Raw genomic sequence first — 1,153,433 nt, forward strand, 5'->3', positions numbered from 1 at the left:
AGTGCATCTGGCTCCTAGAGCTACACCTCTCAAATAGTTGAGAACTACCTGCAAAATTTGTAAAGCATGGTAAACAGGAAAAGGTCAACTGATTTCCTGTTTATTTAGATTCTTCATGTGAAACCTTCTAGAAAAGTGAGAACCAGGGATGAAGAAACAGTTCTTTAGCAATAGGGAGTGGGAGTGAAGTGTTCATTGCCTCTGGTTACAGGAAGTATTAGGAGACATGATGAGAGAGGTGACAGGGTGTCTTTAACTTTTGTTTAATTTGTTTTTTATTTGTATCAGTTTTTATGCTCCACCTTCCATATAATTTTCTACAAGTTCTTGAAGGCAGGGCTCAGAGAAGTATGCAATACAAGGTATAAACGTGTTGGAACAACACAGAATCCCTGCCAGAAGTCTCAGAATTTCTGAGCAGACAGGAGGAGATATTTTGATCAGTGAGCGAAGTAGCCACCAAGATGCTCCAGTTCTGGTGTCTGCTTGGGAAGCAATGCATTGTCTTTCTTCTCTTGTTATGCACCTGCACTGCCAGGTAAGGGAATTAACAAATCAAGATGCTGTTAAATTCCTTCTTTGCTCCTTGTTCAGTTGTAATATGGTGCTTCTCTCTAGTGGATGTAGTCTAATAATTATGGGGATATAGCCTGAGTGGAACTGAGGGTGCATTATACTAAGGGGTCCTTTTACTAAGGTGCGCTGAGAAATGGCCTGTGGTATCGTAGATGCCTGTTTTGGGCAGAAGCAGAATCATTTTTCAGCGCACCTGCAAACAATGCCTTTTTAAACATTTTTGCCAAAAATGGACGTGCGGCAGAATGAAAATTGCCATGCGTCCATTTTGGGTCTGACACCTTACCGCCAGCCATTGACCTAGCGGTAAAGTCTCACATAGTAACCGGGCAGTAACCTACGCGTGTCAAATGCCACTTGGTGTGCATCTGGACGCACGCCAAAAATGAAATTACCACAAGAGCCACGTGGTAGCCGGGCTGTAACTCCATTTTGGCGCACGTTGGGCGCGCATAGACACTTATGCAGCTTAGTGAGAGGGCCCCTAAGTTATTTAGGGGCATGATTATCAATGTGGGCTACTGTTAACACATGTTATTTTACCACAAACTTGTGCTATTTTAATACAATTTTATGCAGTGAGACCTAGTTACTAATAACTGGAGTTAACAGTAAAATAACATCTTAACAGCAACTCACATTGATAACTTTGCCCCTTTGTTACACATGATATTGAATTTGGCTCTATGTTGATTTACTTCTTTAAATATGCTTTTATTTTAATTAATATGCTACTGGTATATTTATTTTGTAATCTCTTATGGTTGTAATGTAAGGTGGAATAGTAAATTGAATAAATTTATTATATACTGTTTTCTCTTGTACAGAAGACAACACCAATTTCAGATGGAGTCTAACTCTTCTAGGCAGAATGGTAGATTAGCTTTTACAAATAGTGGATTGAGTACCTTATAAAAAATAACAAAATTATAACAAAAGATGTGTTTCCCAATGAAGAAAAACATGCTAGGCTTTACATTTTTGCCTTCTTGTGAGAGATGTTTTCAATATTTATGCCAACAAAATGTTCATTTAAGAAGGAATGGTCACAGTGCAGCTCACAGTGGTGTAGCCACAGGTGGGCCTGGGTGGGCTGGGCCCACCCACTTAGGGCTCAGGCCCATCCAACAGTAGCACATGGTAATGAAAATGCTGCTGTCCACAATACTGGCACCTTCGCATGCTCAGTTTTCAGCGCATGCCTGCTGCAGACTACCAAGGTGGAGACTGGAGAGAAGCATTTTCCCACCGAGATATTTTTTTGATGTGGGGGTGGGGGAGAGAACATTTGGTGTCTACCCACTTCTTGCCTAGGCCCACCCAAAATCTGCTGTCTGGCTATGCCCCTGGCAGCTCATATCAAATATATACTTTCAAATATTTAAAAACAATTTTTTGTTTGCTATTAGTACATTTTTCTTTCCTGCTTAATAATTCATACTTTTTGATCTGTCATAATTTTTGATAAACTAATCTTAACATATTCTGGGACTTGCCAACCTGATTTCCTTATTGATACAGATGTCTAAACAATAGAATGATTTGGGAATCGGAGGCATCAAGCTGAACTCCAGCTTGCATAATAGTGGCCCTTGAATCAGCTCTAAAGCGACTGACTGGCTCAGAAACAGGTTGAGTGGGAGGTGACAAAGGGTAGTGGTAAACGAAGTTCACTCTGAGGATAGGGGCGTTGGGAGTGGTGTGCCACAAGGAGTGGTCTTTGATTTGGCTCTTTTCAACACTTTTGTAAGTGATATTGCCAAAGGGTTGTCAGAAAACATTTGCCTCTCTGCAACAGGTTAGACATCCCGGAAGGTGTAGAGAACATCAGGAGGGATGTAGCAAAGATTGAGGAATGGTGTAGAGCAGGGCTCGACAAGCCCCAGATGCTAGGTTGGTTCTAATTTTGCACTCAGCACTGGGTGTCAGAAAAGAATATGGCTGATTGACATCCAGCTGCTCTCCTTTCCTTCTGCTTGTCTCTGTGGTGGGTCGGCTGAGGTGGGGAGACCTCAGAGCACTGGGTTTCTTTAGGAGAATGGAGCTGCTTGCTTGCTTGCCCCGGGGGAGGGGAGGTTGGATTTATTTTTATTTTATTTTTATTACATTTGTACCCCGCGCTTTCCCACTCATGGCAGGCTCAATGCGGCATACATATTGTATACAGGTACTTATTTGTACCTGGGGCAACTTGCTATAGAGGAGGGGGAGGATGTGAGAGCTGTGTGACTGTGACTGTGTTGCTGAGGAAGGGGAGGGAGTGAGAGCTGGGTGACTGTGTTACACTAGGGGAGGGGAGGAGGGAGTGAGAGTTTGATGCGTGTGTTGCCGAGAAGAAGAGGGAGTGAGAGTTGAATACCTGTGTTGCTGTAGTGGAGGGAAGAGGGAGTGAGAGCTAGGTGCCTCAGTTGCTGGGTGGTGGGGGGGGGGGGGATATACTGAGAGTTGGGTGCCTGTGTTGCTGAAGAGGAGGGAGAGGGATTGAGAGCTGGGTGCCTTTGTTCCTATAGGGGAGGAGGGAGAAATAGTGAGAGCTGGGTGCCTGTGTTGCTGAGGGGGAGGAACGAGGAGTGAGAGCTGGGTGCCTCAGTTGGCGGGGGAGGGGGAAGAGAATGAAAGTTGGGTGCCTGTGTTGCTACAAGGGAGGGGGAGGGGGAAGAGGAGTTCAGAGTGGCTACTGCTGGAGGCGAGGATGTGACAAGGCTACTGCTAGAGTGGCTGGGTAGATGCTGGAGAGTGGCTTTTGACTGTGGTTGCTGTTAATGGGTGGACTAGGGGTTAAAACTGCAGCTGCTGGGGTCAGGTGGGCAATGGAGAAAGGCTAAAGCTGCGGCTTCTGGGAGTAGATGGGTGAATGCACCACCGTACCCACCTAACTTTAGCATCTGTAGCTATTCCCTTATTGCCCCAGCAACCACAGCCTAAAGGCTCTCTCCGTTGTCAGGTATGCTGTAGGTGGGTAGGCAATGGGGAGAGCAATAGCCTCTTATCCACTTCTTTCCTTCCACTTTTCTCCTGGGGGAATTCTGCACAAAAAAATTTAAAATTCTGTGCACAATATTTTAAAAATTCTGCAAATTTCTGTACACTTTATTTGTAAATTTCTTGGGTCATTTGTGCAGATTTAAATAAAGACCTTGTTCAGGAAGACATCCATTGTGAGAGGACTTTTATTGGATCCACTGTTTGTTCGCTTGTGCAGATTTCCCCCATTTTAAGGTCTGGCTCCTGCCCCCAGGAATGAAATACCCCTCCCCCCACCACAACATTTTCTCTCCTCAGGTTCCACCTTCTCCATTTCTCTCTTAGCTTGTATCTCTTTCCCTTTTAAGTTCTATCCCTGGCTATCTCTGCCCCTTCTCCAAGATGAACACCTCCAATTTCTTTCCTCCTCCACCCCATTTTGTTCACCTGTTCTCTACCCTCTAGTAGCACTCTACCTTCTAGAGTTCATTCCTCCATTCCTTAGCCATCACTGTCCTCCCTATGCTCTCTCTCTAACTCTCAGCAAGAACCCTGTTCTGTCCACTCCCAAGGTATCTTCCCCCTTTCCCAGGCAAACACCCACCTTACTATTCTCTGCCCTAATCCCCATCCCCCCCACACACATATCCATCATTTTCCAGTCCCCCCACCCATGACACAGACACACCATCCACTTTTCTCGAGCCCCCCTTCCCCAGGCACAGACTACTCCATCTACCTTGCTGCAGTCCTCCCCCACTTCCATAGCACACAGAACCTCATCCACCTTGTTGCAACTACCCTCCCCCTCACAGCACACACAACTCCATCCACCTTGTTTCCAGGCACCCCTCCTCCTCCTGCATATACACCACTGCAGCACAAGGAGAAGCTACCCAGCTGCACATCAGACTGCTTCCTGTTCCTCTGCTGCCCCAGGTCTGACTGTTCTTTTGAGCTGTACAGTCCTCTGTACACTGCGTGGCTTAAAGGAATCTCCAGGGTTCAAGGTGGCAGAGAAGGCAGAAGCAGCCCATTGTGTGGTTGGGTAGCTCCTCCTCTTGTCATGCTGAAGTGGTGCATGTGCAGACAGGGAGGGAGGTTGACAGCCGGAAATGAAGTTTCTGTGCCACACTGCATTGCAACAGCAGACCGTACAGTCTGTGGAGGTGGTGAATTCTGGGCAAATTCTGCATTGCGCAGTAGCACAGAATTCTCCCAGGAGTACCATTTTACATGGAGGGGCATAATCGAAAGGGGCGCCCAAGTTTTCCTGAGGACATCCTCACTGGACATCTCGATGAAGGGGCTGGGAGACCCGTATTATCAAAACAAGATGGGCATCCATCTTTCGTTTCGATAATACGGTCGGGGACGCCCAAATCGGGAAACTTAGGTCGACCTTAGAGATGGTCGTCCCCGATTTTCGGCGTTAATGGAAACTGAGGATGCCCATCTTCGAAATTACCAAATCCAAGCCCTTTGGTTGTGGGAGGAGCCAGCATTCGTAGTGCACTGGTCCCCCTGACATGCCAAGACACCAACCGGGCACCCCAGGGGGCACTACAGTGTACTTCATAAATTGCTCCCAGGTGCATAGCTTCCTTACCTTGTGTGCTGAGCCCCCCCAAACCCCCCAAAAACCCACCACCCACAACTGTACACCACTACCATAGCCCATATGGGTGAAGGAGAGCACCTAGATGTGGGTACAGTGGGTTTGTGGTGGGTTTTAGAGGGCTCACATGTACTGCTATGGATTTACAGCCTGTCTCACTGACACAGACTACTCAATAATTACCATGGATTCTTTTAGATTCGTATTAGGTAAATGAGACCTTTATTAGAGGTTCTAAAATCTACAATGATTAAGATATTTATTACATGTGTATATGCAATGATTAAATCATCTAACTATAAGAAAGCTATAAGACAGATATATACATATTATACATACAACATCACTGGTCAGGAATTTCAAGCCCTTATCTCATCAGCTGGGAGGCCCGTTGCAGCGAAAGCCCGAAGTCTCCTTATGACCAGGAACAAGTCTTTTCTGCACAATGTGTCCACCCACAGATGAGCCTCAAAGCTCTGCTGCAACAAGACCCCCTTTTATTAAGCTAAAGCTTATTTTCAGAGCCAAGGAAAATTACAGAATGCTTGAGAATAGGTAAACAAGTCATACTGTGGGAATGTGGTCACATGTTTCCAAGTCCAGGTGGCCAGTCTGAACTTCGAAAACAAGCGCCATCCTCCTCTTCACATACCAAATTAATTAGAGCTGTGTCTTCTGCAATCCAACTTATTTTCACACAATCAAAGTTAAACAATCATTTTTAAACAGAATTACTTCTAATCAACAATACAGACCCTGAGTGCACTTGTTAGTCAAGGCAGATGAGGGTGGGAGGGGGCTAGTGACCACTGGGGTAGTAAAGGGAGATCATCCCCAATTCCCTCCGGTGGTCATATGGTCATTTAGGGTACATTTTTGTGGCTTGGTTGTAAGGAAAAAAAGGACCAGGTAAAGTCATCCAAGTGTTCGTCAGGGATGCCCTTCTTTTTTCCATTATGGGTCAAAGATGCCCATGTGTTAGGCATGCCCCAGTCCTGCCTTTGCTATGCCTCAGACACGCCCCCGTGAACTTTGGTCGTCCCCGTGACAGAAAGCAGTTGGGGATGCCCAAAATCGGCTTTCAATTATGCCGATTTGGCAACCCTGTGAGAAGGACGCCCATCTTGCGATTTGTGTTGAAAGATGGGCGTCCTTCTCTTTCGAAAATAAGCCTGATAGTAACACAGTAGATGATGGCAGATAAAGACCTGTATGGCCCATCCAGTCTGCCCAAACATATGCATACTTAATCTTGACCTGTCCTTGCCATTTCCAGATTGTAGAAGTCTGCCCAGCACAGGCTTAATTTTCAACTGCTGGACTTATGGCCAAAGCCTGCTCTATCCCAATCAAGTCTATCTACCCATAATTGAGATACAGACTGTAGAAGTCTGCCTGGCACTTGCCTTACTTCCCAACTACTGGGAAATAACTTGCTGTGCATCACCCTGAGCATATTATCAATGTAAGATTTATAAATGTGCATAAATACAAATTCCAGTCATTCCAAGTCTGGTTCCTAGAAATTTGGGCTAGCTTCTAGATCCTAAAAAACTTTGTTAAGTCTTGGTCTAGAGCACTGATGGCGAACCTTTCAGAGACCGAGTGCCCAAACAGCAACCCAAAATCTAATTATTTATCGCAAAGTGCCAACAGGGCAATTTAACCTGAATAACAGCAACGTGGGTTTTAAACTGGTTCTAGCCAGTTTAGAACGCAAGTAGTAAACCAGGGACATGCACTAAAGGGCATTTTCCTGTCACAGTAGCAGCCAATGAAAATGGTATGCAAATGAGCAAATTAGTATTAAAATACTAATCCGATACGATGCATTACCGTTTTCCGAGGAAGTCATTGTGGAAAACCTAATGGGAGGTCTGCACCTCCCATTAGGTTTTTCTCATTGGGGCTGCTGCCCTCCCGCCCGCACTCCAAGCACCAGGCCTCCCTCCCTCCCAGCACCAGGCCTCCCTCCCAGCATCAGGCCGGCCTCCCTCCCTCCCTCCCAGAACCAGGCCTCCCTCCCTCCCAGCACCAGGCATCCCTCCCAGCACCAGGCATTCCACCAGGCATCCGTCCCAGCACCAGGCATCCCACCCTCCGAGCACCAGGCAGGCCCTCCGAGCACCAGGCAGGCCGTCCGCCCTCCCTCCGAGCACAAGGCTGCCTGCCTGCCTGCCTGCCCGCCCTCCGAGCACAAGGCCGCCTGCCCGCCCTCCCTCCGAGCACCAGGGCCCCCCTCCGAAATTTAAAAGTCATACCTGGTCGGGGGTTAAGGCGGCGTCGGCAGTGGCAGTAAAAAGCGTGCTGGCTCGACGCGCTTTCAGCCTTCCCTTCTGTCTCTCAAGCTCTGGTCCTGCACTTGCGGAAACAGGAAATGAGGGCGGGACCAGAGCTTGAGAGACAGAAGGGAAGGCTGAAGGCACGCCGAGCCAGTTCTTTTCACTGCTGCTGCCGATGCCGCCTTAACCCCGAGCAGGTATGACTTTTATTCGGAGGGGGGCTGGAACTGGCTGAGGCGATGGCGCGTGTGCCAACAGAGAGGGCTCTGCGTGCCCTCTCTGGCACGCGTGCCATAGGTTCACCATCACTGGTCTAGAGTGTGGTATGTAAGACATAATGCTAAAATGGCAGGGCCATGCATTTGAGCTGCAAAAACCTAAACAGCAGTACAGTATAGGGCAGTGTTCTTCAATGCAAGGCCCATGAGCGGAGGGCAGCCTCTGTCGACGGTTTTTTTTTTTTGAATGGTGGATTTATTTTTATTTTAATTTTTTTAGTAGCAAGGCTCCACAAATCCCTCCTAGACGCTTCTCTAATCTCCCCAAACATCCTCCCAACAATCCACTGAAGCTCCAACCCCCCCCCCCCCCACATACACAGAAAGGCACAAAGGTCATTGTTTCTTCAAAATTTTCTCACCAAGTTTCCACTCAGATCATGAAAGTTTGGAAGGAGGTTGCCATGATTCCTCAATTACAAGGAAGCTACATCTGTTTAAAATTAAGAATCCTTATTTTTTCCTGGGCTTGCCTTATTTATTCACACTTTTTTTCTCATTTGAATGACCCAAATAGTTCAGTTCAAGAGTCTGATATAAAAATCATGAATTCTAGGACGAAGTTGAAAGCATTTCTGCGCAGTTTGTCCCTTTTGAAAAAGTGTTTGAAGTATGTTTATGTTTATTTCAAACTTGATATATCGCCTTTTCTTAACAGAAGGTCAAAGCGGTTTACAATATAAAATTCACATAATAGTAAAAGTATAAATGGAATGCCATTAAACATAGAAAAGAATACACCCAGACATAGTCATAGGAAAAGGGTAGAGAAAAGAGGGAAGGGGGAGAAAATGAAGGTTAGTGCAGGGTGTAGTGTGTAAATTCTCAACCACAGGATTGATATTTAATTGGAAACAGTCCCAAAGGCCTTCTTAAAGTAATAGGTTTTTAATTTTATCTTAAATTTGACCAGTGAGGATTACAATATAATATCTGAAGGCAGGCTATTCCAAAGACTGGGTGAAAACGAAAAAAAGCAGAATTTCTAGTGTATTCGTAGAAAGCTTGTTTGGGGGAGAGCAGTACCAGCCAATTAAAATCAATAGATCAAAATGTGCGAGCTGGAGTATAGGGAATAACCAAAGCAGCAATACAAGCAGCATCTGAATGAAGTGTCTTGTGGGTAAGAAGAACCTTGAACCAAATGCGATACAGGATACAGTTTAGCAAACAATGGGATTACCGAGTCATAGCGTGTAGCTTTGAAGAGCATGCGGATTGCTGCATTTTATAGGGTTTGAAGACAACATAGTTGGAACTGTGGGAGACCAGCATACATAGTATTGCAATAATCCAGACTTGATGTAATGAAAGTATGTATTAGATTATGCAGTGAGGGAAAATCTAGATATTGTCTAATGGAACATAAACTGCGTAATCAGAAGAATTCTTTCTTTACTACCTAGGAAATCTGTTTGTCAAAGTAGAGATTATAATCAATGATAATACCAAGCTTTCGGAAAGAGACTACAGGGTATATCAAAGAGAGTAAGCGGTGAAGTTGGCATATTCAATGATTGGTGAGAAGGGGGATGTGGGATAAATATCATCAGCATAAATGAAAAAAGGAATACTGTGAGCCTGCAAAATTGAACAGCAATGGGGAGAGTACTGATCCTTGAGGTACTCCACTACAGAGGGGCATCTCAGAGGATAGGCCCTTAGAAGTGGAAACAGATAAAACTCGATCAGCAAGGAATGTTCTAAACCAAACAAGTGTATGCTTTGATAAGCCGATGCACTGAAGACGAGAGATTAAAAGAGTGTGATCCACAAGATCCAAGCGGCTGACAGGTCAAGAGAGACAAGGAGGACAATGCTTATTTTTTCTAAAGTGGAATGTAAATAGCTAAGCAATGCGGTAAGAGTTGTGTCTGTGCTGTGGTTAGATCTAAATTCAATTTGCCTTGGTTGTAATATCCTAGCTTGTTCAACATGGACGAGGAGCTGATTGAAGACTATTTTTTTTAGTTATTTTTGAAACTGTACAAAGATTTGAGATCGGTCGATAATTCTTGGGGCCGGAAGGATCTGAACTGGGATTTTTGAGGACTGGCTTAAACACAGGATAACGCCTCTAATGATGACAACATAAAACTGAGCTTCATCTGAACAATGAGGAATGACTATAGATTAATGCTATACCCCCTCCCTTCCTTATTTCCCAGGGTTGGTGAATCATCTTTGGACACAGGTCATTGATAACAGGATCATTAAAAAGTTGAAGCCAGGTTTCTGTAATGACCACCAGGCCTGGTTGGACAATTATGCAAATTTCTCAAGGGAGAAAAGTTTCTGGTATGTAGAAAAGCTGAAGAAATTGTGCTAAATCACATCATGGATAAAACGGTGACTCCTGTGAAACCCCTGAAAATTTCATTTCAAAATTATTTTGATTTTTAAGAGCGTAATACCTGGATTCATAATCTTTTCCTCACTGACTAGGACAGTGCTGATGATGTTTATATGGCAAAGGATGATTTCAAGAACTTACAAAGCAAGGCAATGGTGAAAAAAGTTCCAGCAAGACACTGGTGTTTAATTATGGAGGGGACATCCTGTTCTCAGCAAGCAAACTGGGTAATCTTTAATTGAATTTGCTACAACTTTCCTGTGTGAAGTAGAGTTTTCATAATTATTGGCCATCAAAACCAGGGGTGTAGCCAGACACCCAATTTTGGGTGGGCCTGTACCCAAGATGGGCAGGCAGAAGAACCCCACCCCGTCCCACAGGTGATTTGGTTTCTCCTTCTCTCACCTGCAGGCCATATGGAGGCTTATTTTCAAAGCACTTAGCCTCCCAAAGTTCCATAGAAACATATGGAACTTAGCCTCCCAAAGTGCTTTGAAAATATGCCTGATGGTCTCCCAAACATCCCCCATCTCCCGCATACCTTTTAAATGGCAGATTTTCACCTGCAGCGAGCAGCAACTGATACATACTGCTTGCACTGGCCCCACAGCCTTCCCTCTGACGTATTCCTGCCTATGCGGAAACAGGAAGTTGCATCAGTGGGAAGGCTGTGGGCCTAACATTAGCAGGCAAAGATCTGCTATTTACAAGGTATGCAGGAGGGACAGTTGTTGAGAGTTTTCAGCTGGTGGGGCTTGGGAATCCCTGCCAGCCACATCATAGGAATGTTGCTACTAGGTGGGCCTGATCCCAAAGTGGGTGGGCCTGGGTCCACCCGGGTCCACTCTTGGCTACGCCACTGATCAAAACCAAGCCCTGAAACTTTTCGGATTAAGTAGATCGTTTGTAGGACTTCTATTCTTAGGTGTTTATAAATTGTAAATTTAGGTGTTTATTTTCTGGCTAATTTCAAGTTTTATAAGAGTGTTTTCCAGTGTTTATCCAGTAAATACATATTTTACATTCATTGCTCTGGGAGGTCCTAATTATATGTGTGTTGCTGTATCAACAATAGCCCCTCAGTTTCATATGCTATTGTTTTATTTATTTATAAATATTTATACCACCTCCCTGAACAAGGTTCATTCAAGATTGTTTTTTTTTTTTTTAATTTTTAATATTTATTCATTTATCCATTTTATTACAAGAAACATCTTGCTTAGGAAAGTATGCAAAAATAAGGCAGTTATATAACTACTAAGGAAAATTAAGAAAATATATATAAAAAAACAATATACATTTTCAAGGTAACCCATACTCAAGTCCATAAATTCGAAATCCAAGATTAGGAAGTCTAAGGGAGTATAACAAAAGGAAATATATGACTGATAGTGCAAACCTTGCTAAGTGGAGTTATCTTACAATTTAATGCTTATCCACTTTTACCGAGGCAATAAGTGCCGACACGTGAGCTGGTTCTGTGAAAACATATTTCTTCTCCCTAAGCCTTATTATGCACTTGCAGGGGTACCTTAAAAAAAAGGTTCCCCCCAAGTGCAAAACTTCAGGCCTAAGGAGCAAGAATTGTTTCCTCCGTCTTCTAGTCTCTTTAGAGACATCAGGAAATAATAATATTTTAAAGCCCAAAAAATGCTTATCTTTATTTCGGAAAAATAAACGAAAGATCCAATTCTTATCCGGTAATAATGCAACTGTCGCCACTAACGTGGCGGCAGTTGCTAATTCAGAGTCAGAAGTCTGAAGCAAAAGAGAGACATCAATCGGATTATCAAGTTGGTTCAAATCTTTACCAGGAATATAATATGCCATAGTTAATGGTGGTAAATTCGACTCAGGTATCATCAAAATTTCACGCATATAGCGTTTCAGCATCTCAAGGGGAGCAACATTCTGTAGTCTAGGAAAATTAACAAATCTCAGATTATAACTTTTAGTATAATTGTCAAAAATTTCAGTTTTCAGTCTGAGGTTTGTCAAATCTTTCGTCATAGTAGGTTGTATTGTTTCAATCTTCACAATTCTTTGATCCATTTTATCCACTTTATCATTTAACTCTTTAAGCTGCTCATCTTTTTTTTGTAAATCAATTTCCAAGGATTTTACTCTTGGCAATACTTCATTAGTCTGTTTTAGGAAGGTTTGTCCCAAATTAGAAACTAAGTCCCATAATGCATCTAATGTCACTTCTTTCGGTTTAGTTACTAACTCTTTAGGTAATTCAAACCTTTCAGAAAACCGCTCACAAGTCTCACCAAGTCCCTCAGGTCCTCCTCCCTCGATCCTCGGCGATTCCATGGGCAAACTGCCCTCCGTTTCAACCTGAGATGTAAATGAAGCTTCCAATCGGCGTTCCTCTGGGCCCCTACCACCTTCCGGAGTGGACCCCGTCGATTCAATAAGGAAAGAACTTGCGCCGATCGGCTGGGGAGGAGGGGTGGGCGCAGCGGGGCTCAAGGTGACTTCATAGCCAGGAGAAGCCGAAATCTCCAAATTGCCGGCGTTCCCTACTGGCTGCATTCCGCCTTCTGAAGTAGCTCCCTGTGGCCTCAAAAAACGATCGATCGGACCAGGTAAGGAGGAGGGTAACGGGGAAGCTCTGCTCGTTGTTCTCCCTCTTCGTTTAGGCATTTTAGTAGAGCACGGAAACGAAGCTCACAGCAACTTAGCTAGGTGCAGCCATCTTGGATTCCCATTCAAGATTGTTTTTATTGATTCTGTAAACTATCAAAGAATAGAATCAATAAGAATATACAAGAATCAGGAAATTATAAAACATCATCATCAAAAGATGAGAAACTTAAATCGATCTAATACCTTGCATAGATCCAGTACTAAATCTGTCTTAACTCGTGGGGGGGGGGGGGGGGATTATTCTAATTAAGGTGCCGAACTGTAGTGCGTGCCCTTTTCCTCCACTTTTTCTTTTTAAACACAGTAATCTAACACATTTCTCTCAGAAGACATCATGTTTCTATTAGGAATATAATGCATAAGTACATAAGTATTGCCATACTGGGACAGACCGAAGGTCCATCAAGCCTAGCATCCTATTTCCAACAGTGGCCAATCCAGGTCACAAGTACCTGGCAAGATCCAAAAAAAGTACAATACACTTTATGCTTCTTATTCTAGAAATAAACAGTGGATTTTCCCCAAGTTCATTTTATTTATTTATTTATTTGTAGCATTTGTATCCCACATTTCCCCACATATTTGTAGGCTCAATGTGGCTTACATTTTCCACAATGGTGATCACCAATTCCGGAAGAGAAATACATATTTAAGGTGAAGGAGACAGAGAGGATTAGGTATACAGTTACAGAAAGTGCATTTTCATAATCAGAAATAAAGGTGTTGGATTAACTTCAATCATGAATAGATTAACTTGGACAATCAGGAATATTAAACTTCAATCTTATTGATTAGTATGGACAATCGGGAAGTACAGAATTATGTTTAGTGAAGATTCGGTGTAAAATTTTGATTAACTGGTATTTATTTTATTTTATTTATTGCATTTGTATCCCACATTTTCCCACCTATTTGCAGGCTCAATGTGGCTTACAGAGTGTGGTTATGACATAGTCTACAGGATATCAGATACAGTTTGTAATGTGCAAAGATTAAATCAGATACAATTGATACTGTGCCAAAGTTAAGTAAGGGAAGAGAGAGGGGAGGTGATAGGCTGGGTGATATAGGCGGTGGATTTTAATAACTGGATGGGTTGGTAAGGTAGTTTTATAAAGTTAAGGGTTGTCTTTGTAGGCCTTGTTAAAAAGATGTGTCTTCAGAGATTTGTGAAAGTTGGTTATTTCTTCAATAGTTTTCAGGGCTATAGGTAATGCATTCCATAACTGTGTGCTCATGTAAGAGAAGGTGGAGGTCTGGAATGTCTATCCTCACTGTGAATAGGGTAAAGTTTGGTCAGTGCTTTGGCCACACAGCACAGAGAGTGCGGCAAAGTCCAATCCACAAGAATCATGTCTCTAAGGTCCTAATTCTTGGGACAACACCTAGACAGCTTCTCAATGCCCTTAACCAAGGGATTTACTGTTTTACTGCCAGCAGCTTGGGGGATTTCATCTTCCCCAAAACTAAGAACATAACTCAAGATAAATCATCTCTGTGAAAATTTCTCACAACTGAGGGGTCCTCCCCTGCCTCGGGATGAGTAATGTCCTCACCCCTCCAAATCCACTGCCCTGTCTAAAATAGATTTTTTTTTTTTTGCTGCAGAAGGAATTTGAGAGGTCAGGGACTTTTCTCCCTCTCAAAGAATCCCCTGATTTCTAGGCTCAAAACAAAGCTCACCCAAACTCTGTGGTGAAAACCATACTCCCTCCCCCCCCCCCCCCCCCACACATCTGATGGACCAGCTGAAGAAGGTGGTCTTGGAAGAATATTATCAGGCAATAATTGCAGAGGAGCCTCCGGGATATGACCCAAATCATTAATGGTGGTGGTTCCTGCCAAAATCAACCCTTCCACCAGAGAAGTATCTTCCTGAGAAAGCAGAGACAAAGAATCACCCCCAGCTTGCTGGCTAGAGAAGTGGACCGCTTAGGCTCACTGCAAAATTCACAAGGGCTTCCCAGGAGTTCCATCCCCCTTTTGCCATAAGCCTTGCAGAGCTCATGACAAGCGAGAGAAAAACCTTTCAGCACGACCTCGGCAAAGAGCCCGCCAAACACCAAGAGTGAATTTCAGTAGACTGCAATACAACCAAACAACCAGGTATCTGAGCTGTATAACTGTAAATAAGCTTCCAAATGAGGTGTACAGTCTTTTAATTCTAAAGTGCTACAGACTGCATATACAGTAGGATGGATTATTGTAGTATGCTTTGTTGAAAAGGTTGGTTTTCAATAATTTACGGAAATTATTTATGTCGTGTGTTGTTTTTATTGATTTAGGTAGTTCGTTCCATATTTGTGTACCTATATGGGAGAAACTAGAAGCATATGTTATATTTTAATAATGGTCTATGGACTTTTCCTTTAGGAAGCCATCCAACCCTTTTTTAAACACTGCTAAGCTAACTGCTTTTACTACATTCTCTGGCAACGAATTCCTGATCCTATTGCTTAAATGAAAGGCTTCCTCCCATGAGTTATCTTAAGCAGAACATCCAAAAGTTTAAATAAGTACCACTGTTTAATTGGTAGCGTGTGGACTTCGATCAACCACATATGAGCATTCTCCCACTGCTTACCTCCCAACAAAACTCTAGCTGTGGTATTTTGAATCATTTGTAATTGATGTGTACATTTTGATAATAAGCCTGAGTAACCACCAATAGAGCTTCTAGGTCTAGAAAGGGTTTTAGGTTGCTAATCATCTTCAGTTTAAAAAAGGCAAGTTTTCTAATATTTGCTAGTGTTCATGTCCTATACCTTCCTGACTATTCATAACTCCCAATGATCTGACCGAATCTACCCAGGAAGCATCAACGGAGAATTCCTAGTCATTGATCCTAATCCCAAGCAGATAGTTTTAGATGAATTTTGGACTAGACCAGTAGACTAACCAAAGCAGCAGCAAATGTCTTATTAAGCTGGCATCTATATTTTATAAAAGTTCTTTACTGGACTGAATTTTACTTTCTTCCTATAGTGGACCAGAATAACATTTAAAAAAAATAACTATCCTGAGTATTAATTTTTTTCTTCACTTTTTTCTAAAGTCTTATGAAAATATATAAGTGAGGTGGATGTCCATGGGTAATATTTGAGGAATGAGGGAGGTCTATAAGTATAAAAACATTAGGAACGTTTGGTCTAGAAAGAGTGATGGGTCAATAATCAAATTCTCTGGTTGATGTTTCATTTAAATGCAAGCTGCAGCATTTGAAGATGTTCCCAGATATTCAGTACGGATTGCTATCCAGTCAGTGGCACTTTATATCCAAGGAGAATAGGCAGCACGGGTAGTGATGATATTCAAACCAGTACCCAAATAACTATCTGGATAAAGTTATGACAGGCTTGGTATTTAATGTAAAAATCCATCATTGTTCACATTGTGCTAGAAGTCTTTTGCCATCTGTACCTCTTCGATCAGAGAGATGTGCTCTAGAACAATACATTCAAGGGTATCAAAATGGTGGTGTAATTTCAGGGGCATTGCATTTTTAAGAGCATTTCAATGTTCAGAATGACTCACCACTTTGCCCATGCACAAGAGATTACAAGGGCATTTAAAATGGAGATGTTTGCAGAATCACACATAAAGGAGAGGATACTTACATTTAAGCATGAGTTGCATGCATAAATGTACACAACATTGATGCACACATATACACATAAATGTCAATACTCTGACTAAGCACTCCTGCAATGGCACACCTAACTTACATAGCAGGTAAATGAAAAGAGGAGTATGTAGGGCAGAGCACTGTCAGTTACATGGGTAGCTTCTGCATTTAGGTGCCTCTCAATGGCTGGTGTAAATGCAGCTGCCTAAATGTGAGGCATTCTGATAGGTTATGCCAGCATTCCATGATAGAACCTAGACTCCCAGCTTCCATTACAGAACAGACTCCCACTGTGCAGCCTCAGGGAGCCTAAATGGAGGTTCCCAGTTGTAGAACTGCCTCCGTAATGGATGATTGTAATACATAACTTCTATTTTGTGGTTTGTTATGTGTCATTATAAAATAGGTGCCTTCTTGCCCTCTCAGTTTAGGTGACCTGTTATAAAACTACGGGCAATTCTATAAATAAGATGCTAACATATATACATAGTAACGTAGTAAGTGACAGCAGATAAAGACCTGAACTGTCCATCCAGTCTGCCCAATTGTCACATTCATTATCAATTCATGATTAAATCAACAATGAATGTGATGTAAAATACTTGCTCAAATATGCATGACTATGCATGTAAATGACTAGAATGTTGGCATATATGCACATGAATGCTGAAAATCTGCCTGCCCACTATTCTGTAAATACATGTATAGAATAGGTACCATATTGGTGCCCTCCAGCCCCATGAATATAATGCACTGTTATAGAATTGCCCACATAGGGGCCTTTTTACTAGGGTTACCATATGTCCGGATTTACCCGGACATGTCCTCTTTTTGAGGACATGTCCGGGCAACCGGGTGGGTTTTGCCAATCTGCTCGTTTGTCCAGAAATCCGGTCAAACAGGCAGATTGCTAGCCTCCCCTCCCCTTACTTACTACTGCCCTGGTGGTCTAGTGACCTCTTCCGCCTTCAGGGCAGGAAAGAGCCCCCTCTTTCCTGCCTGGAGCGTTGCCTGCATGCTTCCTTCCTGTTCCTGATCTCGACGCCGATTCAAAATAGCTGCCGAGAGTTGAAGTGAACTCGTGAGACTTCAACTCTTGGCGGCCATTTTAAATCGGCGCCGAGATCAGCAACAGGAAGGATGCATGCAGGGCAGCACTCCGGGCAGGAAAGAGGGGGCTCTTTCCTGCCCGGAAGAGGTCACTAGACTGCCAGGGCAGTAGTAAGGTAAGGGGAGGGGGGTGACGGGGAGCGGGAGTGACGGGGTGTGTGATGGGGGAGGGGAAAATGTGACATGGGCGGAGTGAGGGCAGGGCGGGGTGTGAAAGGGGGCATGGCGGTGTGTGGTGGGGGGCAGGGCATGTGTCCTTTTTGGGGGACAAAATATGGTAACCCAACCTTTTACTAAGATGCGGGAGGGCTAATGCAAAGGAAGCGCAAGCCAAATTGGTACTACTTCTGGGGTAGCACGTGCACCCAGTGGTAATTCTGATTTTGGTGTGTGCCAAATCCCGTGGTAGAAAATTTTCTACCGTGGGGGCATTCCCAGTGGTAACTGGCAGTGCACTCTCGTTGGCATATGCTGCATGGTTACCACATGCGTAGCGCGTGAGCCCTTACCGCTAAGTCAATGAATGGCGATGAGGGCTCAGGCCATAAATAGGCAAGTGCTAGTTTTAATATTAGTGCAGGCCCATTTCCCAGCCCATTAAAAATTTGCCTTTTTCCCAGCAACAGTAAAAAGTGGCCCAGTGTATGCCCACACTACCACAAGCCACTTTTTACCATGGCTTTGTAAAAGGACCCCATAGTGATTAGTACAGCTATGTTGGTTATGTGAAAGACCTAGAAATTAATAGATGATATCTATTTTGGATTTTTCAGATCCTCATATTACATTATAGCCCCAAGTCTTCTTCGCCCAGGCATAAATTCATCTCTTGCTATCCACTGGTTTGGTGCCAATCATTCAGAAATCAATGTGACAGCTACTGTTTTCAGTGGAATGAAATCCTTGGTACAAGCTCAAGGAACCTTCAGGAATGGTGAGTTACATTGCTATCATAAAATATAAGGTTGTGAAAAGGGTACACTGCTTCCCAGCAAGGTGGAGCCGCCCACCAACTGAACTTCTAGAGCTCACCACAATTGCAGACAGTGGCTAGGTCAAAAGCTTTTATTATCAGGCCAATAACAGCTGTCTCAAACTTCAGTACACAGGTTATCTCCAAACAAACAAGTTCCAACAAAAACAGGTTTCCCACCAATCAGGGTTTTTCCAGACCAAGGCAGGTTTTCAAAGTCAGGCTTTCTATAAATCAGGCTTCCAGTAAAGCAGGTAAATAAAGCAGGCTTCCAAATAAATCAGGCTTCCAGTGAAGCAAATTACTCTCACCTCTTAACACCACTTCCAAACCCTCAAGAGCTGGCCATCCCTGCCTTGGAACTCTCCCACTCCATAGAGGCTTCTCCTCCCTCCTGGGATTCCTCCCCTATCTGATCCACCCCCCTTCCATATAATCCATCCAAGCATCTTCTTCCCTGTCCATGGGCCCCTCTCTATTCCGGCTGGGCCTCATGGTATATTGATTGCATATCCAGGGGAACTGGGCTTCTTCCCTCCGCTTCCCCCTAGTGGGTGACGAAATTATAGGCTCAGCCTGGCTACCCCCCTGGCTCCCTCTGCTGGAGCTGGGAGTCCATTCCCTTGTCTCCAGATTACTCTCTGCCTCCCTCCTTGCAATGGCTTCTGGTACTTGTATTTCAGGGTCTAACTGCTTCATCCTAGCCACCCTGGCGGTAGCCTTGTCACAAGGTATAACATCCTGTTTGCACATGAGAATGCAGGTTCTGTTTGTGAGTCAGAAGGAAGTCAATAAGAGCAAGTTTCAAAAGTCTGCAGATAGATGCAGAGTCCATCGGAAGTTTTGCCCATATACTTTACTCATTCTCAAAGAAGTATTCTTGTACTTTTCCACTAAAAATTGCATGAGAAAAAGAACCAAAGAGATTTGTCTCTCCTTTTTTTTTTTTGTGGGTACTTTTTCCCTGCAAAACAATACATTTATTGTTTTCACCTCCCATTGACTTAACCTGATCTCTGAGATCACCTATTATTCCTGCCTGTAGAAGTATGTCCATTTTTAATCACTGCACATATTTTTACCCAGGGAAAAGGTTGGCAGTTTTCAGACAGCCAATTCAGCCGGATAAATGACTTTTGAAAATTGCCTTCCCTTTCTGGATTTTAGTGATCTTACTCCATTTAGAAAAGCTTTATTACACTTACCCTCAATTGCTTGAAGAACAATTTAGATTGTGAGCTCATTTGACCAAATAGCTCATGAACCTGAGTGCATCCAGTGAATCCTGCGTAAAGGTCTTATCGGCAAGTATGATTCTCACCTTAGCCAAGTACTGCATGGTAAAGTTGTATACAATAAGGTGAAGGTAATTGCTGTTGTTCAGTCACTTAAGCTAAATTGCAGTAAAAGCGGGCCTGTGCTAGCATCAGTGCGTGTTTTTGATGCGCGCTGAGGTCCCCTTTTACCGCAGTGGGTAAAAGGCGTATCTTTTTCTGAGAGCAAGAAATGGCCGTGCAGTAAGTGAACCACTTGCCGCATGGCCATTTCAGGGGGAAGCACTTAACGCCACCCATTCAGGTGGCAGTATAGGCTCCTGTGCTAACCTAGTGGTGGAAATGGCGTTTGCTGGGGGTAGGAACTACCTCCGGGCTCCTGCAGTAGCCCAGTGGTAGTTTGGGATTGGCACTCGGCAAGCCTGTTGCTGCATGCCATCCCTTTAATAAAAGGGCCCCTAAGAGTCTTGTGAGTGTTTACTTCTATGGTTGCTTCACTTTCCTTTTATAGCCGTAGATGGGGCGCTGACAGATGACCTCACTTCCTGGCTAAGGATATATAAGGAAGTGCTCTACACTCCTCTAGTGCTTCGCCAACAGGCTTCCAGAGTTGTCCTACTCCATTGTTTGTTGCTTGGTCAGTTCCTGCTTCCAGCTCTGCTTGTTCCTGTCTCCAACCTTGCTGTTCCACCTACTCCCTGGCCTTGACTCCGTCAGACCAGCCCCCAAGGGCTCTTTTCAGAGCCATTCTCTAGACCGCTCTGGTCTTGTTCATCCAGTCTGCTAGGCTCTGCCTAGTCCTACGCCTCAGGCAGTCCGAGTCAGGCCCTGCTTTCTCCAGCTTTCGGACTCTGCCAGGAAGTCCTGCCAGCAGTTGTCAACGAGGGCCTGCACAGTGTGTACGCCACACAGGTACAGTCAATCTCGTCACAGCCCAAGGGCTCACCTGCCCCAACTGTGACATCAGGCAATGACTCAGTTCTTCTTAGCTTAGTTTAAGATGTGGGCTGGGGCCTGCAACCATCCTTCCTGAAGGACCCTGACCTGATGAACATGTTGTGCTTTCATGGGCACCTCTTCTTGTTCCAGGCCCAGTTCCAAAGGGAGCTACGTCTCTACCATCTCCCATAGGTTATTTTTCTTTCACCGATTGTAGCAGACCAATGATATGAATACTACTATGCCTTGCCTCCCCTTATTTATCTGGTTTTCAACTCGATCTGTCAGTTCTTTGCAGTGTGTTTCTAGCTCCTGTGCCTTTCTGTCCAGTTCTGCTGCATGTTCTTGGCACAAGATTCTGTCTTTGGCCTGCTGCAGCTGAGCCACTTGAGATGCCAAGCTACCCTTAATGTCATCATTGCAGCATGAAGTTTAGATAGCTTTTCATCCAAAATATCAGACAGATTATTCATAATCTCCTTAATCACTGCATCTTGCAACATTACCACAAGGGGAGCCACATGTTCCACTGCTGGGCCATGGCATCATAGTGTGGCAATATCCAAATCTGGGAATACCCCCTCACTCCATGCTCTCTTAATAGTGTGTAAAATGCTGTAAGCCTCTAGGGCCGGCACAGCTCAATTTACTGAGCAGTTTTCAGTTATTTGGGGTTGGGAGAGGAGAGTAGATGCCAGGTTGATGCTACACATGACCTCTGATATGTACACTTTTATGTACACACATATATGCTATTATTCTAATCATTTATAGGCATAAATATGACCATATAATTTATAAAATTACCCCCCTTGCCCATTGTGCTGGGGCACAGCGAGACTGTTTTGCCCAACTGTATGTTTAATGGTGATTTTCAGCCACTATCCATATAGCTAAGCAGATTAAATTAGGACAGAAAATACCTACTGTACCTGAATGTAAGTAGCCTTGAGATACGAATGAGCAGGTAAGAGCTAAATCCATAGAAATAAATAAATAAGTAATGTGTTCTTATTTTTGCAGATACAATTGGAATTCTCACACTTCCAACAGTGAGTACAATTTGAAATTATTCTCCTTTATAATAATATCCCTGAAATGTGCTGTGCAGGATGTTAATTGGACTCTCTCTAATGGATGTCTTCTACTCTTTTCATATAACTGTACTACAAATCCCTTATTTATGCATATGATAAGGGATTTGTAGTACAGTTATAGGAGATGTGGAGAGGCATAATCGAACGCGAACGCCCATCTCCATGGGCGTCTGTCTCTGAGAACGGGTACATGAAGGGGTGGAACAGACCGTATTTTCAAAAAAAATGGGCGTCCATCTTTTTTTTCGATAATACGGTTTGTGCCGGGCAAATGTATCGGATTTGGGCGGATTTGAGCTGGGCGGTTTCGTTTTTCAGCGATAATGGAAACCGAAGGCGCCCAGCTCAAAAATGAACAAATCCAAGGCATTTGGTCGTGGGAGGGGCCAGGATTCATAGTGCTCTGGTCCCCCTCACATGCCAGGACACCAACAGGGCACCCTAGGGGGCACTTATAACAAGTAAAAAAAGAGTTAAATACCTTCCAAGTCCATAGCTCCCTTCCCTTGGGTGCTGAGCCCCCAAAATCCCCCCCAAAACCCACTGCCCACAACTCTACACCATTACCATAGCACTTATGTCTGAAGGGGGGGCACCTAGATGTGGGTACAGTGGGTTTTGGGGGCGGTTTGGAGCGCTCCCATTTACCACCACATGTGTAACAGGTAGGGGGGGGCATGGGCCTGGGCCCACCTGACTGAAGTCCACTGCACTCACTAACAACTGCTCCAGGGACCTGCATACTGCTGTGATGGAGCTGGGTATGGCATTTGAGGCTGGCATACAGGCTGGAAAAAAAAGTTGTTAAAGTTGTTTTTTTTTTTACGGGAGGGGGTTAGTGACCACTGGGGGAGTCAGGGGTGGTGATCCCCGATTCCCTCTGGTGGTCATCTGGTCATTTAGGGCACTTTTTTGGGACTTGTTCGTGAAAAAAAAGGGTCCAAAAAAAGTGACCCAAATTCGCGGTAAAAACGCCTTTCTTTTTTCGATTATCGGCTGAGGGCGCCCATCTCTCCTCGGCCAATAAACACGCCCCAGTCCCGCCTTCGCCACACCTCCGACATGCCCCCATCAACTTCGTTTGTTCCCGCGATGGAGTGCAGTTAAAGACACCGCTTTCGATTATACCAATTTGGGCGCCTTTGCGAGATGGGCGCCCATCTCCCGATTTGGGTCAAAATGCGGGCGCCCATCACTTACGAAAATAAGGCCGACAGTGATCCTAACAGGCGCTCAAACAGAGGAAGTAGGTGTTTCTACTCTTTTCATGCCATAGTACCCTATGGAAGGTGTAAGGGTTTCCCACTTAAAAGTTCTAACAGTTCAAGACCAATAGAGTAAACTAGTGTGGTAGAAAAGAGACCCATAAAACCTTAATGCAAGTTTATATCCCAATCCCATTTCTACCCCCTACCCTCTGATTCTCAGCAAATCACTTAGGGATGTATACACTAATTTAGCGGTGAACTCTATAAATGGAGACTAAAAGGTTGGGACTGAAAAAAATGCTTAAGCATCTCTATATATAAAAGGCACCTCCAACGTTCCAATGAAGGCTCAAGCCAGAAACTTGAGGCGCCAGAGATATCCGGTTTGGCTGGCCTTCAGTGTAGCTCCGCCCTCGCGTGAAAACGCCATGACGTCGAGGGCGGGCCGGGGAAGGCACAAGGCACGAGTTCAACAAAAACGCGAGCCACGCAGGGGCAGGAGTAAAGACATACGCCCGCCGTTCCGCCGCCCTCGAGGAAAACCTTGCTACCTCCCGTTTCACACGCTCCCCTTCGCATCAGGTACGCGGACGGCAGCTGAAACTCGCAACGAAGTGAGGGAGAGAGGGACAGGTGGGTGTGGAACTCGGAAGAGAGGGACGGAGGGGGGGTCTGGAACTCGGGAGGAAGGGAGGGAGGGTGGTGTGTGTGTGTGTGTGTGTGTGGGGAGGGGGGGGGGGTAATATCTTGCTAGTGCCCGCTTCATTTGTTTCTGAAACAGGCATTTCTTACTAGTTATTCTATAAGCTGCACCTAAAGTTAGGCATGAGGTTTTGCAGCCCAAATGCATGACCCTGCATTTTTTGCATTAAATCTAAGCTGCCAAATTCTAGACAATTTCTGTAGCTTTTCTAAGTCCTTCCTGATGTTATCCACACTATCAGTGGTGTCTGCCCTACTGCACATTTTGATATCATCCCACAAAGAAGCAAACCTTGCCAGACAGCTCTTCAGCAATATCGCTTACAAAATTATTAAAAAGAATTGGCCCAAGAGCTGAACCTTGCAGCACACCACTAGTAACTTCCCCTTCCTCAGAATGAGCTCCATTTACCACTACCTTCTGTTGCCTTTTACTCAACCAATTCCTAACCCAGTCAGCCAGAGCATTCAGTTTATTTATTAGTCGTCTATGCGGAACCATGTCATAGGCTTTGCTAAAATCTAAATACAAACATCCAGCGCTCTCCCTTGATCCAATTCTCTGGTCATCTGGTCAAATAAATTAATCAGATATGTCTGACAAGATCTGCTTTGGGCCCTGTAATCCATTAGATTCCAAAATCTTTACTATTCTGTTTTAAAAGCATTTTTATTTACTTATCAGCCTGTAGTTCCCAACCTCTTCCTTACATCCACTTTTGTGCAGAGGGACCATTAATAAACTGATAGACTGACCTTCACCCTTAACTGCCTCCCTCCCTCAGGGCATGTGGTTAACATATGTAGCAGGCTGTCAAAATATACTTTCCTGTGCAGCTTCAAGAAGAACATTCTGGGCTCCTGCTCTACATAAGTACATAAGTATTGTCATACTTGGACAGACCAAAGGTCCATCGAGCCCAGCATCCTATTTCCAACAGTGGCCAATCCAGGTCACAAACACCTGGCAAGATCCCGAAAAAGTACAACACATTTTATACTGCTTATCCCAGAAATAGCGGATTTCCCCCCCCCCCCCCCCCCGAGCCCAATTTAATAATGGTCTATGGACTTTTCCTTTAGGAAGCCGTCCAAACCTTTTTAAAACTCTGCTAAGCTAACTGCCGTCACAACATTCTCCGGCAACGAATTCCAGAGTTTAATTACACGTTGAGTGAAGAAAAATTTTCTCTAATTCGTTTTAAATTTACAACATTGTAGCTTCATCGCATGCCCCCTAGTCCTAGTATTTTTGGAAAGCATAAACAGACACTTCACATCTACCCGTTCAACTCCACTCATTATTTTATAGACCTCTATCATATCTCCCCTTAGCCGTCTTTTCTCCAAGCTGAAGAGCCCTAGCTGCTTTAGCCTTTCGTCATAGGGAAGTCGTCCCATCCCCGCTATCATTTTTGTCGCATTTCTCTGCACCTTTTCTAATTCCACTATATCTTTTTTTGAGATACGGTGACCAGAATTGAACACAATATTCGAGGTGCAGTCACACCATGGAGTGATACAAAGGCATTATAACATCCTCATTTTTGTTTTCCATTCCTTTCCTAATAATACCTAACATTCTATTTGCTTTCTTAGCTGCACCAGCACACTGAGCAGAAGGTGTCAACGTATCATCAACGACGACACCTAGATCCCTTTCTTGGTCTGTGACTCCTAATGTGGAACCTTGCATGACGTAGCTATAATTCGGATTCCTCTTTCACACATGCATCACTTTGCACTTGCTGACATTAAACATAATCTGCCATTTAGACGCCCAGTCTCCCAGTCTCGTAAGATCCTCTTGTAATTTTTCACAATCCTCCCGCAATTTAATGACTTTGAATAACTTTGTGTCATCAGCAAATTTAATTTCCTCAATAGTTACTCCCATCTCTAGGTCATTTATAAATATGTTAAAAAGCAGCGGTCCCAGCACAGACCCCTGGGGAATCTCACTAACTACCCTTCTCCATTAAGAATACTGACCATTTAACCCTACTCTCTGTTTTCTATCTTTTAACCAGTTTTTAATGCACAATAGAACACTACCTCCTATCCCTTGACTCTCCAATTTCCTCTGGAGTCTTTCATGAGGTACTTTGTCAAACGCCTTCTGAAAATCCAGATACACAATATCAACTGGCTCACCTTTATCCATATGTTTGTTCACCCCTTCAAAGAAATGTAGTAAATTGGTGAGGCAAGATTTCCCTTCACTAAATCCATGTTGACTTTGTCTCATTAATCCATGCTTTTGAATATGTTCAAAAATGTGTTCTTTATAATAGTCTCTTCCATTTTGCACCAACGTCAGACTCACCGGTCTATAATTTCCCGGATCTCTTCTGGAAACATTTTTGGAAAAATCGGCGTTACATTGGCCACCCTCCAATCTTCCGGTACCACACTCGATTTTAAGGATAAATTACATATTACTAACAATAGCTCCGCAAGCTCATTTTTCAGTTCTATCAGTACCCTGGGATAAATACCATCCAGTCCAGGCGATTTTCTACTCTTCAGTTTGTAGAACTGCCCCATTACATCCTGTAGGTTTATAGAGAATTCATTCAGTTTCTCCGACTCGTCAGCTTCGAATACCATTTCTGGCACCGGTATCTCACCCAAATCTTCCTTGGTGAAGACCGAAGCAAAGAATTCATTTAATCTATCCACTACAGTTTTGTCGTCCCTGATCGCCCCTTTTACTTCTCGGTCATCTATCGGTACAACCGATGCTTTTGCCGGCTTCCTGCTTTCAATATAACTAAAAAAATTTTTAGTATATGTTTTTGCCTTTTTTTCGAAGTCCCTCTTATCCTTCCTTATCAGCGCTTTACATTTGACTTGACATTCCTTATTCTGTTTCTTATTATTTTCAGTTGGTTCCTTCTTCCATTTTCTGAAGGATTTTCTTTTAGCTCTAATAGCTTCCTTCACCTCACTTTTTAACCATGCCGGCTGTCGTTTGGTCTTCCTTCCTCCTTTTTTAATATGCGGAATATATTTGGCCTGGGCTTCCTTTTGAACAGCATCCATGCCTGATGTAAATTTTTGATCCTCGCAGCCGCTCCTCTAAGTTTTTTTTTCCACCGTTCTTCTCATTTTATCATAGTCTCCTTTTTTAAAATTAAATGCTAACGTATTTGTTTTCTTATGTATACTTACTTCAAAGCTAATATCAAATTCGATCATATTATGATCACTGTTAGCAAGCGGCCCCAGCACCATTACCTCCCACACCAGATCATGCGCTCCACTAAAGACTAGGTCTAGAATTTTTCCTTCTCGTGTCGGCTCCTGTACCAGCTGCTCCATAAAGCTGTCCTCAATTTCGTCAAGGAATTTTACCTCCCTAGTGTGCCCTGATGTTACATTTACCCAGTCAATATCAGGGTAATTGAAATCACCCATTATTATTGTGTTTCCCAGTTTGTTTGCATTCCTAATTTCCTTTAACATCTCTGCATCTGTTTGTTCATCCTAGCCAGGCGGACGGTAGTACACTCCTATCACTATCCTTTTCCCCTTTACACATGGAATTTCAATCCATAGGGATTCCAAGAAGTGTTTTGTTTCCTGCAGAATTTTCAATCTATTTGATTCAAGGCTCTCGTTAATATACAATGCTACCCCTCCACCAATTTGATCCACCCTATCACTACGATATAATTTGTACCCCGGTATGACAGTGTCTCACTGGTTATCCTCCTTCCACCATGTTTCAGAGATTCCTATTATATCTAATTTTTCATTTAGTGTACTATATTTTAACTCTCCCATCTTATTTCTTAGGCTCCAGGCATTCGCATATAGACATTTCAAACTATGTTTGTTGTTCCTGTTTACATCATGCAATCTTTTGTCTGATTTTTATGTTTAGAAAGGTGTCAATTGAATCTGAATAGTGAGAATTCTGTTCTGAAAAAGTAGTCCAATAACATTGACGCTTAAGCTTTTGAAGGGAAGTATAAAGCACCTGAGCTCAAGGAGGAGCCTTGTCTTTCCAAGAAGGGGGTCCAACAAGGAGATATAAAGCTGTATTGAGTGGGTACCCCACTCTGGGGTCCACAGTAGCTTTGGCTCCCTGTTCAAGAGGCTAAACAAGAAGGAGAAAAGCAAGGATGTTGCCAGTCTAGTCCACAGCTGTCTCCTGGTGCATACTATAAGAAGAAAGGCCTGTTTCCAAAATGAGTGAACTAATCAAGGGTTGTGACTTGTGAATCTGATTCACAGCTGTCTGCTGAAGTAGAGAGTGCCATAAAAGAGGAGGGATAGGATCATCAAGGAAAGCTGAACCTGAACCTCTGAAAGAGAGAGTAATAGAGTGAAGCTGCTGCCAAAAGACAAATCCTTACAGGGAAGGAATCTGGATGCTGGGAGCAGTAGAGCTGATGACTGCTGATACCTTAAAGAGGCAGGAAATAGAACATAACCAGCGTTATATCAACCTGCCTGTCCAAATAGAAAAGAACACTGGGGAACACAGAGCCACAAAGGAGTGAGAGAGTGGATACAGGTGTGAGTGGACACAGAGAAACAGAGGAGTGAAATACTGGGTTCAACCACTGCCCAAAAAGACCATTGTAACTGGTAAAGGGGGTTTTGTTACATTTGTACCCCGTGCTTTCCCACTCATGGCAGGCTCAATGTGGCTTATATGGGGCAATGGAGGGTAAAGTGACTTGCCCAGAGTCACAAGGAGCTGCCTGTGCCTGAAGTGGGAATTGAACTCAGTTCCTCAGGACCAGAGTCCACCACCCTAAGCAGTGGGCCATTCCTCCACTAGCAACATTCCATGTAGAAGCTTGCCTTTGCAGCCGCGCAGGCTTCTGTTTCTGTGAGTCTGACGTCCTGCACGTACGTGCAGGACGTCAGACTCACAGAAACAGAAGCCTGCGCAGCTGCAAGGGCAGGCTTCTACATGGAATGTTGCTAGTGGAATAGCAACATTAACATTCCATGTAGAATCTGAAATAGTACCAACATTCCATCTAGAATCTCCAATAGTAGCAACATTCCATGTAGAATCTCCAATAGTATCTATTTTATTTTTGTTACATTTGTACCCTGCGCTTTCCCACTCATGGCAGGCTCAATGTGGCTTATATGGGGCAATGCAGGGTTAAGTGACTTGCCCAGAGTCACAAGGAGCTGCCTGTGCCTGAAGTGGGAATCAAACTCAGTTCCTCAGGACCAAAGTCCACCACCCTAACCACTAGGCCACTGCTAGTTACTGACTAATATCAAGGAGGATAAAGGCACTGCACAGGAGAGCAAGAATTCGTATAACCATTGAGCTTACAAGGAGGTGTGCAAGATGCATGAGTTTGATGTACCAAGTACTGCTCAGAGGAGACTGATCCATTGGTTACCGCCGGGTTACCATGGCTGCCCATACTGCCTCCTAAATAGGAAGCACTAAAGGCTCTCTCAGGAAATGGCCGTGTAAGTGTTGCACTTACGGCATGGCTATTTCCATTCCTGGCCTGGAAACATCTTTTACTTGGCCGTGGTAAATGGAGGCCTCAGCGCCTGAGTTTGCCACACACTGACGCCACTGCAGGGCCCCCTTTTACCACTGATTGGTAAAAGGGACCCTATGTGCTATAATTTGAATATTTTTACTGCTGTAATTATCTGTTGCTTAGGTTCGACTTATTCTTTCCTTAAAAAGGTGGTAAATAAAATTTGCATATACTTGTTCTTTACTGGAGAGCCCAATAAGAGAGAGTTTTATTCTAATTAAAAAAAAAGTCTCCCAGTTACCTTCTTGCCTTTAAATTTAAAACATTTTCTCCAATTTAAACTGTTAACCTCCAATTCACATCCAAAACAACATTGAAAGGCTAAACAATTATATAAAAATGTAGAATGTCTTCAGTACAAATAATTTGTATTATATCTGTGTTTAAAAGAGAATGAACTTTAATATGACTTCACTTAAAAGCTTACCCCCCTGTTTACTAAGCCATAGTAGCGGCTGCCATTTGCTAATTCTGACACAGCCCTTTCACTTTGAATGAGCTGTGTTGGCATTGCCGTGTGGCAGCCACTAGCGCAGCTTAGTAAGTGGGGGAGTTTGATCTTCAGGCTCAATTGGCACCATATCATCATCAACAGTCCATATCAGTGGCATAGCTACATGGGGCCACGGGGGCCTGGGCCCCCATAGATTTGGTCCTGAACCCCCTGCCGATGACCCTCTCGACCCCCCCTCCCCCGCTGTCGCCGTCGGCTACCTTTGCTGGTGGAGGAGCCCAACCCCCACCAGCCAAGGGTCAGACTCACAGAAACAAAACGAAGCCTTGCACCGGAAGAAGAGGCCCTTGACTGGTGGGGGTTGGGGTCCCCCGCCAGCAAAGGTAGCCGATGGCGGAGGCGGGGGAGGGTTGGCGGCGGGAGGGGGGTCGAGAGGGTCATCGTTGGTAGGGGGGGTCCAAAGTTGGTGGTGGTGGCAGCGGCGGGGGGGGGGGGTCAGTGGCGCTAGGAGGGGGGCTAAAATATGCCCCTTACCTCGGGCTCTGGACCCCCCTCCCACCGAAGGCTGCCTATGCCCCTGGTCCATATACGTGTTTAAGTGCTCTGTGTGTCATATAGTTGTAACTCTTCTTCTCTATATCTTTCAAATTAAATTCAAATCTTTATAACTTCAAAGTAATTTTCAGATGAATTCGAAACTTATGAAGAATTCTCACTGCCTCATTTCCATGTGAGTATCAATCTTTGTTCTGAAACTACAGAGTGAGGCAAAAAAAAAAAAAGTAAACCCCTAGAGTTTCTTGCTGTTTTCTCAGCAATGGCTTGGAATTTCAATGTGAAATTTTAAAGCTTTATTTGTTACTAGTAAAAAAGGCCCGTTTCTGACACAAATGAAACGGGCGCTAGCAAGGTTTTCCTCGGAGTGTGTATGTTTGGGAGAGTGTATGTGAGAGTGACTGTTTGAGAGTCAGAGTGAAAGTGTGAGTGTGTGTGCGTGAGAGAGAGAGAGTGAGTCTGGGTGTGAGTGTGTTTGTGAGAGTGTGTGTGTGAGCCGTGCCCTCCCAATCCTGCCCCCTCCATTCATCTTTTTCCAGCAATTCCCCTCTTTCCCTGAGCCCTGCCCTCCCAATCCATGGCCATCCATGCTCCTCTGTCACCTGTCCCCTCCATTCATCCCTATCCAGCAATTCCCCTTTCTCCCTGCCCTGCAATCCATATCCATCCATGCCCATCTGTCCCCTCCGTTCATCCCTATCCAGCAATTCCCCTCTCTCCCTGAGCCCTGCCCTCCCAATCCATGCCCATCCATGCTCCTCTGTCACCTGCCCCCTCTATTCATCCCTATCCAGCAATTCCCCTCTCTCCCTGAGCCCTGCCCTGCAATCCATATCCATCCATGCTCCTCTGTCACCTGCCCCCTCCATTCATCCCTATCCAGCATTTCCCCTCTCTCCCTGAGCCCTGCCCTGCAATCCATATCCATCCATGCCCATCTGTCCCCTCCATTCATCCCTATCCAGCAATTCCCCTCTCCCCTCTCCCTGCCCTCCCAATACATGGCCATCCATGCTCCTCTGTCACTTGCCCCCTCCATTCATCCCTATCCAGCAATTCCCCTCTCTCCCTGAGCCCTGCTGTGCAATCCATATCCATCCATGCCCATCTGTCCCCTCCATTCATCCCTATCCAGCAATTCCCCTCTTCCTGAGCCCTGCCCTCCCAATCCATGCCCTTCCATGCTCCTCTGTCACCTGCCCCCTCCATTCATCCCTTTTCAGCAATTCCCCTCTCTCCCTGAGGCCTGCCCTCCCAATCCATGTCCATCCATGCTCCTCTGTCCCCTGTCACCTCCATTCATCCTTTTCCTGCAAGTCCCCTCTCTCCCTTCCATGACCCCCCCTCGCATCCATGCTCCTCTCTCTCCCATGTCCCAGCCTGGCCCGCCCTCTTCTCCCCCCCCTTCGCATCCTTGCCCTCCCCCTTCGCATCCATGCTGTCGTTTCTCCCCTGCCCTCCCGCTCCCATTGTTCTTCTTTACTGCCCATCCTCTTCTCTTTCCCTTTTTTTTTTTTTCTTCTTCTTTTTAAATTTACCTCTGTGGCGGTTCCGGCAGCGCAGCGTCAGGGAAGGAGGCGGCGTTCCCGACGTCTAGCCTTTCCTTCGCTGTGTTCCGCCTTCTTCTGACATCATCTTTGACGTCAGAAGAAGGCGGATCTCAGCGAAGGGAAGGCTGGAAACGTCGGGAGCGCCGCCCCCTTCCCTGACGCTGCGCTGCCGGATTTGTTTGTTCTTGTTTCCGCTCCGTCCTCGACGTCATGACGTTTGACGCGAGGGCGGGGCAGAGACGGCTGGGTGGCTTCACACCACGAACGCCACGAACCCTTCAGGGAGTGTTTTAGTGACTTCAGAACGTTGTCCTCATTAGAACGTTCACGGTGCGTTTTATTATATTAGATTGCTATCCACATTTATGTGCCGAGTGGAATGAGATTATCTTTCAACATGATGAAGTTGCAGACTTTTTAGCGTGACCACCCAGCGATTTTTGCACATTCAAAAATGTTTGCACTGAAACTACTATTATTATGGAAAAAAATGGGGTACCAGCTTACTGTTAATGATGTCACAGTGACATACACTTTTGCAAACCATAATTTTAATTTCTTTAAAAGCGTTTTGGAACAAAACAGTGAACTCAAGGAAGCACTGCAGATGAGCTGGGACAGTCTGCCACAGGGACCGGTGTACAAGGTGTTAAGAACTTCCCAAAATGACTGAAGGCCTGGGCTAAAGCTGGGGGAGGACACTTTGAACTTTGAACATTCACAGTGACTACAAAATTCGACGCCTTCGTGGCCACACCTCTCCTACTCTCCTCCGCTCTCTTTTACTCCTTCTCTTACTCTCAGCTGGTGACATCAATCCCAATCCTGGCCCTCCTCACCAACTATTATCCAAACTCTACAGATCTCACCGTGACCTCTCTAACCTCATCTCTATTCCTCTACTCCCCTCCTCTTCTCTGCCCTTCTCTTGCGCCCTATGGAATGCCCGCTCTATCTGTAACAAACTCCCCTATATCCAGGACCTCTTTATCTCGCGTCACCTCCATCTGCTCGCCATAACAGAAACCTGGCTCTGCCCTGATGACTCTGCTTCAGTCGCAGCCCTGTGCCATGGCGGTTATCTATTTTCACATACTCCTCGCTCTGCTGGCCGTGGGGGCGGTGTTGGACTACTTCTCTCTCCCTCCTCCACATTTCAACCCCTTCTTCCACCTCAATCTCACTGTTTTTCCTCCTTTGAAGTCCACTCTATCTGCCTTTTCTCTCCTCTGCCTCTTCGAATAGCGGTCATTTATCGTCCCCCTGATAAGTCCCTTTCATCCTTTCTCAGTGACTTTGATGCCTGGCTTGCCTTCTTCCATGATCCTTCCTCCCCCTCTCTCATCCTTGGTGACTTTAATATTCCTGCTAATGATCCTTCCAACTCTTATATTTCCAAGTTACTCGCTTTAACGTCGTCCTTTAATCTCCAACTATGCTCCACCTCCCCCACTCATCAAAATGGTCACTGTCTTGATCTCATCTTCTCCTCCAACTGTTCACCCTCTAGTTTCCTTGCCTCCGATCTTCCCCTCTCTGATCACCATCTTATAACTTTCACACTTAAATCTCCTCCCTCCCAGTCCCGTCCTATCCTATCTAATTTATCTAGGAATCTTCACGACATTGACCCTTCATCTCTATCCTCCCATGTTTCAAACCTCCTCTCTACTGTGGCACCATCCACGTCTGTCAACGAGGCTGTTTCTTCTTACAACAATACTCTATCCTCTGCCTTAGACACTCTTGCACCTTTGATGACCCGCCCTGTAAGGCGTACAAAACCCCAACCTTGGCTGACTTCTAATATCCGCTACCTACGTTCCTGTACCCGCTCCGCCGAACGCCTCTGGCGGAAATCTCGGGCCCTTGCTGATTTCTTACACTTTAAGTTCATGCTGACCTCCTTCCAATCTGCTCTTTTACGTGCCAAACAGGATTATTATATCCAACTGACCAACTCTCTTGGCTCTAATCCTCGACTTCTCTTCACCACATTGAACTCTCTCCTCAAGGTGCCCCCTCCCCCAACTCCCCCTTCATTATCTCCTCAGACCCTTGCTGAATTCTTTCACAACAAGGTTCAAAAGATAAACCTTGCTTTCTCTACCTCACCAGCTCTCCCTCCACTAGTCCGTTCCCCTCTCTCTCCTTCCCCTCATTCCCTTTCCTCCTTTCCTGAAGTTACTATTGAGGAAACTACACTTCTCCTTTCTTCCTCAAAATGTACCACCTGTTCCTCTGATCCCATTCCCACCCACCTTCTTAATGCCATCTCTCCTACTCTTATTCCTTTTATCTGTCACATTCTCAACCTCTCACTTTCCACTGCGACTGTCCCTGCTTCCTTTAAACATGCTGTGGTCACACCTCTCCTTAAGAAGCCTTCACTTGACCCTACTTGTCCCTCTAATTACCGACCCATCTCCCTCCTTCCTTTTCTCTCCAAATTACTTGAGCGTGCTGTTCACCGCCGCTGCCTTGATTTTCTCTCCTCACATGCTATTCTTGACCCATTACAATCTGGTTTTCGCCCTCTCCACTCAACTGAAACTGCGCTTACTAAAGTCTCCAATGACCTATTACTGGCTAAATCCAGAGGTCAATATTCCATCCTTATTCTTCTTGATCTTTCCGCTGCTTTTGACACTGTCGATCACAGCATACTTCTCGATACCCTGTCCTCACTTGGATTCCAGGGCTCTGTCCTTTCCTGGTTCTCTTCCTACCTCTCCCTCCGCACCTTTAGTGTTCACTCTGGTGGATCCTCTTCTACTTCTATCCCTCTGCCTGTCGGTGTACCTCAGGGTTCTGTTCTTGGTCCCCTCCTCTTTTCTATCTACACTTCTTCCCTTGGTTCATTAATCTCATCCCATGGCTTTTCCTACCACCTCTATGCTGATGACTCCCAAATCTACCTTTCTACCCCTGATATCTCACCTTGCATCCAAACCAAAGTTTCAGCGTGCTTGTCTGACATTGCTGCCTGGATGTCTCAACGCCACCTGAAATTAAATATGACCAAAACCGAGCTTCTCATTTTCCCCCCCAAACCCACCTCCCCGCTCCCCCCGTTTTCTATTTCTGTTGATGGCTCTCTCATTCTCCCTGTCTCCTCAGCTCGAAACCTTGGGGTCATCTTTGACTCTTCTCTCTCCTTCTCTGCTCATATCCAGCAGACCGCCAAGACCTGTCGTTTCTTTCTTTACAACATCCGTAAAATCCACCCCTTTCTTTCCGAGCACTCTACCAAAACCCTCATCCACACCCTTGTCACCTCTCGTTTAGACTACTGCAATCTGCTTCTTGCTGGCCTCCCACTTAGTCACCTCTCCCCTCTCCAGTCGGTTCAAAACTCTGCTGCCCGTCTCATCTTCCGCCAGGGTCGCTTTACTCATACTACCCCTCTCCTCAAGACCCTTCACTGGCTCCCTATCCGTTTTCGCATCCTGTTCAAACTTCTTCTACTAACCTATAAATGTATTCACTCTGCTGCTCCCCAGTATCTCTCCACACTCGTCCTTCCCTACACCCCTTCCCGTGCACTCCGCTCCATGGATAAATCCTTCTTATCTGTTCCCTTCTCCACTACTGCCAACTCCAGACTTCGCGCCTTCTATCTCGCTGCACCCTACGCCTGGAATAAACTTCCTGAGCCCCTACGTCTTGCCCCATCCTTGGCCACCTTTAAATCTAGACTGAAAACCCACCTCTTTAACATTGCTTTTGACTCGTAACCACTTGTAACCACTCGCCTCCACCTACCCTCCTCTCTTCCTTCCCGTTCACATTAATTGATTTGATTTGCTTACTTTATTTATTTTTTGTCTATTAGATTGTAAGCTCTTTGAGCAGGGACTGTCTTTCTTCTATGTTTGTACAGCGCTGCGTATGCCTTGTAGCGCTATAGAAATGCTAAATAGTAGTAGTAGTAGTAGTAGACATTGTTCATTATATAGTTTGAATGATGTTATTGTGTTTTAGCTCGAACATTTTTAATGCAAAAAAAATTGCTAAGTAGTAATGTTAAAATGTCAGTAACGTCAATTTAGCTTAAGATAATTAAATGTTGTTTAATAGTGACACATAAGTATGATGACTAAATAAGTAAGCCCAATTTCTCATTGAAATTCAAAGCAGTTGCTGAGAACTGCAAAAAACTGTAGGGGGTTACTTTTTAATAGCACTAAATGAAACTATATGGTACTGCTGAATATCCCCTCTAACCGCTTAAGCTGATACCAGATATATTGTGGGCAGTCTGGGAGAGGAGTCGCCACTTGTGTGGCTAAATGCCAGTTTCAGTACTTAACCGCATATGTAACCGGACAAATCAGACCGAGAAAACATAGTCCTATCTGCCTAATATCACTTATTCAGTTAACCCTGGATCTATATAGTGCGACTTGAGTTGCACATGCAAATCTGATCGTATTCTGGATTTGCATGAGCAACTTAATTAGCTTAAGAAACCAAGCAGCACCGATAGTTGAACTTAAATAGCAATTATTGACACTAATTGGCATTAATTAGAATTCACACACACAAATGTCTAAGCGTATTCTATAAAGTGATGGACATAAATTCAAAAATGCGGATCTGAAAAGGGGGCGTGACCATGGGAAGGGCATAGACGGGTCATGGGTATTCCTAGAATTTACACCCACTGTTATAGAATATGCCCATTCTGCGCGTAATTTAAGCATCGGTATTTACACCAGGTTTTCATTGGCGTAAATGGTCGCGACTATATATAGTTGCTAAAAACGGGTGTTGGGCGTATTCTATAAACTACTCCTAGATTTAGGCGTGTTCTATAAACCGCGCTTAAATATAGCTGCAGTTTATAGAATATGCCTAGGCATATTTTTTTCAGTGCCAATTTATTTAGGCATGATATATAGACTCTAGTCCCATATACCACTGTTATTTTGGTTTTGATATAACATCACCTCAGAGAAACTGAAAAGTCTCCTAATGACAAGGAGTGTGGATTCTGAGCTCAAAGATTCTGGGTCAAAAAAAAAGGGTTAAATAAAAACCTTCATGTTTTCCTTGGCCCTAAAATCATCTTTGAGCCCTGTTCCACCTAGAACAAATCCAACAGCAGCAATTCCTTACTAGTCCAACCTTCCACCGCAGGAAGTTGTGCACACACTCATGGGGATGAAGTTTGTTTAGTGACTACAACGTTTATTTCTAGTGATGTGCATTTGTTTGAAATGACATAGGAAATGTCGCTGAAGTATCCCATGGCGTTCCACGCCATTGTCAACTGAAAACAAACAGGTGTGAAATTTTGTAGGGTTTATTCGTCATTAGTAGTGTGCTCTTTCAATAGAGTGTACACTTTTTGCAAAGAGACTGCATTCTTCCCAAAGACTCGTGCGAACTATCACTTTTAGAAAATAATGCACAACCCTATTTATTACAGGAGCACCATAGCCAGGGCCGTGCCAAGGGTCTGTGGTGCCCCCCTGCAGGAGATCAGTTGGCGCCCCCTCCCCCCCTTGAAAATGATCGCTGCCCTCCTGCTCCCATGTCCCAACTGTCCGCCCTCTTCTCCCCCCCAAGATCCCTTTTAAATTTACCTTTGTCCGGCAGCGAAGGCGCGCCACAGCGTCAGTGAAAGAGGCGGCGCTCCCGACGTCTCTACTAGTCTTCCCTTCGCTCAATGTCCCGCCTTCTTCTGACATCATTTCCTTGACGTCAGAAGAAGGCGGAACACTGAGCGAAGGGAAGACTAGTAGAGACGTCGGGAGCACCACCTCCTTCACTGACGCTGCGCATTCGCTGCCGGATGGAGGTAAATTTCAAAGGGATCTTGTTGGGGGGAGAAGAGGACGGGCAGTTGGGACGTGGGAGGGCGAGGTAAGCATGGCGCGGCGGGGCGCCCCCAGAGGACGGTGCCCTTCTGCCATGCTTACCTCGCTTACTGTGTTGGCACGGCCCTGACCATAGCCCCCATGTGCTGTGAGTTCAGGTTCAGGTTGGTTCAGCAGAGATTCTGTGAAATTTTCTTGAGTCAAAGTTTGAGTTGTTGAAAGCTTAGTTACAAATGTATTAAAGTTAGTTCAGTGTTTCTCAACTCTTTCCTGGAGGCAGACCTAACATTTTTAGAACATCCTCAGTGAATATGCATGAGATATATTTGTATGCATTAAAGACTCATTGCATTCAGATCTGTTTCATGCAGCTGTCTTGGAAACCCAGCTGATTAGCTCCACTTTTAGGACAGAGTCGAGATCCAGTGAGTTAGTCCAATAAAAAGGTATCAACAACAGCTTGCATTCTGAGTTTGAGGTTTACAACTTAAAATCCATAAATTCTGGATCAGAACTGAAGAATTTCCCAGGTACAATCACAATGTCATATGTTTCCTTGGACAATTGTTCCAGCTTATTTTCTAGTTCTCTCTACTCCTCAACCTGGGCTCTTGTAATGTGATTTATGATAGAGATTGAAGTGTTACATTGACAGTGGTGTGCAGAATTCATTTCATTAAACACATTGCCAATGTGTCTAACACTGCCAGCATGGAGAAGGATCCCAAGATGGCTCCTACAAATGTATTTCCCCTTTCTAACTGTGCTGGGACAACAGTGCAACTGTGCTGACTTGAGGTAGTGAAATGTTGATGTCAACATACTTAGACAGAAGAATAATATTCACCAAAATTCTTTTTAATATTCTATTCATAGCTCCCCAAGGATTCTAGCCCCTTCATATATAGTTTGAATGTGACTGGATCTGCAAAGAATGAATTACTTTTCAACAACAATGCCCAGGGGAGCCATTTAGAGGACAGCATGTCGATGTTCATCCAAACAGACAAATCAGTCTACAGGCCTGGACAAGATGTCAAAATACGAGTAATCTGCATTTATCAGGATCTTAGACCTTTTCATGGTCAAATAGACATCTATATTCGAGTAAGTACATTTGATTATTATTTTTCAAGGCATAAGTGTTTTGTTTATTAAAGCCTTGAATGCTAAAGTGATATATTTTTTTTATTCTGGCTCTTGCTAATCATTTTACCAGTTTTTTTATGCTTTTCCAATGAAATTTTACAAAAAAATTATGTTAAAGGGATTTCTGTCCATCTCTCCATCAGTCTGTAGGCACCCAAACATCCCACCTCCATGCCACACCCCAACTTTCAAACATCCCAAATTCCCTATAAGCACCCCCATACAACCCTACCTACATCCCTACTCAGTCCCCACATCCTTCACACACATACCTCCATATATCACACACTCTTCATATCTACACGTATTACCCAATTATCCACACACCAGCCCACTTTCATATGCTATTCCTTCCTAGGTAGAATGCAAGAGTAGCACCTGTAGAGATTGCCATAAGAATCAGAGCTATTTTATACCTGAATTGAGTTGACCTTGTTGGGCATGAGTCCACTGGATTCTTCTAGCCCCAGCACACAGCATCACAGGCCCCTGTCCAGCATAATTTTCATGGCCCTAACTGCCAGATTTGCGCTGAAGAGGTGATGTGATAATGACAAATTGGAATCAACAAACTGTGCTAACGAATAATTTAAAAGCGACACGCTCACTTTTTCAAATTCTTAGGGCTCCTTTTCAAGTGGTGCTATCAATTTAGCAGCATGATGAATGTGATGAAGCCCATTCAATTCCCATGGGCTTCTTCACATTCAGCTCATGCTAATCGGAAGCACTATTTTGTAAAAGGAGTCCTTAAGGGCCCTTTTACTAAAGTGCAGCAAGCCCACTGAGGGTTTGCGCAGCAAACCAGAACTAGTTCCGGCCCAAAGTGCCTGCCGGAGGTAGTTCCTCCCCCAGTGTATGGAATTTCTGGCACTGCTTGAATTTTTGTGAAATTAATACCACAGGGGATTACTGCCGGGTTAATGCTGGAGTCCTTATCGACACTTCAATGGGTGGCAGTAAGTGCTCCCCTCAAAATGGCTGCGCGGCAAGCGCGAACGTACCGCACGGCCATTTTTTTTTGGCTTTTTTACCCACTGCAGTAAAAGGGGCTCTGGTACACAACAGAAACGGCCGCCACTGCAGTTTAGTAAAAGGGCCCCTTAATTAGGTCATTTATTGAAAAAAGAAAGTATTCCTTCTCCTGTGTCTATTCAACTAATTTCCACCATTGATAGAAGCAATATTACAGGTATCACTTCTTTAGGACATAATGGGGAAATTGTTTTGAACATTTATCAAATATTTCTTTCAGGACACTTCAAACAATCTTATTCAGCAGTGGTTGAATGTGATGACCATCAAGGGCGTTGTTTCCAAAGTGTTTCGCTTATCTGACAACACACCCCTGGGAGAATGGGAGATAACTGCGAATACAGAAAAACAGGTAAGGAGAACAGCTTGTAAATACAGACCGATTCCCATTGTGTTTTGGAAAATATAAAAACCTAGGAGAGTAAGAAATTACAGAAAGGAACTTCTTAAACTATTTTTTTCTAATTATTGCATGAATTAGTTTGTGTTCCTGTCCCATCCCTTAATTATGTGTGCTTAAAATAAACGGAATACGTCAAATAATAACTTCATGTGATTAATTTGGCAATTTGAACTAAAGAATTAAAGTCTCAAAAGCAAAAACAAATCATAGTACACAGAGGAGATAAAAAATATGAATCTGCACACAGGGCTTTTCAGAGAATCACAGAATCCTGGGCCACTGCAAAATTAGTAGGCCTTAGGGTACTGGAACTCATAATTTAGAGCTATTTTTTGTAAAGATATTTTAGCTGTAAAAGTAATAAGACACAAAATTTATTTAAATTCTTAGTTTAATGGGTTTTTACTATTTTAGAAGGACTTTCACACACAAAAAGCAAAGCAGAGGCCCCTTTTCTGTGTGAGGCTTGGATCAAATGGCCTGCTCTTCCCCCTAATAAACCATGGGGCCCGTTTATTAAGCTGCACTAAAAGGTGGCCTGTGCTATGACTGGCACGTGTAAAATGGCCGCATTTCCATTTTGACCATTAATGGCCAGGTGCTAATTTCAAAATTACCAACGTTTGTTAATATTTTGGAAGGTTTAGTTTGTACTCAATTAAATGATTACTTATGGTGCCAAAACATTTTACATCAGTCACAATCAGTTTTTGTGCAGGTTATAGCACAGAAACAGTGTTAGGTTCATTACTAAACAAGGTGAGATTCTTGCTTTGAAGTAATCATAGAGCCTTATTTTTACAGTTTGATCTCTTTGAGCGCTTTTGATTTGGTGGATTATGAGCGTATGTTGTTGGAGCTGGAGAAAATAGGTTTAAGTGACAGAGTTCTTAGTTAGTTCAGAGGATTTCTTCTCTCTAGATCTTATAGGGTTAAGCTAAAATCAGAATTGTCTGACTCTTGGAATGGCCCCTGTGGTGTTCCACAGGGGTCTCCTTTATCGCCAGCATTGTTTAATGTTTTCTTGCATACTCTAGGTTCATTATTAGAATCTCATGGTTTTGTATGTTATATTTACGCTGACGACATTAGTTATGATCCCAGTTTATCAGGCTGTCAATCAGATTACTTAGGTAGTTGAGAATTATAGGTAGGTCAGCGAGGGGCATGCCGAGCAGCCGCACATAACATGGCGGCTGCTGCCCGGCAGCTCCTGAGTCAGAGTGACCCTTCCTTTCCGGCTTCCCCTGTTGGATTATTTGTAGTAAATAATTAGCAGATTTTAGTACACACAGCTTCAGCTTTAGAAATGTTAATTTCTTTCTTCATCTCTCTCTCATTCACCCCTGAATAATTCACTGCTGAGTCACTTTAAAGTTGAAGTAACAAAACATCTGTTTACTCACAGTTTGCAGTTAGATTATAAATCAGACAGGCTTATATATACATATTACTATACATTTGTATTATCAGCTCCTTCCATGTGCTTAGATGGTAATGGATGCTCACACCACCATAGATCCTCTCAGGTTAGGAGAGAACATGAGCTCCATGTGCTCCATGTGCTGCATGTGCTGCATCTAAACCCCCACAGGAAGTTGCATAGCAGTGTGACCTCTCTAAGTAATTCACATCAGAGGTCACAGAGTAATCACAGAGAAATAATAGGTGACAGGCAATGCATGTAAAATACAATAAATTCCAACAAACCCCTTCTCATGCATAACTGTCATGCAATTATTTATTCATACAAAGTCCAAGCTTTATACGCAGATTCACAAAATGTTCTCTGGGTAACGGTTTGGTCATGATGTCAGCTGTCATCTCACTGGTGTGACAATAGTGTAGACTGATGACCCCTTCTTTCGCCAACTCTCGCACGTTGTGGTATTTCGTTGCGATGTGCTTGGTGCGTGACTGAACCTTGTCATTCTGTGACAGTCGGATGCAGCTCTGATTATCTTCAATTATCTGGATTGGTCTCTGTTCAGCTATTCCGAAATCCAGCAAAAGTTTTTCAATCCACATCAGTTCTCTGCACGCTTCCGATACGGCCACGTATTCAGCTTCTGTAGAAGACAAACTCACAATACTTTGTTTATGACTGGCCCATGAAATTTGTACATTTCCATACATAAACACATATCCACTTGTGGATTTATAATTAGAATGATCCCCTGCCCAATCTGAATCACAGTAACATATTAGTTTTGGATTACTATTGGCTGAAATCTTTAATTTACAATCAATGGTACCCTTTAAATACCTTACCATCCTTTTAACTGCAGTCCAATCTGATTTGGTAGGTGAGCTGACCCTTCTGCTCAAAATTCCTACTGCATTTGCTATATCAGCCCTGTATGTGGTAGCTAGATATAAAAGCTTACCTATGGCTGATCTATATTGGATGTTATCTGGTAAAGGTTCTCTTACTGTTTCATCCTTCAGAAAATCAGTGATCATGGGAGTGCTTACAACTTGGGCATCTTGCATACCTAAACTTTCAATAAGCTCATTTATTTTCTGCTTCTGGCTTAGAAGATAAGAACCATCATTTTGTTTCTCAATTTCTATACCAAGATAGTATGACACATTACCAAGTTCTTTTATCTCAACATTGTGGTTTAAACACTTTACAATGTCCTTGTACTCTTGCTCACTTTTGCTTGCAATGAGCAGATCATCAACAAAAGCTAAAATGTATGCATATTGTCCATTTCTGCACCTAGTGTACAAACATTTATCTGCTTCACCTTGCTTAAATCCTAAATTTGTCAATATTTCATGCAATTTATCATTCCAACATTTTGCACTTTGCTTTAATCCATAAAGACCTTTGTTTAATTTACACACTAGCTGTCTTTGTTTTGTATTTATGAAACCTGTTGGCTGTTCCATGTACAAGTCTTCAGTTATATCTCCGTGAAGAAACGCTGTTTTCACATCAATGTGGTTGACTTGCATGCCTTTTGAGACTGCAATGCTCAGAAGTGTTCTGATTGTCGTGTGTTTCACTACAGGTGCAAACACTTCATCAAAATCTTCTCCATATTTTTGAAGATATCCCTTTGCGACTAATCTGGCTTTATACCTTTCCACTTTTCCTTGTGCATTCCTTTTTAACTTGAATACCCATTTGCATCCTATAGCTTTCTTGCCAGGAGGTAATTTTGTAAGAATCCAAGTATTATTTTTATCCAATGCATCAATTTCTTCTTGTGCAGCTTTACGCCATTCAGCAGCTTCTTCTGCTGGCATTTTCTCAATCTCATCCCATGTTAAGGGCTCTTGAGCTTCTGCTGACTTTGTTAGGTAAGACAGTCTTGGGGGTGGAACACCTTTGTTTTCCCTGGATGAGCGTCTGACAACAGGTTGGTCTGACCTTTCCGCATCCTCTAAATCTGAGAGTTCTTCTCCAATTGATTCCCCTTCTCCAACTGTACTGTCTTCTTCAATGATCCTTTCTGTGTCTGCTTCCTCTGCCTGTTCCTCGTTAGATACAGATGAGTTGCTTTCAGACATCTGCCTTGGTATGGCATTTATATACACTGGCATGTCTATTATGGTTCTAGTTTCATATTCTGGATGATAAGGCTCATCTGGGATAATCCAGCCTTTATCAACCCTTTTGTTTTCATCAAAATATGTAACATGTCTTATGCCAACAATGCCAGTTTTCAGATTCAAAATTCTATATCCTTTGTGTCCTGGAGCATAGCCAACTAAAATGCCCCTTTCTGTTGTGGAATCCAGCTTATGCCTTCTTTGCTTTGGTACATGAGCATATGCTGTACTTCCAAATGTTCTTATGTGTGACAGGTTTGGCTTCCTATCATGCCATGTCTCATGTGGTGTGCGCTCAGCGCCTTTAGTTGGCATTCTGTTTTGTAGGTACACTGCTGTGAGAATGGCTTCCCCCCATAGTCTTTTAGGGAGATTGCTATCTGACAGCATACATCTGGTCATTTCCACAAGTGACCTAAATTTTCTCTCTGCAACAGAATTTTGTTCTGGTGTATAAGCTACTGTTGTGATATGCTGAATGCCTTCTTGTTCTAGAAATGTGCGCATGCTTTGTGAAGTGAACTCACCACCATTGTCGGTCTGAAGAACCTTTGGTTTTCTTTCAAATTTATTGCTCACCATGGCTACGTATTTCTTCAGCATGTCTGTGACTTGACTTTTTTCTTTCAGCAAATAGGCCACACAATATCTAGAGAAATCATCCAAGAATATTAGCACAAATCTGTTATTTCCCAATGATGGGATATTAAACGGTCCACATAAGTCACTGTGTATTAAGTCCAGCACTTTATTACTCCTATTTCCTGTGTATGCAGGAAATGAGGGTCTCACACCTTTTTGAGTAACACAGTCTATGCATTTCTCCATTTTACCAGCATCTGCACTTATCTGAATGCCGGTGGCCAGTTGCTTACTGTAAAGATCCTGGATCACCTTAGAATCACGATGTCCCAGGCGGCTGTGCCAGATTTCCAGACTACATTTACCATCATTCTTCCTTACTTGCGCCATATGTGAGGCTTCACCTGAAATGTTCAGCTTATAAACATCATTATGCATAAAAGCTTCAGCATACACTTCATCATTTTTAGAGATTGTGCACTTACTGTTTTCAAAATGAATCACAAATCCCTTCTTATCTAATGTAGATACACTAAGCATATTGCAAACTGCTTGGGGAATATACAAGACATCACTTACAGGAATTTCTTTAACTTCATTAGACACTTTGCATTTTAAGAATCCAATACCTTTTGCTTGGATCTTAGCAGTCCCTGCGTTTGCAGTTTTAAGAATACCTTCCTCTGGACACATTTCCTGAAAGAAATCCTTAGAATTGGTTAAATGGCATGTGCTCCCCGAATCCAAAATCCAAGTACTTTCATTTGAATTATTATTTACCATAGTCAAAGATTTTTCTGCCATTAGAAAGCCCTTGTGTTTATCTTTGTCCTTCATACATTTCCTGGTTTGAAAATTCTTTAGTTCCATTGGCTTAGGTGAGCTAGAGGGAGTGTTTTGTGTTTCCTTACACCATTTAGATACATGTCCCTCCTTTCCACATGAGTAGCAAATCAGCTTGCCCTTGGGTGGAGTTTTCCCATAGCTCCGCCTTCCTCTGTTCTTTGCCAAGAAATTTGTTTCATTTCTCTCTGACTTGCTTTGAGAACACATCTCCTCAGAATCATTTATTATGCATTCCTGCCTTAGTTTTGATGTTGCCTGTTCAAAAGATTGCCCTTCAATGGCCTCATTTACAGACCTAAAAACATCAAACTTCTTTGATAGTGAGGTAAAGAGAAATGCTCTTTTCAATGCATCACACATGGGAATTCCAGAAAGTTCTAGCTTTTGAAATGAAGACATAAGATACATAATGTGATCATTACATTTACTTTTATCCCTTAATTTGGTTTCATTCAACTCTGCCAGCTAAATTGGTTGCTGTTTTGCATATGTAGTTGCATACATAGTTCTCAGTTTATATAAAATGTCCTTTGGTGTATCTTTTCCCTCCACTAATATGGCTTGTTTCTCTGAGAGAGCTTCCAAAAGCATGCACTTCACATAATAGTTTGCATTGTCCCATTCAGCCATATTTTCATCTGTTCTGTCTTGATCTAAGCATATATTTAATCTTTTTGCTCGAAGGAGACATATGAATCTTAATTCCCACTGCCGATAATTAAACTCAGTTAATTTAGGCACCTTGAGAGAATAGAACAATGGTGAATTTCTTCCCTCAGCCATTTTCTTAGCCTTCTGTCTGCTGTGTGGGGGGAGAGAGAGACAGACTGAATCTTTCCTTTAAAACTTAAGAGAAAAATGTGGCCTTTTTTTCTGCCTGGTAATATTTCTCTTCTTTTTCAATTCCTGGCCCCTGGGCCCATAACCCTTTTGTTGGATTATTTGTAGTAAATAATTAGCAGATTTTAGTACACACAGCTTCAGCTTTAGAAATGTTAATTTCTTTCTTCATCTCTCTCTCATTCACCCCTGAATAATTCACTGCTGAGTCACTTTAAAGTTGAAGTAACAAAACATCTGTTTACTCACAGTTTGCAGTTAGATTATAAATCAGACAGGCTTATATATACATATTACTATACATTTGTATTATCAGCTCCTTCCATGTGCTTAGATGGTAATGGATGCTCACACCACCATAGATCCTCTCAGGTTAGGAGAGAACATGAGCTCCATGTGCTCCATGTGCTGCATGTGCTGCATCTAAACCCCCACAGGAAGTTGCATAGCAGTGTGACCTCTCTAAGTAATTCACATCAGAGGTCACAGAGTAATCACAGAGAAATAATAGGTGACAGGCAATGCATGTAAAATACAATAAATTCCAACATCCCCATCGGCGATCGAGATGATGCGGCAGGAGATCCGCTTGCCATTGGTTGGGAAGCCGGAAGGGGCAGGGCTACAGGGGAATGCATAAAAGCTGCCAATGAGGGCTAGGGAGCCTCTTGTTGGCAGTGAGCGGCGCGGGAGTCTGACTCTTGGAATGATCCCTGTGGTGTTCCACAGGGGTCTCCATTATCGCCAGCATTGTTTAATGTTTTCTTGCATACTCTAGGTTCACTATTAGAATCTCATGGTTTTGTATGTTATATTTACGCTGATGATATTAGTTATGATCCCAGTTTATCAGGCCGTCAATCAGATTACTTGGGTAGTTGAGAATGATTTAGATCTGATCTGTTCCTGGATGAAGACCTATAAACTTAAGTTAAATCCAGAGAAGAGTAAATGTTTGCAGCTGTCCAACAACCCCCAAGCCTTTAGAGGATCATATTCAGATCAATCAAAATAAATATCTGTTATCAAAATTCTTGGGGTTTATGTGGATGACACTTTGGGCCACGTTTACCAAGCCGCGCTAGAGACGCGTTAGTGCTTTTAGCGTGTGCTAACTGTGTAGGCACCCACAATATTCCTATGGGCGCCTACACAGTTAGTGTGTGCTAATTTTGTACACACATAAAAACGCTAGCGCACCTTAGTAAACATGGCCCTTTGTCTCTTGACGCACACATTAATTCTCTAGTTAAAGGTTTGTTCTTTCTATTGAGAAAATCGAGACATGTGAGAGGCTTCTTTGAAACTGATAAATTTAGATTGTCTTTTACTAAGGCGTGCTCATGTTTTTAGCATGCCCATAGGAATGCATCGGCGTCTCTAACGTTTAGCGCGGCTACAATTTTAGTGCGCGCCAAAAACGTGAGCGCACATTAGTAAAAGACCCCCTTAGACTCCTAATCCAATCTTTGATATTATCGAAGTTAGATTATTGTAATCTGATTTTTCTGGGAAGTGCTAAGTATAAGTTAAGAAAGTTACAGTCATTACAGAACAGAGTAGTGAGTCTGATCTTCTCCTTAAAAAAAAATCTGATAGAATTTTGGAGTATTTTATTAAGTTACATTGGTTACCAATAGAGGCCAGGGTTTTGTTTAATTGTGCTTTTTTTTATTTAAAATTTTGGATGGCGCAGTTCCAGATTATATATTGGACAATGTGCAGTTTTCATCTGTAGCTCAGTCTCGGAGAACTAGCAATAGCTCTCCTTTTAATTTTCCTTCTGCTAAAGGTGTCAAGAGGCTGAAAATTCATAAATTTTTGCTGGCATATCAGGCTCCTAAACTCTGGCAAGAACTTTCTTCTTGCTTTTCTCAACTTGATTAAGCATTATTTAGGAGGAATCTTAAGACCTTCCTTTTTCTAGAAGTTTGTTCTGTATAAATAATTTAGATTTGTTGTTTATTATTTAATTTACATTGCATTTCCAGGGAAATTGTCCTGGTTTCTTAACGATTTGTGAACTTTGTGGTTATTTATTTATTCATACTTGTATCCCAGAATTAGCCAAAAACAAGTTTTGGTTCAATGTGGCTTACATTTAACAGTTGTTAGAGATTACATTGATTCAATTATATTTACAAGGTTGTATGATGCTGTATACAAATACCTATGTTAAGTTATGTTGCCGCCTTAAGTGAATTCCTCCAAAAAGGCGGTATAAATCCTAATAAATAAATAATAAATGTTATGATATTTGTAGGCAGAAAGGGCTCATGCACTAAGCATGCGTTAATCGTTTGGGGCATGTCAATTTAGCTGGGCTATCTGAAGTGCTGGGCACTTCTACTCTGCACCCCCAGTGTACACAGATGCCAGCACTACCGCAGGACGCCGGAGCATGCCCCACGTTAGTGCATTTTGGTGCGTGGGAAGCACATGCTAGTCTTACCGCCGCTTAGTAAAAGGACCCCCCTGTTTGCACATATGCAAATTATGGACCAGAGTAGATATATTCAGAGCAATTTAAACAGCTAGGATATTCTGCAGCACTTAAGCAGGCAGTGCCACTGAATATCCCCTCTAACTGTCCCTGCTGAAACTGGTTAGTTTGTGGGCAGTCCGGGGGTGGGGGGATTAGGGCAGAGCAGAAGCTTAACTGGTCAGTCTGCTAATCAGCTGAGCAACCACATCAAGTTAGGAAATGAAAAAGGCTGTCCAGGGAGCAGTGGCGATCCTTGGTCGGCTGCTACCCGGGGCGGATCGCTGCTGCTGTGCACCCCTCCCCACTGGGTACAGCGGCATCCATGTTCCCCCCCTCCCCGGCGCATCGACACCCCCCCCCGGGTGCATTCTTACCTGCTGGGAGCAGCCGCGTGGCTATCAGCTCCGCTGGTTCCCTGCTCCCTCTGCCCCGGAACAGGAAGTAACCTGTTCTGGGGCAGAGGGAGCAGGGAACCAGTGGAGCCGACAGCCACACGGCTGCTTTCTGCACCCAGGGCGGCCCGCCCCCACCGCCCCGCCCTCGGTACGCCACTGCCAGAGAATTAACTACTACTCCTACTACTAATCATTTATATAGCACTACTAGATATACGCAGCACTGTACACATCATATGCAGGTACTTTCTCTGTCCCTAGAGGGCTCACAATCTAAGTTTTTGTACCTGGGGCATTGCAGAGTTAAGTGACTTGCCCAAGATCACAAGGAGCTGCAGTGGGAATTGAACCCAGATTGTCAGGGTCAAAGGCTACTCCTAATGGTTAGTGCAACAGTCCATTAGGTTCAGTGGTCTGAATATCAAATGCTAGAGGCTGCAACAGCCATTTTAAGGAGCCAGCCACCACAGGTAGGCATTGCTCCTACCCCTTGGACCCCACTGGACCACCAGGACATCTCCATGTAGGCCCATGGGGCCAATGGAGATAGGAGGAGTAGGGGATAGGCTCAGGAATTAGGGGAGTAGAAGGCGCCTGCATTTTGTATGTGGGTCCTGTGCCGATATTATTCAGCCATGGCCTGCACAAGCGTCTTATGCAGGTCCTGGCTCAATATCAGCCGGGACCTGGATAAATTCTAGCAGCTAGCACCTAAGGAATTAGCCATAGATATTAAATTCCGGTGCCTGGACATGGCCTAGCATTGAATATCTGGGGCTAATTTAGCCGACAACTGTTAGCATTTAGAAAAACACTGACCACAGGCAGATGTTCTAAAGGGATTATTCTATTTTGGACCTGATTCAGTAAAACAATTTTTTATAATTTTAGGTCTATGGGAAGCAAGTTTAGGGGCCCTTTTTACTAATATGCATTAAGGTCTTAATGTGCAGTTTACTAATCGGTAACTGTTAGTGCACAACTGCCATAACAGTTTTGTGGTATTGTTCTTACATTGTACCCTGCGCTTTCCCAGTCATGGCAGGCTCAATGCGGCTTACATATTGTATACAGGTACTTATTTGTACCTGGGGCAATGGAGGGTTAAGTGACTTGCTCAGAGTCACAAGGAGCTGCCTGTGCCTGAAGTGGGAATTGCACTCAGTTCCTCAGGACCAAAGTCCACCACCCTAACCACTAGGCCACTCCTCCACTATTCTAGCAGTTACCACATAGTAAACTGCAGGTTAAATGCTTTTGGTGCTGGGGGCGGGGCATGGGCAGAGAATGGCATGGAGGTGTTAACCAGGAAGCATGCTGCACTTACCACTTTGCTAACTGGTTATTGCACAGTTAATAGAGGACCTGCTAAATAGGAGGTGCTAAGTACTTCGCGTTAATTGCTGGCAGGCACCGCACACTAATGAGGACATTAATGCAAGGACCTGATATTGGAAAATGCTAGCTGTGGCCCACTCTAGGTGACATATAAAATTTGCAGGTATTGCACAGTAAAGTCCTTCATTAAACTGCAGTAATTGGTAATTTTACTGTGGTTTAGTAAAAAGGTTCCTTAATAAATTTGACCCTATAGGCTGCAGATTTCTAAGGCAACTGAATTAAACATATTTTGATAACGGTTCCCCAAGGAGTTCATTTTAACAATCTGAATTTTTATTTTCAGCCTTGGCCAACTATAAAGCCTTTCACAGTGACCAAATATGGTAAGTGAATCTATATGCTTTCTGCTCCTTCTTATTTGTTCATTAGTTTGAAAACATCTTCTTCCAGGTGTCCTGCAGCTGTTGCTGGTCTAGGGAGCTAACTATAAAATAAAAAATTAGGTACTAACAAAACATGCACAGGAGATCACAGCAGGGGCGTAGCCAGACTTCGGTGGGAGGGGGGTCCAGAGCCCGAGGTGAGGGGGCACATTTTAGCCCCCCTCCCCTGGTGTCGCCGACCCCCCCGCCATTGCCGACCCCCCCCCCTACTGCCGCCACCACCACCACCAACAACTTTGACAACCCCTGCCGATGACCCTCTCGACCCCCCTCCTGCCGCCAACCCTCCCCTGCCACCATGGGTTACCTTTGCTGGCGGGGGACCCCAATACCCGCCAGCAAAGGTCCTCTTCTTCCCGCAAAGGCTTCGTTCTGTTTCTGATGTTCTGCACGTTGTACGTGCAGGACGTCAGACTCACAGAAACAGAGCTCGGCTAAACGCGCTGTGATTGGCTCAGGGACTTCCAAGTCTCAGCTGAGTGAAGCACTGCCAAAAAAGATGTTTATATTATTGCGGGGGGGGGGGGGGTGATGAGCAGGGAAACCTCTTCTTCTTCAGGGTTCAGCAGCAGGGTTAAAGACTGGGAGGGGGGGGGGGAATGACGTTTTTTTTAAGCGGAGGGTTTTTTTGTTCCCCGATTTTTTGTTTTTTTTTCCTTTGGGCCAAGTTTTATCCCGCGCAGCCCCAACGAGAGGTACAGACTTCTCGTTAGATTTTCCAACGTAAAGGCAATCGGAAAAGGTTAGTGCATCTCATTACAATAGGGTTTCTGCACAATTTGCTCATCTGCATTCCGTTTTCATTAGCTGCTACCGTCGTCGGAGAAAAGTCTTTAGTGCATGCCAGGGTTTACTACTTGCTTGTTAAGTTTAGTGCATCTGGCCCAGAATCACTTAGGGCCCCTTTTACCATTGTGTGGATTTGTTATGTTTAGCCATGTTGCACAGTGGCAATTAATTTATTTTATTTGCATTTTGCTCACCTTTTTCAGTAGTAGCTCAAGGTGAGCAACATGCAGGTACACTGGATATTTCTCTGTCCCAGGAGGGCTCACAATCTAAGTTTGTGCCTGAGGCAATGGTGAGTTGAGTGGCTTGCCGAAGATCACAAGGAGCAGCAGTGGGATTTGAACCAGCCACCTCTGGATTGCAAGACCAGTGCTCTAATCACTAGGCCACTCCTCCATTCCACTTAAAACTCCACTTAAAACTTCTTACACTGTCTGAGGACCTTTTCCCCCCATAGTGACAAGTGGATCTGTGTGTTTCTCTCTTTGTCTTAGTTTTGAACTTTTCAGGTTGAGAGAACTTTTTGTTGTTGCCATTTTTTGCTATTGAAATGGTTCTGCAAAGCCATATACTCACCATCCTTTACCTTTATACCCCACTAGTGGTGTCAGCATTTGAAGTGACAGTAGCATCTCCATTCGTCTATGTTGCACCAAAACAGGGAAATCTAACCGGTACAGTCACTGCTAAGTAAGTGGAACCAAACTTTATTGTATTCCTTAAACTTAGCTTGCATTTCTACTGGAAGTGGATGAACCACTATAAAAGTGAACACGCCCAAAAAATATAAATAGTGGATAAATCACATTACAAAAGTACTCCAGAATGTAAAACATGTAATATAAATACACAGTTCATAGTATTTCTTGAAGATCCTTCAAGAAATACTATGAACTGTGTATTTATATACACAGATCCTTGTGTCTGATATTGTTATATTTATTTTTAATTAGAATTTTTTATGTTTTCTTTAATTGTCAAAAAAGGAGGATAAAGACCTCAGTTGGCTGTGACTATCTTATCTGACTAAAACAGCAAATAAACATGCAGTCAGATAGACATCTTGTAATGTATAAACAGCTCACAGTTCTCAATCATTGGTCTTTAAAAAAAAACCCTCCAAAAACATTTTTTAATTCCAGATATAAGTGAAAAGCTTATTGGATCTTCTGAACAGTCAAGGGTATATAATTGTGTGTATAAAATAGCGCTGGAAAAGCGTGGGGCTATACTGCCCCAATGATCAGAGATAATAGTATGCAAATTTAAGCACGCTATTATCTCTGAACATGAGATAAAAGTGCAGGAGGATTGTGCCTTAGCATACACTCATGCACAGTCCTCCTGCACTTGTTTGACAGGTCCAGGCTGTCAAAAGACTGGACCTGTCAAACACAAAGGCTCCCTCCAATCTGCAAGGCCCTGGTGGCCTAGTGGGCCGCAAGCCCAACCCCTCCCCCCACCTGGTGGTCTAGTGGCCCCCTCTACCACCCACCTCGCACCTTTGCGGTGGAGGAGGGAGTAGTAAATTCCCTCCTCTACAGCGTCGTCTTCAAATGGCGGTGCCCAGCCCTGTCCAGTGCTTCCTGGGATGCGCTGGGTGGGGCTTCCCAACCATATAAGGTCACTGGCTTGGGGTGGGGGGTGGGGTTGGGCTCCTGCAGAGGGGGGGGGGTTCGGGTTCTGGTCCTGTTGGGGAAGATGGGGGAGCCTGCTAGCATGCAAATGCATGCTGGACTGGGCTCCCCATTCCTCCTCAATGCTCCGCAAACCCTAACACCAGCTCTGAGCTGTCATAGGGTTTGCTGCAGGAGCTGCGCCAATGTTTGGCATACTGCCTGCTGAGCATTGGGGAAGAATAGGTAATGTGCTGTTCAACATGCATTTGCATGCTTATTGCGTTCAGAGCTGGTGAGAGCGTTGTTGCACACGCTTGCTAGCTCTGATCATCGGGCGGATGCAAATACGGGTGCTAGAACGGTTCTGTTGGCCTCTAGAGCCCGCGTTTGCTTCTGATCATCGGCTCATAAGTTTGAAGAGTGTGGCATCAATGATTCTCCTGCTCTTCCTCTGTCGCTGAAAGATCAGCAGGTCCTGAGAGGTAATTGTGTAAGTGTCATGAGGGTCACTCAGTTCAGACAGCTTAAAGACAGAAGAGAGTCAGTAATATTTTCTACTGGGACAACATAAGTGTTCTAATATATATATAAGAAGAATTTGAAAAAGATTTGTTTTGAGAATGAGTTTGAAATGAACCTATTTGAATGAATGATTGATTTATATATATATAAGTATAAAAGGACTGATGAGGATTTAAAGTGTGGTGTACGAGTGTTCTGCCTCACATTTGCTATATTGGTTGCAGCCGCTATTTTGATGGTCCACAAAAATATTTAAGTATAGTTTATAGATAACCTTTTTTTGGATATAATTGTGTGAAGTTGCTTACTCTGGGGTCCTTTTACTAAGACACGGGAAGCTCTACGCATATGCAGCGTGCGCCCAAATGAGACTACTGCCAGGCCAGTGCGCCCTCCTGGCAGTAATTTTAGATTTGGTGCGCAGCCATAATGCGTGGATGAATTATTTATTTATTTCCTCCTACGCATGCCGGTTCCAGTGATAATCGACACGTGGCGCAGGCCAACCTGTCACCACGTGTGTAGCTCGTGAGCCTTTACCGCTAGATCAATGGGTGACATTAAGGGCTCAGGCCAGTTTTGGGTGCCCCCTGCTTTCATTTTTACTGCAGGCCCTTTTCCCGTTCCATTAAAAAAAAAGCCATTTTTTTGTAGATGCAGTATAAACTGGCCTTGCGTGTGCCCAATACACATGCTGACACTACCACAGGCCACTTTTTTCTGTGACTTGTACAAGGATCCCTCTATATATAGCTTTAAGACCATGTATTAGGGTTCAATAATTGTTCAATATAGTAGGGACTACTGTGTTTTTTTTAATGCTACTATGTACGTGGTTAGCCAGCTATAGAGCTAATTTAAGCATTCATGCCTAAATGCCAGAGATATGCAGATAACTAATAGTATTCTTTAAGCTGTATGCATAAGTGTGAATCCCGCCCAGATCCTGCCTACGTGTGTGCTTTTCTGTCAAATATGCGCTAAGCAAGATCTGTGTATTTACAGAATAGCTCTTAGGCAGAATTTTGTTATTTACATATGTATGTACATAATGCTATTTATATATGCAATCAGTGCACATCCACTTTACAAAATAATCCCCTAAAGCCAATATGGTCTCGGTCTTCCTGATTCTGGAGGGCTGCCCAATGCATCAGGTTTTCAGGATACCTCTCATGAATATGCATGAAAGAGATTTGCATGTATACTACCTTCATTCTATGCAAATCTCTCTTATTCATATTCACTAAGACTATCCTGAAAACCTGACCTATTGGTGACCCTCAAAACAGGGAATGAATACCATTATACTATAGACTACTGTAATGAAGCACCCCATCAGGAGCTCTGGCTCTGGCATGCAACAGGAGCAATAATATGTGCATTATAAAATATTGTTAGAATCTTTTTTTCTTTATATTCATCATTTTACAGATACATTTCTGGGAAAAAGGTGAAAGGAAATGTTACAATTACTTTGAAATCATCCAATGCATACTATGCTGAAGAAGCTATTATTCTCAACAAAACATACGAGGTATGTCATTCGTAGATAAATTTAGGAGCATCAATCACTCGAGTGATGCTAAGAAGTCAATCGCGTGCATAAGCTGCTGGCAATGGATGATCTTTTTGCAACCTGAAAAAACCTTATGGTGAAACTAGTTTATTTATTGGGATTTATTAACCATCTTTATGAAGAGATTCACCCAACGTGGTATACAGTAGGTACAGTTTAATATCACTTACAATTTTGCTAACAGCATGTACTACTACTACTTATCATTTCTATAGCGCTACTAGATGTACGCAGCGCTGTACACTTGAACATGAAGACAGTCCCTGCTTGACAGAGCTTATAGTCTAATTAGGACAGACAAACAGGACAAATAAGAGAGAAGGGAATATTAAAGTGAGGATGATAAAATAAGGGTTCTGAACAAGTGAATAAGGGTTAGGAGTTAAAAGCAGCATCAAAAAGGTGGGCTCTTAGCTTAGATTTGAAGACGGCCAGAGATGGAGCTTGATGTACCAGCTCAGGAAGTCTATTCCAGGCATATGGTGCAGCAAGATAAAAGGAACAGAGTCTGGAGTTAGCAGTGGAGGTGAAGGGTGCAGATAAGAGAGATTTACCCAGTGAACGGAGTTCCCAGGGAGGAATGTAGGGAGAGATGAGAGTGGAGAGGTACTGAGGAGCTGCAGAGTGAATGCACATATAGGTCAATAAGAGGAGTTTGAACTGTATGCTGAAATGGATAGGAAGCCAGTGAAGTGACTTGAGAGAGCTAATATGAGCATAACGACACTTGTGGAATATTAGTCGTGCAGCAGAATTTTGAACAGATTGAAGAGGAGAGAGATGGCTAAGTGGGAGACCTGCGAGAAGCAAGTTGCAATAGTCTAAGTGAGAGGTGATAAGAGTGTGGATGAGGGTTCTGGTAGTGTGCTCAGAAAGGAAAGGGTGAATTTTGGTGATATTATAGAGAAAGAAACGACAGGTTTTAGCAGTCTGCTGAATATATGCAGAGAAGGAGAGGGAGGAGTCGAAGATGACCCCAAGGTTACGAGCTGATGAGACAGGAAGGATGAGAGTGTTATCCACAGAAATAAATGGGGGAGGAGGAGAGGTTGGTTTAGGGGGAAAGATAAGAAGTTCAGTCTTGGTCATGTTAGTTTCAGATGGCGATGAGACATCCAGGCAGCAATGTCAGACAGGTAGGCTGATACTTTGGCCTGGATTCCTGCTAAGATTTCTGGTGTGGAGAGTAGATCTGGGAGTCATCAGCATAAAGATGATATTGAAAACCATGGGATGAGATCAGAGTACCAAGTGAAGAAGTATAGATGGAGAAAAGAAGAGGTCCAGGACAGATCCCTGAGGTACACCAACTGACAGTGGGATGGAAGTAGAGGAGGATCCACCAGAGTATACACTAAAAGTATGCTGGGAGAGATAAGAAGAAAACCAGGAAAGAACAGAGCCCTGAAATCCAAGTGAGGACAGTGTATCAAGGAGTAGGCTGTGATCAACAGTGTCAAAAGCAGCATATAGATCGAGAAGGATGAGGATAGAATAGAGCCCTTTGGATCTGGCCAGGAACAGGTCATTGGAGACTTTAGCAAGTGCTGTTTCGGTTGAATGAAGGGGGCGAAAGCCAGATTCAAGTGGGTCAAGTGGATCAAAATGTACAAGTATAAACATAACTACAATGAAACAGGAAAACCTGAAAGCAGCAAACTGAAACCTAACAATAAGACTGCCATGAAACAGGATCAAAAATATACACATTTAACAGCACTGAAATTCAAATAACAGAGATATAATACGATGTAAGCATAATAGTGATGGAATATCTAATAAGCACACAATTAAAATATTCAAATAACAGTGCTATGATACTAATGTTTTTTTACAATACAGCTGGTTGATGGGACTCTGTTGCTTTGAATACGCTTTTATAAGATAAGTCACTGTTTATGGATACCAGTATTGAAGCATTGCATAGAGCTTTGAACAGTTGGATGGGAGTTTTTTCTGCCTGTGAGGTCACTACCCATCAAATCCTATAATACAAATTGTATAGGTGGGATTCTGAGGTTTTTTCCACCCATTTTTACTGTTTTACTGTCTTTTTCTATGCAATTGGCCGATAACCAATTATCATCACTAATTGGCAATAATTGGAATTTACTTGCACTTCTTTTTAGGTGTATTCTAATAGAGGTGCATGTAAATTCCAACATGCATAGCTGAAAAGGAGGCGCAGCCACAGGAGGAGTGTGGGTGCGTCAAATGCCAATCAATTTTACACACATTATTATAGAATTCAAAGGAACGCATGTACATTTAGGCGCGGGTATTTACACCAGGTTATTGAAAGGAACGCATGTACATTTAGGCGCGGGTATTTACACCAGGTTATCAGTGGCGTAAATGGCCGCACTTAAGTTTACATGCGTTCCCTCGGCCTAGAATTCTATAAACCGTGTCTTACTGTAGACACAGCTTATAGAATTGCACTATTGTGCATTATTCCAATGTGCCTACATTTTAGACATTTACAGAATCTGGTCCTTAGTGTGAACCATGAAACTTATGAGTATGCTGTAGGGGTGTGCATAGACAAAAAAAAAAAAGTTTGTCTCATGCTTATTTTAAACATATTTTTCCTGATCTTTGGGGATTTTTCATGTTTGTTTGAACTATTCAATCTTTTATGTACACACTGTGGGCTAGATTCTATATATGGCGCCTGAAAAATTCACACAGAAAAAATTACGCCTAGGCGTATTCTCTAAAGTACACCTAAATTTTATAGAATAGACTTAAATTTCCCTGCGGTATATAGAATACGCCGAGTGGCTCACCACATGACCAAATTTGGTCACGGCCATTTAGGCCACGTTTTACTTGGTGTAAATCCCAATGCCTAAATTAGGCGCAGATCAGGTGTATTCTATAATAATTCGCATAGATTTTAGAAACTTCCATACCCTGCCCATGGCCAAGCCCCCTTTTCAATTATGTGACTTAGAATTTAGGCGCAGCATGTTATAGAATACACTTAGCGAGTTGTGTACGTAAATCTCAATGCCAAGTAGTGCTGATTGGAGTGGAGGAGTGGTCTAGTGGTTAGGGTGGTGGACTTTGGTCCTGAGGAACTGAGTTTGGTTCCCACTTCAGGCACAGGCAGCTCCTTGTGACTCTGGGCAAGTCACTTAACCCTCCATTGCCCCATGTAAGCCACATTGAGCCTGCCATGAGTGGGAAAGCGTGGGGTACAAATGTAACAAAAAAAATAATTGCCTCTTAACATCCAATTAACAGCACTGATTAGCTAGTTAACCAATTAAGTAATGCACATTGTTATAGAATACATTTTGGTTTCTGCATGGATTTTCAGGTGCCATATATAGAATCCCAGAGTGTATGTATGCAAGACCTTAAAATTTACTGCACAAGGGTTTAATAGCCCTATGGATGTTAGAAATCAAGATGCGCCTAGGTTTTTTTTTTTTTCATACTGTTTTCCTTGTATGCACTTTTGCCAGTGTTTTCTGTATTGAATCCTTTGCTCTTCAACTTGGAAAAGAGACGGATGAGGGGAGATATGATTGAGGTCTACAAAATCTTGAGTGGTGTAGAGCGAGTAGAAGTAAATCGATTTTTTTACTCATGTCAAAAGTTCAAAGACTACGGGACACTCAAGAAAGTTACATGGAAATACTTTTAATCAAATAGGAGGAAATATTTTTTCACTCAACAAATAGTTAAGCTCTGGAACTCTTTGCCGGAGGATGTAGTAACAGTGGTTAGCGTATCTGGGTTTAAAAAAGGTTCAGACAAGTTCCTTGAGGAAAAGTCCATAGTCTGCTATTGAGATAGATATGGGGAAGCTACTGCTTGCCCTGGGATTGGTAAAATGGAGTGTTGCCACGATTTGGGTTTCTGCCAGGTACTTGTAACCTGGCTTGGCCACTGTTGGAAGCAGAAGACTGGGCTAGATGGACCATTGGTCTGACCCAGTATGGCTACTCTTACGTTCTTATGTAATTGTTTTGTGATTTATTATTGTATTTTTTCTTCGGATCATCATCAAGTTATACTTCATGTGAAGAGATAACTGTATAATAAAAAATGTACACAGTTGATTGTACATGCATAGATTCATAGGTATGTGTGGACAATGTGATTTGTGGACACTTTCAACTTTTACGCACCCAACAAACCAAATCTGTGCTCATGAATGTGCACTGCTTGTATGCAGTTATACAGTAAAATTGGTTTTATGTAAAGAAATGGTTAATAACAAAGCACCTTCCCCCCAGGCTGGGAAACTCAAACAAGAAGCTCACAAATTAAACAAAATCACAGTAACCCACAGCCTGATGTAAAGTTATATTGTGTTTCGATGTTGCAGATTTCTGGAGCCGTAAATTTCAGTTTTAGCTATGAAGAAATGAAAGCTATAGTCCAGCGGTATTTTGCCATCAATATGACAGAAATCAGATTGACTAAGGTGAACATAACGGCTACAGTAACTGATGCTCTCACAGGTATTATATTTTTGTTTTACTGGCTATGAAACAAAGGAAAAAAAGAGGTGATAGTGCCCTTGGATAAGTCTCTGGTGAGACCTTATTTAGAATACTGTTAGGCATATTTTCAAAGCACTTAGCCTTCCAAAGTTCCATAGGTTTCTATGGAACTTTGGAAGGCTAAGTGCGTGCACTTGTGGAGACCACATCTACAAAAAAATATAAACAGGATGGAGTCGGTCAATGGTCTCTTTCATAAAGTGTATGGGGACAGACTTAAGGCTCTCAATATGTATACTTTGGAAGAAAGGCGGGAGAGAGGGGATATGATAGAGACATTTAAATACCTCTGTAGCGTTATTGTACAGGAGGTGAGTCTCTTTCAAATGAAGGAAAACTCTGGAATGAGAGGGCATAGGATAAAGTTTATGAGGTTATAGGCTCAGGAGTAATCTATGGAAATACTTTTTCACAGAAAGGGTGGTGGATGGGTGGAATCGCCTTCGACGAGGACTGTATGTTTCTGAATTTAAGAAAGTGTGGGACAGGCACTTGGGATCTCTTAGGGAAAGGAGGAGATAGTGGTTGCTGTGGATGTGCAGACTGGATGGGCCATTTGGCTCTTGTCTGCCGTCATAAGTACATAAGTAGTGCCATACTGGGAAAGACCAAAGGTCCATCTAGCCCAGCATCCTGTCACCGACAGTGGCCAATCCAGGTCAAGGGCACCTGGCACGCTCCCCAAACGTAAAAACATTCCAGACAAGTTATACCTAAAAATGAGGAATTTTTCCAGTCCATTTAATAGCGGTCTATGGACTTGTCCTTTAGGAATCTATCTAACCCCTTTTTAAACTCCGTCAAGCTAACCGCCCGTACCACGTTCTCCGGCAATGAATTCCAGAGTCTAATTACACGTTGGGTGAAGAAAAATTTTCTCCGATTCGTTTTAAATTTACCACACTGTAGCTTCAACTCATGCCCTCTAGTCCTAGTATTTTTGGATAGCGTGAACAGTCGCTTCACATCCACCCGATCTATTCCACTCATTATTTTATACACTTCTATCATATCTCCCCTCAGCCGTCTCTTCTCCAAGCTGAAAAGCCCTAGCCTTCTCAGCCTCTCTTCATAGGAAAGTCGTCCCATCCCCACTATCATTTTCGTCGCCCTTCGCTGTACCTTTTCCAATTCTACTATATCTTTTTTGAGATACGGAGACCAGTACTGAACACAATACTCCAGGTGCGGTCGCACCATGGAGCGATACAACGGCATTATAACATCCGCACACCTGGACTCCATACCCTTCTTAATAACACCCAACATTCTATTCGCTTTCCTAGCCGCAGCAGCACACTGAGCAGAAGGTTTCAGCGTATCATCGACGACGACACCCAGATCCCTTTCTTGATCCGTAACTCCTAACGCGGAACCTTGCAAGACGTAGCTATAATTCGGGTTCCTCTTACCCACATGCATCACTTTGCACTTGTCAACATTGAACTTCTCAAGTTTCTAGATTTCTAGATTTCTCGGTTTACTTGCCAGGAAAAGCTGTTACAAAAATAAACAGTATCTGGTGTTTCATATTCAGAGCAGTCTGTGATTTGTGTATTCCATTGAATAAAATATGGAACTGGAGCTGACTAGGGGTGTACTTTTACCATCTTAAGAGGTCCTTTTACTAAACTGAGGTAAGCAGTAGTGTGTGCTTACTGCAGCTTAAAAGGGCTTACCGCAGATGCGCTGAGGCATCCCACAGTAATTTTGCAATCTACATGTGCAAACCATGCACTAAAAAATAGCCCTAGCGTGCAGGAAAGACATAAGGACACACTAAGGTCACTTTTTAGCACAGCTTAGTGGAGAAGTGGCCTAGTGGTTAGGGCACCAGTTTTGAAATCCAGAGGTGGCCAGTTCAAATCCCATCACCATGCCTTGTGATCTTGGGCAAGTCACTTAACCCTCCATTGCCTCAGGTACAAACTTAGATTGTGAGTCCTCCTGGGACAGAGAAATATCCAGGGGACAGAGAAATATCCAGTGTACTTGAATGTAACTCACCTTGAGCTACTACTGAAAAAGGTGTGAGCAAAATGTAAATAAATAAAATAAATGCTCTGTGCTTTCAAAACAAGGATATCATGTTAGTGCACACTCAGGGGCCCTTGCACTAAAATTTGCAGTTACCATGGCTTAATGTGGGATTTTAACACATGGTAACTTCAAATTTTACATGGTAACTTTTCTGGGGTGTTCCCACTATTTTTATTGCAGGTTGTGTATTATTGTTCCTATTAGCACCTGGTAAATGCTGAGAGTTAATGCGGGACCATGTACTGCCTCCTATTTAGGAGGCAGGAGCATAGCTACAATTGAGCAAGACCAGCAAAATGCCTAGGGCTGCCCAATGGTAGGGTCCTCTTGAAGTTGCACCTTCCCACGTTGTTCCCCACATCCGGGTCCAGCATTGCTCGAGCTCCCCACCCCCTGCCACTCCTCCACATGTGACAGACAGAGAAATGAAACTTGCCTCTCTAGCCAGTGGAGCACTTCCTATGCATGTCCCACCTCTCTGATGCATTTCTCTGTGAGCAGGACATGGCAGAAGAGAGACCCCACCAGCCAGAGAGACAGAATTCAGTGCTGTGTGTGGAGGATTGGCAGGGAGGAGCTGGACCGGGGGTGGGGGGAGCAGGAGTAATGCCAGATCCATGTGGCTGGAGGGGGACAAGAATGGAGATATACCAGACCCAGACACTGGGGGCGGGCGATGGAGAGATGCCAAACTGGCCAGCGGGGGTAGGGAGGGAGAAAAGATGCTGGATTTGGGAGAAACAGAGGGAAAATTGAGAGACCTGAAGCAAAAGGGAAGGGGAAGAGAGAAGAGCGATGGTGGAGTGGAGGGGGGAAGAGAGATGGAGGAAAGGGGAGGGAAAAGAGAGAAGGCGATGCTGGGTGAGGGGGGGGGGGGGCTAAGAAAGAGATTGAACCACAGGAGAGAGGTGGACACATGCTGGACCAACAGTGGAAGGGAGAGAGAGAGAGAGAGAGACCATATGAGGGGGAGGGTGCAGGACGAAGAGAAGAGAGTAGCTGGACATGGGGAGGAACAGGGACACAGAAGATGTGCTGGCCCTGGAGGGAACATAGGGGACTCAGAGGGGCAATACTGGACACAATGGGAGAGCACAAGAAGAAGGATAGGGACATAGAGGGGTATGCTGGACAGGACAGAGAGAAGAGATACTGAATGTGGGTGGAGGATAGTGATGGACACAGAGGGGAGATGCTGGACAGAATGAATAGGGACAAACAGAAAAGATGAATGCTGGACATAGAGAGAGAAGAAATGTCCAAAGGATAGGAGACCCTGGAGAAAGTTAAGAAAAACAGAGAAAAGCAGAAGAGAGACACTAGGACGAAAGCATTGCTTAGACAACAAAGGGAGAAGAAAAGTATTTTTTTCTGAGTTTCCTGTTATATGTCAGCTGTGGGAAAGGCATCCTCCTCCTCCCCCTCTCCACCAGTCCCCACTACCTTGAGAGCAATGGTGTTATACAGGGCTCATCTCAGTTTTCTGCCCAGGTCCCATTCAGTCCTAGCTACACCACTGTTAGGAGGCAGTAAGTGGTCCCATGTTAACTCTGTACTTTTCAACATTTACACAATTTACAAGACCTCCTGCCCTTTACCCATCCTAGAGGCCGGTAATAACCCAAGGCTGCTCCTTATACCTCTGATCACAGTTCTTATCCCTTCAGGCACAGACCCTTTAGGTTGTACTTCTTTTTAGAATGGAGGAGTAGCCTAGTGGTTAGTGCAGTGGACTTTGATCCTGGGGAGCTGAGTTCAGTTCCCACTGCAGCTCCTTGTGTCACTTAACCCTCCATTGCCCCAGGTACAAATATAAGTACCTGTATATAATATGTAAGCCGCATTGAGCCTGCCATGAGTGAGAAAGCGCAGGGTACAAATGTAACAAAAAAAATATCAAGTCCCATTTCCCTTTCCCCTTTTAGCGATACACTTCTTGAACTGCACACTGGCCTTGAACAGGCTTCCCCTGTCCTAGTTCCTCCTTTCAGGCTGGGCTCCCCTTACCCACCCTATGCTCTCACACCTTCACAGTTGCCACTGTGAAGGGCAGCAACTACTCCTTAACTCAGCCTGATCTTATTTAGCCACTTTGGGATCCCCCCTCTTCACCAAAGGTCCCAGCAGGGGTAGAGGCCACCAAAGACCACTTTCCCCCACAAATCAGAGCCTGTATCACCTCCAGCCCCACCTCCCTTAACAACTAACAAACCTACTTTTTTTCTGCAGTTTATTCGAACACCATACACCTTGGGCTGGGCTTCCCTCCCACCCAAGGACATCCCACTCTCTTCTCCCAATGACTCCAGGGAAAGCTGCCATCACTCAGTAATCCCCATATAATGGGAGATTACTCTTAGGATAGGTATTTTTCTGCTCAGACTTAACCAAACGCTGAATATTGGTGTTTTCTGGTTATCTTTAAGCCATGCCCCTGGAATGTCTTCAATTCTTCTCATACTACACGAGTTGCCTAATTAAAATGTAACAGCCAGAGGTTCCAGATTTTAACATTTAAAGATTTATCCAGTTAACTGTCAAAGTTAATTGGATAATTCTTCTGAACATTGACTGTATGTTTCTAGTGAAGAGAAAGTAAAACACGAATTACTCAAATTTGGTAGTAGTACACATAGCAAAGACTAACCTTGTAGAGTTTTCTTAAAATGTTTTTGTCCATCCTTCCCCCCACCCCCAGCAAAAAAAAAGAATAATAATAACATAAGCAGGCTCTCAGAATCTTTTGTGTCTTGTTGCAGGTATCACCATAAATCAAACAAGCTACTTCAGCATTGAGGACTCTGTATATGCCATAACTTTCTATGAGACCTCTCCCATTAGACCTTCTTTCAACTACACAGGAAAGGTAAACATAATGGGGAGATAATCTCAGGGTACTGGAGGGCATCAGATCTTCATGGACAGGTCAAACAAGTGAAATTTTATAACTTTCACCACCCCATGTTCTACATCTGTTGTTCTAATTGTGCAAATCACTGAAAACAATGGAATGGAAATTGTAATATTACTGGTTTTACCTATCCTTGACACAAAATCATCATTTTTGATGATCGCAGGAGCACGGCGGCAGTTCCCACCCCCAGCGTGCACCATTTCTGGCACTACAAAAAAATTCTATTTTTGTAGCTCCAGTGCTTACCTGGTGGTAATTGGTCAGCGCCCCGTGTTCCCCCTGAAATGGCCGCACAGCAAGTGGGTCACTTACCGCATGGCCATTTCATTTTGTGAAAAAAAGAGACAGCCTAGCCTTTTACCCGTTGCTGTAAAAGGGGGACTCGGTGCATGTCAAAAACATATGTTGATGCTAGCCCACGCCCCCTTTTACCACAGCTTAGTAAAAGGATCCCTGTATTAAAACAATATCTTGGTATAAAACGAAAGGGGTGAGAGTGTGTTCAGTATCAAGCATAAGAGTTAGGTTCCTAAATTAGTTTCTTTGAAAATTGACTAGAGTGGTGTGTCTAAATTAGGGACCCTTTTACTAATGTAACCCTATGGGTTAAAGTTTAAAAAAATTACCTGGCTCCTTCTGGATCTGATGTGGAGACAGTGAGCAGTGCAAAGGCTTGTGCTGGGCTTGTGCTATGTATGACATAGACAGAGTTCCAAATGTTACTGTTAGGCAGTTGGGAGGTAAGGATAGAGCAGAGCAGACATATGTTAGCTGTCTGTCTCTAGCTTTAGTGAAAATCTGTAAAAAAAAACAGATTTGAGAGGGTTGGGAAGGTAATGGTTGAATGTGAAGTGAGTGCCTGTTAGTATTAACTTAATTTTAAAAAGCCAGACGCGGATAAAGGGCTTTAGTGAGAGACTGGGTTACCTGACAGTTTGAGAAAACAAAATATGAGTTGTATCTAAATCCTGTTAGTGTAATAATGTTAGTTATAAACTGACAAAGCAGGATTTTAGTTTGATAAAGTGCTTATTTCATATATTAACATAAGTGCTGATAGGATTAAAGTACCAATGCTTTATCAAGTCTGTTTAATTTGATAAGGAGTATTTAAGGTGAGAAGTTTCATTAGAATTGTGGAACACAATTCTTTGAAGAAAAAGGTATTTGTACACTATATTGAGGGGACAGAGGTATAGAAAAATTGGAAGCAATTTTACTTTTAAAGAAGTCTATGCTTCCAGTGATTCAAGGTAGAGCTTCACATTCACTTAATGGTTTTTTTAAAGTAATGGTGGGAGGGACAGAATAGGGAAACTCAATTATATGTTTTTTTTGAAAGGGACAGCTAGTTAGGAAAGTGTTTAAAGTTTGATGAAAATGGGTTATTGCCTATCAGTCAGGGATTAGGGTTTTCTATTATTGATTTAATTAAAAGCTTAGGATAGTAGGTACAGTCCCTGGCCAGGGATCAACGTGACAACTCATCAAATGGTACCCACCGTCCACGGAGAAAGAAAAGAAAGAAAGCTGACACAGTCAAACTTAGAAAAAGTATCCTTTTGAGTATCACAAAAGTAAGAGAGAATGAAGAGGACAGAATTGTAGAATATATACTTACCTGAGATCCGTCTGAAGAGGAACCTGGAAAGAAAAATAAACAAAGGATCAATTCTTGACAGTACACCATTACTAAGCTAATTTAATTGCATGCATGTTTGGTTTAGGAGTTAATTGAAGAGATACTTATCTGATATTGATATTTTTCTGGACAAAGAAACCTGGGGAGGGAATAGAAAACAAACGTTAGAATTTTCTGTTGTTAAACCTTGTGAATGTTTTTTTATTAGGTAATTGAAAATAGGGGGTATTAGGAAATTTAAACACAGAATTTTAGGTGTTAGAATGTTTCTGTGAATAGAGTCATTAGTGAATTCTTATTATTTGAGCTGAAGTTTTTTTGTTTAAATAAAAATTCTCTTAAAAAAAAAACATTTCCATCTTGATCTGATATTTTTTTTTTTGTGTTGCTCCCTCTGTTCCTGAGAAATTTCCTGAGTGCCTGGCTCGACTACATTAAAGAGGCACTCAGACTTCCTTGTTCGGAGGTTAAATTTTCAGGAGGGGGGCGGGGCTTACACTAAGCCTCAGTAAGTTTTGCACTTATCGCATGATTAACCCAAAAACTAATGGGCAGGTAAGTACTAAACCTGTGTGGCAAATGCATGGTCTGTGTCCTGAATTTGCTCTGCATTTACCACACATGATAGTTAGGTAACACAACATAGGCACCATGTTACATGCAGTGCCAGATAGCGTGTGTGCTTCTGCATTATCATGCACTATATATAACGTAGTGGGGACCCACAGAAAATAAAGGAATGCCATGGGGCACACCAACCCCCCCCCCAAACATGCTCCTGAGCCCAGCCCATATTTCTGGCCCCCCCAAATGATCTAGTCACCCCCACTGCCTGATCACCTCCCCAACACCCTCTGCATACACCGATGTCAACCTTGACAGTCTCCCCAACACCTGTCATGTCTCCAACACTACCTGCATACCCTGATGCCAACCCCAATAGTCCACCCCCCCAATCATCTCCTCAATACTCCCTACAAAACCTGATGTCATCCCCAACAGTTCCCATGTACCCTGATGACAATTTGGTCCCCTCTCCACATAAAATCCCTGCTCCCGATTCAAAACCCCACCTCCTCCACATATCAAGTCCCCCAGACCCCTTCCTTCCCCCACCCCCAACCTATCCCTGGGGACCCACCTAGGGTCTTCAGTGCTACTTCAGAGGGATTAGATTGTAAGCTCTTTGAGCAGGGACTGTCTTTCTTCTATGTTTGTGCAGCGCTGTGTATGCCTTGTAGCGCTATAGAAATGCTAAATAGTAGTAGTAGTAGTAGTAGGATGGGCAGCAATGATTGTTTTTGCTGCCACCAGAGCTTGTGCCATCATCCAATATATTCCACATAATTAAACCAACTACCAACCGCAACACCGCGGTGCTAACAGAACACGAATCAATGACAGATCTAATTTCTAACGGCTATTGTAACATGTGTACCTGAAGTAACTTGTAACCCACATTATACCGACCACCTAATTGGAAAATGTGGGGTACAAATGCATGCATGCATAAATAAATAAATATATGGGACGTCTGCTCCTTAGCAATAGGTTGACAGAGGTGACCAGGGGGTGAGGAGAGTGCCAGAGCAGTGATTGGGGTATGCAGGAAGGGATTTGGACCTGGGAGAGTTAAAGAAGGGACCTGACCTCAGGAGAGGGGTTCAGAAGGCCAGGGGTTTAAGCAATGGCATTTCTAAGATGTCTGCAGCTGCACTGGATGCCTCTTCTCAAGGCGGCAGTAAGTTTGGTTGTGCTATTAGCATTCCTGACAGCAAGTGTAGGGTAACGGCCCACGCACTAGTTGTCACAGCCAGCCACTCCTCTTGCCATCCATGTCCTACCCAGATTCCTTCCTCTCCCACGTTGAGTAGCTAATGTGAGGATTTTACTGCAGCCACTGCATTTTTAATGCAGAACACAGTAGTGCAGTTCTGTGTTAAGGTCTACCACATAGCAAATCCCGTAATAGCAGCTGAATGCAGCTTAGTATAAGGACTCCTTAATACTCAAAATTTTAGTAAATTTCTACATATAATGGCCTAAAAAGTAGATGGCAACAGGGGCAGATTTAGGAAAAAAAAGTTAGCACTAGAAGGGCAGTTCTATAACTGGGTGCCTGGTAGGATTCTATTCTATACAGGAAAGAAGGCATAAATATTAGCCCCCATTTTATAGACTTGCCCCTTAGGCACCTAAATTAGGCTCCTAAATCTAGGCAAATGAATAGAAAGCAGAAATTTTCGAGCATAACTAAGCTTCTGAATTATACCGAATCTTCAGCTGAAAAAACTTAGACTCCTATGTTTGGTTGAAAATAGGCCACAGTGGTGCATTTGCGTTTGACAGAAGCATGTAAATCATGTTAGTGCTTTTACCATTTCCCTGTTGCTCCGCACAACCTATAGGTGTCTTTGTTGTTTGAAGCAAGATTGTATCCATTCATTGATTTGACTGACATAATACTGGCATTTGTTACTGCACCAGACACCTGACGCAGGCAGTTTTCGCCAAAACACAGACCGTGTCGGGTCTATTCAATAAATTTGACAACCCCCCTATTCTTGATGGCGCCTTTTAGGCCTCTGGTCCTGTTTGGGTGTGCTTTGAAGAATTCCCTCTCAGATATCCACTGGTTTAAAATAGGGGACACTTAAAGGCACCGACAATGAGCAGTGACAGAGGTGGAAACAAAATCTGGGCCAGGCAATACTTTTCTGAAGACCCAGAAATGCTGTGTGCATGCATAAAACAAATCAAAGAAAATATTTCTTCACTCAACATGTAATTAAACTCTGGAATTCATTGCTGAGAATGCGGTAAAAGTAGTTAGCTTACCAGGGTTTAAAAATTGTTTGGATAATTTCCTAAAAGAAAAGTCCATAAACAATTATTAAGATGGACTTGGGAAAATCTATCGCTTATTTCTAGGATAAGCAGCATAAAACCAGTTTTTCTACTGGGATCTCGCCAGGTACTTGTGACCTCGATTTGCCACTGTGTGAAACAGGATACTGGGCTTGATGGACCTTATACATAGTAACATAGTAACATAGTAGATGACGGCAGAAAAAGACCTGCACGGTCCATCTAGTCTGCCCACGATAAACTCATATGTGTATACCTTACCCTGATTTGTACCTGTCTTTTCCAGGGCACAGCCGTATAAATCTGTGCAGCAGTATTTCCCATCTCCCAACCACCAGTCCCTCCTCCCATCACCGGCTCCGGCACAGACCCCGTATAAAAAGTCTGCCCTCCCCCATCCTAGCCTCTCAACCACCAACCCCTCTTCCCCCTGCCTCCCAATTTCAGTTAAGCTTCTGTGGATCCATTCCTTCTGCACAGGATTCCTTTATGCCTGTCCCACGCATGCTTGAATTCCGTTACCGTTTTCATCTCCACCACCTCCCGCGGGAGGGCATTCCAAGCGTTCACCACCCTCTCCGTGAAGAAATACTTCCTGACATCTTTCCTGAGTCTGCCCCCCTTCAATCTCATTTCATGTCCTCTCGTTCTACCGCCTTCCCATCTCCGGAAAAGATTCGTTTGCGGATTAATACCTTTCAAATATTTGAACGTCTGTATCATATCACCCCTGTTCCTCCTTTCCTCCAGAGTATACATGTTCAGGTCAGCAAGCCTCTCTTCATACGTCTTGGAACGCAACTCCCATACCATCCTCGTAGCTTTTCTTTGCACCGCTTCCATTTTTTTAACATCCTTCGCAAGGTACGGCCTCCAAAACTGAACACAATACTCCAGGTGGGGCCTCACCAACGTCTTATACAGGGGCATTAAAACCTCCTTTTTTCTGCTGGTCACACCTCTCTCTATACAGCCTAGCAACCTTCTCGCTACGGCCACCGCCTTGTCGCACTGTTTCATCGCCTTCAGGTCCTCAGATACTATCACCCCAAGATCCCTCTCCCCGTCCGTGTCTATCAGGCTCTCCCCACCTAACACATACGCCTCCCTTGGATTTCTACTCCCTAAGTGCATCACTTTGCATTTCTTCGCATTGAATTTTAATTGCCAAACGTTAGACCATTTTTCCAGCTTCTTCAGATCTTTTTTCATGTTTTCCACTCCCTCCGGGGTGTCCACTCTGTTGCAAATCTTGGTGTCATCCGCAAAAAGGCAAACTTTACCTTGTAACTCTTCGGCAATGTCACTCACAAATATATTGAACAGAATGGGCCCCAGCACCGATCCCTGAGGCACTCCACTACTCACCTTTCCCTCCTCCGAGCGAACTCCATTTACCACCACCCTCTGGCGTCTGCCTGTCAACCAGTTCCTAATCCAGTTTACCACTTCGGGTCCTATCTTCAGCCCTTCTAGTTTATTCAAGAGCCTCCTGTGGGGAACCGTGTCAAAAGCCTTGCTGAAATCTAAGTAGATGACGTCCATAGCCCGTCCTTGATTTAATTCTCCCGTCACCCAGTCAAAGAATTCAATGAGATTCGTTTGGCACGACTTCCCTTTGGTGAAACCATGTTGTCTGGGATCTTGCAACTTATTGGCTTCCAGGAAATTCACTATCCTTTCCTTCAGCATGGCTTCCATTACTTTTCCAATAACCGAAGTGAGGCTTACCGGCCTGTAGTTTCCAGCTTCTTCCCTATCCCCACTTTTGTGAAGAGGGACCACCTCCGCCGTTCTCCAATCCCTCGGAACCTCTCCCGTCTCCAAGGATTTATTAAACAAATCTTTAAGAGGACCCGCCAGAACCTCTCTGAGTTCCCTCAGTATTCTGGGGTGGATCCCGTCCGGCCCCATGGCTTTGTCCACATTTAGCTTTCCAAGTTGTTCATATACACTCTCTTCCGTGAACGGTGCTTTATCCAGTTCATTTTCAGGTGTACTTTTGCCAGTCCCTCTCGGTCCTTCCCCAGGATTTTCTTCAGTAAAAACAGAACAAAAGTATCTATTTAGCAAATTGGCTTTTTCTTCATCATTTTCTACATAGCGTTTTGCTGTATCTTTTAGTCTTACAATCCCCTTTTTAGTCTTTCTCCTTTCACTAATATACCTGTTGTTAATTATGTTGTTATGGCACCTAGTATGGCACTTATGATCTTATGACAGCATGTAGGAGGCTTGTGCCGTCTCATGATCCAAAGATGTTGCGTTACCTAGTTCTAGGCTGGAACAGTGTGGATTTGTAGTGCCTGATCTTGTCCATTGAAATCAGAGCTACAAGTTCCATAGTGCACCAGGATTAGGTGGTCCCAATGAACAAAAATGGAAAATATGGTGATACCTTTTTACTGAACTAACTTAATACATTTTTGACTAACATTTGGAGGCTAAAACCTTCTTTAGGTTAGGGTAGTACGCTTCTGTTATGTATTCTTAGTCCAACAGAAAGGTTTCACCTTATTTTCTGATTTTTTCCTTTTTTATTTAATAACCTGTAAAGTGGACTAACACAGCCATCATAATACTTTAATCCTAAATTTAAAATAATTTTTTTTTTTACCTTTGTTGTCTGACTATTTAATTTTTCTAATTATGTTGGTCTGTCTCTGGTTTCTGCTTTCTTCTATCTTTTCTCAACTCTTTCCAAGGATCTCCTGTCCATCTGTCATTTTTTTTTACTCTCCTTCTGTCTTCTTCATCTCCTCCACTACATCTAGTTCCAACAATGATTTGTTCATAAGTACATAAGTACATAAGTAGTGCCATACTGGGAAAGACCAAAGGTCCATCTAGCCCAGCATCCTGTCACCGACAGTGGCCAATCCAGGTCAAGGGCACCTGGCACGCTCCCCAAACGTAAAAACATTCCAGACAAGTTATACCTAAAAATGCGGAATTTTTCCAAGTCCATTTAATAGCGGTCTATGGACTTGTCCTTTAGGAATCTATCTAACCCCTTTTTAAACTCCGTCAAGCTAACCGCCCGTACCACGTTCTCCGGCAACGAATTCCAGAGTCTAATTACACGTTGGGTGAAGAAAAATTTTCTCCGATTCGTTTTAAATTTACCACACTGTAGCTTCAACTCATGCCCTCTAGTCCTAGTATTTTTGGATAGCGTGAACAGTCGCTTCACATCCACCCGATCCATTCCACTCATTATTTTATACACTTCTATCATATCTCCCCTCAGCCGTCTCTTCTCCAAGCTGAAAAGCCCTAGCCTTCTCAGCCTCTCTTCATAGGAAAGTCGTCCCATCCCCACTATCATTTTCGTCGCCCTTCGCTGTACCTTTTCCAATTCTACTATATCTTTTTTGAGATACGGAGACCAGTACTGAACACAATACTCCAGGTGCGGTCGCACCATGGAGCGATACAACGGCATTATAACATCCGCACACCTGGACTCCATACCCTTCCTAATAACACCCAACATTCTATTCGCTTTCCTAGCCGCAGCAGCACACTGAGCAGAAGGTTTCAGCGTATCATCGACGACGACACCCAGATCCCTTTCTTGATCCGTAACTCCTAACGCGGAACCTTGCAAGACGTAGCTATAATTCGGGTTCCTCTTACCCACATGCATCACTTTGCACTTGTCAACATTGAACTTCATCTGCCACTTGCACGCCCATTCTCCCAGTCTCGCAAGGTCCTCCTGTAATCGTTCACATTCCTCCTGCGACTTGACGACCCTGAATAATTTTGTGTCATCGGCGAATTTAATTACCTCACTAGTTATTCCCATCTCTAGGTCATTTATAAATACATTAAAAAGCAACGGACCCAGCACAGACCCCTGCGGGACCCCACTAACTACCCTCCTCCACTGAGAATACTGGCCACGCAATCCTACTCTCTGCTTCCTATCTTTCAACCAGTTCTTAATCCATAATAATACCCTACCTCCGATTCCATGACTCTGCAATTTCTTCAGGAGTCTTTCGTGCGGCACTTTGTCAAACGCCTTCTGAAAATCCAGATATACAATATCAACCGGCTCCCCATTGTCCACATGTTTGCTTACCCCCTCAAAAAAATGCATTAGATTGGTGAGGCAAGACTTCCCTTCACTAAATCCGTGCTGACTTTGTCTCATCAGTCCATGTTTTTGTATATGCTCTGCAATTTTATTCCTTTCAGCTTTCTTCCATTTTTTTCTACCACTTTATCTACTTAAATTTCATTAATTCTTATTATTCAGTCTTCACGCTCTCTCTTACCACAGTTTTTCATCTTTTCCCTTCACCCCCCCCCCATTCCCCTTCTTATTTCCCAGTTTTTCACCAACTCTTTCTTCTCCCTCCCTGCCAACTAGGCTCTCTTTACCTCCCACCCCCTGATATCCAGGCTCTTTCCACCTTCCTGCCTCACCATTCAGCATTTTCTCTCTCTACCCCTGCCATCCAGCATTGCCTCTGTCTGTCTGTCTGTCTCTGTCCCTGGCATGCAGCATTACTCATCTCTTCCTCCACATCAGCATTACTGCTGTCTAACTCTCTCCCCTTCCTATGCATTATTGCGTCCCCTCTCTCCATCCCACCCAGCTTTGCCTTTCCCTCTCTCCACTCCCCTCTCCTCCCATCCAGTATTTCCCCAATTTTTTCTGTCTTTTCCACCATCTAGTATTGCCCCATTTCTCTCCCTCTACTCTCCTGTGCAGTATTGCACCTATCTCTCTGTCTCTTCCCACCAGTCCTGCATTTTCTTCAATAGTTTTGTTAACTTGTAAGCAGTATAAATAAATAAATATATAAATAAAAATGTAAAATTAATAAATAAGAAACATTTGGATGTGTTCTCCTGTGACTCCATTGTTACATGAATTATTTTTGTACCCTTCTAGCCTGGTAAATAAAATGTGAATATTATGTATGCAGGGGGTGAGGATTGAAACTGAGTGATAATATTGGGCTCAATATTCAAAGGCTTCTATCTGGTTAAACGCCACTGAGCTTCCTCTAACTGGCCATTCCCTAACCGGCTGGGTTAGGGACAGTCTGAGGGAGGAGTTTGAGCGGAACTGCAACTTAGCTGGTTAGCGGTGATATTTAATCTACTAACCATAAGTATGCGGATAAGGTCAGGACAATGAAAAAGCTATCCTAACTTTATCCACTGAGTTAACCAGGCCCCAGTCTGAATGCATTTATATTTATTAAAACCTTGCTATACCGCTTGTATCAAACCAATGGATCTAAGCGGTGTACGAATCTAAATCAATAGAAAAGAATGCCATTGGGTATAGGAAAAAATGGTGAACCAATGTCACAAACAGAAACACACAGAACAGTCAGATAGAAAGAGAGAATATTCAATCATCAAGCATAAAAGCCAGAAGACATTTCACAGGTCAGCATCCCCCAGCCAACTCTAGAGAATAATGATAAAAGCCTGCACAAAATAATGAGTTTTAAGAAGGGGTTTAAAACATGGAAAAGATTTCTTGGAATGCATATGGGGAGGCAGAGAGGTCCATAATGATGGAACAAAAAAATAGAAGGTTGTATGCTTAGAGGATTCTAATTTGGCCACTCTAAGGCCAGGAAGGAGCATACGATTAGTGTCCATGGCTGGTACCTGGATAACGTCCGTGTGACTGCAGATATCTGGATATTCAATGCTGGAAGCCAGACGCCTGGGCATTAATATCCAGGATTATTTTAGCTTGCAGCTGTGAGCTGCTTACCAAGCCATTTACTGCTACAGGCTGAATATTGAGCCCATTGCAGTTAAACCATTCAAAAAAGTGCACTAATGCTGTAGTACCTAATGGTCCGTTTTGTTGTTACAGGTGAAAATATTTAGGCACGATTTCGGACCACTGACACAAGAAGACAGAAGTAAAAAACTGACTATCCAAATAGTTCAATTTAATGAGTCACATGAAGTTCCTTCAAGGTCACTTGCAAACTCATCTGCTTATGGGTCAGGAACTACGGAATTACAGGAATACTTTCTTCCAGAGAATGGGGTTGTTGACATCCAGATCCCAGTGCAGGAAACTACAAGAAGGATATCATTGCAGGTAAATACAGAATGCCTGTGTGAAAGGCTCAGTCATTGTGGAGAAATGGCTGGTTACTTATAATTAGGGATGTGTTGAAACATAGAAGCAGAATATATGATGAGTAGTAATGACCCTAAAGCCCACCTGGTCTGTCAACTTTCCTTTCTGAGTCATTAATACAACTCCTTATTACATTTCTAGGTAATTAAAATGTATAACTTAATACGTTTTGGCAAAAAAATTTGATTGTGATTACTATTTCAGAAAGACATAGCACCTAATATTTAAAACCATTTAAACGGCTAGGAGAGGCTCCTGTCTGTTTAAATGGCTTCCCCAGGAGTATCTGGGGATATTCAGTGGCACATAATCAGTTAGTACCACTGAATATTCCTTCTAACTGGTCATCCCCTAACTGGCTAGGTTAGGGGCAGGCCGAGGGAGGGGCATAGGTGGCGCATAAACTTAACTGGTTAGTAGCGATTTTCAGCTCACTAACTAGCTAAGAAAGTGCATAAAGTTAGGACAGCAAAAGAGCTAAGCCGTGCTAAGCTACCTAAGCTGTGCTAGCATTTTTAGCTCGTGCTAAAAATCAGCTGGCGCTAAATGCTGACATGCCCATAATAGGCATCTCAGCATTTAGAACCAGCTGATTTGTAGCAGGAGCTAAAAACATAGCACTGCCTTGTAAAAGACCACCTTTATGCAGTCAACTTTAACTGGGCACCAGTCTGAATATTGGCCGGCACCCGGTTAACTTCCGAGAGCTGCACATGCCCTGGCATTGAATATTTGGGGTTACTTCAGCCTGCAGCTGTGAGTGGGTCAGATACTGCTTACTGCCACAGGCTGAATATCGGGCAGATAGAATTTACTGTCATCTGCTCTTCACATGGTAGTTTAATTGCACGTCACAGTGGATAGACTATGGACAACCTTTCGCTCACCAACATTTGATACAGTAAACAAAGCTATCAAAAACTTCACCACTGCACACTGTAAACCTGCCCAAGCTATCTACTCAAAACCGTACCAGCGATTTTCACTAAACAAAGCACACTCCATCTAAGATCTATGCTATCACAAGGCCTATTCCCCCTGGCAAAGGCAACATAATGCTTACACCCATACCCACAAACAAAAATCTAAGCACCAGCATAATCACTAACTACAGACCAGTAGCCTCCATACCCTTCATAACCAAAATGATGGAGAGCATTGTTGTCAAGCAACTAATTGACTACTTAAACGACTTCTCAATTCTCCATGAATCACAATCAGGATTTAGACCAGCATACAGTACAGAAACAGTACTCATCACATTAATGGCTAACTTCAGACAAGAGATCAGCAGAAGCAATAAAATCCTCCTACTTCAATTTGACATGTCGAGGGCTTTCGACATGGTCACCATATCTCAAAAAAGATATAGCAGCATTAGAAAAGGTTCAAAGAAGAGGAACCAAAATGATAAAGGGGATGGAACTCCTCTTGTATGAGGAAAGGCTAAAGACTTGGGAAAAATCCACAATTCCAGGAATACCATGTATAGAATGTTTGTACGTTTGGGAAGCTTGCCAGGTGCCCTTGGCCTGGATTGGCCGCTGTCGTGGACAGGATACTGGGCTCGATGGACCCTTGGTCTTTTCCCAGTGTGGCATTACTTATGTACTTATGAGATTAGGGCTCTTCAGCTTGGAATAGAGACGGATGAGGGGAGATATGATTGAGGTCTACAAAATCCTGAGTGGTATAGAGCGAGTAGAAATAAATCGATTTTTTACTCGTTCCAAAAGTACAAATACTAATGGACATTCAAGGAAGTTACATAAAAATATTTTTAAAACAAATAGGAGGAAATATTTTTTCACTCAACGAATAGTCTCTGGAACTCATTGCCAGAGGATGTGGTAACAGCGGTTAGCGTATCTGGGTTTAAAAAAGGTTTGGACAAATTCCTGGAGGAGAAGTCCATAGTCTGCTATTGAGACAGACATGGGGTAGCAATTGCTTGCCCTGGGATTGGTAGCATGGAATGTTGCTGCTACTCAGCGTGTAGTTGGACTCCGGAACTCGTTGCTGGAGAATGTGGTGGCAGCGGCTGGCCTTACGGAGTTTAAGGGGGGTTTGGACAGATTCCTGAAGGAAAAGTCCATTGAACATTATTAGATTTTATTTTATTTTTGGGGGGTTTTGCCAGGTTGTTGAAGCCTGGATTGGCCACTGTCAGAAACAGGATGCTGGGCTTGATGGACCCTTGGTCTTTTCCCAGTATGGCGGTGCTTATGCTTATGTACTTATGTACTTGGGTTTCTGCCAGGTACTTGTGACCTGGCTTGGCCACTGTTTGGAAAACAGGAATACTGGGCTAGATGGACCATTGGTCTGACCCAGTATGGCTACTCTTATGGTCTTATGTACTCAATTCTACTCCATCTAAACATGGAGTTGGAGGTGTAGCACAGAACTGGATAAAAAGCTTCCTGACAACTTGATCCTGCCAAGTGAAAATGGCACCACAACACCCCCTCCCTGGGATGCAGAATACAGAGTGCCTCAAGGATCACCACTATCCCCATTACTTTTCAACCTTATGATGATCCCTCTAGCCCACAAACTTGCAAAAAAAGGATGCAACTCACTTATCTATGTAGACAATGTCACCATCTATATACCATTTGAGAAGGACAAATCAGAAATAAAGCACAAAATTCAGTCAGGAATAACTATCATGGATTCATAGGCAACAGCTTTCAAGCTCAAGCTCAACAAAAATAAAACCCAGAGCCTGGTACTAACATCACAATACTGTAAAGACATCATATTGTCTGCTAACATAGATGGAACAAGGATACCCATAGCAGAACATTTGAAAATCTTAGGAGTCATCTTAGACCAAGAACTGAGACTTGATAAACAGATTATGAAAGTCACGAAAAGCATGTTCGGTTCAACACGGAAGCTAAAATGAATACGAAATTGCTTCCCCACCACGATTTTCCGCAATTTAGTCCAGACCATGGTGTTGACCTATATGGATTACTGCAATGATATCTACACAGGTTGTAAAGACTCAACCCTCAAAACCTACAAACAGCCCAGAACACCGCTGCAAGACTCATATGCAGTAAATCCAAATTCATCAGAGCACACCCACTACTAAAAGATCTTCATTGGCTCCCAACCAAAGAATGGGTATCCTTTAAACTATGCACCCTAATCTACAGAATAATTTATGGTTTAGCACTAGGTTACATGACATCCTTGATTGACTTACCTACATGACACTCAACACCAAACACCCTATCTGACTCTCCCCACAATGCCAAGGCATCAAATATAAAACCTCACATGCAGCAAATTTCACTTGCTTAGGCACGGGACTCTGGAGCTCACTATCGGTATAAATAAGGAGCATAACCAATTATGTTATATTCTGGAACTATCTGAAAGCCTTCTTTTTCAAATAATTCTTCCACGATGAAACCGTCTAAATAATCAGAGTATCACACAATCCAAACAACCAAGGCCATGATCAACAGGAACCCTCTCCCCACCGGTAAATGGAAATGATTACCTCTACTATTATTCCTAAGGCGTCAAACTTCCACTACCAACCACGATCAACCTTTCTCCAACACAAGCTATCAACACATAACTCACTCTTAGAATAAATCACTTAATATGACTTTCGGACATAATTCTTCTCCCCATGTACTCAGTATTCTACTCAAAAACAAACTGTTAAAACTAGTTTAGCCTCCAGCTCACACCCTTATTGTAAGCCACACAGAAATGATTTTTATTGTATAATGTGGGATATGCGTCACAATAAATAAATAAATAAATAAATAAATAACATTGAAGGGAGGATAGTTTATATTTTTTTCCTTCTACTTACTGTAGGTATTCACTAGTTGTCCTACCACAATGACATACAAAGGATATTTTTGTCTAAAATGTGGTATTTTACTTTAAAGAACATCTTTCTACCACACCAGGATCTGTGAGAGCTATGCAGTATTACATGGGGGTGTCCCAGGTTTGCCCTGCTTTCTTTTTTGATTCTCATCCAAGGCAACACAGAGTAGTGGAATAAACTTCCTGAGCCCATACGCCAAGCCCCCTCCCTGCCCATCTTCAAATCCTTGCTCAAAGCCCACCTCTTCAATATCGCCTTCGGCACCTAACCATTATACCTCTATTCCTCTATACCTCAATTTGTTTGACTGCACATCTTGTCCATTAGATTGTAAGCTCCTTTGAGCAGGGACTGTCCTTCTTTGTTAAACTGTACAGCGCTGCATAACCCTAGTAGCGCTTTAGAAGTGTTAAGTAGTAGTAGTATTAGTAGTGTTAAATGGTATTTACTGTGTTGAAAGGGATAGAACCAGTAGTGTGCTGCAGGGATTTTTTTCTTATCAGCCAGGGCCATCTCAAAGGATGGAGGTGCCCTGAGCCAATTTTTGCTTTGGCACTTCTCATCTTGCATACCCCAGCCCCCACCTCTGCACTTGCCCATATCAGCTCCCTTCACTAAGGGCTTCAAGCTGCCATATAAAAAAATAGCCCTTATATGGTTTGAAATCCCCAGTGATAGTACTGCAAGACTGTCATTAAGGGTTAGTGGCACCATTTCAAAAACAGCTCTAGAACATCAATACACATAATGGGGAAACTAACCAATCAGATGACTAAACATCCCTATATAGAGATTCTGTGCTAACAAAATATCTGGTCTCAGTCACATGCTGAGAATACAGATAGACCAGTAAAGAGTACAGAATAAGTGACCACAAATTAAAAATAGAAATACATACACACAAATTAAACAGAACCTCCAAGAAGCCATACTCTGCATGCAGTACAACACCAAAGAAATAGGAACTGCAACGCCCCCTGCACTGTGTAAAATATAAAATTAGCAGATTTAGGGCTCTTTTTACAAAGCTGCACTAGCAATTCCTGTATCATCAAAGGGGGACAAAGAACTCTTGGTGAACAAAGTGGCATTTCAGGTTATAGAGTCACTTTGTGAAAAGGTCAGACACTGATGGATTACTACAACCTAGAATATCTCGAAGTAACCAAGTTAACCTTGGCACATGCACAGGGCCTTGTTTTTCACATACCCTGACATTCAGAATGGGAAGGCAAGTGCACTCTTATATGAAGAAGAGCACTACAAGCAGATATATGGAAAGGACCAAGCCCCCTGCAATCCTAGATCCCTGACAGGTTTTTGGGGCAACCTTTGCCTCAGAGTTTTTTTGGAGATGCTTGGAGCTGGAATTATTGTATATTTTGCTGGGGAAATAGATTTATTTATAGGTTATTGAGGGTAGGAGGAGTGATTGTAAATTGATTCAGGTTTCACTGTGAAGGAAAGCAGCATATAAGTCTAAATAAATAAATAAACTGAAACTCGGAGCTGGAACTGAAGTCCGAGCTTCAACAAGGAGCTAGAAATGAGCCTGGAGCAGGAACTGGAATCTGAGCCAGAATGTGTAGCTGTCTTCAACATAGGAACTGGAGCTAGAGCTTGGTACAAGATGGAAGCCCCAAGCAGACACTGGAAGAGGAAGCTGCAGTGAGAGGTTGGCATTTGACACATCCTGGAACCAGAAAGAGTGTCTTGAACTAGGAAGAAGCAGGGATGGAACCAAAAACTATAGCTGGAATTGAACTTGAAGAAAGAAAGAGAACCAGAGATTAGGCAGAGCTGGAGCCAGATCAGAGACTTAAAGCTGCTGCTGGAACTTGAGGCAAAGAGAAGAGTTTAAATTTTTGCTACAACAGGACAGCCTGGGTAGCCTTCAGTTACTGGAATGACTATTCCCCTCAATCCTGGCTTTAGCTAATCCATTTTACCAGTAGAGAGTGGCTCTTCATGGTATTTTATGGCTCTGCTCGCCTCCAGTTTCCCAGTCCTTCATCTCCTGGCTCTCGGTGGTTGATACACACTTGCACCTTCCTCTCACAGCAACTCAATGGCATTTGGGGAGGCAGTGGAGTAGTTGGAATACATTTGTGAACTTACGTATTGTGGTTTGATTTTCCTGTCCATTACTCACTGTGTAATTTTGAATGTTGTTTAACTTCCACAAGTTCAGATAGGGTGGAAATCATCAAAAGCATTTCCATGGAAACGTGTATGTGTTGTATGGTGGTGGTGGTGGTGGTGGTGGTTGGGGGGGGGGGGCACATTGCATAACCTTCTTTTTCTGCAATGTGTGTAATTTTGTCCATGTTGCATAGAGGCATTTGCAGATGGGGAGAAAGTGGGTGGGGGGTCCATCAGGATATATAGTTTTATATAATGCAAAGCAGGCTCTGTTTTATTTTCCAAATGTAAATATTACCCACATAAAAAGCAGGTGCAAATCCCAGCAGGCAATAGTTTGGCTTTGATTATTGGTGCAAACGTCAAGGGTAAAACAAAATACCTTTGGGGTTTAGCAGTTTGATCATTTCCTCCTTAGATGGTAAAATCTTTGGGTAAGGGATATTGTAGCCAACTGAATCTTCTTGCATTGTGTGTGGAAACAAGTGGTGTTATATCAGTAAATAAATATTACTCTCTTATCATATTTTAGATTGATCATTTTTATCTTGGTCTTAACTCTAAATCATATTAATGTGGATGAAAAATGAAGTATATATATAATTATAATTATTATTATTTTTTTACTATAAATGGTTCTTTTTGATAGGTCAGCTATCAGAACACTACAAAAACTTTTGACTCTATGAATTACTTCTGGCCAAGGCAAAGTGCTTACATATTTCTTCATATACCAGACCCCATTGTTCAGGTAAGCCCAGAAGTAATATTTCCATGCAGATACATAGTCGCTGTTTTATTTGTAATGGCTAGGCCAGTCCTATACTTGTGTCACTGTAGATTTTCAGGAGTTGCTTTCTATATTTCAGGTCGGATCTTCATTCAGTCTATCTGTTGATACCAGTCAGGAAATAAAAGAGATATATTATGTGGTATGTCTAACTGCTTTTTTATACCTTTTCTGCCTAGCCAGTTATTAGATGATAGTTTAAATAACATGGGCACTTACACCTCTTCCTCTTTGTCAAACAAGACAGTACACTAACCAAACAAACAACAAATACATTAAAGAAATATCAAACGACTGCTTCAACAGACCCAGCCCCCACTAACTTCCTACGTCATAATTTCATACCCCTTCTCTATTCCCAAATGCTTCACAAAATCACAATTGTAACCCCTGGCTCTCAGCTAGTCAGTAACGAGCTACCTGAAGTCCAGTTCCCTAGTACACAATCCTGTTGTTCCCTTGCTGGCCCACCGTGCCAGCAGGCCCCTGTCCCTACTCATTGCAATGTTGCCCACAAGCTTTAATCCACATTTTTTTTCCACAACCTGCTTTACTATTAATTTTATCACCTGAGAATCAAAGGTCATATCTTACCCAGTCACAAGCAGTGACAGCCTTGATTTTGTCACCACTCCCCACCAACTGTTGCCCTCATGCCACCAAAGCAGGCCTCCGACAAGTCCTGAACTTAACTAAGAAGATAATGATGACCGATATCAAATAAATGAACTTCATTCAGCTGATAAAAAGCTGGAAAGTCTGAACTTAATTCATCATTATAAGGAACCCCTAGCAATAGTTGTGCAAGACTACCGCTAGGAGTGCCATTTGCAGGAAGGAGTCAGACAGGGCAGGAGCGACTGGACCTCGCTCCTGTGTGAAGATCCTTGACCCCCCCCCCCCCCCCACCGAACCACCAATGTTGTTTCACAGGTAGCCCCTGGGGGGATGCAGGCTGCAAATAATAACTAAATAAAATAAAACGGCTTCCAACCTCTGTGTACTTTTATAACACCTTTAAGGCTTTCAGTTCAAAAAAAAAAAAAAAAAAATTCTTGAAAAATGTATTGCACCAATGATTTTTAACAGATTAGCAAACTAACCTCATCATTCTATAACTGGTCACCTAAAAGTGGGTGCCATTTATACCTACATTTATAGAGCACTATCATTTATGTGGGTAAGTACATAAGAACATAAGAGTAATCATACTGGGTCAGACCAATAGTCCATCTAGCCAAGTATCCTGCTTCCAACAGTGGCCAATCCAGGTCACAAGTGCCTGGCAGAAACCCACTTCTCTGTATGGCAATCACGTGCTCAACACTATTCTGTAATGCAGGTGTGCAACTTGCTTAATGCGTAAATGCAAGGGGGCACTGACAGAGAAGGTGCACTGGAGGGCCATAGGCATTTTTAATTGTTACATAAGCCATTTACAGAATACTGTAGGTTATTGCATAACTGTCGCATTTAAGTGTGCCCATTTATGTCTGGCATAGACCTGGAGTAAGTGGGTGCGCCTAAATTTAGGCACACTGATGCCAACGTATGCTAGCATTCTATTACAAGATCTTGGCGTGCAGATGTCATTAAGAAATTGGCACTGAGTGCGCTGCATCAGCATGCCTAAATTCTGCGCACCAGTTATAAAATTGCCCCTTAAGAGGAGAAAAATGTCTTTCCCACATTTTCAGCTTAGTGAGTTTTGATACTAAAAGTAAAGAGGTTTTGTACTTCAGTGCCATCTTGCTTATGGGACAGGAACTACAGAATGTCAGTTCTTAATAGTGAATGTTTCTTTCCACTACGACCTGCACTGTAACTTAATACTGTTGGAAAATTGTGATTCTGCCAGATTATTGTGACCAGGATTGACCTCTGTTGTAAGCAGGATACTGGGCTAGATGGAGCATCGGTCTGACCCAGTACAGCTAATTTTATGAGATAAACAGAAAGCAGACACTGAAAGTCCAAACAGGTTCTTTATTTGTACAGACCCGAAGTGGCAATGTTTCGCCAATAAAGCTGCATCAGGGGTAGTGACATAAAACAGCTAACCAGGGACAAGAAAGGCTTAGCCCAGATAGCACAATTGATCATCCAAGATGACTTCAGAAGTAGTTTTTTCACAGAAAGCGGAGCAGCAGCTTCAAACCTCTTGGATGATCAGTTGTGCTAAGCCTTTCTTGTCCCTGGTTAGCTGTTTTATGTCACTACCCCTGATGCAGCCTTATTGGCGAAACATCACCACGTTGGATCTGTATGAATAAAGAACCTGTTTGGACTTTCAGTGTCTGCTTTCTGTTTATCTCTTCTGTTGCTGCAGGACAGTCAGTGCCTCTTTGCTATTCCAGTTAGCTATTCTTATGTAAAATATCAAGTATTGTATTAATTACTTATTTCTTAGGTTTCAGGAATTGGAACCGTGGTAGCTGCTGGCAAAAAAAATACATCAACTTTCAGTCTTATACCTGCGAGCTCTTGGGCTCCCACTGCAGTCATTATCGTGTACTTCATTCACACGAATGGTGAAGTTATAAGGAGCAGTCATACTGTTATAGTAAAAGATTACTTCAGAAACCAGGTAGAGGATACACACAAATATTTCATCGAGCTTTTTCTTATTTATTTATTTATTTATTTGTTACATTTGTATCCCACATTTTCCCACCTATTTGTAGGCTGAATGTGGCTTACATAGTTCCGGAGAAGCACATGTGGACTCCGGTGTGGACAAATACAAAGTGATGTTGTGGTTATATAGTCAGATAAAGCTAATGTGGCGCAACCACATTGGGGATCGTGCAATGGAAGATTTGTGTCTTGGCTGTAACGTGCTTTAGTTATGTTGTGTTGCAGAGATTGGGCATTTATGTTGGATCGGTGGGGTATGCCTATATAAGACAATTGAAGCTGGCCATACTTAACTATTGTTAGTGGAAAAATAGAGAGGAATTAAAGACAGTAAAGAGGCAACAGAAATTGGGCAACACCGAGTCAATGGCTGTCAAAACTGCAGCCCACACATCTTTCAAAAAAAACAAAACAAAAGCACTTGTATGTATTGATACATTTATAGTTGATTATTTTATATCAGGGCAAGCTTTGTAAATAGGCATGGTAACCATGTAGACTGGGTGGGCTAAGTGGTCCTTATCCTCTGACAACAAAATTGACTGTGCTACTATGTATCTATTACCACAACAGTAAACTGAACACTACAGAATTTGTCTTTGAAGGTGGAGTTCATTTTGTTGTCATAAATACTAGTTTTTCTAGTCACCAAATTCCACCTCTTACATCTTGCCAGCAGACTTTTTGTTTTGTTTTGTTTTAAATAAATCTAGGGATATCCTAGCTGAACAAAACAGGAATTCAGGGATTTTCCTCATTTTTAAAATGTTTGTTAGGGAAAAAAATCATAAAAAAGAAAATCTGCAAAAAATATTATAAGGTTATGAAAAGAAAATATAACAATGTAACATAAGAACATAAGCATCTTATATAATAAAACTCACCCTCAACGTTTTGAAGACACTGACATCACTTCCGTCACTTCCTTCAAGATGGGTTCGAAGGGTTCATGGTGGAGAAGCCACCAAAATCGCCAAGTCTCGGGGCCCCACTCTCGCGTCAAACGTGATGACATCGAGGGCGGAACAATGGCGTATGGTGCATTCAGGAGGTGCGGAGCAATGGTGTCAGAATGACGAAGGGGTCGGTAGGTAGGTAGGGAGGGAGGGAGGGAGAAGGGGGGGTGTTGGGGAGGAAAACCTTGCTAGCGCCCGTTTCATTTGCTCAAGAAACGGGCCTCTTTTACTAGTAAGTACATAAGCATTACCATAGTGTGACTGACCGAAGGTTCATCAAGCCCAGCATCCTGTTTCCAACAGCGGCCAATCCATTTTACAAGAACCTAGCAAGATCCCAAAACGGTACAATACATTTTATGCTGCTTATCCTAGAAGCAGTAGATTTTTCATTTAGGAAGTTATCCAAACCTTTTTTAAACCCCAGTAGGCTAACTGCTTTTACCACTTTCTCTGGCAACAAATTCCAGAGTTTAATTACATGTTGAGTGAAGAAATATTTTCTCTGATTTGTTTTAAATTTACTGCTTTGTAGCTTATTTGCGTGCCCTCTAGTCCTAGTATTTTTGGAAAGAGTAAACAAGCGATTCAGGTCTACCTGTTCAACTTCACTCATTATTTTATAGACCTCTATCATATCTCCCCTCAGCCGTCTTTTCTCTAAGCTGAAGAACCCTAGCTGCTTTATCATTTCCTCATAGGGAAGTCATCCCATCCCCTTTTTCGTCGCCCTTCTCTGTATCTTTTCTAATTCCATTATATCTTTTTTGAGATGTGGTGACCAGAATTGCACACAATATTTGAGGTGCGGTCACCATGGAGCGATACAAAGGCATTATAATGTCCTCATTTTTGTTTTCCATTCTTTTCCTAATAATACCTAACATTCTATTTGCTTTCTTAGCCACTGCTGCACACTGAGCAGAGGATTTCAACATATCATCAATGATGACACCTAGATCCCTTTCCTGGTCGGTGATTCTTAATGTGGAACCTTGCATCACGTAGCTATAGTTCCGGTTCCTCTTTCCCACATGCATCACTTTGCACTTGCTCATATTAAACGTTATCTGCCATTTGAATGCCCAGTCTCTCAGTCTTGTAAAGTCCTCTTGTAATTTTTCACAATCCACTTTTGATTTAACAACTTTGAATAACTTTGTGTCGTCAGCAAATTTAATTATCACACTAGTTACTCTCAGCGGTCCCAGCACAGACCCCTACAGAACCTCACTATTTACCCTTTTCAATTGAGAATACTGACCATTTAACCCTACTCTCTGTTTTCTACCTTTTAACCAGTTTTTAATCCACAATAGGACCCCTACCTCCTATCCTATGACTCTCCAATTTCCTCTGGAGTCTTTCATGAGATACTTTGTCAAATGCCTTTTGAAAATCCAGCTATACAATATCAACCGGCTCATCTTCATCCACATGTTTGTTCACCCCTTCAAAGAAATATAGTAGATTGGTGAATATGCTCAGTAATTTTGTTCTTTATAATAGTCTCTACCATTTTGCCTGGCACCAACATCAGACTCACCGGTCAATAATTTCCCAGATTACTTCTGGAACCCTTTTAAAAATCGGTGTTATATTGGACACCCTCCAATCTTCCAGTACCATGCTTGATTTTTAAAGATAAATTACATATTATTATTGTTAGTTATTAGGATTTATTTACCACCTTTTTGAAGGAATTCACTCAAGGTGGTGTACAGTAAGAATAGATCAAACATGAGCAATAGGCAATTACAGCAGTAAAAATATTCAAATAACAATACAAAGTATGGCATGGTATACTACTTACAATGTCAACACAATATGTAATAGAATATTTTAATTGATAGTGAAGGGTAAAGCAAAGATGTAACATATACATAGGTAAGAAAGTAGGAAGAATTAGAAAGTAAGGTGACTGATTTAAAGAAAATTACAAACAATAGTTTGTTTTTCAATTCTATCAGTACTCTGGGATGAATATCATCCAGTCCAGGCGATTTGCTACTCTTCAATTTGTCAAATTGCCCCATTACATCTTCCAGGTTTACAGAGATTTGGCAATATTATGAAGAAGACATGAACATGTAGTGTCATATGCTAGATGTCAAAGAAAAAATAAAATGTACCACAGAACACTTAGACATGACAAGACACACCAGCGCCAACAACCCTTCTTTCAAACAACTAGAGGCATGTTTCAATAGCCAGAATTCTGCAAATTGACCAAAAGGTGACAAAATGCATTTATGTTTTCAAGCATTAAAGGAGCCCTTTTACTAAAGTGCGAGAGGTTTTGCATGTTAACAGCAAAAAATAAAGTGCAGGAAGTGCAAAACCTTTAAGGTAAATGCAGGAGATATTTCTAGCATTTGCCCTGCATTCACCACACAGGGCATACACTTATCGCAAAGCACACAGTGCTTTACATGCAGTGGTAGACAGTACAGGACCAGAAAAAAAAATGAAAGAGTGCCATTATCATGGTAACACTCCCTCATCCCCACTTATGACCTCCCCCCCCCATGACAGTAGAAAATCAGTCTGATCCCCCTCCTGACAATGACAACTCACTCCATGACCAAAACCCCAGAAGTAGCCCTGCAGCCCCGCACCCCTTTCCCAGGAGCCAACCTATTCCCCACACCCCGATCCCCTCCACAGGACCTAAATGGGATCTGCATTGTGGTCCAGTGGTAGACATGAAGCAGATGAACTCCTCTGTTGCTCCCCTGAGACTGCACTGAGATACAAAATGGCTGTCATGACCTGTGATAAAATGCACATTAGTTGCTTAATGCAACTCAGTGAAAGGACCCTTTAAGTCTACTATGATGCACCATGAGCTCTGCTGTCTGACACTTTGTAACTGCTTGATAAGAAAAGGAATTTGGAAATTTCCATGCAAGCAGAATGGATTTCTGAATGGCCAGCAATGGATTACAATTTTAGCCTTCTTTGGAGTTTAGAGAGTATGAATGCTATCCTGAAAGAAAGAGCAAGTAGGTCTAAAGAAAGGACTATTATTTAAAGGGATTTTATGATTTTGAATGCTTCTATCCAAAATGGAAGACAGAAACATTATCACTTAGGATTTATTAAACATGCTATACCACTTTGTTGCAAGCAAATTAAAGTGGTTTACAATTAAAAAGTTAAAAACAAGAAAAACAGGAAGGAACACCATTTGTAAATAGGACAGAATTAACCTACTTTACCTTTTAAGCAGTATTTCAGTCATACAAGAAACATAGCCAAAAAATATCTATCCAAAAAGATTTAGAAAGCACAAAGTCCAGACATAATCACAAATTCAAGCAACTAAACCCATCCCTGACCTCCCATTGCAGAGTCAACCCAGGCCTAAACATAGAAAGCCTGCGGAAATGAGTTTTTAATGCTCTATTAATGAAAGGATGCTTAAGATGTTTCAAGCCTAAGGTGCTGCAATAGTGAGTTCCAGAGAGCCGGTAAAGTAAAGTAAAAAGCAAAAAACACTAGATCTAGTGGATTCCCATCTAGCTTTAGAAGGGGTTGGGAGAACTAACCTATTTTGAATGTAGGGTGTGAGAAGGTGTGTAGGTATGCAGGGGAACCATTATAAAGGACCTTATGGGAAGAACAATAGTTTAGTAAGAGTGTTCGAAGTACCTCCCCAACAACCTGTAGCCCCCCACCCCCCCACCCAGCCTACATTCCAACATCCCTAGGCTCTAGTGGGTCTGGGTAGGTGCAAACCTCAGTCACCCCAGGTTTAAAATGGCGCCTTTTTGACTTTATATGGAAACTTAACCCTTAGTGATAGCACCACAAGACTTCTGCTAGGAGTTGACAGTGCCATTTTGAATCTAGTGGGGATCATTCCTATCCAACTCCACTGGAGACCCAGGATGTTAGAAGATAGCCTTGGGGTGGGGGTGGGGGGCTGTGAGAGGTTTATCATTTATTATTGTTTATTAAACATTTGCTATACTGCTCATATTGAACATAAATCAGTGTGGTTTAAAAAGATAACAATACAATCAGAAAATGAAAGGAGCTCCAACATCATGGGGCTAGAAAAGTAAAATACACACACACATATATCAATCATTCGGGGACTCCAGAAGATGGAAAAAGAGGAAAATTAAACAAAGGTGGGATGGGAGGGAGTCAAGGGAAATGGAGAAGATTTGCTATGTTATTTAGTCAATCCCTCAAGGCATTTTAGTGTCAGGTTAAAGGGAATGCTAAGGTGAAAAGGTAGGTCTTAAGGGCTATACGAAACAGAGAATAGGGGGAGAACTTTGAGTTTCAGGTGTGTGATTGGGCATGGGGGTCTGGCCACAGGATGCTGTGCTGTCCTCTTGGGGGAGGTGGTGGCTTCTCTGACTCAGTGCTCCTGAGAAGGCAGAATAACACGGCTTGCGAGATGCCTCACAAGCAGTGTTATTCATATACCTTGAGAATCAATAACCTGCGTTACTGAGCTGCCACCTGTTACTGACTCTCATGCGACATTAAGGCGTGGTAAAAGCCTGACTTTTACCATACCTTGATAATTCCCCCCTTAATGCCTCTACTGAAAATAAGCCTCACTGTGTATGCAACATTTATCTTGACTTCATAAAGCCTGTTATTAAGCCAGCAGTATGAAACAAAGAGGAACATTCATCATAGTAGCTACCTGCATGGACGGTACCCATCCTGATATAGGTATAGGAACTCAGTGCAGTGGATGACGTAGAGGGGCATAATCGAAAGGGATGCCCAAGTTTTGCTGAGAACGCAAAATGTCCCGGTGAAGGGGCGGGGAAACCCGTATTTTCGAAACAAGATGGACGTCCATCTTTCGTTTCGATAATACGGTAGGGGACGCCCAAATCTCAACATTTAGGTCAACTTTAGAGATGGTCATCCTTAGGCCGTCCTTAGAGATGGTCGTCCCCAGTTTTCTGCGATAATGGAAACCGAGGACGCCCATCTCAAAAATGACCAAATCCAAGGCATTTGGTCATGGGAGGAGCCAGCATTTGTAGTGCACTGGTCCCCCTCACATGCCAGGACACCAACTGGGCACCCTAGGGGGCACTGCAGTGGACTTCACAAATTGCTCCCAGGTGCATAGCTCCCTTACCTTCGGTGCTGAGACCCCAACCCCCCACAAAACCCACTCCCCACAACTGTACACCACTACCATAGCCCTAAGGGGTGAAGGGGGGCACCTATATGTGGGCACAGTGGTTTTCAGGTGGGTTTTGAAGGGCTCACATTTACCAGCACAAGTGTAATGGGTAGGGGGGGATGGGCCTGGGTCCGCCTGCCTGAAGTGCACTGCACCCACTAAAACTGCTCCAAAGACCTGCATACTGCTGTCATGGAGCTGGGTATGACATTTGAGGCTGGCAAAAAATATTTAAAAAGTTTTTTTTTAGGGTGGGAGGGGGTTGGTGACCACTGGGGGAGTAAAGGGAGGTCATCTCCGATTTCCTCCGGTGGTCATCTGGTCAGTTTGGGCACCTTTTTGAGGCTTGGTCATGAAAAAAAAATGGACCAAGTAAAGTCGACCAAATGCTCATCAGGGACACCCTTCTTTTTTCCATTATCGGCTGAGGACGCCCATCTGTTAAGCATGCCCCAGTCCCACCTTCGCTATGGTGCCTACATGCCCCTGTGAACTTTGGTCATCCCCGCGATGGGAAGCAGTTGAGGATGCCCAAAATCAACTTTCGATTATGCCGATTTGGGTGACCCTGAGAGAAGGACGCCCATCTTCCGATTTCTGTCGGAAGATGGGCACCCTTCTCTTTTTGAAAATGCCCCTGATAGGGTTCAAGCCCCATTTGCACCAACAGTATTAGAATGTAAGGCATTAAGTTAATATTTTCTCACAATTACATGTTTTAATTTACATTTGATTTCTGCATGTTGGCATTCAAAATTCTGATCTACGGTCTCTGTCAGATACAGTACTATTGCATATAACAAAGTTATCTAGATTTTATTGATAATTTTGAGAACATCATCATATCACATTTACTGTATTACTAATTTTGAAACCAGAGTCTGCAGAGGAAACCTTTTAAGTAAAGCAGGTACGCATGGGAAAGTGGGATGTCCTTGCACTTGCCTCAATAAATATATTGTTACAATAATGGAGACTTTGGCTCAAACTAATCTTGTTTGTGCTTGATGTACTGGAGGCTTTTGCAAAACTGAGTTCTCCCATCAATATCACATGGAATTTGTACTGGGTGAATGGCGTCATTTATAGAATTCCCCCCTAATGGCTAGATTCTATATATGGCGCCAAATAAATAAGCGTAAAAAAAGTCACACTTAAAGTTAGGTGCAGTTTATAGAATAACGTGTACACCCAAGAATCGTGCCTAACTTTAGGTGTGGCCATTTGCATCAACTAAAATGTGGTGCAAGTGTACATGCCTACATTAGACATGTATCTACTTTATTCTATAACAATCATGTTAATTTTAGGAACACCCCCCCCCCCCCGCACCATTACACTCATGACCCCCTCATTTCCATGCCCCCTTTTTCAGATCATGCATAAATTTTAGGTGCAGATCCAATGTGTAAATGCCAATTAAATTTAATTACTGTCAATAATTGCCTGTTAAAAAGCAAGGACTATCAATTACCACACCCTCTCCAAAAGACATTACACAATGGGATACCCGCAAACAAGCCTTCTCTGGAGTAGCCTGAACACTCTGAAATGCACTCCCTGAAAGGCTCCACTTAACACAAGACTATCTCTACTTCAGGAAGCAGGTTAAAGCTTGGCTCTTCAACCAGGCCTTTAATGGAAGAAGTAACTAAATTGTTAGCCTCACTCACTCACACATACAAGGAGTGACACGGGCTGTACATACTGCAGCAGGACATGTTTATCCATTCCTACCCTAGGTGAGATAATAACCATCTGTCTGAACTCATGTGCACCTTTCTTTAAATTAGTCACCTTACTCTCTAACTCTTCTTACTCTTTTACCTATCTATATACCCTAGACTGTCAATTAAAATGTTCTATTGTGTATTGTGTTGACATTGTAAGTAGTATACTACGCCATAGTTTGTATTATTTGAATATTTTTACTGCTGAAATTGTTTATTGCTCATGTTTGCTTTAGTCTTACTGTTCACCACCTTGAGTAAATTCCTTCAAAAAGGTGGTAAATAAATCCTTATAAATAAACAAATAAATTATTGGCAATAATTACCTTGTTATTCAAATAAATTATGCACACAAATTGGGCATGTGCCAAAATTTGTATGCACAATTTTTAGCAACTTTCATAGAATTAGGGGGTAAATATTTTACCAAAGTGCCAATGATACTTTTTATACCCAAGCTCTTTAAAAAGGTGGGTTAAGGCAACCTTTCCTTCAAAAGCAGAAACTCTGTTCAGCAACACACAAACTTTCCAGAGATGCTTTTGTTGTACCATAGATTATTATTAATGAATTAAGAGATTAAAATAATAACTTCAAGTTTTCAACTATCCTATGTCACTTGGTTGCATTATCATCTGTACATTTTGAATTCACTCATCTCTTAGGTCTCTTTATCTTGGAGCAAAAATACAGCAAATCCAGCTGAAAATGTCACTTTGAGTGCTAATGTGGGAGAACCCGATTCATTAGTTGGGTTCCTGGTTGTTGACAAAAAAGAAAAGATGTTGGGATATAGAAATGACATAACAATATTTCCAGTAAGTATCCTGAGTTTCATATATGATATACTGCTATTGCTGATATTAAAAAAAAATTCCTGTATTCCTATGTTCTCAGACGGAGGATTGCCGATGTTATTCCTTGTTTAGTGCAAGGCTGAGAAAAAGGCCAGACTGTGATATGACTTCAAATATCTATGAATGATTCTCATTAGGAGAATAAAACTTTTCCTTCTTTTTTCTTTAAGGCTCCTACATAATGGGTCTATTCTCTAAACTGCAGTAATGCATGAATATGCATAAAATGCCAATATTTGGAGCTTGCATCAAAAACTGTGTAAACACATGCCAAAATGAACGTTCTTCAATGCATGAAAATGCATACAAGGCAGCTAATAAGCCTTGGTTTATCAGTGATTATGATAAACGGCATGTTTAGTGGTAAATCATAGTAATTACATCTCAAAAGCATTAGAAAGGTTATGTACCTGTTGATAATCTTAGCCCCCTTCTTCTCAGTAAAGACTAAAAACAGTTGAAGCCATGAGTTATTATCCTCTCCTTCCCCTGATCATAGAACCCGGGGTTCTATATGGCGTGCCTAGAGATCCGAGCCAAAATCCAGTTGGATTCTATATCAATGCACGCAACTTAACTGGCTTAAAAAGCTAATTAGCATTGATAATAGCTCTTAAGAACCTATAATGAGCACTAATTGTCAATAATTAGAATTTACGCACACAACTTGCTAAGTATATTCTATAATGCACTGCACCTAATGTCTAAGATGTGCAGACAAAAAGGGGCATGGTTAAAGGTGTGGAAATGGGCATTTTGTGGGCGTTCTGAAATTTATGCACATAGTTATAGAATATGGCCCTCTGCGCCTGGATTTATGTCATGTTTTAATTGGGGTAAATGGATGCACATAGTTTTAGGTGCTGGGATATCAACTAAGCATATTCTATATACCTCACTGCTTTAAAATACGCTTAGGCAAAAATGTTTTCTGCGTGGATTTGTTAGGTGCCATATAGAAAATCTCCCCCAGAGTGCAAAAGGAACAGGAATGGTCTCCAGTTTCACATGTGGGGAACAAAGAGGCGCATTAGAACAGTCAGCACCATTTTGGATGATGATCCTGACTCAGTAGGAGCAACCAGTGGCTAGCTACCGGTGGACCTGGGTGGGCACAGGCCCACCCATTCTTGGCTCATGCCCACCCAGCAGCAGCACCCCACATCAACATGTCTCCTCCTCTACGGCATCCCAGCATCTGCCTGCCCGTCGCAGAACCCCGTCCCTTCCTGGTGTACCTTACAGGCATCCCCGGCGCCTGCAGTGATTCATTATTGATGCCTGTGCCGACCTTGCAGGCTTCCATCAGCCGGGTCCCACCCTCGCTTTCATCATTTCCTGTCTGGCGGGACCTGACCGATGGAAGCCTGCAGAGCCAGCATAGGCAGCAATGATTGAATCACTGCAAGCACTGGGGATGACTGTAAGGTACACCAAGGAAGGATGGGGTTCAGCAACAAGCGGTCAGATGCCGGGACCCTGCGGAGGAGGATAGATGTTGATGCAGGGTAAGTGAAAAAATCTTTCATTTTTTTTTAATATCTCATGGGGGGGGGGGGGGGGAGGGGGGGCTATGGAGTGCCATGTGTCAAGTCTGGATGAAAGAGGTATTTGCATTTATGTACATACTTTATAAAATGCAAATGAACCCAGAAAATGTGTGCATGCCAAAGAGCAGGTGTAAATGCAAGCACATACATTCAATATCATAATTTCTGAAACAGAGGTATGCACAGATATAAAATTATTCCGAAAGTATAAATAATACTTCACATTTTATCTGACCGTGAGAAAAAGAAATTAGAAGTGATTATATGACAAGGGTTATATCAAGTAATCCTGTTTTTTGATAAGAATTCTCTAATATCTGTGTTAGTCCTGGAGAAAACTAGAATTGATGTAATTTCTGATCTTGAAAGCCATGTACTGCATCTGTTTTGTCTCTGAAAGGAGATTTGATCTTTCTCATATTCCATTAGACATCTGCATTTACATGTTTATATTGCATTCTACTCTAATCTTGAATTACTCAATACTGAAATTCTTCATGCATTGATTGGTATTATTAATAATGAACACTTACTTGACTTTGCAAGATGTGATTATTTGCCTCACCAAACAGATTGAGGTGAATTACATTATTAAAACTTATATATCACCACACATGTAATCCAAAGTTAGTTTGAAGAATTTGAAACGCACCAATTAACATTTCACTTATTAGCAAATGTACAGTTTCAAAAGTTTTCTAGCCATTAACACAATAACATTTAATTCAGGATCAGGAATTACAGTATAAAGAACTTTCATCCTATAAAATAATGAAATGTACCTTACTTTCTTTCTTTCTTTTTTTTTAGATACAGAATGAATTCATAACAAATTATAACCAGGTAAGATGTTTTATATCATTAATAACATGTTTATTCTAATTGATTAAACTAGTCGATATTCAGCTGCTGTGGTCAGTGTTGTTTTCAAACACCGGCTATAGCAGTTAAGTAAAACATGGACATTCAGCACCGCTACATGGATACCTAGTGGCGCTGAATATCTGGGGGAAGTGGTGAGTGCTGCTACTGATGTTCAAACTGAATATCCAGAGAGCAATTTTCCTGTCCTAATTTTATCTGGGTAGTAATTTCCCTATGCACATTAGAACTTAGCTGCACTGTTTTACAGAACACACTTAGCGAGTTGTGCATGTAAATTCTAATTATTGACAATTAGTGCTCATTATTGTTTGTTAATCAACGCTGATTGACTTGTTAAGCCAATTAAGTTATGCGTGCTACAGAATATGCTTGGATTTCGGCATGGATCTCTAGGCGTGCTATATAGAATCCAGGGGATAGCGGGGAAAGTCAGTCTGTTATCCAGACAACTTCGGACAGCTATTTTTTTCTGAATGTCCCCACTAAAAAATTGGTGCAGAAAAAAAAAATGCATAAGCACTATTCTATAAGCCATGCCTAAAGTTAGGCATGGTTTTTAGAATAGCGCTTAAGCACAGGGGGTCACCTGTAAATTTAGGTATGTCCATTTGCACCAACAAAAATGTGGTGCAAATGCCCCTGCTTAAATTTACTTATAGAACCCTTTTACTCTATAATAGTGCACATTACTCAAATCCACACCCACACTCCATCCCTAAACTCCTATGACCCTCCCATTTCTGTGTCCTCATGTTCAGGATGTGTGTAACATTTAGGCATGGATCCTGCACCTAAATTTATATACATACACATTAATTGATTTCAATTATTGACATTAATTGACTCGTTACTCAAATTGCACGCACAATGTTTTGTGGCTTTTAAAAAATTAGGGGGTATGTGGATAAGTTCCAGGACCATCCATGCTCCACCCCAGCATTATCCAGATAGTGCCTCTGAATATCCTGGTCCATATGTTACTGTAGTTCATTGCACTGTCTGCAGATGAAACAAAGACACCATGAACAATGAGCTCTTAGTGGCCCTTTTACTACAGTACATTGGATTTTGCAGTCAAAACAGCTTAAAGCAGGAAATTACCATTGGTTAACCTCAAAACTAACTTGGCAACTATTTCCTGCAATTTCCCATACGGGTTCCACGGTTAATAGTTTCATTAGTGCGCAGTACTGAGGTAGCAGTTAACAAGGGACCACTTAGAGCTCCTATTTAGGAGTAGTAAGTGTTCCGTTTACTGCATGTTAGCATGCGCTATGTACTGTATGTTAACCGCTATAACCTCTCCACACCCATTATCCACCCATGCCATGCCTATTTATACCCCTGCAGCAAACAAATGCTATTAACGTGGAGTTTAGAGCATGGTAATACTAATTATAAAATAACCACAAAAGCGGTTACCATGCTACTACTACTACTACTTATCATTTCTATAGTGCTACTAGATGTACGCACTGCAGTACACAGGACATAAAGAGACAGTCCCTGCTCAACAGAGCTTACAATCTAATTAGGACAGACAAATAGGACAAATAAGAGATAATGGAATTCCCAAGGTGGGAATAATAAAACATGGATACTGAACAAGTGAGTAAGAGGAGTTAAAAGCAGCATCAAAATTGTGGGCTTTTAGCCTAGATTTGAAGATGGCCGGAGATGGAGCTTGACTTACTGACTCGGGAAGTCTATTCCAGGCATATGGTGCAGCAAGATAAAAGGAACGGAGTCTGGAGTTAGCGGTGGAGGAGGAGGGTGCAGATAAGATAGATTTACCCAGTGAACGGAGTTCCCGGGGTGGAGTGTAGGGAGAGGTAAGAGTGGAGAGGTACTGAGGAGCTGCAGAGTGAATGCACTTGTAAGTCAATAAGAGGAGTTTGAACTGTATGCGGAAACGGATAGGGAGCTAATGAAGTGACTTGAGGAGAGGGCTAATATGCATATAGCAACACTGACGGAATATAAGTCGTGCAGCAGAATTTTGAAGAAAGACTAAGGAGGCTAGGGCTTTTCAGTTTGGAGAAGAGACTGCTGAGGGGAGACATGATAGAGGCATATAAAATAATGAGTGGAGTGGAACAGGTGGATGTGAAGTGTCTGTTCACGCTTTCCAAAAATACTAGGACTAGGGGGCATACGATGAAACTACAGTGTAGTAAATTTAAAACAAATTGGAGAAAATGTTTCTTCACCCAACGCATAATTAAAATCTGGAATTCGTTGCCGGAGAACATGGTGAAGGCGGTTAGCTTGGCAGAGTTTAAAAAGGGGTTAGACAGTTTCCTAAAGGACAAGTCCATAAACCACTACTAAATGGACTTGGGAAAAATCCACAATTCCAGGAATAACATATATAGAATGTTTGTACGTTTGGGAAGCTTGCCTGGATTGGCCGCTGTCATGGACAGGATGCTGGGCTCAATGGACCCTTGGTCTTTTCCCAGTGTGGCATTACTTATGTACTTATGAACAGATTGAAGAGGAGAGAGATGGCTAAGTGGGAGATCTGTGAGAAGCAATAGTCCATGCACTAAAGTTCACATTAACAGCCTAACACACTTTAGTAAAAGGGCCTCTTTTTCTCTTTATGTTACTATGAATGAACTCTATGGGGTACTTTTTAAAAATTATTATTTAAATAGATGTATACCTACCAACTGTTACAGTTCTGGACTATAAGGATATTTGTTTTTCCTTTTCTTGAAGCTGCTATTGAGAAGAGGCTAAGAATGACTCAAATAATAAAGTGCTTTATACATATAGAAATCTATAATTTGTTCTAAAACCATCTTTTATCATGTGCAGGAACACAGGATGATTATTTTGACTGACTCTTCTTTCTTTAATAAAGAAGACGTGCCATATAGTAAGTTGCTAAAATAGATGTTGCTGGAAATGTGCATTAAAAACACAATTGCATGAACAATGTCTCATTATATCGTTAGTTTGCAGCTTAAAAGGTTTGATCCAGGTTTAAGGACTGAACATTAAGCAAAATGTAAAACATAAATATGCAAAAAAACAAAACAAAAAAACCCCCCACCCTAAACAGCTGATGTACGAATTTAAACAATATGGGAATTAGATTTGTGGCATTTTTCTTGTGAGAAAGAATCCTGTGAAAACTGTGGACTTTTTCACAAAAGACTTAGGCGCTCTTACACCAGGGGCGTAGCCAGACTTCGGCGGGAGGGGGGTCCAGATCCCGAGGTGAGGGGGCACATTTTAGCCCTCCCCCCCACTGCCGCCGCCGCCACCACCGCAACCACCACCAACTTTGACCCCCCCCCCGCCAATGACCCTCTCAACCCCCCTCCCGCCGCCAACCCTCCCCCGCCGTACAACGTGCAGGACGTCAGACTCACAGAAACAGAATGAAGACTTGTGCCGGAAGAAGAGGACCTCAGCTGGTGGGGGTTGGGGTCCCCCGCCAGCAAAGGTAGCCAACAGCGATGGCGGCAGGGGAGGGTTGGCAGCAGGAGGAGGGGTCGAGAGGGTCATCAGCAGGGGGGTCCAGGGCCAAATCTACAAGGGCCCAGGCCCCCGTGGCCCCACGTAGCTACGCCACTGTCTTATACCAAGCAGTGTTAGAAAGTGACCTGCGCTAGCCCCAATGCGGCGGGTCTTCCCTGCATACTAAGGCCACTTTTAGCGCTGCTGGTAAAAGGCAGCTTTTTGCATTTTCAATAATAGCCATGCTCTAATTTCCCCATTAGCACATGAGCCCTTACTGCCACCTATTTTGTAGGTGGTAAGGGTCAGACCAATGGTTCATAAAGCTGAGCATCCTCAGTGCCCACAGCAGGCCACATGCTAGGTCTGCCTTAATGATAGAAACATATTGTTTACTGCTTTTTAAATCTTTTAAATAATATTTTCAATGTTCTTTCAGATCCTTTTGGTATTCTGCAAGAGACAGAATTTGACATATTCAACCAATTCTTAAGTTTATCATCTATGGGAACTGATTTTCTAGACACGTGGGTATGGGTTGAGACTAACACCAGGTAAATGAGCAATCGGTATTTCTTATTCTTTTAAAAGTGATATTTTAGAACAATTGAGAACCTGTTCAATCATTTTGACAAATCTTTACAATATTTGAATATCAACTGCTGAATGATTTTGGCATCTACATTCAAAAGATATATGGAGTAAAAATTGGCTTTTGACAACATAAAAGTTACTAGTTAAGTATTACCATCCCTTTCAGACCTGTTAAATTTATATGCACAAACTTAGCTAAAAGCAGAATTGGGGCAGGATATTCTTATAGTAAGGTTTTCAAATTTGGCTAGTTAGCATATTGAGTGCTAGCCAGCTAAATTCAGAGGTGGCTGGGGGGGGGGGGGGGGGGGGAGTTATCATGGCGTGGTAAAAGGTGAGCATGTACCATGCTACAGGTTGCTGAATCCTATGGTAAAAGAATAACCCTGCTTGCGAGCATGTCACAAGCAGTATTATTCTATGTGCCCAGGAGCATCAGGCCTGAAATCTATGGCCCAATGCTTCCAGGTCTGATGCTAAAAGGGCTGTGGTGCTCCTGTTAATCCCTCCCATTATACCCCCCTGATGAAGGCCCCCCCCAAAGCTCCCCTCCGGATCAAGACCCCTCCCGAAGACCTTCCCCAGATCAAGATTTTCCCCTCCCCTCCAAAGATGCCTCTCCTTTAGCGAGGGCTTCATGGTGGTCCAGTGGATGCTAGACAGAAGTGATCCCCTTCTCTCCTTCCCGCTCAGTGCCGCCTCCAAAATGGCACCCCTAACGGTAGTCTCACAATTCTACCGCTAGGGGGGGGGGGGGGTCATATTTCCTCTTCCACACCCTTCCACACCCTTCCTCATAACACTCCCACACTCCACCACTCCTGCCACCCAACAACCGCCCAAACCGGAAAACCCCCAATCTCAAAACCTTTGCTCCACCCCCTTTACGTACCTCCCAATTATAATCCTTGACCCATCCCCCTTCAAACATCTTTTCCCCTAGCAACCCAACTGCTGTTTGCAGCCTGTCCCATATTACTTAATTCGCACATCCCAAATTCCCTACCTCCCTCCTCCCTCCATCATTTTACCCCCACCCCACCTGTACCCTCTCTCTCTTTTCTCCATCAGAACAAACTACACCTTTCAGCAGCTCAGCCCAGGTTATTAGCCCAGCAATAAGATCTGTGGGCTGTCCTTATTGTGTTATTACACAGTAATGTAATTGACACAGTTTTGATGTGGTAAATAACATGCATTAATGCATTTTAGTATGCAGAAATGTAGGAATACCTTTTAGTATGTTTAGCTTTTAGTCTCTAATCTTCAAGAAGGACAGAGGGCCTGGTAACTGATCTCTTTTATATTCTATGAGGTTCTTTTACTAAGCTGTGCTTAAAAATGGCCATAGAGTGCCCTTATGCAGGTCTTTCCCATTCGCTAAGGCCATTTTTAATGCACTGGAAATAGTTGATTTCCCATTTTCTGAATTAATGGCCATGCAATAATTTTATTCAATATGGCACCAATGTGTGTATGGAGGAAAAAGCCTCGAGAAAACTCCTCTTGTATACAACTTGATACTTTAGTTGGAGCTGGACTTCCTCATCATTGGCTAAAAAAACCTCCAGATGTTTAATGTTAAATAGTAGACTTTCAAACTTAACTTTAATGTCCTTCAGTATTCTTGGTCTTCACGTCTTACTATGAACGTTGGTTGTGATCTACGGCGGCCAGCGTTTCAAATTCCTTCTGCATCAGGATCACAGACCAAGTACTCTCCGCTCAATCTTGCTGGCGGTTGCAAGTGGGAAGACCAAGAATACTGAAGGCATTAAAGTTAAGTTTGAAAGTCTACTATTTAACATTAAACACTGGAGGTTTTTTTAGCCAATGATGAGGAAGGCCAACTCCGACTAAAGTATCAAGTTGTATACAAGAGGAGTTTTCTCGAGGCTTTTTCCTCCATACACACATTGGTGCCATATTGAATGAAAACTCTGTTGTTATCTTGATTATTCAATTGAATGTGTACAGAGGTTTAATCCCGACTATATTTTTGCATGCGATAATTTTGCCATTAGCTTGTGGCCATTAAAAAAGTTTAGCGCGTGAGCCTTTATAGCCACCTTTTTGTAGGAAGTAAGGACTCATGTGCTAATCAATTAACATGTGGGAATGCAGACACACTAATGGGTCCTTTTACTAATCCGCGGGAAAAATGGCCCTGTGGTAGCCATTTTCCCCGCATACCAGCATCCTTTTTACCACTGAGGGTAAAAAGCCCCTAAAAAAAATGGCCGTGCAGTAAGATAATTCTTTCCGCATGGCCTTGTGGCAGGGAGCACTTACTGCCACCCCTTGAGGTGGCGGTAAGAGCTCCCGTGTTAACCTTGCAGTAACTGGGCAGCACACAGCAATGTCCGATTATCGCCGGGTTAGTGCCGCACTACAAAAAAAAAAATTTACGGCTCGCTGGAAATGGCACACACTTGAGCCGGAACTACCGCCGGCGGCCACATTGGCTCCCGTGTGGTAAGCCTGCACTGGGCCTACTGCTGCTTTGTAAAAGGGCCCCTAACTCATTAGCGTAGAAACACCCCCCCCCCCAATATATTCCCCTTCAGCAAAAACATACAATTTTTTTGAACATGCAGTTTGTGCTCACACATTGCAAAATTGCCGCTGGATGCCTCAGCACATCCTGCAGCCCTTTTCAGCTGTGGGAAGCATGCTCTAGTGCTTACCACTGCTTTGTAAACGGACCCCTGTGAGATTTTATAAAAAAAAATAATAATAATTGAAATAACATACAAGCAAATTCCAGGAAAAAAGAATTAGGAAATCATGCAAGAGAAGATTGAAATGATGAGCCAGAACATTTCAGAGTTTCTGCCTACACTTTTCCAGTGTCAGGTGATAACATATGGCCTTAAGACACCAGGGGGCCCTTTTACTAAGCCATGGCAAAAGTGGCCTGTGGCAGTGCAAGCGTGGCTTTTGGGCATGTTTTTACTTCATCATGGAAAAAGGTCTTTTTTTAAGGGACCGGAAAATGGTTGTGCGGCAAAATAAAAACCAGAGCTGGTCCATTTTCGGCCTGAGACCTTACCGCCGCCCATTGGCTTAGGAATAAGGTCTCATACGCCACCCAGGCAGTAGGCTTGCAGTGTGCATCTACTGCTGTTTACCTCCGGGTAATCACCATGCAGTAGAAAATAGAAAAGATTTTCTACCATGTGTTTTCAGTGCGCGCCAAATTCAGAATTACCACCCGTGGCACACGGTAGCTGGGCGGTAATGCTGATTTGGCATGCACCTTTGTAAAAGGGCCCCCAGGTTACTTGCTCTGATTATATTATCAGTGCTTTGGTAATTGGATGGGAATGATAAAATATGTTGGTTGGATGCACCACGGACCACAGATTGAATGAGTAGAGCTACTTGAGAAGACAAATGTCATTAATACTCCGAGCAGAGGGAGGGAGACCCAATCTCAAGGCAGATTCTGATTCTCTATCTTGTCTGCTTCATGCAAAAGAAAGTAGAACTTTCACATTGATAGTTATGGCTGATGCATTTTCTTGTATTTATAACCTATTGGTTTAATCTTTTATCATAACAAGCTCAACGACCAGTACAAATCTGCAAGTGACTGTACCTGACAGTAGTAGCACCACCTGGGTGGCCACTGCCTTTGTTGTTTCAGAGGAACTTGGATTTGGTCTGACAAGTGAACTCACTGAGGTAACAACTTTTTTTCCATTTATTTTTATTGCATTTCAAATAACAGAAGAAAAAGGAAAAAGAGATTACAGAATAGTTTTGTAAATTTGCCTTTAATGTTGAGATTAAAGTCCTCAAGTTTGGGGGTGCCAAGTTGTATTACAAAGAAAATCTGTATTTCAGTTTTACTAGTTAGGTAAAGAAAGAAAAGCTGCTGGCTATAAGCCGACAACAGGAGATTGTTACTTTATTGGGTTTCTAAGGTTGCAATTATTTGGGATGAGATCCTATTGCCACCCCCACACCCCATCAATAACCCCCTAGCAGATATAAAGGTAGTCAATTGTACTGAATCAAAAAAAATATATATTTATGAGACCTATATTCAACAATACCTTTACCAAAAAAAAGGCTGTCCAAACTTTATGCAGCAAAGACAACTGGGTGCCGTCTGAATGTCGGCTGGTATCAGTTAACTTCTGGGTTTTGATATGAAGTGCTGCCACCCTTCCCTTCCTCACATCCCCCTCAAGAACATCTAAACCCACCCCTTCTGATTCCCCTCCTTCCCTCCCACCGCCGAGCCCCTCCAGAAGCAGAGCAAGGCCCCCAAATGTTGTGAGAGACCGTCCTTCTGATGCCCACCCCCCAGAACCAAAGCAAGATGGTCCCCCTACCCTCCAGGAAGAGTAAGCCTCTCTCCTCTCTGCCTGTTAATCTGGTGGTCAAGCAGGCAAATGGGCAGAAGTGATGCTCACTCACTCCTGCTTATTGCAGCTGCCTCCCTAAAATGGCTGTCACAATCATTTGAGTGAGACTGCTGCAATGGGCAGGAGCAAGTAGGTATTGCTCCTGCCCATTTCCCCACTGGACTACCAGGGAAGAGCAGCAGGAAAGCCTACTAACATGGGGAGAGAGGGGCTTGCTATTCCAGAAAGGGGGTGAAATGTGTGGGGGGGGGGGAGGATCCAGCTTTGATTCCAGGCAGGTGGGAGGGGGCAGCAGGCATCAAAAGGATCAGAAGGGGGCAGATCTAATGTGGATACTGGCCGTGGCGGTCAGTGTTTAAAAAAATGCTGACTGCCGTTGACTGAATATTGACCTATTAGCACCTCAATTCTATGCCGTGGAACTCCAAGGGGGATGTAGATGTGGGAAGGGCGTGGGAGGGGGCAATCAATTAGGCTATAAGTTATAGAATACTGTCAGTTACATGCAGTGCGTTTTTTCTAGTGAAAAAGGTGCCGGCACTCAAATGCCAGGCCACCCTTTAGGGGTTGGGTGATCATTGAGGGACCCACCCCACAATAGCCAGGCCCTCTACAACCAGTCACAGAATCTATGACAAGGCAGAGACAAGGCAGAATTGGTGTGTAGATCCTGAGCTCTTTCATTAAAACTTAGTGACCACGAGTCAATTTTAGTAGACAATGGAAAAGGTGCCGGTACTCAGTACCCCCAAGTACGCCCTCAAAAAAAGCCCTGGTTACATGCATAACTATTGGTATTTGGGTGCAAACATTTACATCAGTCCTTCACATAGTACAAGTGCTCACACCTAGAGTTAGGTGACAAAATGGGAACTTTCACTAATATTCTATATATATATATATTTTTTTTTGTTTGTTACATTTGTACCCTGCGCTTTCCCACTCATGGCAGGCTCAATGCGGCGGGCAATGGAGGGTTAAGTGACTTGCCCAGAGTCACAAGGAGCTGCCTGTGCCGGGAATCGAACTCAGTTCCTCAGTTCCCCAGGACCATCGATTTTCCTTTAAAAGGGCATATAAAAAATGTTAGAGAGATGTGGTAGCCGTGTTAGTCCACTTTTAAAGGTAATCAATAGAAATAGAATAAAATAAAACATAGAAAAGAAAATAAGATGATACTTTTTTTATTGGACTAACAATACATTTTTTGATTAGCTTTAGAAGGTAGCCCTTCTTTGTCAGATCAGAATTAAGCAAATTTTGATAAGTAACAGCATATATAAGTGAAACATCAAAGTATTTCAGTGACAGTCTGAAAGGATGAGGGAGGGGTGGGCTAGGTGAGAAACAGAGAGGGCTGAGAGGATGAGGGACAGGGAGATATGCATGGTGATCAGAGGGTGACAAAGCAGTGAAATTTAATGGTTTATAATGGGCTAGAAAACCCAGATCTTTGTTAAGTTCTGTCTGGTGGGAGTCAAAATATTTAATCATTTTGACTTCAAAGGTCTTGCGTTCCTGTATTGTTTTAAAGTTTCCTTTTAGTATTCTTACCATAAAATCATTGGTACAGTGTTCTGGTTTTGTAAAGTGCTGCCCCACAGAGGTGACATCCTGGTTGGCACTTTCATTTTCATATGATGTCTATGTAAATTAAATCTCTTCTTCAGCATCTGGTTTGTTTCTCCAATATAGTACCCTTCATCGCATTTTTTACACTGGATGACATGTACTACATTGGAAGATGTATGTTGAATATTTTTCCTTTGTGAATGACTGTGGGGTCTTGTGAAATGTTTTGGCATAGTTTGCAGCTAGATATATCTGCAGCCACTACTCCAGGAGGATGAATTACTGAAAAAGATATTCCCATCCCCACCAGTGCTGGCCTTCCGACTGCCACCCAACTTAAAACACAAGCTAGTGAGAAGCAAGTACTCAACAGAGACCCAAAAAGAAGAAGCACACATCCTTGCAATACATCCAGCTGCAAATTATGCCAAAACATTTCACAAGACCCCATAGTCATTCACAAAGGAAAAATATTCAATATAAAGGAATCCTTCACATGCTCATCTTCCAATGTAGTATATGTCATCCAGTGTAAAAAATGTGACGAAGGGTGCCATAGAGGGGCATAATTGAAAGAAAACATCTATCTCCATTCGCATTTATCTCCGAGAACGGGTCCGTGAAGGGGCGGACCGAACCGTATTTTCAAAAAAAATAGACGTCCATGTTTTATTCGACAATTTGTGAGCTGGGCGTTTTTGTTTTTCAGCGATAATGGAAAATGAGAGCGCCCAGCTCAAAAACGAATAAATCCAAGGCATTTGTTCGTGGGAGGGGCCAGGATTCGTAGTGCACTGTCCCCCCTCACATGCCAGGACATCAACTGGGCACCCTAGGGGGCACTTTTACAAAAACAAAAAAAAAGGTAAAAGAGCTCCCAGGTGCATAGCACCCTTCCCTTGTGTGTTGAGCCCCCCAAATCCCCCTCAAAACCCACTGCCCACAAGTCTACACCATTACTATAGCCCTAAGGGATGAAGGGGGGCACCTACATGTGGGTACAGTGGGTTTGGGGGGTTGGACGACTAATAAGCATTAAGCAGCACAATTGTAACAGGTAGGGGAGGGATGGGCCTGGGTCCACCTGCCTGAAGTCCACTGCACCCCCTAATAACTGCTCCAGTGACCTACATACTGCTGCCAGGGAGGTGGGTATGACATTTGAGGGTGAAAATAAACAGTTGTGAAACGGCATATTTTGTGGTAGGAGGGAGTTTGTGACCACTGGGGGAGTCAGGGGAGGTCATCCCCGATTCCCTCCGGTGGTTATCTGGTCATTTAGGGCACTTTTTGGGGCCTTATTCGTGGAAAAACAGGGTCCAGGAAAAGTGCCCTAAATTCTCGCTAAAAACGCATATTTTTTTCCCATTATCGGCGAAAGGCGCCCATCTCTGATCGGCCGATAACCACACCCCAGTTCCGCTTTTCACCACGCCTTTGACACGCCCCCGTCAACTTTGTAAGCTTCCGCGATGGAGTGCAGTTGAAAACGTCCAAGTTCGGCTTTCGATTATACCGCGTTATTCGTTTTTGGGAGATAAACGCCTATCTCCCGATTTAGGTCGCAATAAAGGAGTTTTTGTCTTTCGATTATAAGCTGGATAGTGGAGAAACAAGCCAGATGCTGAAGAAGAGATTTAATTTACATAGACATCATATGAAAAATGCCAGTGCCAACCAGGATGTTACGTCTGTGGACAGCACTTTACAAAACCAGAACACTGTACTAATGATTTTATGGTGAGAATACTTAAGGAAAACTTTAAAACAATACAGGAACGCAAGACCTTTTGAAGTCAAAATGATTAAATATTTTGACACCCACCAGACAAGATTTAATAGATAAAAAGGATGTTCAATTTTATAATGCAGCATTACAATTTTTGGTTTCTGTATAAATGGCATCATATTTGTTTAGTTATTTCTTCAGTGTGGATGTTTCTGTTTTGTGCTTTCCTATCAAACACTGGATTTCTTAGTTTTTAATTTTTGTGTTTTAAATGTATATTTTTATAATGTAAACCATTCTGATTTGCTGATGCAATAAGTGACGGTATAACAAATAAATAAACGATAAATGACTCTTCTAACTTTCCTATTTGGTGTTAATAAGTATAATGTCAGTTTCAATTGTTTGTCACTTTCTTCTCCAAACCGTGACGTGCTTGACGCACAGTAACATTTTGTAAAGTTAAGGTCTTACCCAACTCCAAAATAGCTTGACAGATTGTCTCTGGGGTGAATATTGCAGGTTGAGCCAATTCAAAAGCATGAGACACTCCTGCCTTCATCACCATCTAGGTTCTGTCATAAAATACTAGCGTAGCCCAGTATTGGCATGCCTAATATTTTGGCGCCTGCAGTTATACCAACCATAGAGCTGGCATAAGTGTGGGTTCATAAATGTGGCAAGGACAGAAGAGTAGCAGCCTCTGAATAATGAAAGGTAAAAACTGTGGTACAGAATATCTAACCATTGGTCTTCTTGCTCCCTCAGATCGCCAAGAGACACACATCCCTAGACATGTCTGATTTTTAGCTTTACTTGTTTGTGATACTGACATTTTATATTGAGGGGTTTTTCTTTCTTTTATTTTTTCTAGATAGAAGTATACTATCCTCTCTTTTTCTCTCTGAATTTGCCTGACTCAGTTATTCGAAATGAAGAATTTCTTGTGGAAGTTGTCCTTTTCAACAAGCTGCCAAAAACACTTGAGGTAAAAAGTGCAATTCTCAGTATTATGTTATGACATATTTACTAAGGGATATGTTTACTAAAGGGCATTAAGCCCTTAACGTGCGCTAACAGGGTTACCGCATGAGCGCGTTAAGGTGTTCTGTGGTAATTTACCTGTTTGGGCGTACATTAGGGAATTTTTCTGGAAGAAGGCTTCATGTGGGCGTGGTGGGGCATGGAAACATAAGCCTGTTAGTACATCCTCGTTAACACAAGTTAATGGGAAAAACTGCTTAGTTAATGCTGGTCACTTAGCACTTCCTACATAGGAGTCTCTACTCCTGCATTAAACCTTGCAGTTAACGCATGCCAGTGACTACATTAGCACATGACCTTCATAAAACACTCCCCCAAAAAGAGCAGCATTAGATTTGTAGTTAATTTGTGCTAAAATCCGTGTTAACTGCAATTCCTAATGCCTCTAAGGTTGCAATTTTACAATTGCATACACTATTGGAAAGTATGGAAGTGCTTCTGATGCTGCTGACTTTGCAGGATTTTGAAAGAAAAAGTATGTGCATACTTTCACTTTTAAAATTATCCCAGGAAGGACACCCAGTTCACGTTTACACTGCTGATTTGTGCAGAAATGTTATCTAGCAAAAAATACTGCATGTTTTGAAAAATAGAAAATTATTTGCATAGTTTCAAACCCTGTCTTAACTCCCCATCCCCAGAAGGCCTTCCCCTACAGCAGGTATGTGCACAACGGCACTGTGCACATACATTTTTCTGATATATAGAGTAAAATATGGCAACAGATCTTTATTCAAGGAAAGTAAACAAAAACAAGAGAAATGGGAAGCCTAATTGGTTCTCCAAACAAGTTGCTAAAAAAATAAGGGCAAAAGAGGCTGCATTCAAGAAATATAGAAGAACACAACAAGAGGATCACAGAAAAGATTGCCAGATTAAACTCAAAGAAGAGAAGAGGGAAATACAGCTAGCAAAAGCACAGGCAGAGGAAAAATGGCTAAAGATGTAAAGAGAGGTAACAAGACCTTTTTCAGATATATTGGGGAAAGGAGAAAAGATAAGAATGGAATTGTATGTCTGAAAGATGCTGAGTATAGCTATGTGGAGAGTGATGAGGATAAAGTGAACGTGCTAAACAAATACTTCTCTTCAGTGTTCACAGAAGAAAATCCTGGAAATGGATCTTGGTCAGCTGCTGAGGGTATATCTGGGAATGGAGTGGATACTGCACCATTCATAGAAGAAAACATTTATAAACAACTTGAAAATCTGAAAGTGGACAAAGCTATGGGTCTGGATGGAATACATCCCAGGATACTGAGAAAGCTCAGAGAAATCCTGACAGGACCTCTTAAGGATTTATTTAATAGATCTGTAGAGACAGGAGAGGTTCTGCAGGATTGGACACAAGCTGATGTGATCCCTGGGATGTGCTGAGCGGGGCTTCACTACCATATAAGGGAAGCCCCGCCCAGCGCATCCCAAGATGCACTGGGCAGGGTGCTTACATTTTGAAGATGACACTGGAAGAGGAGGGAGTGTACTACTCCATTCTCCATCAAAGAGATAAGCAAGTGGGGAGGAGCTGCTTGACCATCAGTGGAGGGGTTGGGTTTGCGGCCCAGGGAATTTTTTTTGTGTGTGTATGTGTGTGTGTGTGTGTGTGTGGGGGGGGGGGGTTAGTGGGGCTGGAGATCCACCAGATCTTATGTTGGGGGGGGGGGGTCGGGGGGACTGGAGGTCCACCCAACCTCCAGCCCCCATGTTGCTGTCTGGGGGGGCTTGGGACGGCACTAGGTCACCAGGGCCGAAGCAATGGTAGAGGTCCAGGAGTCCCATGGACCTCCATCTCCTGCATTTGACAGGTCTGTTTTTTGACAGCCTGGACCTGTCAAACGAGTGCGGGAGGATTTTCAGGCATAATTCTCAAGCACTTTTACCCCTGTGATCAGATCTTACAATGTTTTATGTTTCATCAGTTGAGATCAGTTCGTTCATTCGTTTTTGATCATAACACTTTTTACTCTTTAATTCTTTCATTATTTATGTCCCGCTTAGACTATTGTAATGTCATCTATTTAGGTATCTCCGGTTCACTTCTCAAAAGATTACAGACATTACAAAATACAGCCATATGCCTTCATTATCATTTACGGAAATTCAACCATATTATGCCTGCTTTGAAAGATTCTCATTGGTCACCAGTTTCATGCCGCATTCAATCTAAAATTTACTTTTGGCTTTCAAAGCTTTTTGGCATGATACACCTATGTATCTTTCTTTGTTGACCATTCCATACTCCTCATCACGTGTTCTGCATTCTGTTAATGACTATTGTATGGTTTTTATCAGGTCCTTGTTTAGCCCGATTGGAAATTACACATCACAGTGTTTTGCCTTTACTTACAGGCAGTGAACTTAACTTAAAGAAATTTAAGGCATTATTGAAGACATGGTTATTTCAGCAGGCATATTCCAGTGAGTGAGGTGGCTCTCTTGGACGCTGGTATTTGGAAGAGAGTGTATGTACATTGATGCTAGTTTTTATTGGATGTTATTTTAATTGCATAATAACCTTGTATGCTTGGTTCACTTTTCTATCAGATTTTGTAGTTCCTTTTCTTTACTTAAGTGGAGAGGTGTGGTAGCCGTGTTAGTCCACTCTTAAAGGTTATCAATAGAAATCAAACAAAATAAAACATGGAAAAGAAAATAAGATGATACCTTTTTTATTGGACATAACTTAATACATTTCTTGATTAGCTTTCGAAGGTTGCCCTTCTTCCTCAGATCGGAATGCTACCTCATTTGCTTATTTCCGAGCCCTGTTATTCTATAATTATGTGTATAACTCAAAATCATGCCCCCGATCTGCCCTGAAATGACCATGACCCTCCCCGCGGGTAAATTTTAGACATAGATCCCATGCCTAACTTGACACACATAATCCCCAATTAAATCTATTTAGTGCCAATAATGGCTTGTTAAGCCAATTATTGGCACTAATTGGCTTGCTCTATTAAATTACGCATGCAAGCAGGGCCACACCTACATGTGCATGTGCAATTTTTGGTGACCTTTAAAGAATCAGGGAGAAAACCCATTTGGTTAATTGCAGAATATAAGAATGTATGTAAAGTAAAGGTATGAGTATAAATGTCCTTAGATGCTATTCTGTAAGTTGATGCCTAAATGTTCTAGTGCATAACTGCAAGGGAGGTGTTCGTGTGGGAGGGGCATGGGCATGTTGCAAAGTTATCCCCGGATTCTATACAGCGTGCCTAGCATTGCGTGCCGAAATCCAAGCGTAGTCTATAACAACGCGCGTAACTTAATTGGCTTAACAAGCCAACCAGCAGTGTTAACAACACTGAACAAGCAATAATGAGCACTAACTGGCAATAATCAGAACTTGTGCGCACAACTCTATAAGCATATTCTGTAATGCACTGCACGTAAATTTAAATGCATGCAGGCAAAAAAGGAGAGTGGTTATAGGCGGAGAAATGGACGTGTTATAGGTGTTCCCAAATTTTTGTTTTTATAGAGTATGGCCCTCTTTGCCTAAATCTACACGCCGGGATTTACACCATGTTTTCATTGGTGTAAATGGATGTGCTTAGTTTTGGGTGCTAGGATATCAACTAAGCCGTATTCTATATACCACACATAAATCTAGGCGCCACTTTTAGAATACGCTTAGACGGAAATGTTTTACGCGTGGATTTTTTAAGCGCCTTATATAGAATCTGGCCCAATGCACACTACTTATAGAATACTGTCAGTTGCGCATGCAGGACACCACATTTCAGCACGTGCATTGAGGCCTACTGTTGACATGATGTACTGCGTGCACGTGCTAGCATTCTAGAATGGATTTCAGACTAAATTCCATAAATGGAGCCTAAAAAATCTGCACCAAAAAAAGCGCTTAGCGTTATTCTACAAACGACATTTAAAGTTAGGCACCATTTACAGAATAGTGCTTAGCACCAGGAACCACGACTACATTTAGGTGTGATCATTTACACCAACAAAACCTTTGGCGGAAATCCTGGATCCCTGTTATTCTATAACAATATGCATAAATTGCGGGAATACCCCATGACCCTGCCATGGCCACACCCCCTTTTTGGACCTGCTTCTAAATTTATTCATGAAAATTGTAATTAAATCCAATTGGCACTAGTAATTGCTTGTTAAGAAGCCAATTATTGGTACTCATTAGCTTGTTGTTCAATTAAATTGCACGCACTAATTGGGTGTGCGCCCAAATTTGCATGAGCAATTTTTAGCGACTTGTATAGAATTTAGTAGTTGGTGTGCAAATTTTCTGTTACAGATTACTAGCTTAATGCTCAGATTTTTGGTACCTAACTTTTAGTGCCCTTTATAGAATTGAGCTCATAAAGTTAAATTATATTTAGTGTGCTGCATTGCTTTTGATTATACCATATTGTTTGTGGTTTCAGTGTAATTATATTCATTCAGTATTTTTCAATGTTTCTTTCACAGGTTTTGGTAATACTGGAACCAAGTGACTCTTTTAGCATCATAAGGCCATCAAATGGTACCAACACAGTACCAAATGAAAGAAAGGCAATTTTACCAATGCAAGATGGAACAACCCTTTATTTCCCAGTTAAACCAAAACAACTAGGTGAAATTCCCATTAAAGTGAGAGCAACATCACCCAGTAACTTTGATGATATCACCAAGACAGTCATTGTCCGAGTTAGGGTAAGTGTACATTTATAAGCATGGAAAATAACTTTTTCATAGGTCATCTGGTTCAGAAAATGAACATTGAAAGTTGTGCGTTCAAACCATCACTAATATTTTATAAAAAGCTTGGTGGAGACTTTCACTAATGCTGTAGTGTTGCCAAAGAAATATATATATTTGGTGCCACATGAAACAGGAGAAGCCATATTATAAAATAACATGGTCCAAGAAAGAGTAGCATGCATATGTAGTGTATACGCTAAATGGGGCATTTTTGATATGATATCTAAATCCGATTTTTGATGTTTTGTGGAAAATGTTCAAAAATCCAGTAGCAAACATGGCCATTTTCAAACCAGAAAAATGTCCAACTTTTTGTTTCAAATATGGTCATTTGCTAGGTGTTTTTGTGCTTTTTGATATGGGCCAAATAGCTTTGATGCCTATTCCTAAAGCCTCTAATTTAGATCTGACCTTGCCTGCTATCTACCAACCTGTTGTGAGCATACCTCTCTTTACTAAATTAATTGAAACCTATTTTAGTAAGCATGCTTACATACTTCTCAATTCGGTTTTAGACTAGCCCACAGTACCGACATTGCTGGTTCTGACTTCTTATGCTAAAAAACAATTATCTTTGGGTAGGCAGATAATATTATTGCAATGTGATATCTTTGCTGCTTCCAACACTACAGATCACGGGTTTTTAGAAAGACTGAGTGAAATCAGACTATCTGGCTCTATTTTTAATTGATTTTGAGAATTTTTATCTAATCAAAGTTAATTGAGTTTGTAAAAATAACAAAACTTCCCAATTTTGGGTTCTGGTTTGTGGGGTGCCTCAGGGCTTTCTGCTTTCCCCTGTCATTTTTACATTTGTTTGTCATCTTTAGGGTCTGTTATGATGGGGAAGGAGGAGCCTGATTACTGCCAGGTAACTCCCTGCAGAAATATTTGGGCCGGCGTTAGTTCTTGGTGGCCACGCATCAACCCTTTATAAAAAGAGCCCCTAAGAGAACTAAAGTCCTCCAAATCTCACAGTGGCCACTAACTGGCCTATGTGAACACCATGTAGAATGTTTTTAGGGTTTTTTTCTTTAGGTTTTTGAACAGTTTCACCTTTTTGCTACCAGTTCTTTTGTTTTTTTTTGTGTAATTTGGTCCAGGACTGGATTTGCAGCCTTATCCTAGTGCTACCTGACCAGGAGTTTTCTACTTCAATTGATTTTAAATTGTCCATTTATTGTTTAATCTGATTTGTAAATACCATTACATGCTATCTCAAGCAGTACAGTTAAGAACTATTCACAAATAAAGCTGACTGTTGTTGAATACTGTCTGTTCTTGTTGTTCTGGACGTGAGCCCTTGAGCCCAGGCCGAGGCCTAGTATAGAACTTAGGCCAAGGCCTAGGGTAGACCAAACAGGCCCTATGCACCACCCCAGCCACCAAACCCCGCACACACACAATAACCAACAGGCAGCACCAGAAAGGGGAAGATAGAGCATTCAGGTGGGCCTCACGGCCTATTGGGAGCCCACTCATGCAGAGACCAAGCAAGCGGGCCTCTCGGCCGACCGGGAACCAAGTCACACTCTGAAAGGGGGGAAAGAACAACAAGGGTTCCACACGGAACTGCAGTGCACACAGTGCAGGGTAAAGCCACAGAGAAAAGGGTGAGAGGCAGAAGCCTCTCTAGGAAAACAAAGCTGTGCCGCAGGCGAACAAGAATACAGGAAGCCCCAGAAAGAAACACTCTAGGTTTAAACTGCACATGTCCCGTTCCGGGCTCTTACCTGGCGGCCCGCGGGGGGGAGCGGGAACCAGGGGCGCCCGTGGGATCCGGGGCGGCAGGGACAGGCTGGCGATCCGGAGGAGCAAGCGCCGGCCTCGGAGAAGGAGATCCGCCGGCCAAGATGGCGGCGCCGGCGTCCTCGTCCTCCTCGCTGGAGCAGGATCAGCGAGGTAGCTCCGCCCACTCGCGCCGGATTGGCGCACCAACGGGGAGACTCCGCCTGCCGGACAGGGGGACCAATCCGGGCCCCTCTGCCAGCCTGGGCGAAGAGGATTGGCTCCAGCCAGTACCAGAGGAAGGAAGAGCGGGGGATTTAAACCACGGGACTGAAGGGGTCCAGTGCTTCTGTTTCGTTAGTCAGAAGCCGACACAGTGGACCTCGGAGTGTAGCCATTTCCAGAGGCTGCGTTCCTCTTCAGCTAGCCGTCCTGCTAGCCCTCCAGCGGAGACAGTGATTCTGCTAGCCGTCCTGCTAGCCATCTCCAGAGACTGTGTTCCTCTTCAGCTAGCCGTCCTGCTAGCCCTCCAGCGGAGACAGTGATTCTGCTAGCCGTCCTGCTAGCCATCTCCAGAGACTGTGTTCCTCTTCAGCTAGCCGTCCTGCTAGCCCTCCAGCGGAGACAGTGATTCTGCTAGCCGTCCTGCTAGCCATCTCCAGAGACTGTGTTCCTCTTCAGCTAGCCGTCCTGCTAGCCCTCCAGCGGAGACAGTGATTCTGCTAGCCGTCCTGCTAGCCATCTCCAGAGACTGTGTTCCTCTTCAGCTAGCCGTCCTGCTAGCCCTCCAGCGGAGACAGTGATTCTGCTAGCCGTCCTGCTAGCCAACTCCAGAGACATTACTCCTCTTCAGCTAGCCGTCCTGCTAGCCCCCTACAGAGACTGTGTCTTCTTCCGCTAGCCGTCCCTGCTAGCCAACTCCAGAGACAGTACTCCTCTTCAGCTAGCCATCCTGCTAGCGGCCTTCCGAGACTGTGTTTCAGCTAGCCGTCTTGCTAGCCCCCTCCAGAGCCTGAGGTTCCTCTTGGAGGCATAGCCGCCTCGGCTAGTCCTCCTCTAAAGACTGCGTGCTGACTTTCAGCCAGGCCAGCCGTCACCCCGCGGTTCCAGCAGTCCTGCTGGCCGCCTGCAGCTGAGGGCTCAACCCTCGGTGAACGGCGGTCGCCGCGGGTGAAGATTCGGGGTGCTCGGCGGTCCCCTGGGGCCTTGTGGGGCCCCGGGGAAACTTGAGGGCTCACCAACCGAAAAAACAGCAAAGACAAGACAGGAAACGGAAGCCATGAGCTCGCCGTCGCAACCTGATCTACGGGACCTGGCCAAGGTACTCCAGCAGCAACAGGAGCAGCTTAACGCCCTGTCTGGAGCGCTCCAGAACGTATGCTCTCCACTTTCCACGCTTCAGGTACAGAACCAGGCCGCTGCGGTCCAGGGGGCCACAGCGGCTCCCCGTGTGGGAGGGTTCCGCATGGGACCTCGGTTCCCTGAACCAGCACGATATGATGGGACCCCGGGAGGCTGTCAGGGGTTCCTCAACCAGTGTAACCTGGCCTTCCGGATGCAACCGGAGGCATTTGCTTCGGACCAAAGTAAGGTGGGCTACATTATGGGCCTTTGCGAAGGGAAGGCCCAGGCCTGGGTGGCCCCCCTAAACGAGCAACAGGACCCCATCTTGGATGATTATAGTGAATTTCAGCGCCGGTTCCGGATGGTGTTCGACCTTCCTGGGAGACCCTCCTCCGTGGCGTCGGAACTGCTGCGGATTCATCAGGGAGAAGGGACGGTGGCCGATTATGCCATCCGGTTTCGGACCTTAGCCACGGAGTTGCGTTGGAATCCGGAGTCCTTGATGGCCATCTTTATGGAAGGCTTACAAGAACGAATCAAGGACGAATTGGCGGGACGGGAGGTCCCCGGACAATTGGATGCCCTCATCTTGCTCTGTATACGAGTAGACACCCAATTCCAGGAGCGCGCCAGAGCCCGGGCGGAGCGGCAGAAGTGGGGGCGAGGGACGCCCCGGATGGGCAAAGGCCCGTCCCCTCGCCAGGGGAACCGGGACTCCACGGAGCCCGGGGAAGAGCCGATGGTGATGGGCCGTCAACGGTTGGCTCCCTCCGACAGACAGAAACGCCTGTCGAATGGTCTGTGCCTCTATTGTGGTAAGGCTGGTCATTTCATCCGGACTTGTCCCGTCCGGCCGGGAAATGCTTCCCCCAAGGCACCCTGAGGGGAGGGTTCTTGGGGCACTCCGCTCCCCTACCGGACTCCTTGATAACACTGCCAGTAGTATTACGGTGGCAAGAGGCCACAATCCAGACCCGGGCCCTGGTGGACTCGGGGTCCGGGGGCAACTTTATCGGACTTGAACTGCTGCAGCAAATGGGCTGGCCTACGCTCCCGCGGAGGCCGGTGCTGCGAATAACCTCCATCCAAGGGACTACACTTCCCCAGCCGGTCACGGAGATCACCCCCGTGTTGGGTTTGCAGGTGGGGGAGGATCATCGGGAGGAGGTCCAATTTCTAGTGCTATCTCGGACCATCCACCCAGTGGTTCTGGGACTGCCGTGGTTACGGTGCCACAACCCTGTTATCGACTGGCCCGGGGGAAGGATTCAAGCTTGGGGTAGTCCCTGTCAGGAGACCTGTTGTAAGGGCCGGGCTGGCAGCTGTCCTGCCTTACATACGCTGCCCAGTGAAGGACGGGTAGAACTGGGCTCGCTGCCTATGGATTATAGAGACTTTGCGGATGTGTTTAATCCCAAGGAAGCGGAGGTGCTACCACCTCATAGGTCTTTTGACTGTGCCATTAATCTGAAGCCGGATACGGTGCCCCCTCGGGGCCGACTGTACAAGCTGTCCCGAGGAGAGTCCAAGGTAATGCAAGAATACATTCGGGAGAACCTGCGGAGAGGGTTCATCCGGCCCTCTACGTCCCCCGCGGGGGCGGGATTCTTTTTTGTTTCCAAGAAGGATGGGTCCCTGAGGCCCTGTATTGACTATCGGGGGTTAAATGCCATCACAGTGAAAGATCGCTTTCCTCTACCGCTCATTCCCGAGCTCTTTGACAGGCTGCAAGGAGCACAGATATTCACTAAATTGGATTTGCGGGGGGCCTACAATTTAGTTCGAATCCGGTCAGGGGACGAATGGAAAACGGCTTTTAACACCCACGAGGGACATTTTGAATATCAGGTAATGCCGTTCAGCCTATGTAATGCCCCTGCGGTGTTTCAACGTCTTATCAACTACGTGCTAGAGGATTTGCTGAACTCCACGGTGATTGTATACCTGGATGATATTCTGGTCTACTCGAAGGATCCCGCGGAGCATACGGGCCATGTCCGCGCAGTGCTGCACCGGTTGAGACGAGCTCATCTATTCGCCAAACTTAGTAAATGTGCTTTCCATCAGCAGTCATTACCTTTTTTAGGACATATTCTGCTACCCGGGGGCCTACAGATGGAGCCAGACAAACTCCGGGCCATTCGAGAGTGGCCACAACCGTTGGGGTTGAAGGCACTGCAACGGTTCCTGGGCTTCGCAAATTACTATCGCCAGTTTATCCCTCAGTATTCCCAACTGACAGCGCCACTGACGGCGCTCACCCAAAAGAACGCGAAGGTCCGGGATTGGCCGCCAGCGGCGCAAGCGGCTTTTCGTCAGGTAAAAGAGGCCTTTGAGTCAGCGTCCATTCTGCTGGCCCCCGATCCTGAGAAACCTTTTATTGTAGAAGTGGACGCATCCGCCTTGGGGGCTGGGGCGGTCATCTCTCAAGTCAACCCCGGAGGACGGCGTCAACCGTGTTCATTCTTCTCACGTAAATTTTCCCCAGCAGAACGGAATTATACGGTAGGGGATAGAGAACTCTTGGCCTTGAAATTAGCCCTGCAGGAATGGAGGCACCTGCTGGAGGGAGCGGAGCACCGATTTACGGTAATCACTGACCACAAGAACCTCCTATACCTTCAGGAGGCTCAGCGGTTGAACCCCCGACAGGCCCGGTGGTCGTTATTTTTTGCCAGGTTTCACTTTCAGTTAGTATTCCGGGCGGCCTCTCAGAATACCCCGGCGGACTCGCTTTCCCGAGCATTTGAGGTTCCTGAAGAGACCAGTGAGGCCCATCCTATGTTAGATCCCGCGTGTCTCCGTGCGGCTACAGGGGAGGTCGCGCCGACTAAGGAGTTCGTGTCGGCCGCCGACCGAAAACGGGTAATGCAATGGGGACACTCATCTAGATGGGCCGGGCACTTCGGGTACCAAAAGACCCTCCGATTCATCGCGAGACAGTATCAATGGCCGCACATGAGGCGGGATGTTCTCCAATTTGTTACTTCGTGCCCGGTGTGTGCACGGACCAAGCCTTTAGTGGGACCCCCCGTGGGAGATCTGCAACCACTGCCCGTACCGACCGCTCCCTGGACGGAATTATCCATGGATTTCATCACCGACCTACCCCGCTCCCAGGGCCATACCGTGATCTGGGTCGTAGTAGACCGGTTCTCTAAAATGGCTCACTTTGTTCCCTTATCGAGCCTGCCTTCTGCAGCCTCTCTAGCCCAGACCTTCATTCACCACATTTTTTGGCTACATGGGCTGCCCAGTCGGATCATCAGTGACCGAGGACCCCAATTCACCTCCCGCTTCTGGAGAGCCTTGTGCACGGCCTTGGGAGTAGAGACTCACTTTTCATCCGCCTACCATCCCCAAACCAACGGCATGGTTGAGAGGGTTAACCAAACATTGAAAGGATTCTTGCGAGCATTTGTCAACCAACGACAAGATAACTGGGCCTCTCTGCTTCCATGGGCCGAGTTTGCTTATAACCAGAGTGACCATTCATCCTCCGGACACTCCCCGTTCTTCGTGGTATACGGGCGACATCCTCGGCTTCCAGGGCCGTTCCCTTCTACAACGGTAACCCCTGTGGGGGACCAAACTCTGGCGGATCTGCAGAAGGTCTGGGAGATGGCTAGGGAGCAACTACAGAAGACCAATGCCAAGGATAAAGTCTTTGCCGACCGCCACCGGCGAACCGCCCCAGTGCTCCAGCCGGGACAGAAAGTATGGTTGAGCACTAAGTACCTAAGACTCCGGGTGCCCTCCCGGAGACTTGGACCGCGGTATGCTGGACCTTTTGCTATTCAAGAACGAATTGGACCCGTAACGTACCGGTTGCGGTTACCGAGGACCTTACGAGTGCACAACGCCTTTCATATCTCCTTATTGAAGAGATTTCGGGGGTCCAGATGGCATCCGTACCCATCCGAAGAGGAAGCTCTCCAGGTTGCCCCTGATCCAGAGTATGAGGTAGAAGAGATTCTCGACTCTAAGAGGCGGCGGGGAAGACTGTATTATTTGTTATCATGGAAATCTTTTGGCCCTGAAGACAACTCCTGGGAACCCGCGGCTAATGTACATGCTCCAGAATTGGTGAAAGCCTTCCACGCCCAATATCCGTCCAAACCCGGGCCCCGGGAGAAGGGGGCATCCGGGGAGGATACTGTCCCGTTCCGGGCTCTTACCTGGCGGCCCGCGGGGGGGAGCGGGAACCAGGGGCGCCCGTGGGATCCGGGGCGGCAGGGACAGGCTGCCGACGGGGTCAGCGCTGCCGCGGGCTGTCCCGAGGCCGGCGATCCGGAGGAGCAAGCGCCGGCCTCGGAGAAGGAGATCCGCCGGCCAAGATGGCGGCGCCGGCGTCCTCGTCCTCCTCGCTGGAGCAGGATCAGCGAGGTAGCTCCGCCCACTCGCGCCGGATTGGCGCACCAACGGGGAGACTCCGCCTACCGGACAGGGGGACCAATCCGGGCCCCTCTGCCAGCCTGGGCGAAGAGGATTGGCTCCAGCCAGTACCAGAGGAAGGAAGAGCGGGGGATTTAAACCACGGGACTGAAGGGGTCCAGTGCTTCCGTTTCGTTAGTCAGAAGCCGACACAGTGGACCTCGGAGTGTAGCCATTTCCAGAGGCTGCGTTCCTCTTCAGCTAGCCGTCCTGCTAGCCCTCCAGCGGAGACAGTGATTCTGCTAGCCGTCCTGCTAGCCATCTCCAGAGACTGTGTTCCTCTTCAGCTAGCCGTCCTGCTAGCCCTCCAGCGGAGACAGTGATTCTGCTAGCCGTCCTGCTAGCCATCTCCAGAGACTGTGTTCCTCTTCAGCTAGTCGTCCTGCTAGCCCTCCAGCGGAGACAGTGATTCTGCTAGCCGTCCTGCTAGCCATCTCCAGAGACTGTGTTCCTCTTCAGCTAGCCGTCCTGCTAGCCCTCCAGCGGAGACAGTGATTCTGCTAGCCGTCCTGCTAGCCATCTCCAGAGACTGTGTTCCTCTTCAGCTAGCCGTCCTGCTAGCCCTCCAGCGGAGACAGTGATTCTGCTAGCCGTCCTGCTAGCCAACTCCAGAGACATTACTCCTCTTCAGCTAGCCGTCCTGCTAGCCCCCTACAGAGACTGTGTCTTCTTCCGCTAGCCGTCCCTGCTAGCCAACTCCAGAGACAGTACTCCTCTTCAGCTAGCTGTCCTGCTAGCGGCCTTCCGAGACTGTGTTTCAGCTAGCCGTCTTGCTAGCCCCCTCCAGAGCCTGAGGTTCCTCTTGGAGGCATAGCCGCCTCGGCTAGTCCTCCTCTAAAGACTGCGTGCTGACTTTCAGCCAGGCCAGCCGTCACCCCGCGGTTCCAGCAGTCCTGCTGGCCGCCTGCAGCTGAGGGCTCAACCCTCGGTGAACGGCGGTCGCCGCGGGTGAAGATTCGGGGTGCTCGGCGGTCCCCTGGGGCCTTGTGGGGCCCCGGGGAAACTTGAGGGCTCACCAACCGAAAAAACAGCAAAGACAAGACAGCACAGCACTCAGGGAAAAGGAAACCAACTATAGGAATTTACTCTAGCCTGAAACAACACAGCACTCAGGAAAAAAGGAAACCAACTATAGGAATTTACTCTAGCCTGAAACAACACAGCACTCAGGAAAAAAGGAAACCAACTATAGGAATATACTCTAGGCTGAACCAATCAGCACACAAGGGAATGAGGCTGTACTTATAGCACACAAAGGAAAAGGGAGAACTACCTAAGGAATACACAAACTGGCCCCACAACCCCCAAGGGAAAAAGGAACTGCTAAAGGGAAAGAACAGGGGAGAACTACTCAGTAGACAAGGATAAGGGGAGAATAAACAAACAGAGGAAGCTGCCTTGACACCCACAGACCAGAACAGGAACGCTGCTGCTTTCGGAACACAGGAGACAGCTACATCAAACAAAAGAGAACTAGAACAAACAAACAGGAGCAAAATATATGGACAGGGGAAGGCAGAGCCACAGGGAGCAGAGCAGCAGCTCAGCACAACAAAGGGAACACCAAGGGAAAGAAAGCTAAACAAATAAACTGAAACAACTCAAGGCAACAGCTTACCCCAGACAGCACAGCGTTAGAGCAGGAGAAGCAAACCAGGTGGGGGAAGTGAGGCAATCAGGCTCATGCTGGGAATACCCAGCACACACACACACACAGAATCAGCAAGCATGAGGAGAAAGGCTAATACTCCAACGTGAATACAAGCGCCCAAACACAGGCTGGCTTCAGCAAAGCAATCAACGCCAAAGCAAAGATTTCAGGTAAGAGGCAGGCTTAAATGGATCAGGCTTCTGACGTCTGCTGGCTCAGCTCCTGACAAGCCAATCAGGAGTGAGTTCCAAACCTTCCCCCACCTATCTAGCAGAATCATAACAGTTCTCTGGTGAATTCTGGGGTGCAAGGGGGCTTATCACAGGGCTTGGCGAACAACAGCCTCTTTTAATACTAGCCATCCACACTCAGCAGGCGCAAGTCTCAGAATCAATAACCTAGTAATTTAAGATCGTGTTCTGATAGATCAAATGTTAAGAAACATTTAAAAACATACTTTATTGTGAAATATTTGGGGGATGACTAATCTCGAATTTGATATGAACTTTCTTCAAGGCTAGCAGCAAAATGTTAGATTGTACAATTTAATGGTTTTATGCAAATTTTGGAACTATGTATGTTTACATTGTAACCCACTTTGCGATAAAGTGGGATTATAAATATGATAAATAAATAAATACTAGAGGGTTCAGGCCAAAATTAACTCCAGAAACCTGAAGGTGTAAGGGACCTGTCTTCTGCAGGGCAGATAGAGTGGGCCTTGTGTTACCCATATAAGGAGGCACCAAAAAGAGAGAGAGCTTTAGTGTTAGGCTTCTTGGTTTAAGCATCCTATATCATCATTTGCCTCCATTATTCAAAAAAAGCTTATAAATGTGCATTCTCATAACCAAAATACGTAGAAAACTCATAAAGCTCTTAATTGAGTATGAGGAGAGACTTGATGACCTGAACATGTATACTCTGGAAGAAAGGAGAAACAGGGGTGATATGATACAGACGTTCAAATATTTGAAAAGTATTAATCCGCAAACGAACTTTTTCCAGAGATGCGAAGGAGGTAGAACGAGAGGACATGAAATGAGATTGAAGGGGGGCAGACTCAAGAAAAATGTCAGGAAGTATTTTTTTCACGGAGAGAGTAGTGGATGCTTGGAATGCCTTCCCGCGGGAGTTGGTGGAAATGAAAACGGTAACAGAATTCAAGCACGCGTGGGATAAACATAAAGGAATCCTGTTCAGAAGGAATGGATCCTAAGGAGCTTAGCCGAGATTGGGTGGCAGAGGCAGGAGGCGGGGATAGTGCTGGGCAGACTTACACAGTCTGTGCCCTGAAAAGGACAGGTACAAATCAAGGTAAGGTATACACAAAAAGTAGCACATATGAGTTTATCTTGTTGGGCAGACTAGATGGACCATGCAGGTCTTTTTCTGCCATCATCTACTATGTAATTGAAAAAGTTGTAGAGCACTGTCTTTAATGACCTGACATTGATGTTTCAGTTAAAAATGCCTACTTTGAGGATCCAAATGCCAACTAAAATCTTAAAATGCACTGTGGAGGTACAAAGAATAAAAATGGTTTTAAACATGTAAAAACATCACCATTTAGAGTTTGTATGTTTTATGATCTTTACAAAATAGGCATGAAACATATTTTTGGAAATTTTTATAAGCACCCTGTTATGAAAATCGACCCCCTTAGTACAAAATGGCCCTAGAACCTTGAGAGAGAGGTGGTGTAGGGACATGGCCGAGCTTCCATTGCTTCTTCCTCCTGTCATCAACCCTCAAAATAGAGCGAGGTTGCCAACTGGATCCAATTTAGCCCAATAGAGTTGATCCAGTCTTGTGTTTACCCCATCCTTGTAGTATTGCATTTCTTGGGAAATCAGAACTTCAAGGACCTGCATGTAATGAGGTAAACCCAGGACTGTATCAACCCTGTCAGATGAATCTGGATCCAGTTGGCAAGCCTACTACAGAGCCACCTTTAGGTCTGGGCACTGTGACTGCCATGGGGATTATATGGTCATGCTGTTCATATCTGTTTAAAGATGGCCCTTCAATCTTGATTTCTTGAGTGAATACGTGACACCACTTTTGCATATAAATATCTTACATTTCATGTTTTAAGAAACAAAAACAATAAAAATATAAACACACCTGTGAATGCTAGAGATATCATGCTAAAAATGTATTTTATGTTAACAGCCCGAAGGGATCCAGCAGTTTTATTCACAGTCGGTATTTCTGGAGGCACCTAGAAATGTATCACAAACTGTATCGAAAAACTTAACCTTTATGTTCCCTAACAATGTGGTGAACGGCAGTGAGCAAGCATACATCACTGTTATTGGTAAGGGAAACATTTTATTTATTTGTCAGGTTGTTTAACCCATTTTTCAGTTGTCAGTGCTTGGAACCAGGTTTAGAATAAAGAATGCAATATGATAGCATAGAATAACACCAGACAAAAGAACAGCACCACTGGCCTTTAAAAATGGAACACATTTTTAAAGGCCCATGGTGCTGTTTTTTTGTTTGGACTTTAGTTTGTACTTCATTCTCTTTGTTATATATAGCATAGAATAACACAACATAACATATAGTTTAGGTTTATTAAAATTTACTATACTACCAAGCTCAATGAAGTCACAGCAGTTTACAATTACATTATATACAGAGTTAATCAGTAAATAGCACAGGGGCCTTTTACTAATGGGTGTTAATCCCTAATGCGTTCTTAGCACTGGAAAAACAGGCTACTGCAAAATGCGTTAAAGTGTTTTGCTGTATTTTGCCTGTTTTAGCATGCTAAGCATGTGTTAATTATTTTTATTTATTTATTTTTTTTAAGGGGGCATGTCAAGGACAGAGTAGGTGTGGAAGTACCACTGCTTGCCCTGGGACTGGTAGTATGGAATGTTGCTACTATTTGGGTTTCGGTCAGTTACTTGTGACCTGGATTGGTCACTGTTGGAAGCAGGATACTGGGCTAGATGGACCATTGGTCTGACCCAGTATGGCTGTTCTTATGTTAATTATTGTATTATTAGCATATGCTAACTGGTTAAACAGGAGGCAGTAAGTGCTCTCGTTTTTTTTTTTTTGCAGGTCCCACACGCTAATGGGAACATTAGTGCATGACCTGCAAAAAACAAAAAGAAAGAAAATGCCTGACTTGTATGCTGTGGAAAGGCCCACATTAGAATGCGCTAAACCCAGATTTCATTGCACCTTACTACAAGGGCCACATAGATAACATAGGGGTCCTTTAACTAAGGTGTGTTAATGGATTTAGCACGTGCTAATGATTAGTGTGTGCTAAATGATGTCATCCCTTTTATTCCTATAGGTGTCTTATCATTTAACATGCGCTAATTGTTAGGGGGCTTTAGTTAAAGGATCCCAAAGTAAAACAAAAAAATACAATAAACGTAGTAAATTCAATAAAGCCAATCAACCAACTATTAAAAATATCACATCTGAAAAGCAGAATCTGTATTTCCATATTTGTATTTCATTTGTTAGGCAAATTTCAGCTAAATTTATTGTGTCTGAAAACAAAAACAAGCTTTCAAATTTCAGTACATGAAATGTCTCTCATGATTCTGAAAGTCAAAGCAGTAATTCCATAGTTTTTGAAAGAAGAAGAAGGAACAACTTTTGGAAATAATTTACTGTTTTTCATTTAGGGTAAATTTTCAAAGGCCTAGCCATCTTTTATACCAGTTAAAATACAGGCAGCCCACCAAAACTACTGCACAGTAGCTGCAATTTTATGTAGCACCTTTTGGGGGCATTCCCACTATTTTCATTGCAGGTTGTGAATTAATATTCCCATTAGTGCACGGTACTTATTCAAGAGTTTGCGTGGGACCACTTACCACCTCCTTTTTGGCTTAACACTCTTTAGTAAAGGACCCCTAAATTAGAAAGCACTGTGCATGCCCTGGCTTGTCTCCTTTACTGTGTAACTAAATCTCTTCACACATGTATTTTGTGTGGAGAGATTAGTCAGATGTGAAGGAGCGGAATGGTGATAGCAGTGGTTGGAAAGATTTTGTTTACTGGGTAAACATATGAGGTTAAAAGTTAGTTTTATTCTACAATAACTTGTATTGTTTGACCCTTAAATTGACTTACAGGGGATTCACACTGGTTGTCTATTGCAACCATATTTAAGTCTCCACAGGTTACATAGTAATGAGATGCAAACATTCAAATGCAGTAACATAACCTTTAGCGGCAGTAGCATGAGACTACCAGTAGGGGGCACTACTTTGAGGGACGCACTGGATAGCAGGGGGGACTGGGGATTGCTCCTGCCCAAGGACCCCCTAGGACCCTGATGGCGAACCTATGACACGCGTGTCAGTACTGACACGCGTAGCCATTTTCGGTGACACGCGGCCGCATGTGGCCTCATACAGAGAAGCAGCGGCGTTCCTTGCTGACACCCGGGGCGGATCGCGCAACCTTCCCCCCCCCGGGTGCATGTTTACCCGCTGGGGGGGGGGTGCCATGTGCGCTTCTATTGGCTCCCTCCGAGTCCTCCGCTCGTTCCCTCCCTGCTGCTCCCTCTGCCCCGCCTCCTGCACGGCCGTTAGGGGAATTTTGACCTCACTTCCGGCCGGCGGAGCAGAGAGCAGCGGAATGCCGTGGGGGACGCATCTCTGTGATCGCCATTACCAGCAACCACATAACCACAGCAACCATCATCCAATCTACTGTTCTGGGGTGTCGTGGATTTCTAATTGACCATCATTACTGAGATAGGTGAGGGGGAGGCTGGGAGAGGCGAGGGCATGTGCTATGGGTGCCGTTTCCCGCCATTAGAAATAGCGGCAGCCATCTTAATTTACATAAGGTGGTCAGTTAGGCTAGTTAACCCCTAATTGCCTGCAGGGCTAACAGGCTATCTATAATTCTATCTTCTGTCACTGCCCCCCTGATGGAGAACCCAAAAAATAAAAAACCAAGGTTAAGTAAAGGAAGTGGTAGTAGCAGTAGCCGACTCTTTCAAGAGACATGGACCGAGATGTATGGCATTATAGAAAAAAATGGCAGATCATTTTGCGTTCTATGTACTGAAACGGTAGTAAGCAGAACGTGGAATATAAATAGACATTTTGAAACTAATCATTCCCAGCTCTTGAAAAAAAGTGAGGATGAAAGGAAGGAATACATTTCCAGGCAGCTACACTTTTATAAGAGCCAATCTAATTCCATCCTTAAATTTGTAAAAGGTTCTACAAATTTAACATCTGCAAGTTTGAGCATTGCTCACTCCATAGCTCAGCATGGAAAAGCACTCAGTGAGGGAGAATTTATTAAAGAAACTCTCCTAAGATGTGCACCAGTTCTATTTCACGATATGCAGAATAAAGATGCAATTATTAAGAGAATATCTGAGTTACCACTCAGTAGAAATATCAATTGAAGATTTAGCCAATGAAATTCAGCAACAAAAAAGTCACTAATAGGCAGATTAGTTAAAGAATTCCCCCTCCCCCTCACTTATCTTAGTTCACGGCACCCCACACAAGTTAAATAATATCAAGACCAACAAAAGAAACCGACTGACAGATGAACAAAGAAGTCACTAAGCAGGTAAGTTAAATAATTAGTTTTTGGTTTATTAAATACAGTTATATATTACAATTATACATTTTTGTTATTTAAACTATAAATATCGCAAAATTATGTTTTTTTTTCTCAAAGTGACACACCACCCGAGTTATGCTCGGTTTTTTGGCGAATTTTGACACACCAAGCTCAAAAGGTTGCCCATCACTGCCCTAGGACCTAGGTCACCAGGGAATTAAGGCAAGACCACCAGGGTGGGGAGATTCCTGTGGGGGTAGGGGGCTTTTGCAGAGGCGCAGATCTTGTTTGAGAAACTCTTCTTTAGGGTGGGGGTCTTTTTGTGGAGTGTTGGGATCAGGGGGGCCCTGGAAGCTTGGCAGAACAATGCTCCAGGCCACTAGAATAACATTTCTTGTGGGATGGCTCACAAGTAGCGTTTTGTTCATTTAACATGATAGCAAACTCTGGGACTGTTAAACTGCAGGTTGGCGACTCCCATAGTAAATCAAGGTGTGGTAAAAGCTCACCTTTTCCCGCACCTTGATAACTTCCCCTCTAAATCTAAAGCTCTCAAGCTGAGATAATACTCAAGCACCTTTCTGACTTCATGTGCAACTTTCTTTAAATTAGTTCCTTTGTTTTCTAACTTCTGTTACTCTGTCTTATCTATTTATGTTCCATGTTTGCTTACACCCTATGCTGTCTATTAAAATGTTTTATTGCGTAGTGTGTTGACATTGTAAGTAGTATACCATCAGGCTTATTTTCGAAAGAGAAGGACGCCCATCTTTCGACACAAATCGTAAGATTTTATTTATTTTATTGCATTTGTATCCCACATTTTCCCACCTTTTTGCGGGCTTAGTGGTTGATGGGCATGCTTTCCATCGCGGGGACGACCAAAGTTCCCGGGGACGTGTCGGAGGCGTACAGAAGGTGGGACTTGGGTGTGCCTAACACATGGGCGTCCTCAACCCATAATGGAAAAAAAAGGGCGTCCCTGACGAACACTTGGACGACTTTTTTTCTTATGACCAAGCTACAAAAAGTTGCCCGAACTGACCAGATGACCAGTGGTCACCAACCCCCTCCCACCCTGAAAAAATTTTTTTAAAATATTTTTTGCTAGTCTCTATGCCAGCCTCAAATGTCATACCCAGCTCCATGACAGCAATATGCAGATCCCTGGAGCAGTTTTAGTGGGTGCAGTGCACTTCAGGCAGGCAGATCCAGGCCCACCCCCCCCTACCTGTTACACTTGTGGTGGTAAATCTGAGCCCTTCAAAACCCACTAGTAACCCACTGTACCCACATGTAGGTGCCCCCCTTCACCCATAAGGGCTATGGTAGTGGTGTACAGTTGTGGGTAGTGGGTTTTGGGGGTTTTGGGGGGGCTCAGCACACAAGGTAAGGGAGCTATGTAGCTGGGAGCTTTTTCTGCAGTGCCCCTTAGGGTGCCAGGTTGGTGTCCTGGCATGTGAGGGGGACCAGTGCACTACGAATGCTGGCTCCTCCCATGACCAAAGGGCTTGCATTTGGTCGTTTCTGAGATGGGCGTCCTTAGTTTCCATTATCACCGAAAATCAGAAACGACCAAGTCTAAGGACGACCATCTTTAGGGATGACCTAAATTTCAAGATTTGGGCATCCCTGACCATATTATTGAAATGAAAGATGGACGCCCATCTTGTTTTGATAATACGGGTTTCCCTGCCCCTTCGCCGGGACGTCCTGCGAGGACGTCCTCAGGAAAACCTGTATTGTTGTTTGAATACTTTTACTGCTGTAATTGTACATAAGAACATAAGAGTAGCCATACTGGGTCAGACCAATGGTCCATCTAGCCCAGTATCCTGTTTTCCAAACAGTGGCCAAGCCAGGTCACAAGTACCTGGCAGAAACCCAAATCGTGGCAACACTCCATACTACAAATCCCAAGGCTAGCAGTTGCTTTCCATGTCTGTCTCAATAGCAGACTATGGACGTTTCCTCTAGGAATTTGTCCAAACCTATTTTAAATCCTATTGCCTATGTTTGACTTATTTTTACTGTACACCACCTTGAGTGAATTCCTTCAAAATGGCGGTAAATACATCCTAATAAATAAATAAAAAATATTAATCAGGTGAATTTGCAATAAACAGTGTAGCAAACAAATAAATGGAACTGTAAATATAGTGGTAAGTGAAAAAGTTGCTGTATCATTGGTTCCCAGATCTATCCTGGAGGCACATCTAACCTGCCTGGTTTTCAGGATAGTCACAATGAACACGTGGGAGATATATTGATGCAAAATGCAGATCTATCCTATGCATATTCATTATAGCTATCCAGAAAACTAGATTGGCTAGGTGTGCTTCCAGGACAGGGCATGGAAATAGTGGGCTAATTCACTTTTCCATTGAATGTATTGTGGCATGCTATATAGCATTGAGGCAGTGAGATTTTAATGTGCCAGACACATGGCATGTAAGTGCACAGCTGCATTCATTGTATTGTGTTGCTTAATTGGGGAGTTGTTCTATGGATAAAGCATGAGTGTTCTTTATTTAAAATAATGCATATTTTTCCCCTAAAGGTGACATACTTGGACCTTCCATTGATGGCCTTCAGTCTCTCATCAGGATGCCCTATGGATGTGGTGAACAAATCATGATAAATTTTGCACCTAGTATCTATGCTCTAAAGTATCTCTCAGCAACAAACCAGGCTAATGAACGTATCACAAACATGGCCATCAGTTTCATGGAACAAGGTCAGTCTTCTCAATAATAGCAAAAGACAAAAGGATTTTAGCAGTGACTGGCAATGCAGAAGTAGTAAAGGTATCATTTCTATCCTTGAAGACAGAAAATGAACATTACTGTTGCTAAATTTCAAGTGTTAGTAATAGTTATTCAAGATTATCCCTTTAGCATTGATTGTGGTTTTGCTCTAAAAGATGGGGCAAATAACAGAGGGCTGAAGTGACTACCTGATCATACAGTCCCTAGCTGCAGGATATTAATATGCTTTCATGATTCCTTTGTTTTTGGTGGTAAAAATTTGAAATAAACAAGGGGTCCTTTTACGAAACTGTGGCAAAATGGGACCTGAACTGGCATCAACGCATATTTTTGATGCGTCGAGGCCCGCTTTTACCGCAGCAGGTAAAAGGCAGGTTTTTTATTTTAAAGAAATGGACACGTGGCAAGTGCTTCACTTGCCACGTGCCCATTTCGGGTGGAAGCACTTACCACCATCCATCAAGGTGGCGGTAAGTGTTCCCGCGCTACCCCTGCAGTAACCTGGCAGTGTGTGGCACGAAACAGTGTGACAAGGCGGTGGCCGTAGCTAGAAGATTGCTAGGCTGTATAGGGAGAGGTGTGACCAGCAGAAGAAGGGAGGTTTTAATGCCCCTGTATAAGACGTTGGTGAGGACCCACCTGGAGTACTGTGTTCAGTTTTGGAGGCCGTACCTTGCGAAGGATGTCAAAAAAATGGAAACGGTGCAAAGAAAAGCTACGAGGATGGTATGGGATTTGCGTTCCAAAACGTATGAAGAGAGACTTGCTGACCTGAACATGTATACCCTGGAGGAAATGAGGAACAGGGGTGATATGATACAGACATTCAAATATTTGAAAGGTATTAATCCGCAAACGAATCTTTTCCGGAGATGGGAAGGCGGTAGAACGAGAGGACATGAAATGAGATTGAAGGGGGGCAGACTCAGGAAAGATGTCAGGAAGTATTTTTTCACGGAGAGGGTGGTGGATGCTTGGAATGCCCTCCTGCGGGAGGTGGTGGCGATGAAAACGGTAACGGAATTCAAACATGCGTGGGATGTGCATAAAGGAATCCTGTGCAGAAGGAATGGATCCTCAGAAGCTTAGCTACAATTGGGTGGCAGAGCAGGTGGGGGGAAGAGGGGTTGGTGGTTGGGAGGTGAGGATAGGGGAGGGCAGACTTATACGGTCTGTGCCAGAGCCGGTGATGGAAGGCGGGACAGGTGGTTGGGAGGCAGGAAAAACTGCTGGGCAGACTTATACGGTCTGTGCCCTGAGAAAGACAGGTACAAATCAAGGTAAGGTATACACATGAGTTTATCTTGGGCAGACTGGATGGACCGTGCAGGTCTTTTTCTGCCGTCATCTACTATGTTACTATGTTACTATTACCACCAGGTACATACTGGCACTACAAAAATAAAAATGTTTTTGTAGTGCTGGAAATGGCACGTGCTGGGGTGGGAACTACCGCTGGGCTGCTGCGGTAGCCTGGTGATAAGCCAACGTTGGGCTTACTGCCACTTTGTTAAAAGGGCGCCTAAGTAAATAAAATATGACAAACTATTTTTTCAGAAAAAATTAGGGGTCCTTTTATTAAAATTCAGAAACATTTTGAACTCACCTTGCTTTAGTTGAAAAACTTAATGAGCAGTAAGTGCAAAGACTGGGCATTAACTGTAGGGGCTTCCTAGCACATTCCAATATAGCTACTCCACAGAAAAGTTCTTTACTGCATGATGAGTGTACTCACAGTATGGGTGCACTTACTCCCTCCCAGTACAGCCAGTCTAACTGCAACAGTGACATAAAAGTATAGGGCCTGATGGTCAAAGCGATTTAAGCAGGTAGAAGAGGCTTCTGACTGGTTAACTTATGCTTAGCAGGCTGGTCGTCAATATTCAGCAGCATCTAACTGGGCAGTGCCTCTGAATATTGGCATTTACTGGCCATCTTAGAACCTGGCAGGAGAGGCAGTGTAGTAGGGAAGGAACTGGCAGTTATGTGGATGCTGTCAATATTTGGTGTAGGTGCCAGTATAGCTAGGTGGCAGATAGGATTGTTACTATTTGCTGACTGCACATTTTCTGTCCACTGTTCAATATTTTTATGAGAATAAACATAATCGTTTGTTTGCCCTGCTTGTTTGAACTGATAAAGAATCCTGATGGTTTGTGTGTTGAGTCTGTGAGTGCTTTCTGGGAACTGTGGGACCACTGGGAATGTGGCCTCTGGTAACTTAGAAATCACTGGGGATAATTTGAGAACGGGAGAGGTGATTGTGACCCAGTCAGTAGGAGGAGGGTGCTAGTGTAGAGCACAAGCAGCAGGTGCAGGTGGACTTGAGCTGTGCTGGGGATAGACCCTCTTAAGTGGCCGTGGGGTAACCCCAGGGGGGTGGCTAGGCATTTCGTGACACTGTTCTAGAATTGGCACCCAACACATGGCGTCAGTGCACCTAAATGGAGGTGATAATTTATAGACTGGCCTCCAGAATGGGGAAATGTTTTAGTAATCAGACCCCTTGTGGTTTATTTTTGTATGCCAGGCATATGCTGATATAATTTATTTTATTTGTCTGTACAGGTTATCAAAAAGAGCTTACTTACATGAGATCTGATGGCTCTTTCAGTGCTTTTGGAAACAGTGATCAATCAGGCAGTACTTGGTAAACTATTTTAATCTTGTTCACATCTGGCCTCATATAATAATAAATGAATCAATGTTTAGACTGTTATCACCAAAATCAGCAAAAGGATGAAGTTTAAATAAACCATGAAAATCTATATAATGTTTACAGCTAAAAAGAATAGTTTTTTTTTGATGTCAGAAAAAATAATGAGTAAATAAACTGTTGGTTTAAAAAATGTGGAGAAAAAAAGACCTCAGTTAAACATGCTAAAGATTCCTTGAAGATATAAGGCTATAACTTTTGTCTATCACAGGTAAAAAAAAATCCACAATATTACATTTATAGTTTCAAAATAAGTACCCTAATCTTCAAAAGCACTTTTCTGCAAAGTTCAAAAAAATTCCCTTTCAATACAAACATCACAATGATGGCTGGAATCATATAACCACTGGTTAAACCATATAAAAGGGCATAACCACAGTCTGTAATTCATCAAAATAATAAATCCATGATCTCACAGAAAAAATATGTAACTTTTAAGCTTATTATCCAAACCAGTGGAACATTTCCCTACAATGAGCCCTTAACAGACTTGCTGCTTCAGGGGAATTTACTGCATCTCTCATTTTAGCCAACATTCATTATTTTCACTAACAGCACACAAAAAAGGTTAATTTGAACTGTAAACAATATATAGATTTTGGTCAGTATTTAATCCCTACGGTCAACATTTTTTTTTTATGCTGATCACAATATTTAAAACTTTCTTGTATATATGCCGGGCAGATTTCTATGGTCAGTGCCCTGAAAATGGCAAGCAAGATCAAGTATACATATGTACTATCACATCATTCGTTATGGTATGAATTTATCTTGTTGGGCAGACTGGATGGACTGTACAGGTCTTTATCTGCCGTCATCTACTATGTTATTCATTGCCACTATAGAAGGTAATTATTTAACAGTGCATCTATATAGACATACCCAGAGGTGTCTATCTCATCTGGTAACCTTCATACTTAAACACCATCTCCCGAGTCCTGTCCAATCTCCACCTATACATTTAGGAATCTTCAGGCTATTGACTCTTGCACTCTCTCCACCAGTGTTTCATTCCAACCACTATGTTACCTAAGTCTGTCAATGAGTATGTCTCTTCCTGTAATACTATTCTTTCATCTGCTCTGAATACTCTCGCTCCTCCCACTCCCCGTTCTGTAAGGCGTACCAAACCCCAGCCTTGGCTGTCCCCTAGAATCCGCTACCTATGTTCCTGTGCCCAATCTGCTGAAAGCCTTTGGCTGAAATCCCCGTGCCCATTCTGACTTCATACATTTCAAATTCTTGCTGACCTCCTTCCAGTCTGCTCTTTCACTTGCCAAACAAGACTACTACATCTACTTGACAACTCTTGGCTCAAACCCTCGATGTCTCTTTGCCACACTGAACTCATTCCTTAAAGTGCCTTCACCTCCAAACCCTCCTTCACTTTCTCCCCAGACTATGGCTGAGTACTTTCATGATAAGGTTCACAAGATTAACCTTGAGTTCTCAACCAAGACATCGCCACCTCTCCTCCCCTCAGTCCATTCTGTCAACCCTCCTTCAACCCCTGCCTCCTTTTCTTCCTTTTCTGAAATCACTGAAATGGAAATGCACATTTTCTTTCCTCTTCCAAACTGACTACCTATTCCTCTGATCCTATTCCCAACCATCTTCTCAGCACTATCTCTCCTACTGTCATCCCTTCTATCTGTCATATTTTCAATCTTTCATTTTTCACTGCAAATGTTCCTGATGCCTTCAAACATGCCGTAGTTACACCATACCTCAAAAAAACCTTCATTGGTCCCTACTTGTCCTTCCAACTACCCTCCTCCCTTTCCTAACCAAAATACATGAATGTGCTGTTCACTGTCATTGTCTTGACTTTCTTTCATCTCAAACTATTCTTGACTCACTTTAATCTGGCTTTCGCTCTCTACATTCAACTGAAAAAGCCCTTGCTAAAGTCTCAAATGACCTGTTTCTGGCCATATCCAAAGGTCTCTATTCTATCCTCATTCTTCTCGATTTATCTGCTGCTTTTGATACTGTTGATCACTACCTACTCCTTGATATGCTGACCTCACTTGGATTTCAGGGCTCTTTTCTTTCTTGGTTTTCTTCTTATCTCTCCCATTGCACTTTTAGTGTATGATCTGGTGGATCCTCCTCCACTTCTATCCCACTATCAGTTGGTGTAACTCAGGGCTCTGTCTTGGGACCTTTTCTTTTCTCCATCTATACTTCTTCCCTTAGGGCTCTGATCTCATCCCATGGTTTTCAGTATCACCTTTATGCTGATGACTCCCAAATCTACCTCTCCACACCAGAAATTTCAGCAGGAATCCAGCCCGAGTCTCAGCCTGCCTGTCTGACATTGCTGCTTGGATGTCTCACCACCATCTGACACTAAAAATGACCAAGACTGAGCTTCTTATCTTTCCCCCTAAACCCATCTCTCCTCTTTCCCCATTCTCTATCTTTGTGGATAACACTTTCATCCTCCCTATCTCATCTGCTTATAACCTTGGGGTCATCATTGACTCCTCTCTCTCTTTCTCTGCACATATCCAACAGACTGCCACAACCTGTCATTTCTGAGGACTTCAATAAAATATTTGCTTTGAACACCATTGTTGCAAGAACCCTTTTGTTTGGTCTTCTCCACTGTTGTGCGTTTTGCTGTACTGTATCTGTGGATGATTGTTCTTCTGTGGTTTTGATGTGTGGTGTTTCTTTCTCTATAACATCACCAAAATTCCTTCTTTCCTTTCTGAGCACACTACCAAAACCCTTATCCACACTGTTATCACCTCTCACTTAGACTAATGTAACTTGCTTCTCACAGATCTCCCACTACGGTATCTCTCTCCCCTTCAATCTGTTCAAAACTCTGCTGCATGAGTTCTATTCCACCAGTGTCGCTATTCTCATATTAGCCCTCTCCTCAAGTCACTTTATTGGCTCCCTATCCATTTCCATATACAATTCAAACTCCTCTTATTGACTTACAAATGCATTCACTCTACAGCTCCCCAGTATCTCTCCACTCTTATCTCTCTCTACAATCCTACTTGGAAATTCCATTCATCGGGTAAATCTCTGTTATCTATACCCTCTTCCTCTACTGCAAACTCCAGTCTCCGTTCTTTTTATCTTGCTGCACTATATGCCTCGAATAGACTTCTTGAATCAGTATGTCAAACTCCAGCTGTGCTCACCCTCCCTATGGGTAAATGTATGTGCTGATGGGTCTTTTTGTGCAGTTCTCAGTACCTATTGTTTGCTTTGAGTGCAGCTTCTTTTTGCTGTGTCCCCCCCCCCCCCCCCCCCCCGAGAAGCTATTGCTCTAGGCGACCTTCTAATCTGTCTAATGGTTAAAACAGCCTCAGCTAAAATTCAAAATCCCTTCCTTTCCCAAAAGCATACTCGTGAAACAGGAGTGTCACCTGTGGTGCCAAATACAGATACATGAAACAGCAACTTGTTTTTCACATTATATCTTATTTTTGTATTCATATGAAGCCCTGTATACCAGGGTAGTTCACAACAAATTACATATAGATAAATAAAACTCTGGTATAGATAGAGGGGCATAATCAAAAGGGACGCCTTCACTTTGATTTGGACGTCCTCGCAAAATGTCCCCATCCAGGGGTATTTTCAAAACAAGATGAACGTCCACCTTTCGTATTGATAATACGGTCAGGGATGCTCAAATCCTGAAATTTGGTTGTCCTTAGAGATGGCAGTCCCTAGACTTGGTCGTTTCTGATTTTCGGCGATAATGGAAACCAAGGACGTCCATCTCAGAAACGACCAAATGCAAGCCATTTGGTCATGGGAGGAGCCAGCAATTGTAGTGCACTGGTCCCTCTGACATGCCAGGACACCAACTGGGCACCCTATGGGGCACTGCAGTGGACTTCCTAAATTGCTCCCAGGAACATAGCTCCCTTACCTTGTGTGATGAGCCCCCCCAAAACCCACTACCCACAACTGTACACCACTACCATAGCCCTTACGGGTGAAGGGGGGCACATAGATGTGGGTACAGTGGGTTTCTGGTGGGTTTCTGGAGGGCTCGCTGTTTTCTCCACAAACGTAACAGGTAGGGGGGAGATGGGGCTGGGTCCGCCTGCCTGCAGTGCACTGCACCCACTAAAACTGCTCCAGGGACCTGCATACTGCTGTGATGGACCTGAGTATGACATTTGAGGCTGGCAATCAATATTTTTAAAGATGTTTTTAGAGGGTGGGAGGGGGTTAGTGACCACTGGGGGAGTAAGGGGAGGTCATCCTCGATTCTCTCCGGTGGTCATCTGGTCAGTTCGGGCACCTTTTTGTGCCTTGGTCGTAAGAAAAACACGACCAGGTAAAGTCATCCAAGTGTTTGTCAGGGACGTCCTTTTTTCTTTCAATTATGGGTTGAGGACATCCAAGACTTAGGCATGCCAAGTCCCGCCTTTGCTATGCCTCTGACATGCCCCCTTGAACTTTGGCCATCCCTACGACGGAAAGCAGTTAGGGACGTCCAAAATCGGCTTTCAATTATACCGATTTCAACGACCCTGTGAGAAGGACGTCCATCTTCAGATTTATGTCGAAAGATGGGCGTCCTTCTCTTTCGTAAATGAGCCCAGTAGTATCACATACCATGTAAAATGAGTTTATCTTGTTGGGCAGACTGGATGGACCATACAGGTCTTTATCTGCCGTCATTTACTATGTTGCAGTCCATGTCCTCCAAATAGTGAGTACTTGAGGCAGTGGGGGTGTAGATGAAATGGAGAAGGGTATGAACCCAGGTCATCCTCTTTTTGCCATACACCAAGTAGCCAAACAGTCAGAATATAGCTGTTGGCCTTCTGCTCTATGACCTTATTAAGAGGTAATCCTGTGCAGCAGTAATTATATTGTTACAAAGAAGTAAATAAAAAATACCTAGGTATTTAGGTGAATGGATGTGTTTGGATGTATCTGAGGTTAGTGAGGTTGTTAATGGTGACTTCTCTTGCACATTCCAACTATCTTGCTCAAGTCATCACAAATATTTTATTTTTCAATGAATATGTCTCAGATCTCTACTTTTGTGACTGTTGTTATTCAAGTTTCTGTCTATTTGTTTTCCAGAGGCCAGAAAAGATTTTGAATGACTTAAGACGTCTGTGTACAGTAATGTTGAAAGAAAGTACATGTATTTGAATGCTTTATTTTGTAATCTCATAGATAAATGTTCTCATTTTCTCCCAAGGTTGTCTGCTTTTGTGCTTCGATGCTTTCTTCAGGCCCGGCATTTTATTTTTATTGACTCAAGAGTGATCAGCACAACAATGCAGTGGCTTGTACGCTTTCAGGATGCAAGTACTGGCCAGTTTACTGAACCGGGACGAGTGATACACACCGAACTCCAGGGTGGACAGAATGGTCCAGTCACTCTGACAGCTTATATATTGGCAACACTTTTAGAGGATGAGATTTATAGGGTAAGTTTAATGTTCACAGATGTGCTTGAGCTAGGCACCGGTAAAGGGAGTTGGAATTATATCAGTAATCCTATGCTTTGTACATTTTCTTATTAATAGCCTCCGGATTTTGTTTTTATTTATTTATTAGGAGTTATTAACCACCTTTATTAAGAGATTTACCTAACATGATGTACAATTGGTATTGCTTGATATAAACAACTTACATTGCATTAACAGTATAACAAAAGTAAAATGACCAAACGTCAGTGTAAAACACAACTAATGCAATAAGGTAAATTTGGCAATAGGCAAATAAAATCCTAATAATAGCAACAATATTGATATGGCATCAGTAATACACACATTAAAAAACACAGTAGAGCAGTCATATTATAGAAATGATGATAAATGTCAGTAGAATACAAACGATACACCTTAATAGACAACATGGTAGAACATTCATATAACACAGATATGATACGATGTCAGCACAAAACTAATTAAACAACTTAATAGGCGGCAGAGGACGTGCAGTTGTGACACATAGACAAGATGAGTAAAACAAAGGCATTGGGATAAATAAGTGGGTGGCTAGATTGAAGACAAATTATATATATATAATAGAACAAGGTATGTGAAACTAGTTTAATTTATATAGTAACATACCCCCAAATTCAATAAATGGGGCCCAAAGTTTGGCATGTAATTGGACTCGCAGTTTTAGAATAGGTCAGTTATGTGCATAACAAAATTTGCTAATTAGTGCTAAATTGACACTTAATTGGCAATAAGCATTGATAATTAGCCTTACTAATCTTCCTACTGTTTCTACCCACTTCAGTACTGCACTCTCTTTCATCTGTAGCTGTATTCTTACTTCCTCAGCATCAGAAATCACCCGTATTTGTCTCACTTTTTTTTTTTAGTTGCAATATTTTTGCCTCATCATTTCACTTGGAAGACTGTTCCATGGATTTGCTACCCTTTTCATGAAAAATATTTCATTAAGCTATTGCTAATTCAAAAGTCTACATTTCCCCAGTAGAGCTGCACTGGAACAGGGTTTGCGGGGATCCCCTCCAAGGCCATAGGACTCTTGCGTGGATCCCTTCGAGGTCCGCGGGAATCCTGTTGGGGATGGACGCAGGTCCTGCGGAGTTTCCGCAGTAGTGTAGCACCACACCAGCCTACCACCCTATCCTTGGTGCTGTCTCAAACTCCTCTTCTGTGGCGATCAAGCTCTGCAGAGACTTGAGCCGTGTGGTGCAGGAAGTTGGGGAAGTCTCTCAGGCTTCAAACCACGAGCCTTCCCCAACTTCCTGCAATGCACAGCTCAATTCTCTGCAGAGCCCAATTGCTGTGCAGGGGAAGAGAAGGCGTTTGAAGCAGCATTGTGATAATGGCTGGGGGGGGGGGGACATGAGACAGATTGTGAGAAGGATAAAGGGGGCATGAGAGAAACTGGGTAAAAGCTGGGGAGGGTGGGTATGAGAGAAACTGAGTGAAAGCTGGGGAAGGGACATGAGAGAAACTGGGTGAAGGCTGGGGAGGGTGTATGAGAGAAACTGGCTTAAGGCTGGGGAGGGGAGGGGAGGATGAAAGAGGCTGGGGAGGGTGCATGAGAGAGGTTGGGTGAAAGCTGAGTGGGGAAGCATGAGGGGCTGGAGGGAGATAGGCTGGACCCCGGGGAGGGGAAGAGGGGCTTGAGGTAGATGGGCTGGATCCTGGGGAGGGGAAGGGGGACTGGAGGGAGATAGGCTGGACCCATGGGGAGTAGACAGGAACAGGTACACAGGGAAGATGGATAGCAGACATGGAGAAAGAAGAAATGCCAAAATAGACAGAAGACCTTGGAAAGGCAGGAAAAAATGGAGAAAATCAGAAGACCCTGACAAAATCGGATTGAAAAATAAAATGCTCAGACCACAAAGGTAGAAAAAAGTATTTTATTTATCAACTGGACCATGTCAACTTTAAGAAATCTCTGATGTCTTTCATTTCCAGAACAATGACATAGGTTGGGTTATTTTAGTACTGAGGATGGGCGGGGATGTAGGAGATTATAAATGGGGATGGATTCGATTCCAGCAGGGACGGGTGGGGACCGGTTAGATTCTGGAAGGGACGGGCAACATTTCTTTCCCCATGCAACTCTCTGCTCCCCAGTCTCATATCATGACCACTTGTTCCAGAATTTTCTGTTAGGCTTGAGCTACCTTCTTAAAGTGGATGGGGAAATGAACTCCTGCCAGTCCACTTTTCAACTGGTATGTTAAATTGTTTGGTGTTGGGGAAGAGGAAGAGGGAAGGGAACTAGTCATGCTCTCTTCCAGTAGCCCATGGGTGGCAGCTTCTATAAATGAATGTGGACCATATTTACCCCTTTCCAGGTTTATTTCCTCCAATCTACTTTCACATTCCTTCTTCCCCTGTCACCTTTAGTTTCTGTACTCCCCTTCTCTCCTTCAGATTCTTGCTTCCACCCCTACAGCTTCCTCCTATAGATTTTGTCCCCTTTTTCTTCCAGCTTCTCTCTTCACCCTTTTCTCTTTCAGGTTCCTCGCTTCCCTGTCTTTCAGTTTACTTTTTATCTCCCTATTCCCTCTCTATCTCTCCTCTTTTACCTTGTGATTTTCAGGTTCCTACTTTAACCCTCCTACTTCAGGCTCCTTTTCTCTTCCTTCTGGTCCTTCTCCTTCTCTCTTCCCAGCATTCATATTCTCCTTTCCTGTTCATGTTCTTTTCTTACCCTCTTTCTGTTGCTTCTTTTCCTCTTTCAGTTTCTTCCCCCACCTTATTTATGTTTCCTGTTTTTTTATTGTCCCATCACGTTTGACAAATTTCTTTCTTCTGGCCTTGGTGATGAAAAGGGGGGGGGGGGGAGGTGAGTATCCAGCAGTGCAGGGACATAAAAAAGGCAATTCTGTAAGCTGGTACTTAAAGTTAGGTGCCAATAGTATGCTTAGTTTATAGAATAGGATTGGTGCCAATGCACTTTGCGCTAATATTTAACAAAGGCTTAGGTGCACCTTTAAGCCATTATAGAATTGATGCTTATGGGCCAATGATCAGAAGCAAACGCGGGCACTAGAGGCTTTTAGCGCCATACTAGCACATGTGTTTGCTACCGCCCCATGAACAGAGTCCCTGAGCGTATGAAACAATGCGCTCGTGGGCTCTGTACACAACTAGCATGCAAAGGAGGGCTCTTAGCACACGTAGCATGCAAATGCATGCTAAATCTATTCATCCCCAATGATCAGCCACCAGCGCACCCTTATATGGTGTGAAGCCCCACCTAGCGCATCCCAGGATACACTGGACAGGGCTGGGCACTGCCATTTTGCAGGCGGTGCCGATGGAAGAGGAGGGAGGCCCCTAAGGTAGGGGGGTGGGGGGACTGACCACGGCCCACTGGGCCACCAGGGAAATCTGAGGGATGTTGGGGGGGTTGGGGGGCTGGAGACCCACCGGATCTCCTGCCTCCCCTGAACCTGTATCGGGAGGGTTTGGGGGACCAGAGGTCCACTGGACCTCTGGCCCCCATTTCGTGTGGCTCGAGGCAGGGGTAGTTCGGTTCTGGTGGTTCCATGGACCTCCAGCCCCTGTGTTTGACAGGTCTTGGCTTTTGACAGTCCAGATCTGTCAAACAAGTGATCAGAGAAAAATGTGTGCTGGAGTGGAGGAGTAACCTAGTGGTTAGTGCAGAGGACTTTGATCCTGGGGAACTGAGTTCAATTCCCACTGCAACTCCTTGTTGTTCTGGGCAAGTCACTTAACCCTCTCCATTGCCTCAGGTACAAAATAAGTACCTGAATATATGTAAACTGCTTTGAATGTAGTTGCAAAAACCTCAGAAAGGCAGTATATCAAGTCCCCTGTCCCTTTCCCTTAAATTTGCATGCAATTATCTCAGATCATAGGTGCAGTAAAGCCCTGTGCTGTTCCAGCACTATTTTTAGAGCGCTGTTTGGACCAGTGTGGTGCTTTTGATCATCTGCCCATTAGTGAACATCTCTGTGGCAACTAAAATGAGGCACCAATTTACAATAAGCAAGTCAGTTGGTCTGTAGTGTAGCCTTCAAGTTCAGGCATCACTACAGGCAGTCATGGGTGAACACCACTAGCTCTCCCTGGATACAGATGAGCAACTGAGAAAAGGTATGACCTAAATCCAAATCCCCTGATATTGTTGGCCTTTCCAATCTCCTCACTGGAAATGTCCCCCCCCCCCCCCCCCCCCCCCCCCCCCCCCCCCCCCCCCCCCCCCCCCCCCCACCTCCCAAATCCAAATCCCCTGATCCTGTTGGCTTTTCTAGCTTCCTCACTGGAAATGTTCTTTTCTCCCTCACCCCACATCCAAATCCTCTGGTACTGCTGGCTTGTCCAGCCTCCTCATTGTAAATGTTCTTCCCCCCCCCCCCTAAATCCAAGCTACTGGCTTTTCTAGCCTCCTCACTGGAAATGTTCCTCCCTCCCCCCCTTCAAAGTATAAGTTTCCCTTTCTAAATACAAGGAACTCTCCTTTAGAGAGTGTTTTTTAAAATGCCAGTTGCCGCAGGAAAAAAGTATCAAATATTCAGTACCAGTATCTGTACCAGCCAGTGCTGAATGTCTGGGAAACAGTGCTGACTGGTGGGGCCATCTAATTAGTGGTGATATTCAGACTGCTAACCAGATAAACCTAAGACCATTTTTGCAGTCCTAACTTTATCCAGTTACCTATCTTATCAGGGGTCTGGATAACCTCCGGTTCCACCTAATCACTATGTACAAACCACCCTGGCACTGTTTTTTTTTTTTTGTTACATTTGTATCCCAAGCTTTCCCACTCATGGCAGGCTCAATGTGGCAGGCAATGGAGGGTTAAGTGACTTGCCCAGAATCACAAGGAGCTGCCTGTGCCGGGAATTGACTTCAGTTCCTCAGTTCCCCAGGACCAAAGTCCACCACCCTAACCACTAGGCCACTCCTCCACTGCATACTGCTGAGCATGTCAGAGGTACTATTCTGTGGCAGTATCCAGGTAGTGCTGCTGAAGGCAGCTGGAGGGGCTTGGAGAAAAGGCGGCTGAGGGGAGATATGATAGAGGTCTATAAAATAATGAATGGAGTGGAACAGGTAGATGTGAAGGTTCTGTTTACGCTTTCCAAAAATACTAGGACTAGGGGGCATGTGATGAAGCTGCAATGTAGTAAATTTAAAATGAATCGGAGAAAATATTTCTTCACTCAATGTGTAATTAAACTCTGGAATTCCTTTAGGAAGCCGTCCCAAATTTTTTAAAACCCTGCTAAGCTAACCGCCTTTACCACATTCTCTGGCAACGAATTCCAGAGTTTAATTATACGTTGAGTGAAGAAACTTTTTCTCTGATTCATTTTAAATTTACTACTTTGTAGCTTCATTGCATGCCCCCTAGTCCTAGTATTTTTGGAAAGAGTAAATAAAAAATTCACGTCTACCCGTTCCACTCCACTCGTTATTTTATAGACCTCTGTCATATCTCCACTCAGCCGTCTTGTCTCCAAGCTGAAGAGCCCTAGCTGCTTCAGTCTTTCCTCATAGAGAAGTCGTCCCATTCCCTTTAACATTTTAGTTGCCCTTCTCTGTACCTTTTTCTAATTCCACTATATCTTTTTTGAGATGCGGTGACCAGAATTGAACACAATATTCGAGGTGCGGTGGCACCATGGACTGATACAAACCAGCTTATTTTCAAAAGAGAAAGATGCCCATATTTCAACCCAAATCGGGAGATGGGCGTCTTTCTCCTGTAGGCGAACAAATCGGTATAATCGAAAGCCAATGTTGGTTGTCTTCAACTGCACTCCGTCGCAGGAACGAACAAAGTGGATGGGGGCGTGTCGGAGGCATGGTGAAGGCGGGACTGGGGCGTGGTTATCGGCTGAGGAGAGATGGGCGCCCTCGGCCGATTATAGAAAAAAGAAGGGTGTCCCTTACGAGCATTTGGATGACTTTACTTGGTCCCTTTTTTTTCACAACCAAGCCTTGAAAAGGTGCCCGAACTGACCAGATGACCACCGGAGGGAATCGGGGATCACCTCCCCTGACTCCCCCAGTGGTCACTAACCCCCTCCCACCAAAACAAAACCCACTTTAAAAACTTTGTTTTCCAGCCTGTATGCCAGCCTCAAATGCCGTACCCACCCCCATGACAGCAGAATGTGTTCTATCCTCTGACAGCCTTTGCCTGGTTCTGATGTGGCTCTCGGGTGAGTGTGACACCTTTTCTGTTATGCGCACTGCAGAGTCACATCAGCAATGCATTGTGGTGGGTGTAGGGTATTGGGCTCCGTGATTCCACTAGCTTGTGTTACATGCTCACGATGTTGGTAGTTGGTAGGCTCTACTCCCATGGTGCATTTCCTTCTGCTTACTGGGTCAAAGTGTGCCCTGTTTTGTTTCCGGTAGTCCATGAGGTAGTGGCCATTTTTGTAAGCCAGTTTTAGCTCCCTTTCATGTGTTATCCACGTTACTGAAAGTGGGCATTGTACAGCATTCTGCCAGCTCTGACCTACTGCTAATCTCAGTACTAGGAAGACTCTTTGCCAGTGGGGCACAACCTCTGATCTGCAGTTAACTGTGAGTAAACGTGCTTATTCCAATAAAGGACGTTTTCGGAGACATTAGTGTTTAGGTGTCAACTGGTGTGCCAAGGTTCTACAGCAGCAACAAGTCCTAGAGGCCTGCGTGTATGCAGGTCCCTGGAGCACTTTTAGTGGGTACCGCAGTGCACTTCAGGCAGGTGGAACCTGGCCCATCCCCCTACCTGTAACACTTGTGCTGGTAAATGGGAGGCCTCCAAAACCCACTGTACCCACATGTAGGTGCCCCCTTCACCCCTAAGAGCTATGGTAGTGTTGTACATTTGTGGGTAGTGGGTTTTGGGGGAGGGGTTGGGGGCTCAGCACCCGTGGTAAGGGAGCTATGCATGTAGGAGCTGTTTCTGAAGTCCACCGCACTGACCTCTAGGGTGCCCAGTTGGTGTCCTGGCATGTCAGAGGGGCCAGTGTACTACGAATCCTGGCCCCTCCCATGACCAAATGGCTTGGATTAGGACATTTTTGAGCTGGCCGGTTTTAGTTTCCATTATCGCTAAAAAAAACACCCAGTTCAGAAACGAACAAATCCATGGCATTTGGTCCGTACAAACCGTATTTTCGAAAAAAAAAGACATCTATTTTTTTCAAAAATACGGTCTGTCCCTCCTCTTCACTTACCCGTTTTCGGACATAGACGCCCATGGAGATGGGCGTTCGCATTCGATTATGCCCCTCAAAGGCATTATAATGTCCTCATTTTTGTTTTTCATTCCTTTCCTAATAATACCTAATATTATATTTTCTTAGCCGCCACAGCACATTGAGACACCGTTCCTGCTGTGTGGTTTTCAGCGCAGCTCTCCACTGCTTGTCTCTGTGAGCGGGTTCCAGTTTCTGCTGTGTGTGTGTGAGTGTGCGCATGGTTCCAGTTCGACCTTGCGGACCGTGTGAGTGAGCCTTGCTTCTTGTCCTCTCGAGTTCCAGTTCCTGTTTTGCTTCTTGAGGGTCTGGATCCATTTGCACTCTGTGCTTTATCTTTGCCTGACTCTTTGCAGCCACTTTCCTTGTCTACTTGTGGGGATTCAGTCTCTCGTAGGCTTGCACTATGTACTAAGAGCTCACTACCCTGAGATATAACAAATATTCAATGCCATTGCCTAGACATGGACTGAACCTGAATATCCAGGCTTAATTCTGCCTGGGCTATCAGCAGCTTAAAAACTGCAGACTGTTGCAGGCTGAATATCAGTCCCTAAGCTTATAAATTTAGCCCTGCATTCATCTGCCTAGATTTATGAGCCTAATTTGTGAGCATAGGACTAGATTCTATATATCACGTCTAAAAAAAAATCAGCACCAAAACAAAATACACCTAGGCATATTCTATAAAGTATGCCTAAATTTAGGGGTACGTTATAAAATAAGCCTAAATTTCTGCATGGTTTATAGAATATGCTGAGCACCAGTCCATGCGACTAAATTTAGTTGCAGGAAGTTATGCCAAGCAAAACTTGGTGTAAATACTGATGCCTAAATTACGCATGGACCAGGAGTATTCTATAACAATGTGCATAGATTTTAGAAATGCCCATGACCTTACCATTCCACACCCATGGCTACAGCCTCTTTTCAACTATGCGACTTAGAATTTACATGCATCACATTATAGAATATGCTTAGACAGTTCTAGCATAAATTCAAATTAATGCCAATTAATGTCAATTGCTTGTTAAGTGGCAATTATTGGCACTGATTGACTTGTTAAATAATTAATTTGCGTGTGCAAATCCAGAATACGACTGGATTTATGCACCAACTTAAGTCGTGCTATGTAGAATCCAGGGGATTCTGCTGATCTAATATTTTCCCTGCCATAATTAGCCCTGCTGCCACCCACTTTTTATGCTCCTAAATTTAGAAACTCTGCCCTGGTAAGTTTCAAAGAGGCCTGTTTGGGAGCATAAATCCTGCGATTATCAGGCTCTAACAATTTACACTGATAAGTTAGCACATGTACATGGTAAGTGTGTTCAGCTTAGCTCTCTGTATCTCTCTGATGCCCTCAGGAGGCTTTCCTGACCCAGTGGGTCCTACTCTTCTCTAATTGGTTGTGTCTCCTATTTCTGCATTCATATATATAGTACATCCTGAGAGCTAGAAAATAGTTTACAGAGGCTGAGAGCTCTGTTCTCCACCCCAGTTTCACACATTGGCCCATCATTAAGTTTCCACTGTCCCAGCAGAGTAGCTCAATCCTCTTTCCAGAGATAAATGCATTACCTATGGAATGTATAACTAATAAAGTTGTAAGCCTCCCTGGTTCAAACTCTTGTTTTCATTTGTTTGTTGTAGAATATCTTTGCAAGTCCAGTTACTAAAGCAGTGAAGTTTCTGGAGGGGAAGCTGGCTCAAGGAATTAGCAGCAATTATACTCTTTCAGTTGTTGCATATGCTTTATCATTGGCCAACAGCACCCAAGCAGGTTTAGCACTTAACCAGCTGACTGGAAGAGCAGAAACAAGTGGTAAGTTGCTTTTTTTGTTTTGTTTTCATTTAAGCACTAAAACAGATAAGAATAGCCATATTGGGTCAGACCAATGGTCCATCTAGCCCAGCATCCTGCCTCCAACAGTGGCCAATTAAGGTCTCGAGCACCCCGCAGAAACCCAAAAAAGTAGCAAGATTCCATGCTACCAGTCCCTGGGCAAGTAGTGGCTTCCCATGTCTATCTCAGTAGCAGACTATGGACCTTTCCTCTAGGAACTTGCCCAAATCTTCTTTCAAACCCAGATATGCTAACTGCTGTTACCTCATCCTCCGGCAATGAGCTCCAGAGCTCAACCACTTGTCGAGTGAAAAAAAATTTCTTCCCATTTGTTTTAAAAGTATTTCCATGTAACCTCATTGAGTATCCCCCAGTCTTTGTACTCTTTGAAAGAGTAAAAAATCAATCCCATACAAAGGGCGTATGGTAGCAGAAGGCTGTAGAACAGGAAGAAAGATAAAGTGGTAGACCAGTATGGAGTGCCTTAAGGCTAGAAAAATAATTTTATATTCTATTCTGTCATGAATTGGGAGCCAGTGTTGGTCAGATGAAAGAGGTGCCACATGATCAAATATTTTAGCCCCATAGATCAACTTGACTGTTGTGTTTTGTACGAACTGGAGACTACAAATGGAGTGAAGTGGGCATCCAACAAGATGCTGAGAAACAATTGAGCATAAAATAGTGAAGCAGTGTTTTGTGTGCTTTTTCATGAAGGAGTGCTTTCAGGGCCAGTGTGGTTTTTCTAGCGAAAAAGGAGCCGGTACTCAAATGACAAGCCACTCTTCAACCAGTCACAGAGGGACTGTGGGGACTGAGGGACCCACCCCACAATAGCCAGGCCCCCTGCAACCAGTCACAGAATCTATGGCAAGGCAGAATTTGTGTGTAGAGCCTGAGCTCTTTCATTAAAACCTGGGGACCATGGGTCAATTTTAGCAAACAATGGAAAAGGTGCCAGTACTCTGTACCCCCAAGTACCCCCTCAAAAAAAGCCCTGTTCAGGGCTCTGATTTTTCGTAGATCATAGAGGGATCTCTGCACAACCCAGGAGACATAGGGGCTAGAGGATAAGGATGGGTCCAAAAGGACTCCCAAAGAAAGAACAGTACCCTTAAAGAAAAAAGGAATCAAGTTGATAAGTGTCTGAAACCAGACCGGACACACTCCTTTTCTGACCCACACAGATACACTTTTCAAGTACACACAAATATCATACTCAAGATACATTTTACTTTGAATGTAGAGAGGTGTGGTAGCCGTGTTAGTCCACTCTATTGATATACTTTGAATGTGAATGCTCAGATCATCTCCTACACAGATGGTGGAGAGAGAAATGTGCTGTTGTGTCATACTGCAACTGTGCACTTTTCAGTTTGTAATTTTTGAGGACTCTGCAAGAATTTGCTATGTGATTCCTACATTTGAATATTGCTATTGTACTCTCAGCCAGTTTATACACATTTTTAATTGCTGGTTTGTAACTAGAATGGCAGATTTAACATGCACAGCATATCCTCTGTTTCTTGTGTTACATAGTAACATAGAGGGGCATAATCGAATGGGGCCACCCATCTATAAGGGCGGCCATCTCCAATGACGGCCCCATTAAGCGGCGTACCCGACTGTATTATCAAAACAAGATGGCTGGCCATCTTTCGTTTCGATAATATGGTCGGGGAGGAGTGGCCTAGTGGTTAGGGTGGTGGACTCTGGTCCCGAGGAACTGAGGAACTGAGTTCAATTCCCACTTCAGGCACAGGCAGCTCCTTGTGACTCTGGGCAAGTCACTTAACCCTCCATTGCCCCAGATACAAATATAAGTACCTGTATATAATATGTAAGCCGCATTGAGCCTGCCATGAGTGGGAAAGCGCGGGGTACAAATGTAAGAAAAATAAAAAAAAAATAAATCTCAACATTTGGGCCGCCCTTAGAGATCGCCGGCATTAGAGATGACCGCCATTGGTTTTCGCCGATAATGGAAACTAATGGCAGCTATCTCAAACCCGGCCAAATCCAAGCCATTTGGTCGTGGGAGGAGCCAGCATTTGTAGTGCACTGGTCCCCCTCACATGCCAGGACACCAACCGGGCACCCTAGGGGACACTGCAGTGGACTTCACAAATTGATCCCAGGTGCATAGCTCCCTTACCTTGGGTGCTGAGCCTCCCAACCCCTCCCCAAAACCCACAACTGTATAACACTACCATAGCCCTTAAAGGGTAACGGGGGGCACCTAGATGTGGGTACAGTGGGTTTTGGGTGGGTTTTGGAGGACTCCCATTTACCACCAGGTAGGGGGGGGATGGTCCTGGGTCCGCCTGCCTGAAGTGCACTGTAGTATCCACTAAAAACTGCTCCAGGGACCTGCATAGTGCTGTGATGGAGCTGGGTATGACATTTGAGGCTGGCATAGAAGCTGGCAAAAAATGTTTTTTACTTTTTTTGGGGGGGTGGGAGGGGGTTGGTGACCACTGGGGGAGTAAGGGGAGGTGATCTCCGATTCCCTCCGGTGGTCATCTGGTCAGTTCGGGCATCTTTTTGAGGCTTGGTCGTGAACAAAAAGGGACCAAGTAAAGTCGGCCAAATGCTCATCAGGGCCAGCCTTCTTTTATCCATTATCGGCCAAGGCCGGCCATCTCTTAACCACACCCCCATCCTGCCTTTGGTACACTGCCAACATGCCCCTTGAACTTTGGCTGGCCCTGCAACGGAAAGCAGTTGAAGCCGGCCAAAATCGACTTTCGATTATACCGATTTGGCTGGCCTTAGGAGAAGGCCGGCCATCTCCCGATTTGTGTCGGAAGATGGCCGCCCTTCTCCTTCGAAAATAAGCAGGATAGTAAAATAGTAAATGACGTTACTATGTAACACAAGAAACAGAGGATATGCATGTTAAACCTGCCATTCTAGTTACAAACCAGCAAGTAAAAATATGTATAAACTGGCTGAGAGTACAATAGCAATATTCAAATGTAGGAATCACATAGCAAATTCTTGCAGAGTCCTCAAAAAAATACAAACTGAAAAGTGTACATTTGCAGTATGACACAACAGCATTAATTATTGGATGCCCCTTCCAGTTATTCATAGTTGACAGGGGCTTACCTAGTCCATGGGACAGTTACCACCATGTAAAATTTCCCATAGGACGAGCAATCTGTTGTGATAGAGACATATATCTGTTCACCTAGAATTGCTACCAGCAACCCATCACTGTTCTATTTGGCTGGAGGCCATTAAACCGTTCAACAAACACAGGCAACTCCATTGTTTTTTTAGGTCATTTTCACTGGACATTAAACTTTAAGATGAGATTATTCACTGTTTGCGTGACAAGGTTTGCAATAGCAAATTCCTATTCCCAGTTTTGTGGTTTAATTTGGTTTACCAAAGAATCGTCATTTACATCTCCCTTCTGTTTTTACTTTTAACTGCAAGCATCAGATGTAACTGATTAAAAATTGTAAAAATTGGTGAAATTATTACTTTAGTGAAAGTAAAAATAACAAATGTTATCCTGTACTTCTTTACAAGTAGAAGTAACAAAACTTTTACTTAGTTATTTATTTTATTTGTATCCCGCCTTTACCCAAAGTGGGTAACAAATTACAGTAACTAACTGCATTTACCTAGTTACTATACAACACTGTTGGTGACTGTGTACTACAGTATATAAATCTGTAACTTTTACTATAGTTTGAACTTCTTCAGTTATACTTGAGATACAAGAGAAGACAGGTCCTAAACATTATCCTCTCAGTACCCTTCTCCACCACTGCCAACTCCAGGCTCCGCCCATTCTGCCTCGCCTCACCCTATGCCTGGAACAACCTTCCTGAGCCCTTACGTCAAGCCCCCTCCCTGCCCATCTTCAAGTCTCTGCTTAAAGCCCACCTCTTCAATCCTGCCTTCGGCACCTAACGCTTACCTTCAGGATATCCGGACTGCCCCAATTTGACTGCCCCTATCGTATTGTCTACTCACTTGTCCTTTAGATTGTAAGCTCTTTGAGCAGGTCCTGTCCTTTTATGTTAAATTGTACAGCGCTGCGTAACCCTAGTAGCGCTTTAGAAATGTTAAGTAGTAGTAGTAGGGGGGGCAAAATGTACAAGAACGTCCGTGTGGATAATCCCTTCTCCCCATTGAACATCCCTGTGGATAATCCCTTCTCTCCTCAAATTGAGTGAGTCCCATGTCTACGAGGTGCACACAGGAGAAGAGCTACAACAACAATATGAAAATATCGCAGATATTTGTTGTAGCTCCTCCCTTCTTGTGTTTCACAGTGCTGCTGGTTGCCAATTTGACAGGTGGGGAAGGGCTGAAGTAAGAAGGAGGGCAGCTGTTCTTTATCCAATAGGAAGGACCCTGTGCCCATGCCCAAGGATGTCTGTGCAGATGGGTGCTGGGGGAGGGAATATAGCTATTTAGAGGAAAAGGGAAGATGTTGAAGAAGCAAATTCTCTCACTAATAGCAAAGCAAGTGTGCTGATTTTAATAGTTATTGATGTGTTTCTTATCCTACTTTGCAAATTTTCTGAATATTTGCCTATTAGTGTTACATTTCTTCTTACTTCCTCTCTTCTAATTACCATTTTTATTTTATTTTTACTTAAGATGAAACAAAGTTTTGGTCTTCTCCAACTTCTGGGTTGTCTAACTATTGGCAGCCACGCTCATCAGATATTGAGACAGCTTCCTATGCACTGCTCTCACTCTTCCAGCAGAATCGTATTGCTGAAGGAATTCCTTTCATGAAGTGGCTCAGCCAGCAGAGGAATAACCTTGGCGGTTACTCCTCTACCCAGGTTAGAAATGATTCCGATAAAGTTTACTTTTCTCTTTGCAAGCTTTGTCAGGTACTCAAAGCAAAATTATGCACATAACTCCACACTGAAAATTTACACCAGGAAAACTATCAAACTGATATTCAAACAATGTTTACCAGTGGTTGCAGGAGTAATCTGAAAACCAGGAGAACTGAGTTTGATTCCCACTGCAGCTCTTGTGACTCTGAGCAAGTCACTCAACCCTCCATTGCCCCAGCTATAGAATAAGTATCTGTATATAATATGCAAGCTGCTTTGACTTTAGACACAGAAAGGCAATATATATATTTAAAAAAAAAACAACACATTCCACTATCCCCCTAATTCTATAAAAGTTGCCAAAAATTACACACGCAAATTTGGGCACACCACCCAATTTGTACCCACAGTTTAATTGAATAACAAGCCAGTTAGTGAGCATGCTTAGGAGGCCCAGAACTGGCAGCTGGAGGCATGTCACCGACTTCCGCATTACAGCAGCAGACACAAGGAGGAGGGGGGTGGCTCAGGCACTAAATTTGTTTGACTGGCAGGGCTTCGGAAACCTTGCCAGCAAAGGTATTTTTAACATGCATGGGGGGAGGTGGAGGGAAATCATTGTCCTCCCAGTCCACCCCTGGCCTCCCACCAAATCAAAGGCTGACTATGCCCTTGCTAACCACGTATCTCTGAGCTCTGCCCAGACTCTGTCACCAGACCACCCTGGTCCTACCCAGATAGTGCTGAGGTGGTCTGATCAGATTTTCAGTGGCATTGTTCTATGACCCACTCCTAAGTCTGATTGATTATTAGGCCTAAAGTTTGTAAAATTGACTAAGCAATGGAGTGTAGTTATGGTTCCTGGAAGGCATACAAAATATTATTGTTCAACACAGTATCATCTACCAGCCACGAGTGGGACTGGATGGGCCTGAGCCTGTCCACGTTTGGCTCAGCAGCAGCACTCACCATTGATGCAGTTGGTGAGGATCCCCAAGCCCTCCCCCCAGCTGAAGATATCCTCAGCCTTTCAAACCCTTGGGCCATCAGAACATCATGGCAGTCAGCAGCAGTCAGTGACAGTGCTCCCAGGTGCCAAAGTGGCACCCTGCACATGCTCACTTCTCATACACGCTCAATTCATGCACAAGAACTGAGCTTTTGTGGGGTGCCGGCATTACAGGCAGGGGATTTGGTGAGCTGAGGATCCCCTATACATAAGGTATTCAATTTTTAAGTTGGGTGGCGGGGTGGAGGGGAGATCAAGGCTGGAGACGAAATATGTCATGAGCACCCATTTCATTGGCCCACTCAAAATTGCGTTTTGGCTACACCACTACTACCAGCTGCTCTCTCAGCAGATTGTGTCTTCTAACCAGAGGAGCACTGCTGTGACATCTGGTCAGCAAAAAGTGATGATGGCCCAAAAGATCAGTAAGGACAAGTCCTAGGAGCTGTATATTTTTGTATTATTTATTTTGTCAAATTTGTAGATCCCCGTCTCGCTTAGAATGCTCACAACAAAACATAAAAGCGGTTATTTTAGAAGGGCAATTCATGTTTGAGACATGCATAAACATGTATTTTCCTGAAGCTGTCACAGAGACTGGTATCCCTTTGGCTTTTTTTTAAGTGGGGGGGAGGGGGGAGAAACCACTGGAAGATTAAATGGGAACCTGCAGTTGAGTGCTGCTCAATCAGTCAGAGCAATCTGCTAAAACCTTAAGGTGTTTGGTAGCAGGTATATATCCTGACTTCAATCTGTTAGGACATTGATGTTTATTCCCCGTCTCAAATGGGGAATAAACTTGTTATCTTCTAAGCATGTCCTAGTGCTGCTCAACACACACCCAGACCATACCCCCTTGCCATTTTCACACACTTGGGTTTTTGACATGCATATCCCTTGCTTTATAAAATGGGAACTTACCCCCCCCCCCCCCCAATATTGAAAACCATTTAACTGGTCAGGAATAACACCTGGCAAGTTAAATGGCACTTAACTGGCTATCTGGCGTCATTCAGTGGGGGATAGCCGCCTATACCCTGCTGAATATTCCTGGTTAGCGGCTAGGAGATAACCGACTATCCCCGAATATTCACCGTATAGCCGGCTATTATAAGCGGCCGCATTGGGCCTCTTAAACAACTGGAATATCTTTGGCTGGTTTAAACTTAACTAGCTATCTCCTAATATCAACAGCTGGTTAAGTATTAACCGGCCCAAAATAAACTGGATATTCAATGCTGGTCACCTGAAATGGCTCGGCATTGAATATCCAGGCTGACCAAGGGAATTAGCCGGGCTCCCTCCCGCGGTCTGAATATCAGCCCCTTAGTGTTTATGCTAGATAAATGTTTAAATACTAGTTTTTCTTTCTAAACTGGTTAAGAGAAACCTGTATATGCTGGTATGTACACATTCATATTACTATTCAACAACATAATTGTGTATGTGCTGGTTTTCAGCCCATTGAAAGTTTTGACATTTTTATGTCCTAAAATGGATGTTTATGCAGCACATTCTCAGTGCATAAATGTCCAGTTTTCCTGTATTTTAGAGCAACCTCTAGGTCTGCAGATTCTGTTTTAAAATACTTATGAAACTTGAGACGTCCTGACCTGGATGTCTCAATTCCGACTTCTATGCCCTTTCTGTACAGCTAACAAATCACAAATAGCAGTTCATATGTCATGTGTTTGTGGAACTGAGCTGTCACCAGTGATAAAATGAGATCCTTTCCTTTGGATAAAGAAGTCTATGTGGTCTTCAACACTCATGTTCCTCTTATGTTGCAGTTAAAGATTTTTCACTCAACCAAGGACTGAACCACAATATTATGTAGAAGTATTACTTAACGTGCAGAAAGTGGTTTGCAAATAATGTGGTAATAGTTATTTATGTATAATGGAAGAAAAAGCCTCTGTAACCCCGGCGAAAAATTAAAGTTAAAGATTTCACAGCCTGCAAAGAATCCATGTTATCTTCAAGTTCAGTCTGGGTACTTGAACTCAGCACTAACACTGATGAGGAACGGATGACCCGGAAATAGTTATTAGGGAGCTCCACTTCCAATAGGCTGTATCTTCTTCCTGTGTGATCTTACTTCAGCAATATAGTTTATAACTCTAAATTACTTTCCACAGGATACTATAATGGCTTTGCAAGCCTTATCCCAGTTTGCAGCTGTCTACTCTGTGGGCAATGCTGGTTTGAATGTTTCAGTTACTGGGCCTGGATCAACTTTGCAAAAAATCTTTCAGATTAACTCTCAAAATCTGCTGGTGCTTCAAAAACACCAGGTAAACATTTTTTTTTTTATACCTTTACAGTTATTAAGTTTATAAATAGAAAATGTACTTCCCTATAATAACTTTTTTCTTTTTTTTTTTTTGCATTGCAGTTAAATTTATTTCAACCCTTTGCTATAACTGTCACAGCAGTGGGAAATGGATTTGCTATTTTTCAGGTACAACAAGATCAATTCTGTGTTTTCAGTCCCTCACAATCTTACCATGTTGTATAAGAGATTAGCATATTCTGAATAGTTGAGAGCTTAGGTTATGGAGAGTAAAGCACTTGCAGGGCAGTATCACTACTGATGCCACTTTGATCAATGGAAGACCAAGAGAACGAGATACAATTACTGTCCCAGACATGGAAGGATCCTTAGTTATGCAGATCGGAGGTGTGCGTCTACCTCTACCTAAGAAAGAATTTGATGCAGATTTTAATACATGTTAGATGGATGACCATGTGCTGAAAATGACCAGAATATCCATTTTACAAACTGAAACATCCAAATTATGAATGGGACAAAATGAGAGACATGGATGGCTGCGTGGCAGCAGAGGAACATCCATATTATAAAATGGCCACACGGACTGTCATGTAGAAGAATAACCTAATAGCTAAAGCAGCCAGCTTAGAGCCAGGCCAGAGATCTCTGGTTTAAGTCCCAGTGTAATTTTTCTTTCTTTGTTTTATTTATTTATTTATTTATTTATTTATTGTGAGCACTCCAGAAACAGACAAATACCAATTGACTTCTTTTATCTCCATTCAGTGAAGAACTGCTCAATCAGAGCACCTTTCTGTAACCTGGACATGACAAGTACCAAGTCTAAATAAGAAAATCCATCTTCTTAGTCATTGGATGTCCCTTCCCCTCCACACAGTGGCAGCAGTAGGCATGCAAATTTCCTTTATGTATTTTCATTAAGGATATCCTGAAAACCTGATCCATTGGCAGCCCTCAAGGACTGGAAGCGAAAAGCAAGGCATTAAAGGATGGCTTACATTCTCCCCACCACTGTTCAACTATTAGGATTCCTAACTGGCTCCATTTTAAGGACAGCCTGCCCAGTCCTGGTTTTACTGGATTGCAGTCATTGATTTGTAGTCCTCCTTTTATTAGGAATACTCAGTAGGGAAATCAGAAGCTGCCACTCGAAGAGCAGAACTGAGGGTGCTTCTTGAAGAAGGAGGTATTGGTGTGCATGGCCTGTGAGGGATTACCTGAGCCAAGCAGGCAGTCCATCTGGGGAGAGGGGAATCTAAAGTTAAAGGATGATAAAAGGAGAAAACAAATTAGCAACAGTTCATATTGTAAAGAAAATTAAAATGTGTGCTTTTGTCTTCCAGCTCAACATATTATACAATATAATTCCTGCAGCTAGGCAGAGGAGAAATGCAGACAACATGGAAGCATTTGGGTTGAATGTGAACGTAAAGGATAACAAAAGTGACATAGATCATATCACTGTAACTATATGCACAAGGTAAGGTTTCTTTGTTAGATCATACATAATTATTGAAGAAAGGTTATTGGTAAACTTGCAGAGTGAGTCTTCAGACCAGTGGCGTAGCTACGTGGGGCCAGGGGGAGCCTGGGCCCCCGTAGATTTGGCCCTGGACACCCCTGTCGATGATCCGCCCGAACCCCCCTCCTGCTGCCAACCCGCCGTCGCCTGCCTTTACTGGCGGGGGACCCCAAACCCCGCCAGCCGAGGTCCTCTTCTCGCAAAAGGCTTCCTTCTGTTTCTGATGTCCTGCACGTACGTCAGAAACAGAAGGAAGCCTTTTGCGAGAAGAAGATGATCTCGGCTGGCGGGGGTTGGGGTCCCCCGCCAGCAAAGGTAGGCGATGGCGGGTTGGCGGCGGGAGGGGGGTCGAGAGGGTCAGCGGTAGGGGGGGCAAAGTCGGCAATGGCAGGGGGGGTCGGCAGCACCGGGGGGGGGGGGGGGGCTAAAATGTGCCCCCTCACCTCGGGCTCTGGACCCCCCTCTCGCCGAAGTCTGGCTACGCCCCTGCTTCAGACACATGTGAGGTGTAATTTTAGATGGGTTTTTCCATGTGTAAAGTCAGGTTTAAACACAGAAAAGGCCTATTATAAAATTAGACATACTTATACACATGCTGCTGTAGGTGTTCTGGGGGAATAGTCTGGGCAGAGCAGAACAGAGCTGCAATATATGTGTGATTTTAGAAACATAGAAACATGACAGCAATAAGGGCCAAATGGCCCATCCAGTCTGGCCGTCCTCAGTGACCACTAACTCTTCCTTTCCTAAAGGATCCCACATGCCTGTCTTAAATTCTTACACTGTCCTCGTCTCCACAACCTCCACTGGGAGGCCATTCCATGCATCCACCACCTTTTCTGTAAAAGAGTATTTTCTTAGATTCCTCCTAAGTCTATTTCCTCTTAACTTCATCGTTTGCCCCCTCATTCCCGAGTTTTCCTTCATTTGAAAAAGGCTCGCTTCCTGTATATTGATGCCACAGAGGTACTTAAACGTATTTTTGTATTTTGGAAAATATGCAAGCAAACATAGAGTATACGTACATATTTTACACCAATTGTGGAGCGGGTATAAATGTGGTTTCTATTCTATAAAATTCAGACATCTGTAAAAGAACTAAGAACTTCAATTCTACAGGGCAGAGCTAAATATCCCCCCAAGTATCACCTTTACTACATCAAAATGTATGTATTTGTTTTCTTGGAGCTTTAATCCTCCATATGTAGTCAGGGTTCAGTCTATTTTTGCTCCTAGGAAGGTCAAGTGAAAAGGTGAAAATCACACACAATCAGCTAAATGGTCAACAAAAGACCATCCTCAACTCATGTTGCAAACATACACTTGTTCTTAATCAATTAATATTGACTTTGATACTTGTATTATATTTGTTTTTTTGTTTTTGAAATAGTTATATTAGTTCAGCAAGTAGAAACCAGAGTGGCATGGCAATCATGGAAGTAGAATTCCTCAGTGGCTTCCAGCTGAATCAGAATGAGATTACTGAGAGTGAACTGATTAAAAAAGTAGAACCAGAAAATGATAAAGTTAACCTCTACTTTGATTCGGTGAGTACGCATGTATTAGAAGGGATGTTGATTTTATTGTGTTTAGAAAAATCCTGATCAAACATATAAATGGCAAGTGACTGGCTCACCTGCAAATGCGCAGTAGAGTCGGAACGCTGAGAATGTAGAAGTCCAAGCCCCGCCTCCACCAGCAGTACAGCTCAGTAGGGAGGAGGGCTTGGACATGGGCGTGGAAATCAGAGGAGGAGGGAGCAGGGAGGGAAGGAGGGGCAGAACTGAGGGAAACAGACCCTGGGGGAGGGCAGGGGAGAGAGCAGGATTGGGGGGACGGGGGGGGGGGGGGGGGAGGCCATAGGAAAACAAAAAAACTAGCCCGTTGTTACGGGCTTAACGGCTAGTATAAATTATATTGAAATTATGAGGTTTCTCTAGAGTTTCTTAACATATCTGCTGGTATACACTGCTGTTTATTTATGTTTCCACAATTTATTTTAAGCCTTCCATTTTTTTTACAAGTTATATGTGTGCATTTGATTGCACAATTTATAAAAGCCATTTTTTTAAAATATAAAACACTCTTTTCACACAGAAAATGCTTTACAAAATCAGCCCCTTAGGGCTAGAATCTATATATAGCACCTAAAAAATTGGCAAAGAAAAAAATATTGCTCAGCTCTACTCTATAAACCACACTTAAAGTTAGGCACGGTTTATAGAATAGCACGTATGCCCAGGAATCGCACCTAACTTTAGGTGTGGCCATTTGCACCATCTGAAATATGGTGCAAATCCTTGTGTCTAAATTAAGTGCACATCCCCCTTATTCTATAACTATGCGTGTAAATTCTAGGAACACCCCCCCAATCCACCCATGGCCCTCCATTTCTGCACCCCCTTTTTGGACTTGTGCATAACATTTAGATACAGATCCGGTCCCTAAATTTACATGCATAACTGCTAATTAAATCCAATTAGCGTTAATTGCTTGTTAGGATGCTAATTATCAGCACTAATTGGCTCATTATTCAATTAAGTTGTGCACGCAAATTTGGCATGCGTCCAAATTTGCACACACCTCAAAGAGCCATATATAGAATCTGGGGGTAAATGACTTGCTTTTTCAAAACCAAGCTCAAGAGCAGTTACAAATTTAGGTGCAGTTGTTAGGTCTCATTCCCAATAGTTTTACAGTCTAAGACTCCCATTTACCAACATGAGTTAAGGTTTTTGATAGGTAACACACATTAACAGCTGTGTTAGGTGCTGGGGTTATTCCTGGTACTTGAAGGGAGGGGGGGGAGGGAAGAAGCTATGCCACTAATGTAGAATAATGGATGCTATCCCACTTTAATGGCATGGCCATAAAGCGAATGCTACATACCTGTAGAAGGTATTCTCCGAGGACAGCAGGCTGATTGTTCTCACTGATGGGTGACGTCCACGGCAGCCCCTCCAATCGGAAACTTCACTAGCAAAGTCCTTTGCTAGCCCTCGCGCGCCCGCGCGCACCGCGCATGCGCGGCCGTCTTCCCGCCCGAAACCGGCTCGAGCCGGCCAGTCCAGTATGTAGCAAGACAATACACTTCAAGGGAAGACACAACTCCAAAGGGGAGGCGGGCGGGTTTGTGAGAACAATCAGCCTGCTGTCCTCGGAGAATACCTTCTACAGGTATGTAGCATTCGCTTTCTCCGAGGACAAGCAGGCTGCTTGTTCTCACTGATGGGGTATCCCTAGCCCCCAGGCTCACTCAAAACAACAACATTGGTCAATTGGGCCTCGCAACGGCGAGGACATAACTGAGATTGACCTAAAAAATTTACCAACTAACTGAGAGTGTAGCCTGGAACAGAACAAACAGGGCCCTCGGGGGGTGGAGTTGGATCCTAAAGCCCAAACAGGTTCTGAAGAACTGACTGCCCGAACCGACTGTCACGTCGGGTATCCTGCTGCAGGCAGTAATGAGATGTGAATGTGTGGACAGATGACCACGTCGCAGCTTTGCAAATTTCCTCCATGGTGGCTGACTTCAAGTGGGCTACCGACGCTGCCATGGCTCTAACATTATGAGCCGTGACATGACCCTCAAGAGCCAGCCCAGCCTGGGCGTAAGTGAAGGAAATGCAATCTGCTAGCCAATTGGATATGGTGCGTTTCCCTACAGCCACTCCCCTCTTGTTGGGATCAAAAGAAACAAACAATTGGGCGGACTGTCTGTGGGGCTGTGTCCGCTCCAGATAGAAGGCCAATGCTCTCTTGCAGTCCAATGTGTGCAGCTGACGTTCAGCAGGGCAGGAATGAGGACGGGGAAAGAATGTTGGCAAGACAATTGACTGGTTCAGATGGAACTCCGACACAACCTTTGGCAGAAACTTAGGGTGAGTGCGGAGGACTACTCTGTTGTGATGAAATTTGGTGTAAGGGGCCTGGGCTACCAGGGCCTGAAGCTCACTGACTCTACGAGCCGAGGTAACTGCCACCAAGAAAATGACCTTCCAGGTCAAGTACTTCGGATGGCAGGAATTCAGTGGCTCGAAAGGAGGTTTCATCAGCTGGGTGAGAACGACATTGAGATCCCATGACACTGTAGGAGGCTTGACAGGGGGCTTTGACAAAAGCAAACCTCTCATGAAGCGAACAACTAAAGGCTGTCCTGAGATCGGCTTACCTTCCACTTGGTAATGGTATGCACTGATTGCACTAAGGTGAACCCTTACGGAGTTGGTCTTCAGACCAGACTCAGACAAGTGGAGAAGGTATTCAAGCAGGGTCTGTGTAGGACAAGAGCGAGGATCTAGGGCCTTGCTGTCACACCAGACGGCAAACCTCCTCCAATGAAAGAAGTAACTTCTCTTAGTGGAGTCTTTCCTGGAAGCAAGCAAGATGCGGGAGACACCCTCTGGCAGACCCAAAGAGGCAAAGTCTACGCCCTCAACATCCAGGCCGTGAGAGCCAGGGACTGGAGGTTGGGATGCAGCAGAGCCCCTTCGTCCTGCGTGATGAGGGTCGGAAAACACTCCAATCTCCACGGTTCTTCGGAGGATAACTCCAGAAGAAGAGGGAACCAGATCTGACGCGGCCAAAAGGGAGCAATCAGAATCATGGTGCCTCGGTCTTGCTTGAGTTTCAACAAAGTCTTCCCCACCAGAGGAATGGGAGGATAAGCATACAGCAGACCTTCCCCCCAATCCAGGAGGAAGGCATCCGACGCCAGTCTGCCGTGGGCCTGAAGCCTGGAACAGAACTGAGGGACCTTGTGGTTCACTTGAGATGCGAAGAGATCCACCAGGGGGGTGCCCCACGCCTGGAAGATCTGTCGCACCACACGGGAATTGAGCGACCACTCGTGAGGTTGCATAATCCTGCTCAACCTGTCGGCCAGACTGTTGTTTACGCCTGCCAGATATGTGGCTTGGAGCACCATGCCTTGACGGCGAGCCCAGAGCCACATGCTGACGGCTTCCTGACACAGGGGGCGAGATCCGGTGCCCCCCTGCTTGTTGACATAGTACATGGCAACCTGATTGTCTGTCTGAATTTGGATAATTTGGTGGGACAGCCGATCTCTGAAAGCCTTCAGAGCGTTCCAGATCGCTCGCAACTCCAGAAGATTGATCTGTAGATCGCTTTCTTGGAGGGACCACCTTCCTTGGGTGTGAAGCCCATCGACATGAGCTCCCCATCCCAGGAGAGACGCATCCGTGGTCAGCACTTTTTGAGGCTGAGGAATTTGGAAGGGACGTCCCAGAGTCAAATTGGAGCAAATCGTCCACCAATACAGGGATTCGAGAAAACTCGTGGACAGGTGGATCACGTCCTCTAGACCCCCGGCGGCCTGATACCACTGGGAGGCTAGGGTCCATTGAGCAGATCTCATGTGAAGGCGGGCCATGGGAGTCACATGAACTGTGGAAGCCATGTGGCCCAGCAATCTCAACATCTGCCGAGCTGTGATCTGCTGGGACGCTCGCACCCGCGAGACGAGGGACAACAAGTTGTTGGCCCTCGCCTCTGGGAGATAGGCGCGAGCCGTCCGAGAATCCAGCAGGGCTCCGATGAATTCGAGTTTCTGCACTGGGAGAAGATGGGACTTTGGGTAATTTATCACAAACCCCAGTAGCTCCAGGAGGCGAATAGTCATCTGCATGGACTGCAGGGCTCCTGCCTCGGATGTGTTCTTCACCAGCCAATCGTCGAGATATGGGAACACGTGCACCCCCAGCCTGCGAAGCGCCGCTGCTACCACAGCTAGGCACTTTGTGAACACCCTGGGCGCAGAGGCGAGCCCAAAGGGTAGCACACAGTACTGGAAGTGGCGTGCGCCCAGCTGAAATCGCAGATACTGTCTGTGAGCTGGCAGTATCGGGATGTGTGTGTAGGCATCCTTCAAGTCCAGAGAGCATAGCCAATCGTTTTGCTGAATCATGGGGAGAAGGGTGCCCAGGGAAAGCATCCTGAACTTTTCTTTTACGAGATATTTGTTCAGGGCCCTTAGGTCTAGGATGGGACGCATCCCCCCTGTTTTCTTTTCCACAAGGAAGTACCTGGAATAGAACCCCAGCCCTTCTTGCCCGGATGGCACGGGCTCGACCGCATTGGCGCTGAGAAGGGCGGAGAGTTCCTCTGCAAGTACCTGCTTGTGCTGGAAGCTGTAGGACTGAGCTCCCGGTGGACAATTTGGAGGTTGAGAGGCCAAATTGAGGGTGTATCCTTGCCGGACTATTTGGAGAACCCACTGATCGGAGGTTATAAGAGGCCACCTTTGGTGAAAAGCTTTCAACCTCCCTCCGACAGGCAGGTCGCCCGGCACTGACACTTGGATGTCGGCTATGCTCTGCTGGAGCCAGTCAAAAGCTCGCCCCTTGCTTTTGCTGGGGAGCCGCGGGGCCTTGCTGATTCGCACGCTGCTGACGAGAGCGAGCGCGCTGGGGCTTAGCCTGGGCCGCAGGCTGTCGGGAAGGAGGATTGTACCTACGCTTGCCAGAAGTATAGGGAACAGTCTTCCTTCCCCCGAAAAATCGTCTACCTGTAGAGGTAGAAGCTGAAGGCTGCCGGCGGGCGAACTTGTCGAATGCGGTGTCCCGCTGGTGGAGAGACTCTACCACCTGCTCGACTTTTTCGCCAAAAATGTTATCCGCCCGGCAAGGCAAGTCCGTAATCCGCTGCTGGATTCTATTCTCCAGGTCGGCGGCACGCAGCCATGAGAGCCTGCGCATCACCACACCTTGAGCAGCGGCCCTGGACGCAACATCAAAAGTGTCATAAACTCCTCTGGCCAGGAATTTTCTGCACGCCTTCAGCTGCCTGACCACCTCCTGAAAAGGCTTGGCTTGCTCAGGGGGAAGAGCATCAACCAAGCCCGCCAACTGCCGCACATTATTCCGCATGTGTATGCTCGTGTAGAGCTGGTAAGACTGGATCTTGGACACGAGCATAGAGGAATGGTAGGCCTTCCTCCCAAAGGAGTCTAAGGTTCTAGCGTCCTTGCCCGGGGGCGCCGAAGCATGTTCCCTAGAACTCTTAGCCTTCTTTAGGGCCAAATCCACAACTCCAGAGTCATGAGGCAACTGAGTGCGCATCAGCTCTGGGTCCCCATGGATCCGGTACTGGGACTCGATCTTCTTGGGAATGTGGGGATTAGTTAATGGCTTGGTCCAGTTCGCAAGCAATGTCTTCTTCAGGACATGGTGCAAGGGAACAGTGGACGCTTCCTTAGGTGGAGAAGGATAGTCCAGGAGCTCAAACATTTCAGCCCTGGGCTCGTCCTCCACAACCACCGGGAAGGGGATGGCCGTAGACATCTCCCGGACAAAGGAGGCAAAAGACAGACTCTCGGGAGGAGAAAGCTGTCTCTCAGGAGAGGGAGTGGGATCAGACGGAAGACCCTCAGACTCCTCGTCAGAGAAATATCTGGGATCTTCCTCTTCCTCCCACGAGGCCTCACCCTCGGTGTCAGACACAAGTTCACGGACCTGTGTCTGCAACCTCGCCCTGCTCGACTCCGTGGAACCCCGTCCACGATGGGGGCGTCGAGAGGTAGACTCCCTCGCCCGCATCGGCGAAGCTCCCTCCGCCGACGTAGTCGGGGAGCCTTCCTGGGAGGTGGCCGCGGTCGGTACCGCACGCGGTACCGACGTCGGGGACCTCAACCTGGGCGATGGGCCAGCCGGCGCCACGCTCGACGGTACCGGTGGCGCAAGCACCGCCGGTACCGGAGGGGTAGGGCGCAACAGCTCTCCCAGAATCTCTGGGAGAACGGCCCGGAGGCTCTCGTTTAGAGCGGCTGCAGAGAAAGGCTGAGAGGTCGATGCAGGCGTCGACGTCAGTACCTGTTCCGGGCGTGGAGGCTGTTCCGGGCTGTCCAGAGCGGAGCGCATCGACACCTCCTGAACAGAGGGTGAGCGGTCCTCTCGGTGCCGATGCCTGCTGGGTGCCGAATCCCTCGGCGACCCAGAGCTCTCGGTGCCGACACGGGGAGGAGACCGGTGTCGATGCTTCTTCGATTTCTTCCGAAGCATGTCACCGGAGCTCCCCGGCACCGACGAGGAGGACGTCGAATCCATCCGTCGCTTCCTCGGGGCCGAGACTGAAGGAGGTCGATCTCGGGGGGGCTGTACCGCAGGAGCCCTCAGGGTAGGCGGAGACCCACCCGAGGGCTCACCGCCACCAGCAGGGGAATGGACAGCCCTCACCTGCACTCCACCCGATGCACCACCGTCCGACGACATCAGCAGACGAGGTCCTGGTACCACCGACGTCGATGCAGCTATCCGATGTCTCGGCGCCGATGCAGAGGCCCGATGCCTCGATGCACTCGATGCAGGGGCGGCCGAGGAAGATGGTCTGGACGCTGACGACGTCGATGCACTCGAAGATCCCGGTGCCGATGCCGACGAAGAGCCCGAGAACAACACGTTCCACTGGGCTAGTCTCGCTACCTGAGTCCGCCTTTGAAGCAGGGAACACAGACTGCAGTTCTGAGGGCGGTGCTCGGCCCCCAGACACTGAAGACACGACGAGTGTCGATCAGTGAGCGAGATAACCCGGGCGCACTGGGTGCACTTCTTGAAGCCGCTGGAAGGCTTCGATGTCATGGGCGGAAAAATCACGCCGGCGAAATCAAAAGCCGAAATGGCGAAATTTGAAGCACCAAATTTAGAGGGAGAAAAAATCTCGACCGAGGCCGAAAAGAGGCCTACCCCGACGACGAAAGAAAACTTACCGGGGCAAAAAAGCTGGAAGTACGGGGAGGATTTACACGAAACCCGGCGGGGGGTTTCCGGAGCACTTCCCGACTAGGACAAAGCTTTCCCGAAGGAAAAAAACACGTTCAAAACAAATTGGACGCGCGAGGTCGACTTTCCGGGGCTCGACACGGCGAAAACACGACCGTACCGAGTGCGGACAAAAGAAGACTGGCCGGCTCGAGCCGGTTTCGGGCGGGAAGACGGCCGCGCATGCGCGGTGCGCGCGGGCGCGCGAGGGCTAGCAAAGGACTTTGCTAGTGAAGTTTCCGATTGGAGGGGCTGCCGTGGACGTCACCCATCAGTGAGAACAAGCAGCCTGCTTGTCCTCGGAGAAATGTGGAATACAGCTAACTACCCATCTGGACTATATTTTACCTCATGACATGCAACAACACCAACGTTTACAATAAAACATACTCCCTACCCTTACTCTAGCCCTAACCTGAAATCTAGTGTTTGGTATTTGGCTTGGCAGTTAAAGCAGTGTGTTGGCTGGTTTTAAGGCTTCATGTTCACCATTAGACACACATTAAAATCCATAATGCAGCTTTGTAAATAGGGGCCTAATTTTGAACCTGCAGAATTTGAATCCTGGATGCCCTCCTCCAACAATTAGGATATTCATTTTGAGGTCTCTGGCTCCATTTATTAAATTCCTTCCTAAGCAATTTGAATGCATAAAATATATGCTACGGAACAGAAACAGTCCTTGTATCCCTACAAGATGTTCTTCACTGAAACCGAGACAGGGGATTTGCCTCGGTGTTAGTAATGCTAGATTTCTCAGCAGCTTTTGACACTGTGGATTATGATATTACTAGTAAAAAAGGCCCGTTTCTGACACAAATGAAACGGGCGCTAGCAAGGTTTTCCTTGGAGTGTGTATGTTTGGGAGAGTGTATGTGAGAGTGACTGTTTGAGAGTCAGAGTGAAAGTGTGAGTGTGTGAGAGAGAGAGTGAGTCTGGGTGTGAGTGTGTTTGTGAGAGAGTGTGTGTGAGAATGAGAGTGTGTGCAAGTGTGTATGTGAGACACAGTGTGAGAGAGAGTGTGTGTGTGTGGGCAAGAGAGAGAGTGTGTGTGAGACACAGATTCTCTGTGAGAGTGAGTGTATGACACCAAGCGAGTGTGTGAGTGACTGTGTGGCACATAGAGAGTGAATGTGATACAGTGTGAGACAGAGTGTGTGAGAGTGAGAGTCAGAAAGACATTGTATATGAGAGAGAGAGTGTGAGCCGTGCCCTCCCAATCCATGGCCATCTGTCCCCTGCCCCCTCCATTCATCCTTTTCCAGCAATTCCCCTCTGTCCCTGAGCCCTGCCCTCCCAATCCATGGCCATCCATGTTTGTCTGTCACCTGCCCCCTCCATTCATCCCTATCCAGCATTTCCCCTCTCTGCCTGAGGCCTGCCCTGCAATCCATATCCATCCATGCCCATCTGTCCCCTCCATTCATCCCTATGCAGCAATTCCCCTCTCCCTGAGTCCTGCCCTTCCAATCCATGCTCCTCTGTCACCTGGCCCCTCCATTTTTCCCTATCCAGCATTTCCCCTCTCTGCCTGAGGCCTGCTCTGCAATCCATATCCATCCATGCCCATCTGTCCCCTCCATTCATCCCTATCCAGCAATTCCCCTCTCCCTGACTCCTGCCCTTCCAATCCATGCCCATCCATGCTCATCTGTCACCTGGGCCCTCCATTTTTCCCTATCTAGCATTTCCCCTCTCTGCCTGAGGCCTGCTCTGCAATCCATATCCATCCATGCCCATCTGTCCCCTCCATTCATCCCTATGCAGCAATTCCCCTCTCCCTGAGTTCTGCCCTTCCAATCCATGCCCATCCATGCTCCTCTGTCACCTGGCCCCTCCATTTTTCCCTATCCAGCATTTCCCCTCTCTGCCTGAGGCCTGCTCTGCAATCCATATCCATCCATGCCCATCTGTCCCCTCCATTCATCCCTATCCAGCAATTCCCCTCTCCCTGAGTCCTGCCCTTCCAATCCATGCCCATCCATGCTCCTCTGTCACCTGGCCCCTCCATTTTTCCCTATCCAGCATTTCCCCTCTCTGCCTGAGGCCTGCTCTGCAATCCATATCCATCCATGCCCATCTGTCCCCTCCATTCATCTCTATCCAGCAATTCCCCTCTCCCTGAGTCCTGCCCTTCCAATCCATGCCCATCCATGCTCCTCTGTCACCTGGCCCCTCCATTTTTCCCTATCCAGCATTTCCCCTCTCTGCCTGAGGCCTGCTCTGCAATCCATATCCATCCATGCCCATCTGTCCCCTCCATTCATCCCTATCCAGCAATTCCCCTCTCCCTGAGTCCTGCCCTTCCAATCCATGCTCATCTGTCACCTGGCCCCTCCATTTTTCCCTATCCAGCATTTCCCCTCTCTCCCTGAGTCCTGCCCTCCCAATCCATGCCCATCCATGCTCCTCTGTCCCCTGCCCCCTCCATTCATCCATTTCCAATAATTCCCCTCTCTCCCTGTGCCCTGTCCTCCTAATCCATACCCATCCATGCTCCTCTGTCCCCTGCCGCCTCCATTCATCCTTTTCCAGCAAGTCCCCTCTCGCCCTTCCATGACCCCCCCCCTCGCATCCATGCCACTCTCTCTCCCATGTCCCAGCCTGGCCCGCCCTCTTCTCCCCCCCCCCCCCCCCCCCCCCCCCCCTTCGCATCCATGCCTCGCATCCATGCATCCCTTTTTTTTTTTATTATTCTTTTTAACTTTACCTCCGTGGCGGTTCGTGCAGCGAAGCGTCAGGGAAGGAGGCGGCGCTCCCGACGTCTAGCTTTCCCTTCGCTGTGTAACCGCCTTAAGGCGGAACACAGCGAAGGGAAGGCTAGACGTCGGGAGCGCCGCCTCCTTCCCTGACGTTTCGCTTCCCGATTTGTTTGTTTTTTTCGCGAGGGCGGGGCAGAGACGGCTGGCTGGCTTGAAGGCTTCACACCACGAATCCACGAACCCTACAGCTTCAGTGACGTCAGATGGCTTCAGGGCATGGCTTCAGGGCTTCACAGAACGTTGTCCTCATTAGAACGTTCACGGTGCGTTTTATTATATTAGATGCTAGTACGACTGGTATCAATGGAACAGTACTTGCCTGGTTCGGATCCTATCTATAAGACAAGCAACAGTCCATGGTGTTCGGCAGCACCTCATCACCACCATGGGCCCCGACCTGTGAGCAGGGGCATAGCCAGACCTTGGCAGGAGGGGGGTCCAGAGCCCAAGGTGGGGGGCACATATTAGCATGCCTCCCCAGCCGCCGATCCTCCCCCGCCACTTTCACCCCCCCCCCGCCATCCCTCCCCCACCACTTTTGACCTGCAAGGTACCTTTGCTGGCAGGGGTCCCCAACCCCCACCAGCCTTAGTCTTCTTTAGCGCCGGTCTCTGATGCGTTTGCTCAGTTCGCTGACCTGTGCTGTGAGTCCTGACGTCCTGCACATTCCTTTAAGTGAAACTGAGCATGCTCAGTTTCACTTAAAGGAATGTGCAGGACGTGCTGGACGTCAGGACTCACAGCACAGATCAGCAAAGTGAGTGAATGCGCCGGAGACCAGCGCTGAAGAAGACTAAGGCTGGCGGGGGTTGGGGACCCCTGCCAACAAAGGTACCTTGCAGCGGCGTTGGGGGGGGGTCAAAAGTAGAGTGAGCTAGGACTAAATCTGTGGGGGCCCATGCCCCCATCGCCCCACATAGCTACGCCCCTGCCTGTGAGGTACCACAAGGATCAATACTGTCATCTTTTCTATTCAATATCTACCTCAAACCATTAGCTGAGTTGACTTGGTCAATGAACACTTTGTTCTACATCTATGCAGATGATGTGCAGTTACTCATTGAAACTGACTTACCCACAGCCCTGAATAAACTGACTACTTGTCTAACATCAATTCAAGAATGGGCTAAAAACAACAAACTTTGCCTGAACCCAAGTAAAACCGAGCTTCTCTGGTGTCTAACACTAGTGGGTACATATCTGACATCAAAATCTCTTTTGGGAAATATGAACTCCCCCTCAAATCACAAGTCAGGAACCTTAGAATACAGCTTGATTCAACATTTACTCTGAGCCCCCAAATCCAAGCAACATTCAAGAGCAGCTTCTATCAATTGCGACAACTACAATGCCCGTCTCCTTACATTGAGAATGCAAGCCTGGTCTCAGTTGTGCATGCCATGATAACATCAAGACTGGATTATTGTAATGCACTCCACACTGGTCTGACTACAAATGGTTTGCACCAGCTCCATTGATTCAGAACGCTACAGCAAGACTAATAGAAGTAAGGCCAGTGCAAGGATCTCTGATGCCCCCCCCCCTGCCAACTATATGTTGGTGCTTCCCCTCCCCATCCAGCATCTCCTTTCTGTCTTCTCCCTCCCCCTTCTCCCACATTGCCCTCTTTTTTAGCCCACTGCCTTAAAAGGTGAAGAACAAAAGACATTTTTTTTACTCAATAGCTTTTTAATTTATTTGAAAGTGTCCCATATGTAGATAATATCATGACATAAAATTGAATGTCACTAAAACTGCTTAAAATTATTGTAGCTGGTGGAAACAGCACTAATAAAGGCTGTATTTTGTGCTCCTTTTTCTACACTGTTCTATACAATACAGTAATACATGGCCAAATTTTGTGAGACTATCCTGTTTCCTGATGGGTTCATATTAACTATTGTTCTAATCTGCCTTGGGAAGCCTGGTGTTATAAAGATTGGAAGTAAAATTAAACTCTCCTTTCATTGGAGCACATGGAATCACATCTTCACCTCACCTCTTTTGTTCAAATGGATTATTCTGGTTTGAGCATGTTTCAGGGACAAGTGATTTTCAGAAGTCAAAATAATAAAAATAAATATTTTCTTTCATGCAGATCTCTCATTTGTTTAAACTAAATGGACTATAAGCCCCTAACCCAGTCCATTGGTTTTCTTATATTTTGTCCTTGTGATGACTTATACTCTGCCAAAACCTGACGCTGCAGTAATGCCGCCATCGCCCTCCCGCATACTACAACCCCCCTGTTCCACACACTACAACCCTCCCAAGAGGACCTACTTTGATCCTTGAAGGCTGCCCTGGTGGTGCAGTGGCCTCTGCGGCTGCGACTTTGCTCTTCTGTGCCATGGGTGACGCAGCTGAGTTTTCAAAATGGCGTCCGAGACTGCCTTTTTAAAAATATGGTGGCGCTGCCTGCAGCACAGAAGACCAAAGCAGAGATGGAGCAGCGGCATAGGGCAGGAAAGAGTGGGATTCTTTCCTGCCTCTGCAGCAGCAGAGGCCACTACACCATCAGGGCGGCCTTGAAGGATCTTCAGGGTAGGTCTTCTTGGGAGGGCTGTAGTGTGTGGCAGCAGTGGTCAGTGTAGCGTAACGCAGGGTAAACATGGCAGTTTCTGGCATCCCTCAAATGTTGGCGCCCCCTGCCATGCATACCCTACTTACCACGTTCCGCCAGACCTAAATAGAAGGTTGTAAGTGATACGACCACATCACATTTTTGCTTAAACTTCACTGGCTAACAGTACAATACAGAGCCAAATATATAAAAAACTATGTTTGACTTTCAAGGCCTTTAAAAGAAATGGCCCAGAGTACTTTAAGAACAAGATCTCCCTCTACACACCTTCAAGGCAAGCTGAAACCTGGTGTAAATCCTGGTGCACAAGGCGGATGTAGATCTCTACTATTCTGTAACACTGCACTCATCTTTTGTGAATACCCCTGACCTGCCCATGCCCCTCTTATGGTCACACCCCCTTTTGAGTTGCATGTGATCCAATTTATGTGCCCATTGTAACAGAATTGAAGAATAATATGAAAAGTGGCCTCAAAACAGCTTAAAAGCTATAACTTACCCAGAATATACACACAATCATACACAAGGGTAGCTAGCATTACTAATTATATGGACCATCAGAGAACAAGCACAAGTGTAAATAGTCACCAGTGACTTATAGCGTACGGCATCTCAAAGAATAATGCCTTTAATCCTCATCGGTCCACAAGGAGATTTATTCTTCTTTATAGTCTTCTTTTTATTAATGTTTATATTAAAACTGAAAACATTTAGTAAGTACACATTTCAACAATAGTTTCTTCAATATCAAAAATGTTCAAAAGTAGCAGCAGAAAGGGGAACTTATATGAATCAAAAGAGCAGCCATTCACACACAGAGAAGCCTTCTTTGTTGACACAGTGCCATGTTTTGCTTAGCTGTGTCAGGGAAGCATAGTCTATGGAGACAAAAATTTCATTAGAAGAATACATTAAAAAAGCACAGCAAGGTATCAGAGATGGTCCAGTACATACTACTTAGATCAGATTCATAGGCATACTTCATCCCATTGTCAATTACAAGCTGAAAGAAAAGACAGCATCTGACATCACAGATATACAGGTCATGAACCAATAGCATTAGATTAAAGACATCCAATCAAGTTCTTCATTCAGTCCACTGGATGACATCATCTGCAGTTCAAATGTCCAGCGCTGTGCCATATACTTGAGTCTACATTCATCATTTCCACCCTCCCACCCACGCTGGAGAGAATCAATAATGCGCCACCTAAGATCTGCAGTAGTATGCTCATACTGAAGCCAGTGAGACACTAATGGAGCTGTAAGATGTTCCAGTTTAATATGTGATTTATGCTCATTCAAACAAATCTTCACAGTTCTAGTTGTTCAAGCAGGGACATATAATGGCATAGATAATAAATGTAAATGTCTAAATGCCACACAAGCCTTCAAAATGACCTCCAGTATGTGTTAAAAGATCAATGTGTATAACGTTTCATGTTATCATTCTATACACCAAAATATGACTCTAATCCAAAATATTTTTTTGCTTTTAGATAAATGGAACTCAGATTTGTGTATCTGTTCCAATGGTTCGAGTCTCCAAAGTAGCAGGTGTCCAGGATGCAATGGTCTCCATAACAGATTACTATGAGCCAAGTAAGTGCTAGAAAGCAATATTTGTTTTTATTTTAGAGTGATATTTCAAATACTTAATAAGGAGCCATATACAGGGCCCATGTGTGAAGGGTCCTGGAAGCGGTTCTGGTGCAATGACTGCCCAGAACTATTGCTACAATGATCAGACTAAAGTGCCTAATTGTTAAAGTTTTTCTCTCATTTTGTTTTAATGGGAAAATTGCTTGGTAAATAGGACCCTAATAAGAAATTTACATAAAAACATACAAACTGCTTTACTGAGTCAGACCAAAGATCCATCGAGCCCAGTATCCTGTTTCCATCAGTATACAATCCAGGTTACTGAGTGCTTTAAAGAAAATAAAAGAAGTGGGAATAAAAACCAGGCTTATCCAAAAAGCTGGAACCAAACCAAATGTTAAAAATCCAACAAACAATATTTATTAATTTTCTTTAAAACAGAACTCATTAATATATTATTTAAAAGCCTGGTTTTTATTCCCACTTCTTTTATTTTCATTATTTATCCCGTGGGATCTACTGAGTTCTCCACGTACGTGGATTCTCTTTAGTGAACAGATTTAAACCCATGATTGCAGGAATTTTGGAAAGAGCCCTGAAGTTTGGATACCACTTGACAATCATTGCTACAATGACTGCATTAAAGTAATTTGGGAGGTGTTATAAAAATATAAGGTTAAACGAAATCCCCACTTAGTTGTGAATCTGGCCCATAGTGCCAGATTCCAGCCCTCAAACAAATTAACCTGGAAGCCCAAAGAAACAGAAGGAAAAACTGAAGCAGAATGAAAAACTACTGAGTCAAAATGTATATGCATATTCCTTCCAGTTCTCAGCTTGCATGGGTATTTGATTTACCAGGACAGTGGCCTCAAGGTGGAGCTGTATGAGACATTTTTTAAGCATATTTTTTAAAGTCAGCATTTGATTCTGGCTGACTCTGTTGGGGTAGGAATTGGCAGGACACCAGCTGAATACTCTGGCTTCTGTTTTTCTTAGAATTTAACAATGGAACATGATTTTGCAAACAATACTTCTGAATTTCTATCTTTTCTACTGCAGGAAGAAAAGCTACAGGATTGTATAATTCTCCGATACTGAAGAGTGTTTCTTACTGTGACTTTTGTGGACATGACTGCAGCTTATGCAAATCAAATGTTGCTGTACAAGGTGGCGTCACAGTCACTGCCAGTGCTTCCCCTGCTTTGACCCCTCACTTGGGACCTCTTGTCATATTCATTCTTACTGCTTTTCTGCATCAGTATGTGCATTAAATCATCATAGTCAGAGTGGTTTCCTATTCTTTTTCTACTCGTGATACAATGCAGAAATGATTATGGAATTAGCTATAAGAGCGTCCACAGCATAAATGTACACGGAAATCACAGTTACATAAAACAATTTTCCCCAAGAGCTCTAATCTGGCAAGATGTAAGTGATTTTGGTGAAAAAAGTCAGACATCATTATGCAATTACTCTGTCTCTTGCTAAGGGGGCTTTAGCGCTTCTTTACACAGGTCATTCCCGCGTGCTAAGGTCATTTTACCGCCAGGGTAAAACGGACAATTTTTCTATTTTCCCCATTAATGACCATACGCTAATTTTCCCATTAGCACGTGGCCATTAGCACATGAACCCCTACTGCCACCCATTTTTGAGTTTACATACCAAGCATTTGCTAAATCGGTTAGCACGCAGCAATATTGCTACACTAAATGACTAGCGCAGAACACGCCCACTCTCTGCCTCCAGACCTGCCCCAGTACTAAGAAATAAATTTTATTTTTTAGTGCGTGGGTAGCATGAACACATGCAAACATTGCCTCAGGACACCTGAGTGCGAACTGCAGTAAGGCATTTTTTGCTGCGGTAAGCACACTTTAGTGCTTACTGCAGCTTAGTAAAAGGATCCCTCACAGCGGTATACAAAATTTCCTCCCAGGTGTAAATATGCAGGGTACCATTACATGATTATTTTTTGAGGAAAGAACTTGAATTACCCCATTACAAATCTGCAGCAACAAAGTAAGGGGCCTTTTTTACCAGACAGCAGTAAAAAGTGGTCTTAGCATGCCTTTATGCGAGACTTTCCCATGTGCTAAGGCTGGGGTAAAATGCACAAATTTTTCATGGGGCTCTGTGGTAAATAATTTTTTGTTGCAATAAGCACGTGTTAGTGCATAACCCAGCTTTCTATAAAGCCCTTAAAACAGGAAAAAAATTTACGAACTTTCAACGTATGGAAACATTGAACAGCAATTCTTTACTTCTGGTAGATAGTAAAAGAAAATTCCGTTGTTGCTTTAAAAGTCCCTTCTGTGAACTGATATTTTGCAAGGAGGATTTTCTTTTCTTTTATATAGATAAGTCATGTTATCTCACAGTAACAGAGCTGCATTGAATTTCCTGTTACCTTCGTAAGTTTTCTCCACTGTGGTCCCTGCAAATTCAGGGGCCCATTTACTAAGCCACGTAGGTGCCTACACAAGCCCAATGTGCGTCAATTTGGAATAACTGCCCGACTACCATGTGGCCTGGGCGGTAATTTCATTTTTTACGTGTGTCTGCTACACACGCCGAAAAATAATTTTATTTTCTGGCATGTGGGCGGTAGTCAGCATGTGAACGAGCGTTGACCATTACCGCTCGGTTAACATGTGAGATCTTACCGCTAAGTGAAAGGGTGGCGGCAAGGTCTCAGACCCAAAATGGACGCGCGCCAATTTTCATTTTGCCGCACGTCCATTTTCACCCCCCTCCCAAAAGGCATTTTTTACAGGTGAGCTGAAAAATGGATCTGCGTGTGTCCAAAACATGCGCCTACACTAGCACAGGCCACTTTTCAGCGCACTTTAGTAAAAGGACCCCTCAGCACCTTGTGATATTTCCTTACCTCAGAGTGCCCCCTTTTTTTTCCTGAACAGATAAAGGAATGGCAAGATATATATATAGTTTTTTTGTTTTTCTTTTTACAATTGCTGCCAGCTCCTCATGGCACAAGGGGTAGAGTAAGCCTCATATATCAATCTCCCACTAGCACAGACTAAACTTATTCACTGTGAAAGTTAGTAGTGACATGTATATAGAGACACTAACAATAAATAAGCAGAATTTGCAAAGAATGCAACTATTTCTAAGACCCTAAACTTACTTTTATAGGGGGGAAAGGGTGTCTTAACTTCAGTGGAAGAAAGCTTGAATTTAAAAATAAGAATGTATGTGAGTCATATTTAGAACTTCATTGATATGCTTAGATTTTGAATTCATGTAATAATCATTTTTTTCTGTATGAATTACCAATTTGTTACTTGAAAATTAAAATAAAATGGAATACTAGAAAAAGAACTGCAGTATGAGTCTGTTGCTCACAAACTGTCCATGATTCACTTTGGGGCCCTTTTACTACATCGCAATACAGCTACTGTGGCGTTGGCGTGCACCAATTAGGCACTACCACCAGGCTACTGCAAGAGCCTGGCAGTAGTGCCTGCCCTCTCTGGGTGCCATTTCCAGCATGCCGTTTTTTTTGTTATTTTCTGCACTGGGCACTTACCCAGAAGTAATCAAGCAGCATTAATGCTGTCCTGTTACCGCCAGGTTAGCGCAGGAGCCCTTTCCACCTCCTAAATAAGTGGCAGTAAGGGCTCCCCTGGGAAATGGCTGTGCAATAAGTGGTTAACTTTCCACATGGCCATTTCCTTTAAAACAAAATCAAAACGCCTTTTATCCGCTGTGGTAAAAGGGGGCCTCGGCACGCTTTACCGCAGAGTGGTAAAAGGGGCCCTTTATGATCTCAGTCCCAGAGGACTATACCCAAGTATAGCCTAGGCCCTAGCGGACAACATGATTTCACCAAAACAATATCTGATGCCTCAAACCAAGTCTCAGTCACAGCATACACATCAAGCCCATTATGAAGCAATAGATCAGAAATCAAAATTGTCTTAGTTTATACTGAACGTGCATTCGCCAGTCCCAACCTTAAAGGGGAAGAGCATAAATCATCAGGAGAGGGCTTGAGAGGAACAGGAACTAAATATTCATGCACTCTAGCACCCTTCAATAACAGACAACTCGCCAAATCCCCTTATCTCCCATGAGATGCAAGAACAGAATTTGTCAAATATATAAATTCTCAGCACCTCAAAATGCCCAAACGAGCGCTCTAAGGCACTCTCTGGTCACGCTTCTTCGTCAATGTAATGGAGCTAGTGCATTGCCCCTGGTGTGGTCCTCCCTTTCTTCACTCCACACTCCTGATGATGTCACCAGGGGGCAGGGCCAGCAGTGGGGCAGCAGGAGGACCAACGGAGACCTCACGCATAGCAAAAATAAAAAATGGAGTGGCACAAAGCAGCACACTGCAGCCCAGCAACACAGCAAATCCACCAGCTCAGTTCTCCCTCCAAAGCATTGCCTGTGAGGAATGCAATTCATACCAAATGGGTGGGAGATTTTCCCTTTACCTGGGAAGATTCTGCCTTAACCTATTTAGGAATTAAACTACCTTGTGATTTAAGCACAATCTATCAGATAAATGTGAGACCTTTACTACATGATGAGAAAGTGAGATTGAGCCTTTGGAAGATTTATACTTTAATTTTATGGGGTTTTATTTCCCTGTTTAATATGATAATGGCCCAGAAGTGGTTATACGTATTCCAAATGCTTCCCTTGTTTCTTCACCACTTAGAAGAATGAATGTTGACCTGGCTGCTACAGAACTATTTGCGGTTGGGGAAGAAACCTTGCATGCCCCTGGCTGTGCTACAAACTCTGAAAACCCATGGTGTCATGGGGCTTCATAACATCAGCTACCTGATGGTGGCCAGTGGCATATGACATATTAATGATTGGTATAGGGGCACAGATCATTTCTCTGTTACTGCTCTGGAAACACAGCTGCTCCCCTGGGTACACCTTAGCCAGATTCTTCATACCTCAGTACCATTGCCTCAAGGAGCTTTAACTTGTCTTCTGTTCAAGACAATGAGAGATGTCTGGCACTGGATATGTCAGTGCTTTCATTTTTCTACTAAAGTGACACTATTTTTGTCCATTTGTAATAATTCAGCTTTCTCACCAGGGTAGGGAATCACTGTGTTTACTCATTAGGTCCAGAATGGACATTTTTATATTATACAAGCAACCACCAAGGAAAGATAACTTAAATCTTTTCAAATCTTCAAAGGGAATTTTCACGTATGGCAACACATTCTTTTGTCTATTTACAACTACATCATCATTGGGCTCATTTTCGAAAGAGAAGGGTGCCCATCTTTTGACACAAATCGGGAGATGGGCGTCCTTCTCTCAGGGTCACCCAAATTGGCATAATCGAAAGCCGATTTTGGCCACCCTCAACTGCTTTCTGTCGTGGGACGACCAAAGTTCCCAGGGGCATGTCGGAAGTGTAGCAAAGGCGGGACTGGGGCGTGCTTAACACATGGGTGTCCTTGGCCGATAATGGAAAAAAGAAGGGCGTCCCTGGCGAACACTTGGATGACTTTACTTGGTCCTTTTTTTTTTTTACGACCAAGCCACAAAAATGTGCCCTAAATGACCAGGTGACCACAAGAGGGAATCGGGGATGACCTCCCCCTACTCCCCCAGTGGTCACTAACTCCCTCCCACCCTAAAACAATTTGTTTAAATATTTTTTCCAGCCTCTATGCCAGCCTCAAATATCATACCCAGCTCCATGACAGCAGTATGCAGGTCCCTGGAGCAGTTTTAGTGGGTGCAGTGCACTTCAGGCAGGCGGACCCAGGCCCATCCCCACCCCACCTGTTAAACTTGTGGTGGTAAATGTGATTCCTCAAAACCCCACCACAAACCCCTGTACCCACATGTATGTGCCCCCCTTCATCCCTAAAGGCTATGGTAGTGGTGTACTTTTGTGGGGAGTGGGTTTTGGGGGGCTCAGCACACAAGGTAAGGGAGCTATGCACCTGGGAGCTTTTTCTGAAGTCCATTACAGTGCCCCCTAGGGTGCCCGGTTGGTGTCCTGGCATGTCAAGGGGACCAGTGCACTACAAATGCTGACTCCTCCCATGACCAAAGAGCTTGGATTTGATCGTTTCTGAGATGGGCGTCCTCGGTTTCCATTATTGCCGAAAATCGGGGATGACCATCTCTAGGGAAGACCATCTCTAAGGTCGACCTAAATGTCAAGATTTGGGCGTCCACGACCATATTATCGAAACGAAAGATGGCCACCCATCTTGTTTTGATAATACGGGTTTCCTCGCCCCTTCACGGGGACGTCCTGTGAGGACGCCCTCAGGAAATCTTGGGCACCCCGTTCGATTATGCCCCTCCGTGACAGACCTTGTCTGAGGCTTTTACATTGGGATTTCAATTAAGAGTGCCCCTTAGGTTTCACCATCATTATCTAAAAGATACAACACCAGATCTTAACTATGCAGACTTGGTAAGGAAACGGTCATCTGATCTGGATTGCACGCTTACTGTAGACCAGTTTTAAAACTTTCTCCTGCACATGTCAAAGTGTTACAGACAAGTACTTCATAGGGAACTGCTGTATAAATTTTTGCTACAGCTTCATATTTCTCCCCATAGGACTTATAGAGCACAGCTGGTGTCACAAGACACATGTCCCAAATGTAGAGCAGTCCCTGCATCATTGATCATACACGGTAAATCCCCCGGCTACATGAGTGATTTGATCGACTTTCCTGCCAGAAATAGATCTATTTCTTCACGAACTTATCTGAACCTACACCTTCCCAATTGCAGAGGAATTAAATACAAGACCTACTATGCATCCAGTTTCTCCTTTTTGGGCAGCCAGCTTTGGAATGCTCTACCAAGACCTATACGATTAATTAACGACTTCTTGCCCTTTAGAAAAATGTTGAAAGCTCACCTCTTTAAGCAAGCCTACTCTAATGTTCCAACCTAATCTTACCAACCTCCATTCCCAATCCTGTTCTGACTTAGATACCGACCCCAGAATTGGTTTTACTTATCCCTCCTCCCCATTCCCCCTCTACGCATCCCATCCTTCTCTTCTCCATCTCCCCTTTATTATATCCTTCCTTACCCTTTTTCTCCCAACTTATTCTATCCTATCCTGTCTACCCTATTTTATCCTAATCATACATTATCAAACTCAACTTATCATACATTATTCAAGCTCAACTTCATAATGTTTCACTACCGTTTTAAAATTTCTGTTATAAGACTTTGTATTTCGAATTACTATGTAAGCCACATTGAGCCTGCATTGTGTGGGAAAGTGCGGGGTACAAATGTAATAAATAAATAAATAAATTGGGTCACATGTTTTGGCATTGTTCATACGTGGCACACCTATGATGTGCACCCTGGATAGTTTATGGAATTGCACTGTGTGCTCTGATCCCTTACTTCATTTTGGAATATATACCTAAACGACTCTGGTGCTTAGGGATTTACAAGATTCTTAAGCTTGGAAGCTCTTTTTGGACTAAAATCAATTTTGCTTTTTTTTTTGTTACATTTGTACCCTGCACTTTCCCACTCATGGCAGGCTCAATGCAGCTTACATGGGGTAATGGAGGGTTAAGTGACTTGCCCAGAGTCACAAGGAGCTGCCTGTGCCTGAAGTGGGAATCAAACTCAGTTCCTCAGGACCAACGTCCATCGCCCTAACCACTAGGCCACTCCTCCACAGATAACACAAAACTATTCAAAGTTATCAAAACACATGTGGATTGTGAAAAATTGCAGGAAGACCTTAGGAACTTGAAGTCTGGGCATCCAAACGGCAGATGAAATTTAATGTGGACAAATGGAAAGTGATGCACTTTGGGAAGAATAATCCGAATCATAGTTACCTGATGCAAGGGTCCACCTTAGGAGTCAGCATTCAAGAAAATGATCTAGGTGTCTTTGTAGACAATACACTGAAATCTTCTGTCCAGTGTGCAGTGGTGGCCAAAAAGCAAACAGGATGCAAGGAATTATTAGGAAAGGGATGCAAAATAAGACCAAGAATATTATAATGCCTCTGTATCTAGACTGAAAGCCCACCTCTTTAACATTGCTTTTGACTCGTAACCACTTGTAACCACTCGCCTCCACCTACCCTCCTCTCTTCCTTCCTGTTCACGTTAATTGATTTGATTTGTTTACTTTATTTATTTTTTGTCTATTAGATTGTAAGCTCTTTGAGCAGGGACTGTCTTTCTTCTATGTTTGTGCAGTGCTGCGTACGCCTTGTAGCACTATAGAAATGCTAAATAGTAGTAGTAGTAGTAGTATCGCTCCATGGTGCGACCTCACCTTGAATATTGCTTTCAATTCTGGTCGACTTATCTCAAAAAAAGATATACTGGAAGTAGAAAAGGTTCAAAGATGAGTGACCAGAATGATAAAGGAGATGGAACTCCTCCCATATGAGGAAAGGCTAAAGAGGTTCAGGCTCTTCAGCTTGGAAAAGAGACAGCTGAGGGAGGATGTGACTTGAGGTCTATAAAATCCTGAGTGGTGTAGAACAGGTAAAAGTGAATCAATTTTTCATTTTTTCAAAAAGTACAAAGACTAGGGGATACTCAGTGAAATTACATGGAAATACTTTTAAAACAAACAGGAGGAAATATTTTTTCACTCAAAGAATAGTTAAGCTCTGGAGCTCACTGCCAGAGGATGTGGTAACAGCATATAGCGTATCTAGGTTTAACAAAGATTTGGACAAGTTCTTGGAGGAAACGTCCATAGTTTGTTATTGAAATGGACATGAAGAAAGCCACTGCTTGCCCCAGGATTGGTAGCATGGAATATTGCTACTAATTGGGTTTCTACCAGGTACTTGTACTGTTAGAAGCAAGATACTGGGCTAGATGGACCATTGGTCTGATCCAGTATGGCTATTCTTGTGTTCTTATGAAGGGGAATAAGGAATTGTAAAACAAGATAAGTAATCTGGAATACCATCACGTAAGGCCTTGAATGTTAAGAGATAGAATCTTTAACTGAATGCGGATCCAAACGGGAAGCCAATGTAATTTCAGGAAAAATGGAGTGACAGAGTCCCGGCACTTTGCTCTGCATAAAAAGTGAGCAGCTGTGTTTTGCAATGATTGCAACCATTTTAGACTAGATTGAAGGGGCCCTGAATATGCAATATTACAGTAATCTAGCTGGGTGGTGGGAAAAGCATGGTAAATAGTAGGCAGAGACTCCACATCCAAATGATGGCGAACGGAAGAAAGTTGATGCAAGCTACAAAACCCTGAATGAAGGACTGATGAGATCTGATGGGCAATGTAAAATGAGAGTCTAAAATGCCCCCAATATATCGCAATGAGTCTACTGGTGTGACCAACACACCTGAAAAAATCAGAAAATTGGAAGGTACTGGAGCGTGACTGGTAATCCAACAAAGACGTAGTCTTCTCCGGGTTAAAAATTAAATGGTTATCCTTCAGCCAAGTTGCTACCTCACTGAGGCAGACTTGTAGAAGGAAGAGGTCAATGGACAGAGGACTAGTGTAGAAAACAAGAAGGATATCATCTGCATAAAAATACACAGATATATCTAAAGAATGAACTAATGCTGCAAGGGGACTAAGGAAGATATTAAATAAAAGAAGAGACAGGATAGAACCCTGAGGGATGCCAAATGATAAAGGAAACTGAGGAGAGGCATTACCTGACATAGACACCAAAACAGAATGACCTGAAAGAAAAGAGGAAAACTACTGATAGAGTTGACCTGATATTCCCAAAGCTGATAACCTTCATAGAAGGAGTGAATGATTCATCAAGTCAAAAGCAGCAGAGAGATCCAAAGAAACCAATAAAGCAACAGAACCCTTATCCAAGTGAGAATGTAGTTCACTGAGAAGAGACTCAATGATGGTTTCCATGCTGTGGCTAATACGGAAACCAGACTGATGAGGGTGTAATGCAAAAATTGACTGAGCATAAGTAAAAAGTTGGTCAAAGGCAACCTTTACGGTTTGAATGGGAAAAAATGGTAGAGTCAAAAATGGGCAGTAGATAGATAGTAAAGCTGGATCTTGAGCAGACTTCTTCAACCCCAGACGAACTGCTGCAACTTTCCAAGTGGGTGGAACAGACCCCTTGAACAAACTAAGAATGACCAGCTGATACACCAATGTGAAAAGGCCGAGGCTGGAAATCAATCAAGTTGGAGGGACAGAATTTAACTCTGATGGGGCTGTATTGTCTGCAAAAGTGCTAGGAGCACCCCCAACAGTTACCATAGCCGTTTTGAACTTGTGGGGGATAATTTGTAATCAAGACACCTGGTTTAAGAGGCAAATATGCACCTATTTAGGCACTATTTTATAATGACACATAGGTCTCTCTGTTTCTTTTCAAAATATTAGTGCAAGGGGCAGAAACTGCACCTACCTTCTAGGTATGGACAGTTTAGTAAATTTTATAATTTATACATATAACTTATGAACTCTGTGAATGCTCCACCCAAATTCAACTCCTGTACATGCCTCCTAGCAAAGTCCGCACCATCATGACATGGCTCATATTTTCATACCACTCAGAGTTTATAAAATTACCTACAATGTACCTTAAGGTTTGCTGCTAGTGTGCATTGGGTACAAAACCTTAGTGCACTTTAGTTAACAGGCCTCTAAAATAGGACATTTTTTATGCTTTTGAAGCCAAGATGGTGAAATGCTACAGAGTAAGACAAAAAAAAAACTATCCTTGCTAACAAAACTATCTTATATCTAGCCATGCACCTTATCTGGCAGATGAGCTATATCTTTGGGATTTAACACAATAGTTTACTGAAAATTGTATCAAACATTAGCTTTGTATAGACAATTAGATACAATTTTCACAGCCTCAAACATTCCTGAATGTAGAGGAAAATAAATGCGGATGTCATCTGCATAGATGTGTTAGTTTAAACCACAGGATTTCATAAGTTCTCCAAGCAGTTGGTAACAAAACTGCACAAGTACACACTAGAGAAATAATTACACTTGGTTACACCTTGGCCCTCCATCCCTACAGGGGTGTGTCTATATGTAATTTCTTTAGAACAAGCTCAGGAATAATCAGCAGTCTCAAAAGTCAAACCATGAGCTCACAGAGTTGCTATGTTTGAAACATATTGTTCTACGTAAGTATTCATAACTCCTGTTTGAAGTGTAAAAATCTCATTGCAGCACACATCGTCTTAGTTGGTTTAAATACTATAATCAAACACATGCAGGGAACTGGCTATCAGTTAAGATCATGTCTAAAACTAATACACTTTGTTATGTCTTGAATCTTCAACATCTAACAAAGACTTTGTCAGTTAATGACTGTCTGTGGGTGTTTTTTTTTTAAATTATTATTATTTACTTTTGCCAGTTTTACATAGCAAAAAGATACCCATAGAAATAATTAATCCAGACTGTAATAAATTAAGAAAAAGGAGCTAATCTGCAAACATATCTGGAAATCCTACAAGTACACCACATTAGGAGTGTGTGGAAGTGAATGGTGGGCTTAACTACTACTACTATTTAGCATTTCTATAGCGCTACAAGGCGTACGCAGTGCTGCACAAACATAGAAGAAAGACAGTCCCTGCTCAAAGAGCTTACAATCTAATAGACAAGAAATAAAGTAAGCAAATCAAATCAATTAATGTGTACAGGAAGGAGGAGAGGAGGGTAGGTGGAGGCGAGTGGTTACACGTGGTTACGAGTCAAAAGCAATGTTAAAGAGGTAGGCTTTCAGTCTAGATTTAAAGGTGGCCAAGGATGGGGCAAGACGTAGGGGCTCAGGAAGTTTATTCCAGGCGTAGGGTGCAGCGAGACAGAAGGCGCGAAGTCTGGAGTTGGCAGTAGTGGAGAAGGGAACAGATAAGAAGGATTTATCCATGGAGCGGAGTGCACGGGAAGGGGTGTAGGGAAGGACGAGTGTGGAGAGATACTGGGGAGCAGCAGAGTGAGTACATTTATAGGTTAGTAGAAGAAGTTTGAACAGGATGCGAAAACGGATAGGGAGCCAGTGAAGTGACTTGAGGAGACTTGAGGACAAGGGCAACTGGTAAAACCTGCCACTATCGATTGTGAAAATAGATTAATTGTCCTATTTTACAGATGCTTGATGAGAAGTGTTTTTCTTTTTTCTTTTCTTCCTCTCCACTCTTTCTCTCTTCTGTCCTTTACATGATTTTTGCAATTTGTATGCTGTTGTACTGTTACACTGAATTGCCTTCTGTTACTCTCTTTTAAATTTAATAAAAATACTACAACCAAAATAAAAAAAAATCAACACATGAGTCTGCAGGCTTGTGCTGGGATTGTGGCACTCAGTGGAGTAGCCAGAGCTGATTTTTTCAGGGGTCCCAAGGTTAATCTGGGAGGCATTAGGAATACATATTATACTCCTATAGACAAATAGGGCCAGAGTCAGTAAATGATGCCCAAATCTAGGCACCAGGAAAAATTCATGCTAAGTGATAATCTATTAAGGGTGCTCGAGGCTGAGTGCCCTTTATAGAATAGTCACTTAGAGTGGAATCCAATGCCCAGCTTTGAGCATGAGGACTTACACCAGCTGAAACCTGGTGCATAACCCTGGTGTTTTATAACACTGTGCTTAAATATTTGGAACACCCCTAACCACTCAGACACCTCCCATGGCCACGGACGTTTTGGGTTACGCAAGAGACACTTTGGGCACCTAGCATTATAGAATAGCGTCTGAGCACATGCACATGTAAATCCAAATTAGTGCCAATTAACCTCAATAACTGGTTATTAGCATCCAATTGTCTAATTATTTACTCTGTGCTCAGATATAGAATCAGGAGATAATGCCTGCAAATGTACCTGACAATAGATTATTATGCAGGAGATTAAAAAGTCATGGAATAAAGAGACAGGGTGTTATAGCGGCTTGGTAACTGATTAAGAGATAAGAATAGGACTAAATGATCAATCTTTCCAAGGGAAAGAAGTAAATTATTTATTTCTACATTTATCTCATAAAAACATAAATCCCAGTGGTTTACAAATCAATATACACAAACATTAAAACCTAATAACAACCCAGAACCCACCAACCCCTCGCACAGCCCTTCCCACCAACATGATGCTAAGATAGTTATCATTACTCCAGGGTAATTAATCTGAGATAATTGTCATTACTCTGGGTAATTAACCAGGATAATTATCACTACCCTAGGCCCATGATCCTGGTGTAACTATACAAATCTTGGGGTGATTGTGCTGGGATCATTATCACAGGGCAATTACCTCAGGGTCATATTAATTATTCTAGGGTAATTATCCCAGTGAAATTATTCTGCAGTAATACTGATAGTTATATCAGGGTCATTAGCTTGAAATAATTATCTTAGGGTATGCTGGTATATCACTGAGATAATTACCATGAGATATATAGAGAGGAGCATTTTCAATATGATATCTAAACCTGATTTTGGACATTTTGCTAAAAAACATTCAAAAATCAAATGGCAAACATGGCCGTTTTCAAACCACAAAAGCATCTAAATCTTTTTGTTTTGAAAATGGCCATTTCCTAGATATTTTGTAGATGTCTTCCCCCTGATTCTATAAAGGTCGCCAAAAGTTGCTCACTTAAATTTAGGCACGGCCCTGATTTGCGTGCACAATTTAATAGAATAACAAGCTAATTAGTGCCAATAATTGGATTTTAAATAAGCAATTACTGGTACTAATTAAATTTAATTGGGGATTATATGCGTAGTTAGGTGCAGGATGCACACCTAAAATTTATATCCTGCCCGAAAAAGGGGGCATGGAATTGGGAGGGTCATGGGCTTCTTGGGTTGATTGGGGGCATGGTTTTGAGTTATACATGTAATTATAGAATAATGTTACTCCGCACCTAAATTTAAGTGCAGGTATTTGTACCACGTTTTCGCTGGTGCAAATGATGGTGCCTAAATTTACACGTGACTTGTCCACTTAAGCTTTTATTCTATAAACCACACCAAATTGTAGGCATGGCTTATAGAATACCGCTTAAGCAGATTTTTTCGGTGCCGATGTTTTAAGCGCCATATATAGAATTTAGCCTTTTGTGCTCAGTGCATTTTTATTTTGTGATAATTTCTGAAAAAAAAACCATCCAAGGGGAAAAACACACAAAAACAAGCCATTGGGACGTATTGGGCGAGTCAGCATTACACAGACATCTCAGCAGAGCAGTGAGGAACCCTAGGGGGCGCTGCAGTGGACTTCACATAAAAGGTCCCAAGTATACATTATTTATTATTATTATTTATTACATTTGTACCCCGCGCTTTCCCACTCAAAGCACCATTACCTCCTTATATTATATGGGGAACCCTCCAAAACCTACTGTACCCAACTATACACCACTACAATGTTCTTTATGGCTGCAGGTATCACCTATATGTGGGTACAGTAGGTTTTAGGTGGGTTTCGGAGGGCTCACATTTTCCACCACAAGTGTAACAGTTAGAATGGGATATGGGCTTGGGTCTCCTTCTATACAGTGCACTGCACTGACCACTAGGCTACTCCAGGGATCTGCTTGCTGCTCATATAGGCCTGGCTGTAACATATAAGCCTTCCAAGTTTAAAAAATGTGAAATGTTTATATTTAAAGGCATAGAAAACAAACTCTGATATGTGCTTCACTTTCGAGTTTTCCAGGCACATGCACACAGGAGCTAAGCTTACCGCAAAACTCTTCTGTGCATGCACCAAGAACACTCCCCCTTGCTTTTGTTTTTACATTGAGCATATATTTGAATACCATTTCCTTTGAGCATTGGTGAGCTAGGTTTCTGTGCTGTTGGTTTACTGCGGGAGCATCGGCACACAAGTGCACATACAGAAATGTTAAATTAAAGTTGATGAGGTTGACTGTTGTTTCTAATGCAAGCAGTACATCAGTCTTTAAAGATAGGAATACAAAGATAACAATATGCAGAAGGTAGTAATAGTACAATGACTGTATTAAATTGAATGGCACCTCATTCTGCATTGTACCATACAGCCCACATTAAACAGAGTGAAAAAATGATAAATTTGGGCTGTAGAAGACTCATGGAGAAGGGATCGCCAAGGCAGAGTCTCTCATTCTCCCACCACTCAGTGCCCTTCCCAATAAGAACAGCTTTCTGGGCCTTCAAACTCCAACACCTCACTTCTCTCAAAGAAGACTAGGCCTCTAGGACCTGCCTTCATCTTCCCCCCACTCCCACTCCTCAGGATATGTTTTGAGTGGATGGGTGGTGCCCCAGTTCAGAGGCTTGTCTGGTGGGGATGAGGACCTGGAGACCCATTATTATAATAGATTTTTTTTTTTTTTTTGGGGGGGGACCCATTGTTAAGTCAGAGGTGAAAGAGAGGGTCATTGCTGCACAGTGATAGCCCTCCTCCTAATAAGGGAAATGTAAAGAGGAAAGGTATACCTAATTTTCCTACAGATTTTAAGGATGGGTAGTAAATTGAACCTTACTACTTAAAGAAGTTACCTGCATAATTTAAAAAAAATGGTACAAAGTAAAGGTGTTGGCTTTACATTTGGGAACTCCAGCAATAACAGGGACAAATATGTATTATTTTATTTATTTTTATTTTATTGCATTTGTATCCCACATTTTCCCACCTATTTGCGGGCTCAGTGTGGCTTACAATACATTGTATTAATGGAAGTACAATTTGTTACAACTCGATTGTGGGTACATTGTTAGGCATTGAGTTTAAAACAGAGTCTACGTATCGTTAAGAGAATAGTACAATGGAACAAAACAATGGAACAAAGGAAGAACAACGGATACTGATAGGACTATAGAACAATAGCGCGAAAAACGTTCGGGTATAGCATTGTTACCTGTAGATTAAGGTTTAAGTATGTTACAATGAGAGTACAGATGAGAATGTATTGATGTATTACTAACAGTGTGCGTAGACTTGTAAACTGTGCATGCTTATAGCCAGAGTATGGGAGGTGTTAACTAAAGCACATTACACTTGACCATTAAAGCTAGTTTTCAAGAATGGGAATTAATACATCCGAAAATCTATTCTACAGCAAGTTTGTGCTCAGTTGCTAATCAGTTAAACTGTTCCCAGATTTAGTGTAAAACTTTCAGCTGCAGTTTATTAATTGGAAGGGCCCCAACTTTTATCCTACATCCTGTCTCTAAAAATAATTACTTGCTTATGCCTGTTATATTTATTAATGTGTGTTTAGAGTTACTTTCCATTGGTTAGCTTAAAAGAAGCTATGTTGCACCGTTGAACTAAATGAACAGAAAACTCTTGTGTTTTTGTTCCCCCCTCCACCCCCCACATTCAGACAGCAGTTTCACTTAATACAGACGTGTTTACATTGCCACGGTAACCCAAACACTATAAGGAATCTCGCGGCTATTTCCTGTCAAAAGACAAAATGATGCTGGAAAAAGCAGCTCAGTGCCCGGGCGGGAGGGAAGAGAAAGCCTAGCTCTAAGCGCAACCTGGTTAGACGGCGCTGGCTCGCTCGCTCGCTCGCGCTGAGCTCTGAGTCAGTCAGCGGAAAGGGAGGGGAGTGGGACGCGCCACTGGCGCGCGACGAGTTACTTGTGTGTTTTTTTTTTTTTTTTTTTATTAGCCTGATAGCTAAAAATAATCATATTCAATCTACTCCGCACTCACTATTTTCAACATATCATCACATTTTGTAAATGACTTTTATTTCAATAATAGGTAGATACGTATACCCCACTCATAAAACACAAAGTGCCCTCAGTATATGTGATATGTTGAAAATAGTGAGTGCGGAGTAGATTGGATAGAAGATAGGATTTCCCCTTGAAAGCTAAACAGTAGCTAAAAATAACCACCAAGCCATTATTAGGCCGCAAGAGGCCGTTGGCCTGACAGTTGGGCATTAGAAAACACCTCAAAAGAAAGAGCGGCCATGGGGGCACAGAGTAAGCGGATTCCTCCCGTGTGAGGGTGGGGTTAGGTTACCCCGCCTATCTCTCGGTAGCTTTCGCCTCTGTCTGTGCTCAGTCAGTCCACGAGAAGCGCCTCTGTCTTGACAGTTGGAGATCTGAAGGAGAGAGAGAGAGAGTGGAAAAGGAAACTAACCAACCCGTTAGCGAGAGGAAACTGGGGCCAGGATGGCGCGGGGCTTACTTGGTGCTTTGCAGCTCTTTGCGCTGCTCGCTGTCTCAGCCACCGCAGGGTATGCTCGACCGTTTGGCCGGGGAAAAGGGAAGGGGTGGGGTAGTAATTAGGACAAGAGATCTGGAACGGAGTTTTTAACTGCAGGTGACCTGCGTGGGGCTAAACCTCTGGAAAAATATACATTAGTAGTTGCAAAATACGCATGCATGATAAATCAGTACTCTTGTGTTGTTTTTTTTTTTTTTTTGCTTAAGTTCATCTTGGCTGATTGCAGAAGGAAAGTGAAGGAGCTCCAGAAAAGAACTTCTGGACTCCCAACAGCAGCTTGTTGTAACAGTGTTTTCGTTGGAGGAGATGCAGTAATGCTCAAGGAAGAAATTAAATTAATGGTTGACGAAAGGTCCAAGCCTCATTTTACCCACCTTTGATTAATTCATAGAAGGTTTTCCGAAGGGGAAGGAGTTATTGATGAAAATAATTAGCACTTTAGAGCAGGACACTTAATTTTGCAGTGATTTCAGAGCATTTTTTTCTTACTTTTTTTCAGATTCAGGTATAAGTTTAATTTCCATAAGCCTAGTAACTGTAGTTCTTTTCTCTTCCTTTCTTTTCTGTTATTAGTCCAACTTTTCTGATTATAAGTCCATTGACTATTCGCCCTGGTTTGAATATCACAGTAGGAGTTGATCTGCTGTCAGAAAGCCAACCACAAGTGAAAGTGAGGGCAGAAATACTCAAGAAGAACACTACTGTTGTAAGTGGAGAAGGCCTTTTTCAAAAAGGTGAGCTACTTTATGTGTTTAAAAACAGAGGGGTCCATATTCACTATGGTTTTAAACAGGCAGGAGAAGATTCTGCCAACTTAAACATGCTGCCTATATATCAGCTGCACTTAATTAGACAGTGCTGCTGAATATCGGCTCTGCCTGTCATGGCATTGTCCATGTTATGCTGGGTTCATGGGTGGAATCATGGAAGAGCCAGCAGTAAGTGGGCATCAGCTATATTCGGTGCATGCACAAAAAGCAGAGAAAATTTTATAATAATCCTAGAAATATAAGATCTTTGAAGTTAAGATTTTTAAATATTTTGACATCAACACTACAGAACTTAATAGATATCTGGGTTTTCTATAATATTATAAACCATATTGTACTGTGTTTTATTTTTTGCAGTCTTCTGATTACCTAAGTCTCCTTGTTTCTCATTCCCACCCCACTCCTACCTTACTCTTGAGGTTGTCTTTGGAATGCTCTTATTCTATGTCTATTTTCTGATATTGTCATCTTTTGTCCTTATTGTTCTGGCCTTTAAAATCTAGTAAAAAAAAAATGTTAACTTAATCCAGTAAAAGAGGAATCATCATATTTTCTTTCTTTATGTGTATATATGTGTGCTTTGTTTTATCTCTGTTTTATTATATTTTAAGAGGACTAACATGACAGTCACGCTACTCTGAGGACAGGGAAATACCTGAATGTAACTCGCCTTCAACTACTACTGGAAAGTAATGAGCTAAATAATAAAAATCCAAAACCAGTTGAGTGTTAAATAACTAAGAAGCCCTTTTATTAAGCTGTGGTAAGCACTAATGCTGCTTACCACAGGTTAAACGCCACTATCAGGGTGTGTGCTGGGGCGCCCCGAGGTAGTTTTCAGATCTCTCTGCATGCTTTCAACTTAGAGGCAGAGAGTAGGTGTGCCTATTGCTAATTGGTTAGCACAGCTACATCACCATGTACATAAGTATTGCTCTGCTGGGACAGACCAAAGGTCCATCAAGCCCAGCATCCTGTTTCCAACAGTGACCAAACCAGGTCACAAATACCTGGCAAGATCCCCAAAAAGTACAAAACATTTTATGCTGCTTATCCCAGAAATAGTGGATTTTCCCCAAGTCCAATTTTTAATAATGTTCTCTGGACTTTTCCTTTAGGAAGCCGTCCAAACCTTTTTTAAACTCTAAGCACCGCCTTTAACACATTTTCTGGCAATGAATTCCAGAGTTGAATTACATGTTGAGTGAAGAAACATTTTCTCTGATTCATATTAAATTTAATACTTTGTAGCTTCATTGCATTCCCCCTAGTCCTAGTATTTTTGGAAAGCGTAAAAAGACGCTTCATGTCTACCCGTTCTGTTTTGCCCACATTAGTGCATAGGGATCAGCTGGGTTTAAGCTGGGGAGGCAGCCTTGTGATAATTCACATACTTTTTGGAGTATATTAGCTGCTGTGCCAAAAGTCACCAAAACCTTTTATTGCCTTTTCATTACATGCTGAAAAGGCTTTTGACAGGACTGAATGAAATTATTTATTTAGTGTGATGCAGTGGTTTGGGCATGGATAAAAAAATAAAAATGACAAAGCAAAATCCACATGGAAGGAAACACAAAATACGACACACCAAAAGGTTCTCAATTTATTCATATGGTTCATCTTTTCTATACAGCACCTTTTTCAAATGTTTACATGAATGGAGTATTGCCTGACTCTTTTCCCCTCTTCAGGGGTACTAACCAGAAGTGTAGCTAGGTGGGGCGCCAGGGGAGCAACCGCTCCCCTAATCAGATTTCAAGGGAAAACGGCGCCTATCTCTCTTGCTGCTGGGCTGCCACACAGCACCATGGATTTTACTTGTATTGGAGGCATAACTAACTCCTCTCTCTCTCCCCCTCCATACCAAAACCATCCACCCCCCCGCCCGAGTCTAGCAGACACCGCTTTCGCTCTCCCCCGCCCTCGGTTCCTCAAACCTGCTTTCTTTAGCAGCCCCTCCTTGCTGCCCTGTAGCGCTGACAGGCTGCCTGAGCCATCGCTGAATGCTTTCTTCTGCTCCGCCACTCTGACACAACAACTTCCTGTGTACGCGAGGGTGGGACGCGGCAGAGGAGGGAAGCATTCGGCACCGGCTCGGGCAGCCTGTTATCACTGCAGGGGCTGCTAAAGAAAAGCAGATTTGAGGGATGGAAGGGGAGGAACAAGGAGATTAGAAAACTGGAATCGGTATCAGCCGAGGAAGTTGGATGAAGACAGGGAGAGTCCATTATACAAAATAAAAATTGAACATCACTACAACAGCTTTAAAAAAAAAAAAAAAAGCTGTAGCTGATAGAAACAGCAGTTAAAAGCTTTGCATTTTTCTACACTGTTCTAAACAATACAGATGAGGGGATTTCAGTGAGGATATCCTGTTTCTTAATGGGTTCATCTTAACTGTTGTTGTAATCTGCCTTGGGAGGCTTGGTGTTATAAAGATGATGGAATATTTTGAAACTAAATGGAAGTAAAATTAAACTATCCTTCACTTCATGTTTTGCATATTTCTTTTAACATAACTAAATGAGCTATAAACCCCTAATTCAGCCCATTGGTTTTCTTATATTTTGTTCTTGTGATGACTTATACTGTGCCAAAACTGAAAACTCTTTATCTCTTCTATCTGGTCGATAATAAAAGGAGCTCATTGTGAACACTATCCACCCTAAAAGGTTGTTTTGTGGCTGTACATGAGGAATTGTGATACTGAATAAATAAGTTTGTTTTTGTTCCTAGTCATGCATCCAAATGTTGTATAATCCTTTCAAGAAAGCCAGTTAATCATTTGTTAGTGGAACATAACCATAGAGGGATGGTATGGTTGCATTTTCAGCATACTAGAGTCTAGCTAAGGAACAGGTTATTTTGAGTTGTTCTTCACTGGACCAAATTTTGCTTTCCTTGTGCCATCACCATCCTGCTGGATAGGCAGTGTCTTAAAAGGTGGAGCATAAGGGATTATTATTTTTTTTTTTTTTACATTTATATCTCACATTATCCCAAAAGAACTGAGGTTACCACCCTTAGGATTCACCTACAGCAAAGGTCCTTAATATGTAATACATGGTAGCAGTTATGAAACGGTGATGAAATATTCACATAGCAAGCAGCCTGAGCCAATAGAGTTATTTTTCACTGAACATAATTAACTTTGTGTGAACTTGGAAGCTAATGTTGGTACATTTAGACTGTGCTTTTGAGGAAAAAAAAGATGTTAATGTGTTTATATGTATAATTAAAAAAAAAAATCAGGATTTCTGATTGTTAAGCACCTGATTCTTTTGTTTTGGTGGCCCTTTACTAGGTGAGAACATCTGTGCATGAATACAGGGAGCCCTTATAACCAGCCCCTCCAAATGACACAATGATTTACAATTTAGAACTAATTAATACTCTGATGGAACCAGTATTTCCCCTATGTACATCCATATGCTGCACAAGCCGGCATATTTGAAAATATAAGTGAGGTCAAATAAAAATGCTACCAACAAAGAATGACAATGTGGATAGAGCAGCTTGTAGGTTTGTTTGTTTTGTTTTGGGTGAGGAGGAGAAGGAAAGGGAGACTAACCCTATTTGGCTTCAGCTTTTTGACGTCAAGTCATCTCCTGTTCTCAATCTAACCTCCTTGGGGAGGAAGAAGTTGTTGGACTCGGGGGGGGGGGGGGGGGATCGAGGGAACGAGAGGAAGAGTTGCTGGACTCATGGGGGTGGGGGGGCTGAGGGCAGAAGGAGAGGTTCTGGACTCCAGGGGGATTTCGGGAAGAAGCGAGAAAGGTCCTGGAGTCATTGGAGAGAAGGGGAATGTGCTGAACCCATGGGAGGGGGAAGAAAGAGGGAGGGAAGGGGACAGGTACTAGATCTGCAGGGGTAGCAGGATAGGAGAGATGCCAGACTATGAGGGACCATGGAGAAAGGAAGAAGATGGAAGGCCATAGGGGGATGGAGAGCGTGAGTAAGAGAAGGGGAGAGATACTGGATTCACAGGAGATGCAAGTACACAACCCTTGATGCGGTGCGCCTTCCTGGGTTGTGTAGGGGTTAAACCATGCTAAGCAGGTTTTCATTTCTACTGTGCAGTAGAATTATTGTGGTACAGTATATGGATATTTTCAGCACATAATTCCCTGGAGTGTATTCAGTGTACATAATACCATCAGTAATAGAGATACAAGGGGGAAATGACTGGTGCAGTTGCGCCACAGACACAGTGAAGGGGTCCTTCACTGCTGTGTTCAACAGTACCTTCACTGTTCCTTTTCTGCTGACATAGGTGCTGCCCTCACCGTAAGGATTTTATCTAGCCCTGCCCCAACTGCACTCTAGGCCCATCTCACCCCACCTTAGCCTTAGTCACTGATCACACATATGCTTATGAGGATTTAACCCTTCCCTCTCTCCCGGCCCTTCAGCCTCGCACTGGCGCCTATTTTACAAAGGTTTGCTCCTCCTGATGTCAAAACCTGGCTATGCCTTTGGTACTAGCTGAGGTTGTCCTTTATTTCCGCTGCTTAATATTGCTTTAGAGCGTCATGCAATTGCTATTAGAGAAGCAGAAAGTATTGTGGGTGTTCAATGTAAATTGTCTGCTTATGTGGCTAACTTGTTTTATTTACATGTTCAGTCTGTACCTAGTTTCACTGATAGAGCACTTTGAAATATTGAATTTGTTGTGGTGGGGGATATTCAAGGCAGTTAAAATGGTCTTGGCACAAAAGTTGAATTACATTGAGTATGGTACCTATTCCATATCCTGATTTCCTTGTATAAGGCTTTGGAGCATAGGCAGTTTGGAGAGGCTAAAATGGGGCAGGGATAGGGCCACGGTGAGGTGGGATGGTGGGCAAATTAAAATCCTTGTGGTGCAACACCTGTGTCAAGGGATAGTGGGAGCACTTTTGAACACAGCTTCCTCCCTCACCTGGTACCTCTGTAACTGATGGTATTATACACACTGAACACACTCCAGGGAATTATGCAGGATCTACTCTTTCTCCCCCTCCCCCTGACATATTCATCCAGGATTCATTCATTCTCTCTCTCTCCACCTACCATTATTGCCCCTCTGTCTCTCATCCCCCACTAAAGCCAGTGCTGCCCTCTATCTACCCACTCCATCCAGCATAGCTTGTTTCAGTGCCCCACAGGACTGTCTTTCTTTTGTTTTTTTTTCTCCCCCCTCCCCACCATGTAGCATTGTTCATCTTTCTTCCCCTCACCCCCATCTCTCTCTCTCTGTCCCCCCCCCCCTCCTCCTTATTACTCACTCACTGGCACCTCCAAAACAGCTGCCTTATAGAGTCCGCGAGCTTCCATTCCCTTCTCCTCTCTTCCTGATTCATGCTGCTGCCTCCCTGACTTGGCTGGGTTTGGAAGCAAAATTAAAGTATGCGCGGGGACATAGCCCTCGGCACACTGCCGGCTCTCCACCAGTCTCTGTCTTCCTCTTCCTTCCTTCCTCACACCCATGATGTAATTTCCTGTATTGGAGAGGTTGGGAGTGAGGAGGAGGAAGACAGAGACTGGTGGAGAGCTGGCAGTGTGCCGAGGGCTATGTCCCCGCGCATACTTTAATTTTGCTTTCAGTCAGGGAGGCAGCGGCACAAATCAGGAAGGGAATGGAAGGTTGCAATCTAGTTGTGGATGCCAGAAGGCAGTAGCAGGGAGGAGTGGAGAAGGTAATGGTTGGGGAGGCTTAGCCTCCCCAAGCCTCTTATACAGGGTGCCTATGCTTTGGAGGTTAAGATTGCTTGACTTTTGTGGCATGGTAAGCCAGAATAGCATTAAGGAAGTTAAAATTGCTAAAATACAAAGGGGGAATGGTTTTCTGGACATTGTGCATATCTGGGGGCTGCTGCTCCTCACTGGTTTTCAGATTGGGATGATTTGATGTGCCTAGGTGGTTGCAATTTAGAGAGGATGCTTGCTGCCCATTTGTTTTTTCATCGCAGGTTAGCAGGGTCGTTTGGCAGTTTACTTTTGGTGTGTGTGCTGACCAGTATTTGGTACAACATCTTGATATGTAAGGGGCAGGATCGGACTATATTTCTGTTTGGTTAATTTGAGGCTGTAAATTCAGGAGAGAATGTTTACAGCTGGCCTGAGTGGCAGAGTAAGGGTATTTGGTTTGTGCATCAGCTTGTTTGGGAGGGCAATCTTCGGACCTTTGATGAGGTCTAGAATGAGTTTGGTTTGGAGGTAAAGGAATCTATATATATATAAAAGGCAAGACCAACGTTCTGAAGCCTCCAGCCGGAATTGTGAAGCGCCACAGATATCCGGTTTCCCCATGAGTGAAGGAAAACAGCACAGCACGAAATCCCTCTCTCTGTAACAGTGAAGGACTCAGAGGGGGAGGGGAGAGAGATGCCCTCACTCTCTCTGTAACACAGAACAGCAGGAAACTTAACACTGAAGGACTGGACTCCAAGGGGGGAGGGGAGGGAGAGAGGGCAGAGGGCAGGGACACACACTCCCACATGCACACTCTGAAGAAAACCTTGCTAGCCCCCGTTTCATTTGCATCAGAAACGGGGCTTTTTTACTAGTTTATTACAAATGATCACAAGTAAAGCATTGTCTGCAGTGCTATTGGACTACACTGGTAGTGAATGGGCATTCAGAGGTAAAGAATTGGTGTTTAAAGAGTGGAATGGCTGGAAGGGTGTCTGTAATATGCAGAATGGTTAAGCTTAAGAGTGCGTTTAGGTGCAGAGATTTGGAACATGCATGTCCAGGAGAAAGATTTGTGGGGGGAAGGGAATTTTTTTTCTGCTTCCTTATGGGAGTACTTTTGGACCAGAGTATATTGGCAATCCTTATCGGCTTTGATTGCACATCACTTTTTTATTCTATGTAGCTTATAGAGCACTCTGGACCCCTCTAAGGTGTCAAAGTTGTTTGGGGATAGTTCTGATGTAGAGAATGACACGGGGACGAGGAATCGCAGTAACCGCAGGAACGGGAACAGAGCTTGCAGAGTGGGGATGGGGACAGAGCCCACAGGGATGGGGACAAACTTTGTCTCCGTGTCATTTTCTGCTTTGAAGCCTGTTAATGAACTGGACTGTTGTTTATGTTTAAGTGATGCCTACAAAGATATTTTGATTTTTTTTGGAAAAACAAGCAAACATACTGGCCACAACTAGCAAAATTTGCATGGGGGATCCTGTACATCCTGCTACCAGCACATCCTAAGAAGACAACTTCTATTCCAGGAAGGACTGTGGAAGACAGGAGAGCTAGATTGAATCCTGAGATTGTTGATAACTTCTTATTTATCCACAGATTGAAAAACCATAACAGTGCTTCATAGGGCATATTTTCCCCCTCTAGGGCATATAGAACGGGTTGTATTTTATACCCGTGGACATTTTAACAGTGTGAATTAGGATTCCTTGGTGTAGTAGAAATCACCTATTGTTGGGGTTGGAAGAGTAGAGGGTGATGGTTGGAAGGGTAGAGGGTGGTGGTGGGAAGGAGGGTTATTATAGCTGCTCATTGTTATTATTGTTCTCTATTTGTAATTTACACACAACAGTTGCACAGCATATTGTTCCTTTTTATACTTTATCAAAAAGATTTAAATATAAAATCATGAGTGTTCAAGGCTTCTGCAGATGAGGACAGAGCCCACGGGGATGTGATGGGGTGGGGACAGAGACAGAACATGCGGGGACGGGATGGGGAAGGAGACAGAACCCACGGGGATGGGGCGGGGACAGGGACAAACATTGTCCCAGTGTCATTCTCTAGTCGGATGCCTATTGAAGGATCCTTGTTTCATATGTTGTTTGACCATTCTAATTTGAAGCAATTTTGGGATCTAGTTTGGATCAGGTTCAGTGTGCGTTTGGTATTCAGGTTGAGCTTAGTTATAGGATTCTGATTTTTGGGATCAGCTGCATTGCCTCATGATCTGCCGGGGAATAGAACTAATTTGTTTACACTGATAGGAATTGCTTGTCAGGTTCTCAGGTTCAGAGCCCGCGGGAACGGACTCTGGAGCAAATGTGAGCCCTTGGGCTGCTGACGAGGAGCGACAGTAGCAGGCAAAACCCGCCAACCAACACTGGGCTAGCACACCGGCATGGGCAAGGACTGCAGGCACCGCCCAGAGAGCCGGAACACACGGACTGGAGGGCACTGGACTGGAACACACCGGACTGGAACGACTGGAACACACTGGACCGGAACACACTGGACTGGAATACACCGGACTGGTCCGTACCGGACTGGAACACACCAGACTGGAACACACTGGACTGGAGTACACCGGACTGGTTTGTACTGGACTGGAGCATACAGGACTGGAACACTCTGGACTGGAGTACACCGGACTGGTCTGCACAGCTTCACCTGCACTTAGCCACTGACCCCCCAGGAGTTGAACTCCTGAGTTCGAGCGGCCGGCATTACTTACCGGATACAGGATAACACAGGGACCAGGATACTAGAACAAGCAGCCAGCACAGAGAGAGAGAGCTAGCTCAGAAAGGACAGACAGGGGAAACAGAAGCCAGCACAGAAGCTGACCCCCAGAAATAAGGTAAGTCTGTGGGGGGGGGGGGGAGTCACGGCCACAATCATGACATTGCTATTCAATCCATCATGCCTGAATGGAAAAGTAATTCTGAGTTGAGTATGATTGGGTCGTGGAATGTTGTATATCTTATCAGAAGGTATGAGGAGGTGGCTGCAATTAAGAGGAGGAGATTGGCATCCTTTTTAAGAGAATGTGGATGCCACTTGATTCTTATTGTCAAGTTAGCAATGGGTAGTTTGTATGTAATCTCAGTGTAACCCGGTTCTCACCGCCACCAGCACAGCATCTTGGGGCACCGACTAGCTCTTGGGGTTGGGTACCCTTGACTTGAGCCACAAAACAAAATCTGTCAGTCACACACATAGTTCAGACTGTCTTACACGAGTTTGGGCATAGATTGGGGCCAGACTTGCTCTGGTAGGCCATACGATATTAAGCTGGGCTGTATCTGGGTACTCTTGATCAGTCCGGGAGCAATCACTTCACTCTCGCTTCCAAAAATGCTCTCCACATCAAGGATTGTATTTTATGCAACTGATCTTTACTAACTCTTACAAGAGGGAGTTCAGATCTTCTTTGGAACAGTCAATTTATAATTTAACTTGATATCGGATGCAAACTATAAATCCACAGACAAATTTAGGGACGTGGTTTATCTTCCTAATTACAATTTATAATCTTGTAATATGTACTTACCCCTCCTGTCCATTACCCATCCCTTCAGGCTGTGTAATCAAAGGTGCTGCTTGTAGTGTTCATTGTTACAAGCAAATGCCTAAAGGATCAGACATCCCTGTCTGTACTTACTTCTAGAGATGCATGTCCCTGACTTGCATCCTCTGGCCTTAAACAGGCTGTTCCCTTTTACCCACCCAGAGCACTCCACTCTTCCAGTTAGTTCCTTTGGCTGATGATAACTCCCCCTTCAGATCAGCCTTAGGTTATTCTGGCCTTTCCAGGACACCCCATCTCCTCACGGGTCCTGACGGGGGTAGAGGCAATCAGAGACCTCGTGTAAACCCCAACACTAACTTTTATTAACTCTTAACTCCTCCTCTACTGTCATTCAGCAACCAGAAACACTTCCTTCTGCAATTTACCCAGGAACCCACCCCCTTGAGCTGGATCTTTTACCACCAACACCTCAGAACCCTCTTCCCTCAGTAACTCTTCAGAGTTACTATCTCATGATCTTTTTAGTAATCCCCATTCTAATGGAGGATTACATCAGCATTTTATTACTGTGTGACCTGGGAGAGGGAGAGGGAGTTTTTGAATTTTGAGTTGTTGCTGTTTCTTTATAACAATTTAAAGTCAATAAAAAATATTGAACTAAAAAAATTAAAATCGCTTTACTTACAGCTAAATGACCTTTAAAATGTAGAACAGTCTCAAATCCTCCTCAGGAATTATAAAATTATCCTCTAGTCTTACATTCACTAAATTGTAAATTTAACCTTAGATTACTGAGTAAGCTGATAAATTGTATTAATGTACCCTCCCCATTCAAGACCCTAAAACCAAGAAACATGTTGTCACCATTGTGTAATGACTGGGACTCATCTGTGCCCCTGATTCCACCCCACTTCAAGGCTAAAAACACTTCTTCTGCAGCATACTCTGCCCTGGTTAGCCTGAAAATCAGAAGCTAGGGTTGGGATGGGAGTCGACTCCACTTCTCCCACATAGAAGTTTTCAGCATTGCCATTTGATCAAGTTCTTTGAAATGCAGTATTGCACATTATCTTCAAGGGATTCTAGACTAGTTGACACTAGTGTCAATTTTACTAAGTGTTTGTGCTTTTTGATGCATAATTAACAAACTGGATTTTCAAGAGGTATGCAGTGTGAAATAGGATAAATTAGGGATAAGGATGAACAAATTGGTCCTCTGGTGCCATGAAGCATTGGTTTGATATGGGAATGCAGTTAAGTCAAAGGATTTTGTCATCCTTAATGTCACTTAATGATGGGAAGATCAAATCTGATCACCTGGCCTAATAATATCACAGGAGCTGTCTGTGGGGGATGGGGAGGAATGCAGGCTATATGCAGAGATTCATTGCAGGGCTCTATTTGCATAAATCAGTAGGGGATCAAAATACCTATGGGGTACCTGAATGTAACTTGCCTTGAACTGCCACTGGTAAGGCACGAGCTAAATGCTTTAAAACAAAACAAAAAAAAAAAGCTTGGGGCCCTGTTTACTAAGCCACGCTGTAGGCGCACAAACTTTTTAGCATGCAATAAAAATTAGCGCACACTATTAATAGACACCTATAGGAGTATAATGGGTGTCTGTCATTAGCATGTGCTAATTTTTAGTCTGTGTTAAAAAGTTAGCGAGCCTTAGTAAACAGGGCCCGTAATGTTTTGTTGCATAGCTTAATTTGTGAGATGTGTGACGTGCTTTGAATGAAAATAGAAATATTTGTAGTCCTCTTTTCTCATGTCAGAACAGAATAACTTAACATTAACTTAACAGCCGTATACTGTCCTGACCTGAGGCAAGAGGTTTTGACCTCTGAAAGCTAAAAATGTATTTAGTCCAATAAAATGGTATCATCATATTTTTCATTTGTTGTTTTATTTGCATTTGTTAATCTATAATATAATGGTTGAAATATGTCAGTTTTTGAAATTTGCATCTGCTGTTGAGACCCGCGAGACTACCATTGGAAGTCTTGACCACCATTTTGAAAACATGGCAGCATCAGCGGGTGGGGGAATAGCGGCAGCGCAGCAGGCAAGAAAGAACATGCTCACCCCCACAGAGGCCACTAGACCACCAGGGCCCTTCAGGTAGGATCGGGATAGCAGGGGTGTCGGCTGAGGCGGTAGGGGGGCATCGGGCAGCGGCCAGGTGGGGGACTCAGACCACTCTCAGTTCCTGGGGGCCCAGACCACTCTCAGTCCGCCCCTGTAGTTGAGTATTGTTCTCAATCATTGAAATTAACACATACTTCTTCATTAACACTTTTTGATTGATGTACTTTAGCACTGGCATTTTTTCATAACACAAAGAACAGTAACCTGCTTGTTTAGAGCATTTATCTACCTGACAGATTATTCATGACTAAAAGAAATGTTGCCACAATATCTAAGCAGCAGATTCTTGCTAGAGTGCCTTATTTTCTGAACATATTTTAGTACTCTTGTTTGAACATGTTTCTCCCAGTTGCTCTCTGTAATATTTCCCATTGTCACAGACTGTGAAGAAGACTGTAGATAGCGCTTCAGAAATAAGAGAATGGCAATGCTGATTGGTACTTTCTTTTTTAGGCTGTCCACTGTAAGTAACATAGTTCAGCAATTCTGCCCCATCTTGTTTTCTGATGCGCAGGTGACCAGAAAGTGTTCCTATAAAATGCATATTCAGACCAGACTATAGCAATATGCCAGCACAAAAAGCAGTGATTCCACAGAAACAGACTTTAGTATATTTTAATCCTGGAGCTATTAAACACACCCAGAACATTTTTTTTTCTTTTTCCTGAACAATTCTAAGGCCAGTCATTGAGCCTGAGGCTTCTATAAGCTCATCTCAGATTGGGACCTGCAGTGTTTCAAAACACACCACAGAGCGTGGGAAAAAATTTCTAGCACACTTTCTCTTTAAATATAAAAGGTTTTACCAGTTAATTACAGTATTATCCTGTAATTAACTATATTCATGCTGGTACAGTAAACCAGATCTTTCATTTTTTAAAAAAGTTTTATTTATTGACATTTCAAAATAATAAGCAATTTAGTACTTCTACATAAAATTAAAGATATATTAATTCATGAAAAAGAAGGAAAACCTACCTCATCTTTATATGAATAGTAAGTCCACAAATGGGAGAGACCAAGAGAAAAATGGAAGTACCAACTCATATGAAAAAGAAAACCTAACCATTTCCTTGGCACATCAGAAAACTCTACTCTTGTACAGTGCATTACTCATACAGGGCTGACAGTATTATTGATGAAAGCTGTACATTGAACTAGCTAAAAAATACATATTTCAGACTGAAACTTTAATGTATTTGCATGGAGACTTAAAAAAAGCCCCCAAGTGCCTCAGATCTCATTAGCAAGAACTATTTCCATCTTCACCGAGTTCACTAGATATGTCCGAAAACATTCTAATCGATCAGTTCATAAATTTTTCGTTACAGTGACGAAAAAGCCATTCTAAATCTGAGGCCAAAGCCAGTGTCACTAATAAAGTACCGGGGACAATTACCTTTGAATCTGACATTTCCAATAAAGCTGACACATCAACACATCATCTCTATCTTGAGCTTTCAATAGTTGTGAGGCCCCTTCTTGGATGCAGGTAAACAATAGGCCTTTGCAGGAGGAAGTGAGGAGACTTCAGGAACCTTCAATAAAGCTAGCATGTATTTCCTGAACATTTAATAGAGTGAAACAGTTGGTGATCTGGGAAAATGTATAATTCTTAAGTCGGAACACCTAATTAAATTATCCATAGCCTTCACTCTCCTCAAATTCATCATGCATTCTTTTCAGACAGTGCTTAAAACTTCCTTATTCACTTTGGGCTTCTTTTACAAAGCCACGCTACCGATTCCTGGTGCAGCAAATGAGAAGAAGCCCATTCAATTCCTATGTGCTTCCTCTCATTTACCGCACGGGAATCGTTGGCGCAGCTTTCTAAAAGAAGCCCTTTGTTTATAACTGGCTTGCCTTCTGCTTCTCTTTGAGGCTCATTCAGTCTGTTTTCATGGTCCTGCCTCATAGAAGGCAGATAAGACTCTAAGGGAAAATCTCGACATCTATTCTTTTCTATTTAGGTATTTCTATTCTGCCTTTAAACCAGATGGTGAAAAGTGGATTACAATAGCAAGAGACCTCCAATCAGAAGGAATTTACAAAAATAGTCTCAAATACAACAACAACAAACAATAATATCTCAACTCCTACTAAAACAAGATTGTCTTAAGTGCCTTATGGAAAGAAAGATAAGATGTGATCGTATTTCAACGGGAATGCTATTCCAAATCCTAACCCCTTAAAATCCCAAACGAGTGTTACAATATACGTTTGAATTCATGCACTTCACAGAAGGAAAATCCAGTTTTGTCCTGCTTCTTAGATGGTTTCTACTATTTATAAATTGAAGGAACCCTCCCACTGATTGAAACCATAAAAACTTTTATATACTAAACAAGCAATTTTAAAATGAATTCTAGAATCTAATTTAAGTCAATGTAGGAGTAGCTTCATGAAACTTTCCTAGGTTAAAAATTAACCTTGCAGATGCATTTAACAATAATTGAAGCCACTTCCTTAACTGTGTATTGATTAAACAATATAAAGTTACAGTAATCCAAGTAAGGTAACAAAATTGCTTGGGCTAGTCTAAAACTTGACAGACTCAATGTAAATAGAACTGCTCTTAATCTACATAAATTAAGAACTTAATCTGCTCACATGATTTATGTCAGTCTTGAGTCTAAAATTATTCCCAATAGCTTTGATTTTGTTTTCGTGTTGCAAAGAAATTCCTGATGTCAAATCTGTGGTTTTTGCAGAGACCCATTATTGATTTCTAAGCCATAACTTTGTCTCCTGGACATTAAGGAAACTGGCTGTAGCCCAGTTTTCAACAATTGTAATATAACGCTTCACAGTGATTGAGTTTTTTCAACTGAATCTTGTTCAAGGCAAAGAACAAATACGTCCTCTGCACAAGATAGTGAGTTATTCCTATCTCTCAGATAACCTCCTAAAGGGAAAGGCAAGTTGCCAGGTCAGCTGGGTAAAAAGATTACTTTTGGTGCCATATAAATTTTATTGCTCCTTACCCCTCCGGAGTAGTGGAACTGCATTAAGCCCTGCCCACCGACAATCCTGATATCAGATGCCAATCCTCCACTGCCTACAAGAAGGCTGACCTGCAGGTGGGCCTTTCTCGCCGGCGAGCCCTGCCAAAGGGCCCTTTGTGTGGCCCTTCATGGGGACCAATGGTGGGAACTTTTATGCTGGTTTTTTTTCTTTTTTTTTGAGTGACGCTGCTTCCATTTTCCATTTTTGATACATATAATTGTATAGTTCTTATGTTCCCTTATGGGTCTTTAACAACAATATTGTTTATTGGCAGGATTTCTGGGTTTTTTGAGTAGTTTTAGTTTTATCAGTGGATGTTTTAAAACCTATTAGGGGACTAACTACCTTTTGTAGCAGATTCCTCTACTTTTTATTCTGTGCTTAATATTAGAATTTTCCACCTTTTGTCTCTCAGTTTTTAAAGGTTATCTTTTAGTAAGTCCAAGTAGTTTGATCATATATCTACTTATTTTTTTAAACCTTTTTAATACGGTTTGGCTGTTTGAGGAACTGGGGTAGGGTTTCAAAAGAATGACCCATACCTATAATACTCTCAACATTAAGGGCAAAAAGAGTACTGGGGGGGGGGGATTACAACTCAATTGGGATGCATTAGTAGATTGTTTTTCAGTCAGCCCACATTTTATTGAACCAGTGATCACTCATGGATTTATTATGATGCATAAAAGGAAATATTTGGGCAAGGGTTCTAATATGGCCAATTTAGTGAAAATTGTGCTTTCTATGGTAGGCTCAGAAGAGTTTCTCCCTATGCCTTGCTCATATCTTAATGTTAGATCTGCCTGTTATAAAACTTGGCTTATAGACTTCTGGTGGAGCTGCGGTGACCAACTATCATGTGAGCTGGGAAAGTTGTGATTGCTATTGCATATATTTTACATGTGATATATTTGGAGCAATTGGAAGGAATATTAGGGCTCTTAGGGTGCTTGAAAATCTGAAGTAAATGGAGAAATTCAATGATTGAGACAGTTATCCACCCTGTAGGGGCATTGTTCCCATGTTCTGTAGGGGTGAATTATTACTCTGAGAATTTATCTTAAAAAGATGTTTTGTATAGTTTTTTTTTTTTGCGCCAATTGTATATACTGTACATATATATGGGAAGCTCTTATTGTAAAGTTGAGTTAATAATAATATTCCATTATAGAACTGCAGTTCAGAATACAGCCGTTCGGCTAATTTATGGATTGAAAAGATAAGATTCTTTTCTGGTGTCTGCCAATACTAGGGTGTTACCTTTAATATTTCTCATTCCTTCTAAGTTAAAATGCAGAGCATGCCAGTGCTCTTACAGAGTTCTGGGCAGAGTTCTAAACTGCCGAGTTAGGCAGTTGGGAGGGCTAGCTGGATTGTTTGTCTGTCAGAGACTAAAAAAGTAGTATGAGTAAATTTTTAATATTTAATGTGTGAAGAAGAGTGGTTGCGTAGTAAGTATTGAGAAGCCCACAGTAGTATTTTGGCTTCAGGGCATTTGACTGGGTGCTGTATGAAGAAAAATAAGATGGCCTGTGTCAAGTTATGGTGTACGAATTTGCTATATTTCAATAACAGAGGCAATAAAACTGTTTTATTTTCATTGGGAAACTGAGTCCCTAGGGCTTCTGCAGTGCTATTTTTAAAACTGGGGTTTGGTCTCTGAATGGGAGTATAGAACTCTTGAGACTTGAGAAATCAGCCCTTAAAGGAAAGCTACACAGTGAGCTGCAGTAGCTGTTAGTAGTGATAGAGGATCTGGCATGGCCAAAATTAAAACAGAGCTGTGACAAGATTTCTACCAAGGAAGGTACATTGTCTAATTTGAACTGCCGGGAAATAGGCGAGCTTCAATAAATACAAATAAAATTGCAGTCTGAGTTGAGAACTTGAAGTGAGTTGGAAATGTGTGCAGTATCTAAGCAATACATTTGACTGGAAAATGGGAGAAGAGTAACATAGTAGATGATGGCAGAAAAAGACCTGCATGGTCCATCCAGTCTGCCCAACAAGATAAACTCATATGTGCTACTTTTTGTGTATACCTTACCTTGATTTGTACCTGTCCTTTTCAGGGCACAGACTGTGTAAGTCTGCCCAGCACTATCGCCGCCTCCCAACCACCAGCCCCGCCTCCCACCACCGGCTCTGGCACAGACCGTATAAGTCTGCCCAGCACTGTCCCTGCCTCCCGCCACCGGCTGTGCCACCCAATCTTGGCTAAGCTCCTTAGGATCCATTCCTTCTGAACAGGATTCCTTTATGTTTATCCCACACGTGCTTGAATTCTGTTACCATTTTCATTTCCACCACCTCCCGTGGGAGGGCATTCCAAGCATCCACTACTCTCTCCATGAAAAAATACTTCCTGACATTTTTCTTGAGTCTGCCCCCCTTCAATCTCATTTCATGTCCTCTCGTTCTACCTCCTTCGCATCTTCGGAAAAGGTTCGTTTGCGGATTAATACTTTTCAAATATTTGAACGTCTGTATCATATCACCCCTGTTTCTCCTTTCTTCCAGAGTATACATGTTCAGGTCATCAAGTCTCTCCTCATACGTCTTGTAACGCAAATCCCTTACCATTCTCGTAGCTTTTCTTTGCACCGCTTCAATTCTTTTTACATCCTTCGCAAGGTACGGCCTCCAAAACTGAACACAATACTCCAGGTGGGGCCTCACCAACGACTTATTCAGGGGCATCAACACCCCCTTTCTTCTGCTTGTCACACCTCTCTCTATACAGCCTAACAACCTTCTAGCTACGGCCACCGCCTTGTCACACTGTTTCGTCGCCTTCAGATCCTCAGATACTATCACCCCAAGATCCCTCTCCCCATCTGTTCCTATCAGACTCTCCCCACCTAACACATACGTCTCCCGAGGATTTCTATTCCCTAAGTGCATCACTTTGCATTTCCTCGCGTTGAATTTTAATTGCCAAACCTTAGACCATTCTTCTAGCTTCCACAGATCCTTTCTCATGTTTTCAACTCCCTCCCGGGTGTCCACTCTATTACAGATCTTAGTATCATCCACAAATAGGCAAACTTTACCTTCTAACCCTTCGGCAATGTCACTCACAAATATATTGAACAGAATCGGTCCCAGCACCGATCCTTGAGGCACACCACTACTCACCTTTCCCTCCTCCGAGCGAATTCCATTCACCACCACCCTCTGGCTTCTGTCCGTCAACCAGTTCCTAATCCAGTTCACCACTTCGGGTCCTATCTTCAGCCCATCCAGTTTATTTAAGAGCCTCCTGTGGGGAACCGTGTAGCTTTGCTGAAATCTAAGTAGATTACGTCCATAGCTCGTCCCTGATTCAATTCTCCTGTCACCCAATCAAAGAATTCAATGAGATTCATTTGGCACGATTTCCCTTTGGTAAAACCATGTTGTCTCGGATCTTGCAACTTATTGGCTTCCAGGAAATTCACTATCCTTTCCTTCAGCATCGCTTCCATTACTTTTCCAATAACCGAAGTGAGGCTTACCGGCCTGTAGTTTTCAGCTTCTTCCCTATCACCACTTTTGTGAAGAGGAACCACCTCCGCCGTTCTCCAATCCCTTGGAACCTCTCCCGTCTGCAAGAAGTACTCTTTTTTAGTCTCCTGTCAATGTATTGGAACTATGAAATTTGGTTTGGCAAATTGATCTAAATATAAGCATTACAAATAGAGTGCCTGAGACTAAAGACTTCTTTGTGAAAGGTAAAGACATTGCAGGAGGGTTCTAGCATGGGATCTTAAATTTATATTTTTCTTTTAAAATTAGATAGGGAAATAGAGATTCTAACAAATTAATCTGAGATAGCTAGGGTTTTGCTTTCTGAGTTGGTGAAGGCAGGTATATTAAAGAAGATGATGATCCTGATGAGCTCCAACGTTAAAGAAAGACCAAGAAGGAATAGAGAGATACAGAGTACACAGATAAAAACAAAAATAAAAAAAACTGTTCTTTATACTTACCTGGAAAAGGTCTAGCACATGTAGAGACAGAATATTGACACGAAGTATAAGTTCTTTTAGTTGAATACATTGTTGCCAATTTTAGGTTTTATTTGAAAGAAAGTTAACAATATAAAATACTTATCTGATTTTATTCTCATTGAATTGAGTGATCTGTACACTGGCCAGTTTAGAAACTAGAACGATAAACATTTTAATTATAATCCTGAGTTTCTATGCTTCTTAGAATTGGTAAAAGTGGAAATTTTGCCTCATTCATTTCCTGAGATTTCCATATTTCCTTTCCCATTCTCCTCCTTTAATTTTCTCAATTATTGTGAGACCATCCCCGATAGAAATCCATGCCTGAGGTAAAGGCCATTGACTACCAGAATTAGGGTAAAAGTAGGGTGTGGTTGGCTTCTAGGGGGTGGGGCTTTAATTCATTATAGACCAGTGGCACCTATCCCCTTGTTTGTGAAGATTCTAGAGGCAATAGTCACCCAAGTAACATACTTTGAGAAATTCTGTCCTTTTCCACAATCTGCCTTTAGGAACAAGTTTAGTACAATGACGGTAATGTGCGCTTTGTTAGTGGAAATGAAATACTGACTTGGTAAAGGATGTCAAGTGCTGCTAATTTAGTTGATCTATTGGCAGCATTTGACGTGACTGATAATGAGATATTGTTGTGAATGTCAGATAAGAATGGTAGGTCCGGTCTTAAATTGGTTCAGAGGGTTTTTGATCAGGTGAGGATGAGGAATGAGCTCTTCCTTGTCATCAAGCAGATGAATCCATTACGAATGTGTTGTGTCCACCTACCAGCAGGGGGAGATAGAGAGCACTGAAAAACCATAGTGCCTCTTGGCCAGCTAGCTCCATCTGCCTCTCAGTATTCTCTATCTCCCCAGCAGGGTAGACGCAGCTTATTCAGCTCCTTCAAAAATCTGCCTGGGGTGGCTCCTGGGCTTTTGCCAGTTGTAGCAGGGGTGTTGTGGCTATTGCAGCTTCACTTTAAAGGCACATAGGTTAGCCCTTTCCCTGCCTTACCCTTCCCCCTATGTGGATGCAGGCATATAGGTTTGCCCTGTCCCTGCCTTTCCCACACTCTTCTATGTGGATGCAGGCACATTGGTATGTCTTTTCCCTGCCTTTCCCACACTCTTCTATGTGGATGCAGGCACATTGGTATGTCCTTTCCCTGCCTTTCCCACTCTCCTGGACCTCCGGAGTGCCTCTGTAGCTGTTGCCTCTAACTTTCCTCACAGGGTTAAAAAAAATGCGACGTGCATTCTGAAGCTTCCTTCTGTCTGTGCAGCGTGACCGGAGCTCTGTGACTCAGTCTGGTGAGGTAAGAGAGTCTTGTAGCTCCTCTGGGGAGGGCCCGCGATTGGGACGTTTTGGCGTGAATCTGCCATTTTGAAATTTTCCGCCGTTTTTGGCGATGGCTGCGGAGGTTATGGCAAGCGCAGATCCGCAGCGGGGCTCTGTAAATCGTGCTCTTCAGACATCAGGGCCGGCCTGAGCATGGCAAGCGAGGTTTCTTCCCGCTTGGTGGAACTGGCAGCAGGCGCCATCTTGGATGCGCCGCATGGCTCGACCCCCGCAGGAGCGGAGGGGTCTGAGGCCAGAGGGGAGCCTCGGATGGAGGCTACCAGAAGGACCTGCTTACCCTGAATTGGAACCGGGAGGCCAGGGTGAGCCTTTCTCCTCTGAGTTTGTGTTGCTTTTACATAAAGCATTCAGGTTAAAAAGAGCTCTGCCGCAGATGTCTGACTCTGCGTTGCTACCTGGTTCCCCTCAGGTGGAGACCGGCCCGGGCTTGCCGTCAGGGTTTTTCCCCCATACAGTTGGCCACAAGACAAGCGCAGAAGGGTAAATTCCCCTTCAGAGAGTGGCGCACCCCCCTTCCCTCCCCCCCCCCCCCCCCCCCGGTTGGGCTGTGGGGATTCTGAGGGGTCTGGCAAGTCTTCGTGGTCCAAAGAGCCAGAGGAAGGTGTAGGATTGCCACTGGATCCAGATTATCCCACTGCGGTTAGGATTTTCCACAGCGAGGAGCTGCCAGCGCTTATTTCTGATGCCTTACGGGCTCTCTCTATTGAAGATCCTGTGATGGGCTAAGCATCCTCTGGTAATCCGAGGATGGCAAGTACTAAGAAGCCTGCTCGAGCCTTTCCTTTGCACGACTCCATCCAAGAGCTTATTTTGGCTCAATGGGCTGACCCTGAGGGGCCTTTGAAAGTTGCCAGGGCAATGGGGCACTTATACCCTCTCAGTGAGGCGCGCTTGGCCGTGCTTAAAGTGGATGCCCTAGTCACGGCTGTGACAAAAAAGACTACCCTCCCATTAGAGGGAGGGGTCGTCCTAAAGGACATGCAGGTCCGACGTCTGGAATCAGCAATCAAACGGTCCTTTGAGATTTCAGGCCTAGCCTTACGGGCGTCTGTGTGCAGTTGTTATGCTGCTCGAGCCTGCCTCGCTTGTTTGCAGCAGGCAGTGGAACAGCCCGGGGATGGAGCGGAGCCCCTTGCAGAGGTGGCACCGCAGATGGAGTCGGCCTTGTCATTTTTGTCTGACGCCCTCTATGATCTGGTCAGAGCTTCGGCTAAACAGATGGCTGTAGCGGTGGCCGCTCGCCGCCTTCTATGGCTACGGCATTGGGCGGCTGACATGGCCTCTAAGCAGAGGTTGGTGGAGTTGCCCTTCCAGGGCCTTCTCCTATTTGGTGAGGAGTTGGAGAAAATGGTTAAAGGCCTGGGGGAAATTAAATCCCAGTGCTTACCCGAGGATAGGCCTCGACCTTCTTCCAAGGGTCAGGCGGTTCCCTCCTCTTCCAGACCTCGCTTCCATGAAGCTACAAGGTACTGCCCGGGGTGTTCTGCTGGGTTTACTTCATGTGCCCGCTTTCAGCAGAGGAACTACTTTCGTTCGAACAAACGTTCTGCAGCGGCTGGCTCAAGGCCTGGAGTTCATGGGCGACCCTCTCAATGATGGTGCACCGGCCCACTCCTCGATTCCTACAGTTGGAGGACGTCTTTCCCTCTTTCTCGAGAAATGGGTCAAGATTACCTCAGATCAGTGGGTTTTGAACCTGATCAGAGATGGCTACAGATTGGAATTCAATGCCCCGGTGAGAGACTTGTTTGTGGAGTCCTGATGGGGCTTGGGAGGCAGGGATAGTGCTGGGCAGACTTATACGGTTTGTGCCAGAGCTGGTGGTTGGGAGGTGGGGCTGGTGGTTGGGAGGCGGGGATAGTGCTGGGAAGACTTATACAGTCTGTGCCAGAGCCAGTGGTTGGGAGGCGGGGCTGGTGGTTGAGAGGCAGGGATAGTGCTGGGAAGACTTATACGGTCTGTGCCCTGAAGAGCACAGGTACAAATCAAAGTAGGGTATACAGAAAAAGTAGCACATATGAGTTATCTTGTTGGGCAGACTGGATGGACCGTGCAGGTCTTTTTCTGCCGTCATCTACTATGTTACTATGTAAATGGGCGGCGGTAGAGGAGACCTTGCAAGGCTTGTTGCACTTCGGGGCGGTGGTCCCTGTGCCTCCCGCCGAGATCGGCTACGGTCGTTACTCCATTTACTTTGTGGTGCCGCAAAAAGGAGGGTCTTTTCGGCCCATACTCGACTTAAAGGAAGTCAACAAGTCACTAAGAGGGCGGCATTTTTGCATGGAAATCCTGCGCTCCGTCATGGCGGGGGTACAGCCAGGAGAGTTTCTCATGTCTCTGGACCTGAAAGAAGCTTACTTGCACATTCCTATTTGGCCCCCGCACCACCGGTTTCTCCGGTTTGCGATGTTGGGCAAACATTTCCAGTTTCGGGCCTTGCCTTTTGGCCTCGCCACAGCTCCCCGAACCTTTTCCAAGGTAATGGTGGTAGTAGCTGCCTTTCTCAGGTGAGAGGGTATCCGGGTTCTCCCGTACCTCGACGACTGGCTCATCAGAGCGGACTCTGCAGAAGAGAGTCATCATGTAACAGCCACAGTGGTCTCAGTACTTCAGTCTCTGGCCTGGGTCGTCAATATACCCAAAAGTCACCTGACCCCTCCTCAATCTCTAGAATGTTTGGGGGTCTGGTTCGACACAGCCTCGGGGTTTGTTTTTCTACCCAAGCAAAGGCGGTGCAAGCTTCAGAACCAGGTCCGTCTGCTCCTGAGGATGCCTCGCCGCGAGCTTGGGACATAGTCCAGCTCTTGGGGTCGATGACGGCCACCTTGGAAGTGGTGCCATGGGCGAGAGCGCACCTGAGACCTGGTATCCAATATCTCAGGATTACCAGCGCAGACTCACGTGGCTCCCTGCGGCCCGGCTCAGTATGGAGTGGTGGCTCTCAGACAGCATGCTGCGGCGAGGAATGCCGCTAGCGCTTCCCGATTGGTGCCTGGTGGTAACAGATGCCAGTCTGCAGGGCTGGGGGCACATTGCCAGGGAAGGCATGCCCAGGGTCTCTGGACACCCGAGGAGTCGGAGTGGTCCATCAATCGCTTGGAGTTGAAAGCGATAGTCCAGGGCCTTCTGGCCTTTCACACGACCCTGGAAAGACTGGCTGTCAGAGTTCTGTTGGACAATACGACAGCAGTGGCTTACATAAATTGACAAGGTGGTACTCAGTGCAGGGCACTGGCTGCGTAGGCCGCGCAGATTTGCCACTGTGGTGCCGCAAAAAGGAGGGTCTTTTCGGCCCATACTCGACTTAAAGGAAGTCAACAAGTCACTAAGAGGGCGGCATTTTTGCATGGAAATCCTGCGCTCCGTCATGGCGGGGGTACAGCCAGGAGAGTTTCTCATGTCTCTGGACCTGAAAAAAGCTTACTTGCACATTCCTATTTGGCCCCCGCACCACCGGCACATTGCAGGTCAGAGCAACGTGCAAGCCGATTATCTAAGCAGGCCTCAAATCGACCCAGCGGAGTGGGAACTGGCAGACGAAGTGTGCCTTCAGATCTGTGCCAAATGGGGGATGCCCGTAGCGGATCTTATGGTGTGAAGCGCAAATGCCAAAGTCCCGTGCTTTACAGCAGATGGAGAGATCCTCGCTCGGCGGGGTTAGATGCCTTGGCTCAACCCTGGCCTCAGGGCCTCCTGTATGTGTTCCCTCCTGGGCCCTTGATCAGGCGAGTACTCCTGCAGATTTGGCTACATCAAGGAGAGGTGGTTCTCATTGCCCCGGATTGGCCCAGGCAGCCGTGGTATGCGGATCTCTGGCGGATGCTGGTGGAGGCTCCCCTTCCTTTGCTTCTGGTACCGAACCTTTTGTCACAGGGGCCGGTAACCATGGAGGACGCCTGCCACTTTGGTCTTACGGCATGGCTCTTGAGAGGGTGCAATTGAGAGACAAGGGCTATTTCAACAAGGTCATCTCCACTCTCCATCAGGCCCACAAGTGTTCCACTTCTGTTGCCTATGCTCGGATTTGGCGCCAGTTTGAGGCCTGGTGTGCTGCTAAAGCGATTATACCCATGCGGGCTTCTGTCTCACCGATACTTGACTTTTTGCAGGATGGTTTACAAAAAGGCTTGGCCTATAATTCCCTGCATGCTCAAGTTGCAGCCTTAGCATGTTTCGGGGAAAGGTGGCTGGCCTCTCCCTGGCTGCTTGTCCGGAGGTGGCACGGTTTCTTAGAGGGGTGCTTTGGCTCCGTCCTCCCGTGCGGGCTCCGTGTGGCCTGGAACCTGGGGTTAGTTTTAAAGGCCCTTCAGTGTTCGCCCTTCGAGCCGCTTAGGCGAGCTTCGGAGAAGGATGTGACCCAGGGTCTTTTTGGTGGCCATTACTTCGGCGAGACTGGTGTCTGAGCTCCAGGCGCTGTCCTGTCGAGACCCATTTCTGCATTTGCACCTTCTAGATGTGCGAAGGGTGCTCTGTTGCAGTATCTGCGCATGTCAAATGCTTTCAGGACCTCTGATCACCACCTTTTTGTTTTGTTGTCAGGTCCTCGCAGAGGGTCTCCAGCGTCTAAAGCTATTCTGGCTCGTTGGCTCAAAGAAGCTATCTTTTTTTTTTTTTCAGCAAATCAGCTGTCTGGCCGGCCTCCACCTGAAGCTTTTAAGGCACATTCCACAAGAGCGATTTCCTCTTCTTGGGCTGAAATTGGAGCACTCTCTCTTCAAGAGATATGCAGTGCAGCGACATGGGCTTCTAAGTTCTCATTTGCCCGACATTACAGGCTGGATGTGGCTGCCAGGAGGGATGCGCATTTTGGAGCACAAGTGCTGGCGCGTGGTGTGGCCTGTTCCCACCCTATCTAGGGATTGCTTTGATACATCCCATTCGTAATGGATTCCAGGGGCATAGCCACGGGTGGGCCTGGATGGGCCCAGGCCCACCCACTTTCCCTCCAGGCCCACCCGCCCACGTCGCTCGCTCGCTGCCTTTTCTCCGGCCGTGAACGGAAATTCTTGTCCTCCCCGCCGACGCTGCCTCGGTCCCTGCATTCTTTTCTTCGATCGTCGCCGGCAGCGCTGCCATTCACACAGGCAGCTCTGCTCCCCTCTGCCGCGTCCATCTGGCCCTATGTAAACAGGAAGTGCATCAGAGAGGGCTGGATGGATGCGGCAGAGGGGAGCAGAGCTGCCTGTGTGAATGGCAGCGCTGCCGGCGACGATCGAAGAAAAGAATGCAGGGACCGAAGCTAGAAGATCGTGTCAATGGAAAATCGCTGCTGCCAGCCTTCTCTCTTCTGCTGCGCCTGTTCAAAGGGTTGCTGGCAGCGTGTAAGAATCACTGTTGCTGGCTGACCTGAAATCCTTCCCTCTGCCATGTCTTCCCCCCAGCTATGATGTAATTTCCTGGGAGGAACGTTACGCAGCAGAGGGAAGGCTTCTGGGTCAGCCAGCAGCAGCGCAGCAATTCTCTCTTACATGCTGTCAGCAACCCTTTGAAACGTGCTGCAGTTCCATGATGCTCCCGATGCTGCGTGGGGTGGGGGGGGAGGGGGGTTGGAGAGAAGATAAAATTGTTGGGCTGCTTGGGCATGGGAGTGGAGGGGAGGGAAAGAAGAGAGATGCTACACAGGGGGTGTAGGAGTGAGGGAAATTGTTAGGGAGGGGGGTATAGGAGAGGGAGATATGCATGGGAGAGTAGAAGAAAGGGGATCATTATTGGGACATGGAGGGAGAGAGAGGGATAATTGCTGGATGTAGGGTGGGGAGGGAAGGAGGGGTGAATGACAAAAGAAGGAGAAATGTTGGACCTGGGAGGGAGGGGAGGAAAAGGTACTGCACAGGGGAGAGAGGGATGAAGGAGAAATGTTACATGGTGGTGGGAGAGATGCTGCAAGGGGGAAGCAGATGTTAGACTTGGGATGCAAGGGTGAGAAGAGGAAAAGAGGGAACAATGTTGAACATGAGGGCGGAGGAGGAGGAAGAAGGAGGGAGATGTAGGATCCAGGGGTAGAAGACAGTGAGGGAGAAATGCTGGAATGTGGGTGGGAAGGAAGAGGGAGAGAAATGCTGGCCCCTGGGGGAAGGGGCAAGAGGAAAGAGAGAAAGGACAGGAAGATGCTAGGAGGGGATAGAGGATGGAGAGAGGAGAAAGAGGGAGCAGATGCTGGGCTAGAAGGGTTGGAAGGAGGCAGACACTGGGATGGTGGAACCATGTGGAAGGCCAAGGGGGGTGGTAAGGAAATGAACGAGAGGATGATGTGATTACAGGGAGTAGATTGAAGATGGAAGGCTGGAGAAGGAGTGAGATGGGGAATAGGAGAGCTAGTGGGTGAAAGAAGGAGATGGAAATCAGATAGGTATCTGAAAAGTAAAAAGGAAAAGGATTAGAAGATGAAATTTGAGTGGACAGAGAGCAGGAAAGAAAAAATAGATAGGAAAGAGCTAAAATGAAACAAACGTCAATACGTTAGTGTAGTGAGGGAATGGAATGAGAGTGGAGAAAAGACAAATGAATAGCAACTGCTTGAAGGAGAATTAACAGAAAGACAGGAAAGTGGAAAAGAGAAACTTGAACCAACATAATGGAAAAATAAAATGACCAGACAACAAAGGTAGGAAAGACATTTTATTTTGAATTTATTAACTGAAATTTGTTAGCTTGAGAAATGTGCATAGCGGATATCATTTTATTGTGTTCAGTAGAAAAAAAAGAAATACATTTCTGATTTTATTTCTCCACTGTAACATGCCAAGGTTCCGAGTTCAGTTTTTGTCTACATATTTTTATTTCTAATTTGTGATCCCTTGTTCTGTATTTGGTGAGAGTCTGGGCCCTAGCATGTCTAACACTAGTCCTGACCCTTGCTGTAGCTGGTGGGGATCCCCAACCTACATCAGCTGAGGACCTCCTCTAAAAGCAGCTAAAACTCCCTTCTACTAAGCTTGGCAGATGGCGGCAACATCCTTGAGCCACCGATAACTAAGCATGCATGGGGTGCCAGCATCGGTGACTCAAGGCATTGTTGCTACTGCTGCCTGCCAAGCTTGGTAAAAGGGATTTCTGGCTGTCTTCGGAGGAAGTTTTCAGCTGACAGAGCTTGGGGATCTTTACAAGCTAAAGTATATTTTGAATTGGGGGTGCCAGGGGAGATGTGGAGAGTGCAGGGAGGAAGGGGGCAGGGACAGAGAGAAAATTTTGTGCTCACCCACTTTGGGCTCAGGCCCACCCAAAATTGGCCGTCTGGCTACGCCACTGATGGATTCATCTGCTTGATGACAAGGAAGGGAAAATTAGGTTCTTACCTTGGTAATTTTCTTTCCTTTAGTCACAGCAGATGAATCCATGAGCCCACCCTGATTGATTGATGCTGTTTTGGGTTCAGTTTTTCCTGTAGATATGTTCCCTCATTGGGAGAAGTTGGAAAACAGTCTTCAGGATTTCTGTTCTGTTACAGGAGGTTGAGTTCGTCCCTCCTTTGAATTACTGCTCCTGTTCTGGGGTGTTCGTTCGCTGTGTGGAAAGTTCATGTTATTCTGCTTTGCGGTGTAACACTGCTTTGGAAGCTTCAAATACTGAGAGGCAGATGGAGCTAGCTGGCCAAGAGGCACTATGGTTTTTCAGTGCTCTCTATCTCCCCCTGCTGGTAGGTGGACACAACCCATTCGTAATGGATTCATCTGCTATGACTAAAGGAAAGAAAATTACCAAGGTAAGAACCTAATTTTCCCTTCAACAGCTCTTTCTAATACCCATAGTTGACAGCAAGGATAGTACGATCAGGAGGAACACAAGGTAGTGTGCACCATGGTGGATCTCTGAAATGAAAACATATATCTACAGCATAAATGACTTTAACAAAATATTTTGGGAAAGGGGCTATTTTAGGCTGTTTCTAATCTTTTCACTATATGGAAAAGGGGGGTCCCAACTGGACTGAATTTGGATTTTAGATTTAATATGTTTACGTCCTGAGCTTAAGTCGAATTAAAATCGGGTACACAAATTATTTCCCTGCCCATGTGCGCTTAGGGGTCCTTAGTGCTCCCTTATGTGGGTCTTTCCTGCAGGCTAAGCCATTTTTACCATGCCTATAAAAATGGCTTTTTTTAACTTTGTTTTTTACATTAATGTTGCCATTAGCACATGGTTATTTAAAACAAATTACTGCATGCGCATGTGTCAGCACCTATTTTGTAGGTAGTGAAGACTCCTGTGGAATCCATGCGCCAACCAGTTAGCATGCGGTAATGTAGATGCACTAACTTGTTAACACTGGAATACCCATGCTCTGCCAATGACACATCCCTCTGAAAAAAAATTTAGAAAAAGTATTTAGGGATTTGGTCAAGATAGCAGTAAGGTTGTGAATGCTTCTCCTGAGTAAAGTCCAATTTACCTGAATATTTTTCCTTGCCAATATGCCTAATCTTAGAGAAAGTCAGGAATCAGCCCTCCCTGTCCCCTGGAGTCCTTCCCCTTAAGCAAACTTCAGTAGTTGCATTTGTAAAACCGACATCAGGTTTGGGCATCTCTGCTGTTGTCAGGATAGTGAGGAGCCCTTACATGGAGGGTGAAGTATCTCTAAGCCCATGAAGCACTGCTTTCCTTCTGGGTCAATCCAGCATGCTGGGTACAGCATTGGCGAAGGTGCTGGGAAGATGCTACTGTGGTCTGGCAGAAGAGGGGCAGAATTTGGCAAATGTCATAAGTGGAGTGTTATCTGCAGTTTCTGCACTGGAGGGAATTATCCCATCTGGAACTGTTTTAGTACAATCAGAGGAGGCCTCTCAGGTCCGTGTGACTTTTAATTTGACTTTGGGAGGAGGCCTGGACGATCTTAGGGCCCTGTTTACTAAGGTACACCAGCGTTTTTAACGTGTGCTAAAAATTAGCGCGCTAACAGTGTAGACGCCCATAGGAATAGGCTTCTACAGGGTTAGTGCTTGCAAAAAATGCTAATGCAGCTTAGTAAACAGGGCCCTTAATGTACTACATCTACTGGTGAGAAATAACTTTGGAATTGATTTGGTCAGCACTGGAAACCCTTCATAAGGTGAGTCAGAGTTTTGTAACGGCTACAGTTATTAACTCTGCCTTTACTAAAACTTTGAACTTTCAAGTGGAAAATCAGGAAAAGAAATTGTCCATGTCCAAGGTGGAATCTTCTGTCTTTCAAATGGACAGCAAGATTTTTTTGTTAATGCATTGTAAATGTGAGAACTTGGGAAAATTGGTCTAAGTTCTTGAATCTAAGGATATTGAAATATATAAAGCTATCCCCAGTTTGACACCTTTTTCAGATTTCTGAAAATGGATTTCCACCTTTGCAAAAAGTATTTCTACTGGGCTCTTCAGATCAGATGGTCAATATGGAGGCCCCTGTAGCTGCAGAGCTATCATCAGTTTAAATATTTCCACTGTATTGGAAAAATCCTAAGATAAGAAGACTTTAAGGTTATTTTGTTGGTGTCCTTTGCCTTTTAACAGCATGGGGATGCACTACTTACACTTTGTTTTGCAACAAGCTTTCTCTATTAAGGCTCCTTTTACAAAGACACATTAGCAATTCCAGCTTGGAAAATGTGACTAAGCACATATGGTCTTCGTCACATTTGCTGCACTGGAATTGCTAGAGCAGCTTTTTAAAAGGAGCCCTTAGTTTTTGAGGATATTTCTGGATTTATCTGGATGGACACGAAAGAAACATTTCTTTCTATCAGATAGGAAGTGTTGGCAATGGATCCTAAATAAGATTTATAATTTTGATTAGTGTATCATTTTTTTTGATCCTGTACAGTTGGTCACTTTCTGGATAGGAAAACTACTTGGTCATAGGTTCTTGGTCAAGTTTTTATTTTATAGTACTGGGGGCGGACAGTATGCTTGTTCTGCTTTAATCAGCACAGCTACATTGCCACATGCTGATTATCACATGGTTCGCTCATGAGCCCTTACAACCTAGAAAATAGGTGTCTTAAGTGCTCATGCACTAATGGCCATGTGCTAATAGGAAAATTAGCGCATGGCTATTATTGGCAAAATAGAAAAATTGACCATTCCTTGTCATCAGCAGCAGATGAATCCATTAACTGATGGGTTGTATCCGCCCACCAGCAGGTGGAGATAGAGAACACTGAAGAACCACAGTGACCCTTGGACGGCGTAGCTTGATCAGCTCCTGGATTTCTGCCTGGGGTGGCTCCTGTGCTTTACCAGTTGAGCAGGGGTGTTGTGGCTGATGGTGCCCACTTTAAAGGCATATAGGTTCGCCCTTTCCCTGCCTTACCCATTTTCCCCTCCTCCCAGAGTCCCTCTGTTGCTGCCTGCCTCCAACTTTCCTCACAGCGTTAAAAAAAAAAAAAAAAAGTGAGCGTTTATACAGTGTAGCTATTCTGAGGCTTTCTCCAGAGATTCTGGTACAGTGCAGCGTGACTGGAGCTTGTTGACTCGGTCTTCTGAGGTGAGAGTGGTGCCCAGCTCCTCCAGGGAGGTTCCCGCGGACAGCATTCCGAGCGGGGTACGTTTTGGCGCGAAGCTGCCATTTTATTGCTATATTTCCATCCAGTCGGACGATGGCTGCTGAAGGAGTTAAGCGCTGCTCCTGCTGTGGTAAACATAGGTCAGCAGTGGGGCTTTGCAGTACGTGCTCCTTAGACGCTTGGGCTAGTATGAGCATGGCGAGCGGTGATTCTTCCAGCTCGATGGAGCTGGCAGCGGGCGCCATTTTGGAAGCGCCGCATGACTCAACCCTTGCAGTGGCGGAGGAGTCTGAGTGCAGGGGGATGCCTCGTTTCGAGGCTGCCAGAGTAGCTCCAACCTCCGTTTCTCCTAATTCGGGGACAGAGGGTCAGGGTGAGTTTTTCACCCCTGAGTTTGTGCTACTGATGCATAAGGCCTTCATGCTGAAAAGAGCTCTGCCGCAGGTGTCTGACACTGCATTGCATTCTTGATTCCCTCTGTGTGTTGATGGCCCAGGGATGGCTACAGATGTTAATTCTTCCCCCGAGCGTTGGAAGGACGCTAAACGTAGATGGGTAAATTCCCCATCTGAAAGTGGTGCATCTTCCTTTTCAACCCCGTGTTCAGCTGTGGGGAGTCTGAGGGATCTGGTAGGCCCTCATGGATGGATGATCCAGAGGAGGGTGCCTGTTTGCCACTGAATTCGGATGATCCCAATGCGGTTTGAATTTTCCACCGCACGAGCTGCCAGCTCTCATTGCAGACGCCTTGCAGGCCCTCTCGATTGATGATCCTGCCGAGGGCGATGCCTCCTCTGTCAATCTTAGGATGGCGAGTGCTAAGAATCCTACTCGGGCCTTTCCTGTGCATGACTCCATCCAGGAGCTTATTTCAGCTCAATGGTCTGACCCCGATGGGCCTTTGAAAGCGGCCAGGGCTATGGGTTAGCTTTACCCTCTGAGTGAGGATCACTTGGCCCTTTTCGGGATGCCTAAAGTGGATGCATTGGTCACGGCGGTGACTAAAAAGACCACTCTCCCAGTAGAGGGAGGGGTCGCTTTGAAAGACATGCAGGACCGGCGGTTAGAATCCGCGCTGAAGCGGTCCTTTGAAATATCGGGCCTTGCCTTAAGGGCATCTATTTGCAGTTCCTGTGCAGCCCAGGCCTGTCTTTCATGGTTACAACAGGCGGTGGATCAGCCCTCAGATGGTGCGGGGTCCCTCTCTGAGGTTGCCCCGCGGATGGAGTCAGCCCTGTCATTTTTGGCTGACGCCCTTTATGATCTGGTCAGAGCTTCGGCTAAGCAGATGTCTGTGGCGGTTTCTGCCCGCCGCCTCCTTTGGGTGCGGCATTTGGTGGCTGACATGGCCTCTAATTAAAGGCTGGTGAGGTTACCCTTTCGGGGCCTCCTGTTATTTGGAGACGAATTGGAGAAGATTGTTAAAGACCTAGGGGACTCTAAGCCCCAGCGGTTACCTGACGATAGGCCGAGGCCTTCTTTCAAGGGTCCTGTGTTTAACTCCTCTTCCAGACCTCGCTTCCGTGAAGCTCGCAGGTATCGCCCGGGGCGCTCTGGTGGGTTTTCTCAACGTGCCCGTTTTCAGCAGAGGTACTCCTTTCGCTCAGACAAACGCTTCACAGCGGCCGGATCATGGCCAGGAGTTCAGGGGTGTCCTCCACAATGATGGGACGTCAGTCCACTCCTCAATTCCTGCAGTAGGAGGACGTCTTTTCCTCTTTCTCGAGGAGTGGACCAAGATTACTTCGGATCAGTGGGTCCTGGACCTGATCAGAGAAGGTTACCGATTGGAATTCGGTGCCCCGGTGAAAGACGTGTTTTTGGAGTCCCGATGCGGCACTGCCGTCAAACGGGTGGTGGTAGAGGAAACCTTGCAAATCTTGCTGCACCTCGGAGCGGTGATCCCGGTGCCTCCCACTGAACGCGGCTGCGGCCGCTTCTCCATTTATTTTGTGGTGCCTCGAAAAGGCGGGTCGTTCAGACCAATCCTCGACTTAAAAAGTCAACGAGGCCCTAAGAGTGCAACACTTCCGCATGGAAACCCTGCGCTCCGTCATTGCGGCGGTTCAGCCAGGAGAGTTTCTTTCGTCTTTGGACCTCAAGGAAGCTTACTTGCACATTCCTATTTGGCCCCCGCACCAGCGTTTCCTCCAGTTTGCGGTGTTGGGCCAGCATTTCCGGTTTCGGGCCTTGCCTTTCGGCCTGGCCACAGCTCCCCATGCCTTTTCCAAGGTAATGGTGGTGGTATCTGCCTATCTCAGGCAAGAGGGTATCAGAGTTCACCCTTATCTCGATGACTGGCTCATCAGAGCAGATTCGGCAGATGAAAGTCATCTTCTCACAGCCAGAGTGGTTAAAGTCCTGCAGACTCTAGGCTGGGTGGTCAATATACCCAAAGGTCACCAGACCCCCTTGCAGCCTCTCGAGTATTTGGGGGTCCAGTTCGACACGGCCTCGGGGTTTGTCTTTCTCCCCGACCACAGGTGGTGCAAGCTTCAGAATCCGGTCCGTCTGCTCCTGCGGATGCCTCGCCCTCGAGCTTGGGACTTTGTCCAGCTAATGGGGTCAATGACGGCCACCTTGGAAGTGGTTCCATGGGCGAGAGCACATATGAGGCCACTGCAAATTGCCCTGCTCTATCAATGGTCTCCGATTTCCCAGGAATATCAACGCAGACTAATGTGACTCCCTGTGGCCCGGCACAGTATGGATTTGTGGCTCTCCGACAGGATGCTGTGACAAGGAATGCTGCTCGCGCTTCCATCTTGGTGCCTGGTGATAACGGATGCCAACCTTTTGGGCTGGGGAGCGCATTGGCAGGGCAGCTATGCTCAGGGTCAGTGGACACCCATGGAAGCGGGGTGGTCCATCAATTGCTTGGAATGGAGAGCGATATTCCAGGCTCTTATGGCCTTCCACAAGACTCTGAAGGGGCTTGCTGTCCGAGTTCTGTCAGACAACACAACAGCGGTGGCCTAAATAAATTGTCAGGGCAGCACTCAATGCAGGGCCCTGGCTGCGGAGGCCACTCAGATTTGCCACTTGGCCGAGCTCCACCTGCAGCTTCTGTCAGCAGCTCACATAGCAGGTCAGAGCAACGTGCAAGCCGATTTTCTCAGCAGGCATCAAATCGACCCGGCGGAACGAGAACTGGCAGAATAAGTTTTTCTTCAGATTTGTGCCAAATGGGGGACTCCCGGAATGGATCTAATGGCGTCAAGTGCAAACGCATGAATACCTCGCTTTTTCAGCAGACGGACAGATCCTCACTCGGCGGGGTTGGATGCACTGGCTCAACCCTTGCCCTCGGGCCTCCGGTATGTGTTCCCTCTTTGTCCCTTGATAGGGCGAGTCCTCCTGCAGATTCGGCTGCACCCAGGATTGGTGATTTTCATTGTTCCAGATTGGCCAAGGCGTCTGTGGTATGCGGATCTCCGTCGGATGCTGGTGGAGACTCCACTTCCTTTGCCTCGGGTGCTGAACCTGTTGGTTCAAGGCCCGGTGACTATGGAGGAGTCACGTCTGTGGTCATGACCCCTCTCAGGCTTACCTTATTTCTGGCGGTCAGCTTCTAAGCTGGCTTCTGTCTGGTCTTCCTGAGTTGGTTCTGTCTCTGTCTCTGTGTGCTGGCTGCTTCCAGCATGGCTCTGATTACTCTACTATACTGCACCTGTGTGTGTTAAGCCTCTCTGTGTTTCAGTATGCTTTCTGCCTGTGTTTTGGTTTGTGTTCCTCTTGCCATCTGGTGGCCAGACCTAGTGGCTGCATTGGATTGTCTGTGTGCTGTTTCCCGTTCCAGACTTGCTGTTGCTGGGCTAATTAGCCATGTGGAAACTCTCTGCTTTGCCTTTGCATCGCCTAAGGCCCTGGTTTGTTGGTGCTTGCTGCACTTCTGCCTAGTCCAGTTTATAGTCTGTATTCTTTGCCTGATTCTAGTTAGTCTTTGTGTAGCTTCTTGTACTGTATTGCTTGTTTCCCAGTCTTGTTTCTTGTTTGTATGTCTTTGTCTAGTTCTAGGTTGTCTGTGTTTCTTGTTCAGTGGCTGCCTGACAGCTTTCAGTTCTGTCTCTTGTCTACCAGTGTTTGTTCCCTGTTTCAGTGGCTGCTTGCAGCTTTCAGTTCTGTCCCTTGTCTGTCTGAGAGTCCTAGTCTAGTATTCTGCCTAGCCTCCCTGTGTGTTCTAGTCTCTGTGTGTATCCTGCTGGTATCCAGTTTCGGCCCTGTCCAGTAAGTCCTGCCGGCCACCTGCACTCAGGGGCTCAACTCCTGAGGAACGGTGGTCAAGCACAGGTGAAGTCTCTGCCTGTCCCAGTTCCCAGCTTGTTTGCCTCTGCTGTAACTCCAGTCCAGGGTTCCATTCCTGTTCTGCCTAGTCTCCGGTGTGGGGTGGTTTGGCCTGCCACTGCCACTCCTCGGCAGTGGTCCAAGGGCTCGTGATCCTAGTTTCTGCTTTTGGAAAGCCTGACAGAATGCAAAGGCCTTGAGCTCGGCAAGATCACCGACCTGCTGGGCCTCCAGCCTAGAACTTCTGCTCCTGTTTCCCTTGTGAAGTTCGGTTCTGGCCTTCTGGTTGTTTTTGACCTTTTTTTGACACTGGAGGAATATCCTAGACAACTTTTATCAGATCCACGTGTGAGGAAGCTGCATGAAGCTTCAGCGGAGAGGAAGCGTGTCCGGTGGCTTGGGCGCATGGTGAACCCAGTTTCTGCCATTGATCCTAGGACCCCGCTCTGGGAATACTGTCACTTGTCTCCGACCCAGCCCTGCGGGATACTCTGGAAGCTGCCATTGAGAGAGAGCGTGTTGCGAAGCCCGAGGTTCAGGCGTTCCATCAGTCCATCCTGAAGGACACTCTCAGCCGAATGGTACCGGAGTCCAAGCCGAGTTGCAGTTCCGGCCAAGCCGCTGAGTCCATGCTAAAAATTCCAGGTTCAGCCCAGCTTGAGTCCTGTCCGAGCGACGCTTCTAACCGAGCCTCCAATCCCAGGTCAAGTGGCGCTTCCACTCAAGCCTCCGATTCCAGTTCGAGTGGCACTTCTAACTGAGCCTTTGATTCCTGTTCAAGTGGCACTCCTAGTTGAGTCCATTCCGAGTTTGAGTTCCAGCCAAGATGATGCTGAATCCACTCCGAGTTTGAGTTCCAGCCAAGATGACGCCGAATCCCAGCCAAGTTCCAGCTCCAGTCAAGCTGCTGAGTCCAAGCCGGGTTCCAGTTTCCTCTTCGTGGGCTGAAACGGGTGTCCTTTCTCTTCAAGAGATCTGTCGTGCAGCTACTTGGGCTTCTCAGCTCTCGTTTGTGCGGCATTACAGGCTGGATGTTGCAGCGAAGCAAGACAAGCAGTTTGGAGTGCAGGTGCTTGCACGCGGAGTGGCCTTTTCCCACCCTACGTAGGGAGTGCTTTTGTACAGCTGTGGTAAATTCCATATTACTGCAGCCTGATAAATATAATGAAGAATTAAATATAGATTTATATCCAAGTTGAAACATTAAGTTGCCCATTTTATAAGAAGAGTTCAAATGAAGTAAATTATCCTGTTAACAAGATAAAAAGGCGCTAACCCATCTAATATCTTGTAGGCAAAAGAACAGAGCTTAAACTGAGCCCTTGCTTCATCTGGAAGCCATTGTAGCTTCTCCTAAGCAAAGTAGGTAATTCAAATGTAGAGATTGACAGTTTCAGACGTGCTGCAGTATTCTGCAACAATTGTATTCTATTTACTAACATCCTTAAACAGCCCACAAATACTATGTTGCAGTAATTCAATCTACGCAAAACTAGTTCCTGAACCAGCAATCTGAACTCTGCAAAACTGATAAATTTGTGTATAGCTCTTAGCTTTCGCATAGTATAGCAATCTGTTTAACATGATCAGAAAAAGTCGACAGACTATCCACTTCAACTCCTAAAATTTGTGATTTCTCAAAAACCAAAGAATCCGCTCCTATCTGAACATTTTGCGGAAAACTTAGACGCCCAGGTCCCAACCAAAGAAGTTTAATTTTTTCCCGGTTTAGTTTCAACCGATTATTGGTAATCCAACAATCAATAAGTCTGACACAGTACTCCAGACTATTCAGTGTAGAGGCCCAATCTTTAACAATCGGTAATAACAGAGTAATGTCAAATATATAGATATAGAGAGAATGGTATTTTCAACTGCTCAAGTTCCTGCCCCAAAGGTTGAAGCATCACTTTAAACAAGGTTGAAGACAATGCCAACCCCTGGGGCACTCCACAGCCCGGTATCTAACTCCAGGATAAACAGTTTTGCTTTTTCACCATATAGCTATGTATAGCCAAAAAGCCTTTAAACCAAGAAAGTACCGCTCTACCCAAACCCAACTCACTCAGTCAAAACAATAGAAGATCTAAATCAAATGCTGATGAAAGGTTGAATTGAATGATGATAGCATTTTGTCCCTTACCCAGTAAAGATTTTCCATAAGCAATCAGTACCCCCAATACTGTTTCAGCACTATGATTTTTCTCTAAATCCAGACTGAGAAACAAAGGGGGGGGGGGGCAAGAGCAAAAAATGAGTCACTAAATTCTCCCATCCCCAGGAAACTTCTTTCATTCTCTCTTGAATATCTTTCAGAGCTGGATTAAACTCTAATGGGGTTGCTTATGCAGTTCTGGCTGCTTGGCTGTGTATCTTCTTTTCCAGGATTGGTGTCTCCCTCTCTCAGCAGCTCTCTTATACGCCTAAAATGCTTAATTTCTCTCTCCTCCTCCTAAAGAACAGGGTTGTGCTGGTATAGTTAATCAGGGCACACTTAACAGGGAAGTACAGATGCCTAAGCAACCCCTGCTGCCAAAGACAGAGACAAAGATTACAGTGGGGCTGAGTTTTTATACTAGTCCTAGTTTTCCTCCAGAAGTGGTCTCCTACCACTATCTCTGTGGTTAGGAGAGCCCTCCCCTTGTTCTAGAACTGGCGGGTGTACAAATAATTCACAGTGCAATAGTTTAATGGAGTCACTAGAATTCTCTGCTTTCCACCTAAAAGCAGAGACTTAAACTTGGGTGATCACACTGGCCTGGATATTCAGTGCAAATGCCCGGACATGGCCTGGCATTGAATATCTGGGTTTAGTTCAGGATGTGGCTGTTGGCAGCTTAAAAACTGATTTTGCAAGCTGTGTATCAGGTCCATGAACTTTAATATTCTGTGGTTTGTTGACCATCTTAATGTTAATAAATATATATATTTTTTATTAGACAAGGAGCAGAACTCTGACACAGAATCTCTGTTCAAAATACAATTTGCAAAGCTCCTCTTTATGTACAAAATATTGGCTGGCTAACTGGCTAATTAAGATGATTAAATGGGTTTAAGACAAAGACTAGAAAATGGGATACAGATATTCTAGTCACATCAATATGTCTAAACTTTAATGATATGATTGTCATAATCTTAACGATATATAATTGGCATCATAAAGCACAAAGAAAATATACAGTCAGTGGATTCTTAATATACAGCAAACATTGAAAAATCTAAACAAAATAACGTTTGGCTATTGCTAATTATCGTAAGTAGAGCTATAGGGCTTTTGAAATGTTGTCACTTTACAATGATGAATAACCTTGAGAAATAGCAACTTCTAAAAAGGGACAGGATATAGATGTCCCTACAACCCGAGATATTCTCGGAGGTACAAGCAGGCCTATTTATTCTCGTAAGTGGGTGATGCTGACCTGCATTGCCTGGTCCGGGACTTATGACTAGCATAATATGTAGAGCTTTGTGTAGCGAGAGACGCGGTCCGCTGTGCATGCACGAGAGCCTTCCCGCCCACCGCAAGAGCACAATTTCCTCGGTTCTTTTTTCTTTTTCTATTTCTATCGCAGTGAGGAGAACGGAGTATGTGGGGTTTTTCCTTCCCATCCTTTTTTGTGTTCCCTTTTGTGGAACCCCCACTTCTTTTCCTCTTTCCTTTTATTTCTTTATTTTGCCCAGTTTTAAGTTTACTGTCTTTTCTGTCGTCATCCAGCCATTTTTAGGCCTTGAATTTGACTGGGTTTTCCCTTCCTTTTTTTTAGTGCTTTGCCCCTTTTTCAGGCACCATTGGTTCATTTAATTTAGCTGAGGAAGTTTTTCTTTCCATGTCCACGAAGGTTCCAAGTGGCTTTAAGCACTGTACCCGGTGCAGTCGTATGATCTCTGCTAAAGACACCCATTCTTGGTGTCCTCAGTGTCTTGGGCCCGACCATAGCCTGACTAACTGCTGTAATCCACAGAGTATAGGGAGGGTTATAATCCCTAATGTTCTGTAATCCACCCCCAAATCCCCTGCACTGGGCAGTCCTTTCACAAGGCAAGACCCAGAGTGGTTAAATATGTCTTCTCTCCTTGCTCTGCTTTAGCTTCAATCCAGTGCCCAGCTCCAACCTAGGCAATCGCCTATGGCTGCTGTCAAGGCATTGGCCTCCGCCTGGAGCCCTCCCCAACTGCTCTCATCCAGTCTCAGCCCACTGCCTGTAACAATAGTCCGCAGCGGGTGGGTCTCAGGGTTTCACAGAGTCCACAATAAACTCCAAAACTCTAACCCACTTCCAGACAGAGGCAGTTCCTTTTCCTAGTCTTTCTTTCTCTTCCATCTTCCTGAAAAGGGAAACGGAGTAGCTCTGCTCTCCCACCCCCAGGTCCCTTCACCTTAGTCCTGTTGAAGAGCATGCTTGTTTATACACATAAATTAAACAGTTCTCTGGTTTCCTTTACCACAGTCCCAATATATACAGCACAGCCTGTTAGGCTTCAATACTTGCTTCAATCCCTTCCCACTACCCAATTATGGAATGAAAGGGTCCTGCCCTTTCTTTGTTAGCACCAACTCCTGACAACCTCCCACTTGACCCAGGTTGAAACCTTCATTCATTAATTCCCTACTGACGTAGCCATCTTGTTCCTTCCTTCACCAGACCTGAGAACCACGCTGCCATCAGCCCTTTTAACTCTCTACCTTTTACTCGTGCCAAAGCAGAAATGTCCATAGGCTCCTCTTCCATGCTCTCTTCTCTCTCCACCGGTTGCCAGTCCATAGGCTCTTCTACAATCCTGTCCTCCAGCTGTCCCTCATCCTCCTGATTAATCATCCTCAGATCCTCCTCCCTCCCCTTAGCATTCTGGGACTGGTAGTGTAGAGAACTCTTCTTGGCTGTACCCTGTGTCTCTCTCAAAGGCTGCTGGGAATTGTAGTCTTTGGAGCTCACTGTTTTCTCTGAGGAAGTTGACAAGCTGCTTTCTCTGACCTGTTTGATCTTTGGGGACCGGAATCTTTGGGTTCTGCCCTCCTGTGCAGGTTTAGGCCACCTTAAAGGAGACTTTCTCCCTCCTGTCTTAGCTGTTTCCCACTCCATGCTCCCGTACTCTTCACACTATGCATTTGCCTTTTGTATGAAGAAGAGGACCCAAGTTTCCAGAGAGACTCAACGAGAGAGGATTTTTGGAGCCAAGTCTGGTTCATTGGCATCGAGGTCGGAGTGTCAATAAGCATAGCTGCTGCTAGACCCTTGGACTCTAGGAGCAGTGAAGCATCAAGTGGGTCTCCATCTGCCTCGAGGCCTCCTGCTGTGCAGGGCCCCCTGGACCATCCATGGTTGGACCCGACCCCCAAGGCGATGTTGGAATTCGACATCATTCTCGTCGGCACAGAGGAGCCTCAATGATAAACTTTGGGTGAAGGCCAAGAAGCAGCTGCATCGATTGCCCTCGACGCATGGTGCAGGATTCGGCACCTGAGAAGTGTTGGCAATGGGAGGACTGGTCCCCCTTCATACAGGAAGTGCCGATGTGTCGGTCTCCCTGCAACCAAGACCCAGCTCCCACATTGACCCTGGCATTTCTGCAATTTGCACTCTGAACTGGCACCCCAGCCTTTCCCTGTGTCAGCCCTTGATGTGCAACTGTTTGCATTGGTAGTGGGGGTGCTTGCGCCTATCCTGGCTCCCATTGTGGCCCCACTTGGCACTCAGCCTGCAGTGCAGCCTCCGACACCAATGCTCTGCTGTTGACTGTCACCGAAGCCGGCACTCCCTTGACGTCGGTGGAGGAAGTTTCGCCGGAGTTGAGCCAGGAGCTGGCTTCTTGATGCCGTTCTTGAGGACATGGCTACGCCACATCGAGGCAGGTTCAGTCTCTACACTCCCATTTTGTCTGACACTGAGGAGGAACACTAATGGGATTCAGACGAGGATCCAAGGTAGTTTTCCTCAGATGAGTCTTATGGAATTCTCTTTGAACCCTTCCCTCCACCTGTTCCAGAGAGCCTTTCATTCCCTTCTTTTGTCAAGATGCTCGAGGTCCTGGACTACACATCTCCTAGGGAGGCTGTGTTTGTCCCTGTCCATGAGGTACTCCAGGAAGTCCTTGTTCAGAATTGGGTCTCCTCTGTTGGTTCCGGTCATGCTTAAGATCGATACACAGCATATCTGGCTTTGATAAGCCTCAGCTGCCTCATAATTCCATGGTGGTGGAATCCGCTCTCAAAAAAGCCAGGAGTTCTAGAGACTATGCCTTGGCTCTCCCAGGCAGAGAAGCTAGGACCTTGGATTCTTTTGGGAGGAAGATGTTCTAGGCCTCTATGCTCATATCACCAGCTCTTCATGAGCATTTACTTGCGAGACTCAGTGTGCTAAGATGCTTGACTTAGCTGACTCTCTCTCCCACTGTAGCAGGTCGACTCACTTCGCAAGTTGGGCAAGCAGCAGAAGGCATGTCGAAAGTCCTTGGCCATGGGCATTTACAACACTTTTGATGTGACATCCAGGATCTCTACTCAAATTTTAGCACTGCACAGACTATCATGGCTGTGTGTTTCTGTCTTGGAACAGTCTGTTCAGCTGAGGTTGGCGGAAGCCCCATTCCGGGGGGATAGCCTTTTTGGAGAGGTCACAGACAAGATCAAGAAACATACTGATACCTTGTCTTCTCTCTCCCACCAGATGTCTTGTGCATCTGCCTTCACATCTTGGAGGTCTTCTGGCAAGTCGAGGAGAGGTTCTTATTTCTCTTCTCGCCAGCCTTCAGGCTCAGCCCCAACGCGCTCGTTCTTGTCAACAGTATGTGCCCATGGCCCCTGCTGCTCTCCAGTTAAAGCAGGGGACAGGTTTTTGACTGGCTCCAGTACAGTATAGCTGCAGTACCAACTATACTGATAACTTGCTGGTTGGGGGGGGGGGGGGGGAGGCTGAATTTTTTATTTTATTTTTTTCACAAAAGGTGGCCCTTTGTAAACTCCGGTCGGTGGATCCTCCAAATAGTACATCTCTGATACACCCTCAGTTGGTATCAGAAACTGTCAAATTACCCACCGAGAGCTCTTTCCTCCAACTCCCAACATAAGCAAATACTTGCAGAGGAACTCTCAGCCCTTCTGAAGGCCCATGCAGTTGAGTCCGTTCCACCAGGGGAAGAATGGCAGGGATTCCATTCCAGGTACTTCTTTATGCAGAAGAAAACGGGGTGGGGGGGGGGGGGGGATGCGTCTCATCCTACGCCTAAGGGCCCTGAACAAATTCCTACTCTTAGTGGAATTTTGTGCCACTGCATGTTGCAGAATTTGCACAGAATACTCCTGTGTAGAATGCTGTACTTGGCATGCAGAATTCTGCACAGAGACAGAGGCAATGCTGGCAGCAGTAATTCTTATTGTTTCCCTACCCCCTTATCCACTTGTGAAACGAACTTTGAACACCTCACGGAGAGGAGTAGAGTGGCTGCAGGTGAGCCTGTGTCTTCTGTGGCCTGAGTCTGACTCCTAAATTTGAACCATAGGATTGTGTGATATCACTCGTGGTTCAAATTCAGCTGTTGGAGTAGGGCTATAGAGAAAAAGGACACAATCTGATGTACAGCTGTTCTCTTCCTTTTCTTGTGCTGGGGATAGCTGGGGAAGAGGGATTCGGGGGGATAGGAGTTCAGGAAGAGAGTTATGGGGGTATGTTCTAAGGGACAAGATATGAGTGTATGTGCATGCTAGGGGGAGGAGGTGTGAGAGAGAGGAAGTTGAAGGAGAGCCACTGGGGTGGTGTATGCCATGGAGGGTTGAGAAAGAGGGATGATGAGAGAACTGGAAGTTGTGCTAGGAGACCAGGAGGAAGGGACAGAAAGGTTGGACAGAGAAAGCTGGGTGCTAATACTGCTGGTGGAGGGATGGGTTCAATTTAAGTTGTAGAGGGAGATTGTCAAGAAGAGTCTAGCCTGAGCAAGGAGAAAATTGGGGTAGGGGATGCCAGGTCTTTTTGGCGGAATTCTATACAAAAAATTACAAATAAAGTAAGTCTCATTTATTTATTGTGGACATTTGATATACTGCACAAAAGCCTAGGAAAAAAGGCAACGAGGCGGTTTACAATATAAAACTGCAATTCAGATTAAAAGAAAACAGAACTTACAAAAAGGCAACTAAGCAGCAACAATAAAATTAAGTAATATAAAAATAAAAGGTCTTAAAAAGAAACATAAGTTACAAGTTATAGTAACAGAAAAGGATTAGGGAGGAGGAGAGAAGCATGTGGAAAAGAGGTGGGTTTTTAGGATTTTTCTTTTCAGCATTTTTATTGATGACCATTCCAAGTAAATACATCCAACAATAAGAATGTACAGTGAATCAAACAGCAAAATTAGCACAGCAAAGATGAAATGATACCAACAGTCATCAAACGTCTAACAATTGTATCTCCACCCACCTCTAGCCTTGATGTTATGTGCAAAGATGGTGATGAGACCAAACAGCGTAACAATAGCAAGAAATAACAAACTGCAATGCTATACTCCACCACGCCAGTCCTAGAGCACACAGAAAGAATAACCAAAGGATAAGAAGGAATCCTAGAGGACCTAGTTTCTTATGACCCACTGCTTAGTAGATCGTGCAGAGTAATGGGAGAGATAAGAAGTAAACCAAGATAGAACATCCGCCTCATAATCGAAAGTGATGGGCACCCAGATTTTGACCCAAATCGGGAGATGGGTGCCCATCTCGCAAAGGCGCCCAAATCGGTATAATCGAAAGCCGATTTTTGGGTGCTTTCAACTGCACTCCGTTGCGGAGACGAACAAAATTGATGGGGGCGTGGTTATCGGCCGAGGAGAGATGGGTGCCTTTGGCCAATAATTTGAAAAAAAATGGGTGGTTTTAGCGTGAATTTAGGTAACTTTTTTTGGCCCCTTTTTTTTCACGAAGTCCCAAAGAAGTGCCCTAAATGACCAGATGACCACTGGAGGGAATCGAAGATGACCTCCCCTGACTCCCCCAGTGGTCACTAACCCCCTCCCACCAAAAAAAAAACAACTTTAAAAACTTTTTTTGCCAGCCTGTATGCCAGCCTCAAATGTCATACCCAGCTCCATGACAGCAGTATGCAGGTCCCTGGAGCAGTTGTTAGTGGGTGCAGTGGACTTCAGGCAGGCGGACCCAGGCCCATCCCCCCCTACCTGTTACACTTGTGGTGCTTAATGCTGAGCCCTCCCAACCCCCTCCAAAACCTACTGTACCCACATGTAGGTGCCCCCCTTCACCCCTTAGGGCTATGGTAATGGTGTGGGCAGTGGGTTTTGGGCAGGATTAGGGGGGCTCAGCACACAAGGGAAGGGTGCTATGCACCTGGGAGCTATTTTAATGTTCTTTTTTAATTTGTAAAAGTGCCCCCTAGGGTGCCCAGTTGGTGTCCTAGCATGTGAGAGGGACCAGTGCACTACAAATCCTGTCCCCTCCCATGACCAAATGCCTTGGGTTTGTTCGTTTTTGAGCTGGGCGCCTTCGGTTTCCATTATCACTGAAAACCGAGGGCGCCCATCTCAAATCTGCCCAAATCCTAGGCAATTGGCCAGTTCCAACCGTATTTCCGAAAGAAAAGATGGATGCCCGTCTTTTTCGAAAATACACTTCGGACCGCCCCTTCTCGTAGACGCTCCCGGAGATGGGCGTCCTTAGAAATGGGCGGCCCGTTTCGATTATTCCCCTCAATATGTTCCAAAATCCAAGTGTGGACAGAATATCAAGTAGAAGATAATCAACAGTGTCAAAAACAGATGAAGAAGGATGAGGATCGAATAAAGACTCTCTTGGGTTTTGCCAGGAACTGATCACGGGATACTTTGGCAAAGGCTGTTTCTATAAAATGTAGAGCGTGAAAGCTAGATTGAAAAAAGTTTGCTGCTTTTCCTTTTTCTTTCAGTTAGTGATAGATTGATGATATGGCAAATGGAGGTATTGGACTGGGATTGGAATCAAAGGAATAGGCAGTGAGTTTGTAGACAGTGAGAGGATGCATTGATTCCTCTTTTCTGATTTTAGAAAAGGAGAAAAGGTTTGTAGGAAGGGTGCGGGAGTGATGTGGGAAGGGAGAATGGAGGCGTCCTGTTTGAGAATTTAAGATTAATCCTGTGAAACTTGATATGGAAATAGTTAATCATAGTCTGGGTAGTGAATGAAAGGGTTGTAGGCAGAGGCACTTTGAGGAGGGATGAGTATGGCAAAAAGATGATGAGGAATGGAGACAAGGGAACTTGTCATATGGATGTAAAAATCCTGCATGGTGAGTATAATAGCAGACTTGAAGGAGGTCAGCTTGAAATTTAAATGCATTGGAGCTAATGAGCCGACCAGTGTGACCACTTAGAAGAGGAGCTTCATTGTTGAAACCTATATCGAATCCTGCATACCCCACATAGAAATTCTTTCAGGTTAAGTGTGTGTTTAGAACTTGGGTGGGTGTTTTTTTTGGTTTGCTATTATTGCAAGTTGAACATAATTGACTGGCTTGTTGTGTATGCTTCTCTTGTCTCAATGCAGCTGGGCTAGATGCAGCTCTGGAAATGCTTGTCTTGATATTTTATGTTGAGTAGCCCCGTTGTACAGATAGAGGCATATTTTCAAAGCACTTAGCCTTCCAAAGTTCCACAGGTTTCTATGGAACTTTGGAAGGCTAAGTGCTTTGAAAATATGCCTCATAGTGTACAAGCATGTTTCTATTGTGATAAGTGCTTTTATCATTTATTAGGTTTGTTATACCATTTCTAATCGAGACTAATTGAAATGGTTCACAAATTACAATAAAATTTCAATACAAATTTTAGATTCTGGCCCTTTTAAATTGGGATACGATAGTATAGATGAAATGTGAAGCTATGATTTTCATTGTTAGAAGTCTTAGCACGTTGTTTACTAGGATGGGCAGGGATACTTATTATTTATAATTTCCACATAGGAATCCATGGACATATTTTGTTTTCTCTGAAAAAACAGATTTGATTGAGAGGTTTTAAAAACATTTTTAGAATCAGATTGTAGTCCTTAATTTTATGAATCATTCAAATAAGTGCTTGACAATCTTAACAGCTTTTTTTTTTTTTAAATTTTAGGTTCATTTGAGACCCTTGTTCTTCCTGCAGTAAGTATGGATTATTTCATTTTATTTTATGTCTTGTTTTTTTTTTAAGGAGAGGCTTTGATCATATTTTTGTTCTGTTGCTCAAATTCCAAGTCAATTGGAGCGTGCCACACACTGCCATGTTTGGGAGGATGACAGCTAAGGCTACTGAGGACCTTCCTTCAATGTGACCCAGGGCCTCGGTGAATTCTGAATGTTTGTGTGTGTGTGTGTGTGTGTTTTTTAAGATAACGAAAAGGGTGGTTCTTTTTAATTCTAAGATATTTTCAACTGTATTTCAGTCAGCAAAGTTGAAATGCTCCCCAAAGGGGGTGTAGATTGGTAAATAACATAACTGTGTACCTTGAAATTAAGTGAAATAGCTTGTGGTTGTTTTCTATGTAGTTTAGGTGCTTTTCTGTGGGTATTGCACACTTTATTGCAATTACTTTCTATAGAGCAGACCATGAGACACTTTAATAGCCCCTATAGGGACTGGAAGCACCATAAGGTAGGGCATAAGACTTCCCTTGATGTATATCCCGAAGCCATACTGGAGGACCCCTGGTCTGTTGGGTTTTTTTAGATACAGAGAGTGTTGGTGTGTTCCTATGTTAATATCCAGCTCATTTTCGAATGAGAAGGGCGCCCATCTTTCAACTCAAATCGGATCAACATTGGCATGATCCTAAAGAGTAGATAGATTCCATGCTATTTCCGCCCAGGAATAGGCAGTTTTTTCCAAATGTACCTGATTACTAATGGTTTATAGACTTTTCTGCCAGAAATGTGTTCAAACCTTTTTCTAAAACTATACTACACTGAGAGGGGTGTTTTCAATATGACGGCTAAGTCCGATGTTGGACGTTTTGAACAAAACGTTCAAAATCCAAATAGGAAAGAAGGTCATTTTTGAAAAAGAAACATCTCTTTTTAATACCGTTTTGTGCTTTCTGACACTTTTTGGATGTTTTTCTCTTTTGAAAATGAGTCCCTAAGGATGAAATTATAAATGGCGTTCAAAAATGTGCGCAATGCTAAGCGCTATTCTATAAAGGGCACACACCCTTTATAGAATAGCGCTTAGTGCCGATTCTCTGGGTTCCAGACTTATGCCTGCTGGAACTTGGTGTAAATCATGATGCCCAAGTTGGGCGTGCTAACCCATTATTATATAATACTACTGGCAAAACGTTTTGGAATGCACCTGAGCCACCTATGTCCCTCCCGTGGTCACACCCCCTTTCAGGTTACACTCAATGGGATTTAGGCACTCAGTGTTATACTGTGCAGACAGATGCATGTGCATTCCTAGTGATGCCAATTAATTTGAATAATTCTTAGCATCCAGTTATTGATGGCTAACAGTTTGCTAGCCAATAAAGCTAAGCATACATCTTGGAAGCGTGCCCAGGTTGGGGCACCATACATGGAATCCAAGGATAACTGCTTTTTTTTTTTCATGTCCTCCAGCAATGTAGTGTGTATAGAGTGAAATATAGTTTTTCAGATTTGTTTTAAGTGTGCTACTTAGTAATTTCATGGAGTGCCACTGCCCTCTAGTGTTAGTTTTTAAGAGTAAACAACGGATTCACGTTTATTCATTACATCCACTCGTTATTTCTTATCATATCACCCCTTAGCCATCAATTCTCCAAAGTGAAGAGACCTAACTAGCTTAGCCGTTTCTTATAGAGGGATTGTGTTTTGGTTGCCCTCATCTGCACCTTTTTTCAGTTCCCTTCTATATATGTGACCATCTCTGGGAAAAGGTGCATAAAGCCATCAGAAACAAAAAATGAAGTTTTAATAAATTTTGTTAGAGCAAACTTTGTAATACAAGGGTCCAAACCCCCAAGTTCAAGCATGTAAATTTTGTTTTATAGACCCATGACATGAAAACTCACCAGTCTCAACATTTTGGATCCGCTGCTTTAGTCACTTTTTCTCAGAGACAGTCACTCATTTTCTGAGATGCGACAACTAGAATTGCACATAATACTCAAGGGGAAGTCATACCATAAGATCATTAGAGAGGCATTAGTTCTTCATTCTCACTGAACATTATCCAGCTTATTGTCGAAAGAGAAGGACGCCCATCTTTCGACACAAATCGGGAGATGGGTGTCCTCCCGCGGGCGCACAAATCGGTATAATCGAAAGCTGATTTTGGGCGCCCCCAACTGCAGTCAGTCACGGGGACGACCAAAGTTCACGGGGGCGTGTTGGAGGCATAGTGAAGGTGGGACTGGGGCGTGTTTATCGGCCGAGGAGAGATGGGCGTCCTTGGCTGATAATGGAAAAAAGAAGGGCGTCCCTGGCGAGAGTTTGGTCCGCTTTATTTGGTCCCTTTTTTTTAGGTCCAAGTCACAAAAAAGTGCCTGAAGTGCCCAGATGACCACCGGACGGAATCGGGGATGACCTCCCCTGACTCCCCCAGTGGTCACTAACCTCCTCCCACCCTAAAAAAAACAACTTTAAAAACTTTTTTTTCCAGCCTCTATGCCACCCTCAAATGTCATACTCCGGTCCATCGCAGCAGCATGCAGGTCCCTGGAGCAGTTTTAGTGGATGCAGCACACCTCAGGCAGGCGGACCCAAGCCCATCCCCCCCACCTGTTACACTTGTGGTGGAAAATGGCAGCCCTTCAAAACCCACCAGAAATCCACTGTACCCACATGTGGGTGCCCCCCTTCACCCCTTAGGGCTATGGTAGTGGTGTATAGTTGTGGGGAGTGAGTTTTGGAGGGCTCAGCACCGAAGGTAAGGGAGCTAAGTACCTGGGAGCAATTTGTGAAGTCCACTGCAGTGCGCCCTAGGCTGCCCGGTTGGTGTCCTGGCATGTGAGGGGGACCAGTGCACTACGAATCCTGGCCCCTCCCACGACCAAAAGCCTTGGAGTTGTTCGTTGGGCGCCCTCGGTTTCCATTATCGGCGAAAACCATCTCAGCATTTAGGCCGACCATCTCTAAGGTCGACCCAAATGTTGGGATTTGGGTGCTCCCAACTGTATTATCGAAACTAAAGATGGACGCCCATCTCGTTTTTAAAATACTGTCGGCGCCATCCTCGGAGATGGGCACCCTTAGAGATGGGCGTCCCAGATCGAAAATGCCCCTCTATGTATTCGCTTTTTTTGATTGTTTACCACACATTGATCTGAGGATTTCAACATATTTCATAATGATACCTAGATTCTTTTCTGGAGTGATGACTACTAATGTGGAACCTACTGCTGTGTAGCTGTAGTCGGGGTTATTTTTTCATATATGTATCACTTTACACTTGTTAAAGGAAATGGAGGGTCCACACAATTTCCACAAAGAAACCAAATTGCATGAAACGGAGTGGAAGGAAAAAATGTTCCAAGAGACACAGGCAAAACTGAAGTCCAAGCTTCTAAAATAGTTTATTTGCCAAAATTCACAAATAATAGTTTACAAGCAATAAAAAGGTGACCCTACACAGGCTGTGTTTTGACATGAAGTCTTCCTCAGGGGTCATGGAGCACAAACAGGAAGGTTTCACGCTGAAACACAGCCCACGTAGGGGCACCTGGTTCTTTTCATCACTTTACATTTGTTAATGTTTAAATTTATGTTTAAACGGTTTTTATTGAAACTCCAACAATATACATCCATGTATTTCACTGAATAACTTCATCAACCAGTCATGTTCAACATGTGCAGCGAAATACAAATCAACCTGCAAAGTAAGTTTTACACATATTCTCCCCTATCCCCCTATAGCCCTCCCTTTCCCCTTCCTCACCAAACCCCCACATCAATGTGTCTATCTGATAACCCCTTCAGTGACCTGATTGGTTTTGCATAGCAGGACCCGGATTAGGGCTACCAGTCGGACCCGTCTGCACAAGCTATGCGGTTTTGTCAGTGTGTCACTGTGCCCTTTGAAGCTGGGTTTGGAGTCTAATATGTATATGTGTAAACGGTTTTTATTAAAACTCCCGCCCATATACCATACATTACATGCTATAAATGTTCTAACTAATTATATTGTATGTATGTAACTTAACACCGTCAACCTTCTAAGTAATTTCACCCATTTTCTCCCCTCTCCCCCAACTAACCCCCCTTTTCTCCCAGCCCCCATAACAATGGTAGCATCCGCCTCATATATCAACTAACTGACTATAACCAGACTCTGAGCCATCTCTTTTTCCAATGACAAGTTTCATGTTCTTCTCTGCCTAGTCACGTGAGGTCTGGACTCTGATGATCCCCACGCCACTGGCAAAGTCTTCTCTGATGAGACAGCGTGGCATTGATGATAACGGACAGAAGCCACCAATTCCGCAAAGCAAAAACTACGCCATCAATATAATGGACAGTCCTTCCCCCTATCCCCTCCCGCCCCTCTCACCCTCCCCCCCCCCCCCCCGCCACCTCTTATCATTTTTTTTTTAAGCATTCAAAATTCTACTGCGCGCCACTGCGGTCAGGGAGTCCCAAAATGGGGACCAAGTCCGGCAAAAGAGATCTCCCTGGGGAGCAGAAAAATCTCCCACTCCCCGTCGTTCCAGTGCACAAAACACAATCATATGCGAGCGCCATTGCTGTAATGTCGGACATTCTCTAGTGATCCAATGTTGTAGAATGGAGTTCTTGCCAATTAACACGGCTTTTTTCAGAAAGGCTCTGAGCACCCCAGGCAGGTAGGGGGACACCCGAAAAACTTCAAACAATTGTAATGGAGACAATCGCCAAGTGACCCCCCACATCTGGGAGACGTGTTGATTCACCCGGCGCCAAAATCTCAAAACCTTCGGGCAAGTCCAGAACATGTGTCCCAGAGTTGCCGGCGAAAGGGCACACTTTACGCATTCATCATTAGCCCGCATAGTTGCCCTATATGCCCGATAAGGGGATATATACATCCTCAATAAAAACTTATAGTGTAGCTCTTGCAACGTCACATTTTCTGTTAATCACTGCCCGCCCAAGAGACATGCCCTCACCTGATCCCACTGTAAGGTTACCCCCAACTCCCGTTTCCAGCTGTCTAGGAGTTTATCATTGTCAATATCCCCCAAATGTTCCCGTAACATGTTATGGTAGTATTTCAAGGGTATCGCCAACTGTGCATCAAGACCCAAAATAGTCAGAAATATTTCCCATATCTGTGGCGTCAGTGCTGCAGATGGCAAAGATCTTAAGTAATGACGAATTTGAAACATGGGAAAGAAATTCACCTGGGAAACTCCATACTCCTCCCGCAAGAGTTCCGGAGTTTTAAGTGTTCCATCTTCCGTGTATAACTGATACAGGTATTGCAATCCCCGAGCTGCCCAGTTACTTAAATCTACCGATGTGGAGCCCGGCACAAAATCTGGGTTGCCCTGAATCGGCAACAAGGGCGAGGCTTCCGCTTGTAAGCCAGAAGAATGACATATCCAACTCCATGCCCTCCTCACCGGTAGTAACAGCGGTGCATAAGCCTGGGGGGTACACAACCTCCCCGGCCGTGCATGGAACCAAGCACTAAAGTGAACAGGGTCAAACAGTCGAGTCTCCATTTCTGTACAAGAGAAATAAGAAGATCCACGAAACCAATCAGTCAGGTGTCGCATGTTACTGGCTATCGAGAAGAGCTTGACACTCAACAATCCCAAACCACCCTGGGTACGGGAGAGAAAAAGCTGTGACGCCCGCAGCCTGGGACGTTTACCCTGCCACAAAAACTGTGTCACTAGTTGTGTTACAAAACTGTCATCACTCGATTTAAGAAATAGAGGTACCATCTGTAGGACATAGAGCCACTGGGGGACCAGGATCATATTATATAAAGCGATTCTTCCCATTAAGGTCAAGGGAAGTGAGAACCACCCCCGTAAAGCTCGTTGGGTACAAACTTGCAAAGGCTGGATGTTAACCTCATACAGGCATGCCAGGTCCGATGGAATAAACACTCCCAAATATTTTAATGGACCAGGGGACCACATGAGTGGAAACTCCCCTTCCCACATCTCTCTAATCGAGGGTTGAATCGGAAAAGCAACAGACTTCTGCAGATTAAGGGTGAACCCTGAATAATAACTGAACTCTGCTATGACATCCAGCAAACTGTTCAATGACCTACACGGTTCAGTTAATGTCAGCAAGATATCATCTGCAAAAGCTAATGCCTTCACCGAGAACGAGGGGCCGTCAATCCCCGAGATTTCCGTGTCTTTCTGCACAGTCCTCAACAGTGGTTCTAGATACAACAGGAACAACAACGGAGACAACGGGCAGCCCTGTCTCGTGCCTCGAGCTATAGGAAAATTAGCAGAACGTAGACCATTTACTACCAGGGAGGCCTTAGGACCACGATAAAGCGTCGCAATCGCCTGCCTATACCAACCCGTCAGGCCCACATAATCCAGGACACCAAACAGATAGTCCCAGCACACTTTGTCAAACGCCTTTTCGGCGTCTAGGCTCACCAAAAGCAATGGTTTCTCTTGGGCATGACTATGTGCAATTGCTAAACATACTTTACGTACGTTAACGGATGAAGGTCTACCCCGGACAAAGCCCACCTGTCCTTCGCCAATCAATGTAGATATGTGGGGCGCCAAACGGTCCGCCAACACCTTGGCCAGGATCTTTAAATCAACATTAAGAAGTGATATAGGCCTATACGACTCTGGACTCTCCGGTGGCCTGTCCAGTTTTGGAATAAGCATAATTAACGCCTCGTTAGCATGTTGAGGAAGCTCCCCCTTCACTATAGAGGCGTCAAAAAAGGAGGTCAACGCCCTAACCACCTGGGGTAGCATACACTGGTAATATTCTGGTGTATACCCATCGGGGCCGGGTGCCGTGCCTTTCTTCAGAGACTTTACTACCGCCTGGATCTCTTTTGCTCTCAAGGGGGTGTTCAACTGACATACTACTGCCTCCGGTAGACGCGGTATACCTGAATCCTCTAAATAACTCTCTATAGACGGGCCACTCTGAGCGTCCGGGGCTGCATACAAGGAGGCATAAAAGTCACGAAAAAGCTGTAATATCCCACCTAGACTATTCTCCCGGGTACCGTCTGGTTTTTTCAAAGAAGGAATAAACCGACTGCCGCCCCAATTTTTTACAACTCTAGCCAATAATTTACCCGGCTTATTCCCATATCGATGGAAAGCAAAAGAACGATGAAATAGTTGTTTCTTGGTACGGTCATGAATGAGAGAGTTTAGTGCTGCGAGCGTAGAAACCATCTCCTCCTTAGATAATTTAGTAGGGGCTGCAATGTACCTACGTTTAGCCATCTGGTACTTCTGTTCCAGCTGAATTATTCCCTGCAACATGCGTTTCACCCGTGCAGTCATGTATGAAATTATTTCCCCCCTCATTACAACTTTCGACGTCTCCCAGTGTAATTGCGCCGTATGCTCGTGATACACATGAATGTCTGTGAACAACGACCACTTTTGTCTAAGATAGTCTTGAAAATGGGGATCCCCTACCAGGTATGTCGGGAAACGCCATTGACGTCCTCTCAGACGGGCCGCTCCCAGCTCTATGTCAGCCCAAATCAAGGCATGGTCGGAGACTTCCATAGGACCAATCTCCACCTGTAAAATTTGGGGAAAGAGACTGGCTTCCAACAAAAAATAATCTATCCTTGACCAGGTACCATGTGCGCGGGAGTGATGAGTATAGTCATGCACATTAGGGTTCATCAGGCGCCAGGGGTCAACCACATTCAACGCTTTACACAAATGCTGTAATCCCCTGCCCCTGCCCAAGGCCACTCCCGCTCCCGGGGCTGATCTATCTAGGTGCCCGTCCATTACTTGATTAAAGTCCCCCATGAGAATCCATGGTGCAGTTGAATGTTGTAGCCCAAGTCGTATGATATGCTGGAAAAGGGAGTGGTCATAGACATTAGGTCCATACATATTAAGTAAGAAAATCTCTTGACCCATTACATTTAGATGCAACAGTATGTACCGTCCCTGAGTGTCGCAAACCACCACCCGTGCCGTGTATTGTAAATTCTTATGGATAAGCACTGCCACTCCCCCCCTCTTCCCCTGTGCTGAAGAATAGAAACAGTCTCCCACCCATCTCTGACGCAATTTCAAATGTTCTGCATCCAACAACTTTGTCTCCTGCAAGCATGCGATAGTGACTTTGTGACGCTGCAACACAGTTAAGATTTTTGAGAGCTTTACCGGGGAGTTAATCCCAGAGACATTCCAAGAAATTAATCTAGGTGCCTGAAAATTGGCCTTAATCCCCAGTCATCCACTGTTGATACATCACAAATTTTGATGCAAGTGTCACCCCCGGGTGCCCAGCCTTCGCTCAGAGATCTGGACTATCTCCCTTCCCGCAGCAGCGCGCTAATACACAGTCATACTTAATCATGCATTCTTGTGGCATCCCCTTCCCATTTCTCCCGCCCAAACTACACATATAGGATAACCCCCCTCCCTCCCTCATCTCCTCCCTCTCACCCCTCCCCCATACATAAGTCTCCACCGTTCCCTGCCCCACCACCCCTCGTGGCCTCCCCTCCTGTAATCTTACTGTCCCCATCTATGTAAAGGTCACAACAATGCGGGGACCCCCCGTCCCACCCCACACCCTGTTTCCAACCCATCTGGACCCTCAACCAACAGTCAAAAGTCTCAGTGTCTCCCACTCAGATGGCCCCTTGAGTCCCTCGTCACCTGCTGCTTGCCAGTAGGTCTTGAACACTCTAACAGAACGCAAAAAGCCAAAATCAGGCCGGGTCCAGAGACTCCTTCAAGTCTTCATTCACAAACTTTAAAGCCAATTGATCCGAAGTGAAGGTGACCCATTTCCCTGCGTGATGGATTTTCAAAGTAGCAAGGTACAGCAGCAAGAAGCGCATTTTCTTATTCACCAGGGTCGTGCAAATTGGATGAAATTTCCATCGCCGCTCCTGAACACTAGCAGAGTAATCTTGGAATATGTGAATCCGGAACCCAGCATATGCTAAAGTGTCCCTTTTCAATCTATATCCCTGCAGTATGTCCTCCTTATGAATGTAATTATGAACTTTGATGATAACCGCTCTTGCTCTCTGGGCATCCTGTTGTTTCCTCCCAATCCTGTGGGCTCTTTCAATACAAAATGGGCCTCTGCTATCTGATAAAGCAAATTCCTTCTGTAACAATTCTTCCAGCACTGAGCCCAGATTCAGATCAGGAATATGCTCAGGGAGGCCCACAAACCTGAGATTATTGCGCCTGGCTCTATTCTCGATATCGTCCAATTTCTCTGCCTGCTGTGTTAGTTGATCTTGTAGGCTTCTGATTTCAGGCTCCCAGTGCTGACAGGCATCTTCCAAATCAGACACCCGTTTTTCCACTTCCACAGTGCGCTCTGCCAGATCTGCCAGCAAGCCATCGAATTTTCCAAATTGCCCTTCTAGCGAGGCAAACCTGGGTACCGCTGCTAACTGGGACAGCTGTCGGGGCGAAAACTCTGCCTCACTGTTCGGCGAACCCGGCACCATCTTGGATTCGCTTCCCGCAGCCGTCACCTTCTTATCACTTTTCGCGGTCTTCTTTAGGGCTCCGGACGGCATGGAGATAAGAAATTGGTCCATAATACTTCACCAGCCTGTGGGAACTCGTGGTATCGCCGCCCGACCAATTTAAAGGTAATTCGCGGGTGTTAAGCGAGTGGGGGTCCCGGAGCAGCGCGCAAACGTGGCTACTGCTCTCGGCGCATCACGTGACCTACCTCGTCAATGTTTAAATTTAATCTACCATTTGGATGCCTAGTCTCATAATCTGGATATTCAACAATTAAATCCCTCAGTCTTTGAAAAATAAATGATAACATAAACTACTAAAACCAAGACTGAATACGCCAAAATATAAGTAGGGCTACCAGCATTTGAGTATATCAATTTTTTTTTCTTTTTTCTTACTTCTATTACAGAGTGCCGTCAGTAAAAAAAAAAACCAAAAACACTATTTAAGGCAGTATATTTTCAATGCCTAGTGGTCTAGTATTTCTTTCATCGGGTCACTCATATTTTTATGTGTTATAGCCTATAATAAAGTGCTCAATCAAAATAACTGAAAACGTGAACTTATCTCTTAACGTTCTCTCAAAACTTTTGAGAGAACGTTAAGAGATAAGTTCACGTTTTGAGTTATTTTGATTGAGCACTTTATTATAGGCTATAGCACATAAAAATATGAATGACCCGATGAAAGAAATACTAGACCACTAGGCATTGAAAATATACTGCCTTAAATAGTGTGTTTTTTTTTTTTTTTTACTGACGGCACTCTGTAATAGAAGTAAGAAAAAAGAAAAAATTGATATACTCAAATGCTGGTAGCCTTATTTATATTTTGACGTATTCAGTCTTGGCTTTAGTAGTTTATAGTCTCATAATCTGACAGGGTCTTCTGCAATTTCTCATATTCCACTCATGATTTAATAACTTTGAATAATTTTGTGTTGTCTGCAAATTTGATCACCTCACTGTGTTTCCCTTTCCAGATCATTTATAAATATGTTAAAAAGAACTATTTCTAGTACAGATTCCTGGGGCACTCTACTATTTGCTTTTAATCTAATTTTCAGTGCAACAATCCAAAATCTTAGAGGAGAAAGCATACAAACTTCCACTGAAAGATTTTAACAATTCAACATGTAGGGGCATAGTTATCAATGTGGGCTACCGTTAAGATGGGTTATTTTACCTCTAAGGCATACTCTTTTAGCACAGGTCCCATTTTGTGCAGTGAAAGCTAAATACTAATAACTGGGATTAACAGTAAAATAACACACCTAAACAGTAGCCCATTTTGATAACCTCCCTCCATAGTTCTACTCTCTGGTCTGTATCATACGCAGTAACTTGGTGGGGGGGGGGGGGGGGTGGAGGGGAGAATAGGGTTTGCTGTGAGTATTTGATTCTACATCTTTGTTGGTGCTAATAAAAGAAAGCCTGATATACTTTTAGTATTGTTTTGAATTCATTTTGTTTGTGGCATGTTTTTAAGTTGTTTGTGCTATGCTGTAATCTGCTCTGAATGTGTTATTTCCCTAAAATGAGCAGAATGTCTGGGTAGATAAGTTCCTAATCAACACCAGGGCATTGTCTCCTATCATATCTCTCTTTAATTTTCTTGGTGTTTCTCATTGACTTTATCTGGATTTTCAGAAAACTTTTCACATACTGGAAGGCTCATTAGGATAGAACATTGAGGCAAGAACTGGAACACTCAAATCTGGATGTTAACAATTCTGTTGGTATTTTACGGAAGGATCGTTCAGATCTGTGAAGCTTTTTGTAAAATACAGATATGCAGGAATGCACATGTATTTGTGAGCGTGGGCATATACAGTAGTTGCAAAACATTTTCGGTTATACATGTGCACAAAAAGAGAAGCATCAAATTGATAGTTTCCATGAAGAGCTGCTGGTATTTATACAGAGATGCAGGCCAGCTAATTCTCACATATGGGTGCCGTCGCCCACGGTGCGCAGTGGTGAAAAGCTGCCCCAAGTAGTATGAGAGCAGGGGGGAGAGGAGAATTGCTGGACATGAATGGATGGAGCGGAAAGAGGAGAAATGCTGGACATGAATGGAGGGGGAGGGAAGGCAGAGGAAGGAGATGCACATGGATGGAGTGGAGAGTAGAGAGAAGAATTGCTGGACATGGATAGAGAGGAAGTGAGATGAACATGGAGAGGAGAAATTCTGGACATGGATGGAGGGGAGGGAAAAGAGAGGAAGGAGATGCATTTGAATGGAGGGGAGGTTGAAATGCTGGCCATGGATTCAAGGGATGGGAGAGAGGAGACATGCTGGACATGGATTGAGGGGAGGGAAGAGAACAGAAAAGAAAAGAAGATAATGCACATGGATAGAGATGAGGGAAAGGGAAGAGAGGAGAAAAACTGCACCCAGAAGGAGAGAAAATAGGTAAAAGCTGAATTTGAAGAGGGGCTATCTCTGTTCTGCATGTGTGACAGCAAGGCCAAGTGTCTGATTAGGAATCTGTTTGTTAGGTTCTGAGATTTTGATAACATATTTGTGTTTCAGATTTAGCAAGATTGACTAATTTGTGGTCCGTGTTCTAATTTGTTTTGTGTCATTTTGGGTATACTGGAGATGATTTTTTTTTCATTAAAAATAATTTCTGTAAGCTGTTACAAGTTAATTTTCTTCTTCTATACTGGTGTAATATTTTCATTGATGCTTGTTTATATGTGCCATGACTGGTAAAAGGAGTGTGGTTACTGTGGAGTGGCTATTTCCCCTAAACTTAACCATAATGAATACCGGTACCTTTTTTTCGTACAAAAAACCCCCCAAACTGGCTACAAGTGTGGGTTGAGAATGAGAGAGAGAGGAAATGTTAGGGTAGAAGAGTGTAGGAAGGAAAAGAGAGGGGAGATGCTTGTCTGGGTGGAACCATATGGTAGGGACCATCAGGGTTCTCAGGGGAGATGAGTGATAAGAGGATGGTGAGTATAGAGGGTAGAAGTGAGTCATTGGGGGAGGGGTTGGGGTGGGGCTAGGCAAGGTGCTGGGGGCCCCCACCAAACTGGTTTGCACAGGGCCCCACAATTCCTAAGACCAGCCATGGTCTTCTGGGCAGTATGGATATAATACTGAATACAGGCACCTATTAAAAGTGAAACATTGGAGAACAGAAATCCTACCCTGTCAGAGACTCCTGCTTTTGAGAGGTGATGCTGAGAATGGACTGTAAGCAAGATTCCCCCTGAGAGAGTGCTCTCTAGCAGTAGTACTACAAGACCACCACTGGGGGTCATTGGTTCCATTTTATTTGGTGCTGAATTGGGCAGCAGCATAGGGTGATTGCTGCCACCTAGGACGCCCTAAACTACTAATGAAGCCCTTGGGTAAAACGCAGGGGTGGGGTCTGGGAGTGGAGGGAACACAAAGCTATGCAGGTGGCGGGATTGTGCTGTTGGGGGGGCTAGGATTGAGGTCTGGGAAGGGTTTGGGTGGAGTTCTGGATGTAGGGAAGGGTTCAGGTGGAGGATATGTAGTCCAGGAAGGGATCCTAAGTGCTGGGAGCTGTGCTGCCAGGCACTTCACTTGTTAGAAGCTGTGTTAATGGACCACCAATAGTGCAGTTGCACTTACTGTTTCCACTTGAGGTGGTGGTGGCTGTGCAATTGGTGTTCTTGACAGCTAGAACACAGTAACGACTTGTGTGCTAGCTGTCACTGCAAACCACTGGTTGAGGAGCTGATGCGGGGATTATGCCCCAGCAGTTGTTTATTTTAACACCAGGAGACAATAGATCGGGCCCATGCTACTATATCACTGAAAATCCTGCATTTGCTGGTTAATGCAGCTTAGTAAAAGGGCCCCCTAATTACTAATAACCTGAGTTGACATATCTTAATAGTAACCCATGCTGATAATGTCCCACTCTATCTTTGCATTCAACAACAGTGAAATTCATACTAAAGGAGCTTTGCTTTGGAGGGTACATTCACATGCCATTGATAATTTCAAGGATAGACCACATGTAAAATCTGTTGTTTTTCTTTGTATTGTATGGAAAGTTTCAAGAAATGGTGCTAAGTTCTGCTGATATTGAAATATTAATATACTGATAATAGAAATTGAGATGAAAATTGAGATGAAAATCCATAAAAATGCTGATGTAAACTGTAATGTATGTTCAAATCAAATATATGAGATGATAATTTATAATTTTTTTTTCCAGTTGCCTCTAAACAGTGTTGATGGTACCTATGAATTGCTTGTAAATGGATATGCTGGAAACAAGACAGTATTTTTCAAGAGCACTCCTCTTGAGTTTGAGTCCAAGGGCTTTTCTGTCTTCATCCAGACTGACAAATCACTTTATAAACCAGGCCAAGAAGTGAAGATGCGAGTTGTCGCTGTTAATTTGGATCTCAAACCTTACGATGCTGTTATAGACCTACATATTCGGGTGAGTAAAACATTGCAATCTATCAGCAGGTCTCTGTGTAACCATAAGACATCAAAGAAACTTCACACCTATCTTTGTTTTTCTGTTTATTTGGATTTAGCTCACACTTTTTTTAGTGGCAGCTCAAGTTGAGTTCAGGTACATTATGAGTACTTTATGTGGGGAAGTTATCAATATGGGCTACCATTCAGATGTGTTATTTTACTGTTAACATCAGTTATTAATAAGTAGGTCTCATTGCATAAATCGGGACCTGTGCTAAAATAGCACTAGTTTTCCTACGGGCGCCTACACATTTAGTGTGCGCTAATCTTGTGCACGCGTTAAAAACGCTAGCGCACCTTAGTAAACGGGGCCCTTAGTTTGTACCTGAGGCAATGGAGGTGAATCCCCCCCAATGGGAGGGTTTTAATATTTTTATGTTTCAATAATTTTTATTAATGAACATATATAATAGACAATCAACACTCTCTGAATCTTTCATCATAAAACAAAACAAATGTAATAGAACAAGCAGTATATAATCGTTATAAAGACATATGAGTTGGTGACATATCAAGTGTATATAGGAATCAATAAGAGATTTAAAATAAGAGGCAAAAACTCCACTAGACCACAAAAAAGGGGGTGCTGGTACAGCATTTTCACCAAACACTTTCAAGGATATCTAAGAAAAAAAACGAAGCACCCAGGCTTTGTGTCTTTGTCCTCATGGCTAAGAAACATTTTCTACGTGCCTGAGTTGATCTCACTAGATCAGGAAAAATCCAGATTTCATCTCCAAGAAATAAAGTCTGCACATTGTGAAAACCGAAATGAGGTATCATATCCTAGTCTTGTTCAAATACCAGAGTAACCAGTAAGGTTGCTTTCACAACAACTAAAGGACCTTCATAGGCTAATCCAATTGCCTCATTAGAATTGGCTACTTCCACAGACGCATTTCCCAAAATTTCACTCTGAGGCCATATTCCAGGCTTGGAAGTTTTATATAATAAATTCTGGCTTTGGGTGGTAGTAACTGAATTCTTCAAATTCTTGGTCAAATAAGTTTAAAAAAGATCTAATGGTATCATATCTTGGGCTTTAGGAAAATCCAAGATCCTAAGGTTAAGACGTCTGGTATAATTTCCCAAAACCTCAATCCTTCTGTTTGAGTCTTATCCTTAATCAAAGTATTATTGACTAACTTCATACTTTCCATCTCTCTTTCCAAGAATCCATTTCCCCCTTCTGTGTGTCTGTTGTTCAGTTGCCTGAGTTTTATTCTGCAGTTCTTTTGCAAGTGTTTTTAAGTTGGTAGAATAAGAAGAATCAGGTCTTACCAACACACTCCACAAAGAATCCAAGGTAATGACTGTTGGCCTTTGCAGGGGGAGCAAAAGATTCCGCTCATGGTTCCTGGATAGAAGATGTCATCGGAGCCACTTGGGCCCCTCCAGTTATGGGCTAGGTTCCCTCTAAGACCGAAGCAACACTCCCTGAGCCATTCTCTTGTTCTGTAGGTGCAGCTGTCCCACCTGAACTTGATCACTGATCTCTAGTGCGGGCATTTCCCCACCTGATCTTCAACACGGGTGTTTCCCCTTCTGCTCCAAGCAACTGCCTCGCTGAACTATTTGCGACTAAAGGCTGAGATCAGTTCAAACTTCCCCCATGAAGAACTGCAGCAGGAGATTCTGGCTCCCCATTTACTCTAGTTTGCCATGTTACAAAAGCTTCCAACGTCGGCTGAGACGAGGAAGAAACCGAAGCTGTAGGGGTGCAGACAAACCGTCTTCCCCTTCTTTTCCAGAGGCATGAGGTAAATTGCTTAAGAAGAATTCAGGATATGCTGAAGCAATCACGATCAAGGTGCCACCATTTTGACTCTGCCCCCAGCGCCATGTTTTAATAGACTTCAGTTATAGCAGAATATAGCGGCTCAATTAATATTCTCTGCCTCTAGATATGAATCTGCTGTTCCACTCTTGATGAAGTTGCACTGTCTTCCTGTGGAGGCAGAGCCTAATTTAAGCTTTGTACTCTCATTCATAAGATTCTAAATGGCTTAGCACCCTTTTATCTTTGTGATTGAGCCTAGTGTACTTCATATTAATTCCTTGTGTAGTATTCATAATTTAATGCTTTTGCATTTTCTGTCGGTTAGACAATTGAAATATAGGGCCATATTTAATTCTTCCCATCAATCAGTGGTATCTTGAAATTCTCTACCCTTGGGAATTTGCACAGATTCTAATCATTTGACATTTTGAAAAACTGTAAAAACTTGGTTATTTGAAAAAGAATTTTGACCCAATTAAACGATTTTAATTTATTTTGTAATTCCTGACCTATCTTTGTTGGCATCTTGGTATTGTAACCTGTTGTAGAAAGTACATAAATTTTGTGAAAATAAAATTGTCCCATACAAGATCATTAAAACTGGTCTTTTAATATATCTTATTGCAGTGTGGCGGGAAGACTGAGAGAAGGCTCTCTCCTTCCATGTCTCCCTAAGTATGACAATCCAGTGCTTACATTTATACCCTTAAATACATATGAGGTAGTTGATTCATCTATACAGACTTCCATAGCATCAGCAAAACATCTTTTTTTAGAAGACTGAACTTAATCTATGCAAATATAAAGTATAAGGGCATAGTAAAATGGAAAAACCCATTAAATAGCATTTCTCATCCACCTTTAATAATAGACTAATATTTATTACCTGTTTTTCTACAGAATATGCTTTACCTTTCTAAAAGATGACATCTATCTCAAATACTGGTCAGTTCAGATCTCCTTTTATCCTCTCATCAAATGGCCTTTTGTAGTCAATATAGAAAGAGATCTGTAGTAAATATCTCTGTTTGTGCTTATTTGGCCTTCCCCTAGGGTCTGCTAAGACAGCATTTGTAAATAACTCACTTAAGACAATTTCTTGCATTTCTTTTAAAGACATAAGTTTAATTTTCTTTCCCAGTTCCACACTGCATTGAACTGTTCAGTGTGGGCTAGAAGCGATGCATAACATAAAAATTAAAGAGAGAGAAGAAATCTTGGTAAATCTCTCTATATAAAACGCACCTCCAACGATCTAATGAAGCCTCACTTTCCTAACGTTCTAAAGTGAAGTGGCTGAGATAAGTTTTCATCCATGAGTGTCTGCCCTACCCACGCGTCAAACGTGATGACGTCGAGGGCGGAGCAATGACACTCAACGAATCACATCAACCACCCACCCCCCAACATCAAACACAACCCTCCCACCACCCGAAGCACATCCACACACCCGCCCCCCCCCCCCACACACAGGTCACTCCCTCCCTCCCAGTTCAAGGCCCATCATGCACCTCCCAACGAGTTGCAGACTCTCCCCTCCCTCAGATTTAAGCACCCCCCCCTCCGTGTAAATGACCCTGCTTGGCGCATCAAACACCCCCTCCCCAACATCAAACACCCCCCTCCCACCACCTGAAGCACATCCACACACCTGCCCCCCCCACACACATGTCACTCCCTCCCTCCCAGTTCAAGGCCCATCACGCACCTCCCAACGAGTTGCAGACTCCCCCTCCCTCAGATTTAAACACCCCTCCGCGTAAATGACCCTGCTCGGCGCATCAACAACCCCCCCCAACATCAGACACACCCCCCTCCTACCACCCGAAGCACATCCACACACCCGCCCCCACACACACACACATGTCACTCCCTCCTTCACTCCCTGCCACTTCAGGGCCCATCACGCCCCTCCCACCCAGTTCCAGATGCCCCCCTCCCTCAGATTTCAACACCCCCCCTTCTCCGCGTTAATGACACCTGCACCCCCTACCGTGGCACTCTGGACATCATCCTTTCCTCCGAAATACCTCCCCTCTGCTGACCGATCCGAAGTTCTGTCCTGGGCTGCGGGGCGTGGCTTGATGAATGAGCATCTGTTGAAGTCTCTGTATGTGTGTCTGACATCACACGCACGCACAGAAACTTCAACAGATGCTCATTCAACAAGGAACGCCACGCAGCCCACAACAGCACTTTGGATCTGTCAGTAGAGCTACGTGACGGCTTCAGGGGAGGTATTTCCGAGGAAAGGGTGGTGTCCAGAGGGTCGCGGCAGGGGGGTCCAGGGGTCAATAACGCGGAGGGGGGTGGTGTTTAATTCTGAGGGAAGGGGGACTGCAACTCAGTGGGAGGGGTGTGAAGGGGGCCTTGAACTGGGAGGGAGGGGGGTCTAACTCTGGAGGGACTGAAGGGGGGGGGGGCAAGGGACCGAGCAGGGTAGTCCAGAGGGTTGCGCCACGGCGGGCCAGGCAGTAATGCGAAGGGGGGGGTTACAATCAGAGGGAGGGGGGAGTCTGCAACTCGGTGGGAGGGCGTGAAGGGGGCCTTGAACTCAGAGGGAGGGATGGAGGGAGGAGGGTCTGCAACTTGGGAGGGAGGGGGTCTGCAACTCGGGAGGGGGGAGACACGAAGGGACGGAGGGGAGTCTGGAGGGAGGGAGGGGGGTCTGCAACTCGGAAGGGAGGGAGGGGGTATGGAACTCGGGAGGGAGGATGGGTGGGAGTTTACCTTCCTAGCGCCCGTTTCATTGCGTTTCGAAACAGGCCTTTCTTGCTAGTTGCTTTTAAAACATAAACAGATTAATATTTTTCTAAGATAAATGAGGAGTTTATAAGCTTGCTTTAGTAGGAGCTGCACAAAAGCTGATTGAACATTGCAGGAGGGCGATGGGCCCCACAACTTTGCCTGCATATAAATGGAGGCAGACAGGCAGAATGCTGGGAGCTTTTTTACACATTGAGTGGATTAGTTCACTAATGGGAAGAAAGCTTTGTAGGATCCATGATGCATACACACTGAATGGAGAGAAATGGATCAGAATAAGGGAATTAAAACCTGCTTCCCCTCAAGGTTGGGAGTTCGCTGTAGAGTTTGGTTATGTATTCACCTTTGGTCTTCGCTTCAGGCTAAGATGGGAGACAGCCTTTTAGAGGGAAAACCCTGTTATTGGTGGTTGCAGAGCCCTGTTGAGTGCTGGTAATTCTGAACCCCAGCAAGTAGAGTAGCCTTAGAAGCTCTCTTGAATACAGGAAGAATGATAGCCCTTGGGAGCATTGCTCAAGGCACTGAGGCCTTTGAGAGCAGCAACCCCTGGGAGCATCACTCAAGGCAAGGAGGCTTTTGGGAGCAGCTCAGGGCAGAACAAAATGGCTTGAGGGGACACTCTTTGTGCCTAGGACCTAGAAGAGCAGAGGTAGACCTCTAGTGGGGATTCCTGGTACTGGTGGTTGCAGAGCCCTGTTAAGGGCTGAAGTCTGAAGCCCAGCAAAGAGAATCCCTAGAGGCTCCTTTTGAAGAGAGGACAAGGCCTCCAGGGTGTAATCGGCACTAGGGGCTGGACCTCTGGGGTACAGTCGGCACTAGAGCACAGCAAGGAAGAGGACTTCTTAAGTGTGGCTAGAACCAAGAGCCCAGTGGAGGAGAACAGCTCTGGGGAGGACAGCTGGTCCTTGGAGCCCAGGGAAAGCTTCCATGAAGCCACCGCAGGGACAGGCATAGCCATCTTGGAAGTCCAGCAGCCACCAGCCCAAGAAATTTCCAGCAGAGGGATGAGATCTGAGGGGAACTGGGAGAGGGTGTACTTAAAGGAGAAGAGAGGAGGGACCTAGGTGTCACAGCCGCACACACACCCACACACTGACTTAGCTAAGAAGCTGGGAGAAGCTTACAGCTACTATTTTGGCAAGCAAGACTGAAAGGGTTTGAAAAGTATGAAAGACTATAAGTTATTGGTTCTAAGGATCTTAGTTATAGATTAATACCACTGATTTAAGTGCACAAGTACTGTGTTAAGTACTAAGACTGTTGAAATTTGTTGGTGTGTATTTATGTAACTGAATTGATGTGATGATAAATTCTCATTTCATAGGTGCATAAAACAGTGTTTATAGAGGTCTATGTAAATAGTTCAATATAGCCTGTTTAATTTATTAGGCAGGGAGAGTCCAGGGACTTTAGTTTTTCCATAAGCACTTATGTGCTACTATTCTAAACATTTGCACATATAACTGGCCTGTAAATGTTAGGGCCTACTTGGTAGAATTACCCCCTTATTGATGCAGTATTTTAATATGAAAAATCTCTCTATATAAAAGGCACCACCAACGTTCTAAATGAAGCCTCCTGCCGAAAGTGTGAAGGGGGAGAGATATCCGGTTTCCCCATGAATGTCTGCCCCGCCCTCGCTCTCTCTGTAACACAAACAGTGAAGGAAAACACAGCAAAGCAGGGAACCAAATCGCTCTCTCTGTAACAGTGAATGACTCAGAGGGGGGAGGGGAGAGAGGGCAGAAGCCCTCACTATCTCTCTAACACAAACACAGAACAGCAGATAACTTAACACTGAAGGACTGGACTCCGAGGGGGGAGGGGACAGACAGCACAGGGGAAGGGAGAGAGGGCAGAGGGCAGGGACACACACACTCCCACATGCACACAGAAGAAAACCTTGCTAGCCCCCGTTTCATTTGCATTAGAAACGGGGCTTTTTTACTAGTTTCATATAAAATTGCAGAGGCTTAACATTTGTAGAACTTTAAACGGTATCTCAAATTATACTGCAGTTGTGCTCGCCAGCATATAATTTTGCACTAACCTTGTTTAATATAGGTTAGTTGCTATCTGAGTCCATTTGAATGGAGTATCCTAATGGTTAGAGCATTGGGCTAAGAACCATGGAAACCAGGTTCAAATCTCCCTGCATCCCCTTATAATCTTGTGGGTTTAAGTGACTTTCTAATTGCCTGAGGTACAAACATAAAGAGCAGTTCTGCAAATTAGGCACCCATATTTAATCATATACATATGGTGATTAAATTTAGGAGAATTGTTATAGCATGCTAAACAAGTGCATTTCTAGCCACCTCCAACCAAAATGTTCTATTTCAATATTTATTTTAGGACCCTCGAGGAAATTTGATTTGTCAGTGGCTGGCAGAGCAGGGTGATTTGGGTGTCCTTTCCAAAAACTTCCAGATATCTGCAAATCCTCCACTTGGTGATTGGTCCATAGAAGCTCAAGTAAATGTGAGTATATATCTTTTCACAACTTGAAGTGACAACAGATTGGGAAAGAATACAGAGGCATGGCTTTAGTAGGGTTGCCAACCCTGCTCCAGATATGCCCAGCATATTTGATCAAGACCTGGGTTTACCTCATTGTGTACATTGCTTCATGGTAGAGCTGGCTCTGTGTGTGGCTCTACTGCAATATTTTCACTCAAGAGCCAAGGCAGCATGCTATAAGTAATGAGCATGTAAATTACGTCTGTGTTTAAATTGCAGCAGTATTCCACAGCTCACTGTGAAATGTCACCCTTTTTGTCAGTGCCTGAGTGGTGATTGGCTCGGGCACTTGACAGGAAGGGTGACATTTTACAAATAAACTAGTGCAAGCTGCCAGTATCTGCACTGGCCTCAGACACTGACAGTACCCCTGGCTAAAATATTAATTCTTGGTGTTTAGTGGCACCCCTCCATTCATCTGATCCTCTCAAACTCTAAAGGGTATCTGGAGCAGGGTGGTTGAGTTGGGAGGAGAGAGGGGGTGCAGATAGACTCTCAACCAATCCTTCTATGCTGCCGTGGAATGGCTAAACACTGCCATTTATGTTCCTTTAAATGCAGTGTGCCATTGGGGTTTCCACACAAGTTAACACCTGCACTGAAACCATTTCTGCAATTGCCATCCTGCGGTGAAACAGTGTTAAACCCATAGAACCATGTGGGAAACTTCCTACATTGGCCTCTTAATTGGGAAGTCAAAATTCTAAATCCCCCCATGCAGGTAAACCCAGGACTGAACCAACCTGTCAGACAGGGCTGGAAGCTATTCCTCCTTCAGCTTCAGGCAGACTTGTGGCCCCCCTGTGGATGGGGGCCCAGGGCAACTGCCCTGTTTGCCAACCCCTAACGCCGGCTCTGCTGTCAGGCAAAGCTGTGGTCAGCTGGCAACCCTAGGTTTCTGGAAATCTTTTCAACATAGGTTTATTGAAGAGGATGATAGGATTTTTTAATTACATATTGAGTACTTGCTATGCTTCAGTATGCTTTTACAATTCATTACATCCTGGAAGAAGTTGGGGTAGGGAAATGGATAGTGTTCAATTGGTCAGCAAAATAACGAAAGAAAAGTCTTTTTAACATTAGCCAAAAACAGATGGGTTTCAGGACAGAACATGTCTTAGATAATGTTCTATCAACCATTGATAAAAGAAAAAGAATAATTACTGATGTCTTATCTAACTAAATCATCCTTTATACAACACGTGTACTGGAAAAGAAAACAATTGTCACTAGCACCTTGCCTAGAAAAGTTTGGTCGTCTTAGGGCCCCTCAACTATAAATAAACAGTTCAGTTCACATTCATCTGGTCTTCTCCTGAGGTCAGTGGAAAAAGCTAAGGCAGCACATTTCTCTCAAGTAACCTAAAAGCAATTTTCTAATATTTCAGACTAGAAATGTTAAATAAGTTTTCCAGATCCACAATTCCCTCCGTTTTGTCATATGATCTCCTTTATGGATTATTTAGACAGCATTCAATAAAATTCTATTTCTAATATTATCTCTCCACAATTTTCCCCATCAAAGGTTAAGTCTACATTTTCAGTCTGTCCTCCAGCTAAGTGATTTGTAACATACATTATATGAGAGGTTGTGGTTATCTGTTTTCCACTGCACTGGAGACATTGCACAGAACACTGCAATACAACATAAGTGATCAGTATATATGTACAATTTTTCTTCCCCAAGAACCAAAATTTTGTAACCAAGACCAATCCCAGGTGCTATAACCCATATCTGAGCTTTCTTGAATATAGGTTAGATTCTCAAGCTAGGCTGTTGAATTCAACAATATCTGAGATTGGGTATCAACATAAACACAACAGCTAGTATTTATAAAGGCACAAACACCTCCTTGAGCAGGCATTAAATAATCTAAGTCCAACCTATTTTGGATAATAAATTAATCATTTGGCTCATCTTTATTAATAAAGTCATGTATCTTGGGCTAGATGATGGACCATTATTTCAACAACAGCCTGAAGTCATCTTACTGCATGAGTAAGAGTCCTCATTCCATGCCACCACCTCCAAAATGGCTTCTCACTCTTATTCACTATGATTTTAGAATCTTCTAAATCTTGTTTTTGCAGTGTCCTAGCCTTACTTTTAGCTACTTCAGCAAGAGTTTCAGGTGTTTCTGTATGCCATCCAATATGAATGGTTTTCAGTAATGACTTTACAGGGGGCAAAAACCCATTAACAAATGTTGTTCTGACACCTGGAACAGCATTTTCTAAAGCATTGTAAATTCCAGAATATTTCTTAAATTCTCTTGCTAACCGGTTCCAATATTGTGAGGGATTTTCTCCAGGTTTGTTGACATGCATTAATTCTACTCATCAGTCTATCTTTTATATATTTCTGTAACTTTAGTTACTACATCACTACATTTAGCCTTTAATGCATCTAGGCTGTGTAATCAATACTTGGATCTTCTTTATACCATTTAGCTTCCTTAAGGAGTTTACTCAGTTTAATATCAGGAAGAAGAGCTCTTAAGACACGATTTGACATCAGTGTAGGTGGGATTTTAACCATCAAATACACTATGCTACTGCTACTTTACTGGATCTTCCTCAATATCAGTAAAAGTTTTGGCTATGGCTCTAATCTCAGAGACTTTCCAAGGGACTGGGAGTCTCGCTAACTTATCTTGCTCCCCAGGCAACAATCGTAGTGGATAATCTGTATCCTTTTCTGTCCCAGATTCTGAGACCTGTTTACTAGCATTAGTGTGCCTAAGCTTGAACTTGTGATGCAAGGCATGTAACTCAAGACAGTTTTTTATATCCTTTTCTAAACTCTCATAAGTGTCAACATTTTTACAATCGGCCCATGTCATCAAATCTTTAAGAATACCTTTTATTTCTGTGTCCTGAGTACTTTTGGTTGTTCTGTATATTTCTTGTAACTTGTAAGAGACAAATCATTATATATCCTTTCTAACTCTGCTCCAGCCTCTGTAGATTTAGGTCCAGCCACTCTATTAAATGTTGCATATTTTCCCTTGTCAGTGTCTGGTTTGCCCCCTGTGTCTGGAAAAGCAAAATTGTTTTGTCTGTATTGTCCCTGAATCAGATGTTTTCAACTTTGGAAATGCATTAGGACTTCTGCCACTGATCCCCCTTCTACATGACAGAAAAAGATCTGCTATATCTTCCTCTGTTATCCTCTGCATGATATTCAGGAGGCAGAGCAGAGGAAGTAAGTACCGGATACAAAGAAGTACATTTTTTTTCTTTAAAAAATCAGCTTTATTTTTAGCCTCAACCAATTTCTTTTCCATTTCACTTTTAACTTCATCAACATTTTTCTCCATTCTATTTTTGAAACCTGATAGAGCATGTGCTTTATCACGTTTTAAACATTACTCATACCATTTAAAATACTGGGCCCACTTAACCGGTTTAATCTTTTTATGTTGTAAAACTTCTCTTAAATGCATAAGTTTCAAATCTAAAGGATCCTTTTTATGGGAAGCACAATGTGGGATTATTTCTGGTGAAATTCCATTTATCCAAATATTTACATGATTCAGAACCATAGTTAGTGTTCATGTAAGTTGCTGGCCCTGAAAATAAAGTCCCAGACTTACTTTTCTAATTTCCTATAATTAATATGCCAAGTAGAATCTCAAAAATCTTGGGCAACTATTTCTTCCTTCTGGGAAAATTTTTCCTGACCCCAGTTGTTGGAGTTCAGTTCTGGTTCTTTCTCCACTTTGAGGACCAGTCAGAATGAGCCCCACTTGCTCAATTCTTCCAGATCCTGACACCCAGGATCTGCTCCTAGAGCGTCCCCCAATGGGGATGTCCATGTTCTAATCAATTTTAAGGCTCCACTTCTACATATATTTCCAATCAAAAAGGGTTAATATGTCCCTTTTATAAACTTTGTTTCCCATAGATGTCCTGTAAGTCAAGAAATATAAATAGCCCATATGTTATATAGATTCTCTTTTGTTTCTTAAAATTAAATTTAACCCAATACAAAACCAAATGAACTAAATTCAAATAAATGCACTATTCACCCACAAGATGGCAGTGCTGTTCAATATTACAAATTCTCATATATATTTTTAGCATAGTGTGACTAGGAAAACAGGAAAGCTATTTGCATAGTACTTCTTAGCAACAATTATCTCTCGTAAAAACTTACAGCCCCAAATTTAAGAGTAGGATACCGGTATACACATAAGAACACATAAACACATACCTCTGGAAAAAGGAAATTCAAAACAACTTGAAAAAAATCTATAACAACTTTGTTCATTCATGTATTTTACAGCAAGGAGCCAGCATTTACACTGAGAGAATTCTTGACCAGAGGAAAAAAGAAAACAAATGCTCTTATCTTAACTGGCTACAGGAAGAATTTCAAATCAATGCTTCTTCCCAGCAGGAAAGATAATGGTCACTACAGGGGCACGCCAAATTGTGGCTTCTTGCTGCATCCTTAATATTTTCAAGGTAGAGTGGTCATTGACATTTCCTTTATTCAGAGAATAAATTGCTAGCAAGAAGAAAGCTCATGAGACAGACTATTGACAATCAAGTCAGGTTTCCTACCATGAGTTTCTTGTCTGTCTGAAAGAGAGTACAAGATTATATAGACAAAAAAATCTTACATCAGCTAACGTTCAGTTCAGTAGGTCAGCAAAAGATTATATAGACATAAAAAAAGGCTTACATCAGCAGATCAGCTAACGTTCAGTTCAGTAGGTCAGCAAAATAACGAAAGAAAAGAGACTTTGACCATTAGCCAAAAACAGGTGGGTTTCAGAACAGAGAAACATGTCTTAGGTAATGTTTTCTCAACCATAGATAAGAGAGAGAGAACAATTCTGATGTCTTATCCAAATACATCATTCTTTATACAACATGTAGACTGGAAAAGAAAACAATTGTCACTAGCACTTTGCCTGGAAAAGTTTTACTCTTCTTCATAGGGCCCCTCAACTATAAATAAACAGTTCGGTTCACATTGATCTGCCTTCTCCTGAGGTCGGTAGAAAAAGCTAAGAGCAGTATATTTCTCTCAGGTAACCTAAAAACAATTTTCTTAAATCATTTCAGACTAGAAACGTTAATCCTAAGTTTTCCAGATCCACACTGGTCACAATTCAGTACATCATTTATTACATACTATTTACTAAAGAGGTAAGTAGGTTTTCCCGGAAAGAACGAACCTTGGGCAGAGTCTACAAAAGAATATTGAGCATTCATGAATACATTACAGTATTGATAAGAGTGTGGTTGCCATGTTGCACGTAAATGCACAGAGATAAAGTTTAACAGTGAAAAATGTGCAAAAGTATATAGGGTGATACCCCTAACACTCCTTGCCTTAGGTCAGAACCACCTAATTGGTATACCGAAAAAAAGGGGGTAAAAGTCATACATTGACTGACTGACTGACTTAAAGCAAGGGTTCTCAACCTAGTCCTTCGGACACGCCTAGCCAGTGAGGTTTTCAGGGTGCCTGCAATGAATATTTATGAGAGAGATATGCATACAATGGAAGTATTGCATGCAAATTTGTTTCATGTATATTATGGGTATCTTGAAAACCAGACTAACTTGATGTGTCCCAAGGACTGGGCTCAGAACCCCAGATTTAAAGCATATATGATATATGGATGTCATTTATTTATATGTGTATTTTAGTGCTTTTAGCTGTAGCCCTCTGCAGCTTAATAAATGAGATATTTCAAAGGATATCAAAATGATGGGGAATTTTACAGTCACATTAAAGCTAGAGCAGACTTGTGTGGTTTTGCTGTGACACAAGACTCCACTTTCTCTTGCATTGTTTGAGTTCCTTTGACTCATTTAGGGGTTCTTTTACTAAAGATTAACACATGCTAACAGAAGTAGCATGCGCTATATGTTAAGAAGCCCATTGTATAACTATGGGCTTCTTAGCATTTAGTGCACACTAACGGAATTAGCATGCGTCCTAAGCTTTAGTAAAAGAGCCCTTTAATGAAAAGGTCTGCATTCTTATTGGGCCTGGAATACAATTTGCAATGTTTTTGTTTAGTTTATCTTTATGAATACCGTGTGCATGAAAGAAGTAAAATTAATTTTCTGTCATTTTCCCCCTCACAGAAACAAATTCATTATCAAACTTTTACAGTGATGGAGTATGGTAAGTCATGTCTTCTTCCTTTCTGCTTTATGGACTCTATTTAAACAATTAGCATGGGGAACTCAGGTTTCCTTATTGAGTGAGGACTGTGAGGAATCATCGGTGCACTGAGGCCCCGATGCTCAGAAGCAGATGCGGGCGCTAGGGGCTGTTAGCACTAGATTAATGCCCGCATTTGCTAGCGCCGAATTCTCAGAACCGACAAACTTGTGAAACAACTCACCGGCTCTGAGAACAATGAGCATGCAAATGCATGCTAAAGAGGTCATCCCATATTCCTCACAAATGCTCAGTGGACAGCGTGCCAAAGAAGGCCACTCCTGCGGCAAACCCTATGCCTGCTCGAGCTGAACCATTGGAGAGGAACGGGGAAACCAGACAGGGTGGGGGATCCCGTTTGCTGCTGCCTACAGTCAGCCTAAAGTTTAAATCCCCCCAAAGCAGAAGATTCACTCACCTTGCTGGTGTTAAATTAAACATCAGACGCTGGCAACTGGAGCAGTCTGAAGCATTTCCCACCCTTTCTTTTGCCTTTAGCAGTTTATGCCATCCCTCTCAGCTCATAGACTGTGATGCCTTGGCAGCAAAAGGACCCTTGCTTTTCTCCAAGGTGCACCCTTGTTGCCACTGGTAGTTCCATCTAGGACCACTATTAAAATGGCATCCCTCTCTTTCTCTCACCAACACTAGACTAGTCTTGGGGGATCTGAATTTAGATCCACCACTAGAAAACTGGGTCTCAGGACCAAACTAAGCATTTTTATTTTATTTATTTATTTATTTATAAAATGTATAACCCACTTACACATAATTGGCTCACAGTTAAAACATACATAAAATACAAATAATTAATAATGACAAAACAAAATCTATATGTTAGGAAAGGCTTGCAAAAATGATTGGGTTTTCAATGCTTTTTTAAAAATTGCTCCAAAGTTGTACACAATCACAAATACTCAGCAAGTTTGTTTCACAGTAGTGGCCCAGCTACAGAAAAAGTAGTTGCTGTGGTTTCTGCATAATGCATGTCAGACAACTATGATACTTGAGTTGTCTTGCATGTTCAGATCTAAGATGCCTTACAGGTTTTTTGCAACCTCACTGCCTGTGACAGGTACAAGGGAGCAATTGATATAGTGTTGAGTGTCTATTTAAAGCATCCTCAGTGAGATTTGAAGTGTAAAATATGAGAGAGATGATATTATTTGAATTATATTTATTTATTCAGAACATTTATACCCCGCTTTATACCACCGAGAGCAGCCTCAAAGCGGCTTACAAAGAACTGAAGAAACAATTACAATGCCAGTAGAGAGGAAGGCACGGATGCTATATATGTTTTTTTTTTTTTTGCCATATCGGAGATGCTAAGGGTGAACCATCCCAAGGAGTGAGATTTACCACACCAAGGAGTGAGATTTGAAGACCAAAGAGTGAGATTTTTCAGACAGTACATCCAGGGTATAAATCTAGAAGGATGTACATGTAGTATTGCTTTGCAAATTGATCAAGGCAGCATTAAATGATATTGGCTTTTCTTTGGAGCCTCTGAAAGAATACAGACAAAATGGGGAGCAATTTGGGTAAATTTTTTTGAGCTGAAAATTTTCCATCCAGTAGTTAAGAGTATGTACATCAGTTTCAGAACACATGTTCTTGGAGTAAAGGGAAAAGTGACAGGGCAAGGGGAAGCAGTAGGCAAGAAGGTGTGCTCAGATTTCTTCCCACAGATTGGACCACATGATTTACTTCTCTAAAGTCTTCCCTTTCATGAATCCACTTTAATCAGTCCTAAATTTTATAGGTGGGGGTTTAAATCAATAGGACCACAAACAGCCCAGTGTTTCACAATATTTAAATATAGGATATCCTGCTTCAGAGATTTTAGCAGTGACTCTTTTACAGAGGGCTGGTGCCCTGTGACTCACTGATATCATCGATCACCTCCACTACTTATAAACATAGTAGATGACGGCAGAAAAAGACCTGCCCGGTCCACCCAGTCTGCCCAACAAGATACACTCACATGTCATTTTTTGTGTATACCTTACCTTGATTTGTACCTGTCTTTTTCAGAGCACATACCGTTTAAGTCTGCCCAGCACTATCCCCACCTCCCAACCACCAGCCCTGCCTCCCAGCGCCGGCTAAGCTTCTGGGGATCCCTTCCTTCTGAGGAGGATTCCTTTATGTTTATCCCACGCATGTTTGAATTCTGTTACCGTTTTCCTCTCCACCACCTGCCGTGGGAGGGCATTCCAAGTATCCACCACTCTCTCCGTGAAAAAATACTTCCTGACATCTTTCTTGAGTCTGCCCCCCTTCAATCTCATTTCATGTCCTCTCGTTCTACCGCCTTCCCCTCTCCGGAAAAGGTTCATTTGCGGATTAATACCTTTCAAATATTTGAACGTCTGTATCATATCACCCCTGTTCCTCCTTTCCTCCAGGGTATACATGTTCAGGTCAGCAAGTCTCTCCTCATACGTCTTGTAACGCAAATCCCATACCATTCTCGTATCTTTTCTTTGCACCCCTTCCATTTTTTCACATCCTTCACAAGATACGGCCTCCAAAACTGAACACAATACTCCAGGTGGGGCCTCACCAACGTCTTATACAGGGGTATTAAAACCTCTTTTCTTCTGCTGGTCACTCCTCTCTCTATACAGCCTAGCAATCTTCTAGCTACGGCCACTGCCTTGTCACACTGTTTCGTCACCTTCAGGTCCTCAGATACTATCACCCCAAGATCCCTCTCCCCGTCCGTACCTATCAGACTCTCCCCGCCTAACACATACGTCTCCTGTGGATTTCTACTCCCTAAGTGCATCACTTTGCATTTCTTCGCATTGAATTTTAATTGCCAAACGTTAGACCATTCTTCTAGCTTCTGCAGATCTTTTTTCATGCTTTCCACTCTGTTGCAAATCTTAGTGTCATCCGCAAAAAGGCGAACTTTACCTTGTAAGCCTTCGGCAATATCACTCACAAATATATTGAATAGAATCGGCCCCAGCACCGATTCCTGAGGCACTCCACTACTCACCTTTCTCTCCTCCGAGCGAACTCCATTTATACCACCCTCTGGCGTCTGCCCGTCAACCAGTTCCTAATCCAGTTCACCTGCATTTAAATGTGCTTAATATTTTAACACTTTAATTAAAGTTACGTAGCTTAATTGCTGAAACATTTAAGGACCCTCGCCAACATGGACCATGTTTCAGCATGCTTTGTCAGGGCTTGGTCCTATATAAAAAGCAAAACACATTCTTAAATATATTGTCACCTTCCCAACCACTATAAACTCACAGATGGATTCCCCAATAGTTAAATCTAGCTTTCTGCCTCAGCTCATACTTATTTATTCATCTAATATGGCATCTGCAGTACAACGCTGAACTTTAAACGGGTCACAAGACCCTTCAACTAATAGGAGAACTTTTATAATAGACTACCAATCCATTTCAAGGTTGAACACCCCCTCCCCCTAGTAAATGATATTTAATTGAAAAATCCACTGTTGTTCCTTCATCTATATAAATAAATCCCACCTCGAACATTCTGAAGCTCACTGCAAGGCACTGAAGCACTGCACTCCTGTAGTCTTCGTAGGCTAGGGTATCAGGAGCAGTCACCCTCAGTCATAGACCCGCCCTCAGCCACTCCCCATCTGTACATAAAACGCTACCTCAACATTCTGAGGACAAAAGCTCCTGAAGCCAACTGCACACTCCCTCAAAGGTTCGTTAGTTCATGGTGGTGAAGCCATGAAACTCACCATGTCTCTGTTCCTCGCCCTCGCGTCAAACGTGATGACGTCACGTGATGACGTCGAGGGCGCAACACAGGCTGCCATCAACACACCCGCCCCCACCCACACACATGTCACTCCCTCCATCCCTCCCACTTTGACGCCCGTCACGCCTCTAATTACATTTACTCCCTTCCTCCGATTCCAACACACCCCCTCCGCGACCCTCTGCACACCACCCTTCCCTTCGAAAACACTCCCCCGAACCCTTCGCCTACCTCTCCTAATGCCAGACAACTTCTCTTCTCGCCTGCGGGGCATGCCTTCATGAAGGAGTATCTGACGTCTCTGTGCGTGCGTCTGATGTCAGACGCACGCACAGACACGTCAACAGATGCTCCTTCAACAAGGAACGCCCCGCAGCCCTGAAAAGAAGTTCTCCTCCATCACCACACGAATGCTGAGGCTTCGGGCCAGCTTCTCCAGAGGTAAAGGTGCTTTCCACAGATCGCGCCACTGGGGGGGGGGGGGGGTTTAGCCAGTAATACGAACGGAGAGGGTTCTAATCGGAGGGAGGGGGGAGTCTACAACTCCGTGGGAGGGCCGTCTGCAGCTCGCGAGGGAGGGAGGGAGACATGAAGGAACGGAGGGGACCCTTGCTAGCACCCGTTTCATTGCGTTTTGAAACGGGCCTTCGTTACTAGTATTCAATATAGTCTGTTACCTCCCTTCCTCCTACTCTATTCCCATTTTAGCTATAGTTCTCCACTTGACATCAGATATCACATGCCCCTTCTGTACCCAATGAGAAACAGAGCATTTATTATTTTACGTGCAATTCAAGGTTTTTGCTCCATAAGTCTTAACTTAATAGGTCTACTATACCTACCTATATATAATAACTCACATGGACACAAAATTGAATATACAACATGTCTAGAATCACATGTGGTGGCAGATCTGGACATTACTGTTTTTTGATATTTAAGTAATGACCATGATGGCCCTTGAATCTGTACTAAGGCACCACTTTTTTTTTTTGTTGTTACATTTGTACCCCGCACTTTCCCACTCATGGCAGGCTCAATGCGGCTTACATGGGGCAATGGAGGGTTAAGTTACTTGCCCAGAGTCGCAAGGAGCTGCCTGTGCCTGAAGTGGGAATTGAACTCAGTTCCTTAGTTCCCCAGGAGCAAAGTCCACCACCCTAACCACTAGGCCACTCCTCCACTTAGGCACCACTGATGATTTCCATAGCTCATATGGCCCACTGACCTATCTGGGTCCTTGTAGTCTACTCGTTTATTGAAGTGCCCTTCTGATAGCAATTAAAGGACGGCTCCCCAAAACATTGATGTAAAGTTAGTACTTCCCAATTCTTGAGTAACGATGATGCCACTTAGTTAACATGCAGCATATAAAGAAATACTGCCATCAATCTCTTGTTATAAGAAGTGTTTTGATAATGAAGCAACTCTTCTCGTTGGGCAGATTTGGCTCTGTAATAAGCTTGCTTGATTATTGATTTAGGGTATCCACGTTCTCAATCTTTAAAACAGATCAGAAGCATATCTTTCAAATTCATCACTTGTAGAGCAAATTAGACGTATGCAAAGAAATTGACTAACTGGCAAACTTTTTTTTTTAAATTGATAAGGATGAAAACTATCAAAATGGAGGAAGGTATTGCATACTATCTCTTTTCTATATAAAGTTGTCTCAATCTTTGTGCTTGATCTTAATAATCGACATCCAAAAAGATAATGGAAACTAAGGACGCCCATCTCAAAAACGGCCAAATCCAAGCCATTTGGTTGCGGGAGGAGCCAGCATTTGTAGTGCACTGGTCCCCCTGACATGCCAGGACACCAACTGGGCACCCTAGGGGGCACTGCAGTGGACTTCAGAAATTGCTCCAAGGTGCATAGCACCCTTCCCTTGGGTGCTGAGCCCCCCAACCCCCCCCCCCCCCCCAGGTCTGCCTGCCTGAAGTACACTGCACCTACTACAACTGCTCCAGGGACCTGTATATTGCTGCGATGGACCCGAGTATGGCATTTGAGACTGGCATAGAGGCTGGCAAAAAAGTATTTTTAATCTGCCTTTTATGGTGGGAGGGGTTTAGTGATCACTGGGGGAGTAAGGGGAGATCATCCCCGATTCCCTCCTGTGGTCATCTGCTCAGTTCAGGCATCTTTTCACGGCTTGGTCTTGAAAAAAAAATGGACCAAGTAAAGTCGGCCAAGTGCTAGTCAGGGCCGCCCTTCTTTTTTCCATTGTCGGCCGAGGACGCCCATTTCCTAATCCCGCCCCAGTCCTGCCTTCGCTACCCTGCCGACACGCCCCCGTGAACTTTTGTCATCCCCGCGACAGAAAGCCATCGAGGGTGTCAAAAAATCGGCTTTCGATTATGCCGATTTGGGCGGCCTTGTGAGAAGGGCACCCATCTCCCGATTTGTGTCGAAAGATGGGCGTCCTTCTCTTTCGAAAATGAGCTGGATAGTGAATTGCAAATGAGGTGAAGGATGGTTAATTCACTGTAAGAATAATTCCAGATCTTGGTCATTACCTTCCCTCGGAAAAAGATGTCATCCAGGAACTGTGTCCAACAATGTATAAATTGAAACCAAGACCAGGGATAACTTTTTTGCTTCAAACATTGCCACATACAGTGTAGCCACTGAAGGAGCTAATGAAGCCCCCCCCCCCCCCCCCCCCCCTTGGCCAGTCCTTGTCATTTTTCATAAAAGGCACCTTGAAACCAAAAGTAATTTTTTGTGATCACAATTTAACCAACTTCATCACAAATGAAGTTCTTTCTGGGCGTTGTTCCAATCATAGTAACATAGTAAATGACGGCAGATAAAGACCGGCACGGTCCATCCAGTCTGCCCAACAAGATAAACTCATTTACATGGTATGCGATACTTTATATGTTTACCCGAGTTTGATTTGTCCTTGCCTTTCTCGGCACAGACCGTAGAAGTCTGCCCAGTATGTGGCTCAATGGTTCCCATGAATGGGATGCAAACATACCAGGCTATAATCTATTTAGGAAGGATAGAGAGGGTCGAAAAGGTGGAGGAGTAGCTCTGTATGTAAAGAATGTTCTCCGAGGACAAGCAGGCTGCTTGTTCTCACGACTGGGTGACGTCCGCGGCAGCCCCCACCAACCGGAAAGAAGCTTCGAGGGACGGTCGGCACGCAGGGCACGCCCACCGCGCATGCGCGGCCGTCTTCCCGCCCGTGCGCGACCGCTCCCGCCAGTTCCTTTTTTTCCGCGACTGGAGAGAGTTGTGCTTCTGCCACTCTCTCTGTTTCAGCCGCCGGATTTTTCGACCGCATTTACGCGGATCGTCGCTTCGCTCGGATTACCGTTCGGTTTTCCTTTTTCTTGTTTGTTAAAAAAAAAAAAAAAAAGAAAATCTCTGCGCGTGTGGAGCACGCGCTCCCCTTTTCCCTCGCTTCCAGCGGGGACGCCACATTGCGGCCTAGTGGTCGCTCGGTCGTTTATCTTTTCGTGGTGTGATTTTAGCCACCATTGACGACTTTGACTTCGCCGACGCGATTTTTCTGTCGATGTCCTCGAAGGTCCCGAGTGGATTTAAAAAGTGTGGTCGCTGCGGCCGGCCGATCTCGCAGACCGACACCCACGCTTGGTGCCTCCAGTGCCTCGGGCCGGAGCACAATCTCAAGTCGTGTGCTTTGTGTCTCGGTCTCCGGAAACGGACTCAGGTTGCGAGGCAAGTTCTGCGGGACCGTCTTTTTGGAACTTGCGCCGGCCCCTCGACGTCGACCTCGACGGCATCGGTATCGAAGGCCGGTTCTTCGGTACCGGTATCGATGCCCGAGACATCGGCACCGATGGCAGCGACCCCAGGAGAACAGGTCCCGTTGGCCCGCCGGTCCGCCGGTGAGAGTGGGGTTGAGAGGCCGCGTGGGCAGTCGGCCCCGGTCACTCCCTCAGCTCGTGAGCCACGGGACCGACCCCTGTCTGACCCGGTGCCTCGAGACCGAGGGGGATCGACCTCCTCCTCCTCCATGCCCTCCGGCGCCGGTGACGTGCATCGAAAAAAGGATAAGAAGCGTCGTCACCGGACGCCCTCGGTGCATCCCGAAGAGGAGTCGACGCCGAAGCGTCATCGTCGAGAGGAGAGGTCTCCGTCGGTTGTGGAGGTACCGACGCGTCGGGGTTCCGGCACCTCGGTGCCGTCTCCTGGCCCCCAGCAGCTTCCGGCACCGACACCCTTACCGGCCCCACCGCCTTTCCCGGCAGCGGGCCTGGACGAGTGCCTCAGAGCCATCCTTCCGGGGATCCTGGAAGGGCTGATGCGCCAGGCTGTGCCGGCGCCGGGGGTGCTTGCGCCCTCGGCGCCGATGACTGTGGCGCCGGCGAGCTCTAGCCCGGCGCCGGGGCTGTCGACACCGCCGCCGCTTGCGGTGCACTATTCAACTTCTGGAGCTGCTGGGGTTTGTGATAAATTACCCAAAGTCCCATCTCCAGCCAACTCAGTCTCTGGAATTCATAGGAGCGCTGCTGAATTCCCAGACGGCTCAGGCCTACCTTCCCGAAGCGAGGGCCACCAATCTCTTGGCCCTGGCTTCGCAGACCAGAGCGTCTCAGCAGATCACAGCTCGGCAGATGTTGAGACTTCTGGGTCATATGGCCTCCACAGTTCATGTGACTCCCATGGCTCGTCTTCACATGAGATCTGCTCAATGGACCCTAGCTTCCCAGTGGTTCCAAGCCACCGGGAATCTAGAAGATGTCATCCGCCTCTCCACCAGTTGCCGCACTTCACTGCTCTGGTGGACCATACGGACCAATTTGACCCTGGGACGTCCATTCCAAATTCCGCAGCCCACGAAAGTGCTGACGACGGATGCATCTCGCCTGGGGTGGGGAGCCCATGTCGATGGGCTTCACACCCAGGGTCTGTGGTCCCTCCAGGAAAAGGGTCTGCAGATCAACCTCCTGGAGCTCCGAGCGATCTGGAACGCACTGAAGGCTTTCAGAGATCGGCTGTCCTGCCAAATTATCCAAATTCGGACAGACAATCAGGTTGCAATGTATTACGTCAACAAGCAGGGGGGCACCGGATCTCGCCCCCTGTGCCAGGAGGCCGTCGGGATGTGGCGTTGGGCGTGTCGGTTCGGCATGCTCCTCCAAGCCACGTACCTGGCAGGCGTAAACAACAGTCTGGCCGACAGACTGAGCAGAGTCATGCAACCGCACAAGTGGTCGCTCCATGCCAGAGTGGTACGCAAGATCTTCCGAGTGTGGGGCACCCCCTCGGTGGACCTTTTCGCCTCTCAGACCAACCACAAGCTGCCTCTGTTCTGTTCCAGACTTCAGGCACACGGCAGGCTAGCGTCGGATGCCTTTCTCCTCCATTGGGGGACCGGCCTCCTGTATGCTTATCCTCCCATACCTTTGGTGGGGAAGACCTTACTGAAGCTCAAGCAAGACCGCGGCACCATGATTCTGATAGCGCCTTTTTGGCCCCGTCAGATCTGGTTCCCTCTTCTTCTGGAGTTGTCCTCCGAGGAACCGTGGAGATTGGAGTGTTTTCCGACTCTCATCTCGCAGAACGACGGAGCGTTGCTGCACCCCAACCTTCAGTCCCTGGCTCTCACGGCCTGGATGTTGAGGGCGTAGACTTCACTGCGTTGGGTCTGTCTGAGGGTGTCTCCCGGGTCTTGCTTGCCTCTAGGAAGGATTCCACTAAAAAGAGTTACTTTTTCAAGTGGAGGAGGTTTGTCGTGTGGTGTGAGAGCAGGGCCCTAGAACCTCGTTCTTGCCCTGCACAGAACCTGCTTGAATACCTTCTGCACTTATCAGAGTCTGGCCTCAAGACCAACTCAGTAAGGAATCACCTTAGTGCGATTAGTGCTTACCATTATCGTGTGGAAGGTAAAGCCATCTCTGGAGAGCCTTTAGTCGTTCGATTCATGAGAGGCTTGCTTTTGTCAAAGCCCCCTATCAAGCCTCCTACTGTGTCATGGGATCTCAACGTCGTCCTCACCCAGCTGATGAAACCTCCTTTTGAGCCACTGAATACCTGCCATCTGAAGTACTTGACCTGGAAGGTCATTTTCTTGGTGGCAGTTACTTCAGCTCGTAGGGTCAGTGAGCTTCAAGCCCTAGTAGCTCATGCTCCATATACCAAATTTCATCACAACAGAGTAGTGCTCCGCACCCACCCAAAGTTCCTGCCGAAGGTGGTGTCGGAGTTCCATCTTAACCAGTCAATTGTCTTGCCAACATTCTTCCCCAGGCCGCATACCCGCCCTGCTGAACGTCAGTTGCACACATTGGACTGCAAGAGAGCATTGGCCTTCTACTTGGAGCGGACACAGCCCAATAGACAGTCCGCCCAATTGTTTATTTCTTTCGACCCTAACAGGCTAGGGGTCGCTGTCGGGAAACGCACCATCTCCAATTGGCTAGCAGATTGCATTTCCTTCACTTACGCCCAGGCTGGGCTGACTCTTGAGGGTCATGTCACGGCTCATAGTGTCAGAGCCATGGCAGCGTCGGTGGCCCACTTGAAGTCAGCCACTATTGAAGAGATCTGCAAGGCTACGACGTGGTCATCTGTCCACACATTCACATCTCATTACTGCCTCCAGCAGGATACCCGACGCGACAGTCGGTTCGGGCAGTCGGTGCTGCAGAATCTGTTTGGGGTGTAAATCCAACTCCACCCTCCAGGACCCGAATTTATTCTGGTCAGGCTGCACTCTCAGTTAGTTGTTCTTCGTAGGTCAATTTCTGTTGTACCCTCGCCGTTGCGAGGTTCAATTGACCTGGGTTCTTGTTTTGAGTGAGCCTGAGAGCTAGGGATACCCCAGTCGTGAGAACAAGCAGCCTGCTTGTCCTCGGAGAAAGGGTATGATACATACCTGTAGCAGTTGTTCTCCGAGGACAGCAGGCTGATTGTTCTCACCTACCCTCCCTCCTCCCCTTTGGAGTTGTGTGTTTCATCTTTTTTGCTAGTCATTCAACTGGCGGGAGCGGTCGCGCACGGGCGGGAAGACGGCCGCGCATGCGCGGTGGGCGTGCCCTGCGTGCCGACCGTCCCGCGAAGCTTCTTTCCGGTTGGTGGGGGCTGCCGCGGACGTCACCCAGTCGTGAGAACAATCAGCCTGCTGTCCTCGGAGAACAACTGCTACAGGTATGTATCATACCCTATATCATGGCGACTGAAATGACAGGGACCTGGGGAAAAGAAGAAGCGATATTGATCACCTTAAAAAGAGAGGATAGAACCTCTGTCCACGTGGGTGTTGTCTACAGACCCCCGACACAATTAGAGGAACTAGATAAAGATCTGATCGCAGATATTCAAAAATTAGGAAAGAAAACAGAGGTTCTGTTGATGGGAGATTTCAATCTGCCAGATGAAGGTTGGAAGGTTCCGTCTGCCAAATCGGAAAGAAGTAGAGAGATCGTGGATGCTTTCCAAAGTGCTCTGCTTAGATAAATTGTGACGGAACCCATGAGGGAGGGAGCGACGCTGGATCTGGTGCTCACAAATGGGGATAGTGTGTCAAATGTCCGAGTGGGTGCACATCTGGGAAGCAGTGACCATCAAACGGTTTGGTTTGATGACGGCTGAAGTGGAGGGCAGCCACTCTAAACTCAAAGTCCTGGATTTCAAGCGTGCTGACTTTAGTAAAATGGGGGAATACCTGAGGAAGGAGCTGATGGGCTGGGAGGACGTACAAGAAGTGGAAGGACAGTGGTCCAGGCTGAAAGAAGTAATAAATAGGGCCACAGACCTTTATGTAAGGAGAGTAAATAAAAGCAAGAGAAAAAGGAAACCGATATGGTTCTCCAAGCAAGTGGCTGAGAAAATAAAGGCTAAAGAGTTAGCGTTCCAGAAATATAGAAAATCTCAAGAAGAGGAACACGGGGAGGAATACCGGATGAAACTGAAAGAAGCCAAGAGAGAGGTACGTCTGGCGAAGGCGCAAGCGGAAGAACAAATGGCTAGAAATGTAAGGAGGGGAGACAAAAATTTCTTCAGGTATATTAGTGAAAGGAGAATGATTAAAAAGGGAATTGTGAGACTAAAAGATACAGCAAAACGCTATGTAGATAATGATGAAGAAAAAGCCAATTTGCTAAATAGATACTTTTGTTCTGTTTTCACTGAAGAAAATCCTGGAGAAGGACCACGAGAGACTGGCAAAAGTACACCTGAGAATGGAGTGGATAGAGAGTGTGTATCAACAACTTGGAAAGCTAAAAGTGGACAAAGCCATGGGACCGGACGGGATCCACCCCAGAATATTGAGGGAGCTCAGAGAGGTTCTGGCGGGTCTTCTTAAAGATTTGTTTAATAAATCCTTGGAGACGGGAGAGGTTCCGAGGGATTGGAGAACGGCGGATGTGGTCCCTCTTCACAAAAGTGGTGATAGGGAAGAAGCTGGAAACTACAGGCCGGTAAGCCTCACTTTGGTTATTGGAAAAGTAATGGAAGCGATGCTGAAGGAAAGGATAGTGAATTTCCTGGAAGCCAATAAGTTGCAAGATCCGAGACAACATGGTTTTACCAGAGGGACATCGTGACAAACGAATCTCATTGAATTCTTTGATTGGGTAACTGGAGAAATGAATCATCGGCATGCTATAGACGTAATCAACTTAGATTTTAGCAAAGCTTTTGTCACGGTTCCCCACAGGAGGCTCTTGAATAAACTCGATGGACTGAAGATAGGTCCCGAAGTGATGAACTGGATTTGGAACTGGTTGACGGACAGAAGCCAGAGGGTGGTGGTAAATGGAGTTCGCTCGGAGGGAAAGGTGAGTAGTGGAGTGCCTCAGGGATCGGTGCTGGGGCCGATTCTGTTCAATATATTTGTGAGTGACATTGCCGAAGAGTTAGAAGGTAAAGTTTGCCTATTTGCGGATGATACTAAGATCTGTAACAGAGTGGACACCCCGGAGGGAGTGGAAAACATGAAAAAGGACCTACGGAAGCTAGAAGAATGGTCTAAGGTTTGGCAATTAAAATTCAATGTGAAGAAATGCAAAGTGATGCACTTAGGGAGTAGAAACCCAAGAGAGACTTATGTGTTAGGCGGTGAGAGTCTGATAGGTACTGAGGGGGAGAGGGATCTTGGTGTGATAGTATCTGAGGATCTGAAGGCGACGAAACAGTGTGACAAGGCGGTGGCCGTAGCGAGAAGGTTGCTAGGCTGTATAGAGAGAGGTGTGATCAACAGAAGAAAGGAAGTGTTGATGCCCCTGTACAAGTCGTTGGTGAGGCCCCACCTGGAGTATTGTGTTCAGTTTTGGAGACCGTACCTTGCGAAGGATGTTAAAAAATGGAAGCGGTGCAAAGAAAAGCTACGAGAATGGTACGGGATTTGCGTTCCAAGACGTATGAAGAGAGACTTGCTGACCTGAACATGTATACCCTGGAGGAAAGGAGGAACAGGGGTGATATGATACAGGCGTTCAAATATTTGAAAGGTATTAATCCGCAAACAAATCTTTTCTGGAGAAGGGAAGGTGGTAGAACGAGAGGACATGAAATGAGGTTGAAGGGGGGCAGACTCAGGAAAGATGTCAGGAAGTATTTTTTCACGGAGAGGGTGGTGGATGCTTGGAATGCCCTCCCGCGGGAGGTGGTGGAGATGAAAACGGTAACAGAATTCAAACATGCATGGGATATGCATAAAGGAATCCTGTGCAGAAGGAAGGGATCCTCTGAAGCTTAGCCGAAATTGGGTGGCGGAGCAGGTGGGGGGAAGAGGGGTTGGTGGTTGGGAGGCGAGGATAGTGGAGGGCAGACTTATACGGTCTGTGCCAGAGCCGGTGATGGGAGGCGGGACTGGTGGTTGGGAGGCGGGAAGTACTGTTGGGCAGACTTGTACGGTCTGTGCCCTGAATAAGGCAGGTACAAATCAAGGTAAGGTATACACATATGAGTTTGTCTTGTTGGGCAGACTGGATGGACCGTGCAGGTCTTTTTCTGCTGTCATCTACTATGTTACTATATGTTACTGTTCTTGTACTAAGTTCTGAAGCTAACGTCGAAGCCCCTTAAAATTTACACTCCAGCCCATACCTATCTATTCAGTCACGATCAGGGCGTAGACCGTAGAAGTCTGCCCAGTTCCCGTTTTTTTCCCAATTATTGGCGTTGCCACCCAATCTCCGGTAAGATTTCATGGAACCATTTCTTCTAAACAGGATTCCTTTGTGTTTATCGCACACATGTTTGAATTCCATTACCGTTTTCATCTCGACCACCTCCTGCGGGAGGGCATTCCACATATCCACCATCCTCTCCTTGAAAAAATACTTTCTGACATTAGTCCTGAGTCTGCCCTCCTTCAACCTCAATGCATGTCCTCTAGTTCTACCGCCTTCCCGTCTCCGGAAAAGGTTCATTTGTGGATTAATACCTTTCAAATATTTGAATGTCTGTATCATGCCATCCCTGTTTCTCCTTTCCTCCAAGGTATACGTGTTCAGGTCAGCAAGTCTCTCCTCGTACAGTTTGCAATGCAAATCCCATAACACTTTTGTAGTTTTTCTTTGCACCGCTTTCAGTCTTTTACATCTTTAGCAAGATACGGCCTCCAAAACTGAACACAATACTCCAAGTGGGGCCTTGCCAATGACTTGTAAAGGGGCATCAACACCTCCTTTCTTCTGCTGGTTATGCCCCTCTCTACGCAGCCTAGCATCCTTCTGGGCACAGCCGTCGCCTTGTCGCATTGTTTCTTCACCTTTAGATCCTCAGACACCAACACCCCAAGGTCTCTCTCCTGAGTCGAGCTTACTAATCTCTCCCTTCCTATCCGGTATCTCTCTCTTGGGTTTCTGCACCCCAAGTGCATCACTCTACAATCCCTCATAAATTATTTTTAAAGCTTCCTTCTGTGAAATTTGGGTGTACAGACAATTGACATCCAGTGACATAAAGGTCGTACGAGCAGTTAATTGTATATTCTGTACCTCTTTCAAAAATGTTGTAGTATCTTGTTTGCAAGAAGGCACTTGTTCAACTAGAGGTTTTAATGAGATGTCTACAAACTTGCTCAACATTTCTAGCACTGAATTTCTTAAAGAAACTAGGATATCCAGGTGGAGAATGAACACTTTTTTTTATATTTTAGGAACAAAGTAAATCCTGGGAGTGTGTGGAAATTGCCTGCATAAAAAAACCCATTTCTTTCATAATCAACATAATTTAACATGAATGCTTGGCCAATGCGATCTTTAATAACTTCTTGTAATTGTTACAGAGGATCCTTATCCAATTTGATACATTTCCTTATCCTGTAATTGAGACATAGCTTCTACAGTATACACCTCTACTATATGCCCATGTGATTTATTATATATACAGTGGGGGAAATAAGTATTTGATCCCTTGCTGATTTTGTAAGTTTGCCCACTGACAAAGACATGAGCAGCCCATAATTGAAGGGTAGGTTATTGGTAACAGTGAGAGATAGCACATCACAAATTAAATCCGGAAAATCACATTGTGGAAAGTATATGAATTTATTTGCATTCTGCAGAGGGAAATAAGTATTTGATCCCCCACCAACCAGTAAGAGATCTGGCCCCTACAGACCAGGTAGATGCTCCAAATCAACTCGTTACCTGCATGACAGACAGCTGTCGGCAATGGTCACCTGTATGAAAGACACCTGTCCACAGACTCAGTGAATCAGTCAGACTCTAACCTCTACAAAATGGCCAAGAGCAAGGAGCTGTCTAAGGATGTCAGGGACAAGATCATACACCTGCACAAGGCTGGAATGGGCTACAAAACCATCAGTAAGACGCTGGGCGAGAAGGAGACAACTGTTGGTGCCATAGTAAGAAAATGGAAGAAGTACAAAATGACTGTCAATCGACAAAGATCTGGGGCTCCACGCAAAATCTCACCTCGTGGGGTATCCTTGATCATGAGGAAGGTTAGAAATCAGCCTACAACTACAAGGGGGGAACTTGTCAATGATCTCAAGGCAGCTGGGACCACTGTCACCACGAAAACCATTGGTAACACATTACGACATAACGGATTGCAATCCTGCAGTGCCCGCAAGGTCCCCCTGCTCCGGAAGGCACATGTGACGGCCCGTCTGAAGTTTGCCAGTGAACACCTGGATGATGCCGAGAGTGATTGGGAGAAGGTGCTGTGGTCAGATGAGACAAAAATTGAGCTCTTTGGCATGAACTCAACTCGCCGTGTTTGGAGGAAGAGAAATGCTGCCTATGACCCAAAGAACACCGTCCCCACTGTCAAGCATGGAGGTGGAAATGTTATGTTTTGGGGGTGTTTCTCTGCTAAGGGCACAGGACTACTTCACCGCATCAATGGGAGAATGGATGGGGCCATGTACCGTACAATTCTGAGTGACAACCTCCTTCCCTCCGCCAGGGCCTTAAAAATGGGTCGTGGCTGGGTCTTCCAGCACGACAATGACCCAAAACATACAGCCAAGGCAACAAAGGAGTGGCTCAGGAAGAAGCACATTAGGGTCATGGAGTGGCCTAGCCAGTCACCAGACCTTAATCCCATTGAAAACTTATGGAGGGAGCTGAAGCTGCGAGTTGCCAAGCGACAGCCCAGAACTCTTAATGATTTAGAGATGATCTGTAAAGAGGAGTGGACCAAAATTCCTCCTGACATGTGTGCAAACCTCATCATCAACTACAGAAGACGTCTGACCGCTGTGCTTGCCAACAAGGGTTTTGCCACCAAGTATTAGGTCTTGTTTGCCAGAGGGATTAAATACTTATTTCCCTCTGCAGAATGCAAATAAATTCATATACTTTCCACAATGTGATTTTCCGGATTTAATTTGTGATGTGCTATCTCTCACTGTTACCAATAACCTACCCTTCAATTATGGGCTGCTCATGTCTTTGTCAGTGGGCAAACTTACAAAATCAGCAAGGGATCAAATACTTATTTCCCCCACTGTAGGTAGCTTTGGTAGACCCATTAACTTAAGCCTTAGAGAGCACAAATCTTGAATCACATGTAAAATAATGAAGGCTCCATTAGTTTCTCATTGGGTACAGAAGGGGAATGTGATATCTGATATCAGATGGAGACATAGGTATAATCAAGAGAGGGTGGGAGGGAGGTAACATACCTGGGGGGAGGGGGGTTTGAACCTTGAGGTGGATTGGTCATCTTTCATTGTGAAAGTCTCCTGTGATTGGTTGGCGGGTCTTATGACCTGTTTAAAGTTCAGTGTTGCAGTACAGGCACCATATTTGATGAATAAGAGTGAGCAGAAGAAAGGTAGGTAAGATTTTTACTATTGGAGTATCCATTTGCAAGTTTATAGTGGTTGAGAAAGTGGTATACTTAGTGTTTTTGCTTTTTATATAGAACCAAGCCCTGACACAGCTTGCCAAAACATGGCCCATGTTGGCAAGAGTCCTTAAATGGTTCAGCAAACTGCTAGAAATTAAGCTAAGTAACTTTTTTTTTTAGTGTTTAAATATTAAGCTCATTTAAATGCATTAGTAGTTGAAATGACCAGTGATGATATCAGTGAGTCACAGGGTGACATCCCTGTGTGAAGAGTCACTGCCGAAGTTTCTGAAGCAGGATATCCTATATTTAAATATTGTCAGGTGCTGGGTGGTTGGTTGTGTACCCTTTCATGAAAGCAGTGATCAAGATCCAGAGCACTGGTACTGAAGTTCTAATGAGTGAGAAATGGGATACAGAATGTGAGAGTGAGAGAGCCTTTAAATGAGTGTGACTCAGTTCTAATGAGTGAGACTTGGGCATCTCTGCAATATGCCCTGATTGCTTTGATGTTGGGCATGTGTAATATTTATATAAATAAAGTGCACATCCAAATATGCAAGATTGACAATTCAGCTTTACACAGTACCTGGTTACTGAATACCAGTTAAATAGCTAGATGTGGGAACCATGAGAGTATTGCTACAATGAATCTGGTTTTAGTTTCTTTAGTTTGATGTCAAATGGTCATTGGTCACCACTGATGTGTGAGCTCTTGGAATGGCTTTTTTGATTCTCTTGTGGAAATGAATGACACATGTTTAATTACATTTTTATTAAACTTGTTTTTAGTATTGCCAAAATTTGAAGTTGCTGTAAAAATGTCGTCACATCATTCTCTGACAGAAAAGGAGCTAACTGGTGTTATCACTGCAAAGTAAGCATTTACATCGTAGGATAATTGGAAGGCTTTCTGATTTCATGATGTCCGGTGCTCATTTTTCATGTTACATTTATTTGTAGTATCAGCTGTTATTCTTTGCTCTTCTGCATAGCTTTTACATGTGAATCGCTTTCTCTGTAAGAAATTTGTTTTAGTTTTATAAAAATGCTAATTAAAATAATACTTCTATGGCAAAAATGTAAATCTTTCAAAAATTTTTACTGGTATGGACTGCCTATCAGAATGTTCTAAGTCTGAGAGGGTATAGCTTGCTGAGCAGTTATTTGTATGCTAGGGTTATTTATGCCTCCATGGTGGGACACTACCAAGACTGTCTATTTTTTTTTGTTTGGGGGGGGGGGGGGGGCTTTGAGGGAAGTGTTAATGTTGGATCTTCAATGAGAGGGGTCTGGGGTTACAAGAGTATAGGCCCATAGATTCCTATGGTGGAGATTTGCTTGGGGAGTACGGGGTTAGATTTAAATGTGGGATAGTAGGAGGCTAGGGTGCAGAAGGGGGGGGGGGTATTTATTTATTTATTTTATTTATGTTTTAGGATTTATTTACTGCCTTTTTGAAGGAGTTTACTCAAAGCAGTGTACAGCAAGAATAAGTCAAACATAAGCAATACACAGTTACAGCATTAAGAATTACCGATATCCTGAAGTTTTGTACCTGCTGTGCCTTTAATTGGATTGCCTTAGTTGTTTGGGTATGTTAGTTTTTTGTGTTAAGCTAATGTTTGGGAGGGGGTACTTGGGGGAGGGTAGAGAATAGGGTGTAACATAAAAGTTTGACAGTTTTCACCTATGTTTGTTATGTACCCACAACCTTTCTTGGTTGTTTACTGAGTTCTCTTGTTATGAGATGTCATCAATAAAAAATGTTGAAACATAAATGTAGATCTTTCAACTAGGGCTGCACATTTAATGTGTTAATAGCATGGTTAATGCATTAAATGTTTAACCTGAATTAAACATTTTTAGCACAACGCATGGCTCTGTCACCCCTCCTCTTGCTCAGTGGTTCTAGCACTGAATTCCATAAAGAACCTACGCCCAGGTGGAGAATGAAATCCTCTCCCATAGCCAGCTTTGCCCCATCTGGCTGTTTTTCTCCTCTTCCTGTTGGCTCACTAATTTAAGTGGTCTGAAGCTCCTGCATTGGTTTGCTGCTTGTTTTCACTGCGACATGATGTAACTTCCTGTTTATGGGTCTGGAAGAGCCAGCAACAACATGCAGAGGGGACCTTCCCTGCACCTGCCTTTTGCTTGCTGCTGCTGCCACAGCCAGGGGGAAGACAGAAGCAGTGGACTGACACAAGAGCTTCAGATCACGTAAAATGAGTGAGAGCAGAAAGGGGAGAGGACAGGAAGACAAGACGGGGCAATGCAAGATATGGGAGGTGAGGAGAGACAGAGAAGTGCAGACTCTGGGGAGAGGAAAAGGTGGGGCAATCACCCACTCAACCAATCACCCCATGCCTCCTTCTCCTCTTTTCCTGATATCACCGAAGAGGAAACTGCCCATCTTCATCCTATCACCCACTCAACCAATCACCCACTCAACCAATCACCCCATGCCTCCTTCTCCTCTTTTCCTGATATCACCGAAGAGGAAACCGCCCATCTTCTCTCCTCCTCGAAAAGCACCACCTGTTCCTCAGACCCCATTCCCACCAACTTACTTGTCACCATCTCTCCTACTATCACCCCTCCCATCTGTCATATCCTCAACCTCTCTCTCTCCACCGCAACTGTTCCCGACACCTTCAAGCATGCTGTTGTCACACCTCTCCTCAAAAAACCTTCACTTGACCCTACCTGTCCCTCCAACTACCGCCCCATCTCCCTCCTACCCTTCCTCTCCAAAATACTTGAACGCGCCGTTCACAGCCGTTGCATTGATTTTCTCGCCTCTCATACCATCCTCGATCCGCTTCAATCTGGCTTTCGCCCACTTCACTCGACAGAAACGGCATTATCCAAAGTCTGTAATGACCTGTTCCTCGCCAAATCCAAAGGTCATTACTCCATCCTCATTCTCCTTGACCTATCCGCCGCCTTTGACACTGTCAATCACAACTTACTTCTGGACACACTGTCCTCTTTTGGGTTCCAGGGCTCTGTCCTCTCCTGGTTCTCCTCTTATCTCTCCCATCGTACCTTCAGAGTACACTCTCATGGTTCTTCCTCCACCCCTATCCCGCTCTCTGTTGGAGTCCCTCAGGGTTCTGTCCTTGGACCCCTTCTTTTCTCCATCTACACCTCTTCCCTGGGCTCCCTGATCTCATCTCATGGCTTCCAGTATCACCTTTATGCTGACGACACCCAGCTTTATCTCTCCACACCTGACATCACTGCGGAAACCCAGGTCAAAGTATCGGCCTGCTTATCCGACATTGCTGCCTGGATGTCCAACCGCCACCTGAAACTGAACATGGCCAAGACCGAACTTCTTGTCTTCCCACCCAAACCCACTTCTCCTCTACCTCCACTCTCTATTTCGGTTGACAACACCCTCATTGTCCCCGTCTCTTCTGCCCGCAACCTCGGTGTCATCTTCGACTCCTCCCTCTCCTTCTCTGCGCATATCCAGCAGATAGCCAAGACCTGTATAACATTAGCAAAATCTGCCCTTTCCTCTCTGAGCACACCACCCGAACTCTCATCCACTCCCTCGTTACCTCTCACCTTGACTACTGCAACCTGCTCCTCACTGGTCTCCCACTTAGCCACCTATCCCCCCTTCAGTCCGTTCAGAACTCTGCCGCACGTCTTATCTTCCGCCTGAACTGATACACTCATACCACCCCTCTCCTCAAGTCACTTCATTGGCTTCCGATCAGGTACCGCATTCAATTCAAGCTTCTGCTACTAACCTACAAATGTACTCGATCTGCAGCCCCTCCTTACCTCTCAACCCTCATCTCCCCTTACGTTCCTACCCGTACCCTCCGCTCTCAAAACAAATCCCTCCTTTCAGTACCCTTCTCCACCACCGCCAACTCCAGACTCCGCCCTTTTTCCCTCGCCTCACCCCACGCATGGAACAAACTCCCCGAGCCCATACGCCAGGCCCTCTCCCTGCCCATCTTCAAATCTCTGCTTAAATCCCACCTCTTCAATGTCGCCTTCGGCACCTAACCTCTACACCTCTGCCCAGGAAACCTAGACTGCCCAACTTGACATTTGTTACTTAGATTGTAAGCTCCTTTGAGCAGGGACCGTCCTTCTTTGTTTATTTTGTACAGCGCTGCGTAACCCTAGTAGCGCTCTAGAAATGTTTAGTAGTAGTATGATATGGAGGGTGCAGAGAGATGGAGCAGTACAGAATATGGGTAGGGGGGATATGTAGCAATGTAGAATATGGAGGGTGGATGGGGACAGTTTAAGATGGGAGATGGGGCATTGCAGGATATAGGAGGAGATGAGGCAATATTAGAAAGTTGGGGTGGGGGAGACAGAAATGTGGCAATGAGGATGATGGTTTTGTTTTTGTGGTGGGGAATGGAGGAGAGATGCAATGATGCTAGATGGTTGGGTGGTGGGACTGAGAGATGGGACAATGCTGGATGGTGATGGTGTGTGAGAGGGAAGAGATGGGTGATACTGGATGGCAGCGGAAGAGACAGAGGGTTGATGGTAGGGGAAGAGAGAGAGATGGGTTGATGGTGAATGGAGAGTGAGGAACAATTCTGGATGGTAGGGGAAGATGCTGGAAGGCAGGGGAAGAGAGGGACAGATGTTGGAAATGAGGGATGGAAGAAAGAAGTAAAAAAAAAAGGGAGATGGTGGACATGAACAAGCGAGTAGGAGAAGGGAAGAGAGGGAAAATGTGATGGGGAGAAATGGAAAAATAGACTTTTACTTCAGCAGATTTAGCCCATATGCAGCAGAGCTTTAGAAGTGTTAACTCCCATTTTTTTTGTTCTCTCTCTCTCTCTCTCTCTCTCTCTCTCTCTCACACAGACTCTTGAATAAAAAAAAATTTAAATTACTCTCTCTTCTTTAACTTCCAAACAAAAATGATGTTTACTTACAGTTTCTTCAGATAACTATTTACATCATACTTGCAGTAGACATGGTAAAACTACTGAATACAAAATTCTGTCAGTTGGTTATCATACAGCTTGAAGAGAGATTGCTAACACCATCTTATGCTGACACAGACTGACTCACTCACAGAGCAACTAGAGTGACTCAGACACACCCACAAGACATTACACTATATCCAATGACATCATAGCTCATAGAATTGTTGACAGTTAATGCATGCAGCACTTGTCTTTCACATATTCCTACAAAATGTACATAGATGTCATGGAACAGAAGGGAAGGGAGGAGATGCTTTCCATGGATGGAGGGAAAGGGAAGAACTGGAAACTAGATAGATTTTAGAAGGAGGCAGAAAAATTGAAGAAAGTTGGACTTGAAAGATGGATATAGGGCAGGGACTGAAGAATAAAGGAAAAGAAAAGAAATAATGAATAGACAGGAGGCCCTGAAAACAGAGTTCAGAGAGAGGGAAGCAGAACTAGAGACAGAACAAGATGATTAGAAAAATAAAACCCAAATAGCAAAAAGAAGCACCAGGCGCCTTCAAAATCGGGACACAATTTCTTTAATCATATAACTTGAACGTCAATTCTTCCCTTGGTGACCTGACACAGTCTGTGTTTTGGTGCAAAGCACCAGTGTCAGGGATCAAAAAGATGTTGTGACATCTAAGAAGCAATGGAACTTGCTCCTTTTAGGGTGACAAGTAAGATGAATTGTCCTGTTAAATGCTGATGAAATTTACTTAATCGCTCGGCAAAATTAAAGCAGAGACTTTAGAGGACCAAAAAGTGAGTAATTACTGGGGATCCCAGACTCACCATAACTGGGAAAAGGGACCCAAATAAGGACCCAACAGCAGGTAAGCCAAAAGAATTAGAGCTTAATCTCTCCCTCTTGGAATTTAAGAGACTTCAAATGGGGATGGACTGACCTTTTGTTGGAATGCTTCAGTGAATCGTTGACTGGCCTCTTGTTGGAGCTTGCACATTTTTTTTGAAAAAAGATTGCTGATATTAGGTCTCAGTTTTTCTCTACATAATTTATTGAGTATTTAGATGTACCCAGTTCAAACTCTAATGATGTGATGTCTCTTGATAAATATCGTCACAATTTTAAGGAAGTTAATTTGAATCAGATAGGTAAGGCCATCACCTGCTTTAGTAAAGGTTACTGTTACTTGGACCCTTGTCTGGCTTCTTTGTTGAAGCATCTCCCAAATGAGGGAATCTCCTGGCTGTTGTTTCTGGTCAATTTGATGCTACATCTGGGCTATTATTCAGCCAGTATAAGTTCTATAATTCTTTTTCTAAAGATCGACTCAAGTCTTCATCTGATTGCTCGAACTACAGACCTATTGCAAATATTCATTTCTTGGCCAAGATATCTGAATCTACTGTAAGGTCTCAACTTCAGGAATATTTGGATTTATTTGATATACTCGATTTGTCATAAACCTAGATTTAGAACATATTACAGTACAGAAACCTGCAGTGCTAGTTAGTAAGGGTATTCATTCTGTTCTCATGTAGTTGAATTTATCAGCTGCCTTTGATGTGGTTGACCATGATTTATTATTATTTAGATTGAGTCAAATTGGTCTTGCTGGTGGAGTGTATGATTGCATTTTCTATATTTGAAGAAATAAGAAAACCAAAGTGACTATTAATAATGAGAGCTCCTCCTTCTGGAAACCTGGCTGTCCCCTATATTTAATAGTTTTTTAGGGGAGCTGTTCACGTCTATGAATTTGTCTGTCTTTATTTATGCAGACAATGTTCAGATTATTTTTCTAGTCACATCTACTGTATCTAGATGGATGTTTGACAATTGATTTAAGCTTAATACAGAAAAGACTCTAATGTTGGGGCAATGGTAAATCTTTACCATTTCCTTCTTCAAATCCCACATTAGGAGGTAAGTGATCCAACTTCAGAAAGCATTGAAAAGTCTAAGTGTTTGGATTGAACTTGATCTGAATGGAGACACCTGTGTTAAGAAATTAACTACTTCCGTTTTTCTAAAGCTTAGATTATTTCTGTGTCTTGTACATTCTTATTTTTCATTACACAATTTGTAAAAATTAGTTCAAACTCTGATTTAAATTTTTTTTTTCTAGAATTGATTATTGCAATTCTCATCACTTGGGTGTGTCATCTAAATCTGTGACTAAAATCCAATTGCTACAGAACATCGCTTCGTGTGTAATTTTTTCTAAATCCAAATGTTTCAGATTCTTCACTGGTTGCCTGTTCAGGCCAGGATTCACTTTAAGGTTTTATGTTTGTTTTTTAAGATCATGAATTGTTTCTTTCCACAATATCTTTCTTCTTTAATTGTTCTTCAACCTCTTAAAAGTACTACTGGGCTGCTGCATGCTAACAAACTCCAATCTCCTTCTTTTTTCAGACCTAGATTAGTTTCTGCCACTAAGATTTTTTTTTCCATTTATTGTGATTTCTATTTGGAATACTCTGCTTTCCGAAATTCAGATCAAAACTAATTATTTAAGGTTTCAGAAATTATTTAAATCTTGGGTTTTCTCTCAGTACTACTCAAGTGCCACTCGTAATCTACAATATGGTTGTTTTTCAATTGTATAATGCATATTATGTTTCTTCTTTACATTGTTGTAAATGGTTCCGAGCCTTGGGAGTGATATGGCTTATAAAATCTGGTAAGTTATGTTGTGAGATAGCAGATGCCAGATAAGGAGGACCGTGAATCATCTTCTGATCGAAGGAGTGAAGCCAGAGGACGATGGTCAACCTGCACCAAGAGGATCACAGGCAAGATTATCGGATTAAACTCAAAGAAGCGAAGAGAGAAATACAGCTAGTGAAAGCACGGGCAGAAGAAAAATGGCTAAAGAGGTTGAGAGATGACAAGACCTTTTTCAGATATATTGGGGGAGGAGGATTGGAATTGGTAGACTGAAAGAAGCTGAACATGGCTATGTGGAGAGTGATGAGGATAAAGCGAACATGTTAAACAAATACTTTTCGGTGGAAATAACAATCTTGTATTTACTATAAATCATTATATTGTTTTTAACGATTGAATTTTTTTCTCATATTGCATTTGCATTGTATGCAACAATCTATGGTTTTATACATGTTTTTTACTTTTATATTTAACTTATGTTTGTGTTATGCTATTTTGTAGAGATTTTTTTTTTACTCCTGAGGCAGGCACATGATGCGCCAAAACGCAGGACTCTGTCGCGTCATCTTGCTAATGGTTTAAGTTGATCAACTGTTAATATACCGTGTTGGAACTACATTGGTCTGTCTCCTTTTCTTTTTGTTTCTTTGGAACTGTGTATATGCATATGGGTTCGACTGAGACTATGTATACAGCTGTTTTATTACAGTCCCTTTATTAGTAGCTGTATACACAGTCATCCTGGTGACTTATTCCTTGTGCTCCACTGACTCTTGTGACTCTTGTGCTCTGCTGCTGATTTTGTGTGTGGTTGTTGATTTTCTCTGTGTTTTTGGACAGCAGAGATATCGGCACGATGTTTATTTTTCAAGAGGTTCCAATGTCAGTGCTCTTATATCAAACCATATTGTGTCATGATCACTATTATGTAGGTGGGCATCCAAATGGACATTGGAAATACTTCCACAATTTGTGAGCACTAGATCCAGCATCGATCCTTTCCTCATGGGTCCTGTCACCATTTGTCTGAGCAAGGCACTTTGACAGACATCCACAATCTCTGTACTTCTTTCCGATTCTGCCAATGGGACATTCCAATCCACATCAGGCAAGTTGAAATCTCCTAACAATAGCACCTCCCCTTTCATACCAAGCTTTTGAATACCTTCTATCATATCCTTGTCCAGCTTCTTCGTTTGTGCAGGAGGTCTGTTGATAATGCCCATGTGAATACAGGCTCCATCTCTTTCCAAGACAATCCAAATAGCTTTTTTATTTCCTCAGGTTCCCCGCATTTCAGTCTATCTGATATTGTTTTTCACATACAGTGCCACTCCTCTACCTCCTTGGCCCTCCGTATCCTTCCTAAAAAGATTGTAGCCCGCTTTGGTCACATCCCATTCATGGGAATGATTGAACCATGTCTCTGTAATAGCAACAATATCCAACTTTTCCTCAAACATCAGGGCTTGCAGATGTTGAACCTTTTTACTCAGACTACAAGCATTTGTGCTCATTGCTTTCCATGTGCTAAATAAGTTTGAATGGTTTTCTATATCAGCATGACCTTTCCCTCAGCCATCATGTTTTTTTCTGCGGGTGACTTTCTGAATTCCCTCTAGTTTAAATATCTAGAAACATACTGTCTGAATTTGTCCCCAAGGATCCTTTTTCCTGTCGCAGAAAGATGTAGCCCATCATTACAGTACAGCCTGTCATTTTTTTCCACATATTACCTCATCCTCCTATGCATCTAAAACCTTCTTTACACCAAGATTCAAGCCACTTACTACTACTATTACTACTTGACATTTCTAAAGCGCTACTAGGGTTACGCAGCGCTGTACAATTTAACGTTGAAGGACAGTCCCTGCTCAAAGGAGCTTACAATCTAAAGGACAAATGTACATTACTCTGTTTTACGTAGTCTTTCCTCTCTCTTCCCTCATGTAGGAATTACTTCAGAAAAAGCTGCAGTCTGAAGCAAAGACTTAGTCCCTCCCCAAGTTTCTGGAATGCTCTCTGTATCTTAAACTTGCTATTATTAGCCAGGTCACTTGTCCGCAGTTGCATTACAACAACCTTGCTCTCTTCTCGGATAACATTCAAAACCCCTGCAAGTGAAAAGGGATTTTTTTTTTAATCTTTAAAAGATAAATGGAGGTAAAGTCAGCAGATTATCAAGGCCATATTAAGAAAAGATTACAGATTAGTATCAATCAAACCAGATTGATACAGATTAGTATCAATTGATACAGATTAGTATCAATCAAACCAAGTAATAGAAAATCACAGATTAGCTAAGGGGTACACTGGCAGCACTCTAAAAGCAAGAAAGTGTTATGGTTTTGTTCTGGTTTTTGCCTTTCACCAAAATGCTCTACAGATTGCCTCTCCTCCATAGTCTGTCACCAGACACAATGGCACCAAATTGATTAATCACAGGGAACCTTGCAGTAGAATGAAAACACAAACCACTATTCTGATAATACAAGCACCTTTAGAACAATTTTCAGCATAAAAATACAATGCAAGATAGCAATTATAAAGTTATAAACAATTAGGGTAAAGACACATATAGAAACTTAGAGGCCAGGACCCCAGCAAGTGAAAAGAGAGGAATTTTTTTTTCCTTAAAAGATAGATTGGAGGGTAAAGTCAATAGATTATCAAGGAAATAAGGGCGGAGGTAAGATCAGATTAGTATCAAACAAACCAAGTCAGAAAATTCACAGTTCAGCAGGTGGCAGCACTCCAAAAAGCAAGAAAGTGTTCTGGTTTTTTTTTTTTTTTTTTTTTTTAAACCAAAATGCTCTACAGACTGCCACTCCTCCACAGTCTGTTAGTCACCAGATACAATTTATTTATTTATTTAGGTCATTTATACCCCGCATTTTGCCGCAGTTTAGCAGCCTCAAAGCGGCTTACAATGAACTAATGAAATAATTACAATGAGAATTGAGAGGGTAGAAGGAACAGAGAAAGGAAGGAAGGGAATATAAATACAATCTTAAAACAAATAAATAAGTAGGCAGGGAAATGAAAGCAAAAAAGAGGAGGAAGGAAGGAAAAGTCCAAAATCAGGTCTTGACTTGCTGAGACTCATTATCATTAAGGCAGGCGAACAGGACAGCAAAGCCGAGAAGGTAGTGATAGATGCCTGAGACAAGCAGTGTAGGTGATGACCGCGGCCTGCGGGAGACATTGGAAAGGCTGGTGAAGAATCGGGACACAAAGGCGCCAGGGAAGTGCTGATTGAGCGGCGTCAAACATCCGCCTTGCAGATTATCATCGTGTTGAACCGGCAGTGCCGAGGATGGAGATGAAGATGGAGAGCACCGGTCCGCGATCTCCGCCAGCCGGGCCTGCAACTCTGGTATGCTCCAGCACACGTAGCCTGGCAGCTCCACTTTACCAACGGCCCCATCGCACGCCATGGTGCTCGCTCAGCAATGACCGGCCTGCTGGATCGCTCTCCTCAGTCCCCAGACGCTGAAACCGCAGCAGCGATCAGATGACAGGAGGGAGGTTGCTGGCAAATAACAGCTGACCAGCGTCAAGACGGGGCTCCTCCTCCGAAACCACTCTCAGGCAGTGAGACTCCGATAGCGATCAGCTGAAAGGAAGAGGTTATTGACCAACAACAGAGGTGAACGGCGACGAAGGCGGGCACCTTAGGGAAGGCCCGCTGTGCGGGGAAAGTCAACGGCCGTGCAGACTCGCTGGTCGTGTGGTCAAAAAGACTGAAAGCAACCAAGGGGAACTCAGCGGATACTAATGAAGGCAGTCCTGATCAAAATCTGGCAGAAATACAACCAAACAACGGGGAAGATCGGCGACGGTACCCGGAGCCAACGGTTCTGGAGTCCGTTAATCAGCGGCCATTTTGGCAGGTCTTATCTGTTAAAGTTTCAGTTTAAAACTATGGGGGAAAGGGTTGTATACTATGAAACTAGTTATTGCTTTCTGCTTTTATTTTTTTTCTTTTAATTTTTTCTAAGACTGAATCTAGGCCAGGCTGTGTGATAATGCTGTGTGGCAGAAAATTCAAGTTTTAAAACTATGGAGAAAAGGGTATGGAGACTAGTTAATAAAAGTTTGCTTTTTAAAAAAAATTTCTGCCTTTATCAAATAACCTACAGCTCCTTTTTTAAACCCCAATCTTTGTTGCTGTTGGAGTAGGATATTGGTCTAGATGGACACTATTGGTCTGACCTAGTATTGCTATTCTTATGTTTTTTATGGTCATGTCAGAGCTCATAATTTCAGAATCATGACTGCGCTGGTAGTCTACTTGAGATCAGCCTCCTTTGTGGAGATTTCCAAGGCTGTAATGTGGTTTTCTGTCTACATATTCACATCTCAGTGCTGCCTTGAGCAGGATTCCTGACAACAGTTGGTTCAGTCAGAGAGTTCTATAGAAATTAGTTGGAGTATAGAATACAACGCCACCATCATAGGCCCATTTTTATTCTGTTACAAGCTGCACCTGCACAACAGGAATGTATATATGTTGTAGGTGAATTGGTTACTGGTTGGATTTGCCTGTTCCAAGTCCCTATTGTCTATTGTTTTTGGTGAGCCTGGCAGCTAAGGATACCCATTTGTGGTAAGTAGTGTCCTGCTTGACCTCGAGAAAGTGAAGTTACCTGTAGCAGGTATTTTCCGAGGACAGCAGGACACAAGGTTTTCTCCGAGGACAGCAGGACACACATTACAACATACCCTCCTTCCTCCCCTAGGAGTTGTATAAGTTCTTTAAGCATTTTAATATACTGCTAGTTCCGTGCACTCATGTTGGGTGTGAAGGTACTCGTGGAGGCACAATATGGTGCTACCAAAAGTTTCAGTAGAATGCTGGGTAGTGTCTATTCTGGGCTCTATTGGATGATGTTGCCCATATGTGTGGTAATGTGTGTCCAGTTGTTCTTGGAGAACAACTGCAACAGGTAAGTAACTCCGCTTTCCTAGTATTGTGTTGTAATCATTTAAATTATTTTCATAATCAAACAGAATAGATTTTGTTCTGCCCCCAAAATACAAAGGGTATGTTTCAACGTACAGATCTTTGTTTAATGAAATATTTGGATTATGAGCTTGGACCAGAGTTTAGGTACATTTTAAGCTCTCTGCTATAAATTTGTTTTTTTCATTAGAAACTGGGATCAGTCTGATAATATAATATTGCCTGGTATATTTCAGATATACCTATGGAAAGCCTGTGAAAGGAAATGTAACAATCACTTTGGTGCCATCGTCAATTTGGGTTGCAAAAAAAAATATCACCAAAACACTCAAGGTAAGATTTTTTTTTTTAATTCTCTAGGATGATGTCAGCAATAAAGAAGTCATTGTGGACTGAATTCTGTATGTGGTGCTGAAAAATTGACATTGATAAAAATTAGTTCTAAATAAATGACGCTCAGAGTTGGGCACAGTTTATAGTGTTTGGCACCAGGATCCATCACAAGGATTAACACCATGTAAAACTTGCTGTAAATTCTTGTGCCTAAATTAGGCACAGATTCCTTGTTCATTAAAAAAAACTGTGTGCTAATTTCAGGAATGTCCCTGATCTGTCCATGCCCCTCCCAATACCTGTGCCCCCTTTTTGGATCCAGATCCCGGCGCCTAAATATATGCACATAAATTTTAAATCAATGCTAATTATTGTTGATAATTTATTAGTGCCCAATTATCAATGCTAATTGGCTCATTTATCAATTAAATTGCACACACAAATATGGGTGCACACCCAAAATACATGTGCAGTTTTGAGCGCCATAGATAGAATTAGAGTGCAAATCTATGGTTATTTGCTTAGGCATTCTGGTCTCCCAAGGTTTGATTCCCTTGCAGAGGGGTTTGATCCCATTAACATCTGGTTCATACTCTGGTTACACCATGTTTTCTAAAATGTTGCTTAAATGCATTGGTGTGTAGTTGGTGGGCATATTTATGAGTGGAGTCAGGGTGAAGTGCATAATTACATCCATAAATTATAGAAACTATAATGCACGTTTGTTGTTGTAGTAATCTAGGGCTGGTGTATCTGGTCACACCTAAATTATCTATTCATATTATATTATTTATTGAATTTCCATCCTAGGGGGTAATTTTATAAAGGTTTTTCTGTGAGTAAAACACATTTTTATCATGGATACCAGGAAAAAAGGCCCGTTTCTGACACAAATGAAATGGGCGCTAACAAGGTTTTCCTCAGAGTGTGTATGTTTGAGAGAGTGTGTGTGAGTGACTGTGTGAGAGAGAGAGTGAGTGTGTGAGTGAGACTGGGTGCGAGTGTGTGTGAGAATGAGTGTGTGTCAGGGCCCCCCCTCCCTCCCAGTTACAGTTTCCCCCCCCTCTCCCTCCCAGGGTCGTCCCCCTCCCCCTTCCCAGTTCCAGGGCCTCCCTACCTCCCAGTTCCAGGGTCGGGCTCTCCCCTCCCTTCCTCAGTCACCTTTACCTCGACAGCAGGTAGGCACAGTGATGGAACCTGGAGTAGTGTAGGAGGTCCAAGTTGAATACAGCGAAGCAGAGCAGGCACTATCAATGCCTGCAGCACACGGGACAGGTTTTCTTCAGTCAGCAGCTGTGCTGCTGTAGTGATGGCCAGTGTCTTTGCAGCTAGACTCCTTTCAGAGCAGTTGGTCCAGGTAGGAGTTCTGCGCGAGGAAGTAAGTGAGGCGTTTGTTTGTTCAGGTCAGGATTTAAGTGGGTGAAGGATTTCAGCGCGAGGAGGGCTCCGAGGGCGGGACACGTCGCGAGGAACTGAGCCAGCTGGCTGTTCAGATCAGCAGGGCTCCAAGGGCAGGAGGGCTCCGAGGGCGGGACATGGCGCGAGGAACTGAGCCAGCTGGTTGTTTCTTCAGATCGGGAGGACTCCGAGGGCAGGGCTATGAGAGCGATTGCGATTGCCTGTGGTTGATTCCTTCTGTTTCTGACGTCGCGTTAGCATACAGCCTTCCCTGCCCTCGGAGGGCGGAGCGATTACGAAGCCTACGAATACTTCAGGGCTTCATTGCCACGCTGCCACGGAGTCAGCTTCAGAACGTTGGAGGTGAGAATTATTATATTAGATATGCTTTTATAAAATTGCACATGGGTATACATGCGTAAAAAGTAGGTGTACTAAAAAGATTGTGCTTACTTTAATGTGGTAGTTTGTGTATGCATTCCTGAGGCATAGTTTGATTGTAAGCTCCTTTGAGCAGGGACTGTCCTTTTTTGTTAAACTGTACAGTGCTGCGTAACCATAGTAGCGCTCTAGAAATGTCAAGTAGTATAGTTTGGGTGGAGCTGGGGTACAGTTTTGAGATATGCACATATTTTATAAAATAGAGGTGTGAGAGATCAGTCTTAGGACGTTGAGGAATGCTGTATTCCTACAACCATAGTGTACATGCAGCTGGGTGGGCTCTTCCAGTAAATACAAGGGAGACTCCAAAGTACTTGTATGTAAAGATTTATTGCAGTTGCACCAAAAGACTCGACACAGCAGCTGTATTTCGGCGTGAAGATGCCGGCCACAGTCTGTATACTATTTGTATGTAGTTGGTCTAATCCTTTGTGCAGGAAAATGGGAAATGTTGCTAGACAACAATATTCTAAATAAGAAAGCAGCTAAGGTTTATTTATTTGTTACATTTGTATCCCACATTTTCCCACCTATTTGCAGGCTCAATGTGGCTTACATAGTACCGTGAAGGCGTTCACCAACTAAATACATAGTGATGTTGTAGTCTAATGAGGTTCATAGTTACAGAGACATAGGAATAGTAGAGAAGAAGAGATATGTAGTGTTCATTACGAGCTTAGATTATGTTGTTTTGCAGGGTTTAGGTACTTAGGTTGGGTCGGTAGGGTATGCCTTTTCGAACAGGTGGGTCTTTAGTGATTTCCGGAAGTTGAGATGGTCGTACATTGTTTTCACAGTTTTTGGTAATGCATTCCACAATTGTGTACTTATGTAGGAGAAGCTGGATGCATAAGTTTATTTATATTTGAGTCCTTTACAGCTTGGGTAGTAGAGATTTAAGTATGTTCATGTTGATCTGGTTGCGTTTCTGGTTGGGAGGTCTATGAGGTCGTCCATGTATCCCGGGGCTTCGCCATATGTAATTTTATGGACCAGGGTGCAGATTTTAAAAGCAATACATTCTTTGATTGGAAGCCATTGTAGTTTTTCTCGGAGCGGTTTGGTGCTTTCGAATCGCGTTTTTCCAAATAAAAGTCTGGCTGCTGTGTTTTGAGCAGTCTGAAGTTTCTTTAAGAGTTGCTGTTTGCATCCCGCATAGATTCCGTTGCAGTAGTCAACGTGGCTTAGTACCATTGATTGTATCAGGATGCAAAAACTTTCCCTCGGGAATAATTTTTTCATGCGTTTAAGTTTCCACATAGAGTGGAACATTTTCTTGGTTGTAGGGTTCACTTGGCTCTCGAGTGTGAGGTTCCGGTTGATTGTGACCCTGAGAATTTTCAGGCTGTCTGAGATACGGAGGGTGTAATCTGGGGTGTTTAAGTTTGTGGGTGTATTTGTGTTGTGTTGGGATGAGAGGATAAGGCAATGCGTTTTTTCTGTGTTGAGTTTTAATTGGAAAGCATTTGCCCATGAGTTCACAGTATACAAGAAACTCTGTGAAAAACAGTAACCTTTGGACTATGCCATACACAAGGGTGCCTTCTCTGTCATGGATTCTGGGTATCATTTTTATTGATGATTGAGTCCCTTCCTTCCAAAGGCTATGCATGCTGTCTTTTAACATTCTATGCAGCAGCTGACTTGGGAGGTGGAGGACTGGATCTGTGTCTCAAGCCACACATCTTTAGAATGATAGTGAGCAGTGCTGATACTAGGCTACCCTTTTCTGATTTTTGGGATTAATTGTTTAAACAAAATAGTATATAGAATTAGTAAGGTAAGACATGAGTTATACAGAGATTTCCAAACTGAGTTCTGTGAGCTCTTCCCAGGGTTTCCCCAAGCAAGGAAGTCAGTAGTGTACTTCAGCTGCCAACACCGGTACTCCAACACATGCTCAGGTCAACTACATGAACTGAGCATGCGCGGGAAAGCTGGTGTCAGTGGCTGAAGTATGCCACCAACTTCCTCGCTGCTCAAGCAGTATGGGCACAGACTTCTTTGGCTAACGAAAGTAAACATTAGACCCCTCCAAAGCAGCATGTGGTAGTCAGGGGGAGGGGAAAGATACTGGATTAAGAATGTGTGAGGGTGGGGTCTGAGAGAGGAGGAGAGAATCCAAATTAAGGTGGGAGGAAGAGATAAATGCTGATTAGTGCTTTTTTTTTCTCCGAGGACAAGCAGGCTGCTTGTTCTCACACTTGGGTGGACATCCACGTCGGCCCAGGATCGGATGTTTTGCTAGCAAAAATCTCAAAAATCTTCCAGAGTCTTCTGGCGCATGAGCGGCGCGCACCGGTTTCCTGCCTGTCATGTGAGTAAGGAACTCAGTATTTTTTCCTCCGCGTCTGAGGTGACACATTTTACTGCTGTGTTCCTCTCGGCCCAGGAAAGAGTCTGTGTGTATTGTTTCCTTTTTCTTCGTTTTTCCTTCTTTTTTGTCGCCTTTATACAAAAAAAAAAAAAAAAAAAAAGTAGAATAGTTCCCTTTATTTTCTTAGTTTTAGTCTACTACTACTACTACTTCTTATCATTTCTATAGTGCTACTAGACGTACTGTGAGAGTGCAGGTGAAAGGGGATCTGGGAAGGCACGAAGAAAGGGGGTGCAGGGAGCCGGGGAATCCCAATGGGGCAGATTTCATGTGCACAACACCCACATTCAGAAAGCTGGGCTACTGGAGGCAGAGAGGTTGGCTGGGTTAAGGAAGAAGGGGAGGAACTACCAGTCCCAGAATCCTTCTCTTCCCCACCCGGCTGTGCAAGAGTTAGGGGAGGAGATAGAAGATTGGGAAATGGTCTCTGAGGAAGGTGATGAGGGCCAGCTGGAGAGATTGGGGTGGGGGAAATTGAAGAGGAGGATAAAATGGAGATTACTGAAGGGCTAGAGGAGGAACAGATGGAGATTGGAGCTCTGGCTCATACCCGAAAAGCTGCTGTAAGAGGGTGGCTAGCTGTGCCTTGGAGAGACTGGTGGAAGACCGGAGGAGAGAGGCTGAGGCGCTGGGGAAGATCTCTACTAAAGAGGGAACAGGTGCAGCCCGGGAAGAGAAAGAGGGCTGGGCACAATTGAAACCCCAGCCTGAACCAGGTGGGAACCAAGCTGTGTAACTGTGCTGTAAGGAGGTGCAAGAAAGACTGTGTAAACTGTTTCCTACTGAAAAGGTCTGGGCTGCAACCTACTAAGCTACTGTGTTTTCTTTCTGATAATGTACTGTTCCCTAAGAGAAGTAATCTTAGGTCAAGTGAAGTGAAGTTATATGGACTGTTTTGAACCTGACTTGTGCTTTGGGTAGCAAGCCCTAAACAACCTGGAGTTAAGGTGTGCCTGGGTGTTTATGTTGACCTGAAGCAAGAAAATAAAAGCCCTTACTTATAAACGTTGTGCTTTGAATGTGCCTCTGTGAAAGGAACGGAGGGAGGAAGGAGTCCTGGAAGTTCTCAGGGCCTGGAGCTGAGGCTCAAAGCAGCCAGATTGCTGTGGAGGGAGGCAGCAGCCGTGTGAAGAAGAAGGCAGCTAAGCAGGGTCGAGCCTGGCTGGGTCCTGGAAGGGTGACCCATCTACAGTACGCAGCGCTGTACACTTGAACATGAAGAGACAGTCCCTGCTCGACAGAGCTTACAATCTAATTAGGACAGACAAACAGGACAAACAAGAGATAAGGGAATATACCTAGTTTGAGAACAGACACTTGCTCAGTCATCAGTTGTTTGTATGAGATATTATATACCCTAATAACGCCCCTTTCCCTGATGCTTGGGACTAGGTTTAAGTTTCTTTTCTTTTCGCCGTGGCCGTCTTTTAGGCCGTGCGGCCGGGTTTTGTTTCCCTTTTTGTGCCTTTTTAATTGGCACAATCGCGTCCTTTAATTTCGCAGACGCCGTTTTTCCGTCCATGTCATCGAAGACACCTAGTGGCTTTAATCACGGAACGGACACTTGCGAAACTGGTCGTTCCCTCTCTCTAATCCAGTGGTCCCCAAAAAAGAAGAGTCCCAGTACAGAGTCCATGGAGAGTCGGTAATGATGAAGTCTCAGCTACCTCATGATTCCGTGGTGGTGGATTCTGCACTCAAGAGAGTCAAGAGTACTAGGGACTATGCCTCAGCACCCCCAGGCAGAGAGTCTAGGAACTTGGATTCTTTTGGGAGGAAGATGTATCAGGCCACTATGCTCACAGCCAAGATTCAGACATACTAGCTCTACACGAGCATCCACTTGCAGAACTCAGTGAGGCAACTGTCTAGTTTGGTTGAAGCGCTTCCTCCGGAGCTGGCCGAACCTTTTCATCAGGTGGTCAGGCAGCAGAAGGCTTGTCGAAAATTCCTGGCCAGGGGTACTTACGACACTTTTGATGTGACATCCAGAATAGCTGCTCAAGGTATAGTGATGCGCAGACTCTCATGGCTGCATGTCTCTGACCTAGATCATAAGATCCAGCAGCGAATGGCGAATGTTCCTTGCCAAGGGGATAATCTTTTTGGTGAAAAAGTAGAGGATGTGGTCGATCAGATCAAAAAGCACCATGATGCTATGGATTCTCTCTCCTGCGGGGCGTCTTCTGCTACCACCTCCTTGTCTAGGAGGTTTTTTTGGAGGGAAGAGGAGTGCTCCCTATTCCTATAATAGGCGTAGGTACACTCCTGCTTCTCGGCAGCCTACCCAGGCTCAGTCCCAGCGCGCTCGTTCTTGTCAACAGCGTGCACCTAAGGCCCCTGTGGTTCCCCAGCAAAAGCAAGGGACGGGCTTTTGACTGGCTCCAGTGAAGCATAGCCACAATGCAAGTGTCCGTTCCAGACGACTTACCGGTTGGGGGGAGGTTAATATTTTTTTACCAAAGGTGGCCTCTTATAACCTCCGACCAGTGGGTTCTTCAAATAGTCCGGTTAGGATACACTCTCAATCTGGAATCCAACCCTCCAAAATGACCACCGGGCGTTCATTCTTACAGCTTCCAGCACAAGCAGGCACTTGCAGAGGAACTCTCCGCTCTTCTAAAGGCCCATGTGGTCGAACCCATTCCACCAGGGGAAGAAGGGCTGGGATTCTATTCCAGGTACTTCCTTGTGCAAAAGAAAACAGGGGGGATGTGTCCCATCCTAGACTTAAATTCCTAGTCCGAGAAAAGTTCAGGATGGTTTCCCTAGGCACCCTTCTTCCCATGATTCAGGAAAACGATTGGCAATGCTCTCTGAACTTAAAGGATGCCTATACCCACATCTCGATACTCCCAGCTCACAGGAAGTATCTTCGATTTCAGTTGGGAACTCGGCACTTTCAGTACTGTGTACTGCCCTTTGACCTTGTGTCTCCACCCAGGGTTTTCACAAAGTGCCTGGCTGTTGTCGCAACATCGCTACGCAGACTGGGAGTGCACGTGTTCCTTTATCTTGACGAATGGCTGGTGAAGAGCACCTCAGAGGCAGGCGCTCTAAAGTCCATGTGGATGACTATTTGGGTGCTAGAGCTACTGGGGTTCGAGATCAATTATCCCAAGTCCCATCTCGTCCCGGTTCAAAAATTGGAGTTCATTGGAGCTCTGTTGGACACATGGACATCTTGAGCTTATCTTCCCGAGGCAAGGGCAGACAATCTCCTGGCCCTCGTGTCCATGGCTCGAGCGTCTCAACTGATCACAGCTCGGCAGATGTTGAGACTCTTAGGACACATGGTCTCCACAGTTCATGTAACTCCCATGGCACGCCTGCATATGAGATCAGCTCAATGGACCCTAGCTTCCCAGTGGTGCCAGGCCACGGGGGATCTAGAGGATCTGATCCATCTCTCCACCGACTTTTGCAGTTCCCTTCAGTGGTGGACCATTCGATCCAATTTGACCTTGGGACGTCCTTTCCAAACTCCTCAACCACAAAATGTGTTGACGACGGATGCATCCCTGCTAGGGTGGGGAGCTCATGTAGATGGGCCTCACACTCAAGGAGCTTGGTCTTTTCTGGAAAAGGGTCTTCAGATCAACCTCCTGGAATTACGAGCGATCTGGAACGCTCTCAAGGCTTTCAGAGATCAGCTGTCCAACCAAATCATTCTGATTCAGACAGACAATCAGGTTGCTATGTATTACACCAAGAAACAGGGAGGCACCAGATCTCGCCCTCTGTGTTAGGAAGCCGTCCGGATGTGGCTTTGGGCGTGTCGTCACGGTATGTTTCTCCAAGCCATGTATCTGGCAGGCGTAAACAACAGTTTGGCCGACAGGTTGAGCAGGATCATGCAACCTCACGAGTGGTCGCTAAACATGGGTGTGGTCCACAAGATCTTCTGAGCGTGGGGCACCCCCTCAGTGGATCTTTTTGCCACTCAGATCAATCACAAAGTCCCTCAATTCTGTTCCAGACTTCAGGCCCACGACAGTCTAGCGTCAGATGCCTTTCTCCTGCATTGGGGGATAGGCCTTCTGTATGCGTATCCTTCCATACCTCTAGTAGGGAAAACTTTGCTGAAACTCAAGCAAGACCGCGGAACAATGAATCTGGTTGCTCCCTTCTGGCCTCATCGGATCTGGTTCCCTCTTCTGGAGTTGTCTTCCGAAGAACTGTGGAGATTGGAGTGTTTTCCGACCCTCATCACCTAGAACGAGGGGTTGTTTCTACATCCCAACCTCCAGTCTCTGGCTCTCATGGCCTGGATGTTGAGAGCTTAGAAATTGCCTCTTTAGGTCTTTCAGAGGGTGTCTCCCGAGTCTTGCTTGCTTCCAGGAAAGATTCCACGAAAAAGTGTTATTCTTTTAAATGGAGGAGGTTTTTCATCTGGTGTGACAGCAAGGCCCTAGATCCCTTTTCTTGTCCTACACGGACCCTGCTTGAATACCTTCTTCACTTATCAGAGTCTGGTCTCCAGACCAACTCAGTAAGAGTTCATCTTAGTGCAATTAGTGCTTATCATCAACGTGTAAAGGGTAAGCCTATCTCTGGACAGCCTTTAGTTGTTCGCTTCATGAGAGGTTTGCTTTTGTCAAAGCCCCCTGTCAAACCTCCACTAGTGTCATGGGATCTCAATGTCGTTCTCACCCAGCTGATGAAAGCTCCTTTTGAGCCACTGAATTCCTGCCATCTGAAGTACTTGACCTGGAAGGTCATTTTCTTGGTGGCTCTTACTTCAGCTCGTAGGGTCAGTGAGCTTCAGGCCTTAGTAGTACATGCACCTTGTATCAGGTTTCATCATAACAGAGTAGTCCTCTGCACTCACCATAAGTTCTTGCCAAAGGTGGTGTCGGAGTTCCATCTGAACCAGTCAGTTGTCTTGCCAACATTCTTTCCCCCGTCCACATACCCGCCCTGGTGAAGACAAGTTGCACACCTTGGACTGTAAGAGAGCATTGGCCTTTTACGTGGAGCGGACAAATCCCTATAGACAGTCAGCCCAGTTGTTTGTTTCTTTTGATCCCAACAGGAGGTTAGTCGCCATCGGAAAACACACAATCTCTAATTGGCTAGCGGATTGCATATCCTTTACTTATGCCCAAGCTGGGTTGACTCTAGAGCGCCATGTCACGGCTCATAATGTCAGAGCCATGGCTGTGTCAGTGGCTCACTTGAAGTAACATAGTAGATGACAGCAGAAAAAGACCTGCACTGTCCATCCAGTCTGCCCAACAAGATAACTCATATTTGCTGCTTTTTGTGTATACCCTACTTTGATTTGTACCTGTGCTCTTCAGGGCACAGACCGTATAAGTCTGCCCAGCACTATCCCCGCCTCCCAACCACCGGCCCCACCTCCCAACCACCGTCTCTGGCACAGGCACAGACCGTATAAGTCTGCCCAGCACTATCCTCACCTCCCAACCACCAGCCCTGCCTCCCAACCACCGGCTCTGGCACAGACCGTACAAGTCTGCCCAGCCCTATCCCCGCCTCCCAACCACCAGCCCCGCCTCCCGATCTTGACTAAGCTCCTGAGGATCCATTCCTTTGGCTCAGGATTCCTTTATGCTTATCCCACGCATGTTTGAATTCCGTTACCGTTTTCATTTCCACCACCTCCCGCGGGAGGGCATTCCAAGCATCCACTACTCTCTCCGTGAAAAAATACTTCCTGACATTTTTCTTGAGTCTGCCCCCCTTCAATCTCATTTCATGTCCTCTCGTTCTACCACCTTCCCATCTCCGGAAAAGGTTCGTTTGCGGATTAATACCTTTCAAATATTTGAACGTCTGTATCATATCACCCCTGTTTCTCCTTTCCTCCAGAGTTTACATGTTTAGTTCAGCAAGTCTCTCCTCATACGTCTTGTAACGCAAATCCCATACCATTCTCGTAGCTTTTCTTTGCACCGCTTCAATTCTTTTTACATCCTTAACAAGATACGGCCTCCAAAACTGAACACAATACTCCAGGTGGGGCCTCACCAACGACTTATACAGGGGCATCAACACCCCCTTTCTTCTGCTGGTCACAGCTCTCTTTATACAGCCTAACAACCTTCTAGCTACGGCCATCGCCTTGTCACACTGTTTCGTCGCCTTCAAATCCTCAGATACTATCACCCCAAGATCCCTCTCTCCGCCCATACCTATCAGACTCTCCCCGCCTAACACATACGTCTCCCGTGGATTTCTACTTCCTAAGTGCATCACTTTGCATTTCTTCGCATTGAATTTTAATTGCCAAACCTTAGACCATTCTTCTAGCTTCCGTAGGTCCTTTTTCATGTTTTCCACTCTCTCCGGGGTGTCCACTCTGTTATAGATCTTAGTATCATCCGCAAATAGGCAAACTTTACCTTCTAACCCTTCGGCAATGTCACTCACAAATATATTGAACAGAATCGGCCCCAGCACCGATCCTTGAGGCACTCCACTACTTACCTTTCGCTCCTCCGAGCGAATTCCATTCACCACCACCCTCTGGCGTCTGTTCGTCAACCAGTTCCTAATCCAGTTCACCACTTCGGGTCCTATCTTCATCCCATCCAGTTTATTTAAGAGCCTCCTGTGGGGAACCGGGTCAAAAGCTTTGCTGAAATCTAAGTAGATTACGTCCATAGCTCATCCCTGATTCAATTCTCCTGTCACCCAATCAAAGAACTCAATGAGGTTTGTTTGGCACGATTTCCCTTTGGTAAATCCATGTTGTCTCGGATCTTGCAACTTATTGGCTTCCAGGAAATTCACTATCCTTTCCTTCAGCATCACTTCCATTACTTTTCCAATAACCGAAGTGAGGCTTACCGGCCTGTAGTTTCCAGCTTCTTCCCTATCACCACTTTTGTGAAGAGGGACCACATCCGCCGATCTCCAATCCCTCGGAACCTCTTCCGTCTCCAAGGATTTATTAAACAAATCTTTAAGAGGACCCGCCAGAACCTCTCTGAGCTCCCTCAATATCCTAGGGTGGATCCCATCCGGTCCCATGTCTTTGTCCACCTTTAGCTTTTCAAGTTGTTCATACACACTCTCTTCCGTGAACGGTGCTCTATCCACTTCAATCTCATTTGTACTTTTTGCAGTCCATCGCGGTCCTTCTCCAGGATTTTCTTCTGTGAAAACAGAACAGAAGTATCTATTTAGCAAATTTGCTTTTTCTTCATCATTATCCACATAGCGGTTCGCAGTATCTTTTAGTCATTCTCCTTTCACTAATATACCTGAAGAAAATTTTGCCACCCCTCCTTACATTTCTAGCCATTTGTTCTTCCGTTTGCGCTTTCGCCAGATGTATCTCTCTCTTGGCTTCTTTCAGTTTCATCCGGTATTCCTCCTCGTGTCCCTTTTCTTGAGTTTTTTTGTATTTCTGGAAGTCGGCTTCTATTGAAGAGATTTGCAAGGTTGCAACATGGTCATCAGTCCACACATTCACATCTCACTACTGCCTTCAGCAGGATACCTGATGTGACAGTCGGTTTGGGCAGTCGGTGCTGCAGAATCTGTTTGGGGTTTAGAATCCAACTCCACCCTCCTAGGCCCATTTCTGTTCTGCTCCAGGCTGCTCTTTCACTTAGTTGTGTTTCTTTTCAGGTCAATCTCTGTTATGTCCTCGCCATTGCGAGGCCCAATTGACCAATGTTCATTGTTTTGAGTGAGCCTGGCAGCTAGGGATACCCCAAGTGTGAGAACAAGCAGCCTGCTTGTCCTCGGAGAAAGCGAAGATACTTACCTGTAGCAGGTATTCTCCGAGGACAGCAGGCTGATTGTTCTCACAAACCCGCCCTCCTCCTCTTTGAAGTTGTTCATTGTTCTCCTCTTGCTTTTGGACACTGAGGCCCTTACGCGACGGGCGGGAAACCGGTTCGCGCATGCGCGGTGCGCGCCGCTTGCACGCCAGAAGACTGGAAGATTTTTGAGATTTTTGCTAGCAAAATTTCTGATCCTGGGCCGACGTGGACGTCCACCCAAGTGTGAGAACAATCAGCCTGCTGTCCTCGGAGAATACCTGCTACAGGTAAGTATCTTCGCTATACTGGCTGCATCAGAGTTTTTGCAAAAACTGCAAGATTATACAAAAATATTCAGAGCTGTAACTGCATGATGTGGATTGCTATCAAAGAAAAATAATTCACCAATCTTAACAGCCAAAAAAGTCTATCGTATTCCGAAAAGCAATATCCACTTATCTTACTGTTACTATTAATCATTTCTGGAGGGTTAAGTGACTTGCCCAAGGTCATAAGGAGCTGCAGTGGGAATTGAACCACTAGGCTACTCCTCCCACTGCTAGAATGTAAAAATGGCACCAGAATTTTTAAAGTCATAGTCTTGATCACATGGGGGGGGGGGGGGGGGGGGGGGAGATAGAGGAACCAAAGCTGGATGGGACTTGGGGGGGGGGGGGTCCTCAGCGTAGAAAAGATATTTTCGGGGTTCTGCGATTTTAAAAAGTTTGGGAATCTGCTTTAATGCTTCAGTGAATTTTATTTTTAATCTCTTACAGATAAATGGATCAGTGAATTTCTCCTTTGACCATTTAGAGTTGGAACAACTAGTCACAAATAAACATCACTTTGACTATGATACTTCATCTTTACATGGACCAGTTGAGGTGGTGGCTGTAGTCACAGAATTTCTAACAGGTATGATATAGAAGGACATATAAATCATAATTTAAATGGAAGTGATAGGCCAGACATTCTGGAGTCTGATTACTGAAGTACGTTAGGTGCTGATTGCAGATTTTAACATGTGTAGAGATCCCTAATGTTTCTTCCAGTTAATGATTGACCATTTTATGTAACCCAGTAGGTTCCAGGATTGTAATGGTTGTTCTTACCATGAGGTAATGGTAGGAAAACTCAAACTGGAGGGAAATCTGACTTGTATCAATATTCAACCCTTTCCTTTGGCTAGTTACCTAGCTACTTGTCTGCCAGTTTTTAGCCGTTTACCTATTATCTAAATATATTAAGGAGTCAGAGATAGAAAGAAAGAAAGAAGAGAGAGGATAGTAGTAGTTACAATCAATTCACCTTAATGTCTTTTCATCTCTGTCTGGGGGTTCTCCTAAGTACAGCGGAATTCACTTTTCCTCAGCGACCCTCCAGACCGGTCAAGATGCTTGAGTTATGCACTCCTACCAGCAGAGGGAGACGGAGAAAACACTGAGCTTTGGATACTGTATATGTAACCTGTACAGAACCCCAACTAGCCAGTATTTTCTCAGTCTCAGCAGAGGTAGACGTACAGCCTGTGCAGTCTTCCTAATCTGGTGAGGTAAAAAAAAACAAAAACAAAGAAAGGGGAGGTTTTTTATAATTGGGATTTTCCCTTCCTATTTCAGAAGCCTGTGCGTGGTTTTAAACAAAAAAAAAAAGTGTTCTTCGGGGTTGTGGGTCCGGTGGGGCCCACTTTCCCCCCCCCCCTTGGGGTGTTACACCTGCTAGTCGGGTCCCTCCCCCTGTACTGCTCTCTCCCTCAGGTGGTGACAGCTTGTGCCTCGGCTCCTAGGTCTGCCCGGGAACCTTGAGTGTCTCATAATCAGCAGCTGTCAAGCTCCCTGCTACTTTATAAAAAAAAAGAAAAGATTTTTAATAAATAATTGAACAGAGAGCAGTGCCGTTTGGGAAGCTTGCCTGGCTGGAAGAGCAGTTCTTTGAAGCAGGTCGGTGTTTTCAGTGCAGGATTTGTCTCCCCTCCGATTTGGAGGATGTCGGCTGCTAAGCTGCTTCGGTGCCATGCGTGCTCGCACCGAGGCATCGAGACGCCGGGAGGTCAGTGTAGGCACTGCTGACAGCAGAAGCAGTTATCTGGGCCCCCCCCCCGAATTGGTAGCAGAGGCCCCGATAGCATCTGCGGCCCCTGGGGCATCGGGCTCGCAGATGGTAGCGTCGGAGGCGGGTGCTATTTTGGCGGGAATGGCCGCCATTTTGAATTCAGCTCGCCTGGCAGAACCTGGGGGTTTTGGGCCTGTTGCTCCATTTGTTAGGCTGTGGTAAATGAAGGTCTTGGGGGGGGGGGGAGAGTTCTTTTCCTCCGGAATTCCTTTGGACTCTGTATCAGGCCTGGAAATTGGGACCCCCCCAGGTGGAGTTTACAGGAGGGGGTAGTCCCGTTATTTCTAAAAGACCCCGTTTAGAGGGCACAGAAGACGTGGATTTTTATTATTCACCTTCAGGTTCTGAGGGTCCTCTCAGTGACATTGGGTAGCTAGATAGTTTTGAGAGTTCTCAGGAACCGGAGTGCGTTCTCTCTGGGGAGGATCCCTCAGTGGTCCAAATTTTTCATAGAAATGAACTGGCGGAGCTTATAGATCAGGTTTCTGCTACTCTTAAGTTTGAGCATGCTGAGATTCCAATCGCAGAGGCGAAGCAAGTGGATCCTTTGGTTAAAGGTATTCAGCATAAGGCGCAGACCTTTCCTATGAATAAAGGTCTCCGGGAGATGATTCTCAGGAGTGGCTATCACCTGATTCCCTGTGTAAAAAGTGTCTAGGGCAATGGCGAGGCTTTATCCTCTCTCTAAGGAGGATAGGGATTCTTTGAAAGCTCCCACAGTGAATGCACTAGTTACAGCGGTGACTAAGGCTACGGCTATTTCGGTAGATGGAGGGGCCGCGCTCCGTGATCCCCAGGATAGGAAGTTAGAATCTTTTCTTAAACTTAGCTTTGGTTTATCTGCTTCAGCCCTCCAGGCTTTGGTTTGCAGGGGTTTGGTAGCTCGAGCTTGTTTTCGCTGGGCTGAAAAACTCCTTGATGATTCGGTGGATATCAGGGTTTCTGGGGTCCAGGAGTTAGCCAAATTAGAAAGGGTTCGTCCTTTTTGTGTGATGTTAGGGAAGCTCGTCGTTATAGACCGGGTAGATCTAGTGGGACTTCTAGTGGTCGTTTTTTTCAGCGCACCCAGTCCTTTCGAGGGACCCGTCGTGGAGCGTGTGATTTCTCCTCGGGAGGTCCTAGTTCAGGGCGCAATCCCCAATGAAGGTGTGGGGGCCCAGCCTCTGGTGCGGGTAGGTGCTCAGCTGAGACAGTTTTCCCAGAGTTAGATTCAGATCACATCAGACCAGTGAGTCCTAGTGGTGGTTCGAAACGGTTACGCGTTGGAGTTCAAAGGTTCGCTTCCTGAGTTCTATCTGGAGTCCCCGTGTCAGTCTCGTGTCAAGAGGGCGGCAGTTCGGGACACCTTGCTTCATTTGATCAGTCTCGGAGCAGTGGTTCCCATTCCCCCTGGTCAGCAAAGAACAGGTTGCTATTCGATTTATTTTGTGGTCCCAAAAAAGGAGGGGTCCTTTCGGCCTATTTTAGATCTCAAAAGAGTCAATTCGGCGCTAAAGGTTCCCTCCTTTCGCATGGAGACGTTGCGTTCGGTCATTGTAGCAGTTCGGAGTGGGGAGTTCCTCACTTCTCTAGATTTGACAGAGGCTTATCCACGATTGTGCCCATGTTTCAGGCTCTCATGCATCTCGCCACCTGGTGTTTAGACCTGGTGGCTTCGATGGACTGTCTGTTTGCTGTTTCCAATGTTCCAGAAGTCATGCTGGTCCGGTCCGGATTTTCCAGCTTTCCAGACTGGCTTGGGATTTTTGGAACTAAGCAGCACCCTTACCTGGTGAACTCCCTTGTATGTTGCCTTTATTAACCACCTGGAAACTTTCTACTTTGCCTTGGCAACAGAGGTCTTCAATTGTGTTCTTGTCCTTGTTGGTCTGTTGCGGTTCCTGCCCTGAAAGCTAGCTTTGCCTGTCTTTGACCCTGCTGGTTTCCTGGTTTAGTCTACTGTCTGCTGCCTGCCCAAGACTCTGCTTGTTTCCTGGTTTATTCTACTGTCTGCTGCCTGCCCAAGACTCTGCTTGTTTCCTGGTTTATTCTACTGTCTGCTGCCTGCCCAAGACTCTGCTTGCTTCCTGGTTTATTCTACTGTCTGCTGCCTGCCCAAGATGCTGCTTGTTTCCTGGTTTATTCTACTATCTGCTGCCTGCCCAAGTCCCTTCTGGATTCCTGGTTTACTACTGATGGTCGCCAGCCTAAAGACTCTGTTGGGTTACTGGTTTCCTTTCTGCTTTGCTGCCTGCCTGTTTGATTCATGGACTATTCTCCTGCTTCTGCTTAGTGCTTCTGTTCCAGTCCAGCTGCTCCATTCTGGTCTGTGCCCGTCTGTCTGTGGTCTGCCTTGCCTCCTGTTTGGGTAATTTGCCTGCTGCTGTCGTTCCTCGGCAGTGGCCCAAGGGCTCACTTTTCCTCACTAGCGTGACAGATTGCCAAGGCCATGAGCTCGGCAAGATCACCCTTCCAGCCTAGGATTTTTTCGCCTGTTGGCAATCTGGGTCACCGCCCGGGTGTAGCTCCTGTTTCTCGGGTGAAGTTCGGTTCCAGTTTAATTATGGTTTTTGATCCTTTCATGACAATAAGTATTATCGTAGAATGCTTTTGTCTGATCCAGCCTTGAAGAAGCTTCCTGAAGCGGCAGCAGAGAGAAAGCGTGTCCGGGAGCTTATGATTGCTGAAAACCCAGTTTCTGCCATTGACCCTTTGATCCCGCTCTGCGAATACCACCGCCTACTTGTCTTCTATCCAGGCCTGTGGGATACTCTGGAGGCTGCCATTGAAAGAAAGCGTCTTGAGAATCCCAAGCTCCAGGCTTACCTGCAGTCCAGCCTGAGGGACACTTCTAGCCTAACTGCTGAGTCCAGCCTGTGGGGTGCTTCCCGCCGAATTGCTTCTGATTCCAGCATCCGAGTGGCACCTCCAGCCAAGCCTCTGAGTCTGGTCTGAATGGCGCTTTCAGCCAAGCCTCTGAGTCCGGTCCGAGTGGCGCTTTCAGCCAAGCCTCGGAGTCCTGTCCGAGTGGTGCTCTTAGCCAAGCCTCTGAGTCCAGTCCGAGTGGCGTTTCCAGCCAAGTCCCAGAGGCCAGGCCGAGTGGTGCGTCGTACCACGCCTCCGATTCCAGTCCAAGTGGCGATTCCACTCAAGCCTTCAATTCCAGTCCAAGTGATGCTTCTAACCAAGCCTCTGATTCCAGTCTGAGTGGCGCTTCGAACCGAGCCTCCGAGTCCAGTCCAAGTGGCGCTTCCAGCCAAGCCTTGGAGTCCAGTCCGAGTTGCACTTCTTGCTGAGTCCACCCTTCGTCCCAATTCCAGCCTAGAGGCTGAGCCTATGCCGAGTTCCATTTGCAGCCATGAGGCTAAGTCTAAGCCAAGCTCCAGTTCCAGCCAAGATGCTGAGTCTACTCCGAGTTCCAGTTCCAGCCAAGATGCTGAGTCCACTTCGAGTTCCAGGTCCAGCCAGGATACTGAATCCAGTCTCAGTTCCAGTTCCAGCCCAGATACGGAGTCTACGCCGAGTTCCAGTTCCAGCCCAGATACGGAGTCCTCGCCGAGTTCCAGTTCTAGCCCAGACGTTGAGTGCAGTCCGGGTTCCAGCTCCAGCCCAGATGCTGAGTTCACACCGAGTTCCAGATTCAGCCAAGAGGCTGAGTCCAGACCGAGTTCCAGTTCCAGCCCAGATATGGAGTCCACTCCAAGGTCCAGTTCCAGCCTGGATGCTGAGCCTACGCCGAGTTCCAGTTCCAGCCATGAGGCTAAGTCTAAGCCAAGCTCCAGTTCTGGCCAAGATGCTGAGTCCAAGCCGAGTTCCAGATCCAGCCAAGCTGCTAAGTCCACGCCGAGTTCCAGCTCCAGCGAAGCTGCTGAGTCCACACCGAGTTCCAGCTCCAGCCAAGCTGCTAAGTCCACGCCGAGTTCCAGCTCCAGCGAAGCTGCTGAGTCCACACCGAGTTCCAGCTCCAGCCAAGCTGCTGAGTCCACGCCGAGTTCCAGCTCCAGCCAAGCTGCTGAGTCTTCTCCAAGTTCCAGTTCTAGCCAAGATGTTGAGTCCAGGCCGAGTTCCAGTTCTAGCCAAGATGTTGAGTCCAGGCCGAGTTTCAGTTCCAGTCAAGATGCTGAGTCCAGGTCGAGTTCCGAGTCCAGTCAAGATGCTAAGTTCACTCTGGGTTCCAGACCTGATTCTTGTTCAAGTTCCAGCCCAGCTACCCCTGGTCGTGTTTTGAAACTCCTCCGTAGGTTTCATCATTCTTACCCATGGAGACCTGAATAACCCGTGGAGACCGAGGGAGCCTTGAGGGGGAGGTACTGTCACGATTGTGCCCATGTTTCAGGCTCTCATGCATCTCGTTACCTGGTGTTTAGACCTGGTGGCTGCGATGGACTGTCTGTTTGCTGTTTCCCATGCTCCAGAAGTCATGCCGGTCCGGATTTTCCAGACTAGCTTGGGATTTTTGGAACTAAGCAGCACCCTTACCTGGTGAACTCCCTTGTATGTTGCCTTTATTAACCACCTGGAAACTTTCTACTTTGCCTTGGCAACAGAGGTCTTCAGTTGTGTTCTTGTCCTTGTTGGTCTTTTGCGGTTCCTGCCCTGAAAGCTAGCTTTGCCTGTCTTTGACCCTGCTGGTTTCCTGTTTTATTCTGCTGTCTGCTGCCTGCCCAAGACTCTGCTTGCTTCCTGGTTTATTCTACTGTCTGCGGCCTGCCCAAGACTCTGCTTGTTTCCTGGTGTATTCTACTATCTGCTGCCTGCCCAAGTCCCTTCTGGATTCCTGGTTTACTACTGATGGTCGCCAGTCTGTAAACTCTGTTTGATTCATGGACTATTCTCCTGCTTCTGCTTAGTGCTTCTGTTCCAGACCAGCTGCTCCAGTCTGGCCTGTGCCCGTCTGTCTGTGGTCTGCCTTGCCTCCTGTTTGGGTGATTTGCCTGCTGCTGCCGCTACTTGGCAGTGACCCGCTCACTTTCCCTCACTAGCGTGACAATCTGCACATTCCCATTCGGGATTCCCATCAGCGTTTTCTTCGTTTTGCCATCTTAGGCAAGCATTTTCAGTTTTGTGTGCTGCCTTTCGGTCTTGCGACAGCTCCCCACACCTTTTCCAAGATTATGGTAGTAGTAGCGACGGCATTGCACAGGCAGGGCATTTTGGTGCACCCTTATCTTGATGATTGGTTGATTCGGGCCAAGTCCAAGACGGAGAGCGGAGTAGCTACAGCTCGAGTGGTGCATTTTTTGGAGTCCCTCGGTTGGGTGGTGAATCTGTCCAAGAGTCATCTCAGTCCGTCGCAGTCTCTGGAATATCTGGGGGTTCTATTTGATATGGTAAAGGGCCAGGTATTTTTACCACCCCTTCGGATTCTCAAGCTGCAGGATCAGATTCGTTGATTCCTTGCGGAGCGAACGCCGACGGCCTGTGCTTACCTTCAAGTTCTGGGGATGATGGCGGCACCCATAGAAGTAGTTCCTTGGGCCAGGGCACATAGGCGACAGTTGCAGTCAGATCTTTTGCGCCGTTGGGCTCCTCAAGCGCAGGAGTTGGGGATGCGTTTGCTGTTGTCCAGAATTCCTCGTCGCAGCTTGCACTGGTGGCTCCACACGGGCAACCTGGAAAAGGGAATTCCTTTGGTATCTCCAGAATGGATAGTATTCACTACGGATGCCAGTCTGACAGGCTGGGGAGCTCATTGTCTCGGTCAGGTAGCCCAAGGTCGGTGGTCTTGGGAGGAAGTTCAGTGGTCCATCAACTGTTTGGAGACTCGGGTCATTCGCTTGGCTCTTCAGTTCTTTCAGGTTCTCCTCGGCAAGGCGGTCAGAGTTCTTTGCGACAACGCCATGGCTGTAGCTTATGCCAACCGTCAAGGGGGCACAAAGAGCTGAGCATTCGCAGAAGAGGTGGCGCTTTTGTTTCGCTGGGCAGAAAGTCATCTTCAGGCTCTTTCGGCAGGACATGTAGCTGGGGTGGACAATGTGGATGCAGATTATCTGAGCAGGCATACTCTGGATCCCGGAGAGTGGGCTCTCCATTGGTCAGTGTTCAATTGCATTGTGTTGGAATGGGGCCTCCCAGTGATGGATCTCATGGTGACAGCAGGCAATGCACAAGTCCATTGGTTTTTCAGTCGCAGAGGAGACCCTTGGGCGGAAGAAATCGACCCGCTTCTTCTGCCATGGCTACAGGAGTTACTGTATGTTTTTCCACCGTGGCCCCTAGTCGGTCGAGTGGTTCAGCGCATCGAGCGTCACTTGGGTCTGGTGATTTTTGGTTGCTCCGAATTGGCCACGTCGTCCGTGGTACGGAGCTCTGGTGCATCTAGCGGAAGTAGATCCGATTTCTTTGACAGAGGAGGTTCTGTTGTGTCAAGGTCCAATTATAATGCCAGATCCATCTCCTTTCTTTCTTATGGCTTGGCTCTTGAGAGGCAAAGGATGAGAAAGAAAGGGTTTTCTTCTAGAGTTATCGCTACGAGGTTGAGTTCTCGCAAGCTGTCCACTTCTCGGGCGTATGTTCGTGCCTGGAAACTTTTTGAGCACTGTTGTCAAGATTGGGATTTTGTTCCTTTTCGTGCTTCGATTGCGGAAGTCTTGGATTTTTTGCAGGATGGGTTGGACAGGGGTTTGGCCTTGTCTACTTTGAAGGTGCAGGTGGCGGCCTTGTCTTGTTTTCAGGGAAGGATTCAGGGCAAGTCCTTAGCCTCTTCGCCTGATATGATTCTTTTTGTGAAAGGGGTCGTTGCTTCGTCCTCCTCACCGTCGATTGGTTCCTCTGTGGGATTTTAATCTTGTTTTCGATGCTTTGGTTTGGCCTCCTTTTGAGCCTTTGGTTTCGGCTTCTTCTAAAGATCTTTCCTTGAAGGCTCTGTTTTTGGTGGCCATTACGTCGGCACGGAGGGTGTCGGAGCTTCATGCTTTGTCTTGTAGGGTCCCTTTCTTGTCTTTTTTCAAGGAAAAGGTTTCTTTATAACCAGTGCCTTCGTTTTTCCTAAGGTGGTTTCCAGTTTTCATATGAATCAGACGATTTCTTTGCCAGTTCTAGGGGATCCGGCAGGAGATCCAGAGCAAAGCTTGATGTTCAGCGGGTATTACGTTGTTATCTAAAGAGAACTCAGGAGTTCAGGACTTCGGATCGGTTGTTTGTTCTGTATGGCGGGGCCAGGAAGGGTGCAGCCACTTCCAAGGCAACTATAGCCTGGTGGTTAAAGGAGGCAATTGCATCTGTCTATTTATTGAAGGGTCGTGAGGTACCTCAGGTTTTTACAGCTCACTCCACTAGGGGAGTGGCGGCGTCCTGGGCAGAAAATAGTAGGATCCCTCCGCTGGATATTTGTCAGGCGGCTGTTTGGTCTTCCTTACATTCCTTTGTGAAACATTATGATTTATGTTCATGCAAAGGAAGAGGCAAGTTTTGGTGCGTCAGTTTTGACCTCTGGCCTTCGGGGGTCCTGCCCATAGATGTTTACTGCTTTGATACATCCCAAGCGTCTTGACCGGTCTGGAGGGTCGCTGAGGAAGGTGAAATTAGATCATACCTGCTAATTTTATTTCCTCTAGACCCTCCAGACCGGTCAAGAACCCGCCCTGTTTATACTTATTGCCAGGAGTTGTTATTTTGAATTTGTTTGTTACTTTCTGGCAGCTGATGATAAGTATATTCAGACTTCAATTGCCGGGTATTGTTTCTGGTGTGAGTCTGGTTCAGGTTTGGCTCTATTTCTGGCCTGCATGTGGAAGCACAAACACTTATTGATTTGAAATTGCCACGTACAGGGTTCTGTGAGCTGTTTGATTTTTTTCTCTGCTTTGTTATTGATATACTGGCTGCACAGGTGATATATACAGTATCCAAAGCTCAGTGTTTTCTCAGTCTCCCTCTGCTGGTAGGAGTGCATAACCCAAGCGTCTTGACCGGTCTGGAGGGTCTAGAGGAAAGAAAATTAGCAGGTAAGATCTAATTTCACCTTTTACACCAGTCAAAATACCTTGCAGCTTCTGGAGACTAGATTAACATAAGCACCGCCATACTGGGAAAAGACCAGGGGTCCATCAAGCCCAGCATCCTGTCTCCGACAGTGGCCAATCCAGGCTTCAAGAACCTGGCAAAACCCATTAAAAAATAATTTTTAACAATGTTCAATGGACTTTTCCCTCAGGAATTTGTCCAAACCCCTTTTAAACTCCGTAAGGCCAGCTGCTGTCTCTACAGTTTCCGGCAATGAGTTCCAGAGTCCAACTACACGCTGAGTAAATCTACCATATTCTAGCTTAATCTTGTGTCCCCTGGTTCTATTGTTGTTTGAAAGTGTAAACAAATGCTTCACATCTGTCCGCTCTACTCCGCTCATTATCTTGTAGACTTCTATCATATTTATTTATTATATTTGTATCCCACATTTTCCCACTGATTGCAGGCTCAAAGTGGCTTACATAAAACTGTAGTAAAGCTACAGTGCAAGAAGTACAATTATGCAAATTGAGAGTAAGATAGAAAATAACAATTAAACAGCAATAAGTAAAAGATAATAACGTGTAATTAATGTCCTTGGATCATATTAATAGTAAGGGTTAATTCATATTATGTTGAACCAGGAGAATAAGCCTTCTTAAACAGTACTGATTTCAATAATTTCCCAAAATTTAGGTAGTTCTGGGTAGATTTTACTGATTTGGGTAAGGCATTCCACAGTTGAGTGCCTATGGGGCTCATTTTCAAAGCACTTAGACTTACAAAGTTCCATAGATTACTATGGAACTTTGTAAGTCTAAGTGATTTGAAAATACACCTCCACGTAAGTGAAGTTTGAGGCATAAGTTGATTTGTATTTTAGGCCATTACAGTCTGGGTAGTGTAAGTTCAAATATGATCGTGAGGTACTGGATCTGTTTCTGGGTGGTAAGTCGACTAACTCAAGCATATATTCTGGTACTTCAGCGTAGATTATCCTATGAATTAATGTACCATCTGAAATGGTTTTTCAGATTCGAATTTGGATTTCACCCTTCAGCTGCCTTTTCTCCAAGCTGAAGAGCCCTAACCTTCTCAGCCTTTCCTCATAGGGAAGCCGTTCCATCCCTTTTATCATTTTCGTCGCCCTTCTCTGCACCTTCTCCAATTCCTTTATATCTTTTTTGAGATGCGGTGACTAGAATTGGACACAATATTCGAGGTGCGGTCGCACCATGGAGCGATACAACGGCATTATAACATCCTCATGTTTGTTTTCCATCCCTTTCCTAATAATACCCAACATTCTGTGCACTTTCTTAGCCGCCGCAGCACACTGAGTAGAAGATTTTAACGTCTTATCAACGATGATTCCCAGATCCCTTTCTAGGTCTGTGACTCCTAACGTGGAACCTTGCATGACATATCCGTAATTCGGGTTCCTCTTGCCCACATGCATCACTTTGCACTTGTCAACATTGAACTTCATCTGCCACTTGGATGCCCAATCCCCCAGTCTCGCGAGGTCCTCCTGTAATATTTCACACTCCTCCTGCGACTTGATGACCCTGAATAATTTTGTGTCATTTTTGAATTTAATTACCTCACTAGTTACTCCCATCTCTAGGTCATTTATAAATATGTTAAAAAGCAGCAGTCCCAGCACAGACCCCTGCAGGACCCTACTAACTACCCTTCTCCATTGAGAATACTGACCAATCCTACTCTCTGCTTCCTATATTTTAACCAGTTCTTAATCAATAGTAATACCCTACCTCCGATCCCATGACTCTCCAGTTTCCTCTGGAGTCTTTCATGAGGCACTTTGTCAAACGCCTTTTGAAAATCCAGATACAAAATATCCACCGGCTCCCCATTGTCCACATGTTGGTTCACCCCCTCAAAAAAAATGCAGTAGATTGCTGAGGCAAGACTTCCCTTTACTAAATCCGTGCTGACTCGGTCTCATCAGCTCATGTTTTTGTATGTGCTCTGTAATATTCTTAATAATAGCCTCTACCATTTTGCCCGGTACCGATGTCAGACTCACCAGTCTATAATTTCCCGGATCTCCGCTGGAACCTTTTTTAAAAATCGGCGTAACATTGGCTACCCTCCAGTCTTCCGGTACCACACCTGATTTTAGGGATAGATTGCATATTACTAGCAATAGCACTACCAGTTCATTTTTCAGTTCTATTTATACTCTGGGATGAATACCATCCGGTCCTGGTGATTTACTACTCTTCAGTTTGTAGAACTGACCCATTACATCCTCCAAGTTTACAGAGAATTCGTTTAGTTTCTCTGACTCGCCTGCTTCAAATACCCTTTCTGGCACCGGTGTCCCACCCAAATCCTCCTCAGTGAAGACCGACGCAAAGAATTAATTTAATTTCTCCACTACGGCTTTGTCTTCCCTGATCACCCCTATAACACCATTTTCGTCCAACGGCCCAACCGATTCTTTAGCCGACTTCCTGCTTTTAATGTATCTAAAGTAGAGAGGTGTGGTAGCCATGTTAGTCCACTCTTAAAGGTTATCAATAGAAATTAAACAAAATAAAACATGGAAAAGAAAATAAGATGATACCTTTTTTATTGGACATAACTTAATACATTTCTTGATTAGCTTTCGAAGGTTCCGATCTGACGAAGAAGGACAACTTTCGAAAGCTAATCAAGAAATGTATTAAGTTATGTCCAATAAAAAATGTATCATCTTATTTTCTTTTCCATGTTTTATTTTTTGATTTCTATTGATAATGTATCTAAAAAATGTTTTACTATGTATTTTCGCTTCTAACGCTAACTTTTTTTCAAAGTCCTTTTTTGCCCTCCTTATCTCCGCTTTATATTTGGCTTGGCATTCCTTATGTTTTATCTTGTTATTTTCAGTTGGTTCTCTTCTCCACTTTCTGAAGGATTGTTTTTTGGCTCTAATGGCTTCCTTTACCTTACTGTTTAGCCACGCCGGCTGATGTTTGGTCTTTTTTCCTCTTTTTTTCTAATACGCAGAATATATTTCTCCTGTACCTCTAGGATGGAGTTTTTGAACAGCATCCACGCCTGATGCAAGTTTTTTACCCTGTGAGCTGCTCCTTTCAGTCTTTTTTCTACCGTTTTTCTCATTTTATCATCATCACCTTTTCTAAAGTTAAACGCTAGTGTATTTGATTTCCTAAGTTCACTTACTTCAATGCCAATATCAAAACTGATCATATTATGATCACTGTTATCAAGTGGCCCTCGCACCGTTACCCCCTGCACTAGATCATGAGCTCCACTAAGGATTAAGTCTAGTATTTTCCCCTGAACCAGCTGTTCCATGAAGCTGTCCTTGATTTCATCAAGAAATTTAATCTCCCTGATGTGTACCGATGTTGCATTAACCCAGTCTTTATCCTGATAATTGAAATCACCCATTATTATTACTTTGCACATTTTATTTGCTTCCCTAATTTCCTTTGACATTGCTGCGTCCGTTCGTTCGTCCTGGCCAGGTGGACAGTAGTACATTCCTATCACCATTTTTTCCCCTTTTCATGTGGAATTTTGATCCACAAAGATTTCAATAGTGGTTTTGTATCCTGCAATATTTGCAGCCTATGTGAGTCAAGGTTCTCATTAATATACAGTGCTACCCCTCGTCCAATCCTATCTACCCTATCACTACGATATAATTTGTAGCCCGGTATGACTGTGTCTCACTGGTTATCTTCCTTCCACCAGGTCTCAGATATGCCTATAATATCCAATTTTTCATTGTGTGCAATGTATTCCAGCTCTCCCATCTTATGTCTCAGGCTCCTTGCATTTGTGTATAGACATTTCAATGCATGCTTGTTGCTCAGTTTTATATCACGTTTAATACATGGCTTTATTAATATGTTATCTTCTGCCTGGTTGTTGTTATTTTTACTTAAGGCCATCAGATCCACTATGGTCTCTTTGACATCCTTACCTATAAGGAACTTTTTCTTCCCTGTTTGGGTGATATCCTCAAAAGATACTTTATCCTGAACCATGCACTTTTGAGCGACTGTCAGCCTCCCCCCCCCCCCCATCTCTATTTTAATTGCTGCAGGTGCACCCTTCCCATAGAACCTTGGCCTCTGTCTCAGCTCATGGTGTTTTCATCTGAATCCTCCTCTTCCAGGATCAGCACTTCTGTGATAAGTAAAATAATGGAAACACTTTTAAAACAGAGAATAGTAAAGTTTTTGGAATCTAATGGATTACAGGACCCCTGGGCAACATGGTTTCATTTGAGGTAGGTCTTGTCAGAGAAATCTGAATTAATTTCTTTGACTGGATGACCAGAGAATTAGATTGAAGGAGAGTGCTAGATGTGGTTTATTTAGATTTTAGCAAAGTCTTTGAAACGATTCCACATAGACAACTAATAAATAAACTGAGTGCCCTCGGTATTTTTATTTTTATTTGGATTTTGCTCATAACTTTTTCAGTAATAGCTCAAGGTGAGTTACATTCAGGTACACTGGGTATTTCCCTGCCAGGCCCACAATCTAAGTTTGTACCCGAGACAATGGAGAATTAAGTGACTTGCCCAAGGTCACAAGGTGTAGCAGTGTGATTTGAACCGGGTGCTTCTGCATGTCAAGACTGGTGTGCTAACCACTAGGCCACTCGTCCACTGACTGGATTAGGAACTGGTTGAGTGGAAGGCGACATGAGTAGTGTTAAATGGAGCTCATTCTGAGGAAAAGGATGTTACCAGTGGTGTGCTGCAAGGTTCAGTTCTTGTGCTGGTTATTTTAACATTTTTGTAATCGATATTGTTGAAGGACTGTCTGGTAATGTTTTCCTCTTTGCAGAGATTCCAAAATCTGCAATAGGGTAGACACCCTTGATGGTGTGGATAACATGAGGAAGGACGTAACAAAGCTAGAGGAATGGCCTGGAATTTAATGCTAATAGATGCAGGGTCATGTGTTTGGGCTGCAAAAACCTAAGGGAACAATGCAGTTTAGGGAGTGAAGAACATTTTTGTAGGAAAGAGGAAAAAGGGACTTAGGTGTGATAGAATGTGATTGTAAGGTGGTTAAACAGGTAGAAAAGGTGACAGTGAAAGCTAGAAAGATGCTTGGATGCTTAGGGAGAGGAATGGTCAGTTGATGCCCCTATATAAGACTGATGAGACCTGATTTAGAATATTGTGTACAATTCTGGAGACAAAGCAGGTTGGAGTTGGTCCAGAAGGTGGCTACTAAAATGGTCAGTGGTCTTCATCAAATCGTATGGGGATAGACTTAAAGATCTCAATATGCAGGGCCGGTCTTAGGGCGAGGCGACCGAGGCGGCCGCATAGGGCCTCGCGCTCAGGGGGGCCCCGCGCAGCGCGCCTTAGGTCGCCCCGCCCCGACCGCTCAAGCACCACTCTCCCTCCCTCCCTTCCTCCCAAGTTCAACAACGCGCGACAGCGACGTGGTGGGGCGGTCCGCCCCAGATGTCAGCGGGTGGTGGTGGTGGGGGGGTGCTCCGAGTCCGCTCCCAGCGCTGCTCGTCCTGTGCTGCCTTTAAAAAAACAATTTGAAGCGCTGGAGTAACAGGCAGCAGCGCCTCGCGTCTGCCCTGCTACTAAAAATCTCTTCGACGATGTCGTTGGGCCTTCCCACATTGAGTCCCGCCCTCCTCTGAGGTAACTTCCAATTACCGCAAGGACGGGCGGGACTCAATGTGGGAAGGCCCAACGACGTCGTCAAAGAGATTTTTAGTAGCAGGGCAGACGCGAGGCGCTGCTGCCTGTTACTCCAGCGCTTCAAATTGTGTTTTTTTAAAGGCAGTGAGGGTGGTGGGCCTGGGCGGCAGGAGAATGGAGCTGGTAGGTGGGGAGGGACTCAGATGGGAGAAGGGTGTGGGGCTCTTAGGTGGGGGAAGGGTGGGGTGGGGAGGGGGTTCTCAAATGGGAAGGAGGCTGAGGTGGGGAGGGGGTTCATGGATGGGAGAAGCAGAAGGGGGTGGGGAGGGGGTTCTTGGATAGTTGAAGGGGACAGGTGGGGAGGGGACTGGGGTTCTTGGATGTGAGAGACTAGGGAGGGGGTTCTCGGATGGGAGAAAGGGACGGGTGGGGAAGGGACTGGGGTTCTTGAATGGAAGAAGGGAACTGAGGTGGGGAGGGGTTCAAGGATGGGAGAAGGGGATGGGGAGGGGGTTCTTGGATGCTTGAAGGGGACGGGTGGGGAGGGGACTGAGGTTCTTGGATGGGAGAGACTGGGGAAGGGGTTCTCGGATGGGAGAAGGGGACAGGTGGGGAGGAGACTGGGGTTCTTGGATGGGAGAAGGGGACTGAGGTGGGGAGGAGGTTCTTGGATGGTTGAAGGGGATGGGTGGGGAGGAGACTGGGGTTCTCGGATGGGAGAAGGGGACTGGGGTGGGGAGGCGAGGGGGTTCTCGAATGGGAGAAGGAGGGGAGGGGGCTCTCAGATGGGAGAAGGGGGCTGGAACTGGGATCTGAGAAGGGGCAATATGGGAAAATGGGGGCCATGCCTGGGGCTGGTGGGAAAATGGGGCATGCGTGGGTCAGGTGGGAGAATGGTTCTGAAAAGGGGGGCCCTAATACAAGGCATGTGGATGAAGGGGGCTGGAACTGGGGGCTGAAAAGGAGGTTAGGTGGGGTAAGGGGGCTAGTACTGGGACTGGAGGCTGAAAAGGGGCAGGGGCTGAAATGGGACTGGGGGCTGAAAAGGGGACAGGGAGAAGTGGCTGGGGGGCTGAAGCTCGGGACTGGTGGGAGAAAAGGGCTGGGGCTGAAATGGGGGACTGGTGGGATAGTGGGGCTGGAACTGGGGGCTGAAAAAAAGGGGCAGAGAGAGGGGCAGATCCTGGATGGGGGAGCAAGAGGGAGGGCAAACCCTGGATGGATGGGAGAGGGAGGGCAAATGGTGGATTGAAGGAGCAGAGAGAAAGGGTAGACAGTGGATGGAAGGGATACAAAGGGCAGACAGTGAATGGATGGGAGAGAGAGAGAGAGGGCAGACAGGGGCAGATGGTGGATGGAAGGGGCAGAGATAGAGGGCAGATGTGGATGGAAGGAGCAGGAAGAGAGGGCAGACATTGGATGGAGGGGACAGCAGAGAGGGCAGACACTGGATGGCAGAGAGAGAGACCGAAGACAGATGCTGGATGGAAGGAAGACAGTGAAAAGAAGATGAGGAAAGCAGAAACCAGAGACAACAAACTGTAAATAAAATATATATTTAAATTTTTTTGCTTTAGGATAAAGTAGTATTGTAGATGTGTTAATAAATGTTTATAATAGAACATATAAACAAGGTAATCTTTTTATTGGACTAATTTTAATACATTTTGGCTAACTTTCGGAGAACAAAACCCCCTTCCTCAGGTCAGGATAGGATACTGTAACAGTACTATACTGTATTGACCTGAGGAAGGATGTTTTGGCCTCTGAAAGTTAAATATATTAGTTCAATAAAATGGTATTTTATTTTCTATATTTGTTTTATTTCTATTTGTTAATTTGTAAAGTGGTGATTGGTATTTGTTAGTTTTTTTCAAATTTACATCTGCTGTCTTTATATTTTGCACAGTACTAGAGGACATTTTCTGTTTCTGTGGTGTTGCATTGTATGCAGAGTCTGGCATCTTGGGGTTTCATTTTATTTTTTGTCTAAATAGAAAGTTTATGATTACTTATTCTATAGTGGATTAGGGTGTATCTGTGTTTGTGAAAAAGACATGGCTTTCAATTGGCACTGACTGCAGGATCGACAAGCCCTGGAGCTGGGGGCCTTGGAGCTCGGAGGGAGGGGTGGCGGGCCCTGGAGCTAGGGTGGTGGCGGAGTTATGGTGGGGGCAGGGCTAGGGTGGGGCCCCATCAAATTGGTCTGCATAGGGCCCCGCACTTGCTAAGACCGGCCCTGTCAATATGTATACTTTGGAAGAAAGGCGGGAGAGGGGAGATATAATAGAGACATTTAAATGCCTACACGGCCTAAATGCACAGGAAGCTCTGGAATGAGGGGACATAGGATGAAAGTGAAAGGGGATAGATTCAGAAGTAATCTGAGGAAATTCTTCTTCACGGAAAGGGTGGTGAATTCATGGAACGGCCTCCCGGTGGAAGTGGTGGAGACAGAAATAGTATCTGAATTCAAGAGAGCTTGGGATAGGATCTGTAAGGGATTGACTTGAGAGTATATGGCATGGATGGGCAGATTGGAAAGGCCATTTGGTCTCTGTCTACATTTTGCTATGTTTCTATGATTCTTGACACGATAGTCAGTTCAGTTAAACAGTTCTGCAGAATTTGTTTGTAGTCTAATCCAATTCCACCCTCCTAGGCCTATCGTTATTCTGGTCCAGGCTGCATCCACACAACAGGATTGTATATATGTTCTAGGTTATGTGGTTTTTGAGAGGTTGATTGGTTTTGCCTGATGCAAGTTCCTCTTGTCCATTGTTTTTGGTGAGCCTGGTAGCTAGGGATTCCCATATGCACGCTGTCCTGTTGTCCTTGAGAAATCAAAGTTACTCACCTGTATCAGACGTTCTCTGAGGACAGCAGGGCACAGATTACCACATAATCTCTCACCTCCCCTAGGAATTTTATTCCTTAAGCCTTTTTACTACACTGCTGGTCCCACACGCTCATGTCAGGCAGGAAGGCACACAGGCATGCATGGTGTGCTGCCAAAGGCTTTGGAAAACTTCAGAATTCTGGGTAGTATCCATGCCAGGCTCTGGATGATGTCACTCATATGTGATGATGTGTGTTCTGCTCAGGGATTCTTTTGAGGGGGTACTTGGGGGTACTGAGTACCGGCACCTTTTCCATTGTCTGCTAAAATTGACCCATGGAACCCAAGTTTTAATGAAAGAGCTCAGGCTCTACACACCAATTCTATCTTGTCATAGATTCTATGATTGGTTGCAGGGGGCCTGGCTATTATGGGGTGGGTCCCTCCATGATTACCGCACTCCTGAAGGGTGGCCTAGCATTTGAGTATCGGCACCTCTTTCGCTAGAAAAACAACACTGGTCCTGCTGTCCTCTGAGAACACCTGCTACAGGTGAGTAACTTCACTGTGCAGAAATGTAAGGTGCGCTGATTCCGGATTACTCTGGTACTCTGTAATGGAATGTTGGGAGGTCAGATGCTCCCACTACGCTTCTTCGGGGGTGCCTAAATGGAGGTGCCCAGTTATAGAATTGCCTCCTTAATGCATGGTGATGATCGTGCTGTAACTACAAGCCATGATCCCCGCCCATTCCACATCCTTTAATAGTAGTTTTTGCATTAGTTGTTGAATGTGGCAATTAGTGTGCCAATAGAACATGCTGCAAGAACTATTAGCATAACACCGCTGTGTTAGCACATTTAATTCTTACTAAACACCTAACAGTATCATGAATAAACCCCATGTTGTAATTAAAGGTTAGCTATAGCATTCAATTTAAGTACATAATCTGACTAGGTCTACAAAAAAATTGCCAGTGTTTGTGTTTTAAGGGTAAAAGAGCCAAGGGGCAGGGAATCAGACATTCTTTGCTGTTTCTGGCGTTCCTAAAATGATTCTTCCAGTAAGTGACAGAAGAAAAGTTACATGGAGTTTGGCAATATGAGACATTTTTTCCCTTTTACTCTTCTACCAAGAGCCACTGTATTTCCTGGAGAGTGTTTCCACCTTGAATGTAGTTGAAATACATCTGGTACTGTTGAGAGAAGGCATTTCCAGCAGCTCCTACTGGGATCTGAGCCCAGTTCTATTTAATACAGAGAAGAATGTTAAATTTCTGTTTCTTCTTATCCACTCTGTTCTTATTTTATCTGGTTTGACAGTTATTTTCATACTTAGTATCTATATGACTTTTTTTTTTATTTGACAGAGACAAGTGGCACCTCATAGTGTAATTTGAGGCATGAGCTTTCGAGGACTAGAGTCCATTTTATTAGATGTATGACATGAAGTTCAGGAAGTAAGAGATATATAGGAAAGTGCGCTGGAGGGGGGAGAGAGGGATAAAAAAAAATTATTGTAAAATGCAGGGCAAGGTGTGGAAAGGGAGTGATAATGGCTGTATAGTTTAGTTAACTGACCACTGTAGTTGGTGAGGGAGAACAGAGAGAGGATATTTTCAGAGTATTTAAGCCCATTCACACCTGTTGAGTGCTATGAATTTGTGCTTTGATGAGTACCAATTCATCATTTTCACCCTGGAGTTTCTCTTTGAAGTTTCTTTTTAAGAGTATGGCAACCTTAAGGTCAGAGACCGCCTTATTTTCGAAAGAGAAAAATGCGCATATTTCGACCCAAATCGGGAGATGGGCGCCTTTCTCCTGTGGGCGGCCAAATCGGTATAATCGAAAGCCGACTTTGGGCGTCTTCAACTGCACTCCGTCGTGGAAACGTCCAAAGTTGACGGGGGCGTGTCAGAGGTGGGGTGAAGGCGGGACTGGGGCGTGGTTATCGGCCGAACAGAAATGGGCGGCTTTCGCCGATAATGGAAAAAAAATAGCCGTTTTTAGCGAGAATTTAGGTCACTTTTTTTGGACCCTTTTTTTCACGAACAAGTCCCAAAAAAGTGCCCTAAATGACCAGATGAGGGGAATCGGGGATGACCTTCCCTGACTCCCCCAGTGGTCACTAACCCCCTCCCACCCAAAAAAAAAAAAAAAAAAAGAACTTTAACAACTTTTTTCCCAGCCTGTGTTGGGTTCTCGAGGCAGAACCAGAATTCGTGAGCCCTTGGGCCACTGCCGAGGAGCGGCAGAGGTAGGCAAGACCACCCTGGGACTGGATACACGGAAGAGCAGGACTGGAACTCTGGACTGGAGTAGTAACTGAGGCAGGCAACTAGAACAGGCAGAACAGGAACAGCTTCACCTGCGCTTGACCACTGTTCCTCCGGAGTTGAGCTCTGGAGTGCTGGTGGCCGGCAGGACTTGCAGGACAAAGCAGGAACTGAAGATCCAGAGGACCCACCCTGGGTCTGGGATACACGAGGGAGGCTGGGCACAGAACTAGACTAGGACTGAAAGCTGCATGCAGCCACTAAGCCACAAACACAAGACAGACTAAGGAGACAAGACGTACACAAGGCTTGGCAGGAGCAGGGGCTAGGATATACATGCAAGCTAGGCAGAACGGGGTTCAGGATATACACTCAGGATATACACACTAGCTAGGCAGAGACAGGATTCTGGATATACACTCAGGATATACACACTAGCTAGGCAGAAGCAGGACTCAGGATATAGAAGCAAGCTTGGCAGAAACAGGACTCAGGATATACAAGCAAGCTAGGCAGAGCAGACAGAAGAAGTAACCAGGAACTAGCAGAGTCTTGGGGCAGGCAGCGGACAATAGAATAAACCAGGAGCAAACAGAGTCTTTGGGCAGGCAGTGGACAATAGAATAAACCAGGAGCAAACAGAGTCTTTGGGCAGGCAGCAGACAGAGGAATAAACCAGGGATAACAGATTCAGGGCTGAAGCTTTAGCAGCTCCAAACACAGACAGAGAGAAAATGGCTGAAGCTTCAGACTCCAAATGCAGAGCAAGACAAAGGAAGGGCTAGCAGTCCACAGGCACAATAAGCAGAAGAGCAATAGCCCACACGGAAGGACTAGCAGTCCACAGACACAAAGCAGAAGGGCAGCACCCACACAGAAGGACTGACAGTCCACAGACATAAATAGCAGATGGGCAAGAGCCCCAGAGAAAGGCTAAGTAGCAGCGCAACAGTGCACTCACTAACCTGACGACCTTTTGGCATAACACTATGCCAAGGACCTGAATGCAAGCACAGCACTTCCTTATGAAGGCTCTCACTGATGATGTCACCTACTGCAGGACAGGAGCAGGGAACACACTCACACCAAGGAGAGGCTTGGAACACATAGGAAGTGAACACACAGGAAGGACAAGCAGGAGCCATCTTGGAAGCTGGAACAGAACAAGCGGGAGCCATCTTAGATGCTGGCTCCTCAGAGAGGCATAGCCCACACAGGTGAGGTCTAGTGAAGCAATCAGCACACAGAGACAGAGACAAAACTAACACAGAAACAGACAGAAGCCAGCACAGATGCTGACCCCCAGAAATAAGGTAAGTCTGAGGGTGGTCATGACCACGGACGTGACAGCCTGTATGCCAGTCTCAAATGTCATACCCAGCTCCATCACAGCAGTATGCAGGTCCCTGGAGCAGTTGTTAGTGGGTGCAGTGGACTTCAGCCAGGTGGACCCAGGCCCACCCCCCTCCCTACCTGTTACACTTGTGCTGGTAAATGGGAGCCCTCCAAACCACCCCCAAACCCACTGTACCCACATGTAGGTGCCCCCCTTCACCCCTTAGGGCTATGGTAATGGTGTAGACTTGTGGGCAGTGGGTTTTGGGGAGATTTGGGGGGGCTCAGCACACAAGAGAAGGGTGCTACGAACGAAAGGTAATTTAATCCTTATCAGTAGCGCTGGATTTCAAAGCTCACATAAAGCGATAGCCAGACTGGGAAAACCAGTTTATCATTTAACTGAAGACAAAGCTATTTACAAAGTGCAAAGTAAACATGACAAACAGAGACACAGACCATTCATCCCAGACAAAAGAAACAATTCATCTATTAAAAAAAAATGTGTTTAAAAAAAAAAAAGAAGCTGCCCTACAACTAAAATTAAATATATCCCTAGTTGAAGTGCTTTAGAACCATGAAAACAAAAATTTAAAAAACAAGGATGTAGAGAAATTTCATCTGGCCACGAAGAATTTCCTCTAGCAATCCTGTGCTAGGTTTTTTTTTTTTTTTTAATAAAGCACTGTAGCTTTGGTAATAGGAACAAAGAAGAAAATTCAAAGAATGAGATTTGAACAGAATTCAAGTTACATAAAAATATTTTTAGCAAGAATTATTCCAGCAAATATCAAACAGTTATTCTGAGTTGGCTCTCGACAACTTTAATTCTTTTTTGTAATTTCATGGGGTAAAAAATTGGGCTTTTGGATAGAGCTGATCAGTCTCTTTTTTGCTTATATTGATACAGGCATAGGAGCTAATTTTTATCTATGGCTTATAAATGTTTAATATGAGATTTACCTTTTTTTACAGGTCTCATTATATTTAATGAATTTGAGTAAGAAATTTAGATCAAAGGATCTATTTAGGGGCCAACAAAATCAGTTTGTTTTTGATTTCATTTATACCATTTTTGATTTAATTTAGTAAGTTCTTTTTTCTCTAAAAGAAAGTATTTAATTACTGTCTCAAGAGGCATAGCCATTATGTGTATAATAAAAACCTAGTATTTTAAAACACCTATTCTGACAAACGAGACTTAGGACCTACTAGGAACTCTGTGTTATACCCTGATATTTTATAAACACCCACGGCTGATCAGACCATAGGACCTACCAGTGATAATTGCTATTTTAAAACACCTAGTCAGACAATAGTGACATAGGACCTACCATAAAATTTTTTTTAAAGATGTCACTTACCAATCTTTGTGTTAAACAACACTGTCAGTGTGTGTCGGGAATCCTGCAGCTTGAACCTGAACACCATAAAACTCCCCTCCAATCTATGTCGGGAGTCACCAATGAATTAATTCAGTGTAAATGTTTAGGTCTTTTTACCACCTCTCCAAATCTACATATACCAGTTACCCACAATTTGTAGAGATAAAAGATTGAGGCTGCCGCTTATGAGAAAAGTAATTTATTTACTACCCCTTTCCAAATTAGTATGTACCAGCCATCCACAATTTGGGGGATAAAAGAAACCAGGGCTACGTGCATAAGAGAAAGTCAATTGTTTATTTACTTACCAAAATAAAGATATATAAAGGCACAGATGCAATCAAATAGTTTCTCATGGGAGAACAGCTGCTGCTATACATAAGTATTCTCTGCCTGCCAACTCTCCGAAGTAATTCTGTGCTTCAACTGTTTATATATCCTTTATTTCAGTCAATGCCCCACATAGGTTTAACAAATCATCTTCCCAAGAGATCATTCTGCCTTCCCTCAACATCATCTGTCTCCCTTCAAGTTGCTAGACCACATTTTCTTTATTGTAATTGCTCTTTTCCCATGTCTGCTTGCACACAGGAATGTCTTATCAGATCATGAGTCTCCGGCTCACATGCTTATCAGTTTTTGCCCTTTGGCCCTGTTCCATGGTGCATGATCAGTACTCATTATTTACACTTTATCATATTATCTGGCAACAAATTCCAGAGTTTAATTACATGTTGAGTGAAGAAAAACTTTCTACGATTTGTTTTAAATTTACTACTTTGTAGCTTCATTGAATGCCCCCTAGTACTAGTATTTTTGGAAAGAGTGAACAGATGCTTCATGTCTACCCTTTGCACTCCACTCATTATTTTATAGACCTCTATCATATCTCCCCTCAGCCGTCTTTTCTCCAAGCTGAAGAGCCCTAGTTGCTTTAGCCTTTCCTCATAGGGAAGTCGTCCCATCCCCTTTATCATTTTTGTCGCCCTTCTCTGCACCTTTTCTAATTCCACTATATTGTTTTTGAGATGCGGTGGCCAGAATTGAACACAATATTCGAGGTGTGGTCGCACCATGGAGCGCAATACAAAGGCATTATAACGTCCTCATTTTTGGCCACCAGTACTGCAAAATCCTTTTACCCTCTGGATCTTTTTTTTTCCACCAGGCTCACTAACTATTTAGTTGCCAAAAATTCATTTATGCTTTGAGCCTGGTAGGTAGTGTGTCGCCCATTTGAGAATATATGCCTGCTCATCCTTGAAGAAAGCTGTTTCTTACCTGTAGCAGATGTTCTTTGAGGATTGTCTTCTTATCTTTAGTAGTGTAGTGCTGGTCCTTCCACCAGGCTCACTATCTAGTAGCTAAAATCATAGTGTAAGCCACATTGAGCCTACAAATAGGTGGGAAATGTGGGGTACAAATGCAGCAAATAAAAAAATAAATTTATGTTGTGAGCCTGGTAGGTAGTGTGTCCCACATATAAGAATATATGCTTGCTCGTCCTTGAAGAAAGCTGTTACTTACCTGTAGCAGATGTTCTTTGAGGATTGTTTTATCTTTAGTATTGTAGTGCTGGTCCTTCCACCAGGTTCACTAACTATTTAGTTGCCAAAAATTCCTTTATGCTATGAGTCTGGTAGGTAGTATGTCGCCCATATGAGAATATATGCCTGCTCGTCCTTGAAGAAAGCTGTTACTTACCTGTAGCAGGTGTTTTCTGAGGATTGTCAATTTAGCTTTAGTAATGTAGTGCGGGTCCTGTGCTTGAATGTCGGGCAGGAAGGTACTTGCTCATGTTTGATGGGGGCACGTCCTCAAAGATTTAAAGTGATAGTGCAATTGGCAGTGTCTGCACCTTACTCGGTGGATGACGTCGCGCACATATGAGATTATTTGCCTTCTGTCTTTGGAGAACACCTGCTATAGGTAAATAATTTAGCTTTTTTCACTGAACTTGTCATTAAACTCTGGAATTCATTGTCAGAGAATGTGGTACAGCAGTTAACAGGGTTTTAAAAAAAACTTTGGATAATTTCCTAAAAGAAAAGTTCATAGGCCACTATTAAGATGGATTTGGGAAATCCACAGCTTAATTTCTAGGATAAGCAGCATAAAGTCTGTTTTACTCTTTTAAGGTCTTGCCAGCTACTTGTGACTTGGATTGGCCACTGTTGGCAAGAGGATACTGGTTTTGATGAGCCTTCAGTCTGTCCCAGTATGACAGCACATGTTCTTATATTCTTAGCAGTATAGTGATGCTCTGATTCAGAAACCAGGACATGTTGCGTGTGATCACTGCTCTGTCTGTGATTACACCATTGTGGCTGTGGGTTCTATTGATTTAGTATTGACAGAGGGATTGATTTCAGAGATAGATGTGGAAGAAGAAGGGAAGAAAACCGAGGGTGAAGAAACAGAAAATGGAAATGAAATCCTGGAAAGGTAAAATCAAGAGGAAGTGAGGAAAAAAAAAGATCAGGACCAACGCAAATGGAAAAATAAAATGATCAAATGTGCAAAATATTTATTTTCAAATTTTTAGAGAATGAAAAAAAATGTCAGTTTTGAAAATGTGTATTACTTGTATTTTCTTCAGTACAAGAGGAAATACATTTCTGTTTCTTTTTATTCAGTGTTCCATGCCTCACAGCCTGGTGTTTTGGGTCATAGTTTCAGTTTGATTTCATTTTTTTTCTAATTTGCCGTTTTTTAAGTAGGTGATGGTTACAACTGGAAACACAGACCATGGAGAGGGATTCTGTTAACATGTATGTTCTGTATTGCAATCTGTAATAGTTCAGCTTGTTCTGTTTTCTCAACTGAATGTATGCAGATGTTCTAGAATACATAGAGGGGCATAATTGAAAGGGGCACCCAAGTTTTCCTGAGGATGTCTTTGCAGGATGTCCCGGCGAAGGGGCAGGGAAACCCGTATTATTGAAACAAGATGGGTGTCCATCTTTTGTTTCGATAATATGGTCGGGGACAGCCAATCACGAAGTTTAGGTTGACCTTAGAGATGGTCGTCCTCGATTTTTGGCGATAATGGAAACCGAGGACGCCCATCTCAGAAACGACCAAATCCAAGCCCTTTGGTCATGGGAGGAACCAGCATTCGTAGTGCAGCGGTTCCCCTGACATGCCAAGACATCAACCGGGCACCCTAGGGAGCACTGCAGTGGACTTCAGAAATTGCTCCCAGGTGCATAGCTCCCTTACCTTGTGTGCTGAGTCCCCCAAAACCCACTCCCCACAACTGTACACCACTACCATAGCCCTAAGGGGTGAAGGGGGGCACCTACATGTGGATACAATGGGTTTCTGGTGGGTTTTGAAGGGCTTACATTTACCACCACAAGTGTAACAGGTGGGGGAGGATGGGCCTGGGTCCGCCTGCCTGAAGTGCACTGCACCCACTAAAACTGCTCCAGGGACCTGCATACTGCTGTCATGGAGCTGGGTATGATATTTGAGGCTGGCATACAGGCTGGAAAAAATATTTAAAAAAAATGTTTTTTGAGGGTGGGAGGGGGTTGGTGACCAGTGGGGGGGGAGTAAAGGGAGGTCATCCTCGAGTCCCTCTGGTGGTCATCTGGTCATTTAGGGCACATTTTTGTGCCTTGGTCGTAAGAAAAAAAGAACCAGGTGAAGTCATCCAATTGTTCGTCAGGGACATCTTTTTTTTTCCATTATGGGTGGAGGACGCCCAAGTCCTGTCATCGCTACGCCTCTGACACGCCCTCATGAACTTTGGCCGTCCCCGCGACGGAAAGCAGTTGAGGATGCCCAAAATCGATTTTCGATTATGCCGATTTGGGTGACCCTGTGAGAAGGACGCCCATTTTGCGATTTGTGTCAAAAGATGGGCCTCCTTCTCTTTCGAAAATATGCCTGTTAGTGTTCAATTTTCATAGGTAAGGGTTGTCACAGTTTGAATTCCTTGACTTGGTGCTGCTATTGTATGGTAAGGCTCTGATAATCCATTAACACATTTTTTGTTATATCACTCAGTGTCTGGCAGTGGAGAGTTAAAAAGAGTATAGAGGACGGGGAAGAGAAAGGAGAGAGGGAGAGTGACACGAAGGGAGTAAAAGAAAGACATGAAAAATGCCTAGAAGGAGAAATGAGGAGGAAAGAGGGTGCACCAGGTGGGGTTGGCAGGCAAGACATAGTACCAGGAAGAGAAGTATGCTAGGAGGAGGAGGAGGAGTAAGGGAAAGGAGAGGGAGAGAGAATGTATGTGCTGAGGTGAGGGAAGGTGAAAGGTTGGAAAGAGATCAAATGGAGAGTATATGGGGGTGGCAGGACGCGATAGAAAAAAGCTAGAGGAAAGGGAAGGTGAGAAAGGAGAAAAGGAAAGAGCAGAGGAGGGAATAGTCAAGAGGGGTGGGAAGGGGCAGAAGCGGAGAGAAGAAAGATGGAGGCATGGGAGGAAAGCAAGAATAAAGGGGTGGAGGGAGAGGTGAAGGACATACAGAGAGATGGGAAGTAAGATTGTATATGAGGACGTAAGAAATGAATGAGGTGTGACAGCAGGGGAGAAGAATTAAGAGTATTATGTAGGTGTGACAGAACAGTGTGTTTTAGACCTGTAAAATTACCTTAATTAACTCTTGAAGTGCATTTGTCTAGTTTGGCCAGCAGGTGTTGTTGATTGTTGCTTCAGTCTTAGCCCTGGAAAAAAGAGAGACAGGTTTGGTGAATTATATGCTGATCTAGATACTGTTAGTATGCAAATGTTTAGTTAGTGTTATAATTTGATCCATATTTCAGTTACCTGTTATTGTTTGCTATTCGCACTTTGTTCCACTGTTCAATTTTTAAGACAATAAACAATAATTTATTGCCTCTCTGTGTGTTGGGTCTGTGAGTGCTTTCTGGGAACTGAGGGCCCACTGGGAGTGTGGTCTCCAGTAACCTAGAAATCACTGGAGATAATTTGGGAGCAGGAGACTCATCCAGAGGCAGTTATGACCCAGTCAGTGGGAGGAGGGTAGTAGTGTGCACAAGTGGCAGGTGCAGGCAGACCTGAGCTATGCTGGGGATAGACCCAGGTGGCCTTGGAGTAACCCCAGGTGTGTGGCTAGATGTTTCGTGACAGTAGGATAAAGGAAGACAGTGAAAAAAGTGAAACAAAAGAAATGTCATCTTTATTTGCTTTTTATAGATTCCAACAGGATGGTAAATCTAAAGGAAATGCCAAGGGGCCTTTTTACTAAGCCATGGCAAAAAGTGGCCTGCGGCAGTTCGAGCACATCTTTTGAGTGTGCGCCGGGCCAGTTTTGCCACATCCTGGAAAAAGGGCCTTTTTTAATGGGCTGGAAAATGGATGCAAGTCAAAATAAAAACCAGTGCATGTCCGTTTTTGGCCTGAGACCTTACCTCAGTAAGGTCTCATGCGCTACCCAGGCTGTAGAATGCAGTACGCAGGTTGAAGTTGTTCAACCTGCTTGGATCAATAATTATCAATAGTGAAACAAGTAGTCAAAAAATCCAATCACATATCACTTTTGGCAGAATGGTTATGAAGGACCTAGAAAAGATGTTCAAAGTGCAAAGATGTATCTCTATGTTCAAAGATTCTATTTGTTTACTATTATTGCTTCTCCATCAAGGATGAAATAATTGATTTTACCAGTTGTTATGATCTTTGGGTCCTTTTACTAAGGCGTGCTAACAGATTAATGTATGAAATAAGACGCCCATAGCAATATAACGGGTGTCTTATGTAGCAAGTGCTAATCAGTGCACGCTAAATCTGTTAGCAAGCCTTAGTAAAAAGACCCTTTTGTTTTTTTCACATTAAGGTGCAGGCCAGTTGTGAGACTAAGTTCCTTGATCTTGATAAGTGGATGTTTCAGATCACTTTCACATTCAGCCTGTAATGTGGTATTGTCAGCATAGTGAAGGTTGTTGATGAATCTTACACCAATTTTCACTCCCCATGTTTCTTCATACATTCCTGCTTCTCTGATGATTTGCTCAGCATATAAATTGAACAGGTAAGGTAAAAAGTATGCAGCCTTGTCATACACCATTTTCAGTTTTAAACCATAACCATTCTGTTTTTCTTTGTTTCTTGGTCAATTTAAAGGCTGTGCATGAGAACTGTCGGGTGTTCTGGTACACCATGAGGCATATTTTCAAAGCACTTAGCCTTCCAAAGTTCCATAGAAACCTATGGAACTTTGGAAGGCTAAGTGCTTTGAAAATATGCCTCATTGTTTCTTAATGTGAGCCAGAGTTTTTCATGACTTACACAGTCAAAGGTCTTCCTATAGTCAATGAAACACATGTAGATATCCTTTTTGTATTATTTTGTCTTTTCAAGGATCTATCTAACATCTAACCAGGAACCTATACAGAGGTTTTGTTGTCCGTTCTATTTTTTTAATAATCTGTAATATTTTCATTGTTTTTTATAGTAATTGTGGCACACTGTGCTGAAAATTTCAATGTACTGTCCACAGTAACTCTAACATTTCTTTTTTGGGTGATGACTTCTAAGTCAGAATCCAGCATTTTGTCCCTTTAGTTGAGATTATTTTCCCCTATTGTTTCACATTGCACTTGTTCACATTAGGTTTCATCTACTATTTAGACAGTAATTCTACAACAGGGCAACTTGGATAAGAGAGTAAGCAGGCACCTAATTCGAGGTTATTCTATAATAAAAAGTAATCTTTTACTTTTCTTTATAGAATACTAGTGCAAATGGCACGAAGCATGCTTACATAAAGGTGCGATCACTCCCCCCCCCCCCCCCCCCCCCCCCCCCCCCCCCCGCCGGCTGGTATAAATGCCTACCTTTAGATGTTAGCCAGAAAGTGCTTAAATTATAGTATTCTATAATTTTCTTATCTATTTGTGTACTCTGCCCGTGCTCCATCCAAACTCCACCCAATCAGCAAAGAACACGGCAAGTCCTTTTGTACTAGTTGGTGTTTTATAAGAGGTCATTTAAGTGCATATGTGGACACATCTGTAATGACTAGAATACAACCATTTATGTACACTCCTGCTGCCTAAACCTACTTAGCTCCTTGTGGAATTACCCTCCTTAGGGAGTAATTCTCTATAGGCTGCCTAAAGGACAATGCGTACTAAGCACAAATTCTAATGGCAATTGCATGCACAATTGGCATTATAGAATACTAGTGTTAAGTCCACAATTGTATGCCTAACTTCAGGTGTGAGCACCTATGCTAGCTCAAAGGCTGGAGTAAATGCTGATGTCTACATCTAGGCAGTTAAGCGCATAGCTGCTAATATTTATAACTTGCATGCATAAATGCTAGGCATGCTCGACCCACTCATGTCTCTCCCAGGTCCACGCCCCCTCCCCCCTAGTAGTTGTGTGCAATGGATTTTGTGTCCACAATTTGCAGAAGTCCAACCAAGAGCAGTTACATAACTGCTTAGTGCCAGTTCATACCAATTATAGTCAACTAGGAATAAATGCCCGTTTCTGAGGGCAATGAAACGGGCGCTAGCAAGGGGCCCCCTCCCTCCGAGCTACTTGCCTTGTTCGGTGTTCGCGTCGCTGTGTGTGGGTAGGGTTTTTTTTTTGTTTGCTGCGCCTCCGTGGCCGTGCCTGTGGCGTTTCGGTTTCGGGCCTCGAGTGTTATAGCTTCGCCCTCGACGTCATGACGTTTTGACACGAGGGCGGTGCAGACACTCCAGGGCACACCGGATATCTCGGGCGCCTCAACTTCCGTGGAGGCTTCAGAACGTTGGGGTTGCCTTTTATATATATATAGATAATCAGTATTTAACACCAGTTAGCTAATTGTAAGTTATGTATGCAACTGACACTATTCTATAACCTGTGTATGCAACTTCGCAAGTTAAATGCAAAATTGTGGATAGAATTAGAATTAGCAGATTATTGTCCAGTCTGAGTTTCACAAGAACCTTCTGCAAATCATTGCAATCCTGTGCCATTTTAACAAGTTTGAATAATTTTGTGTTAGTCACAGATTTGATTATTTCACTTGTCACTCCTATTTCTGGAGCATTTATGGATACAGACCCCAGGGGCACTCCACTTTTCCATGTGGTAAAATGCAGCTAATGGTATGTTTGTCACAGGGTGACTCTGTAAGCCTGCAGCTTTTCATGAACCACCGTTCATCCCATGTTTTTATCCTAGATGCGCAACCACTGCAGATGTGCTGGGAGTGGGAGATGGGAGAGGAGGCAAGCCAAAAGCACAGGGCACTTCAGCCAACCATGTTAGAACTTTTTTCTACTTCAGCCAACCACGTTAGAACTTTTTTTCACAGGCAGTCAAAGATAGCCTTTCCTTGCCTTATTGTAGAGGAGTGTGGTAGCCGTGTGGTTGCCTTATTGAAAATCCCATGGGACATGTTGTTACAGCTAGACTGGAAAGGCACAGGCAGGATAAGCAAAAAGAACCATTTTGTCTCATACTTTCAGAGAGGGGTAGTTGGGATTGTTACTAGTAGCTGAGGATTTCTGTAATTTTGGTCAACATAGAGCTAGAAGCAGTGAAAACAAAAGCCAGGAAAGAAAAACTTCTACAGCCTACAGCACAATGATAGAGACAGGAAGGCAGGCCACACACATAGCATAAAGGACATCTGGAGAGAAAACTCTGCTGTCTGTGTTTGCATGCTTGAGGGTACATTTGCTTGCTTGCTGCTGCCAGTACCTGGTTTTGAATGGAAAGAGTGCCCGAGGTAGTCAGGAAAGTGCCAGAGACATGGATTTGGAAGAGACACAGGGACTAAGCTTGAGAAAACTGTATTTACAGTTTATGTTTGATGCTAGTGCACTGCTTAGTTGGCTTTCCAAGTTTTGTCAGTTGCCAACTATTGTGCAGGTAGGCACTAGGTAATTGGAACACTGTATGTGTGTGCGGGAGGGGGGATGGGGAGGGCGGCTAGTCACATATAAAAAGAGTGTTGTGACTATCATAATACGTCTCACAAGCATTACTTCTAAATTCCAATTGCAGTCTCTTTATGGGACTTTAGCTTAGATATCTGATGAAATTAGATGTTTTTTGGCAGTGTCAGGGATTCACAGCAGAGGTTTTGGTGCTAATAGGCTTCTTGCATGTTCATATGGGGGGGAAAAAAAGGTGGTGGTGATGCAGCAGTAGAAAAAGTAGGCATGCCAGCAAACGCTAGTGGTAGCATGAGCAGTATCATCCTCTCAACTACTACTTCCCTTCAACCTTTGTGCACAAGTGCTTCAGGAACCCACGCATAGGTGCATCTTTGGTGACAGATGCCCTAGATACAGTGGTAAAAGAGATCAGTCTGCCACAAGTAAGATTTCCACATGGATTTCAGTGACATGCCACCTTGGAGAGCCCATGGAGGTCATAGCCACAGATCCCTTGGTATATACTGTGTAATTTTATTTTATTTATTTATTTATTTATTGAGATTTATTTACGGTCTTTTTGAAGGAATTTACTTAAGGTGGTGTACAGTAAGAATAGATCACACAGCAATAGGAAATTACAGCAGTAAAGATATTCAAATAGTAGAAAGTATGGCATAGAGGGGCATAATCGAACGCAAACGCCTATCTCCATGGGCGTTTATCTCAGAGAACGGGTCCGTGAAGGTGCGGACCGAACCGTATTTTCGAAAAAATGGACGGTTTTGAGCTGGGCGTTTGTTTTTTTTTAGCGATAATGGAAACAAAAAACGCCCAGCTCAAAAACGTCCTAATCCGAGCCATTTGGTCGTGGGAGGGGCCAGGATTCGTAGTACACTGGCCCTCCTGATATGCCAGGACACCAACTGGGCACCCTAGGTCAGTGCAGTGGACTTCAGAAAAAGTTCCCACATGCATAGCTCCCTTACCACGGTTGCTGAGCTCCCAACCCCCCTCCCCCAAAACCCACTACCCACAAATGTACAACACTACCATAGCTCTTAGGGGTGAAGGGGGCACCTACATGTGGGTACAGTGGGTTTTGGAGGCCTCCCATTTACCAGCACAAGTGTTACAGGTAGGGGGTGGATGGGCCTGGGTCCGCCTGCTGAAGTACACTGCGGTACCCACTAAAAGTGCTCCAGGGACCTGCATACATGCAGGCCTCTAGGACTTGTTACTGCTGTATAACATTGGCACACCAGTTTACACCTGAAGACTAATCTCTCCGAAAACGTCCTTTATTGGAATAAGCACATTTACTCACAGTTAACTGCACATCAGAGGTTGTGCCCCACTGGCAACGAGTCTCCCTGGTACTGAGATTAGCAGTAGGTCCGAGCTGGCAGAATGCTGTACAATGCCCACTTTCAGCCACATTCAAGGTAAGAACTAAGTTCTCTAACGTGGCTAACACATGGAAGGGATCTAAAACTGGCTTACAAAAATGGCCACTCCCTCATGGACTACCGGAAACAAAACTGGACACACTCTGACCCAGTAGGCAGGGGGAAAAGCACCATGGGAGAACAGCCTACCAACTACCAACATCGTGAGACTGTAACACAAGCTAATGAAATCACGGAGCCCAATACCCTACACCCACCACAATGCAATGCTGATGTGACCCTGTAGTGCACCCGAGAACCACATCTGACCCAGGGAAAGGCTGTGACAGGATCGAACACATTCTGCTGTCATGGAGGTGGGTATAGCATTTGAGGCTGGCATAGAGGCTGGAAAAAAAGTTTTTAAAGTGGGTTTTTTTTTGGTGGGAGGGGGTTAGTGACCACTGGGGGAGTCCGGGGAGGTCATCCCCGATTCCCTCCAGTGGTCATCTGGGCAGTTGGGGCACTTTTTTGGGACTTGTTCGTGAAAAAAAAGGGTCCAAAAAAAGTGACCCAAAATCGCGGTAAAAACGCCTTTTTTTTTCGATTATCAGCTAAAGACGCCCATCTCTCCTCGGCTGATAACCACACCCCAGTCCCACCTCCACCATGCCTCCGACATGCCCCTGTCAACTTTATTCGTTTCCGCGACGGAGTGCAGTTGGAAACGCCCAAAATCGGCTTTCGATTATACTGATTTGGGCGCCTTTGCGAAAAACACGCCCATCTCCCAATTTGGGTCGAAATATAGGCGTTTTTCGATTATAAGCTGGATAGTATACTACTTACAATGCCAACACAATACGTAATAGTACATTTTAATTGATAGTGAAGGGTACAATCAAAGATAGAACATATAGATAGGTAAGAGAGTAAGAAGAGTTAGAAAGTAAGGTGACTAATTTAAAGAAAGTTGCACATGAGGTCAGAGAGATGGTTAAATATTTTCTCAGCTAGGGTAGGAGTGGATAAACAATTACCATAGTCATAACCACACATACAGGCTCATTTTCGAAAGAGAAGGACGCCCATCTTTCGACACAAATCGAAAGATGGGCGTCCTTCTCACAGGGTCACCCAAATCGGTATAATCAAAAGCCGATTTTGGGCATCCCCAATTGCTTCCCATCGCGGAGATGCCAAAGTTCATGGGGGCGTGTCGGAGGTGTATTGAAGGCGGGACTTGGACGTGCCTAACACATGGGTGTCCTTGACCCATAATGGGAAAAAAAAGGGCGTCCCTGATGAGCACTTGGACGACTTCACCTGGTCCTGTTTTTCTTACGACCAAGCCACAAAAAGGTGCCTGAACTGACCAGCTGACCACTGGAGAGCATCAGGGATCACCTCCCCTTACTCCCCCAGTGGTCACTAACCCCCTCCCACCCTCAAAAACATCTTTAAAAATCTTTTGTGCCAGCCTGTATGCCAGCCTCAAATGTCATACTCAGGTACATCACAGCTGTATGCAGGTCCCTGGAGCAGTTTTAGTGGGTGCAGTGCACGTCAGACAGGAGGACCCAGGCCCATTCCCCCCTACCTGTTACACTTGTGGTGGTAAATGTGAGCCTTCCAAAACCCACCACAAACCCACTGTACCCACATCTAGGTGTCCCCTTCACCCATAAGGACAATGGTAGTGGTGTACAGTTGTGGGTGGTGGGTTTTGGGGGGGGGGGGTTAGGGGGCTCAGCACACAAGGTAAGGGAGCTATGTACCTGGGAGCAATTTCTGAAGTCCACTGCAGTGCCCCCTAGGGTGCCCGGTTGATGTCTTGGTTGTCAGGGGGACCAGTGCACTACGAATTCTGGTTCCTCCCATGACCAAAGGGCTTGGATTTGGGCATTTCTGAGATGGGTGTCCTCGGTTTCCATTATTGCTGAAAATCGGGGACGACTATCTCAAAGGTCGACCTAAATTTCGTGATTTTGGCATCCCCGACCATATTATCGAAACGAAAGATGGATGCCCATCTTGTTTTGATAATACGGGTTTCCCCACCCCTTCGCCGGGACGTCCCACGAGGACGTCCTCAGGAAAACTTGCTTGCCTCTTTCAGTTATGCTCCTCTATGTATTCTAGAACATCTGTGTATATTCAGTTGAGAAAACAGAACAAGCTGAACTATTACAGATTGCAATACATGGTAGTGGTGTAAAGTTGTGGGGAGTGTGTTTTGGGGGGGCTCAACACACAAGGTAAGGGAGCTATGCACCCGAGAGCAATTTCTGAAGTCCACTGCAGTGCCCCCTAGGGTGCCCGGTTGATGTCCTGGCATCTCAGGGGGACCAGTGCACTGTGAATACTGGCTCCTCCCATGACCAATTTGGTCATTTCTGAGACGGGTGTCCTTAGTTTCCATTATCGCCGAAAATCAGAAACGACCAAGTCTAGGGACGACCATTTCTAGGGACGACCTAAATGTCAAGATTTGGGCGTCCCTGACCGTATTATCGAAACGAAAGATGGACGCCCATCTTGTTTCGATAATACGGGTTTCCGCACCCCTCCACCGGGACGTTTTGCGAGGACATCCTCAGCAAAACTTGGGCGTCCCTTTTGATTATGCCCCTCATAGTATACACAAATCTCATTCTGGTCAGACCTGACCAATATTACACAGCATTTCCTGTCTGGTCTTCTAATCATTGTGCTCAGTCACCATATGTTCATCATACCTGGGGAAATTGTGGGTCCTCATTTATCATGGCTGTCTCCTGAATTGGTGGAAAAGCTACTGTTTCTAAAGACATCTTCTCTTGCTTGGTTTCCCTAAGTTTTCATGCAGCTAGAAGGAGGGTAATTCTAGAAGAAGCCACCTAGATTTAGGCAGCAAGAATGCACGTAAATGCTTACATTCTAGTCATATATAGATCTACATGGAGATGTATGCATGTAAATGACCATTTTCTGGCTATTCACTGTTCTGTAAGTATACATCAACATACAAAGGTGCACACTTTGGAGTTGGGTATTCACATAGGTGAAGTTTAGCTGGAGTGTGGGCAGGGCAGAGATATACATACCTAGATCTCCAAATGTTCATTCACAATCTAGGTGAAAGTGCTTGCGCCTAAAATTTAGGCACACATTTCACCTGTTATGTTAGTACTCTAGCTAAAGGCACCTAGTTTTCTTTATAGAATAAGCTCCAAAAAGCAAGTTAAAAATAGGCATCCCTTTGTAAAATACAATTTCAGTGCCTTCCTTGTGTTTTTAAACCATAACCATTCTGTTTTTCTTTGTTCTGTTCAAACTTCATCAGAGTGTATCCTCTGCTCACTGCCTAAATTCCACAATTTCATTCCAAGCATCTGTGAACTCTTTCCCCAGCTTGGGGGGGGGGGGGGGGAGGCAGATCTTTCCATTCTCTGACCAAAGATCTTAGTGCCAGGACTCTAATTTGCAGGCATGCGGCTTAATTGACTCTCTCATCAGGTTTTATTTTCTTCTTCACCATCATTTATTGTTGACTTGATTTCACTTTACGTTCCATCCCCTACCCATATTTGTCGATACCACCTGTAAATAGAGCTCAGCTCACCTCTACTTGTCATACTTCCTTTTTTAATGCAGCTTCAATTTGGAGCTCAATGACCGTAGGCTGTTGGTGACTGAGATGTGTGGGGATGGCGTATGGTGGGACAAAAGGGAGCAACATCTATGTCAGCAATAAATGGACAGTGGGCACACTTTTGAATACTGCAATATGCAGAGAAAATGCCCTCAGCAGTATCTAAATTGTCTACAACAAAAACAGGCAAAATGCAGAAGTTCTTGACTTGACTTCCACAAATTGATGATTTGAAATTTATAGGAAGGAAAAGACCTCAGCAGTCAAAAGCATATGGTTGCTTTTCATACCATTGCTGTGTTATAGCTATCTGCAGCTGTTACCACATTTGACTCCAGTCTCATTCATTGGTCAAAAAATCGCCCTATATTTTTCTTGTCACCTTTATTAAACTTTTTCCTGTTTTTCTTTTTCCTATTTCTTTGAACATAGTTTTTTGTCCATTATAAGCTGTTGCTTTATTACAAAATGCTGAGCACTTACCTTTATGACAAATCTCAAATCCCAGTAAGGGCCTCCGTTTCACCCTCTGGCTTTATCAGGGGATTTTGACATGTGCTCCCTTATCTCTTCATGTTCAAGTGTGCAGCACTGCATACGTCTAGTAGCGCTATAGAAATGATAAGTAGTAGTAGTAGTGCTCTCATTTTGAAATACCAAAATAGTCAGTCATATCAATTATGCACCTCAAAGGGAGTTGAGCCTTTATTACCTACTGAATCACTTCACAGCATTGATTTCATATCAGCAATGAAACTGAAACTAAAATGGGGTACCTGGTCAAAATAGCCTCAACAAAATGGCCCCGACAAAAAAAAACTCCAAACAAAAAAAGCTCCCAACATAATAGTTCCTGACATAACAGCCACTGTCAAAAGGACCTGCCCACAATATAACCCTTGACAAGTTAGCTGCATAACAAAAGGACCTGATCAGGCTGCCCAGAATATGGGACCTCTTTTTTCCCCCCTAATAATCTTACCTTGCCAAACAGGATAAGGTTAGTAAGACTATGAAAATGATGAATCGTATGTTCTATATTTCACACCAATGTCAAGCTTAGTGCCTCATTAATCATATTTAAATCTTGTTCCTCTGAAATACATCTAACAGAACAACAACAAGCTTTATTTGATAATTTAATTACTATTGGACAATTTATGATTTTAACGAACTGGAAAAACACATCAATGCTCAATGAACATTTCTGGTGGCAGTCAGTTTTATCATACCACAAGTTGGAAACAGTCTCTGCAAGCTTTACAGGATCCTACAACAAAAAGACATTGACATGGTCTCCTTTAACAGACTATGTTCACTTAATTGGTTAATATTTCTTAACAACTCTCAATGCTAGTACCAATATTGTTCTGAATCACTTCTCCAGCTATAATCAATATGTCCTATCTTTATTCTATTTTACTGTTTTTATTACTATTTTTGTTATCTGAAAACCCTAATAAAATTTTTGGAAAAAAAAAAAAGAAATAGCACCTACTCCCTGTGAAAAATTTCACACACAGGTAGCCATTGATTGTTCCTTCTAGCCACTGATCGATCCTTCTATTGAGCAGCTTTATCAAGAAGCAAAAGATAGAGATCATTGAATTAAGCCCTCTTACAGGCATTTTTCAAAACTCTAAATGGATAGTTCTGATTCTTCAAGTAATCCATTAATTGTTTGGCTTGTTGTCTCTAATCAATAATCTTAGTGCATATTCTTCTATATTTTAAAAACTGAATATGACAGTTATTTTTTTAATTTCACAGGATGACATCAATATAATCTCTAACTGTTAAATGGTAAGCCATGTTGAACTGAAACTCATTTTTGGATAATTGTGGGATACAAGTATGAATAACAAAGAAACTATCAAACACATCACTCCAATATAGTGTCACACTGGGGATTCAGATCTGAAGGATAAAATATATTAAATTTTAAAAAAATAGCCTCAGTGTAACAGGGAGCCTGACTTTTATGCTCCACTGTAAATATTACCATCACAGGCTTCTACCACCTTCCGAAAAAAAAACACAGAGAAAAACTCCCAGAATATTTCAAAAATTCTAAAGAAGTGGGAGAAAAGTCTGTGTTTAAAAAAACAGAAGGGAGGGTAACACAATTTAACACAATACAGATCCAAATACCCTCTGAAGGCGTCTCATACAAACGTTAGCCATTTTGAGCACATTGTTTGCTATGGATAATTTGTAAAGCAGTTTTTATGCATTGCTATGTATTTCTCCTGATGAAGATAGCGAAACAGAAGGATTTCCTACTGTCGAGAAACAAGGAAATTGGACATTTTTTGCCAGAAGGATAATATAAATTGGAAACTTTAATTTTGGAGAAACCCCACAGACTGTGAAAATCCTATGAGGCTGCACTTCTGTCAGGACAATTTGGATGTTCTGAGCTAAGTAAAGTTTACCTTTTGTCAGAATTAGAATCCATTCATTAGTAAGGATGGAAGTTTAAGTAATTCTAGCAATGTTATAAGAGTTTTTGCTCTATTTTGAGTTTTCTTTACTTGCAGGAAGGCTTCTCTGTTTGAATGAGGATTTTAGTCTAGTGAGGGATTGCTAATTAGAGTCTATTTGGGTGATTTATATTCATAGTGAGATTTAGTATTGTGGGTATTTGGATCTGTATTGTGTTAAATTGTGTTACCCTCCCTTCTGTTTTTTAAACACAGACTTTTCTCCCACTTCTTTAGAATTTTTGAAATATTCTGGGAGTTTTTCTCTGTGTTTTTTTTTCGGAAGGTGGTGGAAGCCTGTGATGGTAATATTTACAGTGGAGCATAAAAGTCAGGCTCCCTGTTACACTGAGGCTATTTTTTTTTAATTTAATATATTTTATCCTTCAGATCTGAATCCCCAGTGTGACACTATATTGGAGTGATGTGTTTGATAGTTTCTTTGTTATAACTACACACTCGTTGCAGATTGTTTATTTGTGAGAATACAAGTATGAAGTGCTCCTGACAATTTTCTTCTTGTGCATTTTAGTAGTGAAAGAATCACTGCTCTGTTGAACTGCATGTGTTTGACAAAGCTACATAATTCTGATTCATCACCTGTCCATAATATGAACACATTGTCAATATAGCTATGTCACATATAAATCTTTTCTATAAAAGGAGAACAATATATCCAATCTTTCTTAAATTCAGACATATACAAATTAACAACAGAGGGGGCAATTGTGGCATCCATAGCCACCCTGACACTTATAAATACAAATCTTGATGGAATTATCTCTCAAAGCAAACCTGGCTAACTTTACGAGAAAATCAGTGGAAACAAATGAGGTTAGAAATGGGATTCCAACTTTATTCTGCAGAGCTTCATCCTGAGGCATAAAAGTAAATAAAGAGGTATTGTACGATGTTTCCATTAGAAAAGAGCTTATACTCACTCGTATCTACTTTGGCCAAAAGTCTAAAAAATGTGTAGTGTATTTGATTTAAGAGGTACAATCTTTAATAACACTTTAGGGTCCTGCATATAGTACACCAAAAAAGATTTAATTAAATCAATTCTTTACTATACTATGAGGTCTATCATATCAGAGATTGTGAAACTATTTAGAAAATGTCCTCAAGTTTCATATGTTGCCTTCTGTGAATATGATCATAAGTACCTACATAAATATAAAGAACATCAAATAATCTATGTAAACTTTAATTTTACTCTTCCTTTTAATTTTACACTGATCTTTGATGATCAAGAGTTTATCTTCAGCTTTTTCTTTTGGAGAGAACTGTAGTGTGCCCAACACTGAGACATCTGCCACATTAGGTGTTAAACATTCCACAAAAAAGTATAATGGTTGTAATAAAGATCTTCTTGAGGTATGAAAAGCAGCCATATGCCTTTGACTGCTGAGACCTTTTCCTCCCTATATAAGTACATAAGTATTGCCATACTTGGAAAGACCAAAGGTCCATTGAGCCCAGCATCCTGTTTCCAACAGTGGCCAATCCAGGTCACAGATACCCGGCAAGATCCCAAAAATGTACAAAACATTTTATACTGCTTTTCCCAGAAATAGTGGATTTTCCCCAAGTCCATTTAATAACGGTCTATGGACTTTTCCTTTAGGAAGCCGTCCAAACCTTTTTTTAAACTCTGCTAAGCTAACTGCCTTTACCACATTCTCTGGCAACGAATTCCAGAGTTTAATTACACGTTGAGTGAAGAAACATTTTCTCCGATTCGTTTTAAATTTACTACATTGTAGCTTCATCGCATGCCCCCTAGTCCTAATATTTTTGGAAAGTGTGAACAGACGCTTCACGTCTACCCATTCAACTCCACTCATTATTTTATAGACCTCTATCATATCTCCCCTCAGCCGCCTTTTCTCCAAGCTGAAGAGCCCTAGCCGCTTTAGCCTTTCCTCTAATATAATAATTCACACCTCCAACGTTCTGAATCTGACTCCGTGGCAGCGTGGCAGTGAAGCTGTGTAGTGTTCGTAGGGTTCGTACTCGCACTCCCGATCACTGCCCCGCCCTCGAGGGAACTCTGTATAGTTGCCAGGGAAAGAAACGCGATGTCAGAAGGAGAAGGGACCAACCACAGACCTCGCACTCGCTCTCAGTGCCCCACCCTCGGAGGGAAGGGAAGGCTGCATATAATATTCACCCAAAATTGGGTAGCAGAGCAGGTGGGGGAAGAGAGCTTGGTGGTTGGGAGGTGAGGATAGTGGAGGGCAGACTTATACGGTCTGTGCCGGAGCCAGTGATGGGAAGCGGGAAATACTGCTGGGCAGACTTGTACAGTCTGTGCCCTGAAAAAGGCAGGTATACAAATCAAGGTAAGGTATACACATATGAGTTTATCTTGTTGGGCAGACTGGATGGACCATGCAGGTCTTTTTCTGCCGTCATCTACTATGTTACTATGTTACCCACTGGAAGTTCGTTCCCTCCCTCTGAGTTCCAGGGTCGTCATCCGTCCCCCTCAATTCCAGGGTCCCCCTCCCTTCCAGTTCCAGGCCCGTCACTCCTCCCTCCCTCCCTTTCAGTTCCAGGCCCCCTCCCTCCGAATTTTAAAAGTCATCCTGACTTACCTCACGCGGTAAAAAGCGTGCAGGCTCGGCACTTCAGTTTTCCCTTAAACAGGAAATGAGGGCTTGACCAGAGCTGAGAGACAGAGAAGGGAAAACTGAAGTAAGTGCCGAGCCTGCACGCTTTTTATCGTTGCTGCCGGCCAATGTAACCCCAACGAGATAAGTCAGGATGACTTTTAAAATTCGGAGGGAGGGAGCCTGGAACTGGAAGGGAGGGAGGGAGGGACAATGACCCTGGAACTCGGAGGGAGGGATGACGACCCTGGAACTGGGAAGAAGGGAGGGGGAACCCTGGAACTGAGAGGGAGGAGGGAGGGTGAGAGGGGTGGACCCTGGAACTGGGAGGGAGGAGGAACCCTTTAATTGGGAGGGAGGGAGGGGGGATGCTGGAACTTCCCTTAAAAACGTTAATGGCAGAAGGTGATTACCTTGCTAGCGCCCATTTCATTTCAATGAGAAACAGGCTTTTTTTACTGGTTTATTTATATTTCTTTATTTTTAAGCACTTGATAGACTGCTCATCGCACTAAGGGCTCTGTTTACTAAGCTGCACTAAGTGTATTTCTCTACTTTGGCCAGCAGGTGGTACATGTTTGTTTAAAGCTGTCATAGAGTAGTGTGATCATGGCTCTTCCATAAAGAAACAGCAGGATGAGGAATATAATGAATAAAACCTTTATTCTTCAGGACCCGACACAGCACTGTGTTTTGGCGTAAAGCCTACATCAGGAGTCTGTACACGAAATCACCGAAGGGTATAAAACAATGTATTCACTGGAAAACAGTCTGGTGAGCCTGGTCAGTATTTGAGTCTAGGATGGATGGGTTCCACTGTTCGGATGTGGCGCTGGGTCAGGCAGGAAGAGGAGTGGTGCAGGAAGGGACATTAGGCCAGCTGGAAGGTTGCCACAGGCTGAAAGTTTGTGGGTACTGCTGGACTGATCAGCCTTCCAGCCCAGTGTCAGATCCGAACAGCAGAACCCATCCGTCCCAGGCTCAAACACTGACCAGGCTCACCAGACTGTTTTCCAGTAATTATATTGTTCTATACCGTTCAGTGATTTTGCGTACAGACCCCTGATGTAGGCTTTATGCTGAAACACAGTGCTGTGTCAGGTCTTGAAGAATAAAGGTTTTATTTATTATATTCCTCGTTCTGCTGTTTCTTTATGGAAGAGCCTTGCTGATCACACTACTCCTTCCTTTGGTATTTGTTGACGTAGTGGAATATGGTCCTCCACTTTTGCGGTGTTTCTCTAAAACTGTTACAAAGAAACGACTGTTCCCTCTTTAGTTAAACGAACAACAGTGGATCCAATAAAAGTCCTCTCACAGTTGGCGTCTTTCTAAACAAGGTCTTTATTCAAAACAATTAAACAACCCGACACGTGACATGTTTCGGCCAAACAGGCCTACGTCAGGGGTCTATTAATCCTTTATGTAAAATACCTTGAGAAACAGATGACTCAGTGAATAAATTGTTAACAGACCGGTATTTGATAGAGACAAGTGCAGCGATTCATCCGACAGGATAGGTCTGTTTGGCCGAAACACGTCACGTGTCGGGTTGTTTGATTGTTTTGAATAAAGACCTTGTTTAGAAAGACGCCAACTGTGAGAGGACTTTTATTGGAACCACTGTTGTTCGTTTGTCTTGTTCTCCTGTGGAGAAATCACCCTTTTTAGTTAACACAGATAAGAGGTAACCTGCAGTGATTTGCCAGATACTTTTAAAACTTGTTGTTCTGGGCTCTGATTGGCCCAGGAGCTCAGTTCATCTATGATGGTATTGGCTTTTGCCCCAACCTTGACCAGGGAGAAAAGAGAGAAAGATCTCCTTGCTGAGTACCTGTGAACAGTTATATTTGATATTTCCTGTACTCTCCAGGCATTATTTAGGTAGTGAACAAATTTTTATAATTGATTCATATTCAGTTTCTTACTACTACTGTTTGCTGATTGCACATTTTCTGTTCATTGTTCTATTTTTTTATGACAATAAACAATTTTAGTTTATTGCCTCTTCTTGTCTGGACTGACTAAGAATCCTGGTGGTTTGTTTGTTGGTCTGTGGGTGCTAGGAACTGTAGGACCACTGTGAGTATGGCCCCAGTAATGTAGAAATCACTGGGGATAATTTTAGAGCGGATATTGGAAAGCATAGTGAAAAGGAGATAATATGCTGAATGATAAGTGATAGGCTGATAGGGAGATACTGGACACTTGGAGGGGTAAAGATGGGAGGAGGAGAGGTAGGCCACCTGGGGGTAGAAAGCAAAATTGGGATGCTGGCCACATGGGGGCATAAGGAGGGGAAGCAAGATCCTGGACTATGATGGGGAGAGAAGGGAGGGGAGAGACTCTTGGCAGGTAATGGAGTTGGCTTATTACATTGCTGCACTTATGCAAGCTGGTTCTTCATGAATTCTGTACAGAAATAGATAAACACTGCACTAGAAGGAATTCTGCATTGCATATTTATTCAGAATTTATATGAGTAACTTGTAAAATCCTTATTTATTCCTCAAGCTCACTTTTTATTGTAATATCTACATTTTTCCCCAAAATAGGTATTTCCCACAATGGAAGCACCAGTGTATTATTTAATGAAAAAAATTACACCATTGAATTTTCTGACTACCCTGAAGTTTTAAAGCCTTCTCTGAACTTCACAGCCTCAGTAAGTCCCTATACTTAATTATGTTATCTAACTAATGTGATCAATAATGAAGCAATGTTGTTCATCAGAACTGCTTTGATCATAGGAGCCAACTTTTCAAAATTATTGGGGGTGCTAAGCCCAATGAAAATAACCCCTTCTTGGAAACATACAAGGAATTTTCTCAATATTGGGGGTGCTCAAGCACCCACAGAGTCGGCTCCAATGGCTTTGATAATGTGGTCCTATTTTTATTACAGCAGTGCACACACGGGTAGATACCACCACGAAACAGATGAGGAGAAGGAATTTTTACAATGAGAAAACAAAATAATTTAGTGACTGGCAGCAAATAAGGATGATTTAGCCTGCTTGAATTGCTCAGTTCTGGTTATATTTCTTTAGCTTTGGCCATCCTTTTTTGCTTTACCACTGCCTTTAGCATTAAAGAAGGTCTTCCAGTTGTCAGCCGGACAGTACCTGGGCACTATCAGCTGCTTGTACCATCCTGGTTATTCCATGGCCTTAGTATCCCCAAATCTCGATTCCTTTATGTGTCCCTTAACGCCTCTCCTTGCTTTTACTCTTGAAGGAGCGATGGGTGATTCTTATTTATTTATTCATGACATTTATACCCTACATTAGCCCAAATAGATTCAAGTTCAATGTGGCTTACAAACAAACAATAAAGTGAATAAAACATTAGAGATGGAGAGGGTCACCATTAAAAGTATATGTAAGTCCAGAAAGTTATTAAATCTTTGACACTGGGTTCTGATCCGGGGATTGATGGGTTTTCAAATGAATATTTTAAACTCCTGGCGCCCCAGTTGTGCGGCCCCCTGGTAGCTTACTATGATGAGGTAACTGAGAGGGGTTTCTTTTCCAGGGGGGAGAATTGAGGCCCTTATTACACTGATTCCCAAACCTGGTAAACCGAAAGACCAGATTGAATCCTATAGACCCATCTCCCTATTAAACGTGGACATAAAGATCTTGGCCAGGGTTTTGGCAGACCGGTTGGCAGCCCACATTCCATCTTTGGTGGGGGAGCACCAGGTAGGGTTCGTGAGGGGCCGCCACGCAGTTACCCATGTGCGGAAAGTGCTACTAGCAATGGCCTATGGCCAGGCCACTGGAGACCCCTTACTGTTGGTGAGTCTGGATGCAGCCAAGGCCTTTGATAAGGTCAACTGGGATTACCTATTCCAAGTCCTAGAATATATTGGGATGGGGGGTTGGTTTCTGGTTGCTCTAAAGACACTCTATAGGGACACCACGGCTCGGGTATTGGTAAATGGGCTGCGCTCTGACCCCCTTGTGGTGGCAAGGGGTACTAGACAAGGGTGCCCCCTATCCCCATCATTGTTTTTATTGTATCTGGAACCCCTCTTGCGTTCCATACTACGGGACCCAGACATCAAAGGAGTGGTACTTCATGGGATCGAGATTAGAGTGCTGGCCTTTGCGGACGACCTTTTCTTGACTCTCACACAGCCTGCTGTATCGGTCCCTCACCTATTAGAAGTTATAGAGGAGTTTGGTTTTTTCTCTGGGTTTACATTAAATTTACAAAAATCATTAGCACTACCGGTACAGCGGGCGGTCAGGGAAGACTGGGTGGGAGATTTCCCATTCCAGAGGGCCGAGGGGGTGGTCTGTTACTTAGGTGTGTTTATCCCATCTGACTTAGCTCGTTTATACTCAGTGAACTTGGAGCCCCTGAGAGACAATCTAATGGCTACCCTGCAGGGATGGCGGGAGCTACCACTCTCGCTACATGGCCGCATAGCTTTATTCAACATGATACTGTTCCCTAGGTGGACGTACACTTTGCAAATGCTCCCGCTTATGTTGGGTTATAAAGAGGACAAATGGCTTCAGAAACAGCTTAACGGGTTCTTATGGAAGGGGAAGAGAGCACGCATTGGGATTCAAAAACTTATGAGGCCAAAGGAGAAAGGGGGATTGGGGCTACTAGATTTGAAACTTCTTTCCATAGCAAGTTGTTTGCAACACATATCAGACTGGTTTCGATCTACTGAATTCTTCTCATGTACAAGGATCGAAACCACGCTGATGGGACCCTTCCACTTTTCGTATTGGCTACATGCCCCCTCAGATCAGTTAACCCCCCTGGGACCCTATAAATATATATTACTTCCCCTACGCAGAACGTGGCAATGGCTCTGCAAGATACACAAGTGGAACAACTTGGTGTCGCCCTTACTGCCGATTCGGGGTAATCCGGCATTTCCGGAGGGAGAATCTTCCTGCTTGTTGAGGAGATGGGCTGCCCGGGGGATCCATTATTTGTTCCAGGTAGTGACAGAGCAGGGGACCATCAAACCCTTTCAGGCTTTATGCGAGGAATATGCTCTTGAACAAGGTGATAACTTTGCTTATTTTCAAATGAAACACTATATTCAGTCCCTGCCTGCAGACTCCCTGAGGCAGGGAGTTTGGGAGAGACAGGACGAGCTACTGGACTTGGAGGCACAACATAGAACTTCATTGAAATACTTTCACAGCTGCCTACGAGACTCTTTAGAACCACTCAATACCACACCTATTTGTGACTTGTGGAGCCAGGAATTAAAGTGGCGAGTGGAGCCGCAGCAAGCAACGAACTGCCTAAAATCTATTCACAAAGTGACTGCGAATGCAGCCTGGTGGGAATTGAACTATAAATTTATTCTCCGGCTGCACATCTCGCCTCACAGGGCCTTTAGAGCATCTCTGAGAGAGACAGATGATTGTCCCAAGTGTGCCATGGGGGGGGGGGGGGGGGCCGGGGCCTCCCTGGGCCACATGTTCTGGCATTGTCACGAAGTATCAGCATTCTGGCTGGCCCTGGGTCAACAGATCTCGGCTATGTGGAAAGTGCATTGGAAACCCACTCCTGGACAATTATTTGATGTCTTCCTGGTAAGAGGGCATAAGCCAGAAGGCCTGCAGGCCTTTTTGAAGAGATCAGTACTGATGGGGAAAAGAACTATTTTGCAGCTGTGGCTTAGTCGGGAGGCCCCCTGTACACTACATTGGCAATGATGCAATGCTGCTCGTTAGAAAGACGAGGGATCAGTGATTTGGCTTCCACCAGAGGAGACCAGTTTTGTAAAATCTGGTCGCTGTTCTGGGACACGCTCACTCCCATTGCAAAAAGTAGAATATTGAATTGTTGAGGGAGGGGGGAGGGGAGATTAGGGTTAATGGGGAGAGGGGAGGATATGGGGGGGGGGGGGGGGTTTAAAATTAAAATATGTACGTTTGGCATTCCTTTATCCCAGAACTGTGAATGTTTGAGTTCTGTAATCAGTCCGTTGGCTTTGATATTTATGTATGCTCAATGTTGTGCCAATAAACAGATTTATATAAAAAAAAAAGTATATGTAAGTTTGTGGACATATATTTGCAGCCTTGCTTGGGTGAAGTAAAATCCTTTGTTAAAGACAAAACACATCTTCTACAGATTTTGGTTTTAATTGAATTTGTGCTGTGTTTGGATGTGTACTCCTGTTATACGAATATATTTCAGGGGGAAGCTCTAGAGGTGCTATCTGAATGTCTGGAATGTCGCCCACATCCCCATCAGAAAACTACAGAGTTTTTATTTCAATCAAGTAATGTTGAGCAGCTATGGAGGCATCATTTGCCCCAACCATTGCTAATCTTTTTATGGCGTTTTTTTTTTAATAAAAGAGAAATGGGTATATGGGTCTTCATAATTTTCACTTAATAGACATTTTCTGCCTTTGGATTAGCTCTTCAGAGGAACTGATGCAGTTCCTGAGTTACTTAAATAAGTGTCATGCAACGATCAAGTTTGAAATGCAATTTAATGATGTGGAGATTAAATTTTTAGAGGTACACATTCAGATTTTGTCTAGTAAGTTTCACACTATGGTATACTCCAAGCTAACTGATTGGAATTTATTACTTCATTATACCAGTATAGGGTGTCATTATATCAGTATGTACCCTATACATATGTGAGCTAATATTCCTTTTGTTCAATTTGTGCGCTATCGGTGCATTTGCAGTTCTCAGGATGAATACAAGGTTAAAGCTCATAATTTGCATCAGAAGCTACTAGGGAGAGGTTATCCAGTTAAGATTGCAAGTCAAACAGCCAAGCAATTATAGAGCAACTAGTAAAAAAGGCCCGTTTCTGACACAAATGAAACGGGCGCTAGCAAGGTTTTCCTTGGAGTGTGTATGTTTGGGAGAGTGTATGTGAGAGTGACTGTTTGAGAGTCAGAGTGAAAGTGTGAGTGTGTGAGAGAGAGAGTGAGTCTGGGTGTGAGTGTGTTTGTGAGAGAGTGTGTGTGTGAGAATGAGAGTGTGTGCAAGTGTGTATGTGAGACACAGTGTGAGAGAGAGTGTGTGTGTGTGGGCGAGAGAGAGAGTGTGTGTGAGACACAGATTCTCTGTGAGAGTGAGTGTATGAGACCAAGCGAGTGTGTGAGTGACTGTGTGGCACATAGATAGTGAATGTGATACAGTGTGAGACAGAGTGTGTGAGAGTGAGAGTCAGAAAGACATTGTATATGAGAGAGAGAGTGTGAGCTGTGCCCTCCCAATCCATGGCCATCTGTCCCCTGCCCCCTCCATTCATCCTTTTCCAGCAATTCCCCTATCTCCCTGAGCCCTGCCCTCCCAATCCATGGCCATCCATGTTTCTCTGTCACCTGCCCCCTCCATTCATCCCTATCCAGCATTTCCCCTCTCTGCCTGAGGCCTGCCCTGCAATCCATATCCATCCATGCCCATCTGTCCCCTCCATTCATCCCTATCCAGCAATTCCCCTCTCCCTGAGTCCTGCCCTTCCAATCCATGTCCATCCATGCTCCTCTGTCACCTGGCCCCTCCATTTTTCCCTATCTAGCATTTCCCCTCTCTGCCTGAGGCCTGTCCTGCAATCCATATCCATCCATGCCCATCTGTCCCCTCCATTCATCCCTATCCAGCAATTCCCCTCTCCCTGAGTCCTGCCCTTCCAATCCATGTCCATCCATGCTCCTCTGTCACCTGGCCCCTCCATTTTTCCCTATCCAGCATTTCCCCTCTCTGCCTGAGGCCTGCCCTGCAATCCATATCCATCCATGCCCATCTGTCCCCTCCATTCATCCCTATCCAGCAATTCCCCTCTCCCTGAGTCCTGCCCTTCCAATCCATGCCCATCCATGCTCATCTGTCACCTGGCCCCTCCATTTTTCCCTTTCCAGCAATTTCCCTCTCTCCCTGAGCTCTGCCCTCCCAATCTATGCCCATCCATGCTCCTCTGTCCCCTGCCCCCTCCATTCTTCCTTTTCATGTAATTCCCCTCTCTTCCTTCCATGACCCCTCCTCGCATCCATGCTCCTCTCTGTCCCATGTCCCAGCCTGGCCCGCCCTCTTCTCCCCCCCCCTCTTCGCATCCATGCTGTCGTTTTTCCCCTGCCCTCCTGCTCCCAGTGTTCAACTTTGCTGCCCACCCTCTTCTATCCCCCCAACATCCCTTTTCTTTTTTTTTTATTTTTATTTACCTCCGTGGTGGCGGTTCCGGCAGCGCAGCGTCAGGGAAGGAGGCGGCGTTTCCGACGTCTAGCCTTCCCTTCGCTGTGTTCCGCCTTCTTCTGACGTCATCATTGACGTCAGAAGAAGGCGGAACACAGCGAAGGGAAGGCTAGACGTCGGGAGCGCCGCCTCCTTCCCTGACGCTGCGCTGCCGGAACCGCCACCACAGAGGTAAATCTAATATAGTAAAACGCACCGTGCGTGGGTGCGATCCGTTTGTTTTTTTTTTCTGCCCTCGCGATCCGTGTGTTTTCCCCGCCCTCGACGTCATGACGTTTGACGCGAGGGCGGGGCAGAGACGGCTGGGTGGCTTCACACCACGAACGCCACGAACCCTTCAGAGAGTGTTTTAGTGACTTCAGAACGTTGTCCTCATTAGAACGTTCACGGTGCGTTTTATTATATTAGATTAGAAAAATGTTCTAGGGAATAGCTTCTGTGCCTTTGGGTTCTGTAGTATAGGTTGAAAAATCCTGTGTCTGATAGTAAGTGATACTTGCTTACAATTGGATTTGTAACCCCTGATTATTACGTTTTCTGTGCCACCCCCATATCTTGTGGACTAAATTGTGTTAAAAAGCACTTGGTATTAGCTTTTTGGACAGTAATATTGCCTTATTTTATTTTTTCATATGTCCTTTTTTCACTTTACTTTTTGTACAAGAGTTGTCTTGTAAGTATTTTGAAAATTAATGAATATAATAAAAAAAGAAAACACTTTTCTGTGTTGAGAATCATGATCACTTTGAGAAAGCGAATATACTATTCTCATATCAATGTAATTGCAATTTGAGAGTTCTATGTCAGATTGTAGTATGGATGAGATGTCATCAGCAAGAACCCATGCATTGGGGGCCATGTAAAGGGTGGACATTGCTCTGTGTGTTCTATTATGATAGAAGATGTTCAGTATGAAGCACTGAGGACTGTCATACGAGGCTCTACTACTTGTGAATCGACATGATTCAGTGCCCCTTTTATTTTTTAAAATATTGTTCAAATGTCTCGATCTCTAAAAACAAGACTGATAGAACACAGGTCTTGTCTATGTTTACGGAAGCTAGAAGCTCCGCTGGTTGCTCATTGTAAAGAACAAAGTCATGCATTTGAATCATTGTGCATAATACTGGAGCAACTGCAACGGTTAGAGCGCCATGGGGATGTTAGCAGGTGCCTGCGACGAAGAGAACAGTGCTGAATACATTTTTTTGATTCTGTAGAGCAAAGAGGTGTGAACATGAGGATTGAATGGTCTTATTTCTGATGGGATGGAGTGGATACAAGTATTTGATGATTAGTCCTTATCGAATTACGTGGTATGGGGATCTTTAAAAATTTGGTGTCCATAGCATGGAGCCATCATCTTCCTGACTGCTGTGGTAGAATAACAGGATTAGATCCCCTGAAGCAAAACGAGGAGTCCTTGAGTGTTCAAGTGTGAGCTATGCTTGAGATAGTCGGTTGAGTTTTGAAGATGCTACTGTTATAATATTGCATAGCTGCCACTTTCTTTGTTTTGTTCCTGAAGGAGTTTCATTGCAGTCCCTATCATCATCTGGTTGGACATGGTTATGAGTGGAGGGTTTTTTTCTGACCAATGATGGCTGTAATAGGTTCTAGCCTTTATGCTATTGAACAATTAGCTACAGTCTGTTTTTTTTTTTTTTTAATCCATTTTAAGAGTATGAGTCTAATACTAGATGGTGGAAGGGCTGTTTTGACCTATAATAGAAACACTGTTTAGTAACAGTTTCAATAATTAAGTTTCTAGCTCGTATGAATATTTAGCATGTGTGTGTCTGCCATTTTAAATCCTACATGGGTAAATGCTTCTGATTAAGTACAAAAGTTTCAATCTTATTGCACTTTCAACTCTGAGGTATAAAAAGAAACAGTGGGGGATCAGGAAGGAGATTCCCTTAATCTCTCCAGTATAGGGCTGCCCAAAATGAGCACTTTGAAAAGCCAAGGTGCCTGGGAGCAGTTGTAAATCCTGATGTTGGTACCCTTATGGGCTCATTTTCGAAAGAGAAGGACACCCATCTTTCGACCTAAATTGGAAGATGGGCGTCCTTCTCACAGGCTCGTCCAAATCGGTATAATCGAAAGCCAATTTTGGACATCCTCAACTGCTTTACCGTCGCAGGGACGGCCAAAGTTCAAGGGGGCATATCGGAGGCGTAGGGAAGGCGGGACTTGGGCGTGCCTAATGCTAGGATGTCCTCGACCCATAATCGAAAGAAACAAGGACATCCCTGACGAACACTTGGACAACTTTACCTGGTCGTGTTTTTCTTACGACCAATTCACAAAAAGGTGCCCAAAATGACCAGTTGACCACCGGAGAGAATCGGGGATGACCTCCCCTTACTTCCTCAGTGGTCACTAACTCCCTCCCACCCTCAAAAAAATATCTGTAAAAATATTGATTGCCAGCCTCTATGCCAGCTTCAGATGTCATACTCAATTCCATCACAGCAGTATGCAGGTCCCTGGAGCAGCTTTAGTGAGTGCAGTGCACTTCAGACAGGCGGACCCAGGCCCCCCCCCCCACCTGTTACGTTTGTGGAGGAAACAGCGAGCCCTCCAAAATCCACCAGAAACCCACTGTACCCACATCTAGGTGCCCCCCTTCACCCATAAGGGCTATGGTAGTGGTGTACAGTTGGGGGGTAGTGGGTTTTGGGGGCTTAGCACACAAGGTAAGGGAGCTATGTACCTGGGAGCAATTTCTGAAGTCCACTGCAGTGCCCCCTAGGGTGCCTGGTTGTTGTCCTGGCATATCAGGGGGACCAGTGCACTAGAAATGATGGCTCCTCCCACGATCAAAATGGCTTGGATTTGTTCGTTTCTGAGATGGACGTCCTTGGTTTTCATTATCGCTGAAAATCAGAAACGACCAAGTCTAGGGACGACCATCTCTAAGGACGACCAAATTTCAGGATGGGGATGTTTTGCGAGGACGTCCCTTTCGATTATGCCCCTCTTAGGCATCCACGTCTACTCCATTTCTGAATTGGAAACAGATGTGTAGATTTTGGTCCCACTCAGGCTCTGCACAAACCATGCCCCTTTACCATCTGTATATAGTGCAGATTTAACATGTAAATAACAGCTTCCTAAAATCAAGTTTATGTGTATCCAAGATAAGCTTGTAAATGTCATTATTTACAGAAGTAAATCATGAATAGAGCTTCCAAAATAACTACCATAATCTTTTTGTCTGGATTTTGCACTCTCCATATGTACAACTATTCCTTTTTATGTTTACCTTGCTGTATATATACAACATTCATGAGTTTCATCAAATGCTGTAACTTTTAAGTATTCCTTTTTATGTTTACCTTGCCACATTGTTCACAAGTTAGTTTTTGGGATTTTTTTATGTTTCTCATTTTTTATAGTGTTTAATAGTTCTCTGAGGATAAGCAAGCATAATCTTCTCACACGTGGGTGACATGATATACGGAGCCGGGTGTGGACACTGCCAGGTGCATTGTCACGTTAAATCTTTGAAGCAGTGTCCTCACCACTCATATGTGGGTGCCTTCCCACCCAGCGCGTGAGCATGGGACCAGCAATATTTTGTTTTTTTGCAGAGCAGAGAGGTATTTCTTAATATCTTCTCTGCACAAAAAAAAAACTTTACCTTTTTGGTGCCTTCCATTTTTTGGGATATTTTTTCTTTGTATTTTCTTTTTTTCAGTGATATTATATAGTTTATTCATTTTTTCAACATTTTTTTTGATTTTTAAGATTTCGGTCCATTTCTTGTACCCGGGAAGCATCAACCTTCTTTGGGTACATGACTACTCGAGCTCCACAGCCCATAGTGCCTTTTGACCTTGCTTTGAAAATTTTTCCCTCCATGTCATCGAGGGTGCCAAATGGTTTTAAGAAGTGTACTCGATGCAATAGGATTATTTTGGGCTAAGACCTCCTTAACTGGTGTGTTCAATGCCTAGGTCCAGAGCACCAGGACATAACTGTAACCTCTGCCAGCACTTGCAAACAAGGTCCCTTAAAGCCCGCAGAATTCAGTGCGAAAAACATTTTGGTTCTGCATTGGCATCTGCATCAAGCATGGCAGGACACTCTGTACTTGTTGCAGATTCTGCATCAACATTGGGTGCATCCGTTCAACATCGTGAGAGTACAACGTTGGACTCAAAGCCGCAAAAGTGTCAGGATTCTACATCCTTGTCATTGGTACTTTGTATATAAAAGAACCTATGGAGCAAAAAGCCTAAGAGGCATTGCCATCGTTCTCCCTCTACACATTTCGGCCCCTACCTACCCTACATCGATGCCCTTGATTCACGGGAAGCATCCATGTGCAGTGATCGCTCTCCATCTCATTTTGCATTGAGAGCCTTTGAGGATTCAAGATCTCCTATGCCCACACAGGCTATATCACAGGTTGCGTCCACACCATTCCCAGCCAGCACCATTTCAGGGCTACTGCATTCACACTCTGTACAGGCTTACATAGTGCTTGCATGGATACATTGGAAAGACAATCACAGGAGTGGTCCCACACATTTGCTCGACATCAGCCATCAGGGGCAGCTCGCATCTGACCGATGCATGCGTTAACAGCAGAAGAGCTTTCTCCAAATTCAGAAGCTCATATGCTTCGATGTACCTTGACACAGAGGTCACAGAACCTCTCAGGTGGGGAGTCCTATGGCATTCCATCTGATCTTCACCACCTCAGAGGCATAAGTCTCCCGCAGAAAGTGTATTCTTTCCATGCTTTGTGCATGAGGTGGCTCAAGCTATATCTTTTAAACTAGAAACGGAGGAGGAACATAATTCAGAACTTTTCGAAGTTCTAGATTACGATTCTCCATCTAGAGAGGGTATTGCTGTTCCCCCTCCATTCTGTCATGAAAAGTTCTTTACTAAAACATTGGGAATCCCCTCTGACAGTTCAGATTGCCCCAAAGACGTTTGACACAATGTATAGGATACAGAAATGTGCAGGATTCCACACCATTCCTTAGTGGTGAAATCTACTTTAAAGAGCACTCACAGTGCCAAATCTAATGCTTCTGTACCTCCAGGCAGAGAAGCTTAAACCTTAGGCGCTTTTGGCAGAAAACCTTTTTAAGTATCAATTCTAACCACAGTAGCGGATGGTATCCCAGAATCTCACCCAAGGCCTTCCATTCCAAACACCTTCACATCACAAGGTCCACTATGGATGCATCCATGACAGGTTGGGGAGCACACATCAACTGTCTACACACACAGGGTTCTTTGTCCCCACGAGAGTTACAGCATATCAAATTTCTGGAATTGCAAGCAGTTTGGAACACTCTCAAAACCTTCCAGAACCAAATTCTCAATCATGTACTACTAGTTCGCACAGACAAGTAGCGATGTACTTCCTGAACAAACAAGGAGGAACTGGTTCTTACCTCCTTTGTCGAAAAGTAATCCAAATTTGCACTTGGGCTGCTTCTCAAAACATGTTTATAAGAGCTATTTATCTAGCTGGCAAACAGAGTGCTGTAGCAGACAAACTGAGCAGGGTCCTTCAACCTCATGAATGATCCCTCAGCACCTTGGTCGCTGGTCAAATATTCCAGCAGTGGGGGACCCCAACAATAGTCCTCTTCACTTCTTTTCAGAATAACCAACTTCCCTGAATCTGTTCCATACTCTGTGCTTCCAGCTGCTTAGCCCCAGATGCCTTTTTGCTCCATTGGGGAATAGATCTTCTATACACCTTTCCCCCACTGCCTCTCATAGGGAAAAACTCTTCTCAAACTACGCCGAGACTAAGGGACCACAATTCTAATGCTTCCTACTGGCCATGTCAGATCTGGTTCCCTCTTCTCCTAGAGATGTCATCCAGGGAACATAAGTACATAAGTAATGCCACACTGGGAAAAGAACAAGGGTCCATCGAGCCCAGCATCCTGTCCACGACAGCGGCCAATCCAGGCCATGGGCACCTGGCAAGCTTCCCAAACATACAAACATTCTATACATGTTATTCCTGGAATTGTGGATTTTTCCCAAGTCCATTTAGTAGCGGTTTATGGATTTGTCCTTTAGGAAACCGTCTAACCCCTTTTTAAACTCTGCCAAGCTAACCGCCTTCACCATGTTCTCTGGCAACGAATTCCAGAGTTTAATTATGCGTTGGGTGAAGAAACATTTTCTCTGATTTGTTTTAAATTTTCTACACTGAGGTTAGATCATTTTCCAACCCAAATAATTCAGAATGAGGGATCCCTTCATCCTCCAGACGCTCGCTCTCTGACTCTGATGGCTTTGATACCTAATGACGTAGAGTTGCATTCATTGAACCTTCCTCATGCAGTTTCTAAAATACTTCTTTCCTCTAGAAACCCTTCCATAAGAAAATGTTACTGTTTGAAGTGAAAACTATTCTCTCTCTCGTGCTCAGCTAGGTCGCTCAACTCTACCACATGCTCTATATCTACCCTTATTACGTACCTTCTCCATCTTTCAGATTCTGAATACAAAACTAACTCAGACAGAGTACATTTGAGCACCATTAGTGCTTTTCATACTAAAATTGATGATAAAACAGTTTCAGTTCATCTCTTGATAGTTATATTTGTGAAGGGTTTATTTCATACCAAATGTCCTGTCAAACCACCTCCAGTGGTGTGGGATTTCATTTCTCTTAAGAAACCTCCTTTTGTACTACTTCTTTCTTGTTCTGTGAAATTGCTCACCTATAAAATAGTGTTTTTAATAGCTCTTACATCTGCCAGGAGAGTCGGTGAGCTTCAAAAGCTCTTGTGGAAGACCCACCTTACACTAGGTTCTACCACGGCAGGGTTATACTCTGAATCCACCACATATTCCTCCCTAAGGTGGTTTCAGAGTTCCATCTCAACCAGTCCATCATACTACCTATCTTTTTCCGTAAACCACACATTCATCCTGTAGAAGCAGCACTGTATACCTTAGACTGCAAACAAAAACCTCATTGAAAATACTCCCAGCTTTTTCTATCCTTTGACCCTAACAGGTTAGGAATTCTTACCACCAAGCATATAGTCTGTACTTGGCTGGGTGACTGTCCGCCTTATATTCAAAAGTGATGGGCGCCCAGATTTCTACCCAAATCGGGAGATGGGCGCCTTTCTCCCGTAGGCGCCCAAATCCGTATAATCGAAAGCCGATTTTGGGCGTCTTCAACTACAATCTATTGCGGAAACGGGCAAAGTTGACGGGGCGTGTCGGAGGCATGGTGAAGGCAGGACTGGGGCGTGGTTATGGTCACCCTCGGCCGATAAAAAAAGAAAGGCGTTTTTACCGCAAATTTGGGTCATTTTTTTGCACCCTTTTTTTTCACGAACAAGTACCCTAAATGACTACGTGACCACTGGAGGGAATCGGGGATGATCACCCCTGACTCCCCCAGTGGTCACTAACCCCCTCCCACCATAAAATAACAAACTTTAAGAGCTTTTTTTTCCAGCCTGTATGCCACCCTCAAATGCCATACTCAGCTCCATCACAGCAGTATGCAGGTCCCTGGAGCAGTTGTTAGTGGGTGCAGTGCACTTCAGGCAGGTGGACCCAGGCCCATCCCCCCCTACCTGTTACACTTGTGCTGGTAAATGGGAGCCCTCCAAACCGCTCCCAAACCCACTGTACCCACATGTAGGTGCCCCCCTTCAGCCATAAGGGCTATGGCAATGGTGTAGAGTTGTGGGCAGTGGGTTTTGGGGGGGGGGGGGGTTTGAGGGGCTCAGCACCCAAGGGGTGGGAGCTATGGACTTGGGAGGTATTTAATTTTTTTTTTTACTTTTTACAAGTGCCCCCTAGGGTGCCCGGTTGGTGTCCTGGCATGTGAGGGGGATCAGTGCACTACGAATCCTGGCCCCTCCCACAACCCAATGCCTTGGATTTGTTCATTTTTGAGCTGGACGCCTTCGGTTTCCATTATAGCTGGAAATCGAAACCACCCAGCTCAAATCCGCACAAATCTGATGCATTTGCCCGGCACAAACCGTATTATCGAAAATAAAGATGGACGCCCATTTTTTCGAAAATATGGTCCCGCCCCTTCACGTACCCATTCTCGGACATAGAAGCCCATGGAGATGGGCGTTCGCATATGATTATGCTCCTCTGTATCTCCTACACATATACTCAGGCTGGGCTGACCCTCTATGGCTGGATCATCACTGATAATGCAAGAGCAGTGGCAGCTTAAGTAACCCATTTCCGCTTTGCCTCCATTTAAGATATTTGCAATGTGGCTATGTGGTCTTCTATCCACACCTTCACTGCTCACTACTGTTTGAAACAGTATTCCAGGTGGGATGGACCATTTGGGCAAGCAGTCCTACAAAGTATTTTTACTGTTTAAAATCCAGCTCCACCTTCCCACCTGTTATTTCCACCAAGCTCACTATTTACTTTGTTACAAAATTAATCTATATTTTCAGCCTAGTACCTAGTGAGTCCCATATGTGAGAATATTACGTCTGCTTGTCCTCTGAGAAAGCTAAGTTACTTACCTGTAGCAGGTGTCCTCTGAGGACAGCAGGCATGTATTCTTACATCCCTTCTGCCTCTCCTTGGAGTTATCATTTTATGCACTGTACTGCTGGTCTCGTGCTTGTGTGTCGGGTAAGAAGGCACTTGTGAATGCTTGGTGGGGGCACTGCCTCAAAGATTTAAAGTGAAGTGCACTTGGCAGGGTTCGCATTGGGCTCTGTATATCACATCACTCGTGTGAGAATATATGGCTGCTGTCCTCGAGAAAACATCTGCTACAGGTAAGTGACTTAGCTTTATGAAATAGGGTATGTAAGTAATGAATGAACTCTCACTCATATATTTTGTGTAGCTTAAGGTTATGAGATATGGTAATAAGCCATTGACTGCAGAAGAAAGAAGAAATGTCGTCACTGTAAGTGTTACACAGTCAAGAAGAAATGCCTGGAATAATTTTGATTCTTCTGATAATGGAAATATGGAACAGAAAAGTGCCACTGTTCAGGTCATAAACTACACTATTCCTGAAAGCAACATTATTCAGATGGATATCCCCTTGTTGACTGATACCTATCATTTGATAATTCAGGTAAGATATTATGTCACTGTTTACATGAATTAAAATATATAAACCTAGGGGTATATCTACTAAAAGGCATTAAGCCCTTACACGTACTTAGCACTTTGTGGTAAGTAATTTGTTTTTGTTGGCTAAGCATGTGGTATTCATTTATTTTGTATTTGTTTTCTGCAGGACATATGTCAGGGGCAAAGAATGCTATCTAGCTAGCATGTTCCAATTACCGAGTGCTAACTGGTTAGTGCACCCATAACATAGGAGCTCTTAGCGCCTCCTACATTTTTTCAAGTTATGTTCTAATGCCAACATTAGCACACGACCTAAAAGGGAAATACTGGAAATTGCCGTATTTCCTGGGTGCTCTAGAAATGGGCTTAATGTGTGGGAAGGTCCTGTGTTAGCACACACTAAGCCTGTTTACTAGCACATTTTAATAGACATACCCCCTATTTTTAAAAATGTTGATTTGGACCTGTAGAGAGACAGTTCTTCCCCCATCTACATAGAGACAGGTTGGCTGTTTATGTGAATATGTTGAGCATTTTCTTTAACAGATTACAGACTACAAATCCCTGTAATCCTGTAGTTCCCTGTAATAAGCTCTTCCTGAGTACATGCCCCAGATCCCTGTGTCTTATGAGACTCTCTATTGACTTGCCTGGTTCTCTATGCATTCTGGACTGTCCCCCCCACCATTCTCTCTTCATGGGTCTATAAGAGTTGGTATGCAGTATTATCTCCTCTGTGAACTGTATTTTGGTGTATGACCCCTTTTTAAACCACTGTGATGCTATCAAGATTTTACCAGTTCAAAAGTATAAACAGTATTGCTACTCAGTGAGTTGCTGAATTTCTCCCAGCTTCCCTCTTGAGAACCAGTTTGAAAGGTAAAAACTCACAGTTTGAAAGGCAAAAACTCTCTTGTCCATCACATCTGAACTGTAAGCTATTTTTCTTTGTTTATTTATTTATAACATTTATATCCCACAATATTCCCGCTCATGGGCAGGCTCAATGTGGTGTACAATAGTTAATAAACAAACCATAATACAATAACATAAAGTACAGTAGACAAGGGTCACAGGAGGGAGAAAGAGATGACTGACGAGGGAAAGGAAGACAGGATGTGTGATAGGGTATCATGGAGTGAGCTGTGGGCTAAAAGGCTGCGGCTCCTGCAGGACTCGTTTGATTACTTTGGTTCAGGAGTTCCAAATCTTCTCATAGTGATACTACTGTATACTGTGGTTTAGCAGCTTGCCATTTGTGCCAGGAATTTAAAGGTCAGAACAGAGAGCTTTTTTTGGGGGGGGGGGGGGGGGGAATGGGGGAGAGGAGTGAATGGGAGCCCCTACATTGTTCTTCCAAATGATTTTTTTCTCACGGCAAGATTACAAGATGAAGAATATAACTCTTTCTGCAATATGAGGTTAAATGGTCTTTGTTAAAATTTCCAGAACACTAGGAGAGCGGTAAGTTTTGTACTGAATGGCATTGGAGGCCCAATCAGTATTGGAAGGTGCAAAGGAGGCCCCGTCCAGTGTTCTAGTAGGGGATGGCAGGGTATATAGGGTAGCTTTAACCGGTGGTGTGCTGGTAAATGTTTAACAACAGGCTTTCTTCCCGGTCCACCTCTGCCCCCCCCCCAAATTGCAGAGCTGGCTATAGCTGTGGAGAGAGCCTGGGGGGGGGGGGGGGCGGTAATGCATTACTCTCTCCAGGAAAAAAAATTAAATGCTCCCAGGTTTCAATCTAATTCATGTTTAATGTGGGCTAAAATGCCATAAATAAGTAAATAAATATAAACTTTTAATGTTGAGAACCTGATTCTCATAACATGATGTCTGTTTTAGAAGCCCTTTACCTGGAAAAAAAAAATCTCTGCAGTATACCCAAAATGACACAAACCAAATTAGCGTACAGACCAGGAATTAGAACAGACAGTCTTGCCAACTCTGAAAAACAATGTGTTATCAAAATCTTAGAACCTAACAAACAGATCCCTATTCAGACACTTGGCCTTGCAGTCATACATGCAGAACAGAGATAGCCCCTATTCAAATTCTTCAAAAATTAACCTGAAATCCTGAGAAGCACAATACCAGAAAAACAGAAAGAAACACGTTGCTATACACTGCAAAATAGGATAGTAGATGTAAATTCTCAAAGTGGACATATTCCAAACACTAAAATGAAAATAATTTTTTCTACCTTTCTTGTCTGGTGACTTTGTTTTTCTCATCATTCTGGCCCACTATCTGATTCTGCTGCTCTCTATCTGTAATCTGATGGATTGGTCGTGAGCCCTTGAACCTAGGCCAAGGCCCGCTGATACCAGAGGCCAAGGCCTAGGGGAGACCGACCCGCCACTACACACCCCAGCTATCCAACACACTGCACCTCAGGAAGAAAGGGAAATAGGCATTCAAGCAGGGCTCATGGCCGAACCGGAACCGATACACTCAGACCCACTCGTATGGGCCTCACGGCCGAACTGGAACCGATACACACACAGGGAGGGGAGAAAGGAACACAGGAGTCCCCACGGGACCAAAGGTGCCAGCTGCGCACTGAACCCCAGCCACAGGGCGCAGGAAAATAACCAACCACAGAGGCTCCACAGACCCAGGACAGAACCCCTTCCCTCAGACTAACAAGGTAAGACACCAAAGGAACCAGAGCGAGGTGCCACACCCCCCCCCAGGGAACTAGCGCAGGGAAGGAAAACAAGTATAGGAAGCACCCCGTAACCACAGGGAAATATGAGGAAAACAACGAGAAGACCGGGCTGCCACAAGAACCCCGCAGCCAGGAATCCCCCCCCAGCACAGAAGGGAAAAGAACTAACTAAAAAGCCACAAAAGTCAGAGACAGCTACAGCAAACAAAAAGGCAGACTAACCCCAACCCAGAGGCCAGAGGCAAAGACACAAAAGGGAGGGAGAAAATCCTCTGCCTAAAACACACAGAAGTCAGAGGCAGAGACACAGTACACAAGGGGTTAACACTACAGAACCAGAAGACAGAGGCAGGAACATGGAGGAGAAAGATAACTAAATAAACAAACAAACCTGAGGGAAGGCCCGCGGATCAGCAGGCTGCCGAGTCGGCAGAATGAGAGCAAAGCCCGTACAGAACAAACAAAGCAGCTGACCTCCCACAGAGAACTGCAAGCAGCGAGGGAGAGTCCCAGCTGGAGGCGAGAGCTGATTACACACACACACACACACACACGCACGCACGCACGCACGCACACACACACACACACACACACACACACACACACACACACACAATATCCCAGACAAAGGGAAAGAAACTGAAACCCTAAACAGGGAACACAGAAACAAACCTAGAGCACAGAACAACATTCTGACATAGAACTGCAAAAGGCTTTAGTCACCAAGATGTGTAACGCCGAAGCAGGAACATGAAGGCTAAAGTACTACCCACTGACATCAGCTCAAACCCTGACAGCCAATCAGGAATGAAGTCCACATCCCTCCCCTGCCACACCGGCAGAATCATAACACTATCTGTTCCCTTGACTCCGTTTCCAGGGCTTCCTTTTAAGTTATTTCTTTTCTTTCCTCCTTTCTTCTTCATTTCTGGTCCTCCGCAGACTTGACTGTCCAGTGGATCCAGCTTCTTCCTATTTTCTCCATCCATGTGCAAGTTTTTCTCCTCTCTTCCTTTTCCCTCATCTCATCTCCTTCCTTCTCTGTTCCCTCCATGTCCAGCATTTCTTCTCTCTCCCTTCCCTCTCCTCTATCCATGTCCAGCATTTCTCCTTTCTCCCCTCCATTCATGTTCATCTCACTTCCTCTCTCTTCCATCCCCTCCATCCATGTCCAGCATTTCTTCTCTCTTTTCCTGTCTTCCCCCCTCCATCCATGTCCAGAATTTCTCCAGCCCTCCCCTCCATTCACCCATATCCAGCAGCCCTCCTCTCTCCCCTCCCCTCCATCCAACCATGTCCAGCAACCCTCCTCTCCCCTCCCTTCCATCCACCCATGTCCAGAAACTGTCCTCTCCTCTGCTCTCCATCCATCCATCCATACCCAACGATTCTCTTCTCTCCCCTGCCCCCCTCCAGCCATCCATACCCAGTGATTCTCTTCTCTCCCCTGCCCCCTTCTCCAGCCAACCATACCCAGTGATTTTCTTCTCATCCCTGCCCCCCTTCTCCAGCCAACCATACCCAGAGATTCTCTTCTCTCCCCTGCCCCCCCCCTCCAGCCATCCATACCCAGCGATTCTCCTCTCTCCCCTGCCCTCCCCTCCATGTCCAGCAATTTCTCCTCTCTCTCTGGGCCCTGCCTTCCCATCCATCTCCATCGATGGCTTCGATGCTCCTCTCTCCCCTGCCCTCCTGCTGCAATGTCCACCTGCCCGGGATATTTTTTTTTCTCTTCTTCTTTTTTCAATAATTTGTTTGGTGTAGTCTTTGTTTTCAGCTATTTTGTTTTTTTCAATTTTTGGCCTTCTGAGCCTATCTTTAGCCCAGGAACCATTGACACTTTTTGGGTATTCGCTTACTTGAGCTCCCTATGCCATAGAGCCTTTTGACCTTGTATCAGCTGTTTTTCCTCCATGTTAATGAGGGTGCCGAGTGGCTTTAAGGAGTATACTGAATACAATAGGACTATTTCAGGCACAGACCCTGAAAACTGGTGTGTTCAGTACTTAGTTTCAGAACACCTGACATAAAGAGACAGTCTGTATTGTAGTTTCTATAGGTAGACGTTGTCCACATCTTAAGATATACCCTCTGTTTTTAGCCACAGCGATTTTTATCCTTACAGGAGTTTTTTACGCTGTGGTTGTTTTCGGAGGATGGTAGGAGAACCTGTGATGTGAAATCCATTAAAAGTGAGATCAGTTTCTACAGGTCACTTGGATATCTGAGATTTCAATTATTAAATTTCATTAAGTTGAGGTGGACACTTTACCTATATGAAATATATATGAGAGCCTTTATGCCTGTATTTGAAGAGTAGCATCATCTCGAGGTAGCCGAGCATCCACAGTGACCACTGACCACAAGAACCTCTTTTATCTTCAGGTGGCCCGAAGATTCAATTCCTACCAGGCCCGATGGTATCTATTCTTTGCTCAGTTTGGTTTGCAGGTGGTCTTTTCTCCTGGCTGAGAAAAACGTACAGGCCAATTCTCTTTCCCAGTTTTTCGAGCCTATAGATGAAAATCCTCACCTTCAGACAATCCTGGACCCAGTCAAGATCCTTTCTGCCACATCTATGCCAGTACCTCTGGGCAAGACAAGTTATGCCCAAATGACTCCAAGATACTGTAGTGAGATGGGGGCATGACTAGAAGCTTGCTGGTCACCCTGGAGTTTGCAGGACATTGAGGCTCATATTCTGTACCAGCTAGTGGCCACAGATGAAAAAGGATGTACATGCCTTTGTGACCTCTTGTTCTGTCTGTGCCTGTAACAAGCCTTCCCCATTCACTCCTATGGAGATTACTCCAACTCCTTCCCGTTCTAGAGGTTCCGTGGGCCCATATTGCTATGGATTTTGTGACGGATCTGCTTTAGAGGGGTTCACCACTATCTGTGAATTGTAGACCGGTTTTCCAAGATGGCTCATTTCATCACACTACCTGGTTTACCATCTGCATCCACCCTGGTGCGACACTTCATGGATTACCTGAATCCATTGTCCAATACTGAGGAGTCCAGTTTACTTAAAGGTTCTGGTGGAGCTTATGCAAGAATTTATGAAGTAACTTGAACTTCTCATCCAGATATTACACCTAAACTAACAGACTACAAGAGTCAACCAAATTTTAAAAACCTTCCTGCACAGCTATGTATTTGTCCAACAAAATGGCTGTTCACAGCTATTACCCTGTGCCAAATTCAGCATCAGCAATCATGTCAGTGAAGCCTCTGGCTCTTCTCCCTTTCAGATGGTGTTTGGGTGGCATCTTAGGGTTCCTTTGCCCATTCCCCTGACTGCTGCAGTACCTGCCATAGAGGATACAGCTGCATCCCTCAGTAATGAATGGAAGAGGACTTGAGAACTTTTGCTTCAAGCTGCTGAGAGGTGTAAGAAACAAACGAATAAGAAGAGATGCCCTGCTCCCCAGTTCTGGCTTGGGGACTTGGATCTGGTCATCTACCCAGAACGTTCACCTTAAAACTACCTCTGGCAAGTTTTCTCAGTTTATTGGACTGTATCCTATCATCTGGCAAGTTGGGTCCGTAGCTTACCAGCTGAAGCTTCCTCCTACTCTGCAGATCGATAACACATTCCACGTATCTCTCCTCGAGACAATGGTATTGAAACGGAAGGGAAATAAACCACCTGCACCCTCTATTGTGACCTCAGATTTGAACATTGAATATGAGGTCAATGACATTCTGGACTCTAGGAAGGTGTGAAGCAGGCTGCAGTGCCTCATTGTGTGGAGGGGCTATGGCCCTGAAGAAAACAGAGAGTCCACAGTTTATGTCCATGCTCCACTGCTTATCAGGAGATTTCACCATGTGTTTCCTCATAGACCCAAACCTGGACTGAGAAGAGGGGAGCCTTTGGGGAGGAGGTACCATCATGGCTGCCTCTTGTTTGGGGGGGGGGCGTGGCATTGGGATTGGTCACTGCAGTCTCCTGAGGGTCCTAGACTGCATACCGTGGTGCTGTTCAGCACCTGTTCCCTTAGGTGCGTGTGCCGTGAAGCTAAATTTAAAGGGCTGGTTGCAGGAATGCCCGAATGCATGCTGAGAACATCACTTTCAGCCTGGGGCATATATTAGGAAGCTCCCGACTCTCTGCCAGTGCCTTTTCAACAGGTCGGCTTGCTGGGTCTGCTGTTGTGCTGCTGTCCTTGTTTCGGTAGTCTACAGCTTTTTTCCTGTTGTCTGTCCTCAGCCTTGTTTGAGCAGTGTCCAGCCTTTCTCCTGTTGTCCATCTTCAGCCTTGTTCCAGTATTCTCCAGCCTTGCTCCTCTTGTCCATCTCCAGTCTGTGCCTTTCATCTTGTTCCAGCCTGTGGCTGTTTATACATTTCCTGTTGTTCCTGGCTCCCGGACCTTTTAGTTCCTGCTTCTTCCGGCTTCTGACTCCATTAGGCCAGGCCCCAAGAGCACTTCTAAGAGTCACCTCCTGGTCTCTGTTCTGTTGGGGTGAGACTTGCTTGCCGCCAGTTGGGGCTTGCCTAGCCTTCAGGCCGGGTGGATAGCGTAAACTTAAAAGCAGCGTAAGGGCTCACCTACCTCGAGCGTGACAAGCAGATGTCCCTTGTTGTGGAGAAAACTTATTTGGAGACAAAGTGTACAAAATCCTTAGTGGTGTAGAAGGGTAAAAGTGAACTGGCTAGCCACAAATATTCATCAGATCGCCAGCTAAGTTTTGTGGTCAAACCGGACCACCTAAATAGCAGGTCTATCTTTGACCCATTTAAACTTAATAGAATATTGACTTGGTTGGTTATGTTTAAACCAGCAAAAAATAAACATGATATTTGATACTGGTCATGGAAAATGGTTCGGCATTAAATATCCGGGTACATCTCCGACCACAGGAGATATTATGTCTGTGTCATTACACTCCTACTCCTTCTCCATCTTAAAGGACTATGCCTCAGCGTTTACGTCTAAGGCAGCAGCAGGGTCAAAAATCCCAGACACCTTCTCATTCTAAACAGCAGCCCAATTTTTCACTCCTTCCTAGAGCACATTGCCACCGTACAGTTGTCTATGCCAAGTGATCTACCAGTCAGGGGGAGTCTTCAACAGTGGTGGCCTCTCATAACCTCCCACTGTTGTGTGCTATACAGCATCCAGCATGGCTATGCTCTGCTTTGGAAAAGAAGACCTCTCGACTATCCACCTTAAGAGTCTTGTTTCAGCTCCCTCCAAATAAAACTACTTTGAGAGAAGCTCTCGGCCCTCCTCTGGTAGAATGTAATAGAGATCAGTTCCTTCGCTATACTGGGTCAAGAGTTCTATTCCAGATGTTTTATAATACTAAAAAGGATGGGGGGGGAATAAATCCAGTTATCGATCTGCGAGACTTAAACAAGTTTCTGCTCAAAGAAAAATTCTTCATGGTTTCCCTAGGATCATTACTTCCCATGATACATCTCAACGATTGGCTTTCCTCTCTAGGTTTCAAAGAGTCATACATACACATACGTGTTCTCCCAGCTCACAGAAAGTTCCTCCGCTTCAGCTCTGGCACTCTCCAGTATCAGTACTAGGTTTTACCATTTGGCTTAGCTTCATCTCCTTGAGCCTTCATAAAGTGTTTGATAGTGATAGCAGCAGCACTTCACATTTGGAGCATTCACGTGCTCCACTATCTGGGCGACTGGTTAATCAAGGCAGACTCCCGAGTGTCTGCACCCACCTCTGTTCTGTCCACCATCAGCCCTCTAGATCTCCTCAGGTTGTGTTTATTTACTCCAAATCACATCTTCAACAGGTTCAGGTTCATAGGGGCTCTCCTTCATATTACTCAGGGCATGGCCTTCCTTCCCCAATAGAGAATAAACAAAATACTGAGTCTGGCCATGGACGCTTCCATGGTAGGTTGGGGTGCTCACCTCAATGTTCTCCACACACAAGTTTCTTTGTCCCCTCAGAAGAAATGACGACATATCCCCTGGAATTGGGCAGTCTGGAATGCCCAATTCGCGATTGCATTCTCGATCAGGTAATACTCGTTTGCATAGACAACCAGTTTGCAATGTATTACCTAAACAATCAAGGGGGAACAGGTTCATATCACCTCTGTCAGCAAGCCATACAGATGTGGACCTGGGCAGCTTCACGAAACATCTTTCTAAGAGCTGTTTACAATGCTGGAAAACAGAATTCTGTGGCAGACAAATTGAGCAGAGTCCTTCAGCCTCACGAATGGTCCCTCAGCATCTCTGTAGAATAATCTAGCATTGGGGGACCCTCAGCAATAGACTTGTTAATTTCTTCTAAGAACAGCAAGCTTACCCACTATTGTTCCAGGATTTATGCACCTAACTATACAACCTCAGATGCCTTCGTGATCCACGGCTTTTCACCTACCTGTCATAGGGAAAACTCTTCTCAAACTGCGTTGAGACCAAGGTACCATGATTCTAATTTCTCCCTACTAGCCTTGTCAAATCTGTTTCCCTCTCCTCCTAGAGTTATCGTCCAGAGTACCATTGAAGTTAGATCCTTTTCCAACCCTAATAACACAGAATGAAGGATGCCTCCTTCCTAACTCTCACTCTCTAACACTAACAGCTTGGTTCCTGATGACATAGATTTGTGTTCCTTAAATCTTCCTGATTTGTATGTAGGATACTCCTATCCTCCAGAAAACTACCTACACAAACATGTTACCATTTCAAGTGGAAGAGATTTTCCCTCTGGTGTTCAGCCAGAGCACTTGCCTCTCTTCCTACCCTTATGGAATAGTAACATAGTAGATGATGGCAGATAAAGTCCTGTATGATCTATCCAGTCTGCCCAAGAAGATAAACTAATTGTATGTGATCATTTATATGCATACTTCCTCCATCTTTCAAATTCTGGCCTCAAAACAAATTCAGTCAGAGTGCCTTCACTTCAAGGTTGATAATAAACCAGTTTCTGTTAATTCCCTCATAGTAAGATTCATGAAAGATTTATTTCATATCAAACCTCTTATCAAGCCATTGCCTGTGGTTTGGTATCTGTGTCATCCTCTCAGCTCTCATGATACCTCCTTTTGAGCCACTTTGTTCTGTTTTCTGAAGTTCCTTACGTATAAAGTAGTATTCTTAATAGTTCTTCTACCAGAAGAGTAAGCGAACATTACATCGGGTTTTACCACAATGGGGCTATACTCTGAACCCACCTGAAATTCCTCCCTGAAGTGGACTTGGAGTCCACCCCTATCAGTCCATTGTACTTCCTGTCTTCTACTTTCATCCTGTAACAGCAGCACTGCATACCTTAGACTGCAAAAATGCTCTAGCATATTATCTGGAGCAGAAGTCCGCTCAGCTTTTTGTATCCTTTGACCCTAACAGATTAGGGATATCCATCACGGAACGTTCTATCTCTACTTGGTGACAGCATACAGATGTACACAGTGAATGTATAATAATGGAATAACTTTTAATAGATAGAGTAATAATTTATTATAAATCATAATCAGTGTGTCCTTTTGAGGGACTGAATTAGGTTGAAACCTAGTTTGGGGGGTGTGGAGGCACCCCACTCTCATGAACTGCAGTTTCTATTTATCTATTTACTTATGTATTTATGACATTTAGAAACCAGATTAAATATGAATTAGGTTCAAACCTAGCTTGGGGATGTGGGGTGAGGGGTTTCATTGCCCCCCCCCCCCCCCCCCCCACATAAACTGCATGTCTGGAAGGGGAAAGGGATGTGTAAATAATGTTGTGGAGGGAGGGTGAGGGGGTACTGGACCCCCAAACAATGTAGGAGAGAAAAAGGAGGAAGATTATTTAAGCACATAAGTATTTCCATACTGGGACAGGCCAAAGGTCCATGAAGCCCAGCATCGTGTTTCCAACAGTGGCCAATCCAGGTCATAAATACCTGGCAAGATCCCAAATAAATACAAAACATTTTATGCTGCTTATCCCAGAAATAAGCAGTAGATTTTCCCCAAGTCCATTTTAATAATGGTTTATGGACTTTTCCTTTAGGAAGCTGTCCAAACCTTTTTTAAACCCCGCTAAGCTAACCGCCTTTACCACATTCTCTGGCAACGAATTCTAGAGTTTACTTACACATTGAGTGAAGAAAACATTTCTCTGATTCATTTTAAATGTACTACTTTGTAGCTTCATTGCATGCCCCCCTAGTCTTAGTATTTTTGGAAAGAGTAAACAGACACTTCACATCTACCCGTTCCACTCCACTCATAATTTTATAGACCTCTATCATATCTCCCATCAGCCGTCTTTTCTCCAAGCCGAAGAGCCCTAGCTGCTTTAGCCTTTCCTCATAGGGAAGTCGTCCCATCTGATTTATCATTTTTGTCGCCCTTCTCTACACCTTTTCTAATTCCACTATATCTTTTTTGAGATGCTCCTCACCCGTTCCCTCGGGACGAGTTGAGCCTTCCTTAGGGGGTTGAGAGCTACCTTCTCTGGTGAGCAGGGTATACCTGGTGGCACCAGGTCCCTCCCTTCCTGTCCCCACTGCCCTTTTGGGACCCCTTCTGCAGCCACACAAGGATTAGTGCCTTGTTAAAAAAAAAAACTAAAAAAACCTCCAGTGCTGTCAGGCAGCAGGATTTCGTTCCTGCTGGTGGAGGTGGTGAGTGTGTGGGGAAGGGGTCTGCGGGGTCCTATGGCGGCTCCCTCCGAGATGGTGAAGCACTGCTCCTGGAGTTTGTTTGCCCTCGGGAGGCCCTGGATGGTGAACATCCGGCTGACGTCGGGAGCCGCACGGAGCATGTGGAACGCTCGGCTTCAGAGTCGGCGGCCTCCTACAGCGCTGCTGTGGTGGTTTCGGGGAGGAGGATTTTGGCGCCATTTCTGCCCGAGAACTTAAGGGGCTTTGTTGGCTGCTGCCCTTCTCAGCCCAGCAGTGCGCGCGTCAGCGGATGCTGTTTTTCTGTCTGGCCAGGATTCAGGAGTGGGCAGGGGAGCTCTGTCTCTCGGAGCTTCAGCACGCCTTCATTCGTGCCAGGTCCCTCCGGGGCAGTCCTCTCCCGGTGCCATTTTGGTTTTGCCTCATGCTTCATTCGCACCTGTGCCTGTCTCTGAAGTGGAGACAGAGGTGCTGCAGGCAGGGGAAAGGTATTTTAGAACGGAAGACCCCCTTTCCCCTGAAGTTATTCTTTTGTTATACAAAGCCTTCCTCCTTAAGCACTCGGTAGGCAGTCCGCTAAGGCAGCTCTTGAGGCCCCCTCGGGGGAGGTGGCCTGTGTCACCCCTTACTGCCTAAGCGGCCGCATCTGGAACCACAGACCTACAAGCGGTGTCGGTGGTCTCGGAGGCGGATGATGGTCAGTTATCATCTGTTTCTCGGTAGGCCAGGTCTGATATGTTTGAGGAGGACGAGCTAACTCCAAAGAGTGGAGATGATCCTACAGCAGTGTGGCTTTTTCGCCAGGAGGAACTTTCAGCCCTTATTGTGCAGGATTTGGAGGTTTTAAACATCTCTCTTCAGGGTAGCTATCCCTTGACCGCAGTGACTCCTTCCATAATGTCGGGGACCAAGAGACCCACCAGAAACTTCCATATCCAAGAGGCGATGAAGGCCCTTATTGTGGCACAATGGGACACGCTGGAGGCAGGTTTGTGGGTGGTGAGAGCCATGGCACACTTTTATGTACTCCCGGAGGGGGAATTGGAGACTTTGTGTCTTCCCACAGTGGATTCTTTAATTACTGCAGTTACTAAGAAGACCACTTTAACCATGGAGGGCGGTACAGCCCTCAAAGATCCTCAGGACAGGAAATTAGAGTCTTGTCTAAAGTTGTCCTTTGAGGTGGCGGCGCTGGCGCTTCAGATTTCTGTTTGTGGTTCGTATGCGGCCAGAACGTGTCTTTTGTGGGTACAGAAGGCGACGTCCATGGAAGAGATGGTTGAGGCTTTGCCATCTCTTGAGGTGGGTCCCATTTACCTGGTGGATTTCCTCTACGATCTACTACGGGCCTTGGCGAAGGAAGTCCCCCTCGCAGTCTCAGCACGCTGTTGGTTATGGCTGCATCATTGGTCAGCTGATATGGCTTCTAAGTCTCAGTTGATGCGTTTACCTTTCAAAGGTATGTATCTGTTTGGTGAGGAGTTGGACAAGATTGTCAAGGCCTGGGAGACTCCAAGGGGCATCGTTTGCCCGAAGATAAACCGAAGTCTGGTCCTCGGGCTGGAGCTGCATGCTCTCATTTTAGAGAGGCTCGCTATTATCGGCCGGGTAGGTTGGGTTCTTTTGGGAAACCGCGTTTTTCCCAAAAGCAACAGCTATTTCATGGGGATCGTCGCTCAGGTGGTGTTTCCTCGAGAGCAGCACCTGGACCCCACGTGCAAGGGTGGGGCCCTGGCCTATCTCCAAGCTTTGATAGGACAGCTGTCCTTGTTTCTGGGAGAGTGCGCCAGGGTAACTTCAAACGAATGGGTTCTGGAAGTGGTGCGAGATGGATACAAGTTGGAATTCTTTTGACCGCTCGCAGAGTCTTTCGTGGACTCTCCTTACAAAGCACCGCACAAGATTGCAGTGGTCAAAGAGACTCTCCCAGGGTTGCTCACCCTTGGGTTATGGTTCCCGTGCCAGTACAGGAATGTTTTTTGGGTCGTTTTTCCATTTACTTTGTGGTGCCCAAAAAAGGCGGATTCTATCGGCCTGTGCTCGATCTGAAAGGGGTAAACATGACCCTGCGAGTGCGTCACTTTCGCATGGAAATGCCCCATTCCGTTGTGGAACAGTTCAGCCGGGGGAGTTCTTGACCTCCCTAGATCTCAAGGAGGCTTACTTGCACATTCCCATTTGGCCCCCTCATCACCAGTTTCTCCATTTTGTGGTCTTGGGTCAACACTTTCATTTTTGGACCTTGCCTTTCAGTCTAGCGACAGCTCCAAGAACTTTTTCCAAGGTCATGGTGGTTGTAGCGGCCTTTCTTCAGAAGGAAGGGGTGCGGGTGCACCCTTACTTAGACAGTTGGCTGATCCAGGCCCCTTCCTATCTGGAGTGCATGCAAGCGACGGAGAAAGTGGTCGGTCTACGCTCTTTGGGCTGGATAGTCAACTTGGAGAAGTCACCTGCTGCCTTCGTAATCCTTGGAATATCTGGGAGTGCTGTTCGATACTCGGACAGGAGCAGTGTTTCTGCCAGAGTCCTGGAAGTAAAAGCTTCAGGCTCAAATACAGAATCTGTTGCAGATGCAGGCTCCTAGGACCTGGGATTATGTACAGGTCTTGGGCTCCATGGCAGCCACGTTGGACATGGTACCGTGGGCTCAGAGTCATATGCGGCCCCTTCAGAGTTCTCTTCTCCATCGATTGCCCCCCCTCTTGGAGGAGTATTCAGTGCGGCTCCCCTGGGCTCCGGGTGTCCGAATGGCCATTCGTTGGTGGCTGCGCCCGAGCAATCTAAGTCGGGGGCTGCCCCTAGCGATTCCAGATTGGATTGTGGTGACAATGGATGCCAGTCTGGCGGGCTGGGGAGATCATTGTCTGGGTCAGACAGCACAGGGAGCTTGGTCTCAGGCGGAGGCCTCCTGGTCAATTTATTGGCTTGAGGTACGGGTGATCAAGGTGGCAGTGCGGGGTTTTTACCCTCTGATGAAGGGCAAGCCGGTCCGTGTCCTCTCAGACAATGCGACGGTGGTAGCCTATGTCAACCGTCAGGGGTGCACCAAGAGTGCCTCCCTAACCAAGGAAGCGGCTCTTCTCTGCCTCTGGGCGGAACGCAGCATTCCCCTGCTCTCGACAGCTCATATAGCCAGGTCACTGAACATCGAGGCGGACTTTCTGAGTTGCCACTTGTTGGATTCGTGGGAGTGGGAGCTCTCTGATCAAGTCTTTTCGCAGATTACGGATTGGTGGGGAGTTCCGGCGATGGACCTCATGGCATTAGGGTGCAATGCGAAAGTCCCACAGTTTTTCAGCAGAGGCAGGGATCCCCAGTCCAGGGGGATCAATGTGCTGCTACAGCCTTGACCTCGGTCCCATCTCCTTTATATGTTCCCATCGTGGCACATGGTGGGCAGAGTAACGGGACGCATTGCTTGGCACCCGGGACGGGTGATTTTGCTGGCTTAAGATTGGCCCCACCGTCCGTGGTACGTGAATTTGGTTTGTCTGCAGGTCACCAGTCTGCTGCATGTGCAGGTAAGTCGAGGGTTGCTACATCAGGGCCCAATTGTCAAGAAGGATCCCTCCCCCTTTGGTGTTACGGCCTGGCTCTTGAGCGGGCGCGCTTAAGAAAGAAAGGGTATCCGTACAGAGTGATTACCACTATGTTGCAAGCCAGGAAGCGTTCCACTTCTACAGCTTACGCTCAAGTTTAGCGGACCTTTCTCCTGGGTCAGCCTGTCTTTGGTTTCTTTGAAGGTACAGGTGGCGGCATTGGTGTGTTTTTGGGGGCGTCTTCAAGGTTCCTTTCTTCTCACCCAGACATTGTTCGTTGTTCTGCGGGGAGTGAATCATCTGCGACCACCGCTCAGGCTGGTCTTGCCCTCTTGGAACCTGAATTTGGTGCTGCGAGCCTTTCAGCGGCCTCCCTTTGAGCCTCTGTCTTGGTTATCGTTAAAGGATCTCGCGTTGAGTCCGTGTTCCTAGTAGCTATAGCTTCGGCCTGGAGGGTCTCCGAGTTGCATGCCCTGTCTTGTAGGGATCCCTTTCTGCAGTTTACTGAGGCGGGGGTTTCTCTACGAATGATTCCTTCGTTCTAACCCAAGATTGTGTCTCGCTTTCATGTGAATCAACAGATCCACCTTTCGGCCTTTTGTAAGGAGGCTTATCCCTCGGATTTCCGGGCAAGAAGGGTCAACAGGCTTCTAAGGCCACAGTGGCCCGTTGGTTGTGGGAGGCTATTGCTTCCGCGTACATTTCTTCCGGGAAAGATCCGCTGCTTCACTTTCAGGCTCATTCGACTAGGGTGCTAGCGACTTTATTGGTGGAATCACATCTGGCCTCTTTGGAGGAGATTTGCAGATTGGCGACATGGTAGTCGGTCTATACATTTTCAAAATTATCGTCCGGATGTGGCGGCTAGGGCGGACACTGCGTTTCAGGCGTCTGTCATAGCACCTAGAATCTCGGGGCCCTGCCCTGAGTAATGACTGCCTAGGTACATACCACCAGTCTCTGGATTGATCTGTGGGATGCTATGGAAGGTAAAATTAGTTCTTACCTGATAATTTTCTTTCCATTAGTCCTGACAGATCGATCCAGAGGCCCCACCCTGTGCATTGATGTTGTGTTCTTGTTTCCCGCTTTGGCAGTTGTAGGGTTTCATTCAATCCAGTGGGGTCAGGAGAATGGCCCTGGGATCGTGGTTTGTTGGGCCACATGGCTATGGTAGCGACAATACTGAGGTTTGGGTGGCTGCGTATGACCACATATAGTGAGCCTCAGAAGTTCTCTCTATCTCCACCTGCTGGCAGAGGTACATCCCACCAGTCTCTGGATTGATCTTTTGGGACTAATGGAAAGAAAATTATCAGGTAAGAATTAATTTTATCCTAGAGGTTCTGGATTTGAGCTTTCTATCTAAGAGCCTAAATTTGGCTTCCAGAACCTCTCTCCCACATTTTCCTATGTCATTGTTACCCACATATACCAAGACAGCTGGCTCCTCCCCAGCACTCTCTGAAATTCTATGTAGGATAAGCAGCCTGCAAAACCTTTTTACTACTTAAGTCAACTCCACCCTCTGGCCCTTTTTTTCCACCAGGCTCACTACTTACTTAGTTACCTAAAAGTCATTTATTTTGTGATCCTGGTAGCTAGTGAATCCTTCATGTTGGAATATTTATTATGCCTGCTTGTCCTTGGAGAAAGCTAAGTTACTTACCTATAGCAAGTGTTCTCTGAGGACAGCAGGCATATATTCTCACATATCGTCCACTTCTACTTGGAGTTGTTGTCTTAGCTTTACTGTACTGCTGGTCCTGTGTTTCCATGTTAGGCAGGAAGGCACCCATGCATGCATGGTATGGGCACTGCCTCAAGGACTTAAAATGACAGTGCACTTGGCAATGTCTGCACTGATTTCTGCCAAACTAAATTTCCCCAGAAATACGTCGTACTTTTAGCTGGTATTAACAGATTTCTGTGAAAACTGGCACTTACTTTATTTGCATTCAAGGGTATAGTTTCACTTGGGCCGGTCTACCCAGTTGTCCTCATTGAAGATAGTTTGATAAGGGAGTGCCTACATAGGTACTAATTTATAAAGACACATAAGCACCTATAAAATACTAGCAAAGGTAGAAGAAATGGTGCATATATTAGAGGCATAAATATTTATACTTGCCCTTGTACAGGTGATCCCCTGTTGGACCTGCCCTTGCCAGCACCATCAGCCAGTAATACTCCTGCCATTCTGCGCCAAAAAACCCCTCAAAATTTTGCATACAAAATGTACAAATTCTGCAGAATTCTGTGCACAAAAGTTGCAAATTCTGCAAGTTTGTCAGAATTTAACCAATATTAGAGCCCCCCGTACACAGGTCTACAGTTGTACTAAACCAAAATCCAAATATGCAGTAAGACCAGTGTATAATAAGATAAATCTATACTAATGCTCAAGACTACTGGTTATTGACAAGCTAATCCAAAGACTAGAGCTCATTCAATTATTTGAAATTTTTTTGAAAAGATCCCTCAGAAACCACTCTGATTAAAATCCTGGGTTTTGATAACTGGCATTGATTTAAGCCGTTGATCCGTTTCTGTCATGGGGATCAAAACTCCTTGTTTCTTTACATTTATATGTGCAAACATTTAAGGTGCTTCAAAATCTCTATGTGCAAACAGGCTACAAGTATCAAAGTGCCAATTTGATAAAGCTACAGCACTCAACTTTTGTGTTCATGTTGTTTAATTGCAATATTGGATCCTGCAGACGTCTATCATACTCCATTGCTCAAAATAAATCTTCTGTTTTATATATCTGGTCTTGCAAATGGAATTGTGTCTGCAACTTAATTTTTACTCATTCATTTTAATCAGTAAAAAACTTGCCAATCAATCATACTATTTAGCCCTGCAGGTTCCAATATTATAGCCCCCCCCCCCCCATACATAGATACATCTATAGTTTTCCCAGCCCCCTCCCAGCACCCATGGCATCCATATTTTTTCTAGCCCCCTTCCACCTACCCACACCTTTTTATTACACCCCCTCCCACACACCCACAGCATCCACTTTTTTTTACGGCCTCTCCCTCCACATTTTTTTATAAACCATCTACATACCCACAGCATTCTCCCCCCCCCTTTTTTTATAGGTCCCTCCCTGCCTGCACCCACAGGCCATCAATATGTTTTTTTTTTCAGCCTGCCCCCTCACTCATCCGTGAAGTAGGGGCTGCATGAGAGTATCCACTCTTTCTTGCCCGGCCCATTGCTGCTGCGCTCTGGCTCATGTTGCTGCTTTTTCCAAATGGCTGCTGAGACTTCCTGTGGCAATCTCACTAGATCACTGCTTGAAGTCTCAGCTGCCAATTTGAAAAAGCAGTGGTAAGAGCCAGAGAGCGGCAGCAGTGAGTATGAAAGAGTAGGGCTCTTTCCTTCCCCCGAAGAGATCACTAGACCACCAGGTAGGCCTGGAAGAGCGGTAGGTGAGTCAGCCTGCCTTCCTGCCTTTGCCACAGGCTGTGGAGAGCCCACTGAGGTTTGGGGGGAAGGGGGAGGAGGCCATCCAGCCTCAGAGCAAGGATTCTGCACGTCTGCGGGATTCTGTGCAAATTCTGCACTGCGCAGACACACAGAATTCCTTCAGAAGTACAATATGGCGTCCCTAGTGAAAATATGACCTATAATGTGGTGGTACCTTGAGACTACTGCTAGGAATCTCATATTGGCTGATTGTGTCAGCAAAAGCAGGAGTGACTGAGGATTGTTCCTGCCTGGAGACCCACTAGACCACCAGGATTGTGCTTCTAGACCCACACGTGTGTCAGGGTAGAGGTCCTTTGGAGAGTTGGGCTTCTGATCAGGGGGGTGGGGATGGTGATGGGGGGGGGGGGTGTTAGTCTTGATTGGGATGATGATTTGGGGAGGGGGGAGTTTGTCTTTTTAAAATTCAGCCTGGGAACTATCTGCTAAAACTTCTGCGATAGCTGTTATCAAGGACAATAACTTCCAAAAAAGAAAAATTGAATATATGGAAAATCAATTGAGAAGGAGTAATCTACGATTTTTGAATTTCCCTAAGTCTCCTCTTGTTCCTGCTAAAGAAATGTTAAAGAAATATTTTGTTGAAGTTCTGGGTTTACCCTCAGAAAATTTTCCTCCATTAACTAAAGTGCAGTATATTTCTGGAGCTGGAACGGGAAGACCTCGTCAAACTAATCAACCTGGTTTAAATTTAACGGAATTCCTCGAGAGCTCTTTGGAAGTTATTACTGAAAGGATAACGTTGCTACTGTCATTTGCTCTAGAGCTGGACCGAAATAATGTATTTAGACTTTTTTTCGCCACATCAATACTCCTTTCCTTGGGTCTAAGATACAAGTTTTCCCTGATCTCTCTAGAGATACTCAAAAACGAAGAAAAGACTTCTTAGCGATGAAGGGAAGGGTCCTTCATTTGGGAGGGACCTTTATACTTAAGTTCCCCTGTAAATGTTATATTTCTTTGGAATCTAACAATTATATATTCTTTGATCCGGGAAAGCTGTTAGAATTTATTGTCAGTAAAGAGTAACTTGGCATTACCCCTGGCTTATACGCTAAATCGGCTGCGCTAACTCTAATCCCTTCCATCCCTTAGAAAATGTTTTCCTACACAAATGTAACTGTGTTATAAATGTTCTAAGTTCCTAGTTCTTGGATCCTCTTAATGTGGACTAACTGATATTTACTTTATAGTGCCTGGATAAAAATATTACTTTTCATTTCATTATATTTTTCTGTATATTCTATGATTTATGTATTTTGCATAAATGTAAAGTTTAAAATTTATTAAAAAAAAAAAAATTCAGCCTGGGAGCATTGGGCTATGGCATTGAGGCCCCATGCTCCCAGGTGGTAAAGGAGTTATTTTACTGGCTATAAGGTGACTTGTGCTGTGCACCAACTGTTCATCACTAGCTGAGTGGTTGAATTTAAATAGCAATGAGCTGCTTTACATACATTTGCATGATTTGCATCTCATTATGATTGACCTTTCATGACTTAGAGTGCTACACTTGGGCATGACAGCCTGTATTAGTGCCCTTTTAAGTCATGTTAAGGGGCAAATAACATAGGTTATTGCCCTAATACAACTTGATAGCTTCCCCCTTAATGTTTTGTTTATTTTTGATCTAACTCACACCTCTTCATTGGTACCTCCAAGGCAATTTTCATTCATGTAGAGCAACTTGTGTACACTGTTGTCATAATTAAGTTTAACAGCTTGTTTTGTTTTTCAGGCTCATTTTCTTGATGCCATTAATCGTATATCAGTTAGTGATGTGTTTAACTCTCCAAACATGACTTACATCCAGATTAAAAAATCAAGCCAAGATATTAAGGTAATAGATGTGATGCTATATATATTAGCTGGTGGTAGAAGGATGAACAAGATTTAGAAGGAATTCTGCCTTAAGGGAATAAGGCATATTGTTTTCCAAATGAGGTGCATGTATGGGTAAGAATATGCATTATTTGTCCTTAAAGCATGAATTCTTACCACAGTACCCATCAAAATGCATACAGAGCAGCTCATATTATGCAAAATGTTTAATGCAGCTTGCATTTACCTCACAACTGTGTTATTTATGGAAAACAATACATCTTAAAGTGGTTTCTACATTATTAAAGGAAATCAATAGAAATCAAACAAAATAAAACATGGAAAAGAAAATAAGATGATACCTTTTGTATTGGATATAACTAATACATTTCTTGATTAGCTTTCGAAGGTTACCCTTCTTCGTCAGATCGGAAATAGGCAAATGTGGTAGATGACAGTATATATAAGTGAAACATCTAAGCATTTCATTGACAGTCTAACAGAGTGGGGGTGGGTAGGAGGTATGCATGGGAACATCAAAGCATTTCAGTGATAGTCTAACAGGATGGGGGTGGGTAGGTGAGAGGAGGGTGATAAACAGAGAAATACAACTTTATGGTTTATAATGGGCTAGAAAACCCTGTAGCAACACAAAATTACATTTACCACATAAAGTACTAACTTGCTATACTGAGATGCTACAGGTTAGTGACTCGCATTGTAAATTTTGATGGACTAAAACTTTGTAACTATCCTTCCTAACTGAAAACAGGGTTTTTTTTTTTTATCAAATGTTAATAAACCATAATAAGTTCTAATTTTTAATTGTTCTGTGGAAAAGTTCCAGAGTTGGACTTACTTATAGCTTTATGTTGGTGTTTTATATATGAGGTAACCTACCACTGTTTTTAAATATTGGAAGGTAGGCAATGTAATGCAATATTTAAGTGTTCAATGATAATCCAAATAGCAACAGACCAGTGAATCCGATGTCCATGCCAGAGTAGAAGATATACATAGTAACATAGTAGATGACGGCAGAAAAAGACCTGCACGGTCCATCCAGTCTGCCCAACAAGATAAACTCATATGTGCTACTTTTTGTGTATACCTTACCTTGATTTGTATCTGCCATTTTCAGGGCACAGACCGTAGAAATCTGCCCAGCACTAGCCCCGCTTCCCAACCACCAGCCCCGCCTCCCACCACTGGCTCTGCCACCCAATCTCGGCTAAGCTTCTGAGGATCCATTCCTTCTGAACAGGATTCCTTTATGTTTATCCCACGCATGTTTGAATTCCGTTAAGGGCCCGAGCTGGCGGTAAGTTTCCAGCGTTAAGGGCAAAATTTGTTTCTGCGCTGTTCTCTAAACACTGGGAGGGAATACCAAATTACCTCATTAACATCCATTTGAGTACTTTTAAATACAATTTGTGTCATATTTAGCATGCACATTGTTTCCTGCGCTAGAACATTCTGAACATTATATGTTCTAGTCTGATGCTAATTGTCTCTAATGCTGGCATAAGGTTTTGAGCAGCCATTTGGAGAGATAGTTCTAGCCCATTTTCTCTACAGGTAGGCTTCTAGTCTTGTTAACTCTCAAGGCAGCGGTATCAAAGGGGCATGGCTGCCAGCCTTTGCAAGGGAGCAGGTTGTATATTGGAAGCCTGCAAACAGAAAAAGAGAGAGAGCCTGGTGTATAAATGAGAAGCCTGTCATGAGAAGGCTGGAAGCAGGCTGTTCCCTTGGAGCTGCAGGGTGCTCATCCCAGGGAAAGGAGGAGACTGTGAAGTTAGGCCATTTGGGGGGAGTAAAGTTAGAGCTATACAGAGAGTGAAGCATTTAGAAATTCAGCATGCTGTCTGAGAAGGGAAAGACTGTACAGGAAAAGTATGGCCCTGGTAGAAGGAAATCTAAATACCTTAAGATAAGGAAAGTTGGTTTATTCGTTTGGAAGCAAAGCCAAGTAGGTTGCCCTAAGCAGGGGGAGACTGGAGGAAAGGCCCAGACAATGGGGAAAGAGGGTTTGCATCCAGGAAAGGAAAAATAATATGAAGTGATGGTTAAAATGTGATGGCTCAAGGAAAGGCGAAGTATTTGCTTGGGCTGGAGGAGCCTCCTAGAACAGGCAGGAAGTTCTAAGAAGTAGAAAGCTCTGGTTATAGAGTAGATCTCCATAGCTAAGCAGGATTGGCCCTTGCTGATGCTTGGAAGGGAGACCATGTGGAAATACCGTAAGGCAAGTAAACAAGGGTAAGCTAGGGTGAGGGTATGGCAGTCCTTGTGTTAAACCCCCAGTGAGAGGGAGGTTGTATGAAACCACTAAAACAGAAGCAAAGGACTAGGCACAGAGTTTTAAGCAGTAGTTTTAGCATCTAGAGAGGACATATTAGTCCCTGTGTTATAAGCTCGATACAGTGGAAAACTTGGAATGGAATGTGCTGAGTTTGGGGAAGCTTTCTGGGAGTGGAGTTCTTTCTCTATAAAAAGGCTCATTAGAAACCTCTGCTATTTAGTTTGTTTGTGGTTGTTATGTAAGATAAAAGCTGGTATTCTGAACAAGAGAAAAGCTTGTTTATTCAAAGGCACAGTTTTTTGTTCTCCTTAGGTATTTTTTTAGCAGGTCTTCTATTGTAGTATTAAGGGATTCTGCATTAGAAGGGTTGGCTTAGGTGGAACTGGGGGGGACAAGGCGCAGTAGAAACAGGGCAGTGCTATTCTCAATATTAAGCTACTGATCTAGGTACAGCGGAGCAGAAGCATTTTGCCTGCCATGGAGATGGATAGCAGCCACTAGGGTTACTCTAGTGGTGACAGTAGTTAAGCTGTATAATTTTTACAAGTAGAGAAGACTTGCAGTGAAATACAGAGAAATAATAATGAAGAAACAAAATACGTCAAAGTAAATGATATACTATCCAGCTTATTTTCGAAAGAGAAAGACGCCCATATTTCGACCCAAATCGGGAGATGGGTGTCTTTCTCCCGTGGGCGCCCAAATCGGTATAATCGAAAGCTGATTTTGGGCGTCTTCAACTGCAATCTGTCGCGGAAACGGCCAAAGTTGATGGGGGCGTGTCATAGGCGTGGTGAAGGCAGGACTGGGGTGTGTTTATTGGCCGAGGAGAGATGGGCGTCCTCGGCCGATAATTGAAAAAAGAAAGGCGTTTTAGCGCGAATTTGGGTCACTTTTTTTGCACCCTTTTTTTCACGAACAAGTCCCAAAAAATTGCCCTAAATGATCAGATGACCACCGGAGGGAATCGGGAATGACCACCCATGACTCCCCCAGTGGTCACTAACCCCCTCCCACCCAAAAAAAACAACTTTAAAAACTTTTTTTTTCCAGCCTGTATGCCAGCCTCAAATGTCATACCCAGCTCCATCACAGCAGTATGCAGGTCCCTGGAGCAGTTGTTAGTAGGTGCAGTGGACTTCAGCCAGGTGGACCCAGGCCCATCCCCCCCTACCTGTCACACTTGTGGTGATAAATGGGAGCGCTCCAAACCGCCCATAAAACCCACTGTACCCACATGTAGGTGCCCCCCTTCAGCCATAAGTGCTATGGTAATGGTGTAGAGTTCTGGGGAGTGGGTTTTAGGGGGGATTTGGGGGGCTCAGCATCCAAGGGAAGGGAGCTATGGACTTCAAAGGTAGTTAACTTTTTTTTTAATTGTTACAAGTGCCCCCTAGGATGCCTGGTTGGTGTCTTGGCATGTGAGGGGGACCAGTGCACTATGAATCCTGTCCCCTCCCATGACCAAATGCTTTGGATTTGTTCATTTTTGAGCTGGGCACCTTCGGTTTCCATTATCGCTGAAAACCGATAGCGCCCAGCTCAAATCCACACAAATCCGATGCATTTGCCTGGCACAAACCGTATTATCGGAAAAAAGATGGACGCCCATTTTTTTTCAAAAATACGGTTTGTCCCGCCCCTTCATGTACCCGTTCTCGAAGATAGACGCCCATGGAGATGGGCGTTCGCGTTCAATTATGCCCCTCTATACTCTTCCTTATACTACTATTTGAAAGTCAGATAAGGGGGTTTAAGTAAAATTAAGGAGATTACGTTACTTGAAATATCAAGAGGAAATTGGCCTGACCCGCATGTTCCCACAAATTCTAATTCTTAACCTATATCAGTTGTTCCCATCAGTCCACTGGATAGCTTTTTCATGTCCAAAAAAGTTCGTAGTTGATTTGGTTCAAAGAAAACTTACTTATTTCCCAGGAAATGTATCAAGCATTTACATGAATATGCTAACTGAAAAGTTGCTCCTAAAGCTCTTGTTTCCTCTCTGAGTCAGAAACTGCTTCCTTCTCTCTTGTCACTTTTGCCACATCTGGATAAATCCATACTTTTTGTCCACAGAATGGTATAGATGAATTTTTAAAGTATAGTCCATCACTGAGTTCAGATCTTGTTCAAATACAAGTGAAACAATTAATGTCCTACAAGTAAGTACTTCAGTCAATGAATCTTTTAGAAAAGCTGATAAATCATGAACACCTAGTTCATCTCTTTGTATTTGAGGTAAGTTCCCAAGATTTACAGGTTCTCCTCCTTTTTGAACAGAAGATGGTAAATAAATTTTATTACATGGGGTAATAGCTGATGAAGGAATCTTCAAAATTTCAAGTAAATCGTTTTTTAAAAAATCGTGCGGTGTTATACCTGCCGATCTAGGGAAATTCAATATTCTCAATGTAAGTCGCCTATTGTGATTCTCCATTTGTTCTATTTTTCGATATGTTACTAGCTTATCTTTTACCAAAACATCCATAGTAAACTTTATATTATTAACTTCTTTTTCTGTCTGTAAAACCTGATTTGTCGTTTTGGTTTTTAGCTCCAGAGTATCTATTTTACTCACAATTAGCGTTGTTTCTTGGGTCGACTTAGTAACTGCTACTGTTAGTTCCTGGATTGCTTTCCATATGGCACCCAATGTAGCCTCCACGGGAGATTCATACTCCAAGTTAGTGAACTCTGTGGGTTAGAGGCTGCACCGTCGATCTGGGCCCTGCTGTAAACGCACTCCGTCTCAGCTAGGGTCTCCATGTCGCCTCTAGACCTCGCAGGACATGTAGGTGGATTTAGTTCTGGCGAGGATAAAGTTATTTCTTGGCCCTGGAGTGCTGGCGTTCCTCCACCAGCACTCTGCCCGGGACTCATCAAGCCTGTTGTCTGTGGGCTGCTCGTCACATAGCAGTCTAAAGTTTGCTGGATGGGGGACAAAGTTCTGGCCATCGACGGTTGGCCTTTTGCCGTTCCCTTTCTCTTCGTGTGTGGCATCGAGAAGCAGAAAATGTAAGTGGAAAACTCCAGGAAACTGCAGAGCTGCTTAGCATGCGAGCTTCAGGTCGCCATCTTCTAAGCTGTATAATGTTATTGAAAGATGCAGTTAAGGTTCTGATGTCAGAAGAAGGATCTTGGACCTTTTGGTCTGACTTCATGAAAGTTTGAACAGCATGTTGTAATTGTGTTATAAATGTTGTAACGGAAGACGTGTATATATATGTTTATATCATTACAAGTCCTTTTATAAATGCTCATCTTAAGACTTGCATGTTGACTAAAATAACTCTTCAGTCTGTATCCAGTTGTCTTTTCTCAGTCAGGAAATAATTAGGAGCAGGCACATTAGTAACATCCTTTTTATAGAAGTCCAGTTGTGCTACTCTAATTGGACAGTTCACAGTGATGAAGGTCATTAGTTTTAAATTGGAACATCCTTTTTATCCAGATAAGAGCAGTCCAGACAAGTGGGTTATGTCCATCTACCAGTGGATGGAAACAGAGAAAAAAAAAGTAGTTTCAGATGATTCACCCTTTAAGAGTATTGTGCAGCATAGAATATTCAGTATTTTTCTCTGTCTCCAATGGTCTGGTGGGTGGACTGTACAGCTTCTTGGTACTTTACTGCCTGCTCCTGACCCACTATTCTTGGTTGAGCAGGGGGTTAATGCTGGATGGACTTTGCTCATCTTCTCCCATAAAGACTCTGATTGAGCTGGGATGAAACTTGGTGGTGCAGAGTCCCTTATCCCCCAGCTAGGGAAACCCGTGATGGTGTGTGTTTCTCTCACCTCTAAGCTCATTCACTGTATTGCAGTTATAAGGAGTCATGCATTGCATCCTTGGGGGTGGCCTCAGACGCAGCATACACCTATATCACTATACCACACTTGCCTGTATCAGCTGCTAAATCTGCCTGTATGATTCCAGCTGCTACAGCCACATCTATGGCAATGCCTAATGCATCAGCTTATAGGGTCAAGGCCGGTCTTAGCAAGTGCGAGGCCCTGTGCAGACCAATTTGTTGGGGCCCCATCCTAGCCCTGCCCACCTAGCTCCACCCATCCTAGCCCTGCCCCCACCCTGGCTCCACCCCATTGATAAGATTATTCAGTTTGTAGAAACATTTTTATTTATGAAATTTCAAATAAAGACGAAGCAAAAATTGTACAGAAAAATTGATTGAAATAAGCACAATGCTATCATGAATATAAAAACATATACCCCCCAAGGTATTAAAATTGTTTTAAAATATGTGATACAAGCAACAAAGCCTGTTTCGTAAAAAATGAAATGGGCCCTAGGAAGGCTCTCGTTGTCTAAGTGATTTCTCTTCCCTGCCCTCCCCTTTATGTCCAGTGATTCTCCTCTCAAATCCATGTCCAGCGATTCTCCTCTGCACTGCCCTCCCCTCCCATCCAATCCATGTCCAGTCCAGCAATTCTCCTCTGCCCTGCCCTCTCCTCCACGTCCAGCGATTCTCCTCTGCCCTGCCCTCCCATCCGTGTTCCGCGATCTCCCCTCCCCTCCCATCCTATCCATGAACAGTGATTCTCTTCTTCCTTGCCCTGTCCTCCCATCCCATCCATGTCCAGCCTCCAGCTATTCTCTTCTGCCCTGCCCTCCCATCCCATCCATGTCCAGCGATTCTCCTCGGCCCTGCCCTCCCATCCCATCCATGTCCAGCGATTCTCCCCTCCCCTCCATGTCCAGCGATTCTCCCCTCCTCTCCCCTGCCCTCTTCTCCTTCCTGCCGCCCTGCCTACTGGTAGAGTTACAAGGTTATGTACATAAAATGGTGGGAATGGAGAGAGGAAAGGGGTGGAGGGGGAAGGAGGAAAAGGGGAAGAGGGAAAAAAGGAAATGAGGGAAAAGAGGTAAGAGGATGAGGGAAAAGGGGGGGGGAGGGAAGGGAGGGTAAGTGAACAAGTGTAATAAACATAATAATATTAAAAAAACAGCATAGACTTCACTGAGTAAATACATACATTACCAACTCTTTACTGCTTTCTTTAACCTAAGATGTCACACATCTCACTCAGTGAAATATCTGTATGTCAGTACACTATATTCCTCACTGCTTGATGAGTCTAACACCTGAATGGCACATTTAGTTTCCAGTTTTTAATATAAGCCACAGGAAGGGGTCATAAGCACCATTGCTTTGCTATTTAAAATACTGAACATTCTATGCTGCACGATATTCTTAAAGGGTGAATTGTATGGAACTACTTTTTTTTTTTAAATCTGTCTGCTGGTAGACAGACATAACCTGCTTGTCTGGACTGGTCTGGTAGGACTAAAGGAAAGAAAATGATCAGGTAAGATATAATTTCTCCATTGAACATCAAGTCCTCTATGTAAAATAACACTAATGTTGTTAATTGACCACTTTGGTATTTTGTCCCAGATTTGTTTCAACTATTAGTTATATTCTTAATTTGTATGTGTTATATTTTTCCAGGTTGGAATATCTTTTGAACTGAATATTCAGAGCAACCAACCAATTAAGGAGCTCAGTTATCTGGTAATTCTGCTGTTTTTACTTAAAACAAGTTTTCTACATACTTTCCTCTTTTGAATCATCCCCTGCCTGCTTTCTAGGTGACTGACCTGGGTGAATTCAAGTCCCTCCATTGATTGAAGTTTGGAACAAATATCTGTTCTGTGATGGAACCCATCAGATCTGCTGTTATGGCAACAGGGGTCATGCCTATTTCAGTCATTTTTGCTTAGCTTGAACCAGGGGTACACTACCTTTTATAAAAACAAAAGATTATTTCACTGCTACCCTCTCCCACTTTGCCTAGCAATTCATTATCAATAGACTATAAATTTTTATCTCCTGTGCTTCAACTTGAAGCAGTTAGAACAGGCCACAAGGCTATCCCAAAGTGTTTCAAGATAGGCATTCATAGTGCTTTTAGTGCTTCCTAAACCATTTAGTTTAGTATTTATGGAACAAAAGTCAGGCCCTTGTTCATTGGTTAATCCTATTTGATATTAATAAATGTAAATAAAATATGGCAAGGTAAAACAATAAATGCTCTTGTACACAAGGACAATTTATGGCAAACAAAAGTTATGCCATTTTATGCAAAGTTGATATCCTCGTCATATATTTTTGAACTCTCTTAAAGAAATTTCACTTCAAAATGTACACAGCAAGAGAGAAATAATAGAATAAATTAAAAATTTCTCTACCTTGATATTGTGCAACATGGGAACTTGCAGAGGAGGAGACATGTTGGCCCCTGAAAAATGATTCCTCACTTTGGATGAGCAAAGGTGGAAGGGAAGGCTTGGTCTTTACCAGGAAACAAGGGGAGAAGAGCAATAGTGTGAAAAGGAGGATTAAATGAGGAGAGGATAATTTGCCTCAGTTATGGGAAGAGTGGTAGAAGAAGAGGCATATGGGCTCTGGGATGAGGGAGGAGGGAAAAATAGGAGCATGAGAAAAGGCATGTGAAGACTATGAAGAAGGGGGAAGACTATGTTTCAAGCTAGAGAGGGTGTAGAAATAGAGGAAGGAAGTAAGAAGGCCAGGAAGTAGGGAAGACAACATGCAGAACACAAATTTAGACAGAGAATGATTCTATGGGCTGATTTTGTCAAAAAGAAGAAAATTTGGATTGGGAAGAGGGTGGGTAAGAACATAGCACCTGAAGAGCAGGAAGTTCATTGGGAAGTCAGTGAAGAATACTGCTAAGAGGAGGTGAGGGGAAGAGGTTTATGGATAAATACACAGGTTGCTTCTTCCTGTATTTTCCCATTTGCCTTGTTTTTCATTGGCCCTGGTTGCATATACTGTACTGTTGGTTGTGATGATGAGAGATGGATATGAAAAGATAACTAATAATAATTGGTTCAAGGCCTTGCGTTCAGTGTAATAGGTTGATAATTAAATCTCTGTGCAAGGAGTTAAGATAACTGGTTACAAAAGAGACCATGACAGTCTTGCTCAAGCATGATTAGTTTACAGCACATTTACCAGAGTTTGATTTGTCCTTGCCTTTCTCAGAGCACAGACCGTAAAAGTCTGCCCAGCACTGTTCTTGTACTAAATGTTCTGAAGCTAACTTTGAAGCCCCTTAAAATTTACACTCCAGGCCATATATATATATATCCAGTTACGATCAGGGCATAGACCATAGAAGTCTGGCCAGCACTGGTTTTGCTTCCCAATTACCGGTGTCGCCACCCAATCTCTGCTAAGATTCCGTAGATCCATTCCTTCTAAACAGGATTCCTTTGTGTTTATCCCGCACATGTTTGAATTCCATTACCGTTTTCATCTCCACCACCTCCTGCGGGAGGGCATTCCACGTATCTACCACCCTTTCTGTGAAAAAATACTTCCTGACATTACTCCTGAGTCTGCCCCCCTTCAACCTCAATTCATGTCCTCTAGTTCTACCACCTTCCCGTCTCCGGAAAAGGTTTGTTTGCGGATTAATACAGATGTTCAAATATTTGAAAGGTATCACGTCACCCCTGTTTCTCCTTTCCTCCAAGTTATACATGTTCAGTTCGGCAAGTCTCTCCTCCTATGGTTTACAATGCAAATTCCATAGCATTTTTGTAGCTTTTCTTTGCACCGCTTCCAGTCTTTTTACATCTTTAGCAAGATACAGCCTCAAAAACTGAACACACTACTCCAAGTGGGGCCTCACCAACGACTTGTAGAGAGGCATCAACATTTCCTTTCTTCTGCTGGTTATACACCTCTCTATGCAGCCTAGCATCCTTCTAGCTACGGTTGTCGCCTTGTCACATTGTTTCTTCACCTTCATGTCCTCTGACACCAACACCCCAAGCTCTGTCTCCTTAGTCGAGCTTACTAATCTTTCCCCTCCTATTTGGTATCGCTCTTTTGGGTTTCTGCACCCCAAGTGCATCACTCTGCACTTCTTGGCATTAAATTTTAACTAATCGTGTACCAAAGCTTTCAATTTTAATAAGAAAATCAAACCTCACAGCTACAAGGCTGCAATTATACTACTACTTTCAATACACCAGATGTGACTCCAACCATCAGACACCACCCAGCTGTTAGAAGGTGGAGAAAAAAAGCCTCAGTAATACCACCCTGCCAGCCTGAATTATCCAGCTATAAGGCGTGGGCCTGTTATACCATCATATGGATCAAAGAAAACTCCACAATTTCTTCTGCTGAATTGTTTGCTGAAGTGTTCAAGTAACAAACCTGTGTGTGTATACAGAACACAGAATGTAGATAATCAGTTCAGTTGAACGCAATGTTCAATCAATTCATTATAGATCCCCAACTATGGTGATACAGCCACGCAGCACTTATCTGAAGATCAGTCTCGTATCTCCTGTTCATCCAGCGCTTCGCTGCCTAATTCACCATTAGGTTGATTTTTTTTTTTTTTGGTTACATTTGTACCCCGCGTTTTACCACTCATGGCAGGCTCAATGCGGCTTACATGGGGCAATGGAGGGTTAAGTGACTTGCCCAGAGTCACAAGGAGCTGCCTGTGCCTGAAGTGGGAATCGAACTCAGTTCCTCAGTTCCCCAGGACCAAAGTCCACCACCCTAACCACTAGGCCACTCCTCCACTCCAAATGACCCATTTGGATGAATCAACTTGATGATGAATTGGGAGATACGAGATTGATCTTCAGATAAGTGCTGTGGGGCTGTCTCACCATAGTTGGGGATCTATATTGAATTGAATTGACTGAACATTGCGTTCAACTGAACTGATTATCTACATTCTGTGTTCTGTATACACACACAGGTTTGTTACTTGAACACTTCAGCAAACAATTCAGCAGAAGAAATTGTGGAGTTTTCTTTGATCCATATGATGGTATAACAGGCCCACGCTTTATAGCTGGATAATTCAGGCTGGCTGGGTGATATTACTGAGGCTTTTTTTCTCCACCTTCTAACGGCTTGTTAGTGTCTGATGGTTGGAGTCACATCTGGTGTATTGAAAGTAGTAGTGTAATTGCAACCTTGTAGCTGTGAGGTTGGATTTTCTTATTAAATTTTTACTGCCAGACCTTCGACCATTCTAACTTTTGGAGATTCTTTCTCATTGTTTGTACTCCCTTCAGGGTATCCACTCTATTGGCTATCTTCGTGTCATCCGCAGAAATGCAAACTACTACTACTACTACTACTATTTAGCATTTCTATAGCGCTACAAGGCATACGCAGCGCTGCACAAACATAGAAGAAAGACAGTCCCTGCTCAAAGAGTATTAAATAGAATCGGCCCCAGCACTGACTCAGGAACTCCACTGCTCACCTTCCTTTCTTCTGAGCGGATTCCATTTACCACCACCCTCTGCCACCTGTCGGTCAACCAGTTTCCTATGCAGTTCACCACTTTCAGTCCCAAGTTCAGCCCTGTCAGCTTATTCACGAGTCTTCTGTGGGGGACCGTATGAAAGGGTTTGAGAAAAACCAAGTAGATTACAACTAGCGCACGTCCTTCATCCAGTTCTTTGGTCACCTATTCAAAGAGTAAATCAGATTCATTTGGCAGGATTTTCCATTGGTAAAGCCATGTTGCCTTGGGTCCTGTAATCCGTTGGATTCTAGAAAGTTAACTATCCTTTATTTCAGAATCGACTCCATTATTTTTCCTACCACCAACTTGAGACTAACCGGCCTGTAGTTTCCCACTTCTTCCCTGTCTCCACTTTTGTGAAGAGGGACCACATCCGCTCGTCTCCAATCTCGTGGAACTGCTCCCTTCTCTAAAGATCTATTAAATAAAACTTTAAGAGGTCCCACCAGGACCTCCCTGAGCTCCCTCAGTATCCTGGAATGTATCCCATCTGGCCCCATAGCTTTGTTCACCTTCAGATTCTCCAGCTGTTTATAAACTCTTTCTTCTGTAAACGGCACAGTATGCAGTTCATTCCCAGATATTCCCTCGGCAGCCAACCGCTGTCCTTCACCAGGATTTTCCTTCGTGAACACCGAAGAGAAGTAATTGTTTAGCATATTCTCATTATTTTTCAGTCTTGCAATTCCATTCCTATCTTTTCTCCTTTCTCCAATATATCTGAAGAAGGTCTTGCCACATCTCTTTACATCTTTAGCCATTTTTTTCTTCCGCTTGTGCTTTCTCTAGCAGTATTTCCCTCTTCGCTTCTTTGAGTTTAATCCTATAATCTTTTCATTGATCTTCTTGTTGTGTTCTTTTGTATTTCTTGAACAAAGCCTCTTGTGCTCTTATTTTTTCAGCTACTTGTTTGGAGAATCATATAGGCTTCCTGTTTCTCTTGTTTTTGTTTACTTTCCTTGTGTAAAGATCAGTTGCCATATTTATAGCAGCCTTTAGCTTTGACCACTGATTTTTCCACTTCTCCTATGCCTTCCCACGCCAACAGCTTCAGGTATTCCACCATTTTATCAAAATCAGTACATCTGAAATCCAGTACTTTGAATTTTCTGCGTCTGCACTCCGCCTTTGCCCTTATATGAAACCATATTGTGTAATGATCAATATTACATAGGTGGGCACCCACCTGGATATTGGAAACACTTCTTTCATTCGTGAGCACTAGATCCTGCATGGACCCTTCCTTCATGGGTTCCGTCACCATTTAAGCAAGGCACTTTGATAGGCATCCACAATCTCCCTACTTCTTTCCGGTTCTGCAGATGGGACATTCCAATCCATATCAGACAAGTTGAAATCTCCCAATAGTAGCACCTCCCCCTTCATACTAATCTTTTGAATATCTTCTATCGGATATGAACCCCCCCATCATCCCCAGCATTTAACTGGTTTATTCATGCTGATGTAGAGGTACCCGGGCTGAAGCTAAGCCCCTTTGTCAGTGCCCAAGACTACATTGTGAACCACCATGAACCCTAGCAGTCACCTTGTGGTACTGCCATTGTTCTGCATGCCTGTTGACTGCACGGTAAACCCTGCATTAGTTGCTTAATATAGCTTTGTAAAAGGTTCCCATAGCGCTTTGTATATACATTAACACAGTCCTATATTATTTTAGGTTTTATCCAGAAGACGAATTGTGACTGTAGGCAAAAAGACTTCAACAACATTCACCTTGACTCCTGAAAGCTCCTGGACACCTGTAGCCTGTATAATTGTGTACTATATTTCTGATAATGGCGACATTATAAATGATTTGATAAATCTTCCTATACAACATGTTTTTGACAACAAGGTGAGTAACTAAGCCAAAGTAAATGGATCAGTATGTATAAGGTCATCACTGACCAAAAACTATAGTTCTGAAAGTAGAAATGCAGTAGGATATGTCTCCTGATTTGCTTTCCAATGAGAAATGCTTAATATATGTAAGCCAAACAATTGCAGGCTCATTGTCAAGTCTGGTAAAGAGAATTGAAATTTTTTTAAATTGAAGCAGCAAAAATAATAAAAAGAGCATTCCTAATTAGACGAAGAGTCGTCGATTTTGCTTTATTTATCCATGCTGTGACACTATGTTTATAAATAAATGATGGTTGTTTTTGTGTGCCTTACAGTATCCATAGAATATTCACACATTCAGTATTGAAGGAAACAAAAAGTTGCCATAAGAACATAAGAGTAGCCATACTGGATCAGACCAGTGATCCATCCTAGCCCAGTATTCTGTTTTCCAAACAGTGGCCAATCCAGGTCACAAGTACCTGGCAGAAACCCAATTAGAAGCAACATTACATGCTACCACTCCCGGGGCAAGCAGTTGCCTCCCCATGTCTTGTCTCAGTAGCAAACTATGGACTTTTCCTCCAGGAATTCATCCAAATCTTTTTTAAACCTAGATACGCTAACTGCTGTTACCACATCCTCCGGCAAAGAACTTAACTATTCGTTGAGTGAAAAAGTATTTCCTCCTAAAAGTATTTCCATGTAACTTCCTCAAGTGTCCCCTAGTCTTTGTACTTGTGGAATGAGTAAAAAATCGATTTACTTCTACTCGTTCTACACCACTCAGGATTTTGTAGACCTCAATCATATCTCCCCTCATCCATCTGTTTTTCAAGCTGAAGTGAGGAGTTCCATCTCCTTTATCCTTTTGATCGTTCTTCTTTGAATCTTTTCCACTGTATCTCTTTTTGTGATACGATGACCAGAACTGAACACAATACTCAAGGTGAGGTCTGTAGGATAAAAATAAATAATACTTAGGATAACAGTTACCCACAGATCACTTATACCAAGATTCCCCTATGCAGAAGTCTGTCTAACAAACTCACTAGCTCTGTCTAGGGTGATATATAAATATATATATATATATATATATATATATATATATATATATATATATATATATATATATATATATATATATATATATATATATCTTGCTTCTGGCCCCACTCCAGGTGTTTTGTTAGAGAAGTGAACACAAGCCACAGTGATATATATTCTCCGAGGACAAGCAGGCTGCTTGTTGTCACTGATGGGTGACGTCCAGCGGCAGCCCAGGACCGGAAAATCTTCCCAAGCAACAAAAGTTTGCTAGCCTCGCGCTTCCGTGTGCACCATGCATGCGCGGCCGCCTTTCCGCCCGAACGCGAGCGTGCTCGTCAGTCTTCTTTTTTCCGCGGCTCGGGAACGCTGCTTTGCCGCTTCTCTGCCCAGGATCCCTCTTGTGCTTTTTCTTGTTTCTTCGCCCGTTTTCGGTGCTTTTTTCCTTGTTGAGTCTTTGACTCTTCTTTTTGTTTTTTCTCTGTTTAAAAAAAACAAAAAGAAAAACCTTTAGTTTCTTAGTTTTTTTTTCCCATTAAGTTTCCTTTCTGTTTTTGCGTGCGGCCATTTTGGGCCACCCGGGCGGATCTTTTTTCCTTTTGGTATCTTTTTTTCAGGCACCATCGCGTTCGATGTCGCCGGCGCGATTTTTCCACCCATGTCCTCGAAGCCTACCAGCGGCTTCAAAAGGTGCATGCGGTGCCGCCGGACCATCTCCCTTACTGACAGGCACGCTTCGTGTCTTCGGTGTCTAGGTGAGAGTCATCGACCTGACGCCTGTCTTCAGTGTCTCCAATTGAAGAAGCGGACTCAGGCGGTGCGTTTGGCTCAGTGGAACGTCTTGTTCTGAGCCCAGTCCGGTTCTTCGATGTCGACGGAGCCAGCGGTACCGAGGTCATCGCAGGTATCGATGTCGGCGTCGGAGGGTGCATCGTTCTCCGAAGCGCAGGTAATGGCTGTCCAGAGACCCCATGCTGGTAGCAGTGAGCAATCAAGTGGGTCTCTGCCTGCCTCGAGGGCTCCTGCTGTGCAGGCCCACCGGGACCGACCTTCTTTGGACCCAGCCTCGAGGAGTCGTTTGGATTCTACGTCCTCCTCTTCCGCACCGGGCCAAGAAGCATCGGCATCGGTCACCGTCCCGACATGGTGCCGAGAGCTCCAGGGTGCCGAAAGACTCGGCACTCGAGAAGCGCCGTTGCCGGAGGGACCGCTCACCCTCTATTCAGGAGGTGTTGGTGTGCTCATCTCCGGACAGCCCGGTACTGCCTCCATGCTCCAGACTGGTTCTTACATCTTCTCCTGTACCGGCGCCCTTGGCTTTCTCTACAGCCACTGTTAATGAGAGCCTCCGAGCCGTTCTCCCAGAAATTCTGGGGGAGCTGTTACGCTCATCACCGGTACCATCGGTGCTTGCGCCGCTGGTGCCGTCCAGGTAGGCAGCGGTTGGCTCCTCGCCCGTGGTGCGGTCTCCGACTCCAGTACCGCTTGCGGTGCCGGGGACGAGTGCCACCCAGGCTGATTCCCCGCCGTCATCGATGGAGGGAGCTTCATTGCCTCCGGCGCGGGAGTCTTCCTCTCGACGACACCACGATGGACATCGGTCCTCGGAGTCAAGACGGGCTAGACTTCGGATGGAAGTTCATGAACTTATGTCCTATTCCGCAGAGGAGGGCTCGTGGGAAGCAGAGGCAGATGCCAGATACTTCTCAGACGAGGAGTCTTGTGGTTTTTCCCTCTGATCCTACTCCCTCGCCCCAGAGGAAGCTTTTTCCCCCCGTAGAGCCTTTCCTTTTCATCTTTTGTCCGGGAAATGTCTACGGCCATTCCCTTCCCGGTGGAGACTGTGGATGAGCCCTGGGCTGAGATGTTCGAGGTCCTGGTCTATCCATCCCCTCCTAAGGAGTCGTCCACTGTTCCTCTACATAATATTCTCAAACAGATGTTGTTGACGTACTGGATGCATCCATTAACTAATCCCCACATTCCCAAGAAGATTGAGTCCCAGTACCGATTCTACGGGGATCCGGAGTTGATGAAGACTCAGTTGCCTCATGACTCTGGAGTGGTGTATTTGGCCCTTAAGAAGGCCAAGAGTTCTAGGGATTACGCTTCGGCGCCCCCGGGGCGTGAATCTAGAACTATGGATTCTTTTGGGAGGAAGGCCTACCATTCTGCTATGCTCGTGTCCAAGATTCAGTCTTACCAGCTCTACACGAGCATTCACTTGCGGAATAAAGTGAGGCAGTTGGCGGACTTGGTCAATAAGCTCCCGTCGGAGCAGGCCAAGCCATTTCAGGAGGTGGTCAGGCAGCTGAAGGCGTGTCATAAATTCCTGTCCAGGGGTGCTTACGATAATTTTGATGTTGCATCCAGGGCTGCCGCTCAAGGGATAGTGATGCGCAGACTCTCATGGCTGCGTGCCACTGACATAGACGGTAGAGTCCAAAAACGTGGTACGGATGCTTCTTGCTGGGGGGATAATATTTTTGGTGAGAAAGTCGAAAGGGTGGTAGATCAGCTCCACCAGCGGGATACCGCTTACGACAAACTCTCCCACCGGGCTTCTTTAGCATCTACCTCAGCTAGTAGAGTTTTTTTTCGGGGGTAGGAGGACTGCTCCCTACGCTTATAATAAGCGCAGGTACAATCCACCTTCCCGACAGCCTGCCCAGGCTAAGCCCCAGCGCGCTCATTCACGTCAACAGCGTGCGCCTCCTCAGGCCCCTGTGGCTCCCCAGCAAAAGCAAGGGACGGACTTTTGACTGGCTCCAGCAAAGCATAGCCGAGATAAAGGTATCTGTGCCGGACGATCTGCCGGTCGGAGGGAGGTCAAAGTTTTTTCACCAAAGGTGGCCTCTTGTAACCTCCGATCGGTGGGTTCTTCAAATAGTCCGGCTGGGATACTCCCTCAATTTGATATCAAAACCTCCAAATTGCCCACCGGGAGCTCAAAACTTCAGCTTCCAGCACAAGCAGGTACTTGCAGAGGAACTCTCCGCCCTTCTCAGTGCCAATGCGGTCGAGTCCGTGCCACCGGGGCAGGAGGGGCAGGGATTCTATTTCAGGTACTTCCTTGTGGAAAAGAAAACAGGGGGGATGTGTCCCATCCTAGACCTAAGGGGCCTGAACAAATATCTGGTCCGAGAAAAGTTCAGGATGCTTTCCCTGAGCACCCTTCTTCCCATGATTCAGAAAAACGATTGGCTATGCTCTCTGGACTTAAAGGACGCCTACACTCACATACGGATATTGCCAGCTCACAGGCAGTATCTGCGATTCCGTCTGGGAACACGGCACTTTCAGTATTGTGTGCTACCCTTTGGTCTCACCTCTGCGCCCAGAGTGTTCATGAAATGCCTGGCTGTAGTAGCGGCGTCTCTTCGCAGACTGGGAGTGCATGTGTTCCCTTATCTCGATGATTGGTTGGTGAAGAACACTTCCGAGGCAGGAGCTCTACAGTCAATGCAGATGACTATTCGACTCCTGGAGCTACTAGGGTTTGTGATAAATTATCCAAAGTCCCACCTTCTTCCAGTTCAAAGACTAGAATTCATAGGAGCTCTGCTGGACTCTCAGATGGCTTGTGCCTACCTTTCCGAGCTGAGAGCCAACAATCTTTTAGCTCTCGTCTTTTGGGTACGGGCATCTCAGCAGATCACAGCTCAGCAGATGTTGAGATTGCTCGGCCACATGGCCTCCACAGTTCATGTGACTCCCATGGCCCGTCTTCACATGAGATCAGCTCAATGGACCCTAGCTTCCTAGTGGTTTCAGGCCACGGGGGATCTAGAAGATGTTATCCTACTGTCCACAGATTTTCTCAAATCCCTGCATTGGTGGACAATTCGATCCAATTTGACCCTGGGACGTCCATTCCAAATTTCTCAGTCACAAAAAGTGCTGACGACGGATGCATCTCTCCTGGGTTGGGGAGCTCATGTTGATGGGCTTCACACCCAAGGGAGTTGGTCCCCCCAGGAAACCGGTTTGAAGATCAATCTCCTGGAGTTACGAGCGGTCTGGAATGCTCTGAAGGCTTTCAAGAATCGGTTGTCCAATCAAATTATTCAAATTCAGACAGACAATCAGGTTGCCATGTATTATATCAACAAGCAGGGGGGCACCGGATCTCGCCCCCTGTGTTAGGAGGCCGTCAGAATGTGGCTTTGGGCTTGCCGGAACGGCATGTTTCTTCAAGCCACCTATCTGGCAGGTGTAAACAACAGTCTAGCCGACAGGTTGAGCAGGATCATGGAACCTCACGAGTGGTCTCTCAACTCGAGAGTCATACGCAAGATCTTTCAAGCGTGGGGCACCCCCTTGATAGATCTTTTTGCCACTCAGATCAATCACAAGGTCCCTCAGTTCTGTTCCAGACTTCAGGCCCATGGCAGACTAGCGTCGGATGCCTTTCTCCTACATTGGGGGGAGGGCCTCCTGTACGCGTATCCTCCCATACCTTTGGTGGGGAAGACTTTGCTGAAACTCAAGCAAGACCGCGGAACCATGATTCTGATTGCTCCTTTCTGGCCCCGTCAGATCTGGTTCCCTCTTCTTCTGGAGTTGTCCTCCGAAGAACCGTGGGGATTGGACTGTTTTCCAACCCTCATCACTCAGAACGAGGGGGTGCTTCTGCATCCCAACCTCCAGTCCCTGGCTCTCACGGCTTGGATGTTGAGAGCGTAGACTTTGCCTCCTTGGGTCTCTCAGAGGGTGTCTCCAGAGTCTTGCTTGCTTCCAGGAAAGATTCCACTAAGAAGAGTTACTTCTTTCTGTGGAGGAGGTTTACCGTCTGGTGTGACAGCAAGGCCCTAGATCCTCGCTCTTGTCCTACACAGACCCTGCTTGAATACCTTCTACACTTGTCCGAGTCTGATCTTAAAACCAACTCTGTAAGTGTTCATCTTAGTGCTATCAGCGCTTATCATTACCGTGTAGAGGGTAAGCCAATTTCTGGACAGTCTTTAGTTGTTCGCTTTATGAGAGGTTTGCATTTGTCAAAGCCCCCTATCAAACCTCCTACGGTGTCATGGGATCTCAAGGTCGTTCTCACCCAGCTGATGAAACCTCCTTTTGAGCCACTGGATTCCTGCCATCTGAAGTACTTGACCTGGAAGGTCGTTTTCTTGGTGGCAGTTACTTCAGCACGCAGAGTCAGTGAGCTTCAAGCCCTAGTAGCTCATGCTCCTTATACCAAATTTCATCATAATAGAGTAGTCCTCCGTACTCACCCTAAGTTCTTGCCAAAGGTGGTGTCGGAGTTCCATCTGAACCAGTCAATTGTCTTGCCAACATTCTTTCCCAGGCCTCATACCTGCCCTGCTGAACATCAACTGCACACATTGGACAGCAAGAGAGCATTGACCTTCTTTCTGGAGCGGACACATCCCCACAGGCAGTCCGCCCAATTATTTGTTTCTTTTGATCCCAACAAGAGGGGTGTGGCTGTAGGGAAACGCACCATATCTAATTGGCTAGCAGATTGCATTTCCTTCACTTACGCCCAGGCTGGGTTGACTCTTGAGGGTCATGTCACGGCTCACAATGTTAGAGCCATGGCTGCATCAGTGACCCACTTGAAGTCAGCCACTATTGAAGAAATCTGCAAAGCTGGTCTTCTGTCCACACATTCACATCTCATTACTGCCTTCAGCAGGATACCCAACGTGACAGTCGGTTTGGGCAGTCGGTGTTACAGAACCTGTTTGGAGTTTAGAATCCAACTCCTCCCCCCTAGGCCCATTTTTATTCTGTTCCAGGCTGCACTCTCTGTTAGTTGTTTCATGTTAGGTCAATCTCAGTTATGTCCTCGCCGTTGCGAGGCTCAATTGACCATGTTTATTGTTTTGAGTGAGCCTGGGGGCTAGTGATACCCCATCAGTGAGAACAAGCAGCCTAATTGTCCTCGGAGAAAGTGAAAGCTACATACCTGTAGAAGGTATTCTCTGAGGACAGCAGGCTGATTGTTCTCACAATCCCACCCACCTCCCCTTCGGAGTTGTATCTTCCCTTACCTTAGCTATGTACTGGACTGACGAGCACGCTCACATTTGGGCGGGAAGACGGCCGCGCATGCGCGGTGTGCACGGAACCGCGAGGCTAGCAAACTTTTGTTGCTAGGGAAGATTTTCCGGTCCTGGGCTGCCGCTGGACGTCACCCATCAGTGAGAACAATCAGCCTGCTGTCCTTGGAGAATACCTTCTACAGGTATGTAGCTTTCGCTTTGTTTATTAGTAAGAAAATAGATAAGATACAAAATATAGAACTCTGCACAAGCTTCTATGCACTATAAATCTCTTACTGATATGAGCACTACCAAACTATATTGTCTAACTATACACTGATTATCCCTAGACTAAGTACCGTAATGATTAGAACAGTACTAATGATATCCTAATAATCCTTATGAGAAAATCACACATCTTATGCAAAATAAACAGTAGCAGCTTATTCTCTGACCAAGAGCTGACATAAACCAGTCTTACTTAGATAACCCCACTAACTAACCCCGGACTAGGAAGTAATTCACCGTGATCTTACCGCTGTCCTTTTGATGGCTTCAGATAAGAACGGAGCAGAATCTCCCCAGACGCTGTCTCAGATGTCTGTGTCTTAGATGTCGAGCAGGTCTCTCTCAGCAAGCAGGTTTCCGTCCCTCCGTTGGATCTCAGAGCCAATTTCTCTGCCACACGTAATTGCACCAGTTATGCAGGTCACAAGGTTGGTATCAAACACAGTCTCTGGCTCACCCCGAGCCTTGCTGGATTTCTCACGTCCTCTGACCGGTTGCTCCTCTTCCGAGGGTCTCCGCCTTACTACTTTCTTCAGTTCCAGCTTTTCCCAGTAGTTCTCGGTCAGGTGACTGCAGGAACCCAATTATGATCTCGTCCAATTAGTACCTGGGCGAGAAGAGTTCTTTGTTTTTTTGACCTTGGAAATGTTAACTTCTGGTGCTAAGTCTCACTCCCTTCTCAGCTTCTCAGGATGATAAAAAGGGAGGGGGTTGGACATAGGCGTAGTTTGACTGTTTCATTTGGGGGGGCAAAGGATGGGGCGGAGCATATTAGCATATTCATTTGCATATATACATATGCAAATGAATATGCTAATATAGAGGAAAGAAGGGAAAAAGAGCTGGCTTTTTTGGGGAATAACCATAATGAATATGTATGAGATATCAAGCCAGCTTTTTCTCCCTTCCTTCCTTCTTTCCTCCTTACCCAGCACTCCCTCTTCATCTCCAGTAGTATTTCCCCACCCCCTTTCCCATACCATACCAGTGTTGACCTTAGAAATGCATAGGCTCTATATGTAGATCTTTCAAGAGGTAGTGTGTCATGATTTAGGCTCTACACCCTTTCTGATGTTTTGGTTGCCACCTCAGTAAGGCCAACACAATCTCTCCACTGCAAAACGCTATACACAAACTTGTGCAAAAACACACTCATATCCTTACTAAACCATAACAGCACTAATTCCAAGGACAGGACGAGCTACAACCTTATGCGTGAAAAGGCAGAACTGTAATTACACCAGGCTCTAAAACACCAATACACTACCTCGTGAAAAAAAGCAAAACAAAAAGGGCTGCACCTTAATCACACATGAAAAACACATGACACAACAGACATGACACAAGGAACTAGAAATAAAAAAGTATGAAGGCAAAATACTGAACTGGAAAGTTAACTCAAGAAGTCAGACTCAGCATGCAGCAATACCAGAAAAATTGAAATTTACAGGCAAAATATCACAGATGCACATTTCAAAAAGCTGACATATTTCAATTAATAAATTCTGAATAAAGTACTTTTTTCTACCTTTGTTGTCTGATCATTTAGTTTTTCTATTCGCTTTGGTCCCAGTGTCTTCTGTTTTATGCAGTGTCTTCTTTCCAGTAGGCTTCCCTCTGCTCCCCACCCTCCCAGTCCCATCCATCTCCTGCTCCTTCCCTCTGCTCACCTCCTCTCCCAGTCCCATCCATCTCTTGCTCCTTCTCTCTGCTCCCCACCCCTCCCAGTCCCATCCATCTTCCCTCTGCTGCCCCCCCCGCAAGGTCCAGGATCGTGACTCCGTTTACCCCCTTCTCTTCCTCCCTCCCTCCGGCGCAGGCAGCAGTCTTCTTCAGCCTTTCTGTGCTCCTGGCAGCGGTAGCGACGTATACACGCTGCCTTCGGTCTGCCCTGGAAGCCTTCTCTTCAAGTTCCTGTTCCCACCTATGCGGGAACAGTAACTTGAAGAGAAGGCTTCGGGGCAGAGCCAGAGGCAGCGTGTACGTCGCTACCGCTGCCAGGAACACAGAAAAGCTGAAGAAGACTGCTGCCTGTGCCGGAGGGAGGGAGGAAGAGAGGGGGTAGACTGACACGCACAGCTCCGTCCGCTTCGCTTCCCTGCCCTCTCTGTCTGCGTCCCGCCTTCCTCTGATGTCATTTCCTTTCAGGCGGGACGCAGACAGAGAGGGCAGGGAAGCGAAGCGGACGGAGACGAGCGCGTGTCTGTTTTTTTTTTTTTTTACTACTGGCGCCAGTCGTCACGTTGTCGTCGTTTGGGGGGGCATTGCCCCCCCTCAACCCCCAGTCTATGCCCATGGCTTCAGTGAATCTGCCAGTGTTTTTCCACAAGCTGAAGCTGGATCTTGCTGACACAGTAAGATTCCAGTCAGGGGTGGTAGCATCCATCTTGTTTGTAACAGAATGCACTAGGCTTGTATGAACCAATGCCATCACAGGGAAATACCCCTACAGGTCGCACCATGGAGCGATACAAAGGTATTATAGTATTTTCAGTTGTATTCACCATCCCTTTCCTAATAATTCCTAGCATCCTGTTTGCTTTTTGAGCCATCACTGCACACTGACCAGAAGATCTCAGTGTACTATCTACAACAACACCTAGATCTTTTTCTTGAGTGATGACTGCGTCCATTTTCTCTTTACGTGAGAAAGTATGCAGGTTATTTAGAACTGAACCTCTTCCCTGAGGAAGTTACAAAACTTGTCCATGTTGGCAGAGGTTCTCATGGTGGTGAACACAGCTGCATGTTAAGTGTTGTTAGTCACACTAAAAAGTTCTGAATAGTTTTGGACTGTTTTAAAAGAAAATTTAACAAAAAGTAAACTAAAAAGCTAAAAAGATGGATTGATTATGATTTGCACATTGTTGCTTTTGAACGTTTGCATAGCAACATTGATACTGCGAACTCTGATGATCCTTATATTAACAGTATGAAAATGTTTGAAAATATTTTGAAAAATTCATGAAAGTATTTGGAAATGTTATTGATATTGCTACTGCATTGTGTTTAAGTAAGCAGTTGCCGGGACAATTACCACTGCCACTTCCCCTTAAGCATGCTCCCTCACAACGTCAGAACCACTTTAAGATCAATAGTCCCGCCCAACGGGAGCCAGTAGAGCAGTAACTAGGCACAGCTAGGTTAAGGAGGCCTGGAGGGAAGCAGTGACACTCAACTGCATTTGCCTCCAAGACTCAACTGCATTTGCCTCCACCACCTATGTATTAATTGCAGCCGTGACAGGTAGGCCCGGTGTCACTGGGCACCTTGAAGAACTAAATGTTTGATCCGGCCAAGGGCTGTTGGTGAGTACTGTTTAGCAGAGAACAGTGCATGCCATGGCCTGCAGGAGCAGGGCCACAGAAGGAAGGATTAGGTTGTGTTATTTCCTTCTTGCTTGTGAAGCTAACAGGACCCCCATAGTGAGCACCTTTATGAAAATATTATATTGCTGACGTTGTCCGCTGTGTGACTCCAGTTTATCTTGGCTTCAGGGCCCACACTTGATCATGTTACCACACTCACGTGAAGAGCTAGATTCTGTAAATGTTGACCAAATGTAAGCGTTGAAATAATGTGTGCTATGCTAGTATTCTGTAAAGAGTACTCTTGTGGAATGACCTTTCTCCGAGGACAAGCAGGACCTTATTCTCACGACTGAGTGACAAATTTAAGTTAGAACTTTCTAGCAGCGTGCTACCTCATGTGCACTGGTGCCTTCTTTCCCGAAGTGCGAGCATGGGTTCTTCAGTCTTTATTTTTCCACAGAGCAGGGGGAATGCATTTTTGTGTTTTCACAGTGTGTATATCTCTCTACCTCTCTCTTTTGCAGTGCTATCCCATGCGGGTATTTTTTTCTTCTTTCAATTATTTTTCAGTTTTTTTTAAATTTCTATTTTATTTCCCCATTAATTTTAGTAGTTTTTAGCTCTTCAAGTTTTCTTTCATTTTTGCGAGTTGCATCCCCAGCTTCCCAAGTCACCAACATATGCACCTGATTCCTCCAGTGCCAATATGCCAGAGGATCAGCTACAGTCCAATATTGTAATATAACTTTTCAAACTACTAGGGTTAATTTGCGGAACAAAAGGGTAGCATGTCTACTTATAGGATAGTACGCTTTGGGTTTGTCAAGTACAAATTGCTCCACTGACCCCTGTACCACACAACCCAATATACGAGACAAAAAACGTCTGACCTGTTCCCAAACATTCTGTACCCAGAGGCACTCTCAAATCGTGTGAAAATAGGTGTGTCTATATTGCATGCATGTGGAGCAATCGGCCTCCCCCTATGGATCCATATGTATCAGCTATACTTTGGCTACATATGCCCGAAGTATCACCCTTGCTCCACATTCCCATAATCTTTTGTCAGTAGTCAATAGGGGAATACTCCTAAGGGTAGCTGCAACATCCCAATCTCCCAGGGACTTCCCCAAGTCTTCCTCCCATCTCCTCTTGAACACTGAAAAGTCCCTACCCGGATTCCCTGTAATAAGGGCCTTACTAACCCTGACGCTGATACTCCCACATCCGTTGAAAAAACTCACGTATATGCGAACCCAACCGGTTTCCTGAGAATACCCATCGAGGTTGGACATATAATGCTTGATTTGTGCATATGCAAATCGATTGCCCCATGTGTGGCCTATCCGAGTTTGTATAGTTTCAAATGTCAGCAACTCCCCCTCTTCTGTTAGCAAGTGCTCTAGAAGAACGATTCCCTTTTGTTCCCATAGCCGAAAGATGGGGTTATCCAAACCTCTCAAAAGTCCCATTTCCCCTAATTGACAACTGATCTGAGACTAGTACATTTCCCCCCAATTTGTGCACCAACACCTTCCACGCTTCCCTCAGAGACCCCAACAATACACTCTCCTTCAGATAGTCAGGTGTTTGACTTTTCTTACAATGCAGCAAGGAGTAAAGGTTATAGGGTTCATTAAACGTGCTTTCCAACGCAACCGGCATGTAAAGGTGAGTCTGCCCAAACCAATCGCCAAAATGCCCCATCAAACACGCTTGGTTATATAATTTTAACTCAGACAGCCCTATCCCTCCCTGTTTCCAGAACCCGAGTATATTGGCCAGTCTAATTTTGGTTTTTTTTCCCACCCAGCAGAATCTACTCAACATTCTATTAAATCTTTTTGTAGCATGCACAAGGGCAGGCTCTGGAGGACATATAGCCAACAAGGGAATTGAACGATTTGCATGAGATTTACTCTCCCAAGCAATGATAAAGGCAGAGCCTTCCAACATTCCAGCTGCCTACTTGTGGCCTCCATAGGGACTGAGACGTTACGGCGGTATAGGTTACGCACCTCCATTGCCAAACGAATCATCAAATATTTAAATGAATTATCTGCCCAGCGTAATGGAAAATCCGAGGCCCACAGCTGCTTAACTTGCAACTTCTCCAAGTTGAGGTGAAACCCAGTGTAATCTCCGTATTCTCAAAACATCTCCAGTAACTCCTCAAGGGATTCCCATGGTGTACCAAGATGAACTAACAAGTCATTAGCAAAAGCTGCCACTTTGAAGCAGTGAGGACCAATCTGAATGCCTTTAATGTCAGGATTTGCCATAATCTCCCTTATAAGGGGGGTCCAATGTTAACACAAAGAGAAGAGGCGACAAGGGGCACCCTTGTCTAGTTCCCTGAAGCACAGGAAAGGGCCGGAACTCCCTCCCATTGACCAATACCTTGGCCCGGGGTGCCAAGTAAAACGCCTTAATAACTGAAACAGTCCTGCTTATTTTCGAAAGAGAAGGCTGGCCATCTTCCGACACAAATCGGGAGATGGCCGGCCATCTCTCAAACCCGGCCAAATAGGCATAATCGAAAGCTGATTTTGGCCGCCTTCAACTGCTTTCCGGCGCGGTTCCGGCCAAAGTTCAAGGGGGCATGTCGGCAGTGTACCAAAGGCGGGACAGGGGCGTAGTTAAGAGATGGCCGGCCTCGGCCGATAATGGAAAAAAGAAGGCCGGCCCTGACGAGCATTTGGCCGGTTTGAATTTGCCCATTTATTTTTAGGACTAAGCCTCAAAAAGATGCCCCAACTCACTAGGTGACCACCGGAGGGAATCGGGGATCACCTCCCCGTACTCCCCCAGTGGTCACCAACCCCCTCCAACCCTAAAAAAAAATTAAAAAATACATTTTTTGCCATACTCTATGCCAGCCTCAAATGTCATACTCAGCTCCCTGACAGTAGTATGCAGGTCCCTGGAGCAGTTTTAGGGGGTACTGCAGTGCACTTTAGGCAGGCGGACCCAGGCCCATCCCCCCTACCTGTTACATTTGTGGTGGTAAATGGGAGCCCTCCAAAACCCACCCGAAACCCACTGTATCCACATCTAGGTTCCCCCCTTCACCCATAAGGGCTATGGTAGTGGTGTACAGTTGTGGGGAGTGGGTTTTGGGGGGGGGATTTGCGGGGGCTCAGCACCCAAGGGAAGGGAGCTTTGTACCTGGGAGCAATTAATGAAGTCCACTGCAGTGCCCACTAGGGTGCCCGGTTGGTGTCCTTGCATGTCAGGGGGGCCAGTGCACTACGAATGCTGGCCCCTCCCACTACCAAATGCCATGGATTTGGCTGGGGTTGAGATGGCCGGCATCGGTTTCCATTATCGGCGAAAACTGATGCCGGCCATCTCAAACCCGGCCATCTCTGACATTTGGCCGGCTCCATCCGTATTATCGAAATGAAAGATGGGAACACCTCTTTACCGGTGCTGGTCTTAGAGATGGCCGCCCATATAGATGGCCGGCGCCATTCGATTATGGCCCTCAATGTGTCCCACAAATCCATAAGCCTTTAAGGTGGCAAATAAAAAATCCCACTTTACTCGATCAAAGGTCTCCTCGGTGTCAAAACTAATAAGTATAGATTGGAACCCCTCCGCTCCCTATTTTCCAAAGTAGCCAGTATCGTACGCAGATTCTTTGCCACCGAACGACCCCCCACAAATCCTACCTGTGAGTCATGAAGGATCCCCGGCAAGACCTGAGCCAATCGATTTGCCATTATTTTTGCTAGTAACTTGACTTCAAAATTCAGAAGAGATATAGGACGATAGGATGCTGAGCATGTTGGATCTCTTCCTGGCTTAGGTGACACTATAATCTGAGCTAAATCAAGGGTTATGGGCAATGTTTCCTCATCCACAATCTTATTAAACATTTTAGTTAAAGGAGAAACCACCACCCCTCCCATCAGCTTGTAAAACTCAGCTCTAAAGCAGTCTACACCTGGGGCCTTAAGCAGGGGACTACGTTCAATTGTTATAGGTACTTCCTCTTCAGTTATTGGAGCATTCAATTGATCTCTCTCTTTTTGCCCTATGGAAGGCAGTGCACCACCCGAACACACCACCCGAACTCTCGTCCACGCTCTCATTACCTCTCGCCTGGACTACTGCAACTTACTCCTCACCGGCCTCCCACTTAGCCATCTATCCCCCCTTCAGTCTGTTCAGAACTCTGCTGCACGTCTCATATTCCGCCAGAACCGATATACTCATATCACCCCTCTCCTCAGGTCACTTCACTGGCTTCCGATCAGATACCGCATTCAATTCAAGCTTCTCCTTCTTACCTACAAATGCACTCAGTCTGCTGCCCCTCACTACCTCTCTACCCTCATCTCCCCTTACGTTCCCGCCCGTAACCTCCGTTCACAGGATAAATCCCTCCTCTCAGTGCCCTTCTCCACCACCGCCAACTCCAGGCTCCGCTCATTCTGCCTCGCCTCACCCTATGCTTGGAACAACCTTCCTGAACCCTTACGCCAAGCCCCCTCCCTGCCCGTCTTCAAGTCTTTGCTTAAAGCCCACCTCTTCAATGCTGCGTTCGGCACCTAACCCTTACCGTTCAGTGAATCCAGACTGCCCCAATTTGACTGCCCCTATCGGACCGACCGTTCACTTGTCTATTAGATTGTAAGCTCTTTGAGCAGTGACTGTCTCTCTTTGTTAAATTGTACAGCGCTGCGTAACCCTAGTAGCGCTCTAGAAATGTTAAGTAGTAGTAGTAGTAGTAAGTATAATTCCCCCAGGAGGCCAACATCCAGGGGAGATGCATAAAGATCTTGGTAATAATCCTGAAAGATCTCACATATCCCCTCATCAGAATAAACCCTATGTCCTGAATCGTAAGAATTTTACATGGGCCTCCTTTAGGCCGAAACAACCTTGCCAACAACCTTCCCGCTTTATTTCCATGCCTATGAAGCATGTAACGATAAAACCTTTGCGATTTAAGGGCCCTCTGGTGAAGAAGCATGTTCAAAGCTGTTTGACATTCCAACAAAAGCCTCTAATGTTCCCCCGTTGGAGAGATCCCATACTGCTGCCAAGCTCGACGAAGCAGCCCTCCCAACCTCAAGATTTCTCTGTCACGCGCGGTATGTTTATAATGGGAATAACTTATTATTTCTCCCCTTAAAACCACTTTTGCTGCATCCCAGTACAAGATAGGATTAGCCTTGTGCACTTCATTCATAATTTTATAGGATTCCCAACATTCCAACATCCTCTCTCGAAACATAGGATTTTTATTTAACTCAATGGGGAACTGCCATTGCCCACCCCTCGGTTTAAAATGCCCTAATTCCCAATCCATCCATACCCAGGCATGATCAGATATAACATAGGGTCCTATATCTGATTTCTGTACTCTGCTAAACTCCCCCCTGGTTACCAGCAGATAATCAGTTCTCACCTGGTTATTATGCGCACAAGATAAATGAGTATAATCTCTATCTGAGGGACACAACTCCATCCAGATATCAACAAGGTCCAACAACTGACTTAACTGGAGTAAACCTTTGTTAGCATAGTAACCGGGCAAATGTCCCGATGTGACTTGTCCATACCAGGGTCCCACACTGAAGTCTTCTCCCACCACTAAAGGAGTGTACTCATTGGAAGCTAGTACTTTAGTCACATTTTTATAAAATTTCTTATCGTATTGATTCGGGGCATAAATGTTACATATGTAAACTATATGATGATTAATGACAGCCTTAACCAACATAAAACGACCTCTAGGATCTGCCCTTATGGTCTTTACCTCCTTAGCTAAGCCCCTTTTAAACAAAATAGCCACCCCTTTCTTCCCCTGAGCTACCACTGCCACACAATCTCCCACCCACCATTTTTTTAAACTTAGCATTCTCCATCGCATTGAGGTGTGTCTCCTGTAGCAGGGCGACATCCACTTTATGCCTATGTAAATGTTCTAGTATTTTAGACCTTTTAATTGGTGAGTGTATCCCCCACCCCCCCACATTCCAAATCACCAGTTTTACCATGTCATACTGAAAAATATAGCCTCCATCTTAGTTTCTTTTATAGTGTTCAATGGCGAGGGAAATCTCAGCCTCCACCCTCCCCCCCCCCCCCCAGACAGCATCATAGATCTGATCCATCTCCCCACATCCTGCACACACACCTCAACCTTAACCTCAACTTTCCAAACAACTCCTGAAACCTAAAACAGTGCTTCCCTACCCCTCTCCTCTCGTCCCCCCTACATGCATCCCCCCTCCCTTCCACCAGACCCCGACCCCCAACATAGTGTTTCTCCCATAGGAACAATCACTTCAAATGCCTCTCCCGCAACCCCTTTTACAGGCTTAATAAGTCAAAACTGACCGCATCTTGCAGAAGTAGTAAGAGCTGAGGGAGACAGAGAGGTACATAAAGGAGACCTACAGGGATGTTGTAGAGAAGTCCCACCTCCAGTTTGGAGCCCCTGTGCTACCTTGGAGGAGGGAGTTCTCCTAGAAGGAGAGCATCACCCTGGTGAAGTAGGAAGTACTCCTGTAGCCTGTAGCACCAGGGGATGTGCTATCCTCTCGCACCGAGGATATGTCTCTAAGTGCTGCCCAGGAGGGAAGGGTTAGGACAGTTGTTGTAGTTGGTGATTCAATCATTAGGCATATAGATAGCTGGGTGGCTGGTGGACGTGAGGATCGCCTGGTGACTTGCCTTCCTGGTGCGAAGGTGGAGGACCTTACGCATCACCTAGATAGGATTTTAGATAGTGCTGGGGAGGAGCCAGCTGTCTTGGTACATGTGGGTACCAATGACAGGAAAATGTGGGAGAGAGGTTCTGGAAGCCAAATTTAGACTCTTAGGTAGAAAGCTCAAATCCAGATCCTCTAGGGTAGTATTTTCTGAAATGTTACCTGTTCCATGCTCAGGGTCCAAGAGACAGGCAGAGCTACGGAGTCTCAATGCGTGAATGAGACGATGGTGCAGGGAGGAGGGTTTTAGATTTGTTAGGAACTGGGCAACATTCTGGAAAAGGGGGAGCCTATTCCGAAAGGATGGGCTCCACCTTAACGAGGGTGGGACCAGGCTGCTGGCATCGGCATTTAAAAAGCAGATAGAGCAGCTTTTAAACTAGAAATGGGGGCAAGGCCGACAGTTGCTCAAAAGTGCATGGTTCGGGATAAGGTATCTTTCAAAGATATCACCGAAACAGGGAAGATAGGGTATTCTGATAGTGAGGTTTCAAAAGAGACCGTAGTAGATCAGGTGTCCTAAAATAAAAATCAGACAAAAGATTGCAAATTAATACTGTCAAGTACTAAGCATCATGTAAATAGGAACAACAAACATACTTTGAAATGTCTATATGCGAATGCAAGGAGCCTAAGAAATAAGATGGGAGAGTTAGAATATATTGCACTAAATGAAAAATTAGATATAATAGGCATCTCTGAGACCATTTGGAAGGAGGATAACCAGTGGGACACTGTCATATTGGGGTACAAATTATATCGTAGTGATAGGGTGGATCGAATTGGTGGAGGGGGGTAGCATTGTATATTAATAGATTGAAAATTCTGCAGGAAAGAAAACACTTCTTGGAATCACTGTGGATTGAAATTCTATGTGTAAAGGGGAAAAGGATAGTGATAGGAGTGTATCTGGAGGATGTAATGGGGCAGTTCTTCAAACTGAAGAGCAGCAAACCTCCTGGACTGGATGGTATTTATCCCAGAGTACTGATAGAACTGAAAAATGAGTTTGCGGAGCTATTGTTAATAATATGTAATTTATCCTTAAAATCGAGCGTGGTACCGGAAGATTGGAGGGTGGCCAATGTAACCCCGATTTTTAAAAAAAGGCTCCAGAGGAGATCCAGGAAATTATAGACCGATGAGTCTGACGTTGGTGCTGGGCAAAATGGTAGAGACTATTATTAAGAACAAAATTACAGAGCATATTCAAAAGCATAGATTAATGAGACAAAGTCAACATGGATTTAGTGAAGGGAAATCTTGCCTCACCAATCTACTACATTTCTTTGAAGGGGTGAACAAACGTGGATAAAGGTAAGCCAGTTGATATTGTGTATCTGGATTTTCTTTTTTTTTATTTCTTTATTTATACATTTCACATATACAAGAACAAGAACACCTCTTGTACAATCTAGGAGAACTGTAAGAACATCTTTTCACAGGAAATCACAACCCACACACACTCACCCGCCTCCCCCATTAGTCCACAAATAGAGCCAAGGAACCAATCACCATCTTGGGCAAATTAAAACCATAATAATCCAACACAAAAAATGACTCTGAAGGGAGTAGTGGCAGCATTTATAACTGAGGTGGGGATGCATTCTCCGCCCCTGCCTCCAGAGAAGGCGCTCCCCTATCCCCCCGGGACTCCAGGAATGCTTTCAACTGCATAGGTTCAAAAAACACATACTTTACAGCGTTCATCTTCACCACACATTTACAGGGATAATTGAGCCAAAAGAGGCCCCCCAACTGAAACACAGTAGGGCGCAACTTAAGAAAAGCTTGTCGCCTCCTCTGCGTTACCTTGGTCACATCAGGATACATCCGTACTTGTACATTCAGAAACTTTTCTTTCCGAAACTTAAAGAATAACTTCAAAATCCTATCTCTATCAAACTGAGAAACAAATGTCACTATAAGAGTAGCTCGCTCCTGCCGCTCCTCTTCACCCTCCAACTCCCGAATAAAGTCCAACGTGTCAAACTGCCCAGTGATATCCTCACCAGCAGCCCGCTCACCCTGGACCGCTCGCTTAAAGGGCTGCAGATAATAAATCTGCGAGATAGGCGGGCATGCCGGTTCAGGCACTTTTAACACTTCAATAAGGTATTTTGTAAAAGTCTGTAGCGGTGCAGTCAGCTGTAACTTAGGAAAATTAATCAACCGCAGAGTATTTACCCTCTGCCGGTTTTCAAGCGCCTCAATCTTCCTATGCAACCATTTATTTTCCGTTATCATGGTTGCTTGCACCTCTTGAACCGATTGAATGGCCCGGTCATGGGCCTCAGTTCTGTCTCCCACCTTCTTCACTTGCAGGCCCAACTGAGTAACAGTCTCAGTTGGAAGCTGAGAGGCCTGCGACAGTAACAACATTTTAGTAGATAATGAAGTTTCCAGTGTTAGTAAAGCATCCCAAATCGTTTCCAACGTAAAGTTAGGAGGCTTAGACAACAGTGAGGACTTACTCAAGACTGCAGCACTCCTCTCGGATCCCAAGGCAATACCAGCTCCCTCCTCCAGAAGCGATCCCACCAAAGCAGTTTCTCCCTGCAAGCTGAAACTCCCCCCTTCCGGGGAATCTTGCGTGCTCCCAGCTGCAGCGGGTCCCATCACAGAGCCAACCGCCCCCTCTTCGGAAGCCAGGAAACCCTGTCCGCTTACAGCCCGAACCGACGCAGGCATGGGAGGCGGTTCCCGCACCTCCTGGCTGAGCTCCGTCTCAGGCAGCAGGGACGCTTCGCCTCTCTCCGCCCCTCCCGACAACAAGACACCCGAACTCAGCTGGCTGCCGCCCACCACAACGAAGCGATCCAGCGTTCCCAGAGCGGGTCCCGCGAGTGCCCCAGGACCAGGCACCCGCTTACCCTTCCTCTTCGGCATTCTCCAGGCAAACAGTAGTTAGGTAAGCAAAACACCGCCGAGTTGTCTCGCCGTCCTCCCTTCAGGCCGCCATCTTGGTTCCTCGTGTATCTGGATTTTCAGAATGCGTTTGACAACATACCTTATGAAAGACTCCAGAGGAAATTGGAGAGTCATGGGATAGGAGGTAGTATTTTATTGACCCGTATGATAAGGCTGTTTTACTATCTGCCAGGTATTTTACAAAAGACACATCCCTGTTATTTACATAACTTCTACGTGACCATCTCATTTCATTTCTGTTCAGACTCCCTCCTATATGCCTGCCAGGTACTTGTCACCTGGATTGGCCACTGTTGGAAGCAGGATACTGGGTTAGTTGAACCATTGGTCTTACCCAGTATGGCTGTTCTCATGACATGGCCTTCAGTATCACTGAATACTTGTTACCGTACTCCCCCCACATTCCTTCACTGACTGACTATACAATTGATAATAGCAGAAAAGATAGGCCTATGATTTCCTTCACCTCCTAATTGGTTTAAGGGCCTGTAAATGAAAGATCAGGCCACGGATGGGTAAGAGGGAATTAGTCTAAACTGAGGTTTCTTGTGACTATTAATGTAGGCTGTAGTCTTCCCCAAGTCATGTCCAAACCATGTGCCCTTGAAATATCAGCAGGTGGGATCTCCACAGGTAAATGGTGGTTTTAAGAAAACTGTTTTTGCATCTGTGTATATATAATCCTAAATGTTTATTTACTAACATTCTTTCACTATTCATGATGTATTGTAAGCCACTTTGAGCCTGCAAAGAGGTGGGATAAGGTGGGGTACAAATGCAACAAATAAATAAATAAATATACTATTTACATGTCAAAATGTTTTTAAAATACGTAATGGCCTATAAGAAAAAATTCAACTTTTTGGACTCGGGCAAGTACTTGTGACCTGGACTATCAAATCTCAGTGGCAAGGAGCTGGCTTGATGGGCCATGATCTGACTCATCATGGCTTATTTTATTTTTTTATGTTCTTAAGTGTGTAAAATAGATTGAGAGGTGGTATAAATCTGTGCATGTACTTTTTCATGGGGCAACTGTGGAAGGAAACTATGCACATACATTCCCTGTAAAATTGGTCTAATGCATTAGGAGGCCTATTATAAAGTTTCTTTCTATTATAAAGTTTTCCACTTAACTGTCACCTGCTTAGTAGTACTGAAACAATGTGCACTTTTCATCTATATTTCTTTGTTTTACAGATTTCCTTATCTTGGAGTAAAGAGAAGTCCATGCCATCTGAGAAAGTTTTACTTACCCTCAGTGCTGCTGAATCAAACTCACTGATTGGCCTTTCAGTCATAGACAAAAGCGTTACTTTAATGGACAACTCACACGAATTTACCTCAAATCACGTAAGTCACTTTTGGTTATTCTTAGATGGTAATTTATGCATTTTGTGCTCAGAAAGACTCATGCATCAATAAATTTGTTAGTCTATAAGGTGCCACCTACTTCTTTCATTTTTGTTGCACCAACTAACACATCTTCTCCCTTTCCAGGTTTTTGGATCAAATAAAGTAATCTGGCAAACGAATATTGGAAGCAGACTTTTTAATACTTTCCTCTAGGGGTGAGCAATGATTAAAAATTTTAATTATGATCAACCACACGATTACAATTTTTTATTGCGTGGTTAATCGCACTTAATCACATCAAACGCACTTAATCACACTCAAACGCGTGAAACAATACTTCCCGAGGGAAACATTTTGCAACCTGAAACAATCGATGATACTGAGCCATGCTGACTACTGCAATGGAATCTATGCAGGATGCAAAGAACAAATCCTAAAGAAACTTCAGACTGCACAAAACACGGCTGCAAGACTTATCTTCGGAAAATCACGATTTGAAAGTGCAAAACCCCTTTGTGAAAAACTACACTGGCTCCCTATCAAAGAACGCATTGCCTTCAAAATCTGTACTATGGTTCACAAAATTATATACGGTGAAGCACCGGATTACATGACAGACCTAATCGACCTACCAGCCAGAAACTCATTCGTATCAACACAAATGTACCAAAATCTACACTACCCAAGCTGCAAAGGAGTCAAATACAAATCAACTTACGCATCTAGTCTTTCCTACATCAGCACACAACTATGGAATGCATTACCAAAAGACTTGAAAACCATATATGACCACCTACACTTCAGAAAGTCACTCAAGACCCGCCTGTTTAAAAAGGCATACCCTACAGCCCCAATGTAAATGCCTGATCTGTGTGACACAATAATACTAAAGTTCGTAATGGCCTTCACTGAACTCTCCCGCTGAACAATTCCTCTATGTGGTCCTACCACATGAACATTACCCTATCACAACCTCACCTTGTTTTTGTATACACCGGAGTCTGCAACTGCTCTCCGGCACTATGTAAGCCACATTGATGCTCTCCGGCACTATGTAAGCCACATTGAACCTACAAAGAGGTGGGAAAATGTGGGGTACAAATGTAACAAATAAAAATGCATAATGATGCTGGCCGTATCTTCTGTTGGATTAGAAGACAGAAGAGTTGTGAAATGTATAAATCCTTCATTTGAAGAAGCCCGAAGAAATGTGTATGTGGGATATTTAACGCACAGTAATGGTAAATGGAGAGAAAACCAGCTATAGCATGAATATGAATCTAGAGAAACTTTTATATTTTTAATCAATTTTTGCATTTTTCATTCCTTTAATAGAAACACAAGAATAGAGAGTCCACATTAATAGGAACAGCAATCACCTTATATAAAGAAAAAATAGGAAAATTTTTAGATAACTAGTCTAAAAATTACAACATGCCACAGCTTACTGTCATTACACTCAAAAAAAAAAAAAATCTCATTTCTTCAATTCTTTATCAATAAGAAACCTAACATAAGAGTAGCCATACTGGGTCATATCGATGGTCCATCTAGCCCAGTATCCTGTTTTCCAAACAGTTGCCAAGCCAGATCATAAGTACCTGGCAGAAACCTAAATCCTGGCAACACTCCATACTACAAATCCCAGGGCAAGCAGTTGCTTCCCATGTCTGCCTCAATAGCAGATTATGGACTTTTCTTCCAGGAATTTGTCCAAAACATTTTTAAACCAAGATACGCTAACCACTGTTACCACATCTTCTGGCAAAGAGTTCAAGAGCTTAACTATTCGTTGAGTGAAAAAATATTTCCACCTGTTTTAGAAGTATTTTCATATAACTTCCTCGAATGTCCCCTAGTCTTTGTACTTTTGGAACAAGTAAAAACTCAATTTACTTCTACTTGTTCTACACAACTCAGGATTTTGTAGATCTCAATCATATCTCCACTCATCCATCTCTTTTCCAAGCTGAAGAGCCGTAACCTCATTAGCCTTTTTTCAAACGAGAGGAGTTCCACCCCCTTTATCATTTTGGTTGCTCTTCTTTGAACCTTTTCTAATTCCGCTATATGTTTTTTGAGATAGGCGACCGGAACTGAATGCAGTACTCAAGGTACGGATGCACCATGGAGCGATACAAAGGCATTATAGTATGTTCGATCTTTTTCACTATCCCTTTCCTAATAATTCCTAGCATCCTGTTTGCTTTTTTGGCTGCCATCGCACACTGAGCAGAAGGTTTCAGTGTATTATCTGCAGTGACACCCAGATCTTTTTCTTGAGTGCTGACCCCCCAGGTGGACCCTAGCATCAGGTAACTATGATTCGGATTATTCTTTTCAATGTGCTTCACCTTGCATTTGTCCACATTAAATTTCATCTGCCATTTGGACGCCCAGCCTTCCAATTTCCTAAGGTCTTTCTGCAATATTTCACAGTCTGCATGTGTTTTAACGACCTCAAATAGTTTTGTATCATCTGCAAATTTGATCTTCTCACTCGTTGTTCCAATTTTTGTATCATTCATAAATATGTTAAATATAACCGGTCCCAGTATAGATCCCTGTGACACTCCACTGTTCACCCTCCTCCATTGAGAGAAATGACCATTTAACCCTAACCTCTGTCTTCTGTCCAATAACCAATTTCTAATCCACGCCAGAACCTTCCTCGTATCCCACTACTCTTTAATTTTCTCAGGAGCCTCCCATGAGGAACTTTAGCAAAAGGTTTCTGAAAATCTAGATACACTACATCAACCGGCTCACCTTTATCCACATATTTATTCACGTCTTCAAAGAAATGAAGCAAATTGGTGAAGCAAGACTTCCCTCGCCTGAAACCATGGTGACTCTGTTCCATTAAACCGTGTTTGACTATCCAGCTTATAATCGAAAGAGAAACGCCTATATTTCGACCCAAATTGGGAGATGGGTGTTTTTCTCGCTAAGGCGCCCAAATCGGTATAATCAAAAGCCGATTTTGGGCGTTTCCAACTGAACTCCGTCGCGGAAACGAATAAAGTTGATGGGGGCGTGTCGCAGGCGGGACTGGGGCGTGGTTATCAGCCGAGGAGAGATGGGCGTCTGTAGCTGATAATCAAAAAAAAAGGCGTTTTTACCGCGATTTTGGGTCACTTTTTTTGGACTCTTTTTTTTCACGCACAAGTCCCAAAAAAGTGCCCCAACTGCCCAGATGACCACTGGAGGGAATCGGGGATGACCTCCCCGGACTCCCCCAGTGGTCACTAACCCCCTCCCACCAAAAAACCCCCACTTTAAAAACTTTTCTCCCAGCCTGTATGCCAGCCTCAAATGCCATACCCACCTCCATGACAGCAGAATGTGTTCGATCCTGTCACAGCCTTTCCTTGGGTCAGATGTGGCTCTCGGGTGCACTACAGGGTCACATCAGCATTGCATTGTGGTGGGTGTAGGGTATTGGGCTCCGTGATTTCATTAGCTTGTGTTACAGTCTCACGATGTTTGGTAGTTGGTAGGCTGTTCTCCCATGGTGCTTTTCCCCCTGCCTACTGGGTCAGAGTGTGCCCTGTTGTGTTTCCTGTTGTAGTCCATGCGGTAGTGGCCATTTTTGTAAGCCAGTTTTAGTTCCCTTTCCTGTGTTAGCCATGTTAGACAACTTAGTTCTTACCTTGAATGCATTGTACAGCATTCTGCCAGCTCGGACCTACTGCTAATCTCAGTACCAGGGAGACTCGTTGTCAGTGGGGCACAACCTCTGCAGTTAACTGTGAGCAAACGTGCTTATTCCAATAAAGAATGTTTTCGGAGAGATTAGTCTTCAGGTGTCAACTGGTGTGCCAATGTTATACAGCAGCAACAAGTCCTAGAGGCCTGCGTGTATGCAGGTCCCTGGAGCACTTTTAGTGGGTACCGCAGTGCACTTCAGGCAGGTGGCCCCAGGCCCATCCCCGCCCCCACCTGTAACACTTGTGCTGGTAAATGGGAGGCCTCCAAAACCCACTGTACCCACATGTAGGTGCCCCCTTCACCTATAAGAGCTATGGTAGTGTTGTACATTTGTGGGTAGTGGGTTTTGGGGGAGGGGGTTGGGAGCTCAGCAACCGTTATAAAGGAGGCTATGCATGTGGGAGCTTTTTCTGAAGTCCACCGCACTGACCTAGGGTGCCCAGTCGGTGTCCTGGCATATCAGGGGGGGCAGTGTACTATCAATCCTGGCCCCTCCCAAGACCAAATGCCTCGGATTAGGACGTTTTTGAGCTGGGCGTTTTTAGTTTCCATTATCGCTAAAAAAAACCAAACGCCCAGCTCAAAAACGTCCATTTTTTCGAAAATACGGTTCGGCCCGCCCCTTCACGGACCCGTTCTCGGAGATAAACGCCCATGGAGATAGGCGTTTGCGTTCGATTATGCCCCTCTATGTGTTCTGTAATTTATTCTTTATAATGGTTTCCACTATTTTGCCTGGCACCGCATACCAGCTTATTTTCGAAAGAGAAAGACGCCCATATTTCGAACCAAATCGGGAGATGGGCGTTTGTCTCACAAAAACGCCCAAATCAGTATAATCGAAAGCCGCTTTTTGGGCGTGTTCAACTGCAATCTGTCGCGGAAACAGGCAAAGTTGACGGGGGGTGTCGGAGGCGTGGTGAAGGCGGGACTAGGGCATGGTTATCGGCCGAGCAGAGATGGCTGTCCTCGGCCAATAATCGAAAAAAGAGAGGCTTTTTTAGCGCGAATTTGTGTCACTTTTTTGGACCCGTTTTTTTTCACAAACAAGTCCAAAAAAGTGCCCTAAATGACCAGATGACCACCAGAGGGAATCGGGGATGACCACCCCTGACTCCCCCAGTGGTCACTAACCCCCTCCCACCAAAAAAAACCCCACTTAAAAAACTTTTTTTCCCAGCCTCTATGCCAGCCTCAAATGCCGTACCCACCTCCATGACAGCAGAATGTGTTCTATCCTCTGACAGCCTTTCCCTGGTTCTGATGTGGCTCTCGAGTGAGTGTGGCACCTTTTCTGTTATGCGCACTGCAGAGTCACGTCAGCAATGCATTGTGGTGGGTGTAGGGTAGTGGGCTCCGTGATTCCACTAACTTGTGTTAAATGCTCACGATGTTGGTAGTTGGTAGGCTCTACTCCCATGGTGCTTTTCCCCCTGCTTACTGGGTCAGAGTGTGCCCTGTTGTGTTTCCGGTAGTCCGTGAGGTAGTGGCTATTTTTGTAAGACAGTTTTAGATCCCTTTCATGTGTTACCCACGTTACTGAAAGAGGGCATTGTACAGCATTCTGCCAGCTCTGACCAACTGCTAATTTCAGTACCAGGGAGACTCGTTGCCAGTGGGGCACAACCTCTGATCGCAGTTAACTGTGAGTAAGCGTGCTTATTGAAATAAACGACTTTTTCAGAGAGATTAGCCTTCAGGTGTGAACTGATGTGCCAAGGTTATACAGCAGCAACAAGTCCTGTCCCTGGAGCACTTTTAGTGGGTACTGCAGTGCACTTCAGGCAGGCAGACCCAGGCCCATCCCCCCCTCCCTGTAACACTTGTGGTGCTAAATGGGAGGCCTCTAAAACCCACATGTAGTTGCCCCCTTCACCCCTAAGAGCTATGGTCAGGGCCGGTCTTAGCAAGTGCGGGGCCCTATGCAGACCAATTTGGTGGGGCCCCATCCTAGCCCCGCCCCACCGTAGTCCCGCCCCACTGTAGCCCCGCCCCTACATCCACCCCATTGATAAGACTATTCCATTTTCAGAACATTTTTTATTTATGAAATTTCAAATAGACAAATGAAGCTAAACTTGTACAAAAAAACTGATTGAAATAATAAGCACAATGCTATCATGAAACCTCCCCTCCCCAGAAATTATTCAGTTCAAGTCCACTACAATTAGCAGTTCCAATTCTCATAACAAAGGAGAATAAAGGAAAAATATTAAGAAAAGATTCAGTACTTTCAAATTCCCCTATTACTCTGTAATCCATATATGCAATAAAATAAAAATGAAATGAAAAGATATACAATAAAATAAAGTGATGTGTGAAATATAATGTACAATATGAAATCATATAGACCACCAAGGTATTAAAATTGTTTTAAAATATATACCACAGCTCTCTGACTCAAGAAGACTCCGACTCTGTCTGTCATCCATAACTGTCTGACAACACACAGAAAAAAAATAAGTAAAAACAAATTGTCACAATTAATACCTTATACACCAATATACCAGCCATACGGAAAATGCAGACCGTCAACAATATGAAGCTAGCAAGGGATCATAATACCACAATTCTCATGCAGAGCCACAAAACACCCTTTTAGAGGTAGTGTGTCATGATTTAGGCTCTACACCCTTTCTGGTGTTTGGTGCCACCTTAGTAAGGCCAACACACAATCTCTCCACTGCAAAACACTATACACAAACTTGTGCAAAAATACACTCATAACCTTAACAAACCATAAACAGCACTAATTCCAAGGACAGAACGAGCTACAACCTTATGCGTGGCGTGGAAAGGCAACTGTAATTACACCTGGCTCTAAAACACCAGTGCACAACCTAGTGAAAAAAAACAAACAAAAAGGGATTCAAACTATACGCTAGCAGAATACTGCACCTTCCTTGATCACACCTGAAAAATACATGAAGGCAAAATACTGAAATGGAAAGTTACCTCAAGAAGTCAGACTCAGCATGCAGCAATACTACAAAAATTGAAACGTACATGAAAAATATCACAGATGCACATTTCCAAAAACTGACATATTCCAATTAATAAATCCTGAATAAAATAGTTTTTTCTACCTTTGTTGTCTGGTGACTTTGTTTTTCTGATCATGCTGGCTCAGTATCCGATAGTGCTGCTATCTGTCCTCTTAACTCCGTTTCCAGGGCTTCCTTTCCATTTATTTCTTTACTTTCCGCCTTTCTTCTTAATTTCTTGCCCTACATCCGTAAGTAAAAGCTGGGTCCTCCTCCGTGGAATTGACTGGAGGAGGCATAACGTGGATCCAGCTTTTGCCTATTTTCTATATCCATGTGCACTTTTTCTCCCTTTTCCCTCACCTCATCTCCTTCCTCACTCTTCCCTCGCCTCCATCCATGTCCAGCATTTCTTCTCTCTCCTCCATCCACCCATGTCCAGCGACCCTCCTGTCCCCCCTGCCATCCATCTATGTCCAGCAAACCCCCCTGTCCCCTCTGCCCTCCCCTGCCATCCACCTATGTCCAGAAACCCCCCTCCCATGCCATCTACCCATGTCCAGAAACCCCCTACCCTGCCATCCACCTATGTCCAGAAGCCCCCCTCCCCTGCCCATCCACCCATGTCCAGCGACCCTCCTGTGCCCCTGCCCTCAACCTATGTCCAGAAACCCCCTCCCCTGCCATCCACCCATGTCCAGTGACCCTCCTGTGCCCCCTGCCCTCCACTTATGTCCAGAAGCCCCTCTCCTGCCATCCACCCATATCCAGCGACCCTCCTGTGCCCCCTGCCCTCAACCTATGTCCAGAAACCCCCTCCCCTGCCATCCACCCATGTCCAGTGACCCTCCTGTGCCCCCTGCCCTCCACTTATGTCCAGAAGCCCCCTCTCCTGCCATCCACCCATATCCAGCGACCCTCCTGTGCCCCCTGCCCTCAACCTATGTCCAGAAACCCCCTCCCCTGCCATCCACCCATGTCCAGCGACCCTCCTGTGCCCCCTGCCCTCCCCTGCCATCCACCTATTTCCAGAAACCCCCCTCCCCTGCTATCCCCCCATGTCCAGCGATCCTTCTGTGCCCCCTGCCCTCCACCTATTTCCAGACCCCCTCCCCTGCTATCCTCCCATGTCCAGCGACCCTCCTGTGCCCCCTGCCCTCCACCCATGTCCAGCGACGCGACTCTTCTCGTTCCCCTGCTCCCCCTCCCTCCAGCCACCTGAGCCCCCCTCCCCGACCCGCCAAACGACCCTCGTCTACCACCCGACCCGCTGGCACCTCACCTGACCCAGCATTTTTAAAAAAGCTCCAAGCGGCAGCCGGCAGTGCCTCCTCGCGTCTGTGAAAGAAGAAAAGTCGCTTCGTCCATTGGCCGGCCTTCCCTCATGTCCCGCCCTCTGATGTAACTTCCGCAAGGGCGGGACATGAGGGAAGGCCGGCCAATGGACGAAGCGACTTTTCTTCTTTCACAGACGCGAGGAGGCACTGCCGGCTGCCGCTTGGAGCTTTTTTTAAAATGCTGGGTCAGGTGAGGTGCCGGCGGGTCGGGTGGTAGACGAGGGTCGTTTGGCGGGTCGGGCAAGGGGGGCTCAGACGGCTGGAGGGGCTCAGACGGCTGGAGGGAGGGGGAGCAGGGGAACGAGGACTGGAGAGTCGCGTCGCTGGACATGGAGGGCAGGCGAGGCAGACTTGAGGCGGGCCGCGCGGGGCCCCCTTAGGCGCGGGGCCCTATGCGGCCGCCTCGGTCGCCTCTGCCTAAGACCGGCCCTGGCTATGGTACTGTTGTACAGTTGTCCCTCCCACAACCAGTTGGCTTGGATTAGGAAGTTTCCGAGCTGGTAGTGTTTAGTTTCCATTATCGCTAAAAAAACAACACGCCCATCTCAGAAACGACCAAATCCATGGGATTTAGTCCGTATTTTCGAAACAAAAGATGGATGCCCATCTTTTTCGAAAATACGGTTCGGACCACCCCTTCTCGTAGACGTTCCCGGAGATGGACGTCCTAAGAGATGGGCGGCCCCTTTCGATTATGCCCCTCATAGTGGTTTAAAATTTCTGGGATCACCCCTAGAACCCTTTTTAAAAAGTGGCGTCATATTGGCCACCCTCCAATTTTCAGGTACTGTGGACGATTCTAACGACGGGTTACATATTACTAACAGCAGATCAGCAACTTCATGCTTGAGTTCTTTGAGTACCCTTGGATGTATTCCATCCAGTCCAGATGATTTACTACTTTTTAATTTGTCAGTTTGGCTCGGTACATCTTCCAGGTTCACAGAGATTTCGTTCAGTTCTTCCGCATCATCATCCTTGAAAACTATTTCCAGTACAGGCATATCTTACATCTTCTTCCGTAAAGACAGAAGCAAGGAATTCATTGTCCTGCCTGAGCACCCCTTTTGCTCTTTTGTGATCTAATGGTCCCTCGGATTCCCTCACAGGCTTTCTGCTTCCGATGTACCTGAAAAATTGTTTGAGTTTTAGCCTCTGTGTCAAGTTTCTTTAAATATTCCCTTTTAGCTTTCTTTATTAATGCTTCACGTCTGACTTGTCAGTGCTTATGTTGCTTCTTATTTTCTTCATTTGGGTACTTTTCCTATTCTTTGAAGGACAATCTTTTGGCTATATTGGCCTCTTTTACTTCACCTTTTAACCACAAGTACATAAGTAATGCAATACTGGGAAAAGACCAAAGGCCCATCGAGCCCAGCATCCTGTCCCCGACAGCGGCCAATCCAGGCCAAGGGCACCCGACAAGCTTCCCAAACGTACAAACATACTATACATGTTATTCCCGAAATTGTGGATTTTTCCCAAGTCCATTTAGTAGCTGTCTATGGACTTGTCCTTCAGGAAACCGTCCAACCCCTTTTTAACTCTGCCAAGCTAACCGCCTTTACCACGTTCTCCGGCAACGAATTCCAGAGTCCAAGTACGCGTTGGGTGAAGAAAAATTTTCTCTCATTTGTTTTAAATGTACCACACTGTAGTTTCATCGCATGCCCCCTTGTCCTAGTATTTTTGGAAATCGTGAACAGATGCTTCACATCCACCTGGTCCACTCCACTCATTATTTTATATACCTCTATCATGTCTCCCCTCAGCTGTCTCTTCTCCAAGCTGAAAAGCCCTAGCCTCCTTAGTCTTTCTTCATAGGGAAGTCATCTCATCCCTGCTATCATTTTTGTCATCCTTCGCTGCACCTTTTCCAATTCCACTATATCTTTCTTGAAATGCGGCGACCAGAATTGAACACAATACTCAAGGTGTGGTCGCACCATGGAGCGATACAATGCCATTATAACATCCTCACACCTGTTTTCTATACCTTCCCTAATAATACCCAACATTCTATTCGCATTCCTAGCCGCAGCAGCAGCACACTGAGCAGAAGGTTTCAGTGTATTATCAACAGCGACACCCAGATCCCTTTCGTGGTCCGTAACTCCTAACGTGGAACCTTGCATGACGTAGCTATAATTCAGGTTCTTTTTTCCCACATGCATCACCTTGCACTTGCTCACATTAAACGTCATCTGCCATTTAGCTGCCCAGTCTCCCAGTCTCATAAGGTCCTTCTGTAATTTTTCACAATCCTGTCGCGAGTTAATGACTTTGAATAACTTTGTGTCAACAGCAAATTTAATTACCTCGCTGGTTACTCCCATCTTTAAATCATTTATAAATATATTAAAGAGCAGCGGTCCTAGCACTGACCCCTGAAGAACCCCACTAACTACCCTTCTCCATTGTGAATACTGCCCATTTAACCCCACTCTCTGTTTCATATCCTTCAACCAGTTTTTAATCCACAATAGGACATTTCCTCCTATCCCATGACCCTCCAATTTCCTCTGTAGCCTTTCATGAGGCACCTTGTCAAACGCCTTTTGAAAATCCAGATACACAATATAAACCGGCTCCCCTTTGTCCACATGTTTTTTACTCCTTCAAGGAATTGAAGTAAATTGGTCAGGCATAATTTCCCCACATTAAAGCCGTGCTGACGTGGTCTCAGTAATCCATGTCCTTGGATGTGCTCCGTAATTTTGTTTTTAATAAGAGCCTCTACCATTTTGCTCAGCACCGACATCAGACTCACCGGTCTATAATTTCCCGGATCACCCCTGGAACCTTTTTTAAAAATCGGCGTTACATTGGCCACCCTCCAATCTTCCGGTTCCACGCTCGATTTTAAGGATAAATTGCATATCACTAAAAGTAGCTCCGCAAGTTCATTTTTCTGTTCCATCAGTACTGTAGGATGAATACCATCCGGTCCAGGTGATTTGCTACTCTTTAGTTTGCCAAACTGCCCCATTACGTCCTCCAGGTTTACCGTGAATTCAGTAAGTTTCTCCGACTCGTCCGCTTGAAATACCATTTCCGACACCGGTATCCCACCCAAATCTTCTTTGGTGAAGACCAAAGCAAAGAATTCATTTAATCTCTCCGCTTCGTCTTTTCTTCCTTGATTGCCCCTTTTACCCCTTGGTCATCCAGCGGCCCAACCGATTCTTTTGCCGGATTCCTGCTTTTAATATACCGAAAAAAATTTTTACTATGGTTTTTTTTGCCTCTACTGCTATCTTTTTTTCGTAATCCCTCTTGGCCTTCTTTATCTGCGCCTTGCATTTGCTTTGACACTCCTTATGCTGCTTCTTGTTATTTTCAGACGGTTCCTTCTTCCATTTTCTGAAGGCGTTTCTTTTAGCCCTAATAGCTTCCTCCACCTCATTTTTAACCACGCTGGCTGTCTTTTGGACTTCCGTCTTTCTTTTCTAATTCGCGGAATATGTTTGGCTTGGGCCTCCAGGATAGTATTTTTGAGTAGCATCCACGCCTGTTCTACAGGTTTTACCCTCTCAGTTGCCCCTCTAAGTTTTTTTTTTACCGTTCTTCTCATTTTATCATAGTCTCCTCTTTTAAAGTTAAACGCTAACGTATTTGACTTCCTATGTATAGTTACTTCAAGGTTGATATCAAAACTGATCATATTATGATCACTGTTATCAAGTGGCCCCAGTATTATAACGTTCCCCACCAGATCATGCGCTCCACTAATGACCAAGTCTAGAATTTTTCCTTCTCTTGTCGGCTCCTGCACCAGCTGCTCCATAAAGCTGTCTTTGATTTCATCAAGGAATTGTACCTCTCTAGCTTGTCCCGATGTCACATTTGCCCAGTATATATTTGGGTAATTGAAGTCACCCATTATTATCGCATTGCCCATTTTGTTTGCTTCTCTGATTCCTTTTATCATTTCTGCGTCTTCCTGCTCATCCTGGTGAGGCGGACGGTAGTACACTCCTATCACTATCCTTTTCCCTTTTCTACATGGAATTTCAGCCCACAATGATTCAAAGGTGTGATTTGTGTCCTGCTGAATTTGTAATCTATCTGAGTCAAGGCTCTCATTAATATACAATGCTACCCCTCCACCAGTCCAGTCCACCCTATCACTATGATATACTTTGTACCCCAGCATGACAGTGTCCCACTGGTTATCCTCCTTCAACCAGGTCTCAGTAATGCCTATTATATCCAATTTTTCATTTAGTGCAATATATTCCAATGAAGATTCATGCGGAGGGGTGTTGCACTCTCAAATCTAGACTTCCCAAATATAAGTCTAGCCGCAGTGTTCTGGGCAGTCTGAAGTTTCTTCATAATTTGGACCTTACATCCAATGAAGGTGCTGTTACAATAATCAACATGGGCTAGAACCATTGGTTTATGAAGTTCATTAGTGTTCTGGTGTTTGCGTCGTTTTGTTTTTCTAGATGTAGGTTTGTCACCTATTAATAGGACATTTGGGTGATTGGTGCAGATGTTTGATATGAAGTACATGAAATCATCTTGGGCATTTGTCTGGCTTCCTGGAGGGTGGTAGAATAATGTGATGCATAGTTGGTCAGTTAGTGTTTTGTTGGTGATTGTTAATGCCAGGATTTCGATTGTTGAGGATGTGTGTTTAGCGACAGGTTATGCTGTGAAGGAGGATTTGTATATTATGCATCGCCTCCTCCCCTCCTTTTGGTTCTGTTGATTATATATTATTTTATATTTTGGTGGGCATAGGTCTGGTAGTGCAAGGTCATCTTCGAGGTGCAGCCGTGTTTCAGTTATGAGCAGTAGTCCGAGTTGTTCCATCCAGTCTCTTAGTAGTGTTATCTCATGTTGTGTTATTTACTGCCAATCTCACGTTTATGTAACCTATTTGTATCGGAACATACAGCATTCCTCCCCCTGAGGCGACCCTCAGGGGGAGGAATGCTGGCTTCGGCCTAACCCCTGGTAAGCCTTTCCTCAGCTGAGAGGTGCCCAGCTACCACCGGCTGCCTTTCAGGTGCTGTGGAGGACTTGCAGCTCATCTACATATCCTTACAGCCTTCTCCGGGGTGACACCCAGGTCCACTCCGATCCACTCAGGGCCTCCGCTCTAGGTGCCTAGCGCTCCCACCAGGTGCTGTGGAGGACTTGCAGCCGTTCTGCATTTCTTCACAGCTGTATCCGGGGTGACTCCAGGTCCATCCCGATCTTCCCAGGGCCCTCGCTCCAAGTGCACAGAGTTTCCAGGTGCTTTTTGGCTAGGATCAGGCGACCCTCAGGGGGAGGAATGCTGGCTTCGGCCTAACCCCTGGTTAGCCTATCCTCAGCTGAGAGGTGCCCAGCTACCACCGGCTGCCTTTCAGGTGCTGTGGAGGACTTGCAGCTCATCTGCATATCCTTACAGCCTTCTCCTGGGTGACACCCAGGTCCACTCCGATCCACTCAGGGCCTCCGCTCTAGGTGCCGCGTGCCGGGCATTTTTCTCTTTACATCTAATCTTCTTCCTAGTTGCTAACGTACCTCAGTCATTTATGGCCCCTATTCACATTCTCTTCCTAGCCCTGTCTCTTCCTAATCTTTTCCCTCAGCCCCTACCTGTCTCCGCTACAGGAACTCACTGCCCATCCATCGACTTCATCACCTCACCTTCTCTCCTACCCTCTTCCTCCCTCTTGGCTTTTAATCTCCGTCTCTTTCTTCCCTCCATTTTGCCTTCCCCATTCCACCTAAATACCTCTCGCCTTCAACACCTTCGTGGCCACACCTCTCCTACTCTCCTCTGCTCTCTTTTACTCCTTCTCTTACTCTCAGCCTGTGACATCAATCCCAATCCTGGCCCTCCTCACCAACTATTATCCCAACTCTACAGATCTCACCGCGACCTCTCTAACCTCATCTCTATTCCTCTACTTCCCTCCTCATCTCTGCCCTTCTCTTGCGCCCTATGGAATGCCCGCTCTATCTGTAATAAACTCCCCTATATCCATGACCTCTTTATCTCGCGTCACCTCCATCTGCTCGCCATAACAGAAACCTGGCTCTGCCCTGATGACTCTGCTTCAGTCGCAGCCCTCTGCCATGGCGGTTATCTTTTTTCACATACTCCTCGCCCTGCTGGTCGTGGGGGCGGTGTTGGATTACTTCTCTCTCCCTCCTCCAGATTTCAACCCCTTCTTCCACCTCAATCTCACTGTTTTTCCTCCTTTGAAGTCCACTCTATCTGCCTTTTCTCTCCTCTGCCTCTTCGAATAGCGGTCATTTATCGTTCCCCTGATAAGTCCCTTTCATCCTTTCTCAGTGACTTTGATGCCTGGCTTGCCTTCTTCCATGATCCTTCCTCCCCCTCTCTCATCCTTGGTGACTTTAATATTCCTACTAATGATCCTTCCAACTCTTATATTTCCAAGTTACTCGCTTTAACATCCTCCTTTAATCTCCAACTATGCTCCACCTCCCCCACTCATCAAAATGGTCACTGTCTTGATCTCATCTTCTCCTCCAACTGTTCATCCTCTAGTTTCCTTGCCTCTGATCTTCCCTTCTCTGATCACCATCTTATAACTTTCACACTTAAATCTCCTCCCTCCCAGTCCCGTCCTATCTTATCTAATTTATCTAGGAATCTTCATGATATTGACCCTTCATCTTTATCCTCCCATGTTTCAAACCTCCTCTCTACTGTGGCACCATCCACGTCTGTCAATGAGGCTGTTTCTTCTTACAACAATATCCTCTGCCTTAGACACTCTTACACCTTTGATGACCCCGCCCTATAAGGCGTACAAAACCCCAACCTTGGCTGACTTCTAATATCCGCTACCTACGTTCCTGTACCCGCTCCGCCGAACGCCTGGCGGAAATCTCGGGCCCTTGCTGATTTCTTACAGTTTAAGTTCATGCTGACCGCCTTCCAATCTGCTCTTTTACGCGCCAAACAGGATTATTATATCCAACTGACCAACTCTCTTGGCTCTAACCCTCGACTTCTCTTCACCACATTGAACTCTCTCCTCAAGGTGCCCCCTCCCCCAACTCCCCCTTCATTATCTCCTCAGACCCTTGCTGAATTCTTTCACGACAAGGTTCAAAAGATGAATCTTGAATTCTCTACTTCACCACCTCTCCCTCCACTAGTCCGTTCCCCTCTCTCTCCTTCCCCTCATTCCTTTCCCTCCTTTCCTGACGTTACTATAGAGGAAACTACACTTCTCCTTTCTTCCTCAAAATGTACCACCTGTTCCTCTGATCCCATTCCCACCCACCTTCTTAATGCCATCTCACCTGCTCTTATTCCTTTTATCTGTCACATTTTCAACCTCTCACTTTCCACTGCATCTGTCCCTACTACCTTTAAACATGCTGTGGTCACACCTCTCCTTAAGAAGCCTTCACTCGACCCTACTTGTCCCTCTAATTACCGACCCATCTCCCTCCTCCCTTTTCTCTCCAAATTACTTGAGCATGCTGTTCACCACCGCTGCCTTGATTTTCTTTCCTCACAAGCTATTCCTGACCCACTACAATCTGGTTTTCGCCCTCTCCACTCAACCGAAACTACGCTTACTAAGGTCTCTAATGACCTATTACTGGCTAATTCCAGAGGTCTCTATTCCATCCTCATTCTTCTTGATCTTTCCGCTGCTTTTGACACTGTCGATCACAGCATACTCCTCGATATCCTGTCCTCACTTGGATTCCAGGGCTCTGTCCTTTCCTGGTTCTCTTCCTACCTCTCCCTCCGCACCTTCAGCGTTCACTCTGGTGGATCCTCTTCTACTTCTATCCCTCTGCCTGTTGGCGTACCTCAGGTTTCTGTTCTTGTTCCTCTACTCTTTTCTATCTACACTTCTTCGCTTGGTTCATTAATCTCATCCCATGGCTTTTCCTACCATCTCTATGCTGATGACTCCCAAATCTACCTTTCTACCCCTGATATCTCACCTTGCATCCAAACCAAAGTTTCAGCATGCTTGTCTGCCATTGCTGTCTGGATGTCTCAATGCCACCTGAAATTAAACATGACCAAAACCGAGCTTCTCATTTTTTCCCCCCAAACCCACCTCCCCACTCCCCCCGTTTTCTATTTCTTTTGATGGCTCTCTCATTCTCCCAGTCTCCTCAGCTCAAAACCTTGGGGTCATCTTTGACTCTTCTCTCTCCTTCTCTGCTCATATCCAGCAAATTGCCAAGACCTGTCGTTTCTTTCTTTACAACATGCGTAAAATCCGCCCCTTTCTTTCCGAGCACTCTACGAAAACCCTCATCCACACCCTTGTCACCTCTCGTTTAGACTACTGCAATCTGCTTCTTGCTGGCCTCCCACTTAGTGACCTCTCCCCTCTCCAATTGGTTCAAAACTCTGCTGCCCGTCTCGTCTTCCGCCAGGGTCGCTTTACTCATACTACCCCTCTCCTCAAGTCGCTTCACTGGCTCCCTATCCGTTTTCGCATCCTGTTCAAACTTCTTCTATTAACCCATAAATGTACTCACTCTGCTGCTCCCCAGTATCTCTCCACACTCGTCCTTCCCTACACCCCTTCCCGTGCACTCCGCTTCATGGATAAATCCTTCTTATCTGTTCCCTTCTCCACTACTACCAACTCCAGACTTTGTGCCTTCTATTTCACTGCACCCTACGCCTAGAATAAACTTCCTGAGCCCCTATGTCTTGCCCCATCCTTGGCCACCTTTAAATCTAGACTGAAAGCCCACCTCTTTAACATTGCTTTTGACTTGTAACCACTCGCCTCCACCTACCCTCCTCTCCTCCTTCCTGTACATATTAATTGATTTGATTTGCTTACTTTATTGTCTATTAGATTGTAAGCTCTTTGAGCAGGGACTGTCTTTCTTCTATGTTTGTGCAGCGCTGCGTACGCCTTGTAGTGCTGTAGAAATGCTAAATAGTAGTAGTAATGTGTAATGTTGGGCTTTTTTTTAACAGTTTGTAGCTGTCTGTGTGGTCTGCCTGTTTTGCTGTTGTTGTTCAGTTGGGTGGTGGTCATGTTTGGTTTCATGTTGCTGGTTGTTTGCTTGTCCTCTGCGTTGTTTAGGTGGTGATTGGGCTCTTCCAATTGTTGGAGTGGTTGTCGTCTTCTTCCTGTGATGCGTACTGGTACTTTTTTTCCATTCAGTTGAAGATACTGCTGGTATCCCCATTGTCCACATTGTTATTGTATAATAGAAAATCCATGCCCTTAGGTTGGCCATTTTTGGGTGTTATATCTGGCTTGGGGGTGTTTGCGTGTGCATATGTGTGTGTTTGGGCTCTGAGGTGCTTGTGTTTGTGCTGCATGGGGCTGGCTGGCTGTTTTTTGTTTTACTTTTACCTTGCTGGGGGTTTGTATGCATCATTGAATGATCAGTTAGAAGAAAGGTAGCTAGTACATAAAAATAATACCCACAGCAGTGAAAACTATCCTTCAGTAACGGTTAGTGCTTGTGGCGCTCCAGGCGCCTCTTTTCTTTTTTTTTTTTCAGGAGCTTGGTGCTCTGATCAGCAAACTACTTGCTTCGGAGATATTCCCTCGGCAGCCGACCGTAGTCCTCCAGGATTTTCTTTTGTGAACACCGAAGAAAAATATTTGTTTAGCACATTCACTTTATCCTTATCACTCTCCACATACCTATTCTCAGCATCTTTTAGTCTTATAACTCCATTCTCAGCATCTTTCAGTCTTACAGCGCCATTTCTATCTTTTTTTTCTTTTCCCCAATATATCTGAAAAAGGTCTTGTCACCTTTCTTAGATCTGTGAAAGTCTTGGAGTTTTTCAAAACTGTATGGAAATACACAGTGATGTTTAGCTTCGCCATATTTTAATTTTTTTCAGGAATTAATTTTTGCCCGATTCCCAAATTTCTCTGAAATGTGAACGTGTTAACTTATTGTATTTTGGTGCTTGGCTTAAATTCTATTCAATGCTTCTCATTTCCCATAGAGTCCTTTAAGGTAACTATAGTAACATAGTAGATGACGGCAGAAAAAGACCTGCACGGTCCATCCAGTCTGCCCAACAAGATAAACTCATATGTGCTACTTTTTGTGTATACCTTACTTTGATTTGTATCTGTCTTTTTCAGGGCACAGACCGTAGAAGTCTGCCCAGCACTAGCCCCACCACCCAACCACCAGCCCCGCCTCCCACCACCGGCTCTGCCATCCAATCTCGGCTAAGCTCCTGAGGATCCATTCCTTCTGAACAGGATTCCTTTATGTTTATCCCACGCATGTTTGAATTCTGTTACCGTTTTCATCTCCACCACCTCCCGCGGGAGGGCATTCCAAGCATCCACTCTCTCCGTGAAAAAATACTTCATGACATTTTTCTTGAGTCTGCCCCCCTTCAATCTCATTTCATGTCCTTTAGTTCTACCGCCTTCCCATCTCCGGAAAAGGTTCGTTTCCGGATTAATACCTTTCAAATATTTGAATGTTTGTATCATATCACCCCTGTTTCTCCTTTCCTCCAGGGTATACATGTTCAGGTCAGCAAGTCTCTCCTCATACGTCTTGTAACGCAAATCCCATACCATTCTCGTAGCTTTTCTTTGCACCATCAGGTATTATAAAAGGGTTTCTTTCTTCCATGTGTTCTAGTGTTGAAAAAAAATCCTTGACCTGGAAAATGTTCCTCTAATGCATACATTTTAGTTAGCAAGCAAAATTGTGGGGACTGAAATGGCTACTGATAGAGATCCAGTTCCTGGAGATGTACTGAGAGATCAAGGGCCATCAGACACATCCATCATCTAGAGACCCTTGCAATGCCTATAAGAGTGCAGTGCCCTTATGGTGGTAGTGGGATTGAAATGGCTAACGGTAGTGATCTGGTTCCTAGAGGTATACTGAGAGATTGAGGACTATGCACTGCTGGAGACACCTGTTCATGGTGTCATTTAGAAGATCATTCAGGGCCTATATGAGGTCAGCACCATTGCAGTGAGAGTAGTATTGAATTGCCACCTGCAGGGACCTAGTTCCCAAAGATGTGTTTGGAGATCAATGACCAGGTACCACTGAAGATGCTTGCCCATTTTAAGGACCTTACAGGGCCTATAAGAGGCTTGCACCATTATGGTGAGAGCAGGATTGAAGTGGCCACCAACAGGATTCAGTTCCTAGAGATGTACTGGAAGATCAAGGATCATCAGACACATCCATCTTCTAGAGGACCTAGTAGTACCTTTAAGAACTCTGAGCCATTACAGTGAGAGCAGGATTGAAGTGGAAGGCCCAAGCTATTGTAGTATACAACAGCAGGTAGGAGACTGTAGGGGCATGCTTTGCCCCTTGGGAGCCCCTTGGAGTATCACTGGAGCACTGGAGAAGAATGTGGCTTATTTAATTACTTGCTTAGCTGTCTTTATGAGGAAAACAGAAGGCCAGATCTTTGCCTGCAATGCTGTTAGTTCAGTACTCATTGATGAACGTTTAGTCCCATTGGGTGCTCATTGTTCTTGATAAAGAGATACTCTCTCCAGCTGGACCTTATTTGAGCTTTCTGGCATGTACCCCTCTTCTTCCTCTTAATAATACCTGTTTTTCAGGGATCTTGTAAATACCTACCTCATCAGCCTTGGAGGTAGGGACAGCCAGCTATGAGGTTTCTACCCTCTATATTAACCTATACTAATCTATTTAAATTTATGGTATCCCCCTGCCCCCCCCCAATGGAGTATAGTAGCCTAGCTCTTAGTGTGATCAACAGGAGGTTACTCTTAGGGACTTGTGGTTACTTATTTCATGCTGAATTGTGATTACCCATAATGTACTTTTTTTCAAAAAACTGCAGATAAGTTTTTTTTTAATGTGGATAGAAATGTGTCTGTTGTGGATAAATGTTTTTCTACTCTTGAAACTCGGTTCCATTGCAGGCTGCTTCTGTTTGTCCAATTCAGGATTCTGTTAGTACTCATTACAAGTTGGAGGTAATAGAAAATTCCAACAGGGCTATAAACCCTGTGTTTCCTAAATTTTCCTGAGATCTTGTTAAGAAAGTATATATGTCTGATACAACAGAGTATTTCTAATTGTTAATATATTCCTACCAAGAAACAGGTACCAGTAAAGGGCTGGCAGGAAGTAGACTCTTTTTAGTTAAAAGGGAATAGGTTTAGGAGTAACCTAAGGATGTATTATTTATTATTATTATTATTAGAATGGGGTGGTGGAGGCGTGGATTGGCCTCCTGGTGGAGGTTGTGGAGTCTAGGACTGTTCCAGAGTTTAAAAAGGCATGGGATAAGTATGTGGGATCGCTTAGGAACAGGTAGAATTGGGGGTTACAGAGGATGGGCAGACTGGATGGGTCATATGGCCTTTATCTGCCGTCATGTTTCTATGTTTCTAAGTTGCTCCAGATTCTGATCTTTTATGGTTCTTGAAAGACTCTCAGGACACTATTACTACTAGGCCAACTATCTTGGTGATCTTTGTGAATGAAAAGGATAAATTGTTGCATCTGAAACAATATTTCAAAAAGATCTTATTGTGATGCCAGACATTTACTGGCCGATATTCGAAGTGATTTAAGTGGGCAGGAGAGGCTCCTGTCTACTTAAATCGCCTGTAACCGCCTACCCACCCCTCCTGATATCAGCGACAGTAAAGCAGGCAGCGCAACTAAATATTACCTCTGACCACTGTCAAAAGAAGTGGGCAGGTCAGGGGTGGTACAGGGAGTGGTGTTAGGGAGGAACCCAGGTTATACAGGTGCTGGCAGTATTCAGTGCCAGCAGTATTCAGTGCTGTCCTAAATTAGGCTGCTTAGCTATGTGGGTGAAGGTACTGACTATCAGTTGGCAGCTGCATAACATTTTGTAGCTTAAAAATAGTCCCATGATACCTGCCTGGTCCTTGACAAAGGCCCTCAGTTTCCCACCCCCTCCCATCAGCCCGCGTTATGAAGACGGTCTCCACTCTCCCTCCCAGAAGGGCTTCCTCAGCACCCCTACATTCTGTGTAGGCCTTCCCGGCCATTTGGTACTACCAGCCGCAAGGGGCAGGAGCGAGGGGGTTAGCTCCTGCCTCCACCACCCCCACTGGACCACTAGGGTGCAAAGTTTGGCCTGAGACCTATTTAGACTGCATGGGGGTTGAGGGTCTGTTCTGGGAGGTAGGGGTATCTTTTGGCATGGGCTGGGAGGAAGAGGTAGAAAGCAAGGGGGCTTTGTTGGGGGGCCAGGAAGATTGGAAGACTTTTTTAAAAAGCTGCAAAAGGTTAGATAGGTCCCGGCTGATGCTCAGACAGGGCCCGTATAACTGTCTTACGTGAGCCCCGGCTGAATATCAGCCAGGCCCACAAACTCTGGTGGTCATCCTGCCTGAAATTAGCCTCCGCTATTCAGTGCCGGTGTCTGGACATGGCCTGGCACCGAGTATCGGGGGCTAATCTAGCTGACAGTGTTTAAAAAAAACACTGACTGCTGCCGGATAAATATCTGCTGGTTAGTGTTTCCTGATGTTGAAAGATTCACACAACTTGGCTTTAAAGTCTTGAGTATTGGCTCTTAGAGCCACATTTTGTTAAAAACATTTTCATATAAATATATAATTTTCTACCAGATAAAGATTCCCGTATTTTGGAATTCTCTATAGTTGGATAAATTTCTTCAGGGTTATAATGGGTGAAGATATCTAAGCCTTGAGTTTTAGGAGTCTTAGTTTAGTGTTGCCTATAGTGTGAGGATTCTTTTCATCTCTTGATAATGATTGTTGTTTAACTGCTTTATGATGACAATATCTTTCCCCTTGATGTAGACATTATGGATGTGATGTAAGTTTTATTTCTCTTAACTTTATGCTGAAGATTTCTATTTTATTATGCTATCTCTTTCACTTGTACAGTTTAAAAATTCTAATTAATTAAAAAAAGCAAGTGTTCTTTTTATTTTATTCTTATTTGTCTTAGGTTGTCCAGGAGCTAGATAGCTACAATAAGAATGAACATCGTCAGGTCAGCAGTTCTGCTGAAGTTTTCGAGGTATAGTCATCAATATTTCTTTTATTTTCCTTGATATTGTGCTTGGATTTTATTTTATTTTTTGTTTTGCTGTTTTCCATTATACAGAAATAATTCTGCTATTGTAAAATTCCATTTATGCACAGTATTTCAGTTGGGGTTGTGTGAATTCTTTTACTAAAAGACTTAAATTTTCAGCAAAATTGTAAGTACTGCCTGCTAATGCACATTTGAAAGTGTTCCTATTTTTGTTATAGATCAAACAACGGCACAGGAGCATGTTTTTCTTTCAAAGTGAAACATATTGAAATCAGTTACCCTCATATGTACAGTAGGCATTCATTCTCAGCAAATAGACAAAAAAATATCCCAGAAAGATTACTTTATCAGTGCCATCAAAAACATCTACATTCCCTTTGGAATCTGTCTTTAACCTTCTGAGTTACATTAGTAAGTCTTGTAAGTTGCTTTCGTTGAATGAAGAATTGAATTTCACCATTGAGACTCTAGCAGAAGCCTCTGTGAGTCAATCTCAGTCCAAGAATAAAATCCAAGGCTTTTATTCTGTATACTGATTACCCAGTCTTTCTGGTAAGGTCTTAGTGATATGGCGGAACTGACCGTGTCAGCTTTATCACAAAGAAAAGTTCAGTTCCCTGGTGTTTTGGAAATTAATCTCTCTCTCCTCTCAGAGCCATCTATCCACCAACAGGTCTTCTGGTCTTCTTCTTTCTCCTCTTCCTCTTTAGTCTAACATGGGCATCTTTCTGGGTCAGATGATACCTATGGACCGATCACAAATGGTGTCATTCTGTCCAGCAGAATTCATGGTCATGAAGAGAGGCCTTGTTATTAGCAAAGAAACTCTTATCAGACGAAGCGGATGGTAGCAAACCTCACTCTTGATTCTCTTAGTCCTAGAGCCATCTGTCCTCTGTGAGGTAAGCTCCTCCACTCTTCCCAGGAGATAACTGGAGGCTAGTTTGCAGTAAACGTGTCCTTGGATGAAGTCGTCATGGGTATGCTAAGCAGTAATTTTCTGTTGTAGAAAAGCTGGTTTCAGATGTATTCAGGCCACAGACTGTAGAATCTTATAACTAATATGGATTCTATAGCCTGCTGCCTGAATACATCTGAAACCATCAGAAACCAGCTTTTCTACAAAGAAAAATTACTGCTTGGTATACCCATGATTTTATAAAAGAATGGTTTAGGCTTGTATAGGCCCCAGACCAGCAAAGGTGAGATAGCAGGAAAATACCCCTACAGCACCAAGCCATGTTTTTCCTATGAAGAAGCCTGAGCTTTTGTGAAATGTGCTTTCAAACCTTCAGGCTCTTGCCTACCACTGAGCATGGAAACTAAAGTTATTGCCTCTTTGATCCACCTGGCAATACTAGCCTTTGACCTCCAACCAGTCTGTCCAGATTCTGAAATTCCTCCATTGCTGAAGATAGTAACATGGAGGGGCATAAACGAACGAGGGCGCCCATCTATAAGGCCGGCACCGTAAAGAGGCGTCCACGACCGTATTATTGAAACAAGATGGGTGGCCATCTTTTGTTTCGATAATACGGTTGGGGGCCAGCCAAATCTCAACATTTGTGTCAACCCCAGAGATGGCCACCCTTAGAGATGGTCGGCATTGGTTTTTGCCGATAATGGAAGCCGAGGCCGGCCATCTCAAACTCGGCCAAAGGCAAGCCATTTGGTCGTGGGAGGAGCCAGCATTTGTAGTGCATTGGTCCCCCTCACATGCCAGGACACCAACCGGGCACCCTAGGGGGCAGTGCAGTGGACTTCATAAATTGCTCCCAGGTACATAGCTCCCTTCCCTTGGGTGCTGAGCCCCCCAAATCCCCCCCCAAACCCACTCCCTACAACTGTACACCACTACCATAGCCCTTATGGGTGAAGGGGAGCACCTGCATGTGGGTACAGTTGGTTTTGGGTGGGTCTTGGAGGGCTCCCATTTACCACCACAAGTGTAACAGGTAGGGGGGGATGGGCATGGGTCCGGCTGCCTGAAGTGCACTGTAGTGCCCACTAAAACTGCTCTAGGGACCTGCATACTGTTGTCATGGAGCTGGGTATGACATTAAAGGCTGGCAAAAAATGTTTCTATTTTTTTTTAGGGTGGGAGGGGGTTGGTGACCACTGGGGGAGTACGGGGAGGTGATCCCTGATTCCCACCGGTGGTGCGCTGCATACGACTGGTAGCGCTATAGAAATGATTTGTAGTAGTAGTAGTTTGGGCACCTTTTTGAAGCTTGGTCCTGAAAATAAATGGACCAAGTAAAACCGGCCAAATGCTCGTCAGGGCCGACCTTCTTTTTTCCATTATCGGCCGAGGCCGGCCATCTGTTAACCACGCCCCCGTCCCGCCTTCGGTACACTGCCAACATGCCCCCTTGAACTTTGGCCGGGCCCGCGACAGAAAACAGTTGAAGGCGGCCAAAATCGGCTTTCGATTATACTGACTTGGTGGCCATCTCCCGATTTGTGTCGGAAGATGGCCGCCCTTCTCCTTCGAAAATAAGCAGGATAGTAACATAGTCTATGATGGCAGATAAAGACCTGTGTGGTCCACTCAGTCTGCCCAACATGATAAACTCATTACACATGATGTGTGATACTTTATATGTATATCCTTCTTGATCTGTCCTTGCCATTTTCAGGGCACAGACTGTAGAAGTCTGCCCAGCACTGTTCTTGTACTAAAATTTCTGAAGTTAACGTTGAAGCCCCATTATAGTTACACTCCAGCTCATTCATATCTATTAGTCACGATCAGGGCACAGACTGTAGAGGGCTGCTCAGCACTGGCTTTGCTTCCCAGGTACCGGTGTTGCCGCCTGATCTCCATTAAGATTTCGTGGATCCATTTATTCTAAACAGGATTCCTTTCTGCTTATTTATTTGTTGCATTTGTATCTCACATTTTCCCACCCATTTGCAGGCTCAATGTGGCTTACAAAATTCCGCCCTGGCTATTGCCATGGCTGAGTAGAGATACAATTAATAATAATTAATAATAACACAAGAATAAGAGTAGCATAGTAGAATAAAACATTGGGTATAACAAGGTCAATGATGAAAATTAAAACAGTAATGTGCTAAAGTTCTGGTGATGGGTCGTTGTGATATGTTCTATTATCCCACTCATTTTAAAAATTCTGTTACTGTTCTCATCTCCACCACCTCTCGTGGGAGGGCATTCCAAGCATCTATCACCCTTTCCATGAAAAAAATACTTCTTGAAATTATTCCTGAGTTTGCACCCCTTCAACCTCAATTCATGTCCTCTAGTTCTACCGCCTTCTCGTCTCTGGAAGAGTTTTGTTTGCAGATTAATACCGTTCAAATATTTGAACATCTTTCAAATATTTGAACATCTTTATCATATCATCCCTGTTTCTGCTTTTCTCCACGGTATACATGTTCAGGTTAGTAAGTTTCTCCACATGGAACCCCCTAACATTTTAGTTGCTTTTCTCTGAACCGCTTCAAGTCTTTTTACATCCTTAGCGAGATAAAGCCTCTAAAACTGAACATAATACTCCAAGTGGGGCCTCACCAATGACTTGTATAGGGTCATCAAAACCTCCTGTCTTTTGCTGGTGATACCCCTCTCGATCCTGTCTTTTGCTGGTGATACCCCTCTTGATGCAGCCTATCATCCTTCTGGCCACGGCCACCACCTTGTTGCATTGTTTCTTCACCTTGAAATCCTCGGTCACAATCACACCAAGGTCCCTCTCCTGAGTTGAGCTTACTAGTTCCTATCGGGTAACTCTCTTTTGGGTTTCTGCACCCCAAGTGCATCACTCTGTACTTGGCATTAAATTTTAACATCTCGACATGTTGACCGTCCCGGAGGGTGAGACGTGGTGGCTAGTGACACTTGATGTCAAGGCCCTTTACACCAGTATCCCTCAGGATGATGCGTTAGAGATAGTTGATTTCTATCTTAAGCAAACATCTCTAACAGTTGACGATACAATTATTGAATTCTGTGAGCACTTTAATAGTTAATCAAAATTAGTTCAAATTTGAACAACAGTTCTTTCTTCAGACTTAGGGTGTTGCCATGGGTGCCGCGGTTGCGCCGTCCATCGCATACCTTTATATGACAAGATTCGAACAGCAGTATGTTTATGGCAGTGCTCATGAAATCAACATTGTATCCTGGAAATGTTTTATAGATGATGTTTTGCTGATTTGAAAAGGCACGGAGCAGAAACTCGAGGATTTTGTGACTTAAACTCAGTGGATAGCAACATTCAATTTTCAGCTCATTGACATCGTAGAACCATCAGTTTTCTGGATATCAATATCACTTTATTTATTTATTAGGATTTATTTACCTCCTTTTTGGAGGAATTCACTGAAGGCAGTGTACAGTAAGCATAGATCAAACATGAGCAATAGGCAATTACAGCAGTAAAAATATTCAACTAACAATACAAAGTATGGCATGGTATACTATTTGCAATGTCAACACAATACCTAATAGAACATTATAATTGGTAGTGAATGGTAAGGAAAAGTTGTAACATATAGATGGGTAAGAAAGTAGGAGGAGTTAGAAAGTAAGGTTACTGATTTGAAGAAAGTTGCACATCAGGTCAGAGAGATGGTCAAATATTATCTCAGCTAGGGTAGGAGTGGATAAACATGTCCGGCTGCAGTATGTGCAGCCCGAGTCACTCCTTGTGTGTGTGAGTCAGACTAACAAGTTAGTTACTATTTCCATTAAAGGCCTGGTTGAAGAGCCAAGCTTTCACCTGCTTCCTGAAGTAGAGATAGTCTTGTGTTAAGCGAAGCCTTTCAGGCAATGCATTCCAGAGTGTGGGGGCTACTCTGGAGAAGGCTCGCTTGCGGGTATCACATCGTGTAATGTCTTTTGGGGAGAGGGTGTGGTTAGTGAAAGTCCTTGGGGAGGATCTTAGAAACATAGAAAACATGACGGCAGATAAAGGCCATATGAGCCATCCAGTCTGCCCATCCTCTGTAATTCTTTCTGTTCCTATGCGATCCCACATGCTCATCACATGCCTTTTAAAATTCTGGAACAGTCCTCGACTTCACCACCTCCACCGGGAGGCCATTCCACGCCTCCAGCACCCTGTCTGTGAAATAATACTTCCTTAGGCTACTCCTAAGCCTATTCCCTCTTAACTTTGTCGAATGCCTCCTCATTCCAGAGCTCTCCTTCATTTGAAAAAGGCTCTCTTCCTGTACATAAATGCCCTTGAGATATTTAAATGTTTCTATCATGTCTCCTCTCTCCCTTCGCTCTTCCAGCGTATACATGTTGAGGTTCATAAGCCTTTCCCTATAATTTTTGCATTCAAGACCGCTTACTAATTTTGTAGCCGCCCTCTGGACCGACTCCATCCTGTTTATATCTTTCCGTAGGTGTGGTCTCCAGAACTGCATACAATACTCCAAATGAGGCACTATCACCTTCTTTTTCCTGCTGGTCATGCCTCTCTTTATGCACCCAAGCATCCTTCTGGCTTTGGCCGTCGCTTTTTATACCTGTTTGAAAGCTTTAAGGTTGTCAGGCACAATCACCTCCAAGTCCCACTCTTCCTTTGCACACTGAAGCACTGCATCCCCTATACTGTACTGTTCCCTCGGATTTTTGCGACCCAAGTGCATGACCCTGCATTTTTTGGGATTAAACCTTAGTGTCGTTGGTGGTGTGTGGAGGATCATCCTATTCTTCAGATACTCAGGCCATTTCCTTTCAGGGCCTTGAAGATCAGACATAGAGTTTTAGATTTCAACAATTTTTATTGATGATTCAACAAAATATATACACCACTCAATATACAATAGATTAATAACAAAGTCATCCATATTCAAGTACAATAATGGTCACATCATCAAAGAATTTTGTTTTTTAACACTTCCCTCCTACCTTACCCAATCCCATGACCCAACCTTCCCTTCTATTCTACTTCAGTCTATATCTCTTTGCAGGATCGTAATACTCGAAACATTTTATAATCACCTGTCAGAACAGTCCAGTAGCTTCACCTCAAAAAGATCAGACTTCAAGTGAGCTACCCAGGCCATAGTATATTATAAACATTACATTCAAACCAACCCCCCAACAAAGGACCCTGTAGTCCATAGCTTCTTGCTTTTAAATAGGCTGCTTCCCCCATTAATGGTAACAGATAAACCCTTTTGTGTTCAGCAAATGTACCCTTATAAGGAGGACAGAAAGCCTTACTGCACTTTACGCTCAAAATTAAAGACCGAGTACATCCCCTAATCTATAACCTTAAATCTCCTTTCCCCTCTACTTTCCTAAGCCCCCACCTCTATATATAACCCACTCCTCCCCCTTCTCCCCATACTACAAAAAAAAGGGTTTAAGAAGGAAAAGTAAAATAAAACTGCGAGCTCTTGGGGATAGGGTCTGTATATATAGTTCCTACGTGTCCAAAAATTGTCGATGTGTACGGGGAGAAAACCCCACCATTCGGCGTTCCCACAACAATAACTAATGGAATTTATTACACCAGTGCCAGTATTCGAGCCTTGATTCTCCCTTCCAGGAACACATTATCACCCATTTCCCTATCATGCAGGCCTTACGTACAAGAAGTTGGGCTCCCCTTCTACCCAGATGAAATGATTCATATTTAACAGTGCCCCGAGCGGGAACAGGGGGACTGGACCCCTCAGAAGAGTCCTCAAATATTGAAACAGACAACCAGAACCCCCGGACCCCAGAGCACTCACAAAGAGAATGAAAAAAGGAGCCCACCTCCATCCCACACTTCGAACATAAAAGCTTCTCTACGCCCCCCATTTTGAAAACTTGCGCTTTAGTCATATAGGCTCTGTGAAGATTTTTGAACCGCCATTTGCGTAGATCTGCATTTATAGTCAATAAAGGAATACAAGACGTTAACTGATCCAATTCTATTTTCAAATTAGGTAACCCAAGGTCTTGTGTCCAACGGGCCGCAATTCTAACCTTATCCTTTCTGGGTACCAACCTAGTAATTGCCTTATACAAACCAGAGACTGAAAGTCGTTCTCCCAAAACTTGGCAAAAAAAAAAATATCTCAAGCGCCGTCCATGCCGTGCTCCCAGGGCCTTGTTTCGCAGTGTAGAAATGTAATGTTTCAACTGATTATATGCGAAAATGTTATTAAAGTCAAAGCCAACCCCCAAGGACCCTAGGTTCACTACAGTACCCTTAGCTGTTAAAGCATGTTCCAGTCTCGTTATTCCCATAACTGCCCATCTCCGAAAAACCGGGTTCTGTGATCCCGGAGAAAACCTTAAGTTGCCCTGTAGAGGCAACAGTTCAGAAATGTCAGAGTCCACACCCCAATATCTAGTCATATCCCTCCAAAGCTCCCATAGTGGCCTCAACAATACACTCGCTCTAAAATGAGCAGGAATATCCTGTCTTGAAGCCTGCGTTGAAAAATAAGGGTGACAGGGACTAAAATAATCCCATTCTAACTGCCTGGGAGTGAAATCCTGCCTATCCAAAAAACAGTCACTCAAATGCCGCCACAAACAGGCCTGATTGTATCTATGCAGATTAGGAATACCCATCCCTCCCTCCCCCCACGGACCCAACAACAAATGAATGGTCAGCTTTGGTTTCCTACCTCCCCAAATAAATTTACTCAGATGTTTATAGAGAGTTTTCAGATCCTTATTGAATACACGAAGGGGGAGCATCTGCAAGACATATAACCACTTTGGGAATTCAATCATCCGAAATAAATGAATGCTGCTATGTAGGGATAGGGGCAAGGATTTCCACCTATTTAAGCGTACTAGTGTGCTATCCAGCTGATGAGAGATATTAGTCTGGTACAACAAGGCCGTTTTCATAGTAAGCTTTACCCCTAAACTTAAAAAGGACTCCTGTGCCCATTGAAATGGAAAATCTGCCCCCCAGTCCTGCCGCAGATGCTCCACTGAGGCCAAAGCCAAAGTCTTGGGAAAATTTAACCTGAACCCAGCAAAATCTCCATATTTATTTTTTATTTGTTATATTTGTACCCCGCAATTTCCCACTCATGGCAGGCTCAATGCTGCTTACATAGGGCAATGGAGGGTTAAGTGACTTGCTGAAACAACTCCAGCAATGCCTTCAAGGATCTCCTAGGAATAGTAATATGTACCAATAAATCGTCCGCAAAAGCTGAGTGTAAAAGTGGAGCGCCCAATTGGGACTCCCACTATCTCTGGATGCGATCCGATCTCTCGCAAAAGGGGACAAACAATAATGGGGACAGTGGGCATCCCTGCCTCATGCCTTGGTGTATAGTAAATGATTTAGATGTCTCTCCATTGACCCAAAGAAATGCCCAAGGATCTCAATATAAGGCCTTCACCGCATCTTCAAAAAAAACCTTCTATCCGCACCTTTCGCATAACTGCAAAAAGGAAGGGCCATACTATCCGGTCGAAAGCCTTCTCCACATCAAAACTAATTAACAAAGAGGGCCTCCGAAGCCTCTCTATCACCTCCAAGGAAGCCAAGATCGCTCGTATATTCCTAGTTGCGGACCTACCCTTTACAAATCCCACCTGTGGCACTGAAATTATATCTGGAAGTACCTGCGACAGTCTATTGACCAATATCTTAGAGTATAGTTTTACAGTACAGTTTAATAAAGAAATTGGCCTATAGGACCGTGGATCCTCTGGATCTTTACCTGGCTTCAAAAGGACAATCATTTGAGCAGCCTTAAAAGTCTCTGGTATAGTACGTGTTTGCGCCATTGTATTAAACAAATTTAAAAGGGGGGTTTTCATTTGTTCATAAAACAACTTGTAAAATTCCCAAGTATATCCATCAGGGCCTGGTGTTTTATGATGCTTACTGTGTTGCATCGCTAGTAATAGGTCCCCTTCCACTATAGAAGCATTGAAAAGCTCCCTCAGTGAGGAGGAAATCATTGGCATTGATATATTTTCCAAGTATAGATCGCTATCATCCATTACATCCCTAAGCTCCTGATAGAGAGACTCATAGAATTTCCGAAAATGGGTCAAAATGTCTCCACTCGACCTATACCACCCACCTCCCGGATTCCGCAGTTGTATAATATGGGAAGCTCCGCTACTGCCTTTCACCAAGCTTGCCAGTTATCTACCAGCCTTGTTTCCATGCTGATACAGTTGACATTTGTAATACAGTTGGGATTTAATCACTCTTTGGTTCAGCAACTCATTCAAATCTCCCAGGGAGGTCAAAAGGGCCGTCTAGATTCCTCTGTCAAAGTAGATCCATATTGTTGTCTCTGCTTCCTAATTATTTTTTCCAATCGAAGGATCTCCCCATCCCTCACCTTCCGCATCCGGGCTCTATAAGAAGTGATCTTCCCCCTCAGTGCTGCCTTAGCAGTCTCCCAGTAAAGACCATGCTGAGTAATATGTTCACTATTATTGTATAAGAATTCCTCCCACTTCTCCCTCAAGAAAGTGGCAAATATGGGATCTCTGTATAACTCAAATGGGAATCTCCAACCTCCCCTACTACAAGGACCAGTACCCATATCAACCAGTACCCATATGAGAGCATGGTCCGAGTCCTCACACGGCCTGATCTCTGCCAAAGGAATCTTACAAAAAAGGGGACTAGACACCAGAAAATAATCTATGCGCGATTGTGTCATATGTGCTCGAGAGAGGTGTGTATAATCTTGCTGGGTGGGATGCAGAACCCTCCAAACATCTATCAAGTCCAAGGCGGCGCAGAGGAATGGTAAGCCCGTAAAATACTGGGCCAACCCCCCCCCCCAAAAAAAAACAGATTTGTCTAACGAGGGATCATAAGGCAAATTGAAATTGCCACCTAGAATGACATTTCCTTTCTGATATGGAGTTAGAAGGCCTATAAGCTTTCTGAAGAAATTTCGATCAAAAACATTAGGCGCATATACATTACATAATACCAAATGTTGACTCCCTAATTCTACTTCTGCTAGCACATATCTACCATCTGGACTTCGTTTGATTTAATCCGGATTTGAAGCCCTTTATGAAATCATGACCCCCGCCTTCCCCTGCACCGCCAGAGCCTCCATTAACTGTCCCACCCAACCTATCTGAAATTTAGCTTGTTCCGCTGACATCAGATGTGTTTCTTGCAAAAAAGCTACATCAGCTTTATGGCGCTTTAAAGCCTGTAATACTTTTGACCATTGGTGAAGAAACTCCCCCCACATTCCACAAAACTAGCTTAAGTGATCCCAGGATCCCATACTATGTAACCTCTTAAACAAAGATTCCTCTCACAACCTAATCGAGGGAAGAACCCCCCCAGCCCTTGGGCCACCTCCCCTCCACAATTCGAACATTCTCCATGACATCCCAGAGCTTGCCCCAAACAAAACACCCCTACTACACCCCCCACAACACCACCCACATCCATCCCTCCAAAATCCAAAATCTTCCCAATTTTTCCCCCACCCCTCCCCCCGTGAGTCACCCTAACTCCCTCCCCTCCCCTTTCCCCTCCACACAACGTTCTACCCAAGAACTGATCACATTAAGCCCTCCCCCCTCCCCCAAGCAGCATTGTTCCACCAAATTTAAGCAACCCCCTATTTATATAACACTTTTAAATATTTTAACAATTATGAATACATTGTCAGTACCCAAAACTTAGTTTACTTTCCTAAAGTCTCAAATCCACATGTTCGAAAACCCTATGAATTTTCATTTAATATTACTCTCTCATGCATTATGTAAAAGTCCTTTGAAATTCTATCTAATGTCTGCATTCAAATCTAGCAACACAAAACTCTGGAATCCCAGAAACCTCAAAAGGAATAAGTAGTAATTCGCCATTGAGGAGTGCTCCTCAGGTTGTCTCTGAAGCAACTTCCTTCACTATGGGTAATTGTGCAGCATAACTCGAAGCTTCCATGGGCGATGTGAAAAAACATGTTTTACCAGCTGCTTGTATTCTTAGGTGTGCCAGATATTTTCTTATTATGTAGCATTTTACATGTTTCCGCAAACTGCTTGCGTTGCGTGGCTACCGCCGCGGGAAAAATCCTGAAAACATAATACACGGTTATTCTCGTATTGCAAGGCCCCCTTTGACCTCAATGCTCACAATATTCTCTGCTTATGAATATAATTGAGTACTTTGCAAATTACAATGCGTGGCCGTGACTGATCAGAACGAAGGGCTCCCAGACGGTGTGCTCGCTCAATCCGCAAAGGTCCCTCTGACGCCCCCAGGGTAAGTACCTTTGATAACCAGGCCTCCAAAAAAGAGCATAGATCCGCTTCTTTTATAGACTCTTGGAACCCCACTAACCTCAAATTGTTCCGGCGCGATCTGTTCTCTAAATCATCGACCCTAGCCTCCAGCTGTTGAATCCTGTTCTGAAGTTGTTGTTGTTGTTGATTATCCTGCTGAAGACACTTGTCTTCGACGTCGGACAACCGCTAATGAAAGGTATTTATATCCGAGCGGAGTCCTTCTAGCTTGTCATCCAATATTTCCAAAGTGTCCGAAATCCTCTGAAATTTCCGATCCACCGTTGGCTCCAGCAGCACTGATACTTCCGCCGCTATCTCCACCACCCATGCAGATCCCACCGTCGCTGCCTCCGAGGGGCCCGCCGCCGCCATCTTAGATTCTCCTTGCATGCTTTGCGCTCCATCCTTTTTCTGTGATTTCACCGACATTCAGACTTCCGTGACCTTCTCTCCTGCTATCTTGGGTTCCAGAATCTTTCCCTCACAATATATTGCCCAAAAAGAGGGTTTTTTGCTTGTAGGACGATCTTAAGCTAGGGGGCCCAGAGCTCTTTTCTGCGACTGCCACTCGCTAGCCTAGCATTACGTGATACAGACATAGAGTTTTAAATTTAGCCCTGTATTGTACTGGTAGCCAATGAAGTTTTTGCAAAAATGGTGTGATGTGGTCACATCGCTTGCAACCTTCTATGAGTCTTGCTGCTGCATTCTGAATCAACTGGAGCTGGTGCAGGCCCTTTGTAGTCAGACTATTGTATAATGCATTGCAGTAATCCAGTCTTGATGTTATCATGGCATGCACAACTGGGATAAGATTTACCTTCTCGATTTAAGGAGAGGGGCAGCGTAGCTGTCGCATATAGTAGAAGCAGCTCTTGAAGGTTGCTTGGATTTGGGGAATCAGAGTAAGTGTTGAATCTAACTGTATTCCAAGGTTCCTGACTTGTGATTTGAGGGGGAGTTCATACTTCCCAAAAGGGATTTTGATGTCAGGTATGTATCCACTTGTGTTAGGGACCCAAAGAAACTTGGTTTTTCTTGGGTTCAGGCAAAGTTTTGTTGTGTTTGGCCCATTCTTGAATTGATGTTAGACAGGTAATCAGTTTATTCAAGACTGTAGGTAAGTCAAGTTCAATGGATATGAGTAGCTGCACATCGTCTGCATAGATGTAGAACTGAGTGTCCATTGTCTGAATCAGCTCAGCTAGTGGCTTGAGGTAGATATTAAACAGAATAGGTGACAGTATTGATCCTTGTGGTACCCCGCAGGTTAGGGTCCATGGTGGTGATGAGTTGCTGCCAAATATTATGGATTGTTGCCTGGCTGATAGATAGGATCTGAACCAAGCAAGTACTGTTCCATTGATACCTGTTTCTGTCAGTCGTGCTAGCAAGATATTTTATTTATTTATTTATTTATTTGCTGCATTTGTATCCCACATTTTCCCACCTCTTTGCAGGCTCAATGTGGCTTACATTATGCCGCAATGACAGTCGTCATTAACGGTGTGAGAAGAGCAAAGTATTGATACAATTAAGGTACATTAGATATCAAGAAAATTAGAAATAAAGAAATAGTTAATACATCTCAGATATGTAAAATATAAAGTAGAGTATGGTGTTAAATAATAACAGTATGATTAAAGTAACCAAATTAGGAGTTCAATGTTGATTAGTTTTAATACAGATGTGATAGTGGGTCTTTTATGAAGGATTCTTATTGTAGGTCTCGTTGAATAATTTAGTTTTCAGAGATCTCCAGAAGACTGTCAGATCGTGTGTTGTTTTTAAGGGATTCAGTAGTGCATTCTAGCGTTTCACACAGATGTAAGAGAAGCTGGATGCATATAATGACTTGTATTTAAGTCCCTTACAGCTGGGGTAGTGGAAGTTCAAGAAAGTCCGTGAGGAACTTTTTGAATTTCTTACTGGTAGATCTATAAGGCCTGACATATAAATCGGGGACTCTCCGTGAATGATTTTATGAGCCAGAGTGCAAACTTTGAATGTAATTCGGTCTGTTAGTGGGAGCCAGTGTAGTTTTTTCCTGAGGGGTATGATGCTTTCATATTTCGCTTTACCAAATATGAGTCTGGCGGCAGTATTTTGGGCTGTCTGGAGTCTCTTAATAACTTGGGCTTTACATCCGGCATAGATGGAGTTGCAATAGTCCAAATGACTCAAAACGAGTGATTGCACCAAATTGCAGAATACCTCCCCTGGGAAGAAAGGTTTCACTCTTTTTAGCTTCCACATTGCATAGAACATCTTCTTTGTTACGTTTTTCACATGACTGCCTAAAGTAAGATTACGGTCAATTGTGACTCCCAGGATTTTCAGGGTGTCCGCAACAGGAAGAGTGTGATTTGGTGTATTTATGTTGACATATTTTGTTCTATTGAATTGCGATGAAAGAATAAGGCATTGTGTCTTTTCTGCGTTAGGTTTCAGTTGGAAGGCATCCGCCCTCGAATTCATTATTTGGAAGCTATGGTTGATTTTATTTGTCATTTTTAAACAGGATATATATCGTGACATCATCAGCATAGATGTATGAGTTTAAGCCTTGGTCGGATAGTGATTTGGCCAGTGGTAACATCATCAAATTAAAGAGGATTGGTGAAAGCGGCGATCCTTGTGGCACTCCACATTCCGGTTTCCAAGGTGATGATATAGTCGATTTTGATATTACTTGATAAGTTCTTGCAGTTAAGAAGCTATGGAACCAATTCAAAATATTTCCTCCAATGCCGAAATATTCTAGGATGTTCAGTAGAATGTCGTGGCTAACCATATCGAACGCACTAGACATATCGAATTGTAGGAGGTGAACATTACTGCCAACTGCAATTGTTTGTTTGAATTTAGTTAGAAGTGTTATAAGTACTGTTTCAGTACTGTGGTTGGCACAGAATCCAGATTGAGATGTATGTAGAACTGAAAAATTGTTTAGGTAATTGGTAAGTTGTTTAGTAACTAGACTTTCCATTAGTTTAACTACAATCGGAATAGAAGCAACTGGGCGGTAATTAGTTATATCGTTCAATTTTTTCTTCAGGTCTTTGGGGATGGGTGTGAGTAGTATGTTACCTTTGTCCACAAGGAAAAATCCATGTTGAAGCATGTAATTTAAGTTGGAGGTGAGGTCTGTTAAGAAACGTTGAGGGGCAGTTTTTATTAAGTAAGTAGGACATATGTCTAATTTACAATGGGACTTTGTAAGTTTATTGATCATTTGGGTGATTGTTTCTTCCTTCAATAAATCAAAGTTTGTCCAGATTCGGTTAACTGGGCAATCATCAGTGGAAGGATCCAAACAGTCAATGAATTTTTCATATTCGGTTGAGTTGAGTGATAGGGTTGATCGTAACTTGATCATTTTCTCATAAAGGTAAGTGGCTAATTCATTTGCTGATGGTGTATCTGTATTAGTTGTGGTAACTGGAGTAGTGTCAAGAAGACCAGGTATGAATTGGAATAGCTTATATGTGTCCTTATATTCTGGCCCAATTTTGGATTTGAAGTATGATCTTTTATTTTGTCTAATTGTATATTTGTATTTTCTTAGCATTCGTTTCCATGCTTTAAATGTGATTTCTTTTTTTTTTTTTGTTCCATGCTCATTCAAGTTGTCTTACTTGGGTTTTTAATTTTTTCAAGTCATCATTATACCAAGGTATTGAACTATATCTACACAATGTTCTTGTTTGTAGTGGTGCTATTGTATCAAGTGTGTTCCTGCATCTATTGTCCCAATTTAGGAGGTACTGATTGGAAGCTATTTGTGTTGACCATTCATTCATGTAGAACTGTTGCCAGAAAAGTGCCGGATCAATTTGGCCTCTTGTGGTGTAAGTTTTACGTTCTTGTTTCTGGACCAGATTTTTTTCTCCACCATTGAATGGATAAGTTTAATTTAAAATGGTCTGACCATGGTATCTCGGTCCATTTTATGTCTGTTAATATGAAGGTTTGATCTGAAGAGAATTTGTGCTTGATGAGGTCAATGCTATGTCCTTTAGTATGTGTTGCTTGAATATTAATCCAATTAAATTCCCATAGTTGGAGGAAGTCCTTTCATTCTCATGTATTCTTTGCATTATGGTCTTTAAGATGCAAGTTTATGTCTCCTGCTATTAGAAGATTAGAATTAGATACACAGGCGTTAGAAATGAAATCCATGAATTCCGACTGGCATTCATGCCAATATCCCGGTGGTCTGTAAAACAAAATAATATTTAAATGGTCAAGCAAGGTAGAGTGGTTTATACTAATGGAGGCTATTTCGAGATGTGGTGTTATGGATTCAGCTTTAGTTGTTACTGTAAGGAAGGATTTGTAGATTGATGCAATGCCTCCTCCCCTCTTTCTATTTCTGGACACAGGGATTTTTCAGACCTCTGTGTATCATAAGGAAACTGATTGGAATACGATTTTACACTACTCAAGTCATCATCCCAAATCTTTACAAGATAACATACCTACAGGACAATTTCTGAGATTAAGACAGCTGTGCTGTACTACGGCACAGTGTAAGCAACAGGCCACCCGTTTATTTTTAGTTTTTTATAGAGAGGTTATCCTAGAAAGGTTATCAAGAGGGTGTATCGTAGAGCCGTATGTATTGATCATCAGTGGTTGATGAGCCCCTCCACCCCCGATAGTTCTAACCCCGTGGTATGTGTATTACCTTTTTCATCGCAGTCACATATTATCAGATAGACTATTTTAAAATATTGGCACATTTTAGGAATTCATCCTTCTTTATGTAAGAGACCTAAATTTGCTTACCAACGGGGATACAATTTAGGTGAACTGTTGGCTAATCCAAATCAGTCTAAGGAAACAGAGGGAGGTCATTACCCTTTTGGGAGATGTAATTATTGCCATTTTTTCAATACAAACATTTATAGCCATTCCTCATTCAACATGTCAGTTTCAGTTATCTAATAGGATGACTTGTGAGTCAGCGGGAGTAGTGTACTGCATAATATGCCCATGTGGGTTTTTTAATGTAGCATAAACAACGAAAAAAGTAAAATTGAGCATTGGAGAACATATAAGCAATATTAAAACCAACAAAAGGGAATCTTCCCTTCCATATCATCATACTGATCAATCCATAGACTGGTGGGTTGTGTCCATCTACCAGCAGGTGGAGATAGAGAGCAATCCTTTTGCCTCCCTATATGTGGTCATGTGCTGCCGGAAACTCCTCAGTATGTTCTCTATCTCAGCAGGTGGTGGTCACACACAGCAGCAGCTCTGGCTAGGTCTCCAAGCCTAATTTTTAGGTTTTGTTGAGTACCTGGGGTTGAGGGCTCTTCTTGAGCAAGTGCAAACCTGGTGGTGCCAGGTCCCTCCTTTTCTCCCCCCTCCCGCTGGCTCCGTTAAAAAAAAAAAAAAAAAAAATTTTGGACGTCCTTAAAGGCGTTTATTTCGATGTTTATTTAAACGTTTATTGCAGCTACTCACTGGGACACCAGGTCATTACAGCTCGGAGCGAGAAGCAGGTAATTTTTATCTTTTTATAGCGGGCAGGAGGTTCCCCGATCGATCTCCACATGGCCTATGGCGTCGGAGGCCGAGGGCGCGAAGAATCGCTCCCCGGACCGCGTGTGCGCTTCTAGCGGGGATGCGGGGGTCTTAAAGTCTGATTCGCCCTTGTTGGGTGTCAGTTCGGAGGCCGGTCAGTGTCCCGGGTCTTCCTCCGGTGCGGCGGTTTTTCCCGCCATAAACGCCCATCCCCTGCTGCTCGCCTCCGCCATCTTGGCCGGCCACTCTGCTCGGACGGCTTCTTCTTGGGCCGCCCTTGAGCTGGGAGACGTTAATGCCATGGCTGCCCTTGATTTGGGCGACGGCAAAAAGCGGCTAAAGTTAAGCGCCATTCTTCCTGCACGGCTCCTTCGCGGAGTGTCACGCCGGACGCCATCTTGGATGCGCAGCATGTTTCTCCCCCGCTCTTGCGAGCGCCGGTTGAGGGTGCGTCTAGGGCTGTGGCCCAGGCTGCTGAAGTGCACAGTCTGGGAGGTTTCTCCCCCGAGTTTATTTTGCTGCTGCATCAGGCCTTCCTTATGCAAAACGCTGCCCCTTCTCCCTTGTCCGATAAAGGGGTTGAGGCCCCTGGAAGTAAACGCCCTCGGGTGGATTCCCAGGCCTTAGAGGACTCTGTTTCCTCTGATGTAGATGAGGGCAGCGTATCTGAGTTCTCCCAACGGTCCTTTGGGGATTCCTTGGAGGAGACGGATTCCCGTTCGGATGGAGCGGATGACCCCTCTGCAGCGCGGATCTTTCGCTCAGAGGATTTGCCTAACCTGTTAGTGCAGGCCATGAGCATTTTGAAGATTTCCTCTCCAGAGGACGTCTCTCCCTCAGCCCTTGTTGGCTCCGCCATTATGCTGGGGACGAAGCGCCCGCCTAGAACCTTCCACGTGCATGATGCCATGCAAATCTTAATTTCGGCTCAATGGGATGTCCCGGAAGCGAGCCTCAAAGTGGCTAGGGCTATGTCCCGCCTCTATCCTTTGCCTGAAAGTGAACGGGAGGCCTTTCTTTGGCCTACCGTGGATTCTTTAATCACTGCGGTGACTAAGAAAACGGCGTTGCCGGTGGAAGGTGGCACGGCCCTAAAGGACGCCCAAGACAGAAGATTGGAGGCGGCCTTAAGGTCGTCCTTCGAGGCGGCTGCCTTAAGTTTGCGGGCCTCAGTTTGCGGCTCCTATGTGGCCAGGGCGTGCCTGACGATTGTGCAGTGGGCTTCCCCTTCGGATCCTTCCTTGAGGGCTGATTGGCCGGCCCTGGAATCGGGCTTGGCTTATTTGGCAGACTTACTGTATGATGTCTTGAGAGCCTCGGCTAAAGGTATGGCTCAGACAGTCTCTGCGTGGCGGTGGCTTTGGCTGAATCATTGGTCTGCTGACCACGCCTCTAAGTCCCGCCTGGCTAAGTTGCCTTTTAAAGGCAAGCTGCTCTTTGGGGTCGAGCTGGACAAAATTGTGACCGATCTCGGCACGTCTAAGGGCAAGAGGTTACCAGAGGTCAGGGCTCGGGCCAGTGCTCGCCCCGGTATCTCCAGAGGACGGTTTCAGGAAGCCTGTCGGTACCGCCCGGGCAAGTCGGGCTCCTCTGCCCCCTCTTCCTTCAAGAGGAATTTCTCCCCCAAGCAGCATTCCTTTCGCAGAGACCGCCGTCCCGGAGGTGCGCCCTCCGTTCCTCCCCCAGGGTCTCATACCCAATGACGGGGTCCTGGTCCATGGCCCAGTGCAGATTGGAGGACGCCTGTCCTCATTTCTGGGCGAGTGGACCAGGGTAACTTCAGACGCTTGGGTGCTGGAAGTCATCAGAGACGGCTACAAGCTAGAGTTCTGCCGACCCTTAAGAGACGGGTTTGTACTCTCTCCCTGCAAGTCTCCGGTCAAAGCTGTGGCAGTGCAGCAGACCTTGGACAATCTGATCCGCCTGGGTGCGGTTGTTCCGGTGCCAGAAAATCAGCTTGGCAAGGGACGTTACTCCATTTACTTTGTGGTACCAAAGAAAGGAGGTTCTGTACGGCCTATCCTCGACCTCAAAGGGGTCAATCGGGCCTTGAAAGTTCGGCACTTTCGCATGGAGACCCTCCGCTCTGTTATAGCGGCAGTGAAGGCAGGGGAGTTCCTGGCATCCTTGGACATCAAGGAAGCGTACTTGCATATTCCCATCTGGCCTCCTCATCAACGCTTTCTGCGTTTTGCAGTCCTGGGCCGACACTTCCAGTTCAGAGCCCTCCCGTTCGGGTTGGCTACTGCTCCGCGGACCTTCTCCAAAAATAATGGTGGTCATCGCGGCCTTCCTGCGAAAGGAAGGAGTACAAGTCCATCCTTATCTGGACGACTGGTTGATCCGAGCCCCCTCTTATGCAGAGTGCGGCAAAGCTGTGGACCGGGTGATTGCTCTTTTGAGCTCCCTGGGGTGGATCATCAACTGGGAGAAAAGCCAGCTGCGCCCGACTCAGTCCCTGGAGTATCTGGGAGTTCGATTCGACACCCAAGTGGGCAGAGTGTTCCTGCCGGACAATCGGATTGTCAAACTTCAGGCTCAGGTGGACCAGTTCCTAGTAGCCTCTCCGCTTCGGGCTTGGGACTATGTGCAGCTGTTGGGCTCTATGACGGCCACGATGGAAGTAGTGCCCTGGGCCAGGGCTCATATGAGACCACTACAACACTCTCTGCTGCAGCGCTGGACTCCGGTGTCGGAGGATTATGCTGTGCGCCTTCCCTTGGACCCAGCAGTGCGCAAGGCGCTGAGCTGGTGGCTGAAGACAGACAAGTTGTCTGCAGGGATGCCTCTTGTGACCTCGGAGTGGATTGTCGTCACGACGGACGCCTCTTTGACGGGCTGGGGAGCCCACTGCTTGGGAAGGACAGCGCAGGGGCTCTGGTCTCCTGCAGAGGCAAAGTGGTCTATCAACCTCCTGGAACTCAGAGCCATTCGGTTGGCGCTTTTGGAGTTCCTCCCGGTACTGGCGTTGAAGCCAGTACGGGTCCTGTCGGACAATGCCACGGCTGTGGCCTATGTCAACCACCAGGGAGGTACCAAGAGCGCCCCTCTAGCCAAGGAAGCCACGAATCTATGCCAGTGGGCGGAAGCGAACCTGGAACAGCTGTCAGCTGCCCACATTGCCGGAGTCATGAATGTCAAGGCGGACTTTCTCAGTCGCCATACCTTGGATCCCGGAGAGTGGCAGTTATCGGCTCAGGTGTTCTTGGACATCACGAAGCGCTGGGGCCAGCCGAGCCTAGATCTGATGGCGTCATCGGCCATTTGCCAAGTGCCGCGCTTTTTCAGCAGAGGACGGGACCCTCGATCTCTGGGAGTAGATGCTCTTCTCCAACAGTGGCCGACACAAGAGCTTCTCTATGTGTTCCCGCCCTGGTCCATGTTGGGCAGGGTACTAGACCGGATGGCAAAGCATCCGGGCCGGATAATCCTGGTGGGTCCGGACTGGCCAAGACGTCCCTGGTATGTGGACTTGATCAGGCTCTCAGTGGACGACCCTCTGCGGCTGCCAGTGGAGCAGGGCCTGTTGCATCAGGGTCCCGTGGTGATGGAGGATCCCTCCCCCTTTGGTCTTACGGCCTGGCTATTGAGCGGCAGCGTCTGAGGAAGAAGGGCTTCTCAGACAAGGTCATCGCCACTATGCTGAGAGCGAGGAAGCGCTCTACTTCTACTGCTTACGCCAGGGTTTGGCGTACCTTTGCAGCGTGGTGTGAAGCAGGCTCACTTTCTCCCTTCACTGCTCCAATTTCTTCAGTGCTGGCGTTCCTGCAAGAAGGTCTGGAGAAAGGCCTGTCGCTCAGTTCCCTTAAAGTCCAGGTAGCGGCTCTGGCTTGCTTCAGGGGCCGCCTGAAGGGTGCTTCCCTGGCTTCGCAGCCAGATGTGGTACGTTTTCTCAAGGGAGTTAATCACCTGCGCCCTCCTCTGCACTCAGTGGTGCCTGCGTGGAATCTCAACCTGGTGCTAAGAGCCTTGCAGAAGCCGCCTTTTGAACCCTTGTCGAGGGCATCTCTGAAAGACCTGACGTTGAAAGCAGTCTTTTTGGTGGCTATCACTTCAGCCAGAAGAGTTTCCGAGCTCCAGGCACTCTCATGTCGAGAGCCTTTTCTGCAGTTCACTGAGGCAGGAGTGACTATTCGCACAGTGCCTTCCTTCCTGCCCAAGATTGTTTCTTGCTTCCATGTGAATCAGCAGCTCTGTCTCCCTTCCTTTCGTAGGGAGGACTACCCAGAGGAATACTCTGCTCTCAAATATCTGGATGTGAGACGAGTCATCATCAGATACTTGGAAGTGACCAATGATTTCCGGAAATCGGATCATCTGTTTGTCCTGTTTGCAGGTCCTCGTAAGGGTCTGCAGGCTGCTAAGCCTACAGTGGCAAGATGGGTCAAGGAAGCCATTGCAGTGGCTTATGTGGCCGCGGGGAAGGTGCCGCCTATCCAGCTGAAGGCTCACTCCACTAGAGCTCAGGCGGCCTCGATGGCAGAGGCCGGGTCCGTCTCCTTGGAAGAGATTTGCAAGGCGGCAACTTGGGCATCGGCCCATACCTTCTCCAGGCATTACCGCTTGACTGTGGCTGCTCGGGCGGAGGCCCGGTTTGGAGCTTCAGTGTTGCGGTCAGGGATTTCAATGTCCCGCCCTGGGTGAGTACTGCTTCGGTACATCCCACCAGTCTATGGCTTGATCAGCATGATGATATGGAAGGTAAAATTATGTATCATACCTGATAATTTTCTTTCCATTAATCATAGCTGATCAATCCATAGCCCCTCCCAGATATCTGTACTGTTTATATTCTGGTTGCATTTCAGATTCAAGTTTAGTCTTCAGTTCCTGTTCAGGAGGACTTCGTGTTTTTTCAATTGGATTCTTCAAGAGTTGAGACGAGTTTGTGTTACAGTGAGCTGCTGCATTCCTCTCCCCTCCGTTTTACGGGGCTGGATTGAGACTTAAATTCTGCCGGCGCTCCCTCCCGCTTCGTGCGGCTGTAGGGCAGCTTTGTACCCCTCCCGCTTCGGCGGTGTTAGGGTCAGTCAGCTCCTCCCGCGGTTGCGGTTGCAGGATAAGCCAGATCCCCCCGCATCGGCGGGTGTGGTGTCCCTCCCCCGCTCCGCGGGGATGAGCTAGATGGATTCCCCTCCCCCACTTGTGTGGGGATGAGCTGGGTTAATTCCCCTCCCCCGTTTCGGCGGTGGTGAGCTGGGCAGAGTGTCCCTTTGTGGGTGTAATTCTCTAAGTGCTGAGTCCTGCGGATGGAGCTTGGATATCGACATACTGAGGAGTTTCCGGCAGCACATGACCACATATAGGGAGGCAAAAGGATTGCTCTCTATCTCCACCTGCTGGTAGATGGATACAACCCACCAGTCTATGGATTGATCAGCTATGATTAATGGAAAGAAAATTATCAGGTATGATACATAATTTTACCTTACTGCTCTTTGGATTCAGTGAAATCACTCATTATCAGACTTACAGTATGTAGTAATACTTCAAATAAAAGGAAGAGAAGGTGGACTTCAATATAAGTTATTGTACAAAGAACAACAATTTTTTTTCATGTGTGGAACCACTCATCCTGGGGGTTTGAAAAAGGAGGTGGAATGGATTTAGCCAAAACCCTTCAGTGTACCTTTAAATTTTAAATACATCTTAGGTGGGCATGGGAGCATCCTAATCATAGATATCAGGTGACCATGTGCTGGCTTTTAAATTTAGTAGTCTCAGTACGTAGGTAAGCGTCCGGTTTTGGGAGCATTACTTTCTGGACCTGGCGTCTGACCGAGAACAATGGCCATTATATAACATCGAACACTAAAGGGTTAAGGTAAAGAAAAGGTTTTTTTAAAGAATCTTTTTGAATTATGGTTTAAATATGTGTTTGTCAAACATGTCAACTTGGTTTGAATGCTGTATATTGTTTTCATAAACAGCGTTTCCTTCTGAAAATGCAGTGAAACTCTGCAAGAGTAAAGAAACGCTTTTAAATTGTGTTGTCATCAAACATCTGTCATTATGATTTGAAGAAAGAACATCATTACTTCTACTGTGATATTTCGACATTTTGTAAATGTCTTGTCAGCTCTCCCTTTGGACATATTTTCTGGAAACAGAGATTAAAAGCGAGTGGTAAAGTTAGAACGGGACACTGAACCGCTAATGGGAGCCCTTGGTGGGACACTATATCCAGGAGTCTCCTCTTTGGAGTAGTGAAGTAAAATTTTCACAAGAGCAGTCTGTCTTTGGTGTTTGTATTTAATGACTGAGATGAAGCATTAATAACATCAAATGTTGTAGTAGATACATGAATTTACTCAGCCTTCCGTTATGTAAGAGTGTGAAATGTTTTGTATTAATGTCACAGTGAAGATGAATAAATGAATGTGTTTACAGCTTCAAACTAAGTTGTTTGATGAAAAATTGCTTACTCATATGTAAAGCATATTTGGATTCATTAATTAGAGAGTGTGCCCTATTAGAAGTTATTAAATGTTAACTGCCAGACCCTGGACCATTTTTCTAGTGTTTGGAGATCTTTCTCATTGTTTCTACTCCCTCCAGAGTATCAACTCGATTGGCTATCTTTGTGTCATCCACAAAAAGGCAAACCTGTCCTTCTAACCCTTCAGCAGTATCTCACAAATATATTAAATGGAATCGGCCCCAGCACGACCCCTGAGGCACTCCACTACTCACCTTCCTTTCCTCTGAGCAGCTTCCGTTCACTACCACCCTCTGCTGCCTGCAGTCAACCAGTTTCCTATCCAGTTCACCACTTTGGGTCCTAAGTTCAGCCCTCTCAGCTTATTCATGAGTCTTCTGTGAGGGACCGTATCAAAGGCTTTGCTGAAATCCGAGGAGATTATATCTGTTGCATGACCTTCATCCAGTTCTTTGGTCACCCAGTCAAAGAAGTCAGTAAGATTCGTTTGGCAGGATTTTCCTTTGGTAAAGCTATGTTGCCTTGGATCCTGTAACGAGTTAGCTTCTAGGAAGTTAACTATCCTGTCTTTCAGCAGTGGTGACATTATTTTTCCTACCGACGTGAGACTTACTGTCCTGTAGTTTTCCATTTCTTCCCTGTCTTCGCTTTTTTGAAGGGGGACCACATCTGCTCATATCCAATCCCGCAGAACCTCTCCAATCTCTAAAGATCTAATAAATGAATCTGTAAGAGATCCCGCCAGGACTTTTCTGAGCTCCCTCAGTTTCCTGGAGTGTGTCCCATCTGGCCTCATAGTTTTGTCCTCCTTCAGATTCTCAAGCTGTTTATAAATCCTTTCTTCTGTAAATGGCGCAATATCCACTCTGTTCCCAGATATTCCCTCAACAGCCAACCACGGTCCTCCAGGATTTTCTTTCGTGAACATCGAAGAGATGTAATTGTTTAGCACATTCGCTTTACCCTCATCACTCTCTATATAGCCATCCTCATTATCTTTCTGTCTTGCAATTCCATTTCTATCTTTTCTACTTTATCCATTATATCTGAAAAAGGTCTTGTCACCTTTTTCCTTTTTTAGCCATTTTTTCTTCTGCCCGCGCTTTTGCTAGCCAATTTTCTGTCTTCGCTTCTTTGAGCTTAATCTGATAAACATTTCTGTGATCTTCTTCTTGTGTTCTTTTGTATTTCTTGTACAAAGCCTCCTTTGCTCTTATTTTTTCAGCTATTTGTTTGGAGAATCGTATAGGCTTCCTCTTGTTTTTGTTTACTTTCCTCACATAAAGATCAGTTGCCACTGATTTTTCACTTCACCTGTGCCTTCCCATGCTATCAGCTTCTTCTTCAGGTACTCTCCCATTTTACCAAAATCAGTTTGTCTGAAATCCAGTACTTTGAGTTTTGTGTTTCCGCACTTCACCTCTGCCCTTACATCAAACCATATCATGTGACGATCACTATTACATAGGTGGGCACCCACCCAGATATTGGAAACACTTTCTCCATTCGTGAGTACTAGATCCAGCGTCGACCCTTTCCTCATGTGTTCCATCATCATTTGTCCAAGCAAGGGTTCTTTGTCATTCGTCCATGATCTCCCTACTTCTGTCTGATTCTGCTGAAAGGACATTGCAGTCCACGTTAGTTAAGTTGAAATCGCCCAACAGTAGAACCTCCCCTTTCTTACCAATCTTTTAATATCTTCTATCAGATCCTTGTCCAGCTTCTCCGTTTGTGCCGGAGGTCTGTAGACAACCCCTGTGTGGATACATCATCTGTTTCTAGGACCATCCATAAAGATACTTTCCTTCCCCAGTTTCCCCTCATTTCAGCAGCTCTGATATTGTCTTACATACAGTGCCACTCCTCCAACTCTTTGGCTTTCCCTATCCTTCCTAAAAAGATTGTAGCCCAGTATGGTCACATCCCATTCATTGGATTCATGGGAATCATTGAACCATGTCTCTACAATAGCAACAATATCCAAGTGGTGTTCATACATCAGGGCTTGCAAATCTTGAACCTTTTTACTTAGATTACGAGCATTTGTGCTCATTGCCTGAAGCTGGTCATTGAGGCTCCTCTGCTGTTGTTGAATCCTTACATTATCTCAGGATTGGGTACGACGCAGGCTGGTCCCATGGGCTCTGCACAGCAGTTGGCATCAAGGCAGGTGGAGGAGGAGGTGTAATGCCTCTTGCTCCTCCGGCCCATCGCCTGAAGCAAACAGATCCCTCGGAGATGAGCTCTGGGAAACAGCCAGGTCTCATGGGGCCTCCAGTCCCTGACTGCGTGCACGCTTCGACACTGCCCCACCAGAAAATGCATAGCGGGATAAGTCCATCGATTCATGCCAGGAGCTCATCTTATCTTAGATAGCTGTTAGCAATCTCTCACCGTCTTCTTTAGCAGCAATAATATCACTTAATACAAGGGAATCGTCACGTTTTTGGTCTCATGGGGCCTCCAGTCCCTGACTGCATGCACACTTCAACACTGCCCCACCAGAAAATGCATAGCGGGATAAGTCCATCGATTCATGTCAGGAGCTCATCTTGTCTTAGATAGCTGCTAGCAATCTCCCACTGTCAGCAATAATATCACTTAATACCAGGGAATCGCCACGTTTTTAGTGTGTGTAAGCGGGAGCACTTATGCAGCCATGCTATTTGGTGATGTCTGAGACAAACATTTTTACAAATAGACAAGTAAAATGTTAATAGTATCAATTATAGAGACGAGTGCCTAGAAATTGAGTTTCTTTGGTTTGTAGAATTAGGGTGTAGTATGTGGGACATAATAGGGAAAGAGAGGAAGGATGGGAGGAAGGGAGAGATCGAGAGGAGAAGAGAAAGGGGGAATTATGAGAAGAGAAAAAGTTATAAGATTTTTACTTATGCATATTTTGCATTAATACAAAAAGAAAATAAGTGGCAATAACAAATCTGTAAAATGGATTATGAATTATAAAAGATATGTATATAGTAACATAATAAATGAAGCGAGAGAGAGAGAGAGAGAGACCAATTTGACCCATCTAGTCTGCTTTAAAAGGATGTTAGGGTTGTACCTGCCACATGGTGTGGATTATTTTCCCTATGCTTATGTAGTTGGGGATTGTCATTCAAATAAAACCTTTTGAAATGCACCTCATAATAGGGAAAAGAGGGATAGTCTTTTCTACCTTTAAGGTGCTGCTGATGTTGCTAGAGAGGTCATCCTTCTGGAGTTCTTTTCTGTTGGAAGGATTGTGTTTTAATGAAGCAATAGCAAAAAAAATTCTAATTTGATTTCACTGAGTAATTATATTGCTTTAATTGTATTCATACAGTCAACTGAGTTTTTTTTTAACAGAGACTTTGTAATATTGCACTGTACCTTGAAGGACACATTCCAGATAAAGTCATATACTTATATTATTTTGTTTCCAACAGAAATGTAACGTCAGAATACTAACTGATGCAAATCTTACAGAGAATTTTCCTGACCTCATATATTATGGTGAGTGATCTAACTGATGCTGAAAGAAAAGTGGAATTTGCCCCCTCATTCTATAAGTTTAGCACCTAAATGTAAGTGTGTGCTGAAATTATAGAATACTACTACTTCCACATGTGGATGGCAGTTATTTGCATAAGTGGTAGTTGAGTGCTAAGTGGACTTCTATAACTAGCACACAACTCACATAGCACATAAATGCAAGGGGGTGTGCACGGGGGAGGCTCGTATGCAGGACATGGGTACCCCACATTTACACTTCTAATTTATAGATTACTGTAAGTTACATGCTAAGGTTCCACATTTAGGTGCACACATTTATGTCTGCCATTAACATGGCATAAGTAGGCACTCCTAAACATTGGTGTGTAAAATGCTTGAGATGCTGGCATTCTATAATGGAATCTGTGTACCCAGGTGCCATTATAGACTTAGCGTTTAATTCACTTCATCATGGCAAGTATCTTAGAAGCAAGAAGCCGGCAAAATAATCAGTTGGACCACTAGATGACCAAGGGATAAAAGGAGCACTTGGAGAAGGCAAAGCTATAGTGGAGAGATTAAATGAATTCTTTGATTCAGTCTTCATCAAGGAATATGTGAGAGAGAGATCGGTGCCAAAAATGGTATTCAATGCTGATGAGTCAGAGAAATTGAATGAAATCTCTGTAAACCTCGAGGATGTAATGCTACAGTTTGACAAATTGTAGCAAATCATGTGGACCGGATGGTATTCATCCCAGAGTACTGATAGAATTGAAAGATAAACTTACAGAACTATTGTTGGTAATATGTAATTTATCTTTAAAATCAAGCATGGTACTGGAAGACTGGAGGGTGGCCAGTGTAATTCAGATTTTTAATAAAAGGTTCCAGAGGTGATCCGGAAGTTACAGACCGGTGAGCCTGACATTGGTGCTGGGCAGAACAGTAGAGACTATTATAAAGAACAAAATTACAGAGCATATTAAAAAGCATGGATTAATGAGACAAAGCCAACATAGATTTAGTGAAGGGAAATCTTGCCTCACCACTATATTTCTTTGAAAGGGTGAACAAACATATGGATAAAAGTAAGCTGGTTGATATTGCGGGGCATATTCAAATGGGGACACCCATCTCTAAGGATGTCCCCGCGAAGGGGCGGGGAAACCCTTATTATCGAAACAAGATGGGTGTCCAAATCTCAACATTTAGATTGACCTTAGAGATGGTCGACCTAAATGTTGAAATGGTTGATCTTAGAGATGGACGACCTCGGTTTTCGCCCATAATGGAAACCGAGGACGCCCATCTCAAAAACGACCAAATCCAAGCCATTTGGTCATGGGAGGAGCCAGCATTCATAGTGCACTGGTCCCCCCTCACATGCCAGGACACCAACCGGGCACCCTAAGGGGCACTGCAGTGGACTTCACAAATTGCTCGCAGGTGCATAGCTCCCTTACCTTGGGTGCTGAGCCCCCCAACCCCCCCCAAAATCCACTACCCACAACTGTACAACACTGCCATAGCTCTTAAAGCGTAAAGGGGGGCACCTAGATGTGGGTACAGTGGGTTTCGGGTGGGTTTTGAAGGGCTCCCATTTACCACCACAAGTGTAAGAGGTAGGGGGGTGGGCCTGGGTCCGCCTGCCTGAAATGCACTGCAGTACCCACTAAAAACTGCTCCAGGGACCTGCATACTGCTGTGATGGAGCTGGGTATGACATTTGAGGCTGGCATAGAGGCTGGAAAAATGTTTTTTAATTTGTTTTTTTTGGGTGGGAGGGAGTTGGTGAGCACTGGGGGAGTTAGGGGAGGTGATCCCTGATTCCCTCCAGTGGTCATCTGGTCAGTTCGGGCACCTTTTCGAGACTTGGTCATGAAAGAAATTGGACCAAGTAAAGTCGGCCAAATGCTCGTCAGGGATGCCCTTCTTTTTTTCCATTATCGGCCGAGGAGCTCATGTGTTAACTATGCCCTCGTTCCGCCTTCGGTACACTGCTGACGCGCCCCTTGAACTTTGGTCGTCCTCGCGATGGAAAGCAGTTGAGGACGCCCAAAACCGGCTTTTCATTATGCCGATTTGGGCGACCCTGAGAGAAGGATGCCCATCTCCCGATTTGTGTCGGAAGATGGGCGTCCTTCTCTTTCGATTATGCCACTGATTGTGTATCTGGATTTTCAAAAGACATTTGACAAAGTACCTCATGAAATACTCCAGAAGAAATTGCAACACCATGAGTTAGGAGGTAGTGTTCCATTGTGGATTAAAAACTGGCTAAAAATAGAAAACAGAGAGTAGGGTTAAATGGTCAGTATTCTCCATGGAGAAGGGTACATAGTGGAGTTCCGCAGGGGTCTGTGCTGGGACCACTGCTTTTTAACTTATTTATAAATGATCTACAGATGGGAGTAACTAGTGAGGTAATTAAATTTGCTGATGACACAAAAGTTATTAAATGTTGAGGATTGTGAAAACTTAAGAGGACCTTATGAAACTGGGAGACTGGGCATCCAAGTGGCAGATGACGTTTAATGTGAGCAAGTGCAAAGTGTGATGTATGTGGGAAAGAGGAATCTGAACTATAGCTACGTAATGCAAAGTTCCACATGAGGAGTCACCAACTGACCAGGAAATGGATATAGGTGTCGTTGATTGTTAAAACCCTCTGTCCAGTGTGCAGCGGCAGCTAAGAAAGCAAACAGAATGTTACGTATTTATTTATTTAGATTTTTCTCACACCTTTTTTCAGTAGTAGCTCAAGGTGAGTTACATTCTGGATATTATTAGGAAAGGAATGGAAAACAAAAATGAGGATGTTACAATGCCTTTGTATCGCTTCATGGTGCGACTGCACCTTGAATATTGTGGGCAATTCTGGTCACTTAAAAAAAATATATAGTGGAATTAGAAAAGGTACAGAGAAGGGCAATGAAAAAAAGGGGATGGGATGACTTCACTATGAGAAAAGGCTAAAGCATCTAGAGCTTTTCAGATTGGAGAATAGACGGCTGGGGGACGATATGATAGAGGTCTATAAAATGTTGAGTGGAGTGGAACAGGTAGATGTGAATTGCTTGTTTACTCTTTCCAAAAATACTAGGACTAGGGGGGGGGGGGGCGGCAATTATGCTACAAAGTAGTAAATTTAAAACAAATCAGAGAAAACATTTCTTCATTCAACTTGTAAAACTCTGGAGTTTGATGCCAGAGAATGTGGTAAAAGCAGTTAGCTTAGTAGGGTTTAAAAATGGTTTGGATAACTTCCTAAACAAGAAGTCCATAAGCCATTATTAAGATGGTATTGGGGGAAATCCACTGCTTATTTCTAGGATAAGCAGCATAAAATGCATTGTACTGTTTTGGGATCTTGCCAGATACTTGTAACTTGTAACTGGGTATTTCCTTATGATTGCAGCTATGAGTTTTAACACTTAAAACTCATTGCTGCAATCATAAGGAAATACCCAGTTAATTGAGTTTCCTGTTATGACTCTGACCATTGGAGGACATGATCTCCTTGCACAGTGACAGGCAATTCTATAAAATGTTATCATAAGAACATAAGCATTGCCATACTGGGACAGACCAAAGGCCCATCGAATCCAGCATCCTTTTGATTAGACTGAGAGAAATGTTATAAATTCTCAAATTATTACATATATAAGTAACCTGTGTTATTATGTAATTCAGTGCAAGGGTAGATTAATGTCCTGTTGCAAAAGTTTTTGTTTTTTTAATTAAATACACCAGAAATGTTCAAGAAATCATCTCCTTTTGCAAGTAAATCACTAGAACTGAGTTTTCATTCCATGTATTTTTGAGTTTAGCTCACACCTTTCCATTAGTAGATTTAAGGTGTAAACATGCAGATATTGTGGGTATTTCCCTGTTCCCAGACTGTTTATGATCTCTGGAGGTAGTTTTATAAAACATAGGAACATAGAATCATGATGGCAAATAAGGGCCAAATTGCCCATCTAGTATGTTCTTCATCAGTAACACTAGCTCCTTCTTTTCCCAAGGGATACTACGTGCCTGCCCCTCACTTTCTTAAATTTCCATAACAGTCCTCATCTTCACGACCGCCACCGGAAGGCCATTCCACACATCCCCCTCCCTTTCTGTGAATTATTATTTTCTTAGATTCCTCCTAAGCCTATTTCATCTTAACTTCATCCTATGCCCTCTCATTCCAGTGTTTTCTTCCTCTTACCTCTTCAGCTACTGCATTTGAGAACCAGAGCGGCCTTCTTTTCCTCTTATTGTCTGGATAGTTATCTAGGTACTGGCGCTGAATATCATCAGTATTCAGATAACTTTGGGTGGATGCCTTATACCCAGATGCTCAGTACCGGGGTATCTTGTCAAAATAGCCCCGCCAAAAAAAAAAATGCAAGAAAGCCCGGACAAAATAGCCCCTGGCAAATGGTCCAACCCCTGAATATTTTACTTGCCGTGCTCCGTCAACTGTGTGTCTGTGAGTCCTGCTTACTATCCAGAATGTCTCCCTCTTCCTTCTGTCTGCCCTGCACAGTCCAGTATCTCTCTCGCTTCCCCCCCCCCCCAACAATCTTCTAATATTCCTGTGAGCCTCCAGCAGGGTCAGTAAGGAAAACAAGCTGCTTCGGCCGGCCCCATAGGCAATACACAGTAGAGTGAATGCTTTCAGGGCCGGCTGAAGCAACTTGCTGCTGCTGCAGGCAGTCCTGAGGAACATTGGCGGATCACCGGGGGAAGGGGCAGGGTGGAAGACCAGAGAGATACTGGACTGCACAGGTTAGGCTAGAAGAAGAGGGAGACGTGCTGGACTATTTTGGATGTGAGTGGAAAGGAAAGTAAGGGATGCATTTCCAGATCATAGGAAGGGGAGGAAGGGGGAGAGATGCCAGAATGCAGAGAAAGGGGGTAGTGGGACAAAGATGACAGAACATGGGGATGGGGAGATTAAGCTGCTGTACGGGAGAAGGAGTTTAAGGAAGAGAGAGAGCTCAGATGAGGGAGTGGGGAATAAAGGTGGAGAAGAGATGCTGGACCCCCACAGGGAGGGAGACAGAGTTTTTACTATACTTCTTATTTTTATGAAAGTTTATTTTGTTACAGGGGCCATTTTGTCGGCTGTTTTGTCCGGGCTATTATGTTGGGGTGCCCAGCACCGGTATCTGAGTATGGCCTGGTGCTAAATATTTTGGTATAAATTTACATGCCATGATCAATATTTGAAATCAATGGTGACTGTGGTGTTTAAATAGGACTAGATTCTGTGAATAGTGCTGAACAAAAATTGGTGCGTGAAGAAAGCGCTAAGCACTATTCTATAAATGGTGCTCAAAGTTAGGCGCCATTTATAGAATAATGCTTAGCGCTGGGAACTGCAACTACATTTATATCAATGACCATTTTTACCAACGAAACCTAGGTGCAAATCCCTATGCCAAAATTGGGCGTGGATCAATGTGCCTTTTGCTCATGATCCATCTTGTTTGCCCAGTAAGGCGGCCAGAGCCACACCTGCCACTCTGTTAAGGTTACACTCTATCATAAGAAAATTACTGGCCCCACAAATAGGGCAGTCACATAATCATGGATCAGTGGTTTTATAATTTTGGTTGCAGCATAGTCACATTCATTGCCAATGCTTGATTAAACCAGCAGTACAACAACGTTGCAAACTGACATTTTACTCGCTGCCAGCTCTTAAGGTGTCTCCCTACCCCCTCTGAGATACTCATAGCAAGTGATATGAGTGCGATACAAAAAACGCACACACTTGTTCATGATGTATCCTTGCTATTTTGTGGTCACAGCCCATAGAAGTCTGCCCAGCATTGGTCCTACTTCCTAATCACTGGAGTTGCTGTCAAAGGCCAGTCCATCCAAATCTGTTTTTTTTCATAATCGCGACAAGAGACCATAGAAGTTTGCCTTCTTTTGCTATATTTGGGACACAGACCATAGATGTCCACCCAGTAGTGGCCTTACCTTTTTGTTTTGAATTTATTATTTTTTTTTATTTAAGGATCCTTTGTTTTATCCCATGTGTTTTTGTACTCCATCATGTTTTTGAACAATACATTTATGTCTCTGCCACTTCCCCCCCAGAAGGACATTCCAGGCATCCACTACCCTCTTTGTGAAAAAGTACTTCTTAATGTTACCCCTAAGTCTACAACCCTGTAATCTCAATTCAGTTCTACTGCTTCCCCATTTCTGAGGTATTTAAATGTCTGTATTAGGTCTCCCCTATTCCTCCTTTCCTCTAGGGTATACATATTCAGGTCCTTAAGTTTCTTCTTGTACGTCTTTTGTCGCAAACCCCATACTATTTTTGTCACTTTTCTATAGACTGCTTCAAGTCATTTTATGTCCTTACAGCCTCAAAAACTGAACACAGTAACAAGTGGGGCCTCAACGATTTTTATTTACTTATTTGTAAAAAATGTATAACCCGCACATTTACAACACTGAGCAGGTTATAATAATCATATAATAGTAATACATTTTTCAAAAGATACAACATAATCATAATATAAAACAAAAGGGTCAGTGTTATTCAGATAGTCTGAGACTTGCCCTTAAGAGGTGATATCAAATGCTTACTGGAACAAAACAGTTTTTAAGATCTTTTTTTAATCCGTCCATATTTTGTAGGTAAGGAATTCTTCAATCTAGATCATGCAGTATAGAAACTCAAATTCCTATATTTATCCAAAAAGACATCTGTAAAAGAAGGAACATCGAGCATATTAAAAGATGCTGACCTCAAGGACGTCCTTTGGCTATGACCACCACCTTGTCAAATTGTTTTGCCGCCTTGAGATTCTCAGACACTGTCACCCCAAGGTCTCTCTCCTGAACTGTGCTTATCAGTCTCTCACTATCTCATACATCTCCTTTTGATTTGAACACCCCAAGTACATTTCTTCACCAATTTGCATTAAACTTTACCAGATCTTAGACCATTCTTCTAATACCAGCAGATCCATTTTCATATTTTCTGTTCCCTCTATAGTGTCCACTCTGTTAGATATTTTTACATCATCTGCAAAAATCAAACCTTTACTTCTAATCCTTCAGCAATGTCACTCACAGATATAGAATCTGTCCTAGTACCGATTCTTTTCTTCTGAATAAACTCCATTCACCACCACCCTCTGTCCTCTGTCAGTCAACCAGTTTCCAATCCAGTTCACCAGTTTGGGTTCTAACTTCAGCCCACTCAGTTTACTCTGAAGCCTTCTGTGAGGAACCATATCAAAGGCTTTGTTGAAATCCAAGTAGATTACGTCTAGTGCATGTCTTTTATCTAGTTTTCTGCTCACCGAGTCTTCTCAATCAGATTCGTTGGTACGATTTTCCTTTGGTAAAACCATGTTGCCTAACATTTTGTACCTGTTGGATTCTAGGAAGTCCATTATCCTTTTCTCCAGCAGCATCTTCATTAGTTTTCCAACCACTTAATAATTTCACACTTCTTTCTTGTCCCCACTTTTGTGACGAGAGACCACATCCAATCATCTGCAACCCTGTGGAGCATGTCCCATCTCGAAAGATCTATTAAATAAATCCTTAAGGGGTCCCACTGGGATTTTTCTGAGTTGGGATGTATCCCATCTGGCCCCATGGCTTTCAGTTTTTCAAGCTGTTTATGAACACATTTTTCTATGAATGGTACAATATTACTCCATTCCCATATATACCCTTGGCAAATATCCATGGTTCTTCTCTAGGTTTTTCCTCTATGAATACAGAAGTATTTGTTTAGCACATATAGATCACAAAAGTACTAATGCTGTTGTCTATCTGCATACTTTTATATATACCTGTGCCAAATTTTATAAAAGCTATTTTGTATTAAATATGCATTGCACATGAAAAATGCTTTATAAATTACCTCCAAAATGAGAAAAAAAGCCCTTCTGAATCAGGCTGTTAATTTCAAACGGGATTGCAACTGTTTTATGACTCTTATATACCATATATATTCATATAAAAGTCAAATTCACATGTAAATGAATATGCAGTTTTCAGGAAAAGTAAAGGCATAAAACTGTGTTGATTTCTGCATAAGTCAAAGTTAACATTTGAGGAGTCATCTCTACTTTCCTTCTGTTCTTCCCTCCACCCCCTTGTATACAGCATGTCCAGTTCCCTACTCTCATCCCCACTGATGTCCAGCATCTCTCATTCCTTTCCCTTCCCCCATGTCAAGCAACTCCACAATTATTTATTTAAGGTTCATTTCTACCCCACATTTCCCCACAAATGCAGGCACAATGTGGCTTAAATGAGTTATAAAACGTACAAAACATGGGTTTTACAGAAGAAAACTGAGGTTATGCTAACCACAATAACAATGACAAAACAGCAGAGGCTATTGATGGAGTAAGTTTTTTTCGAATAGGAATGTTTTCAGCAACTTCTTGAAGAGATGGTGATCAGCTTGCGATTTTAAGAACAAGGGTAAAGCATTCCAAATCTTCGGGCTCGTCTAATGGAAAGACGAGGCAAAAGGAAGCTTGTATTTGACACCCCTTCAAGATGGGTAATGTAGTTGGAGGTAGGAGCGAGCTGTATTTATGGCATTTCTTGGTAGAAGATCAATTAAAGGAATCATGTATTCCAGAGCTAATCCGTAAATTATTTTATGCGTTAACGTGCAGATCTTGAAGGCGATTCATTCTTTTACTGGTAGCCAGTGTAGATTGAGATGCAGAGGCTGTGCATGAATCTTACGCAATTTTCCCAAGATGAGACTTGCTGTAGTGTTCTGGGCAGTCTGGAACTTTTTTAGTAAGTGCTCTTGACAGCCCGCATATATCCCGCTACAGTAATCTAGGTGAGACAGAACTAGCCAATGAACGAGAGTGCGGAAAAGCTCTCTAGTGAGACAGAATCTAATACGCCACAGCCTCCATATTGCATAGAACATCCTCTTGGTGACCGCTTGCACATGCAGGTCACCTAACCTAACCTAACACGCACCTAACCTTTATACCTTTCAGGTAATCTAGACTGCCCCAATTTGACTACCCCTACTTGACTGACTGTACATATGTCCTTTAGATTGTAAGCTCTTTGAGCAGGGACTGTCCTTCTATGTTAAATTGTACAGCGCTGCATAACCCTAGTAGCGCTTTAGAAATGTTAAATAGTAGTAGTAGTACTTGCAGATGAGGGTCCAGCTCAACACCAAGAAGTCTTAGGCTCTTTAAGATACGTAGTGTCTGGTCTTTGAGAACAAGGGTGCTTGAAGAGAATTTGGTATGGATGGACGAGAGGACAAGACACTGAGTTTTGTCTTTGTTCAACTTAAACTGAAACACCTTAGCCCAAAGATCCATGATTGAAAAACTCGCTTCTAACAAATCTGAGATTTCAGCTAAGGCGAAATCGAAGGGGATGTAGATGGTTATATCGTCTGCATAGATAAATGGGATTAAGCCTAGGTTAAGCCTCCTTTCCTGAAGTTACTATAGAGGAAACTACACTTCTCCTTTCTTCCTCAAAATGTACCACCTGTTCCTCTGAGCCCATTCCCACCCACCTTCTTAATGCCTTCTCTCCTGCTCTTATTCCTTTTATCTGTCACATTCTGAACCTCTCTCTTTCCACTGCAACTGTCCCTACTGCCTTTAAACATGCTGTGGTCACACCTCTCCTTAAGAAGCCTTCACTCGACCCTACTTGTCCCTGTAATTACCGACCCATCTCCCTCCTCCCTTTTCTCTCCAAATTACTTGAGCGTGCTGTTCACCACCGCTGCCTTGATTTTCTTTCCTCACATGCTATTCTTGACCCACTACAATCTGGTTTTCGCCCTCTCCACTCAACCGAAACTGCACTTACTAAAGTCTCCAATGACCTACTACTGGCTAAATCCAGAGATCTCTATTCCACCCTCATTCTTCTTGATCTTTCTGTTGCTTTTGACACTGTCGATCACAGCATACTCCTCGATACCCTGTCCTCACTTGGATTCCAGGGCTCTGTCCTTTCCTGGTTCTCTTCCTACCTCTCCCTCCGCACCTTCAGTGTTCACTCTGGTGGATCCTCTTCTACTTCTATCCCTCTGCCTGTCGGCGTACCTCAGGGTTCTGTTCTTGGTCCCCTCCTTTTTTCTATCTACACTTCTTCGCTTGGTTCATTAATCTTATCCCATGGCTTTTCCTACCATCTCTATGCTGATGACTCCCAAATCTACCTTTCTACCCCTGATATCTCACCTTGCATCCAAACCAAAGTTTCAGCGTGCTTGTCTGATATTGCTGTCTGGATGTCTCAACACCACCTGAAATTAAACCAAGCTTCTCATTTTTCCCACCAAACCCACCCCCCGTTTTCTATTTCTGTTGATGGCTCTCTCATTCTCCCTGTCTCCTCAGCTCGAAACTTCGGGGTCATCTTTGACTCTTCTCTTTCCTTCTCTGCTCATATCCAGCAGATCGCCAAGACCTGTCGTTTCTTTCTTTACAACATCTGTAAAACATAAAAAATCCGTCCCTTTCTTTGCGAGCAGTCTACCAAAACCCTCATCCACACCCTTGTCACCTCTCGTTTAGACTACTACAATCTGCTTCTTGCTGGCCTCCCACTTAGTCACCTCTCCCCTCTTCATTCGGTTCAAAACTCTGCTGCCCGTCTCGTCTTCCACCAGGTTCGCTTTACTCATACTACCTCTCTCCTCAAGTCACTTCACTGGCTCCCTATCTGTTTTCGCATCCTGTTCAAACTTCTTCTACTAACCTATAAATGTACTCACTCTGCTGCTCCCCAGTATCTCTCCACACTCGTCCTTCCCTACACCCCTTCCCGTGCACTCCGCTCCATGGATAAATCCTTCTTATCTGTTCCCTTCTCCACTACTGCCAACTCCAGACTTCGTGCCTTCTGTCTTGCTGCACCCTACACCTGGAATAAACTTCCTGAGCCCCCATGTCTTGCCCCATCCTTGGCCACCTTTAAATCTAGATTGAAAGCCCACCTCTTTAACATTGCTTTTGACTCGTAACCACTTGTAACCACTCGCCTCCACCTACCCTCCTCTCCTTCCTGTACACGTTAATTGATTTGATTTGCTTACTTTATTTTTTGTTTATTAGATTGTAAGCTCTTTGAGCAGGGACTGTCTTTCTTCTATGTTTGTGCAGCGCTGCGTATGCCTTGTAGCGCTATAGAAATGCTAAATAGTTGTAGTAGTAGGTTAACTAATGGTGGTTGCAAGGGGAAACTTCATGATATTGAATAGTGTTGGTGACAGAGGCAAGCCTTGGGGGACCCCACATGAGGCTTTCCAAGGAGCGGAGAAAGCCGGAGTGGCTTTGACGTGGTATGTTCTAGATGACAGAAAACCCTAAAACCAATGTAGCACGCTCCCACCGATGCCTAAGGTATCTAGTAGATGTAGTAAAATGTTGTGGTCTACCATATACAAATGCAATAAATAAAATAAATAAATATCGAACGCGCTAGACATATCGAACTGTAGCAGCAATATTTCTTTACCAACAGAAATCTCTCTTTTGAAATTTGACAGGGCGGTAACCAGGACTGTTTCGGTGCTATATTGGGCACGGAATCCGAACTGAGAGTAATGTAGAATGTCCAAGTTTTCCAGGAATTCATTTAACTGAGTATTCACCATGCTTTCCATTACTTTGATAATCAGTGGAATAGACGCCACAGGTCGATAGTTTGAGATTACGTCTGCTTTGATCTTTGGATTCTTTGGAATGGGTGTAAGAAGTATACTGCCATGCTCAGGGGGAAAGATGCCCTCTTTCAGCATGTAATTTAGATAGGTAGTCAGATCGGCGATGAAGCGCTTTGGTGCCGCTTTTAAAAGGTGACTAGGGCAAGTATCCAGTCCACAATACTTGTTAGAGAACTTAAGTAGCGCTTTGGATACGTTTTCCACATGAACGCAACTAAAGGCAGTCCATGTGCGATCGGCTGGACATCTGCATTCCGTTTTTGTTAGCTGCTACCGTTGTCAGAAAAAAGTGTTTAGTGCATGCCAGGGTTTACTACTTGCTCGTTAAAGGCTCGTTTAGTTTAGTGCATTTGGCCCTCAGTGTAATGGATGCTACATAGTACTGGTTGGTTACACCAGTACAGCTCAAGCTTGTAGCCCAGGTACCTTTATGAGCACAGAATGTTTAGGCACTCAAAAGTAGCACACATCAGAGAAAGTGTCCAAGAGTTCAAATGACCTTGGCTAAAGAATCTATTTTGGTCTCGCATCTCTGCTCTTTAGTCTGCACAGCTTGGTGTAGCTTAGCTCAGCTTAGATAGCCTAGGCTTAAGAGTCTCTCTCTCTCTCTCTGTTATCACTTTTCTGTGAAGGGTGACGTAGAGGGGCATAATCGAAAGGGACGTCCTCGTAAAATGTTCCCATCCAGGGGCAGGGAAACCCATATTTTTGAAACAAGATGGACGTCCATTTTTTGTTTCAATAATACGGTCAGGGATGCCCAAATCCTGAAATTTGGTCGTCCTTAGAGATGGTCGTCCCTAGACTTGGTCATTTCTGATTTTCAGCGATAATGTAAATCAAGGACGTCCATCTCAGAACGGAGCAGCCAGCATTTCTAGTGCTCTGGTCCCCCTGACATGCCAAGACACCAACCGGGTACCCTAGGGGGCACTGTAGTGGACTTCCTAAATTGCTCCCAGGAACATAGCTCCCTTACCTTGTGTGCTGAGCCCCCCCTCCCCCCAAAACCCACTACTCACAACTGTACACCACTACAATAGCCCTTACGGGTGAAGTGGGGCACCTAGATGTTGGTACAGAGGGTTTGTGGTAGGTTTTGGAGGGTTCGCTGTTTCCTCCACAAACGTAACAGGTAGGGGAGGGATGGGCTTGGGTCCGCCTGCCTGAAGTGCACTGCAGTACCCACTAAAACTGCTCCAGGTACCTGCATAGTGCTGTGATGGACCTGAGTATGACATCTGAGGATAGCAATCAATATTTTTAAAGATGTTTTTTTGGGGGTGGGAAGGGTTAATGACCACTGGGGGAGTAAGGGGAGGTCATCCCCAATTCTCTCTGGTGGTCATCTGGTTATTTCGGGCACCTTTTTGTGCCTTGGTTGTAAGAAAAACACATCCAAGTGTTCGTCAGGGATGTCCTTGTTTCTTTCGATTATGGGTCGAGGACGTCCTAGTGTTAGGCACGCCCAAGTCCCACCTTCGCTACGCCTCCGATACGCCCCCTTGAACTTTGGCCGTCCCTGCGACGGAAAGCAGTTGGTGATGTCCAAAATCGGCTTTCAATTATACCGATTTGGACGACCCTGTGAGAAGGATGTCCATCTTCCGATTTGTGTCGAAAGATGGGCGTCCTTCTCTTTCGAAAATGAGCCCAATAGTTTCCCATAGCCACTGAAGAAGCTCAGGAGGCACGAGCCCATGATTATGTGCCAGACATAGAGATCTGTGTAAAACAGATCTCTGATTGAATGATGGGAGGAGCTGGTCACATGAATTCCCTCGGAATCGAATCGATCAAGTACAGGTATCCATATCTAAAAGGTTATGAGCAATGACTGAAGTACCGATGGACATAACACAAGCCAGGATGGATTATGATATCAGACTTGTTTAGGCCAGTGTACTTATAATGTTGCTAACCAAGGACTTAGGCTTAAAAGTATCTTCTGTAAGGTCTCAGGCCACATGAACACACAAAGTGTAATACGTTTTAATTAGTTTACCAATTATTATATTTTTATGTTTGTTGTTCACCATATGCGATATTATCTTACTATTTATTTATTTGGCACATTTTTATTTTTTTACTTTTGTTATGCATCCTTTTTAATGTACCCTTTATGGTAATGCATTTGGTCATCCTTTTTAAGTCACCTGATTTTTCAGCCTGTTTTGTAATTTTTATGTTTCTTAGCCATGCACATTCAATTTCAGTATTTCCTGGTCGTTTATGCTATGACTGCTTCATTGGAATGCAAAAACAAGATGGCTGCCAATGCAGTCATTTTCTGACTTTTAATTGTGTTTTTTCATCAATTCATGCGGCATTTTATGTTAACAATTAGCATTTCTAAGTGAGCACAACTAGCTTTATCAATTCCCACCCTTCTTTCTTGATGATCGATTTTTGTGACTATTTTTAGTGTTTTAAAGATGAAATGAGAGTTCAAAAATATTGAATATTTATGTTACATGGTTTTTATTTTGTTGTACGTTTTTAAAGCATATTTCTTGCGTTTTAGCCATGCATAGTCATTTTCAGTTCTTTCTGGTCTTATTTAATGTATGTGTCATTGCAATCAAAGGCAACATGGCCACCGGAAAACATTAATTTTGTGACTTAATTCGCTTTTTAAAATGATTTATGCAGTGTTTTTTGATGAAAATTAGTGATTCCAGGTGGGCATAATTAGCACTATTGGATCCTACCCTTGTTTTTCTAGTTCATATATTTTTAGATGATCTTTGCATTTTTAAGAAGAAATGAGAGTTTGCAATTATTTATAAGTATTTTTTTAGCTATTTTATCCTAGTATGAATGAAGAAAAACTGTTTTATGCAAAGGATATTTTTTTTTTAAAATTAGGATTGCATGTATAGTGTGATCCCTGACTTGTGAAGGAGTATGTATATAAAGCTAGTAGCTATAACAAGATGACAGATTCAGTGTTTTGCTGGTGGGAATGCTGTCCCTTTTGAATTGTAAAGTGCCAGTTTATGAGTGTATTTTAGCATTTTTTTTAGTACGATTTTTATATTTGTTTAACAAATGACTTAAGAGTTCATATTGTTTTAATTGTTTAGTTACAAGAAGAGTTCTCCTTTTTGTAGTTTTTTTTAGGCTGTTTGGATTTCTTCTAACATAGGTGGGGCTCCCACTTTGACAGATAACTTCAGAATACTGTAAGATATATGAGAAGCTGTGGTATTTGGGTGCCTGCACCTACACCAGGTCTATGGCTGGTATAAGTACTGCACCTGTATTGTAGGCATTTATATACCTGATTAGGCTATTCTATAAAGGATAGCAAGCCCTTACATTTCTTTAGAACAGGTTCCTACCAGATTCCCTTTACATAATAACATAGTAGGTGACGGCAGAAAAAGACCTGTACGGTCCATCCAGTCTGCCCAACAAGATAAACTCATATGCGCTACTTTATAGAAACCTAATTGTAGGTGCCCTGTTATAGAATTTCCCTTTCAGTGTGAATTATTGTGCTTTTATTATTTATTATTTTCTGTTGTAGAATAAACTGCGCAGACCTATGTAGGAAGACTGCACAGTTTAAGAAATATCTGAAACACACTTTTTTTTTTTTTTTTGCAACCACTCACTAGTGATTAATAATTGATTTTAAGTGCTGTCAGGACAGAAGTTATGATGGTGGTGTGCTCAGTAGATGGGTTCTTGTATGTGATTGTTATATGTGTAACTATAATTATGTACATTTTTATTTGGTTTTGTAATCTAACCAAGTGATAGGTGGACTATAAATAAATTATATAAATACATAAATAAGTTATTACTTTTGTATATTGGTTTGTCTTCTGATCTACTCTTGATTCCCTACTCTGAAAATTAGATTGATTTTTAGTCTTGCATACCAGACATCAAAAACATCGTTGGATTGAACTGATCTCATGTAGTGATTTTTGTTTGACTGTAATGTTCAAAATTTTACAAACTGTTTCTGCTAATTGCTGTTAATTTAATTGTAATTTACTTTTATAGATTCAGCTGATTATGAATTAACTTCACTCTTCCTAGAAGAGGAAAAAGAAACTCTTGATTTTCATAATCCACGGATTAGGACTTTTTTCCCAGAGACATGGCTTTGGATAGACACTAGAACTGGGTAAATATGTCAATAATTATAAGAATTTACACCTATTATGTTTGTTTATATTTCAACAGTTTTTATTGATGACATCTCCAAAAATACAAATCCACCTTACCATAGCAGTCTCAAAACAGTTGTACAGAGCTCAGTGGAACAACATTTCAAACATGCAACTTTACGTATAGCCATCAAATTTTGTAATATAGCACTTATCCCTCCCTCCCCCCAAACCCTCTTCTGTATGTAACATTTATGTATTATCTATTGTTATGGATGAATACTCATTACTAGCAATTCTTTATTAAACAATAAAAGTCTGATAACAGATAGTTCTATCTTAACCCATAAACTTCCATATTAAACTCCAATCATTGTGTCTCGTGTTTTGCTCTGTGTATTATTACCTCGTTTAAGACCCAACCAGGTTTACAGACGAGACTACTGAATATTTTCTTCAATAAACAAACTTCTCCAAGCAATTATTGTATGTAACTCTTCAATTTACATGGAATCTTTCTTTTTCCCAAACTATATCCCCTTTTTCCCTCCCTCCCCCACCCCCTCCCCTCTATCCTCTTAAACCAACTTTTAACTTCATGGCGTCCCTCTACTTCTCTCCTCAGTATAATATTCAGAGTGTAGGTTAACGAGTCTGAATTCCCCTGGCACTTTACCCCATTTTCTGAGGCGGACTGCTCTACCTATGCGTACTCCACTGACCCCACCCACACCTAAAACTTTTTCGCCTCTCTCTCCTTCCTTCTCAAGGCTCGGTCATATTATTGAGCACTGCTCTTCGTGCTTTAGGAGAAGTTTTTTGCAAGTATCTATTCCAAAATGGAAATGAATGCTTTTCTTTTCTTTGGGGTGCCTCGTGCTTCTCTAGCCTCCCATAACATCAACTCATGAAATTTGTTCCTCCAAAGCCAGATGGTGGGTGGTTCCTCTTGCATCCAATGTCTCAATATGCATTTTTTCCCCACTGCGCATGCCTTGCCCAGTAGGAGATCCGTGCTCTTATCCGAAAGTTCGTAGGCCCCCCTTTTATTTAGTACCACCCCTCTCCAAGAGGGAATTAACCTGTGCCCAAGCCATTACCGAGCGATGCACAGATAGCAGTTCCTACATTTAACTTGCAGAATTTTCCATGAGGTCAGGAGCTGTTGTGTGAGGGTGACTTTTGGGAGAAGAACTCTGCTTGCATTTTTCAATATCAAAACTTGTATGAGAGCAGAGAACAGCTTAGAGGGGAAAGCCCCTATGATTTCAGCTGGGGGGGGTAGGGGGGGCTTTCAGCAAAGAGGAGATTCCCAAGTGAAAATCATCGGGGCCAGCCTGAGGAAGCTGCAGGAGGAAAGTGGAGCTAGAATCATAGCACTGCGGGGGAAAGGAGACAGGGGGACAGTGGAGTCAGTAAGTTCTGCAGGAAAAAGAGAGTACAGTAGGGGGATTCCTGGACATGCGTAGAACATGGACGCTTACTGAGAGACACTTTTGCATATGTGCTAGGTGCTGTCCCTGCTGAGCTGTGTGCTAAATTTACTTGAATCTCTTTTGCATGCAGTTTCCTTTGATCATCGCTCGCTATTTCAAAATCAGTAACTTCTACCATGATAAAACAGATGCGGTTTTTAATGGGGACTTTTGAGCATTGGCCCGAGGAAGTGGTTTACCAAGGTGGATGCCCCAAGCCCCATTTTTTCTTTGGGCGGGGAGGGGGTTTTGCACATGCAGGTGCAGCACCATCACTAGTGCATCCAGAACATGTGGAAGGACATGTGGTATTAGTCATGCATCTATCTGTGTGGAAGAAGGGGCTGTGTCATCTGTTGCTTATCAGCCTGTATGAAATTAGAACTGAATTGAACCATAGGAGCAATCCTATATCCTCCTTTTATCTTGTCTTTAGGAGGTTTGGGGGCTTCTGGTGAACAAAAAAGGAAGGAATCAGCTGAGTGATTGAATAGGGGAAAATTGGGTGGAAATTACAGTCAAATGAGAAGGCACAGATCAGAGAGGCTATTGCTCTCGTACTTCATTCTAATACATTGGAAGTGGAATTTAAATTCAAGTAAGTGGGACAGATGTTACTTGGAGACTGTTGACTGGCCAGTCTTGGGCCTGCTCTTTCAGCACCTAGATTTGGCTGTCCAAGTTAGGTGGGTAGCTCTGAGAAACAGAGCTAATCAGACTTTTACTCCCTGACTCTGTCAAAATGTGCCTTTCTATGCAGTGACAGGAGGAATGTTTTGGGGCTCTGCTCCAGGAAAGTGCCAGCCAAAGTAATAAAGGGGTATACTGTTCTGGGGAAGTAGCTCAATAGCAGTAGATTCTCAAGAACTGGAGGGAAGTATAAAACCCAAGTGTGGGTTGCCCAGGGCTTCTTCCTTTCCTTTCCACAATGGGGAAGTCGCTAAGGGGGAAATCCTGTAACATGGACACTAACATTATCCATTCATTATCTCCCAAATTCTATAAAAGATGCTAAAAATTGTACGTGCAAATATGGGTGTGTGTACACTTTAATTGAATAACAAGGCAATTAGCACCGATAATTGGGATTTTAATAAACAATTGTTGGTACTAATTGAAATTAATTAAAATTTACCTGCATAAATTTAGATGCAGTTCCAAAAAGGGGATGTGGCAATAGGAGTGTCATAGGTGGATCAGGAGCATTCATACAATTCATGCACACAGTTATAGAAAGATACTTAGATTTACACCAGGGTTTTATTGGTGTAACTGGTTGCACCTAGAAGTAGTCGCAGTTCCTAGCACTGAGCGCTATTCTATAAAGATCGCTTAACTTTTAAGTGCCTTTTATAGAATAGCACTTAGCACTCTTTTTTTGGCACAGATGTTTTAGGTGCCATTTATAGAACATAACATAAGAATAGCCATATTGGGTCAGACCAATGGTCCATCTAGCCCAGTATCCTGCTTCTACCAGTGGCCAATCCAAGTCACAAGTGCCTGGCAGAAACCCAATTAGTAGCACCATTCCAAGCTGCCAATCCCAGGACAAGCAGTGGCTTCCCCCATGTCCATCTCAATAACAGATTCTGGACTCTTCCTCCAGGAACTTGTCCAAACATTTTTTTTAAACCCAGATACTCTAACCGCTATTACCACATTCTCTGGCAACAAGTTACAGAGCTTAACTATTCTTTGAGTGAAAAAATATTTCCTCCTATTTGTTTTTAAAGTATTTCCATATAACTGCATTGAGTGTGCCCTGGTCTTTGTACTTTTTGAATCAGTGAAAAATTGATTCACCTACACCTACTCATAAGAATATAAGCGTTGCCATACTGGGATAAACCGAAGGTCCATCAAGCCCAGTATCCTGTTTCAAACAGTGGCCAATCCAGGTCACAAGTACCTTGCAAGATCCCAAAACAGTACAATACATTTTATTCTGCTTATACTAGAAATAAGTAGTGGATTTTCCCAAGTCCATCTTAATAGTGGCTTTATGGACTTTTCTTGTAGAAAGATATCCAAAACTTTTTAAAACCCTGCTAAGCTAACTGCCTTCACCACATTCTCTGGCAATGAAATCCACAGTTTAATTACATATTGAGTGAAGAAAATTTTTTTCTCGATTTGTTTTAAATTTGCTACTTTGTAGGTTCATTCTATGCCCTCTAGTCCTAGTATTTTTGGAAAGAGTAAACGAGCGATTCAGATATACCCGTTCCACTTCACTCATTATTTTATAAACCTCTATAATATCTACATAAGAACATAAGAGTAGCCATACTGGATCAGACCAATGGTCCATCTAGTCCAGTATCCTGTTTTCCAGTGGAGTGGAGGAGTGGCCTAGTGGTTAGGGTGGTGGACTTTGGTCCTGAGGAACTGAGTTCGATTCCCACTTCAGGCACACAGGCAGCTCCTTGTGACTCTGGGCAAGTCACTTAACCCTCCATTGCCCCATGTAAGCCACATTGAGCCTGCCATGAGTGGGAAAGCTCGGGGTACAAATGTAACAAAAAAAACAGAGGCCAAGCCAGGTCACAAGTACCTGGCAGAAACCCCTCAGCCATCTTTTCTCCAAGCTGAAGAGCCCTAGCCGCTTCAGCCTTTCCTCATAGGGAAGTCCTGCCATCCCCTTGATCATTTTCATCGCCCTTCTCTGTACCTTTTCTAATTGCACTATATTTTTTTAGGATGCGGTGACCAGAGTTGCACACAGTATGCAAGGTATGGTTGTACAATGGAGCGATAGAAAGGTATTATAACATCCTCATTTTTATTTTCCATTCCTTTCCTAATAATACCTAACATTCTATTTGCTTTCTTTGCCGCTGCTGCACACGAAGCAGAGGATTTCAATGTATCATCAACGATGACACCTAGATCCTTTTCCTGGTGGGTGACTCCTAATGTGGAACCTTGCAACACATAGCAATAGTTCAGGTTCCTCTTTCCCACATGTATCACTTGCTCACATTAAACATCATCTGACATTTGGATGCCCAGTCTCGTAAGGTCTTCTTGCAATTTTTCACAATCCTCTTGCGATTTAACATCTTTGAATAACTTTGTGTCATCAGGAAATTTAATTACCTCACTAGTTATTCCCATCTGTAGATCATTTATAAATATGTTAAAAAGCAGCGTTCCCAGCACAGACCCCTGCGGAACCCCACTATCAACCCTTCTCTATTGAGAATACTGATCATTTAATCCTACTCTTTATTTTCTGTCTTTTAACCAGTTTTTAATCCACAATAGAACACTACTTCCTATCCCATGACCCTCCAGTTTCCTCTGGAGTCTTTCATGAGATACTTTATCAAATGCCTTTTGAAAATCCAGATACACAATTTTGACCGGCTCACCTTTATCTACATGTTTGTTCACTCCTTCAAAGAAATGTAGTAGATTGGTGAGGCAAGATTTCTCTTCACTAAATCTATGTTGGCTTTGTCTCATTAATCCATACTTATGTATATGCTCTGTAATTTTGTTCTTTATAGTAGTCTCTACCATTTTGCCCAGCACCGATGTGAGGCTCACTGGTCCATAATTTCCTGGATCACTTCTGGAACCCTTTTTAACAATCGGTGTTACATTGGCCACCCTCCAATCTTGTGGTACCTTGCTTGATTATGAAGATAAATTACATATTACTAACAATAGTCTTGCAAGTTCATTTTTCAATTCTATCAATACTCTGGGATGTAAACTATCCAGTCCAGGCAATTTGCTACTCTTCAATTTGTCAAAGTGCCCCATTACTTCTTCCAGGTTTACAGAGCTTTGATTCAGTTCCTCTGACTCGTTCAAACTGAATACCATTTCTGGCACCGGTATCTGTCCCACATTCGGTAAAGACCGAAGCAAAGAATTCATTAAATATTTTTGCTATGGCATGGCCTTGTCTTCCCTGAGTGCCCCTTTTTTCCCTCATAAGTACATAAATAATGCCACACTGGGAAAAGACCAATCGTCCATCGAGCCCAGCATCCTGTCCACGACAGCAGCCAATCCAGGCCAATGGCGCCTGGCAAGCTTCCCAAACGTACAAACATTCTATACATGTTATTCCTGGAATTGTGGATTTTTCCCAAGTCCATTTAGTAGTGGTTTATGGACTTGTCCTTTAGGAAACCGTCTAACCCCTTTTTAAACTCTGCCAAGCTAACCGCCTTCACCACGTTCTCCGGCAACGAATTCCAGAGTTTAATTATGTGTTGGGTGAAGAAAAGGTTTCTCTGATTTGTTTTAAAATTTACTACACTGTAGCTTCATCGCATGCCCCCTAGTCCTAGTATTTTTGGAAAGCGTGAACAGACGCTTCACATCCACCTGTTCCACTTCACTCATTATTTTATACGCCTCTATCATGTCTCCCCTCAGCCGTCTCTTCTCCAAACTGAAAAGCCCTAGCCTCCTTAGTCTTTCTTCATAGGGAAGTCGTCCCATCCCCGCTATCATTTTAGTCGGCCTTCGCTGCACCTTTTCCAGTTCTACTATATCTTTCTTGAGATGCAGCGACCAGAATTGAGCTCAATACTCAAGGTGCGGTCGCACCATGGAGCGATACAACGGCATTATAACATCCTCACACCTGTTTTCCATACCTTTCCTAATAATACCCAACATTCTATTCGCTTTCCTAGCCGCAACAGCACACTGAGCAGAAGGTTTCAGTGTATTATCGACGACGACACCCAGATCCCTTTCTTGGTCCGTAACTCCTAACGTGGAACCTTGCGTGATGTAGCTATAATTCGGGTTCTTTTTTCCCACATGCATCACCTTGCACTTGCTCACATTAAACGTCATCTGCCATTTAGCTGCCTAGTCTCCCAGTGTTGTAAGGTCCTTCTGTAATTTTTCACAATCCTGTCGCGAGTTAACGACTTTGAATAACTTTGTGTCATCAGCAAATTTAATTACCTCGCTAGTTACTTCCATCTCTAAATCATTTATAAATACATTAAAAAGCAGCGGTCCTAGCACAGATCCCTGAGGAACCCCACTAGCTACCCTTCTCCATTGTGAATACTGCCCATTTAATCCCACTCTCTGTTTCCTATCCTTCAGCCAGTTTTTAATCCACAATAGGACATTTCCTCCTATCCCATGACCCTCCAATTTCCTCTGTAGCCTTTCATAAGGTACCTTGTCAAACGCCTTTTGAAAATCCAGATACACAATATCAACCGGCTCCCCTTTGTCCACGTTTGTTTACTCCTTCAAAGAATTGAAGTAAATTGGTCAGGCAAGATTTCCCCCCACAAAAGCCGTGCTGACTTGGTCTCAGTAATCCATGTCCTTGGATGTGCTCTGTAATTTTGTTTTTAATAATAGCCTCTACCATTTTCCCCGGCACCGACATCAGACTCACCGGTCTATAATTTCCCGGATCTTCCCTGGAACGTTTTTTAAAAATCGGCATTACATTAGCCACCCTCCAATCTTCCGGTATTACTCTCAATTTTAAGGGCCATCATCTAGCGGTCCAACTGATTCTTTTGTTGGCATCTTGCTTTTAATATACTTATAAAAGATTTACTATGTGTTGTTCCCTCCAACACAATCTTCTTTTCAAAGTCTGCCTTTGCCTTCCTTATCAGCGCTTTGCATTTGACTTGACATTCCTATTATTTTCAATCAGATCCTTCTTCCATTTTCTGAAAGATTTTCTTTTAGATCTAACAGCTTCATTCACCTCACTTTTTAACCATGCCGATTCTCATTTGGTCTTCCTTACTTCTTTTTTAATACATTGAATATATTTGTCCTGGGCTTCCAGGACGGTAATTTTGAACAGCATCCATACCTGATGTAAATGTTTGACCACTGCAGCTGCTCCTCTAAGATTTTTTCACCGTTCTTCTAATTTTATCATAGTCTCCTTTTTGAAAGTTAAATGCTAATATATTGGATTTCTTTCATGTGCTTACTCCAGAGCTTATATCAAAACTGATCATGTTATGATCACTGTTATCAAGCAGCCCCAGCACCATTACCTCCTGCACCAGATCATGTGCTCCACTAAGGACTAAGTTTAGAATTGTTCGTCCTCTTGTTTCCTGAACCAGCTGCTCTTCAAAGCAGTTCTTTATTTCATTTATGTGGATTTCCTCACAACTTTTCAGTAGTAGCTCAAGGTGAGTTACATTCAGGTACTCTAGGTATTTCCCTGTTCCTGGAGTGATCACAATCTAAGTTTGTACCTGAGGCAATGGAGGGTTAAATGACTTGCTCAAGATCATAAGGAGCAGCAGTGGGGTTTGAACTGGCCAACCCTGGATGTCAAGACCGGTGCTCTGACCACTAGACTACTCCTCCACTCTACCACCTTCACAGCAGGCAAGCAAGTGACCAGGCGATTCTCATATCCACCAGCCACCCAGCTATGTACATGTGTAATTTTTGAATTTTGGAACTTTACTTCCCTTGCATGTCCTGATGTTACATTTGTCCAATCAGTCTTGGATTTATTGAAATCACCCTTTATTATTGTGTTACCCAGTCTGTTAGCATCCCTAATTTCTGATATCATTTCTGCACCTGTCCATCCTGTCCAGGTGGAAATGGTAGTACACTCCTTTCATTGTCATTTTCCCCTTTACATACAGAATTTCAATCCATAGGGATTCTAAGATGTGTTTCGTGTCATGCAGAATTTTTAGTCTGTTCAATTCAAGGCCCTTCTTAACATATTTATTTATTTGTTACATTTGTATCCCACATTTTCCCACCTTTTTGCAGGCTCAATGTGGCTTACATAGTGCCGTAAACGGCGTTAGCCAATTCTGGTATGAAAATGGTAATATTGAGGTACATGTATGGTAAAGACCATTGGGGGGAACTTAGAGAGGGAGAGGAAGGATTAAGATATGTCCAGTTATGGTCTTTGGTTACCCCTCCACCAATTCTCTCTCCCCTATCACTGCGATGTAATTTGTATCCTGGAGTGACAGTCCCACTGATTATCCTCCTTCCACCATGTCTAATAGATGCTTATTATACCTATTTTTTCATTTAGTGCAATATATTCTAACTCTCCCATCTTATTTCTTAGGCTTCTGCCAGACATTTCAGACTATGTTTATTGTTCCTGTTTGCATCTTGCTCAGCAGTTGACATTGCTACTACTACTACTTAGTACTACTTATCATTTCTAAAGCGCTACTAGTTGTACGCAGCGCTGTACACTTGAACATGAAGAGACGGTCCCTGCTCGACAGAGCTTACAATCTAATTAGGACAGACAAACAGGACAAACAAGAGATAAGGGAATATTAAAGTGAGGATGATAAAATAAGGGTTCTGAACAAGTGAATAAGGGTTAGGAGTTAAACGCAGGATCAAAAAGGTGGGCTTTTAGCTTAGATTTGAAGACGGCCAGAGATGGAGCTCAGGTAGTCTATTCCAGGCATATGGTGCAGCAAGATAAAAGGAACGGAGTCTGGAGTTAGCAGTGGAGGAGAAGGGTGCAGATAAGAGAGATTTACCCAGTGAACGGAGTTCCCGGGGAGGAATGTAGGGAGAGATGAGACTGGAGAGGTACTGAGGAGCTGCAGAGTGAATGCACTTATAGGTCAATAAGAGGAGTTTGAACTGTATGCGGAAACGGATAGGAAGCCAGTGAAGTGACTTGAGGAGAGGGCTAATATGAGCATAACGACACTGGCGGAATATTAGTCGTGCAGCAGAATTTTGAACAGATTGAAGAGGAGAGAGATGGGTAAGTGGGAGACCTGTGAGAAGCAAGTTGCAATAGTCTAAGCGAGAGGTGAGGAGTGTGGATGAGGGTTCTGGTAGTGTGCTCAGAAAGGAAAGGGCGAATTTTGCTGATATTATTATATAGAGAGAAACGACAGGTTTTAGCAGTCTGCTGAATACGTGCAGAGAAGGAGAGGGATGAGTCGAAGATGACCCCAAGGTTACGAGCTGATGAGACAGGAATGATGAGAGTGTTATCCACAGAAATAGAGAATGGGGGAGGAGGAGAGGTTGGTTTAGGGGGAAAGATGAGAAGCTCATTCTTGGTCATGTTTAGTTTCAGATGGCGCTGAGACATCCAGGCAGCAATGTCAGACAGGCAGGCTGATACTTTGGCCTTGATTTCGGCTGAGATTTCTGATGTGGAGAGGTAGATCTGGGATAATGTGCATTCTTAAAAATCTGTCTACTATGGTCTCTGTTGTAACCTCACTATCATGATGCCCTATCCTCCCTGTTTTGATGGTATTTTTGAAAGATGTCTTTTTCCGAACCATGCGCTTTTGAGAGACTGTTGATCTTAGTCAAGTTTAGAAGCTGCTCTATCTCTTTAAATGTCATTGCTATCAGCCTGGTCCCACCCTGGTTAAGGTGGAGCACATCCTTTCAATAGAGGCTCCCCCCTCTTCAGAATGTTTTCCAGTACCTAACAAATCTAAAACTCTCCTCCCTGCACCATTGCCTCATCCACGCATTGAGACTCCAGAGCTCTGCCTTTCTCTTGGGCCCTATGCATGGAACAGGTTGCATTTCTGAAAATGCTACCCTGGAGGTTCTGGAATTCAGCTTTCTACCTAGGAGCCTAAATTTGGCTTTCAGAACCTTCTTCTGACATTTTCCTATGTCATTGAAACCCACATGTACCAAGACAGCCTTCTCCGCACTATCTAAAATCCTATCTAGGTGACTCGTGAGGTCCGCCACCTACTCACCAGAAAAGCAAGTGACCAGGCAGTCCTCACGTCCACTAGCCACCCAGCTATCTACATGCCTAATAATCGAATCATCAGCTACAAAACTTGTTGTAACCCTTCCCTTCTGGGCAGAAGCTCCTGAAGACACATCCTCAGGGCAAGATGATATTGCATCCCCTGGTGGGCAGGTCCTGGCTACAGGATTACTTCCTACTTCACTAGGGTGATGCTGTCCTTTTAGGAGACCTCCCTTCTCCAAGGCAGCACAGGGGTTCCCAGACTAAAGGTGGGATTTCTCTAGAGCGTTGCTGTAGGCCTCCTCTATGTATGTTTCTGTATCCCTCAGCTCCTCCAAGTTTGCTACTCTAGCCTCAAGAGAACAGACTCATTCTCAGAGAGCTAGGAGCTCTTTGCATTGAGCACACACATATAACCTCTCACCAACTGGGAGATAATCATACATGTGACATTCAATGTAAAGACTGGATACACCTCTTTCACTACTGGACTACTGTCTGTATCTTAGTACTATAGAGTTGTTTAATTAAAACTTCTTAAGATACTAGGGATATCACTGAGGTAGAAACAACTGCGGTAACTGTGCCCTTGCTGCGGACTCTGTAAATCTTGTTATAAGCTTGGGACCGGGCAATTTGGCGCCGCATTACCCACTTGTGAGAATATAAGGCTTGCTGTCCTCAGAGAATACCTGCTACAGGTAAGTATCTTCGCTGTGTTTTTTTCTCAGAAACTAATTAAATGTAATTAAAACTCTAATGTAAACACTCCTCTTGTTATCCTATCCTATATAATAAAACGCACCTCCAACATTCTGAAGCTGACTGCGTGGCTGAGGCATTCCTGCTCTCTGTATCCATCTCCTGAATTGACATCACGTACTTCCGGGTTCGTCACAAGCAGAAGTGACCAACCACATGATGTTTCTCGGCTTCAGAATGTTGGAGGTGCATTGTATTAAATAGGACTGGGCAGTTCCTTGAAGCACAGCCAGAGCTCAGCATCCTGCACAGTAATGCTCAGACACCAGAGAGAGAGGGGGAGGGCCGACACCAGAGAGAGGGAGGGAGGGGGGGCCTGACACCAGAGAGGGGGGGGGGGGGAAGTATCTCTGTCACACACACACTCTCTCTCTCACAGTCAATGTCTTTCTCTCACTCTCACACACTGTCTCTCACACACTCTGTCTCACACTGTATCATGTTCACTCTCTATGTGTCACACAGTCACTCACACACTCTCTTGGTCTCATACACTCAGTCTCACAGAGAGTCTGTGTCTCAAACACACTCTGTCTCTCGCACACACTGTATCTGTGTGAAATACACTCTCTCTCTCTCTCACACTGTGTCTCACATATGCACTTGTACACAATCTCATTCTCACACACACACTCTCTCTCTCTCACAGACACACTCGCACCCAGACTCACTCTCGCTCTCTCACACACACACACTTGCACATTCACTCTCTCTCTCACACACAGTCACTCTCACATACACTCTCTCAAACATACACACTCGGAGGAAAACTGTGCTAGCGCCCATTTCATTTGTGTCAGAAACGGGCCTTTTTTACTAGTTTAGAATAATTACTGTAAATGAAGATTTGTGCTAGGGGTGGGTGGGAGCTGGGGGGTGGGAATGAAGAGAGGACTAGACTCTGCTGTGCCTTCTTGGAGGAGGAGTAGCATAGTGGTTAGTGCAGTGGACCTTGATCCCGGGGAACTGAGTTCAATTCCCACTGCAGCTCCTTGTGACTCTTGGCAAGTCACTTAACCCTCCATTGCCCCTGGTACAAGTACCTGAATATATGTAAACCACTTTGAATGTAGTTGCAAAAACCTCAGAAAGGCAGTATACCAAGTCCCATTTTCCTTTTCCTTTCTACAAGCTATATGTTAATGCTGTTTCAGAAAGTCTTTCCCATGCACTAAGGCCATTTCATGCACTAATGTCATTAGCATGCAGACATTAAAAATGTTACTACATGAACGCTTAACTGCCACCCATTTTGTAGGCAGTAAGGGCTCATATGCTACTCAAATATTTCATTAGACTGATACAGAAAAGAAAGGGAAATCATATGTCAGATTTACTGAATGTAGCGGTAAATATGCATTTGGCATCCGAGTACTATTATTGCGTTCTAAGATTTATTTATTTATTTTATATTTTGGAAGTTCCAAAGCAAGTACAACATTGGAAGTGAAAGTTCCTGATACAATAACTACATGGGTAGCCAATGCTTTCGTAATCTCTGCGAACTTAGGTCTTGGACTGACTACTACACCTGTTCAGGTAAGTAGCTTCTTGATTTACTTTGAATTATTCTAAGGCAGGTCACCATAACAAAAATAAGCATTTTATAAAGGGGTTCCAAGGCAGTCAAGGCACATAGATGCTTGTGTTACATCAATTTTATAAAGACAATATGTACCTATATATCTTTATAAAATTGCCTTCCTGCACAAAGCTACACCTGTTCCAAAACGAGATTTAACTTTGTGCATTTATGTGCAGGTGAGAATTGCTATATATGTGCCTAATTTGTAAAATATATGCATGTGCTGATCCTGCCCTTACTCCTCCCATTCTTTGCCCTCCTGTTTCTTTCCCTAGGATTCAGAATGCCAAGTAGACCTGTATAGCAGTGGCAGCAGCACCATGTGTGTTCAGCATTGCTGACTGTATATATACCCCCAAATTCTATAAATGGCACTGTAAATTGCACACACAAATTTGGGCGCATGTCCAATTTGTGCACACAATTTATTTGAATAACGAGCCAATTAATATCAGTTGGAATTGTAACAATTATTGGTGCTAATTGGCTTTAAAATGTACACACCTAAATTTAGGTGTGGGAATTTATGCATGGGTCCAAAAAGGGGGCGTTGCTGTGGGAGGATCATAGGCAGATCTTGGGCATTCTTTAATTTATGCACGTTGTTATAGAATTCGGGAAATCTGTGCCTAGTTCAGGTGTGGGAATTTACAACAGGACTTCATTAGTGTAAATGGCCATGCCTTAAAGTAGTTTCCACAAATGTTTTGCCCTGACCAAAGGCCTGGAAGGTTTAAAATTGAACATTATTGAACAAAATTGAACTTCTCATTTTTCCCCCTAAACCCACCTCCCCTCTTCCCCCTTTCTCTATCTCTGTTAATGGCTCTCACATCCTCCCTGTCTCCTCGGCTCGTAACCTTGGAGTCATCTTTGATTACTCTCTCTCCTTCTCTGCCCATATTCAACAGATCGCCAAAACCTGCCGCTTCTTTATCTACAATATTAGCAAAATTCGCCCCTTCCTTTCTGAATACACTGCTAGAACCCTTATCCACACCCCCAAAAGAGCTTACAATCTAAATAATACAGACAGACAAGACAGTTACAGGTGAGGGAAGTAATGGGTGAAAAGGGAGGAAGGGACAAGGGGAGGGCAATTATGGTTAGGAGCCAAAAGCAGTAGTGAAAAGGTGGGTTTTCAGCATAGATTTGAAAACAGGTAGAGATGGAGCTAGATTTATAAGTCCAGGAAGTCTATTCCAGACATAAGGTGCTGCGAGAGAAAAAGAGTGAAGCCTGGAGTTAGCAGTGGAGGAGAAGGAGGACGACAAGAGAGATTTGTCCAGTGAGCGGAGTTCACGGGGAGGAATGTAGGGAGAGATGAGAGCGGAGAGGTAATGGGGGGCTGCAGAGTGGATACATTTCTTTTGGGTAGGGACTGTCTCTTTGTATCAGGTGTTCTGCGCTGTGTGCGTCTGGTAGCGCTATACAAATGCTAATAATAATAATGATGTTGAAACCATTGAGGTATTTCCTGCTGCAGTACCCTCAAAGTGCCCATGCACAAAGGATTGCTTGACTTTTTCTGTGTTGGGGGGGGGGGGGGGGGAACAGCCCCAAAGGACCCAAGACTAAGCCACAGATATTCCTCAGGTTACTCAGGGGTATATGGCCTCAACTACTGGCCAATTTTTGTCCTTAGCACTCTTCAAGGAAGAGCTTGACAGGCAGGATCCATTCTGCGGTTGGGTATCCTGACATCTTCTTATAGGATCTGCTGCTCAGGAATCTCTCAAACCATGATAGGGCCTCGTCACCCTTTCCTATGTTGTCTAGCACGTTTAGTAGCAGCCCATGGTCTACCAGGTCAAAAGCTGATGACATGTCGAATTTGAGGATCATGACCCTGCGACCTGTGCTAATCACTTTTCTTAGGCCTAACACCAATGATGTTAGTACGGTTTCTGTGCTGTGGTTTGGGCAGAATCCTGAGTGAGAACGGTGTAGTATGGAAAAGTTTGTCATATATTCCATGAGTTCTTTAGCGGCTATGCCTTCCATTACCTTGGTGAGTAGTGGGATGGAAGCTACAGGTCTTTAGTTGGTTACAACATCTCATGTGATTTTTGTTATTTTTTGGGATGGGGTTAGGAATAGTCCTCCATTTTCCTTTGGGAATTGGCCCTTGGTTTGCATGGAAGTGATGTGTTTCCTTAGGTAGTGTATGAATGTATTGGGAGCCTTCGTTAGCAGGACATTTGGGCAGCTGTCGACTGGTCATTGTGACTTGGCATATTTTTTCACAAGATTTTTGAGACCAGGTTGGTGGAGGGAGGTGTGAAGGTTGTCCATGTTCTGTCTGCTGCTGTGGGGTCATCTGTTTTGTATGTTATCTCCAGGTAATCTTCTGTGTTGTTCGTGAGGGTGGGGAGATTTCTTTTGATGTTGTAGATTTTCTGTTCGAAGTAGTTAGCCAGTTTTTGGGCCGAGGGATATTGTCTTATGTCTGCTGTCAGATCCTGTGTGTTCAGCAAACCATTTACTAGCCCGAAAAGTTGTTAAATATTTAGTTGACTACCCCCTATTTTGTCTTCATAATACTTAACTTTGGTTTTCTAATTTGGGTGACTAAGGGGGGTCTTTTACAAAGGTGCGGTAGCATTTTTAGTGTGCACTAATGATTAGCGCACGCTAAACGCTAGAGATGCCCATAGGACTATATGGGTGTCTCTAGCATATAGCGCATGCTTATTTTTAGTGTGCGCTAAAAATGCTAGCGCTCCTTTGTAAATGTACCCCTAAGGAAACTACTGTACATATTCAAAACCTTACACTATTCCTCAGCTCTGAGACTGCTGTTCTGTCCCAATGCCGTACAATAACATCATCTGCTTGTGTGCCTGACTAATTCTACTGTCTGTGGAGAACATTTATTGGGCCCTGTTTACTAAGCAGTGCTAAGGGTGCACTAGAGTTTTTAGCGTGTGCTAAACATTAGTACGTGCTAAACGCTAAAGCCATCCATATATTCCTATGGGTGTCTCTAGTGTTTAGCGCGAGGTAAAAACGCTAGCGTGGCTCAGTAAACAGGGCACTTTTGTAGAAGTGCAGATTCATGTTGTACTTACATGTAATTTTAAGATCTTCTGTTAAAAGAAGTTAAAAGGTGCTATTATTATCAAACATTTATTAACCCCCTATTCTAATAGTCCATATGTACTGTACAATATTTTACCTGAGGCAATATTGTACTACATTCCATTATATATATTCTGAATTGACAAAATACTTTATTACAATTTTTTGGTCTGTAGAGTAACTACATTAAATGTATTGTAGTTATGGTATAAAGTTGATCTTCCTTCATATTGAATTGAGGGTCTCTGCTAATTGCAGTGGAAGCTCTTTATTTTTTGAAGTGTATCACACAGAGCAGGCTTACAGTAACATTAGTCACATTTATGAAATGAGGTTATATTTGGAAAAGAGAGATGCATTCTTTTGTTTTGATGAATGTAAAAGCCTCCCAACTCTCATCTCGTCTACAAGGAATGTGCTGACCTTTCTCAGGTGATTGCTGCCAGAACTTGCAGTAGACCTCTCATGTTTGCTAATCCTAATAGTATTGTTCAGAGTACTGTACTTAAATTGGGATTACCCAGGGAGAGTGACGCCCACTAGTGATTCTGACTAGATTTGTTCTGCCTATTAATAACATAATTAAAGTTTTAACCCAATCTGTTTGTAAAAAATTACAAATGTTATATATTTTGATGGTGATTTATTACTTCATTGTTCTACTGTTCTATTATAGTATTTTTTTAATTTTGTTTTTCCAGCTGGAAGCTTTTCAGGCATTTTTCTTGTCTTTGAATCTTCCGTACTCTGTTACCAGGGGAGAACAGTTTATTTTGGAAGTTACCATTTTCAATTACTTGGATGAAACAAGTGAGGTGAGTATTAAAAAATGATGAATTTTGTAGAATTTTATTCACTGTAAAATTTTGAAATATCTAAAACAGTTTTCATCTTATTAATGATTATTATTTATATTACATTTTCTGTGATCACAACCCCTAGTTTTCCATAAATTTGTATAAAGTTTCATATCTTATTAGTACATGAAATTAACGAAGGTATGTGTTGTATCTTAAAAACATTCATGAATAAATAGAGTAATTTTCTAAAGCACTTTTATGAAAAACTTTGCACCTTATGCACATAGGCTTTTATAAAGTTGATATGCAATACAAAGGTAAAGTTTTATGCACATAGGCTGCCTATCTAGATCTGTCTTTGCTCCATCTGAGTATGGGCAAACCCAGGGATCGGTTTGGGGAAATAAATGCATGTAAAATATCTATAGCTTTAAACATTTATTGGTAACTTCACAGGGAAAATTATGCTCTTATTCTTGGTATACTTATAAAATTTTCTCCAAATTGATTAACCTACCAGCAGAAAAGAATCACACTATATCATGGAGAAATCACAAAAGGTGTTCATTTTCTGGTTTTACTAAGGTGCTTATTTTGGGTTTTAGGCATGCATTTGTCAAAGGGGTGTGGTTAGGGCATGATCTGGGCAGGACAAAAGTGGGCCTAAAAAATAAACATGTATTTCCCATTTCAAAAAGAGAATTTAAGTTTGTGTCCAAAAGCTTGACAGGTTTACACCTTCTATCTGGATGTCTAGGTTTCAGAAAAGTAACCCTACTGAGCAGTGTTTTACTGGAGGGATTGAGGGGCATAATCGAACATGGGCGGCCATCTCTAAGGGCGAACTAGGGAAGGGGCGGAACCGACTGTATTATCGAAAAAGATGGACGCCCATCTTTCGTTTCGATAATATGGTCCGGGCCACCCAAATCCCAACATTTAGATCGACATTAGAGATGGGCGAACTCGGTTTTCGCCGATAGTGGAAACCGAGAGTGCCCATCTCAAAAACGCCCAAATCCAAGGCATTTGGTCATGGGAGGGGCCAGCATTCGTAGTTCACTGGCCCCCCTCACATGCCAGGACACCAACCGGGCACCCTAGGGGGCACTGCAGTCCAAAAGCTTGACAGGTTTACACCTTCTACCTGGATGTCTAGGTTTCAGAAAAGTAACCCTACTGAGCAGTGTTTTACTGGAGGGATTGAGGGGCATAATCGAACATGGGCGGCCATCTCTAAGGGCGAACTAGGGAAGGGGCGGAACCGACCGTATTATCGAAAAAGATGGACGCCCATCTTTCGTTTCGATAATATGGTCCGGGCCACCCAAATCCCAACATTTAGATCGACATTAGAGATGGGCGAACTCGGTTTTTGCCGATAATGGAAACCGAGAGTGCCCATCTCAAAAACGCCCAAATCCAAGGCATTTGGTCATGGGAGGGGCCAGCATTCGTAGTTCACTGGCCCCCCTCACATGACAGGACACCAACCGGGCACCCTAGGGGGCACTGCAGTGGACTTCATTAGTTGCTCCCAGGTACATAGCTCCCTTCCCTTTGGTGCTGAGCCCCCCAAATACCCCCCAAAACCTACTCCCCACAACTGTACACCACTACCACAGCCCTTATGGGTGAAGGGGGGCACCTACATGTGGGTATAGTGGGTTTTGGGTGGGATTTGGAGGGCCCCCATTTACCACCACAAGTGTAACGGGTAGGGGGGGGGATGGGCCTGGGTTTGCCTACCTGAAGTGCACTGCATTCATTAAAACTGCTCTAGGGACCTGCATACTGCTGTCATTGTGCTGGGTATGACATTTGAGGCTGGCATAGAGGCTGGCAAAAAATGTTTAAATATATTTTTTTTAGGGTGGGAGGGGGTTGGTGACCACTGGGGGAGTACGGGGAGGTCATCCCTGATTCCCTCTGGTGGTCATCTGGTCAGTTCAGGCACCTGTTTGAGGCTTGGTCCTGAAAATAAATGGACCAAGTAAAACCGGCGAAATGCTCGTCAGGGCCGCTCTTCTTTTTTCCATTATAGGCTGAGAGCGCCCATGTGTTAACCACACCCCTGTCCCGCCTTCGCTATGCCTCCGACATGCCCACTTAAACTTTGGCTGCTCCTGCGATGGACTGCAGTTGAGGGCGGCCAAAATCAGCTTTCCATTATGCCGATTCGGCCGCACCTGAGAGAAGAGCGGAAGATGAGCACCCTTCTCTTTTGAAAATAAGCAGGATTGCCTCCTTAATTTCTGAGGGGTCCTTTTACTAAGGTGCGCCAAAAAGTGGCCTGCGCTGGTTTAGATGCATTTATTTGGACGCACGCAGGTTCATTTTTCAGTGCACCTGCAAAAAGGCCTTTCCACGCACCCCATATATATGCAACTTATATAACAACAAATCCACATCCACAGTATCAAATGCCGAGGAGACATCAAAGGATATTAAACAAAAAGTCTGTCCCTTATCTACCCCCTTTGGATAACATCCATAGTCGATAAAAATGGTGTTTCTACCCCATGAGCAGCTTGAAATCCATACTGATGATTACCTACTCAAATCGATCCACTGTTGAAACCAAGATACTGGAATTGATGGACCTTCAGTCTGTCCCAGTATGACAATGTTTATGTTAACCCAACAGGGATGGGAGTACTCAAACCATCCCCATAACCAGGAGAGCCCTCCTGACACACCTTCATCATATTACTACCTGGAATTGTTTACTCCACAGATACTGAAGGTCATCTATCACCAACCCCTAATATTGCCCTTGCCATACTACTAACTGAGCACAATGCCAACCAACTCAGCACCCTGCCAAACATTCCAATGACTGCGCCCACAGAATGCTGCCTACCACCACCTTGTGACCACCAGTGATTTCATGCGGCTGTGTCCTGTATCAAATAGCATCCCTAGCTTGGGTATCCACCACCTTATCAACTAGGTATGATGAAACCCTCACCATTAACTCAAATTGGGATGGTGGGCAGGAGGACTTAACATCATGTAACCACTGCTGTATCTGCTGCCAGGCCCTTAAAAGACCCTCTCCTTCATCTCCCATGATCCCACACATGCTCGCACCCATTCCCCATGGCCCTATGTCTCATCCCAACATCCTGCTCATGCCATCCTACTACTTTTCCCCCCATCCCAGCTCGCCCCTTTTGCCATCAACGCCACTGCAGCTAGGAACCCCTGCCCTTCCCCATCCTGACCTAGCCTAGGGTTATAATCACTGGAAAGGGACTGTACCCAGTCTTAGAGGCCAACCAAAACTACTTTTTCAGTTTTCATCTGGAACCAATACCGTCACTGAACCTGTCTGAAAGCTTTTGACTGAAACTGCAGCCAAACTTCATCAACTGGTTTCGGCTAAAACCAAAAACTGTAGTTTTCTTCTGTGGATGTGAACCTGTGAGGGCCACTGGCGATTGTCAGAGCTTGCAGTCTGCATCCCTCTGCTAAACCCACAGTATCCAAGCCAAAATATAATAATTTAAATATTGAAAGACTGTATTTTACCTCCAAGCAAAATAGCCTTTACACACATGGACCACAGCTAATGAAAACTGAAACTAAAAGCCTTTGCGCCACACTCGCAATGACAGTTGATGTCATCACTTCACAGAGAGGCTAATTCCTAATGATATTATCATCCCAAATTTACAGTCTTAAATTCATGCTAAAATTATGCATCAAAACATTTATTTGGAGCAGTCTATTTACCATATAAACTATTCTCCGAGGACAAGCAGGCTGCTTGTTCTCACGACTGGGTTGACGTCCACGGCAGCCCCCAGCAACCGGAAGAAAACTTTGCGGGTGGTCCCACACGCAGGGCACACCCACCGCGCATGCGCGGCCATCTTCCCGCCCGTGCGCGACCGTTCCCGCTCAGTTTTTTTCTATTCCGTGCTGGAGAGAGACGTGTTCCCGTCTCTCTCTTAGCCCCGGAAACCGAATTGCGGCCTAGCCGCGGTTTTTCTATTTCGAGTACGCATGTTATTTTCTAGAAGAAAAAAAAAGGAGTTTCCTCGTCGTTTTTAGCCGCGAGGGCGCGTCGTCACGGCCTTGTAGCCGTGCGGTCGTTTCTTCTTTTTTGGGTGTGCTTTTCACCGCCACCATCGACGATTTTGACTTCGCCGACGCGATTTTTCCGTCGATGTCCTTGAAGGTCCCGAGCGGATTCAAAAAGTGTGGTCGGTGCGGCCGGCAGATCTCGCAGACCGATACTCACGCTTGATGTCTCCAGTGCCTCGGCCTGGAGCATAATTCCAAGATGTGCACCTTGTGTCTCGGCTTAAGGAAGTGGACACAGGTGGCGAGACAAGTTCTGCGGGACCATCTTTTTGGAACTTGCGCCGGCCCTTCGACGTCGACCTCTACGGCATCGGTGTCGACGGCCGGGTCTTCGGTACCGGTACCGATGTTGACGAAGTCGGCGCCGACTCTGGCACCAACCCCAGGAGTACAGGTACCTTTGGTCCACCGGCCTGCCGGTGAAGGCGGGGGTGAGCGGCCGCGCAGGCAGTCTGCCCCGGCCACTCCCTCTGCTCAGGGCCATCGGGACCGAACCCTGTCGGATCTGATACCTCGAGGCTGGGGGGGGGGGGGCTCCACCTCCTCCTCGTCTCTTCCGCCGAGCACCGATGACGGGCATCGAAAGAAAGCCAAGAAGCACCGTCATTGGTTGCGCACAGCGCACGGGACTGCCAGCTCCGGTACTTTGAGGGACGACTCGACGCCCAGGAAGCGACAGTGCCGGGAGGAGCGTTCCCCCTCGGTCGAAGAGGTGTCGCTGCGTCGGTCCGCGGGTACCTTGGTACCGTCTCCTGGACCTGAGCAGCTTCTGGCACCCACACTGGCCCCTCTGCCTTTCCCGACAGCGGGCCTTGACGAGTGCCTCCGAGCCATCCTTCCCGGGATCCTGGAAGGGCTGATGCTCCAAGCCGTGCCGGCGCCGTTGATGGAGGCGCCGGTGGGCTCTGGCCCGATGCTGAGGCCTCCGACGCCGCTTGCGGCACCGGTGTCTACCGCCACGCAGGTGGAGTCGACGTCGATGGAGGGAGCTTCGTCCCCGCCGGTGCGGGAGTCCACCGCTCGACGCCATCATCGAGGACATGGTTCCTCGCAGTCGAGACGGGCTCGGTTGAGGTCTGAGCTGAGAGAGCTCATGTCCGACACCGAGGAGGAGGCCTCGTGGGGGGGAGGAGGAGGACCCCAGATATTTCTCTTCAGAGGAGTCTGTGGGCCTTCCCTCCGACCCCACTCCTTCACCGGAGAGGAAGCTCTCGCCTCCTGATAGCCTCTCCTTTGCCTCTTTTGTCAGGGATATGTCCATCTGCATTCCTTTCCCCATGGTTACTGTGGATGAGCCGAGGGCGGAGATGCTCGAAGTCCTCGACTATCCATCACCACCTAGAGAGTCTTCCACGGTGCTGTTGCACAATGTCCTTAAGGAGACACTGCTTCGGAACTGGTTGAAGCCACTATCTAATCCCACCATCCCCAAGAAAGCGGAGTCCCAATACAGGATCCACTCAGACCCAGAGTTGATGCGGCCTCAATTGCCTCATGACTCGGCGGTCGTGGACTCTGCTCTCAAGAGGGCATGGAGTTCGAGGGATACCACCTCGGCGCCCCCTGGGTGGGAGTCTCGCACTCTGGACTCATTTGGGAGGAAGGCCTACCAATCTTCCATGCTCGTGACCCGCATCCAATAATACCAGCTCTACACGAGCATCCACATGCAGAACAATGTGCGGCAACTGGTGGACATGGTCGACAAGCTCCCTCTGGAGCAGTCCAGGCCCTTTCAGGAGGTGGTCAGGCAGCTGAAGGCGTGCAGAAAGTTCCTGTCCAGGGGTATCTATGACACCTGTGATGTGGCATCTCGAGCTGCGGCCCAAGGTATAGTGATGCGCAGACCCTCCTGGCTGTGTGCCTCTGACCTGGACAACCGCACCCAGCAGCGGCTGGCGGATGTCCCTTGCCGGGGGGGATAACATTTTCGGCGAGAAGGTCGAGTAGTTGGTGGACCAACTACACCAGCGGGAAACCACTCTCTTTCGACCCCAATAGGAAGGGGGTCGCTGTCGGGAAACGCACCATCTCCAATTGGCTAGCAGATTGCATTTCCTTCACTTACGCCCAGGCTGGGCTGACTCTTGAGGGTTATGTCACGGCTCATAGTGTTAGAGCCATGGCAGCGTCGGTGGCCCACTTGAAGTCAGCCACTATTGAAGAGATTTGCAAGACTGCGACGTGGTCATCGGTCCACACATTCACATCGCATTACTGCCTCCAGCAGGATACCCGACGCGACAGTCGGTTCGGGCAGTCGGTGCTGCAGAATCTGTTTGGGGTTTGAATCCAACTCCACCCTCCAGGACCCAATTTATTCTGTTCAGGCTGCACTCTCAGTTAGTTGTTCTTCGTAGGTCAATTTCTGTTATGCCCTCGCCGTTGCGAGATTCAGTTGACCTGGGTTCTTGTTTTGAGTGAGCCTGAGAGCTAGGGATACCCCAGTAGTGAGAAGAAGCAGCCTGCTTGTCCTCGGAGAAAGCGAATGATACATACCTGTAGCAGGTGTTCTCCGAGGACAGCAGGCTGATTGTTCTCACCTACCCTCCCTCCTCCCCTTTGGAGTTGCGTTTTTCCTCATTCCTTTGCTTGTCATTCAACTGAGCGGGAAGGGTCGCGTACGGGCGGAAAGACGGCTGCGCATGCGCGGTGGGTGTGCCCTGCGTGCGGGACCACCCGCGAAGTTTTCTTCCGGTTGCTGGGGGCTGCCGTGGACGTCAACCCAGTCGTGAGAACAATCAGCCTGCTGTCCTCGGAGAACACCTGCTACAGGTATGTATCATTCGCTTTATGCAAGATCATAACTGAATTACTTGCAATCATGTTACACACAAAAATAAAATACAAAGAGTAGCCTACTACTACTACTACTACTATTTAACATTTCTAGAGCGCTACAAAGTGTACGCAGCGCTGTACAAACACAGAAGAAAGACAGTCCCTGCTCAAAGAGCTTACAATCTAATAGACAAAAAGTAAAGCATTTAAATTTAAAATATTTAAGCAGTCAAGCACAAGAGAACAGTCACAGAAGGACAGAAGATGTTGAAGGGTGGTCAGTGTGATTAGGTGTAACTCTGGTTGGAGTAGTGCGAGAAACTGAAAAAATGAACAAAAATTAAAATAACCTTTTGGCAAAAACCGAAACCAGGCAGAAAAAGGATTTGGGGGTGGGTTTGGTGCCATAACCGAAATTCGATTGGCCTCTACCTAGCCTGGCTCTATATAAATGACTACTGTAAAAATATCTTTTGTTCAGATATATTTGGACTGATCTGTCACTTATGTGCCAAACCTACTTGTTTCTACATATTTAAAAATAGAAGGTATATTCTTAAACAGCATGGTAGTGGTTTTCTGTCTGAATTCTATTTCCATTTTATGAAGCATACATCTTGTTTCTCTTCTGTTGCCATTTTATGAAAGTATATATCCTTTGTATATTACAGGTTATTGTCACCCTTGACACCAATGATGCATTTGACATTCTGGTTGCTTCCAATGATGTGAATGCTACTGAAAACCAGCAGTTTGTATCTGTACCAAGTCAAGATGGATTGACTGTTCTTTTTCCCATCAAACCCAAGCAGCTGGGTGAGATTCCTATAACAGTGAAAGCAACATCTGAAGCTGCTTCTGATGCCATCACTCAAAGGATTCTAGTCAAGGTAAGACAGACAATGCTTTCATCTAGTAACTAACCATGTTTCTGTAAATCAAGACAACAAAACTTATTTCTTCCACTTAGTCAAATTACAAAATCTCTGCCATTTTTGTTTGTGACAACTAACAGGGTCAGAGCAGCCCATACAATGATAACCTTATTACTGGATTTGCAGTGCTCACTATAATTATTATTTATTTTTATTTATTGCACTTGTATCCCACATTTTCCCACCTATTTGCAGGCTCAATGTGGCTCACAAAGACGTGTTATGGCATCGCCATTCCAGGGTAAATAGATACAATTGGTGTTACAAAGAGATCAAGGAGGGCAAAAAAGAGTTAAGCAAGAGTTAAGTTATGGATTATCATGGTAGGCCTTGTTGAAGAGAGAGGTTTTCAGAGATTTGCGAAAGTTGGTTATTTCATTAATTGTTTTCAAGTTAGTTAGTAGTGCATTCCACAGCTGTGTACTCATGTAGAAGAAGCTGGTCACATGTGTTAGTCTGTATTTTAATCCTTTACAGCTGGGGAAGTGTAGATTAAGAAATGTGCGGGCAGATCTTTTAGCATTTCTGGGTGGTAGGTCCACGAGGTCTAGCATGTAGGCCGGGGCATCTCCGTAGATGATTTTATGAACAATCGTGCAGATCTTGAACGCGTTGCATTCCTTAAGTGGGAGCCAGTGTAATTTCTGTCTTAGGGGTTTTGCACTTTCATATTTTGTTTTTCCAAATATGAGTCTGGCTGCGTTATTCTGGGTTGTTTGAAGTTTCTTGATGGTCTGTTCTTTGCAGCCAGCACAGAGTGCATTGCAATAGTCCAGGTGGCTTAGTACCATTGATTGTACCAGATTATGAAAAATGGCCCTTGGGAAGAACGGTTTTACTCTTTTGAGTTTCCACATGGAGTGGAACATCTTCTTAGTTGTATTCTTCACGTGGTTTTCGAGTGTGAGATTTCAATCAATGGTAACTCCAAGAATTTTCAGAGTGTTTGAGACGGGAAGGGAAAAGTTTGGGATGGTTATGGTGGTGAATTTACTTTTATTATGTTGTGAGGTGAGTATAAGACATTGTGTTTTTTCTGCATTAAGTTTTAGCTGAAATGGATCCGCCCAGGAATGCATGATTTGGAAGCTTTGGTTGATATCGTTGGTGATTTTGTTTAGATCATGTTTGAATGGGATGTAGATCGTGACATCATCTGCATAGATGTATGGATTGAGGTTTTGGTTGGCTAGTAGCTTGGCTAGAGGTATCATCATTAGATTGAATAGGATTGGTGAGAGGGGGATCCTTGGGGGACTCCACATTCAGGTGTCCATGGGACTGAAATCTCCTCGTTAGCTGTTACTTGGTATGATCTTGTGGTCAGGAATCCTCTAAACCAATTAAGAACGTTACCTCCAACTCCAAAGTATTCTAGGATGTGTAGTAGTATTCCATGGTTGACCATGTCAAAGGCACTGGACATGTCAAATTGTAAGAGAAGTATGTTGTTGCCAGTTGCTATTGTTTGTTTAAATTTATTCATTAAAGTTACTAGTACTGTTTCAGTGCTGTAGTTCGATTGGGATTCGTGCAGAATTGAGTGTTTGTTTAGGTGGTCAGTGAGCTGTTTTGTCACTGCGCCTTCCACAAGTTTGGTTATTAGTGGGATGGATGCTACTGGGCGATAGTTGGTTAGGTCGCTTGTACTTTTCTTTGCGTCTTTAGGTAGAGGAGTAAGTAGAATATTTCCTTTATCCTTTGGGAAGAGACCATTTTGAAGCATGTAGTTCATGTGCCTCGTGAGCTCTGTTTTGAGTTGTTGAGGAGCAGATCTTATAAGGTTATTAGGGCAGGCGTCTAATTTGCATTGCGACTTGGCATATCTTTTAAGCGATTGGGAGATGTTATCGATCGATAGTGTGTCAAAGTTGGTCCATGATTGATCTGCTGGATATTCAACAGGTATTGGGTCTAAACACTCAAGGAGGATTGCATAATCATTTGAGTTGGTGGGTATCATGAGTCGTAGCTTTATAATTTTCTCTTTAAAGTAGTTTGCAAGATTGTTTGCTGATGGGGTGTCTGTGTTGTTAGAAGTAACCGGTGTGGTATTTAGTAGTTTGTTTACGAGTTGGAAGAGTTTATGTGTATCCTTGTAGCCTGGTCCGATTTTGGTTTTTATAATATGATCTTTTAGTTTGTCTGATGGTGTATTTGTATTTTCTTTGTAGTTGCTTCCAGTCATTGAGAGCAAAGTCGTCTTTTTTTCTTATTCCATGCTCGTTCTAATCTTCTGACTTGTGTTTTTAATTCTTTCAGTTCTTTATTAAACCGTGGTATTGAGTTTTTTCTGTGTGAAGTTCTGGATTGAAGTGGTGCTATGTTGTCTAATATGATTTTGCATCTGTTGTCCCATTCATGAAGAAATTGGGGTGAATCTGTTGGTGCTGTCCATTCATTGTTATAGAATTGTTGCCAAAATGTTAGCCGGTCTACTTTTCCTCTCGTGGTGTAGGTGAGTTCTTGTTTATGTTGTGAATCTTTTGTTCGCCATTGAAGGGAGAGGTTTGCTTTGTAGTGATCGAACCATGGTGTGGCTGTCCATTTTGTGTCTGTTAGTGTGAGATTTAGTTCTGATGAGAATTTGTATGTAATGATGTCTAGTGTGTGTCCTTTAATATGGGTGGGTTGCATGTTTGGCCAGTGAAGCTCCCATAGTTGGAGGAAGTCTTTGCATTCACACACGTTTGTAAGGTTAGAATCCTCAAGGTGAAGGTTGATGTCTCCTGCTATAAGAAGATTTTGGGTAGAAACACGTGTGTTCGATATGAAATCCATAAAATGTGTTTGGCAGTCTTGCCAGTTGCCTGGTGGTCTATAGAACAGGATGAGGCTTAGGTGGTCCTGCAGGTTTGGGTGGTTGATTCTAACTGCAGCAATTTAAAGTTGGGGAAGTATGGATTCAGTTATTGTTGTGACGGTGAATTGGGATCTATAGATTATAGCTATGCCTCCTCCTCTTTTTCCATGCCTTGTCCAGTGAGTAATTTTGTACCCTGGAGAGCATAGCTCTAAAATTATGGGATCTTTGAGGTCATGGATCCAGGTTTCACATATAAATAGAAAATCGAGATTATCTGTTGTGATCCAGTCGGTTATTGTCGTAGTTTTGTTAACTACAGATCTGGCATTTATATAACCCATTTATATTAGTTGGTAGGGTTCAGTTGGGGACGAGGATGTGATGATTTTTTTTAGTTGTCAGTCCTCTTGGTATTTGAGTTTGTTATTTCCCTATAATCTTATAGTGAAGGGTTGAACCACTTTAATTCAGAAACCTGCAGCACAAATGTTAAAGGTATGCAAGCAACAGGACCACATTACTCCCATCCTACAAAAACTGTATTGGGTACCAGTACCCTACGGGGCTAGATTCAAAAACCTTACCCTGATCTTTAAGACTGGAAAAGGAAACCGTATTAGGTATCAGCTAGGTTGTAGGGATGTACGGTTTTTTTTGTTACATTTGTACCCCGCGCTTTCCCACTCATGGCAGGCTCAATGCGGCTTACATATTGTATATAGGTACTTATTTGTACCTGGGGCAATGGAGGGTTAAGTGACTTGCCCAGAGTCACAAGGAGCTGCCTGTGCCTGAAGTGGGAATCGAACTCAGTTCCTCAGTTCCCCAGGACCACAGTCCACCACCCTAACCACTAGGCCACTCCTAGGCAAGTGGAAGGATGGCCTAATGGTTAGTACAATGGGCTTTGAGCCTGGCAACCTGGGTTCAATTCCCACTGCAGCTCTTTGTGACCTTGGGCAAATCACTTAACCCTCCATTGCCCCAGGTACCAAAAAAAACTTAGATTGTGAGCCCTCTAGGAACAGAGAAAGTATCTCATATAATATGTATGTATAGCACTGTGTACATCTAGTAGCACTATAGAAATGAGTAGTAGTAAATAGTAAAACCCAAGGCATGATATTTAAAAGAGTTTAATTGGGCAGTAGAGGCTCCTGCCCAGCTAAATCTCACTGACCTGGCCTTTTGCTAGTATTCAGCTGATTATTGCCACTGAACATTGCCTGTGATCACCATGGCGCTATCCAGTTAGTACAGGAGAGGTCCAGGGGTAGAGCAGGTAGTTAATTAGGCACCTAACTGGGTGAAGCTAAGAAAGCACAAAAGTAAACTATTAATAATTATTAAAAGCAAAAACAATACAAAGGGTAAAAAAGCTTTTTATTCTGCATTGTTGGAATGTGGTCTTGTTTTCATAACTTCTCATATAAATGGTATTTTTAAATGTTTTTCTGCTTTATAAAGGCAGCATATTCACCTATGCCCCTTTTATAAGATTGCTTCCCTGAAAACTGCTTCACAGAGTTAGACCGTTCCACTCATTCTCTACCCCTTGGAATGCTACATATATTTTGCATAACGTAGGTGTTATGTTTTGTGAATACCTAATTTTTACATGTGTACACCCCAAGGACAATTTTATAAGTTCCTTTTTTTAAGCAAACCTATGCGTTCTACATGCTGAAATTGGTTATAAGATTGCTGCCATGGGGGGGGGGGGGGGGGGGTAATACTATAACATAGATGATAACATTACAAGCTGATAATGTGTGTAAATATTTATAATGATGGCATTTATACATGCACGCATTCACATACGTGTATAACTACACAAATTTTACCTAAGCACTATTCTGTAAATACAAAGTAGGTGTACACATGGAGGGGCATAATCGAAAGGGACACCCAAGTTTTGCTGAGGACGTCCTCGCAAAACGTTCCGATGGAGGGGCAGGGAAACTCGTATTATGGAACCAAGATGGACGTCCATCTTTCGTTTCGATAATATGGTCGGGGATGCCCAAATCCTGAAATTTAGATTGTCCTTAGAGATGGTCGTCACTAGACTTGGTCGTTTCTGATTTTCGGCGATAATGGAAACCAAGGATGCCCATCTCAGAAACGACCAAAAGCAAGTCCTTTGGTCGTGGGAAGAGCCAGCATTCGTAGTGCACTGGTCCCCCTGACATGCCAGGACACAAACCGGGCACCCTAGGGGGCACTGTAGTGGACTTCATAAATTGCTTTCAGGTACATAGCTCCCTTAGCTTGTGTGCTGAGCCCCCCAACCCCCCCTCAAAAAAACCCCCACTACCCACAACTGTACACCACTACCATAGCCCTTACGGGTGAAGGGGGGCACCTAGATGTGGGTACAGTGGGTTTCTGGTGGGTTTTGGAGGGCTCACATTTACCACCACAAGTGTAACAGGTGGGCGGATGGGCCTGGGTCCACCTGCCTGAAGTGCACTGCACCCACTAAAACTGCTTCAGGGACCATTCCCTCCGCTGGTCATTTAGGGCACATTTTTGTGGCTTGGTTGTAAAAAAAAAAAAAGGACCAAGTAAAGTTGGCCACGTGTTCGTCAGGGACGCCCTTCTTTTTTCCATTATCGCTTGAGGATGCCCATCTGTTAGGTACGCCCCAGTCCCACCTTCTCTATGCCTCTGACACGCCCCCGGGAACTTTGGTCGTCGCCACGATGGGAAGCAGTTGAGGACACCCAAAATCGGGTTTCGATTATGCCGATTTGTGCAACCCTGAGAGAAGGACGCCCTTCTCCCGATTTGTGTCAAAAGATGAGGCCCCTCTCTTTCGAAAATAAGCCTGATGGTGTTCCTTCAAGTATAATGGTTAGGCAGCAGACAGAGAACCAGGTTAAAATCTCTCTGCTACTCACTACTCTTGGGCAAGTCATTTAACTGTCCATTACCTCAGTTACAAATTTAGGCCCCGTAAACCACTCTAGCGATTCCTGATGTGGCAAATGTGCCGAGCCCATTCAATTTGAATGGGTTGTGTCACATTTGCCGTGCAGGATTCGCTAGCATGGTTTAGTAAAAGCAGCCCTTCGATTGTAAGGGGTGAGCTAAATCCAGATCCTGTTGGGCTCAGCTTCATAATTGCACAATCGATAGCTTGTGCAAAAAGCACAGTAAGTCTTTTGTTTAAAAGTGCTAAATATGAGAATTTGGGAAGAGTTCCACAGTGCTTCTGTATGTTTTTGTTTGGATCTTTTTTTGTTTTCCTCTAGAAGCTGTAGTAAAATAAAACTTTAAGCAAAGATGTCTTGATTCTGCAAACAAACTTAACTTTTGGAATTTTGCACGTTTTTTGCCCTGTTTTTGCCAGAAACTGAAATTAGGACCTAAGCTGGTGTATGGTTATTATTTGCAGTGTGTTAACAATGGTTGCATTACATTGTATATACATTTCCTTTGAATAAGGTTAGAATTTTGAACAGATGCATTTCAATTTAGATGGGAAGCAGAATTTTCCAAAGTACTTCAGAACCATAGGGTTTTTCAGGATTTTTTTTAAAACTATTTCTTATTCCTCCTAACAAGCTTGTCTTCATACTTTTTTTTTTTTAACCATTTTAATGAAATGGCTTCACTGTCTTTAATAAAGCACTTCTTCTCAAAAGTTCATTAATACTGTAGGCTGCAATTCAGAGGTTAATAAACATTGCCTTTCCCTTTAGAACTAAAAGATTTGATATACCACCAAATTATGTTATCTGGAGAGATGCTGATATTTTCAAACCTTTCCCAGGGAGAACATATTTAGTCAGACCCGATTGATCTACATAGTTAGAAAACTTCTGTTTGACTGGAACATACATGTTTATAAACCAAACAATAGTAAATTCAAATGTTTGATAATTCAGATAATACCATAATCTTCATATTTGACACACACTCACAAGTCAGACTTTCGACCAGGATGTAGTACAGAAACCATCCTAATAGCTATATTTACTGAACTACGCTCAGCTTTTGATGAGGGATAAATAGTGTTACATAGAGGGGAATAATTGAAAGGGGCGCCCAAGTTTTCCTGAGGACGTCCTTGCAGGACATCCCGGTGAAGGGGCGGGAAAACCCGTATTATTGAAACAAGATGAGTGTCCATCTTTCATTTTGATAAAATGGTCAGGGACGCCCAAATCGCGAAATTTAGGCCGACCTTAGAGATGGTCGTCCTTAGAGATGGTCGTCCCCGATTTTTGGCGATAATAGAAACCGAGGACGCCCATCTCAGAAACAACCGAATGCAAGCCATTTGGTTTTGGGAGGAACCAGCATTTGTAGTGCACTGGTCCCCCTGACATTCCAAGACACCAACCGGGCACCCTAGGGGGCACTGCAGTGGACTTAATAAATTGCTCCCAGGTCCATAGCTCCCTTACCTTGGATGCTGAGCCCCCCCCCCCCCAAAAAAAAAGAACCACTACCTGCAACTGTACAACACTACCATAGCCCTAAGGGGTGAAGGGGGGCACCTGGGTACAGTGGGTTTCTGGTGGGTTTTGAAGGGCTCACATTTACCACCACAAGTGTAACAGGTGGGGGGGATGGGCCTGGGTCCGCCTGCCTGAAGTACACTGCACCCACTAAAACTGCTCCAGGGACCTGCATACTGCTGTCAGGGAGCTGGGTATGACATTTGAGGCTGGTATACAGGCTGGCAAAAAATAATTTTAAAGTTTATTTTTTTTAGGGTGGGAGGGGGTTAGTGACCACTGGGAGAGTAAGGGGAGGTCATCTCCAATTCCCTCTGGTGATCATCTGACCAGTTTGAGCACCTTTTTGAGGCTTGTTTGTAAGAAAAAATGGACCAAGTAAAGTCGCCTAAGTGCTCATCAGGGACACCCTTCTTTTTTCTATTATCGGTCGAGGATGCCCATGTGTTAGGTATGCCCCAGTCCCACCTTCGCTATGCTTCCGACACGCCCCCGTGAACTGTGGTTGTTCCCGCGACAGAAAGCAGTTGAGGACGCCCAAAATCGGCTTTTGATTATGCCGATTTGGCCGACCCTGGGAGAAGGACGCCCATCTCCCTATTTCTGCTGAAAGATGGGCGCCCTTCTCTTTCGAAAATAAGCCTGATAGTAACATAGTAGATGATGGCAGATAAAGACCTGCCCAACAGGATAAACTCATATCTGCTACTTTATATGTATACCTTGATTTATCCTTGTGCAACCTTTTACTTGGTGGACCATGTCCTACTGGTGTCTAGCTCAAGAGTTCTCAACCCATAAGAACATAACAGTAGCCATACTGGGTCATACCAGTGGTCCATCTAGCCCAGTATCCTGTTTCCAACAGTTGCCAATCCAGGTCACAAGTACCTGGAAGAAACCTAAATAGTAGCAACATTCCATGCTACCAATCCCAAGGCAAACAGTGGCTTCTCCAATGTGTGTTTCAATAGCACTTTCCCTCCAGGAAAATTGTCCAACCCTTTTTTAAACCCAGACACACCTAACCGGTCAGATTTTCAGGATACCCACAATGAATTTGCATGAGATAAATTTGTATGTTCTACCTCCATTCTATGCAGATCTCTCCCATGCATATTCCATTGTGGGTATCCTGAAAAACTGATTGTTTAGGTGTGTCTGAGTTTAAAAAAGGTTTGGTCAAGTTTCTTGGAGGGAAAGTCTACAGTCTGCTATTAAGCCAGACATTGGGGAAGCCACTGCTTGCTCTGGGATATTTAGTGAATGCATCATGTCTTCCCTGAGCCTCTCTGATTTAGCTGTGCTTGCCTGGACCACACTCTCCCTGCTATGCACTCTCTGCTCTATATTGTGGGATTTAAGGTAGCTTTATGAAGGAATATTATTAAGGGAGACAGGTAACTTCCTATGGACTCCTACACACAGTTTCACATTCATCAGGTTTTGTAAGCTTCAGCTCCATGGTATTTTTCCTAGATGTTACAGATTTACTGTCCATATTCAACTGCAGGGAAACAATAATAAACACGTTTAAATCCAGCAGAAAACAACTTATTTATTTTGATTTTGCTCACACCTTTTCAGTAGTAGCTCAAGGTGAGTTACATTCAGGCACACTGGTTATTTCCCTGTCAGGCTCACAATCTAATTTTGTACCTGAGGCAATGAAAGGTTAAGTGACTTGTCCAAGATCCCAAGGAGCAGCAGTGAGATTTGAACTGTGCACCTCTGGATACCAAGGCTGATGCTCTAACCACTAGGCTACTCCTCCATTATAAAGTACATAAGTGTTGCCATACTGGGAAGGCTGAAGATCCATCAAGTCCAGCATCCTGTTTCCAACCGTGGCCAATCCAGTACAATACATTTTATGCTGCTTATCCCAGAAATAAGCAGTGAATTTTCTCAAGTCCATTTTAATAATGGCGTATGGACTTTTCTTTTAGAAATCTATCCAAATCTTTTTTAAACCCCACTAAGATAACTTCTTTTACCACATTCTCTGGCAATGAATTCCAGAGTTTAACTATATGTTGAGTGAAGAAATATTTTCTCCAATTCGTTTTAAATTTACTACTTTGTAGCTTCATTGCATGCCCCCCTAGTCCTAGTATTTTTGGAAAGAGTAAACAAGCAATTTACATCTACCTGTTCCACTCCACTCAGTATTTTATATACCTCTATCATATCTCCCCTCAGCCGTCTTTTCTCCAAGCTGAAGAGCCTAGCCGTTTCAGCCTTTCATCATAAGGAAGTCGTCCCATCCCCTTTATCTTTTTTGTCGCCCTTCTCTGCACCTTTTCTAATTCCACTATATCTTTTTTTTGAGATGCAGCAACCAGAATTGAACACAATATTCAAGGTGCGGTCGCACCATGGAGCGATTCAAAGGCATTATAACATCCTCATTTTTGTTTTCCATTCCTTTCCTAATAATACCTAACATTTTATTTGCTTTCTTAGCCGCAGCAGCACACTGAGCAGAAGGTTTCAACGTATCATTACAACACCTAGATCCCTTTCTTGGTCCATGACTCCTAACGTGGAACCTTGCATGACATAGCTATAATTCAGGTTCCTCTTTCTCACATGCATCACTTTGCACTTGCTCACATTAAATGTCATCTGCCATTTAGATGCCCAGTCTCGTAAGGTCCTCTTGTAATTTTTCACAATCCTCCCACGATTGAACAACTTTGAATAACTGTGTCATCAGCAAATTTAATTACCTCACTTGTTACTCCCATCTCTTGGTCATTTATAAATATGTTAAAAAGCAGCGGTCCCAGCACATAGCCCTGGGGAACCCCACTAACTACCCTTCTCCATTGAGAATACTGACCATTTAACCCTACTCTCTGTTTTCTATCTTTTAACCAGTTTTTAATCCACAATAGAACACTACCTCCTATCCCATGACTCTCCAATTTCCTCGGGAGTCTTTCATGAGGTACTTTCTCAAACACCTTCTGAAAATTCAGATACAAAATATCAACCGACTCCCCTTTATCCACATGTTTGTTCACCCCTTCAGAGAAATGTAGTAGATTGGTGAGGCAAGATTTCCCTTCACTAAATCCATGTTGACTTTGTCTCTTTAATCCATGCTTTTGAATATGCTCTGTAATTTTGTTCTTAATAATGGTCTCTACCATTTTGCCCGGCACCGACGTCAGACTCACCAGTATATAATTTCCCGGATCTCCTCTGGAACCTTTTTTTAAAAATCGGCATTACATTGGCCACCCTCCACGCTCGATTTTAAGGATAAATTACATATTTCTAACAATAGCTCTGCAAGCTCATTTTTCAGTTCTATCTGTACTCTGGGATGAATACCATCCGGTCCAGGAGATTTGCTACTCTTCAGTTTGTAGAACTGCCCCATTACATCCTCCAGGTTTACAGAGAATTCACTAAGTTTCTCTGACTCGTCAGCTTCGAATACCATTTCTGGCACCGGTATTTAACCCAAATCTTCCTCTGTGAAGACCGAAGCAAAGAATTCATTTAATCTCTCCACTACAGCTTTGTCTTCCCTGATTGCCCCTTTTACTCCTCAGTCATCTAGCGGTCCAACTGATTCTTTTGCCAGCTTCCTCAAAAAAGATATAAACAGGATGGAGTCAGTCTAGAGGGCTGCTACTAAAATGGTCAGTGGTTTTTGTCATAAATCATATGGGGACAGATTTAAAGATCTCAATATGTATACTTTGGAAGAAAGGCAGGAGAGGCTATATATGGCAAACATGTAAATACCTATGCAGCATAAACACACAAGAGGCAAGTCTCTTTCAATTGAAAGGAAGTTCTGTAAAAAGGGGGCTTAGGATGAAGGTGAAAGGGGATAGACTCAGAAATAACATGAAGAAATACTTCTTCACAGAAAGGGTGGTGAATTTATGGAACCGGTGTACTGGTTGAGGTGGTGGAGACAAAACATGATCTAAATTCGAGAACTTGGGACAAGTACATAAGATCTCTAAGGGATTGAAAGGGAGAGTAAGTGGCATGGATGGGCAGACTGGATAGGCCATATGGTCTTTATCTACCTTCATGTTTCTCTGTTCTATGTTTATTTGCTTGGCAAAGGACCCAAATTGTCATATTCTGGACTGATTGAAGATGCTTGAATAAATATTGTGACAGACCAGTCAAGACCATGTTAGTAGTCCAGGCAAGATGAAACCAGTACATGAAGCACTTTCTGCTCATACTTTTTATCCAAAGAGGAGAAAATTCCCTAAAATATCTCTGAATATGAAAATTTGTTCCTTATAATTATATAAATTAATATTCAGATCAAATATAAATAATCTCTTTGAGCTTTCAGTTCATTTACCACAATTGAACTGCTGATATGTGAGAAATCAATTACAAATGAACCTGACCCTCAGTAGGAACAATCATTCCAATTTCCTTCACATCATTAGCTCCTGTAGTGTGGAGTGTGCCAGTGCAACAATTATATGGGGAAAGCAAAAACTAAATTAAATTCAGACTGTGTATAGAGTAATAAATCCCAGTCACTATAATGCACCATATTCAATTCTACATAATGAATATCAACAAGAACTCATCTGAATCCTAAATGAATTCCATATATGCCGCCATTTAGGCATGCAAATAGTGAAAATACACTTTATTTATTTATTTATAGCATTTATATCCCACAATTTCCCACCCACGGGCAGGCTCAATGTGGCTTACAACAGTTTATAAAAATATGAATCAAGTCAGCAAACGAACAATCAATTTCTTAGAAGTGTAAGAGATAAAAAGGGTAAAAGCAAAAAAAAAAAAAAGGGAAAAAGAGAAAGTGAAGTGGTGATCAATATGACGCTGTGACAGAGACAGTTCAGAAGAAAGAGTTGCTAGGCGGGTTCTGAACGTAAGCTTTTCCAAATAAAAAGGTCTTGAGGCACTTTTTGAAGGTCGGGTGTTCTGGAGTAAGTTTAGGCAGACCATTCCATAAGTGAGCACTAATATAGGAGAAGGTGGATGAGTAGGTGGTCTTGTACTTGAGGCCACTATATACTGGGTAGTGGAGATTTAGGTACGAACGAGCTGATCTGTTAGAGTTCCTAGGTGGCAAGTTGAATAGGGCGTCCATATATGCTGGGGCTTCACCATAGATGATTTTATGCACCAGTGCAAATTTTAAAGGTGATTCAGTCCTTCACAGGAAGCCAGTGCAGTTTTTCACTCAGTGGTCTTGAACTTTCGAATCTCGGTGTACCATAAATTAGCCTGGAAGCTGATACAAAATGGCGTCGAGGTAAGGCGTGGATATCGCACTCGGAGAGAAAAGTTTCCTGTTTAATTTTTTCTCTTGATTATTATGCCTAAGAGGAAGGGGAAAGTTAGAGGAGGACTCTCCTTACCCTCGACGGATCCAAATCGATGGCAACCTCCGATTACGGACTTCACGATTCCAGTTACATCGCAGGGCGTTCCATTGCCCGAAGTTGAGAGGAGCTCGGGCCTGGATAGTAAGTCTCACTCAGCCCCCGAAGTCCGCGTCAGGCTCATGAGGCGGGAAGCAGCGCTGGGGGAAGTCGCGCCCAACAGCCGGAGAACAAGGCTGTGCAGTGGGGTGAGGAGAATTCCTTCGGTGACTTGGAAGCGCCTCAACTCGAGACTACTCGGGAAGAACCGAGCCTCACTTCCACCCCCAAGGACCACAGTGGAAATATCCTGGAGTAGAATTCTGCTGCGCAGCAAATGGCTGAAACGCGGCCAGTCCCAGAAATACAGCTGCTACCCTTGGAAAAACCATCTACGGTGACGTTAGAATCTGTTTGGGGGTAAGAGGAATCACTGCACAAGGTATGCCTTAACTTTGTTATGAATTCAAACGCAAATACTGTGAAAATTGATTTTCTTCAAACTGAACTAGCCTCACAAGGGACAAATTTAAAAGAAATGGAACTTTCAGTAACTCAGTTAAAAGAACAGGAAAATTAACTTCTCCAGAATGCTGATCTGGTACACAGGAAAATAGAGAATTTAGAAAATGGGGCAAGAAACTTAAACTTGAGGGTTTTGAATTTTCCCTTTCTTAAGTATACCCCATTAAGAGATTTATTTAATAAGTTTCTTAAAGATGTCTTTAAATATCCTGAAGATAATTTCCCCCCAATACAAAAATTATATTTATTGCCAAATCGTGGTTTAAAAACAAAAGTTCAATTACCTACATAAGTACATAAGTAATGCCATACTGGGAAAAGACCAAGGGTCCATCGAGCCCAGCATCCTGTCCACGACAGCGGCCAATCCAGGCCAAGGGCACCTGGCAAGCTTCCCAAATGTACAAACATTCTATACATGTTATTCCTGGAATTTTGGATTTTTCCAAGTCCGTTTAGTAGCGGTTTATGGACTTGTCCTTTAGGAAACCGTCCAACCCCTTTTTAAACTCTGCTAAGCTAACCGCCTTCACCACTTTCTCCGGCAACGAATTCCAGAGTTTAATTACACGTTGGGAGAAGAAAAATTTTCTCCGATTTGTTTTAAATTTACTACACTGTAGTTTCATCACATGCCCCCTAGTCCTAGTATTTTTGGAAAGCATGAACAGACGCTTCACATCCACCTGTTCCACTCCACTCATTATTTTATATACCTCTATCATGTCTCCCCTCAGCCGTCTCTTCTCCAAGCTGTATAGCCCTAGCCTCCTTAGTCTTTCTTCATAGGGAAGTCGTCCCATCCCCGCTATCATTTTAGTCGCCCTTCGCTGCACCTTTTCCAATTCTACTATATCTTTCTTGAGATGCGGCGACCAGAATTGAACACAATACTCAAGGTGCGGTCGCACCATGGAGCGATACAACGGCATTATAACATCCTCACACCTGTTTTCCATACCTTTCCTAATAATACCCAACATTCTATTCGCTTTCTTAGCCGCAGCAGCACACTGAGCAGAAGGTTTCAGTGTGTTATCGACGACGACACCCAGATCCCTTTCTTGGTCCGTAACTCCTAACGTGGAACCTTGCATGACGTAGCTATAATTCGGGTTCTTTTTTCCCACATGCATCACCTTGCACTTGCTCACATTAAACATCATCTGCCATTTAGCCGCCCAGTCTCCCAGTCTCGTAAGGTCCTCTTGTAATTTTTCACAATCCTGTCGTGATTTAACGACTTTGAATAACTTTGTGTCATCAGCAAATTTAATTACCTCGCTAGTTACTCCCATCTCTAGATCATTTATAAATATATTAAAAAGCAGCGGTCCTAGCACGGACCCCTGAGGAACCCCACTAACTACCCTTCTCCATTGTGAATACTGCCCATTTAACCCCACTCTCTGTTTCCTATCCTTCAACCAGTTTTTAATCCACAATAGGACATTTCCTCCTATCCCATGACCCTCCAATTTCCTCTGTAGCCTTTCATGAGGTACCTTGTCAAACGCCTTTTGAAAATCCAGATACACAATATCAACTGACTCCCCTTTGTCCACATGTTTGTTCACTCCTTCAAAGAATTGAAGTAAATTGGTCAGGCAAGATTTCCCCACACAAAAGCCATGCTGACTTGGTCTCAGTAATCCATGTTCTCGGATGTGCTCTGTAATTTTGTTTTTAATAATAGCCTCTACCATTTTCCCAGGCACCGACGTCAGACTCACCGGTCTATAATTTCCCGGATCTCCCCTGGAGCCTTTTTTAAAAATGGGCGTTACATTGGCCACCCTCCAATCTTCCGGTACCATGCTCGATTTTAAGGATAAGTTGCATATCACTAGCAGTAGCTCCGCAAGCTCGTTTTTCAGTTCTATCAGTATTCTAGGATGAATACCATCCGGTCCAGGAGATTTGCTACTCTTCAGTTTGCCGAACTGCCCCATTACGTCCTCCAGGTTTACCGTGAAGTCAGTAAGTTTCTCCGACTCGTCCACTTGAAATACCATTTCCGACACCGGTATCCCACCCAAATCTTCCTCGGTGAAGACCGAAGCAAAGAATTCGTTCAGTCTCTCCGCTACGTCTTTGTCTTCCTTGATCGCCCCTTTTACCCCTCGGTCATCCAACGGCCCAACCGATTCTTTTGCCGGCTTCCTGCTTTTAATATACCGAAAAAATTTTTTACTATGTTTTTTTGCCTCTAATGCTATCTTTTTTTCATACTCCCTCTTGGCCTTCTTAATCTGCGCCTTGCATTTGCTTTGACACTCCTTATGCTGTTTCTTGTTATTTTCAGACGGTTCCTTCTTCCATTTTCTGAAGGCGTTTCTTTTAGCCCTAATAGCTTCCTTCACCTCACTTTTCAACCAGGCCGGGTGTCTTTTGGACTTCCGTCTTTCTTTTCTAATTCGCGGAATATGTATGGCCTGGGCCTCCAGGATGGTATTTTTGAACAGCGTCCACGCCTGTTGTACAGTTTTTACTCTCTCAGTTGCCCCCCTAAGTTTTTTTTTTACCGTTCTTCTCATTTTATCATAGTCTCCTTTTTTAAAGTTAAACGCTAACGTATTTGACTTTCTGTGTACAGTTACTTCAAGGTCGATGTCAAAACTGATCATATTATGGTCACTGTTATCAAGCGGCCCCAGTACCATAACGTCTCTCACCAGATCATGCGCTCCACTAAGGACCAAGTCTAGAATTTTTCCTTCTCTCGTCGGCTCCTGCACCAGTTGCTCCATAAAGCTGTCCTTGATTTCATCAAGGAATTGTATCTCTGTAGCGTGTCCCGATGTTACATTTACCCAGTCTATATTTGGATAATTGAAGTCACCCATTATTATCACATTGCCCATTTTGTTCGCGTCTCTGATTTCTTTTATCATTTCTGTGTCTACCTGCTCATCCTGGCGAGGCGGACGGTAGTACACTCCTATCACCATTTTTTTCCCTTTTATACATGGAATTTCAACCCACAGTGATTCAAAGGTGTGATTTGTGTCCTGCTGAATTTGTAATCTATCTGAGTCAAGGCTCTCGTTAATATACAATGCTACCCCTCCACCAGTCCGGTCCACCCTATCATTACGATATACTTTGTACCCTGGTATGACAGTGTCCCACTGGTTATCCTCCTTCCACCAGGTCTCAGTAATGCCTATTATATCCAATTTTTCATTTAGTGCAATATATTCCAACTCTCCCATCTTATTTCTTAGACTCCTAGCATTTGCATATAGACATTTCAGAGTATGTTTGTTGTTCTTATTTGCATGATGCTTAGTACCTTCAACTCGAGTTTCTGAAAATCTAGATGTTTCTGCTCTTTTGGAACAGTCACAGGAAGATATTGAATATAGAGCTACTTTATTGGTGACTTTTGTTTTCCTTATGGACAAAGAGTACAATACTTAAGACAAATTTCCTCGGTAATATTTATGGGGGAGAAAATTCAGATATTTCCGGATGTATCCAGAACCATGCAAGAAAGGAGAAAGAAATTTTTACTTTTGAGACAAGAGACAATTCACCTGGGGGCCTTGTAGCGCTATAGAAATGCTAAATAGTAGTAGTAGTAGTAAATTTCAACTGAGATTTCCTTGTAAATGTGTGATATTTTTTGAAAATAAGACATACCATTTTTTTGATCCAATACAACTTAGATCTTTTTTAAATGCAAGAGTTCCAAAACCCCCTTAGGTATCTAATGCAAGACTTTGATTTATGAAGATGTAACAGACTTGACGCTTTACTTTTCTGAATGTAAGTTTCTTTGAATATATCCTTTATCCTCTATATAAGGTTTATGTAAATCAGCCTCCCATTTTTGAGGACTATGTATAAAGAGAATAGTTTTGTTTTCTTATGGTATTTACCATAATGATAATGTATATTTCTTTGGAATCTTTTATATATTTCTTGACAAAGTTTATCTTTGGGAATGCAAATTGAAAATTGTATAAATAAAGAAGAAAAAAAAATTAGCCTGGCAGCTGTATTTGAGCAGTTTGTAGTTTTTTTAGAAGCATATCCTTGCACCCTGTATTTATTCCATTGCAGTAATCTAGGCGGCTAATGACTAGTGATTGAACTAAATTATGAAAGACTTCTGTAGGAAAATAATGTTTTGTACATTTTAGTTTCCAGAGAGAAAAGAACATGTGTCGGACAGTAGAGTTCGTATGTTGCTCCAGTGTTAAGTTTCTGTCAACAACCACTCCTAGTATTTTTAGGGTCTCAGAGATTTGTAAGGCAAGCTCAGGAGTGACTAATGTTGAGGGTGCATATTTGTTATAGGGTGAGGTGAGTATGAGGCAATGAGTTTTCTCAGTATTGAGCTTGAACTGAAATGAGTTGGCCCAATCTAGCATGGTGTGCAATCCAAGTCTTATTTCTTTGTTGATCTCGCTTAGGTCTGTTTTATAAGGAATAGAGATTGTGATGTCATCAGCATAAATAAATGGGTTGAGACCAAGTTTGGATAGGGCTGTGGCCAGAGGAATCAACATTATGTTGAAGAGAGTTGGCGAAAGTGGGAAGTCCTGTGGCACACCGCAGTCTGCCTTCCAGAGAGGAGATAAGCTTGATCTGGAGTTCACTTGGTAGGTTCTGGAGGTTAAAAAGCCTTTCAACCAAGCTAATACATTTCCACTGGCACCAAAGTAATCGAGGAGCTGCAGTAGAATGCGATGGTCCACCATGTCAAAAACGCTAGACATGTCAAATTGTAATAGCAAAATGCTCTTCCCTACAGCTATTTCCCTTTTAAAGTTGGTCAGGAGTGTGTGACGAGCACGGACTCAGTACTATGGAGCGGGCGGAATCTCGACTGTGAGTCATGCAAAATATTGAACTTATCCAAATACTCATTAAGTTGTTTGTTCACCATGCTCTCCATTAATTTCACGAAAAGCGGAATAGATGCAATCTGCCGATAGTTGGTTAGATCATGACTTTTTTCCTTGGCATCCTTGGGAATCGGGGTGAGTAAGATATTTCCATAATTTTCTGACAAAATAAAACATGGAAAAGAAAATAGGATGATACCTTTTTTATTGGACATAACTTAATACATTTCTTGATTATCTTTCGAAGGTTGCCCTTCTTCGTCATAATTTTCTGGGAATTTTCCTTTACCAAGCATGAAGTTGTAGTGCCAAATCAGTGAGGAAGCAGTTAGGGTCACATTGGAGTAAGTAATTCGGGCAAATATCTAGTTTGCAAAATTTCTTGGAGAATCTGCGGAACTCCTGCATGACAGAGTCAACAGAAAGAGGTTTGAAGTGTGAAAAAGATCAGTCAACTAGGTGTTCCCCTGTACCCGGATCCAGGCCACTGATGAAGTCACTAACACTTGAATTGTTCTGAGGTAGGGAACTCTGTAATTTTATTTGAGTTGGAGCAGATGGGACATCTGTACTAGACGATGTGAGCATAGTAGTATCCAGTAATTTGTGAACAAAAAAGTAGAGTTTTTTCGTGTCATTGTAATCTGGGCCTATTTTGGATTTGTAGTAGAGTTTTCTAGATTGCCTAATTGCATATCTGTAGGTTCTCTGTGACTGCTTCCACGCAGTGAGATGATGAGTGTCTTGGTGTTTTCTCCAGGCCCGTTCGAGTCTTCTGCTATTGATTTTGAGATTCTTAAGGTCATCGCTAAACCATGAGGCAGCGACGTTCCGTTTTGTTGTCTTAGTTCTGAGGGGTGCTATGGTATCCAAAATTCGTGTGTATCGGTCATCCCTGAGTGAGAAGAAGTTCTCTGAGTTCACTGGCTCTGGCTAATCTGTCTCGTAGATTGACTGCCAGAATACCTGAGAGTCAGTAGAACCTCTTGTACTGTAATTCGTTTGGGTTTTGGTATGCTGTGGACCTCTTACCTGCCATAAGAAGGAGCATTGAAGCTTAAAATGATCCGACCAAGGGATAGCTGACCAATGAACTTTGGTTAATTGCAAATTATGTTTATCGGCTGTCTTGAGGGAGAGGAGGTCAAGGGTGTGTCCTTTTGAGTGGGTTGCTTGATGATTCCAGCAGGACAAGTCCCAGGAATGGAGAAAGTCCAAGCGTGTGGTTAGATGAATAGTTTTCCAGATGCAAATTTATGTCTCCTAGAATGAGTATATTGGGGCTGGACAAACATGTATTAGAAACAAAATCTGCAAAAATAGGCTGTGCATCGTTCCAGTTGCTAGGCGGTCTATAAAACAGGATACAGGTCAGGTAACCAGATAAGGTTTTGTTGAGGATTCGGATAGAAACCATTTCAAAATGCGGCATAATGGAGTCTGCAATGGGTTCTATAACAAAGTTGGAGCGATAAATAATTGCAATACCTCCACCTCTCTTTCCAGACCGTGGCCAGTGGACTAGTTTATAACCTGAGGGGCATAAGTCAAATAAAATAAGATCAGTTTGATTATGGACCCAGGTTTCTGTAAGGAAAACCAGGTCAAGGTTATCAGACATGATCCAATCTGTGAGTATTGAAGTTTTATTGACCACAGATCTGGCATTAACATAACCCACAAGGATAGTAGAAGAGGAGGACTCCAAGGTCTGTGAAAAATAAAGTTTGACAAGTTGACGTTCTGGGGCTGGTGCATGCTTGACATGGTTGCCATGCAATAGACGTCTGCATGGGAATCTAAAAGGATTATGTAGAATGGGAATATAATTGTTTTCAATTGGTGAAATAGAAAGTGAGAAGTAAAATAAGGAAAGAAAATAACATGCGAAGAAAGACTTTAAACATATCTATATTAAAGGCATGCACTAATGGTTGACAATCCAAATGGCACCAGTTGTTACAGAGGTGGAGAAGGAGCTTAAGTCTTGAGTGTAGATTGAAGGTCACAGAACTGTAGCTCCGAGCTGTGAGACAAACTCCTTACAGGTGAAGTTGCCCAATACCATAAGCAGGCACCCCTCGATTAAACTGGAGTCCGTCGTGTGCACTACTGCTCACACAACAGGGCACTATCAGTTGTGTTGTTAAAAACTGTCAGTTCTGATTGCTTAGGAGGAGTTGAGAGTCACGAGAAAGAACAAATGGGGAGGAGGCTGTAACGGACCAATCCACTGCGCAGAGGGTCACACAGGCTGGCGGACAAGGCCAGTTAAAACACCATAGTCCGTCGGGAAGACAGCCCACTCAGCTCGACTTCAATGGGAAACTCTGGCTGCGAGCAGCAGTACAGAATCGGCAAGGCGAGCCGGCCCAAAAGAAACTCCACCCAGCCCGAGGTTGCACACCCACCAGAACGGGCGGACCATGAATTGACGGCGATTGGGCCGCGGAGACACCAGCAAAATACAAGTCCATCTGGCCATCAAAAACGAGAATAAAACTGCTCGACAGGCTTCCCACGATCAGGCTAGTGAAAACGGGCAAATCACGGCTGAATGCCGGTTGAACATTAAAGTGACCCCTAGCCAACAACGTAACGACTTACTGAGCGGCGGCCATTTTCGACTATATCTTACATAGCGCATATTTGACAGATGGGCATACACATAAATGGAGTCTTCATGGAGAATGGGTGGGACTCATACTTACACATATTTCTGGCATTTAGGTACAAACATATACCAGCTGTATGGCTGGCATAACTGCTCACACCTAAACTGTAGGTGCATGTTTTACTTGTCATGTTAGTACTCTATAAGGGAAAGTAGATACCACATAGATGCTAAATATAAGTGCACTGTTATAAAATTGCCCTCCAATTGTTAATGAAAGGCAATTTTATAACTAAGTAGGAAAATGAATTCCATCTATTGTGGTTTGTATTCATGCCTATGTTTGGTTTAGGGAGCAAGGATGGACTATTTGGCAGATACAGAGATTTTATATATATATTCCTCTGAATATCAATTTGGCAGTTGATCCCTCCATGGGATATTTTCCCAGAGTTCTTAAAAGATGCTATCACTAGTTCACGGCTTAATAAACCTTTATTGACCCTGTGGTCATAGATAAGTTTAGCTTTATTTCTAAACCTTTCTAGTTAGGAAGGATTATAGAAAATATAGTCTCTATACAAACAGACATTTTGACAACAAGGAATTTATTCAATACATATCATTCTGGCTTTTAAAAATATGACAGGACAGAGAATGTGTTGGTATCAGATGATCATTAATTTTTTTTGTAGTTTAATCTTTTTTTATTGAGAAAAATTTGAAGAATAACATACAGAAAAACTGTATACCATGATTCAGATGATCATTATTGATAGTAAAGGAAATGTGCTATTGATATTATTGGATCTTTCTTCAGCTCTTGATACTGTTGACTACCTATCATTTGTGGATCAGCCGAGATCAGTAGGGGTGATGGTATAAGGGGGTTATTCTTAAATGTGTGATGACTGTTCTCCAAAATAGATTCCAGAAAGAAGTCTTTGGATCATTTGTTTCAAACCCTTGATATCTTATTACTGGAGTCACCCAGGGCTGTATTTTGTCCATCTGTGGTTTAACCTGTACAGTATTTGCAAATCCTGTGTGAACGATTACACTTTATTTAAATGTCAGGGGTGAGTGACAATTAAGTTGCTAGAGGTAACTTTTTAACTGTTTGGAAAGAGGGTGGATGATCAAATTTGGGACTGCTCTGTGAGTACCTCTATTTTGGCCAGCTAAACCAAGTTACTTGTGCTGAAACAATTCCAGTTTTCCAGCTTACCTAACTCTACCCTGCTTTCTACTTCAACTCTACCCTATAGTATGCTTAGATTTTGAATAACTAAATTTTAACTACCTGGTAATATTTAAAGGGCTACATTTTAGTGGGCTTTTGATTCTAGCTAAATTCTCACTTAAATAGCTTTTGAATACTGACCTCATATCTTTCTGAGGATGTGTATGTCAAAAGTGCATCTGCAACAGCTAAGTGATATGTAGCGGGCTAATTAACACCAAAATATATATTTACTTATTTCAAATTTCTGTTCCACACAATCCTCTGTTCTTGGCGGATTACAAAATTACATACACAGTAATAAAATACATCACAATCCTCAGATCAAAAACAAAATAAATCACAAATAAAAATTGTTTCCATAGCCATGTACTTGCCCTCTGCCCTCCACCTCACAAACCCGTGAAACCTCCAACTTCCTCAAATGCTTTTGAAAATAAAAATGTTTATAACTGCTTTCTAAAGGTAAGCAATGTTTCAGCTATATGCATTTCCACTGGCAAAGTAATCAAGAGCTTAGGCCCTGTAATTTGAAAAGTCCATAGCCCAAGGACCTACTAAGTTTGACAGATCTTGGAACAACAGGCAAACACTCAGACCTTAAAGAACGACTAGGCCTATACCTTGTCAGTGCTTTAAAAATCAGGATGAGTACCTTAAATTCAATCCTATTGACAATCAGTAACCAGTAGTATAGAATGATGCCACTATATGAGTTTCTGCTAGGTACTTGTGACCTGGCCACTATTGGAAACAGGATAATGGGGAGATGGACCATTGGTCTGACCCGGTATGGCTACTGTTATGCTTTTATGTTCTTTAGTGTAGTGATGCTAGAGTAGCTGTAATATGCAACCTAACTGATTTACCTACAAGCACCAGTGCCACTGCGTGATGATAAATATTTAATTATAATTATACTACTGCCTGACATTATTTGCAGAGAAGTAAATCACTTTTTATTAAGCAGGTACTTAAGAGGCCTTGAAAGCTAATGCATACTTTTAACATCTAAAACATTTTGTTGCTATAACAAAATACCACATCTGTATCTAATTTTTTTCAGAAGACACTATTCAGAACCAATACATCTATAAATCATCACGCACGTTCCTGAACCTTCACTACCCCAACTGCAAAGGAGTGAAATATAAATTAACATATGCATCCAGTGCACTACAAATGCTGGCTTCTCCCACGACCAAATGGCTTACATTAGGACGTTTTTGACATGGATGTCTTTAGTTTTGAAAATTGCTGAAAGTCAGAAACATCCATGTCTAGGGACGTCCAAATCCTAGGGACGTCCAAATTTAAGGATTTGGACATCCCTGATGGTATTTTCTAAACAAAAGATGGACGTCCATCTTGTTTCAAAAATACGGTTTTCCCCGCCCCTGAATTTGGACGTTTTGCAAGGACGTCCAAATCAAAACTTGGACGTCCCTTTCGAAAATGCCCCTCCAAGTGGTACAACTATTTTTATTGTTGATTTCAGAAGTATCGAAGTGTATGAACAGTACTGGTAATTGCATGGTTTAGTATGTCAGGAACAGAAGACTGATTTGTATAAAAAAATTACTGATGGTAATAAAAATGTAGACTGTCCCATTAGTGAAGAAAATATTGTACAAGATAAAATATATGTCACGATGTAGGAAAAACCTATTAATGAAATGGGAACATCCTTTAGTGCATCTGGGCCTTAGTTATCAAGTTTGTTCGCCATGGAGTTTACAAATCTGCTTTTGAACATAGAGAAGAGCTTGAGAGAGGCATTTTCGATATGAAGTCCAAATCCAATTTTTGACATTTCCCCCCCCCTCCCCTCCCCCCAAAAAGTCCAAGAATCCAGTGCCATACATGGTCATTTTTGGACCAGAAAAATGTCTATTTTGTTGATTTGAAAATCATTCTATTTTAGATGTTTTTGTTCTCACTGCATCTTTCTTTTAGGGCCATTTTCACACAAAAAATGTCCAAGGGAAATACGCACAAAAACACACCTTTGGGATGTCTGTGGACCACACACACATCCCAACAGAGCAGTGGGGCGGCCTAGAGGGCATTGCAGTGATCTTCATTTCCTTGTCATCAAGCAGATGCAGCCATTACAGATGGGTTGTGTCCATCAACCAGCAGAGGGAGATAGAGAGCACACTTTTTTCAGTGCCTCATACCAGCTTGCTCCACTGCCTCTCTTCAGTATTCTCTATCTCCCCTAGCAGAGTGGCTGCAGCTTCTTCAAGCTCCATCTAAAATCTGCCTGGAGGTTGCTCCTGTGCTTTTGCCAGTTGTTAGCAGGGGTGTTGGAGGCTATAGCAGCTTCACTTTAAAGGCACATAGGTTCGCCCTTTCCCTGCCTTACCCATACATCCGTGGATGTGGACACATTGCTTAGCTTTCCCTGTCCTTCCCCACCAACAGTGGATGCAGGCACATAGGTTCGCCCTTTCCCTGCCTTTCCCACTCACCTGAGCCTCCGGAGTTCTATTTACCTCTGCTTTCCTCACAGCGTTAAAAAAAAAGAAGTTGCGTCGCGCTTTGGCGCTTAGACGCTGGAACAGAGGTTTTTCCTTGCCTTTTTCTGTGGGACCGGAGCTGTGATACTCGGTCCAGTGAGGTAAGAGTGTTTTCTGACTCCTCCGGGGTAGGCCCGCAATCGGGGTGATTTTGGCGTGAACCACCATTTTGAATTTTACCGCCGTTTTCGGCGATGGCTGCGGAGACAGTAAAGCGCTGTTCCAAGTGTGGCAAGTGTAGATCAGCAGCGGGGCTCTGTAAATCATGCTGTACAGACGTTAGAGCCGGCCCGAGCATGGCAAGCGACGATTCTTCGTGCTCTGAGCTGGCAGCGGCCGCCATTTTGAATTTACCACATGGCGTGACCTACGCTGAGATGGAGAGTCCTGAGCCCGGGGGGAGGCCTCGGAGTGAGGCTGATATGGGAGATACTAGCCCTGGCAGAAATCCAGGTGCCCAGGGTGAGTTTTTCTCCCCTGATTTTGTCTTATTAATGCATAAAGCATACATGCTTAAAAGAGCTCTCCCACAAAGCCCGGCACGGGCCTCTTCTAATGCCCCCCCGGTGGATTCTAGCCTGGGTATGCCCTTTGAGGCGTTATTCCCTGATAATTGGCAGAATATGAAGCGCAGAAGGGCTCATTCCCCTTCAGAGAGTGGTACACCTCCTTCCCCCCCCCCCCCCCCCCCCCCCCCGTGTTCGGGCTGCGAGGATTCGGAGGACTCTGGCAGGCCTTCATGGTCTGAGGAGCCAGAGTCTGGTGCAGAAGTGACTCAGGATCTGGATGATCTCTCCGCGGTGATGATTTTCCACTGTGATGAGCTGCCAGCGCTTATTTCTGATGCCCTGCAGGCTCTCTCTATTGAGGACCCTGCCAGTGGCACAGCCTCCTCTGTGAATCCTAGGATGGCTAGTACCAAAAAGCCTGCTCGAGCCTTTCCTTTGCATGACTCCATCCAAGAGCTTATTTCGGCTCAATGGGCTGACCCCGAGGGACCTTTGAAAGTTTCCAGGGCTATGGGGCAATTATACCCTCTGAGTGAGGAGCATGTGGCTCGCTTTGCTATGCCTAAAGTGGATGCCCTAGTCGCAGCTGTGAGAAAGAGAATTACCCTCCCTGTTGAAGGAGGTGTTGCCCTGAAGGATATTCAAGACCGTAGACTGGAATCAGCACTTAAACGGTCATTTGAAATTGCAGGTCTCACTATTCGGGCATCTGCATGCAGTTGTTATGCTGCTAGAGCCTGCCTGGCTTGGTTTATTTATTTATTTATTGCATTTGTATCCCACATTTTCCCACCTATTTGCGAGCTCAGTGTGGCTTACAATACATAGAGGCTCATTTTCAAAGCACTTAGCCTTCCAAAGTTCCATAGAAACCTATGGAACTTAGCCTCCCAAACTGCTTTGAAAATATGCTTCATTGTGAATGATGGAAATACATTTTGTTACAATTCAATTATGGGTTACATTATGAAGGGTTATGGGAAGACAAAGTCAAAATATCATTAGGGAAATAGAACAATGGAGTGTAACAATGGGAAAACGATAAGGCGATAGAACAATAGTAAGAAACATTTGGGTATAACAATTTTAACTATAGGTAGAGTTTTAAGTGTGGTGAAAACATGGGGGAAGAGAATTCAGAAGAGAGTGTATTGATGCATTTCTATTAGTGTGTATGGACTTCATGTGTTTTGATCCTTGCGATAAGTTTTATCAAAGAGATGAGTCTTCAATAGCTTGCGGATGTCGGTTAATTTGTAGGTCGTTTTCAGGTTGCGTGGTAGTGTATTCCAGAATTGCGTGCTCATGTAAGAGAAGGTTGATGCATGCATTACTTTGTATTTTATGCCTTTGCACTTAGGGAAGTGGCGATTGAGGGGAGTTCGGGATGATCTTTTAGCGTTTCTGGGTGGTAGGTCTATTAAATCAGACATGTACTGTATGCAGGGGCTTCACCGTGAATGATTTTATGAACTAAGGTGCATACTTTAAAAGTTATACGTTCCTTGAGTGGGAGCCAGTGTAGTTTCTCACATAATGGTTTTGCACTTTCGTATTTTGGTTTTCCGAAGATGAGTCTGGCTGCTGTATTCTGGGCTGTTTGAAGTTTCCTCAGTATTTGCTCTTTGCAGCCTGCGTATAGCGAGTTGCAGTAGTCAGATGACTGAGTACGAGTGATTGCACTAGGCTGCAGAAGACAGATCTTGGAAAGAACGGTCTTATTCTTTTCAGTTTCCACATGGAGTAGAACATCTTTTTGGTTGTGTTGTTCGCGTGAGTCTCAAGTCTTAGGTGGCGGTCAGTAGTGATTCCAAGGATCTTTAAAGTTTCTGAGATTTGCAGATTTAGTTTAGGTGTGTTAATGGCGATAAATGTTTTCGTGTTGTATTGGGAGGTATGAGGCATTGAGTTTTTTCTGCGTTCAGTTTCAGTCGAAATGCATCTGCCCAGGTGTTCATGATGTGTAGACTTTGGTTGATTTCGTTGGAGATTTCTTTAAGGTCTTGCTTGAAAGGAATATATATTGTTACATCATCGGCGTATATGTATGGGTTAAGGTTATGGTTTGATAGAAGTTTTGCCAAGGGGATCATCATTAGGTTGAAAATAGTTGGTGAGAGGGGGGATCCTTGCGGTACTCCACATTCAGGTGTCCATGCGGCAGATGTAGTTGAGTTTGATGTGACCTGATATGAGCGTAAGGTTAGGAACCCCTTGAACCAGTTTAGGACATTACCTCCGATGCCGAAATATTCAAGTATGTGTAATAGGATTCCATGGTCAACCATATCAAAGGCACTTGACATGTCAAATTGTAAGAGGAGTATGTTGGTGCCGGGTGCAATCATTTGTTTAAATTTGGTCATTAGGTAATTAGTATTTTTTCCATGCTGCAACAGGCAGTGGAACAGCCTGGTGATGGAGCGGAGCCCTTTTCAGATGTGGCTCCGCGGATGGAGTCGGCCTTGTCCTTTCTTTCTGACGCCTTTTATGATATTGTCAGAGCTTCGGCTAAACACATGGCAGTAGCAGTGGCGGCTCGCCGTCTTCTTTGGCTACGGCATTGGGCGGCGGACATGGCCTCTAAGCAAAGGTTGTTGAAGTTGCCCTTTCAAGGCCTTCTCCTGTTTGGTGAGGAGTTGGAGAAAATTGTGAAGGGCCTGGGTGAGGCTAAACCCCAGCGCTTGCCCAAAGATAGGCCTCGGCGGTCCACTCCTCTTACAGACCTCGCTTCCGTGAAGCTAGAAGGTACCGCCCGGGGCGTTCTGCTGGGTTCACTTCTCATGCCCGTTTTCAGCAGAGGAACTCCTTTCGCTCGGACAAACGTTCCACAGCCACTGGCTCAAGGCCTGGAGTTCAGGGGCGACCCTCTCAATGATGGTGCGCCGGCCCTCTCCTCGAGTCCTGTCATCGGAGGACGTCTTTCCCTCTTTGCCGAGGAGTGGGCCAACATTTCCTCAGATCAGTGGGTCTTGGACCTGATCAGAGACGGTTACAGAATAGAATTCGACGCCCCTGTAAGAGACGTGTTTGTGGAGTCCCGATGCGGTTCTGCTGCCAAACGGGCGGCGGTAGAGGAGACTTTACAAGATCTGATTCAGATAGGGGCCGTGTCCCTGGTCCCTCCCGCCGAACACGGCTGCGGCCGCTACTCCATCTACTTTGTGGTGCTGCGAAAAGGAGGGTCTTTTCGCCCTATTCTGGACTTAAAAGAATTAAACAAGTCCCTGAGAGTGCGGCATTTTCACATGGAAACCCTGGGCTCCGTCATTGCGGCGGTACAGCCAGGAGAGTTTCTCATGTCTCTGGATCTGAAAGAAGCTTACTTGCACATTCCAATTTGGCCCCCGCACCAGAAGTTTCTGAGGTTTGCGGTGATGGGAAAGCATTTCCAGTTCCTGGCCTTGCCTTTTGGCCTCGCCACAGCTCCCCGCACCTTTTCGAAGGTTATGGTGGTAGTAGCTGCCTTTCTAAGGCGAGAGGGTATTTGGGTTCACCCATACCTAGACGACTGGCTCATTCAAGCAAACTCTGCTGCAGAGAGTCAGCATGTAACAGCCAGAGTGGTCTCAGTACTTCAATCTCTGGGCTGGGTCGTCAATTTGGCCAAACGTCACCTGTCCCCCTCGCAGTCTCTAGAATATTTGGGGGCCAGGTTCGACACAGCCTCGGGGTATGTGTACCTACCCGAGCAAAGGCGGTGCAAGCTTCAGAATCAGGTCCGTCTGCTCCTGAGGATGCCCCGCCCGCGAGCTTGGGACATTGTCCAGCTGCTTGGATCGATGACGGCCACCATGGAACTGGTGCCCTGGGCGAGAGCGCACCTGAGACCTCTACAGTATGCTCTACTCCAAAGATGGTCTCCAGTATCTCAGGATTACCAATGCAGACTCTCTTGGCTCCCTGCGGCCCGACTCAGCATGGAGTGGTGGCTCTCAGACAGCATGCTGCGGCGAGGAATGCCGCTGGAGCTCCCCGATTGGTGCCTAGTGGTGACAGATGCCAGTCTGAAAGGCTGGGGCGCACATTGCAAGGGGAAGCATGCCCAGGGTCTATGGACACCCGAGGAGTCGGAGTGGTCCATCAACCGCCTAGAGTTGAAAGCGGTGTTTCAGGCGCTTCTGGCCTTTCAAGTGACCCTGGAAGGATTGGCTGTCAGAGTGATGTCGGACAACACGATAGCAGTGGCCTACATAAATTGACAAGGCGGCACTCAGTGCACAGCTCTAGCCGCACAGGCCAAACAAATTTGCCACTGGGCCGAGCTGCATCTACAGTTTCTGTCGGCAGCTCACATTGCAGGTCAGAGCAGCGTGCAAGCCGATTATCTAAGCAGGCATCAGATCGATCCAGCGGAGTGGGAACTTGCAGACGAAGTGTTCCTGCAGATATGTGCCAAGTGGGGCAAGCCCGTGATGGATCTAATGGTGACAAGCACCAATGCCAAAGTCCCGTGCTTCTTCAGCAGACGGAGAGATCTCTCCGTCTGCTGAAGAAGCACGGGACTTTGGCATTGGTGCTTGTCACCATTAGATCCATCACGGGCTTGCCCCACTTGGCACATATCTGCAGGAACACTTCGTCTGCAAGTTCCCACTCCGCTGGATCGATCTGATGCCTGCTTAGATAATCGGCTTGCACGTTGCTCTGACCTGCAATGTGAGCTGCCGATGCCAAAGTCCCGTGCTTCTTCAGCAGACGGAGAGATCCTCGCGCGGCGGGGTTGGATGCCTTGGCTCAACCCTGGCCTCCGGGCCTACTGTATGTGTTCCCTCCGTGGCCCTTGATAGGGCAAGTGCTCCTGCGGATTAGGCTGCATCCAGGAGAAGTGGTTCTCGTCGCCCCGGATTGGCCCAGGAGGCCTTGGTGTGCGGACCTCCGACAGATGCTCGTAGAGGATCCCCTTCAGTTACCTCTGGTTCCCAACCTGTTGTCACAGGGTCCGGTGACCATGGAGGACGCCGGCCGATTTGGTCTTATGGCCTGGCGATTGAGAGTGCGCAATTGAGAGGCAGAGGCTATTTCAATAAAGTAATTACCACTCTCCTGCAAGCCTGCAAGCGTTCCACTTCCGTGGCTTATGCCAGGATTTGGCGCCAGTTTGAAGTCTGGTGTGCTTCCAGAGAGATCACACCCCTGCGGGTTCCTGTCTCGCCGATTCTGGACTTTTTGCAGGATGGTGTACAAAAAGGCTTGGCCTATAATTCCCTGTGGGTGCAAGTGGCAGCGTTGGCCTCCCTGCGTGGCAAGGTTGAAGGCGTGTCTTTAGCTGCTCATCCGGATGTGGCACGGTTTCTTAGAGGGGTGCTTTGGCTCCGTCCTCCCGTGCGTGCACCTTGTCCAGCTTGGAACCTGGGGCTAGTGCTGAAGGCCCTTCAGGGTGCTCCCTTTGAACCGCTTCAGCGTGCTTCAGAGAAAGATTTGACACTGAAGGCCGTCTTGTTAGTGGCCATTACTTCGGCAAGACGGGTGTCAGAGCTCCAGGCGTTGTCCTGTAGAGACCCTTTTCTGCAGTTTTCAGAGTCCGGGGTCACGGTTCGGACCGTGCCTTCCTTCTTGCCTAAGGTGGTTTCAGCGTTTCACCTAAACCAACCTATTTTCTTCCCCTCCTTTGTCAAGGAGGAGTTTCCAGAATTTTTTGGGCAGTTGCACTTGTTGGACATGCACAGGACTCTGCTGCAGTATCTGCGAGTTACTAACTCTTTCAGGACCTCTGATCATCTGTTTGTTTTGCTATCAGGTCCTCGCAGAGGGTCTCCAGCGTCTAAAGCCACTATTGCCCGCTGGCTTAAAGAATCTATCTTTTCAGCTTATTTGCTTGCCGGCCGGCCTCCGCCTGATGCCTTTAAGGCACATTCCACTAGAGGAATTTCCTCTTCTTGGGCTGAAACTGGAGCACTCTTTCTTCAAGAGATTTGTAGTGCAGCAACATGGGCTTCTAAGCTCTCTTTTGCCCGACATTACAGGCTGGATGTGGCTGCCAGGAGGGACGCACATTTTGGAGCTCAAGTGCTGGCGCGTGGTGTGGCTTGTTCCCTCCCTATCTAGGGATTGCTTTGATACATCCCATCTGTAATGGCTGCATCTGCTTGATGACAAGGAAGGGAAAATTAGGTTCTTACCGTGATAATTTTCTTTCCTTTAGTCATAGCAGATGCAGCCATGATCCCTCCCTGTCTGATGCTATCTGCTGTAAATCTATTTCAGGTTCTGTTCGTGTTTCCTGGAGATTCCGTCCTTGGGAGAAAGTCGGAAAACAGTCTTCAGGATTCTTGTTCAATTAAAGGAGGATGACTTAATTCCCTCCAGTTTCATGTTTTGGAGGATGAGTTTATTCCCTCCGGGAGGATGAGTTTATTCCCTCCAGTTATGTCTCAGTGGAGGATGAGTTTATGCCCTCCGGGAGGATGTTTCATTCCCTCCATTCTGAGTTAATGCCCTTTGTTGTAGGGCCATCGTTCGCTGTGAGGAAAGCTTATGTTATTCCCATTGCGGTTTGCCATACTGCTTTGGAAGCTTCAAATACTGAAGAGAGGCAGTGGAGCAAGCTGGTATGAGGCACTGAAAAAAGTGTGCTCTCTATCTCCCTCTGCTGGTTGATGGACACAACCCATCTGTAATGGCTGCATCTGCTATGACTAAAGGAAAGAAAATGATCATGGTAAGAACCTAATTTTCCCATAAAAAGTCCCAGGTACACAACACATCATAACCCTCTTATATTGTATGGTGAGCCCTCCAGAAATAGCAAAAAATGTATCCAACTGTACACCACTACAATAGCCCTGATGCCTGCAGGTGTCACCTATATGTGGGTTCAATAGGTATTTTGTGGTTTTTGGGGCACTTACACTTTCCATCACAGGTGTACTGGCTAGAGTGGGATATGGGCCTGGATCCCCTTCTCTACAGTCCACTGCGTTGACCACTAGGCTACTCCAGGGAATTGCTTGCTGCTGTAAGAGGAATGTCCATTACAATTGCAGCTGTTATAGAGCCTGGTATGTACTGTCACTTTTGCCTCTTTTGGGGGGGAGGGGAGGTCAGTGACCATTGGGGGATAAGGGGGGTCATGCTTTTATCCCTCTAGTGGTCATCTGGTCAGTTTGGACACCTTTTTTGAACTGTCATTATTGAAACAGGTCTAGCCAAAAAGTCCTATTTTTTTTACCCTAGGTGTTTTTACAATGTTTCATTTTCGTCCAAATCACAAGACCACCCTAGTTCTGCCCAAAACACACTTCCAACATACCCCATTGAGATTTAGATGAACTGCATAGAAAATTGTTTTTAAAATGAGTTTCAAAAATAGTGTTCTATTTTTTAAATGTTTATCTGTTTTGAAAATGAGTCCCTAAGTGACTTGTTGAAAGTCAAACAGTGGTGGTTAAATAATCATCCATACTTTCCAGGTTTACTTCTGCATCCTGTAATTACAATATAAAATGGTGCAATTACAAATGTGAACTATATTTTCATGCCAGATTGTTTAAAATGAGTGAACTATGATTTGAGTAATCCAAGATGAGAATTGAGCCAGGTCATCCATCCTTACTTTACCAAATATTGTGTTGCTAGGAATAGTATTTACATTTTAATATAACTGCAGGTCTCTTTCTGTTTATCATGAAAGTTGTAGTAAATTAGTAAAATGTTCAATATTAACTAAATTAATTTATTTTGGCAGGCTGAAGGAATAGTACAGTCTCATTCACAATCCGTTCTTTTGGATCTTGCTGGCAAACAAACTGCTTCAGGGATGCTGACTTTTACCTTTCCTTCTAATGTAGTAAGTGGCAGTGAGAATGCCTATGTCACCGTGGTAGGTAAGAATTATTTTACTGATAACAATTTACAGAATTACTTCTTAGGTACTGCAACAACATAGTTTTTATTGTGTGATTTTATTTCTGGTAATACCTCCTTCCATAACATTTTATCTTTCATGTGCCCCCTAAAATTAAGTATATGCAACTTTGCCCATTCCTAGTGAGAGTTGCTACCTTTGTACCAGGAAGGTAGGTTACCATGTGATCCTATTTGCCCCAGCAGCCACCCAGCTATCTACATGCCTACTGACTGTATTGCTAACTTGAACAGCTGACCCACTCTTCCCTCCTGTGCTCAAGCCCCTGGAAACCGATCCTTGATACAAGAGGATATTGCATTAGCTAGAGAGTTGTATCACATCTGCCACACCAAGGTGATATTCTTCCAGGTGACCTTTCCTCCTCCAAGGCAGCACAGGGGCTGTTAGACTAGACTTGAACTTCACTGCTATGTCTGTAAGGTGTTGTGTACTTGGATTTTAGCAAAGCCTTTGACACAGTTTTCTACACAAGCAACTGATAAACCCTCGATATGGGACCTAAAGTAACTGACCGAGTTAAAGACTGGTTAAATGGAAGGAGACAGAGGGTAGTGGTAAATGGAGCTTGCTCTGAGGAAAGAGATCTTATTCAGTGGTGAACCACAGGGATCGGTCCTTGGCTGGCTCTATTTAACATCTTTGAGAGTGATATTGTGGAAGGACTATCTGGTAAGGTTTGTCTCTTTGCAGATGACACCAAACTCTGTAATAGGGTGGACACCCTGAGGATGTGAATAGCTTGAGGAAGGATCTAGTGAAGCCTGAAGAATGGTTCAATAATTGGCAACTAAGATTTAATGCTAAGAAATGCAGGATCATGCACTTGAGTTACAAAAATCCAAGGGAATGGTACAATATAGGGGGTCAGGTGCTTCTGTGTATGAAAGAAGAGCAGGACTTGGGGTGATTGTGGCTGATGATTTTAAGGTGGCCAAACAGGTAGAAAAGGTGACGGTGAAAGCAGAAGGATGCTCGAGTGCATAAGGAGAGGAATAACTGGCAGGAAAAGAGAGGTGATGGTGCCCTTGTATAACTGTCTGGTGAGACCCCATTTAGAGTACTATGTGCAGAAAGAAATAAACAGGATGGAGTCAGTCCAGAGGGTGGCTACAAAATTGGTCAGTGGTCTTGTGTCATAAAACATATAGGGACAGGCTTATGAACCTCAACATGTATACACTGGAAGAGAGGTGGGAGAGAGGGGACATGATAGAGATGTTTAAATACCTCAGTGGCATCAATGTACAGGAGGTGAGCCTTTTTCAAATGAAGGAAAACTCTAGAATGAGAGGGCATAAGATGAAGTTAAGAGGAAATAGGCTTAGGAGGAATCTAAGAAAATACTATTTCACGGAAAGGGTGGTGGATAAGTGGAATGGCCTCCCGGTGGCGGCCGTGGAGACAAGAACTATGTCTGAATTTTAGAAAGCATGGGACAGGCACATGGGATTTCTTAGGAAAAGGAGAAGTTAGTGGTTACTGAGGATGGGCCATTTGGCCCTTATCTGCCATCATGTCTCTTTGTAAAGGTCTCTTCTCCAAGTCTTCTACTCCAGAAGTCAGACTCGTTCTTTGAGTGCTATGATCTCTTTGCACAGATTACAAACTTTCAACGTTCTTGCACACTTTCAACCTCTCACCAACTAGGAGATAAACTTACATTTGGCACTTAGTGCAGGGACCACTGGTTTATTCCTTCCTCCAGAATGGTAGAATTATTGCACAGAAATAACAGGTTTTCTTAAAAAATTTTTTTAAAGATGGCACCAAACACTGTCCTGCTGTTGACAAGCAAATGGGCTGATAACTAGTAGATGAGATTTAATATGGATAAGCAAATGGTGATGCCTCACCTCACCCCATGCGTGGAACAAACTCCCTGAGCCCATACGCCAGGCCCCCTCCCTGCCCATATTCAAATCACTGCTCAAAACCCACCTCTTCAATGTCGCCTTCAGCACCTAACCACTATACCCCTACTCAGGAAATCTAGACTGCCCCAACTTGACATTTCGTCCGTTAGATTGTAAGCTCCTTAGAGCAGGGACCGTCCTTCCTTGTTAATTTGTACAGCGCTGCGTAACCCTAGTAGCGCTCTAGAAATGTTAAGTAGTAGTAGTAGCATTTGGGGAACAAGAATATTTTGAATAAGACAATAGAGTTCTTATGAACACTTAGCAGGAAAAACACTAAGCAGGCTAATAACAAACTGAGAATGAGTGTTAAACTCTAAGCTGCATTAAAATGGGGAATAGGAGCAGGCATTAAACGAAAAGAAGATGCAGATGATGAGAATATTATCCCACCGCTATACAAAGTATTTGTCAGATCACAGAATATTAGGTCCAATTTGAGGGTTCTCATCTTGAAAAAAAAAAAAAAATATATATATATATATATATATATTGCTAGAAGAGCTACAAAGAAAGTCATGAAATGATAATTGTGAAACTGGAACTTATGTACACTGGTAGATTTTTGACCTGCTACTTATTTTAGAAGGAAAACAAATATATATAAGTGATCTTCTTACCAAAGATGCACAGGGTCATCAGAAATTAATATGTACTAGATTTACCACTTTCACAGAGAGGGACTTTTCAGTCAGTTTATGAAATTAACACTGAGCAAACTTCAGGCCATTTTCCTTTTCCATTCCTGAAATTGGTTGAGTTCCCTAACCAATTTAATCCAAATTTGTTTTCCCAGCAATGCAGCTAGTTTCCATGTATCTGATGAGATTTTAACAATTGTTTTCTGTTTAAAGAAGAAATGCCTTGTTACCCATACAGAAATATAATGGATGTGCAGGCTATAAATGATTTAAAAACTTTTATTTATAAAGTATTCCTGTATGTACATTCAGGAGAGAAGTTATCAAGGTACAGTAAAAAGCAGGAGTCACCAGCTGGTGGGTAGCCCAATATTGTAAGTTGCCGACTTCCATGGTAAATGAATAATGCTGCTTGTGATCCACCTCACATGCAGAATTATTCTACTGTCCAAGGAAAATTAAGCCACAAAGCCATGACTTTATGCTCTTGGGCCACATTCTAAAGGGCCATAGTGAAAGTAAAGATACTCCTTAAATGCCTCCCCGTCACAAACTTCCCGTTCCAAAGCCGCCCCCATCTGTCAGCTGTCGTCACAAAATAGCCTCCACATCACAACCTCCTCATTGCTAGACCTCCCCACCTAGATGTGATCCTCAGCCTGCAGCACTCCCCACTGGGATGTGACACTCGTCAAGAAGTGACCTTCTAAGTTAAGGCTCCCTACCTGTAACTACTCCCCCAAGTTGCCCCCCCCCCCCCCCCCCCCCCCCCCCGCGCAGTAAGATCCTTACACCTATCAGTAGGCCTCCAAGCCTACCTTGACCTTTCTCTGGTGTCTAGTGGGTTCCAGGCATGAGTGATACCTAGTTGTTTCTGCTCTTGCTCTTGTTAGCACTGAGATCAAAATGTTGCTAGCAGTCCCTGGTGGTAGTCTTGTGGTACTACTGCTAGTGGTCAAGTTGCCATACAAGGCTTACAATAAAACTAGATACAATAAATAAATATAAAAGTATAAATGTAAAAATACAAACATATGAAGAATTCTAACATTTATATACCAAACAACACATAATAAAATTCACCAATACAGGATTTCTGCAATTTAACTACTGGATAAAACCCATTCTACTGAGAACAAATAAACTGTAGATGTTTTTGAAAGATCAAAAAAAAATAGTTTCAGATCTTTAAGCTAACGGAAGCTTATTCTGCAGCTATGATGCAACTACTGAGAAGGCATGTGACTGTCCACCTGAACTCCTGACCTCATAGGAACATTTAACAACCTCCCAGTGTAAGTCCACTAAGACCTGACGAACACTCTCCCATTTCCATGTAGTCAAGTAGTAAGCCTAGCTGCATAATTCAGGACTGTCTGCAAGTGCCATAATTATTATTTGAAAATCCAAGATAAAGGAGGTTGTAGTAGTTTAGGATGCTAATCACAAAAGCATGAAGAACAGTGCACAAAGCAGAAAGAATAAAATATGGTTTTAGATGTCTAACCAGACAAAGCTTATAAACGACTTCACACCTACAAAATATTATTTTCTTAAAACCTGGTACTAGCAAAAGATTTATGGTTATATTACTATCTTTATTGTCAAATATCTCTCTCATTCCCCAGCAGTGTATCTCCCCCTTCTTTTATAAACTCTCCCCCCCCCTCACTCCAATCTTTGCTGCATGTTAATCCACTGATCTCATGGCATGGTTTTACTGCATGCCTGTTCTCATCTTCTTACCTGAATGGGGCAATGCTGCTCACACCACTGTATAGGATTGTTCACCCTCCAGAACCACAGGCCTCAGTTTGCATGTCTCTATTAAATTGTGGGACATTTTGACAGCAGAAGTAGTTATAGCCTTTGAAGTCCAAGTACTTTTCAATACTGCTTTTGAGCTGGGAGTGGCCCTGAGGACTGGAGAATGGTGAATGTAAAAGCAGAAGTAAGAAGGTGGTTGGAAACTACAGGCTGCTAAATGCTACTAAAACAGAGAATAGAATGGTTTCTAGGAATCCATTAGCTTGCCGGACCCAAGGCAGCATGGTTCTACTAGACACAGGTCTTGGCATTCAAATCTGATTAATTATTTTGACTGGGTGACTGGAGTGTTAAATCAAAGGAGAGCACTGGATGTGGTGTACTTAGATTTCAACTTCCATTTACTAAGTCTGGGTATATCTATATCTATATATTGTGTTTAGTTTTGGAGGCCGTATCTTGCTAAAGATGTAAAAAGACTGGAAGCGGTGCAAAGAAAAGCTACAAAAATGGTTTGGGATTTGCATTGCAAACTGTACGAGGAGAGACTTGCTGACCTGAACATGTATACCTTGGAGGAAAGGATAAACAGGGGTGACATGATACAGACGTTCAAATATTTGAAAGGTATTAATCAGCGAACAAGCCTTTTCCGGAGACGGGAAGGTGGTAGAAGTAGAGGACATGAATTGAGGTTGGAGGGGGGCAGACTCAGGATTAATGTCAGGAAGTATTTTTTCATGGAAAGGGTGGTAGAAATGTGGAATGTCCTCCCACGGGAGGTGGTGGAGGTGAAAACGGTAATGGAATTCAAACATGCCTAGGATAAACACAAAAGAATCCTGTGTAGAAGGAATGGATCTATGGAATCTTAGCAGAGATTGGGTGGTGACGCTGGTAATTGGAGAGTAAAACCAATGCTGGGCGGACTTCTAGTGTCTGCACCCTGATCGTGGCTTAATAGATATGGATGGGCTGGAGTGTAAATTTTAAGGGGCTACTGTCATGTTCCCTACTTGCACAAGGTATGGGCATCTGAGGAGATGGCGGCCATCTTGGGTGTGGGCATCTCCAGGAAGGAAGTCCATATTTGGGCTTGAGGACGTCTCTGGTGGGGGCAGCCATCTTGAAGACAGCTGTGCATGTTTGGGGCTAATTCCTGCCCTATTTAAAGCCCTGCCTCCAGTCCTCCCATGCTTCGGCTTCTACTCTGTTTCCTGGGTAGTTGCAGTGCTCCTGGATCTACTTCTGTTTGCTGCCTGGTATTGACCTTTGCCTGTTCCTGGATCTGCTACTGTTCGCTGCCTGGTATTGACCTTTGCCTGTTCCCGGATCTGCTACTGTTCGGTGCCCGGTATTGACCTTTGCCTGTTCCTGGATCTGCCACTGCTTGCTGCCCGGTATTGACCTCTGTTGGCTCCTGGTCCTGCTTCTGCCCGTTGCTTGGCCGTACCTCGTGGACTTTGTTCTGGACTCAGTTCTCTCTGCGGTTTGCTTCCCGCACCTGGGGGCTCAATCCCTGGGGAATGGAGGGGGACACAGGGGGAACTTGGGGTTGGCCGACAGTTCGGTGAGGAATCCTCCTCCATCGGGCACAAGAGCTCACACCTCCACTGGGCGAGCCTGACAGCTTGGATGTTAGCTTCAGAACTTTTAGTACAGGAACAGTACCCTTAGAAAGGCAGGGCCAAATCAAACTCGGGTATACATTTAAAGTAGCACATACCATGTAAAATGAGTTCCTTGTTGGGCAGACTGGATGAACCATTCAGGTCTTTATCTGCCATCATTTACTATGTTACTATATATATATATATATATATATTTTATTTATTTATTTATTTATTTATTTCAAAATGTTTATAATATGCCCATTCTCATTGTTTTAAGTGGATTACAAATGTAACACAACCAAAACAAAAATAAAATAAACATCAATTTATGGGTAGATCTAAAAAAAAAAAAAAATCAAAGGAGAAGCTTTTCAAGCAAATGTATTTTCAATTCCTCCTTAAGTACAATAAAAATTCTATCTTAAATACCTCCAAAAGTTGTATATTTTTCCGCTATGAACCTATCATTTATACAGAACTTTTATGGGAATCCCTTCTTAAACAAAATGTTTTCAACTACTTCCTAAATGTCAAGAGAGAGTCAACTTTACATAACTATATAGGCAGTGCATTCCAGAGCAATGGGCCTATCACTTGAAAAGTTGTAGAGCGAAGGCCATGGAGACTAATTAGAGGATGGGATGGTACTTCAAAAAGATTTTTGTCAGCTGATCTTAAAGTTTGAGCTGTTCTGTAAATTTGAGAAAATCCCCCAAACCAGATTGGTCTACAGCCCACTAAAACCAAATTTGGAGATCTCATATTCAGAGGAAGACAATCACCCCTCCTCCAAGCCTGATGCATCCATAATAATGAAAATAATTTTGCTTAAAACCCAAGTTGATAAGCTACATACACCTAACTATGGATCGCACTGCCAAAATTAGTAAAAACAACGTACGACCAGATGCACGTTCGGAAAGAACTAAAAACAAACCTGTTTACGAAAGCATATCCTACAGACTACTACTACCTAACATAAAAGCCTGAACACCTGCAACACAACCTAAACAAAGATCATAATGGACTCAACCCAACTTTGAGTGTGGAGGAGTTTTGTTATTTGGATCAATTATTTGTTTGCTTTGGAGGATCAAAGCAGGGTGAGGTGGCTTTGAAGGCCACTATTGCCCATTGGATCAAGGGAGGTGATTACTTTGGCTTATGTTCTCTGGGGCTCCTCAGTTACAGATGGGCTCAAAGCACATTTGACTAGGGGACAGGTGACCTCTTGGGCAGAGACTGGCCTGGTTCCTCCACAAGATATTTGTAGAATGGTGACCTAGTTGTCCTTTCATTCCTTTGTGAGACATTACAGGTTGGATGTACAAGCTAGGAAGGATATTACGTTTGGAGCTAGAGTGTTGTCTGCAGGGTTTGTGAGGACCCATCCCTTAGAGTTACTGCTTTGGTACTTCCCAAGTGTCTCAACCATTCTGGAGGGATGCCATGGAAGAAGAAATTAGATCTTACATGTTAATTTTCTTTCCTTTAGTCCATCCAGACCAGTCCAGAACCTACCCTAGTGTTAGTCTGTTAATGAGTCCATGGCAGGAACGTGTGAGGAGAGGCATATTAAAAGATGGGAACTTCCTGCAGTATCTTTCCTAGACTACAATTCTCTTTTTCTCTCTGTGGTTGTTTGCTGTCAGCTGTGTGTGTAGCCTCTTTTAAGGGACTGCCATTCCTGAGGGAACTGTGTACATTGAAAATCTTAGAAAAGCTAGGAATGTTCAGTGGTTTATGATTCTTAGAAATGTTATTTTTGCATTGCTATTTGAAATACTGGCTGCCTGAGATCTGCACAGGTTAGATATAGAATTCTACGAAGTCGATGTACTCAGTCTCCACCTGCTGGTAGGCATGCATAACCCAAGCATCTGGACCAGTCTGGAGGGATTAGGGACAGAGAAAGTACCTGTATATAATATGTAAACTGCTTTAATTGTACAACCTATCCCAGTCTTAGCTTCACTGTACGCTGGTAATGGCAAAGTTAGAGAGAAAAGTTGTATGTACAAAAATATTTATTGTGGTATAGCAAAAGCAGTGAACACAAACATGAGGTAGATATGTTCTCTTGCTGATTTCTTACACTTTAAGTTCATGCTGACCTCCTTCCAATCTGCTCTTTTACGTGCCAAACAGGATTATTATATCCAACTGACCAACTCTCTTGGCTCTAATCCTCGACTTCTCTTCACCACATTGAACTCTCTCCTCAAGGTGCCCCCTCCCCCAACTCCCCCTTCATTATCTCCTCAGACCCTTGCTGAATTCTTTCACAACAAGGTTCAAAAGATAAACCTTGCTTTCTCTACCTCACCAGCTCTCCCTCCACTAGTCCGTTCCCCTCTCTCCCTTTCCCCTCATTCCCTTTCCTCCTTTCCTGAAGCTACTATTGAGGAAACTACACTTCTCCTTTCTTCCTCAAAATGTACCACCTGTTCCTCTGATCCCATTCCCACCCACCTTCTTAATGCCATCTCTCCTACTCTTATTCCTTTTATCTGTCACATTCTCAACCTCTCACTTTCCACTGCGACTGTCCCTGCTGCCTTTAAACATGCTGTGGTCACACCTCTCCTTAAGAAGCCTTCACTCGACCCTACTTGTCCCTATAATTACCGACCCATCTCCCTCCTTCTTTTTCTCTCCAAATTACTTGAGCGTGCTGTTCACCGCCGCTGCCTTGATTTTCTCTCCTCACATGCTATTCTTGACCCACTACAATCTGGTTTTCGCCCTCTCCACTCAACCGAAACTGCGCTTACTAAAGTCTCCAATGACCTATTACTGGCTAAATCCAGAGGTCAATATTCCATCCTCATTCTTCTTGATCTTTCTGCTGCGTTTGACACTGTCGATCACAGCATACTTCTCGATACCCTGTCCTCACTTGGATTCCAGGGCTCTGTCCTTTCCTGGTTCTCTTCCTACCTCTCCCTCCGCACCTTTAGTGTTCACTCTGGTGGATCCTCTTCTACTTCTATCCCTCTGCCTGTCGGCGTACCTCAGGGTTCTGTTCTTGGTCCCCTCCTCTTTTCTATCTACACTTCTTCCCTTGGCTCATTAATCTCATCCCATGGCTTTTCCTACCATCTCTATGCTGATGACTCCCAAATCTACCTTTCTACCCCCGATATCTCACCTTGCATCCAAACCAAAGTTTCAGCGTGCTTGTCTGACTTTGCTGTCTGGATGTCTCAACGCCACCTGAAATTAAATATGACCAAAACCGAGCTTCTCATTTTCCCCCCCAAACCCACCTCCCCGCTCCCCCCGTTTTCTATTTCTGTTGATGGCACTCTCATTCTCCCTGTCTCCTCAGCTCGAAACCTTGGGGTCATCTTTGACTCTTCTCTCTCCTTCTCTGCTCATATCCAGCAGATTGCCAAGACCTGTCGTTTCTTTCTTTACAACATCCGTAAAATCCGCCCCTTTCTTTCCGAGCACTCTACCAAAACCCTCATCCACACCCTTGTCACCTCTCGTTTAGACTACTGCAATCTGCTTCTTGCTGGCCTCCCACTTAGTCACCTCTCCCCTCTCCAGTCGGTTCAAAACTCTGCTGCCCGTCTCATCTTCCGCCAGGGTCGCTTTACTCATACTACCTCTCTCCTCAAGACCCTTCACTGGCTCCCTATCCATTTCGCATCCTGTTCAAACTTCTTCTACTAACCTATAAATGTATTCACTCTGCTGCTCCCCAGTATCTCTCCACACTCGTCCTTCCCTACACCCCTTCCCGTGCACTCCGCTCCATGGATAAATCCTTCTTATCTGTTCCCTTCTCCACTACTGCCAACTCCAGACTTCGCGCCTTCTGTCTCGCTGCACCCTACGCCTGGAATAAACTTCCTGAGCCCTTACGTCTTGCCCCATCCTTGGCCACCTTTAAATCTAGACTGAAAGCCCACCTCTTTAACATTGCTTTTGACTCGTAACCACTTGTAACCACTCGCCTCCACCTACCCTCCTCTCTTCCTTCCTGTTCACATTAATTGATTTGATTTGCTTAGTTTATTTATTTTTTGTCTATTAGATTGTAAGCTCTTTGAGCAGGGACTGTCTTTCTTCTATGTTTGTGCAGCACTGAGTATGCCTTGTAGCGCTATAGAAATGCTAAATAGTAGTAGTAGTAGTAGTAGTTCTCTGAGCAGTAGATTCATTGCAAAGCCTTATACAAAATAATACATTTTTCCTAAGAAAACAACAGAAAATATTTCCCTTCTATCTCATCTCTCCCATGAGGTTGGGAACTGCAGTCCAGTTAGTCTTATCTCTTTGGTGAATAAATTAATGGAAATGCTTCTAAAATAGGATAGAGACGTTTCTAGAATCAAATGGATTGCAGGACCAAGGCAGCATGGTTTTACTAGAGGAAAGTCTTGTCAGATTAATCTGATTAATTTCTTTGTCTGGGTGACCAAACAGTTGGATTTAGGGGAAGCGCTAGATGTGGTGTACTTAGATTTTAGTAAAGCCTTTGACATGGTTCCTCATTGGTGACTGGTAAATAAACTAAGTGCAGAGCCGTGCCTAGGGTCTCTGGCGCCCCCCTGCAGACCATCAGTTGGCACCCCCCTGCAGACTCTCAGTTGGCATGCCCCCCCCCCCCCCGGACCTGCCTGGCTCCAAGGCGCATGGAAGAACTGGGCGGTGCCAAAGAGCCGAGCGCTGCTCCCTCAAGCTGCCATCTGGGGCGCGATGGAGGAAATGGCAGGGTTTGGCATGCAGAGGAGGCTCTGAGCATACTTCTCATTCAGCCTGAGCCTCCTCTGCTCCATCCCCGATTCCCTGGCGCTTTAAATTTACCTCACTCCGCCTCCGACGTCTGCGCAGCGTCAGTGAAAGCGCTGCCTGTCTGACGTCTCTCCACCAGCCTTCCCTTCGCTCGTTCGTTCCCTCTGTGTCCCGCCTTCTTCTGATGTCATTTCCTTGAGGGCGGGACACAGAGGGAACAAACGAGCGAAGGGAAGGCTGGTGGAGAGATGTCAGACAGGCAGCGCTTTCACTGATACTGCGCAGACGTCGGAGGCGGAGCGAGGTAAATTTAAAGCGCTGGGGAATCGGGGATGGAGCGGAGGAGTAAGGTTTTTTTTTTTAAATTACAACTCGACGGCGCGGCGCCCTTGAAGGCAGGCACCCCCCCTGTGGCGCTTACCGTGTGGCACGGCCCTGACTAAGTGCTCTCAATCTGGACCAAAAAGTCACTAACTGGGTTAGAAACTAATTAAGTGGAAGAAGACAGAGGGTGGTGGTATATGGAGGGATTGGTGTATCGCAGGGATTGGCCCTTGGCCCAGCTCTTTTTAACATCTTTGTGAGTGAGCTAGGTCTCCCGGTTTCCGTCTCATTTCTTCCCCTGCCTCCTTATCCCTTAAATCTTTCCTCTGCTCTTCATTACTGCATTTTTACCCTCTGTACATGTTATCCTTCTCTCACTTATTACCTTGACAATCCCCCATGACCTCTCTGTTATGGTTCCCCATTCCCAGTTTCGCTTCTCCCTCCGCCCCCCCCCCCCTTTATTTGTTGTTCAGCATCCCTCCCTCCATTCCTGCCCCTGTGGTCCAGTATCTCATCCTTTCTCTCCCCTCCCTCCCTGCCCCTGTGGTCCTAGATCTTTCTCCCTCCCCTCCCTCCCTCCCTTCCCCTCCAACATGTATAGAATGTTTGTACGTTTGGGAAGCTTGCCAGGTGCCCTTGGCCTGGATTGGCCGCTGTCGTGGACAGGATGCTGGGCTTGATGGACCCTTGGTCTTTTCCCAGTGTGGCATTACTTATGTACTTGAGGTCCATCATTTCTCTTTCTTCCTCTCTATCCTTTGGACCCATCATCCCTTCCCCTGAGGTCCATCACTTTTCCCCCCTCTGCCCCTCTAGTCCATGGTTTCTCCCTCCTCCCCTCCGGTCCAAGGCTTCTCCCCCTTCGGTCCATGGCTTCTCACCCTCCTCCAGTCCATGGCTTCCCTCCACCCTCTAGTCCATGGCTTTTCTTTCTTTCTTCCCTAACTCCTTTCCACTTCCTGGGTCCAGTATTTTTCTCTTTCTTCTCTACTCCTCCTACAGGTCTAGCATTTTTCTTTGTCTACCTCCCTTCCCTTCCCTGTACCTCCTCACGGTTCCAGGATTTTTCTCTTTCTTCCCTTCCACCCCCACCATGGTCAGCCTCTCCCCTCTCTCTTTCAGTGCCCCCCTCCCCCCACCGGGTAATGACAAGAGAATCACTGAGAAACCCTGGGCTATGGACGTGCCTGAGCAAGCAAAGAGGTTGTGATTCTGAAATGAGGTTCTGGAAGAGAAGAGTTTAACCCCTGTTAACAAGTTTAAGCCAGAGGAAAGATGACTAGGGAAAGGGGGCTTGAAGTCTGGTTAGCACATTCAAGTTGCTAAGAAATGTTCAGTGCTATTTATTTTGTATTGTTCAGACTAAGGAATATAGAGATTCTAAGATTAACCTGCCAGTGTTGGAGGCCCACTTGAGGAATGTTGGCTATGTTTGTTTAAATTCTCTTAATTGTTTAGAAGGAACCAGGAGATTGTCTAAGAGGAATTTGTGTTTATTCTTCCGAGTGAAGAGAAGGAAGTTTATACTATATTTTTGAATTAAGCTGAATAAAGAAGTGACACTTTGAATTTGAGAGCATGGTCTTTTATTAAGTGCCAAGGAGGCTTCCGGATGGGTAGTAGCCTAGGATGACAAGAGGGAGGGCCTGCTACTAGAGTGCATTTCTGTATTTCACTTCAGATGACCCTTTTGCTCCCATGCTGTATCTTCACTCTAGCACTGACAAGAGTTTAAAAAAAAAGCTAAATTTTAGTGCGTTTTTTATTTTATATTAGGAGTAATTTTAAATTCTGTGTTTTGCGTACCCACAGTGGTTGTACCATTGAGTTTCCCATGATAAAAATTCTTAATAAACTGCTTCTGTGTGGTCTTGATGATGGCGAGCTAGAAGAGGTACAGTGTTGAGGAGGAGGGACATTGAGCAGAATCGTTTCTCTATCTTTATTTACATTGCACTATAAAGAAGAGACCTATGAAAAATTCAAGGAAATTCTTAGACTCTAATTGGATCATGCTGTGAGCTAGCTGTTTGTGGAAGACAAAGAGCTTCTTCATAACACTAATCATTACTTTGAGCTGAATCATAATGCCTACTCTTGACTAAGTCATGTACAAAAAGTAAGTGAAAATGAAAAATATCTGTTCATAAAATTAATCTCCTGTCTGACCCATACTGGTTCAGAGAGTTAACAGCACAGTGAAGTACACTTATTTTCACCTCAATTATATTCATGAAAGTGAACAAAATGATACTGGAAGTAACAGAAAATTACTTTTTTAATACTGAATTCTTTGTAAATTTTCCACTAGACCAAATTAAGAGCAATTCAAAGATTATATTTTGAGAGCATATAGGTTCTTTCTTCGAATGTGCTATAATCAGTCTTTTATCATTCAGGTGATATTGTTGGGCCTTCCATCAGTGGTTTGGAGTCACTAATTCAGATGCCTTTCGGCTGTGGTGAACAGAACATGATCAGATTTGCTCCAAATATATATGTTTTGGACTACCTCACTAACGCACATCAAATAACAGAAGAAATTTCAAAGAAAGCAATTTCATTCATGATAGAAGGTGGGTAGTGAAGTAAATAGTTCTTTAATACTTTCAATTTAATTTAAAATGTATTTCTTGCAGAATTTTTATCAGATTACTGCCCTCTATATTTTTGAAATTGGGGAAAGATGCTGTCCTTTAAGAAACTGAACATTCAAGATTAAAGCAGGAGAAATAGGAATGTAGTTTCAGAACATGGCAAAAAGAAGGTTTGTAACTCCTAAAGCCACAGCTTTCATTCTGTATTTTCAACTGGCAGTCACTTTTGGAAGGCAAGTGTTCGTACTTTGCTCACATAATCCAGAAATATCCCATTCATATATCATTTATGACACCCTTATAATTATGAGTTCAAGAGTAAAAATACATTCTTTCAATAAATTGTTTTGTTTTGTCATTTGTCTAATTGTTTCTCAAGTCTGTGCGATAAAGTTTATACGTTTTGAGGATAATTGTTCTTACAAACCCACCCACCTCCCCTTTGGAGTTGATTTGTTTCATTTTAAGCTTTTCATTTAACTGAGGAACGCGTTCGCGCGACGGGCGGGAAATCGGTCCACGCGTGCGCGCTGCAGAAGACTCTGGCAAAACTTTTTTTTATATTTTGCTTGCAAAATGCCAATTCCTGGGCTGACGCGGACGTCGACCCACACGTGAGAACAATCAGCCTGCTGTCCTCGGAGAATACCTACTACAGGTATGTATCTTCCTTTCCAGTGTTTCCCAAACTCTAGCTTAATGACAGAAAAAAAGCTTTATTTTCCTGTTTATAACTATCAATCCTAACATCCAAATTCTCACCCGCTACCAAGTCGGCCAACTAATTGTGGAGATAACTCATCTTTTGTTTGTATAGCTATGATCAGATTTTAAGATGCTGAAAGTGTAGCAGCTGATACTATACTCTTTCAAATGTTTGATGCTTGGCACGTGACCAACCTTATGGGGTATGGGTCTTCCATGTCACTCTCCACTTCATCATCAATGAGAAGAAAACCTACTTAACAGACCTTGTGGCTCTTTTTAAAAACACTTAGACTTAAAAAGTTCCATAGTTTACTATGAGGGGCATAATCGAACTGCGCCGGCCATCTCTATGGGCGGCCATCTCCGGAGCTGGTGCCGCAAGTGGGCGGAGCCAGCCGTATTTTTGAAAACAATGGCCAGCCATCTTTTTCTTTGCTAATACGGTTGGGCCCAGCCAAATGTCAGATTTTGCCGGGTTTGAGATGGCCGGCATCGGTTTTCAGCTATAATGGAAAATAATGCCGGCGATCTCAAACCCGGCGAAATCCAAGACATTTGGTCATGGGAGGAGCCAGCATTTGTAGTGCACTGATCCCCCTGACATGCCAGGACACCAACCGAGCACCCTAGGGGGCACTTCTAAAAATTTTAAAAAATAATAAAAATAGCTCCCAGGTGCATAGCTCCCTTCCCTTGGGTGCTGAGCCCCCCAAATCCCCCCCAAAACCCACTCCACACAACTCCACACCATTACCATAGCCCTTATGGGTGAAGCGGGGCATCTTCATGTGGGTACAGTGGGTTTTGGGGGTTTTTGGAGGGTTCCCATTTTCCACCAGAAGTGTAACAGGTAGGAGGAAGATGGGCCTGGGTCCACCTGTCTGAAGTGCACTGCACCCACTAAAAACTGCTTCAGGGACCTGCATACTGCTGTCATGGAGCTGGGTATGACATCTCAGGCTGGCGAAAAAATGTTTTCAAATTTGTTTTTAGGGTGGGAGGGGGTTGGTGACCACTGGGGGAGTAAGGGGAGGTCATCCCTACTTCCCTCCGGTGGTCATTTGGTGAGTTGGGGCTCCTTTTTGAGGCTTGGTCGTGAAAAAAAAGGGACCAAGTACAGCCGGCAACATGCTCTACAAGGCTAGTTGTTTTTTTTCATTATTGGGTGAAGCCGGCCATCTCGTGAGCACGCCCCAGTCCCGCCCCAACCCGCCTTCACTACCCAACTGACACGCCCCCTTGATGTTTTGCCAGCTCCGCGACAGAAAGCAGTTTAACCCGGCCAAAATCAGGTTTCGATTATACCGATTTGGCCGGGTTCAGGAGATTGCCGGCCATCTTCCGATTTGTGTCGGAAGATGTCCGGGGATCTCTTTCGAAAATAAGCCTGTATGTAACTTTGTAAGCCTAGTGCTTTGAAAATACACCTCCTTATGACCCAAAACAGGCAAGGATCTAAAAATGAACCCTGTTGAAATAATTCAAATAAAACATTTAAGACCGGTGATGGGGCGTGTCAAGATGGCGCCGTGTGCAGTTGTGTGGCAAGTGAGCTCTTGCTTTGTCTCTGCCGATTACAAATGCTAACTTTAAATATGCCCCCTACAAAGTGCAAAGGGATGATTCGGGGGGGTTCCCCTTCCTACCGAGACGTCCACTCCGGCGAGACTTGGCTTAGAGCACGTCTTCCCCGCGATTTCTCGTACAAGCAGGTTGGATTCCTTAGCATGTGGAGCCGGTGAAGTGGCCTCCACGCTGGAAGCTGAAACATCTCTTTCTCCTCCGCCGAGCTCTAAGATCCCTCCTACCCCTGCAACTGCAGCGAGTCGGGCGGGGTTTCCAGTGTAACCCGGAAGGGGCGAATCTGGCGAGCCCCGTGGGGAACCTGAATTTGCAGCGATAACACCAGTTGCGGGCTTAGAAACGGAGGTGAATCTGGGTAAGATCTGGCTGAAATTGCTTGAAATGGAGAAAACCTTACGGCAGTCATCTGAAGAGGTAAAAACTTTGAATTTGAACATGCAGGAAGTAAAGAGCTCTATAGCTACAGTTAAACAAGATGTTTCTTTGGAAATAGAGGCCTTGCAGAGAGAGACTAAAGAAACAGATGAATTTAAGCTGGCTGTAATAAAAGACAATTCAGAAATAAGAAGGAAAATTGAACAAATAGAGAATTTCAATAGGAGACTGAATCTTCGGGTACTTAATTTTCCCAGACTGTTAGGAGTTTCTCCACAGGACATGTTTACTAGATTTTTGAAAGAAAATCTGAACTTTCCTCATAAAGTTATTCCCCCATTGAATAAAATCTACTATGTTCCAACTACTATGAAAAAAACAGAGGGAGAAAAATCCATTGATTTGCAAAATGTTACAGCCATATTGGAACAATCACTTGAAGATGTGTCAGAAAGGGGGACGCTGATAGTTTCCTTTGTTTTCCAGCAAGACTTAAACTCAATAATGAGACTTTATTTTAGTTCAGCTAACCCCATGTTTGGGGGCCAAAAAATTTGGCAATACCCTGATGTGACTAAGATTACTTAAGAAAAGAGGAAAAAGTTTCTTTCTATGAGGTCTAAAATTCTGGAAGTAGGAGGTCCTTTCCTTCTTGCATATCCGTGTAAATGTTTCATAAGGTTAAATCAGATAAAATATGTTTGCTATATACCTGATCAGCTTAAGACCTTCCTAGAAGCTAGACAACATTAGAGACATAAAAGATGAGAAAATGACGCCATAGTTTCTTTATTATTGTTTGTATTAAAGTAATCTTCACTTAATTCCTGCTCCCCTTCTCTCCTAACAATTGAGGTCTAATGAAGCCAATGTTTAAATTATGTTATGAAAAGCTAATACTTCTGCAATAACTTTGTTGTTACACCTGAGGCAGTATTTCACTTGAACAGTTTATGTCTGTGTTAAGTTTATAAAATTAATAAAAAATTATATGCTAAAAACATTTAAGACCATTATGTATCAATTCTGTGAATTTATCCCAAACTAATAAGGATTCGTTCTACTAATATTTTTCACAATGCACAATAGCTGAACGAATCCTAAACCTCACAATGTTTTCCTCAAAAAAATTAGCAAACTGCTTAGCATTGGAAAGAGTAGTGTCAAATAACAACCACAGCAGGGATTCATTAATGTCTGTACATTGAAGAATAACTCCCTCAGCTTACTGAAAGCTGCTTGAATTTTCTTCGTATAGTAAGGTCCATTAGCTCCTTGTATCTAAACATGATAATACTTACATGTAATCCAAATAACCAGATTTCAGCTTTTCAGTTAATACTTTACTAATATGTTATCGGTGCTCTAGGTGCCACAGGCATTGCTTTGCTTCAGGAAGTTGAATATTAAACATGGGGCTGGACCAGACATCTTTTTTCTTAGTTATGTTATAGGAAAAGTGGCTGCCTTTAGGGAAGACTCCAATGACATGTACCAAATTGTCAAAACAAAACTTTTGTCTATTACTTCGATGGCTTCCCTTAGTTCAGCCACGACCCTTACTTTTTCCTTCCAATTCCACACGAATCCAGATCAAGACAAGACTGACACAAGTGTCAGACAGACTTTTTAAACTGAGGCTGACAGATCACGCGTTGACTATAAAGAAAAACACAGGATGTAATGATCTGTTCAAGAGATTTGGTGTTCTACAATATCTGGAACACTCATTAAAAAAAAGTAGCCTCATTTAAAATTTGAAAAAAAATTCTGTTTCTGGCCTGCCTGTTCATATACTGTTAATTCTATCGCTTTCATCCAGTATAAAAACTCCTAACTTTTTGTTTATCACGGTTAATATTTACATGGGTGTTGAAATCACCCAAAGTGACACGTTAATTGTTAAAGAACTAATAAGTTCTATCAGGCTTACCAAATTCATAGTAGCTGCCTCCAGCCATAATAGGACCTTCTTCACTATCAAGTGTTCTCTGTAAAGTTACAAAACACCCCCTCCTCTAAGAATAGGACTAGGCTGATGTACATAATTATGACCAGCAAGCTGGAGCAAACTAATGTCACATAAATCAGCATCAGTTTCACTTATAAAATAAACATCAGGGGAATCCTTTTCCAACAGGTCTTGTTTAAGATGCCATTTGTTATTATTGGAATGGGCACTAATATAATAGCAACAAAGGAAATTATTACAGGATTGTACAGTCATTTTTTAATTGTGGATATATCAAGACACAAGATCTTGCCCCCGAGCACATCCCTTTATCACAAACCTTAATCAGCATTCCTGCAGCAATACAGCTTTCAGTCAATTTTTTATGTAGTGAGCCATCCTTTAATGATGATGTCAGTCAGAGTTTTGGAGCTTACTTTCTTTGAGGACAAGCAGGCTGACAACATCTGATAGGCCCCAGTGCGGACGCTGACTAGCAAGATTAAGAACTTTTTCTAGCAGTATCCCATCGTGCATTCAGAGGTCCTTCCCACCCAATTTGTGAGTGCGTGTCCTTCAATCTTCATTTTTCTGAAGAGCAGAGAGGGCATGTCTTCATGTACTCCATGTGTACGATTTGTACATATTCTGTCTTCCTGTGTGGGTTTTCAAGTCCTCTTGGATAATTTTTTCTTTAATTTTAATTTCTTTTCATTTTTAGCCCTTAAAGTTTCCTTTATTTGTTGCGTATTGTGAGGCCCTTTTATGCCGAACCACCAACCTCAATTTGAACACTGTTTCTTTTTCCTCTTCAAGATTGCGGAGTTTAATTTGGCTGTGATTCTTTTCTCGATGTCCAAGCACAGACCCCCTGAGGAATCCCACTATCTACCCTTCTCCATTGAGAATACTGACCATTTAACCCTACTCTCTGTTTCCTATCCTTTAACCGGAGCATCTCTTTCTCTCTTCCTTTTCCAATTACATAACATTTCAAATGATATCATTTATTGTATATTGTATGCCACATTAAACTCAAGCTTGTTTGTGATAATGTGGGATATGTGTCATAAATAAATCTTAGGACTCAAATATACATATTATGAATACATTTTCTGAGCAAATGCCATCTTTGACAAATATGTCAAATATGTGATGTCAAACATTTTATTGCAAGTCTATTGGTTAAAGTGTTCTCAAAGTTATTAAGAACTTGTATATAAATTATCTTACTTTGCACACTCCCAAAAGCTACTCTGTGCTGTTTTTAAATCTCCAGGCTACCAAAGAGAACTTACTTACCAAAGAGATGATGGTTCTTTCAGTGCATTTGGAAACGATGACCCATCGGGAAGTACATGGTATGTGTTGCTTTACTAGCTGCACTAAATTTATCCTGGATTTGCCCGCAAAGAGGTGGGAAAATGTGGGATACAAATGCAAACAAACAATAAAAAAAAATCATGGTAGATGCATCATGGAATATGTAGGAGAAGCATAGGACACCACGTAGTAGCAACAAACAGGATAAAAATAGGTAAAAAAAAACAACACAAAAAGGATGGAACCAGTCCAAATTAGATGTAAAACAGACTTTAATGTTCAGTCCATCAGCTAGTGTTCAAGGCACAGCTAAGAAACTCTTTTGGTTGGCCAGTGTTCATGGCACAGCTAAAAGGACTCAACACGGCTGTGTTTCAGTGAACAATGCCTGTGTCAGGAGTCACATATTCTATAGATAAGAACAAAAAGCAATTTACTTAAACAAAATAGATAAGTTAAATTGGTGACAAACGGGACATCTATACATAACACCTATAGATAACAACATATTGGAATCCTAAACTATAATAAAATCATAATACAACATTAGTAATTAAATAAATACATATGTTAAGAACAATTTTAAAAGATTTAAATAATACATAAAAATATAAAAGAACAAGTATAGAAGAAATGCATATCATTTACTAGTCAGGAGAGTTAACAATTACATTTATACTTCATTTGAAAAGTACAAAAAGGAATTGTAACAAAGTACATTTCAGCTGTAACTAAACCAATTACACCATTCAGTGGGACTGAAAATATGGCTTAGCATAAAGATCATCGGAGACAAAATAAAACAAAAACAACAAGAAAAATAGAATCAGTATTTTTTTTTTATCCTTGCTGTATATATATAGGGAGGCCAGTTTGGTATAGAAGAAATCCTTTAAGCTAAAGGTTACACACAAACTTTTTTTTTTTTAATTTCCTGAAGCAAAATAGGTATGATGTTTGGCTTGACAAAATATTAGATAATTATCTTTTATTTACATTGGTGTAATCCAGTTTATGGAAGCATAGATCCTTTTCAAAGTATAGCTAAAATGATGTTTATAGTCTGTTTGAATAATTCAAATCCAGAGGTGTTTTTTTTTGTTTTTGTTGACAGTGAATGATCAGAAGCTTATGGCAATGCAAGCATGCTGCACTCGGCAAGACACAGCCAGCTTCTGTTTTTCTAGGCACTCTTTCTAAGAAAAGTAGAAGAATCAATTTACAAAGGGGCTTGTACAGTTACTGGTTACTGATGGATGTACAAGTTTGTGGGTTTTCAGTGACACTATAGGGGTATTTATATAAAGTAGACACTAACGTTTTCTTACCAGTTACATGTGTAAATGTTCAGAATACTAGCTTAAATGCACATATGTGTACACATATAGCGAATGCTACATACCTGTAGAAGGTATTCTCCGAGGACAGCAGGCTGATTGTTCTCACTGATGGGTGACGTCCACGGCAGCCCCTCCAATCGGAATCTTCACTAGCAAAGTCCTTTGCTAGCCCTCGCGCGCCTGTGCGCACTGCGCATGCGCGGCCGTCTTCCCGCCCGAAACCGGCTTGAGCCGGCCAGTCTCATATGTAGCAAGACAAATACCAGGGAAGACACAACTCCAAAGGGGAGGCGGGCGGGTTTATGAGAACAAGCAGCCTGCTGTCCTCGGAGAATACCTTCTACAGGTATGTAGCATTCGCTTTCTCCAAGGACAAGCAGGCTGCTTGTTCTCACTGATGGGGTATCCCTAGCCCCCAGGCTCACTCAAAACAACAACCATGGTCAATTGGGCCTCGCAACGGCGAGGACATAACTGAGATTGACCTAAAAAATTTACCAACTAACTGAGAGTGCAGCCTGGAACAGAACAAACAGGGCCCTCGGGGGGTGGAGTTGAATCCTAAAGCCCAAACAGGTTCTGAAGAACTGACTGCCCGAACCGACTGTCGCGTCGGGTATCCTGCTGCAGGCAGTAATGAGATGCGAATGTGTGGACAGATGACCACGTCGCAGCTTTGCAAATTTCTTCAATAGAGGCTGACTTCAAGTGGGCTACCGACGCAGCCATGGCTCTAACATTATGAGCCGTGACATGACCCTCAAGAGCCAGCCCCGCCTGGGCGTAAGTGAAGGAAATGCAATCTGCTAGCCAATTGGATATGGTGCGTTTCCCCACAGCCACTCCCCTCCTGTTGGGATCAAAAGAAACAAACAATTTGGCGGACTGTCTGTTGGGCTGTGTCCGCTCCAGGTAGAAGGCCAATGCTCTCTTGCAGTCCAATGTGTGCAGCTGACGTTCAGCAGGGCAGGAATGAGGACGGGGAAAGAATGTTGGCAAGACAATTGACTGGTTCAGATGGAACTCCGACACGACCTTTGGCAAGAACTTAGGGTGAGTGCGGAGGACTACTCTGTTATGATGAAATTTGGTGTAAGGGGCCTGGGCTACCAGGGCCTGAAGCTCACTGACTCTACGAGCTGAAGTAACTGCCACCAAGAAAATGACCTTCCAGGTCAAGTACTTCAGATGGCAGGAATTCAGTGGCTCAAAAGGAGGTTTCATCAGCTGGGTGAGAACGACATTGAGATCCCATGACACTGTAGGAGGCTTGACAGGGGGCTTTGACAAAAGCAAACCTCTCATGAAGCGAACAACTAAAGGCTGTCCCGAGATCGGCTTACCTTCCACATGGTAATGGTATGCACTGATTGCACTAAGGTGAACCCTTACAGAGTTGGTCTTGAGACCAGACTCAGACAAGTGCAGAAGGTATTCAAGCAGGGTCTGTGTAGGACAAGAGCGAGGATCTAGGGCCTTGCTGTCACACCAGACGGCAAACCTCCTCCATAGAAAGAAGTAACTCCTCTTAGTGGAATCTTTCCTGGAAGCAAGCAAGATGTGGGAGACACCCTCTGACAGACCCAAAGAGGCAAAGTCTACGCTCTCAACATCCAGGCCGTGAGAGCCAGGGACCGGAGGCTGGGATGCAGAAGAGCCCCTTTGTCCTGCGTGATGAGGGTCGGAAAACACTCCAATCTCCACGGTTCTTCGGAGGATAACTCCAGAAGAAGAGGGAACCAGATCTGACGCGGCCAAAAAGGAGCAATCAGAATCATGGTGCCTCGGTCTTGCTTGAGTTTCAACAAAGTCTTCCCCACCAGAGGAATGGGAGGATAAGCATACAGCAGACCCTCCCCCCAATCCAGGAGGAAGGCATCCGATGCCAGTCTGCCGTGGGCCTGAAGCCTGGAACAGAACTGAGGGACTTTGTGGTTGGCTCGAGATGCGAAGAGATCCACCAAGGGGGTGCCCCACGCTTGGAAGATCTGGCGCACCACTCGGGAGTTGAGCGACCACTCGTGAGGTTGCATAATCCTGCTCAATCTGTCGGGCAGACTGTTGTTTACGCCTGCCAGATATGTGGCTTGGAGCACCATGCCGTGACGGCGAGCCCAGAGCCACATGCTGACGGCTTCCTGACACAGGGGGGCGAGATCCGGTGCCCCCCTGCTTGTTGACGTAGTACATGGCAACCTGGTTGTCTGTCTGAATTTGGATAATTTGGTGGGACAGCCGATCTCTGAAAGCCTTCAGAGCGTTCCAGATCGCTCACAACTCCAGAAGATTGATCTGTAGATCGCGTTCCTGGAGGGACCAGCTTCCTTGGGTGTGAAGCCCATCGACATGAGCTCCCCATCCCAGGAGAGACGCATCCGTGGTCAGCACTTTTTGTGGCTGAGGAATTTGGAAAGGACGTCCCAGAGTCAGATTGGACCAAATCGTCCACCAATACAGGGATTCGAGAAAACTCGTGGACAGGTGGATCACGTCTTCTAGATCCCCAGCAGCTTGAAACCACTGGGAAGCTAGGGTCCATTGAGCAGATCTCATATGAAGGCGGGCCATGGGAGTCACATGAACTGTGGAGGCCATGTGGCCCAGCAATCTCAACATCTGCCGAGCTGTGATCTGCTGGGACGCTCGCACCCGCTAGACGAGGGACAACAAGTTGTTGGCTCTCGCCTCTGGGAGATAGGCGCGAGCCGTCCGAGAATCCAGCAGAGCTCCTATGAATTCGAGTCTCTGCATTGGGAGAAGATGGGACTTTGGATAATTTATCACAAACCCCAGTAGCTCCAGGAGGCGAATAGTCATCTGCATGGACTGCAGGGCTCCTGCCTCGGATGTGTTCTTCACCAGCCAATCGTCGAGATATGGGAACACGTGCACCCCCAGCCTGCGAAGTGCCGCTGCTACTACAGCCAAGCACTTTGTGAACACCCTGGGCGCAGAGGCGAGCCCAAAGGGTAGCACACAGTACTGGAAGTGACGTGTGCCCAGCTGAAATCGCAGATACTGTCTGTGAGCTGGCAGTATCGGGATGTGTGTGTAGGCATCCTTCAAGTCCAGAGAGCATAGCCAATCGTTTTCCTGAATCATGGGAAGTAGGGTGCCCAGGGAAAGCATCCTGAACTTTTCTTTGACCAGATATTTGTTCAGGGCCCTTAGGTCTAGGATGGGACGCATCCCCCCTGTTTTCTTTTCCATAAGGAAGTACCTGGAATAGAATCCCAGCCCTTCTTGCCCGGATGGCACGGGCTCGACCGCATTGGCGCTGAGAAGGGCGGAGAGTTCCTCTGCAAGTACCTGCTTGTGCTGGAAGCTGTAAGACTGAGCTCCCGGTGGACAATTTGGAGGTTTTGAGGCCAAATTGAGGGTGTATCCTTGCCGGACTATTTGGAGAACCCACTGATCGGAGGTTATGAGAGGCCACCTTTGGTGAAAAGCTTTCAACCTCCCTCCGACTGGCAGGTCGCCCGGCACTGACACTTGGATGGCGGCTATGCTCTGCTGGAGCCAGTCAAAAGCTCGCCCCTTGCTTTTGCTGGGGAGCCGCGGGGCCTTGCTGAGTCGCACGCTGCTGACGAGAGCGAGCGCGCTGGGGCTTAGCCTGGGCCGCAGGCTGTCGAGAAGGAGGATTGTACCTACGCTTGCCAGAAGAGTAGGGAACAGTCTTCCTTCCCCAAAAAAATCTTCTACCTGTAGAGGTAGAGGCTGAAGGCTGCCGGCGGGAGAACTTGTCGAATGCGGTGTCCCGCTGGTGGAGCTGCTCTACCACCTGTTCGACTTTCTCTCCAAAAATGTTATCCGCACGGCAAGGCGAGTCCGCAATCCGCTGCTGGATTCTATTCTCCAGGTCGGAGGCACGCAGCCATGAGAGCCTGCGCATCACCACACCTTGAGCAGCGGCCCTGGACGCAACATCAAAGGTGTCATACACCCCTCTGGCCAGGAATTTTCTGCACGCCTTCAGCTGCCTGACCACCTCCTGAAAAGGCTTGGCTTGCTCAGGGGGGAGCGCATCAACCAAGCCCGCCAACTGCCGCACATTGTTCCGCATGTGTATGCTCGTGTAGAGCTGGTAAGACTGAATTTTGGCCACGAGCATAGAAGAATGGTAGGCCTTCCTCCCAAAGGAGTCTAAGGTTCTAGAGTCCTTGCCCGGGGGCGCCGAAGCATGCTCCCTAGAACTCTTAGCCTTCTTTAGGGCCAGATCCACAACTCCAGAATCATGAGGCAACTGGGTGCGCATCAGATCTGGGTCCCCATGGATCCGGTACTGGGGCTCGATCTTCTTGGGGATGTGGGGATTAGTTAAAGGTTTTGTCCAGTTCGCAAGCAATGTCTTTTTTAGGACATGGTGCAAGGGAACAGTGGACGCTTCCTTAGGTGGAGAAGGATAGTCCAGGAGCTCAAACATTTCAGCCCTGGGCTCGTCCTCCACAACCACCGGGAAGGGGATGGCCGTAGACATCTCCCGGACAAAGGAAGCGAAAGACAGACTCTCAGGAGGAGAAAGCTGTCTTTCAGGAGAGGGAGTGGGATCGGAAGGAAGACCCTCAGACTCCTCGTCAGAGAAATATCTGGGGTCTTCTTCCTCTTCCCACGAGGCCTCACCCTCGGTGTCAGACACAAGCTCACGGACCTGTGTCTGCAACCGTGCCCGACTCGACTCCGTGGAGCCACGTCCACGATGGGGGCGTCGAGAGGTAGACTCCCTCGCCCGCATCGGCGAAGCTCCCTCCGCCGACGTAGTCGGGGAGCCTTCCTGGGAGGCGACGGCAGCCGGCACCGCACGCGGCACCGACGCCGGAGACCTCACCTCGGGCGATGGGCCAGCCGGCGCCACGCTCGACGGTACCGGCGGCGCTGGGTAGGGCGCAACAGCTCTCCCAGAATCTCTGGGAGAACGGCCCGGAGGCTCTCGTTCAGAGCGGCTGCAGAGAAAGGCATGGAAGTCGATGCAGGCGTCGACGTCAGAACCTGTTCCGGGCGTGGAGGCTGTTCCGGGCTGTCCAGAGTGGAGCGCATCGACACCTCCTGAACAGAGGGTGAGCGGTCCTCTCGGTGCCGATGCCTGCTGGGTGCCGACTCCCTCGGCGACCCAGAGCTCTCGGTACCGACACGGGAAGGGGACCGGTGACGATGCTTCTTCGACTTCTTGGAACGAAGCATGTCACCGGAGCTTCCCGGTACCGACGAGGAGGACGTAGAATCCAGCCGTCGCTTCCTCGGGGCCGAGGCCGAAGGAGGTCGGTCTCGGGGGGGCTGTACCGCAGGAGCCCTCAGGGTAGGGGGAGACCCACCCGAAGGCTCACCGCCACCAGCAGGGGAATGGACAGCCCTCACCTGCACTCCCGACGATGCACCACCATCCGACGACATCAGCAGACGAGGTCCCGGTACCACCGACGTCGATGCAGCTATCCGATGTCTCGGCGCCGATGCAGAGGCCGATGTCTCGATGCACTGGCGGCCGAGGATGAAGCTCTGGACGCTGAAGACGTCGATGCACTCGATTCCCCCGGTGCCGATGCCGACGAAGAGCCCGAGAACAAAACGTTCCACTGGGCCAATCTCGCTACCTGAGTCCGCCTACAGGCCTGAGGGCGGTGCTCGGCCCCCAGACACTGAAGACACGACGCGTGCCTGTCAGTGAGCGAGATTACCCGGGCGCACTGGGTGCACTTCTTGAAGCCGCTGGAAGGCTTCGATGTCATGGGCGGAAAAATCACGCCGGTGAAATCAAAATCCGAAATGGCGAAAATGAGCACCAAAACTTTGAGAGAGAAAAATCTCGACCGAGGCCGAAAGAGGCCTACCCCGACCACGAAAGAAAACTTACCGGGGCAAAATCTGAAAATACGGGAAGGGGCAAACGAAACCCGAGGGGGCTTCCGGAACACTTCCCGAACAGTTTTAAGGATTTTCCGAAGAAAAACACGTCAAAAAAAAGGACGCGCGAGGTCGACTTTCCGGGGCTCGACACGGCGAAAACACGACCGTACCGAGTGCGGACGAAAGAAGACTGGCCGGCTCAAGCCGGTTTCGGGCGGGAAGACGGCCGCGCATGCGCGGTGCGCACAGGCGCGCGAAGGCCAGCAAAGGACAGTGCTAGTGAAGATTCCGATTGGAGGGGCTGCCGTGGACGTCACCCATCAGTGAGAACAAGCAGCCTGCTTGTCCTCGGAGAATTGTGCATATGCTGGATATCCACCTATTTGCTATTCTGTAAATACATGCATATTTGTGATGGTGCATAATTTACAGGTGGGTATAAACATAAGCAATCTCTGGGCAGTACATGGGCAGGGCGTACATTTATGCACATAATTTACAGAATACTATGTTGCATGCATATCACTGGCACTTATGCAAACAAACTTACACCAGCTTTATAGTGTACCTGCTTTTCCCATATAGGATATGCACTTCTCAAGTGCCCTGATAAAAATACGGGGGGGGGGGGGGGGGGTGCCTAAATAGAAAGAAGATGGAAACACTTCATGGCTGTTGAGGTGTTATGTTGGGAAAGAGTAGTGGGAACTAAGGCCAGTGGCAAACAGACTTCTATGTTCTGTGTCCTGCAAATGGCAAAAGACTGGTGAAGATTGGCAATTCCAGTAGTGTATATCATGTCATATTCTACGAGTGAGGGTGCTGTGCATCTCAAGGGTGAGGGAAAGATATCTTAATTAGCAATACTTTGGTTATAACCATATATTATTCCAAGACTCCGTCATAGTTAAGTGCCTATATGAGATTGGCATGATGGCAATTTGCCAACCAGTTTTAAGCATGAATGAATATAACCTGCACAGACTGGCAGGTGCTGCTCTGGCTGCCTTTTTTGACAAGCTGGATAGACCATGTATGTCTTTACCTGTTGTCATTTAGGCCCCCTTTTACAAAGTCGGCAATACCGCACCGGCAGCTGCTAGCACGTCTTTGTAAAAGGGGGCCTTACTGCGTTATAGTGCTGGGGCAAGTGAGGGCATAAATGTATAATTGTGATATTCAGTAAAGAGGATATCCTAAATTAAACCACTTAACTATCTGTATAGCAGTTGAGTATCACCAATATTCCACAGATTCTATATATGGCACTCAAAATTGAGCACTTACCCAATTTGTGCATTAAATTTAATTGAGCAATGAGCTATTAGCACCAATAATTGGGTGCTAACAGTCAATTATTGGCATTAATTGGCAACAATTTGGATTTACGTGCACATCTTGCTAAATGCTATTCTATAAAGATGTGTGCATAAATCTCAGCATGCAACTGTAAAGGGGGTATGGCCATGGGAGGAGCATTGGCAGGTCAGGAGCATTCAGTAAATATGTGTGCAGTATTATAGAATTCGGGGAATACACACCTAATTTAGGTGCAAGGATTTACACCAGGTTTCAGTTGGTGTAAATCCTCATGCCTAAAAGTTGGGTGCGGATCCCGGCACTAGCACTATTATATAAACAGTGCCTATGGGTTCTTCTGCTACTGTTGAAGATCATGCTTTCCCTGGGTGATTTCCTGTTGTTGTTTGTTAGGGTTGTGAGATATTTCCTATTTTGCAAGCCATGTCTTTTGCTTGGTCAGAACAGTCAAACACAGTCTTTTGTCTGGGATGATCTTAATAGCTGGCTGTTCTTAGCGCCAGCAGCAGATGAATCCAGAGACCATCTACCAGCAGGTGGAGATAGAGAGCACTGAAATGAAGTGCCTCATGGGATGTAATGCTCTCTGGTCTGTTAGTATTCTCTGTCTCCATCAGGCGGATGGATGGTTTCTCTATGTACTCTATGTACTGCTGCTAGCTCCTAGCCTCCTTTAGGTTCAGTGGTCACACCAGGTCCCCCCCCCCCCCCACCCTGTGCCACTTTCTTGTCGTACTTCCTTTCTCCTTCCTCCTTCCTCCCACCCACCCACAGCCACAAAAAAACCCCAAACCATTCTAATTCCTTGTAGTGTTGAGTTTTCTCTCATTGTGACACGGTGGTCGGTGGAGGAATTCTTTTGTTGAATTGGGCACTGGAGAGTTCTATAGGCACTATTGCATCATAGCTGTGGGTCACAGAAAGGACTCCCGAAAGTACTACATTTTGGTGAGTGTCTCTAAAACATTTCATGTTGGGGCTCTGTTTTATCCTTCCTCCTTGTCTGGTTAGCTGCGAAGCTTGTTAAGCGCTGTTCTTGCTGTGGTAGGTGGAGACAGCATCAGGCCAGTATCCGGGGAGGCTGTGCCACATCCTGAGGCCACAGTGATTTCCCGCATGGCTGAGACACATGCCATTTCTCTTGAGCTTGTCAGCCCAACAGCGGCCATTTTGCAGCGCAAGTCAGAGGCCGGCTGCCGGTTCTGATGGTCTGGCTGAGCTTCTCCCCTCATGTTTGGAGGCCCCTGGAGTTCTTTCTGGGGGAGATGTGTCTGAAACTTTCTTTCTGGAATTTGTCCTGCTGTTGCATCGCACATATTTATTAAAAACTTCAAGGACAGATGTAACCCCATCTTTGGAGCACACAGGGCTCACGGTGGTGGATCTTGCCCCCAAGAGGTGCCACTGTGACTGTATTTCGGAGGGGGGGGGTCTCTGGCTCTGCTTTCCCCTTCTGTTTCTGAAGGAGTTCTCTAAGGGCCTTCTCCTTCCACACAGAAACAGTTTGAATTGGAGGAGGGAGACATTATTCAGAAGGAGGCAGATGATCCTTCTGCGGTACACTTGAATAAGGAGGAATCAGCTTCATTAATTAACTAAGGCTCTTCGTCCTCAATATTTTGGCATCTGATCAAGCTACTCCAGCTGCTTCAGATCCTAAGCTGGCTAGCACCCATTGGCCACCTCGATCCTTTCCTGTGCATGAGGCCATGCATGAAATCATTTCTGCGCAGTGGCTTATGCCAGATGCTCCACTGAGGGTGGCCAAAGCAATGTCCCTTTACCCGCTGGTACTGTTAGAGCTGGATAAGTTCCATCTGCCTTGAGTGGATGCTTTGGTGGCGGCCATCAAAAAGACCACCTTACTTGTAGAGGGTGGCATTGCTTTAAAGGATGTTCAGGATCGAAATCTGGAGTCCTCTCTGAAGCTTTCTTTCAAGGTGTCTGCTCTCTCACTGCAGGCGGCTATCAGTAGTTCTTATGCAGCTAGAGGCTGTCTTAGCTGGGTACAGCAATTTGTGGATTTCTTCCAGGAATCTGACAGACAGATGCTTTTAGAATTACCAGATGTGGAGACAGGGTTGACCTATTTGGGGGATTCCCTATATGATTTGATTCGCACATCCGCGAAGCAGATGTCTTTGGCAGTCACAGCTTGCCATTTATTGTGGTTGCTCCACTGGGCTGTGGACACTGCTTTTATGCAGCATTTGGTAAAACTCCTCTTTAAAGGGCATTTGCTTTTTGGGGAGGATTTAGAGAAGTTAGTCAAAGGCCTGGGTGATTCCAAGACTTGGCATCTGCTGGAAGATAAAAGCTAAACCTTCAGCGTGGCCTGGTCAGTCTCGTCCTCAGTTCAAGGATACGTGCTGCTATCAGCTGGGATGGTCAAGCCATTCCCAGCATTCTTGCTATCAGCATTGGTGACCCTTTCACTCTGACAAACGACTAATTTCCTCTGACTCGCACCCACTTCTTGGCTCATCCTACACAATGATGGGGCTCCGGGTCACTCCTCCGCTCTGATTGGCGGACGAGTGTCACTGTTCTTCGAAGAGTGAGCCCACATACTCTTAGATCATTGGATCCTCGACATTATTCGAGAAGGGTACAACTTAGAATTTGCCTCTCATTACAGATTTTTTTTCTTGGGAGTCCCCGTACTGGAAGTCGAGCAAGAGTTTGGCGATTCATTGTATTCTCGGGTCGTTACTTGGCATTGGGAACCATAATTCAAGTTCCTTCCGGCGGACAGGTCATTACTCCATTTATTTTGTGTTTCCCAAGAAAAGGGAGGATGCCTTTCGTCTAGTCCTTGACCTCAAAAGAGTCAACCGAATTCTGAAAGTCTGTCACTTTCGCATGGAGACCCTGCAGTCGGTGCTGGCTGTTTTCAGCCCATCGAGTTCCTCACAGCCTTGGATCTCAAGAAGGCATATTTACACATTCCCATTTGGCCTCCTCATAAGAAGTTTCTTCGCTGTGCTCCGACAGCATTTTCAGTTTCAAGCACTGGCTTTCAGTCTAGCCATGGCGCCTTGGACATTTTCCAAGGTCATGGTGACAAGCCTTTCTGAGGTGCAAAGGAATCCGCATCCATCCTTATCTGGACGATCGGCTGATCATGGCATCTTCAGTTCTGGAGAGCATATAGGCCATGACTCGGGTCCTATCTCTCTTGCAGTCTGGTTGGGTCAGGTCATCAATCTACCCAAGAGTCAGCTAGTTTCCACTCAGATACTGGAGTATCAAGGGGTTCAGTTTGACACAGCTCAGGGCAGGGTCTTTTTGCCAGAGCAGTGGTACACCAAGTTGTAGGGGCAGATTCACCTTCACTCTCCCATCCCTCGCGTTTGGGACTACGTTCAGGTTCTCAGGTCAATTGCGGTGACCTTGGATGTCATGCCATAGGCTTGGGTGCACGTGACCATTGCAGCAATCTCTCCTCAGTCGCTGGTCCCCAGTATTGCAGGATTATGATCTGGCGCTACACTGGATGACAGCAGCGTGGTGGCTGCTGGATTCTAATTTACGCAAGACAGTGGTACAGATGCGAGCCTGACAGGGTAGGGTGCTCATTGTCTCCGCTAAGTGGCTTGAGGTTACTGGTCCGTGAAGGAGGCCCGGTGGCCAATCAGTTGGTTGGAGCTTCAGGCAGTACACCCTCTATTAGAGTTTAAAACTCTGGTGGAGGGCAAGCCGGTTCATGTCCTCTCCAGCCAAATGATGGTGGTGGGTTATATCAAAGGTCCAAAACTTCCACAAACAAAATGAACAAAGAACACACAAAGGTGGAAGATGCCAAGAAACCAAAAACAACCACTTCTGAAACCACGGTAGTAGAAGCACCAAATGAAAGTTTATTGGGACCCTACACGGTCCGTGTTTCGGCTAAGCAGCCTTCATCAGGGGTCATAGACTTGACGTATACAGTTGTACTTCACGATCTCTCCAGATGAAAAAATGTAAACAAGTGTGTTGCTCATAGTCCGCAAAGAAAAATGGGAATGTGAATCAGATTTGGTGTTTCTACTACTGTGGTTTCAGAAGTGGTCATTTTTGGATTTGTGGCATCTTCCACCTTTGTGTGTTCTTGGTGGGTTATATCAATCAGCAAAGGAGTGGGGGAGTGTCCTAGTGGTTAGAGCACCGATCTTGCAATCCAGAGGTGGCCGGTTCAAATCCCACTGCTGCTCCTTCTGATCTTGGGCAAGTCACTTAACCCTCCATTGCCTCAGGTACAAATTTAGATTGTGAGCCCTCCTGGGACAGAGAAATATTCAGAGTACCTGAATGTAACTCGCCTTGAACTACTACTGAAAAAGGTGTCAGCAAAATCTAAATAAATAAAGGGGGCACGCAGTGTAGCCCTGGTTCTCAAAGCTCATCTGCTCATCAGTTGCCAGAAACTCATTTACAGCAGCTCTTGGCGGTGCATATTGCAGAGGTTCAGAATGTACAGGCAGATTACCTGAGTAGACACGGGAGAATGGGAGCTGGCAGATTTGGCATTTCAGCTGATCACTGGCAAATGGGGTCACCGGTCATGGATCTCATGGTGACTCACCGCTATGCCAGAGCCCCGCGTGTTTTCAGTAGGAGGCAGGAATATGGCTCAGAAGGGCTGGGCGGTGTTCTTCTCTGTGTTTCCTCCATGGCCCATGTTAGGCAGAGTGCTCCAGAGGATTTTGCACCATCCAGATCACATGATTATCATCACGCCAGATTTGCCATGCTACCCATGGTATGCCCCTTCGGTTGCTCCTTTGTCCTGATCTTATGGTTCTCAGGGCCCAGTTCAGATGGAGGATCCCTCCCGCTTTGGTCTTATTGCTTGGCTCTTGAGCAGGCAAAGTTGAGGAGGAAAAGAAGCGATCTACCTCTGTGGCTTATACCAGGGTGTGGCAGTTCTTTAAGGTGTGGTGTGCAGAACAGGCGATTTCTCCCTTTCGGCCTTGTCTTCCCCAGACTTTGGCTTTTTTGCAAGACAGCTTGGGGAAAGGTCTCGCTTACAACTCTTCAGGTGCAGGTGGCAGCCTTGGCCTGTTATAGAGGCAGCTGCTTCATTCATCCTTCTTGTCTTATCTGGATATCATTTGGTTTTTGAAGGGAGTGGATTGTCTTAAGCTGCCGGTATGCCCTCTGTGTTCGGAGTGGAACATTAATCTGGTGCTTTGTGCCCTTCAGAAGGCTTATTTGGAGCCATTGCGTCTCTCTTCTTTGAAAGATCTGACCTTCAAACAGTCTTTCTTATTGCCACGTCGTTGGCATGCTGGGTCTCGGAGCTTCAAGCATTGTCGTGTCAGGATCCTTTTCTGTGCTTCTTACCCAGAGGGTTGATGGTGCACATGGTTCCCTCTTTTCTTCCTAAGGTGGTGTCTGCCTTTCACCTTAATCAGCCATTGTTTCTTCCCGTTTTTCGGGCGGACCTGTACCCTCGGGACTATAACTTCCTACGCCTTCTTGATGTCAATCATGCTTTTTGTTACCTGGAGACAACCAATGAGTTTTGTCAGTCTGCTCATTTGTTTGTGCTTCACTCCGGGCCTTGTAAAGGGCAGGCATTGTCAAAAGTGACTGTTGCTTGCTGGGTAAATGATGCTATCATTTCAGCCTATTTGTTAACGTGTAAACCGCTTCCATCCTATTTGTGGGTGCATTCTACTCAGCAGTTGCCACTTCGTGGACAGAGGTATATTTATTTTCTTTGGATGAAATTTGCAGGGCGTTGACATGGTCATCCGTCCATACCTTCTTCAGGTATTATCATCTGAATGTCTCTGCCCACACAGACATTGCTTTTGGGGCGTCAGCTCTGTCAGTGGGAGCTTCTGCTTCTCACCATATTTAGGACTGCTTTGCTACATCCCACTAGTCTCTGAATTCATCTGCTGCATCTGAAAGAAAGAAAATTATCAGGTTAAGACATAATTTTTCATTTCTGAAGAATTGGGGGAGCTTCCTTGTCAGAGCTGTACTCACATTCTCATTTGTGCTTGAAGGTGTTCCTTCAATGAAAAGCTTGACACTCAGCCTGTCACTGTAGCCTAATGGTTAGCGCAGCAGCCTCAGATGCTACAGATCTGGGTTCAAATCCCACTGCAGCAGGTAGTCACCCTACACAACTTACCTAGCTATACACTACTGGGTTTGACCAGGGACAGAAAGGGTTCTGTAGCAACTTATGTCAGTACAGATTTTTCTTTACACAGTCTCATCCCATTAACAAATGTGTGCTTTGGGAAACCCACACTGTTTAATGTATCTCCTAGGTGTGGCGGTTGAGGGACAAATGTATACTGAGCATACAGTGATTCCCATGGGATAATGCCATATTCAAGTTTTCTGTCTGTATGGAGACTAGGGATGAGAAGGGGAGGGAGAGGGAAAGGGAGATTGAGTGGCAGGTACATTAGATGTTTCACAATGCTATCTAGCTGTTCACAGTGGGGATTGACATTACTATGATACGTGACTCTTCCTGCTTCTGTGTCACAGTGTAGATTTCCATGCTGATGTCTGTATATTTGCCTCATGACATTAAGGAAGAAGCTGTTGTGGTGGCTTCAGTGATCTTATTTCCAGGACGTGACACATATGGAAATAGCAATATTACACTCTGACATGAACATGCTGCCCTCAAATGAATATGTACAGATGCCTGGCACAGAGTACTTCGAAGCCAAGGGGTAGTCTAGTGGTTAGAGTAGTAGACTTGACATTCAGGGGTGTCAGGTTCAAATCCCACCACTGGTACCTCACACTCTCAGCTAGTCACTTCACCCTCCACTGCCAATTACAGAAGTAGCATGCAAATAATGCTTTCTTGTACTGAGCTAATAGCTTTACTGATGCAATCAGGAATGTTATTCTTAGCTCCTAAGGGATGGAGGCTTGTGCATTATATGAGGTGGTTAGCCTCTGCCAGGCCTTTCTGTAGTTGTAGCTCTTCTTCCTGTGACCTGGCAGGATGAGAGTGTCTGGCTCTGAAAACTAGGCTGTCTTCTCTGCTTGTAGTCATTTTGTACACTGTCCCTGCATGCATGACATTGTCATGCATTACATGCTGATGGCGTTGCTAATATATCAGCGCTGATATATTAGCAAAGAAAATCACCACCAAAGTTTGTGCATTCAAGTTTTGGCACAGATCTATTTTTTAAAGCATCAAAAAATTGACACCGAGAACTATCACACAGCTTGACCCACCAAGTGCTATTCTAACAGCTTGACTCACCATTTATAGATTAGCATTAGTCGTCGATTTTTTTTAAGCGCTGATTTTTGAGTGCCATATATAGAGTCTAGGCCTTAAGCATATCTGCCAATAGTCATGAGTCTGCACATAGATTCAATGCCTCTGACTGAATTTGTATTCTTTTAAAGGCTACAGCTGATGTTTGAAAAAGCCTTGACTTTGAGAACTGAGAATTGCCTTTCATGTCCTATTTATCTGTCTGTGACTATCTTTAGTGACGTAATTAACTATCTGCCTTTGGAACCAGCAGTTTGAAAACAAATCATAGACAAGTTTGTTTGTTTGTTTTTAAAGCTTTGGAATATGTTGCTAGGGGTGTGGTCAAGAGGAAGAGTTCATAAGAAATTATTAGTCAGATAGACTTAGAATAGTAATTGCTTATCCCTGGAAATGAGCTATGAGAAATAGATCTATGTTTTGGGATCTGCTTTGACACTGACCAGGTCAAAAGTACAGAATACTGCTCTTGATTTACCTTGATCAAAAATATTCAATAAATAATGTGAAGTGACACTGCCTAAGCAAAAACAAAATCACTTGAACTGAATTGTTGATGCTAGTTCACCATGTTTTGTTTCATGACACTTCTGTGTATTTGAAGAATGTTATTCAGCAATATGTTCCACAGAGATAATTGCAGTCAATGAATGCTGGAAATTTAGTTGTGCCTCCCTTGAATCATTTTCGACTGGATGTGACTAGGAAAGGATCCTTTTGTTTGCTGGGCATTTCGAATAGAATCGTTTGCCAGTTGGACTGAAACATGAGACCCATTTGTTGGCATTTTAAGCCTCAGTTCAAAGCACATTTGATGTGTCTTGTTTTTCATGCTACTGCTGGTCAATTGTAAGGCTGTGCCTCAGATATTCCTGTTGTCTGTTGATGAACTATGAAGTAGGTTAAGTTTTGACCTGTGTTATGTTTTTGCTTTGTATATGTTATGGGTTTTTTTTGTGTGCATGTTGTACCTCACCCTGGATAAGGGCAGGTTATAAATTATAAATCTAAAGTTTAAGCACCTTACTAATATAACAGAGAAAGAGACCACATGCAATGTAAAGTAAACCACACCACCCAAGAGTATCTTGTGGTCTTAACTGTGTAACAAAAACACCATCGTTGATCTGAAAAACTTATTTGGCCCTCACTTTAGAAAGCCTATTTGTGATATGCATATGTAAGGGAAAGGGAAATGGGACTTGATATACTGCCTTTCTGTGGTATTTTGCAACTACATTCAAAGCGGTTTACATATATACAGGTACTTGTTTTGTACCAGGGGCAATGGAGGGTTAAGTGACTTGCCCACAGTCAGAAGGAGCTACAGTGGGAATTGAACCCAGTTCCCCAGGATCAAAATCCACTGCACTAACCACTAGGCTACTCCTCCACTGCTGTGTATGCTATATACACAACTGCCATTAGAAAATGGCAGTTGTGTATATAGCATACACATGTAAAATCCAATTTCAGAAAGCACATTTTCTATAAGTGTGTATCACTAATACATATATGTGGGAAGGGGAATATGTTTAGGAAGGAGCCAGGGCAGGGCTTAGACCAGGGCTACAACATACATGTGTACTCTGTTTCATTAAGAGAATACATGTATGTCCAAACAGAGAAACCTTGGAATATACATCTGCTCATTCCTACAAAGTGCCAGTAAGATGTGGTGAAAGCTGCCATTTTACCGCACCTTACTGGTTCCTCTCCCACAGCCCCCCCCCCCCCCCCCCCACCCATCACAACTCACCCAGATGATTTATTTATTTATTTATTTATTTATTTATTTATTGTCCAAACTTCTATACCATTTAAATATAAGCGGTTTACAAAATACAAACAAAATATATAACAAATACAAATTACAAATAGACGCAACAAAATTAAAATTGAAAACATTGTCTGCTAATAACATAACATGCTGCTATAATATCACTTTATCTCTGTTCCAATCCAACAGTTACAGAAATGCCTCAACAAATAAAGTAGTTTTTAGAAATCATTAAACTGTGAAGCCTCTGCATACGAAAGTAGCTGCCCCTATAAAGAATTCCATAAGAAAATTCCAGCTATAGAAAAAGCTGAAGACCTTGTACCATGATATGTGGGATCAACAGATGAATCAAGTGAAAGCCTCATTGCTGTCTTGGATCTGAAATTCCTATATGAATGATACATAGAAAATCAATCCTTCAAATATTGCGGATCTGGCAAATAAATTACTTGATGAACAAAACAGAGAACTTAAACTGTATCCAAGAATGAACTGGTAACCAATGCAATTATTTCAAAATGGGGGTTATATGTGCCATCCTAGATGCTCCAGTAACCAACCTCACAGCTGCATTTTGTTCTAACTGCGACAACAGCACCCCGGTCACAAACTCCCCTGTTGATGTCAGCCCCCCCACCACCATGATAGTCAACCCCCTGATCAGACCTTCACCCTCAATGGTGTTATGCTCCGGATCAGAACTCCCTGATGATGTCCACACCTTCGATCACAACCTACTCCAGATAAGAACCTCCATCCACTCCTCATAGCCAACCTCAATTCCCCCTCTTCAAAGCTCCCCAGACTTATTCTTTAGAACCCCTTCAATCTCCTCCCATGCAACCAAGCCCTTCTCCCTTGATCAAAACCTGCTCAATATCCCACCGCTTGGACTTCCCCAGACCCATTACCCATCCCAGGACCTAGTCAGAGGTGCTCATTGGTGGCCTATTGAGCTGGGGTGGGAGCGCCCCCTCCCCCACTTCCTCTGATTTTGGCTCCAGAATTCAAAATGGAGTTAATGACCCCCTCTTGCAGTAGCCTTATGGTACTGTCTATCACTAGGAGTCAACGTTCTGTATAAGGGCAAAAATGGCAGTTCTCTGGATAATTTTCTTGAACTGCATTTGGTTTTCAGTCAGATTTGTAATCATTCATAAAGTGAAATCCATAGCTGCTGTTATTCTATTGATTCATCACATTGCTTGTCTCCCTTTTTTGTTTTGACCTTCAATCTTGCCAATCATGATATCTAATGATCTTTCCCTTTGCATGATGTATCTGAAGTATGAAAGTCAAAGTCTTGTCATCTGAGCCTTCAAGGAAACCTTACACAATTTCCCCAAACAGAGCCCCCCTGTGGCACCTGACACCCCAATCAGAGCCTTCCTGTTGGCACCCAACCCTGCAAACATGCAGAACTCAAATCACTCCCAAGCAGCCTGCCCCCAGTGGAGAAGCCCCACATGCAAGCAGAAGCCTGACATATGGTTGGCTTCCCCTGGGCTAACCCCCAAAATGTCCCCCCCCCCCCCCTCCGGCAGGCCTCCTCATCCCCTCCCCACTTTCATCCTACTCACTGTGCTTACTGGGGGTTCCTTAGTGTCTAGAAGGACACCCATCCCATCACTTAGTGTCTTAGTGCACCCATCCCTTGTCTTGGCCCAATCCAATATGGTTGCCATGACTTCTAGCGGTAACATTCTGATATTGCCATTCTCAGGCTTCCATGTATAGGGCAGGGTCAGATAAATGGGCTGGAGGTGGGAGTAGGGTCATTTTAAAGGCCTTGGGCTCCCAAAATAAAGAACCCAGGGCAGGCTGCCACATTTTGGGCTCTTGTCCACATGTAGGGCCTCCCCCACTGCGGGAGACTGCTGGGATTTTAGTGCTGCAAGAAGAGCATGTTTGGGGGAGTTGGATGCCATTGGCAGAGCAATGATTGGAGGTTCAAATGCTGCCATGGAGATCTCTGATGGGGGGGGGGGGGGGTGATCAGGTGCCACCAGGGAGGTGGTTGGAGGGTTATTGTGGAGCTGAGAGTTTCCTCAACAGGTGTTGTGCTGCCAGGAAAGTATTCCAAGGGAAGTCTGTGTACTGCAAGGGGGTGGGTTAATCAGGGGGTTCCTCAGGAGGAAACTGGCATCAGGGTGGGGAGCTTGATCAAGGGCATTGGCATTGCAGGGGCACCAGACATTAGAGGTTACAGCTGCCCATACAGCAGGTACTTAGATGTGCTTTGAAGTAGGTGCAAATTCAGACATCTAGGTTTCCCCAAACAGGTGCAAATTCTTTATGTGAAATATGGAATGCACATTTGTGTCCAGTGCACTTCCTCTCCCCACCCTCCCCTTGCTTCCTTGCCATCTAGACTTACTCAGCTTACCCATGTGTGCATGACCCCCATTTTGACATGGCATTTAGGGGGGAAGTTATCAAGCTGTGTTAGGGTCCTAAGTTGCATTATTTGCCCCTCAATGTGACTTGAAGGGCTGTACCGCAGCTTGTCTTTCTCTACCACAGTAATATTTAGGTCACTGTGGATTATATATTAATGAGATGCAAAACATGAAAATGCATAAAAACCAGAAAATGTGTAAAAACCAGAATACGAGTTGCGCTGTGCATCGGGTTCATACTGCAAGTCACATTTTGGGCATAAAATGATAGTAAATTAACCTCAGCCAAAAGCTGGGGTTATTTTCCTGTACCTGGAGCAATGGGCTTCAAAGCTGCAACCTGATGATCCCAGGATGGAGCCTAAAGGGCCAGTGCCATTCCCCTCCCCCCTTTCACCCTCCAAACCCCACCACCACCATCTCTGTGGGTCCTACTAGCATTTTCCCTGGTGGTCCAGTGCTCTTTAAATTTTTTTTTTTTTTGTTACATTTGTACCCCGTTCTTTCCCACTCATGGCAGGCTCAATGCGGCTTACATGGGGCAATGGAGGGTTAAGTGACTTGCCCAGAGTCACAAGGAGCTGCCTGTGCCGGGAATCGAACTCAGTTCCTCAGTTCCCCAGTTCCTCCTGCCCTGTCAGTTCCATCTCCAAAATGGTGCCTCTAGTCAGGGACACACACTGTCAGTGGTCAGTGCCCCCAGGCAGTAAATGTCATTGGGGCTGTGGGGCCCACCACTGCACCGCCACCCCCATCACACACACTAGAACCCCCCACCACTGCCGCAGTTGCCGCCCCCTCCCACACATTACAGACCCCTGAGCCAAAGTGGGCCTTTCCCAGTCCTGCCGTGAAGGGCACTGGTAGTCTAGTGGCCTCTTAGTGGACAGGAAAGAACCTCGCTCTTTCCTACCTGATATCTCTACTGTGCCCAGTTCTGCCATGGCTGCCGAGACTTCCCACAGTAGTCTCGTGGGTATCAGCAGTCTGGTGCGACTGCAACTGGAAGTCTCGGCAGCCATTTTTAAAATCTGGAAGCGCCACCAGGTAGAGTAGCAGCAGCGGGCAGGAAAGAGTGGGCCACGGCCCACGGCTTTGAGCCCCAAGCTCCCAGGCCACTGGAATAGCACTTCTTGCGAGGTGGCAAGATAGCAACCTGTGGAACTGTTATACCACAGATTACTGACCTCCCCCCCCCCCCCCATAGTAAATCAAGGTGCAGTAAAAGCTTGCTTTAACTCTCCCCCTTAAATGGATGTTATACATCTCTGAGTACTGACATCTCTAAATAAATAAATTGCTGATATATTATTAGTAATTGGTAACTTAATTTTCAAATCAAACATTGTATCTGAAGGATGGAGGGTGGCTAACATAATGCCAGTTTTTAAAAAGGGTTCCAGAGGTGACCTGGAAATTATAGACCAGTGATCCTGATGTTAGTGCAAGGGGAAATGAAAGAGACTTATAAAGATCAAAATTACCGTATTTAACTTTGCATATCTTGTAACTTTTTTTCCAGGTTATCTTCCTTTGTATTAAGATGTTTTCTCCAGGCTCGTTCTTTTATATACATTGACCCAGTGATACTTCAAAAGACAGCTACATGGCTCACCAGACATCAGAATCCTAGTGGTGAATTCTGGGAACCAGGAAGAGTTCTAAACACACAGCTTCAAGGTGGCAATAATAGCCCGATTACTCTTACAGCATACATTATGACAGCTCTTGTAGAATATCCAGGATACAAGGTATTTAGACTTTGTAAATATTTATTATTTTCATCCAAGGATGTGTGAACTATATAGGAGAGAACAAAATGAATTGTTGGTGTCTTAGGAACATTACACTGTTCCTTTTAACCTTTCATTTGAACTTAAAGTTCTAATAGAGATATGTAAATTCTTTCCAGGTATAAATGCACAGAACACAGTCCTTTTTCAGTAGAAAGGAAACAATGGAATAAGGGGTTATAGGATGAGAATGAAGGGATTAGACTCGGGAGTAATCTAAAATATATTTCTTTAGAAAAAGGGTGGGAATGCATGGAATAGCCTTCCATTGGAGGCAGTGGAGTTAAGGCCATCATTTGAATCCAAGAAAGTATTGGACAATTCCAGGGGATCTCTGAGGGAAAGGAAGCCGAGCATTTGATGTGAATGGCATACTAGAGATGCTGCATTTTGTTTTTTCATGCAGTCATGTCCTCTATTTCTATTTTTTTTTCAGGCAGAAAGTTTTGTTCTTCCACAAAGCATTGCTACTTCTGTAACATCATTTTGTTTTTAATGTACATTAAACATTATTTTAGATTCCTGGATGAAAATGCATAAACTCAAGCTTAATGCAGAAAAAACAAAATTCCTACTGATTAGCAAAGCTATAAAGAAGAGGAAAAAAGTGTTAAGATCAATCAGACACTGTATCAGTTTTCAGCTGTATTAAAAGTATTAAGTATTTTATTAGATTGTAAGTTGTCTTTTGAATCTCATGTTAGTACACAAACCGAAAGAGCTTTTTTTTATTATGCGTAATCTTAGATTTTGATCAAGATTATTTTCATTTTATAGTACAATCTTTAATTTTGAGTATGTTAGATTATTGTAACATCATTTATCTGAGATCCTCTAAACAACTAATAAGTGAACAATACTGGAGGAGTGGCCTAGTGGTTAGGGTGGTGGACTTTGGTCCTGAGGAACTGAGTTCAATTCCCACTTCAGGCACAGGCAGCTCCTTGTGACTCTGGGCAAGTCACTTAACCCTCCATTGCCCCATGTAAACCCCATTGAGCCTGCCATGAGTGGGAAAGCATGGGGTACAAATGTAATAAAATAAGGTTGCAATTTATTCAAAATACTGCTCTTCATCTGATATACTCTTAAAAAAAAATATGATAGTGTTCTATTGTACTTTAAAAAGAGTCATTGGCTACCAGTTCATGCTAGAATCTTGTTTAAATTCATTTGTTTTATATATGAAGTGGTTCATAGCTTAACTCCCATGTATCTTTTATCTCATTTTATTTTTTCTCAAAAATCAAGGATCACCAGATCAACAGCCTTATTCTCTTTTCCTTCTTTAAAAGCTATGAAAAGATCTAAGATACTCAATCTTTTTTCATTTCAAGCTGCTCATCTTGATAAGGACATTGCGACTTTTATTTTCTTCCTTAAGTTATTTTTTGTTTTGAACATATTAATATTTATGTAGGAAATTTGTTATTATAAAACATATATTCCACATTATTCATCGTTCTAAGCGGATTACAGTAAGAAGAGACAATACAGTATATGAACATTGTAGGAAAATCACAGGAATGTGTTAGTATAAGATGCAATTCCATGTATCTTACATTGAACAGTTAGTGACAGATACTCAAAATTATGGCCTGGTTACTACTACTACTACTTAACATTTCTAAAGCGCTACTAGGGTTACGCATCGCTGTACAATTTAACATGGAAGGACAGTCCCTGCTCGAAGAGCTTACAATCTAAAAAGACAAATTACTACAAAATAAATTACCATTTGATGTATGTTTTGATTTACAGTTGCCCCGTTTAATTGATTTTCCTACGTCATTGGTACCCACATGTACCAAGACAGCGGACTCCTCCCCAGCACTATCTAGAATCCTATCTACAGTGGTGGAAATAAGTATTTGATCCCTTGCTGATTTTGTAAGTTTGCCCACTGACAAAGACATGAGCAGCCCATAATTGAAGGGTAGGTTATTGGTAACAGTGAGAGATAGCACATCACAAATTTAATCCGGAAAATCACATTGTGGAAAGTATATGAATTTATTTGCATTCTGCAGAGGGAAATAAGTATTTAATCCCTCTGGCAAACAAGACCTAATACTTGGTGGCAAAACCCTTGTTGGCAAGCACAGCGGTCAGACGTCTTCTGTAGTTGATGATGAGGTTTGCACACATGTCAGGAGGAATTTTGGTCCACTCCTCTTTGCAGATCATCTCTAAATCATTAAGAGTTCTGGGCTGTCGCTTGGCAACTCGCAGCTTCAGCTCCCTCCATAAGTTTTCAATGGGATTAAGGTCTGGTGACTGGCTAGGCCACTCCATGACCCTAATGTGCTTCTTCCTGAGCCACTCCTTTGTTGCCTTGGCTGTATGTTTTGGGTCATTGTCGTGCTGGAAGACCCAGCCACGACCCATTTTTAAGGCCCTGGCGGAGGGAAGGAGGTTGTCACTCAGAATTGTACGGTACATGGCCCCATCCATTCTCCCATTGATGCGGTGAAGTAGTCCTGTGCCCTTAGCAGAGAAACACCCCCAAAACATAACATTTCCACCTCCATGCTTGACAGTGGGGACGGTGTTCTTTGGGTCATAGGCAGCATTTCTCTTCCTCCAAACACGGCGAGTTGAGTTCATGCCAAAGAGCTCAATTTTTGTCTCATCTGACCACAGCACCTTCTCCCAATCACTCTCGGCATCATCCAGGTGTTCACTGGCAAACTTCAGACGGGCCGTCACATGTGCCTTCCGGAGCAGGGGGACCTTGCGGGCACTGCAGGATTGCAATCCGTTATGTCGTAATGTGTTACCAATGGTTTTCGTGGTGACAGTGGTCCCAGCTGCCTTGAGATCATTGACAAGTTCCCCCCTTGTAGTTGTAGGCTGATTTCTAACCTTCCTCATGATCAAGGATACCCCACGAGGTGAGATTTTGCGTGGAGCCCCAGATCTTTGTCGATTGACAGTCATTTTGTACTTCTTCCATTTTCTTACTATGGCACCAACAGTTGTCTCCTTCTCGCCCAGCGTCTTACTGATGGTTTTGTAGCCCATTCCAGCCTTGTGCAGGTGTATGATCTTGTCCCTGACATCCTTAGACAGCTCCTTGCTCTTCTACATTTTGTAGAGGTTAGAGTCTGACTGATTCACTGAGTCTGTGGACAGGTGTCTTTCATACAGGTGACCATTGCCGACAGCTGTCTGTCATGCAGGTAACGAGTTGATTTGGAGCATCTACCTGGTCTGTAGGGGCCAGATCTCTTACTGGTTGGTGGGGGATCAAATACTTATTTCCCTCTGCAGAATGCAAATAAATTCATATACTTTCCACAATGTGATTTTCCGGATTAAATTTGTGATGTGCTATCTCTCACTGTTACAAATAACCTACCCTTCAATTATGGGCTGCTCATGTCTTTGTCAGTGGGCAAACTTACAAAATCAGCAAGGGATCAAATACTTATTTCCACCACTGTAGGTATCGCGTGAGGTCCGCCATCTTCGCACCAGGCAGGCAAGTCACCAGGCGATCCTCACGTCCACCAGCCACCCAGCTATCTATATGCATAATGATCGAATCACCAACTACAACAGCTGTCCTAACCTTTCCCTCCCAGCCAGCACTTGGAGACATATCCTCGGTGCGAGAGGATAGTACATCCCCTGGTGGGCAGGTCCTGGCTACAGAAGTACTTCCTACTTCACCAGGGTGATGCTCTCCTTCTAGGAGACCTCCCTTTTCCAGGGTAGCACAAGGGCTACCAGACTGGAGGTGGGACTTCTCTACAACATCCGTGTAGGTCTCCTCTATGTACCTCTCTGTCTCCCTCAGCTCCACCAAGTCTGCTACTCTAGCCTCAAGACACGTTCTCTAAGAGCTAGGAGCTCTTTGCATCGGGCACACACATATGACATCTCACCAACTGGGAGATAATCATACATGTGACACTGGATAGCACCCCTCTCGCTTCTGGACTGCTGACTCCATCTTAGTGTTTTTGAGTTTTTCAATAATTTAAAACTTGCTACAGTATTAAGGATATTAGCCTAATATAAAAGTGTCTTTTAGTTTATATAGTACATTATGTGATTTATTTAGTGTTTCCTTCTTAGATGGTAATGAAATGTATTTAAAACTCACTCCTTGCTTGTTACCCTAATTAAAATAACTGACTATAAATGAAGAGTTGTCCTAGGGGAGGGAGGGTGGGAATACTAAATTAGGTCCTGCAGTGGCTGTTAGATTCTATCTGTTAATGCTGTGGTACAAAGCTTTTAAAACTAAGAGGAAAAGACTATGGAGATTCGTTGTTAAAATTTGCTTTTTATATTTTTATTTTTGCCTAACACTAACCTACAATTCCTTCTTTAAACCCCAATCTTTAAGTTCCCAAAGCACAAAGCAAAGTAGCGTTCACTTACCAGAGAAATGTCCTCTTCTCTCAGAACTTCTCAGAAAGAAAGTTCAGTGGAACCTTTCCTCTTTATATAGTTTTGAATCCAAGGGGCCTCTTTTAAACAGGCTCTTTGAAGCTGATTCAGCAACCTATGCTTTTTGATATCTTCCTGTTTTTCTTTATGATGTTAATATTCTCACAAGCCCTGCTTTACCATCATGTCTACACTATAATCAACTTGTTTTCATCCCTTAAATGACCCTAACTTTTGTATCACTTAATGCTAAGGGTTTTAAAAACCCAACTGAACAAAAGAAAATTTTAGCACATTTATCCAAACAGAAACCTGACCTTTTACTTTTTCAGGAAACCTCACCTTACAGCTACTGAATTCCTTAAACTGCAGACAAATTGGTCTCACCCACCCATTTACTCCCCTGCATATGGGAAAAATAGTGTTGTTGTACTAGTTAGGAAAAGATCAGACACAACTATTACATCACAAGACAATGATGTCTTTGGGAGATAGGTGAAGGTCACACTTAAAACCCAAGATAAGCTGCTTACTTTGTTTAACATATATGCTCCAAATGTGGATGATCCGAGTTTTTTTTTTTTTTCAAACACTGGATAACTTACCCTCCTGTTTACTAAGCTTAAATTTGGACTTATTCTAGTAGTCTACAACATTTCCACACAGAGCTGGCATTATAGAATTCATCCTGGTACCTAAATGTTGATGCTCTTTCTTGAATTTACCCCTATGTGCACATGTTGAACCATATTAATGACATCTATTTCAAAACAAAAAATAAAATAAAAAATGACAGCATTATATAGACCTACCCATGTAAAGCTTAGGGTTCTAAGCTTTAGTGCATGTTAACCTAATTTTTCCTTGGCTTCCCTTTGCCATTACCCTTCTACTAGCACCATCCCATAATTAGAAAAATGACAGCTTATCCCACTGAACTGATGCTTGAGGTGCATTTCATTGAATTTGCATGATTAACCTCCATGTATTAATCTTTTCCCAGTTCAGTAGCAGGTTTCTCCTGCACCTTTTCCAGCTGCTCCATCTCATTCAGCTGCAGGTCTTTATGTTTTCCCAGAGCCCCCTACTACTGGTATTAGTAGCAGCACCAGAGATTACCCCAGCACTGCCACCACAGGTTTCAGTAGCAGCAGCCTCAGAATAAGCAGCTGGCCAGCAATCATCACCAATTCTCCTCCCTTTTGTTTTTCCCCTTCCCTGTAGTCCATCCTGAGTAGGGTCTTCTGAGTTTTGCCCCTGAAGTTGAAGATGAAGGTTTTCAAATGCTCCTTTGTCTTATAGCAGCCTTAAGGCCAAGCCAGAGCCACCTACAGCATTAAATATTGGGTCTCAGGTAGGAGCTGTTGCTCCTTTTGATGTTTCTAGTTTGGATGTAGATGTGGATTCTGCACTGAGCCACAGAGATGTTGGTGAACTATCAGGAGTGTTTCATTGACATACCAGGTGAGGTTGCAGTTGTTCTTGAACTGGTGTCCTGCTTAATATTCTCTAGGTGGCTTTCAAAGGCATTGCCTTCTGCCAAGACCTCTTCTGCTTAGCTGTCAGATATCCTTTCTCTTCTACCCTTTTTTTTTGTGTGTGTTCCTAGATCTTCCTACCACCCCTCATGTTGTTAAAACTTTTACACTTTTGGCAAAACAGCTTTCGAGTGCCTTTTGTTCATACAAAGCCTGATAACTGAGGTATAGAGAAAATATAAATATAAGAACACAGTCTGTGGTACGAAAGAAAGGTGAACACCCACTCATCTCCTAAGGGTTTCCTAAGGGTTAGGGTTCTTTCCAAGGTAAGTATCTCCTTAGCTCCACTTTTGTGAGATTCCTGAAAGGCATGTGGAAAGCATTTTGTGCAGGTCTCAATTTGGGGCTATACAACTAGGAAAAAAAAACTCATATGGCTAGCCCTGTAGTCCCTCTTGCACTGTTACTTATTATCTAGCATTTTATTTTATTTATTTAGCATTCAGCTAATGCCTTTTAACAAGGTGAGTTATATTCAGGTACAGTTGGTATTTTTCCTGTCCCTATTAGGCTCACAAACTAAGCTTTCAGCTGAGGCAGTGGAAGGCTAAGTGACTGGCCCATGGTCACAAGGGACCACAGTGGGCTTTAAACTAGGATCCCCTCATGTTTAGCCTACTGCTCTACACAAAGAAGCTAAATCAGAAGATGACACAATGACCAATCCACCAGGGAGATGTAATTCAAAATAGATTTATTCAAACACCAAAATGAGAAGACCTGACATGGGCCGTGTTTCAGCAGATACAGCTACCTGCCTCAGGCAGAAAATACTACATCATAATAAATCCACATTTTGTTTTCACATAATAGATGTATTAAAATAATCAAGAAACATACATAAAATATAAAACACAAAAAGAATAAAAGGAATAAAAAGAAGTGGACTACAACAAATATGTATTATCACAATATGATAAAAATATATTAAAACATCTATAAATATAATCATATAATAGACATATTAAAAGAAAGGATATAAATATGACTCATTGGCAGAGATGGACATAATAGTAAAAGGAATGAGCACACAGAGTGTTCAAACATTATTAAAAGATGGCATCGCTAACGTAGTGACTACATAAATAGAGAAATATCTTAAAACACTGAGAAATTTGAGAGTAATGTCTGGTGCTGTAGCAAAAGTCAATAAAAGCAGCAGCCTCCACTGTATATAGCAATGCTTGAGAATAATGACAATGGCAGAGCACACAAATTCAATACATAAATGTGGGTAAAAGGCATTTAAGAATATAAACATATAAATAAGATAAAAGAAATAGATTGAAAGGAGACTGGTCAGTATTGTATAAAAATCACGATAGCCAGTTATCAATACTATAGATAGCCTGTTATGACAAAACTGGTTATGACACTATAGCTGGTTAACATTATGAAAACCCAGTTAAAACGCTATCCAGCTCATTTTCGAAAGAGAAAGGCGCCCATATTCAGACCCAAATCGGGAGATGGGCGCCCTTCTCTCGCGGGCGCCCAAATCGGTATAATCGAAAGCCGATTTTGGCCGCTCCCAACTGCAGTCCGTTGCGGAGACGAATAAAGTTCCCGGGAGCATGTTGGAAGGGTAGCGAAGGCGGGACAGGGACGTGCTTAACAGATGGGCGCCGTCGGCCAATAATGGAAAAAAGAAGGACTTTCTTAGCGAGAATTTAGGCCACTTTTTTGGGACCCTTTTTTTTCACGACCAAGTCCCAAAAAAGTGCCCTAAATGACCAGATGAGCACCGGAGGGAATCGGGGATGACCACCCCTGACTCCCCCAGTGGTCACTAACCCCCTCCCTCCAAAAAAAAACCAACTTTAAAAACTTTTTTTCCAGCCTCCATGCCAGCCTCAAATGTCATACCCAGCTCCATGACAGCAGTATGCAGGTCCCTGGAGCAGTTTTTAGTGGGTGCAATGCACTTCAGGCAGGTGGAACCAGGCCCATCCCCTCATACCTGTTACACTTGTGGTGGTAAATGGGAGCCCTCTAACCCCCCCCCCCAAAAAAAAACCCACTGTACCCATATGTAGGTGCCCCCCTTCACCCATAAGTGCTATGGTAATGGTGTACAGTTGTGGGGAGTGGGTTTTGGGGAGGATTTGGGGGTCTCAGCACCCAAGGTAAGGGAGCTATGCACCTGGGAGGTAATTTAATGTTTTTGTTTTTTTTTTAAGTGGCCCCTAGGGTGCCCGGTTGGTGTCCTGGCATGTGAGGGGGACCAGTGCACTACGAATCCTGGCCCCTCCCATGACCCAATGCCTTGGATTTGTTTGTTTTTGAGAGGGGCGCCTTCGGTTTCCATTATGACCAAAAACCGAGGCTGGCCATCTCAAATCCGCCCAAATCCTAGGCATTTGGCCGTTTCCAACTGTATTTTCAAAAGAAAAGATGGCCGCCCATATTTTTCAAAAATACGGTTCGGACCGCCCCTTCTCGTAGACGTTCCCGGAGATGGGAGGCCTCTTTTGATTATGCCCCTCTATGTCTGGTTAGCATTTGAGAATCCGGTTAGAATGCTGTGACAGGTCAAACAGTTAAAAAGGTACCAAAATAAAAGCGACAGTGTCAATAAAAATTTGCTGTGTTTTACATTATGGCTCAAAATACTGATGTACAAAGTAAAAATAGTTAAAGTACACAAATACCTTACCAGCACAACAGTGTGGAGAGTAAGCTCACTGTGGAAAATTCACAGGTCAGCATTAACCCATTAGTGCCCAGCGTTCCCATATGGCTTATTATGGGAACATTGAGCACTAATGGGTTAAGCCAAAAAGGCAGGAGAGCTTCCACACCTATTTTAAATACCTCAACATGCATAATTCTTTAAGGAACAATGCATATGCAAACTATGTCTGTGATCACCTGCTATTGTACAATAGACTGGCTGTGTTGGTTAGCTGGTTCGGGATGTAACCAGCCATATATATAACCTGTTATATATTTAACCAGTTCTTAAAAGTAATAATAAAGGGTTAAGCTCCAAATGTGAGATCCATAACAGGGACAAACATAAACCATTACAAGAATGACCTAAAGTCTATCTCAGATTTGAGACCATGAGGAGACAGATTATGCACATAATAAATGGTTCTCTGTTCCTCTCGCAAGAGGTGTTTGTCTACATCTCCCCCTCTCCAAGACATCTTAACCACTCTACACTAGAAATTTGAGGTCACTGATGGTGTGATTTAAGCTGTGTCAATGTTCAGCTAATGGAGCAGAAACCACATTTCGACTAATACAACTACTATATTCTGTAATGCGTGTCTTAATGGGGCATTTGGTCTTGCCTAAGTACAGGAATTTATAATGATGTAAATGACCTGGGTTATATTGCAATTTGAGGTGTGTTTCAATGGATAAATCTTATTAGTGTGAGGACGAGTGAAGCTTCTGAAGTCAAGGGCATGGGTCAAATGCTACATTTGCTGCACTTGTGCCCCTAATAAAAAAGCCTTCAAAAGGAATATCCAAGAGGTTTGGGAGAGTAGATGGCACTATTTTCTCCTTGAGATTCCTGTTTCTTGAATATGCTACCACCAAATCCTTGTTCTTGAAACATTCATGCCTTTCCAGAACGTGCCAGTGCTTCCTAATAACTTTCTGAATTTGTGCTTCTGTGTGTGAATATTTCAGGGTGCATACTAATTCTGGTGCCCTTTTCTCCTTCCTTGTAGTTAGTAGTTCACTCCTGGGTGTGTTGCTAGCTTTTTGGTATCCTCCCTTGATACATATTTCAGGATAGCCCCTCTTCACGAATCTCTCCTTCATAATATTGGACGGGTGTTGAAAATCTTCAAAGTCGGAGCATATTTAGAAATTTACAATATGGTGGGTTGTGGTTCAAAAAAGGATTATGGAAACCGGAATAGTAGACAAATGCATTACTGTTAGTTGGTTTGTGGTACAAAGTTGTAGTGAATCCATACTCTTTTTTTTGCGAATCTATAGGTCTAAAAAAAATTAATCGCATACTGGTCACACTGTAGCCTGAATGTGAAATGTGGGTACCTTTGGTTTAACCAGGAAAAAAATGCCTCCAAACTTGTGCTGTCTCCCTGCCATAATAAAATAACGTCATCGATGTAACATTTGAAAATCAAAAATGTTGTCCTGATAAGGGTTCTCATGGAGATGAGTATCTTCACAATAGGCCACATACAAATTCATAATCTCTGGGCCATGGCTGCCCCCGTTGCTGTTCCTCGGACCTGCAGGTAGAACTGATGCAAAAACAAAAATATAAATTTTTTTTTTATTTATAAGATTTTACAACTTTATAATCAAGCACACACTTGTTTGAAAAGCAATACATTTCAACATTAGTAATAGAAGAATAATTCCAAGATAAACGCGTGAAATTTCATGCTCAAGTCCACATTTTGGAACAAGATGTTTAAAAATGGAGTATATTTAAAGTAAATTTATCATAGTTAGAGCAAGCAAAGATAACAGGTTAGTGTTAGACAGTGTTAGCCTAATCAATGGGTGTGATGTTTTAAGTGCCCCTATTCTGCCTTGAATTAAGAAATGTTTCTAACTGAACTGGATCAAAAAATATATACTTGTTTGACTGGTACCGTACCACACACATGGGTACCGCAAGTAAAATGTGGCTCCCAGCTGAGTTACTGCTGGTTTCATTAAAAGAAATGATTTGCGACGCTTTTGTGTTTCTCTGGAGATATCTGGAAACATCTGAACTTTCTGGCCAAGAAATGTTTTATCCTTATTTTTAAAGAACATAGACATCAACCATTGCTTATCTGGCGCAAGCACCACAGTCACTATTAACGTAGTGGGTATTGCATCTTCAATATCTGTAGATTCTAATAAAGCAGTTACATTCATCAATTGGTCTTGTTCTTTTTTTTTTTTTTATCAGAATCTTCTTTAGTTGGGAGATAATAAACATAGGTAAAAGGAGGAATTAACTCCTCTTTTACCCCAAGGATCTCCATTAAGTATTTCTTCCACATTTCCCTGGGAGGTTTGGTAATTTGTTTAGGAAAATTTAACAAACGTAAGTTATTGCTTCTAACAGTATTTTCAAGGAGTTCAGTTTTTCTTCTTAGTGAAATCAAATCCTTCATTATAACCTCCTGCTGTGTTTGAAGTAATTTCATATCGGAATCATTTTTCTCCTTCATCTGTTCCAATTCCCCTACTTTTAAGTCCACATTTTTTATTTTTTCCTCATGTTTTTTCATTTCCTGGTTTAGTGTATTTATATGGGGAGTAAGTGATTTTCCTAGGTCTGCTATCAGAGTCCACAAAGAGTCCATAGTTACCTCAGCTGGTTTAAGCATTTGAAAGGAAAAAAGTGGTGGTGGTACCTCTTTCTGTAAAGACAAATCCGTTTTCAAGCCAGCAACATCTCGCACCGACGATGCTGTTAATATCGGTGTCTCAATCAAGGCAGTCTGCACTCCAAACGGTCGCTGTTCCACCTCCCGACTCTGATCGGTCTCACCACTTCCTGGGGATCGATTCAGGGTCGTCTCCGATGGAGTGCTGTAGCCCAACGGCTGAGGGGGCGGTTCCCGTGTATCGGGGCTGAGCATAAGCTCAAGCCCAGGAGACGCTGCTGTGTTTCCATCTACACTAGCGCGTGTCAGCGGGCTAGCTCCCGGTTGTCCGAACGCTGTTGCTGATGGTACCGCAGTCATCTGTAGAAAGGACCGGATATCTTGAGAAGAAGATACCGCTCGCTCCGGGGCCCGGGAAGCAGGCTTGCCTTGTCGTTTCGGCATCTTTAAAGGTATAATACGAGAACTGCGGAAACACTGCCTGTTAGCGTGTTTGCTTGGCGGCCATCTTGTCTCATATAATTCTTTGTTAATGCTATTGTTGCCAGTGTGATAATGAATCAGTTTAGAATTCTTTGGTCTTATAAGTCAGTTTCTATGATCCGTAATGCTTCTAGCTGAGGAATGTTGGTGTATAATGTGTCAATATCTAGGGTTACCAGAAGAACATCAGACAAGTCACCATCAAAAATCGTTGAGATTAATCATGTGACCTTAATCCTTTATGTATGATTGGATCTTTGGAATCAATGGGTGTAGAAATAAATCCAAAAACGGTGGTAGGGGTTCGATCACAGAATCTTTGACCGAAATAATGGGTCTACCAGGTGGGTGGTCTGTGGACTTGTGGATTTTAGGGAATGTCTACAAGGTTGGGATAAGTACATAAGTACATAAGTAATGCCACGCTGGGAAAAGACCAAGGGTCCATCGAGCCCAGCATCCTGTCCACGACAGCGGCCAATCCAGGCCAAGGGCACCTGGTGAGCTTCCCAAACGTACAAACATTCTATACATGTTATTCCTGGAATTGTGGATTTTTCCCAAGTCCATTTAGTAGTGGTTTATGGACTTGTTCTTTAGGAAACCGTCTAACCCCTTTTAAAACTCTGCTAAGCTAACCACCTTCACCACATTCTCCGGCACTGAATTCCAGAGTTTAATTATACATTGGGTGAAGAAAAATTTTCTCCAATTTGTTTTAAATTTACTACACTGTAGTTTCATCGCATGCCCCCTAGTCCTATATTTTTGGAAAGCGTGAACAGATGCTTCACATCCACCTGTTCCACTCCACTCATTATTTTATATACCTCTATCATGTCTCCCCTCAGCCGTCTCTTCTCCAAGCTGAAAAGTCCCAGGCTCCTTAGTCTTTCTTCATAGGGATGTCGTCTCATCCCCGCTATAATTTTAGTCGCCCTTCGCTGCACCTTTTCCAATTCTACTATATCTTTCTTGAGATGCAGCGACCAGAATTGAACACAATACTCAAGGTGCAGTCGCACCATGGAGCGATACAACGGCATTATAACATCCTCACACCTGTTTTCCATACCTTTCCTAATACCCAACATTCTATTTGCTTTCCTAGCCGCAGCAGCACACTGAGCAGAAGGTTTCAGTGTATTATCGACGACGACACCCAGATAGATCCCTTTCTTGGTCCGTAAATCCTAACGTGGAACCTTGCATGACGAAGCTATAATTCGGGTTCTTTTTTCCCACATGCATCACCTTGCACTTGCTCACATTAAACGTCATCTGCCATTTAGCCGCCCAGTCTCCCAGTCTCGTAAGGTCCTTCTGTAATTTTTCACAATCCTGTCGCGAGTTAACGACTTTGAATAACTTTGTGTCATCAGCAAATTTAATTACCTCGCTAATTATTCCCATCTCTAAATCATTTATATATATATTAAAAAGCAGCGGTCCTAGCACAGACCCCTGAAGAACCCCACTAACTACCCTTCTCCATTGTGAATATTGCCCATTTAACCCCAATCTCTGTTTCCTATCCTGCAACCAGTTTTTATTCCACAATAGGACATTTCCTCCTATCCCATGACCCTCCAATTTTCTCTGTAGCCTTTCATGAGGTACCTTGTCAAACGCCTTTTGAAAATCCAGATACACGATATCAACCGGCTCCCCTTTGTCCACATGTTTGTTTACTCCTTCAAAGAATTGAAGTAAATTGGTCAGGCAAGATTTCCCCACACAAAATAATGGGGATAATGGGATGTTTAACCAAAAAAGTCTTTTTTTTTTTTAATGCCAGGAAAACTCTTAGAGGCTAATGAAATCACTTCTTCAACATCATTCTTCAGAGATTGAATCAAGTAGGGCATAATACTGTCTGTAATCCAGCTGTCTCTTGATTTCTGTAGCATAGTCTTCTCTGTCTTGCACCATGATCCTTCCTCCTTTGTCAGCTGGTTCTATGACTATGGAACAATCATAGGCCAATGAATGTACTGCTTTTTCTTCTTGTCTGGATGTATTGTAGAAGTGATGTTTGTTCTTCTTTTCTAATAGCATGACATACAACTTTCTCTAAGTTAGTCTCCTATTTTCTATCTACTGTAACTACTCTTATTCTATTTTACCTGTTCATATTCTCCACCTTTGCTTAACCCTGTGCTGCTTATAAAGATGTTTTATTGTGTATTGTGCCAACTTGTGAGTAGTTGACTATGGGGGCTCATTTTCAAAAGAGAAAATGTCTAAAAAGTGGCAGAAAGCAGCATTTGGATGGTTTTCTCACAAAAACGTCCAAATCGATATTTTTGAAACCTATGATTTAAATGTTTTTCTATGCTCTTCATCTGCAGTGCATCCAAATCTCAAGGGGGCATGTTAAGGGTGTGTTAAGGGCTGAATTTGGGCGTTACTATGACTTGGACGTTTTTCAGCCATAATGGAACAAAACAAAACCACCCCATCTATTACTAAAACTAAGACGTTTTGAGCTAGACCTGTTTTTATAATGAATAAGGCACAAAAAGGTGCCCCTAAATGACCAGTTGATCACTGGAGGAAATCAGGGATGACCTACCCTTACTCCCCCAGTGGCCACTGACCTGCCTCCCCCCCCCCCCCCCCCCCCCAAAAAAAAGATGTGATTAAAAACATTACCAGATTCTATGCCAGCCTCAAATGTTATACTCGGGTCCATTAGAGCAGCATTCAGGTCTCTGGAGTAGTCTAGTGGTGGTTGCAGTGCACTGTAGACAGGTGGACCCAGGCACATACCTCCCCTACCAGTTACACCTTTATCTTTTATGCTTTATTGGTTGGTGCCCAGTTAAACTCACATAGAACTGGATTCAGTAAATGGCATTGAAAAATCAGTGCCCCAAAACAATGGCACTAAGTGAGATTCTGTAAAGTGTGCGCATCCTTTATAGTATCATGCTTAGTGCTAATTCTGCATTGGACGTAAGCATGGTAAATGCTGGTGCCAAACTTGGGTGCTCTTAGGCTGTATTATGTAAGTCCACATGTAACATTTTAGAACACCTTGCTATAAGAGGTGCCTTATAAAATAGCACACAGCTAGATAAATGTTCAAATCCAAATTGGAGCCAATTAACTTCAATATTTGGTTGTTAGCCCCCAATTATTGCTATTTAAGGGCTTGTTACGCGCATCTTGGGCGCACATCCAAATATGAGTGCCATATATAGATTGAGGGATAAGGTGTAATGGGCCCCCATGGTGATCTCCCATCCGGCTCCCACCTCCCTCTAAGGTCATGGCAGCCATTTTGGAATCCAGACGTATGCCGAACATGATCGAGTGGTCTGCCCAGTTTCCAACCATACCATCAGTGACTTCTCCAGGTCAGCCCAGGGGCCACTACAGGGTGAGTGGGTTGGGCAGCCTTCTAATTCATTCTGAGGAGTGGGAGGGGGATCATGAAGGGGGTGCTTTGATTACCCATGGTAGGTAGGAGTTAGGATGGGATGCGACCTTTTATTTATGCAAGTTCTGGTTGATATTTAGTTAGGATATGCATAAGTGTCTTATGCATGTCCCAGTTGAATATTGATCGATGCCCATATAAGCTCCATCATTGAATTAGTCTCTGATATTCAGTGAGATTGCCTGGACATGGCCCAGCATTGAATATCTGAAGCTAATTCCGCCTGTGGTGGTCAGCGTTTAATAAAATGCTGACCACTGTGAGCTGAATATTGACTGGATGGTGACTATATTCATATCTGGATGCAGGGAGATAATGCAATTCTGGCAGTCCATGCAGATTAATGGGATAGTCCAAATGCAGGTTGTTCTTACTGTGTGCTAATGGTTTTTTTTTTTTAGGCTTATGGAAAACTTGCAAATTTTTATTTAATTTTATTCCACCTATTATGAGACAGAATACAAGATAACATACATAATAAAAACACACAGAATCTCATACTAGAAAAAAAAAGATATTAACATTCATAAAAGGAAAATCACTAATCACATATTATAATAAACATGTTGACCACATAAACAGCATAGTCAGAAATGGGACTAGACTCGGTTGTCTAATGTAGGTTAGTTTCTCACAGTGGCTTAACCAGACTTGACATTGTTTTAGGGGGGGGCAGACTTAACTTGAGGGGGCACTAGATATATAGGGGTGAATAATTCTTGGTATACTCCTAGATAATGTTTTAGAATGCACTTGATGACAGATTTCTAAGTAAACAGTCTATCCTGCACTAAACATAAACCCCATACATACTTATGCAAACTTTGGGCTCCTTTTACAAAGCCATGGTAGTGATTCCCAGCATGGCAAATGCGACAAAGTCCATTCAATTCCTATGAGCTTCTTCACATTTGCCATGTGGGAATCACTACCACAGCTTTGTAAAAGGAGACCTTTGGAAACACTAACATTTTAAAATAAATTTGCATTCTCCTGTAATTTAAACTTTGCCATTATAGTAGCATTGAGTCTATTCAACATCTCAATACATGTCACACTATCCTGCAAAATAATTATCACAATGGTATATATCCTTCAACTTTGCTTTATAAAAAATATAAACACTTTAATCTGTTGTATTAATAAAACAGGTAAATACTTTTGAAGTATCAGTTTAAATATGTAGCCTAAGAAATCTAATATAAAAAATTCCAATCCCTAACAATGCTCGCTGGACTAACGAGCTGTTCATTTAAACATATATTTTGCATCCTCAGAAACCTCTATAGCACCTCCTCTAAAAACGGATGCAAAACAGAAAAAGGGCATTTCCCTAGGAACTTGCTATATATTGTAAACGGGCCCGCTGCTCCAGTATGGGGGAGAGAGCTGCCTCCCATGAATAGCCAGAACTTCACAAAACTGCCACCAGGAAATACTTCAAAAACATTCCTTTATTTTCCAGATTCATAAACAAAACTTCACTCCAGAGTAGAGATTTGCTTCTCAGGCAGGGCTGTTCTGCCTTGCTTAGTACATCAGCCAATTACACAAAGACTTTGCCCCCTTCCCTGAGGGGAATGCAAGAGCCCTTTGGAAATCCCTGCTTTTTTGGCCCAAGCCAGTAACAAACAAATAGTACTTGTCCCACAAGCAGGATTTCCCCTCAGACAGTTAATCACCAAGCAGCCTTTACTTCCAGGAGGTGCAATACTTTTGGGACTTCCTCAACCCAAGGTATTTCAGCCTGCACTGCTCCTCTCCTCCTGAACTGAACCCCTCTTCCCACCAGACAGCCCTCCTTCATAAACAAGCCTTCCAACTTCAGAGGTTCTCAAAATAATCAGGTTTCACAAAAGAAAAACAGGTTAGTAGTTCCCCACCACTCAGGGTTTCCCCAAAAGAAAACCAGGCTTCTCTACTTAAGCAGGGTTTAAACCAAAATAAATTCCCAAAACCATGTAGGTTTCCCAACCTTCAGGGGCTGCCTTCCTCTCCCTTTCCGTTCTCCCTTCTTCCCCTGCTCAGGCTGATTAATTCCCTCTTCCATCCAATCCTCCTCCTGCTTCTCAACCCACCCCTCCCTATTACAGGTGGGCAGCATGATATACAGATTGCTGGTCCCGGGAACTGGCTCCTTCATTCACCCTCCCTCTTGTGGTCAGAGACGGTATATGGCCAGCTTGCCTATCCCCTGGGATCTCACTGCTAGGACTGGAATGCATTCTGGGATATGTAGTTCATGGTTCTGCTGCTTCACTCTATACATCGGGGATGTAGCCTTGTCACAATATAAATAAAGTTGATTTTGGTGTAAAAACATAGATCCTTTCCAGTCCCAAGCATATTGTGAAATACCTGTAATACAAAGCCTACAAAAATCACTTAAGACCTATAGAGCTAATCTACTTTACCATAACACCACTAAATTACAGAAGTAACACAACAAGGACCCTACCTAAGATAATGCAACACAATCCATATTCCAATCAGACCTAGAACATCAATATACCTATTGGGAAATTGAACAAGCTGAATTATTACAGTGGCTTAAACAGAAACTCCATGCAGACTACCTGACCCCAGTCACAAACACTGAACACAAATAGACCCTTGCCAGGTACAAAATAAGCAACCACAAACTTAAAATATGAACATGTAGACAAAAATTAAATTTAAAGCCCGAGAAGCCATACACTGCAGGCAGTGCAATACTAGAGAAACAGAAACAGCATCCTGCACTCTTCAAACTATAAAGAAAGCAATGTAAATTTACTGTAAAACTGACATTTTCCGTTCACTGAGTTAAGAATAATCTTTTTTTCTATCTTTATATGGCTGTTTTGTTTTTTCCTATCATGTTTGTCCCAGTCTCCAGTTTCTGCTTTCCTCTAGCTTTTTTTAAACATTCTTTACAAGCTTTCTGTTTCTGATGTACCTGAAAAAGGTGTTACTATGAGATTTTGTCTCCACATCAAGTTTTTCTTTATATTCTCTTTTAGCCTTTTTTATTAATGCTTTGCATCTAGCTTGACACTGCTTATATTGCTTCTTATTTTCTTCATTTGGATCCTTTTTCCATTCTTTGAAGGATGCTCTTTTGGCTCTAATAGTGTCTTTCACTTCACCTTTTAACCATACTGGCTGTCGTTTGCTCTTGTTTCCACTTTTGTTAACATGTGGAACACATCTGGTCTGGTCTTCCACGATGGTATTTTTAAACAACTTCTAGGCCTGATTTAAAGTTCTAACCTTTACAGCCAACCCTTTCAGCTTCTTTTTAACCATTTTCCTCATTTTGTCATAGTCACCCTTTTGAAATTAAATTCTGCTACAGTAGATTTCTTTAATGACTTCACTTTGGATAGCTCAACTTTGATCATGTTATGATTCAACGCTTCTACCATGCCCTGAATTCCTAAAGATACAGAATATAGTTTAAGGTAGAAATTGATGGTAGACATAAGATATTGAATTCTATAGATTCCTTAAAATATAAGGGTAATTAAAATCACCCATTTTTATAATGGTGCCCAATTTGCTAGCTTTTCTAATTTCTGTAAACATTTGATCATCTGTCTGTTTGTTCTGTCTCATCAGATGGTAGTACAGTCTCACCAGTATACTCTTTCTCTTCACATGTGTAATTTCTATCCAAAAGGATTCCATGCTGCTATCATTGCAGTATAATTTGTACCCTGATAAAACTGTGTCCCATTGATTGTCCTCTTTCCGCCAGGTCTCTGAGATGCCTTTTATATCTATCTCTTCATTTAGTGCTATATAGTCCAAGTCCCATCTTATTTTTTTAGGTTTCTAGTATTTGTATATAGACACTTCAAATTGTGTTTTTTCCTAGCATCTACAAGCTGCTTTGAAGTCAATGCGGATAATTTGCATCCTTTACTCTGTTCTCCCATTAAATACTCCTGGCTTTCTTTCACCATTATTGAAACCTCTCTTTTGGGATTCCCTAAATGTCTTGCTTCAATAGTATTCTTCGAGGATACTCCAGACCGAACCATGCGCTCCTGGTTGACTATCGGTTCCCCCCCCCCCCCCCCCCCCCCCCTCAATTTTAGTTTAAAAACTGCTCTATCTCCTCTTTAAATATTAACTATCAATAACGTGACTGCTACTCACTTAAGCTATTATGACCACTTTATTTATATGTTACATATATTTTTTAATATGCTAGTGGCTGCTATACATGTACCTTCCTATAATAATATTTCATTCATCCAATCTAGCTCACACACTCTTTGATTATAATACCTCTATTCACGTGTTACCTAGGTTAGGACAGGGAACTTGACTATTACTGAATAACCCTATAATAAGTACATTATATATACACTAGTATAAAAGGCCCGTTTCGGTAGGCAACGAAACGGGCACTAGCAAGGTAATCCCCCCCCCCCCCTGCAGCGTCCTTCCTGTCTCCCCTGTCCCCCCTGCAGCCACCCATCTGGTCTCGGACCCCCTCCCCACCAACCCTCCTCTGTCCCTGCAGCCACGCATGTGCAGCGGCGCTCCTCTCTCCCCTGCTCCCCCTGCAGCCACCCATGTCCAGCGACTCTCCTCTCCCCCTGCCCCCACTGCAGCCACCCATGTCCAGCAACCCTCCTCTCCCCCTGCAGCTACCCATGTCCAGCGACCCTCCTTTCCCCTGCCCCCTGCAGCCACCCATGTCAAATGACCCTCCTTGCCTTTCCCCTTGCCCCCCCCTGTAGCCACCCATGGCCAGCGACCCACCTCTCTTCCCTGCCCCCCCTGCAGCCACCCATGTCCAGTGACCCTCCTCTCCCCCTGCCCCCCCTGCAGTGTCCCTTCGGTCTCCCCTGCCCTCCCCTGCAGCCACCCATCTGGTCTCAGGACCCTCTCCCCACCTCCCTCTTCCCTGCCCCCCCCCCCCCCCGCAGCCATCCATGGCCAGTGACCCTCCTCTCCCCCTGCAGCCACCCATGTCCAGCGACCCTCCCCTCCCCCCTCGGGCGGCTGCAGGTGGCGAGGGAGTTGATGTGCCCGAGAGAGGGGGGTAGGGGCTTTGGTGATGCGCTGGGGGGAGGGTCTTGGGTGATGCGTCAAGGGGGGGGGTAGGGGCTTGGGTGCTGCGGAGGGTCTTGGGTGTTGCGCCGAGGGGAGGCACTGAGAGCTGATTGGTAAGCAGGGGGAGGAGTAGGGAAACACGCAGAGTGTGTTTCCCTACTCCTCCCCTTGGCTTGGAATCAGCTGTCAGTGACATCACTGACATCAGTGCAATCTAAACTGCCTAGCAGACCACCTCCGAGGGAGCCACGGTAGCAGGCACATTAGAACGTTGGAGGTGAGAATTATTATATAGGATGAACATTGATTAAATTGATTTAATTAAGGACACCTCTACTCCGATGTCACCAATGTCTCTGGTAACCCTACAATTGAATCACGTATCTTTCCAATTTAAAGTTCAATGTTCAGTGTACAAACTGATCCTCTGAGCAATCCTTCTGGGCATCTGCTTCAAAATTCCTTTGATTTAGTCCTTCAAGTGTTCGCCCTGCGGGTCTTCAAAAAGTATATCACAATCCGATAGCCCTTCCATCTGTCCTTCCTTGAGTAACTGCAATCCTTTATCCAAACAGTGATCCCCACTGTTGTTAAAGTGGTGGATCTAAACTGTAAACAGCACCTCTGAGGCGCCCCCATAACTACGCCCCTTGTTTCTCACTGTCTGCATGCATAGTCTACTTTTTGGAAATGTGTTCCTTTGTTACCTTTCTGGCATATTCACATGGCTAAAAATATATGTATGGAATACTTAACCTGTGTGCTTAGAGATCAGCAAGCTGAATAAAACTTGGTGCAGAGCTTATAATGGACTTGAGAATTCAGCAGGGTAACAGACCTCAGACTAATGGGTCCTAGCAATTTTGGTCAATAAATTTGTGAATGCTATTGACTGATGCTGCAACATGTTCGTCTCTTGTTGTCTTGAAGTATTCTATAATATCTCTGTGCTTGGAAAACAGTGTAAAAAGGAAGTGGTAATTCCTCAACAAAAAATATGAATCTTTTTTTTATTTTATATTGTCCTTTGCACAAGTTTTTGTTTACAGGAACTATTACTCAGTACAGTTAATCACTACAGAAACTAGTTCCTCAGCATCTAAATCACTAGCACATCTAAAATGTTTGTCATAAAATAATAGAAAGCAAAAAATATATAGTAGAGGATCCTCTCGGAGTAACTCTATAACATTCTCATGTTCATTATATGTAGGGTAGAGTCTCATATGATCACCACGGCTGGTTTCACTTCACTCCCTCAGTGAACCTCTGCCTGTGTATGTTTCTAATCATAGACTCTTCCCCCAACCTACCTATGCTGGAATAATTTGCATTGACTCTATAATACTACTATCTTATTTACTCTTATCATTACATTGGCAAATAACATTAGTGGCTGCGGGACACTTATCTATGTGTACCGGTGTGCTCATAAGCCAGCTAAATAATAGAAGGCAAACTTTGTCAGACACTACTAATGTTCATATCATACAAAGTTTTAAAAAAAAATTTTTTTTTCCATTTTCTTATTCAAGTACATCTTTTTTTCCTTTTTCCAGAATTCTTTTCATGTGCAGGCTGCTGTAAACTTCCTGGAATCTAAACTGAACGAAGGCATTTCAGACAACTACACGCTTGCACTTGTAACTTATGCATTATCACTGGCTGGCAGTATTCAAGCAAAAGAAAGCTTAGATATACTGAATCAGAGAGCTGAGAAACAAGGTAAAGAGCAACCTTTTTATTATCCTAGTTGATAGCATAAGGTATGACGTGATACTACATATGACTACATATGCATACTTGATGTTAATTTTCAGGTCACAAACTTTAGAAATCTGTCTGGCACTAGACTACTTATCCAACTACTGAAGCTGTGATTGAAGCCCAATCTAGCCCATTCAAATCTCTCCAGCCATGATTAGGGCACAGACTGTAGAAGTCCTCCCGTCACTGGCCTTGTTCTCCAACTACTAAAGCTGAATTTGTCCAACCGTGATCAGAGTACAGACTGTAGAAGTCTGCCTAGCACTAGCTTTGCATCTCAATTACTGGTGTTTCCATCTATTTTATTATCCTCTGATCACCTCTAAGATTGTTTGGTTCCATGCTTTCCATACAGGATTCCTTTGTGTTTATCCCACACATTTTTGAATTCTGTTACTGTTTTCATCTTCACCACCTCAACGTAGGATGGCATTCCAGACATCTGCCACTCTCTCAGTGAAAAAGTACTTCCTGGCATTATTCCTGAGTTGGCCTCCTGTAATCTTAATTCATGTCCTCTAGTTCTACCACCTTTCCTCCTCTGGAAAAGGTTTGTTTGTATATTAATACCTTTCAAATATTTGAAGGTCTGTATCATAGCACCCCCATCTCTCTTTTCCTCCAGGATGTACATTCCAGGTCATCAAGTCTCTTCTCAGACGTCTTGTAGCGCAAATCCCATACCATTTTCATTGCTTTTCGCTGAACCACTTCATCTTTTTATGTCCTTAGCAAAATCAATAACCCCAAGTGGGGCCTCACTATTGACTTGTACAGGGCATCACAAAGCCTTTTTTTCTACATAGAAGCATATAGAGGGGCACAATCAAATGGCGCCTGCCATCTCCCCAGCCATCTCCGGGGCCGGCTCCGCAACTGTGCGGAGCCAACCGTATTTTTGAAAAAGATGGCCAGCCATCTTTTCTTTCGCTAATACGGTTTGAGCCAGTTAAATCTCAACATTTAGGTCAAATGTTGAGATAGCCGGGTTTAGAGATGGCCGGCTTCAGTTTTCGGCCATTATGGAAACCGGGCCCGGCCATCTCAAACCCGGAGAAATGCAAGGTATTTGGTCGTGGAGGAGCCAGCATTTGTAGTGCACTGGTCCCCTTGACATGCCAGGATACCAGCCGGGCACCCTAGGTGGCACTACAGTGGACTTCAAAAATTGGTCACAGGTGCATAGCTCCCTTACCTTGGGTGCTGAGCCCCCCAAATCCCCCCCAAAACCCACTTCCCACAACTGTACACCACTACCATAGTCCTAAAGGGTGAAGGGGGCACCTACATGTGGGTACAGTGGGTTTCGGGGGGGGGGGGGGTTGGAGGGCTCCCATTTACCACCACAAGTGTAACAGGTAGGGGGGATGGGCCTGAGTCCACCTGCCTGAAGTGCACTGCACCCACTAAAAACTGCTCCAGGTACCTGCATACTGCTGTCAGGGAGCTGGGTATGACATTTGAGGCTGGCATACAGGCTGGCAAAAAAATGTTTAAATATTTTTTTTTGGGTGGGAGGGGGGTGGTGATCACTGGGGGAGTAAGGGGAGGTCATCCCCGATTTCCTCCGGTGGTCATCTGGTCAATTGGGGCACTTTTTTGAGGCTTGGTCGTAAAAATAAGTGGAACAAGTAAAGCCGGCGAAATGCTCATCAGACCCGGCAATCTTTTTTCCATTATCAGGCGAAGCTGACCATTTCGTAACCACGCCCCCGTCCCGCCCCTGCCGACACGCCCCCTTGAAGTTTGGCCGGCTCCGCGACAGAAAGCAGTTGGTGCCAGCCAAAACGGCTTTCAATTATACTGATTTGGCCGGATTCAGGAGATCGCCGGCCATCTCCCGATTTGTGTCGGAAGATGGCCGGCGATCTCTTTTGAAAATAAGCTGGATAGTAACATAGTAAATGACAGCAGATAAAGACTTGTACAATCCATCCAGTCTGCCTGAGAAGATAAACTCATTACATAACATATGAGGTGATACAACATACGTATACCTAATCTTGATTTGTCCATGCTGTTTTCAGGACATAGACCATAGAAGTCTGTTCAGCGCTGTCCTTGTTCTAAAACCTCTAAAATTATCATAGAAGCCCTTGAAAAGCTTCATTCCAGCCCATCCAAATCTATCCAGCCACAATCAGGGCATAGACCTGTAGCAGTTCACCTATTACTGGCTTTGCCTCCCAATTACCAGTATTGCTACCTAGTCTCCACTAAGCCTCTTGAGATTGATTCCTTCTAAACAGGATTCCTATGTGTTTGTCCCATGCATTTCATATCCACCACCTGCTGCGGGAGGGTATTCCACCACCCTCTCAGTGAAAAAAATACTGCCTGACATTCCTGAGTCAGCCTCCCTTCTACCTCAGTTCATGCCCTCTAGTTCTACCGCCTTCCTGTTTCTGGAAAAGGTTTGTTTGCGGATTAATACCGTTCAAATATTTGAACGTCTGTATCATATCACCCGTTTTTCCTTTTCTCCAGGGTATACATATTCAGGTCATCAAGTATCTCCTCGTACGTTTTGCTACGCAAACCACATACCATTTTTGTTGCTTTTCTTCGAACTGCTTCCAGTCTTTTTACATTTTTAGCAAGATACGACCGCCAAAACTGAACACAGGACTCCAAGTGGGGCCTCACCAACGACTTATACAGGGGCATCAACACCTCCTTTCTTCTACTGGCTATACTCTTCTCTATGCAGCCTAGCATTCATCTGGCCATGACCACTGCCGGGCCACGTTGTTTCGTCACCTTCAGATCTTCAGACACCATCACCCCAAAGTCCTTGCCTGCATTTCTCCCCTCCTATCTAGTACATCTCTTTTGGATTTTTGCACCTCAGGTGCATCACTCTGCACTTCTTTGCATTCAATTTTAACTGCTAGACCTTTCATAATTGTTCTAATTTTTGGAGGTCTCCTCTTATGATTTCTACTCCCTCCGGGGTATCCACTCTACTGGCTATCTTTGTGTCAACTGCAAGATGACAATCTTCCTTCTAACCCTTCAGCAATGTCGCTCACAAATATATTAAACTGAATCAGCCCCAGAACCAACTACCGAGGCACTCCACCACTTACCTTCCTTTCCTCCAAGCACATTCCATTTACCACCAGTCTCCTGTCGTTCAACTAGTTTCCAATCCAGTTAACCACTTTCAGTGGCATAATCGAAAGAGAAGGACGCCCATCTTCTGACACAAATTGGGAGATGGGCGTCCTTCTCTCAGGATCACCCAAATTGGCATAATCGAAAGCCGATTTGGGGCGTCCTCAACTGCTTTCCATCGTGGGGACGACCAAAGTTCATGGGGTGTGTCAGCAGTGTACCAAATGCAGGACACGGGCGTGGTTAAGAGATGGGCTTCCTCGGCCGATAATGGAAAAAAGAAGGGCGTCCCTGACGAGCAATTGACCGACTTTACTTGGTCCAATTTTTTTTCACGACCAAGCCTCGAAAAGGTGTCCGAACTGACCAGATGACCACCGGAGGGAATGGGGGATGACCTCCCCTTATTCCCCCAGTGGTCACCAACCCCCTCCCACCCAAAAAAAAATTAAAAAACATTTTTTCCAGCCTATATGCTAGCCTCAAATGTTATACCCAGCTCCATCACAGCAGTATGCAGGTCCCTGGAGCAGTTTTTAGTGGATGCAGTGCACTTCAGGCAGGCAGACCCAGGCCCATCCCCTCCTACCTGTTACACTTGTGGTGGTAAATGTGAGCCCTCCAAATCCCACCCGAAACCCACTGTACCCACATATAGGTGCCCCCCTTCACCCCTTAGGGCTGTGGTAGTGGTGTATAGTTGTGGGGAGTGGGTTTTAGCGGGGTTAGGGGGCTCAGCACCAAAGGTAATGGAGCTACGCACCTGGGAGCAATTTGTGAAGTCCACTTCAGTGCCCCCTAGGGTGCCCGGTTGGTGTCCTCTTATGTGAGGGGGACCAGTGCACCACGAATGTTGGCTCCTCCCATGACCAAAGGGTTGCATTTGGTCATTTTTGAGATGGGCATCTCGGTTTCCATTATCGGCGAAAACCGAGGTTATCCATCTCTAAGGTCAACCATCTCAACATTTATGTCGACCATCTCTTAGGTCGACTTAAATGTTGAGATTTGGGCGTCCCCGACTGTATTATCGAAACGAAAGATGGACGCCCATCTTGTTTCGATAATACGGGATGCCCCGCCCCTTCGCGGGGATGTCCTCAGAGATGGGCTCCCTTATAGATGGGCATCCCCGTTCGAAAATGCCCCTCTTTGTTTCCTAAGTTGAGCCCTCTCAGCTTATTCAAGGGTCCTCTATGAGGAACTGTATCAAAGGCTTTGCAGAAATCTGAGTAGATTACATCTAGCACATGCCCTTTATCCAGTTCTTTAGTCACCTGGCCAAAGAAGTAAATCAGATTTGTTTGACAGGATTTTACTTTCGTAAAGTCATGTTGCCTTGGATCCTGCAACCTGTTGGATTCTAGAAAGTTATCTATCTTTCCTTCAGCATTGACTCCATTATTTTTCCTACCACTGATGTAAGGCTTACTAGCCTGTAGCTTCACACTTCTTCCCTGCCCCCACTTTTGTGAAGAGGGACCACATCCGCAGGGATCAGTACTAGGACCGGTGCTATTTAACAAATTTATAAATAATCTGGAAATCGGAACGACGAATCAGGTAATTAAAACTATTCAAGTTTGTTAAAAACATGTGGACTGTGAAATATTGCAGGAAGACCTTAGGAAATTGGAAGACTGGGCATCCAAATAGCAGATGAAGTTTAATGTGGACAAATGCAAGGTGATGCACGTTAGAAAGAATCCGAATCGTAGTTACGTAATGCTAGGGTCCACACCTTGTGGGTCAGCACCCAAGAAAAAGATCTAGGTGTTGTAGATAATACGCTGAAATGTTTGCTCAGTGTGCAGCGGCGGCCAAAAAAGAAAACAGGATGCTAGGAATTATTAGGAAAAGGATGGTGAATAAGACTCACTGTATCTCAAAAAAGATATAGCAGAATTAGAAAAGGTTCAAAGAAGAACAACCAAAATGATAAAGGGGATGGAATTCCTTTAGTATGAGGAAAGGCTAAAGAGGTTAGTGCTCTTCAGCTTGGAAAAGAGATAGGTGAGGGGGGATATGATTGAGGTCTACAAAATCCTGAGTGGCGTAGAACAAGTAGAAGTAAATCCATTTTTCACTCATTACAAATGTACAAAGACTAGGGGACACTCACGGAAGCTACATGGAAATACTTTTAAAACAAACAGAAGGAAATATTTTTTCACTCAATGAATAGTTAATCTCTGAAACTCTTTGCCGTAGTAAGGCTGTTAGTGTGTCTAGGTTTAAAAAAGGTTTGGACACGTTCCTGGAGGAAAAGTCCATAGTCTGTTATTAAGACAGACACGGGGATTGGTATTATGGAATGTTGCCACGATTTGGGTTTCTGCCAGGTACTTGTGATCTGGCTTGGCCACTGTTGAAAACAGGATACTGGGCTAAATGAACCATTGGTTTGACCCAGTATGGCTACTCTTATGTTTTTATGTCTCCAGTCCTGCGGAACAACTTCTGTCTCTAAAGATCTATTAAATAAATCCTTAAGATCTCCCTCAGTATCCTGGGATGTATCCCATTCAGCCCCATAACTTTGTCTACTTTCAGATTTTCAAGTTGTTTATAAACTTTTTTTTTCATTGAACGGTGCAATATCCACTCTATTCCCAGATTTACCTTCGGCAGCTTACCTTCTCCAGGATTGTCATCTGTGAACACCAAAGAGAAGTATTGTTTAGCACATTCACTTCCTCATCACTCTTCACATAGATGTTCTCAGTATCTTTCAGTCTTAAAAGTCCATTCCTAACCTTTCTCCTTTCCCCAATATATCTGAAAAGGTTTTGTCACCTCTCTTTACATCTTTAGCAATTTTTGCTTCTGCCTTTGATTTTAGTAGCTGTATTTCCCTCTTTGCTTCTTTGTGTTTAATTTGGTAATCTTTTCTGTGATCCTCTTGTTATGTTATTCTGTATTTCTTGAATGAAGCCTCTTTTGCCCTTATATTTTTGGCCACTTGTTTGGAGAACTATATAAGGGTTATGGATTTGATATACCACCTTTCTGTGGGTACATCAAATGCAGTTTACATATACTAACTGCAGGTACTTTTTCTGTCCCTAGTGGGTTCACATTCTAAGTTTTGTACTTGGGGAAATGGAGGGTTAAGTGACTTGTCCAGGGTCACAAGGAGCTTCAGTGGCAATTGAACCCAAGTGAAAACAGCGTATCAAGGAGTAGGAGGTGATCATTAGTGTTAAATGCAGCAGTTAGACCTAGAAGAATGAAGATAGAATAGAGACCCTTGGATCTGGCCTGGGACAGGTCATTGGAGACTTTAGCAAGGGATGTTTCAGTTGAATGAAGAGGGTGAAAGCCATATTGAAGTGGATCAAGACAATGGCGGTGAACACATGTTCAAGAATCTTGGATAGGAAAGGGAGGAGAGAGATGGGGTGATAGTTGGAATGACAGGTTGGGTCCAACATGTTTGAAGGCATCAGGAACAGTTGCAGTGGAAAGTGAAAGGTTGAGGATATAACAGATAGAAGGGATGACAGTAGGAGAGAGATTGCTAAGTAGATGGGTGAGAATAGGATCAGAGAAACAGGTAGTCTGTTTGGAGGAGGAAAGAAAATGTGCAGTTTCCTTTTCAGTAATTTCAGAAAAGGAGGCAGGGGCTGAAGGAGGGTTGAGAGAATGGACTGGGAACAGTGGAACCACTGGGAGTGTGGCCCCAGTAACCTAGAAATCACTGGGGATAATTTGAGAGCTGGAGAGCTGCCCAGAGACAGTTGTGACCCAGTTAGTGGGAGAAGGATGCTAGTGTAGAGCACAAGTAGCAGGTGCAGGCGGACCTGAGCTGTGCTGGGGATACACCGTCTAAGTGGCCGCAGGGTCACCCCAGGTGGGTGGCTAGGCGTTTCATGACAGACCTGTCCTTCTTTTTTGGTGGCAGCATGGTGGGATTGTCAGACTCAGTGCGTGGTGTGAGGGTCACCATCCACTGAGTGCTTCAGAGTCTTTTTTTATCAGTAACCTCCAGACACAGAGCACAGTGAATAAGTACAGCAGTGATAGGGTCCCTTTTCCTGTTCAGAGGTTTGTTTGTTTGTTTTTCGTAGTGTTAGGAGATTAGCAGTGTGCTGATGGCGACTGGCAGCAGCCAGCAGATACTGGAAATGCCTGACCTAACACAAGAGCAACCAGATGGCCTCAGCGAGGAGGAGAGACAGGACTGGCCTGTGCAGAGTTCTCCTGAGGGGAGACCATACTTCTTGTGGAGAACGGCCCGTATGCTGGCAAGACCGGGTGCCATGCCAGTTGAAATCCAGCAAATCTACATGATAGAACAACAGCAGCTAGATCAGCTACAGCGAGAGGAACGGGAAGAGTGACAGCAACTGTACCAACAGCAGCTGCAGCGGGAGGAGTGGGTAGAGCAACAGTGGTGAGAATAATCGGAGTTCCTGCTGCAGAAACTGAAGTTGGAAATAGAAATGGCTCGTGTCCAAAGCTCCAGCCTAACCCCTGCACCAATGCCAGAAGCAGGATCCACAGCCCAGATTGGCACCAACTTGTTTTCACAGTTCGATGATACCCGAGGTGACATTAAAGGATATCTAACTGCCTTTGAAAAAATTTGCCACCTCAGTAAGATTCCTATGGGTGCACTATCTGGGAGGGAAGCTCAAAAGTAGAGCACTTGAGGCATTTCAAGGACTGTCCATGGAGACATGCTCCCAGTTTGAGGAGGTGCGCAAAGCTTTGTTGAACCATTATGCCATTACCCCCTGAGACCTACAGACTAAAGTTAGTCAATGGATCCAGAGAGACTGTACTCATTGCTCGAGTATATCTGAATTGGGGTACCAAGCCTGGATAGAGAGAAGTGGGAATAAAGAAGAGCATGTTTGTGTAGAATCAACATATGTCCAATGAACATTACCACTGTGGCGACCCATAGTCAGGAACGAGCAGCCCAACAACAGAAGCAGTAGAGACCACCTCTCCAGTTCCAGATTCTGAACCAGTCCAGGTGGAACCAGCAGGCCAAGTGACAGGAGAAGGCACTCCAGTGCTTCCAGCAGAACCAGTTCCTGAGGACCAGAGCTGTGAGTATGGAACAGCCTGACTTAACTGATACACCTATTGATCAGACTGTTGACCCTGATTTGTCAGAGTCACCAACAGAGACCCTTCCTGATATAGATGCTATTATAGGACAGAGACATGCTTTTCAGGAAGCACAACACTCTGACCCTGACCTGGAAGCCTTGCGGCAGAGGACTGGTCAGGCCAACTGATGAGACTCGTAAAGACCATATCCTATGAAAAGGGGGCTTGCTGTACATAGAGTCTGATCCCGTTGATCTTAGGCTCTGGACAGCAGGCAAACAGCTTATAGTGCCCAAAGTATACAGAGAATAACTCCTGCAGATTGCACATGACATTCCACTAGCAGGACATCGGGGGATGATGCACACACACTATATTGACACAGAACTTCTATTGTCTTCCATAGAGAAGATTTGCAAACCTGCGACGTAGTCATCTGTCCGCACATTCATATCTTATTACTGCTTTGAGCAGGATGCCTGATGTGACAGCCGTTTCAGACAGTCTGTCCTGAAGAATTTGTTCATTGTCTAGAAGCCATCTCCACCCCCCTAGGTCCAGTTTTCTTTGTTTCCAGGCTGCACTTTCACAACTTGTATGTAAATAGTTTCAGGTTAATTGACTTTGAGGCCTCAGCGTTTCGAGTCCCTATTATCCTTTCATTGTTGCTTTAGGTGAGCCTGGTAGCTAGGGATTCTCAGCTGTGAGAATACAACTGGCCTGCTTGTTCTCATAGAAAGCAAAGCTACTCACCAGTAGCAGGTGTTTTCCAAGGACAGCAGGCCAAGTATTTTCACATACTCTTTCACCTCCTTTGGAGCAGTGAGACACTGCTAGAAAATTCTACATTAACCTTGCTAGTCAGCATCCGCACTGGGCTCCATTGAATGATGTCACCCAGCTATGAGAATACTTAGCCTGCTGTCCTCGGAGTACACCTGCTTATAGGTGAGTAACTTCGCTAACTTCATGGAGTGTCCCTTTATCTTTGCACCTTTTGAAAGAGTAAGCAATCATTTCATGTTTATCCATTTTACTCCAATCAGGAATTTGTAGATCTCTATCATATCCTCACTTAGCAGTCTCTTCTCAAAACTACTACTACTACTATTTAGCACTTCTATAGCGCTACAAGGCGTACGCAGCGCTGTACAAACATAGAAGAAAGACAGTCCCTGCTCAAAGAGCTTACAATCTAATAAACAAAAAATAAAGTAAGCAAATCAAATCAATTAATGTGTACAGGAAGGAGGAGAGGAGGGTAGGTGCAGGCGAGTGGTTACAAGTGGTTACGAGTCAAAAGCAATGTTAAAGAGGTGGGCTTTCAGTCTAGATTTAAAGGTGGCCAAGGATGGGGCAAGACGTAGGGGCTCAGGAAGTTTATTCCAGGCGTAGGGTGAAAACTAAAGATCCTTAACCTCTTAAGTCTTTTCTCCTGCACTCATCACCCCCACTGGACCAATGTGGATTTAAGGTAGGCTGGGGGAGGGGGCTATCCTAATTGGGAAAGGGTAGGGGGGTCTTGTTCTTGGTGAGGGAGGGGGACGGGACCTGAGGGAGGGGGTCTTGTTCTCAGCGGGCGAGAAGGAAAGAGAGGAAAGGAAACTGGAACGTTGTCTGCTAGTACCTGCAGTTATGTGGGTACTACCACATATGCAGTGCCAGCACCCTCTGTAACATCCCTGGCCTACCCACTTCACAGACTGGACAGTCAGAGCTGATATTCAGTGGCACTGCCCATTTAAGTGCCCCTGAATATCGGTTGTTTGGCAGCCACAATCTATTTAAACGGGCAGGAGCCTCTCCTGCCTGTATAAATCACTTTGAATAGTGGGCGGAATATTTTTTTCCTAGACTACAGAGATTGCGTTTGAGGGGGGATGGTTTTTATTTTTTTTAAATAAATATTCTTGGTATTTATGAAAATCACTCTTTTGTAGGAGATCTGAGATTCTGGAGATCATCAGCTCATGAGATGTCCGACTGGAGACAGCCAAACTCAGCAGATATTGAGCTTGCTGGCTATGTGCTGCTGTCACATGTTAAACAGAACAGAATTGCTGAGGGTATTCCTATCATGAAGTGGCTGAGCCAGAACAGAAATCATCTTGGAGGATATTCATCCACTCAGGTGAGGCCAAACATCTTCTAAACTTTGAAGTAGTAAATCTTGAAAATAAAACTGGTATTTCAAAAGTGTAATTCAATGCAGTGGCAGGAGAATGCTAGAAGGATGTTTCATGATTCTTGACTTGGTTTAGAAAAGAACAGTTAAGAGAGAGATTTGTAATTTCGTACTTTGCTAAAATGCTAGTTGGAGGAGAAAGTGATATTCAGAACTTTAAACCCTGCTTTAATGTTCTGTGATTTTTAAACTATCTTCATGTGCTTCAGTTTACCATTTGTAATTGGGTCATAATAACTCATCCCAGTATGCTGGTCTACAATTAATTATTTATACACTAGATATGTTAAGAAAACATTTTAATTATATAGATCCAAAAATACTGTTTACTCTCCATACTCTTCTCATTAACTTGACAGTTGTTTGATTGATCTTCACTGTAGCAACATCTTCCACATCCTCTTTTGAATCCTCTATTTGGTAACACTACTTAACTTTTAGTAATAGTTCTCTAAGTTTACTGATTTTTTTTTATCAACAAAAGGGTATGGGAACTGAAGTAAATGTTCATGTATAGTATACTTACACACATATTTTATAAACAGTGTGTAAATTGTGATTCTCCAAGGACAAGCAGAATAGAAATACTCTTATTAATTGGTGACATCACCAATGGAGCCCAGTGCAGAGTTCCCCAGCACTCTATTTGAGAAGCATTTAGAAGCACCTCACAGCTCATGTGTACATCTTCCCAACTGCTATGATCGCTTGAGACTAGGTTAGTCTTCTCCTTTCCACAGTGTGGAGAGGACACTGTTTTTTTTTTCGGTTCCCCCTCAGCTCACATCTGTTTACTTCGAGGTTGCCGTTTGTCACAGCTTTTACTTGCTTTTCATTGTTCCTTCGTGTACGTGCACATGGGGCCAGTATCATCCCTCTTTCTTTCTTTTTTTTAGTTAGGTTTTTGGCACTTTGAAGTTTTCTTTTTTCTGCAATTCACTAGGCCCTCTTAGGCCTCGAGCTGCTGGCCAGGAAACCTACTATTTTCAAAATCAATTTGTTTGATTTCACCTTGGCTATTTTTCTAGACATGTCCCTTAAAAAACTTTCCAGTGGTTTTTAGAAGTCCACTAGACCATGTCTCTTATGGACAACCATAATTAGTGACTATAGTGCCTGGGTTCCAACCATAATCCCTCTCTTCATAAACCCTGTTCACAGATGTCAAAAAGAGGGATTACACTTTGTCAGAACCAGCACAAATCAATTATTAATGTCAACAAGTCCAGTCCATTGACTTCAGCATTAGAGGCATCAGTCTCATTAGCTCCAAGAGTTGCATCAGACACTGGGTACAGATTGACATTGAGGAGATCTCCACTTGCCTCGACATCAGTGGCACCCACTGGGATCGGGCATCTTCTGATCCAACCCCAAGGTTGAGGAAAGATTTATCATGTTTCTCTTTGACACTGAAGGACCTCAATACCGTGTGTCAGGTGGAGGCCAAGAAACGGCAGCATCAATTCCCCTCAAAGTGCAGCATCATGTGCCCTGAGGCATCAAAGTCTTTGATACCCTGGAAGAGCACCCATCGTGAGGGCAGCTCATTCTTTCAGGAACCAGACAGAGTGCAACAACCTCCAATGAACCATGACTAAGTCATTGATTTGTACCCAATTACTTCCAAGGACATCATTGCACCGGCTGAGTCCCATCCTTTACCAATAGCTGGCTATGATGCAGGAAGAGAATGGGGTGTTCTCTAGCCTGACATGATGCTTTGGCATTGAAGACATCAACATCAACTCCTTGGGAGCTCCATCCAATCCTCGAGGCCCATGCTGTCAGGCGTGCATCAACACCAGTGCCTCAACAGATGAAGCAGTGGGAGGACCCCCCCCCCCCCCCCCTCCATACATGTTTATGTTTATTTGACTTGAATACTGCCTTTCATGACTCAACAAAGAATGTAGTTTACAAAATACATTAAACAAGTAGGATAAGAAACAGAATGCCAATGTACAAATAGCTAGGGTTACCATAGGTGAGGAAAGAGAAATAAAGAAAAGAATCCAGAAGGGAAAACAAAAAACAGAAGAGGGAGGGAAGGCACTGTGCAGCATCTCCAGCCTAAGCTAAAGTGACCCTATCAAGATGCCAAAGATGCAGTTGAAATTCCAACAGCAGATACTCTACTCCTGTGTTAGATAATCTAATTACATATATAGCAGAGATATTTTATTGCAAATGAGGGAAAAGTCTCAACTGCTACGGCTATTTTCACACATAGGTGTTCATTATATAGCTCGTAGAAAAAGTCATCACTGACTCAAAAACCCTCAATTGTTGTATTTTTATCTTTTTTTAATTTCAATATATAAGTGTCTACTTCGGATCTGTTAACCGTATCAAAAAAATATATATAGAACTGATTCACTTATCTTGCCCAGTATTGCCGAATGTTTTTTTCAATGCTGTACCAATTTTTTCTCTCAAAGAGGCGCTGGATCCAATTAAACATAGGTAATGCACTGGTTCCTAAGGTCCCGTTTCGAATATCTTCATCAGGGAACCTGCTTGCACCTGGAACACTGCGCCGTGACCGCTAAATCAAAGCAAGAAAAGTCAAAATGAATATTTAAAATTGCATAATTTATCTCATCTAACCGCAATGAAGTCATCTAGAGCTCTTATAAACTTATACTATGATGGTCCCTCAAGAGCAAGTCATGTCGTCTTGCCTTTATCAACAATCTAGATCTTCAGTCTTCTGCAGAAGATCTTATCTTCTGAAAAAATTCTCGGCGTCCTCACCTGGATTCGATAAAGAATTAAAAGAGACTTTGTCCAATCACAAACTAGTACGTCACCTGCCTCGCTGATGACTTGGTCCAATCCCAAACTGATACGTCACCTGCCTCACTGATAGCTCACAATGACAGCTTGACTACATCATTTAAAGGGCAGCACACTGTCCTGCGAAATTTATGTTGAAAAATTTGAAATGAAATGAAATATAAATCCTTGTTGAATAATAGATTTATAGGAATGCTCCCCATTGTAAAGTCGAATTCAAACCCCAAGGTTCCAAAGTTTTTAATCTATGGATCCATCTTTGTTCTGCTTGTAATAACTGTTTGCTGCGATCTCCGCCTCTAATGTGTTTTACCACATGATCTATCGCTAGACATTGAAAATGCCCGAAATTGTGTTTAAATTCTCTGCAGTGAGAAACTAACGGAGCCCCTAATTTTAAAGAATTAATACAGGACTTGTGTTCACTCAGTCTCATTTTCAAACTCCTGTCGGTCTTGCCGATGTATAGTTTTTCACACGGGCATTTAAGAAAATATATCACATGATCCATCTTGCAAGTAGTAAGATGTCTAAGTTTGTACATTTTGTTATCCACTGGATTGCGGAAACTATCCCCTTCAATCATCATATCGCAAAACGAACAAGATCCACACTTAGTATGAGTGCCCTCCTTGGCTTTTGTTCTGGGAACAATGTCTGCTGGACATAATAATTCCCTTAGATTACGTTCCCTCGAGAAAGCTATCTGTAACTCAGATTTGTTGAACAAAGAATGTTGTTGTACAATGTCCCAATTTCTTCGAATCAACTTAGCGGTCACGGCGCAGTGTTCCAGGTGCAAGCAGGTTCCCTGATGAAGATATTCGAAACGGGACCGTAGGAACCAGTGCATTACCTATGTTTAATTGGATCCAGCGCCTCTTTGAGAGAAAAAATTGGTACAGCATTGAAAAAAACATTCGGCAATACTGGGCAAGATAAGTGAATCAGTTCTATATATATTTTTTTGATACGGTTAACAGATCCGAAGTAGACACTTATATACTGAAATTAAAAAAGATAAAAATACAACAATTGAGGGTTTTTGAGTCAGTGATGACTTTTTCTATGAGCTATATAATGAACACCTATGTGTGAAAATAGCCGTAGCAGTTGAGACTTTTCCCTCATTTGCAATAAAATATCTCTGCTAAAGATGCAGTTGAACCAAAGTGTCTTAAGTTCTGTTTTTAATCTAGGGAGTGAGCACTCAGATTGGAGGAAGAAAGGGAGGGCGTTCCAAAGTCAGGGGCAGTATGGTGTGTGGATTCAAGTCTGGCTTGCAGCAAAGAAGGAATAGTGAGCCTGCAGGCATAAATGCTGTTTAAGTAGCAAGCTAGTATATGTAGAGTGATAACTGCAGATAAGTGCTGAGGTATAAAAAAAGAACTTTGAAAGCTGTCAAGAAGATCTTAAATTGTATCCAAAAGCAGATAGGGAGTCACTGGCAGTGAGACAGAGATGTCACATGATCAAATATTTTAGAGTTACAATATAATCTGACAGCAGTACTCTGAACTGTCTCCCTACCTAGAAAATTGGCTGCTCAAGAGCACATCAAAAGAAGGAGCACAAGAATCTATGCACAGAACCATTGAAATACTAAAGCTGCTATGATTCATCATCAATTATCCCAAGTCCTACTTCATCGTGTCCCAGCAATTGGAATTTATTGAAGCTAAGCTAGACATGACTCAGTGTAGAAAGTGCATGGTCTGGGCAACCTTTGTTACTTTTTAGACAGTGTCCAGGGCCACTGCTATGGGTATTGAGTTAGGCAGACTCTCTTGGCTGCATGCTTTATAAATAAAGACCATATTTTCTATTCAGTGTGCCCAACCATGCTATCTACTATCCCTTCCTCTCCCTTAGAAATCCTGTGTCCCTGTCTTCATTTCCACCAACTCCGATAGGAGGTCTTTCCATGAATTCACCATCCTTTCTGTGAAGAAGCATTTCCTTAGGTTGCTCCTGAATCTGTCCCCTTTCACCTTCATCCTATGCCCCCTCATTCTAGATGCTTGCTTTCTGTTCATTTATGCCCTGGAGGTATTTAAATGTCTCCTTCATATCTCTCCTCTCCTGTCTTCCTTCCAAAGTATAGATATTGAGATCTTTAAGTCTGTTCCCAAAGTCTTTATGGCAAAGACCACTGACTATTTTAGTGGCCACCCTCTGGACTGAATCCATCCTGTTTATGTCTTTTTGAAAATGCGATCTCCAGAATTGTACACAGTACTCTAAATGAGTTCTCACCAGAGACTTATACAGAGTTATTATCGCCTCCTTTTTCCTGCTGGCCATTCCTCTTCCTATGCACCCATGTATCCTTCTAGCTTTCAACATTGCCTTTTCTACTTATGTGGGCACCTAAAGATCATCACATACAATTACATCCAATTCCTTCTCTTTCATGCACAAAAGTATTTCACCCACTAATCTGTACTACTTCCTCGGGTTAGTGCAACCCAAATGCATGACCCTGCATTTTTTAGTATTAAATCTTAGATTCTAAATCTTTGGCCATTTTTCAAGCTTCACTAGGTCCCTCCTCTTATTATGCACACAATCAAGGGTGTCTACCCTATTGCAGATCTCACTATCATCCTCAAAGAAGCAACCCTTTTGGAAATATTGCTCTCAAAAATGTTTAAAAACAAAGAACCGGCCCAAAAAACAAAATTTGCAGCACACCACTGGATCCCTTTAATCAGAGTGAGCTCATTTTACCACTACTTTCTGTCACCTTCCACTCAACCAGTTCTTAACCCTTTTAGTCACTTTAGGGCCCATACCAAGGGCACTGAGTTTTTTTATAATTCATGTATGCAGAACCGTATGATAGGCTTTGCTAAAATATAAGTACACCGCCTCTATCACTCTCCCTCAATCCAACTCTCTAGTCACCTAGTCAGAAATGGCTGATAAAACCTGCTTGTAGTGAAACCATGCTGTCTTTGGTGCTACAATCCATTTGATTCCAGAAACCTCACTATTCTCTGTTTTAAAAGCATTTCCATTAATTTACATACCACAGAAGTCAGACTTACCAGCCTGTAGAGCCCAATCTCCTCCTTTCTTCTGCTTTTGTGAAAGAGTCAGCAAGCAGAGCCACCGGTACTTCCCTAAGTTCCGGCATTTTGTTCACCTTTAATTTAACTAGCTCCTCACAAACACAATCCTCTGAAAATTGTTCAGGGTCTACCACAGTTCCACTCCTATTTGTGTTTGTCTTCTGCAGTCCTACTCCGGTCCTTCAGCTGTGCACACAGTACAGAAATACTTGTTAAGGAATTCCACCTTATTCTTATCAGCTTCTACGTTTTCCGCCTCTATATTTTTGATTCTCACAATGTCACTTTTGCATTTCCTCCTATTTTTTTATTGCATTTCTATCCTGCATTTTCACACCTATTGGTAGGTTCAGTTTGGCTTACATGGAACAATGGGGGTGGTTGCAAGGAATCAATTGGTATTAACAGATTCATAGAGACAGCTGGAGTCTATAGTGGTCTCTTGCGTAAGTATTGAGATAAGTTAAAACCTTAGGAGATACAGTGTGGTTTACATGATTTGAGGTTAGAGAGATAGAGAGAGTCAAATAGGGTCACAGTATAGTTGAAATGGTTTACATGATTGCTCAGGCCGGGTTGTTCATCCGGTGGACATTGGGTACATAGGGTGGGTTGGGTTGTAGGTTTTGGAAGGTGTGTTAAGTGTTTGGGTGAACATGGCTGCTGTGGAGTAGAGTCTTTTTCATTCCAGCTGTCTAGTTATGGGTAGATCTGATTGGTCTGTTGGGTGGTTGGTTGGTTCAGTAACAAATCTAAATAATGTCTTGTCCCATCATTTTATTATATTGGCTATTTTTTTGTTCCATTTGCATCTTTGCTTTTCTCAATACTCTACCAGCTTGTCTTAGCTTTCCCAAGTATTGTCATCTGTCTTCCTTTTTCTGCAAACTCTTCTAGTTTATGAAGGTTAACCTTATTTTCCTTTTCAGCTTATGAGAACCAAAGCAGCCTTCTTTTTCTCTTATTTACTTTCCTTAGAAAAAGGTTTGGTGCTCTTAAAACAGCTCCTCTCAGTTTTCCCCACTTCTTTCCTACGCCTTCCAAATGTAATCCCCTATCTTAACAAAGTTATTTTTGTTAACGTCTAGAACCTTTAATTTCAAATGATTCCTCTCCAAACCTGTCTTAGTATTTATTATACCACATCATCCAGTGATCACGGGATGCCAGATGATCACCCCATTATATCATCAGAAACACTAAGCCCAGTATGTCCCCATCCCACATGGGTTCCATTACCAACTGCTGGAACAATTTCCCTGTAGAGAACCTAGGATCTCCATATTTCTAGAATATGCCACAAAAGGCATACCCCAATCCACATCTGGCATATTAAAATCACCTATTAATAGTTCTTTCCATTTCAAGCTATATTTTGAATGTCTTCAGTTAAAATATCTGCCCACTTCTTCTGTCTATGCCTGTATATCACACTAACGTAAATACATTTTCCATTATCTCTTTTCTGATTGACCCATAGTGCCTCTTCTTTTACCCCATAAGGTCTGCAATTCTGTTACTTTAATATTAGATTTAACATATAATGCCACTCCCGCTCCCTATCTTACTTAACCTGGCTTTCCTGAATAGATCATAGCTTGATATAACTATATCCCAATCATGGTTCTCTGTGAACCTCATCTATCTGACTGCCACTAAATCCAAATCAGCCTCTTCCATTATAACTTTTAGATCCAGAACCTTTTTCCCACACTATGAGCATATGTGTACATTGCTTTCCAGATGTTTAATGTTTCATTTCTCTGGGGACTTATACTTAGGGGGCTTTGATTACCGAGCCTCAGTGATGCTATTTAAAGCCCTCTTCAGTAGGTTAGCCAGGCTGCTGTTGAAGACACTTCTTCTTTTCTTTGATCGATGACACCATCTCTTCTCATCTTCAGACTTGCAACCTAAGGTTCAGGAGAAGCTGGTGGACGTTTCACGTTGGAGTGATAATCTTTTTGGTGACAAGGTGGAGGAGGTTGTGGACCTCATCAAAAAAACATTCTGATTCAATCAAGTCACTGTTCTGGCTCATTCCTGGCTCAGCCTCCACACCCTCTCGACCACCCCAAAATCAGTCAAGGGTCTCACTCCCATCTGAGGTAACAAAGGTCCAGCAAGCTCCCCAGTGAAAACAACCTAAATGACAGTTCTGGATGACCTTCCAGTAGGAGGGAGGCTGAATGTTTTTTGATGGGTTCTCAAAATAATCAGGATGGGTTACAGCCTACAATTGGAAACTGTCCCTCAAACGTCCCTTTGAGACCATTACAGATAAATTCTCAGCATCATAAATTGCTTACACAGGCCACCACAGATATGGTTCCCTCTACTTCTGAAGCTAGCCTCAGAAGACAGGAGTGCTTTCCTATCCTCATCACCCCAAAACAAGGGGTCCCTCTTACATCCCAAACTCCAGTCCCAGGCCCTCGTAGCATGCATATTGAAAGTCTAGATGTTGACTCTTTGAATCTACCTAAAGGTGTCTCTCAGATCCTTCTTGCTTCCAGGAGAGATTCAGCTGGATGGTCTTGCAGTTTCAAGTAAAGGAAGTTTGCCATTTGGCGTGAGGACAGAGACTTAGATCCTTTTTCCTGTCTCCTACACAAAAACTGCTTGAGTACCTTCTATACTTGACTGAGTTGGGTCTGAAGACTAGTTCTGTAAGCATTTACCTTAGTGCTATTGGAGCTTATTACTGTGTAGAGGGTAAGCGCATCTCTGCTCAGCCTTTAGTTATGAACATAAGAGTAGCCATACTGGGTAAGACCAATGGTCCGTCTAGCCCAGTATCCTGTTTTCCAAACAGTGGCCAAGCCAGGTAACAAGTACCTGGCAGAAACCCTATTAGCAGCAACATTTCATCCTACCAATCCAGGGGCAAGCAGTTGCTTCCCCATGTCTTTCTCAATAGCAGACTATGGACTTTTCCTCCAGGAATTTGTCCAACCCTTTTTTAATCCCAGATACGCTAACTGCTGTTATTACATCCTCTGGCAAAGAGTTCCAGAGCTTAACTATTCATTGAATGAAAAAATATTTCCTCCTATTTGTTTTAAAAGTATTTTCATGTAACTTCCTTGAATGTTTCCTAGTCTTTGTACTTTTGGAACGAGTAAAAAGTCAATTTACTTCTACTTGTTCTACACCACTCAGGATTTTGTAGACCTCAATCATATCTCCCAATCATATCTCCCACTCATCTGTCTCTTTTCCAAGCTGAAGAACCCTAACCTCTTTAGCCTTTCCTGATATGAAAGGAGTTCCATCCCCTTTATCATTTTGGTCACTCTTCTTTCAACCTTTTCTAATTCTGCTATATCTTTTTTCAGATACGGCAACCAGAACTGAATGCAATACTCAAGGTCCAGTTGCATCATGAAGTGATACAAAGGCATTATAGTATTTCTCCGAGGACAAGCAGGCTGGACATCATCACACATGGGTCGTTGTCCGCGACAGCCCAGGAGCTCCGGAATTGAAAAGCAAAACTTTTAAAAGTTCTAGAAGTGACGAGGTGGGCGCGGGGACAATGCACCACTCATGCACGAGTGACTTCCTGCCCGCGACACCCGTGCGCTTCCCTCAGTTCTCTTTTTTCCGCTTCACGAAGGAGTTGTGTTTTTTCAGACTCCTCGTGATTTCGGCCCAGGGGACTTTTGTCGTGTTTACCGCGCTCCAGTTTTTCTTCATCTTTGTATTAAAAAAAAAAAAAAGAATTTTCCTTTATTTTCTTGAGTTTTTCTCTCATTTGTAAGTTTCCTTTCTTTTTCGTCGTGGCCGCCTTCAGGCTGCTAGGCCGCATTCCTTTTTCCCTCCTTTTGTGCCTTTTTCATTGGCACCATCAAGCTGTTTAATTTTGCGAACGCTATTTTCCCTCCCATGTCATTGAGGACTCCCAGCAGCTTCAAGCGCTGCTCCCGCTGCAACTGGACCATCTCGTCTACCGACCCTCAAGCTTGGTGTCTCCAGTGCCTTGGGCCCGATCATCTTCCAGCTGCTTGTAAGCTGTGTAAGTTAATGAAAAAAAGGACCCAGGTGGCTCAGCGCGAGAGACTTTTTTCAGATCGGTCTGGTCCTTTGACGTTGGCATCGACATCAGTACCTAGGTCGGCGGCATCGACGTTGAGGGAAGCAGCACCAAGAGTCCAGGTAATGACTGCCGAGAGACCACTTTGAGCTGGGAGCAGCGAGGCATTGAGTGGGTCTCCACCCGTCTCAAGGCCTACTGCTATGCAGGCCCCCCGGGACTGCCCTCAGTCGGACCCGGCCCCGAGGAGGCCGTGAGGATTCCACGTCCTCCTCATCGGTACCAAGGAGTGTCAATGACAGGCGTTGAGCAAAGGCGAAGAAGCATCGCCATCGATTTCCTACCAGACACGGTACCGAGAGCTTCGGGGAACCGAGAGACTCTGCACCCGAGAAGTGTCGGCACAGGGAGGACCGCTCACCCTCCATTCAGGAGGTGCCAATGTGTCGGTCGTCTGGCAGCCTGGTACCGGCTCTCGAACCCCCTCAGATTCTGGCGCCGACTCCTGCACCGGCCCCACAGCTTGTTCCGATGGCAGCCCTCGATGAGTGTCTCCGGGCCATGCTTCCAGGACTTCTGGAAGGGATGATTCGTCCATCTGCTTCTGCACTGGAGGTGCTTGCGCCTCTGGTATCTACTGCTGAGACGGTGTCTGGCCCATCTCCTGTGAGGAGGTCTCCGCCCTCGGTGCCGCTTGCGGTGCCGGAGCCAGTTGCCACCCGGGTCAACTCTCCCTCGACGTCAGTGGAGGAAGCTTCGCCGGAGTCCAGGCAAGGGTCCACTTCTCGACATCCCCCATGAGGACATAGATCCTCAAAGTCGAGACAGGCTCGGGTTCGGGCTGCTCTTCGAGAGCTCTTGTCCGATACCGAAGAGGAGCACTCATGGGGAGAGGAGGAAGACCCCAGATATTTTTCGGAGGAAGATTCTCAGGGGCTTCCTTCTGATCCTACTCCACCTATTGAAGTTCGATAATCTCCACCTGAGAGTCTTACTTTTTCATCTTTTGTTCGGGAAATGTCTAGGGACATTCCATTTCCCATGGAGGCTGTGGATGAGCCCAGGGCTGAGATGTTCGAAGTCCTGGATTATCCTTCTCCGCCTGCAGAGGTTGCAATGGCCCCTCTGCACAATACACTCAGGGAAGTGATGTTGCGGAATTGGTCTTGCCCTCTCTCTAATTCAGTTGTCAACAAGAAGTCTGAGTCCCAGTACAGAGTCCATGGTGAGCCTGTGATGGTGAGGGCCCAACTTCCTCACAATTCCATGGTGGTGGACTCTGCTCTCAGAAGAGCCAAGAGTACTAGAGACAATGCCTCGGTGCCCCCGGGCAGAGAGTCTAGGACCTTGGATTCTTTTGGGAGGCGTACGTATCAGGCTGGAATGCTCTCTGCCAAGATTCAAACATGCCAGCTGTACACCAGCATTCACTTACGGAACTCGGTAAAGTAACTGTCCAGTTTAGTTGAAGCTCTCCCTCCGGAGCTTGCTGAACCTTTTCACCAGGTGGTCAGGCTGCAGAAGGCGTGTCGCAAATTCCTGGCCAGGGGAGCCTATGACACTTTGGATGCTGCATCCCGAGTAGCTGCTCAGCTGCTCATTGGTTGTTGTTGTGGTTGGTTTTCAGGATTGAGCCATCATTTAATTGAGCAGTGGCGTGCAGTTGGGCGTCCTCTCCCTGATGAAGCTTGACCCAGCGAAACGGGACCATTGGGGAGGCCCTCAATTTAAGCTGCAACAAAGCTAAGTTGCCTTGCTCTATGTTTTTGGCTGTTTTTCCTGTATCATATTATATTTACATACTTATATTTGTGTGAACGCCTTGGAAGGAGGTTGGTAGGGACCTATGATTAAAATATGGTGGCACTATATGCAATCTTATTAAGTAAGATCAAGTCGTCACCAGTCTGAGGTCCTGTCCTCCATTTATGATCAATTCATTTCCTGCAAATTTTTATGATTTGATCCTCCATTGTTTGTTGGAAGATTATTAAAGTGAGCGGAGCTCTCTTTCCCATTGATTTTTGTTACTTTGGTGGATACAAATGTAACAAATAAATACTACCCTGTCCACCTCCTTTTGGAGTTGTAGTCTGCCAACTATTGTTCTAGACTGACCTAGTCCCTTGCGATGACAACGGATATGAAGGTGTGTGCATGCATGTTGAGGTGCTTCCATATGTTTCTAAAATAGAATGTTGGGGAGGGTCTCCATTCTAGGCTGTGTCGATGTATCACTCATTAGCAATATTCATTCTGCTGTCTTCGGGGAACACCTGCTTCAGGTGAGTAACTTCACACTCTGTACACACACTGCCCAAATTCTATCCCCTTAACCTGCTTACATAAGGTCACATAAAATTATGTGCCTTCTTGTCAGTGCTAGTACTTTTATGCACATAACCATTGGGGCAATTTCATAAAAACTGTCTTACATATGTGAAACTGAGTGGGAGGAATAGCCTAATGGTTAGTGCAGTGAGCTGAGATGCTAGGGAACTGGGTTCAATTCCCTCTGCAACTCCTTGTGACCCTGGGCAAGTCACGTAACTCTCCAGCGAGCCTACTAGGCACAGAGAAGAAAGTACCTGCATATAATGCGTACAGTGCTATGTACATCTAGTAGTGCTATAGAAATAATAAGTAGTAGTAGTTTATATGCAAAAAATCATTTATAAAATAATCCCTTAACAGATGATTGGAAATAGGGAAAGGTTCTTTCATTTCATTTCTTTTTTTCTTTAAAAATCTAATCTGCAAAGTATTTTTGTTTAACCAAGATTATTTCTTATTTTCTTAAAGTTTAATCTAGCTTTCCAAATGTACTTATTCACTGAAGTTTTATTTAATTTCCAACTTTTCTCCAAAATTCTACATTCTGTAAATGACATACAAAAATGCACAAAAAGTTGTTCAACCTTGAATCGCCTAGGTCTTTTCACCTTTTTAAAGTGATCATATTTGGAGAGTTTTAGTTGTACCTTAGTTAACTTTTAAACTTTTAGGAGCCCTTTACTAAAGCTTAGTGCAGCCTTTATTGCACACTAATTCCTTTAATGTGTGCTGAGCTTTAGTAAAAGGGCCCCTTAATTTGCAGAACAAAGGAAGGTCAAATAGTTCAAACCTAAAGTCTCATGAAAAGAGAAAATATGAAGATCTTTCCTAAATTAAGTGTTTAAACAAGCATAATTTGTTTTCAATGAAAGCCTTTGTTTTCTTTTTTAGGATACCATTGTAGCTTTACAGGCATTGTCATCATTTGCTGGTCTAATCACTGTCAGTAAAACAGAAATCAGTGTCTCAGTATCTGGACCCGATCTGAATAATCTGATCAGATTCAAGATTGATTCTCAAAACCGATTCCTTATGCAGATGCAGCAGGTAAAATAATACAGCACTATCGGGCAATTCTATAATCTAGGTGTTTGATTTGCACACACATTCCTGCAAATTCTGTTTAGTGTGACTAGAGTTGCGTACACAAATCTGGGCATTTTGCTATTTGCACATTCAGCTCAATTGGTTAACAAGCCAGGCAGCACTGATAATTGGATGTTAACAAGCAATTAACATTAATTGGCACTAATTAGAATTTACACACACTACTCACTAAGAGTATTCTATAAAGTACTCCATGTAAATTCTACCTCGTGGATCTGAAAAGTGGCATGGCCATGGGAGGAGCATCGGCAGGTTATGGGCATTCCTAAAATTTACGTGCAGTGTTATGGAATAACCCATTCTTTTCAAAGCTTTTCATTTGTGTAAAGACTGCACCTAAATTTGAGTCACATGGATGGCGCTACTCAGATTCTATAAACCATGCCTAACTTTAAGCATGGTTTATACAATATGCGTAGGTACGTTTTTCATGCCTATATATATATATATATATATATATATATATATATATATATGTTGTAAGCTGCTGAGTTTTGGATTGTGCGGTATAAAATTTTTTAAAATAAATAAAAAATAATGTGCTGTCTGCATAACGCAGGAATGCCAACTCTCTGCCCATGACACGTCCCCTCCCAAAATTATAAAAAAATAGGTAATATGCGGGTTAGCACATGTAAACAGGCAAAATACCACAAAATGCTTTAATGCATTTCTGCGGTAGCCTGTTTGCATGTGCTATAACCACACATTAAGGGCTTAATGCCCTTTAGTAAAAGGGCCCCTTAAGCGCTCACACGTACAGCTGCTCTATGGCTGGTATAAGTGCATGCATCTAAATATTGGGCGCTTTAATAACTGGTTATCCTAATATTCTATATAGAAAAGTAGGCACCTACTTTCCTTTCTAGAAATAGGCTCCTACCATGTGCTGTCTGTGCATTTAATTGGAGGTGCTCAGTTATAGAATTGACCCCTATATTTTTAAATTGATTGACAGATTGAAGACATTTTTGGAAACTTGTATTTGTTTGTTTTTAATTTTGACTTTTGTTAGATTGCAGTTACCCAACCTATGGAGGTAAATGTTTCAGCCTTTGGATATGGATTTGCCGTATTTCAGGTATGCAATTGTAGTTTTACACCAACGTACAGATCATTTATATGGATGGGCCATATGGTCTTTTTCTGCCTACATTTTTGCTGTATTTCAATTGTAATAAGCATGTGCATTAGTGTTTACACATTCAGGGCTCTGTTTACGAAGGTGCGCTAGCATTTTTAGCTCGTGCACAAAATTAGCACGCGCTGTGTAGGCGCCAATAGGAATATTGTGGACTCCTACACAGCATGTGCTAATGGTTAGCGCACGCTAAAAGCACTAACGCGCCTCTAGTGCGGCTTAGTAAAGAGGACCCTCAGTTCTTTAGTGTAACTTAAAATTCTCCGAGGACAAGCAGGCTGCTTGTTCTCACTGATGGGTTGACGTCCTCGGCAGCCCCCTCCATCGGAAAGTTTACTAGCAAAGGCCTTTGCTAGTCCTCGCGCGCCCATGCGCACCGCGCATGCGCGGCCGTCTTCCCGCCCGAAACCGGCTCGAGCCGGCCAGTCTTCTTTCGTCCGCACTCGGTACGGTCGTGTTACGCCGTTCGTGCCCCAGAGAGTCGACCTCGCGCGTCCTTTTCGACGTGTTTTTGTCCTTTTTTTCCTTGAAAAAGTTCGGGAAGCGCTCCGGTAGTGTTCCGGAAGACCCTTTCGGGTTTTCTGCCCTTCCCGTATTTCTCACACCGAGAGGACCGCTCACCCTCTGTTCAGGAGGTGTCGATGCGCTCCACTCTGGACAGCCCGGAACAGCCTCCTCGCCCGGAACAGGTTCTGACGTCGACGCCTGCATCGGCCTCTCAGCCTTTCTCTGCAGCCGCTCTAAACGAGAGCCTCCGGGCCGTTCTCCCAGAGATTCTGGGAGAGCTGTTGCGCCCTACCCCTCCGGTACCGGCGGTGCTTGCGCCTCCGGTACCGTCGAGCGTGGCGCCGGCTGGCCCATCGCCCAGGTTGAGGTCCCCGACGTCGGTACCGCGTGCGGTGCCGACCGCGGCCACCTCCCAGGAAGGCTCCCCGACTACGTCGGCGGAGGGAGCTTCGCCAATGCGGGCGAGGGAGTCTACCTCTCGACGCCCCCACCGTGGACGGGGTTCCATCGAGTCGAGCAGGGCGAGGTTGCAGACACAGGTTCGTGAACTTGTGTCTGACACCGAGGGTGAGGCCTCGTGGGAGGAAGAGGAGGACCCCAGATATTTCTCTGACGAGGAGTCTGAGGGTCTTCCTTCTGATCCCACTCCCTCTCCTGAGAGACAGCTTTCTCCTCCCGAGAGTCTGTCTTTTGCTTCCTTTGTCCGGGAGATGTCTACGGCCATCCCCTTCCCGGTGGTTGTGGAGGACGAGCCCAGGGCTGAAATGTTTGAGCTCCTGGACTATCCTTCTCCACCTAAGGAAGCGTCCACTGTTCCCTTGCACCATGTCCTGAAAAAGACATTGCTTGCGAACTGGACCAAGCCACTAAGTAATCCCCACATTCCCAAGAAGATTGAGTCCCAGTACTGGATCCATGGGGACCCAGAGCTGATGTGCACTCAGTTGCCTCATGACTCTGGAGTTGTGGATCTGGCCCTAAAGAAGGCTAAGAGTTCTAGGGAGCATGCTTCGGCGCCCCCGAGCAAAGACCCTAGAACCTTAGACTCCTTTGGGAGGAAGGCCTACCATTCTTCTATGCTCGTGGCCAAGATCCAGTCTTACCAGCTCTACACGAGCATACACATGCGGAACAATGTGCGGCAGTTGGCGGGCTTGGTTGATGCTCTTCCCCCTGAGCAAGCCAAGCCTTTTCAGGAGGTGGTCAGGCAGCTGAAGGCGTGCAGAAAATTCCTGGCCAGAGGAGTTTATGACACTTTTGATGTTGCGTCCAGGGCCGCTGCTCAAGGTGTGGTGATGCGCAGGCTCTCATGGCTGCGTGCCGCCGACCTGGAGAATAGACTCCAGCAGCGGATTGCGGACTCGCCTTGCCGTGCGGACAACATTTTTGGAGAAAAAGTCGAGCAGGTGGTAGAGTCTCTCCACCAGCGGGACACCGCATTCGACAAGTTCTCCCGCCGGCAGCCTTCAGCCTCTACCTCTACAGGTAGAAGATTTTTCGGGGGAAGGAAGACTGGTCCCTATGCTTCTGGTAAGCGTAGGTACAATCCTCCTTCCCGTCAGCCTGCGGCCCAGGCTAAGCCCCAGCGCGCTCGCTCTCGTCAGCAGCGTGCGCCTCAGCAAGGCCCCGCGGCTCCCCAGCAAAAGCAAGGGGCGAGCTTTTGACTGGCTCCAGCAGAGCATAGCCGACATCCAAGTGTCAGTGCCGGGCGACCTGCCGGTCGGGGGGAGGTTGAAAGCTTTTCACCAAAGGTGGCCTCTCATAACCTCCGATCAGTGGGTTCTCCAAATAGTCCGGCAGGGATACACCCTCAATTTGGCATCAAAACCTCCAAATTGTCCACCGGGGGCTCAGTCTTACAGCTTCCAACACAAGCAGGTACTTGTAGAGGAACTCTCCGCCCTTCTCAGCGCCAATGCGGTCGAGCCCGTGCCATCCGGGCAAGAAGGGCTGGGATTCTATTCCAGGTACTTCCTTGTGGAAAAGAAAACAGGGGGGATGCGTCCCATCCTAGACCTAAGGGCCCTGAACAAATATCTCGTAAAAGAAAAGTTCAGGATGCTTTCCCTGGGCACCCTTCTCCCCATGATTCAGCAAAACGATTGGCTATGCTCTCTGGACTTGAAGGATGCCTACACACACATCCCGATACTGCCAGCTCACAGACAGTATCTGCGATTTCAGTTGGGCACACGCCACTTCCAGTACTGTGTGCTACCCTTTGGGCTCGCCTCTGCGCCCAGGGTGTTCACAAAGTGCCTAGCTGTGGTAGCAGCGGCACTTCGCAGGCTGGGGGTGCACGTGTTCCCATATCTCGACGATTGGCTGGTGAAGAACACATCCGAGGCAGGAGCCCTGCAGTCCATGCAGATGACTATTCGCCTCCTGGAGCTACTGGGGTTTGTGATAAATTACCCAAAGTCCCATCTTCTCCCAGTGCAGAAACTCGAATTCATAGGAGCCCTGCTGGATTCTCGGACGGCTCGCGCCTATCTCCCAGAGGCGAGAGCCAACAACTTGTTGTCCCTCGTCTCGCGGGTGCGTGCGTCCCAGCAGATCACAGCTCGGCAGATGTTGAGATTGCTGGGCCACATGGCCTCCACAGTTCATGTGACTCCCATGGCCCGCCTTCACATGAGATCTGCTCAATGGACCCTAGCCTCCCAGTGGTATCAGGCCGCTGGGGGTCTAGAGGACGTGATCCACCTGTCCACGAGTTTTCTCAGATCCCTGTATTGGTGGACGATTTGCTCCAATTTGACTCTGGGACGTCCCTTCCAAATTCCTCAGCCACAAAAAGTGCTGACCACGGATGCGTCTCTCCTGGGATGGGGAGCTCATGTCGATGGGCTTCACACCCAAGGAAGTTGGTCCCTCCAAGAACGCGATCTACAGATCAATCTTCTGGAGTTGCGAGCGATCTGGAACGCTCTGAAGGCTTTCAGAGATCGGCTGTCCCACCAAATTATCCAAATTCAGACAGACAACCAGGTTGCCATGTACTATGTCAACAAGCAGGGGGGCACCGGATCTCGCCCCCTGTGTCAGGAAGCCGTCAGCATGTGGCTCTGGGCTCGCCGTCAAGGCATGGTGCTCCAAGCCACATATCTGGCTGGCGTAAACAACAGTCTGGCCGACAGACTGAGCAGGATTATGCAACCTCACGAGTGGTCGCTCAACTCCCGAGTGGTGCGCCACATCTTCCAAGCGTGGGGCACCCCCTTGGTGGATCTCTTCGCATCTCGAGCGAACCACAAAGTCCCTCAGTTCTGTTCCAGGCTTCAGGCCTCCGGCAGACTAGCATCGGATGCCTTCCTCCTGGATTGGGGGGAGGGCCTGCTGTATGCTTATCCTCCCATCCCTCTGGTGGGGAAGACTTTGTTGAAACTCAAGCAAGACCGAGGCACCATGATTCTGATTGCTCCTTTTTGGCCGCGTCAGATCTGGTTCCCCCTTCTTCTGGAGTTATCCTCCGAAGAACCGTGGAGATTGGAGTGTTTTCCGACCCTCATCACACAGGACGAGGGGGCGCTTCTGCATCCCAACCTCCAATCTCTGGCTCTCACGGCCTGGATGTTGAGGGCGTAGACTTTGCCTCTTTGGGTCTGTCAGAGGCTGTCTCCCGCATCTTGCTTGCTTCCAGGAAAGACTCCACTAAGAGAAGTTACTTCTTCCATTGGAGGAGGTTTGCCGTCTGGTGTGACAGCAAGGCCCTAGATCCTCGCTCTTGTCCTACACAGACCCTGCTTGAATACCTTCTGCACTTGTCTGAGTCTGGTCTCAAGACCAACTCTGTAAGGGTTCACCTTAGTGCAATCAGTGCATACCATTACCGTGTGGAAGGTAAGCCGATCTCAGGACAGCCTTTAGTTGTTCGCTTCATGAGAGGTTTGCTTTTGTCAAAGCCCCCTGTCAAGCCTCCTACAGTGTCATGGGATCTCAATGTCGTTCTCACCCAGCTGATGAAACCTCCTTTTGAGCCACTGAATTCCTGCCATCTGAAGTACTTGACCTGGAAGGTCATTTTCTTGGTGGCAGTTACTTCAGCTCGTAGAGTCAGTGAGCTTCAGGCCCTGGTAGCCCAGGCCCCGTACACCAAATTTCATCATAACAGAGTAGTCCTCCGCACTCACCCTAAGTTCCTGCCAAAGGTTGTGTCGGAGTTCCATCTGAACCAGTCAATTGTCTTGCCAACATTTTTTCCCCGTCCTCATTCCTGCCCTGCTGAACGTCAGCTGCACACATTGGACTGCAAGAGAGCATTGGCCTTCTACCTGGAGCGGACACAGCCCACCAGACAGTCCGCCCAATTGTTTGTTTCTTTTGACCCCAATAGGAGGGGAGTGGCTGTAGGGAAACGCACCATATCCAATTGGCTAGCAGATTGCATTTCCTTCACTTACGCCCAGGCGGGGCTGGCTCTTGAGGGTCATGTCACGGCTCATAATGTTAGAGCCATGGCTGCGTCGGTAGCCCACTTGAAGTCAGCCTCCATTGAAGAAATTTGCAAAGCTGCGACGTGGTCATCTGTCCACACATTCACATCTCATTACTGCCTGCAGCAGGACACCCGACGCGACAGTCGGTTCGGGCAGTCAGTTCTTCAGAACCTGTTTGGGCTTTAGGATCCAACTCCACCCCCCGAGGGCCCTGTTTGTTCTGTTCCAGGCTGCACTCTCAGTTAGTTGGTAAATTTTTTAGGTCAATCTCATTAATGTCCTCGCCATTGCGAGGCCCAATTGACCATGGTTGTTGTTTTGAGTGAGCCTGGGGGCTAGGGATACCCCATCAGTGAGAACAAGCAGCCTGCTTGTCCTCGGAGAAAGCGAATGCTACATACCTGTAGAAGGTATTCTCCGAGGACAGCAGGCTGATTGTTCTCACAAACCCGCCCGCCTCCCCTTTGGAGTTGAGTCTTCCCTTGAAGTGTATTGTCTTGCTACATACTGGACTGGCCGGCTCGAGCCGGTTTCGGGCGGGAAAACGGCCGCGCATGCGCGGTGCGCATGGGCGCGCGAGGACTAGCAAAGGCCTTTGCTAGTAAACTTTCCGATGGAGGGGGCTGCCGAGGACGTCAACCCATCAGTGAGAACAATCAGCCTGCTGTCCTCGGAGAATACCTTCTACAGGTATGTAGCATTCGCTATATGTACTAAATTGATTTAATATATTGAAGCACTGACTTTTTCCTGTTTGATATGCTTTTTAATGCATGTCCATATGCATGTTCTTTTGGAATGAATAAATGTTTCTTTAGTACCCTGTTTCAATATTTCTTCATCTGGGACCCATATCGACACCATATAAATGCATTAGCACCATTGTCACTAATTCTAAAAGGGCACACTCCCTCCAACAAGCTTCCAATATGGCAGACAAATTTTTGATAGGATCCAGTTCAATGACAGGCCAGTCATTTTCTCAAATCAATACTTGCAACAGCAAAATCTTAAAAAAGAAAAGTCAGCATGAGACCTATGATCCAGTGGCTGCTCACAGGCCTCGGAGGCTCCATTCCTGACATGGCTTTCAGTGGTAACCGAAAGTCTATATGTGAGAAGGGGGGGCAGAGATGCCACAGAGCCTTTAAGCAAGAACTAGGTTACAGTCCCTGTGCTGATTTCTTGCTGCTGGCGTTAGCTCAAGAAAGATTTTCCAACATGGGAGGTAGGGGTATTGTGGCAGATGTGTACTCCAGTGCTCATGAGTAGCCACATTTTAAATGTAACTCTGTCCAATCTGTGGATTGTTATAGGCTTTGAACACATCTACTGTGTGAGAAAAGCATATCTTTCTTTACTCCCTTTATCCTTAATATGCTAGGTTGTTCTATATAGCAAAATGTTCTTCCTTAAGGTGCCTTGCTGCTGCTAAGCCAATGAAGACAAATTAGAGTATGCAAACTGAAAGCAGACATTTCTGTTAACTTTAATTTTTATATTCCGAGTCTTCCACAACTCCTGCATAGCATTCCCTATATTTAAGGAATTAAACCAGGATTCTTAAATGATACTTATACAAAGATATGGTAGTTGCACATATAGAATGCAAATGAGAACAAAAAGTAGAAGACAACCAAAACCAAGTTTTTCGGTTGAAATTGCCCCAGGTACAAATAAGTACCTGTATACAATATGTAAGCCGCATTGAGCCTGCCATGAGTGGGAAAGCGCGGGGTACAAATGTAACAAAAAAAAATTCAGTGCTTGGTTTCAGCCAAAATCGAAGTCAAAACTGGCCCTGCCCAGTTCAGCCAGGCCCCAAATCAGAACAACCCCCATTTCCTCCCCCATGGAGAGAAGCCTCCCTCCTCTCCCTTGAAGAGAAGCAGTCCATCTCCTAGACCCACCTGGTATTTTCGGATGAAATCGAAACAAGGCCAAATATCAGTTTTAGGCCAGTTTCGGTGCCAAAGATGAACCCAAAATTCGATTAGCCTCTAACAAAAAGTTATTGAAGTGGATCTTTTACTGAGTCTATCTTCCTATTACCATATAGTAAAATTTTGGAGATAAAAGGTCAATCCAGAATAGTGTATCTCTAACTCTAAATTATAGCTTTAAGTGCCTCTTCTTCATGCATAAATATATATAAATATAAATACAAATGACAGTTCAAGAAACCAAATGGTTTGTACAGGAAGCATTTGAAGTATACATTTTTACAACAAAAGGGCCATTTTCAAAACAAAAAGGTAAGACTATCAGGTTTGAAAATGGCCATATTCACCACTTGATTTTTGGATGTTTTCAGCAAAATGTCCAAGTTTGGATTTAGATGTCATATTGAAAATGCTCCTTTTAATACGTTAATTTCTAGGTTAGAATGCATTGAATCAATTTAGCAGCAGAAAAAACAAACAGATCCAGCAGTACTGTCCACAAAGCAACTTCTTTATTACAAATAAATCCAACATGGTCCACGCTTCACTGACTCATGGGCTGCTTCAGGGGTTAAAATAACAAGCAAATAAAAAAAAATCACATGAATATAAAATCATAAAACTCCATATGAAATACATTACAATTATAGTGTATGGAGTCCAGTACAAAATGTGTGAAAAAATAAGAATGGTGACATTGAAATGTATCCATACATACATAAAAACATGCAGTAAGTTGGATTTAACACATAGTATACTTCCAAGAAGTAAAGATGTTTATTATTTATACCGCTAAATGTTGATGGTTAGATTGAGCATTATCACTGTGGTTATCGCTTTTAATGGACACTGTGGCATTTACATATTTGGTGTACATTTTTTAGTTGTACACCTTTATGCACTTTGGTTGCGTTGATGATGGAATATTAGAGCTATTGATAGTACTAGTTATATAGTTAGTGGTATGGTTTTATTCTGAAGATTCACCTTACAAATTAGAATTATTTATTGTTGTCACTGACATAAAAATGATTATAACTGATTGATTTATGTGCCACAAAGGTCCTATCATTTAGGGTGAGTCTTGGTATTGAGATATCAAAAATTGTGCCACAAGAAGTTGCTGATGCTCCCCATGATATTCAGCCCATGGCAGTCTGTGGTTTTAAAGTTGCTGAAAGCCACGGGCTGAATTAAAGCTGTATATTCAATGCTGGGACTAATCTGGAAACTGGCACTGAATAACTGGGTTATGGGCATCAGCAGTTATCTGGGTATTGGTGGATATTCAGACCAGTGTCCAAATAACTAAGCAAAGTTGGGACAGCCTTTTCTGGGCAGTTACCCAGTTAGTGGACTGAAAATCGCTTCTCCAGACCCCACATCGCTAACTGGATAGTGCTGAAGTGTTCACAGCTGATATTCAACATCTCTGTCTGGTTAAGAGTCACTGAATATCAGCAGCAGAGCTGGCCAAAGCGATTTAACTGGGCAGGAAAGGCTCCTTATTTTAGCTACAAGCCCTTTAGCATTTCAGGCAATGCACATCATAAATCGCACAACTTTTCACATCTAGACAGTCCATATCACATGATAATCTGCTGTGAGAGGTGATCATTTTCATGCTACATAATTTTGCACCTACTATTGTGTGACAAATGAACATGTATCTCATAGAATCTATTCTAATATACAACTTGGACACATACCCCCGAATTCTATATATGGCACCTAGATTCGCATGGAGATAAGCACATAACAAATGGCGGAACAAGGTAATCAGCATTTTTAACAGCACTTAACAAGTAATAACGAGCACTAATTGGCAATAATTACAATTTATGCACAGAAATAGCTAAGCGCTTAAATTGCAAAGCACATAGTTCAAAATAAACATGCGTAGCTGAAAAAGGGGCGTGTTTATAGGCATTTCGTGGGCATTCCAAAATTTCCATGGATAATTACAGGTCAGTGCGCCTAAATCTAAATGCATGGATTTACACCAGGTTTTTATTGGCGTAAATGAATGCGCATAGATTTAGGCACTGTAGTATTGATAAACATATTCTATATATCGTGCCTAAATTTTATAGAATACGCTTATTTCCATGCAGATTTTTTAGGACCTATATATAGAATGTAGCCCATAGGGGCTCATTTTCAAAGCACTTAGACTTACAAAGTTCCAAGTAACCTATGGAACTTTGTAAGCCTACCCCCCCCTCCCCCCCCCGCCCTTTTACAAAGCTGCGCGACAATGCCGACACAGCCCATTCACTTTGAATGGGCTGTGTCAGCATTACTGCACTGGCAGGTACTAGCGTGGTTTTGTAAAAGGGGGGTGGGTAAGTGCTTTGAAAATAAGCCCCAAAGTCAAAGCATGAGCCCTGTGAGTACATGGTAAAGGACCTGAAAATGTGTGGTAACCATTTAGGGTAAGATACAGAAATTCAAACAGCTGAAGAATATGCATACTAGAAGACAGATGACAATTCATTGGCACTAAAATGTGTATCAGAGAATGATGAAGAGGATTTATTTATTTAATTGATGCTTATATCCCATATTATCTAAATATCATTATTTAGTTCAATGTGGCTTACAATATGAATAGTAATAACAATAGAGTTCATACAATATATTGTGGATGCAAATTGTGTGTGTAAAGGATATACAACATATTGAGATTTAGTGAATAGTAAATAGTAAAGAATCAGTACTGTTTAAGCATTTATTTATGGAGTGGAGGAGTGGCCTAGTGGTTAGGGTGGTGGACTTTGGTCCTGGGGAACTGAGGAACTGAGTTCAATTCCCACTTCAGGCACAGGCAGCTCCTTGTGACTCTGGGCAAGTCACTTAACCCTCCATTGCCCCAGGTACAAATAAGTACCTGAGTACAATATGTAAGCCACATTGAGCCTGCCATGAGTGGGAAAGCGCGGGATACAAATAAAAAAAAAATATTAGTTACAGTTAATGTAGGAACTTGGTGAAGAAAAAGGCCTTTAGGAAATTACAGAAAGTCAAGTAGTTGGTGATCCATCTTATTTCATTAGGAATGGAATTCCACCAGTTGGTGCCCAGATGAGAGAAATCACAATATAGTATGGATTTATATTTGTTCTTGTAACTAGGGTAGTGTAATATAAGATAGTCTCTAGAACCAGGAGACACATTACAGGTGGGAAGATCTATCAAGTCCAGCATATAGTCTGGAGCTATCCCATGGATTATTTTATATATGGATGGTCATGTTTTGAAAATAATTATGGCTTTGATGGGTAGCCAATATAATTTGATGAGAAGTGCTGATGCCTTGTCAAATTTGGAGACTCTAAAGATCAATCTAGCAGCTATATTAAGGGTTGTTTGGAGTTTCTTTGTTAGAGATTCCTTGTTTCCTATATATACTGCATTGCAGTAGTCTAATTGAGATAGAATCATGGATTGGATCAGTGAGCGGAAGATGTTTGTAGAAAAGGAAGGTCTAATTCTTTTTAACTTCCACATTGATTTGAAAGTTTTTGTGGTCACCACGTTTACTTGATCCTCACAAGACAAAAGTTTGTCCATAATAATTCCTAATATTTTTAGATTAGATTCTATTAGGTAAGTTCTGGTTGATTGTGAAGCTGGTGAGTTCTTGGGTGCTGTTTTAATTGGAGATAATTAGGAGTTTTCTCTCTATTCAATTTAAGACAGAAAGAAGAGGCCAGATTTTCCATTAGGGCCAGGATTTCATGAATGATGTTCCCGAATTTGGTTATCAAAAGGCAGATAGATTGTGACATTGTTGGCGTATATAAAAACTTTTAAGCCTCTGTCCTCTAGGATTTTCCCTAATGGTTCCATCATTACGTTAGAAAGGATAGGAGATATAGGTGATCCCTGGGGCATTCCACAGTCTGGTAACCAAGCTGATGAAAGGGATCCAGACATTTTAACTCTGTAAGCTGATAAGTTTGAGGAAACCCATGAACCATTTGTGTATGTTTCCACATATACATATGTTATCGCTAGTATATTATGATCAACTATATCAAAAGCACTAGACGTATCAAATTGTAAGATGATTCTCCGAGGACAAGCAGGCTGCTTGTTCTCACTGCTGGGTGACGTCCACGGCACCCCCTCCAATCGGAATCTTCACTAGCAAAGACGTTTGCTAGCCCTCGCGCGCCGATGCGCACCGCGCATGCGCGGCCGTCTTCCCGCCCGAACCGGCTCGTGTTCATCAGTCTTCTTTTGTCCGCGCTCGGGACAGTCGTGTTTTGCGCCGTTTCATGCCCCTCAAGTTGACCTCGCGCGTCTTCGCGTTTTTCGCTGAAAAAAAAAAAAAGACCGATCCGGTCTTTTTCCCCTTTCTCGTGTTTCCAGCTTTTTCCCTGCGTAAGTTTCCTTTCGCTTTCGGGACCAGCCTATTTGGCCTCGGTACGGGTTTTTTCTCCTTTCTTTTTGGTGCCTTTCGTCATCATCGCGAATTTTGTTTTCGCTGGCGTGATTTTTCCGCCAATGTCATCGAAGTCTTCCAGCGGCTTCAAGAAGTGCACCCAGTGCGCACGGGTAATCTCGCTCACTGATAGGCACGCTTCATGTCTTCAGTGTCTGGGGGCTGGGCACCGCCCGCAGGCCTACAGTCTTTGTGCTCTTTTGAAAAAGAGGACTCAGCGAGATTGGCCCAGTGGAACGCATTGTTTTCGGGCTCTTCGACGACAACAGCACGGGGCTCGTCGAGTGCATCGACGTCGACAACATCGAAGTCTTCGGCCGCTGCATCGGCATCGACTGCATCGAGGCTTGTACCTCCTGCATCGTCGGTACCGAGACATGGAAAGGCTGTGTCGGCGTCGGTGGTACCAGGACCTCCGCTATTGCTGATGTCGTCGGACGGTGGTGCTTCGTCTGGAGTGCAGGTGAGGGCTGTCCATTCTCCTGCTAGTGGCAGTGAGCCTTCGGGTGGGTCTCCTCCTGCCCTGAGGGCTTCTACGGTACAGCCCCCCCGAGATCAACCTTCTTCGGCCTCGGCCCCGAGGAAGCGACGGTTGGATTCTACGTCCTCCTCGTCGGTACCGGGAAGCTCCGGTGACATGCTTCGTTTGAAAAAGTCGAAGAAGCATCGACACCGGTCTCCTTCCCGTCTCGGTACCGAGAGCTCTGGGTCGCCGAGGGAGTCGGCACCCAGTAGGCATCGGCACCGGGAGGACCGCTCACCCTCTATTCAGGAGGTGTCGATGCGCTCCCCCTTGGACAGCCCGGAACCGCCTCCACGCCCGGAACAGACTCTGACCTCGACGCCTGCATCAGCTTCTCAGTCTTTCTCCACAGCCGCTCTGCACGAGAGTCTCCGGGCCGTTCTTCCAGAGATTCTGGGAGAGCTGTTGCGCCCTTCTCCTCCGGTACTGGGGGTGCTTGCGCCTCCGGTACCATCAGGTGAGGTGACGGCTGGCCCTTTGCCCGAGGTGAGGTCTCCGGTACCGCTTGCAGTGCCGGCTACGGCCGCCTCCCAGGCAGACTCCCCGACGACGTCGGCGGAGGGAGCTTCGCCGGTGCTGGCGAGGGAGTCCACTTCTCGACGCTCCTACCATGGACGTGTTTCCAAGGAGTTGAGTCGGGCACGGTTTCAGACGCAGGTCCGTGAACTTGTGTCTGATACCGATGGTGAGGCCTCATGGGAGGAGGAGGAGGACATCAGATATTTCTCTGACGAGGAGTCTGATGGCCTTCCTTCTGATCCCACTCCCTCCCCTGAAAGGCAGCTTTCTCCTCCCGAGAGTCTGTCTTTCGCGGCCTTTGTCCGGGAGATGTCTACGACCATCCCCTTCCCGGTGGTCGTGGAGGATGAGCCCAGGGCTGAGATGTTTGAGCTCTTGGACTATCCTTCTCCACCTAAGGAAGCGTCCACAGTACCCATGCATCATGTCCTAAAAAAAACATTGCTGGCGAACTGGACCAAGCCATTAACTAATCCCCACATTCCCAAAAAGATCGAATCCCAGTATCGGATCCATAGGGACCCAGAGCTGATGCGCACTCAGTTGCCTCACGACTCTGGTGTGGTGGATCTGGCCCTAAAGAAGGCTAAGAGTTCTAGAGAGCATGCTTCGGCGCCCCCGGGCAAAGACTCTAGAACCTTAGACTCCTTTGGGAGGAAGGCCTATCATTCTATCATTCCTCTATGCTCGTGGCCAAGATTCAGTCCTACCAGCTCTACACGAGCATCCATATGCGGAACAATGTGCGACAGTTGGCGAGCTTGGTGGACAAGCTCCCTTTGAGCAAGCCAAGCCGTTTCAGGAGGTGGTCAGGCAGCTGAAGGCATGCAGAAAATTCCTGGCCAGAGGGGTATATGTTACCTTTGATGTTGCGTCCAGGGCCGCTGCTCAAGGTGTGGTGATGCGCAGACTCTCATGGCTGCGTGCCTCTGACCTGGAAAATAGGATCCAGCAGCGGATTGCGGACTCCCCTTGCTGAGCGGACAACATTTTTGGAGAAAAGGTCGAACAGGTGGTAGAACAGCTCCACCAGCGGGATAACACTTTCGACAAATTCTCCCGCCGGCAGCCTTCAGCTTCTACCTCTTCAGGTAGACGTTTTTATGGGGGACGGAGGGCTGTTCCCTACTCTTCTGGTAAGCGTAGGTACAATCCTCCCTCTCGCCAGCCTGCTAAGCCCCAGTGCGCTCGGATCTCGCCCCCTGTGTCAGGAAGCCGTCAGCATGTAGCTGTGGGCTCACCGTCAAGGCATGTTGCTCCAAGCCACATATCTGGCAGGCGTAAACAACAGTCTGGCCGACAGGTTGAGCAGGATTATGTAACCTCACGAGTGCTCGCTCAACTCCAGAGTAGTGCGCCGGATCTTCCAGGTGTGGGGCACCCCCTTGGTAGATCTCTTTGCATCTCGAGCCAACCACAAGGTCCCTCAGTTCTGTTCCAGACTTCAGGCCCACGGCCGACTGGCATCGGATGCCTTCCTCCTGGATTGGGGGGAAGGCCTGCTGTATGCTTATCCTCCCATACCTCTGGTGGGGAAGACTTTGTTGAAACTCAAGCAAGACCGAGGCACCATGATTCTGATTGCTCCTTTTTGGCCGCGTCAGATCTGGTTCCCTCTCCTTCTGGAGTTGTCCTCAGAAGAACCGTGGAGATTGGAGTGTTTTCCGACCCTCATCACACAGGACGAAGGGGCGCTTCTGCATCCCAACCTCCTGTCTCTGGTTCTCACGGCCTGGATGTTGAGAGCGTAGACTTTGCCTCTTTGGGTCTGTCGGAGGGTGTCTCCCGTGTCTTGCTTGCTTCCAGAAAAGATTCCACTAAGAGGAGTTACTTCTTTTTATGGAGGAGGTTTGCCGTCTGGTGTGACAGCAAGGCCTTAGATCCTCGCTCCTGTCCTACACAGACCCTGCTTGAATACCTTCTGCACTTGTCTAAGTCTGGTCTCAAGACCAACTCTGTAAGGGTTCACCTTAGTGCATTCAGTGCATACCATTACCGTGTGGAAGGTAAGCCGATCTCAGGACAGCCTTTAGTTGTTCGCTTCATGAGAGGTTTGCTTTTGTCAAAGCCCCCCGTCAAACCTCCTACAGTGTCATGGGATCTCAATTTCGTTCTCACCCAGCTGATGAAACCTCCTTTTGAGCCACTGAATTCCTGCCATCTGAAGTACTTGACCTGGAAGGTCATTTTCTTGGTGGCAGTTACTTCAGCTCGTAGAGTCAGTGAGCTTCAGGCCCTGGTAGCCCAGGCCCCTTACACCAGATTTCATCATAATAGAGTAGTCCTCCGCACTCACCCTAAGTTCTTGCCGAAGGTAGTGTCGGAGTTCCATCTGAACCAGTCAATTGTCTTGCCAACATTCTTTCCCCGTCCGCATTCCTGCCCTGCTGAACGTCAGCTGCACACATTGTCCGCCCAATTGTTTGTTTCTTTTGATCCCAACAGGAGGGGAGTGGCTGTGGGGAAACGCACCATTTCCAATTGGCTAGCAGATTGCATTCCCTTCACTTACTGTACGCCCAGGCTGGGCTGGCTCTTGAGGGTCATGTCACGGCTCATAGTGTTAGAGCCATGGCAGCGTCAGTGGCCCACTTGAAGTCAGCCACTATTGAAGAGATTTGCAAGGCTGCGACATGGTCATCTGTCCACACATTCACATCTCATTACTGCCTGCAGCAGGATACCCGACGCGACAATTGGTTCGGGCAGTCAGTGCTTCAGTATCTGTTCGGGGTCTAGAATCCAACTCCACCCCCCTAGGCCCATGTTTATTCTGTTCCAGGCTACACTCTCAGTTAGTTGGATAAGTTGTTAGGTCAATCTCAGTTATGTCCTCGCCGTTGCGAGGCCCAATTGACCTTGTTTGTTGTTTTGAGTGAGCCTGGGGGCTAGGGATACCCCATCAGTGAGAACAAGCAGCCTGCTTGTCCTCGGAGAAAGCGAATGCTACATACCTGTAGAAGGTATTCTCCGAGGACAGCAGGCTGATTGTTCTCACAAACCCGCCCGCCTCCCCTTTGGAGTTGTGTCTTCCCTTGTCTTTGTCTTGTTATATACGGGACTGATGAACACGAGCCGGTTCGGGCGGGAAGACGGCCGCGCATGCACGGTGCGCATCAGCGCGCGAGGGCTAGCAAACGTCTTTGCTAGTGAAGATTCCGATTGGAGGGGGTGCCGTGGACGTCACCCATCAGTGAGAACAATCAGCCTGCTGTCCTCGGAGAATACCTTCTACAGGTATGTAGCATTCGCTTTATAGACAGAGGGTAGTGGTAAATGGAGCTTACTCTGAAGAAAGGGATGTTATCAGTGGTGTGCCGAAGGGATCGGTCCTCGGGCCGGCTCTCTTTAACATCTTTGTGAGCAATATTGCGAAAGGGATGTCTGGTAAAGTTTGTCTCATTGCAGATAACAAACTCAGTAATAGGGTGGACACCCCGGAAGATGTGGTTGGCATGAGGAAGGATCTAGCGAAGCTTGAAGAATGGTCCGATAATTGGCAGCTAAAATTTAATGCTAAGAAATGCAGGGTCATGCACTTGGGTTACAAGAACCAGAATGGTACAATATAGGTGGTGAAGGGCTTCTGTGTACAGAAGAAGAATGAGACTTTGAAGTGATTGTTTCTGATGGCCTTCAAGTGGCCAAAGAGGTAGAAAGGGCAATGCTCAAAACCAGAAGGATGCTTGGGTGCATAAGGAGAGGGATGACCAGCAGGAAAAAAAAAGACGTGATAGTGCCCTTGTATAAGTCTCTGGTTAGGATCCATTTAGAGTACTGCGTGCACTTGCAATTCTGGGGACCGCACCTACAGAAAGATATAAACAGAATGGAGTTGGTCTAGGGGGTGACTACAAAATTGGTAAGCGGTCTCCGTCATAAAACATATAAGGACAGGCTTATGAATCTTAACATGTATACACTGGAAGAGAGGCGGCAGAGAGGGGATATGATAGAGACATTTAAATACCTCAGTGGTGTTAATGTACAGGAGGAGAGCCTTTTTCAAATGAAGGAAAACACTGGAATGAGATGGCATAGGATGAAGTTAAGAGGAAATAGGCTTAGGAGGAATCTAAGAAAATACTATTTCACGGAAAGGGTGGAAGACGCATGGAATGGCCTCCCGGTGGAAGTAGTAGAGACAAAGACTGTATCAAATTTTAAAAAGTGTGTGACAGGCACGTGGGATCCCTTAGGAAAAGGAGGAGTTAGTGGTTACTGAGGATGGGCAGACTGGATGGGCCATTTGGCCCTTATCTGCTGACATGTTTCTATGTTTCTAGTTTCCGGTGCTTACCAGTCTCCTCAATTTTGACAGTAATGTAGTGAGCACTGTTTCTGTGCTGTGTAACTAGTTCTAAATCCTAACTGTGAGTTATGTAGTAATGTGAATTTGGCTAAGTATTCCATCAACCGTTTAGCTAACATGCCCTCCATTGCCTTCACAAATAAGGGTATTGAAGCTACTGGTCTGTAATTGGTAACATTTCTTTTCTCTAATGGATTTTTTGGGATAAACTCAGCAGTCATCTAAGGACGTATTTCTAGGTGATAGAGATGAAAACAAGCAGTGATGGAATTCAAAGAGGTGTGTTACAAACATAGAGCTTTCCTATGTAGATGAGAATGGAATCAAATGCATTTCACCTGCATGAAGTAGCTGGTACACCCTAAACCAAGTGGTAGAAGATGTAGCCTACTTGTTCTGCATGCAGCAGCACATGTTTGTCTTTATCTGCCATATATTACAATGGGCAGTTGTATGTATATGTGGGTCAAAGGGTCCCTGCATAAAGTGTTATATACAGCACTGTATATTCCCTATGTAACAAAAGTATGTGGGATTCTAATACATCGCACTATTCAGCATTTTCAACCTGACTTTACAATACAGACTCCAGCTGATCTCATCTGTGAAGTCTCGGGTCATTTTTAAAACACTTTGTTTAGTTTTTAAGTTTTTTGGAAGGTATGTGTCATGAAGGTGGTTCTCAGGTGGTGACTGTGTTAAGATCTAAGATAATCTCTAGGAGATGTAATCATTTGTTACTAATCTTTCTTTAGATTAAAAATATACGTTTTAAGGCTGTGTTCTCTCAATCATTCTTCTTGGTGGTTCGTTGTTGGAATAATCTCCCGCTTGAATTACACCTGATGAATAATTATTTTTTATTTCATAAAACTTTGAAAACTTATTTGTTTATTTTATTTTTGTTACATTTGTACCCCGCACTTTCCCACTCATGGCAGGCTCTATGCGGCAGGCAATGGAGGGTTAAGTGACTTGCCCAGAGTCACAAGGAGCTGCCTGTGCCGGGAATTGAACTCAGTTCCTCAGGACCAAAGTCCACCAGCCTATCCACTAGGCCACTCCTCCACTAGACTGTGTGAGTCTTAATGATAAATTTTTAGTTACATTTTAATATGTCTTGGGCTATTGTAATTTCCTGATATTTACTGTCGGTTATATTTATTGTCTGTAACTTGCCTAGAATCTAGAAATGAGAGTTGACAAGGTAAATCCCTGTTAACATCTTTCATGCAGAGGAATGTTGTCTAATAAGCCTCGATCTTGCATACAGACAAGAGAATGCTGCCAAGGGTGCCAGTGTACCAGAATAACAATATTGTTATCAACGCTGACATCATGTGGTTAAATAAAACCAAGAATATTATAATGCCTCTCTATCATTCCATGGTGCAACATCACCATGAGTATTGCATTCAGTTCTGGTCGTGGTCGTTGTATCTCAAAAACGATACAGCGGAATTAGAAAAGGTTCAAAGAAGATCGACCAAAATGATAAAGGGAATGGAACTTCTCCCATATGAGTAAAGGCTAAAGAGGTCAGGGCTCTTCAGCTTGGAAAAGGGATGACTGAGGGGAGATGTGATTGAGGTCTATAAAGTCCTGAGTGGTGTAGAACAGGTAGAAGTGAATCGATTTTTCACTCTTTCAAAAGTAGAAAGACCAGGGGACACTCAATGAAATACTTTTAAAACAAATAGGAGGACATATTTTTTTCACTCAAAGAATAGTTAAGATTTGGGAGAGATACCAGTGCTAGAAATGGTATTCAAAGCTGATGAGCTGATGCTAGTACGCTTGGTAGGAATGTAAAAGGAGAGCAACACATGTGGAGGAGTGGCCTAGTGGTTAGAGCACCGATCTTGACATCCAGAGGTGACCTTTGGGTTCCATTGCTTCTCCTTGTGATCTTTGGCAAGTTACTTAACCCTCCATTGCTTCAGGTACAAACTTAGATTGTGAGCCCTCCAGTGACAGGGAAATACCCAGTGTACCTGAATGTAACTCAGCTTGAGCTACTACTGGAAAGGTGTCACCAAAATCCAAATAAACAATGTTATAGAATACTATTCATTAACTATTTATAGAAACTGATGTAACTTTCAGAATGTAAATCTAATTTAAACTACTACTTTTCTCATTCTTTTATTTCTATTTACAAATTTACTAGCTGACTACATCTGCCCTGCTTTTTTATTTCTGTGCATTGTTCTTCCTTGTAGATGAATATTCTTTATAACTTGAAGGATGTGGTGACTGCTAGGAAGCGTAGAAATGTTCAAAATCAAGAAACCTTTGACTTAGATGTTGCTGTAAAAGATGACAAAATGGATATAAATCATGTGACCCTAAATGTATGCACAAGGTATGTAAAGATTGTGTGTATGGGGGGGGGGGGGGGTGTCTATTTACTAGCATATGCAGTATTGTTTATATAAAACCCAGGAACTCTGTATTAATTGTTAATTTAATTGATTTCATAATTTATATTCTCTTCTCTCAACATATATATTTATATATACTAGTAAAACAGGCCCGTTTCTGACACAAATGAAACGGGCGCTAGCAAGGTTTTCATTGTAGTCTGTATGTTTGACAGAGTGTGTGTGAGAGTGACTGTGTGAGAGAGAGAGAGTGAATGTGCAAGTGTGTGAGTATGAGAGAGAGAGAGAGAGTGAGACTGGGTGCGAGTGAGTGTGTGAGAATGAGTGTGTGGCTATGGCTGGGAGCCCCCCTCCCTCCCTCCCAATTCCATGGTCGGCCCCCCTCCCTCCCTTCCTCCCTCCCAATTCCATGGTCGCCCCCCTCCCTCCCTCCCAATTCCATGGTCGGCCCCCCTCCCTTCCTCCCTCCCAATTTCATGGTCATCCCCCTCTCCCCCTCCCTCCCAATTCCATGGTCGTCCCCCTCTCCCTCACTCCCAATTCCATGGTCGTTCCCCCCTCCCTCAGATTCCCAGGGTCGTCCCTCCCCTCCCTCCCAGTTCCAGGGGTCCTCCCTCCCTCCGAATTCCATGGGTGTCATTCCCTTCCCCCCTCCCTCCGAGTTCCAGGGTTGTTCCCTCCCTCCCTCCGAGTTTCAGGGCCTCCCTCCCTCTCTCCGAGTTTCAGGGCCTCTCTGTCTCTCTCTCTCTCCCTCTCTCTCTCCGAGTTTCAGGGTCCCTCCCTCCATCCTTCTGAGTTTCAGGGTCCTCCCCCCATCCGTCCCTCCCACTTCCAGGCCGCCCCCTGCCTCCGAATTTAAAAAGTCGCGTTGGACTTACAAAATCGGGGTTACGTCGTCCGGCAGTAGCGCTAAAAGCCGTGCAGCCTTGGCCCTTCTCTCGCTGTCTTTCTCTCAGCTCCGGTCCCGCCCTTGCGGAAACAGGAAATGAGGGCGGGACCAGAGCTCAGACTTCGTAAGTCCAACGTGACTTTTTTAATTCGGAGGCAGGGGGCGGCCTGGAAGTGGAAGGGAGGGACGGATGGGGGGACCCTGAAACTGGGAGGGAGGGAGGGAGGGACGGAAATGTTTTTTCCAACATTCCAATGTCTCTGGTGACGTCAGCTGGTGGTTACGAATGCAGCCAGAGACATTGGAACGTTGGAAGTGCAAATTATTATATATATATATATATATATATATATATATATATATATACACACTATACGTTTCATGACTTTTCACACATTAATTATTTAAATGTGTATTTAATGAAGCTATGGAAATCTATTATGTCCTCACCTAATGCAGCAAATAGTGTACTACTGGGGACACGCTACAGCATCAGGTGGTAGTTTTTATATGTGCACATGCTTATTGTGCGCTAAATTATTTTTTATTTTGAAGGAGCATGTCAGGGATGGAGGCTGAGTATTCTTGTACTAACGAGTTGCGAGAACAGGTGATCAAGCAGTTACCTTGTTAACTACAATTTGCCTACATTTGCATTTGGTTTTGAAAATACCATCTACCTTTTCATAACACACACCATAAGACTCCTGAAACACGGCAGCTGAGTCGAGTGGTGACTTTTAATAAAGATTTATACGTTTAAATAAGCGTCTCCCTTGCTGTTTTCTTTGGAAGAGCCAGACTACCCTACTTTTGGATTCTTTTGGTTGGCGTTCATAAGGACTGAGTGTTCCTTCACATTCCGTGGTTGTTTCCTATTGATCTTCATTTGGGACACATTCATTTGTACATCCACAGTCAGGTAAAACTCTGAAGCACACATCTGATTGCACTACGTTGCAAATCATCTATATTATACAATGCCCATATAATCTCCTTTATATAGGGAAAACAAAAAGAGCAGTGAAAATCCGCATAATTGAACACAGAAGTTGTATCAGCTTTTATATCAGAAGTGCCTCTTATGCAACATTGGAACAGTAGCAACCATACATTACTGGCAAGGCCGGTCTTAGCAAGTGCAGGGCCCTGTGCAGACCAATTTGGTGGGGCTCCACCCCATTGATAAGATTATTCCATTTTTAGAAAATTTTTTATTTCTGAAATTTCAAATAAAGACAAATGAAGCTAAACTTGTACAGAAAAACTGATTGAAATAATAAGCACAATGCTATCATGAACCCCCCCCCCCTCCCCAGAAATTCAGTTCAAGTCCACTACAATTAGTAGTTCCAATTCTCATAACAAAGGAGAATAAAGGAAAAATACTAAGAAAGATCCAGTACTTTCAAATTCCCCTATTTTTTAATTTAAAAAGGTTCCTTGGAAATTGATTTTATATGTGCTCTTTTCCTGTCCTAAGCTGAACATGCTTAGAGAAATGCCCCTCTTTCTTGAGGCTACAATGCTATTTCCTTTGGAAACTCAAATTCTCCTAAATACACATGATCTGGCCAGCTTAGCAAGATAAGTACCTTTAGATGGACAATTTTTAGTCTGCCCACTGGGATTCTTTAGGTTTTCAATAACTTTGGGCAAATTAACAGTAAAGTCTGACACTACCAGTGCATTTTTTCTAGCAAAAAAGATGCCGGTACTGAAATGCCAGGCCACCCTTCAGGGGTGGGGTAATCACTGAGGGACCCACCCCACAATAGCCAGGCCCTATGCACCAGTCACAGAATCTATGACAAGGCAGAATGAGTGTGTAGAGCCTGAGATCTTTCATTAAAACTTGGGGACCATGGATCAATTTTAGTAGACAATGGAAAAGGTGCCGGTACTCAGTACCCCCAAGTACCCCATCAAAAAAAGCCCTGGACACTACTAGCCCTCTCCACTTGCCCCTGTCCCCACCCCTCACATACACGCACCACTTTAGCTAACCTCTTGATCTTTTCCTGTCACTGCCCTTCATAAAACACTGAATTTTGACTTAATCACTGATGGGAAAATAATAGACTACTGCAATAGTATTTACCTTTAAAATGGCACAAAAGGGGTTTGAAACTTCCTTCTTCCTTATAAGAAAAGCTATCATCATACCTGGCTTACCTTTGAATGGCAGTGGCACAAACTTGCTCGAGCTCCACTTGACTGTCTTTATTTATTTTTAAGTGGCACTCACTCGCACACCGGCTCACCTCTGACCAGGCTCCTGGCAGCTTTCTCGCTCAGTGACTCCCGCCCGCCAAACAGGAAATACCTCATCAGAAGACGGGACATTGAGCGGGAAGTGAAACGCTGGGGTGAGCCGTCGCTGTAACTCTCTGTCGGGAGCCATGGCTGGCGCTGCAACTGTCTGTCGGGGCTGTTGGTGCAAATGTCGGGGACCGGGGAGGCTGCTGACGGCGGACTCAGCGGGGGGTGGACACCGTGCCGCAACGTGGCAGGAGCGGAGCGGCAGCAGCCGAGCGGGATCATGATGCGGTTGTCCGAGCGGGGGTCGGTCGGAGTGAGGCAGAGTTGAGGCGTGCCGTGCGGGGCCCCCCTAAGCGCCGCCTCTGCCTAAGACCGGCCCTGATTACTGGGTTGTTAGGCTAGCTGCTGGGTTAGCTTTAAGTGGTTTGTTTGAAATAGTCTCCTTAGAATCCAGACTATTTAGAAAGGAAAGGTCCCACTCACTTTCTTTCTGAGAAGTTCTGAGAGAAGAGGACATCTCTATGGGTAAGTGACATTATTTTATTCTGAGCTTGGTAACTTAAAGATTAGTGTTTAAAAGAGGAATTGTAGGATATTGATAAACACAGTTAGAAATTTAAAATAAAAAGAGCAAGCTTTATTAGCTAGTCTCCATACCCTTTTCCCCATAGTTTTAAATATTTAAGTTTCTGCCACAGCTTAAAGATTAGGGTTTAAAAGAGGAATTGTAGGACACTGATAAACACAGATAGAATTAAGAAAAAAAAAGCAAGCAAACTTTATTAGCTAGTCTCCCATACCCTTTTCCCCATAGTTTTTAAAACTTGAAGTTTCTGCCACAGCATTAACAGTTTCTAGAAGGCACAGAAGGGCCCAGTTCAGTCCTCATTCCCATCCACCCCTAGCTCAACTCGTCATTTATAGTCAATTATTCTAATTAAGACACCAAGAGGGCAATTTTTAATTTTCATTAGAATTTGAATTACATTTAATTAGTTTCTAAGAAGCAAACCCTAAATAAATTACAAATTACAACAGTCAAAAGGATCATTATATTCTTCTTATATCCCTAACACCTTAAGAAGTTTTAATTAAATAACTCTATAATACTAAGATGCAGTTAGTAGTCCAGCAGCGAGAGGGGAGCTGTCCAGTTTTTTGCATTGAGTGTCACATGTATGATTATCTTCCAGTTAGTGAGATGTCATATGTGTGTGCTTGATGCAAAGAGCCGCTAGCTCTTAGAGAACGAGTTTGTTCTCTTGAGGCTAAAGTAGCAGACTTGGAGGAGCTGTGGGAGACAGAAAGGTACAGAGAGGAGGCCTATAGGGATGTTTGTAGAGAAGTCCCACCTCCAGTCTGGCAGCCCCTGTGCTGCCTTGGAGGAGGGAGGCCTTCTAAAAGGAGAGCATCACCTTGATGAGGCTGGAAATAATCCTGTAGACAGGACCAGCACACTAAGGAATGCAATATCCTCTCACCTAGGATGTGTCTCCAAGGGCTAATGCCCAGTTGGGAAAGGTTAGGACGGCTGTAGTAGTTGGTGATTCGATTATTAGGTATGTAGATAACTGGGTGGCTCGTGAACATGAGGATCGCCTGGTCACTTGCTTGCCTGGTACGAAGGTGACAGACCTCACGTCACCTAGATAGGGGAGGAGCTGGGAGAAATTTTGGGAGAGAGGCATCCAAATGCAGATGAAATTTAATGTGGACAAATGCAAGGTGATGCACATTGGAAAGAATAATCTGAATCATAGTTACCTGATGCTAGGGTCCAGCTTGGGGGTCAGCACTCCAGGAAAAAGATCTAGGTGTCATTGTAGATAATACACTGAAATCTGATGCTCAGTGTGTGGCAGCGTCCAAAAAAGCAAACAGGATGCTAGGAATTATTAGGAAAGGGATGGTGAATAAGACCGAAAATACGACAATGCCTTTGTACTGTTCCATGGTGTGTCTGCACCTTGAGTATTGCGTTCAGTTCTGGTAGCCATGTCTCAAAAAAGATCTATTGGAATTAGAAAAGGTTCAAAGAAGAGTAATCCAAGGGTATAGGTGTAGTTTGACTGTTTCATTTGGGGGGGGGGGGGGGGGCAAAGGATGGGGCGGAGCATATTAGCATATTCATTTGCATATATATATATATATGTAGTAGTAAATGAATATGCTAATATGGAGGAAGGAAGGGAAAAAGAGCTGGCTTTTTTGGGGAATAACCATAATGAATATGTATGAAGGCAAAATACTGAACTGGAAAGTTAACTCAAGAAGTTAGGGTGGATAGTGTTCATAATGAGCTCCTTTTATTAACGACCATATGTAGTGTGTCATGATTTAGGCTCTACACCCTTTCTGATGTTTTGGTGCCACCTCAGTAAGGCCAACACACAATCTCTCCACTGCAAAACACTATACACAAACTTGTGCAAAAACCCACTCATAACTTTACCAAACCATAACAGCACTAATTTCAAGGATAGGACGAGCTGCAACCTTATGCGTGGAAAGGCAGCACTGTAATTACACGGCGCTCTAAAACACCAGTACACTACCTAATGAGAAAAAAAAAAACCAAAAGGGCTGCAAATACTACACACTAGCAGAATACTGCACCTTGATCACACATGAAAAACACACCACCAAATAAATTGAAAATAAAATACTTTTTTCTACCTTTGTTGTCTGGGTATTTTATTTGCATGTTGGTCTCAGTTTCTTCTGTCTGTCTTCTGCTGTCTTTCCAGTGAGTGCGGTCCATTTGTCCTTTCTCCATTTCCTTCTTATGTTCTTCTATTCCCTCACTGTATCTGTCTCGAACTCGTTTCATCTTTCTCTGTTTTCTGTCTCTCTCCTCAGATTTTTTCTTCTTATTCTTCAGTCCTCCACCTATATTTTGTCCTCCACCTCCCCAGCACCCTCTCTCTCTCCACCGCCATCAATCCCCTCCCTAGCACCCTCTGTTTCCCCTCTCTCTCTCCACTGCCATCAATCCCCCTCCCCAGCACCCTCTGTTTCCCCTCTCTCCCTCTACTGCCATCAATCCCCCTCCCCAGCACCCTCTGTTTCCCCGCTCTCCCTCTGCTGCCATCAATCCCCCTTCCCAGCACCCTGTTTCCCCCCTCTCTCTCTCTCTGCTGCCATCAATCCCCTGCCAGCACCCTCTGTTTCCCCTCTCTCCCTCTGCTGCCATCAATCCCCCTCCCCAGCACCCTCTGATTCCCCTCTCTTCCTCTGCTGCCATCAATCCCCCTCCCCAGCGCCCTCTGTTTCCCCTCTCTCTCTCTCCACTGCCATCAATCCCCCTCCCCAGCACCCTCTGTTTCCCCTCTCTCCCTCTGCTGCCATCAATCCCCCTCCCCAGCACCCTCTGTTTCCCCTCTTTCCCTCCGCTGCCATCAATCCCCTGCCAGCACCCTCTGTTTCCCCTCTCTCCCTCTGCTGCCATCAATCCCCCTCCCCAGCACCCTCTGTTTCCCCTCTCTCCCTCTGCTGCCATCAATCCCCTGCCAGCACCCTCTGTTTCCCCTCTCCCTCTGCTGCCATCAATCCCCCTCCCCAGCACCCTGTTTCCCCTCTCTCTCTCTCCGCTGCCATCAATCCCCTCCCCAGCACCCTCTGTTTCCCCTCTCTCCCTCTGCTGCCATCAATCCCCCTCCCCAGCACCCTCTGTTTCCCCTCTCTCCCTCTGCTGCCATCAATCCCCCTCCCCAGCACCCTGTTTCCCCTCTCTCCCTCTGCTGCCATCAATCCCCCTCCCCAGCACCCTGTTTCCCCTCTCTCCCTCTGCTGCCATCAATCCTCCTCCCCAGCACCCTCTGTTTCTCCTCTCTCCCTCTGCTGCCATCAATCCCCCTCCCCAGCACCCTCTGTTTCCCCTCTCTCCCTCTGCTGCCATCAATCCCCCTCCCCAGCACCTTCTGATTCCCCTCTCTCCCTCTGCTGCCATCAATCCCCCTCCCCAGCACCCTCTGTTTCCCCTCTCTCCCTCTGCTGCCATCAATCCCCCTCCCCAGCACCCTCTGTTTCCCCCCTCTCTCCCTCTGCTGCCATCAATCCCCCTCCCCAGCACCCTCTGTTTCCCCTCTCTCTCTCCACTGCCATCAATCCCCTGCCAGCACCCTCTGTTTCCCCTCTCTCCCTCTGCTGCCATCAATCCCCCTCCCCAGCACCCTGTTTCCCCTCTCTCGCTCTCCGCTGCCATCAATCCCCTGCCAGCACCCTCTGTTTCCCCTCTCTCCCTCTGCTGCCATCAATCCACCTCCCCAGCACCCTGTTTCCCCTCTCTCCCTCCGCTGCCATCAATCCCCCTCCCCAGCACCCTGTTTCCCCTCTCTCTGCTGCCATCAATCCCCTGCCAGCACCCTCTGTTTCCCCTCTCTCTCTCGCTGCTGGCCTGCCGCCATCAATCCCCTTCCCTGACTCCAGAACCCTCCCCCTCTCTCTCTCTCCCTCCCCCCGTCCATCCCCTCCCGAGTCCTCGTGTGCCGATCTCCTGTCCGCGACGCGTGGGCACTCACTGGCCTGAAGCCTTCTGAAGCCTGCCTTCTCCGTCTCCCTCCTGCGCAGCACTGGCAATTCAGTCAGGTAGCATCGGGGCTTCTCTCTCCTCACGCGCGTCCCACCTCTGCGTAAAACAGGAAGTTGCAATAGAGTAGGCGGGACGCGCCTGAGGACAGAGAAGCCCCAATGCTGCCAGAAAGCTGACTGACTGGATCGTTGGTGCTGCGCAGGAGGGAGACGGAGAAGACAGGCTTCAGCAGGCTTCAGGCCAGTGATTGCCCATGCGGACGGGAGAGACGGGCAGACGAGGACTCGGGAGGGAGCAGCGTTGTGCCGGCTCTCTGGCCTTGCGTTTGGGGGGGCAATGCCCCCCTAGTCTACGCCCATGATAAAGGGGATGGAACTCCTCTCGTATGAGGAAAGGCTAAAGAGGTTAGGGCTCTTCAGCTTGGAAAAGAGACAAATGAGGAGAGATATGATTGAGGTCTACAAAATCCTGAGTGGTGTAGAACGAGTAGAAGTAAATTGATTTTTTTTTAACTTGTTCCAAAAGTACAAAGACTAGGGGACACTCAAGGAAGTTACATGAAAATACTTTAAAAACAAATACGTGGAAATATTTTTTCACTCGACGAATAGTTAAGCTCTGGATCTATTTGCCACTGGATGTTGTAACAGCGGTTAGTGTATCTGGGTTTCAAAATATCGCCACCCAAAGATGTACTCCACATTTAGTAATTTCAATTGTGATGATAATGTAGTGAAGAAACCAGGATCATCAATATTGGGTGCATAAGCACTGAGCAGAGCAAATCTTGGTTTAGAAATTTGTATAGTCTTCCTTCAGAATTGTGTAGCTGTGAAATAACAGAGTACAATAGGGATTTGGCTAGAAGAATTTCTACACCATTCTTTTTCTCTGAGGCAGGAGAAAAAACACATTCATTCACCCAGTCCTTCAGCTGATGAGAAATGGTTTCCTGCATAAAGACTACGTCGAGATGAAAATTTTTGAAATAAAGGAGTTTTTTTTTCCTTTAATTGGGTGGGATACTACTACTACTACTACTTATCATTTCTATAGCACTACTAGATGTACACAGCGCTGTACACTTGAACATGAAGAGGCAGTCCCTGCTCGACAGAGCTTACAATCTAATTAGGACAGACAAACAGGACAAATAAGAGATAAGGGAATATTAAAGTGAGTATGATAAAATAAGGGTTCTGAACAAGTGAATAAGGGTTAGGAGTTAAAAGCAGCATCAAAAAGGTGGGCTTTTAGCTTAGATTTGAAGACGGCCAGAAATGGAGCTTGACGTACCGGTTCAGGAAGTCTATTCCAGGCATATGGTGAAGCAAGATAAAAGGAAAGAAGTCTGGAGTTAGCGGTGAAGGAGAAGGGTGCAGATAAGAGAGGTTTACCCAGTGAACGGAGTTCCCGAGGAGGATTGTAGGGAGAGATGAGAGGTACTGAGGAGCTGCAGAGTGAATGCACTTATAGGTCAATAAGAGGAGTTTGAACTGTATGCGGAAACGGATAGGAAGTCAGTGAAGTGACTTGAGAGGGCTAATATGAGCATAACGACACTTGCAGAATATTAGTCGTGCAGTAGAATTTTGAACACATTGAAGAAGAGAGTAGCATGGAGGGGCATAATTAAACGGGGGCGCCCATCTCCGGGGACAGCCCCGGTAAGGGGCGGAGCCAACTGTATTATCGAACAAGATGGGCGGCCATCTTTCGTTTCGATAATACGGTCGGGGCTGGCCAAATCGCAACACTTAGGTCAACCTTAGAGATGGTCCACCTAAATGTTGAGATCGCCAGACTTAGAGATGGCTGGCCTCTGTTTTCGCCGATAATGGAAACCGAAGCCGGCCATCTCAAAAATGACCAAATCCAAGCCATTTGGTCCTGGGAGGAGCCAGCATTCCTAGTGCACTGATCCCCCCTCACATGCCAGGACACCAACCGGGCACCCTAGGGGGCACTGCAGTGGACTTCAGAAATTGCTCCCAGGTACATAGCTCCCTTACCTTGGGTGCTGAGGCCCCCAACCCCCCCCCCCAAAACCCACTACCCACAACTGTACAACAGTACCATAGCCCTTAAAGGGTAAAGGGGGGCACCTACATGTGGGTATAGTGGGTTTCTGGTTGGTTTTGGAGGGCTCACATTTACCACCACAAGTGTAACAGTAGGGGGGTTGGGCCTGGGTCCACCTGCCTGAAGTGCACTGCACCCAATAAAAACTGCTCCAGGGACCTGCATAGTGCTGTGATGGAGCTGGGTATGACATTTGAGGCTGGCATAGAGGCTGGCAAAAAATGTTTGTAATTTTTTTTTTGATGGGAGGGGGTTGGTGACCACTGGAGGAGTAAGGGGAGGTGATCCTCAATCCCCTCCGGTGGTCATCTGGTCAGTTTGGGCACCTTTTCAAGGCTTGGTCATGAACAAAAAGACACCAAGTAAAGTCGGCCAAATGCTCGTCAGGGCTGCCCTTTTTTCCATTATTGGCCGAGGACGGCCATCTCGCCCCCTTGAACTTTGGCCCTCCCTGCGACGGAAAGCAGTTGAGGCTGGCTAAAATCGGCTTTCGATTATTCCGATTTGGCTGCCCTTAGGAGAAGGGCACCCATCTCCCGATTTGTGTCAGAAGATGGGCGCCCTTCTCCTTCGAAAATAAGCTGGATAGTAACATAGTAGATGACGGCAGAGAAAGACATGCACGGTCCATCCAGTCTGCCCAACAAGATAACTCATATGTGCTACTTTTTGTTGTTTGCCTGACCTTGATTAGTATCTGCCATTTTCATGGCACAGACCGTAGAAGTCTGCCCAGCACTAGCCCCGCCTCCCAACCACCAGCCCCGCCCCCCCACCAGCTCTGCCACCCAATCTCTGCTAAGATTCTGAGGATCCATTCCTTCTGAACAGGATTCCTTTATGTTTATCCCACGCATTTTTGAATTCCGTTACCGTTTTCATCTCCACCACCTCCCGCGGGAGGTCATTCGAAGTATCCACCACTCTCCCTGTGAAAAAATACTTCCTGACATTTTTCTTGAGTCTACCCCCCCCCCCCCCCCCCCCTCAATCTCATTTCATGTCCTCTGGTTCTACCGCCTTCCCATCTACGGAAAGGTTCGTTTGCAGATTAATACCTTTCAAATATTTGAACGTCTGTATCATATCACCCCTGTTTCTCCTTTCCTCCAGGGTATACATGTTCAGGTCAGCAAGTCTCTCCTCATACGTCTTGTAACGCAAATCCCATAACATTCTCGTAGCTTTTGTTTGCACCACTTCAATTCTTTTTACATCATTAGAAAGATACGGCCTCCAAAACTGAACACAATACTCCAGGTGGGGCCTCACCAATGACTTATACACAGGGCCGGTCTTAGCAAGTGCAGGACCCTGTGCAGACCAATTTGGTGGGGCCCCATCCTAGCCCCGCCCCTGCCCTAGCCCCGCCCCATTGATAAGATTATTCAATTTTTAGAAAATTTTTTATGAAATTTCAAATAAAGACAAATGAAGCTAAACTTCTACAGAAAAACTGATTGAAATAAATAAGCACAATGCTATCATGAACTCCCCCTCCCCAGAAATTATTCAGTTCAAGTCCACTACAATTAGTAGTTCCAATTCTCATAACCCTGGGGGGTCAGAGGTGTGGACGCACAATCACTCCACTGCAAAACACTATACACAAACTTGTGCAAAAACACACTCATAACCTTACCAAACCATAACAGCACTAATGCCAAGGACAGGACGAGCTACAACCTTATGCTTGGAGGCAGAACTGTAATTACACCAGGCTCTAAAACACCAATACACTACCTTGTGGAAAAAAAAAAAAACAAAAAGGGCTGCAAATACTACACACTAGCAGGATACTGCACCTTGATCACACATGAAAAACACATGACACAACAGATATGAAGGCAAAATACTGAACTGGAAAGTTACCTCAAGAAGTCAGACTCAGCATGCAGCAATACTAGAAAAATTGAAACTTACATGCAAAATATCACAGATGCACATTTCCAAAAACTGACATATTCCAATTAATAAATTCTGAATAAAATGCTTTTTTCTACCATTGTTGTCTGATCATTTAGTTTTTCTATTCGCTTTGGTCCCAGTGTCTTCTGTTTTATGCAGTGTCTTCTTTCCATTTGATATTTTTTTTCTCTCACCGTGTCCACCATTCTCCTGTGTCCTTATGTGTCCTGTCTACCATCTGTAGCCCTGTCCCTATCCTTTCTCCAGTTTCAGCATCTGCCTTCCGATCCAGCCCTTAAATTCAGCAATTTCCCATCCATCCATATCCAGCAATTCTCCTCTCTCCCCTGCCCTCCCCTCCATGTCCAGCAATTTCTCCTCTCTCCCTGGGCCCTGCCCTCCCATCCATGCTCCTCTTTCCCCTGCCCACGTCCATCCATCCATATTAAACAATTTCTACCTCTCTCCCTGGGCCCTGCAATCCCATCCATGTCCATCCATTCTCCTCTGACCCCTGCCCACCTCCATCCATCCATATTAAGCAATTTCTCCTCTCTCCCTGGGCCCTGCCCTCCCATCCATGTCCATCGATGCTCCTCTCTCCCCTTCCCCCTCCATCTTTCTAACATAGTAACATAGTAAATGACGGCAGGTAAAGACCTGTACGGTCCATCCAGTCTGCCCAACAAGATACACTCATTTTACATGGTATGTGATACTTTATATATACCTGAGTTTGATTTGTTATTGCCTTTCTCAGGGCACAGACCGTAGAAATCTACCCAGCACTGTTCTTGTACTAAGTTCTGAAGCTAACATCGAAGCCCCTTAAATTTACACTCCAGCCCATCCCATATCTATTGTGAACCATGATGCCTCATATGAGTCACTCAAAAGGATGCGAAACAGCCAAGAATGTTTTCAAGCTGTTTTTCATTGCTCAGGCCACAAAGGAGAAAGAAATTTGTCCTCCCCGTCTCAACCTGATTGATTTGATTTTAAAAAAATATGGTAGCCACCAACGGTTGGGAGATAGCCAGTGGTGTCAAAACGAGAATATGCAGGCCAGCAATGAAATTTTCTTCAGGTTGATTAACACTGCTAAAACCATAACTCACAAAATGCTATTTCATTTATGACATTAAAGATTAAAATAAATGATCTACAAGCCAAGTCCTTTCTCCTTACTGAAGTGTTAATGCTGCCTCAGTACAGGACAAAATTTACAACCTCAGGTACAATTAAAAATCAGGACAGAAATGCATAATTATGCAGCTGAAGATTGCTAATTACTGCCTCTTAATGTATAAAAATATGATTCCTTAATAGTTCAATGCAGTTGTAAAACAAGCATACTTCCAACTCTATACAGACAGTCCACATATCCGATCAGATACCGCATACAATTCAAGCTTCTCCTTCTTACCTACAAATGCACTCAGTCTGCAGCCCCTCATTACCTCTCTACCCTCATCTCCCCTTACGTTCCCGCCCAAAACCTCCGCTCACAGGACAAATCCCTCCTCTCAGTACCCTTCTCTACCACCGCCAATTCCAGGCTTCGCCCATTCTGCCTCGCCTCACCCAATGCTTGGAATAAACTTTCTGAGCCCTTACACCAAGCCCCCTCCCTACCCATCTTCAAATCCTTACTCAAAGCCCACCTCTTCAATATTGCTTTCGGCACCTAACCTTTTATACCTTTCAGGAAATCTAGACTGCCCATTTTGATGACCCCTACTTGTCTGACTGTACATTTTATCCTTTAGATTGTAAGCTCTTTGAGCAGGGACTGTCCTTTTATGTTAAATTGTACAGCGCTGCGTAACTCTAGTAGCGCTTTAGAAATGTCAAATAGTAGTAGTAGTAGTAAGTTATTTACTGAGGATAGTGTTATGCAAACTATTATACCATACAATGTTTATTATACAAAACAAAAAATAAACATTTAGGTCGGGCAGGGAAAGGAGCTGTTAGCAAACACCCATTCTAATACAATTCCCTTTTTGACATGCCAACATAGGTATATTTGAAATTGTGTGAAAGGGTATATGCATCAGATTGTTTTTTTTTTTTTAATGAATGCAGCCAGAGAGAAGGTAGTATGAAAAACTACCCTGATATGCTGGAAATCTAACAAAAATATGCCGTCATAGTACAGACTATCATTTCCCACCTGTTTGTAATTAATATGTGTCAGTCCTGGGCAAGATAGGCAGAAAGTCCAAAAGAACAGTTTTAAACACTAAGCAACGTGCTATCTTCTATCACGTCAGGTAAAGAGATTTGCTTGTAAGTGGAAGCTCCAGTTATTTAGCAGAGGAAGTCACGAAGAGAATCAGTACGATAAAAGTGGTGGTGGTTAGTAGAGATGGGGGTGGGGGTGGGGAGGGTAGTGCAGGGTTAGCATTAATGGGCAGGAGGATATGGGCATAAGTAGCGAGCGGAGAACACCGAGGCAACCCTCTCCCGTCGCCTCATTTACTGAATTTCCCCTTCTATTCTTTTTCTCCTCCCTCTTTATTAAATGAACGTCAATTTCTCCTCACTTCAGCACTGCTGCACGATCCGCTAAGCCGCCAGCTATCTATCCATCTATCTATATCCAGCAATTCTCCTCCCTTCCCTCCATGCCCAGCAAAATCGTTTAAATTTACCTCATTTACAACAGCTGTGCAGTGGAGCTTCAGTGAAAGCGCTGCCCGACGTCTCTCACCACTGCCTTCGCTTCATTCATTCATTCCCTCTCAGACTCAGTGTCCCGCCCTCACAAGGAAATGATGTCAGAAGAAGGCGGGGCACTGAGTCTGGGAATGAACGAGCGAAGGGAAGGCAGTGGTGAGAGACGTCAGGCAGCACTTTCACTGACACAGCTGCTGTGACGTCGGAGATGAGTCGGACTCGCGATCGCGACGCGAAGTAAACGGAGCGCCGAGATGGAGCGGAGGAGGCTGATCGAGGTGTGCCGCGTGGGGCCCCCTTAAGCGCGAGGCCCTATGCGGCCGTCTCGGTCGCCTCGGTCTAAGACCGGCCCTGCTTATACAGGGGCATCAACACTTCCTTTCTTCCGCTGGTCGCACCTCTCTCTATACAGCCTAGCAACCTTCTAGCTACGGCCAACGCCTTGTCACACTGTTTGGTTGCCTTCAGATCCTCAGATACTATCACCCCAAGATCCCTCTCCCCGTCCGTGCATATCAGACTCTCACTGCCTAACACATACGTCTCCCGTAGATTTCTACTCCCTAAGTGCATCACTTTGCATTTATTCGCATTAAATTTTAATTGCCAAACCTTAGACCATTCTTCTAGCTTCCACAGATCCTTTTTCATGTTTTACACTCCCTCTCGGGTGTCCACTCTGTTACAAATCTTAGTATCGTCCACAAAAAGGCAAACTTTACTTTCTAATCCTTCGGCAGTGTTACTCATAAATATATTGAACAGAATCGGCTAAGTGGGGAGACCTGTGAAAAGTAAGGTGCAATAGTCTATGTGAGAGGTGATAAGAATGTGGATGAGGGTTCTGGTTGTGTGCTCAGAAAGGAAAAGGCGAATTTTGGTGATATTATAGAGAAAGAAACGACAGGTTTTAGCAGTCTGCTGAGTATGTGCAGAGAAAGAGAGGGAGGAGTCGAAGATGACCCCAAGGTTACAAGCTGATCAGACAGGAAGGATGAGAGTGTTATCCACAGAAATAGAGAATGGGGGGAGGAAGAGAAGTTGGTTTAGGGGGAAAGATAAGAAGCTCAGTCTTGGTCATGTTTAGTTTCAGATGGCACCGAGACATCCAGGCAGCAATGTCAGACAGGCAGGCTGATACTTTGGCCTGGATTTCGACTGTGATTTCTGATGTGGAGAGGTAGATCTGGGAGTCATCAGCATAAAGTTGATACTGAAAACCATGGGATGAGATCAGAGTACCAAGGGAAGAAGTATAGATGGAGAAAAGAAGAGGTCCCAGGACAGATCCCTGAGGTACACTAACTGACAGTGGGATAGACGTAGAGGAGGATCCACTAGAGTATACACTAAAGGTACGCTGGGAGAGATAAGAAGAAAACCAGGAAAGAACAGGATACTCCTTTTACATTCAATGAAAGAACATTCAGCCCCTTAGCTATGAAAAATGAAAAGAAGAAAAGCTAAGGTATAAAACTTTAAGATATATCCATAGTATAACTGTGTTAGCAAAAAAGAAAAAGAATCTTGAAAAACAACATTTTACTGTAGTGCTATTATAAATTTAAGCAGATGATATCCTCCATCACAAATAATATGTTGTACATTTAGAAAACACTGGAAAAAGCAGCAACACCATCATGCCCGCACTCTCAAGTAGAGGAAAAATGGGGGGTCAAGGTAGAGGATGGTATAAGGAGTAAGGCAGAAGCTCCCATTTGACTCGCATGTTATATGAAGCACAATCCAGGCAGCTAATGAAATTAGTCATAATGTTGGCATTCCCGATGATTCCTGTTCGTCGAGAAATATTTCCAGTAGAACTTTGTCAGTAAATGATTTTGTGGTAGTGCAGTATGGTCCAGAGAAAAAAGCCCAAATTTAGCTTTAGGAGATTGTAGCCTAGGCCGCAGGGCTAGGAAACACACTTTTCAACCATGCTTTTAGCAGTCACCAATAAATATAATCTTGTTAGCATTCCATAAGAGGTTCTTTTTAGACTTTACAACTTCCATAACTTCCAACACTTGGAGAATCTTAAAACCTTACATATTTTGAGTTGTGGGAGTGTTTGCGAGGCACTGTGGTGGGCGGGGATCATATGGGCCCTTTCTACTTTCATATGAAAAGTCATAAGTAAATATAAGTACATAAGTGTTGCCATACTGGGACAGAGCGAAGGTTCATCAAGCCCAGTGTCCTGTTTCCAACAGTGGCCAATCCAGGTCACAAGTACCTGGCAAGATCCCAAAACAGTACAATACATTTTATGCTGCTTATCCTAGAAATAAGCAGTGGATTTTCCCAAGTCCATTTTAATAATGGGTTACAGACTTTTCTTTTAGGAAGCTGTCCAAACCTTTTTTTTAAACCCCGCTAAGCTAACTGCTTTTACCACATTCTCTGGCAACAAATTCCAGAGTTTAATTACACAATGAGTGAAGAAATATTTTTTCCAATTTGTTTTAAATGTTCTACTTTGTAGTGTCATTGCGTGCCCCCTCCATAATAAGTCAGTGATATTAAAGATGGAAAGAAAATGTCCACAAATTTTAGAGCATTATCCTTTTCAACCCCTTCGGGGAAGCCAAATATTCTATGCCTGCTTCAATTGCTGGAGTCTTCAATGGCTGCCTGCTTATCCATCATAGCTTTTTTTAAACTTACGGTTTACGACAAGTTCACCTTCAATAACACTGATTCTGGACTCTGCTTCTGATATCCTGTTGTACACAGTATTCGAGGTGCAGTCACACCATAGAGTGATACAAGCATATTATAGTATCCTCATTTTTGTTTTCCATTCCTTTCCTAATAATACCGAGCATTCTGTTTGCTTTCTTAGCCACCGCTGCACACTGAGCAGAGGGTTTCAATGTATCATCAGAGACGACATCTAGATCTCTTTCCCGGTTGGTGACTCCTAATGTGGAACCTTGCACCATGTAGTTATAGTTCGGGTTCCTCTTTTCCACATGCATCATTTGCACTTGCTCACATTAAATGTCATCTGCCATTTGGATGCACAGTCTAACAGACTCGTAAGGTCCTCTTATAATTTTTCACAATCCTCTTGCAATTTAACTACTTTGAACAACTTTGTGTCGTCAGCAAATTTAATTATCTGAATAGTTACTCCCATCTCTAGATTACTACTACTACTATTAAACATTTCTATAGCACTACTAGACTTATGCAGCGCTGTACAAATTAACATGAAAAGACAGTCCCTGCTCAACAGAGCTTACAATCTAAATTGGACAGACGAACAGACAGCTAGGGGTGGGGAAATTGCAGTGCTAGGGGTGATAAGTGAGGGTGTTGAGTAAGAGAGTCATGGTTAGGAGTCAAAAGCAGTAGATCATTTATAAATATTTTAACAAGAAGCAGTCTCCACTATCTACCCTTCTCCATTGAGAATACTGACCATTTAGCCCTACTCTCTGTTTTCTATCTTTTAACGAGTTTTTAATCCACAATAGAATACTACCTCCTATCCCATTTTCTCTGGAGTCTTTCATGAGGTACTTTGTCAAATGCCTTTTGAAAATCCAGATACAAAAGCAGGCTTATTTTCGAAAGAGAAGAGTGTCCATCTTTCAACACAAATCGGGAGATGGGTGTCCTTCTCTCAGGGTCGCCCAAATCGGCATAATTGAAAGCCGATTTTGGGCATCCCCAACTGCTTTCCATTGCGGGGACGACCAAAGTTCCCAGGAGCGTATCGGAGGTGGGACTGGGGTGTGCCTAACAGATGGGCGTCCTCGAGTGATAATGGAAAAAAGGAGGGCGTCCCTGAGGAGCACTTGGGCGACTTTACTTGGTCCATTTTTTTTCTTACGACCAAGCCTCAAAAAGGTGCCCAAACTGACCAGATGACCACCGGAGGGAATCGGGGATGACCTCCCCTGACTCCCATAGTGGTGACTAACCCCCTCCCACCCTGAAAAAAACAACTTTAAAAACTTTTTTTGCCAGCCTGAAATGTCATACTCGGGTCCATCGCAGCAGTATGCATGTCCCTGGGGGGGGGGGGGGGGGGGGGGTATGTGTGTGTCAGCGGAGGCATAGCGAAGGCGTGGACGTCCTTCTTTCAAACATTTTGATTGTCCTGAACTGCCCCCCCCCCCTCACAGGGATGGCCAAATTTCAAGGGAGTGGAGTTGAGAAGTGGCCTAGTGGTTAGAGCACTGGTCTTGCAATCCAGATGTGGCTGGTTCAAATCCCACTGCTGCTACTTGTCATCCAAAATCAAAATAAATAAATAAAGGGGGTATTGCAAAGGCATGGATGTCCTTCTCACAGAAACATCCACATTTTGGACGTCCTCAACTGCTGTTTCAGGGACGGAGGCATAGCAAAGGTGCCTAACACTTAGACATCCTTTAATCATACTCAAAAAAAAAAAAGACGTCCCTGACGAGCACTTGGACGTTTTCACCTGGACTTGTGTGTTTTTTAAGGTTGTAGATGGCTATAGCCATCTTTGGCATGCACAGAGCAGCCACCTATAACGCTTGGCTGCTCTGTACTGGCTTCCCCTCCTTAGGAAAGAAATCGTGTGCAAATGAGCTAACAGCAAGCAGCTCATTTGCATGTGATTTCCTTCATGCATTCCTGTTCCTTTCCAAATTGCTAAGGGATCGGTAAGGGAAGGGCTTTTTCCGTTCAGTTAGTCCACTGCAGTGCCCCCTAGGGTGCCCAGTTGGTGTCCTGGCATGATAGGGGGACCAGTGCACTACAAATGCTTGCTCCTCCCACGACCAAATGAGTTGGATTTGGTCGATTTTGAGATGGGTGTCCTCGGTGTCTATTATCGCCGAAAACCGGGGACGACCATCTCTAAGGTCGACCTAAATGTTGAGATTTGGGCGTCCCTGACCGTATTATCGAAATGAAAGATGGATGCCCATCTTGTTTCGATAATACGGGTTTCCCCACCCCTTCGCCAGGACGTCCTGCGAGGACATCCTCAGGAAAACTTGGGCACCCCATTCGATTATGCCCGTCAATATCAACCAGCTCACCTTTATCTACATGTTTGTTCACCCCTTCAAAGAAATGTAGTAGTTTGGTGAGGCAACATTTCCTTTCACTAAATCCAAGTTGGTTTGGTCTCATTAATCCATGCTTTTGAATATGCTCTGTAATTTGTTCTTTATAATAGTCTCTACCATTTTGCCTGGCCCTGATGTCAGGCTCACCGGACTATAATTTCTCGGATCACCTCTGGAACCTTATTTAAAAGTCAGCATTACATTGGCCATCCTTCCAATCTTACTGTACCATGCTTGATTTTAATGATAAATGACATATTTTGACATATTACTAACAATAGTTCTGCAAGATCATTTTTCAATTCTATCAGTACTGTGGGATGAGAACCATCTGGTCCAATTGAATATCAACTCTATAGTACTTTCTAAAGACAGGGATTTTTTTTTCTTTTGGTTAGAGATGAGAGTTTCTATATGTCATATGTTGTTTTCTCCATGATTTCCTGTGAAGACAGGTTCATAATTGTTTGAGATGTTTAAATAAGGTCAAGTAGTGATTGAGGTATGAGTAAGCGTCTTTAGTTGCTTGTCCTTGCTTTGCAGTAATGTACAATGAACAGGATTTGTACACTTCTTTCACCCATTTCAAGGTACTGGTGATGTTAGCAGTGTGATTTCAAATATCCACACAGGGAATAATAAACTTCATGTATATTGCAATGAAGCTGAAAGTTACAATCCTAGGCAGCAGACATAAAATTGCATCAGGGTTCCAAAACAGCCAACATTGTGATGGATTTTGGGCATTCTTGGAGCAAATATGAGAAAAGAATTGAGTGGTGTGGTGGAAAACCTGAGCACAAGTGAAGTCAGTATTTGGTTGTATTTGGAAATTTTATCTGCACATTTGTCAAGAGGATGGATCTAAATTGGGGTATTTTTAAACTTTTTCTGCTATGATGTTGTATGTGTTATTTGGATTTGCTCGTACCTTTTGTGAACTGCAGTCAGGTATCCCTCTGTCACTGGAGGGCTCACAATCTAATTTAGTACCTGAGGTAATGGAGTGTTAAGTGACTTGCCCAAGATCGCAAGGAGCAGCAACAGGTTTTAAACCAGGCACCCCTGGATATCAAGCCTTCTCTAATCACTAGGCTACTCCTCCACTCCAGTGTTCTGTACTGCATGAAGAAGATGGCTGCATAAAACCCTGAATGAATAAAGAGGGCGTAATCAACTTTTTCAGGTTATGCATAGGGTTTGTTTGCTTTTTAATGTATAGTCCAAATAAAAATGATGATTTGAAGCAATTTTTCTTTAATCTCACACAAGGATGATTCAACTTCTGTATGCTTGAATACAAAGTAGCGACTAAAGCCCTTACTGCACAATACAATGCATTTGGAGGGAAATTCTATAATTGGATACTTACTAAAAACACAGGTTATGACTATCTCAAGGTGCCTACTTTACTTCATAAAATACCAGGGCAAGTGACCAAAAGCATTCTTACTTTCAAGGTGCATATACTTACATCTGTCCTATACCTGGTGCAAATGCCTGCACCTAGATGTGAGCTTGGACATGTGTGAATAATAGTATTCTATAATTTGCATGCCTACTTTTGTTCTCCATATATAGTCTGCCCAAACTCCACTCATGTACATGCCCACCAGCAAAGCACTTGACATCAAATCATGGTATATACTTTTCTGCTAATCACTATTCAATAAGAAGTTATTTACATATAAGTAGGCACTTATGCAAGTAAATGACTTAAATATCACCATTTATAGGCCTTCTTGCTGCTAACAACTCTTGCTGCTCCTTATATAATTACCCTCTTGTGTGAAATGCCATACACACTATTCTATTGAATTATAGAGAAGGGCAATGAAAATGATAAAGGGGATGGAATGACTTCCCTATGAAGAAAGGCTAAAGCAGCTAGGTCTCTTCAGCTTGGAGAAAAGATGACTGAGGGGGAAATATGATAGAGGTCTATAAAATAATGAGTAGAGTAGAATGGGTAGATGTAAATCTCTTGTTTAATCTTTCAAAAATACTAGGACTAGGGGGCATGCAATGAAGCTACAAAGTAGTAAATTTAAAACAAATCAGAGAAGATATTTCTTCACTCAGCATGTAATTAAACTGTGGAATTTTTTGCCAGAAAATGTAGTGAAAGCAGTTAGCGGGTGGATGGCTTCCTAAAGGAAAAGTCCATAGACCATTATTAAGATGGACTTGGGGAAAATCCACTGCTTATTCTAGGATAAGCAGCATAAAATGTATTGTACTGTTTTGGGATCTTGCCAGGAACTTGTGAAATGGATTGGCCACTGTTGGAAACAGGTTGCTGGGCTTTATGGACCTTCAGTCTGTCCGGGTATGGCAATACTTATGTACTTATGTAATATTAAAAGACCTTTATTACATTCAGTGCAAAGTCAAGCTATTTGTTTTGATTAGCTGCTAATTTGGCACAGTGCAACATCTCACATATGGTTGTATTTCTTTTCGGTCTCATGAGCCAACTAAGTAAGAGATTGTGTTGCATTTATTTCAAAATCCTATCTGCATTCAATCAGTTATGCTGCCTGATTTAATATCCTGCTTTGAAAAATAAGACTTCAGGGTTTCTACTATCATAAAATGAAGTACAAGAAAATAGTTTTTAGCAAATTACTTTCAGCTACTGTGAATTATTAAATATGCTGTTGATGTACACTTCACTTCAGAATGTATATAAAATATTAGGTCCTATTTAATATGGGATTTCATCTATTTGATTTTGGAACTCACAAAGCATCAATACAGAGTACAATAACACACACACAGACCCACACAACTTTCTTATGCTTCTGCTATCCCATTGTAAACAAGTGGGCTGTGCCCCCCCCCCCCCCCCCCCCAACCAGCAAATGAAGACATACTCACTTTCAGTGACATTATCACCAGTATAAGGATTGATACCTCCAGCAGATGGTTGCAGTCTGGATTGCTGTAGCATCAATTTCATGGAGTCTAGCTCCCGGAGGGGCAGGTCATGGTACAGCAGTGCAAAGTGAGATGCACTTAGGGTCAATCTGCAGACCTTCCCTTTGATTGAGCCCCAGTCAGACATTCCAGGAAATGCCTACTGATCTCTCCAGGTAGATCATTTGCTTGGGTGATGTAGTCTCACGGGACCCAAGCTGGGGGAGGGTGCTAAGTAAAGGGGGAATGTCTTAGATGCTCCCTCCAATGTCAGTGTCCTTCACTTTCTCTCTCTCTCTCTCTCTCTTCATTTCTTTCTTTGGTTTGGCATATTGAAAGAAAAAGAAGAAAAGAGGTGTACTGGGAAGTTGAGGGAGTAGGAGCCCCAGAGTAATGGAGTGCAACCATCAAGGGAAGGCCATTGGTGTGGGGAGGGGGCACTCTGTTTGGTGACTCTGGCTAGGAGACTTGGGATTGACTACAGGGACAATCTAGGTCACATGTACCTGACAGAATCCCCCAAAGTTTCATGTTGGTGACTGTTTCCTTGTCTGTGCTCACCTTGCCCTCTGGTGGCCAGAACCAGTGGCTGCTATGGACTGTCACATGTTCCAGACTTCAGTCCGGATCTTCCGGGCTGCCAGACTTGCTTTTCTTGTTTATGCCTAAACAGCACCCATAGCTGCCTTGTGATTCCTGCAGCTTGAACTTCAGCTGCTGATGGGCTTTATTAGCCACCTGGAAACTTCTGTGTTTGCCTTTGCATTGTCTAAGGTCCATGGTATGTGGGTGTGCTCTGTGCACTTCTGCCTAGTCCAGTTTTAGTCTGAGTTTCTTGCCTGGTTCTAGTTTGTTTGTGGGTAGTTAGCTTTGGTTTTATTGTTTAGTTCTTAGTCTTGTTTCTGGTCTGCATTTCCTTGTCTTGTGTCTGTGTTCCTTTTTAGTGGCTGCTTGGCAGCTTTCAGTCCTGACTCTCTGCTGCCTGTGTTTCTGTCTTAGTGGCTGCCTGGTAGCTTTTAGTCCTGACTCTGTTGTGTGTTTCCTGTTGGTATCCAGTTCCTGCCCAGTCCGGTAAGTCCTGCCAGCCGCCTACACCCAGGGGCTCAACTCCTGGGGAACGGCGGTCAAGCACAGGTGAAGTCTAGCGGGTTCTGCTCTGCCTGTTCCAGCTTGTTTGTCTCTACTGCAACTCCAGTCCGGGGTTCCAGTCCTGCTCTGCCTTGTCTCTGGTTTGGGGGTGGTTTTGCCTGCCACTGCGGATCCACGGTAGTGGTCCAAGGGCTCACAAACCCTGTGCTTCCGTGAGAAGCCTGACACAAAGTAACAAGATTCATGCTACCTACCTCCATGGATAAACAGCTGCTTTCTCCAGGCCTACAGTTTATGCACTTCATGTACTGGAATTTGTCCAAACCTCTTTTAAACACAGATACATTAACTGCTTTGACCACATCCTTTGGCAACAAGTTCCAGATCTTAATTATACATTGTGAAAAAAGTATTTCTCCTACTTCTTTTAAATGTAACTTCATTGAATGTATCCTAGACTTTGTATTTTTTTGAAAGAGTGAACAAATGATTTGCATTTACCTGTTCCACTCAATTCAGGATTTTGTAGACATCTATCTTATCTCCCCTCAGCTGTCTTTTCTCCATTCTGCAGAACCGTAACCTCTTTAGTCTTTCCTCATATGAGAAACATTCCATCTCCTTAATCATTTTGATCATCCTTGTATATACCTTTTCTTTTGCCATATGCCATATCTTTTCTGAGATACAGTGACTAGAATTGCATACAATACTCAAGATGAGGTGGCACCATGGAGCTATACAGAGGTATTATGATAGTATTTGTTTTATTCTCTATTCATTTCCTAATAATTCCTAACATTCTTGCTTTTTTGACAACTACTGCACTGAGCAGATATCAATGTATTGTCCACGATGACATCTAGATCTATTTCCTGGATGGTGACTTTTGATGTGGAATCTAGCATAGCTATAATTTGTGTTATTCTTCCTAATGTGTCTTGGCCTCTTTCTAGATGCAAGGTAAGCTGGCTGATCAGGTAAAGAGCTCCCTGGTGTTGGGGTGGAGAGTATTGGAGAGGCCTTCCAACCTCAGGGCCAAGAGCCAAAAGATCCAGGGGGACTAGTGAGATGTGAGAGGACATTCTGACCCCTTTTCCAGGTACAGAAAAGTTAATGAATATGCGGAAGAGGGGGAGGGAATGTCCTCTTCTGAGGAAGGGGAGTTTCATTGTCTATTTGTTCAGGCTGGAGGTGCTGTCCCTAGGGTAGAAGCACTTGTAACAGTGGTGATGAAGATGACACATTTTGCTAGAAGACAGCATGTGCACAGGAAAGAAGAATCAAGGTACTGTTGAAGCTGGTGTTTGCATCCTCGGCTCTTTGGGTCCAGGCAGCAGTATTTAATGGTTATGTAGTCCAAGCACTGCTAGACCAATCAGGTGAAAAGTGTCTCCAAAAACAGTGTGGCTGGAGTGCAGAGCAGCCTATTTAGTTGATGCCTTTTATGACCTCACCTGGTCAGTCACTTCGGTGATGGTTTCTCACAGGGACCTCTGGCTTCAAAATTGGTCAGCAGCTTCAGCATCCAAGTTTTACCTCAGTATACTTCCCTTTAGGGGCAAGCGCCTGTTTGGGGAGGAGCTGCAGAAGTTAGTCAAAGATTTGAGTAAAGTGGACTATGAGGCTGTCAGAGGATCATAGCCAGACTTTATTTGGAGGTTCCTTGAGCAAGTCACACTTCAGGATTGGGATTGCTCCTATGCAGGGAGACAGGTGGCATCAGTTCCTCAGCCAGCTCTTTTGAGGTGCTCATAGTCCCAGACACAGGGAGAGTCCTCAACCATTGGGGCAAATGTTCCCAATGAATACTAGCAGCCTCAGTCTGTGGAGCTGCAGGTGGGAGGTCATCTCATTATGTTTTTTCTCAGAATGGGTCCAAAATCAAATCAGATCAGTGGGTTTTTTAGGTAGTACAGCATGATTATGCCCTGGAGTTCACAGAACCCCTTTCCAATGACTTTATAATCTCTCCTCCTAATGGCTTAGAACTCAAAAGAAGGGTGGTGCCAAGACAGTGAAACATCTGCTCCAGCTCAGAGTTATCATGCCAGTGCCTCTTACAGAGCAAGGGTGAAGTTGCTACTCCATCTACTTCATGGTACCAAAGATGAAAGGAGTGTATCATTCAATTCTAGGTATCAAGGGAGTCTAGGTCCACATGGAGACCTAGTATTTATTAATCACAGCAGTCAGACGGAAAGTAGCTCTCAAAGGCTGTTCTCCACATTCTGATTTGGGCTAGGCAGCAAGCACTCTAAGTTCAGAGCAATGCCGTTCAGTCCAGCCACAATACCCAGAACCTTCTCAATTACAGTGAGTGAATCAAAGTACATCCTTACCCAGATGACTTGGCTGGTCTGGGTTAATTCAGAGATAGAGTTCAAAAGTTCTGTTCGCAACATGATTCATGTGGTGGAGATCCTAGGCTGGTTATTTATTTATTTATTAGGATTTATTTACCTCCTTTTTGAAGGAATTTGCTCATGGCAGTGTACAGTAAGAATAGATCAAACATGAGCAATAGATAATTACAGCAGTAAAAATATTCAAATTACAATACAAAGTATGGCATAGTATACTAGTTACAATGGCAACACAATATGTAATAGAACAGTTTAATTGACAGTGAAGTGTATAAGCAAAGATAGAACATATAGATAGGTAAGAAAGTAAAGTGACTAAAGAAAGTTGCACATGAGGTCAGAGAGATAGTTAAATATTATCTCAGCTAGGGTAGGAGTGGATAAACATGTCCTGTTGCAGTATATGCAGCCCGTGTCACTCCTTGTTTGTGTGAGTGAGACTAACAAGTTAGTTCTTCCATTAAAGGTCTAGTTGAAGAGCCAAGCTTTCACCTGCTTCCTGAAGTAGAGATTGTCTTGTGTTAAGCAGAGGCTTTTAGGCAGTGCATTCCAGAGTGTGGGGACTAGTCCAGAGAAGGCTCATTTGTGGATTTCACATCATGTAATGTGGGAAAATGTGGTTGGCCAACTATACCAAGAGCTGCCTCATGCCTTCCTGGTCGTTGGAATATTTGGGAGCTCAGTTCAACATGGAGGTTACTCAAAAGAGACAAGCTAGACAAGTTGCTGTTTCCGCTTCAATCCTTTTGTGTACAACTAAGACTGAGGGCCTGAGATTACCACCAGCTTCTGGGCTATGTGGTGGTGACTTTTGAGCTAGTGCCATGGTCAAGAGCTTTCATATGAACCTTCCAGCAGATTCTTCTTTCTAGGTGGTCTCCCCAGAGTACAACATCCACCTCTGTCTGAAGACAACAGTACAAAGGACTCTGGCCTTGTGGCACTTTCCTCAGAATCCCTTCAAGAGGATGTCTCTAGAGCTTCTTGCCAGGGTAGTGGTCACAGCAGATACCAGTCTTCTTGGTTGATGAGCACATTGCTGGGGTCAGGTGGTGCTGAGGACCTGGTCATGGCAGTAGACCTCTTGGACCATCAACATGTTAAAGGCCAGAGAATTGTGACCAGCACAGGTTGCACTACATGAATACAACAGTGGATAGAACTGATCTAAGCTTCATCACTCAATTTATCCCAAACACTTCACACGCCTACCTGAGGCAACAATAAACACACAAAGCCTGTCAAACTCAAGACAGGTGTTAATCTCATTCTTCTATATAAATTGTAGCCCTGTTCTATACAAACTGTAACCAATTTACTCCAGACTCTTGTAAGCCACATTGAACCTACCAATAGGTGGGAAAATGTGGGATACAAATGCAGAAATTAAAATATAAATAGTAATTGGGAAGGTGTTTCCAGACTTCTTGGGCAATGCAGCATTGGTGGCCTACATCAACAGACAGTGCAGCAGTAGTGTTAGAGATCACTTGGTTGTGCCAGTGGGCAGAGAGGCACCTGATGATCATTTTAATGGTGCAGATTGCTGGTTTGGAGAATGTGCATGCAAGCTTCCTCAACAGGAATGTTTTGGATCCAGGCAAATGGTAACTAGGGGATCAGGCTTTCCAAATGTTGGTGAGCCAATCAGACCCAACAGTGTAGGACTTGATAGCTTCCCACTGAAATGCAAAACCTGCCATTTCTTCAGTCATCTAAGACAGCAAGACTCAAAAGGCACAGACATGTTAATTAAACATGGTTTCAAGAGGAACCATTGTACATATTTCCTCTAATCAGGTGGGTTCTTCATAGGATTACAACCACAAAAAAACAGGGAATAATAATCTATATATATAAAAGGCACCACCAACGTTCTAATGAAGCCTCACTTCCGTTTTGCATGGTGGTGTAGATATCCGGTTTCACGAATCACAGGCAGGAGTAAGGAGCTGCTCTCCTGCTGACTCTGTTGCTCGGCCTGCTCCCCCCCCCCCCCCCCCCGCTGCTTCCTCAGTTGCAATGTCAGAGAAAATGAGTGCAGGGAAGGTCAACCACTCCCTCCCTTTACATTTAAAGCAACACCAGGGACTTCCATCTCTGCCTCTCTCTGCTTATTGTCTCCCTTCGCCGGAGAACTAGCATTAAATAGCCCTTGCGAGTGGAAATCGAAAGTGACACACACACACCCCCGCTGAGTTTGGACTGCCGCGCCGCCTCTGTGGATGGAGACAGTTGCTGACCTAATGGAGAGGGGGGAGCAGCGGCGGCAACTTGGTGAGGGCGAGGGGGACAGTGGCAGCGCAGACATCGGGGGGGGGGGGGGAGCGGTGCTAGTGCCCGTTTCATTCCTCTCTGAAACGGGCCTTTCACACTAGTAAACTATAATTAGAGGAAAAATCATAAAACTGTCATTAAAGAAAATCCCCCACAATCTTTTTCACTGGACTTTTTTTTTTTTTGGCATGGTGCTTTTATTTTTTACCTACAGTTGTCTTGTCATTCTGTGTTAATCAGTCAGTCTGCCTTCCAGCTTTCTCTAATGAAGGTAACATAGGGCAAAAAGTTCTGCATGCTTTAGATGTCCATAGGCTTCTGATCCTCTATCTAGAGATGACCAGTTCATTCTAGAAGTTGGACCATCTTCATCTTGCACCCTGGCCCACATAAAGGAGATACAGCCTCAAAATCCACAAACATCAGCCCTCTTCCTATATTTGGTGACAGCAAATAATCATAACATAGAATGGAACCCACACAGAGCTCCAGCTCTCAACATTGTAATACTTACCCACTGAGATTTTAAGGGGGGGCAATGTCTCCAAATAGGTTATTTTTGCACATAACCATGACAGTAGTGAACCTCACTCCTATGCCAGGGTATGTGAAGTATCAAATTCACTGCTATTGCTTGCCAGAGTACTTGCATTATGCCAAAGAGAGCTTTCTGGAGTTCATAAGATGTTACATGTATAAGCAATTTACCTAGGTGTGCTTGGAAATTATTTTAATGAGGCCTATGACACCCAAAACGATGGGAAATATTTCTCTATTCTTCTGCCATATTTTCTTGGTCTCAGACTGCATTTCTTGACATTTAAAGATCTTCTCTGTCTACATGATTCACCAATTAATCACTTGGGACTGACATCTCTAAAATCATGGCCATTTTATTGTTTCACCACTGTATCTTCTTTCCTGGTACTCAACATTTTATCTTTTGGAATGGGGATATCCCAGGTGATCACAGTTCTAATCTGGTATAGCAATGCTGTAGTGTTTACAAAGTTTCCAATGGGTGAGACCCACTACTTTATTGTGCCTTTCTATATAGAGATTTTCTTCCATCAGAATTTCACAGCCAGCCACACGATGAGTGACCATTTCCAGCTCCTTACAAAATGTACATTTTATTTATTTATTGATATTTATATCCCACATTATCCGGAATAAGATTATCAGTTCAATGTGGCCAACTTACAATTAAAGTATTACAATGAAAAGAATATTAATGAACATGTGGATTGCAAGAATAATTAGACATTACAGGCAAACAAAAAAGTTATAGGAGCAGTCATTATATGTAAATAGGATTACACATCTTGTAATAGAAACTTTTTAAAAAGGAAAATTTTGAGGAATTTTCAGAAGGTCTAATTGTTCGTGAGTCTTATTTCCTTTGGGATGAGTTCCACCATTTCGAACCAAGATGAGAAGAGCCTTTGTTCAATATTAACTTGTATTTTTGTATTTCAGTATTTTTCTTGTCACATCAGTTTTTTCTATGCTTGCTGTAAGCATCTCATCTATAATCCACTATCCTGGACTGCAACTATCAATCACTTATCCATAGGTTTCAAATCATCACTCCATAACCATTCATGTGTCTGATATTGATCAATGAGTGGTTCGTTATGCATTTGCCACTTGTTGTCCCTTTGCTTCTTATCCAATTCCTTGAAGAGTTATTTTTACCTTCTTTCACAAATTTTGTTGATTCCTTCCCTTTTGGTGCCAGTGGATGCTTACCCATTCCATCTACTCTTCAGAATGTTTGTCCAAATTTAATGACGGAATTGGATTCTGGAAGGGTTTTTATAGCCATATTTGAACACTCTTTGTGTATCTGGATCTGATGCTATCAAATAAGCCTGGAGGCCTATGATAGTAGTTCAATAGGCATAATCTATTTCTGTGAGACCCATGCCTCCTTCATTTCTGGGAATGTACAATCTTAGTATACACCGAATGTCTGCACCTGATACACAATGAGGGGCATAATCGAAAGGGACGCCCAAGTTTTCCTGGGGACATCCTCGCAGGACGGCTCCAGCAAGGGGCAGGGAAACCTGTATTATCGAAACAAGATGGGCGTCCATCTTTTGTTTCAATAATACGGTCGGGGACGCCCAAATCAGCAAATTTAGGTCGACCTTAGAGATGGTCCTCCCCAGGTCTTGGTCATTTCTGATTTTCAGCGATAATGGAAAACGAGGACGCCCATTTCAGAAACGACCAAATCCAAGCCATTTGGTCGAGGGAGGAGCCAGCATTTGTAGTGCACTGGTCCCCCTAATATGCCAGGACACCAACTGGGCACCCTAGGGGGCACTGCAGTAGACTTCACAAATAGCTTCTAGGTACGTAGCTCCCTTACTTTCAGCCAGATGCACTAACTGAACGGAAAAAGCCCTTACCTTACCACCCTTAGTGATTTGGAAAGGAACAGGCATGCATGAAGGAAATTGCATGCAAATGAGTTGCTTGCTGTTAGCTCATTTGCACATGATTTCCTTCCTAAGGATTAAAAGCCAGTGCAGAGCAGCCAAGCATTATGCGTGGCTGCTCTGCGCATGCTAAAGACGGCTTCATACATGCAGACAAGCTGCGTGTATAATAGCCGTCTACAACCTTAAATAAATTGCCGTCTACAACCTTAGAAAAACACAAGTCCAGGTGAAAACGTCCAAGTACTCGTCAGGGACGTCTTTTTATTTTTTTAGAGTATGGGTGAAGGACGTCCTTTGCTATGCCTCCATCCCTGAAAAAGCAGTTGAGGACGTCCAAAATGTGGATGTTTCTGTGAGAAGGACATCCATGCCTTTGCTATGCCTCTGACATCCCCTTTATTTATTTGGATTTTGGATCACAAGTAGCAGCAGTGTGATCTGAACCGGCCACCTCTGGATTGCAAGAACAGTTCTCTAACCACTAAGCCACTCCTCCACTCCCTTGAAATTTGGCCGTCCCTGTGAGGGGGGCAGTTCAGGACATCCAAAATGTTTGAAAGAAGGATGTCCACGCCTTCGCTATGCCTCCGCTGACACACACATACCTCCCCCCCCCCCCCCCCCCCCCAGGGACCTGCATACTGCTGCGATGGACCGGAGTATGACATTTCAGGCTGGCAAAAAAAGTTTTAAAAGTTGTTTTTTTCAGGGTGGGAGGGGGTTAGTCACCACTGGGGGAGTCAGGGGAGGTCATCCCCGATTCCCTCCGGTGGTCATCTGGTCAGTTTGGGCACCTTTTTGAGGCTTGGTCGTAAGAAAAAATGGACCAAGTAAAGTCGCCCAAGTGCTCCTCAGGACGCCCTTCTTTTTTCCATTGTTGCTCGAGGATGCCCATCTGTTAGGCACGCCCCAGTCCCGCCTTCGCTACGCCTCCAACACGCTCCCGGGAACTTTGGTCGTCCCCGCAACGTGAAGCAGTTGGGGATGCCCAAAATCGGCTTTCAATTATGCTGATTTGGGCGACCCTGAGACGCCCATCTCCCGATTTGTGTTGAAAGATGGGCGCTCTTCTCTTTCAAAACTAAGCCTGATTGTCAGCAAAGGGCAACTAACTTTTTCTCTCCTGCTCTTCTGTCCACACAGAAACATAAGAGACAAAGAATTCAGTGATATGGAGGCAAAGGTGCTTCACCACTTTCTTCAAACCACACAGTAATACAGTAAATGATGGCCTGCACATTCCATCCAGTCTGCCCAACAAGGAGGCCAGAGGCATGCCTACCATTCTGTGTGGGTTATAATCATTCATGATTAAACACTAGTTGGCATTTTGCTATCATGCAAACCACTTATAGGCAGTTTTAGATATGATGCAGTCTTGAGACAATGTATGTTAAAACCCAAAGTATTGCTAATGGTATTTAACTTGCTATTTTCAACATAAAAATGTCTTTCCCTCCCCTTTGAGATACACTATGCCTTCACTCATAGTGTATACAATTCACAGACTTGATCTTCATCTGTCTTTTGCCATTTATGAGACTCAGACTGCAGAAGTCTGTCCAGTATTGGCCATAGTTCCCGGATACTGGAGTTGCTGAATCTACATCTCTCTACCTCCCCAGAGTATGATGTTGAGAACATTGAAAGTTAAGTTGTCTCACATCTATAAAAAATTTTATGATGTATTTTCTATAAATAAATAAGGAATTAATATTGGAAGTTTTTTTTTACCGATGATAGAGAAAGTGAGAGCACTGTTGAGTGCCAATAATTATTGTGAGGCTTTTCCTTCTGTGAGGGGGACCTCATTTTCAAGAGATACCTATCGCCATTTTCATCCTGTTTAAGTAGACAAACAATGTATGTTGCTGGCTTCCAGAGCTTCAACAATTCACTAGCAGTGCTTTGTTCTCCTTTCTCTAGCAATTCTCTATTCTCTAGGATCCAACTTCTCTGGACCCCCACAGAACAAAAATACCCAACTCCAAACAACTTTCTCCAACTGGCTTTTTTTCTTGTCCTGTTTTCCCCTGAACTTTTAAAATGTACCAGTATTTGCTGGTCATATCTTTGATTCCAGTGCCATCATGAGCAGCAGAGGAGGGGACCGCTGCAGCCTGGGATCACTGTTGGTGGGAGGAGAGAATTGTGTGTGTGTGGGGGGGGGGGGATCAGGGTAGGGGTCAGAGGGTGTCCTGCCTCCTTTATCCAAGACAGGATTGGGAATTGGACCTCTGGGGAGTGGAGAGGGATCGCACCTCAGGGGAAGGGGGGCAGGTAACTGCCATGGTCATTTTGAACATCTACAGTATGTTGCTGTTTCACAACACAGACTTTCATGTACTGTGAAAGGGACATCTGTCAGCTTTTTGACCATTCATATTTTGGACTTTTTGTTTTTCTAAAATGGACATTCCTTCTGCATGTAGCTGGCCATAGATGTCCATTTCAGCAAGTATTTTAGAACAGGCTCTGTCAGCAGATCCTGTTCTAAAATATTATCAGAACTTCAGACACCTGTTTTCTGGCTTAAATATCCTATCTAAAATACCCTTCCACATTTAGTGAATTTTTGTGCTGTTTGATTTGTTTAACAGTTCTCCACTCCTTATTTATTTTGGTTGTATTCGTATATTTTATAAAATACGTATATAAGTATAGACGGGCCCAAGAACGCCTCCATGCAGACTGGTGAAATTTATGCATATACAGGGTGTATGTGCATAAATGTACACACATATACCCAGGGTAATATAAATGCCCATTTCTTTAAAGGGGGCAATTCTACAAATGGTTATGTGTGTAAGTTTCAATGTGAATGTTTTGATGTGCTCCACTTTGGGAAAGGCGGAATATAAATCATAACATTTGTTTTCACATACTTATTTTACATCTTGTTATAAAGTACTTTATAAAATACTATCATAAGAGCATATGTGTGCGTGTAAGCTCTAGCAGTTATACTGGCTCCAGGTAGTGTATATGTTAGTGCATACTTTCTGTACCTGAGCACATAAATAAGGCATTTTATAGTCAATCTATGATAACAGACTAGTGACATGGCCAGGTTTAAAAGCCTGAGTGGGGCCTTTTTCATTAGCGCCAGCTTTTGAGCATTCAATCATGAGATTTTCGACTGTTTGGTTATATTTGGAGGTCCGTGTAAGGAATCAACAAAGTATCCTTTGGCGAAACAAGGCGCACTTGTCGAAGGGCGACACTGGATGGTGTCATTAATTGTATGCTAAACAGTGTGAGTACTTCCTGACCACACCACGAACAGCCCGACTCCTACAAGTCAGTATAGATTATAAGATAAGTACATAGTACATAAGTACATAACTAATGCCATACTGGGAAAAGACCAAGGGTTCATCGAGCCCAGCATCCTGCCCACGACAGAGGCCAATCCAGGCCAAGGGCACCTGGCAAGCTTCCCAAACGTACAAACATTCTATACATGTTATTCCTGGAATTGTGGATGTTTCCCAAGTCCATTTAGTAGCGGTTTATGGACTTGTCCTTTAGGAAACCGCCCAACCCCTTTTTAAACTCTGCTAAGCTAACCGCCTTCACCACTTTCTCCGGCAATGAATTCCAGAGTTTAATTATAGGTTGGGTGAAGAAAAATTTTCTCCGATTTGTTTTAAATTTACTAGACTGTAGTTTCATCGCATGACCCCTAGTCCTAGTATTTTTGGAAAGCGTGAACAGATGCTTCACATCCACCTGTTCCACTCCACTCATTATTTTATATACCTCTATCATGTCTCCCCTCAGCCGTCTCTTCTCCAAGCTTAATAGCCCTAGCCTCCTTAATCTTTCTTCATAGGGAAGTCGTCCCATCCCCGCTATCATTTTAGTCACCCTTCGCTGCACCTTTTCCAATTCTACTATATCTTTCTTGAGATGCGGCGACCAGAATTGAACACAATACTCAAGGTGCGGTCGCACCATGGAGCGATACAATGGCATTATAACATCCTCACACCTGTTTTCCATACCTTTCCTAATAATACCCAACATTTTCGCTTTCCTAGTCGCAGCAGCACACTGAGCAGAAGGTTTCAGTGTATTATCGACGACGACACCCAGATCCCTTTCTCGGTCCGTAACTCCTAACATGGAACCTTGCATGACGTAGCTATAATTCGGGTTCTTTTTTCCCACATGCATCACCTTGCACTTGCTCACATTAAACGTCATCTGCCATTTAGCCGCCCAGTCTCCCAGTCTCGTAAGGTCCTCTTGTAATTTTTCACAATCCTGTCGCGATTTAACAACTTTGAAGTAAAGGACATTTTCATTATCGTGGTCCAACTGTGTCTTGAACTTGTAAACAGTGAAACATTATCAATGCAGCTGCGTGCCAGTAGTGCTAGAAGAGTGAAGGGTCGAGGCTTGATTAGTGGTTGAGTTTGCAGGGGGGGGGGGGGGGTTCTGGAGCAAGTCCGGGTTCATTTCCAGTACGGTAGTTTTGGGGTAAGGTGTCTTACCTTGTTAATTCATAGTATTAGTGAATAAGAAGGAGAGTTTTTTACACCATTCGTTTTTCTCATATAGTTATGAGTTTTTGCGCATGGTTTTTTTGCTCTCTTTTTATCTTTCACTGGAGCCAATAATATTACTCTACTCCTGAATATAATAGTGGATTTAGCATTATTTGCAGTGTTTTCCCTATTAGGAGCTTTGAGGTTCCCTATTGGTTAATTTGCTAGTAAGGATCTCTGTGATTTTCCTGCAAAACTTTAGTTTCAATTTTTTTTTGAGATTTAGAATTTACATTGAGGTTGTTTGGAATTCCCTGTTTAAATATATAATCTATCTATGTAAATGCAGACTCTGTCCACACTCTGCCCAAATTCTGCCCCTGTGCACATATACGATGAAAGTATGTGTCATTAAACTTATGTGTATACTTTCACGCTAGTCTATATTTTATGTTGATGTATATGCATAAATTGCCTCTTAAACATGTAAATAATTAAAATACTGACATTTACACACATTCTTAGTATCTAAAACCAGGAAGCTTCTTATAAAATTACCCTCAAAATGCTGTTTTACCCTCATCAATGGCTTATGAAATTATCCACAGTGCTAGCTGATGACATCATGGACGATTGGGGATATTTAAGTAGCTTATTTGGTGTTCACTAGGTGTATGATTCCAAAAGATAGTCCAGAAATTGTAGGCATAACTTGGCACTGACAGAGAGGTAGTCATGTGGAAAGTGTGAGGCAGGGGTTGGGCCTCTTGCACTTATATCTTCTGTTTAATTATGGAACACCACAGTTTCCTTTTACCCACACTTCTAGAATGCCTGAGGTCCCTTGGTCCACTGGGCAGAGGTACATTCTTATTGTAGTGAGAGTAAATCAGATGCTATTAGGAACTTTCACTAGATGGCACAGCAACACTCTGGAGATCAATATAATTTCAGTAGAATCAGGCCTGAAAGATAAAAGGCTCTCTGTGCGGCTGAAGCAGTAAAGTGTATTCAGACTTTCCACAAGGTTAGGACAGCTTTAGCACACAATTTTGTGGACACACAATGTGGAAATGGGTTTTGTACACAAGCTAATCCTGTGAATAGCTCTGTGCACCCAGCATATTTGAAATCATGGTAATAAGGCTAATTCACTATTCAGCACAGATGAAGAAAAGTATACTGAAGAGTGAAAGCCTGTGCACAACACTGGAGTTTTGATGACAAGTCATAGCAGGCATAAAGGACCTGAAACTTGGCTTTCGCGATCTGATGTGAAGTATGTCACTTCACCTTAGATCACTGATCCCTTGCAGATCCACCTGACCCTAGCAATAACCTGATCTCCCCTGACAGCCCCTAAATATATCGCTGGTGGTCTAGTAGATTGTCACGGTGGTGCCCAGGTTCCTTGCTGTCAGTCACCTCGCCCCCCGGTGGTTAGACCTGGTGGCTGCTTTGAACTGATGGCTTACTGTTTCCCATGTTCCAGAAGATATGCTGGTCCGGTCCGGATCTTCCAGCCTTCCAGATTGTTTTGGGAGTTTTTTTGGAACTAAGCAGTACCCGTACCTGTTGAACTCCCTTGTATGCTGCCTTTATTATTATTATTATTTTTTTTTAATTATTATTGATGATTCAACACAACCAGCAGCAATACAAAGTGTCATATGCCTTTCCATTAACTCTTATAACAAGTACCTGAACATTTGACAATCCCCTCCCTCATCAATAGTTTTGCATTTATATAACCCCCCTCCCCCCCTTTCCCCAAACCCTCCCCGCACCCCCATCTTTTTCATCCACTCACATCTGCATGCTTTCACAGCCTCTACTCAAGTACTATGTGAAGGATTATATTCAAGTGTAACCATTCGTCTGCTGACGGGTTGTATTTCCCCCAGTGGCGATCTGTCAGTTTTTCCATCGATGACACCACTCTAAGTTTCATTATCCAATTATATATGGTGGGTCCCGCTTTCTGCTTCCAATTTAAAGCTATAATAGTTTTTGCCGCCGCTAGCCCCATCCGTTTAATTCTACATTGCCATCTCTTACCTTTTCTATTACCCCAGCCCAGTAAGCACCACTTAGGATCACATGGGAACGGTACTTCCAAGGTCTTAGTTAGTAAGCATGTTACTTCCCCCCAGAATCCCTGCAGTATCGTACATTCCCACCATATATGGTAGTATGTGCCCTTTGCCTTTCCACATCTCCAGCATGTGTCCGAAGCTTCCGGATACATTGCTTTCAACTTGTCTGGTGTATAATACCATCGGCTTAGTATCTTACTAGTGTGAAAGGCCCGTTTCAGAGAGGAATGAAATGGGCGCTAGCATCGCTTCCCCCCCCCCCCCCCCCCATGTCTGCAGAGAGGAAGGGTGTTCTGTGCTTTGAGATCCTCAGCCATGCCCTGACGATACAGCTGGGGGGAGGTGAGCAAGCCGGGCAGCAGAGTCAGCAGGAGAGGCACCACCATGAAAAACGGAAGTGAGGCTTCATTAGAACGTTGGTGGTGCCTTTTATATATTTAGATAAGCATTCTCCTTTATTAGCACACATACAGATGCCTTTTTAACCTCTGCACACACTCTCTTCCATTCTGGGATACTGAGCTCCGATCCTAGATCACGTTCCCATGCTAACATGAATGGTAGCTTAACCTCTGAAATGCCCATAGAACCTTGAGATTCCCTTCCCTCCAACGTCTATCTCCCCCCAGAGGTTCTCAAATCTCTCCCCTTCCAATGGATTTTCTTTAACCACTGCTCTTTTATTATATAATGCTTAAGCTGAAGATAAGCAAATCGGTCTGACTCAGGTATATCATATTCTGTCTGGAGCTCTTCAAAGTTCCTAAGACCCCTCTCCCCCAGTAATTCCCGGAAATGGACCAATCCTTTCTGTGCCCAATCCTTGAATACTTTACCCTCTCTACCCACGGGGAACCCAGGCTCCTGGGTGATCCAGGCGTATGTTGATCTCCTCTGGGAATTCCTTAGCCTCCTTTTCAGGCTTCCCCAAAGCTCCAATAAATGCGATACAAAGGGATTTAACGTCAGTCTCCTGTAGCTGTGCTCAGGGACTGAAGCCCACAATAGCCCATCTAACTTTCCCTCTTGTACAAATATCTGTTCTAATCTTGTCACTGGGGATAGGTCCACCTTACTCCATTCGCCACACGAATCCCCCTAACTCAGACTGTATTTTAAGTAACTCTCTTTTGGGGACCTGTATGGGTAGAGTCTGGAATAAGAACAGCATCCTAGGCAATATATTCATTTTGACTGCGGCGATCCTCCCCCACCATGACAGCCAACCTTTCTTCCATCTACTCAGATCCTTTCGTTCAGCTTTAAATAATGGCACATAATTTAATACATATAAATCCTCTAGCTCTAAAGGAATCCAAAGCCCCAGATAGTGGAATTTTGTAGTTGCAATCTTAAAAGAAAACCTTTCCCCCATTTGCCGAGTCTCCACCTCCGTGGCCGTTACCCCCATTAATTCTGAGTTGTCTATATTTATTTTAAACCCCGATAATTCCCCAAACCCACTAAGTTCCTTGATAATTACTGGCAGTGTCATATGTGGTGACGCTACATAGAACAAATATCATCGGCAAATAGTGCTACTTTGTGCTCTCTTCCTCCCATCCTGACCCCTTTAATTTCCGCTAGAGAGCGGATTCTCTGTGCTAATGGTTTGATTGAGATGGCAAATAGTAAGGGTGATAGTGGGCATCCCTGTCTAGTCCCCCTTTGAATACTCAATTGCGCAAACCAGCTCCCATTCACTTTAATCCGTGCTACAGGTTTATTATACATTCCTTTTACCCATCCTACAGACGCTCTCCCAAACCCCATTTCTCCCATGACCTCCCACAGAAAATCCCACTCGACCCTGTCGAAAGCCTTTTCGACATCAACCGTGAGTATCGTCAGAGAGTCACCCCTCCTTTGGGCCCCCCATATTAGATTCAATGTGCGCCTGATATTATCTGCAACTTGCCTATGCTCAATGAACCCCGATTGATCTTCATGTATTAAATGGGGCAAGATCTTCTTCAACCGGTTAGCCATAATCTTAGCTAATATCTTAACATCTGTATTCAGCAGGGATATTGGTCGATAGGATCCACAAGCCGTCGGATCTTTCCCTGGTTTTAACAACACCAATATCCCTGCTTCGTACATACTGGTGGGGAGACCACCCTCCACAATGCTGGCATTTCCAACCCTTACCAACAATGGTCCCAGCTCTTGGCTAAAAATCTTGTAATTTGCTGTGAACCCATCCAGCCCCAGTGCTTTACCCCCTTTAATCCCTTAATAATGCCTATGACTTCCTGCAGTGTAATTACTGCCTCCATCTCCATCCTTTGTTGTTCCGTGACCCTCTGCAGGCCAAGGTCTTGTAGATACTCCCGTATCTCTTCCTTAGTGGTCCTAACACCCTTAGCATATAATTCTTTATAGTAGCGCACAAATTGCTCTTTGATCTCTGCATCCTGATGAATCATTCTATCTTCCGGTCCTTTAAGTTTAGTAATTGTATTCTTATACGTCTCTGGGCGTAATCCCTTTGCTAACATACTACTCGCCCTATTACTAAATTCAAAGAACCTTTTTTGTGCTAAACTCCTCTGGTATTCCATCTTTGCCAGCTGTATTTTCTGCAGTGCTGTTCTCCACTTCAATAATTCAGCAAAGCTAGCAGAATCCCCCCCCCCCCCCCCCTGTTGATGTGCTTCCTCATAACGGGCAAGATGTTGTCTTACTTCTAACTCATGGGCCATCCTATCTCTTTTCCTCTGGGCTCCCCTACTAATAAGGTGACCCCTTACAACTGCCTTCAATGCATCCCAGAGAGTCCCTTCTGTGACTTCTCCCATATCATTAAAGTCTAAGTACTCATCCCTTGGCACTCCTGCTCTCCCTCCAAGAGTGTTATCCAAATGGGGGCATGGTCTGAAGCGTGTATGTTTTCAGTCTCGAAGCCGTGTATTTCCCCCCCAAAACGCGCGGCTACACCAAATTGCGTCTATCCTAGTATAGGACTGCTGCGCATGTGAGTAGGGCATGAAAGACTTTTACCCAGGATGCTGTAGTCTCCACACATCTATCATGTTTCTTCACCCAACGTGTAATTAAACTCTGGAATTCATTGCCGGAAAATGTGGTGAAGGCGGTTAGCTTAGCAGAGTTTAAAAAGGGGTTGGACGGTTTCCTAAAGGACAAGTCCAAAAACCGCTACTAAACGGACTTGGAAAAATCCAAAATCCCAGGAATAACATGTATAGAATGTTTGTACGTTTGGGAAGCTTGCCAGGTGCCCTTGGCCTGGATTGGCCGCTGTCGTGGACAAGATGCTGGGCTCGATGGACCCTTGGTCTTTTCCCAGTATGGCATTACTTATGTACTTATGTCAAGGTCTTTCATCAACTTAAGGAGCTGCCCCCTATTCCGGATGCCCCCCTCCATGCGTCCCTTAGAATGATCAATCCCCTCCACTGGGAAATTGAAGTCGTCCCCCATAACCACCCTCCTTCCCACAAATGCTGCTAGCTCTTCCCTTATAGATTCAAAGTAACCCCCTTGCCTACATTTGGGGCATATACATTCACAAATGTGATGGGTGTGTTACGAATTTTCCCTTTCAATGCTAGGCATCTCTTCTCCATCCTTGTATATTGCTTCTTTTACAAACTGCAGGCCGTGTCTGACATAAATAATTAGACCCCCTGTTTTTCTACCCTTCGGATAAGCTACAGGAAATCCCTCTCCCAACCCCTTATTGAATATTAAAGATACATCCTGTTGTCTAATATGTGTCTCTTGCAACATTACTACATCCCATTTCATCCTTCTCAGTTCCCGAAAAATAATACTTCTCTTCCCCGGTCTGTTTAAGCCATTAACATTCCAAGATCCCACCCAAATCCCTCCCAATCCCCCCAACCCCCCCACCCATCGGCAACTGGCCCGTTTTCCCTCCAGCCAGTTGTCTTCGCCAGAGGCCCTCTTTTTTACTTACATATTCCCTTCTTAACATTCCCCCCCCCTCACTGATTTCCCCCCTTCCTCCTCTTACAAAGCCCACAACCTTGTAACAGCAACACCAAACCAATCTCATAACAACTCAGTAACCTACTTGAACCTCATGATTCAATTACTACCACCTGTTACTTCAGGCAACTGTCCCAAAGTCTGCTCAGGTCACACTGTCCGGCTGCGGTGACCTTCTATTTGCTCTGTCCACTTTCACCCAGCCTGAATCGTTCTTACTGTAGCCCCCTTGTCAGGGACATGGTGAGGCTCTTGGGTCGGCTGGCAAATTAGTACATCCCATCTCTGCAAGGATTTTCCAGGAGCCTTCTGGTTTTTGTAGTCTCCTTGACTTATCTCCTACTATGACTTGGAGCCTGAAGGGGTACAACCATCTGTATCGCAACCCTTCCTTCTGTAGGTAGAAGGTAACCTCCTTTAAAGTCTCTTCACTTTTGGAGGGTCTGCTTAGCGAGATCTTGAAAGACCTGTGGCTTGCAATTCTTCCATTGTATCTCTCCTAGAACCCGTGCTTTCTTCCATATCATTTCTTTCACTGAGAACTCATGGTAGCACACAATGATGTCTCTGGGTAGATTTCCTCTCTGAGGTCCAAGGCTCCTGTGCGCCCTTTCAATTTTTATATTCACGGTTCCACGGTCCTCAGCTGCTTCATTTCCAGTTGCAAGATAAATGTGCTGAAGTCCTTCACCACTGCCATTGTGTCATTAAATTGCTCCTCTTTCCGGTACTCCCCTTAATCCGTAAGTTACACCTCTGTGTTCTATTTTCTAAGTCCTCAATTGCCTGCTCCAATTCTGCCCGCAATTGCTGTTCCATCGCTAGTCCCAATTGCAGATTTCCAACCTCCTCCCCCATCTCTTCCACCTTCTCTTCCGTCTCAGCCAGTCGCCCTCCGATCTCTTTCACCTCAGCGTGTAGTTCCGCAACTGCCGTCTGAATGCTCTTTCTGGTCATGATGAGCTCCGCTTTCATCTCCTTAAACCAGGAGGAGATGTCTCTAGCGTTCACCGCCGTTTCGCTTGCTTCTGCCAGGTCGGGGTCCATTTCCGATTCAGAGTCTTCAGGCGCCATTTTCGCTCCGCGCGTTGTGGCTTTCTGTGCCCCGCTCTGACCCGTTCCCGGTTTCTCCGATAAATATTTAAACTTTGACAGCTTTTTTCACGCTGCCATCGCAACCAACGTCGCGTTTTTCCACCGCTTTGGCGAAATCAGCTGTTTTCTTCAGGGATTTAAGCTCTTTTTTTCGGACTCCAGCAGAGCTCCGATACTAAGCGGCCATTTACCAGCGCTGACGTCACTTCCTCCTTATGCTGCCTTTATTAACCACCTGGGAAGGTCTCTAGTTTGCCTTGCAACAGAGGTCCTCAGAGGAGTTTCCTTTGGTGAGAGTTTGTTGCAGTGCTGCTGTGCTATTTCCTGATTGTGGTTTTGACCCTGCTTGTCTCGTGGTTTATTCTTCTGTCTGCTGCCCGCCCAGACCCGGCTTGTTTCTGTTTTTTTCTGCTGCTTGCTGCCTGCCTGGAACCCTGGTGTGTTTTCTGGAAGTACCCACTGTTCGCCAGCCGGCTGCTGTTCCTGCAGTTCTGCCTTCTTGCCCTGTCCAGTAAGTCCGGTTAGCCGCCTGCACCCAGGGCTCCACTCCTGAGGAACGGCGGTTAAGTGCAGGTGAAGTTTGGGCTGTATTCCTGTCCTGCTTGCTCCAGCTTGCGCTGCCTCGGCTGCAGTCCTCACCTGGTAGTTCCAGTCCTGAGGTTGCTGGTACGTCTGTTCTGCCTTGTCTGTGTTTGGGTGATTCCTCCTGCCGCTGCCGCCTTTCGGCAGTGGCCCAAGGGCTCACTAACCCCAAGGTTCTACGAGAAGCGTGACATAGATCCTCCCTATGAACATCAGTAATAACACACTGATCCCCACTGACACCCCTCAAAAAATATCCCTGGTGGTCTACTGGACCCTGACCCCATGCGACGGTTTGCAGCTTCCTGGACCCAGCTTACCTTTCTGGAGGAGTGGCCTAGTGGTTAGAGCACTGGTCTTGACATCCAGAGTGGCCGGTTCAAATCCTACTACTACTACTACTCCTTGTGATCTTGGGCAAGTCACTTAACCCTCCATTGCCTCAGGTACAAACTTAGACTGTGAGCCCTCCAGGAACAGGGAAATACCCAGTGTACCTGAATGTAACTCACCTTGCTACTACTGAAAAAGATGGGAGAAAAATCTAAATAAATTATTGTACTTTGTTTTTTTTTCATTTGCAATTGGAGGAGTGTGTGATAATGACTCTTTAGAAGTTGCCATCTAGAAATACTCATTGCCGTTTTGAATATTGCAGTGGTCAAGGAAGGAACAGTGGCATCCCCTGATGCAGTAATTATGAAATAGGGACCCCCCCGGTCGTGTATTTATAGGATTTGCTATTACCAATTGTTGAAAATTTCATGCCAAGAAAAGAATTGAAGACTATAGTATAACAGATAAGTTTAATATGTTAAATATTGGTGTGTTTTTTTCTGAATTGTTCCTGTTAGATGTGAATGAGCAAGTACCACTCAATTGACTGCTTTACAATATAATTCAGCATATTAGTGATGTTTATTTTGACCAATAGCTCCTAGTCTCCATGGCAGCGACTCTGCCACGTGCACATGCTGCCCCTTCAGTCTACTGTTTTGACTCACTGGGCCCCAGTCTCTCAGGACTTCAATCACTGGTTGTCGCTTCTGACCAGAGCCAATGTGGCCTGGTGTGGCAGTCCTGAACCTCTCCTTTAGGGAGCCTCACTGGACTACTTGGAGTGGGTGGTGGTGACTACCTCCTCGGGTGGGGTGCCCACTGCCTGGGTTATGTGGCGCAGGGGACTTGATCTCCTCTGGAGGCTTCTTGGTCCATCAACCACCTGGAGACTACAACAGTATCGCTTGATGTAACTTTCTGTTTCTGGGTCTAGCAGAGCCAGCAGCAGTGCGCAGAGGGGAACATCCCTGCACCTGCCTTCTGCTTTCAGCTGCTGCCGCTGCCACAGCTGTGGTGAAGACAAGCAGCTCACCGGTGCTTGAGCTTCAGCCTGCCTAAAATGAGTGAGCCAGCAGGGGTGGGGAAGAGTTGGGCAATGTAGAGTATGGTGGAGGAGGGAAGAGATGGGGCAATGTTTTAACTACTAAAATTTGAAATGCAAGTTAAACATTTAACATTTTAAATGTTCAGAACTACTATAGCCTGTAATAACATGGCCATTGTATAAATGTATGGTGCTGATGAATATACATATAAATTAAAGCACTGCTGCTGAATATCAGAACCTGAAATGTCAACTTGCAGAATATAGTTATGTTCTCACTTTGCAAATAGGTGGGGGAATGTGGAATACAAATGCAATAAATAATAATAAATAATAGTTCTGATATTCCAGGGTGGTCCAGCTGACATAGCAGGCAATGTATGGTGAATTATGCACATAGCCTGTGCCAGAGGTCTATCATTTCATATGTCACCATAAGTGTTCAGACCTCATCCTTTTGGTTATTATCATCCTGTATTTATTTGTAACGAAACCTGTTTAATTTTCTTTTTAACCCATTCATATCCCTTGTTGCCATATGGCAACTGAAATAAGTTAAACATTTATGGGCATGGAAATATGGACACAGAAGTGTTAATGGCCACATAATCTTTCTTAGATGCACCATATTTGCAGTGAATGAGAAAAAGTGAAGTGTAAGAAAAGAGCATTGCAAAAGACAGAGCAACTATTATCCAATGAGAGACTTCTCATAGCATCTACTAACTTTCAGAATCAGGGTGTGTTTGAGGGAACATAAAAATGAATGTAATAAATGTATGTGTTTTAGAGAGTTTGAGCTGTGAATCAATATGAATGATTCCTCCATGAAAGTCTGTATTTGATCTATATGACCCCCAATCAGCCAGTGGCAGTCAGTGTTTTCAAGGATGTTGACTATCGCCAATGAATTTGACTCGGATATGAAAGGCATAATCTGGGCAACAGCATTGAATTTCCAGATCATAGCCAGCCGCTAGAACTTAACAGGGTACTGGCATTATTCAGACCAGTACGCAGGTAAGTGCCTAAATTGTTTTTGCTGACCTAACTTTCTATATGGCCCCAACCTGTTTAGCAGACTAAATATCTCCACTAACTGGGTGCATCCTGATGCCACCTCAACACTGCCTCTGGATTACCCCAGTACTAACCGGATAGTGCTGCAGCAATCACACTGGATTTTGCAGTAATATACAGATAAGTGCTCAAGGCTCTGTCTTGGGACCTCTTCTTTTCTCCATCTATACTTATTCTGTTGGTGCCCTGATCTCCTATGGTTTTCAGTATCATCTTTATGCTGATGATTCCCAGATCTACTTTCCTATGAAGAGAGGCTGAGAAGGCTAGGGCTTTTCAGCTTGGAGAAGAGACGGCTGAGGGGAGATATGATAGAAGTGTATAAAATAATGAGTGGAATGGATCGGGTGGATGTGAAGCGACTGTTCACGCTATCCAAAAATACTAGGACTAGAGGGCATGAGTTGAAGCTACAGTGTGGTAAATTTAAAACGAATCAGAGAAAAATTTTCTTCACCCAACGTGTAATTAGACTCTGGAATTCGTTGCCGGAGAACGTGGTACGGGCGGTTAGCTTGACGGAGTTTAAAAAGGGGTTAGATAGATTCCTAAAGGACAAGTCCATAGACCGCTATTAAATGGACTTGGAAAAATTCCGCATTTTTAGGTATAACTTGTCTGGAATGTTTTTACGTTTGGGGAGCGTGCCAGGTGCCCTTGACCTGGATTGGCCACTGTCGGTGACAGGATGCTGGGCTAGATGGACCTTTGGTCTTTCCCAGTATGGCACTACTTATGTACTTATGTACCAGAAATTTCAGCAGGAATCCAGGCCCAAGTCTCAGCCTGCCTTTCTGACATTGCTGCCTGGATGTCTCACAGCCATCTGAAACTGAACATGGCCAAGACTGAGCTTCTTATCTTTTCTTGTAAACCCACCTCTCCTCTCCCCCCCCCCCCCCCCCCCCCCCCATTCTCTATTTCTGTGGATAACACTCTCATCCTCTCTGTCTCGTCAGCTTATAACCTTGGGGTCATCTTTGACTCCTCTTTCTCTGCACAAATCCAACAGACTGCTAAAACCTGTTGTTTCTTTCTCTATAATAATTATTTATTTGTTGCATTTGTATCCCACATTTTCCCACCTATTTGCAGGCTCAATGTGGCTTACATAGAACCGTGATGGCGATTGCCAGTTCCGGTATGAGAAATACAGAGTGGTATTGCGTTAGAGGTCATGAGTGACAGAGTAAATTAGGTAATCAAGGAGAAGAGTTGAGTTTTGTCCAGTTCTAGTATAGGTTTCGTTGTGTTGCATGGTTCTGGTGTTTAAGTTGGATCGTTATGGTTGGTATGCTTTTTTGAACAAGTTGTTCTTTAATGATTTTCGGAAGTTTGTTAGGTCATGCATTGTTTTCATGATGTTTGGTAGTGCATTCCAGAGTTGTGTGCTTATGTAGGAGAAACTGGATGCACCAAATTTGTCCCTTCCTTTCTGAGCACCCTACCAAAAACTTTATCTGTACTCTTATTACCTCACGCTTAGAATACTTCAACTTACTTCTCACAGGTCTCCCACTAAATCATCCCTCTCCCCTTCAATCTGTTCAAACTTCTGCTGCACAACCTATATATCAGTGTTGCTGTGCTCAAATTAGCCCTCTCCTCAAGTCACTTCATTGTCTCCCTATCCATTTCTACATACAGTTTAAGCTCCTCTTATTGACTTACAAGTACATTCACTCTGCAGCTCCTTGTTACCTCTCCACTCTTATCTCTCCTTACACTCCTCCCTGGGAACTCCGTTCATTAGGTAACTCTCTTTTATTTGTACCCTTCTCCTCCACAGCTAACTCCAGACTCTGTTCCTTTTATCTTACTTCACCCTAAGCCTGGAATAGACTTTCTGAGCCAGTACGTCAAGCTCCATCTCTATCCATCTTTAAATCTAGGCTGAAAACCTACCTTTTTGATGCTGCTTTTAACTCCTAACCCCTATTCACTTGTTCAGTACCCATGTTTTATCATTCCCACCTTAGTAATTCCCTTATTCCATATTTGTCCTGTTTGTACTAATTAGATTGTAAGCTCTGTTGAGCAGGGATTGTCTCTTCATGTTGATGTGTGCAGCACTGCATACATCTAGTAGTGCTATAGAAATGATAAGTAGTAGTAGTAAAGAGGGTCTGATACTATGCCTCAGTAGTGTTTTTAGCTCGTGGTAGAAATCAACTGGCAATAAATGATGAGACGCCCATAGGAATATAATGGGCATCTCAGCATTTACCACCACCTGATTTCTACCACTAGCTAAAAACACTACCATGGCTTAATAGAAAAAAAAATAAATACCATTAATAAAAATATATCAAAATAAAACTGGACACAAACTGTATATGGATTTGTATGAAAAATGACTAAAAATTTGAAAAAAAAGTGCGAATGGAGTTATATACATCAATGCAATTGTAAAAATGATAAACTCATATAGACTTTATGAATCAAAAATGCAATAAAATAGGTTGATAAATACAGATTCTATGGTAAAGATAGGAGTAAAAGATTACATGATTATATATAAAGTGACATCAGACTTGAATGCCTTTACCTGGTCTTTCTTTAATTTTATAGCTGTTTCAAAGATTCAAAATGAAATATCTCCATACCTTAAGGACAAACCAAGGATATAAGCGACCCTGGTGTGTTCTAATATCAGAGGTAGTGAGCTCAGATAATAAACACAGGAGCTCTATGAACAAAAATCAAATACAAATAATAATGAATGATAGATGGCACTGCTTGAACTAATTTTTTTGTGTGTGTGTGCTTTAGGTATCTGGGGACAGAAACCTCAACAGTGAGTGGCATGGCTCTTATGGAAGTGGACTTACTTAGTGGCTTCACTTTGTCTCCAAATGTAATGTCAACAAATAATGCAGTCAAGAAAGTAGAACATGGAAATGGAAAAGTTGTTTTATATTTTGATTCTGTAAGTTGAGAACATTTTTGTAAGCATATTGTAGTGTAATGTGTTCTGTATGTGGATTGCAATCCTGCCATACCTTAGATTTTCAGGCTGTTTATCACTATTCCATTGTAGATAATATAATACTTTTTTTGTTGTTGTTTTTACTGAACCATGTTCACACATGTTTTAGGTTTTTGAAGCAAGTGTGGTATCATATTGATAAAGCAAGTTTGAAAAAAACACAGTGTGCAAACTTAGGGCAGTGGTCGACAAATCCCAGATGCCATACCTGGCAACTAGAAATTTTCTTCTGGCACCTGGGATTTCCTATGCCGTTTACATTTTTTTTTAAATATGCTTTTGCTACAGTCATTGCTGGAACAGGAGCTTCTTCCCCCCCACTATACTGTGAGGCTCTATATGAGTCTGAGTTGCACAGCATAGGAACTCTCATGTTGGTCTCAAGTTGTCATGTCTCATGAGACCAGCATGAGATCTTCTGCACCATGCAGCTCAGACTCGCACAGAGCCATGTGGTGTAGGGAGTTAGAAGCTCCCACTCCAGCAGCAATTGTATTAGTGGCTGCAAAATGGAGGATATGTGGAAAGCTACCAGCTTGTGGGGATAGGAAGAAGGGAGGGGGATTATGGGCTGAGATGCCAACAGCTACATTTGGTTAACCAAGGCTAGAAAACATAAAACTTCAATTTGTAGGTAGTCTTCTGATATACAAAAACAAAGTAGCTGCCAGAAAAGATTTTGGGTTAGATTTACTAAGGTGCGCTACATTAGCACATACTAAAATGCATTATTGTGCATTATTTGCCACAGGTCGTATTTTATGCTAAAGGACATATTTAATATTAATATATGTTAGTGCATGCACAAAGCTGGTAGTATCCCTTTGTGTTTTAAGACCTTTTCTGAATATAAAGTATTTCTAAAAGACTTGTTGAAGGGGACCACTTGGGCCTAGTTATATTTGTGAGTTCTGTATTTGACATACAGAAAATATAAAGCTAAAGCAATAGGCTTAGGTGCAAGCTTTTTTTTTTTTTATTCCCTCTCACCCACCCAATCTTTCACTTCTAGTCTCTTACACGCATTAAGTATGCAGGAGAGACATTTTTCACCACAGGGCTGAACTGAGGATTTTCATCAACAAGTGATAAATCCTCAGTAGTAGATTAATTCTAAGTTATTTGAAGTTCTCCGAGGACAAGCAGGCTGTAATATACTCACAAGTGGGTTGACGTCCGCATCGGCCCGGGAACCGGAATTTTGTCATACCAAAACAAACAAAATCTTTGCTAGAGCCTTCTGGCGTGCGTGCACTGCGCATGCGTGGACTGACTTCCCACCCACCGCACGAGTGCGTACCTCAGTTTCTCTTTTTCCACGATGAGGTGCGGCACGTTCCTCCTGTGCTCCTCGTTCTGGCCCGGAAAAGAGTCTGTAGCGTTTTTTCGTATCCTTTACTTTGTTTTTCAGAAAAAAATTCCTTCTTTAAATCCTCAGTTTTTCTTTTTCCCCATTTTAAAGTTTTCTTTCTTTCTCAACACGGCCGGTTATAGGTTGCGCGGTCGGGTTTCTCCCTATTTTTAGGCTCTTTTTTCTTGACACAGAGTCTTTTGATTTTGCTGGAGCAGTTTTTCCATCCATGTCATTGAAGACACCCAGCAGCTTAAAATGTTGTACTTGGTGCAACCGGACCATCTCAGGTACCGATAGATCGAGGGCGGGACGTGCTGAGAGAGGGAAGCAACGCGAGAGGAGATGAAGACGAACCTGCCTGTTGCATGCCTGCCTCACTGCTGCCTTCACTTCCAGACCGGTTCGCCACGACTTGGGGAGGGCAGGGGAGAGAGGGGACATGCTGGACAGGGAGGGCAGGGGAGGGGAGAGAGAATCGCTGGACATGGAGGGGAGGGCAGGGGAGAAAGGAGAATCGCAACCGGGTAATATTTCAACGGAGTACGGGAGCGGGACCTCAGGAAAAAGGTGCCGGTACGCCGTATGGGCACATACTGGCACAAAAAAAAAGCACTGATCATTCTACAAACATTCTTCCCAAAACTATATGCCCATCCTGGTGAAAGTGCACTTCATACCTTGGACTGAAGGTGAGTCTTGGCCTTCTATCTGGTGTGAACTAAAGCCATAGACAGTCCACCCAGTATTTGTTTCTTTTGATCCCTCTCTTCTTTGTCTTAATATTGAACTATACCATTTGGTGATCACTAGATGTGACATGATCTCCCACCATAACATGAGAAACAACGTCCTAGTTTGTAAGCACTACCTCTGAAACAATTCTTCCTGTAGAGAATCTAAGATACCTTTGCTTCTAGATAACCCTGCAGCAGGGACTCTACAATCAACATCTAGCATATTAAAATCACCTATCAGTAGTACTTCCCCTTTCCTAGCTATTGTAAATTCTATCTATTGGCCCGCTTTGCGCACCAGGAGTACCCTTTTCCAAGGACAAAAGGTCTGCGCTTCCATTATCTGTTGGGCTGCCTGCCTAAATTCTCTTGAAAGTCCATCCCAGTAATATTCCTGGTGTACAACTGACTCTAAGATAAGGCCCATGATCATGGTCTTATGTCTATCAGGATCTAAATGAATCATTAGTTATCTGTGTACCCAAATGTATTCTATTAAAATGTAACAGTATTTTGTACAGGCAATGAGTGTCAATTGTATTTTCTAATTTCGTTGGTAGAATAAAAAGGAAATAAGGAATAGACAGAAATTAAGACAAACATAGTTTTAGGAAGATAAGTATAATTTATTTCTTACCCAAACACAAGTCTTCAAGTTGGTACAAATTACAGATTCAGTCTGACAGCTCACCCCGAGTAGGGTCTTCAGTTCGGTACCGATTCTGGAAGTAACCGGACAGAACTTCGCTGCTTTCAAGGCGTTGGGGACGGACTCCGAAATTAAGCCCAAATCACCCTTCTTTTATACTCTCTTCTCTCAATAGAAGTCTATGGCTGGACCTATTTTGGGACCTGTTTTTTTTCAACTATTTCTCAATTTCTGTGGTTAAACTGTCGTGTCCTGCCATCTGTTGTTCTGTACCCAACTCTTTCCGTTCCAGCTATTGCAAGTTATTTCGCAATTTCCTCTTTTGTCAACATGTTTTTCTCTTCTGCCAGAACATCTTATTCTTAGCATATCAGTTTCACTTCCCCTTTTTCTATTATCTTATGATCTAAGTTTCATCTTATAGAAAGACAAACTCCATTTTAATAAGTGCTACATTCAATTTGTACCTGATTTTGTTCTATAAGGCCATTAGTAGGTTATCAGGCCTAGGCAGTGCTTTTCAGCTGTACAAAGCTATGTAGTTTGGCCTGCCACTATTCCAGTGGATAGATCTTAGGGTAGAACACATATTAACTTGCAGGAAAAGCAAGTCCATGCTCAGCCAGTCATAGATTTTTAAACCTAGCTGGTATTTTTACAGCCTGAGTCCTAAAATCTGGCCTTCCACCCTTTCGGTGGGCATCCAGTGAGGGCCTCTTGCTGTAGTATAATTATACATTCCCCACTTGTCACCCCCTCTGGAGAGGGGTGACACAAAGCTCGTCAAGCTTGTCATCATCCATTCCAGAAGGTGGTAAGCTATCAAACGAGAGGGGGAGTTTTGGTCTTACAAATTGTTAGAAGGTATGGTGCAAGATAGGAAACTTCATTCTCAGGTGATATATTATTTGGGCATATGGAATTCCCTTTATATTACTCAATCCCTTGGGCCTTAATCTTGATGTTACCCCTCTTGAGGCTAACTCAAACCTGTAGTGAGAGAGGTTTTATGAATGGGACAAATCCATGAGTTCATCTGCAAAATCTCATGAAGTATAGGTATGTGGGTAATAGCAATTTCAGGTGGATCATACTAATAAATACTTTCAGGTCTTGCTATGACTTCTATTGCATCTGTTGCATAGTACATGGGGAGATAATCTAATGTATCTATCTCAGTGGTCCTCGGAAGGAACAGTGGTTTTGATTAAGCATTGTTATGGTGGCTCAACAAATATATGGTTAGTACTCAGATTGCAGGCTGTTTTAGGTTGTAGGTATTCAGAATCCTTAAACAAGTATGAGGTTGTCATATCCAGCAAAAAGGGTCAATCCTAGGAAAATTTATATTAACAAAGGTCATGCATGGATATTGACATATGCATAATGACCTGGAAGTATGGGAAGCATTTTATATATCCGTTACCCCACTTGGAGCTTAGTCAAACCTACAGAAAGACATGCAGCTTAAGTAAGCCTATACCAAAGTTAAACAATTGCATAACAGGTTGATACAAGCAGGGTTTATACCTGCATTACATAAACAGAAATAACGGGGAAACTCTTAGAAAAACAATTAGAACAATAAAGGAAATAATAGGAAAATAAAAATAAAACCTTTTCAATATATATAGACAGGATTGCTGCTAAACTGGAAAATAAAACAAAATATGAATCTATAATGTCCATAAACAGCAACAGTTAATCTCAAATGAAGTATCAGTTCTGAACTCTCTTTCATCGATCATGGTTGAGGCGGTGGAAGCGCTGAAGAATCTGGACGGAGATCTGGAAGATCTAACAGGGCTGGATTTTCATGGTTGGCCTGCTGAAGGAAGTGGCTGGTCTTGAGATGGTTAGGCTGGTAACATCAGGTTCTGCGACTGAGTAAACACGTATATCTTTCACATGGACCCAAGACTTGTGGTCCAGTAGTTTGCAAGGTGTAAAGATCATTGCCACAACCTTAGGGGATCTAACATCATTTGGGCCTGGATAGATCTTGAAGACGTATTTATGGTGTACAAACTTGGATCTTTCCATGTCTTTATTCTAGGCATATACCATCAAGTCCATCAAGAGTCAGAGGCTGGCAAAGGAATAAGCAAAATAACTGTATGCCTGAATGATACATTGCTATATCTTGGTGGGCATAATCAGTGTGAATTGAATAAGCAAAAATAATATATAAATGTCAAGAGAAATGAAAGACAATGTAAACATGGAGAAATCAGTGCTAATTAAGTGCAAAAACAAAAGGGAAACCATAAGGGTTAAATAATGAAAAGCCAATTTTCATAAATAGCAATAGTATATATAAAATTATATCTCCTGTTTGGTAGGGGTCAATTGCAACCCTCTTAATACTAGAAATTGGGATGTGCATAATATATCCCCACTTCTGGCTTGCATAACGTGCGAGACAGATTGGTAATTTTAACGAACACATGATCAAAATAACAATGGTTAAGTATATGGAACAAAAAAAGTACAAAAACTAACAATAAAAATTTAGAGATGATGGTAAATGTTCAAGTTATTGATGTATGGAGGGCAATGTGTTGCCATCTATCGCCAATAGATATGGAATCTTCACCTGCGATGACTAACATTCACCAAGGGTTGAGCCCTCAGCTGCAGGAGGCCAGCAGGACTTACGAGCTAGACGATTCAGAAAGAAGGGTAGAGGCCAAAGCTTCTTGCAACTCCAGTAAGTGGAGAGCCTATCTCTTTCGCTCATGGACCAATCGATGTATCTGTTGAAACTCACACTCAATAATGTCTCGTATCTCACACCGGGTAATGTTGGGGTCTGTGCATCTGTCCTTTAATGTAGCGATTCTTTGCTGCAACATAGCCTTCAGATCAGACACATTATCGGGTAGCTCTTCTTTGCTAGCAGTCGTCTCCTCGGTGAGGGACGTCAGCATCAGAGAGGAGGGCCGTGAGGTGTATCCCTACTATGGTGTGTCCCCAAAACAGAAAAGTATCGAAAATGAAAAATTAAAAAAAATTAAAAAAAATTAAAAAATGGAAAAAAAAAAACACTCTGAAGGGTGTAAGATAAAAATAGGCTTAATAAAAAAAAAATAAAAATAAAACCAAATATGATACATCTGAATTGCAGCAAGGCATATTCAGAAGGCAATGCCAGAAAAAGGTTCCTTTAAAAAGACAAATGAAAAAAAACATTCAAAAGTTATTGACCTTCACATAGAGTTTAAGTAACCCTTTTTCAATCAGACAAAGAAGTAGGAAGAAGCATATCGCTTCAAGACAAAATCACCACGTGGCAAGAGTTAGTTGAAGCAAGGTGTTAGTTAAATACACAAAGCATACTGTTTTAAATAGAAAGGAATCAGAAAGTTGAATGCATAATTTTCCTTATTTATGACTGAAAGCTTCACCAATTCTCAATTCAAGAATACTACAAAATCTATGATCAGCGCAAAATGTTCCCCCAAATGGCCAGTTCAAGGGAATATTTCTCGCATTTATTCCATAAAACGGATAATGGTTATTAAATATTGCTTCTTTCTTAGACAAGGAAATAATGAAAAGCTTTCAGATATCACACATACCATAGAGAGATTTCAAAAATGAAGGCTTTATATTCATGAAAAAACTAAAGAAGTGAATGTAAACAGCGTAACAGTTAAAGCAGAAAACATTTTAACAATGAGCAATACACAGCTTTTATTTAAAAGGGATCCCGTATAAAGTAAAATGGCATAAATAAGTCAGTTCAGGTATATATAAAAAAACATAAAATGAATATCCTCTGGGGATCGCTCATCCCTGCAGTTGATAAGAACTCCCCAGGGAAGGTATGCATAGAAACAAATAAATAACTTGCTGACTTAGTTAGGTCATTTGTATGGTACCATAAATATACACTTGCTATTAAACCTAGAGGAATATAAAATAAAGACATGTTACCTGTAATGGAAACAGAAACATCAAACCAACACATATACAGAGAAATGGTTACCGGATACTAAATGAGGAGCCGAGTAGTTTTGAGTAACTGAGAGCAACAAAATCAAATCGTGTTCGGATTACGCCTAGTCATTATGGGGTGGGTAATATTGATCCCTAAATCTGTGGTCACTGCGGACGGTGTTGATCCGGGTTCCATAAGGGAATGACTGCCGTTCAGGGGGATTTTGACGGATCTGCGATTTTCTAAATCTATATGGCTGTGTCTGAAGACATTCAGCAGCATAATGACCGTATTGTTGGCAGCGATAACAGAGCACATCAGGATAGCGATCAGGGCTAGGCCAGGAACGATAGTCTCGTTGTCGCCTAGTATCTCCAAGAGGGCCCCTTGGGGGACCTCGCTGGGGTTGAGAGCGACGACCTCTTTCTTCAGGGTAATCAATTCTACGGTCTGGGCGGTAGGGCCGTGGGCCCTGATTTCGGGTGTTATTGTCATAGCGTTGATCAGCATACATAACAATAACAGGGGGAGAAGTGTTAGGAGTATTGGTATTGGTGTCAGAGCTCTTAGAGGCTCTTTTCTCTTTGAGATCTTCAGTCTGTAGCACCTCCAAGTTAGTGTGTACTGTCTTACGATGTTGGGCTTCATTTTGCTTGCTTTTAATAAGTCGTCTGCAATGATGAAGGATGTGTTCACGAATTTTAGGCCATTTTTCTAATTGGAGACCCACGGTGTTCTCTAACTTAAGTTTAATTTCTGAAGGTAAGGTTCCCTTCAGTAAATGGTAGAATACTGGGAGGGCATTATCAGAGTCAAATTTTTCCTCTGTTTCTTCCTTATAGAGGTCTTGGAGTCTGAGTAAATAGGCCTCAATAGGCTCTGAATCCATTTCCCATCTTTGGGAAGTGATAACCGAAAAGTCTTTAAGGGTCGGATACATGGTCCGGATTTCCTGGAATACTTTGGTCTGAATTTCTGTCAAAGGGTTGCCATCATACTGAGTATCGGTGGCAAATTTTGCATAGCCCGATTGAGTGAATATGTCAGTGATACTAGCGTGTGGGGTTCTGCCCAGGAGCGCTTTCATATCACCTACTGATAGAGTAGTCCCCAGGGTTATGTCCTGTAATTTCTTTAACCAGCGGTTACCTCCCTGTGCAATATCCGGGAGCTGTAGTATGAGGCTATTCAATTCAACAGCTGAAAGTGGGGTGTATTCCGTATGAGGGACACCACCTGACATTTTATTCAGCAGGGGAAAAAGTTTCACTGATTTAAGGAGATCAATCGAGGTGGTTGGGGGAAACTGATTCTCATACTTTTTCCAAACCTGAAGACCTTGGATTAGATAGAGGGTTGTTTTCTGATCCCAAATGGGGGTCGGGGTGGTCATAAATTAGATCTCTTACAAGTGAAAGCTTGTCAGAACGTAAGGATCCTTCACGTGGGAAGAGAGCGGACTGGGGCTGGAGCGCCTCAGACCATCCTGCGAGATTATCAACCCATGGGTGAACGTAATGCCATGAATTCTCATGCAAAGCCACATATTGGGCAGGTGTGCTAGGCGGACTAGATAAGATAGGGTCTGTACTGATATTCAAACTTGTAGGGTGTGGGGAATTGTCAATAACCGCAAGGCAGCGGCTAGATCCTTCATCAGTAAGATAACTGTGAGGATGGCGCTGTCTAGTATGATGAGAAATAACATCATGTTGTTGAGGAAACTCAGATTTTGGTGCAACAGATACCACGGTGTCCGGGGTATCAGGGTGCGGTTGCGTTGTCAGGGACTTGTGTAAGGAACGAAGTCCTTCTGAAACAAACGCGAGGCCATCTCCCATACTAGCCAATGTGTGATCGTATTGTTCTTCCGAGGGGACTGGGGTATTAGGTAACGTGAAACGAGGTGAATCGTCTGCAAGGGAAGGGATTACTTCACTATCTGAAAAAGAGGAGAAATGGAACATCGGAGGAGGCTCGTTTCGAATATCCTCTATGTCCGATTTTGTGGGGAGTTGTTGTTTTAAAACTTCCCATGCTTCGTCTAATGGGGAGAGTCTAACCTTCGGTCGCTCCTTATTAGCTGGTTTGGCTGGGAGTACCAAGGGACGCATTGGCCGTGCACCTAACGTGTCCCATCTAGGAGGAATAGAACACTGAGGTTCTAGAATGGGCATTGAAGGGTTCACTGGAGCAGGGGGTGGTTTAATGAAACCCCGATCATAGAGTTCCTGACAAATAGCCCGTGTCTGTGTAGCAGGACTACATGGAATGAAACCCATCTGTCGTAATTGAGACAGGATAGACTGTAGGGATTCAGCTGGCAAGGGACCAGTTTGGACAGAAGAGTCCAAAGGTAGTGGTGGAGGTGATGTCTGAGTTGTGTGTCCCATATGTGGGTAGGTAGTCGTTTGGGTGGTCATGTGTGAAGTCAACCCGGATCCTAGGCTAGGGTAGGTGGAGGTCTGGGCAGCTACGTCAATTTGACTGATAGCAGGGTACTGGACGGTGGCCGGAACTGATGGGTTCGGGACACAAGGATATTGCTCAATAATGGGAGGGGGTATCTCCATCTCATAGCCTCCAAGAGTACGATATACATGAGGCGGTGGTGGGGTTAGCGTCTGGGTTGTTGCTTGCATCGTTGGAGCAGAGGTAACAGTGGGTAATTGGGCCGAAATCAGGGCTACTGGTTGGGCCACTGGGATTGTTGAAGGGGTTAAAGGCGTCTGAGTTTGTACTGACCCCTGAGATATTGGAATTGAGTTTTTTTGTGATGAGGGAAGAGATAGATCAACAACACCGGCGATGTGCACGGTAGTAGGTGGGTCAAATATCATAGGAGCAGGAGATACTGCAGGCAGCGGGGGTGTCACTGTCTGAGATCCCTGAGAAATCTGTAGCTGAGGATTTGTGTCAGGTTTATCACAATATCCTGGGGGTATTGGGGTATATCCCACTGCACATGGTAACAACTTGGTAGTACTTGCAGCAGTAGCAGCATCATAAGGTGGTGGAGCTGTAGGTGCTACAGGATCTTGATAGGGGGCTTGATCGGTATCTGACTTACCCAGAGCTCTATCGTGCTGGTTTCGTGCAATAAGTATGAATTTGTTAATGGCAGCTAAATGTTTATCCCTAGATTTTCCCGTTTTGTTGGACTCATTGTAGCAGACCAAGGCTTGGAGTTTGCCCTGATCAAATGAGCCCCTTGATGGCCATTCCAGTCCTTGATCCTTAGCGGACCAAGCGGTATGCCAGGTTTGACATAACCGGGTAAGTTCTTTTCTATCAGCGGGAAAGAAATTAAGGACTCTTTCCAAGGGAGTAGGGGACGAGGAAGTGGGCATAGTGGGATCAGAAATAGGGGGAAGACAATTCACATAGGAACTCATAGAAGAGTGTATTCAATATAATGCAATATCTACAAGTGAGATGGTTCAAATCAAAATGCTGAGGTCTATAACAGGGGCAACTAAACAAAACCATGCACGGGAAAATTATCTAAACAAAAGAACATGCATCATGCGTATAACAAAAACACTTATACTCACGCGTCTTCAAGAGCGTCCCATTGGCGGAACCTAAAACATAAATTACTAATTGGCGGAAAGCTCAATGCTTTTGCCGCAGGTTATATTAACAAAGAAATGATAGCCATGAACATGAGAATAGTGCAGGAGTCAGTTGTGTCACTTACTATATATAACCTACTCTAAAAATACTGCCCTCCAGAGTATGCTTCTATAGAAATTGACCATGGGATAACACTCGCCATGAATTTTGACATGGGATAACACTCGCCATGTGATGGGACTACACTCGCCTGGGATCGCACATGGGATAACACTCGCCATGAATTTGGATATGGGATAACACTCGCCATATTGAAAACCCCAAAAGTGGGGGAAGCAAAAACTCCAAAAAAAGATTTTAGCGAACAGCGAAAATAAGTTCTCTAAAATTAAAGGGCAGCGATCTAATTGGTTTTCGCCGGTTAGAAATATGGGAATACACTCGCCATATATGGGAATACACTCGCCATTTTGTCGCTAACCCCCAATAGATGCTTAAATATTCGTCTAGAAGAGAACAAAAATTTAGGGCCCCAGTCAACCTGTCTAAATTTGCAACTAAAGGATTTTAGACGTCTCTGTATATCCCCAGCGCGCATCTGTACCGGTAACTTCTATATGGGCAATAGTCCAATTCAGTGAATGCAGGCCATTCCAAAAATAGAATGGGGTTCTGCTTAAAATCTAATAATTGCGATACCGTCATCCACCTTCGATGGATGTAAGCCCCAGGCATCGATATCAAACCCAATAGTTATAGCGTGACACTGGTATATAAGAAAGTATAGTATGTTCCAGGGAAAAGCCCCTGAAAATTACTATAGAAGTGGTAGAAAAATAGAGAGAAAGACGAAATATTCCAAGGCAAAACAAAACAAATGTAAGCTCTTCGGGGAAGGCACAGTCACAAAAAAGTCATTAGTTGGAACACATTAGCCAGAACTAAAAATGCCAAAGACATCACTTGTCATGCAGCAATGGAAAATAGAATTTTCCATCCAACAAGCCAGTGAAAGGAAACACCGATTTCAACAAAAGGCAAGAAAATGTATATTAACAAAGACATATTAAATATAAGAGAAGCATATAAATCAATAAATTTTGAAACAGGACACCAGAATCGTGGTGTAAAGATGACAAGCTCATACCCATAAATATACACTCAGAAAAGGGACATAGTAAATAAAATAAACCCGAATGCAATGGCAGGAAGCTTTTGTGGCTAAACAGGTGAAAGGGGAAAAAGAACAAATTAAAACATGTGATTCTTACATCAAGAACTTCCAATGATACGGCATAAAACATACATACTAGTCAGTGACTGAAATGATATGTCTAAATGATGACAAACAGAACAGCTGCAGCATTAGAAGGAAAGAGAAGGTTGGGTTATAAAGGACCAACAGGAAATAACTGAAGTGAAACAACGCTGTATTCTCATGGCACGCAGCCATCATCTTCTCAACCGGAAAGGTAAAACTTATTTTATATGCATATCTATTAATGTAAAAGCAAAGAAATGTTTCTCTATAGTTCAGAATACTTCCACTATCATATAAGTTATATAAGGGGTTATCTAACTGTTAATGTAACAATAATCCATTGTAATTTCATGTGACTTTCTGTGTTGCATCCTAGTTCATATCAAACTTGTTATAAAGACTTACACAATTTAACTCTTTATAGAACCATATTATTTAAAAGCGATTGTCATTCTCAGGACGTGGAAATATTCATCCGGAAACATTATAACATAAGTCATTACTGCAAGTGTTTAAAATAAGCCAGTGCAGGCTGTATGCACTCGGAGGACGAAAACCACAACGCAAACGAGGAAGTGCAGTATTTCCTGTAGATAACGTTATAATATAGTCAGGCTCACCGATGATTAAAAAGTATTAAAAAGCATCCTAAAAAAACTAACACGATAGTACGGTGCAGGGGCTGTAGCTTATATTTCTTTTAAACGAGTACGCCATTAAAACAGAGCACAAGAAACCAAAACTATATGAGTATCGGAGATCAAAAGCATATGAGAATATTATCTAAAGGGTGTATAAGATCCCCTCATATCTAGGGCAGTATAATACAAACAGATAGGAAAATAAATGACAAACCTTAAGCATTATTAATTGAAAGTATAACATTGTCCCAAAACAAATTGTGAATTAAAAGGGTGTGATAACAGCTACTAGGACAAGTACAAATTTAAAATTACAACTGAAAAATAAAAAGGAATACATTTCACAGTAGCAACTATACAGGAGCAATTAACAAGGACAAGGCAATAGAATAGCGACTATGAAATAACATTAGTTATATTTTATTTGACACCCAGTGGATTAAACACGCAAAAGCAATAAAAAAGTGAGTAATGCAAACCGGAAGATGGCCGTATACTATGATAGCCAGCCATAAATTATAGTATAAAGTACTGACAGTACATGAAGGAGAAGAGCATGCTTCTGAAGTCCAGATAGCTTAGAAAAACAAGTCACAGAGACAGGGGACAGGAGAATGCTGTATAATGGACAAGAGACCTTTTGCAAGGAGAAAGTATAGGTGGAAGTGAGATAAGTTTAACAGTCTTACAGCCAAAGCTGTGACAGGAGTGAGGGGGTACAGAAAAAGTGACAAATTCACTCTGAGAAGCAGTAACAACGGCAGCTTACTGTCAGGATCGGTGCAGGACTTTTAGGACTTTTAGCAAAGACAAAATACAAAGGTAGAAGACTTAGAGCGTAGTAATAGTTACATATATAGTGAGTATGACAGAAAGGTGTCGAAAGTGGCAGAGACGGGATTAATGCAGAGAAAAGTAAACCCGGAAGTGTAGCTAAAAGTGGCTACGGGGAAACTATGCACTTATATTCAAAGTCAGATAAATTATCTGTGGTTTCCTGTAGTTTCCGGTAGCTATAGAATTATTTAGAGTCAGATCAGGACTAGCAATCATTTGGAAAAAGCACATAAGTTATTGTTCTGTCAGTTTCCAGCTATACGGCCCTTGTACTGAAATGCTTTTACAGCTCTGAATATGGTTCCTTAATAAGGCTGTGTTATAACATATTGAATCAAGCAGTCCAAATACAATGCTTAATGATGACGAACAGAACAGGCTTAGCATTTGAGGGAAGGGGGGGTGAAAAGTTACCGTTCTATCCATAGGCAGAAAACACATATCTGTGAATAAGATTCCGTTTCAGCATGGCTAGGAAGTCAGCACAGTCTGAGGAAACATTGTGGTTAAGATATATACGGGTTTACAGAAGATTGTTAAAAGGATTTAATGTTGATGCAGATGTTAAAGGAAAAGGAAAATAAAAACCAGAAGGGAAGTGTGCTTCCTGTGCTTAATTTGAGTTTAGTGCTCACTGCAAGCATCGGACATTACGGCTACTGAAAATAGGACTAAACAGCACATAAAAACTTTATGCTGGTATAATTAATCAGGATAGGATTTTATCAAATCAAACATATAGAAGTTCTTAGAAACTATTATGTAAGGAAGCAGGGAGTTAATGTGTGAGGAAGTATGACAAATCTAACTACGTTGCTATTTTACTTGCTCAGATAGACCGCCGTAATCATTCTGTGTTCATATAAAAGCTGTCAATTCTACACTTGATACGGCAACTCCTTCAAAGCAAAAAAATTTTTAATGTCTTCTACTGTGTCTTTAAAATAACGGCAATCTAAATTTCCTTACTACCAGTATATCACTTGATTCTGTAAAGTAAGGGTTAATTTTTAGTTTCCGGACTAAGGCTTCCTAGACGATTACAACTGAATTTATGTGCTAAGAAGTATTTTGTTTTGGCATTCTCTTGAGCCTTCCTCTGTTATAGAAGCTGAACAATCAAACTTAGCACAATTGAAAACCCATTTTTAGAAGGAAAATGCATTAAAAGGGCAGACACTATAGCATTATATCCAAAGGGTTAGAAAGTAAAGGTCAAGGGATGAACGAAAACTGTGACATAATCATAAAGATATAAGCGAGGAAGTAGAGAGAAAGAAAGGCATTCGAGACAGCTTCATTTCTCTTAAGAGAGGTCTGGCGACCATCAAAATCTAAGAAGGAATTCATTACACGCATTTATAAATGGAGAAGCTAAGGATATAGAAAAATGTGACTCGGGCAGAAATAAATCCCAAAAGCAGTGAGAAAGCAGTGGCGTGAGACACTAGAGAGGAAATCCTGGGTCTTACTGAGTGCAAGATCTACAGACAGATAGACATGAAAGCAGAACAGGAAAAAAAAAAACAATGGACGGCCCTAAAACACAGGGACAGTTGCCTTGAGAGGAGGACAAAGAATAAGGAGAGATGGAGATAACACAGGGATGGCTAGGAAAGCAGGAATAAAAAAATGAGCAGCATAGCACATGCAGAAAACTATAGTAGGGAGAAAGGTTAGTGGGATATAGGTTAAACTGGCATAAGGTTAAAAACACCAGCTTCTTAACGGCAAAACAAATTTTGTGGTTTCATATGTAGCTTGCATCCGGAAATGCTACAAGTATAGGAAATATATGCATATTAATCATGTCACATAAAGACAATGGCAAAAACCAAATACCGGAGTGAAAACCACCCTCTTTTGACTGGACCATAACAGAACAAAAACCTAAGGGGGGGCCACGCATGCAAGTACGGATTATTAGGTAAATGTTCCCTTAATTAATCCTATAAGTAAAAGTAATTAGAAAAACCATTATACAGATGTAGTTTAACTGTAATGGCAGGAAACCAAATCATATTACAAAAGGATGTACCGCAATAGTAACAAAAGGGTTTTAGAGCAAAGCTGTAAAAAGACAGAATCTGAAATGTAAGGGTTTCTGTAACAGAGAGGAAATAGAGAGAGAAAGGAAGCTAAGCGAGCCATGTGTGGTCACACAGAAAAGTCAAGGTTAAAAATGCAGAACCACATTGTGGGTTGCGATAAGATCTACCAGTCTGTGTTTTGCAGCATAAAAAATTATAGAGGGAAAACGAAACCCGTCTCTAAGTTCAACTGTTCAAAGTGTCAGAAAACGGGGGAAGGGAAGAAGAAAAGATAATACAGCAATTCACAGAGACAGTGCGGGACAATTTCTTACAAGGTAGAAGCAGAATCGGAGGTTTAAGTGCAGCGCTGAGAAAAAGAGCGATTAGGTGCAGAAAAGACGCAGACCGGAATGATGTCAGAGAACTGCAGTGAGAGAGAACAGGGATCAGAGTAAGTACGAAGAGAGCCAGAATAGGCAAGTGAGACGAAAAGGAGGGGGGTAATAAAAACAGGGCAATAGGGGAGGGCAATCAGGACAGAGAGATATCCTAGTTGAGAGCGCAGGACATACAGGAGGGCAGATGGAGTGTACTGTCCAAGAACTGCAATGAGCAGTGAATGAGGGCTTGGACAGAGGTAGGAAAGGGAGAAGGATGGAGAGGATGGGAATAGGAATTGGAAGCAACAGAAAAACGGCCAAAATCAAAGGATCATTAGGCAAGAATGCCAGCATAAAGACTGATCCAAAGAATTGAGCGTGAAAAATACTCACAGCATAAACACGATCGCAGTCTCCTGGCCGCGTAATTATGCGCCAATCATACACCAAACGTTCACGTGCACACACCTCACAAATCAAAAGGAAGGACAGAAGAGAGGGGCAGAAAAAGAACAGAGAAGAAAATGGAAAGACAGGAAAGAAATTTTTGAACACATAGATTAATCCCCTCTGTGTGCAAAAATTAGCGCGGGCGGGCAAAAGGTCAGTGTTATCAGCGATCGGGGGTCACCAAATGTAAATTCTATCTATTGGCCCGCTTTGCGCACCAGGAGTACCCTTTTCCAAGGACAAAAGGTCTGCGCTTCCATTATCTGTTGGGCTGCCTGCCTAAATTCTCTTGAAAGTCCATCCCAGTAATATTCCTGGTGTACAACTGACTCTAAGATAAGGCCCATGATCATGGTCTTATGTCTATCAGGATCTAAATGAATCATTAGTTATCTGTGTACCCAAATGTATTCTATTAAAATGTAACAGTATTTTGTACAGGCAATGAGTGTCAATTGTATTTTCTAATTTCGTTGGTAGAATAAAAAGGAAATAAGGAATAGACAGAAATTAAGACAAACATAGTTTTAGGAAGATAAGTATAATTTATTTCTTACCCAAACACAAGTCTTCAAGTTGGTACAAATTACAGATTCAGTCTGACAGCTCACCCCGAGTAGGGTCTTCAGTTCGGTACCGATTCTGGAAGTAACCGGACAGAACTTCGCTGCTTTCAAGGCGTTGGGGACGGACTCCGAAATTAAGCCCAAATCACCCTTCTTTTATACTCTCTTCTCTCAATAGAAGTCTATGGCTGGACCTATTTTGGGACCTGTTTTTTTTCAACTATTTCTCAATTTCTGTGGTTAAACTGTCGTGTCCTGCCATCTGTTGTTCTGTACCCAACTCTTTCCGTTCCAGCTATTGCAAGTTATTTCGCAATTTCCTCTTTTGTCAACATGTTTTTCTCTTCTGCCAGAACATCTTATTCTTAGCATATCAGTTTCACTTCCCCTTTTTCTATTATCTTATGATCTAAGTTTCATCTTATAGAAAGACAAACTCCATTTTAATAAGTGCTACATTCAATTTGTACCTGATTTTGTTCTATAAGGCCATTAGTAGGTTATCAGGCCTAGGCAGTGCTTTTCAGCTGTACAAAGCTATGTAGTTTGGCCTGCCACTATTCCAGTGGATAGATCTTAGGGTAGAACACATATTAACTTGCAGGAAAAGCAAGTCCATGCTCAGCCAGTCATAGATTTTTAAACCTAGCTGGTATTTTTACAGCCTGAGTCCTAAAATCTGGCCTTCCACCCTTTCGGTGGGCATCCAGTGAGGGCCTCTTGCTGTAGTATAATTATACACTATCTTGTGGATATCTTCTTTACATATATATATATATATATATATATATATATATATATATATATATATATATATATTTCAAATAATTTACAAGTTCAAAAACATTTGTGCAAGAAATACAGAGCTCAATCAATATAATAAAAAAAAGAAGAATTATACCATATACCCAAGGGAAAATTGTGGATATCCACAATTAAGTCTCTGTCCATTTCTTCTAACTCTGAAGGTGACCTGTATATTACACCAATTTAAATACATTTTCCTTCCCCTCTTACCACAGCACTTCTTCCTTGCCTCATATGTTCTGCAGTTCTGTCACTTTAACATCATTTTTAAAATATAATGCCACTACTTCATCCTTTTTTCCTACCCTGTCCTTCCTGAATAGATTATAGCCAGGTGTAAGTATACCCCAGTCATGGTTCTCCATGAACCATATCTCTGAGACCGCCACTAAATCCAAATCGGCTTCTATCATTGCAACCTCTAGATCTAAACATTTGTTTCCCATACTATGGGCACTGGTAAGGCTCTCCAGATGTTACCCTTCCCCCACCCCCCTTTCTATAAGGATATTTGATGTCTTACTTTCCTGAGGATTGTCAATGACTTTTGGGGCCTTTCTCACCTAACCCCAGTACATTAAGTCTAAAGCCCTCTTTAGTACTTTAGCCAGTCTGTTACTGAAGACACTTTGTCCCTTTCTTGAAAGATAGACACCATCACCGTTCAGTAGCTCTTGGAAAATCATCCAGTGGTCAAGGAAACTGAAGCGCTCGCGTTGGCACCATCCACACAGCAATTACTTTCAGGATGCGAGTTCCTTCATTCGGCCTTTACCTTTGACAGGAAGGATTGATGAGAACACCGCCTCTGCACTTTAGGTGCATCAACTTCACCATGAAGTCACGTTTGATATGTTCAGTAGCATTCCTAGCAGTATCATTTGTGCCAACATGGATGAGCAGCACTGGATAGACAAGCAGACATGATAGAAGAAATGATTAAGCACTCAGGGGTCGATGCACAAAACTTGCCATATTAGGAACATCCGATTTTGACTGGTTTTATCTAGTTTAGCGTGCATCTTATTTAGTGAGTAATGCACAAAGGGGTTCTGCGTCCGAATACCAATCATGGCAGCAGGCAACGATAATCCTGTGCAAATGTATTACAACAAGCTGATTGTTATTAAAATGGTCATTCTGAGTGATGTACAGATGTTTCTGAGTGATTCACAGAAAGGAGCACCTACCTTTAACACGCAAAATTTTCCATGAGGTCTGGAGCTGTAGTTATGTGAGGGCGACCACTGGGAGAAGCACTCTGCTTGCATTTTACAATAGCAAAACTTGTCTGAGAGCAGAGAACTGCTTAGAGGGGTGGAGAAACAAGCTGGGGGGGGGGGGAGCGGGCTTTCATCAAGGAGATGTTTTTTTTTTTTTCAATTGTAAATTGTTCTGATGCTGGCTCCACCTTCAGCTTACTTGCCTTTCCTCAGACTGCCCCCATGATTTCGCTTGGGAATTTCCTCCTTGCTGAAGCCCTACCCCCAGCTGACATCATAGGGGCTTCCCCCAACCGATTGGCTGCCTGCTTGTTTCTCCGCCCCCTCCCAACTGACATCATAAGAACAGACAGCCAATTATCTGGCGAAAGCCCCTTTAATGTCAGCTGGGGGGGGGGGGCAGAGAAACAAGCAGACAGCCAGTCGACTGTCAGCTGGGGGTGAGGCTTTCAGCGAGGAGAATCCCAAGCAAAATCATGGAGGCAGTCTGAGCAGTGTTGCCAGGTGGAAAATTTTTTTCCCACCCAAACGAGCCCAAATCCAGCCCAAAACCCGCCCAAACTCAAACCCCGCCCCTGACACCCCCACCCCCGCGTCATCACCCCCGCCGTCATCAACCCCGCCATCACCGGCCCCGCCTCCCCCGTCACCGGCCCCGCCCAACACGTCACTAACCCCGCCCAAAACGTCACTAACCCCGCCCCCCGCGGCCGAAAAAACCGCCCGAAAAACCGCGGAAAAGAAAAAAAAGAAGCCCAAAAAACCGCGACCCACCGCGGGCAAAAATTTCCCGCGGCGGGTCGCGGAAAACCGCCCAATTGGGCGGTAAAACCGCCCACCTGGCAACACTGAGTCTGAGGAAAGACAAGTAAGCTGTAGGAGGAAGGTGGAGCCAGCATCAGAGCAATTTGCAATTGAAAACAATCTTGTCTTTGCTGAAAGCCCCCCTCCCCCGGAGTTTGTTTCTCCAACCCTGTAAGCTGTTCTCTGCTCTCGGACAAGTTTTGCTATTGTAAAATGCAAGCAGAATGTTTCTCCCAGAAAGCCCTTATGTTGTCAGCTGGGGGGGGGGGGGGGGCTTTCAGCAAGGGGGAGATTCCCAAGTGAAATCATCGGGGCACCCTGAGGAAAGGCAAGTAAGCTGCAGCAAGTAGGTGGAACAAGCAAGTACAGCACCGGGATTCCTGGGCATGCACAGAACATGTACACTTACTGAGAGACTGTTTTGCACATGTGCTAGGCACTTTTTCTACCGAGCTGCTTGCTAAATTTTTTGTGAATCTCATTTGCATGTGTTTTCCTTTGAGCATCACTCGTATTTCAAAATCAGTAACTTCTACTGTGGATCTAAACAGACATGATTTTTAATGGGGACTTTTGAGCATTGGCCCCTCAGTCTCTCCCACTACGCTAATAGTTGCTTTATATATTGAACTATGCAATGAGCTGAGAGAAGTGAGGAAACTGCTCTATGCCAGAAGGTCCTCAAATGCTCAGAACCTTTCACACAATACTGAGCTCTAGAATACCTCTTCATCCAGACACCATGTGATGAAATTATCCACCTGTGTGCCTTACTCAGTCCTGCTGTCATGAGTGCCTTAAACTCAGGCCTGTGTGATTATATGGTAAGCAACTTTGCTTACTATCTGTTCTGTAACAGCTGTTTTGTTATATTTACTGTTCTTTCATCCAAAGATTTACTGAAATCACAGTGCTCACAAATTATATTAATTTTTTACATTATTCCTGAGAGAATTTTTTTTCTGAAATTATATTTTGTTTATTATTCAGCTAAATAAAACAAAGATATGTGTCGATATTCCTGCTGAGAGAGATTCCAAAGTAGGATATACACAGGATGCATCTGTGTTGGTAATGGATTACTATGAACCAAGTAAGTTATATATTTATTTTCTTTCTTTCTTTCTTTCTTTCTTTCTTTCTTTCTTTCTTTCTTTCTTTCTTTCTTTCTTTCTTTCTTTCTTTCTTTCTTTCTTTCTTTCTTTCTAGCTAAGCATTAGTAAGATAAACACAAATAATGCTGTAATTTAAATATATAGAGATAGAGTTGCTAAGAAATGGATCATATTTATTTATTTATTTGTAACATTTGTATCCCACATTTTCCCACCCATTAGCAGGCTCATTGTGGCTTACAAAATACCGTAAAGGCGAACACCGAGTCCGGTAGGGGTAAACAAATATAGATTGAAATAGGGGTCAGGTAAGGTTAGGGTATAAGGTACAATAAGGGTCAACGATAATAAGGAATATATAATGTCCAATACGATCTAAGGTTATGTTGTGTTGCAGAGTTAAAGCATTTAAGTAGGGTCAGTGGGATAGGCCTTGCAAAACAGGTAAGTCTTTAATGATCTCCTGAAGTTAAGATGGTCATAAATCATTTTCACAGTCTTTGGTAGTGCATTCCACATTTGTGTGCCTAAATAGGAGAAATTGGATACATAGGTTGATTTATATCTGAGTCTTATGCAGCTCAGGTAGTGGAGGTTCAAATAGGTACGTGATGTACTAGTTCTATTTCTGGTCGGAAGATATATCAAGTCAACCATGTATCCTGGAGTTTCACCGTAGATAATCTTGTGGACCAAAGAGCAAATTTTGAAGGTAATGCATTCCTTGATTGGGAGCCAATGCAGTTTTACTCGGAGAGAGAGGTTTGGCAATATCGAATCGTGTTTTGCCGAATATCAGCCTGGCAGCTGTGTTTTAGGCTGTCTGGAGTTTCTTCATGAGCTGTTCTTTACATCCCGCATATATTCCATTGCAGTAATCTGAATGGCTCAGAACCATTGATTGTGTCAAGTTACGGAATGTTTCCCTCGAGAAGTAAGGTCTTAGACGTTTAAGTTTCCACATAGAATGAAACATCTTCTTTATAATGGAGTTAACTTGGCTCCCAAGTGTAAGATGGCGATCAATTGTAACACCTAAAATTTTGAGGCTATCAGAAATAGGAAGAGAATGATCAGGAGTGTTTAGGGTTGTGGGTTTATAATTATTATGTGGGGAAGAGAGGATAAGACAATGTGTTTTTTCTGTGTTTACTTTCAGTTGAAATGAGTTTGCCCATGTGTTTTGTCAAACTTCCACTTAAATTTTATTATATTTTGAGAGATGTTGGTTATCAGTGCGCTGTCAGTCTAAAGTGCTTAAATTACAGCAGTAGGGAGTAATTCTATAACTGGGAACCTATAAATAGGTGCTCAGAAGTTGACTAATAGGAGCCTTTATATAAAAGAATGCCAACGTTCCTTTATAGTATTCTAATTTGACTGTGAAAATGTGCTCCTATAAGTTAGTTCCGGTGATACATGAGTAACATATGCCAACCAGTAAAATGTGTACTATATAAGATATGTGCATATTTAAAGAATAGCTCATTTGTGGAATTTTAGCATATTCTCACATATATACCATTATTTTAATGAAATATGTTGTAGTGAGTGTGTAACTGTTTGCACATACTTTATAAATTACCATCATACCCCCTAATTCTATTGTCTTGGCACATAAATGTAAATGCAAACAAAAAGGTGGGAATATGAGCCAGGCAATCCAATAACTGGACCCAAAATAAAGTTTAAAATCAACAATATTTATTAATTTTCAAGCAAATGATAATAAAACAATTTCCACATTAAAAATGACTCGACACAACATTGTGTTTCGGCCAGACGGCCTACATCAGGAGTCTTGAAGCTGATGACAGCAGTAAGAGTAAAATCATCAGGTGACGTGATAATGAATTTTCAAATCACAAATAAGTGTGCAGATCAGGATATTAAAAATGGTACAAAAATCCAGGCCTGGCTCAAGCTGGGACACTCAGGATCTGGGTCTTCACAGATAAATACCTTTGCATCTTCTGTTTCTTCTTATTTATTTATTACAAATGTAATAAATAAGAAACAGAAGATGCATCAAGACTCCTGATGTAGGGATCTGTTGGGTTCTCCACGCACGTGGATTCTCTTTGGACATAAATGTAAATGCAATGCGCACTATTATAGAACATTAGCAAATATGTGCATGAATGTCACATTCACACAAGTAAGTGCAGGTTGGGCACTAAACATTATAGTTATACTAGTAAAAAAGGCCCGTTTCTGACAGAAATGAAACGGGTGCTAGCAAGGTTGTCCTCGAAGTGTGTATGTTTGAGTGTATGTGAGAGTGACTGTGTGTGAGAGAGAGTGAATGTGCGAGTGTGTGTAAGTGCATATGTGAGACACAGTGTGTGAGAGAGAGTGTGTTTCACACAGATACAGTGTGTGCGAGAGAGAGAGTGTGTGTGAGACACAGACTCTCTGTGAGACTGAGTGTATGAGACCAAGAGAGTGTGTGAGTGACTGTGTGACACATAGAGAGTGAATGTGATTAAGTGTGAGACAGTGTGTGAGAGAGAAAAAACATTGACTGTGAGAGAGAGAGAGAGTGTGTGTGTGATAGAGATACCTTCCCACCCCTCTCTGGTGTCAGCCCCCCCCCCCCCCCCCCCCCCCTCTCTGGTGTCTGAGCGTTACTGTGCAGGACGCTGAGCTCTGGCTGTGCTTCAAGGAACTGACCAATCCTATTTAATAGAATGCACCTCCAACATTCTGAAGCCGAGAAACCTCGTGTGGTTGGTCACTTCTGCTTGTGACGAACCCGGAAATACGTGATGTCAATTCCGGAGATGGATACAGAGAGCAGGAATGCCTCAGCCATGCAGTCAACGTCAGAATGTTGGAGGTGCATTTTATTATATAGGATACTGCAAGGTTCCATGTTAGGAGTCACCAACCAGGAAAGGGATCTAGGCGTCATCAATGATGATATGTTGAAACCCTCTGTTCAGTGTGCGACGGCGGCTAAGAAAGCAAATAGAATGTTAGGTATTATTAGGAAAGGAATAGAAAACAAAAATGAGGACTTTATAATGCCTTTGTATCACTCCATGGTGTGACCACACCTCAAATATTATGTTCAATTCTGGTCATTGCATCTCAAAAAAGATATAGTGGAATTAGAAAAGGTACAGAGAAGGGTGACAAAAATGATAACGGGAATGGGACAACTTCCCTATGAGGAAAGGCTAAAGCAGCTAGGGCTCTTCAGCTTGGAGAAAAAACGGCTGAGGGGGAGATACGATAGAGGTCTATAAAATGAGTAGAGTGGAACGGGTAGGTGTGAATAATTTGTTTACTCTTTCCAAAAATACTAGGACTGGGGGACACACAATTAAGCTACAAATCAGTAAATTTAAAACGAATTGGAGAAAATATTTCTTCACTCACCCTGTAATTAAATTCTGGAATTTGTTGCCATAGAATATAGTAAAAGTGGTTAGCTTAATGGGGTTTAAACAAGGTTTGGATGACTTCCTAAAGGAAAAATCCATAGACCATTATTAAAATGGACTTAGGGAAAATCCACTGCTTTTTTCTAGAATAAGCAGCATAAAATGTACTGTTTTGGGATCTTTCCAAGTACTTGTGACCTGAATTGGCCACTGTTGGAAACAGGATGCTAGGCTTGATGGACCTTTGCTCTGTCCCAGTTTGGCTGTACTTATAACATTATTCTACAAGCTTAGTGCGGAACCTGCATAGCATGTAGCTACAAAGGGGGCATACAGATGGGCAGCTTCTCAATTTCTTGGATATTTTTCAAAGTCTATACAGTTCTTAATATGGTTTTAGACCAATGCACAGTACAGAATCATTACTCCAAAGCTTTAGAATGATCTTACAGGAAAGATTAGGATGGAGTCTTTGTTGCTTAGATTTAGAAATACAGTCAAGGCATTGTTGATTCCTGTAGGGGTTAAATAATGCCATAGTTGGGATACAGCTGAGCATGAGGGAGAAGGAAATTGAATCATATGGAAGTTTAGTAGTTGGCTTGAGGTTGTATATAGTTTGCTGTTTGTTTACACTTTGTACTTTCAAGTAATGATGACATTGTGAGGCGGTATATAAGTTTAATAAAGTGATGCACTGGGTAGTAAAGCTGACTACAACAGTAATAGAAGTTGGATGGTGAGGGATTTGGTAATATATACAATGATGGAAAGGATTCTGGGTTGAGAATTTACACCAATTATGAAGAAAATAAATTTGAAAATTTGGAGAGGAGAGGAGAATTACATGACACTGGAAACACACAAAGAAGAAGGTTTAGCAAATGAGAGTCAGACATAGAGAAAAGATAGTTAAATGGAAAAAGAAGATAGTGAGCTGAATTATATCCTAGAATTAGTAGAGAATAAGGATGGGGTGGGAGAAAGGTAGAAATCATCAGTAGCTAAAGAAGTAATTATTTGGATTTGAAATCACCTTTTTCTAAATTTAAAACTGACTAAACCCTGCCATATTGCTAAAGGGGAAAAAAAAACCACCTTTCCCCACTGTTGGTGAATGCTTAATCACCTACAAATGCTTTCAAAGTTTCTGTTCAAATGAGAAAAACTGTACATCTTCCAGTATGTTCTTTCTTTAAATATTATTAGCCACATAGAGCCTGCTATGTTGGGAATATGTGAGATACAAATGTTCTAAATAAATAAATACATGTAGTGTATCTTACACTCATTTGCATATATGGAGTCTCCAGTATATATGCATTTATTATCATGTGTGTATGGTACATGTCAGATGCATGCACAGCTGTAGAGAGGGCTACTAGATTTAATATGTGGTGCCAAAAAAATTGGCGCCAAAAAACACTTTTCTATAAGATGCAATTAAAGTTGGCACAGTATAGAATAGCACTTGTACCCAGCAATCTCACATAACTTTTAGGCATAGCCATTTCTGCCAACTGAAACATGGTGCAAATGTACGCACCTACGTTAGGTGTGTATCCCCATTATTCTATAACAAGGAGCGTTAATTTTAGAAATGTTCCATTCTGCCCATGACCCTCCCATTGCCGGACCCTCTTTTTCAAATTGCACATAAGGTTCAATTAAATTTAGTAAGTGTAAATAATTTTCTCCGAGGACAAGCAGGCTGCTTGTTCTCACGACTGGATTGACGTCCACGGCAGCCCCCACCAACCGGAAGAAAACTTCACAGGCGGTCTCGCACGCAGGGCACGCCCACCACGCATGCGCGGCCGTCTTCCCGCCTGTGCGCGACCGTTCCCGCTCAGTTTTTTTCCGTACCACGCTGGAGAGAGACGTGTTCCCGTCTCTCTCTTAGTCAGCCCCGGAAACCGGTTTGCGGCCTAGCCGCGGTTTTTTCTTTATTCGATACGTGTTCGCGTTTACTGTTCTTTCTAAAAAAAAAAAAAAAAGCGAAAAAGAGTTTTCCGCGTCGTTCTTAGCCACGAGGGCGCGTCGTCGGCGATCGTTTCTTCTTTTTCAGGTGTGATTTTCACCGCCACCATCGACGATTTTGACTTCGCCGACGCGATTTTTCCGTCGATGTCCTCGAAGGTCCCGAGCGGATTCAAGAAGTGTGGTCGGTGCGGCCGGCAGATCTCGCAGACTGATACTCACGCTTGGTGCCTCCAGTGCCTCGGCCCGGAGCATAATTCCAAGACGTGCACCTTGTGTCTCGGCTTAAGAAAGCGGACACAGGTGGCGAAGCAAGTTCTGCGGGACCGTCTTTTTGGAACTTGTGCCGGCCCTTCGACGTCGACCTCGACGGCATCGGTGTCGACGGCCGGGTCTTCGGTACCGGTACCGATGTCGACGACGTCGGCGCCGACTATGGCATCGATCCCAGGAGCACAGGTACCTTTGGCCCGCCGTCCTGCCAGTGACAGCGGTGGTGAGCGGCCACGCGGGCAGTCTGCCCCGGCCACTCCCGCTGCTCAGGGCCCTCGGGACCGAACCCTGTCGGATCCGATACCTCGAGGGCGGGGGGCTCCACCTCCTCCTCGTCTCTTCCACGGAGCGCCAATGACGGGCATCGCAAGAAAGCCAAGAAGCACCGTCATCGGTCGCCCACGGCGCACGGGACTGCCAGCTCCGGGACATCGAGGGACGACTCGACGCCCAGGAAGCGGCAGTGCCGGGAAGAGCGTTCCTCAGTTGAAGAGGTGTCGCTGCGTGGGTCCGTGGGTATCTCGGTACCGTCTCCTGGACCCGAACAGCTTCCGGCACCGGCACCCACACTGGCTCCCCTGCCTTTCCCGACAGCGGGCCTTGACGAGTGCCTCTGAGCCATCCTTCCCGGGATCCTGGAATGCTCTGCCGGCACCGAGGGTGCTTGCGCCCCCGGCGCCGTTGATAGAGGTGCCGGCGGGCTCTGGCCCGATGTTGAGGCCTCCGACGCCGCTTGCGGCACCAGTGTCGACCGCCACTCCAGTGGAGTCGATGTCGATGGAGGGAGCTTCATCCCCGCTGGCGCGGGAGTCCACCACTCGACACCATCATCGAGGACGTGGTTCCTCGCAGTCGAGACGGGCTCGGTTGAGGTCTGAGCTGAGAGAGCTCATGTCCGACACCGAGGAGGAGGCCTCGTGGAGGGAGGAGGAGGACCCCAGATATTTCTCCTTAGAGGAGTCTGTGGGCCTTCCCTCCGACCCCACTCCTTCACCGGAAAGGAAGCTCTCGCCTCCTGAGAGCTTCTCCTTTGCCTTAGTGATATGTCTATCAGCATTCCCTTCCCCGTGGTTACTGTGGATGAGCCGAGGGCAGAGATGCTCGAAGTCCTCGACTATCCATCACCACCTAGAGAGTCTTCCACGGTGCCGTTGCACAATGTCCTTAAGGAGACACTGCTTCGGAACTGTTTGAAGCCACTATCTAATCCCACCATCCCCAAGAAAGCAGAGTCCCAATACAGGATCCACTCAGACCCAGAGTTGATGCGGCCTCAATTGCCTCATGACTCGGCGGTCGTGGACTCTGCTCTCAAGAGAGCACGGAGTTCGAGGGATACCGCCTCAGCACTCTGGACTCGTTTGGGAGGAAGGCCTACCAATCTTCCATGCTCGTGACCCGCATCCAATCATACCAGCTCTACACGAGCATTCACATGCGGAATAATGTGCGGCAACTGGCGTACCTGGTCGACAAGCTCCCTCCGGAGCAGTCCAGGCCTTTTCAGGAGGTGGTCAGGCAGCTGAAGGCGTGCAGAAAGTTCCTGTGATGACACCTGTGATGTGGCATCTCGAGCTGCAGCCTAAGGTATAGTGATGCGCAGACTCTCCTGGCTGTGTGCCTCTGACCTGGACAACCGCACCCAGCAGCGGCTGGCGGATGTCCCTTGCCGGGGGAGGGATAACATTTTCGGCGAGAAGGTCGAGCAGTTGGTGGATCAACTACACCAGTGGGAAACCGCTCTCGACAAGCTCTCCCACCGGGCACCTTCAGCATCCACCTCTGCAGGTGGATGTTTTTCCCGGGCCCGGCAGGCTACTTCCTATGCCTACAGTAAGCGCAGGTACTCCCAGCCGGCCTAAAGCCCTCCTCAGGCAGTCCCAGCGCGCTCGTTCCCGTCAACAGCGTGCGCCTAAGCAGCCCCCTGCGCCTCCACAGCAAAAGCAGGGTACGGGCTTTTGACTGGATTCATGGGAACATAGCCGCCATCAGAGTAGCCATGCCAGACGACCTGCCGGTCAGGGGGAGGTTGAAAGTTTTTCACCAAATGTGGCCTCTTATAACCTCCGACCAGTGGGTTCTCCAAATAGTGCGGTGCGGATACATCCTGAATTTGGTCTCCACTCCACCAAATTGCCCACCGGGAGCCCAATCTTTCAGCTCCCTTCACAAGCAGGTACTTGCGGAGGAACTCTCCGCCCTTCTCAGCGCCAATGCGGTCGAGCCCGTACCTCCCGGGCAGGAAGGGTTGGGATTCTATTCCAGGTACTTCCTTGTGGAAAAGAAAACAGGGGGGATGCGCCCCATCCTAGACCTGAGAGGCCTGAACAAATATCTGGTCCGAGAAAAGTTCAGGATGCTTTCCATGGGCACCCTTCTACCCATGATTCAGAAAGACGATTGGCTATGTTCCCTGGATTTAAAGGACGCTTACACTCACATCCCGATACTGCCAGCTCACACAGTATCTCCGATTCCGTCTGGGGACACGGCACTTTCAGTATTGTGTGCTGCCCTTTGTGCTCGCCTCTGCACCACGGGTGTTCACGAAGTGTCTCGTGGTGGTTGCGGCGTATCTACGCAAGCTGGGAGTTCACGTGTTCCCGTATCTCGACGATTGGCTGGTCAAGAGCACCTCAGAGGCAGGAGCTCTTCGGTCCATGCAGTGCACTTTTCACCTTCTGGAGCTGCTGGGGTTTGTCATAAATTACCCGAAGTCCCATCTCCAGCCAGTCCAATCTCTGGAATTCATAGGACCTCTGCTGAATTCTCAGATGGCTCAGGCCTTCCTTCCTGAGGCGAGGGCGCAGAATCTCCTGTCCCTCGCTTCCCAGACCAGAGCATCTCAGCAGATCACAGCTCGGCAGATGTTGAGACTCCTGGGCCATATGGCCTCTACGGTTCATGTGACTCCCATGGCTCGTCTTCACATGAGATCCGCTCAATGGACCCTAGCTTCCCAGTGGTGCCAAGCCACCGGGAATCTAGAAGATGTCATCCGCCTGTCCGTCAGTTGCCGCAATTCGCTGCTATGGTGGACAATTCGGACCAATTTGACCCTGGGACGTCGATTCCAAATTCCGCAGCCCATGAAGGTGCTGACGACGGATGCATCTCGCCTGGGGTGGGGAGCTCATGTCGATGGGCTCCACACCCAGGGGGTGTGGTCCCTCCAGGAACAAGATCTTCAGATCAACCTCCTGGAGCTCCGATTGGTCTGGAACGCACTGAAGGCCTTCAGGGATCGGCTGTCCTACCAAATCATCCAAATTCGGACAGACAATCAGGTTGCAATGTATTACATCAACAAGCAGGGGGGGCACCGGATCTTGCCCCCTGTGTCAGGAAGCCGTCAGGATGTGGCGTTGGGCTTCACTTTTTTAACGCTTGCATGCAGTTACAGCTGATTCTCTATTCTACATAATAAAACTTTTTCCTTTTATGGAAAATGCCACTCAAAAGTCTTTACAACAGTGCAAGATGAATCTTTACTGTTTAAAGGTTTCTGTGGCACTGGAAAAGATGAAGTTATACAAATTTTTTTGAAATGGTGTAAGTTTTGATGTCATTATTCTTTTGAATCCCTGAAACTCTTGGTATATTTTTTAATAACTAATATGTTCCTACTGTTTTCCTCACTAGTCTGTAAGAAATGCAGTTTTCATCAGTTTATTAGGAAAGACTACAGGGAAGAGACACTGTGCTACAGCTATGAAACAAAATCAAAAAATCAGAAACACTACTTGACTGTGCTTTTATATGCTACTTGCTTCCTGGCTATTTGTCAGGTCTTAGGCAAGTTGCTATTTCCTCAATGGGGATTTACTCTGTTGTAAATGGATTATCAACAGTATTCTTCCTTCCCCCTGCTCACCATTTGGAGCTTCAATGCAAGTTTAGTATTAAAATGAATATCAAACCTTCCACCTGAAAAGATGGATGACTGTACAGTTCTGAAATGATTGATTGTTTGTTTTTTTAAAGAGATTCCATTTAGCTAGAAGCTGTTTCACAAATACCAGCAAGGAACAGGTCTAAATTTGGGATATCAGGAAAGCACTCTTAAAATCTGTTTTTTATTATTCTGTTTTAAAAATGTTAAACAGATATTGATTTCTTTTTCAGAAAGAAAAGCAGTGAGAAGCTACAATTCAGAAGTGATGCGGACACTTTCACCCTGTGTGTTTTGTGAGAAGGACTGCAGTATTTGCAAAACAGGCAGTGGTGCCATAGGATTGCTACAGCACTCATTACAGTGTTTTCCTTTGCTTATATTATTTATATTCCACCTGATACTAGTGTAAAATTAGATGTAATTGAGTAATATTTGCATTTGGCTTCTAAGGCTTCTGTAATTTACCTTGATACTTTGACTACTGTATTGTTGTCTCTGTAAGTGTTCGTCGTATCATGTTTTTATATTCACACTGGTACAAAAGAAACAATCAAGCTATATTTTTCAGTACTTCTAATTCGAAAAAGATTGTAATTAAGTAGACCACACAACATAGCAGCAATGTAAATCACCTCACAGAAATACATGTTTTCTACTTTTGATATTTGAAAACAAGGGTCAACAACCAAGCTGTAGGTGATTACAGTATTATGGGATTAAATGTTATCCTCTTCATCAGGTCTGTAGAGAAACAGTGCATTTACACTGGTTTTAAAAGTGCAGACTTGTGCTTGCTTGGGTAGCACATATACTAAAATTGGAATGATAAGAGAAGATTAGCATGGCCCGTGCACAAGGATGACGCACAATTCGTGAAGCGTCCCATTAGAAAAAAAAGTACAGACTCATTTTATTTTTAGGTTGTTTGCCTATGTTAGTAAGCTCAATGGAAAGGGTTGAGGGATAGACACAGTTGATGAGATTGTAATAATTTATAGTTCAAATGCCTCTATATCTGAGAATGAATAAGAAAGCCAGTGTCTCCATTGAGTCCATTTGTTTCAGGCTCAGTGTATTTGATCATTCTAATTTTGAAAATTTTTGTTTCTTGTCTGCTCCAGAAGTTTTCTTGAAACACTTTTACTCCCTTAATGGTTTTACAATAATCTTCCTTTGAGAAATGTTCACCAGCTAAGCTGTCATTATTTGACCTGATGAAGAGAGGATAATTCTGGAAAGTTTCTCAAAAATGTCTTTTTATTGGACTAATTTAATGTATCACCTATAACTTGGCTGTTGACCCTCATTTCCACAAATTCAATGGAGTAAGGCAATCACAACCCTCAACTATATATTAGAATGTGATGGAGATATCTCACTTTTAGCTATTGCTCCATCTTGGTCACCTGAAGACCATAAATTTCCATATTCAAATCACTACACATGAGTAAAATTGGGAAGAATGTTTGAGGACTATGGTAATTCCAGATCCATCTAACTAGAAACACAAGGCTCAAGGGAAACACAGATATTGATAATAAAGAAAGCTAAGCCATGGATAAAATAGTTTTGAACATTTTATTAGGCACAGGTTTGTGCTCTTCAGAAATACAAAATGCTTAAACAGAACAATTTTACAAGCTTTCATATGCCAAAGCTATACAGAGCAAATCTTACATCAGGCATTGTACCACATATGGCTCTACAGAAAATGGTTATTTGAAAGGTTTCACCACCCCACAATATTGAGGAAGTTCCCGTTATCTTCTTCCTCCTTACATCTCCCTCTATAAATCCAGACTTCATCTAGCTAGGTTGATAGCTGGTGCCTTCTGTCATAGGTAAGGGAATGATTTCCGTAACTACGGTTTACCAGCATATTTAAGCAGTCTCCCTATAGCAACAGAATCCTGAATGTTCCTGTTTAAGAGCAAGTATGGAGTCAGTGGCTATCAGCCCTTGGAACTTACATAGTAACATAGTAGTTGACGGCAGAGAAAGACCTGTACGGTACATCCAGTCTGCCCAACAAGATAAACTCATGTGCTGCTTTATGTGTATACCTGACTTTGATTTGTATCTGCCATTATCTGCCATTTTCAGGGCACAGACCGTAGAAGTCTGCCCAGCACTAGCCCCGACTCCCACCACCAGCTCTGCCACCCAATCTCCGCTAAGTTTCTGTGGATCCTTTGCTTCTGAACAGGATTCCTTTATGTTTATCCCACGCATTTTTGAAGTCCGTTACCATTTTCATCTCCACCATCTCCCGCGGGAGGGCATTCCAAGTATCCACCACTCTCTCTGTGAAAAAATACTTCCTGACATTTTTCTTGAGTTTGCCCCCCTTCAATCTCATTTCATGCCCTCTAGTTCCACCGCCTTCCCATCTCCGGAAAAGGTTTGTTTGTGGATTAATACCTTTCAAACAGGGGCATAGGCAGACTTCGGCAGGAGGGGGGTCCAGAGCCCGAGGTAAGGGGGCACATTTTAGCCCCCCCCCCCCCGTCACCGTCAACCCCCCCCCGCCGCCATTGCCGACGCCGTCGCCAGCACCACCAACAACAACTTTGACCCCCCCCCCCCATGCTGACACCCTCTCGACCCCCCCCCTTGCCTATCTTTGCTGGTGGGGGACCCCAACCCCCGCCAGCCGAAGTCTTCTTTCTTCATTTGGTTTCTGAGTCTGATGGTCTTGGACGTACATTGTGCAGGACGTCAGACTCAGAGCTTTGTTCTGTTTCTGTGAGTCTGACGTCACGTGCAGGACGTCAGACTCAGAAACCAAATGAAGGAAGAAGACTTCGGCTGGTGGGGATTGGGGGTCCTCCACCAGCAAATGTAGCAGACGGTGATGGCGGGTTGGTGGAGGGAGGGGGGTTAAGAGGGTCATCGGCAGGGGGGTCCAGGGCCAAATCTACGGGGGCCCAGGCCCCCATGGCCCCATAGTAGCTATGCCCCCTGCTTTCAAATATTTGAACGTCTGTATCATATCACCTGTGTTTCTCCTTTCCTCAGAGTATACATGTTCAGATCTGCAAGTCTCTCCTCATATGTCTTGTAACGCAAATCCCATAACATTTTTGTTGGTTTCCTTTGCACCGCTTCAATTTTTTTAGCAAGATACGGCCTCCAAAACTGAACACAATACCTCAGGTGTGGCCTCACCAATGACTTGTACAGGGGCATCAACACCTCCTTTCTTCTGCTGGTCACACCTCTCTCTATACAGCCTAGCAACCTTCTATCTATGGCCACCGCCTTGTCACACTGTTTTGTCGCCTTCAAATCCTCAGATACTATCACCACAAGATCCCTCTCCCCATCCGTACATATGAGACTCTCACTGCCTAACATATACGTCTCCCGTGGATTTGTACTCCATAAGTGCATCACTTTGCATTTCTTCGCATTGAATTTTAATTGCCAAACCTAACTTGCCTTAATAGAGTTCAGACATACTGCAGCATAGACCAGCACAGCAGTTCACTGCTGTCACCATAGTAACTTCAACACCCTTCAGTGGCCTGCCTTGACCTAGAACAATATGTATAGGTATATAGAAAAGTATCATTATACTTCATAAATAATTTTTTGCACAAGGCTAAAAGCTACAATAAAAGGCAATTCTATATACATAGATACAACCAGCAATAAAAGGCAACTTTTCCCCTACCCCCAAAAAACATAAGTGTTACCATATCGAAGGTCCATCAAGCCCAGTATCCTTTTTCCAACAGTGGCCAATTCACATCACAAGTACCTGGGCAAGTTCCCAGAACAGTAAAACATCTTAACACAGGATAACAAACAATCACAAAACCACTTGCCACAAACAACATTCATCATATCTGGCTTCTGAAAAAGTGCATAGCACAGAGGCAACTCTTTATGTAGGCCCAATAATGAGGGAGGATTAATAAAGGGGGCCCCCTGAAGGACCTGCAACCAGTTAGGGCAATTAGGATTACCAGGCCAATACACCTGAAATGTGAAATATTTTCCTCCATACAGAAATTAAAGCAATTGTAGAAAACAAATGTCTTTAAAAGCAGCATCCAATGTATCGGTGCATATACATATAAATGCCAATGTAACCCATGTATATATAAGTGCTGATTTCATAAGTGTGTACATTTTTTACCAGCACATACAAGTGCAATGACTTTTAAAATAATTCTTTACTTAGAAAGAATTGTTTTACCTCTGGGAATGTATGATTGATGGTACGTGTCGTCACCAGGCATGAGAAAACAGCTTTTGACCATGTAAGCAATAAAGTCACTGTGCTTGATCCTCTTTTGCTTTGGTCACACTTCATGTAATTAAAATAGTAATTGATTTGGCAGGCTGTTGAGAGATTGTCAGATAATTTAGGTATAAGGAAATGGGACTTGATATACCGCCTTTCTTTAGTTTTTGCAACTACATTCAAAGTGGTTTACATAGTATGTACAGGTACTTATTTGTACCAGGGGCAATGAAGGGTTAAGTGATTTGCCCAGAGTTGCAAGGAGCTGCAGTGGGAATTGAACCCAGTTGTGGATAGCATTATGGCTGAATCTCTCCTTAGAAGAAGATTGCTACAGTTGGACCAGATAATTCTGACCTCATTGCCAAAGAGTGAGAAGGTGGACTTGAAGTAATGTTCCAATTTTAAGAACATCTCAGTATTAGCTAAGATAGTAGAAGTTGTAGTAGCAACTCAAATACAAGCTTTATCTGGCTTTGAATTATTAGACCAGCACAAATGGGATTTCATAGCATGTATAGTACTGAAACTGTGGTGGTGGCTGTATTGACTGAGTTAAGGACCATGATAGATAGAGGTTACCAAGCTGACGAGCGCAAACCTCATTTGAGAGGAATCCCATCCCCTAATCATTTTGGTTGGCCCTCTTTGAAATTTTTCTATTTCCACTATATCATTTTTGAGATATGGTGACCAGAATTGCACACAATACTCAAGGTGAGATCGCACCATGAAGCAATACAGAGACATTATAATATTTGTTGTCTTATTTTGTATCCCTTTCCTAATAATTCCTAGCATTCTGTTTGTTTTTTGGCGCCAATGCATAGATTTCAACATATTGTCCACGTAGTGAAAAAAAAAAAGTACCAGGAGCCTTCAAAATTGGGACACAAATTTTAATCATATAATTTGAATATCAATTCTCCTTTGATGACCTGAAACAGGCCATGTTTCTGTGCACAGCACCTGCATCAGGGGTCGATAAAGTTATGGCATCTTAAAAAAGCAACAAAACTTTCTCCTTAGGAAGTAACAAGAAATGTCCTGAAAACATATACTTATTTCTCTGCAAAAATTGGAGCAAAGACAGTCCCTTTGGGCTCTGATTAAGAAGTCAAACATATTGTCCATGACACCTAGATCCTTTTCTTGGCAATAATAATCCAAACCATAGTTACTTGAGGCTAGGTTTCACTTTAGGATTCTTCCCAAAGTTTATCACTTTGCATTTGTCCACATCAAATTTCTTCTGCCGTTTGGATGATGAGTCTTCCAATTTCCTAAGATCTTCCTGCAATTTTTCACAGTCTGTATGTGATTAACAACTTTAAATAGTTTTGTGTCATCTGCAAAGTTAATCACCTCACTCATCCCTATTTCCAGATCATTTATAAATATGTTAAATAACATAGGTCCCAGTACAGATTCCTGGGGCACTCCATTATTCACCTTCCTCCATTGAGAGTAGCCTAGTGGTTAGAGCACCAGCCTTGATACCCAGGAGTACCAGGTTTAAATCCCACTGCTGTTCCTTGTGACCTTGGGCATGTAGGTGCAAAACAGATACTCTCAGTTTTGGGGTGTTATTGGGGTACTTGACACCAGCTGATTTTCGAAAGAGATCGCCGCCCATCTTCCGACACAAATTGGGAGATGGCCGGTGATCTACTGAAGTCGGCCAAATCAAAAGCCGATTTTGGCCGCCTCCAACTGCTTTCCGTCGCACGGCGGCGAAAGTTCAAGGGGGCATGTCGGCACGGTAGCAAAGGCGGGACGGGGCGTGCGTTGAGATGGCCGGCTTTGCCTAATAATCGAAAAAAGAAAGCCGGCCTTGACGAGAATTTGGTCCACTTTATTTGGGCCCTTTTTTTTCAGGTCCAAGTCTCAAAAACGTGCCCCAACTGACCAGATGACCACCAGAGGGAATCTGGGATCACCTCCCCTGACTTCCCCAGTGGTCACTAACCCCCTCCCACCCTCAAAAATACAACTTTAAAAACTTTTTTTGCCAGCCTGTATGCCAGCCTCAAATGTCATATTCAGGTCCATCGCAGCAGTATACATGTCCCTGGAGCAGTTGTGGTGGGTGCAGTGGACTTCAGGCAGGCGGACCCAGGTCCATCCCCCCTACCTGTTACAGTAGTGGTGGAAAATGGAATCCCTCCAAAACCCACCCGAAACCCACTGTACCCACATGTAGGTGCCCCCCTTCACCATTTAGGGCTATGGTAGTGGTGTATAGTTGTGGGGAGTGGGTTTTGGTGGGGGGGGGGGGGGGTTGGGGGCTCAGCACCGAAGGTAAGGGAGCTATGCACCTGGGAGTTATTTTTCTTTTTTTTTTACTTTTTAGAATTGCCCCCTACGGTGCCCGGTTGGTGTCCTGGTATGTGAGGGGGAACAGTACACTATGAATCCTGGCCCCTCCCACGACCAAATGCCTTGGATTTGGCTGGATTTGAGATCGCCGGCTTCGGTTTCCATTATGGTCAAAAACCGAGGCCGGCCATCTGAAACCCGGCCATCTCTGACATTTGGCTGGCCCCAACCGTATTATCGAAAGAAAAGATGGTCGGCCATCTTTTTTGAAAATACGGTTGGCTCTGCCCCTTTGCGGCGCCGTCCTCGGAGATGGCTGGCGCTGTTCGATTATGCCCCTCTGTCTAAGTTATAACAAAAATGGGTCCCAACCAGTCTAGCATTGGTTAGAAAAGTCTCAGAAGTAAATGTATCACCCCTTATCCTTGGATCCAAGCCCACTGCGCCAAAATAATAAAAGAAACCAACTCCACACCCAAATATTAAAAAAAAATAGTGTCTTATTTTATTTGCAGTAGCAGCAAATGACATAGAGTAAACAAGAATAATGACAAAGACAATCCTATTACAGGAATAGCTTGGAGCAAAGGTATGTACATCCCTAGATAGGCTCTAAAGAGTCACTCAAACCTCAGAACACTGTTACACACATACATGACACCTAACCTGATGTAGTCTTTCAGATGTCCATCTAGTCCAATGCAGATCTTGCCCCTCAGATGTGGTGTTGGCACACAGCCCCTAACCATGGCAAGAGCTGCCTTTTATGGAGAAATTGGGAGCCTTATCTCTATTACTGACATATGTTCTATCCTTGAAGAACATAAAAATGTAGCTCCAAGTAGCCTGCATTCACGTCAAGTCTAATAACAGCTTGCTACATTGATGTCAATTCTGATAACAACCTGTGTCAATGCTGATAATACTGTCCTTTATCAGCAGCGTCCGTCCAGTAAACAAGTTATTATTCTGTTAGACTGGATGTCTCCGCAATGTCTTAGAGTCTTTGAAGAGGAAATGTCTGAATTTGCACATTAATCAGGTTCTTAATGCTGGATAGTGCCATGTTGATAGGACCATGTATGTCCATATTTATTTATTTGTTGCGTTTGTATCCGACATTATCCCACCTCTTTGCAGGCTCAATATGGCTTACAATATATCATGGGTAGTGGAAATGAAAAGAGAATTGACATTTAGTGTTACAGAAGTGTTTTGAGTTGCGTGGTAATGGAAATCATGATAGTAATATGATATAGGCATTCTTAACGTGGCTAGATATGTGTGGGGGTTTCACATTTATTGGTCTTTGTGGTATATTTTGTCGAAGAGATGGGTCTTCAGCAGTTTGCGGAAGTTGGTCAGTTCATAGGTCGCTTTTAGGTTACGTGGCAGAGCGTTCCAGAATTGCGTGCTCATATAGGAAAAGGTTGATGCATGCATTCGTTTATATTTTAGGCCTTTGCAGTTGGGGAAATGAAGATTAAGGAATGTGCAAGATGATCTTTTAGCATTCCTGGGTGGTAGGTCTATCAGGTCAGACATGTAGGCTGTGGCCCCGCCGTGGATGATTTTATGTACTAGGGTACAAATAGTCACATGGATGGCTGGGCATAGTACTCCTTATAGTGCTTCTGTAACACTTACATTACTCCTACAGGCAAGTCACTTAACCCTCTATTGCCTCGGGTACAAAATAGATTGTGACACCCCCCCCCCCCCCCCCCCCCGCGACAGGGAAATACCTAGTGTACCTGAATGTAACTCACTTTGATCTACTTCTGAAAAAGGTGTGAGCAAAATCCAAATAGATATAATCTTACCCTCTGCTTTTTATCTATTAACCAGTTCCCAATCCATGACAGAACATTGCCTCCTATCCCATGGCTTTTCAATTTTCTCAGGAGTCTCTCATCAGGAACTTTGTCAAACTACTTACATTACATCAACTGGCTCACCTTTTTCTACATGTTTATTCACTCCTTCAAAGAAATGAAGGCATTGCAGTATTCCAAGCAGGATGCAATGAGAGAATGGATAAGGGTTTGATAATATGTTCAGAAAGGCCAGATTTTGGTGGTAACAAGGCAAATGATAACAGAAGAAACACGTTTGAAATGTGTGCAGAGAACATGATGTCAAGATTGCAGGCTAAGGGAACTAGGAGAATAGCAGTGTTATCCACAGAGAGAGAGAGTGAGAGAGAGAGAAACAGGAGAATGAATTCAAAAGCCTTGACCGTATTAGGTTAGGAATAGTAAAGGGACATCCAGTGGTGATATCAGAAAAAACCAGGCTGAAATTTGGGAGTAGATTCTTGCGAAAGTTCTGGTGTCAATCCAGTCTGGTTAATCAGTGGCAGAGCAGTGAGGTGCCATGCAAAGAGACCCAGGTCGTCTCCTGCACAGGCTGCAAAGGCAGTGTTCACAGCCTGTGTGGTTAGTCATAAACAAGGATAATACCTAGTGGTTGGATATGTACTTTATGGTTATACGGTTCTCGAATGAGCCTTGATGCATGGCTCTATACCTCAGGACCATTGCTACAATGGCATGAACAGTAGAAAGAAGAGTCAACATAGGGGGAAAATCCACAGGTAGTGGTGAATGGTGGTTCTTGGTGCCAGGATCCCAGCACTGGTTCTAATTGAACTGAAATAAGTAGAAAGTATGAACTGCCTGGGCAATAAAAAGAAGAAGAAAACTCTGAGGCAGAACGAGACATTTGGAAGTCATTGAGATAAAACTGAAACTATGGAAGGAGATCAGGTTGCGGAAATGAGTGTACAGAAAGAAGAGGGTGCAGGATGGAGCTATGATCAAACTGACTGATAATGGGATAGTGGTAAAGGAGAGCCCCTCAAAGGGCATATTACATTTGTACTTTGCTGTACTTATCAAAACTACTGGAATCCCTTGGTAATATATAATCCACCAGATGGCAGTAAAAGATTAAAAATATAATTTCTCTAAATTATTTCCTGTATTTTTATTCTATTAGTGTAGGCATATTGTAAAGTAACAAAAAAGTTCCAATTTATTCTCCGTTTTAGTAGTGTTCTTGAAAAGTTATTTATTTGTTTTGCCTTACACCAAAGAAACTTTTCCCAGCTCAAGATATTGCATGATTTGTTTTCTAAAAACAAAATCTTTTTGTTCTGAAAACATCAAGAAATGTAATTATTTTGTTACACATCTGTTGCCAAAATCAACTACAAAAGAGAGGGTAATACAGCATACAAGTATACAGCACAGACAAGTTCTTCCGGTGGTGCCATGAGCTAAGCAGCAGCAGCTAGCACGAGCTCCGGAGCCGCCGCCCCACCATTAACGATAACACCAGAAACCAACACTGTTTTTCTTCGCCTACTGGGAATATAATAACGCATGGACAGATATTTGAGGACTAACCCGGCCGGAATGGCGCAACGCTCTGCCAAAAAAGAAAAAATAAAATCGAATGGAGAAGAGCCCAAGATGGCCGACGACATGGCGGCGGCGGCAAAAGAATTTACCGAGGTACAATTAGATCAATTAACTGCAGCCATCGCAAAGGCCTGGGAGCCCAAATGGGCGGCTTTAGACCGCAAACTTGAAGGCATTAACTCACAGCTTGACGGGCTAAAAACTCGGGTGGCGGATGCAGAGGTCCGGGTATCTGCACTGGAAGATGATTCGCAAGGCTATGCCCCGGATATCACTGCAATGAAACGGCAAATCTCTGCGCAGGAGAATAAGATCGAGGATCTCGAAAATCGCGCCCGTAGAAATAACATTCGCATTGTGGGATTGGAGGAATCTCTCCCTGAGCGCAACCTAGAAGTATGGCTAGAAAATTGGCTTTCTAAAGAACTTGCCTTAACAGACACAATGGGCACGCTGGTAATTGAAAGGGCCCACCGTGTAGGCCGGAAACAGGAGACCCAAAACAGGCCACGTGTTGTTGTGGCAAAGATCCTAAACTATAGGCACAAAATCGAAATCTTGCAAGGATTTAGACTTAAAAGAGACTCACTTAAGCACAATGGGAGAAACATTCTAATTTTCCAAGACTTTTCGGCAGATGTACAGGAGCGGAGGAGACAATATCATCCGTTGTGCACAACGCTGGTAGCAAAAAAGATCCGCTTTGCAGTACAATACCCAGCGAGACTCAGAATCATGATAAAAGACACATGGCAGACATTTAACACAGAGTCTGAAGCTAAAAAGTTTTTGGTAGACCATAATATCATGGATCCTTTGTAATATGGTTCTGGGTCCAAAGAGTAAGTGATCTATTGGAAAGTTTGATGTGATTTATATGTACAATTACTGATTGCGAAGGTTACTGTTACAGCACACAGGTGGGGTGGGGCCCCAGGCACAAAACGGGATTGTCTAATTCTTCCCCTTAATAGCAAGGGGGGGGAATGGGTTATTTGGAGAGGGAGAGAAAGTTGGGGGGGGGGGGGAAAGGGGAATTCCCTGTAGTTCTGAATTTAGGTATGCTATGGAGGACTAAGCGGCAAATAAAAATGGATGGTTTAAGGGGAAGAAACGGGGTATGGCGGGTCCGAGGGGAAAGCATTAAGTTAAAGAAACCCATTTTGAAACGGACCGTACTGGACCCTCTGAGTGAAAGTGAGAGGATTGCAGCATGCCAGCCCGGATAATATCATGGAATGTGGGGGGCATTAGCAACCCCATAAAAAGAGCAAAAATATTACAAGCCTTAAACAGGCATAGGGCAGATGTGGCCTGCTTACAGGAAACGCGTTTGAACGACATAGAAAACGCAAAATTGTGTAGAAGCTGGGTAGGAGAGTGCCATTCAGTCGCAGCACAAGGAAGGGGGGGGGGGCCTAGCTATCCTAATTAGGAAAAGAATACCATGCACTGTAGAGGCATTAGCACAAGGTAGACAGGACAGATATCTAGCTGTAAAAATCTGGCTCCAAGGGATGGAATTCATATTAGTAAACTTATATGGTCCAAATGAACATATCCCTGGATTTCTCAGTGGGCTGGCTAACAGGTGTTTACAATATAAAATAACAAAAATAATAGTGGTGGGAGACTTCAATCTAGTTTCAGACCCACATCAGGACACTACAAGTCTGTCAACGTCTTACTACTCAGGGCAGAGGAATAAAGAGTTTTCCACATTTCGAAGAACGCTGGACCTAGTCGATGCATGGAGGATATTACACCCAGACGAACGAGAGTACACCCATAGATCTAGAGCCCATGACACGATGGCACGATTAGACCACACAATGGTAGAGAGATCACTTTTCCCTATGATTATAGCAGCAGAGGTGGGTCCGGAGGAGATATCGGACCATTCTTTAATTTGGATAGACTTAGAGGTACCCACAGACAAGCAGGGAGGTGGGGGTTGGAGATTCCCAACGTTTTTATATAAGGACCCACACTTTAAGGCATTTCTATGCAAAAAATGGGAAGATTATGAAAAGAATAATAATGAATATGCACACAAAAAAATCAGTTTATTCTGGGCCGCCTCAAAAGCAGTCTTAAGAGGGGAAGTTATAGCCTATTGCAGTAGGAGGAAAAAAACAAGATTGGCGAGTATCTTGCAATTAGAACAAAAACTACAGAGGGCAAAAAGGAGATACACAAACAACCCTAATCAGACAACACTAGATGAACTAAAAATCATACAAACAACACTGAACACTTTGCTACATGAACGAGCAACAAGGTCATCTCTTTATTATAAATACAGGTTGCACAGATTTGGAAACAAATCAGGAGCCCTCTTGGCACGGCTCATCAGGAATTGGGGGGGGTCTAGGGCGATACCAGTTTTGCGGGACACACAGGGGACAATCACTAGCTCTAGAGAACGTATTGGGCAAATGTTCACTGAATACTTTTCGAACCTATATGAAGCTAATACACAGTCATCACTACAACAAACACAAAGATTCCTAGAGGGACTGAACTTACCCAAGTTAGCAGACCTAGAACTCGAAAAACTCAATGCCCCACTGACTATGTCTGAATTACAACATGCCATCAAATCCCATAAACTCCGTTCGGCACCCGGCCCGGACGGGTTTACAGGGGAATATTACAAACTGCTCCCCCCCAGGGCATTATTGGCTTTGCTAGAATATTATGAAGAAGTGATCAACCGGGGTTATTTCCCTAAGTATGCTAACGAGGCTCTGATCACGTTGATCCCTAAACCTGGGAAGGAAATGGACAGAGTGGAATCATACCGACCAATATCGTTGCTAAATGTAGATATAAAATTACTTGCCAAAATGCTAGCCAACAGATTGGCAGACATTTTACCTAACTTAATAGGCCCAGAGCAGGTAGGATTCGTGCGGCAAAGACAAGCAACACAAAACGTACGTAGGCTATTACTGGCTATGGCAACATGCTCGGAGGAGAAGTGGCCAGCATTGGTGGTGGCATTAGATGCAGAAAAAGCATTTGACCAGGTCAGATGGGATTACCTATTTAATGTATTGGGTCACATGGGATTTTCAGGATGGTATTTGCAAGCACTTAAATCCCTATACTCCCATCCAACAGCAAGAGTGATAGTCAATGGGCTCCAAGAAAAAGAGTTCAAAATAGAGAAAGGCACCAGGCAGGGCTGCCCCCTTTCGCCACTGCTCTTTGTATTATCTTTAGAGCCCCTGTTGTGTGCACTTAGAGAGGAAGATAAAATCAGAGGTGTTTTCATAGGAACCCGGTGTATCAAAGTACTGGCATACGCAGATGATCTGTTGCTGACCTTGACGGATCCAGGGCGGTCTGTAAAAGAGCTATTAGATAAAATTACACAATATGGGAAACTCTCTGGGTTTAAATTAAATGTGTCTAAGTCAATAGCGATGGGAATCGGGGCAGATGAAGGGAAAGACTGGGGAGATAGGTTACCTTTTCAGCAAACGAGAGAACATATAAAGTATCTGGGAGTGGTGGTTCCAGCAGACATTAATAACATGTATGATCTAAATATCAATAGACTTCTGAGAGAGACAGACACTAGTCTGAAGGCATGGGCTGGGCTCCCTCTTTCGCTAATAGGCCGCATAGCTTTATTTAATATGATTATAGCTCCCAGGTGGTTGTATGTACTGCAAATGTTGCCATTGTATATCAATAACAAACATGAACGAAAGTTGCGGACTATGATACAGAAATTCCTCTGGCGGGGCAAAAAAGCCCGTCTTGCCTTTAACATGCTCTGCGTACCAGTGGAGCATGGTGGCCTGGGCCTGACAAATATAAGGCACCTAAACATTGCTAGTGGCATGAGGACAATTAATGACTGGTTCCGAGGCACAACAAATTTTACAGATACTCCACTGGAGCTCGAGCTCACAAAGGGGACTCATTTCAGCAATTATTTACACTCTACTGGGATACCGATACCTCGAGTTTTGAAACGGACAAGGATTATGCCCTGTGCAGTGGCAGTATGGAAGTGGATTTGTAAACTTCATCACTTCTCTTCAAAAGTGACCCCATACTTACCAGTCTGTGATAATGCAGCTTTTCCCCCGGGGCAAATGTATGCAGTGTTCCATAGGTGGAAGAGACGAGGGATAAAATATTTAATGCAAGTAATCACAAGAGAAGGCCGTATGAAGCCATTTATGGAATTACAATCAAAATATGGAATACAACAAAATGAAAAATTCTTTTATGAACAATTGAAACACTACGTGGCTTCACTGCCATGGGAGTCTTTGGCAGAGGACACACAGGAAGAATTGTCTTTGGCGTTCTCACTTGGAGCACAGCAGAAAGTGCCTTTATCATATCATCACCGCCACATAAAAGATACAGTTGAAGAGCCAGATTACTTGCGTCTAGCTCACCTGTGGACAACAGACCTCCATACTGAAATTGACGCAGCACAGATAAAGTCCCACGTGCTGTCAATAAGGCGAACCACTTACCAATCTACACATTGGGAATTACAATACAAGTTTGTGCTGCGGGCACATGTGCCCCCCAGACGAGCCTTTTACATGGGACTCTCCCCCTGGGGGGAGTGCCCAAAATGCGGAGCAGAAGGCGCAAGTTTGGGGCACATGTTTTGGCAATGCAGCACAATAGAGAGATTTTGGAAAGAAATCATCAAATATACAAATTCGCTTTGGAGACAGTGTTGGACTTATAAGCCTACCTTTCTGTTTGGTAAACTAACAATGGGCCCCCGCCTAGAAAAAGGTTTCACGTCATTTGTTCAACGAGCAATTATTGTGGGCAAACAAGTTATACTAACAGAGTGGTTATCAATAAGAGGCCCGACTCTTCAGCAGTGGAGGACACGTATGCTATGGCTAGTACGTATGGAAAGACTGAGTGTCTCTGATGTCAACTCGCCAATAGGAATACAATTTCAGCAGCGGTGGGCACCATTTTGGAGCACTCTAACCCCGTCAGCAAGAAGTTACCTCTTGAACTTGTAATAGCATATAATAGACTTCCGAGATTGACTATCAAAGCTAAGGGAATGTTTCGGTTTTGGGAAGGGAAAAAAAAAAAAAAAGGGGGGGGAAAGGGGGGGGGAAGGGGAAACAAAAAGGGAAAAACAGGCGGTTAACAGTTGGATAACAATTAGTTAATAGTTGTGTTAAGAGATTCTATGTTTCTGTTCACCAATAAAAAAGATTTAAACATACAGCACAGACAAAAATGCACCACTGGGCCTTCAAGAGATAATAGCCGTCCTTTATTGTGAAAAAGACCTGACACGGGCTGTGTTTCGGGGCACAAGTGCCTGCCTCAGGGGTCAGGGTGTGGCTGTTTTGGATACTAGCCAGCTCTCAACGTGTTTGAAAGTACGTCCAGCGGTAGCTGGCAATGCACTTAGGACTTCTGCTTATACATTGTAAAGACACACCCTGACCCCTGAGGCAGGCGCTTGTGTGCCGAAACATGACCCGTGTCGGGTCTTTTTCACAATAAAGGACGGCTATTATCTCTTTCTTGAACGCCCAATGGTCTTTTTTGTCTGTGCCAAAATCAACTTGAACATCCAAACTGTGCATGCAAAATTTGCATTAAGGCTGTTTTAATTAGGCCATTTTACATTCGTTGCTACCTACTTCAGACAGATCAGACTAGATTTTAGTATCTGAGTTCAGGATGGTGTCCCTCTATTACAACTGGAAAAGATCCTAAAAGGAATCTGTCTCCTTGTTTAGTAGACCCCATGCATCCCATATTCATCAGCAACTTAGGACCTAGTCCCCTGGATAGTCTCCATAATTAATGCCATGCTGACCCAAGCTCTTTTACCACTTTGAGGAAGGCAATCAAACCCATCTTGAAAAAAAAAGGCTCTGTCATTCCTTTCCCATCCAAAATAGTAGGGGAAATAATCTATTTTGAACTGTTATAATAAATAACTCCCTAATCCCTTATTTGTCCTGTTTGTCTTGAATAGATTGTAAGCTCCGTGAAAGGATTGTCTCTTATGTGTTTTGTATACAGCGCTGCATATATCTAGTAGCATTATGGAAAAATGATAAGTAGTAGTAGTAGTGTTCGATTTTGAAGAGCAGACTAATATTTTTCCTTACTCATCAATTAGTAGGCAGAAAAGGCCATGGGATACAATGGAGGGGATTCTATAAATGGGGTCCAAATTAGGTGCTGGGAAGATCCATGCAAATGCCCAGTTATATAAAGGTTGCTTCTTTTTCATCCATACCAGGTCAGTCCAGAAAGAATGGGTTATGTCCATCTCCAGTGGTAATTGTTCCAAATAATTTGTCCTTAACGGTATCATGCAGTCTAGAATGTCCAGTACTTTTCTCTGTGTCCAAGGGGATAGTGGATGTTTCATGCAGTTCCTCTGTGATGCTTGTGTTTAAGCTCCTGACTCAGTTTACTTTGGTTGATAGTTGTGCAGGGGGTCTTTACTGGTCAAATTAATTCATTGTTTGTATGCAGTTCCACCTAAGCTTTGATGACACTCGATGGTGCCATGTGCCTCATCCCCCAGCTGGGGTGAAACCCGGTAGTTAAGAACATAAGCGTTGTCATACTGGGACAGACCGAAGGTCCATCAAGCCCTGTTTCTATCAGTGGCCAATTCAGGTTACAAGTACCTGGCAAGATCCCAAAACAATACAATACATTTTATGCTACTTATCTTAGAAATAAGCAGTGGATTTTCCCCAAGGCCATCTTAATAATAGTTATGGACTTTTCTTTTAGGAAGTTATCCAAACCTTTTTTAAACCCCACTAAGTTAACTGATTTGACCACATTCTCTGGCAATGAATTCCACATTAAGTGAAGAAATATTTTCTCCAGCTTGTTTTACATTTTCTACTTTGTAGCTTCATTGTGTGCCCCCTTGTCCTAGTATTTTTGTAAACAAGCAATTCACATCTACCCGTTCCATTCCACTCATTATTTTATAGACTTCTATCACATCTCCCCTCAGCCATCTTTTTTCCAAGTTGAAGAGCCCTAACTGCAGTGGTGTGCTGGAGCCGGCTCTGTCCGGCTCGCAAGAGCCGCATGTTAAATTTTGACTGCTCTAGCGAGCCGGTTGTTGTTGGGGGCGAGCCGGCTCCATTACGGGAGGTAAGCATGGCAGGAGGGCGCCATCACAGGCCATGCTTACCTCCCCTGCCGCTCCGAAACATGTCCAATGATGTCCTTCGCCCCCACCCTCCCCTCCCGCTCCCATCCGTCTTTTTAAATTACCTCTGTTGAAGCGCGCGCTATTTAAAGTCCTGCTGTGTGCTGCCCGTCTCCAGGCTTCCCCTGCTTGCTTCAGATGATGTTCGTGCCCTTAGTCCCGCCTTCTGATGTCATTTCCTTTTTCCGCGAAGGCGGGACTAAGGGCACGAACATCATCCGAAGCAAACAGGGGAAGCCTGGAGATGGGCAGCACACAGCAGGGCTTTAAGTAGCGCACGCTTCGACTGAGGTAATTAAAAAAGACGGAGGGGAGGGTGGGGGCGAAGGACATCGTTGGACATGTTTGGGAGCAGGAGGGAAGGGCAGGGGAGGGAGGGGAATCGCTGGGTATGGATGGGTAGAGGGAGCAGGGAAGAGAATTGCATGGATGGGTAGAGGGGGGCAGGGGAGAGACTTGCTGGGCATAGATGGGTAGAGGGGGCAGGGGAGAGACTTGCTGGGCATGGATGGGTAGAGAGGGGCAGGGGAGAGAAGAGAGTTTCAGGACATGGATGGAGGGGAGAGCAAGAGAAATTCTGGACATGGATGGAGGGGAGGGAAGGGAGAGAGAAGAAATGCTGGGCATGGAGGGAAGATAGAGGAAGGAGATTAGATGAGGGAAAAGGAAGTGAGGAGAGAAACTGCACATGGATGGAGAAAATAGGGAGAAGCTGAATCCACTATACAGTCAAGTCTGCGGAGGACCAGAAATGAAGAAGAAAGGAGGAAAGAAAAGAAATAAATGGAAAGGAAGCCCTGGAAACGGAGTCAAGGGAACAGATAGAGAGCAGCAGAATCAGATACTGGGCCAGCATGATCAAAGAAACAAAGTCACCAGTCAACAAAGGTAGAAAAAATAATTTTATTTTCATTATAGTGTTTGGAATATGTCCACTTTGAGAATCAGGTGCTGAACATTAAAAGTTAATATTTATTTACTTATTTATGGCATTTTATCCCATATTAAACATGAATTAGATTGGAACCTGGGATCATTAAATTTTTTTTTCCTGGAGAGAGTAATGCATTGGCCGCCCCTCCCCCCCCCCGGCTATAGCCAGCTCTGCAATTTTGGGGGGGGGCAGTGGTGGACGGAAGGGCGCAGAGGTGGATAGGGGGGTGCCGAGGTGGACGGGGGGGGGGGGGGGGGGCGCCGAGGTGGACCAGGGAGAGAGCCTGTTGTTAAAAATTTACCAGCACACCACTGCCAAACTGCTTTAGCCTTTCCTCATAGATAGTCGTCCCATTCTCTTTACCATTTTCGTCACCCTTCTTTATACCTTTTCTAATTCCACTACATCTTTTTTGAAATGTGGTGTAGGAAAGGGGGTCCTTCCCCCTCCTTCCTACAGATATTATCTGGCTGTTCTCCTTCCCAGGATGATGTCTTTTTGGAGGGACGACGTGAGGCTCCAGTTTATTGGGCTCTCTGCCCTTCTCAGAGCCAGTCTTCAAGTGCCGGCAAGTATGCAGTTTCTATTTCTCTGCACTTCAGACAGCATATTAGCTGTCTCTGAGGTAAGTGTTGTTTATTTTATTGTAACCCTAGGGGTTAAAAGAATCTTGACTGGGCTCCTCCAGAGAAAAAAATACGGGTTCTAAAGTGACATCACTCTGGGACAGCAGCTGAGCAAGCGGAGACCTGGTTGCCTTGGCAACGGCTTGCTGGTCAGTTGGGAGTTGAGTTGTAAGCTGATCAGACATGTGTTAAAGGTCTGAGAGCAGCTGTGAGGAAAAGAGGTTCATTTTTAGATTTATTAAGAGTAAATTAAGGGTGACTGGTTTGGGAATGCTGTGGTTGATGATAGCTGTACTATTTTAAAAGCCTTACGCATCTGAACAGGCTTATAGCGTGTGACAAGTGTGACTGAGAGCTGTGGCTCTGGGCTGGTAATTAAGCAGCACAGCTCTGGTATGTATCACAAGGCTGTAAATGGGCTTAAAGTTGTGATTAAGCGGGATTACGCTACAATCTGAGAGGCATATGTTTGGTTAATGTGCCTGAAGAAATTCTAAAGTATTACTATTGAGCCTGATTCACTTGTAAGGTGATTTTAAAAGAAAACACCTATCTGAAGGCTGTGTATACTGCGGTCCCTATTAATTGTGGGGATTGAGAATCTCATTAATTGCAGGGGTTGAAAATCCTAATATTGGAATTAAAAGGAGTTATTTATATGCTATGGTTTCTAATGAGACATTGTGGGAGGGATAGCATAATGACAAATAATTATCCATTCTTTTATTTGGAGAAGCCAGGGGAGGAAGTACTGAAACTGGGGGTATCATTAATGTTTGGTGTCATTGTGTCAAGTGAATGGTAGGGTTTTCCTTCTTTTGATTTGTTTAAGCATAGTGTAGTAGGTGTTCCAGTTCCTGGTTCCTGTTCCCTGTCCAGGGATCATCGCAACATCACGTCTAAGGTACCCACCGTTTGCAAAGAGAAGAAAGAAGAAAAACTAACAGAATAAAACCTAACAAAGTATCCTTTTGAACATCATTAAAGTTAAAAAGAATGGAGATTATTACAGTACTGTAGAGTTTATACTTACCTTGGACTCGCCTGAAGAAGGACCTGTAAAGAAAAATAAAACAAAGAATCGATAAGAGACACACTCCAAACAGTACTTTCTATTGCATGCATGTTTAAATCATGTTAGGAAAATTGAACTGATACTTATCTGATGTTAGTGGCACCTTTTAGTTGATAGAGGGACCTGTGTAGAAACAAAGAAACAAATGATAAAAGTTACTGTTGTGTTGTGAGTTGAAATCAATTGTGTTAACAAAGTTAATGGTTTGAGTAAAAAAAACAACCTTAAATCAATTCCATCTTGATAGTTTTATTTGTCCCTCTTCACTTCTGGGCGATACCACTCGGTCCAGACTACATTTGCAACCTAACCCAGAAGTGGGGGAGAGGTTACATTATGTTTTCAGTTTCATGTAGTGAAAGTCCCTTCTGACCGGAGTTGATCATTGGGAACTCTCTGCATACTGGTCCTGTATGCCAGTGGTACATTTAGGCCTGACAGCCAGTGTGTTTTCAATAGTATTCTTAGCCTTCCTGACTAAGTTAGTGGACATGAGAGTCCATTCACAGTCTTTGCTGTTTTGCATTTTGGCAGGCTTCCTGTCCTACTCCAGCGTTAAGGGCTAGTTTGGCTAATCCTTCTCAAATTTCCCTTGGGTGATTCTTGCCTGTCTTTTCTATTTAAAAAGAACAAAACAAAGGATCTTGTTTTTGCAGGCGGAGCCTGTGCTGCTGTTAGCACTGGTCCTGCTATTCTGCTTGGGCAATGCTTAAGCCTCCTCATATCTCCGTTCGAGCTCTTTGCTCTTAATCCTTAGACTCATGAGGGAATTGTGTTGTTCTGTCATGATCCCTTGTATTCTAGCCTCATGTGCTATAGGTGGAATACTCTTCCTTCTTTTTCTGACACTTTTTGGAGCTGGAGACAGTGAATTTCTGTTTCAGCTGGTCGCAGCTACACGCTAACTGTGTTTTTCAGTGGGTTTCAGTTGTTTTTTTCTTTTGGAATTCACAGTGGTCGGGCTCTCTTGTTTGAGCCCATGGACATGAGCTTTGAAAATGAGCCTCTTAATCTATAATTTACTGGGGGCCCTTTTTACCAAGCTGTGGCAAAAGGTGGCCTGCGCTGGAGTCAGCTCATGTTTTTGACGTGGGCTGAGGCCCCCTTTTACCACAGTGAGTAAATGGTAGGTCTTTCTTTTCTTCAGGAAATGTCCATGCAGCAAGTGAAGCGCAATTGAGGTGGTGGTAAGGGCTCCCGCAGCACGGCACTATTCGATTACCGCTGGGTACACACTGGCACTACAAAAATTAAAATATTTTTGTAGCGCCGGATATGATGGCGTGCTGGGGGTGGGACTACCAGGCTGCTGTGGTAGACTGGTGGTACTTCCTTTTTAGCGAGAAGTAAGTCCACATTAGGCTTACTTCCGCTTTGTATTATTAAAGATTCTGTCTATTGATATATAAACAAAACAATTCAAACAGCAATACAGTGATAAGGAATTAACTCGTCCTGCTACAGGAACAACATTCAACTATTAGTAATAATGTGTCCTCAATTCCAGAATCTGCCTCATCCCGCATACAAATATAGATTGCATACCCTGTTCTAAAGATCTAAGACCTTGACTCTGATAGTCTTAGATCTAGGCTATAGACCCTCCCCCTGTTCCGAACTACTCTAAGTACCTACCCTCCCCCCCCCCCCCCCCCCCCCCCTATTTCCTAAGAGGTATAAAAGATATTAAGTTCTGTGAAATTTGTTTAGTACATGGTTCCGGGACATAGCAGCTATGGAATAAAAATATGATCTCCAAACAGCAAGAAATTTAACCTGTCTCTTCCAGTATGGCCTGGCTGACCACACCTCCCAAATCATTAAAGCGTGTAGCCTGTTCCTCCATATCCAGAAAGATGAAGAGGTATCCTGAGTCCAGTAACTAAAAATACATTTCTGTCCTACAATGAAAGTTTTGCCCAAAAATAGGCTTTCATCTCAACTCTGGGACCCCAAGAGGGAAGGTCTATGAAAGACACCTTCAAATGACATAGAGAGTTCATGGTTTAGTGTTCATTGGAGATTGTGAAGAATAAGGGGCTGTCCTATCCTGGGTAGGCCACTAGAGGGCGCTGGTCCCATAGACATGGGGGAAAAGGTCCAGGTCATGTCATTATTGAGGAGTCCACTAGGGGAGCTGGTAGGGGAATGTCCAGGTGGAGGTTGCTAGGACCAAGGAGAGTCCTGGGCTGGAAACAGGTGTAGGTAGTTATGGGCTGGATCATGCCTGGAATTAGGGGGAAGAGCCTGAAGGGGTGGAGAAGCTAATTAACCACCTTATACCTGCCTGAGTAGTGAAAGAGAAGGAAGAAGCTGGGACCTGGCAGCTTGAAGAAGAAGATCCCCTTGGAGGTGCTGGCTGAACTCTGTGGACTTTTTGAAACTCTCTGCTGAAAAGGTGACAGCTGTACTATCATTTGAGAAAGTCTTTAAATGAAAAGTAAATGCTTTTGTGTGGCTGTTTTGAACTGTGAAAGTTTGAGGAACTGCTTTAAGTATGGAAAGGATTTAATTAGAAGACTCTGAGTAACTGCCTTTTGTTATGTTGGAGTTGAAGAAGAAATATTTGAGCTGAAGAAGGAATAAGCCATGAAGATTAGGTTAAATAGCAACTAATAAAGCCTTTGGTTATAAGAAGCCTGGTGTTGGTGAATATTTGTGAAGGAAGCTAAGCAGGGTCAGCCCTGGCCAGGTCTTGGAAGGGTGACCATTTCACAAGATCAACCATAATTGATCTCCAAAAGGCTTTTATCTTTGAGCATATCCAAAGGCCATGTGGAATCATTTTTCAGGGGCCCCACATTTTGAACACACAGATGTTTTACCACATCCTTCGCAGAAGGCTCGCCACTTTGAAAAGTATGCTTGATGGATTATCTGGTATCGGCAGTCCCGCAACTCTGCTTGATGCACCATCTTTGGTATCGCAGCAAACATTGTGACCTGTATTTCTCTCTACCCAGTTTAACTCAAGAACTTGTAAAGACTGAAAATTTGGAACTGGCAAATATTGCCATAGCTGTTTATGATACCAAGAGACCAATATTTGATCCAGTACGTCCCCTTGTAAAAATTCTCAAATTTGTAAGCAAAAACGCGATTTTAAACTACCTACTGGTAAAATCCAAAGATAGCTAATCATTTGCACATAGTCAAAATGATCTTGCGCCGAAAATGAAAAATCTTTGCTTCAGGTCTTCAAAAGTGAGTAGGGAACCATCCTCTTTGAGGAAATGTTCCAAGGTTAAACCAAGATCTTTCCAGTGTCTAAATGCTATGTTGTCAAAACCTGGCAAGAACTGTACGTTTCCCATCAGTGAGAGTAATAAACTACTATTAGGATCTTGTTCCCATAACAAGAGCAACTCTCGCCACACTTCCCACAAAGGCTTGAGTAGCAGACTGGATCAAGCCCTCGTGGGAAGCAACTCATTCTTGTCATGCAATAAGGCTATAGGGCACCAGGTTTTAAAATATTCCAATTCCATATGAATATCTGTATATTTACTCGAACCAAGTATCCAGTCATGCGAGTGTCTCATCAAACATGCTTGATTGTATAATTTTATATCGGGCATCCCCAAACCCCCCCTTGCCTCCATCTACCTAATAAGAAATTCCAGCGGAGCTTGGGTCTTTTCCCAGCCCATCAAAATGTGGTAACCAGTTTTTGTAAGAGTTTTATGTCCCACCAAAGAAGCTTTAAAGGCAAGGTCTGAATCAAGTAAAGCAATTGGGGAAATATGACCATACGATATAATTGGATTCTTCCCATTAGCGAGAGAGGCAAGTGTTGCCATAAAGCTAATTGTTGTTTAATCTCCTGTATCAGCTTATCCACAGTCAGTATATTTGAGCTGGCTCCATGGCCAGTAGTACCCCTAGATAATGGAAGGACCCCTGTGCCCATTTAAGTGGAAATTTCCCTCCCCATGAATTCCTTAATTCGTCTGAACTCGTCAAGACTTCTGACTTACCAGATTGAGTTTAAAACCTGCAAAATCTCAGAATTCTTGAAAACTATCTAAAAGAATGGAAAGGGAGCCAGGGCCGTGCCTAGGGTCTCTGGCGCCCCCCTGCAGACTATAAGTTGGTGCCCCCCCCCCCCCCCCGGTGAAAATGATCACGCCCCCCCCCCCAGGTGAAAATGATCGCTCACCACTTGCTACACTGACAGGAATTGTCAGCAATATTCTTAGAAACAAATTGCTATACATTGCAAAATAAGATAGCAGATGTAAATTCTCAAAGTAGACATATTCCAAACGCTAAAATGATTTTTTTCTACCTTTGTTGTCTGGTGACTTTCTTTTTCCGATCATGCTGGCCAGTATCTGAGTCTGCTGCTATCTGTCCTCTTAACTCCATTTCCAGGGCTTCCTTTCCATTTATTTCTTTACTTTCCTCCTTTCTTCTTCATTTCTTGCTCTATATCCATTTCCAGCAATTTCTTCTCTCTCCCTGGGTCCTGTCCTCCCATCCACGTCCATCCTTGTCCCTCTCTGCCCTTCCCTCCTCCATCCATAGCCAGCAATCCTCCTCTCTCTCCCCTCCCCTCCATTTCCAGCAAATTGTCCTCTCCCTGGGCCCCCATGTCCATCCTTGTCCCTCTCTGCCCTTCCCTCCTCCTCCATCCATAGCCAGCAATCCTCCTCTCTCCCCTCCCCTCCATTTCCAGCAAATTGTCCTCTCCCTGGGCCCCCATGTCCATCTTTGTCCCTCTCTGCCCTTCCCTCCTCCTCCATCCATAGCCAGCAATCCTCCTCTCTCCCCTCCCCTCCATTTCCAGCAAATTGTCCTCTCCCTGGGCCCCCATGTCCATTCTTGTCCCTCTCTGCCCTTCCCTCCTCCATCCATAGCCAGCAATCCTCCTCTCTCTCCCCTCCCCTCCCCTCCATTTCCAGCAAATTGTCCTCTCCCTGGGCCCCCATGTCCATCTTTGTCCCTCTCTGCCCTTCCCTCCTCCTCCATCCATAGCCAGCAATCCTCCTCTCTCCCCTCCCCTCCATTTCCAGCAAATTGTCCTCTCCCTGGGCCCCCATGTCCATCCTTGTCCCTCTTTGCCCTTCCCTCCTCCATCCATAGCCAGCAATCCTCCTCTCGCTCCCCTCCCCTCCATTTCCAGCAAATTGTCTTCTCCCTTCACGCGATTCGCGAACCGCTTAGCACTGCTTAAAAAAAAAATTACACGTCAGCAGGAACAGGCTGCTTCAGCCAATCCCAGGGGCCTTCCTTCAGCGTGTTCCGCCCCTGAGGGCTGAAGGAAGGCTCCTGGGATTGGCTGAAGCAGCCTGTTCCTGCTGACGTGTAAATTTTTTTTTTAAGCAGTGCTAAGCGGCAGCGCGGTTCACAAATCGCGTGAAATTGGGGGTGGGATGACGCGACGGCAACGAAGAGGTCGCAGCAGCGTCAGTGAAAGCGGAGCGCTGCCGACGTCTACCTTCCCTTCGCGCTCTTGGTTCCCTTAGTGTCCGCCTTCTTCTGACGTCAGAAGAAGGCGGGACACTGAGGGAACCAATGAGTGCAAGGGAAGGGAGACGTCGGCAGCGCTTTCACTGACGCTGCTGCGACCAGGTAAAAGATTTAAAGGCCTCGGCGGCGCGGGGCGAGAGTAAGCACCGTGGCGGCGCCCTCCAGAGGTGGGCGCCCCCCTGCGGCGCTTACCCCGCTTACCGCATCGGCACGGCCCTGAAGGGAGCGATGGGACTCCTGGAGATAGACAAGAAAGCCATCTGCAAATGCTGCAATCTTAAAATGGCTCTTTCCCATTTTTAATCTTAGTATTTCTGGATTGTCTTGTATTTCCCGAATCAGCGGGTCCAAAGTGAGTACGGCTAAAAGTGATGATAATGAGCATCCCTGTCCTGTACCTCTCTGAACCTCAAATGACTCGGAGATAATTTATTATTAGCCCAGACCTGAGCTTGTGGATGGTTGTATAAAACCTGAACTGCCTGTGCAAACCCACCCTCTATTCCATATCTTCTTAAGACCCCAGGGAGGAATCCCCACACTACCCTGTCAAATGCCTTTTCTGCATCAAAACTAATAAGAAGTGAGGGGATTCCTCCCACATTTGCATTTTCTATCACCATCAAGATTCTTTGTACATTTTTTGAAATAGTCTGACCTTTAACAAATTCCACCTGGGGCTCAGCAAGCAAATTTGGTAGCATGGACGCTAAGCAGATAGCCAGTACTTTAGCAAACAACTTTGCTTCAAAATTGAGAAGGGAAATGGGCCTGTTTAAAGCTAGAATAGGCTATTATTTCACCGCGTAAGACCACTTTTGCCGCTTCCCAGTAAAAGATTGGGTCCTGAACATGGGCGTGGTTGTCTCTCTCATAGAACCTCCATTTGTCAACTATATATTCCAGAAACTGTGGATCTTTATACAATTTAGTAGGAAACTGCCATTGAAGGCACCTTCCCTGGCCCACTGATAATTGTATTTCAAGCTCTACCCATGTATGATATGATATTTCAGTAGGTCCTATTACTAATGATTCTATTTTAGTGAAGAGTTCTCTAGAAACAAGAAGTTCATCTATTCTGGACATGGTGACCTGAGCGCAGGAAAGATGGGTAAAATCCCGATCAGATGGATGTAAGGTTCACCACATATCCACCACTTCCAGTGCCCCATCAACCCGGGAAATTCCTCCCATCTGATTTCCGAGACCACCCTGTGCCTTGAGAACAGTCCAAAGCAAAATCACGCACCTCTTTAAAATCACCTCCCATAATAATAGGGTATTCCTGATGTAAATCTTTTAACAGAGTTGCATAGAATGTCTTACCCATAGTATTAGGCCCATGGATAGAACACAATACACACTTTATGTGGTCCAATGTCACCACAGCAATAATATATCTGCCTCCTGATTCTGCAAATATCTTATGGGTCACCACCTGGATTCCTTTTTGATTAATATAATTACCCCAGCCTTTTTTCTCACTGCTGGGCCTTGAAAGTATTCTCTCACCCACTGTTTACAAAGTTTCTCATATTTCTCTTTAGTCAGATGGGTCTCTTGTAAAAAGGCTATGGACACCCCTCTTTTCTTCAGGGCCTGAAGAATTGTTTGTCTTTTAATGGGAGAGTTAATACCTCCTACATTCCATATACTAACTTTTATCATCATAAAACCCGATGCAATGGCAGAAAAACCACAGAGAGGCATCCTTGAGGAGTGTCCCAGCCTCCACCCCCAAGTCGTATTAGCCACTAAAGTTAACCATTTCCTACTCCCTTGAGACCTCCAATTCACAGAACCTCCAGAATTATGTTTTCTGTTACATTCCCTCCCATCCAACCCACACCCTCCCATCCAACCCATATCCAGTCAATCCTTGTCTAAATAATCCGACTCTAATTCCCAGTGTGCCCTTTATTATTCCCCCTACCCCTCATCTTAGAGCCACCATCTCAGTGTTCTTATGTGAAGGCTCCACCCCTCACGTTCCCAAAAAGGAAACCTCTTAGCCCCCTAATCAATGACAAATCACTTAAAGTCAAAGTTATATGTAAGTCCACACATGTGAATCATTTTCATAATTCAAAGTATCCTCAATGGCTTGCATAGATAGAAGATATTAAAAAAACAAAAAACAACTATCGTTGCATAGGGCGAAAAGCAACAGGTCTTATATCAAAGTACGTTGCAGTTGCGTCATGTGTCAGGTACGGTGCAGATATTAAGACCACTCACAGCTCTTGTTACTTGTGCTGTGTTTTGTTTGGACTACTCACAGAAATGCAGAGTCAGACAGAAACAGAAGTTAGAAAAAAAGGAATCTTTATTACTCTCCACTGCATTACAGGAAATAGCATTGGCTCTGAGCGTCAGCAGTCTTACAGAGTCTAACAAAAGAAGCTATGGTATAAAGTTCACAAAGTAGAGAAGAAGAAGAGAAGGAATAGAAAGAATAAAAGATCCTAGCTGCAAAGGATTGTTCCTCACTTACAGTCATGGGGAAAATATATTTCCTGGGGAATAGTCTCCAGACAAGGAACAAAATCTCTGACCTGCCTGAGAGAAATATTCCAACCTATGCTGTGTGCACTGTACCTTTATACTGCTACCCATAGCCATGACCACTCTATTATGTAGCAGTCACAATGGCTGCACATACACAATACATTGCCTGCACCTACATATGACGCATTGTCATATCTTCACTCTGTGAGTTATCTCTAACAAGTTGTACCAGGCAGTTGAGTTGCCTTAGCAACAGGGGCCTTATCGGGGTTTGTTACGCATTCCAGTGTGCAGATGTGAGCAGAAACCAACAGTATCAAACAGGAAAGCAGAACTGAAGCTAAAACAATATGCCTGAATATTCTAGAACATACTTCAGTGTTGTATGGACGTAATGGAAGATGTAAAGGATTGCTTTTCAACCCTGCTTTGATCGATAATGAACTCTGAAATCTTCTGTCTTTGACCGAAAGTAACTTTCCTTATAAATACAAAAACAAGTTGGAAGATAAGAATTAATTTGATATGCAAAGGGGAGGATGGTTCTTGTTTTCGGAAGTTCAGCCTGGCCACCTGGACTTGGAAAGCATGTGACCACGTTCCCACAGTATGGCTTGTTTACCTAAACAGAGAAGCATTCTGTAATTTTCCTTAGCTCTGATCATGAGTTCTGAGCCTAATAAAAAGGGGAGTTTCTTTCAGTGAAATTGGGAGCTCATATTTGAGTAATGTATGTACTGTGCAGAGGACTTGTTCCTGGTCTAAAAAGCTCCTGGCTTTCGCTGTAACGCCCCCCCCCCCCCAGCTGATGATAAGAACCTGGATCAGTGACGTAGGAAGGGGGGGCGGTCCGCCCCGGGTGCACGTGCTGGGGAGGGGGTGTCGGATCCACTGGTTCCCTGCTCCCTCTGCCCTGGAACAGGTTACTTCCTGTTCTGGGGCAGAGAGAGCAAGGAACCAGCGGAGCAAGGAACCTCCGTTCACAGGACAAATCCCTCCTCTCATTACCCTTCTCCACCACCGCCAACTCCAGGCTCAGCTCATTCTGCCTCGCCTCACCCTATGCTTGGAACCACCTTCCCGAGCCCTTACGCCAAGCCCCCTCCCTGCCCATCTTCAAGTCTCTGCTTAAAGCCCACCTCTTCAATGCTGCGTTCGGCATCTAACTCTTTTCAGGAAATCCAGACTGCCCCAATTTGACTGCCCCTATCAGACTGACTGCTCACGTGTCCTTTAGATTGTAAGCTCTTTGAGCAGGGACTGACCTTCTATGTTAAATTGTACAGCGCTGCGTAACCCTAGCAGCGCTTTAGAAATGTTAAGTAGTAGTAGTAGGAGGAGCCGTCGCAGCTCCCAGCGACGTGCACTCGGGGGCGGATTGGCCCTCCCGCCCGCCCCTCGCTTCCCAGTTAAATGTAAGAATGGCGCCGGAGGGGGGAGGGTGCATGCCGGAGGGGGGGGGGCACCGTGCAGCACCCAGGGGGGCTCGCAACGGCGACCCGCCCTGGATGTCAGCTGCCCTCGCTACGGCACTGGCCTGGATGGACCAGTGATGATTGTATGTATAGTGTATTGTTGCTAGTTTTCCTGGTCTAAGAACGCTTAGCATTACTTAGATGTAGAGACCAGTGATGTAATGATTGTTTATATAGCTAATCATTAACCATTGTATATATCTTAGTCATTGTAGATTTTAGCACCTCTAACAAAGGTTTCATTTATCTAATACAAATCCAAAAGAATCCACAGTAATTATTGAGTAGTCTGTGTCAGTGAGACAGGCTGTAAATCCATAGCAGTACATCTTGGCGACGAGCGTGTGGGATTCGTACAAAGAATGACTCCTTTTTAAGAGGAATGCAGGGGAGAGTTGAATTCCAAGGCTGGAATTAGGTTCTATATGTTATTATAGCCACTGAGTGGTCATAATGGGAGGAATAGGATTCCGGTTTAAAGGAATCATTGCCTTTTGCTGTAAGTTTGCTGCAGGCAAAAATGTTAAAATAGAAAGGGAGAAGGAATGAGTTTATCTTGTTTGGTAGACTGGATGGACCATACAGGTCTTTATCTGCCATCATTTACTATGTTACAGTATTGCTTATCTGAAAACCCATTAGAGCCGGGATAAACAGCATAGGAAAAGTACAGAATTGGAATGATAAGTGTGTGATTTACAGTTAAAATGAGATGCTTGTCAGAATACTTTACTAAATGATAACTGAGTGTCCCGCTGTAAGGGTGACGCAGTTGGAATGATGTGTGATTTACTCAGTTAAAATAACTGAGCGTGCCGTGCCATTGTAAGTGTGACGCAGTATAAATATAAGAAATGGAGAAGGGAAAATTAACAAAAAAGAAAGTACATTTATATCATAATTTTAAAATTATGTTTAGACTAATCATTATTTGCACATATAAAGGGATGGGAGATAAATCTTAATAAGATACAAGGACCGTCTCAGGCAGGGAAACTTTTAAACTATTAAACTTTCAGGCATAGGAATGTGTTAATTGCAAGCAGTGCATATCAGGGGGAAAAATATGACCTTGAGTGAAGGGAGAAGAGCAACAGGTTTTTTTTAAACAGGCTTTTGAGCAGACAACACAGATTGCTTTGGATCTGTGGCCAGTGCAACTAGAAGTAGAATTAAGTGTCTCAGGGAAATAAAATTATGCTAAATTAGAGTCTTAGGCAAAAACAAAGGAATCGGGTAACACTGGGGTTCTAGAGCCGTAGGATTTTTAGAAGTAAAAAAGAAACATACTCCTTTTGAGAAATAGCATATTATTGGGCTCTGGTAGATACCGAGCAGTTAACTATAGGACATGTGATTGTCCTGAGACCTGAAATACCAATAATGCAACTTATTGGATAGGGCATGCACAAGAAGTTAGCAGAATTAAATGGAAGTGGTATATTCAGAAAAGAACAAAATCAGGGATTGGGGGAATTCCCTCACTGCATGAAAAGGTGGCAGCCCTTCCAGAAACAGGACAAACTGGGTTAGAACCCCTGGAATGGGTGGAGAACCCAGTCAGGTGGGGAAAAGCCTATGATCAATTAACTAATGAGGAGCAGCAACATGCGTGGTTTACAGATGGTTCTGTTAAGTATGCTGGAGGAAAGAATATGGAATGCAGAGTTATATGCTGCCTATATGGCTTTGAAAACTGAGAATTTAGGGCAATGTCATACATATATACTGATTCATGGTCTGTGGCAAATGAATTAGCCACGTGGCTACCTATTTGGTACAAAAATAACTGGAAAATTAATACCAAAGATTTGTAGGGCAGAGAATTGTGGGAATTGTGCAAAATACTAATGTTATTGATTTTAATGTTGTAAAGGGGGGGGGGTCCACTTCCTCCTCTTGGGTGGAGCCAGCAGGCCTGCGGGGCTCCTAGGGTTCCAGGACAGAATGCTGCTGATACTGGGACTCAGGGTCCAAGTATTTTATTATCAAGGCAATTTCAGACCAAAAATCATAATATATTCTTCAAAACAAAAGGTACAGCCCTCTTAATATAGTCTTCAAAAGAAAAAGGTACAGTCCTCATAAGATAATCTTCAAAAGAAAAAAAAGTTACAGTCCAGGTCCCAAAATCCCCCAGCAAACGCTCAGCTCCTCAAGACCTCAGGTCTTCTATTAGGGCATTAGCTTTCCCTTCCCCCTCCTTCAGAAGGGTTTAGTAAGAGTTCAGCACACTTCCAGTATAGCACAACAGTTCAGAACAAATCTTCATGGACAGTCTTTGCACATCAAACCAATACCACAAATCATCTGCCCTTTTCCAGCACAGAGGGAACCCTGTAAGGAGCAGTGTTGGCAGTTTCTCCACCTCAGCACCATGCCCGGTGTGGCCTCCTCCACTGCCTTCAAGTGCTGGGCAGGGCAACCTTTGAATTCTCCCACTCCATGGTAGCTGGCTCCTCTCCCTTAGGCAGCTCTAGTGGCAGGCTACTTCCTTCCTCCACATACTCCATGGAATCTCTCTCTCCTGGTGACTGAGAGCCTCCAGGAAATCTGCTCTCCCCTTCTCACAGCTGGGGGGAATTATATACTGATGGCGAAGCCAGGGAAACTGAGTTTCATCCTTTCTTCTCCCTCTAGTGGGGAAAGGAGTAACAGGCTCACCCTGCCTTGAGCCATTGCTCCCCCTGCTGGGGCTGGGAATCCATTCCATTTTTTTAGGACTACTCTGTTCTCTCATTCTTGCAAGGACTTCTGGGACCCGTAGGTCTGGGCTCAACTGCTTCACTGGGGAATCTCTGGGGATTGCCTTGTCACACACCCCCTCCCTCAAGAAATTGCGACTCTCAGAAGCCCACAGCGGATTTTCAGTAGAGTCTGCAATTCACGATAGGGCATCAGCATTCCCATGGAGCCTCCCTGCCCGGTGCTGTACGGTAAAAGAAAAGGCCTGTAGGGCTAGATACCACCTAGTAAAGCGGCTGTTGTGCCCCCGCATCTGCTGCAGCCATTTTAGAGGGGCATGATCTGTAATAAGGGTAAATGGACGGCCCTGCAAATAATACTTCAAGGCTTCCACTGCCCACTTAACAGCTAAGCACTCCTTCTCTATTACTGCATAGTGTTGTCCTGTGGGTGTTAATTTTCTACTTAAAAACAAGACTGGGTGTTCCTCCTGCCCAAACCCCTGGGATAAGACCGCCCCCAGCCCCCATTTCGGAGGCATCCGTCTATAGGAGAAAATGGTTTCCCAAAATCTACCCCTTTCAAAACGGGTTCCTTACATAAGATATTTTGAAGAGTGTTAAAGTCCTGTTTCCTTTTCTCTCCCCATACTAAGGTATTGGGGTGGGCCTTCTTGAACATGTCTGTCAAGGAGCTCGAAATCTCTGCAAATCTAGGGATAAATCACCTATAATACCCTATGAGCCCTACAAAGCTACGCAATTGTTTATTTATTTATTTATTACATTTGTACCCCGCACTTTCCCACACATGGCAGGCTCAATGCGGCTTACATAGTAACAATACAAAGAATTACAAAGTCGAAGAAGAATATACAGTTTGTGGTAAACACAAAATTAATGGGGTTAACAGATAAGTAAGTTGAACATAGTTGGAATTGAGTTTAGAAGGAAATGAGCGTTGGGAGGTAGGCGTAGAAAGATGGAAAGGAATGGATATGGGGTAGCAAAAAGGATAATGGGAAACATGGTCAATGTATAACTGTTGTCAATAAGAAGCATGTGGGCAACTTTTGGTTAGGTTGAATCGTTAGGGTAGGGAGATTGAAGTTAGTCCACTGAGTAGAGAGGGGGGTGGATGGGGGAAGGGATGGACGACAGTGGCTTGCCTAATGATGGAAAGGAAGCCTCCAATTTTTTGATCTTCAGGGAAAACGATCTGCTAAATCTTCTACTCCAGGAGTGTCAGCAGCTGGGAGAGATTTGTGTTGGGTTAACTTAGAGAAAATGACAATTACTTACTTAGACAGCTTGAGAGACATCTTAACCAATCTGTAAAAATTGCCGTCCTTAACTTTAGAAGACTGAAGTACATAGAGCTTTTGTTGGGCTCTGTAATGATGGAGACAATCAGAGTCCCCATGGTTAAACCAATACCTCTTGATTTTCTGAAGTTGACTCGATGATGCCAAGGTTTCTTTCGTTGAGACTGTGGCAGAATAAATCGGAGTGGAGCTATCCTGTCCAATGACTGAGTGAGAGTTGAGTTCCATAACACTACCTGATGATCTATACTAAGGTCTGATAAATTATCTGGAAATGCAATGCTCAAAGGGCAAAGAGAAAGGGATAAACAACTAGACCAGCAGCCTTTCGGAGCAGTAGGTAACAGAGAGCAGGGAAAGTGCTGTGTAAACGAGACAAGATTATGATCTGTCCAAGGTAGTGGACGTGACTTGATTGAAGTAAGGTTATATATATTGATTTTAACCAGAGTTGAATTCCTACTTTTCCCTAAAGGAAAAGCAAACTGGATGATTGAATATTCATATCTATTTATGTATATATATATATATATATATATCCATATACACACACACATATCTTTATCTATCTATGTGTATATATATATATATATATATATATATATTTGAGCACCCCAAATACGTTGACATTAGGGGCATAGCTAGGTGGGGGCATGGGCCCCCACAGATTTAGCCCTGGCCCCCTCTATGTTTGATCCCTCATGACCCTCCCTCGCCACTTTCCACCCCCCCCCCCTGCTCCTGCCGCTGCCGCCAAGTACCTTAGCTGGCAGGGGTCCCCAACCCCCACCAGCCTTAGCCTTCTTCAGCACCGGTCTCCGGCGTGTGTTCACTGATCTGTGCTGTGAGTCCTGACGTCCAGCACATCCTGCAAGTTCCTTTAAGGATGTGCAAGACGTCAGGACTCACAGCACAGATCAACAAACGCACCGGAGACCAGCACTGATGAAGACTAAGGCTGGCGGGGTTTAGCCAGCAAAGGTACCTGGCAGTGGCGGGGAAGGGTAGGCAGCTGGGGGAGGTGGGCTAAAATGTGCCCCCCCCCCCCACCTTGGGCTCTGGACCCCCCTCCCGCCAAGGTCTGGCTACACCCCTGGGACATCCATCTACCAAAAGAAAAAAAAAAGAATTGAACCAAACTGGGCACGCACCTCTCTAATTCATCACAGTGTATGGCATGATCAATCCTATCAAAGGCAAGGGTCAAATCTGAGACTACTACATTGTCTAAAGTTATATGTAGGGCAACAAACAAGGACAACAAACTATAATATACAATGTTTTATGTCATTGGTTGAATTGGTAAATATGCAATATGTAATGTGACATATATGTGCAATAGCAATGTATGATATTTCAAGAGATGTAATGTATATACAATACACATTTAATTGCAAAGTAAACAATATGTGACTTGCTATATATGTTTAAGATCAATGTATACTACATTAATAGATATGTTGTTCATGATATAAAATATATAGAAGTTATGTTTCAGGTTTCGTTGCTAGCTACCATGCAATTTTACACATATATATAATGTTAATGCACAAGCTCCACATGCACAAGACATATTTTGTTTTTAAATAAATTTTTGTAATCATATCCCTTATACTTATTTTTGAAACACTGAATATAAGATAGAAAAATACACGATTGGTTGTTCACTATTATAAGGCATCTCATTTTGATATATCAATATATATACCTTATGCTATGGTTTTGTGAATGCAATATTCAAATATGCTATTCATTTTGAAATATCAATATATACCTTATCAGGATTATGCTCTGAGTTTGTTGAATGCAACTTTCAAATACGCTGTATTTTCTATTTTATATATATATATATATATATATATATATATATATATATACAGTGGGGGAAATAAGTATTTGATCCCTTGCTGATTTTGTAAGTTTGCCCACTGACAAAGACATGAGCAGCCCATAATTGAAGGGTAGGTTATTGGTAACAGTGAGAGATAGCACATCACAAATTAAATCCGGAAAATCACATTGTGGAAAGTATATGAATTTATTTGCATTCTGCAGAGGGAAATAAGTATTTGATCCCCCACCAACCAGTAAGAGATCTGGCCCCTACAGACCAGGTAGATGCTCCAAATCAACTCGTTACCTGCATGACAGACAGCTGTCGGCAATGGTCACCTGTATGAAAGACACCTGTCCACAGACTCAGTGAATCAGTCAGACTCTAACCTCTACAAAATGGCCAAGAGCAAGGAGCTGTCTAAGGATGTCAGGGACAAGATCATACACCTGCACAAGGCTGGAATGGGCTACAAAACCATCAGTAAGACGCTGGGCGAGAAGGAGACAACTGTTGGTGCCATAGTAAGAAAATGGAAGAAGTACAAAATGACTGTCAATCGACAAAGATCTGGGGCTCCACGCAAAATCTCACCTCGTGGGGTATCCTTGATCATGAGGAAGGTTAGAAATCAGCCTACAACTACAAGGGGGGAACTTGTCAATGATCTCAAGGCAGCTGGGACCACTGTCACCACGAAAACCATTGGTAACACATTACGACATAACGGATTGCAATCCTGCAGTGCCCGCAAGGTCCCCCTGCTCCGGAAGGCACATGTGACGGCCCGTCTGAAGTTTGCCAGTGAACACCTGGATGATGCCGAGAGTGATTGGGAGAAGGTGCTGTGGTCAGATGAGACAAAAATTGAGCTCTTTGGCATGAACTCAACTCGCCGTGTTTGGAGGAAGAGAAATGCTGCCTATGACCCAAAGAACACCGTCCCCACTGTCAAGCATGGAGGTGGAAATGTTATGTTTTGGGGGTGTTTCTCTGCTAAGGGCACAGGACTACTTCACCGCATCAATGGGAGAATGGATGGGGCCATGTACCGTACAATTCTGAGTGACAACCTCCTTCCCTCCGCCAGGGCCTTAAAAATGGGTCGTGGCTGGGTCTTCCAGCACGACAATGACCCAAAACATACAGCCAAGGCAACAAAGGAGTGGCTCAGGAAGAAGCACATTAGGGTCATGGAGTGGCCTAGCCAGTCACCAGACCTTAATCCCATTGAAAACTTATGGAGGGAGCTGAAGCTGCGAGTTGCCAAGCGACAGCCCAGAACTCTTAATGATTTAGAGATGATCTGCAAAGAGGAGTGGACCAAAATTCCTCCTGACATGTGTGCAAACCTCATCATCAACTACAGAAGACGTCTGACCGCTGTGCTTGCCAACAAGGGTTTTGCCACCAAGTATTAGGTCTTGTTTGCCAGAGGGATTAAATACTTATTTCCCTCTGCAGAATGCAAATAAATTCATATACTTTCCACAATGTGATTTTCCGGATTTAATTTGTGATGTGCTATCTCTCACTGTTACCAATAACCTACCCTTCAATTATGGGCTGCTCATGTCTTTGTCAGTGGGCAAACTTACAAAATCAGCAAGGGATCAAATACTTATTTCCCCCACTGTATATATATATATATATATATATATATATATATATATATATATATATCACTATCAGGCTTATTTTCAAAAGAGAAGGGCGCCCATCTTTCGACACAAATCGCAAGATGGGTGTTCTTCTCACAGGATCGCCCAAATCAGCATAATTGAAAGCCAGTTTTGGGCGTCCTCAACTGCTTTCTGTCACAGGGACAACCAAAGTTCACAGGGGCGTGTCGGAGGCGTAGCGAAGGCGGGACTGGGGCATGCCTAACACATGGGCGTCCTCGACTGATAATGGAAAAAAGAAGGGTGTCCCTGACGAACACTTGGATGACTTCACCTGGTCCTTTTTTTCTTACGATGAAGCCACAAAAATGTGCCCTAAATTACCAGATGACTACCGGAGGGAATCAGGGATGACCTCCCCTTACTCCCCCAGTGGTCACTAACCCCCCTCCCACCCTCAAAAAAAGTTTTTTAACATATTTCTTCCAGCCTCTATGCCAGCCTCAAATATCATACCCAGCTCCATGACAGCAGTATGCAGGTCCCTGGAGCAGTTTTAGTGGGTGCAGTGCACTTCAGGCAGGAGGACCCAGGCCCATCCCCCCTATCTGTTACACTTGGGGTGGTAAGTTTGAGCCCTTCAAAACCCACCAGAAACCCACTGTACCCACATGTAGATGCCCCCCCCCCCCCTTTCGATTATGCTGATTTGGGCGACCCTGTGAGAAGGACGTCCATCTTGCGATTTGTGTCGAAAGATGGGAGCCCTTCTCTTTTGAAAATAAGCCTGCTAGGGTTCTGTGCTGGGACCGCTGCATTTTATTTTAACATATTTATAAATGATCTAGAGATGGGAGTAACTAGTGAGGTAAATGACACAAAGTTATTCAAAGTTGTCAAATTGCAAGAGGATTGTGAAAAATTATAACAGGAGTTGAACGGGTAGATGTGAAGCGTATGTTTACGCTTTCCAAAAATACTAGGCGACGAAACAGTGTGACAATGCGGTGGCCGTAGCTAGAAAGTTGCTAGGCTGTATAGAGAGAGGTGTGACCAGCAGAAGAAAGGAGGTGCTGATGCCCCTGTATAAGTCGTTGGTGAGACCACACCTGGAGCATTGTGTTCAGTTTTGGAAACCGTATCTTGCTAAGGATGTAAAAAGAATTGAAGCGGTGCAAAGAAAAGCTACGAGAATGGTATGGGATTTGCGTTACAAGATGTATGAGGAGAGACTTGCTGACCTGAACATGTATACCCTAGAGGAAAGGAGAAACGGGTGATATGATACAGACATTCAAATATTTGAAAGGTATTAATCTGCAAACAAACCTTTTCCAGAGATGGGAAGGCGGTAGAACTAGAGGACATGAAATGAGATTGAAGGGGGGCAGACTGAAGAAAAATGTCAGGAAGTATTTTTTCACGGAGAGAGTGGTGGATACTTGGAATGCCTCCCGCGGGAGGTTGTGGAGATGAAAATGGTAACGGAATTCAAACATGCATGGGATAAACATAAAGTAATCCTGTTCAGAAGGAAGGGATCCTCAGAAGCTTAACCGAGATTGGGTGGCAGAGCCGGTGGTGGGAGTCGGGGCTGGTGGTTGGGAGGTGGGGCTAGTGCTGGGCAGACTTCTACGGTCTGTGCCCTGAAAATGACAGATACAAATCAAGGTAAGGTATACACAAAAAATAGCACATATGAATTTATCTTGTTGGGCAGACTGGATGGACCGTGCAGGTCTTTTTCTGCCGTCATTTACTATGTTACTAGGACTCAGGGGTATGCGATGAAGCTACAATGTAGTACATTTAAAATGAATCAGAGAGAACTTTTCTTCACTCAACGTGTAATTAAAATCTGGAATTTGTTGCCAGCGAATGTGGTAAAGGCAGTTAGCTTAGCAGAGTTTTTAAAAGGTTTGGACTGCTTCCTAAAGGAAAAGTCCATAGACCATTATTAAATGGACTAGGGGAAAATTCACTATTTCTGGGATAAAGCAGTATAAAATGCTTTATACTTTTTTGGGATCTTGCCAGGTATTTGTGACCTGGATTGGCCACTGTTGGAAATATGATGCTGGGCTTGATGGACCTTTGGTCTTTCCCAGTATGGCAATACTTATATACTTATGACCTTTTGAGACTGGGAGGCTGGGCATTCAAATGGCAGATGACGTTTAATGTGAGCAAGTGCAAAGTGATGCATGTGCAAAGAGAAACCTGAACTATAGTTACATGATGCAAGGTTCCACATTAGGAGTCACCAACCAGGAAAAAGATCTAGTTGCCATTGTTGTTGATACATTGAAACCCTCTGCTGAGTCTGCGGCGGCGGCTAAGAAAGCAACTAGAATGTTAGGTATTATTTTGAAATGAATGGAAAACAAACATGAGGACATTATAATCCCTTTGAATCACTCCATGGTGTGATCACACCTGGAATACTTTGTATAATTCTGGTTATCGCATCTCAAAAAAGAAATAGTGAAATTAGAAAAGGTACAGAGAAGGGCGACGAAAATGATAAAGGGGATGGGATGTCTTCCCTATGAGGGAAGGCTAAAGCAGCTAGGGCTCTTCAGCTTGGAGAATAGACAGCTGAAGAGAGCTATGATAGAGATCTATAAAATAATGAGTGGAGTGGAACAGGTAGACGTGAATCACTTGTTTACTCTTTCTAAAAATACTAGAACTAGGGGTTATGCTACAAAGTAGTACATTTAAAACAAATCAGAGAAAATATTTTTTCACTCAAAGTGTGACTAAACGCTGGAATTTCTTTGCCAGAGAATGTAGTAAAAGCAATTAGCTTAGCAGGGTTTTAAAAAGTTTTGGATATCTTCCAAATCTTGGGTGTGTTCCTTCACAGGCCTAGAACAAAAGAAAAGTCTCTTATCTTCAAAGGGGAAAAAGAGTTTGTATGTGTCCAAAACACAGTCTATGGCCTATGACAGCCAAGCTCCAAACACAGTTTGTAGTTTCTCTCTTTGCATTTGGCTTACCTCAGCCAGATCACAGCAGCTAAAAATGTTCAGTAAAGGTGTATGCTGGGGCTTCAGTTCTTCCTTCCATGGCCCTCCTTAACCTCAGCCTGACCCTGTCTTTTAAACTCCCAGGTATTGACTCCACCCCTCCCGGCTCACTTTCTCCTGGGGCGGGATCAGTTCTTTTAAGGTGGACCAGACTAATTAGAGAGAGATTTTTCTTAAGGGTGAGGGGCAGGCTTTTTCTCTCTACAGTTTCTTTGAGGGGGGGGGGGGAAGAAACCTTACAGCTGATATGAAACAGGAGAATAATTCTATGCCATTCTGGAAAAAAAGGTTAAGACCTGGTTTTGCCTGTGATAGCTTTAGGCATGAGTTGTTATCATTTTATTCCAGACCTCCTCTTGCTATTCTCTCATTTTATGTTTAGGTTTTTTTTATCAACTTTTATTTTTTTGGTATTTAGTTTTTGCATTTGTTTTTGAAACATTTTTATTAGTATTTTTATATTATATGTTCTTTGCTTTTACTAGACAAGGGTGGAAGAGGGAATGTTCTGAATGAACAAGTTAAACAGCTGAGTAAGAGTGTTCAAAAGTTTATTGCCAAAAGTAAACTGACCCCAAAAAGACCCAACAAAGGCCATGTTTTGGCTAAAGGAAGCCTTCCTCAGGGGTCATAAAAGTATGAACCAATCAGCTTCGCAAAGTCATAAGACATGTAGAACAACTGTTTTTGAGTTGATGATACCACTTGAGTAAAGAATTGCACACCTACTGGCGTAGCGAGCCATCAGAGCAACATGAATATTTTTTCCATTATTCCATAACTTTGGCATGCAGTACTCATACCCTTTTGGGATTTTTAAAAATATCTTGCTGTATATGCTAAAGTGATCTATGCCTATTTATATGAATGCTTGGGAGATCCAGTTACCCTACATACATGGTCTGCCTTTTAAAACTGTCTAAGTTTTTTTAAGGAAAAAACGTTATAAAGAAAGCATAAAATTAGGTGTATGTGTAATTGTAGATACAACAGTCTGTCTGGCATGTGTAGTATACTACTTTGTCACATGATCAATATTGGGACAAGGACTTGCTTCCTGGGCCCTAGAAGCATAACGATAATAAAGGCAAAACATTTTTTTAAAAATTGTGATTTTTAATGGCTTTTTTTCTTGTTGTTTACTGTATTACTAGTGTTCTTTTTTGGGGGTATGGGAACATAGCTAAATGCTGGGAACACTGTTTATAAAAGTTTATTTATGAAGCCCTGTAACTAAAATATGCATCTTAAATCCTGGAAATTATTTGGTCTTCTAAGGGCTAAGCTCACCTGCAAAAAATGCATCTGAAAAATAAGAGGTCTTTTTTTATCAACTTACAACAGATTTCTAGTGAATTTATGCACAAAAAGTCAGGCAGAGAGCCATGGACATTCTCTTCATCACAGGGAGAAACAATATTAGTCAATTGAATCCGCTGATTTGGCTTTTTCTGCTCAGATCTCCCCTTTATGTGGGATATTCACACTGAACATAACAGTTTGAATCAACCTCTTAACACTTATTTTATTGATTTGTATGCACATAAAACATCTGCAGAATAGCTGAGGGGAAATAACACATCTGCAGAACAACTGAGAGGTAGTGACATAGTGAAGGACTACTGGTAAAGACTGAAATGACCCATTCAGTTTGCCCAGCAAGTTGTATAGGAAGGGGCAGCGGAATACCTTTTTTTGCTGGAGGGGCCAAGCAAACCAATCTTTAGCCCCACCCCCACCCTATCCTGGTACATTACAGGACCTGAGGAGCTGATTGCAATTGATGGTATCAGAGACTAGAAATAGAAAACTGAGGGGTCGATGCACTAAAGTCCCTGGAGGCAACCGCCCGCTATGTCCACCCTGGTAAAAAATTACCGAGGTAGAAATAGTGGGCGATTTCCAAAGGAAATCACATACAAATAAGCTGCTTGCAAAAATAGCAAGCAGCTCAACCATTCGCTGAACAGTGCATGCACAGAACAGCCAATCATTAAGCTTGGCTTCTCTGTGCATACTCAGAACAGTGTGTGCAACACACGGCTTTTCATGCACCCATACATGCTGTGTGTATGAAAACCAGGTATAGCTTTTTTTTTTCAAAAGTACTGTGGGGAGATGTGTTCCAGGGCAGCGTACAGATCCCGAGGGTCCAGGCCAGGCACAGAGGGAGCCCTGGGGCAGCTCTCTCTGGCTTCTCCTGACCACCACATGGCTAGTGCCCCCCGCATGGCATGTTCAGGAAGAGGGGTGCCCGGGGACCTGCCCTCAGTGCCTCTTGCCTGGGGATGTTGTGAGGTGAAGATCCGCAGGTGCAGATTCCTCCCATTTGATGTGAACCCCTGTCCCTCCTGTGCTTGCTGCGATCCCGGACACAAAACTCCGATGCTCAGGTACAGGTGGGCCATCAATTAGGAGGCTGTCCCGGGAAAGAGGACTGGAGTACCCCCCTCCACACACACACACTCCTGCCTGATCTGCAGGTCCTGCCGAACAATTCACCTTCCAGACACTTGACAGCTAGTCCCTGCTCTTTCTTCCTGGCCACTACCTGACCTCCCATAAAAATTTCCACCTAAAAGTAAGGGTTGTTTTTTGTGCATCGCTCATTTAAATATATTACCAAAGGATTCTCACTGTCTCCTGCTGTGAACATTAAAAAGACCATAGAGCCCCTTCATGCATTGCCTGCTTAATTCCGAGCTCACTGAACCGGCTGGAACTGATCTAAAATGCTCTTTGTTAGCCTGGTATTTTTGTGCATCGGGCCCTGAATTGAGATATAATTTCAAAAACAGGACTGGCCAAAAAAGTCTCCCACCTGGAGTTGGTTAACGGCAGTTCTGCAGCAGTGGGCTGAGAACCAGGAAAGCTGGGCAAGTCATTTTCACTTTGCATTGCCTCGGTTACAAATTAGAAATTCCAAAGGTGAACTGCCTAAAAGAGGGAGATTTAAAGACCATATGTCTAAGATATAAATTACAAAATTTTACATGTGATAAAAGGTTCATAAATGTAAAAAGCAAAATAAAATATTTTGCTTTTTTTTTAATTGCTTCGGAAAGGATATAGCCTGAATGGAGGCAGTATTAAGACAGTGTTCAAAAGAATTTCCCTCAAGTAATTTAATAGTTAATAGGGTAAATTCCCTGGACTGAAAACAATTTGTACCAGTGAAATTCATTCTTTCCCATATTTTTAAAGGGAAGCTTTATTTATATGAAACTGTCCTCACTAAGGACTGAGAAACATATACAAGTGTATGCACTCTCTTGCTCTCTTTTGTAGTGCTGTCCTTCTGCTCATATGCTCATTCAGGCAGTGCAGGGGCATAACCATACAGCAAACCTGCCCAGAGTCACTCAATAGTTGGGGCTGCCTGCTGTGCCGCCACTCTTTATATTTCACACGGCAATAGGTCAGGTACACTCTCTCCCTTCCCTGCCCCACCCACAAGTCCATCATCCTTTACTCTACCTCGCATAACACCCTCCTCCAATCCTGCAAACTTACAGCTGGCACACAGACACGCTGCTTCTGATCGGCAGACGCTGTAATCTTCCTTCTTCCGAGTCTCGCCCACATCAGAGGAGACGGGACATAGAAGAAGGAATACTGCTAGGCCTGCCACTCAGAAGCAGTGTGTCTATGTTTGCATAGCTGTGCTGAGTGCAGGCTGTAAGTTTTTAGGGAAGCAGGAGAGGGGGGTGTTAGACAAGGTGCAGGGAATACTGGATCTGCGGGAGAGGCAGGGAAGAGAGGGTGTGCTGAATCCAGGAGGGGGAGGGGAGTGAGTGAGATATGCCAGACTCACAGGATGGGGTGTGTGAGAGACATGCCAGACTTGGGGCGGGAAGAGACGCTGGACTTCATGGGCAAATGGAGGATGGAGAGACCAGATGGGGGAAGGGGGGAGACAAAGAGAAATGCTGGATTGGGGGAGCAGAGGGAAAAGATATAGAGAGACTGGAACCTGGAGTGGGTGGAGACACTAGATCAATGGTGGGAGGGAGTGAAGGGAGAGATACTGGCCACAAGATGTGAGATACAGTAGGAGGGTGAAAAGAAAAGGGACAAGCTGGGTAAGGGGCAGGATAGGTACACAGAAAAGACTCAGAGCATGGAGGGAGCATAGAGGACAGCAACACTGATGCTGGACACTGGAGGAGGGATAAGGACACTGAGAGAACAGATGCTGAACAGGGGGTGGGTGGAGATAAGGATACAGAAAGGAGATGCTGGATAGGACAGATAAGGGATGCAGAAGGAAGAAGGAACATAGATGATGGACATGGACATGGAGAGAGAAGAAATGTCAAATGAACAGGAGACCCTGGGAAGAGAAAAATTGAAAAAAGAAAATATACTTGGAACAAAACAAATGGAAAAATAAAATGCTCGAACAATCAAGGTAGAAAAAATATTTTATTCTGTCTGAAATAATTAGAATATGCCAACATTGGGAAATGTGTGACCAAGGTGATATTCTGCTAGCATGTAGTTTTCTGTGAGATATGCTTCTAGTGTTTGGTTTCTATGTAGGGATTGCAGCAGTCTGACTTGTTCTGTTTTTCCAGCAGGAAGTATATTGGTTTTATAAGGTGTTGCCTTTTTATAGGTAGGACTGTTGCTATTTGAATCCTGAACATAAGTGCTGCTTTATTATGACAGGTTTTCTGTCGCGTCAGGGATGTGTTTATTTTTGGCAGCATTTGGTTATTGGAGCTCTGTTGGTGTTATCGCTCCCCCCCCCCCCCCCACACACACACATATGGTCCCCATTGTCTTCAGAGAGATAGGGGACCCATCTTAATTTTTTTGCCCAGGGCCCATTCAGTCCTAGCTATATCAATTCAATGCCCCCAGCTCCATCAGGTCTGCTCAACATCATATAAAATTCTGACGCTTACTGCCAGGTTCTTTCCTTAGCTAACAATAGACCCTTCACACTTTCCCCTATTCTTCAGTCCTACTCCTTTTCAACAATCTTACCCCTCCCCCCTGAACACTCAATGCAAAAAAATGTGAAGAAGGATGCTATCAGGCTTATTTTCGAAAGAGAAGGACGCCCATCTTTCGACACAAATCGGAAGATGGATGTCCTTCTCACAGGGTTATCCAAATCGGTATACTCGAAAGCCGATTTTGGACATCCCCAACTGCTTTCCATCGCAGGGACGGCCAAAGTTCAAGGGGGCGTGTTGGAGGCGTAACGAAGGCGGGACTTGGGCGTGCCTAACACTAGGACGTCCTCGATCCATAATCGAAAGAAACAAGGACGTCCCTGACAAACATTTGGATGACTTTACCTGGTCGTGTTTTTCTTATGACCAAGGCACAAAAAGGTGCCTGAACTGACCAGATGACCATCGGAGAGAATCGGGGATGACCTCCCCTTACTCCCCCAGTGGTCAATAACCCCCTCCAAAAACATCTTTAAAAATATTTTGTACCAGCCTCAGATGTCATACTAGGGTCCATGACAGGAGTATGCAGGTCACTGGAGCAGTTTTAGTGGGTGCAGTGCACTAGGTGCAGGTGGACCCAGGCCCATCCCCTCCTATCTGTTATATTTGTGGAGGAAACAGCAAGCCAAAACCCACCAGAAACCCACTGTACCCACATATAGGTGCCCCCCTTCACCCGTAAGGGCTATGGTAGTGGTGTACAGTTGGGGGTAGTGGGGTTGGGGGGCTCAGCACACACGGTAAGGGAGCTATGTACCTGGGAACAATTTATGAAGTCCACTGCAGTGCCCCTTAGGGTGCCTGTTTGGTGTCCTGGCATGTCAGGGGGACCAGTGCGCTAGAAATGCTGGCTCCTCCCATGACCAAATGGCTTGCATTTGGTCATTCCTGAGATGGACGTCCTTGGTTTCCATTATCGCCGAAAATCAAAAACGACCAAGTCTAGGGACGACCAAATCTTGGGATGACCAAATTTAAGGATTTGGACATTCCTGACCGTGTTATCGAAACAAAAGATGGACGTCCATCTTGTTGTGAAAATATGGGTTTCCCCGCCCCTGCATCGGGACGTTCTGCGAGGACGTCCAAATCAAAATGAGGATGTCCCTTTCGATTATGCCCCTCCTCGTCAGCGAGACAGACCAAATGCTTGAGAATAGGCTCAATTTATATTGGCACCACATTAAACACTACAGTGCTAACCAGGGTGACACCTCAGTAGGACAACATTTTGCCAGACCAGAGCACTGCATGAATGACTTTATGGTGAGAATACTAAAAGGAAATTTCAGAACCACCCAGGAACGTAAAACCTTTGAAGTTAAAATGATGAAGTATTTTGACACCCACCAGACAGGACCTAACAAAGATCTGGGTTTCTTATCACATTATAAACCATAAAATTATACTGCCTTGTACCCTCTGATCACCCATCCATCTCCTTATTTCTCTCCATCCCCTTCCCCTCCACACCCTTCCTATTTTTCCCCATGAAATTGTCATTGGAATGCTTTTATGTTTCACAGATATATTCTGAAGTATGTCATCGTTTGTTCATTTCTGATCTGAAGAAGGTATTGCCTTTGAAAGCTAACTAAAAAAATGTGTTGTTAGTCCAATAAAAAAGGTATCATCTTCTTTTCTTTTCTTTGATTTGTTTTATTTTTAGTTATTACCTTTAGAAGTTGACTAACATGGCTCCACACCACTTCACTCAAGACAGAATTCTGAAAAAAATCTAGACAGCTGACATGGCTAGCCTCTTGAATCCTGAGCATATCTGACAGGGCCACCCCTAAACTTCTGGTCCCAAAGCACATGGAGTGGCCTAGTGGTTAGGGTGGTGGACTTTGGAACTGAGGAACTGAGTTCGATTCCCACTTCAGGCACAGGCAGCTCCTTGTGACTCTGGGCAAGTCACTTAACCCTCCATTGCCCCATGTAAGCCACATTGAGCCTGCCATGAGTGGGAAAGCGTGGGGTACAAATATAACAAAAATAAAATAGATACTATTGGAGATTCTACATGGAATGTTGCTACTATTGGAGATTCTGCATGGAATGTTAATGTTGCTATTCCACTAGCAACATTCCATGTAGAAGCCTGCCCTTGCAGCCGTGCAGGCTTCTGTTTCTGTGAGTCTGACGTCCTGCACGTACGTGCAGGACGTCAGACTCACAGAAACAGAAGCCTGCGCGGCTGCAAGGGCAGGCTTCTACATGGAATGTTGCTAGTGGAGGAGTGGCCTAGTGGTTAGGGTGGTGGACTCTGGTCCTGAGGAACTGAGTTCAATTCCCCGCACAGGCAGCTCCTTGTGACTCTGGGCAAGTCACTTAACCCTCCATTGCCCCATGTAAGCCGCATTGAGCCTGCCATGAGTGGGAAAGCGCGGGGTACAAATGTAATAAAATAAATAAATACTTACATTGCTTATTGCCTTACTCCGGTTCTAGTACCAGGAGTTTAAGAAGCATGAAAGCAGATTACTCTGCAGCATGCTTTCACCAGTTGATTTTGTTGTTTGTTTTTTAGTCTGCACAAGAGACTTATTGTAATTTTCATTTTCTACTGCACTGTCTGCCTTTTATTTTTCCTTCAGTTATGATCCTTATTCCCTGTTCAAATATATTTTTATTAAAGGTTTTGTCATACAGAGAATGCAAAAATAAACACAAAATCAAACAAACCCCCCCCCAAAAAAAATCATAAGCATAATCAACGTCAAAGTTCCATGGCAATACCCTGTTCAGCCATAATCTGGGCTGGATGTCCAGTTTTTGGGTAAGCGAAGAGAGTGTGTGCTGGCCAAGAAAACACCCATCGAGTGTGAAGTCCTGGAGTTGAAACAATCCTCCTTCCTCCCCCCGCCTCCCCCAGAAAGGTAAGAGGAGTGTTTTCCCTATCTGATGGTGGTGGTCTTTATGCAAGTGGGACTAGTAACAGTTTCGAAGAGGGAAAAGACACCTCGTATTTGTATTGGGCCCCTTTTTGAGATACGCTTAGCAGACACGTCTCTCATAGTACAATTAGGCTTAAGTTCACTTTTGAAGACGCTATACAGACTTGTTGCAGTCTCTGCCAAATCTTTATTACATTTTAAACAAGGGAAACACCTCACCACTGTATTTATTCTTTTTACAATCTGAAACCAAACATTTTCAAACAGCTTTTACAAATAATAAAGAAACTGTTATGAATAGCACTGTTAGGAAACGGGAGAGAAAGCAAAAGACAGTCATCCTCCCAAACTTTCCAAATTAAATGTATATAAACATTTGAAACTCTTAACAAAGCTAATCGGGCACATGATGTAAGTCAGCCTCAGATCAAAGTTAAGCCCATAATTTCAATAGTACACGTACATAGCCAGATTTCTTTAGGCAGTTTTGAATGCTTACCTGGTTTATATAAATTATAAGTTCAGTTGCAGACCTCCAGTAGGGAAACCTTTCGCAATGACTTTGCACGCAATAAGCACTTTCCAAACAGGTGGCAGGTTGTTCCATTTTAAAGTGGAAGGTAGAGACGGTAGAAGAGGTAACAATCTATTTATAGTTTATTAAAGCCAGGTGGAACTTTTACTCCTCTTGCCCTGCCATGCTACATTAGTGTACAAACTATCCACACTTTTGAAGCTAAGAACAGGCGTTTGTTAAACACGAAATCTATTGCTCCTTCCAGCAACATCGTCTTGCTATCATTGTACAATTTGGGGATAATATTTTCCATCCCACAAGAGTAATAAAGTAGGTGGAAAAGTTTTAGATTGTTATATTGGGAAAAGAGTATATTTGTATGAGGGTTATTGAGGGATGAGGATTAAGTTTTGTTTGACTGTAATGGGAGTTTATTTTTGTTAGCAGGACTATATTTTTATTCTTACTATAGTATGATACTATGGATTTTATGTATTCTTGTTGTAGAAATATAGACTGCCCATACCTGTTTGTAAGCATAAGGCCTGCATTAGCCTAACTGAGGCCTATGAACCAAACTCTGTAACATAATCTGCCACAGATTTCTTTGTGCACTGCACCTGGAACACTGATTATCATCCAATTTTAAGTTGTTTGTGAGAAAGAACTGTTTGCAGTTTCATCTTCCTGTGAGAAGGTTTGGGGGAGAGAGTTGCACAGAAATACAGAGCTGAGGTAATCCTTGTTAGCCACCTCATGTTAGTGAGAATATCCTGTATCAGTTGAATAGCAATTACCATTTGGTCAGCTTAGTGGTCCTCATTAGCAAAGGCCTTGACTCATCTACTGTCCAGGTTTACACCTGGTGCAAGGAAGACATTGTGGGCCCAGCTTATCCAATCAGAGAACTGTTCTACGTGTGATATGATGTCCACCATATTGTGGACTCTGACTGAGAGCCTGGAGAGAGAAGGAGAGGGCAGAGAAGGCGAAGAGAGCGGAGAGTGAGCGAGCCCAGAGAGAGCCTGTAGCTGCAGAACTTCTAGGCTCTTATATACCTTTCTCTGTCTGGAGTTAGCGGTGGAGGAGAAGGGTGCAGATAAGATAACTACAAGCAGTGGCGTAGCCTGGGTGGACCCAGGCCTACCCACTAGCAGCACACCTATGGTGTATCTGGCAGGGATTTCCAAGTCCCACCAGCTGAAAACTCCCAACAACTGTCCCTCCTGCATACCGTGTAAATAGCAGATGGCATGCAGGTGAGACAAGGAGAGACCAAATCACCTGTGGGACAGGGAGGGGTTCTTTTGCCCACCCATCTTGAGTCCAGGCCCACTCAAAGTTGGGTGTCTGGCTACAAGAATGTGCCATACTGAGTAAGAACCAGTACCGAGCAGCATCTTAGTTACAACTAAAATTAATTCCAGAGAAGAGCTGAGTGCATTCCAATTTCATTGCTGAGACAGCCTTCCACTATGAACATAGACCGAAACACCCCACAAAGCAGAGGCATCCTATCTACACGACCTTGTGCAGTCATCAACGGCTGATCCAGGAGCCATCTGTGAAACGTCAGCTTGGAGTCCCAGGGGGAGAAGTGAGACCTACCATGCCGAGGGAGCCAAGGACTCTTCCACATGCATCTCATAATTCAAGTAAGGACAGTGTTTTCCTTCCTGTGGTCCAGGGGATTAGATAGAAAGCAGTGTGACTCAGGACCTTTGGTGTGCAGTTCCTTAGGTTATCACTGTTTGTCTGTTAAGGAATGCTGGTTTTGTGCCAGGAATAATTATTAGTTGTACCACTATTGCTACCTCACTGACCTGACAAGTATTGAGAGAAGTTTTGCTGCTAAGTTTTGCAGTTTTCCCCATACTAATATGCTTATATATCTATATCTTTATATAGATATACATTCATTATCAATAATTTGTAATATATATTTTCCAGAACATGGGTCCTTCTCTGATCTTTATTGGCAATGTTGGAATGAATCTGAGGGACACTTATGGAAAATCATCCTTTAGACAAGTAAGTTAGCCTATAACCAATCATTAGATAATGTACCAACATTGTATATCACCTTGAGATTTGTGGAAAAATCAGCATCATTTGATTGGGTCTCTTTACTTCTCTCACCATATTCCTTTACAGCGCATGGCTGTGTGTTACAAACTCAGCTTTTGACCAGGAAATCACTTAGAACTACTTTAACTAAGTATGTCTAGCAAATTTGAACTCTCTTACATAAGTACCTTCACTGCTTTTAGCATTCAGGTATACAGTTATAGCATTTCTTTAACCTAACAGTGCAGTACCCACCTAAATAAAGGAAACTTCTCTTCTGTATTAAGAAACTGAAGGGCCCTTTCACTAAGCAGTGGTAAGCCCAATGCCGGCTTACTCTCAGCAATCCGGAACTACGCTGGCCCAACACAGGTGCTGGCAGTAGTTCCTCCCCAGCGTTTCCGGCGCTAGCGGAAATATTTGAAAAATATTTCTGCAGGGGGTTACCTGGCGGTAATCAGGCAGTGCTGCATGCTGCCCGGATACCATTGGGTTAGCACAGGAGCTCTAACTGCCAGCACAGTAAGTGCTCCCCCCCCCCATATGGCCACATGGTAAGAGCAATCTTACCACATGACTGTCTTGTGTGCAAGGACGGTGAGCCCTTAGGTCCCGTAAGGCCCCGAGGGACCTTAAGGAACAGCCGTGCAACCCCAAGTCTTCACCCGCGGCGACCGCTGTTCACCAAGGGTTGAGCCTCCAGCTGCAGGCGGTCAACGGGACTTCAGGAACCGCGGGGTGCCGAGCTGACCCGGACAGGGACCAGGAGAGCAGAGGGCAGATGGAGAAAGAGAACATCCGATAATGGGCAAAGTTCAGGGCAGGCAGCAGACAACGAAGTCAAGATCCGGCAAGAGGTCGAGGCAGGCAGCGAGCAGGGAAAACCAGGAACAGTCCAAAGGTCAAAACCAGAAGAACAAGGAATGCAGAGAAACACAGGAACCACAGGAAGCAGGCCTCGGGAACAGAACCTGAAGCAAAGTTCTAACTCAGTCTCTTCCTTAAGTACTGCCCAGCATCAGCCGCCCCGCCCCCGCAGGTATAGCCAACCAACCCGAGCCTGGCTATTGACAGAGCCCTTCTGATTGGCTCTATCTGCCCAATCCAGCACCTCAGAGGTGGAGCTCCAAACTCCCACGCCCGGGAGAGACGAGGACGCCAGCCAACGCGCCCGGGCACCACCTCCTCCTCCAGCGCAAACACTGCCCCCACAACCGGTGACCGAGAGACCGGCGGCCACAATCGCCGGCCTCAGGCCTCGGCCCCGGCCCGAGCGGCCATCACCGCGGCGGGCCTCGGCTCCCCGCCGCAGCCCCCGAATCGCCGCCCCTCGCCGCGGTGGACGCCGGTTCCCGCCCCGCGCGGTGGAGGCGCCGGAGGGAGCAGCGGACGTGACAATGGCCATGTCTTTTTTCGGCCTTTTTACCCGCTACGATAAAAAGGGCCTCAGCATGTGGCAAAAACGGCCCCCACTGCTAGTGCAAGGCCCTTTTTACCGCAGCTTAGTAAAAGGGCCTCTGAATGAATAGGAGAAGATTTATTTATTTACTTACTTACAGACACTTGATGTACCACTATTCGCAGTGTTGCATCAAAGTGGTTGAACTAAATGAAACAAGAAATTACTACTACTAATACTACTATAAATCACTTCTATAGCGCTACCAGTCGTACGCAGTGCTTTACAATTGAACATGAAGAAAGACAGTCCCTGCTCAAAAGAGCTTACAATCTAAATCAGGACAAACAGACAGGATCAATAAGGATAAGTGAAGGACAGACAGAAGGACACAAGGATAAGATAAAAGTGACAAGTCAGGAGTCGAAAGCAGCATCAAACAGGTAGGCCTTTAGCCCGGATTTGAAGGCAGCCAGGGATGGAGCTAGACGTAATGGCTCAGGAAGCCTATTCCAGGCATAAGGTGCGGCGAGATAGAAGGAGCGGAGTCTGGAGTTAGCGATGGAGGAGAAGGGTGCAACTAGGAGAGATTTGCCTAGTGAACGGAGTTCTAGGGAAGTAGTGTAGGGAGAGATGAGGGTGGAAAAATGGCAGGTACAGACTCAATATTTAAGAAAATTGTATAAATTTATTTATTTTTAGCTGCATTACATGCCTTATCAAAATCATAAAAGGCAAGTTACAAACATGAGACAATATATACAAATGATAAGACCACCCCATATTGTATTTATGCTTCTTCAAAATGTTTGGTAATAGTTAATTTTCAGTTGCAGAGACTGGAATGATTATGATGGCCCCCTCCCACTGTGAAGTCTGGTTATGCCCCTGGGTGGGATACGGAGTGGGAGGGATGGAATTAAACACTAGAGGCTTTTCTCAGCTGGTATCTGTGCTGTAAACTGATGTTATGCCAATCTCTAAAATGCAACCTAAAATACTAAACTAGACTTTACTATTTATGTAAAACCCTAACAAAGGCTTAAAAGGCTACACTATTGTCTAAACTGACTTTGCTAAATAAGTAGGGTAGGTGGAGGAGTGGCCTAGTGGTTAGGGTGGTGGACTTTGGTCCTGGGAAACTGAGGAACTGAGTTCAATTCCCACTTCAGGCACAGGCAGCTCCTTGTGACTCTGGGCAAGTCACTTAACCCTCCATTGCCCCATGTAAGCCACATTGAGCCTGCCAGGAGTGGGAAAGCATGGGGTACAAATGTAACAAAAATAAAATAGATACTATTGGAGATTCTACATGGAATGTTGCTACTATTGGAGATTCTAGATGGAATGTTGGTACTATTTGAGATTCTACATGGAATGTTAATGTTGCTATTCCACTAGCAACATTCCATGTAGAAGCCTGCCCTTGCAGCTGCACAGGCTTCTGTTTCTGTGAGTCTGACGTCCTGCACGTACGTGCAGGACGTCAGACTCACAGAAACAGAAGCCTGCGCGGCTGCAAAGGCAGGCTTCTACATGGAATGTTGCTAGTGGAGGAATGGCCCACTGCTTAGGGTGGTGGACTCTGGTCCTGAGGAACTGAGTTCAATTCCCACTTCAGGCACAGGCAGCTCCTTGTGACTCTGGGCAAGTCACTTAACCCTCCATTGCCCCAGGTACAAATAAGTACCTGTATACAATATGTAAGCCACATTGAGCCTGCCATGAGTGGGAAAGCGCAGGGTAAAAAAGTAACAAAAATTAAAAAAAAGTAGGGTAATTTTACAAAAAAAGACAATGAAATTACCTATTCAACCCCAAATTTACCTTTTCCCAGGTTTGAATGCAATTTCCAGCAGGTAAGATACACCAGTGAAGTTTTCCTCCCCTGAGCAGGTCCTCTCTCAGCATCTCTTTAGGATGCATTCCATATAGTGAATGGACTAACATTAGCTACCAAGCTGCCTCTTTGACCTGTTCTAAGCACTGAAATAAGTAACCAGAACAACAATCAAATCCCCTTCACCAACCTAGGTTTCAGTGATGCAAAGAATATTCAACGTATGCTTCTAGATAAGATCAACTGTTACAGCGGATTTATTATCCGGTGGTCATAGTCAAAGGCTTCCTACTCCCATTTGATTGTACTGGCATTTCCTATTCCTGTTAAACCCGTACCCCTGGCCTTGTTGTCTATTCCTGCCTCTCCTTAGGAAATCAGGATCCCCCATGCACATTATAAAATATGAGAAATGGAAATCTTGTAAAACATTTTAAGTTGTCCTATTATTAGTGATCCTAAACATATCTTCCTTATTCTACCTGCACAAAAATGCACATGAAGGGGCATGTGAGAGTCATTTAGTCATTGATAAACCTTTCTGATTTTTCACTGTTCTTGTGACCTCTCTGTACAATTCAGGAACAGCCCTTAGCAGAGGAACAGAGTGCAGCTCATGACCTGCTTGAGAAGAGCAATATTTTCTATTGCTATTACATAAGTACATAAGTACATAAGTAGTGCCATACTGGGAAAGACCAAAGGTCCATCTAGCCCAGCATCCTGTCACTGACAGTGGCCAATCCAGGTCAAGGGCACCTGGCACGCTCCCCAAACGTAAAAACATTCCAGACAAGTTATACCTAAAAATGCGGAATTTTTCCAAGTCCATTTAATAGCGGTCTATGGACTTGTCCTTTAGGAATCTATCTAACCCCTTTTTAAACTCCGTCAAGCTAACCGCCCGTACCACGTTCTCCGGCAACGAATTCCAGAGTCTAATTACACGTTGGGTGAAGAAAAATTTTCTCCGATTCGTTTTAAATTTACCACACTGTAGCTTCAACTCATGCCCTCTAGTCCTAGTATTTTTGGATAGCGTGAACAGTCGCTTCACATCCACCCGATCCATTCCACTCATTATTTTATACACTTCTATCATATCTCCCCTCAGCCGTCTCTTCTCCAAGCTGAAAAGCCCTAGCCTTCTCAGCCTCTCTTCATAGGAATGTCGTCCCATCCCCACTATCATTTTCGTCGCCCTTCGCTGTACCTTTTCCAATTCTACTATATCTTTTTTGAGATTAGTTCCTAGAAATCATTTGGCTCCACTAATGTGAATGGAAACAGATGTACTACCAACATTTTTGCAAACTCTGCATTCAAAAGGCACACAGTGTCATATTTTCTACGATACTTTTGGACACTTTCAAAGATTTCAAGAATTGATGTAACGTGACCAGATGATTTGTTTGTATTTTGTCTCTAACACTTTTCCAGCCATCTCTGTGTTTGAATGAACGATCATGACCAACATCATCATGGTCCACAATGGTAGAGACATCACTGCATGGTGCTGAAGCTGGCTAACAGCTGCATCTTTAACCCTGTCATCCAGCCTTCTATCATTTTCAGAAGAGGTGTGTCTGCCACATCGGATTATGGTTACATTCAATATGTGCTCTGAGAATAAAGGTAGTGTAAAGGGGTGTTACAAATTATTATTTGTTTTAAGGGCAGGCTCATCTCTGGCTCCTGGCTAGATTCTGGGTGCTGCTGGTGTCCCCTTTGGAAGTTGGAGCCCTGGTGTGTTGGTGCTGCCAGTAGGAGGGCAGACTGGAGTCGTGGTCTCACGAACTCGGAAGTGTTCCCAGCAGTGCAGAGGAAGGCACTAAGAGTTTTTTGGGAAGGGAAAGGAGCTGAGGTGCATGGGAGCAGAGCCCAGGCCTGTTCCATGACTATACTGTGGGTGTGCATGTTATGATATCCGCACACAGATGCATGCCTGAACATGCTGGCTCGTGCCGGGAATCGACACTTTAATTTTAAAGCTGTTCTGGGCCTAATTCAGCCCAGAGAGAGTGTTCAGAAGGAGAAAGAAGAGAAACATGGACAAGGGGACCCTGGCAAGGTACTGGAAAGGTGCTGGGGTTAGTGAGTGGAGTTTGTTAGCACCAGGAGACAGAGGGTGCAAAGCTGTCTGCTGGCTCGTGCCAACAGAGTCTTGTGGCTCACGAGCCTGCAGCAGTGCTGTAAAAATTCCAAACCTCCAAAACAGGTGAGTGGAGAAGTAAGAGGATGAATTGAAGTGTGTGATTGAGCCACAGCACAATTTAGTGAGTTTTGATGGAGAGTGGTCAATTTAATGTCAATAATTCTGTGTGAAGTGCAGTGTAGAGTGTCAGTTATAATTTAGAAGCAGAGAGCTAACTCGAGGTGAGGAAGCTCTGAGACAGACAGAATAAATGATTAAGAGTGGGAAATTTCTTTGACAGTATGAGCTGTAGAATGTGTCATGCATTAGAGTAGGCAGCTACTGGTATTACTTGGTGGACTGGGGATAAGAGCTGTGCTGTTGCTGTTGCAGCACTCAAAGAAATTGAATTGTACTCTAAATGTTAGAGCGCAGTTATTAGTTGCTGGGCAGACTTGCACAGTCTGTGTCTTGTATATGGCAATCTGGTTTAGAATGGGCAGGAAAGGGCTTCAACAGCAACTTCAGTAGCTGGAACATGAGGACATTGCTGGGCAGACTTTTATGATCCATTTCCTGCAAAAGACAGGATGGAGTCAGATAGGCTGGAGTGGGCTTCGATGGCAACTCCAGTACTTGGAACTTAAGGACAGTGCCAGGTGGACTTCTACATCTATGTCCCAGAAATGCCAAAGAAAGACCATGATCAAGTATTTTATATTACTTTCATTGTTGGTTTAATCATGAATTGGTAATGAGTGTGACTGTTGGGCGGGCTGGATGGACCATTCAGGTCTTTATCTGTCGTCATTTACTATGTTACTATATAATACTGTCACCTATTTGGTTTAATATCTACCTCAAGCCACTGGCTGAACTGGTTTGGTTGATGGATACTCAGTTCTACATCTACATGGATGACAAGCGGCTACTCATACTCATTGAACCAGATTTACCTACAGCCTTGAATAAACTGATTATTGTTTAACAGCGATTCAAGAATGGGTTAAAAGCAACAAACTTTGCCAGAACTAAAGAGAAACTGAGCTCCTGTGGGTCCCTAACACAAGTGGGCACATACATGTCATGAAGATCTCTTTTGGAAGATACAAACTCACCCATAAAGTCACAAATCAGGAGCCTTGGGGTACAATTAGATTTAACAATTATGTTATCTCCCAAATCCAAGCACACTTGAGGAGTCTCTTCTATCATCTGCAAGAACTATGATTCCTCTCCATACACTGAGAAGGCAAGTCATGTCACAGTGATTCATGACATGATAATAGCAAGACTGGATTTCTGTATGTTGTTTTGATATGTGTATGATTTTATGGATGTTTTATTGTACTCCCTTTAGGTTTTAGGTGGAATAAAAATTAATAAAATAAATAAAACACTCTACATTGGTCTTCAAAGGGTTTGCACCAGCTCCAATTGATTCAGAATGCTGCAGCAAGAATGATAGAAGACTAAGAGGGGCATTTTCAAAAGGGACGTCCAAGTTGTGATTTGGACGTCCTTGCAAAATGGCAAAATCCAGGGGCGGGGCAACCAATATTTTTGAAACAAGATGGACGTCCATCTTTCCTTTCAAAAATACCGTCGGGGACATCCTAATCCTTAAATTGGGACATCCCTAGATTTGGAGGCCCCTAGACATGGACGTTTCTGACTTTCGGCGATTTTTGAAGCCAAAGACGTCCATGTCAAAAATGACCAAATGCAAGCCATTTGGTCGTGGGAGGAGCCAGCATTTGTAGTGCACTGGTCCCTTTGACAAGGCAAGACACCAACCTGGCACCCTAGGGGGCACTGCAGTGGACTTCATAAATTGCTCCCAGGAACATAGCTCCCTTACCTTATATGCTGAGCCCCCAACCCTCCCCCAAAACCTACTACCCACAACTGTACACCACTACCATAGCCCTTACGGGTGAAGGGGGGCACCTATACATGGGTACAGTGGGTTTGTGGTGGGTTTTGGAGAGCTCGCTGTTCCCTCCACAAATATAACAGGTACGGGGGGGTATGAGCCTGGGTCCGCCTGTCTAAAGTGCACTGCAGTACCCACTAAAACTGCTCCAGGGACCTGCATGCACTGTCATGGACCTGAGTATGACATCTGAGGCTGGCATAAAGGCTGGCACAACATATTTTGAAAGATGTTTTTTGAGGGTGGGAGTGGGGTTAGTGACCACTGGGGGAGTAACGGGAGGTCATCCCCGATTCTCTACGGTAGTCATGTGGTCATTTTGGGCACCTTTTTGTGCCTTAGTCATAAGAAAAACAGGTCCGGGTGAAAAGGTCCAAGTGTTTGTCAGGGACGTCCTTGTTTTTTTCGATTATGGGTCAATGACGTCCAATACGCCTCCGACACACCCCCTTGAACTTTGGCCGTCCTTGTGACGGAATGCAGTTGGAGACGTCCTAAATCGGGTTTCGATTATACCGATTTGGAAGTCCCTGGGAGAAGGATGTCCATCTTCCGATTTATATCAAAAGATGGACGTCCTCTTTTGAAAATTAGTCCATAAGTGATGTGTACACCGTTTCTGCAAAGTCTTCATTGGCTACCAGTACAATACAATACAGGGCTAAATTTAAAACTCTGTCTTATCTGCATCTACACACCTACAAGGTTACTAAGGTCATCCTAAGGAGTATCCTTAACCATACTTTCTCTGCAATGAACCTTCTCATGAGTAGCCCCCACACTCTGGAAGGCACTCCCTGAAAGGCTTCACTCTGCACAGGACTCTCTCTACTTCAAGAAAAAGGTGAAAGTTTGGTTCTTTTTCCAAGCCTTTAATGGAAGAAGAAACTAACACTCTAACACTGGCTGCACATGCTGTAGAAGGATTTGCTTATCCACTCCTACCCTAGATGAGATTATATTTATGCACCTTTCTGACTTCATGTGCAACTTTCTTTAAGTTAGTCTCCATAATCTCTAACTCCTGCTATTCTATCTTATCTGTCTATATGTTCCACATCCACTTAGCCCTTACGCTGTCTATTAAGATGGGTGAATTTCTTCACAAACCCCCTCTGATTTTCAAAGCTGCACTAGCAGCTGCTGGTGCGCTAATGCTGACACATTCCATTCACTTTGCATGGGCTGTGTTGGCATTGCCGCATGGCAGCCACCAGTGCGGCTTTGCAAATAGGGGGGAAAGTTAGTAAGTAAATTCTAATAAGTAAGGAATCATTTTACTAAGCTGCATTAGGCACTAACATGTGCCTAAGCAGCAAAAAATGAAGTACTGCAGGATGCACTTAGGTGTCCTATGGTAATATTGAAATCTGCACATGCTAACCATGCACTAACACATTTTTCTAATTTTTTTGAGTGATTGTGTTAGGGGTAGAGAGTGGGCATTCCTGTACTATCCAATTAGTGCATCTACATTACCTCTGTTAACTAGTTGGCGCACAGATACTGCATGAATCTTTACAGCTTACAAAATAGATGGTGGTAAGGGCTCACGTGGCAATTTTAAAAAATGGCTGCCTGCTATTGGCAACATTAGCACGTGGCATTAATGCAAAAAATAGAAAAAAGACCTTTTTACGACTGCAGTAAAAATGGCCTTAGCACATGGGAACGACTTGTGAAAGAGCAAGCTAAGGCCACTTTTTATCACAGCTTAGTAAAATTGTCTCGATAATGCCATCGTTTACGATTTGCTTCCAATTATTATGCAAAACTAATGAGCATATACGCCTATTTCCAGTGAGGCTGATATTGAGACCTTGAGAGATAGACCGGCTAACTCCCGTGGTTGCTAGTGAACCTGGAAATTCAATGCTGAGGTCATATCCTGCCACCATCATTGAATTTCCAGCCTTTTTTTTGGGCAGCGTAAACATAGCCTGTTAAGTTGATATCCATTGGCTGACTGTCTAAGTTATAACAGCCAAAGATAGACCTGCTATTTATGTGGGTCATTCCGGCTTCTAAACGTAACCAGCCAGCCGATAAAAATCGGTGGTAACCAACTATGTCATGAGACATAGCTGCTGGCTAGTTGCTGACCGGGATATTCAGCAGGAGATAGCCAGTTATCTCCCGATGAATATCGGCAGATAGCCGACTTGAGGATATTTAACCATCCAGGTGCCATACTTTGAATATCAGCTTACTTATAGTTAAGTTTTTAATAAGTAACGTAATGATTTGTATTTATAGGAATGTATGTTGTATTAAATATTTATGGTGCATATTGCTTCAGGCAACTTGTAGTTGAGAGGGTGATAAATGTCAATATAAATAAATACACAAATAGACTATTCTAGTATACGTGTAAGGAGTAAATAATGTAAAGATGTAGTCAGAAAATCTTCCTATGCAAACTGCGAGTATAATCTTGGCGGCACTGGGTTGGGCAAGTAGCAGACCAACATGTCCAACATGTATTAAAGAAACAATAAGAAAAACAGAATCACATATACTTTTCTGTTTATATATATTGCTATTTTCATCTATTAAGGATCTGTATTAGTTATCAAACATTCTATTTGTTACATAAGAACATATGCGTTGCGATACTGGAACAGAATGAAGGGACCACCAAGCCCAGTATCCTGTTTCCAACAAGTAACTGTCAAGATCCCAAAACAGTAAATCAGATTTTATGCTGTTTGTCCTAGAAATAAACAGTGGATTTTTCCAAGTCCGTCTTAATAACAGCTTACGGACTTTTCTTCTAGAAAATTAGCCAAACCTTTTTAAAACCCTGCTAAACTAACTGCTTTTACCACATTCTCTGGCAACAAATTTCAGAGTTTAATTACAAGTTGAGTGAAGAAACATTTTCTCCAATTTATTTTAAAGTTGCTACTTAGTAGCTTCATGGCATGCCCCAAGTCCAAGTATTTTTGGAAAAAGTAAACAAGCGATTCACATCTACCCATTCCACTCCACTTAGTATTTTCCACTTCCCCTCAGTATCATATCTCCCCTTAGCCATCTCTTCTGCAAGCTTTAGCCTTTCCTTATAGGGACGTTGTCACATTCACTTTGTGCTTTTCATTACCCTTATCTGTGCTGTTTCTAATTTGTTACTGCCTTTAAAATTTTAGTGCACGCAGAATTGATTTATCAGAGAAGTAACCTGGTGTTTAAAGCAAAATACATTGGAGTTAATGTAGATTACTGTGATATACCGCCTACAAGAAACAGTTCTTTACCTCTAGTCCTATTTTCAGGACCAACCTAGGATGGGTCGAGCCTAAGTGCTTTTCCAATCCTCCTCCCTTCTGGAGATCCTCTATAGGGACACTTTCTCTTCCATGAGGTATACATTTTTCTCTCCACCATTGTTCTTCAGTTTGCCTGCCTATTTTGTCTGCTTTCCCTGTGAAATATATACATGCCATCACAGTGGCATATGATATTCTGAACAAAACTACTTAGCCAACAAGAGACCAGGAAAAATGTTTGTGGTCTATCAGTATCCAACCACAAACGTTTAGTATTTCAGAGAATGAACACAACAGTCCACAGAGTACTCTATCACTGTCTCAAAACTGCAGATATGAGCATTTGTAAGTGATTTAAGCTTTCACTTGACCATCTGCCAAACCAGTCTGCTCAAAGCCAAAGGAAAATACATTTCATGAAGGTGATCGGATGCTGAAAGCTGAAATTTAATTTCTAAACCTCCTTTTTACCCTGTGTTCCAGCTACTACAGATGTAAACATTCTCAATACTCCTGGAATTTGCAAATATTGAACATGCAGCAATATATGGTGTCATATCGGATTTAGTAATGTTGACAATGGGAGGAATTTGTGTGTGTGTGTCCTAAGAGGATGATTTTCTGGCCCAAACTTGTATGGAAAATCTCAAACAAGAAGAGGATTCAGAATGTTTTGGTTTCTTACAAGTTTGTGGTTTGACCTGGTTGAGATAGTGTAGAAGAATCACCCTGAAGTAAAATGGGCTAAACACTTTAGAAAAACACTACTGACAACAGTTTATGCTGGAAGTTGTGCTATATTTTCTCACTGGAAAGGCAAATGTTATGAACTGGACATGTATCAGTTGCTTGTTAGATCCTATAAGATTTTATTTTAATTTAATTTTTTTTGTGTGTGTGTGTAATTTTGCAATGGATGGATAAAACACAACTACCTTTGTATAAATCTGTGTGAATCAACAAACAAAACAACTTCAACATTCTTACCTCTGCTGGATCACAGTTTGCACTCATCCCCAGCCTCTGACCTCTGCCAAATTTTTTTTCTTTTTTGCCCCTCCAATTCTCCACCCCTAGTTTTACGAATGTGACACGTTTGCAACTTCTGGAAGTAATTCAATCTTTAAATAATTCATCATGTGCCTTCACTTAACTTCAGTATTTAAGGCTTTAAAAGAGGATTTTGTGTTACCTATCTCAATGATGATTAACAAATCATTTGAGGAATGTTAATTCCACTGCTGTTCAAGAAAGCCATTGTAAAGACTAATACTGAAGGGTAATTTATCAGACTATAGTAAGGTTGAAACTTTTCAACCAATTTCTACTACTACTTATCATTTCTATAGTGCTACTAGACGTACGCAGCACTGTACACTGGACATAAAGAGACAGCCCCTGCTCCACTGAGCTTACAATCTAATTAGGACAGACAAACAGGACAAATAAGAGATAAGGGAATTAAGGTGGGAATGGTAAAACTTGGGTACTGAACAAGTGAGTAAGAGTTAGGAGCTAAAAGCAGCATCAAAAAGGTGAGCTTTTAGCTTAGATTTGAAAATGGCCAGAGATGGAGCTTGACGTACCGGCTCAGGAAGTCTATTCCAGGCATATGGTGTAGCAAGATAAAAGGAACGGAGTCTGGAGTTTGCGGTGGAGGGAGAAGGGTGCAGATAAGAGAAATTTACCCATTTCTTTCTAAGGTAACAGAGAAGGTGGTTTTATGACCACTACTGGATTTTGTAGAAGAAAATCAATTGTTTCACTAATTTCAATTTGGGTTTAGACCTAAACATAACACGGAAACATTACTGATTTCATTGTTGGATGAGATCCATGTAGAATTTGATAAAGGGAAGAGACATCTACTTGTTTTACTAGGCATAGCATCTACCTTTGCAAATCACTCAGTTTTAGTTGAGTGGTTGCATTCATTTGGAATTTGGAAAGAAATGCTTGCTTGGTTTAATTCATTCTTACAAATAAAATAATATAAGGAATGAGGTACTCAATACAATAAAACAAAAACACCTCACTAATAAAATATAATATAACTATGGGAACAGTGCAAACCATAAACAGAGGAAAAAGCCTCAGAGTATTTTGGAGTACTTATTCATACTTCCCACCTTCAATCATAAGCATAAAAAAAACCTCTGTATGGAAAGAGCAGTGCAATGTGCTTCGTTCTTAACAAATCACAAATTCCAAAATGATGACTAAACAATCTAAATTGGATTAGCTACCAATAAGATGAGGTGTTTCCCAAGGATCATCCCTTTTAGCATTATTAATTAATTTATACATGTTTCCTATTTGCAAACTGTTGACTTGTTTTGAACTTAGTTTTCATTTGTACAACTGTATGAATCAGTCAAAAGAAACTTTTGGATTTCTAGTATTGTATATAAGGTCTGTACACACTTGGGTGGTGGCTAAGTGCTTAGCATTAAATGTGGCTAAAACTAAGATTCTACGGTTATCAAAAATGGGTGTAATGGAATATCCTAATCATTTTGATTTTGAGAAGACTAAGATTCCATTAGGGCAAGAAGTGAAGTCTTGGTGTTTTGCTTGACCTTTCTTTTATCTTTCAAAATCCACACAGGTAAACACATGCATGCTCTGCCCCTACACATGTAGTAATTAGCATCCACGAAGGTACCTCGCCGTGGAAGCTATGCATCTAGTGCCTGCATGGAAAACATATCTAACAGGGTTCTGTTGGCACCACTAAACATATAGTACTACAGACCAAATTCTACATATGGTGCTGAAAAATCAGCGCTGAGAAAATGAGCACTAAGCTCTATTCAATAAATAACACTCTGAATTGGGCGCCATTTATTCATGGCATTTGTACCCCGCATTATCCCAAGCAAGTTCAGTTCAATGTGGCTTACATCAAACCTTTAAAGCAAATTACAATAAGAGAACTATGACGAAAATACAAAACAATAATAGGTAAAAACATCCAAGCAGTAAGATGACTCATTTTGAAATAACAAATGAACTAAAAGAATAACAATTGCAAACAGTGGAGCGGAATTCACTAAATAAGAAGGCTTTCAACAATTTACAAATTTCAAGTAGTCAATAACATATCTGAGTGACTTTGGTAGGGAATTCCATTTCCTAGTAGCTGACTATCCTGCTTATTTTTGAAAGAGAAGGGCGCCCATCTTCCGACACAAATCGGGAGATGGGCGCCCTTCTCTCAGGTGCGGCCAAATCGGCATAATCGAAAGCCTTTAGGCCTGGACTATGGAGTTCAAAGCAGCAATTTTTCATCTTCTTAAGTAATATACTTTTACATACATCTACCAGACTTGGGACATCATAGTCTTTGCATTTCTCCCAAATAAATTTTCATAACAGTATAAGTATCGGTTTCACTTTATAAGCATAGATTTTACACATCTTTCTTTGTTAATGGGCAGTTTCTGCATTTTTCTGAGAGAGCCTACCAGAGGTCTTCACAGCTGCCAACTATTTCCTTAATTCACAGATGACGCTCAATAACTTCCTTCTTAGATCTGAGATGCAATATTTTATTTATTTATTGGGATTTTTTAATTGCCTTAATGAAGAGATTCACCCATGACAGTGTACAGGTACAGTTTAACAGCACAACAATAGTAAAATAAAGAAGTAAAGACATAGAATGAAAGAGGAAAACTGGAAAGCAGAAAATTGAGATTTAATAATAGGACTACCATCAAAAATATACACATTTAACAGCACTGAAATTCAAATAACAGAGATATAATACGATCTAAGCATAATAGCAATGGAATGTCTAATAAGCACACAATTAGAACATTCAAATAACATTACTATGATACTAATACTTTTTTACAATACAGCTTACCATATAGCTGAGGGGCCAAATGCAGATATATGGATGGGGTCAAGATGTGTGGTACAGAGTCAGTTGGGATAAATAAATGGGTGGCTAAACTAAAGGCAAGTTAATCAAGATATAAGGAACTGGTCTAAGTTAAAGTGAGTGTAGCAAGCTAGTCCAAGTGCAGAATGGGTGTATAGTCAGCCACCCTATATATTAAAGGCTTGAGAGAAGAGCCAGGCTTTCACCTGCTTCCTGATGTGGAGGTAGTCTTGAGTTATACGCAGGCCCTCTGGGTGTAAATTCCAAAGCGTAGGGGCTACTCCTGAGAAGGCTCGCTGGCAGGTATCACATCCTACAATTTCCTCCAATGCATGCAAATCTATTTCATGAATATTCATTGTGGATGTACTGAAAACTTGACTGGCAAGGGTGCCTTCTATACCAGTTTTGGGAACCACAGGGCTAACCAATGTGCATGCCCAGTGTTGTTCATGCCTACTGCAACCTACAAAGGCAAAGCCACTTGTGCTATATTCATTGTTTCATCCACAAATAGAAGGTAATTTATAAACTATTCAGGTGTAAAATGCTAATTTATGCATTTATCAATACAATATTTATAAACTGGTAATTTCCCTAATAGGGTTCATTATGATATACAAAATTAGGAAAAAGGATAAAATAATTAATAGTCAAAACATAGCAATAATAAAAAACTTATAGATAAGTTATATCTTAAAATTGCTCAAAGAAAAAAGTTTCAAGCTCCTCGAAATACTAAATAACTCAGGGGGTTGTAAGCATAATAGCAATAAAAAGGAATAAAATGGGCCATGCTGTAGATAACTCGAGATAAACTTTAGTCAAAGACTCCCTCAATTCAGTTCTGATGTATAAAGGAAGAGATTTCCACAACGAAATCCCCACAATTGAAAAAATGGAGTTAGCAATTCTGTGAAATTGTATATTATGAACAGAAGGAGGACAAAGCATCAGTCTGTTACTTAAATGACACGATAATCTAGGGAAAGTAATAGAGACTTTATCAGTAAGTCTGACGAAATGCCATACAATATTTGAAAAAACAAGTGAAACGTTTTAAATAGAATACGGTTATAAATCGCAAGCCAATGGAGATTTGCAATAAAAAGATACACTACTGAGTCTAAAAGTCAACCCAGCTGAAGTATTCTGTATCAGCTGCATCTTCTTCAGCAGCCTAGAGGATAGATATGGTAAAATCAACATTTGAACTAATATACCAAATACATCTTGGTTAAAATAGGATCTCAATAGGTGAAATTGTTTAAGCTTAAAGAAAGTTTTACGCCATAAATGAGTTACCTGTGAATTGTAAGACAAAAATGAATCCAGTATCATGCCCAGTACCATTGATTCTGATTCAACTGGAAAATATAATTGCTTGATAGCATAATCGAACCTTTGTTCTACTAGAATTTAGTTTAAGCTTGTTATCCAAGGCCCATTGTTGTATCTTTTTCATACCCAAAATCTGGTCTATTATCAGAAATTGGTATTAATAACAAGATATCATCAGCATAGGACAAAAGAAGTTCTCCCAAACTTTGCTCTATACTTCCCAATGTAGACATAAAAAAGTTAAAAAGAATAGGCAACAACAGAGAACCTTGTGGAACAGCACACCCCGGTAACCAAAATTCAGAAAATGTTTTATTCGACCAAACGTATCAGTCCCAACAAAGGTGACAAAAGAAAGGGCAGCAGACGATGTAGCAAATAAGGCCTTTTTTATGACATCCAGGACTCGACATGAGTCGTGTTTCGGCCCGCAGCATGACTCGTGTCGAGTCCTGGATGTCATAATAAAGACGTTATTTGGTACTGTTGGTGGAGGTGTACTTTGTACTTATGAAGGCCTGAACCAAGCAGTTTCAGTGCTGCTAAGTATCTAATATCTAAGAATTAATGTACAGATGATGAGAAGTGGAAATTTCTCTTTTTTTCTGTAAATTACAATGATATTAGGCAAGCCAGGTGGAGCAAGTACCCCCACCTCTTCCCCCACCTTCCTCTGACCAAGCAAGTGAAAGACAATCCATTTGCTGTTTACATGAGTGTGTTTATTAGCCTTTGAGAGACTTTTAGGATGCAGATCAAAGGAAGTTCCAGGTGAAGGGGGCAGGGCTGACAGAGGAGAGAGAGAGAAATCCTGTAGTCAGGACGGGATAAGAAAATATTATTGCAGAGGGGGGAGAATCTCTCCCATTGAATATGGTCAGGAGACAGAATTCTTTCCCATGCCCTTTGAAGTAAGGCTACTATCCAGGAGAGAATTACCCTTTTTACAACCATGAGAGGAAGACCTTCTCTGCCTAGAACAATTCAAACACTATCTCCCTGATCCCTGGAGTCAATAGCAATAGTTCTATTGACAAGAGAAACTTAACACCTCTACAGCAACTGGAAGCAGTAGTTAACTTTTGTCTCCTCTTTTAGAATAGGGGAAATACTAATTAAAGGTTCTGAGAAATGTATTCTTGTGAGAAAGGCTGTAAAGATGAATAGAAGAGGTCCAAAACATTTGGACAACAGACCAAATGCATCTTCAAAAGGAAATATAAACAGATGCTATATATTTCTTTATTGTCAGGAGATCCTGCCTGACTGTAAGATGCTAATTAAGGGGGTGAGGAAACCCTCCCTCCTTCTTGTGCTCCATGTATTGAAAGGGAAAAGAAATCCTATATAATATTTCTCTGCCAGATAGGAGGTTGGGCAGTGTACATCTCTTTTGGCTCCCAAGCCAGGGAGTTTGGAAGGATGTCCTGTTCCCACTTTTCATTTGTAATTTCATTTTCTGTAATATGTTCTTCTTTTCTATTCTATACTGTATCTATATTTATTCCTTATTTTTCCTAATCTTGGGAAAATAGAATAAACTTGTGTTTTCCCCCAACGGAAGCTTCTCTTGGCTCTCTTTTCTGTGTTTTTGTTTTAAAGGCTTTAATCCACCTGTCAGAGTTTCTTAAAGGTATAGTTGAGAGGGTTTGTCTGCATAGTATTGCTGGCCTGATTGGACTCCACCGGCCGCAAGAACAGACGCAAACAGTACATCATCTGTTGCCCTTTCTTTTGTCACCCATGTTGTGACTGATACGTCTGTGAGTCCACAAGGGTTACTGTTCTTCTGTTTTTCTACTACTACTACTTAACATTTCTAGAGCGCTACAAGGGTTATGCAGCGCTGTACAAATTAACGAATAAGGACGGTCCCTGCTCAGAAGAGCTTACAATCTAAAAGACGAAATGTCAAGTTGGGGTAGATGAGATTTCCTGAGAAGAGATGAAGTGATTACGTGCCGAAGGCGACATTGAAGAGGTGGGCTTTGAGCAATGATTTGAAGATGGGTAGGGAGGGGGCCCGGCGTATGGGCTCAGGGAGTTTGTTCCAAGCATGGGGTGAGGCGAGGCAGAAAGGGTGAAGCCTAGAGTTGGCGGTGGTGGAGAAGGGTACTGAAAGGAGGGATTTGTCTTGAGAGTGGAGGTTACGGGTAGGGACGTAAGGGGAGATGAGAGTAGAGAGGTAAGGAGGGGCTGCAGATCGAGTGCATTTGTAGGTGAGTAGGAGAAGCTTGAACTGTATTTGGTATCTGATCGGAAGCCAGTGAAGTGACTTGAGGAGAGGGGTGATATGAGTATATCGGTTAAGGCGGAAGATAAGACGTGCGGCAGAGTTCTGAATGGACTGAAGGGGGGATAGATGGCTAAGTGGGAGGCCGGTGAGGAGTAGGTTGCAGTAGTCAAGGCGAGAGGTAATGAGAGAGTGGATGAGAGTTCGGGTGGTGTGCTCGGAGAGGAAGGGGTGAATTTTGCTGATGTTATAGAGGAAGAAGCGACAGGTCTTGGCTATCTGCTGGATATGCGCAGAGAAGGAGAGGGAGGAGTCGAAGATGACACCGAGGTTGTGGGCAGATGAGACGGGGACGATGAGGGTGTTATCAACTGAGATAGAGAGTGAAGGGAGAGGAGAAGTGGGTTTGGGTGGGAAAACAATAAGTTCAGTCTTGGCCATGTTCAGTTTCAGGTGGCGGTTGGACATCCAGGCAGCAATGTCGGATAAGCAGGCCGATACCTTGGCCTGGGTTTCCACAGTGATTTCTGGTGTGGAGAGAAAAAGCTGGGTGTCGTCAGCATAAAGATGATAGTGGAAACCATGAGAAGAGATCAGGGAGCCTAAGGAAGAGGTGTAGATTGAGAAAAGAAGGGGCCCAAGGACAGAGCCTTGAGGAACTCCAACAGAGAGCGGGATAGGGGAGGAGGACGAACCATGAGAGTGTACTCTGAAGGTACGATGGGAGAGATAGGAGGAGAACCAGGAGAGGACAGAGCCCTGGAACCCAAAGGAGGACAGTGTGTCAAGAAGTAGGTTGTGATTGACAGTGTCGAAAGCGGCGGATAGGTCGAGGAGGATGAGGATGGAGTAGTGACCTTTGGATTTGGCGAGGAACAGGTCATTGCAGACCTTAGATAGTGCCGTTTCTGTCGAGTGTAGGGGGCGAAAGCTGGATTGGAGCGGATCGAGGATGGCATGAGTGGAGAGAAAATCAATGCAGCGGATGTGAATGGCGCGTTCAAGTATCTTGGAGAGGAAGGGTAGGAGGGAAATGGGGCAGTAGTTGGAGGGACAGGTAGGGTCAAGTGATGGTTTTTTGAGGAGTGGTGTGACCTCAGCATGCTTGAAGGTGTCCGGGACAGTTGCAGTGGAGAGAGAGAGGTTGAGGATATGACAGATGGTGGGGGTGATAGTAGGAGTGATGGTGATAAGTAAGTTGGTGGGGATGGGGTCTGAGGAACAGGTGATGGATTTCGAGATGGAGAGGAGATGGGCGGTTTCTTCTTCGGTGATAGCAGGAAAAGAGGAGAAGGAGGCCTGGGTAGGTTGGTTGAGAGAGTGGGTTATAGGATGAAGAGGAGGAGAAGGTTTGGTGGTGAATTCGAGGTTGATCTTCTGGACCTTGTCACGGAAGTAGTCGGCCAGAGATTGAGGAGAGAGTGAGGGGGGGTGGGAGCGGAGGGCACTTTGAGGAGGGAGTTGAGGGTGGCGAAGAGACGACGTGGGTTAGAGCTGAGGGAATTAGTTAGTTGGGTGTAATAGTCCTGTTTAGCGAGGAATAGGGAGGATTGGAAGGAGGATAGCATGAATTTGAAGTGAATGAAGTCAGTATGGGTGCGAGATTTCCTCCAGAGGCGTTCAGCCGAACGGGCGCAGGAGCGAAGGTAATGGGTGCAAGGGGTCAGCCAGGGCTGGGGATTGGTACGTCTTGTGGGATGGGAGATGGACGGTGCAAGGGTGTCTAGAGCAGAGGAGAGAGTGGCATTGTAAGTGGAGACAGCTATGTCAACAGATTTGGAGGACATGATGGAAGGGAGGAGGTCAGAGATACTAGAGGATAAGGTGGGGGGGGGGGGTCAACAGCCTGGAGATTTCTGGACGTAGTAGTTAGTGTTGGGCGAGATTGAGGAGGAGGGTGCTGAAGTGTGAATGTGATTAGGTGGTGGTCAGAGATAGGAAGAGCTGAAATGCAGAAATTGGAGGGTGAGCAAGTAGAAGAGAGGACGAGATCAAGACAGTGGCCAGATTTGTGAGTAGGGGTTGTGGGGCTCAGTTGGAGTTTGAAGGAGGAGGTAAGAGTGAGGAACTGAGAAACATAAGAGTCGGATGGGTTATCAGTGTGAATGTTGAAGTCACCAAGAATGAGGGATGGGGATGAGGGCTCAAGAAAAATGGAGAGCCAGGCATCGAAGTCGGTAAGGAAGGAAGGGAGGGATTTATCAGGGGGGCGGTAGATGACTGCAACTCTGAGTGGCAGTGGGTGGAATAGACAGATGGAGTGAATTTCAAAGGATGAGAAGCAGTGAGACTGAGGTAGGTGGAGAGGTTGAAAACTGCAGGAGGGCGAAAGTAGTAGCCCGACGCCGCCACCGCGGCCAGTTGGGCGGGGCGAATGTGAGAAAAGATAACCACCGTGGCATAGGGCTGCGATTGAGGCAGAGTCGTCAGGGGTGAGCCAGGTTTCAGTTAGGGCGAGCAGTTGAAGGGAATGGGAGATGAAGAGATCGTGGGTGAAGGGAAGTTTGTTGCAGATCGAGTGGGCGTTCCACAGGGCGCACGAGAAGGGGAGGGAGGAGGGGGGAGGAGGGGAATAGAGATGAGATTGGAGAAATCGTGGGGACGTTTGCATAGATGAGATTTAACCAAACACAGTAACTCCAGTTATGTAAAAAAAAAAAATCACAAAACCATGAAAGGACATTTCCAGAGATACCAATACCGCCCAAGCGCTGCAACAGCAAAGAGTGGTCAATGGCGTCAAGGGCCACCGATATGTTAAATTGGAGTAATATTGCTTGCTTTCCAGTAGATAATAATTTTCACATAGGTGGTCAATACCAATAAAAGAGTTTCTGTACTATGCGAAGTTCTAAAATCGAACTAAGACTTATGCAGACAATGAAATTTATCCAAATATTTAGAAAATTGCTGACTTACATAGTTTTTTAAATAAAGGGATGTTCACCACTGGACTGTAGCTGGAGGGTAATGTCAAATCCAAATTAGAGCCTTTGGGCAGTGGAGTTAAGAACAACACGACCCATATCACAGGGCAGGGAACCAGATAATATCAGATCATTAATTCTGGAGGGAAGCCATAGTAAAACAGCCTGAGAAATGGAAGAAAAAAGTGAAATAGGACAAATATCAAGACAGCATTGTAATTTTTACAACACTTCAGCAAACGAGAATGAACCTTTTTCAGAGAAAGTGGAAAATTTGATCAACAACAACAGATTGGGTAGAGATAACTCTATCTCTTTGCTGATAAATTAAATTGCCTGTGACAATTCAGAACAAATTTTAAATACCTTATCAGTAAAGAAACTTGCCAATTGCTATGCTGAAGGTATCAAAGTATGAGAGGGATTAGGACCCAGAGGTGATTTAGTTAAATTTTTGACAAGTCCAAAACGTTACTTGCTATTAATTGAAGCAGAGCCAACTATCCTACTATAATAAGCTTTCTAGCATTAACAGCTTCCCTCTTATAGTGCTGAAAAGAAACTTTCCATGATAACTTATCATCTAACTTCTTGGATTTACGCCAATGTCTCTCTAAGCGTCAGCATGATTGTTCAGTGTAAATGAGCTCTTATCAAATTAGGTGATGCCTAAAAGTACATTGGTTACAAACTGGATTGTACTAATACAGTAGGCATGCTCGGGGCAGAATTTGAGCAGACCATGGATGAAACCACATTGTACATATGGATTTGATATGATATGTACATTGTAGATAAAGTATATGTTAATATTTACACCCGCACAAGAGGAGGCATAATGCCTGCATCTAGGTATGATTTCTTTGTGATTTCTGATAGTATTTGATCAAGTCATATAGGCACCGATGTGTCTATAAAACAAGCTAAAAATAGGTGCCTTCCTTCCCTATTAACATAGAGGGGCATAATCGAACGGGGCCAGCCATCTATAAGGGCGGCCATCTCTAATGATGGCCCTGTTAAGCGGCGTACCTGACTGTATTATCGAAACAAGATGGCCGGCCATCTATCCTTTCGATAATATGGTCGGGGCCGGCTAAATCTCAACATTGGGGCCGCCCTTAGAGATGGCCGGTGTTAGAGATGGCCGCCATTCGTTTTCGCCGATAATGGAAACTAATGGCGGCCATCTCAAACCCGGCCAAATCCATGCCATTTGGTCATGGGAGGAGCCAGCATTTGTAGTGCACTGGCCCCCCTCAAATGCAAGGACACCAACTGGGCACCCTAGGAGGCACTGCAGTGGACATCACAAAATGATCCCAGGTGCATAGCTCCCTTACCTTGGGTGCTGAGCCCCCCCCCCCCCAAACCCACTCCCCACAACTGTACACCACTACCATAGCCCTTAGGGATGAAGGGGGGCACCTACATGTGGGTACAGTGGGTTTCAGGTGGGTTTTGGAGGACTCACATTTACCACCACAAGTGTAACAGGTAGGGGGGAATGGGCCTTGGTCCGCCTACCTGAAGTGGACTGCACCCACTAAAACTGCTCCAGGGACCTGCATACTGCTGTCATGGAGCTGGGATTGACATTTGAGGCTGTCATAGAGGCTGGCAAAAAAATGTTTAAACATTTTTTTTTGGGTGGTAGGGGATTGGTGACCACTGGGGGAGTAAGGGCAAGTGATCCCTGATTCCCTCCGGTGGTCATCTGGTCAATTTGGGTACCTTTTCGAGGTTTGGTCGTGAACAAAAAGGGACCAAGTAAAGCCGGCCAAATGCTCGTCAGGGCTGGCCTTTTTTCCATTATTGGCCGAGGCCGGCCATCTCTTAACCACTCCCCGTCCCACCTTCGGAACACTGCTGACACGCCCCCTTGAACTTTGGCTGGCCCTGCGATGGAAAGCAGTTGAAGCCGGCCAAAATCGGCTTTCAATTATACCGATTTGGCAGGCATTAGGAGAAGGCCGGCCATCTCCCGATTTGTGTCGGAAGATGGCCACCCTTCTCCTTCGAAAATAAGCAGGATAGGCACCTTGTTATAAAATGACCCTTGTACTGTACAGGTGGCATCAGCTATTAGAAAGGAGTGATAAGTAAAGGTACTGTACGTTCTAAAGAACACTAGTGCAGGATTAGCCTAATGGTTAGTGCAGTGGCCTGAGAGCCAGGGAAACCGGGTTTGGGTTTGGTACAATTCATTTATTCACAGTCTGCCGGATTCTACGTATCGTGCCTTGAGTTCTGAGCCTAAATCTAAGCATCTTACATAACAATAGGCGTAACTTAATTGGCTTAACAAGCCAAACAGTGTTGTTAACAGCACTTAACAGGCAATAATTAGCTCTAATTGGCAATAATTAGAATGTACACACATAACTTGCTAAGCGTATGCTGTAATGAACTGCACCTAAATTCTAAAATGTCCAATTCAAAAGGGGTGTGGCTTTGGATGGGGAAATGGGCATTTCATGGGCGTTCCCAAATTTACGCACGTTGTTATAGAATATGGCCCAATCCGCATAAATCTACGTGCAGGGATTTACGCCATGTTTTCATTGGTGTAAATTGATGCACATAGTTTTACCCACTGGGATGTTAAAAATCTTATAGAATACACTTAGGTGAAAATGATTTCCACACGGATTTTCCAGGTGCCATATAGAGAATCTCCCCCATTTTGTCTAATAGACAATTGGTCCCATGGCAATTAGTCCAATGATACGTTTCGGCTAATAGACAATCCATCCAATAGGACAAGTAGTCTAATGAGACATTTTGTCTAATGTTAAGAGATAATGGTGAAATATACTATAAAGTCTCAAAAATTGATATGCCTGTAAAATTGACTGAATTTAATAGGAAAGGAACTTCCTCTCTCATTCCAATTTCTCTCTCTCTCTCCTCTTCACTATTAAGACTAATTTGAGGTTTCTTGACACAGATTCTGTTTCTGTGAGTGAGGTCTGTTGTAATATAGTCTATCCTTGTCTCAAGAGCACAAAAGCAGTGCGTTACCAGAAAATGAAAGAAATGCTTTTGACCTGGAAGCAAAATATGTCTTCCCTTGTGTAGAGGTTAGGGATAGTGCATCACAGCTAGTTCAAGACATGATTACATAAACATTTTGTACCCTGGAATGTGATATTTCATACTGCAAAGGAGCACCATCATTTTAAGCCTGTCATCCGCTGCTAAACTCTAGAAATTACAGCACCATCATCTGTGTTAGTTGTGTGTTTAGTCTATACTTAAAAACTTTTACCTTTTCTGTCTGAAACGTCACAGCATACACGTTAGTGAATAAATGAGCCTGAATTTTTATTCACATCTCTATCCTAACTAAAAATAACAACGATGTTTTATGTGAAAACATTATTAATTAATTTCACATGACTGGCAAAAATGCTAGTAAGTTTTCACTCTATGGGATCTTCACTCTCTACATTTCTGTTCTGAGAATCAGGACTCAGTTATATTAGTTGTATTCCCAAATTTAGGAGATGTGCTTATATGAGATCCCAGAAGCAATGCCTTGAGAAAGTCTGAACTTGACAGAGTTCAGAAACTAAGCAGAATCAGGTCTGACTAGTAGTCTGACCTACTGACATCACAAACCACTGGCATAGTCTAGGAGTAACCTATACAAAGCACCAGTTGCAAGCCTAACAGATGAATACATCAATCTTCTAAGAAGGCACAGTGGTAATCTGCAGAAGTGCCAGTTATGACCCTAACAGCCCATGTGACCAAGAAGGTATTGGGTAACCTGCATATAGAAGCAGTTGCAACCCTAATAACAACAGTGTGGTGTGAGGGCATGGGTGGTATAAAGCTGTGTTTCCGGAAGAACAGTCCTTCACTGAGACTGAGATTGAGCTACCAAGAGCTAGCCTGCTGAGTCAGGAGGGTAGGGCTCAGGTAAGGAGGAAGTTAAAAGCCCTATGGAAGAACAGAACAGTGAGGCCCAGAAAAGAGGGATTGGGTGTTCCAGGAGAGATTGCAGGGCAGGAGGAAGAGTCCCCAGGAGCGTCCTAGCCCATGACTACAGTAATGGAAGACGGGTCAAGGTGGGAGGTTTAGTTGTGAAGCATTTACCCAGCCTGTGACTGAAGTGTTGGAAGCTAGGTCAAGGTGGGAAGCATACAGAGTTCAAATGAAGGACTGAAGTGAGCCTACTAGGAATGATCAGTGTGAGTGCTAGCAAATGTGAGTTAATGAAACTGGGTTTCAGGATACTGAAGACAGTATAGTTTCTTTTGAGTGGAATGAAGTTAAATTTAAATCCTGCTTATGCTTGCACACCAGATCTATGACAGTAACAGACGTTTGGTTCATAATAAAGAATTTTCTTCTGGTTTTGCTTGTCTGCCGTGTTTGTGAAGGGTCCAATGTCTACAAGGGTACAATGTCTAGCTACATCAGATTTCCAAGAAAGCAACAGGGTAACCCAAACTTTTCTAAGTTTAGGAAGCCACAATGGCTTCTTTAGTTTTGGTAGATATTTCCTTATATTCAGCACTGGTATTTGGGTATCAGCCAGTGCTCAAAATCTGGGTAGAGATGTAAATGTTTCAATCAGCACATGAATTCAATGCTGACTACTGTTTAAAAATCAGAGGGTATATTACTATCTAAACATTACTCACCCTGCATGCCATTCTCTCACTGTCTCCTTTTTGTCTTACAGGGCTGCTCTTATTATTTTCCATATAATTTGTTATATGTTACAATGAACAACATTCAGAAAAGGATTTTAAAGGAAAATATATAGATATAAAAATAGGTAATAATTATCCAATGGTCCAGTAGCTTGGGAAGAAAGAATAAAAAATGAAGACAAATAAGTGTGCAAAGTCTTAACCTGACTATAATGTACATATAGGTGTTGTTTATCTACTTCATCCTAATTCACAGGAGAAGAGGAGAGGATGCCTTCAGAAGATTCATCTAATTTCTGATGTAATCTATCTCTTGAAATAGCTATTAAGTGCAAAAATTATGATATTTTATATAACACATTTTAAAGGAAACTTAAGAAAAAGAAAACACCAAGAGATATACTTTGATTGACCGAGAACAAATCAGGAACTGATTAGGTTTCTAATCATGAAAAAGAGAATGCTGAGACCTATAAAAATAACCTTAAAATCAAATCACAATCCAAAGACAGAGTTATTAAGGAAGTCACCAAGTAGCTATGTCTCAAGTACCTCAGTCAGGTTTCAACCTAACAGGGAAAATTAGTTCATCCATCTTCCCTTCAACAGAATCCACCTGATGAATGCATTCAAGAAAAATGGCAAGCAAGGCATCTCCAGACAATTTTAAAATATCAAGAAAATTAGTCTTAATTCATCTAATGGACCAGTGGTTCCCAAACCTGGTCCTAGAGGCACCCCTGTCAGTCTGGTTTTCAGGGTATCCACAATGAATATTCAGGAGAGAGATTTACATGCACTGCCTCCACTGCATGAAAATCTCTCTCATGAGTATTAATTGGATATCCTAAAAATCTGACTAGATGGGATGCTTCCGGGATCAAGTTTGGGAACCACTATAATGGGTAATTGGTGTAAAAATGTAATAATCAAGATAAAGATGTGAAGTCATACGTTTGTTATGTGGCAGATCACTTTTTTTTAAAGTCAATAATTAGAATACACCACATGCTTTTGTTTAGACCTGGGGTGTCCAACCTCGGCCTTTGCCTGGTCAGGTTTTCAGGACTTCCCCAATGAATATGCATGAGATCTAGTTGCATATGTAACACCCTTTTGCCTGGGTACTTCTGGGTCTGGGGTCTGAGTGGGCTGGAGCACCTACGAAGGGCAGAATCTGTCGGACCCTCACTCACTTGGTGTGCGGTGCCTCCATCTGGGGAAAGAAGTGCCAGTGGGTGGGGTTACCCTGAAAGTCAAGGTCCAAAACCCCTGTGGGAAGTAAGACTAGCAGTTAGAATAGGCTGTCTTGAGGGGGCAGCAATACACTGTCTAGTCCAAAATGATCATTCTGTAGTCAGCAGCTTAAAATTCAGTATATTCTTCAACTTGAAACCACAGGAACACTTCCAACTGCATAAACTCTCCATCACTTGGTGTAATCTTTAAATAAATTGTTCTTCCAATATTCCCCCAGGGGAACTCCTGTATTCTCTTTCCTTAGGGTATATTTTACAAGATACTTTGAAACAGGATTATTTACACTTTGTACAGCTCCAGTCCATGCCTATCCCCAAAGGCAGTGATCCAGAGGCTTTGCCTTTCTGAATCTCAGGTCGAGGGTGACACCTCCTTGTGGTCTCACCTCCACCCAGGGTGCCCTTTGCATTGGCTCACCCTGGCTACGGGATGGGCACTCCCTAGCTCCAATCCCATGCTTCTGGACTGAGTCTCTCCACTGCCCTCCTAGAGCTCTACTTCACAGTTGCTGTTTTTCTTAGCAGCAGCTCTCCTTTTCCTTAGCCAATGGATTCACCTCTTTTAATTCTGGGACTCCTCTTTACTCCTCCAGGTCAGTGGTAGGGGACAATGCAGGCAACCAAAGACTCCCCTAAAGGGTAAACACTTTAACTCTTCCTAATCTCCTCCCCCTGTCACTCTTCAGTCTCATTGCACTATCTCTCTGCATTTTATTTCAAACCTATACCCCCTGGACTGGGACTCCTCCCACCCAGGACCCTCCCAGTCACTCCCTCCAGTGACTCTCCACAGAGACCTACTATGCTAGTAATCCCCAATTTAACAGAGGATTACACTCTTCCCCAAGCTACCAATTCCTTTCTCCTCTCCCCATGGTTATCTTCACAACACAACATTTCAAATTTGTTCAATACATAACATCATTTCCTTCTCCTCTCCCCATGGTTATCTTCCAATTTACATAACCTATGCTATACAAACATAATTTTCATCAATGCATCATCCAGTACCATTTCTTTCACCTTTTTTCATGGTTATCTTCCTCTGTACATAACCCTTGTTATACATACTCATTATTTGCATCAACTTGTCTTCCACATGTCTTCATATTTTGCAAGTAATTATTTTTCTCCCCTCTCTTTCCCCACTAGGGTCTCCTCATAAAGGGACACTCATCTTTGTCATTGGTCAGATAGTCTCCAACCCTTTCATAACATAGCAATAGGCTTAGACATTTTTCCCATATCCTCATCAGTTTCCCCACACAATTTAAGAATACGTTATTCAGTAACGAACCAATCTTTATTATTAACACATCATCTTCCTATATCTATAAACATTTCTATTATCAATCCTTCCCAACAGCTTTACGTTTGGCCCTCTCAACATCTGGGACCAGAGTCCACCCCATTATGTGACTTTCATAACTAAACTTTTCCCAAACTTAATTTTTCTTCTTTAACAAGGCAACTGGTTATGACTCCACACTTTACACCTTTTGGGAAGTTTGGGGTCCAAACCCCACTATATATATATTTTTTTACCACAGAAACCATTTCTATGATATTAATTTACTTCTTTTCTTCCTATCCAATATATATATTGTTTTCTTTCTTCCATAATTCAATATCAGTTCAAGAAACTTTAATTCAGTTTGGCATATTCAACATGGTTTAGTGAAACAAGGACACTAGTCCAACCAGTTATTAGAATTCAACTTAGTCTTGCACTACTTTAGACCTGGTTTAGCTTTCCAGGTTCCACTCAGTCGGTCATGGAAAACCGTGACCAACTGAGCATTGAGCCTGCCATGAGTGGGAAAGCGCGGGGTACAAATGTAACAAAAAAAAATTACTTCCAGCATTACTGGGCCGAGTTCCCTCCTTCATGTACTTCTGGAGACACTATTCTATCTGCTGATTCAACCACTGGGAAAACTCCGATTCCCAGCAGCATCCCTCCAGATTGGGCTACACCCAATGAGGCAAACACCTTTCTCCCCAACTAGGGTTCCCCTCTACATCCAGATTTCCCATGTGTGCATTCCTCCAGATGTCTTGCCACTCATGCACCCCTCCATCCATACAATGAGCCAGCGACACGAGTTTCACAGTCTCTCCACCCCCTGCTGTGATTGGACCCTGATCTTGGGGTCCACCATTCTTCCCAGGGCTGTCTGGTGGCCGGGCTCTCTCATCTTGGGTTTCTCCCAACTGTTGCATCCCCATAACCAGTTCCATTTCTGTGTTATCCGGAGCCAGTCTGGGTTCAGCTCTTGGGGTCTGATTCTGCTCCCCTGCCTTTCCCTCATTATCCAAGCTGTCTTGTTCATCATCCTCAGGGGACTCTGGAGCCATTGACATGGGTTTGAACTTGCCACACAACTATGGGAGCAATAAAGGTTCCCCCGTGCCTTGCAGCGGCCACACATGAACTGCCCCACAGTTTTTTCATCAGCTATGGTCACTTCCAATTTAGCTCCCCCAAAAGGCATGTCCATTTGTGGATCCCTAGGCATCTTGCCTGTTGTTACCAACTTTTTCAGCCATGTTCTCCAATTTTCCATGGACCGCCAAACAGAAGCCCTCTCAAGGACGTGCAAACTATTGGAGCAATTAGGAGCACAAGCCCAACATCCATTGAGATACATGTATTTGAAATCTTCACTTGTATGTGAAAGAGCTGCAACAACAAACAGTAGAGGTAGTCTAGAGAAGGAGGAGACAATCAAAGGTTCACCATATGCAACTTTATTGTCCAATGACCCAACTCATTCATGTTTGGGCACTATGCCTGCATCTGGGGTCAGCATAATGTCGCTTTGATGCCAGTGAACAGTAGTGTTTGTGGTTCCTTGGGAGCATATTTATAAGTGCCACTTGCTTTTATTCATATTGAACATACTGCTGACCCCTGATAAAGGCATAGTGCTGAAACTTGTCTGAGTCGGGTCATTGCACAATCAAGTTGCTTCTAGAGAACCTTTGATTGTCTCCTTCTTCTCTGGACTACCTCTGCTGTCTGTTGCTGCTTGTGTGGATTTTGCAGAGTGTTTTTCTCCTGTTCTGTTGCTGTGAAAAGAGCTGCAACACATATAAATTATAGCAATTTCACAACCCTAATAGCCAAAAAAGTACCTATATATATATATATATATATATATATATATATATATATATATATATATATATATATATATATATATATATATAATGATACTTCCATATCTAAGCACATATTTCTTAAATATGAATGCAATAGATCAGGGTGACCAAACTAAAGCATGCGAGCCAAGATGGGCCCACAGGCACCTTTCATCTGGCCTCCACTGTCAATCCTGCTGCACCTTTCATCCAGATCCACAGCTAACCTCATTGTATCTTTTCATCGAGCACGCTGTGCCTGTCAGCGGCCCCTGGGAAGTGGGAGATTAGTGCCGGTGCAATAGTGACAGCTCTAGAAAGTAGAGATCAATGGTGCAGCAACAGTGGTAGCCCTTCTACAGTTTGATGGAGGGCCACGCAATCAAGGAGAGTAGGAATGTCACTGGAGAAAATGAGCTGCATAATTCCAGCTAGCAGGAGGTCCTCATGGTCTGTGGAAGCAGGTGAGCTTCAGGAGCCATGGAAGAGAGGGAGCAATTTTGAGGGGGAAAGGAAGAGATAGAAAGAGAGGGGTCGAAATGACTCCTGGCTGGTTAAATTGCCTCTTTGTGGCTAGCCGCTAATTTTCAGTGGGACTTAACTGGTTAGTGCTGCTGAAAATAACCAGTTAGTGCCAAATTGAAAATCAGCTATTTTGGGGACGTTGCAGATATTCAACACTTAATTGGCCAGGTTAACTGCATAAATAGGACCACATAAAAGTCTGTCATCTTTATGTGGTAACCCATAGCCATTAAGTGCTGCATATTGCACTTAGCAATCTATGCATTAGCCAGTTTGGGAAATCTGGAAATTCAATGCTGGCTGGATATCAGCCCCAGTCTTGGGGGTAGATAGTACCTTGTAGGGGGGAGAGCAGGGAGAGAAAGGCTGGGGAAACTGAGGGAGAGAGAGAGAAAGAGAATGGAGAGACAAAAGGACAAGGTAAGTCTGATGAGAGAGAAAGAGTATGTCACGTTCCCAGGCTCTAAGCAAACTGTCACGGACTCAGGAACAATGTGAGCTCTTGGGCTGCTGTTGACGAGCGGCAGGAGCAGGCAAAACCCTCCAACCAGGACTGGACTAAACAAGACTGGAACAGCAGGGCTGGAGCTGAAACTGAAGGCAGGCAGGACTGGAACAATAGGACTGGAGCTGAAGGCAGGCAGGGCTGGAACAATAGGACTGACGCTGAAGCTGTAAGCAGGCAGGACTGGAATAAGCAGGGTGGGAACAACAGGACAGGAGCCAAAGCTGTAGGCAGGCAGGATTGGAACAACAAGACTGAAGCTGAAAAGGCAGGCAGGCCTGGAACCACAGGACTGGAACAAGCTCTAGGCAAGGCAGACTAGGCAGAGCTCAAGGCTGGACAGACTAGGTAGAGTTCAAGGGTGAGACAAATAGGCAAACCAAGACAGAAGTGCTAACACCAACACACTAACAAGCAGAAGAATTCAGGCAAAGAGCTAACCCTAGCACACAGAGACAAACAGTAGAACAAAGCAGATGGGCTAACCCTAGCACAGAGACAGGCAGAAGAACTAAGCAGAAGGGCTAAACCTACCACACAGACAGACAGAAGAACTAAGCAGAAGGGCTAACCCTAGCACAGAGACAAACAGAGGAACTAAAGCTGAAGTGCCACATAGGCACACTAACTAGGAAACAGGACAAAAGTGCTATACAAGCACACCAACTGGGATACAGGGCAGAAGTGCTAACACGCACACCGACAAACATGGAGACCTTGGCTTTGCAAAGGCCCGAAATGGTTGTTGTTGAATAAAAGGCCTCAACTTCCTTATAAAGGCCCTCACTGATGATGTCACAACTACAGGACAGAGGCAGGAAACACACTGAACACCAGAGAGAGGCTTGGAACATACAGGAAGTGGGAGCAATCTCTGAAGCTGACCACCGGAAGACAAGGTGAGACTGAAAGTGGAGTCACGACCACAGTCATGACAGAGTACTGGGGAGATTTCTCTGCTCCTCACACCCCAGACCTCTCTCAGTGTGGCTCCCAGGATAAAATGTTTGCATACCCCTTCTGTAGACACTGCTTACACACAGAGGGGGAGATTCTATATATGGCACCTAAAAGATTGGCTCTGAAATCAGTGCTGACTAAGTGTATTCTATAATCGGCACCTAGATTTAGGTGACAATTATAGAATAAGCTTAGTTGATATCTCAGCGCCTAAAACTAGGTGCATCCATTTACACCAACGAAAATATGGTGTAAATCCCGATGTGTAGATTTACGCACACTCGACCATATTCTATAACTATGAGCATAAAATTTCGGAATGCTGATGAAACACCCGTCTCCCCGCCATTTTGCCTGCGCACATTAGAAGTTCAGCTCACTTTTTTACAGAATATGCTTAGCGTGTTGTGTGCATAAATTCTAATCTGTGCCAATCAATGCTCATTATTGCTTGTTAAGTGCTGTTATCAGTGTTCATTAGCTTGTTAAGTTGTTAAGTTATGTGCATTGTTATATAATCCTTGCCGATTTCGGCATGGATCTCTAGGCACTCTATATAGAATCTGGGGGGGGGGGGGGGGGCAATGGCTGATTAAAAAACAGCATTGCTTAGAAAGGCGAAAACCCCTTTTCAGTTTGGACTATTCTGCTTTCTCCTTTGGAAAACTAGCAGGAGAGAACATTAGAATCTAAATAAAAAAACACTAAAAAAATGTTGGCAGTTTCTTCAGAGCAGACAACTTGATCTACTTATAAAGAGTATGAATAACAGTTAGATTTGTGCCATTGCTTTTCCATGCAGAAGATGATTCAGAAAGAGGCTATTTAAGGGGGGGGGGGGAGGGAGAGAGGGAGGGAGGGAGGGGAAGGTGGCTGCAGCTAAATAATACTGGAATATTTGATTCAAACCTGAGCTTTATTAAAATTTCCGCATTTCTGTGCTAAAATGTGGAGATTGTGGCTTATTCCTGCAGTATTTTATGCGTTTTAGCTGACTTTTCATATGCTGAGAGGGATGGCAAACAGCTGTGTCCCATCAGATTCAATTAGCTTCTGTGACTCAGAAACAAATACTTTAGCATTCTTATGCCAAGAATTTCATTACCTCCAACAGACTGACCTCATAATAACAAGTTATAACCTTCAGCCTGCCCTAGAGCAGAATAAAATGGAAAATACTGAAGTCAGGTGCAGCCCATCAGCTAGTGACATATGGGTAGGAAATATATTTGCAAACGGGAATGAAAATGAAGAATGCTCGATTCCGGTGACCTAGTATGGATGATATTTTGTTATTTGAATGATTACTGGTAACATATTATCGTGTTAGCTGATACAGGAATTTGTTGGGTCAGTTATATAAGGTACGTCAAATGAACAAGTTAAAAGAGAGATTTTGCCAGTTCTGGATGTCTGACAACCCCTTCTGAAGCTTTAAAGTACCCCTAACAGTTGATTTCAAATGATAGAAAGAGGAACTACAAATACAACAGTGTATTGGGGTTTAAGTTTATAAACCAGTCTTCCTCCTTGAACTGGTTCACTTGTCCGTCTACTTATGGCTGACAAAGGGGAAATGTACTGACCTGTGAGATTTCCCATATGCCAGTAGATGCATTTGTGTACAACTTTGCTATCCAGGCAGTTGAACTGGGTAACAACACCACACAAAATCTTGGTCCTGGGGCAGCCAAAAAAAAAAAGAGAACTGCACATCACCGATGCAAATATTGGCATGATAAGATGCTTTTGTGTGCTGGTTACCATGAAATTCCAAATGAATGAGCAGCTTCACATAGTTTTGTATCGCAGTTGCTCAATCATTTGGAATTTAAATAAACTTTTACAGGTACTAACTCAGTGGCAGGTGAAGGTATGTTGCATGCTGGTTTTTGCAAGAAGGATAACTACACCACGGTAGTTACTGCACTTCATTTTTTTTAGCTCAGGTTTATAAAAATGTTTCTGAATAAAGTTTGCTATTTAGCTCATTTGCATGTTGTGACAGGGAATGGAAGTACAACTCTATCAGGTTAGCTCTGCCCAGAAGAGTCCCAGCTCAGAGAATCTGTACAGTACTCAGTGGCATCTCTAGACAGAAATATTTGGGGTGGCAACTTGGGGGGCCAGTTAGGCAGGGGCAGACTGAGAGTACTCTGAGCCCCCGGGCACTGAGACTACTCTGGCTTTTCCCGCCATGCTGCTGCCGCCCCTGCCATGCTGCTTCCGCCCTCCTGCCTTGCTGCTGCCACCGCCACCAGTGCCCCCACCCCTGCCATGCTGCCTCCCTCCACCGTGTTGCCGCTGTCCCACCTTGAAGGGCCCTGGTGGTCTAGTGGCTGTAGCTTCTTCAGGGGCAGGAAATAAATCCCCTCTTTCCTGCCCACCTGCTGCCTCTACTATGCCCGGTGCAGTGCCGTGTTTACCAAAATGGCTGCTAAGGCTTCCCACGGTAGTCTCGCCTCTCGCGAGACTAACGCGGGAGTCTCAGCAGCCATTTTGTAAACACAGTGGAGCAATCAGGGAGAATAGCGGCACTGGCTACTAGACCATCAGGTCCTTGTGGGAGCTGTAGTGTGTGGCGGCAGGCAACCGGGCAGAATCTCTGGGCCCTCGGGCACTGCCTGGTTGCCCAAATGGTCAGTCCACTCCTGCAGTTAGGTATGTGGGGGTGGGAGAGGGGCAAATCAAAGTGATATTTCTGCACATCTTAACCCCTTTCCCCCTACTTTTAAATTAGCAATAAAACACTACACTCTTCTATGCATCAAGGAAATCCTCCTCCCTCCAGCCAGTTTCAACTATCCAGCACAATCACCATTATAATTGATAGCATCATTCAACAAATTATTTTATGTGGTTGTGGATTCTTTATTGAATTGGTCAGAATTTCAATACAAAACCCTGAAGATTACCAACTCCATATTCCCCAACAATGAAGCTTTCCCCCTTACAACTCACAACACAAAAAATATTCAAATTGTGATTATCACTTCAGGAGCATCACATGCTATTTCCACTGCTAGACACTTTGTTTAAAGGCGATGGGCCTTTGTTTGTGTGGTGACTCTACAAGATGTGGAGACCACTAGTCCTGTGCATTTCAAATTTTCACACAGGTCAGACACTTTACAAAATAATACAAAGCCCTGGAAAAAGACACTCAAAACCTATATAGGAAACTTACCAAACCATAATACCCACCTGGGCCCTAGAGCAGCAATATACCTGCTACTGGGAAACTGGCAAAAAGAAAACCATTTATGGAACTTTCTTTGTTTTTGTTTTGTTTTTTAATTTCATTTTGTTCCTCATTCAAACTTGTGATAGAAGCAGTACATTTCAATTTTGTCTATTATGACACAAAACTATTCAAAGTTGTCAAAACACATGTGGATTGTGAAAAATTGCAGGATGACCTTAGGAAACTGGAAGACTGGGCATCCAAATGGCAGATGAAATTTAATGTGGACAAATGAAAAGTGATGCACATTGTGAAGAATAATCCAAACCATAGTTACCTGATGCTGGTTTCCACCATAGGAGTCAGTACTCAAGAAAAAGATTTAGGTGTCATTGTAGACATTACACTGAAATCTTCTTCACAATGTGTGGCGGTGGCCAAAAAAGCAAACAAGATGCTAGGAATTATTAAGAAAGGGATGCAAAATAAGACCAAGCATATTATAATGCCTCTGTATCGCTCCATGGTGTGACCTTACCTTGAGTATTGTGTTCAATTCTGATCCACCATATCATAAAAAAGACGTGGAGGGGCATAATCGAACGCGAATGCCCATCTCCATGGGCGTCTATGTCTGAAAACGGGTACGTGAAGAAGCGGGACAGACCGTATTTTTGAAAAAAATGGGCGCCCCTCTTTTGTTTCGAAAATACGGTTTGGACGGACCAAATGCCATAGATTTGGTCCTTTCTGAGCTGGGTGGTTTTTTTTTTTTTTTTTTGCGATAATGGAAAATAAAAAGTCCAGCTCAGAAACGTCCCAATCCAAGCCATTTGGTCTTGGGAGGGACAAATGTACAACACTGCCATAGCTCTTAGGGGTGAAGGGGGCAACTACATGTGGGTACAGTGGGTTTCAGAGGCCTCCCATTTACCACCACAAGTGTTACAGGTGGGAGGGGGGATGGGCCTGGGTCTGCCTGCCTGAAGTGCACTGCAATACCCACTAAAAGTGCTCCAGGGACAGGGCTTGTTGCTGCTGTATAACCTTGGCACACCAGTTCACACCTGAAGACTAATCTCGCTGAAAACGTTCTTTATTTGAATAAGCATGTTTACTCACAGTTAACTGCAGATCAGAGGTTGTGCCCCACTGGCAACGAGTCTCGCAGTAGGTCCGAGCTGGCAGAATGGTGTACAATGCCCTCTTTCAGCAACATTCAAGGTAAGAACTAAGTGCTTTAATGTGGCTAGCACATGAACAGGATCTAAAACTGGCTTACAAAAATGGCCACTACCTCATGGACTACCGGAAACAAAACAGGGCACACTCTGACCCAGTAAGCTGAGGGAAAAGCACCATGGGAGTATAGCCTACCAACTACCAACATCGTGAGCATTTAACACAAGCTAGTGGAATCACGGAGCCCAATACCTTACACCCACCACAATGCATTGCTGATGTGACTCTGCAGTGCCCTTAACAGAAAAGGTGTCACACTCACCCGAGACCCACATCAGAACCAGGGAAAGGCTGTCAGAGGATAGAACACATTCTGCTGTCATGGAGGTGGGTACGGAATTTGAGGCTGGCAAAAAAAGTTTGTAAAGTGGGTTTTTATTTGGTGGGAGGGGGTTAGTGACCACTGGGGGAGTCAGGGCAGGTGATCCCCGATTCCCTCCAGTGGTCATCTGGTCAGTTGGGGCACTTTTTTGGGACTTGTTCGTGAAAAAAAAAGGGTCCAAAAAAAGTGACCCAAAATCGCGGTAAAAACGCCTTTTTTTTGATTATCAGCTAAAGACACCCATCTCTCCTCGGCCGATAACCACGCCCCAGTTCTGCCTTCGCCGCGCCTCTGACACCCCCCCGTCAACTTTATTCATTCCTGCGACGGAGTGCAGTTGAAGACGCCCAAAATTGGCTTTCGATTATACCGATTTGGGCGCCCTTGAGAGAAAGACGTCCATCTCCCGATTTAGGTCAGAATATGGGCGTTTTTCTCTTTCGATTGATTATAAGGTGGATAGTGGAATTAGAACAGGTTCAAAGAAGAGTGACCAAAATGATAACGGGGATGGAATTTCTCCCATATGAGAAAAGGCTAAAGAGGTTAGGGCTCTTCAGCTTGGAAAAGAGACAGCTGTGGGGAGATATGATTGAGGTCTACAAAATCCTGAGAGGAATCGAATGGGTTAAAGTGAATCAATTTTCCACTCTTTCAAAAAGTACAAAGACCAGGGGACTGTAAAATCTTTTTGCCCTCCCCAAGTAATAAACGACTAATTACCCATAGCCTGGAGTGTCCCCTACTCCAGGCAATAATGTACTTATCACTCACTAAGTGAGGAGACAAAAAGATTCAGAAGGCTACGGATATATGAGAATAATGATTTATTTCACTTACCAAGCAATGATACAGGATATAATCAGATAGGCTGAGTAACACAATCAATTCTCATATGAGAGACTAACCGTGACACAAGCGTGACCTCTGTCATTAGTTCTCTGGCTGCGTTGGTCCATGGTTCTAACTTTTATAACTTCATGTCCTATATACTTATCATTGGAAATGCAAAATCATCATGTCAAAGCATATTTCATTGGGGTTACAGGTTCATCAAAGTTCATCAAATTATAACATTCATCATATTATAGCATTTTTACTTATTATCAGCAATACCATTTTTATTTTACATCAGCACAGTCATTCTTGTTTGCGAAATCATCTTCCCAGTAACCATATTTGTGTTTCTCCACCCACCTGCTTCCGTGGTTAACAGAAATGTCCCCTTAGATTAGCAAAGTTATGAACCATATTATTATTATTATTAACATTTGTATAGCGCTACCAACGCTGAACTCCTACAAAGCATTTTTCTATTATTTCTCCATGTCAGCTTATTTTACTCTTTCATAAACAAAAAAAGGACATGAGATTCTGTGTCACCCTTGTTAACTAGCTTCTCAGTGACTTGCTCTCTTGAGGCTGCCATAGCAGTCCTGTCGTTTGGGTTCATGTCCTGCATGTCCCATATCTACAGGACACTCAAAGAAATTACATGGAAATACATTTAAATCAAATATGGGGAAATATTTTTTCACTTAAAAAATAGTTAAGCTCTGGAACTTGCTGCCGGTAACAGCATATCTGAGTTTGAAAAAGGTTTGGGCAAGTTCCTCGAGGAAAAGTTTTTAATTTGTTATTGAGATGGACATGAGGAAAGCCACTGCTTGCCCCAGGATTAGTAGCATGAAATGTTGCTACTAATTGGGTTTCTGCCAGGTACTTGTGACCTGAATTTGCCATTATTGGAAACAGGATACTGGGCCAGATGGACCATTGATCTGACCCAGTATGGTTATTCTTTTTGTTGTTATTGCTGCCAAGTGAGCGATGGGGAAGAAGCCAGTATAAATTACTAGGCAGAATCCTTCAACCAGCCTATCCTAGTTTCTGCTGTTTTTACATCTCACTGTCCCACATGGCTATATTTACCACATAAAGAACTACAGCTGAGAATTTGTGGTGGGAAGATTGGCAGGCAAAATTATCACTTAGAAGCTACTACCTAATCTCAAACACCATTGCTGTTCCATCTGTTTTAAATCTTCCACTGTGACTAGAAGTTCTTCTCAATGACTTCTAGATTGGGCGTGCTCGGTGCAGTCATTCAGCATCAATAGGGTCTTTGAATGACCCAGGCTGCAGCTCCAATGTAGTTCAAACTGTCACCCAGATTGTCGAAGTGTGTCTTTGACCAGAATGGAGGGAGAGCTCCATGAACTCCATTAGACACTGATCTAGCTATTGCTTGACCCAGTGACTATGGATATTTGTAGAGGCTCATTTTAAAAAGTATTTATTTGAGTAAAACAATGTTTATGCACAGACTTTTGTGAAACTGCCCTCTTCAGATGTGAGTAAACTGATTTGCATATAGGGCCAGATTCAGTAAATCGTGCCCAAAGTTTGACGCTCTTAAGATCTGCACTAAGGGATCCTTTTACTAAGCTGCGGTAAAACGGGGCCTGCGTTAGCATGTGTTTTTGATGCACGCTGAGGCCCCCTCTTACCGCAGTGTCTGCCTTTTTTTTTCTTGAAAAGAAATGCCATGTGGTAAGCGGACCACTTGCCGCTCGGCCGTTTTGGGAGGGAGCATTTACTGCCACCCACTGAGGTGGCAGTAAGGGCTCCCACGCTAACCTGGTGGTAACCAGGTAGCGCGCAACACTGCCAGATTACCACTGGGTACGCACCGGTGCTACAAAAATTGAAAATAATTTTATTGCACCAGAAATGGCATGTGATGGGGTGGGTAGCCCAGTGGTAGTTCTGGATTGGAGTGCGCCAAGCTTGTTTCCGCACACCAACCTTTTAGTAAAAGGGCCCCTAAGAAAATATTCTGTAAAGGCTACTTTGTATAGAGCTCCCTCTGCAGGTAGCTTGGCGCACTGCTCACATCTAACTTTAGGCGTGAGCACTTATGATTGCCAAAAGCTGGTGTAAATTCTCGCATCCAACTGATAAATCCACAAGCTGTAGGACAATTTTTCTTGCAGCAGGGCAACTTAATCCAAATGTGTACAACCCAACAATAAATTTCAGTAACATATAATGAAAGGTGTTGCTTGAACATTCCACTATATATTTTTTTTGAAACATTTGTAGGGATCCCCAGAATAACTGGCATACTCAAAGCACGGCATTTTTCTAATAAAATGTAGTTGGCAATGGGTGAGAGGAATAACGTATTTTTAGCACTCTGGGAATAAATCTAATTTCTCCCCGCAATCTGAACTCATAGTCCACAATTATTATGCACACATTCTTTATACTGAGAGTAACAGACAAGGCTCAGACGTTATTATAAAAGTGTGAGCTGTTTATTGTACTATACTGGCAGCAAATAATAATAGGTGTAATTAGAGAGACATTGAATTATGCTAACTCAAAATGATGGCAAAGGGTCTAGATGTAGCCAAGATAGTGCACACTCACCTAATCCTGAAATCAGGATACCTAAGTACCCCAGGCATTCATAGGCACTAAGGAGATAACAGTTCAGACTTGACAGATGTTAATACTCACGACACTGGACCTGGAAGCAACCCAGGCACTGATGATGGTAGATCAGGATCAGGAGCACCGGTACATAATGATGAGTCAGGATCAGGAACTCAGGCAGCAGGTGGTCTCCCCAGCCACGAAGTCTCAGGCAGCGATGCCACAGATTAACGAGCCTTCATCGGGTGGCAGGGCTTGGAGCCAGCTGATTGCTGTTCAAGAGATAACAGCTTGCATGCCAGCTAGCTGATGACATCTTCAAGGAAGGGGTCTTTATACCTTTCTTAGTGCCAGGTGGTCGGGAACATGATGACCTGAAGTCCCTGTAGTGATGTCCATGCTGATCACAGTATAACAACAAAAAGCAGTTGTTGTCCAAGTTGTTTTGCTTTTATCAGACTGGATGGTTCCTTATGCACCTCGAGGCGTTTACTCAGTACTAAGCCTCGTCATTAAGTTTGAAAACTGTCAAGGCTGTAAACCTCAGGTTCATGACGCAGGCTAGTGCTGAATTGTAATGCGTTGATGCAGGGTTTTAGCCCTACAGTGCTAGAATTGCCCTTCCTCACTGGTCCCATTTTTTATATAAACATTTTCCTATAGGAAACTTGAACTAGAACATATTTTGCATAAACATGCTTTTCCAATTGCTTATCTTGAAAACGCTATTTCAAATTGCTGCTCAAACAGTTCTCACTGAAGTTGGACTTGCTTCCAACGTGGCCAGGTTGATGGCAGTTAGGCACACAAATGAAGGTATTCTATAACATCATGTCTAATTTCTGGGAACACCATTGATCCACTCATGCTCCTCCCATGGCCACACCCCCTTTGGAGTTGCAGACTATGAAATGTAGGTGTGCATGTTATTGAATAGGGCAGTGGTTCCCAAACCTGGTCCTGGAGGCATCCCACCCAGTCAGGTTTTCAGGATACCCTCAATGAATATTCATGAGCTAGATTTGCATGCAAAGGAGTGCATGCAAATCTATTTCATGAATATTGATTGTGGATATACTGACTGTCTGGGATGCCTCCAGGACCAGGTTTGGGAACCACTGGAATATGGTGTAGGGCAGATCTGTGTTTAACTCCTAATTACTGCCAATTAAGTGCTTGTTAGCAACTAATTGGCTAATTAGTTTATTAGCAGATCTAAGATCTGCGTCCACATTTGGGTAACCTGTAAAGAATCCAGGGGATAGCCTGTATGTAAGTAAAGTTTCCTAGACTGAGCAGAGACATTCCCAGGATGGGGGGAGAACGGGGTTGCTTTTACACACATGAAAGACAAGGCTGTAACTGGGCGTCTACAAATAAGCAACCAGATGGTACTGGGTAGGATCTTATTCTATAAATGAAAATAGGCACTTACTTTCCTTTATAGAATATTACCATAACTACGGAATACACCCGATTTGCACCTAAGTTAGGCACAGTTATTTAGACCTAGTTTTAGGTGGCCTAAATGGATGTGCCCAAAGTTTAGTTGCAAGAGCAGCACATGCGCATATTCTATAAACTACTTGTAACTTTAGGCATAGTTTATAGAATCACGCTAACCATGTAGTTTTTCGGTGCCGATTTTTAAAACCCTATGTGTGTATCTTTGACATTTTAATACCAACAGGTACACTAGTTCTACGGTTGGTGTAAGGTCACACTTAAATATTATGTGCATATATTGCCTGTTCTGGGCGCTGTGCTGCTGGTTGGAGGTAGAGTTTAGGAGAATCTAGGAGGCTTCTTTTGGTGGTGGAGATAGGTGATTATTCACAGTTGGTTGTTCGGGGTGTTGTCCTAGGAGTGGGATGCCGTAGTTTTGTGCGCTGTTCTACTGGTTGGAGGTAGAGTTTAAGAGAGGCAGTGGCAGTGTCGTTTCGGTGGAGGCAGCTCAGGGCTGGGAGGCTGGAGAGTTGGACCTCTCCCCGGTGAACGCAAGGTTGAGGACAGTGGTCGTTTTGGTGGAGGCAGCTAGGGGCTGGGAGGCTGAAGAATGAGACCTCATCGGTGATTACAAGGCAGAGGGACTTTGAATCATCCGCGGCCATGGGTGTTAGGTTGGCGTCTGGAAGTGGTAGTCGGGAGGTGGTGACAGCCCCGGGTCCTCGCTGCTGTAATGTGCTGGGGAAGGGTGTCTCCTTGGTTGCTAGGGCTCGTTTCCCATTCTGAGATGCGGACCCGTCCCTGTGCATCACCGTCACTCTGGTCTCTCACCTCCAGACTGCGCTGCCTTCTTGAGGAAGCCGCCACTTGGCCTTAATGCTGGGGCTCCAGTGGTCGCTCACCTCCGCTGCCCATGGCCTCCGAACCCGTCGTAGATCGCGCTCCAGTTCAGCAGCGGAGGGAGCGCCACTCTGATAGGCCCTGCCCCCAAGAGTCCGAGTCTCCGAGACCACGCCTTTGGCCAAAAAAAGCACACACAATTAAGGCACCATATATAGAATTTGGGGGATAATTTATAGCATTCTATAGGTACACACATGATTCTGCCCACCCCTCACTCATGCTCTATGCATTGTAACACTGTTTATATGGGTATGCCAGCTAGGTTGCCATGCCTTTTGCAGCTAGTTCAATATGTGGCAGTCCAGAGGTGAGAAAATGCCCATTATTGTTTGGATTCTCCATTTTCTGCCACCATTTGCATGGAGGCAGGAAATAGGGTGTGTCCTTGAATTACAAGTCCCTGTAGTCTTGTAGTTCCCCTACAAAATAGGATCTTTCTGAGCATATGTCCAGCTTCCTGTGTCTTATGAGGCTCTTTCTATTGGCTTGCCTTGTTCTCTAAACATGCAGTGCAAGTTGCTCCCCGCCCCCCTTCTCGCTCTATCTGGTCTGTAAAAGTTAGTCTGCAGCTTATTTCCTCTGTGAACTGAAATTGCCTATGCTATGTTTCTGTTGCATGATCCCTTTAAGCCATTGTATCTCTATCAAGATTTCACAAGTGTAAAAGTATAAACAGCATTACTACTTAGTGTGTTCCTGAAATCCTCCCAGCTTCTCTTGCATGGAGAGAGAGCTGATTGAGAACAGACTCCCAGTTTGCAAGGCAAAACCTCTTGTCCAGTACATCTGAACTGTAAGTTATTTTTCCTTGTTTGTAAAGAAGATTTCGGTTCAAGAGTTCTGAGTCTTCTCATAGTGACGAGAAGCCAATCACCTCAGTGAGAGGGCAGAACACTCTGCATTGGTTGCCAGTTTTGAATTTGTTTTGAATTTGTTTTAGACTGGTGTTGACATTTAAAATAGTTCAGTGTCAAAGCCCCAAATCATTGGCTTGTAGCCTGCAACAGTATGTTCCAGCTAGGCAGGTTTATTCAGCTCAGAGAAATTTGTTATCTGTACTACCAGTTAGTGTGATGTGCCTTTTCTGTAGTAGCACCAGAAATATGGAATAAATTACCTTTGATGGTGCATCTGGAACAACATTTGGTTCTTTCCAGAAACATTGAAAACTATGCTTTTTCCCTGAGCGTGTTCAAGATATAAGCTGAAGGTGGCACTCAGTTGAATTTTGAGGGGTTGTTAATTTATGTGGTTTGGCCTGTACTATGACTTTTGAATGTGAGTGTTTGGTGTGATTATGTTAGATAGATCTTGTTAGAGGATGACTGTTTTTTAAATTTTACTACTGTAAATCACCGTGAATGACTTTGTTAGTCATAATGGGGTGAATTCTATAAATGGCGCCTAAAAAACTGGTGCCAAAAATCCTCAACTTAAATGCTATTCTGTAAGCCACACCTAAAGTTAGATGCAGTTTATAGGAAAGCACATAAGTATATAAATATTGCCCTACTGGGACAGGCCGAAGGACCATCAAGCCCAGCATCCTGTTTGCAACAGTGGCCAATCCAGGCCACAAGTACCTGGCAAGATCCGAAAACAGTGCAATACAAGCACTGACTTAAGCACTTAAATCTTAAGGGTTGTGCTTAAATTTAGGCGTGTCCATTTGCACCAACAAAAATATGGAGCAAATACCCATGTCTAAATTTAAGTGTGGAGCCCCCTTATTCTTTAATTGCGTGTGCAACCAAGAACCACACCCAAGATCCACCCCGAACCTCTCATGACCCTCCCATTTCTGCACTCCCTTTTTTGGGAAGCACATAAATGTCAAATCTAATTAATGACAATAATTGCTTGTTAAAAGCCAATTGGTGCTAATGAGCTCATTATTTGATTAAATTGCGTGCACACAATTTTTGGTGAATTTTATATAATTAGGGGGAATGAGGGTATACAAATTTTATTAAAGAAATAAAAAAATATATTTTGACACCCACCAGACAGGACAACAGACATCTGGGTTTTCTAGCCCATTATAAACTATGACATTCCACTGCTCTGTCACCCTCTGAACACCATGCATAGCTCCCTTTCCCTCATCCTCTCAGCCCTCTCTGTTTCTCACCTAACCCACCCCTCCCTCATCCTTTCAGACTGTCACTGAAATACTTTGATGTTTCACTTATATATGCTGTTACTTATCAAAATTTGCTTAATTCTGATCTGACGACGAGGGGCCACCTTCGAAAGCTAATAAAAAATGTATTAAGTTAGGTATCATTTTCTTTTCTTTTCTATGTTTTATTTTATTCTATTTCTGTTGAGTGCATTAAATAAAAAGAAATGAAATGAAATGTGTACACCCCCTTTGTAAATACATTCTATGCAAGATATATGCATATTTGCAGAATAGTTGGTAATTTGACATGTATGCACGTAAATGCAAGCACTCATAACATTTACATGCTTAACATGCTTATAAATGTTAGCACATATTTTACAGAATTGGCCCCATAGTTTATAAAATACTCACTTATGAGCATATATTAACCAATTTAGGGCTTAATTACAAAGCTGCGCTAATGATACCCACGCGGCATATGAGAGGAAGCCCATAGGAATTGAATGGGCTTTCTCTCATTTGCCACACTGGGAATCGGTAGCGTGGCTTTGTAAAAGAGGCCCTTAGAAATTTACTTTAAAAATGAAAAATTATAGATTCAACCATTGCTGAAATTGGACAGTAAGGGTCCCTTTTACTAAGCCTCGTAAGCGTCTACGCGTGCCCAACGCGAGCAAAATTGGAGTTACCGCCTGGCTACTGTGTGGCTCTTGCAGTAATTTCATTATTGGCGCATGTCCTATACGCGCGTCCAAAAATAATTTTTATTTTCGGACGTGTGTATCAGACGTGCGCAGGTCATTACCACCTGGTTACCATGTGAGACTTTACCACTAGGTCAATGGCTGGCGGTAAGGTCTCAGACCCAAAATGGAGGCGCGCCAATTTTGATTTTGCTGCACTTCCAATTTTGACAAAAATCTTAAAAAGGCCTTTTTTTACAGGCGCGCTGAAAAATGGACCTGCGCATTCCCAAAATCCACGCCTACACTACCGCAGGCCATTTTTCAACGCACCTTAGTAAAAGGACCCCTAAGTGATCCTTTTACTAAGCTGCGCTAAGCGCTTATTGCGGTAATTTCCTGATCTGCGTGTGCAAACCATTCACTAAAAGTATTATTTTATTGCAGAAGGGGCATGTCTGGGGGAAGGAGAATGAGCATTTCTGTGCTAATGAGTGCAGCTATATTACTGCACACTAAATGATTAGCGCAGGATTAGCGTATGAGTCCGTACCACCTACAAAATAGGTGTTGGTAAGTGGTCACCTGGTAATATTTTTAATGCCTCAAATTCAAATATGTAGGATGCAAACTGATCAAAATCTAATACCCCCCTCCAAAAAAAAATCTTCAGTTTGTATAAAAGCTCACAATACAAAAATGTTATTAGCAAAAAAAATCCTCAAAACCTCTCCGTGAGGATATTCAAACAAGAATATGTGTGCCACTGAAGGGCTCTCCCCCCTCCCCCAACTGCATTGGAGTAGAGTATTATCATTAGTTTCAATATCGTAGAAAGGGGGAAAAAAAGAATCAGTGAAAAAAACCCCACAATCTGGAGAAAAAGGATTGATTCCAAAAAAATCCACCCTATAACTATGCTGACTAAGAAACCATGTGCTTTTTTAATATGTAAGAGACAACGAAGGTGTTGGACAACGTACTTCAAAAAAATCAACAGATCTGTATTTTTAATGGCCATGCACTAATAGCAAAATTAGCACATGGCCATTAATAGGAAAAATAGAAAATCAACCATTTTACTCTACAATAAAAATGGCCTTAGTGTGCAGGAAAAGCCCGTAAGTGTGTGCTAAGGCCACTTTTTTTTACCACAGCTTAGTGAAAGGACCCTTAAGACAGGGAACAAATTTAAAAAATGTATTTTTCTTAAAGGTAATCAAGTTGTTTCTGATGCAGTTTAGTTGGTAAGTTGTTTGACAACTGTGAGAATTTTGAAAGCAGAAGTACATGCGTACTTTCATTTTGAAAATGCATGATACCCATTCAGAGAAATGTATGTGCATGCTACTGTAATCCCCCATTGTAATGGGGATTACCAAACTGATGAGAAGCCCCTCCCTAGAATCACTGGGGGAAGGAAGGTGGGTTGGAAAGGGAGAGAAGCCCAGCCCTAAGGGAGTGTTTATGGGAAAGTGCTGAGGAAATGTTTCTGGTTATTGAATGACAGTAGGGGTGGAGTTTGGAGTTGAGAAAAGTTGTACAGAGCACAGAGTTTTTGGTTCCCTCTACCCATAGGCGTAGACTGGGGGGGGGGGCGAGGGGGGGCAATGCCCCCCCAAACGACGATGAGGCGCCGCCGCGCCATTAGTTTAAAAAAAAAAACAACAACACATGCACGCACGCGCTCCTCTCCATCCGCTTGGCTTTCCTGCTCTCTCGGTCTGCGTCCCGCCTTCCTCTGACGTCAGAGTAAGGCGGGACGCAGACAGAGAGGGCAGGGAAGCCAAGCGGAGTAGCGGACGGAGAGGAGCGTGTCCGTCTACCCCTCTCTCTTCCTCCCTCAGCCGCAGGCAGCAGTCTTTTCCAGCGTTCCTGGCAGCGGTAGCGATGTACACGCTGCCTTTGGCTCTGCCCCGAAGCCTTCTCTTCAAGTTCCTGTTCCCGCATAGGTGGGAACAGGAACTTGAAGAGAAGGCTTCCGGGGCAGACCGAAGGCAGCGTGTACATCGCTACCGCTGCCAGGAACGCTGGAAAAGACTGCTGCCTGCGGCTGAGGGAGGAAGAGAGAGGGGTAAACGGAGTCACCATCTTGGACCTCGCGGGGGGGGGGGAGCAGAGGGAAGATGAATGGGACTGGGAGGGGTGGGAAGCAGAGGGAAGGAGCAGGAGATGGATGGGACTGGGTGGGGTGGGGTGGGAAGCAGAGGGAAGGAGCAAGAGATGGATGGGACTGGGAGGGGTGGGGAGCAGAAGGAAGGAGCAAGAGATGGATGGGACTGGGAGGGGTGGGAAGGAGCAGGAGATGGATGGGACTGGGTGGGGTGGGAAGCAGAGGGAAGGAGCAAGAGATGGATGGGACTGCGAGGGGTGGGGAGCAGAGGGAAGCCTACTGGAAAGAAGACACTGAATAAAACAGAAGACACTGGGACCAAAGCGAATAGAAAAACTAAATGATCAGACAACAAAGGTAGATAAAAGTATTTTATTCATAATTTATTAATTGAAATGTGTCAGCTTTTTGAAATGTGCATCTGTGATATTTTGCCTGTAAATTCAATTCCTTCCTCCACATTAGCATATTCATTTGCATATGTATATATGCAAATGATATGCTAATATGCTCCGCCCATTCTTTGCCCCCCCAAATGAAACAGTCAAACTACGCCTATGCCTCTATCCCCTCCAGGTTCCTTGAGGAGAAGAGCATCCTGGATGAGTTCCATAAAACTAAGGCTGGACTAAGTGGAGATTTCTGCCAGTACAAGCATTCACTGTGAAGTGGAGGAGAGCTCCAGGTGGGAAGTAGGGGAACCCAGACTGGGAGCAGAAACAGAGAAGGAGACAAAGGCAGTAGCCCTGAGAGGTACACCTTTGGAAGAGTATGGACAGACAGGGAGGTCTGATCCATAGTGGAGATCGCTTGCTTCACCAGTGCTTCAGGCACAGCCTTAGATTGTTCACCCAGAAAAGATGGGTAATGGACTGGAGAAGTTGTAAATATGTATATACCATAGGATTTACAAATGGACTATTGATCTGACACCAAAATTTTGAAACTGGCACTTAATCTCATTTTGAACAAGTTAACTGTTGAATACAATTTGGTGTGTTGACACTGAAATAACTTTGGTTCCGGAATATATGAAGTCTGGATGAACTGCCTTTGGCAGAACTTAAGTAAAGTTCCAGCTTGGTTCATAAAACCTGAACCGTAGTCTTTCTTTGTGTGAGAGTGAAGTTCGTTTACTCCCAGACTAACAAAGAAAAGTGAATAAAGAGAAAAGCCCGGCTTAACACCCTACGGGAGTGACTCCCAAACATGATCCTGCAAGGACCCTAGCCAGTCCGGTTTTTGGGATATCGACAATAAATATTCATGCAGTGGAGGCAGTGTATGCAAATGTCTCTCATGAATATTCATTGTGGATATCCTGAAAGCCTGACTGGCTGGGGTGCCTCTAGGACCAGGTTTAGGACCCACTGCCCTACGGCCTACTGGAGTAAGTCTGGGCCTGCCCTGCGCCCAGCTCGGTGAGTAAAATACTTAACATTTTTTTTATGGCCCTGGTCTCAGGTGCTGACTTGAGAAGAGCTAGCTGTTGCCCAAACTTTGATGGTGAGATCAGGGTTACACTACTATATTTATGTGGGTTGCAGTTACAAATTGCTCTCTAAATATATGACATTTTTGTTTCTTAAAAGACAGAATTTTGGATGCCACTTTTTTTTCTGCTATCAGATCCAATTCTGACAGCTTGACAGTTATTTTCACAAAACTTTTAGCAAAATGTTCTTCTTCCTCTCATTCAGGTGATCAGGTGGGGTAATTTCTTAGAGTTGTATATACACATCAAAATACAAGGGGTGACAAGAAGACACATATCTTTATCCTTTGTGGACATTTACTACACTGCTTCAACTGGCACACAGAACTAAAGCAGTGTACGAACTAAAAAGTTACAAATAACACAGAAATTGAAGAAAACAGAACTACAATGTCAAATCGGAAAGTAGGAAAAAGGAAAACCAGATAAACCAGGCAGGAAACAACATCTTTATATGACTTGCACATAGGTGAAGATGGTGGCATAGTTTGGGTGGAATGTGGATGCTGTCACAAGGTACATGCAGAGTTTATAAAATACAATATGTAACATGCAGCTCCACTAACAATATGTCAGAGTATTAGGTATAATGTAAATATATTTGAATAAATATTTTTCAGGAGAAGGAAAAGCCTCAGAATTATACAGGGCACAAACATGTGCTCATTATGCTCTATCATCGACATAAAAACCTTACCTGTTTTAAATACAAAGGGGCCCTTTTAGTAAGCTGCGGTAAGCACTATCCCTGGATTGTATATAGCGCGACTTGTTGCACATGCAAATTTGGTCATATTCTGGATTTGCACATGCAACGTAATTAGTTAATGAGCCAATCAGCACTCATTACCAATTAAGCAATTATTGACATCAATTGACATTAATTAGAACTTACGTGCACAACTGTCTAAGCGTATTCTGTAACATGATGCGCGTAAATTGGCAATGGGTGTAGAATGGATGGGCCATGAGCATTTATAGAATACACCCGGTCTGCACCTAATTTAGGTGTCGGTGTTTAAACCAAGTTGTTCTTGGCGTAACTGCCTGTGACTAAATTTAGTTTTGTGGATGGGCGCTCAGCATATTCTATAAACCATGCAGAAGTTTAGGTATACTTTATAGAATACGCCTAGGAGTATTTATTTTTCGGTACTGATTAGCGCTTAACACAGTTTAGTAAAATGGTACCTACTTGGTCTTTTGATCATGTTCTATTAAAAAATTGTTAGATTGTAAGCTCTATAGAGCAGGGACTGTCTCTCCATGTTCAAGTGTGAAGCGCTGCGTACGTCCAGTAGCGCTATAGAAATGATAAGTAGTAGTAGTAGTAGTTTCTACGTATATACTGTTTTTCATGGTAATAAAGGGAATCCCTTGAAGATCATGTTAATTTGCATTGTGTTTTCATATGTGAACAGGTTAAGAGCTTTCATTCAAATATTCTAACTTTATCAAATTAAAGTGCGAACAATGGTTTCTCAATTTTCGTTTTCCATCATGATAGAATTCCACTGAATTTCTGAAACTGCTAATTTACTTAAGTCGCATGGAAGACTGGCATAGCCATCACACAGATTTTCCAATGTTTGCAGTTTTTTTGAGACCAGGGTCCTACTGAACCAGGACTCTTGTTAAGCAAAGTTTACTTCCAAATTAATTCCATATGATTCCAGCATTTTTTGTCGAGGTACATTAAAGCTTGTTGTGAGGAAATGCATCCCAGCTGGAATTAGAGCTTTCAGTATTCTAAATGCAGTAACTTTACTGATTAGCCAAATTGATGTCCTTCTGCTGGCCAACTAGTAGAAGCCATGTTACCCATCTTCAGTTGTTTTTCTTCTGATTACTATTAAAATAAGCTAATTAAATGGGGAATGCGCATTTCTCTCTGTTGATTGAACTATGCAAGCTTTCTTTTGTGCTCTGGCCCTTCTTCACCATTGTATATGTATGTGTGTGTGTGTGCTGACACAGTTGTCTGCAATAAGGCCATTGTCACTTCTAAAATCACAACATGGTCGATTAAAGCAGTCTGCATGGAGTACATCGCTTTGAAGCTCACTAACTTTACAACAATATGAAGTTAGGGTTTCAAACAGACATAATCTATTACTGAAGAATTTCCACTTCCCCCAACATATTAAATGCACCCTGATGCTTCTTTAAATGTTCCAGTTTTAAACTGTCTGAGATTGATAGCACCTGAATAAAAGCACAACAGAAGCTCCCAAAATGAATTAATTTCAAGGTACTTTTAGTGGCAGTTTCTACAGTTTCCATTGGGAATGGCAGCAAATGCTTTTATGGCAAAATACCAATAATAAATAGGCAACACCTGGAACATGTCAAAAACAACTTTGAAGTAAAACAATTGTTGAACTAAGGTCAGCGTTTTCAGCAGGTCTTGATTTGTGCCTAACATGCACTAAAATATAAGAAAAGTCATGTTAGGTCAAACCTCAGGATCCTACCTCCAAATGGGACCAGTCTGGGTCATAAGAACCCAGCAGATCACAAAAAGTAAATCTATTTCTTTTAGTTCATTTTCAGGGATAAGTGAAGGCTTCCCCAAATTTACATTACTCATACTTTTAATGAATCTTTACTCCAGAAACTTGTCTAAACCTTTTTTGAATCACATTTTATTGTCTCCTAATATTGTCCCCCGGCAACATATAACAAACAGAAGCAGGGGATCTGCGATGCAAATACAGCAGAACAAACAGCAGACCACTAAATGCAGTCAGTAGATACAAGAGGACCAATATTGAGACCATGGGAGGGAGCCCGGCTAACTCCTGAGGTTAGTGGCAAACCCGGAAATTCAATGCCGGGGCTGTATCTGGCAACCGGCATTGAATTTTCGTTATTTTTTGGCTGCTAAAAACATAGCCAGTTAAACTGATATTGATTGGTTGACTGGCTAAGTTATAGCGGCCAAAACAGGCCTGCTATTTACGCAGGTCTATCTGGCTGCCAAACTTAGCTGGTCAGCCAATGAATATCAGCCAGTTAAATAGTTTTAAACTAGTGAAAAAGGCCCGTTTCGGACTGAAATGAAACGGGCGCTAGCAAGGTTTTCCTCGTAGTGTGTATGTTTGCGAGAGTGTGTGTGGGCGAGTGAGAGAGTGACTGTGAGAGAGCGTGTGTGTGTCTGATTGACTGTGTGCGAATGCATATGTGAGAGACAGTGAGTGTGAGAGAGAGTGTGTTTGCTTGAGAGTGTGTGTATGTTGATGTGAGGGCTGGTGAGTTTGCTTGTGTGTATAGGTGTGAGTGAGAGATGTTGATTTTTCATATTAGATGTGTATTTATTTGGGGGGGGGTAGTGTTTGGCATTTTGAGGGGGTGTTTGTGGGTGAGGATAGGGTTGTTTTGTAAGGGAATGTGCGTGTTAGTGACAGACAGAAATCATGTATGTTGTGTTTGTGGTTGGGGGGACTGTGTGTGTGGGGAGTAGAGGGTAGTTGCGTGTTTCTGTGAGTGAGTTTGATGTTGTTCCCCTGTGCTTCCCTTTGTCCTGTTGTAGAGGGAGGATTTAGAGGGTGGGTTAGTTATTGTTTTTTTGGGGAGTTTGTGAGTTGCATGAGTAATGTGGGCGGATATGTTGGTTTTGTGGGGTTTTCTGGGGGGTGTTTACCATTTTCCCCACATCATTTTATGTTGCTGCAAATGCAAGAGAAAAAAAAATGAAAGACCTGGAAAGACAAATTAAACTATAAATAGAAGGCCAGCGGCAAACCGCTTTGCTCAGTACATTCCCTGTCACACAGCCTTGACTGAGATACACTTTTCCGGTAAGCGTTCAACTACTTACCTTTTTGTGTGTGGAAAGAATACTTGTACAGGCTATCCTCTCCGTAAATGAAACACAGACTCCTAAGCTTGGGAGCGGAGCTGACACTGAATCAGTCACAGCAGCAGCAGCGAATATACAATGTTGTGGTCTCGAAAGCGGCCCCCAAACAGTGCCCTCTAGGTCCTAGTGCCTGCCTGAGCTAACATACAGAACACAGCACCTGCAGTCCTCCCTGCATTCACCTCTCCCTGGCAAAGAACGAAACCTGAGCTGTGCCTTTTTCCTTGAAGCACTGGGCTGGACAGCTTGTTGAAAAAGCTTTACTCTTGGCAGAGGGCATGAATGTCGGAACTTACTAGCAGTTCTCTTAATTACTTCTAAAGCTGTGTTATTTGTTGGGGTGGGGGAGGAGAAACCTGGCGATCTGTATTGTGTGCTGTTGCTGGTAAGAATGTGCCTCCTTGTCGTTTTTTTTTTTTGTTTTATGACCCTGCCGATTTCAGTACCTCCAGTCCTCCCTGCATTCAAGCAGTGGCAGCTCATTGTGAGGCAGGGGGAGGAGTAGGGAAACACTCTTCCCTGCCCATTGCGTTCCTGTCGTTCATCCTTCATTGAACTTGGTTTCGGGGTGTTTCATTTGGGGGGGGGGCAGTGAGGGTTGCTTTGTAGGCTGGGGGAGGAGTAGGGAAACATGCTGCACGTGTTTCCCTACTCCTTACTCCTGCCTGTGATTCATGAAACCAGATATCTACACCACCATGCAAAACGGAAGTGAGGCTTCATTAGAACGTTGGTGGTGCCTTTTATATATATAGATATTGACCAGAAGGACTTTAATTTCACCAAAATGAATACTTACGCATGGCATGGTCTCATTTCACCAAATAGGCTACATCAGAGACATAAATTGTGCAGTGGTGTCACAAGTGGTAATCATAGAATTATACATCACTGTGCCTAGAGGGAAAGATTTAAAACACACTTTCCTCTAGAACTAGCAATCAGTGTGAAACAGGCTTGCAGCAATTGGTCCAGAGGGGGAGGATGTGTTTGCAGAAGTGAGTTTAGTTTGGGTTAGCGCTGCTGTGGTGGAAGGCAGATTAGAGTTGCTGTATTTAAATGAGGTATGTTATCCAAGTCTGTCAATGAGGCTCTCTCTTCCTATAATATTATTCTCTCCTCTGCTGTGGATACTCTTGCTCCTCCCATTCCACATTCTGTAAGGCGTACCAAACCCCAGACTTGGCTGACCTCTAGAATCCGCTACCTACGTTCCTGTGCCAGCCCTGCTGAAAGCCTTTGGATGAAATCCCATGCCCATGCTGACTTCATACATTTCAAATTCTTGCTGACCTCCTTCCAGTCTGCTCTTTTACTTGCCAAACAGGACTACTACATCCAGTTGACAAATTCTCTTGGCTCAAACCCTCGACATCTCTTTGCCACACTGAACTCTCTCCTCAAAGTGCTTTCACCTCCAATTCCCCCTTCACTTTCTCCCCAGACTGGCTGAATACTTTCATGATAAGGTTCACAAGATTGAACTTAAATTCTCAACCAAGTCACCTCCACCTCTTCTTCCCTTAGTCCATTTTCTCAACCCTCCAAACCCTGCTTCCTTTTCTTCCTTTTCTGAAATCACAGAAGAGGAAGCTGCACATCTTCTTTCTGCCTCAAAACTAACTACCTGTTCCTCTGATCCTATTCCCACCCATCTACTTAGCATTATCTCTCCTGCTGTCATTCCTTTTATCTGTCATATCCTCAATCTTTCACTTTCCACTGACACTGTTCCTGATGCCTTAAAACATGCTTTAGTCACACCACTCCTTAAAAACCCTTCATTGGACCCTACCTGTCCTTCCAACTATCGCCCCATCTCCCTCCTCCCTTTCCTATCCAAGATACTTGAACGTGCTGTTCACTGCCAATGTGTTGACTTTCTTTTACCTTAAGCTATTCTTGATCCACTTCAGTCTGGCGTTCAACCTATTCATTCAACTGAAACAGCCCTTGCTAAAGTCTCCAATGGCCTGTTCCTGACCAGATCCAAAGGTCTCTATTCAATCCTTATCCTTGTCGAGCTAACTGCTGCTTTTGACATGGTTGATCACATCCTACTCCTTGATACGCTGTCCTCACTTGGATTTCAGGGCTCTGCTCTTTCCTGGTTTTCTTCTTATCTCTTCCATCGTACTTTTAGTGTATACTCTGGTGGATCCTCCTCCACTTTTATCCCACTATCAGTTGGTTTACCTCAGGAATCTGTCCTGGGACCTCTTCTTTTCTCCATCTACACTTCTTCCCTTGGTACTCTGATCTCATCCCATGGTTTTCAGTATCATTTTTATGTTGATGACTCCCAGATCTACCTCTCCACACCAGAAATCTCAGCAGGAATCCAGGCCAAAGTATTGGCCTGCCTGTCTGATATTGCTACCTGGATGTCTCACCGTCATCTGAAGCCAAACATGACCAAGACTGAGCTTCTTATCTTTTCCCCTAAACCAACCTCTCCTTCTTCTCCCATTCTCTATTTCTGTGGATAACACTCTCATCCTCCCTGTCTCATCAGTTCATAGCCTTGGGATCATCTTTGACTCCTCTCTTTCTCCTTCTCTGCACATATTCAGCAAACTGCTAAAACCTGTCGGTTATTTCTCTATAAAATCACCAAAATTCGCCCTTTTCTTTCTGAGCACACTACCCGAACTCTTATCCACACTCTTATCACCTCTCACTTAGACTATTGCAACTTGCTTCTCATAGGTCTCCCACTTAGCCATCTGTCTCTTCTTCAATCTGTTCAAAATTCTGCTGCACAATTTATATTCCGCCAGAGTCACTATGCTCATATTAGCCCTCTCCTCATCACTTCACTGACTCCATATCCATTTCCGCATACAATTCAAACTCCTCTTATTGACTTACAAGTGCATTCACTCAGTACCTCTCCACTCTTCTCTCCCTACACTCCTCCCTGGGAACTCCGTTCACTGGGTAAATGTCACGTCTGTGGTTGTGACCACCCTCAGACTTACCCTATTTCTGGGAATCAGTGTCTGTGCTGGTTTCTGTCTACTTCTGAGTTGGCTCTGTTTCTGTCTCTGGGTGCTGGTCACTTCCAGCATGGCGCTGATTGCCTCAGTATACTGCACCTGTGTGGGTTTAACCTCTCTGTGCTTCAGTATACTGTTCCTGAGTTAGCTCTATCTCTGTCTCTGTGGGCTGGCTGCTCTAATGGCTTCACTACTCTACACTTGTGTGTATTGGGCCTCTCTGTACTTCAGTGGGCTGTTCCTGAGGTAGCTCTGTCTCAGGCTGGGTGGGCTGGCTGCTTCCAGCCTGACACTAATTACCTCAATAGACTACACCTGTGTGGGTTAGGTCTCTCTGGGCTTCTGTATGCACCTTGCCTGTGGCCTGAAGGGGTGACCTCATCTGTCAGGGCCTTCTTAAGGAACTGGTGTTCTGGTCTTCAGTGCCTTTGCATTGCCAATGCCTACGCAGTGCCTTAGGTCCCAAGGTTAGTGTGCTGTTTGCACAGTTAGCTTTCCTTGTCTTTTCTTGTGGGCTTCCATCCCTTCTGCTTTGCAAGTTACTATCACCTGTGGGCCTTGCCTTCTGGCTCAGGGTATTATTGCTCGTAGGCTTTCTGCCTAGTCTATTACTTACTTGTGGGCTTCCAGTCCTTCTGTGTCTATTGCTCTGTGGGCTTCCAGTTCTTCTGTCTTCTAGCACAGTCCTGTGCATACTCTCTGTTTGATTCTGTTTGAGTGGATGGTTCTTTTGTTTGCTGTGACTACTAGCTCAGCCTTGAGCTACCTCTCTGTGTGATTTCTGTTTGACTTGGTTAGGATTATTCATTTATAGCTGTGGATCTAGCAACAGCCCTGAGCCTTCTCTCTGTTTGGTTTTGTTTGTGCTTGAGTGGGTGGTTCTTCTGTTTAGCTGGGACTACTAGCCCAGCCCTATGCTACCTCTCTGTGTGATGTCTGTTTGACTTGGTTAGGACTATTCATTTATAGCTAGGGTTCTAAGCCCAGTCCTGTGCTGCTTTCTTGTGTGGTTTTCTTATCTTTTACTTGTGGTTTCTACCATGTGAGTCTTAAGTGGGGTTGTCTTTTTCCCTTCAGTTTCTTTGTGCCTTGTTTGTGGCTCTGTTTAGTGCAGTGTGTGTGCACTGTTTGAGTAGTACTTGTTCAAGAGTTTCTGTTCTGTTTCTTCTCTCTGGCGTGATTCGATTCAAGTTCGGCCGTGAGGCACGTATGCTTGGACTCTGTACGAGTGGGTTCCGTATCAGCCATGAGGCCCGCCTGAGTGGTCTAGCTCCCTTTTCTGGTGGTGCTTGTTTCTTGTCTTGAGTGTGCTCTGTCTATTTGCCATGGCTGGTATCCTGTTTGTATTCAGTGCCTGGTTTGCCTCTTCTGTGCGCCTCCCCAGAGGACTTGTCTGCTGCAGCCTGGCTACAGCCCAAGGGCTCACCATCCCGGGTTCCGTGACATATTTTAGGTCTCATATCGAGGGTATTTATCAGTTGTCTGTGCGGGACCATGTCAAAAGCTTTGCTAAAATTCAAGTACACCATATCTAGCACCCCTCCCATATCCAACTGTTTGGTCACCCAGTCAAAGAAAACAATCAGATTCGTCTGACATGACCTGCCTCTAGTGAAGTCATGCTGCCTAAGGTTCTGCATTCCTTATAATCCTCTGCTTTAGAAGCATTTTCATTAGTTTACTCACCACCGAGGTCAGATTGACAAGTCTGTAATCCTTACCTCCTCCTTGCTTCTGCTCTTGTGCAGAGGGACCACATCTGCCCTTCTCCAGTCCTCCTTAAACAACCAAAGATCTGTAGAATGCATTAGCTGTGAAACATATCTCCAATGCTGTATTAAATCACCTTAGTACAAAACTATTTTGCAACAAAAGCCTGTCTCCAAAGGCAGATGAATAAATGATAGAACGCAGGTATTTGTCTTATCTGGAGATGAGACAGAGGTTCAAGCTACAGTAGCAAGCACATGTTGAAATTACTTTAGACAAACTGTGTGGGTGGGGACCGGAGTCTGATATAACGTAACTTTAAAGCAGCAAAATACACCAATTGGATCTAATTCCTTCAAACCAGTACTAGCAATCAAATGGCAAGAATTTAACAGATGGTTAGAGCAGTGCACTGATACAGGTTATCAGATATTATAAATGTAACAGTTTAGGATAGTAAGTAGTGCATAAAAGTCAGTTGAAGAAAGTGAAATTTTTGTTCATTCATTCTCATAAGATATTGTACATATCCAACATCCTATCCCTGAACTGCTCTTATCTATTTAATAACCCTCCCACTTCTGCAACAAGCCTCCTTTATTCAAATTTATACCTCTATCCCCCTTGCAGCTCTCAGACCTACGAAGCCTCTTGCCTTGGGGCATGAACTTCTGAACAGCTATTGACTGTGAGTAAATTATCTACATTTATTCAATAATGTAAAGTCCAGAAAATAAAGAGGCTTCAGGTGTGTGCTGGTGTGCCGAGGTTATGCTTCTTGGATATTAAAGCTTTAAAGATATTTCACATTAAAAGGCCTTGACAGTACTGGATATTGAATTGCGATTATAAGAACATAAGTGTTGCCATACTGGGACAGACCTAAGGTCCATCAAGCCCAGTGTCCTGTTTCCAACAGTAGCCCATCCAGGTCACGAGTACCTGTCAAGATCCCAAAAGAGTAAAACAGATTTTATGCTGCATATCTGAGAAATAAGTAGTGGATTTTCCCCAAGTCCATGTCCTTATAGTTTATTAAGACTTACTATACCGCTCTAACTGATGAGCAGAACAGAGCGATATGCATACTAGAGAGAAACAAGAAAAGGAACTCCAGTTCAAGACAGGAAAGCTGAGCAATCAAGCAAAAGCAGTAAGGAGTAAGAGGGACAAAAGAAGGGAAGAAACAAAATAAAATAAATCCAGTTGGTTGATCGGGAGGTTTGGTGCTGGAGTTCTAGGTTTTGAGGCATTGCTGGTAACTCCTTTTAGTCTGTTGCCCCAAGTTGAAGAGCCATGTCTTTAATTCTGACTTAAAACTTTTGAAAGAAAGGTTACCCCGGAGATGGAGAGGGAGACTATTCCAAATGTGGGGTGACAGAAAGAAAAAGGCACTGGGGCCGATATTCAGACCGCATGAATTAGACCGGCTAACTCCCGTGGCTGCTGCTGAGTTCGGATATTCAATGCCGGGTATTGAATCTGTGAATGCATTGTGGAAACTTATGTGACCCCTGACAAAGGTTTAAACTCTTGCTGTGTTTATCCTTCCTTGGATCGCTGCTGCTGTAATTTTAGACGGTGACTACCCTGTCTGAATATCAATCCCACTGTTCACTCCCTCCCCCCCCCCCCCCCCACATGAAGTGGGTTTGTATGAAATACTTATTTCAGTTTTCTGCCTTAGTTTTTCTTTTTGATTTTGTTTGGTATTAATAATTTGCTTCATGATTTCCTTTGTAAATTTATTGTGAAATTCCATAAAAAGTGCAACATCCCCAGACACCTTGGAGACACTTGGATGTACATCTGAGGCATGTGAAAATCAGAGCCCAAACAAACCAAGAAATACTGATCACACCTTCAGAGATGCAGATCAGATGGGTATAATGAACCTCTCAAACTATCAATTAACACAGCATGAAGTCTCTGTACTCTCCAAGGGACTTTCCTTTTGCCCATCTAGCAAACTTGATGAAATCCAACTATATTCAGACCTAGAAGAATTCTTCAGAAAAATGCGTCTTAGAGCACATTTCCACAATAGAGAGACACCAAACAGACCAGAATACAGTCTTAAACAAAAGAACACTTATTTCACCCCACAGGAGGGACAAAACTACAAGCTGGATAATTACATAGAAAGTTTCAGACATAGGGTTAAATCACAACTCTCCAACAAACAAAAAAGAATTCTGTACAATCTTACCCCACCAGAAAGAGCGGCCATAAGAACTCTACAAACTAACGAACGCATTATCATCAAACCCGCAGACAAAGGAGGCGCAGTGGTAATTATGGACACACAAAAATACATTGAAGAGGGACACAGACAGCTCTCAGACAACAAATACTACAGGAAACTAACTGAGGACCCCACACAGGATTATACAAAGCAGCTAAAAGATCTTATCAGAACATTTCCTACACAAGCACAGCCACATCTGAAGAAACTCATACCAAACCAGCCTTCTGTGGGCACATTCTACATGTTACCCAAAATCCACAAACCTGGAAACCCGGGCAGACCAATCATATCAGGTATTGGCACGCTCACGGAGGAATTATCTGGACTCATAGAGGGAATTCTGAAACCTCTCGTGCACAAAACTAACAGCTTCATACAAGACACCACAGACTTTCTGAATAAATTGAAAAATATCAAACAATTACCACCAAACACCCTTCTGGTCACGATGGATGTAGAATCACTATAGAGCAACATTCCACATGCGGATGGCATAGCTGCATGTGGAAGACTCCTAAAAAAATCCACACTGGACCATCAATACTCACCAGAAACTATTACAAAATTAATCAAATTCATTTTAACTCACAACTACTTCCACTTTAACAATGATATCTATCTACAAATAATGGACACTGCAATGGGCACCAGGACAGCACCCCAATATGCCAACCTTTTTATGGCTGAGCTGGAAGAGACATTTCTGAATACCTACCAGACCAAACCTCTAAAATACTACGGGTACATCGATGACATTTTTATGATTTGGACGGAGGGGGAAGAAACTCTGAAACAATTTTACTATTCCTTCAATACATACCATCCTACAATCAGATTCAAAATTGACTACTCCCCAGAAAAAGTCAATTTTTTGGACACCACAGTCTGAATCAGTGATGGCTGTATACAAACATCTATATACAAGAAACCCACAGACAGATGCAGCTACCTCCACAACTCCAGCTTCCACCCTTCACATACAAAAAGATCCATTATTTACAGCCAAGCCACAAGATTCCACCGTATATGCTCAGACCCAGAGGATAGAGACAGACACCTTGAAACCCTGACTGCATCCTTCAAACAGAAAGGCTACAACCCCAAAATAATCTCCAAGAATATTGCCTCCTCCCTCAAAACACCCAGGGAAAATCTGCTACAGTACAAAGAAAAAAAAAAGCCACAGACAGAATTCCCCTTGTAGTGACATACAACCCAGAGCTGGAGAAACTGAGGAAAATCATAAGAGACCTACAGCCACTACTTCAGGAAGATGAATTACTGAAAGAGATATTCCCATCCCCAACAGTGCTGGCCTTTCGACAGCCACCAAATTTAAAACACAAGCTGATCAGAAGTAAACTTCCAACACAGACGGAAAAAGAAAAGGGCACATTTCTGTGTAACACAGCCAGCTGCAAACTGTGCCAAAACATTTCACAAGACCCCACAGTCATTCACAAAGGAAAAAATATTCAACATAAAGGACTATTTTACATGCTTATCTTCCAATGTGGTATATATCATTCAGTATAAAAAATGTAACGAAGGATGCTATATTGGAGAAACAGGCCAGATGCTTAAGACAAGATTCAATCTGCACAGACATCACATGAAAACAGCCGGTGCCAGTCAGGCCCCCACCCCTGTGGGCCAACACTTCACAAGACCAGAACACTGCACCAGTGATTTCACAGTAAGAATACTGAAAGGTAATTTTAAAACAATACAGGAACGTAAGACCTTTGAAATAAGAATGGTTGAATATTTTGACACCCAACAAACAGGACTTAATAAGGATCTGGGTTTTCTAACTCATTATAAAACATAAACCTGTATTTCTCTGTTTATTTCTCTGTTTATTACCCTCCTCTCACCTACCAACACCCATTCTGTTAGAATATCAATGAAATGCTTTGATGTCCCCATACATACCCCCACCCTCCCACTCTGTCAGATAGTCAAAGTAATGCTTTGATATTTCTCTCATATATACTATCTGCTACCTCATTTGCTTATTTCCGATCTGTTGAAGAAGGGCAACCTTCGAAAGCTAATCAAGAAATGTATTAAGTTATGTCCAATAAAAAAAGTATCATCTTATTTTCTTTTCCATGTTTTATTTTGTTTGATTTCTATTGATAACCATAAAAGTGCAAAATGACAACACCATCCCAACAGACCCCTTTGTCCTTTAAACACCAACTTCAATAGCCACAACTTTATTATTATTTTATTTTACAGAAAACCCAATAATAATCATCATACAAATTGACATCAACAGGGACAGACTGCCAAATGACCAAGCCTATGCACATAACTTCAACGGAGAGTGCTCCTGACAACTTCTAGATATCGTAAAGCAGCAGTGGGTCTGCTGAATATTTACATCTTGTATTTGATTAATTTTTGTAAAGAAAATCATTTCATGGTTACCCTAAATTATATATGATTGTTTCTTTTTGGATTCCCATAATTTTGTGCTTCTATTTATTAGTTGCAGTAAAGTAGGGCTTCCATTTTTCTTTGGTGTGCTATTACTATAAGGTTGCCAAACTCTTCAAGTGGTCAGAAGTAAACATGTTACAGCTTGTGTTTTGTACGTGTTAGGATGGAGGGAAGTTCTGATGAAATACAAGCAATCTGCATCTGTATTTACTAAGGAAAGGTCATTAATAAAACATTCCATAGTATTTGCATCAACACAGGATATGCCACGGAAGGTTTGAAGTGTTTCCTGAAGACCTGGACTACATCACACAAAATAAAACCTCAGGATAAGGTGGCTTTCTTCCAAGGGATATTGAACTCATAAAGCCCTTAAAGATCCTTTTACGTAAACTTCACGGGATACGTCAAGGTAAGAAAGATGCCAAATGACTTTTCTAAGACCTCAAAGCATCAATTGAATTATATGAACTAGAGAAAGTACACACTGAAGAGTCAATTTGTCTTTAGATTAATACTAGAAAGAGAGTAGACTTCTATGGTAGCAGCAATGAAAAACGTATTGAGTTTTATGAAATGCTGAGAGTGTTCAGAGTGTCATGAGAGTCAAGCTTATGAGCCCCAGTTTAGATAGAATATGAAAATAGGTATTAAGACATCCAGGCAAGGTTTTGCCAATTTCTGCTAGTCTTTTAGAAAAGGATCTGCCAACACAGAGCTTTTTGTAAAATTCATGCTGTAATGGACATTTATGTAATGGCTATGTGCATCAGGAAATTTATTTTACAAGTACGAACATCTACAATATCAATAGGGTCAACATGGCAAAATACATGTGTATGTGCTGGTACATACATGTGTATATCTTCTATTTTAGAAGCCTATATATATATATATATATATATATATGTTTTTCCAAGCTGTCACAGACCTGATCTAATTTTCCAGTAATGCTTTTTTTTTTTGGGGGGGGGGGGAACACAACAAACACTAGGAGAATAACTAGAGTATTGCACAAAATGAAGACCTTCTCATAGTTATACGTCCCTGGGAGCAAGTTGATCTTGGTGGATATACATGTGCATTCCCTGTCTGAAATGCAGCCCAAAACACACCCAGACCATGCTTCCTTGCCATATACATGTATTCACAATTTAGACATGTTTGTCCCAACTTGCTAAAATGGGAATTGAAGATATTTCAGGATCACCCCTCCCAGTTCCTGGGTCCGCCCGCCCCCCCTCCAAGTTCCAGGGTCTGCCCCCCCTCCCTCCCAGTTCCAGGGTTGTTGCCCCCCTCTTCCTCCCACTCAGTTCCAGTGTTGTCGCCCCCCTCTCTCCCCCCCCCCTCCAGCCACCCTGCGATGTTTAACTGCAAAATTAGGGAGCTGTGTAGTGTAATAAAACGCACCTGCAACGTTGTGAAGCTGACTCCGTGGCTTCACTGATGTGAAGGGTTCGTAAAGTTCGTCAGATTCGTCAGTCTGTCAACATCTCTCTCGGCGCCTCTGATAGGTCTGCCGCCCTCGACGTCATCACGTTTTGATGAGAGGGCCGGGCCAAGAGAGATGGTGACAGACTGACAAATCTGACGAACCTTACGAACCCTTCACTTCAGTGAAGCCACGGAGTCAGCTTCAGAACGTTGGAGGTGCTTTTTATTATAGTAGAGATGCCACACTTACTAAAGCACTCAAAACAGCTGATTTTGACCAACACTTTCAAAATAAATTCAGTGATCAAACTTTCTCCAATCTGGTTACCTAGCAGTAGATGAGATCTCAGCTTTAACCAACATTTTTCTCAAACACTTCAATAAGTGTTCAATTTGTAATTCTGCTACCCAGAAATGGCAACAGCCATTACGAAAAATGTAAGCCACATTGAGCCTGCAAATTGGTGGGAAAATGTGGGATACAAATGCTACAAATAATAATAATAATAATAATAATGAATGAGATAATAACTTTCTCACTACATCAAGAAAGCTCTCCAATATTATTTTGGCACATGAAGCAAGCGACCAAAAACGGGATAACTGAAATCAAGATAATGCATCAGCCAGTTCATTATTACCACCTCCACATCTCTGGAACAGATTTGTTTGTAAATTAATATTCTTCAAGTATTTAAATGTATCATATCTCTCCTCTCTCTCTCTCTCTCCTTTCCTCTAGTGTATGCATATTCAAGTCTTCCAGTCTTTTCTCATATGTCTTCTGGCACAAATCCTGTACCATTTTTGTCACCTTCTATTTTGTGTGGAAAAAGTAATACCATCCTTAAAAAACATTGCAAGTTTCAAAGATATTTGTCACATATGGTGTCATACAGTCTGTGAATTCTAAAGTGCTCTGATTGGAACTCTGCATTCTTGGCATTTACTTTATGATGAATGTAACTGAGAAATAGCAGCATGTGTTTCGTACCAGCTGTGCTCATTGTTTGGAAAATCTGTACTGCTCCATCAACTTTATCCAGAGAGCTTTCTGACTGAAAATGCAGAAGTGGAGTATCCCACTGCTCAAGTATTGAATTCATATCAAGCTCACAAGACAGCCATCTTGGTTCAAATAATTTCAAAATCATATGGGTCTCTGTACGGTTTCTTGGATCAGAGTGAAGTTGCATTTTCATTTACTGCTGCAAGAAAAGTAAATTACAAAATACTATAGACTAATTCTGAAGGGCTAAACCACTGCTAATCACTGGTTCCACTTGTTCAAACATGCAGTACATAATTGCTTAGCATCTGCCTAAAGTTGTCATCAATCCATTAATCAAATCAATGTTCAAGTGCAAAGTAGTGCAAAAACAATATTTTCCAACCTCATTTTGTAAATCCCTGTGCATAGTTAAAACCTCAATACACTTATGGGGCCCTTTTACAAAGGTATAGTAGGGGTACTGTACTAGTATTTATTTATTTATTATTTATTTTGGCATTTATACCCTGCTCTTTCCCGCTCAATGGCAGGTTCAGTGCGGCTTACAAAGTATGGTACAAAGTATCACAGAGATAATACAGGGATGGAAACAATGTATCAAAGAGATGACATAATTACTTAGATTAGGTTCAGTGTGGCATATAAAGTATGGTACGATGTATCACAGAGATGATACAAAGTATGGAACAAAGTGTCGCAGGGACGGCATAATTTCATAGAGTGGGATAATTACAGAGAGTGGGACAGTAGCAAGAGATGTGTTGAAGGGATTGGAGTGTGGGTGATATAGTGGAGTGGAGTTATGTTTGAGAATTAGGACGGGTCGTAGGCTTGTTTGAAGAGGTAAGTCTTCAGCATGCAGTAAAACAGCACTACCATGTGTTGCACTGTGATGCCCTGTGGTAGTTCTTTGTTTGCTGTGTGGCGTTTTCTGCGCCTGAAAATAGTTTTTCTATTTTGTACTGTGGGGGCAGGGACTAGGCGTGCCTGGTGGGAATTGGCCATCGACGCACGCTATCTGATTACTGGCATATTGGCGTGTGAGCCCTTACCACCTACTAAATATTATAATAATATTTTTATTAGTACACCGCCATTTATAATTTCTATTTAAAATAATGGAAATACCTGCTGCGGTAAAAGTGGCCTTGGCATGCGGCAATAGTCATGTGCCCATACTTCCGCAGGCCACTTTTTTCTGCAGCTTTGTAAAAGGACCCCTTAGCTTTTCATTCACTAACCCTCTGCTGACATGTATATTAGTAAAAAGTGATTCAATAGCTAAGGTAACAAGAATTATGTTTGAAAGGTCACCCTCGAATGAGTGAAGGAGATTGATCATATGCGTGGAATCTCTTTCATATGATGCAATCTGGAGAACAAAAGGCCTAAGGAAAAAATCAACAAAGACAAAAAGCAGTTCTAGCACAGATCCATTGGCTGAAATTATCAACCTTGCGAAATACTTCAAGGAGAAAATAATAAAATTAAGACTCCAAATACCTACCAGCCCTACTGAATACGCCACACTCCTAGATTGTCTAGACCCAGAAGACGGAATATATCCAGTAGACAGAACCTGGACCGAATTTGAACTACTATCAGAAGACCTCATCTCTGAAACACTTAGAAGATATGCCAAATCCCACTGCAAACTAGACATATGCCCAAATAACCTCATGAAATCAGCTCCTCAACAATTCACAATAGACCTAACAAACCACGTAAACTTCATGCTACAAAACGGACTTTTCCCAAAAGAAAAAGGAAAGATTTTACTCACCCCCATACCCAGAGACACAAAGAAAAGCGCGAGGGAAATAACCAACTACAGACCAGTAGCATCCATACCACTAATAACCAAAATAACCGAAGGAATTGTAACTAAACAACTCACAAACTATCTAAACAAATACTCAATACTACATGATGCCCAATCAGGATTCCGATCGAATCACAGCACGGAAACAATATTAATTACCCTCATGACTAAATTCAAACAAATGATTGCAACCGGCAACAACATACTCCTCCTACAATTTGACATGTCTAGTGCCTTCGACATGGTAGACCACGGAATCCTATTACACATACTTGAATACTTTGGCATAGGAGGAAATGTCATAAACTGGTTCAAGGGGTTCCTAACCCAACGTTCATACCAAGTCACATCAAATTCAGCCACGTCTGCCGCATGGACACCTGAATGTGGGGTACCACAAGGATCACCTCTCTCACCAACCATCTTCAACCTAATGATGACCCCTTTGGCAAAACTCCTATCAAACCATAACCTCAACCCATATATCTATGCCGATGATGTAACAATATACATCCCTTTCAAACAAGACATCAAAGAAATATTCAATGAAATCAACCAAAGTCTACGCATCATGAACACCTGGGCAGATGCATTTCGTTTGAAACTAAATGCAGAAAAAACCCAATGCCTGATACTTACCTCCCAATACAACACGAACGAATTCACTGTAATAAATACACCTAACCTAAGCCTTCCAATCTCAGAAACGTTAAAAATCCTTGGAGTTACTATCGACCGACACCTAACACTCGAAACCCATGCAAACAACACAACCAAAAAGATGTTCTACTGCATGTGGAAACTGAAAAAAATAAGACCATTCTTCCCAAGATCCGTCTTCCGCAGCCTAGTACAATCCCTCGTACTCAGCCACCTGGATTACTGCAACTCACTGTACGCCAGCTGCAAAGAGCAAATCTTGAGGAAACTTCAAACAGCCCAGAATACAGCAGCCAGACTCATCTTTGGAATACCAAAATATGGAAGTGCAAAACCCTTACGAGAGAAGTTACACTGGCTCCCACTCAAGGAACGAATCACGTTCAAAGTATGCACATTAGTCCACAAAATTATTCACGGCGAAGCCCCAGCCTACATGTCTGAGTTAATCGACTTACCACCCAGAAACGCTAAGAGATCATCCCGAACCTTCCTCAACCTCCACTTCCCTAACTGCAAGGGCCTGAAATACAAGACGCTGCACGCATCAACCTTTACCTACATGAGCGCGCAGTACTGGAATGAACTACCGCGGAACCTGAAAACGATCTACGAACAAACCAACTTCCGTAAATCACTAAAGACACATCTTTTTGATAAAATCTACGGAAAGAACCACAACACATAAAGCTCACACTCACTGTTCAGTTATACATCAATACATTTACTCACAGAAAAATGTATACCATTTGCTTCATATAACGCCCCTTAATTTCCCGTGTCTCCTTCCAATGTCTCAATGTTCTTTCAATTGATTTACTCCTTAACGAATTTGATTTTGACTCGTTTAACTCTTCACAATGTAATCCATAACCTGAATTGTAACAAATTGTATTTCCATTATTCATAATGTATTGTAAGCCACACTGAACCTGCAAAAAGGTGGGAAAATGTGGGATACAAATGCAATAAATAAATAAATAAACTTTCCAGGTGAATCTTTGGTAATATGTAGATTGTAGGAATTATTAGTTGTTCTATAATCAAATACAGTCTCTCTTTTGGTGTAATGTATTCTGCAAAAGAGCTGAAAGTAATGATCTCAGAGCCCACTGATTAGAAGCCCCACGCTGTTCCAAACAATGCTCTAAAATTAGCGCCAGAACAGCATGGGCCAATAACACCCCTATGATCAGAGCTAATAGCATGCAAATTTAGGCATGCTATTAGCGCTGATCATAGGGATACTTCAGTGGGAAGACTGGGCCTGGGTATGTGCCCAAGGCACAATCCTCCCACAGAAGTTGTTTGACAGGCCAAGGCTGTCAAAAGAAGGATGGACCTGTCAAACACCAATGCGATCTGGAACCCAACCCCCCTCCCAGACAGAGGCCCTGATAGTCTAGTGCCCCCCTTAACCCCCACAAGAAACCGGACCCTGACTCCCCTGCAGGAGCACCAACCCCCCACCCCATGACAGAAGAGAAACTCCCTTATATGGCAGTGAAACACTGCCTAGTGCATCCCAGGGTGCACAGGGCATGGCAGGGCACCACCATTTTAGAGGTGGCGCTGGAATGAGGAGGGAGTGCTACTCCCTTCTCCATCATCTATAGGTACAGGAGGGTCCATGGCTTCTAGACCACCAGATGGGGGCTGGAGGTCCACTGGACCTACAGCTCTGTTCTGTCAGGGGGTGGGGGAGTTGGGGCTCCTTCAGGGGATTTCAGGGTCAGGTCTCGTGGAGGGGGAGGGGGCTGCAGCTCTTCTGTTGGAGGGATGGGAGCCTGCTAGCATGCAGATGCATGCTAGACAGAGCTCTCCATTCCTCCACAATGCTCTGTAAACCCTAATGCCAACTCCAAGCTGATGTAGGGTTTATAGTGGTAACAGCATGCTAGTTTGGCACGCTGCCCGCTCAGCATTGGGGAGGAATACTAATGTCCCCGTTTAACATGCATAGCGTTCAGAATTGACAAGAGCCGGCAAGCATGTTGTTACATGCACTAGCTGGATCTGATCCTTGGACGTAGGCAGCCGCAGACCTTAATGGCCAATAGCACCTGTGTTTGCTTTTGATCATCTGAGCCTCTGTAATCTCACTTTTCAATTCTTCCTTTGAGTCCTTCTGTAATGGTACATAATATTCTTCATCAGAAATCTGTCTCTCTATTTCCTCTACATACATCGATTTATCCATAACCATTATCACACTCTCCCTTGTCTGCATGTTTAATTATAATCTTGTGGTTTTGCATAAGTGTTTTAAGCTAAATTTTCTTATCTTTTAATGTTCTTTAGCCTTCTCAAATTTCTTGAAGAATACACTGATTAAAAGCATACATTAGTGGGCCCATTTGACCTGGAGGGACCCACTTGGAATCTTTTTTGACTACTAATTGGTCCAAAGGGCTACTATTGTCCTGAAAAAAACTGAGTAATCTGTAAATTTCTATTAAAATGAAATAGATCAAATCTTGTTTGAAAAGCGTCATATCAGTTTGTAGGGACATATGCAAAGCTTTTTTTTAGAACCTGTATTTGAACTTTGGATAAATTGTACTTTGACAAATTAAAAACTGGAATATCTACTTTCAAGCATTACTACTAATACTTATCATTTCTATAACGCTACTAGATGTACACAGCACTGTACACTTGAACATGAAGAGACAGTCCTTGCTCTATTATAGTACTTATTTTAGATGTGTCATTTGTGTTTTAGATTATATGTGAATGTGAATGTGGTGTCACGAAATGCCTAGTGTGTGTAAATTCTCATTAAAGCCAATTAGTGCCACTAATTGGTTAAGTACCAATTATTGGCGCTGATTGGCTTGTTAATCAGTAAAGCTGTATGTGCAATTTGGCCTGCGGCCAAATTAGTGCGCACGATTTAAGGCACCATATATTGAATTTGGGGGGTCAATGAAATTGCATGGAAATACTTTTAAAACTAATAGGAGGAAATATTTTTTTCACTCAAAGAATAGTTAAGTTCTGGAATTCGCTCGTGGAGGATGTGGTAGCAGCAGTTAGCGTATCTGGGTTTTTAAAAAAAAGGTTTGGACACGTTCCTGGAGGAAAAGTCCATAGTCTGTTATTGAGATAGACATGGGGCAAGCTGGCTTGCCCCAGGATTGATAACACGGAATGTTGCTTCTAATTGGGTTTCTGCCAGGTCTTTTATTTTTATATACTCAAACATTACCCTCCTGCTCTTGCTCTCCAGGACTTCAGCAGTGAAAAACCCTGCCGTACCAGCTAGGACTGATGAAGAAGTTAACCTCTGTTAGAAATGCGTGAGCTAACAAGTTTATTGGGACTTTGACTATGCTGATTAACTGCATTAATAACACTTTAAATCGCAAACTTGTGAATGGACAAAGGAAGCTTTGCCACTGCAGTTTCAAGCTCTATTGTAATATTTTTAAAATAACAAATGATCTCAATCTTCTAAAGATAAATATTTTTTCCCCTGAAGCTAGGTAGGTATCTATATATCCTGGTTGGGTAGGCTGCCAGCACTCAAGAATGAAATAACTCGCTGTTCTTGTCATTCCCTGAAAAACATTTCCTAATATGTTATTAAGTTTCTGGATACATTTTAAACCCTGTCTAGGTATAAACTGAACTGTAATAAATCTTTGACTGCCTGAATAATGTATAAGCAACTGATTTGAAGCTTTAAAATTGATACGGTTTTAAGCAATCAGCCTATATAATTAAAAACAATAGGTCCCTATCTGTCTCAGATTTTTAGTTTCTTTACACGCTTATTTTTACTCTTATACTATACAATTATACACTGTGTGGAGATTGCTTGTTCATAATTCATTCTCACTGAATAAATGCCAGTCAAATTAATAGGATCCTTAGACTGTTTTATTTAACTCAGAATAGCAAAAAACAGCAGATGTGACCCAAAACACAAATCAACATTATAAGAGCTGAAAGGTTGTTTTTTTTTTAAATTGTGGATTAAACTAGACTCGACTTCTAAGTCAGAAGCTTGGCATTTGATTGGAGTGCCAATCTGAGAAGTTTGTGTGATACTGATTAATATGACAGTTCACTTGGAATTACAAATTTTACTCTTCGGTGTGTGATTCTTTTACATCTTATACATATCGTGTGACATATGTTCAGTCAGGGCCACCGAGAGAGGGGAAGGCAGGATGGCAAGATTCCCTGGGCCTGGTCTCCAAGGGGGGCCCGGCATCAGGGTTTGTCCCTCTCCTGCTCCTGTGTATCGGGACCCTGGTGACTGCGTTAATGCAATCCCGGTCCTGGCACACAGAAGTAGGAGAGTGACAGACCAAGGGAGGAGCGAGAAGCAGACACAGGAAGGTAAGGGGACAGGGAGTGGCGGCTGCCCAAGTGTGTGTGTGGAGGTAGCGGGGAGTGGGGTGCGGTGGTGGCCCGAGTGGGGTGAGCAGGCTCGAGTTGGGGGGGGGGGGGGGGGCAGCTGCTGTAGTGGCCCTGCCCTGGGCCCAGTTCTGTCTCTCGGCGAACTTGACTCCTGATACAGGCCCATTGGCCAAAACACGACATGTGTTGAGTCTAGCTTAATCTACAATAAAGAACCTTTTATCACCTACAGTGTCGACTTGTGTTTTGTGTCACTTTCGCTGTTTTTGCTATTCTGATTTGAGACCTGTGGAGGATTGTTTTTCTGTTTTTTCTTCCTCTTTTATTTAACTTCCATACTTTCTGTTCATAGTCTCTGTTTTTTTCTCCAGGAAACCCAGTTGGTCATTTCTTTTAGACATGCAAAAAGAATGTCTACAAACATCCCACCATCCTTCATTCAAAACTTTACAGTTTTGAATGAAGGATGGTGGGATGTTTGTAGACATTTTTGTATGAAATATAGTAAGAACACCTTCTGGGGAAATCATGTCTGTCTGTCCGGCCTCATATGACAGGAGCTTGTGTTTTGGTGTGCTAGTTACTAATGCTGAGAGTCATGCTGGCAGTTCAATAACTTCAGAATTGCAAGAATGTTACTCTTACAGCTGTGTACGCTTTGAGGAGGTATAACTTTGGTAGTTAGATTTCTAAAAGGCAGCTCATATCGCTTATTGTTATCAGATAAAGAATGGCCTCACCAAAGGTCACAGGAGGAATACTTTTCTACCAGCTATGCATTCTGTTTTATGCTGGTGAATATCCTTTTTTCTGCACAGGTATAGAGGGAGATTTGCCGGAGTTTGGATTAACAGGCTTTCTTACCCTGTCCTAGAAAGAGGAGCACAGGGAAGAATATCAGCTAAATCTAAAAGAAGCAGATGTGGAAGCAGAGATAGAGTTGGCAAGGCTTTTCTTTTCAGGTATGTCAGTGAAAGGAGGAAGGGCAAAGGCGGGACTGTAAGATTTGAAGGAGAAAAGGAATCTTTGGTGGATAACCAAAAAAAATAACATAAATTATAAGCAAATTCTTCTGTCCAATATTAAATGAAAAAGAGATTGGAGAAGGATCAACAATTGTCATCAGGTAAAGAATGGCCTCACCAAAGGTCACAGGAGGAATACTTTTCTACCAGCTATGCATTCTGTTTTATGCTGATGAATTGTCACGTTTTCAAAAAGCAGGAACTAGGATCGTGAGCCCTTGGGCCACTGCCGAGGAGCGGCAGTGGCAGGCAAAACCACCCCACACAGGGATAAGGAAAAACTCTGACAGGGCCAGCTAGACTTCACCTGCACTTGACCACCGTTCCTCAGGAGTTGAGCCCCTGAGTGCAGGTGGCCGGCAGGACTTACTGGACAGAGCCGAAACTGGATACCAGCAGGATACACACAGGGACCAGAACACACAGGGAGGCTAGGCAGAATACTAGACTAGAACTCTCAGACAGACAAGGGACAGAACTGAAAGCTGCAAGCAGCCACTGAAACAGGGAACAAACACAGATAGACATAACTGAAAGCTGCCAGGCAGCCACTGAACAAGAAACACAGAGAACCTAGAACTAGACAAAGACATACAAACAAGAAACGAGACTGGGAAACAAGCAATAAAATACAAGAAGCTGCACAAAGACTAAAGTAGAATCAGGCAAGAATACAGACTATAAACTGGACTAGGCGGAAGTGCAGCAAGCACCAACAAACCAGGGCCTTAGGCGATGCAAAGGCAAAGCAGAGTTCCAAATGGCTAATAAGCCCAGCAGCAGCTGAGATTCAGCTTCAGCAATCACCAGGGAGCTACGGGTGCTGTGCAGGCTCAAACAAGACAAGCAAGTCTGGCAGGCCGGAAGATCCGGACTGGACTGGGCTGAAGTCTGGAACGGGAAACAGCACACAGACAGTCCAATGCAGCCACCAGGTCTGGCCACCAGAGGGCAAGAGGAACACAAACCAAAACACAGGCAGAAAGCATACTGAAGCACAGAGAGGCTTAACACAGGTGCAGTATAGTGGAGTAATCAGAGCCATGCTGGAAGCAGCCAGCACACAGAGACAGAACTAACTCAGAAAGGCCAGACAGAAGCCAGCTTAGAAGCTGACCGCCAGAAATAAGGTAAGCCTGAGAGGGGTCACGACCACAGACGTGACATGAATGTCCTTTTTTCTGCACAGGTATAGAGGGAGATTTGCTGGAGTTTGGATTAACAGGCTTTCTTACCCTGTCCCAGAAAGAGGAGCACAGGGAAGAATATCAGCTAAATCTAAAAGAAGCAGATGTGGAAGCAGAGATAGAGTTGGCAAGGCTTTTCTTTTCAGGTATGTCAGTGAAAGGAGGAAGGGCAAAGGTGGGACTGTAAGATTTGAAGGAGAAAAGGAATCTTTGGTGGATAACCAAAAAAAAAAAAAATAACATAAATTATAAGCAAATTCTTCTGTTCAATATTAAATGAAAAAGAGATTGGAGAAGGATCAACAATTGTTGGCAGTGGTACTTTTGATAGTGAGGCAGATTGCACACTGCTTATGTAAGGAATGGTATGTTTGGAACTAGCAGAATTGAAGATGCACAATGCTGTGGGTCTGAATTAAATATACTGTACTGTAAGATACTAAGGAGGTAATTATAGAAGTATTTGCTTTCTGAATCACAGCTTACACGTGAAGAGGCACTTTTGAAAGTATGTCCAAGTCAGAATAGAGACACGCAGCTCATAATGTCCAAAACAGACATCCATCTCGCATGTACTTTCCAACAGGAAATACATCAGGAGTTTCTGTTTGGAAATACATGAGATGGATGTCCATGTGCTGAGGATGTCCAGCATGAACAGCTATTTTACACAGGGCCACCAAGAGACAAAGCCGGGCCCGGGGCAAACAATCTTAAGGGACCCCCACACGCGCGCCACACATCATAAGTCAAAAGTCAAAATTTTGATAATATTTATAATTTAATATATTGCAATAATTATATAGAATACTTAGACAGACTGTGGTTGTATTCTACTAGAGGAATGCTTTGCAAGGAGAGGGGGGAGCAGGGAAGGAGAGGAGTGGGACACTGCTGGGAACCAGTCTTTCTCTTTAAGTCAGTACATAAGAAAATGGCATTAGAAATGTAATCATTTACCTTGCAAAAAAAAACAATTCTTCTGGTTTGTCTGCACTCTCCTCATGTCCTCTGTGACCTGTGTTGTGTCCTGGCAGGGACGCGACTCGAACCTCGAGGAGGAGTTGGGTTCTGGTTTGGGAGACTGTCCAGATTATGATAATCCAGTTCCAGACCTAGTGCCCTGCAGTGCACAGTACAGTCAGTAAGCCTGGACCAACACTGACCGCGACCGGATATGTAGTGGAATGGAGGAGCAGGCAGCTGCGGCGCACTGAGCGCAGGAGAGGAGCCACTCAACCAGAAAGAAACACGTCACCAGCGCCGCACTGAGGCAGCCAGGGTCCAGCTGCACGCCGCGGCACGCAGCACTAGAGAGAGAGAGACAGGAAGCCAGAAGGATGACAAGAGAGGTGGACTGGAGGACCTGCAGTGGCAGTGACACAGCGCAACGGACGTTAATACGATAAGGAAACAGATTGCACAGCAGGCAGGTTTCTGCCTGTTCCACCACACACTGCCGCCGAACATATGTAAAGTAAACCAGTGATTTTATTCAGAGTAGCAGCGCAGCGCCGGGCCCCCTTTGAGGCCAGGCCCGGGGAATTTTGCCCCCCCTGCCTCCCCTCGGCGGCCCTGATTTTACAAACTGGAATGTCCAACATATTGTGAGAAGGGAGAGGCTGTCCTACCCTGGTTAGGCCCCTAGGGGGCGCTGTTCCCCTAAAATGTCCAGGGAGAAGGGCTGGGTGAGTTGCTGAAGGGAGCCAGTAAGGGGAGGTATAGCTGGAGGTTGCTAGGACTGGGGAGAGTCCTGGAGGTGGAAACAGGTGCAGCAGGTTATGGGCTGGGTCCTGTTTGGCCATTAAACACTTAATACCCCACCTGAGTGGTGAGGGGGAGAGGAGAGCTGGCAGCGGAAGAGGAGAGCTGGTAGCTGAAGCAGGAGGTCCCCATGTGAAGTACTGGCTGAGCCCTTTGGACTGGTGGTGAACTGTGTGCAAAGCAAGGAAGCTGGCTGGGGTAAGAAGGCCCTAGAGTGCCAGGTATAAGAACTGTGTGTTACAAGGACGGACTGGGTGTCCGGGTTACAAGGAAGGACTGGGGTGTTCATGTTACAAGGAAGGCCTGAGTGTCCAGGTGCTTAAGCTGGAAGATTGAACTGACTAGGAAGAAATGTTTAAGCTGGAAGGACTGTTTAAGCTTGTAAAAGTGTTCTAAGCTGGAAGAAGTGTGCCCCAGGAAGGGGGAATAAAAGATTTGTAAGAGAATATCCTGTTGGTGAGACCTGACTGTGTTTGCCTTTGAGAAGCAGGTCACCCTGAGCAGAAAGGGGTAGTAGAATAATTTGCATAAAATCTGCATACTGAGAACCAGCTCACCCTGAGTGAAAGAGGGACGTGGGATCCTGAGGTGGGAGCTTCATCTTCACAATAGCCTCATCTTGACAATATGAACAGCAAAAAAGCAGGGGCAAGGACATATGTCTGGCAGTATTCTTAGCAGAGTGTCCCTACAGAGCAGAGGGGTAGACTAATGGTTAGTACGGTGGACGTTAAACCAAGGGACTTGGGTTCAAATCCCACTTTAACTCTTATTTTGTAATTGTGAGCCCTCCAAGAAGAGAAAAATATTTACCATATCTGAACGTAAACCACTTCAAAAGCCTTCAGGCTTGCAGGTGACATATATTTATGTACGATAAGGGGTTCTTTTACTAAGGTGTGCCAAAAAAATGGCCTCCGTTGGGGTAGACGCATATATTGGATGCACACGGGTCCATTTTTCAGCACACTTGCAAAAAAGGCCATTTTTTCCCGAAAATGGAGGTGTGGCAAAATAAAAATTGGCGCCCATCCATTTTAGACCTGAGACCTTACTGCCACCAATTGACCTAGCGGAGAGGTCTCACGCATTAACCAGGCGGTAATGGTCTATGTGTGTACAATTCCAATTACCACCCAGTTAGTGCTGCTTGAAATTTTCCGGCGTGCTTAGTGGACGCGCATAAAAAAATGAAATTACCGCCCGGGCCACGTGGTAGCCGGGCAGTAGTTCAAAATTGACGCGCCTTAGTAAAAGGGCCCCTAAGTTATTTTTCTGTTTCTGGAGGGCTCACATTAAAAAATAAAATAGTTAAAATAGGATTTGCACTAACTACTAGGCTACTCCTCAGACTTGTTCCTTGCTTGGCTAAGAATACCGATAACCTATTCAGCTGAATTTACTGTCCTGCAGATTAGGAACCTGTCACGTCTGTGGCTGTGACCACCCTCAGACTTACTTTATTTCTGGGGGGTCAGCTTCTAAGCTGGCTTCTGCCTATCCTTTCTGGAGTAGTTTTCCTTCTGTGTGCTGGCTGCTTCCAACATGGCTCTAATTACTCCACTCTACTGCACCTTGGGGTGCTGCCTGAGTTAGCTCTACCTCTGTCTCCAGCCTGGCTCTGTTTGCTCCTCTGTGCTGCACCTAGGTATTCTAAGTCTCTCTATGTTCTGTGTGCGCTGTGCCTGCTCCTTGGTTTGCGCTCCTCTCACCCGCTGGTGGCCAATGCCAGTGGCTGCCATAGTTTGTCTTGCTGTTCCTACCTGTTCCAGACTTTAGCCCAGTCCGATCCGGTTCTGCCAGGCTGCCGGACTTGTCTCTCTTGTTTGTGCCTGGACAGCCTCCGTAGTTGCTTACTGATGGCTGCAGCTGCTCCTCAGGTGTTGAAGGGCTTTATTAATCACTTAGAGACTGCAGCCTTTGCCTTTGCATCATCTAAGGTCCATGGTATGTTAGAGTGCTCTGTGCACTGCTACCTTGTCCAGTTCAGTGTGAGTTTCTAGCTTGTTACTAGTAGCTTGGGCATAGCTTTTCTTGTTGGCTTGTGTACAGCTTTACTAGTTCTCCTGTGTGTTGTGTTGTGTGAGTTCCTAGTGTGTGACTAGTTAGCTTGGGCATAGCTTTGCTTGTTAGCTTGTGTACAGCTTTACTAGTTCTCCTGTGTTTTGCTTAGTGTGAGTTTCCAGCTTGTGACTAGTTAGCTTGGGCATAGCTTTCTTGTTAGCTTGTGCACAGCTTTACTAGTTTTCTTGTGTTTAGCTTTCTGGTTTTCCCGTATGTGTTTTCCTTTGCTACTGGAGCTCCAGCCATAGTCTTGCTACTTGACCTGACCATTGCCTGAATCTGACTACTCTCTGCCTGCTGCCTGACCCGACTACTGCCTGAACCCGGATATTCTCTGCCTGTGGCCAGACCTGACTATTGCCGGAACCCGGACATTGCCTGTCTGCCTTGCTTTCGCCTAGGTGCCTGGGGGCACTTCTGTAAACTGATTCCTGTTGTTCCTGCTTGCTAGTTCCAGTTCCGGTTTTCCTGTAAGCCCTGCCGGCTGCCCAAACCTGAGGGCTCAACCCTCGGGGAACAGTGGCTAAGCGTAGGTGAAGCCTAGGTCCAGTGTGTTCCTGTCCAGCAGGTTCCTGTCCCGTGTGTTCCAGTCCAGTGGGCTCCACTCCAGTGTGTACCAGTCCAGTGCACACCCGTCCGGTGCATTCCAGTCCTGTGTATTCCAGTGCAGAACTCCAGGCCGGGGTTCCAGTCCAGCCTTGCCTCGTCTCTGCTTTGAAGGTGACCTTGCCTGCCACTGCTGCTCCACGGTAGTGGTCCAAGGGCTCACAAACCCAGTGCTTCCAGGGAAGAAGCCTGACAGAACCGTATTAACATATTGGAATCATGGATTCAAAACCACCATCTGAAGCTCAATAAGGAAAAAACTAAGTTTGTGCTGTTGGACCAAGACGATGGTATTTGGAATGACAACTTACTGAAACTCAGAGGTCCTTTTACTAAGGTGTGCTGAAAAATGACCTGCGGTAGTGTAGATGTGTGGTTTGGTTGTACGCAGAATTATTTTTTAGCACACCCACGAAAAATGCCTTTTTTTTGCCGAAAACGGACATGCGGCAAAATGAAAATTGCTGCGTGTCCATTATGGGTCTGATACCTTACCACAAGCTGTTCACCTAGCGGTAAGGTCTCACGCGGTAACTGGGTGGTAATGGTCTATGCACGTCAAATTCCACTTGGTGCGTGTAGCTGCCGTGCGCCAGAAAATAAAAAATATTTTTTAGATGCGCATAGTGGATGTGCTCCAAAATTGAAATTACCATAAGGACCACGCAGTAACCAAGCAGTAACTCCAATATGGTGCACGTTGGGCACGCATAGGCCTATATGTGGCTTAGTAAAAGAGCCCCAAAGTAACCAGAATTTCTCTTTTGCTGACAACAAGCCAACATTTTGGGAATAACACTATCCAGTACATAAACATTAAACCTTCAAACTAATATTTTAGTTAAAAAATCATTTCTTTTATTGAGGACATCAAGAAGACTTTGTAATTTATTAGATACTCATGTCTTCTGTCTGGTGGTTCAAAGTCTGTTTCTCTCTATTATAGATTATAACAATAGTATATAAGCAGGATGTCAGAAAGGTTTAATTTAAAAAATTCAAACAATTCCGAATACTGCCGCTTGATTGATCTTTTCAGTTCAAAAACATGATAGAGTGCCCCACTTCTGGTAAAGTTACATTGGTTGCCAGTTGAAGCTCACATCCAATATAAGATCTATACATTAGTTTTCAGATTCCTCTATGGTTTGGCCCCTTTGTATTTAATTGATAAGATTGATATTCCAGATAAGGAAAGAAATTTTCGAGATTACTTGCATCTTCATTTCCCTAACCCTAGTAACTTACATAGAGGGGCATAATCGAACGGCACCGGCCAAATATCTATTTGGCCGGTGCCGCAAAGAGCAGTCCCAAACCGTATTATCGAAAAAGATGGCCAGCCATCTTTTGTTTCGATAATATGGTTCGGGCCGGCCAAACATGCCTAAACAAGATGTGGGCATTTACACCAGGTTTCAGTTGGCGTAAATGGCTGCACCTAAATTTTAGAAATGGGACAGCTGCTATGCGTGTTCTATAAACTGTGACTAACTTTAAGCGAGGTTTATAGAACACCACAAATCGTGGATTTTTTCAGTGCCATATATAGATAGCAGATAGCAAGCAAGATAGCCCTGCAAATCGGAAGTTCATGGTTATTGTTTGACCTAAGAGACATTTTCATCTTTTACAGAAAAAGCTGACAATTTATGTAATTTATCCCTTAGTTCACACTAAAATATATAATTTTCTCCTTTACTTTGTGTAATATTCAAACTCATTATAGAATGAGCCAAAGTTTTTGAAGATGATACACTGTAAAAACATAGCAGGGCTCAAGGATTATATGGGAGATAAACACTGATTTTATGGGAGATAGACACTTTATGCAAATGATTATGGGGTCCTTTACAAAGGCGCACTGAAAAATGGCTTGCGGTAGTTTAGGCACAGGTTTTGGGGGGGGGGGGGCGCCGATCCATTTTTTTAGCGCCCCTGTAAAAAAGGCCTCTTTTTTTTTTGCCGAAAATGGACATGTGGCAAAACCAAAATTAACACAGATAGAGAGGGTAATACAGCATACACAGAAAGTATACAGACAAAAAAGAGCAACACTGGGCCTTCAAGACTGGGACAATAAAAGTTCTTTATTGGTGACCCGACACGGGCCATGTTTCGGCGCTAAATAGCGCCTGCTTCAGGGGTCAAAAAGGGGACACAGTACGGTGTACTTGAAGTAAAATTCAATGCCCCAGCGTGTGATATAAACAAAATCGCCGTTTACAGCAATCACAAAGACGCGGCTCTATGGGGAGCCCTCTCATGTGCTTATTTATATGTGGGATGCTATTCATGTTTTAATAAATTAAATTTATTTTGGTTTTTAATAAGCATTTGTTTGTTTTTTTACAACTATTAGTTCATATTATTTATATACATATTTTTTGATGCTTTGTCATTTAATCATTATATATTACTCCTCTTTAAAACCTAAATATACAAGATGATATATTTAGGTTTATGTATATTTATGTGGTTGTTTTTATTCTTGTATTTTACTGTTAGACCCCTGAAGCAGGCGCTGTTTAGTGCCGAAACACGGCCCGTGTCGGGTCACCAATAAAGAACTTTTATTGTCCCAGTCTTGAAGGCCCAGTGTTGCTCTTTTTTGACTGTATACTTTCTGTGTATGCTGTATTACCCTCTCTATCTGTGTTAGGTTAGCAGGGGAGCCATTTCCACCTCCTAAACAGGTGGTGGTAAGGGCCCCAGAAAATGGCCGAGTGGCAAGTACTTAACTTACCGCATGGCCATTTCCTTTTAAAAAAAACAACAACAAAAAAACCCTCCAAGAGAAAAAATGAAATTAGGTGTATTATTTCTACTAATATTGCACAATAAGTATGTTTCCAATGAAATAAATTGAATATACACCATTTTGGGTTTGAAGAAGCCAACCAGACGATCAATGTGGAATAATGATTCAGATAAATAATAACGGGGGATAATCAGGTTAATATCACGTTTTTTTGTTTACTGTTGTTTAATTCATCTCCTCGTCTTGTTTCACTCTCCCTATTTTGTGGTCTAAGGAAGAGTATAGAATTACCTGATTGAAATAATTCTTGTGTATTACTTTCTCTGTATTTCTGGCAAGTTATTTTATTGCTTGTACATTTAAATTCTTATAATTAAAAAAAAAAAACCTCCTTTTGCCCACTGTAGTAAAACCGACATGCTGATGCCACCACAGGGTTCCTTTTACATCAGCTTGGTAAAAGGACCCCAAAATCAGGCTCAATCATTAACAGCACAGAAACTGAAACCGTTGGCCCTGAAAAGACAGAGATTTAAAAATTGGAAAAGGTATGATGCATGTTGCAATCTCCCCTTAAAAGCAGAAGTCCCCCGGACCCAAAGAAATCACAATGTTGATTAAAGATTAGGAAGCACAGGTCTTCAGTGAATAAACCTGTTGCATTCAGTCTCAGAATGTATCATGAGCAAGGGCTAAGGCTTAAAGAGACAATTACCATGGTACAAAGTTTTCTGCAGCAGGCTCTGGAGCCCATTCTGCTACAAATGCAAAAAACTGTGTTTAAGAATTCAAAAATTCAGCAGAAAATCTATTACACCGTGATATAGATTTTCTTAAATAATGTCAATTTTGCACAGTCATTTTAAAAAAATCTTTTGATGAGCCTGAATACATTTCTTTTGTTCTTTATTTTATGCATATGGGTAAAAAAAAAATTGTGGTTCTTTGTGCAGAGAGGAATCTTCCAATGTGGTATATATCATTCAGTGTAAGAAATGTAACGAAGGATGCTATATTGGAGAAACAGGCTAGATGCTTAAGACAAGATTCAATCTACACAGATATCACATGAAAATAGCCGGTGCCAGTCAGGCCCCCACCCCTGTGGGCCAACACTTCACAAGACCAGAACACTGCACCAGTGATTTCACAGTAAGAATACTGAAAGGTAATTTTAAAACAATACAGGAACGTAAGACCTTTGAAATAAGAATGATTGAATATTTTGACACCCAACAAACAGGACTTAATAAGGATCTGGGTTTTCTAACTCATTAAAAAACACTAGTAAAAAAGGCCCATTTCTGTTTGTAAGGAAACGGGCGCTAGCAATGTTTTTTTTTTTTTTTTTGGTAACTGTAGAGTTGTTAGTAAAGTATTACGGTATAATGAGAAGGAATAATTGTTACATTTGTAAATCATCTGTTGCTGTGTTGTACTATCATGTGAAGCCACTGCCTTTCCAGGTGCAGTGTATGTTTGAGAGAGTGCGAGTATGTGTGTGTGAAAGTGTGTGTCTGACAGACAGAGTGTGTGAGTTTGATGGAATGTGTCACAGAGACACACAAAGAGTGAAAGACTGTGTGTGTGTGTGTGTGTGTGTGAGAGAGAGAGAGAGAGAGAGAGAGAGTGTGTGTGTGTCTGTCTGTGTGTGTGTTTTTGTGTGTGCATGACCCCTTCCTTCTGTCCGAGTTGCAGGGTCGACCCCTCCCGCTCATGTGTTTGGATTTTCAGTAACTTTCCCTTGTTTTAATCCTGTGATTGTGTTCTTTTGCCCATGCCCTCCATCCATCCTTGTTTAACATTTGTCCTCTCCCCTTTCCCTCCGGTTCTGTTCTCTCCCCCCCTCTCCATGTGTTGTGTTGTGTGTGTGTGTGTATGACCCCTTCCTTCTGTCTGAGGTGCAGGGTCGTCCCGTCCTCCCGTCCCCCCCCCCCCCCCTCCGTGTTTGGTTTTTCAGTTCCTTTTCTTTTTTTTTTTTTTTAATCTCGCGATTGTGCTCTTTTTTTCCTGCCCTGTACCTGCTGTTAGGAAAGTTGGTCCCTCTGCTAAGCTTTATGCAGCTTGCTTTGTAGTCCACATCCCCTGCTGAGGCGCCTGGAGGCTGTGTGTTCACCTTTGTTTTTGTTTTGTTAGTGCAGGTCCAGAGGGCTGTTCAGCTTCCTGCTGCTTGCTGAGGTGCCAGGAGCATGTGTGTTCCCCTTTTTTTTTTTTTTTGGTTAGTGCGGGACGGAGGGCCAGTTCCTGCCTTCAGCTTTGTTTGTTGATGTCATTGAGTTCGATGCTGCCTAGCAGACCACCTCTGTGCTGAGGGAGCCACGGTCCCAAGCACTTTAGAACGTTGGAGGTGAGTTTTATTATATAGGATAAGCTGTATTTCTCTGTTTATTTCTCTGTTTATTACCCTCCTCTCACCTATCAACACCCATTCTGTTAGAATATCAATGAAATGCGTTGATGTCCCCATGCATACCCCCACCCTCCCACTCTGTCAGATAGTCAAAGTAATGCTTTGATGTTTCTCTCATATATACTATCTGCTACCTCATTTGCTTATTTCCGATCTGAGGAAGAAGGGCAACCTTCGAAAGCTAATCAAGAAATGTATTAAGTTATGTCCAATAAAAAGGTATCATCTTATTTTCTTTTCCATGTTTTATTTTGTTTGATTTCTATTGATAACCTGCAGAGAGGAAGAAAGGAAGATTTTCACAGAGCTAGAATCATGAAGATGCTAGAAGAGAGCCTGAAAGAAGAAGGAAAATCAGGAATGTGAAAAAGAGGAAGGAAGGAGGACAGGGGCTCCACAGGGGACATTTATGTTTATTTTCTTTTGATATACTATCTTTCTTCTGGAAAAGCAAAGTGGTTTATAAAGTTGTGGGGGAGAAGAAGGGAACAAGAAAATGATTGCAAATGGGAGAGGGAAGATCTGGGATAGAAGGGAAGATTTTGTCATTTTGTCTTCTCTATCTCTCTACTGGGTGCCCATTACATCTCTCTCTCTCTAAACCCATCTCTTCACCCCTCCTCAGGTTGAAACCCCTCTCATCCACACAGAGCTCTATTTCCTTCTCTTATCCTTCATCTAATGGCCAGTTCTGTTCCACTATCCTCATGCTGATCACCCTCTTCCCCCCCTCTCCACACCAATGTTCCTTTCTTCTCAAGCTGATTTGCTGGCAACAGAAGGCAAGTAATGGTGTATCAGGAAACCTTATCATGGGCTACTGGAAACCAGACGTAGGGCTGAACTGTGAGGGAATCCATACAGCAATGTGATTCAAACAGTGAGTTGGGTCCTGGATAGCAGAGGAGGAGGGGGATTTGGCTATATTGATCTCGCCTTCTACTGCAAGCCAATCAGCACGCTTGAGTGTATGATGGTGATGGTGGCGGTGGGGGAATGGGGTGCATGCCCAAACACAACCTATTCACCTGCTTCATGGATTTGCTCCCTCTCCCCTGTAATTCCACAGAGTCCTGGTAGATTAGGGGTGCTTACCATAGTGAATAGGAGTTCATTTGAGCTATTACTGCTCCAAACTGTCCTCAAGTGTGTCAGCATTAATCTTTTTCTATAATAAATTGACTGACTTTTCCTACAAAGCCACTCTATGTTAACCCCTACAGAAGGAAGTTACATATGTGCATTGGAGTAACATAGGGGTACTTTTACTAAGCCACATAAGCATCTATGCGCGCTCAACGTGCCCCAAAATGGAGTTACCGCCTGACTACAGTGTGGCTTTTGTGGTAGTTTCATTTTTGGCATGCGTCCGATACGTACGTCTGAAAAATATTTTTTATTTTTGGGCACGCGTAACAGACGTGCGCCAAGTGGCATTTGGCACGCATAGGTCATTAAGAAGTATTACAACTGCAAAAGGGTATTACAATATATCATAAATCTAAAGCTATGTCACTCTTCTATTCACTATGTAGTGGGACTAGAAACTTCGATCTTTAGTGGATTTTGTATAAATATAAAATAGCCTCAGCGGCCCAGGGAACCTCACACTAGGACTCCACTGAAATGGCCAACATCATAGGCTCCTACCGCCTTCCGAAAAAACTCACAGAAATAAAAAAACTCCCTAACATTACATTCTTCCTGGGAGAAAAAGATTCTGTGACCAAAAAACGGAGAACGGTGATGCTTACACTATCAAAGTTTAGTCAAAGTCACTAGTCCACACTGCTGTGGGTATTGATGGATCTGAAAAACTGCAGAATCCTTGATTAAACTTCCTTAGAAAATAATAGACTGAAGGAAATAGAGGACAACACGCACAAAGGTGTTTATCATGTGACAATGGTCAAAAAAGCTCAAAAATGTGTAACTTAGCTTGAAATGTTATTTTGTAGCTTCTCCACAATCGTGCCCAATCGAATTCTGTCCAGTTCTGTCCAATTTTGATAGTGATGTTCAAAGTTGCTGCCTCCATCTAAACAATCACATTTCTAGGAAGTTCTTCAGATATGTATTGGCTTCTCATACCGATCTACAAAGTGGGTATTATATTTTCTGTTCTCAATATTAATTGTTTTCTCATTACCACCCGGTGACTGCGTGAGTCTTTACCACTAGGTCAATGGCTGGCAGTAAGGTCTCAGATCCAAAATGGATGCGTGGCAATTTTCATTTTGCCATACGTCCATTTTCGGCAAAAATTTTAAAAAGGCCTTTTTCACAGGCGCGCTGAAAGATGAATCACCTCACGCCCAAAACTCATGCCTACACTACCACAAGCAATTTTTGAGCGTGCCTTTGTAAAAGGACCTCATAGTTTATTGAAAGATAAAGCATGCAAATAAAAGTTTTAAAAGTTTTAGTAGAGGGCATATCTACTTTTAATGTTTAGAAGAGCATATTTTTGCTAAAAGGGGGGGGGGGGGAGCTTGAGAACGTGGTCACCATAAGACTCCTGGTTAATTACAGTATAAATAAATATTAGGGGTAGAGAATGGGGGATGAGAAAACTTTTGAATAATGATATTCAGTTTAGGTCATTGAGGGCACACAATGGCCTGGTTTTTTAGGGTAACTATAATATAAAAATTAATCAGTTTCTTAAAATAATTTTGGGATCGTTTTACCAAAGCTTAACATGTGTTAATGGGCATTAGCACATGCTAGGTGCTGTGAATCTTATTTTATACCAGTGGGTCATTCTAATGTCCGTTAGCACGTGCTCGGCTTTAGTAAAAAGGCCCCATTATTTGTTTATTTAGATCTCTTATGAATATTCATTACAGAACTCCTTAAACAAGGCCTATCTACAGCCCTGAGGATCTAGATTTTTCAGAAAGGTTGCAGGCCAGTGAACCTACTTTGCTAAGTCTTTCCCTATGCTCTCTGCCCCCCCTCCCCCCCAAGTCCCCACCCCCACTCCCATCCTGGGTCTGTGATTAAAAAAACTGTTAGTATATGGGACCCATTGACATGTAAGATATATTTGGGGAAATATTTATTCCCACTAGATGTCAGTATATTGCCATGGAAAAATACAAATAAAATAGGAACGTGATATTTCCACTGAGCTGTCTTCAGTCCCAGACACTGCCAATAACTCCTTAACTTCTTTAAAATTCCTTTGCCTTGCCTTTCCAGTGATTTTCAAAGCTATTGCAACACATTCCATGAGATATGCCAGGCAGATATTTTTCCACTACCACATCTCACCCTAGACTGACCTCCTCTATGCCAAAGTTTTAATCTCCTACTGCATAAGGAACTAGATTTTATCTGCATTTATTTGTACAGTTATACCAATTTCTGTATAGGAATAGGCAAAGTGTATAGATACACATGTATGAATAGATAGGTACAATTGTATAGCTATTGATATTTGTGAGCAATTTTGAAACCCTGTGGGATTACAAACTTATTTTCAAAGAAAAACCTCAGTGTTTTCCTTTAGAAATATCAATGGTTGTGGGCAGGACCAGCATTGGAGGAATGCAACCGGGATAAATGTTCTATGTGACAGGAGGACTAAAGCCTGCCTCAAACTAAAAGAAACTACAACAAACAAACAAACAAGTTACCCACCAAATACTAAGGGCCTATTTTACAAAGCTGTGCTACCGATTCCCGGTGTGGCAAATGAGAGGAAGCTCATTCAGTTCCTATGGGCTTCCTCTCATTTGCTGCATGGGAATCGCTAGTGCGACTTTGTAAAAGAATCCCTAAATAATAAAAAGTGGATGTCTAACACCTGTGCACACACTCTTAAACCAATCTCAGAAATAAGCACAAGAGGAATATCAGGATATGCCTGATAGTCGTCTTGTGTTTATTTCTGAGATTGGTTTAAGAGTGTGTGCATTGGTGTTAGACATCCACTTTTTATTTTTGATTAAACTAAAGGAGGCTTCGGGCCTCCTTCCCAAATTTTGCCCCTGAGGCATAGTGGGAGTAATAATGTTCTGTTATAAAATACTGACTGGTGTAAAAGTGCGTACCATGACATGATACTGTGTTCTTTGCCAGTAGGCATGTGCAACGGTAGAGTTTGGGTGGATCGTAGACAGAGTTTGCAAGTACACGTGTAGATTACTGTATTTTACAATCAATGGGTAGATAGGAGTCAGCTCTGTGGGTGCTTGAGCACCCCCAGTATTGAGAAAATTCCTTTTAATTGTCCAGGGAAGGGTTATTTCCACTATGCTGAGCACCCCCAATAATTCTGAAAAGTTGGCTCTCATGAATGGGTATACATGGATAATCTAGGTGCTGATATTTACAGTTGCTTAAGAGCAGGCATAATTGTCCAAGTCTGCATGTTCTCATAATTTCTGTACATACCAGGTTCTGTGACAGCTTCAGATATTATGGTCATTCCTTTTAGAGCAGCAAGCTCGTCCCAGGTATAGGCTAGTGGTCAGGGCAGTGAACTGTAGAGAGGGGGATCCAGGTTCATATCCCACTCTAGCTAGTACACTTGTGGTCAAAATTGTGAGCCTTCCAAAATCCACAAAATGCTAACTGTACCTATAGATAGGAGACACCTGCAGACCTGAGGGCTTTGCAGTGATGTACAGTTAGGTACAGTAGGTTTTTAGGTGTTCCTGGAGGGCTCACAATACAAAATAATGGTGTTAAGGTGGGATTTGTACCTGAGACCCATTATGGAAGTCCACTGCAGTGATCACTAGGCTGTCTCTCTGCTCTGCCTGGATGTCTGTGTGGCCAGTTTATTAGGAAAGGTGTCTCCACAGCACATAGACATGCAAAAAATCATGAAAAAGGGGGGCGTCATTGATTTTGTTATACCTTTCTTTCTGCGATACAACCAAAGCGGTGTACATTTTTGCTACATGCAGGTACTTTCTCTGTCTCTAGTGGACTCACAATCAAAGTTTTTGTACCTGGGGCAACGGAGAGTTAAGTGACTTTCCCAGAGTCACAAAAAGCTGCAGGGGGGAGGGATCAAACCCAGGTTCTCAGCCCACTGCACTGATCATTAGGCATTAAAAGAATGCATTTTCATATCACATGCTATGAAAGTAATATTCCCTTGGAGCTGATGTATGTGTGTGTATGTGGGTGTATATAATCAGTTTCAGTGGATCTCACACCTGTCCCAGGGGACTCCAGCCAGTCAGGTTTTCATGATATTTGCAGTGAATATTTATGAGAGACATCTGTATCCACAGCCTCCGTTGCACACATATATCTCTTGTGCACGTTCATTGTGGATAGCCTGAAAAAATGACTGCCAGGGGTACCCCAGGATGAGGTTAGAAATTATTGTTCTATTTGATGCTTAGATACTGCCTCTTCTCCAAAGTGTTTTACCATGAGACAAGTGCAATATGTCAATATAACATGATGCAATAAACACAACAATAGTAAAATCCCTTATACACACTTACAATATCCCCTTTTTTTCACTAGGAAAGTGATCAACCATATCACATAGCTAAAATAGAACACTCTCTCCTCATTTTTACAATAAATTTCATGCTGATAATAGTACACCCCCTTACATATAAATAGATAAAGCATAAAAACATAAGACCTGAAATGCAGAGCCAATTGAGCCAAACATCCTGATTCCAACAAGGGCAAATCCAGATCATCAGGAAGTAGCCGGCAGATCCTAAATAATAGCGCGATTCCTTACAGCTCACTCCGTGGGGTTAGTGGTGGCTTTACCGAAAAAGTAATAAGGAGACTTATCAGATGAAGGGGTCCTTTTACTAAGGTGTGTTGAAAAGTGGCCTGTGCTGATGTAGACGCGTGTATTTGATGTGGGCAGGTCCATTTTTCAGTGCACCTGCAAAAAAGGCCTTTGTTTGGGGCCGAAAATGGACGTGCAGCAAAATGAAAATTGGCGCGCATCCATTTTGGGCCTGAGACTTTACCACCAACCATTGACTTAGTAGTAAGGTCTCGCGTGTTAACAGGGCGGTAATCGTCAGTGTGTGTACAATGCTGATTACTGCCCGGTTAGCACCGCATGCCGGAAAATGAAATATATTTTCTGGTGTGCGCAAAAAATGAAATTACCGCTCGGGCCATGCGGTAGCCGAGCAGTAGTTCCAAACTGGCCACGTTGGACGTGTGTAGGCACCTATGCGGCTTAGTAAAAGGGCCTCAAAATTTCATAAATACTCAAAAGAAAAAAACAATAATTAATAGAGAAAAAAATTGTGTGAAAGTGTATGCTCAGAACTCATTGTGCCCTTCCTTGTACTGGACTGGCCAATAAGATTCCATCACGGCACACACTTCAAAGATTCTTCATTCAACAAGTAAATATTGCAGAAATTTCTTTGTATTTAACTTTAAAAAGTTCACAATATAATCCACAGTATGGCTAAGCCAGTTCCAAGTGCATTTGTCCAAAATAAAGTGTTCACCAGTGATAAATTATAACCATGACAAAATACAACATAACTCAAAGAGCAGTGAAGTGAATATAAACGATCAAACAAAATACAAACTTCACTAAATAAGAGTTTAAGGCCCAATTTTACAAAGCCATGCTAGCGGCTGCTGGTGCGGTAATGCCGACACAGCTCACTCACTTTGAATGGGCTGTGTCAGAATTGCCATGCAGCAGCTGCTATTGCAGCTTTGTAAAAGAGGGGGATTGGTAATAGTCTAATGGACAAGTTATAATGCTTTCACAACTGAAAGACATTAAGGAGAAGATTCTATATATGGCACCTAAAAAATCGGCAAGGAAATCAATGCCATAAGTACATAAGTAGATAAGTATTGCCATACTGGGACAGACCAAAGGTCTATCAAGCCCAGCATCCTGTCTCCAACAGTGGCCAATCCAGGTCACAAATACCTGTCAAGATCCCCCAAAAGTTCAATACATTTTATGCTGCTTATCCTAGAAATAAGCAGTGGCTTTTCCTCAAGTCAATTTAATAATGGTCTATGGATTTTTCCTTTAGGAAGCTGTCCAGACCTTTTTAAAACCCTGTTAATCTAACCACCTTTACCACATTCTCTGGTACCGAATTCCAGAGTTTAATACCACATTGAGTGAAGAAAAAGTCTCTCCGATTCATATTAAAGTTACTACTTTGTAGCTTCATTGCATGCCCCCTAGTCCTAGTATTTTTGGAAAGAGTAAACAAATGATTCACATCTACCCGTACCACTCCACTCATTATTTTATAGACCTCTATCATATCTCTCCTGAGCTGTCTTTTCTCCAAACTGAAGAGCCCTAGCCACTTCAGCCTTTCCTCTTAGGGAAGTCATCTCATCCCCTTTATCATTTTCGTCGTCCTTCTCTGTACCTTTTCTAATTTCACCACGACTTTTTGGAGATAAGCCAACTAAGTGTATTCTATAAGCGGCACCTAGATTTAAGCGCAGTATATAGAATATGCTTAGTTGACAGAGTAATGCTGCAGTTGCACTTGAGACTGTTACTTGAACTGGTGACTCCCCCTTGAAAAAGTAGCCACGAAACGGGGACCTGTCGGGGTTTTAAGAGCACCAACTTGTTCAAGCTAAGTGCTGCATAAAATTAGATGATAGCATATTGATAAACAGAAATATATCTTCATATATAAGATTAGCAAAGGGTGGTGGAGGTTCAGTCAATGATTAGACAATACACACAGATAATACACCCAGTCATTGGGTGAAAAATCAAATAATCTTTATCGTGTGTTACATATGAGACTACTCCACTCTCAATAAGCTGAAGAAGCAATACACTTGTATTCATGTGTGTTTAAATATTTTGTTATAGTTGATATCTCAGCACCTAAAACCACGTGCCTCCATTTACACCAATTAAAAAATAACATAAATCCCGGTGCGTAGATTAACGCACACTGGGTCATATTCAATAAGTATGTGTGGAAATTTTGGAGCATCTACGGAACACCCATTTCTCTGCCCATAACTATGCCCCTTTTTGCATGCACATGTTAGAACATAGGCTTTACAGAATATGCTTAGCGAGTTGTGTGCATAAATTCAGTTGAGCTTGTTAAGCTAATTGAGTTATGCGTGGATTTCAGTGTGAATCTTTAGGTGTGCTATATAGAAGCTGGGGGTAAAGGTTTCCATTATTTAACTTTCATTAGCATTTTTTTTAAAGAGGAGGAAAAAGCCTCAGAAATGTGCAGGGCTGTAACAACAATTTTTTCACCTGTCTCGTTCAATCATGAGCTTAAAAAGTTCCACAATTTTTTATTTATTTTTCTTATAAATAAAAGCCTTTAAAGTTAGCTTTTGGCTCTGCCTTGATCACTCAGATGTTGGCCACTGTTTCATGATGCCAACATCGCCGTTTCAGGGGGTAGAGATCTTATGAAGAAAGTGCTTTCAGGTTCAGCTTTGGCATCTTGAGCACCTCTTTATAAAAAAAATGCTAATGAGAGTTAAATAGTGTAAGTTTGATGTCTTTCAGTTGTGAAAACATTATTCTCCCTGTTTAATAAGTCCGTGCTAATACTGACATAGTACTTTCACTTTGAATGGGCTGTGTTGGCATTGCTACACAGCAGCCGTTAGAGTGTCTTAATAAACAGGAGGGTATATTTGGTCCATTAGACTAGTGAATACTTAGGGGCTCTTTTACTAAGCCATGTATGCATCTACGTGCTCCCAACGCGTGCCAAAATGGAGTTACCGCCCGGCTACCATGTGGCTCTTGCGGTAATTTCATTTTTGGCGCACATCTGATATATGCATCTGAAAAATAATTTTTATTTTCAGCTGCGCGTGTCGGACTCACGCCAAGTGGCATTTGACACGCGTAGGTCATTGCTGCCCGGTCACCGCGTGAGACTTTACTGCTAGGTCAATGGCTGGCGGTAGGGTCTCAGACCCAAAATGGACGCGCGGCAATTTTGATTTTTCTGCACGTCCATTTTTGGCAAAAATTTTAAAAAGGCCTTTTTTACAGGTGTGCTGAAAAATGGATCAGCACATGCCCAAAACCTACACCTACACTACCACAAGCCATTTTTCAGCATGCCTTTGTAAAAGGACCCCTTATTTAGTGAATTTTGTTTATTGGTACAACATATATCCACAAGAATCGGTTGCAGTTTGCCTCATAAGAGTGGTGGTTTTCCCAGATCTACCTGGATAATAATAATTTACAGAGTTCTCCTAAGGAACTAAAGGGTCCTTTTAGTAAGCGCAGGTTAAAATGGCTGAGGAGCCCTTTTACTAAGCAGTGGTAGGCCTAATGCGCAGGTAGTGTGCGCCAAATTGGCAGTACCGCAGGGGTAGAATGGGCACCCTGTAATAGTTTCAGAGTTGGCGTGCGCTGTTTCCCCCACCACGAGGGGCATTCCCAGTGGTAATCAGCAGTGTGGCTACTGGTGCACACTGCCTGATTACTACTACTACTTATCATTTCTATAGCGCTACAAGGCATACGCAGTGCTGTACACCATACACAAAAAAGACAGTCCCTGCTCAAAGAGCTTACAATCTAGATAAGACAGGCAGACAGACAGAACAATTAAGGGTAAGGGAATAAAGAGGTGAGGATAAAAGGACAGGGCAAGTGAGCAGTGATTAGGAGTCAAAAACAGAGGTAAAGAGGTGGGCTTTAAGTTTGGACTTGAAAACGGCCAAAGAGGGGGCTAGACGTACAGGCTTGGGAAGTTTATTCCAGGCGTGAGGTACAGCAAGATAAAAGGAATGGAGTCTGGAATTAGCAGTAGAGGAGAAGGGGACAGATAAGAGAGATTTATCAACAGAACAGAGTACCCGAGGGGGGGCGTAGGGAGAGACAAGAGTGGAGAAGTTCTGGGGAGTGGCAGAGTGAATGCACTTATAGGTCAATAAGAGAAGTTTGAATTGAATTGATTACCGCATGAGTAGCACATGATCCATTACTGCTAGGCCAGTGGGTGGCAGTAAGGGCTCAGACAGTAAATAGCCGTGCGCTACTTTTAATTTTAGTGCATGGTCATTTACTGCCCCATTAAAAAAATACCCTGTTTCCCAGCTGTGGTAAAAAAAAATGGCCCAGCACAAGCCAAAAACATGCACCTACACTACCGCAAGCTGTTTTTTTTTTACCGTGGCTTAGTAAAAGGAAACCTCAATGCGGAAAGTTTTGGATCTGCTTGTGCAAACCACACGCTAAAATATATTTTCTAATTTTTCTGGGAGAGGGCGAGTCTAGGGCAGAAAGTGGGTATTTCTGCGCTAATCTATGCATATACATTATTAACGCAGAATTAGTGTGTAAGTCCTTACCACCTACAAAATAAATGTCGGCAAGTGCTCAGACACTAATTTTTTTAATGGCCACATGCATGGACATTAATTTTAAAAAATGGGAAAATTAGTGTGCAGGAAGGACTCTCGTAGGGTGCACTAATACCACAGCTTGGTAAAAGGACCCCTAAATGCATCATAACAAATATTCTTCCCTTAGCAGTAATTTCGTTCGCAACAAGATCAAAACCCAAAGATGCCCAGGAAATTCTTTTTTTTTTTTTCAGATTCCAAGAAGTTTGTCCAGCAGATGTCACCTCAACCCCATGCTTGAGCATACATTATATCCGGTTCAAATGCTGGGCACATGGTGTGGCACTGGAGCTTATCTGCAAGAAATAAGACAATAATGCACAGATTAACAGGTCAGAGAAAAGAGCACAGCCTGGTCTAGCACATTAAGAAATAACAGATTGGGGTGATTTCGTATTTTTCAAAAAGTATCACTTTACCTTCAGGTGACTCTATTAATTGCACATAGCTGCATAGTCGGTTTTGTGCATGGCCATATTTAAAATTGGTTAGTATATTTCATTTCATTTTAATGGAACTTGTATGCTGCATTCTCATATCCATGGATGAAGAAGCTTACAGTTTACATACATAACTAAGGACCCTGTTTACTAAGCCGCGCTAGAGGCACATCAGTGTTTTTAGCACACACTAAGCGTTACCACGCGCTAACCGTGTAGATGCCCATATGGACGTCTACATGGTTAGCATGTGCTAAAAATGCTAGCACACCTTAGTAAACAGGGCCCTAAATCAAGAACATACAAATACCATACAAATAAAACACCCCCCCAATAAAATCATCAAAAACCTTTCCCTAAATGAGACTCAATCCATATGAACTCACTTAACATCCACCTCATCTAGGGCCCCTTTAACTAAGCGGCGGTAGTAGGCTTACCGCTCGCTAAACAGGAAGTACCACTGGACTACCGCAGCAGCAACCCGGCAGTACTTCCCACCCCTAGTGCGTCATAATATCCGGAGATACAAAAATATTTATTTTTGTAGCACTGGAGTGTACCCGGTGGTAATCATGCAGTGCTGCGCATTGCCAGGTTCCTGGGCGGAGCTCCCCACCGAAATGGCCACGCAGCAAGTGCTTTACTTGCCGCATGGCCATTTCTTGCAGGAAAGAGAGACTTCCTTTTTACCTGCTGCGGTAAAAAGGGGCCTCTGTGCACGTGAAAAACATACACTGACACCAGCGCAGGCCCCCTTTTTCCACAGCTTGGTAAAAGGGGGCCCTAATCTCCTCCCAAATACACGTTAAAAAAAAATCCCTTTAAACGCCTCTGGAACTTAAATTAATTGTGTCACATCTTACAGTAACAAGCAGTTCTAAAACAAAGAACCTACATTATCTAAATCTCATAAAATTCCTGTTTTCAAAAATGTTACAATGCTGTTTCAAAACACAAGTCCATCTTGTCCCACAATTAACAAAGACCATCATACCAGTAGACTAAAATATGTATAAAATTAAATATATTGAAATCTGGCCTATACAAGTACAGTTACTGCCAATAACAATGAATTTTTCTGGAGACTTGAAGTAGTTGAAATCTTAGCATAGGCAGACCATATTTCATTTTTAAGAATGAAAGGGATGCATTATTTTATTTATTTATTTATTGCATTTGTATCCCACATTTTCCCACCTATTTGCAGGCTCGATGTGGCTTACATAGCACCGTGCTGGCGATCACCAGTTCCGGTATGACAAATACATAGTGATTTCATGGTAGAGATCATGTGTGACAGACACATTATGGAATAGGAAAGGAGAAGAGTTATGTTATGTCCATTTTGAGTGTTAGTTTCGTTGTATTGCAGGGTTTAGGCATTTAAGTTGGATCATTCGGATATGCCTTTTTGAACAGGTAAGTTTTTTGTGACTTCCGGAAGTTTGATAGGTCTTGCGTTGTTTTCACGACGTTTGGTAGTGCGTTCCATAGTTGCGTGCTTATATAGGAGAAGCTAGATGCATAGGTTGATTTGTATTTGAGTCCTTTGCAGCTTGGATAGTGGAAATTTAGGTATGTGCGTGTTGATCTCATTGTGTTTCTGGTTGGTAAGTCAATGAGGTCTGTCATGTATCCTGGGGATCGCCGTAGATAATTTTATGAACCAAGGTGCAGATTTTGAATGTAATACGTTCATTGATTGGGAGCCAGTGTAGTTTTTCTCGTAGGGGTTTGGCGCTTTCGAATCTCGTTTTTCCAAATATAACTCTGGCTGCGGTGTTTTGAGCTGTTTGGAGTTTCTTTATGGTTAGTTCTTTGCATCCCACGTAGATTCCATTACAGTAGTCTAGGTGGCTTAGTACCATAGATTGTACCAAGTTGTGGAATATTTCCCTCGGGAAGAAAGGTTTTATTCTTTTGAGTTTCCACGTTGAGTGGAACATTTTTTTTGTTGTAGATTTCACTTGGCTTTCTAGCGTGAGGTTTCGGTCGATTATAACTCGGAGAATTTTCAGGCTGTCTGATACAGGAAGGGTGTAGTCTGAGATGTTTATATAGTTGGGTTTGTTCATGTTGTATTGGGTTGAGAGGATGAGACAGTGTGTTTTATCTACGTTAAGTTTTAGTTGGAATGCATCTGCCCATGAGTTCATGATTTTCAGGCTGAGTTTGATTTTATTAGTGATTTCTGTTAGATCATGTTTGTAAGGGATGTATATCGTAACATCGTCTGCATAGATGTATGGGTTGAGGCCTTGGTTGGCCAGGGATTTGGCTAGTGGAGTCATCATTAGGTTGAAAAGGATCGGTGATAGTGGTGATACTTGAGGTACTCCACAGTCTGATTTCCATGGTGATGATATGTTCGAGTGCGATTTCACATGATATATTCTGAAGGGGAATTGTTTTCTTTAGTCTGCTATCCTGACACCTTTGTCTTTTTAATATAGCTTGAAGATTGATTTCCTAGATATTGCAGAATCTCAGGCTGTGCATTTTGTAGCAACCCATTAGCATCCATCTCTCTGACCTCCTGTTGTGTCTTTCTTTAAATTAGTCACCTTATTTTCTAACTCCTCTTATTCTCTTACCTATCTATATGTTAACCATCTCTGGCCTCATGTGCAACTTACATAGAGGGGCATAATCGAACAGGGACGACCATCTCTAAGGGCGCCCATCTCTAAGGATGTCCTGGTGAAGGGGCGGGGAAACCCGTATTATCGAAACAAAATGGGCGTCCATCTTTAATTTCGATAATACGGTCGGGGATGCCCAAATCTCAACTTTTAGGTCAACCTTAAGAGATGGTCATCCCCGGTTTTCGGCAATGGAAACCGAGGACGCCCATCTCAAAAACGACCAAATCCAAGTCATTTGGTCATGGGAGGAGCCAGCATTCCTAGTGCACTGGTCCCCCTGACATGCTAGGACACCAACCAGGCACCCTAGGGGGCACTGCAGTGGACTAACTGATGCACTAACTGAATGGAAAAAGGCATGCAGTGGTCACTAACCACCTCCCACCCCCCAAAAAAAACAACTTTAAAAACTTTTGTCTTTTTTTTTAGAGTATGGGTGAAGGATGTCCTTCGCTATGCCTCCGTGACGGCAGTTGAGGACGTCCTTCACTATTTATTCAGATTTTGCTCACACCTTTTTCAGTAGTAGCTCAAGATGAATTACATTCAGGTACACTGGATATTTCTATGCCTCCGTCCCTGCAATAAAATTTGCTAAATCCCAAAATAAACCACTGGTAATATAACCTCAATATTCAAATCATAAAAAACCAGGGTTCCTGTCAGTGCAGGGAATCAATAAGAGAACAGGTATAATACAGCAGCTAAACAGCTGAAACAATAATTGATGTATTTATTGGAGTGATCTCAGAATAAAAACTCACCCAAGCGAGGATACACCGTAGTGATTTAAATCTCTAAGGGTGGACAAGCTTCTCTATCTTGAGCAGGAATAGTCCATATTGATGTCTTCCTTATAATTCAAAGTTCCTCCTCTCAATAGCATGCTGTGGGGTAGTCACAAACATTCATGGGACTCCCTCGCGATGTTGTTACTTCTAATATCCAGTCAAAAGTTCCAAATAAGTATAATTGTAATCCAATTCAAACCTCTGCAAGTTCAACTCTGCAGGGTTTCGATTTCTCTTCGTCAGGAACTCCAGAGATATAAAGGTAGAACTCAAAATAACGTGCCTTTCCGACATGAAAAGATAGTAGCATAGTAAATGATGGCAGAAAAAGACCTGCACAGTCCATCCAGCCTGCCCAACAGGCAGGAGTGGCCTAGTGGTTAGGGTGGTGGACTTTGGTCCTGAGGAACTGAGTTCAATTCCAGCACAGGCAGCTCCTTGTGACTCTGGGCAAGTCACTTAACCCTCTGTTGCCTGCCACATTGAGCCTGCCATGAGTGGGAAAGCACGGGGTACAAATGTAACAAAAATAAAATAAAAAATAAGATAAACTCAAAAAAAAACTTTCTTTAAGGGGCCCTTTTACAAAAGCATGCTGAAAAGTGGCTTGCGGTAGTGTAGACACGTGTTTTGGGCACGCGCAGAATCATTTTTCAGCATATCTTTAAAAAATGCCTTTTTAAAATTTTTTGCCAAAAATGGACATGCGACAAAATGAAAATTGCCGCACGTTCATTTTGAGTCTGCAACCTTACTGCCACCCATTGATCTAATGGTCATGTAGTAAGCGAGTGGTAATGACCTACGAGCGCCAAATGCAATTTAGCGCACGTCCGATACACGCATCTAAAAATAAAAATTATTTTTCGGCCGTGCGTATCGGACGCACGCCAAAAATAAAATTACTGCAAGAATCACGTGGTAGCTAGGCGGTAATTCCATTTTGGCATGCGATGGGTGCGCGTAGGGTCTTATGCGGCTTAGTAAAAGGGCCCCTAAATTAGTCACCTTACTCTCTAACTCTTCTTACTATCTATATGTTCCATCTTTGCTTATACCTTTTACTGCCAATTAAAAATGCTCTATTATGTATTTTGTTGACATTGTAAGTAGTATACTATGCCATACTTTGTATTGTTATTTGAATATTTTTACTGTTATAATTATGTCTGTTGCTCATGTTTGATTTATTCTTACTGTACACTGCCTTGAGTGAACTCCTTCAAAAAGATGGTAAATAAATCCTAATAAATAAATAAAAGCTGGCTACAAATTTAGGTCCCCGTTTACTAAACCGCGCTGTAGGTGCACTAACATTTTAGCGCACGCTAAAAATTAGCACACGTCAATACTAGAGACACCCATAGGAATATGGGTGTCTCTAGCATTAGTGCATGCTGATTTTTAGCACTCACTAAAAAGTTAACAGCCTAAATTTGTAGCCAGCTTGCAAATGGATTGCAACAAAATGCACAGCTTGAGATCCTGTAGCAGTGTAAACAAGGAAGGAAGGAATTTTAAAATGCAATTATTCAAGTTCAGCTGTCACCCAGGTTGTTGTCAACATCTAAGTGTTTATATTTCCCAGAAGACATGCCTAAAATAGTGTTTGAAGATGTAAACTAGTTTTTTTTACCCAGTAAATATATTGAGTTTGTTTATTCTGAATCCTGGTCACTGCCAAGAACATTTATAAAATGCATGAAAACGGAGCTCTTTAAGGTGTGGCATAAAGGAGTTTATAGGTAACACCAACCAAACACATGTTATAACTTGCAAGCACTAACTTCAGCCACATTTGTCTTTCATTTATGAGCCTTTCATTTGTGAAGAGGGTCTATCTCACAGGTGTGCTGCATTCCAGACACCAAAGATCAAAAAGAAATTGGATAAAACTGCCTATCAAGACTCAATACATGCTTTAGCCTGGAAGATATGAAATGTCACTCTCAGTCTTCCTTAATTATTTCCACACTGGAATATTCAGGGCTTGAACTGGGTGGGGCTGAGGTGTGTCTTTTAAAGGAATTATTTTTCCTATCAAAATCTAATGTATCAGCGTTCCATGCTTGATATTTTTTCTTCTAAACTGCAGCACAATCTCAATAAAAAATAGAATAGGAGGGATTATATGTAGTTTCTTTCTGCTTACAACTGTACCCTGGATCCTGTGTATATTATAGTGTTTACTTTGAAGAACACACTTTTAAAATGTTAGTGGTTAATTACCTAAATAATTAAACGTTTGATTCTTTCTGTGATCAAAATACATAATAAAACCCAGCATTCACATTATTCCCATGAATTTGAACGGTATACTTTCCGGTATCATTTAGAAGCCAAGTTAAGAGGCTAAGAGAGGCATTTTCGATATGACATCTAAGTCCGATTTTGGATGTTTTGCTCAAAATGTCCAGAATCCGAATAGCGAATACAGCAATTTCTGAAACTGCAAACTGTCTATCTTTTTTTTTCTTTTTCTTTTTTTCTGAAAATGGTCACTTACTAGATGTTGTTGTGCTCTCTGTGTTTATCTTTTTGGTCCATTAAAAAAAAAAAAATATCCAAGTGAAAAGCACACAAAATCAAGCCATTGGGGTGTAGGAGGAGCCAGCATTCTTAGAAGACTGGCAACACAGACATCCAAGCAGAGCAGTGGGGCACCCTAGGGGGCACTACAGTGGATTTCACAGGAAAGCTCCCAGGTACACATCTCACCATTACCTCCTCCAAAATCCATAAAAAAAACCTACTGTCCCCAACTATACACTACTATAATAGCCCTTATGGCTGCAGTTGTCACCTGTATGCAGATACTAGTAAAAAAGGCCCGTTTCGTACAGAAATGAAACGGGCGCTAGCAAAGTTTTCCTCGGAGTGTGTATGTTTGAGAGAGTGAGTGTGTGAGAGAGAGTGAATGTGTGTGTGTGTGTGTGACAGAGGGAGAGTGAGACTGGGTGCAAGTGTGTGTGTGAGAATGAGAGTATGTGCCAGGGTCTCCCCCCGGTCTGTCTCCCAGTTGCAGTTGCAGGGGGGATTCCCCTCTCCCTCCCAGTTCCAGGGGGGTTCCCCCCGTCCCTTTCTCCCAGTTGCAGGGTCCCCCCTCCCAGTTGCAGGGTCTTTCTGTGTCCCCTCTCCTTTTGTCCTCAATTTAAAAACGACAATGTGAAGCAGCAGCTCCTAGGTTTGCTTGTTTGTGAGTGTATAGCAATGACGGCTGCGTGGGGGAGTTGAAACAGAGATTAACCAATGGGCTTCCTTGCTTACCGTACACTTGCTTGGGTCACTTCCACTCCTGTGTATTAAACGTCCTGAAGCATGTCATAGGTTTGCTTCTTTTGTTTTCAGTGAATGGGATGACGGCTGCGCTGGAGTCGTAGCCAGTGGTGTTTCCTCCCCCCCCCCCGGGCGCTCGCCCGGCTGCTTCCGAGTCGCCAGTGGTCCTCGACCCCGAGCCCTCACCCGCCTCCTCCACATTGGACACTCGCCGCAGCCATTTGCTCGCCGTGTTGCCGCCCTCCCTCTTCGTCCTGTGCGAGAGTGTGAACCTGGCCTCTCTCCTGCTTTCGGCTACTGATTGGCTCCTTCAATGTGCTCCGCCCTCAACGTCATTACGTTTGACGCGAGGGCGGGGCCCACATCTGCTGCTACAGAGCTTCGAACAAACGAACTGGCTTCATTGACGTCAGTGGTCAATGGAACGTTGAAAGTGCTTTTTATGTCCAGATGGGGCGTGGCCTAGGGCGCAGATGGGCGTGGCTGAGTGCGGGAGTCCGAATAGCCTAGGTCAGGAGCCACAGTTGGAGAGAGGTGAGCTTCAGAACATCTGAGGGGGATTCAGAATGTCTGAGGGGGATTTTATTTATATAGATAGTAGGTTTTTGGTGGGTTTTGGGGGGCTGACACTTTCCAGCACAAGTGTAACAGTTATAGGGGGATATGGGCCTAGGTCCCCTTCTCCACAGTGCACTGCACTGACCATTAGGCTACTCCAGGGACCTGCTTGCTGCTCTAATAGGACTGGCCATAACATCTTATGTTGTCATAGAGGCTGGTATGTACTGTTTCTTTCACATCTTTGGGGGATCATTCCTTTATTATTGTATTTATTTATTGTATTTGTATCCCACGTTTTCCCACCTCTTTGCAGGCTCAATGTGGCTTACAATATATCATGGATAATGGAAATAGCAGGAGATATACATTTGGTTTTACAGAAGGATTTTGGGTTACATGGTCATGAAGTACAAAATAGTGGCATTACAGAAGACATTGACAGACATTAGGAATACGAGATAGTAGTATTACAGAAGACATTATCAGACATTAGGAATAGAATATGCTGGTGTAAGAGAGACATTGTGAAACAATGGACGTGTTACGGCGTTTGTAGGTGTATTTGGAGAAGTTACATATTTTATTCCTCCAGTGGTCATCTGGACATTTAGGGTTACATTTTGCATTGGGCTTTCATTTTCAGCATGGTGTTTATCGCTGTCAGTGTTAGATAACAGAGTTTGTTTTAACATTATACTAGAGCTCTCCTATCCTGGAATGCTATCAGTCTGCACAGGAAGTAAATCAACACTGCTGTCATCACAAGTGGGGGTTTGGAGTGATTCTGTTATTATACCAGAACTTTTCTCTGTGTCCACTAAAAGAGATCTGGGCTCAGGGGCACTGTTTACATATAGTAACATATAGTAAATGACGGCAGATAAAGACCTGAACGGTCCATCCAGTCAGTCCAACAAGATAAACTCATTTTACATGGTATGTGCTACTTTAAATGTATACTCGAGTTTGATTTGTCCCTGCCTTTCTCAGGGCACAGACCGTAAAAGTCTGCCCAGCACTGTTCCTGTACTAAAAGTTCTGAAGCTAACGTCGAAGCCCCATAAAATTTACACTCCAGCCCATCCATATCTATTCAGCCACGATCAGTGCGCAGACTGTAGAAGTCCGCCTAGCATTTGGTTTTACTCTCCAATTACCTGCATCCTGGTTGGGGAATAGAAGCTAACACAATATGCTGCTTGGTTCACAGCACTCCTCAGCTCCACGTCTCCTGTAAGACCACTCACGGTGTTATCCTGTTTAAAGGGAGAGACTAAATTTAAATCTTGCTTTATCTTCTTGTAAAGACCTACATCCAACTTGGAGATAGACCTCAGCAACAGTACTCACTCTGCTGCTCCCCAGTATCTCTCCACACTCGTCCATCCCTACACCCCTTCCCGTGCATTCCGCTCCATGGATAAATCCTTCTTATCTGTTCCCTTCTCCACTACTGCCAACTCCAGACTTTGCGCCTTCTGTCTCGCTGCACCCTACGCCTGGAATAAACTTCCTGAGCCCCTACGTCTTGTCCCATCCTTGGCCACCTTTAAATCTAGACTGAAAGCCCACCTCTTTAACATTGCTTTTGACTCGTAACCACTTGTAACCACTCGCCTCCACCTACCCTCCTCTCTTCCTTCCCATTCAAATTAATTGATTTGATTTGCTTACTTTATTTATTTTTTGTCTATTAGATTGTAAGCTCTTTGAGCAGGGACTGTCTTTCTTCTATGTTTGTGCAGCGCTGCGTATGTCTTGTAGCGCTATAGAAATGCTAAATAGTAGTAGTAGTAGTAGTAACCAAACGTTAAAAAATCCAAATCGTAAAAGTGCTTAACGAATTTGAAACAACGAAGAATGCACAAAAAAAACAGCTCAGAAATGTTCGGTGTGGTATTGAAAAGTACAATGTATCAAGCGTACGTTATCCCGTCCTTAATTTGCTCCTTAAGCATGCGCAGAGCAGCCACAAACGTATTAAACCTACGTAGGTTGGTTACCTCAGACTGGGGCGTGCGAGGGGGGGGATCCCGACCTGCAAGCCTTTTAGCTGTCTGATCTAGCAGAAGAGTGCAGTTGAAGATAACTCTAAAAAGAACAACCGACCCTCATAAATCCCCTTTTGAAACAAAAGACCTCTTTGCAGTTTGTTTACAGTACTGTGAAAATTGGCTTTAGAGTGTTAATTTTCAAAGCTGTTGGAGAAGGGGAGAGACAGAATTTTTAAGCTGCAGGGAGAAGCAATATGTTTTGTTTGTAATGATGCAGGGGAAAACGGAGAGCCACGTGTTTGTGTTTGTATCTCAATTTTCTTTTTAAACATGCTGGCTTGGATTTTTATGGTGCAGGGGGCCTTAACGACAGGTCTGAGCACACGTAAAATTTCTGACAGTAAATGATTCGTTGCAATCATTGGTATGGTTAGTGCATTCCGAATTGTCCACATTTCAATGGTAGTTTCTCCTTTGCATTCCGTTTTCGTTAGCTGCTTGCGTCATAGGAAAAAGGCCTTTAATGCATGCAATGGTTAGGAATTTCCTTCCTTAAAGGGTTGTTAGAGGGTCGTTAAGGTTTAGTGCATCTAGCCCAAAGTTAGGACAGCTGAAAGGCTAGCTTGCTTTTATTCTCTGAAATCTTTTGCCTGGTGTGCAGCAGTGGCCAAAAACAAACAAACAGGGTGCTAAAAATTATTAGGAAAGGAATGCAAAATAAGACCAAGAATATTATAATGCCTCTGTATCGCTCCATGGTTCAACCTCACTTTGAGTGTTGTGTTCAGTTCTGGCCAATGTATCTTTCTGTGTTTTTTTTTCTTGCAATTACATTTAAAACAGTTTACATATTATATACAGGCACTTATTTGTACCTGGGGCAATGGAGGGATAAGCAACTTGCTGAGAGTCATAAGGAGCTGCAGTGGGGATCAAACCCAGTTCCTCAGGATCAAAGTTCACTACACTAACCACTAGGCTACTCCTCCACTCCGTTTCTTAATGTGCAGTAGTGCTTGAAAACAGGCTAATACACAATTGTGTTAAAGCATTTTGCTGTATTTGTCTTGTTTCCACTTGTTAAACCGCTGATTAGTGGACGTATTAGCCAGCTAGCATGTGATGCTTTCCAGAGTTAATGTGGGAGCACTTAGCATGTTCTAAACGAGAGGCAGTAAGTGTTCCCATGTTATCTCTGGGCAGATACTAATGACAACATTAGTGCACAACCTGCAAAATAAATATGAAACAAAAATGTTAAAAAGAGCCACATTAGATTCGCAGTTAATGTGCTGGAAAATCCAGTGTTAAGCCGCATTAACCGCAAAATTACAAACTTTAATAAAAGGGCCCTAATATGAGCTAAAATGGATTTGGATGGATGGGCGAGAAGTAGTTCTCTGGTGGCGGTGTCCTTAGCCCTGAATACCGAAGTGTTACAGTGTGGAACTGGACAGGAGGCAGTGTTAGCCTTAAAGGAGAACATGGGAGATTTGTCAGCTTCTTCTCTGTTATCTCACACTGCAGGAAAAACACAGGAGGAGTTGAGAGGGACAATGGAAGGTGAGAAACATGTTTCACAGGAAGAGAGTGAGAGCATTGCATTTGCTAAACATTTTCAGAAACCAGATGAAGTGACATTGGACAATCTATGGCAGTTGATTGCAGAAATGGGGAAGTTTTTGTGCCCCCAGATGAGGAAAATACGAAATGAAGTTGTGATATTAGATGGGAAGGTAACAGAAATTGAGAATGAGGTGAAAATAGTTAAAGCAGATTTGGCTAAACAGGAAAAGGATGTTTTAGAGTTGAAATCACAGCAAACAACAATGCTTAAAGATTTGGTTAATTTAAGGAGAAAATCAGAAATGCTGGAAAATACTTCAAAATCTAATAATCTGCATTTTATAAATTTTCCGCCACAACCACTTATCTCTCCTTGGGAGATGCTAAAAAATTACCTCAGAGAAATTCTAGAGATAGAAGATAAAGATATGCCACCCTTTTCACAGGTTTTTTATATACCTGTGAAGGGTTTGGATCCTTTACAAAGGAATAATATTCAGAATGCGCAATCATTGGATGTTGCTGCCCTTCTTGAAATGTCGGATTCAGAACAGATAACACCAACTACTATGTTGGCCACAGTAGCGTTACCTTCGGACAAGATCTGGATTTTAAAGAAGTTTTTTCAGAATAAAGAAAAAACCTTTCGTGGCTTGCAAACTCGTGTTTTTCCAGATCTAGCGAGGGAAACGCAAAGGCGATGACAAAAGTTTTACAGATGAGACAGGAGACACTTCAACTTGGCGCAACTTTTTACCTTAAATATCCTTGTAAATGTTTAATCTCCTATCAAGCCATGAAATATGTTTATTTTGATCCTGACCAATTGTCATCTTTTTTAACATCTAAGAGAGCTCCTAGTTAAGTAAAGTCAAATAGAAACGCGTCTGTATCTCAAAATTTGATTTATAAAGTTTATTACCTGTTTTCTTCTATTTAGGAATCTTGGACTCCTGTTGTGGACTTTAAATGAAGCTATAATACTTAATTTGTGTTATGAATAATATCTTTACATTTAATTGTAATAGTGGATTTTTCTTTATAAGTTTATACTTGTTTACTATGTATAAAAACAATAAATAAAATATAAAAAAATGGATTTGGATTATTTAAAGGACCCTGTAGTCCTGATCTGATAAATAATGTGTGTGTGCACCCTGTCCTCAAAGCAAATGATTAGGGGAAGGTCTGCTCAAAACTGAGAGGTCACAATCGCTTCAGGATCGCCAACTTACCAGAATAAAAAGTGAAAGAGAAGAAGTCATAGCTGACAAAATGGTCACACACACTAAAGCTTAAAAAGAGATTCCGGCATGATCTAAAGTTGAAGAAGAGTTTCCAGTAATCAAAGAAGGTACTAGGTCTGTGGAGGAATAACCTAGTGGCTAGGGCAGCATCCTGCCAACCAAGCAGATCAGGTTCAATTCCCACTGCAATTCTTTGTGACTCTGGGTAAGTCACTTACCCCCTTCGTGTCACCAGGTACAAAATAAGTACCTGTATATAATGTATGAACCATTTTGAATGAAACCACAGAAAAGGTGGTATATCAAATCCATCCCCTTTCCCTTTCTGAAAAATATTCATGTAAAGTATAAGTGCAGAGAGAGAGAGAACTCTTTTTGGTAGCACACATTTTGAGGGCATAATGGAAAGATCGTCCAAGTACAAATTAGGACGTTCTTACGAAAACGTCCAAAAATAGACATGTATAATGGAAAAATAGTGTGGGCGTTTTTCGATAATCGATTATCCCTGTAAAAAAACAATCAAATGACGAGCGCATAAGCGTCACTAAATTGGGCGCCCTAAGATGGTCGATTATTGCAGGTGCAAACGACCAAATCACGTGGTGTGTGAAATAATGTACATAGGTGTATCGCAAGTACAGTACATGTTGTTCAGGCCATCCAGGTACGGAAAAATATGAGGAACGCGTATATGTGTCAACTACAGACATATCATGCTGCTCCACCCATACTTTCATCATATGTGCCCATCTGAATGTCCGGATCTGCATGCACTGTACACCTACTGAACATGCAGCTATATGCATATTGTGTATATGTGAAAAGGGTCGGGTGGGGTGCGTCATACTCATCTATATAAGGCACGTTCCACACACGTGCAGGCATGTGCACGTCAAAGACGTCTATGCTTACGAGGGCGTCCACGTGCTGATAGGGGCCATATATGGAATGGTCATCCATATATGGAGCTGTGCATGAAACAACGTCCCTCACGCAAGGTCGTCTATATAAGGCACTTCTTTTCCAACACGTGGAAAAATGGCACACCGGCGAGAGCCCAATTTTGGCGAGGAGGAGAGCTTGCTGCTCGTCCGGCTGTGCCTAAGGCACCGGCATCGCCTATTTATCCAGCACCACCACCTGCCCCCCAGGCTGCAGGCCATGCGAGCCTGGTCCCGCATCCGGGAAAGGCTAGAAAGGTAAGGTTATGGCCCAACCCCCCTCCTCTCCTGTACCTACACATATAACAGCTCCGTCATCAATGTTACCAGCAGTAACTGGAGTGTCCATGCAAGGATCATGAGTAATATAGGAACATGCACAATCACTAATAATTTGTATGTTATTGAAACGACCACCATTCCCACATCCCTACAAGAATGTATTTCGTTAGGTTAGGTATGTGACTATGCTATTAGTGTTATGTGACAATTTCGTTAGTTATGTGAAGGCCACATTTTCCAACCCCTCTTTGCAGCCAGTGGGTTACAACGCCTCCGAATAGTGGAAGCATGAGACCAATGAAACCTATACCATACTTTATAACATGGTCAGGATAACACATATAAAGTAGTTTAACAAGCATACATTATAATGTATACAAACGGTACTGTCTGGCCTCATGCCCACCTCTCTGGCATCATCTGCATAGGAACCAACTCGGTGGCTGCTGTGGGTGCTTGACCACCCCACCACCAATATCAAATATGTATGGAGGGAGGGGTCATCTCCACTGGGGGTTCCACCCCCCAAAATGGTAAAAAGGTGGCTCCTATGATTCACTACCAATGGAGGTGCCCCCCCCCCAACACTGTAGACCCTCTCTCTCTGGTATGTGAATAGCAAATGAATGTGTGCAGAGGACAAAAAGGACCAACACCCCTGACCCCTGCTCTACAAACTTATATCTTACAGACGCTTTGGAGTCCACCGGGACCTGGAGTCCCTCAGGAGGCGGTTCCGCCGGGTGAGGCGGGAGAGGCCCGACCTCATCCGGGCGGTGCGAAGGCAGGGCTCGCCGTAAGTATTCAAAAACAGGACACCTGTACAGATTACTACATACATTTCATGAATAAAGCAAATGTGTTGTACAATATCAATTCCCATGTGCCTAATAGCCACCTAGTAAGTAATACCATATCTGTCCCAGATCAAGGATGCAGGTTGCAGGGGTTCTCCCATGAGCGTGCCTGCAACGTCCGACCATCCCCCCGAGATGAATGAGATGATATGCCTCACTTTACTATTCCCCTTATTGTGGTGGCTGATTACTGTGTCCTGGTACAGCTGCCTGAGGCCCTACTTTTACTGCATGTTATGGCCTAAATCACATAAAAGAATTGTGCTCAACACCCTTCCCACTGCCCCCCCCCCCCAATAACTCCCCCAATAACTGCCCATCAACCCCTCGTTGCATCTCACAATGCAAACATGCTGGTCAGCAATGAATTTGGTTTGGCAACATGTCCTGCGTGGTGTGTGTCAGAGGAGGGTCCAGGGTTCTGTTTCATGTCATCTGATGCAGCTCATTCCCCATGGGCATAGGCTATGCCTTACCACACCCTGCCCCATCCCCTGCCTCACGCCACCCAGCTACTGCACTATGCAAGCCATGGTGTATGCACTGATCTCAATCACACTCCTTTTACATACACAGGGCTCCACCAGCAGGAAGCCGAGCGGGAGGATGAGGAGGGCCACCACCTCCAGGAGGAGGAGGAGGAGCAGGAGGAGGAGGAGCAGGAGGAGCAGGAGGAGGAACAGCAAGAGGAGGGGCACCTGGATGAGGAGGAGGAGGAGCAGCCAGGCCAGGAGGCGGGCCACCAGGAGGAGGAGGACTCGGACTCGGAGGAGGGAGTCCTCATCATAGATGAGGATGAGGACATTCATGAGGACCCCTCCCCACCTGCAGCTCCGTATGAGGCCTCTCCCTCCCCTCAGCCAGCGCCATCGCCTGGCCCACCTCCATCCCCTGGGCCATCTTCAGTGTCCCCTGGCCCACCTCCAGCCTTTGGCCCTGCTACTGTGGTGCGGCTCCTGCAGCAGCTGGTAGATGGCCAGCAGCAGCTTCTAGTTGGCCAGCACCAGCTGCTGCAGGAGGTGAGAGCCCTACGGCAGGGCAATGAGCAGCTCCAGGGCCCACTAAGGGTACTGCTGGGGCTGCTCATTGCCCTGCTACAGAGGGCCTTGCTCAGAGGGCGTGGCCGCCCTTAATTTAAATAGGGGGGGGGGCCTGTTGGGGGTGTGGGGAGTGGGTGGGGGAGGGAATTGTTGGGGTTGTGTGTGTGGGGGGAGGGAAATGTTGGGGGTTCTGTGGGGGTGGGGGAGGGAATTGTTGGGGTTGTGTGTGTGGGGGGAGGGAAATGTTGGGGGTTCTGTGGGGGGGGTGGGGGAGGGAATTGTTGGGGTTGTGTGTGGGGGGGAGGGAAATGTTGGGGGTTCTGTGGGGGTGGGGGAGGGAATTGTTGGGGTTGTGTGTGGGGGGGAGGGAAATGTTGGGGGTTCTGTGGGGGGTGGGGGAGGGAATTGTTGGGGTTGTGTGTGTGGGGGGAGGCAAATGTTGGGGGTTCTGTGGGGGGTGGGGGAGGGAATTGTTGGGGTTGTGTGGGGAGTTGTGGGGGGGAGGAGGGCATTGTTGGGGCTTATTTTGTAGGGGTGGGGGTGGGGGGGAAATAAATGTTTCTCTTACAATATAACTATCAGGGTGTGTGTGTGTGTGTTTGTCTCCCTTGTGCATTACATATCACCAAATGGTGCTGTTGAGTTGAGAGGAAGGAGGCAGCAATATGCATAGCATTAAATGTGCTGTGTGAATGAGAAGGTGATGTATGTCTGAGAATGTTGGCCATACAGAACGCCACCTGTTCATTCCAACCTGCATGGCCATATGTGCAGGGGGGTTGGGCCGGGGAGGCTGGATGGATATTTGTGTTCATGAATAAAAATGGCCAGCCAGCATCTCTCTCTCCCTCCCTCCCCTCCACCATACTGACCCACAATACAGAGTGCCATCAATAAGAGATTAATAGTGTACCACGTGTGATCTGCCAGGTACACACTTCCACATAACTCCAGGTACCACATACACAGTGCTTGCTGTCTGATGGACACATATCCTTACCCACAAGCCACATTGGTGGGGGGGGGGGGGGGGGGGGGCCCAAGAAGGACCTACAAACAGCTGGCTCATATTTTCACATTGAATACATCAGCTATGGTATATAATGCTGAGGAGCAAAAGGGAAACAATGGGAAACCCAATAGATGGATGGTTACTTCATCACAGTTGCAATGTAATACTTGTGTTAGAGAAGGGCACAAATAAAAATGGTGCTCATTATTTGCAGCTGTGATCACACTTTCTCCAGTAGTCGATCAAGGTGTGTTACATTCAAGTATTCTGGGTTTGTGTCAAACTTTGTCCCTGAAGTGACTTGCCTTAGGTGGGATTTGAACCAGCAACCTTATGATTATAAGGCTGGTGCTCTAACCACTAGGCCACAGCAGCCACCAGGCTTTAGCCACCACCAGTTACTTTGGGTTGGTACCTGTACACACACCCCTCTCCCTCACCACCACGTCATAGGCCTCAGTGGCACTACCTGTAGCCACCTCGATCATTTTGTCCAGGCTACCGATTAAAAACAATGTAATGTGCATGTTCCCTACCCTACTACCTATGGAGCTATTTAGGAAGGTGTTCCATAATGTGCTATACACATCCATTGCATTAATCATTCTCCCCTCCCCCGCCTATGGACCTTGAGAATGGGTGGCCACTTCATAAATGGGGACTGGGGTACACCACATAAACAAGGAAGATGGAACCTACCGGGAACCAATACAGCACCTCCAACAGCTGGCCCACACCACTGAGGACCTGCCAACCCCACAGTACAGTGCACAGGAACCTGGTGAAAAGAGAGCTACCTAACATCTGACTCCAGACTACATACATACAGTGAATGCACACTCCTTGACTATGAGCACAATGAGAAGAGGTGGCAGACAAATGAGAGCTTACCATGAACGTCTGTTTCAAGACTGTGTAGTGTGCCTTTTATCTTCTGGAACATTAGCTGCACATCTCCCTGATTGAAATGATCCTTACCGAGGGGTGCTTGATTTGGGCCGACTGTACTAAATTCTTGGCCCCCACACACTGCCTGCTACAACCAGGCAGAGAGAATGGGAGAAAGGAAGGGAGCATCAGGCGATGTGGAAGAGAGGGAACGGAAGGCATGGTGGCTGAGGGCCAACAATAATTCCCCCCCCCCCCCTAAATACACAGGTGTACCCAAGCATACATTGCTAAACACATACCTTCATATAAGTGAGGGTAAAACCCTGTAAATGATTATTACGAACAACCGGCAAGGTCTCAGTGCAGGAAATGGCAGGTAAAATGGCAATGAAGAAAGGGAAGGCAGGTGGAGACGCCCATACTTATCTACTCATAATCGAAACCATGTGTTCCTAATCGCTATCTGAGCTGGGCACGCTTAGGAATTGTGTGTAAAATGGAACAACAAACGCCCATATCAGAAACGCCTATTCCCCCGTCTCAATGGGCGTTCTTGGCGCCTATATAAACGCCCACTCCGTATTTTCGAAAACTCCATTGGTACAATGCCACCACGCATGCCGCCGACCCGGAAGGGTAATTTTGTTGAAGCAGAGGTGGAGCTCCTGGTCCAAGAAATAGTACAGCGGCACCGGAGTCTGTTTGCTCCCACAGGGCAGAGGCTGGCTGCAACAATAAAGCAGCGCGAATGGGAGGCAGTACGGGACAGCCTGAATGCTGTCTTCCATGCTGGGAGAGACGTGGAGGATTGCAAGAGGAAGTGGCGGAAGCTGAGGAGGGATGTTCGGAGGAAGGCGGGGGCCAATCCCCCAGGCAATGACACTGCCAACCTTACGCCCATGGAGCTGATGGTGCACTCCCTCCTACCCCAGGAGGGCATCCACGGGATTGGCTCCCTGGACACCTCAGGCCAGGCTGAGGACTCAGGTAGGTGTTTCATTATGCAGTTGGGGTATCTGTTGTGCTGCAGTACACTTGTGTTATAGAAGTTGGGGTCAGGGGGAGGGAGGTGAGGAGTGGGGGGCAGGAGGAGGGAGGTGGGGGGGGGAGTATCTCTGGCTGTCTTTATGTATATTAACAGGCCACCTTTATGATGCTGTTGTGACCTGGTAACCCCTACTCACTAGCTCTCTACCCTTACTCCCTATCCCTACCGTTGTCATTGGGTTTCCTCTTACTTGTCCTGTGTGCCCATATTTATTGAATTAATTGTAAGCTCTATTTGAGTAGTGGTAGTGGTCATGTGTGTTATAGGAGCAAGCAGACAGGGTGGGTGCTGTGTGTGTGTGTGAGCACCCCCAATATTGAGGAAAGATCATGTAGCTGTGCAGGGAGGAGTGTTGGTCACTGGGCTTAGCACCCCCAATACTACTTTCCAGTTGGCTCCTATGGGTGTGTGTAGGTTACTACTGTGGCAGAACTTTGGGGGCCGTCCTTCCCTACTACTCCCTCCTATTTTCCCATTACCAAACTGTGCCTAGTTCCTCCTGTGACCTCTGTGCTCTACTGAGTGTGGGCCACATGCATTCAACTGAAGGAGCCTGTAATGGGGGTCATAAAGCAGTTCTATGCAGTTTAGCAAGTCAGTAGTAACACAACACATGCTGCAATGTTGTTCAATGTAACAATTATACAACTAACAGCTTGACCACAACGTTGTGAGTGGTGTCCATCTCTTGGCTGCTCATCCACCACCTCTACCCAGCTGCCTGCGGGGCTCTCTCTTTCGTACCCGTGTCAATTCCATTCCTCCTCACCATCTCTTTGCTGGGTCATCAGGTTGGGGGACATGCCAATGTATATGACTGCTGAAAGACAAAAGTGGGTTATTTGCACAAACACTATTCCTCACTCTTGTGCTATACAGGTGATGACTCAGAGGAGGCTGGCCCTAGTGGCCTGCAAGGCCAACGCCCTACACCAGGAGTCCAGCCTCAACCTCCACAGCCTGCAGCACCCGCAGTCCAGCCTCCACCACCTGCACCAGCTGTGCATCCTCTGCGTCCACCACCACCTGCACCAGCTGTCCAGCCTCTGCCACCACCACCACCACCACCACCACCAGCTGTCCAGCCTCTGCCACCACCACCACCACCACCACCACCACCACCAGCTGTCCAGCCTCTGCCACCACCACCACCACCACCACCACCTGCACCAGCTGTCCAGCCTCTGCCACCACCACCACCACCACCACCACCTGCACCAGCAGAGGCCGCACCTCCAGCACCGGAGGACTTTGGTGAGGAGGAGGAGGGCCCAGCTCCCCGCCAGAGGCCATCCGGCCAAAGGAGGCAACTCCTGCGGCTGGCCACGGAACTACTCCGCCACAACGTGCGCTTGGAGGAGTACCAGCAGCAGAAACTGGAGCTGCAGCGCCAAGCACTGGAGGCACAGCAGCGAGTACACCAGGAACTCCTCCAGGCGCAACGTGAAGGCCACCAGGAGGTGCTCCAGCAACTGAAACGGCTGGAGCAGAGCATCCAACACCTGCGCCCTCAGGGCACCGCGCCTACTCCAGCCCCCATGCTGCTGGAGCAGCCCCTGCCATCAACATCCTCCTCCACTGACCACCACCAACCACCAGCTAAGAGGTGGGCATTGCGATCCTCAGCCTCCGCACCCACTCCTGCAGCACCCACCAAATCTGCTCCCATTCTGGGTCCTGTGGCCAGACCACTAGAACCAAGAAGGTGGCCCGATTTCCACGGTGCAGCCGAAGCCGCAGGCTGCCGTGGGGATAGGGAGGAGGACACTGGGAGCAGCAGCTCAGAAGAGGGTGAAGAGACTTCCCGTGCAGCACCAGCTGCAAAGGAAGGGCGTGGGAGGGGTAGGAGGGGACGGGGGAAGGGAAGGGGAAAATGATGGGACATGCTGTAGGGTGAGGGTTGGTGGGAGGGGGGTGGTGGTGGTGGTGGTGGTGGTGGGGTTGAACACACACATGCACTTAATGTAAAAAATAAATGTTCACTTACTTTCACCTAAAACTTGTTTCAATGAGTCTTTGTCTTGCTCTTACACCAAGCTGGTAGGCATTGAGCTCTGCTCTGTGGGCTGGGGGTGGAGGGGGCTCCTCTTCCAGCTCATCTGGGGCCTCTTCTGGTGGTGGCTGTGGCTCCTCTGGGAGAGGCTGTCCTCTGCGCTGGGCCAAATTGTGTAACATGCAGCACGCCACAAAGATCTTGGCCACCTTTTCTGGACTGTAGAGCAGCTCTCCTCCAGACCGGTCCAGACAGCGGAAGCGGTTTTTCAATAAACCAAAGGTGCGCTCAATGATCCCCCGGGTGCTGCGATGTCTCCTGTTGTAGGTTTCTTCTGGCCCTGGTTGTGGGTGGATCAGGGGGGTCATGAGCCATGTCCTCTGCGGGTAGCCTCGGTCACCTTTGCAGAAAAGCAGAATGAGATAGATGAGTGTGTATCGCTTGGAGCAGGTACAGGGGGGGGCGGGGGGATTTGGATAGTGGGTTGTGGTGGAGGAAGCCAGGGCGGAGGGTTGCCCAGTGGAGGAGGTCTAGTATGGGTGGTACATGCATGTTGCACTTACCTAGTAGCCATCCACCAATGAACTCCCCTCGCTCGAACCTGCGGAAGATGCCCGAGTGATGTAGGATGTAGGCATCGTGGCTGGAGCCGGGGTACCTGGCACACACGTCTAATATCTCCCCCTGGGCATCACATACAACTTGCATGTTCATAGAATGAAATGCCTTCCTATTTCTGTAGGTGGCTTCGTGTGCCCGGGGGGGTCTGAGGGCTACGTGTGTGCAGTCTATCACACCGATGACCGAGGGGAATCTAGCAAGAGCATAGAAGGCGGCCATGTTGTTGTGCAGGGCCTGGGGGGTGGTGGGGAAAGTGATGTAGTGTGAGGTGTGAGTGATAAAGGCATCCAGGAACTGGGTGAGACAGTGTGAAATAGAAGCCTGGGTGAGGCCTGTGTTAGCAGCTAATACGGATTGAAAACTGCCAGTGGCCAGGACAGAGAGAGCGGAAGTGATTTTGAGGTGGGCAGGGATGGGGTTATTCCTACGTGTCTGGAGCTGAAGGAGGGGTTTCAGCTGCTCACACAGCTGACGAATGGTGGCCCTATCAAACCTGAACCTTGTTAGACACTGCTGGTCAGTGAGTTGTAGGAAGGTGGTGCGGGGCCTAAACACTCGGGGCCGTGAATACCTCCTGCGGTGGGTGGCCTCTTCGTGTAGCATGCATGCCACAAGTGCATTAAGTGCATCCATATCCCCACCACCACCAGTGCAAGTATTAGGACTAGTAGTCAAACAGCAACACATACAGATCTGTCACTTCCAGCCACCACGCCCTCTGGCCACTCACTCGCCAAACAGTACAGGCACACAGAGACAAACGGAGGTCAGGGAATAGAGTATACACGTGGGAAGAGTGAATGGGGAGGGATAGGGGGAGGGGAAGGGGAAGGGGAAGGGGGCGATGGAGCAAAGGAGTAGAAGTAAGGAACGGTGAAAGGGTATGACACAAAAAGAGGCAGGGCACACAGACGACCGTGACAGGTACTCAACACGCTCGGCTTTCTCTCTGCAACCACCACTTCAGCTCTTCCACCAACAATATCGCCACTCTCCAACTACACACAATCGCTAATGGGTCTAAAGACGCTTTCCCCCTTGCTCTGGTCGCTTTTATTTCGGGTCCATCATATTACGCCCATCTTCCCGCTCAACCAGAGCCATTTCGCTATTCGTTATACATTGTACCCGTCCACGTCGTATCACCGCCCCTAACACGCCCCCGACACGCCTCTTATTTGGACGTTTTTACGTCCACGTACGAGCGACACGGACGCACTGAAACATTGCTTTCGATTATATGGATTTACTCGTTTTTGTGAGATTAACGTCCATCTCCCGATTTAGGTCGGAACTTGGGCGTTTTTCTCGTTGGATTATAAGCAGGATTGTCTGCCTTCTCACAACAAAAGACATGGCTGAAGGGGATGTAATTGAGGAAAAGAGGCCGCTGAGGGGGGATCTGATCGTAGGTGCCAACTCTGTGGGTGCTCGAGCACCCCCAATATTTTGGGGCCTGACCCAGAATGCAACGGAAGATGGAGCTCTGTATGCTGCCGCCAGCCCGGCAGAGCACCACACCACAATAAGCACTTTCAAAATTCATGGCTGACAGTGGTAATGCTGTTGCTAAGTGTTGCTTGCTCCTCTGCTCTGAGTGTACCTGCTTGGCCTGACCTTGAAGCTAATATAAATGTTAGGTTGGGATTGTTAGGAGAATAAGCCTCTGTTAAGAGTCAGTGTGTGTGTGTGTGTGTGGGGGGGGGGGGGGGGGGGGGAGGGGGAGTAACTGGGAGGTCCCTGGGTGGGCAGAAGCCCAGCCCAAGGAGAATAGTTCTGAAATAAAATGCAGAGAAATAGTGCCCTGAGACTGAAGATTAGGAGGAGATAAAGGTGATAGTTTGCCCTTGATGGGGGTCTTTGGTTGCCTGATGGTCCCCCTGCCACTGACCTGGAGGAATAAGGAGAATCCCATTTTAAGAGAACCATTGGCTATAAAGTGGATTTGTGGCTCTGCAAAGCAGCAATGTGAAGTGGGCACAGGAGAGACCCAGCCTAAGAGTGCCCATCTCAGGATCAGCGTGAGCCAGTGCAAAGGTCACCTTGGAGGAAGGTTGGGTCAGGAGGGTCTGGATCTGTAAAAGTGAGAGCAACACAGCTTTTGGGATTATTTTCTGAGATAGGCATGGGCAGGAATTTATTCAAAGTGAAAATAGTCATGCTGAAAAGATTTTTATATAAATACACAGAAGGAGAATACAGGAGTTCCCTTTGGGGAATGACAGAAGGATTGTGGTTTTAATAGACTTGCCTTAAATGCTGGAGGGTTGATCCTGGTTCCTGATTTTTCAGATTTGAAGAATAAACAGTTTGAGTTTGTATGAACTGCTGACTTCAGAGTGGTTTTTGGACTTGAGAAAATATGTGTGTTCTAAACCTGACTAACTTAACAGCTATCCCACCAGACTAAACAATATATAACCCAGCTAAAAAACTTTTTTTGTTATTTTTAAATTACAGTGCTCAGTAGTGCTGTAGTGTCCTTTAGACCAAATGTCTCTGGATTGGAACTGCAGCAGTCTCACATCATAGCACACGCCTTCCCTGTCATAGCATGGCATCTTTGGAGCCGGCCCCGCAAAGGGGCGGTGCCAACCGTATTATCGAAAAAGATGGCCGGCCATCTTTTCTTTCGATAATACGGTTGGGGCCAGCTAAATCTCAACATTTAGGTCAAATGTTGAGATCGCCGGGTTTACAGATGGCCGGCTTCAAAAAAATCCAAGTGCTAGTCAGGGACGTCCTAAATCAAAACTATGTTTGCTCTGCTTTTTCAGTAGTACCAGCAGGATTTGAACCAGCCACTGGATTACAAGACTGGTGCTCTAACCACTTGGCCACAGCTCCACTTACTTGGATGTCCCTCCCTTTTGATTATGCCCCTTCAGGTCTCTCTCAGCCAATCACAGACAGGGATCTCTCTCAGCCACTCACAGACAGCTAAATGTAAAGGGTTACAAAAAATGAAATAAAAGAGTGTCCCCTTTAAAAGTGGTTTTACCTGGGCTCTGGGCTGCTCTGGGCCATTTTGGGCCATCCGGGGGCTGGTTGGCACGTTGTGGGCCTTTTGGGATGTGCCCCATGGGGTTTTTGGGGGGTTTTGGTCCGGAGCGTTGTGCGCTGCTCTGGAAGTGTTTTTAAACATTTCGATGACGGGGTTTGGGAGCGCACATGTGACCTTATCCATGTGGAAAGTTTGGTAAATTTTGTTTAAATTGTTATGGGGTTTTTGGATGAAAATAGGGTAAAACAGTGTTTATTAAGGGTTTTGGAAAAAGAAAACATGGACTTGATTCAGCCTAATGTGACATAGATGTTGGTATTATTTTTATCTGAATGTGATATGATAGTTTTTGTGTTAAAATCCTTTTTCTCTATTAATTTTAATGGGAAAAGTGGGTTCCAAGATGGGGCTGACTTGTACATTCTAAACTGCAAATGTTAGCTGACATTCTGACAGCCAGCAGCTGATTGGTCCTTACGGGTTAGATGGCCAAGCTGTGATGCTGTTGCTAGGGGAGACGAGGCTGTTTAGAGGGTGAGAAGAGCTTGTGACACTGAGAGAGTCAGACCTGTATGGCAGGGGTGCTGCAGGTGTGTGTAGAATTTTGATGTTAGTTAGAAGAGGGAGATAGACCTGCATGTTAGTGGTGCTGCAGGTGAGTGGAATTTGGGTGCTAGTGAGTGAGAGAAGTTACTGCATGGCAGGTGTGCTGCAGGGGTGTGGAAAATTTGAGTACTAGAGGGTGAGAGAAGCTGCAGATGTGGGTAGTGTATGGGAGAGAGAAGTGTATGGTATGGAAAGTGAGTGAAACTGGTTGTGAAGGAGCAATTACAAATACAAACCAACAATAGCCTTCTCATTAGTAGTGAGGGAAAACCAGTGAGGTTAGAGTAGAGAAAGGGAATAATAATTATTTATTATTTTAAAATTAGAGAGTTGACCACCAGTTTTATCTTAAATTCCCAGAATTTCTGCATATATCTGTCAGGGAGACAGGGTTTTTGTTCCTTTTTATTTAATTAGAGTTTAGGTACAGACAACACTGTAATCATCCTGACTGAAAGAGCTCCAACGCAAGAAAGAGAAGAAGGCTGAGGAAGTTTTGCAACAGATTTGCAGCTAAGTACTTACCCGCCCGAGCTTTAAACAAAAGACTTAATTCAATTAAAAGGTTACATACATACTTACCTTTGGGTTCTTGACTGTGAGACCTGGAAAGAAACAAAACAAACAACACAAAGAATCAGTCCTTTACACAAAAGAATAATCTTAACATTATTGCTCAATATTTTAGATTAAAAAAGTTGAATACTTATCTGATGTTTTGATTGAGAGTAGATCCAAGTTGCTAGGATTGATTGCTGTTAAAGAAAAGAAATAGAATTTCTGTTAATACATGAAAGCCACTGAAATACTGAAATAATTTTGAGTTAATTTTAAATACATTTTAATTTGTAACAATTTCGTTGGTTTGGTAAAGGCTCTGATCATTATTTTTGTGGGGAAACGCTGTGACATTCTTTCAGAGCCTGTTCCTTCAAGTGAGCGCACTTATGACATCATAGTGGGGGTTTATATAAATGTGCTGTGATTAGCTGAGAGAGACCCCTCTCTGTGATTGGCTGAGAGAGACCTGAAGGGGCATAATCAAAAGGGAGGAGCATTCAAGTAAGTGGAGCTGTGGCCAAGTGGTTAGAGTACTGGTTAGAGTGGCTGGTTCAAATCCCACTGGTACTACTGGAAAAGACAAGCAAAAATAGTTTTTATTTAGGACATCCCTGACGAGCACTTGGATTTTTTTTTTGGGTGGGAGGGGATTGGTGACCACTGGGGGAGTAAGGGGAGGTCATCTCTGTTTCCCTCGGATGGTCATTTGGTCAGTTGGTGCTCCTTTTTGAAGTTTGGTTATGAAAAAAAAGGGACCAAGTAAAGCTGGCCAAATGCTCATCAAGTCTGGCTTTTTTTTCCATTATCGGGAGAAGCCGACCATCTCGTGAGCACGCCCCCGTCCCGCCTTCACTACCCTACCAACACGCCCCCTTGAAATTTCACCGACTCCGCGACGGAAAGCAGTTGAAGCCGGCCAAAATCGGCTTTCGATTATACCGATTTGGCTGGTTTCCGGAGATCACCAGCCATCTTCCGATTTGTGTTGGAAGATGGCCGGCGATCACTTTAGAAAATGAGCTGGATAATATAACAGCTTAGTAAAAGGGCCTCAATGAAGGTAATTTTATAAAAGGACACCTAGGTAGGAACTGTAAGAAGGAGCCCCTTTTGGGGCTATTTTAATGAAATCTTCAGTGAGCACGGTTAAAATGCACCCATACACATTGACACCTGCTTGACATGTACATACACATTTTATAAAATAATCATAATATAAAGGTGATCCCACAAAATATTCTATCAAATGCTTCAAGCCTCCAAGATTATCCATCTATCCATCTATAGAGATATTATACCATTATGATGAAAAATGACATTTCAGTAAAGGAGCTGCCTTTGTGAAGGGAACACCATGGATCGTACAGAAACATTCAAATTAAGTTACTGGGAACAGAATGATCAAATGTGGGATTCAAAGAATTGCAAAACTGTTGCCAAAGAAAGTATGACCAAAATAAATGTTACAATGAAAAATGGCCTTAAGAACATACACTTTCAGGCATGAACAAATCAACAGAGCTAACTGCCAATCAAAAACAAGGAATTGCCGATAGCTAGCCAAATGAAAGATTTTCAACAATTTCAAAATGCACAAAGACCAGAATATGTATACATAGACCAGTCCCATAGCATATGCAGTATTAAGATAGTACATTCCTCTTTGTTCAGCTACCATGGATATTGAACTATTAAAAGTTAAGCACCTATATTTAGCTAAATTTATTATTGTCTACAAACAGAAAGAAACATGACCACAGATAAGGGCCAAATGCTCCATCCAGTTTGCCCATCCTCAGCAACCACTATCTCCCCTTTTCCCTAAGAGATCTCACGTGCCTGTCCCATGCATTCTTAAATTCAGATACAGTCCTCGTCTCCACCACCTACACCAGGAGGCAATTCTACCTGTCCACTACCCTTTCCGTGAAAAGTATTTCCTTAGAATACTCCTGAGCCTATGACCTCTTAACTTCATCCTATGCCCTCTCATTCCAGAGTTTTCTTTTATTTGAAAGAGGCTCACCTCCTGTACATTAACGTCACACAGGTATTTAAACATCTCTATCATATCCCCTCTCTCCCACTTTTCTTCCAAAGTATACATATTGAGAGCCTAAGTCTGTCCCCATATGCTTTATGAAAGAGATCACTGAGCAATTTTGTAGCCGTCCTCTGGACTGACTCTATCCTATTTATATTTTATCATAGGTGTGGTCTCCAGAATTGTACAGTGTTCTAAATGGGGCTTCACCAGAGACTTAAGCAAGAGCACTATCATCTCTTTTTTTTTTTTTCTTGTTGGCCATTCCTCTCCCTATGCGCCTGAGCATCCTTCTGGCTTTGACCATGGAGTGGAGGAGCAGCCTAGAGGTTAGTGTAGTGGACTTTTATCCTGGGGAACTGGGTGCCATTACCACTGCAGTTTCCTGTGACTCTGGGCAAGTCACTTAACCCTCCATTCCCCCAAGTACAAATAAGTACCTGTGTAAACTATCCAGCTCATTTTTGAAAGTGATCGCCGCCCATCTTCCGACACAAATCGGGAGATGGGCGGCGATCTCCTGAATCCACCCAAATCAGCATAATCGAAAGCTGATTTTGGGCGGCTTCAACTGCGTTCCGTCGCTGGGCTGACGAATGTTGAAAAGGGGTATGTTGGCATGGTAGCGAAGGCGAGACTTTGGCGGGACGGGGGCGTGCGTTGAGATGGCTGGCTTCGCACGATAATGGAAAAAAGAAAGCCGGCCAACCGTCAGGAGAATTTGGTCCATTTTATTTGGACCCTTTTTTTTTTTTAGGTCCAAGTCCCAAAAAAGTGCCCCAACTGACCAGATGACCACCGGAGGGAAGCGGGGATCACCTCCCCTTACTCCCCCAGTGGTCACCACCCCACTCCCACACACAAAAAAAAATCAGACATTTTTTGCCAGCCTGTATGCCAGCCTCAAATGTCATACCCAGCTCCCTGACAGCAATATGAAAGTCCCTGGAGCAGTTTGTAGTGGGTGCAGTGCACTTGAGGCAGGTGGACCCAGGCCCACCCCCCTACCTGTTACACTTGTGCTGGTAAATGAAAGCCCCCCAAAACCCCCTAAAAACCCACTGTACCCACATGTAGGTGCCCCCCTTCACCCCTTAGGGCTATGGTAATAGTGTAGAGTTGTGGGCAGTGGGTTTGGGGGGGGGGGGCTCAGCACACAAGGGAAGGGTGCTATGCACCTGGAAGCTAATGTTGTTTTTTTTATTAATTTTTTTTAGTGCCCCCTAGGGTGCCCGGTTGGTGTCCTGGCATGTCAGGGGGGCCAGTGCACTAGAAATGCTGGCTCCTTCCACGCCCAAATGCCTTACATTTCGCCGGATTTGAGATGGCTGGCTCCGGTTTCCATTATGGCTGAAAATCAGAGTCGGCCATCTCATCTAACCCCGGCGAGCGATTTGGCCGGCGCCAAGCGTATTTCGAAAATACGCTTGGCTGCGCCCCTTCGTGGAGCCAGCCACAAAGATGGCCGCCCATCGATTTGGCCAACGCCGTTTGATTATGCCCCTCCATGTAAATCACTTTGAATATAGTTGCAAAAACCACAGAAAGGCAGTATATCAAGTCCCTTTCCATTTTCTACCTGTTTAGCCACCTTGAAATCAGCAGACACAATCACCTCCAAGTCTCACTCTTCTTTTGTACACAGAAATACTTCTTTCCCTATACTATATCTTTCCTTTGAATTTTTGCAACCTAAATGCATGACCCTGCATTTTTTAGCATTAAATCTGAGTTGCTAATTGCTGGACCATTATTCAAGCTTCCCCAGATCCCTCCGCATACTATCCACACCTTCTTTTATCAAATCACCCTGGTCTCCATTGCGGCAATGCTGACAAAGCCTGCTTGCCCAGCTTGATAAAATAGGCCCTAAATTATGTGTGTAAACTCTCCATGGCGCGCATACAGAGATTTCAAAATAAACCCCTCAGGGTGTGCTGCTAGGGTATTCTGGATGCCCCACCTCTAGTTTTTCCCTGGTGCCACCCTTTTACCCATGAGGAAATGTAAATGCGAGGGGTAAATTTATATTATATGGTCTTATGTAAAAAGTCTGAAAAAAGCTTTTATTTTATAGACTACTTTCATAAGAGTTTTTCATCAAAGAAAAGTCTTAGGTTGGTTTATGATTTTTTACATTTAGAATTTTCCAATGGTGCTTTTGTATTACTGTGGGGCTGCAAGGTTGTTTTTCTTCACCTTGTGCAAATGCTTCAGAATGTTTTGGCTTGCCTGATATTTAAATATCCTAACTGATTATCTGTGTGTCTCTTGTTGTATACTGTCTATTAGTTGCCCATTTCAGCTTGGATAAAATTCATACGTGGAGGGGTATAATTGAACGGGGCGCCCAAGTTTTTCTGAGGGTGTCCTCGCAGGACATCCTCGGGAAGGGGCGGGGAAACCCGTATTATCGAAACAAGATGGGCGTCCATCTTTCGTTTTGATGATACGGTCGGGGACGCCCAAATCTTGACATTTAGGTCGACCTTAGAGACGGTAGTCCTTAGAGATGGTCGTCCCCGGTTTTCAGCGATAATTGAAACCGAGGATGCCCATCTCAGAAATGACCAAATGCAAGCCATTTGGTTGTGGGAGGAGCCAGCATTCGTAGTGCACTGGTCCCCCTCACATGCCAGGACACCAACCGGGCACCCTAGGCGGCACTGCAGTGGACTTCAGAAATTGCTCCCAGATGCATAGCTCCCTTACCTTGGGTGCTGAGCCCCCCAAAAATCCACTACCCACAACTGTACTACACTGCCACAGCCCTAAGGGGTGAAGGGGGGAACCTAGATGTGGGTACAGTGGGTTTGTGATGGGTTTTGAAGGGCCCACATTTACCACCACAAGTGTAACAGGTGGGGGGTGGGCCTGGGTCCGCCTACCTGAAGTGCACTGCAGTACCCACTAAAACTGCTCTAGGGACCTGCACAGTGCTGTCAGGGAGCTGGGTATGACACTTGAGGCTGGCATAGAGGCTGGCAAAAATATTTTAAATGTTTTTTTTTAGGCTTTGGACCAAATAAAGTCGGCCAATTGCTCGTCAAGGACGCCCTTCATTTTTCCATTGTCGGCCAAGGATGCCCATATGTTAAGCACACCCCAGTCCAGCCTTCACTATGCTTCCGACAAGCCCCCGGGAACTTTGGTCATCCCCACGATGGAAAGCAGTTGAGGACGCCCAACATCGGCTTTCGATTATGCCGATTTGGGCAACTCTGGGAGAAGGACGCCCATCTCCTGATTTGTGTCGAAAGATGGGTGCCCTTCTCTTTCGAAAATAAGCCTGAAAGTAACACACATAGTAGATGATGGCAGATAAAGACCAGTATGGTCCATCCAGTCTGTCCAACAAGATAAACTCATTAAATTGCCTACACTATATTGCCTGAAAGGACCATTTTATTCCTTACTAGTAAAAAAGGCCCGTTTCTGACACAAATGAAACGGGCGCTAGCAAGGTTTTCCTCGGAGTGTGTATGTTTGGGAGAGTGTATGTGAGAGTGACTGTTTGAGAGTCAGAGTGAAAGTGTGAGTGTGTGAGAGAGAGAGTGAGTCTGGGTGTGAGTGTGTTTGTGAGAGAGTGTGTGTGTGAGAATGAGAGTGTGTGCAAGTGTGTATGTGAGACACAGTGTGAGAGAGAGAGTGTGTGTGTGTGGGCGAGAGAGTGTGTGTGAGACACAGATTCTCTGTGAGAGTGAGTGTATGAGACCAAGCGAGTGTGTGAGAGTGAGAGTGAGAAAGACATTGTATATGAGAGAGAGAGTGTGAGCCCTGCCCTCCCAATCCATGGCCATCTGTCCCCTGCCCCCTCCATTCATCCTTTTCCAGCAATTCCCCTCTCTCCCTGAGCCCTGCCCTCCCAATCAATGCCCATCCATGCTCCTTTGTCACCTGTCCCCTCCATTCATCCCTATCCAGCAATTCCCCTCTCTCCCTGAGCCCTGCCCTTCCAATCCATGCCCATCCATGCTCCTCTGTCACCTGGCCCCTCCATTCATCCCTATCCAGCAATTCCCCTCTCTCCCTGAGGCCTGCCCTGCAATCCATATCCATCCATGCCCATCTGTCCCCTCCATTCATCCCTATCCAGCAATTCCCCTCTCCCTGAGTCCTGCCCTTCCAATCCATGCCCATCCATGCTCCTCTGTCACCTGGCCCCTCCATTCATCCCTATCCAGCAATTCCCCTCTCTCCCTGAGGCCTGCCCTGCAATCCATATCCATCCATGCCCATCTGTCCCCTCCATTCATCCCTATCCAGCAATTCCCCTCTCTCCCTGAGTCCTGCCCTCCCAATCCATGCCCATCCATGCTCCTCTGTCCCCTGCCCCCTCCATTCATCCCTTTCCAGCAACTCCCCTCTCTCCCTGAGCCCTGCCCTCCCAATCCATGCCCATCCATGCTCCTCTGTCCCCTGCCCCCTCCATTCATCCTTTTCCAGCAAGTCCCCTCTCTCCCTTCCATGACCCCCCCTCGCATCCATGCTCCTCTCTCTCCCATGTCCCAGCCTGGCCCGCCCTCTTCTCCCCCCCCTTTGCATCCATGCCCCCCCCCTTCGCATCCATGCATCCCTCTTTGTTTTTTTTCTTCTTTTTAAATTTACCTCCGTGGCGGTTCCGGCAGCGAAGCGTCAGGGAAGGAGGCGGCGCTCCCGACGTCTAGCTTTCCCTTTGCTGTGTTCCGCCTTCTTTTGACGTCATCCTTGACGTCAGAAGAAGGCGGAACACAGCGAAGGGAAGGCTAGACGTCGGGAGCGTCGCCTCCTTCCCTGACGCTTCGCTGCTGGATTTGTTTGGGTTTTTTTCCCGCCCTCGACGTCTTGACGTTTGACGCGAGGGTGGGGCAGAGACGGCTGGCTGGCTGGCTTGAAGGCTTCACACCACGAATCCACGAACCCTTCAGCCTGGGAGTGACTTCAGATGGCTTCATGGCTTCACAGAACGTTGTCCTCAGAACGTTGAGGGTGCGTTTTATTATATTAGATTATTTTGTACCTTATTTTACACATGTACCCCTCCCTTACCTGTCCCTATGTCTTATTGACTTGTAAGCCACATTGAGCCTACTTGTGTGTGGGAAAATGTGGGATACAAATGCTGCAAATAAATAAATAAATATGGTATGTGATACCTCATATGTATAAACTGATCTTGATTTGACTGCCCAACACTGTCCTTGTTCTAAAATTTCTGAAGTTTTCGTTGAAGCCCCTGAAAAGCTCCACCCCAACCCATCCAAATCTATTCAGCCACGATCAGGGCACAAACCATAGACGTTTGCCCAGTACTGGTTTTGTTTCCCAATTACTGGTGTTGCTACCTAATCTCCACTAAGCTTCTTTGGATCCATTCATTCTAAAAAAGGATTCCTTTGTGTTTGGTATTGCAGGGTCAGTATGATAAAGATAGGGGTATTTGTCTTGGAGGTTGTTTTTTTTTTCCTTGTTTGCACTCCAATCAGGATGTGGGAAAGGGGTAAATTATGGACAATTTCATAAGGGGTTCAAAATCTGGTTATTTTCCAGCTAAGAAGGTTATGGACATCGTGAGGAGTCTTTTCCACTTCCAGCCAGATGGGAGGGTGGGTTTTTTTTTTTTTGGGGGGGGGGGGGGAGCTGTGTATCTTATGTGTTTTTAATTGTTATAAACCTCTTTGATGATTTTTTTTGAAGCTTGAATGTGGTATATAAGAATTTTAAATAAATAAACGAATAGAGAGAACTATGGCTGAAAAGGCTGTTGCAGGTGTAGGCCCTTTAGTCTCCAAACACGTGAGGCCAAGATAGAATTCTTACAAGTTTTTTACTGATAGACAGTTCCCAACAGTGGGAATTTTCACATTTATACAAACCTAAAAATTAAATGGTGTATTTATGAAAATCAATATAAAATTATAATAGTAAGGAAAAACAACAAGGGTACCTACTCTGGCCTGGAAGGGGGCAGAACTATATGGCTCCATTTGCTGTACCACATCTAGGAGGCCACCTACCTTTTTCTTCATATCCTCCAGATGAGTCACTATCAGGACCATTGAGAGCAAGGTATCCTAGAAGCCATGTATTTTATGCAATTCGTGTTTGAATAATAGAAAAAAAGGACTAATATAAATAATCCCATAATAGTTTTAGCTAAAGAATTTGGTCCTCATTTTACAAGCATTATTTGCATTTGAGATTTGCATACACAACACTTAAATGTTTATTTTGCATAAAATTCTAAGTCCTCAGGTCACTGAACTCAACAGATACCTGATGTGGACTCATGTGCTACCAGATGCTGTAGTAATCCCCAGCCTGCCACTCTACCTCATTTTCCTCCTCCTCCTCCACAAATGCAAGATCTCCTTCCTCTCCTCCATCACCTGGTCCTTTCTTCCTGTGGAAGCTGGTCAATTTATGGTCTGATGCTTTTTTGGTAGTCATTTGATTGCAGAAGCTTTATGGATTGTGGTATGTGGGAGGGTGAACATCCACTTCTAGCCATAGGAAAGACTTTTGACATGGCAGAGTGTATGTTGTGTGGTATCCAGGGAGCGTGGAGATGAAGCTCTGCATGTGCAATATTCTTGTAAATGGATGAGTGGAGCTTCATGACTGATATCCCACCTCCTTCCAAGTGTGTACAGGCAACAGATATACATGTTTTAGCAGTGAGTCACTTTAGCGCTCTGAAAGCATCCCGGTACCTTGGACCCTGATGCAGCAGTAAAGAATGTGCTTATGCGAAACGCTGGCCATTGTGTTGGTCCTGGGGGATTGAGAAACTGGCTGGGCCGCTTTCTAAGTTAAGTGCGCCCTTTTGAGAAATGTATTGGCTTGCTGCTGATAAAGGAAGGGTTTTTTTTTGCCGATGATGAAGAGTAGATCATGATTTGATCAGTTTAGCTCTATAAGTTGGATGACTTAGAGCTCTTTGAGGCTTTTTTCTTCCTATTTTTGCTTATTAACAGCTTTATATACTGTTTTTGATGTTTTGGACAGTGGGGCATTTTTTTTTGGAAAGGATATTGTGTGTCACCATATTCATTTTGGATTGTATATACTTGTGTATACCTTATGTGGCTAAGCTGAGTGCTCAGTGGAGTGAGCATGCATCTCATAGCCTGGCTCTGTACATATCTTTATACCTTGAAGCTACCACTAAAGGACAGACACCCAGTTTCTAAAACCAGTCCTCCAAGTGCTGTCATATACCTTCCTTCTCTGTTAGCTCTTGCTGCATTTGGCTGAGCACTTTGGGCTGAGCCCTCCAGATGGCACTGAAGTACATTTTCAATCCCTCTATATCACTGTTGATTTTGAAGTGGCTAGAGAAGAGAAAGGTGAACATTTGTAGTGGTGAGCCACCTCAGCATGGATACTCCTGACACCCTTAGACATGTTTTCACTTATGAACTGCTATGGGAAGGCAAGTAAGTGGACAGGTGTCAGCGTAGTAGGTTAAGTGAGGCCAGTGCCTTGTTGACAGCCAGGGTTCAGCTCTTGTATTTAACTACTGATAAGATATCTGTTGTGGAGAAAAATGAGACTTGTTTTGACAGAAGCTCTTTAGATATGGACTATATTGCCCCTGTATTAAAAAAAATATGCATAGCACAATGCGCATGTATGACTTATTACACATTGGTGATAGTTTGCCGAGAACTCCTTAGATGTTCTCCCTCTGTGGACTGCCAGCAGGGGTTGGAGTAGGTGCATAGTTAAATGATTATTTCTTACCTTGCCAGGACCATCCACATTCACTCCCACACTCTTCGTGCTCCATCATGGTCCACCAGGGAGAAAAAGGGTGCCCTCGTTATACAGCACCATGTGCACCAGGTCATTCTTGACATCCAAAAAGTTCCTCTCCCTTCTGGCCCAAGTAGCACTTATATGTGTAGCATACCAAAATAATGGTAAGTCTATGTGCACATGTCTATAGCAATCAGTGGCTTTCACATATGCGGGAGGCATGCCGATCCAAGCTACATATGTATCTGCATTTTTGATGTGATTTTTATGTGTTCACTCCCTATCGATACACAGGCATTGTACATGTGGAAAAAGGCCCTATTTCAGATCACTTCCATATGTATTTTCTATAGGATGATTGTTTTTTATTCATGTATCCTGAGGGGGGGGGGGGGGGTGGAGATATGAGGATTTTACGTTGCACCTACATGTGCAGCCCTGCTGTTCTAAAGTAATGCTGCCAGTCTCAAAGTTAAAAAGAAGAAAGGAAATGTTAAAAAAAACCAACCCAAATAACTGAAACCAAAATTGTTTTTGACTCGTGACTTTGATAATGTGTTGTTCTTTCCTTGGTGAGAAGAAAATGCATTTGATTTTTTTTTTCTTTGTGACAAAATAAGACTTTTATTTATGTGAAACTATTTCTATTGTGTGACTGATTATGGGGTTAGTTCTGTGCCACATGTTTTGCCTTTTGATGTGGTATTTTACCAATTTGTATGCATGTGGAGTAGATTCAAAGCAGTGCTGGATAGAGGCAATACTGTTTCTTTGAAGCATCCATGGTGCATAAATCTGTCAAGGCTTGAGTTCTGCTCATCAATGGGGCAATATTATAAGGGACTGGAAGGTGTAGAATTGTATTTTATATGCTCAAGTAAGCTGTTTTAAGATTGCCTGAGATATTTGTGTGTAATAGTAGGCACAGCAAAATCATAGAAGCTCTGTTTATGCAATATATTTGTTGACATTCCCAGGACCAGACTACAGGTGGAGCAGGGATGGGACTGGCACTTATTAACAGATTCTTTTTAACGCATGCATACATATAATTACACCTGCCTGTGTAGTAGAGATTTGCATGTGAAGGGGGTTTGCAGGAATCCCACGGAGTCTGTGGGAATCCTGCAGGAATCCCCTTTGGGGCTGTGGGATTCCTGTGGGATAGAAGTAGTTCCTGCGGGGTTCCTGTGGGGACAGAAGCAGTTCCTTTAGGGTTCCCTTGGGGACAGAAGCAGTTCCTGTGGGGTTCCCATGGGGATGGAAGCAGTTTCTGCGGGGTTCCTGTGGAAGTGTAAGCTATACCTGCACCAGCCTCTCACCTACCAAGTACCAAGTTCTTTGAGTGCCGCCGCCTCCTCCTTGCTTTAACAGCGTTGATGCAGAAAGTCTTCCATTAATCCTGTCTGCTCCCTGGCTGACATATAGGCCTCAGCTCTGGCACAGGCTTGAGCATGAGATGTCACTTGATCTACTGGTGCGTGCATGTGGCCAGTGAAACAGAGAAGAGTCTTACATGTGAACACCAGAGTATTCCAAGTTCGAACTTCCGTTCCTTCCTTGCCTGTAGTGCTGTGGCTCAAACTCAGAGAGACACAGAGAGCCAACCGGAATTTTTATTAGGTATCATTAAATTCTTGTGTGGATGTCATAAATTCTTGTGAGAACGGGTGGGTATGGGTAAGATTCCAGCGGGGATGGGTGGGGATAGGTTAGATTCCAGTTGGGATGAGCAGAATGGGATAGATTTTTTTCCCCGTGCAACTCTCTACTGTGTAGTAGAGGTGTGTAGCCAGAAAATTCTCGTTCTGGAGGGAATTCAATAAACAGCGCTAGTCTATAAAGGACGCATGCCTTATATTCAAGACGGTGACAGCTTTAACCTGAGTCCCTGAAGAAAGCAGTTTGAAACCTGCGGTGTCGAGCAATTCCAGGGGAGAGCAGTCCTTTGCTATTGAACTTCAGGAGCCCTGGGCATCCGGAACCCAAGGACTTGGGGCTCCAAAGATAAGTTCTTTTTTGATACTGAACACTAGTTAAGTGGCAGTTGGCCATCATTGGTTTATGCTTATTAAGTTACTGTATTTTGACTACACGAGTCACACAAATAGCACACAGCACGGTGTTAAATGAAGAGTAGCCTGATGAATGAAGTGCTATACCACCTGGCAGAGGTTATTATTAACCACTAAATGAGAGTGGATATCTCTGAGGGCACTCTTCTTCACATTCTTCATATTTAAATTGATTATTTTGTAGCACATTATCCTAGTTTTTTTTTTGTCAGCATTATTATATAGAATAGAATTTAGTGTGGATCCCATGCCTAACTATAGAGTGCTGGACTTAGGCCTACTGAAACCTAGTGTAAATGCTGGTGCCCAAGTTAGGTGCAGTTAGGCTGTATTCTGTGGGCAACTTTTCAGAATGCCCCCAATATGCCCATGGCCATGCCCCCTTTTGAGCTACGCACCATGGGAGATAAGCACCGTGCCTTAAAGAATAGCATGTATCCAGATGCGCAAATAATAAAAAGGGCCAATTAACATCAATAATTGGTTATTAGAACTCAATTATTGATGGTTCAGAGCTGATTATAGTGAAAACTTAGAAGCAATCCGGTGTTTCACTTGCTAAACTTCAAAAACTACAAAACCACAAACTGCAAGTGGATTTTATGCAAGAGAATGCATAAAATTGGAAAGACTATGGCAAAAACACAAAACAGATGACACCAAAACAAAATGGAAATCAGAAATTTTAAACCGAGTGATGTTTAAAAACAGGAGGAAAAAGACTTCAGATGCTCAGATGAAGTGCTGATTATGCACAATTTATCACTCAGGAGCTTCTCTTTAAGTTTAACCCCCCCCCCCCCCCAATAACCAATAATAATTCATTGTTTAACTTTTCATCTTTTTCATAATTTAATTTCAAAAGGCATGAAAGGCCACTTATCTGGCTATTGATGTGCTCAACAGAATGCTAACGTTTCACATGTCAGCTTCGTCAGGAGCAACATCAAAAGTGGACCTCCTCTAGTCCTTAAGTAACAAACACAATACCCTAACAATAGCTCTTTCAATGCAAGGAAAGCATCAATTCTCATCAACAAAATGGTGAACAATGGAACTAACAAACACACATACCTCAAAACAATACTACTCACCTTACTCCTCCTCTCCTCCACCTCCAGTATACCTAACTTCCACACAAACGAAATCCACAACATCCCAATCGTCTCCCACTCACACCATAACAACATAAAAACTAACCTGTTCAATAAGGCATACCTCACTGACCCAACATAAAGGCCCAAACTCTGCAACACAGCAACACCAAAGATCATACCAGACACTTTATAACCTTCCCTATCTTCGACCCTCATTGTACCTGAAATATATCTACCTTAGTGACCACAACATCACCTTGTATTTGTTCCTCTACCGAACTTGGCGAACGCCTTCACGGTACTATGTAAGCCACATTGAGCCTGCAAATAGGTGGTAAAATGTGGGATACAAATGTAACAAATAAATAAATAAAATACCAATGTTACCAACCTCACATTACCACACAGCAACATCTGCAGTATGAACCCACAGAAACAAGAAGGCAAACACAAAAGAAATATAAAACTGAACAAAACTGGCAAATGCAACCTCATCAAAATTTGATACAACAATGAGGCAACTCCCAGCTACCTACCGATACCAATCACATATATAAATGCCAGATCAGTTGTGAACAAAAAAGAAATCACCAGGGTTTGGATTGAGGAGAAAAACTAGGAGCCCTATTCGTTACAAAAACTTGGCTATTATTCAAAAATGACCTTATCCTAAATGAACTATGCCCCCTAGGATACAAAATATAAGACACCAAGAGGGACAGAAAAAGAGGAGGCAGGATGACAGTGATCTTCAAATCCTTCCTCATAACAGAACTCATCTCCAAGTTTAGCTCTCCCCAACTCAAAATACTATCATGCACAATACAAGACAACACCCTTCAAGATCAATTGTGCTGCATCCTCTTTTATAGACCACCAGGAAAATGGTCAGAAACCCATCTGGAATTCACTGACTTCATTTCCAATACATGCATATCCTACATATTGCTTCTCGGAAATCTAAACATACATCTAGAAGACACAAATGATGTGAGCACCAAAGAATGTCAAAATTTCCTTCAGCAATGAAACTTCCAATACCCATCCCCTCAACCAACCCACAACAATGGCCACACACTGGACCTAATAGCCTACAAATTTCCAGAAGCACACCACATAGCACACAGTGACTTAAATTGGGAAGAAGCACCATGGTCCGACCACTTCAAACTAATCACGACACTCAGCTAGAAAGAGGCCACCTCCAAAACCACAACCTCCCACATGACCTATGAATCTCGAGGCAGAATCGACAAAGAAACCTTCTAGACCAACATCTATTATGATTCTTGGTCACCTCCACAAAATGCCTCATACTTCCTAAAATCCTGGAAGGACAGATGCCTGTCTGTCCTCAACAATATGGCACCACTGAAAGCGAGAACAATTACCAGGACCAAGCAACCCCATGGTACAACAATGAACTAAAGGAACACAAGAGAGAATGCATAAAATTGGAAAGACTATGGCAACGACACAAAACAGATGACACCAAAAACCAGAAATTAGACAATACAAATTGAAAGTGAGGAAAATCAAATACAACTACTACAGAGAACTAATCAGCACCTTTTTAAATGCCGATGCTAGCAGCCTGGTCCCACCCTAGTGCCGGGAAAAAGGGAAAAACTATTATAAAGAACCAAATTATAGAGCATACTCAAAAGCATGGATTAATGAGACAAAGCCAACATGAATTTAGTGAAGGGAAATCTTGCCTTATCAATTTATTACATTTCTTTGAAGGGGTGAACAAACATGTGGATAAAGGCGAGCCGGCTGATATTGTGTATCTGGATTTTCAAAAGGTGTTTGACAAAAGTACCTCATGACAGACTCCAGAAGAAATTGGAGAGTCATGGGATAGGAGGTAGTGTCCTATTGTGGATTAAATACTGGTTAAAGGATAGCAAACAGAGAGTAGGGTTAAATGGTCAGTATTCTCAATGGAGGAAGGTAGATAGTGGGGTTCCCCAGGGGTCTGTGCTGAGACCGCTGCTTTTTAACATATTTATAAATGATTTAGAGATTGGAGTAACTAGTTAGGTAATTAAATTTGTTGACGACACAAAGTTATTCAAAATTGTTAAATTGCGAGAGGAATATAAAAAATTACAAGAGGACCTTACGAGACTGGAAGACTGGGCATCTAAATGGCAGATGACGTTTAATGTGAGAAAGTGCAAAGTGATGCATGTGGGAAAGAGGAACCTGAACTACAGCTATGTATGCAAGGTTCCACGTTAGGAGTCACCGTCTAAGAAAGGTTGGCGTCATTGTTGATGATACGTTGAAACCTTCTGCTCAGTGTGCTGTGGTGGCTAAGAAAACAAATAGAATGTTAGGTATTATTAGGAACGGAATGAAAAACAAAAGTGAGGATGTTATAATGCCTTTGTATTGGTCCATGGTGTGACCGCACCTCGAATACTGTGTTCAGTTCTGGTCACCGCATCTCAAATAAGATACAGTGGAATTAGAAAACGTACAGAGAAGGGCAACGAAAATGATAAAAGGGATGGGACGACTTCCCTATGAGGAAAGACTGAAGCACATAGGGCTCTTCATCTTGGAGAAAAGACAGCTTAGGGGAGATATGATAGAGGCCTATAAAATAATGAGTGGAGTGGAACGGGTGGATGTGAATCATTTGTTTATTTTTTCCAAAAATACTATGACTAGGGGGCATGCGATGAAGCTACAAAGTAGTAAATTTAATAAGAATCAGAGAATATTTTTCTTCACTCAATGTGTAATTAATCTCTGGAATTCGTTGCCAGAGAATGTGGTAAAGTTGGTTCGCTTAACGGAGTTTTAAAAAGGTCTGGACGGCTTCCTAAAAGAAAAGTCCATAGACCATTATAAAATTGATTTTGGGGAAATCTACTGCTTATTTCTTGGATAAGCAGCATAAAATGTATTGAACTTTTTTGGGATCTTGCCAGGTATTTGTGACCTGGATTGGCCACTGTTGGAAACAGGGTGGTGGGCTTGATGGACCTTTGGGCTGTCCCAGTGTGGCAATACTTATGTACAAAAACACCAAAAACCTTTACAGCTTAACAAACTCTCTTCTATCCACAGATTAACAGACTAACAAAACATAAAACACTCTGGGAGCACAAGAACTAGCTAACCATTTCAAAGATAAAATGACATCAGTGAGAATCTGCTTCCGAAAATATGACTCAGATCTGGAACTGTTTCTGAATAAACTCACCAAAACCGATGAACCATTTGACACCAACAGATCATGATCATCATTCTAACCCCCAAACACGACATTAGTTCAGCAACAGTTATCCAAATCTGCCAAATTTCACTGCTCACCGGATACATGCCCCAGCTACCTAGTAAAAGAACCTCCCATCCAATTCCTAGAAAGCATCACAGCTTACTTAGCTGACCTGCTAACTGCAGGCGTCTTCCCTAATGAAAAAGGCAACATTATTCTAACGCCCATTCCCAAAAATCCTAAATCAAGCAAATGCGACATCAAAAATTACAGGCCAGTGGCCTCCATACCCCTCTTTGCCAATGTATTGGAATATATAGTCAATAAGCAACTCACCGATTACTTGAACAAATTCTCAATACTCCACGGTTCTCAAACAGGCTTCAGATCACACCACAGCACAGAAACAATGCTAATCGTACTCATCACCAACATCAGAAGAGAAATCAGCCAGGGTTGGAACATACTACTACTACTACAATTCGACATTTCCTCGGCCTTCGATATGGTTGACCATTACATCTTAATACGAATACTTGACAAAATAGGCATAAGCAGGGTAGTACTCAAATGGTTCCAGAAATTCCTGACCAAGAGATCATACCAAGTCAAAATGAAAAATGAACTATCCTTCCCCTGGAAGCATCCTCAGGAGTCCCACAGGGATCCTCCATCTCTCCAATTATATTCAACATAATGATGACCCTATTAGCCAAAACATTGGCCAATCAAGGTCTCAACCAATTCATCTATGCCAACAATGTGACCATCTTCATCCCATTCGAAAGCGACATCAAGGACATATCAGAGAACATCAAAAGAAGCCTAAACACACTAGAATACTGGGCCACTGCATTCAAGGTCAAACTTAACAGAGACAAGATCTAATTTCTGGTAGTAAGAGCACCTCGCAATCAAACCATCATACCCAACATCACCATAGATGGGACTATTTACCCCCTCTCAATCAACCTAAAACTCCTGAGTTATCATTGATCAAAAACTAACTTTTGAACCCCACATCATGAAAGTAGTAATGAACACATTCCATACAATGTGAAAACTGAGGATAATTAGAAACAACTTCTCAAAAAAGTCTTCCAATTTATAGTACAATCCATAGTTCTTACACACATGGATTACTCCAATGCAATCTACTCAGAATGCAGTCACAAAGAGACTCCAAACAGCTCAAAATAGAGCTGCTAGACTCATTTTCAGGAAGCCACAATATGAAAGAGCCAGCCCTCTACTACAATCACTCCACTGGCTCCCAATCAAAGCCTGCATAACTTTCAAACTCTGTACCATAGTCTGGCTCATAGTCCATGGAGAAATGTCTGCATTTCTCTAAGACATGATCATCCTACCTTTAAAGAAAACACTGGAGGCGAGAAACTATCTGACTCTTCACTATCCCAGATGTCACAAGCTTATCTACAAGTCTGTTCTCTCAGCGAACTTCCTCTACTACTACTATTAATAGCATTTATATACCAAAGCTTCAGGCTGTGGAATGCCCGTCCCAAGTCATTAAGATCCATAACACCTCACATTAACTTTTGGATACACCTTAAGACTTACCTATTCAAAAAATTCTTACCCACTGACAACAAAAATGAATTATTCCCATCCACCCGAAACACAACCTAATCCCCCACCACACAAAGTCAGTTCAAGATATCAAGACATCCAAACCTCCAGATCGCCAACCAACGCACCTCAAACATGAAGATCCTCATCTCCAAGCCATCCCCTGGCATGCTAACAAACCCTCCCCTGAATTGTCCCCCAAATCAATATCTATCCCTATTTTTCCTTGCTCGGAACACCTCAACCCTCGAAGCCTTGCTGTACTCTCTTGAATCTCTACTCCCCCACTCACTGTCTTAAAATGTATTTCTCTACCTCCACTAACTTTGTAAGCCACATTGAACCGAAACTGTTTGGAAAATATGGGATATAAATACTGCTATAAAAAAAATTAATGGCCCCACAGATTCCCTCATAGTCTTTCTGCTTCTGATGTACCTGAAAAAGATGCTACTATGAGTTTTTGTCTCCACGGCAAGTTTTCTTCATATTCTCTTTTAGCCTTCTTTATTAATGCTTTGCATCTAGCTTGACATTGCTTATGTTGCTTCTTATTTTCTTCATTTGGATCCTTTTTCCACTCTTTAAAGGATGCTCTTTTGGCTCTAATAGCCTCTTTCACTTCATCTTTTAACCATGCTGGCTGTCGTTTGCTCTTCTTTCCACCTTTGTTAATATGTGGAATACATCTGGTTTGTGCAAATCTGAAAGCCATTTACCTAGGTAAGAAGCAATTCATCTGGGTAAATCGGTATGTTTTAAAATTACCCTCCTCCACTGTGCTGAAAGGACCTGAGGTCTTAGATGGTGCAGATGTTTTTAGCTGGGTTAAAAAGAGGTATTCTAATCAGTGGTGTTCCTAGCCAGGATGGCACCCGAGGCGGATCGCCGATGCGCCCCCCCCCCCGGGTGCAGCGCCCCCTCCCCGGCGAAATGACACCCCCCCCCCCTGGGTGCACGCCGCTGCAGTGCCCTCTGCCCTGGAACAGGAAGTAACCTGCTCCGGGGCAGAGGGAGCTGCAACGAATGAGCGAAGATAGCGAACTCGGAGCCAGGCGCGCGCTGCGGCACCCCCCCAGCGGCATGCACCTGGGGCGGACCGCCCCCCCCCCCCCTTGGTACGCCACTGATTCTAATGGGCGTGTTTAAATTGAGAAAGTCGGTGCACATACATTCAACTTTCAAATGCATATTTGCTAATTGACTTCTTTTAGCTACCCATAAATTGCAGGTGGAAAACATGTGAATTCTGTTAGCACTCATGCTTTATACTAGCTAGAAAATACTCTGGTAGCTGCAAGTACAGTGTGTGAGGTAAAAGTACTTTGCCTCTATCAGGGATATTTGAAAAGTTGCGCCCAATGTGCTTGATTGTGTAACTTTGTTTTCATATATCATTTATATCCAACGCCTTTTCAATATATGCATCATATTTCAGTTCTACACTCTCTGAAACCTGGTGTGGTTCAGCTGCTTATTCTGCTGAAGTTTCTACACTGTTAACCAAAAGCAAATATCAAGTGAAGCAAGTATAATAGATTAGAAATAAAAAGAAAAGGGAAATAGAAACAATATGTCTCCCTGTTCTCCTGCTGGGCCATGGTTTTCAATTTGCTGAAGGCACAGCTGTTTGCCCTGCAGGGATCCAGACTGCCTTAGTTTTGGATAAGGCTAACAGTGTTAATATATGGGGCAGTTTATATTAAGATATTCTCCAATTATGTACATATGGCAAAACCTAATAATTAATGAGGTGATAGATGTAGGGCTAGATTATATATATGGTGCCTAAAAAATCTGTACCAAAAAATGCCCACTTCAATGGTATTCTTTAAGCTGCTCCTAAAGTTCAACGCAGTTTCTAGAATAATGCTTAAACATTATGGTCGCTTGTGGTAATTAGGAGAGGAAAGTGGACCCTTAGACAACGACGTGTTTAAGTTTTGATAGGGTCCTGTTTACAAAGGTGGACTAGTGTTTTTAGCATGCGTTAAAAATTAGTGCACCCTAACCAGGGCCACAGAGAGGGGGGCAGGGAGGGCAAAATTTCCTGGGCCCGGCCTCAAAGGGGGCTCGGCGCTGCACTGCTGCACTGAATAAAATCACTGGTTTGCTTTACGTACGTTCGGTGGCAGTGGGTGGTAGAACAGGCAGAAAGCTGCCTGCTGTGCAATCTGTTTCCTTATCTTGTTAACGCGCATTGCGCTGTGTCGCTGCCGCTGCAGGTCTTCCACTCCTTGTCTCTTGTCATCCTTCCGGCTTCCTGCCTCTCTCTCTAGTGGTGCGTGCCGCGGTGTGCAGCTGGACCCCGGCTGTCTCAGTGCGGCGTCGGTGACGTATTTCCTCCCTGGTTGAGTGTCTCCTCTATTGCGCTCAGTGCGCTGCAGCTGCCTGCTCCTCCACTCCACTACATATCTGGTCGCGGTCAGTGTCAGTCCAGGCATACTGACTGTACAGTGATTGTTTGTACTACTACTGTCACGGTGCACTGGAGGGCACTAGGGCTGGAATTGGATTATTATAATCTGGACAGTCTCCCAAACCAGAACCCAACTCCTCCTCGAGGTTCGAGTTGCGTCCCTGCCAGGACACAACACAGGTCACAGAGGACAGGAGGAGAGTGCAGACAAACCAGAAGAATTTTTTTTTTTTGTAAGGTAAATGATTAAATTTCTAATGCCATTTTCTTATGTACTGACTTAAAGAGAAAGACTGGTTCCTAGCAATGTCCCACTCCTCTCCTTCCCTGCTCCCCCCTCTCCTCGCAAAGCATTTCTCCAGTACAATATAATTATTGCAATATATTAAATTATAAATATTATCAAAATGTTGACTTTTGACTTATGATGTGTGATGCGTGTGTGGGGGCCCCTTAAGATTGTTTGCCCCGGGCCCGGCTTTGTCTCTTGGCGGCCCTGGCCCTAACCATGTAGATGCCTATAATATTCCTATGAGCATCTACATGGTTAGTGTATGCTAAAAACACTAGTGTGCCTTTGTAAATAGGGTCCTTAGACAAATATGTTGCCTAGTTCAATTCATTCCTGCAGATATTTTAGAAAAGCCTCAACGTCGGTAGATCCTTTTCTAAATGTATCTCAATTCCGATTTTGTGCTCTATCTAAAATGGAGCTGCATATAAAAATATTAAATTACTTTATAAGTAGGACTGGTTATTGAAACACTGAAGAGCCCTTTTATTAAGCTGTGGTAAAAGGGGGTTTGCACTAGCATCAGCATGTGTTTTTGATGCGCGCTGAGGCCCCCTTTTACTGCAGCGGTAAGAGGCTGGGTTTTTTTCAGAAAAAGAAATGGGTGTGCGGTAAGTGGAACACTTATCGCATGGCCATTTTGGAGGGGAACCCTTACTGCCACTGAGATGGGGGTAAGGGCACCCGCACTAACCTGGCAGCAACCGGGCCGAATGTGGCACTGCCCGATTACCACTGGTTAAGTTCTGGCACTACAGGGACCTGAACTATAGCTATGTAATGCAAGGTTCCACATTAGGAGTCACTGACCAAGAAAGGGAACTCGGCGTTGTTGTTGATGATATGTTGAAACCTTCTGCTTAGTGTGCTGCGGTGGCTAAGAAAGCAAATAGAATGTTAAGTATTATTAGGAAAGGAATGGAAAACAAAAGTGAGGATGTTATAATGCCTTTGTATCGGTCCATGGTGCGACTGCACCTCGAATATTATGTTCAATTCTGGTCACCGCATCTCAAAAAAGATATAGTGGAATTAGAAAAGGTACAGAGAAGGGCAATGAAAATGATAAAGGGGATGGGACGACTTCCCTATGAGGAAAGGCCGAAGTGTCTAGGTCTCTTCAACTTGGAGAAAAGACGGCTGAAGGGAGATATGATAGAGATCTATAAAATAATGAGTGAAGTGGAACGGGTAGTCGTGAATTGTTTGTTTACTCTTTCCAAAAATACTATGACTAGGGGGCATGCGATGAAGCTACAAAATAGTAAATTTAATACGAATTGGAGAAAAGCTTTCTTCACACAATGTGTAATTAAACTCTGGAATTCATTGCCAGAGAATGTGGTAAAGGTGGATAGCTTAGCGGGGTTTAAGAAAGGTTTGGACGGCTTCCTGAAGGAAAAGTCCATAGACCATTATTAAGCTGACTTGGGAAAATCTACTGCTTATTTCTGGGATAAGCAGCATAAAATGTATTGAACTTTTTCGGGATCTTGCCAGGTATTTGTGACCTGGATTGGCCACTGTTGGAAACAGGATGCTGAGCTTGATGGACCTTTGGTCTGTCCCAATGTGGCAAAACATATGTACTTATGTACAAAAATAGATCATATTTTTGTAGAACAGGAAATGGTGCTCCTGTAGTAGCCTGGCAGTATTTCTAGATTGGCGCATGGTAAGCCTACAGTAGGCTTACCACTGCTTAGTAAAAAGGGCCCTTGAGCAAATATTTCACTTTTTTAATGCTGATTGATAGCTCTCTGGCTCTGACGGAACCATTTTAAGGAGAAGGTATCTTTTTTTAAACATATTTGCAATCTTTCCTTTTTCCTTTTTTGGGGGGTTAATTACATTTGGCAGCTTATTCAGGCACCCACTTCTGTCTCAGAAGAAAAGTATTTTTTTCATGTTTTCTATGAACATTCCTTCCTCCAGCTTTATATCATGACCTCTTGTCCTTGAGATTCCTTTTCTATGAACAATGTCACCTTCTCATAATTTATTGAAGCCCGTGAAATAGTTGAAGGTTTCTTTCATATTCTTTATTTACTCTTTTCTCCAGCATGGACAATTTAGAATGTATTAACTCTTTCTTTGTAGGATATGTCCTGAAGGCCCCTGTGTCTTATTAATAGCCTTTCTCTAAACTGCTTCCATTCTCTCAATATTCTAATAAAGGTGTGACCTCCAAAACTGAATGCAGTACTCAAGGTGGGAATCTCATCAGTGATTCAGACACGGGCAATATGACCTCCTTTTATTCCTGCTGCTGATACCCTTAATGATGTGACCAAGTCGGGTTTTCAGAATTCTCATTTGAATATTCATCAGAACTATTTGCATGTAATGGAGGTAGTGCATGAAATAGATATTATGCATATTCACTGGGGAAATCCTGAAAACCTAACTGGACTCTGGCCCTTGAGGACCAAGGTTGGACACCCCTGCTTATAGCCATTCAGGTTTTCAAGATATACATAAAGAATATATATGGAAAATGTGCATATATTAAAAACCCAGTGCATTCTAATTTATTTTATTTAGATAAAAAGTTTTATAAAACACTTTCCCGAAATGCTAGGTTCTCTCAAAGTGGTGTACATGTATAAAATATAAAATCTAACAGACTATATTTAGGAGCCGCTGCTAATTCTGGTCTGCCATCCGTGGATTTTTGGTGACACCTCAAATAAATACAAATGTAATATACTTTATCTATAATAACAAATAAATACGCATATGAAACTTGTCCCAATGATTAGGTGAATTGTTTTACAACCTGAACAGCATTCTGTGATTGTAGCTTAATAAACAAATCTTTCATATGGCTTGCTATGTGGGAACTTGGTCAGCTTCCAGGAGAGTGCTTGAATATCATTTATATTAAATATGCTGATTGGTGAAAAAAATGACTTCCAAGGACTGGAAGAACAATGAACTTTTCCTCACATCACCAGAACATCATGGTTACCAGTTCTTTTTTAAAAAGAACATTCATTGTAAAGACAGGGATAACAAGATAGTGTTCAACTGTGCCAACAAAGTCAATCAAAATTAGTTCAGCAAGCATTTAGACACCCCAGCGTTTGGCTAAAATGCATTCTACTATTTAAGACATGGGTTTGGTAGCACTCTTGGGGGAGGGGGAGAGTTATTAAGGTGTGGTAAAAGGAAGGCTTTTACTACACTTTAATTTACCACAGCAGTTATCGACTTGTGGAATCTCAGCATCACAGGTTGCTGACTTCTGTGGTAAAGGAACAACAGTTTGCGAGCCATCTTGTAAGCAGCATTATTCATTTGGTCTTAGAACACTGGGTTGCCAAGCGGTGGCCTGGTGCTTCCAGGCTGCATGTTAAAGGATCCAACACCCTTAAATTATATTAGTGGCAAGAGCACCCCCCCCCAAGCAAAGGCTCCTCCCATAGTGCCATCTCAACCATACCACCCCAACCCCTTACCACCTGGAAGTGGCCCTCCTCTAATCAAAGACACTCAACCAAGGCAGTAACCCCCCGCCAAACCTCCCTCACTCTCTCAAAGGTTTCAACAGGCCTATCTTACTCAAATCCCTAGTGTCTAGTGGTCGGGCAAGAGTGATACAAAGTGTAGGACGTCAGACTCACAGAAACAGAACGAAGGAAGAAGAGGACCTCGGCTGGCGGGGGTTGGGGTCCCCCGCCAGCAAAGGTAGCAGATGGCGATGGCGGGTTGGCAGTGGGAGGGGGGTCGAGAGTGTCATCGGCAGAGGGGTCCAGGGCCAAATCTACGGGGGGCCCAGGCCCCCGTGGCCCCACGTAGCTACGCTCCTGGAATGAACTCAGACATGGTGGGACAATTATTACCATCTCTGGGTTTGAGAGGAAATTTAAGAAGTTCCAAAATCTTAACACTTGACATTGCCTTTAAAAAGGAAATAAAACAGGTCTATTTGGGAACAATCTTTTTCCTTCCAGGGACCAAAAATCTGGAATAATATTCCAATTTCTATAAGGATGATACCTAGCTATTCTCTATTTTGGAAAGCTTTGAAAACATATTACGCAGTAAGAATTATATTGTTTAAGCTTAAAGAAGTAAATTGTTGATAATATTTGAATGAGATATTATTTCTGCTGTGAACCGCCTTGAAAACTGTTAAAAGTGTTGTAGAAACATCAAAATAGAATAGAACAGAATAGCATAAAATAAAACATCTTGTGCACCATTTCCCCCCCCCCCTTCGATTTACCAGCCACTCCAATAGAAGATGAGAAATATCCAAATGCTTAGTGTAAAATATGCTTATTAAAACAACCTGGTAGTTTTTATCTCCATCATGATGATACTATCTACAACTACTAGCAATATTACATTGTCCTTATACTGGTGCTGTGTTTCTGAGGAAAGCATTATGCTAAAATATTGATGTTCTATAACTCCCAGGTACTTTTTTGTCATGGCAGGACCCAGGGAATAATGAGAGCAAAGAATTAATTCACCCCCTTACCTCTGAGGTCATGTGGGAATGTGGAGTGAGGATTCTTCCCATTCCAAGGCCCTACAATTATAGACACTGATACGCTTCCTCTTTCTGTCTCCCTTTCTCTGTCTTTTAGCCAAGAAAAACACTCTTTAATTAGTAAGTGGCTGAGCAGAAAGTAAAATATTTTGGTTCTTAAATGATTGCTTTTTATGTGTCCCATCTTGGCTTGCAGTGGAAAGGTCATTGTCTAGTCATGTTCCTTTAAAGGTATTGGCAGACCTGGGGCCTAAAAGCTGCAAAGGGTTACTTCCGAACAATAGAGCAGTTATATATGCTACAATCATAGCTTTTGCAGCATTAACAAAGTCACTTCCTCAATCAGTGGATTTTCCTGGTAATTTGGTCTTGTGGCATAATAAACATCTCTTGATTGGTAAGAAGACCATTAACTGGCCTCTTTGGCAAAAATGTGAAATTTGGTTCTTGAGTCAACTGATCTCTGATTGTAATCTCAAAACGTTTGCACAGTTGCAAGCTGAGTTTCAAATTCCTAATTCTCAATTATTGCATTGGTATCAGTTACGTAGCGTTGTCAATGCCAAAAAGTAGCCACTAAGTGGTGTAACGAGCAATACAATTCTTTCTGGATTTGTTGGCAATCAGTGTAGGCAGCAACACACAGACTCATTATTTTACAAAGTTGCGAAGTCCAATGTTGCTGCCTCACGGAGTTCCATGCAACGCGTATGGGAACTGGATTTGAATGATTCATTGTCTGATGCCCAATGGTCTCGTATTTGGTCGACTGGCCCTAGGGCATCATTGTCAGCTCCCATAACACAATCTCTTTTCTTTATGTATCGCAGGGCTCTTTGGACGCCTAGAAAGAGTAAATTTTCTGGGTCTTCTAGAAGTGATTTGTGTTGGTCCTGTAACAACAAAACTGGAACTCTTATACACCTCCTATTCGAATGTCCACATCTTGCAATATTTTGGTCAGATGTCTGGGAAAAATTGCAAGAGATTTTTGGTTTCCAAGAATCTTTTTTGCCTAAATATGTAATATGGAAATCCGTATGTATCTCATTTCTCTTTACAGAAAATGACAAGTTATTGTTTTACTTTTTGGTCTCAGTTGCACTGAAACTGATCATCCCGCACTGGAAAGATAATTTCCACGTAAATGTGGTGGTTTGGTGGAATTGGATTCTGCTATACAAAAAGTATGAGCAATCTTCAGTAATTTCCAGGCTTGGTCATAAAACTGCTATTCAAAAATGGAAATCTTTAGACCTTTTTCTCTCCTCTATGGACTAATTTTACAACTTGAATTCGGCTTTGTGTATTGTATTGTGTGCTTTATTTTGTTGCATTGCCTTTTTGGCTGGCTGTATCTTTCATATCTAATAAAACTGTTAAAAAAAAGAAAGTAAAATATTTACTGGGTGGATAAAACATAAAAATAAAGCAGTTCATATAGCTTGTCATGCTTTAAAGTTTTAGTTTTTGATCTCTCTTGAAGGTTTGGGCATACTCGTTGGCTGACAAAACATGCAATCCTATTCAGACAGATGAGTGTCAGCTCCTTCTTTGGCATCACGTGCAAGCTTCTGGAATATGTAGTACACAGTTTCAACTTTCTCACTACTCTTTTGGCTCGAACAATTTTTGGATCATATGATTTCTGAAGACTTGTGTAGAGAGATGTGGTAGCCGTGTTAGTCCACTTCCAAAGGTAATCAATAGAAATAGAATAAAATAAAGCAGAGAAAAGAAAATACGATGATACCTTTTTTATTGGACTAACAATACATTTTTGATTAGCTTTCGAAGGTAGTCCTCCTTCGTCAGATCAGAAATAAGCAAACTTGTGAAAACAGCTCTCAAAAAATATATACAGTACAGTCTCGATTATCCAACATAAATGAGTCTGAGCCATTGTCGGATAAGTGAAAAGTTGGATAATACAGCAGAAAATGGTAACCCTACTACTACTACTACTATTTAGCATTTCTATAGCGCTACAAGGCATACGCAGCACTGCACAACCCCTTAAGAATGCACAGAAAACTTACTTTATGTATAAAGAACAGGCAATATACAGTATTGCTTATTAACACTAATCAACAGCGTGTGAAGCTGGAAAACAGGAAGAGAATCTGTACACTTCTTAACGGCAATGCGATGACATCACTGGGGGGTCTGTCAGATATGCCAGATGGTCGGATTAGTGAAGGTCGGATAATCAAGACTGTACTGTAACTTTTCAACTTCTTGGTTGGTTTCTCTCCAACTAATGAAACATTTTGGGTGTCTGTGTAGAAAAATCACAAATTCTACATCAATGGTTCATGGACCCACCAGGGACAGTGGGATAATATCCCCCAAAAGCCACTCTCAAATCCTCAAAGCTTTTACATTTCAGTTGCACACTCTCCTTGACACTAAGGACTGTTTTCTAACAGTACAACCACTCTGACCTTGGGTGCTGACCCTATTCAGGAAGGCTTTCAGAGCAGCAAACATAAAACTTCCAAGGTCCTTGTAACTCTTTTTCAAAACTTAAACCATCTGACTCAAGGACCTCACTTCACTTCAGGCGAATCCAGTTGAGAGCTCCAACAGTTACCTCAATCAGAAAGAAAGTATGGTATTTTTTGGCTTTCTGCAAAGATTTTGATAGTATTGCTAGGGGTAAACAGTATAAAAAGGGCAATGTGGAGAGAAAGGACTTTTAGGGTGAGAGCACCCCTTTGCCAGATAGAGTGAAGGAGGAGGTTTTTTCTTTGTGGTTTTGGAAAGCCCTAAAAGATTATTATTTTTATGGTTTAGCATATGTGTTTCATTTTGTATTTTTATTATATATACACCAGCTTAATTGATATTTTGTTAAATGCCTTTTCCCCCCACTGTGTTCCATTCATTCAATAGAATTCCTCACCCTAACACTCCATCCAACTATGCAACAGAACCCCCATCCCCAACACACTATCCATCATGTACTTACCCTGATACCTCTTCTAACATGTGAAATAGAACCTCCTAGCTCTAATATCTACCCCTTGCTTTTACTGGGGTTTCCCTTATAGCTATTGGAGGCAGGAGCAATACCTGTACACTTCTACCTTCCAGTGCCCATGTTCAAATTTGTACTTCCTGAGCCCTAGCAATGATCTTATGGTATATCACTAGGAATCAAGCTGTCAAAAAGGGTACTATTTTGAACATGGACACTAATGGGGCATTAATGTACTACTACTACTTATCATTTCTATAGCGCTACTAGACATATGCAGCGCTGTACACTTGAACATGAAGGGACAGTCCCTGCTTGGCAGATCTTACAATCTAATTAGGACAGACAAACAGGACAAATAAGAGATAAGGGAATATTAAGGTGAGGATGATAAAAAAAGCAGCTACATTGGCTGACCTTTTCAATGCTTCTCTAGTCAGGAGTGGTATGAGAGGACTGGAGAAGAGCATATGTGATCCCTCTCCATAAAAATGGAAGTAAGAACAGGTTGGGACCTACAGGCCTGTAAGTCTGACTTCTTTGGTGAGTAAATTAATGGAAATGCTTTTAAAACAGAAAGTATTACAGTTTTTGGAATCCAATAGATTATAGGACCCGAGGCAACATGTTTCCACCAGAGGCAGGTCTTGTCAGACAAATCTGATTAATTTCTTTGACTGAGTGACCAGAGAGTTAGATCAAGGGAGAACGCTAGATGTGACAACTGGGGGGTCATTAATGCTATTTTGGCCCCAGATAGGTCATGAACAGGAGTAGGGAAGTCGGCATCTGTAGGAGGCTTGGGCATGTGTTTGTGGGTGGAGATTTTTATCAGGCAGAGGGGATCAGACAGAGGGGATCAGACACTTGAAGGGGGGGGGGGGGGGAGGGAATTAGACCAGGGAAGAGATATGCCATTGTGACACTTCTTCTAACTATGGCTCTGCTACTATTTTTTTTTTTGTTACATTTGTACCCCGCACTTTCCCACTCATGGCAGGCTCAATGCGGCTTACATGGGGCAATGGAGGGTTAAGTGACTTGCCCAGAGTCACAAGGAGCTGCCTGTGCCTGAAGTGGGAATTGAACTCAGTTCCTCAGGACCGAAGTCCACCACCCTAACCACTAGGCCACTCCTCCACTCCACCTGTGCTGATAACAGATCTCTTGAGGTGGTGTTGGCATGCTGTTCGCAATCATGACAGCTACCAGGCGGTACTGATCTGCATGCTAAATGTCACCACTAGCTACTCCTTAACTAAGCTCCTGTGATGCCCATGCACCACTCCTACCTATGTTACGCTGCCAGTGTAGGGTTTTTACAGTTTTGGCTATTTTAAAGTGTGTTCTGTTGGCACAGGTCCACATGCACAGTAAAACTTGTACTCGCTGGCAAATGCAACATAGTAAATATGCTCTTAAGTTTGTACCTGAGGTTTAGCGACTTCACCAAAATCACAAGGAGCTGCAGTGAGATTTGAACTAGGTTTACCTGGCACTCAGTCTGCTGCTCTAACCATTAGGATACTCCTTCACTTCATCAATGGTTGGCATTTTTAATGCCAATTCTTCTTTGGTGAGAGGGGTACCATCACTGATGTAAGCAAAGAGAGGCATGTAGTTGTCTGAGAGGTTTTTATAATAATTCAGCCCTCTCCTTCAGCTAGAGCTTCCATCGCACCTGCACTGCTAGCCTTCTCCTGAAGGGGGGGGGGGGGGGGGAGGAGAAACTGACTTTTATTGCTACTCAGATTATCTTTTCAAAGGATACCTGTGATACAAAAAAGATATAGTAGAATTAGAAAAGGTACAGAGAAGGGCGACAAAAATGATTAAAAGGATGGGACGACTTCCCTATGAGGAAAGGCTGAAGCGTCTAGGGCTCTTCAGCTTGGAGAAGAGACAGCTGAGGGGAGATATGATAGAGGTCTATAAAATAATGAGTGGAGTGGAATGGGTAGACGTGAATTGTTTGTTTACTCTTTCCAAAAATACTATAACTAGGGGGCATGCGATGAAGCTACAAAGAAGTAAATTTAATACAAATCGGAGAAATTCTTTCTTCACTCAATGTATAATTAAACTCTGGAATTTGTTGCCAGAGAATGTGGTAAAGGCAGATAGCTTAGCGGGGTTTAAAAAGGGTCTGGACGGCTTCCTAAAGGAAAAGTCTATAGACCATTATTAAATTGACTTGGGAAAATCCACTGCTTATTTCTGGGATAACCTCTCAATTTGTAATGGCACTGTTCTACTTCCACTGTGTGAACACACTTCTATCGAACCAGTAGAACAATTATGCTTGAGTCTTCTATGTGGCGTTTTATTTTAAGCAGGGAAGTCTCATAAGTCGCTGGGGCATTGGCTAGATCTCTTCCATGCCCCTCTTACGCAACAGTTGTAATCATAGACTTTCCCTACCACCTTCTTCTTTTTCAGTATTTTCGCTGTGTAATTTAATGATTATCCGTTAGCCACAGAAATTAGACTATTCTGAATGCTGTGAACTATGAGCTTTTCATTCACATCCAACTTGTCTGACTAGGCTGTACTACAGTTTGTAAAAAACTTTTAACATAGCTTTTTCTTAGCTTGGTTCTCGGTAGTGCGAGCCTCTCCCCGACAGGTGCCTGTTTCGCACAACTCGGCTTTTTCAAGGGGTTGTGTACTGCACAAAACAGCGAGACAGCCTGTCTTCATACTAGCTCCTATTTCTGGGATAAGCAGCATAAAATGTGCTGAGCTTTTCTGGGATCTTGCCAGGTATTTGTGACCTAGATTGACCACTGTTGGAAACAGGATGCTGGACTTGATGGACCTTTGGTCTGTCCCAGTGTGGCAATACTTATGTACAAGTCAATCTCAAGGCTGAATTCCAGCCAACTAAAAGATCAGGCACCCTCAGATTTATAGGGAGATATAAGAGGGCATTTTCAATATGACATCTAAATCCTATTTTGGACGTTTTCAAATCTGAAAAAAAAAATCTATCTTTTTGTTTCAAAAATGACCCTTTTCTAGGTGTTTTTTAGACATTTTATGCTCAGTGCATATTTCTTTTGTGACCATTTTTGAAAAAAAAAAAAAAAAAAGATCAATGGAAAAATGCACAAAAACAAGGCATTGGAATGTATGGGAGGGCAGCATTCTTACTGGACTGGCTACACAGACATCCCAGCAGAACAGTAGGTCACCCTAGGGGGCACTGCAGTGGTCCTTATATTAAAGGTCCCAGGTACACATCTCATGGTTCCCCCCTTATATTGTATGGTGAGCCCTCCAAAACCCACCAAAAAAAGTAGTGTACCCAACTGTACACCACTACAATAGCCCTTATGCCTGCGCTGTCACCTATACGTGGTTACGGTAGGTTTTTGGTGGATTTTGAATGCTCACACTTTCCATCACAAGTGCACCAGTTAGAGTGGGATATGGGCCTGCCCTTTGTATGGTGCACTGCACCCACCGATCACTAGGCTACTGCAGGGGTCTGCTTCCTGCTCTAATAGGACTGGCCATAATATCTGAAGCTGTCATAGAGGTTGGTAAGTACATAAGTATTGCCATACTGGGAAAGACCAAAGGTCCATCAAGCCCAGCATCCTGTTTCCAACAGTGGCCAATCCAGATCACATATACCTGGCAAGATCCCAAAAAAGTACAAAACATTTTATACTACTTCTCCAAGAAATAGTGGGTTTTCCCCAAGTTCATTTAATAACGGTCTATGGACTTTTCCTTTAGTAAGCTGTCCAAACCTTTTTTAAACTCCGCTAAGCTAACTGCCTTTACCACATTCTCTGGCAATGAATTCCAGAGTTTAATTACACGTTGAGTGAAGAAAAATTTTCTTTGATTCGTTTTAAATTTACTTTGTGGAGTTGGAGGGAGTCAGTGACCACTGGGGGAGTAAGGGGGGGTCATATCTTAGTATCCAAGTTATAAGAATGCCCAAATCCCGCCCCCTACACACACCCCTGACTTACTGTCTTATGATTTGGATGCACTGCAGAAGAACTGCATAAGAAACATCTTAAAAATTGGGTGCTGAAATAGCGATGTGCTGCTTTTCAGACATTGTTCTTTTTCGAAAATGAGCCCCATAATAGTTTTAAAAGATGTAAAAGTGTTGGTGTGTCTTTCTAAAATTTCTAATTTTTCATTTGTTGGGGTTGTGGATTAAAATGTTCGCTTCCTTCACAGACTCCAGATGCAGGTGTTTTTTTTTTCTTCCTTTTCCTTCCATTTCATAAGAAAGATTGGTAGAACACCCTCAGATAGACAATACGGACATGGAATTCATGACTTTTAAAAGAGAAATTGCATCTGAGAATTACAGGTGGCCTCTTAGTAAAACATGCTTTTTCACTTTCCAAAGGAAAAAGAGAGTCATGCACAAATAATATTCCAGAATATGTTTAAAAAAAAAAAAGGAAAATCCGCTTACATTTGTAAAGGTTACAGAAGTCATTCATTCATAGGGAACACAAAACAGTACTTTGGCAATGAGATTACAATGGATTTTGCAGAAAGAAATAATACAAAACAGCAGCTCTTAAACTCTCTTACAAAATGGTACCATGTATCATAATTTTACAAACAAGTCAAAGAAACCCCAAACTATCAAACACAGTATATTAAGGGGGTAATTTTATGTATACATGTTTTATATGTGGAAAAGGATTTTTATTAAATTGTACAAATCTATACATGTGCAAAGAGTAGGTGCACAGGAAGAGTATATAAGTAATGTACTGCCCAGAAGGGAAAGGATAGGACAGCTGTTGTAGTTGGTGTTTCGATCATTAGACATATAGATAGCTGGTGGCTGGTGGATGGGAAGATCGCCTGGTGACTTGCCTGCCTGGTGCGAAGGTGGCGGACCTCACGCATCACCTAGACGGGATTTTAGATAGTGCTGGGAAGGAGCCGGCTGTCTTGGTACATTTGGGTACCAATGACATAGGAAAATGTGGGAGAGAGGTTCTGGAAGTCAAATTTAGGCTCTTAGGAAGAAAGCTCAAATCCAGATCCTCTAGGGTGGTGTTTTCTGAAATACTACCCGTTCCATGCGCAGGGCCCAAGAGTCGGGCAGAGCAGTGGAGTCTTAATGCGTCAATGAGACAATGGTGCAAGGAGGAGGGTTTTAGTTTTGTCAGGAACTGGGCAACATTCTGGGGAAGGGGGAACCTAATCCGAAAGGATGGGCTCCACCTTAACCGGGATGGGACCGGGCTGCTGGCATCATCATTTTAAAAAGAGATAGAGCAGCTTTTAAACTAGGAACGGGGGGAAGGCCGACAGTCGCACAAAAGCGTATGGTTCGGAATAAGGTATCTTGCAAAGATATCACCCAAACAGGGAAGACAGGGTTTCTTGACAGTGAGGTTGCAAAAGATACTGTAGTAGATTCAATGTCCTTAAATAAAAATAATTAAAACCAGACAAAAGATAGTAAAATAGTACTGTCAAGTAATCAACATGATGTGCTAAGGAATAACAAGTTTAGCTTGAAGTGTCTATTTGCAAATGCTAGGAGCCTAAGACATAAGATGGGAGAATTAGAATATATTGCACTGAATGAAGAAATAGACATAATAGGCATCTCTGAGACCTGGTGAAAGCAGGATAACCAGTGGGACACTGTCATACTGGGGTACACATTATATCGTAGTGATAGGGTGGACCGGATTGGGGGAGGAGTAGCATTGTACGTTAACGAGAGGCTTGAATCAAATAGATTGAAAATTCTGCAGGAAACAAAAGACCTCTTGGAATCATTGTGGATCGAAATTCCATGTGTAAAGGGGAAAAGGACGGTGATAGGGGTGTACTACCGTCTGCCCGACCAGGATGAGCAGACAGACGCAGTCATGTTAAAGGAAATTAGTGAGGCAAATAAATTAGGCAATGCAATAATAATGGGTGATTTTAATTACCCCTATATAGACTTGGTTAATGTAACATCAGGGCACGCTAGGGAGGTAAATTTCCTCGATGAAATAAAGGACAGCTTTTTGGAGCAGCTGGTACAGGAACTGACGAGAGAAGGAAAAATTCTAGACTTAGTCATTTGTGGAGCGCATGATCTGGTACGGGAGGTAGTGGTCCGGGGGCCGCTTGATAACTGTGATCATAACATGATCGCCTTTGAAATTTGCTTTCAAAAAGGTAAGCATATGAAGTCAAATATGTTAGCATTTAACTTTAAAAATGGAAGCTATGATAAAATGAGAAGAACGGTAAAAAAAAAAAAAACTTAGAGGAGCGACTGAGAGGGTAAGAAACCTACAACAGAGTCAGAAAAACTTATTGAAATATCTGTAAATCTGGAAGACGTAATGGAGCAGTTCTGCAAACTGAATAGTAGCAAATCTCCTGGACCGGATGGTATTCACCCTAGGGTACTGATAGAACTAAAAAATGAGCTGGAAGAGCTACTTTTATTGATTTGTAATTTATCCTTAAAATCGAGCATGGTACCGGAAGATTGGAGGGTGGACAATGTAACGCCGATATTTAAAAAAGGTTCCAAAGGAAACCCGGAAAATTATAGACCGGTGAGTCTGACGTTGGTGCCGGGCAAAATGGTAGAGACTATAATCAAGAACAAAATTACAGAGCACATTCAAAAGCATGGACTAATGGGACAAAGTCAACATGGATTTAGTGAAGGGAAGTCTTGCCTCACCAATCTGCTGCATTTCTTTGAAGGGGTAAACAAACATGTGGACAAAGGTGAGCCAGTGAATATTATGTATCTGGATTTTCAGAAGGCGTTTGATAAGGTCCTTCATGAAAGACTACAGAGGAAATTAGAGGGACATGGATCGGAGGTAGTGTCTTACTGTGGATTAAAAACTGGTTGAAAGATAGGAAACAGAGAGTGGGATTAAAAGGTCAATATTCACAATGGAGAAGGGTAGTTAGCGGGGTCCCTCAGGGATCAGTGCTGGGACCTCTGCTTTTTAACATATTCATAAATGACCTAGAGATGGGGGTAACTAGTGAGGTAATCAAATTTGCCGATGACACAAAGTTACTCAAAGTACTAAAATCGCGGGAAGATTGTGAAAAACTACAAGAGGACCTTCCGAGACTGGGAGACTGGGCGTCTAAATGGCAGATGACGTTTAATGTGAACAAGTGCAAAGTGATGCATGTGGGAAGGAGGGACTCAAACTATAACTAAGTCATGCAAGGTTCAGCGCTGGGAGTCACGGACCGAGAAAGGGATTTAGGTGTCATTGTTGATGGTACATTGAAAACTTCTGCTCAATGTACTGCTGCAGCTAGGAAAGCAAATAGAATGTTGGGTATCATTAGGAAACGAATTGAAAACAAAAATAAGGATATTATTCTTCCATTGTATCGCTCCATGGTGCGACCGCACCTCGAGTATTGTGTTCAATTCTGGTCGCAGCACCTCAAAAAAGACATAGTGGAACTGGAAAAGGTGCAGAGAAGGGCGACAAAGATGATACAGGGGATGGGACAACTTCCCTATCAGGATAGGCTGAAGATGCTGGGGCTCTTTAGCTTGGACAAAAGGTGGCTGAGGGGAGATATGATGGAGGTCTATAAGATAATCAGTGGAATGGAACGGGTTGATGTGGAGCGTCTGTTTACGCTTTCCAAAAATACTAGGACAAGGGGGCATGCGATGAAGCTGCAGTGTGGTAAATTTAAAATGAATCGGAGGAAATTTTTCTTCACTCAACGCATAGTGAAACCCTGGAATTCACTACCGGAAAAGGTGGTTAAGGCAGTTAACTTAGCAGACTTCAAAAAAGGGTTGGACGGCTTCCTGGAGGAAAAAGCCATAGAATATTATTGAATGGACGAGGGAATAATACAGTATTTCTAGGATGGGCAGGACAAATTGCTTGTTCTTTTGGCCGCTGTTGGTGACAGGGTACTGGGCTCGATGGACCCTTGCTCTGTCCCAGCATGGCGATGCTTATGTACATATGTACTTCTGTACTTATGCACTAATGCCATACTGGGACAGACCAAATGTCCATCAAGCCCAGCATCCTGTTTCCAACAGTGGCCAATCCAGGTCACAAATACCTGGCAAGATCCCAAAAAGTTCAATACATTTTATGCTACTTATCCCAGAAATAGCAGTGGATTTTCCCACATCAATTTAATAATGGTCTATGGACTTTTCCTTTAGAAAGCCATCCAGAACTTTTTAAAACCCTGCTAAGCTAACCGCCTTTACCATATTCTCTGGCAACGAATTCCAGAGTTTAATTACACGTTGAGTGAAGAAAGATTTTCTCTGATTTGTATCAAATTTACTACTTTATACCCTCTTCGCATGCCCCCAAACTTTCACGCAATCTCTCAAGGGTCTATAAAGTTTGCCCAAAATTGGGTGTGGATCCCAGATCGGCACCCAAAGTAATTAGTTAATGTATTCCAATGATTTAATTATTGGAGTTTACAGGCACTTAATTGGTACTAATTATGATTTGGGCACCGACCTGTCTGTGTGCTATTCTGTAACAATGGGTGCCTAAATTGCAACTTATATGGGGTGTGGCTATGAGAGGAGCAAGGGAGGGGCAGGGGCATTCGCAAAAAATGCACACTGTGTTACAGAATAGTGGGGATCTGTGCCCAACTTGCATGCCAGGTTTCAGCTAACATAAATCCATGCACCCAACGCTAAGCATGGAATTCGGCGCTTATCCCTATTCTATAAAGTGCACTCATCCTGGAGTACTCTTTATAGAATAGCGTTGAACCCCAAATTTTATTGGTGCCTAATTTTTAGTGTCATTTATAGAATTTTCCCCTCTGTGTGTAGACATTCCTGTGAATACGGTTAGGGCAGAACGGCGTCATAGGTGAACATTTTGGGGCTTATTTTCAAAAGAGAAAAACATCTAAAAAAACAGCATAAAGTGGCATTTGGATGTTTTTTTCTGAAAAACATCCAAATTGTGATTTTCAAAACTTGGATTTTAGACATTTTTCTCTTTAGGGCATGCAAATCACAAGGGGGGGGGGGGGCGTATTGGGGGCAGATTTGGGCGTTCCCAAAACTTGGACATTTTTCAGCCATAATGAAACAAAGTAAAAATATAATGTTTTGGTCTAGACTTGTTTCAGCCATGACTAAGTCTCAAAAAGGTGCCCTAAATGACCAGATGATCACTGGAGGGGTAAAGGCATGACCCCCCTTACTTTCCCAGGCATAAGGTTATTGTAGTGGCTTTCCTCATGTCTATCTGAATAGCAGGCTATGGACTTTCCCTCCAGGAACTTGTCCAAACCTTTTAAAAACCCAGATACACTAACTGCTGATACCACATCCTCTGAGTGAAAAAAAAATAGGATCGAAGAGTGAGGTGATTAAATTTGCAGATGACACAAAACTAGTCAGACTTGTTAAAAAGCATGTGGATTGTGAAAAATTACAGGAAGACCTTAGGAAATTGGAAGTCTGGGCATCCAAATGGCAGATGAGATTTAATGTGGACAAGTGTAAAGTGATGGACATTGGGAAGAATAATCCAAATCATAGTTATTTGATGCTAGGGTCCACCCTAGGATCAGCACCTGCCCCGAACACCCTCATTCTATTTTTTTTTGTACTGTACTGAAATAGCATCCTATCCTTTGCTCTTATCCTTACCCTCTTAGTTCTGACTGAAGTATCATGTATGATTCCGGAGTACATGAGGCAGCCTTGGGGCCCTAGTGTAGGGCACATACGGCTCCATTTCTCACTACCCCTTTCCTTGCTTTCCTTTGTAGATTTGCTCAGTACTGTTGCAAGTTGAGAACCTATGAAATATGTTCAGCCAATGATGTCATTGGTATAATAAAATTATCTGTTGAGTATGGTGAGCTCACAATACACAAAAAATCATTCTGTTATACAGATGACATACTATTATATGCTAATGAGCAAGATCATTTCATTCAAGGATGGAAAACAAAGATTACAGAGAAGGGAAATGTTTTCTCTAATGTTTTAGCACATATTTTTCTGCAATGGTTACAGTTAAGAATATGCCATACTGGGACAGAACGATGGTCCATCTAGCCCAGTATCCTGCTTCCACCAGTGACTAATCCAGGTCCTAAGTCCAAAGAGTAGCAAGGTTCCAGAATCCCAAAGAGTGGCAAGATTCCATGCTACCCATCCCAGGGCAAATCTTGCTAAATCGTTGGTGTTTATTTGTACTCTTCAGAAAAAGACCATTTTCTATATCAGTCAGGCCATGTAAATGTTTCAGACCCCTTCACTGCAGCTGCTGCTGAAATCATCGCTATGCCTCCTCTAAACTGATCCCTGCTGGAATCGCCGTCCTCTGCGGGCTTCTCCAGAGTCGACTCTTCGTCCGTGGAGGAGGACTCTGGCTCTGACGGTTGGGGATGTAGAGGACGACCGTTTGGTCTGCCATTTTGAATCCTGTGCCGCTGACTCCATTGTAGAGGATGTCTGCCTCCGACTTCGTCCTGCCTTTGCATGCAGCTGCTGTTACTCCAGAGCTTCATTCGCCGTGCTGGCCCTGTTCACATCAGACTGGATTTCTATACTTCCCCTTGGTCTACCTGGGCCTGCTGCCCATCTTTGTCTCCCTTACCTCTCCCTTCTTATCCTGTTCTTCTGCTCTAAATTTTGAAATGTAACTGTAACTACCTATTTTATTGTTCATTGTAAGCCGCTTTGGGGCTGCAAAATGTGGCAAAAGGCGGGGTATAAATGAAAATAAATAAATAAATAAATAAATATGTAAATGAGGCATAGTTGTACATAAAGTCTGGATACATATTTTAGTCTCTTGCTTTTAGATCAGTGGTTTTTCTGTATCTGTTTCTATGGAAAGTAAAACATCTTGAAAACAACTTTGCATATCTGAAGGGAATAACAATCCTCATGCACATTTGCTGGCTCATAATGCATTCTATGCAGGCAAAAAGTGTTTGCATACGATTCCTCATTATGTGCTCATTATTGGCCCATTAGCCTCAACTGAGTCTCCAAAGGAGACTTTTTCCAAACTCAGAACAGCATATAATATATTCATCAGAGCATTCTAAATAATTATTCACCATGCCCCTTTTTGGCTTTTAAAATGGTGGATTGATCCCAAAGTTATCTGTATATAGCCAATTGACATCTTGATCTCCAGGTGGAAATATAGATGTAAATTCAAAATGACTAATTGTGGTTTCCTGTTACATGAGGGGGTGACACAATATCTGGTAAACATGCCAAGTGCGTAATGTTTAAATATTTCATTTCTGATTTCTTTTCTCCTCAAAATGGGTATTTAAAACTATTGCCAGATCTTTAAAAATGTATCAACATTACATCTGTTGTCTTGTTCCATCAAATTTATGAGCTTAGAAACTCAAACTGAAACAGTTGCTAGATTTACTTCTTTCTTGCAGAATCAGATGCACATCTTTGTGGTGCAGTTATGATAAATGTTTCTTTTCTCTGTGGACAGATGACTTATGGCATCTGAGAGTGATGGAGTGCTCTCTGGTAAAGGTACCAGCAGAGGCGTAGCTAGGTGGGTCGCCAGGGGCACGGCCATTCCCCCAAATGGACTTCTGATGTTCCGGCACCTATTTTTGACGTGATTTGTCACATTTAAATCAAGCGCTGGTGCCGTCGGCAACCTGCTCTTCGCTTCCCTTGTGCCCTCAACCTGGCTACGCTTCTGGGTATCCAAGGCTCAGTGCAAGAGCTGACATTTTTTCTATTTGTTTATTAACAGCTTTACAGATAGACCTGCCTGTTTATACTGTAAATGATAGAATAGGCACATAGGAAGTGGCAAAGACAATAAACAGAGGATTTAAAAAACTCTATTGCAGGGTCTGGAAAATGAGCTTCTATGCTAAAAAAGTTAAATCATGCATTTGAGAGATCATTTTATAAAAGATTTTTTTTATGCATCAACCCCAGGATTCTATATATTGTGCCGAGATTCCCATGTGAAAATCAAAGCGTACTCCATAGCAATGAGCATAATCTAATTAGTTAACAAGCTAATCAGCGCTAATTGCCAATTAAGCAATTATTGACAATAATTGGCATTAATTAGAATTTATGCTCAGAACTCTCTAAGTGTATTCTATAATGTGCTGCATGTAAATTCTAAGTTATATAGTTGAAAAGGGGCATGACCATGGGCATGGAATGGGTGGGTCATGGACTTTTCTAAAATATATGTGTGTTATAGAACACACCTGGTCTGCACCTACTTTAGGTGTTGGCATTTATATCAGGTTTTACATGGCATGACTGCCCGCAACTAAATTTAGTCGTGTGGATGGGCACTTGGCGTATTCTATAAATCGCGTGGAAATTTAGGCTTATTCTATAAAGTATGCCTAAATATACTTAGGTGAATTTCATTTTGATGCTGAATTTTTAGGCATGATATATAGCATCTAGTCCCAAATGCTAATTTATGTGCATAAAAGTCCTTGTGAGTAACATAGTAGATGATGGCAGATGAAGACCTGCATTGTCCAACCAGTCTGCCCGACAGGATAAACTCATTACATATGGTATGTGATACTTCATTTGTATACCTGGTCATAAGTACATAAGTATTGCCATACTGGGACAGACTGAAGGTCCATCAAGCCCAGCATCCTGTTTTAAACAGTGACCAATCCAGGTCACAAGTACCTGGCAAGATCCCAAAACAGTACAATACATTTTATGCTGCTTATCCTAGAAATAAGAAAATAATTGAGACCGTCACTCTGTCTCATATGTTAAAATAACAAACACAATACACAGAGTGTATATATGCCAATGCAATAGTCTTAAATACTGTTTGGACTAAAGTGAAGGGGAGTCTCATACAGGATTTGTCTGTTGATAGTAATATTGTTTTCACTCAATAGGTGAATATATTACATATATTCATGTCATAATCATTGACTCCGCCTCCACCATCCCTTTTATAATGACAAAAAGCAACTTGCTCTGTTCTCTTTATATTGAATCTCAGTAAATATGTATTTATCGAAAAGCAACACACTGCACTTATCTTAGGCACTTATCCTAGAAATAAGCAGTGGATTTTCCCCAAGTCCATTTTAATAATGGTCTATGGACTTTTCTTTAGGAAGTCATCCAAATCTTTTCTAAACCCCGCTAAGCTAACAGTTTTTACCACATTCTCTTGCAACGAATTCCAGAGTTTGATTACACGTTGAGGAAAGAAAATTTTTCTCTGATTAATTTTAAATTTACTACTTTGTAGCTTCATTGCGTGTCCCCTAGTTCTAGTATTTTTGGAAAGAGTGAGCAAGTGATTCACGTCTACCTGTTCCACTCCACTTATTATTTCATAGACCTCTATCATATCTCCTTTCAGCTGTCTTTTCTCCAAGCTGAACAGCCCTAGCCACTTTAGCCTTTCCTCATAGGTCTTGATTTGTCCTTGGCATTTTCAGACCTCAGTGGTGACTTGTTTCACAAGAGCCAGACATACTCTTGGCTCACTTTGCCTCCTCACTGGTCTGTATAGACTTTAGATTTTTATTTAAACTTTATTTAAACTTCTTATAGAATCAACAAATTTATATATATATATATTTTTTTTTTTTTGTTACATTTGTACCCCGCGCTTTTCCACTCATGGCAGGCTCAATGCGGCTTACATGGGGCAATGGAGGGTTAAGTGACTTGCCCAGAGTCACAAGGAGCTGCCTGTGCCTGTCTCGTAAGGTCCTCTTGTAATTTTTCACAATCCTCTTGCGATTTAACAACTTGGAATAAGTTTGTGTTGTCAGCAAATTTAATTATCTTACTAGTTACTCCCATCTCTAAATCATTTATAAATATGTTAAAAAGCAGCGGTCCCAGCACAGACCCCTGAGGAACCCCACTATCTACCCTTCTCCATTGAGAATGCTGATCATGTAACCCTACTCTCAGTTTTATCTTTTAACCAGTTTTTAATCCTAACAAAGGAAAAGTGATATTTTAACCTCCCAGGCCACAGGAAGAGATCATACCTGAAATGCAGGTGTCGAAAATGAAACAAGCAAGTCTTAAATGTAGATGACACAAACAGTTTAAAAGATAAATTTGATTCCAATATAACTCTCAGCACTTTAATGGAATCATTGTGCATCAAGGTAGCCCTACCTATGGTAAATGATGGTGGAGACCAGGATTGTTGAGCCCTATGAAATACTTGCAGGTGGGTTTTAAGGACATTAAGCTGAAGCTTATTCACCTTAAGCCAAGTCTCTAATTGTAGCGCTTAGTTTCCAATTGCTGTCATTGAGGCCATCCATGGAATCCAAAGGCACCAAAATCTATTTGTCATCTGTGTAAATGAATGGTATCATTCCCAGTGACTGTACCAGAAACGCTAATGGGGACAGGAAAATATTAAACATCATTGGTGCGAGAAGGGAGCCTTGAGAGACACCACATGGAAGTTGAAAAGGGGCAGAGGTAACATTTTGCCAGGCAACTCTGTATGTCCTGTCAGTGATATAGAACAGAGCCACCAAAGTACCAGTCCTGTAATTCCCATATCTGTTAAGCGGGATAAACATAGCCCATGGTCCACCATATCAAAGGCTGCCGTCAGGTTTAGTGACAGCAGAAGAACCAAATGCTTCTTCACCAATTCTGACTGAATAGATGTAGTCATCCCCATCAAAGCAATCTCTTTATTATGGTGGGGGTGGAAACCTGTCTGATTAGAATGAAAGATCTGGTGGATTTCCACATATTCTGTTAGGTAATCTAATATGACATGTTCTGCAACATTGGAAAGGAAAGAAAGCTGAACTATTGGTCTATAGTTACTCACAAGATCTCTGTTTTGGTGAACATCTTTAATTTTTGGACATATAGTTGCCACTTTCCAGATAGATGGTACTAAATCCTCGGTGAGATTAGTCTGTATCATTTGGGTTCTATACGCAAGAAAACGTCCAGCAAAGTGCTTTACTACAAATGTGGGCATAGGGTCAGATGGTGCCGTAGTAGTTTTGACAGTGTGTAGAGTGTGATCCACTGCCATCAGTGTGGGTATCTTAAATCTCCTCCCATCTTCAGGGAGTTGACTACGCACTCCATTCAAAAGCATACAGCAGATGCTTGGGCTAAGGATAGCTGGGGGAGTTGAAGTGGCAAGAGAACTAGTAGACGGCTCTGTCCTTATGCTAACCACAGAAAGCGATGCATGTAATGCTGACATCTGTGTGGAATTCTCAAGGGACTGTCTTAAAGTGTCCACTTTAGTAAAAAAGCAGGAAGTTGTCTGCCTTAAGTGCTGAGTTCCATCCTGATCTTGTATCTAGAACTGAGAGCCTCTGAAAAAATATAGTTTCTTGGAATTTGGTGCTTTTTGGATCAAATCTGAAAAATATTGTTTTTTTAGCTGCACTAATCTGCTGCTTATAGTAATGGGACATACTTTGGAATTTCAGTCTATAAGCTTCCAGGCCAGACTTCTTCCAAAGTTGTTCAAAGTCATTGAACAATTACTCCTCTAGACTGAGGGTTGAGAATGAGGCTAGGTCATTACATATTACATCTAACGTATGCCCTCCTTTATGTGTGGGAGTAGGACCATGTAAAGAAAGAGCTAAATCCATTATGATGGATTTATTATGCCTCTCAAGCTGTGATGTCATCTTCCAGTTTCCGGGAGTGGGTGGGGCCAAATCTGCCACAGCTAACGGTGAAAACAGCTACTCACCCGGAGCCTGTGAAACAGCAGAACAAGCAAATATATCAGGTAGAAACAAAATAAGGCAAAGTAGATGTTGCATCTCATCACCATGAAAACCACGGTGAATTAAATATCATTGCGTTAGGGCAGGATAACCTGCATTAGTGCCCCTTAAATTACATTAAGGGACAAATAATGTGGGTTATTGTCCTAATGAAGCTTGTTAACTCTCCCCCCCCCCCCCCCCCACAGCTGGAAGAATGAGTTAAAAAGTGCTGCTCTTCTTCAGGCTGGTGGAAGGATCATTCAAAAACGATTTCAGTGTATCATGACAACTGAGCAAACTTGAAAACATTTCATGGAATAGAAAAGATTGAGATGCTTCTACATTTACCAAAGATTTCTGGGATTGGTCCTTAATAATAATAATACTAATAATAAAACTTTATTTATAACCCACTATATCTCAACAATCTAATCGGGGAACATAAAATATATTTATAATAAAATCTAGGTTAACAAAAATCATTAATAATAAAAACAAAATCATACATTGTAATAACTAATACAAACTTATATAAAACAGTGAAATAAAAACATTAACATCAATCACAATTAAAAAAAAACAACCAAAATTTTAATATTCATCTAATGATCCATTTGCACAATTAACATATAGTGGTAAGTGCTCATCCACAACATTAGTGCATGGCCATTAATTGAAAAAATAGAAAATCAGTCATTTTCTGGCTGTGAGAAAAATGGCCTTAGCTCATGGGAAAAACCTGCAGAGGGTTGCACTAAGGCCAACTTTTCCTCAGAGCTTGGTAAAACATCCCCTAGTAAACAGGCCCTAAGGAAAATAATGCAGCTTATGTTAAATCAAATTAACACGCATTAATAAGAATTAATGCATGTTAATGAATCTAGTATGTAAGTTTTAGTGATATCTGCTAACACTTTCCTCCCTTGACCCACAATAAATAAATAAATATTTTTTGTGTATTTTTAGTTAATTAATATATTCTGCCTGGACCAAGGTGGATCACAAACCGACATGAATAATACCTCAGGACAAACTAATGTGACAATATAATTGAATGTTTTTGCTTTTATAGTGATGTACTGGAGGGAACACTGAGTATCTCTTTTTCAATTATGCTATGAACATTCAGAAAATCTTGCAGCTTGCAGCAAAGGTGGCCGAAAGCCCCTTGATAAGTGATTTGCAGTGGTGAGAATTTCTTAAGAGATTAACTGGTTGCACATTACTGTTAAATACTGCTAGATAATAATTTATAAACAAAGTCATCCAATATATTTTAGGCAAAGAAGTCTGACAAGTGCTTTAAGATTTGGAAAATCCTCTCTGGAAAAATTGTAGACCTCAGTAAGTATTTGGAAAATCTGACTTCTTCATTAATCCAATTCCTTGCAGCTTTGTAAACTGCTTAACAAAAAAAAATGTCAGTTTTTCCAATTGGCATTTAAATTAGGATTTTGGTCTATAAAACTTTGATGTCCTAAAAAGGAAGCAGAGTTATTATGCATTTTTTAAATTCTAGACTTAGGTCATTAGTAAGCTATGGTTCTTAGAAATAGCTACTGAGTTTGTAGAATTGTTTTAAGGTTTCATCTTTCTTTGCTTTTCCACAGATCATGATATATGTTTGATCATAGCCCGAGTTTCCTTTCCAGATTTGTTTTTTTGACTTTTATGATTTTATGTGGTCACTGGATGGCAGTCCAGTATGTATTGGGTAGATACATAACTAATACTAATTTTCTAGCATATAGAGTTAAAGCAGGATATAAATGTAAAAAATAAATATAAAATTTAAATATTGCACTTGTATTACTTGGAAACTCACTCCATTTGTTACTATGGGGTTCTTTTACAAAGGCATTTTTAGTGCGCAGTGATGATTAGCACATGCTAAATGCTAGAGAAACCCATAGGAATGTATGGGCATCTCTAGCATTTAGTGTATGTTTATTTTTACAATGCACCAGTGGTGTAACTACATGGGGCCAGGGGGGCCTGGGCCCCCGTAGATTTGGTCCTGGATCCCCCTGCTGCCAACCCTCTCGACCCCCCCTCCCGCCACCAACCCTCCCCCGCCGTCGCCGTGGGCTATCTTTGCTGGGGGGGACCCCAATCCCCACCGGCCGAGGAGGTCCTCTTCTTCCCGCGAAGGCTTCGTTCTGTTTCTGACGTCCTGCACGTCCCCCTCCCCCCTCCCTACAGACAGAGCTGACCAGGGAACATACCAGCTGGGGGTCCATGCTAGACAAAGACTCATTCTCACCAATTTTTAGTAACGGTAAGTGCGCTAGTTATTTGTGTGTAGCACCTCTGTAGTATTTCCCCGATCATAATCATGCCCCTTTTGGCACACTGCATTAGAATTTAGGTGCTGTTACTATTAGCGAATTATGCATGTAAATTATAATTATTGCCAATTAGTGCTCATTATTGCTTTTTAAGTGCTGTTAAAATGCTGATTGGCTTGTTAAGCCAATTAATTTACATGCATTGTTATAGAATATGCTTGGATTTCATCATATAACGCTAGGTGCGATATATGGAATCCGGCGGTTAGCACATTTTTTTTGGCACTGTATATAGAATTTGGTCCTTTACTTCTAATAATGAGTTTTTACTAAAGTAAAGAAACTTGATTGACTGTTTGTGTTTGACTATTTTACCAAAACCTACCGAAACTAGGATTAGCGATAGAGAGGAAACTGAAATTACAGCCACCTCAAGAATTTAGATATGTAAAGCTGCACAAACTTTCTAAATGATATCTTTAGTATATGCATACCAAATGTTATAGAATGCATACAATTATGAAAGCACAACCAAGTGATACACGTGTTGCGAAATAAACCGGGATCTTCTTTAGGAAGTCATGAAATACAATGTAAATGCACTAGGCTGTAGTCAATTCTGTTAAGTTGTGGGTACTTGAATGAACTGAATGCCTGCTCGTGAATGCACATTCCTATTAAGTTGCATGTCCTCTTTTTGGGGAAATAAAGATAAATGCTTTTAAATATGGAAAGTTTTGACCTTTCAGTGTCGTTCTGTTTGGACTATATTTCAGTTTTATGAACTTCCAAGTAAAGATCCTCTACCTTGCCCAGCTGCTTTCTAATATGAGGATGATAATGACTACGTCTCTTGAGGACCTGGTTCAATCATTGGTCTGGTGTTTCTGAGCAGAAATTACAGCTGTGGTTAGAACAGGAGTTGGTTTCCAGACTGCCTCATGCCGGGAAAAGGAGGTTTTTCTGTTGGAATCAATTACTGTGTGGAAAAGTTGGTAACCAGAGCTGTGCAAGTTGCAGTCAGTGTTTCTTTGGCTGCAGTTGGTTGCTAGATGATGGCTGAGTTATGAATCATGGACTTCTGGCATATGTTATCATTGTAAGAGAGTAAGACAACAATGTTTTGTGCTGGTGAATCTCTATTTTGCTGTATTATGTTCTTGGATTTTCACTGCTAACAGTGCTCGCAAGTAGTTAGTTATTTTCTTGAACTGGCAACCACTGGGCTTTGGAATCATGAATCTTCATTTGTAGCAACCAAATGAGTTTCCCATGTTTTTAATCCTCTCCCATATTTCTTAGCCTGGTCATTGCAGAGACAGTATTCAGTCAGAGGCCATTCAGAGTATACAGTATTAAATATTAAAATCGTCTCAGTCCAGTCATTAGAGATGCAGACAAAGGGGCAAGCTCTGTGGGTGCCTGAGCACCTCCAGAATGGAAAAGAACTTGCCTGTGGCCAGGGAGAGGCTTTAGCACCCCTAACAATTTGAAAAAGTCAGCTCTTATGGATGCAGAAATCCAGTGTAGCAGGCTGCCACAATGTTATTTCAATGTAGTTGCAGACAGAACATTCTGGCCCCACAAATCAGGCATCAATCAAGGAGTAACAGAAGGTGGTACATTTTGAGACTGATCCAATAGGATTCACATATAAGTTTTGGCAGGAAGTATAAACTCCAGTTACAAGGGAAAAATCATGACTTTCTTTTACATAAGGGTCCAAAAAAACAACAAGGCAAGCGATCTGCAAGATCTAACGTGGAGAATAAACGAGCAGATCAAAGTGACATCCAAAGGATTTTATTAGAGATATCGTACATAAGAAAGTTGCCCGACACGGGCTGTGTTTCGCCCACAGACGGCTGCGTCAGGGGCTACAACAAAAAAAACCAAATCAAATTATAAAATATCAAACTCATATAAACTATATAATATACAACATTTAAAAACATAAGATATTGCTATTGCTTTTAAAGCATAGACATAGATTATCAACAATAAAAATTTATTGTGAAATATTAATAAATATAATAATAAGCATAACAAACATAACACAGAAAAATATAAATATATTAATATAATGTACAAATGAATCATCACACCTCTAGTACCACTGATAGACTAAAACAGAATATATATATATATATATATATATATATATATATATATATATATATATATATACATAAGCATAACAAGAGGTCAATGAACAACTAAAATGTATCCTCCCTAAAGGAACAACTAAGATAGAAAAAGATAAAAAAAATGGTGAATGGAGAAGGTGAGAATATGTTAATACGAAGGAAGAGAATAATAATAAATTAAAAAATAATAAACAATAAGAAAAAAATAATAAATTAAAAATATGTGAAAAAATGAATAGTAAAAAATGAAAAATGAACAATAAAAAATAAATAATGAATAATGGATTTAAAAACAATACTTACTTGCAATACTCATATAAGGACAAGAAAGAGTAAAAGAAGAAAAAAACAGCACAGATGGGAAGCCCGTAAACCAACACACAAAATAAAATTAAAATTAAATAACCAAAAATGATCCCTCTTAAATGAAAACCGATCTCATATATATATATATATATATATATATATATATATATATATATATATATATATATATATCCATCAATATACTACCATATGTTATCAATACTAATCTGCTATGAAGGTGTGTGTTGGATAAACACTATCCCATTATTTCCATGTCTGTATTTGACGGCATGTTCAAGACAACTGCCAAAGATGTATTTGCTATTTTGCATTAAAAGGCTATTCCTGCATAAAACATTGTCAAGAACCACTTCCTAAAAACCAAAGAACTTCATAATATGTAGCGACTCATAAATTACAAACACTAGTTTCCTAGAGCTGTGAAATCAAACCATATTGGTAAAAAGTTCACTTACTATGATGTGCTCAAATCACAAAGCAGTACTTCGTTACTGAAGCTGGAAAAACCTATTGTGATGTCAAATGATGCTTATATACATCATTTCCGGTTCAAAGTTCAGGAGAACTCACCAGAAAGTGATAACTTCAATTTGTCAAAAAGCAATCAAAACGGCGTGTGTAATCAAGGCACAAAATAAATATATATATAGTGGCACGTATTGATATTCACAAATTGGAAAAGAACTAATATCGTGTCAAGTCTATAACCTGTAATTTTTGCGTTGTATGCTAAAATAACATAAATAGTTTGGTATATGTCAAAGAGAAGAAAACTCTTAATTAACCCATATCAATTTGGAATTAATCAGATCTTGGATGGTCTTGGATGGGATTCCCATGGGATCCCCATGAACTCCATTCCTGTGCAGCTCTCTCTAGATTGTGGCACACCTAGGGACATCATTCAATCTCATGACGTTTTCAAGAATTCTGGCTTGCGGATAGCCTTTTCTAGGGATTGCAACCTCAAAGAAATATTGTGTCCAGCTGATGTGGTTAAGAGGTTTTCCCTGGAAAGTGGTGCTCACAGACAATGTGGGTCATGCACATACTGTGGTATGATGGTTGAATGTGATGAATTCTCTAATCCAGTGGATGGAAAGATATACAAACTTAGACATCAGACTACATGCAAATCAAGCGTCCTTCAATGTCTGTGCAGGAAATTATATGTGGGCAAAACCGGACAGAAGACTAAGCGTACGCTTGAGTGAGCATAAGTCATGTGCCTCTAATTTAAAGCTGGGGGCGCCTTTGGTATCCCATTGCAAAGAATTTCAGCATGGTTTTGATTCGCTCAAGTGTTGGGCGATTGACAGTGTAACCGACCACATACGTGGGGGAGACCGCAGCAGGAGGCTACAGCAAGTGGAACAGCATTGGATTTATCGTCTACAATCACTGGAACCTCGAGGTCTGAACTCTACAATGCATTGGGCTGCCTTTCTATAATTCAATAGTCTTTTTGTTTTTTCTTATGTTTTCTTTTGTTTTCATTTTTGACACACTTTTTTATCATTTTTTTTTATATTTTCCGTCTGTGTTTTGACGTTTACCACTGAGTTTTGTTTTTGCTTGATGGGAATTGGTTGTCCTGTCATCAGCTGAGGATGATATAACTACTTGTGATTGGACAATGGACGTTTTTAGCTAGCAGTCTTCCCTGCCTCGACGTTTGTCAGCAGTGGGGCAGTGGGAAGTTTATCCTCCAGCGCTTTTGAAGTTAGCATCCAAATTACAGTGACTTTTTGTTTGCATTGGTGACTATGCAGTTCATGGCTTGAGTTATGTGTTTTGTTTCCAGAGTTTCAATGGTTTGGGACTGCACATTTATCTATTTTGCAAGCTGGGGTACACCACTCTGCACATAACTGGACAGCGCATCAAAGATAAGTTGTTAAATTTTTCACTTGCAGTGTGCTGTTATTTATGGATCACAGTAATCACCATTAAGACAGAGAAGTTTATTTTCATTGAAATTCATAATAAACATATTTTAAAACATTTTCGGGGGTGTTTTTTTTTGTCAAATGGAGTGGAGGAGTGGCCTAGTGGCTAGAGCACCAGTCTTGCAATCCAGAGGTGGCCAGTTCAAATCCCACTGCTGCTCCTTGTGATCTTGGGCAAGTCACTTAACCCTCCATTGCCTCAGGTACAAACTTAGATTGTGAGCCCTCCTGGGACAGAGAAATATCCAGTGTACCTGACTGTAACTCACCTTGAGCTACTACTGAAAAAGGTGTGAGCAAAATCTAAATAAATAAATATTTGGAATGTTGCTACTATTGAAGATTCTACGTGGAATGTTGCCACTTTTTGACATTCTGGAATGTTGCTACTATTTGAGATTCTAGAGGGCATGTTGCTAGTGGAGGAGTGGCCTAATGGTTGGAGCACCAGTCTTGCAATCCAGAGGTGGCCAGTTCAAATCCCACCACTGCTCCTTGTGATCTTGGGCAAGTCACTTAACCCTCCATTGCCTCAGGTACAAACTTAGATTGTGAGCCCTCCTGGGACAGAGAAATATCCAGTGTATTTGAATGTAACTCACCTTGAGCTACTACTGAAAAAGGTGTGAGCAAAATGGAAATAAAAAAATGATTACTTTTTGTGCATATGAACAATTACTCTTTTGCCACAGTTTGATGAGACATTTTCCCCTTATTGAGAAGTCAGTTTGTAGTATGTGTGTTTTTGATCGACACAAAATGGAAACATTCTCATATCACCCAATGGATACTAGGGATGTGTACAGGAAATATTTTTGGTTCGGTTCATTTACCCTTTTAGTTATTTTACATGAAGAGGCATTTATATGACATCTAAGACTGGATTGAGACATTTTGCCTGAAAAAAACCATCTAACTCAGAGCCACAATCAAACCAGAAAAATGTCTTTGTTTCGATTTTGGCTTTGAGCTAGACATTTTCATATTTAACACATCCACCTGTAAATTTTCAAAAAAAAAAAGTCCCAGGGAAAAACATAGAAAAACAAGCCATAGGGACGTTTGTCTGGCAGCATTCCTAATAAACTGGCCACACAGACATCCCAGCAGGAGAGAGAGGCAGCCTAGTGGTCAGTGCAGTGAACTTCACATAAAAGGACCCAGGTACAAATACCACCTAAATCCTTTCATATTGTACAGTGAGCTCTCCACGAACAGAGAAAACCTACTTTATCTAAAGGTCCATCAATAACCTTTTGGCTTGCAGGTCACTTATAATTTTAGGTACAGGAGGTATTTCTGTGTTCCAGGAGTTCCAGGAGGACTCACATATTTGTACTGAAATGAAAGAGTTAAAGTGAGAATTGAACCTAGATCCCATTATTCATTGTCCACTGCACTGACCACTAGGTTTCTACATCCATTTGCTTGCTGGTTCCTTAGGAATGGCCATGATATCTGGAGCTGTTATAGAGCCTAGCATCTACTGTCTTTGGGGGGGGGGAGGGAGGGAGTCCGTGACTATTAGAAGATTAAGGGGATCATGCCTTAATCCCTCCAGGGGTCAGCTGGTCAGATAGGACACCTTTTTCCGACATAGTTGTGACTGAAACAAGTCTAGATCAAAACATACTTCTTTTCTGCCCTGGACCTTTTTTTTCTGTCCCATTATCACAGAAATATGTCCAGATTTAAAGCCCAGCCAAAACATACCTCCAACACACGCCCTTGTAATTTAGACAAACTGTGGAGTAAAAAGTCCCAATTCTAATTTCCAAAATTGCAGCTCAGACGTTTTGATGAGGAAAATGTCCATCTGCTGCTTTCTGCTACTTTTGATACATTTTTCTCTTTTGAAATGAGAGCCACAGTATTGTCACATAGTAAATGATAACACATAAAGATCTGCATGGTCTTTCCATTCTGCCTAGAAAGGTGGCCAGGGTCAAACTTGCTCTTATCCCTATAGCCTCCCATGGAAGAGCGTTCCAGGCATCCTCTCCATTTTAGCCCTCACTTGGCAGCTTCATTTTATGCTAGTTCTATTTTGGGAAATTTGTTTATTCATTTATTTTGTTACATTTGTACCCCACGCTTACCCACTCATGGCAGGCTCAATGCGGCAATGGAGGGTTAAGTGACTTGCCCAGAGTCACAAGGAGCTGCCTGTGCCTGAAGTGGGAATCGAACTCAGTTCCTCAGGACCAAAGTCCACCACCCTAACCACTAGGCCACTCCTCTACACTATTTACATCTTTTCAAATATATAAATGTCTGTATCATATCTTTCCTCTCCCTCCAATGTATACGTATTCAAGTCTTTAAGTCTCTTCTCATATATCTGCTGTCAGAGACCTCATACCATTTTGGTTGTTTTCCCTCTGATCCACTTTGAGTCTTTTTATGTCTTTCACAAGATACAGCCTCAAAACTGAATGCAGTACTCTAACTACAGTCTCACCAATGACTTGTACAGGGCCATTAACAGCTCCTTTTTCTACTAATTATGCCTTTCTCTATGCAGCCAAGCATCTTTCTGGCTTTGGTAACCATCTATTAGATTACGAACATAGAACATAAGAACATAAGAGTAGCCATACTGGGTCAGACCAATGGTCCACCTAGCCCAGTATCCTGTTTCCAACAGTGGCCAAGCCGAGTCACAAGTACCTGGCAGAAACACAAATTGTGGCAACATTCCATGCTGCAAATCCCAGGGAAAGCAGTTGCTTCTCCATGAGCAGACTATGGACTTTTCCTCCAGGAACTTGTCCAACCCTTTTTTAAACCCAGATATGCTCACCACTGTTACCACATCCTCTGGCAAAGAGTTCCAGAGCTTAACTATTCGTTGAGTGAAAAAATATTTCCTCCTATTTGTTTTAAAAGTATTTCCATTGCCAGAGAATGTGGTAAAATCAGTTAGCTTAGCAGGGTTTACAAAAAAGTTTGGATAGCTTTCTAAAAGAAGATATTTATATTTGTGAAATAGATATTCTTGTTGTATGTAATGGGGCATAAACATCCACATCGCCATAAGCCATTATTAAGATGGACTTGGGGAAAATCCACTGCTTATTTCTAGGATAAGCAGCATAAAATGTGTTGTACTGTTTTGGGATTTTGTCAGATACTTGAAACCTGGATTGACCACTGTTGGAAACAGGATGCTGGGTTTGATGGACCTTCGGTCTGTCCCAGTATGACAATATTTATGTTCTTATAAACCAGCATGTAGACATCTACATTGCATTTATATCTAAATCCTGATTTTACAAAGCCAGGATATATATGTCTGAAAAACTGAAAAATGTGCATCTGGCAAGGAGGTGTGGTCTGTGAGTGTTCTGGGTAGGACTAGGGCAGGCCTAAAAAATAAACTTGTATTCTCCAAATTAGAAGGGGAGTGCACATCTATGTTCAAAAAGATCATCAGGATGTATTCTTGCTACCAGATGCCTAGGTTTCAGAACAGTGCTCCTATTGTCACCCCCTTAATCCTCCAATGGTTGATGCCTCCATGAAAGTGAAACTGGTAAGGGATACCAGGCTCTGTGATGGCTTTGGGAAAATAGATGTTTATGTTTCTAAAATGGCAACCACTTATGCTTCTGGCACTTACATATTTCTGCTGATACTCCATAACATAAATGTTTGTGCTGGCTTGTAAAAATGTATGTGCCCATTTTGATCAGTTGATATTTTAGATATATATTTTTCAAAAATAGATATTCTTGCTGCATGTAATGGGGCATAAACATCAATATCTCCATGTATTTCAGAACAGGCTCTTTGTGTGCAGATCCTGTTCTAAAGTACTTTCAGAACTTGAGATGTCCTGACCAGGACATCTCAATTCCGATTTGAACAACATTTCTAAAATACCACTCTAAAATTGCAGAAGAACCTTGCTGGATTATCACTATCCACTTGTAATTTAATAATTCTGAATAATTTTGAGTCATCTGCAAATGTTCTCACCTCACTTGTTCTAGTTTCCAGATCATTTATAAATCTCTGAAAAGCACTTTTCCCATTACAAAGCCCTGTATTATTTCAATAAATACCTTTGTCCATTGTGAAAATTGAGTCATTGACCCTACTTTCTTTTTCCTATCTTTTAACCAGTTCCCAGTCCATGGTAAGACATTGACTTCTACCCCATGATTTTTATAGATTTCTTCATTTCTTCAGGAATCTCTCATGAGACACTTAAAACTCTTTCTGAAGGTCCAAATACTGGTTAGCCATGCTTATTAATACCCTCAATACACTGTAACAGACTAGTAAGGCAAGACTTCACATGGATAATCCCATGCTGGCTTTGTCCCATTAAACCATAGCTATCTAGATGATATTCAGTAATTTTGCTCTTTATAATAGTTTCTACTGTTTGTTCCTGGCACTGATGTCAGCCTCAGTGGTCTGTAGTTTCCCAGATAACCACTGGAATCCTTTCTAAAGACTGTTAGCCACCTTCCAATCTTCAGGTACCGCAGACTATTTTAATAATAGATGAGAAAATGGTGAGTTTGCAATGTCATTTTTGAGTTCTTTCAGTGCTCTAGGGTGTATATCATCTGGTTCAGGTGATGCTTTTGTTAAATGTTGTTTCACTTCTGTGAACAATTAATCTTGTTTTTATCCCCCAAACCAATGGGTATTAAACTTCAGCATTTCAGTCAAAGGATGAATCACCACAGCCAAATTATGTAAAAGTGTTCCTAAATAATGCATTTTGCCCAGCATTATTTTCAGCTCTGCTACTGATTCCGGAGGTTTCATTCCCATGATGACTTCTGCTTTCTTCATGTCTGGACTTATGCCATGTTCACTCCAGACAAGTGAGTTTTTCTGGTGAAAAAAAAAGCATTTGTTTTGTTCAGTTTTAAACCTATTGCTTCCATGGTTGCTATGACTTTAGACAATCTCTTGTCATGTTTCTCTTACAGAGAAATTTCTTCCAGGTGCTGTAACAGTCCAGTCAAAGTCCTTTGGAACACATCCGGATCACTCGTAATTCCAAATACCCAGTGTGCCTGAATGTAACTCACCTTGAGCTAGTACTGAAGGAACAGTGGTGCCCAGTTATAGAACTGCCTTTTAAGTATGGACAGGAAACAGCTGAACAAGAAAGTTAAGAGAGAGAGAGAAAGAGAGAAGTTTTCTTCACACTATGGTTGGTATCCTTCTGGATTTAGCAGGAGCACCTGTATTTTTATTGCTCAATGCTACAAATGGATTCTAGCAAATATTTCTGGATTAAAATCCAAAATTAATATGATACCATTTCGGTAGTGTTTCTTCAACATATAACCATTTTGGATTTTTATTTTGTTTGGATTTGTTCACAACTTTTCAGTGGTAACTCAAGGTAAGTTACATTCAGGCACACTGGTTATTTGGAATTGCGAGTGATCCGGATGTGTTCCAAAGGACTTTGACTGGGCTGTTTCAGCACCTGGAAGAGATTTCACTGAAGAGGAACATGACAAGAGATTGTCTAGTCATAGCAACCATGGAAGCAATAAGTTTAAAACTGAACAAAACAAATGCTTTTTTTTTTTTTGCCAGAAAAACTCACTTGTCTGGACTGAACAAGGCATAAGTCCAGACACGAAGAGAGCAGAAGTCATCATGGGAATGAAACCTCCGGAATCAGTAGCAGAGCTGAAAAGAATGCTAGGCACAGTGCATTATTTAGGAACACTTTTACATAATTTGGCTGTGGTGATTCATCCTTTGACTGAAATGCTGAAGTTTAATACCCATTGGTTTTGAGGATAAAAACAAGATTAATTGTTCACTGAAGTCCTCCACTGCGCCAGAAAAGATCAGCGCTAAGTGCGATTCTATAAAAGGGCATGGATCTTGCATCTAACTTTGGGAGGCAGAATGACACCTGCTGAGTTGAGCCATTATTCTATATGAATGTGTTCAATTTTTCAGAATGCCCCTGACATAAAATCAATTCAAATCAATTCTTCTATACCGCTTATATCTCCTTTCTAGCATTCAGTGCGGTTTACATTCTAGGTGAGACAAAAGTCGATAATATTAGTGTGAGGTATGAGAGCAATTAGAGACCATTGGTGTAATACATTGGTATACATTTGTGTGTATTTGTAGGGAATGTGATTGTGTGCCTTTTTGAGAAAGCGTCAATGCGAAACTCGGCTAGAGTTCAAGGTCGCACATTGATGAGGATCCAGCTACAAGCAGAGGAGTGATCGCTCACGGTCTGAGTAGCCTATTGGTTGATAGATGTGTGGTCATCTGAGCGGATTAAAAGTTGGAACATTCATGCCCCACCATGAAAATAAGTGTGGGTTGGACATTGCAATTGTGAAAGTGTGATGTCTGAACTCTATTGAGCGAATAAGAACTCAATTTATATTTAACATACTAGTTATTGTTACTAGTTTGTTTTTAGGAGATAAGCTCCTGTGTAATAGAATATTGGCGTCAGTGCCAGAAGGATTATGTGGTGCAACAGCAGTAATGTCCAATTGATCTAATTGATTTATTATGGTGATAAGCATGTGAGTGATGTGGTATTGTTTTAAGTTGTATAACTGATAGAATTAAGTATCATCTGTATTCTTATGATTATTGAGCGTAACATAAAGGGAATGGGAGTACAAGTGCATAGATAAGTTGTACTTGCATAATGTTAACATTTGTTGAGCCTCATAAATAACATTTTATGTAATGAGCAACACTTCATGTGGTTCAAGTATTTCCTCTCAGCATTATGTACTGAAGGATTTAAATAGTTTATAAGGAATTGGAATAAGGAGTCCCTGTGGATGTTATAATTATATTACTGCACAGGTTTAATAGTGAGTAAAATGTAATGCTAAGAAGTGCAGAGTGATGCACTTGGGGTGCAGAAACCCGAAAGAGAGATACCGGATAGGAGGGGAGAGATTAGCAAGCTTGACTCAGGAGAGAGACCTTGGGGTGTTGGTGTCTGAGGATCTAAAGGTGAAGAAACAATGCGACCAGGCGACGGCTGTGGCCAGAAGGATGCTAGGCTGCATAGAGAGGGGCATAATCAGCAGAAGAAAGGAGGTGTTGATGCCCCTCTACAAGTCGTTGGTGAGGCCCCACTTGGAGTATTGTGTTCAGTTTTGGAGGCCGTATCTTGCTAAAGATGTAAAAAGACTGGTAGCGGTGCAAAGAAAAGCTACAAAAGTGGTATGGGATTTGCATTGCAAATCGTATGAGGAGAGACCTGCTGACCTGAACATGTATACCTTGGAGGAAAGGAGAAACAGGGGTGATGTGATACAGACGTTCAAATATTTTTAAAGGTATTAATCCGCAAATGAACCTTTTTCGGAGACGAGAAGACGGTAGAACTAGAGGACATGAATTGAGGTTGAAGGGGGGGGGGGGGGCAGACTCAGGACTAATGTCAGGAAGTATTTTTTCACAGAGAGGGTGGTGGATATGTGGAATGCCCTCCCGTGGGAGGTGGTGGACATGAAAACGGTAATGGAGTTCAAACATGCGTGGGATAAACAGAAAGGAATCCTGTTTAGAAGGAATGGTCCAATGGAATCTGAACAATCTAAACAGCTTCCGCAAAGCTCTGAAAACACACCTCTTTAACAAAGCTTACAAAAGTCACCCTCAATGACACAAATCATCCCCCAAACCACCCAAGCACACCTAAAACACTTCTCACACCATCCACCCAACATCTGCCCATCTAAATCCTCTTTTACCTCAACTTATGATCTACTGAATTTAAATCATGTACTGACTTTATCATAACCTTACTCTGTAAGCCACATTGAGCCTGCAAAAAGGTGGGATAATGTGGGGTACAAATGTAATGTAATAATAATAATCTTAGCGGAGATTGGGTGGTGACGCAGGTAATTGGGAAACAAAAATGGGATCTGGGCAGACTACTACAGTCTACGCCCTGATTATGACTGAATAGATAGGGATGGGCTGGACTGTAAATTTTAAGGGGCTTCGACATTGGCTTCAGAACTTAGTACAAGAACAGTATAGTACTGGGCAGACTTCTACGGTCTGTGCCCTGAAAATGGCTAGGATAATCAAACTCGGGTATACATATAAAGTGTCACATACCATGTAAAATGAGTTTAACTTGTTGAGCAGACTGGATGGACCGTACAGGTCTTTATCTGCCGTCATTTACTATGTTATTATGTTAGATAGCAATGTGAACTGATAATTGCTCTGGTTGTATGAATAATATGCAGGATAGCTTTCCTTTGAGTCTTATCTTTATTGGAATAGACTTGGTATGGATATTTCTTCAAAAAATGTGGAGGATTTAAATGTCTGCTCTGCCTGCAGGACCATAGCATATACCAAAGAGCACACTCGGACTTCTCCTTTGTCAGCACTCAGCTTAATCACAGTTCTTGATCTGTAGAAGAATGATTCCAGTCTGGCTAAACCTCTGGCCTGAAATCAAAGGCCTCCCAGGGATGGAACTTTTCCTTAGCTGATACGGTTTCTTTCTTTTTATTCAGTAGATTTTACCTCTTCTTCAGCAAGTCTGACAGCATATCTGGCAATTGAACAAGGCCACTCCTATAAAGCAAATAAAGTCGACTTAAGCAAAAACAAAAATGCTTGTTAAAAAAAATTCTGAAACTGGGAAATTTTGAAATGAACTGAGAAAATGTTGGAAAGTTGGCCAGAAAGTCTGAAAACAAACCAGAAATTATTTCCATGCAAATTCCTAATCCACCAAATTTCCTATACATGCTTCAAAACATCTAAAATAATCAAAGGGCTCATAGCATAAAGGAATGAAGAGTCATGATTTTTTTTTATATTGATCTAAATAAAACCTATCCAGGCTAGGGCTTTGACTATTTTAACCACTTGGAACTCAGTTCTATAAATGGCACAGAAAAAATTGGTACTGAAAAATGTAAGCACTAAATTCTATTCTATAAAGGATCCATGTCCTTTATAGAATAGTGCTAATCGCATAAATGACACATAACTTTAGGTGCTAATGGAGTCTATTTTGTAACAATGTACATAAATTCTAGGAATGCCCCAGAACACCCCAGAAACGGCCCTGTCCATTCCCCCTTGAGATTACATGCTAATGGAGTTCGGCACTCAGCGTTATAGAATACGATGTGTGTGTAACTCCCAATTAATGCCAAGTAACACCAATAATCGGTTGTTAGCAGTCACTTATTGGTGCTTATTGGATCATTAATCAAGTTGTGCGTGCAAATCAGCTATGCACAATGATTTGTGTGTACAGCTTTAGTTGCAATATATAGAATCCAGGGGTTGATGTGTTATTATACTGTTCACTCTAGTTATTAGTAGTAAGTCTCATTGCATAAAATGTCTCAGTGCTGAAATAGCACTGGCTAATGATAAAATAACAGGTAGCCCACTTTGATAATTATGGTACTGATTTTCAAAGCAGAGGGACGTTTCAAAAGGGCCCCCACCCACAAAATCCATCTGTCAAAAACAACCAAATCACAATTTTTGAAAGGCGGAATTTGGACTTTTATTTTTTTTACTACAGTTTATCCAATTAGCAAGGAAATGTGTTGGAGGCGTGTTTTAGGCAGGACTAGGGTAGGCCCAAAATTAGGACATCTTTCAACAATAATGGAAAACGAAGAAATGTCCAAGGCAAAAAAGAAGGATATTTGTATCTAGACCTGTTTAAATCATTTCCAAGGTACAAAAAAAAAAAGCCCTGGTTGAGCAGCTGACCACTGGAGGGATGACGGCATGACCCTTCCTTAAATTCCCAGTGGTTACTGAACCCCTCCTACCCCCCTAAGATGTGAAAGCGACAGTGGATACCAGGCTCTATGATATTATGGCCATTCTAATAAAGCAGTAAGCAAGTGTAAGGAGTAGCCTAGTAGTAAGTGAAGTGGACTTTGAACAATGAGACCCAGGTGTAACTCCCACATTAACACTTCTATTTTTGTACAAATATGTGAGCCCTCTTGGAATATAGAAATAAGACACCTGCAAGGGTGGTGTCTTGTAGTGGTATACCTTTATGTACAGTAGGTTTTTATATGCCCCTGGAGGGCTCACAATAACATATAAAGGAATTATGGTGGGATTTGCACTTGGGTCTCATTTTTTAAAGTCCACTGCAGTGACCACTAGGCTCCCCTTTGCTCCGCAAGGACATCTGTGTGACCATGTTTTGTACAAATGATGCCACACAGACATTTTGGCACCTGCTTTTTTGGCATTCAAATTTTGGATGTTTCATTTTGGAAAATGGCTGTTCATTTTGGACGTTTTCAGTGCAAACATCCTTCTGATGTTTTTCCTGTTCGAAAATGGTTGTGAGATGAATGGCTATTTGGATATTATGAGCAGGATGTCCCAATTCTGACTTGGATGTTATTTCAAAAATGCCCCTCCTCTTAGTTGTTCTATTAATTTCATCCAAATTGTTAGGAGAAAAAAGGAGTTAAATTCATCTGGAGAAAGTCTAGACTGGGTGACCAAAGAACTGGATGAAGGACATGCACTAGATGTAATCTACTTGGATTTCAGCAAAGTCTTTGATATGGTCCTTTACAGAAGACTCATGAATAAGCTGAGAGGGCTGAACTTAGTACCCAAAGTGGTGAACTGGATTCGAAACTGGTTGACCGACAGGTGGCAGAGGGTGCTAGTAAATGGAATCAGCTCTGAGGAAAGGAAGGTGAATAGTAAAGTGCTTCAGGGGTTTGTGCTGGGGTAGATTCTGTTTAATATATTTGTGCAAGACATTCCTGAAAGGTTAGAAGGAAAAGTTTGCCTTTTTGCTGATGACACAAAGTAGCCGATATAGTGGATATCCTGGAGGGAGTAGAAACCATGAGAAGGGATCTCCAAACGCTATAAGAATGGTCAAGGGTGTGACAGTTAAAATCTAATGCCAAGAAGTGCAGAGTGATGCATTTGGGGAGCAGAAATACAAAAGAGATGTACTGGATAGGAGGGGAGAGATTGGTAAGCTCGACTCAGGAGAGAGACATGGGGGTGATGGTGTCTGAAGATCTCAAGGTGAGAAAACACTGCAACAAACCGGTGGCTGTGACCAGAAGGATGCTAAGCTGCATAGAGAGGGGTATAACTTGCAGAAGAAAGGAGGTGTTGATGTACCTATACAAGTCATTAGTGAGGCCCCACTTGGAGTATTGTGTTCAGTTTTGGAGGCCTTATCTTGCTAAGGATTTAAAAAGACTTGAAGCGGTTCAGAGAAAAGCAACAAACATAGAGGGGGTTTACGTAGCAAGATATACATGGAAAGACTTGCAGGCTTATTTTTGAAAGAGAAGGGCGCCCATCTTTCGACACAAATCGGGAGAAGGGCGTCCTTCTCCCAGAGTCGCACAAATCGGCATAATCGAAAGCCGATTTTGGGCGTCCTCAACTGCTTTCTGTCGCGGGGATGACCAAAGTTCACGGGGGCATGTCAGAAGCGTAGCGAAGGCGGGATTGGGGCGTGCCTAACACATGGGTGTCCTCGACCGATAATGGAAAAAAGAAGGGCATCCCTGACGAGCACTTGGCCGACTTTACTTGGTCCATTTTGTTTTACGACCAAGCCTCAGAAAGGTGCCCGAACTGACCAGATGACCTTCCCTTACTCCCCCAGTGGTCACCAACCCCCTCCCACCCTAAAAAAAACTTTAAAAATATTTTTTGCCAGCCTCAAATGTCATACCTAGATCCATGACAGCAGTATGCAGGTCCCTGGAGCAGTTTTAGTGGGTGCAGTGCACTTCAGGCAGGCAGACCCAGGCCCATCCCCCCCTACCTGTTACACTTGTGGTGGTAAATGTGAGCCCTCCAAAACCCACCACAAAACCACTGTACCCACATGTAGGTGCCCCCCTTCACCCCTTAGGGCTATGGTAGTGGTGTACAGTTGTGGGGAGTGGGCTTTGGGGGGTTGGGGGGCTCAACACCCAAGGTAAGGGAGCTATGCACCTGGAAGCAATTTCTGAAGTCCACTGCAGTGCCTCCTAGGGTGCCCGGTTAGTGTCCTGGTATGTCAGGGGGACCAGTGCACTACGAATGCTGGCTCCTCCCATGACCAAATGGCTTGGATTTGGTCGTCTCTGAAATGGGCGTCCTCGGTTTCCATTATGGCCAAAAATTGGGGACGACCATCTCTAAGCTCAATGTAAATTTCGCGATTTGGGCGTCCCTGACCGTATTATCGAAACGAAAGATGGACGCCCATCTTGTTTCGATAATACAGGTTTCCCTGCCCCTTCACTGGGATGTCCTGCGAGAATGTCCTCAGGAAAACTTGGGCACCCCTTTCGATTATGCCCCTCTTGATGACTTAAACATATATATCCTGGAGGAAAGGAGAAACATTGGTGATATGATACAGACGTTCAAATATTTGAAAGATATTAATTTGCTAACAGACCTTTTCCAGAGACGGGAAGGTGGTAAAACTATAGGGCATGAATTGAAGTTGAAAGGGGGCAGACTCAGGAATAATGTCAGGAAGTATTTTTTCAACGAGAGGGTGGTAGATGCCTGGAATGCCCTCCCGCGGAAGGTGGTGGAGATGAAAATGGTAATGGAACTCAAAAATGTGTGGGACAAACACAAAGGAATCCTGTTTAGATGGATAAGATCCAAAGAAGATTAGGGGAGATTAGATAGGTCTGTGGTTTGATGGAGACTAAATTAGATTTGGAAGGACCTGAGTGGAGCTTTTTGGGGGCTTTGACAACAACTTCAGAAATTTTAGAGCAAGGGTAGTGCCGGGCAGACTTCTACAAAGATGGCAAGGATAAATCAAGAACAGTTATACATACCATATGTAATGAGATTATCTTGTTGGGCAGACTGGATGGACTGTACAGGTCTTTATCTGCCAACATCTACTATGTTACTATCTAGCTTATAATCGAAAAAGAAAAACGCCTATATTTCGACCCAAATTGGGAGATGGGCGTTTTTCTCGCAAAGGCGCCCAAATCGGTATAATCGAAAGCCAATTTTGGGCGTTTCCAATGCACTCCGTCACAGAAACGAATAAAGTTGATGGGGGCGTGCTGGAGGCGTGGTGGAGGTGGGACTGGGGCGTGGTTATCAGCTGAGGAGAGATGGGCGTCTTTAGCTGATAATCGAAAAAAAAAAAAAGGCGTTTTTGACCGTGATTTTGGGTCACTTTTTTGGACCCTTTTTTCTCACGAACAAGTCCCAAAAAAGTGCCCCAACTGCCCAGATGACCACTGGAGGGAATCGAGGATGACCTCCCCGGACTCCCCCAGTGGTCACTAACCCCCTCCCACCAAAAAAACCCCCACTTTAAAAACTTTTTTACAGCCTGTATGCCAGCCTCAAATGCCGTACCCACCTCCATGACAGCAGAATGTGTTCGATCCTGTCACAGCCTTTCCCTGGGTCAGATGTGGCTCTCGGGTGCAGTACAGGGTCACATCAGCATTGCATTGTGGTGGGTGTAGGGTATTGGGCTCCGCGATTTCATTAGCTTGTGTTACAGTCTCACAATGTTGGTAGTTGGTAGGCTCTTCTCCCATGGTGCTTTTCCCCCTGCCTACTGGGTCAGAGTGTGCCCTGTTGTGTTTCTTGTTGTAGTCCATGCGGTAGTGGCCATTTTTGTAAGCCAGTTTTAGTTCCCTTTCCTGTGTTAGCCACATTAGAGAACTTAGTTCTTACCTTGAATGTGGCTGAAAGAGGGCATTGTACAGCATTCTGCCAGCTCTGACCTACTGCTAATCTCAGTACCAGCGAGACTCGTTGCCAGTGGGGCACAACCTCTGATCTGCAGTTAACTGTGAGTAAAGGCGGTTATTCCAATAAAGGACGTTTTCGGCAAGATTAGTCTTCAGGTGTCAACTGGTGTGCCAATGTTATACAGCAGCAACCAGTCCTAGAGGCCTGCGTGTATGCAGGTCCCTGGAGCACTTTTAGTGGGTACCGCAGTGCACTTCAGCCAGGTGGACCCAGGCCCATCCCCCCCACCTGTAACACTTGTGCTGGTAAATGGGAGGCCTCCAAAACCCACTGTACCCACATGTAGGTGCCCCCTTCACCCCTAAGAGCTATGGTAGTGTTGTACATTTGTGGGTGGTGGGTTTTGGGGGAGGGGGGTTGGGAGCTCAGCACCCGTGGTAAGGGAGCTATGAATGTGGGAGTTTTTTCTGAAGTCCACCGCACTGACCTAGGGTGCCCAGTTGGTGTCCTGGCATATCAGGGGGGCCAGTGTACTACGAATCATGGCCCCTCCCACGACCAAATGGCTCGGATTAGGACGTTTTTGAGCTGGGCGTTTTTAGTTTCCATGATCGCTAAAAAAAACAAACGCCCAGCTCAAAAACGTCCATTTTTTCAAAAATACGGTTTGGCCCGCCCCTTCACGGACCCGTTCTTGGAGATAAACGCCCATGGAGATAGGCGTTTGCGTTCGATTATGCCCCTCTATGTTAGACAGTGGCATATCCAAAAATACGTCTAACATAATCTGAAATGCTTCAGACCCCTTAGCTTGTGCAAAAGAAAAAATGTTTCAAGACTATCAAACCTATGTTTAGCATGTCACCCTTTTACCTACCCCCGAATTACATCTGGTACCCTTGGACAGAGCTCAAAAATTCATTTTCTAATTGTAACACTTAAGGTTTATTTCCATATTAATTTATTTGATAAATATGAGCAACCCTTTCTAACTGTGGGGTCTGAAGAATTTTCAGTTCATCACTAGCCAATTGTAAAGCTGAAAGCACAAATATTTAGTACAAAGTTTTCAATGTAAAGCTTTGTTTTAAAAATATTTTCCATTAGTGACTGCAGTTTAGATAGTCCTAAGCTATTATTCTGCCCCTCAAAACTGCTTCTCAGTGGTGTGGGTGTTATGCCAGTAGTCACAGAATTTAGGGTTCACATGGGGAGAGGATTCCCTGGATAATGGAGTTGGAGAGTAAGGAATGAAGCACAACATTACAGCTAGAGTCTGGAGAAGGAGTTGGCCTGAAATCAGGAACTGTATTATAAATTGATATGGGAATCAGCAGTGAGACTGAAACTGAGTGTAGAACAATGGTTCCAAACCTTCCCTTAGAGATTTCCAGCCAATTGGATTTTGGGGATATCCAGAAGGAATATTTATGAGATATATTTGCATGAACTGCCTCCATTGCATGCGTCTTTATCTTATGCATATTCATTGTGCATATCCTGAAAATCTGACTGGTAGGGACAAATACGGGAACCACTTGTGCGGGGGTCTGGAATAGAATACAGAACAGGAACCAGATTCAAAAGTTTGAAGCAGGAACTGGAGTCAGAATGAGAACTTGAGACTGAAGTGGATTTTAAGACAACCAATGTTTAGACAGAAAGCTGCAGCTCTAGGCAAACACTGGATCTGCAGCTCCAAGCAAGGACTAACTCTGGTGCTTGGAACTTGGAAGGTTGAAAACAAGGCTGAAACCAGAGCATGCCAGGGCCAAAATGCTGCATCTGGAGCTTGAAACCTGGCAAAATGAGAAAGAGCATGGATTGTGGTTGAAACTGAGGATAGGGAAATTATTATTATTACTACATCCTTATAACCCACAAAATATTAAAAGTTCACTGTGGTTATAACCCGCAAAATACCAAAAGTTCACTGTGGGTAACAACAGACAAAAGCTGAACAAACATCAAAAATTATTATATTTCAAACCAAAATTATACAAAAATTTTCAAGAAATACACCATTACCACAAATAAGTAACATTTCTTAAAAAGAAACGACATAAGAACATTCCTAAACTGAAGAGAACCACAAATTCTTAAAAGAAAAAAAGGAAGAGAATTCCAAAACTTTGCAGCCTGATAGGAAAAAGTAGATTGAAAAATCATCCTTGCCTTTACATGGTGAAATGAGGGAAATTTTAGTAAAAGTTGATTTCTCTTAGATCTAGACATAAAATCATTTAGAAAAACAAGATGAACACCTAAATAAGCAGGATTCTATCTGTACAATGCTTGATATGTCAAAGCTGATACCTTAAATTGAAATCTTGCCTCCAATGATAACCAATGCAAATGGAATAATAAAGGAGTAATATGATCATATTTGCTGCAAAAATAACTGCTGCATTCTGTACTCGCAATTTAGACTTCAGCAACTTTGTGCAACCAATATAAATAGTTACAATAGTTTAGTTTTGGAAAGTATAAAAACCTGAATCAACAATCTAAAGACAGACAAATCCAAGAATCTATATAATAAAACACACCCTCAATGTTCTGGAGACACTGACGTCACTGAAGCCAAGCCACTGACGTCACTTCCTTCATGAAGGGTTCGTGGTGGTGAAGCCACCGAAATCACAAAGTCTCTGGGCCCCGCCCTCGCGTCAAACGTGATGATGTCGAGGGCGGGGCAATGGCGTCACACATTGAGGGCGGAGCAATGGCGTCAGTGGCTTCAGAACGAAGAAGGTGATGAAGGTACGTCGACGAGGTGCGGCGCAATGGCATCAGTGGCTTCACAACAACGAAGGGCTAGGGGGGGTTGGGGAGGAAAACCTTGCTAGCGCCCGTTTCATTTGCTCCAGAAACGGGCTTTTTTTACTAGTTTCTGAATAATTCTTAATTTCTTTAATAACAGAAAATGATCTCTTACCACCTTATGAACCACCTCAATTCCCAGAATTCTGGAAGAGACATCCAGTGTTATCTGAAAATTCTTAACTTGTAACATCATATCACTCAAAGGTAATGGTGGATCTATCCATAAAAACGTTGTTTTTCTCTTTATTAAGTTTCAATTTATATGCAGAAACTCATGAATCGACTAAATCTAAACAACCGCAAAGAGTAGACTCATGTCCTATGTTGCCAATAATGAAAGACAATGCCATAGTTATGTCATGTGCATATATAAAGGATTGGATTTTTGAGTTCTGTAGACTTTTTGCTAATGGTTGCATCAAGACATTAAACAGTGCAAGTGACAATCGGGAGCCCTGAGAGACCCCACAGGTAGCTCTTCAGGGCTCCGCCATTTCCCCATGCATTTTCACTACATATGATCTATCTAAAAAACCTCTGATCCAATACAAAACAGGACCCAAGATACCAAAAAAGTCCAATAGATGTAGGAAAAGAGTATGATCCACCAAATCAAAAGCACTATTTAAATCAAAAATGTATCATCTTCTGAGCTGTAGTAAATAGTGAAATAAGGATGGTTTCTGTGCTAAAACCCTTCCAAAAACCAGACTGTGACTGGTGCAATATTTGACATTTCTCCAAATAATTAACCAATTGTTCCATGACCCAACCCTCCATCAGTTTAACCAATAGAAGAATTAACGCCACTGGGCTAAAATAGACAGCTAGATTGAGGTAAACTGCAGCAAAGAAATTGTAACAAGAAAAGGAAAGCCAATCTTGAAACAAGAACTTTGTTGTAGCTGGGGAATATTCACTTCACAAGAGAACAAGGGTAGCCATCTATCTGATATGATAATGAAAAGTATCACATCAACTATAAACATAGTCAAAGCCTGGCTCAAATCCCACTGCTACTCCTTGTGATTTTGAGCAAGTAATCTAGCTCTCCATTGCCCCAGGTACAAACTTAGGGTTCCTTTTACAAAGCTGCAGTAAAAAGTGGCCTGCAGTAGTAGGGGCACGTCTTTTAGGCACACGGTGGGCTATTTTTTTATCGCGGCTTGGAAAAAGGCTATTTTTTAATGGGCTGGGAAATGGACCTTCACTAATATTAAAACTAGCATGTGCCCATTTACGGTCTGAGCCTTTACTGCCACCCTTTGACCTAGTGGTAAGGGCTCATGCACTAGTACTACCCACATGGTAATCATGCAGCTCGCGCCAATGCGGGCGCGGTGCCGGTTACTGCCAGGAATGCCTCCCCTGTGGTAGAATATAGAAAATTATTTTCTACCGTGGGATTTAGCATGAGCCAAAAATCAGAATTACCGCCAATTGGGCACATACTACCCACATGTTAGCCCTCCTGTGCCTTTGTAAATGGGCCCCTTAGGGACCCCTTAACTGAAGCTTAGCACATGCTTTTGTAATTAGCATGTACTAAATGTGAATAAGCCCACAGGTATAAAATGGGCTTCTTAGGATTTAGCACACTCTGGGGCCCTTTTACAAAAGTGTGGGAGGGCTAATCTGTGGGTAGCGCATGCCCAGTTGGCACTACCACTAGAGTAGCGTGTGCTTCTAGCATAATTCCAACTTTGGTGCGCACCAAATCCTGCAGTAGAAAATAATTTTCTACTGTGTGTGTGTGTTGGGGGGGGGGGGGTGTTCCTGGCGGTAACGTGAGCCTTTATCTCTAGGTCAATGAGTAGATATAACAGTGACAGTACATACTAGGCTCTATGACAGCTTCAGATATGATGGCCACTTCTATTAGAACAACAAACAGGTCCCAGGAGAAGCCTAGTGGTCAGTGCAGTAGACTGTAGAAAAAGGGACCCAGGCCCATAATCCCACTCTAACTGGTACACTTGTGGTGGAACGTGTTAGCCCTTCAAAAAACATTAAATACCTACTATACCTACATATAGGTGACACCTGCAGGCATAAGGGCTATTGTAGTGGTGTATAGTTGGGTAGAGTAGGTTTTTGGTAGGATTTGGAGGGCTCACCATACAATATAAGGGAGAAACAGTGAGTTGTATACCTGGGACCTCTAATGTGAAGTCAATTGCAGTGCACCTGTAGGGTGCCCTACTGCTCTGCTGGGATATCTGTGTGGACAGTTTACTGATAATGCTGCTCCCCCCCCCCCCCCCCCGCATGGATCCCAATGTAATTTTTGTAATTTTCCCTTAGAATCTTTTTTCCAAAATGATCCTAAAAGATAGACACTTTGAGAAAAAAAAAACATCTAGCAAATGTCCATTTTCGAAACAAAAAGTTGGATGTTTTTCTGTTTTGAAAATGGCCATGTTCACTACTGGATTTTTGGATGTGTTTCCTAAAAAGTGATGTTGAAAATGGCCCTCCATATGTATCTGAACCATTTATTTATTTTCTTCAAATCACTCAAATTGTGATGTACTGAGTCCATGAGGAAGATAACCACAAAAATCATGCTTTTTTAGCATAAATCTAATCTCATAAGAGTTGACCTAATTTTAAGAGCTTAATCTTAGTGGTTACCTGCCTCAGTTTTTCCAGGGATGAAATGGCATTTATCAAAGAGGATTAGGTGTGCTGGTGCTCGTTCATTAACATGAAATGTAAACTGATATACTAAAATGATTTCTCTACAAAACTCACATTGGACACAAACCAAGATTCCAGATATGAAAGGCCTATGTTCATCCACCTAATTATTCAATCAAGTTGTATCATTACTTTAAAAGGATTACATTGAAAATATGTTTCATATTTGATATGCGTCTGTATGATAGGTTCTTGTGACCTGCATACAAATATGACACTGCATCTTAGGAAGATGAAATAGGAGAGATATTGGAACTGACAATGATTTTCATCATAGTTTATAAAAATATGATGGGGAAAATAGTTATTATATTAGAGAGTAATTTATGAGTTTTTTTGCACATAAAACTGCATTTTATATGAAGAAATAAGCACTAATACAGCTGCCCAGGAGTAAACATAGATACAAATATGAGCTTTCAATGCAGAATTGACACGTTTACAATGCTGGAAACTGGGTTTGTGAGCCCTTGGGCCACTGCCGAGGAGCGGCAGTGGCAGGCAAAACCACCCCACGCTAGAGACAGGGCAGATCTCTGACAAACAGTTAGGCTTCAACTGCACCTGGCCACTTTTCACCAAGAGTTGAGCTCCAGGCTTCAGGTGGCTGGCAGGACTTACTGGACAGGGCAGGACTGGATAACAGCTAGGCAGCACTGGGACAGCAAGGCAGGGAAAGGATAGGCTAAAGGACAGGACCGAAAGCTGCGAGCAGCCACTGAAACAGGGAACAAACACAGCTAGACAGGAGACTGAACTGAAAGCTGCAAGCAGCCACTGAAGCAGGGAACAAACACAGATAAACCCAGAACTAGACAAAGACATACAAACAAGACACAAGACCGGGAAACAAGCAATACAGTAGACAAGCAATACCCTAAACTAAACACAGACTAACTAGAACAGGCAAGAGACTTCAGGCAAGAACTAGAGCAAGGAAACAAACTCAGGCTGAAGTGCAAAAGCACCAACATACCAGGACCTTAGACGCAATGCAAAGGCAAAGCAGAAATGTTTCAAGATGGCTAATAAGCCCAGAAGCAGTTGAGGCTCAGCTGCTGCAATCACCAGGCAGCTACGGGTGCTATGCAGGCTCAAACAATGCAAGCAAACCTGGCAGTCTGGAAGATCCGGACAGGACTAAGCTGAAATCTGGAACGACCACCAGAGGGCGAGGAAAGCACAGAGGTAACAAGAATGTATAGTTTTATGTGATAAATTCAAAACCAATCTTTGAACTAGCAGTTTTAATATCACTTGGAGAACAGCATTTCTATATAGCAGTATACAGTAGTATGATTAACAAGAAGAGGAAAAAGCTTCAGAACCTAACCTCCTTTTGCTTATTTGATAAATAATTTTGTTTTAGTCACTGTATAGAAGGTAACCAGCAAAACTGACACAGCAGATTTAGTGATATATTTTATTTATTTATTAGGATGTATTTACTGCCTTTTTGAAAGAATTCGCTCAAGGCGGTTTACAATAAGAATAAATCAAACATGAGCAATAGACAATTACAGCAGTAAAAATATTCAAATAACAATACAAAGTATGGCATAATTTAAATTATACACAATATATATTTATGTCTGTTTTTCATGTAGATTTATCAAGTCCCATGAGGCAGGCCTTCGGGCCGAAACATGGCCGTGTCGGGTCGACTTTAAAGACTTTTTTGTCATCCTCCTTGGTTTTTCCTCACTGGTGTTTTCTTTTTCACGTCTCACGGCACTGTGAGGTTTTTTTCCCTCCTTTTTGGTTGGTTTTGTATAGTATATTAACTACAATGTCAACACAATATGTAATAGTACATTTTAATTGACAGTGTAGGGTATACACAAAGATGGCAAATAGAAGGCTCCTTTTACTAAGCGGCAGTAAGCCCAACACAGGCTTACTGCTCATTATACAGAAAGTACCGCCAGGCTACCGCAGCAGCCCGGTGGTACTTCCCACCCCTAGCGTGCCATCATTTCCAGTACTACAAAAATGTATTTATTTTTGTAGCGCCGGAGTGTACCTGGCAGTAATCGGGCAGTGCCATGTACTGCCTGGTTACCGCCGGGTTGACGTGGAAGCCCTTACCACCACCTCAATGGGTGGTGGTAAGGGCTCCCCTCCGAAATGGCTGCATGGCAAGTGCTTTACTTGCTGCACGGTCATTTCCTGCAGGAAGGAAAGACTTTTCTTTTACCAGTTGCAGTAAAAAGGGGCCTCAGTGCGCGTGTAAATCACGCGCTGACACCAGCACCAGCCCCCTTTTGCCACAGCTTGGTATAAGGGGCCCTCAGATAGGTAAAACAATAAGAGGAGTTAGAAAATAAAGGGATGAAAGTTGCACATGAGGTGAGAGAGATGTATATAATATATAATAACTTGAAGGGGTTTCTTATGCCCATAACTGGAACCACCCTATAAGTCCTGTTATCAAATAAGCAAAAGCAGGTTGGGTTCTGAGGCTTTTTCCCCTTCTTGTGAATCACACTGTACTGCTATATAGAAATGCTGTTCTGTAAGTGATACTAAAACTGCTAGTTGAAAGAAGAGTATTTTTGGATTTATATACATGGTCTCTTCTTTCCTCTAAGAAATCATTTTAGTTTTATGTGATATACTCATAAACGAAAATTCTGTAAAGGGCATCTATATGTAGGCACCAATTGCATGCAGTGATTTATAGAATAGGTGCACTTATGCATGAATGGCTTCAAAAATTGGCATTTGTGCGCGTGTGTGTGTTAGGGCAGTGGCTCTCAACATTTCTCCTGTTGTGACACACCTGACAGACATTGTTCATCTGCTTGACATACTGAACACTACAATTCACAGCTGATCAAAATAATTACTCCCTCCCCCCATATATAATTTCATTTTGTTAATGATAATATAAAAGTAATGCAGAAACAATGGGGGTGACTAAGAGAAGTGAGAGATTGGTGGCCTGGAGGCCTGCAGCAATTCCACTTGGGGTTGGTGGCAAAAGGATTAATTCTAGAGATTTCAAGCACCTGATTTCTAGTTAATCAGTTCTCTCCAACCTGGTCTGCACATGGCTGTTTAGGAAAGCACAAGTCTGGTGTCAACTTTATGGTGACACACTTCCCAGCTCCTGGTGACATACTGGTAGAGAACCACTGTGTTAGGGGTAAGGGTAAGGGTAAAGGTAATGGATTTGATATACCTCCTTTCTGTGGCAGAAAGGAACAGTTTACATATTATACAGGTACTTTCACTATCCCTAGTAGGCACTATTCTATAACATTGGCGCACTAGCTTCATGGCATGTAACAGTAAATGGGTTGTACCAGTGGGTGGAGCATGGGCATGTCATATTATCAAATGCATGCATTTCTAGGCACACTTGATGTGCCAGCTTATACCTGTCATTGATCTGGCATAAGCTGTTCTGCCTAAGTTTTGGCACACCAAATCATTTTGTTAGATTTTTTGGCTGCTGCTGCATACTAGGTGGAAGATTTCAGCATATTGTCCACAATGACACCTAGATCTAGTTCTTGGTTACTAAGAGAGAAGAAGAAATTTCTCTGGGTAAGTGACATTATTTTAATCTGTGCTTGGTAACTTAAAGAATTGGTTTAAAAGAGGAATTATAGGTTAACCGTTTTGACCCAAAGAAGCTTGACATCTGATAAACATATGTACAGTACTGTTTATTATTATACATACAGTATACAGTCTCCGTTAACTGATGTTAGACTTACTTGAAGTAATCAGTTATAGTCCTCTGTACACTACTGGGTCTGTGAGTTCCAAAGACTACGTCTGCCAGACGCTAAAAACTGTCATAGCACTGACATCCAGTGGCCTCCAGATAGGCCTGCATGGTGTTGAGACTCTCCAGTGCTCTTGCAAAAGTGACAGGAGGAGGTTGTTGAATTTCATCAGCATGTGCCTCGTTGCTCATTTCATCCTCTGTTTCATCATCAGCCGTTGTTGCCGGCATGTAGGCGCATATCTCCACATCAGTGCTGTCGTTAGCTGTTTGTAGATTGCAATCAACAGCTATGTAGCGATGAAACTCCTCTTCAGTAACACCGGCTGGGATGTCAATAACCTGTTCATCTGACGCATTTGCAACAGCTGCATCTGTTTTGTCTCTCTCCACATCCTTAACAAAGCTTGCCTGCTTGTAGCAGTTCACAATGGTTGCCTGTGTAACATGATTCCAGGCTTCTTTCTGCATATGTAGGGAATCCAACAGTGATAGATTACGAGCCAGTTCAACAGCACATTTATCCTTGCCAGTCTGGTCACCCATAACGCTCATCAGACGACGTAGCACAAGAGCCCGATAATGTTGTTTGAAATTGGCTATTATGCCCTGATCCAAAGGTTGAATCAGAGAGGTAGTGTTTGGTGGCAGGAAGACCACCTTGACGTTATACAGCCTGACATCATCTCTGTGTGCAGCACAATTATCACACAGCAACAAAATCTGATGCTTTTGTGCCTGCATTCTAGTGTCTAACTTCTTTAGCCACTGCTTCCAAATTTACCCAGTCATCCATGAATTTGTGTTAGCCTCTTATGACACAGGAAGTCGCTTAACTTTCTTGAAGCAACGGGGCTGTTTGCTCTTTCCAATGACGAGGGGTTCCAACTTCTCACTACCATCCATATTGCAGCAAAGGAGGATCGTCAGTCGGTTCTTTGACGTTTTACCTCCAGTAGTTTCGGCATGTTTGAATGCAAGTGTTCCAACAGGAATCGCTCACCAGTAGAGACTGTTTTCATCAGCATTGAAAATGTCACTAGTTGCAAACTCATTCAAGATGGTAGGAAGAAAATGAAACAACCCAACAGCACCAAAGTCATCAGCGTCTTGTTTCTCACCATGCTGTTTCTTGAATTTTATGCTGTTCCTCTCCTTCCATCTTTCCAACCATCCAACAGTGGCTTTGAATTCAGTTAGTCCAAGACTTTCAGCTAGCTGGTTAGCTTTCTCCATAAGCAGTGGACCACTAACAGGAAACTGTCTGCTCCTGACTCGAGAAAACCACCAAAGAAGAGCATCTTCTACCTCCTCAGCTTTTCCCGCCAGTTTTCATTTCCGTTGTGGATTTGTATTGTTTTGCCAGTCTTCCAGCTGCTGGTCTTTCTGCTTCACGATATGTGAAATTTGACTGGGATTGACACCATATTCTTTAGCAATAGATGCTTGACTTTGTTTGTTTTCTAATTTTTTAAGAACTTCTATTCATTCAGACAGTGTTAAAGTCTTACAGTTCCTCCGTGACAACGACGACCCCAATGTACGTTCTAACAACATTCTTTCACTAATTCTGCCTGTGGCAGTTAAAGGGGCGGTAAATTTGAAATCTTGTTGGTTGTCAGGTGTCAATCGGCTTCCATATTCCGTGTGCGTGCTTATGAGGAGTCTTTCCTGCAGAGGAGCAGTCTTGAACCATGCATATAAGCGAATCTTGCACTTATCAGTGGTGCGCTAAACCGAAGTTTGTCCCCATAGAAATTGATGGTGCCAAAAACAGGACCGAAGTACGGCATGCAGTTAAACAGAGCATGCATTTATCCGATGTGCACTTAATTGGAGTGCACTGTGTGTGTGTGTATATATATATATATATATATATATGTATATATATATATATATATATATATATATATATACAGTACATAAGTACATAAGCACCGCCATACTGGGAAAAGACCAAGGGTCCATCAAGCCCAGCATCCTGTCTCTGACAGCGGCCAATCCAGGCTTCAAGAACACGGCAACCCCCCCCCCCCCCCTAAAAAAAAAAATAATGTTCAATGGACTTTTTCCTCAGGAATCTGTCCAAACCCCCTTTAAATATCATGAGGCCAGCTGCTGTCACTACATTCTCCGGCAACGAGTTCCAAAGTCTAACTACACGCTGAGTAAAGAAAAAGTTTCTCCTATTTGTTTTAAATCTACCATATTCTAGCTTCATCTTGTGTCCCCTGGTTTTGTTGTTGTTTGAAAGTGTAAACAAACGCTTCACATCTGTCCGCTCTACTCCGCTCATCATCTTGTAGACTTCTATCATATCACCCCTCAGCCGCCTTTTCTCCAAGCTGAAGAGCCCTAACCTTCTCAGCCTTTCCTCATAGGGAAGTTGTTCCATTCCCTTTATCATTTTCGTCGCCCTTCTCTGCACCTTTTCTAATTCCTTTATATCTTTTTTGAGATGCGGTGACCAGAATTGGACACAATACTCGAGGTGCGGTCGCACCATGAAGCGATACAACGGCATTATAACATCCTCGTGTTTGTTTTCCATCCCTTTCCTAATAATACTCAACATTCTGTGTGCTTTCCTAGCCGTGGCAGCACAGTGGGCAGACATTTTTAACTTTATTAACTAGTCTCCATACCCTTTCCCCTATAGTTTTAAAACTTGAATTTCCTGCCACAGCATTAACAGATTCTAGCAGGCACAGCAAGGCCTAATTCAGTCTTAGAAAAAAACGAAAAGATAAAAAAAGTGATAACCAAGCAGTTTCCATACTGTACAACCCTTTTCCCCAAAGTTTTAAACTGAAACTTTCTCAAGAGATAGAAACTTAACAGCTAAGAGTATTAAAAAGGATAGCAGCAAGGCTCAAACTTTAAACTTTGCGCTAAAAGAAAGTTATTTTCTGTTCTTTGCCTGCTGGAGAGGTAGCACTGATACTCACCTGAATTATGTGGTAATTAAGGTATGAGGAAGTAGAATAGTTGCAAAGGTTACTAAGGGCAATATGATTACTGGGTTAGCTTCAAATGGTCTGTTTGAATCAGTCCTCTTAAAACCAAACTGAATACGTGCTTGGTACTTAAAGATTGGTTTTAAAACAGGAACTGTAGGTTATTGATAAACACAGAATAAAAAAAAGAGATGCAAACTATATTAACTAGTCTCCATATTCTTTTCCCCATAGTTTCAAAACTTGAATTTTCTGCCATAGCATTAACAGAAGGCACAGCAGGACCTAGTTCAGTCTTTATTCCCAACCCCACTCCCCAGCTTCCAACCACCCCAGCTCCCATCCACCCCTAGCTCAACACTTTATTTATAGTCAATTATTCCAATTAGGACAAGAGGGGAGTTTTATTAGAGTTTTAATTACATTTAATTCATTTCTGAAAGACAAATACTAAATAAATTATACATTATACCATATAATCTTAAGGCTCTTTATATCCATCTGATATCCCTAGTACCTTAAGAAGTTTTAATTAAACAAGTCTATAAAACTAATATGCAGACAGCAGTTCAGCAGCAAGAGGGGTGCTATCCAGCCTTTTGCACTGAGTGTCACATGTATGATTATCTCCCAGTTGGTGAGAGGTTATATGTGTATGCGCCAAGCAATGAGCTCCTAGCTCTCAGAGAACGAACCCATTCTCTTCAGGTTAGAGTAGCAGACTTGGAGGAGCTGAGGGAGACAGAGAGGTACATGGAGGAGGTTTACAGGGACTTTGTAGAGAAGTCCCACTTCCAGCCTGGCAGCCCCTCTGCTGCTTTGGAGGAGGGAGGTCTCCTAAAAGGAAAGCATCACCCTGATGAAGTAGGAAGTAATCCTGTAGCTAGGACCAGCCCACCAGGGGATGCAATATCCTCTTTCACTGAGGATGTGTCTCTAGGAGCTTCTGCCCAGGAGGAAAGGGTTAGGATGGCTGTTGTAGTCGGTGATTCGATTATTAGGCAGATAGATAGCTGGGTGGCTGCTGGACATAAGGATTGCTTGGCCACTTACATGCTTGGTGCGACGGTGGAGGACCTCTTACGTCACCTAGATTGTATTTTAGATAGTGTTGGGGAGGAGCTGGATGTTTTGGTATATATGGGTACCAATGACATAGGAAAATGTGGGATGGAGGTTCTGGAAGCCAAATTTACGCTCTTAGGTAGAAATCTCAAATCCATAACCACTAGGCTAGCATGTTCAGAAGTGCTCACCGTTCCAAGTGCTTAGCCCAAGATACAGGCAGAGGTTTGGAGCCTCAATCATGGATGAGGCAGTAGTGCAGGGAGGAGGTAAGAGGTCTCCTGACCTTAGTTTAATTTGATTTAATGTTTTTTGGGTTGTTTTGGGGGGTTATTTTTCGGGCCTTCCAGAAATGTTTTAAAATTTTCTTTTTTATGGTCAGAGGGTCCTGAGGTTCTCTTGAGGTGGGCTCATGTGGCTGGAATTTTTGTAATGTTTATTTTTGTTGTATTGGGTGCAGAACATTTAATGTCACTTTTGGTGCAAATTTTTGAATTCCACCATTTACACCCAGGAACGTAAGATTAATTTATCCCTTGTTAAAAATTTGAGGAAATTTGGTTCAATTTTAAGGGTAAGTTTTTGTCAAAATCGCATGTTACGGTAATGGAAGGTGGTTTTTAATATTGTAAAACATTGTTTGGATTCTATTTGACAGAATATGGATGTCTGGGTGTGTGTTTTTTTTAAATCAAGATTGTAATATTAACTGTGTTTTAAGATGGAATATATTTTTCCCATAGACATTAATGGAAAAGGGAGGTTTCAAAATGGCGATTTTGCCAAAGTTCTATGTAGAAAAAAATATATAAACATTCTGTGTGCCTGTGTATGATTGGCTCGTCGGAGTCAGGTGGCTCAGCTGAGTCTCTGTTACTTAGGCAACCAAAATTGTTACAGTTGGCAGAAGAGCAGAAGGTTTTAGAGAGGCCAGATGTGTGTTGAAGTGCTCTTTGGCTGGGAAAGAGTGTTAACACAGCCAGTTGTTCTATAGGTCTGAAAGCGGCCTGAGCGATTGAATTGCATTGGTTTAAATAACTGGGAGAAACAATTTGATTAAATGTGTATGAAAGACTGACTGTAGGAATTTTGCTCTTTAATAACTAGTCTAGATTGTCTATGGCAGTAGTCTAGCTTTAAAAATTAAGAATGGAAGACTATGGGGGCGATGAAATCTGTATGCTTGTTGCATTAAAAAACTGATTAGAACCAATAAGGAGAATTTTAAAAGGGAGTCTTAATTGAGCTAAAAGTGAATGTGAGCCCTGAGTGTATCTTTGCATGAAAGAGAGAGAGAGAGAGAAAAAAAAGCTAACCATGCTCTTTACAGAAACGTAAAACAGGTAAGGCCTTGAAGGCAGGGAAACCTGATTTAGTTTAATTTTATTCATAATTATAGCAGCCCAATTACAGTATATAAATATATGTCACAGAATAGGGATGTGCTAATAAAAGGATTAGGAAAGTAAGGTTTTCTATTTATGAGTTTGTTAAAGTTCAGGTTAGTAGCTACAAAGGTGAAGAGATCAGCGCTGAACCTTGGAGAAGCCCCAACATTCAAGAAAGACCAAAGTCCATTTCAAGACAGATAGTTAAGTGAGACTGCACCACTTGAACACAATGGGACTATATTTTATTTAAGCATTTTTCCTTAACAAAGAAAGAGTAGTTTACATAATACTTACCTGGAATCTGGGGTCTTCTGTGGGCATTTCTATAGAAAGAAAGAAAACATAAAGAACCATTCTCTTGTAGGAGAGGAGTTTGGTTAAAATGCTGTTTTGAAAAGCGAATAACAAAAGTACTAGTGATACTTATCTGATAAATGTCCCTGGTCACAATTGAAATGTTGAAAATTCTCAGAATTTAGTAGACTGCTGTATACATCTGGTGTAAATACTGACAAGCTAAGAACAGCTGTAGGAAAGAAAACTGTTTAAATTGTAATTGCTGAGTAATTGGAAACTGGTTTGTGCAATTCACCATCATAGCACTTTATTTCAAAATTGTGCACTTTAATAACAATAGCACTTTGTCCAATTTTTAATGCAGCTGTGTGTTTTAACTTCTGATTTTAACCTTTTATTAAAATATTTTGTGTAATAAATTTTTTAAACCATAGAAAGAGTTGACTCAGGGACTCTTTTACAAAGCCGCAATACTGATTCTCGGTGTGGCAAATGAGAGGAAGTCCATTTGATTCCTATAAGCTTCCTCTCATTTGCCACACGGGAATCACTAGGGCAGCTTAGTAAAAGAGGCCCTCAATGTTTATTATTTAATTGCTGAAAACTGTAAAAGGTTCAGGTAATTGTTCAAACACATTTAACGCTTCCTTATTTTTCTTTTTTTTGTGGCACCTCTAGGTAGTTAATTCTTAGGGAAGGTGGAGATTCGCCTTTCACAAGAACACCAAAATCCCACAAAAGATACACAGCAGTAGAATGACAATGGAGGGTGGGCCATGGACTCAAGAGACCAGGACAACAATCTTCGGTCTTAACTAATAAAATTCTTTTAGACCCAAGACTGTTGTCCTGGTCTTTTGAGTCCATGGCCCACCTTCCACTGTCTTTCTACTGCTGTGTAATTCTTAGGAAACACCAACATTGTGACAAAAATTTAAAACAAGCTGCAGTAACATCTATCCACCACTAGGGGCGTTACAATATAGTAGAATTCTGATGAAGCAGATTGGTATACTGGTAGAGTGTGGCCATTTTTATAAAAACTTAAGTCAATGAAACAGTACAGTGCAGAAGCAATAGGTATATTCTAGGCTGACTCAACACATCAGAGCATGCCTTTTCAGTATAGGACCTGGTTTACAATACATTTCTATGGCCTTTTATCTAAGACATTGCCACAGGTACAAACTTTTATTGAATCACCTTAACGCCTGATTCATAAACTTTTTACTCCATAGACACAGCAAGGAAAAAAACAAAACAAACTAGAGTGAATAAGGCCCTTAAGTCTTGTGATTGTAACCAGCAATGAAGGTTTCTTGTACAATGTAACCTAAAGTATCAGGACTTTAATTATCATTAATCATGATGAGAAGTTAAAGTAGAAATTTGGCACACAAATATTTGAAAACTCAGATATTCAGAGCTCTGCTAGCTTTGAACCAAAGTTTCCCTTAGGTAGAGAAAAACCAGTTCAACACAAAGATATCTGGTTTCATCATGTTTCCATTTCTTGTTGCAGTAAGAGCGTCGCTTTAAGTGATTGTATCAAGTCTCAATGTATGATTGATGAGTGGAAACAGCCTTGCTATAGCTAAATGCGTCTCTAGAACAAGAATGCTTGTAGCTTCAAAAGTCAGGATTGCTGAAGATAGAGGAAATATAAAACCTTGGCAAGAATTACCTTCTGAATGTTAAATCTATGAAGGCATACTTAGAGTTCTGTTTTAGAGTTGTAGGTAGAAATCTGAAACATTTTGGGGCTAGTTCTATAAAGTAGGCCCTAGCATTTACTTGCAATCTACGGGGTCCTTTTACTAAGGTGCGCTGAAAAATGGCCTGCGGTAGTGTAGATGCGAGTTTTGGGTGCATGCAGAATTATTTTTTAGTGCACCTACAAAAAAATGCCTTTTTTTTGCCAAAAATGGACATGCGGTAAAATGAAAATTGCCACGTGTCCATTTTGGGTCTGAGACCTTACCGCAAGCCATTGACCTAGTGGTAAAGTCTCATGTGGTAACCAGGTGGTAATGGTATATGTGCGCCAAATTCCACTTGACGCACGTAGCTGCTGCGTGTCAGAAAATAAAAATATTTTTCAGACGTGCATAGCGGACGCACGCCAAAATTGAAATTACCGCAAGGGTCACATTGTAACCAGGCACTAACTCCAATTTGGCACATGTTGGGCACGCGTAGGCGCCTACGCGGCTTAGTAAAAAGGCCCCTGCATGCATAAATGTTTAGAATGCTAGTGTATGCCTACATATGTGTGCAGATACATGTATATATGCAACATTGCACCTAAATGCTATTCTATAGATATGCACATGCCCCCTGATTCTATAAAAGTTACCACAAATTGCACACACAAATTTAGGCACCCTTCTGATTTGCGCGTGCAATTTAATTATTATGCAACGGAATTATGCAGATTATTGCAACGGAATTTACGCGGGTTGCAAAAAACAACTCATAAAAAAACTCCAGACCGCCCAAAATACAGCAGCCAGGCTGATATTCAACAGAACACGCTTCGAAAGTGCCAAACCCCGTTGCGAAAAGTTGCACTGGCTCCCAATCAAAGAACGGATCATCTTCAAAATCTGCACCTTAGTCCACAAAATCATCTACGGCGTAGTCCCAGAATACATGACAGACCTTTTAGATTTGCCAATAAGAAATAAAGTCAAATCGTCAAGATCCTACCTAACCTACACTACCCAAATTGCAAAGGACTGAAATACAAAACAACTTATGCATCTGGCTTCTCCTACATAAGCGCAAAACTATGGAATGGCCTCCCAAAAGCTGTGAAAACAATATACGACTACCTGAACTTCAGGAAATCACTAAAAACCAACCTCTTCAAAACGGCCTACCCCAACGACCCCACGTAAACCTCTTCACCCAGCAACACAGCATGACTATAATCGTACTAGACAACACGCAATCTTCATCCCTTCCGACCCTCCACTTATAACTCATACGATCACTATACAACCTTGTATCTGTTATAAACCAACTGGGAAAACGCCTTTGATGGTACTGTGTAAGCCACATTGAGCCTGCAAATAGGTGGGAAAATGTGGGGTACAAATGCAATAAATAAATAAATAAAAGAATAACAAGCCAATGAGTGCCAATAACTGATTTTTAAATAAACAATTATTGACACTAATTAGATTTAATTGGGACTCACACACATAAATGTAGATATGGGATCCACACCTAAAATTTACACGGGGGATGTAGAAATGGGAGGGTCAGGGGCGTTTTGGGGTGGATCGAGGGTATGGATTTGAATTATAGAATAATGGTACTCTGCACATAAATTTAGGAGTGGGCATTTGTACCACATTTTCGTTGGTACAAATAATAGTGCCTAAATTTACGCATGACCTCTTCACTTAAGTGTTTCTTCTATAAACCGTGCTGAATTTTAGGCGCGTTTTATAGAATACTGTTTAACCGAGGTTTTATCAGCACCAAATTTTAGGCACCATATATAAAATAGAGCCTGTAGTGTGTAGTTGTCAGGTGAGTGTACAGCCCTGCTGCCAGGTGAAACCCAAGGGGAGTGATGTCTAAAAAAAAGCAGCATCAGGAGTATTTTTGACAGCTCCCACTGCTAACAACGTTTTCTGGGGAAGCAGCAGAGGCAGCAGTGGACATTACTGCTCTACAAAGACAAAACATCAGCTTTTGATTGATGAGAATATTTTGTGCCACAATTTTACAGGACTGAGAGAGTACATGAGCATAAATTGAGGAAGTTTTATCTTTCAAAATTTTGTGTAAAGTATGTGTATTAGAAGTATCCATGTAGTTTGCAGGGGAGACACTTTTCAAAAAGTTGTCCCCAAATAAACAGGGCCAATAGAAAAATCTCCTGTGAGAACTGTTTTCCTTCTTAGCAGATAAAAGGAAGCAAAGAGGGCGGTCAAGAGAGGGAGTGTATGTGTGGGCCTTTCATTTTGGAAGTCATACATGTACTTTCTGCACCTATATTTTCATTTGCTTCAAGGCAATTGTAAATGTATATGCCAATAATTGCTTCCCATTATAACAGGTGGCCCAGTGGGCTGTCTCAAAATTGCTCCAATAAAGACTTTTATTCCAATGTGTAGTTTTAGCAGTTCTAGGAACCAACTCATATTTGATAGAATCTGGCAATGGCAAATACTGTGATGAATCAGGTAGTCTGTAGACGTCAACCAGATACTCTAACTGAAGAGAACAATACCAGTACATGGTATTGTAAACTTTAATTCTGTTAGTTATTGATATGCATTCCATGTCAGGTCATTCTAGACCTCTGAGTACGATTTGGTCCGTGGATATTAAGAAAATATGCTGATGAAAGTGTTACAGAATTATGAATTAAATTGTGATGGGATGAACAATAATAGAAACATGGCTAATATTTAATTATAGGGGTAGATTCAAGAAAGAGTACCAAAATGTACGCCCTGGGATGATGTGCGCTAAGTGCGAATTCTGTAATGGCAGTTCCATATGGAATTGCCAATGTGGAATACTAGCTTAAGTCCACAGTTTCACACCTAACTTTAGGCATGAACACTTAAGTCATGTCAAAGCCTGATGTAAGTGCTCATGCTTAACTGTTGGCAGATAGGCGTGTAACTCGTAGTATTCTATAACCTGTATGCCTAACTCCTAGGCACAGCCCTGACCCACCCATGTCCCTCCCATGTCCAGACCCCCTTAGAAGCTGTACATCTTCTAGAAGAGCAATTAAGGGTATTTGCACATGTCGATTAAAGCCAATAATTGGCTGTTAACTCCAATTAATAGCCAATTATTAAATTAAGTTGTCAGTACACAATTTTTCTTGCTAAGCCTAAATTTGGGCACACAAGTTCATAGTGGGATACTTTATATATTTGCTTTACTGTTCATCAACTTCAGCTCTTCACTTGTATATTTCACCAGGAATCTAATAAAGATTCTATTGCTAAGATGACTAATTTCCATTGTGTCTGTGCCAGATCTAGATGAACTTATTGGCAAAGGAAGACAGGATTTCCAATCCAGTGCTAACAACATACCGCTGATGCATACCATTAACAGTTAGCATCATAACCTCTATATACAAAGCTATAATTCACTAGTATATGATAACAGTACAATTAAAGGAAATTCCAATAAATTGAATACATTACAGATAGCATCACATATTAAACCTGAGGAGCATAGAAATAATTACAGATCTTTCATTTCAACTGATATATTTGAACGCTTAAATTGAATATTATAGAATATACTAACATACATACTGCACAAGTATTTTAAAACTGCTGAATAAAATCACCTTACATAATTACAGTGTCAGCACCAGTGTAAGGGTAATAGGTGCTCTAGTTGATCCTTCAGTCTTGTGTCACCCTCTATTAACTTTCAAGCCCTGTCTGCCTCCCACTCTTGAATTTGATAATTAAACTCAGCAGTCATGACCTTCCCAACATATGCCCTTCTAGAACAATCCTGTAAAAATACATAATTAGACATCATGCTATTACATATTGAGTTTAATTGGGAGTCAAAAGAGATACCTATTTTGAGCCTATGTTATAAAAGAAAGAAATTACGCTGGCTCCCACTTAAAGAACGTATCACATTCAAGATGTGCACGATTGTTCATAAAATCATCTACGGAGATGCCCCGACCTACATGCTAGACCTCGTGGACCTACCACCCAGAAATGCTAAGAGATCTTCCCGCACCTTTCGTAACCTACACTTCCCCAGCTGTAAAGGACTAAAATACAAATTAACACACGCGACCAGCTTTTCTTATATGAGTACGCAGCTATGGAACTCACTTGAGAACGATCAATGAATTAACCAACTTCCGCAAATCCCTGAAGACTTACCTCTTTAACAAAGCCTACCACAAGAACCCTTAACTAACTATAACAGAACACCTATCCAACTTTATTCAGAATGTATCTTTCTACAACTGCTTGAACAAATCCTCCTGTCTTCATTAACTTCTTTATAACACCAATTGTATTATTCAACCTGGTATGGCGATGCTATAACAGGTCTTTGTAAGCCACTTTGAGCCTGCAAATAGGTGGGAAAATGTGGGATACAAGTGCAATAAATAAAATAAAAGCACATAGAAGCCGCTTTACTAAGTTGCGTTAAGCTGCTAGCATGGATTTTACCATGCATTAGATATTAGTACTGATTTGTGCTATCCTCTAATGCACGTTAAAATAGATAGCATGGCAAAAATCCACACTAGCTGATTAACATGCTGAAAGGGTGTGACAGAGTGGAGGAGAGATGTGGCCATCAGTGACAGCTAGGGCAAAGATCAGTTCTGCATGTTAGCTGTCACAGCTGCTGATAGTGCTGCTGTAATTACCACCACCTTGAAAGGAGGCGCTAAGTGCAGCCATGCTACTGGCAGTGTGGTAATTATTTATTTAGGGCCCCTTTTACAAAGTGGAGGTAAGCCCAAAGCGGGATTACTGATCGCTAAAAAGGAAGTACAGCCGGGCTACTGCAGCAGCCTGGCAGTACTTCCCACCCCCTGTGCGCCATTATATCCGGCGCTACAAAAATATATAGCACCGGGGTGTATCCGGTGGTAATTGGGCAGTGCTGCGCACTGCCCGGCTACCACCGGGTTAGCACAGGAGCCCTTACTGTCACCTCAGTGGATGGTGGTAAGGGCTCCCCGCCCCCCCCCCCCCCCCGAAATGGCCGTGCAGCAAGTGCTTTACTTTCCACACAACCATTTCCTGCAGAAAAGAAAGACTACCCTTTTACCAGTTGCGGTAAAAGGGGGACTCGACGCGCATCAAAAATGTGCCAACACCAGCGCAGACCCCCTTTTGCTGCAGCTTGGTAAAAGGGGCCCTTAGGTATTCATGACTTGATATACCACTTTAATTGACAAACAGAACAAAGCGGTTTACAGGTAAAAATAAAAAGCAAAGAAAAGAACTACAATAATCAAATAGGAAAGTAAAACATACATACAAGATTGATATGCAATTAAAAATAAAATTCAGTAAAACTGGCAGTCATATACAACCTCTTCCAGATCCTGGTGCCCAAAAGCGCCGTCTCACCCACTGGAATATGCCTATTGGAACAACCATGTCTTCAGAAGTGCCTTAAATTTGTTTAAATTAGATTCACTTCGATATAGTGCTGCAAAGGAAAAAGCACCATGCCATGTACTTTCTAATTGGGCTAAAAGAGGTCCTGGTAAAACCATGTGATAGTTATTAATAGAACGTACTACCTGTGGAAAGGGATATGGAATGGTCAGCGAGGAAAGATATAAAGGTGTACCCTGATGGAATGATTTAAAAAAAATGAACATGATAAAAAACCGTCAACCAGTGATGATCTTTCAAGGCAGATGTATCATGATCAAATTTCTGTAGATGACAAAGGAGATGGATGTCTGCATTTTGTAATGTTTGTAATCTGGTATTGTGTCTATAGCCCTTTCCACATGGAGGGGTATGTTTAATATGACATCAAAGTCGGACTTTGGACGTCTATCACTAACAGCCTTATTTTCAAAAGTGATGGGCGCCCATATTTTGACCCAAATCGGGAGATGGGCGTCCATCTCGCAAAGGCATCAAAATCAGTATAATTGAAAGCCGATTTTGGGCATCTTCAACTGCACTCCGTCGCGAGAACGAACAAAGTTGACGGGGTGTGTTGGAGGCGTGGTGAAGGCGGGACTGGGGCGTGTTTATCGGCCGAGGAGAGATGGGCGCCTTCGGCCGATAATCGAAAAAAAAGATGTTTTTACCGCGAATTTGGGTCACTTTTTTTGGACTCTTTTTTTTCACAAACAAGTCCAAAAAAAGTGCCCCAACTGCCCAGATGACCACCGGAGGGAATTGGGGATGTCCTCCCCGGACTCCCCCAGTGGTCACTAACCCCCTCCCACCAAAAAAAAGAACTTTAAAAACTTTTTTTTCTAGCCTATATGCCAGCCTCAAATCCCAGCTCCATGACAGCAGTATGCAGGTCCCTGGAGCAGTTGCTAGTGGGTGCAGTGGACTTCACCCAGGTGGACCCAGGCCTATCCCCCCTACCTGTTACACTTGTGGTGGTAAATGGGAGCCCTCCAAATTGCTCCCAAAACCCACTGTACCCACATCTAGGTGCCCCCCTTCAGCCATAAGTGCTATGGTAATGGTGTAGAGTTGTGGGCAGTGGGTTTTGTAGGGGATTTGAGGGGCTCAGCACCCAAAGGAAGGGAGCTATGGACTTGGGAGGTATTTTGTTTTTTAATTGTTACAAGTGCCCCCTAGGGTGCCCAGTTGGTGTCCTGGCATGTGAGGGGGACCAGTGCACTACGAATCCTGGCCCCTCCCACAAACAAATGCCTTGGATTTGTTCATTTTTGAGCTGGGCGCCTTCGGTTTCCATTATCGCTGAAAAACGAAACCGCTTAGCTCAAATCCGCACACATCCGATGCATTTGCCCGGCACAAACTGTATTATCGAAAAAAAAGATGGGCGCCCATTTCTTTCAAAAATACGGTCTGTCCCGCCCCTTCACGTACCCGTTCTCGGACATAGATGTCCATGGAGATGGGCATTCGCATTCGATTATGCCCCTCTAAATGTCCCAAATCAGAATAGAAAATATGGCCATTTTCGAAACAGCAAAGCGTCTATTTTTTTAAATGTCCGCATGCAAGTTGTTTTCATGCTCTGTGTTCCTGCTGTTGTGCCCTTGCAGTTGCTGCTGCCACTGCCATACCTCTGCTCCACCCTCCTTGGGCCCAGTGACACAGCAGCAATCAAATTACCAAAATGAGAAGAAGCAACTACAAGCCTATGTGCTCACAGTTGTTTCCTGATTGGCTTTTTGCTTCCAGTAATTGTGTCCTTTTGTGCAGAATTCACTTCATGAGCAATCCTAATTCTTATCTTGTTCTAGTCTAGTATTCAAAACTCAGGAGTCCCTGCTAGCAACTATGTGACGTTGAGGGGCATTTTCGATATGGAAAGAGTAAATATGTGATTCACGGCTACCCGGTTCATCCCACTCAGTATTTTATAGACCACTATTATATCTCCCCTCAGCTGTCTCTTCTCCAAGCTGAATATCCCTAGCCTCGTTAGACTCTCCTTATAGGGAAGTTATCCCCAAATGAACATGTGCTCCTGAATGTCCTTATAAGCAAAAACGTGGTTTGAAATGTATTAAATTAGTGTGAAAAATGTATACCTTTTTTTTCTTTAACTGACCTTTATTTCCACATCCTATATAATAATTTTCACCTCCAACACTCTGAGGCTGTCGGGAACCATTGTTTCCGCTGGAGGTGGTGTCCCTCATGTAGTAGATAATAGTGACGTCACACAACCCACACCAGATTGGCCAGTAGAAGGGAGAGGGGCGGAGCCACGATACAGGGAGCAGCGAATCAGCACAACACTGGGAAAGAACCAGGCACACCCATTAAAGGGGGGGCCGACCACAACCGGGCTGAAGGCCAGCAAAGACAGAAGTGTGGGGGAGGGTACAGGGAGGGCCTAGCTAGAGAGCAGAGGTAGTAGTGGGAGGGAAACAAGGGGTAGCAAGGGGAGGGGGCAGGAAAAAAGGGGAGGAGCAAGGGAGGAGGAGAGAGGAATTTGAACTGCACAGGAAGTCCTTTTGAATTTGGAAGCAGGAGAAGAGCAACCCTGGGCAGCAGCTCCTGAAATTTTTACAGGCACATGTTTTGTGTCTGCCCTAGGCAGAGCTTGTGCAGAGTACAGCCAAAGAAGCTCTTACAGCAGAGCACGATATTCCAGCAAATTGAGAACAAATTTTACAGTATGTAGACATTTAAAACTTTGTGCAAGGCATTTTAGCTTTCTCCTGCCGACCCCCATTTAGTTTTTCCAGGATGGCCGGCCATCTCGGGTTAGCTGCCTATCTCACGGCATTACGAGCACTAGGCTAGAGTCCCACATACGCTGCCCATGGTGCATGGCAGATGGGTTTGCCACAGCGCGGTTGCCATTTTTGGCCGGCCATGCAGTGCTCACAATCTGCAGTGCATAGCACGGCACTGAGGCACGACTAGGAAGACCTTGTGCACAGTACTGAACCGAGGCGCAAACTATCTCAGGGAGACGAAAACACCTTTAATGGTACGTCATTTTTGCTCTTCTCCTGCCTCAGCAGCACACCGCACGTTAAGATGCGGTGATGGCCGGCCACTAATAATTGGCCGACAGTTACGCACTATACAGCAACGGACCTTCGAGCCCCGTTGTGGCTGGCCACGCCGTGTTATCTAATTTGAAAAATAAATGCGGTATAAGCCGTCCATGCCATTACGGCGACGGACCTTAAGCCCCGTTATGGCCGGCCACACCAGATTTTCGATGTAATGCGGCAAAAATGAGTGCAGTATAAATCGCTCATGCTGTATAAGCCGCCCAGGCCACGCAGAGCTATACAAGCCCCATTGTGGTCTGCCACGCCGTGTTATCTAATTCGGTAAAATTTAGTGAGGTATAAGTTGCCCATGTTGTATAAGCTGCCCATGTCACGCAGCACTACGGCCATGCTGTGTTTTCTACTCGGTCGACTACGCTTCATCCTAAACGTTACTTACCGGCGCCATGTCTGTATGATTGGTCTGCCATGCGATATTTGAGATGCGGGTTTTTGCAGAAACGTCCACATTGCGATCCTCGCTAGTCAGGGTCTTCTCTTGCGGGCCACTTAGGGGGAGTCCCAAATTGGCGGGACATGCGCTTCGCTACGCGTTGTAATTGCCCGCCCATACAGTCGGCCATTAACCTACAGAGGCACGTACGGCAGCGGTGAATTTCGATAGGGTGGCCATTTGCATGAGTGCCGATTGTAAAAACGGTGGCCACTTTCAATACACTGCCCATTCTGACTAGCAGTAAAATTTGGAAAAGGCAGCCAGTTTTATGGCACTAAAATTCACTAGAATGGACATTCCAAATACAAATTTAACCGCAGCGGCCACCTTGGATACCGCACGCATTTGTGTCTTTGACACACGGCATAGGCTGGAACAATTGATATCATACCGTTTGGTGCCAGCATAGCGGGACACAGTACTTAGGGGCATCAGACAAATATATCGGTTACAGTATGCTACTCTCAGCTGCCGTTAGGACCAGGTCCACGGGGGGAAGGGTTGGTACAACAGTGTTAGTCCTAGAGGGCCATGTGCACTTAGCGGCCATTTTGACTAGAGCGGCCACGTGGACTAAAGCAGCTAATTTGAAAACGGTGGCCATTTTGATAGAAGGACCACCAGTCTTACTGATTTATCTGCCGGATTTACAGGGGCCTGGCCATTTTAATTTTAGCGGCCCATTTTGCATACGGCAGCCGTTTTGACTACCAGGCCAAATTTGAATGTAACAGCCATCGCCCGTGGGGCTTTAGGCCAGCCATTTAAGGAAGGGCGCACTGCGCAGACAGCACGCAGTCGGATATGTAGCTGTGAGCAAGGAGGGTACAGTTTACACAGGCACCATAGGATGCACGCAGCGATTGGGGAAGCCGGCATCACCACAATCAGTTATTATGAGGTCATTTTGCTTTAAATTGTCTATTCTTTTAGTCTCTCCATTGCAGTAATGTCATTGTAGTGTGCGAAGGAGACATATGCACCAGCAAGGCCAGCCAAGCGGCCCACCAAAACTCCGCCAGCTAAGACGCGGAGTGCTGTGGCCCCAGACCTTAGAAGTCACAGTGGACCTACACCACAAGCACAGACGGTGCGGGGGCCTGCAAGGGAGGTAGCAGCACCGCAGACTCCACCTCCATAGTTGCGGGGCTACCGCCAGTACCGGCAAGGGGTAAGTCTAATGACGGCACCACACTCCTTCCAGCGCAGACGCATGACATAACTAGATATGCAGTATGGGACGATAAGAACGGGTAACGGAGCCCAATATGGCAGGACAGAATGCGGTTGTGGCACCGGTCGGTGCACAGGGGACCAGTCAGGATGTGGGAGTACTTAATCACAGGAGCGATGCATTAGGTACCGTTTTCACAATACAGGTGGATCGATATCTTCTCCCTCCTTGTGTGGGAGTTGCATGAGGAGAGTACCGTAGGCAGGGATAGCGTAACAGATAAGAAGCCCAAGATATTCGGGTCCTTCATGGGCTGGTCGGAGGCTGTTCACATACTTAGGACACTCAGCTGTTCACATACTCAGGACACTCACTATAGTGAAGGAAACGGAAAGGGGCCCGGACTTGGTGTGGGATATGGAATATAATTTTAAAAGCGCATGAGATATTTAGGGGACGGGCATGGCTTAACTAAGATATTAAATTTACAAGAAAGCAGTGCAGACAATCCATTCATATCGGGTCAGCACCAGTGGTAGTCCTGTCAGGCAATGCCGTCAGGACAAAGGCAGGACGGAGGCAGCGGACATTGCACCTAGCACCCGACACGCCCGTGCGGGCAGGCATGCTGCAGGGCAAGGCAGGCTCCCCAGAGACAGGGAACAGCAATCTAGTAACACGGGACAGGGTACTGAGGGAGCTAGCGCTCCCCCCATCAAGCTTATGAGACAGGAGAAAGCAACCTATTAACTCAGGACAGGGTCCGGAAGCCATCAAGCTTCAAGGTTAGCCCGTTACCCTGACAGAACGGGTGCATCACCACAGGTTTCCAATCAGGTTGCATGATTCCATATTAGAGGACAACACCACAGTGACAACACTACCCCAACAATGCATCCTCGATTCACATGCATCGACAGATAGCTGCAGGCAAGATTACCAAAGAACTATTGCTAGGCTGCATAGCGGGGCTGTTTGAGGACCCGCCCTTCAAGGCAACAACAGTGTCTCCGCTAGGCATAATACCAAGGAAGGAGCTGGGGAAAGGTAGGCCCAGTCGTAATTTGTCCCGCCACATAGGAACATCAGTAAATGACTACATTGACCATAGCAGCTGTACAGTACAATATGCATCTGTAGACAATGCCATTCAAATAATTCGGCGGCAAGGCAACTAGGCACATTGGGCTAAGGTGGACGGAGATTCGGCTTTTCGCACCTTGCCTTTACACCCACAGCCCTTTCCCTTGTTAGGTGTCAGGTTCCAGGAGAGGTTTTATTGCGATAAATATGTCCCCATGTGTGGCCACATCTAGTGCGCATACTTCAAAGAGCTTAGCATGTTTGTGCACGGGGTAGTGGAGCAACTAGCCCCCGCTAGGTCTCTGGTCCTCATCTGGAGGACTTCCTGTTCAAAGACCGGGAATCACAAGAGTGGACGGATGTGTTACAGGTCTTTATCCACTTGGCACAGAAATTGGACATCCCATTAGCCGTTGAAAAAACAGTAGACCCACGGCGAATCCTTACATTATAGGTATTGAATTGGAACTAGATGTTCCAGACTGCCGGCTGACAAAATTGATAAGCTTGCCAGAGCGGCGAATACGAGGTGGCACTGTAAAAAAGCAAGGCTGAAGCAGGTACAGGAACTCCTGGGTCCAGTAGGCTTCGCAATAAGGGTGATTCCCAATAGCTTTAGCAACATCGGGAACAAACAAAGCGCATTTTCATCTCAGACGTACACAGGACATCAAGCGAGATTTAGCAGGTTCTTGGCCCATGGGATTTCATTTTGGCATGATTCACCCACTCTCACGGAAACCCTGCATTTTCTTTACAGATGCGGCAGATTTACTTCCAGGGAGCGTGGTGCGCAGCAAGCTCGGGTTTCAGCAGGGACCACGTAGGATATCATGTTTCCTGGGGGGACCTGGCATATCTCACAAGTTAATTGTAATTCCCTCAGACAATATGGCAGTAGTTGTCCGCCATGCACTTCCCACAAGTTATGTGTGCAGACAGATAGTTCCGCAGTGATTACAGCTAAACATATACCAGGCAGGGAGAATGGTTATAGTGGATGCTCTTTCTCGTTTTTAGAGCGCAGACCCGGAAATGGGACCCGATGCTGCGATAGTTAACAGATATCTCGCGGACAAGATACACAACCGCACATATAGTCCACACTTAGAAGAGAAGGGTGGTACTGATATATTCCCGGCCCCCGGCATGTATGAAGGGAATTAGCAGAAACCAGGTCTCAATCATGTTCGCAGCCATCAGTTTTCTCGCCAAAGCGGTGGCTGTCCAAAATCCATCTAGGTCATTTGTTGTCACGAGACTGATGAAAGGATGGGGCAGGCTGGGAGTACCCTACCCAGGTAAAAGAAAACCCAGTACCGGCAGGGAAATGGGCCGTCTCTTTGCATCATTAGAGGAGATAAGTGACACTGAGTTTGAGGGCCGTCGAGTCAAATGCGCATTCTCATAGCTTTGCATGGTGCTCTGCGAGTCAGTGAGTTGGTGGCTACGTACAAGCATGCCCACCATGGCATGTCCCTCTTAATACGTGACGCGGCCATTACAGCCACGGCAACTGACCTACTTATTCACAAATCAAAATGGATCGGAATGGACATGCCCTGTCCTGAACCTTTAAGCCGACTTAAACCAAAGACCAAAGACCAGCCTGCTGATTCATACACTATGTACAGTACCCACTCATTTAGGATTAGGGCAGCTACGGCAGTGGCAGCGCTAGGAGTGTCCATAGAGGCCATCAAAAGACTGGGCCGATGGCGACCTAATGTATATAAGCGCTACATCAGACCCATCTAGTGTATACAAGCGGTACATTGGACCCATTAAGGCATCCACAGCAAAGTGATAATGGTTGCTTGCACTGTGCTAACATGTTGCTTCCCATTATATTCTGTTACAGGTATCCATATCCAGAATGAGCTGCAGCGGATTTGGATATGCGGTCACTCATCACTTGTATGTACATTGGGCACAGGGAAAGGCGGTGGGCGCATAGAAGGGCAGCAGTGAGACCGAACAGTGAGAGCCTGGGTTGTCAGAGCAATAGAGGAGCCAGGGCGATAGAGTAGCCATAACAGGGTATAGGTAAGGGAGGGAGGCTTCAGGCATTCTTGTGTGCATTAAAAGTCATACGATCCCACATGACTTGCGAATAGATACAAGCCATAGCGTTAGGGCATGACCGCAGCCAGGAGGGGTGGGGGACCACGGCAAACGAGGTGTCGTTGCCGTGGCCTGTGGCGTTAGACTACAATGTTTACGCACAGCCAGCAATGGGTACACAGCAGCTTGACACATAACAGTTACAAGTTTGGGGTAACTACTGCTGCAGAAAGAGTTGTGTGGAAAATTATCAAGTTGATGCAAATGGTAGGCTTGCATGTGAGCAGCCTTGTTATAAGGAAACAACGTGTATACATCTTGTCTCCTGGCTTGGGCGGCCGGGAGGCCTAGAACGTCATTTTGTAAATGTGGTAGGTGCCTCCTTCAACGGGAAACAACGTGTATACAGCTTGTCTCCTGGCTTGGGCGGCCGGGAGGCCTAGAACGTCATTTTGTAAATGTGGTAGGTGCCTCCTTCAACGGGAGACACCAAGTGACATCGGGTGCTTGGAAAACAGCACAGGGGGCCACAGGGGCTTGGTACGGCTTGGCCTGTGGCCCAGAATATGCAACTACGTGTAGAAGCTGTGTACCCGGGTAGAAATGCATGCTGGCATAATGATTAGTAGAAGATGTAATGTAATTTGTTTAAGTTGTAACAATTTTGATGTTCCTGGCTGCGGCCAAAATAAATCCAATTCTATCGAAGATACGGCTTGTAGTGTGGTATTGAAGGGGGCGGGGGTTGATACGTCTGAGTGTGTGCCGAATGCCCAAGTTGAGAACCAGGCACACCCATTAAAGGGGGGCCGACCACAACCGGGCTGAAGGCCAGCAAAGACAGAAGTGTGGGGGAGGGTACAGGGAGGGCCTAGCTAGAGAGCAGAGGTAGTAGTGGGAGGGAAACAAGGGGTAGCAAGGGGAGGGGGCAGGAAAAAAGGGGAGGAGCAAGGGAGGAGGAGAGAGGAATTTGAACTGCACAGGAAGTCCTTTTGAATTTGGAAGCAGGAGAAGAGCAACGCCCACCCGCCCACCCACTTGAGAGGCAAGATTTGTCGCAGCGAGGCGTTAGACTACAATGTTTACGCACAGCCAGCAATGGGTACACAGCAGCTTGACACATAACAGTTACAAGTTTGGGGTAACTACTGCTGCAGAAAGAGTTGTGTGGAAAATTATCAAGTTGATGCAAATGGTAGGCTTGCATGTGAGCAGCCTTGTTATAAGGAAACAACGTGTATACAGCTTGTCTCCTGGCTTGGGCGGCCGGGAGGCCTAGAACGTCATTTTGTAAATGTGGTAGGTGCCTCCTTCAACGGGAAACAACGTGTATACAGCTTGTCTCCTGGCTTGGGCGGCCGGGAGGCCTAGAACGTCATTTTGTAAATGTGGTAGGTGCCTCCTTCAACGGGAGACACCAAGTGACATCGGGTGCTTGGAAAACAGCACAGGGGGCCACAGGGGCTTGGTACGGCTTGGCCTGTGGCCCAGAATATGCAACTACGTGTAGAAGCTGTGTACCCGGGTAGAAATGCATGCTGGCATAATGATTAGTAGAAGATGTAATGTAATTTGTTTAAGTTGTAACAATTTTGATGTTCCTGGCTGCGGCCAAAATAAATCCAATTCTATCGAAGATACGGCTTGTAGTGTGGTATTGAAGGGGGCGGGGGTTGATACGTCTGAGTGTGTGCCGAATGCCCGAGTTGTGCACAGCAGCAGGAACAGAAGCCTCTCTCACACAGTTACTCTAACATACACTCTCTCAAACATACACACTCAGAGGAAAACCTTGCTAGCGCCCGTTTCCTTTCAAACAGAAACGGGCCTTTTTTACTAGTGTTATATATGGAGGGGCATAATGGAACGAAAACGTCTATCTCCATGGGCGTTTATCTCCGAGAACGGGTCCGTGAAGGGGCGGACCGAACCGTATTTTGGGAAAAAATAGACGTCCATGTTTTATTCGACAATTTGTGAGCTGGGCGTTTTTGTTTTTCAGCGATAATGGAAAATGAAAGCGCCCAGCTCAAAAACGAATAAATCCAAGGCATTTGTTCGTGGGAGGGGCCAGGAGTCATAGTGCACTGGTCCCCCTCACATGTCAGGACACCAACCGGGCACCCTAGGGGGCACTTTTACAAAAACAAAAAAAAGGTAAAAGAGCTCCCAGGTGCATAGCACCCTTCCCTTGGGTGTTGAGCCCCCCAAATCCCCCTCAAAACCCACCACCCACAAGTCTACACCATTACTATAGCCCTAAGGGGTGAAGGGGGGCACCTACATGTGGGTACAATGGGTTTGGGGGGCGGTGTGGAGGGCTCCCATTTACCAGCACAAGTGTAACAGGTGGGGGGGGATGGGCCTGGGTCTACCTGCCTGATGTCCACTGCACCCCCTAATAACTGCTCCAGTGACCTGCATACTGCTGCCAGGGAGGTGGGTATGACATTTGAGGGTGAACATAAAAAGTTGTGAAACGGCATATTTTTATGGTGGGAGGGGGGTTTGTGACCACTGGGGGAGTCAGGGGAGGTCATCCCCGACTCCCTCCAGTGGTCATCTGGTCATTTAGGGCACTTTTTGGGGCCCTATTCGTGGAAAAACAGGGTCCAGGAAAAGTGCCCTAAATTCTCGCTAAAAACGCATATTTTTTTCCATTATCGGCGAAAGGCGCCTATCTCTGATCGGCCGATAACCACGCCCCAGTTCTGCCTTCACCATGCCTTTGACATGCCCCCATCAACTTTGTCCGCATCCGTGACGGAGTGCAGTTGAAAACGTCCAAATTCGGCTTTCGATTATACCGCTTTATTCATTTTTGTGAGATAAACGTCTATCTCCCGATTTGGGTCACAATATAGGCGTTTTTCTCTTTCGATTATAAGCTGGATTGTATACAAAATCATTTAAGCAATCCCGCTCAACTTGCTGAAATACATGTGACCACTACACAAAACCAAAGTACTAAAAAAAACAGCACAAAGGAGAGAAAAAGAAAAAAAAAGATGAAAAAGGCAAGGAGTGAAGCCTCCAAGCTAAACACCCTCTCCAAGACAAAGGACCCTATAGGTGCGCTAGTGTTTTTAGTGTGCACTAAAAATTAGTGCATGCTAAACGCTAGAAACAACCACAGGAATATATGGATGTCTCTAGTGTTTAGTGCAAGCTAATTTTCGCATGTGCTGAAAATGCTAGTGCACTTTTGGGTGCAGTTCAGTGCAGACTGTGCTTAGTGAGCTGTGCACATGGGTTCTAGTTATTGCCAATTAGTGCCCATTGTTACTTGTTGAATGCTGTTATCAACGCTGATTTGCTTGTTAAGCCAATTAAGTTACGTGTGTTGTAGAATGCGCCTGGATTTTGGTGCGGATTTCTAGGCGCACTATATGGAATTCGGCAGTAAGCACTAACCGCAAATATTCAGCAGAGATAATTGGCTATCTCTTGCTGATTAGTAGCGGTTAGCCAGCTAAATGCTATTTAAACAGCCAGGCTGGTTAAATAGTGCTGAATATTGGTCAGGCAAAATACTGCTGAGCACATGCCAAATACTTACATTATGCACGTAAGTTTTAGTATTCTAGAACTTATGTAATGGAATTCAAACATACGTGGGATAAGCACAAAGGAATCCTATTTAGAAGGAATGGATCCACAGAATCATAGCACAGATTGGGTGGCAACACCTGTAATTGGGAAACAAAACCAGTGCTGGGCACACTTCTACGGTCTAGGCCCTGATTGTGCCTGAATAGATATGGATGGGCTTGAGTGTAAATTTTAAAGGGTTTTGACATTAGCTTCAGAACTTTTAGTACAAGAACAGTGCTGGGCAGACTTCTACGGTCTGTGCCCTAAGAATGGCAAGGACAAATCAAACTCGGGCATACATATGAAGTATCACATACCAAGTAAAATGAGTCTATCTTGTTGGGCAGACTGGATGGACTGTACAGGTCTTTATCTGCCGTCATTTACTATGTTACCATGTTACTTTGTTACTTTGATAAACAGGGCCCAAAGTCTCAACAACAGGGATTATTCAGCAGAAACTATCACCTGCCCACTCCCTGTCACCCAATTTAAAAAGACCATTCAGTGCAGGTGTGGGGATATATATTAACAAGCCATCCGTATAATCCCAAACACTCACAGATTATATATCTCGTACAGTCCAGGCTGACAAACTCAAAATATGGCACAGGTGGAGAAAGAAGCATAGCATAATATAGAAATGTTTCTTGTATTCCGCATATACCTCCAGGACTTTCAATGTAGATCACATTAAAGAAAATCGAAGCAATTATTGAGGAATTACAACAAAAATATCATTTAAGCAAAAAAAGCATAACAGTGAGTAAAATGAAGAGAAGTAAGCCTTATTAAATAAAAATGTTTTTAGTTGTTTTCTAAAACGTTTATAGTCAGATATACAGTAGATCTGATCTGACCTGAATGGGAAGGTTTTTTTTCCATAATTTAACAGCCTGATATGCATAGGTTGAATTTATCAATTGCTTCGACTTCTTACCTCTAGAATAGGAAAACTAAAATAATGAGTGTCTCACAAGAAATAATTGGTGTTTTTGGAAAAACAGAGTATATCATACATGTAAGAGGATGTTAGATTATGCTGGACTCTGAGCAAGATGCAATAAAATCAGCACTCTACTTTCAAAAGGAAGCCAGTGTAAGTAGATCTAATATGGCGATAGCTAATGAAAAAATCAGTCTAACCACTATATTCTGGATAGTTCTTAACTTCTTCAAAGTAGAATTCAGACAAGCAACAAAAATCAAATTGTAATAGCCAATTTGAGACAATAAAATACAATAAAATTTTGAAACAATAAAAAACAATTTGAGATAAAAGCCAAATGGCATAAAATTTATTCCACCCTAAAAATGTGAACAGCCACAGTATGTCAACAGAGTCACTCAAAGCAGTATGAGTACAAAAAACCCCCAAGAACAATGGTACAGTAAGGAATGGTCTAAAACACAAGTAAACATATAGGGCCAATATTCAGCCCACGGGACAAAGGCCAGCTAGGTCCTGTGGTCAGCACTGAGCCTGGATTTTCAATGTTGGGGCATTTTGGTGACCAGCATTGAATATGTTTTTTTTAATGGCCATTATAAACTTAACTGGCGAAGTTAATATTCAGCACTGGCTGGTTACGTTTATAGTGGCCAAAGATAGGTCTACTATTTTGGTGGTCCAACTTGGTTGTTTAACTTGGCCAGCAAAATGCTGCATATATACGGATAGCCAGTTATATTGCAGATAAGTACATAAGTAATGCCACACTGGGAAAAGACCAAGGGTCCATCAAGCCCAGCATCCTGTTCTCGACAGCGGCCAATCCAGGCCAAGAGCACCTGACAAGCTTCCCAAACGTACAAACATTCTATACATGTTATTCCTGGAATTGTGGATTTTTCCCAAGTCCATTTAGTAGTGGTTTATGGACTTGTCCTTTAGGAAACCGTCTAACCCCTTTTTAAACTCTGCTAAGCTAACCGCCTTCACATAGCCACTATGTGCTGACCATGAATGTTCAGTGAGAGATAGCCAGTTATCTCCCTCTGAATATTCATGGATAACCGGTTAAGTGCCGTTCCTGGCTGGTTAAATAGCGTTCAATATCAGCCAGATAATATACAGCAAATAAATATAATTTAAATGAAAAGTCCTCAATAGGCATGCATGCAGTTCAACTAGCACCAGAAGATGAACCCAACAAAGAGCTTCTTGTTTCACCAAAACTGCAACTGGAGTAAAGAAGTCCTTACTCAAAGCCCATCTCTTCTCCCTTGCTTTTGGCGCCTAACCACCTTCCCCATTCATGTTACCTACACTGAGTACAGAGTTTGTAACCCCTAGATTGTAAGCTACCTACACTGACTACATAAGTTGTAAGTTACCTACACTGACTACATAGTTTGTAACCTTTAGATTGTAAGCTCTCTTGAGCAGGGACTATCCTTCCCCATGTTAAACTTGTACAGCGCTGCGTAACCCTGGCAGCGCTATAGAAATGCTAAGTAGTAGTAGTAGTAGTAGTAGTAGTAGTAGTAGTAGTGGGTTTCTCATCTGGTGCTGAATGGACTGCATGAATGCACTAAGGAATGTTCAGTTAAGTTACATTTATTTGCTGTATATTATATGTTTATTTGTGTTTTAGACCATTCCTTCTAGTACCATTGTGTTTCTTTTTTGTACTCACACTGGCTTTGAGTGATTCTGTTCTGTTTGTTGACTTACTGTGATTGTTCACATTTTTGGGGTGGTTTTTTTTTTTTTTTGCTGTTTGGCTTTTTTTCTCCACCTGTGCCACATTTTGTGCTAGTGACAGGGAGTGGACCAGTGATAGCTTCTGCTGTAGTCCCTGTTGTTGAGACTTTGTCTTAGAGGGGTCATTTAGCTTTGAGGCTTCACTCCTTGGCTTTTTCTTATTTTCTTTTTCTCTTGTTTGAGTTGCTTTTTTGCACTTTATTTGGTTTTGTGTAGTGGTCACATGTATGTCAGCAAGTTGAGCAGGGTTGTTTGAATGATTTTGATATTTGCCCTGTTCTCTCTGTGGATATTGTATTTCTGATATATTGTATGCACCCATCTATCTATCTAACTCTCTGTCTGTTTCTATCTACGCATGCGCATATATGTATATATACCTATATATATATGTACATATATATATATGCATGTGTAGATAGGTAAATAGATAGTATAAATAAATAATATAGATAGATATTCATCTTTCTAGATATAGATTCATTAGTATCTTCTTGCATATAGTTATAGATCAGTTTTTGTCAGTCTTTTTGAGGCCGTGACCCCATGATAGCAGCCAAATAAAATTGTGTGACCCCCAGAGATGCAGAATAATGATGTACCTGATGGAGATATCACTCATTACCCCAAATGTGGGTTTTATGACCCTATTTGGGGTTTTGACTCACAGTTTGGGGAATTCTGATATAGATTTACGTATATAACACTATTGGAATTGGTCACTAGATGGCAGTATTGCTCCATACCATTATTTGTGAAAAACTGATCAAAAGCTGTTCATACATGACTTTGACAGTATTACAAAGGAGGGGCAGCTTGTTGCAGTTTAGTATTAATATTTTACAGCCATTGGAGTATGTTCTGCTGTTAACTGGCATAGCAATAAGCTTAGCAGTAAAACTCCAACAAGAATGAGCTGTTTCACGGAGCAATGAGCTTTGCTACTCTGTGATTTCCTTAATTTTCTCCTTCTTAACATGTAACCATATCCTGTCTCCTTTTTCTCCTTTAGACCCAAAATGTAAGGTATGATCTGGAAACTGATTGCCAAAGAAAGAGTGAAATTACGCAACAGATTTTATAGCAAGCTGCTGCTTAAAGATAACAGAAATGAATGAAAGGGAAAGTTCTTATGGCTTGTTTGGATGATCACTAAAGACTAGATCTTTATTGTCCCACTTTATATTCACCGTGTATGTGATTTTTTTGTATATATGGTTTATTTATATTGTGTGATTATTTGTTATCTGTACCTTGTATTCATTTAATTCAACAGCATTGTCTGTGCAGCAACATTCTTTGCCACTACCCTTCTACATTTCACTAAACATCCCCCTGATGTGTACTACCTATACCTTTGTCAGAACTTATGTATCATATTCCTTGGCAATTGTCTTTTCTTTCTTTTCTCTTTTTAAGTCATTTAAAAGATAATAATTGTACTTTTGAGAGACATCCACCACTATCTACTAAATGTCGGCAGATAAAGACTTGCATGGTTCATTCAGTCTGCCCAACAAGGTAGCCAGAGTTGAATCTGTCACTTTGCACAGTTTCCACTTCTTCATTAATCACTTTCTCTCCCTGCTAATTATGGGGCATAGACCGTAGAAGTCTGCCAGGCTTCTCAACTACTGTAGGAGGAGTGGAGGAGTGGCCTAGTGGTTAGGGTGGTGGATTTTGGTCCTATGGAACTGAGTTTGATTCCCACTTCAGGCACAGGCAGCTGGGCAAGTCACTTAACCCTCCATTGCCCCATGTAAGCCGCATTGAGCCTGCCATGAGTGGGAAAGCGCGGGGTACAAATGTAACAAACAAACAAAAAACTCTAGACTTGATCCTGATCTGTTTCTGCCAGGCCATAGAAGTCTGCCCAGCATTGACCTTACTTTCCAAGACACGATCCCATATATCTCAACCAGAAATTAGCAGACATGGAGTTATTAGTCATTAGGAATAGGCATGGACTATTGCATGACTTGTTACTAACTCTATGAGGTTCTAATGCTAAGTTGTTGCTTTTATAGCTTTTTTAGGGAGGATATTGAGATCTGTAACTATCTACATTCATAGAATTAAGTTTCAATGATTTTTATTGCCATGGGTCTGATATAGTAAAAGAGTTTTCTCATTTTGAAACAATGGGACAAAAATGTTAGAACACCTTGCTTTAAGTCTGAACTTCTTAATCCAGTCCTTAGGACAGACCCATCCAGTCAAGTATTTCTGAGTGCAGTGGAGGATTAGATTTAGGGTTAAAGCAGCAGACTAAGAACCATAGATACTGCAGTTCAAATCCACTGACATTTCTTTGATGTTGGGAAAGTACTTCACCCTGGCAGGGCTAGCTAGATAATAACATTCCACTTGATGTCATCGCTGATGGGCAGATGATCAAAAGCCCTGCACTGTTTCAAACAGCTCTCTAAATATAATATTAGAACAGCGCAGGGCTTTACTGCCCCTATGATCAGAGATAATTGCATGCAAATTTAAGCACGCAATTCTCTCTGATCATAGGGTAGAAGTGCGGGAGGATTGTGCCTGATCACGCACTTGGGCACAATCCTCTTGCACTTGTTTGACAGGCCTGGGCTGTCAAAGGCCAGAACTGTCAAACACAGGGGCTGGAGGTCCATAGGACCACCAGACCCCAATTACCCACACCCCGAGCCAAACTGGAAGTCCTGTGCACCTCCAGTCCCCCCAACCCTGCCAATACCAGTTCAAGGGGGCTGGAGATCCAGGGGAGGGGTTTCCAGCCCTCCCCCCAACACCCCCAGTATCCCCTTAGATGTCCCTGATGGCCCAGTGGGCTGCCGTTCAATCCCCCCACCTGGTGGTCTATCAGCCCTTCCCCACCCCCGTACCTTCAGTTGGAGGAGGGAGGAGGGCCACCAGGGGCATCTGAGGGGTGCTGGGGGGGTTAGGGGGGTTAGGGGGGCTAGAGATACACAGTCCCCCCTGAACCTGTGTCGGGGGGGTCAGGGGGACCAGAGGTCCGCCGGACCTCCGGCCACCTGATGCTGGAGGGGGGGGGGGGTTGGGTCGGGGTTTCTGCGGGGTTCAGGTTGGGTTTTCTGTGGGGAGGGCTGCTGCTGCATTGGGGTGAATGGTGGCCTGCTAGCATGCAAATGCATGCTGGACAGGGCTCACCATTCCTCCCCAATGGTCTGCAAACCCTAATGCCAGCTCTGAGCTGGTGTAGGGTTTGCCATGGCCAGCGAGCCAATATTTGGCGTGCTGGTCGCGGATCATTGGGGATGCATTTGCATGCTACCTGTTGCATTCAGAGCCCAGAAGCATGTTGTTTAATGCGCTTGAGGGCTCTGATCATGGGGTGGTAGCAAATGCAGGCACTAGTATGGAGCTAACAGCCTCTATCAACTGTGTTTGCTTCTGATTATCAGCCCATGAGTGTCTACTCTAGAGCTTAACAGACTTTAGTTCAAAAATCCCCACTATTCTTATATTGCTAGAAAAGCTACTTAGTTTCTAGCCCTACTAGATAGCTAGCTGTACTTGTTCAACAATAAATCAGTAAAGGTGAATATATCTCTTTCTTAGAATGGAAAACTAAAGGAGCTGATTCTGCATGTATGGAGCTGCAACACTGATGTTCAGTCAACCTGAACTTCATAGCTCGAGAAGTCTTACTTACATATACCACCAGATTCTATATAGGTATCCCAAAGTTGGGTGTGCAAATTTGGGTGTGGATTCCAGATCTGTGTTCAAACTAGCTAATTAGACATTAACAATCAATAATCGGTGTTAACAGGCACTTAATTGGTTATAATTATGAGTTATGCATGGATCTTCCCTAAGCACTAATCTATAACATGAATGCCTAAATTTTATACTGCACAACTCAAAATGGGGATGGCCATGGAAAGAGACTTGATATAACACCTTTCTGTGGTTTTTTCAACTACATTCAAAGGGTTTACATAGTATATATAGGTACTTATTGGTACCTGGGGCAATGGAGGGTTAAGTCACTTGGCTAGAGTCACAATGAGCTGTAGTGGGAATCAAACCCAATTCCCCACAGTCACAGTCTGCTGCACTAAGCACTAGGCTACTCCGGGGCATAGATGGGTCAGAGATGTTCACGGGATTTCAGCACAATGTTTATAGAATAATGTCATTTGCACATCTAACTGCCATTAATTAGGTGCCAGTATTTACACCTGGTTTTGGCAGACATAAGTGCCATGCCCAAAGTTTAGGTGTAAGAACTATGCTAAGCTAGTATTCTGTAAAGGTCACTCAACACAGAGCGCCTTTTGCAGAATCCTAGTTTAGCGCTGATCTTCCCAGTGCCTGCCATTTACTGAATTCTCCCCATAATAACTTGCATGGACAAATAATTACATAGATTACAAAAGAGCACTGACAGGTAGTGGAAGACATCAACATATATCTTTTGATCTGATGGATGCACCCATTCCGTACAATGAAACAGTTGCAGAAACTGCACTGTTCAAAGAGATAGTACCTATGACTCTTGAGTTCTCGTGATGTAACAAATTAAAATATGATTGAACTACCTTATCCCTGATATCAGGTCATCTATTGAATGCCATGCACAGGCAATCAAAATATTTGATGAAGGTCCAAGACATACCAATGTTTTCAGATAATTGAATCTATCTTAAGAGGCAACACAGATTAACCAATGACATACACGTGCTTTTTCTCACTCAGTTTGGAAGTCCTTTTCAATAATAAATCAAAGTTAGGAAATAATGTACAATGACAGAGCTTCTTCATGACTGACTGGGGATAACCCCTCTCCCAAAATCTATCCATTAAACTATTGGTCTGGTACTTATACTCAGCAATTGATGTGCACACTTCGTAATCTTAAAAAAAAAAATCCCTATTGGCAAAGTTTTGCTGAGGAGAACAAGATGATGACTTTTATATCTCAAAATAGTGCTTATCAGTCTCTCACCTCCAGTCTCTTGCATCACTCAAATGCATCACTCTTCACTTATTCATATTAAATTTTAACTGCCAAACATTAGGTTGATCTAACTGCTGTAGATTTCTTCTCATGCTTTCTACTCCCTCTGGGGTGTCCACTCTGTTGGTAATCCTTGTGTCATCTGCAAAAAGGCAGGCAAAGTACCATGCTCAACAGATGTCCTGTAATTTGTAGTATTCAACTGATTAGTCTTCTTTATTTATTGGACTTTATTGGGATTTATTAATCGCCTTTATGAAGAGATTCATCTTTAATAATATATGCATCCAAAAAAAGCTTTCTCAGGAATAAGCCATGCTACAAACTCCAAAAACAGTCACAAGAAGCAGACAGATATAAAAATATATATCAATATACTGATGCAGAGTCACTATCCTGCTTATTTTTGAAAGAGATCGCCGGCCATCTTCCGACACAAATCGGGAGATGACTGGCCATCTCCCGAACCCAGCCAAATCGGTATAATGGAAAGCCGATTTTGGCCAGCTCCAACTGCTTTCCGTTGCAGAGCTGGCCAAAGTTAAAGGGGGCGTATCTGAAGGGTATGGAAGGTGGGGTGGGGGCATGGTTATGAGATGGCCGGCTTCGGCCGATAATGGAAAAAAGATGGCCGGCTCTGACGAGCATTTGGTGGGCTTCACTGGGTCCATTTATTTTTAGGACCAAGCCTCAAAAAAGTGCCCCAATTGACCAGATGACTACCGGAGGGAATCAGGGATCACCTCCCCTTACTCCCCCAGTGGTCACCAATCCTCTCCCACCCAAAAAAAATTGAAAAACATTTTTTTGCCAGCCTCTATGCCAGCCTCCATGACAGCAGTATGCAGGTCCCTGGAGCAGTTTTTTGTGGGTGCAGTGCAGTGCACTTCAGGTAGGTGGACCCAGGCCCATCCCCCCTACCTGTTACACTTGTGGTGGTAAATGGGAGCCCTCCAAAACCCCCCCAAAACCCACTGTACCCACATGTAAATGCCGCTTCACCCCTTAGGGCTATGGTAGTGGTGTAGAGTTGTGTAGAGTGGGTTTTGGGGGGATTTGGGGGCTCAGCACCCAAGGTAAGGGAGCTATGCACCTGGGAGCTATTTTTGAAGTCCATTGCAGTGCACCTAGGGTGCCCGGTTGTGTCCTGGCATGTGAGGGGGACCAGTGCACTACAAATGCTGGCTCTTCCCATGACCAAATACCTTGGATTTGGCAGGGTTTGAGATCACCAGCATTAGTTTCCATTATTGCCGGAAACCAATGCCGGCCATCTCTAAAGCCAGCCCAAATGCTAAGATTTGGCCGGCTCCAAACTTATTATCAAAACGAAAGATATCTGGCTATCTCTTTTTGATAATATGGTTGGGGCGCCGCTTTACGGCGCCAGTCATATAGATGGCCGGCGCCATTCGATTATACCCCTCCACGTATTAAAACCATACTGATCTGTAAGCAAATGACTCTTCAAATGCAGGCACACGAGGCCAAAAAGAGCACATAGTGTGACTCTATAAGAGGTATGCGTCCTTTACAGAATTGTGCTTAGTGAAAAACCGTGCCTAAATGTAGGCTTCTAGAAAGCAGGTGCGACATTTAGGTGCGATTCTAGATTTATGCTCTCAAATGTTGGGAATGCCTCCACAATGCCCCAAACCATGCCCCCATAAAGTTATGCGCGATTGAAGATAGGCACACATCGGATGTGCACGTAACATCATAGGCGCATATCCAATGTGCGCCTAACTCCTGATTAAGCCCAATTAGTGCTGATAATTGGCTGTTACCACCCAATTATTATCGCTGATTGACTTGTTATTCAATTAAGTTAAACACATATATTGGGCATGTGCCCAATTTAACGCGTGAAAATCTAGGCACCATATACAGAATTTGGGGGATGAAGGGTAATTCTATAAAAAGGTGCCTGGAGAGCGCCTTATCAGATCTTATTCTATAAAGGAAAGAAGGTGCCCACTTTCTCTTATATAATACAAGCCGAATTGGTTGGATACATGTCTAACATTTAGCCATGGAACTGGTGTAAGTCTTGGTGCCTAAGTGCAGTGACTACCAGTGATACTTATAGTATTCTGGAAGTTATGAATTTAAGTGGGAGCCCCATCTATACCCTAGCCTGTCCCCCCCCCCCCCCCTCCGTGTGTTCCTCTCTTGAAAATTAAGCTGGAATTTGCAGAGCACCATTTGGCGGCATGCTGACATACAGACGTGCATATATACTAGTATTCTAAAATGTTAGCACCTATTTTATAGAATTGCCTCCCATATGGAGACTGGTTTTACTCAGAGCCTATGTAAGCACCCATCCTTAACCCCAGTAATATATAAAACCTCTCTAACGAATGTACATCTACTTCAAAGAAGGTTTACATTTGTGCATGTCCTCTCTGAGTGTACTACCCCTGCCCTGTCCAGCCCAAACAACACCACCAAGAATGCCTACACCCTTTTTTGGCCTTTAAAAATTATCCTTTTAGTCAATAAATAGGGCCCATTGAGTATAAAGAGGCTTGCATAATTTATTTTAATGTATGTTAGTATGAGGCCTTTAGACTGTAAACCCACTGGGGCAAGGAAATATGTATATGACTGTAACTGGAATCATTTTTAACATCATTTTATTTGCGGGATAAAATATATATGATATTCTTCGTCTCCCTGGTATCATTGGAAGAGTCCTATTGATCATGTTACTCCTTTGTTTGACTTGTAACTGGAATAGAAATTCCCTTGAACTTGGATTTAGGAAGGCAACTAATGAAATCCAGCACATTTTGGTGGTTTCGCTGCTCTTTCTCATGTATCCCCAGGAGATTTTCTTGCTCATTCATTTGCGGGAAGTGTCATTCTATTCCACTTTTGGGAATGCATAACTCCTTTACCTTCATATTTTACATAGTACAGGAGAAACCACATTTCCTTTTCTATACTGCAGTGCATTGAAAGGCTGGCTGCTTGGAGTTTCCAGTTCAGTTTTTGTTTTTATGGTTCTGTTTCAAAATATGGTGGTCACTTACTCCATAAATGATAAGGTCTGTCGATGCTTTGTATATTACCAAAGGGAGGTATTCTGCTGATGTGTAGTTTCTATGTTAAGATCTTAAAAGGCTGTGCTAGATATTTTCCTAATTTCCTTCCCTCTCCTACCCCGTCCCCTTTTTTATTTATTTTCTTGTTTGTACTCACCCATGCAATTAAAAGACAACAGAATTCAAAATGTTTGAAAGCTTCTTTAACTGGTGCATGAAGCAGCCACAGATTTATTTAGCAAGACATCTGCTTTAAAATTTAACGTAATCACTGTACCAGCAGATGGGAAAGGAGGGTAATTTGAAGTTTCTTCCTTAACACTCATCTACTGAAGCAGTTGTGGAACCTCATTCAACTTCGTGAGTCCTGCATCTAAGGACATTCAATAAATGGCTACCCTGTGCTGTCAGCTTGCATCTCATGATTCATATTTTCTACAGATCATCGCTGCTATGGTCTGTGTGAACATTTAGCTAATGCTATTGTCATCACTCTTACCCCAACTACCAGGGGTATGGGTCGTTCAAGTAATTATAGCCACAACCAGCCGAAGCATGCCATATTTAATGATGCCTGTGTGCAAGATGTACTTCTTTTCTGCACCAATGAGACACTTCTGCTATGATGAAGCTTAATACATAATGCACTCATATTGCAATGGTTCTCTCAGTTTCCTTCCACCCCTTCACCCCCTACTTCTGCCTTCCTCCCTAATATGTCATTGTTTATTTTCATCCGTCTCCTTGTGGTCAACATTCAGCCACAGGCACTGTGGCTGAATTAAATCCATATATTCAGAACTGGCATCTAGATAGTGGTCAGCTCTGAATATCCAGATTCTGCAGTGAGCGCTGATGCTATCCAGACAGTGATATTCAGCCTACTATCTGGCTAGCTAACCAAATAAAGTTGTCAGCCTTTATATTTATTTGTTTGGATTTTGCTCACACTTTTTTACTAGTAGCTCAAGGTGAGTTACATTCGGGTACACTGGGTATTTTCCTAGCCCTGGAGAGCTCACAATTTAAGTTTGTACCTGAGGCAATGGAGGGTTGTGACTTGCCCAAGATCACAAGGAGCAGCAATGGAATTTGAACCAGGCATCTCTGGATGTTAAGACCAGTGCTCTAACCAGTAGGCCACTCCTCCACACTGTCTTAAATTTATCTGGATAGTTAGTAGACAGAATATTGATGCTAACTACATAACTCTGGAAACCGCTCTCGGTCTGCTCCTGGACCACCCCAGAGCTATCCAGTTAGTGCAAGGGTGATCTATAATAACTTCCAGGAGTATTATACTGATAATGCTGCTGGAAATTGTTGACTGGCCCCAGTCAACAGCGATTATCACTTTGCTATTGATATGAATGCTTTTGAATATTGGGCCACTTGATTTTTTTTTTTGTTACATTTGTACCCCGTGCTTTCCCACTCGTGGCAGGCTCAATGCGGCTTACATGGTGCAATGTAGGGTTAAGTGACTTGCCCAGAGTCACAAGGAGCTGCCTGTGCCTGAAGTGGGAATCCAACTCAGTTCCTCAGGACCAAAGTCCACCACCCTAACCACTAGGCCACTCCTCCACTATTAGCCATTATTAACACAACAGCATTTTAATATTTTTATACACACAGTAACACAGTAAATAATGGCAGATAAAGACCTGCATGGTCCATCAAGTCTGCCCAACAAAGTGGTTAGAGCCATGCCCACCATTCATGTTAACCATATTGGCAGCCAAACATGATGGGGATGATATGTGGTTATAACCCAGACTCCAAGTATTGCAGTCAAGATGCTTTCCGCTCCTCCCTGAGCTGCATAGCACTCTCACTTAAAGCATGTGACAATAAAAGTGATCTAGAACACTGGTGTTGCTGAAGCTTCACCTGTTTTTGCCATCTGTGGGACACAGACCGTAGAAGTCTGTCCAACATCGGCATCAGTTCCCACTACTATTGCCCATGATAACACCTCAATAGCCATATTGTGTTTCCATCCTCTTTATATTTAGGCATCCCCTGTGTCTAACCCATACATTTTTTTTAATTCACTCACCATTTTTGTCTCTACTACCTCTCCTGGAAGAGTGTTCCAGGCGTCTAGTTCCTGATGTTACTCCTAAGTCTACCTCCCTGCAACCTCAATTTATGTCCTCTAGTTCTACTGCCCCTACGTCTCTGGAAGAGGTTTGTTTGAATATTAATACCTTTCAAGTACTTAAATGTCTGTATCATATCTCCTCTCTCTCTCTCCTTTTCTCTAGCGTATACATGTTCAAGTCCTCCAGTCTCTTCTCATATGTCTTATGGCACAAACCCTGTACCATTTTTGTCGCCTTCCTCTGAACTAACTCGTCTTTTTATGTCTATGAAAAGGTACAGCCTCCAAAACTGGACATAGTACTCCAAATGGGACCTCACCAACAACATGTACAGGGGCATCAAAACCTCCTTTCTTCCTCTAGTTAAGCCTCTGTGTGTGCTGCCTAGCATTCTTCAAAAAACATTCAATGCTTTGTCACATTGTTTCACCCTCTTGAGATCCTCAGACACTATCACTCTAAGGTCTCTCTTCTAATCTGAGTTATTCATAAATGCTTTCTTCCATAAACAGTGTAATATCAACTTCATTTTCATATGTAACTTTATCAGCCAACCAAGGACCTACTTCATGATTTTCTTCGGGGAACACAGAACGGAAGTATTTGTTAATCATATCTGCAGATGACACAAAGTTATTCAAAGTTGTTAAATCTCAAGAGGATTGTGAAAAAGTACAAGAGGACCTTACGAGACTGCGAGACTGGACATCTAAATGGCAGATGATGTTTAATGTGAGCAGGTGCAAAGTGATGCATGCGGTAAAGAGGAACCCGAGTTATAGCTACGTAATGCAAGGTTCCACATTAGGAGTCACCGACCAGGAAAGGGATCTAGGCATCATTGTTGATGATATATTGAAACCCTCTGCTCAGTGTGTGGCAGTGGCTAAAAAAGCAAATAGAATGTTAGGTATTTTTAAGAAAGAAATGGAAAACAAAAATGAGGACGTTATAATGCCTTTTTATCACTCCATGGTGCAACTGCACTTCAAATTCTGTGTTCAATTCTGGTCATCACATCTCAAAAAAGATATAGTGGAATTAGAAAAGGTACAGAGAAGGGTGACGAAAATGATAAATGGGATGGGTTGACTTCCCTGTGAGGAAAGGCTAAAGGGGCTAGGGCTCTTCAGCTTGGAGAAAAGACGGCTGAGGGGAGATATGATGGAGGTCTATAAAATACTGAGTGGAGTGGAACGGGTAAACGTGAATCGCTTGTTTACTCTTTCCAAAAATACTAGGACTAGGGGGCACACAATGAAACTACAAAGTAGTAAATTTAAAATGAATCAGAGAAAATATTTCTTCACTCAACATGTAATTAACCTCTGGAATTCATTGCCAGAGAAAGTAGTAAAAGCAGTTAGCATAGCAGATTTAAAAAAGGTTTGGATGTTGGATGGCTTCCTAAAGGAAAAGTCCATAGGCCTTTATTAAAATGGACTTGGGAAAAATCCACTGCTTATTTCTAGGATAAGCAGCATAAAATGTATTGTACTGTTTTGGGATCTTGCCAGGTACTTGTAACCTGGATTGACCACTGTTGGAAACAGGATGCTGGTTTTGATGGACCTTCAGTCTGTCCCAGTATGGCAATACTTATGTACTTCCTTATCCCTCTCCACGTAGCAGTTCATAGCATCGTTCAGTCTCACAATTCCATTTCTAGCTTTCCTCCATTCACCAATATACCTGAAAAAGGTCTTGTTACCCTTCTTTGTGTTTTTAGCCATGTATTTATCATTATGTTTTGGAATGTTCACTCCTTTGATATTTTATTGAAAAGCAATTATTCAAATTCATTAAACAACATTACACATTTCTATAGGCTTCATAAGAAAAGTTCAGAAATGGAAAACAATAATATTAACCTCTCTCTCAATGTGCTAATATATCAACCTAAGCGTTTATTGCACTTCTGTATTATGTACTAGGCTTCTACAAATCTAAATTTTGTAACTGTCTTTTTAAAATATGTAAGCCACATTGAACCTGCCATATGGTGGGAAAATGTGGGATACAAATCCAATAAATAAATAACTATTATTTCACATACTGCTGGCAGTGGAGGGACAGTGTGTTGAAGTGACATCAGAATGTGAATATTCCCTTAGTATGGTGAATAGTCTACTTTTTCTTTGCCTCTGCTGTTATTCAGGCAAAAATGTTTAATATTTTGATAGAGATATTTTGATTTTTTTCTGGAAAATCATGATTCTTGTCTTTTCCAGATTTATGTATAAGGCTCATGATCTGTAGTAGATTTACAGCAGTTTTTCTAGACTCTAGAGAGTATTCTGGGGTTGCAGATAAAATGATGAGATCATCTCCATTTATCCATGAGTCATTAAGTTTTAGTCCAGGGCTGAAGATCTCTCCAGTAGTGTGTGGAGATAACTGATACAGATGTTGAAGAGAGTAGGACCAAGACTGTATCCCTTTCTTACACTTGTCTCCTTCCCAGAGCCTTCTGTGTGTTTACTTTTATCTTACAACTGATATAGATGAATACAAATTCTTAACTATATCATAGGGGTTTTTCCTCTGACTTCAGTTTGAAGTAATTTGAGGCTGGGGATCGAGACAAACAGACACAAATATTTTAAGTCACAAAACAGGCAAGTATTTTCTCTAAGGAGCTTTTTTTTTTTTTGTTACATGATTGTGAGTTGTCTTTTGGGAAATTTACATATGAAGAAAAGTCTGGGAAAATTGCTATGTTTTCCACTACTACTACTACTTATCATTTCTATAGTGCTACTAGACGTACGCAGCGCTGTACACTTGAACATGAAGAGACAGTCCCTGCTCGACAGAGCATACAATCTAATTAGGACAAACAGGACAAACAAGAGATAAGGGAATATTAAAATGAGGATGATAACATAAGGGTTCTGAACAAGTGAATAAGGGTTAGGAGTTAAAAGCAGCATCAAAAAGGTGGGCTTTTAGCTTAGATTTGAAGACCGCCAGAGATGGAGCTTGACATATCGGCTCAGGAAGTCTATTCCAGGCATAAGGTGCAGTAAGATAAAATGAACAGAGTCTGGAGCTAGCAGTGGAGGAGAAGGGTGCAGATAAGAGAGATTTATGGAGTTCCCAGGGAGGAATGTAGGGAGAGATGAGAGTGGAGAGATGCTGAGGAGCTGCAGAGTGAATGCACTTATAGGTCAATAAGAGGAGTTTGAACTGTTTGCGGAAACCCATAGTGTGCTGAGGTAACGGTCCATAGTTTTATTTAGTTCCTTTCTCTTAGTTTCATTTAATTTGTTTTGTTTGGCGAAATGCAACATTTTGTCTTCCCTGCACATTACAAGCAAGCACATTTCTATTGTGATCAAAACTGGATCAACATTTAACACCTCTCCTGGACAACAAAAGAAAAAGACTCCAGTGACCTGTATCAATTGGGCCATCAAAGGACATCAGAACCAAAAACTACAGAATGAAAGAATAACTACAGTCTGGGAATTGAAATGTATGTCTTTAACTTACACTATCTTTAAGATTCTGATATCTTGCTGAAACCCCCACTGTAGTAAACTTCAAGAGGAAATTCACACAGATGTGCGTTGATTTACAATTCTAGCAAATAGATTGTTAGATGTTGGATGCAGGACTTTATAGACTACTTTACCTTGTTCTTAGGATTAAAAAGCACAAAATAATATAGAGATTATCCTCTGCTATGGATAAATAAGCAATTTTGCAGGGTGGAATGACCACCCATCCTCTGAGGATCATTCTCAACCTTCCAGGAAATAGGCACTGCAAAAAGAATCTAACTTTTAGCAAGTACTATTTGCATAATTAACACTCTACTGTTAACTGCTGCTAAAGACAAACTAGCTTTCTGTTATACTGCATAGCTAGATAGCTTTATGATCTCTTACATTAAACACTAAGAAGTTATGTTCAGCCCAGTAAACTGGTGAAAATAAATGAATTGTCCTCTGACATACATGTATAGTGAAAGATCCTTAATTTATCTTTACAGCAAAAATATGCTTTGGCCCAGTAAACCAAAGATTCTCAAACAACCCAGTAGTTCAATGAAAAGGAAACTATAGTCTCCATCATCTGCCTAGAGGACACAAACCCAAGAGGCAAAACACTTTTCTAAGTATATTCACACAACTACATGCCTAGTACTATTTAATTTCAACTAACAGACCACTACTTGGAAACTTGGGCCTAGTAAATGCTAGGTCAGCTAGGAGTTAAGGAACCAATGTGGCTACTCATAGTCTAAAGAGCACCTTACAACACAACAATGGCCTAATAATTGCATGTGGAAATTTGGACACAATTACTGCAAGCAACTATGAGAGTTCACGGCAGCTATTTTGTGAACCAGCTGCGAGGGGCAGGAGAGAGGGCCATGCTCCTGCCCCCAGTGATCCTCTGAACTACCAGGGATTGCAAGGTAGGCTTCGGAGTAGGGGATGGCTTACCTAGAGTGCTGGAGTTGGGGTGCAACATTGTGTTGGGGGGGGGGGTAAACTTTGTATGGGCTGAGGGTGGGAAGGAAGGAGGAGGCTAGGAAGGGGATGACAACACTGTTAAAATTAGTTTTACAGTTATGCCGGTACAGCCCAATATTCAGCCGTCACATGCATATCTGTCTTATGCAGGCTCTGGCTGAATATTGGCTGGGCTTGCATAAGCACTGCAGCCTGCCCACAAGAGACATAGCTAGGTGGGGGGACCAGGGGAGTGACCACGCCCCCAAACAGACTTCTGATAGCGCTGGCGCCTATTTTTCAGCAGTCCATCACACCTACATAGTGCGTGCGCATCTATGCAGTCTGATCTCTGCTCACCTTGGCATCACAACCTGGCTATGCTTCTGCTGCCCATCAATATTTAGCCCCCAGTATTCAGTTCTGTTGCCCAGACATGGCCTGGCACTGAATATCGGGGACTAATTTAGCCAGCGACGATCAGTGTTTAAAAAAACACCGACCTCCGCAGGCTGAACATTGGGGTGGTGGGGGTATAAATTTAACTGGTCAGTGCTGAATATTAATTTGGCTTCTTAAATTTAAGCCAGCCAAAAAAAACCTGGATATTCAATGCCAGTCACCAAAAATGACCTGGCATTGAATATCTGGGCTCAGTGCCCATCGCGGGACTTACCTGGCCTGCCTCCCATGGGCTGCATATTGGGCTCAATATGTGAAAGACAACATTTAGAAGGAAGGGGTTTTGTTCTCTGTTTTGTAATTACTCCTCAAAAAGTTCAGAATAGATCTGTCCCAGTTTTGTGATTATATTGAACTCTGATCAGATTACCTTATGTTTTTCTTTGGTAGATAACACTTTTCCCCAATAATTTGGGCTAAATCACCTATTTTCTGATTAGATGCTATGTAGTACTTAGCTATTATTACATTTTCTTTATTCAATGGTGTATTTTCCTTTGGATGTTAAAGATTTTTGTGAATTCTGAAATTCTAATTAAAAACAAACAAACAAAAAACCACAAAGGGCTGTGGTATACCCCCTACTGAAAAAGAGCTCCCATGACCAGGTCAGTCTCAAAAACTACCAACCAGCTGCTAATATCCCTTGGCCTGGAAAAACTTACAGAACAGACTGTCTGCATTCAACTCAAAGACTGGTTAATTGAAAGAAACTGGCTAGACCCGATGTTAATCTTGCTTCAAACCTGGGTATGAAACAGAGACATTTCTTGTATCCCTGCTTGATGATCTCCATAGAAACCATGACAGGAAATCCACCTCATAGTAGAACATAAGAATAGTCATACTGGGTCAGACCAATGGTCCATCTAGCCCAGTATCCTGCTTCCAAAAGTGGCCAATTCAGGTCACATGTACCTGGCAGAAACCCAAATAGTAGCAATATTCTATGCTACCAATCCCAGGCAAGCAGTATCTCCCATATCCATCTCAATAATAGACTATGGACTTTTTCTCCAGAAACGTGTCCAAACCCAGATATGCTATCCGCTCTTACCACATCTTCCAGCAGAAAGTTCCAGTGCTTAAATATTCTTTGAGTGAAAAAATATTTCCTCCTATTTGTTTTAAAAGTATTTCCACATAATTTCATTGAGTGTCTCCTGGTCTTTGTACTCAGTACTACGGTTGCTGGATTTCTCAGCAGCCATTGATGCTGGATCATAAAATCATGCTTTTGTGGCTGGCACAAACAAGTATCAGTGGCACATCATTTGCATGGTTCAAATGCTATTTGTCAAACAGACAAATATCAATTCTGTTCAGCAACAGCACATCATCACCTTGGACACTCAACGGTGGGTACCATAGATATAAATACGATCGTCTGGGGAGTCACGTGATGCAGTAAGAGAAGCAGGATGTGTTTTCTTGCTCTTTTGGGGAACTGCTCCTGATCAGCATCACATTTATTCTTATAAAAGCTTTTCTTGGGTAAAAAAAAAAGACTCTACATTAACACCCTGCTTTCCATGGACAAATATCTGTGCAGTTCTGTCAAAGAAATGTCCGGCAAAGGTTTTAAACGAGAGCGAGAGAAACTGTGAACGGCAAACAGGAAGCTCAAAGGTGCTATAATGGTGGGTCAATCCTTGTTTACGGAGGAGCAGCTTTCCCAGCTTACAGAAGCAGTGGGTCGTGTCCTGCAACCTCAGTTCAGCCAACTCACATCTCAAATCACAAATATTTTGGGTTTAATGGAAGATAAATTTCCTTCTTTTCCACAAGTTTATTATCTGCCGAGAAAAGCAGTGGAGCACCAGCAAGAATCTTTGGATATTTCCGCTATACTGGACACTTCGGACTCAGTAGTAGCCACCGCAGTGACATTGGTTTGCTTCGGTGGCATTATTGCCTGATAAACAATGGTTATTGAGAATGTTTTTTAAATCAGAGAGAAATTGTTTCAAGGCTTTAAGAGTCAATTATTTCCTGATGTATCAAGAGATACTCAGTGTAGGCGTAAGCAATTTCTTTTGCTGATACCAGGGGTTCTGCAGATAGGTGGAACCTTTTTCCTAAGATACCCATGTAAATGTATTATTAGATACTAGTAAAAAAGGCCCGTTTCTGACACAAATGAAACGGGCGCTAGCAAGGTTTTCCTCGGAGTGTGTATGTTTGAGAGAGTGTGTGTGAGAGTGACTGTGTGAGAGAGAGAGTGAATGTGCGAGTGTGTGTGTGTGTGTGACAGAGAGAGAGACTGGGTGCGAGTGTGTCTGTGAGAGAGAGAGTGTGTGTGTGAGCATGAGAGTGTGTGCCAGGCCCCCCCCCCTCCCAGTTCCAGGGTCCCCCCTCCCTCCTGCCCTCTGAGTTCCAGGGTCATCCCCCCTCCCTCCCTCCGAGTTCCAGGGTCGTCCCCTCCCTGCCTCTGAGTTCCAGGGTTGTCCCCTCCCTGCCTCCCTCCGGGTTTCAGGGTCCCCTCCCTCCCCTGCATTATGCTCTCTCCCCTGCATTCATCCATATGCAGGCAACGTCCTCTGTGCCCTGCCCCCTCCATCCATCCATGTGCGGCATCTCTTCCCTGCCCCCTCCACCTCCCTCTGAGTTCCATGCCCCCCTCCCTCCCTCTCCCCTCCCATTTCCAGGGTCTCCCCTCCCTCTGTCCCTCCCTCCCAGTTCCAGGGTCCCATGGAACTGGGAGGTAGGGGGGACGGAGAACGTTGGAGGAGTGACGTCAGCAGGTGGTTACAATCCCAGTGACACACATTGGAACGTTGGAGGAGAACGTTGGAGGAGTGATGTCAGCAGATGGCTACGATCCCAGTGAGACACATTGGAATGTTGGAGGAGCAAATTATCTAATATAATAAAACGCACCGTGAACGTTCTGAAGACAACGTTCTGAAGTCACTCAAACACTCCCTGGCTGTAGGGTTCGTGGATTCATGGTGTGAAGCCAGCCAGGCTGCCAGCCGTCTCTGCCCCGCCCTCGCGTCAAAAGTCATGATGTCGAGGGCAAACGTCATGACGTCGAGGGCGGAAAAAAAAACAAACAAAGTGCAGCGTCAGGGAAGGAGGCGGCGCTCCCGACGTCTCTAGCCTTCCCTTCGCTGTGTTCCGCCTTCTTCTGACATCAAGGATGATGTCAGAAGAAGGCGGAACACAGCGAAGGGAAGGCTAGACGTCGGGAGCGCTGCCTCCTTCCCTGACGCTGCACTGCCAGAACCGCCATCGAGGTAAATTTAAAAAGAAAAAAAAAAAAGGGATGTTGGAGGGAGAGAAGAGGGTGGGCAGTAAAGTTGAACAATGGGTGCGGGAGGGCAGGGGAGAAACGACAGCATGGATGCGAAGGGGGGGCATGGATGCGAAGGGGGGGGGGGAGAAGAGGGCGGGCCAGGCTGGGACATGGGAGAGAGAGGAGCATGGATGCGAGGGGGGGTCATGGAAGGGAGAGAGGGGAATTGCTGGAAAAGGATGAATGGAGGGGGCAGAGGACAGAGGAGCATGGATGGGCATGGATTGGGATGGCAGGGCTCAGGGAGAGAGGGGAATTACTGGAAAGGGATGAATGGAGGGGGCAGGGGACAGAGGAGCATGGATGGGCATGGATTGGGAGGGCAGGGCTCAGGGAGAGAGGGGAATTGCTGGAAAGGGATGAATGGAGGGGGCAGGGGACAGAGGAGCATGGATGGGCATGGATTGGGAGGGCAGGGCTCAGGGAGAGAGGGGAATTGCTGGATAGGGATGAATGGAGGAGACAGATGGACATGGATGGATATGAATTGCAGGACAGGGCTCAGGGAGAGAGGGGAATTGCTGGATAGGGATGAATGGAGGGGGCAGGTGACAGAGGAGCATGGATGGGCATGGATTGGGAGGGCAGGGCTCAGGGAGAGAGGGGAATTGCTGGATAGGGATGAATGGAGGAGACAGATGGACATGGATGGATATGAATTGCAGGACAGGGCTCAGGGAGAGAGGGGAATTGCTGGATAGGGATGAATGGAGGGAGCAGGTGACAGAGGAGCATGGATGGGCATGGATTGGGAGGGCAGGGCTCAGGGAGAGAGGGGAATTGCTGGAAAAGGATGAATGGAGGGGGCAGGGGACAGATGGGCATGGATTGGGAGGGCAAGGCTCACACTCTCTCTCTCATATACAATGTCTTTCTGACTCTCACTCTCACACACTCTGTCTCACACTGTATCACATTCACTCTCTATGTGCCACACAGTCACTCACACACTCGCTTGGTCTCATACACTCACTCTCACAGAGAATCTGTGTCTCACACACACTCTCTCTCTCGCACACACACACACACTCTCTCTCACACTGTGTCTCACATACACACTTGCACACACTCTCATTCTCACACACACACTCTCTCACAAACACACTCACACCCAGACTCACTCTCTCTCTCACACACACACACTCACACTTTCACTCTGACTCTCACACAGTCACTCTCACATACACTCTCCCAAACATACACACTCCGAGGAAAACCTTGCTAGCGCCCGTTTCATTTGTGTCAGAAACGGGCCTTTTTTACTAGTATCTAAGTATGTTTTTTGAACTTTCTCACTTGTCAGCTTTTTTAGCAACTAAGAGAGTTTCAAGAGGTTGAGTAGAGCTCTTTATATAATTAATATCTAGCTCAAGTACCTCAGGTATATAATTTTTTTTGTTGTGTTCTCCTCTCATTAAGTCTTGGATCCTAATATTGTGGACTTGAGTGCTAATTATATTTTCTTTTAGAATGTTTCTTTATAAGACATTATGATCTTCTTAGTATCACTTTTCTGTACAAGTGGAATCGCTTGGATTTAATTAGTTAAATTTCATTAAAAAACAAACAAACAAACAAACATCTAATTGTCCTATATAATAATTTGCACCTCCGTCTGGATGTCTGGGTTTGTAACATAGTTCCCATTGGTCCGCCCTGGGGATGACGTCACAGGGCAGACCGATGGGAAGTAAGAGGGGAGGGAAGCCAGCACCAGCCACCGGAGGTGAGTACAGAATCGGCCCCCCGAGTTCCATGACCCCCTACTTCCCTACCTCCCTCCTTCCACTCCCATCCAAGTTCCACGGTCCCCCTCTCCTGCGAGTTCCACCGCCCCGAGTTCCATGCCCCCCTACCTCCCTCCCTCCTTCAACTGCCGTCTGAGTTCCACACTCCTCCTCTCCTCCGAGTTCCACCGCCCCGCGCCTCCCTTCCTCTCTCTCTCTGGCCTTCGAGTGCAAGCAGGATGTGTGCGGCAGCCCCTCCCCTTCATAAGTGCTAAGTGCCGGCTGTTCTTTAAAACTTTTTGCCTCCTGGTCTGCCGGCAACAGTGAAGTGGAGCAGGCACAGCGCTTCAGACTGCCTTCACTTTCGCTTCTGTTTCACCTGTGCCTCTGGTCCCGCTCTTCCGCAAACAGGAAATGAGGGTGAGACTAGAGGCAGAGCTGAAACAGAAGCGAAAGCAAAGGCATCTACACTGTTAGTGCGCGCTAATTTTTAGCATGCGATAAAAACACTAGTGTGCCTTTGTAAACAGGGCCTTAAGGGTGTCTTTTACAAAACCGCTGTAGCATTTTTAGCTCGTAGTAGAAATCAGCTGGTGGCAAACACCAAGACGAACATAGGAATATAATAGGCATCTCAGCATTTACCGCCAGCTGATTTCTACTGTGAGCTAAAAACGCTAGTGTGGCTTAGTAAAAGACCCTTAAATAAATAATAGTGTCTTAGTAACTTACCAAATATGCTGCACAGATACTTTGAGGAGGTTCTGAAAATTCCATAAGAATCTGCCTCCTATTTTGAAAGCTATTTTGAAAGCTATTTGTCTCTTCCTTCTAATAAAGGCAATCAAAAACAGAAGGGGAAATTACAGGGAAACAGCATTTTATCTCCAGCTAGTTTGAATATAACTGAACTGCTTGAATCACCTGACAAGATGTTGGCACTCATACATATGCATATGGCACGGGAGTGTGGCCTGAACATGTTTTGAGTAGCACTAGAGAGGGCTTAAAATATAAACAAGTACACCTCATTACAGAAGGGAGCACCCGTCTACATCCAAATGATCAATGTTGGGATTTACACCTGTTTCCCAGGATGTCTTGGTTTCAGAAAAATGCTCATAGTGAGCTGCATTACGGTGGAGGGAAGTTGAGCCGATAATCTCTCGGTGGTTGATGTACTCCCCCCTCCCCCCATAATAAGAAACTGGCAAGGGATATTGGATTCTGTTGACAGCTTAGGAAAAATAAACACATGCTTCTAAACTGGCAAACATAAACCCTTATGTTCTGCCTCCAAAACATGTATGTTAGCATCTCAAAACATATACATTTATGTGATGGTATGTTGTGCCAATCCCATTGATATTTTAGATGTTTATAGGTCAAAATAGATGCTTCTGTCGCACATAACTGGCATATAAACATCCATTTATTTTAGAACAGGCTGTACTTTGGTAAACCTTGTTTTATAATACTAGTAGATGATGAGGCATTGTGACCTGGATACCTCAAATCTGATTTAAGAAAACAAATAGGCAATATCTACAAGATCTAGCATGGAAAAAAAGAAGCAGTAGATCTCAATAAAACTTCAAGATGTGCAAAATGTACAAAATATTTAATTTATTTACCACTAAAAAAATTAAATACATAAAAAATTAAAAGCCTGACACAGCCATGTTTCACCCTCTGAAAGGGCTGCGTCAGTAGCTTGAAACATAACCCAGTGTTGTTGACAGAATGCTTCACCTACTGGTTTTAAACTACCCTTTCCTCAGAAGCAGCAGGAACAATGGTGTGAATCTTGCAAAAAAATGAGGGCCTGATATTCAGCCAGTGGGCATCAGGATTGAATATCCGGGCATAAGCAGCCAGCAAAAACATAGCCGGTTAAGTGCAATATTCAGCACTTAAACAGTTAAGATGAACCACTTAAAGATAGGACTATGTTTTATACATTCCCATTTATGTGGTTATCCTACAGGCTTATTTTCGAAAGAGATTGCCGGCGATCTTCCGACATAAATCGGGAGATCACCGGCGATCTCTCAAAAGCGGCGAAATCGGTATAATCGAAAGCTGCTTTTTTGACACCATCACCACTTTCCTGTCATCAAGCCGGCGAAAGTTCAAGGGGGCGTGTCGGTGGCGTAGCGAAGGCGGAACGTGGGCAGGCATGGGCGTAGCTACCAGATGGCCGGCTTTCGCAGATAATGGAAAAAAAAGCGGCGTTAATCAGTATTTTGCTGGTTTTACTTGGTCCTTTTATTTTCATAAAACAAGCCTCAAAAAGGTGCCCCAAATGACCAGATGACTCTCGGAGGGAATGGGGGATGACATCCCCTTACTCCCCCAGTGATCACCAACCCTCTCCCACATTAAAAAAATAAAAATAAAAACCTTTTTTGCCAGCCTGTATGCCAGCCTCAAATGTCATACCCAGCTCCCTGACAGCAGTATGCAGGTCCCTGGAACAGTTTTTGTGGACTTCAGGCAGGCGGACCCAGGCCCATCGCCCCCCTACCTGTTACACTTGTGGTGGTAAGTGTTGAGTCCTCCAAACCCCCCCAAAACCCACTGTACCCACGTGTAGGTGCCCTCCTTCACCCATAAGGGCTATGGTAGTGGTGTAGAGTTGTGGGTAGTGGGTTTTGGGGGGATTTGGGGGGCTCAGCACCCAAGGTAAGGGAGCTATGCACCTGGGATCAATTTGTGAAGTCCACTGCAGTGCCCCCTAGGGTGCCCGGGTGGTGTCCTGGCATGTCAGGGGGACCAGTGCATTACAAATGCTGGCTCCTCCTACTGCCAAATGCCTTGGATTTCACCGGGGTTTAGATTGGCGGCATTTTTTCCATTATCGCTGAAAAACAAAACCGGCCATCTCAAACCCGGTGAACTCTGGCATTTGGCCGGGCCAAACCGTATTATCAAAAGAAAAGATGGCCGGCCATCTTTTTCAATAATACGGTTCGGCCAGCTGTTTGCGGTGCCGCCAAAATAGATCGTCGGCAATCTATTTCGCCAGCGCCGTTCAATTATTCCCCTCCTAGTTGATTAAATGCTGAATACTGGCACTTAACTAGCTAAGAGCCGAATCCGCCTCCAGAATGCCCAGAAAGTAGCCAGTTTGGGCTTAGGTGCTAACTGAGCATTTTCAGCAGCACTATCCAGTTAAGTGCCATTGAGTATGCTTGGTTAGCCCCAGACAAGCAATTTAAATGGCCAGGAGCCATTCCTGACCATATAAATTGCGTTGAATATTGACTCCAAAAATAACAAACAAAGGGGTATATGTTTACTGAGGTGCATTAGCGTTTTTAAAGCACCTTTAAAGTTTAGGCGAGTTAAACACTAACGCATCTGTACATTTCTATGGGTGTGTTAGCATCTAATGTGTGTTAACCACTAACGCGCGTTAACAATGCTAACGTGCCTATAGCGCACCTTAGTAAACAAAGAGGGGCATAATTGAACTGGGCGCCCATCATTAAGTGTGCCCCGGTGAAGGGGCGGGGCATCCCGTATTATCAAAACAAGATGGGCGGCCATCTTTTGTTTCGATAATACGGCCGGGGACGCCCAAATCTCAACATGTAGGTCGACCTTAGAGATGGCCGACCTTGGTTTTCGCCTATAATGGAAACAGAGGACGGCCATCTCAAAAACGTCCAAATCCAAGGTATTTGGTCATGGGAGGAGCCAGAATTCATAGTGCACTGGTCCCCTCTCACATGCCAGATCACCAACCGGGCACCCTAGGGGGCACTGCAGTGGACTTCACAAATTGATCCCAGGTGCATAGCTCCCTTACCTTGGGTGATGAGCCCCCCAACCCCCCCAAAACCCACTACCCACAACTGTACAACACTACCATAGCCCTTAAATGGTAACGGGGGGCACCTAGATGTGGGTACAGTGGGTTTCGGGTGGGTTTTGGAGGGATCCCATTTACCACCACAACTGTAACAGGTAGGGGGGGATGGGCCTGGGTCCACCTGCCTGAAGTGCACTGCAGTACCCACTAAAAACTGCTCCATGGACCTGCATACTGCTGTGATAGAGCTGGGTATGACATTTGAGTCTGGCATAGAGGCTGGAAAAATGTTTTTTTAATTAGTTTTTTGGGTGGGAGGGGGTTGGTGACCACTGGGGGAGTAAGGGGAGGTGATCCCCGATTCCCTCTGGTGGTCATCTGGTCAGTTCGGGCACCTTTTCGAGGCTTTGTCCTGAACAAAAAGGGACCAAGTAAAGTCGGCCAAATGCTCGTCAGGGACACCGTTCTTTTTTCCATTATAGGCCGAGGACACCCATCTGTTAACCACGCCCCGTCCCGCCTGCGGTACACTGTCAACACGCCCCCTTGAACTTTGGCCATCCCTGCGTCGGAAAGCAGTTGAGGACGGCCAAAATTGGCTTTTGATTATGCCGATTTGGGCGCCCCTGAGAGAAGGATGTCCATCTCCCAATTTGTGTCGGAAGATAGGCGCCCTTCTCTTTCGAAAATCAGCTGGATAGGCGAAAATATTGAGTATAAAGATATTTCTGTTATTCAAAAGGAAATGGTCACACACCGAAGTTGCAGACATGTATTCCAGGCAAAGATATTTCTACGTACTCATGTAGCTTCCACATTATTAGTATACAAGTATACAAGCACACTTCTCGAGAATTCACTGCACTGTATACTGTAGAAGAAAATAGTTTATTAATAAAATTTTTTCTAAAGGAGATGAACCCATGAAAAGCAGAGAATTATTTGGTATTTTCTGATCCCATGCTTACATTGCAAATTCAACTTTACTTTCTAAAAAATCTAAACAGATTTCAACAGAGAAAGTATAGGTAGCATAAGACACAATTGTACAGGGATTATTGAGCTTATAGTTCTGTAAAAGTATATACAGACACGGGCAGCTGCTTTAAAACATTGCAATGTCTGAATTTACTTGATAAGCTTTGATAATACTTGATGACACTATACAAAAGAATGCCTCTGATGGAGCATTAGGAGTTTCTGAATAACTTTTGATGACATTTAGAGAAAGGATCAGATTCTGCATATTGTACCTCTTCTTTTTTTATACAGATAGTCGAAATAATGATCCTTTTGTCCTTTGTGTTTCTCTACGGAATCATTCTACCACACCCTCCTTTTTGTGCTTTTGAGTTAGTGCCCAGGATTGCTTTCACGACTACAGAATGCCAAGTGGTATAAAGCAGTGGAAAATAGATTCCTTCATGAGTGCCAGAAGAATCACCTGAGTAGGCAGCCATGATGGGGGGGGGGGGTGAATCTTTTCCACAGTTCGGCATGCAAAATGCCATCTACGGAAACAGAAAACAAATGGAGAGACCTTTCAGAGGAAGGAAACATATAGTGTTGCCAACTATACTCAGTAACATGATTTTACATCTACTGTTTTTTCATTTCATGAGTGTAAATCTTGGACTCTACACAGTACAGAAGACACGTGATTTTGACTTTTCAATCCTAGGTTTCTATATTTATCAGACAGTACTGCTTGGGTAATAAGTCCATGGTGGATCCACTGCTTGTAGGGATTACTGTCCTATCCTATGCAGAAGACATTTTTCTTTTATGCCTGTGTCAGAAAAGTTTACTAATACTCAAGCAGTTATAACAAATTACATCTCACTCATAGATAAATGGACTACAGATCATTTATTGAAATTAAATAAACAAAAATCTAACCCCCCCTGTTTACAAAGCTGTGCTAATGGCTGCCACGCAGCAATGCTGACAGAGCCCATTCAAAGTGAATGGACTGTGTCAGCATTAGCACACTGGCAATCACTAGCACAGCTTTGTAAACGGGGGAGGTAAGATTTTATGGTTTCGGAATACTGATAGTGTTCTGTCCAAGACAGTATAGTTACCATCAGGAGAGAGGCTTATGAAAGAAGATCATTTGAAAATACTAGGGATTATATTGGATTCCAAATTGACATTTGAAAGGCAGATTAATGTTCTTTGGTGAAGTTTAACCAAATTTTGGTGCCTCAACCCTGATGCAGACTACTGAAACATAAGTTCATGTCAGGAGATGTGACCATATACTAGAACCCAAGAGAGTATATAAGATTAGTGGAAATAAACTTTATGGACAACTAAAATTAAGAATATAAATAATTGAGGTGTGAAGCTGGAAGTAATCTTGCAGCTAGGACCAGCCCACCAGGGAAAGCAATATCCTCTCACACCGAGGATGTGTCTCCTGGAACTATTGCCCAGGATGGAAGGGTTAGGGTGGCTGTTGTAGTTGGTGATTCAATTATTAGGCATGTAGATAGCTGGGTGGCTGGTGGACGCGGGGCTGCGAAGAGACTGGGCCAGGCCTGGGCAAGGCTGCCCCCGGGGCCCTAACTCCGAGGTCATCTCTGCCGCCCCCCCCAGGCTGCTGTGCTGCAGTCCCCATCTGCCCCCCCTCCGTCTGCCACCAGGCTGAGCCCCCTGCATTGAAATCATCACAGCGCCTCATCTGTCACCTCTCTCCGTGACTGAAAGCTCAGCAGCAGCAGATCGGATTCACCTCCCTTCGGGCCTTCCCTCCCTGTGTCCTGCCCTTAAGGAAGTTACATCAGACGAGGGCACAGGGAGGGAGGTCCAAAGGAAGGCAAATCCGATCTGCCACTGCTGTGCTTTCAGTCACGGAGGTGACAGGTGAGGCGCTGTGATGATTTCAATGCGGGGGGCCCGACCCGGTGGCGGACAGTCGACAGAGCCGAGGGCGGGTGAGATTGGGGACTGCAGTGCCAGGCCCCCCTTGGAGGCCCGGGCCCGGGAAATTTTGTCCCCCCTGCCCTCCCTCTTGGTGGCCTTGGGTGGACGTGAAGATTGCCTGGTCACTTGCCTGGTATGAAGGTGGTGGACCTCACGAATTGCCTAGATAGGATTTTAGATAGTGTTGGGGAGGAGCCGCCTGTCTTGGTATGTATGGGTACCAATGACATAGGAAAATGTGGGAGAGAAGTTCTGGAAGCCAAATTTAGGCTCTTAGGTAGAAAGCTCAAATCCAGAAACTCTAGGGTAGCATTTTCAGAGTGCTCCCATGTTGCACGCACAGAGCCCAAGAGACAGCAGAGCTCTGGAGTCTCAATGTGTGGATGAGGCGATGGTGCAGGGAGGAGGATTTTAGATTTGTAAGGAACAGGGCAACATTCTGGGGAAGGGGAGGCCTATTCTGGAATTATGGGCTCCACCTTAACCAGGGTGGGACCAGGCTGCTGGCATTGGCATTTAAAAAGGAGACAGAGCAGCTTTTAAATTAGAACCTGGGGGAAGGCATACAGTCTTTCAAAAATGTAATGGTTCAAACAAGGTATCTTTCAAAGATATCACCAAAACAGGGAAGATAGGGTATCCCGATAGCGAGGATGCAATAGAGACCATAGTAGACCAGCCAGCTTATTTTCGAAAGAGATTGCCGGCCATCTTCCGACACAAATTGGGAGATGGCCGATTATCTCCTGAAGCAGGCCAAATCGGTATAATCGAAAGCCGATTTTGGCCGGACCCAAATAATCAGGAAACTTCAGACAGCCTAGAACACTGCAGCTAGACTTACATTCGGTAAATCAAAATATGAAAGTGCTAAACCCCTACGAGAAAAGCTACACTGTCTCCCACTTAAAGAACTCATCACATTCAAAATATCTACTCTAGTTCACAAAATCATTCACGGAGATGCCCCAGCCTACATGTCAGACCTGATAGACTTACCACCCAGGAATGCTAAAAAATCATCCCGTACATTCCTTAATCTTCAATTCCTCAACTGTAAAGGTCTAAAAAACTAACGCATGTGTCTACCTTTTCCTACTTGAGCACACAATTCTGGAACGCGCTGCTGCGCAACTTAAAAACAATCTGTGAACTAACTGACTTCCGCAAACTACTGAAGACCCATCTCTTTAACAAGGCATACCACAAAGATCAACAAATGTGAACTCCTCCATATACATCCAGAATTGTCTTACAACATTTGCTTGTTATACTACTATTATGCTTTATCATTACCATGTTACCCAAGATCCTTCTGTAACACTAAATGTTTATTTTCTTATACATTTCCACCATTCATGATGTATTGTAAGCCACATTGAGCCTGCAAAGAGGTGGTAAAATGTGGGATACAAATGCAATAAATAAATAAATAAAATACCTGTGCCAGAAATGGTATTCAAAGCTGATGAGCCAGAGAAACTGAAATCTCTATAAATCTGGAGGATATAATGGCGCAATTTGAAAAATTAAAGAGTAGCAAATCACCTGGATCGGATGGTATTTATCCCAGAGTACTGATAGAATTGAAAACTGAACTTGCAGAACTATCGTTAGTAATATGTAATTTATATTTAAAATCAAGCATGGTCTCGGATGATTGGAGGGTGGTCAATGCAATGCCAATTTTTAAAAAAGGTTCCAGTGTTGATACAGGAAATTACAGACCAGTGAGCCTGACGGTGCCGGACAAATTGGTAGAAACTATTATAAAGAATAAAATTACAGAGCATATTCAAAAGCATAGATTAATGAGACAAAGCCAACATAGATTTAGTGAAGGAAAATTTTTTCTCACCAATTTATTACATTTCTTTGAAGATGTGAACAAACATGTGGATAAAGGTGAGACAGTCGATATTGACAAAGTACCTCATGAAAGACTCCAGAAGAAATTGGAGAGACATGGGATAGGAGGTAGTGTTCTATTGTGGATTAAAAACTGGTTAAAAGATAGAAAACAGAGAGTAGGGTTAAATGTTCAGTATTCTCAATGGAGAAGGGTAGATAGTGGGGTTCCCCAGGGGTCTGTGCTGGGACCACTGCTTTTTAACATATTTATAAATGATCTAGAGATGGAAGTAACTAGTTATTCAAAGTTGTTAAATTGCAAGAGGATTGTGAAAAATTACAAGACAACCTTAACTGAGAGACTGGGCATCCAAATAGCAGATGACGTTTAATTTGAGCAAGTGAAAAGTGATGCAAGTGGGAAAGTGGAACCCAAACTATAGCTATATAATGCAAGGTTCCACATTAGGAGTCATTGACCAGGAAAGGGATCTAGGCATCATCGTTGATGATATGTTGAAACTTTCTGCTCAGTGTGCTGCGGCAGCTAGGAAAGCAAATAGAATGTTAGGTATAATTAGGAAAGGAATGGAAAACAAAAATGAGGACATTATAATGCCTTTCTATTGCTCCATGGTGTGACTGGACCTCGAATATTGTGTTCAATTGTGGGCACCGCATCTCAAAAAGATATGGAGGGGCATTTTCAAAAGAAACATCCAAGTTGCGATGTGGACGTCCTTGCAAAACGGCAAAATCCAGGGGCGGGGAAACCCGTATTTTCGAAACAAGATGGACGTCCATCTTTCCTTTCGAAAATACTGTCAGAGACGTCCAAATCCTTAAATTTGGACATCCCTAGATTTGGACGTCCCTAGACATGCACTTTTCTGACTTTAGGTGATTTTCAAAACCAAAGTCTTCCATGTGAAAAATGCCCAAATGCAAGCCATTTGGACATGGGAGGAGCCAGCAGTTGTAGTGCACTGGTCCCTCTGACATGCCAGGACACCAACCGGGCACCCTAGGGGGCACTGCAGTGGACTTCATAAAATGCTCCCAGGAACATATCTCCCTTACCTTGGGTGCTGAGCCCCCAAAACCCATTACCCACAACTGTACACCACTACCATAGCCCTTATGGGTGAAGGGGGCACCTATATATGGGTACATTGGGTTTGTGGTGTGTTTTGGAGAGCTTGCTGTTTCCTCTACAAATGTAACAGGTAGGGGGATTATGGGCCTGGGTCCGCCTGTCTGAAATGTACTGCAGTACCCACTAAAACTGCTCCAGGGACCTATATGCGCTGTCATGGACCGGAGTATGACATCTGAGGCTGGCATGAAATATTTTTAAACATGTTTTTTGAGGGTGGGAAGAGGTTAGTGGCCACAGGAGGTCATCCCTGGTTCCCTCCAGTGGTCATGTGGTCATTTTGGGCACCTTTTGTGCCTTATTTGTAATAAAAACAGGTCCGGGTGAAAACGTCCACGTGTTCGTCAGGGACGTCCTTGAATGGGTCAAAGATGTCCAAGTTAGGCACGCCCAAGTCCCACCTTCACTACGCCTCCGACACGCCCCCTTAAAATTTGGACATCCTTGCGATGGACTGCAGTTGGAGATGTCCAAAATCGGGTTTCGATTATACCGATTTGGACATCTCTGTTTGAAGGACGTCCATCTTACGATTTATGTTGAAAGATGGACGTCCTTCTCAATGGGTAGCGGTAAAGGTTCCCCCCCCCCCCCCCCCCGAAATGATCACGCGGTAAGTGCTTTACTTGCCTCCTGGTCATTTCCTGCCAGAAAGCGAGATTTCCCTTTTTCCAACTGTGGTAAAAGGGGTCCTCCGCATGTGTAAAACATGCGCTGATTCCAGTGCTGGCCCCCTTTTGCCGCAGCTTGGTAAAAGGGGCCCTTATCCAGCTTAGTTTTAAAACCATTTAGAAAGTGATCATTTTTTAAAGGTTCCCTTTCAATTCAGTTTGAACCTTCCGGCTGCTCTCTTTAATTCTTTCTTGGTACTTAAATTGTTTTGTCTTCATCCTTGCACATGAGGCAGTGGCTGTGCTCCCTGTTATGTCTTAATGCATTATTACTGCACATAACTCTCCTCGCTGATGCCTATGTTCAAGATGTCATCTAAATTGCTTTTTAAAAAGTTAAACAAGATTTATTTCCCTTGCTTCCTGCCTATCAACTTCCTTACAAGGCAACAAAGAAATTCAAGAAAACTGTCCAAACAGCACACTAACTAGTAGTCAGATTGCTCCATTTAAAAACAAGCTCAGTCATTAAATACAATTCAGTCCTGTTTAACTTTACCTATAATGATTGTGAAGTAAATTCCATTGTGTTTCATATGCGGAAGAGTATGTGTTTGAAACTTAAGTGAAATGCACATCAGAACTTTGAGAATAAAAAGTAAAATGTGGTCTGTATTGTTTATTTAAATTTCATTAATTGTCTTACAAAGGAGCACTAGATGATCAACATTTAGAATAACAATAAAACAAACAAAAAAATGAAATATATAAAAAAATTATGTAAAAATATATGCAATAACTAGTACCAAAACACAATAATACAGAATAAAACACCATAGCCAGTATATTATTTTTAATTTAATATGTAGATTATTCAGCATAACAACTGACTGGTTGCTTGACTTATATTTTCTTTTGTTTTAAAGCAGAAAAACTTGAGGTCGTAATATAAAACTATATAAAGAAGCAGATTCATAAATAACAACATAGGTTAGTTGGGTCCCAAAAGGAAGTGGTGTAGACAAAAACTAATGGATATAAAAAAGAAATGGGAGAAACATAGAGGATGTCTTAAGGATATAAGAATGGAAACAAAGCACTAGGGTTACCGGCACAGAACAGTAGCTCTGCCCACATGAACAATGAAATGATTGTCCTCTACTTCCACAAGGCATGAGCACAATCCACATGGAGCAGCAATTGCAACCTAGGGGCCCTTTTACAAAGAGGTGGTAAGCCCATGCAGGCTTACCGCTTGCTAAAAGGGAAGTACTGCCAGGCTATTGCAGCAGCCCAGTGGTAGCTCCAACCCCTAGCATGCGCCTTTTGCAGCGCTACAAAAATATTTTTATTTTAGTAGCACCAGTATGTACCTGCTGGTAATCGGGCAGTGCCACATGCTGCCCGGTTACTGCAGGGTGGAGCAGGAGCCCTTACCGCCACCTCAATGGGTTGCGATAAGTGCTCCCACGCAAAATAGGTGTGCGGCAAGTGCTTCACTTGCCGCACATCCATTTCTTTAAAAAAAAACCCTGCCTTTTACCTGCTGCGGTAAAAGGGGGCCTCGGCGAGTGTCAAAAACACACGCCAATGCCAGCCCAGGCCCCCTTTTGCCGTGGTTTTGTAACCTATAAATGTATTCACTCTGCTGCTCCCCAGTATCTCTCCACACTCGTCCTTCCCTACACCCCTTCCCGTGCACTCCGCTCCATGGATAAATCCTTCTTATCTGTTCCCTTCTCCACTACTGCCAACTCCAGACTTCGCGCCTTCTGTCTCGCTGCACCCTACGCCTGGAATAAACTTCCTGAGCCCATACGTCTTGCCCCATCCTTGGCCACCTTTAAATCTAGACTGAAAGCCCACCTCTTTAACATTGCTTTTGACTCGTAACCACTCGCCTCCACCTACCCTCCTCTCTTCCTTCCCGTTCACATTAATTGATTTGATTTGCTTACTTTATTTATTTTTTGTCTATTAGATTGTAAGCTCTTTGAGCAGGGACTGTCTTTCTTCTATGTTTGTGCAGCGCTGCGTATGCCTTGTAGCGCTATAGAAATGCTAAATAGTAGTAGTAGTAGTAGTAGTAGTAGTAAATAATGAGCACAGGAGTAACCTTAATGGAGTAGCAGTTACAGTATTAAACATCTCCCTGGATGGACTAGATGGGATATTTTGGTTTTTATCTGCCATCATTTATTATGTTACTGTAACTCATCTGGGATATTGTGTCCAATTTTAGAGGCCACGTTTCCCCAAAGAAACAGTGGTAGACCAGAAGAGTGTTACCCAAGTGGTGCAGCATCTGCATGTGAGGTGAATGTTAAGAACCTAAATATTAATAACTACAGAGATAGGAGAGAGAGGTGGGTATAGAACAGAAGTGGAGGAGTGGCCTAATGGTTAGGGTGGTGGACTTTGGTCCAGGGGAACTGAGGAACTGAGTTTGATTCCCAGCACAGGGAGCTCCTTGTGACTCTGGGCAAGTCACTTAACCCTCCATTGCCACATTGAGCCTGCCATGAGTGGGAAAGCATGGGGTACAAATGTAACAAAAAAAATGTTCTGTGGAAAGGATTTCTAGAGCAATGGGTCATAATAAGGAGGCCTTTAAGGAATAAGGTGAAATGAAGCACAAGCAGATCCACAGGGGCCCTTTTTCAAAGCTGCATCAGAAAGTGGTCTTAGCGCACCCTTACATGGGTCTTTCCTGTACGCTAAGGCCACTTTTTGCCACAGCCTGAAAAAGGCTGATTTTCTATTTTCCAAATTAATAGCCATGTGCTAATGTTACAATTAGCATGTAGTCTAACAAAAGTTAGCATGTGAGCCCTTACTGCTACCCATTTTGTAGGCGGTAAGGGATCACATGCTAATCCTGCACTAATCAGTGCATGATAATGTGCCTGTGCGAACTGATTAGCACAGACATATTCACTCTCCACCACCACACACACCCCCTCAGCCAAAAAATAAAATTGATTTTTTAGTACGTGGGTAGCGCACACACATGTGCACCATACTGCAGGACGCCTCAGAGTTTCCCACGGTACGCCATTGTAAGCTGTGATAAGCATGTGTTAGTGCTTACCCCTAGCGTCATAGGCGGTCGGTGGCTAAGCTGTTTGAGGAAGCAAAAGTGGGCATGGCTGGGCAAGGGGCTTGAGTCTATAAATATGTATCAAATGCCAAAGAATAAAGTGGCAAGAAAATTAAACAGTGTAACGTTCAATAGAAATATATAGGTCTTTTACGCTACTAAATTAAAGTGGATTGAAAAGTGTTTTTTGTAGATGATGCATATGCTGCCATAGAGACCTGCAGCTAGTCTGCCTCTCTTACATATCCCACTTGCCCTCAGCCAGCACACCTATGGAAATAATTCAACTGTATTTAAAGATCACTCAAGAGGCCGTGTCTCATAGTTTAGGCTCTAAAACCCTTTCTGATGTTTTGGTGTAACCTCAGTAAGGCCTCCACTGCAAAACACTACATTTCCAAAAACTGACATATTCCAATACATTCTGAATAAAATAACTTTTTCTACCTTTGTTATCTGAGCATTTTGTTTTTCTATTTGCTTTGGTTCCAGTGTCTGTTTTATGCTTTTCTCTGTTTTTTTTTTCTTGTCTTTGCAATGTCCCCTGCCCATTTGACATTTTTTTCTCTCTCCTTGTACACCATCCTCTTTATGCATCCTGTCCACCATCTCCCCTCTGTGGACCTGTCACTATCCTTCCTCCAGTTTCAGCATCTGCCCTCACAATGTCTCGATCCAGTCCTGAGCAAGTGACTAGGGGTTAGGAGTTAAAAACAGCTTGAAAAGGTGGGCTTTTAGCCTAGATTTGAAGATGGCCAGAGATGGAGCTTGACATACTGGCTCAGGAAGTCTATTACAGGCATATGGTGCAGCAAGATAAAAGGAACGGAGTCTGGAGTTGGCAGTGGAGGAGAAGGGTACAGATAAGAGAGAATTACTAAAAGAACGGAGTTCCCAGGAAGGAGTGTAGGGAGAGATAAGGGTGGAGAGGTACTGAGGAGTTGCAGAGTGAATGCACTTGTAAGTCTGTAAGAGGAGTTTGAACTGTATGTGGAAAAGGATAGGTAGCCAATGGAGTGATCTGAGGAGAGGGTTAATATGAGCATAGCGACACTGGCGGAAAATCTGTCCTGCAGCAGAATTTTGAACAGATTGAAGGGGAGAAAGGTGGCTTAGTGGGAGACCTGTGAGAAGCAAGTTTTTGGAGTCCAAGTGAGAGGTGATAAGAGTGTGAATAAGGGTTTTGGTAGTGTGCTCAGAAAGGAAAGGACAAATTTTGGTGATATTATAGAGAAAGAAATGACAGGTATTAGCAGTCTGTTGGATATGTGCAGAAAAAGAGAGAGAGGAGTCAAAGATGACCCCAAGGTTACGAGTTGATGGGGAGGAGTGGCCTAGTGGTTAGGGTGGTGGACTTTGGTCCTGGGGAACTGAGGAACTGAGTTCGATTCCCGGCACAGGCAGCTCCTTGTGACTTTGGGCAAGTCACTTAACCCTCCATTGTCTGCCGCATTGAGCCTGCCATGAGTGGGAAAGCGCAGGGTACAAATGTAATAAAATAAATAAATAAAAAAATGAGACAGGGAGGATGAGAGTATTATCCATAGACATAAAGAAAGGGTGAAGAGAAGTGGGTTTAGCGGGAAAGATGAGAAGCTCAGTCTTTGTCATGTGTAGTTTCAGATGGCGGTGAGACATCCAGGCAGCAATGTCAGAGAGACAGACTGATACGTGGGCCTGGATTCCTGTTGAAATTTCTGGTGTGGTGAGGTAGACCTAGGAGTCATCAGCATAAAGGTGATGGGATGAGATTAGAGCACCAAGGGAAGAAGTATAGATGGAGCAAAAAAGAGGTCCCAAGACATAGCCCTGAGGTAAACCAAACGATTGTGGGATAGAAGTGAAGGAGGATCCACCACAGTATACACTAAAAGTGTGATGAGAGAGATAAGAAGAAAACCAGGAAAGAACAGAGCCCTGAAATCCAAGTGAGGACAGCGTATTAAGGAGTAGGGTCGCCGAGAGACTCGGGCCAGGGCAGGGCCAGTGCCCCCCTACGATAATTGCCACTGCAGCCCCCCCCCCCAGGATGCCGCCGCTGCAACTACAATTCAAATACCTTGACTGGCGGGGATCCTGAGGCCCCATCAACAGAAGTGGTTTTCCTCCAGTGCTGCTTTTCAATCTGCCCATTGCCTGCCCCTGCAGCTGCTTTTTCTCTCAGCGCATGCTTGGTTTCATAACCAAGCATGCATGGCCTGAGGGGAAAAGCAGACGTCTGTCAAGCAATGGAAAGAGTGAAGAGCAGCGCTGGATGAAGACCAGCAGTGTCTGCTTCTCTGTGTACTCCCCATCCTCCAAGGGTGGCCTGGCACTGGAGTTTTCTCTCTCCTGCTCCTGTCGGGATGTGATCACCCAGGTCCCGTCAGGAGCAGGAGAGAAAGAGACCCTGGCACCGGGCCTCCTCTGGAGGCCCAGGCCTGGAGAATTTTTACCCTCTGCCCCTCCCCCCCTGCGGCCCTGCGGTGACCAACAATGCTAAAAGCAGCAGATAGATCGAGAAGGATGAGGATAAAAGAAAGCCCTTTGGATCTGGCCAGGAACAGGTCATTGGAGACTTTAGCAAACGCTGTTTCAGTTGAATAAAGAAGTCAGAAGACAGATTGAAATGGATCAAGAATAGCTTGAGATGAAAGAAAGTCAAGACAATGGCGGTGGACAGCACATTCAAGTATCTTGGATAGGAAAGGGAAGAGGGAGATGGGGCAATAGTTACAAGTACAGATAGGGTCCGATGAAGGGCCCCTTAGTATTTTAGAAAGAAATAGAGACATATCGGAGAAGATTTCCCTTTCCATTTGTTCACCTTCTTTGAGTGATGTATTTTGGTGCCAAGGCTTCTTTCTCTTGCCAACATTATTGATTTAATGTGTTCTGATTGTGTGTTATCTCACTGAGATAATTTCAGTACTAGTACCTTATATTACACTGTTCTACCAGCAGTGCAATCTTTGACCACTGAGGCAGGTGGTTTCTTCCCTCTAAAACACGACCCCATGTCAGATCTTTGTTTGGTGCTAATAAAGGTTTTTACAACACTTTCTGTGATGAAGCTCATGTTGCATTCTCTACTTTGTTCGTCTGCTTTGGACTTTGTGTAGAGCTGTTGTTCCTGTTCGTCGTACACCTACTTTGAGTCATACAACTCTCAGCTAACTTGTCTTTGAGGCCTAGACTTTGGAGATGAGTTGAAGTGGAAAATTGTTTTTACTTCTCTAGGTTTCCATACTACTTTGAAGTGCAAAAAAAGTTTGAAATATCTCTCCTTTATCAGTTCTCAACAGATGTGCACATGAGGGAACATGACTGTGTTTTGCTGGTTTAGTTGTAATATTAAATACGTTGAGGAAAGCTGGAGCCTTGTTTGCCACTGCTTCCACTGTATGTTTTGTTAGACAGCCTGTGAAAGTAGATGCGAACATCTATGTAATGTAACTGGATGGTTAACCTTTTATAATAACAAAACAGCACTTGTGGATGTTTCTGATTTCCAACATTTTTCTTCCATAATGTTTGAATTATCCATATGTAAATGAAGATTTAAGAACATATAATAAAGGCATTTTTGACATTTTTATCACCTACTTTATCATTTTTAACCAAAGCCTTCGTTGCAATATGTTTTGGGGGCAAACACTGGTTGTACTTTCAAGTATGCTCACATTTTGTACATTGAAGAGGAAGGTATGCATCTGCATATTGATTTCATATGATAGATATCAAAGGTTTCTTCAAAACTATTCTACAGTTTACATTCTTCCACTACACTTTGAAATAAATGTTACTATATTGAGATAATATGGTAACAAGTACACTTATTTCTGCAGAGTATTATTACAGACTTGACCTATTCAGATCCTTAACATACATGGAGGGGCATAATTGAACGAAAACGCCTATCTCCATGGGTGTTTATCTCCGAGAACGGGTCCGTGAAGGGGCGGACCGAACCATATTTTCGAAAAAAATAGACGCCCATGTTTTATTCAACAATGCGTGAGCTGGGCGTTTTTGTTTTTCAGCGATAATGGAAAATGAAAGCGCCCAGCTCAAAAACGAATAAATCCAAGACATTTATTCGTGGGAGGGGCCAGGATTCGTAGTGTACTGGTCCCCCTCACATGCCAGGACATCAACCGGGCACCCTAGGGGGCACTTTTACAAAACCAACAAAACAGGTAAAAGAGCTCCCAGGTGCATAGCACCCTTCCCTTGTGTGTTGAGCCCCCCAAATCCCCCTCAAAACCCACTGCCCACAAGTCTACACCATTACTATAGCCCTAAGGGGTGAAGGGGGGCACCTACATGTGGGTACAGTGGGTTTGGGGGGGTTGGACGACTAATAAGCATTAAGCAGCACAATTGTAACAGGTAGGGGGGATGGACCTGGGTCCACCTGCCTGAAGTCCACTGCACCCCCTAACAACTCCTCCAGTGACCTGCATACTGCTGCCAGGGAGCTGGGTATGACATTTGAGGGTGAAAATAAAAATTTGTGAAACATCATTTTTTTGTGGTGGGAGGGGGTTAGTGACCACTGGGGGAGTCAGGGGAGGTCATCCCCGATTCCCTCCAGTGGTCATCTGGTCATTTAGGGCACTTTTTGGGGCCTTATTCGTGAAAAAACAGGGTCCAGAAAAAGTGTCCTAAATTCTAGCTAAAAACGCATACTTTTTTCCCATTATCAGTGAAATGCGCCCATCTTTGTTCGGCAGATAACCACGCCCCAGTTCCGCCTTCGCCACACCTCTGACACGCCCCCATCAACTTTGTCCGCATCCACGACGGAGTGCAGTTGAAAACGTCCAAAAATCGGCTTTCGATTATACCGCTTTATTCGGTTTTGTGAGATAAACGTCCATCTCCCGATTTAGGTCGGAACTTGGGCGTTTTTCTCGTTCGATTATAAGCAGGATAGTAACATAGTAGATGACGGCAGAAAAAGACCTGCATGGTCCATCCAGTCTGCCCAAGACAAACTCATATGTGTATACCTTACCTTGAATTTGTACCTGTCCTTTTCAGGGCACAGACCATATAAGTCTGCCCAGCAGTATTTCCCGCCTCCCAACCACCAGTCCCGCCTCCCATCACCGGCTCTGGTACAGACCGTATAAGTCTGCCCTCCCCTATCCTCGCCTCCCAACCACCACCCCCTCTTCCCCCCACCTGCTCCGCCACCCAATTTCACCACCCAAGAGCTGATTATATGCTCTTCTTTCCCCCTGAATTTTGAACTGTCAAATAAAATCTTAAAAACAGAGACAAGTGGAAAACCCAGGGGACGTTATGGGTCCAATGTAATAAAATTCATTCTTTAAATGGTTTCTTAACTCTTACCACCAGTTCCTAGCTTTTTATTTACAGGGGATCTTTTAGTTGTTATTCTTTTATGGGCGTGGATATCAAAACTTTGGAATCAGAAAATCATTTTCAAAAGATCGATTCTATAGAAGGTTTTGAAACACCTTCAAAGGTTTTTTTTGCAATTCCAGTCAATATAAATTGTATTGAGTTTTGGGGGAGTTCCAAGATGGCTGACATGCTGTGATGAGCTCCGAGACGCTGCTACCACCCTCTAAAATATTCCTTGTAATATTTAGTGCTTATGGCAAGAAAAAAGAAGAGAGTGCAGTGGCTGCCATTGGTATCCTCGACACTGCTGATTTCCAGCATGATGGATACATTTCTCTGTTGAGCTAAGATAGCAGCATTTATTCTTGGTGGCTTTCTGGAGAGTTCAGTGGCAGAAGGAGAGTTGCTGGATCTCCCTGGGCTGGCAGTTTCTCTTTTCCTGGATTTGCAGTTGCCACCTCCTATGCCACAAGGGAGCCGAGAACCCCAGCTCAATGAGGAGAGAGTTAGGGTAGGGTGGCCCCAATGCACCGGTTAATGATTCAGACCTTACCGCTAAGTCAATGGGTGGCAGTAAGGTCTCGGGTCCAAAATGGACATGCACCAATTTTTATTTTGCAGCACATCCATTTTCGGCCAAAAAAAAGAGGCCATTTTTGCAGGCACACTGAGAAATGGACCTGCGTGCGCCCAATACACGTGCCTACACCAGCGCAGGCCATTTTTTGGCACGCCTTAGTAAAAGGACCCCTAAGATGTTTACATTAGAATCTTTGTGGTATGGTATCCAGAATTTGGAACAGTTTCTTCTGGGTCACATGAGTAATATGTCTCAAAAAATAGAGTGTATCTCAGCAGGATGCGATTCAAGCTGATGTAAGGGGTTTAAAACAATGTGTATCTGATTTAGGAAATAATCTCCAACAAGCTCAACAAATGGATATTTCTATTATTAAAGATATTTCTGTTATTCATCGTAGACTGGAGACATTGGATAATTCAAACAGAAAGAAGAATTTAAGATTTATTAACTTTCCTCGAGTGCCAGCAGTGTCAGCTTTGGATATGTATAAAAATATGTGTCAACGGTATTAAAAGTGCCTGTTGATTCAGTTCCTCCTCTTTCTAGGGCATATTATCTCCCACAGGCCCCATCCCTTAAGTTGGATAGTTTAAATTTGACCGATTTCTTTCAAAGATCAGATTTTGACCCTGTTGTGGCTCCTCTATTATATGTGTTTTGGACCCTGATAGAGACTGGCTTCTCAGGAAACAATATTTATGAATACTAAAGTTCAACTTTTTCCAGATGTATCTAGGAACACCCAAAAAAGAAGACAATAATTTTTTATTGTTAAAAGTAAAACCTGCTGTGTTGAAACTGGGGGCATTATTCTTTTTGTGCTATCCATGTAAATGTTTAGTTAAATACCAGGGCGCACGATATATTTTCTTTGGTTCTCAATTGTCGGCTTTTGTTGCTTCTCCAGTCTCGAGTGGTTCCAGCTCCCTCTGAAGAAGTAGTGGCTGGGATCATAGATGTTCCGGACACCAGTAACTGTATTTGAATATTTTTATGCTACTGGTTAGATTTTATGTTAAATGCTTTATTATCTTTTACTTTTCTTTATAGTTCTCCCCCATAATTGTGGACTGGCGAAGTTTTGGAGATTTAGTGCTTTTTCTAGATAAATATCTTACTTCAGACTTCTTTTCTGTAACAAGTGGTTGACTATGTGTGATAATACATACATTTCAATAAATATAAAGTTTTTAAAAATCGTGTTGGGTTTTCCCTTAAAAGAGTTGATCAAGTAGTATGGATTAGAATGAAACCCATCTGTTATACTCTGTAGACTATGAAGCAAGTACATCATATAGGGGAGAAGGTTGAATCAGCACAGGGGGTCCCCTTGAACTCTGGCTTGGATAAAAATGAATCCTTTGACTCTGCCCATGTTGAAGTGTATGAGAAATTCTATAGATCTTGAATATATATGATAGAGCAGAAAATGCAAATCTGAAACTTGTTTCTTGTTTCCCCAAACTAACATTAAGATTTGCAAAACAAATTAAAAATACATTAGAAAAGTAAGTATTCCCATCAACTTATAATATTAATTATACATCATTCAATAACTGGGAGAAACCAGATAGGTGAGTGTCAGTCAAACTGTGCAGCACCTGCTATCACAAACAGCATAAGAACACAAGAACTGCCATACTGGGTCAGACTGATGGTCCATCTAAGTTAGTATCCTGTTTTCTGCAGTGGCCAATCCAGATCACAAGTACCGGCAGAATCCCAAAAAGCAGCAACATTCCATGCTACTGACCTCAAAGGATAAGTAGCGTCTTTCCTAATGTCTATCTTAATAGAAGTGTAAGGACTTTTCCTCCAGGAATTTGTACATATCCTTTTTAAACCCAGACATGCTAACTGCTGTTACCACGTCCTCTGGCAATGTGTTCCAGAGCTTAACTATTCATTGAGTGGAAAACTGTTTTCTCCTATTCGTTTTAAAAGTATTACCATGTAACTTAATGGAATGTTCCATCGTCTTTGCACGCCATTCTCAGGACTGGCTCAAGGGACAGTGGCACCCTGAGCCAACTTGCTTTGGCAATGCCCCCCTCCATAACATTGCATCCGGTGCCCCCTCTGTTCTCTCCCTAAGTGGGTTCTTCCTTTCCCCCAATCCAGTCTCTTTCTCCCTCCTCTGTCCCCATTCTTGTGGGTCTGGCTTACTCCCTCACGTCTCCCACTCCCCTGTTGTCCTGTAAAGTTTATATTTGTTGCCAGCAGCAGCATGTATGCAAATCTCTCTCATGAATACTCATTGTGGATATCTTGAAAACCTGACTGGCAGGGGTGCCTTCAGGATCCGGTTTGGGAACCATTGGCATAGTAAGTACCATGTGTTCACTGCAGTATGTAGTCCATGCCCATTCTCCACCCATAACCTGCCCGCCTTCTATCCCCTAATACAGCATGTGTTAATTCCATCACAATAAAAAGTTATTGCACTTGTGCAGTAACAGAACACGCAAATTCACATGTTAACTGCTTAACACACCTTAGTAAAACTTGCCCCTGTAAAACTTACTTGCAGAGACCTTAAGATTTTTGAAGTAGGGATGCTGCAGTAAGGCCCTACCAAAAGCATTCTGAAGTGAATTGTGTAGAGATCACTTGCAGCTAAAGAAAGAAGTGAAATCCTTTATTAGAACAATAGGATTTTTACTCTAGTCTGAAATCAGTGGTCACTGGGTTTACCTATTCTACTCCACTCAGGATTTTGTAGACCTCTATCATATACTCTTGAGCCATCTCTTTCTGAAGCTGAAGAGCCTTAACCTCTTAAGACTTTCCTCATATGAGAGAAGTTCCATCCTCTGAATCATTTTGGTCACCCTTCTTTGAACCTTTTTTTAAAATTCTGCTATATCTTTTCAGAGATTCTGCAACCAGAATTTCTCAGAATGCTCAAGCTGAAGTTGCACCATGGAGTGATACAGAAGCATTATAATGTTCTTTGTCTTATTGTCTGTCCCTTTCCTAATAATTCCTAGAATTCTGTTTACTTTTTTGGCCACTGATGCACCTTTAGAAGAGTTCAGCATATTGTCTGAGATGACACTTAGATCTTTTTCTTAGATGGTGACTCCTAAAATGGAATCTAGCATAAGTAACTATAACTTGGATTATTTTTCCCGATGGTAAGCTCTGCGGTAGCTGCTTAACATAGCTTTGTAAAAAGGCCCCAAAGCCCCGTGGTATATTTGTTTATTTCAGATTTTGATGTGAATAGCTTTTTGGCACGTCTAGTAATATATGTGGAGTGGCATTTTCGAACAGGGACGCCCATCTCTAAGGGCGCCCATCTCCGAGGACGGCGCCGTAAAGGGGTGGGGCCAACCGTATTTTCGAAACGAGATGGGCGTCCATCGTTCATTTCGATAATACGGTTGGGGGGCACCCAAATCTCAACATTTGGGTCAACATTAGAGATGGGCACCATCGGTTTTCGGTCATAATGGAAACCGATGGTGATCATCTCAAAAACGAACCAATCCAAGGCATTTGGTCGTGAGAGGGGCCAGGATTTGTAATGCACTGGTCCCCCTGACATGCCAGGGCACCAACCGGGCACCCTAGGGGGCACTACAGTGGACTTTGGAAATTGATCCCAGGTGCATACCTCCCTTACCTTGGGTGCTGAGCCCCCCCAAAGCCCCCCCAAAACCCACTCCCCACAACTATACACCACTACCATAGCCCTAAGGGGTGAAGGGGGGCACCTACATGTGGGTACAGTGGGTTTCGGGTGGGTTTTGAAGGGCTCCCATTTTCCACCACGAGTGTAACAGGTGGAGGGGATGGGCCTGGGTCTACCTGCCTGAAGCCCACTGCACCCACTAAAACTGCAGCAGGGAACTGCATACTGCTGCGATGGACCTGAGTATGACATTTGAGGCTGGGAAAAAAAGTTTTTTTAAGTGTTTTTTTTTAGGGTGGGAGGGGGTTAGTGACCACTGGGGGAGTCAGGAGAGGTGATCATCTGGTCAGTTCAGGCACTTTTTTGGGACTTGGACCTAAAAAAAAAGGGACCAAATAAAGCGGACCAAATTCTCGCCACGGACGCCCTTCTTTTTTCCATTATCAGCAGAGGGCACCCATCTCTTAACCACTCCCCTGTCGCGCCTTCACTACCCTTCCAACACGCCCCCGGGAACTTCGGCTGTCCCGGCGACAGAAAGCAGTTGGGGATGCCCAAAATCGGCTTTCGATTATACTGATTCTGGCGCCCCTGAGAGAAGGACGCCCATCTCCCGATTTGTGTTGGAAGATGGGCGCCCTTTTCTTTTGAAAATGAGCTGGATAGTATATGTTCTCTGTTTTATATCCACCACCCTATTTATGGTTAGCTTGATGCTATCACCATGGAGCAAGAGATACCTAATAGATGAGACTGGACTTGATACCTGTTGATGCCTGACTTTGAGGTAGCCACAAAACAGCATAAAGAGGGTCCAAAGTACAGAACAAAGTCCAAATAGCAAAAGAAACATCAGGAGCCTTCAAAATTGGGACATAGTTCCTTTAATCATATAACTTGAACATCAATTCTTTCCTTAGTGATCTGACACGGGCCGTGTTTTGGCGCACAGCGCCTGCGTCAGGAATGAATTAGGTTGTGACATCTAAGAAGCAATGGAACTTTCTCCTTTAAAGATGACAAGTTGAATAATTATCTCACTCAGTACAGACAAAATATACTTAATAGCTTAGAAAAATTGGAGCCTTCATGCTCTAATTCGTGAATCAAAACTGGCTCGGTGCGTACCAAAAACACGTGCCCATACTACCACAGGCCACTTTTTGCCATGGCTTAGTGAAAGGACCCCTTAGTGAACACAGTCATAGCTGCTGCTATTTTCACCAGGAATAAAATTTCAAATGTCTGAAGTTGTTGAGTGTAGAGATATCAAATATTAAGCTGCAATAGGATTACCTGCTATTTGAATATTCCTGTACACATGTGGTTGCAATCCTTGGGATGAAGATTTGATGGGGTGAAGTGGAAGAAAATATGTCCTCGTCTACCTTATTATGAAAGGACTGAAGGTAATATTCTAAACTATTTTGTATTTCTGCCATTCAACAGATAACTCACCACTAGAAGATTTGCTACGTTCCAAATTTGGGTGAATGGGGTTATGTGTGGAGGACCAGCCTAATGGTTAGTGCAGTGGCCTGAAAACCTGGGGAACTGGGTTTAATTCCCACTACAGTTCCTTGTGACTCAGGGCAAGTCACTTAACCCTCCATTGCCAAAGTATAAAATAAGTGTCTGTATATAATATGTAAACTGCTTTGATTATGACCATCGAAAGGCAGTATATCACATCCCATCCCCTATAATGTGTGGTTTTTTTTTTACTTTTTTTTTTTTTCTTTGTTTTCAACACTGAATTTACTTTTGCCTTGCAATGAAAGGATTGTCATACAAAAGCGTGTAGTGAATACCAGTCCTTTCCTGTAGCTGTCAGCAGTTTTTGTTTAGGTTGAAAACATGTTCATTATGAATTTCTCCATTTGTGGGTGGGGAGTAAGGAGGGAGGAGGGTTGAAGTGGGCCCAGATATTTATTTCTATACTTTTATGTTGCCAATTTATTTAGAACTGGGCCAGAATATGACACTGTGAGCCTTAATTCACAACTATGCAGGATATGTTACCTATATTTTGATGGAGGAGGTGATCCACCAAGGTGGATGAACAGATAGAGGGAAGTGGGAAGTGGACCAATGACTCCAGGGAGACAGGATACTGATGTACAAAGTACCACTTTATTCACAGACTTGACACAGTACTATGTTTCAGCCACAGGCCTGCCTCAGGAGTCTAAACAATAGGTCAGAAAAATATAATAATTAAAAAATGCACATACACATATACATATAAAATGATTTGATAAATACATGCACATATACACATACGTATAAAATTATATAAGAACAGGCAAAAGAATATCTTAAAACATACATAGAAAAACATAATAGTATAAAAACATACACAGAAAACCTATATTTTGATGTCTCTGTTCCACTTTTGTCATTGCAGCAATGATTTTGTCAGGGATCATGCAACTGTATTTTCTTCACAACATATGATTGTAATCCCTGGGTCTATCCATTAGGTGGTGGTGTTACGTGATGGTTATAATGCACTATCTCTTTGGAGTCATAAACAGAGAATTCCTAGTCCAGGCCAGTCTAAACAACAGGGACATGGCAAATATTACCCAGGCAATATATAGCATAGCCATTGCATCACTGGGATGATGTGATCAGTTTTTTAAAATATTCTCTTTATAACTGATCAGGCAAATAGGAAAATTAGTTTTAAATAACATGAGCACATGGGGCATTTCTGTGAGTATAAGAACATAAGAATAGCCATACTGGGTCAGAACAATGGTCCATCTAGCCCAGTATCCTGTTTCCAACAGTGGCCAATCCAGGTCACAAGTACCTAACATATTTTCAAATAATAGCAAGATTCAATGCTACCAATCCCTGGGCAAGCAGTGGCTTCCCCATGTCTATCTCAATAGCAGACTATGGATTTTTCCTCCAGAAACTTGTCCAAACCTTCTTTTTTTAACCTAGATATGCTATCTGTTATAACCACACCCTCTGGCAACAAGTTCCAGAGTTTAGCTATTCATTGAGTGAAAACATATTTCCTCTTATTCATTTAAAAAGTATTACCATGCAATTTCATTGAGTGTCCCCAAGTCTTTACACTTTTTGAAAGAGTAAAAAATTGATTCACTTTTACCCTTCTACATCACTCAGGATTTTTTAGACCTCTATCATATCCCCCTCAGCCTTCACTTTTCCAAGCTGAAGAGCCCTAACCTCTTTAGTCTTTTCTCATATGAAAAGAGTTCCATCTCCTTTATCATTTTGGTTACCATTCTTTTGACCTTTTCTAATTCTGCTATATCATTTTTAAAGATACGGCAACCAGAATTGCACACAATGTCAAGGTGAGGTCGCACCATAGAGCGATACAGAGGCATTATAATATTCTTCATCTTATTTTGCATTCCTTTCTTAATAATTTTTAGCATCCTGTTTGCTTTTCAGCTGCCACCAATCACTGGGCAGATGGTTTCAGTGTATCGTCTTCGATGACACCTAGATCTTTTTCTTGGGTGTTGACTCCTAAGGTTGACCCTAGCATTAGGAAACCATGATTCGGATTATTCTTCCCAATGCACATCACTTTGCATTTTTCCACTTTAAACTTAATCTGCCGTTTGGATGCCCAGTGTTCCAGTTTCCTAAGGTCTTCCTGCAATTTTCCACAGTCAGCATGTGTTTCGACAACTTTGAATAGTTTCGAATCATCTGCAAATTTAATCACCTTACTTACTGTACTTGTTTTTGTTATTCCCATATAATCATGAAAGCATGCAACTGCGATAGCATGCGAAAACCTGTCATTAATGAATAGTCCCCATTAGAACTCACAGGAGCTGTGACGACAAATGCATGTTATTGGTGTAACACTTTCATGAATCAGCTTCATTATCATATATCCTCTGCTGTTTCGGGCCAAATGTAATTTATCAGGGTGTGTGCAGCTCCAGTTCTGTAGGGCTGCAAACCAGCATGGTTTGAAGAGTTACCACTTAGGCAAAATACATAGATATGAATATTATTGTTGATATTATCAACAACATGGTTTGGTTGCTACTAATAGGCTGAAGGCAATACTTTTTGTTGGACAACTTAAACCATTTGTGACTTAGATATTACAAACCTCATTTTGCATAAAGGGTAAATGTAGAGGATCATGGATTTGATATATTGTCTTTCTGTGGTACAATCAAAGCGATTTACATATATTATATGCCAGTACTTTCACTAACCCTAGTGGGCTCACGATCTAAGTTTTGTGCCTAGGGCAATAGAAGGTTAAGCGACTTGCCCAGGGTCACTGAGAGCTGCAGTGAGAATTGAACCCGGTCCCAAGGTTCTCAGCTCACTGCACTAACCATAGGACATTGAGGGGCCCTTTTACTATGCTGCGTAAGCATCTATGTGCGCCCAATGCGTGCCAAAATGGAATTACCACCCAACTACCGCGTGGCTCTTGCGGTAATTTCAATTTTGGCGCGCACCCAATAGATGCATCTGAAAAATATTTGTTATTTTCGGACGCGCGTATCAGATGCACGCCAAGTGATATTTGATGCGCGTAGGTCACTACCATCCAGTTACCGCATGAGTCTTTACCACTAGGTCAATGGCTGGTGGTAAGGTCTCAGGCCCAAAATGGATGTGCGGCAATTTTGATTTTGCCGGACGTCCATTTTCAGCAAATATTAAAAAATGCCTTTTTTACAGGCGCGCTGAAAAATGGATTGGCACATGCCCAAAACCCATGCCTACACTACCTCAAGCCATTTTTCAGCACACCTTTGTAAAAGGACCCCTGGGATAGGGATTGTGTCTACACCAGGACATTCAGAATTCCCCCAGTATTGTACAAAAGGTTCTGCTGAATGTGGGGCATTTTGTGAAATATATATAAGAATGCCAACAAATACATGGGTATTTACAGGCACGTACAGAATGTCCACATACTGGAAAACAGTGGCGTCACTTGGCACCTTCCATGTGTAAGTGCTGGTGATTATCCCTCTAATTCTATAAAAGTCACCAAAAATTGTGAGTGCAAATATGGGCATACACAATTTAATTAAATAATGAGCCAATTAGCACCAATACTTGGCTTTTTAACAGGCACTTATTGGCGCTAATTATATTTAATTGAACTTTATGTGCATAAATTCAGCCATGGGATCTGCGTCTAAATTTTACACATGACTTGATAAAGGTGGCGTGGGCTGAATGGTGGTGTTCCTAAAATTAACATGCGTTATTATAGAATAATATAGGCATATACATTTATACCACATTTCAGTTGGTGTGAATGGCCGCGCCTAAAGTTAGGCGTGCTCCCCAGGTGTAACCACTATTCCATAAACCATGCCTAACTTTAAGAGCAGCTTATAGAATAGCACTTTTTTCAGCACTGATTTTGTTTTTGGCGCTTTATATAGAATCTAGCTCTATATGTGGAAGTTCTGACGGGCCCTTTTACTAAGCTGCACAGGTGCCTATGCAGGTCCTATGCACGTCAAGTTGAACTACCGCCCTGCTGCCGCTTAGCCCAGGCGGTAATTTGACTTTTTACACATGTCCACTAAGCGCATGGCGCTAACCGGGCAGTAATTGGCATTGTATGCACAAAGACCATTACCGCCCACTTAACGTGTGAGACCTTACTGCTAGGTCAATGAGTGGTGGTAAGGTCTCAGGTCCAAAATGGACATGCGCCAATTTTTATTTTGCCACATGTCCATTTTCGGCCAAATTAAAAGGCCTTTTTTGCAGGTACGCTGAGAAATGGATCTGTGCTCGTCCAATACATGCGTCTAAACCAGTGCAGGTTATTTTTCAGTGTACCATAGTAAAAGGACCCCTGAATCTTCCTACTTCTGCATGAAAGTGCCCTAAACTAATCTATATAAAACACATATTGAAGATACTTATATTTATAAGTACAACACATTAATCAGCAAAGACTCAAAATGTAAAACAAGTACTGGGGATGTGTGTGTTGGGGGAGAAGCAGAAGTTAAGCACAATTACCACTTCAATGACTTGTTTCAAGTCCTGCTCACAACCAAACCACTAATGAATCTTCAGAACCATAGTGGAAATGGTACAGCAAACGGAAATGCTCCTAGGTTTATTATTAGTAGCAGTATTTGTATAGCACATACAACAAAGCTTATCCGAGTTATACTTAGATGAAAGAGCTGCGCGGCGTTTTTTTTAAACAGCTGATAATTCAATCCTATTGAGAATTATGGCAGAGTTCTGGTTCTCCTTTTATGGCTATGTTGGTTTGCCTATTACTCTCTGGAGGGTTTGCCGACTTCAAAGATCCACACGTAGAGCAAAAGACAAACTTAATACTACTGTGCAGTTTGAGGGGAGAGAGCATGGAAGGTTAATTGTGTTTTGCTATCAAAATATCCTCGGGTTTGTTTTTATTGTTATGCTTGTAAAATGTGTGGTTCTGTTTTGACAGACTGGATCAATTGAGCTGCTTTCCATTAATGAATATTTGCAAATGACATGCTACAAAGTTGACTAGAAAGTATGTCATATATTTTTCAGTAGTCTGTAAGGCAGAATCAAAGCATGGTATTACTTTATTATGAACTAAAATTTAAAGTTGTGCATACAGTTTCATTTATCCAACTTGGATGGATAGGAAAGATGAAAATACACATAACATTAAAATAAGATATAGGTTTAACTTTTGCATTTACTGTGGTGCTGAAAATTGACACTAGTGTAGCCACGCTAAGGGGCCCTTTTACTAAGCCGCGTAGGAGCCTACATGCACCCAACGAGCGTGAAATTGGAGTTACTGCTCGGTTACCATGTGACACTTGTGGTAATTTCAATGTTGGTGTGCGTCCGCTATGTGCGTCTGAAAAATATTTTTTAAAATTTTCTGACTCATGGCAGCTACGCACGTCAAGAGGAGTTTGACACGCATAGACCATTACCGTTTGGCTACCGCATGAGACCTTACCGCTAGGTCAATGGCTTGCGGTAAGGTCTCAGACCCAAAATGGATGCGCGGCAATTTTAATTTTGCTGCACTTCCATTTTCGGCAAAAAAGGCATTTTTTTGTAGGTGCGCTAAAAAATAATTCTGGTACGCCCAAAACACACGTCTACACTACCGCAGGCCATTTTTCAGTGCACCTGAGTAAAAGAACCCCTAAATGTTCTGTGTTAATATTTAACACTATCCTGCCAGGCTAATAAATATGCCTATGTTAATTTTAGTGATTAAGGATAGTATATATCAGAGGCTGTGTCTGTGTGGGCATGCTAGATGAGTGAGTGGATGTGTTGAAGAGATGGTGGAGTTGTGACGAGGTGAACAGTAGAAGAGAAGACTAGGAGATAGTGAAGCAGTAGAGGATAGGAAGTAGGAGGAAGGAATGGGTAAAGAAGTGCAGTTAAGGGAATAGAAACAAATATTTGTGGGGAAAAGGGGGGGGGGGATGGGAGTAGGATGAAAGGTAGGAGGGAAAGGAATACCACCAGAAGGTCCAAGACATTGAAGTAACTTCACAAACAGAAATTACTCTGGGAAAGTAATACCTTCAAATGCAGTGCTTCATTACTAAGGAGAAGAAGCTGATGATTTAAAGAATCACCAAACAGAATTCAGTTCTATTCCATATGGATTTTATGTTTCAGTCTTTATATTGGCACTTAGAACATTACAGAACAATATGAAACAAAAGAGGTCAGCAATTCCAGGCTATTTGGGAACCTTTGGGGGGGGGGGACTCTGACACCAAGAGCCCACAGCTACCTGCTAAATATTTGACTTCCTAGAACTGATAGACCTGGGTGGGTGGGGGGCGGTTTATAGTAATGCAAAGACTTTGGTGAAAGATTGACACCTGGTTATTGTTTGCCTCTTTGTTTCACACTGTTCTGTGATTTTCTAAGCCCTCCTCAGACGAGACTGTAGGTCCCTTTTCATAAAGAGATTGAAAATGAGCAAGCAGAAGCTGGGAAATGTTATCGTTATGGATGATAACTGCGCCAGAGGAATTCATCAACAAAGGAATCGCTCTGGATCCGCCCTAAGATTTAATTACATGGGATAGGAGGTGTCTCATTTTATTCCTGTATTTATGGAAGCAATATTTCTTATAGCAGAGACTGCCTTGTAAGTCCTTAAACGTGGTGAAGGCGGTTAGCTTGGCAGAGTTTAAAAAGGGGTTAGACGGTTTCCTAAAGGACAAGTCCATAAACCGCTACTAAATGGACTTGGGAAAAATCCACAATTCCAGGAATAACATGTATAGAATGTTTGTACGTTTGGGAAGCTTGCCAGATGCCCTTGGCCTGGATTGGCCGCTGTCGTGGACAGGATGCTGGGCTCGATGGACCCTTGGTCTTTTCCCAGTGTGGCATTACTTAATTGTGTAGCCTTATGATGGTTGCCAGAGGGGGAATAGAAAACATCTTCCACCCAGTACCGCTGCAATTTCTGATACTTACAGTCTGTGAGTCTTGTCTCTTTAAGGCAACATGGTAGTAGTTAAGAGAATTTAGAATCTTAGATTGTATAATAGGGAAGGTAACCCCCCCCCCCCCCCCACCTTCCCAATTTTCAGGAAACTCTCCAATAGTCAGATTGCATCAGAGCTGGGGTAAACCTAGGTAACTCCACTGATGGTACTGGGCTAATGTATCCCTAGGGTGCCCAGCTTTCACCCTAGGGATCCCCCGATCTTCAGTGCCCCTACAGAGATCCCTGCACACAGCCCACAATAACTTCCCAAAAGCATTCCAAAATTGTATTATAGAATCTGGGACAGTAGCTAAACCTCCCCATCCTACCCATCTGCCAAATCCCCCACCCCCTCCCCTTCTCCCACCAACCTCCCTTGCTCCTCCTCCTCTGCCCCCAACTGCTCCTTATAACCCCCCCCCCCTAAACAGAACCCACCACACCATGGTGTAGTAGAATGGAGAATCACCCAGATGCATGGAGTCCCGCACCTCCCAACACCTTATCCCAGCAATACATACCAATTAGATCCCCTCACAGTTAGTATAGATGGAGGGGCATAATCGAAAGCGAACACCCATCTCCATGGGCGTCTATGTCTGAGAACGGGTACATGAAGGGGCAGGACAGACCGTATTTTCGAAAAAAAAAAATGGGTGCCTATCTTTTTTTTTTCAATAATATGGTTTGTGTCCAGCAAATGCATCGGATTTGAGCTGGGCGGTTTCGTCTTTCAGCGATAATGGAAACCGCAGGTGCCCAGCTCAAAAACAAACTAATCCAAGGCATTGGGTCGTGGGAGGGGCCAGGATTCATAGTGCACTGGTCCCCCTCACATGCCAGGACACCAACCGGGCACCCTATGGGGCACTTGTAACAATTAAAAAAAAAGTTAAATACCTCCCAAGTCCATAGCTCCCATCCCTTGGGTGCTGAGCCCCTCAAATCCCCCCAAAACCCACTGCCCACAACTCTACACCATTACCATAGCCCTTATGGCTGAAGGGGGGCACCTACATGTGGGTACAGCGGGTTTTGGGGATGGTTTGGAGGGCTCCCATTTACCACCACAAGTGTAACAGGTAGGGGGGGTGGGCCTGGGTCCACCTGCCTGAAGTCCACTGCACCCACTAACAACTGCTCCAGGGACCTGCATACTGCTGTGATGGAGCTGGGTATGGAATTTGAGGCTGGCATACAGGCTGGAAAAAAAAGTTCTTAAAGTTGTTTTTTTATGGTGGGAGGGGGTTAGTGACCACTGGGGGAGTCAGGGGTGGTCATCCCTGATTCCCTCCGGTGGTCATCTGGTCATTTAGGGCACTTTTTTGGGACTTGTTTGTGAAAAAAAGGGTCAAAAAATGACCCAAATTCACGCTAAAAAGGCCTTTTTTTATCGGCCAAAGGCACCCATCTCTCCTCGGCCAATAAACACGCCCCAGTCCCGCCTTCACCACGCCTCCAACACACCCCCGTCAACTTTGCCCGTTTCTGCGACAGATTGCAGTTGAAGACGCCCAAAATCGGCTTTCGATTATACTGATTTGGGCGCCTTTGCGAGATGGGCGCCCATCTCCCGATTTGGGTCGAAATACGGGCGCCCATCACTTTCGAAAATAAGGCTGACGGTCAGACAACTAGCAAAATATAGTAGGTGAGCATACATTAAACCATAAAACTTCAACAAAAAGCAGGTAAATAAGACCACAGCAAATGTTGAAAAATGATTCTTTTGTGCCTTGGGATTTGTTGAGACAATCTTGGGCAGCTTGGGGCATATCAAAGGATTGCCAGCGGCCATCTAAATAGATTTTAAGAATTGCTAGGTACAGAAGTATAAATCTAATCTGCTTCTTATGCAAGGTAGAACATAATGGAGAACATTTTCTTCTGTGTTCTTGTAGCCCCATGGAGTAATCCAGAAATATTTTTATGGGTTCTTCCTCATATTGCAGAGAATCTCTTTTTAGACAAAAACCTCAGAGCATTTCCATTTTATATACATAATTATGAAGCTTAATGATAACCAGATGTGGCTTATAGTGACCTTCCATCCAGTTTGGTGGGCCTGCTCTTAACATAATGGTCCCACACAATCAGATAGTGCAAACTTCGCTTCAAGCCAGGTTTCAAATAAAATGGGCAAGCTAGGTTTCCAGTAATTTGGGTAACAGGTGCTCTGGTAAACTCTCCGGGAGACCTACAATATTGCTTCATAGTAATCCATCATGACTTCTACTTCCTAATATCATCCATTATCCTTTCCTTTAATGCTTTTTTATCTCATGCATTGCACCAGTGGTCTCTAATGTTTCTCATACCTTACACCAACACTATCTGCATTTGTCTCATCTAGAATGTAAATCGCACTGAACCCTGGAAAGGGGATATTAGTGGTATACAAGAATTGAATTGAATGTAAGCAGCCATTACTGAAACATGTTGAGCTTTTAAAAGTATTCGGAGTTGTACTGGACTCATATGTTTTACACCACAATACAACAATAATAATGTTTTCACTTGAGCCAGCCTTGGTTGTTTCTCCACTGCTCATCTGTGCTTCCAGCTGTGCTGATACTATTGAACATACTAGTTTGGAAGTGTATCCACTTTAGTAAACAGCCCTTCTAGTGTTGATATTAAGCCCATAATTAGAAGGCCATGCTCAAATCTGAAGAAAGCATCTGGTTTAAAAATGGAGAGAAAATATTATATTTGATTTGTTTAATTGTCAGTTTTAAACTGCTGCAGCTGAACAACAATTCACAGAAAGATCTGCCACTGTTGCTACAGGTTTGACCCTTTTTCAGGCTGGTTTCTTACATAGCTCACATAGTTTTATCACAATTCCAAAAGTAAAGCTCTTGTATCATTATTAAAAAAACTGTCAAAAGTGTGATATATGTTCAATGAAGACTGAAATATTTCCATATAGATGAACCTGAGGCAAAAATATCCAGCATTTTTTGCATTGCTGCAGTTTGGTCTATTCTAACCTCCTCATTGTTAGCTGGTTTTGGACAACACCCAAATCTTGCACTGGTTTCAAAGACTTTTTTGTTGACCAAAAAGCACAGGCGTAGTAAAGGTTTTTACATTACAAAATACAGCTATTATTGTGTGTATTGTCATGTGTATGCTCTCTTTGGTAGGAATAAAATGTGTGCTTAAAGCTATACTAGCAAAGAAATGATTGATGTTCATGGAGCATTTAACATAACATTACTGTGTAGTGAAGAGGCAACAAATTTTAGCTTGTATATTAAATGTTTACTATATTGTCAAACATTATGTTATTGGCCAAGGAGCACATTTGTATACAGGAAACATACAGGGTTCCTTTTACAAAGCAGCACAATCGATTACCGTGTGCTGAATTCAAGGAAGCCCATGGGAATTGAATGGACTTCTTTGCGTTCAGCACACTGCTAATCGGTAGCACTGCTTTGAGATTGTGGGTTTTTCTTTTCTTTGACCAGTGATTATTGTGAGCTTAGTATGTGAAAAGCTTAATGCTGTAGGAATATAGATCATTTTTGACTGAGGTCTTTTTTCTCCACAAGATAATTTTGGCTAATTTACACTTGTGGTGGAAACTGTGAGCCCTCCAAATCTCACCAGAAACCTACTGTACCCACATATAGATGCCCTCTTCACCCATAAGGGCAATTGTAGTGGTGTACAGTTGGAGGTAGTGTGTTTTGGAGAGCTCAGCAGACAAGATAAGGGATCAATGGTGAGATGCGTACCTGAAAGCATTTATATGAAGTCCACAGCAGTGCTCCCTAGTGTGGCCCATTGCTTTCCTGAGATGTCTGGGGGACCAGTCTGCTAAAAATGCTGGCCCCTCCTACATCACAATGGCTTGATTTTCTATGTTTCTTACTTGTGCATTTTTTAATGGCCTGAAAAGATTGCACAGAGCACAAAACCTTGTTATAAATGGTATTTAAAACAAAAAGTTTTGATTTTTCAAAAATGGTTACATTTGCTATTCAGATTTTGGGACGTCTAGTGCAAAATGTCCAAAAACTGACTTAGCTGTCATATCAAACATGCTTTTCATAATAAAATTGTAGATGATGGCAGGTAAAGACCTGTATAGTCCTTCCAGTCTGCCCAACAAGATAAACTCATAGCATAATGTATGATGTGATACTTCATATGTATACCTGATCTTGATTTTTCCTTGCCATTTCCAGGGCATAGACTGTAGAAGTCTGCCTGGCACTGTCCTTATTCTCCGACTTCTGAAGCTGTCATCAAAGTTCCACTCCAGAACATCCAAGTCCCATTTTCTGCATAGGTAAGAACAAGAATTGCCAATTAACCCTATTGAATGAATTCATGCCAAGAAGAATCGAGAGCAGTATTTCCTGTTGGGCCCTGTGCATTAAATTTAAAGCCCACCTTATATTATCTTCCACATAACAGCTAGGCATAAAGACAACCTGATCACTATGAACCTTCCCTAATATAGATTTCTAAAGGTAATTTCAGTAGCACAAATTTGCTACAATTTAAGGGAGTTGATACTCAAAAACGAGGCAAGTGCCACAAGAACTGGTTAAAAGTAGCCACTCATATTTAGTCCCTGAGTGGAAGTCCCCCAGCTGCACTGCTGCAGGTGAAGGGTGGTGCTTCAGTACAAGGAGATTTAATGACAGGAGGCAGCATGACATTATCTGGCCTATTATCTGGGCAGAGTTTTGCCATATTGTTTTGTCCGCTATTGAAAACAATAGCAAACTTGTAAAGTGTATATTGTTTTGCATTCTCTCTGTTAGGAGGGGATCAGGGGAGATGCAAGGGGAGTTGGAGGGGGAGTTTTCGAGAGATCTGTGAAGGAAGGGGGGGGAGGAGTCATATTTGTCAATGGTCCAGTACTTGCTTTTTTATTTGCAATGCTGTATTGTTGATTTTAGTGCTTTGCTATATGCCTTTATTTTTGCATATGATAGCAATAAAGATCTTTATTGTCATCATAATCAAAGCAGCTGCTGCCCATGCTACCACTGTCATCGAACAAGGCTGGGCTGCAGGGCGGTGCAAGTACTCAGGGGGTGGCGGTGACTGATGAGCTGGAATGGACATTTGAGCTGCTGCAGCCCAAGGCTATTGTTTTTATATAGAATTTCTATGTAAAAACAATAGTCGCGGGCTGCAGCAAAAGCAGCTCAGACGCCCAGTCCAGCATGTCAGTCGCCGCTGCTCCTTGAGTGACCACACCCTCCTGCAGCCCGGTCTGGCTCGATGACAGCGATGTTGTGTGCAGAACAGTCCCGAGTTCTGAAGCTCCTGTGGCTATAACAGAGATAAAATAACAAGCACAACGACAATGTGGATGCAGCACCTGATAGTTTTTTGGACAAACCAAGATGGCAGCTGCTGGAGGAACTGGCTTCAAATTTTTTGACGTCATGCTTCAGTACTGTATTTTCAATTGCTAGGGACAAGCAGGATTCCTGCAGAGCTTGCCTATCTCTCACTGTTGAAAAATGTGACAGGGAAACAGCACCCACCACTGGCAGGTCTGTAGGTGGGGGACTCCCACTCAGCTTAGAGGGAACAGTGGTTGCCATCCACTTTTTATGCTCCTAAAATTAAAAGTTTAGTGAATTTTTTAGTAAAAATGTAAGCACTTAGCCCTAGTAAATGTTTAAAGAGGCTAATTTATGAGCATAACTTTCCAAGGGTTCCTTTTACCAAGTTGCAGTTGTTCTGGGTTAGCATGCACACATCATATACTTAAAAATATGTATTTTTATTTTTACCATAGAGGGGGGCATGTGTGGGGCAGAGAGTAGGTGTTTCTACGGTAACCAGGTCAGCCCAGCTATATTGCCATGTGCTAACACACTAATCTTTTTTAATTGGCACATGCTAATGGCAACATTCCGTTAATACAAAAATTTGAAAATCAGCCATTTTACTGCTCTGCTAGCTTAAGGGCACACTAAAGCCACATTTTAGTGTTGCTTTGTAAAAGAGTCCCAAAGTTTGGAGCATAAATACTTTGAATATCAAACCCTCCAATTCTAGTCTGAAGGGGAATGATGGGGAGAGGGGTGATGAGTGACAGGAAGAATTTTATATCTCACGCTGGGTTAAAAAGCCCAGATGTTTGAGCCCTTTCTGATCATTTTAACTTTAAACATCTTATATTTCTGGATTGGTTTTGATTAACATCATGTGTGTTGAATTCCTAGCAGTGTAGCAGTTTCATTGTAAAGATTAATAATTAACAATACTATTCCTTTGAATGCAGAGGACAACCTTTTTTGCCTATAACTACAGCAGCACTTGGATGATTTGTTTGCCATGCTAAAGAACACCCCCCCCCCCCCCAACTATTTGTGAAATATGAATTAAACGAATGGAAAAGTTAATAGCCTCAAACAGCATAGGTTATCTGGTAATTTAATCTAATATTCTACCCAATATTTTAATATATCAGCCAAAAAGGGTTAAGAATAAATTTTCAAAAAAAGGCTACTCTTGATATGTCATCGGTTAATTTACGATTAACCGATGACGCTGTTGTACATTTTCTCAATCAAGACAGTGATTAATGAAGAAATGAAATATACAGGGCAGGGGCGTAGCCAGACAATAGATTTTGGGTGGGCCTAGGCAAGAATTGAGTGGGCATCAAGTGTTCTCTCCCCCCCACCACCAAAAATATATCTCAGCTGGCAGGACAATGCTTCTTTCCACCTTGGCAGTCTACAGCAGGCATGCGCTGAAAACTGAGCATGCACAGGTGCTGGTATCATGGAGAGTAGCACTTTCGTTACCATCAGGGGGAAGGCTTCAGCTAGCGGAGCTTGGAATCCCCACCAGCTACCACTAAACGTGTTCTACTGTTGGGTGGGCCTGAGCTCTAAGTGGGTGGGCCATGGCCCACCCAGGCCCACCCAGGCCCACCTGTGGCTACGCCACTGATACAGGGCTAACGATGGTATAGTTAAAGTGAGAAGCTTTAAGCAAGGATATAACAAAATGCATGAATTTTGCAAATGAAAAATACAGTAATTTAAAAATGCATTTTCTGTCAGCAGTCTCATAGCAAAGACTATGGGGAATAGAAAACAAGAATATATATTTCAGCAAAAGCAACCAAGGCAAAGGGCCATGCTCAAACTCTTGTTTAGAACATTTCTTGACAGGATATGTTGGGTTTGGAAATTGATAGGCACTTGTTCATGGTACTTGCAGTTGCTGACTGCCTGTCTACTCTAACTTTTTCACCTGCTCAGCATTTTTCTCTCTTGCTGGTCCCTTTTCTGATTGTAAGTCATCTTTCTTTGAATCTGTATATATCAAGTAGAAACAAGCTAATTAATCTGTCTTATAAGAGGCAGTGGAATTCATTCCTGAGGGTATTCCATCCCTCTCCAAAAGTGTATAACAACTTCAAAGAAAGTGGTATAAACATTTGTTTACATCAAGTTCTCTCTTTTTTATGGAAAGTTGTTTTTTTTTTAATCTTCAAAGTTTCTCTATATAGGGTCCTTTCACTAAAGGATGTTAAGCAGTTAACTAATGATTTGGGCATGTTAACACTGCTGCAGAAGCATGCTAACAGCTACCACAGTGGCATGACAGTTTATGCACACTAATTCGAACACTAACTGCATATTATGTTAGGGTGCTGGAGCTAGGCGGATCATAGGCAGAGAATGGGCATGGAATGCATAATGCAGTGCATATACAGTAATTAATGTATGCTAATTTCCATTTGCACAGTTGGCACAGATTCCTGAATAGGAGGCGCTAATCCCCAGATAAGCATGCCTAGAAATCCGCACCAAAATCCACATAACTTCATTGCCTTAACAAGCTAATTAGCATTGATAACAGCATGTAACCAGAAATAATGAGCACTAATTGGCAATAATTATCATTTACATGCACAACTCGCTAAGCATATTTTGTTATGCAGTCCGCTTAACTTCTAACATGCGCAGGAAAAGGGAGCATGGTTATGGGTGGGGAAATGGGTGTTTTATGGGCATTCTAAAGCTAACCACGCATTTAATAGAACATAAAAGCAACATAAATACTGCGAAAATGACAGCACCAGTAGCAGCACACTACATTAATAAAATCCATCGATTTGAGGAACTTAGATGCATAGTCTTACAACAGGTTGAGTTGAATATGAAAGGATGAGACAAGAAAAGAATGCTCCTCCAGCAAGATCAGAAATGGATTTTTAGATTAAATACCATGTACCCATGGGGGGATAAACCTTAGAAAAGAGTGGAATCACTTCTTTTATGTAATGATTTTGAAGTAAAGCCAACTTATTTTTTGGAAGGGGGTCCCGATTTAGATCACAAGTTCGGGTTTACCCATAGGTTGAGACATAAGGTAGGTGTCTGACGTCAGTATAAAGGAACAAATGCCATTTTAGAGGCACGAGAGGGAACACGAGAGTAAGATTGATAGCAACAAGTAAGTGAGGTTGGGTGTGAATTGAGATATAGAGTGAAGAGTTTTAAGAGCCTTGACTATTTAACACAAACTGATGTCTTGTAGAGTGATAGCAACAAGCAGTTTTGAATCCACGGACCCTGAGAAGGACCCGAAACCCTGGCCACAGTTGGCCGTGGACTGCAGATAACTGCACTATTGCTCAGATAAGTTTAAACAATATTTGACTCTGTATAGAGCAGTTATAGTTTTGACAGCATTTACATTTTTGACAGCATTAATATTCAGGAGGTTTTTAGCCTATGATGCGAGTGAGTACTCCATAAACAATTGACTGTATATCTGCAGTGCTCGGAGATACATCACGATACTTGGCTTTTCCTCCAGTTGCATTCTGGATTTGTGTGCACAACTTAATTAGTTAACAAGCCAACTTAACAAGCAATTATTGACACCAGTTTATGCACGCAACTGTCTAAGCGTATTCTGTAACATGATACACATAAATTTTAAGTTGCATAGTTGAAAAGGGGGTGAGGCCATGGGAATGGAATGGGCAGGTCATGGATGTTTCACAAATCTATGCCTAATTCAGGCATTGGGATTTACACCAAGTTTTACTTGGCATAATTGCCTGTGACTAAATTTAGTCGTGCGGATGGGCGCTCGGTTATTCTATAATCCACATGGAAATTTAGGCTTATTCTATAAAGTGCACTTAGATTTAGGCATACTTTATAGAATATAAATCCTGTTTAAAACGGCATACCCTGTTGACCCAACCTAAATGTTTGAACCTTGCGACACAATCAATGATGATACCCTTAGCCAAACTACTATCAAAACAAGACCTCAACACATACATATATGCGGATGACGTAACGATTTACATCCCATTCAAACAAGATCTAAAGGAAATTTCCAATGACATCAACCAAAGTCTCCAGATCATGCATTCCCAGGCGGACGCATTTCGGCTGAAACTTAATGCAGAAAACCCCCAATGCCTAATACTCACCTCTCAACATAACAAGAACAAATTCACCGCCATCAATACACCAAATCTGAACCTTCCAATTTCGGACACCCTAAAAATTCTTGGAGTTACCATCGATCGACACCTAACATTCGAGAGCCACGCGAAAAACACAACCAAGAAGATGTTCCACTCAATGTGGAAATTAAAAACAGTAAGACCTTTCTTCCCAAGGAATGTTTTCCGTAATCTAGTACAGTCAATGGTGCTCCGTCACCTAGACTACTGCAACGCGCTATACGCCGGCTGCAAAGAGCAAATAATCAGGAAACTTCAAATGGCCCAGAACACTGCAGCTAGACTCATATTTGGTAAAACAAAATATGAAAGTGTGAAACCTCTACGAGAAACTGCATTGGCTCCCATTTAAAGAACGCATCACGTTCAAGGTATGCTCCCTAGTCCACAAAATCATTCACAGAGAAGCACCAGCCTACACGTCAGACCTGATAGACCTACCACCCAGGAATGCCAAAAGTTCATCCCGTACATTCCTCAATCTGCACTTCCCTAACTGCAAAGGTCTAAAATACAACTAATGCACTCGTCAAACTTTACCTACTTGAGCACACAGTTATGGAATGCATTACCGCGCAACTTAAAAATGATTGATGAACTAATGAACTTCCGCAAACTGCTGAAGACCTATCTCTTTAACAAGGCATACCACAAAGATCAACCAATGTGAACATACACAACTCCTCCACATATATTCAGCACTGTCTTATAATATCTGCTTGTTATACTACTATCATGTTTCTTCATTATCATGTTGTCCAATGATCCTTCTGTAACACTAAATGTCTATTTTCTAATATATTTCCACTATTCATGATGTATTGTAAGCCACATTGAGCCTGCAAAGAGGTGGGAAAATGTGGGATACAAATGTAACAAATAAATACAAATAAATAAAATATGCATAGGCATATATTTTTTTCACATGGATTTTTCAGGTGCCATATACAGAATCTAGTCCTAAAATTGTATATCATTAATTAATCAATAATACAACTGTATAGCTCATAAAAAGAGGATAAATGAATTATTCACATATTTATTCATGCATTCAAATAAATGAAGCAAATTGAGAGTCATTTTACTAAGGCGTGCCAAAAAATAGCCTGCGCTGGTCTAAACGTGTATATTGGGCATGTGCAGGTCCATTTTTCAGCGCACCTTCAAAAAAGGCCTTTTTTTGGCCAAAAATGGACATGTGGCAAAATTGGCGCGTGTCCATTTTGGGCCTGAGACCTTACTGCCATTCATTGACTTAGCGGTAAGGTCTCACGCATTAACTGGGTAGTAATTGTCAGCACACGTACAATGCCGATTACCGCCAAGGTATTTGGCCGGCCCCAACCGTATTATCGAAACAAAAGATGGCCGGCCATCTTGTTCGATAATACAGTTCAGGACCACTCTTTGCGGCGCCGGCCATAAAGATGGCCGGTGCCATTCGATTATGCCCCTCTATGGCATTTAAGCTACAATGCTAGCTTCCTTTCTGTGTGGGGCAGCTCTTGCAGTATGAGCTCTGACATCTATGTAGTTCATTCCACAAGAGTGGCTCCAAGATGGGACACAAAAGCAGAATTAGCTCAAAGTGCCAAATCCTCTTAAAGTGGCCCTGCTTCATCCTTCAGAGGCTAATAAAGGTTTTGAGGGAATCAGTCTCTAAGGGTTTTAATGATTCAATGAAAGATGCTTCTCAATTAATTGAATTAATCTGTGAAGTCCTTAAGTAAACCCTAGCAAAGTTTGGCAATGCTCATGTTTTTATTGTCCTTTTTTGACAGTGAATAACTATTTTATTATTTGTCAGTGTTTGTTATCATTTCCACATTCTGCTCTTCCTGACAGGCTGTGGTACTTGGCAATAATTTTGAAACATTCTTTGTGGTTAACCTGAATATCTTATATTTTGCCATGGAGCTTCAGAGAATTACATCATGTTTAAGGAGAAAAAGATGCCAGATTATTCAGAAATATGACTAGGTTTAGAAAACACAAATGTGCTGGAAATGTGACTTTTCTAGATAATGCATTCAGAGTAATGGTCACTAACAAAGATACGAATTAGATATTTGAAGTACTCTTAAATTATGTCCCTAGGTTAGGTCTTTGTTTACACAAATATTTTTTCATTGTTTTTTTTTTTCTCAACACATTGCAGGAATTCAAGTTGTAGCCAAAAAAACACGTTGAGCTTGATACTCAGCCAACAGTGATCAGCATTATCCCTGCAAATTCAATGCTGAGTCATGTCTGGGCTCCGGCATTGAATTTTCAGGTATACAGATCTGCTGAAAATATAGCCAGTTAAGGGTCCTTTTTCCTAAGGTGCACTAACAGATTTAGCATGCGCTAAATGATGATACCCATAGGAATATAATGGGCATCTTATCATTTAGCGCACGCTGAATCCATTAGCGTACCTTATTAAAAGTACCCCTTAGTGTGATATTCAGCACTAAACCAGCTATGGTGAACAACATAAAGATAGGACTGACTTTTATGCTGTCCTATTTATTCAGTTAACTTGGTCAGTTAAGTGCTGAATATTGCCCCAAAATAGCTGGTTTTGCCTTGTACGCTAACTGGACATTTTCAGCCGCAGTATCCGGTTAAGGTGCCATGGAATATGACTGGTTAGCACTGAAAAAGCAATTTTACCAGACAGGAACCATTTCTGGCCAGTTAAATTGCTTTGAAAATCTGCCAAATTATTTCCAAAACTGCAAGAAACAAGAATGCTTCTCTAAGATGATTCTGCAATAATTAAAGAACTTTAGCTTGTTTATATATCTCTATATTCTTCTTCTCTTACAGACCCATCGATCTCAAGTCAATTTTTTATATAAAACCTCCCACATCCCATTCTAACAGAGTCACCTTCACCACGCCTCCAACACGCCCCCATCAACTTTATTCATTCCCACGATGGAGTGAAGTTGAAGACGCCCAAAATCGGCTTTCGATTATACCAATTTGGGCACCCGCGAGAGAAAGACGTCCATCTCCTAATTTAGGTCGGAATATAGGCGTTTCTCTCTTTCGATTATAAGGTGGATGGTTGAATGGTTCCATCTGTTTGCTACATTGGACTGGTTTGGCTGTGGAGAGTCATTTATGAACTGGATACGAATATTATGCACTTTTCTGATTTCCAGACTCAAAATAAATGACTCTATATTGGACAGTATTCCTTTAAAGTGTGGTTACCAGACAGGATGTCCTCTTTCATACCTCCTCTTTAATATTGTGCTGGAGCCACTACTCATTGCCATTAGATTGAACCCCTCAATACACAGCTTATTACTCAAATCTGCTCAGTATAAATCTCCAGCCCCTCCTCTCTATCTCTGCCTTATTAACACTGGGTTTTCAATTCTCTGCCTCAGAAGGCTACCATATTAATTGGGACAAACAGAAATTATGCCTTTCAATGATATTACTCAAATTTCAGGCATTGGCTCTTCCAACTTTAAATGGTCTCCTCTCAAGCTCAAATACCTGGGCATTCTATTTCATAAGAATGTTTCTTAATTTGGAATTCATTAAATCTAAAGTTCATAAATTACTTACATGTCGGTCTCCTCTAGCTTTGTCATGGTGGGGCTGTTTGGAAGCAATACAGATGCCTTCAATGCCTATAGTCAACTACTACTTAAGCATGCTTCCAAAATTGGCTCCCTGCTCTTTTTACAAATGTATTGAATCAAAAATTTCAAAATATCTTTGGCAGAATAAACCCCCTTGTATTTCTCTGAAAGGTCTCAAAAGTAGATGGTGGCATATGTTTCCCTGCTTTCTTTCTATATCATGTGGCTGCCATCCTGAGGTACGGTTCGTTTTGGTTATCCTCGCCTACAATCTCTTCTCACAGTCCCTCTTGGCTCAGAATTGAAAAAGATTTGCTCCAACCTATTCCGCTATCTTGTGTTCCATTTATTCCCAAGTCTTCGTCACCTATTAAGCCTGACCTTATCAGCTCTACTATTCAGTCCATTCACACTTTTACCTCATTATGTTTGAAAGCTAACATTTATTATTCAGATACTCCAATATGGTTTAACTCTAACATACTCATTTACAAGCAACCTGTGCTTTGGTCAAATTGGTTCTCTAAAGGTATTTTGCATCTGGAACATCCTTTTGATAATACAACCTTATTATCCTTCTCACAACTATGCAAATGATTCTCTTTACCAAATGCTGAATTTCTCCATTGGTATCATTTAAGACACTCTTTATTATCTTTATTCCAAAAGAATACATACACTGCTACTAAATTCAAATTCTCCAAACTTTGTACCATGGCTTTAGTACAAGGTCACTCCACCTCTCTCTTTTATAAGGTTTTAAGGTCCAACTCATTTTCATTGTCTACACTGTTAAAAACTTCTGGTCCTCTGACTCTTCCTGGTCTGGCTCCAAGGCAGAATGAATTGATTGTCACTCTATATGCCCCACTGCATCCAAACATTTATCCCAGTCCATGTACTTTCTATGTTATAAAGCTATCTGGTCTCCCAGTAGACTACATTGTGCTTAGTGAACTCCAACTTTTATTTGCATTGTTATTTGCATCTTGGGGACCTTAAGCATATGATTATTTTCCTGACCTTCTTTCAATCACTTTGGTCTGATGTTTGGGCTATAATTACAACCATTCTACCTATTTCTTCTCGATTAACCTCTGATATTGTACTATATCGCTCTTTACCATTCCTGATTCTTTAGATAAATAGCAAAAGAAACTCTTTGACACTTTGTTTGCTATTACTCTTCAGATGATTCTTCACAATTGAAAATCTGTAAACCTCCTTAATGAGACTTTCTGGTGGATGACCATTCTAATGAGCCATAGGTTTGAATGTAAGGCTGCTGAATACTCTAATAAGATAATTTCCATTGGGTAAATTTGGTCTCCTATAACCTCATATTCCAACTCCCATTCAAGTTCCTAGACATGTAACTATATACATAATATTGTTCAATTATATATACACTAGCCGTTGAGCCCTTAAAAACGGGCTAGTAAAGGAAGGGGGGGTTGAAAGGCCCCCCCCGGATAGGTCGCTGCCGCCCCCCCAGAGTTCCCTCCGCCACCCCTCCACCCGGGCCAGGTACCTGGCTTCACTATTCAAACCGCCGGAACGCAGCACACAGCTCATCTGAGCTGCCGTCGGCCTTCCTTCTCTGCGTGTGTTCCGCCCTCGTGTGACGTAACGTCGGCGAGGGCGGGACACAGGCAGGTAAGGAAGGTCAACGGCAGCTCAGATGAGCTGTGTGCTGCGTTCCGGCGGTTTGAATAGTGAAGCCAGGTACCCGGGCCGGGTGGAGGGTGGGTGGGGGGAGTGGTAGAGCGGCAACCCTGGTGGGGGAGCGGTGGCGATGGTGGTTCCCTCACTCGCAGGTGCGCAGGTTCCCTCTCTGTCACACCCCTGTCATCATGTATTGACGCGGGGGCGGGACAGAGAGGGTCTCTACTGCGCATTTGCGAGTGAGTATGCCTCTTGCCATTTATATGTTTGATATATAAATATATATATATCCTTTTTAATTCCATCAGTTTTACTATGTTTCAACTACATAATCATTGTGATCTATATTTCATAAAACATATTGTACCCACTTAATTTCAGTATTGTACTTTATTTGAATTTTTTGTTTTTATTTTGATAGTTATGTTCCCTTTTCTGAATGAGGTGGTCCAATATTGCCACTTCCCTCCATTTCTTACTGGCCAGATTGCACTATTTTTTTGCAGCCTCTTTCTTATGATGTTTGCTTCATTTATAATGTTATTGTTTGTTGGCTTTATTGTTCTGTTCTTTAAACTCAATAAGAACATAAGCCATACTGGGTCAGACCAATGGTCTATCTAGCCCAGTATCCTGTTTCCAACAGTGGCCAAGCCACAATTCTTGAACTTAAAAAAAAAAACAACAACCCCAGGATGCTTGCTGTGTTAATATACTTAGGAGAAAAGTTATCAATTATTATCCTGCTTATAATCGAACGAGAAAAACGCCCAAGTTCCGACCTAAATCGGGAGATGGACGTTTATCTCACAAAAACGAATAACGCGGTATAATCGAAAGCCGAACTTGGACGTTTTCAACTGCACTCCATCGCGGAAGCGTACAAAGTTGATGGGGGCGTGTCGGAGGCGTGGTGAAGGTGGGACTGGGGCATGGTTATCACCCGAACAGAGATGGGCGCTTTTCGCCAATAATGGAAAAAAGTATGCGTTTGTAGCTAGAATTTAGGGCACTTTTCCTGGACCCTGTTTCTTCACGAATAAGGCCTCAAAAAGTGCCCTAAATGACCAGATTACCACCGGAGGGAATCGGGGATGACCTCCCCTGACTCCCCCAGTGGTCACTAACCCCCTCCCACCACAAAAAATGATGTTTCACAACTTTTTATTTTCACCCTCAAATGTCATACCCACCTCCCTGGCAGCAGTATGCAGGTCCCTGGAGCAGTTGTTAGGGGGTGCAGTGGACTTCAGGCAGGTGGACCCAGGCCCATCCCCCCCACCTGTTAAAATTGTGCTGCTTAATGCTTAGTCGTCCAACCCCCCCCAAACCCACTGTACCCACATGTAGGTGCCCCCCTTCACCCCTTAGGGCTATAGTAATGGTGTAGACTTGTGGGCAGTGGGTTTTGAGGGGGATTTGGGGGGCTCAACACACAAGGGAAGGGTGCTATGCACCTGGGAGCTCTTTAACTTTTTTTTTTTTTTTGTAAAAGTGCCCCCTAGGGTGCCCGGTTGGTGTCCTGGCATATGAAGGGGGACAGTGCACTACGAATCCTGGCCCCTTCCATGAACAAATGCCTTGGATTTATTTGTTTTTGAGCTAGGCGCTTTCATTTTCCATTATCGCTGAAAAACAAAAACGCCCAGGTCACAAATTGTCGAATAAAACATGGACGTCTATTTTTTGCGAAAATACGGTTCGGTCCGCCCCTTCACGGACCCGTTCTCGGAGATAAATGCCCATGGAGATAGACGTTTTCGTTCGATTATGCCCCTCCACGTATACTTATTTTACTATTAACCCATGTTATTAGTAACTAGGTCTCATGGCATAAAATGGGTCCTGTGATAAAACAACACGAGTTAGGTTTGTTAGCATGCCTTCAAATTTTAAAGGGTGATTCTATAATTGGGTGCATGTAGTTAAAAGGTATTCTGTATGATAGTGCATAAGTGCTTTAGAACCTAACTGTAAGGTGATGCATATATGACCAGAGAACGGGAGAGGTACGGGCATGCCTCCTATTACACACACAACTTATAGAATACCATTAGTTACACTCATAGCATGGAACACTTAGGTGTGCCCATTTATGCATCCCATCGACCTGGTGTAAATGAGGAGGAGTGACCTAATGGTTAGTACAGCAGGCTTTGATCCTGGCAACCCACAGTTCCTTGTGACTTTGGGCAAGTCACTCAACCTGCCATTGCCCCAGGTACAAAAACTTTGGGCCTTGTTTATTAAGGAGCATTAGCATTTTTAAAGTACCTACAATTAGCACACGTGCTAACCGTGTAGGCGCCTATAGGGATATTTTAGGCACGTACATGGTTAACACACGCACATGGTTAATGTGCATTAAAGACGTTAATGTGCCTGTAACATGGCTTAGTAAACAGGGTCCTTAGATTGTGAGCCCTCTAGGGACAGAGAAAGTACCTGTATATAATGTATACAGCATTGCATATGTCTAGTAGCACTGTAGAAATGATTACTAGTGGTAATAGTGGTAGTAGTAACTTTAGGTGCACCACTGCCAACATAAGTTAGTACTCTATAATGGCATCTTGGTACTGATATTCTGTTATAGAATTGGTGCTCAGCACATGGAATTGGAATGACTAACTGGAAGCACCTAGTTATAGAACTGCCCCCTTAGTGCACAGAAGATTAATTTCATAATGCACCTAAAGTCAATTTTCCGTCATTAAAAATTCTGGGGTCCTTCTATTAAGCTGTGGTAAGCTCTAGCACATGCTTACCACAGCTTAAAATGACTTACTACGAAATGTGCTTAGGTGTCCAGTGGTAAATTCCTAATCTGCACATGCTACTTGCATGATAAAAATGCATATTTTTGTGCAGAGGGGGCCTGTCTATGGGGCATTTCTGTGTTAATCAGTTAGTGTGGCTACGTTATCATGCACTAACTGATTAGTGCAGGATTACCTACAAAATAGGTATCCGCAAGTGCTAACGTGGAATTCTTTTTAATGGTTGCTTGCTAATGGTGATAATAGTGCATTGCCATTAGTGCAAAAAAAGGGGAAATTGGCCATTTTACTGCTGCTATAAAAATGTCCTTAGCGGGTGGGAAAAAGCAGCATAATGGGGCACTAAGGCCATTTTATACCACAGCTTAGTGAAAAGACCCCTCTGTGTGCATTAAGAAATGTATTTGAACATGAATGTGTGAAACAAACTGAAAACAACTTCCAAATAGTTGTGAAAAAAGGCCGAAAATCAGAAAACAAACCAAATTGTTTTCCGTATGTTTATCCCTACAAGGTTCATAAATTGGAAACTATAATAGAGGGTACATTTATAACACAGTGCCCATGCAGGAAATGCATAAAAGTTCATATGTTGCAGTTATTTTGTGTCAGGAACATACAGTATGCAAGTATTTATTTATTTATTGCATTTGTATCCCACATTATCCCACCTATTTGTAGGCTCAATGTGGCTTACAGAGTTTGTTATGACATTGTCATTACATGATATCAGATACACTTAGTGTTGTGTAGAGATTAAGTAAGGGAAGAGAGAAGGTAGTATTAGGTAGGTTAGTATGGAGGTGGACTTTAATAATTGGAAGGTTTGGTGAGGTAGTTTTGTGAGGCTATGGGATCTCTTTGTAGGCCTTATTGAAGAGATGTGTCTTCAAAGATTTGCGGAAGTTGGTTATTTAATATGTGACTTTATTAAATTACCTCAGGGAAAGTAGGAGACAGATATAATTGCTTGCACATATGTGCCGGTATGAATACAATAGGTGCATGTGCAGATATTTTATAAAATATTTGCATTGGTGCTAATATCTTTCATTTTGCCTGTTCTCTATCCCAGGAAATGTTTACCTGTAAATTTTGTAAAAGATTTTTCTCTGTTTCTGTGTACCTACATTTACAGATGTACACTGCTGGGTAATTTTATAAGAGCTTATTTGAATACATAAAACACTGTCCTACATGTTCAGGTCTCTTTATAAAAATTACTCCATATCATCATTGTCCTCCCCCCCCCCAAAAAAAAAACCCCCAAAAAGATTGGAATAATGACTATGATATAATTGCACTGAAAGAAGAATTTGTGATTAAATTCCATAGAAACCAATAAAAAGTTGATGAAAGAAAACAATATTGTGGTAAAAGAGAAAAACACAAGAACAGCATTGCAAAAAAAAAAAAAAAAGTGTCAGTACCAAATGACTGTCCACTAGGAAAATAGGAGATCTTCATGTATCAAAAGAAATCATAGACCAAGACTGTGTGACAGAAATATACAGAAATAGTTCCAGTTATACAAGGCGCCACTGGCATGATTTAAAAGAACTTCCAAATGCACCTAAATATGTTACCCATTTAGGACTAAAAACTTGGTGCTAAAACTAAATTCGCCTTGGCATATTCTATAAACTACACCTAAATGCCCGGGAGCAATTTATGAAGTCCACTGCAGTGCCTCCAAGGGTGCCCGGTTGATGTCCTGGCACTACGAATGCTGGCTCCTCGCATGACCAAATGGCTTGCATTTGGTCATTTCTGAGATGGACGTCCTTGGTTTCCATTATCGCTGAAAATCAGAAATGACCAAGTCTAGGGACGACCAAATCTAGACACGATCAAATTTCAGGATTTGGACATCCTTGACCGTAATATCGAAACAAAAGATGGATGTCCATCTTGTTTCAAAAATACGGGTTTCGCCCGCCCCTGGTTGGGGACGTTCTGCGAGGACGTACTCATGAAAACTTGGACGTCCCTTTCGATTATGCCCCTCTACGTTTTCGGCAAAGTGATTGACTGGATTGCATCATTTTTACAAGAAAGTTACTTTCAGGTGGGTATATAAGACTAGATTCTATATATGGTGCCTGAAAAATCGGTGCCAAAAATATTCTGCAAACCGTGCCTAGATTTAGTACTTAGTAGCCAGATTAGTGAAATACCATCATGGTCAAATGCTGAGATCTGTACTACAGATTCTGTATAGTATTGACTGCTGTTGGTCCTTTTGGTTAAGGAAGCACAAGGGGTGCAGTGGAGATTTCAGATGTTCTCTGTCATGGCACCTATCTAGCAAAATGATATGCCTAGAAAAACTAGGCTGACATCACTATATTTGTATTAAGTTCTACCAGGTTAAAAGACTGGAAAACCTGGCTAGAACATTGGCAAATAATGAAAAAACACCACGTTATTACAGAATACTCTGGAGTTAGAGAGCATCAGAGACAAGAATGACGTTAAGGGCAACCACAGAGGAACAAAATCAATCAAAGTTTGATTCCGAGACTCATCACTGGAGAAATGCTCTAAAAAAATACTAGGTAGAGTACTAGTTATTCAGAACCTTGCTCTGCATGGAATGTCAGATAAGATGTTTGTGGCAAACAATGTTAACTTTGTGAAGTTGAAGGGAGAGTTTTGTTCAGTACTTAAGAAGCATCTATGAAGAGTAACCTCCAAAGACATTCACATTACTGGCTACCTCAGTTTAATAATTCAAAATGAGATCATTCTGTAAGTGGCCACAAAATTGAAAAAGAAGATTTTGGAACACCTGAAGTCTGCAAACTATTACTTCATCATTCTGGATTGCATCCCTGACATCAATATAGTGATTTTAATGATGTGTTTTGTAACAGTAGGAAAACCTTTAAAAAGTGAAACTTCTATAGAAGTGTCAAAATATTTCCTACAATTCATTGACACAGATGACAGTACAGGAACTGGGATGACAGATATACTGCTTCAAAAGTAAAAGGAAATGGATATTAACATTGCAGACATGAGAGGAGAGGGCTACGATAACTGACCCAATCTGAAAGGAAAAAAGAGAAGCATATTGGCTCAGGTGAGTGAACTTAAGTCCACTCGATTTTCTTGCCCCTTAGTTCATGAACTTGGTGATGAGTGATACTGCCTCTCTATGTTATTCAAAATATATACACATTTTTCACTTATTTTTTTTTTTAATTTTTACCCTGCGCTTTCCCACTCATAGCAGGCTCAATGCGGTTTAGGTACTTATTTGTACCTGGGGCAATGGAGGATTAAGTGACTTTTGTCCAGAGTCACAAGGAGCTGCCTGTGTCTGAAGTGGGAATTGAACTCAGTTCCCCAGGACCAAAGTCCACCACACTAACCACTAGGCAACTCTTCCACTCGCAACAGTCCATGTAGAAGCCTGCGCAGCCGCGTTGCTGATCTGCAAGGGCAGGCTTTTACATGGAATGTTGCTAGTGGAATAGCAACATTAACATTCCATGTAGAATCTCAAATAGTAGCAACAGAATCTCAATAGTAGCAACATTCCATGTAGAATCTGAAATAGGGAAAGGGAACTGGGACTTGATATGCTGCCTTTCTGTAGGGTTTACATAGTATACACAGGCACTTATTTGTACCTGGGGCAACGGAGGGTTAAGTGATTTGCCCCGAGTCACAAGGAGCTGCCTGTGCCTGCAGTGGGAATCAAACCCAGTTCCCTAGGACCAAAGTCCACCACTCTAACCACTAGACCACTCCTCCACTCTACTCCTTTCATTGATGGCAAATTTTAAATCAACAGGTGGAAACATCACATCTTACAAGAGCCAACCCACCCTGTCATAGACCTGGGCCCCTCCCATTATCACACTCACACCCCACCATTTCTCCTCTCATAATCCAGCATCATCATTTGTTCTTCATTTTCCTTCTTTTCATTTTTAACATCTACTATGTAATCAAGGTCTAACCCCCCCCCCCCCAACCATCTATTTTTATCTCTTCTTTATTTTTTCCACTTTCCCTCCTCTTTATTATTTCTATAAAACCAACAGGGCATAGCCAACACTTCTCTCTCTTTTTTCCCTCTGGACCGGAGTCCTACTCCATGGTTCTGTCTCATTCATACCATTTGGGATGAGGCTTCTGCACAATCAGACCCCCAAGTAATAACCTGGGAGTGCTACAGACCTGAACTCAAAAATGGGAATCCACAATCTCTACCCTCTGCTTATAGATAGAACACCCCACAGTCCAGTCTTTATATTTCAGATCAACATACCAATGGGCGCGGGAATCCCCAGGTCCCACCAGATGGTTTGGGTACTGACCCATCTGTTGAAGAATAGCATCCTTTATCCAAGTCTCTCTCCACATCTCCACAACACACCTCTGTTGTAGGTTGTAAACTGATCTGCTCTGCTGGGTCAGAGTGGTTTAGCAAGTCCTAATAAACTATAGAATATTGTGTACAAGTCTAGAGACCACAACTTCAAAAAGATATAAATAGGATGGAGTCAGTCCAGAGGGCAGATACTACTTTTTTTTGTGTGTATACCTTACCTTGATTTGTACCTGTCCTTTTCCGGGCACAGACCGTATAAGTACTAAAATGGTCTTCATCACAAAGCATATGGGGACAGACTTAAAGATCTCAAAATGTGTACTTTGGAAGAAATACAGGAGAGGAGAGATAAGATGGAGACTTTTATATACCTATGCAGTATAAATGTACAGGAGGCGAGTCTCTTTCAGTTTGAAGGGAGGCTCTGGAATGAGGGGCATCAGATGAAGGTGTAAGGGGACAGAGTCAGGTGTAACCTTAGGGAATACTTTTCATGAAAAGGGTGGTGGTGATTCATGGAACAGTCTTCCAGTGGAGGTGATGGAGGCAAAGACTGTATTTGAATTCAAGGAAGCCTGGGAAAAATTTATAGGATTTCTAAGGGGGAAGAAGGGATTGAAGATGGCATGGATGAGCAGACTGGATAGGCCATTTGGTCTATATCTGCCTTCATTGTTCTATGATTTTAAATGTGTAATTTATGTATATATGTTATTTGCCTAACCAAAAAAACACTGTAAAGATCCTTTAAATTGTTGAGCTAAAATATCTATCTGTTAAAAAGACAGCAAATGGAAAAGGGTAAGGAAAAAGCCTCAGAGCAATAAAACACCCATGCTTCCTCTCAGGATGTATGTTGCCCAGTAATCATCTCAAAAAGTCTCTCCTAATTATTTTTATAATTTAGGCCCCCTTTTACAAAGCTGCGCTAGTGGCTACCAGTGTGCTAATCACAACATAGTCCATTCATTTTGAACGGGCTATGTTGTCATTGCCGAACGGCAGCTGCTAGCATGGCTTTGTAAAAGGGGCCTTAATTTTTAACATTGTGTTCATCTACTTATCATTAAGTCTATAGTCATATTTTTTTCAAGTACACATATCTATGTTCTTTAAAATATTTAACATTTTAAAAGTCCAAGTCCTTTAACAAAGGGGGAGGGGCATGGCAAAGTCCTTTCCAATGGTAAACTGCATGCTATCAATACAACTGATCTGTATGATGAACTGAGAGTGCTTTCTAGGCATGTATTCACAGACTTAACTTCAAAGATATTCTTGAGTACAAATAACACCCCCTCCCCAAATAATCTTTGTAAATGCTTCCACTGCTCTGTACCTACTTTTGACAGCACTGGTATGCTTGCAAGTATAGAATGCAGCTGCTCTAAAGTTGATAAAAAAAAAAGTATTTGTGTGCCGCTATGATCCAAGGTCTGCTACTTGGGTTTGCAAGAGTATCAAAAGAGTGTGAATAATCCCAAACTTAGAGCTTAAAGAATCAATTCAGATCTTTGCAGCCCAGAAGGCATGGGATATTTTGCAAGAACGTCCCATCACCACTAAAGTATTGCCATAAAAATGCATATTGATTTATTAGATGCAAGTTGCTCCTAGCACAGACTTTAAACAAAAATTCAAAGGTTTAATTTTTTTTTGTTAAAATTCTTTGATGCTACATTATATTTTGTGATTCTGAAGAACATACCAAAACATTAAAATACTGCACCTGAAATCCTTTAAAAAAGTGTGATAAAATCAAAAGTGCACTAATGATGAGTTTTTATACCATTCTATACCAAATGGTTCTGAGTGGTTTACAATATTGAAAAAACCAAGAAAAACCCCTTGGGAATTTTTATAAATGATATTCAATCAATGATATTACATTCCCCATGGCATTTCCAACATACTCTCTATAAAGCTGACATTGCACCAGATAGTTATTACAATGACTCCAAAAACCTTTTAAAAAGCAAAGTTTTCAGTTTTTTTCTGAACAAGAGGTAATTAGACAGTTGCATAAAACAGGAGGATACCAATTTCCAAATCTTAATTATTTGAACAGCGAGCAGTTCATCATGAATTGAAAATCTTTTTATACCCTTAATAGAAAGAAAGGTAAAATAAGAAAAATTACAAACTCTCCAAGGGACCCTTTTACTAAGGTATGTGGAGGAGCATAATTGAACGGGACGCCCAAGTTTTCCTTACTGCTAAGTCAATGGGTGGTGGTAAGGTCTCAGGCCCAAAATGGATGCGTGCTAATTTTTAGTTTGCCGCATGTCCATTTTTGGCTAAAAAAGGCCTTTTTTCCAGGTGTGCTAAAAAATGGACTTGCGCATGTCCAATACACGTGCCCACAAAAGCGCAGGTCATTTTTTGGTGCACCTTAGTAAAAGGACCCTCAAATCTTGTTAGATGGAATAAATTCGAAATGAGAGAGTAAATATTCTGAACAATCCCCCAACAAAAATTTAAAAATCATACAACATAATTTGAATTAATTTCTGGCTTCTGTTGGTAGTCAATGTAATTTAAGATAGTAAGTTGAGATTTTATCAAATTTACGCAAGGAAAAGATCAATCTTACTGCAGTATTTTGAATGGTTTGCAGCTTTTAAATTATTTGTTTCATGGCACACAGGAAAATCAGATTGCAATAGTCTAATTTGAAGAGTAGTAAAGATTCTACCAACAATCTGAATTGATCTACTTTGAAGAATTTTCTGATTCTCCTTAGTTTCCTCATCAACAAAATTGAACTTTTAATCAAAATGTTTACATGATAGTTAAATGAGTCTGGTCTAAATAGACTCCTAAGATTTTAATTGTAGTACAAAGAGGATATATAGGGCCCTGTTTACTAAGGTGTGCTAGTGTTTTTAGCATGTGCTAAAAATTAGCACGCACTAACTATGTAGATACCCATAGGAATATTATGGGCATCTCCACGGTTAGCGTGTGGTAATGCTTAGTGTGCGCTAAAATGTTAACGAATCTCTAGTGTGGATTAGTAAACAGGGCCCTTAATTTGGTCAATAAAAATATGATCTAAATTACGATCAGGTTTATTATCAAATAGAAAAAAAAATGTTTTTTTTTCCTGTATTATGTTTAAGTTTAAATCTTATTTAATTTAAGCAATCAAGCACCTTGGATGACACCTGCATTAAAGTGGAAGTTACTGGAATAATCATCAGCACAGCTATAACTTAAAAAGCCAGCCCTAGGAAGGACAGTTCCCAAACTATGAAGATATACATTAAAAAAGAACTAGAGACAGCGAGGAGCCATTTGGAACTTCACAAGGATTAAAATTCTCTATCCTGTCGTACTTTATATGACCTTGTCTTCAGGAATCCCTCAAACCAAATCAAAACATGACCAGCAATTCCAATTCTATTAAGTTCAGAAAAGTAGTAACTCATGATCTACTAAATCAAATGCTGATGATAAGTCAAATTGTAACAGAAGTGCTTTATGGCTCTTACACAGGAGAGATCTTATTCTATTAATCATAGATGTTAATACAGTCTCCGTGTTATGACTAGATCTAAATCCAAATTGAGAAAAATGCAAAATGTCATGTTTCAACAAACAATCATTAAGTAGATGGCAAACCCATCCTTCCATAATTTTTGTGAACAGCGGGATAGACGCTACAGGTCTATAATTTGAAACTAAGTTGAAAGATTGTTTAGGATTCTTAATAATAGGAATAATTATTATCTCACTTAATCTTTCCTCAAACAACCCCAACTTAAGTAAATGTTGAATCCAGTCCATACTTTTTAAAAGATTGACAGGAGAACAGTCCTTAAGGACCTCTTTTATCAAGCCATGCTAGTGGCTTTCGGTGTGACAATGCCAAGAAAGCCCATTCACTCTGAATGGGCACTGTCGGCATTGCCGCATGGGAACTGCTAGCGCGGCTTGATAAAAGAGGCCCTAAAGAAGGTGGACAAAGATGTAGAATGCAATAAGTTTTGGAATATGTGTCATATAGAGAAAAAAATAAATCCCAGTCAAACGAAGAAAAATTTACCCAGATTGAATCAGCAGGAGTCACATCATGGGTTAACATTGATTCACAAAAGTCAGAAAAACAGTTCATAAGGATCTTAATTATCTTCAAATTGAAAAATGTAGCTAACTAAATAGCTTTTGGGGCATTTCCTGTATTCAACCAAGACTTGATTTGATGCAACAGACTTTTATGAACTACCTTTTCAAGTCATATATTGAAAGGCTGATGGGGGAAGTTATCAATGTGGGCTACCATTAAGATGGGTTATTTTACTACAAGTCATGCTATTTTAGCATAGGATCCCATTTTATGCAATGAAAATCTTTGTTAAAGTAGCTTGACTTGTGGTAAAATAACCCACCTTAACAGTAGCCAATGCTGAAGGTGTTTTGTTTTCCAAGCATATATTGGCCGGCTTAACACCACTGAATATGTAGTACATCCCTCAGTGAGTGCCTTTTTTTGGGTGGGGCCTGAGGATAGATATTGGCCTGAAGATTAGCTTGATAGGGTAGGAAAACAGAAACTGAAGGAAGACACAGACTTCATAGCACTTAAGGATGGGGGGGGGGGGGGGCTTAGGGATGGGAGCCTGATTGATGTTCTGAATGAGACTCACATTGACCTGTCTGCTGACCTGAGGGGGGTCGTCAGCCCTTTGTGCCTTGGGGTTGGGCACTATCTCATTGTTTGCCTTAGGCAGCAGATTGCATTTAGCCACCTAAGGGCACAGGAAGGAGCAATAACCGAACACAAAATTACTGAGCGGAAAGAGCATGGAACTGATATTAAAAATTACTTTGACACCATAAAATAAGGTACAAGCCATCAGTCAGTTTTCAATTCCTGTACTCTCAACATTGAATTATAGAATTGCTCTATAAAGATCTTTAGAAACTGTATTATGAGCAAGTAAACTCCATGTCTACAAGGTAATCCATAAGAATCAGTACATGCCAAGACTGTAAATTCTACAAACAAAAGAAGCAATGGGCCTTTTGGAAATAGGTTATACATATAGAATTACTATCCTAGAACTCTAGACATATTTTACAGAATTACATTCAAATACAAAAACGTGTAATTTTATGAGTTTGTCTCATTAGGGAGGTCAAGTAGACAGCACGTTGTCTCTTTGCTACAAAGATACAAAGGGTCATATTTAAAGGACATAAACGAAAGAAATAAGTATGTTTTCTCTAACCACATAAAGCAGTATGAAGTTGGAGAACATACAGCATAAATACAGAACTTGATGGATCATTGGTCTGAATCAGTGTGGCAGTTGTTATATAAGGTTATTGAGGACAAATCTGAAATACATGTAAAACTTAGGTAATTCATCTTCAAATAGGATATACAATCATTAGAAAATTTGGAAATAAGTTCAGCTCATTAATGGTACAAAGGGGCCTTACATATGCTGAAACACTGTCCAAAATAGTGGTCTTTACATAAGAATAAAGATATATAAAACAAGATTTAATTACACTGTAAATATATCATTGGAACCTACAGAGAATTTGCACGTGACCTTAACCGTGAAGTAACAAGCAAAACAAGAGGACACCCTCTAAGATTAAAGAAAAATAAATGTAACCATTTTGGAGAAAAGAAATCATATAGTAATGAAATTATGAAATATCTTGCCATCAAAGCGCATCTTGATGTCAACAGTAAATCAATTAGGAAATAAATTGGACATGTTTAGAGGAAAATATGTTGATGGGTATAATGATATAACTATGCTGTAGAAAAAAAATGCTCATCTAGGGATTTTAAGACTATCATGGTTAGGATTTTGAAATAATTTTGTGTTTTTTTTCTGTGCTGCAGAATTGGCTACAGCTATGTGGTATTTTTTTCCCACCCCTGAATTATGTCATGAAAAGCAAGATGTAAAGATGTATAAGCATTTATTCCACAAACACATAGAAGATAGATTCACTAAGGGGCCGTTTTACTAAGGCATGCCAACAATTAGCATGACTAAATGATAAGACTCCCATAAGAATATAATGGGTGTCTCGTGCCAAATTTGTTAGTGCATCTTAGTAAAAGTACCCCCAATTTTTTTCTTTTGGATATAAAATGGGAGAAAATAATATGGAACCAGACCCAAAATGAAAAACTACCTTTACTTTACTTTGCACAATTTGATATCATGTCTCACCATAAAAGCTCAAGGTGAGTTACAATTAAAACAATAAAAACATATATAAAAACAAACATTATCTAAGCATTCAGCCTACCCATCAGTATGCCCCAAGTATAATTCTTAATTGTAAACGTCTTTGTCAAAATTATCCATAATGCTAATTTTTCATACCAAAGTACCAAACTCTGGAACTCATTACCCAAATGTATCAAACAATCAGGGGCCCTTTTACAAAGGCGCACTGAAAATGGCCTGCAGTAGTGTAGATGCGTGTTTTGGGTGCTTGTAGAATCATTTTTCAGCACACCTGTAAAAAAATGCCTTTTAAAAATTTTGCCAAAAATGGACATGTGGCAAAATGAAAATTGCCTTGCATCCATTTTGGGTCTGAGACCTTACCGCCAGCCATTGACCTAGCGGTAATGTCTCACGCAGTAACCAGGCAGTAATGGTGTACGTGTGTAAAATAAAACAACAAACAGCACCAAGAGCCTTCAGAAACAGGACACAGTTCCTCTAATTGGTAAAATCAATATTCCAAATATAGACCCGACATGGGCTGTGTTTCGGCGCACAGCGCCTGCGTCAGGGGTTAATAACGATCTATAGAAAATAAATATTGTGACCAAACTTTTTCTTATTAAGAAGAATGCAAAATGCCTTGTGAGAGTCACTTAGGGTAGAAGGAACAGAATGTCCTTAGCAAAGAAGGAGCTATTGATCGCTATTGACCCCTGATGAAGGGCTGTGTGCCGAAACACGACCCGTGTCGGGTCAATATTTGGAACATTGATTTTATCAATTAAAAGAACTGTGTCCCAGTTCTGAAAGCTCTTGGTGCTTTTTGTTGTTTTGGACCTTGTTTTGTACTTTGAAACCTCTATGTACTGTTTTATTGTACATGCATAAAATGCCAAGTACCGCCCAATTACCGCCCGTGCGCCAGGAAATAAAAGCATTTTCTGGCGCGAGTAGCAGACATGTGTCAAAAATGAAATTACTGTAAGGGTCACGTATTGGGTGCGCGTGGAGGGGCATAATCGAAAGTGGGTGTCCATCTCCATGGGCACCCATCTCCGTGGGCGGCCATGCGAAGGGGCGGGACAAACCGTATTTTTGAATTTTTCGATAATACGGGTTGTGCGGGGCAAATGCATAGGATTTGTTCGTTTTTCAGCTGGGCGCTATCGGTTTTCAGCGATAATGGAAACCGAAGGCACCCAGTTCAAAAACGAACAAATCCAAGGCATTGGGTCGTGGGAGGGGCCAGGATTCGTAGTTCACTGGTCCCCCTCACATGCCAGGACACCAGCCGGGCACCCTAGGGGGCACTTTTACAAATTAAAAAAACACATTCAAATAGCTGCCAGGTGCATAGCACCTTTCCCTTGTGTGCTGAGCCCCCCAAATCCCCCCAAAACCTACTGCCCACAAGTCTACACCAATACCATAGCCCTAAGGGGTGAAAGGGGCACCTACATGTGGGTACAGTGGGTTTTGGGGTTTTTTGGAGGGCTCAACATTAACCACCACATGTGGAACAGGTAGGGGGGATGGGCCTGGGTCCACCTGCCTGAAGTCCACTGCACCCACTAACAACTGCTCCAGGGACCTGCATACTGCTGTGATGGAGCTGGGTATGGCATTTGAGGCTGGCATACAGGCTGGCAAAAAAAAGTTGTTAAAGTTGATTTTTTTTGGTGGGAGGGGGTTAGTGACCACTGGAAAGTCAGGGGAGGTCATCCCCAATTCCCTCGGTGGTCATCTGGTCATTTAGGGCACTTTTTTGGGACTTGTTCGTAAAAAAAAGGGTCCAAAAAAGTGATCTAAATTCTCCCTAAAAACACCCATTTTTTTCGATTATCGGCCGAAGGCGCCCATCTCTGCTCGGCCGATAAACACGCTCCAGTCCCGCCTTCACCACACCTTTGACACACCCCCATCAACTTTGCCCGTTTCCACAATGGAGTGCAGTTGCAGGCGCCCAAAATCGGCTTTCGATTATACCTTTGCGAGATGGGCGCCCATCTCCCGATTTGGGTCGAAATATGGGCGCTCATCACTTTCGAAAATAAGCTGGATAGGTACCTACATGGCTTAGTAAAAGGGCCCCTCAATCAATTATATGTTATTTAGAAGTTTACTTAAAGCCCATTTCTTTAGATCTGTATTCACTAATATGATTTTTTAAAAATAATTGTATTCTTGTGTTAATATTGTCTTGCAATGCTTTTTCTTCATTTGTTATGTAAGCTGCATTGAACCTGAGCTTTCCTGGGAATATGTGGGGTACAAATGCCATAATAATAATAATAATAATAATAATTCAATTTTAGATGTATTCTGGATATCACGTAACTGTATATAGACCTCAATTGTAATTTAAATCCACTTGGCATGATCAAGATTCAAATAATACTGCGGGGCTTCAGGGAAGTTTCATCTTTCTCTGCCTTACAACAATATAATCACCTGGTTATAATTCATATTTACCATGTATTCTGCCATTTTGGTCAGCACCAGCATCAGGCTCACTGGTCTATAATTTCTCAGATCACTTCTAGAACCTTTTTTTTTTAAATTGGCGTTATATTGGCTTGTTTTTCTACATTTTTCCCTGGGATGTTTTTTTTTTTAATAGTACTTACAGATGGCCATGTTCAGCCTTAAAACATCTGGCTCAAAGCAATAATCAAACTAGAAATGTAGACATTTTTCTGGTTCAGTTATGGCTGTGTGCTAGAAGTTGGATTGAGACATTTTCAGTAAAATATCTCAATTTGGATTTTGATATCAGATCGAAAAAAAACCCCTCCACATGCCCTTTGTTGTTGTGTCAAGTGAAGTGATAAACTTACTGGATTGTTGATTTTGCTGGATCTAGGAATTATTTATAAAAATTGTTGCTGCCGGGAACTGATCAGTTGTGCTCAGCTCTGAGAAAGTAGAGGACTCCCCTCTTCCACTTAATGATCAAGTCAGCTTGGGCAAAAGAAATGTCAAGTGTTCAACCACTGCCTAACAAAAGACAAGATTAGTACATAAGAGTCAATTGCTGTGTTCCCAGGTACAGGACATAACTTTCATAAGAACATAAGAATAGCCATGCTGGGGCAGACCAGTGCTCCATCTAGCCCAGTATCCTGCTTCCAGCAGAAGTCAATCAAGGTCAGAAGTATCTCCCAGAATCCCAAATAGTAGCAAGATTCCATGCTACCAATCACAGGGACAGCAGTGGCTTACCTCATTTCTATCTCAATAGCAGACTATAGACGTTTACTCGAGGAACTTGTCCAAACCTTTTTTAAACCCAGATACACTAACCTATATTACCACATCCTTTGGTAATGAGCTCCAAAGCCTTAGTATTCATTGAGTGAAAAATATTTTCTCCTGTTTGTTGTAAAGCATTACCAGGTAACTTCATTGAGTGTCCTCTAGTCTTTGAACTTTTTGAAGACTTATCAATTGATTTAGAGTTACACATTCTACACCAATCAGGATTTTGAACACCTCTATCATATCCCCACTGAGCCATCTCTTTTTCCAAGATGAAGAATCCTAACCTCTTAAGCCTTCTTCACATGAGATGAGTTCCATCTCCTTAATCATTTTGGTCACCCTTCTTTGAATCTTTTCTAATTCCACTATATCTTTTTAAAGCTACGATGACAAGAATTGCAGATAATACTCAAGGTCAGGTCATACCATGAAGTGATACAAAGGTATTATGGTATTCTTTGTCTTATTTTCTATCCCTTTTGTAATAATTCCTAGCATTCTGTTTGCTTTTTTGGCTGCTGCTACATACTGGATGAAAGATTTTAGCATTTTGTCCAAAATGACACCTAGGTCTTTTTTTTTTTTTTTTTGGGGGGGGGGGGGGGGTGGAATCCTAAGGTGTAACCTATAATCAGGTAACTATGATTTGGATTATTTTTGCCAACATGTATCACTTTGCATTTGTCTATATTAAACTTCATCTGCAATTTGGATACCCATTCTTCCAATTTCCTAAGATTTTCCTGGAATATTTCACAGTCTACATGCATTTTGACAACTTTGAATTGTTTTGTGTGATCTGCAGATTTAATCACCTCACTCATCATTCTCATTTCTGGATCATTTATAAATATGTTAAAAAGCATCAGCCCCAGTACAGATCCCTGGGGCACTCTGTCTTCTATCCATTAACCAGTTTCTAATCCACAACAGAACATTGCTTCCTATCGCATGACTTTTTCTCAGGAGTCTCTCATGAAGGACTTTGTCAAAAGCTTTTTGAAAATCTGGATACACTACATCAATTGACTCACCTTTATCCACATGCTTATTCATGCCTTCAAAGAAATGAAGCAAATTAGTAAGGCAAGACTTCACTTGGCTGAATTCAAATTGACTCTGTCCTATTAAACCATGTTTGTCTACATGTTCAGTAATTTTATTATTTATAATAATTTCCACTATTTTGCCCAGAACTGACATCAAGCTTACCAGTCTGTATTTTTCTGGATCACCCCTGGAACCCTTTTTAAAAATCGGCACTACATTGGCCATCTTCCAATCTTCAGGTACTATGGATGAATTAATGACAAGTTACAGATCGCTAACAGCAGATCAGCAATTTCTTGATTCTAGGGTGTATATCATCAGGTTCAGATGATTTACTGCTAATTTGTCAATTTGGCTCATTACATCTTCCAGGTTCGCCGAGATTTATTTCAGTTTCTCTGCATCATCACCCTTTAAAAAACATTTCTGATATAGTCAGATCTCTTACATCTCCTTCAATAAAGATTGAAGCAAAGAATTCAGTCTCTCTGTTATGTCCTTGTCCGCTCTGAGTGCCCTTTTTACTCCTTGATGATCCAACGGTCATATGGATTCCATCACAGACTTTCTGCTCTTGATACACCTGAAAAAGTTATTACTATGAATTTTTGCCTCTGTGGCAAGTTTGTCTTCATATTTTTAAACCTTTTTTATAAGTGCTTTGCATTTAACTTGCCAGTGCTTATTTTGCATCTTTTTTTCATTATTCACATCCTTTTATCATTTTTTGAAGAGTGTTCTTTAGGTTTTAATAGCCTCTTCCACTTCTCCCTTTAACCATACTGGCTGTTGTTAGTTCTTCTTTCCACTTTTATTCATACATGGAATACAGCTAGTCTGGGCTTCCAAGATAGTATTTTAAAACAATGTCCATGCCTGATTTAAAGTCCTAACCTTAGCGTCTGATCTTTTTAGCTTTTTAAAACCATTTTCCTCATTTATCATAGTCACCCTTTTGAAAATTAAATGCTGCTAGAGTAGATTTCCTTAGTGACTTTACTCCAGTTAGTAAGTCAAATCTGACCATGTTATGATCATTGTTTCCCAGCAGGCCCAACACCATTACTTGTCATAACAAGTCCTGCATATCACTAAGGACTAGATCTAAAATAGCTCCTCCTCTTGTCAGTTCCTGAACCAGTTGCTCCAAGAAGCAGTCATTTATTACATCTAGGAATTTTTCTTCTCTAGTACTCTTTGATGTGACATTATCCATATCCACATAATTGAAATCACTCCTTATTATACTGTTGTCAAATTTGCTAGCTTTCCCGATTTCTGTTAACATTTCTTCATCTGTCTGTTCATTCTAGCCTTGTGCACAGTAGTATAGCCCTACCAGTATACTCTTTTCTTTCACACATGGAATTTTTATCCATAAGGATCGCACATCTTTAACATATAGTGTAACCCCCTCTCCAATTTGATCCACCCTAAGATTGTGATTTAATTTGTACCCTGGTCTTTCTTCTACCAGGCTAGGCTTTTAGCATTTGTCTATAGACACATCTTTGACACATTTTTTACATATTTGTATTTACATATTTATATGCCTATTATATCTACTTCTTCATTTAGTGCTATATACTCTTATTTTTTAGACTTCTGACATTTATAGACAGACACTTCAAATTGTGGTTTCTTCTTGCATCAACAATCTGCTTAGAAGTTGACAGGGATAATTTGCAACCTTTACTCTGCACTCCACTTAAATAGTCTTGGATTTCTTTCACCTTTGTTAAACCCTCTGTTTTGGGATTTCTTAACTGTCCTATTTTGATAGTATCCTTCAAGGTTATCTCATTCTGAACTTGTGCCCTTGAATTACTGTTGGTCTCCCCACCCCCTACCCCCATTCTAGTATAAAAGCTGCTCTATCTCCTTTTTAAATGTTAGTGCCAGCAGCCTAGTTCCATCCCAGTTAAGGTAGAGTCCATCCTTTCAAAATATGTTCTCCCTTTTCTACACTCTTTCCCAGTTCCTAAAAAAATCTAAATCCCTCATTCCTGTGCCATCTTCTCAAACATCCATTAAGATTTCGGAGCTCTGCCTGTTTCTTGGATCCTGTGTGTGGAACAGGGAGCATTTCTGAAAATGCTATCTTGGAGAATCTAGATTACAACTTTCTCTCTAAGAGCCTAAATTTGGCTTCCATTACTTCCTTCTCACATTTTCCTATATCATTGATAGTCACATGTACCAAGACAGTTGGTTCCTGCCCAGCATTGTCTAAAATCCTATCTAGGTGATGTGTGAGGTCCATAACCTTCACACCAAGCAGGCAGGTAACCAAGTGATCCTCATGTCCACCAGCCACCCAGCTATCCACATGCCTAATAATTGAATCAACAACTACAACAGATGATCTAACCCTTCCCTCATGGGCAGAAGCCCCTGGAGAACCATTCTTAGTGGGATGATCTCCTTTTAGGTGACCTCCTTTCTCCAAGGCTGCACAGGGGCAGCCAGACTGGAAGTGGGACTTCTCTACTATGTCATTGTAGGTCTCCTCTATAAACCTGCCTGCCTCAGCTCCTGTTGAACTAGGCCAGAAGCACTGTTCCCTCTCCTTCTGGAAAGGAACTGAAAATACATTTTTCTTTGTACATCAGAAAGTTTGAGCCTTACTCTGTTACTATCCTTTAATGCTTCTATGCTGTAATAGCAGAAAGTTCAAGTTTAAAACTATGGGGAAAGTTTGTTGTTTTTTTTCATGTATACTATGTTCACTGGTTAATAAATCTTGCTTTTTTCTTTTTAAGAAGTTCAAACTAGGTCCTGCTGTGCCATCTGTTAATGATCTAGGCTGTGACAATTAAGTTTCAACCTCTAGCAGAAAGCTCAAGTTTAAGATTATGGAGAAAAGGGTTTTATACCAGGTACATACAGTGGATCCAAAAAGAGGACTCTTTTTGGATCCACTGTGTGTACCTGGTGTTCTTCATTTCTCCTGAAAAGGGTTTTACATTATTTAATCTAGTTAATAAAGTTTGCTTTTTAAATACAAACTGCTTTTATCAATAAACCTACAATTTCTCTTATTCTAATTTTTAAGTCACCAAAGCGCAAAGCAAAATAATGTTACTTAGGACCTTTCCTACTGAAAACCTAAGGCCAGCGCTAAAGGATTACCACTGGTATTTGTAGGCATATTTACCTGAGATCCCACCTTGCTGGTCTTGGCCTATACAGCCATTATTATAACAATATGGATTACAGCTTGGCCTGTATGCATCAGTAACCATCTTTGTCAAAGGAACATTAGTGCTGAGCTTAGCATGATGATGTCATCTAAGGACATATTCTGTGTTGCAACATGGCTGCTATCTCCTGGGAAGATTGGAGGAGAGAAACACACATGGCTCCGGGAGTATGTGAGCAGACAAGGAGGTTTGCTTGTTGTCGATACGAGAACAAAGGCTCGCTTCTTGACCATGAAGCTGGCTGGACATGATTACACCATCTGTGATTGGTCCACAGGTATCATCTGACTCTTGGATACCAAACGTTTGGACTGAAGAGGAAAGAGAGAAGACGACCGGAAGACTTGCAGGTGGATAGAAGGCTCTGAATGAGCTAGAGACTGATTTTCCAAAACACCAGTGAACTGCCTACCTTGTAACAAATTCACAAGGTTTGCTCAGCTACAGTTTACGGCCTTACTTATGACTGTGTAATCTGTGTCCAGAAGACAGATCTCGGACTTCATTCCTAGGCTGAGACTCGCTGCTGCATCAGCTGGTCTAAGAGGAGGAATCCACTTCTTTACCATTGAAAGTCTGCCACAGACTGCAGGGTGAGATAACAGGAATTACTTCCTATGGTCATGGGGATAATTAGTTCTTTGCTTTGTCTGTGACAGATGGGTTATGTCATGACTTATGGTCAATGAATTTGGCTGCTAACAGTATTTTGTATAAGACGTGTGGTATAACTTCTAATGCTAATCATTAGGATATCAGTATTGATTGGTTGTGTAATCACTCATTTAGTCAGTCCATTAGGATAATCATATTCCATTGTCTATATTTTGGGTGATAATCTATTTTTATAGCAAATTTTGCTTGGCATTTTGCTTCACAACTATTTATATATATATATTTCTTTACTTAATAAATAATAATATATATTCCATCTGTGGCATTGTTCCTTTTTCCAATAACTAGCTAGTCATTGAGATAAAGAGGTATGCTCCCCTAGACACGAGTCCAGAATAATTGCTATTTAGTAGTGTTCTGACAGCTAAGTACCTCTGGAAGCCTACGTATTAGTGTGCCCCGAATTCTCTAATGGTTTTAGTGCAGGTGCTAAAACCATTAATGCATACAGCATACTGCACAAAAGCAAAAAAAAAAAAATTCTCAGGCACATTTAGCACCTGAAATCTAATGCCAGGTCCAGGGCAGCATTGGAATAGTTGATTGACAGAAGTACCTAGCAGCACCCCTTTCCTCCCACCAACTCAACCATTCTGCCCATACAGGCTTCCTTCCCCCACAAAAATGCCCTGATGGCTCTCTGACCACCCTTCAACAGTAAATAAAAAGGGCCCTGGTGGTCCAGTGGTTCTTTGACTCCCTTGGCATTGCCCTGCCCCTCCAAAACTAAAACATGGCATTCCAGTGGGACCCAATCAGCTAGGCTGGGCTGGGCCAGGCCAGGCTCACCTGAAGGCCCACCCGGATGCCCAACAAGAGGATCACCCTGGCTGGGCCAGACCAGGTCAGGCTTAGCCCCCTGACTTAGGCCTTGATGGTGTTATAGTGAGTAATTGACCCACCCCATCCCATCCCCCATACCTTAAAAAGTTAGAAGTAGGAGTGATGCCCACTCGATCCTGTTTCTAAAGCTATCTTGAAAAAAGTAGTGCCCCACCCAGTGCAGTTCATCCTGGGATGTGGTGGGCAGGACCTGACATATATGGAAAAAACTCACTTATGTGGCAGTTAGGCCCTGCCCAGCACAACTCAACATGGTTCAGTTTGGTTTGGTTACTCACTAGACCACCAGGCAGGCCGGGCCTGGTTTGGCCCAGCCTAGCCTAGCTGGGAGAAATCCCATTGAACCATCAAGTTTTTGTTTTCATTCTGGAGGGTCTAAGCTGCCGAGGGAGTTGTGGGTAAAGGGATGCTTCTTGTTTTCTTTTTTTCCCAAACATCAACTTTCCTGTAAGTGCCTGAGCCAATCAGCACTCAGGCACTGATAGGAAAGTTAGCGCAGAGTAATGAGCAGCTAATTAATGCCACGATTTCAACACAGCATTAACTCGAATGCTCATTACTCTGAGCATGCCGCAATGATTTTTCTATATTAGATCACTAGATTCATAGTGGTTTCCCACTACTGTGAATCTTTGAGCATCGGGCCTTATATATCTTTGCTTCTACAGGGGACTGCTTCAAATAGGTCCTACAATAGTTTAACACAATAATCAGACTGCCCTAGTGAGATTTTCAGCTATCCTTCCTTGCTAACAGTACCTTAATGAACACCTAATTCAGATCAGAAGCACTGTTTCCTGTCTTTCTAGTACAGAACAGAAAATGTGTTTTTATTTTTAGGTCAGAAAGTTTGAGCCCTACTTTGCTACTATCTTTTACGGCTTCTAGACTGTAATAGAAAGCTCAATTTTAAGACTATGGGGAAAAGGGTTTTACATTATTTACACTAGTGAATAAATAAAGTATGCTATATTGTCCCCAGACAGTAGTCCTCAGCTCTCTACATATTGACAGTAAACAAAAGAGCCTGGGTGTTTTGGAAGACAGACCATCCTGAAATTCCTAGACAATGGCCATTCTCGAGTATTAGGCAGAATCTTACAAGTACCACCCTGAAAATTCCTGAATATGTATCTGAGCACTTAGCTGCCAGGACATGTGACCAGCTGAATCACTTCAAACTGATTTTTCCTCTAAACACCCATGCTTCCATCTCAGAACCCAGAATGAATCAGTTTCAACTGTCCTAGCATTGTAATTGGATTACTACACACCAGGTGACCTCAGCAAAGTTGCCATTGGGTAGTTCCCTGCGACCCGCCACAGGATTTTTTTGAAGGTCGTGAGTAACTGGGTGTTTTTTCACTGCCACAGATATGGGTTGGGCAATTTCCCCCGCTCAGCCTGGTTGCCCTCCTATTGGTCCAGTTGGACCAAAAGGAGGCCGAGGGAGGTTGAACTCCAGCCCTCTTTAAATGCCTGCAGGTGCGGCCAGGTCCTTCAGCCCAACAAAACAAATATAAGCAGACTTCACTTCTCTGTCTTTCTCTGTGATCTCTTTTTTTTGCAACTGAGACAAGACTCTCTCCATGTTCCACTTCCATCCACTTTATAAGCAAAAGGATCAACGACAGTCTTCCCTCTGCATGCACAAAAATCTCCTTTACCACCCTGACTAGTAACAGAGAGAAGAAGGAATACATCTAGACCCCAATCAGAGTGAGTTCATACTGATCCAGTATAATTAATAATCTACGATGTCATTCAATAGTTATCTTAATGCACTTTTCCCTTACATAACAACCTAAAGCTGAGTGCTATAATCAATGCATTCCCTGTACAGATCTGCAAATAAACTTGCTCTACATCTGAGAATAAGAATCTAGGCTTCCTTAACTTTATACAGACAGAATCAAATGATCAAAACACAACATTTTGCTCCCATTTTCCACCCCTCCCCTCCCCAACCCACCAACTCTGTGCGAGAAGACAATACATTAAAAAAACATCAATTTTGGAGTGTGCAGTCAATTAAATATATGGCTACGGGCTACGGGCTGCTGACTGCAGAGTAGACCAAAAAATTTCCCAGCAATGCTGAAAGCTTTTTCCTTTCGCTGATGCTATATTATGAACATCCAACCTCTCCATGGAAAGCAATGTGATCATCTGCGATTGCCAATTTGAGAAAGATGGCGGGGACCTCAGGGGCGTAGCCAGACAGCAGATTTTGGGTGGGCCTAGGCAAGAAGTGGGTGGGCACCAAATGTTCTCTCCCTCACCCCACCCCAACACCAAAAATATATCTCAGCTGATAGGAAAATGCTTCTCTCCAGTCTCCACCTTGGTAGTCTGCAGCAGGCATGTGCTGAAAACTGAGCATGCGAAGGTTCCAGTATTGTGGAGAGCAGCATTTTCATTACCATGTGCTACTGTTGGATGGGCCTGAGCCATAAGTGGGTGGGCCCCAGCCCACCCAGGCCCACCTGTGGCTACACCACTGGGCGGGGTGTCTTCCCTCCACTGTTGTAAAATCACTCATTTAGCCACAAGAACTAATCTGCGTAGGAATGCCAACAGACCTGGAGGAATAGGAGCAGATAAGTGTGTCTGGAGGCAGAGAGTGGGTGTTTCTGTGCTAATCAGCACAGCTATGTTACCATGCACTAACTGATTAGCACTGGATTACCACACAACCCCATACTGCCTACAAAATGGGTGGTGGTAAGTGCTCACGGGGTAATTGTTTTTAATGGCTGTGCATGCATGGCCTTAAATACTGAAAATAGAACATCGGCCATTTTACTGTTGCAGTACAAATGGCCTTAGTGCATGGGGAAAAACCAGAGTAAGAACACACTAAGGTCATTTTATTTATTTATTTGTTGCATTTGTATCCCACATTTTTCCACCTATTTGCAGACTCAGTGTGGCTTACAATAAAACATGGGCCCAAACACATATTACTATGCAAAACTATCACTACAAATTCATTAAATTAATTAATTTTCTACTATGGTTTTGTGAAAGGGCCCCGAAATCTTTTTGTTTAAATATCTGATTAATAGTGTGCTGATAAAAGCAGTACAGTCTATATCCTAAATTCATTCACAGTCCTCTTCCATTTCATCTTCTGAACTACAATTCGATGGTAGAAATCTCTGTTACCTTCAGGAACATATTACTTGACTAAATTCTGGACATCTTTCACCTTTGCTGCCTTTAGTGGAATAGGTCCAGCATATACAGGAGTTGCTGGGTTCAATGGCTGTTTTCCTTTCTTCAAAGTGTGAAATGCCACACTGTATAAAAACGTCACTATCGTCACCATTCCTTGCAGATACAGATTTTGAGGAGCATGATGCCTGATTTTGGTGAAAGTTGAAAGGATTTTTTGCTTACTTTTAAATCATCCATACAGTGGAGCTTGCAACCACAATCAGGACCATTAGACCACTGCAGTATTATCTGTCCTTTTCCATTCACACTTTTCTCTCCTTTTGCATGTTGAATTTTTGTTACAGTTCGTTTCCAGTTGCTGTCATCATGCTTTCAATTTTTAGTGTTTTGGCATGATAATTTGACATTTTCACTTACAGCTGTCATGCTTGAAAACAAAAGATTGCTTCGCCTCGCAGTGCTGAATGATCAGCTCGGCTAGTGCTTGCATGCTTAATAAAACATGGGCCCAAACACATATTACTATGCAAACCTATCACTACCAATTAATTAAATTGACCTAAATTAGCTCTTTAAAATTAATTATAGCAGTAGTTAGTCGATACAAAGATATTGTGCATGCCAAGTGATTAATAGACTAGGAAATTAGCCTTTTATTTATTTATTTATTTTCCTGTGGGACTACTTGTTGTGGAATTAACAGGATTTTGCACAAAACCAAGGACATAATACATTTCTGCAAGGGATAATACAAGGACCTGACATGTTTTGCAGCAAAAATAAGTAAGTAGATAATGAACAGCCCTATAAAAGAATACGTCAGTAAGAAAAATCTCAGTTTCTCCCTAAAGTGGACTTATCAGGTTTTTGTGCAACATCCTGCAGATTGTGAGGAGGTGAAGAATAAGCTCCACAGGAAACAAGGAACATAACTGAAGAAAGGGGTTTCCAGACTTCTTAAGCCCCTAGCTGCCTCTGGGGTGGGATTGGAGTATTCCAGCAGCCAAGGCGAAGGAAAAGCAAAAGGAAGGGCGAGGACAAGCAGGGTGAAAGGAGGAGCCTCCAACCCATGGAGACAGAAGGCATGGATTCAAACAGAAGAGAGGCTTGAGGACATGAAAGTGCATGAGGCTGGTGAACAAGGGTGAAAAGGAAACCACCTTAACATTGCAGAGGAGGGTATGAAACTGGAAATAAGTTATTGAATGGTATTTGAGTTCTCTTTGTTGCAAAGCTGAGGAGAGCATGTTTTTTTTTTTTCTCCATGGTAGCAGTGGGTGGACCAAATGTGTATGCAATACTGCAAGGGAGGATGCTGTCCCAGCCCTTGCAGTGGTGGAATAAAAGCCCAGGGCTGTGTTTTCTGCTGTTGATTTTGTCTTGAAAGGAATGGAAGGAAAATAATTGACATTATAAGTTGCTAAAAGAACTGTTAAGCTAAAAGAGAGAAAGAGAGCAAAAGAAGAGGGGGTGGGGCCCTAAACCTTGCTGGGGTGAAACCCTCTATGACCCATAGGGTCACTGTGAAGAAGGGAACCCAAAGTTAGTGACTATCCCTGGATTCTCTATATTGCACCTAAAAATCTGTGCGGAAACCAAAGCGTATTCTATAACAATGTGCATAACTTAATTGGTTAACTAGCTAATCAACACTGTTAATTGGATCTTAACAAGCAATTATCAATACTAATTGGTATTCATTCAGATTTACACGCACAACTTGCTAAGTGTATTCTATAACATGGTGCATCTAAATTCTAAGTTGCAGAGTTGAAAAGGGGGTGTGGTGATCGGTAGGGCATGGGCATGGCATGGCGTTTCTAAAATCTATGAACATTATTATAGAACACATCCAATCTGCGCCTAATTTAGGTGTTAGGATTTACACCAAGTAAAACATGGCTTAAATGGACAATTTAAGGATAATTTGGCTTCTGAAGTTAAGACTGTGTTTTCTAGTGGACAGCTTGCTAATAAACTTTGGGATTTTTGGAATGAAACTGTCTCTCCAGAACGGTGTCAGTGGAGGTAATGGCATATGAAAGTCTCAGAGAAAAACCAAGCTGACCATGACAATATATTAAATTCCTCTTGCATAAATATAATTACTCCGGCTGATATTCAGCTGGCGGTGGTCAGCATTGTTTTTAAAACCCCAGATATCTAGTATTGGGTTGTGTGCCCACACTGAATATTTGTTTAAATTCTTTGTTTATATAAATTTGAAAATATAATCACAAGCGCAACACTTGTTAAGGAAACACGATTAGCAAATACAATGAAGAAAAGTGAATTAAAGCACAATCAGGAATCAAATTAAATTTCTCCTTGGACCACAATATAGAAAGTGGGGAGGGGATACAAATTAGGAGAAAACAGAGGAAAAATTAAAAAATACCATAAAGAAACCATAAAGTGTAATATGAAACACAGAACCCCATTATCCTGTAACCCCAGTAGTCCCAACAGTAATCTTTAGATTTTTAAAAGCTTTTAACTGGTCTGGCATAAAGAAAACATATTTCACTCCTAAGTAGCAGATCATACAAGGATAAGCTAAGAGAAAAGTAGCCTCAAGAGCTTTTGTATCTTTCCTCAATGCTAAAAAGACTTTTCTCCTTTTCAGCGAGTTCTTATGTACATCAGGGAACCCAGATCCGCTGACCACAACACAAAACTTGAGAACTGTGAAAAACTTGAGAACTGCGAAAATAAAGTCTCAGAATGGCATTCAGGTCCTGTTCAAAATTGAAAGAGACCAACAAAGTCGCTCTCTCAGAGATATTTGAAATAGAATCTTCAAGTATAGCACAAATATTATTCACATCAATCTTCTCATCTTGTGGTTTACCAACTGGTTGTTCTCCAGATGTATTTTAAAATAGTAAGATAATATGCCTTATTTATAGGAGGTATAGCTTCTGAGGAAAGTTTTAGAATTTCAATGACGTATTTATGAAATACATCTACTGGAGTCATCCCAGGTGGTTTAGGAAAGTCTGGGAACTGTAAATTCAATATTCTATTATAATTTTCAAATTGTTCCAACTTTCTATGAATCAAAACATTATCTATCTTTCATCAAAGAAACAGAAACAGATTTTAAAGATACAATCTCCTCATGGACTTCAGAGAGCTTACTTGAATTCTTCTGCTTAATATCAGCAACAGTCTTAGATAATGAGTCCATCCTACTCACAAGAATGGAAACTTCAGTTGAAGATTTAGTCTTTCAGCTTACAAAGCACTCTCCAGGTCTTATTGAGTGTCACCACCCCTGGAGCTCCACTGGCTCCCAAGTTGGTCTCTCCTCCAGCAGCCATTAACTCCAGCCTGGGCTCCATGCTAGGCCCTACATCTGTAGCCACATTGGGCGCAGGAAAACCTGACCCCAAGCTGAAGCCACTGCTGGGTAAGGAGGCATTACCAGTTCCGTAGGGGAAAGAGTTTCAGGTCCCAAGAATACTGCTGCTTCCTCAGTCATGTGCTCAATGGGAAATCGCACTTCAGCATCTTATGGGTTCCTAATAGCGAAGCGCTCAATAGGCTGCTCTCTGGCAAAGAGGTTCGAGCTGGCAGGGCAACAGATCTCACCACTCCTTTACATTTCATGTGAGGAATACTTCCAAGAGGAAAGGTAAGCCAGCAAACAGAAAACACTGAGCTTACCACGCCACAGCTCATACTGCCATCTTAGCTCCATCCTCCTGCCCACACTAAATATTCAGGGCTAATTTGAAAGCCAGTGGCTGTTGGAACTTATGCGGGTCCTCTCCGATATTCAGCCGGAGAACACATAAGACAGTTATGCGGGCCATAGCCGAATATCAGCTGAGACACACATATCTTTTAAATTGTTCTTCAGCCTCCTTAATGCCCCTCCTACCCCCAGAACATCCACCTTCTGATCTCCCTTCTCCCTGAAACAACCCACTTTCAGTAGTACTGCACAGTTGCTATTAGAGATTGCGCAGCCATTTCATGAGGTTGTAGCTAGGGACAAGTGAGTGAAATTCACTCCTACCCCCAATGTCGCCACTGGACCACCACTGAAGTTATGTAGGCCTGAGAGGGAGCCTGTTGTGATAAAGGGGTGGTATTGCATGGTTCGGGAGACATGTTCTAGGAAAGAGGGGGATCAGAAAGTGGAAGCTATTTTAGGGGGAGGGAAATTGGAAGAGGTGATGTTTTTTTTTTTTGGGGGGGGGTGGGTAAGAGTAGGAACAGGTGGTCTGGGGAACATTTTAAGAGTTATATGGGTGCCAGTCGATATTTGCTGGCATCCGCATAGCTAAGTGACTGAATTTGGAGCTGCTCAAAAGCAGTCCTAAATTCACCTGCTTATCTGTGTGGGTGCTAGCATAACTGGCAGCTCCTCTCCAGCTCCACCCGTACCATAGCACTCAACATAGGATGCCATGCTCAGAAACATGAGAGACAGGACAAGTTACAAAATGACTTTCCACTCAGCTCTCCTACCTTCAGACTTGTCTTTGAGATCGTCGGCAATGGCAGCAACTCTTGCGGGTAGCCTGAGACCAGCTCCGTAGCATTCCTTCTACGGCATTCCACCCCCTATATGTGGTGTATGTTTGGCACCAAAATAATGTGCATGCATGAGAAATAGGGAAGAACTTCCATCTGGCCTGAGAGTCCCATCACTTCACTGTGTTTAGGTAGCTCCAGCAATCATTTCCTCCTACAGCAAGTAGCATTGCCTGATCGAGCCATTTTTCAGGGGGAAGGGACTAATATATCAGGCCATTATGTCAGGGACTAACATCGGGGACCATAATATGGGCAGGCTGTTTTGTCATAGACTTTTATGTCAGGGGCTATTTTATCAGGAGCTATTTTTTAGTCATTTTTTTTGGCGGGGCTATTTTATCTCTGCTTTTTTGACTGGGCAATTTTGACCCAGAACCACATTTTACTTGTGATAGTACTGTTTGAAAGGGTAAACTGTTCCCAATTTACTCCTTCCACCCCACTTATGACTTTATAGACTTTTAACATATCTTCTTTTTGCCATTAAGTACCATAACTAGTTACAGAGAACGTTTATATGTTGTCAAAAACATGCATTATTTGCCCTTAATGCAGGATTTTTTAATACAAAAATGCTTTAATAATGAGATGCAAATGCATGCAAATCAGTTTATCATTATGCAAAATGACTAACATAGCTTAAGTGCAACCTCGCAAGCTGTGTTTTTCATGGATAAATAATGCCACTTCGAGACATCATAATCTTTCCACATGCATCGGGCTGCAAATGTCCCACCCTGCTTCCCTTTTCAAATACTCCTCCAGTCACCTGCCAAGGGTCTCCCTGATGATTAGTGAGGGCAGAAGGAGTAATTCACAGACACTTCTAACTCGATGGCTCCCAGCATCAAAATGTCAGTCTTACAGTACTATCATTAAAGGTCGGGGTGTCAAACAAGACAGCACCCAACAGAAAGATCCCTGGTATATGGCAGGGGTGAGAGGCTTCTTTGAACAGAGTTTCATGAAGTAGCATGGCGTTCTTTTATAATGAACCAACCTGGCACTTTAAAAGACAGTGAGCCAGCTTGGGGTCTGCTCTCTTTGCATTGTTGAAGTCTAGAAAGCACATTATTCCTGGCAAAATTATACTTATTGCAGGATTCATTAACTTGGAGAGCTTTAGTACTGCAGATTAGTAATTCCCTCAATAAATTCTGCAGCAGTACAATAACAGATATCACAGCTTAGTAACTCTGGACCTCAGCCTTTCTTTGTAGGAGAGCAGTTCTATCCATTTTGTCATTTTGGTTGTCCTTTTCTGTACCTTATCTAGAAGTGATATTCAGTATATCTGATCAAATTAGCAAAGCATTACTTTCTAACTAAACTTTAAATTAAAAGAACTTAGTGGGAGTGGAGAGGGAAGAAAGGTTTGTTTTCTACATAAGTAGATTTGGGGGGATAATAGTACAGAACTGGGAAAAAAAGGGAAAATGTTTGATTTCTATCTTTAAACCATTAGTACATAAAAGGACAGATTTAAAGTTTTGGTATGTTTTAATACTATTTAGCAATTATTCCATCGAATCCAAATGGATTGCAACTGGATTCAGCCAAAAGACTGTTAGGAGCTGAATTTTGATATAGTCTGTATCTCATCTGATTAGTTAATGGAATGCTATTGGCAAATATTTATAGAAAATAATCCCTGGTGACGCAAATCTGCCAATATTGTGTTGCTACTCTGCTTCCATCCAACTACCAACAGTGTCAAGTAGAGTGGGGTCATTTAGTAATAGTATGCAATGGGCCCTACGGCAGATTGCGCACGATAACAGCATTTAGTATATGCTAAACATTAGTATATGACCTCCAGAATGAACTATGTCAAGTTATAAACAGTTGGTGATTTTTTAAAGAAAAATATCCTCTAAATAGAGTGCCTTAGTGATGATATTTGGTAGTACTTCACAGTATTTGCTAGAGTGTAATGCACGAGGCCATATATGACTGGAATCCTGAGGGAAAATAACTAAATACTGAAGTCATTTATTAAAATGTTGGCATAGTTGCAATTCTAGGTGAAATATTAAATATGCATCTGAAATTTAAGTTGTAATTTAATCTATGTTTATAGATCATGGAGAAACTGGTGTGTTATGGATGACTAAATATGCTTTCTGTGTAATTTTCACTGAGGTTTTCTAGGAAGTGTATAGCTTTTCCAATTTCCCTGACCCGCCCATTTCTTTAATGGCCAGTCAGAACTGATATTCAGTGGCACTGCCTGGTTAAGGAACATAGCCAGCCCTACAATTTTGGGGGCACCCAGGGGTGGACTGGAAGGGTCAACACATTCCTCTCTTCTCTTTTCTCTCTCCTTGAATGCACGTGCTAAACATATGTTTGCTGGTGGGGATGCCGAGGCTCCACCACCCAAAGAAATACAGTTCCCGAGCCACTCCTCTCTTCCTTGTGCTGCTTCTTTAATGCAAAATTCAGCGGTGTGCCTCCAAATGCCAACTCCAGGACTCCCTGAGAATGCTCAGTTCTTGTGCAAACTAAGCATATACGAGAAGTCCCGGTGTTGGTGGCTGAAGGCACACCGCTGACTTGTGCATTAAAGAAGCAGCACACGGAGAAGGGAACAGTGGCGTACCAAGGGGGGGGGGGGGTCCACCCCGGGTGCACGCCACTGGGGGGGTGCCGCGCGCCATCAGCTTCGTTCGTTTCCATGCTCCCTCTGCCCCGGAGCAGGAAGTAACCTATTCTGGGGCAGAGGGAGCATGGAAACGAAAGAAGCTGACCAGCGCGCGGCACCCCCCCAGCGGAGTGCACCTGGGGGGGTTCTTTCGCCAGGGTGAGGGGTGTACTTTCGCCGGGGGGGGCGCTGCACCCGGGGGGAGGGGCACATCGGCGATTCGCCCCGGGTGTCAGCCCCCCTAGGAATGCCACTGGAAGGGAAGCAGCTTAGGAACTGTATTTCTTTGGCTGGCAGGGTTTCGGCATCCCCGCAAGCCATTTAAAGGGGTGCTGCAATTCTGGAGAAGGCCTGAGGTCCAGGCCTCCAAGGCTCCCCCCTTCTCCCTCCTCCCCCCTCCCCCAGTGGCTACACTACTGCACTACATCAACCAGCTCACCTTTATCTACATGTTTATTCACATCTTCCAAGAAATGAAGTAAATTGGTGAGGCAAGATTTTCCTTGCTGGTTGCATGTTGACTCTTTCCCATTAAGCCATGTTTATCTAGTAATTTCGTTCGTTATGATTCTTTCCACTATTTGGCCTGGCATTGGTGTCAAGCTTACCAGTCTGCAATTTCCCAGATCATCCCTGGAACACTTTTTTAAAAATCGGCATTATGTTGGCTACCCGCCAATCTTCAAGTACTACGGTCAATTTTAATAATAGGTATAACGGTTGAATATACACAGATAGTGGGGTTATACACTCTTTGGCAGTCAGTGAAAATATAACTATGTGTAATTGTCAGCCCATAAATTTCTGCTCCCCGCTAGTGAATCTGAATTAATTCTGGATTTTGCAATCCTGTTCAGTGATTTGTGGCTTGTGATTTATTGAACACATTATAAAGGGATATATTAATTAATAAAGGATCTTGTTTATCTTTGTTTTTACAAAAATATAGGTCATGTGTTCCCTATAGGGCTATTTCATTTTGGTGCCTCTTTCTCTGACTCATTATAATTTGCAGACAAACACACTGAAAACGTTTTTTTTAAAAAATTGTGCTACTATTCACCACAAGTTGTTCATAGCACCACAATTTGTTTATCTGTATTAACAGGATTCTTTGTAGGTTATGATATTTGTTTTTATCACAAAAAGCATTACGAAGTGATTTACATAACCTTTCAAGACAATTTAGTTTCCTTTGCTGATATGACCTTACTGCAGTACACAAGACTCAATGCAAATAATGATGTCATGTGTACGGAACACTTATGGGCTGATATTCAGCAGTGGCTGCTAGCGGATTTTTTTTTAAGAACATAAGAATAACCATACTGGGTCAGGTCCATCTGGCTTTATATCCTGCTTCCAAAAGTGGCCAATTCATGTTACATGTGACAGAATCACAGATAGTAGAAAGATTCATGCCACTGATCCCAGGGACAAACAGTGGCTTCCCCCATGTCTATCTCAATAGCAGACGATAGACTTTTCCTCCAAAAACTTGTCCAAAACTTTTTCTTAAACCCAGATATTCTAATGGCTGTAACCATATCCTCAGGCAAGAAGTTCCAGAGCTTAACTGTTCATTGAGTGAAAAAAATATTTTCTCCTGCTCATTTTAAAAGTATTTCCATGTAACTTCCTTGAGTGTCCCCTAGTCTTTGTACTTTTTGAAAGAGTAAAATATCAATTTACGTTTACCCATTCTATATCATTCAGTATTTTGTAGACCTTTATCATATCCCCCCTCAGCTGTCTGTTTTCCAAGCTAAAGAGTTCTATTCTTCTAAGCCTTTCCCCATATGAGAGGCATTCTAACCCCTTAAATGCCAACTTCAGCATTTTCCACACACAAAAAAAAAAAAAACCCCAAAACCAACAACCATATTCTGTGTAGCTATACGTATAATCAGTGCCACTGCTTATACATAAAGACCACTGACTGCTAGCGGCTATACATAGAGCTGAGCAGCGTAATTTAAGACATTCCCTTTTCTGGCCTTAATTACATTGCTCATTATGGATAGCAGCTGTATATAGTCTATACATTTAGCTAAAATGAATGTCCTTGTTTCACCCTCAATCTGCCTCAGTACTATCAGGATAACACTGGAGCATTTATAGGGAATTTTGGGCAGTATTATCCATTGGGACAATTCTGTAAAAGGTTGCCTCCAGGGATATACCCTGATAATGTGCAATACGAGTGCATTCTATAATGACACCTGTGTAGAAGTGTCCCAGATGTGTGTCACTCTGTGTGCAGCTGAGACCTATGTCCACATACAGGCCTGAACCTGAATCATCTGTGTGAGCAAGTCTAACATGGCTGCTTGGATATTTCATGTTTCTCTATCAACCCATGGACAGTGCTTGCTGACCAAGGACACTGTTAGCACAGAGAACATCTGCACTTCATCTCAGGAGGTGAAGCTGGTTTTCAGACAGATTTATAACCCTCATGTATGTGTTAATGCCAGTCTACCCCTTTTGGAGGTGCAAACAGGCTCAGGGAGAGTATCTGGATCAACACTGGACTTTTTTGTCTTAGAAGGCCTGGATTTCATCCAGTGGTATTCCTTGGTTGGCTGTCACTTGGGGCGGATTGCCGCTGCGCACCTTCCCCCGGGTGCAGTGTCATCCCCCCCCCCCCCCCGGGAGCAGCATCATCCCACCCCGATGCATCGCCTCCAAGCCCCCCCTCCCGGGTGCATTCTTCTTACCTGCAGGGGTGCTGGGTTCCCTGTTCCCTCTGCCTCGGAACAGGAAGTAACAATAGAGGGAGCAGGGAACTGGTGGAGCCGACAGCTGCGCAGCTGCTTCCTGCACCCCCCCCTGCAGCGTGCACCCAGGGTTGACCGCCCCCACCACCCCGCCCTCAGTACGCTGCTGATTTCATCTATCAGACAGCAGGAATGTGTTGGGCCAATACAGTCACCTGAGGAGTGGATTGAGAGCTGCGTAGAACTTTGAAAGACAAAAAAAGGAAAAATTCTGCCTGGCACTGACCAGAGTGGACACTCTGCGGATAACTGTGGGAAGATACCTATGCCCTGGGCCTTCCTATACCTTGTTAGAGGAAAGCAGCTATAGAAATGATAAATAGTAGTAGTAGTAAAACTCATTGCTGCCTATCTATGCTAAGGACTATTTTTCCTAGGCTAGTTGAAGAAAAACTGTCACCTTCATCCTGATATGTATTTTCAGGAGGAGCTGGAAACAGGACCCTGCATCTACCAGAGATCAGCCACAAAGTAAGTGTCTCAGGGTGAAAAGCCAGGGTTTATTTCTGCAGTTCGGGGAGTCAGATTATCATTTATTTTGCCAAAGACTGGTATATTTAATACAACAACATGGATTACACCAAATAGAAATCTGTAAATATATCTATATCTATATAGATATATACACAGAATTTGTGTTTAGGACTCATATTTTAAGTGCCTAACTTTAGGTGACCTATAGAGAATTATCCCTTTAGTGGCTGCCCCTAAATGTATAAGCTCTAGTGAATATTGACTCATTCTTTTCCTTCTAAGAATGTTGAATGCCTTTGTATAAGTATAATTGAAAACTATGAAGGATTTGAAAGTTATATCATGGAAATATAACCAGAAATCTCTTTTAGAAAAAGAAAATGTTACTTCTGTATGCTAGCAGGGCTTGTACTTTAAACTAGAATTGTTGGAGCAGGATGATGAAAGCTCCCAGGTAAGTACAAACCCTCAGATATGTGAAGCATTAAATGCCTCTACACAAATGAAAAAAAGGGGGCAATGTCTGGAAAGCAGTATATACTAATGCCCAAAGTATAGGAAATAAAGTATAGATCTTGAGGCTGTGATGGAAGAGGCTGATTTGGATTTAGTGGCAGTCACAGAGACATGGTCACAGACAACCATGACTGGGATCTGGCTATACCAGGCTATAATCTATTTAGGAGAGACAGGATAGGAAGAAAGGGAAGAAGAATGACATTATTTGTTAATGATAATAATAAAGCTACATAAGCCTCCTTCACAGACAGAAGAAGCAGACAGAGATTTAAATGAAGACATTCAAAATATAGCTGTGAAAGTACTACATGTGCAGCGCTGCGTACACCTTGTAGCGCTATAGAAATGCTAAATAGTAGTAGTAATAGGTGATGTTAATATGGGGACGGGGAAAGGGAATTGGGACTTGATATAGCGCCTTTCTGAGGTTTTAGCAACTACATTCAAAGCGGTTTACATATATTCAGGTACTTACTTTGTACCAGGGGAAATAGAGGGTTAATTGACTTGCCCAGAGTCACAAGGAGCTACAGTGGGAATTGAACTCAGTTCCCCAGGATCAAAGTCCACTGCACTAACCACTAGGCTACTCCTCCACTCTGCCAAATGTTGATTGGGATATCCCTATTGTGGGGTCTTTTAGAAGCAAGGAGATATTGGATTCTCTACAAGTTGAACTATTCTAGTAGTTGATAAAGGAACCCACGCTGGATGGGGTCATACTGGACTGAGGGCCCCCTTTTACTAAGCTGCATAAGCGTCTACATGTGCCCAACGCGTGCCAAAGTGAACTTACCGCCCGCTACGTGCATTTGAAAAATATTTTTTATTTTCTGCCATGCATAGCGTACGCATGCTAAGTGGCATCTGACGTGCGTAGGTCGGTACCGCACAGATTCCTTACCACTAGGTCTATGACTGGCGGTAAGGTCAGACACCCAAAATGGACGCGTGGCAATTTTGATTTTGCCGCATGTCCGTTTTCGGGGAAAATTTAAAAAAGGCATTTTTGATACGTGCGCTGAAACATATTTCAGCGTGCGCCCAAAACCCGCACTTACACTACCGCAAGCCACTTTTTACCGTGGCTTTGTAAAAGGACCCCTTAGTGCTTACTAATGGGGAGTGTTGCTGATGTTGTAGTAGGTGATCATCTGGCATCCAGTGATCAATAGATGGTGCATTTTAATATTAAGATAGGTGTGGAAAGGATTCATTCAAACGTGGAGGTTCTAGACTTAAAAAAAACTAACTTTATTCAGATGGGAGATTACCTTACAGAATCACTATATGGATGGGAACATCTGAAAGAAGTTGGAAAGCAGGAGGCAAAACTGAAAGGAGCTATTGTAAGGGCAACAAACCTTTTTGAAAAGAAGAGGTTATCAATAGAAATCAAACAAAATAAAAAATGAAAAGAAAATAAGATGATACCTTTTTTATTGGACATAACTTAATACATTTCTTGATTAGCTTTCAAAGGTTGCCCTTCTTCATCCAATATGGTAAAATGGGGGGGGGGGGGGGGGGGGGGGGGGGGGGGGGGGGGACAACACATTTTTTTTGGATGTTAGTGATTGCAGGAAGTGCAAAAGTGGCATTGGGAGACTCAAACGTAAAGGGGAGGGATATATAGAAGCTGATAAAGATAAGGCAGAATTGCTTAACAAATATTTCTTTTCTGTTTTCACAGCTGAAGGGCTGAGAGCAGGACCACAGAAGACAAAGACAAATAGGAATGGAGAGGTGGTAGTCCCTGAATGATTTTCAGAGGATTGTTTTCATGAGTTGCTGGCCAAACTACAGGTGGACAAAGCGATGGGGCCGGATGGCATACGTCTGAGAGTACTGATGGAACTTAGGAAAGTTCTAGTGGCTCCGCTGGCTAACTTTTTCATTGCTTCTCTAGAGTCGGGAGTGGTCCTAGAGGATTGGAAAAGAGCAGATGTGGTCCCTGTCCACAAAAGCAAAAGTAAGGAAGAGGTAAGTCTAACTTTTGTGGTAAGTACTACTACTACTACTACTACTTAACATTTCTAAAGCGCTACTAGGGTTACGCAGCGCTGTACAATTTAACACTTTTAAAACAGAGAATAGTAAAAGTTTTGGAATCCAATGGATTACGGGACCCGAGGCAACATGGTCAAAAGCTGCATCACCCCTCTCCGGCAGGACCACAGACTGGGCATGCTGCTCCACCTCTGCAGGCTCTGCAACGTGGACCTCAGCGCCCGGGAGTATCCGCTCCTCCGCTCTCTGTGTCAGGGCGTTTGTAGTTGTTCTCATCTCAGTGCTGATCTCCCGGTGCCTGGAAAGTGGAGTGAGTTTGCTGTTTGTGCGGACTTTGCAGGCTTTTCTTCTGGGCTTTTCGCATTCAGTCATCCCTTTATTTAGCATAGGCTGTGCTTTCTTCTTCTTAACCTTTTGTTTGACAAGAACCAAGAGAGAAAATAATACTCTTTGGCTGACTGCTCTGCCGATATGCTGCTATTTGGGAGACTTTTGGGCTGTGCAGTTATTACAATGGGAAGAAGAGCACCACCAGATGCAAATGGTGGGCAGATTACTGTTTGCGTTGAGCTGTGTGGGTTTGCTGACATTAGTGCACACTTTAAAACTTAAATACAGCGTTTTGATTTTAATTTTTGCTAGTATTGTCTGGTTGGTTTCTTTCACTAGTCTCAGCTCTTTGCTCCATACCATCAGACCACTTTTTGCCTGCCTGGTTGGTGTTGCCGGTTCCCTCTTCGCTCAAGGGTTTGATCATTTTTTTTAATATAAAGGAAAGTCACCCTAGAATTCCGATTGTGGAGGAGAAAGTGCCGGTGATCAGACCCCGGAGAAGATCCAGCTGCGTGTCTTTAGGAGAAACTTCAAGCAGTTACTACAGCAATATTAAAATGCCAAGGAGACCTTCTTTACCTTGTATATCCCGAGAACAGCATCAGGCAGCTGAACCCAGGAAGGCATGAGTCAGCTGGAGTCCCCTTTTGCCACTGTCTCCAGTTCCAGATACTCCGACAGATGGTTACACTAATTCATAAGAAGCAGTTCTGACTTCGATGTAAAGAATCAACTACTTGTGCCAAAGAACTTTAGACCTCTAATCTACCTTTTTCTTCTAATCTCATTAGAATGATCTCCTACCATTGCTTTTCAGTGGATGCAGCTTTCTAAACATCCCTAGCAGCTCACCATTGCCCCAGCCAGCCTCCTAACCATTGCTTTTGAGTAGATGCGGTTTTTGAATCATCACTAGCAACTCTCTGATGCCCCAGCCTTCATAATTGGCCTGCTTATACAATACATAAAAACAAAGGACCTCTACAGAATGAGAAAGCCTTCCTTCATGCAAAGCAAAACTGCAGCAACTCAACACACTGCCTGCTGTTTCGACTCGGCTGCTCTCGTCTCCTCCTACCTCACTGAAGAGTCATGGCCTTCTCATCGTCGGAGTTTGCACAGGCAGACTCAGAGATTCAGCCGATTCCCGAGCTTCATCATAATGCCTGCAGTCCTTTCTATCATCAGATTTGTGGACCATCTTTAAATTCTTTTTGTTGCCATTCATCTTATTCTCTATTTTTTCTGTTTCTTCCCCTCCCTTCTTCCTCTGTGCCTTCCTCACTACTGCCATTGTAATTGTTTCTTCAGTTCTTTGTAAGCTGCTTTGAGGCCGCTCTCAGTGGTAAAAAGTGGGGTATAAATTTTCTGAATAAATAAATAAATAAATGGTTTCACTAGAGGCAGGTCTTGTCAGACAAATCTGATTAATTTCTTTGACTGGGTAACCAGAGGGTTGGGTGTATTTAGATTTTAGCAAAGCCTTTGACATGGTTCCTCATACATGACTAATAAATAAACTGAGTGCCCTCAATGTGGGCCTTGAAGTGACTGACTGGATTAGGAACTGATAGAGTGGAAGGTGACAGAGGGTAGTGATAAATGAAGCTCATTCTTGGGAAAAGGATGTTACCAGTGGTGTGCCTCAAGGTTCATTTTTTGGGTCAGTTTTTTTAACAATTTTGTAAGAGATATTGCTAAAGGGCTGTCTGGTAAGTTGTACCTCTTTGCAGATGACACTAGAATCTGCAATAGGGTAGATACCCCTGATGGTGTGGATAACATGAGGAACGACTTAGCAAAGCTAAGGGATTAGTATAGAATTTAGCAGCTAAGAGTTAATGCTAAAAAATGCATGACCATGCATTTGGGTTGCAAAACCCGAGGGAATGGGGTAAAAAACTTGTGCACGAAAGAGGAGTGGGACTTGGGTGTGATCGTATGTGACGAGCTTAAGGTGGCCAAACAGGTAGTAAAGGTGACAGAGAAAGCTAGGAGGATGCTTGGGTACATAGGGAGAAGACTGGCTGGTAGGAAAAAAGGAGGTGATAATGCCCCTGTTTATGACTCTGGTGAGACCTCATTTAGAATATTGTGTACAATTCTGGAAACTGCACTTTCAAAAAGATATAAATAGGATGGAGTCGGTCCAGAGGGCAGATACTGTAAAATAGTCAGTGGTCTTTGTCGTAAATCACATGGGGACGGACTTAAAGATCTCAATATGTGTACTTTGGAAAAAAGTTGGGAGAGGGGAAATATGATAGAGATATTTAAATACCTAAATGGTATGAATTTACAGGAGGCGAATCTCTTTTAATTGAAAGGAAGCTCTGGAATGAGAGGGCATAGGAAGAAGGTGAGAAAGGATAGACTGAAAGGTAACTTGAGGAAAGTCTTCACGGAAAATGTGGTGAATTTGTGGAATGGCCTCCCAGTGTAAGTGGTGGAGACTGAAACAGTATCTAAATTCAAGAGAGCTTGGGACAAGTTCATAGGATCTCAAAGGGAATGATAGAGAGAGTGTGCTGCATATGTATCTTTGCAAAACAGTCTAGATAATTTAATACTTAGGAAGAAGTACTTCCAGTATACTACTGAATGTGTAAATTGTGTGCATATGTGTTGTGAGTAGACCCAGCTGTTAGAGGCATGAGTCATATATTAAGGAAAGCTGTTGTGGCGGATGAATGCATATGCTGGGAAAAGAAGTAGGTTAGGTAAGATTTAAACACATAGGTTGGAATGAGGCTGGATAACAGGAACTAACTGGGGCAACAGTAAAGGATCCATTCGAGCACAGAACTAGGGCTCTAGGGGTGAAAACAAATGGTTGAAATTATTGAGCGAGGTGTAGTTAGTGGCAAGGATCCTATCTAATCTCAAAACTGATCAAAAGGCTGCTTGCAAAATGTTGATACAATCAAAAAAGCAACAAGCAGTCAACCTGTGTCTGCTCTTAAACAGGGGAAAAGTCTCAAATACTGATGCCTCCTGTGTAATTCTCGGGAGGACATACAGAAAAAGTCATCATTGACTGAAAAATCCCTGGATGAACAATGATTCTTTTATTATAATACTAGTAAAAAAGGCCCGTTTCCGAAACCAATGAAACGGGCGCTAGCATGTGGTTTTTTTTGTGTGTGTGTGTATGTGTCACAGAGTTATTTTGTGTGTGTGTGTGTGTGTGTGTGTGTGAGTGTGTGAGGGTGCGGTGTGTGTGCAGGTTGTTGATGATGGAGGTGGTGCGTCGGTGTGCGGTTGTTTCGTTAGTTTGGCAGCCAGTCTCCAGCGATTCCTAGGCAGGGAAGGAGTACTCCTCCCCCTTCCTTGGTCGCTGTTTGCTGCTGGCTGGGTCGCGGGTAATCCTTCCAGCTGGGCCGCAGCTTGTCCTGTTCGCCCACGTCCCAGATGGTGACGGGCACGTTGTTTTCCGGCTCCTCTGACTCCATGTCAAGCGATCCCAAATATAGTCTGTGCTATAGGCCCTCTGGCACTCTTCAGTACTGGCATTAGGCATTTAAAAATTTCTCCCCCCCCCCCCCCCGGTCTATTTTTGCACATATCCACAGCAGGAATATTCTTCTCTCGTTCCAGTGGTGGTTCTGTGCTCTTCGTGCTGCACAGATAATGAGCCATTCTGCTGGGGAATGCTCCTCCCTTATTGTCACGTAGTTTCCTCTGATTGGTCCGTCTTATGTTGCCTAGTGTTGCCTGGGAACGGTGTTGTGATGGTCCTTTGTGTTTCAGAATGTTGAGGGTGTTTTTTCTGATTGGTCCGTCATGCGAGGGCGGGGCGGAGAGACATGGTCAGTGTTGTGGCTTCACCACCATGAATCCATGAACCCTTCAGTGAGTGACTGAGTGACTTCAGAACGTTGTCTTCAGAACGTTGAGGGTGAGTTTTATTATAGTAGATTGTTGTGTTTTCTCCAGTAATTGTTACTGATTATCAAGAACTTGCAGTGTGGTTCCCTGATGAAGACAATGAAACGGGACCGTTGGAATTAACGCGCAAGCTGGAGAACAGATAAGATAAGTGGTGGGTTCAAGTGAAATGTTTTAACCCACCAACTTTTGAATGTATTACGTATAAGCTGAAATGAGTAGCAAACAATTAAAAAAAATTACAAAATAATAAAAAAACACAACAATATTATAATAAAAGAATCATTGTTCATCCAGGGGTTTTTCAGTCAATGATGACTTTTTCTGTATGTCCTCCCAAGAATTACACAGGAGGCATCAGTATTTGAGACTTTTCCCCTGTTTAAGAGCAGACAAAGGATCCTATCTAGACTGTTATGCCAGTAGGCACTGCTATCTGCTGTGTGTGGAAGTACCCCAGCAGTCAGTAAAGTAAATACTACTACAAATCTCCTGGCCCAAACCACCTTGGTCATGAGATTCACATCAGCCTCTGGCAGGAGCATTGAAACAATCAAAGAACAGAGATGCCAAGTTACCCATTTTCAGGCTGGAGATTTTTGGACAGTCCTGGATTTCTCACCACCCCATCCTGGTGTACTATGGGACCTGTAGCATTGATTTCAAAGAGCAGAATTAAGCATTATAAATCCTACCCTGCTTTGGGATGTAAGTTCAAAACCAGGACTGGTATAAAATCTCCAGCCTGGAACAGGGTAACACTGCATCTCTGCAGATAATTGACTCTTTACATCTTCAAACATTCTTTCTAGAAGGCTACAGAGGCTCTAGTTGGACCAAATATTTTCTTTGCAAATCCTCATCCAGTCAACATTGCTACTGGGAATTAGAGGTTTATCATTGTTCCCTATTTTATTTAATATCTGTTTTGGATCTAAGGTTCCTGATTCAGAATCAGAATATTTTCCATCTCTTATATGTTGACTAGTAAAAAAGGCCCGTTTCTTAACGCAATGAAACGAGCACTAGCAATGTAATGAGTTCCTGCCATTAATGTTTCCACGGTTCTATTCTGAATATAATTGTTGTTTACATGTGTAAGATTTCTTTATATACAATATTTTTTGTGTAAACTGGGTTACAATGTGGTAAAAGTTTTCCTTGTTCAGGCCCTTCAATCAGTTTAACAATCACATCAGAAGAGCTCCTTACTCGTGATAATGCAAAATACAGTTGCCCATGTGAGAGACTGAGAGTGACAGTGTGTTTTACAGACAATGTAAGAGAGAGATACACAGAGTGATTGAGTGTGTGTGTGTGTGTGAGTGACAAAGTGATTAAATGTTTGTCTTCCCTTCCGTTCTGTGCACTTGCCTCCACTGATGTTTGTACCTCCCTGTATATGATTGTTAGAGATTCAATCCACTCCACTTCCCTCCTCCAAGTTCCGTTCTGTCTGATTGGTTCTTTGTTCCTGTGACGTTGCATTTGATTGCTTGGCAACTATGCAGCATTCCGTTTCCTTGACGTGAGGGCGGGAACAGTGAGAGCCAATGAAACGCTGAACTACAGACTTATGAATCCTACACTGCCACAGTGCCACAGAGTCAGCTTCAGAATGTTGGAGGTGCTTTTTATTATATAGGATGGTTTTCAATTATTTGTCTTTTCAATAATTTCTTTGGAGGACTCATTTTGTTTGTCAGCATGAATGGATGACATTACTTGGGTGTTCCAAAACTGGTTGAAACATTATTTTGAAAATTATGGTGGCCCTATATATACAGTGGCACCCCAATTCTTTAGCTCAATAGAATTTGGTTACAGAAGAAAGAACTATTGAGATTTAATCAAAAATAATAATATTTGAGGGCTGTCTCATCCTCTCATCCCAATACAATACGAACAAACCCACAAACATAAACACCCCAGATTATACCCTCCCTATCTCAGACAGCCTGAAAGTTCTCGGTTGTTACAATCGACCGTAACCTCACACTAGAGAACCAAGTAAAATCTACAACAAAGAAAATGTTCCACTCAATGTGGAAACTCAAACACGTGAAACCATTCTTCCCCCCCCCCCCCAAAACCCTCCAAAAACCTACTGTACCCACATATAGATGACACCTGCAGCTATAATGGCTATTGTAGTGGTTTATAGTTGAGTACAGTAAGTTTTTTATGGGTTTTGGAGGGCTCAGCATACAATAAAAGAGGTTGAGGATGCAATGTGTACCTGAGACCTTTTATGTGAAGTTCACTGCCCCACTGCTCTCCTGGGATGTCTGCGTGGCTAGATTACTAAGAATGCTTGCTCCTCCTACATCCCAATGATGTGATTTTATGCTTTTTCCATTTGGACATTTTTTTATGGTCCAAAAAATAGATACACTATGCACAAAATGTTTAGGAAATAACCATTTTTTGAAACAAAAAGATGGACATTTTTCAGGTTCGAAATGGCCATGTTCACTACTTGATGTTTGGACGTTTTCAGCAAACTGTCCAAAGTCGGATTTAGATATCATATCGAAAATTCCCCTCCACATATATTACTCATATCTCACAATTATTACCTTAAAATGCAGACCCCATTCATCTTGACAAGCTAGCCATTCAAAGTTGGCAGTAGCATTTTTTTAACAGCTTTATATCATATGTTCAGTATCACCTAAGTAAACCACTCAGCAGCACTCTCAGGATAAACCAGTCTCACCCATTCTATCTCAGCATTCAAACCTGAAGGGGTCACCAAGTTTAACAAAAAAAATCCAACATTGTTCTCCATAATTTAAAATCATCACATGGGATGCCCAATTGTTTCTAAAAGAAATTCAATTCTGGAACCTTTATCTAAATTTGTAGATGTTTTTTCTACAAATAGAAACAGTTAAATCCTATTTGAAGAACTCTACCCATTTGTTGTATATATTGGAAACTTTAAATGCTTTGCCTGATTTTATTTGGTTGGTGACTTCAGATACAGAGGGGTATTTTCGATATGATGTCTTAATCGGATTTAGCTTCCAATTCAAAGAACACCACAACCTCATAGAAAAATAATTTCGGACTTTGGATTCCAAGATGGCGCTGTGAATGGACGCACCTGTGTTGGCTCCTGGAGGCTGCTGTGTTTGTGAGTTTTCCTCGGTGCCTCTGTAGCCTCATCAATGATGGGGAAGCGGAGGGGGAAGGTAAAGGAATATCCCTCGGTTCTTGTGACCTCCTCGACGATGAAACAAACAACCCTGCAATTTCCCAGGCAGCAACCGGGTCCTCAGGAAACTTCGACCCCCTCTGCAACTCTCGGCCCTTTGGAGTCGATCGAGAGTGGAAACGGGGCTTCCTTGAGCCCTGTGGAGCGAATTGCACCTCCCCAGCCTGGAGGAGAGTTGCTGGCTGTTCAAACAGAGACAGACGCCGAAGTGGCTCAGCTGGTCCTGTCTGAGGGTGTGACTGCAGCAACGGAGATAGATTCTCAACTTCGGGAAACATTACTACAACAGGCTTCAAAGGTATTGCCTCAAGCTATTGTTTCCAAGTTAGCTCGTGCTGACAGTCTATCTCAATCTCCTCCTGTGGCTAGTGGAGTGATTAGACCAGCAATTGTGATGCTGGAGTCACTATGGGATATGGTTTACAATATCCAAACCTGTATGCAAACTACTTTAAAGCAGAATTCTTCTGATATTGAAGTTCTTTCTGAGGCTGCCCTGCTTCAAGCACAAGTGACTGCACAGCAAACCCAGAAATTGGAACATGTGGATATCAAAATTCAAGAAATGGGATCTATAGAAACAGCTCTGGTTAAAGACAATAATTTCCTACATAAACGACTTGAATACCTGGAAAATCAGACTAAAAGACTTAACCTTAGGTTTCTTAATTTTCCCAAATCGCCGTTAATTTCTCCCTTGGAGATGGTTAAAAAATACTTGGTGGACATCCTGGGAATGGACAAGGACTCACTCCCTCCCATTACACGGGCTTATTACATCGGGAGTACTGGAGTGGTGGTAGGAAACCCCCCCGTAATAGGGGACGGAATGAATCTTACCTCATTCCTAGAAAGCTCATTAGAAATAGTTACTCAGAGGTTAACTCTGCTTGTCACTTTTGCGCTGGAGCCTGATAGGAATGCCGTACTACGGCTTTCGTTGAGACATTTAGAAAATCTGTTTTTGGGCTCAAAGGTCCGTATCTTTCCAGATCTCTCACGGCCTACACAGATGAGACGAAGGGCCTTTTTGGAACTTCGCCCCAGGGTGGTGGCATTGGGAGCAAATTTTGTCTTGCGATTTCCTTGTTTTTGTAATGTGATGCTTGAGGGTAAACATTTTCAGTTTGTAGACCCAAAACAGTTGAAAGAGTTTATTGATGCAAGAGTTGATGTGAATATAGTAAACCTTCGCTAATCAGCAGGCTGGGGTCTGAACCAGAGGAAGCATCTATTGATTGTTAATTTTTGTATTTTTATTTCTTTCCTTTTTTTTTTTTGAATTTCCTTAATCTTGGAATCAAATTTCTTTAACTTGTGGACAAACGGGCTGTAAAGATATACACTTATTATTTTTGTTTCCTAATACTACTACTACTACTACTTGACATTTCTAGAGCACTACTAGGGTTACGCAGCGCTGTACAATTTAACAGAAAAGGACAGACCCTGCTCAAAGGAGCTTACAATCTAAAGGACGAAATGTCAAGTTGGGGCAGTCTAGATTTCCTGAATAGAGGTATGGTGATCAGGTGCCGAAGGCGACATTGAAGAGATGGGCTTTGAGCAAGGATTTGAAGATGGGCAGGGAGGGGGGCCTGGCGAATGCTCTCAGGGAGTTTATTCCAAGCATGGGGTGAGGCGAGGCAGAAAGGGCGGAGCCTGGAGTTGGCGGTGGTGGAGAAGGGTACTGAAAGGAGGGATTTGTCTTGAGAGCGGAGGTTACGGGTAGGAAGGTAGGGGGAGATGAGGGTAGAGAGGTAGGGAGGGGCTGCAGATTGAGTGCATTTGTAGGTTAGTAGGAGAAGCTTGAACTGTATATGGTTCCTAATGTGAAATAATGCCGATTGCATATTCACTTTAAGTGGTGATGTATTGGAAAATTTAAATAAATAATTAAAAAAGAAAAAAAAGAAAAATAATTTCATAGCAACAAATATTGTGGGTTAACTGAACATTATATGCTACACTCGAAAAAAATATATATGGAAGAAAAAGGCCTCATAAATTGCCAATGGTGCTCAAATACTCTCATGCATAAACTTAGTCACCACTATGACATAAAATCATCATCAGTCAAAAAACCTCAATTTCTACACAGTCACTTTATTATATTTTATCATCTTCTTCTTTTATTTAATTGTAGTTTTTTTCATAAATCAAACTTTTTCATAGCATGTGCTGCATAATATATATAATCAAAACTTCAAGCACACTTATACTCCTGACAGGAGTATCTTCAACATTTTTTCTAAGTGAATTTAAAAATGTATAAAGTTTATAATTTAATGAGAATAAGTTTAAGCTGAACACATCATGTGTACTAATGGGATCAATGAAGAGTTTGATGGGCAATGCTTAGCGTTATGAAATTGAGCCATTAAGTTTCATCGCAGACGACCCTATTGACATTTTGTCCTCTAGATTGTAAGCTCTTCTGAGCAGAGACTGTCCTTATTTGTTAATTTGTACAGCGCTGCGTAACCCTAGTAGCGCTCTAGAAATGTTAAGTAGTAGTAGTAGTAGTAGTAGTAGTATTAGTACAATAATTGACTAACAATATTACATACTCTAGTCACAGGTATTGAGATTACTTATAATGTACACCTGCATCTAAGTACTCCAGTACACTGTTCCTGCTATTTCTGTTAATGGCTTAGATATAAGAAACTATGCCCATCATTTGAAAATGCAGTTATACAGTTTCTCACAACTTTGAATCCCTCTGTTTTATGTATGTTGAAGTATGTGAGTTACAAAATACCTGTGTACTTTTACCTGCTAATCCAATCTCTTGTAACTGCATAATTCCCTGTTTCATGAGTAGATTCTTTGAAAATATATCCCATTATAATATACATATCTTGAAATTTTCTGAGACCAATATTTAGCTGCATGGTGAATGAATGTATAATTTTAAATGCCTCACTTAGAAGGTTCCATTTATACATTAGGTAGCACAGCTGAATATTATGTCTAAGTTGAAAAGTCAAGATAAAAAAAGCAAATGGAAACTCACTCAATGAATGTCCCAAGATCAATTTAAACTAAAGAGTGAGAAAAAAAACCTTTGTTGATCTGGTACCATAGGAAAATGGTGGGGGAAAAGACCTCAGATGACTGTGGTACCTTTATGGATGCCAATAAAAACCCAAGCATCCATGCCACAGTTTACAGCTTCTATCATTGGTCATAAAACCCCCCAACCATACCCGTAAACCATTTTTTTATATATACCATTTAAGTGAAAAACAATTTGTTGTGGTGCAAACAAATTTCATCTAAAAAATATAGTGACAATAAAGAGGGGGGGAGGAGAGAGAGAGGGGGGGGAGGAGAGAGAGAGGGGGAGAGAGAGATAGACTAGAGGCCGATTGAAACCGAGATTCTCGTTTTTGACCAAAACTGAATCAGTAACCAAAATTTGCACTTAAAGGCCCTTCCTGGGCCTATCTTTAAACCTCCTGGTAGTCTAGTGGGTCTTCAGGGCAAGAGCAATCCCAGGTTGCTGTTGTCTGTGTTGGTTCTGCAGCCAAAATGGCTTCTGGGACATCCTGCGGCAGCCTTGAGAGACTGCTGTGGGAGGTCCCAGCAGCCATCTTGAAATTGGGCCCAGAATAAGCAGGAGCAATTTCCAGTCGCTACTGTTTATTCTGTTTCCAATCCCAAAATGGCCACTGTGAAGCTATGGGACGTCCTGGCAGCTATTTTGGCTGCAGAACCAATAGAGGCAAGAACAATTGGGGATCACTCTCTCCTGAAGACTCACTAAACCCTGAGGAGGTGTATCACCATTTTGTACAACTGAGACCTGCTTAGGCCAGGATCCATCTTTTGTGAACCAAACTGTCATGTCTGCTGCAGTTCTTCCTGCATCTCTGACTGCCAGCACAGGACACTGACATTTCAAAGAACATCTGTGTATTCTCTCTGATATGAAGCCAATAACAGGACAGATTTATACTGACAGAAGAATGAGACAAGCCATGCCAACAACCCTTCTAGGCGCTGGCACATTCTAATTTTTTCAGCACTTATGCATGCATTATGCACATAACTGCAAGCGCTTAGTTATTGAACTGACCTTTTAGTCTTCTTTTAACCTTCTTCATTGAATATATTTTATCAGGTTTTCCAAAACAATATTTATAGATAATATCTGTGTCATGCAAACATTTAACCTTAGAAATTGCTATTTTTAGTTCTTTTCCCCCAGTTTCCTCATTTTATAATCTCCCTTTTAAAATGAATTACAACAGCTGTAGATTCTTTAATGCCCTCTTTCCTGTTATTATGATATATGGCGCCCTGATTTGCATGCCCAAACTTGGGCGCACTCACGAGATGCACACACAAATTAACTGAATAATGAGCTCAGAATCATCAATAAGTGGGAGCTAACAATCAATTGCTGAAATTAATTGACACTTATTAGAATTTGCATGCACATCTGGCTGTGCACTATTCTATAAGGCAGTGCGCCTAACTCACATTGGGACCCTTTTACTAAAGGGTTGGCACACGGCAATCCAGAACTACCAGGAGCTACCACAGGAGCCTGGTGGTAGTTCCCACCCCCAGCATGTGCCATTTCTGGTGCTACAAAAATATTTTCTATTTTTTCAGCACCGGTGCTTACCCAGCGATAATTAAGCAGTACAGGTTACTGCCAGGTTACCGCAGGAGCACCTTACCACCATCTCATTGGGTGGTGGTAAGTTCTCCCCCGCAAAATGGCTGTGCGGTATGTGGTATGTTGCCATTTCTTGTTGAGAAAAAAAAAGACAGCCTTTTACCCGCTGTGGTAAAAGGGGGCCTCAGTATGACACCCGCCGACACTAGAACAGGCCCCCCTTTACCGCAGCTTAGTAAAAGGACCCCATAGCGCATATTTCAAAAGGGGGCATGGCCATGGGCGTCTCAGGGGTATTCCAAACGATTGCACATGTAGTTAAAGAATACTGGGTCAGCACACCTAACTTGGGTGCCAGCATTTTCACCAGGTTTCAGCGGGCATAAGTCTGGCGCTTAAAGTTTGGGTGTGGCAATCAGCTCTAAGCACAATTGTATAGAATCGTGCCAATCTTTTCCGGTGCCCATTTTTAAAATGGGATTTATAGAATTCAGCCCATTGTGATCATTATTGCCAAGCAGTCACTCCAGCATTACTAAGAACCTGATGTAAAGTAGTTCCCTTCCTCTCATTGATTCCATGACCGTTTACTCCATGAAGGGGTCATTTGCAACATCTAGATACTTTACCTCTTTAACATGTTCTAATATGAATCCAATCATTATTGGGGTATGTGAAATTTCCATTATTATTGTGTAACCAGTTTGTTAGCCTTTCTAAATTATGCTAACATTTCACTGTCTGTTTCTAGCTAAGAAACCAGCAGCATTTGCTTCCTAGATGAATAAGGGCAGTTACACAAGCTGCTATGGCCCACTGGCAATGCCAAAAAAAAAAACCTGGAACAACAAAATCTACTCTTTTCTTTCAGAACTATAGCTTTTCCCTTGAGGAAAACTGACAATTTATTAATTACATAAAATTTATGGCCTTGCTTTCTTCGGTTTGTTCTCAACAGATGGTCTTTTAATGCCAATAATGAGAAATAACAATAGCCTCCTTTTTAACATTTAGATTTGCAGTCTAGTTAAGCTTACATGATGTTTGTTTTTATTACTTTAATATGTCCTTTCATGTCTGAATATTTTCCCACTACACTGTTTTTTTGGTCCAGACCAGTCTTCCATTCAATTTTTTTTTTTTTTTTTTGTTACATTTGTACCCCGCGCTTTCCCACTCATGGCAGGCTCAATGCGGCTTACATGGGGCAATGGAGGGTTAAGTGACTTGCCCAGAGTCACAAGGAGGTGCCTGTGCCTGAAGTGGGAATCAAACTCAGTTCCTCAGTTCCCCAGGACCAAAGTCCACCACCCTAACCACTAGGCCACTCCTCCACTGTTGCTACTATTTGAGATTCTACATGGAATGTTGCTATTCCACTAGCAACATTCCATGTAGAAGTCGGCCCTTGCAGATCACCAATGTGGCTGCGCAGGCTTCTGCTTGTCTGACGTCCTGCACGTACGTGCAGGACGTCAGACTCACAGAAACAGAAGCCTGCACAGCCTTCTACATGGAACGTTGCTAGTGGAATAGCAACATTCCATGTAGAATCTCCAATAGTAGCAACATTCCATCTAGAATCTCCAATAGTATCTATTTTATTTTTGTTACATTTGTACCCTGCGCTTTCCCACTCATGGCAGGCTCCATGCGGCTTACATGGGGCAATGGAGGGTTAAGTGACTTGCTCAGAGTCACAAGGAGCTGCCTATGCCTGAAGTGGGAATTGAACTCAGTTCCTCAGTTCCCCAGGACCAAAGTCCACCACCCTAACCACTAGGCCACTCCTCCTTTGTTTGGGTCCCCCTTTGTTTGTTTACAGCACTTATTCCATTTATTATATTGAAGCCACATTTACCTACTTGTTTACTAAGCTTCGCTAGTGGCTGCTGCGTGGCAATGCCGACACAGCCCATTTCAAGTGAATGGACTGTGTCGGCATTAGGGCACAGCAGCCGCTAGCATGGCTTAGTAAAAACAAGGTGGGGGGTTCATTTTGGTATCACTAAAAGTGTACTGAGTGCTCTGCATTTCTCTGAATATGAGACCCTGTGGGGTGTAACCTGAATTGAACTTTAAGAAATGGAATTCCTTGATTTGTTGAGTACGGTAGACGCTCTCAAAAGCCCTACCATAAACTTAGGGGCCCTTTTACAAAACTATCATAAGCATTAGCGTGTGTTTACCATAGTTAAAAAATGCATTACCTCTGGGTGTGCTCAGGCACTCCACAGTAATTCTGGGGTCACCATTATCTACTCTATGTTATTAAAATGTTCTAATGCATGCCTATTAAGGTGTTTGTATTATGCTGACATTGTTTTTATCATATCTACATGAATATTTTAATACACTGCCTATGAAGAACTTTTATTTGTATTGTGCTGACATCATAATCATATATGTGTCATATGAATGTTCTTCAATGCAGCCTATTATGATGTATCATTTGTATCCTGCTGACTTTTCTAATTTTTCTGTTATATAATTAATCTACTGTGATGTCTTAATCTGTGTATTTCTGATACTATGAGGTTCATTTTCAAAACAGAACAATGTCCAAAAATGAGATATCAGCAGATGGACATTTTTCTTACAAAAATGTCCAAATTACTATCTTCAAAACACATTTTTAAAGACATTTTTTTCTATGCAGTTCATCTGCAATGTGTCCAAATCACAAGGGGGCATGTTGGGGCGAGATTTGGGTATTCCCACAACTTGGACCTTTTTCTGGCATAATGCAAAAACTTCTACTGCTAAAAGTTGAACATTTTGATCTGGATCCATTTCAATAATGACTAAGTCATAAAAAGGTGCCCAATGACCAGATGACTACTGGAGGTATTAAGGCATGAACCCACCTTATTCCCTAGTGGTCAATTACCCCATCCCACCCCCCAGAGATGTGAAAGAAACAGTACATACCAGCCTCTATGACAGCTTCATATGTTACAGCCAGTCCTGTTAGAGCAGCAAGCAGGTCCCTAGAGTAGCTTAGTGATCAGTGCATTGCACTATAGAGAAGGGAACCCAGGTCCATAGTCCACTCTAACTGGTACACTTGTAGTGGAAAGTATGAGCCTGTAGTGGAAAGTATGAGCCCTGCAAAACCCATCAAAAACCTACTGTACCCATATATAGGTGACACATGCAGACCTATGGGCTACTGTAGTGGTGTACAGTTAGGTGCAGTAGATTTTTAGTGAGTTTTGGAGAGCTCACCATAAAATATAAGGTAACATATGTAACATAGTAGATGATGGCAGAAAAAGACCTGCACGGTCCATCCAGTCTGCCCAACAAGATAACTCATATGTGCTACTTTTTGTGTATACCTTACCTTGATTTGTATCTGTCTTTTTCAGGGCACAGACCGTATAAGTCTGCCCAGCACTAGCCCTGCCTCCCAACTACCAGCCCCTTGATTTGTAATGGTAATGGTGAGATTTGTATGTGGGACCTTTTATATGAAGTCCACTGCAGAGTCTTCTATGGTACCCCACTGCTTTTCTGGGATCTCTGTGCTGTGAGTCTAGTAAGAATGATGCCCCCCCCCCCCACCTGAAGTCCCAATGGCTTGTTTTGGTACATTTTTTCCTTGGAAATTTTGTTTTTCTTTTTAATGGTCACAAAAGAAAAACTCAGTGAGCACAAAACATCTAAAAATGTCTAGGAAATGGCCATTTTCAAAACTGTTTCCTTGTTTGTGCTCACCTTGCCCTCTGGTGGCCAGAACCGGTGGCTGCTATGGACTGTCACACGTTCCAGACTTCAGCCCAGACCGGTCCGGATCTTCCGGGCTGCCAGACTTGCTTCTCTTGTTTGTGCCTAAACAGCACTTGTAGCTGCCTTGTGATTCCTGCTGCTGCCTAATTTAAAGTTGCCCAATATATCATATATTTCCTATACAGTTCAACCCACATGGTGTTACCATTTGTAAAAAGTGAATCCATCCAAGTTCTTTATTACACAGTTTGATATTGAGATCACCCTCCTCTGGCCGGTCAAACTAATTTCTCTAAAATTACAGAACATAATTGATCAAAAGTGTGTTCTAAATTAATACAGTGAGTAACTAAAGGTGTTTCCATGTCCTGACACTTGAGTCTGCTCTTGTATTCTAGTAACTGAGCTTTTAAAGAACACATTTGGACGTCCTTCTCCCAAGGATGTCCAAATTGATATAATCGAAACCCGATTTAGGATGTGTCCAACTGCACTCCGTCACAAGGATGGCCAAAGTTCAAGGGGGTGTGTCGGAGGAGTAGCGAAGGCGGGGCTTAGGTGTGCCTAACACTTGGACGTCCTTGACCCATAATCGAAAAAAACAAGGACGTCCCTGACGAACACTTGGACGTTTTCACACGGATGTGTTTTTGTTATGACTAAGGCACAAAAAGGTAACCCAAATGACCAGATGACCACTGGAGAGAATCAGGGATGACCTCCCGTTACTCCCCTAGTGGTCACTAACCCCCTCCCACCCTCAAAAAAATCTTTTAAAATATTTTGTGTCAGCCTCAGATGTCATACTCAGGTCCATGACAGCGCATGCAGGTCCCTGGAGCAGTTTTAGTGGATACTGCACTGCACTTCAGACATAAGTACATAAGTAATGCCATACTGGGAAAAGACCAAGGGTCCATCGAGCCCAGCATCCTGTCCACGACAGCGGCCAATCCAGGCCAAGGGCACCTGGCAAGCTTCCCAAATGTACAAACATTCTATACATGTTATTCCTGGAATTTTGGATTTTTCCAAGTCCATTTAGTAGCGGTTTATGGACTTGTCCTTTAGGAAACCGTCCAACCCCTTTTTAAACTCTGCTAAGCTAACCGCCTTCACCACTTTCTCCGGCAACAAATTCGAGAGTTTAATTACACGTTGGGTGAAGAAAAATTTTCTCCGATTTGTTTTAAATTTACTACACTGTAGTTTCATCGCATGCCCCCTAGTCCTAGTATTTTTGGAAAGCGTGAACAGAAGCTTCACATCCAGGCGGACCCAGGCCCATACCCCCCTACCTGTTACATTTGTGGAGTGAACAATGAGCTCTCCAAAATCCACCACAAACCCACTGTGCCCATATATAGGTGCCCCCCTACACCAGTGAGAAATATGGTAGTGGTGTACAGTTGTGGGTAGTGGGTTGTGGGGTGATTTTGGGGGGTTCAGCACACAGGGTAAGGGAGCTATGTATCTGGGAGCATTTTATGAAGTACACTGCAGTGCACCCTAGGGTGCCCAGTTGGTGTCCTGGCATGTCAGGGGGACCAGTGCATTACAAATGCTGCCTCCTCCTACAACTAAATGGCTTGCATTTGGCTGTTTTTGACATGGACGTCTTTGGTTTCGAAAATTGCCGAAAGTCAGAAGCGTCCATGTCTAGGGACAACCAAATCTAGGGGCATCCCAATTTAAGGATTTGGACATCTCTGATGGTATTTTCATGTCCATCTTGTTTCAAAAATATGGGTTTCCCTGCCCCTGGATTTCACCGTTTTGCAAGGACGTCCAAATCGCAACTTGGACATCCCTTTCGAAAATGCCCCTCATTGTCTTACCTATGTATACTAAAGGACACGTAAACCAAATTGCTTAGACTACCATGGTGGAATTGCAGTTGGTTGAACTTTTCAGATTAATACATCGACCATTCAAAATTAAACTACTGCCACTGAAAGCATTAATGCAAACCCTATACACAGTGCACGGTGAATGCCCTACAACTGTCGCAGTGGTTAAAACACTGGTTTGTTCTGGTAAATAATAGGGAACCAATATATCATGTATGTTTCTACTCCTCTTAAATGCAAACATAGGAGGTTGCTGCTAACTGGAATGCACTCCCAAGACACTATTTCAAAATTAAAGAACGTACACAACCAGCTATGGGTGAATACAGTAAAATGCAAGTTACCTGATCTGTTGTTTCAACTGAGGCTGGTAAAAACAAGTTCACGAGCTGCCCAACACACCCATTTATAAGCCCTCTTAACCACTGGAACAGGGTACCCATGCTGTAAAAAAATGATGAAACATGTCCTTTGCTTGTTTTTTAAACTCTCCTACTGTTGAACAAATCGACGTCCCTAGACACGGACGTTTCTGACTTTCGGTGATTTTCGAAACCAAAGACGTCCATGTCAAAAATGACCAAATGCAAGCCATTTGATCGTGGGAGAAGCCAGCATTTGTAGTGCACTGGTCCCCCTAACATGCCAGGACACCAACCGGGCACCCAAGGGGCACTGCAGTGGACTTCATAAATTGCTCCCAGGAACATAGCTCCCTTACCTTGTGTGCTGAGCCCCCCCAAACCCACTATCCACAACTGTACAACACTACCATAGCCCTTACGGGTGAAGGGGGCACCTAGATGTGGGTACAGTCGATTTCTGGTGGGTTTTTCAGGGCTTGCTGTTTCCTCCACAAATGTAACAGGTAGGGGGGGATGGGTCTGGGTCTACCTGTCTGAAGTGCACTGCAGTACCAACTAAAACTGCTCCAGGGACCTGCATGCGCTGTCACGGACCTGAGTATGACATCTGAGGCTGGCATAGAGGCTGGCACGACATATTGTTAAAGATGTTTTTTGAGGGTGGAAGGTTGGGTTATTGACCACTGGGGGAGTAACGGGAGGTCATCCCCGATTCTCTCTGGTGGTTACAGTATGTGGTCATTTTGGGCACCTTTTTGTGTCTTAGTTGTAATAAAAACAGGTCCAGGTGAAAACGTCCAAGTGTCCGTCAGGGACATCCTTGTTTTTTTCGATTATGGGTCAAGGATGTCCAAGTGTTAGGCTTGCTCAAGTCCCGCCTTCACTACACCTCCGCCCCCCCCCTGAACTTTGGCCTTGCGACAGAGGGCAGTTGGAGACGTCCTAAATTGGGTTTCGATTATACCGATTTGGATATCCCTGGGAGAAGGATGCCTGTCTTCCAATTTATGTTGAAAGATGGACGTCCTTCTCTTTCGAAAATGAGCCCAATAGTAAAAACTTTTTTAGGTATATTAAAAGCAAGAAACTTGGAAAATAATTGGTTGGACTGCTAGATGACCGAGGGGTAAAAAGGGCATTCAGGGAAGACAAGGCCATAATGGAGAGATTAAATGAATTCTCTGCTTGAGTCTTCACCGACGAAGATGACGAGTCAGAGAAACTGAATCAAATCTCTGTAAACCTGGAAGAAGTAAAGGGGCAATTTGACAAATTGAAGAGAAACAAATCACCAGGACTGGATGGCATACATCCCAGAGTATAGATAAAATTGAAAAATGAACTATTGTTAGTAATATGTAGTTTATCTTTAAAATCAAACATGGTATCGGAATATTGGAGGGTGGCCAATGTAATGCCGATTTTTGAAAAGGGTTCCAGAGGTGATCTGTGAAATTATAGACTTGTGAGCCTGACGTTGGTACTGGGCAAAATGGTAGAGACTATTATAAAGAACAAAATTACAGAGCATATACATAAGTATGGATTAATGAGGCCAATCCAACATGGATTTAGTGAAGGGAAATCTTGCCTCACCAATCTATTACATTTCTTTGATGGGGGTGAACAAACGTGGATAAAGGTGAGCCGATCGATATTGTATATCTGGATTTTCAAAAGGCATTTGACAAAGTACCTCATAAAAGAATCCAGAGGAAATTGCAGAGTCATGGGATAGGAGGTAGTGTTCTATTATGGATTAAAAACTGGTTAAAGGATAGAAAGTAGAGATTAGGGTTAAATGGTCAGTATACTCAATGGAGAAGGGTTGATAGTGAGGTTCCTCAGGGGTGTGTGCTGGAATTTCTGCTTTTTAACACATTTATAAATGATCTAGATATGGGAATAACTAATGAGGTAATTACATTTGCCAACGACACAAATTTATTCAAAGTTGTTAAGTTTCAAGAGGATTGTGAAAAATTGCAAGACTTCCTTACAAGACTGGGAGACTGGGCATCCAAATGGCCTATTGACATTTAATGTGAACAAGTGCAAAGTGATGCATGTGGGAAACAGGAACCTGAACTACAGCTATGTGATACAAAGTTCTGCATTAGGAGTCATTGACCAGGAAAAAGGATCTAGGAGTCATCATTAATGATACTTTGAAACCCTCTGCTCAGTGTGCTGTGGCGGCAAAGAAAGCAAATAGAATGTTAGACAATATTAGGAAAGGAATGGAAAATAAGAACAAGAATGTTATAATGAGTTTATATCACTCCATGGTGTGATCACACCTTGAATACTGTGTGCAATTCTGGTCTTCACATCTCAAAATTAGTGGAATTAGAAAAGGTACAGAGAAGGGCTACAAAAATGATAAAGGGGATGGGACGACTACCCTATGAGGAAAGCTGAAACTGCTAGGGATGTTTAGCTTGGAGACAAGATGGCCGAGGGGAGATTTGATAGAGGTCTATAAAATAATTAGTGGAGTGGAATGGGTAGATGTGGATCGTTTGTTTACTGTTTCTAACAATACTAGGTCTAGAAGGCATGCAATCAAGCTACAAAGTAGTACATTTAAAATGAATCAGAGAAAATATTTCTTCACTTAATGTGTAGTTAAACTCTGGAATTCGTTGCTAGAGAATGTAGTAAAAGCAGTTAGCTTAGTGAGGTTTTAAAAAGGTTTAGATATCTTCATTAAAAAAAAGTCCATAAGCCATTATTAAAATGGACTTAGGGAAAGTCTACTGCTTATTTCTAGGATACACAACAAACTGCCGGTGGAGCAGATCACACTAATTTATTATTTGACTAGTAAAAGAAGCCCGTTTCAGAGCAAATGAAACAGGCACTAGCAAGGTTTTCGTCACCAACACCCACCTCCCTCCCTCCCTGGCCAACCCCTTCGTTGTTCTGGCATTGCTCCGCCCCCAACGTCATGATGTTTGACGCGAGGGTGGGGCCCAGAGCGATTTCCCACCCCCTGCCTCCCTCCCTGCCAACCCCTTTGTTGTTCTGCCATTGCTCCGCCCTCAAGGGCGGGGCCCAGAGCGATTTCCCACCCCCCTGCCTCCCTGCCTCCCTGCCAACCCCTTCGTTGTTCTGCCATTGCTCCGCCCTCGAGGGCGGGGCCTGGAGCGATTTCCCACCCACCCCCCACCTCCCTGCCTCCCTCCCTGCCAACCCCTTCGTTGTTCTGCCATTGCTCCGCCCTCGAGGGCGGGGCCCGGAGCGATTTTGGTGGCTTCACCACCACGAACCTTCGAACCTTTTTGAAGGAAGTCAGAGCTTGGCTTCACTGACGTCAGTGTCCTCAGAACGTTGAGGGTGAGTTTTATTATAGTAGATAAGGGGATGTCTCATACTGTCAAATAATAAATCAAATAATAAATAAGTGTGAGCTGCTCCACCAGCAGTTTGTTGTGTATGGTTCAAGTTAAAAGAGGTGGAGGGTTGCCGTTTTTTGTCATATTTTTTGATTATTTCTAGGATAAGCAGCATAAAATGTATTGTACTGTTTTGGGATCTTGCTAGGTACTTGTGACCTGGATTGGCCACTGCTGGAAACAGGATACTGGGCTTGATGGACCTTCTGTCTGTCTCAGTAGGGCAAACACTTAAAACAAAATGGAGGCCTATTCATCATGGCACATTTCAGCTTAATGAGCCTTCCAACTTAGCTATAAGAAGCAAGTCAGTCACTACATTTATGACTTTTAGATAAAGAAAAAGAAAACAGTGCACAGATGTTAGCAGTAGTAGCAGCTCTCAATGTCTGTTGGGATAAAATAGATTTCTGAAGTACTTATTTGACTACAGAGACTGGGAGGTTGGCTGAGTTTGTAACCAAATGAAAGAAAATAGGCCTAAATGCCAAGAGAAAAATAATTGATGAACTCCTGGCAATCTTCAGTATATTTTGTCAAGCAATAAAGTCTTTGCAACCATCCATGAAAAATATGTATTTATAATTATAGTCAAAGTTGAGTTTATATGTTTCTGGGAAAGACTTTAGAAGGTGCACTTTAAACCTGATTTTGCATGGAAGGAATCTCCTATCCTTCATGCACTAAGTATGTATCTCTTATGGCATTTCCTGAACAAAAAAAGGGCAAGTGATGCAATCCGCATCTGGATTCAATTGCATGATCTGTCACAGATGCTGTAGATTACACATTGATCTGGAGAGGATTACTGAAAAAGGACTTAAAATGATATAAAACTCTTTTATACAAAAGGTGAGGTAACCCATCATATGTGGTACATATGTTAAAAGGATATGATAAACCTAAAAAAAATATACCCGGAGTCTGATCCAGGTGATATTTAGGAAAACAGTGTTCCAGTTTCAGTGATGTTACAATGCTGTTTCTAGTGGCATCATCTGGACACTCCATTAATAGTGATGGTGGCATTTTACATGTGATCTTGAAAAGAACTTAAAAAAAAGTTTACATCTTCATCTGAGACAACAAATACTAAGCAACAATTCTTTTCACTGAATCAGACATGTGTAAGAGCACTGGTTTTCAAACATTTTCTTCTCTCTCTAGTAGGTTTAAATGGGTTGCTTGTAGCATTTAGGATAGCCACAATAATAACTTGATGTACTGGCATATCAAAAATAAAACTATGGTCTAGTTGGGTTTATGTACGGATCATGTTCACTCCATTTTGAGTTTCACACACTTGCCTCACCTGGCTTCCAGCAAAAGTATTACTATGATGCCAAGGAAGGACTCCTAACTTCCCCTCAGTTTTTCCAATTGAGACTTTCATCTCAGTAATGGGGTTGTTCCCTCTGGTAAAACATTCACGTCTCATACCTCCTAATGAAGTGGTAATTGTCTGCCAGAGAAGGAAGCATCATACATTTCCCTTTCTCAATTCACTTCCTCAACTGGCATGTTCACCCTTTAACAGTATCTTCTATATGACGCCTTTTCAATGTGTCAAGACCTCTGTTATTAAGTATAAGGGTGGACTGTGTTATTTTAACCAGGGGATGACAGCTTTGAGAGCAGAAAGTGTGAAATTCTAAGACAGTGGAAAGTGGATTCACTGACAGTTTTTAGTTTCCTTATAATTCTTATCATATGTACTTTTGGGAGCATATAAAAGAGTTGGAAATATATCTGCGCTAGTATTGTATGCACATGGTAAAGATCAACTGATCCATCCATTATATTTTCCACATTATCTGATTTTCCAGATATTAAAGTATGATTTATTAACTTTATCTGATGAATTTCTCTCTCTCTCTCTCTAATAGAACTGTGTAAAGTTAAAAACAGTTTGCAGAGTTGGGGAAGGCAACACGGACCTTTCTTAAAATACATTTTTTTTAAAATTATTCTTTATTAGTTTCTTACAGTTTACAAAATAAACTTATAAGTTGCAACACAGCAGTAATTACAAAAGTAAATAGTAATAGCCAGAATTATTAACAACAAAATCTTTGTATCAATTGTAAAGAAATAAAAAAATATATATATACTTTTGCCCGGGCAAGATGGCCGCTCAGAGCAGACGCAGGTGACTGAGCTCCTGACTCACCAGACTGTTACTCGATAGAAGGCTCTGTTCTCCGTGCAGGACATGGGGAAACGGAAGGGAAAGCCCAAGGAGACGGCCTCCATACTCCCAGGGAATGTTCCCCCCTCTCGACAAACGGTTCTGGAGCGGTACGGGGTTCAGCCATTGACCATGCGGTTACCCGCTTCGGAATGCTCCGCAACAACGTCGGCGGAGATCAGCGTGGAGGCGGTCTCGTTGAGCCCGCCTGGGAACATCAATCCTCCACAACCAGGAAGCATACCGACGTCGACGATGAGATTGGAAGGGACGTCCGAAGTGGTTAAAGTTCCTTCACCATCGGGAGGCCTCGACGCTGGTTTTTCCCCAATCGGAACGGAACAACAGAGGGGTTTGTTAACTTCTACCCCTTTTCCGATGGGAGCTACACCGGTATCATTGGAGAAAAAAAAACCCAAAGTGGTGACCTTGGACTCTTTATGGGACGCTATCCAGGGAATGAATTCTCTGCTTTCTCAGGTAACATGTACTTTTTCTCAAGATATTGATAAATTAAAACAAACACTAAATCAGCATTCAGATAATTTTCAAACCCAGGAAGGACTAATAGAGACTTTGAGAAATGAACTTTCTACTTTAAAAAATTTTGCGGGAACAGTGGCGAAGGATAGAGAAATTCTGGCTCGTAAGCTAGAGTTTCTTGAAAATCAGGGGAAGAAAAATAACCTGCGGTTTATCAATTTTCCTAAATCGCCATTAATCCCAGCTATGGATATGCTACGAAAATATTTCAGAGAAATCCTGGGCCTCCCATCAGAGGGATTCCCTCCGATTGTACGTACTCAGTACATAACTGGGAGAAAGGCAAATCCCCTGAATCCTCAACCACAGCAACCAGAATTGAATCTCACAGAGTTTTTAGAAAACTCGTTGGAACTAATTACGGAAAGGACTACTCTTATCGTCTCATTTGCACTCGAAATGGATAAAACAAATATTTTCAAATTATATTTTAAACATTTGAATCATAAATTTCTTGGGGAAACAGTTCGAATTTTTCCTGATCTGAATAGAGACACTCAAGCCCGTCGGCGAGAGTTTCTCTGTTTAAAATCAAGAATTCTGGCACTGGGAGGACTGTTTAAATTAGTTTTTCCTTGTCGATGTATAATAACTTTGAATTCAGTTACATATATGTTTATGGAACCCAAGAAATTGAAAGAATTTTTGATTTCTAAAGAAAGCAATGGACATTCAACCCCGGTAGTCGAATAGAGAGAGAAAACGCTGAGATGTCCGGCTGCGGGCTTTCTTCATGATCCTGCTCTTTAAATTTCTTTATATTACCTATTAGCTTATTATTATCCTTGTATCTTGCCACAAAGTTGTGGTCTAAATGAAAGTAATTTTTTTTTTCATAGAACTTGGCAGTATGCCGTTCTTAATTTTTTTTTTTTCCTTTTTACTTTATTTCTGTATTCAACATTTATTGTAAATAGATGGATGTTAAATTAAAATGTATAAAAAAAAAAAAAAAATATATATATACTAAAGGCAAATACACAGCTTCCTTAGACCACCATCAGAAAAAATACATATTTTTATCTGTGGATTTCCTTTCAAGATAGCAAAGGTTATTTTGAATCTAGTTTTGGAGAGACACATTTGGTACCATTTTTCTATGTAGTCAATTCAAATACAGTTATAAACAAATAATTTTAATAATAACATTAATAAACAATGATAAACTAGCTCTTAGGACTTTCTTAGTTCAATTAGCTCGTGCTTGTTCTATCCTCTTTAGAAATAAGAATCCTGTGAACTGTATTATAGAGAGCAAATGTTCCCCCACACCTGTCTAGCCCTGCAACCTACCTGAGGGTTTTTTTTTCCCCATTTTGGTCTTCATTGAATTGTCTAAAACTGCCATAAGTTCACTACAGAGGGGTCATTTTAAAGGCCACTTATGCAGAAATGGATAGAGGTATACAGACCAAAAAAGTAAGTAAAAAAAAAAAAATAAACCTACCACTTAAGGTAAACTACCCAAATCCCCCAATCACAAAATGAACCCTATTATGTTAACCCATAACCTTCCCAAGGAACATCACCTGACCCATCCCAAGCTCCTTTAATCTCCCTGATAGCAGCATTAGGACATGTTTCATGCCCCCCACCCCACCCAGGTGTTAGCATCATCCCCATCGAAGAGGCAGCCTATCCACTCTGGTATTTACTGGCTATATCTTTGATGATATAGAAGGGCATTTTCAATATGACATCTAACGTCCAAAATTTAAGTAGGGAATATAGCCAATTTCAAAACAGAAAAATGTCTATCTTGTTTTTTTTTTCCCAAAAATTGTTATTTGCTAGATGTTGGTGCTCTGTGCATGTATCTTTTTGGTCCATTAAAAAAAAAAAAAATCCAAGTGAAAAGTGCACAAAACCAAGTCATTGGGATGTAAGAGGAGCCAGCATTCTTAGTAGACTGGCCACACAGACATCCCAGTAGAGCAATGGGGCACCCTAGGGGCCACTGCAGTGGATTTCAAATAAATGCTCTGAAGTACACATCTCTCCCTTGCTCCCTTATCTTGTCTGCTGAGCCCCCCCAAACCCACCCCAAACCCATTACCCCCAACTGTACACTACTACAATAGCCTTTATGGGTGAAGGGGCACCTATATGTAGGTACAATGGATTTCTGGTGAGTTTTGGAGGGCTCACAGTTTCCACCACAAGTGTAACAGGTAGAGGGATGTATGGACCTGGGTCCACTTGACTACAGTTCCCTGCGCCTACCACTAGACTACTCCAGGGACCTGCATGCTGCTCTAAAGGACCTAAGTATAACATCTGAAGCTGGCAAGTAATGTTTTTAATCACATGTTTGAGGCATGGGAAGGTGTTAGTGACCACTGGGGGAGTAAAGGGAGGTCATTCCTGATTCCCTCCAGTGGTCATCTGTTTATTTAGAGCACTTTTTTTTTTTTACAGCTTATTCATTAATAACAGGTTTAGACTAAAACATCCAACTTATAGCCCTGGATGTTTTTGTTTTGTTCCATTATGGCAGAAAAACTTCCAAGTGTTAAGAACGCCCATATCCTGCTCTTAACATGCCCCTGATATGCCCCCTTGTGATTTGAACTCACTTCAGGTGGACTTTATAGAAAAATGTCTAAAAATTGGTTTCAAAAATACCAATTTGGATGTTTTTGTTAGAAAAATATCCAAATGCAGATTTATGCCACTTTTTGGGTGTTTTTCTCTTTTTAAAATGAGCCCCATAGTGTTTTGGTGGGAGTGATTTTCCTTCTCTCCCAGCCCCATGGCTGCCAGTGTTCAAAATGGTGGCTATAACACCTATTAGTAGTGTGGTGATACTACCACAAGGGGTCAAGCTGCCAAATAAGGAGAGTATTTTGAATCCAGAGTTTTGAAGTTACTCTACAGATAACAGAAACTGGATTCAGACATACAGGTTCTCTTGAGGCCAGGTTTGGAATCATGTAAACTGAAGTCTCTGGAGCTGAGTTTTCTGGTATAAAACAGGGGCAGTGGAACAGCTCTGTGGTTGGAGGGGCCAAACAAACCAAGCTATCTAATTGCTGATGCTGTATTTAGCAAAATATTGGTGGGGCCATGGTCCCTGTGGAGAACTCTTGGCTGATTTACGGGAGAAACCTTGGCAGACATGCTGCAAGGCTAATTCATCTTCACTGTTAATCTAGAGGGAAATGTGCTTTTCGAATTTACCTGTCTAGTTCTGCCTCTAAAGTAGCCTTCTGACAAAAGGTGGCCACCTCAGGCATATAGGAGTATTTGAAGTAAAATCATTGCTTTTTGAAAGTTTCTATTTGAGGGTCTGCTGTTTGTTCTCCTCAGCCTAGCTGTTAGTGCAGTGGAGTGTTAAACCAAGGGACTCAGGTTCAAATCCCATTTTAACTCTTTTGTTTTTGTAATTGTGAGCCCTCTAGAAACAGAAAAATATCTACTCATCCTGAATACTTCAATATCCTTCAGACTTGTAGATGTCTTATATATTTAGAAACAGTAGGTATTTTTCTGTTCTTTGAGGGCTCACAATTAGAGCAGGAAGCATGTCTAAGGAGTAGCTTAGTGGTTAGGGTAACAGACTGTAATCAAGGGACCCAGGTTCAAATCCTACTTCAACACTTTTTTAATTGTGTGCCCATAATACCTGAAGCTGTCATAAAGCTTGGCATCCCTTCTGGTTTCTAAATAAGAACATCCTTCTTTTTAAAAACACCAAAAACAAAAAGTCAAAATTGACCCACTACAATAGCAAAAATATGTGAGAATAATTCTCATATATTTTTGCTATTGTAGTGGGTCAATTTTGACTTTTTGTTTTTGGTGTTTTTGACTTTATTGACTCCTTATCATCTTGAGTTGTTTTGTAGTGCATCCCTCTTTTTAGACATGGATGTTTCTTCCCATTTGGTAATAGCTGTTGGATGTCCAGATTTCAGGCCCTTCCAAATCCCACCCAAAACCCACCCAGAACATGCCCTCCTGCTATTTGGATATCCTGAAGTGTTGGATTTCTCAAGTCTGCCTTTGCAAAATAGGGATTTGGATGTTTCAAGGACATGGATGTCTATTTTGGCTTTTTGAAATGTCCATATGCGAGAGCCATAAGGGCCCTTTTACTATGCCGTGGTAAGTTTTGCACTTACCACATGCTAACAGAACAAATTAGCATGCAGTAAGTGCAAAACCTGTGTGGTAAATGCATGGGGTATGCCCAGCATCTGCCTTGTATTTATCACACAGGGCAGACAGTTAAAATGCATGGCCACCACGTTACATACCTGGGCTGATAGAGTGGATCCTCACCATACAAATAGCTCTAGTGGTGCCACCCATTCCCCTCCCCCACTTATCACTCAATGCCATCTCCGACCCCCCCAACCCTGATATCATGAGCAACGTCTCCCACACAACTCGATGCAATGTTCAACGCCCCACACACAACCCAATGCCTTGTCTGACTCCCCAATCCCAATCCATAATGCTACATCCAAGCCCCCTCACACAAACTAATGCCATGTGTTGCCAAGTCAGACCTCTCCACAACACTTCTTCTATGTCACACAAGCACCTCCCACTGTTCGTATACCAACCCAACCCTCCCCTATCCATCTTTGGGACTTACCCAAAGGCAAGGCCTGGTGGTCAAGTGGAAGGAGCGGGAGCAGTATAAAATGGCTTCACTGACTGATAGACATAGAGGGGCATTTTCGAAAGAAATGTCTAAATCAGAACTTGGACGTTTTACAAAGATGTCCAAATTCCGATCCAGGAAGAAGGTCATTTTCGAAAAAGATGGACGTCCATCTTTTGTGTTCGAAAATACCATGGACGTCCTATGATTTGGATGTTTTGCGATTTGGACGTCTTTAATTTTCGGGGGAAAAAATGTCCAAATGTCAATGTCAAAAATCAAGCCATTGAGACGTAGGAGGAACCAGTATTTTTAGTAGACTGGTCCCTATGACATCCCAGGACAGCAATAGGGCACCCTAGGGGGCACTGCAGTGGACTTTATAAAATGCTCTCAGATACACATCTGACCATTGCTCTCTTACCTTGTCTGCTAAGCTCCCCAACCCCCCCCCCCGAAACCCACTACCCCCAACTGTACACCACTACCATAGCCCTTACGGGTGAAGGAGGCACCTATATGTGGGTACAGTGGGCTTCTGGTGAATTTTACAGGGTTCGCAGTTTCCTCCACAAGTGTAAGAGATAGTGGGGGTATGGGCCTGGGTTCACCTGTCTGAAGTGCACTGCATCCACTACTAAACTACTCCAGGGACCTGCATGCTACTGTCATGGACCTGAGTATGACATCTGAGGCTGGCATAGAGGCTGGCAGGTCATGCTCTTCAACACACTTTTTTGGGGGGGGGAAGGGGTTAGTGACCACTGGGGGAGTAAGGGGAGGTCACCCCTGATTCTCTCCAGTGGTCATCTGGTCATTTGGGGAACCTTTTTGTGCCTTATTCGTAATAAAACCTGGTATACCTGAAAATGTTGAAGTTTTATTCCTGGACATTTTTGCTTTGTTCCAGTGGCTTATCCTGGAGCTTTCAGGTTTCTTTTATTTTAAACATTGTGGTATGAACTGAAAGGTGGCATTGCATAGGATGATTTAATCACTTTTTTTCTTTTATTTATTGGTTTAGATTGTGATTTGTTTTCTTCTTTGGCAATTATCAAACATCCCATTTCTGTGGGTAAAATACTCTTTTAACTTGGAAATGTTTTGATTATTTCCTGATTCATGTATACAGTGTTTGGTTCTTTATTAGGAGTTATCATAGGCATAATTTGTTTCATTTTCGAGGGAGAGTGGAGTGTGCAACATTAGCATACCATTTGCATATATACATCTCATACATATTCATAATGGATATTAAAAAAAAAAAAAAAAAAAAAGACAAAACAGACTGAATAGGAAGCCAGTATATCAAAACAGTGAATCTCTCTCTCTCTCTCTGTCTATATATATATATATATATATATATATATATATATATATATATATATATATATATATATATATAATAGATAGATTTTTTTTTTTTACTGAAAATTAGCCAACAATGCAAACTTTTTCTCATTATGCCTCCTCTCATATTCAAATGAATTAGCAAGCGGAGAACACACTTTCCCTGCCCCCTTTCTCTAGGTCTGACACAACCACCTTAACATTTTCTCCTTCTCCAAAGCCCAGGCCTTTCTCCCTTCCTCCCTCCTTACCCAGCACTTCCCTCCTCCCCCCAGTGTAGACCTTAGAAATACATAGGCTCTACTGTAGAAATGCATTATAGGGGAGGTAACATGGCTGACAGTGATAGCAAGTAGTTTCATACCTTCCAAAGTAATGACATCAGATGGGTTAGTTCTGTGCATTCCAGACCCTCGCCTCATGCAAAATAGGGAACCACAAAAAAACAAGCAGACAAAAACTGAAATGGAGACCCCCTACTTTTCCACCAAAGAAAGCCAGAGTCTATAAGCAGTGCAATTCTGGTAAAAGAAACAGAAATGCATTTTCTCCTGTACTCTGCTAAAATATAAAAATTGGTAAGATATGCATTTTTAAAAATGGACACACTCCAATCATTAAATAGAATTAAATACAAATAATTTTCCTACCTTTGTTATCTGGGCACTTTTCTAATTGGGTTGGTCCCAATCTGTTCTGGTTTTTGTGTCGGTATTCTCCTAAATTCTTTTCCAGGTTTGCCTATCCATTTCTTCGCATTTCTATTGTCCTTCTTCCCTTCCTTCTTTATGTCTGTCTGGCACTGATCTTTCTTTTTTATGTTTCTTTTCTCTTCTCTGACTTTATATCCATCTATATATGATCTTTACCCCTCATTCTCCCTCTTGTCACCCTTTAGTCTAGTTTCCATTTCACCTCTCTTCTATCTACTAGCTTTTCCTCATCTCCTTCTCATCCGCATCTTTAGCAATCCTATTGCACCCATCTGTCTTTCTTTCACTAAGTTTCTTATTCCCCTCCTCAGTTCCCCATTTCCATCTTTTGTACTCATCTAGTCTCCACTGCTTCTAATCCTCTCACTTGCCCCAGCTCCATCCCTGTCTCTCCTCTCTCCCCTTACCTCCTGGCCATTCTTCTATACCCCATAGCCTCTCTTTTACCATTGTTTTAACCCTATTTCCATCCTCACTCAATCCCTTGACCCATCCCCATGCTGTCATCGCATTCCGCAGTACCCCCATCCCTTTTCAATGCCTCTCATCTTATCTCCAATCTTCCAGGTCATTCACACTCTATCTCAACCTTTCCTCACACTTCATCCCTGTTCTCTTACCTCTTATTTCACACCTGCACTCATTCTCACAACCCATTAACATACCCCAATCATACCCACCAATTGCCAAATATTCACTATCCCCTTGAAATTCTCACTCCATTTCTCCCATCCATAATTTCCAGTTCTGCTCCCTAGCAATCTCACATTCAATCACCAAGTCGCAGTCATCTTCTGCTCTGTTGTCCTAGTCCCCTCTCCAAGTCATAGTCATATTTTAATCTGTTCCTCTTCTCTTCCTCATGGGGAGACATGATACAGATGGGGAGACATGATACAGATGTTTAAATCCTTGAAAGGTATCAATATACACACAAATCTTTTCCAGAGATGGGGAAGTGGTAGAATTAGAGAACATGAATAGAGATTACAGGGTAGTAGACTTAGGAGTAACCTCAGGAAGAACTTTTTCAAAGAGAAGGTGGTGGATGCCTGGAATGCCCTCCCAGGGGAGGTGATGGAGACATAAATGGTGATGGAATTAAAATTTGCATGGGATAAACATAAAGGATCATTATATGGTAAAAGAATGGAATCAAAGCAAAAACCATTGTCGGTGCTTAGACAGCAATTCCAGTAGTAAGGTCAGTACTGGGCGGACTTTTATAGTTTGTATCCCAAATATGGCAAAACAGGGCAAACGTTTATGGTTATGGATGGACAGGAGAGGGATTTGATGGTAACTCCAGTAATTGGGAAGTAGGACCAGTGCTTGGGTAGACTTATGTGGTCTGTAACCTGAGGATATCAGGGACAGATCAAGAAAAAATGTGTGTGCTTTTTGTGTCATATTCATCTAAAGTTTGATAGTGAGTAAAATGTCAGTTTGCAACATTTTTGGATTGCTAATTTATTCAAGTACTGACAATAAATGGGACTATCTGAAATTATAAAACTACTCTTCCATGATTGTTTGATTGCTTTATTTGTTATGTCCGTATTTGATCATGACAGAGTCTAACCTGCATGAAGTGGTTGATGTGGCTCTGGCTGCCTTATCGGGCACAATAGATGAACCATGGATCTTTATCTGCCATTATATGCTATGTTACTATTAAAAATCATTCAGAAATGAATAGTAAATGAGATTGGAAATTTGATATGACTTCTGTATCTATCCATGGTATGATTATACTTTGAGTATTATGTACAGTTCTGGTTACCCTATCTCAAAAAATGATAAAGCAGAGATATAAAACTTACAATGAAGAGCATTAAAAAAGATTATGGGGATGGAACAGATTCCTTAACCCTAGAACGCATATTGGGGGCCTTTTAGGCCCCCATGCTTACATTTTTGCTATTATCTGCAAAATTACTTTAGTTAGAATTTTGAAACTCAAGGTATTCCTCAAGTATGTCATTGTTGATATTATCCAGTTGTTCATATAATTTTTTTTCATAGGCATTATGGTGTAACAATGCTTGTTTGGTGAAAACTACATCTGTACGAATTGGGGGCCTTTTAGGCCCCCGCTGTTTTTATCATGTTCTCAGAAGTGTTTGTGTCTCAAGTTACTTTATTTGTACTCAGTAATGCTGGTGGAGGGGCCAGGGTGTGGATAATAACATGTGAGGATGTCATGTGATTTTTGGAGGGAGTGATAAGGCCATGACATCACCTCAGGTCCTCTGAACACTGAGGACAGTATACACTGTGAGCTAATTGCTGAAGGACCTGTGATAAGATAAGCTGTTGAGAGGAAATCTGTTTCATTTTCTAACATCTAGTCAGCAATGGCACAGTCTTCCTTGACTGACTGACCAAGAGATTGAAGCGATTATGTTTCAAAGCGATGATGAAAGTGAACTATCTTTGTCTGATGAAGAATATCTGCCACCAGCTAATCAAACATCCTCATCCAGTGATTCTTCTGATGATGAAGAAGTGAATCTAGTGGATCCTCAAGAAGTGATAAGTAGAACATCCAAAACGAATGTTTTTTGGGACAGTAATCCTACATTAGTCGGACGTACTCCAATACACAATATTGTGAGACAGGCTCAAGGAGCTGTGGGAAGTCCCAGTTACTTTACCCCTAAAGATGTATTCTGTACTTATTTTTCTGACAATATTGCAGAAGAGGTCCTATTATGTTCAAACCTAGAAGGAAGATGTATCGCTTCAGCAAAAAATAAGTCCTGGAAAAATATCTCAAAAGAGGAACTTTATGCATATATTGGACTTTTCCTGCTGGCAGGGAGTCAAAAATCGTATGATGTCCCAATACGAGAATTATTTCTGGACCCACTTTCTGATCCACACTATAAGGCGACAATGTCAGTGGGCAGATATGAGGAAATTAGAAGGATCATTCGCTTTGATGATAAGCGAACTCGTGCAGCGAGGTTTGAAACAGACAAATTAGCCCCTATCAGTTATATCTGGAACATATTTATCAAAAATTGCACAAAACTTTACAATCCTAGTACTAATGTTACTGTAGATGAGCAACTTGTACCGTTCAGAGGACGCTGCAAATTCATACAATACATGCCCAGCAAGCCAGCCAAGTACGGTATAAAAATCTTCTGGATGTGTGATTCTGCAAATTATTATGGCATAAATGGCGTAATCTACTGTGGCAAAGAGGTTGGTGCACCAGTACAGAAGGATCTGGGGTCTGAAATAGTCAAAACTCTTGCTGTTCCAATATTCAATTCAGGTAGAAACATCACCATGGACAATTATTTCACCAATGTTGAACTAGGCAATTTTCTGCTTGCAAAAGCTATTACACTTGTTGGTACTATAAAGCAAAACAGACGAGAAATTCCAGCAGCACTCAAACACAATCGTCAGCGAGCACTTTATGAGAGTGTCTTTGGATTCAATAACAAAGCGACTTTGGTATCTTACAAGGCAAAGAAGGAGAAATCTGTAATTTTACTCAGTACCATGCATCACGATTGCAGTGTTGACAGCAATAACCAAAAATTGAAACCAGAAATCATCCTGCATTACAATGCAACAAAAGGAGGTGTAGATAAAATGGATGAGATGGTGGGAGAATATTCGTGTAAGAGGCAAACAAAACGATGGCCTGTAATACTATTTTCAAATATGCTTGATGTAGCAGCCCTAAATTCATTCATTATTTATACAGAAACTCATCCTGAATTTCATGCACAGAGGAAGGACAGGAGACGCTTATTCTTGAAGGACCTTTGTCATGAACTTGTAATACCTCACATGACAGAGCGAAGCGACTTGAAATGCTTGCCAAAGAAAACTAAAGAAGCAATGAAACGGTGTGGCGTACAGTTTCAGATTACTCCAGAGCCAGGAGAAAGAAAACGAAAGCGTTGTTTCATGTGTCCAAGAAACATAGAGAGGAAAACTGAGCGATATTGTTCCACTTGTAAGGAAACTGTTTGCAAAGAACACTCTTCTGAAAAAATAACATGTCAGAATTGTTTGGAAGACTAATATAATAGAAAAGAAAGTTAGAATAAAAATGTAGCTGCAGCTAATTTGCTATAGATTTCTATGCATTTTTGTGTGTTTTCATGTCTTTGCGTGAAATTTGGGAAAAAAAAGATATTTTGGTGTTTTCTGTGAAAAATTATAATTAAAATGTTGTCCACTATTCATATTTTATTGAGCAATTTTGAAATAAACTTGTGAAAGTTATTTAAGTGTGTTTTTCTACATTATGTGCATGGGGGCCTAAAAGGCCCCCATGACGTTAATATGTATATTTTTAACGTCATGCGTTCTAGGGTTAAGTTTAGAATTTCTCAACTTGTAGAATGGCAGCCAAAAGGGGATATTATAGAGATCTATAAAACCATAAGCAAGTTGAAGTGGGTAAATTGGGAATGATTGTATACCCTTTTGAATAGCCCAAAGACTAGGGGACATTCCATAAAGCTAATCGATAGCAGAATTAAAACAAATTGGAGAAAGTATTTTTTCAATCAACACAGAATCAACATATATAAGACTGATTGGAGATTTCATAGAGCTGTATAAAATTATGTGTGGTTTAGGTAATTCAAAACATATATTTCTTCAATCATCAAATTTGTTGCCAAAGAATGTATACAATGCTAATAGTTCAGCTTAGTTAAATAAAAGTATGGAAAGTTTCTGGATGATAAGTCTGTTAACAGTTGTTTACCAGAGAGACTCAAGTATCTTGAGCTCTTCTAGGGGTGAGCAATATGGAGTAGGCTTTCCTATTAGGATCTGACTGGCACATTCCAGTGACAAATCACTGTTTGTGAAAAGATTCTGGGTGCTATCAGCCAATGGACTGATTGAGCATAGAACTAGAACTGAACTTACATGTAAGTTAAACAAGCTACAGCTTAGGGTCTCATTATGTGGAGCCTCTGCCCCTGATGCAGCCTTTTTCTAGGCAAAACATGGCCATGTAGGGCACAGATGTTTGAATCTCTGGGAGCTTTGGCAAATAAATAAAGACTGTTTGCTTTTTATAAGGTCTGTCTCTTGCTTTATGCATCACGTTGGATATGGTGGACCGCTTGCCTTGTTGCTTTTTTACTTCTATCATTTGATTATAATTAACACAGTTTTTTTTTATCATTTATCAATTCTTCCATTTCAATTTTAGCAGTCATTGAACCAGTTTTCAAAGGGATATAGGAACTGGCTGCCAGGCAGCCAACATATGTCTCTCCTATTTATATATTTTCAAAACGTATAAGGTTAGCAATGGGCCATTTACATCACTACACAGTTTGATACTTTCCCTATAATCGTGGGAATGGCTATGGCAGGGGCGTATCTGAACTGCGGCGGTAGGGGGGGCCAGGGCCAGAGAGGGGGGGCACATTATAGCCCCCCCCCCGCCGCCATTGCCGATCCCCCTCCCCCCAGCCGCTGCCATTGCTAACCCTCCCCCTCCGTTGCTCGCCTACCTTCGCTGGCGGGGGACCCCAACCCCCGCCAGCCGAGGTCCGCGTCCTCCTGCCGCTGCCGCCTGCCTTTGGTCCTTTCATTTTTTCACTGAAGCTGGCGCCGACGAAAAAGTTTCTTTTGAATCTGACGTCGCTGCACGTTGCACGTTGTACGTGCAGGACGTCAGACTCAGAAACAATTTCTGAGTCTGACGTCCTGCACGTACAACGTGCAGCGACGTCAGACTCAAAAGAAACTTTCGTCGGCGCCAGCTTCAATGGAAGAATTAAAGGACCAAAGGCAGCCGGCAGCGGCAGGAGGACGCGGACCTCGGCTGGCGGGGGTTGCGGTCCCCCGCCAGCGAAGGTAGGCGAGCAACGGAGGGGGAGGGTTGGCAGCGGTAGGGGGGTCCAGGGCGAAATCTGCGGGGGCCCAGGCCCCTGAGGCCCCACGCAGATACGCCCCTGGGCTATGGGTGAGAAACAGGCAGCCCTAAAAGTTATCAAGATAGCGGGGATCTTTAGCTTCTATCTAGCTAAGTTATCCATTTAGTTTAGGCTTGCCTAATAATAGGGATGGATAATCATTAACATTTTCACTGTTATTTCCTAAAGAAATGAAGACATTGTGAAGATGTGGTGATAAAAGTAACAGGAGACTTAATTAATAGTTGAATTAAAAAGTATGCTTGACATGACCATGTTTCGTCCGGCAAGGGCTGCTTCAGGGATAAAACATTACTGTTAAAACAAATAAAACCAGTATATAAGTACAATGAAATCATATCAAGGCATAAAATGACAATATCATGAATAGATAACATAAAATACCATAATGCAGTGGCGTAGGAAGGGGGGGCGGTGGGGCGGTCCGCCCCGGGTGCACGCCTCTGGGGGAGTGTCGGCGTCTCGCTGGTTCCTTGCTCTCTCTGCCCCGGAACAGGTTACTTCCTGTTCCGGGGCAGAGAGAGCAAGGAACCAGCGAGGCGCCGACACCCCCCAGCGGTGTGCACTCGGCGGATTGGCCCTCCCGCCCGCCCCTCACCGCCTTCCAGGTATGTTCTCGCGACGGGGGGGTTGCGCTTTGGAGGGGGGAGGGTGCATCGCGCTGCACCCGTGGGAGGGGGTGCGCAGCGGCGACCCGCCCCGGGTGTCAGCTGCCCTCACGACGCCACTGCCATAATGAATTAAATAATAATAAGACTTGCCAAGCAAAACACAACCATATCAGGTACACTTGTTAATTAAATTATTCAGTTATTAATAAAATCTCCTGTTCCTTTTATCATCGTACTAACTCCATCTTCATTCCTTTTGGAAACTGTGGAACTGCTTGCCAGTTTGTTTTGTGGGACCTACTCTGTTATTTCCTGTCATTGGCAAAAGAAAATGGGAAAGGTTCATCTGCCAATGACAGGTGTCGCAAAAGATAGGCTCTCCTTTTCAGCCCACTTCCTGTTCCCCATTGCCCCACAGCCCCTGTATAAGGCCCCCAGGCCTATCTATATCTCTGGTAGTGTACATCCAATATGGTGTCTGCAATCTTTCACCCTTACCACACTTTAGAAAACATGCCCCATAGCTGGCAATGATAGTAAGACTTCCGATTTCTCAGAATGTATTTTTAGCCTCAACAAACTACCAAATTATTCAATTAATGCAGTAAGCTTCTACTTGTTTTTTGACATTCCACATGAATAACAGCATGCCATTTGTGAACAGTTTAATGTGGAACTCTTCAGTCCCTGTTCTTACTCTTTACACATTACATTGCATTACACATTACACACCGGTTTTATATTCTACAAAAGCCTGTACAGTTCAATGCGGATTACAAAAAGCAAGAGACCAAAACACAATTTGGGAATTACAACCAGTGGCGTTCCGAGGGGCGCTGACACCCGTGGCAGATCGCCGATGTGCCCTGCCCCCCCGGGTGCAGCGCCCCCCCCTTGCACCGTGACCCCCCCACCCCGGCGAAAGAACCCCCCCCCCGGGTGCAAGCCGCTGGGGGGGGGGGGTGCCGCGCGCCGGTCAGCCTCATTCGTTTCTATGCTCCCTGTGCCCTGGGCAGCGGGAGCATGGAAACGAACAACACTGACCGGCGCACGGCACCCCCCCCCAGCGGCATGCACCTGGGGCGGACCGCCCCCACCGCCCCCCCCTTGGTACGCTACTGATTACAACTTTAACGATACTATTTAGAAAAATCAACTCACATTTTTACTAAAAAGGAATGTTTTTATTAGTTTTCGGAAACTTAAATAATCATGCAAAGTCTGAACTGAAGTAGGAAGAGAATTCCAGATCAAAGCAGATTGATAAAACAGAGACAAAAACAACTGTATAACAGATTTAACTGCAGCCATTGATGGAAACTTGAACAACCTGACCTCAACCTAATAGTCTGTTTAAAATAGAAAAACATTCAACCAGATATGAAGGAGTATCCCCAAAAAGGAATAGAAAAACCAAAGAACATAATTTAAATGTGATTTTGCTAACACAGGTAACCAGTGACGTTTATGAAAATAAGACGATATATGTTCGTCCCTATGTAGTGAAAATATAACTCTAATCGCTAGGTTTTGAACTGTCTGAAGCTTTTTCAAAACCTCCTTAGAACAGCCAACATAGACTACATTGCAGTAGTCTAATTTAGAGAGCAGCAGGAATTGCTCTTTAAGCCTAAAGCAAGATGTGTCAAACTTTTTTCAAATAGCTCTTAGTTTCGTTAATAGAAAAAAAGGAACTTTTAACCACTTTATTCACCTGATCTAACATTGTAAGTTGATTATCCACGTCTACCCTTCAAATTCAGGTGGTAAACTCAAATTTAAATTTATTATTCCCAAAATGTCTCTTTATATTCTTTGGAGGACCTCTAGTCATAACAATTTTGTTTTATCCTGATTAAGGTTTAGATGAAAATGAATAGCCATAAGAAGATAAGAACAGCCATACTGAGTCAGACCAATGTCCAAGTCCAGTATCCCGTTTCCAACAGAGGCCAATCCAGGTCACAAGTACCTGGCAGAAACTTAAATATTAGCAACATTCCATGTTACCAATCCCAGAGCAAGTAGTGGCTTCACTATATCTGTCTCAAAAGCAGACCACATACTTTTCCTCCAGGAACTTGTCCAAACCTTTTTTTTAAACACAGACACATTAACTATATCCTCCGACAAAGAGTTCCCGAGCTTATGTATTCAATGAGTGAAAAAATATTTCCTCCTATTTGTTTTGAAAGTATTTCCAAGCAACTTCATTGAGTGTCCTCTAGTCTCTGTACTTTTTGAAAGAGTAAAACATTGATTCACTTCTACTTGTTCTACAGGAATCAGGATTTTGTAGGCCTCAATCATATCTCCCCTCACTCGTTTCATTTCCAAGCTGAAAAGCTGTAACCTCTTTAACATTTCCTTAAATGAGAGGAGTTCCATCCCATTTATCATTTTGGTTGCTCATCTTTTCAAATTCAGCTGTATCTTTTTTGAGATACAGTGACCAAAACCATGGAGTGATACAGATGCATTATGGTATTCTAGGTCTTATTTACCATTCCTTTCTTAATAATTCCTAGCATCCTGTTTGCTTTTCTGGCAGCCGCTGCACACTGAGCAAAATATTTTAGCATATTATCTACAATGACACCTAGCATCAGGTAATTATGATTTGTATTATTCTTCCAAATTTGCATCACTTTGCATTTGTCCACATTACATTTCATCTGACATTTGGATGCCCAGTCTCCCAATTTTCTAAGGTCTCTTTGCAATTTTTCACAGTCTGCGTGTGTTTTAACAACCTTGAGTAGTTTTGTGTCATCTGCAAATTTAATCACCTCACTTGTTCTGATTTTTACATATCATTTATACATATGTTAAATAGCACCAGTCCCAGTACTGATCCTTGCAACAATCCACTGTTCACCCTCCTCCATTGAGAGAATGGCCATTTAACCCTACTTTCTGTCTAATAAACAATTCCTAACCCACAACAGAACATTGCCTCCTTTCCTATGATCCTTTAATTTTCTCAAGAGTCTCTCATAAGGAACTTAAGAACATAAAAATAGCTATACTGGGTCAGACCAATGGTCCATGAAGCCCAGTATCCATCAGACCAATGGTCCTTCTAGCCCAGTATCCAGCTTCCAGCAGTGGCCAATCCAGGTCACAAGTACCTTGCAGAAACCCAATTAGTAGCACCATTCCATTCTATCAATCTCAGGGCTTCTCCCATGGCCATCTCAATAACAGACTCTAGAAAATTGTCCAAACCTTTTTAAAACCTAGATATGCTAACCACCATTACAACATCTACTGGCAACAGGTTCCAGAGCTTAACTATTCTTTGAGTAAAAAAAATATTTACTGCTATTTGTTTTAAAAGTATTTCCATGCAATTTCATTGAGTGTCCCCTAACCATTTTGAAACACTTCCTGAAAATCTAGATACACTACATCAACCAGCTCACCTTTATCTACATGTTTATTCATGCCTTCAAAGACATGAAGCAAATTGGTCAGGCAAGGCTTGTCTTGGTTGAAACCATGCTGACTCTGTCCCATTAAACCTTGATTATCTATGTGTTCCTTAACTTGATTCTTTATAATTGTTTCCACTATTTTACCTGGAATTGATGTCAGGGTTACCTGTCTGTAATTTCCAAGATCACCCCTGGAACCCTTTTTAAAAATCAACATTACACTGGTCATCCTCCAATGTTCAAGTACTATGGACAATTTTAATGAAAGGTTACAGATTAATAACACTAGATCAGCAATTTCATGTTTGAGTTCTTTAAGTACCCTTGGATATATGCCACTCAGCCCAGATGATTTATTACTCTTTAATTTGTTGATTTGACTCAGTACAACTTCAAAGTTCACCAAGATAGAGCCCATTGCTTCTACACATTTCTGAATTCTACTTATTATCTCATCATACTGCTTTGGAGACAGCATCAAGATAGTAATATCATCTGCATACAAAAATGCATTTAACTGCTAACTACTTCTTTGGCTTCCCCAATTTTTATAATTAAGGATTCAATTGGTAGTATAAACATCTTCCTTTCAAAATCCCACCTGGTCTTCCTGAATCAAACTGACTAAAGCTTTACTGTTTGGCATTATAGTTGCTAATTTTTAGATCTTGATTCAATAATGAAATGGGCCTATAAGAATCCAATGACTGTTTGTTCTGACCTGATTTTCTCTCTATTTTATTCCCCACCTCAGTGGGGAATAAACATTTCCTACAACATAGTAACATAGTAGGTGATGACAGAAAAAGACCTGTATGTTCCATCCAGTCTGCCCAACAAGATAAACTCATATGTGCTACTTTATATGTACATCTGACCTTGATTTGTATCTACCATTTTCAGGCCACAAACCATAGAAGTCTGCCCAGCACTAGCCCCGCCTCCCAACCACCTGTGCTGCCACCCAATCTCTGTTAAGCTTCTGAGGATCCATTCCTTCTGAACAGGATTCCTTTATGTTTATCCCACGCATTTTTGAATTCCGTTACCATTTTCATCTCCACCACCTCCCGCAGGAGGGCATTCCAAGTATCCACCACTCTCTCCGTGAAAAAATACTTCCTGACATTTTTCTTGAGTCTGCCCCCCTTCAACAATATTTCTCACATTGACACTGTTATTAGATCTATCTAATACTAAGGTACTAAGGTACATCAAAAAGTGGCCTTAGAACATCCTTATATAGATCTTTCCTACATGCTAAGGCCATTTTTACTGTAGTCATAAAATGGCTGATTTTCTATTTTTTTGTATTAATGGCCATTAAGGTGGCGGTAAGGGCTTCCATGCTAAAATAGCAAATATTTCTGTAGCACCCAAAATGGCGCATGCTGGGGGGTGGGAACTCCCTGTGGTAGCCTGGCCGTAGTTCCAGATTGGCATACCTTTAGTAAAAGGGCCCCTAAATGAAGATGCCTAATTATAGGACTGACTTAATTATAAAGAATCCATAAATTGAATATATGCTTTAACACAGAATATAGTAATATTTTATAATATATTTATAAAGTACTCTTTCTGTATACAGTTCATTATAAAATAGTGCAGTTTGACTTCATTTTGAAAAGAGATTCTTGCTAAAATGAGAGAATTAACATACATACCAAACATGTGAATTGCAGAAACAGCATCAACCATTCACTGTGCATTTGCTATCATGTTCCAAACAGCAATCAAGTGATTCCAAAACAGCATAAATTAAACCCTTATACTGGAATCACTGAAACAAACAGCACTTGAATAGGTCTGCGAAATCAAAATGTATATGCCATTCTTTAGAGGTTAACCTAAGTGCATAAGCTGCATAATTGTTTGAAGCAAACAGCCAATCTACAAGATTATACAAAGGAGCTCAACCATTGACGGAGTTAGTACGAACAAAGAATATTTTAGACAAAACAAAGTACAGTTAGGAAAACACGTTCAAGATCTTAATGACATTACACATAAAATTGCTCTGTAAGATTCTTTCAAGGGATAAAAGGATTTTCATTGTCAGAAAAGGTTGCAGAAGATCCCCAAGTTTTAAAGTTTGGTTCTATCACAGATTTTAAAAGCTGAATTTTACAGTGTACAGAATTTCTGGCTGTGAGAATTGAAGGCTGTAGTCACTATCCCAGCAGGTTACGGGTGCTCAGGGACTTTTCTAGAAAACAAAACAAAACATTTTTGAAAAATAAACGATGTCTATGATTCAGGTCATCATGACTTGTAATTTGTTTCACATGCATGGAAGTATATTTTAGGCCACCAAGAAAAATGATTTATCTACATCTCTGATGATGGTTCTGAGCTCCACCGGTCAGTGAGCTCTCTGAGGAATGGATGCTGCATTTCACATTTCATTACTCTTCCCTGACAGTTCTCTTGTATGACTAGGCACTATAATCTCCAAGGCTTTGTCATCTTTTATTATTATTAGGGCCCGATTCATTGAGTTCAGGATTTAGAAAAATGTCCAGTGATTTTGAGGAATAAAAATAATCATGTCTTCAGTTTAAAAAATGAAGCTCACGGACTCTCCTAACTCACAAAAGTCATACAAAGAACTTTTATGTGACTTCTTAGACTTGTCATCACTATGAATAGGGTAATATATCATTTATAGTGCCTGTACCTTAATGGTCCTTATGGAACAAATACAAACTTACCTAATAGAGCTCAGCAATGTGTAAGTCCCATTATAATGGGGATTACTAAAGTCATCATAATTGACCTCTTCAGAGTATCTGAGGGGAGGGCTCAGAGATGTGGGTGGAATGAGATTGAGCCCAGAGGGTGTGTGTATGAGATAAGTTGCAGAGGGAAATGTTTTAATTACGTAATGATTGACAGTAGAGGTGGAGTTTGAAAGTAATAAAAGTTCTTATTTGTCTGAGCACATGGTCTTTGAGAGGTTAGTAAGTCAGGTTATTGGATTAGGGAGGTGGGTAGTTTGGATAGTAACAGGAGTGAGAGATGTTTACAGGAGGAGTTGCTAATGATTAGTGCAGCAGGCTTTGATCCTGGTGATGTGGGTTCAATTCCCACTGCAGCTCCTTGTGACCTTGGGCAAGTCACTCAGGGGCCCTTTTACTAAGCTGCGTAAGCATCTACGCGCGTCCAACGTGTGCCAAAATGGAGTTACCGCTCGGCTACCATGTGGCTCTTGCAGTAGTTTCATTTTTGGCATGCGGCCAATACACACGGCCGAAAAGTAATTTGCATTTTTGGATGCACGTATCAGACATACGCCAAGTGGCATTTGATGCACGTAGGTTATTACTGCCCGGTTACCGCATGAGACTTTACCGCTAGGTCAATGGCTGGCGGTAAGGTCGCAGACCCAAAATGGACGCACGGCAATTCTGATTTTGCCGCATGTCCATTTTTGGCAAAAAAATTTAAAAGGTGTTTTCTACAGGCGTACTGAAAAATGGATCGGTCTGCGCCCAAAACCTGCACCCACACTACCGCAAGCCATTTTTTAGTGCACCTTAGTAAAACGATCCCTTAATCCTCCATTGCCCCAGGCAGACGCATCTCTGGCCCCCGGCGGTAGGGGGGCCAGAGCCAGAGGGAGGGGGCACATTTTAGCCCCCCCCCCGCCGCCACCAATGACTCTCTCCACCCCCCTCCCGCTGCCAACCCTCCCCCACTGCCGTTTCTTACTTTTGCGCCAAGGTCCGCTTCCTCCTGGGCGTTTAAAAATATTTCTTCAGCTGGCAGGGGACCCCAACCCCCGCCAGCCAACCCTAGGTGACGTCTTTCAAGTTCTTCGTCTGTCATGGTTGATGTGCTGGAGTTGAGCGGCTGAATACAGTTCGGAGTCTGACGTCGCACGACGTCCGAACGTCGCACAACGTCAGACTCCGAACTGGATTCAGCCGCTCAACTACAGCACTTCGGCCACGGCGAAGAACTTGAAAGACGTCACCTCGGGTTGGCTAGCGGGGGTTGGGGTCCCCCGCCAGCTAAAGAAATATTTTTAAAGGCGCAAGAGGAAGCGGACCTCGGCGCAAAAGTAAGAAACGGCAGCACAGGAGGGGGGGCCAGGGTGAAATCTGCGGGGGCCCAGGCCCCTGTGGCCCCACGCAGATACGCCCCTGACCCCAGGTACAAAAACTTAGATTGTGAACCCTCTAGGGACAGAGAAAGTACCTGCATATAATATGTACAGTGCTGTGTACATCTAGTAACACTGTAGAAATGATCAGTAGTAGTAGTAGAGTTAGAGAGAAAAGAGCTTGGTTGACAAGGTTGCTGGGGGTGGAGTTCAGCGAAGGTTAGTGTTGGGAGGTTTTTGGTGGGCTTTGGGAGTCTTTTAGTGTGGAAGGGAGGGCATGGGGAAAAGTGAGATGGAGGAAAGTAGGAATTTTTCCCCCTCCCTCACACGTGGTTGTCTTGTGATCCTGTTTGTACGTTTTATATGGGGTGTTGCAGGTCGGGAGCTGGGAGTGGTGTTCATGTTGGGGTTTTGGGGGTTGCTGGGTTTTGGAAGCATCGCAGCTTAATGGGTTGATGGGGCCCCCCAAAAGGGGGATGGTTGGCTCAGTGCAGCTGAATAGTAAAGGGGTGTTGGCAATTAGTGTTGTTAAAGTGGATTGCTCGTGGATGGAATCATCACAAGCAGAGGTGTGGCTTGACATCACCATAGGTCAGGCCTTTGAAGGACAGGGGACTGGTTAATGGAATAGCGGGAGAGCTAGTTTTGATACCAAAGAGCTCTCTAAGGGTGACAGCTGCACTGAGGGATAGAGGAGATAATTGTTAATTGTATAAGAATATTTGGTATCCTGATTGTTGTTGGATGGTTTTGAATAAAGCTGCGGCCAAAATTGTTTCCACGTGAGCAACTGAGTGAAGGGTGATTATGGGTGTATATGGGGTGACAGTTGGGTGAAAACAGCTGGTGATGTGCGAATGTTATTGTGTACATGATCTTGTATATTGGCAATGGACTAAGAAAAATGAAAAAATTAAACAGCTCACTTCTCAATAAAATCAGTAGGAGCAATTTAGTGGTTAAAGCAGTGGCTGTGATATTTAAGTGTGCCTAGTTCAAATCCCACCATACTTCTTGTGATCTCGGGCAAGTCACTTAACCTTCCCTTGTCTCAGGTACAAAGTTAGATTATGAGCAGTCCAGTAAAAGGGAAATAACTGGCATATCCTAACATAACCCACCTTGAGCTACTACTGGAAATGTGTGCAAATTTTGAAAACAAACTTTTGCTAGTCCAAAAATTAAAATCACTTTGGGGCCTTCTAACTAAAGTGTGTTAGGCCCTTAACACGCTTTAAGCATTGGAAAATGGGCTATCACAAAATATGTTAAAGCATTGTGTGTTATTTTCTCCTTTTCCACGCACTAGCTGAATGTTAACTATCTTAAAAAAAATAAAATAAACTTAGAGGGGGCATGTGATGGGCCCAGAAGCATTAACAAATTAACATGTTTGCATTAGCACATGCTATTTAATGCGAAAATGCAGGCGCACTTAGCACCTCTTAAATAGGAGACGATAAGTATTTCCACGTTAACTTTTTCCAAGGGATCGTGTGCAAATGGGAACATTAGTGAACAACCAGAAAATCAAAAAATAGAAAATGCCCTAGAAAAGTGTCATGGTATATCTGGGCTTACAGCTTGGGAAAGCAGTGCCGTACCGAGGGTGGGGCGGTGGAGGCAGTCTACCATGGGTGCACACTGTAGGGGGTGCAGGGAGCAGCCACACAGCTGTCTGCTCTGCTGGTTCCCTGCTCCCTCTGATGTTACTTACTGTTCAGGGTCAGGGAACCAGCGGAGCTGACAGCCGTGAGACTACTCCTGGCACCCCAGGAGGTAAGCAATGCGGGGGGGGGGGGGGGGGGGGGGGAGAGAGAAGGTGGAGGTGATGCACTGGGGGGGGGGGGGGGGCGCAGGGGCGATCTGCTCTGAGTGGCAGCCAACCAAGGAACTCCACTACTCCTGTGTTAGCATGCACTAAGCCCAGATTTCAGTGCAGCTTAGTAGAAGGACCCCTTTATTTATTTGTTACATTTGTATCCCACCTTTTCCCACTTATTAGTAGGCTCAAAGTGGCTTACATAGTTCCAGAGAGGTGGTTACAGACAGGGCCCCCGAGAGACTAAGCCGGGACAGGGGCAAGGCCGCCCCTCACTCTCACTGCCCTCACCGCGCCCCCCGCTGCCGCTGCTGCAGTCTCCAGTCTCACCTGCCTGCCCTCGGCTCCGTCTGTCACCGGGCCCCCTGCATTAAAATCAGCAGCGCCTCAGCTGAGCTCTGTTTGGAAAGGCAGATCGCCTCCCTTCAGGCCCTCCCTGTGTCACGCCCTCGCAGAAACCGGAAGTTACATCAGACGAGGGCGGGACACAGTGAGGGAAGGCCCAAAGGGAGGTGATCTGCCTTTCCATATGGAGCTCAGCTGAGGCGCTGACGATTTTAATGCAGGGGGCCCGGTGGCAGATGGAGCCGAGGGGCAGGTGAGACCAGGGACTGCAGCACCGGCGGCTTGACCCTGGCGCCGGGCCCCCCTTGGAGGCCCAGGCCCGGGGAATTTTGTCCTCCCTGCCCCCCTCCTCTCAGTGGCCCTGGTTATAGACTCCGGTGTGAACAAATACAGTATAGGGGTACTATTACAGTGACAAGTACAGTAAAGAAGTATCGGTAAATAGGTTGGGGTGATTCAGACAAAATGTTAGGGTGTGATCATGCGTCTGGGTTGAAAACTGTCCGTTTCTTGATTAAAATGCCATATTTCATTATTCGGTGTTTATGTCAGATACTGTGAACAGGTGAGTTTTTAGGATTTTTCGGAATTCTAGATGATGATTCGTAGATTTCAGGCATTTTGGTAGAGAATTCCAGAGCCGTGTGCATATGTAAGAGAAACTTGACGCATATATTGACATATACTTCAGGCTTTTACAACTTGGGAAGTGAAGATTTAAGTAAGTTCTGGCTGATTCAATTGTGTTTCTAATTGATAAGTCGATTAGTTCAGACATATAGCTTGGAGCTAGACCATGTATTATTCTGTGAACAAAGGTACAAATCTTGAAAGCGATACGTTCCTTGATTGGTAGTCAGTGTTGTTTTTCCCGGAGGGGTTTTGCGCTTTCAAATTTAGATTTTCCATAGATAAGCCTGGATGCCGTATTCTGAGCAGTCTGTAGTTCCCTTAGGATTTGTTCCCTGCAACCCGCAAGGGTAAGTAACATCAGAGGGAGCAGGGTACCTGCAGAGCAGACAGCTGCGTGGCTGCTCCCTGCACCTCCCTACAGTGTGCACCCAGGGCAGACCGTCCCCACCAACCCACCCTTAGTACGCCACTGCTTTCCCATGCTGTAACTCGTATTAACAAAAAATTTACAAATACAGTTAAAACTTAAATTATTTGATTTCTCTTCTTCACATAAAATAAAGCAAATCAAGACTTCTCCACAGCAACAGCTCAACACAAAGTTGTCACTCTAAGATTGTCTAAAGTAGCATAATTTCTTTATATACTACAAGAGCTGATCCACTTGTATTTCCACAATAAAATCTATTTCAGAAAGTTTTATTGTCATGTCTCTCTGTTGCAAAACTGGAATGAATAATGAATGGTTTCTAATAAAATTTCTTTGTGAAAGAAAAACATAATGCTTAAAATGTTTAACAGCTAGATTTGATCTGTGACCATGCCAAATATGGCTCTGTTTATCAAGTTTTTGTTTCTCTTTTCTTCATCTTTATTTACATTTTACACTCCTTTTTAATCATTTTGTATTGTCCCAAGAGGCTTGCAAAGGGTTAGAAATACAGTATATAAAATACACTTGTAAAAGTTTAAAATGCAATAAAAGTTATGTGAATAAAATATATCAAGAATTTAAAAAGTCATTTCCTTCAACGAAGTCTGATTCCCTAATCTCACTAGTGATTAGGCCAGCTGCATTATATAAACACAATTATACTGAAAGATACAAAAAACTGAATTAGCTAATAATTAAGTTAGCTTAAATCTAATATCCCCTCAACCAACCTAATATCAAACCTGTCAAGAAACTAAAAACCATGCAAATAATAAATCATCCTTCTCCCAGCTTTCCAAACAATCGAAGAGGAATTATTCTAAACTTCCTAAGGAAATCCTCAAAGGGTGACTTGGTCAAAGGTTCTCCACTTCCATAGCATGTTGCATTTTTAGGCTGAACTTCAGTAGGAGGGCACAGGGTCAGGACAACATCAGATTATCTTTAATAGTGGCAGGTAACACAGTTAACCATTCATAAAGAGCAGGGCTGCTGAGTGACTGAGCCAGCCCCCCCACCGCCCCACCCAGGGCCGCCACCGCAGTCCCCAGTTTCCACCCGCCCACCCCATCGACTGCCCCCCTCTGTCCGCCACCGGGCCCCCTACATTCAAATCGGCAGCGCATCACCTCCATGTGAAAGCAGCAGATCGCTTCCCTTCGGGCCCTCCCTGTGTTCTGCCCTCGCAGAAACAGGAAGTTACATCAGACGAGGGCGGATCACAGTGAGGGAAGGCCCGAAGGGAGGCGATCTGCCGCTTTCACACGGAGGTGAGGCACAGCCGATTTGAATGCAGGGGGCCTGGTGGCGGACGAAGGGGGGCTGTCGATGGAGCCAAGGGCAGGCAGGTGAGACCGGGGACTGCAGCGCAGGCGGCCTGGGAGCAGGAGGACTGAGACCCCGGTGCCGGGCCCCCTTGGAGGCTCGGGCCCGGGGAATTTTGTCCCCCCTGCCCCCCCCCCCCCACTTGGTGGCTCTGATAAAGAGTAGGGAACAAGTTTACTGTTTTTCCCATCTGCCTCAAGTTGGCCTGTGAGGAAACCATAATCCAATGCAATCTAAAGTGGCTTCATCTCAGGCATTTTGGTCAGGGCTGGTTATTTTCAGTTTGAGCTGTATCATGGGTCTCACACTCATTTTCTTACTCCTGTTCACTTTCATGAAATACAAGATGGAGAAGAAATCCTCAGAGTGTCTCCCACATTTGTTTCTTTAGCACATACCATGACAAGAATGAAACTCACTGTAAATCAGATTATGATAGGTATGATCTCATTCTCTTAAAATTACTGTTAGTACTCATCTTAATACTCACGTTGTGCCAAAGACTATTTTCTTATAGAGTTCATATGGAGGGGCATTTTTGATCGTACGTCTAAATCACACTTTGTACGTTTTGTGCTAACCTCCGGATTCTATATATAGCGCCTAGTGTTCTGGGCCAAAATCTAAGCAAATTCTATAATAAAGCATGTACTTTAATTGGCTTAACAAGCTAATCAGTGTTGATAACAGCACTTAACAAACAATAATGAGCAGTAATTGGCAATAATCAGAATTTACATGGATAACTTGCTAAGTGTATTCTAAATTCTATTGCGCACAGCCAAAAAGGAACGTGGTTATGGGCGGGGAAATGGGCATTTCATGGGCGTTCTAAAATTTACTGTGACTAAATCTACACGCTGGTATTTATGCCATGTTAAAAGTGGCCTAAATGGACGCAACCAAATATAGTCATGTGGAGAGGTGCTTGGTGTAATCTATATACCGCATGGAAATTTAAGCCTATTCTATAAAATTTAGGTGTTTTTTTTTTAATGCACAGATTTTTCAGATGCTATATATAGAATCTGGCCCTAAATGTACCAAATCCAAATAAGAAATATTCCCATTTACGAAAAAAGAAAAATGTCTATCTTTCTTTTTTTTCAAAAATACTGTTTTGAACAAGGTTTTGTGCTTTGTGCTTTTATCTTTGTAGGCCATTTTCGGAAAGAAAAAAACCCTGCACGAGTTAAAAATGCAGAAAATCAAGCCATTGGGACAAAAAAG

At 43.6% G+C, this 1,153,433-nt stretch overlaps 2 protein-coding genes and 1 non-coding gene across 3 annotated transcripts; all 3 read left to right on the plus strand.

The window, feature by feature from the left end:
* The first annotated feature begins 222 nt into the window (after nucleotides 1-222).
* On the plus strand, nucleotides 223-175,994 carry LOC115467239 (CD109 antigen-like). The gene is made up of 33 exons (XM_030199045.1): nucleotides 223-538; nucleotides 18,232-18,392; nucleotides 21,668-21,696; nucleotides 38,446-38,676; nucleotides 39,974-40,105; nucleotides 50,553-50,592; nucleotides 52,044-52,131; nucleotides 55,017-55,119; nucleotides 59,504-59,639; nucleotides 64,481-64,587; nucleotides 75,003-75,236; nucleotides 81,932-82,033; nucleotides 82,152-82,214; nucleotides 84,483-84,659; nucleotides 93,228-93,380; nucleotides 95,780-95,812; nucleotides 98,678-98,738; nucleotides 99,765-99,879; nucleotides 103,486-103,606; nucleotides 108,471-108,584; nucleotides 113,096-113,320; nucleotides 124,701-124,845; nucleotides 130,657-130,833; nucleotides 133,433-133,514; nucleotides 138,778-139,009; nucleotides 147,910-148,081; nucleotides 152,726-152,916; nucleotides 156,064-156,219; nucleotides 156,321-156,386; nucleotides 157,562-157,698; nucleotides 159,131-159,287; nucleotides 173,366-173,468; nucleotides 174,531-175,994. Exons 1-33 carry the CDS (start codon nucleotides 465-467, stop codon nucleotides 174,740-174,742), a joined length of 4,329 nt encoding a protein of 1,442 aa, XP_030054905.1. The 5' UTR covers nucleotides 223-464; the 3' UTR covers nucleotides 174,743-175,994.
* Nucleotides 175,995-190,460: 14,466 nt separating this feature from the next.
* CD109 (CD109 molecule) lies at nucleotides 190,461-728,997 on the plus strand. Its single transcript, XM_030199046.1, has 33 exons — nucleotides 190,461-190,661; nucleotides 191,225-191,385; nucleotides 236,994-237,022; nucleotides 250,715-250,945; nucleotides 257,891-258,016; nucleotides 264,167-264,206; nucleotides 282,057-282,141; nucleotides 294,072-294,168; nucleotides 306,900-307,038; nucleotides 351,189-351,298; nucleotides 365,685-365,921; nucleotides 385,970-386,071; nucleotides 393,822-393,884; nucleotides 399,362-399,538; nucleotides 421,036-421,188; nucleotides 443,135-443,206; nucleotides 469,866-469,932; nucleotides 485,645-485,768; nucleotides 498,120-498,237; nucleotides 502,066-502,179; nucleotides 509,709-509,927; nucleotides 542,594-542,732; nucleotides 556,183-556,359; nucleotides 562,278-562,359; nucleotides 583,782-584,010; nucleotides 605,849-606,014; nucleotides 616,178-616,368; nucleotides 629,557-629,712; nucleotides 630,788-630,853; nucleotides 649,829-649,971; nucleotides 697,983-698,139; nucleotides 718,448-718,550; nucleotides 728,340-728,997. The coding sequence occupies exons 1-33, from the start codon at nucleotides 190,597-190,599 to the stop codon at nucleotides 728,516-728,518; spliced, it is 4,317 nt and encodes a 1,438-aa protein (XP_030054906.1). The 5' UTR covers nucleotides 190,461-190,596; the 3' UTR covers nucleotides 728,519-728,997.
* LOC115467428 lies at nucleotides 728,897-729,001 on the plus strand. The gene has a single exon (XR_003941720.1). It is a non-coding gene; the product is annotated as a U6 spliceosomal RNA (small nuclear RNA).
* Nucleotides 729,002-1,153,433: the final 424,432 nt, after the last annotated feature.

The sequence above is a fragment of the Microcaecilia unicolor genome, chromosome 3, assembly GCF_901765095.1.
Source record: "Microcaecilia unicolor chromosome 3, aMicUni1.1, whole genome shotgun sequence".
NCBI lineage: Eukaryota > Metazoa > Chordata > Amphibia > Gymnophiona > Siphonopidae > Microcaecilia > Microcaecilia unicolor.

Coding starts and splice junctions, on each gene's coding strand:
- LOC115467239 (XM_030199045.1), top strand. CDS start 465: ATGCTCCAGTTCTGGTGTCTGCTTGGGAAGCAATGCATTGTCTTTCTT. Junction 152,917..156,063: donor GCGGTTACTCCTCTACCCAG/GTTAGAAATGAT, acceptor TACTTTCCACAG/GATACTATAATGGCTTTGCA. Junction 156,220..156,320: donor TGGTGCTTCAAAAACACCAG/GTAAACATTTTT, acceptor TTTGCATTGCAG/TTAAATTTATTTCAACCCTT.
- CD109 (XM_030199046.1), top strand. CDS start 190,597: ATGGCGCGGGGCTTACTTGGTGCTTTGCAGCTCTTTGCGCTGCTCGCT. Junction 191,386..236,993: donor AGAAGGCCTTTTTCAAAAAG/GTGAGCTACTTT, acceptor TTTAAATTTTAG/GTTCATTTGAGACCCTTGTT. Junction 629,713..630,787: donor TCCTTATGCAGATGCAGCAG/GTAAAATAATAC, acceptor GACTTTTGTTAG/ATTGCAGTTACCCAACCTAT.